We start from the raw sequence: 975,175 nt of genomic DNA, 5'->3' as shown, positions 1-975,175 counted from the left end.
ATTTCCGCACTTCACTCATCCCAGAATCATTCTCGCTTTTATGCACATTCGGCCTTATGTTTTCATGTATCATCTCTTCAATAAGTTTACATTTCCCACATATATACAAATCCTTCTTAACTTCATACCACATGTTTTTCTTAAAGTCTGAGGCATACATTAAGCAAACATACCACCTAACATTATTTTTTTGAACACTGGTAGGATGGGAAACAAGAGATGAACTGTCAGTTACTCGGTTTGTCAAATTTTGCATACGTCCGCTAAAGTCCTTTGCAATGCTCGACGTTGTCTCAGTAATCCCATGTGCATGATCAGTCTTATTGTTTCTCTTGTTTGATGTTGCTAACACATTTGAGTTTTGCATATTCAAGACAGTGCACTCTTTCTTTGATGCTACCACCATCTAAAATAGCATCCCTTGATATGGAGGTCCTCTTCTGTTTTCCATCAAAGTTTTTATTTTTTTATTACCTTCCTTCCCTTCCTGTTACAACCACACTTGTTCTCGTGCAAGTTTCCCTTGCAAGGCACCAAGGGAAGGCCCGATAGTGTTGGTCTGGCAACAGCGGATTCCCTGGGTGTAATTCCTAGCTGCAGATCTGCCAATGGAATCGATATCAGAATCCGTGGCTGAGCATGTATTGATATCTTTTCGCCTACTTCTGCATAACAAGATCCACTAGCATTATTCTTTGACAATAATGTCAATAATGTCTCCTCCACAACCTTAGCATCCAGCAAACCAGCAGACGACAACGTAGCAGAAGTTACATCACTATCATATTCTTCAGTATGTCCGATTCATTCGCGTGTGTTGATATTTGATCCCACTCCTCCATATTCCCAGCATCCAACAAGGCAGCAGGTGACAAAGTAGTATCTTCTTCAACATATGATGATTCCATTTCATCTAGTTGCGATGAAATTTGATCAACTGTTTCTCCTTACTTCCTTGGCAATTAATGCTGATGAGTTGTGCATGGCTGTTCACCTTATGTGTTTCAGCAATTTTCAAAAGTTCAGGCAAACGATCACGAGATACACCAGAAATAACCGTAAAATCCACAACCACTTTTAAATCCGTATATCATATATCTTACATCATTAAAATATTTACAATCATTACAATGCTTACATGGATTTTCCACTAACAAAGTTTGAAACAGAGGACTACATGCTGCAAGCACTATTTTATGAGCTTTTAAACTGAATCCTTTACATGTTAAAGTTACATCAATAAGCGATTCACTAGAAAGCAAGCACTTATAAATATTGGACACAGTGGCCTGATTATCATTCCACTTCAAAAGCAACTTTATTTCCATTCTCATAAAAACTAACTCATAATGTAAGTAAACTATTATGCATAACCATTAAATAATGTACAATGAGAGAGATACAATGTTAGGCCTAACAACCACTGTCCGCTATACAACCAATCCGGTTGTTAGGCCTAACAACCACTATCCGCTACAAACATATACAGCCAATAAACGATCCAAGTATGACCAACATACAATTTTTCACATGCAAATTCAAAAATATCTAGCAGAAAAATTACATCCGTAACTTTAAAGAAGCATCCAAATGGATATCTAACACATATTGATAAATCATCACTGAAGTACTTTTAATATAATCGCACAAACATATCCAATAATTATTTCCTCGGTAATTTTTGTCATGCCAATAATACAAACACTCAATGTTGATTAGTGTAACATATTACCGTAACGTTGATATTTTTAGTCTTAGAAAAGCCACTCATTCAGATTGGTGAACCCAATTAAAAATTTTCACTAAATTTATTCAAAAGTGCATCTCAGCACAATGCTTATAACATTCATATGTAACAAATTGACACTGATAAAACCATTACTATGATAACCTAAGTTATCACATGCATAAACATTCAACCACGTTTTTTGCTTTTACTGTTAAAATAGTTACGAATATTTTTTTGAATGTATTTTTCATTTTCTGTAGGCTTGTCTATTTCTTATACATAGAGAACTTGTTATTAAAAGGTATAAAAATTGAATCATTATATTACTGCGATGTGACATGAATTTTGAAACTGTGTAAGCAGGCAGACTGTTAGTATCATTCAAACCACCCGCATGCTTTCATATCCTCCGTGTAGGATTTGAGTCATTATGATTTTCTCCAATAGGTGGCGGGCTTTGTGTGTCACTATAAGAATGCTACAAAAGATAGAGGAATCGCGTGCAGATGTGGAGTTGATCTTTACTGTGTCGGAGGATTCAAGAAAGTTGTTTGAAAGTGGATGTTTTGACGTGTGTTTTGATTGACTGCCATATAAATTTGCATCGCGTTCTGTCAGAAATTTACTCCACTGATCTTTATTAAGCATGTCATGACGAAAGTGTTTTGTGATATACAGCCAAAGGTATGAAATGCCGATTCATTTTTATTTGTAAACATAGCTAAGGTGGAATGAACTATTTTTATGACTTTCCTCAGCTGGTATGACTTCTTTATGTTGCAGCTTTGTTATCAGCAGAGTTTCATCTTCGTTAAAATAAAAATATTAATATGTGGGTTTTAACCAAGCAATTTAACACTGTGCGATGAAACATGAAAGGGAAAAAACCGCGCTTCGCTCGAATGCTGTCGCTTAGTTACACAGATATTTGCGTCTGATCTCGGAAACAAAAAAAAAAAAAAAAAATATCTTATGTGTTGCCTTTTATTGGAAAGGCAGCAACAATAAGACGTGTATTGGGATATGAGAAAGTGTTTGAATATGTGTGTGTATTTTTGAGAGAAAGAAACGAAGAGTCAAATTCTACTTAAGTAATAATCGAGTCAAACTGGTTTGGGAGACTTGTTTAAATACTTGAAGGATGTTTAAGAAATCATTGCAAGACTATCTCATTTGGTGCTTTTGTGGCTACAAAACGATTGACATTTTTGCGTACAACATTCTAGCTATAATAAACATCATCCATACTGACCATCCGAGATATTTTCATATAGTTAAACTTCTTCGTAGTGTGAGGTGATGTCGCCCCCCTCTTCTTTTGGAAATTCGATGATTATTTTACAAGGTTCAGTATATACAATCTCTTAATCGGATGAAATTGCGTCTTTTTGAAATGCCTTTTCCTAGTAAATAGTTTGATTTAATGAATAAAGAGAATATTAAATAAATGTAGTCTTTCTCACTGTCGTTTTTGTCCAGTGTAATTAGTGATTTGTGGTAATAATGCATGACTTTTCACTACGAGGTTACTAAATAATTCTGGGTTATCTTAGTTTATGTTTCGAAATGAATTTATTTAGCCGTTATTTATGTTGCTTGCACATGCCGGAAGACACAGTATTATATTTAATCAATACTGTGTGTAGATAAGGGTCAAGAGAAAGTAATCTGTTGATATTATTTTTGAAGAGCTGGAATGAAAGGTGAATTGGAGTAGTAGTGAGTCAGCAATTTAACTAAAAGAATGTTGAGTAGCTATGCCAGTTTTGCTGAATAGTGCACATGAAAGTGCCCATAGAAGAGATGTAACAAAGAACAGACAGTGGTTGGAAAGTGACGAGTGATATATAATGAGGCAAAAAAAATCTTTAGCTATGGAAGGCGAAAAAGAAGAGATTTAAGCATGTTCTGGTAAGGAATATTGGAATGGAATGATTTCCTCTCCAATAAGGTAGGGGAAGCTATGCTACCATACTAGGGAAGTGACTATAAGCAAGGTGGTTTCCCATTGCCTTCCTTGCCGTGTTATGTCCTATGGCTGTATCCTGTGTGTTCATGGGTCCAGTATGCCTGTTTTGCGGGATGAAAACCCCCCGAATAAACTGGACGAAAAACTCTACCGTCCATACTCAAGACCAGCTAACTTGACTACGCTGAAGATCCTTAAGCTCCTCGCGTCTCCGATGGGAATCGAACCTAGGACACTTCTTCTCCAGGTATATGGTTGCAAAGCGCACAGCCACTAGGCTAACCGCACGTACCAAGGAATGTTAGATAATGCAAAAATACAAGTACTACCCTTGTGGCAAAAGGAGTTGCAGTTAAGATGGACTATGAGTTGTTGGGAGGAGAGTTATTTGGGATTCATCCAAAGATCAGGCTTGGATATCTGCTGGTGATGTTACACTTATAGATGTCTATGCCACAAATATTTGTGAAATGAATGTGAAAATGTTTAACTACAGTGTCATTATGGTATTTAAAAGGTGAAGAGAAAGCAGATGCACATGCAGTAGGAGGAAGTATTCTTCTACATCTCACCTATGCAGAGAAAATCCATTTTCCATTCCATAATGTGGCCTCAGCAATGCCTTTTGCATACCATTCTATGGCTTCCTTCCAAGTAGGATGTGAGAGAATAATTAGGAAGCCTCTTAACCACCTTACCGGCCATTAAAGATCAAATATGCATCCTCAAAGCTTTCTATCCATCATATATTTCAATGTAATATCAATGGTATTACAATTTTAATATGCACTTCGCATCCATGGAAATGTGGACGTATATATACGTCCTGGCTGGTAGTGTGGTTAAATCTATCTGGCACCCAGCTTGCAGAACTGCTTTACTTTCCCATCTTGGAAGGTAGTCCAAGATGTAGTCCCACTACTCATCTTTACAAAGATGGGGAAGGCTCTGGATCTCCACTGTATGATTGCAGTGTTTTGAAGGGTATCATTCACATTCATTGGATGTTAAGAGGTTGATGTGTGTGTGGGGGGGGGGGGGAAGCCAGAACCTCTTCTCTGGGATTCAACCCATAACATCAGCTGCTTCATGCCTCCTAGTAAGCAAGTGATATTTAACCAGGTGATGGTGACCTTTCACCTGGTAGATCTAGTTGGAATGTCCTCCAACTACAAAAGTATCCTTTTGTCAGTGTCACTGCTCACTGATTGGAAGTGAGCCACACCTTGAGATTGTGAGTTTTATTTAACTAGAATAGGCTATATATTGTGCATTAGCAGCCCATTAGTGGCCTCTGAAATTCTTATGAGTATACTGCATTATACTATATTATATGATTGGATGGTATACCAGCTCGTGTCGTACGAGAAGCAGCTAAAGAATTGTCAGTACCCTTGACCATTTTGTTTAATTTGAGTCTCGGGTCTGGGTTATACCGAGGGGGTGGAAAGAGGGGAAAATAGTTCCACTGCATAAAGGTGGTTCCAAGACTGCTGTTGTAAATTACTGACTGATTAGCATATCAGGAATCATTGTCAAGGTCTTAGAGAAATTAGTCAAGAAAAGAATACAGGATTGGATAGATGAAAATGGGATATTGTATGGGGGACAACATGGTTTTGTGAAGGGTAGATCATGCCTCAGTAACTTGCTCACGTTCTATAACACAGTGACGGCTGAACTGGATAGGGGTAATAGGTTTACAGTGATACTACTGGACCTTGCCAAGGCCTTTGACAGGATACCACATGGAACCCTAATCAGTCATCTGGAACAGATGGGGATAGATATAGGGTTGGTGAGATGGATAGGAGGGTGGTTGAAGGAGAGATACCAGAGAGTGGTTTATGCAGAAGTGGAGTCTAAAAGATGGCTTGTGACTAGTGGTGTGCCACAGGGCTCTGTTCTTGGACCACTGCTTTTCAATTTGTTCATCAATGATATAGGAAAGGATTTGAGAGGAAGTGTTCACTTGTTTGCTGATGATGCAAAGTTGGGTAGAGCAATTGTGAGTGCACAGGATGTCAAAATTTTACAGGATGATTTGGATAGTTTGGAGGACTGGGCTAGGAAAAATGGATGTCAATTTAATGTGGCAAAGTGTAAGGTTATGGGGTGAAAAGAATAGCAGCAGTATATCGCATTGGTGGAACCGTACTCCAGGAGATTGATGAGGCCAGGGATTTGGGAATGTTGGTGGATAGGGAATTGAAGTTTAGGGGGGGCATTGCAAAAGTGACTAAATCAGCTCATCAAATCACTTGGCTTCTGAAAAATACTTTAACATGCAGAGACAAACAAGTTGTTGTTCCTCTGTATCGAGCCTTGATAAGACCCCATCTGGACTACTGTGCCCAGTTATGGACACCAGGGTTTCTTCGTGATGAGGAGGAAGTGGAGAGGATCCAGAGACGAGTGACCAAGATGATAGAAGGTCTGTGGAATGAACCTTATGAGAATAGGTTGAAGATTTGTGTGTTGCAGAGATTGGACGATAGGCAAAGGAGGGGTGATATGATTGAGACATTCAAATTACTGAAGGGTTTCTACAAGATTGATCCAGAAGATATTTTTGAAAATATGACTGGTAGTGGGAGGACTAGGGGCCATGCATGGAATCTGGGCAAGAGCGTGGTTGACAAGGGTGTTAGAGCTAGGTTTTTTACTTGGAGAGTGGTGAATGAGTGGAATAAGCTTCCAGAGTCTGTTGTGGGTGCTACGACCATGAATGAGTTCAAGGCAAGGTATGATAGATACTGTGTCAATGTCTAATAGTTGTTCTTGACATGATGTTAGGGCCTCCCTCGATGAGTCTGTCGGCTCCTTGGAGTTGCCCGGAACAACAACAATAATAATAATAATAATATGGTCTGAAACATGTCGCATTGCTGTTTTAAATCGTTGTTCATTGAAAAATATCAGAAACTCCATTACATTGTTTTATGACTCCTTATATAATACTTGGTATATTCTTTTCTTAAAAAAGTGGTGACAGAGAGTTTGTTTTTATCAGAAGAATATTGATTACCTTGTCCTTCAACATTATGAGCAACATATGTCCAATTTACTCAGCTTTCAGTGATATGGATTGTCATATAGCAAGGTTACTTTTTTGAACTATGGACACCCCGCACCTTTCCTATGGCAGGAGTATATTGTGAATGTAATCTGTTGGAGTTCTCATTGATATAGATGTTTTTTGGTCCTCTGAACAACTTTTTCTCAAGTTACAAATGATGCTTTTGTACTGTTTCATCTAGCATAAACTGTTACTTTTTATCTCATGCTGACAAAGTAATTTTACCCTAAATACTTTATTAAATTTTCAGCTAATATTATTCAGACTCTAGCTAGTTTGCATTGTTTACATTTGCATTGCATAAAGATCATCACAAAATTGCAGATTAATCCTCGCTGATTTAGTTTATAATGAGCTCATAATCAGTTTTTTATTTATGACATTTATTTTTAAAAAGAAGTAATCTTTTTTTTAAATTTCCTTTGGATATTATTATTATTACATGACACCTCCGATGAGTCTAAAGACTCATCGAGAGAGGGCATCAATCTTAAATTCTTAGTCTCCACCACTCAATCCATGAAGTTCGGTGAACTGCAATTACCATCATCCGCACCATCTCCATCTACTGCCCACCACCGCTAGTATTTTCAGACAATCGCAACCATCCATGCCCACTGTAGGATTCGAGCCTGTAGCCTTTTTGACTGGAGAGCAGATATGCTAACCACTCGGCCAACCAAGCCGGCAAATGCGTAGATGTTGTTATTTTAGTCCTCAACCTTATGGATAGCAATATGATATTTTACCAGGGAATGATTAGGGAAAAAGGTGGTTTCCCATTGCTTTCCTTGCTCTAAGTATTTATGACTGTAGACGTGTGTTCACAGGACTGGTTTGCCTGTTTTGGGAGATTAAAAACCTGAATTTCCAGGTGAAAAACCCCCTACCTCCATAGGAGACAGACTAACTCACCTTTAGTTGCAAAAGACCAGATAAAGGTTCCTCCCATCATGGATGGGAATCGAACCAAAGGGTTTAGTCAATACCTACTGAGTTAGAGGCTCAATATAGATTCCCCGCCTCTTTTTTTTTATTTTTGATAAAAATCAGAAAACTTAGCAAGACTAATTTAAAATTAGTACTCACACATAATTCTGCCTTTTACTAATTTATTAATTTTATTTCTTTTATCATTACATAATTTTCATTATAGGAAATATTTCCACAGGTGCATTACTAATAGATAATGAACATAATGACCTGATCAAATTTAAGTTGTGGGCATTAATTTTGCTTAGTTAATTATTAGTGTGGATATTCAGTCAAGCATCACGTTCACTGCATGTCAAGTGTGGGAACAAACTTTCTCTTCTGGAGACAAAGCATGGCAGTAATCAAGGCAATAATAACCCCCCAAATAAGCAAGGCAAGTGGTGTTTTAGTCATCTACCACCAGTACTTTTTTTTCAACTAAGGAAATATCAGGTAGGATAGGAAATATGGTAGGATTTTTCTCTCTCTAAGGAATGTGACTTTTTCTCCCACAAGCAGGCAAATCAGCCCCATGAACACATAACTTATTCCTACATTTTGGAGACATAGCAGAAGAATGGCAAGTCAGTTGCATGAATAATGGCTGTAAACTGCTAACCGGGAGGTTTGAACCCCATCATTGGATAGAAAAGGTAAATAATCATTTAAACCAATAGTTGTCTAAAGGCTTATCGGATATCTCTTTACAAGATTTCCCTCTTAGAAAAAAAAAAATAATGAATAGATCATCAGACTACAGAAAATGCACTTGTTACAGGCTGCTAATACACATAGAAAATAAAACAATTACAAGTGACTTATAGAAAATAATTTGCCAAGATTATCATTTCTATAACTGTTATAACATATTAGCCACCAGTCCATTTTTGATATAGACTGTCCATATTTCAAAGTACATACTTGTCCATTTTGCAAACTATTTACCTTGGTCAATATCTTGGGCCTCACATTCTGGACATTTGTTTTACCTGGCTATCAGAGACTGATATACTAACTGGTATTGAGTGTAAATGTTACAGTACTTTAGGAAGGATAGACAGGAGAGGAGGAAGCGTGTGCTGCTAATGATATTGAATGCAGTTAGGGTAGAAAACTATGACTGCAATACTAGTAAGTTTTTCATCTGGCATTAAGTTTGAAGCCATCTGATGAGGTGGAGTGTAATAAGATCAAATACCTGGTGAGTTACTGTTACAGATCTAATGGATTGGTTGCTAGTGATGACAGAATGTATTACTAAGTAAACATCATCATGGATGACTAATTATCCAAACATTGATTGAGTAGTGCCAAAATCTTAATAGAATGAAGCTGAATTTATTCAGCAGTTGCGAGACAACTTTCCCAAGCATTATGCAGCATAAGGAACTCGTGGTCAAAGAGTTTTAGATCTGATTGTAGTGTTGGGGGGGGGGGTTCATTTAAAGTGCAACAGTTCTGTTTGTCTCTGGCTGGTGACAGTGATCATGCTGCAATGACTTGAAGTGGCTCAATTTTTGGATGTTCCATTCAGATAGTTACATGCTGAACTACAAAGCAGGTATATGACCAGCTGAAGCATATGCTGAGTTCTGTCCCATGGTATCTGTTGATAGATTAGGATACTGCATGGGAGACATTTAAAAAAAAATGCTTAAATGAGGTAAAAGTGGAATTTGTCTCTAGAGTTCAAAGAATAAATAGGGTAGGAGTGAAAACGATGTGTAACCTTAAGCAAGGAATTCTTAAGGAAAAGATGTGGAAGGATGATGTAAACTATGAAAATCATAAAAAAGCAAGCCAGAATAGTTAAATTATTGTATGGCAAGCTAAGTACGACCATGAAAAGAAACTGGCTCTGCTCTGCAAGCTAAAGACAGCCCAAAAGAATTCTATCATTGTGTTGCAAGTAAAGGAATGAATAAGTGTGAAACAATATCTACTGATTGCAGATAGTATGTGAGTGACAGATGTTGAAGAGATTGTTCAACTAATGAGTGCCCATTTTGCTAAAAATTATTAACCTGGTGTATGCAACATTGATCTCACTGCTCTTTTCATTGGATGAAGAAACTTGGGTGCATGAGGAGGTACTAAAGCTGTTGCACAAACTAAATAAGAATTTGGCAAGAGGAGATGGGATGATAGAATATCAGCACAGATGAAGAGTGTTCCTTGTGATCAGGCTATATAATTTGAGTCACTGAACAGGGAAGATTCCACAGGAGTGAAAATATATGATAATCATATTGCACAAGAGGGAGATGCATAGACTTAACTATTAGCTTGCCATATTGTTGGAGTGGTAGTGTGAGGATTTTGGAAAAGTTAGAAAGGGCTTGCATACAGAAATGGATTGATGGAAAATACATGCTTTACAATGTGTTCACATTGATAAAATGTCTTGTAAAACTTTAGGATAGCACAAATTCTGGCACTGATTCCAAGGAGACTGACTTGAAGGAAGGAGATTATGGTTCCATTGTATGAAGCCTTGGTTACACCAGTTAATGACTTCTGGTCACAGATTTAGTCACTTGGTGTTCGAAACGTTTCCAATTTCTTTTCATTTGAAAAGAAATTGGAAAGAGTCCAGAGGAAAAGTAAGGTGGTTTCTGGTCTCTAGAATGTTTAGTATGAAAACACTTTAAGAAAATGCAATTTGCAGTGTAGTCGATAGGAGGAGAGAGAATGATAGAGATATATGTTAGTAAGGGGTTTTTATTGTATTAATGTTGAAGTTTTTTCATAGAATGGCAGGAGATAGTTGAAGGGAAAAGAGGTCACTCCCAAATACTGTATAAGGAGGATGTGAGCAACGGAGAAGGAAGCAGGTTTTTTGCATGGACAGTAGTGAATGATTGGAATAATGCATGCAGTGAATGTATTTAAGGCACAGCAAATGTGAGATAGACTTCCATGAAGTCAGATTCATGGAGGTCTGAAGATAATGATATGTGAATCTGAATCATCTGGTGCAGTGGTGCCTCGCAATTCCACAGTTGAATTTCACGGGGTGCATGGATTTGTGCGATGTAATTTCTTGTTGGGCTGCGTTTGTTGTTTGTGCTAATTTTCAATTCTGCATTTTTCAGAAAGTAAAAGTTTTGTGCATCTGCAGTTATTTTTTTGAGTGAAATTTAAGAATGGGTCCAAAGAGAAGTGAACAGAGGAATAATTCAGGAAAGAAGCACACTTGGTTGAGCATAGAGAAGAAGAAAGAAATTTTAGATAAAGCAGAAAGGTAAAACAATTACAGATGTAGCTCAAGAGAATGGCATTCCTAGGTCAACTGTGGCAACATTTTTTCAAAACAGAGAGAGAAAGAGAGAGAAGATTATGGGTGCTAGGATGGATGTCTGCTGGTGCAGTGAAGATTTCTGACAAGAATAGATCTTCAATCAATGAAGGGATGGAAAAGCTGCTTATCACCTGGATTAGAGAAAGAGAGATGAACGGAGATCCAGTAACTCAGGCAATGATCTGTGAGAAGGCTAGGTTAATTTTTGAAGAATTGCAGAAGAAAACTCCAGGATGTACCTCAGATCAAACTGAGGAATTCAAAGCAAGTTGAGGCTGGTTTCACAGATTCCAAGGTAGAACAGGCATCCATAGTGTTCTCATGGGGGAAGCTGCCAATGCAGATAAAGAAGTTGCAGAAAAGTTTGTGAAAAAATTTGAAGATTTAATCAGGAAGGAAGGCTACCTGCTACAGCAAATTTTTAACAGGGATGAAACTCGGTTATTTTGGAAGCACGTGCCAAATTGAACTTACATCACGCAAGAAGTGAAGCTCCCAGAACATTAGCTTATGAAAGATAGGCTTACCTTGTTATTGGCAGCAAATGCAAGCAGAGACTTTAAACTAAAGCCACTTCTGGTCTACCATTCAGAAAATCCTTGGTACTTTGGAAAGAAAATCATTAAGTCCAAAGTGCCAGTGATGTGGAAATCCAGTGCAAAAGCCTGGGTAGACCAGCAAGTTTTCAAAGATTGGACTTTTGAGGTGTTTGCCCTGAGCGTGAAGAAGCTTTTCACTGACAACAATTTGCCTTTGATCTTTGACAATGCTAGTGCCCACCCTCAAGACTTAGAGGACATTCTTGAAATTGACTTTGACTTCATCAAAATCCAGTTCTTGCCTCCAAACATGACATCACTGATCCAACCCTGTGGAATAATAATAAACCCATGGATCAAGAAGTGATTGCATGTTTTAAAAAACTTTACACCAAGGCTTTATTCTCATGGATTTTCAACATGACTCACTCTTCTGACAAGACACTGAAGGACTTCTGGAGGACAGAGTTCAACAGTCTCCATGCCATTTCATTTATTAAAACTGCCTGGGATGGAATGACATAGAGAATCCTTCGTGCATTGTGGAAGAAACTCATTCCTAATTTTTCTCAGGTTGACAACGGTGCAAATCAGGCAGCTGGAGAATCAGCTGCAGCCATGCGAGAGATCATTTTGATGGTGGAGAATATTGACATAGAAGATGTTGATGAGGCTGATGTAGAAGAGCTTGTGGAGGATCACGATGATGAACTGACTGCGGAAGAACTCGGAGCACTCAGCGAACAGCAAACAAAGGAGAGAGAGAAAAAGAGGAATTTCACCTGAAGAAGAGGATGGCAGGGAAAAAGGGCCGATGCCAACAGCTGCCATTAAAGAAGTTTTATTCCATTGGGAGAAGGTGCAGTCTGTTTGTTTGGAATGGCACCCCCAACACTGCTGATGTGAGTAGAATGACAGACTTGTTCAACAACACCATCATGCATCACTTCAAAACCATCTTGAAAAAGAGAGAGACAGTCCACCTTTGAACAGTTCCTCATCCTTGTTCAAGCAAAGATGAGACATAGAGATGAGACATTTTTCACTTGGTTAGAGTATAATAAATTTAGTTTAATCCTTTATCCAAGTGTGATAGTTATGACAATGTGAAGATACTTTCAGGTGCAAACTTTGTTTGCCCACACTTGGATAAAGGATTAAACTAAATTTATTATACTCTAACCAAGTGAAAAATAAACTTTCAACATCTTTCTCTAAATCCAGAGTAATTTATTAAAAAAGGGTGGCACACCATTTGGCAACTCCTATAGGTAGAGATGACCTGCGAATGCTTCTGCCTAGTATCTCAGCTTGGGCCTGGCTCCCACTGAAGAGACCTCAATAAAGGTCGAAACTAGTCTGGGTAGTGGCCCTTCCCTTAATGCATAACATCAGACATATCCACAAGGAGATGTGTTTTGCATTATGGGAGATGCTGAGACGGGAGTGTTGGTAGCTTGCTCCGCCTTTGCAACGAGTTGCCCTGGTGTTGTACCACCTTACTTACAGTCCTGAAGATACTTTCAGGCACAAACTTTGTTTGCTCACACTTGGATAAAGTGTGAGCAAAATAAATTTATTATAGGATAAAGAAGACTTCCTTTCAACATCTAAGGCTAATAGATTGTATGTATTGTGTATACAATAGTGTATTTTGTAATTTAGTATATTATACAATAGTAAAATACGTAAAGTAAATAATATGGTGTATTTCTCTTCCACTCCCCCATTAGGGGGGATGGGGGTCCGACAACAAATTAATCTATTTTCCATAGACTTATATGGGGAAATATCATCCTGCAACTCGACATTAATTTGGCGTTGGATTAGTGTCGAATTGTGAGGCACCACTGTAATTATTTTAATTGCTACTTTAGTTGTGTTAGTTCTGAACTGTCATTCAAAATATTAGTAACACTAAAGATATGAAAACTTGAAGTGGATAAATAGTGGCGGGTGAAGAGGACACTATTCTATTTTAATGTGATAAACCTTCAAACTATTGACCGGGTCATATAGTAAAGAGAATTTTTCTTTTTTATGGAAGGCAGGGAGGCGTGCATCAATGGAAGTTGAATTAATGCACTCAAAAAAAGGGATGAAAGCTAGATTTTTCTGTAGTGAAGGGTGAAGAATCACTATAAAACAAATTAACAGAAGGCCCAACACTCGAAGGACCATTCCAGAGCTTCGCTCATATTGTACAATCCATCCATAAAGTAGCAGCAAAAATTTTGGTCATAAGGCTTCATCTTTTCAAAGGAAATTGGTGAACTAATAAAGAAATGCAATGCCATTAAGCAGCAATACAAGATTCAAAAATACGCACAATCTATGTGCTTATTTAAAAGAATTAAATGATCAATTATATGTAGCCTTTTGAAAACAGGAAAAATCACATTCAGGCTATCTGTCAAAAATTATAACTATATCAAAATACTCATAAAACCAGAGAAATGTACCAGGTAGCTAATTTTGTCTTCAGGTATCTTACTAAAAATAGTAATATACCTGAAGACAAAAATGAACTCTTAGTGTGGAAGAACCACTTCAAAAAATTTTTATTGTATACAGGTATTGCCATGGAGTCGGAAGACATCATGGGAGACCCAATTTATACATGCAATCCATCACACCTCTCCTTGAAACCAGGTGAATTTTAATTGAACTCCATTAACAGATAAAATGCTAACAGCAGACTCTGGAAATACATTCCATTCATTCACAACTCTCCAAGTGAAAAATCTAATCCTCATGTTCCTACTAACCACACTTTTACTTAATTTCCAATTTCCAGGGATCCTCCTCTAGCTAGGTGCTGAAACATTTCTCCTGCATCAATCCTATAACACCTTTTTTAAGTAACTTAAATGTTTCTATCATATTGCTTTTTCTTTCACCTATCAACCAACTTCTGCAGTCCACACACACCCTCAATTGTTCCTCATAGGGAATGTTCTACTTGCCATCCTGGTTGCTTCCCTCTAAATACTCTCCACCATTTTCTCATCCTCAAGAAACTCTGAAGACCAGACCTGAGCACAGTAAATCAGATGTAGATATATCAAGGTCTTATAAAGAGGAATAACAACTTCCTTGTCTCTACTTTGTTAGTGTGTTCTTCAATAGTTTAGTAATCTTATGAACTACCTTTTTGCAATATATCCTCTACACTTCAACTCTGTCTACCACCTCCACCAGTAAATTCCTAGCTTCATCTAATTCCTGGAGTACAGTTCCATCAGTGTGGTACACAGCTTGTAATCTGTTTATCCCAAAATGCATGACTTTACATTTTTCCACATTAAACTGACATCCATTATCTTTTGCCCTACTGATAACCTATTTAAATCATCCTGCAAGTTCTTCACATTGCCTATTTGCCTACTCTACCAAATTTTGCATCATCAGCAAACACTTGAATATTTCCTTTCAAGTTATTTCCTATATCATTTATTCATAAACGAAACAGTGGTGGTACTAGCATTGAACCTTGTGGCATGCCATTAGCTACCAGCTTTTGCCTGGATTCTGCTCCTCCATATACTGCTTTTTAATATCTTTCCAGCAGCCACTGTTATCTATATAACCAGTGTTATGTGCATCCCAATTTGTTCTAATTGCATAATGGAGTTCCACGTGGTAATTGGTTAGATGCCTCTCGTAAAATGCAGCAGAGTCATTGTGTAGCCATTTCCCTTATTTATCTCAGCTGTCACTTCGTTATAAAAAGTTGTAATGATTACAAGGCATGACCGACCCTATACAAAGCCATGTTGTTCCTCATAGAGTATCATATTCCTATCCACCCATTCCCAAATTCTCTTTTTGACAAATTTTTATGTACCTAGCTGTGGAGAGTATATACTTTTTTATTTTAATATATACTACCCTCCATAGCATTTTCATTTTCTGAAGCTCATTGTTTTAATGATATTACTCATCCATCTAACTCCTACCTGATTAACCCTCCTTATCTTAGGTATAGAATTTAATATAGCTTTCTCTAGATGCTCTTTAACTGTCTCCCATGCAGTACTAACATCCTTTTCTTGCAATAACTCCTCCTTCACAGAGTATTCTTCATTATTTATTCTCCCAAGGCAAGACCATGGGGTCACTTGCCCTTAATCAGAGGCAATGTGGCCACCTTAGTTATGGATAGTCCTTCTGATTCTATGACCAGGTGCAATAATCTTGTACCTTGTCCCCTCCATCACATGCTGCCTCAAGTACAGTTTCTGAACAGGTTGAAGTTATTGGGCAGGGAAACTAATATTGAAAAGGTTGAGTGTAAGAGAGAGAAACTTTAGCACTGATTGTGTATTTATTGATCCTTATAGGCAGAATAAATTGCAGAAGAGAGGGGATAAAAATCGGCATAGGACTACGGTAGTTAGTGACTTATATATCAGTTCTAAAGCCGGTACAAGATCTAGAGGGAATCTGCAATTTTTGTATACCAATGCTAGAAGCATTCGAAATAAGAGAGAAGAATTTTTGGCATTAGTCAGTGAAATCTCACCAAAAGTTGTAGGCATTAGTGAAACTTGGCTGTCAGCAGAAGATGTGGTCACTGGAATTGAATGTGATGGGTACAGTATTTTCAGGGAGGATAGAGAAGATAGAACAGGAGGAGGAGTACTGTTGATGATAGCTGATGTGTTGCAGCCAAAGAAAGTAGTATATCATGATGATAGACATGTGAATGAGAGTTCATTTGAGGCAGTCTGGTGCAAAATAGTGACCAATGCAACCAAATATACAGTTGGATGCTGCTATAGGCCAGGGAGTACGGGGGGAGATATTGAATTCATGCATCAGCAACTTAGTGCAATGAGTGAAGGCTTGGTGATTATTATGGGGGATTTTAATTATGGTGATATCAATTGGAAGGAGGAAATATCACGTAGCAAAAAGGAAATGGAGTTCATACATCTTCTACGAGATAATTACTTGAAACAGCACATAACTGAAGGGACACGTGGTGTGAGAGTGTTGGACCTGGTTATTGGTTCAGAGGTTATATGCATAAGTAAGGTGTCCTCGTTACCTCCAGTTGGTGAAAGCGATCATGTGGTATTGACTTCGGAGGTTGCAAAATCTGTGGATTTTTCTATTAAGAAGGGGTATGTACAGAACTACAGGTTAGGCAATTATAACAAGCTTCGGAGTGAGCTTGCAGCCATCCCATGGCAGAACATATTGCAAGGGAAAGATGTTAGCAGTGCTTGGGATAAAATCAGCGGGTATCTGAGGAAAGCAATATCAGATTGCGTCCCCATGGTCAGGAGGTCAAACAAGGCAGGCATTAGATGGATGAGCAGTAGTATCAAGCTTGAACTGCAAAAAAAGAAAATGTTATGGAGAATGTACAAGGAGGAATGCGATCAGTACACCCATGAGCAGTACAAGGCTCAAGCTAGGAAGGTTACCAGCATAGTAAGAAAAGCTAAATCAGATTATGAGAAGACCTTAGCCAAAGAGATCAAAGGTAATCCCAAAGAGTTCTTCCGCTATGTGGCAAGTAAGAGGAAGAATGACTTCGGAAGGATAACCTTAGTGGGTGCTGATGGTATTGAGGTGACAAAATCAGATGTAATAGTCGAGTTACTGAGTGATCACTTTTCAAAAGTCTATCACCCAAGTGAGGATATCTCTATACCTACAGCAATACCTAATGTGAGAATTGAAGCTAAAGAATCAGAGGTATTAAATATATTGCAAAACTTAAATGCAAACACTGCGGTAGGCTTAGATGGAATATCAGCTCGGGTGTTGCGTGAATGTGCAAATGAATTGTCAACCCCTCTTACTTGGATATTTAATTTAAGTTTGAACTCTGGTATGGTCCCTAGGGAGTGGAAGTTAGGCAAAGTGGTTCCTTTGCATAAGGGTGGCTCTAAAACTGCGGTATTAAATTACAGACCAATCACCATCTCAGGAGTAGTGGTAAAAGTATTGGAAAAATTGGTTAAAGACAAAATTCAAGAATGGGTGGATCAGGATATGATACTCTATAGAGGCCAACATGGTTTTGTTAAAGGTAGATCCTGCCTTAGCAATCTATTAACTATTCATAATAGAATAACATCTGAGTTGGACAAAGGAACTGGCTACACAGTGGTACTTCTGGATTTTGCTAAGGCTTTTGACAGGATACCCCATAGAACACTGTTACGCAAATTGGAGCAGATGGGAATGGATATTAAATTGGTGATGTGGATAGGAGAATGGCTCAGGGAGAGATACCATAAGGTGGTGTATGGAGGAGCAGAGTCCAGAATGAGGCAGGTGGCCAGTGGTGTGCCTCAGGGCTCTGTGCTTGGGCCAATGTTGTTTAATTTGTATATAAATGATATAGGAAACGGCTTAAAGGGAGATATTCAGTTGTTTGCTGATGATGCAAAGTTGTGTAGTGCAATAAAAAATCAAGCTGATGTTGAAAGTTTGCAGGAGGATTTAAATATGCTGGTAAAATGGGCAAAAGAAAATGGATGTCAGTTCAATGTGGAAAAGTGTAAAGTCATGCATTTTGGGATTAAAAGATTACCAGGGGTGCTTAAGGGTCAAAGCTGTATAACTGAGAGGAGACCTCCACATAGCCTTTAAAGGAATGCGGAGAACCGACCAGGGCTTCTGACCTAATGTCCAATCCTCACCTTCTCGTGGTGCATCCTGTTGGGTATCTACTTTGATACTGAACGAACGAGGATGGGCTGGCAATTTGGGATTTAGCCGACCAAATTGTATTCTTATTGGTTAAACCAAAATAAAAAATGATGGTACAACATGACAAAATTTCATGCCGGCTGGGGCGTCGCCCGGTTAAACAAGGCCCCCGTTGTTTTCGCCAGGGAACCAGGGCGAACAGCGAAAAGTCAGCTACTGGAACAAATCTGAAAACAAACCCCAACTCAACATCACCAGAGTTAAAGATCGGTACTATCAACGTAAGAAGCCTGAATGGCAAAGAAATGGAGCTAGCTGAGGAATTAGATAAGTACCAGATCGACATAATAGGGGTGACTGAAACAAAAAAGACCAAAACTGGTGAGATCTTTCTGAGCAATAAATACAAAATGTTATATTCAGGCAATGACAATCAAGGAAAAGAAGGAGTAGCCATAGTATTCAACACAAAATACGAGGCTAATCTTCTTGAATGGCAGGCAGTCTCAAGTAGAGTAATGTGGGCAAATATGAGAATGGTGAACTGGACAATGAGACTTATTTGTGCCTATGGTCCCACAGAAGGTTCTACTAAGGTAGAAGTGGAGGAATTTTTTGAGGCTTTAGAAAAAGCAACTGACACAATGAAAAAGGAAAAGTTGGTCCTTGTTGGGGATCTAAATAGTAGAGTAGGAAATGATTGTGAGACATACAAAAATATTTTGGGAAAATTTGGAGAAAAGAGCAAAGCTAATAATAATGGCAAATATCTGTTGGATTTCTGCTCAGGACATGGACTGGTTATTACTAACACCATGTTCCAACATAAAAATGTGCACAAATTCACATGGAGAGAAGAGGCTAGGAATAAGAAAAGTCTCATTGACTATGTTATTGTTGATAGTGATGTTTTCTCCCTGGTGCAGGACACCAGAGTGTACAGAGGATTTGAAATTGGAAGTGATCACTATTTAGTCTTGAGCAGGATAAAATTGAATTTCATATTGAAAAGAATAACATGTAAGAAAGTTTTAAAGCGAATAAAAGTTGAGCAGCTCTCAGATGTGAATTGTAGACTAAAATACAGAAATATTATTGAAAAGAAAATGAAAGAGTTTGAGAACAGGAATCAAACCTTGGAGATTCAGTGGCAAACTCTGAAGGAAACATTGATTGATTCTGCCAGAGAGGCATGTGGTGAGGTTGTGTGCAAGGATAAAAAAATCAGAACTCCCTGGTGGACACAGGAAGTTAAAGAGGCAGTGAAGGAAAAGAAGAAAGCATATCAAAAGTTCCTGGCAAATAAGTCAGCTTTTACTCTTACAGAATACAGAGACAAATGTACGAAAGCTAAACAGTGTGTAAAACTAGCTAAACAAAAGTCATGGGAGGACTTTGGCAAGAATATAGAAAATAAATATCAAGAAGGTGGCAAAATATTCTGGAGGTTGTTGAAGAAGCTTAGGAATGGAGGAAAGAGTGCTGTAAAAGGAATTAGAGATGATAAAGGTGACATGAAAACGGAAGAAAAAGATATCCTTGAAGTATGGAGTAATTACTTTGAAAAACTGCTAAATGAAACAAGCAGTGATGACAGCACAGTGGTAAAAAACACTGACCAGGCATGCAGTCAGGAATCAATATCCATACTTGAAGTAGAAAAAGCCATCAAAGGCTTGAAATGTGGAAAGGCAGCAGGAGTAGATGATATTCGACCAGAAATGCTGAAGTATGGTGGTATAAGAGTCTTACAGTGGCTGCACTGCATAGTTCAGAAAGCCTGGACAGAGGGACGAATTCCCGATGATTGGAGTAGAGCTCTCATAGTACCCATATATAAAAAGGGAAATAAAACTGAATGTGAGAATTACAGAGGTATTTCCCTACTGAGTGTTCCTGGCAAGATCTATGCAAGTATACTTGAGAAACGGTTGAGAGGAATTGTGGAAGAAAAGCTTGGTGAAGAACAAGCTGGATTCAGGCCAAATAGAGGCTGTCAGGATCAGATCTTCACTTTACGACAAATAGTCGAGAAAGCATGGGAATATAACAAAGATCTGTATTTAAGTTTTGTCGATTTGGAAAAGGCATATGACAAGGTGCCAAGAGAGAAGCTATTCAATACACTGCAGTTATATGGTGTCAATGGGGCATTATATCAAGCAATACTTAGTCTTTATTTGAGTTGTGAGTCAGCAGTTAGAATTGAAGGAAGTACAGGAAGATGGTTTAATGTTAAATCTGGTGTGAGACAAGGATGTACGTTATCCCCTCTGTTATTCATTATATATATGGATCACATTATGAAGGAATGTGGCATTAAACCTGATATCAAAATTGGAGATGTTAATGTCAGCTCTTTGCTTTATGCGGATGATGTTATACTTCTAAATAAATCCGCTACAAGTCTGCAAGATTCTCTGACTAAATTGAATAGCTGTTGTAATAGATATGGTATGAAGGTCAGCAATAAAAAGACAAAGACAATGAAAATAGGCAGAATCATTGAAAATGTCAACTGTGTTGTGAATGGAGAACCGGTGGAACAAGTAAAACATTTCAGCTACTTAGGCACAATTTTTACTGAAGATGGTAAACTAAATATAGAAATAGACAACAGAATCAGCAAAGCTGGTATGGTGGGAAGTCAATTGAATAAATTCATATGGAATAAGAAAGAAATTAGTCGGAACACTAAATTAGCTGTATACAAGACTGTGTTCAAACCAATTTTAACTTATGGATCTGAAAGCTGGGTCAGAAGTAAAACACTTGACCAAAGACTAGAGACCGCAGATATGAGAGTCCTGAGAAAGATTAGAGGCGTGAACAGATGGCATCAATGGCAATATCATATTAAAAATGAGGATATTAGGAAAGAACTTGACATTGTCAGCATCCAGGAATGCGTTAGCAGAGCTAATCTCAGATGGTATGGTCACTTAAATAGAATGGGAGAGGAAAGATTAGCAAAACAAGTGTTCTCTGCCAGGTTGGCAGGAAAACGACCCAGAGGAAGACCAAGATATAGGTGGATTGATACGGTACAAAGTGCCTTAGACGATAGAAATATAAGATCTGATAATGTTGGAGTCTTGACAAGTAACAGACTGATTTGGAGGAAAATTGTGGATAGGAAGTTAGTAATGATGTAATTTTTTCATGTAGTACTGTCATATCCTGTACACCCCTTGAGGGTACATGGCAGGAATTTGATGATGATGATGATGATGAAGATTACCAGCTGTGTACTACATCGATGGAAAGGTACTCCAAGAGATTGATGAGGCTAGGGACTTAAGGGTATTGGTAGATAGGGAGATGAAGTTCAGAGGACACATTGCTAAGGTGTCCAAGATTGCACATAGGATTACTTGGTTGTTAAGGAACACACTGACATCCAGAGATAAAGAGGTTATTATTCCCCTTTATAAAGCATTGATACTTCCACATTTGGATTACTGTGCTCAGGTCTGGTCACCTGGATTCCTTGGAGATGAGGAGGCTGTGGAGAGGGTTCAGAGAAGAGTGACCAAGTTGGTGAGTGATATAAAAAATGCTCCCTACGTTGATAGATTGAGAGCTTGTGGATTGCAGAGATTGGTTGATAGGCGAAGAAGAGGGGATATGATAGAAACATTCAAATTACTAAAAGGTTTTTATAGGATTGATGCAGGGGAAATGTTTCAGCTGTGTGATAGTGATGGAAGAACAAGAGGTCATCTCTGGAAATTAAAGAAGAGTGTGGTTAACAAAGGTGTCAGAACAAGGTTTTTTGCCTGAAGGGTGGTGAATGAGTGGAATTCATTGCCTGACTTAGTTGTGAGCTCTTCGTCTGTAAATGAATTCAAGAAGAGATATGACAGATTGTTTTGCTAGTTTGGGTCTCCCGCGATGAGTCTGCTGACTCCATGGAGATACCCGTAATAATAATAAAATAAAGTAATTTCTTCAAATCTATATCTCCATAATTGAAGCCTTCCCATAATAATCACTTGACCTGCACTCATCATACTAATTTGCTGATGCACATCTGCCAAATCATCCCTGGGATACTATAGCAGTAACCAACCATATATTTTGCCTTATTGGCCTTGATATTGCACCAGACTGCTTCAAATAAACATCCACCCTCCTACCTGTCTCATATTCTTTTTGGCTGCAATTTATCTGCTATTATCAGTCATATCCCACTCCCCATCCTATCTTCATCTTCTCTGAAAATACTAAATCCTTTCATATTCTATCCTTGTAACTACATAATTTGCTGCTAGCCAATTCTTGCTAATGCCTATAACTTTTAGCGAGGTTGCACTAACCAACATCAAAAAACGACTCACTCTTGTTCCTGATACTTTTGGCATTAGTATATAGAAACTGTAGCAACCCTTTAGGCCCCCAACCACCTTCACTTCCTGAATTGACCTGTACTATTCAATATTTTGGCTTGAGAGACTAGATTCTGCACTTGATTATTTTCACTCACTTGCTGACTGGTGCTTTCACACACATTTGCCTGCATTCACTCTGATTTCTTAAGTTTTCCTGAATATGCACTTCATTATGCTCTATGAACAAAGCTTTCTCTAGGCATCTAACACCAAAGCCATTTAGATGCAGTCCATCAGCTGTATACAAATCCTTTCTGTCAAACACAGGCCATAGGTCAACAAACTACATCATTCCTTATGCACAATCTGTGTATTTGCTATCAGTGCCCTCCTCCCTATTTCACCTCTATCATAGCATGTTAGGAGACTTACAATTTTTACCTTTATGCTCTTCATTTTTGCTTTGTCCAACAGCTCCTTCACATCCTCCCTTATAGAATACCTCTTGGATCATTAGTGTCAACCAAGACAATTAGTTCTTTTGGTTTGCTATTTTACATCCAGATGGCATAACTATTATCATTAATTTTTGCCCTAGGGAAACATTTTTGTTATATCTTCGTTAAGTACTTCTCTGATCATTCAGTTCCACCTACATAATGCTTTATCCTGTGAAGGATAACATTCAAGCATGTTACTTCATTATGTCAGTTTTCATTCTCTTGTCTGTTCAGTATTAATTCCAACATTATCATTTTCCATTTTACTGTGGATACTATCTGCTGTACTAACATTTGCTTCATTCTCACCACCTAACTGGCACTTTCTGTTAAAACACTTAATACAAACTTGTTCACCTGTTTCACTCTCCTTCTATAAATTTTTTAATTTTCATGCTCTCTCTCTCTCTCTCATACTAAATCATCTAAATTCAAATTGCCCAACAATGACTTCTTTGCCACAATTTGTTTTAGCACACAGGGTGCTATACCTAAAATATTGTACTTATACAAAAAAGTATGTTTATTTACAAACTAAATAATTCAATCACACACCCATATATAAAACAAAACTGCAATGAATTAATCTAATATTATTGACTAAAACATGAAAAAATGACTTATCTTTCAGCAGCAGTAATAAACAGCTATTGAATAACTCATCAGTGAACTTCACTATAGGTTCTTGGACAGAAATAATAATCCAAAAAGAACTTCCCATTATGTGTAACAATTTTATAGTGCACGAATTAAAAGAATTTGAAAGTGCACTAAAAATCCACAAGAATGAGAAAGCATCTTGATTGGACAGTATGTTATTAAACATAGAGGAAAAGAGCTTTGGAAACAATTGTTAAATATCTAATACAGCTCTAGCTATATCCAACATTCCATCAGATTGGGGAGAAGGCCTAATGATTCCCATACCCAAAAAAGTCAATCTTAAACAAACGACTGAGAAAATCAGAGGAATTGCACTACTTCCTACCACACTGAAAATCTATAACAGGATACTTCTAAAGTGAATTGAACCATATGTGACACCTCTTCTTCTCAAAAATCAAGCAGGTTTTCTTGAAAAACTGAAGCACTGTTGAACACATACACTGCTATGGATGGATCAAGTTATAAAAACTTCATACATTTCTTAAGTCTTTAATTCAATCAATAGACAAAGAATGCTCATAATTCTCAGTTATTATGGCATACCTTTTGAAAATAATCCAAACAATAGCAGAACCATATCAGAATTATCACTTGAATAATGGTTAATGGAGAGATGACTGACACTCCTATTTCCACTGGAGTTCTTCATGGAGAAAGAGACACTTTTTGGCACTATCTTTTTTTTTTATTATTACTCTTGATTATTCATTCTAATACCCAGGAAATTGGTATGGAATAACTCTTGAAGAATCAGCTGGACAAACAGACATAAGCAGTCTGCTTTGCAGATGTTACACTGATTAACATTTAGCCTGCCCATAACCACAGAGAACTTATGTAAAAATGCAACACTGATTGGGTTAAAATCTCTTCAATTCCATAAGTCAATAGCAGTAAAACTAAAGTCCTAAAGAACAGAATAAAAGGAAATAGTAGTCTAAATGACCAAATTCTTGAAGTAAATTATTTTCATTACCTTGGTTCTATGTTGATATTCTGACATAGTGAAAAGAAAGCAGAAAGCTCTTTTAATTCCATAAGTATAACTAATATCTGGAAATCCAATCTAATCACTACAAATACCAAAATTGGTTTGTACAAAATCACCATTCAAACCATATATATATGATGCTCAGACATAATGCATCACTATTCAACAAGCAGTTAATATCAATAGCTTTGGACAGCATGCCTTCAAAGAATATTAGGATATACATGGCAAGATCCCATTCTTAATACCATCATCATCATTCATGAAGAAAGTTGGCAAAGATGCTAATAAAATCAATTAAAAAAAATTGTTGGGGCACCATTTTAATCATCCACCTTCACCTTATGTTCAGTATCTTGCTCTCTTTAGGATAATGGATACAGAGCAAACAGTTTGGGCAATACATAAGCAATTTTTATATTTTATTTACTGTTATTATTTTTAAGATGACCCTAATGAATTATCTGACATTTACTATCCGGCACAAAACAGAGCAACTTGGTTTTCATCTATAGAGCATCTCCACAGGTGTTTGTTACATGAATATTTCCCTATTAATAAATGAGTGCAATGTGTGATTGGAATGGCTTGCCTCTTTGGAAGTGACGAGTGCTGGTAGTGTAAATGAATTTAGGAAAAGGTACAAAGTTGATGTGGATGATATGTAGTCTCCCTTAATGAGTCCCTGACTCCTAGGAGGTCTCTGGTAGTAATAGTAGTAATTGCTCCTGCAGTGGAGTGACTTCTTCAAAAAAAAAAAAAAAAGTCACCAGCCAACATGCAGTGGTGTTGAACTGGTAATGGTAAAACTGTATCATCCCTGCATGTAAAAGATAAAACCTATATCATCAATACCATGTACAGGTACAGTAGTTCAGAAGGAGTTTAGTGAGCATGACTGAATTTTAATTTTAGCTTGTCTTTTACTGCCATAATTATTTTACCTTTGCTTCTGTTTGAGCATTATCAGGATATTTTTGAGCAGTAGGCCAGAAATAGGAGCATGTATCCATAGACACTCCTAATCTGAATACTATTAGGACTATTGGACATTCTCTCCAGGAGTTGGATGATTTGTAAATTGTAGAATCTGGTTCATAATTATGAAATGAAAAATTTTATTATAGAATTCCAAGATAGCTTGTAGACTTATTTTTGGTTAAGTTGTATAAGAAGTGGTAGTGATTACCTGACTTAATGATAGGTTATGAAATTAAAGTACCATCATAATAGTTTGGTTAGAACCAAAAAAACAATCCGATTTTAAGATGAAGCACATTATCAGATGTAATCCTACTGAATCAAGATTTTTATCTATGGTTAGATAATGTAATCACACTTCCATGGCAACTCATTCCACTTGCTCACTCCAAAAGAAAATCTAGCTGCTGTTTGTGCATTCTTGCTATTCATACTCCTTAACTTACAGAGATAGCCATTGTTTTTCCCACTTCTTGCCACATAGAATGGCATGTATCCTACCGCATCAAATGGCATATATTGAATCAAGGTAAGAAATTAGCATATGCATCATATAATGGCTTTTATAGGATATAAAATTTTATTCTGAGCTTCTATTAGTAGGAGGGAAAAGAAATACACCCACCCACTGTATATCTCCTTGTGGAAAGTTGCTTTATTTAAAAAATGAAGCACATTATTATAATATTAGATATGTTCAGTAAGTGCCAAACGATTTCACTACTTAGCAACAGTATTTCTAGACCTCAATGAACTCTTATTGCATGAGGTCCGCCTTAATTTGTGTGCCCTGATAATTGTGCTACTTTTGACAAATTATACTCCCTTAAAAATACTCTATTTCTTCATGAAGGTATTTTCTTGATCATAAATTAGTATAATAATAATATTTGGTTTACAGATCAAGTGTTGATCAATTTTATTAAACTGAACCAACTAGTTTTGCCACACTTTGACTGTTGGCATCTTCAGGGCACTTATAAGTTTAAACAATCTCACAATTATGCAAAACTGACAAAAATAACTGTAAAAAAACTGACTAGAATAATTACAAATAGAATAGTATCGAATATGCATGAAACACGTATCGTGTGTACAAGGTTAGCTAGCTGTTGCCAAGAAACTTTCTGTAGTTTGTATTAAAGTTCATTTCTTTCGTTTTTAAAGTTCTGATTAGGATTTTCCATATCTCTGGGAGTATTAGGCCTTGATTTCTGTCAAGGTTGACAGTAGAACGGGCGACTGTGGCTGCTTCTTTGAAAATTCTTGAATGGTAATCTTCCTCTATGTAAGGAGAACAACTTTTGTCCCACTCGATGACATGGTTAGTTGTAGAGAAATGAGACGATAGGCCAGAAATATCCTGTCTGTTGTTTTTCACATAACCAATGTGTTCCTTTTGCCTGATTTCGAGGCTTCTCAAAGTCTGTCCGATGTAACTAGAGCCACAAGCACATGGAATATTATAAACTCCATCATATTTATAGAATCTATTCGTAAACTACTAAGATCTCCAAAAGACAACCATCCTTTCTAATCGCTTTGTAATTGTCCTTCAGCTCTGTTTTGGCCATCATGTGCATCACTCACCTGTATCATTACACCAATAGAATTTCAGTTGAATCCTATGCTTCCTTGGTGCGCTAATTTCTTTGTCCGTGTGTGTGTATTTCAGCAGTATCTATCTGATAAGTTACTTTTAACCACCTTAGTCTTAATTATATTACCTATTTTTCTATCTGTACATTTCCTAAAGCTGTCCTCTTATTACAGTGCAAATAGTTTGACCAACTTTTCCGTAGCACAGTTGGTAGCAATAACTTTCATATTTTAAAAAAGAACAAATCTCACCCACAAAATACTGCAAACATATAGTACATTGGTATTAGTACCATAGGTGGGCTAAAGGATAATCCAGAAACTCTACTCTAGAGACAAGACATTGAAATTATTATATATATATTTTTTTTAGACCCCTGATAAACAAGGTAGTGGATTTGCACCAATTGAGATTCATTTACTGCCTAAAAACCCCTTGCAAATATCAATACTAGTAGTTTAGAACCAGGAAGCAAACATAGGTTTTCCTCTTGTATGAGAGGAATTTTTAAGAAATTTGCATCTTTGTCAAGTTCCCTGGTTGAATAGGGAGAAGAAAAGATCATTCCTTGTTAGATCTCCCCCTCCCATTTGCATAAAACTAGCTAGAGAACATGTGCAATTTACAGAATTCTTTTCATAGTCTTTTTAGTTGCTTTCATACAGTCATCTAAACAGACTAACCACATTGAGGAATAATTTCTATTTTCATCAGCAATGCTCTTCTTTCCTGACTTACAGGAAAATGCATATTCCTCCATCTGTTTTTGTTAGTTTATTATCTTAATCAACTATGTTTCACTTATGTCAATTTATGCACAAACTAATTCAATGTATACCATAAACTTTTGCCAGTTGTTTTATGATATGCTTTTTATTCGCAAACAAAATTCCCTTTCATTGGAGGTACTGAATAATTCAATCTCTCAGTTGCATTTTTGCCCTTATATACCTTGTTTCTCAGCCATTCCACATGTATCTGCATTCATGTGGATATGGAAAGAAGTTATAAATAAAAATTATCTTTTCACTTTAATGATCTTCATTTTACTCTCTCTCTCTCTCTCTCTCTCTCTCTCAAAAGCAAACTCTTTGCTTCACATAGCTCAGCCATCTCGTCATTCTACAACTTAGGTAGTGCATTTCTTACTTTGCTATTATCCTTAAACATCTGCTTTAAATCCCTTATAACAGTTTTTTTTTTTTTTAACTCGCCATTAGTCATTTGTACTATCATTCTGCTCTACATGTACTTCCAAAGCTTTGATTTATCCTCTTTGCTATATCATTTTATACTTTTTCTTTTCATTTTCCTCTTCCTTATGATTTATGATTCCTTATGATTAAGATTTGAATTCAGGTGAGAGAGTTTGATTGACATGCATAGTTAAGCTGGATTTGTCATGAATTAGTAGGGTACTGTTTGATGTTCATTGTTTTATACTAATCTTTAAAGGTACCTGTGGCATAACTATAAACAACAAATTACACAATAACATGGTAATTTTAATAAGCCTACAGATATTCCATACTGAAAATAACAGTACATCATCGGTATGTATAAACAAGCAAATCAAAGAACAGGAAATACAAGGTATAGAGAGAGATGCAACTTTCTTTGAAAAGGTTTTCCTATTATTTAAAACTGCTTCTATTGTCTGCCCTAAGTATGTTAAATTACATTCACAAGGAATCTGGCAAACACTAGCTAATGATAGAGGTGACAGTTTGTCTTTTGTAAATGGTAACAAGATGAGAAATTTTGTTGATAGGAAAATATGTAGGAATAAAATTATACTTCTTCAAAATTCTACCAATAGGTTTAGAGATAGCAGAAATATAAGGGATTTGGAACCCTGTGGTTTGTTGAAGAATCATTAGATGTTGGAACATAGTTATCTGCTGGATTTGATGAGGGTTATAACTATCTAATTCTATTAAAGTTTTGATAGTGACAAGTTCTTGTTGTAAGCTTGAGGAAGAGGAGCATGCTCAATTAATTAAAGACTTTATCACACTTCTCAATTTTTTGGAGAAGTGTGATAAGAAGACTTTTAATGAATGTATCTGCCAGTAAAGGTAGGCTTCTGATATACACACTGATTGACAGAGTACTAGAGGCTGTGAAAAAGGATGTCCAAGAATGGTAAATTACCAGTATTTGCTTCTTCCATGGTGAATTGAATGCAGGGATGAAGGCTATTGGTCTGTTATAGGAAATTGGGAAAGTTTGTTTTTAGAATGAGGCCAAACAGAAGAAATGTCACAGATCTAACAAAACCAAAGAGGATTAGGTTGAATGGATGAAAACAAGGTATCTTCCAGATGGTTCAAGAAATAGTTTGCCAAAGGTGGAGACAGAGGGATACTCATGGCAGTACCTTCAACCTGTCTGTAGATTTTTTTCCCAGTTGAAATATCCTAATTGGATAACAAATTCAAAAATCTTCACATCAGGAGGGAAATCACACATATAGTGAACTGTGCCAGATAATGGAATGTGTGTAAAAAGAGGAGAAACATTGTCAAAGCTGATTATTTCTTCTTATCGACTATTGTTTGAATATTTTTTAAGAGAATGTGTGGAATTCTTGAATTGTCCAGTATGGGTAGTTAATAAATGTGAAAAAAAAAAAAAAACATTGTTGAACCTATTAGTAGAATTTTGAAGTATTACCTTATTCCCATATATTTTCCTATCAACAAAAATTCTCATCTATTACCGTGTACAAGGAGGTCTCTCTTAAGTATAATAATTTCTGCTCATTAATTGTGTGTTTTCTAGACTATTTACCCATTTTAAAGTGGGAAAATAGTCAAACATCCCTTGCATTTCAGATGTGATTTGAATTCTGGTCTTTTCCTTCAACATGCATTGTCACTATTGACCAGCCTGCAGAGATGAAAGCACTTAGCTATAGACATGTAGAGCAGAGAATGATATTATCCTAATAAGGTGTTGATACCTTTTAGCAACTGGTATATGGTGATATGACTTCTGCATTACTTCCACCTTAGTATCACCACCTCTGGGTCTGGCTCCCATTAATGAAACCTCAATAAAGGTGGAACCGGTCTGGGTAGTGGCCTTTCCCTTAATGCATAACATTATACATGTCTGCAAGGAGATGTGCTTTGCATTATGAGAGATACTAAGGCAAGTGATCAGAACTTATTCCACCTTTACCACATGTTGCCCACTCCTTTAAAATACTCCAGGCTCAAACTTTGTTTGCTTACACTTGGATAAAGGATTAAACCAAATATATAATAGGTATTAGCATAGTTTGACAAATTATGCAAGCCTCGCCCAAGATCCATATTTTTTTAAATTTTATTTTTATTTTATTTTATTTATTTATTTTTTTTATAATACTATATCCCGGTAAGTCAATAGGCATTTCATAAAGTGATTAAGAAAACAGTTTTTATTTTTTTATTTTATTTTATTTAGAAAACTTAGTTTAAAAAAAAAAAAAAAATCTTGTTCAGTCTGCAGCTACCTCCCAGCTGGTGAAATCTACTCATCAAGTGTGAGTGGATCAGCATATTTTTTTAAGGTGTTTGTGTCTCATTAATTTGAGCAAAATTTGTCTTATGCTGAAGCACTTTAGTAAACGAAATGAAATGAAGAGAAGGCTTCATCTTTATAACTCCTACGATGTCAAAAACATCCAATTTTGTCTTGCTTCAAAAAGCGGAAAATCTTAGAGATTTGATGGGTTTTGATTTAATAAGATTTTAGCCTGGATCATTCTTGGAGAGTATTCTTCTACCGATAATAGCATAGACATTCTAAAATGTCTGATACAGTAATTTCTTTTCCCCTAATGATTCTTAATGTTAGAAGGATACATTTTACACTTTTGTTTCCCCCAATGAGACTAGTATTTAAAGTGTCGTTAATCATGAAAAGAAAAATGGAGCCATCTATTAGTATGTACAGCTGAACAATTTTTATTTTCATATGTATGAATGATAATTAGCAAATTAACTTTTCAATTTATCACAGTAAATAAATTTAATCCGGTTAGTTTCTTATTTCATTTAAGCTAGTTGGTTGCAGCAGCAACCAGTACACTGGTTAAAGATATCAGCAAACTTCATTTATCATAAAATTTTTGACAATTCTGCCAACAAAAAGTTAAAATATTTAAACTGGCCATTCAATACCAGTGTTTCCAATCTATAGCATGTCTGTACAAAACAAGCTTTATTTGTATATTCAGATAGGTCAACAGGTATACTAATGAAAGTAACTTATGGATGTGTATATTCACCATTAGTTTTGCCCTGTTTTCATATCAAAAGCAGAAAAATTTCTTCATGGAAGAATAATTTTAGGGCAACAGAAGAAAAATAGTTTAAAACCCAAACACAGCCGTCTTAGATCACGAAATATTTTTGTTATGGGTCTTTTCTGGAAGGTTGAGTTAGCCAATTTTTGATGTAAGCTTTTGGAATGGATTTGTTTCCCCCCCCCCCCCCCCCAGTAGTGGTGCACTCAGGATTTAATCTTGGAAGGGGCCCGAGCACTCAAGATTTAATCTGGGGGGGGGGGAAGTTGAGTAGACAATTTATGAATACACATTACGCATTGCATACGATCTATGACTGAGCATCTGCAGTGATTGCCAATACATGACAAGTAGTATAGAAAGAGAAGACACAACATAAATAAAAAAAAAAAAAAAGAATTTTAATTAGGAAAAGATTTTTGGAAACTTTTCTAGTGTTTATTTCCTTTTTCTTTTCTTTTTTTTGGGGGGGGTGGGGGTGGGGGGAAGGGCCACTTATCCCCCTCCCTGGGTGTGCCACTGGTTCCCCCCCCCCTTTCAGAAATTCAAAAGTGCTTCCTTTTATCCTGCCACTTACAAACTAGCTAGTAAACCACATTTACTTCATGGCTTAGCATCTTCTGCCATGAACTCTTATTACAAAATCCTAATGATGTAACCTGGTAAAATTTAATTTCTACATTCTCCAGATTAGTTTAATAAAATGCTACACTTTTCTTAAAATTAAAAAAAAAATTCTTTACAGATTCATTTTCCAATTTTTATTTTATTTTATTTTTAGAATCCCACACTAAACTATTAATGGTCCTACATGCCCTTGTATAGCATTTAGTTTCATCTAGTGAATTAATTTCATTTTTGAAATTTAGCATATGGTAGTACCCTTAGCACACAATTCATACCAATTAGACATGCATAACATTCTGTTTTTTTATAATTCTGAATTTAATAATCATATATGTATTATGATACATACGTATGTTCTTGATGCAATCAAAATGCTTAATTTTCAAAATAATCCAGTTTCAAATATTTGTCAAACATTTTGTACAATAATTCCAAAGATTTTAATGGAATTCTTAATTGAAACAGCATGAAGACCTGGATATTCAGATTTAATCTTTTACCCAACAATTTTGAGTAACTTCAATTTAGCTGAATTTTGTTCACTCATTTTACTAGCTGACAGAGGTAGGTATTCTATATTATATCTGGAAATGTGGGCTGCAATTTTCTTAACACCAGGAGTTGAGAGAATTTGAACCAATGCTTTTTCAGTGTATGATTTGGTTCAAGGACACGCTTCTGCTACTACAGAGACCACATGGGCTGAATACTATAGATACTATGACATCCTGTTTTAAAAAACTGGAAATAGAATGCCTTTGAGATCTTGCATTATGACCATATCAAAAATAGAGAAATGCATTAATATTTATGCCAATTAGCCCTAAAAGTTGCTATTGTAGAGCATTTTTAGGGCTAATTATAACAATCTTACTCTAGAAAGCAAACAGTCTTTTTTTTTTTTAAAAATCCATTTCATGCCTTTTAATAACCTGAATAGTGGCCTTGCACACTAAGTAAATAAACTTCTACTACTTTGGTCATACACAAACATTAGCTAATAGGATGGCTAATATTAGTAAGCCTTTGTTTGATAACACTACGCACAAATTTGATTTGCATTTCTATAGTGATGTCTGAGAGCACCCAGAGAAAGTCATTGTTGGGTATCTGGAATGTTATTTATAGGTTGAAAAAAATCATGTCCATAAATCTTGGCATATGTGTAGAAGAGAACTGACGTGATAAAGATATTTAAGATGGTGGGCACATTTTCAGAGATTAATACAAAGGCAGGGGGGGATGGAAAGAGAAGGAGAAAGGTCATCCCTGGGTAATATTTAAACAGAACAGGAGCAAGCAGGGTTTTATTTATTTTTTTTTGTCTTCTCTCTTAAATAGAGGAGGGTAGTAAAATGAGTAGAATGTATTGCTAGAAGATGAATGAGTTTACAATCCTAGGATGGACATTATTCAATGAACAAACCTTCTAAATAACTTGCATGATAATTTTTATTTATCATGTAATTTTTGCTTTTGTTTCATCAATACCCTCAGTATGGATTTTTAAATTATAGGCAGATGAGATAACTAGAAGATTTCAATTGTTTCTTGTGCCTTCACTTTAAATCTGTGCTGAGGATGCTCTTGATACAAGGGGAAAAACTTTATGATAAATAAAAATCAGTTATTCTATTATTTACTCAGTTATGCTGGCTTACATTTTTTTTTATTCATCTTATTTGAGCAAGATCACTATAGGATAAGCATTTCTATGGAGGTTAATGTTTCTTTACAAGTTTCTGCTCCTGAAAACTAGCTTCTCTCACAAAAGATGTAAATTAGTAAAAATATGTGTAATTCATATGCATAACAGAATGAAGTTGGGAAAGAGTAAAAACTAGTGATCTTGCATGAATCCTGGATGTTTTCTAGATCTGAAGAATCATATCTTTACTGAACAACTTTCACTGGAGACCTTACAAGTCAAGACTGTATGATTCCTGGGAAGATGAGATGAATGTTGTCAGTTCTGTTCATTGCTTCCAATATTGTTATTACATCCAACACTAATCTCTTTTCTTGCAATCTATGCATGATAACTATTCTTGAACACATCAATATATTTTACCTAACATTCAAAATATCTTCTCAAACAGACACCTACTGCTGTAAGTTTTTTTATTATTATTATTGTTCCGGGCAACTCCAAGGAGTCGACAGACTCATCGACGGAGGCCCTAACATCATGTCAAGAACAACTATTCGCCATTCACACAGTATCTATCATACCTTGCCTTGAACTCATTCACGGTCGTAGCACCCACAGCGGACTCTGGAAGCTTATTCCACTCATTCACCACTCTCCAAGTAAAAAACCTAGCTCTAACACCCTTGTCAACCATGCTCTCGCCCAGCTTCCGTTCATGGCCCCTAGTCCTCCCACAACCAGTCATATTTTCAAAAATACCTTCTGGATCAATCTTATAGAAACCCTTCAGTAATTTGAATGTCTCAATCATATCATCCCTGCTTCACCTATCGACCAATTTCTGCAACCCACCAATCTTCAACCTATTCTCATAAGGTTCATTCCACAGACCTGCTATCATCTTGGTCACTCGTCTCTGGATCCTCTCCACTTCCTCCCCATCACAAAGAAACCCTGTTGCCCATAACTGGGCACAGTAGTCCAGATGGGGTCTTATCAAGGCTCGATACAGAGGAACAACAACTTGTTTGTCTCTGCATGTTAAAGTATTTTTCAGAAGCCAAGTGATTTGATGAGCTGATTTAGTCACTTTTGCAATGTGCCCCCCTAAACTTCAATTCCCTATCCACCAACATTCCCAAATCCCTGGCCTCATCAATCTCCTGGAATACGGTTCCACCAGTGCGATATACTGCTGCTATTCTTTTCACCCCAAAGTGCATAACCTTACACTTTGGCACATTAAATTGACATCCATTTTTCCTAGCCCAGTCCTCCAAACTATCCAAATCAACCTGTAAAATTTTGACATCCTGTGCACCCACAATTGCTCTACCCAACTTTGCATCGTCAGCAAACAAGTGAACACTTCCTCTCAAATCCTTTCCTATATCATTGATAAACAAATTGAAAAGCAGTGGTCCAAGAACAGAGCCCTGTGGCACTCCACTAGGCACAAGCTGTCTTTTAGACTCCACTCCTGAATAAACCACTCTCTGGTATCTCTCCTTCAACCACCCTCCTATCCATCTCACCTCCTATCTATCCCCATCTGCTCCAGTTTACTGATTAGGGTTCTATGTGGCATCCTATCAAAAGACTTAGCAAGGTCCAGTAGTATTACTGTAAACCCATTACCCCTATCCAGTTCAGCCGTCACTGTGCTATAAAACGTGAGCAAGTTACTGAGGCATGATCTATCCTTCACAAAACCATGTTGTCCCCCATACAATATCCCATTTTCATCTATCCAATCCTGTATTCTTTTCTTGACTAATTTCTCTAAGACCTTGACAATGATTCCTGATATGCTAATCTGTCGGTAATTTACAACAGCAGTCTTGGAACCACCTTTATGCAGTGGAACTATTTTCCCCTCTTTCCACCCCCTCGGGACTAACCCAGACCCGAGACTCAAATTAAATAAAACGGTCAAGGGTACTGACAATTCTTTAGCTGCTTCTCGTACAACACGAGCTGGTATACTGTCCAATCCCACAGATGTATTGACATTGAGGTTATGCAATAGACTACTCACCTCCACTTCATTCACCACAATTCCCGTATGATCTACTGGTACATTCGTTTCTGCAATGTCACCACCTGGATGATATATTCTTGCAAAGTGCTCATTCAGTAACTCAACTATATCAACTGATTCAGTTACCTCCCTACCATCGGCATTCTTTAAAATCATTCTGCCATATACATTTTTCCTTTTACTTGCTACATATCTAAAAAAAACTGTTTAGGATTCTCTTTAGCCTGCATGGCCAATGTTCTTTCGTAATCCTTTTTTTTGCTTTTCTTACCACACTTGTTACCCTTCTGGCCTGCGCTTTATATCGTTCGTGTGCCTGCCGGTCACCTTTCTCCTTAAATTCCCTCTATAGTTGTTTCTTTTTTTGCAGCTCAAGCTTAATGGTGTTATTCATCCATTTAACCCCTAGTTGATTTGTTATTCGGACGCTAGGTATACAGTCAGCTACTGCTTCATGCAAACACTTTTTAACTACCTCCCATGCACTATCGACTTCTAGTCCTAGTCCTTGCAGTTGTACATGCCATGGCACTGAACCAATCAAACTCCTAAGCTTGTCATACTTTCCAGCCCGATAATTCCACATGTACCCTGTCTTAATTGAAAATTCTACACCTTTAGCCACCTCCCAAGTTAAGACCCTATGATCACTCTCACCGATTGGTGGCAATGTGGTCATATTTGTTACAGCCAAATCCTCAGATGTAATTACTAGGTCAAGCACTCTCTGACCCCTAGTATTTTCCATTACATGCTGTCGCAGATAGTTATCCCTTAATAACCGCATAAAATCCAATTCCTCCCTTGTGTCCTCTCCTCACTCCAATCAATGCGACCATAGTTGAAATCTCCCATAATAATCACCCTCCTTCCACTCATTTCTTCTATTTGCTTGTGCATACTGTCACCACCATCTTTTCCATCACCTGGTCTATAGCAGCACCCAATTGTATATTTAGTTCTGCCAGCCACAATCTCACACCAAATGGCCTCAAATGTGCTCTTTTCTCTATCCTGCATTTCAACTTCTATTCTCCTTGGCTGTAGCTCATCAGCTATCATCAACAATACTCCTCCCCCCATTTTATTCTCCCTGTCATTCCTGAACACGCTACACCCATCACATTCAATCCCACTAGCTATATCATCTACAGTCAGCCACGATTCACTAATACCGATAACCTGTGGTCTGGAAGTGCCAACCATGGCCAAAAACTCTTCCTTCTTGTTCCTAATACTCCTAGCATTAGTTTACATGAATTTAAGACCCCCATTAGTCCCAACCCTACCTTGATGCCTTATTAACTGTCCCACTCTGATTTGTTGTCCTTATTCGCTCGGGCATATTATATTCATTCATACATTCAACTGCCTCCCTAAGGACTGTATATCTACCCCCCCCCTAATAAATCTAGTTTCCCTGAATTTGCACATCCACCACATTCAGCAACACTTTCTCAAGTCATCTTACACCGTAACCATTCAAATGCAAGCCATCCATCTTATATAGATCCTTTTGCCCATCGAACTCACTCCACACGTTCACAAATTCCACACCACTCGTTATACATAACCCACGCATAAAGTCATTCGCAATTATGGCCCTCCTTTTAAACATTTCACTGTCATACCGTGGCAAAAGACTAATCATTCTAACTCTCTCACTCTTTTCTTTTGCTACCTCAAACAATTCATTCAGGTCTTCTATCATTTCCATTTTGTCTCCTTTCAAATCATTCGTACCTGCCACAACAATCATTTCTTTCACCCTTTCCTTTTGCTCTCTAATAGACTCAGTTACATCCTTTATGGTCGCACCAGGTTGGTACGATTTTGTCAAATCCCTAATCTTTTTCACATCAAATATTTCACGTAAATGTTAGCTTGATTGTCAAGTGAATGGAGTTTCCACATTTCAAACTAGTCTGAGTTAATATCCCACCATAGTAAGGATATAAGTGTATCACCCAGTGCTTGAAGCAACTTGGAAAAAAGTATGCTATTATCTCCAAAGCAGAGTTTTCAGATAAAATAATTACTCATTATCTAACTTGTTGGCTTGAGTGTTTTTGAAAATCCAGATATCATGTACTCGAACCTGATAGTAGTTCTGTAATCGAATTGACTCGAAATCGGACAGCTAAGTAATACACTTAAAAACTGAATATGCCATTCTCATTGCTTCTAACAGCAGTGACTCATTGCTCTTAGAATCTCAGGGAAATTAGGAAACAATGATTGGAAAGATTTGTCATGAGTTACCAACCCGCAACAGGAAGGTATCAAATCAGATTCATTAAATATGTATAAATCGTTTCACGGTGAACATCTTTTATGCAGGGAAATGGCTTTCGCTATATTTGACCTCGATTTTAAACACTTAGAACCAAAAAAAAAAAAAAAAAAATCGGGGTGAATAAAATTGAGTGGATACCCAGAATAATATTATATTAGCAGGGCATAGTAGTTTAAAAACATAAAAACAAATCTAACAGCAGTGACTCATTGCTCTTAGAATCTCAGGGAAATTAGGAAACAATGATTGGAAAGATTTGTCATGAGTTACCAACCCGCAACAGGAAGGTATCAAATCAGATTCATTAAATATGTATAAATCGTTTCACGGTGAACATCTTTTATGCAGGGAAATGGCTTTCGCTATATTTGACCTCGATTTTAAACACTTAGAACCAAAAAAAAAAAAAAAAAAAATCGGGGTGAATAAAATTGAGTGGATACCCAGAATAATATTATATTAGCAGGGCATAGTAGTTTAAAAACATAAAAACAAATCTAACAGCAGTGACTCATTGCTCTTAGAATCTCAGGGAAATTAGGAAACAATGATTGGAAAGATTTGTCATGAGTTACCAACCCGCAACAGGAAGGTATCAAATCAGATTCATTAAATATGTATAAATCGTTTCACGGTGAACATCTTTTATGCAGGGAAATGGCTTTCGCTATATTTGACCTCGATTTTAAACACTTAGAACCAAAAAAAAAAAAAAAAAAATCGGGGTGAATAAAATTGAGTGGATACCCAGAATAATATTATATTAGCAGGGCATAGTAGTTTAAAAATATTCTTTGACTGTGCGCTTGTCAGTTTATGACACAGTAACTGAACATTTTCAACCATTCTGTATTTAAAATAGTACGCAAGAGATCAAATTCTTGGATTCTTCTCTAAGGTGGAAATTCTGGTACATTGGGTTCCACCACATTCAAAAATGTACATGGTAAATCCCGTTTTATTTTATAGCCGGGTACGAAACTCGGATCGAAATTCATCGAATCCATAGTTATAAGCCTTTTGGCTTATTATAGTAGTAATAACAATATGTATCGTTAGTTTTCACAAGTATTTCAAGCTGCTCGACCCAGCTCTTGTTTCATTCCTCAGATGAGAGCAAGAGACTTGAAGGTAGTCTTAATCGGCTCGGTTAAGATAGTTCATGTCATTAACTCATTTGTTTATTTGAATTTCAAATGCAGTGTTCATTTTTGTTAATCGTTTTACAGTAGTCTTTCAAGGAAGTCGAACTGTTTAATAAATTTTGCATAAATGTATTTTATACAACAGTAACTGGAGCCAAAAACTGTTATGGGAGAAGAAGAAGAAGAAAAAAAAAAAAAGAGAGAGAAAAAGAAAGCGCACAAGATAGGACGCTGTGACATACTGCTGCCACCAACCAATCTTCGGATTGAGGCACCCAAGAAGACTTCTTTGCGTCATCTGTTTATAGTTTGTGTCCTAAGTAATTATAAGAGCAATGAAACATGCACAATTTATTACAAAAATTTTTTATTTTCGGTTATTAATTTTTTTATTTTATTATTTATATATTTTTTGGAATGTTTTCTTAAATTTACAACGAACCTTTATAATTCAGAGTAAAATACTTTAAGCACTTCAAATTATTGGTATTCAAAAAGTACTTATATTCCTATCTCCTTTTTGTATTGGTTCATTGGTTTTGAGTTATTTAATCGATATTTCATCGAAATGTAACCGATCAAAGTTCGATTCGTAATCAAAGCAATGAAGAAATTTTGTTTTACCTTCCCTTTTAAGCTTTTCGTATTAGCAGCACAACAGTCAAATAAGCTGTCCTCTAATATCGTCTCTTATTGCCATATTAAAATTCTCCGACAGAAAAAGGAGCTGTAATTATGGCCGTAGGGAAATGGATAAATTAGACTTGATGATAGCATCCTGTTTCCCTGAAGTTTATGAAGACTTCCTCTCTCTCTCACACACACACACACCCGTGTGTGTTGTAGTAGAAGGAAAGAAAAATTTAAAAATAATCGTAGTTAGTTTACCGTTACTGCATGCATGATTAAGGTTTTGCAGCAACGGTAAACTGTCTGCGATTATTTTTATATTTTTCTTGGTTGTTGAATGATAGCTGTACAAGGAACTCTGCCTAGGACAGAATTATCTGAGTTTTTTCACCTCAAAGTAAAAACTAGTTGTCAATGAGTAGCCAGTTTTTGGACCTTGTTTGGAGGTTACAGAAGTATATAACTTTATTTGTCTTTCATCTAATTTAAGTTCATTCGGAATGGGGAAGGGATTAAATTTCACAAACTCTTTTCATGGTCACTAATGCGACATAACTGCGCTTATCCTTCGCTGACCTGAAGTATTTTTTTCCCTACTGGGTTTTGCATGTTTTAAGCCATACTGAGGGAAGTAGGTTGGCTTCCAGTTAGTTTTTCATATTTGACGTCTCTTATTGGATGCCATACGGTCATTTCCATACCTCATAAAGTTTTCTACCGGCAGAAGTGATACGTTCACAGATCCCCTTTCCACACAGAATTAATAAGACGATCATAAACATGAATGGTAGGATTCGAACCTGTTGGCTGGAGGGTGAGTACGTTATCCACTCGGCCAACCAAACCAGCTTCCAGTTAGAGGTAGCTAATTTCGTGCTGAAAGTCTTTGTAATAGTTAATGATGTTGCTGTTAAGGTGCTGCTCTGATATCAGAGGACAATTTGCATTCTCAACATTTAAAATAATGTCAGCCAAGAATTTTCTGAATTGCGGCGATCTCGTTTCCTCAGTTTTGGTTTACTTTTCAGCATGACTTTTCCTGTTTTCTTATTTAGATGAAGTAGCTGAAATATATGGTAAATAACTAGTAAAAATTGGTTGAGTAATGTTGTATGTGCTATTTTCTTTTATTTTTCCTCAGTTCGAATCTACCTTCTCTTTTGGTTCAGTTGTGGGGAAATAGTCTGACTTTTAACGTATGAAACGGCGCTATGTTTCAAATTTTGTCTAACGATTGAACAGTGTGAAGAGGAAGCAACTCCTCATCACCTCTTCACTTTAGTCCGATTGGGCTAAATTTTTCATGACTCATCTAACGCGTGATCGGTTGAACGATGTGAACTTCATTTTACTTTTTTTGCTATTTTTAAACTGTTTGCTTTTATTAATTGCATTTAAATGCTTCATATACTTCTAACCAGAAACTAACTCCACGTGTGAGAGAGATGTACATGTTTACAGAGTAACATTTTTTCCAATTATTATTTAATAACTAAAATAGAAATCCTAGTAAAAGGAAGTAAGAAAAAAAAAAGAAATAGAACAAATACAAAGTATATCTATTACAAGAAGAAAGCATTAGAATGTATCAATTACGATTAACAGATTTAAAAGAATCCTAAATCATTGAAGTTATAGAAGAAGAATGGACAACTTCAATAAAGATAATCCATAAAGCAGCCCCTGAAGCTTGGAAAGAAAGTACAGAAAGCTCACCAAGATTCTTGGGATAGATTTATTAAGAAAATATAAGACATACATGGAAGACAATACACAGCCTTCAAAATATTAAGGAAATTAAACAACGAAGAAAGATGCGGCACAAAGCAACATAATACTAGAGAAACCATGGATCAAACATAAGAATTTATGGTATAACCCAAATTTAAATAATAACAGAAAATAATAATGAAGAAATCAGTACTGACATAGAACCATAAAATTGGAAGAACTAAAAGAAGCCATAAAGGTATCAAAAAACTAAAAATCAACCGGATTTGATGACATAAATACAGAGCTTTGGAAATGTGGTAGGGAATATTTACATCGGATTCTTAAAATTAATAACTGTTAGAAGAAATGTGAGGTTAAATCAGATTGGTTAAAAGCTAAGGTTATCTATATTTAAGAAAGGAGACAGATGATTGTGGAAATTACAAAGGAATAAGTTTATTAAATACAGGATACAAAATGTACAGTTTAAATCCTGAATAAAAGACTTAGAAATACTGCAAACAATCTACTCTCAGAAGAATGAAATGGTTTTAGACGTGGTAGATCATGTATAGACAATATTTGTGTTAAAACAAATTATTGAAAAAAAAAGACGAAATTAATTTAGAGACTCATACGGTACTAACGTACTATAGATTGACCAGCCAACCTCTCGTATATGGGCCCAACATTAAAATTAAAAAAAAAAAAAAAAAAAGGCCTTTATAGATTAAGAGAACTTTTGATAAATACAGAGAGAAAAACGATGGAATATAATGAAAAAACAAGACTATCCATTACATTTGGTAAAACTATACAGAGTTACAAAAATACAATTAGGTAATAAATTATTATTATTACACCCTCCATGGAGTCGACAGACTCATCGTGGGAGGTTCATTCAACCAGGGCCGACGGAAGCGAGCATGCGGGCGCCGCTACGAAGGTGGCGCCGCCGCCGGGAAACGGTTCATAAGTTCATTTTTAAGAAACAAAATTTTTATTATAAAAACAAAAAAATTCTTAGCATGATGATAATAAAATAAATAAGGCCGGAGACACCGAATAGAAATTTAAAAAAAAAATGTATATTGCCACCTCTTTGATCAGCCGGCTGTTTACAGTTTTGCAGCGAGAGGGCTAAATGCTTGCCTGCAGAATGTTGTGTCTACTGCAGTCTATCTAAAGTGAAACGGTGAGCGGTTTTTATGCGCATAAACGAATTTTCATACAAAAACATTTGTTGCTAGTTAACCAGTGATACGGTACGCATCTCAGTAGGCTACTGACAGTGCGGACTATTATTTCGTCTGTGTCGTGTTGTGTAATAATTTCTTGTGGGTATAAAATAGAAATGAAATCAGAAATTTTAAAAAAATTATCCGGTGCACGTCATGCTGCAAAAGAAGCAGATATTAAGACAAACTGGGGCTCTTAATAAATTTGTTAAAATATTAAAATATTCTGATGCAGATTGTAACCAACTCGATATATCAGAAATCCGAGTTGAAGAACCGTGCACATCCTCCAGTTTGCATGAAAGTACTATTGCAACTATTGAACTAGATAACAAGACGCATGATTTAAGTGAAAAACAGTTAGGAGAAGATTTAGTTGTAGTTGACCACGAAACGAACACATTGTTAATCTCTGTAAATTTAGAAGATCCAGGTGAATGGGGAAATATTGATGAAAAATTACGAGTTATTTTAATTGAAATGGGACTTGTTCAAAAGAAAAATATAATATATCCCAGAGATACATATGGTCGTAAATTTGGCGACACGTATTATAATAGAAAAATGGAAAACGGTGAGTTCGTTCCAAGAACATGGCTCATTTATTCCGAAACTTTAAATTCTGTTTTTAATTTTGTTGCAAACTTTTCGCACCTACTGAATCAATGAGACTAGTTTAATTCACATGAAAAATTTCTTAAAATGGAAGGAACTTGATAAAAATTTAAAAAACAAAACTATTATTGATTGTCAGACTCAAAGCATGTATGAAATGGAAAAGAAACATTGGACGAGTGTTTTAGAATGCTTGGTTGAAATTATAAAATTCCTTGGTAGCCAAAATTTTGCTTTTCGCGGATCATCTGATAAATTATATGAAAGGAATAACGGCAATTTTTTAAAATTAGTCGAACTGTTTGCGAAGTTTGATCCCGTTATGGAAAATCATGTTGAAAGGGCCCTATAACGAAACAATAGAGTACACTATTTAATTTACTTGACAGTCAAAATGAAATATTGGGAACTTTAAGTAACGCAATCAGGGATACAATTTTATTATCAATTCGAAAATCTAAATATTATTCCATAATTTTAGACTGCACACCTGATGCATGTAAAACAGAACATTATTATTATTATTCGCTTTGTTTCCTGTGACAATGGAATTGTCAAGATCAGGGGAAATGTTTTTGGTTTTGCAGATATATCAGATTCCACAGGACGTGGTTTATGTGAAACAATAATGGAACAGCTGGAAAAATGGAACATTCTCATTGAAGACATTCGAGGTCACGGGTATGACAATGGGGCAAATATGAAAGGGAAAAAATATGGCTCCAAAATTTGCTTTTGAACAAAAATCCTCGAGCTTTTTAAGTGCGTGTGCTGCTCATACTCTAAATTTAATCATTAACGATGCAGCCAAATTGAATGCTGATACAATTCGTTTATTTGCAATTATTCAAGAAATATACTTTTTTTTTTTCATTCTCTTACAAACGTTGCGCAATCCTTTTAAAGTTCGTAAAACATTTAACATTGAAACAGCCATCAGATACGCGATGGGAAAGTAAAATTAATGCAATCCGCCCTCTAAGATATCAGTTACGAGAAATTTACGATGCACTTTTTGAAATTTTAAATAATGAAAATCTTAATAAAGAAACTCAGCATGAAGCACAAACATTATGTGCTAAAATAAAGGACTACAAATTTATTTGCTCTCTTATAACTTGGCATGATTTACTTAACAGAATAAACCCTGTAAGTAAAATGCTTCAAGACAAAAATATGAACAATATACTTGCTTTAGAATCTATCGAAAACTTAAATGTTCTTACAAGAGCATATTCACAGATACAAATCTTAAAGAAGTTCAGATACAAATATCGATCAGATACAAATCTTAAAGAAGTTCTAAAAACGGCAAGAGAACTGAGTGAAGAGGTAGATGGAGAACAAGAATTTAAAACTGGTACGAATGTTCGACGACGGAAGAAGACACGACAATTTGACTACGAGCGTCAGGACGAAACGCCACAATCGCCAGAAGATAAATTTAGAGTGAATGTGTTTTATACACTTCTAGACGTTGCAATGTGTTCGTTAATAGAACGTTTTGAACAACTAAAAACAATAGGATAATTTCAGTTTCTTGTATAGATTGCTAAAATTAATAACGAAGATTTACGAAAAAATTGTGACGATTTAGAGATTCTCTTGAAGGACGGTGACAATAAAGACGTAAATGCAATAGAACTATATGACGAGTTATGTGCTTTCCGGGATATTTTTCGGAAGGATAATTTAAATATTCAAAACCCTTTCGATATTCTCAATTTTACTGTGTCTAATAATTTATCTATCCCTAACTTTTCAATTGCTTTAAGAATACTATTAACCTTACCTGTTAGTGTAGCGAGCGGTGAACGTTCCTTTCCCAAGTTGAAATTGATTAAAGTCTACTTAAGAACAAGTATGTCAGAAAAAAGGCTTGTTAGTTTGGCGTTAATAGCTATTGAAAATGATATATGTGCGGAATTAGACGTTAAGACCATTATTTCTAATTTTGTGAATATGAAATCAAAAACCCTAAAATTTTAATTAAAAAAATTTCAAGCATATTTATGTAATTTAATTTCTTTTCTGTTATTCTGTAAAGATGTTATTTTTTGAATACGTATATTAAATGTTCTAATTATTTCTGAATTCTTTTCTTATTTTCTCATCTATCTTGAGTTTTTTATTTTCCTAAAAGATAGTTCCACTTATAAAAATTATAAAAACATTTTTACAAGTAACTTGTAAAAATTTTAGTAACTTGTAAAATGAGGAATTTTTTAAACTTTAGTTCAAATATATTTTAACTTTAATTAAAATTCATTTTAATTTTGTTAGCGATTCGGGTCGGTGAGAAGTCTGTAATCCCTGTATCATTATATTCAACAATTAAAGTGAAGTGGCTTTATCAAAATGCTTTAACTTTTGAGAATTTTTTGAATATTCGGGTTTTTAACGATTATCCTGCCTAATCAACACCCCCGGTTCGTTACATTTAGCGAACCAACGTGTGGCTGTTCTGTCAAAATTTATTTAAGAAATTTCAAATAGTTTTAATATTTTATTATCGTAAAAGAACCACACTCGCCCGGATCGTTACAGGTGCGCTTAGATAGAAATTGCATGCGGGCGGCAAAGACCCTAGCGCCGGCTCTGCATTCAACTGACAACATATTTATCATAGAATCTTAAAATCCTTAACACTCCTTGTATTAACAATGCATTCCGGTAATGCGTTCCATTACCGGAAGCAACTGACAATTCTCCATGTAAAAAAATCTACTCTTCACCACACTTTTACATAACTTCCATGGATGACTTTTGGTTCTTCCCCTCTCACCTTCTACTCTTTTATAATCCTCCCCCCTCTGGATTAATCTGATAAAATCTTCTCACTAACTTAAATGTCGCTATCATATCACCTCTTTTCCTCTTATTCACCAAACTCTGCAATCCACATTTCTTCAACATAGCCAGCATTCCAAAGTCCTGACATTGTCTTAGTCACTCGCCTCTGGACCCTCTCCGATGTCTCCACATTACATTGAAAACCAGGTGACCAGATATGAGCACAAATAGTCCAAGTGTGGTCGGATCAGTGTCTTTTTTATACAGTGGCACAATCACTTCCTTATTCCTACACGAGTACTTCTTATCATAGCAGCACTACGATGTGCAGCCTTTGCAATACGCAATATATGCCCTCTAAACTTCATTCTACTGTCAACCATCACTCCCAAATCTCTAATTTGATCTACTTCCTGCAGTACGGCACCATCGATGTAGTACACAGCCGTATATTTCTGCACTCCAAAAACAACACCTTGCAGTTATTGATACTAAAACTACAACCTCGCTCCTTTGTCCAAGTGAAGTCTGTTCAAATCTTCCTGAAGGGAATTAACATCAGCAGTGCTACTTATAATTTCCAACTTTACATCATCAGCAAACAACTGAAGATCCCTAGGCAGTCCATGATATATTGTTTACAAACAAGTTAAACAGCAGGGGTCCAAGAAAAGAAGAGATTGAAATAAATCAGGGTGTCTAGTTAACCAGAAAAACTGTTATCAATACAATAATGTATGCAGATGATCAGGATATATTACAAGACAAGGAGGATGACCTTCAGAAATCAGTTTACGAATTAAACAAAATAAGCCAACAATACAATTTAAAAATTTCACAAAAGAAAGCAAGTCATGGTATTTAAAGGTCCGATTATGTTGGATCAAAAATAGTTATAGAAAATAAAATAATAGAACAGATGACACATTTCAGTTATTTAGGCTGCATAACATATCTTAAAGATATATATATGACAAAATAAAGAAATTTCAAAAAAATTGTGGAACAATTAAAAGGACACTGAATAATAATAAGACGAGAAACTCAACTAAAATTAAGTAATGACTACTCCTACTCTATTATATGGTTCAGAAACATGGAATGCTAAAAAGAAAGGTGAAGGTAAAATACAAGCTGCAGAGATTTTTAAGATTTTTAAAGGATGCACAGAATTGGGTTATATAAGAAAGGAAAACATCAGAAAAGAACTAGATATTTACGACGTAAATGAAAAAAAATCAAGGAATATAGAGAGAAATGGAAAGAACATCTCTTTAGGATGAAAATATATCGTCTACCAAAAGAGAGAGAGAGAGAGAGGAAAACCAGTTGGAAAGATCAGTGAAGCTGGAACTGGCAAATGACTAATCCCTGAAGAAAAGAAATGCTTCATATTTGATACGTACAATATAAGGTCTTCATAGTTTTAATTATATGGTATAAACGGAACTAAAACACTACATTCGACTTTTGATAGTGGAATACATATTGCTTCTAACTCTGTTGAAAGGAAGAAATGGAAAAGACATCGCAATCTATGGGGAACTCTTCATTGGCTCGGAGAAGGTTCCTTCTCAACATCTTTGAGTACGTGAACGGACAGAGTTTTACCTAGGGCTAGGATAAATGTCCTTCCTACAAAGATTCGTCTGGTCCGAGGGTCTTCAACCTTTCAGACAGTGCGGGCCGCATTAAAAATTTTAATGAAGCCCGCGGACAACTAAGCTATAATGCGGTATTGAGAATTGTAAGATGCTTTCCACATTCACAAGGAACACTGTGCATTTGATACTTTCCATAAAATTCTATAAAAATAAACTCAACTTTAAGAGCGTAGGTAGGAGGCGGGTTCATGATATATAATCGATACTTGAGAAAAGAATTTAATGAAGAAAACATTCATTTTTTTTACAATGTCAGTGGGCAACTTAGCATTGTTTTTCCTTGACCAGCTTGTCGATGTTGGCATTAATGTTGGAAGTCGCTATGCTCAGAGTTTTCTCGAGATGTTGGTCCGTAATCTGAGTTCTTGTCTTGGACTTCACATGCTTCATTCTGGAGAAGAACTGCTGACATGAGTATGTGCTTCCTAACAAAGTGCACATCTTCAAAGCATGCCGGCGAAGATTAGGGAATGTGTCCTCAGAAATGTAGTCGTTGTAAAATGTAAGCAACGGCACATTGAATAATTTTTCTCTCAAAGAGGAGTTGTTTTGGAGTTCAAGTAGCTCCATTTGTACTGAGCCTGATATTTCGGCAGCATTGACACTGAATGGCATTGAAAATAAATCTAAAGAAGACTGTTGGTTACAAAAATCACTAAATCTCTCTTCGAACTCACCTCGCAACACGGCTAATTTTGTATCATATTCATCAAGAGACGAACAATTGGACTCAGCGAGAAGCTGAAAATGAGTTTTTTGTGAGTTGTGCCTCCCAAAGTTTGAGCTTGGCCACAAAAACTTTGATGTAATCAAACAGAGTGTGTACCAGTTGATCTTTGGATTGTAGCCGCGTATTTAGGTCATTCATATGCAACAGGATGTCAGTCACAAAGGCATAGTCTGTTATCCACTTCGGATCGTTAAATTCCGCAATCGAATTCCCCTTGGTTTGCATGAACTGCTGTATATCGCTCCTTAAGTCAAAGACTTTTAAGAACCTTCCCTCTGCTCAACGAACGCACATCGCCGTGATCCGCTTTGCACTCTTGGGTCAAAAACTCTTGGAATTGACTGATTCAATCCTCTTGCCCTAATAATGTTGACGACAGTCACAATAACTTTCATGACATTCTCAAATCCAATAGTTTTCGCGTACAAATTCTCCTGGTGGATTAAACAGTGGTAATGGACGAAATCTTTTCCTTCTGGTTACGTTTCTTTCCGTAGCAGCGCAACAAACCCTTCGTTCTTTCCCACCATAGCAGGGGCACCATCAGTTACCACACCCTCGAGGTTGGTTAAGCTGAGGTCGAAACGCTGGAGCGTTTTCTTGGCGGCTTCAAGAATATCAGTGCCTTTCGTCGTTCCCTTCATAGGTACGAGCGCTAGCAGTTCTTCTGTCACAGTGAATTATTGATCAATGCCACAGACAAAGATAGCCAGTTGTGCTGTATCCTTCACATCTGTGCTCTCATCTAAAGCTAGTGAATATGACGTAAATTCAGGTGACGGTTTCTTTAAAGTTCCTTCAATGTCATTGGCAAGTTCTTCGACACGTCGTGCTACAGTTACCCTAGACAAACTCGGTTTTTTAAACACTTCCTTATTATTTGGGCACAGAATATCCCCAGCAGCGATGAGACACTCTTTCACAAACTCGCCGTCCAAGAAGGCTTCTGATTTTTTAGCAATTTTTTCAGCTATTACGTAACTTACTTTGACGCTCTCTTCCCTCTGCCTTTTTAAACGTGCCCTGCTGACATTTTAAATCAAGTTGGAGACTGTTCATTTTGTCCACGCGAAGCCGTCCTTGAAGGTGATCGAAATTGGACGCATGCTTTGTCTCATAGTGTCGTTTTATATTGTATTCTTTTGAAACTGACTCACGACAAATTAAACACGCTGGCTTATCGTCGATCAGCACAAAAAAGTACAAATTGGTCCACTTTTCATTAAAAACCCGACAAGAATCACTTGATTTACGGTTTTTACTCGTAGACGCCATAGTGATGGAAGGTGAACCCAAAAAATAATTCAAGATGGCCATGTAACAGTTATTATCCACTGAATATGTCTCACAGTAATGAAAAAAGTCTGGCAATATAAAACCACAATCGGCTATGGCTGACATGAACATGATGAACCTGAGTGCGCTTATACACGAATATCACTCTGTTCACGACTGACTGACTGGATGAAATCCTCTTGTATTTATATGAAAATAACGAAGTATCGAGAACCTTCCAGATGTATCTGGAAGGCACTAGACAGCGCACTCGAACGAACTACTGCTTCAGCCATCTACCTGCGACGTTAGTACTAGTATACTTAAGTACCGCTTGGCGCTGGTAGATGGCTGAAGAAGCATGTCTATTTAATATTTATTTTTATAGGATTTTATGTAAAGTATCAAATGCACAGAGTCCCTTGTGAACAATTCTAAATACCACATTATAGCTTAGTGGCCCGCGGGCTTCATTGAAATTATTTTTTATTTAATCGCGTTTTAATGTTAAGTAGTTATTTTTTTTTTTCAAAATGGTCGACAGACCACGCGTTGAAGACCCCTGGTCTAGCCTGAGCGCATAATGTAGATACACTGATGTTCAAAACCTACGGACGAATACTTTCTGAATATTACAACAAATTCAGATGAATCAGCTTGTTGCAATTTGTATAACAGGATTTCGAGTAGAAAACGGGTACACATTCAAAATTTCGAATCGCGTGCAAAGTTGTCACGTAGTAGCATTTCACAGAGAAAGGCAAAATGATGTGTTAAGCGATTGAAGGAAGCTCTTTTCGTGAAGGAATAAAGTTGCAAACGTTGATTTTTTGTAATGTATCAAAGAAATTATCGAGATGATTTCACGCGGGGAAGAATTATTGGAAAGCGTGAAAGCCACAGAATTACTCATTGCCGGAGAGTTTGGAATCTCACATAGCGTTGTATCCAGGCTCTGGGCAGCAATTTGCACCAATGGAATGTGTTCCAGATCTTTGGAAAGATTTCGCCCTTACTCTACCAAGGAGCATGAAGATAGATTTTTGGTTATAACAGCAAAATGTAATCGACACACACACCACAAGTTAACTTGCAAGCCTCCTGTATTCAAGCACAGGTACGGGGATATCTCGACAAGCTGTTGCAAAACGTCTGCGACAGATAGGCCTATACGCGCGAAGGCCTGTAGTTTTGCGTCCCTTTATCCACAGTTCATTGAAGAGCACGTTTAAATTGGTGTTATATCAATAAAAATTGAACAAGACACCAGTTAGTTAATGTACTCTTTACAGATTAGTTGTTTTAATCTTTCCTCTGATTCTAGATGGTACTTGATCTGGTGTAAAAGTGGTACAGCTCACCACCGCGAGAATTTCTTGGAAGGGATTGATACCGCTGTTATGGTTTTTTTTTTGGGGGGGGGGGATTATGATTAATGGACGCACCGAGCTGCAAGTGTTGGAAAAGGGCTGACTGGTGAACGATATTGCAACGAGCTCCTCAACATTACGTTCGATTGTTCCGTAGGTGCTATAGGCGAAGAATTCATTTTTATGGCTTGACTCTGCCACACAACATCGTACAAAAGCAGTAGAGATACTTCTAGAGACCAATGATCGAATCGGGTGGCGAACACGCTCTAGATCTCATTCCCATAGAATACATTTGGGATGCAATAGGAAGACGCATTGCTGATCGGAAATCCTCTCAAGAAAACAACGCCTTATCCTTCGCTCTGAAGGAGTGGGCCAGTTTGCTTCAAGAACTCCTGAATCACTTGATGCTAAGCATCGTACGATTTGTGATAGCAGCATCGCAGTTCTGGGTGGACATATTCCATACTGAAATATTTCTTTGCATAGTTTTCCGTAAGCACTGCACATTAATTCCCTAACTATATTCGAGAATGTGCAAGACAATTAGCACCTCCTCTAACCCGGCTGTTTAATTTAAGTCTCAGTTCTGGTAAAGTTCTAATAGAGTAGAAAGAGGGGGAAATAATTCCACTGCATAAGTTGAGGTTCCAAGTCGGGTAGCAAATTATAAACCAATCAGTATATCTGGAGTAGTGGTTAAGGTTTTGGAGAAATTGATAAAAATTAAAATTCAGGACTGGGTGGACAGCAATATGATACTTTATAAGGGGCAACATGGTTTTGTGAAGGGTAGGTCTTGCCTTAGTAACTTGCTTACTTTCTATAATAAAGTAATAGTGGAGTTGGATAAATGAAATCCTTACTCGGTGATACTGCCGGACTTTGCAATGGCATTTGACAGGATTCCACACGGAACTGCATAAATTGGACCAAATGGGTATGGATCTGAAGCTTGTGATTTGGACTAGAGGGTAGCTGGTGGATAGATATCAGTGATTTATGGAGGAGATGAGTCCAGGAGAAGGCAGGTGACTAGTGGTGTACCGCAGGGCTCGGTGCTTGGTCATCTATTCTTTAATTTGTGTAGTAATGATATTGGAAATAATCTGAAAGGAAATATCCGCTTTGTTGATAATGCAAAATTAGGAAGAGCGTTAGTCAATTCAAATGATTAGTAAAAAAAAAAAAAAAAAAAAAATATATATATATATATATATATATATATATATATATATATATATAAGCAAAAGAAAAAAATCTTACTCCTTTCCCCCGCTATTCACGTATTATATATATTTCGTGGGTGGGGGTCAAAGAAATAATCATGAATTAGTATCACTGTGTGTGTTCGCGCGCGATTTTGCTTTTTATTGAACTATGATAAATACTGGGTGATTGTGGGCAAAGAATTGAAGTTTAGAAGACATATATTGCAAAGGTAGCTAAGGCGGAACATCAAATAACATGACTATTGAAGAACACCCTGACAAGCAGGGATAAGGAAGTAATTGCCCCACTTTATAAGACATTAATAAGACCGCATTTAGACTATTGCGCATAGATCTGGTCACCTGGATTTCTTGGTGAGAAGAAATGGTAGAGAGGATTGTTGCAGGTCTTTGGGATGTTTCCTACGAGGATAGATTGAAAGTCTGTGTGCTCCAAAAACTAGCTGATAGACGTAGGAGAGGAGATAGAGGCATATAAATTATTAAATGGGTTTTATAGGTTTTTGATACTGATGATGATTTTTTTTTTTTAAGACCAGTGCAGGAAGGGAGAGAACGAGAGGCCATCCTTGGAGATTGTGTAAGAGTGTGGTTAACAAGGGCGGTAGGAGTAAATTTTTTGCTTGGAGCGTTGTGAATGGATGGAATGCGTTGCCAGAGGTGGTTGTGAATGCTTCGTCTGTGAATGAATTTAAGAAGTAGTACTGTGTGAATAATGGTTAGTGTGTCAATGTACGGTCTCCCGCGATGTGTCTTTTGACTCTATGGAGACACCGTTATAATAATAATATTAGCATGCCCCCCCTTCCTCTCTGCGCGCGCGCACACACACACACAATGTATATGTACATATTATGCGTTACATAACTCCGTAACTATATGCGTATTGTAATATGGAGGAGCTGTTGCTTTTGTACTCTAATATGAAGTTCAGAATGAACAAAAAAAAATTAAGTTTTGAATCATTAAAGCTATTGTTACTTATCTCGAGTACTGTATTTTAGAGATTTTGATTCTTACGCCTTTTGCGATTGCTTTAACCGTATGTTTTTTGAATTCCAAAAATATAACACTTTGTATTTAATTTTCTAACAGGATTTGAACATGTTTTTATTCATTTTAATCAATTCTAACTTTAAATCGCCCCTTATATATACATACACACAGTCCTCGACTTAACATTCCTCAAACTGAGTCGAGTTTAATCCCTTCGTTCTTTAATCACACCTTGCTGCTTACGTGTTTGTTGTACGTATATGTGCATCAACATGCTCTAAAGGTTATTTCTTTGTAATTTCGTACTCCGAATTCACACACAAATTGGATTTCAGTATGCAATTATTAATCAAAATAATATATACAGTATAAATGTTATGAGAAAATAGAAAAAAATGAAACATTTAATTTGGCCATGTGACCTTTCTTATGAAATTACCAGGAAATGGCTTCTTCCTCTTTATAGCGCTTTTATCCTGCTTAGGTGCAGGGTCCTCTGATTATGCGATTGTGGGAAACTCTAGCCGGCTTGTCGCAGCTTCTGCCGTTGGGTGGGGAGCAATTTCTTGTGACTGTAGAAGTGTTGACAGGGCTGATTTGCCTGTTCTGGGGGATGAAAAATCAGAGTTTCCGGGTGGAAAAAGCCTCTATCTCCGTATGAGACCGGCTAACTCACCTTTAGTCGAAAGCGACGACATAAAGCTTCTCATCTTGGACGGGAATCGAATCCAGCTCTTTCCGACCAAAGTGCTTCGTCTATACTGACTGAGCTACGGAAGCTCTTTATCAGGAAATTACTGAACATGGCTTATTTCTTTGCTTCATAAATCTAAGAGGCTGTCTATTTGTCTTTGAACTTTAAGAACTGTTAGACAGTAAAATCAATATTTAAAGTCGTATATTTAGTGTTCTAAAGATTTTATATATATTCGTATTGAGAGTGAGGTTAGTGCACGTATACGCCATTTTTCTCAAGAGGATCAACATTTTCTGATATTAAATAAAAGATAATCAAATAATACAGTAACAAAATTTCTCAAAATGACATGATAAATCATGTGGGATGTTTCTTATGCCAAAAGTGACCTAAGGCCATAGTATGGTCTTAGGCCACTTTTGGTCTTTATCTTCAAATGCAGTGAACAAGCCGTGCTTAAATTGAGGACTTTCGAATGCTTAAACTTTTCCATTCATCCCTTGATGAGGTATATGATAATTGTAGAGGAAGTATGTTCTGTTGAACGATTTTTTTCTGAATTTCTATTAAGCTCGGGGGAACATATTTCGTATGTTTGATTATTTAATAAAAAAATGAATTTATTTATTATGAAGGTTCTTTAGTTCATTAGCATGGTTTGCATAATTAATAACGCCTTGGATGTTAAACAGGCTTATAATTATTAGCCAAGCTCATTTAATGAGTTTAGTTAATTAAAGAATAGAATTTTTTATTTTATTTTTTGCATTTGCTTATATACTAAAGAATTATACATCACTCTTAACCATCGTGTATTGATTTTAAGTAATGTCTTAGCGAAAAATTGGAAATTCACATTTAATCTAAATGTGATTAAGTATATTCCGAAATGGGTTTGCCTTTTGGTTTCAAAATATTCCCTATTCGCAAAAAAAAAATAAATAAATAAAATAAAATAACACTATATAAGTTAAGGGGATAAAAATCCCTTATGGTTTTTCAGCCAGTAAGCGAAACTAGTTTCGCTTACTGGCTGAAATAGATCTTTCAGCCAGTAAGATCTTTCTATCTTTCAGATAGAAAGATCTTAGTTATTTCTTAATTATTCTTAATTATTCTATATAATTAAAGATCTTAATTATTCTATCTTTCAGATAGATCTTTCAGCCAGTAAGCGAAACTAGTTTCGCTTACTGGCTGAAAAACCATAAGGGATTTTTATCCCCTTAACTTATATCAACCTCGCCAGAACAAAAAAAATAGCCGTTTGGCTTTTCATAAAATAACACTGTTGATATAATTGCAAAAGAGATACTTATATATATAATTTTTTATTAAAAAAAAATAGATCAAATTTCAGTGGGATTCACCTCTTACTAATTTTAATGATGTACACCTGAAAAATAACCTTCGCTGTTAACCTTATATGTGACACGATGCATAGTCGTGTCGTAAGCCAGCGTAATTAACTGCGCTTGTTGATGGGGGCTTGGAGAATTGTGCTACTGCTATTCATGCGCTAAACAGAAAAGAGGTCAATTAATAATGTGTCGACAACCGTTGTTCGATTGTTCATGGTGGGGTCATGTGTGGAAGGCATTTAATGAGAGTGATTTATGAAGCGGCTAGATTGGCAGAAGAGATAGCTGCTGCTTTTCTAAATCATGGGTTCGATGTACTTGTCATTATTCCTGCTGGTGACTTGCCTTTCTTTGTTTTGATGTAATTAAAAATGATCCATGTTTGAAAGATTTTATAGATTTCTGTAGTTTGGAATAATTTCTTATTTATTCAAATCGCAGATGCGATTGAATGCCAAACGTCTTGGTCCTGCTTTACTTATACAGGCCTAAACGTGGTCTACTTGAGTTGGTTAGTAATCACCTGGAGAGTTGAAATTATATTACCAATAAATCTTGACAGTTTAGTTTATTCTAGTGTTATTTGATCAACTGTATTTGAAGAGCGAAATCATTATTTCAGCATTCTGCCAGGAGACTTCAGTTCTTCTAGGTTGACAGTGGTACGAGCTCCACGAATTACTCAAATCCCAGTTGATACTCTTATACTAAGTAGTACAATTATCAAATGTGTTCGACGTTGGTTGTATGTTTTGAGGGCGGTAGAAACGAGCATTCAGAAAAAGCAACTATGATACATAGCTGAACATTCTTATATATAAATCGCACGGGGTTTGCAGATTCTGTAGCCAGTCAGTGTTGATATAGTGACACCTCATTATCATATCGATTGTGTAGAGTTTTTTTTTTGATGGCATATTTAATGTAGAAATAATTGACCAAGTTTCACATTTCCCAATGAAATAGTGGTCATAAATATTAAATTCTATGAAGCGTGTGTGTGCGTGCGCGGGGGGGGGTATTTCGAATCGTTTTTAATTAAAAAAAAAAAAAAACGCGATCTAGTCAGAGAGAGAATGTCGCTATCGTTTCCAGTATTTGACTAATACAAAATATTTCCTATCCCCTCTGATAGACTCATGCACATGTTGTTTTAGATAACAATCACAAATTTGCTCAAAAAGTTTACCTTTCGTTGTGTTACCAACCATTTCATTCTTCTATTTAATATCTATGCATGAAAACTTAGTAATATGCTTTTCCTTATCTCTAACAGTTCCATATTACTTCGTCTTCCACTGCCACCCTCAGCCGAATATTCTCCATTCTTAGCAAGCACCACGCTTTCTCGAAGTCCTCTCCCGATTAGGAATTCAGTGTGTCATCGATCTTTCTCTAAAGCTTTCCTGATAATGATACTTCCCCTACCATTTTAGATATCAAGAACATCCTGATTATACCACATTTCCCAAATCCCTGAGATGTGCGACTTTTTCCCCCCCGGTTAATAATTTAAATCAAAGGGACTTGAAATTGGTCAAGCTTCGTGCATTAGTAATAAGGACATGATACCGTTTTTTTTTTTTTTTTTTTTTTTTTTTTTTTTTTTTTTTTTTTTTTTGATAACCACAAAACCTCCTACACTTAGTTTCGTATTCCGAAAAGGACATAATTGAGTTACAGGTCTCGTTTGCTGATTTCGTAGTGTCCTTAACTCTGTTCTACCCCTTCCTCCACCTTTTTAGAGGTGCTTCCCAAAATGGTAGTTACTCCACTGTCGGCTAGTAGACAAATTTTTATAAATCAACATTTATCAACAAGGCAGGATAGTGAAGTAGTTTTCCGGTTTCAGTTTTGTAAATGTCATCGAAAATATTGTAATTAATTTCTCTTAATACTTCACATCGTCTGGAAAGAGATTGTAAATGTGCTTCCAAATGAGCCTGAAAACAGCCGTCTGTATTTCTACAGACGGCTGTTTTCAGGATCATTTGGAAGCACATTTACAATCGTTTGTATTGGTTCGTCACACAACTGCCTGCGTGCATTAGTACACTTAAGTAGTCGTGGCATGAATATGAAAACAGAAATTATTCTTAATGATCTTATTATTTATATTCTGTTCATCTCGAATGGATTCTGTAATGGATTTAAAACCTATTAAGAGGACAGTAGTAGTTTTTCCATCAGTTTTTCTTTTAATTCATAGATTCATTTGCTATATAATTCTTATATCAACAGTACAGCACAAATTTTCTCATTTTCATTCAGTTAAAAAAAAAAAAAAAAAAAAATCCGACAAATTATATTACTCAAATCAATATTCGCTACCTAACGTGTCTCAGTTCTGTTCGGATATGAAAAATTTGCACAACATATCTGCTTGAAATTATCGCAGTTTTTAATTGTTGAAGAGAATTTTAGAAGACTTCAGTTTGGCATCGTAAGCTATTTAAATTATTATTTTATTATTATTACGTGACACCTCCAAGGAGTGTAAAGACTCATCGAGGGAGGGCACCTACTCTACAACTCTTCGTCTCCACCACTCATTCCACCATCTACAGCGAACCGCGCCATCTACTGCCCACTACTAGTATTTTCAGACAATCGCAAACACCATGCCCACGGTGGGATTCGAACCCGCTGCCTTTCGGCTGGAGAGGAGAGAGGATACGTTAACCGCTCGGCGAACCAGACCGAAATATCAAAAATCCATTATTCTTTCATAGCCAAATAGTTGAAACGTCAGTTTTGAAATTGGTCAGAGAGAATTTGCGGAGACAATATTCGGCATCTGTGTTGCTTTGGTATTACACTATTTAAAAGAAGAAATCCTATCCATTAGTCTTTATGAGAACCAACAGTTCAAACCAGGCTAGCGAAACTTTAAACGCAGTATTGTAAGTGCAATACTAAGGCAATATGGATGCTGAAGGTGGTATTCTCATTAGGTCTCTGCTCAACTTCGAAACTTTTCTCAACTAATGGGATTATGAAAGAAAAATGAATTTTTAATATCTTTTTATTTCAATCGCTGGCTTGTTTTACTTTTCTCTGACATTTAAAAAAAAATATCGGCCGTTAAAAAAAAAAATTATTTACCGAATTTTAAAGTAAATACTGATACCGAAGTTATATTGCGCACCTAAATTATTTTGCCAAGCATTTAACATTAACTGGCATTTCTTTTACAGCATACCAATTCAGACGTATTTTCTGTACATAGTGAACAGTTGACTGGGATGGGAGCGGCAATTTCTGGTTATTGTATGCTTTTTACAGAATTTTTTTTAACTAGCTGTGAAAGTGCGCAGTAATGTCCCCCCTCCCCCGTCTACTCGCTGTTCCATTGCAATTGTATTTGGCGCAACACGAGAGAGAGAGAGAGGTGCGGGCTTATCATTCAGTGGCAATAAATACGAAAACCTTAACCAGTTTGCAAGGAATTTACGATTTCAGAGTTCGCAGCTGAATGCAGTATTTATATTGTAAGTTTGCATTAGTGAAAATTATGCTAGGTCAAGAGGTCTGTTTCCTTCTCGGTCCGTATCAGCAGCACAAAAAAAAAAAAAAAAACCCTCGTTGCGTGATTTAGTAGCAAAAAATGAAAGGTTCAAATTAGTCTTATTTATATTTCATCACATGTCTGTATATATGGAATATTTATTTAAATTATATTATAAATTGCAATAAAGCATTAACTTTTTTGTCCAAAATACAGTATTAGTCTTATCTGTAGCATCTTTCGAAAGCCAAGATATTTATTGGTTAACTAAGATCGAAATTTTGTTTTTAGGAATTTTGTTTTTAAATGCCGATTTGTGTTGTTATACGCAGTTAAACACAACAAACTTGCACTAAAGTAAGTCTCGCAGCCCAGCGCTTTGGCAGGAACTTCTTGATGGTTCGCCAATTCCCAAAATAAGCCAACTAAGGGCTGAAAACTTTTCAAGTAAATTGGTGCTTTGTAGCTTTCTGTTCAAAAATTCTATTTAAATAAAAAAAAAGGTAGAAAAATCAGCAATTATATTTACAGCTTTTATTTTTTTATTACAAACGTTTTTTTTTTTTCATATTATGCTATAAATCTAGTGATGTTGAGTGGCCGCTTTATTCGGGTTATGAACTTGGGTTGAGAAATAGGGCACTTATCTGATTTAATAGTTGTGTATACTTCACCGTTTCGTATTTTTTTTTTTTTTTTCTACGTTTTCGTTTCTTCAGAATATTCTGTCAAAATCTTCTTTGGATGACTCGAGCCTTCTGCCAACTCTCGAGTCTTTCGTTGTTTACATGCATATTGTAGCATTTTGATTGTTTATTTTTTGGCATCTTTAAATATATACATCCATTAGAAATGACCTTCACTTTTCTAAAAATAAGTTAAATTATAGTCAAAGAATTATTACTATTGATCTTCGCTTTTCTTTTCTTTTTTTTTTTTTTTTTGCCTCAAACGAAAACTTTGTCTTTTTTTAAATATCATTCGATTTTAATGGCTGTTCTACTTTCACTAGAATAAGTGTTACAATAAAAATTGCAAGTTGTTTTTTTTTTTTTAATTTATTTATTTTTTTAAATTATTTATTTAAAAAAATAAATAATTTTATTTATTTATTTTTTAAAATCTCAATACTTCTTTCTCAAATTATTCGTCCACTGCGCACCGTTTACTCTGTAGAGCTTAGTGAAAACTGATTTGCATATGTCAGTTTACACGGCTGTTAAGTGGTGTCCGGCAGGCCGAATCACTTTCATTAGTTGGATCTGTCATCGAAAATGAATACTACTGTATTTTGACGACTCAAAGGAATGTAACCTGTTAGTAAATAAGCAAAGTTCGTTTTTATAAGGCATTCTGAGGTTTGTATCTTCTTTTTTTTGGACGGTACTTTCCAGATGGCTTTTACTGAAGAAACCTCGATTTTTAAAACTGACATACAGTTTGTTACTTACTTGAGTCTCTGTGGTCTTCATTCGTGGCGTTATGGGCTGTTCCGGTCTCGCACCATATTTTTAGGGCTCTTACTGTCTTGTTTCCTTTTTGGTTATATACTCTATGCGAAAATATTTGATGTCATTCTTTGTTAGTCTTTTTTTTTTTGTGTGTGTGTGTCCACGTTCCACTTTTATGTAATATAACAGGCTTACCTAAAATATGCACATTCTTATTCTTGTTTCTATATTAAATTAAATTTGGTTTAAAATGTTAACATGCTAATAATTTTGTTAAGTTTTTAATTTTGTTTTGGTCTGTTTCTGCAGTATTCTTCATAGAAGAGCTAAGAGTTCAAATTATCGACCTTTTCTTTTGGTTTATAACTTTTTGTTTCTTACGGACTACCATTTTTTTTTTTTTAAAAACATTTTATTTTTAAATCAGGCGTTTTAATGGTACTATGCACTCAGGAAGCTTGACGTGTGGGTTCCTATATATGGCGTGTGGTGAGCGAATGGAATAAGCTGCCAGTAGACATTAATGAGTACGTCATTAGGGAATGGCTTTAATAACAAAAAACGGAAGACTTACATGAGATTTATTTCATATTTTTTTCCCAAGTATTAAGGGCATCATCACTTATAAAATTCAAATTAAACAAGCATAAGTAACTAAATGAAGAATCAACGAGAACGTGTTAGCTACACTTGAACTTGACAGACTTAACGACAATTTTTATAAATACACACACTTCTTTAAGGAAAGATGTATGAAGAATAGTTCCCCAAGGCGGAGGATAATTTTAGTGCGTTTCTATTCAGATTGGGAGCGATGAAGTCAAGTTTCACAGCTTTCTTTGTATTATCGTTCTAATACGGCTTTTGTGTAGGATCTTAGTCGTCTTCTTTCAAAGGATTCGATGTTTTGGAGTAGCATGTTCAACAAATTCAGATTGTTCTGGCTCATGGTATCTAATGTAGTCAAAATGTTCATCACGACGAACAACCGCGCCTCCGTTTGGCTAATGTTAAACAATTCATAAGTGCGGGGTATTCGATAAACACAGCGGTTGGCTATAGGCAGCTTATCCTCTGCAGCGCTTAGACAGGAAAAGTTTATTAACTGAAGTTGCCTGTATCATAATATTCTCATCGTAGAAAACGATCTTGTAAAGGTCGTCAAGTGCTAATTGAGTCCATCTTCTGTATTGGCAGTTAATATGTATACTGTCGGTAATTTAGTCGGTAATTTGATTCTAACTGTATTTACACTTTATAATCTTTTAAATTTTCATTATTAATAATTTAATATGCTGTATTTAATATTTAAATATATTGCAGTTGCATTATTGACCGTGAAATTAATTTAGTTTTAATATTTAAGTTTCTTTTTTTTTTCTTTTTCTTTTTTTTTTTTTGTACTAAATCAGACATTTTTATGATCAATGAAGAGAAATATGAAGACACAATGAAGAGAAATATGAAGACACAAATTGATTTTTTTTTTTTTTTTTTTAGATAACTTCTCGATCTTTGGATATCTTCAAAATCTTTCCTGCTTTTGAGAACTATGCAAAATATTACCAAAAGTGAATTCACACAATATTTTTCTTATTGCGTACCACAGAAATTCGAAATTTATATTTCTTTCAAAAAAATTGTTCATAATTTTTCAACATAACGTAGGACACAATTTAAACTAAGTGAAATAATCAAAGTTAATAAGTAACCAGTAATTCATAAATTTCGCTCTGCTGTGTGTGTGTGTGTGTGTGTGTGTGTGTGTGTGTGTGTATCCACTGCTTGAAAAGAAGTTAACGGATACCCCATGGACAAGGTGCAGTGTGCCATGTAACGAATCACCTGTTTGTAGATGGTATAAATTGGAAGAATCTGATTCTCCTAAGTCGGTGCAACTGTGTCAACGTGCAATGGCTGCGAGAAGGGAACTGAGAGTTTGAAAGACGTGTTGTGATAGGATGCCATGTTGCAGGCCTATATAATTGGGCAATCCCAAGTCAACAATTAGTGATACGATGGTGAGCGGAAGCGCAGGGAGTCGAGTGGAAGCGCTATCCGCAGTGGTCTATCTACCACGCTCATCGAATGTGATTGTAGGGTGCTACGAAGGATATGTGAAAATCGCAATTTGCCAGCCGGCACGTTGAATGTAGAAATTGGGCGTCGACTGAAACACGAATCTGCACAAAAACATTCAGAAATGAGGTTCACAACATGGGCTTCCATGGTAAGGCTGCAATATGCAAGCCCCCACATTACTTTGAACCATCATGATTGGGAGGGGGAAGCTTGGAAAGCTGTTATGGAGCGACGAATCGCGCTACACCCTTTACCAAGGAGATGAACTGGTGTGGCAGATGTCCGGTGAGCGTTTCTTACTAGAGTGCGAAATCCCAACTATGAAATTCGGAACCTGTGGTTTGATGGTATAGTCCTGGTTTGGCTTCTGACTTCTGTTTTGTGGTGCCATGAACATTGAACTCCGAGAGGTTTCTGGACAATGCAATGCTTCTTACTTTGTGGCGTTTCTACGGAACTGACCATTCTCTTTCAGCAAGACAATGCATTGTGTCATAAGGCTGCTGATGTAACTGCGTTGTTTTTTGGGCATGAACGTCAACAATACTTGACTGGCCCACACAGAGTCCTGACGTCAGCCATACTTGAACATCTGTGGGGTGAACTGGAGCGTGGGGATGAGGTCAAAGGACCTTCCCCCCCACAATAATCTAGGACAGCGCTTCCCAAACTTTGGGCCGCGGCCCCCTTGGGAGCCATAGATTTTGTTGAGGGGGGCCGTGAAATAATGAAAACAAATTTAAAATGTTTTAAGACTAAGTAGATTTTTTTTATCTTAAAAGAAACGTATTTAATTTTTATTATTTCTTTTCTGTTATTTTTTATATTTTAATGGAAAAAAAATCAGACATTGGTGCGTTTTACGTTTTATGTGCTTGTACTGCAAATGTACAATAACAATATATCTATCTATATAAAAATATGAGATGTGCCATGTCAAATGTGTATGTAATATGCTAAAAATATAATATTTGCATTTGATTTTTGCGATATTCACTGTGTATGTTTTGTATTGAATATAAATACAATAAATATTATAATAATATATGTCTATATTAAGATTTTTTTTTCGAGGTGGGGCCGTGAAATATTTTAATTTTTCCAAAGGGGGCGCTGACATCCAGAACTTTGGGAAGCACTGGTCTAGGACATCCTTACATGCCCACAGAATGAATGGTTCAAAATTCTTCCTCTAGCCCAAATTCTATCGTACGTTTGTGGAAAATGTGCCCGTAGGATTGCTGCAGTCGTTGCAGCCCAGTATGGTCCTACAACTTATTAAGGCGAGTGTCATGGCTGTTTATTCCTCTTGACTATGGTGTCAGTTGATTGCTTTCCAAGCAGTGTATATGAAATATGAATTCTATCCACAATGGTTGTAAACTTATCATGTACTTTAAATACAGTGGGTTGGCCAAAGTTAAACTCCGGAATCGTGTCCCTAGAAACTATATTTTTCAGGCCACCTTAAACCTCCAGTAAGTCGAGTAGTGAACTCGCACCGAAAGGCAGATATCGCTTAAACTTATCACAGTGATTCGAACCTATAACTTACTGGTTAGACCAGAGAAGCTACCCATCCAGTTGCATTCTGGAAACTGTTGTAATTGTGATTAATATAGTAGATAAATGACATTTGGAATGCATTTGGAAAGTTCTTTAAGATCGAATATGAAATTTTCTGCACGCATCAGATCATAAGTTTCTTAAAAAAAAAAAAAAAAAAAAAAAAAAAAAAAAAAAAATTACATGACATCCCAGCACTCAGGTCGATAGCCTATTCTGCACCACACAATCCACCGTTATCTGTTTTATATCCCACACATTGCTGTATTTTTATATGATAATTGCGTGGGTTCTCTCTGACCAGTTTGGTTGCTTTTAAGGAGGAGAACCTTGCTTCCACCTCCGGCTAACTTACCTTCACTTAAAAAGCCCATATAAAGATTCCCGAAGTCAAAGAATCGATGTAGGTCTTTTTTTGTTTGCATTATAAAGGCGCTTCACTTGTAGTTTTTTTTTTTTTTTTTTTTTTTTTTTTTTTACCGGAACTAAGTATTTTGATATTCAAAAATAATGAACTTGAATCGTTTAATGAAAACTAGCTTCTGTATAATAAACATACGGTTATAGTATTTAAGAAATGTTTAGAACGCGAACCATTCGAAGGTACAGGAAAGCAAAGCTTCCAGTAAATTGCGTCTCCCAGTTGACAAACTGTATCAAAGATCTTGGCAGAAATAGGCCATGCACAAACACGTTATTTTCTCTAACTTTGACCTACATTCCGAGTAATCCTCATATGAACTTGTGTATAGACAACGTTTTAAAATATGAAATTAAATATTTTGTAAAAGCTTCTGCGCATTAATGAGTTGTACAAAAAAAAAATAGTTACTGTAATCATTTGGTAAATGTACTGCAATTTAGTGTATAAATAATTAAAAATATGAATTTATAGAAACAGTTCCAGCATTTGGAATAATGTACTTAGCAAGATGTCTGCTTGATTAATAATAATAAAAAAAAAGCCAGGACACATAATATTCATATAATCAAGTTTAGTTCGTGAATTCTATGAAGGAAGGGAGGTATGATAAAGTGATCAATCACTAGGAACATTGCTTGCGTGACAAAAACATGACGATGTCAATTCATCTCACTGTCAATTGTTTGTCTTTACATAGGCAAGATTGTTCTTAGTCTCTGTAACAAATATTTGCCACTCAACTGGGAGACATATTAAAAGCGGTGTAATAAATCAATTTTTATAGCTCACTAATCCAAAACTTTACCGAATTATTTAGACGAATAAAAATTTTAATTCGCTGACTACCTTGCGATGGGAATGCTAGTTTGTCTATCCATACTGCAAGCTTGTGCATCTCTATAATATGTTTAAGTATATAAGATTTAATCGAATTTCTTTAGATCGAATGATGCTTTTGGCTTTTCCCCTTCTTTAACTTATCCCTTTCTCCTAGGCAATTTTCTATGAGCGTTCCTTATATCCTGTCTTCTTTTAAGGAGGTGACAGAGTTCATTGGCTTCCTTCCAGAAGCGCTGCAAACTGTGGCAGTTTGAAATTATCCTTTACATGTTTCATGAGAAATGTCCTAAAATCCGATTCAGTTCAGCAACTTCACATTCAGTTTTTTCTTATTTTTTTTGATTTTTGTCTAGACTTTGCCTCTAGTTATTGTAGCATTGCGACTTTAAAAAAAAATGCCAGTCATGAGATTGCGCTTATTGCATCCACAGTACTATGTCATTTTCGTTAGTACATATCACTAAACGAAAGTGATTGGATTAATTTGAATTAGACTATTAAATCAGCTTTTGAGACACGTTAACTGAGCCATGATTTAAGCTTGAATAAATATCTTTTTGACTTTGACAAGTTTCAAAAACTTATCCGTTACAAATAAACAGCTTAGTTCGTTCTGAGTATGTTTTAGAGGCCTCGGGCCTCTGATTTAGTTGAAAAGTTTCAGCTGAGCAGTATTGGATTAAAACTGAAATATACATAATACACTATGTATAACGCTACTGTCCATTTCATTAGTTTGCATCTTTTTTTGAATTTCTAAGTTCTAACTGCAGAAAATGTTTAGTTCGATTATTGGTAGTGACTTTGTGATCTCATAGTAAATATATATTATGTATAGAAAAAATACGTGGGGAATTCTAATTGAGAGTCAGTTTCCAGTGAATTAAGTCGCTGTATACTGCATTGAATTAAAAGTAGACCATATTACATTTAAACTTAAAAGTACTGTATTTATATGCTTTCTGAAATGAGTAAAACAACCAGTTCAGTACTAAAAGTAAAGAATTTGCTGCTTTAAAACAACAAATTCTTTAAGCAATTATTAATTGCTTTAAGAATTGCCTCCCCCCCCCAAAAAAAAAATAAAAAAAAAATAAAATGGGTTATCTGAAAAATCTTAAACGGCCGCATGGATCAGTTTACTAGCTAAAGAAACTTTCGGCCTATTGAAACTAAATACAGCAATCTTTTAGCGGCTGCTTTATGATATTCATATGATGCAAGTGATTATAATATATGTAGTATTTTGTAGCGTTTTACTTTGTGCTTGCATTTTAACTGAGTAACTGCATAATTCAGGCTTTCTGTTATGTGTGAGAAACTCATTTGCCGAATTGTATGTGCAGAGGTTTAATTATCCATTTGTTCATTATGCAAGGAATACTAAGTGGAAATGAAAATCAAATTCACCTAATTAATGGTTATACGGTAACTGCAGGAGTGAATTGGTACATGCACGGTGGCAGAACTTTGTTTTTACTGATTGCATATAATATTAGCTATCGTTCTTAATGGTAACAGTTTCGCTAAGAACTTCTCATTCTCTTCAAATCTGGTTTGGACAAGGTCATCCCAGGGCGGCGCCACCATATCCAGTATGAATTAACACTCAAGTAACCTCTCGAGCAACTGCATCCAGTAGTACTTAATATTTCGATATAATGCTAATAAGGCTCTTTGTTCAAATGAATCAGCCTAACTTTCTCGCACAGCCACAACAGTTATCAGTAGCATAAAGGAATGATAGAAGTTTTTACATTCAAAATGCCTGACAATCAACCTTCCACTTGATCCTTCTAGCCTTCAGGTTCAATCACTTTAATTATAATATAATCATTACAGCATCCAGCTGACCTCGGGGTGAACGCCCCGAGGTTTATTCATAATGACGCACAGGCAAATATCTGTTAGCACGCGTTTTTCTCCATAATGGTAAGAAGTCACGAAGATAGCTAATTTTCCCATCAACGGCAGACGTTACACCATCTCAAGACGCTTGCGCATGCCTCGAATTGTGAAGAACGCATCGTTGACTGTTCAAAGAATTGAATAAATATTGTTATTATGTCACACCTCGGAGTCTAAGGACTCATTGCTCGAGGGCACGCCACTCTACTTCGCTAATTACATCTCGCCCTCTCCACTACCACTTAATTCTCCTACTACGACACTACTACCATCAACGCCATCTACCGCCCATCATCACCACCACCAACGGTATTTTTTGTCTGTAAATTGCGTGTTCTGAAGGTCGATTTGTCTGCACGCGGGATGAATAATCCGAGTTTCCGGGAGAAAAAACCCTTCTACCCTCCGTATGGGATCGGCTAACTCACCTTCAATTGCACAAGCTCATAAGGATTCTATGAATCCTTATATGTTGACAATTCTTACATGAATTGTCAACAATGTTGTCTGTAATATCAAATTGATTATACGAGAATTATAAAGTAGTTGCAACACTGTCAGGAGACATAGTTGGTAACTCAAATGTTACTCCTGTCAGATAGAGGCGCTAGTTATATGTACTGTACTTGCGCACAAGGCGACACAGCCCATTCTAACAAGTGTCCATAATGTGGAGAAGTGGTTAGTTAGTTTCAGTGTGCAAAGCTCTAAGGTATGTTCACAAAGTTAGAACAACGATCCTGGGTCAAGGTTCAGGTAAAACTGTGAGCGACTGTTATCGTGACCTTAGGAAGGAAGCCTATGACGACAGTGCCCTACTCTACCGGACTGTCGCAAGATGGGTAAGTGCATTTCGTGCAGGTCGAGATCACCTGGATGATAATCGCCGTGCAGGACGACCCGCCATTTCGGATTGATTTGAGTTTGTTTCGAAGACTCCTCGTGGTTGATGGATTTGTACGCCAGTTTGGCCCATGAAACTGGAATAAACCATCAAAGTGTTTGGCACATTCTAAAAGAGAGGCTCGGTATGCACACAATTTCAGTTCGTTGAGTTCCAACATCACTTGACAGATGCAAAAATGGCACAGGTACGACCGATACTAAAATGAAGGGAATGCATTCCTGAATCGTCTCGTAGCCATTGCTGAAGCTTGAGCACGCGCTTATGAACCTGTACTGAAGAGACAATCCAACGATTGGCACCATTCAGGATCATTCATCCGAAAAAACTTCGCCAGGAACCCAACAAAGTTAGTTATGTTGATAGTCGTTTACGACGTTTAAGGTGTCATTCTTCATCATGCTGTGTCCTAAGAGTTAACTGTTAACGCACTGTACTATCGACAATTTATGGAGCACCATTTACCTGATATCAACAGGTAACACTCTACTGATATCCGCGCCCCCCCCCCCCCACAAATTTAGGAATAGGTGCATAACATGGCAAGAGATTACATTAAAGGGATGTATTTGTATAGACTTGATAAATAAGCTATTTCACATATTGTGCATATGCTGCCAGTGCTTTACAACCCTCATACGCAATGAATATTTATTCCGAGATTACATGGCTTTTCCCAGCCCCCCCCACGTCAGAAACATACATTAATGTTCTGTTGTAGTACTTGAAATACTGCATGTAGTCTTCAAGGTCCCATTTCAGGAAGACATTTGATTTACTGGAGGATAGTACAGAGTAGAACATGAGCAATAGTTGAAATAGAGGGTATGTTTTATAGAAAGGTTAAAGGCCCTCAGGTATAGAATCCAACTCTTCGTTAGGATGTAAGTGTTCAGTTTTATGAATAAATCAAGCGTTATTAGCGCAAGTTTTTTTAAGTAAAATGCAAACATAAAAGAGGGTGCATTTTTAAAAACAAATAGGAAAATAAGTTCAGCTTAATTTGAAACATATGGTTGTGAGCAACCAGAATGCAGCCAAGTCTAGCAATATAGTTGATAAGGTGATAGTCGTAATATATATCAATTAAAAAATAATTCCTGAATTAACAAGGAAACGATTATGTAATAAAGGAATGCCAGTGTGTCTCACATACGTATGTTGTTAACCTTAATATTGAGATAACTGATCAACGGTAATTGGTAGTTAATATACAGCATTATTAAAAAAAAAAAAAATCTTGAGCATGGAATGTAATCTCTTGTTCGAAATATTTTGTTCGTTTACAGGTACATTCAGATTTTGTTTTGTCTGCTGACGTATCTGCTTCTGCTGCTCGATCTCTAAAGGTGGACCGTTTTCCCACCTTCACTTTTTTCGTCATTTGATTTATTTATTTTATTTATTGTGTATGTCATTGGTCATACTTTTCTGTTTAATCAACTCTCATATTGTTCACTTTCTGATGTGAGCATTTGTCTTTTAGCGTGTTCCCAATAAAACCTGTTTTGCTGGCATTGTTGTGATGGGCCAAATTCCAGATAAATAAGAAAATTTACTTCCCCCCTACTTTGGAGGCGAAGGAAGCATTCGTATGCGCTTGAAAGAATTTCTTTGTGTGTGCGCGTGCGGGGGGGATAATGGAGCTTGTTTCGACTTAGTAAGAAAATGACTTCATGTCACGTAAAGCCAGCATTTATGAACTTAACAAATTGGGTTAGTTGCTATTTAGGAAAAGGAGTGAAAGAAGCAAAATTAGCTATATTGGAGGAGGAAACGTTGTCGTGATTGTAGTTGCGTCTAAGAGTTAGGGAGAGAGAAATATTTGTTTATATTCCCAGTAAACTTCGTTTATCTTGACTTACATAATAGTGATGGTTTCTTACATGAGACGCGCACATTGCTTTGTGATTTAAGCGGGAAGCTTAGATCTCTCCTTTCACGCTTCAACTGAGGAATTTCTACCGGAACCGTCTTCCTTGATCAAACTAAGAAAAGGGGTAGAACCATTAAGCTCTCTCTCGAATGCCTTTCCGGTTACGGTATTAAATACCCGGAAACTAAGAAATCTTTGCGATCTTGGGGACAATTGCTTCACCGAATTTATTGCACTATCTCACCACAGATTTTTTTAAAAAAAAGTTTGTCTATAATAATATTTACTGAGATCATCCGTTTGAGAACTGGAGAAAATAAGAAGCTAGGAGTTAGTTCTACTGCTCTCCTCATGGAAAGACTATTAGGAAGGAACTTAGAAGTGTTGGAAGCAACTTTGAACAAAAATTAGCTTTAGCAAGAGACAGAAAACATGGCTGCGTCTTTTTTTTTTTTTTTTTTTTTTTTTTTAAACTCCATCCGTGAATGGTTGTAATCCTGTACTGTGGGTGAGCTAAGAGTTAAAATAATTCAGAAACACTACTCTAGACCAACGATGAAACTTTCGAGTCATTTCATCCCCTCACAGAGGGTGGATAAATTCATTTGTTATCTAAGATATTCATAAACCATCCATGCACATGAATTTGATCTCTCGTCCTGTTCGTTGGAGAGCGGATACCTAACCATTTGGGCGCAAATTTTTGAGTTTTTGACTATCCGAAATCAACTTAGAATATGTTATTCGCTTGCAACTGTTTTGAGCTTCGGTTTAAAAAAAAAAGGGGGGGTGAGAGATTTCGATTAAAGACAGTTATGTCTGATTCTTCACTTGTACAACTATGGTATGCTTCTTTGAGAGCTAAGATTTACATAATGGTTGACACAAAAACTGTAATGAACAGTGAACGTTTCGATACCAATAAGAATTATTTAAAATGGATCAAAGATTGAATATAATCCAGCCTAGAAATCACGAAGCCCATCCACATGGCATTATGCAATTTAACTCATAAGAACAGTGTTGAATAAGTAGTGTTGTCGCATGGGAGAAATAATTCAACACTAGATTGTGAAACTAAATTTCTAGAAAACAAGTAACATCTGCAGTATGCGTAGAAGGGCTGCTATTGAGATAGATAGAGCGGTTAGATTATCTAGTAGGCATGTTAACGATTTATTTGAAGTGATTGGTGATAGCAGATGTCTCGACACCTGTACCTGCTGGATTGGTGCAGTAGAAAAGCCAGTTGGAGTTGTGAATATTAAAATCTTCAGGGAAGATGGCTTTATCATTATTATGAAACTTGGTCTAGGAACACTAGGTATTGTTTAGGATAACCCCTATAGGTGCTCCCAAACAAATTAAGCATGCTATGTTATATCGAATTGAAATTAGAGGAGCTTCATGAAAAACTTCAGTAATCATATATCATCTAACTAGACACATTTGTAGCCAATAGTTCACGTTAATCGCTTCTCAATAAAACTGACGTATTCTTTTTAACGGTTTGTTTCACTTATACTCGGTTCTGAAAATCTATCATATAGAGGGATAAAATAAAAGTATAATTATGTTGCCTTATAGTAGAGATCTTTTAATATCATAATAGAAATTTTGTTATATTCTAATTAAGGATATAAGGGAAGAAGAGAGAAATGCATTTTTTTACTGTTAATGTTGAAAATATGTAGAATGGGCTTCAATATTTAAGGTAGCCATAAGAACGTGTGAAGGATTCGTTAGTTAAAAATTGTATATAAATAGTAAAGTGAGAAGGGTGGAAAGCTTAAAAAAAAAAAAAAAAAAAAAAGATATACTATGAGTGTGCAATATATGCAAGCCGCCTTATAGGTGTGTTGAATATGTTGCGTATCGGTTTGACTACAATAGCGATACCGTTTTCAACTTTGAGTTTTTTCAGCCTGTAGGGTTGGTTTCTATACAGATGCTCTGTTTTCCTTCTCCCAGATATAAAACTGTTACTCGTAAGTTAGAAAGTAGGAATTTCAATAATTTGTGGAGCTCTTGTATTATTATTACCCGAAATGGACTTGTGGTGAATGCCCAATTATTATACAAATAAACTAAATTGTTCTTTAACATCGATTGCAATTTGCAGAAGTAAGTATAGCATCCTTTCAAATTCAATTTTAAATTTTTTCAATTTTAAAGGTTAATTTTTTGAAAATGGCATTTTTAAAACATACTTTTCCTATTACTCTTTATCAATATGCGTGTCACAAACTTTAGCGCACTTAATAGTTTTCAGTAAAATTTGTCCTTTCTTTCGAAAGGATATCGGGCACTTATAATTTGTTTTATTTCTTCTGACCTTCCCTCCACCCCCCCTTTACTATAACCCATTCCTTGATTTTTTTTTTTTTTTATACAGATCTAAAGGATGAAACATTTTTCTGCGGCTTTCTAATTGAGCACATAAAACAAAATATTGAATACTTAACGAATATCTAATCTTCGCGTCTGTAGGGAATTGGGATGTTTGATATCGATGTTACGTGAAAGCAACGTCAGCATTCAACCCGTAATGAGGATAATTGGTTCTAACATCAGGTCATTTCACTAGATTCTTTCCTATTGTCTTTCTGTATTGGCGTGAGAATACATCTGTATTATTATTTTATCACGTGTATGCGACGCTCTCCATAATGAACTTGTTTAAATTAGTTATCGAGTAACTTGTGGATGCTTGAATGATATCCGATGCCAGGTGCTATTTGTTGCACGTTCACTGATAGAAATCAACCACCTCGTTTTCTCCCTCTCTTCCTTTTGCCTATTCAGACATAAACCAGATTAGTCCCGTTTACATTCATTTGAAACCAAAGAATGAAATGCAACATCTTGCTTTGCTAGTTCCAAATGCATTAACACGTGCCTTATTTATTCAAGTGCTAAATAACCATACCTAAGGTAAATAAATTTCCAGGCTTCAGAGGATCTGATGCGTAACGAATGTTAATACCCCCTGTATGGCAACTACGCATTACATAGAATCACTTTTTTAAAGTATGCAGGTACAGATGCTTTAGCGCGAGAGAAAGTAAGATTGGAGTGACCCCCCCCCCCCAGCTTAAAAGCTTAAATACTATGCATTATAAATGAATAAAAAATAGTTTATTTGTTTACTTTACTACTGGAGAAAGTATGTGCAACTATTTTGCAGGTGAACTGTCATAATTAAGTAAATAAAGCACCACTGAGTTGTCCCATTTTTCATTGAGGAGGGCAATATGATTTGATTCCAGTGAGAAATTGATGAGCAAATAGCTTCAGTTAATTCCGTATTATTGAACCATTATACCTAACCACAATAAATGAACTGTTTTGGGGCTCTTTCGCAGAGACCATTTTTGCATGGTATGTGTCTTTCCTGATACGGTCACTCATTTCGGGATTCATGAGAAGTCCTATACTGTACTGCCATTTGTTCTCCGATCATGAACGAATTTTACTTGATGAATATCTTCGTGGCTCAGATTAGAGGAACTACTTTCTACTAAATTCTGATACTAAAAGAAACTAAAGAATTTCGCAATGAAGCATTTCAGCACCATCTCAAATCCGAAATAGTTTACAGTATATTTCCCAAAGCTGAATTGAGTTTATGTTACTTGCTGGGTAGTGTCGTTAAGAGTTATCGAGCATAAATGAAATAAGTATTTAATGAAACATTTGTCGAAAAATAGTGCGTTCATATATAAAAGGTAATTACTGTTCTGGCTGCTCCATCTTTCAATATCATTAATCCAGTGCTTCTCCTCAATCCTCGAGTAGTTGATAGTACTATGAACAGTCACGTATATAAACTTGCCAAACAGCAGAAATCAGTTTCCTACCTCAAAAGTAACTTTATCCTCTTAAAAAAAAAAAAAAAAAAAAAAAAAAAAAAACTTATCCAATTCAAGACTAGTTTCGAAAACGATATTGAATCGCGATCAGCTTTCATGTTATTTCTGTACTTTTTTTATAACTAATGTACCTTTTTAATCCACTTCTTCCTGACAGGTTTCTGAAATTGCTCTTGTTTGTTACTTTACTAATGAAAAAATAGACAACTCTGCTGGTGTAATTTGCATTTCTCCCTTTTTAAATTAAAAAGCATTTTGAAAATTAGCAAGACATAATGAATGAATTTTTAAACTGTCATGTTATGTTTCATTAAAACTGCGAAAGTAGTTCATTTTATAGCAAAAAAAAACTGCTGCAATAATTATATGGTGTACATTAATTAAATTCAACTTGGTTTTGTTATAAAAAAAGTAGATATCACTTCTTTTAAGATGTAAGAGGAAACAAAAGTGTTAGCTGAGGTAGCCTTTTCTTAAGTTCCACGATGGGCGTTGTGATGCCTTGCTTCTGTTGTCGCTATACTAGCTTTTCTTATCAGCTCCCTCCCCCCCCCTTTTTTTTTTCTCGAAAACTTTTCTTCTGCTGATCTTTCTTGGTGACCTTTTCTTGTTTTTTATCCTTTTATTTTATCTTTCGGACGATTCCTGATAGAATTCTTTCACTGTTGGCAGTTCCTGTTATGGTGATAGTAGCACTGGTCCAGCAAAGCAGTAGTTATTTTTTTCTCAGTTTCCTTCCTTTTTGGAGATTGGGTTCTCATTACAGTAGTCTTCCATTATTAGCTATCTTTGCAGTTAATATTTTTGATATTGTCTTAACTGTCCACATTTTTTGTGTTCGTGTATTTCTGTCCCTTCCACTTTTACTTCGATTTTTGGAATAGTTTATCCAGAATTTCAGTTCTGTACAGTTAATGATTGTTGGTGAAAAATTTTTCTGTGATGTTGGCATTTTGTTCTCGTGTGAAATACAAAAAATTACAGTAATGAATAGGAAGTAAACAGAATTTAAAGTATTGAATGTTCTTTTACGATTTTGCAAGTGCGTTAGCGTGTTTTTCTGCAAGGTAATTTTAGAAACTCGATTTTCCTCTTAATACAACTTCTGTTTTGTCTGTTTCTTGAAGTTTTGTTCACTTGAACGTAATTTTCTTAAAAAAGAAAACGAACTTGCAAGGTGGAAAACTCGTCTTACTTCTCGCTACACTTATGATGTCAGAAAATCCATTAGGGAAGAGAGAAAAATCTAGAATCACATTAGTTGTGATGCACATTTTCAGCATCTTCATCACGTGAGAGAATGTGATTAAGAGAGGAATGTTGCCAAATATTTATGCACGCTTAGTCGAGAAGGAGAGGAAATTTTGGCGCGTGACATTTATCATACGACTTCATTTCCGTTTTTTCGTGTTTTCTGCGTAACGGAAAGATGGAAATTAATGTTCGCCTTTTCTTGCTTGCAGTTAGGATTTTGTGTGCTTAAAATTTTTATTTACTTTACTTTTGCAGACGTAGGGTAAAAATAAAAGTGACTTCTTGACACCATAAAGCTACCTCGCAGAATATTAAATACCTCTCCCTCTTCTGTGGCTAACGATATCCGAAACGGTCATCCATGCTTGAATGTAAATCGCTACCGGTGAAGGTTCTAGACTTATATAAGGAAATAAATAAATAAATACTTTAGTATAAGCTTCCTGCATAGTACATAAAAGTTTGACCTTCTACTCCTTTTAAATAATTCAGATAGCTAATTCGGTGATATCGCACTGCTGTGTAGTATTTTTATATGTAAAATCAAGCAGGAAGTAATAATAATTCAATAATTCAAGAGTTGATCATAATTCAAGTTTTATTATTATTCGGCATGAATTTTACATATCGTCTCGAATTTAATTGCTTTGCTGCATCTTCTCGTGATGTTATAAATCATACAGAAGGATGTAGCTGGTTCGTAGACTAAATTGCTACTTGATCACCTTCGAAATAATTGGACACTCGCATTTTTTCCCCAAGGAAGTAAAGCATCTCGATACAATTTGAGACTACGTGTTGCAACCTCATTGCTGCCGTTTCAACCTTTTCGTTGAAAATTTTACCCTTAGGGTTAGACTTCAGGAAAGCGTAGAAGTCGCGTATTGCTAACGTTATCAATCCACAGCAGTTTTTCACTCATACCTTTATGTCAATACAACGAAATGATGGACAGTGACTGACAACTACTACTATATGAAACAACAGTGATTTTCACTTATGCTCTCAGTTAGCACGCACCAACTGTCATATTATTTTCAAGAAGCGGAAAGCCCAGTCTGTTGCGATATTATCTTCAAGGCTTTTTCCCACTTTCTTTGAAACGCTTAAGTAGCTGTATGGATATGACTAAACGTAGTTGCAGCGAGATTTTGGAAAAGGATGAACCCTTCTCCTAGGAATTATATAATATTCATCGAAGCTTGATTTGCTTCCACAGTCTTAAGAAATGGCTGGTTATGTTCCACTAATTCGAGCCCTACCCAAGGGCCTATGAGTTGTGGAAATACTTTCTGAAAATGAAAGCTGTGCCGAGCGGCCTTTTGCAGCTGCCCAATTTTTAATCCATCTAACTCAAGTGCTTCTAGTCGTAAATATCAAATCGTGAATATAACAAGATCATGCTCTTAAATGTTACTGTTTTTGCGTTAAAATTAGCTACGAATGACATTTCAATCCCGAAATTCGAATTATTGGATCGGCCGTCGTAGGAAAAATTTATCAAACAAAAATCCTTTCTTTACATAGCGCGTTTTAGCCTCCTTAAAAAAAAAGTTACTCCGACAAGAACGTAATAAGATTATGTAAGAATGTATTCTGTAACATGAAGAATGACTGTTAAAACACGAAGGTGGAAAGGGTTTGTTCCGGAAAGATGTTTTTTCATATCTCAAAATAGGTAAATTGGCCAGAAGAAAACGTAGTTCACATGGGCGTTAAAACCGGTACTGTCTTGTGAATTGGGAAAGGAAATTCTTAGCAGAATTCACACAACGCTTAAGATCAATTTAGTTTTACAGGTTTTATTACATTTTTTTTATTATTATTATCAAAGAAGGGCGAATTTATAAGAAGCAGGTTTACCTTGATATTGCTGTAAAACAAGTGGATTAGAATTTTTTTAATGTGGAGCAGTGCTTCGCGAAACTTTAAGCTGACTCCACCTCTAAATCACTGCATTTCACTTTGTTACTTTTATTTATATGCAGGTATTAAAATTGCGGAAGATATTAGTATATACAATTTATTTAAAAATAAGAGGAAATAATATACAACCGAGAAATTTTTATTGATGTTTATTAAATTAAGTTTGAAAAAAAAAAAAGCGCTCGTTTCAATTCATATTTGACCCGGCCATTTAATTTCACATGTATCATTGTGTTTTTAAATTCTGCAGTAACCTGACGTAAAATATTTTAATTCCCATCCTCTAGCGAACTGACAGAAATTAGACTGTTTTAAATTTTTATACAATCTTATTGTTTACTATTTTAATTAATTTTGCTGCAGCGAACTTGACGATAAAGCTTCAGAGAACTTTCTGATACACAGTCAGATATAGTCAACGCCAGAATAAACAGATTTTCCAAAACCGCATCTAATCCAAACGCTAAAAAACAGTTCGCCTAATTAGTTCTGTAATTAGTGTCATAGACATGCTAATAAAATTCTGTCTTCAAAAAAGAATATATCTTGTTCTAGGTGTGTAGCTTTTATCACCAGAACTGTTAATGAAGAGCGCCTTATAGCCACCATATTTGCCCATTTTGAGTCTCCCAGAAACTCGGGTTTTTCGTACCTCAAAACGGGAAAACCGGCTAGAAGAGCAAACGAATATATAGAAAAGACACTACGGGAATAAATATTACCCATCCTATCCCATCGGATTTGGTTTCGAACGCCAGCTTAAAATGTGGGTCTGCGCGTAAAAGCGTAAATCAAAAAGAAAGGATAAGTGTTGGGGTTCACTCAGGTTGTTTCCTTTTCAGCTTTGTTCGTTGATAATAAGCGTTCCTCACTCTGCATTCTACAAATGATTCGCTTCTTTTATTTAATATGTAACTTTTATCATTTTAATAATTTCATAGATTTGTTATAATTGTAATGACTGATATAATCAGTGGCGTTGCTTGTCCATTTCGGTTTGGTGTGCTGTCATGGCTTATGCCACCCGCGCTACAAAATTCACGTCAATTTGATTGTATGATTGCATTTTTATTTATGTATGATAGCTTTTAAGAGTGAATAGCGCATCAGCACTCATCTTAATTGGTTCGATGCAATTAATTGTAGGATAACTTTGAATACGTTAATTTATCCATTAATTGTAACCAAATCTGCGCAGAGTGTGTGTGTGGAGGGGGGGGTAATGTTTGTTTTAAGATACTGTATATTAGAAAACAGTAATGAAGGAGAATGCTATATTTGGTTCATATATTTGAATTTCTCAAAGGTGTAAAATTTGGAAGAGGAGGACAAGGCTTAACTCCTTCGACTACAGCACTGTTTCCCATTGCATTTATGGAAAAAAAAAGCCACAAATTTATCGAAAATTATATATTAAAAACTTGTCTATATTATATATAAAAACTTGCCTACCACGTCAGTTCACACTTCACGCATGCAAAACAGATGAAACTCAGAAAACAAAAACAGCAACTCATGACAATTGAATTGGGTGACACAATAACCAATCACAGCCTCCAAGTGCTGTTGTCTCGGAGTTCACCCTGCCTCGCCTTCTGAGCGGTTTAAAACTTCTAGAACGCTAAGAATTTGACCTACTGCGCCATCTGCGTCTTTTCAAAGGGCTCAAAGGTGTATGTATTTTGAACGCACACCCGGGTTATTAATGCGAATGTGATGCAGTGTTTACGCGTCGAAAAATTTCTTCTTCATGAAGTATTAGTATATTGTGTTTACTTTTAGGAATCACGCGAAATATGGAAACGATTAAGGAAGCCTTTAAGGGAATAATATAATGTAATATAATATCAATGATATTGCTATTTGGTGAATGAGCACCGCACACCCTGAACGGAAAGTATTTGAACACCTTTGTCAGCATTCCTGTGGACAAAATTGAAGCAGAATGATAATGCTGCCCATGTGATATTCTAGTTGGCACCCGTTTCTTTCTTTCTTTCTTTTTTTTTCTTTCTTTTTCATTTTATTTGTGTATAAGATTCGGAACTTGCCATTATTCAAAACAAATACGATGCTAATGACGATTGCAAGATCATTAATGAATCGGTGTGCTGTTTATTCTGTGACTGACATTAGAGAATACGTATTTTTCATTCAAGGCTCGATTAGACAACCTTGACTGTGGCCAAATTCGTTTTCGCAAACTGTTATGATTTAACAGAAGAAACCACATTGAATCTCTCTATTATGAATATAACTTAATTTTGCTTAATTCGTAACAGCAAACAGGGGATGAGGTCAAATATCACTGAATTCAAAATTTGATAGGATGCTCCTGAAAATTTTTATTTAGCATATTTACTGCAGAGGACTTTCCAATTGACAGTCTAATATAGTAGATGTCATAAACCGATCTTCCAAATCCTAAGTAAATTAAACGCGAAGAAAAAACAGCCCGCCTAATTAGTTCTAACTATAATTAGTGCCATTATTATGTAACACTTCCAAGGACTCATCGCGGGAGGGCATTCTTGTCTACTCAACTACCTACATCTCGTCGTGTCTCATACTACTTAATTCTCCAATTACAACACTACTACATCAACGCCATCTATTGCCCACAACCAGTCGTATTTTTAGTCTATAAATTGTGTGTTCTCAGCGATTTGTCTGTATGCGGATGAAAAAACCCGAGTTTCCAGAAGAGAGAACCCTGCTACCTCCGTATGAGATCAGCTAATTCACCTTTTAATTGAAAAAAAATATAATAATGAATATAATGAATCCTTTCGTCATGACGAGAATCGAACTTGGTTTTTTCCAATCGAAGGATAGAACGTACCGTCATTCTTCAATTGCGCTACTGAGGCACTTTGGTCAACTTGTGACCTCTTTCATTTGTGGCGTTTCATTTGCCATTGTGTTTTATTACGCTTTATTTTTATTGTTTTATTATTAATGCAAACGCTGTTTAAAGCAAAATTCTGTTTTACCTCAGGTGTTCCGTTTGACGTCCTTTTCCAGCTGTTTTGCAACGTCTTCCGCTGCTGATTTTCTTTCTTTTTGTCACCAACCAATCTCTTTCTTTAGCTCACAGGCAGTTCCAACCCATCACATCACATAATAGCATTGCAATGCAACCGGCAATTTTACTGGGTGGACTTGAATCACATCCAAAGCAAGAACTTTTGCGTATTTTCATATTTTGCGCATTTTCGCAATACATCGTGATCTTACGAAGATTTATAACCATACTGATGGGAGGGAATTGCTTTTGTACTATTAATCTGATCTTTACGATCAAATGGTCTGCTGTGAATGAAGGTTGTATATTTTACACACACACAGAAATAAAATAAGATGGGAAACGTGTTCCATAAATGAAATACCTAGAGCCTTCAACGGTAGTTATTATTGCTTGTTTCAGGACTTAACTGTTTTAACAGTTAAACATAGTATGGGAATTCTCAGTTGTTCCTTATGAATTAAACTTGTCGTTTGTGGATTAGTTTATCGTTGTGATAGATTTACAAAACTAGTGATTTAGCTAGTTTTGTAATTCCCTGCTTTAGGTGTGCCTAAAGCAGGGAATGCTTTAGGCGCACCTAAAGCATTCCCCTCTCACGGACCCATAATTTTGAAGTACAGTACTAAAATTCATGTAAGACTTTTCAAAATACCATTCTCATGTCATAGCTATATATTCGGAAATAAATTCATGTAAATTAATGAATAGAAAATTGCAGTTATCTTTTTAAAGCTTCTCAGTTGCAATTTTACGAATTTACAGTATTTTTTTATTCATTTTTTTCTGCTGCAAATGCACGTTAAGCGATTAAAGTCGACGTACCATGTTTATTCACCATTTTTATGGTAATATTAATGTTCATCAACTAAACCTATTAGGTTAAAATATTATTCATTATTGAATCCCAAAGCAAAAATAAATAAATCGCACTACTACAAGTTAACTCATATTGTTTTACTTTTTAAATGAATAAAAACAGTGTTGCCTTCAGAAACAGATCTTTTCTATGAAAAATGGCTTCTGCTGGTGCTTAGCTACACTTCCAATAAATCACATTGGGCATATCGACTTGTGGCAGCTCAAAAGTCTCAAGTCAAACCAGTCTGGTATTTTAGTAGTCATTTAAAATATACTAACAGAAGACATTTCGGATATCGAAGATCTTCTACCATGATATAGTAGACTTATGTATTGCTTGCATTCCTTTACTTCAAATGGCAAGGCAGGATTTTCATTCAGCCGTATGAGTTCTGTAATCACCGATTACATTAATTACAATTAATTACATTACAAGAAGCAGACTTATTAGATACTGCTGGATTGTTCATATAACGTGAATAATATGGACGCTGCCCACATTATTCACGTTATATGAACGATATTTTATTGTTTGGCAATACGGTTTGCAACAGCTGCACCACTTGAAGTTTCGTAATAGTAACCGTCACAAAATCAGGTTCACTTTAAAGAGCAGTAAACTTCTCCTTTCTAAACATAAATAACAATAAAATGTACTCTCTATTTTAAGAGATGGCTATGTGATGCCTTCGTAACTAATTAATTGTCCAGAAACAGTCTATATATTTAGAGATGGTGCATCCTGGATAACAGAACACCGTCGGATTTAAAGTACAGTGATTATTTGTCTTCTTCTTTTCTTTTAACTCTTTTTATAGCTAGTTTTGGCTATATGTGTTTTCCAATTCTCTCTATTTGTTTCTATCCTGAGCTTGTTGGTGCCAGAGAGTTCCAGTTGTTTTCCCTTATGTTATCTGACCATCTTCCCGCTGAACATTTACCTTCATATGGCCGTCATCCAGCATAACGTTTGTCCATCTATTGTTCTTCAGAAGTCTTTGTAATGTGTCCCGCCTATTTCCATTTCTTTCGAAATATGTTTTCTCCAATATCTAAAACAAAATTTTTAGCTCTTTTTCATTATTGATTTTATCTTCGAGTCTTATATTGAGCAGACATCATTTGCATTTTATCTATCATTTCCTTTTTGATTGGCCACGTTTCTACTCTGTATGTCATAACAGACAATACATATTGGTCTTGCTCTGTTCTCATGTTTTACTTAGCTGTTTTAAAAATATTTTCAATTTTCCAAAAGCTGATCACTCCATTCCTTATTTATTTTATTTTTTTTTCATGACGCCTTGTTTCTTCAGTGTTAACAAATTTCCTAAGTATACATACTCATCTACTATTTCAATTTCTTTGTTTACCTTAATAATGTTGTCTTTCATCGTATCCTTTTCGGTTTGTCATTTTGATTTTTTCAGAAGTAATGTCTAATCCAATTTCTATTTATTTAGTTATTAGATCTTCTATCATTTTAAATCTTTCATATTGTTTGCAATAATAAGAAATATCATCAGCAAATCTTAGATTGTTTAGTTTAATTTCATTAATACTGACTCCTTTATTGGACCATTTTAAATTGCTCATCATATGTTCCAGTGTTAATGTGAAGAGTTTGGAAGAAATGCTATTCTCCTTGCCTTATTCCTTGATTTATGTGAACATTTTCGCTTATTTCATTGAGAATGATATTTGCTGAAGCACTTCATGAATATATTTTCTGTCAAATTGTTTTTCAATGCCGCAAGAAGAAAGTTGTATTCATTGTATTTTTCACTAAGCAGGCTTATTGATAGAATATGATCTATTGTACTGAAGTCCTTTCTGAAACCTTGTTCAGAAGGTTGTATTGAATCAAGTGTTGTTTCTAATCTATTGGTTATATTACAGTGAAAAGCTCATAAATGTGGGATAACAAACGAATAGGTGTGTAGTTTTAATTTACTTCCTTTTTCATGCAGTAAAATAATGTCTGCATTATTCCATATTTGCGGTGTTTCTCCTTTTTTTTTTTTATGCATTCGTTGAAGAGTATTTTCAATTCTTGTTTTAGAATATCCCCCACCTTCCTCAATCATATGGCATCTTTGTTTTTCATTTGTTTTAATGGTTTTGCAATTGCGAACATTTCTAATGGAGATATATCAGAGGTATTGTCATAATCCATTTTTTCTGTTGATTCTGGAATTTTCTTTCTATATCCTCCACTTTTTATACAGGTTCATGTGGAAATTTTTACTTCTTCCCTGTCACCATTCTGTGATGAGAGGTGTTGCCAATATGGTTTCAAACAGTAACATCCTTGAAGATATGAATGCTTAAAGAAAGCATGAAATCTATTTCATTTTTTGTTGTCCCATTCAGGCTCAGCCAAGTGTATCTTCTGTTGGGTCTCTTCTTAAAGAAGGTATTCATAGCTCTGAAGTTAGTTAGTTGCAAGAAGCATGTCTCCCCTTTCATTCCGAAAGCCTAATGCATATTTTCCTATACGTTTCATTATTCTCCCAATTTAGAATTGAAATTTTCCATGACTGTTATATATTGTGACCTTCATCTATTGCTTTTTTTTTTGACATTTATAAAATATTTTTCTGCCACAGGGAAATAAACTTGGAAGGCTTAAGATCTGCGTATTAAATTTATTGTTTTTATGGCAAGTCTTATATAGACCAGAGAAGCTACGAAATCCCGAAGGAAGCGAATATCATAGCGACGTTTTCATCGTAATCGAAGTTATAAGTCCGGTCACAACGCTGTTCACGAGTTTCCACAGAAAATTGTGAAATGGATTGTTCAGCGATTTCCCATGTCTTATTTAAAAAAAAAAAAAAAATCTCAAGACCTTTTCCTTTATTCGTTACAAGAAATTTCGGGAAGTTCTCTCGCACAGCCGTCAAAATTTTCATCTTACATGATGACCCCCCCCCTTTCCTTGCATAATATGACGTGTGTGAATCGCTTGCTATGTCTCATTTGCCTTCAACTACACTCTCAATGGGTAGTTTCAAAAAACATATAGTTTCTTTTCATTTCGTCAGATACTTTTACATTTTGCGCTCTTTCTAGTTGCTATGCAAATTCATCCTAATGATACCATCCGAAACAAACAAACAAACAAAAAAAAAAAAAAGTCGGAGAAAGATATGTTTGCGTTTTAGTTTAAATAAATTTAACGGGAGTATTCTATGTGCTGTGATTGCCTTTGTACTTTAATTACTTCAGAACATATTAATAAGAGAATAGTAACTTAGCTCTTACCGTGTACCATCTACCTCAGTACGATGGGTGTACGCAAAACAGGGTACTCCCTCCCAGTGAGAGGGGGGAGAGAGAGAGAGAATAGCAATTCGTGACGAAATTGGTACCAAATTCCTTTTCTGAAGTTCAATAAATATTCATCTAAAATTGTCCTAATTTCGACTCTCCATGCTAACCACGTCATCTTGCAATTTAAGTTGCAAACTATGACAAATGAGGAGGGAGGGGAGAAATTTTCACTTATCTTAACATCGTCCAGGGCTAAAGATCAGAGAAATTGATCAACTTGATATTTTCATATGAACATAAAGATGTTTGTTTCCTTTGTACCTTCTAGCAAGTCATTCATCCTTTAAAAATTGGGACTCAATATTTGCTAGCAATATTTTCCGTAGTGCAGTGGCGAATGTATTTTGGTCAAGCTTTTAGAATATTGTTGCTTTTAGAACGCCTAAAGCAATTAAAATACAGCATTCTGCCTCGAAGAGCTAATACCGTTCCGTTTACTATCTTGTAATATGCCACATTATGCTACTGTTCCACAATTATAGTCTTCTTTAATGAAGTAATAATCCAGGCTGTTGTCATTTATCGAATGTCGCATAAGCGTGTCCTTCTCTTGTGGGCTGTTTTCTTTGCATATCAGCTTGATCGCTTCTGTTTCATAGAAGTAGCGAAATTCTTACATGCACCCATCGATTTTTGCTTGTGTCCTTTGCATCCTTAGAGGAAGTGGGTCGGTCGTATTCTGCCTGACGGCATTTGATTGTCGCTCGTCTTGCTTATTGTCACTCAGTTATTTATGCTTCATCGTTTCTGACTTCGGAGACTATATTATCATGCAGGCAGCATGTGGAGAAGTTTTCTGGTGAGTAGTAGTTAAAGTTTGGCGGTTTTAAATGCTGGACACAGCGACGCGTCTTTGTATTCTTCGTGGCTAATGTCTGGCTACTTGTTAGAGTATCTGGACTTGTTGCTTAGTTACGTTTGTGGTATAAGAAACTTTTCAAGAGATTAACCAAAAATTTCAAAATCTTTCTAAGCTTTGAAAACAGCTGGGCTGATTTTTAAACTTTCTAAATTTAAAAATCATTTTTTTTTTTTTAAAGTGCGGAAATTATTGCAGGCAGTGTCCGCGCGGTTAGCCTAGTGGCTGACTCATAAGGGACAATTATGAGTCAGCCACACAGTTGCTTCGCAACCATATGACTGGGAAAGGAGTGTCCCGGGTTCGATTCCCGTCGAAGACGTGAGGAATTTGAGGATCTTCCTCAGCCATTGCCAAGTTAGCCGGTCTTGGGCGCGGGAAGTAGGGTTTTTTCCGCCAGTTTATCTGGCGTTTTTCATCCCGCAAGCAGGCAAACCGGCCTCGTGACCCACACGGATCTACAGCCATAAATACTTAACCCCCCATGAGGGGGCTCAACTCGCCCCAATAGGGACGAGGGAGGAAACTCCATACGAATAAATAAATTGCAGGCAGTCATAAAAAAAAAAAAAAAAAAAAAAAAAAAAAAAAAGACGCGCTTCAAAACGTCATTTTTTTTCATAGTGACACCTTTCATTATCACAACAGTTGAATCTAGACCCGTTTATAGCCTATGTACTTGTAGTTTAAGTCTATTTAAAATGACATTTTTTTAAGATATCTAAATACCAAATTTCACTAAATTTCATCGTTCTGGAGGGAATTATCATTGTAGATCTTTTTGCGAATAAAAGGTGAATTACAACGAATTTCTTCCGTTATAAAATTGTTTAATATAAATAACAATAATCCGATTGAAACCAATATTGAACTACATGGCATCTCTCGCTCTCTCTCACTTTAACTTAAATTTTATTAATTTCCATTTAGCGAGATCGAAGTTACTGCGATATATAATTTTGACTCATTTTATCATTCGTTGCAGATGGTCCGATCTTTTTGACATTTTATGTAAGGGCTTCAAATCTGACTTAAACTTTATCTACAATCCTGGCTTACACCTGGATCCCAGCTTGTTATACCTTTATTGCATAGCAGTCTGTATCCAGGCCAAATATAACGTTCTTAACATCGTCAGAAATAAGAATCTTTTTAAAAAGAATACGCTAGATAGCATAAACTTACTCGGTTACATACTTCTGTAAATATGTGGTTTCCAGCTTCAGTAAATAAAGTTGCTGTCAATTTTTAATCTTCAATAAGTTATAGTTTTACTATAACTTATTCAAGTTATAGTAAAACTATAACTGGTTTTAGTTTCACTAATAGGTGTATTTCTGAGTTTAAAAATTATAAATTTTGTATATTCAGCATGTAGAGTAAGTTTATTCACATAAAAGCAATTGTCACTATTTTCAGATCTGTGTTGACCATGTTTTGCATTTCACTTGCAGAATTTTAGTGAATATCAATGCGGTGTCATCTGCACAGAACCTTGGCACACCGTATTTTAGTTAAACGAAATTGTTGTAGCTTTTTCTGCTTGCGATCTGGACGTTACTTTTAAACCAGTCATGAGCACAGCTTCTAATTCCTATAAACTTATTTTTTTAAATAAAATATCACGGGATACTCTACCAAAAAAAAAAAAAAAAGGTTTCTGGAGTCTAGAAAACTGCTAAAGTTTTTGCTGGTCTTGTGATGAATAAATGAACTTTGAAGTTCAACAGCACATATTCAATGATTAGTTTCTGTTTAAATCCATACTGGTTCTTAGAAAAGTGTTTAACTTTATTTTCAGAAAAAAATATTTTTTTACTAATTTCTCTAATATTTTGAAGAAAATTAGGAATAGGGAGATTGGCCTGTAATTTTTAAGATCATTTTTGAATTCTTTTTTTATTCAAAAAAAGGGTGGCTAATTTCAGTGACTTGGGTAACATAACTTCGATTTATGGCAATATTGCCATAAATGGAAGTTATGTCAAATATTTCTGACACTCCCGCACAATTCTGATAGTAATACCATCGTGGCCGGAGCAGAAGAGTTTTTAAATGTCATTATATTTTTGATTTCATTCTCACAAGTTGGGAAAAAAACTACTTGGAACTTTCATTTCTTTAATTTAAGAGTGCAATTTACTGATGGAGTATTAGGGCTATTTATAATTTTTTTTTTCTTTCATTGGAGGCTACGAAATAATTATTAAATTTACCTGCTGAAGTTTGTTCACTGTTTGAATGTATATGATTGCTGTTATCATTACTAAATCTTGGAAGTGTTGGTTCTCGGATATTTGTGTCGAGTATATTATTTACTAAATTGATTTCCATTTTTATTTATTTTTGGCACTACCTTCACATTTCAAAAATTCATTACTGTAATATTAGTTTTTTCATTATTACTTGGTTCCCATAATGTTTTGAAGCTGTTCTCGTAGTATTCATTATGAGAGTATTTTTTGTGCTTTTTTTTTATTCATTGTTTTAGGTTTTGTGTTATCCGTGGCTTCTTTGGTTTGTGTCTCTCTCCTTGGAGTATGACAGTTGCGTATTCTATTTTAGTGCTTACAAAAAATAGAATATTCATTCATTAACATGAATTTGCAGAAAGCATCGTCAACATTGGTTTAAAATTTTATTTGCTCCCAGGATATAGTGCTTAATTTTATGTTTTAGTATGCTGTAGTTTATTCTAAAATACTGGACCGCTGACAGCTTTAGTATCTGTATGGATTTTAAAGGCTATCGGAAATTTATCTGCAATTGACTGTTTTAACACTGCTGTCAGGATTTATTTTGTACTTTGTGTTCTTACAAGCGCATGATCCAGACATGATGCATAGCCATTGAAATTCCTCTTCCGAATATTTACGTATTGCTCAAAGCCATACATGGCTAATAAATCAATGTAATCGAGATAATGACGGCTGTCGCTTAGCATATCAATAATTATAGTATATCACAAATTATGAAAACATCATAATCGATGCAGAATGCTATCCAGTTCTTGTGTGAAGTCGTAAAGCGTGTTAAGAGTGAATCTATAAATAACCATTATGTCGTAATTGTAGTTCTCTAAGTATATGTTAATTCTCACCTGCTTCCATTGTATGGCCAATATGATTAATTGTTAAATATCTTCGAACCTGGAAAGTGGGAGTAATTCACTCCCACTTTCCAGGTCAAGGTTAATCTGTATATCAAAGCATAAAATCGGCATACTGCAGTTGGCTTGCGACAAGAATTTCAATGTCTTACTTGGCATACCCTGAAGCACGCAGCAAATGCAAAAAAACCATGAACAAATCCATATCCAACTTTGAAAGATTCAACAGCAGAAAATTGCCTGTTTTCAAATGAGTCATACCTTCTGGTCCCTTGCAAAGAAGAAAAACATTGGGCGCAATTTTTGCTTACCTATACTTCTATCTTTCTCATCCAATGTCATTGTTACTAAAGATGCACTGACATTGGCATATTTTTCTGCATAAACGATCAAAGCAAATCATAGAAACTCTACATGCCCCCTGTGCTTCTTAAGCAAAAAGACATTGGAGGTATCTTTTCATTTATCTTTTCTTTTCACGGATGCAGTACATTTAGAAATTTGTAATATTCATTTATTTTTTCAAGTTTATCTAGTATGCAAAGAAGTTTAGTTGTGATGAAAATGTAAATTTCATTATATAACTGTTGTTAAGCTATTTAAAATTTTATTAAAGCCATTACACACATTTTACTTATTTTTATATAATTATATGATACATTTATGTGTAATAAGCTGCTATGTACTTAATTTGCTGTCCATATTCCAAAAACATTATTACGCTGAAGTAAAAATCGGCGATTTTTTTTTGTCTTTTTATTTTCCATTTTTCCTTCTATCAAAGAATACGTATCAGCACCTAATTGTTTTACAAAGAAAGGAAAATAAATTCAGCCGTTCAACTACCATCGCTCTCTCCCTAGACCCTAGTCCGTTCCAGAATAGTGGAACAAATTGTTAACAAGTTAACTTTGCCACAAACTGCTAGAGATCCACCATTTAACAAATTGCCACCAGTATGGTGTTAAGGCGTGCATCACCAACCACTGATACATGATGTGCAGAGGTTTGCTCGTGTACATGGTGAAACATGTACTCGAGCATGCCAGTCATACGACATGTTAGGTTCCAACGGTGGTATGGAAAATCATTGAGTTTTTTTTTTCCTTCTCCACATGTAAATTATAGTTTAATATGCAGTCATATATACCGTATATGCATAACTGAAGTCAGAAATGCTAAATTTATTTGTCAGTTCCGCAAACTAAAATTTTAGAATATTTTTCGCAAAATTTTTTGTAGTAGTGCAAGGTAAGTTTTTAACTTGCTGCTGTTTTATACACCATCGCCACTTACGTTTTTTTACGAGACTTTCTTTTCATTGTAAGACAACAGGACTTTGATTTTTATCTGCCATTATTAACAACTCTAGAATACAATAAACAGAGCCTGTGTAGTTCAGTGGATGTGGCGTTTACACACCACGGCGCTTGGCCGCACGAAGGAAGACTTGGTTTCGAGTCTAGTCGGCGACTAGAGGAAATTTTTCTAAGCCTTTTTTCGACCGGTTCCCGAATTAGTCGATCTCTGGCACGGGCAAGCGGGTTTTTCCTCCCGGAAACTCAAGAAAATCGACCGTAGAACCCACATTATTTCAGACATTAAATATATTGTGTTAGGGTTAGGGACCACGAGATGGCGGCACATTTGAGCCGTCTCTCTTCACTGTGTACCGCTTAATTAGTGATAGCCTTGGGCCATCTATCTCTGATTGGTACCAGTGGAGATTGAACTGCCCACTCAGTCTCCAAAAAAAAAGTTAGATAGGGCTAAATGGCCTCGCCTACTCCCCGTATACGGGAATAAAAAAGGCGTTAGATGATTTTTTTAATACAATAAACAGTTCACACCGAAACGGAGATGCAACGAACAACTATGTCGAAAATAGATCGCAAATACTGCATCGGCTGATTCATGGCAGCGTCTTGTCACTAAAGTCGTCGCCTTTGACATTACAGTGTCGTATAAATGGACGTTTGTTATAATTGAAAATCGTTATAAGGTGCGGCCTTACTGTACTATTGCTATTTACATTTCTAACGCTTTCGATGTCTGATATCGAACCCTGCTTAGTGCCATGCTTTGGTTCGCCTTATGTAATTTGATAATCAACTTTCACTCTGGTCAATCACTTCGTATCATGTCGGATAGTTCTTATCTTGTAGCTTCTACTCAAATGGAGCCCTATCTCTGTTCGCCTGTTCTCATTTTCCTGTACATAAATGACCGGCTTTCACTGACCGTCTTGTTCATTTGACAAAATGAAGCACAAAAATAATCCATCCAGCCAGTCAGGTTTCATGTTATTTATTTATTTTTTTTTTTAGAACCAGTGCTTTAAACACTGATCGATATATTATCTTCCGTGAAGTGAGAAAACCTAGTCGCTTTCAGTGATACCAAAACGCCGTCATGCTTTCTTTCTCGCAAGAAGGAGCTCTGTTTTCCCTTACTGTCAATGTTACACATAACCAGACAGGATTAGATTTCTCTCCTTAGACTAACGTTTACTTTTCAATCTTTCGTAGATACACGCATTTCAACTTCTTTGGTTCAAATAAATATTAAAATAAAATCAAATAATCTTTTCCGCTTTCATCTCTCCTGCTACTTATACTGTAAATCCCTAATCCACCCATAAGTCTAGTGTTGTATACACACACACACACACACACACACACACACACACACACAAAAAAAAACGCTCCAGAGAAATTGTTAATCTCTAGAATAGAGCGATTTGGCTGATAGATGGTACACCCTACTGACCTCTTTCAACAATTATCGTAGTCTGTTTCAACTTTTTGTCTAGAGGTTTATTTATGGACATTACCGAACTGGCATTCATTCCTCCGCTTTCCGTCGGCTCTTTTAAAACAAGAGCAGCAGCTCAGCTGTCCAATTATCCAACTGCAAATACACTGAATTTGCTTCTTCCTTTTTTATTTCGTCTACATCAGCTCTTTTTCACTGGAATAGTCTTTCCCAAGCTTCGCTTATACACACACGTCACTAATGCAATACATGATATTAAAAAAAAAAAAAAAACTTCGCTTTGATAAGTCGAGCTTATTCTATCCATCAATCGCTTGCTTGCCATAATATTCGCTCGTCGTTTCACTGTTTCCTTTGTTTTTGCTTTGGGAAGGGAACTAATTTTCGGGCGGAGAAGATCTTCCTTTTGAGATTAGCTAAAGTTATAACCTTGCTCCTTGGAAATGGGATTCTGATTTGATTTTCTTTCCAAAGGACAAGTCTGCCTGTCACTGTCAATATCGCTGCGGAACGAAACGTTATTGTATTGGGCAAAGAGAGACCATCGAGTTGCCTTGTATTGTATACTGTTCAAGTATATCCATAAAAAGTAAAGATAATTAATTTTAACAAGCAAACTGCCAGCATGTAATAATAGGGAAAAACCTTAAGCATCCGAAGGTTTTTTTTTTTCTTTTCATGAATTATTATACTATGGAATATTTTTCACTAATTTATAAGTTCGTTATACAGCAGTTGACATAGATCAGTGTATTACCTTAATGTAAAGTACTGTTGATACTCTTAGTTAAAAGTTTCGCTTTTACGAGTATTATCCAGTCTTGTTAATTTACATACGTGTTAGATTAAAAAGCAAAGCTATGTTTGCTTTTTAATCTAATATTAAACAAATTTAGGAGCATCATGAATTCAGAAAAACTTTCAATATTAAATACGCGTCTTTTTGTAATAAAAACACGAATTTAAATTGATATAAAACCAGCAATCCTCATGCAGTAAATACCAGTTTCATTATGTATATAAACTGTTAGCATTGTGGGCCAGTTTGCTCTTGCCAGTTTCTTTCTTCAGTAGAATGAGATTTCGATCTCGCCTACATGCAGTACAGTATATATGCATCGGTTCTCGTTCCGGTTGCTACATGCGTGATAAACTTCCAGCCTTAAGACTTCAGATCTCATTGCGCATTGTAAACTGGGTTTCCTAATTATTATCAGACTCAACAGATGAGTGAAATTTCTTTTTACAAAGCCATCTGATATTCTGGTGACTTAGATAAATAAAAAAATGTGTCGAGACACTATTGGCTTATGATTATGCTGATCTTAAAGGAAAACAAGGATATAAGGAAGTAGAATCCTTTTTTTGAGACTATTGTTTTCTTTGAAACCACCCATCATTAATGTATCAGTTTGGAGAAAATGATTTTTTTACTTTATTTTATTACTAGGCAAACGATGCCTTGTAGGCGTCGTTTGCTTAGTGACGATAAAAATGAAGTTGTGGATTTAAATCTTCATTAGATTCTTTTCAGCAGATTTTTTTAATCGTAGTTATGAATCGAACGATGCACTCAATTGATTGCACAATTAATGTAGTCCGTTCGGTAACCACTAATACCCTGTATGGTTAAAGAACTTTGACCCAGTTTCAAAAAGCATTTGAGGGCTTTAAAAAAACTGAATAAGTTACGCAGCTAAATTTGTAACTCTGCCTGGAAACTTTGGATTTTCTTCCTAAAACATTACTCAATTAATCGATATCAATATTATGGCTCTTAGGTCCCTCATTGTAATTCCTATCAATGCGAAGATAAATGTTAAACTGCTATGTTTAAAATTTTATTTTTTGTTTGTTTATTATTTATCTTATTTTATTTTATTTTATTTTATTTTTTTTGAGCGGGCGGACTAAGCTGGATATTCAAGATTTGAGGATAGTTAACTTGATCGTCCGACGGCATTTTATTGTTTTAGTACACTTTTCCGTATTCAGTTTCATGAGTCATTGTCCAGGTGATATGTTAAATTTTTGCAAATATTTTATTCTTCATCGGTTATTCTAATCTTTCTTGGTCTCGTGTCCTCTTTTGGTTTATACAGAGTGATCCAAAAGTCACGCACATCATAAAACAAACTTGAATTTTTTAAAATTAGTTGTAAACTTTATAGAACTACATTGCTATGAACAAAACTTATAACCACATTCTTTATAAAGGCAAAAATTCATAACATTACTGACGCATCAGTTCATCAACTGTGTGAGGATTGTTTATACCCCTTACCCTTGAGGTAACCTCATAAGAAATCTAGAGGTGACAAATCTGGCTGGCGACCCTTGTGGGCACAAAGTCTTAGAAATCAGTCTATCACACACACACACACACACACACACAAAAGCAAAAATTGAATTTTTTCATTTGATGTATGGCAAGTGGCACCGTCCTGCTGAAAACAGCAATCTCGTCCTTCAAGGAGAGCCATGAACTGGATGATGGCTAGGTACGATTCGATGTCGTCTCAAAGAAAATGGGTCCGACAATACGACGGCGTGATACTGCACACAATACTGATTTTCAGAGAATGCAAGGCTGTTTCATGGAAAACATGAGGATTTTCCGATGACCAAATTCTGTTATTTGGCTATTGACGTATCCACTTAGATGGAACCGTGTGCTTCGATGCTGAAGAAAACATTTTTCAGCTCGTAAACTCCATTTTCTTCAACAAATAATCGAAACCACTTGCGGTACACAGCACGTTTTTTGCTTAACCGTGGTTTCGATTCCTGAATTGAGTGAGCTCGGTATGGACGAAACTTTGTTTCACTCTCCAAGTACTGCCATATGCTACGCCGAAAGTAAACGTTGCAATACGTCATGTACGGCAATCACTTGAGCTTTAGTCAAAGTGGAATGCCGCCGTTTGTCTGCAACTGATCCACTTTCCTGAAAGCGTTTGATTAATCTCGTAGTTGTCGAATTTTGAGGAACAAAGTAGGGGTACTTTTGACGAAACTCTTCCATAACATTTGCGCAAGAACGAAAGGCAAAACAACATTCCAAAATGACATTCCAAAATATCATTTTGCTTTTTCATAAACAAAATTATGCAATCGATGCCCATTACTAAAAACGTGGCGGATAGATTACACGATAATGGCCAATAGCCAAATATCTTAGGCTAAACGAATAATTAGAATTGAAACATTTCGATGCAGCTCAGCTTCAACTTTGCGCGCGACTTTTGGATCACCCTGTAGTTCCATATGTGTTTGGAATTAAAGTAACACTCATTTTGTGCCAAATGTAATTTCAGTATTTTTCCTTTCTTAACATTAAGTGCCTTTTGAAAAACAAGTTCCTATTAGATTAGTTTTTTCCCATCTATACGCAAGTTAGGCAAGCTCTGACTGGTGAGCGGCTTTTATTGAAATTTGGTATTTGTCCTCCTTACAGAAATTTTCCAAACTGTACCAGGTTTTATTTCAGTATGTTCTTTTTTTCACAAACAGTGGCACAAAGTGAATGCATTAGTGCCTGCCAATGGCACAGGAACAAAATATGATTACATATTGCATTTAAACTTTGGCGGAATTTGGGAAATACGATGCACACAAGATGTAGTTCAATTTTTGGTTTGAAACAGTTCATATTGTACAAAATAGCAATTCAAACTCAGTAAATTTCATCTGCTGCCTGAATGGAATTTTAATGAAATTTCGTTCGGCCATTTTAATAAAATTAAACAATGTGTGGTCTACAAGAAAACCCCAAAATTCACTAAGAGTTCTCAAAAAAAGTCGAGCCGCAATCCCGTGGAGAGGAGGAGGGGGGGGCGGTTTCGTGAGCATCTTGAGGAGGTTGCAAATCTATGAAGACACATGTAATAAAATATAACTACGCTAATGATTTAATTCTTAAAACAGCGTTAAAACTAACCGTTTTCATTTTTGACAGTCACAGGCTTGAAAGTTTTGTATTCGTGTGGTAAATTTATATAATATTAAGTGTTTCCACAAGAATTATACGATGTATTTAAATTGCAGCAAATGCATTTGTCAGAAATGATAGATTTGCAAAGGTAAATCTGATTTACTTATATTCACCTAATTCTAAAGAAATCATACTTTATTATGGGAAAGGGAATCGTAAATTTATAAGTTAGAGGGCGTCTTAGCAATAATGTGAGAACGTTTCCTACGGATTTGAATTATAGCTTATTAGCTATATGTAGGCAGGTACGCTTTTATTTTTATCGCGTTGTAGCACGGCCACATTACTTGGTATGGACTACTGTATATTTGAAAAATGAAGGTCTTTGTTGTACATGTAATTTGTACACATACTGGCAACTGAATTAGAAAATTTTATTTATTCCGTGTTGGATCTCCTTTAGTCCGAATTGCACACATACACGGTTTGGCATAGATTCCATAAGGTTTTGGATTACATCTACAATATACCAGTCATTCACCAGATAGTCCTTTGATGGAAGAGAACTTTTCTCCCGGATCTGTTTTCTAATGTCCCATACATTCTCAATGGAGTTCAGATCCGAGCTTTCTGGTGGCCAGTGAAGATAGTGGAAGGCGTCATGCTCACTGAACCACTGCTGAACAATTTTTGCGCGATAGACAGAAGCATTGTTGTCCATGAAACAACAGTCACCTGCTGGATAAAAAGTCAGCATTGCAGGATGCACTTGATAGGCAACAGTGTTCAGATATTCCTTGGAGAACGCTTGACCTTTCAGCAATATCCGTTACTTGCCAACAGAACATGACCCTCACTATGACTCTAGAACCTTGTTCTCTTTACAACGCCAGCTGGTTTCATTGCTTCATGGGGCTCCCGCAACTCTCTGCCTATCGTCGGACCACACGACTCTTTTCTTTTGTCCAGTCACGATGTCCCTGATACCACTGTAGGCGAACTTCTGGTTCTAAGCAAAAATCAATGGTTTCCGTAGGCATGCAAATGCGAGTACGTATCCTTTTGAATTCCCTGCGCATAGTTCGGTGAGATATGGGGCGGGAACAGCCTTCGTTAAATGCTTCGGTCAGTTGATACACACAGGAAATTCTGTGTGTTCGTGCAAGCCTTCTCAGACGACGGCGATCTTGTTCCTGACAAGGCTGTCTTAGGACCACAGTTACGCCTCTCAGACAAGCAATGTGGGTTATATTTTCACTGATTAAATACCTAGAATATCTCGTTTAGAAACCAATCAGCTCTGCTGTTTTCAAAATCGTGGCCCCCAGCCAGACGGGTTGGTACCCACACTAAGCTCTTTATCGAACTCCGAAGGATCCTTTGTTTTTCCCTTTGTGATAAACACTATTGACGATTACTGACCAACATCATTGTTAAATCATTGCCTAGAACACGTGACCAATTCTGCATATATACGCTGCGTGACGTTTACATACATCTTCATAAAGGTGTCAAATTCAGTGGCCGTTTGTATAGTTATTTTAACGTTAAGGTTAATTGTTATGTGTAAAATAATTTGTTGGATTCCGTTCGTGACCGGAAGAAAGAAATAGACATATTTCATTTTGATAGAAATTGACAAGCAGAGAATTCCTTTACTGTCTTCATTCATAGTAATTTTTATCGTCTTTCGTAACCATACAACTGGTAGATTACGAAACTGGCTCACACTTAAGTGGTACCGTCAGAAATTTATACTCCTAATACATTTCATGCCTCGTCCAATGTCATGGACTCTCGAAAAATGGTCTGTATAGTTTAGGAACATCTGTTGCTTGAATCACTCGGAATTAGAATGTCTTAAGACCCCCCCCCCTCTAATTTTCTATATTAACCGCTTTTCTTTTCTTGTTGAGCGGAAAATAGTTTTAGCATGAGACTGATAACACCAGAAGCACTGCAAAACTCCGAATTTCCTGGGCGAAGGAAGTGTTAAATAGAAGATAAATAAACCTATTCGTTCACTGTTTCATGTGAATTTACTTTCCGCATTTATTAAAATAACTTCATAGGTTATTTTAATAACCAATGAAGTTATTCCAAAAACTATATTCGAGGACTTCTAGATTATCTTGTTGTCGTACACAATTTGAAAGAAACGAATACTCTCAGCTAAATCCATGAGTCCCCGAATGCGTTCATATGGCCTTTTTTTCTGTCAAAATGGCTGCCTGTAATCACGCTTTACCCACCCATAACAAAACAATATTTGAGAACTTCTAGAATATCTTCTGGTGGTCGAACAGCAGTTGAAAGCAGGATCGTACTTATACAAGCGCACGAGGCTCTAGCTGGGGTCCCCAAAAATTAGGGGCCCAAAACAATGAGGAGGGGACCTGGAACATGCTAGCGCCTGAGCAAAAGTAAATACGGCCCTGGTTGAAAGATAACTTTCAGATCAATATACAAGTCTCTGAATACATTGCCATAAGTTTTAACTATGGTTTCCTCGTAACCACACGTTGCCTAGCCATGAATTTCTTTCTTTCCCTACTTTTTTTTTCTTTTTATCTGTGCTGGTGCTCCCCAGCGTCAAACCCGCTGGTATTGGCAGAAATACGGAGCTGTATTTGAACTTATATATATTTTTGAACTGTATATTTTCAACTCCACGTATTCGGTTTATGTTATAATGTAGTAATGCATCGCTAATTTTTGCAAAGTTATGTAATGGCAGCATAAACAAAGTTAACAAACATTTTAACATTTTACAAAATGAATTGCACAACATCAATTCTCTTTACTGAGAGAAAGACAAGTGAATTTGACTACAACAGTAAATTAAATTTCGCGACCAGCGTTAAAGGAACGGGGGGAAGAAATATACGTTTTATGAACTTAATTTCTTTCCAAATCATTTACTTAATACATGTCACCAAATAAAAAAAAAAAAAATATGGTATATTTGAAACTCATCAGATACTCCACACAGGAGTAGACATATCGAATGCTTTGAAGCCAAAAAAAAGTTCTCAAAGGCGTAAAAACAACAACAAAAAACTAGTTGCGTCTCTGTATAATGCTACTTTCAAAATATGCTTCACATTATTGCTAATTACTCTGTTAATTACTGAATAAAAAACTCGCTGTTATCTGTTTTCTGTTTCCTACATGAGTTATTTTAATTAACAAATGTAGACTCCCACTGGGAGAATTGACTACTTATTTAGTCATCTCTCCCAGTGGAAGTCCTAAGGAAATTGGGATAGCCCAATTTCCTTTAAAGGAAAAAAATAAATAAAGCGAACTCTTTGATTTTTTTCGCAATAACAGTATAATTTGTCGTACAAACTCACAGAAACGCAATTTGACATGCACAGGTAGTAAAAAGTGGCGATATTTTGAGACTTCAGAGAGGTATCATCTGGCTTCAGCAGGCGTATCAGTCGAGACATTGTATTTGGTATATTACGAAAAACCATCCAAGATCTTTTTTGAGTTATGGGGAGTTTAATATCTTTGCAAGTTGTCTCTGTAAAAAAAAAAAAAAAAAAAAAAAAAAAAAAAAAAGGCGAGTGACGCCTGTTCTGACGTTTCCATTTTAGAGCAGCGCTCTGAAAACTACAAAAACACGAAAAAAAAAAAGTCATAACAAAATTTCCAACCTTTCGTGACTTTTATTCAACTGTATACATTCTGAAATAGTAACACTTCCATATTTGAACAACTCACTGATAGTGACGTAGTTAAACGCTCATACGGTCTGAAGATTTGATCCGAGTAATCAAAATTTCTGTCACTATAATGATTGTACGACCAGAATTTGCGTTGCTTCTGTAGTTCAAGCTGGTGGAGGATGTTATACAACTCACACCCGTGTGGGTGTGTGCAGTCAATGAAAGCAATACTCCATCACTCACAGATGATGCTTTCACGATGACCACCCACATGCATGTTCAAGGAATATGAATGAGTTCCATCCTCTGAATCCTAACGAACAAGGGATTTTCTTGATGCCTTAAAGTAGGAGCAACTTCATTCTTTTTCATGGAGAATATGTTGTTGGAATGGTGCAAAATCCATCCGAATGAGCTGCGACTAGTTCCTGATTATTGCGCAGCATTTATTAGCTTTAATTATAATTTATGTAGGAAATCGGATAGAAAAAGAGTTGATTAGAAATGTAAACAAAGCGAATATCCATAAAATGTGTGGGAAAAAAAAAAAAAAAAAACGGTCGAATTTCAGTTGCCCGCGCAATTGTGGGCGGACAAGTTTGCAAAAATGAACACAATTTAGGCACATTAGTTGTTGTATCGATCCACCATTTGCTTTTCAGTTACTCTCGCAATCTTGGGCAGACAAGTTTTCAAAAATTTAGCACAATTAAGCACATAGCTTACTGTACGAGCCACTACTGACCAGAAGGTAGGAGGCATGTTAGAGGTTTCTGATCTCTAGTTAAACATAAATAATCATGAAGCACCAGTATCGAATTTCGATAGGAATACGACTGAAGTGATTTTTGCCTATTTGTAAGAATAAGTGATAATTTCTCAAATTGAATGAACAGCTAACTTACTAGATTAGCTGAGCATTGCTTGGTAAGTCTAAATAGTCTAGAAATATATAGTTTATCCACTCTACCTAAACGGCACGAATTTTTGTCGTTTAGGATAGTTCTTGGTCAAATATTCAAACAAGAACTAGGAAATATTAGCAGCTGTTTTCTTTTATTATATTGCGTGATTTTAAAAATATTACTTCAATGTCGAACGACGTGCTTTAATAATATTGCTGCCAGTAAACTTGAAATGTAGATCTGTGTCGGAACACGGTTTATACTTATTGCGTTTATGTAAACGTCCTTCGACTGCCATTTGAGAACACTTCTTTTCTAAAATTTGAAATTCGTTATTTGAATATTGAAATTTTCTGAACTTGAATTCAATTATATTATCAAGGAATCAACATCTAGGATTTAATTTATTTCGATTCATTTTGTCCATGGCTCGTAATAGGTTATCCCCCCCCCTTTGAACAACTGATAATGGTCACATATATTTGGTGGGATTTACACCATAGAAATTGTCATCCATTTACCAATTAGGAGGGAGGTCTTTTAGTTGTACACTTTTGTGCAGTTTTAATGCTTCTTTTTTTCTCTCGTTCCCATTTAGTTTCTGCTATTGCTGTTTGCTACTCAGAATGTAGTGGTCATAATTATTTCATTTGCTTGCATAGTTCCTCTATTCCTAGCTGCGTCTTTTATGCCGGATTATTTGAGTGTGAATTTATTTCATCCTTCCCTTCACATAATGGACCCACACTGCTTGAGATTTTCTGACATTACTGCATTTGCTTTTGAATAATACTCAGTGCTTGTAGGGTTATTGTATAACTTATTAAATGTGTAAGAGGTTATTTTAATCACCTGTATTCCCCAAGCTACCCGGGAGTGAGGAAGAGAAATAGGGTATTTAATTCTATAAAGAACTTGAATGCCTTAACGCTTCGCAAGTTTTCGATAGCTTCTTATACTCGGAGCGTCACTTTTGGTATCTGCTCGAGCAGACTTTTCCGTCAGTTTTCATTCAGTCAGATATACTCATGTGAGATGACAGGGAGATAAAGTATTGAAAACGAATTGAGGTAAACCTAAACTTCGCTTATGATGTCAGCAACTCGTGAAGCGTGACAAGATGCCATCGACTCGGTTATGTGCTATTTACCGACTCGAACGTTTTTCTTAGTTTACTCTTTCATTGTTAGCTGATTAAAAAAAAAAAAAAAGAAAAATATAAGAACCACTGCTTCTTATTATGTGAATTTTGGATCAAGTTATATATCTCTGTATACTAATTTTTCGTAGCAAGTTTTTCCTGGATGGCAGCATGAATGCCATAATATTTCGAACCATTTTGTAGGCCAATTTTTTTAATACGATTTCAGTAATGACATCTGTCTTCATGTTTTCTAGTAATGAAATTCGTTGGTCTTCAAAGCTGTACATTAGCATGGAGAATGTTATATGGTATTATCAGCTGACAACATCTATTTTATGTTTTCGTTAAAACATGGAGGAAATGAGCCATGATTAAATAATTGATTTGGAATGGATGAGAATTTGCATACGAAATATTCAATAGTAATTGATAGTTCTGTTTCATCGATTTCATTATGAATCGCATCGTAAGTTGGCTGTTTTGACAGAGGGTCGTGGAGGAGCTAGAATTTTTAATGTATGCCAAAGGATACTGGAAGCTATTTAATACTTATTACTCTCCCTCTAATGGAAGCAGAAGCTCGTACTACCGCCCACTGTCCTAGTACTTAAAACGTTAAAGTATTTTCCAGTTCGGATCCACATAAGATGTGTTCCCTAAATGAATTCCCAGATATTTTTCCTTCTGAAGACCAGTGGCCTGCCATAGGGACGCCAGTTCGTCTTTATTTTCCACACCACAGTCTTACGGTTTTATGTGTGTTCAGTTTGGCTCCTGAGGCTATTTGATATTCTTACTATGCCATTTCTATGTTAGCGAAATCCTCATCATGGTGGGTTATAACAGTAACATCATCAGCATATGGTACCAGGGGTTATAGCTTGGTCAGAAGAGAGATTGGGACAGGTTGGCCCGAGCAACCTGTTTAATTGACTCAGACAAGGTTCTTTGGCTGTTGTATAAAGAACATAAAGAGGCCAGCCTTGTTTAATTCTTATGCTCTATGGTGTAGATATGGTGAGCTTGTTTATCTTCATGCCTAAGTGAGCATTAATGCATACATACATCTTAATTGCTTGAATGATACCTGGGTCAAAACAGAAGGCAACTGAATAAGTAGGGAGGGATTTTCAATGCGGTCGAAAGCTTTTTCTTGGGAAATTCTTCAGAACCAGGAAGAAATAATTGCTGTTATTGCTGCAGTTTTGGTGCTTATTTCGTTCATAGCGGGCTTGAGTGTTGGCAATGACTTTTGATATTATCTTATAGTCGGTGTTTATAATGGAGATGGGTTGCCACTTTCCTAGTTATGTAAGGTCGCCTTTCTTGCGTATAAGCTTAATGACAGATGCTGTTATCCCGAGCACAAGCTCACTGGTAGTTGCTTCAGGACATATTCTATGCAGAATACGTCCAAGCTATTCCCAGAAGTATTGGTAAAACTCAGTAGTGTGTCCTCTATTCCAGAAAATTTATCTTTTGGAAAATTTATTTTTTGTTGCATGCTTTTGTCAATCCGTGCAGCGTGACGGAAAGTTGTTTTATGCTGCATCGAGAGTAGAGTCTATATACATTAGGATGGCATCGATGGGCGTATCGTTAGTTTTGAACATATCTTCTTCTGTAGCGAAGTGGTGGACTCTTGACTTTTTTCTAACCAAAAGAAACACTTTCTGGGTGCATGATCGAAGTTTGTGCTTGGATAGGATTTGAAGTTAGAGAAGTCATTGATACATACGAGAAAGAACGTAGGCGAGCGTAGGGTGCCTAGGGCACTCCAGCATTGATAAAGAAATCTGAGGAAGCCATCTCCATGACACAACGAACCAGAAGAGAGGACAGGAGCGAGATCATACAATGGTATTTTGGTAAGAAAACTACGGTGTTACATATGATGAAACCTGGAAATATCAGTGCGACTACATGAGTTTCTTGAAATGTGTCCTTGACCTGCAACCATATTGGCGATCACCAATTAATGCGTTTTTAGGTAAAGAAGCTGGTTATTGACGTTCGCCATCACTTTCGATAGTACTGCGGGCAGAACAATGGAACAATAATTTGGCTGACATCTTTTTTTTTTTTTTTTTTAGTGACAGATTAGATCAAGGCTTGCTTCCCTGTTGTTGGGGATATGACAGTTTATGTAGTGATAAAGATTGGTTGTTATTTCTGGAGCACAACTGGAAGGATACTATCTGAATCAGCAGACTTAGCATCAAGCTATTAAGTATTTTTCTCATGTCGTTCTGAGGAGCATGCCCAAGGTAGCTCCTGAAAGAATGGGAGATAAACTGTTGTTTAAGCAACCAGACAACAAGACAAGAGGATTGATGCCAAGAGGTTTTCGTTATCTATGAGATGTTATCATTCTAACATCGCGGGGCAAATGGTTTGTCTAACAGCTTTTGAGACTTTTGGACAAAATATGCTCGTCTACCATTTGAGTAGGAGTCAAGCTTAGTGCACTTGACCATTATAATGTTTGCTGTGGATTTATTATTTTTTAATGAGTAGTTATGGGTTGTGAACACCGTGTAAGAAGAGTGAGATGCTGTTGTTTAACACGAGCCATTGAATGTAATCTGAATTTTGGTTGGATTAATACCTTTTTTAACGTCTGTTGATGAACTAACAGGGCTTCGTTGAAGTGGGAGAGTTGAGTGGAGTTGGGAATACAGACTCATTCCAGCAAGAATAAGTTATTTATCGGGAGGCAAATGCTTGGATCAAGAGATCAACTAATGGTAAACTGGTGTATAAATTCGGAAGGTAATCCCAATTGGCATTATTTTGTAGTGCTTTTGGATCTTCAGCTGCATTCCCACTCAAGTGGGGTCGCTGCAGCTGAATAACCTCCTCCATTCAGTTCTGACTAGGGCCATGTTATCCTCAGTCCAGTCTTCAGTTACCCCCCCCCCCCCCAAGCTGTCCATCTAGCGTTATTTAGGTGTGTCCTTACTGTTTTGCCTGGTGGCTTCATCGCCAGCGCTCCCCCTTTCCACATAGTAGTGCCCTTAGATAGGATGTCGAAATTAATTCGGGGGAAATAGCGATCTGTAGGGAGAGGGAAAATGGATAAGGTTATTGTCAGCGTCGCCAAGAAGAGAACTGACACCCGTATTATATGGAGGAAGAGCTAATTAAAAAAAAAAAAAAAAAGGCGGAGGGTGTTAGGGGAATGAATTGAATTAAACTATCTAGTGTTATGGCAGGTTCTGAACGATTTGTATATAGATTACTGACAGCTATGTTGGAGAAGGAAGCCACTATGAATTATGGACTGAAATCTCCAAGGAAGATTATTTCATTGGGTAATTAAACTGTGTGATCAACATTCAGAGATTAATAACCAAAAGGTCAGCATACTCGCAATCATTAGGTTATAGCAAAGTGAGTTAAGGAAATCTTCAGCCAAAGCAGATCATATAAAGACAATTTCCGGCCTTGATAAACTTTGGTATGCGATTTCATTCTTTTATTGGATTTAATATATTTTTGTTTTGTGCAATTTTCTTTGCTTATTTTGAAATTGTTTGCGGGATGTTTTAACTTCAATTGCGCTATGATTTGTTTTGCCAACTTTTTTTGATAGTGAAATATAGAACAACGGGCATGCAGTAGGTGAAGGACTTGACCTGCTGCTTGCCATTTTCTCTCACTGTGGGGGATTCATCTGCCACAGGGTGATTTTCCAGCCTTCATGAATGCTCTCGCCATTATTCCATACGAACTGATACTCGCACTTTCCAGGTACAAACCTGGCAGAGTGAGCAGAAGGATTATTTATGGGCTCATCAGGTCTTCGAAAGAGTTACAAACAGGTACAATCCAATCTTATGGCTGGACTGCAGAAACCATTTTATCACTCTGCCCTTGGATGAAGCAGTAGGAAATTTCGGTGTCGAGAGTGCACTCAGCAAGACTAACCCACGCTGTATGTGTGGAAAAAAGTGGAAACAGAAGCGAAATCGGGCGATGAGTCATTTATGAATAAGTTTAGTTGGCATTTCCTCCAGCTAGGGAACATATGCATAACACGACAATACCTACTTCGCCTGAGCCCAGTGGTGGAAAACCCGTATGACGATAAATGTGTAGGGGAGGTGTTGACTTGCTGAGAGAAGCTGTATAATTATCGAGTAAACATTTCTAATGGATTATGATTAGATTTATCCTTTTTATCGAGGCTGTCCATGACTCTTTTACGTTATGTTTAAATTGTATACCCTCATATAACGATGCATTTTTTGAGATGTATACTATTTTAGGAGGAAATACTTTTCTTGACCTTCCAAAATCGGCTAATTTAGCCTTGCTTGAAAAATGTCACAAAGATTCCACCATCATACACAACATTAAATGCATGTTTTTCCTGACTAAAACTGCTAGGCACTAAGGAGTGTAACTTATGTTTACTGAAGGGAGTGGAAAAAAGCCTTGGACTATCGTGAGAGGCCCCAGCTAAATAAATCACAAGTTGTCTCTAGTGAATAATATTGGCCTATTTACTGCGCTACTCACGAGCTACAAACATGACCAGACTTTAGAAAGCTCGCGTTACTTGATTAAAATTCAACTCGTTCCACTTGAGCTGCTTCTGCGTATCATTACGCTCTCATGCTGATTCTTTGACATTTATCATGTCTAGTAAAGTTGTGTGCGCAAAAGTTGTTGCATGGCAACAATTAAATGTGGAATTAGGTAGTTGTTAATCTCCCGTTCCACAGTATTCATCGCTGTTAATGATGGATGTAATGGTGTCTCTAATGACGAATTCCCACGTTCAAGCTCGTTTCGTTTGCGAATCTTCTCGAAGTCCTTTTCCGAGGACTTGTTTCACTTGCGTTCGTGTTGACTTCGTTTCGCTAGCGTTCTCTTGCATCTGTTGCTGGTGCATCGATTCGACACCATTCAAAGTAAAAATCAATCACGCTTGATGTATTGTAGACTGTAATAACTTTGGAGACGTTTATTTGCTAGAATTTTGCAGTGTCTCGGAATGCAGTTTAAACTGTTTTCTGCTGTTTTAAAATAGTTTGTTTTAAATAAGGTTGTAATGAAGGTGGTCGGGGAGGTTAACTTATACCTCGAAAGGCATCCATCACGGGAATTCACTAAGGGACTACAGTGACTGGAAAGTGATACGAAAGCACGTTTAAAGGTAATTGTTTGATCTACTGGATAGAATTAAACATTACAACTAGTGCGACTTCTAATATACATTAGCAAGAGTAACTTACTGCTCTTAGACGCTGTTCATGGAAACAGAACTAATTAGTTAATTAATCCTAAGAATAAGTGCATATGATCAATTCATGTGTATTTATCTTTCTTAGGGGCACATATAAGTTGGTTTGCAGTGGGCTCGTTCAGGAGTTTTAGGTTTCTAATTCCATATGAAAAAGTTGGAACCTAGACATCTCAGTGAACAGCACAAGATAAACTTTTTTAAAGTTTTAGAAATGACTTCGAAATCAAGTGGAAATTAACCTCCAGGATTAGATGGTTAACCGCTGTTTCATCTCCTTTTATTAGCGAGATATATTTCATTCTGAATGATGGAATATATCTTTATTAGAAGGGTCAAATAGTTTCTTTTGCAGTTCCTTTACGAAGGTTTTAGAGAACATAGATGAAATGCTCCTTGGAGGTATTGATTATTAAACACAAGTTAATGTACTTGAACATATGCGAATATATATTGCTAGCCTGATTGGCCGAGTTGTTAATGTATGCTCTCTCTAACACAGACCGCCTGTTCGAGTCGAACTGTGGGCATTGGATGTATATCTTTATTAGACGATATATCTAAGAAGAAACAAATAGTTTCTTTTACAGTGCAGAGAGAATTAGAATTTCCATCCGAAGGACTAGCAAGATATATTAATTATCAGGAATATATCTTGCTATTCTTGAAAGTATTTTGATTAAAATATAGACGTTAAATGCGTGATGTTTTCATATACTCTGTTTTGAAATCATAACTTTTCTAATGGCTTTTAGCTGAACTACCAGTGTACTCACAAGATTTTTTACACCTTCGGATTATGGCTTCTGAAATTTGGTGAGGGGAAAAAAAAAGCTAACATTGGTATTGCAACCGTAATAAAGTTTTGTGCTTCGGGATAAGGATTCTGAATTACGTCTAGGACAGTAAGAATATCTTTAAGGAGTTTCAGTTGAAAGTCAAGTCTTCGAATGGACGTGGCAGACTTTTATAGCTCTTTATCATCCCGAGAATATACGCAATTGACATACATAAGACAATATATGTCTCATAGTCCTAGACGTCTTTTGTGATATTTAAACAACAGCGGCGACCGAATGAACCAAGGAATGTAGCATCATGCGCAAGAATGTGTACGTATCCGTTGGAGGAAAACACTATTACCAAACTCTTTCCATCATAACTGTGTCGCTGTTTATGAACGTGTAGTATGAAGTCCTTGGAATCTTAAGTTACGTGATCACATTAAGCACTTCTTTTATCAAGGTTAGCGATCAGCAGATATTCCTCTCTTTTTGGGACGATGTTAAACAATTCGTTGTTTTTTTCTTATCCTTTTGTATTATTTATCTACATTGCTTGGAGAGAAGTCAACTGACACTCCCATGGGCAAATTGTGTCGTGCCATGTAACGCGTCACGTGAAGTGAATTGACAGAGTTTGAGATGCATTGGGTAGGAAGCCATGTTGCAGGCCTATCTGTTCAAATTGTTGACAAATTGGACAATCCCAAGTCAACAATCAGTATACCATAGTGAGATGAAAGCTCAGGAAGTCAACTGCAAGTGCTATCCGCAGCGGACAACTCACCACACTCATCGAACGCGACCGCAGGGTGCGAAGGATAATGCGTAAAAACCGCCATTCGTCGGCCGACACGTTGAATGCGAAGTTTCGAGCATCGAATAGGACATGAATCTGCACAAAAACATTCAGAACTGAGGCTCACAACATTGGCTTCCATTGTAGGACAGCAATATTACCCGAACTAACATGCAGTGTTGTCTTCAGGGGTGAAAGGAGAGGTGCACTGGGATGCAGAAGCTTGGAAAGCTGTTATGGAGCGACGAATCACGCTACACTCTCTACGGAGGAGATGGACTCGTGTGGCGGATGTCCGGTGAGCGTTTTTCAACAGAATGCGTAATCCCAACTATGAAATTCGGAGCTGGCGGTTTGATGGTATGTGCCTGGTTTGGTCTCCGACCTCTGTGGTGCCACGAACATTGCACTCCGAGAGGTATCTGTACATTATTGACACTGCAATTCTTCCAACTTTGTTTCTAGGGAACTGACCATTTTCTCTTTCAGCAAGAAAATGTACCATATCATAAGTCTGCTGCTGTAACTGCGTTGTTTGCGACATGAACGTCACCACACTTAACTTGCCTTGCCTCCCAGAGTCCGATCTCAACGCTATTGAACATCTATGTGATGAATTGGTGCTTGGGGTGAGGTCATAGGACCTCCGCTCCACAATAGTCTAGGACATCATTACATGCCTACAGGAATAATTGTCTAAAATTCCCATTGATCGCTATCCTACGCTTGTGGAAAGTATGGCCAATAGGATTGCTACAGTCATTGCAGCGAAATAGGTCCTTCATTATTAAGGTGGGCTCCACGGCTCTTTTGTTTTTCACACTATGGTGTCCATTGATCTCTTTCCATGCGGTGTAGGTTATTTTATACTAATGGGAACCGATTCGCTAACCATTCGGTCAACCAATTTAATTCCCATCACTTATCTTTTTATGGAGGTTGCTTTGCCAGTTCCATTTCTTCTTATTCTGCTTCTAGTTTTTTGTTTTTTTCTCTATTGGTTTCGTTGTATTTTGTAGTATCATTGAATTTGTCATTTTTTTTTTTTTTTTTTTTTTTTTTTTTCCTTAGCTATAAGATATTTACTATAATTTGTGTGCGTGTGCACTCGCGTAATATATTTGTCCCTGAATATAGTTTTTCTGTTGGCGAGTTGTGTTTTTTTTAGGTGTAATGATAAATCATTTGAACGAAATTCCTTTTACATTTCCACAAATTCCTTTCCATTTACACAAATGAAATTTGCAGCTACATCGCTTGATCAATCTAGCTGTTGTGCTACACATTACAAGATTAAGTGAATACGCAACTTATCGCGTTCAGAATTGAAAACCGTGAGTCGGTATACTATTAATAATAAAAGACGGAAAACTCGCGTTGAAATGCTTGATCTTTAATTTACTTTAATTGAAACATAGGCGAAAATTTTACAATTCAAAATCAAATTTTTCCACTTGAGTTTTCGTCTTTTATTAATAACAGGCAGCTTAATGAGAACTGTAGTGTCATCTACTGGCTGACTTGAAAAATAACGCAAAAATAGAAGAATTCCAAGTTGGACTATACTTGGACACATTTCGCCGTCGATGGAATAACTTTTCCGTTCTGAAAAAGTTTTAAGTATTGAGTAGTTTGAACTGTAACTAGTGTTGCTAGATATCCTTGATTTCAAAGGACAATCCTTTATTTTAGCCTAGCTGGTTTTGTCCTTTATTGAAAGAAGAAAGGAGTAATAAATCTTTATTCAAAAATATTAAGAGATTAAATGAAGCCTAATTACAACAAACTGCCATGGTCATATTATTCATCATTTAGCTAAATATGCTTTCGGTAATGTAGATATTGATGTAGAAAATATTGTCATGAAAACATAGTCATTTTCCTTTTCAGCTAAAAGAAGGGATAACGTTAAAGAATTCCATGCGTTTGCCGAAACAGGGTTTAAGGAAATTTTAAATGTAGCAACTAGATTTTTTCTTACAACCATATATAGAACGAATTTTGCTTTCATGGGAAACTTTGAGCCTTGCTTTCATAAGCAAACCAAAATACTGTTTCATATAGCCCTTTAAAATCCTTCAAATTATTGAAACTTCAACAGAGGTCCCTATAATTACAGAATTATACTTTCTTTTCTCAATGCATGCGATCGAAATAATTTGCAAAGCAATAAAAGAGCTTCAAATTAATGAAACTTGTATACCTTTTTTATTATATAATGAATGATTTAAAAAATTCACTGAAGAATCGTCTTGATCAAGTTCATCTAAATTTTCAGAAATTAGACCCTGTAGTTAAAAGCACAGTAGTAAATGATTTCAAAGCATTTTATAATGCTGCATTTAAATATTTAGGAAAGAAATATAATTTTAATGAAAATATCTCCACTTTTTTTTTTTTTTTTTTTTTGAAACTCAGCAAATTAATGTTTAAAATGGTTAACTGACTCATTTGTTGAAGTAGTAGAATATTTTAAATTAATAAAAACAACAGGAACTAAAGTTAGATTTTTGAATGATTTATTTGATGAGGTTTCAGTATTAAAAACAAATTATGAAGCTGTCAACCTCTGAAAAATTTAAAACTAGTTCGAGTACTTCGAGTCATTTCATTTTGAGAAGTGTTGATTTGAAGCTTTCAAATATATTCAAGGTTATTTTCAATGTCGAGTATTCGTCAATTTCAGAAAGGAATTTTAGTGTAATGAACTCAGAGTGAAGTGATGAGCGAAATAGGCGTTCAGTTTCACTCCTAAAAATCGAACTATAATGCTACTTCAATTTTAAAGATTTTTGGATTTTCTGAGATAATTTAAAATGAAGTTCTTAAGGAGGCTCGAAGTAGTACAAAATATGTTCAGTGTGAATGATTTCTAGCTATTAAATCAGTAGTTTTTTTTTTTTAGTGCCTACTTGAAATTACTTCAAACTAAAGTAATCAATTAATGTACTACTAAACTTGTATTAAAATATTTGCCATGATTTTTGTATCATCCATATCGTTCATTATCTTTATATACCAATCCATATCCTTCCCCATAGAAACCATACCTTGATGGACCTGTGGTTTCAGTCAGGATTTCTCCATGACTGCCGTAAAGAGTCCAGCTATTCCTCTCTTGGGCTTTTCTTCTCCATTTTCTTCCAACTTCCTTAATCATTGGGTCTTCCCACCTTAAGGCTGGTCTTCCAGTTTTCCTTTTGGTATCTCTCGGATACCAGTTTGTAACTCTGACTGTCCATCTGTTGTCTCTCATTCTGCCGAGATGTCCTACCCATCTTCTTTTGCTGTTGTAGATTGTTTTTATTATATCTGTGAGTCCCGACTTTTTCCTGACTTCTGTGTGTCTTACGTGGTCTATTTTGCTTATATTGCATATTCTTCTTTCTATTGCATTGAGTTGTTATTAAGCTTTTGTTCTTCTTTTAAAGTTGTGTTCCATGTTTCACTGCCATAAGTTAATGCTGGTAAGATGTGACTATTGAAAAGATGGGCTGTTATGTCTATATCTATGTTTTGGTTGGTAATTGTTGATTTTATTTTGTTGAAGGTTATCCAAGCAGCTCTTTTTCTCCTTGCTATTTCATTTGATATATCATTATTCATTTTTATGGACTGGCCGAGGTAGATGTATTCTTCAACTTTTTCGATGGTGTGAGATTCTAGAGTGATTGTATGATCTTTATAGTATTCGTTTTTCATCCATCTTGTTTTGTCAGGGTGTATTTCCAATCCAATTTTTTGGCAGTTTTGGCTTATGTTATTCAGCATTGATTCTAGGAGTTTGGGTGAGTGAGATATTAATACCACATCATCGGCGAATAATAGGATATGTAATATTTCACCATCAATGTTTATTCCATCTTTCATGTCAGTTTTTCGAATGATGCTGTCCAGAGTAGATGTGATGAGATTAGGTGATAAGACATCGCCCTGACGTACTCCTCTACTTAAGTTAATTTTAATCGGGTGATTGAAAAGGGTGATATTTGTTGTGCTTTCTTTGTAGATATCTTTTATGAGTTGGATGTATGCTTTTTCTACTCCTTGTTCTATTAAAGCTTGGAATACTGCGTTATGCTCAACAGTGTCAAATGCCTTTTTAAAATCTATAAAAAGAAGACAAAGTGGGATCTGGTATTCTCTGCATCTTTCTGTTAGCTGAGTAATAGTTTGAATGTGATCTGTTGTTGAAAAACCTTTTTTGAAGCCAGCCTGTTCTTTGCAGCTATTTTCATTGATGGAAGTTTGTATTCGGTTGTGTGTGTGCTAATAGACAGTTAGGTCTGTAGTTACTGATGTCTTCTTTATTACCTTTTTTATGCAGAATTATGGAAACATAGGAAGCCATAGCTTACCATTAAATATTTTTAATTCTAAATTAAACTAAAATTTACAGATATTTATTGTCAATATGAAAACTATAATTTATAAACCAAAATAAATATAAAAAAGTAATGATTAACTAAAAAGCATTCAATTTCACTTTTTTTTTTTTTTGGAGGGGCAGGAGTGGAGTGAGAGTCGGCGAGTGGTAGCATTAATCATTTTCGAGTGTCCTTTAATCAAGTCGTAGATAGTTGGCATTCTTAACTGTAAATGTCGACGGCACTCCTCTAGCTACTGCTAGAAGAAATAATACATTGCAGAGATTCTATTCAAGTAAGCGGTTTGATCTAATAATTCTGCGCCGAAGCGAGAAACCCCTCTTGCGTTAGACCTTGGAAAACTCATTTTCGAATTTACTTTAGCTTAAATTGAAACAAAGTAAAATATAATCTTCGATAATCACTACACGTTGTCATATAGCGGAGAGATTTTTTCGCAGTAGTAATTACAATTTACAGAAATAACATTTATTCCCTTACCATGTGTCCGTTAAAGATCACTACTGTTTTAGTGCTGTCTGCATTTTCAAAATCATGAGAAGCGAAGGTATTTTTTTTTTTTTTTTTTTCAAATTATTGTAACCTGGGTTTGCACCAGCTTCATTTCATGCTACTCAGAATTTCAAATAATGGTAATTTGTCTTTTGATATGGTATACGCGACACGAAGTTATATTCTTATTTACATCCTTATTTTACTTAAGCACAAAAGCTTGTACGTGAAATGTTTTCGACTAGGCTACGTAGATTTAAAGATCAGATGACTTCAGCAAGTTACTTCCGTCCCGTCCGCGCCACAAATCCTGACATCAGGTAGTTGAATCTCTGAACCCCCGTGTCGGCTGCACTTCAAACATCTTGCTTTCTAGTATCATATCGTGTGCTTGTTTGTATATACTCATAGTCCACAGTATGATTGTACAAGTTGTTATAAACAAACTGTACGGGTATAAATAAACAGTGTAGCAATGGGATTAAACTGTGAACGCTTTTCTTCATGGAGCTTATTTGTCACCTTATATGGCATTTTCTTTTAGATTCCATCATTACATATTCATTGAGTTCAAAAAGTTAAACCGATTACTCATTCCCGCTAGTAATAGAATAATCCTAATAATTTAATGGCTCCACTGAGTAGATCCGTTAAATTATTAGGAGATTAACATTTTGTTTCATATGGTTTCAAACTGTCAGCAGTAAAGGAATGCTTGTTTCTTTGAGGTTCGCTTAAAGATAGCGTTTTCCGTTTTGTATAATTTGAATTGTCTGCTATCAGCAAAAGCCCATAAAATACTTTAGATGGGTTGCTGTGCGTCCTCATTAAAATTTGATTTTCTCTATTTTTCGCATCATTGAGCCTTATATTTTGCTGAAGGAACGTTTTGATCTAATCAACTAGTTTTCTTTACCAACTGGCGTTGCTTGAATTCTTGCCACTTCTCTCATGGCGTCATCATTGGATGACTCAGTAGTCTTTCTCAGCGTATCATAATTTCCACGAATTCCTTTCAACGGCGGGGAACACCTTCCCCTTTTTTCGCAATGCAATCACGCAGTCTTAATTGCATGACTAAACAGGTAAACGCGCAGAAAGTGATTACTAGTTTTATTCATTTTTCTTTCTGTTCATGTTTATTTCTGTGGTGCTTTTTGATGTGTGGTTTTGAACTTTCGAAAATAAAAATTATAAATTTCTGAAAGTTGACTTAAATTTCATCACAAATAAAATAACTTAAAATCAAAATACAGAGTTTCTCCAAAACGTTTAAATCTTATTACCCTAATTTTTCATGTTAATAAAATATTCGGCGAAACTAGGAAAAACGCAAAATCAAATGTTTATCGAATTCTATTTTCCTACAAAGGTTAAATGCTAGTGTTAATTTGTACGAATATAAAATTTAAAGATGTTGTTATGAAATAGGGAGTGGAGAAGAAAGCATAGTAGCCATTGAAACTACGTTTTGTTTTGAAGAGCGTTTTGTCAGCTCAATGACAGTAAATGCAAAGTTTGGTGTAATGAGATTGCAAATACAACTCGGAGGATATTTGCAATGGTGAAACGAACATTGCAGACTGCATGGTTGAATGTCCTGAGGTAGTATATGAATGTTATCATATACAACCTCAGAACTTGAGGGGTGATAACCTTAGTAGAACTTCACTGTAAGACTACTATTGAAGAAGCCTGACCTTGTAGTAAATAGATGAGCTGGTCGTTATCGACTAACTCATCTCCTATCCTCCATCGTGAGATTGCTGCCTGTTATGCTGAAAACAAAGACTTAGGGCGTCTACTTAAAGAAGAACGCTACATCGTACCAAAAAAAAAAAAAAAACCACCTCTGTAACTGTATTCTTTATAGGACACACTGGCGGCAGTGTAACTTCTCGATTGTGACAAGGTTTGGATTTGGATAACACCTGATATTGTTGGAATCAGGCCTCTGGTCCTTTGATCTGATCCTACATGCGAGATCATGGTATGGAACACTGTTTATTTGTGCGAAGATAGGAAAATAAAGGAATGATTATACAGTTGTGTAAAAAGATTGTAAATAGTTGCTTCACAGTCAACTAGTAAAATTCGCTCAGAATGCAATTTTGAAATATTTCCCCCCTCATAATGAGATCCTACCTACAGAATTTTGATTATAAACTTATTGTACATTAAAGTGCTTTGGGTGGGCTACATTCACAAACATTAACGTTACAGTGAAGTTTGAACGCAGATATTTAGGCTGTAAAGGCGCTGGCGTTATGCACTCGCCGACCATGCCTTAGCTTTTTGATGTAATTAGCTAGAATTAAATTTTTGACATCTCCCCTCATTAATATTATCAGAATTGACCTCCGTTTTTGCATATTCGTACATTTCATTTATTTCTGTAGCATAGAATTGATTTCAGATTATAGCGAAGAGCATTACCTTCAGTCCTTCGTCAATAATGGTGTCTTTCAAGGTAAACCATACAAATATAAATTTTATCTGTTTATTGGTTTCTGCTGCTTAGGGCCCAGTTGATAACGATGATGCCCTTTGGTTGGAAAGGCCAGGGTTTTGAATTACTTTATATAAATACTCAGCGATGACCTTTGCTTTTCTTGGTATGTTGAACTTCTTAAAATTTGATTAAATGTGTAAAATTGCACATTTTTGGAACATTGCTTTATTTCAGAAAGTTTAAATTGTGTACATCTAAGTAGTGTCCTGATCTCACTTTCTGCCAGTCTCGGCGAAGTCTGCCATTTGTGATATGTCTCGTATTTTGTCTTTCGGCATGAAATACCAGCCATACATCGTTTTTGCACATACTGCAATGGTCTGTATTTAACAGTAAGTTCATTCCCAAGGATTAGCATTTGGTGAATCCTTTCAGTTTTTCCACATCATGACATAGTACTTGTACTATGTCAAGTTGTAATAGATATGATTGATTGTAATGGTTGATGTTTGACTTCATGTGCAGCTACCCTTTTTTAATGTCACCGAGACTGAAATATCTGTCTATACTTCTAAGCTGAACCGATGTACACTCTGAACTCCTGGTTGTTCGTTCCCACACTGGACTTGGGAGCTTTCCTTTTAGTCTGTATCATGTTTAGTCCTCTTTTGGGACCATCGGTGCTAAGCTACGACCCTGATGATGCCACCTGCAGTTGATTTCGAGTGATAATGCTTTACGACAGGGCTGTCCAAAGTACTGCCCTGTCGTAAAGGTGCGATTTTGTGCGGCCCGCCTGTGGGTTTTGATTTTCACGAGCGAAAAAATAAAATAATTTGAATCGAATGCGTATATTAGATATTTTAATTCTATCACTAATCGATAATCTCGATGTTGATAATTTTATTTGGTGTTTTTACATTACTATATACCTACGTGTTTTTCAAATATTAGATCTGTCAAAGAAGATTTCTTACACTGTTTTTTTGTTCCCACACGCATGCTCTGGGTGCTCACGGGGAACGTGAGCGCTCGTTTAGTGCGCAATTAGTGTTGTTCGTTTGTTCAGCTTTAGAGGTTGTGTCGCTGCTGTTCATCATATTACTAGATACGCATTGTGATGCGGCGTCGGATAATTTTTTTTTCTAATGCGGCCTTCGGATTACCTAAGGTTGGATAGCCCTGCTTTACGAAAAGCCTCAATAAAAGTAATCTTTTATTGAGGCTTCTCGGAGCAGTGTTCGACTGGAGAAATGGGTCAGGCAGGAGTGAATATTGTCGTCCTATCTTTAATATACACAGTAAATGTTATGAAAACGGCTGAATTAGATAAAAATCCAGCAGGATTAAAGATTGTAGGTAAAAAAAATAATTTTGAGATATGCAGATGATATAGTCCTCATGGCGGAAACGAAATATTTGGATCGATTAATTATGTTAAGAGGGAGAGCTAAAACGCCATACTTAATTTAAATATCAATAAAACAAAATTGATGGCCTCTACCAGTTTGGATGAATTTACGAAAGAGGTAAATAGAAGTGATTGGAAGTTGATCTACTTGGATAGAGCATAAGAAATGGGTAGTGTGAAGATGAATTTAAAAGGTAGATAACTTGGAGAGAAATGCTATACTACTTGACAAAAAAAAAATTAATTAATTAAAAAAAAATAATAATAATCCAGGAATCTTATTCGCACTCCAACACAGGCTGTCTGTTCGAGTCGAACTCTGTGCATTTGATTGTCTTTAGGTACGAGATGAATTTCATTGTTCTGCTTATTTGGAAGCCTGTCTTGCAAAAGTTCCATGCTTGATCTCTAGAGCAGGAATTCGGATTATGTAAAAAAAGAAATTCCTTAATCCGCTCACGCTATTAATGTGTTACAGGTTTTACACCCTTTCGTGTGTGGGTGTCACATATATAAATGAATTCTTGTCAGGGGAAAGTTGAGGACTATCTCGTTTCCTCTTTCAGAAGTTGTAATTTCAACTAAGATCCAGTGTTTACGAAATCGCCAAAATGTCGGAAACGATGACATGGCACATTTTACTGATTTTACGAATATTATTAATCCTACGAATGAATACGACCTGCGAATCCTTCCACCGAATGGCATTCTGTGATAACACCGCTTTCGAAGTTAGTAAGTTCTCTGCGACACAAATATCCACACTGATGTTGCAGTGGATATTTCGTAATGCGCCTATTTCTTCATAGGGAAATTAGCTCGTTGAACTCTCTGCCCCCTCTCCGTTCCTTTTGACATTTATTTTAAATTTTCACGTTTCTGCGTTTCCTTCAAGGTATTTCCTTAACTACAGCAGTTCTCATTGCTAAAATTTCCTAATATTCCTTCACTAGACTATATTATAAACCGTCCTTCCTATCCTAGCCAATTCTTCGCGCGACTTTGAATCACTTTGCATTATTTATTTTCCAAGGAGAATCGAGATGGTTGACTTTTATTCCCTTGCCGATAACCATTGTGTATAGTATTACAAAAGATGGCAGTAATTTAGTGGCCGTTTTGCTCTTCGTTCCTTAACTGGAGCTCGTTTTATATTATCTCAGTAATGAAATAACAGATACTTGCGAATGTTGTATCGGATGACACGAAAACACTTCTGGAGTCACTTTTCAGTTTCTTTGCTAGTAGAGTTCCAAGACCTCTGGTACGTATTGTGAAGGGTGGGGGGGGGGAGGTATTTCTCTTCGTATCTGAATGTGTGCTTGACGCTATCTTTCATCTCAAATTCGCAGAGCCCGAATGCATTGCCGTCATTAATTTGTGCACTGTTTTTTGTCCAGCATTAATGTGTCAAGTTCGTAAGTTTTCCTCATTAGCAGTCTCCCTTCCTGCCACATGCTGGCACCCAAGCTGAAATCCGTGGTCTCATTTGACGTCTTAACCGAGGAACTTGAGACATCTCAACGCAACTTTTTATTCGAACCTGAAAGTCCCTTAAACGAATTCCCAGTCGGTTACCAAACTGCGCTTTATCGATTATGGATGAACTCTTTTTTGATGTAGCTATTGTCTTCTCGTCAGCGTGTTTGCTCCTGGGATATCACGCATTTTCTTCTTCTAGCGAGGTAATCGTTGGTTGGGGGAGGAAAGAGAAAAGACGTGCATGGCGGAAACACGTGATGTGTTCTTGCATACCCGCTTTTATGGCGCCTTTCTTCCCGTTTTGTTACCTTCTCTTTGTGTTCCGCATGCGTTATCAAGCTTATACGCTGAGCGCGCACAGAGCGGAACGTTCTCCTTTACTCATCGCTGCTTTCAAGGTATAAAGTTGGTGGTTTTCGGTGACAGCTCAACTGGAAAGTATTTTAATCGTTAAAGTGAAACCCTGTATGACAAGGTCGGGTCTATTCTTTATCGCACCTTCTGCTCGTGTTGGTTACATTAAATATAGACTTCTTTTTTATGTAAACTTGTCTCTGCGTGATTTTTAGGAACAGTTCCTTTATACCCTTTTTTTTTTTACCTAAAATTAGTAATGACAACGTCATGGCGTTGTTTGCAACAAAATTGCATGCTAATTTATGTAGCGAGTAGTAACGTTGATAATATACTCGTCAACATGTTTGATCTTTACTAGAATAACTGATTGATCATAATACGAAGTGCAGCAGACATGCCTCTTATGGTACGCGGCTTGCAGTAGTTTTTGACGTATCATTTATATTTATCTACTCTGTTTATGGCTATAGAATCTCAGTAGCCCAGTCGGTATCGACAGTGCCCTTTTAATTATAAAATCACGTTTACCATGGCAGAAAATTATTGTGCGAATATTTCATCTTGCGTATTATGCGAAGAACAACAGTAAGGAATTCGAACAAAAACTGAGCGCATGCGTTTGAATAAAATTCCTGTTTACATGCAGTCGCATGTTTAAGTTAAAAACTGTTGTGCCGAAAATGATAATTAAAATTAATTCAATACCTATTTAATACAGTTGAGAATAACAGTTTGCTAAACTTTAGGGATGAAACACGGTCATTACGATTAAGGTTGGGTCGATGAAGTAAGTCTTCAGCACTATCGTTTATTCATAAAGTGCTGAAGCCCTACTTCAGTGTCTGTTACACACAGATCAGTGTAACAATGTGTGTTTTCCCATTGGATCCCGTGACTAGCGTGTTCAATTCCATGTTATATCAGGCCATATTTCTGTGGTTTGATAATCCGGATGGTTTTGATCAGAAATATTTGACTGATCTTTCTGTTTGTCCGTAGTATGGCAACTTGCACAAATAGGGTGCTTAGTATACACGAGATAGCATCATTGGAGAAGGTAACAAATTGTGAATTTGGTTGAGTTTTGAAGATAGTAATGAGATTTTTATTTATTTTATTTTTTTCATAATCTTTGCTACACGTTCAGAGATGCCCATAATGTAAAGGACGGGAGTATTTTGAAGTTCTTCTTTTGGATGCTGTCTAGGAGGGGGTGACTATTAATATTTTTTTATTCTGTAATTGGATTGTATCAATTTAGTAAAGTTGCATATCTTGTTTGGATGATCCCTTGGAGGAACAACTTTTGAATTTTGTGAGCTCTGGCCACGACGGATTTTGACATACTTGATGGATGGTGAGCTGATGTACAAGTATTATGAATTTATCAAAAAGTCTGTTTTCAATAGACAGAAGTAGAAAGTGATCCATTTGAATTCTATTCGATATGTACGTGCAGAAAAGAATTTTCTTCTGATTCTTTCTCATTCAATGTGAATGTAATTCTGTTTTTATTTATTTATTATTTATTTATTTATTTTTGTAGAAATGGAGTTCTGGTTCTGTGTGATAGCAAATACGTCCTCTGGTTTGGGTCGTGAGCTAAGATTTTCTTGCAGATAGGTTAGCGATAAACGAAATTATTGTACAATAAATTAAATAATTTTCTATTGTGATACACGTGTGATTTTATAATTGTGGAAGATGGAAACTCTACAGATCTCGCTACACAAGAAATGCCCTTTTGTTGGAAAGAACTTTGGGTTTGAACCCCCGATGCGAAGAACCTTTATCAAGGTTTATCAACTGAGAGCCATTTCATGATATGGGATTTTCTCCTTTGAATTTCCGTTTTTTATCCTGCAAAATACAAAACAGGCAAACCTATACCTTATCCTAATTAAAATGCAGATTGAGAAAAAGCCAGTGATTCTTGGCACAATCCGAGGTCGTTAAGCAAAAATTCTTGTGTGTGTGTGTGTGTGTGTTGTGTCAGTTTGACCATATGTTTGCATTTTTACCGATGTATGAAAGTTTTAAGTGTATAGCACATTAGTGCTCATCTTAATTGGTCAAATGCAATTAATTGTAGGATAACTTTGCATAGTTTAATTTGTCAATTAATTGTACCAAATCTGCGCAGAGTGGGGGACAATGTTTTGTTTTAAGATACTGTATAAGGAGAATGCTATATTTGAATTACTCAGAGGTGTAAAATTTGGAAGAAGAGGACGAAGCTTACTTCCTTCGACTACAGTGCTGTTTCCCATTGTAGATATGGGCAAAAAAAGTTATAAATTTATCGAAAATTATATATTAAAAACTTGTCTATATTAATATAAAAAAATTGCCTACCACGTCAGTTCACACTTCACGCACGCAAAACAGATGAAACCCAGAAAACAAAAACAGCAACTCATGACAAATGACAACGTTCAATTGAATTGGTTGACACAATAACCAATCACAGCCTCTAGGTGCTATTGTCTCAGAGCTCATCCAGTTTCGCTTTCTGAGCGGTTGAAAACTACTAGAACGCCAAGAATTTGACCCGCTGCGCCATCTGTACATATTTTCGAAGGGCTCAAAGGCGTATGCATTTTGAACGCACAGGCGGGCTATTAACGCGCGTGTGATGCAATGTTTCGAAGAGTCTGGGGGGTCTTTAACGGGAATAAATGCAAAAACACAATATCGGTGATATTGCTATTTGGTGGATGAGCACAGCACACCCGGAATATTCTCCCCTGATATATATAACAGATGAAGTAACCATTTTTCATTTCATGTGACTTATTTTATATTGAAGGTATGCCTGTTTAATTACTACCTAACTACTCCTGGCGGAATGACATTCTTACTTTTGTACTAGATTAAATTCGGTTATGTTTTGTTTGTTTGATCAAAAACTCAAACAGTAAGAACTATGACACCAAATATACAGCTTCAAATCATAAAGCAGCGTATGGTTTATTTGGATCCTCCTGAGTTGTCGAGATCCATATATAATCTGTTCACCACGCGCAGACAGTAGATGTAAGCATACGCATGCGAATTAGTCACATAAGTTGACAGCTATTTTTATTCATGGTACTAGCTCAGTAACAGTCAGTGATAGAAATATTTTGTTGCTGTAATTTCTTTTGTTCCTTTCAACTGTCGTCTGTTTCGTGAATATACTGGGATACGTTTTTAGTTAGTTACTCTTTCAGAATAGCAGATATGGAGATGCGAGAGATTTTTTTGAACACGAGTAACTAGTAACGTAGACGTTGCTGTGTTGAAGGGTGAAAAGAAATCTGTTTAACAAAAGAAAGCTGCAAACATTTTAACCAACAATGAAGTTTCATTTGGCTAAGATAAATTTTCTGTTATGCTTCAATGGAAACAGTAGGGTTTGCTTCTTGAAACCATGTGACACGTGCTATAGTTATTAATAGCATGTTTCCGCTGTGAGCAGCACATGGCCGTTATCAAGAATGAAATGGTGGACCGTCCGTAACTCACTGCAAGATGCTCGCCAATACTTCTGATTTCCTCTTATGCAACGGAATATCTCAATCCCAGTTATTTCCTACAGTCATTCGTATAACACCAGACGAGTCATAAGAGTGATCGAGAAAATACAATTTTTTAGAAATATTCAGAATCCATGTAAAATATTTTGGGCGATATTTTAGTGCACGATGAATTTATACTCATCTACTCTAAGGCTTACGATACATCAAAATGTTTTTTTTACTTCCACCTACGAAAGATTATAAACCTATAATACATTAGTACCGTTGGTGGGATAAGGTGATTGTCTGGTTTGGAAACCCTGTTCGAGAGTGGAAGTATTTTTGTCAGATATGATAAGTTCAAATCAGAACACTTGATTTATATTACCGTGCATAACTGTGTGTCCAGCATGTAATTTGTCACGCTGTATTTCGAAGAGTCAAAAGTGGATTTGCGAAACTGATGGGTGATTGGAACTATTTTACAGATTTATTTTTACGTTCGTGGACTGCTCTTCCCCTGGAGCTTGTTCAGTTCAACATTTTTCAGCATAAAAGCAAACATCGTAATACTCTTACCCAGTGGCGGCTGGTGACAATAGAAACAGGTAGGGGCCAAAAACAACTTAATTTTTTTTAATATTTATATAGTGGTTCTATTATTGATTTATAGTTATTATTTCTATTGGAGTCTGACTAAACATTACAGTAATGTTTAGTCAGACTCCACTGATGCATTGGGCTATTAATTTTTTTTTTTAATTGGAAAAACGAGAGTAGAATGCCTAGAGTTTTGTGTCAGGGTAAACAGCACAAAGTCTGAACCTTTCAGTCTCTGTTGGCCTCCGCCAAGAGTATGTTCTGTCACCCCTCCTTTTCATAATATTGATGGACTGGATTGATAGGCACAGCCGAGGCAGTAAGTGTGTCAGAATTGGAAGATGTAGCATTGGACGTCTGCTTTTTGCAGATGAGCTACTTCTGCTTAGCTCTTCCACAGATGACCTCCAGCGGACCCTGGATAGGTTTGTAGCTGTTTGTGCAGACGCCGGAATGAAGATCAGTGTGGCCAAAACTGAAACATTTGTGGTCTCAAGACAACCATCCCAGTGCACTCTACATGTAAGTGGAGTCCCAATGAGGCAGGTGGAGAAGTTTAAATACCTTGGGTCCATATTGACAAATGATAGCAAATGGGACGTGGAGCTAGATACTTGAATTGGTTTAGCAAGCTCAATATTGTGGGGGCTTGGCCGTTCGGTAGTATTGAAGCGGGAGTTAAGCCAGAAGGCAAAGCTGGCTGTCTTCAATACAGTCTATGTCCCCATCCTCACCTATGGTCATGAGAGTTGGGTAATGACCAAAAGAATGCGGACACGAATCCAAGATGCTGAAATGAGGTTCCTTCGAGGGGTTGCGCGGCTGACAAGACTCGACAGAGTCAGAAGCTCTGCAATTCGGGAAACCCTCAATACTCAACCGCTGTGTTGAGAGATCAGTTACATTGGTACGGGCACCTGGTCAGAATGTCACAAGAGAGGCTCCTTCAGCAGGCCCTCTTTGCCAAGCCCGAGGGTGGGAGGCCACGTGGAAGGCCAAGGACTCGCTGGATAGATTATATCCAAAACCTTGGGTGGACACGTTTGGAAATCCCACCAGAACACCTGAGCTTGGTGGCAGAGGATCGTGACCATTGGAAGTTCCTCTTGCAGCTGTTGCCCCCACAACCCAATTAGGAAAGGTGGGCCTTGAAGATGTATGTATGGAAAACGAGAAACGTTTTTCCAATAAACTATCGATTTTGTTCATAATTAAAATATATTGTTTATGGACGTAATAAACATTTAAACTTTAAAATAAATTATAACAAAAAACGACAACAATAATTAAACACACTAAAAACAATACAACAGAACAACAACGAGAATAAATAATAAGACAATGAAAGAATCGCGAGCTATTTACGTACAAACGCAGTGATTGAGCCAGACTAAAGGGGCTCCAAGATAAGCGTTGCGCCTGGTAAACAAACATGATCGCTACTGCACGTACCTCATACATGCCCCGTGTTCTACACCTATAAAATAGGGCCAGCCACGGCTGGCCCTATTTTATACGTAGAACGGCCAGAGACCATACTAAGTCGCATTATACAATATTGCCACAAAATTCTACAGTAATTTTTTTATTAAACAATAAAACAGATCAACAACGAGAATAAATAATAAGACAATGAAAGAATTGCACGCTATTTACGTACAAACGCAGTGATTGGGTCAGACTAAACGGGTCCCAAAATAAGCGTTGTGCCTGGTAAGCAAACACGATTGCTAGTACACGTGGTTCACAATCAAAGAATCGCGCGTTATGTACGTACGTGCAACACAGTGACTGGGCCAGACTAAACTGGCCCCAAGATAAGTGTTGCGCCCGGCAAACAAATACGATCGCTAGTGTACGTGCTCATACATGCCCTGTGTTACAGTATTTTGTTTTTTATTAATCAATAAAACGTGTTGGAAATGGATCAAAAAATAATAATTACAAGAAACATATTTTTTAAAACTACAATCATTGGGCTACTTATACAAATATAGGTGGGGCTCGGCCCCTATAGACGAGTCGCCTCTGCTCTTACCGCTTCCTCCTTTGATTTTAAGCCTCGCTTGCATGAGTGAACGCGCGTCGTTCGTATCTAGTAGAATTGCCACCAGCTAAATAAAGGTTGCCAAACATCCCTTTATTGTTATTGTAAACGATCAAAAACGAGCCAGTCCTTTTCATTATCTGATGAAATTAATCATTTCCCACTTTCATTTCCGATTTCCGGACAGCAGAGTATAAAATGGTGGAGATTTCACTATTCTATGAAAGTAACTTCCGCGCGCGCGCGCGCACACACACACACACACATTATAGACTTCAACGCGATGTAAAAGTAATTAGAAAGACTTACTATATAAATACGTACATGCACGACAAAGCATACTTCACTTAAGTAACTTGAAAATGAGATTTCTTCTATATTCGATTTCTTCTTTCTTGCCCGCCTGGCTGGCCGAGTGGTTTGCGTGTCCGCTGTCCAGTCAAGAGGCTGCGGGCTCGAATCCCGCCGTGGGCAGGCATGGATGTTTGTGATTGTCTATGGAAATTCCAATGGTGGTGGTCGGCGGTAGATGGCGTTGGTATAGTTGCGGTCAGTTGGTGGATTGTGAGTGGTGGAAGCAGAGCTGAAGAGCAGGGAGTCTTTGGACACCCTGGAGGCGACAAATAATAATATATGGTGATTTTGTATGTATTGTGCCGGATGAGTTTCATTTTTCTGGATTGGGCTTTCTTATTTTCTTCTTTCCTTTCTTATTCATTCCTTTTCCAGTCTCTTTTCATATTGTTAATTCTATTATTTAACATATCCCACTGCTTTCAGATGCATTTATTTATCTAGTCTTGTTTTATTAATAAATGCTTTGTTAATATATATACACACACACACACGAATGCTTGGATGTCACTCCAGCTGATGAAGTTTGTGTAAGAATGAATTGTAAAGAACATTGAGAAATTCATGAAAATAATATCAATTCTGACTCGACATTGCATTGTCTATCACGTTTCTTCATGTGGAGTCGGACTTTTTTTGTTAAAAAAAATATTGAGTAAGTGAAGGGAGATGTTTCAAAGGCGATTATGAGATGATTTTAAAGGACTAATCTGTGTTGCCTCAAAATGTTCAGTTCTATTTAGGATGCGAGAAATCATTACAAGAATTTGTTTAATACAGAGGTGATTGTTTTTTGTTCTGCAAGCAGGACGAAAAACAATCATACAATTTTCTAGTTGACTTTGCTTGTTCAGAACCTCGCATTTAATACATATGCCAGTCCCCTTGTCATAGTTGTTTCGACCATGATTACAACCAAACCAGAGTATCAGAATCAGCTGGCATACTTTTTATTTTTTATGCCTATTAAGTTAAATAACTGATACGTTATCTTACTCGCCATCTTTGATCAAAGATGGCGGTTGATTTAGTGCTGTAAACTTGTTTGTCTTTAGCAAAATATTCTTTTTGTGGAGTCTTTTTATATTATGATGTTTATAGGTTTGTGTAAATTGCATAGGAAGCATGCCTATGTAACTGATAGATGCATGTTGAGTAAATTGTGCTGTACAGGTTCTCAGGGGACAAAGGAACTGTCATTTTTAAATGAGTGGAACGTATTTTATAATTTTGAACTGACCAATTGGTATAGCTTATCTCGCAGCATTCCAATATGTTCTGATGTTTTTTTATGGAAAAGAAAGTATGGGGACGATTGAGAATGACAGATTATTTAGTTACCGATTAAGTGAGTGTGCGTGGAATGAAAATTGCAGAAACATATCTACAGAAATTACTGAGCGATGTACAAAATAATGTGACAGAAGATCACGGACAAAAACAAGCAGCAGTGGGTGTAATGAGCTTGAAGATTAAAAGGAGGTAAAGAGATAGTGCTGTATGGGGATTCTATAATTAATGGTGTGAAAGATGGTAGTAATTGAAACATGCTAAACAGGGTCAAAGATTAGGGTCAAAGATGAGGCTGTGAAATTGCAGAGAGATATTTGAAGATTTTCTGAGACAGGATTTGAAAGACGATGATAAATGCAAAGCGCGAGAGTGCAAAGATCATGAGTGGGCTACCAAGATTTGACAAAGCTTTATTAAACAGAAGAGCGATCAAGATTGCGTAAAAACTTTTGAAAAGAAATGAAATCGAATATTCAATTTATGAATGTCTAGAATGAGTTTGATCAAAGGAAGGAATTTTTTTGAAAGTGATGGTTTGTGCTTAAACGAATTGGGCGCATGATATTACATTTATTGGTAAAGGATAGAGTAAATGGTTAAACACAGGGAAATGGGATTTACTAGGGAAGCAGGTGATAGTCAGCTGCTAATGGTACTAAAGTCGATAATCGATGTGAATGTGGGATTAAATTTTCTTAGAAAATCTAATCCTATGGCAGTGTTAGCATTAAGGTTCTGCAATATATTAAGCACCTCTGTTTCTTCTATTTCTTCAGAGCGGGCAATTCACACACACACACACACACACACACACACACACACACACACAGGAAGGTTATGTGAGGAAGAGAGTATTGCGGTTTATGTATACTAATGCCAAAGTATTCGGAAGTACGAGGAATTTTTGGCATTAATGCTACTTGGCCAAAAATTATTGGAATTAGTGAGACTTCGTTGACTAAGAACGATATAGGGATAGAATGTAAGAGATACAGTATTTTCAGGGAGGACAGAATTGGTACTTCTATACCTCAAGAGGACAGGTATGCAGAGGGCAGTTCATTTGATCTCTATTTAGTGTGAGATAGAGATCAACAGGATGACATGTAATTGGTTGCTACTATAATCCAGGGGTATAAGGGAGAATGTAAGATAGCATGCATTGACAAATTTGCATGATGAATGTCGTTCGAATAATTATTATGGGAGATTTTAACCTGTGGGGAGAAGGAATGGTCATAAGGAAGGAAGGAAATAGTTTATACAGTTAAGAGATAATTACCTGAGACAGCATGTAATTGAAGGGACAAGATGTTCAAGAGTGTTGGACTTTGTCATAGCATCGGAGAACATGACCAATTTAGTCACCCTGTCTCCATTTGGGAAAAGCGGATCATATAGTCTTGACCTGGGAGATTGTAAGAAGCGTAGAATTTTCTGCGAAGAAGGGGTATATATGGAATTATAAGGCTAGTAATTATGACAATCTGAGAAGTCAGCTTTCAGCAGTGCTATGGCATGAGAATTTGAAGGGGAGAGATGTTGATGGTACATGGGAGATTGTCAAAGAGTGTTTAAGGAAAGCAATATCAGACTGTATACCCAGAGTCAGGAGAATAAATAAAGTAGGAGTAAGATGAATGAATAGCATTATTAAGTAGGAATTGTAGATAAAGAGAGGATTGTGAAGGAAGTATGAAGGGGAAAAAAAGTGATAAGCACACCCATGAACAGTACAAGGTACAGGTAAGGAGGGTGACCTGTGTGGTAAGAAAGACCATACTAATTATGAGAGGAAGAAGCTAGCTAAAATAACTAAATTCCGTGTGATGATACAGTGTTCCCCCTTTTTACGGGAGTTCACGGTACCATCTAGTCCCCCCCCCCAAATTTTATCCGGGTTCCGGAACTGGTATAGGCTGACGAATCAGACCTATGGCTGGGTCAGTATTCCTGACTGTAATCCGTGTATGTCCTCGGACCGGTTTGTCTGCCTGCGGGATGAAAAACACCAGATAAACTGGCGGAAAAAACCCTTTCCACGTCCAAGACCAGCTAACTTGGCTATGGCTGAGGAAGATCCTTGAGCTCCTTACGTCGTTGACGGGAATCGAACCTAGGACACTCCTTCCCCAGGCATATGGTTGCGAAGCGCAAAGCCACTAGGCTAACCGCGCGGACAGAAGCTAACCGATGAGCCCGAAAAAATCCTAAGGTGCTCCGCTATGTGGCAAGTAAAAGGAGGAATAACTATGGAAGGATGACTTTAAAAAGTGTTGATGATAGGGAAGTAACAGAAGCAAATCAAATAGTTGAGTTACTAATCGTTCATTTGCAAAAGTACTATATTGGTTGTGGTATGAGACAATGACGAATGTCTCACTGACTTATGAAAGACTAGAGATAGAAGAAATACAGGTGCTTAATATATTGCAGAACTTTGATGCTAACACTGCCGTAGGATTAGATGGCATATCGGCCCGTGTGTTACGAAAATGTGCAGGAGAATTTGCACTTCCTCTCACTAAGCTGTTTAAGTCTCAGTTTTGGTAAAGCTCGATGGAGTGGAAAGATTCTTCCCTTATACAGTGAAAAATAATTTAACTGTATAAGGGAAGAAGCTTCAAGAGAGAAGTAGTAAATTATAAGCCAATCAGTATATCAGGAGTGGTGGTAAAGGTTTTGGCGAATTGATAAAAATGAGAATTCAGGACAGGGTGAACAGATATATATACTTTATAAGGGGCAACATGGTTTTGTGAAGGGTAGGCCTTGACTTTGTAACTTGCTTACTTTCTATAATAAAGTAATAGTGGAGTTGGATAAATGAAATCATAACTCGATGATACTGCTGGACTTTGTAAAGGCATGTTGCATAAATTATTTGGAGCAAATGGATCTGTAGCTGGTTATTTGGATTAGCAGGTAGCCGATGGACAGATTTCACAGAGTGGTTTATGGAGGAGTTGAGTTTAGGAGAAGGCAGGTGATTAATGGTGTACTTCATGACTCTGTACTTGGTCCTCTGTTGTTTATTGATATTGGAAATAATTTGAAAGGAAATGTCCACTTATTTGCTGATCATGCAAAATTGGGAAGAGCGATAGTCAATGAAGGCGATGTAGATATCCTGCAGGATGACTTAAATATACTAGCAATATGGGCAAAGGTAAATGGCTGCCAGTTTAATGTGGCTAAGTGTAAGGCGATGCACTTTGGGACGATGAGGTCTCTGTACTGTATTAATGGAACTGAACTGCAAGAAGTTGATGAGGCAAGGGACTTGGTGGTGATTGGACAAAGAACTGAAATTTAGAAGACATTGCAAAGGTAGCTAAAACAGCACATCAAATTACATGATTCTTGAAGAACACACACTCACAAGCAGGAATAGGGAAGTATTGTTACACTTTATAAGACATTAATAAGGCCACATCTGGACTATTGCGCACAGATGTCGCCACTTGGATTCCTTGGTGATGTAGTGTCAAGAATCCAGAGTCGAGACAAAGATTGTTGCAGGTCTGTGGGATATTTCCTTTGAGGACAGATTGAAGGTCTGTGGGCTCCCACAACAAGCTGATAGGCGTAGGAGATGAGATATAAGTATATAAGGTATTAAAGGGGTTTTTATAGGATTGATATTCGTGACCTTTTTTCTGTACAGTGTAGGAACGGAGAGAACGAGGGGTCATCCCTGAATTTTTTGCTTGACGGGTGGTGAATGTGTGGAATGCGTTGCCAGAGGTGGTTGTGAGTGCTTTGTCTGTGAATGAGTTCAAGGAAGAGTATGATAAGTATTGTGTAAATGATTAGTGTGTGAATGTAGGGTCCTCCACGATCAGCCTTCTGACCCCATAGAGACATCGTTTTAATAATAATTCCAGTTTGCAATTGAATTATCGCACAATTTTCTAGTTGAATTGCTAACTCAGTTTTCGTGCTTTCGATGCGAATTTTTGCAAATCATGGTCAAGTTCTGTTGGAAACAATAGATTATTATTTTACTTAACCAGAGTTATTAATATTGTATGTCGTGCATAATACTGTAATAATAGAGTATAGCTGAATGATAGTTGCACATTCGAAGGACCTGAGAGAAATACTCCGGAATTGGTTCAGTGTTTCACGTATTTGAAAAGCAGAAAAGTTGCGTTTACTGTCTTTCAACTTTGATCAATTAATGAGTCATTATTTTGAGAAGCTGCGTTCCCCATTATGAATAATGAATACACGATACTTGTTGTAAGCTACATGATAATTGAATTTATATTTAAATTAAGCATATAAATTTTTAATTTTCATAGTCAGCTTCTTGCAGGAACGAATGCAAAAAATATCCTGCAGTTATGATTTCCCGATTATGAATTCATATTTTGATCGTATGGTACGATTGTTGACTATATTGTTTAGGAAACTAAAGGAATGGTTTACATATTTTCTTTTACGTAATTAACCTGGCTGTGGTCCTTTCTGCAATTAAATTCGTAAGTTAAGAATTATATGAAGTCCATTCAAAAACTTCGTTAGTATATAAATTACTTAGACTCATTAATCGTCTTACGTAGTACGTGGACCATTTTCGAAATATTTAGTTTTCCACTAGAAATTTCCCCTCTTACTTCTGCAGGTAGAGGTTCTCAAAATAATCTTGGGACCACTTGCGGACGACTTGTATGGCATCCTCAGCTGCCTAGAGGTGAGACCCCAAAAATAAAGCAAAATTTGGAAGAGGGAAAATCTCAATACTAGAGCTAATATAAGCGTTTTTCTAACTAACGCAACATTATTGTTTTTCGCTGTCGATAGAAAATTGCAAGACACGACGCTTATAAAGCAGAAAAGCATTGTTTGGCGACTTCAGTCATAGTTTGTAGCTAATGCGCCATCGATTCATTAGTTTGATTTTTGTTTCAAAGTCTACGTACGTAGGCCCTATTGGTTGGCCGAAAGGTTTGCGCTTAGGTGGTAGACTTTTCATCGCACGGTGCCATGCTACTTACTGCTTTGCCTACTTTAATGCCCGAGTGGCTTAAAAAATCATGTTGGGTCTGTAGAGTAGGCCCACGGTATTAAAGTTCAGTAGATGTACAAACCTTGATGCATTTATATAAATGCTATTGACATTTTTAGAGGTTTAAATCATTTTAAAAACCTTTCCAAGATTTGGAGCAACATTCCTGTATAGCTCCCGATTTTTGTTTCCGTTCAAAAAGGCCGAATTCAGGATTGAATAGCTAAATAGATTTACATCTTTCTAGAATTCAGGAAATTCTTTCAAATATGATTTCTTGGCATAGTTATAAACGTTTTCCTAATTTCGTAATATGTTGTTACTTATTCCCAATTTTAACAACAGAAAAAACATCTACAATGCCACAAGACCAACCTCAGTAGCGGAATGGATAAAGCTCTGTTTTTACAATCGCTGCATTCAAATACCGTGTTGAATTGTATACACATAAATGTCTTGAGTGATATTCTTCACCCTGGTGTAACGTAATCCTTTGCTTACTAAACTTGAAGTGACATAAATGAAACCATAATGTCTGTGGAACAATATGTTCGACTTCCGTACCGTAAACTGTAGCAATGACTGTAAGGTTTTGTGTGGGTGTGGAATTGTCAAATAAAAAATGTAGATAGAAAGATAATAGAAATGAAACAAAGGTGTTTTTTTTTTTTCACACAGCATAAGTTTTCAGAACAGAATTGCAAACATGCTGTTCGGACGAATACATATTCCGAGGGAGAAAACATTTTTGCAAGACATGAGCACAGATTTGTGAACATTCGTGTGAGAGCCGTAAGTCAGAACTAGTCTAAAACAAGACTAGTTCTCCCAAAATAGATGTTTTGTGCACGTGTCAGAATAGAACTGCATGTTCTCTTTGTGTAGATTTCTCCTTTGTTGCGCGACATTCTTGAAACTTGCCAGCAGCTCGAGAAAACTGTTCTGTACACAAAGCCTGGCACTATTGATTGACAGTGTTCGATAACTATTTGAATTTTCCAATGATAAATTCTTTTCATTGCTTTGTGTCCATGAAGGGGAAGAAACTCGTTTAGCTAAGTTCACGTTGAAATAATAGACTGGTCGATCCATTGCTATCGATTCTCCACAATAAGAGAAATATTCCTGACTTAAACAGTGGAGAATGCTAGGATGAATATTTCATTTCGGGTTATTAATTTTTAATCGAATTTTATTCATTCATATTCAGTGTTACGTGTTGACTGTATACGTAGAATCGCTTAGAGAAATCATTTGTTTATCTTTTGTCTCTTAGAGAAATCATTGTTTATCTATATATGCAGGTTCTCTTCTGAACTGAAAAATATAAAATGTCCTTGACCTCAGATCGAAACACACTGCTGTTTCAGTATAATGTGAAAGTCCGGAAAATCTAGAAGCGCGATTGTTTTATCGTACAGTGAAAAATGGGTTACTGATTGATGTCTTTGACTAATTCTGCCCTTCCCTTCATTTATTTGCCTATACATCACTGTGTATGGCGTTTGCTTCTTAAAAGTTTACTACAGCAAACAGTTTACTTTATGAGCATCATGATAATTATTTTGACGAAATTTATAGACAAACACAGAACAGAGCGTGAGAGAGAAGAGGACAGAAAAAAAAAAAAAAACGAAACAAAAGTAACTTCCAGTCGGTTCAAAGTGAATTAAACTCGAGCATTTTTTATTTACATTGCAGGCCTTCTTAACAGTGAGATCCCTTGGCCGTGTTCTAACATGCCATTTAATGAATTCCGAAACAAATTTGTATTTAACTGTTTGTAGGATAATTTTCATCGCCTGGTATAAGGTTGTCACCCGGCATATTGGGATTTGAAAAGATTGCCCTCCCCCCCATTCTAGAGCATAGTTTTCGGATTATGTAACTCTTAGCTCACTCATTTGCAGCACTAATGCATTATATTTAATTATATTTACAACCTTTCTTGAGTAGTATAGATCATTAAAAAATGCAATACTTTTCATATGGATCATCATTTCAAGACTTTGGGATTCCCTTCTCTCCCAGGTGTCACTTCTCTCTTCTTATCGAGTGTCCCCTTTCTATTACAAGAAATTTGAATTTTAACCCTTTTTGCCCTAGTACTTCCAATTGGAATCACTAACTGTCTTGGCTTTCGTAGCCCATATTACGTGGCGAATGATTCCAATTGGCATCGTACGTCGTAGTTCCATTTCTTTAATATAATAACAGGTATGTATTTTACGTATAAATCTTACCATTATCGGTTTTTATGACTTAGTAGAATAATATGCATATATTGGATTATAGAGTATAAGCTCAGAAGTTGAATATTTGCTACCAGAATATAATGATTCCATATGGAATCAGCCGGTCAGAATTCCTATCCTGAAATGTATTTTTCATCAAAATACTTGATACTCTTGCTTTTTTAGACCTAAAGCCAAAATAAATAGAAAAAAAATTTTTTTTCACTTGAAAAAAAAAATCAGGTCAGAAAGGAATTATGTAACCATACGAAATTGTGAAGTTTTTGTTTTCAGTATTTTGATAAATTTACATTTATAATTTCAGTAATTACATAAGATAAATAACTGTGAAATATTTTTCGAAGGATTTTTAAGATTTAAAAGAAAAATGCGCTCGCTCTGATTGCTTTGCAAAGAAATTATCCCCCCACCAAAAAAAAAAAAAAAAAATCTTCCTGGCATAGTCGGGAAGAACAGACTCCAATTCATACGACCCGGGTGCGAAATTTACTACTCTTCATCTAGTGTTCATCTGGTCGGTTTGAGGTGGAGATTTCTTTCCTCGCACACACAAAACCAGACCAAGTAAATGGTAACACACACAATTAACAACTATGTCATTTTAATACACGTTAATTCCAGATAAATCCCACTCTTACCTCTCAAAATATCACTTTGACATCTTTCAAAGCGATATCATTTAAGAATGGATACCACAGAATATTGAAAATATTTTGTCAAAACACCTTCACAAGTAATAACTCGGCGAAATCTTATGGAAATTATACCTTCCAATGCAGTTGTCATCTGAGAGCTTACTTGTTGCCAGCTTTGAAAATTTACTAACGGTAATTAGGAAAGCAAATAGTAGCCCCCCCCAACAGAAACAAATTATTAACTAATCACCAGATTTTAAGGAGGCAGTTGGTATTCTCCGTATAATTGTTTCAGTTCATGCCTTACGTAGTGACGTGACGTGACGTTTTCATGGAACTATAGGTTGGCTTCCAGTACTTATAGGTAAGAAAATAACCTATTACATAGATGGCGAACCTATGGCACGCGTGCCAGAGCTGGCACGTCCGAGAATTTTGCTGGCACGTTAACGATCCTTTTATACACTTATAAATTATTCAACCATTTTGTTTTAATTGTTACAATACGTACAAGTTAAATTTTGTTTTACACCAGAGAGCAGTTATGAAGATGTGCATATGATTGGTGCGGTATTAACAAAAGATCGCGCGACCCAAAGACAAAGGCAACCGACAATTTTTGAGTTAAAATGCTAAATTCTCTTCAACCGAATTCCATAACATCTGAAATTGTCATAACAACATTCACTATATATTTCTTAGTTTTAACACATTCACGACGGGTGTCGTTTATTGTTCTGACAGAACTTGTCATTACCGGCGGGTAATGACAAGTTCTCACACATGAACTCACACAAAGTTTCAACCCTTGGTTGAAAGAATTTTATTGCTGCTTGTTTGCGTTTGAGCTGGCAGAGGAACTCACACATGCATTATATGGCATTTTTTTAATTCGCGGTAGAATTTTATTTGAAGTTAGCCTTTGTGATCTGTCAATGACATTGAGAATTTCAAATGCAATAAAACAAACACTTGTTTCATGTAATTGAAAAATTGGACAATAGTTTTTAGTTAGATACTGTGTTGCGGTGCAAATTATGGTTTTGCTTGAGTCTATACATCATGGTTTCTGTGACAGGGGACATGTGATTCATTAGTTAATGCTATTTTTATTCTGGCTGTCTGCAATTGCACTATTTGTTGAGAAATATATTACACAGACTGCAAAAGCCTCTGTACCTTATTCAGGGATACAATAAAACTACAGTACTTGTTTTTCTTGCATCTGCAGTATAATGGTAGTGAACATGTCTAAATATTTACGACGCATAAATTAAATAGTTACGACGCATAAATATTTTTCTCACTACCGTTTTTTTTTCAAACCAACATCATTAAAATCAATTTAATAATATAATAATCAATTTTACACTGAATACTATTATAAATTTATAAATAAATAAATATATACAGGGTGGCCATAAAATAACTTTCCCTCTTTGGAGGCATCTGTAGCTAAAACCAATAAATGCGACCGAATTTTATATTAAGACTTTTGAAGGCATAGGAAGATGATTTCGCTAAAAAAAAGATTTAGTACCAAAAGTCGCCGATAGGGGAAATTTTGGCACTTGCGGAGCTGAAAACAAGCGGATAATTACATTAAAGGCAGATAAAATGGAATAATAGCATTTCGACGGTGTAAGCGACAACCGCGTCACTCATTCCAGCTGGATATGTGGTGCATTACAATGATAAGAATAATAATAATTAAACTAAAACAACTTGCGAGAGAAAAAAATTAATGTAGTGATTGAACTCACAGGAAATAATGTTTTATTCATCAGAATCAGGGTTCCCCTGGACCACACACATGATTTTCAATGTGCTGAACCTTTCTTTTATACAACAAATTGCATCCGGTGTGCGACATGCTGTGTTTCTCGCAAATTGTTTTAGTTTGATTATTATTATTCTTATCATTGTAAAGTGCCACATATCCAGCTGGAATAAGTGACGTGGCTGTCGAAATGTTATTTTTCCATTTTATCTGCCTTTAATGTAATTATCCGCTTGTTTTCGGCTCTGCCAGCGCCAAAATTTCTCCTACCTGCAGCTTTTGGTACTAAATCTTTTTTTTTTTTTCGCGGAAATCATCTCCCCTATGCCTTTTAAAAGTCTCAATATAAAATTTGGTCTCATTCCGTTTATTGGTTTTAGCTACAGATGCCTCCAACGAGGGAAAGTTATTTTATGGCCTCCCTGTATATATATATATATATATATATATTATAAATTAATTAAGTTTGATTCATTTTCTATTCATTTTTCCCCTATTAAAAACTGCCCGGCACGTCAGCAACTCAATTTGTCAATTTCTGGCACGCGCACATAAAAAGGTTCGCCACCAATGACCTATTACATCCAGATCTGAATTTCAGCCTAGTTTACACCAAAATGTTTGTGCGAACTGCATGAAGAACGAAGTCGGCGATATTTAAGCGCCGCGCATTGTTTAATAAAATACAGCTGCACAACTTTGAATATCGGATACTCCATCAAGTCACAACCTCTTTCCCCCCCCCTTTTTTTTTCCCGCAAAACAACAACAACAAAAAAAAAACTGGCCATGAAGCGCCTCCGTTGCGCAGTTGGTAAAACGGCACATTCGCCCTTTGATTTGAAAATACCAAAGTTCGATTCTCGTCGTGATGAGAGGAGTCTTTATATGGTGTTTTTCAACTGAAGGTGAGTTAACCAATTTCATATGGAGGTAGCAGGTTTTTTCCCTCTCCCGGAAACTCGGGTGTTTCATCCCACATACAGACAAATCGGCCATGAGAACACTCGCAATTTACAGACAAAGACGGTAGTTATGGTGATGAGAGGTAGATGGCGTTAGTGTAGTGTCGTGTGTATTTGAAGAATTAAGTAGTATGGGAGATGATGAGATGCGTGTTGAGGAGAAGAGTAGAGTGCCCCCCCGCGATGAATCCTTGGTGTCATGAAATAATATCTACTTGGATCATGTCAGTCTGTTCATCAGATGCATTTCTACTTTTATTACCTTTCCGTATACAGCTTTTGGAGCATCATCGCAATGACCGATGCATGAATGTAAAATATCTGATTAGATCATAAACGAAATTATGAGTGTGTTTAGAGGTTTGAGTTGACCCTGGTACGCGAATAAAGGAAATCAACAGTCATTCCAAAAGTTATTTCTAGCCATTCAAACTGCTGAAACGGTTGTCCGCTTTGGTATGTGTTCGGTAGAATTTTCATTTAATGCTCAAATGAAAATCGCTTTCGGCTGATAGTCCATGTAATTCACAAATGGATACTGTTCGATGTAGAACGCTACATGAGTCAGCTAACGAAGGTACAATGTTTTAAAGTCGAGACACCGGAGATATAATAGTTGTTTACAGTTGTAATGAAAACCATCAGGTTATATTTGTGAATTATGTTTGTTCGCCGACTGAATTGTATTTCCATATGCATTTTTTCCGATTTTGGCTGAACTCCGAAAGTAGGTGATAAATATTTTTCACCGTCTGGCGTTGAGAGTTAGGGTATTTCCGGATTATCTGTCTCTTATTAGTAATATTAAATTCCAGCCCATGATGTTGAAAGTCAGATTTTCGCTCATGTTGTTGTGGTGGGGAGTATATAGTTTACGATCTCCCCTCCCCCATTCGAATTATATCATTATCTCCAGTCTGACTTTTTTTTTTTGAAAAAAAAAAAAAAAAAAGTCAAGTATTAAATCTTAAGTATAAAGGATGCGGAAGTCCGAACAAATTGTCGTGACATTTTTTGGTCAATTCCTACAGGGATGAAGCAGGAGATTATCTGCTTGAGAAACCAATATACACCGAATCGTTTTAGGCGCAACATATTCCATAAATTCCGCAGAACATCTGAATAGAAATGGTGTTTTTTTTTTGTTTCCTCCCTCCACTTGGAAACACATTCGTAATTCACTTGTTTCATTCCTAACGCAATTTGCTAATCAATTTAAACTAATAAAATATTTTGGGTCTGTCTGTCTGTTCATTGTTTTCTCTCCGAAAGAAGCAAGTTTTAATATTTTGAAAGTTTCTGTAATGATTTTTCCTCAGTTTGAAGCAGAATTATATGCACACTGCTATCTTCTGAAGTCGCCCATTTTTCATATAGCAGAAGGCATAATACACTTTATAAGGTTAGTTCTTAAATAACGCTTGCTGCGACTTAGATAACAGTAGACAACCCTGTAAATTTATTAAGAGTTGATTGTTGCGCCAGTAAGTTTGAATTCATTTTGCATTATACCATTATCATTCAGATTTCAGTAAGCACAGAGCATGATTCCAGAAGAGGGTGCGTTTTTAACTTTCGTACCATTATTTCGACCGAATATTTGGTATCTGGGATTCAGTTAGGGCTCACGTTTGGTTGTAATTCACTTGAGGTTGGGTGCAGGCTATTTGCATTTTTATTGCCTGTTTCGAACGCAATGATTCTCTTTTGATCATTATATCAACTCATGTGCAACGAGCCATAGCATTTGCTGTCATATTCCCTGCTGCGTTGCCTGCCATATTGGAGGTTTCTGTTGTGGACAGTGCAGTTTAACGTTGTATACTACTGTTCACTCGATTCCATGAACAACTTTTATGCAGTCAAAAAAAGTATACGCATCCATGTGTGGTGTTCACACTGTTTTTAAGGATATTAATTTTCAGCTCATTTTCATATGGAATTATGTTCTGGGAATGGGGAGTGAACTGTTGCTCTTCTGTTATTAGTAGTCTATTTTTTCCCTCCTATTTATATCATTCACGATGTGATAAAAACTGTGAGATTGACAAATGAGGACATTTTAGTCATCAGGATCAGTTTTGTTAATTAATATACGAATATTCGAGAAATGCAAACAGCTTTATCTCTTAAACATTTCTTATATAGTTCCCACATGCGAAAAGTTTTTCTATAAACCTAGAGTACATTCGTACCGTGAGTGGGAGTAAGGAGTTTTCTATTTTTTATTAATTATATGTATATTTGATATAATTTTATATTTATCCAGTTCGAAATCCTGTTCAAGCGATCAAACATGGAACTTTTTCAAGCCACTTCAGGCCTCCGATAAGCGAGATGGTGGTCTCACACGGGACGATGATATTCACCCCCATCTAATTGTATGCAATCCTTAAAAAAGTAATGGTTCGCAACTTTGAAAATAATTTTCTTGTTCTAATAACGCATAGTCTATTAAGTTGGTATCACTAATGCCATGTAGAAAATACAAAACTTAAAAGCGAGAGGTATGAGCTATTTAGTGTACAGTATTTATATTAACATTCTACATAAATAACATTTCTTGTTTTATTATTTGGAAGTATCATGCGGTTTTGATACCGTAACATTAAGTTAAACCGTTTTAAGATAAGTATATACTCCTTTTAAACCCTGTGTATTCCGTTCATGGAGCTTATTTTTAGGTCTTCTTACATTTATTTCGCACGTATAGCCAGTGCCGACCTTTAAAGGTTGTCGGTCGCTCCGCGGCTTCGTTTAATGCGCTACTTAGCCTTCTCCCTGGAGGGAGTTCCTCCTGCTTGATTTTAGATCGTTCGAAGTTAATTGGCATCATCGTCAAGCCACGTTGATTATATCAAGAATGACGTGTTTGGTGATGGGGAAGTTCATAATAGTGACAGATCAGACCGCTGATATCCCACTCCTGCTGTCATTTTGCATTGCGTGCGCTACTTTTCAACAGTCAAAGCGGGCTCAAAGGCTGCTTTTTATTTATTTTTCATCGTAATCGTGTGATGTGTAAATTCTAAGGATTTGGGAAGCTTTAGTTTTCTGGCAGAATTGAAGCAATAATAGTTTTATTTTCCATTCACAGAATCATTGCTGATTATTTTAAATCGATCCAAATGTTTTATTTTTGCGTTTTAGTCGAAGCCATTTTATTGTGGAATAACGTGTGCTTATCTATCTTTGAGGTACTTATATCACATTCCTTCTGCGCTATGGTAAGGTACTTTGGTGGTAAATTAGTTGCAATCTTTTCGTGCTGCATTACTTTTTGTGAAAGCATTTATGATCATTCATTCCATCTACATTATGTATTAGTAAGACGAATCGAATATGTATTAGTAGTAGCAGAACTTGCTTAGCACCCATGGTTGTGCAACACAAATAAAGCTAAACGTCAGTGTCGTTCTGGAAATGTCATCCACTTATGCCTAATTGTTAGTCTGATTTCTGTTTCCCACGTAGTTATTGACTGTATGGCATTTTTTGTGTCTTTTAACATCTCATGGATACAATTTTCACTGCTCAGCTTTTTTCTAACTTCGTTGTCACCCTGAAATGAAACCTACGGTATTAATAACAATCGAGAGAATTTCCAAATATAGAAGCAAGCATTCATTATGAAAACAGACTAAAACATACTTTAGATAAAACTTGAAAATGAGTTGTAGTAAATGGAAATGATGGTTTAAATGTGCTACTACACTTAACAGCTGTCCATCTAGAATTTCGTAATAGATGACTGGTTAAGCTTCTGTTATCTTATATTCTATTATTGGCAAAATCTGCATTGTAGATAAGGCTGCGAGGATCTCATTTGGTAGTGATCGAGAGGCGAAAGCGATCAGGGAAGCTTACGGTGGTGGCACCCTTAAATACAATGAATAAAACATCTAGAAGGTCGTGTGGTTCGAATAACAAGAAAATTTATCGGTTTACGTGATAGATTTTGCATTTTGACTTGCAGCTTTGTTTAGAACTATTCTTCAAGCGCGCGGCAGAAGCCTTTAAAAAAAGCGCACGTTTTCTATTTCGTTAAAAATAAACATGCAATATCGAGCAGACCTGCTATAAAACAGGAATGGGAAAACGAGCCTCGCTACTCTTTGATTGTGCGTACTAAATTGGTAATGTTCGATGCTTCCCTGTAGTAATTTAGAAATTGAGATCGTGTAATTGGCAATTCAGAGACCCTCTGTAACCACACCTTCTAAATGCTCCCAAATGAAGGAACTCGAACGAATTAAATTCTTTCATTGATTTTTTTTTTGTTTTTTTGTAGACGCAATCTATTCTCGGTTGTAGAATAAATCGTACATTATACATAAAAGAATAAAATGCACATGAAATAAACAAAAATCTCCGTTTCATATTCAGTAACTACTTTTCTTTGCTCTGTGTTTTAAATTTTATTTTTTAAATAGATTGCAGATTTTACTTTTATATTCATGTTTTGTTGGCTTGTGTCCAAACAATTATTGAATATGTTTTTGTTTCTTTTTGAAAGAACAAAAACGTTTTTGGATGATGTGTGGATCATTGTTCAAAGGTGAGAGTTATTTATGCTTGCTGAAACCATTTGATTCCCATCCACTAAACTCGTAAATCTAGAACACGTTTTTGTTGTGGATTGGCTGAGAGTTGGATAATCTGGCGACCAAACAGAACCTTTAAAAGTCCTACTCGAGGCCTTCAATAATAAGGATTGGTTTTACAGGAGGCGATGAAATTTATTTATCTCCTAAAGATATAAGTGTTATTAGGATATCTGCTATTTAGCGATATCAGATTATCTTACATTTTGTTTTTTTTTTAGCTGCTGATTTTGATTAAATAAATAAAAAGGAAAGTATAACTTTTGGTGTTATTATTTATCATGTATGTAAACATTTCCTTAATGTATAGCAAAAATGCATTATTTCTTCTAATAAATGCTTATATAAGAAACCTTTGTCTATTTACGGTCCTACAAGCCTTTTTTCTTCTATCTGTATTGGACCTGAAAAAATATTTCTTTCCAGACGTTTTTGACAACAATTTGACTCAGCTGATACTACTAGATACGGAAATGTTATCTTCTAAATCCCGATTGTCAATGTGCTCTCCATCACGACCACTGTATAATTGTATATCCTTCTCAAAACTCTCCTGGGCAACATCGTCAGCAGAAGGGATTTCTGTAGAAATCACCTTCTCCCAGGTGATTTCAACAGCTCTTTGCTTCTCAGCTCATCAATTATATTTTGAATCCTTTGATAAAAAAAATGTCTAAATCACAATCTTTATTGTAATCACTCTCAAAGCTTTGTAAATTGCAACTATTATTTCTTTTATCACGATGCTCATTATATTTTTGACTCCAATTAACGTTACCACTTTTTTTATATTTTTCACAGAAATAAACCTGGATCTTCTAGATTTAGGTAAAAATAACTTTTTCCTCTATAAATAACTATTTAAAAATTTTTCCAGGAATAATAGTAGTCCATTTACTAAAATATTTCTTCGGACTGAAGAAATATTATCTTAGTAAATTCAGACAATGAAGATGAATGAATCTTCACTCTGAATGAGTCTCACTATCTCACTCTCAGGGTTTAATATCCCCAACCTTATAAACAACTGGGGGAGAGCCTTTTCAGTATTTTATATAGGCCTGTTGCACCCACTCCCAACTTTCGTTTTTTTTTTTATAATAGCAATGTTATCTTGTAATAAAACAAGCTGACTATGTTCTAAGTTTCTTTCTTTTCTAGTTTTATTTATAGCTATCTAAATCCAAGACAATATTAAGGCTTCACTACTCCAATTTGTCAATCTTGTCTACATTCAGAGGAGAGCTGTACATCTTTCTCTGCCCATCAAATTCAAATAGAATTATGGGCATGAACAAAGAACTCGTTTATAATTTTTCCCAATTCTTAACATAACATAGTTCGCATAAAATAATAACACCAGTAATTTTCTTTATGCGATAACATTATAAGATAACATTATAATAGCGATGTTATCTTGAGAGACCTCAGGTAGATTACCTGAGTTCTCTCTACTGTATTCACTAACCAATTTCCACGACAGATATCCATCTATATCTTCAAATCCCGATAGTAACAGACGAATAAAAATCAGGACTTTACTATACAAACCAAACTACTTAGGCTAATGGGATTGTTTTAGTGAACGATAAAAATTTGCTGATCCTCAATGAAAGATAAAATATGGTCCCAACTAACTGATATTTGTCACAGCGCAGCTTTTCGAAAGTAAACAGTTCTTTTGTTACTAAATTCACCATCAGCAATCGTTTCGGAATTGTAAAGAAGCGTACCCAAATAGAACTATTCTGTATGCCTTATGTGCAGAGGCGCAGCTCGGGAGGGACGTTCGGAGCGGTCCACCCCGGCCGACACTTGGAACCTTTTTGAACTTTTGCAGTTAATTTTAAAATACAGTCTCGAGAACTTATTTCCAATTATTGTAATACTACTGCGAATTTTCCTCACAATTGCTGTAAGTGTTGCTAGTTGTGAGAGGAGTTTTTCTAAATAAAATAGATTAAGAATTACCTACAATATTATGAAATAGACTTCGCCAATGTCATCGATGACTTTGCTAAGAGAAAAGCAAGAAAAATAACATTTTAGAATGTTGAAATTAAAGTTTTACTTAAAAAATAAACAATGTTTTAATTTATTTCCCTATACGTGTTTTTTTTTTTGTGTGTGTGTGTGTGTGTTGAGAGGGGCGGCAAAAGCTCTAGCTACACCACTGCTTATGTGTGAATCCCGCCCAGGAAACGTTAATTTATCCTATATTAGTGCAATTGGTAGACTAAAGGGGGGGGGGGCTTCTTTCTCTAAAGCATGGAATTTTTTCAAGTCAGCTACTTTGGGCTTTAGTAAGCATGTAGACATTCGCAAACATCCATTCCCCCATTGGGATTAGAACTCACGACCAACAGGTCGTGAGTTCTAATACGCCATCTACTCCTCCAACCAGGCCCGCATAATATAGTTCGCATAAAGAAAATTACTGGTGTTATTATTTTATGCGAACTATGTTATGTTAAGAATTGGGAAAAATTATAAACCAGTTTTTTGCTCGTGCCCATAATTCTATTTGAATTTGATGGGCAGAGAAAGCTGCACAGCTCTCCGCTGAATGTAGACAAGATTAACAAATTGGAGTAGTGAAGCCTTATTGTCTATATATTGTCTTGGATTTATGTACGTCAGTTATTAAAATCGCTCAACGCATTGTGAAGCTAACCGATTTGTTAGCGGCTGGCACGACTAGCTGGTCAATCGCGGAGTCGATGCGAAGCAAGCGACCGTGGTTTATTTTAACAATATGAATTGCAGGCAGAATTAAGTGACTTGTTAAATGGAATAATTTGTCGTCATAGTACCTGTACTTAAGAAAATTGTGCAGTTGTCCACTTATTGGTGTATAATTCACAATTTCTCGTAGATATCACAACTTTCTTAATTATATCATTAGGTTACATTTTATTTCGATTGTGCATAACGATGGCTGCTATTCTTAGAGCAAGAGAAATACTGTCTTATTTCCTTTTGTTATAGGAGATCTTTATATACAATGCAAATTTTCTGGCTGTAACATCCATGGAAGATTGAGATTCATATAGCACATTAGCACCTACTGTATAAGGCAAGAGTTAAGACGGAACCCTCTATATCAGTGTTTCTCTACGTTTTTTGAGTCAGTTTCATTTTTTCAGTTTCATGCCCCACCTCAACGTCTCAAAGATTTTGATGCCCCCCCCCCAGCATAATAGTCAGCCAAGTTCTGAAAAAGTATAATATAAATATGTGCATGGCCATTTTCTAATTGCCCCCAAAAATATTCAAATTGTCCCCCTGTGGGGCGTACGCCTCACGTTGAGAAACACTGCTCTATATAAACATGTTTTCTTGTCACTTAGGTTTGCAATGATTAAAGAGGTGATAATGTCACATTACACAGTGGATCGACTTAGAAGCCATTCACAGACATCCATATTACAATGGTTTTCGAACTGATTACTTTTTTTTTTTTAACTGTGCTTCCTTAGGAATTGTACCTGCTTTATTTTTTTCTTATTGTAATAAAGAATTTGTATAAAAATCAGCATTCTTTAAGTTTGGGAAACGTGGGACTGGATGTAGTTGCACTGATGACACCAGCCCAAAGCTAGTTTTTTGAAATTATACTGTAATCACTTTCCAGTTCTAACTGGATTTCATTTTGAATATGTACAATTTCTGAATTTGGGGCTTGATTAATCAAATTCCTGGCGAATCTGGTTAAAAAATGTTAAATTAATAACTTTTTATTTTTTGTAATGTTTTTTTAACATTCAAAAAGCATTGATGTAAGGGTTAGAAAATCGGGCTGCCCATTTTTAAGCCTATCGGAAAGGGAAATCGCTGTCCACGCTACCAACTAGATTCTACTACTGTTGTAACGGCAACACGTGTTACTGTTAAAAAACGTTTAATTTTCTTGACCAAAAAGCTCTGGAATTATAGTGCCAACTATAGAACGTTCCTAAATAACAACAAGTGATATCCACGCTCTATGAATGTATTGTACGCACTCTGTTCTTTGTTTAATATAATTGGAATCGGTTGATTATAGTTTGTAACAGTTTTTTACTTTTTAGTGCCTTACATCAGTTATGTACCCTGAAGATGCCAACAGCCTTAGTTGGTGAAACTAAGTTGGTATAACTTAGTTGTTTATTATATGCACTTGATCGATATAATCCCATTAAAAGTCTTTCCGTTATTGTGTTTGCCGAAGTATTCGAGCTTCAAAAATGCCCATGCTGGCAATATGAAGGATAGGTATGAATCTTGTCTAGGACGCAAAGAACTTTATTAAGGACTTTAAAACTGAATGCTAGTTAGCTGGTCTCATACGGAGCTCGTAGTGTATATATATGTATATATTTCTACGTTTTTCATCTCGTACTCCTTTGGTGAATAACACATCAGCAGATCTGTGTTGATATATTTATATAACACTTGGAGGATGATTTCCATATATTAAATTTTCTGAAAGCAGTATTTACTTTTGTCAATCTTTGTGTTATATCCTTGTCCAACTTCAGTACAGTATTAGCTCCCAAGTATGTAACAAAAATTCTTGACGTTTGTTATATTCATATTTATTTTAATTCCGACTTTTTAAGCTGTTTTATAAATGCTTCGGATTTTGCTTATGTGTCAGCGCATTTTGATGGCATCAAAACTGTCGTCTGCATAATCTAGCTCTTTCAGCTGTGATCTAGATTTCATTTTATTCCTCTCTTTATACGTAACTTTTCTTATAATCCAAGCAGTAACTACTATGTTTTTTTTTTAGTTTTTTTTTTTTTAAAGTAGCTCAATCGTTATGCAATCCTTATCTCAAACATTTCTGATGTTTGTTACCACAACTTTTACTTCATTTATACATTTCTTTATTGTCGTATATTTGTCAGGAATTCATAGCTTATAATTGTTCATTTAGTCTCTCTGTCAAACACTGCAGCAAAATATATAATTTTTTTGGCATAACGAGGTTTGAAATATGAACACTTTATTTGATTAATAATTATTTCAAAAAATATAATAAAATCTTGCTGTTTCAGCTCGTTTTTTTTTTTCAAATCTAAAAATGTTTAATAAATGAATTATTACATTATTATTATTAGACATGATTTTTATTTGGATGGGTGTTAGCTGGACTTACCGAGAGGTAAGTGGCTATCTCATCTTCTAACCATGATACGTTAGCTTCATAGCTGTTATATGCTCTAACTGTAACTTTTGAACTAACGCAATAGCCATACCACATACAATATAAATATTGTGGGCAGGAGAGTTTGTCTTTGGAAACCCCTTCGAGGTAGGCAGTTTCAGAAAATTTACTGTTTAAATTTTATGTATTTTTATTTTTGCAATGCATTTTTATTTCTGTATTTAGCCAGTAATTTTTTCCCTCTTTTCCTTTTTATTCTATATTATAAAAACAGAGGATCGAAGGGTGACGCACAAGTGGCGCCACGAAGCACGAGCGGCAACGTAGAGCCACGGACTGAAGTGGAGCGCCAGTCCTCTACTTTCCACCCAGGTATATCTTTGTATTAGTTACTTTAAAGTGTTCCATAGAGATAAAACCTAGCTTATAAAATTGCTTGGTATCTTTTTTTTTAAAAAAAGTTTTTTTTTTGCCTTGGGTGTAATATACGTTAAAGATACCAAGAACTTTTATACTTGGTTTTAATTCTTTTCCCAAGTAAGCAAAACAAAGTTTTGCACGTGAAATATATTCACGTCTGAGCTACTTGTATATGAAGGCTGATGACTTTATATCACTGGCCTAAGTATGTATCCCATAATGCAAAGCACACCCACTTTCAGGCGTGTATAATGCAATGCATAATGGGAAGGGCCACTACCCAGACCGGTTTCGACCTTTATTTGAGCTCTTTTCAGTGGCAGACAGACCCGGGAGAGATACCAAGTCTGAAACCGGATGACACGTCTGAAAGGGGGGGGGGGGTGCTTTGCATTATGGGATGCATACTTAGGCAAGTGATATGAAGTCATTAGCATCTATATACAAGTAGCTCAGATGTGAATATATTTCACGCGCAAAACTTGTTTTGCTTACTTGGGAAAAGGATTAAAACCAAGTATAAAATTTCTTGGTATCTTTAACATATAATTTTTTTGGGGGGTAAAACTTTTAAGACAGTAAATGTTCTTAGGGACACGGGGATATGAGTTTTTAAGAATAGCAGAGGGAATACTAGGACATTTTTATATGATAAAAATATGGGATGACGCCACGGAGAACGAGCGAAGACGCAGAACACCATGAGCTGAACCATTGCGCCAGTTCCCTACGTTCCACTTAGGTGTTTTTTTCTCTCTGTTTATCTTAAAATTAATCATTGAGATAGTTTATTTTTTGGTAAAACACTTAAACTACTATTGTATAAGTTCTAGGAACAGGAGAATGAAGATTTTAGAATACCTCAATGGAAGCATGAGAAGAACCATTCGTCTAAAATACAAGATTATAACATTTGTAGTTTATTAGCTGATCACTTTAATCCCTAATCCCTGTGTAGTATTTGCAGCTATGAAATCGTACTCGTCCTTTTAATTGCATTGTCCCCCCCCCCCCAGAACTTCTTAATTAAGAGCGGAATTAAACCGAAAGTGTGCGGATGGATATTACGAACTTCATCTAATAGCTGTTTTATCCAGTTAAAATAACTGGATAAAACATTTTAATAATGGATGCTGAAATTTATGAGCTATTATGCGTTGGATTTGGCTCATGTCCAAATATATTTTTGACGTGATTCTGTAGAACCTCTGCATGACTTATTCGAAGGTCGTACCTCATGCACGTATTTCCAGTTGCGAGTCATACCTGCCAGTGGCGATGTGACTGGCAGAGTGTATCGTAGTTGCAGCTGTCGAAAGTAGGACATGCATCTCAACCTACTGATCGCCGTCAGCAGAAACTGAATAGCCTGCAGGTACTCTTTCAACAATTGTAAATGACCAAGGTTTCTTCCGGATCGTTATTTTTCCTTGCCTAACTGTTGCCAAACTTTTCTCTTAATAGTTTTCAAATGAGAGAAAACACAAAGTTTGAACTTTATCATAGCATGGTATGTATGTATGTATGTATGTATTCATACACTCTGTAGCAGCAATTAGATTCTTTTAGAATACCTACCTCAATGGTATTCTTGCAATAGCAACAATACTTTGTCTGTGTGGTGGAAACTAGATATGTTATTTCGGAATAAGCCGCTTCTTTTTTTTTTTTTTTAAATTGAATTTGACGGAATTTCATAAACAAAAAAGAAAATTGCTTCTCAAAAGCCCACAGATATCGCTAGTGTTTAGGTTAATTTGAAAGAAGAAAAAAAAAAAAAGTAAATCGCTGCCCATCACACAGTTCAGTGTCTGACGTAAATTTTACTCAGTAGGAATTGAGATCCTATTCTTCCTTATATCAGAAGCAAGTTGGTTTTTAAATTCTCAGTTACGCTTCCGTTGTTGAGTGGAAAGAATAGTTAGGTTTATTTAAAATTAATATTGAGGTAAGTATATTGCTTAAATTGCACTTTTTTCTTTGGACTATCTGTCTGTTGCGGGTAGAACAATCCTAATTTCGGGGAGGAATTCTGTTCGAAAAGAGTTGGAAAACGATCCATTGTAGATGTAAAAACCAGAGTTGGAATTTTAGTCAAGTATGTGAGGAACATTTTCTGAGTCCTCTCAGACAAAGCCGAGGTTTCCCATCCTTGACAATTGGTTTTCTTTTCCCAAAAATTGGACGAACTAGCAGATGAACATACACGGTTGATGATATCCATATTCAGATAATCCTGTAGTGCAGAACTTGGTATTCACATAAACAGTCTGATAAAATTTAAATATTCCCAAAAAAGTGATATAGATTCCTTTGTATAACATGAATCATTGAGGTGCATGTTGTTACTTGTAGAATGTTTGATTTCGTTCACCAGAGGGGTGTAATATGCTAATTGCACTACACTACAAAGTAATCGCATGTTCCGGGTTTTTGAGAAATTCCACGATGTTCGGTGCATTTTTGTAGTTTCATTTGTGATTGTATATACATAAAAATCGTATCAGTCGGTAGATGTCTTAAACAAACAAAACTACTTTAAGAACTTTACCAATATCTGCATTTGAAAGTTAGATCGATAATAGTGTTCATGTGAACCTTGAATCTAAAGAAAACTATATTAAATAGTGATTTGAATGAGACTGCTTATAAGAAGCCCACTCTGCATTTTATTCTGAGGAATTATTCATTGGAAGCAATAGGAATCCGAGAAAAGCTGAGTACCACATAACATTTCAAAATGATTTGCCGTTTGTGATGATAAGTTTTCTCATCAGTGTTTGACCACAGATAGCAGTAATGCTATCAACGAGAACTGGAGATAAGGAAATCTTGATGTCAGTATCGATGAAAACAAAGGAAAATTAATGAACGGTGATAATATTTATGCAATAAGATTGTAAGAGGCCTAGTTCAGTACTGAATTTGTGGTGATAAATGTAATGGTATATGTTTCACTTTTTCCTTTTTTATTGAGTAAGCTTTCAATATGGCTATTAATAAAACATCGGTAAATAACTACACGCGCACTTTATCTTTTATTATATATTTTTTATCATTTTTTACTCAGAATAATGTATATTCTTGTGTAACCAGCTGAGTTTCGAACACCAAGGAGTATAATCAGTGGTGAGCTATAAGGGGCTCGCCCGAGCCCTTTGTTAAATTTTTCTCAAATTTGCGAGCCCCTTGTTCTTCTTGTTTACTTTTTTGTTTTCAAAAAAAAAAAAAAAACACATATTTTGAAATATATTAAGCGACAAACTCATACGGTAACCTAACAAAGTGATTTTATTAAATAAAATATTATAGTTACTGTTACTACCATTTTACAAATAAGAATTCACTTTTGGTAATCACATATAAATAAATAGGACTATAAAATAATACCCCTTGATTGGTACCGCTGATATCACTTGAAGTATAAAAACAAAAGAGAAATATAACGTACTTCATAGATGATATTTATTTATTCTTTATAGATTGTTTGTCATACTTCTATCGCAAACAAAGAAATTTTTTTTGTTTATAAAAAATGCTGACTATTGCATATGTGCGATTATAAAAGATTTTATTTTTATTATATTTTAATAGTTAAATAATGTTTTTCTTATGTAAGATAAATTAACACAGATGATTGTGTGCAAATATTTCATGTTTAGATCATGATATATTTTGTTTAAAAATGATAGCCCTTACAGGTTGATTTTCCCCCTTATGCTTTTTGATTGGCATTTGTACACAAGCTGTATTAATAAGAGTTTTTATCTGAAATGCGGCTTTTTTTTTTTTTTTGCTCGACAATGCGAGTCCTTTGTTAAAATTTCCACAGCTCACCACTGAGTATAATCAAGTACACTAAACACAGGACAAAGCCCTTGCGATGGTTCAGTAGCCACCTGTCCATCGATTGCAAGCCTCCCGTGACCTGCCCTGCAATATCCAGACAGGTGTTCAGTAAATATGCTGCAGGAAGTGTTTTCAGTCGAAAAACTAAGGAACTCACTAAGTAGGGTTAAAGTTAATATGGATATTTATTTTTTTCCCGCAACCTGCTTTGATAAATGGATTTCTAATTACAGCAAACGCTCTGTACCATAAATATATGCCCATCTTTAACGTACTGTTAATGCATCTCAGACATAATTGCTTAATTTTCGATTTCTTAAGTCGCTGTTTTGTTTTCCAAATTAAATGCAAGTCGGCTCTCCCAAAATAATGAAGTACTGCTTTTCACCAATGTGTCAAGTAATGCATTACAATTCGGTCATAATCTGTAACGAACTATTCCGTATCATTTAATTAAAATGAACAGTTAATTTCTCAAAATATATCACTAGTATTCGAATTTATTTTATTTATTTTTTGTGTATTATTGAGATATATGTTTAGATAGCTGAATAACCAGTTTACTATGTCATTTTGTTGGCAGTGTAATATTGGACAAGATTTGTGATCTTGCTTCATTTGTTGCCTTTTTACCTGGTCCCTAGTTCTCTTGCCCATGAAATTTTGGTGGTGGTTGTTTGTAAGCCATCTGGCTCAACTGTAATTTTTGATTTCAGTTATGAAGAATTTTCTATTTAATTAGATCAATATTGTTAACTTTAATGAAAATTAGTTTCTATTGTGCCGCTTAAAAGATAGTTGCATCTTACTGGATATCTTCCATGGTAATGTGATGTAAAATAACGAGCCAAGTACTGAGAAAGGAGTGGCTGTTTGGCTTAAGTTGAAATAGCTCATTCTAATTTACAAACAACTTTCTACTCCTCGCTCATTTTCAAATGCTTTTCGCAAAATGCGCAAAGATTTGTTACAAAGCAATGACCCCCCCCTGCTCTGAATTAATAGAATTTATCGAAACCTGGAATTTAGTGTTTAGTGAGGTCAGGTTCGATTTTACTCAGGCTATTTTAAATGGCAAAATGATAGTAATTTCGCACTTGCTAGATGGAATTAGGTATTTGGCATATCGGCAAAGTATATGTCTATCTCAAGTTTGATTTCAGTTAACCATTTTCATGGCAAGATTAGTCAGAAAAAAAAAAGTTGTTGTATATCTACAATTTACAAGCCAAAAATGGGTCCATTTCATAATTAACGCTGTAATTTTTGACACTATCCAGTAACTCATCAGGCATCGCTTTTTTTTTTTTTTTTTCTCTCCTGCGAAAACGATGGAAATTTTGACAGTTGGAAATTCAAATGTGAACGTTGTTATATTATATGTAAATAGAATAATTTTCTTAATGCTTATTGTAGTACAGTAATGAATTCGAGTTTAGGTTTCAATATTAGAAAAATGATTGATTCAAAATATTCAGGCGATTTTAAATGGTTAGATTAGCCAAAACACAACTGCCTACAGTACACAATCCAAGAAAACTTTATTATTTTATGACTGTCCAGGATGCATCGTAGATAATTTCATTTTACGTCATTCTCCGATTGAAATAGCTTAAGGGAAACAAATTGAATGAACAGTTTTTAGTAGAAATTCGCTAAATAACAAATTTCATTAAAATCCAGCCACCCAGAGCGGTAATTATTGCTTTATATTATTACTCATTCTAATTTGCAACTAACCTTCTGCTCCCCCATCCTCGGAGAGGATGTGGAACTGGCTTTCAAAAATATGGAAATTGGAAAAGCAGCGGGAATGACGGAATTATATAATAGAGCCTCTGTAGCTAAGTCGGTATAGAAGAAGCCCTTTGGTTGGAAAGACCTGGGTTCGATTTCCGTCCTTGACGTGAGGAACCTTTGTCTGGTCTCTTTCGATTAAAGGTGAGTTAACCGGTCTCATACGGAGGTAGAGGGTTTTTTCCATCCGGAAACTCGGGTTTTTCGTCCCTAATACCAGGCAAACCAGTTCCGTGAATACACGCATTTACAGACATAGGACACTCCTGGAATAAGAATTGACCAACTTGTGGGATTTTCGGTTTCGAATGCCTGCATGGCCTACGGATGAGCATAAATCAGGACGGATATAAATTCTATATATTCACACATCATGTGTACAAATATGTAACATCTTATATATATATATATATATGTATATATTATACTTAATCACAATCAGTTGAATTACCTCTGGATAATTTTTATCCGGAAGTGATTTAGGAAAGAAATTAAATTCCTTTGGGCATTCCCTTGGAATGCCCATGAAAGCAATAGAAATCTTGCAGGAAGAATAAAGAAACATCAATAAAATACGAGGAGATAGTCCCATGCAGACAGTAATGAAACAAAGTTTTTCTTTTTCAAAAATCAGATGTTTTTAATAAGACAAAAAAAACTACAACATAGAATATAATAGTAGACATTTCACTAGAAAAGAGAAATTTTTAAGAGATGTAAAGAATACTTTAAGAATCTGTTCAAAAATTCAGATATATATTAGATAATAAATGTTGGCTATAAACATGGTGAAATTGAACCGCCCATCCTCAGAGAAGAGGCGGAACTGGCTATCATAAATATGAAAATTGGAAAATCAGGGGGAAATGTGGAATATATACCGAGATGATCGAACATGGGCAGAGGAGGAATTGAAGTAATGCTGAGATAATGCAATCAGATTTGGAACACTGGCGTCTAGCCAGTGGACCGAATAAAGACGATCTTTGCACTAATCCATGAAAATATAAGCACCAAGAATTGCATCAACTATCTGAGATCAATTAACATTAATCTCAGACACAAGCAAATTCATGTTCCATGTAATCCAAGAAAGAGCTGCTGATCACATGAAAGCTTATCTCTTTAGAACAGGCTGGATTCATTAATGGAAAAGGCACCAGAGACCAGATATTAAATCTTAGGCACATTATGGATAAATCAAGAGAATTCAGTAGCCCACTTATGCTTTATTGACTAGACCAAAGCCTTGGATTGCGTGGAAATTGTGCGAGAAATTGACGACCGATGTCTGACTTTCCTCAACATCATATCCAATTAATACGTCAGCTTTATAGCAATAAAACTATTGTAAGAATTGATGACATGCTATCACATTTGCCGATCTATGTGAAGCGATTGGAAAGAGGCATATCGATGGAAGACTCAAGAATCGACAGCTTAAGATATGCTGACGACATGTTACTAATAACAAAGAATGAAAAGGGCATGAATGAACTTGCAAAAATAGAATGGCATAGCTCGTTATATGGATTCGAGATTAGCATCAATAAAACAAAGCTGATGATCCTTCCGCAAAAAGTGTTTCCACTGTGATAATGGAAACACTTTGGGATTGCTTACTAAGATAGAGAAAGGTGATCAATCAATTATCAATCTGAGTTCATTGCTCTCTGCCGTTAAGTCATATGGAGAAAGTAATAAGGCGATTTATAATAGGAAGATCAACTACTCGGCTCACAAAGATAGGGAAGGACAGAAACATCTATCAAAAAAGATCAGACTGGTCAAATCCATGGTCTTCTCTGTATTTATGACTAATAATCTTGGACACTCAACATGGCAATTAAGATGAAGCATCGCTCTCCATGCTTAATCCGAGTTCCTTGGTTAGAGAATAGAACTAGCTTGAGCATCAGAGACTAGTTGAATCTTGAAATTAGCTTCTGCAAAATGTGGAGAGAAAACTCAGCAGATGTCTTGGACACATCTCAAGAAGAGAGGGAGAAAATATTAAACTCTTCATTCAGGACAAGGAGGTAGAGGCAGTCGCTATGAGAGATGGAATCTAAGTGGACTAAGGTTGGAGGCTGCACTTAATAAGCGAAGGAGACTAATGCATATGGTCACAAGGCTTCAGTCATAGGGGGATTAACTAAGATTTCCCATTTAATGTATTAGCATCGATAAGCAATTCAACATTTAGTGTCTGAAATATTCACAAAGAAAAATGATTCATTTGTTTCCTAAGTTCATGCTAATGTATCGTCATTCTGTATCCTTTTTTTTTTTTTTGTGAGCATTATCGTTATTACAACTTCATGAGAAATAGGAATATATTGCATTTTGAAGATATTGTGGAATTAATTTTCGGAAAACCCGAAAGATTCTATGACTTCTTTTATGACACGTTATTGTTCACTCTATACCTTCCAGTCAAAAAAAATTGCGACCTTTCCCACCAATTTTTCCTATTTCCTTAAGGTTTAATGTAATTTAGGAACACGCCTTAAAGGAATAATTTTCTATGACAGAATTAAAATCAGTTTGTTTTTTTTATAAGACTAAAAATTAACCACACGAACTGAACTCTCCTCAAAAATGATCAAGTTTCCCTTATTCTTGAAGGGAGTTTTTGCTTTTGTGGCATTCGTATTTGTAATTTGCATCGTGTGAAAATTTCAGTAGTAATAATGGAAATTATTAATTCAGAATGGTAAAGGCAGTCTAATTTTTAATGGTTACTGCGAACCGTACTTAGAGTAAACTTTGAAACTCGGTAATACCAGTCATTTTTTCCCCAGTATTTTATCCTCTACCGTATTCATCTCTTTTACATGTTTATATAATATTAATACGATAAAGCCTTACCGAGCAACGTGAACATTACTTTGTATTAACTCAGTATGCCCCCTTTCTATGTGACCGATTCACCGGAGGTGTTTATTACTCTATAGGGGACTAGGAAACGGCACTTGGCAACAAAGTGCAGAATGCTTTCGTATCCTCTGCTCTTGGGAGTAATGCTGAGAGGTTGACATCCGTCACGGATGCAGAACCATGCCGCTTAGTAAGCTATCGCATTTTATAGCTTGGTTTGCAGTGGTAGAACGTTAAGAAAATAAATCATGGTGACTAAACTGTATATTGCGCTTACTACTTACCTTGAAAAGAGACGGGTCTTGTTTTCCAACTTTTATTGCTTTTTTGATACAAGAGTTGAACGCTACTTGCATCTGAGGGGTCGACTATAAATAGGCACATTATATTTATTTCCGGTTCTGCTCATTATACTTGAACATTACACAAATGTTTTAGTTCTCTGATGTGAAAGGTCTGAAATTTGTCACTTGCTTAGGCTCTCCTTTTAAACTTTGGGGCGTACATCAAATTTTCCCTGACGCAGTGATTAAATCGTTCTGTAAGTGATCCTTATCAGTTTTGGTCCTTTTTCCTTTCCCATTATAAGAAATAGATTTGTTTATTATAGTGAGGTGGCCTTTTTAGTGGCAGTGTACGAGCTGCTACTATGACATCTTGTACTTCGCACAGAGGTTTTAACTTGCAACCAGTAGATGTTTCCCTACTTTTTATTGTATAATTTGAGCGACGAAAATAATCTTAAGTAGTTGATGAGTAGTTTATCAAACTCTTCGCCTGACCACTGTACTAATAACGCTTCATAAGTTTTCAACAACCTTTTTTGGTTATTATTACGTCACACCTCCAGGGAGTGCAAAGACTCATCTAGGGAGAGCACCTACTCTACAACTCTGTCCCCACCACTTATTCCCCCAGCTACAACGAACCACAACTACACCAATGCCATATATTGCCCACCACCACTAGTATTTTTCACAGACAATCGCAAACATTCTTACGGCTGGATTCGAACCCGCAGCCTTTTGGCTGGCGAGCGGATACGCTAACCACTCGGCCAGTTAGAAATACATTTTGTTGCAATTTTGTTAAGTCCCCCCCCCCCCAAGTATTAGTGATGTCGTTCAAATTTATGTGATCGTTGGAAAATATAAATAAGAATATTCTTCGATATATAAATAGATAGAAATTAATCACTGCCTACTTTTGATGTTGCAAATACTGCATTTTTGACCTTGAGCATTAATCCTTTGGGTTGTAGTAGTCGCCAGTTAAATTACCATTATTCATCTGTGAAATAAATAGCATTTTTGGTAGCCGTTAGAAATTTTAATACGCAGATCAATTATTTAATTTTAGCACATCTCAAGTAATGAAAATATTTCAAAAGCTGTCGTATTTATGGAGTAACGGCCCCGCGGGGCGGCGATAATAACTAATACGCACTGGTCTTCTTGGGGCTAGGATCAAGTGTTTTCCGAGAAAAAAAAAACTGTTTGCACATGGAATTGATACACTTCTCCCGAGGAGTGTATCAACGTACTCCTCCCGTTCTAATTTTAAAATGAACAACCCGAACCCGAGTCAGAAACTGTATCAGTCTTAGAGCATATTTGCTATGCAAGGCGTGGATTTATATTTGAGTAAATTACTGAAATTTACCAAATTGAGAATCGAGCATTTTACCGCATTTTTTCCCCTTTGATGCTGGACTATTGAAGATTGCATTGTGAAGTCCTAAATATTTGTTCACTGTGTGCTTCAACTAATGGCAGAATACCTAGTCAGTCTTTAGAATTTTTTTTGTGTGTGTATGGGGTGGGGGGGAGGGGAGTTGAAACAAAATTTTCTGGTTGACGATCCGGCTTTGATTGTGGCACATTTTCTTACATAGAACTGGTCGTAATTTTCTAAGGAAAAGTGCTATATCTTCAAAGTAGGCGGAAAACTTTTACAGTATTTATACTACAAAGTCCAAGGAGAGACCTGTCGCCAGCGGACACCGTTGATGTGCGATCGTGGTGTGTGAGCGTGTACTTCATCCCTGTTTACACCAGATCGCAATATCTGACGAGTGCCTGTTACTGAACGAGTGTCTCCTCCCCTTTTTGCCCCACAGAATCTTCTTCATGATTACTCGATGATTTGATGGCACATTGTGTTTAACAGTCTGTTCGAAATCTGATTTCTCATCTCATTCACGTTGTGCTTGTTGAACTTCGTTTTTATTTTAACATTTGAAACCACAGAATCGAACTGTTCAGCTATTCTAGGAACGTCGGTATTTGCTTATATTCGGTAATTTAGAACATTACTGGCTTGTTTACGGATGTTTAGAAAGGGTGCGTGGGAATTGCTTTACTTTGATATCATATATCACTTATTTTCATTGGATATGTCTGTCGTTATAATGTGGGAAAATAGTTTCAGTTCAAACTTCATCTAGTCGCTGGCCGTGTTCTATCGGTGGGAAATGATGATCATTGCTAGCTGACTGAATTTAATATATTGTAAATTTAATGAGCTGTTTTTGCAATTTCTTTGTTTTGTTTACGATAGGCATTAAATGCGGAGACCTTGTCGATTTTTATTTTATCGCGTTACTTTTCAGTTTTGCTTAATCCTTATTAGGATTAAGCAAAATTGAAGAAACACTGACTTTTACAAGTTGTTAATCCAGATCTGAATACAACCTGTATTCAGATCTGGATTAATAACTTGTCAGTGGTTCTTTAGGATTAACAAACACCACAATACCTAGTGGTGTTTGTTAATCCTAAAGAAAGGAGAAATGAAGCACACACATGGAATTTTACTACTTTTGTGTTCACCTGATTGTTTTCGATTTTCTGTTATATGTCGACATTATCACAGTTTTCTGTTATAAAAAAGTAAGAGAGATCATTTAATAAATTTAATGACTAAATATTTCTTGTGTTCGAACATTTGGCATTATCAAAGAAAGCTCTGATTTTTAGAGTAAAGACGCTGCGTACGCGTACAGCTGAGTCCATAGAACAGTCTTACGTATTTGGACGACCTTTGTAGATGTTAGAACTTTTTCGGCTGGTCGCTAAATCTGCTTACAAATTCTGAATGCAGTTTATCGTGTATCATATTTTGTCTGACACATTAAAAACGACAACATCCGTGATTCCCAAATGAGGTCACTTTAAATTAAGGGGATAAAAACAGCCGTTTGGCTTTTTTATCTGAGATCACTTTAGTTAACTAATCGATAACCTTATCTTGCTTATTTACTCCTCCCAGTCACATAATAAGCTTAATAACTGCGTTATGATCCTTTTGGACACTGAGATGTTGAACAGCCACCTATAACCCGCTTTACCCATACCTAATTCTCGCTCATACCCGCTTTCCCGTATGGCATGAATGCTTGTGAAAATCTATAGGCGATAAATGATTTTCTTCGCCCTTTATGGGATCACTATTTGGATATTGAAGCGGCTTATTTAATACTTAGCCAGAGTATCGTACCATCAGTATTATATTGTCAGCATTTCGTTTCGTGTGATCCACAGATTTTCTTTAGAGTATCCCTTCTTTGGTTTTCCATATAATTCTTACAATTATTCAAATCAAATATCAATAAGTTCTATCTCTCCAATTCTTGCATCCTTTCATTGTTTGCAATTACCATAGAAAAATGTGGCTATTCGTAAGCTAGCGACTGCTGTTCATAAAATTTAACTCCAGTTTGATCTTCCTGGCTAAGTTTTTTTTTTTTTTTTTTTTTTTTTTCCTCTCTATTTGTTGAGAATGGCACTGTTTTGAGATTTTTTTTTTTTTTTTCCTCCAGGAAATTTCGGGTTTTCCGTCCCACAGTGAAGCTGTCTGGGAACGCACGCATTCTATAGACTTATTGCATAACTATTCTTATCATTGACAACCACCACGACTACTAGGTGACAAAACAAATAATATCGAGATTACAGTCGACCCTACGCAGGTGTAAATCGATTTAGGAAATATGAGATGCGATTACAATACTACTGGGCATGTATTGAAACGATTGCGTTTTTTCAGAGGCACCGGTAGGTCTTCCCGTCGCTGAAGCTTGTTCTGTGGTTAATCATCCGTGACATGAAACGACGTCTCTACAGGTGTAGACACTGAATTGTTTGTGACTGCTCATTTAGTATGTTTTTAGCCGGCAACTCGTTGCGAAATATTTGCACGTTTTTGCATTTATTCGATGTCACTTCTTCAGCAGCTGTAATTTTCGTGTTTCATATCTGAATTGCAGCTTTACTTCCTTATTGAAGTGTTTACGTTTTCTGACAGCATATTTTCAGTTGCATAAAATACGAAATAATTAAGTTATTTATCGGTCGAGTGTTACTTTGAAAATATCAGATCCTCGAGCTCTTGTTACGTCGCCCTATTTTAAATCGAAATGATGACTTATCCGTGCTGAAAGTGTCGGCTATTTTTGTCATATTACCGCTGTTTTTTTCCTTTTCTTTTCCATCTGTTAATATTTTTTGGTAAGCCTCCTTAACTCTTACCCGCGTTTATTTATTTATTTATTTTATTATTATTTATTTATCTCTAGGGGAAGTTAGTTTCTATGAACGGTTTTCCTTTGAATTCTTGCATTGGTTGCAACTGGAACAGTGGTGTTTACGTCCATTTATTTGCTTAAAATTTGCTAATCAGGATGCTTGTTTCTGGAGGGGATGGGAAAACCATTAAATTTAATATCGTTTCCAAATATTTTACATGCTTAGTCTAAAATATCTTAATCGTATAATCTGTATTAATAAGAAACGAATACACTGCTTGGAAAAAAGCTAATGGACACCAAATTGTGAGGACAAAAACAGCCATGGCTCTTGCCTTACGATGTAGGACCTCCTTGCTCTGCGATGATTGCATCAATCCTACGGGGCATACCACAAGCGTGCGATAGCGATCAAAGGGAATTTTGGACCATTCTTCCTGTAGGCATCTAATGACGTCCTGGACTTGTAAGCGGACGTCCCTTGACCTTAACTGACATTCCAATTCATTCCATAGATGTTCAGTAGGGTTCAAATCAGGGCTCTGTGTGGGCCAGTGAAGTGTGTTTGACGTTCAAGTCCACAAATCACGCAGTTACATCAGCATCCTTATGACACGGTGCATTGTCTTCCTGAAAGAAACAATGGTCAGTTCTGTAGAAACACCACAAAGTAGGGAGCATTACATTGTCCAGAATGTTCAGATACCTCCCTAGTTCATTGTTCGTAGCACCACAAACAGAGGCCCGAGGGACCAAACCAGGAAAAACAGGACCATACCATCACTCTGCCACCTCCAAATTTCATACTTGGGGTAACGTACTCTGATAAGAGGCGTTCACCGGGCATCCGCCACATCTACCTGTTAGAGGGGGGTAACGTGATTCGTCGTTCCATAATACATCTTTTCCAAACTATCACATTCCGCTGTCCACGCTCTTTTCATCACTGAAGACGACGACGCATGTTGGTTCGGGTAATGAGGAGCTTGCATATTTCGGCCGGACCATGGAAACCCATGTTGTGAGCCTCGGTTTTGAATGTTTTTGTGCAGATCCGTGTTCCAGTCGATGCCCAGAAATCCCAAATCAAAGTGTCGGCTGACGAATGGCGGTTTTTACATATTATCCTTCGTAGCACCCTACGGTCACGTTTGTTGAGTGTGGTAGATCGTCCACTTCGGGCACCACGTGCAGTCGACTCCTTGCACTTCCATCTCGGTATGGTATCAGTGATTTGCTTGAGGTGGCCCAATTTTTCAACAATTTACCGATCAGATTGGATGCCATGTTGCAGTCCTATCACAACACCTCTTTTAAAGTCCGTTAGTGAAAGAGTAAACCAAATCCATTATCATTCTATTGAATTAAAATAAAAGGGAGGGATCAGAAGAAAACAAAAGAAAGGTGAAGATATGACAGTAACTTTGAGGTAAGGTGGTGGGAAAGGAATGAGATCGGAGGGAAGAAGAAGAAAATGGGCTTCAGCTTACAGTACTCATCCTACTAGCTCAGCTGATAACTCTTTTTTCCCCAGTTAAAGGTCTGTCTCATCGAATAGAAAGGACCACGGAGGTAACTTGCTCCCAGCTGATCCGCCCCTTCCGATTGGACCGCGTTGAGTTGGCCTTCCCTGACTGGATTCGTCTTCCGAGTTACCTCCTTGCGAGATGATCGTGGAATAAAGCTGACAGAAAAACACTTAGACAAGACTGTGGAAAGATCTCAGGCCAGAAATCAGGCTATGAGTGGAAATGCTTCTGCTGATGGAGATGTTAAAACAGTAGCAAACAGAATTTGATGGTGTTATGTATTTACTAATAATGTGCATCCTTAGGAGGATGCACATTATTAGTAAATTTTTTCTTGCCTTCCATATGTGGTATTTCAACTCATTAGTGAATGGCGGAGCGAACTGCAGGTGGACGACTTGTTCTCCGCATCCCTCCCCCGCAGTAGGAGGCAGCGGGGGGTGCGGAGAACGTCGCTCAACCTCCTCCATATGATGTTGAATAGTGGACATTTGTAGAAAGTGTGTGATCCACGATGTACAAGCTCCGACACTATCTATTATGAGGGGGGGGGCGGCTTGACGAGACTGAATCGAATGTTGTTTGAGTCCCAAAAGGGTTTTTTTTTGTGTTGTGGAACCTCCATATACTCAGTATACGGAGCACATAACGTGCCCCTGGAAGTCTGGTGGTAACCTCCAGAGGCCCGGACTTGTTTCAACGTTTTCTAGACAGTGAATGGTGGGCAGAACTACTTTGTAGTCCGAGATGCTTGTGTTGACAGTCTCAACTCTGGAAAGAAGGAATGGTGAAAGATAGAAGCGGTAGACCTTTGTTGAGATTCCATGGCTTGTCCACGTGTATTCCCGACAGTAGGGGTTATGAACCCTCCAGATGTCCGTAGCCAGCTGGTACTTGGATTTCCGCCTATTTTGACACCTACCTTCATGATGGACATCATGAAGGTAGGTGTCAAGTGACTGGAAGAATCTAATTTCTGATGTTGGATCTACCTGGGTGTGGATGTGATAAACTTCTTGGTGCGGCCGCAGTACTTCCAGTCAATGGTGAGAATTCTCCTTTCTGCATCCCTCTGGATGTTATGGAAGGCTTAAGGAAGGGGGGGGGGGGCTTTCATAAGTACTCAAACTCCAGCGCTGTTTCTTGTGCCGAAACTTCAGAATGATGTAACGGGGTATTTTTGGCTTAGTTCCTGCATGTCCATGTAGTGATAGAAATGTGTTTCCTGCAAGAACAAGAGCCAAATGTTAAATGCTAGTATTAGTTTCCTCATCTGCTCTTGTTTAAATGGTGAAGGAGCTCTCTGATAAAAGGGGCAACAGAATATGAGGGGGTTGGCAGCTTTAAGATGTTGTACTCGACTTAGTCTTTAATCTTGAGTTGTTTGACATATCTAATATATGATTCCATTTGTAGGGAGAGGTGGAATATTCAGCTTCCTGTTGTAGTAGTCGGTGAAGTAGTTTTCTTTATTTAGCCCAAGACCCCTGGTAACTTTTTTGGAAAGTTCTGGAAATTCCGCAGCGTGTCTCCGATAGGCTGGTTCTTCAAATGGAGCCCCTGCCAGCTCTTCGAATGTACGCAGAGGTCATTTTGTGCTAAGTATTGTCGCACTTTCGGCAGGGGTGTGGACAGTGGCTGGAAATGTGCCCGACATTCACACAATTGAAGCACTTAGCTTGGGGGCAGTCGTTTCCCAGATGTTCTGTTGAGCCGAAACGCGCATCCGTTGTGAATTTTACTTCACCGGAATATCATGCGGGTGTCTTCTTTAGAGATGCTCTTTTATATTGCTCACTTTCCCCCATTTACTAAAAGTTTGGACGCACGTAGTCTCAAGCCTCAAGATATTCCATGGAGAAGCGTTCTATTTTTAATCTTTTCACTTGAGAGCCTACCATGGGTGGTATAATGTGCTTCCCCTGGACGGAGATACCCTCAAGAAGTTTTTCTCTCGAAGCTAAGTTCTTCACTATTAGAAATTGTCCTCTCCCATAGCGGTGAAGGAATAGGTGCTGTCAGCTCCTATGGTCTCCTTTAACACTTTCGTGGGACTCTGTGCTCCTCACATCCTGGTATTTCCACTCCTGGTGTCCTGGTCCTTGGTGGGATGGGGATCATCTTATTCATGTTTGGTCTCTGCACCTAAAGAAAAAAAAAATATGAGCCTTACAGCTCTGTATAATCCTGTAGCACGCGACTCGCTACCAGCAATTAATTAATGCGTAAATAAGCAACAATATATATACATATATATAAACAAAAAACATTAGTACAGAACGGCAGACAATGTACTATTTCTGCGTTTTTCAGCAGCCGTTTCACTCTGAGACAGTTGCACTGACGTGAGAGCATCATATTCCTTCAGTTTATACCTGCTACAAACACGTGACTCGCAACATGACACGATGTGTCTTGCATATGGGGTGTCCGTTGACTTCTTTCCAAGCAGTGTATAAACTAGTATAGGAATTTGACAAGGAAGTAGTGGACTTCTATACTAAATTGATAGGGAAAAAACTGTATATATACATTTAGAAATGAATCAGTGTGTGTACATACTGGCATGTATATATTTTATCCTATGTTTGTCTCCAAGAGTGCTTTTTGTATATTTTATTTATTTATTTTTTTTAACCTTCTAGATTTCGTAACACAGAACTGTTTGTTTGGGAAACATACAATGATACATTTTTAATATAATTTTGAAATTTAAATTTTGATTATAAATCCTGAGACAAACAGATGTGACTTCTGTAGTGCCAATGATTTTTCAGAAAACCACACGCCATGTAACAAATAATTTACATTAAACATAATGTGTTTGGATTTTGTATAAAGAACATTTAATGTCGTCGTACATAGACTTGGAATCTGGTATAAGATCAGGGCCTCATTCTAAATTTAGATCTTTCAATATCTGCTCCACCAGTGCAAGATATCGTGCTATGACAAATAATAAATCTTCCGCTTCTGGTGCTAAAAGTATCAGTGAATTCTTGGACAACAGCAGTGATCGATTCACTTTCAAAATTCTCTTTCCAAGTTCTGTACTCGCCCACATTGTATTCTGTAACGTCTGCTGAACTGAACGTTTTTCTAATCTTTTGCAGACTGACAATTTGATTTCCTTAGTTCCTCGCCATAAGTAACTGATATGACTGATACTTGCGGAAATCAATAATTAAAGCTTTTCAGAATCTATTCAATAATAGTACTTCTTTTTTTATTCACTTTGAAATCTTAGTTTTTGCTTATGCAGGCTATATTTAAGACCTCGGTAATATTATTCAACTATTTCAATATCCCTTGATTTACACATGGAAGGCCTTTGAAACGTTTTGATGCAATGAGGTTTATCGGCTATGCTTGCTGATTCATTGTATCTGCTGATTAAAATACAATAACCAAATTATGTTGTTTCCATAAATTAGATTATTTTTATTTTATTCGTATGGGGTTTCTCCCTTCCTCATCCATCTGTTTAGGACTGATTGAATCCTCCTAATGAGGAATTAAGTATATATTTTATGACTGTAGATCCGCGTGTGTGTTAACGGTGCCGGTTTGTCTGTTCTGAGGGACACGAAACCCGAATTTCCGGGTGATAAACCCTCTACCTTCGTATAAGACCGGCTAACTCACCCTTTTAGCCGGAAGAGACTAGATATAGGTTCCTTGCGTCATAGACAGGAATCGACCCCAGGCTTTCCGACCAAAGGGCTTTGTCTATCTATACCGACTGAGCTGCGGAGGTTCTAATTCTATTATTAGAAATATAAACAGGTCTTGGAATGCTAAATTTATATGAACGGTGTGTGAGGGATTTCTGATGGATGAAAATATAACGAAGATAACAAGACTCAGAAATATGGACAAGAGGGCGTTTGCTTTAGATGCCAAATCAAGAGGTACCACGCCCAGTTACAAAAACCCTATTGAAGGTGCCTTTTATGATTTTGACTACAGAAAGATTAGTGCTCTCTCTGATAATAAATAATGACTTTCTTTTGTAGTTAAAAACCGACTAAGTGCAAAATTATGCCGTATATTGAGTGTAATTCCAATTGCGACATAGCATATGCGCTTTTCTTTGCTTTGTTTATGCAGTGAGAAATTGCATGAGGCAAAGTTCGCACGAACTGCTAGTAGTCGAGCACGATAGGCTAGTCGTTCGTGTGCATCGGCTAGTAGCCGCGTTTACATTTAAAAAAAATGTTTCATTCTTTTCATCAGAAATTTCGCATTATCATGATTTTCCCGAGAAATGGAAATTTCTCTCCTGAGTCTTTCATAAAAAAAGAATTTAATGGTACTAACTGTTTCACTTGTAAGCATTTCTGCAGACAATGCTTTCGATCAGCTTCGGCATCACTTTTAAATCGATAAAATTACGGAGAGCTTTTGCATAAAATTTTTGTGAGTTAAATCTGTTGATAGTATGAATGCTATTTGTGCTAAGATAAATGAATGAAACTTCAATTATACTAAGCCGTATGAAGTGAAATACTTTTCTGGATTCTGGATTGAAGAATGTTACACGTCCAAGTGAGTAGAAAATTATGTCTTTCTATAAATCTTAAGTATATAAATTCCCTGTATTTATTTTTTAATTTTTTTTAAGCAAACTTCGTGCACATTTGATTGGAAACGTATCCAGAAGAAACCTCTGAAAAACAAAATATACTCTGCTCTGTAAGGCTTCAAAGTAGCCTTCGTTTTCGTGTATGCAATTTGATTCAGTGTTTGGCCCACTGCTGGACTTGACTTTCGGATGTAGTTTTCCGTATCGATCAGTCTTCTTCGTCATATTTTGCTTGTTTATGTTAACGGATTGCCCCTGTAGTTCCCTTAAGTCAAGAATCAGTGAGAAAATAATGGTCAGTGGCTGGCCCTGTCTCTGGTAGGAAGCTGTTTAACGTAATAGCATTAATATCTCTCGGAGAACCAAACTTTTATTTACTCTTATCTGATACGTACTCCAGTTACAATTCTTCATTTCCAGCACGCGAAGACCATGGCCCTCGTCATTTTCCACAAAAATTCGTGCACAGCGCATAGCGTTATTAAATTTGGTTATAGATGACTTATTGCCTAGTGTGATACCACTACTTATTTATCATTCGTGACTCTCACCCACGAAACTAAACTTACGGTACGCCACTACTTGTGTGGGTTAAGATTTTAAAGTATTATTTTTACATAATCCGGAAACCCTGCCTCTATAGGCCAGCTTTTTATGCCTTAAGTAATGCATGAAACTTTGCGATAATATTCATCTCTCATCTAAAGACATTTACAAAACATCATGCCCACTGCTGGAACCTATTGGAGAGCGGATACGCTAGCCACTCGGCGAACCAGAAAATTAGCAGGCCAGAAGCGGTTTGAATAAATACTTTGTTTCATCTCTGGTTCAGGGCTTTCAACTTATTAAACCCTTTAGCCCACCCATGATACTAATGTGCTTTTATTTGTAACTTTTTTTTGGGGGGGGAAGGAATGTCGTCGGAAAAAAAATTCTGTTTTACTGCATTTATGTTTGAATCAGGTCTTCAGTTTTTACTCAGAGATTTACACATTTCCTTCCTGATTTTTAGACTCTGCTAGATGCTGTGTATAACAACAGACTGGCTTTCAGTGCTGATGGACGACCTGAGAGAGAGAATAACAGAAACGTGATCTTGTCTAGATAAGCAGGTACTATTGCAAACATGTCACTGTATATGTTCCTCTGCTGGGCAAAGTTCATGATCAGAGAAATAATCTCATTGCGTAAGCCTTCATGGCACAGAGGAGTTGCTGGTAATTGTCACATTTCTAAATGTTTTGAGTGTTATCTGAGTAGAACATATTTAAATTTTCTACCCAGATAACAGTGTTTCTCTATGGAACGAACGTCATGATTGCCATTGGACAGATCAGAATATTTACGATTTAGAATCACTTTGTAGCGTTTAAGGAGGTGGCTTGCAGTGAGAATCTATCACGAAAAATCGGAAAATCAAACCTCCCCCATACTCTTAACCATTTCGTTATAGTTTTTGCAAACAGTTAGTGATAGTCAGTAATTGTCATTAAATTCCCGATAAGTCAGTGGATGAGGTAAAGGAGAAAACGGCAGCGCTACTGAAGCGGATAATACCTGATGACTTGCAGCACTGCTTCCAACAATGGGAAAATTCGTATGCAACGGTGTATAGATAGAGGAGGGGAGTATGTTGAAGAGGATAACAATTGAGTTGTACAATTGTAATAATATACGACATTTTTGCAACCAGTCTCGTTATTTAATAGCCACGCCTCGTATTGCACCCTTGGACTGAAAAAGGCATAAGTTCGATTCTCGTTGTTACGAGAGGAATCTTTTTTTTTTTTTTTTTTTTTCTTCTCGTTTGAAGGTGAGTTTGCTGAACTTATACAGAGGTAGCAGGGCTTTTTCCTCTGGGAACTCGGGTTTTTCATCCCACGTACAGGTAAATCCGTCTTCAGAACATGCAGTTTACAGACAAAAAGTACTGTTGGTGATAGGCGATAGGTAGTGTTTATAGTAGTTGTGTGTAGTAGAAGAATTAAGTAGTAGGGGAGACGGTTAGATATATGTAGCGGAGTGGACTAGTGCCCTCCCGCGATGAGTCCTTGGAAGTGTCACGTGATAATAAAAAGACGCATGAGGTATTCGAGCAACAGCAGCAGGGATATATAATAATAATAATAATAATAATAATAATAATAATAATAATAAATAGTGAATATAAGACACGATATTTATTGTCTTTATTTTATTATTCGCTGAAAATTGCTGAGTTAAGTCCTTCAAAGCTTGTATGTTTACATTGCTTGTAAACTTGCGCGTTGAGTTATGGGAAACAATGAATTAAATTTAAATTGTGATAACGTCATTCTCACCGAAAATATCTGACAGGTGCTCGTTAAGTATATATGCATTTTTGGCTTCATGCTTTCTCTTACATGCCTGCGTGATGTGATAAACGAACAAAATGTTTTTCCCATATGACTGTATTGATAAGCATCTGGTTTGTGAATAGTATGAACGTTGCTGAAGCCAGGTGGATCATTTAACAGGGAGCCATTATCTGTTAAGTTTAATCTTTTGTATTTCTTTTATCACAGAAACCAATCTGACTGGTTATATATTGCTAACATTTCAACTTTATATACGCAGAAATCTTACACTCAGAAATTGTGCACATGATGTAACATTTTATTTGCAGATATCTGAATTTATTTTTAAATAGGATCTAATGACAAGTTCTTTTGCTCTCTGGACTTTGTGACTAGCAGTTTCTTTCATGGAATGTTAATATTTGCACAATATTAATATATAAACATTGCTAACATTGTGCACAGATGAAATTGCTATCCTAGAGTAATTTTTCTGATCCTTCAGGTAAAAATACATTCCTGAGCGGAACTAGTTTTTCTCTGCTTTCGTGCAGATGCTCTCTGAAGTGAATATATGTAATCACCTGGGGCGAATATTCATGGTGTGCGGCGCTCATCCATCGATATTATATATATATTTGCATTTCTTCCTGCTAAAGACTACCCTAATTGTTACCAGACTTCGCGTGATTCCTAAGAGTAAGCGCAGTATACTAATACTTCATGAAGAGGACACTTTTCGATGCGTAACACATTGCATCATATTTGCATTGATAACCCGGGTGTGCGATCAAAACACATACACCTTTGAGCCCTTTGGAAAGATGTACTGATGGCGCATCGGGTTAAATTCTTAGCGTTCTAGTAGTTTTAAACCGCTCAGGAGGCAAGGCAGGGTTAGCTCTGAGACAATGGCACATAGAGACTGTGATTTATTCTGTCAACCAATCAAATTGAACATTGTCATTTGTCATGAGTTGCTGTTTTTTATTTTCTGATTTTCATCTGTTTGCTTGCTTGAAGTGTGAACTGACGTGGTAAGCAAGTTTTTATATATAATTTTCGATAAGTTTATAACTTTTTTTTGCCCATATTCAATCATCATCAAATTCCTGCCATGTACCTTCAAGGGATGTATAGGATGTGATAGTACTATATGAAAAATTTACACCATTACTAACTTCCTATCTACAATTTTTCTGCAAATCAGCCTGTTACCTGTCAAGACTCCAACATTATCAAATCTCATGTTTCTATCTTCTAAGGCACTTTTTACCGTAACAATCCACCTATATCTTGGTCTTCCTCTGGGTCTTCTCCTGCCAACCTAGCAGAGGACACTTGTTTTGCTAATTTTCCTTGCCCATTCTGTTTAAGTGATCATATCACCTGAGATTAGCTCTGCTAACGCATTCCTGGATGTTGACAACGTCAAGTTCTTTCCTAATATCCTTGTTTTTAATGATATTGCCATTGATGCCATTTGTTCCTGCCCATAATCTTTCTCATATCTGCGGTCTCTAGACTTTGGTCAAGTGTTTTTACTTCTGACCCATCTCTCAGATCCATAAGTTAAAACTGGTTTGAACACTGTCTTGTATACAGCTAATTTAGTGTTGTGGTTAATTTTTCTCTTATTCCATATAAATTTATTCTGTTGTCTATTTCCATATTTAATTTACCATCTTCACTAAAAATCGTGCCTAAGTAGCTGAAATGTTTTACTTGTTCTATAGGTTCTCCATTCACAGTGCAGCTGATATTTTCAATGCTTCTGCCTATTTTCATTGTCTTTGTCTTGTTATTGCTGACTTTCATACCATATCTATTATGACAGTTATTTAATTTAGTAAGAGAATCTAGCAGACTGGTAGCGAATTTATTTAGAAGTATGACATCGTCCGCATAAAGCAAAGAGCTGACATTAACAACTCCAATTTTGATATCAGGGTTTAATACCACTTTCCTTCATAATGTAATCCATATAGATAATGAATAACAGAGGGGATAATGTACATCTTTGTCTGACACCAGAATTAATATTAAACCATCTTGCTGTATTTCCTTCAATTCTAACTGCTGACTTACAACTCAAATAAAGACTAAGTATTGCTTGATATAATGCCCCATTGACACCATATAACTGTACCGTTTAGAATAGCTTCTCCCTTGATACCTTGTTATATGCCTTTTCCAGATCTACAAAACTTAGAGATCTTTGCTATATTCCCATGATTTCTCAACTATTTGTTTTTAATATATAATTTTCGATAAACTTTTTTTTCCCATATTTACAATGGGGAAATAGTATTCTAGTCGAAGGAGGTAATTTTTCTAATATACAGTATCTTAAAACAAAACACACTTTGTGCAGATTTGATTACAGTTAATTGCTAAATTAAGATATTCAAAGTTATCCTAGAATTCATTGCATTGGACCCATTAAGATGAGCACTGAAGTGCTGTACACTCTTAAAATTTTCATACATCGATAAAAATGCAATCATACGGTCAAACTGACGTGACTTTTGTAGCGCGGGTCACATAAGCCACGACAGCACACCCAACCGAAATGGGCACGCGACGCCACTGGTAATCATCATATACTGTCAGCTACTGCAGCGCTTCCCAAACTGTGGGCCGTAGGTTTTGTTGAGGGGGGCCGTGAAATAATGAAAACAAATTTAAAATGTTTTAAGACTAAGTGTATTTTTTTTATTTTAAAAGAAACGTATTCAACTTCTATAATTTCTTTTTTGTTATTTTTTATATTTTAATGGAACAATTCACACATTGGTGTTGGTTCACAAACTTTGCTTCCTGCGTATTTCAGCGCTTAACGAATATTAGTAAATATTGCTTATTCATATGTTTCATTTCAAAGCAGTGGTTAATTGTATTTACTTCGAATGTTATCCAGGGAAGTTCCAAATCTTTCTGTCCCTTTCTTAACGCGTTCGTAATCAGGGACTGTTGATATTGACTTTATATACATATCAAAACTCGTTTTATATTATCACTGTCATCCGAGCTAGTTTTCTGTTACCAATAAAAGTTTCGCATATACTTCACACATGAAAAAAAAGCTTAAACAAGTTCATGTGGGGATATAGTAACTCGCTTGCAGTGGTAAACAACACGCCCTCCCTAAGAGTCACTATACTGCATAGGCAATAAAAACAAGTACTTTTATTATGTCAGTGAATAAGGTATGAAGAGTCTGTGTAATATATTTCTCAACAAATAGTGCAATTAGAGACAACTGGGATAAAAACACTAATTAATGAACCACATGTCCCCTCATACAGAAATTATGCTGTATAGACTGAAACAAAACCATATGTTGCACGGGCAAACACAGTATCTAACTAAAACTATTGTTATTAATTAGATGTATGCGAGTTCGATTTCCCAAGGCAGCAATAAAATTCAACGGAACGTGTTAAAATTCGTAAAAGTGTTGAAACTAAGTAATATATATATATAATGAATGTTATGGCAGTTTCACATATGGAATTCGGTTGAAGAGAGTTAGCATTTCAACTCGATTGTCAGCTATGCTTTTATCTTTCGGCTGCGCGATCTTTTGTTAATACCGCACCAATCATATGCACGTTTTTATAACCTGCCTTTGCTGTCTGTTTCGCGTTAAGCTTAATTACCGTAAAGGGAGAAAAGTTACAAAAGTGAAAAATGTTCCTGGTCCGGGGATTCCCTTATTCAGGTAATATTCACTAATTTCATGTTATCAGTCTGTGGTGTGCCAGTATTGGTAAGTGGTGATATTATTTGATCTATTCTACGTTAAAAACTTTAACCCTGAGATGGATAAGTGGTTGATAAAAAAATAAAAATAAAAATCCCGCGAACAATCAGAAGAAGCAGAAACAGACTAAAAAAAAAGGACAGTATTTCATATTTTACCAGAACAGCCCGCATCGTCTTCAGAACCAAACGGTAAGAGGCAAAAAATGTAATATATGCATTTGATTTTTGCAATATTCGCTGTGTATGTTTTGTATTGAATATAAATACAATAAATATTATAATAATCTATCTCTATTACGATTTTTTTTCGAGGGGGGCCGTGAAATATTTTAATTTTTGCAAAGGGGGTCCCTGACATCCAGAAGTTTGGGAAGCACTGAGCTACTGAAATAATTAAAGAGCCAACTGTTACAGAAAAGGAGAGACCAAAATGGACATTAAGCAGTAAGTGAAATAACGACCATTGGGACACAGCAATTTTTAGTGATGAATGGAAATTGTAATGGGCTGTCTTGGCAACGACAGTAATACATGTTGGGGGACATGGTGACCACATCGAAGTATAATATATAAATAAACTACTACACTTCTCCGGCTATTAAATTATAATACTGTACTGTTTACACAAGTAAAATTTTCACTTGTGTTCAACCGTATTTAGCGTTTTTAGCTTTGAAGATGGTGTCCTGATAGGATAGTTACTTTACTTCTAGTAAAACGCTCGACACACAAAACTTGGCTTCGGGCAAATGACAAATCATCCGAGACCATCATCGCTGCTAAATATCTCATCTAGAAGTTTCTAGGCTGTGCTTACGATTTAGACGAGGATTTATGTGCAAGAGTCTAATTACAAAGCACGAAACGAAATAACGCCAGTCACGGATAATTCGTACATTTCAATAGTATCTATTGCAAAAACAGATACTTTTTGTAAATAAAGTAACAAGAAAAATATTTTTAAAGGAGAATACATGGTTGAGGATTGGTAATGCTAATTTTTTTTTTTTTTTTTTTTTTTTTTTTTTTTTTTTTTTTTTTTTGCGCGGTCCACGTATCATAATAGATTTCATCATCAAATTCCTGACATGTACCCTCAAGGGTTGTACAGGATATGATAGTACTACATGAAAAATTTACATCATTACTAACTTCCCGTCTACAATTTCCTCCAAATCAGTCTGTTACCTGTCACAATTCCAACATTATCAGATCTAATATTTCTATCTTCTAAAGCACTTTTTACCGTATCAATCCACGTATATCTTGGTCTTCCTCTGAGTCTTTTTTCCTACCAACCATTCATAATAGATTTTATTTATTTAAATTGAAACTAAACTATGCACAGTTAATCGAGAGCTGATAAAAACTATTACATCAGTCAGACAGGATTTCTGCTACGTAATCAAAGCCAAGTGGCGTTGAAGAATTGTATGAAATGATGAATTATGCAGACAGCGCTGTTATAGAAGCTAAAGCACCACAGGAATTGCATTTAAATTTCAAAACCAAAACTTTGTATTGCGATCCTGTTATTTTCTCTTATCACTAGTGCTATTTTTGATGATAATTCACTGGAATAGAGTAAAGCTTTATGCATTTCTTTTAGCCTCACGTATGAAAAACTAACATCTCAGGAAATTATCTTTTGGAACGTAGATACCCATCCCGTATTTCGGCATCGTAAAAGACCATAGATTCATCATTTGAAATAGTTCAGGAAAGAACTTATTAGTAAAATCAGTTTTAAAGTATAAAAATGATTATCCGATATAAACAGGGGAACCTAGTATAAAAACTAAGATTGGAGTTGATATTGTCAAAGTTCTACTGGTTCATCGCACAGATGTTTTTTGGCTATGATGTCGAACTGTTACTTGAATCCTTCCTTTCATTCTTGAACCAAATCACATGAACACTCCTTAGCTTACCCTTTCTGCTGTACAATCTCACTTCATATAACTTGACTATTGAAAACATCGTCGAGTTACACTATTAATAGTAAGGATTGCATGTGCCTACCTCAAAATCTAGAGGTTATGCCAATCCATCTTGAACGTACCATAGCTGTATTACTGAGCTTAAATCATTTATTAATAATAAAAGTTGAGCTTAAATATTAATAGGGTGGTGATAAAACTTATGGTTTAACACACTAACTTCTACTTCAATCTATCCGTCTTTTAGGACGGATAGAGTTCCCTGATTGGGATTTACAGCGAATTAATGCAGCCGGGACGCCACTTCTCTGCTGCATTCCCTAAGTGCAAGTATTGATCTATAGATCTGTGTTCATGGGATAGGTTTGCCCCTGTTTTTGAAGTATGAAAAACCCGAATTTCGGGGTTTTTCATACTTCACGAGACCGGCTAATTCGCGATTTGATTGAAAATAACTAATAAAGGTTCCCCACGTCATAGATGGCATTCGAATCTCTGTCTTTCCAACCAAACGACTCGTCTAAACTAGATGAGCTATGGAGACTTAGTGTTACTAGAGACACACTTTTTAGGCAGGACTAAACTACTCGATCAGAAATACTATGGGATTTTCTTCTCCTGTCAATCGCCCCCCCCCCCTAAATACACAGCCTAAACCGATTAATACGCGATAACCACAATATGCTGTTAAAATCCAATTCGGTGTTAATGAACTCCTTCTGAGGGGGGGGGGGGGTATACTGTATATTACGAGGATTTAAAAATGATACTTTATTGATACTCACTTCATAATGCCGTTTTAGTTCATAACGTTGACTCCCCCCCCCTCTACGGACTTGTATGCAAATTTGCCCCCCAACAGAGACGTTAGTTCAATTTAATACCATGCATTAAATTGAACACCTGCTTTATAAATATTATTTTGTGACTGATCCTATCATTAAACGGTATAGGAATAAATAGTTTTGTTGTGGCACGATTTAACATGCTGTATATACACTGCTTGGAAAGAAGCCAACGTACACGATAGTGTGAGGAAACTGCAACGGACACCCCCATGGGCAAGGTGTATCATGCTGTGTAGCGAGTCACGTGTTTGTAGCAGATATAAATTGGAGGAATATGATACTCCCAAGTCAATGAAACTGACTTGGGAGTATCATAGTAACACACAGTAAACTGTGTCCGGCTGAAATGGCTGCGAGAAGGTAACTATCGGAGTTTGAAAGAGGGGTTGTGATAGGATGCCATGTTGCAGGCCTATCTGTTCGGCAAATTGTTGACAAACTGAGCCATTCCAGGTCAACAATCAGTGATACCATACTGAGATGGAAGCGCAATGAATGACCCACCACACTCACCGTACGTGAACATAGGGTGCTACGAAGGATAATATGTAAAAACCGTCATTTGTCGGCCAACACGTTGAATGCGGAGTTCCAGGCATCGATTGCAACATAAATTTGTACAAAAACATTCATAACGAGGCTCACAACATGGGTTTCCATGGTAGGACCGCAATATGCAAGCCCCACATTACCCGAACCAACATGCAGCGTCGTCTTCAGTGGTGCAAAGAGCATGTGCAGTGGGATGTGGAATCTTGGAAAGGTGTATTATGGAGCGACGAATCACGCTGCACCCTCTACCGAGCAGATGAACAGATGTGGCGGATGCCCGATGAACGCCTATTATCAGAGTACGTTACCTCAACTATGAAATTCTGAGGTGGTGGTGTGATTGTGTACGTCGTGGTTCGGCCTCAGGCCTCTGTTTGTGGTGCTACGAACAATGAACTCAGAGAATTATCTGAACATTCTGGATAATGCAATGCTTCCTACTTTGTGACGTTTTTACAGAACTTACCATTTTCTCTTTCAGCAACACATTGTACCGTGTCATAAGCCTCCTGATGACACTTACAGGCCTCCACAGAGACCTGATCTCAACCCTATTGAACACGTGTGGATGAACTGGAGCATTGGGTGATGTCAAGGGACGTCCTCCCCACAACAGTCCAGGACCTCATTACATGTTTACAGGAAGAATAGTCCAAAATTCCTATTGATCGCTATCATACTCTTGTGAAAAGTATGCCCTGTAAGATTGCTGTAGTCATCTCAGCAGAAGTCCTATTGAGGTGGGTGCCATAGCTGTTTGATCCTCACACTGTGGTGTCGGTTGACTTCCTTCCATGCAGTGTATTTCAACCTGAAAATTACAGGTCTTCATTAATTTATGAAAAGAGAAAGTAATAATCTTGATGATTGAAGTGCTGGACGATGTATGCTTGGTGAGGTAGAGTCCCCAACTCTTTTTTTTTTCGTCCAAATTTCTACGTGCATACTGGCGTTGTTGGGGGAATAGGTTTTTGACAACAATGCTAGATATCGCATGTGTAAAACAGTTCCGCTCTCTTTAGTTGCTGAAATATAGGTCAGTAGGCATTGCTTGCCATTCTGAATCCAGTCCATTGTGGACTACACTTCGTAATTTCATAAACGCATGGTGTTTGCCGTTGAATGACCTTTTATTTGGACTGAAAGTACTTTATATGCATTGCTCTACGATTTCGATTTAGAAATTGTAGAAGTAGATCCACCTTATAACAATTCGTTTGATTCAATGTTCATTTTCCGAAAGTATGAGAATATTTCTGCATACACACCTGTGCGCAATGCGTAGCTTGTTCGATATTAAATCGTGGAGGTTATTTCGATTTTGATCTTGCCGAGTTGATGAAGTTGACGTAGAGTATCTTGTAAATAGTCAGTTGTACTTGGTTTCTCGAATGCCGAATGAAGTTTACCGGCTGGATGAGATGTGTCGGGATCTATTGAGAGTAATGTTACTGGCACTGAACTTTTTTTTAACATCAAATGCAGTACTCCTCTTCGCAGTATTCCATTTTGTAAATGTTTCGAATTCATGCAGCTGAAGCAGTTCATGAGCTTTGAATTAACGAAATTTTTCTCGAAATAAGGCGAACTTAAATTATTTTTCATGTTAAACATAATTGGTTCATATATTATTTTGCTCATAGCATTTAGGTTGGTTGGATTTACTGCTGAAGCAATCAAGGCTCTGAGGCCAGTTATTATGCCTGTTAATTGTCTGTTTTCCCAGAGGAAAAAAGAAGCCAGCTATCACCATATGAGATCGGCTCATATGATGATAACTTGATTGAAAGTCCTTAAAAGTTCCTTTACATTCTAGATGGGATTCAGACCCACTGCAGAGCAAAATGTCGAGGCATCACCTCGCGATTGCGCTCGGAGGTAGCATAGGAACACGTTCTTTATTTTGATATGCAGAACAGAATTATTTTTAAACACACACACTCACGTATTCCAGGAATTTCAAAACCTTCGTTTAATTTTATTGTTACTAGTTGACTCCTTTGTCAAGTAAACACGGATCTGATTTTAATATTTCCGAATATAGGCAAATCCCGAGATACGTAAATCCATGTTTACGTAAGAAATTCGCTCAGGCCCACATGCTGCATTGTCTCTGTTTCGGCGTCTCTTGATGTGAACACCTATATAGTGCTGTCCTTATATTCACGTTTTCGGTGTTTTTTTTTTTTTTTTTTTTCTAAATATTATTCACAATGGTTTGTGATAAAAGTACCCTTGAAACTTGAACCATCTCTCAAACGTACTGCGATCGATCTGGAGATGAAATTACGGATAATAAAGATATATGAAGGTGGCCACATATATCTGTTTACTGATAAGCTTTTTCCTGATAAGGAAATTTTTCCTTTTTCCTTATCTTCGCGTATAAAGGAACATCTTAAAGGACCAGCTAGCATGAAAACAACCATAATAATAATAATAATAATAACGTGAAAGCACACTAACAGAGATGGAAAAATTGCTTACGATATGAATGGAAGATCAGATCCAGAAAATGTTGTTCCTTTGAGCCTTATGACAATACAGGCTGAGGCAAGAAGTTTATTTTAGGACCTTAAGGGAAAGTATCCTGAAGGAACACAGTCGTTTGCTGCAAGCAATGTGGTTTGCACGTTTTAAAAATCGTGCTGACTTTCCAAAGGTCAAATTGTAAAATATATTTGGTGTGTTCAGTGTTTTAAAATTGTCCAACTTGATGTGATGTAAAATGTATGTATCTTTTATATATTTAATACAGACATAATTATGCATTGCATTGCGTTACATGTTTATTTTTTGCATATGTGTTTGACATGACAGTCTATTATGAAAGGTCTAGGGAAGGGAAGAAAAATCCGACTTATCTAAATTTCGACTTGCGAAATGATCTACTTACATATGTCGAGGAGTGTGTGTACATCTTTTATTATTATTATTGCGTGACATTTTGAAGGAGTCCTTGGACTTATCGTGGGAGGGCGCACTATTCCACTACACAACAACCTATCGTCTTCTATACTTAATCCCTCCTCCTACTATACACTACGACGCTATACTATTAACACCATCAATAGTATTTTGTCTGTAAATTGCGCATATTCTGTTCGTCCCATATTTTAATAAGAACAAGTTGAGTTAGACTAATCGCAGACATATTTTATAAATATGGGGAAAAAGTTTCAAATTAATGCAAATTAAAGGCTTATAGGCTGTTCCCATATAATATGGAGATAAACATTTGCGACAGAAAATGCTCATGGGAAATGCTTTGTATAGTATTATAAAACTGCTCTTCCATGATTACTTACTTCCAAATGGGGTATTAAAACAAAGTGTGAACTGCAAAATGGAAGTTCGTGCTAATAATATTGCTTGCATGATATAGCAAAACTTGGTCTGATACCCGCAGAAAGAATTAAAACTATTCTAAAACATTAAAGAATATAATGATACAGTTTATTGCATTCGTGACAGCCCTTTGCTTAATACAGTGACGCTGCAGTATTAGAAGCTACTAAAATGACGCATTGAGGCCAGAACAGTTTAAGTGAAATGGCTGGTTTTATTGATGTTCAGAAATCACGAAGTAACGATTTTTTTTAAAACGTGTACAAAAGCTATTCTGCACTATAATGCGTGTGAAGGAGAAGAGAGAATCTCTCGAGATTCTTTAAAATTCTAATTTTGCTCTTTTCACACTAAACATGAACTCCGTATTCTAGAAGGAAATTCGGTTATCACATCAATATATACAAGCACAGCATTTAATCGTGTCAGAATTCATTGGTATATCTGAACCACATTTGGGAATATGGCGGTCAGAAAAGATTGATTTGCATCAAGTTTTGTTAATTGTAAACATAGGTAAACACGCTCTTTTATTGTTAAATTGGCTTTGCAATATGATTGTATTGCTTGATATAGAGCAGTGATGGCGAACCTATGACACGCGTGTCAGCACTGACATACTTGAGGGTTTCAGGTGACACAACTTGGATGTTGAAAAATATTGGTATTCTGATGAAAAAACTGCGATAAATCGTGTAAGATTGCTCTCAGTTAAGGCGAAGGTAGGTTTGTTCATTGAAAGAACTTTCTACCAGTAGTCAGCAACAGAAAAGTCATTAATTGTAATGTAAGTTTGTAATTTCAGTTTATGAAATTAATTGTATAATATGAATTCATAGATTTTATATCAAATTAAAGTGTCTAATATTATATCTATAAGTCACCATCTATGATTATGTAGTTACATTTATAATGCATGTATGCAAGTGGCACATCAATACCGTCAATATTTTTTAAAAAAAAAAAAGTTTGACACACCTGGGTAAAAAGGTTCACCATCACTGATATAGAGTAACTAAAATGATGTACATATGGTAGCAGGCAGTATGATGCTTTGGCACCAAACAGGTGAGCAATATTGTTAAGTTACACAACATAAGAAAAAAAAAAACGCGGTGAATTTAAATAAGTTTTTTGGCAAGATTTCCGAGTCCGGTTAGTTACCTAGTACGTCCCTATATAGCACTCAAGGGATTCGGGCTTCTCCGACGAGCCTGGCAATAACTTGGAAAACAATGTGTAAGCGACGGGGGACTATTGCCGAGCAAGTTTTGGCGCTTGAAGCATTCACCCCCGCCAGCTCTCCGCGTCTAATAGAAGAGGTGAATAGCCCTGTGAAGAATACAGGTTCATTTTTCTTTTTAAATATATTCAGAGTGCACCACAGTTTGACCATAGCAGAATGGTTTCTCTCTCTCTCTTTTTTTTTTTTTTTTTTGACATGGCAGGTTGAAATAATTATTTAACGTTTGTTCATTTAGCAGCATTATTGGAAAATTATTTCCGGTGTTAAAGGACATTAATTCTCTTTAGTCGAGCTGAGATGCTAAGTTTTGCAGTCGGAAGAAGAATGGGGTAGCTTTTGGGATTGTGATCGAAGTGGAGCGAATGAATTCATATGAATACATACATCATTGGCACACCCAGGGAGGGGGACAAGGATCCCCCCCCCAAAAAAAAAAGAAAAAGAAAAAAAAACACTAGAAAATTTTCCAAAAATCTTTTCCTAATTAAAATTAATTTTTTTTAAAAAAATGATGTTGTGTCGTGTCTTCTATTTCTATGCTACTTATGAATTAACGGTCACATAGGGTGGGAATACCCTGTAGCTCTCTGGAATCCTGGCCGCTGTGAACGCAAGGCGAACGAAGTAGTGCTCGGGCGCTACTTCGTTTACCTGAGCCGAGCCAGAGGAGATCACGGGTATCATGTATTGGCGATCACTGCAGATGCTCAGTCAAGTCATAGCTCGTATGCAGTGCGTAGTGTGTATTCTCAAATTGTCTACTCAACTCGCCCCCCCTCCAAGATTAAATCTTGAGTGCGCCACTGACATACATATTGATGACCTATTTCAGGATGTAAGTATAATTAAACTAAATTACTCAGCTAGCTTAATTATATTGCTGTCCACCTTTATTAAACAGCATTGAAGTAGTCTTTTAAATTGAAGGCAAGACAGAGTTATGGAGTAGACGATGTTTTCTAGCTAAAATAATTAGCTAATAAAATTATTAATAGCATTTAACTTGTAGAAGTGATGGATTTTATATAAAATCTTATCATTCTCCCCACCCTTTGTCCTGTTGAGCTTCAGATAATCTAGGCTCGCTTCCGGAAGCTTTGAATATTCAGCAGATGCCAGTTTCATCATTATCAGCCACTCCAATGGAAAGGTCAGTTCAAGCAGGTTGAAGCACTCCATTTCCTTTTTTCCTATTCTTTCTCCATCAACTTAAAAAGCTCAACCACTTCAGGTGGTTTGGACATATAAAGCTGCATATGAGAAAATGGGCAAAAATTCATTTCTCTTAATCAAAAGCTTACAATTCGTTGAGGCATTGCTTCAAAGTAGACTACTTGCACTGTTTATAAAAAAAAAAAAAAAAAAACTCTGGCCATGATCTAAATTTTTATCACTAGAAAGTACTCCTCTCAAATATTTCAAGTATTTACTACTCTTTAACTCATTAAGTCTGACACCGTTAACTTATATGTTTTCTCTAGGATCTAAAACCTCTTTTCACTATTTCTTTGAATCACACTTCCAATTTCTTCTGTAACTGTTCTTCTGAATATGCTTAAATCATCGCATCTTCAAACGCAGCCTTTTCTCCTGTCATGTGGTTTACCTTATCTAGAACAGTATTCATTCATTTAGAGAATAGCAATAGAGATAGTGAATACGTTCTGAACCACTCTTAATTAGCAAATTTGGTCTTCACACAGTTCGTAAATTTAATATGCTTTTCCAGGCGTTTTCTTATTTAAACCAATTAAAGGCTTTTTTTCTAATCCAGAAAAGCCACAAATAGGCTCTGTCCAAATTCTCAGTTAGTCGTTCCATTTCCCTTACTGCAAATATCAACTTAAGTGTTCATCTCCCCTTTTCTAAAACCAAATTTTCTATTTCTCTTTATTCCTGTTGCATTATTCTTCCGTAAATCTTTACACAATAGCACAATATTGTTATTACACTGAAGCGTAGTAACTACACTTTAACGTAGTAACTACAAGAAAGAGGTGTAGTAACTACATTTCTTTCTTGAGTCTCCTTTATGCACTAGTTTCCATGAGTTACGGAACAAAGAGAAAAATTGCAATAACTCGGAAAAGGGAAAAAAATGAACATCGGGTACATTATGTAAAAAGTGACGCTGAGTCTGGTTATTGGGTACAAATGAGTAGCGCTGTCAGCAGTATATGTAAAATTAGTCACGGCATAAAATCGGGCGTTTTGGGAGTGATTTTCTATTTTGTGATAGTAGAATTCTTCGATATGGCTGCAAGACATCATTTAACCGATGAATTCAGGTGGTGAGCCATCGTAAGGCTAAAGGCTGGCCAAAGTTATGCAGAGGTAACCAGATGGTTGCAAGCGAGTCGTTCCGTTTTTCACAGACTGTGGAACCAAGTTCAATAGTCGCAAACAGCATCCCGGAGATAAAGCTTAGCAAGGCCACGGGCTACATCTGCAGTTGGGTGACCAATATCTCCGATTATCTGTTTGCTAAAACAGGAATGCTATCCCTAATCAACTGTCATTCCACCTTGCATCGGTTACAGGAACATTAGTATCTGCTTCTGCTGTGCGCAGAAGGTTTCACGAAGGTGGTCTGGAAGCTGTGAATATGCGATATGATTATTTCAGGTTCCACGTCAACAACCCAAGACCAATGGGGGTCGGTATTGTTTAGAGACGAGTCCCGGTTTGTTCTACAAAGCTATACCACTGCGTGTTCTGATCTGGAGAGAACCAGGGACATTATATCTCTAATATTCGTGAAAGGGTCACTTATGGTAGAAGTAATGTTGATGGTTTCGGGTGGTATATCGTTGGGATGGCCGCATCGACCTGTATGTGTCCTAGCGGAATCATGCTGCATCTTACTGAGACGAGGTCCTGAACCCGTGTGTTTCGTCTGTATGTGGGTGCGATAGGGAAAACATTTATCCTACAAATGTCGATAATGCTCTTCCTCATCGAGCGAAGCTCGTGAACTCGTATCTTCAAGAAGAGACGATCGTACGTATGGACTGCCCAGCCAGGTCTCCTGACCTTAATACTAGTGAACATGTAGGTAGACGTTGCTGCTCTTAATCCTCCTTCACAAAACCTTGAGGAACTTAGAACTTTGCAGGAGCAATGGTTGTTATTACCAACTGAGCTCCCGGACACCATTATAAACAATATGAAACATCGTTGTGAGTGCTGTGAAGAGTGACCATATTTCTTATTGAGGCACTTTGACAATCCCTTTTTGACCACCGTTCATGTACCTATTTGTTACTGAATTAAACTATTTATTTAAAATTTTTGTGTATATTTCTTTCACACTCATGTCGTACTGCTTTTCACCGAATTTCATAAAATTCATACAATTGTTATGCTGAATAATTTTTGTGAGTGTAGTTATTGATCTCTGTAGAATATTTAATGATACAATGTAGACGAGACAATCGACGATTACGAATGTAATAAACAGTATTTAATTTTTTGCTCCATTGAAACATAAAGTATCTAATATCAATCAAAAGAACACTTCACTTTTTAAAATGAATGAGTAGGGAAAAAAATGAATGAAAAGCGGAGACATATATTGAAAGCTACTATGAAAATTGTATTATATTGGGCAGAAAACAAATTACTATAACCAGGAAGTATTGAAAAGTTTGGCGAAAGATGAGTCTTCCTATTGACAGTTGAACTTCTTAGCGCATATACATATTTTTGAACACTTTTTTTTAAAAAGAAACAAAAGTATTTGTTACCTTCTATCCAGAATGAAATGCTCAACTTGATGGCTAACGAAGTGCGAATAAGGAAGTAAAATGCAAAATATTTTGAACTATTGTTTAAATACTACACTGGATTGTGCACATAAAAACAAATTGCAGAATTAATACGATTTGTTAGGATTGATGAAGAAATAAATGCGTGTGCAGTGAAGAATATTTTATAAATTTCATTCATCTTTGTGGAAAAACTGGCGAAAACGTATCATTGCAGAAATTTTGAATAATTAAAAAAAAAAGAAGATAGTTTAGATATCATTATGATGTGCTCAGTCATTTGACAATATTCTTTACTTTAGTGGTACACTGCGATCAGCATTCATTTCAGATAAATTTGGAGACTACAACCATGTTAGAAATAATTTCTTTAATTTCCCGACGTTTCGACCTTCATATCTGGAGTGTGTGTATGTATATATGCACACACACACACAGAGAGAGAGAGAGAGAGAGACAAACTATATGACATTTCAGACAGTATGCTAAAGAGACAATGATTTGATCAGCCGTTATTCTACTCGCCTGACACCTCTAGTGAAAAAAACAACAACAAACAAAAAAAAACTTACATTAAACTATATTCTATTTATAACATCATCAGAGAACAAATTCACATGGTTTTATTAAAGCAAAAGTGGTTTCCTAATTTCTGTAATTTAATTTTACTGCAATAAAACTATATATGAATTTGTTCTCTGATGTTATCAATATAACATAGCTTTGATGTAAGGGTAAAAATTTTCTTTTTTCGCTAGAGGTGTCAGGCCAGTAGAATAACGGTTGATCAAATCATTGTCTCTTTGGCATGCTGTTCGAAATGTGATATAGTTTGCCTCTCTCTCTCTGCGTGTGTGTGTGTGTACTCCAGATGATCTTATATGAAGAGCGAAACGTCAGGAAACTAAAGTAATTATTTCTAACACGGTTGTAGTCTCCATAATTTGTCTGAAATGAAATTGACAATATTCAAAATATTATCAGATGCAACAAGGGAATTCAGTTAAGAATATTATCTACATACGCCTACTATATATAATGTTGTCAACACAGCTTTAATGTATCGAATGTTTTAAAAATAAAAAAAGTCTGTTCTTATAATTATTTATCAGAAGCAACATTTAGTAGAATGCAGTGACTGAAAAATTAAAATTTCAGTTAAACAACATTGCTCGACAAGATGGAGCTCTAAATCTGCACGTAATGATGCAGGAGTTAGACACCAGTTCAAAGAAATTTTAGTCTCTTGAATCAGCTCAGTAACAGTGCACACATCTGTTATTGAGTTTTAATTCATTTTTGACTCATTTCCATGGAACTGTAGTTTGCGACAAGTTGACAACAAATATTCCATAGGCTGATGATTGCAATCTTTAGAAGGGGGCTGCATTTCCATTGGATTTAGAATCTGTGATCGATAGTACTGAGAGAAATGCGGATGAACATTTTCAAATAGCCGAAAAAAAAGTTTAAATATTTCAAAAGAAGTGAATAGAAGATATTAATTATTGTAATTCAATAAAAATTACAAAATGTAAATGACCTGAAATTCGAGCTAAATGACAAAAAAAAAAAAAAAAAAAAAAATCGCAATTGTATGTAAACAATTATAAATGAATTTTCGTGATGACGAAATTATGATGCCAGCGTAATATCTTACATGAATTTCATTCTGACGATTCATGAAGTTACATTCTCAAAAATGTAACTTCATGAATTGATGAGGTAAATTCATTAAAACAACATTTTATTATTATTCGAGACAAAAAAAAAAAAAAAAAAGATGCACCAAGTCGAATTAATTACTAGAATATCTTGCTGAATGTGATCTTAGTATCCCCGTATCGACATTTTTAGAATTTTTCTATTGGAATTGATTCAGAAGAAAGAAGCTTTAATAAACTAAACATACTTAAAACTTATCAGCATCAGCATGCCAATAACAACTAAATTCCTTTGCAGTTCTTTTCATAGAGTATGAACAGGAAAATTTGTAAAGATTGTTAAATTAATTGGCACGTTTTTAGCACACAAACATCAAATTTAGCTGCTTTTATTATTTATGTAGTTTGTACTCTATAGTGTTTTGTGTTTTCTGTTTGTATTTTTAAATAAATATATAAAAATATTTAAACACGAAACTGTTGAGAATATTATCCTTTTCTTACTTTTTAATCTTTTCGTAAACGATCCCCAAATGCCTGGTGTGTCTGTATCTCCGCATTTATTGCCTACTGAATCATTAGTACTGTCTCTCTATTCTGAAAACTGAAACATGGTGTCATATTAGAGCTGACATCCTAAATGATCAGACTGGCTGATGACAATTGACTAGTACATGTTTAGTTGTGGTTGTAAGACATACGCGGGAAAGTAAATGCCTGCCGTTTACGATAATAATTTTATGAAAGCATGGTTAACCTCCGCATTGATAATTGAGTTTCCGTGGCATTTATATATTGCTTCGGTTCCTTTCCTCCTGAGTCATTTGTTATTAGTGTGACTTAACACCAACCGTCCTGTGATCGATATGCGGTGGGAATGGAGCTCAAAATTCTCCGGAACCCACAACTGCTTAATATCGAATGAAAATAATCCCGGGAGAGCTTCCCAGCAAGATTTGAAATCTCATCATCTCGCTCGCCACGTAAGCTCCATTCACCACAAAGATCGAGAACTCTATAGTGATAGTGCATGTGGTAATATATGCACGAGTGGAAAACGGGACTTACAATGAGGGCACCCTCTGGTGGAAATTTAGATGAAAATGTTGTCTTTTCTTTATGCAGCCTTCTGACTCTTGGATCTGCTGCCGTTTTAAGTACTTTCTTAGGGATTGTCACTGCAAGCTTTAATACGTCCCCAAAGTTAACGACCGCTGGGGGGGGAAAAAATCGGATTATCAGACCTTAAAAAAGCTTTTGCAGACAACATAATAGTTTGTGTATTACGATTAATTCTAAACATATATTTTGAAATTAGAAGATCGCTTCATGCGGGCAGTGCCGGATGAGAGAGAGATTGGGAAGGGGATTACATTCCATTGGCAATGACGCGTTGGAGCTCCCTTCTGTATTTTAAGGCATTACTTTCCACTAGCGTATCAGGAACAGCTTTTAATTTTAACCCTGGTGCGTCCATTAGCCATAATCCACCACTGTTCGTGAATCACAAGCTTATAGAAACTGCCTTTGCATGAAAATAACTTTTGGAACCCAGACTTTCGTTTTCCGTGAGGCTACTCCAGAATGATCTCAGTCTGGAATAGCCTCACGGAGAGCGAAAATTTCGATTCGTGGTCCATTAGGAAGTTCGTAGACAGCCTTTGTAATCTCAGTAAGTAAATATTCATTCGCATGATCTATTGAAATGAAATACCTATCAAGGTCTGTGTAGTATCTTCGGCACTAATGTCCCGCTGCTATAGTATAGTTATGAGGTATTTGTGTAGACTTAAAATAAACCTCTCGATAATATTATGGTTTTAACCAACCAAGTGTGGCCCATATTTAAGTATCTGTTTAATACGCCTGTAGCGCAATTACCTCGTGATATTTTTTATTGAGTTAATTTTTTTCTAAACTGCTTAAATGAAGCCTCATCGTACTCGACTCGATGAGAATTCGTTTAATTATGAATTTAGTTATGATCAGCATAGAAAAAAAAAAAGTTATGCGTCATTTTTGACTGGTTAAGAGCTAGTTATAATTCGCCAAATCATGCGAAGCTCTGAGTAGGTGATATAATGGATTTTCTATGAAAAAATGAAACATCGTGCTACAGTCTGTGCAATATATTTTATATATAAATAGACGATAAATAAGTTGGGGTAAATATAGTCGCTTATAATTTCTTCGGCCGTAATTCCATAACAATTAAAGAATAATTAAAGCTTATTTTCCGGTGAGGTTGGAAAGTCCGTGTTAAGTGTTATTTAACAGTCGCTGGCCGTTTAGCGTACCCAATGTCCAACCAACCGGGTTCGAATCCGGTTGTTGGCATGCATTTTTGTGAATATCTTGATTTTGGGGGATGAATTGAATTTCATTATTTTGTATTCTACTACCAACGTGCTTACTGGAACTAAGAAATGGCATTAAAGTTTTGTTTTAAATTAGAGCTCGGTTTCCGGATGATATAATATAAATAAAACTATCTTAGCTCACCCACGGTGCTAATGCATAAGTTTACAACCAAATGTTCGTGGGTGGGAATCACACACACACACACACTGTAAGAAAATAGTTTGTACTAGGTGTTAGATGGCGCCACGTTCGCAATTGGAGATATAAATAAACTAAAATAACAATTCATTCTCCAAAATTGTATATGAAATTACTGTATACTTTTTTAAATTATATATACTTGGCTCCCACACACATACAGAATTTTATATTCGATGCCATTTTCCCACATTAACAAAATTACGAGTCGCATAGCAAGTCTCCTAGAGAGATTTTTTCTTTTTTTTTAAATTATTAATAATGACCTTTATAATGTAGTTACGTCTCATTCAAAAAATATAATTATATCATTTCTTAGCAGATACGCATTCACTGGCAATCCTTGATAATTTCATTTCAGCCATAATAAGAAAGTAAAATCTAAATCGGAATGGATTTTTACCGAATGCGATTCATTCATTTCGAGCTACTTAAGTGATCCGTTGCTTGGCGCGACTATCATCTGGATGGAAACTTATTCGATCGTAATATTTTAAATTAAATTTCGAATACAGTTAAAAAAAAAAAAACAGGTTTAAGATGCAATTTGTAAGAAACGCAAGTTTTAAATCATTTTGAAGAAAGAGCTTCAGAAGGCCATATCTTAAGGTGTCATCCTAGCGTAGCCTCGTCCATAAAGCTAGATCTTCGGAGGAAAGACTTAAATTCTATTCTAAGCCTTTTTTATTTATGTGTTATTCAGTTAGTTCATCTCTTGAAAGAAACCTGTGCTTTCACTTCAAACTACGAAAATATTAACTGCAAAAATCGCTCAATTTTGCACAGCGATATACCAGATGGTATTAGGAATATGAGACGGTAACAATTGTCTGTGGTATTATTGTTCTCTTCTCCTTTACAAAACGTGAACTTTACGTTTTGCTTCTTACTAATTTCGGAGAACTAGTGCAACAAGTGTTCGACTGTCGGAGATAAAAAGGCGTTAAGAAGAATCTATCTATTAAAAGAATTATTCTCTTTGCCAAAACGTTTGTGTTAAAAAGCTGACGTTTTTGAAAGCAAACACAAAACATTTCTTCAGTTGTCAGGGACTTTATCGTTCTTACATTGCTTGAGAAATAGGATCCTGAATGATCACTCCCCCCACACACACACCGTTGAATTATAAATCAAAATCGTAGAAATGAAATTTCGGTGATATATATACATCCCCTCCCCGGACATGTGTTCTTATTTTGCCTTTTTTTTTTTTTTTTTTTTTTTTTTTAAATTAATGCGTATTTTCGATGTACTAAACTTAAGTATTGATGGATTTTAAATGTCTCCAACATGCAATCACTTCAATAAGTCAGATTATCCACTTGTGATTATGATGATACTCTGAACGCTTTCTGGAAGGATTCTCTATTTTTAGGGATTATTATTATTATTAAGAGAGACCTCCAGGAAGTCAGAGACTCATCGAGGAAGGCCACATACTACACACGCCAGCTATCATATATTCTTGAATTCATTCACACTGATTGCACTCACAACATCCAATGGCAATCCATTGAGAGAAAAATCTAACCCCCAGCCCTTACTTAGCGGCCTTCATTCTCAGCTTCCAAGGATGTCCTCTCGTCCTTTCCCCATCCTCCATAAATTGAAAGATTTCATCAATTGAAATCCTCTATGACCCTTTCAGAAGTTTGTAAGTCTCAATCATACCTCCCATTAGATAGATAATGATTAGATAGTAAAATATGCTAAATTTTAATTTTACGTTGTTTTGATATTACAAGGGATTTTTGTGAAGCTTCTTAATAATTTAAATATTAAAATATTTTAATCTAATTTAATTATAACATTTTATTTTTACAATAAATGAGTTTATTTTGAGGCCATAGCGGGTCATGGACATTGCAAGTGAACATGAAAGAAAGCCAGTCTAAATTCACGAGTTCCTCTTTCCTTGTCTGCACAATTTTGAGTTTTGTTTTATCATGGGTCAGTTGCATTTAAATCTAATAAGGAAAAGATATAATTGAAAGGGAAAAAAATAGTGAGGTTCGTTATCGTATTCTTAAATAACGACAACACTCATCACATCAAGCTAATGCTGTCTTTGTGCATATGTACTGTAAATATAATTTTCTTTCATATAATTTTTCCATTTTTAAAATGGTCCGAGCAGAACAGAAAAAACAAAAACTTCGGAAGCATTTTAAATTATTCTTTAATAAAAATGGAATTATAACAATGAAAACAATTTTATCAAGCAGTCTTAAAACTAGTTGAGCAACGAGAATTGTTAAACCGTAGAGTATCCAACTCAACCACATTGACGTTGCATGATTATATAAACAACTCATCTGTTTGTACATGCTACAGTATTATATCGATCAAAGTTCTTGATTGTTGAATTTCTATTTTGTTGATTATTTTTGTTTTCCAGAGTTATTGTATAATGTTTGTTAATACACTTAAGTTATTCAGAGAATTCTATTCAATGCACATATCCAACGAGCGTGTCAAAAGTTGTAATGTGTCTGTTTTTTTTGCTTGTGTACTTTATATATAATTTTCCTTTACCTAATTTCATCGTTACAGATAGACCAATTGAAAGCCAAATTGAAATTATTCTACAAAATTTAATAGGTCCAAAATATCAGTTTCATTAAATTCCATCCAACCAGTGTGGATTAGTAATATCAGTTCAAATAAGTTTCACTAATACTTTTTTTTTTGCTCATTGAGATCAGAATCAAATTGCATCTTGAACCTAAATTCCATCCAGCCAGAGCGAAGTGATTTGAAGTATATAATTTAAATAAATTTTTGAGTTCCTGTTAATAATCCATTGAAATAGATAATAGCTCGATAAATTTTTGTCAGGACTCGACCAAATTTCAGTAAACGAACAAAACGACGTTTATTCGTTTAGGCCCGTCAAATCTTTGTAAGGATTCCAAATACTGAATTTCAATAACATCTATTTAGTGAGTCCTGGAACAACTTTAGTATAGACAGACTATTTAAACGCCACTTATAAAGTGCCACTTAAAAAGTCAAACGGCTATTTTTCTGGCGAAGTTAATTAAATTAAGGGGATAAAAATTCCTTATTATTTTACAGCCAGTATGCGAAACTCTGAGATCGAAAACTACGATCTAAGAGTTTCATGCCGAAGAACTATCGGCGAATCCAAGCATAAGTGAACAAATTTCAGTAAACGAACAAAACGACGTTTATTCGTTTAGGCCCGTCAAATCTTTGTAAGGATTCCAAATACTGAATTTCAATAACATCTATTTAGTGAGTCCTGGAACAACTTTAGTATAGACAGACTATTTAAACGCCACTTATAAAGTGCTTGTACATTTTGCGAAACAAAATGTACAAGCTAGAACACACCCTAAATCTTCTTCCATTTCATCCCTCCCCCCTTCCATTCACCGGATTCTCCTGTTCACTCACACTTGATCTCAAATCTTCGGTAATTATATCTTCGTAGCCCAGTGAGAAGTCAGAACAGCATGTGCCGTTTGGTAAGAAAGATCTGAATTCGAATCCGTGTGTTGGACGATGGGTTTATTTATGAGATCTCCGACTGAAGATTAAATTGCCCTGTCTCGTATGGGGCACAAAAGTTTTCCCTCCCTTTCAGAAACTGGTGTTTAATCCGCAGAAAGACAACACCCATCACATCTTATAATAGTAATACTAAAACAACCTATAATTAAAATTACAGGGTGGCATGCAAAATCTGTCTTTGCATAAAATGGAAAACTGAATGTGGATACAGAAACCTATCCTAGTTCATAAAATAATATTTTAAGACCCCTACCACCCATTACAGAGCCCCGTTTGGAGCTGTGTAATAAGTGGTAGTGGTTAAATTAAGAGGATAAAAATTCCTTATTATTTTATAGCCAGTATGCGAAACTCGGAGATCGAAAACTACGATCTAAGAGTTTCATGCCGAAGAACTATCGGCGAATCCAAGGGTAAGTGAACACGTGGTAGTACAACACCAAGGCAACTCGAAGCAAAGGTGGAGCAAGCTCCCTCACTATTCTTGATATTTTCTCATAATGTAAAACACAGCTTCTAGGAGATGTAATACTGCCTTACATTAATTAAATTGTCCACATACGAGACAGGACAATTTGATCTTCAGTCGGAGATCTCATAAATAAACCCATCGTCCAACACACGGATTCGAATTCAGATCTTTCTTACCAAACGGCACATTCTGTTCTGACGTCTCACTGCGCTACGAAGATATAATTACCGAAGATTTGAGATCAAGTGTGTGTGAACAGGAGAATCCGGTGAATGGAAGGGGAGAGGGATGAAATGGGTCTGGGTAGTGACCTCTCCTCATAATGTAAGGCAGTATTACATCTCCTAGGAGCTGTGTTTTACATTATGAGAAAATATCAAGGATAGTGAGGGATCTTGCTCCACCTTTGCTTCAAGTTGCCTTGGTGTTGTACTACCAGGTGTTCACTTATGCTTGGATTCGCCGATAGTTCTTCGGCATGAAACTCTTAGATCGTAGTTTTCGATCTCAGAGTTTCGCATACTGGCTGTAAAATAATAAGGAATTTTTATCCCCTTAATTTAATTAACTTCGCCAGAAAAATAGCCGTTTGACTTTTTATCTAAGGAGTAGGGGTCTTAAAAAGAAATGTTTGACATTTAAAAAATAACTCTTTTTTTTTTACTGTATGAGATTTCATTAATACAAGATAAACATTGTTAATTCTCTTCTTTCCAAACCAGGAAATACTGCTCAAAATGGCAGAATCGTATTGTCTAAGGAGGAGAAGTGAATACACAGATTTCGCCATGATCCTTATTGTACAGTAGTAATTTATCGCGAACAGCAGTGAATCACCTGTTCGAGCTTTGTAGGATAGTGCTTAAATATTGGATTCAAAGCCGTTTGCACATTTTTCTCAACTAACATCATAAAACCGTTTACTGTCTCTAAAATTGAATACGTATACATTTTCTTGAAAGAAAAAAGCACCTAGCGAAAAAGGCTACTGAAGCGTGATTGATAGTCACTATGATGTTTAGACACGTTTACAAGTCTAGGTACTGTAAGTCAATAATATCCTGCAATGTGTAAATATTTGAAGACAAAAAGGATGGGGGAGGAAGGGTGTCTGCAGCTTTTAAGGCGTGCCAATCGGTAAATTTACGTAAGTCATTTTCCCTTTGAGAAGAGAATTGAAGGTGGATTTTATTTTTTTGAAATATAAAGTGCTGCAGCCCTCTTGGAATTGAACTTGTTGCATTAAATTAATGCATACGATTCTTGATTATGGATACCCCTACTTTCGACACTCGGAGAACAATTGATAAATGGCCATTTAGGAATTTTCAACTAGTTGTAGCAATCGGCTTCAGCAAGATATTTCGACCATAAAAGCTCATTTTATCCTAGAATTCTGATATATGTAGCACGCTTTAGGGCTAAACACTGCCCTTTCACCTGAAGCACAAGCGACGTAAAGGTGAAAGCTAGAGATTTTTCCTTCTCATTTTCTGCAAACTTGGAAAACTTCTCATCGAGTTTTCCAGATTATTATCCTGATCCATCTATGCTCCCCTGCATTTACCAGTATAAGTTCTTGTATTGAAATCCTAATTTGTATATACAACAGAATTCCTCATAACGTATTCAGACTCTTTCTTGTTATAACCGCTTCAACAACTGGAAAGTGTTTTTTTAGGAATCGTTATATGGACTTGGAGGAATCTATATGGAGGAATCTTTATATGGACTTTTTCAATATAAGGTGAGTTAGCTGATCTCATACAGAGGTAGCAAGGTTTTTTCTCCCGGAAACTCGGCTTTTTCATCCCGCATACAGACAATTCGTCCCTTCAGAACACACGCAATTTACAGACAAAAAATACTAGCTGTGGTGGTGGGCAGTAGATGGCACTGATGTAGACGATTGGTAGTAGTGGAGACGGAGAGTTGTACAATAGGTGTCCTTCCGCGATGAGTCTTCGGACTCCTTGGAGGTGTCACGAATAATAATAATAATTATTATTATTATTATTAATATTACGAATAATAATAATTATTATTATTTGTCACCTCCAGGGAGTCCAAAGACTCATCGAGGGAGGGCATCTAGTCTACAACTCTCCGTCTCCACTACTACCAATCGTCTACATCAGTGCCATCTACTGCCCACCACCACAGCTAGTATTTTTTGTCTGTAAATTGCGTGTGTTCTGAAGGGACGAATTGTCTGTATGCGGGATGAAAAAGCCGAGTTTCCGGGAGAAAAAACCTTGCTACCTCTGTATGAGATCAGCTAACTCACCTTATATTGAAAAAGTCCATATAAAGATTCCTCCCGTCATGACGAGACTCGAGCTTAGGCCTTTTCCAATTGAAGGGCGCAACGTACCGTCGTTCTTCCAATTGCGCTACGGAGATATATTCTGCAATAAATTTTAATTTAATTATTGTATTTGTTTTATTAATGAATCAATCACCAAAGAAAAGACATTTACAGTTTAATATTATTGGAATTCGTTCTTAACCTTTACCATGGTGAGTCTGTTACCGCGGTATGACAGAGAGGAGTTTAGAAGGAGGGCCATAATCGCAAATGATATTATGCGCAGGTTATGCGGACGGTGTGGTGTGGAATGAGTTTGATGGGCGAAAGGACTTATACAAGATGGATGACCTGCATTTGAATGGACTTGGTGTGCGGAGACTGGAAAACGTGTTGCTGAATGAAGTGAAAATGGATGTGCAGAACCAGGGAAACTAGAACTATCAAGGAGGGGGGGGGGAAGTGGATATCCAGACATCAGTGAGACAGTTGAGTGTAAAAATGTATATAATGTACCTGAGCCAGCACTAAGGACAAAAAATGGGAATGGGACATTTAGAATAACGCATCAAGATAGGGGTGGGACAAAGGGATCACTGCAATTCATGTATACTAATGCCAGGAGTATTAGGAACAAGAAGGAAGAATTTTTGGCCTTGATTGGCTCTTCCTGGCCACAGGTTATTGGCATCAGTGAAACATGGCTGACGGAAGATGATATAGTTAGTGGGATAGAATGTGTAGGTTATAGTATGTTTAGGAGGGACAGAGAGAATAAAATTGGGGGAGGGGTGTTATTGATGATAGCTGATGAACTGCAGCCAAGGAGAATTGAAGTATTGCAGGATAGTGAAAGGAGCTCATTTGAGGCTATTTGGTGTGAGATTGACACTGGCAGAATAAAATATACAGTTGGGTGCTGCTATAGACCAGGTGATGGAATAGATGGTGGAGATGGTATGCATAAACAAATTGATGAAATGAGTGGAAGGAGGGTAATTATTATGGGGGATTTAAACTATGGTAACATTGATTGGAAGGAGGAGAGGACACATGTGAGGAAGGAAATGGATTTTATTCAATTATTAAGGGATAACTATCTGAAACAGCATGTAATTGAAAATACTAGGGGTGTGAGAGTGCTTGACCTGGTAATTGCATCTCAAAATTTGACTGTAATGAATATGACCATGTTGCCACCTATTGGTGAGAGTGATCATAAGGTCTTGACCTGGGAGGTGGCTAAAGGTGTGCAATTTGTGATTAAGACAGGGTATATGTGGAATTACCGTGCTGGCAAGTATGACAAGCTTAGGAGATTGCTTGGATCAGTGCCATGGCATGTACAACTGCAAGGGCTGAACGTCGATAGAGCATGGGAAGAAGAGCATTTACAGGAGGTTATGGCTGATTGTATACCTAAGGTCCGAATAGTGAAACAAGTAGGGGTTAAATGGATGAATAACACCATTAAGCTTGAGCTGCAAAAAAAGAAACAACTATGGAGGGAATTTAAAGAAAGGGGTGACCTGCAGGCACAAGAACGGTATAAATTGCAGGCCAGAAGGGTAACGAGTGTGGTAAAAACAGCAAAAGCCGATTATGAAAGGAAACTAGCTATGCAAGCAAAAGAGAATCCCAAACAGTTCTTTCAATATGCTGCAAGCAAGGAAAAAACTGTACATGGCAAAATGATTTTAAGGAATGACGATGGTAAAGAGTTCACTGAACCAGTCGATATAGTGGAGTTACTGAGCGCGCACTTTGCAAAAGTATATCATCCAGGTGGTGACGTTAAAAAAATGAAGGAACCATTAGTTTATACGGGAATAGGTGGTGAACGAAGTGGAGGTGAATAGTCTATTACAGAACCTTAATGTGAATACATTTGTGGGATTGGATAGTATACCGGCACGGGTCTTGCATGAAGCTGCTAAGGAATTATCAGTGCCCTTGACCATGTTGTTTAATCTGAGTCTCGGGTTTGGCTTAATCCCGAAGGCGTGGAAAGAGGGGAAAATAGTTTCACTGCATAAAGGAGGATCCAAGAATATGGTTGCAAATTACCGACCGATCAGCATATCAGGAGTCGTTGTCAAGGTCTTGGAGAAAGTAGTCAAGGGAAAAATACAGGAATGGATTGATGAAAATGAGATACTGTACAGAGGACAGCATGGCTTTGTGAAGGGTAGATCATGCCTCAATAACTTGCTCAAGTTTTATAACAAGGTGACGGTTGAACTGGATAAGGGAAATGGGTTTACAGTGATACTGCTAGACCTGGCAAAGGCGTTTGACAGGATACCACATGGAATTCTAATCCGTAAACTACAACATATGGGAATGGATATAGGGTTGGTGAGATGGATAGCTGGGTGGCTGATGGAGAGATATCAAAGAGTAGTTTATTCAGGAGTAGAGTCCAAAAGACGGCCTGTGACTAGTGGTGTGCCACAGGGTTCTGTTCTTGGACCACTGCTGTTTAATCTGTTCATTAACGATATAGGGAAGGGGTCTAAGTGGGACAGTTCATTTGTTCGCTGATGATGCAAAGTTGGGTAGGGCGATAGTGAATGCAGAAGATGTCAAAGTCTTGCAAGATGACTTAGATCGATTGGAGTTCTGGACTAAGGAGAATGGATGTCAATTTAATGTGACAAAATGTAAGGTTATGCATTTCGGAGTGAAAAGATTAGCAGTATACCACATTGGTGGAACTGTACTCCAAGAGATTGAGGCCAGGGACTTGGGAGTGTTGGTGGATAGGGAGATGAAGTTTAGGGGACACATTGCGAAAGTAGCTAAATCAGCTCATCAACTCACTTGGTTGTTGAAAAATACCTTGACGAGCAGAGACAAGCAAGTTATTGTACCTCTGTACCGAGCCCTGATAAGACCTCATCTCGACTACTGTGCCCAGATTTGGTCACCTCGGTTCCTTCTTGATGGGGAGGAGGTGGAGAGGATCCAGAGGTGAGTGACTAAGATGATAGCAGGTCTATGGAATGAACCATATGAGAACAGGTTGAAGATTTGTGTGTTGTAGAAACTAGTTGATAGGCGGAAAAGGGGAGTATGATTGAGACATTCAAATTGCTAAAAGGATTCTATAGGATTAATTCAGAGGATATTTTTGAGATCAGGACTGGTGGTGGGAGAACTAGGGGACACCCATGGAAGCTGGGCAAGAGCGTGGTTAGCAGGGGTGTTAGAGCTGGGTTCTTTACTTTTAGAGTGGTAAATGAGTGGAATAAGCTGCCAGAGTCTGTTGTGGGTGCTATGACAGTGAGCGAGTTCAAGGCAAGGTATGATAGATACTGAGAGAATGTTGAACAGTTGTGTGAACATGATGTTTAGGGCCTCCCTCGATGAGTCTAAGGACTCCCTGGAGTAGCCCGTAGTAATAATAATAATAATAATAGGTCAGTTTTTTGGACTTCCAAACTCTCATTTCTGAGTGAACAAATGGAAAAGCAATGTATAACTATAACTCTGAATTATTGGGACTGAGCGACTTTATTTTTACTTCTGGCGTTTTTAGAATTTAAATCGTGTTTTATTATTTATATATTTAAAATTAACATGGTTCTTAACATTTGACACTTGTCATATCTTTCGTAATTTCGAACTTAGAAGCCAAGTGTAGCCATTTTTTTCGTTTCCCCCTCCTTAATGGGAGTTGAATTCATAAAGATTTGAAGCAACATGTAAGACGCCTGTGATATAATACACTGCTGAATTACAACGTATTATTATTTTTTTATGTGATTCCCATTCATGAAAGGTTTGTAAACCTATAGTAATTCATACCGCGAGTGGGCTAAGCATTTCTTTCTGTTCATTATTTTTTATGGAATCTGGAAACCCTGATTCATATGATGAAATTCATACCCCGTCTAACAATATACCACTGTACATTGCTCTAGCGAAATAGATCATGTCATATGTATACTTCAGTTGCCTGGCCTGTTGGCTGACTGGGTATCGCCTTTGCTCTCCAATCAACAAGGTTTTGGAAGCATCCTGTTTATTGGAAGCTTAAATAATTGAAAAATCATGTTTCTTCTAAAGCAGTTTCCAGATTATTTTTTATCCCTTACCCTACTGTAAGTACTACTGTACATTGCATTTAATGAGTAGGATTCGTATTAAAAGCGGTCGGTTAAAATTTCACAGTCTAGACGAATTGCAGCTTTTTACCACCTCTGTCGGTGTTGTTCATCGCCGCGCAAAACATCCTATTGCTGTTAATGCTGAAGTTTTTTTTGTTTTTTTTTTCAGAAATGGCGGACTGTATATGTTTATTTGTGGTGCGATTAAGTTTCTTTTCCACTTTATTATTTCATTGCCTTCAGTATTAATACTAATAAAAAAGTCTACAGGTATTTTAATTCTGAAAAACATCTTGCTTTCCGCGAAGCCTCGTTAGCTACGGAAGGTATAGTCCAAATCAAAGAAGTTTTGACAAGGTTTCTGCTTAAGCCAAGCCAACAGTAACAGCATTCAGATTACATTGTGAGTTGAGCTAGTGATATGAATGCAGACATCTGTTAGATATTTCCACTAGAGCTGGCAATACCCCGTACCACCTGCTCTGTGGCTGTCACTCTCCCAGTTACCATCTCAAGGCTGGAGTAGGATCAGTATATTCCTTCAAGAAAATCTTACATCTTGGGATCAGCCTCCTCTCACTCAATATAGCCACAGAATAAAAAAAATAATAAAAAATAGAATATCACTCGATATAGTATCTATTATTGCTAAGTTGAATCATTATTTCGAGACGGAATTTCTGAGGCAACATTCTCCTTCTTTAGGGTTATAGAATCATCCTGCATCATCTGTTCGATCCAAGTGAAGAGCCTCTTTATTACGGAATGCAGGCGTTATATTAAAACAGAGACATTTGTGCTAGAACGATACTGAATAGAGCATCTCTTCCAAATGAGATACACGAGGAGTTTGTCCACTTTTGGAGGATTTTTTCCACAACACCATCTTTGATTTAGTCCTTCTTCCTATCTCAAGGTCCATTTCATTACATCTTTTGATGAAATAGTCTCTACTCTCAGCTGTTTCATCAACAGCAGACCAGACGACTCAGCTGCTACAGAGGTTCGGCGGGTCCTCCTGCTTAGCTTGCAAAATCTAATTGATCTGTTTCCGTTTACCAAATGCATACCACCGTATCTTCCCCAGGCAAGAACAGGTGTTTGTGCTTTCTAAAGAATGAAGATCCGTGTGCATCCTCTGATTACTTTCCAGTTACAGTTTCTTCTCTTAAGTCTGTTCTCTTGCGTCTTTTTTTTTTTAAATATATATATAAATAAAGGGTTAGCTGAATGTCTTCAGCCCTACATCCAGCATGATTTTATGCAGAGAGCGTTCATCTCTCTGGTTGGCTGTGCTGGGAAAATCTACGTTCTTTTCTCTGAATCTCAACGCAAACTTCAGCCTCCTTCTGCATGACAACCCTAGACTTCAAAAAACGCCTTTAACAGTGTTTACCTTCAAGCTGTACTTCGAATATTGTCTATTGGGAATGTTCAGAAGCCTTTCTCGCCCATCTTTCGGGAATTTGCTGTGCAAATCTCTATAATCTGGACCAGAGCATTTAGAGCCTTAGTGCTGGGCTGGACGTCTCCTACTCAGTTGTCATCGATGAGTTTCTTCACTCTCTTTCAAGCTATGATCTTATAGTTGCTACTAAACAAGGCTTGTAGAAACTTCTCATCCAAGCAGGTCGCCTTCCAAATTTGAGGTCTTATCATCAATGTGATAGTCGAGTACGTTTTCTTTAGCCCCCCCCCCCTCCTGTAGAGAGAGACAAGAAATTGAAGGCTGAGAATTTTGAGCTTTACGAGCATTGTATATCCTTACAATCTATCTCCATTCTGGAGAAGCGAATATACTTTGGTGTTCTTATATATGATCTTCAACAGGCCGCTCCTCTTTCCAATCTCCTCTAGCATCCTTTCTCTCCGAAAAGCTCCACTTAGGTCAACAGAGGCTTTTCATTCTGAATAATTTCCTTTTTCTTACTCAATCATAGGTTAGTCCTAAGTAAATCTCTCTCTCTCAGTACTATCCCGAAGAGATGTATCTGTTCACTCAGCAGTGAGTTCTTAGTTACGTCTTCCACTTAGTGTGCTACTGTAAACGATTGCGGTCTTGGGATTCATTGCGATAGTTAATGCCTATCTAGATAAGATATTTTCTCTGTCCGAGCTTTTAATCTTACACCATTCAGTTGACGGAGCTGCACTACAAAAAATCTAAACATCTTCCCTCTTAACATCAATGGATCACGGACTCGCCTCCTACCTTGGTTGAATATATAAATTTAATCAAGACAAGAACCAATGTTGTGCCAACTCAAGCTGGAACAACTCGGGGAAGATGTGATGACAAGAAATTCCGAGAAAGTTTTCGTTTTCCAATATAGAAACGTTGGCTCATATTGCCCAACGTTGTTATCGTACACTTCAAAGGACGCGATGCAGTAGTGAGGATTATAGAGAATAGGCTAGAAAACAAAAGTTGGATAACAGCCATAGAAAGAACCCCACTATAGAACTCGCATCGGATCGAGGAACTGACATTATAGTAAAGAAAGAAGAGATGAGCGAGTCTTTATCGACGTACGAGTTGTTCTGCTGTTGGGCGATTATTCCATCCTTCCGTCGTTAGAAAGCTGCTTACTATGCTGAAAATCAAACTGGATGTGTCTTGTTTGAGAAGTTACTAGTTCTTAAACACTACTTCTTCAGCAGAGACCTCTAAGTAAGAGACGTCAAATATGAAAAACTAAGTGTGGACACCGAAGATCCAGCTCAGTTCTCCCAATTCTAACTCAGTCTGTAAAGTGATTGTTTTTTGGTTTTACATTCTTGTAGATGTGATGTATGACATTTCAAAACTCATAAATTTTCTTTCGAAGCCATTATTAGAAAGACTAAAGGGACTTTTTCTATATCATGAAAATGTAGATAAATGTTGAGGCTCATCGCAATTCATATAGCAGCAGCATTCAACCCCCCCCCCCTCACGGAGCAATATTGGCATATGGTATAAAACATAGGTTTACCTCATTAATTATTAAAAAAAGGAATAAATCTGCTGAGATGTAATGATACTTTAGATCAGTGTTTCTCAAAGTGTGGTACGCGTGCTCCTGGGGGTACGGGAAAGGTCGTTAGGGGGTACGTGGCAATTTTCGGCTGTGCATAATTAAAGGAGTCATTATATTTTTCAACAAACAGTGCAATTAGAGACAACCGGGATAAAACGGCACTAACTAATGAACCATATCCCCCTCTCCAACAGAAACTGCTGTATAGACCAAGCAAAACCATATATTGTCGGTGGAACATGTGGTTTTGCTTGACACCATCCCCGTCGTTAACGTGTTAAAACTAAGAAATATATAGTGAACGTGTTTCAGATATTATGGAATTCGGTTGAAGGGAATTAGCATTTCAACTCAACTGTTGAAATGCTAATTTGTCTTTGGTTCGCGCGATCTTTTGTTAATACCGCATCAATCATATGCAGTTCTTCGCTGCTCTACGTATATCAAGTCTTGTAAATTACTGGTAATTTTTGCTTGAAATAATGGGAAAGAAGATGACGCTATTTGGGTAGATGACTTTGACGATGCACACAAAGAAAGTGTTCTCGATGCCAAAAGTAGATAGCAAGTAGGAGCTTCTTGGTAAGTCGCACCATTTTCAGTTTTTTTCTGAAAACTTTAGTTTCCGAAAATTCCCACACGTATCTCGCAACACGATTTTTTAGCTTTAATTTTGGGAAAAAAGTTAGTTATATTCGAGTAAATACAGTATTTTTTTAGCTTTCAAATTCTTATGTATGGATCAAAGATTGGATTTATAAAAACCCCAAAAGAGAGCAATATATAGCAAATACAAGTAGCTGTAAGCAACAAGAAAACGTTGATATTGCATCTGGATCAAATGAAATTGATGAGTGTGTCGTCTGACATCTCTAGAGACCAAAATTTAAAAATAAATCATATTTTTTGTTTACATGAACATATAAATTCAAATAAAATAGATATTTAATTTTAATTAATATTTTAAATTAATTTTATTTTGAATTAATTAATTTTTCTTAATTAATTAGGGGTACTTGGTAATAATGAAAATTTAAGAAGGGGTACGCGGACATCAGAAGTTTGAGAAACACTGAAATAGAGCATATACCAGACTTTCTATCTGAGATTAAAGCAGTTATTATAACCAAAGGCGAAATTTATTAATTTCTGTGCACAATGACGTTTTGTTTTATATTTGCATATGTCTCAATTTTGTTAAGGTAGTTTAATATGACAAAGAACTATATGTATATAAGTCAGCACGTGCTGCCCATTTCTATTTGTAGGCATTATTCTCCGATAAATCCTGAAGGAATTCATTTTCAGATTAGATATATGGATTTCCCCAAGAGATAAAATCAATATCAGCAAAACGACATTTTTCTTTGAAATTGTATATATACATTATCATAGGTTAAATATGTTTCACATTCAGCAAGTATAATTTTGATCCAGGAAGAAAATCAGTGCTACCCGACGTGTTCTAAAACAGTTTTCTTAAGTTGCGTCTTTTGAATTGCTTGCATACTATTGAAAACAAAAATTATCATAAACGTTTTGTTTTAACTGTAGTTGTACTGCAGTACGTGATGACCGAAATATGCAGTGATGAATTTCTCCATCTTGTTTTTACTTTAGTCACTTTAAGATTCTAAACTGCATTGCTATTTAATATTTTTATTTTCTAAAATAATAAATGTTCAGGACAGTAGTTATATCCAAGCAAATTACTTTGAAGCAGACTCTATTAATGAGAGAACTACTATTATTCTTTGATTGGAGGAGGAAAAAAAACAACAAAAAATGCAGATAATGTGCAGACGAAATTAAAATAGCCAACCGACGCGCTAGTGCCGGAAATAAACAATTCAGTTCAATTCATCTTGTTAGAGCCTAAGTGTTCCCTGGTGGTTAATTATCTATAGAAGTTGCTGGAAGTGCTATATACGTCAGAATTTAGTAAGCTGGTTGGCATATTTTGTTCCTGGAGCGCTTAAGAAATCCGACTGGCAGATGTTATGCCATTAAATATTCAGACACAATTATAAATTTCTTTTTTTTCTTCCCATTCGTTCGGATCTTCTGCTTTCCCATAATGAATTTCATTCGTGGAACTAGAATCCGCTTTATACGCTACACTTACTGCACGCTTTCATGGTTGTTTATTAAAGAACATTAAAGTAGCCTAGCATTTCTCCCCAAATATCTTGGAGGTGGTGGAGGATTTGTTATTTTTAAAATATTTTCATTAATATAATCTATTAAATTGTACACCCCCCCCCCATGTGTACACGTCTGAAAAGAATTGGATATTTTCTTACGTTTTTTTTTACTCAAGAGCTCACTTTTATGTGTATTAATAAATGACTGACCCATTTTTTCTAACCACTATTTCAAAACATGTTTGCATATAGCAGTCGGATTCGTAGACTGGACGATTTTTCGGTGAGCCAGGGATTGGCTGTTTAATATTTTTATTTCAAAATAACATGTTATGTTTTCCCAAACTATTTATAACTAATTACTCATTTTTTAATTGAGAGAATGAGAGAATATGCAAATTCATGAATGGAATACAGTCACATAACGAAAGAGCCCCCAGCGCGTGATCTAGAGAGAGAATTTGAAGAAATGTGATAAACAGTATTAACACTCGGGAGGTCGAGGTCGCAATTTTGTAGCGTAGGACGAGATATATCTGAGGGATACATTCATTACTAGTATGTGTTAAAATACAAAAAAAAAATTAAAAAAAAAATAATAATAAAGAACAAACACTGCAAATATAATACTTGATGGTACAAATTAAGTGAATATTGAATCCAACATTATTTCATAGCCGAATATAGAAACTACAACAGTTTCGTGTCGAAAATATATATAGAAACTAAAAGTTTCAGCGGACACAAGCATAAGTAGTGCAACTTTGGGCAACTCGTTGCAAAGGTGGAACAAGCTACAGATGACTTTCCTGTATTTTCTATAAATGTAAAGCACATCTCCTAGAGCAGTGCTTCCCAAACTTCTGGATGTCAGGGCCCCCTTTGCAAAAATTAAAATATTTCACGGCCCCCCTCGAAACAAAATCATAACAGAGAGATATATTATTATAATATTTATTGTATTTATATTCAATACAAAACATACATTGCGAAAATCAAATGCATATATTACATTTTTTGCCTCTTACCGTTTGGTTCTGAAGACGATGCGGGCTGTTCTGGTAAAATATGAAATACTGTCCTTTTTTTTTAGTCTGTTTCTGCTTCTTCTGATTGTTCTTGGGAATTTTTTTTAATTTTTTTATCAGCCACTTACCCATCTCAGGGTTAAAATTTTTAACGTAGAATATATCAAATAATATCACCACTTACCGATACTGGCACACCACAGACTGATAACATGAAATTAGTGAATATTACCTGAATAAGGGAATCCCCGGACCAGGAACATTTTTCTCTTTTGTGACTTTTCTCCCTTTACGGTAATTAAGCCTAACGCGAAACAGACAGCAAAGGCAGGTTATAAAAACGTGCGCATGATTGGTGCGGTATTAACAAAAGATCGTGCAGCCGAAAGATAAAAGCATAGCTGACAATTGAGTTGAAATGCTAACTCTCTTCAACATTCCATATGTGAAACTGCCATAACATTCATTATATATATTACTTAGTTTCAACACTTTTACGAATTTTAACACGTTCCGTTGAATTTTATTGCTGCTTGCGAAATCGAACTCACATACATCTAATTAATAACAATAGTTTTTAGTTAGATACTGTGTTTGCCCATGCAACATATGGTTTTCTTTCAGTCTATACAGCATAGTTTCTGTATGAGGGGACATGTGATTCATTAATTAGTGTGTTTTTATCCCATTTGTCTCTAATGGCACTATTTGTTGAGAAATATATTACACAGGCTCCTCATAAGTTATTCACTGGCATAATAAAAGTACTTGTTTTTATTGCCTCTTCAGTATAGTGGCTCTTAGGGATGGGTGTTGTTTACCACTGCAAGGGAGTTCTATCTCCCCACATGAAATTGTTTAAGCTTTTTTTCATGTGTGAAGTATATGCGAAACTTTTATTGGTAACAGAAAACTAGCTCGGATGACGGTGATAATATAAAACGAGTTTTGATATGTATATAAAGTCAATATCAACAGTCCCTGATTACGAATGCGTGATGAAAGGGACAGGAAGATTTGGAGCTTCCCTGGAGAGCATTCGAAGTAAATACAATTAACCACTGCTTTGAAATGAAACATATGAATAAGCAATATTTACTAATATTCATTAAGCGCCGAAATACGCAGGAAGCAAAGTTTGTGAACCAACACCAATGTGTGAATTTTTCCATTAAAATATAAAAAATAACAAAAAATAATAATAAAAGTTAAATATGTTTCTTTTAAAATAAAAAAATCTACTTAGTCTTAAAACATTTTTAATTTGTTTTCATTATTTCACGTCCCCCCTCAACAAAACCTACGGCCCCCAAGGGGGCCGCGGCCCACAGTTTGGGAAGCGCTGTCCTAGAGGATATGTATGATAAATAAGCCTTTGGTATGATGATGATGGTTTATTTATTTTCAGTTACAATCTAGAAATTATTGAAACAAAGAAATATAAAGAATAAAAATTTTTGTTACAAAATAAGCAAGTGTCTGTCAGATCGGCCGCGACCTCCGCATGTCAAATATCACAAATCTTTGCATAACACGTGTTAAACCAAACTGACAGCAACAAAAGTGCGAAATAGCACTCATAATATACTCACGCGCAGCTACTCATGACCTTCAACCTATACAATAGATAAGTTAAAGAATATTCATGTTAACAATTAGCATGTATCTGTCAGATCAGATTCGACCTCCCGAGCGTTAAGCAAATGCCACTGATAATCATACACTTGTTTCCATTTGTATAATTCACATATTTGCATCCCGCGAAAGAAAATAAGTACATGGAGTGTTGGTTTCCTTTTTTGCCAATTCTACTCATTGAGGTGGGATTGACAAATGGTACTGTGGAAGGACTAAGGCTCTAGAGACCAAATGTAGTCTCTTCAATAAGCAGGGCAGTAGTCTAACACCAGGTAGTTAAATTCATTTCGCACCTTAAAAATATCTATGCGTATCGTTGTATCCATACCGACCACTGCCTGTTATAAGGCCGTTGGACAGCCAGATCACCTTAATGTACCTTGTATATTCAAGCGATGTTGTTTCTTGAAATTTCTGTTTAATTTGAAACGAACAAACCCATTTATCGAAATGAGAATGGTTGAAATGCGATTGGTTTAGGATTAAACATTTTCATTTCATACAATTCAAATATCATTATTTTTATCAGTGGCGCGTGCGGGCTTTACCTACAATCTGCCTGCTGGTATCCTTGGCTTTCGCAACCATAATTTTTGCAGGATAAGATTATTAGTGTTATGCCTATATGGATACTTTTTGGATGTAAACTGCACATCTTCCTCTGGCTGACCTGTTTGGCTGATTGTAGAATGAAAAATATGAGTTTGAGATGGAAAAACTTTCATCTTCGTACGAGACCAGCTGACTCAGTTAAAAAGCTCTAGTAAAGATCCTTCGCCAAATATTATGTAATATGATGAATTATACAACAACACTGTGTGCAACTATTTCACATCATGTAAGAATATTATTTGTAAATAATGTGGAAATTTAATTGGAGGATACTCATTCTCCGTTGTGAATTAGATAAACATTAAACAAACAATGCAGTCGTCCTTCTCAATTATGTCTGCACTGAGTGGGATTGATATTTTGCGGTGCCACTTGTATATGAATTTCTCAAATTGTCTTACTTCCAGTAGGAATACAATTGCTTTAGTTCTTTTTGAATAGTACTGTATTCTGTTAACAGCGTGTACATTAAATTTCATTTTAAGAATTATTAATTGTCCTCCCCCCACCCCCACTATAACTATTTTCAACCGGCAAATACTCGATAAGACCATTAGAGAATGTGAACGTAAGAGGAATTTTGAATATGTTTTCTTAAATGGGTTGGGAATTGCTTACTTTTATTAATTTTACAGATTATGAATTTTAAATATTTAATTTTTTTGTAAAAAAAACAGTTTATTTTTGTTTCGATTATAACTTTTATTGTTAAATAGATTAAAGTTTGAATATTTCGTTTTAATGCAGTTTAAATAAAAACCATGAATTGTTATTAAATATATTTCCTCTTAGAAAATCTGACTGTTAATAGAATGCGTTTTAATCTACTATTTCAAATAATGATGATTGGTTATAATAGCGATTTTCAACCTGTGTGCCGCAGGATTTGTGAAAACAAATTAATTGAAAGAAATAATGTCGTAATTTGCACATTTATTTATTAGTGTCTGGTCTTCCATCCGCACCTGAAGTTCCCTTATTTATAGTTTACGAAACTAATGATTGGTGAATCAGTTTAAAATTGTGTGTTAATTAGCTTTAATCTTTTGATAGGTGTGTTCACACATAACTTCATTTAATTCTCTTATTTTTAAGGTAACTGGTAAGAGTTCTTTTATTTATTTATTTTTTCATTCAGTTAATTTTATTCAATAATATTTCTTTAACATGGATAAATTTGTAATAAAAAAAAACGAAAATTTGAAGACAATGAAGAAAGTGAAGCAAGTTTTGCCCAGCACATCAGCAGCTAATACCATATCTAGTACTGGTTCTTCTAAAGCTAAATTAAAAACTAACGTTCGCGTTACGACGAAAATTATTTGTTATTTAGCTTTATTTCCAGTCAAGAAGATCCGCCACGTCCTACATGCGTAGTTTGTGGCGAAAAATTAGCAAACAACGCTATGGTTCGAAGTAAATTAAAAAGACATTCACAATCTAAACATTCTCACTTGAACGAAAAACCGGCTGAATATTTTAAGACTTGTACTGGTTAAAATTATTCAAGCAAAAAGATTGACTAAATTTGTAACGGTGTCCGAAAAAGTCCAAGAAGCTAGTTATGCAATCGCAGAAATTGTTTTGCTAAAAAAAAAAAAAAAACGAAATCTCACACAATTGCAGAATCTGTAATTCTGCCAGCATGCTGTAGAATTGTTAATATCATATTTGGCGAGGAATATGAAAAGGTGGTTTTAAAAATTCCTGTGTCAGATAACATCATTTATCGACGTATTCAGGATTTGGCCAAAGTTGTTGAGTTGCAAGTGGTATCTCACATTAAAGAAGCAGATATGTTTGCTATTCAGTTGGACGAATCAACTGATGTAACTGGTAAAGCACAAATTCTAGCCTTCAGTAGATTTATTTATAAGGAAGATATTATAGAACAGTTTTTATTTTGTTGACCACTCCCGGAAACAACGAAGGGCCAAGATATTTTTGATGTTGTTGATAATTACTTTCATTGCTATAACTTGTCTTGGGATTCTTGCATCAGTATTTGCACGGATGGTGCCCGCTCGATGCCAGGAAATGTAAAAGGATTTGCTACACTGGTTCAAAATAAGAATCCTAGAATTATTTTTACACATTGATTTTTCCACAGAGAAGTACTAGAGTCAAAATCATTGATACCTGAGCTTAAAAAAGTTCTAGACGAGAATATCAAAATTGTCAATTATATAAAAGCCAGGCCGTTACAATGGAGATTGTTTGCAGCACTGTGCTCCCCAATGGAAGCTTCTTACACGCAGTTGTTAATACATACAGAAGTGAGATGGTTATCTCGTGGACGAGTTTTATCAAGATTTTCTGAACTAAAAGAGGAAATTCTAATTTTTTTTGACAACTGAGTTATCAAATTTTCTTAGCGACGAGCTTTGCAGTAAGGTTGCATTTCTTGCTGATTTATTTCAATCTTTAAATACACTTAATAAAAGTATGCAGGGAGGGCTGTGAAAACATTCTTACTTCCACTGACAAAATTAACGCATTCAAGGAAAAACTAATGCTTTGGGAAGAAAGACTCAAAAAAGAAAATGCAGCAAATATGTTTGAACTAACGAAAAAGTGCAAACTGAATGAAAATCTAATCGATCTAATTTTACAAACCTTAAGATTACTAAATACAAATATTTAAAAATATTTTCCCTTACTTCATACATCATCCTTCGATTGGATAAGAGATCCGTTGGTCTTAAGCCCGTGTAAATTGGGAAATTTAAAGATTACAGAAGAGGACGAATTATCAGATATAAGAAATGACAGACTTTTAAAACTAAAACATTCAACAATAAATACTACTTCGTTTTGGTTATCTCTAAGAAGAGAATTCCCCAATATTACCAAAAAAAAAAGCAACAGAAATACTTCTTCCATTTTCCACGCCATATTTGTGCGATTCAAGCTTTTCCTCAATGATAAGAACAAAAATAGATCGCGGCTGGACGCCTTGGAAGATGATTAAAGAGTATGCCTATCTAAAATCGCACATGAGACATTCTGAAACAACATCAAGCTCAGATATCTCATTAAAATTAACTGCAAGTATGTCTGTTATTTAATACATTTAATATTCATTTGAAAAAATCAATGAAAATTTTTTTAAAAATAATTTTGAGGATTGTTTTTCTTATTCAAAATGTCAAAAGGATAAGTAATTACTATTATTAATATCTTGTCTGTGTAAATCAATGCCTATTTTTTTCCAGATCGTCAAAAAAATTAAAAGAATATATTTTTAGTGTGCCGCAGAATTTTCATAATTAGTCTAAGTGTGCCATAATATGAAAAAGGTTGAAAATCACTACTCTAGAACAAACACCGAACCATACGATATTTTGTTCCATCAGTCCGGCTTTTTGAAGACTCCTCTAAACACTGATTTCACTCTATCATCGATTTCTCATTTCACTGATATCTGTTTGGTATCAATAATCCATGTGAATCACATCATAACTATTACTTGGTCTATTTCTTTCTTGACTTCACATAAAGTAAGCAGTTTGTCATAACCAGTCTCTCTTTAACGAACCATCCACGTGCTCAACTGGTAACCCTGGAGAAGATTCCTAATTTTTTCCATTACTTATATAACAGAAGACAGCGAGGTATAACCATTATGAATCGGAATAACCTTTGCAAACTTCCAATCAGAAGGAACTATTCGCAATGTCCGCGATTCGTTGGAGAGATGATGAACAGTGGATTGATCAACTCTGATGCATCTTTTCACTGCCAGAGAAGAGATCATCCCTACTTACAACATAGTGGTCAAATGAGTTAATATATCAAACATTTTTTCTTCCTGTATTACGCCATCAAGCATATTTTGAATTTTTACATTTTCTGTGGACCTTTTTTACAGGACACATACCAGGCTGTGGACCACACCGGAAAGAATGATTACTCGTGATATTATCAGCTTTTTCATTCTTCTGGTCAAAATCTACCAAATTAAAATCCCCTAAATAATACTTTATTTTTCCTTGTATTTTTAATAATATTAATGGGTAGTAACATTATTACTATTCATTAATATTCTTCTTATTATAATTATCATTAATAATATTATTAGTTAAATAAAAAATAATTATTTATTAAAAATAAAGTAGGTAAAAGAACTTAGAGCACATCAGTGCTCTAAGTTCTTTTAATATATTTGGAATACTTTCACGCATACATCCAATGAATTTCCATAAATTTTCTTTGTTATCATTTCTGAATCTTTTAAGTGTTTCAAAATTTATGGCTTACTCAAAAACATACTAATGAATAAAAATTTTATTCACCAGTATTTAGATAGTTTCATCGCCATGAAACCATTTCATATTATTAACAAACTAATCCCATACATTAATAATGCTATAATCAGTGCAATATATAACCCACTTAGAATCCAGTTAGCTGCTTGCTGTCATTTTAAATTCCTTGATATAATAATGGAGCTTTATATTTATTAAATTAGTCTTTTAAATCTCGATTAGCTTTATAATGCCAAAAATTACTTTTATGAGTATTTAAATAATCAATTTCAGATAATTTCTTCCTACTATCATCTTAGATTTGCCATAGGGATTCCACCAGTTTAAATCCTCCTCCTCCCCATAGGGCTCACCTACTAAAAGCCACCTATTTCAATTCGAATTGGCTCTAGTATTATCTGTCATCGGATATTCGTTCTCAGTATCAGAATACTTGTCCTCTAATAAAGCTTTTACTGAATTTCTAAATTTTCTAGATAATAGACACCGTTTCTTGAATTCTAAAGCAGCGTTTCTCAAACTTCAGATATCCGTGTACCCCTTCTTAAATTTCGATTATTACCAAGTATTCCCTTATCAAAAGAATAATAATAAATAAATATATTTCATTGTAAATGTCTATTTTATTTGAATTTATATGTTCATGTAAATCAAAAAATACGATTTATTTTTTGTTTATTGGAACAACTTTTGGAATAGTTTCTTCATTTCCCGTCCATGAAAATCCACATTTCAAGTAATTCATATCATACTTACGAAAATTTTTCATCTTCTTCCTCGTTGGTTCTCTAGAGATGTCAGACGACACACCCTTATCAATTTCATTTGATCCGGATACAATATCAACGTTTTCTTGTTGCTTTCACCTACTTGTATTTGCTATATTGCTTTCTTTTGTGCGTTTTATAAATCTATTCTTTAGCCAATGATCCATACTTAAGAATTTGAAAGCTAAAAAAATTACCGTATTTACTCGAATATAACTCGCACCTTCACCCCCCCCCCCCAAAAAAAAAAAAAAAAAAATTAAAGCTAAAAATCGTGGTACGAGATATATGCGGGGATTTTCGGAAACTAAAGTTTTCAGAAAAAAACTGAAAATGGTGTGACTTACCAAGAAGCTCCTATTTGCTGTCACTACTTTTGGCATTGAGAACAGTTTCCTTGTGTGCATCGTTAAAGTCATCTCCCCAAATAGCGTCATCTTCTTTCCCATTATTTCAAGCAAAAATTACCAGTAATTTACAAGACTTGATATACGTCACGAACAATCCTTCACGAATGAATGACCAATGAGAAGTAAAAGCAGAACGCGAAATAGACAGCAATGGCAGGCCAGTAGAGATAAAGCAACTATGAAGAAGTGCATATGATGGTACAGTATTAACAAAAGATCACGCAAACCAAAGGCAAGCCAACAGTTGAGTTGAAATGCTAATTCTCTTCAACCGAATTCCATAATATCTGAAATTCATCATCATTATATATAAAATGTGATATATATATATATATATATATATATATATATATATATATATATATATATATATATATATATGCTTAAGGGTCAAAGCTGTATAACTGAGAGGAGACCTCCACATAGCCTTTAAAGGAATGCGGAGAACCGACCAGGGCTTCTGACCTAATGTCCAATCCTCACCTTCTCGTGGTGCACCCTGTTGGGTATCTACTTTGATACTGAACGAACGAGGATGGGCTGGCAATTTGGGATTTAGCCGACCAAATTGTATTCTTATTGGTTAAACCAAAATAAAAAATGATGGTACAACATGACAAAATTTCATGCCGGCTGGGGCGTCGCCCGGTTAAACAAGGCCCCCGTTGTTTTCGCCAGGGAACCAGGGCGAACAGCGAAAAGTCAGCTACTGGAACAAATCTGAAAACAAACCCCAACTCAACATCACCAGAGTTAAAGATCGGTACTATCAACGTAAGAAGCCTGAATGGCAAAGAAATGGAGCTAGCTGAGGAATTAGATAAGTACCAGATCGACATAATAGGGGTGACTGAAACAAAAAAGACCAAAACTGGTGAGATCTTTCTGAGCAATAAATACAAAATGTTATATTCAGGCAATAACAATCAAGGAAAAGAAGGAGTAGCCATAGTATTCAACACAAAATACGAGGCTAATCTTCTTGAATGGCAGTCAGTCTCAAGTAGAGTAATGTGGGCAAATATGAGAATGGGGAACTGGACAATGAGACTTATTTGTGCCTATGGTCCCACAGAAGGCTCTACTAAGGTAGAAGTGGAGGAATTTTTTGAGGCTTTAGAAAAAGCAACTGACACAATGAAAAAGGAAAAGTTGGTCCTTGTTGGGGATCTAAACAGCAGAGTAGGAAATGATTGTGAGACATACAAAAATATTTTGGGAAAATTTGGAGAAAAGAGCAAAGCTAATAATAATGGCAAATATCTGTTGGATTTCTGCTCAGGACATGGACTGGTTATTACTAACACCATGTTCCAACATAAAAATGTGCACAAATTCACATGGAGAGAAGAGGCTAGGAATAAGAAAAGTCTCATTGACTATGTTATTGTTGATAGTGATGTTTTCTCCCTGGTGCAGGACACCAGAGTGTACAGAGGATTTGAAATTGGAAGTGATCACTATTTAGTCTTGAGCAGGATAAAATTGAATTTCATATTGAAAAGAATAACATGTAAGAAAGTTTTAAAGCGAATAAAAGTTGAGCAGCTCTCAGATGTGAACTGTAGACTAAAATACAGAAATATTATTGAAAAGAAAATGAAAGAGTTTGAGAACAGGAATCAAACCTTGGAGATTCAGTGGCAAACTCTGAAGGAAACATTGATTGATTCTGCCAGAGAGGCATGTGGTGAGGTTGTGTGCAAGGATAAAAAAATCAGAACTCCCTGGTGGACACAGGAAGTTAAAGAGGCAGTGAAGGAAAAGAAGAAAGCATATCAAAAGTTCCTGGCAAATAAGTCAGCTTTTACTCTTACAGAATACAGAGACAAATGTAAGAAAGCTAAACAGTGTGTAAAACTAGCTAAACAAAAGTCATGGGAGGACTTTGGCAAGAATATAGAAAATAAATATCAAGAAGGTGGCAAAATATTCTGGAGGTTGTTGAAGAAGCTTAGGAATGGAGGAAAGAGTGCTGTAAAAGGAATTAGAGATGATAAAGGTGAAATGAAAACAGGAGAAAAAGATATCCTTGAAGTATGGAGTAATTACTTTGAAAAACTGCTAAATGAAACAAGCAGTGATGAAAGCACAGTGATAAAAAACACTGACCAGGCATGCAGTCAGGAATACATATCCATCCTTGAAGTAGAAAAAGCCATCAAAGGCTTGAAATGTGGAAAGGCAGCAGGAGTAGATGATATTCGACCAGAAATGCTGAAGTATGGTGGTATAAGAGTCTTACAGTGGCTGCACTGCATAGTTCAGAAAGCCTGGACAGAGGGACGAATTCCTGATGATTGGAGTAGAGCTCTCATAGTACCCATATATAAAAAGGGAAATAAAACTGAATGTGAGAATTACAGAGGTATTTCCCTACTGAGTGTTCCTGGCAAGATCTATGCAAGTATACTTGAGAAACGGTTGAGAAGAATTGTGGAAGAAAAGCTTGGTGAAGAACAAGCTGGATTCAGGCCAAATAGAGGCTGTCAGGATCAGATCTTCACTTTACGACAAATAGTCGAGAAAGCATGGGAATATAACAAAGATCTGTATTTAAGTTTTGTTGATTTGGAAAAGGCATATGACAAGGTGCCAAGAGAGAAGCTATTCAATACGCTGCAGTTATATGGTGTCAATGGGGCATTATATCAAGCAATACTTAGTCTTTATTTGAGTTGTGAGTCAGCAGTTAGAATTGAAGGAAGTACAGGAAGATGGTTTAATGTTAAATCTGGTGTGAGACAAGGATGTACATTATCCCCTCTGTTATTCATTATCTATATGGATCACATTATGAAGGAATGTGGTATTAAACCTGATATCAAAATTGGAGATGTTAATGTCAGCTCTTTGCTTTATGCGGATGATGTTATACTTCTAAATAAATCCGCTACAAGTCTGCAAGATTCTCTGACTAAATTGAATAGCTGTTGTAATAGATATGGTATGAAGGTCAGCAATAAAAAGACAAAGACAATGAAAATAGGCAGAATCATTGAAAATGTCAACTGTGTTGTCAATGGAGAACCTGTGGAACAAGTAAAACATTTTAGCTACTTAGGCACAATTTTTACTGAAGATGGTAAACTAAATATAGAAATAGACAACAGAATCAGCAAAGCTGGTATCGTGGGAAGTCAATTGAATAAATTCATATGGAATAAGAAAGAAATTAGTCGGAACACTAAATTAGCTGTATACAAAACTGTGTTCAAACCAATTTTAACTTATGGATCTGAGAGCTGGGTCAGAAGTAAAACACTTGACCAAAGACTAGAGACCGCAGATATGAGAGTCCTGAGAAAGATTAGAGGCGTGAACAGATGGCATCAATGGCAATATCATATTAAAAATGAGGATATTAGGAAAGAACTTGACATTGTCAGCATCCAGGAATGCGTTAGCAGAGCTAATCTCAGATGGTATGGTCACTTAAATAGAATGGGAGAGGAAAGATTAGCAAAACTAGTGTTCTCTGCCAGGTTGGCAGGAAAACGATCCAGAGGAATACCAAGATATAGGTGGATTGATACGGTACAAAGTGCCTTAGACGATAGAAATATAAGATCTGATAATGTTGGAGTCTTGACAAGTAACAGACTGATTTGGAGGAAAATTGTAGATAGGAAGTTAGTAATGATGTAATTTTTTCATGTAGTACTGTCATATCCTGTACACCCCTTGAGGGTACATGGCAGGAATTTGATGATGATGATGATATATATATATATAAATCATCATTCACTATATATTTCTTAGTTTTAACACGTTCACGATGGAGGTTAAGCAAAACCATATGTTGCACCGGCAATATATCGTTTTGCTTGAGTCTATACGGCAATTTCTGTTGGAGGGGAGATGCGATTCATTAGTTAGCGCCGATTTTATCCTAGTTGTCTCTAATTGCAATATTTGTTGAGAAATATATTACACAGACTGCAAATGTATCTTTACCTTATTTTGTGATACAATAAAACTATTTGTTTTTCTTGCTCTTCAGTGTAGTGATGCTGTTGGGAAGGGCGTGTTGTTTACCGCAGGGAGCGAGTTACTATCGCCAGAACGTGAACTTCGTGCCGATAGTAACTCGCAATTTGAGTAGGAGAATTCACATATAATTTATTGAGAAATATATACGTTTAAAATAATTTTTTTTTCTTCTTAATAATGATTCCATGCGTTAATGATGCGTAGCCGAAAATTGCCACGTACTCCCCCCCCCCCCCCCTGAAGACCTTTCGCGTAACCCCGGGGTACGCGTACCACACTTTGAGAAACACTTCTAAAGAAACAAATTTACACATTTAAGTAATAATCACTCAACTAATTCGATACTTAAATAACCTTCAGTGACTTCCTCACTTTAAAGATTGCACTTAGTATACTGCTCTTCCAGGCTTATTTATTACTATCTGTAATATTTTGTAAATAGCTTAATGCTGCTATACCCCGCCTCATTAAATTTTATTAGTTGACATAAATCCGCATGTGACAATTATTGCGAGTATTCAAACCTTCCGTCTAAATTCTATTAATAGTTAATTGTCTCTATTGTTTTCTCATTTTCCAATGCTATGGAAAGTGAAGAGAAAAAAAAAAAAAAAAACAGACTCCAACCCTAATTATAATACTATGCTACTTAAACTACGTTCCAGCTAAACTTACTAATCTTTCAAGTGTTTTTGATATCACAAACATTTAAAACGAATGTGAAAAGGCATACCGAGTGAAGAATCAGACCAAGTTAGCCAGAAAGTTACGAGATGTAATGTGCAAGCCAATTCAGACAAGTTTTCTAAACCTGGGGATAGTCATCAGTTAACGAATCGTACATGGAAAATAGGAAATAATTGCTTTAACTTTCTTTTTATATAACTTTATATTAAAATGTGTTATTCCTAGAAATAGTGGGTATTTTATTTATTTATATAAATTTATATAAAAGTATTTATTATTATTATTACGGGCAACTCCAGGGAGTCCTTAGACTCATCGAGGGAGGCCCAAATCATGTTCATCACAACTATTCGACATTCACACAGTATCTATCATACCTCGCCTTAAACTCATTCACTGTCACAGCACCCACCACAGACTCTGGCAGCTTATTCCACTCATTCACCACTCTAAAAGTAAAGAACCCAGCTCTAACACCCTTACTAACCACACTCTTGCCCAGCTTCCATGGATGTTCCCTAGTCCTCCCACAACCAGCCCTGTTCTCAAAAATATCTTCTGAATTAATTTTATACAAACTCTTCAGTAATTTGAATGTCTCAATCATATCTCCCCTCCTCCGCCTATCAACCAATTTCTGCAACCCACTGTGTGTATATATATATTTATATATATATTTATTTATTTATATATTTTCGTGAACACTATTCCACCCAACTGCCAGCCACCATTCCTACGTTTTCTCCTAATCCTGTAAAAACACTAGAAACTGTTGGTCATCATCTATATGCTGTTGAGCCCCGAACTTATCGAACCAACTTATCTCATTTTCCTTCATTCTGTTGGAACATCCCCCCCCCATACCTTTATTTCTTAAATTAATACAACTCTGCAAGAAACACATGAACAGATTTCCTTCTTACTTCCCCTTCTTATTCACGTACGTGTTATGTTATAGGTCTTCTCATCTCGTCTGTAATGTTGTGCATATTTAAAAAAAAAAAAAAATCACTATCACTCACTTACAAACAGCCTGAAACCAAGGTGCAATTCTTTTTAATTACAACAACAACAAAAAGACATTGCTAAATGCATCATCATTAGCTTCTGTTCATACTTGCAAACTGAACCTGCCAGTGAATATGGGATCTTACACATCAATTTCAGCATATGTAAAATGATCGTTTAAATTGTCCGGTACCAACTAAATCTGAATTGTGAATTTGTTTTCATATAAATCTTATACCACAGAATTATTAAAATCTACCGAGCTGTTTCAGAGAAAGCCGCCGCCACCTTCCTGGGGAATATAAGGCGAAAGTTCTTGGCATTACTTCTACCTAATAAAGCAGAATTCTTGTATGCATCCCAGGTAATCAGCCACCCTAGGATAAACAACCTGAATTTGCAGAAGTCCAGTTCATTGATTCGGTTTCCGTGTTTAATTTGAAAACAACAAAGACCACTAGGATTTTTTTATTCGGTAGATGGCGCGCCACGTGTGTACTAGTCGTCCTTAATTGTTACATACCAGGGAGCACACGATTGCCATCACAACAACATGGTGTAATTAACTCGATCTGTTATCGTTGAACATCCGCGTCGTTACTGATAAAGGATTTACTACAAAAACAAAAAAAAACTATCTAAATTCTTAGCTCGAGGCTAGTGTTGTTGAGTACAAAATGTTTCACGAAGCTGTACAGGAAGCGTTAACAGTGATCTACTAGATAAACATCAAACTTATCATTCCTTCGGGCATTATTTCATAACGGAGAATTATCTAACAGTTAGATTCTCCTCATGGAAGTTCACGGAGCGAGTAACGATTGTAGCGAAGATTGACGGCCACAAGCATCCAATATGTCCCGTGAATATTAAATGACTGTAGATAACAATGGGCGATACTTGAATTAATAACTTCCTTTTGTGACGATGAGAGCTGCACAATGAGCCAGTTTAATAGCTAGGTAGGATTTGCTGGAGATTATACAAGAGCTGAATAATCGATCTTTTCCAAAAGTTTTAACAAGAATTCTCTTGACATACAGTATATGTCTTATTCGTCTGGTCACTTTTTTGTTCTGTTTCATAATTTTATTTAGCAGCAAGTTGGAATGCATACCATTTCTACGGCAGCGTTAATACGCATATGTCACGGTTTTAGTACCCTTTTATTGTAGCGATAATTATTTATTATGGGAAATTCACTTGCGGAATAGAGCTTCTCATTTCAAGTACAGTATATCAGCTCATTCAGCGAATAGGTGTATGTACTTTGAAATATATAGGGTTATTATAAACTTTGAATCGAATATTATTTTTTTTCCCGTTGTAGCAAATGAAACTATTTAGATCCGAAAAACTGATGCTTTATTCAAGTAACTGACATAAACATAAAAACCAACATAAAGTAACTGACACTAAGAAATTGCAGTTCCTTATTCATAGCATTATGTTCCTGCAGTTTTCAGCACATAGTTGGTTTTGGCACACACACACTACATAACAGTCGTAATTTCGCCTTATTTTAATAACTTTTGATGTCAGCTGCTAGCAGTTTTTCTGAATTTTTATCCATTTTAGGAGCTTCCGTAGCTTAGTCGGTATCGACCATGCCCTTTGGTTGGAAAGACCTGGGTTCGAATCCTGTCTAGATTTTTCTATGGGTTTTTGAACTAAAGTGAGTTAGTTGGTCTCACACGAAGGTGGAAGAGTTTTCCTTCCTGAAACTGGATTTTCATCCATCACAACAGGCAAAACCGAACCAGAAGAACCGAACCAGAAGAACACGTGCAATTTACAGGCATAATAATCGATCTTTTCCAAAAGTTTTCATAGTCATAGTTGCTTCTTCCCCAAAAGAAACAAACAAATAAAACCTGTATTTATATGGTAAAGTATTTGTAAAAAATATGGACTGGAGTATTAAGACGTAGTTTAAGTGAAACGTGCTTGCAACATCAGATTGCCAGAGTTAGCAACATTTGACCTTGATTCTGCCAGTGCGTTTCGCAGAAGTTGATTCTCCTGTAAATTGAAGAGTGAAACAATGAAGTTGGTGTCTTCAATTTCATAGTCTTCTGAAGATAGTCTTTAGGTGGGAGACGAATTTCAGCTCCCGGTGTGAGACCACTGCTCCGCTTATTGGAGGCCTTCAGTGGCTTGAAAAAAGTTCCATGTTTTGTCTCTAGAGCAGAATTTTCGGACTATGTGATAAAATACAAACAAATATATAAAATTAATAAAAAATAGAAAAAAAAATCCTTACCCAACCCATGGTACAAAATGGATTATAGGTTTGCACCTAACCTTTCGTGGGTAGAAGCAACTTAAGATAAAATAAAACAAAGATTCTAAAGTAACTAATTTTGCTGTTGATCGTATACAGGATCGAAACAGTGAAGATGTAATTCTGGATATCCCAACACAATCTATTTTCCTTATCCTGGTTGGCTGAGCAGCAGCGTACTCATTCTTTAACCAGCGGGCTGAAGGTTAGAATTGCACTTGTCATGAGGTTTGTGAAAATCTTTAGGTAGTAGACAGTTTGTTGCGTGGTTTAAGATCACCATATTGTTCATGAGAGGCTTGAAGTGGCTTCAGAAAACATGTTTCATGCTCTAGATCGTCTCCTGTATTGTCTTATCCTAGTTCACCGTGGCGTGCTAATATGCATCACAGATGGGTGGAATTTTTGCAGCTTTTTATTGTGTGTTAGATTCACATAAATTAATTTCATTTACTGGTAAAAGTTCGAGATTGCAGAAATCCGATAATTAGTGAAAACAAGAATTTAAACTAATTAGAGTTATGTGTTCCTCAGAGCTCTGTTATTTCACCCGTCCCCTTCCTCATAGGTAAACGACCTGCTCTCACTTATCTCAAACCGTGTTCACGGTTTAGCTGATGGCATGTCCATCCATCCCTACTCGCATGAAAATTCGTAACAAACATCTCAGGCTTTGAGATCATCTACAATAAGTGCCCTAAACATCACAATGGACAATGCCAACCTAGTGCTTCCAAAGCACTAGGTTGGCATTGTCTTCTTTTTACATAAAAAAGAAGATTTTCTTTTTACATAAAAAGATTTATTTTCTTTTTACATAAAAAAGACCAAAATTCTTCTTCCCTTACCTTTTGACAAATTAACCGTCAAGATCAGATCGTGGACGGACGCTTACTTCTAGCCTTTCATGACAATAATCACATCACTTTTGTATCATCCTTAACTTAAACAAACAACAACAACAAAAAAAAAAAACAGTTACTTTTCATCCGTCTAGTTACTTTGTACAAATCCCAAATCTGCCTAACGTTGGAATGCTGTTCAACCATTTAGTGTGGTTAAACCTCTAAACATTCTCGATTTTGCTCAGAAGAGAGCAGTTTGGTTGTCTAACGATTCCTTTCTCACCGACTCTTCTGCCAGTATCTCACACTCAATTTCCACAGTCTCTTCTACAGATATTTCTATGGGTGTTGTTCAGCAGAACTAGCAACCATATAACCCCCCCCCCCACACACACACACACAATTTCTTCTAAACCTAGATAAACACGAGCAACAGTTGCCCAACATCCTTTTACAGTTGAACTGCTGACTCACCGAATCAGCTCCTCCGTCACCTTTCATTCAGTTTACCTCATTTCTGCAAACAGCCTTCCTTATGAAGCAATCTCTCAAGATTACAACCTCCAGGACTTTAAGAGGAATATCAGCCGATTACTTTGTTTGACCTCAGCCCACGCACGACATTTATTTTTTAGCTTCTCTCTCGTGTGTGGGAGTGAATATATATACAAAAGATACTCTAATATGCATTACTTATGGAAAGCAAAAACAACGGTTCATGAATTCGTTGTTTTTTAATGCTGAACGACAAGTCTGTGCCTACAACTTTTACGCTGTAGTTTTATGGAAACTACTACTTGTTGAGTATCACCGTGATGATGTATCACATCATACTGCACTGCGTCCGAATGCTGATCCTATCGTTTTTGGCGAATTTTATTTATCTATTTTTTTGTTACTAGTGCTATTTTTTTAAAGATAATTTAGAAGTTTACGAAAACTCAAAGTAAGCCATGCAAATAAATAATAAAAATAAATGAAATCATCTTACGAAGTGTGAGACAACCAAAAGAAGATATAATAGCAGCAATAATAATTAGTTGAAAATATGTGCAGTACAAATTCATTTTTTAAAGCAGTAGCTTTAAATTTATTTGCAATTGTTTGCAAATAAATTTAAGCAGTTTGCAAATTTATTTGCCAATTGCTGCCGATGATGATGACGATCTCCTCTTCCTGTTCCAACAAATGATCATGCCTACGACGATGAGGATTTATTTTAATTATTGTTGAGACTATCCAGTTTCAACTGTTATTCATGGCTGGGCTAAATGTAAACTAATTTAATGGCCCAGCAAAGCATATCTGGCTTCTCAATTGTGATTTGGTTCCAGTTATCCCGAAGCTGGTCTTGGTCCTAGCAGTTAGCGTATCCGCTCTCCAACCAACAGGCTGCAGGTTCGAATCCCGTCTTGCTAATTCTGTGTAGAGAAAGCATCCACGATCATACAGCTTCGTCAATCAGGGATTTCACTTCCTATTTTCTTATGGAAGTGACGATACGGCGTCCAGTAAACGCCAAATGTGAGGGAAACTCCCCCGCGAATAGTGTAGCTGAGATAAAATATTCTACGATTTTGTCCAATTTAGCATATATAATTATTCTGATTCTCGAGAAGATACGCCTCGATTCACTGAAAAAAAAATCTGTAAGAACGATATAGATTGTGTAAATCAGGTTTTGCCAACAGCATTTTGCTGCTTCATTTAATTTAATCTGTAACAGTGGTTCTTGACCTTTTTCTTGTTCGTACAATGGCTTTCCAGTCATGCTAGTTCACTAAAGAGTAGATAAAATACCCCTTGCTGAATGCGTACCAAATCACTTGAGAGGGAGACTGAAGTTAGAAATCCAACTGTGAAATATACAGAGCATGAACGCTTCATAATTATATAATTATGAAATTTTAGTATTCACCTTGAATACTCTGACAGTGTATAGCCATGTAGTGAATCCCTTCAAAATACGCAGGCAGTGATTGGCGAAATTTTGTGAAGGCAAGACTTCCATTTTTGGTAGGCGAGTGTCCTGTACTGTGAGCACTTCGAAGCACAAACCTTTCTTTCAGCATGTGTAAAATTCCCATATATTTTCTTAAAGTCAATTTTTGTTTATATAATCTTGCATTATGTTTTCGGAAGGAGAGGTTCACAGGAAACTTCCAGCGAGACACCATTTCCTTGGAACTTCCTGTTTTCTTTTGATAGTGTCATTGTAATTCATTTGAAATAGAATGGGATGGCAGCTCTTTCTGCAGTAAGGATGTTAATTCAGTAGATGAAAGCTCGAAGGATTTGTCGTATTAATATTACATGTGAAACGTTCATTTTTGTCAATTAAAAATATTCTATTCTATTATTAAATACTCCTTATCAGTGAATACGTAATAGTTGGATGTGTTCAGTGGTGAGCTATAAGGGGCTCGCGCGAGCCCTTTGTTAAATATTTCTCAAATTTGCGATCCCCTTGTTCTTCTTGTTTACTTTTTTATTTTTTCAAAAACAATTTTTTTAAAAACATATTAAGCGACAAACTGATACGGTAACCTAACAAATATTAGTCTATTCGGCAGTGTATAGATTATTTGGCATCAATGTTTCAACTCCTCTATAACGAATGCGGCCAAGTTTGAAAATAAAATAAGCTCATGCGCTATTTTTACCCTTCTCGTAGCCAATCGTATGGTGAAACCAGTAGCCAATCAAATGTTTTGTGAAATATAAAATATTTCATTCTTATTATATTTTGATAGTTAAAAAATGTTTTCCTTGTGTAAGATAAATTAACAAAGTTGATTGTGTGCAAATATTTCATGTGTAGATCATGAAATATTTGTTTTAAAATGATAGCCTTTAGAGGTTGATTGTCCTCTCATACTTTTTGATTGGAATTTGTACACAAGCTGTATTAATAAAAGTTTTAGTGTGAAATACGTTTTTTTTTTTATTTTATTTGCTCGACGATGGAAATTTTAACAAAGGGTTCCTTTGTTAAAATTTCCATAGCTCACCACTGAATGTGTTTATTGGTTTACATGCTTACTGTGTAAAATTTTTCTGCCTTTCATACGAGTGATGAATGCTGATGAAGTTTTGGATGATTATTTAATAAAATGTAACTCCCAATATCCTTTGAGCCTGAAGTCTGACGAGTTGATGAACACTTTACACAGAGTAAAGTTTATGTTGAATCGCGCATTTATTAAAAGGGGGGAAAAGCCTGTTTGGCTTAATTTGTACGTTTCAGTATTTTCGTATTTTTCAGTATTTCAGATAATTTCGTACTTTGATCTGGAAATGCTAACACTAGAAAAAAAAAGTCACTTTCTAGGAACTCTTCTGCTTGTAAAATGCCCATAAAATTTTTACCAACAACCATAAGCATACTGCTGACAAACATAACTTTCATATTTCAGCCAAATGTGTCTTCTGGTCCATAATATGTCATCTACCTTCTGAGCTCGAATCACGAGAAGTTATGCCTATTAAGTAATATACGATCTTTTTTTTTATTTTTTCACTCATAAAAAGCTATTAGACAGACTATTTTGATCACCTAGCTTAATAAGTATACAGAGACATAACATTATGGCTACCTGTCTAATGTCGTGTTCGCCATCCCTTCGCACTGATAGTTGGTCTGTGCCTTCCCACTTATTCCACTAATGCTTCGGTAAATCTGTCTGCAAGGCATCCCACTTAAACACTCAACGGAGGAAGGCATGGAATACGTTCTAGTAAAACTTTCCAGAGATATTTGAGATGATTTAGATCTGAGAAATTCTTTGCCATTCAAGACTGATTGTGTTCTTCGAACCCATTCCTTATAGCTTGGGCCTGATGAATGGGGCTGTGTCGTTCTGGAAGGCTTCTTCTGGGGAACAGGTTCAGCATGTTAGTTCATATGATCTTTCATGAGTTGCCGGTGGGCCACGACGGTAATATTGGTCAGTAAGAAAAGGGGATCCTAATTCTGATGATATCTCCACTGTTCTGGACCCTGAAACCACACACCACGGATCCATCTACTTGTGTTGTTCTTCACCTACTCGTAACCATCGTCTGCGTAGTGCAACAGGAAGCATAGCATTTTTCTACTCCTAACGTCCATCCGTCACCCCTGCTGACACTACAGCAGACCTTCGGTGAGCAGAGGGCGTCTTATGGGCCCTTGTCTCTAAAAGGTGATAATACATGCAAGGTTGTGATGCATTGTTACGCGGGATATTTTTCTCACACTTCCCATATCTTGCTGTTCTTACGACTCTTCGCTTCATCCATTCCCTGCTCCTCCAACGAAACACTTGGTCTCATCAGCTTCTCTTGTTTGTCGTTCTTGTATAACGTTAACCGTTAGAATTAGATCTTAAGCAACCGATAAGATGTACCTCTCAGAGATTCAGTTACCTCTTTTTTTTTTTTTCTCTCTCATGACTGCGACTTGAACATCCCTTTGCACAGTCGTACTCTTTCGACGTACGATAATACACTCATCTTTATATTATGATAGGTTTGGCATTTCTCACGCTGCGTCTCTAATGGCGATAATTCAGTATATCACGTGTATTAGTTATTTAGAGCTGTGAGAGAGAGCAAATCTAGGGCCAATACACATTCAAAACCTATGTAGTGGCATTTTAAATGATAATTCCATCTACTGAAGGTTGGAAACCTATTTCAGATATGCCTTGTAATCCTGGAATAAGAACTGTGAACAAGCTGCGGTGGTTATTTCACACCTGGCGATGAAATCATTTTTTATCTAAAGATATTTGCAAACATCCGTAACTACAGTTGCATTCGAACTTTATAGCTAGTAGATTAAAGCAGTGATGCTATCTCGGCACGCTAATTTAACTATCAGCTTTTATTAATGATACTGTATCCGAGAAATATGTTATAACATTCGTTGCTTTAGAATAAGCGATGAAAAAAAAAAAACACTTTTTGGCACTTAGATTAAATTTCAGATTTACATGAAAATTTACACATTTTCCTATGTAGTAGCAGAAAAAAAAAAACAACCACTGTATTCCAGTTATAATTACGCTTCTCCTTAATTTTCGATGTCGAAAGAATGTTTCTTTCTATTATTTGCCGCTCGTGCACGAATAGGCCTTTCAGTGTGTTTGTGAAAATTGATTTAGAATGGACACGTTGCATCAAATGATTTTAGTTCTACCTGTACTTTAACTATCTAAAGTTCTGAAACTTTTATGAAGTTTGCATTGCATTGACTGAGTGTTTTGACAGCACGACTGTTGCATGTTTTATTTGATCGTGGACTTGCTATACGGAAATGCTACTCTTCACGACGCCCACTTACAGCAACATCACACCGCGTGTTTGGAAAATCATTATCATTTGTTCTTTTCATATAGCATGCTTTGATCCTTTAGATAGTAGTTAGGTATTTGAATTTCATTAACGTATTAATCCAAAAGAACGATTACTACAATTTTTGAAGCTCTTAAAGGTCATGTATCGATATCTGCTTTGTGTTTGGGAGAAAAAAAATCAAGCTTGAATAAACTCGGAATTCTTTTTTTCGATCAATAATCTCTCGTTATTATTTGTAGCAAAAAGAGAAAATGAACAGATGTTCCCTATTAATTGGTTAGAAATAATTATAAAAATAAATGCTAATTAAATATTTAACGATCGCCTGACTTCATTAACTTTATTTTTGAAGGTGTTCATGGATTGCCTGTGCACGTCTAGCTGATGGAATGCTTAAGTCGGTACCTTAACGAGCAGTCCCCAATCAGTCACTCAACCAGATTTATTTTAAAACATGCCTGAAAGAATAATGAAGCAGTTAAGTAGAGAACCCCTAAAGAAATATTTGCAAAGAAAAAAGTATAAGCAAAGTGTTCTGCACTATCTCTGTTTCCTTTTATGTGGAGATTATTAATTCGTGTTTCCATATTCTTTGAAATATTTTCTTCGCAGTTGAACAGTACTGAAAAAGCAGCCGTTTATGGGTCGTTTTGAGGTCTTCATTACAGATGTTGGATATCTAGATTTATGAAATGTTCTCCTGCACGATCCTTATGTCTGGATTTCGAGGCAGACATGTAATGTTACATTCTTATCTACTCCTTAGTCAACCGAAGATCTTTACTAAATGAACGTGTTAAAAGACCTGCATTTTGATTTATTCTTCATGTATAGCTGTAGAATTTGTAGCATGTTCAGATACGCTTTAAAAAAAAAAAAGTCGTGATTTGTTGCAACATCCACCTGGCCTTATAATTCCATGTTAGATTCGTATTGCTTAATCTCCTCAGAACTGAATGCTTCAGCAGTGCCTATATGATCACTCTTTCTCTAATGAATGCAAACTCTGGAAATGTTTTTGTCCGTTATACGAAACAGTGCTACAAAATATATTGTTATAGGAAATGCAGTTTCGCGGAAAAGACACTCATACTGAGTGTACTAACTCTGTTATGCCATGAGTTTATATTTGATATTTGCCGCAAGTTGCGACAAATGTTGAATTCTCCTTCTCGCCTCACGACAAGAAGCTAGATAGCCGTAAAACGTGTTGTAGCTCCCCCGTGTTGCAATGCGAGGACGAATTGACGTTTGTACTTCGCCCACAGTGACAAAGGTTCGAATCCTGCTCGATCTTTGTAAGAGTTTTTCAGCTGAATATGAAATAACTGATATTTTGTGGAAGATACTAAACAGACGAACAACTAATTAACAAGCATAATTTCTCAAAGCCATTAATTAAGCTTTGAGAATAATTTCAATTAGCCATAACCATTTTGATGGAGGAAACTCCTGATAAAACGGGAGTTTTTGAGGGAAGCGAACAGCTTCTCTCAGTTGGAACCTAATGTCAGGTTCATTAACTTTCCATTCCTTTTAGTTTTTATTATTTTAAATAATTTTCAATAATTAATAATAATTATTAATTATATTCTAATAAATTAAATAATAATCATTTTACACAAAAAAATCCGACTAAAATCGAGACACCAGTGTTAAAACAGCCAATCACAGATCACTTTCCGGTAGCCGTAAGAATCCATCTACAGACACAAGCCTCAGCGTTCGGTATCCTAGAATAAACTGCAGTGTGCTAAAACATAAATTAAATACTATGTCCTCGGAACATACAGTCTGAAACCAATGTTGACAATGCTTACTGCAAATTTATTAACATATTAGATACTGAAATACTACAACACGCCACTGTCATACTCCAAGGAAACAAGTTCAGTGTACTTTTTTTGCTACTTGTGAGAATGAAATCAAAATATTATAATGAAACTTAAAAACTCTTCTGTTCCGGACCGTGATAGTATTAATATCAGCATTATGTGGGAATATCTAATAGCTCCTTTGGTGACTATCTTCAGTCTATCGCTGATGACTGGTGTATTTCCAACAGAATTTAAGAAAGCTGTTGTAATACAAATATATAAAAAAATGATGCAAAAATGATCTTAAAAACTACAGTCCAGTCTCTCGACTCCCGGTTTTCTCCAAAATACTGGAGAAATTGTAACTTTTTTTTTTTAGTAAAAAAAAATCTCTAAAAACCAGTATGGGTTTAGACAGAAACACTGAGCACGCGCTGCTTAACTTCACAAACTTGATTTATTCATCACAAGACCAACACAAACTGACTGTGGCAGTCTTCCTAGACCTCCAGAAAGCTTTTGAAACGGTTTCCCATGATATTTTATTTAAAAAAAAAAAAAACTAGAGATAACTAGGGAATTAGAGGCTGTGCACATGGGCTGGTTTTAAGAATTATTTAACATCTAGATCACAAGCAGTAAAAATCAACAAAAGTTATAGCAATTTCGTTCAGATAAAATGTGGTGTTTCCCAAGGTTCTGTGCTGGGCCAGTACTATTTATAATCTACATCAACGACTTATGTTACCTGCAGTTATCGAGTAAAGTAAACAGCTTTACAGATGATACTGCATTGATATTCACTGCAAATTCTGTAAATGAAATGCAAAATATGGTGAACACAGATTTGCAAATAGTGATTATTTTCATGTGAACAAATTCACTCTCAATGTTGGAAAAACAAAATTTATAATTATTTTTAAACTCAGAAAGACTCCTAGTAGTAAAACCAATTTCACCATCCATATATATATATATATATATATATATATTCCTACATAACTGGAATTGTAAAAGTAACCAAAATTATAACTGTATGGAGATAGAAAATGTGAATACTATAACCTACCTGGGATTGAAAATAGACATCAACTTAATCTGGAAACCACATATTACAGAAGTATGCAACAGAGTAAGATTTATGCTATCTCGAGTCTTCTTAAAGAAATTCTTAACTCTGACAATGTTAAGAACATTATATTTCGCCTGGATGCAAAATGTTATATATAACGGTATACTAAATTGAGGAGGAACACATCACGCCACACTGATACCATAATCTCTTTAGAAAATAAATTAATACGCATTTTAACCAACATTAAAAATAGGGATACTACAGTGAACGCTAAATATACCGTATTAAATATCCTTCCACTTGGACAACTATATATGTACAGGGTGCTACTTTCCCTACAGACTGATAATCAGTACGTAAGTATTAGAAAAGATACTTACTTCTGCAGAAAAGTGGTTTTAAAATATTTTATCACTAAAAAGCAAAAAGTAATACACAAACACTATCTGTTTGGCTCCAGAAGTCTTCAACGGCATACCGTCCTTAAAACAAAAGGAAAACAACATGAACACATGCATAAATCTGGTTAGACAGTACTTAATTTTTTTATAAGAATATTGAAAATTTGTTTAGAATTGTATAAAAAGGAATTAATCGATGTATACCAAGAGAAATTAACCAAGACAAAATTTTCAAGTAATTACTAACTGCATTGTTCTTATTCCACGTTTACATATGTGTAATATATGTATATATATATATATTATTCTCTGTATATATTGTCAATATGTTTGTGTACTATTACGCTCTGTAATTGTTATACTTGTAACCTGGATGAGCTCATGCTCTTGGGTTATACATAGGATGTCATTGTTTTACAATTTTATCATTTTGAAAAAAAATTAAATGAATGAGATGTAATGTAATGATATGTAAATTATAACTTAATAATAAAAGTAATAAAGTTTTTATAATAATAAAAAATAGCTCAAGTTTGGAGAGTTGAAGCTGAGAGTTCTCATAAAATAAGTCTCGGTTATTTTAGAACAATTGCTTTATTTTTAACTTAAGGTATGGAAACGTATCAAGATAGATAATGACCTATCAAATCTATTACTGTAATACATAGTGTTCTTCAGTCATCCAAAACACTTAATTTCCCGAATAATTAGTTCATATGAATGATCGTCTGTTTAATGATAGTAACGCGTCCAGTATGAAGTTTCCAGTAAGTATGATGGTTTGAGATCACCACTCTGTGCTTGCTTTGATGCTTAAAAGTGGCATATTTTGGTCTCTAGAGCCGAGATTCCCTTAACTCATCCAGTGTTCATGTGTTGCAAGCATTAATATATGTGTGTGTGTGTGTGTGCGCGCGCGCGCACACACACACACACACAAACTGATGTTAAGATTCATTTATAATTTTATTTAGTTTCTTTTTATTTAATGTTTCTAGATAAACTGGAGAAAATTTTGTTTTGCAAATAAATTAAACTAATTTAGTTTATCGTGAATACATTGTTATTAGAAGAAAAATACTGTAGAGATGCGATTAGTAATGTTTTTGTAGAGTATTAGCACATTATTATTTTTTTCCTTTTGAATGTTGGCGCAAAATCTCCAAGTTTTGGTCGTGTGTCGTATGTAAAATGTAATATCAACTACACACTACATGAGAGTTAGTAAAATATATTATAGCTTGGTGTTGTGTGTGTGTTACAAGTCTTGTCCTCCCTGACAATGTCTCACTGACTGATACAAAATATTGGAAAAATTAAGTAGCATTTTATCCTTTGTTAGTGCTGTTTCACCCCATTTAAGCTTCTAACATGAGTGTGAGTACAGAATTTACAAGAGAGAAGAAACGTATTGATTTTCATGAACAAGAGGTGCTGCTGTCCTTATGGCAACACAATGTGAGGAGTTGTTCAGAGAACAGGAAAAACAGATGTGACGAAAGATGTTGGTTCGACAGACTTGATGTTGGACATGGATCAACACTTTTTCTCGTGTCTTAATATTTAGAAGAAAGTGAAGGAGTGATGGAAGCTATTTGAGCGGAACCGTGCCCATGAAGATATCTATAGAAAACGCAGGGAGAATGTATATGAGAATGGGATTGCAGTTGATCTTATGAAATGAGTCGTCGCCTAAACGGATTATCCTCGTCCGCATGAATAATTTTCAGTTTTTTTCCGCTACTTCCACCAGGATATGTTAGTTTCTGCCCACTGAAATTGATGGCCTCATTTCCCAATGACGGTTCACATTTTGGCTAGATCACACACACTGATCTGGTTCTGGTTCTTGTCTGTGGAACGGAATTACAGAGATGATTGCATTGTCTTAGAGATATGACTTTTAAAGCCAATTGACTCTTTCGTGTGCGTGTGTGTGTGTGGGGGGGGGGAACTACAAAGAAATTTTATACAGGGTTTTTATAGAGATGTGGACAGTGTTTTCAAAGTAAGCACGATATCTATTGTTATGGTTTCCTTACGTGGTCTGAAATGGAATATCTGTTTAACATATGCAGCTTTGTTGTGGGAATGACATTAAATGACGCCCAGAATTGGAGATTTCTTACTGAATTTCAAAATGGAAACATTTATGTTAATTTGCGTAATAAACATTAAACGACAGTCTAGAGTTCTTTGTCGGGCACCTGCACTTCAGGGCTAGAACCGCTAGGACCTACTTCGTAAAACTCGGTGGCTGTCGCTTTGTCAACGGGTCCTTTCATGTCAAGAATATGAACCGCGAGACAAAATAGCATTTTGATTATATAGGTATTCTGTTATATGGTATCATAAATAAAGCTGTGGAGTAAGTTTGGGAGACATGAATAAAACTTACCATTTTCTGTCTCTCAGAAAGGGACATTGTTGGTAAAGAGATGTCTGCAAATGAGGTTGAATATTTGATGAGACAAACCTGACACTCTTGAATTTTTTGTTCTCGTTGAAGAAGTTTAGAGTAGTTTAGGAATTCCTCTGATCTAATTAATCCAGTACAAAGTGTTGTGATGGTCCGTCAATGGAAACATCAATGAATTACTGCTTCAATGTCAGGACAGTTAAGCTGAGAATGAACATATGAACTGCTAAACAATAAAATGTAAAAAAATATAAATCAGTACAATATAGCAAATTTGCCTATATTTGTAAGGGGCGCCCTTGGTATAGAAATATATAGTAAAAAAATATTTTTGCATATTCCTAGGTTTTACCCTTTACATTTATTTCCATCTCTCTCTCTCTCTGTGCGCGCGCCTGGCTATAGTATCGCAAAATATTTATTGTATGTGATAATTATGTCCAACTGCTTTTGCAGTATCCTGAAAAAAAAATTTAACAAGTTTTATAAACGCGAAGCTTAGTACAGTTGCAACGACTTCAGAGTCCACAAGTTTGCAGAGTTATAGATGGCATTTAAGATGAAATGACAGCATCCATCATCTTCCTCATTTGTCATGTCAATGTGTCGATTGAAATGACACAAGAGCAAATGAATTGATTTACATATAATCATTATTTTTATGCATTGCATTCAGAGTAGCAAGGATCCTTCAACGAAAATTATCCCACGTGCTACCGAATTTCTTTTCACACATACAGGTACTCAAGTTTCGTGATGTCATTCATTGAGTCTTTCTATTTTTGAGTTATTTAATGCAGGGGGTGATTCTTCTTTACAAAATACGTATAGGATAATAAAGAATGGCCGAATTTCAAGTTTACGGTTCATTAACTTCTCACACACTGTGTGACTTCCTCGTAAATCTTGACTAGATCTATTTTCAACCTTTATGGGAGTTTTAATTTGAAAGAGCAAGAGCCGTGTAGTTGTGTGTTCCCCTCCACCTTTTTTTTGCTCTTCTCGTGTCCCGTGTGCAGTTTACCTGGATTCTGTTTCATATGGAATCGATTTAATTAATTCTCTTCCGCCTTCGTAGCTGCAAATTACCGAACCCAATTCTGCCGTAATGACTGTGCAAATTTAAATTGGTCTCGTGTCGTGTTGCATGCCGCAAGCGATATGCGAGATTGTATCCTTCTTGCGCATGCGTAGTGGCGCTGTTATCAGCTGTGCGTTCTTGTACTGAAATTTCTAAAATTACTTCACTAGTGTAGACAGTTTCGGGCATATTGCTTCTAGGTTAGTGCCGTCTAAATATAGAAGATGACAAATATTCATTCAAGTGTTTCTGGCCAGCCTTTTAAAACGTGCGAGATCGTCTTTGCACCTGTAGATGTGCGTTAAATTTCCTGGCACCATATGAATTTGTTTTTCAGGTGCTAGTGGCGATGGCACTATTCATTTTACTCTCACTTTTTGCATAGCAGCTAAATTTTCTATCTGAATTGAAGATGTGGAGATTTACACGCACGCACGCACATTATGCCGGCGCTTAACATCTTTGACATCATTTGCTCGCTGCTGATTATAAGTCTTACGGTCTATTTTGGATATTGTTTGCAAGAGTTATCAGAAACATGTAAACGTTCATTTCCCAGCCGTATGATTCATAGAAACATAATAATATAGAAAAAAATCCTGTAAGAATTGAAAGCAAAATGACAAAATTATACAGTAATGGGGGAAGCTCTCGAGAATGCCGCCAGTAATAAAATTTAAATTGAAAAATATCAAGTCAAAATTAAAAAAGGTGATAGAGTATGTTCAGTTACTAGATGTTTCAACTCAAACATCATCCCTTTTGCTTAAAGCCTTAAGTGTGTGTGTGTGTGTGTGTGTGTGTGTGTGTGTGTGTGTGTGTGTGTGTGTGTGTGTGTGTTGGCAGGGGGGAAGCGGGGGCGAATAGTCGATAGAAGTTCTCAGCTTAACCTTTTAAATATTTTTGTTTGTGGTAAGCGACAAGCGTGCTTCTACCAGGAAGTTCACGATTAAAAATTCAGATATGATTTTGATATTCATATACTAATATGCTTTTGTAAATACAATTCACTTAATGCTATGACAATACTCTTTCACTGAAATGACTTATCTGGTTTTATAAATTTAAAAAAATATTTTTAATCGACGTAATGGATCTTCAGGTTTGAGCTAACTTTAATTGCACATACTGTAATTTCAAACATGAGACCCGCGAAAGCGATTTAAGCAAATATATTTTTAAATATTTTAGAAAAATGCAATCATCCAAAGCACAAAAGCATTTTGATTTCACGCATTTTTTTTCCTCTTTGCTTTAACGAAACTTTATCGATTAAGATATTATTATAATACTGTTTTATTAAGATATAGAAAAAATGGAGTTAAAAAACTCCATTTAATTACATTAACATAAATTTAGTTAAAAAAACTCCATTTAATTACATTAACATAAATTTAGTTAAAAAACTCCATTTAATTACATTAACATAAATTTAGTTCAGTAGTGCATATACAGTCCGCGCGGTTAGCCTAGTGGCTATGCGCTTCGCAACCATATGCCTGGGGAAGGAGTGTCCTAGGTTCGATTCCTGTAAACAACGTGAGGAGCTTAAGGATTTTCCTCAGCCATAACCAAGTTAGCCGGACGTGGACAGCAGAGTTTTTTCCTACAGTTTATCTGGGGTTTTTCATCCCGCAAGCAGGCAAACCGGCGCCTTGAAGAGGAGTGGCGAAAACTGGCTGCATTAATTCGCCAGTAACCCCCTCATTAGGAGGGGACTCAACCGGTCCTAGGACGGACGACAGGGATAGGATAATTCATATACCAATATCATCTCAAGGATTTTACGCTGGTTGCCTCATGAGATTGTATTAATTGCTTTGATTGGATATCAGAGAAACTTTTCAGCTACTATACCCTCCCCCTCAATAAAAGGGGGCAGTGCAAGGCGGAAGCAAGTTCCAGAGTGCAGGTGGATCTAGAGTGGGCTCTCACAAGAAACTAACTGGAGCAAAAAGCTCTTAAGGGATCTTTAAAAAAAAAAAAAAAAAATATATATATATGTACTGCGCAGGAGATAGCTCAAATGCTACTACATCACTGCTGTTGACTTTTAAAAAATACATTGGAATCTTACTAATGGAATGATTGTCTTAAAAGGTTCGGATTTGGGGCATAGTTTTAAGTATATAATATATGCAGCGTCGCGATAACGCTGCTATCGAGACACTCACCTGTTCAGCTGGATTGGGGATGGCTTAAATACCTCCAGTTACTGTATATAGCAACTACCGTTATAAATTTTATAAAGAAAAGCAACATTTTAATCCAGTGATGACAACCAGGACTTTTTTTGAACTTGGTTAACTGAACTAATTTGAACAAAGCGCTGTTCTTGTTTTTCTCCTTGTTATTGAATTGCCACGGGGCTTGTTTAGAATGAATGGCCGAATCTTTTGAAGCTATGAAGCAAGTATATTATCTGTTAATTGCGTTCATTCTCCTTCTGAGTTGCTGGAGAACGCACGCAAATAAACGCACCCCAAATGGGAACTTTGCTGTATTCGTATGATATTGGTTAATTCATCTACAGTGGAAAATGGCTTATGGAAGTTATTCGCGTCCTAGGCGGACTTCGAACCTAATGACCCATCTGAAGAGCAAATGTCACATTGTCCTTCCGAATGCATAAGGAGACGCTGAAATTGGAGATGGAAAGAAGCGAATAAGCGAAGTGGTTATTATAGTGCTTTCAGAAGCAGGCTATTGCTATCAAAACATGGATGACCTGAATTTTGAGAATCGTCGATGAATTTAACTAATGCAATGGTAGAGTTTTATAATACTGTTCATGATTTATTAGTTGATGTCATGGCAACGTATCAAACACGTGTTGAACAGAGTGTAATTACCGCTTGTTTATCAAAGTGCACATCGGTGTGCGTGCGCTTATCTGTAATTAAGCCGAGAAATTCTGATCCTAAGCTTTGGCATCTTTGGAAGAAAAAAAAATCAGTTTATAACTATTTTATTTCATACAAAAATTCATATCACACTGTGTATTAATTCAGGGTTTTCCAAAGCGAGCTCTGCAGAACCCCCAAGACTCCAGAACTGAAATTGTAGGGCTCCCCGAAACATCTGCAGTTTTTGATACGTTTTCCAACAACATATTTCTGTGAAAAGACGTTTTTATTATAAGTAGCTACTAGAACTAAATATAGAAACGGGCTAAATGCAGAAAATGATATGATGCTACAAGTTGGGTCTTTCATACCAGACTTTGAAAAACTCTGTAGTTCAAATCAACAACTACACTGTAGGCATTAAAATAAACTTAAAATTTTTAAATTTATGGAGGATTAAATTGTAAAATGGCGAGTGTTGCTTGATTTCTTCCTTTTTTCATGCTTATTTAAATATTGAGTTGCGAGGGCTCCGCAAAAAAAGCTTGATGTAGTGCTCCACTTTAGCAAGAAGTTTGGGAAACCCTGCATTAATTGATTCAGAATTTCATTTCTAGTTTCATTAATTCAGGAATTTCATTGTTTCAGGAATGTTTTTCCGGCTATCATGATATAAGGTTTTCAGAAACAAGATTATTTATTGCATAAAACTGCAAAAAATAAATAAATAAAATAATAATAATTCCGTGTTAATACATCTTAAGCATGGAGTTCCTTAATAGGAATCTGGGTTTACAGGTTGCGCACTTATTATTTCTCTTAATAAATTGTCGCTTCTGTTGAATGGCAGGAACAATCGCAATCTCGTAATATTATTTCTACACGCTTCCCAAAACTTCACAACCCTTTACAAGCTTGCATTAAGATGAACTTGTCTCATTCGCTCAAATTATCAAATTGAGAAAAAGTAGCTCAGATTTAATGCTTTAAAACCGGCCTTCAAAACAAGCGCAATATGAAATTACAGTGCACTATTTGCCATCGTTTCACGCAGATTGCCTGCGTCATTTATTCCGATTATGCCGTTATAGCAGTTGCCTGGAAAGTGACATCACAGCTGACCAACACTTTCCGGTACTGTTATGACGTTACCTTTCGTGAACTCCGGAAGTGGCTCCTTTCATCGATACAAGACCTGCCCGGATGGGTGTGCTTGTTAACCACGTCGTTGCCAGTTGCTATTCAGCTGAGATTTCAATGTGCGATCGTTCATCAAATGATGAACTAGTCGGTTTTGTAGTGCATTTGTTTGTTCCGTTACTGGATGTCTCTTACGGTACTATTGACCGAAAAACTGCATTGTGTTAGAGGTTTTTGACATTTAAGAATAGTAAGTGTTCTCTGTTTATTTTTTGTATTGATAGTTTGTGTCATTTTTGTTCAAAGTAAGCTCGGTGCTTGCCTCGAATATTTGCATTAAGCAGAAGGAATTCTTTTATAATTTGTTTTGATTTTGAAACTACCACGCTGTCAATCATTACAGTAATTTGAGCTTTGCTTGCAAATTACCAAACGATTAAAATGTCTGTCACATCAACTTAAGTTACCTACGACAACATCGAGAATTAAGCGAAAGTGTAATTAACCTGAAACTTCTGATACGGGATGGTATTCTGAAATTATATTAAAATTAAATCACTGAAATAGCCAGATTATTTAGTAGTCAGTTTATTCTCGGCGAATCCGCTTCATAAGTGATTGAGGAAAAAAAAAAAAAAAAACATCTGAATAATCACATTCAATTTGGTTATTACAAACAGCAGTGACAGCACATACACCCAAACATGTTCCATTCCTTTTAACTGGTTGCCGAATAATATGCACTTTATTAGCTTGTTAATGCGGTCAACTCTTATTAATTAGCGTATACTTAACTCATGTAATTGTCACTTTCCCACAGGTTATTAATTTTATTTTTCATAGTTAGGACGAGTTTAAGTAACTTAGAACAATGCCAACAGTTAAATATTTTTTACATTACATTACGTTGATAAAATATGTCAAGTAATAACATGATTATTATGAGATATGGTGTATTTAATCCAGTGCAGCCTCTGGCATCTCAGCAATGTAATTATCATGCTCTTTACTGTTATTAACCTCAATTCTTGAATGTAAATTATTTGCGATTTATACACTGTAATTTCTGTGCGCTTGTATTCGTTTTTTTCCCCCTCCTCCCTTTATCCCTTTGAACACTTCAACTGTATTTAAAAGATAAGAAATAATGAGTGAAAAAGAATGTTAACTTTGTCACGTTTCTCATTTTATTAACACTATCCGGGCGTAGTAGAAGAATGATATATGCTCTTTGGTTTGGAATGCTTGGATTTTTTTTTTTTTCTTTTTAAAGCATTTCTCAATCCGAGGCTAAATTAATTGGTCTCGGACAATGATCGCAGGCTGCTCCATAAGGAAATTGTATTTTTCCACCGACGTAATGCGTTTATTTCTTATTACTCTGTCTCCAATAACTGTACCTAATAATAAATTTATTTTTATTATTATTAGGTTTGTTTGATCAAGAATGTAAGAATTCTGTACAAGAATGGCTACCAGTCGACATTTTGTTGGTAGTTTATTTATTGTAAGCGGTTCCTCCTGCTTGTGAGGGATTAAGTATGTATTTTATGACTGTAGATCCGTATGTGTTCACGGGCCGGTTTGCCTGTTCTGAGAGACGAAAAACCCGAGTTTCCTGATGAACCCTCTACCTCAGTATAAGACCGACTAACTCACATTTAGTCAGGAGACCCAGATAAAGGTTCCTGATGTCATGGATGGGAATCGAACCCAGGTCTTTCCGACGAAAAGACTTCGTCTATACCAGTGGTCGCCAAAGTGGTCGATATAACATTGTTAGGGGTCGATTTGGGCTCAGGGGTCGATAAAAAAAATAAGACATCATTGTACGGGTAATATTTAATTCGCTTAGCTTGAAATATCTCCATCCTGAATGACAACGCAATTAAGAGTGAATCGCGGGAACGGCGACATGAATAGGACCTGTAAGATGGAGCAAGGTCATGAAAATAGTTACGCAGGCCAATCAAGTAGGCCAAAATGACGTATTTACCAACAAGCGTCTTTTTTGTTTATCCTATTATAATTACGTAATAGTAAAATAGAGGGGGTCGATAAAAATCGAGAAACTCTTGAAGGGGTCGACGGTCGAAGAAGTTTGGCGACCCCTGGTCTATACCGACTGCGTTACGGAAGCTCCTTTGTTGGTAGTGAACTATCTGACTGGATTAATAGTAATGTATGATATCATAATCACTCGGAAATTTGAACACAGTATTTTTGGAAACACTTGCAAAAAAACTAGAAAACAGAACTGCTGTTTTTTCCACAATAAACCTTTTTGAATTCAGTGTTATCTTATTAAATACGACAGTAATAAAATTGTATGTATTATTTTATTAATTGTATGCTTGTAGCTTTTATAGTTCAAAGTGTTTTTTGTTTTTATTTTGAATTAGTGACTGTGCTTTCAGGTTCTGGTATCTTTAAATTTTCATTCTTGCCATAATTTACTTGTTTTGGAACTCGAGGGATGAAATAATTAAGCGAACTAAATCTGCATTTGCACCCCCATGGAATTATTGTACAAATTGCCAGATTCAGGTGGTGGTGGGGGGTGGGCAAATATTTCACTGCTTTCTTTCCATTGTTTTATGCATAAAAGCATGATATAATCATCCAATTGTTGATGGAACATAATTTCTTCAAATTTTATTAGCAGTATTTTTTTCCCCATCGTTTATTCCGAAACACATTACACAAGTTATGTTCTCAGTAATTTTGCCAACAGAATATCGAAAATAATTATTGGAATGATATTAGTAATATTGATTATTGCTTTGGTTGCATGTTTTTGAGAAATGCTGAACAAATTATCTATCTGCTTTATTTATATATATGTGTGTGTGTGTGTGTGTGTGTGTGTGTGTGTGTGTGTGTGTGTGTGTGTGTGTGTGAACTATTTAATGAAATACTTTTATTTTGATTACTTCTCACTTTAGTTCTAAAATTGGTTTTTAGATTAATTTTTATTTTAATTGTAGGTTTTCGATGATTTTCCTTTCCATAAATTGTGTTTTTGGTGATTTACCAATTGGCAAGTTGTTTTTTTCTTCGAGGAACTTCCTTTTCATGAATTGTTTTTCTATTGATTGTTTATTGGATCCCCTCCCCCTCAGAGAAATTACCTTTCTGTGAATGGTCGTTCGGTAAATTTTCTACACACCCTGTGATCCATTAAATCGTATTTAAATTTTTATTTTATTTCTAGAACGTAGTCAATATTGTTTAAGCTATATGATTTTTTGAGTGTGCCGTACCCAGTAATTACATGATGTCAACCGTGCAAAGGTTAGAGGAGTTATCGATGGAAGATCACAAGATCACTCTTTCTCGGAACATGGGGATTATAGGTGAAGATTGTAGAGCTGAAAAAAATATTCAGTGGCTATTTACAGTACAATTTTTCGCTTCACGCATACAACGCGAGAGCAGCGCATAGCGAATTCTTTTATTTATGAAGTTGAGGTCACCAGAGAGTGAAGTGCAGTTGTCCACGCCTACGAAATAAGACTTCGTTTTACAGCATTACGCTGACATATGGTGAAGTGTTATGTTTCTGTTCGTAGTTTAGTTTTTAGTCTAGTTTATCTTCGAAAATGAAACTCCCAAATGTTAGTAAGCATTGAAATTCTGTTAAACAGCCGAACAGATTACTATAATATTTGCAGCTCCGAGTTTTCAATTGCTAGTATACAAACACCTGGAATCGCGAGAAAAAGATAATTTCGATTGTGTTGTCATATTAAATTCTCCATGAGTTTGTGGTTTTATCAGTAGTTATCAGTGGTGGCCGTGGAAGATTTTAAGTGGGGGTGCTGCATATAAAAATAAAAAAATTAAAAACAAAAACTTTTTTTTCCCTATCAGTAAGAATTTATTAATAAATAAATTTACATATTAAAAATTGTTTTATTAAAAATATTTCATCCTCACCAGGAACAAACACCAATAATAAAAGTTTCGTATCAATAGCAATGACAAGTGCGAACGAATATCGACGTTAGATCGCAGTGCATTTGTTTCGTGTAACAATAATTGAAAAAATATTCTTTTCATATTTTCAACAGTGACACTCGTCATAATTCAGCCTTGTATCTAATAAACAAATAATTATGTTATTTTAACAAAATAAAATAAGATTTACAAAAAATAGTTCACCAGGCACATGCACCAATAATAAAACGTTTCATATCTCACAGAAATAAGGCACGTAAGCTTACTTAAAAATACACTGCCGGTTGAGCAGTTACAGTTGGGAATGACGTAACGTGCAATGACAAGAGCAAACGAATATCGGCGTTAGATCGCAGTGCATTTGTTTCGTAATCTAAAGCGTTAATTGAACAATTCCAATTATTAACTATTCAATCAATGTGAACACATAAGCTTTAACATGTACTGCATTTATATAATGTTGTAAGTATTGTTATTATTTATAAACACAAACAAAATTTAATTTTTTCATTTTTTTCTTGGGGGTGCTGCAGTGTCGCAGTGCTTATGTACGAGCCACCACTGGTAGTTATGGAGGAAAAAAAAACTTTACAGTTTTTTGTTAGAGCAGCAATCTTTAGCTAATAATATTGATCATTCTTAATTCGTGTATTTTTATAATACTATTTATATGCTAAATTTTTACTCTCATAACATTTCGCATGGATATGATTAACTTCAATTTCCTGTGATTTTCTTTTATAGTTATTTTTTATTATCTTCTAATTCCTTTCGCGAGTTTTGTTTAGCTGCTTTTGTACCTTCGCTCTTCCCCCGCTATTTTTTTTTTCTCTGTAAAGAGAATCTAGAAATTTTTGTGTGGCTCACAAACTCGAGTACACATGTTGCCTTGCTTTCGAATACATTATTTTGTGACCTTCATGGACTCATCATAAGAGGGAAACGCATTGCACAACACACAATTCACCGTCTACACAACTTAATCCATCTTCACATTGCACAACTCTCCACCCATCTACCGTACACTAATAGTATTTTTGCTGTTAATTACTTACATTCTCTGGATTTGCTTATATGAGGATGAGAAACCAGAGTTTTTGTGCAAAAGAACCCAATCTACGTATGAGATCGGCTAACTCGTATTCAATTGAAAAAAATCCATATAAAGATTATTCTTATCATGACGAGAAGCGAACTTGAGTCATTTTCATTCAAAGGGCGTAATGTCTCACCATTCGTCCTACTATTGGGTACTGTGGGCAGTTCTTGTAATAAAAACGTGAAAATTTCAAAGCATTTTTATTATTTTGGTCTCCCATATTGCAAAGAAAGAGTTTTGTACATAGTATCGATGTACTGTCTAAATACATTGGACTCTCTAAAAAGACTATGTTAATATATTCTGCTATCCAAAATACAAACTGGTTCTTGTTGAAGATCTATGCTAAAGAGTAGAAAATGAATCTCGGATCATACTGTTTTCTCTTATATTCATAAATATTATTAAAGTATGAGTTACATGTGTTAGAAAGCTCTGGGTCCAGCTTGCTTTTATTTCTCCCCCACCCTCTCATTGTAACTACATACTTTAGGCGGAAATATCCTCTGAGCATGTTATAGTGTTGGACATGAAAATGAAATATCAATGTAAAACGTTTTCTTTGAAAAGCATGCTATGTACATATTGTGTGTGTGTGTGTGTGTGTGTGTATGTATGTATGTGTATGTATATATATATATATATATATATATAATATTTATTTATTTATTTATTTTGAATGCAATTAGATGCTTTGGATTAATAAAATATTAGTTCAGTCGGTATAGACGAAGCCCTTTGGTCGGGAAGACCTGGGTTCGATTCCCGTCCAAGAAGTGAGGAACTTTCATCTTGTCTCTTTCGACTAAAGGTGAGTTAGCCGGTCTCATGCAGAGGAAGAGGATTTTTTTTTACCCTGAAACTGACAAAATGTGAAAGAAAATGTCGATTGATTTAGCACTGAGTTCGGTAAATTTGCTTGCAAGGAAAAGGAAAATCCAAAACTTAATGACTCAAGAAGTTACTACAATTCCGAGAAAGAAGAAATCATACCAGTTTCCTAGCAAGTTCCTTAATTAATGAATACAGGAATACAGGAGGTGGGGAGATGCCATGAACAGCATGAAATGTGGAAAGACAACTGAGTTTATGATATTTGACTAAAAATACTCCGATATGGAGAGTTAAAAGTTTAGCAGTGGATAGACAGCATAATTCAGACGATGGTTAGAATGTCCATTTTCAGGTAATAGGAGTAGAGCTCTCTTAGTACTTTGTAAAAATTGAAATACAGCTAAATGTAAAAATTCCAGAAGAATTTCTCTACCCCACTGTTCCAGGTGAAATTTATGCAACATAACTGAGCTCTTTAGGATGCAACAATTTTTTTTTTTTGTTTGTGTTTCAAGGAGGAATAAAAACTCGTTTTTCATTCAAGGAATCACATCCTCAAAGCAGGCGAACTCTCCAAAAGAACGACCGTCGTTTTAATTTTGGTTGAAATCAGACAAAACTTTGTATCCATCCATTGCAAAATAAATGTATAATATTGTAATTCGTCTATTTTGACAAATCTCTTAGGAAATACTTGTTTACGAATTCCATCTAGGAAGCGAAGAACCTTTATCAGAACTTTTCATGCTAAAGTGAGTTAGCCGGTCTTGTATGGTGGCTGAAGATTTTTTTCATCCTTCAACCAGGCAGTCTGATCAAGCGAATACAGTTTTAGACACATAATAAAACCAGTTACTTATTATTAAGTAGGCTACAGCATCAGTACAGTCTCTCTCTCTCTCTCTCTCTCTCTCTCTCTCTCTCTAAAAGGTTCGGTTTGCATTTGTTCTGGTAGTGATTATAGTAGATCATTTTAATAACTTCAGTTAGCATCAAAATAGCATTTTTAACAATTGCAGTAAATAGTGTTCATGAATTGACTACGATCCATTTTTGTTTCCGTTCAAGACCTTAGTCCGAAATCCATTAGACCAGAAACAGGATGGGAGTTGAGCACACTTTCACTTTGATTCAGTAGAATTATTTCACTTAATGATGAACCTGCTTTCCAACATCGTCACTTCAGTTTGTGTGCGCGCTCCAAATTACTGGTTGATCAGCCAAATTTATGAACTTCGCTCAGAAAGAAATGAATCCAATTTAATCAAGGCTTTAGCAATATCTATAATATCCATAACATACCAGATAACCGTAATTTTTACAGTATATTTGATACTCATTTTAGACGGTTATAAAAACTTGACATTTTTTCGTGTCGAGAATCGCATGGATTCAGAGACCGCGAGGGAGGAAGGGCGTATTTGGATACATTGAACCGGACGTTTGTGGGTAGTTTTAAAAGGTCACAGCCCTAGACAGGAAACTGTTAGTTTTGACAAGAGAATATTCCATAATTGATCCGGTTAGAAACAGTTCTTCAGTTTCTGTAAATATCGGTTTGATTATTGGCAAATCATTCGTGTGACTTGAGTTAAGCATGTTTTCATATTTTAATCAATCAAGGAATCGCATTTGTTATTGTTATGCTTAAAATGAAAACAGATTAATTTATGCATGTTTAATATCCATCTGCTTTCTTCAAAATGTTTAGTTTTTAAATTGGATAACTGTATTGCTTATATCGATAGACAAGGCAGTTACGGTAGCTTGTTAAAAGGACCTCTTTGTCGTTTTGAACCGTCGGACAAGGTTGGTTTGGAATTATAGCCGCAGCGACAGAGGCTATTCAGGTCAGTGTATTACGTTTCAATTGCGCGTTCCTCTGGACGTAGTTCTGTTTTGCGGAATGAAAATTCAGTTTCTCGCTAATCGGGCATGTAATAATTGTCGTGATATTATTTTTTCCCAACAGGCAAATCTATTATTTTAGACTTGTACTACAGTTGCGCTGTCCCCTCTCAGACACATGCCATTTACTCATCAGTGGTCTTCTCCCCGTTTCTTCGCCACTGGAGGATGCTTAGGAAAAGTAATCATGCCGATGGTTAAATTTTTTTTAAATATTCAAAAAACACTGCTAGCGCTAAGTAAATAATTCAGAACTTATTTGAAATAAATGTGTATTAATTCACTCCTGGGGAAATGTCTCAGTTGACACTCCTAGTGTTGATCCTGTCATAATGTTCTTATAGCAGACCTAAAGAATGATAAATACTGCAAGCTAGTAAAACAGTGTGGTGTAAAATGAACTTGAAGATTGTGTTAGATATTGCATCAATCATTGCTTAAGCATTTTGCATGTGTTTGTTTTGAGAAAATAACTACCGAGAATTCGAAAATTTCTTTCCACGTTTAAATGACGTTTTTACAAACACACACACACACACACACACACACACACACACGCCTTTCGTTGAGCTCATGTTTTTAAATGACATTCACAGTATTGAAATTGATTTAATAAAAACCTTTAGTGTTACTGGTCAAGTTCAGTTTTTGATATGAAAAAGTTATTACACGGTGGGAAATCGCCAGATGTTATATACTTAAAGCGCATTCTTTCAGTTTGCGAGAACTTTTATACTATATCAAATTATCTAACCCAGCACGCATATATCCAATTATGAAAACTCCTGGAGATTAAAAGGAGCCTTTTGAGATACTTTCGTTATATTAACTTTCTTCAAACCTTTAAGCGTTAATAAATGGCGATATGAGTTGGAATTTCCGTGCAACCTTGGAAGTAAAGTGTCGTATGAATATATTTTCAAAGAAATTTCAGATCACTTCTAGCCAGTTAATACGTAATTGTCATTATGATTAAAAATGCCTTTTGACCAAAAGTTTATTTAGTTTTGTTATTACTCTAGGCTGATTACAACAATATTAAAATAGATTAAATTTTATTTATATTTCAAATTGATTGATGTTAATAAATTTATTAGCAGTTTATTATGCTATTTTATATATCTCAACCCACAAATGAGAGGTTATAACCTCTCATTCATTGCATAGTCCAGTCTTCAAACAAGACTGCACTATGCGTGGATCGTTAAAGAAAAAGAAGCCTGTTAACGTGTTTCTTGAATTGACAGAAATTGTAATCTTTGGGAGAAAACAGTGTCCAGTAATCTGTTCCGAAGAACAAAGCTAGAATGAAAGTGGAGGATGAGTAATTTAAATAAGTTTGTAACTGAACTGGGTATGAATGTTTACGATCAGCGGATCGTGTTTGTTATTATTATGCAGAGAGGATGGGGGAGGGGGTTAGAATGGTGATGGTCAGTTCAAGGAATGTCCTTGAAAATATCTGGGAAAGGCATAAGGCAAACAGAACGTCCCTGATAAAGTATGTCTGTGTGTTTAGAGAGGGTCATCTATAAGTGGACTATCTTCTAGATAGTATGAAGCATCTTTTTGTAGGTTTTGGATGTATCACCTTAAATGTGAGATCAGTATTCTAAGATTGAGGGAATTTAGGATATATTGTGTTAGGAGTTGTGCAGGCGAGAAGTAATCTTCTGAATGAAAGGATACCATATGCCCGCCTGGTTGGCCGAGTGGTTAGGGTATCCGCTCTCCAGCCAAAAGGCTGCGGATTCGCGGATGGGACAGGTGGTCCGCAGGCAGACTTAATTAAATAAATATATATTTTTTAATTATCCAAACAAAAATTAAAAATTGAATAAGTAAGTAAAAATTATTGAAATCAAATGGAGCCTTAAAAAATCCAACAAATAGCTTCAGAATGTTCAAAGGCGGAAGCAATAAAAACTATATTGTTTTTCACTTCACCCCTCTTTCATTATTCGTCATTCTGCCACTAAATTTGTAGCTGCAGAATGACAAATAATAAAATATGGGTAAAGTGAAAAACAATATAGTTTTATTGCTTCCGCCTTCCATTTCTGTTTTGTCAGATTTGAAGTGAACATGTTATCCACATTTCAACCAATTGCTTGTTGTTTATTGATTTTTATTATTGAAGGTTTCCTTCAACCAAGGCTCAGTCTTCAGAAGTGCTAAGTGATACTTGAACAAAGTGTGTTGTGAGTTAACCCCAGTATTTATAGGAAACGTTTTTTTAATAATGGAAAAGTGGCTTAGAACTAGGATTTGAAAAGAAGAGCAAATGAAACAGGTAATGCTAACCCTAATTGTAATACACGTGTTGTAACGGCCAGTAAATCTGATACTATTAAAGTAGAAGAAACAAGCAGTTCAGAGAAAAAATACAGTAGGAAATATAACAGTTAATATTTGGAATTCGGGTTTACTTGGTGTGGAGATGAAAGTGAACAGAAACTTCAATGTGTTTTGTGTTATGAAGTGTTGTCGAACGAGTGCATGAAACCTGCGAAACTCCGACGACATTTAGAAACTAAACATTGTGATGTGAAAAATAAGCCAATTGAATTTTTTCAGCGACGCTTATGGACATTAAATCATGGGAAAGATATAATTTCAGCCATGGGTTCCATTAATAGCAAGGCACTGGAAGCATCCTATCTCTTAAATTTGCGCACAGCGAAAACAGGCCTCATTCTATCGGGGAAAATTTTCTACTTCCGGCTATAAAAGATGTGGTAAAAACTATGTTTGGCAACAAGTTACTAAAAGATGTTGATTTGATTCCTCTTTCAAATGACACTGTCGGTCGCAGAATTAATGATATGGCAGGTGACATAGAATCTCAGTTAATCGAAAGAGTTAAGAAGAGCCCTTATTATGCGTTACAAATAGACGAGACTACTGATGTTACAAATGATGCGCAGTTAATATACTACGTAAGATATGCGCATGATAACATTCATGATGATATTCTGTTTGTTTTATAGAACTTTGTCATCCCGAACAACTGGAGAAGAAATATTTCACTCTCAATAATTACATAATACACAAAGGGATCCAGTGGGAAAAATGTATAGGCTTCTGTTCGGATGGTGCTCGCGCTCTTATAGGCAGGCATAGTGGGGTTGTTTCTAAGGTCAAAGAAGTAGTCCGGATATGAATTGGGTGCATTGTTTCATACATAGGGAAGCGTTAGCCACCAGAATTTAAAACTCTGCTATACAACGCTGTCAAGCTAGTTAATTTTATTAAAATTCGACCATTAAATAACAGGTTATTTTCAGTACTCTGCGATGAAATGGGCAGTGAATATACACAACTTTCGCTTCATTCTGAAATTCGCTGGCTTTCCAGGTGCGAAGCACTAACAAGGTCATTTCAATTAAGGCAAGAAGTTTTATTATTTGTAAACGAACGTAATTCTGATTTTGCATCACTCCTTGTTTACGAAGAATGGTTATCAACACTATCCTGTCTTTCAGACATTTTTTTCGAAATTAAATGAACTAAATCTCTCCTTTCAGGTAAATTTTTAACTGTTCTTGATGCCTACCGCAAAATAAAGGCATTTGAGAAAAAACTGGTTTTATGGATTAATTATGTAAAAGACAATTTGCACCTTTTCCAACATTGGAATCCTTTTTAGTGGAAAATAATATTTTTGTTCATTCTGAGTTTGTGACCATCTCAAAAATCTGAAACGGAATTTTGAAACATATTTCCCGAATTACTTTTATAAGAAATTTCTGTGGGTTCGCGATCTATTTCAGGCTTCCAGTCACGAGAACGATCTTTCGCTATCGAAAAAAAAGAACAGTTAATCGAGCTTTCAAGTGACAGTGGGCTTAAAATGCAATTCCGTGATCTTGGTTTTGCTCGATTTTGGATCTAGCCTTCAGTGAGAAGTGAATTTCCGGAATTATCTGAAGAAGCATTGAAAATCGTCCTGCAATTTTCTACAACCTATCTTTATGAGAAAGGATTTTCATCGCTCCTTCAAATAAAAACAAAATACAGAAATCGTCTTCGCATGTGTGTGTACTGATCTTCGACTGAAGTTGACCAATATTGAGCCAGATATCTAGCAACTCTGCAAGGACTGAGAAGCTCAACCATCTCATTAAAATTAAGTAGTAATATAATTATATCATCTTATTTATTTGTTTAATAAAAATTAAAACTTTGTTCAATGATGATACTTTTAATCGTTTACTTCCAATTTAATTAATTATGTTGCCATATCTTTCAAAACATGCTTTTAGATTTATTATGTTATAAATGGCACAGTTTTTCCGAAGTTTTGGTAATTTCTACACAGGTTTTTTTAAAAAAAATTACAGAAAGTCAAAACGACGTATAGGGAAATAAATTAAAAACACTATGTATATTTTTGAAGAAAACTTTAATTCCAACATTCTAAAATGTTATTTTTCTTGCTTTTCTGTTCACAAAATCGTCGATGACATTGTCGAAGTCTATTTCATCACTCAGTTGCTGTTTTATAGGCAGTAAGGCAAGATTTCATAAACACCAAAAAAGGTGCCGCCAGGTACGCATTCTCCCCCCCCCCCCCAGCTACGCCTCTGTAACTTAGTGGTCCGCAGAATTGTTTTAGGCATTTTACTGGTCCTTGGGCTTAGAAAGGTTGAGAAACGCTGCTCTAGCATTAACAGGAACATTTAAAGTGAGGAAACGTCCACCAATGAAACGTAATGAACGACCATATTTGTAAATGAGATAAGGCTGACTGTAAGATGATAACTTGAGAAGCAGGCTGTAATACCAACTCGGTCAGATGCCCTGGAAATGTCAAGAGCGATCGCATAAGTTTCCCCCAAAGCTTCCATGGCTCGTGTCCAAAGGTCTTCATGACCTGCTGTGCAGCGAGAGTAGCGTAATTCTTATTGGTCCCTAATTAACTGTTGGGCCTCCAGGTAGTGAAGTTGGTTGTTGTTGGTGACTTTTCCATTCTTTTCTAGAGGATTGAATTAAGAGTATTGTTTGATGGACACTGTTTATCTAACTTTTATCCAGACGGGTTCTAGATAAGCTTGCTTCCATACTCAATGTCTGACTAGGATGACATCTTGACCTAATGATAGATGCTACGTGTTGATTCTTCGGCACAAGTGGGGAATACCAGCTAGATAAGATGTTTCTACGCACACTATTAAAGCTGTTCTGATCTTTCGGTGGCGGGGGGGGGGGTGGGGATCGAAGGAAGCATACAATGAGCAGCTCTCTGTACGGTGGGAGAGTGATTTTCTTTAATCCTCTATGCACTACTTAGAGGAGAAGACTGATATCAGTCTGATATAGTTAAAAGTGTAGTTTGGATTTTGTTTTTAATAGATTTTTCGAGCTGCAATGTAGGACGAGCACGAAGCTGTGATATTTGATTTGAACCACTCAGTATGCTAAGTTTTTAATCTTGAATTACTTCGAAATGCCTCGGAGAACCAACGTTTAGATAGTGGTTAGGAGTTATAATTGGGGTGGTGAGGATGAAAGCCCTAAATATCGTTACTTAAAACGCTTGAACGATGAGCGACATTAGGAATCGTACAATGCTTCCAGAGTATACCTTTTGTTTTAATATAACTTTCACGGTATTGCTGTTTTTGCTTTTAAAGGATAGTTATTGCAGGTTGTATGCATATCTAGTTTTGGAGAAATCAGTGAATACCTTCGGTAACAGATCCATAAGTAAAATATTTTTGTTAAAAAAAAAAATCACCGAACGTTTATACTTTTCTTTTTTAATCTACCCTATATATATATATATATATGGGAATAAATAATGCATTGCAGTATACATCTTCTAGTGAGATGTGCTTTACATTATGGGAAAATACTAAGAATAGTGATCAAAGCTTTAACCACCTTTACAATGAGCTGCCCTGGTGTTGTACCATCTTTAGACTTGAACTTTGTTTCAGGCGCAAACTTAATTGTTTGCACACTTGGGATTAGGAGCTAAAATAACCAAGCATATAAAATTGCTTGGTTATCCTAATATATATATATATATATATATATATATATATATTAGTCCAGAACTGGGGGGGGTCGTAGACGTTAGGGGGAGGATCCCCCCTTTTTTTTTTTTTTTTTTTTTTTTTTTTTTTTTTTTTTTTTTTTTTTTTTTTTTTTTTTTTTTGAAGACTCGACACTCAGGGGCTAACCTGAGTGTCGAGCCATCAGAATTCAAGGAGAACCGGCCTACCAGTCCGGAACATGGGGGGATTGTGCACCGGGGGGGGGTTGCTCCCCCTAGTATACGTATAACTTTCGTTCTTTTATAAGGAAATATTTGTAACATTCGTTACGAATACTGAGAATTAAAGGTGATTCATTTAAATATTAAAAAAAATGATGGTTGATCAGCATAATTCAGGATTATCTGGTTCGTGATTGCAATGTTATATTGACTTAAAAAAAAAAACTTTCCAGCTTTTTGAATCCATTCTCTCCAACAGAAAGATCCGGGTCCATATTGGTGGGGAAAAAAAGCAGGCCCAGATTCCTTCACAACGATCTCCCACAGGGCTCTGCATTAGCTACTTTACTCTTTAACATCTACGTATCCGATTTACCACATACCAGCTCAAGCAAATATATGTACGCCAATTACCTAGCAATCCCTACACCAGTCTACCTCCTTTTCCAACCTGGAATCAACCTTGAACACCGACCTGAATATCCTGGAAGAGTACTTCAAGCAGTGGTACCTGAAGCCAAATCTAACAAACTGTGTCCACAGTATTCCCCCTGAGCAGAGACAAATCGACACCTCTACCTCTCTTTCTGTGGTAAAATGGTAGAACATGAACCTCACTCGAAATACCTTGGAGTGAGCCTGGGCAGAAGCCTTACCTATAAAAGGCATATCACCAACCTGTCTAACAAAATTAAAATGAGGAATAATATCATTTCAAGGCTTGGTGGAACAACCTGGGGTTGTGGTGCAGAAGTCCTAAGGTCGTCTGTACCAGTCCTCGCGTTCTCTGCAGCAGAATACTGTGCCCCCGTCTGGGAAAGAAGTTTTACTAACATTATAAATACCCAGCTAAACGCTACCATGCACCTAAATATTGGGACATTGAGAAGCACCCTTCTTCCCTGGTTGCCTATCTAACATTGCTCCACTAAATATAAGAAGAAGAAGACAAGCCTCGATTAAAGAATTTAATAAAGTAATGAGAAACCTACTCCTGTCCCTGCACGACGCTCAGAAATCCACCTAGTCTTCGCCTAAAATCAAGAAGCTCTTTCTGGTCCATGGAAGAACTCTCTTCAGCTGCCTTACCATCAACACCTGACATGAGGCGAGAACACTGGTCCAACAATCTTCAACAAATGGCTTCCTGGTTGAAGATCCCTGTACCCCGCAGCCTGGTTTTGGTCATCCATCAACAGGATCAGAACTAACCAGGGCAGATGTGGCTACCTACTACATAAATGGAGATCAGATCACCCTTATTCTGATCGTTTTCCCGTGGCCCAGATGATTACTCATATTGTGAATGACTGCCCAAGGCGCCAATTTCATGGTGACGGCCTCCAGAACACGAGGTGACAGATGAGGCCCTGGATTGGCTTTCTAGACTGGACACTGACCTGTAGCTGCTTTGTATTCCTTTTGCCATAAGAATAAATAAATTGACTCATTCATGAGCGAACACTTCATAGTTTCAGGAAGACAAGTTACTTCAGCATAATATATGCATGTATGGTTTAGATAAGTATAATTAACGTAAATATAAAATATAAATTAAGCATAAATAACGAAATACTGTTGTTGACTAGTAAATTGTATGTTTAAAATGTTCCTTCAAAGGGTGATTTTAGAGTAGATAAACAAGCAGTTGGATAAAGGCGAGGAAATAATTGCTAAAGAAAGAAAAAATAGGGACGCACTTCGTGCTTGTTTGTTTTAGTTAACGAAATCCTTCCGGTCTGTTGTTTAAATAAAAATATCTTTGAAACCGGAAAGAACTTTCAAAAACACTATTAGGTACAGGAAGATGGAAAATAAATTATATTGAAATGAAGTTAAACATACCAAATCATTAAGCTGGTATCTTTTTGTTTTATGCTATTAGCAAGTTTGTTTTTTCTCATTAATGCAAATAATAAAAATATCGCTTTTTAATTCATTTTGAAATATATCTATTTTATGTAAGTGACAATTTTGGGTACATAGGGTGTTGGTCATGCTTGATTGGCAGAAATATTTCCACGATAGCAGCGACCCCGAAGGAACAAAAATTAACGAGTTGTAAGCCTGTATGCTGTGGTCTTGTCGCCACAATTCATCTTGACAATCATGCTGTAGGATAAACGGAAAATTCTTCAGAAAAAGAAACCCGACTGACATTAGTAACGCATAACGAAAACAGGACTAAATTAACACGAGAACAAATCGTTCTAATATAAACTAGAGAACCTACAGTGTCTAAGGCAGACTATTCACTTGGTTAACCAAGCCCACAAATGACAGCTAATTACTTGACTATAAATGTGCCAGTATATTTCTAGGATATGTTCACTTGAATCTGATGGCATGAAAAAATTCCACCAGTAGGTGGAACTCCTCTAGTAGGTTAATTCTGGTATATTTTTATCCTGTCATACAATTTTTCAGTTATTTACGAATCGCAATTGGAATACCTTATACTTAACATTGCTAATTAGTCCCTTTGCACCTCGTTGCCGTCGATACATTTGTGTCGATTCTTTCATTCATCGACCGTTCTGGAGACAGAACTTGCATGGAATAATGGCATCCTGCTAGAATCAACAGTTTCTATTGATCTGTTATTCCACATATCAGTGAGAACTTCCTGGGAGTAAATGACTTCTGTGGCGAAATGTAGTTTCATGTGAGAGTTTTCCGTGTTGCTATGATATAATTCTTCGTGATGTCATACACTGGTTATTAAATATTTCAACCATCCCACCTATTTTAGAGTAAACACTATTATTAATTCTATATTAAGAGAAAGCAGTTTTCTTTAAGACATATTTTCATCTTTTTATTATTATTGATTTTGCCTTATAGGACTTGAATGGACCTGTATATATACACTAACACGATACCGACTGGCGTGCAGTGACCTCTGAACCTATCACAAACAATTCCAGTTTCAAAATAAATTTTTAAAAAAAGTTTGTTTTTTTTTAAATCTTACACTCAGACAATTAGAAATTTTATTAAAATAATCGAAAGTGGAATAATGCAGTTAATCTGTTTTTTTTTATCTTCTTTCTCCTTTAGAGAAGTTGATGATAGCTTGGAGGAAGCACGGATGTCCGTACTTCACAGGGATTGTCGGATTATCCCTTAAACTACCCGATAGATTTGAAGAATTGTTACACATAGACTTCTGTAACTTAAACTTTAATTTCTTTAAACACCATGCAATTAACAAAACCTATTTCGACAGTCATTCCGAATTTCATTTCCAGAAGAACTAGGGGCGAAAACGGTGGAAAGGGGGGAGAGAAACCTTCTCCCCCTCGAACTGATTGAACAGATCGAAGTATCAGTTGTCCAACTAGAAGCAATTTATTTCATTTATCCCTGCGTGTTTTTTGAACGGATTCAGTACCTTCAGTGGCTAAAGAAGATCTACAGTTTCGTTGTTTTCCCTTTCCTCCTGTATCACAAAAATTAGTATTGTGATATCGGTTCCACCCACGAGAGGTTGCAAACCTCTCCTGTGTGGGTGGTGTTAACGGTGTTGGTAGACAAAGAGCTAAGTAAAAATATTATATAAAATCATGTAAAGTTTACATGATTTTATATAATCTTTACATTGTAAACAGTCGCAAGTTTTACGAGATCAGAAAGCGGGTATGCCAATCTCCTTCCTCAAGCAAAACCTATAACATACAGCAAAAAAAAAAAGTTTTGCTTACTACTTTAGACTTGGCTAGAGGAAATCTAGATTAAATAATTTCATCTTGAGTAAATCAAAAAAGTTTATTTGTGAATGTTTTTAAAAAGAAATTCAGGTTCGCAGATATACCATATATATACGCCCTTGTGTGGAGATAAGTTTCAAGAAAGTGGTTTTAATAAGTTTCAATTCAACTGAAAGAAATTTCAGTTGAATTGGAGGTCGCCAGTTAAATTGTGCATTGACCTAGAATACTTGAGGGGGGGGGGGGGGAGAATAAATACCGTAGGTACTGTTGCAAGGAATTCCAGACTAGTCATTCCTACTGTTTTTAAATGGTTCTTAGACTCTGGGAACGGGAAAGGAGCATTTCGGAAGATTTTAAGTTCTTTAAATTAAACCATTTCAGTTCAGCGGATAATGAAAATTTTTATTTTGCTATGATTATATATGATAATTGTAAATGCGATTGTTATTTTTAAAATGAGAACGAAATAGTAAAAACTGCCTTTTACATGAACTCTTTGGAAATATCTTCATAACATTGGAAACATTTTGCATTGTTTTCCGACTTAAGTGAAAAAAAAAACATTAAATATTATGTTTGATATTTGCGTCTCGCCCCTACCTCGCTGCATGTACGAAAAGTTCTGCTTATCATTAACATAATTTTGAAACGCTGCACTAGACTGCTGATCGAACGTTTTTTAGTGTGTGTGTACGCGAGCTCGCCGCGCATAAGGTGTGGATTATTATCGTTTTACGCACAATTTTGTTTCCTAAATATTTCAGTCTAGCATTTTGTTCGATATCATTTGTTTGTTGTAATAAACAACTTATATCAATATGAAACTAGGTTTTTAATGTGCTGCATTACGCTTATTCTTATCATTCAGAATACGCCTGTAATCTGAAGGAAATGTTTTTTTGTTTTTTTTTGTTTTTGCCTTAAGTTACGTTGGGATTCCAGATCTCTAATTCGGGTCAACAGTGATAGATTAAGTTTTTAGAGGTTGTTTCCTGTTTACTAACAATCTTCGGCTGTATTTATGCCTATGGGGTATAGGACTCCTACCTTCAGGGAGAGATTTTAACTCTGTTTATTTTCTGTCCAAACCTGAACTCGGCTGTTTTCTCCCACTATTTTATCTTGGGAGCATTTCGACAAGCACAGTAAACGTGGAAAACTTTGCCACTCTTTTTCATAATTTCAGGGTTAATGGGGGACTTCACGGTCCTATATTTTATATCGAATTGGTTAAAATTCGACGAATGCGTTGCACTTTTTTTGTAGTTAATGATTTCTAAATTTTGAGAGAGCATACTTAAGGTTATTAACTTTATGCAGCCGTCAGTATGGCTGCATAAACATCCCAGAACTGGGATGTTTCCAGTAACATTTATTTTTCTCACTAACGAGAATGGAATTATCTATTTAATGTGCTTTCTTTTTCTGTGTGAATCTCATGCATGAAAGGCTATAAATCTATAATATTAAAACCGTGGATGGGTGGGCTAGATCATTATCTAGTAACTCTGCTATAGAGACTAAACGTAGATTTTTTTTTTTTTTTTTTAATCAAGTTTCAAGCCATTCAGGCCTTCAGTAAGTAAGGTAGCGGTTTCATACCGGGCGATGAACTTCATCTCCTACTTGGACATTCACATAACATCCATGCCCACGGTGGGATTCAAACCCTCCGCTGACCACTTGGTCAATCAAGCCTGCTTTGATCAACTCTAGTTTCCATCAGATCTCTAAAATTACGCGTAAACAAATATTTTAAATAAGTATACAATATTTATTAAAACATAATCCATTTCAAGACTACCAGAAAAAAAAAAAAATCACGATATCACTCAGTTGGAGTATATAGAAGCCAAGGATGACCAAAGAAAAGATGCCCATGGGAAAAAACGATCTTGCACCTATGTAAAGAAAGCTTAATATTGATCACTAATTTTGAAAAGCTTAGGCTATTTATCATTGAAAAAGAAAACCGTTCTTTTGCCTTGTTTAGATTAAGCCTAAACAGCTAAGGTTATGACGCCACCGTACTGGATATGTAAACTGCGTGGATTCTCTGATGTGTTTGCATGTTACTTGATATGGGAGAAACCCGAGAGGAGAAAAGCCTGCTACATCCATAGCTGTAATGAGGAAAATTGTACGTGTTTGTTGACACCGAAGAAAACGAAAAACATCCTCAGTGAGTTAAGTGACTTGGACTTATTTTCAGTCTTCGATTGTCATTCCTTATAGTTCAGTCATTATCATAATTTACAATCACACGTGTGTAACCTTATATTTTCACCTCAGAGAGGAAAATAATAGAGAGAAAAAAAAAACCCTCGTCAAGCCTGTTGTTAGTTGAAAACAACAACAGGCTCGATGAACGTTTTCGCAATGGTATTCAAAACTATAGTTTATGAACTCGCAGCACAAAAAGTCCTTCATTTTATCTTTTCAGTGAGCATATGCAGAGAAATATGTTTCTGGAATGTCCACGTCATCGAATATGAGTTTTGCTTTATTATAAACAAGTTCTTCATATAAATTGGAATGGTTTTCATGAAGAAAGACTGGAATTGTTGCGTAACTGTTACAATATGAAACCTTTCATTGCCAGAGCCCGTAGCGTATGTGGCCTATAATTGGGAGAGATTTAGCTTCACCTTATCTCAGTTTGTTGGGACGGTGAGTTTTAAACTATATCATGATATAGCATAAAAGTGGTTCACTGAAAACTCAGAAGAGGACAATTATGAGAGTGTATTGGGTGTAATCAATTTAATTTAAATATATTAGAAACCATGGTATTATGAATGTGGCAAGTAAAAGGAGGAATAACTTTGGAAGGATGACTTTAAAAAGTGTTGATGGTAAGGAAATTACAGAAGCTAATCAAATAGTTGAGTTACTTGGTGATCATTTTGCAATGTACCATCTTAGTTGTGATATTGCGGTGCTGAATGTGTCATTGACTGACGAGAGCCTAGTGATGGAAGAATTTGAGGTGCTTAGTATGTTACAGAACCTTAATGCTAACACTGCCATTGGGTTAGATGGCATATCGGCCCATGTGTTAAGGGAATGTGCAACAGAATTAGCACCTCCTCTAACTTGACTGTTTAATTTAAGCCTCAGTTCTGGTAAAGTCCCAATTGAGTGGAAAGAGGGGGAAATTATTCAACTCCATAAGAGGGGGCTTCAGGACTGACGTAGCAAATTATAGACCAATCAGTATATATCGGGAGTGGTGGAGAAATTGATGAAAATTAGAATTCAAGACTGGGTGTACAGCAGTATGATATTTTATGAGGGGCAATATGGTTGGTTTTGTGAAGGTAGATCTTGCCTTAGTAATATGCTCACTTTCTAGAATGAAGTAACAATGGAGTTGGATAAAGGAAATACTTATTCAGTTATTCTGCTGGACTTTGCAAAGGCTTTTGACAAGATTCCGCATGGGACTTTATTCCACAAATTGGAACAAAAGGGTATGAATCCGAGGCTAGTGATTTGGATTAGAGGGTAGCTAGTGGATAGATATTAAAGAGTAGTTTATGGTGGAGCAGAGTCCAGTAGAAGGCAGGTGACTAGTGGTGTTCCTCTGGGCTCAGTGCTTGGTCCTCTATAATTTAATTTATACATTAGTGATATTGGGAGTACTTTGAAAGGAAATATTCACTTGTTTTCCGATGATGCAAAACTGGGAAGAGCGATAGTCAATTCAGATGATGTGGATATCTTGCAGGATGACTTAAATGGGCTGAATGGTTTGTGCTAAACTAAAAACATCAAACTAAATGGCTGCCAGTTTAACGTGGCCAAGTATAAGGTAATGCACTTCGGAAGGATGAGATCACATGCTGTTTACTATATTAATGGAACTGAACTTCAAGAAGTTGATGAGGCTAGGGACTTGGGAGTTATTGTGGGCAGAGAACTTAAGCTTCGAGGGCATATTGCAAGGGTTGCCAAAACTTCACATCAAATTACATGGTTATTGAAGAACACACTAACAAGCAGGGATAAGGAAGTGATTGTCCCACTTTATAAGGCATTAATAAGACCTCATTTGGACTATTGTGCACAGATCTGGTCACCTGGATTTCTTGGTGATGAGAAAATGGCGGAGAGGATTCAGAGGCGGGTTATGAAAGTTGTTGCAGGCCTGTGGGATGTTTCATACGAGGATAGATTGACGGTCTGTGGGCTTCAAAAACTAGTTGATGGACATAGGAGAGGAAATATGATAGAGGCATATAAATTATTAAAAGGGTTTTATAGAATTGATACTGATAATTTTTTTAAGACCAGTGCAGTAAGTGAGAGAACGAGGGGCCATCCCTAGAGATTGTGTAAGAGTGTGGTTAACAAGGTATTAGGACTAGATTTTTCGCTTGGAAGGGTGTAAATGGATAGAATGCTTTGCCAGAGGTGGTTGTGAATGTTTCACCTTATAATAATAATAATAATAATAATAACAGCCTGACATTGTTAGCATTCGGAAATGTGTCAGCTCAGCCAATTTCAGGTAGTATGATCACTTAAGCAGAAGGGGAAAGAAAATTTTTTTTTTGTCAGAATGGCAGGAAAAAGATTCAGATAAATACCAAGGTGGAGTGATATAGTAAGATATATGTGCCTAAAGAAGAAGAGACCAGAATATACGATCATGTTGGAGTTTTGACAGAAACATTGGGGGAAGGGGAGTTTGTTTATAGGAAGTCAGTAAGTAACTATTTAACTTTTTCATCTAGTACTATCGTAATCTTCTGTAATCCTCCCCCCCCCGTCTCCGATGCTATATATCATGAATTTGATGTTAAGTAAAGTATGCTTACTGCACAGCTTTCATTTTGCAAAAAGGGGAAGAAAATCCTGTATTTTGATTTATCGGCAGCCAAATGCCTTATGGATTTTTTCATCATCATCATCTTCCTTATACCCTCTTTTACCTTGCGGTGTCGAGGGTCCATTGATCATCGGACCTCACTCCGTTTACAGGATAAGGTGGTCAGCCTTATGCCCCGGTGTATCCTATGGCCTGTAGTGTTGAGTTCTCAAGGCCAGTTTGCCTGCTTTGCGGGATGAAAAACCCCAGAATAAACTGGGGAAAAAACCCTGCTGTCCACGCCCAAGACTGGCTAACTTGGCTATGGCTGAGGAAGATCCTTCAGCTCCTCACGTCACCGACGGGAATCGAACCTAGGACACTCCTTCCCCCAGGCATATGGTTGCGAAGCGCATAACCACTAGGCTAACCGCGCGGACTTTTTATGGATTTTTTTTAGACATTAAACGAATTGCACAATACTTGCTTGATTTTAGCACCCGATTATTTGTGTATTTATTTATATTATTTTTCACTGCCATCCCTGAAAGTATCTCTTCTTCCTAACGTATTAGGCCTAATGGCCGTTACCATTCGAAACCGGAAATCACACGGAATAAGTCGGTCAATCCTTATTCCCGGTGTGTTCTATGCCTGTGTTCACGGGGCAGGTTTGCCTGTTCTGGGGAACGAAAAACCCGAGTTGGCGGATGAAAAAACCCTTGCCTCCGTATGAGACTGGCAAACTCGCCTTTCGTCGAAAGAGATCAGATAAAGGTTCCTCACGTCACGGACGGGAATCGAACCTAGGTCTTTCCGACCAAAGGGCTTCGTCTATACTGACTGAGTTACGGAGGCTCCCCGAAAGTATTTAATATCCTATTTAGTACCGAAGGGAAAGCTAATAATTTAATGATCCATGAATCCCGCTTTAGAAATCATACATGGAGCTTAAAGTCACTTTAGGCCTTCACTAAGTGAGATAGTGCTTTTATATGGCAACGAAAATAGTCTCCCACCTAAAGATTTTCACAAGCATTCATGTTACAGTGGGATTTGAACCCGCAGCCTGTTTCGGAACGAAGTATTGGGATTTTATTTACTCTACAAACCTTAACGGCAAAAATGGAATGTTGTCCTTTGCATTCTCCGTTCCAAATATTTAGAATGTATATTTAATAGTACGAGGGGTTTTCCGAAAAGTAAGGGAACACATTTTTTTCTCTCGAGGATGTTTATTATTAGTCACCTCCAGGGAGTCCAAAGGCTCATCGAAGGAGGGCATCTGCTCTACAGCTCTGCTTCCACTATTCACCAACTGACCACAACTACACCAACGCCATCTACCGCCGACCACCACCACTGGTATTTCCACAGACAATCACAAACATCCATGCCTCGGCGGGATTCGAACCCGCAGCCTCTTGACTGGAGAACAGATACGCTAACCACTCGGCCAGCCAGGCTGGCAATGTTTAATAATAAGAAGTTGAAACTATACATCAAGAAATAAGTTAACATGCACTACTTCTCCACAAAGTCTTCAAATTTATTGATACACTTGTTCGAAAACAATAGATCGGTTTATCAATACTAGCACTGAAGAAGTCCGTGCCCACACCCAGTAACTATCATCGCACCGCCTCATGAACTTCCTCATCCATAGTGAAATGCCTTCTGGAAAGGTGTTTTCCTTGAGGGGACCGAGCATATGGAGGTCTGTAGGCTCTAGGTCTGGGCTGCAGTGGTCACGTGGCAGACTTTCCCAAATTACAGCGCAACTACTCACGAGTGGTTGTGCGCAGTGTGTGAAGCAGCGGGATAGTGCACCAAAAGCTCGCCGCTTGTTAGGAGACCTCGTTGTTTGCATCGAATTTAGCGTTTAGTTTATGCAACGTTGCATTGCACACTAAACTGTGCGCAAAAAATTTAAATTTTTGCGCACAGGAGATTTGTGGATGTTTCCAGGTCATGGAGTCATGTTTGCTCTCTGGGGTAAAGTGATTAACCCACGTTTCGTCTCTTGTGACTAGGCGAGCAAGAAAATCCTTGCCTTTGTTGCTGTATCGCAACAGATTCTCCAGACACATCCCCATGAGTTTGCATTGTCTCCTCTGACAATTGTCAGGGCGCTTCGCGGAGCACACCTTTCGAACGCCGAGAACATCGTCAACAATTTCGTAAACAGTGGATTTACTTAAGTTCAGCACTTTTGCAATTTCACGCAGTTCCACTGGCCGGTCGTCCTTAATGCGCGAAATCTTGTCTTCTCTCTTGCTCGATGAAGGCCTGATTGCCCGAAGTCGATCTTCAATGTTACCAGGCCCGCTTTAAATTCATCGCACCAAAAACACACCTACTTCTTTGACATCACTTGTCGCCACACACAGCGACAATTCACGGTGAACGCCTCTTTACGAATCACTTTACGGACACGTGTTTTGGACCACGCTTGCACGGTAGCCGCCATCTTGCAACTGGAATTAGCTGTGAGGCAACAGTAGTGTCACACTGCAGTAGTGGTCATTTTGAACGTTATGATGTTGGTGATATTCAGCCGGTTTTCTACTCGCCACAGGGTGAAGGCCTCTCCCATTGCGGGAGGGTTGGGTCTACTACCCCCATGGTGACCCAGCCAGCTTGGGGGAGTGTTTATTCACATATATGAATGCATGTATGAAGGTGAAAGACAATCACAAACATCCATGCCTAGGCTGGATTCGAACCCGTAGCCTCTTGGCTGGTAAGCGGATACGCTAACCACTCAGCCGACCAGGCTTTGAACGTTATAAATGGGTTTATATATGTCCACCGTGTTTTATCTCGTCTCCTTTCACCATTATTGAGAAAAAAAAAAAAAGAAAAAAAATGCGTTACCTTACTTTTCGGAAATCCTTCGTGCCTCTGCAGACCTACTCATTATTAAGAGACTAGAACCATAATTAGAATGAATTACAGTTTTTAATGATATCACCAGCAATACCGATAATTAACGGCTAGCATGCATGAAAAAAAAAAAAGATGCCTTTATATGATGCATGCCTTTATACAGATATCATCATATCTCTTCAGTCTATGGGTATGAGCCTCGTAGTTTTCCTTGAACAATATTTTTAAACAGAACTTGAATTTGTAGAGCACTTCAGTTTTCTTTCATTTGATTCTGTGATTGGTCTGACTTATATTCTACGAAGGAACCTCTTACGTTAAAATAAAAAACAATGATTACTGCGTTTCTTTTCCCTGCATAGCTTTACGTATGAAGGTTTAAGAGCAGGGCATAAGAATTTATTTTTTAATAGAAGTTTTAAAAAAAATGATCTTTTTCGAATTGGACAGAAAGGATAGGATAGGTTGTTATTACGAAGAATTTTAATTTTTTTTTTCTTCAAGTTTCTCTGACGAAAGGAATACTAGCTCTAGTGGTGATATCTTAACGAGTTAACTTGACTACCTTTCAGTTGTTAATTTAAACAATCTCCTCTCTCTCTCTGTTTATTTTTATTTAAATCAGTGATCTTCATCCGAGTAAGTAATTGGAGAGAGAGAGAATCTAACAGCTTTCTCGAAAAGCTAGAGGTATTATCATTGGGGAAATGATATGGGGAATGTTCTTTCAAAGAACTGGGTAGATGGAATAAGAGGATAAGTCTGTTCGATATATTTGGAGTTGAACTGTATGTGATGTCGACCAGTGGCTGCTCCTGTTCTTATGTGATTAAAAAAAAAGCGGAGAAATTCAGTGGCGAGTTCGGTGGAGAGACGCATAGGTGGTGAAACATGCGTTCATTATTACGACCTTGAAACAAAAATATAGGCGATGGAATGGTATCTCACTTCACCACACAAAAAAGAAACTCAAAAGGACAGCCTTCCGTGGGCAACGTCATGGCAGTGTTTTCTGGACAAAGGTGGTGTTTTGCTTGTGGCCTTGCAGGGGGGGGGGGGAATTAAAAACGTATACTTCGGCCCACCAGACCAGATACATGAGTTGAGCTCTTTCGTTTCCAATGACAACGCCCGATCCCACACCAGTTTGCGCACACGGAATGCAATTGCAACATTTGGCTAGACGAATTTAACACACTCCCATAGCCGGATCTGGGCAACTATCATTTGTTTGGCCTAGTGAAGGATGCACTCTGAGGACGTCGTATGAAGGACGGTGAGGAGTTGAAACAAGCTATTCGAGAAATGCCCCTACGTCGGAGTAAAGACTTCTCGATCGGCATACAGCGTCTCCCTCAACAAGGATAAAGTGTATAGAGAATGTTGAAAAATGATAGATTGTTGCAAAAGATGGAGGATTGATCCATGTAAACAGCATTGTTAAATAAATTGTTGTCTGAGGAAAAATAAAACGCATTCATTTCGTACCCCACCTAACAGAACAGCGCTAGCTCTGGTAGTGAACTGGAATTAGGTTCAGCTTTAGTACTTCGACTTTTTCTCTTTCATTATCCATTTACTTTTATTCATCATTTAATAATTATCGATCGATGACAAGCTGGCTGCAGTATCTGGTCACGCTCGCTTGCAATTAAAGGCACATGAAAATATTTACGCGTTGACGAAGCAGAAATCGTGCAACAGCAGCTTTACAAAAAATAAAAAATAAAATAAAATAAATAAATAAAAATAATAAAAAAAATAAAATAAATCCTTATAGAAAAACGACAATTGCAAAATTATGTCAGAAGTTAATTAACGTAACCAGTGGCGTATAGGAGTCACGTTTAGAACACAGCATTAATATGGGGCATATATATTTTGCTCTCAAAGTATATATCTTGGATTTTTTTTAAGTTCTGATAATTACCATTGCCGATGTATTTGAATTTAGATTTAGCACCATGAAATGCAAATCACCTGAATTTGGTACAGAGAGAGAGAGAGAGTTTTGTTTGCTTGTCAAACTTGACTTATTCGTAAAATGATAAATAATAATCCGCAGTACTGTCTTATATTCAGCAGATTGCTTTCGTAACCAAAATTTAAGATAAGGTGAGTAGATATATCCTTAAATATATAGGAAAAAAAAACCTGTTACCTCCGTATGCGATTGGCTAGCTCACTTACAGTTATCCTAAAAAAAAGTAGTTCCAAAAGTCACCACTAGGGGAGGTACATTATGTACCGAATGTAGATACACACACAGAAAAATTGTTATAATGTAAGTAGAAAAGCGACATAAGCATAAATAACACATTTACTAAAGAAAGAAACAAAATTCGGGGATGCCGAGGATTGTATTCTCTTAGGCTCTCAGATCAGCTTACGAAACTTTCATAATTTCTACAAACATTCGACTTTGAAATAATGATGGATCTAGTATCTACTTTACCTATGTAATTTCGCATCGTCGAACTGAAGCTTTTTGGCTCTTTCTTTAGTAATTACTTTTACGCACCGATGAGATCACTTAAGAAAAATAAATTTCTCTGACATTTCGATTTCCTTAGTACTGAACGAGAGTTTTTGCTCTATTAAGGTTTCCGCTTTAGGAGAGCATTTAGAGTCTCCGGTGGTTGCTGTTTTCCGGCATTGCCTCTATCGGGGGCATGTCGGTGAATGCTTTTCCCTGGAATATGAGCAGTTCTGCTCAGTGGTAGGATGAGCCTGTCACTGAGCAGACCCACAGGTAAGTTAAATGATCCTTCAGGTCACTCGCTGAGTTTAGAGTGATCTGGGGAATCGCCTAGTTTTTGGAACAGATCCATTGCTTATATAGTGGTCTCTGAAGAGAACCAATTCGAAACAGCTGTCAGGCCAGTGAAACCTTTATCAAATACACTAATAAAAGGGAATATATGGACGATTGAGCAGCGCTCATGTCTTTTTAAGTAGTGCAAGCTAAGGCAACTCGGGGATGTCGAGAATTGTATTCTCGTAAGCTCTCAGGGCATCTTACGAAACCTTCATAGTTACTACAAACATTCGGCTTTGAAATAATGATGGATCTAGTATCCACTTTACCCATGTAATAAATAACACATTTTTATTCACTTCCATCACTGGCTGCACTGTTTAATGTGCTGCCCTTCCTAGTATGTTACAAATTGCATCCTTAACTGTGTGTTCAACTGGTCGAGACTGATGCTGCGTTATGCTGTGTTTCAGCGCTAGCAAATTATCAGGATGATTCCGATAAACCCTGTCTTTGAGAAATCCCCAAATCCAAAAGTCACAGGAGGTCAGATCAGGTGAACGAGGCAGCCATGCAGTGGGAAATGCACTGCTGGCCACGCTGGCTTCCGTGAAATATTCTCGAAGAACCTCTTGTGCGGATCCATCGATGTGTGGTGGGGCCCAATCCTGCATGAAAATGATTGAATCCATGTACAGGTGCTGCTGTAGCTGTGCCACAACAAAATTGCTTATCATATCGCGATGCCTGTCGGCAGTAACTAAGCAGGTTGCAGGACCAGACTGGCGAATGTTCTCAAAGACGAATGGTCAACGAAACTCTAAACCAGTACTAGACAGTAATTTTGGGTGAATGCAAAAAGATTTGTTGGATTGCATGCGGGTCTTATTGTAGCCCATAACTGCTGTTATGGGCTACAATAAAACCGCTGTTCACAGCCCCGTTCAGGTGAAAGTGAGCCTCATCTCCCCACAAAATCGTCCAAGACCACGCAATGCCCAACTCCACTCTAGCAAGGAATGTCAGTTGACTTTCAAAGTCCTGTGGGCGCAACTCCTGTGTCAAGGCCTATCTTGAATGGGTAGAAGTGCAGAACCTTCTGTAGAATTTTTCAGACAGTTGTTTAAGGCACATCCATGTGTCTTGATACAACACGTGCACTGCAGGAACCAACGCTGTTATTCATGGCCTGCTTCACAATGACAGTAGCAACTTTATTTATTTGTTAACTGATTGGTTTGCCAAGTCTAACTCCCAACGATCCCGTTTCTTCAAGATGACTAATCATTCGTCGCAGACTACATGGAGATAGTGGACCTCGTCGACATTTGTTCAGGCGACGAAATTCGTGGAGTGCAGCAACAGCATTGCAATTGTTTTAGGTAGCTTCACGAGCGAAGCACTTTGGGGAAAGGTTGGTGCCATTCATTGGGGGTGGTATTAAAAACCAGAATGAAGGGGAAAAATCCCTTCTCCACCTTTTGAAACCCTCTTGGCACCTGTCGAGTTGCATGATATGCAAATTCGATGCATTTGGTATTTACTACGGCTCCTGACGGTGAATTTTGGAACTTTTTTTTTTTCACTCCCAGATATTGCTTCCGCATGACACAATATATTTCTGCTAAAAGAAAGAATATTCCTGCTATGTTTTGCATCATTAAACAGCGAAACATGGATACATCAATTTTGATCACCCTGTATACACTTACATGGCATTTTTGAGCATGAACTGAATTTACCATTTATCTATTCGGTTCATCTTCCAGTTAATCCATTAATTTTGAAATATGTTTATTAGTTCTCATATATATGGAAATATCACGAAAGTTACAAGTGTTCAGATTCCATATTCCATTGTTTTTTGTTGCTTCCGAAACGTCTGTATAGGACATTTCAACTAAAGTCGAATTAGTCCATATTTTTTCTCCCAAAAACTCAAGCTTTTATCATCCTCAACGCAGACACACCAACCAAAGAACACATTCAGTAAACCGAGAAGATATTAGTCAGAGCCTTAGTTGGCATATTTTCAACTAGACCCAATCTACTTCCACCCATTCACAATTCTAGAAACTTTTGAATGGGAAAAACTTGTTGGTTTACCATAAGGTATAATATATATCTGCCTCTTTAGCATCCCACAAAATGGACTCAGTTACCATTACCGCTCAAGGTGTTGATATAAAATTCATTGGGAAATGGGGGTGAATTTGTCAAAATGAATGGAAATGAACTAATCTTCCATCTTTTGTAATAAACCAAGATTATTACTAGTCGATCGCTTGAAGAGGCGTAGCCCCCCCCCCCCCATAAACTCGGGCTTTTACTTTAACTCTTTCAAATGTACTATCGATTTCTACTCTCTTTTATAATATTCCCACTCAGGAAATGTAAATAGTCCATTAGTTTTGTCAGTAGGTAAGGAATTAGACTTGACATGGCTTTGCAACTTGAAAGTCTCCGAAATATGAAGATTTCAACTAATGTTTCATAAACTCTGTATGCTTTAAGGCATACATGCAATAAATTTTTGGAACCACTCCATATTTTTATTTTTTTAAAAGACTCGAACTTATGGGAATTCTCATTATTCAATTTGTCTTGATCCTCTCACTTATCTCGAGGTCTGGTTCTTTTCAGACCTCGAGATAATTGGCATACTCCAGACAAATTGAATATTGAGGATTTCTATTCATACTCACAACTGTGGAATAGCGAAGTAGATTTACTCACTTACTAACATCTATCCAGAGAATGTAGATTTGTGACATCCATCTTCAAATATCTTTTAGCGAATTTTAAGCACTTTTTACACAAATTTCACCAGTTATTACTAATTTCACTAAGCTATTGACCCAGCTCGGTATGCCCCTGTATTGCCAGTGTTCATAATATAAAAAGTTTCATAACTTTTTTTTTACTTGCTTCATAAAGTATTTTCAAGATGTTATATTTTTTGAGCAATATGCCAGTGGTGTTCAACCTTTTTTACTACGCGAGCTACTTTTCTATAAAAAGTTATTCGGCGATCCACTCTCTTATATAGATCACGTTCCCCCAATCTGATATCTGATTACGCACAAATAAACAACTAAAAAAATACACAATTAAAAACTTTATTTGTGTATTTAAAAATTTATTTATCACTTTTAATTATTTAATACAACAGATATTTTAATACAACAAAAAATATATTGGAATAAAATATTTATTTCTGTATTTTGGAAAACCAAAGTTAGAAAAAACAACAGATTGATTACAAACTCACAAGTTACAGGAAATGCTGGTTGATTTAAAAAAAAAAAAAAAAAAAAAAAAAAAAAAAAAGAATTTAATGTGAAATTTGGCAATGTTTAGAACTCGCAATATTTTCATAGTCAAGTTGATATGAAGAAGTGGCCAATCGCAGACAATCATCCAAATGATCGTCTGTAATTTGGTTTCTTAATTGATTTTTATGACGTCATATTTGAAAATGCTGATTCTGACAAGTATGTCGATCCGAAACACGACAGAATTTTTCGCGCAATATCAGTTAATATTGGGAATTTTTCATGTGCATCCTTCCAAATGACTTCATTGTTTATTGATTTTTAAATGTAAACTATTCTAAATGTTTATTATTTCAAGTTCTACTTCAGCTTGGTTTATATCAAACAGCCCATTAATTTTATTTGAAATTTCTGTGATGTTCAAGTTTTCTTGAAATGGATTATTGATAAAAGATACAATCATTTCAGTTTTATTAAAATCTTTAAATCTTGAATTTATTTCTTCTTCAACTAATTCTATTTTACGAATAAATTATTTTAAATCATAGTGAAGCATTTCTTGATTTTGTTCAAAAATTTTTAATAAATATGGGAGATGTCTAAATTCGCGGTCATTTATATTTTTCTTTAATAAAAGTAAGTATTGTTGGAAAGTTTTTATTGAACTTAACATGTCAATTAAATTTTTATCTCTACCTTGTAACTCTAAATTTAAATTGCTTAATTTCGTACAGAAATTTACTAAAAATGATAAGTGTAACAACCATCTTTTATCACTCAATTGTGGATAAATATCTCCTTTTTCGTCAAGAAAAGTTTTTATATCATTAATTAATACAAGAAATCTTTCTAAAAATTGACTTCTGCTGAGCCAGCGAACATTATTGTACAACAGAAGTTCCCTATCATGATCTGCCTGTAATTTAAATAACCGCCGTTGCAGGGCTTTTCCTCTAACAGAATTTACAATTTTAAATGTAATATCCAAAACATCTTTTGTGTTTAATCTTTTACTACAAAGTACTTGTTGGCGAATAATACAGTGGTACGTTAAAAAATCTGGATATTTGTCATCGTTTTTACATAATGAAATGAAGCCTGATTTATTACCTATCATTGCAGGAGCACCATCAGTAGTAATAGACACAAGTTTTAAAAGCGGAAGTTTGTGTTGTTTCACAAATTCATCAAATGCCGAAAAAATGTCTTCTCCCCTAGTCCTTCCCAATAATGGTATAATTTTTAAAAGTTCTTCTTTACTTGAATAATCTTGAAATACCATTAACTGAGCAATATCAGTGAAGGCGTTTGATTCATCAAATTGTAATGAAAACGCAACACACTGGTGAATGTCTGACATTAACCTGGCCTGGAAAGTTTTCTCACAATTGGAACTCCTTCCTTTCGGCAATTTGAAACCTTGTCTGTGGCCTAGAAGTAGTCTCTCTTTAGCGACGTCTCGAACCGAGAAGCTCCTTTCTGGAAGCGGGAAACTCCTCTCTCAAGCAACGTGAATCCGGGCAGTCTCTCTGACGGCGACTCTGCTTGCTTCAGTCCCTTTTTATTAGGCCTCCTCTGAGACCTCGCATGAAGTTTGGCAACCCCCAAAGAATCGGTATGAGTCTTTCATGTTAAGTTTCAAGTTCGGCACGCCTTTTGTTCTCCTCGGCTTTCTTTTGATTGTAAGTTGCCGGCCATCGGAAAGTTGTTTGAACTCTTACTGACTGACTTCGGAGATGTTTACACTTAGAGCCTGCAAGCCTTTCTCATACATACAATCTTTCTAATGCCGCCATGTACAGCTTCGGCGACAAAAACATTGTTTTTGTTTTTAACACTCTAACATATTCTTATTAAAGTAGTATATACAAATACAAAATAAGTGGAAAAAGAAGAATCGGCAGACCAAGAAAGAGATGGCATGAGACCGGAACAGGCCACTTGGCCTAAATTCCATGTTAGGAAGAAAAAGACAAAAACATCTAATACAAACTATACCGAGACAAACAAAGTTTATTTTTTTACAATATTCACATGGGACTTAACCTAAGTAAAAAATCGATGTAATGTGCTTTGGAATATTTAATATTTAAGCTACAATCGAGTTTTTACACTTTGCTTATAATCGTATTCACTCGGCTCGCTGTTTGATTTCCACTGATTAAAATTAATTCATTAACCGGACTTATAAGAAAATTACTGATTTGACATTTTTAACGAAAAATAAATAAACAATAGCAATACACATAAAGCGAATTAAAAATAATACAAAATAATGATAAATAAAATATTATATTTCCAGTTTTAATTAAATTCGTAAGTAAGGAGGAATACACAAGAGATCGACCAAAAATCGCTCCGCGATCGATGGATTGAACACCCCTGCCATATGCTAATATATGAGCCAGTTGAACTATTATATATAACGTCTTGTTTTTGTTTCACTCTAAGAGGAAAAAAATACAGCGTCAATGTATTGATCGCAAGCAAAAGACTAAATAATAACAGCAGTGGGAACATAAAATGGATTGAGTTAAGTCAGCATTTCACCACCGGACTTTTTTTTTTAAATTGTGCGTGAATAACATATTGTCGTCGTAAACCCTTGGTACATTGGCACTGTGATGTGCTTACATAATCCAGAAATGTTGCTCCAGGAAATATTGCAGAGAGGCAGTCTCACAGATGAAATGAAAATCATTTATTACCTGAAGACATTCAAAACATCTATGCCAAAGTGAGATTCTGATCCCATGGCCTGTAGGTTGGAAAGGAAGAGATGCTATTCAGTAGATGCTTGGTATGGATATTTATAAAATTCTTCAATGTCTAATTCGAATGTAGAACATCTCAAAGTAGGAAAGCATTACCACTTACCTATGAATGGTCACTCCAGTCCTTCTTTCCGGAAGACTTAAGCTACTCTGCCGCGCGTAAGTTGTAGGACACAGGAAGTGTGATGTCACTAAACTATCTTATGTAAGGGAATGTTTGAAAACTAGATAGCTTATAATTTTCATTACCTAGTGTGACACTTCCTTGCATAAGAGACCTGATTGACAAAACCACTTTATTGGCTTTTAAGTAAACTACCTACCTTATTTTAACTCTTAATTTGCCATTGCTTTTCGACAACTGTTAGTAGATGAATGCGGATTCATTTAAAAACAGCACCAATTTAGTTTTGAAATTAAAGAATAAAGTCTGCATTTCCCTCCCTCAGGTGTTTTATTTATTTTAAATCCTAGTCAGCAATACGAGATCGGCGTCCTTGAATACGAAGCTCGATTGCACATCAGCACAAAACCTCTTGATCAATTATGCCGTTGAAAGAAAAGTTGTCTTATGAAATGATTCACGACACTGTATGAAGAGGATAGATAACCTGATACCTCAGTTCTTTGAAAAAACTGTAATTTTATTTTACTGTTGGGAAAATTTTACGATGAAAAATGGGAGAGGGGAAACTGCAACCACCAAGAAAGAATAAGGAAATTATTCTAGTGCATATTTATTAACTCTGTTTTTAATATGAAAATCTCAGTGAACTCTTATTTTTATGGATACTGTTAACAGCATTTAAACATTAACTTATTGTGATAATTTATAAATTATTCATCACTTTAATCGTTCCTAGCGATATCATTAAAATAAAGTTGATTGCAAACTGACAAATACATCAGAAGAGTGAATAGTTGGATGATTTATCACATCATCCGACTATTCACCTAATAAAACTGTGGGAAATATGTTCAATATTGCCAATAGTGTTTAATAATACAATGTTTCTTTTCTTGAGGAATCACCAAGTAAGGTTATGATTGGTTTATTTTCTTGAATGGACCTATTGAACTGTTAGAACACGAGTAATGGACAGTTGAAATAAGAAACTTATTGAATGACAGTTAACAGATATGTTTCTCGTGAACAGACAATAAATAAATCATTCTGTTGTGGCAAATACTTCTGCCTTGGTAGAAAAGCTAATTTATCAATGATTAAAATTAGTTTTAAAATGAAAAACATTTTATCGCATGCATGTTATTCATTTATTCTGTGATTGCCTCGGAAAATGCCCTTCTAGATGATATTTTTTCATCTTTTAAATTTAGATTTATATTTCCATTCCTTGAGGAAATATAACGTTATATTTCCATCCTTCTGGAAAAAAATTGTCCATAGGACAATATTTTTCCAGAAGAAAAAAAAAATCCTAGTTTTTTTTTTTTTCCTATATTAAACTCCGAGGATTTGAGAAATAATTTAATACGCATAGCGATTGAAGCTCACAAGACTGAATAGGAAACTATAGCACGGCAATTTTCGAATACAGTACTGTATATATAAAATTGTTCTCATTCGCAGCATTCTTGCGATTCGTTTATATCAAAGCATAGAAAGTACTTAAAACCTTTTGTGATACAGCAACAGTGTTATGAACCCGTAGTTAAAGAGAGAACTTCGTAACGAAGTTTATTTATTGTCTGTTCACAACCCAGTGACAGGTAGATCTCTTGGCACATGACAGTTCTGATAAATTAGACTTCGGCAAAGTGCTTATCGTATCACATTTTAGTTTTCCTTTGGGAAAACTTAGGTTTAAGCTATTCTGTAAAAGGGAAAACGATTACTTGGCGTAGTGGAGACTTAGTGACGTGGAGTTCATAGATCTTGTCATTTCGTGTTTTCGTAACTTCACGCTCATCTGTATTCTTCCTTATCTTTGAAACAAGGCGAGCTAGACAATAGAAGTATGTAACTTTTATTATTCATTTTAAATTAGCTGTCTCACTATTTGCGAATTAGAACGATGATTGCAATGTAATGTCATATCAAGAATCCAGTTTCATGCTGCATTTAGCTCCAGTTGATCCAACTTCGGCCATTTAACATAGTAGAATCTATGTAGAATCAGTCTGTTGTTTTGTGTACTCTTAGGCTGGTTTGTTTTGTTTAGAATACATAATAACCCATGCCGTATATTTTTAGCCGCATTTAAACTAATATTGTCTCTTTCTATTTGTAGCAGTTTCTTACGTTTGTAAATAATATATTGTGCAACTTGCTGTTATGTTTCCTTCTATAGTAGTTTTCATGAAATACGATTAATTTTGAGCGAAAAAAAAAAAAGAAAAACCTTAAATGTTTCTTCATCCTAAAAAAAAAAAACTTTAAAAAATTACTACTGTTAGTAGTGATGGTCTTTGAATCCATGTCGACACGAACTAATTTGTTAAATCCTTCCCGCTGCACCATTTAGACTTCGTTTTCTCCATTAAAAGTATTCACGGAACTATGAAACAAAGAAGACGGTGTGTATAAGACTAAGAAAGACTATTTTATGGTACGGAGATGTTGTGATGGACAATGATGCACACTGTAATGTAATATCAAGAATTCACATCCATTGCAGCCCTAACTGAACAGACGCCCTTCATTAAGACTATTAAACCTTTCTGTTGATATTGAGGAACGAGTGACAATCAAGCTTTCCTGGTGCAAACAATCAGATATAACCGAGCAGTAGTGAGGATATAGAAGGGGCGCATGAAGCTTTTTTTAGGACAAATGAGTGAAGGATGATAAATTTATTTTGGGTGAAAGAACTCTTAAGAAGTACCGAAACATAAGAGATTAGTGGCAAGAGTGCGAGTACACTCCCATACTATGAAGAAAATTTTTGTAAATCGAGATGTTGGTTGTGTTTTGATTATAGTGTCTTAGGATATTTCAGTTAAAGACATAACTATTCTGTCTCCGATTGGTGACAGTGATCACCGGTACTCGCTTGGGAAGTGACTAAGTTTATGAATGTTCCATTTAGAAAAGATTATACGCTGAACTACAAAGCAGGAAATTACCAAGTGAGGAGTATACTGAGTTCAGAGGAATGTTATTGGGTGCTGGATGGGAAGAATAACGACAGTGCATGGGAAGCATTTTAAAAAAATATTTAAATGATGCAATAGCAGAATGTTCCGAATGTAGCAGGAGTTCCTTCAAAGTTTTGACGGAACTCCGTTTAGGAAATACCGATGCATGGATTCATGCATCCACATGCTAAGCATGTGGATGCATGAATCCATTCTTATTATTTCTCTCGATTTCCCCACCAATGCAGGAGTAACCCAGGGCCCTGTGCTTTCATCCCCTTTCTTCCTCCTATGCATAAATGACCTCTCACTTCAAATCCTTTTCACAGCTTCGCTGATGACAGTACACCGTTTTCTTCTTCGGAAAAACCTTGTGTACAGTACCCAGTTATTAAAAACCTCGATATCTACCCCAACTACTAGTGCTCTAAATTTGATCTCCTTGCTATTTTTCAGTGGGATGGGACGAGGACAACTTTGTTAATTTCAGTGACTACCGAAATCCAATCTTGGCTAATTTCTCTCAAGAAGGATCTCGCGTCACTTCCCCTAACTTTCGATAATATTCACATATTATCCAAAGTGAAGATTTCTCTTCTCGAGCTGACCTATACTTCATGGCCATTGCCTCAGCACCCGCCAAAAAATCTATAAATCTCAAATCTGTCTAACCGTGGAATACGTGTTTGCAAGCTTGAGTTGGTTCACCCAAATCCTTTAAGACTACTTGATGCTGTTTATGAAAAAAGGGCAATCCTGTTAATTGATAATTCTCTCATACAGATCTACCCCAAGTCCTTTTCTCATTTGGTTTCTGCCTTGCCTATAGGTACTTTAATGGGCAGTGTTCTGATGAAATGGCAACTATCATTCCTCCACTTTCTTCCATACCATAAGAACAAGAGCAACTGCTGGTCAGTACCCATTTGCAGTCCAGCTCCAATCTTACTGAACCGAATTTTTTCCCCTCCTCTTTTATCTCATCTGTCTTTTCTTTGGAATAGCCTTCGTCACAATGTCTTGCCTATTATACAACCCTGATCTGTTCAAAAGAAAAAGACAACAGATTCCTTCTTTCTTATCCTCTTGCGCATACAAGGTATTGATGTGCTACTGTGGATCAAGACATATACATATTTTATTTATTATAATAATGATCATTTCAAACTATAAAGTAGTGAAATTTTCTCAGCTGATTAATTTCTTGACATTCAGTTTCGCATCTTATGTAAATTTTACTTTTCATTCTCATTAAAAATATATTAAACTGATTCATTGAGCTTTCACTAATATTGGAAAGCCACACCTGCCATTTGTAATTTTTCTCTCGGGTTTCATTATATCCTCTATAAGCAATTTTTTATTTTCAGCAGTGGCACAAGATGTAGGAACTTGAGTCCTATGTGCATGGTTCATAAAGCATTTTATTGTGTAGGGTTTTCCTTTCCGGTCAGAATATATATATATATATATATATATATATATATATATATATATATATATATATATATATATATATATATATATATATTAAAAAACGCAATTAAAGTTTAGAGCTTCACAGAACAAAGTGATCCTTTGTCAAATTTTTTCATCACACACACACACGCACGCACAGATAGATAGAGAGAGAGTGTGAGAAAGCGCAGAAGAAATATGAAATGTTCACTATGTGTTCTTTAACAGATGTTTGTCATTTTCACTTCAGATCAGATTCCCAGTTTAACCTCCCCTCGAAGTCTATTAGAAATATATACATCGTTTTTGTAAGGACGTTCTACTTGCTTTGTGCCTGAGAATATTTATCCAATTGCCTTTTCCTAATATAAAATTTGGAATTTTGTTTCAATTGAAATTATAGCTAGATATTGAAGTTCGTAGTAATTGTCGAGGTCGGATTTGTCAATAGGCGAGCCCATGAGTCTCCGAAACATGATCATACATCATGAGCTACCGGCATGTTAGCTTTCTCAGGAGAGAGAGAGAGGGGGGGGAGTGTGTGTGTGTGGGGGGAGAGCTGTTTGTGATGAAATGAACCAACCTTAACATCCCAGACCGACAATTTTCCAGATGCTAATTGATGATCATATGGCGGTTCCAAGAAATGGCTTTCAGTGCAAATAAGTGTTTTTTTTAACTTTATTAATAGTTGTTTGTGAATCCTCAAGTCTTGCCGAAATAAATTAAGCGTTCATAAAAAAAAACTTTTGTGTCTCCTCAAGACAAATTATTTCTTTACTTATTTGTTATTAATGCCGTTTGATTAAACTTATTTTTGTACAGTTTATATAAAAAAACATCTTCAATTCAAATGAATTGAGGATACCCAAAGTATGACTTTAGACATATGTGCAATTCGTGTTAAGAATCTTTGAAATACAATGTATGTACTGAACGTATGTAAATTGATTGAAAAAAATCATGCATCTGTTTAAATAATCACATATGATTTATTTATTTTGTTACGTTGCGGACCAGTTGCTCCACGAGTGTAGTCGCGCAGTCTGTTCGCATACCGACCTGTTGCTGAGTCCGCTGTTTTTTGTAGCTTAACCGTGCTGCCTCAGGCCTATCGACAGACGTGTCTTTTACGGGAGCGTTGCTGCTAGTGAAATTCCACGAACCTGCTCTAGGACCAGCGAGATGAGTCAGCGACGGATGTGACCCTGGGCGGCAGTACGCTACACAAAGCGTACTGTGCGGCTGTGACGGAGGGGTGGTGTTCCTATTGACGAGACGATAGCTGTTCTGCCGGGCTGTTCAACGTGTTAATGCCAAACGAGCTGCTTGTAAGTGGGCTGACGGTCTCGTCGAGTTGTTTTTTTGAACTTTTTTTAAATATTGTACGCCCTGAAAGAAATGAAAAGTTCTTTTGTCTTGTTTCATTTATTGTGCAGTTGCAAAATGTGTAGTACTGATTTACTATCAGACATGTTGCTTTCGTGCCATTCCACTTTTTGCTTCTGAATTTTTCTGTTTTGAAATTCCAGTTAACTGATTAATACGTTCAGTGTTGGTATAATTGGCAGAATATTTCTTGTGTTGAGTTCAGCCAAGCATTTATTATTAACGATATATGTTGTTAGTTGACACTGGTAAGTTGAATCTTTAAAACAATTATAAATCATTCTGATATATTTGGTAAATGGTAAGCTTGTTGCTTATATTATAGAAAATGCCAATATCTGAAGCTGATTGCTGTTTATGCAGTAGTTGTTTTGTTTTAATTGTAGTCATTATTATTATTGCGCATACCCCCATGGAGCCCTCGGATGTTAAGTATTTGAGATGTCAAAAAAAGAAAAATTTCAAAAGAAAAACAACAAAGATTTCAAATCAAAAATCTTTATTTGAAAGACTCCATAGGATTCTTTCAAATAAAGAATCCATAGGATTTTGCTTGTCTTAATAACAACAAAAAATGTACCTATTTGAAACAACCAAATCTCCTGTTGGTCCTTTTCGTTTGAATACTTCTAGCAGGTTGAAATTACCGCTTTCCTTGTATTATATCATATATGTACATATTCTTGGCATGCCACTGGCATCAGAAATCTCTTTAGTGAATTACCAAAATTTTGATAGCACTTTGTGTATTTTCATATATATGCAAATATATGATTTGACTCCCTAAATACCAATAGTTGACTTGGAAGTCTTACTGATAACATAAACAGTCGATTAACACATATTTTGTATGGTATGTATATATTAAATACTATATTCTTACGATAAAGTAACCTGGAGAAAGGAAAATGTTATTAAAGAAAATGATAAGGAAGTGAAAATGCATTTACAGTACTGTACTGTATTATGTTTTATCGATACTGTAAGTTTGTCGTCTGTTTACAAGAAGAATCATATGTTTGTCAGTACCTACATCAATATTGTCTTATATGATACAAAACACTGTAGATGTTATACGTATTAAACACTAGACATCAAAAATGAAAAGATAATGTGGAAATGAAATTCATATTTGTTTACGGGTATAACGATTCATGCATTGATAACGAAGCAGCAGCAATATGATTGCTTTCAATACGATTGCTTCGCGGTAGCCTATACACTAATGATTGAAACGTTATAAAATTTTTATTTTATGCTAATTAATTAAACTAATTTTAGTTAAATGAATTCATTTAACTAATTTTATGCAGTTATGATTTAATACTGCATCTTTACGTTTGTTTATATTTCTCTCAACTACGAATGGTGACATGTACGGTCTGTAAGTTTTGATAAATTTTAACGTTTTACAATAGATTTGTGCATATTTTATGCATTCACAACACACCTAACTTTTTCTTAATTTTTTCAATATTTCTAGGCTAATGCAGTTCGCCTGCGATATTTTTAAATTGTGTGCAAGACTCAAAATATTTTCCAATATATTTATTTAAAAAAACTGCGTATAAGTGGATCCGCGCAGTTCAAACCCGCATTCTTGAAGGGTCAACTCTGTGTGTGTGGTGTGTACATGCGCGCGAACACCAACAAAAAAATTATCACTCACGACAACTCACTGCTTTAAGTGTTTATTAGAAATGTTGTTGCTTGTATTATTCCACATAAAAAAAAAAAAAACAGATGGAATAGAATCATTTTTATTGCACACTCTACCAATTTAATGAAAATTCTTGTTCCACATCATCAGGAGAAATACGTAAATATTATATCACAGCAAACTCCCATTCAAATCATTCATTTTTCTTCTGCTTAGTTTTCGAAATGTGGGTATTCATTCGCCTTCTCTCCTGTGAACGCATGCATCCCTCCCACCACTCTCCCTTCCTAAATAGGCAGTCTATCAGTTATATTTCTGTAACTGAAGTTTGTTCGAGTCGTTTTGGTATTATGTTAAGACATGCTGAAATTCTTTATTCTGAACTTCATATTATACTAGAAATATTTGAATAATCATGTGTAACCTAAGAACAACAGCTTTTTATTATTATTATTCGCGACACGTCCAAGGAGACCGAAGACTCATCGCAGGACACCTACAACTGTCTCAACCACTACACCGAACCTCTACTAGGAATCATCTCCATCAACGCCATCTACCACCCACCTCCACAACTAGTATTTTTTGTCTGTAAATTGCGTGTGTTCTGAAGGGCCGATTTGTCTGTATGCGGGATGAAAAACCCGAGTTTCCTGGAGAAAAAACCCTGCTACCTCTGTATGAGATCGGCTAACTCACCTTTGATTGAAATCGTCCAGATAAAGATCCCTCCCGTCGCGACGAGAATCGAACTTAGGCCTATTCCAATCGAAGGGCGCAATGTACCGTTGTTCTTCCAATTGCGCTACTTTTTTTTTTTTTTTTTTTAAAGTTGAGCAGCTCTCAGATGTGAACTGTAGACTACAATACACAAATATTATTCAAGTTGAAAACGAAACAGCTTGAGAACAGGAACCAAACCGTGGAGATTTAGTAGCAAGCCCTGAAGAAAACAGATTGATTCAGCCAGACAGGCATGTCGTGAGGTTGTCTGCAAGGATAGAAAAATCAGAACTCCGTGGTGGACACAGGAAATAAAAGAGGCAGTGAAGGAAAAAAGAAAGCATATCAAAAGTTCCTGGGAAATAAGTCATCTTGTGCTCTTAGAGAATACAGAGACAAATGTAAGAAAGCTAAACACTGTGTAAAACTAGCTAAACAAAAGTTATGGGAGGACTTTAGCCAGAACAGAAGAAGGTGGCAAGATATTCGGGAGGTTGTTGAAGACGTTCAGAAATGGAGCAAAGAGTGTTATAAAAGGAATTAGAGATGATAAAGATGACATGAAAACTGGAGAACAAGATATCCTTGAAGTATAGAGTAATTACTTCGAAAAATTGCTAAATGAAACAAGCAGCGATGACAGTACAGTGTTAAAAAAAACACTGACCAGGCATGCAGTCAGGAATACATATCCATACTTGAAGTGTGGATATGTGGAAGGCAGCAGGAGTAGGTAATATTCGACCAGAAATGCTCAAGTATGGAGGTATAGAAGTCTTACAATTGCCCTACGGAGGCGCTTTCATACATAAACGAGTAGGAAGACTTGTGTTGGCAGTTCATATTGGATTTTTTTATTTTTAAATAATGGTCTTAATTCACAACACAAAACAATCGAAATAATAAATAATACGAATAATACAATAAGAAAATAATACGCTTCTTTCCTTTCTGATATTTCGTTGAGTTTGTACCAATCTTCAGAGCACAAATAGTTTGTCTCAGTACGCAAACAGCAACAATGAGAACAGTTTAAAATTGTAACGAACAACACAAAGAAATAGTCCTGATTAGCGTCATCAATATGTTATTGGATAAAGATAGGTCAACAAGTATTAATTTGATTTTATATGACTATCTCCCAGAATTTTGATAAATGAGAATGAGGTCTGGGAAATGTTTTAAATCTGCTCTGATTCCAACAACAGTGTCTGACTTCTCTGTAGCAGGTTGGTTTTCTATCTGATTCTGTGTGAAGGACTGGCAAGACATTGTCTGCTATTCCGACTTGCCATAAAAGTAGGAAGCATTGTCGGGAATGTTCAGGCAGATACCCCCCTCGGAGTTCAATGTTCGTGGCACCATAAACAGAGGTCCGAGAACAAACCAGGATAAACAGGACCATTCCATCACACTGCCGTCTCCATTCGGAGATGGCAGTGTGATGGAATGTATGTATGGGATAGTAACGGCTTTACTTTGGATTTGTATGAGGAAAGGGAGGCATTTAGTATTTTTTTTTTTTTTTTCTGTTTTCCGGGAATTAGCTGATGCACAAGACCACAGCAAAACTATGGTCTTGTGCGTTAGCGATTATATTCTGTTAATAATAATTGGCGTAGAGAGCCATACAAGCACTTTCGTGGAATTAAATTTCCATAACAAGCTTCATTTATCGTTTTTTTTTTGGTGGGGGGGGGGGACACACAAACTTCTATGCTATATTATACATTTAGGGCAACCGGTCAGACAGATATATTATTGCAGTATATAATTTTTACTATTAACGATTATGTTAGATTATTGGTATTTTGCTATTGGGGATTCGGTTTGTGTTCTGATGTCGATGCTATGTAGCTTTACATTGGATTATATGCTACCGCTAAATGATCGCCACAAAAGCAGCCATTGTACAACTTCTAAGGAGACAATAAATTAAAGAAACGAGTGATTCAAATATATCTTAGCGCACGTGATAATTCAAATTTTTGTTACCTTAATCTTGATGTTTCAGTTTTCCTACTGCTACTTGCGTTGATATTCACAACTGCTACAAACGGCCGATTAAATAAAAATATGTTTACATTTTAGTGTTACTAATTCGCGATCAAATATTTCAAAATCTTATAAAAAAAACATTGTATAAAATTTTTCTTTTAGATTTGGCACCTCAATTAGTTAAAGTTTTAATTTATTGACCAATTTAATAATTCTACACCTGTTTAATTCAATAGTTATAAATTTTTCTCAATTTTAATTTTCTAATTTTTTTAATTCAGTACTTGAAAAAAAAAATCATATTTTTTAGCCTTGAAAGTTGCATAAAGATGTGGTAAGGGTGTGAACATGAATTTTGCCTGCTAAGTGGTAGGTGAAGGAAATGCATTACCGGATGAAGTGGCGAGTGCGCAGTAGTGAATCACTGTAAAGCAAGGCATGACAGATGACTTCCTTCTCCATTTACCACCCATGATGAGTCTTTGACTCCAGGAGACATCTTTAATATGAATATTTCGTATGAACGCCAGCTAGTAAAACATTGTTTCATTGCTTCAGATCTTTCAGTAAGTGTGGTTAGCATTGTTCCACATGAACATCAAAGCGGAAGAAGGATTGTTTGCCCACTTGTACTAGAAAATTCACAGGGGAATTTTCTAGTACAAGTTCACAAATTCACAAATTCATTTTTTAAATTTAAGATATCGTGTTCTTTGTCGAGATTTTTGATCATTTGTGAACAAACCATAATCATTTTAATAGTAAGCCTAATGTAGTCATCATGAGTTAGGGGCTTACATTACTCTGCGTAATTATTTAATGTGATCGTTTCGGGTTTGATTTGATTTCTTTTTATGAGGGGAACTGCAGAAAGTATGGCTATTATTTAACACGTTTTTATATTTCGTACACGTGTATATCAGTTTTCTCACTTAAAAAAAAAAAGTGATTTTTCCCGCGGGACCCGGTAAATCGCTTCTTTTATTGTGTAGCAGGTTTAACCCTGTCAAACAAGAATAACTGAGAGAAAACCACACCACAAACATTTCATAACCACGCAGCTAACAAACTTAATTCTGGGCTATTTCAAGCTTAGCTTATTGTTCGCCTCCAACCTTTTCCCCAGACTTGCTTTATCTCCCGACTGGCTGGACAAAATCCAGTCAACTAAATCTAAAGGACCGAATTTGGCGGTTCGAGGCTATTTGAATAATCCACATCTTTTTCTTATTTTTCAATGCACTTTCCATTGCAAACCTGCAATGGTGTAGCTAGAGCTTTTGCCGCCCCTCTCAATACTCACAAAAAATCAAAACGACGTATAGGGAAATAAATTAAAACACTGTTTATTTTTGAAGTAAAACTTTAATTTCAACATTCTAAAATGTTATTTTTCTAGCTTTTCTGTTAGCAAAATCGTTGATGACATTGGCGAAGTCTATTTCATAATAATGTAGGTAATTCTTTCTCTATTTTATTTAGAAAAACTCCTCTCACAACTAGCAACACTTACAGCAATTGTGAGGAAAATTCGCAGTAATATTACAATATTTGGAAATGAGTTCTTGAGACTGTATTTTAGAATTAACTGCGAAAGTTCAAAAAGGTTCAAAGTGCCGCGCGAGGCAGACCTCCCCCTCCGCTTTTCCCTAGCTACGCTTCTGCAAACCTGTCGTACATCAGTATTATGACTGAGTCGAAAGTTAGCAGCATTGAAACGTGCGAAAATAAAACCTGGAACAGGAAATGAGGGTAGCTGTGTCCAATTTGATTCCAAGATTTGAGATGTGCAGTGAACAACGATATATTTATTCAATGATTTGATTGTTCAAAATCTATACTTATTTAATACTTTTTACATGAATTGTAAAAATAGTTTGTGAATAAGAAATACATGTTTCATTTATTTTTTTTTAACTTAACCAACCTAACCGCATCAACTGTGCACTGCAACTGTTAGGTAGGCCTATGTTCCAACTTTGGACGTCATGGGAAAATCCTCATAAACTAAGGGTGCCATGAACTGAAAACGTTTGGGAACCACTGGGTTACTTATCAACAATTTGTGAATGAAAAAAAAAACAACAACTGTGAAACAGTAATTACAAAATTCATTAATTCTGCTGGTCATATTGCAAACACAGGCCATCAGTTAATCACCGCTCCTCCACTTTATGGTCAGTATGATTAGCTGTCGCAAGTTGTCATCAGCTCTTGGTAACAAATCCATGCCAATTTAGGATTGGCAAACTTCCTGCATGCAGTAATCGTTTTATGCATGTTGTTCTGTTTCATATAAGTACATCACTACCTTTTGGTTTGGTTGGCTAATTTTCTGATCATTTGTTGTGCAAAAATAGGTAAAATTACATATTCAACTTAAATATGTCAAGAATTGGGGTTTAATAATTAAATGCATTCATCTTTTGACACACTTGTCTGATTTTTATAGAAGTACCACCATTCGATTGAGCCCTTCGAAAACCTTTTGTCATAGGCATCTTGATAGTTTTTGTGGAAATACCAACAGTCAAAAATTCAACTTCGATCAGTTGTAAGAAGAATAATAAAGATGATATCGGGATTATGGAATGTTGATTATGAGGACAGATTGAGAGTATGTGGCTATAGACACTGTTAAACATGAGAAATTGGGTGGAGAATGATAGAGCTTCTGAAAGATTGTTATAGGTTATCAGTTTTTCATTATATAGAAGGTGGGGAAAGAGGACAAGGGCACATTCATGGAAGTTACGTTTGTGTATGTTTAAGAAGAGGGTGAGAGCTAAATTTTTCTCTCGCAGAGCAGTGAGTGAGGAAACAATTTGCCAGTTGAATTGGTGAGTGAATCCAGTGTGAATGAGTTTGACAAGGTACGACATCTGGTGTGGATGATCTGTGACCTCCCTCAGTGAGTCCTTGACTGCTGCATCTGCACATAAACAACCATAAGAAGTGTGAACTCTAAAGTTAGTGTTGTAGAACTGACATAGTACTTTTCATTTTAAACCAGTCCTTTGTTTAAGGCTACTTGACAAATGATTTTCTCCCAATTCTCTCTCTCTTTTTTTTTTTTTTTTTGATTTAATGGTGCTCCCTAGCGGGCTATATTGGGTAGTCTTGGCCTTTGGGCTGATGTTCTCATGATGTAAATCTCCCAAATTTGGGTCAGTCTCATGCACCCAAATTTGTTGAGGTTTGGAACGTTTTTTAGAGCTGAGGCTGATTCTATGAATACTCTTTCGTACTTGAACTTGCTATGGTATATTACTTTGGCTTTCTTCCAACGTATTCTGTGGCGGGTATCCAGAGCATAGTCTGCAAGCCCAGAGTGGCTGTACTGGTGAAACTGGATGTAGTCCTTATGTTCTGAAATCCTGATATTCGCTATTCTGCCTGTTTGGCCAAAGTGGGACAGTCTTCAGCTGCAAGGGACCTGATATACCCCAAGTAGGTCCAGAGGAAGTGGTTGGTCTTTGGTAGAATTGAAAAGGGATGCCAACTTTTTATATGGTTTGTAACAAGAAACAAGTGTGACGTTGCCGAAATATGGGAAATATTCATTAAAGTTTCTTTTAATTAATATTCTAGTATATGTTGCAAATTCCTTAAATAATTTAATAGTCATATGTTACCAACGTATAGGCCTTTCTACAAGAATTGCTATCTAATCCAGAGAATTTTAATTATAAGGTGTTGACACCTTTTGGCAACTGATATATGGTGATATGACTTCTGCATTACTTCCACCTTAGTATCACCACCTCTGGGTCTGGCTCCCACTGATGTGCTTTTGCATAGAAGTGGTCCATTTCCTTGAGGTATGAGAGGCTTTGTTTGGGGTAGTTTTTGCCTGTCTCTGAGTGGGACCACTGCTGAGATTATGGCTCTGTCTGGTGGTGGGATGAGCCTGTCACTGAGTTGGACAGTCACTCGTAGGGAGTGGTCTGGGGGACCACCTAATTTTTAGAGAGGTCTTTACTTAAACAGCACCTCAATAAAGGTCAAAACCGGTCTGGGTAGTGGCCCTTCCCTTAATGCATAGTATTATACATGTCTGCAAGGAGATGTTCTTTGCATTATGGGAGATATTAAGGCAAGTGATCAGAACTTACTCCACCTTTACGTGAGTTGCCCCAGTCCTGAAAATATTTCAGGCGCAAACTTGGTTTGCTTACACTTGGATAAAATATTAAACATAATATATAATTGGTAACATAGCCAAGTGAAAAAAATACTTCCATGACCCTGACAATCTATTCCACTTATTTACCACTCTCCAACCCCAAAAAATCTAGTCCTCACTTCCTTGCTAACCACATTCTTATTCAATTTACATGGATGACCTCTAGTTTTCCTCATTATTCATGTACTGAAATATTTTCACAAAATCAATCCTATAACCCACCTCCCCCAAGCAACTTATATTTGTATCATATCTCCTCTTATCCGACGATCAACCAATTTTTGTAACATACAAATCTTCAATCTCTCCTCATATGGACCATCCTAGTTATTTGCTTCTGAATCTGTTCCACATCTTCAAGAAACTCAGGCAATCAAATATGTGTGCAGTAATCCAGATGAGGCTTTATCAAAACCTTATAAAGAGCAATAATAACCTTATCTCTGAACGTCAGATGTTCCTCAATAACCAGTTAATCATGCGAGTTGTTTTTAGTCACTCTTGCAAATGCTCTCTGAAATTCAATTCCATATCCACCAACACCCCTCAAATCCCTCGCCTCATGTTCTTGGAGTATACAGTCCCATCAATGTGGTACAAAACTGGTAATCTTTTTATTCCAAAATGCATAATCTTACACTTTGCACATTAAATTGTCATCCATTTTCCTTGCCCATACTGCCAGTCTATTTAAATTATCCTGTAAAGTATCAATATAATCTTTGTTTACTATTGCTCTCCTTAATTCTGCATCATCATCTCAAACAATTCAATATTTTCCCTTAGATTATTTCCTATATCATTAATAAACAAAGTAAACAGTAGTGGTCCAAGTATAGAGTCCTGTGGCATGCCACTAATCACAGTCCTTCTATAGGACTGCAGAGCTGCATAAACTACTATCTGGTACCTCTCCATCAACCACATCATCAACTTCATGTCCACACCCATTTTATGTAATTTATATATAAAATGGGTGTGGATTGATGTTATAATTTATGTAATTTATATATCATGATTCCATGTGGTAACCTTGTGAAGTCCAACAGTATGACTTTGTAGCCATTACCTTTATCCAGCTCAGCTATCACCTTATTATATCTAGAAAATGAGTAAGTTACTGAAGCATGACCTACTCTTCACAAAGGCATGCTTCCCCCACCACCACCACCTCCAATATCGCATTCCTATCCACCCAGTGCTGAAATTTGTCTTTAACCAACTTCTTCAATACTTTGACTACCACTAATTGGTCTGAAATACTAAAATACTAATTTGTCTGTGATTGGATACTTCTGTTTTGGATCACTGCTGTCCAACCAATATTTTATACATATTGATGGTGGCAGGCACAACATCCATTGGAAATGCTGCCATTTCTCACTTCGAATCCACCTTCAGTTGGGTGATTCTGGGGTGTCATTTCTTGCAGACTACTCTCAAGCTCTGACCACAATTTGAAGTTTAACGGATACAGATCGGGACTTTCAGATGGGCAATCAGATAGCGATATGTGGTTGGGTACATTCACCTCCAACCATTGTTGTGTGATCCTCACCTTGTGTGTGTGCAGGGCTGACTCCTGTTGGAAGGCTGCTACTGTGAAACAAGGTTGTTCAGCAGCTGTATCACAGGTTCCAGCATAGTTTCTGAAAAAACACTTTGGCAGACGTTTTGACCCCTTTCTTGCAACTTGGATGCCCACAATATGTAACCCTCCCACCAAACCATCACTGACTTGGGGTGATGACCACTCAATCCTGGGTGCTATGGCATGCACTGTGGGTAGCACTGTGTGCCTATCCGTGGCATATAAAAATCTCATCTGTGAGGAAGATATCTCTGTCTGTCATTCGCTTACTGTCAGAAAAGTGCCTTTTGATTTTATCACCTTCTGCTGCATAAGTTGTGGTGTTAGGAAGTGTCCAGTATAATGATGATAGGCTTTAATCCCCAGGTCATCAGTTAGTTCACGTGACATCATTTTCTGCGAAACGTTCATCTCTTGCAACATCACGTTTTTCATCTTGCAGGATTATGGTGATGGTGTGCTTTCACAGCCCTCACAAGCGGTAGCATTCTAATGCAGCATGGTCTGCCTGTTCTATGGCGGTCAGATACGTTCTCTGTATTGTTATAATGTTTAATAGTCCGATACACAAACATCCTACTGTTCCCAAGTGTTTTTAGCGTGTTGAAAATAACAGGTGGCTGCATTCCAACCTTGTGAGGTTCTATTACAGTTACACAGTTCTGATAATCTCCCCACTGCATGTTGACTGTGCACAGTACCACTAACAGAATCCAGCTTGCGCAATTTTGTGGGTAGTGCTGGGAGTGTGTGGAATTTGTAACAGTATTTATGTTACGACTGCATATGTATATAAAGGTTTTGCAGAAGCAGTTAAAGTAATATAATCCTTTAATATATATACAGTATATATAAAATATCCCTGTTTAAGGCCATGTGGAGCACTACCCAGTGATCTGCAAAATCGTGCGGGAATATTGTTTGTCATGCAGAAGTGATATCTGAGAGAGAAAGGAGTTCAAAAATTCATCACCAGGGGAGCTATATGATGTACCAAATGAAGAAGTAATAATTTTTCTCTTTGTGTAAGAAAGAGAAAAGTGACATAAGCATAACTAACATTTTTTATTAATTTCCATTATGTATTTGCAGGCTGTACTGTTCAATGTGCTGCCCTTCTCAGTATATCACAAACTGCATCCTTTGCATATTGTGTTCATGACAGAACACAGCTGGTTGGGACTGATGTTGCATTATGCTGTCTTTTGGCACTGGCAAGTTATCAGGATGATTCCAATAAACCCTGTCTTTGAGAAAGTCATAGGGGGTTAGACCAGATGAATCAGGTGATACAGTGGGAAAATGCATGGCTGATCACTCTGGCTTCTGTGAAATGTTTTCGAAGAGCCTCCTATACAGATCGACTGATATGTGGAGAGAACCCATCCTTTATGAAAATGACTGAATCCATGCATAGGCACTGCTGTAGTTCCAAAAAATTTGCTTATCATATTGCGGTCACAGGATTTGATTTGATTTTTTTTTTATGGTGCAAAGACATCAAGGTTCATACTGCACCAGGACACAGGTCACAGCAGTACATATGGTAATTGGTTAGTAGGACAATCACCAACATCCATGCCCTTAGCAGGATTCGAACCTGCATCCTCTTGACTGGAGAGCAGATATGCTAACCACTCGGCCAGCCAGACCGGTGCATATCAAAGGGCCCAAAATGGTGAATGTCCTCAAAGAATGATCCATTGATAAGTTAAGCTGTAAATCCGTACCAGACACCAACTTTGGGTGAATGCAAAGAAATTTATTGAATTTTATGCAGGTTTTGCTTAGCCAATACCTAGCAATTGTGGATATTCACAGCTCCATAAGGTGAAAGTAAGCCCCATCTCTCCACAAAATCATCCAAAGCTACGTGTCCAACTCCACTCAATCAAGGAATGTTAGAGTTAATGTCAGTCAACTTTCAAAGTTTGGCAGGCACAACTCCTGTGTCAGAGTTATCTTGAATGGATAGAAATGCAGAATCTACATGAAATTTTCCTGATACTTGTGTAAGGCATATCCATGTCTTGATACAGCACGTGCACTACAGGAACTATTGCTGTTATTCATGGCCTGCTACACAACAGCAGTAGTAACTTCATTCACTTGTTGTGAACTGATTGGTTTTAACTACCAACGATCCTGTTTCTTCAGAATAACTAATCATTCATTGCATAGCCACGGACATAGTCAATTGTTTAGGTAGTACAGCTTCATGAGCAAAGCACATTAGAGCAAAGTTGGTGTGATCATTGTGGATGGTATTAATAACCAGAATGAAGGTAAAAAATCCCATTTAGATATTTTAAAACCCTCTTGGCACCTGCTGTGTTTTTTTTATATGCAAATTCCATGCATTTGGTGTTTACAATGCTTCTAGTGGTGAATTTTGGAACTATTTTTGTTTCCTCGGATATTGCTTCCACATGATGCACAATGTATTCCTGCAAATTTTTGCAGCATTTAGATCACTGGATGACACTTCACAAGGTGTTAAACACCTTTGGATCACTCTGTCTATATAAAGTTCATAAAAAAATAGGAAAAAAAATTTCTTTGCTTACTCATGGTACAAACTATATTATAGATTTGCATACAACCTTTCATGGGTGAGAACAAAATAATAATAAAAAAAAGACACACAATCCTTTCACAGTTAAATTTTGCATGATCTCATTTTCCAATATTCCTCCTGAGAAACATAAGAATACTTTCATCAAAAATTCTGTGGCCTTTCTACTCCAACGTAACTTGAAACCAGAATGATTCCATGTGAATGTACATTCCAGCTTCTAGTGCTGTCACCTTCACAAGAATGAAATACTGAAGGCACTGTGAACAGATAAACTGTTCATTGAATACCTCAACAGTATCTTCTGCATCAGTTATCAATCTACTATTGTTATCATCAAACATCTTTTCACAGTCATTCTTTCTTCTAATTGCTAAATGTGAATTTACTAGGATTTTTCTTAGCTAATTTCTGTTCATAATACATGCATTTTTGCTGTCTTTACTAAACAGGTCACCTTTATGGCCTGCTCTTTGTACTCCTCATGCAATCGATTATTATCAATATTCATCTTCTGTTGCCTCCACAGTGCCTTCAAGATTTCATGCTTGATCCCTTCATTCATCCATTTTACTCTTGCCTTATTTAGCCTTTCACTTTTGGAATACACTCAAACATTGCTGTTGTTAAATAGTTCTTGATCAGTGTCCAAGAAGCAGCATCTCTACTTTTCACTCAATTTTTTTTAATGTAATTCCTCTTTCCATGCTATTGCTTTCAGTTGTCTTCTAAATTTTTCATAATCACTGTCCTGGTTCCACATATGCCCTTCCTCACAAAAGTTCTTATGACTGGTTACAACTCGCTAATTGCCTTATGGTCACTCTTAGGAACAAAATTTTGTTCCTCTGAAGAATCTTTAAAACAAGAATTAGAAATTATTAAAGATACAGCCTCACGAAATGGATTTAATCCAATAACAACTCAAAAAAATTATTAGCCAACCTCCAAAACATCAACCCAGACAAGAAGCCCACAGGACTCCTATACCATATATCAAAGGCATCGCCAAACATTTGTCAAAAATTTTAAAGCAATAAATACAAACTCGTTGCTGCCTATAAACCAAATTCACAATTTGTTACCATCTCCAAAAGATAAACTATTACCACTGATGCTACCTGGCATATATATGAAGCTATGTTGTTGTAATTTGTCTTACTATGGACAAACAGGAAGAACTGTAAATAAATGCATCTCTGAACATCAAGACCACATCAGTTAAGACTGGTTTGATAAGTCAAACCTCACAAATCTGGTCTCACACAACATGGAGTTGAAAATGCCAACCACAGGATCCAATGGCAACACATACCCAGCCTACTACATTGATCCATATATAAACATGAATGTTTGTATAAAGAAAGTGCTGAAGCCTTTACAGCACAGACCCAATCTTAACCGTAACGACCCTCTCACTATCCCAAAAGTTTGGGAAAGTGTTATCCTCAACTGTATAAAATAAATTTATCAGTTTTAATTTAATTTAATTACAGCCCAATAGTATTTAGTCCTTAAACACAGTACTGTATACATAAAGGGATTCCAGTGTATGCATGCACACTGTTTTTTTTTTTTTTAATGTAATTCCTGCATCCCTGTATTGATGATGTCTTGTGATACTTAAGATGAAATATTTACATATTATTAAAATTAATTACTGTGACATACATATGAATTTATAGTAATCCAGCTGAATATCTCACCTATCAACCTCTGCCTCATAGTGTACTACTCCAAAACCACTGTAGCTATTTTTCCCTCATGTCTCAAACTTGTAAAGACATAATTTTCCTGCTACCATCAGCAGCACTCCCCTTTCATTGCTTGCTCTTCCTATTCTTCCATTTCTGTTCCTCTCAGAATATCATCCTCATCCAACCACATTTTACATCTTCCAACAGTTTTTTTTTTTTTTTTTTGAGTGAATAAACTCAGTGAAACAATTTCATTGCCTTTAGTTCTGTACTCTGGGCATTTATAAATAAGCTTAGCAATTCATTTCTTGGTCTTTGTCCAGTCCTACCAATGCTGCTCCTTGTCTGACCTCTCTGCACCTATTCCTGTCTACTTACCTTTATTTTTTTGCCCTATATCTTTCCAGACTCAACTACTCCCCGTGTCACGTCACCCTCATTCATGCACATTCATTACTGCTTCCAGAATCTACTATCATTGTACTGTCTCCCTGGTTTATCCCATTTCCTTTCCAGGTTACATTCTTGTTCTCAGGATTCTCATCTCCATTTCCAAACACTCACCTGCTCATGCTTATATGAGAACTGAAGTAAATGAAATTGGCCGTGTGGAATGAAATTGAGATGTATGGCCTATTACACCTTAATGTGAATACAGGTATTAGTGGATTTAAAATTTCATTACAAGTTTTAAATGATGGTGTCAGGGAATTGTCAGCTCCCTTAACCACTTTCTTTAATCTAAGTCTCAGCTTTGGGTTAGTCCCAAGAGGGTGGAAAGAGGGAAAATAGTTCCATTGCATAAAGGAGGCTCCAAGACTAAGGTAACAAATTATTGACCGATCAGCATATCAGGAGTTGTTGTCAAGGTACTGGAGAAGTTGGTCAAGACCAAAATACAGGAATGGATAGACAGAAATGGGATACTGTATTGGGGGGGGGGGGCATGGTTTAGTGAAGGTAGGTCATGCCTCAATAACTTGCTCACTGTTTTATAATATAGTGACAGTTTGCATTGGATAAGGGAATAGGTTTACAGTGATACTGTTGGGCTTTGCAAAAACCTTTGACAGGATACCACATGGAATTCTAATCAGTAAATTGTAGCATATGTGGATGGATATAGCGTTGGTGAGGGGTGGATAAGAGGGTAGTTGATGGAGAGATATATTAGGGAGTAGTTTATTAACGAATAGAGTCCAGAAGAAGGCCTCTCCTGTTGATTTACACCAGATCCATTTAAATGCAACACATCTTTCATACAGTTCCATTTGCCTTCTTGAATGTATTTCACACAGCAAACTGCATCTCTTTTTCCTTGCATGGCTCTGAATACAGAAAATGAGGAAATTATTTGAATTGCTTTGTGACATGATACAGAGTTCTAGTTAAATGTATTTTGTTTTTATAATGTAAAAATGAAAAGTATGTTAGAAAGAACTAAAATTAATGCACTAAAAGTAGGTTTTATACTTGACTTAAATTAATTTAGTAATTTTCTGTGAGGGAGGAAAAAAATCAGCAATTTTTATTGCACGTTATGTTCTAAAATTTGGATAGTAAATATTCATGTCATTTCAGCAGTGAACGAAATGAAAGCAAAGTGTTGACAGTCATTATAATAGAAATGTCCTTAAAAATAATGCTGTATTGTCATACAGGCATTAGGAAGTGTGAGGCAAATAAACATTGTTATGAAGAAGTACTTGGAACAATAAATGTTGATATGTGCTTAGTGCTAAATAAATTTGGGTTTCCTAATTTCACTACAAGTTTTTACATTTTATTCCATAAATTGCATATATATGCATGATGCATACAGTTCTTTTTGCAAATAAATGATTAATTCTCAGATAATTTTTTTTCTTAGGTTCTTATATGAACTCCCTTCTAGCAAGGGCTAAGTGCCTCTAAGCTGTATTATTTAAAGATGGCCAGCAGGTTATTGTTTTGTATCTGGATCATTGTAAAGATTTTATATTCTGAAGGTGCTGAAAATGATGAATTTGCTAGTCAAAATGTTAGTGTACTACATTTTAGTGATCCTATACTAATAGCAAAATATGAAGCATCTCCAACATTTGATCCTAGAGGAATGGAACATTTGTATACTGTTACAAATTTGTTTCTTGACCTCATACAAAGTGAAGGGCTTCCACCAGGTAAGCTGATATAATTTTGGAAACAGTTTGGAAGGTGTATGTTCTATATTATATCTGTTAATTTTTGTTCATGAATGATATACTTCTGTGAACCTTACTTTAAATGTTTTACCTTGCATGCATGCATACATATATCAGGGGCGAATATTCCACGTGTGCTAGGTGTGCAGTGCTCATCCACGAAATATCAGTATCACTGATATTATATTTTTGCATTTATTCCTGTTAAAGACTCCCCCAATTGTTTGCAGACTTCGTGCGATTCCTAAAATTGAACACAATATACTAATGCTTTATTGTCCTCTTAAGGGGACAATAAAGCATTAATATATTGTCCTCTTCATGAGGGTAATAAAGCATTAGTGCTTCATGAAGAGGGCACTTTTCGAACATTGCATCACATTTGTGTTAATAGCCCTGGTGTGCTTTCAAAATGCATACACTTTTGAGCCCTTCGAAAAGATGTAAAGAGAGGGCAGCGGGTCAAATTCTTAGCGTTTTATTTTTAAACCACTGAGAAGGTGAGGCTGGGTGAGCTACCATTTTGAGCCCACCCAGCGGCTGTGATTGGTTATTGTGTCAACCAATCCAATTGAATGTTGTCACTTGTTATGAGTTGAGCACTTTCTGTATCCAATGGCTGTATTACAAACAGCTGGTACACATGTTTTCTGGAACTGAAAATTTGAAAGCAGATGTTAAGAGAAAAATTCTAATTGTTTTTTTCTTTTGCTTGTGCAGTATAGCCTCTGTTGAGGTCGCAAAGTTTTTTAACGGTATAGAGACATTTTTATTCTAGTCTTTGGAAACAACAGACAGTAAAAAAAAATCTATTCCTGAATAAAAATGAATATTCTGCGTATTATAAGGCGTTGTTGATCTACAACAAAATACCATCATATGTGAGATTGATAAGACAGAAGAACCACTGATACTAAAAAATAAAAAAAACAACTAATGAATGTAGGATTCTTGAAAGTGTGGATAATTCCGATAATGACAGGATGTTATTATACTGAGTCTCAGTAAACAAAATAAAATTCTTGGAAAACGGAGTGAAATATACACAAACCAGAGAAATACACATAACATATGCAACAAATTTTACGAGATGATTTGCTGCTCCATATTTATTCCTGCAATACTCTCTCTTTATAAGTTTTCTTTTTTAATTATGCCATCATAAATTCACTTATTCATGTTTAGACTTTATAGGATCGTGCTATTCGCTCTACCCAGCAACATATAGGACACACACATATCGCAAATGACAATTATTAATAATTCGTTTACCATTAATGAAAGTGTTTCTACTCACACTTATTCTTTCCTATTCTTACATCTTATAAATGTTGGTTTACATATTTTCATCTTTGAGTATTTCAAATATACCAACCAAATATAGCATTCATCTTCATTGTTGTTTTCTAATAAATCCTAAAACAGATTGTTCCCCCACTCTATGCAGAAGTATTCAAAGTTATCCTGCAATTAATTGCATTGGACCAATTATGATGAGCGCTGATGCACTATGCACTCTCAAAACTTTCAGACATCGTTAAAAATGCAACCACCCAGTCATGGACGTCTGCAGGTGGGGGGGGGGGCACTTCCCCTGAGATCAAGTAAAAATTGCACAAATCATAATTGTAAAAGTGATTGATATCTGCAATCTTACACTCTCGACCCTGGAAAGCTTTGTCTGTCTTAAAATTTTATTATGGGTTGGCCTGTTTCAGCCCACAGCAGGGTTCATGGAACACGTGTTTTATTGCTGCAATAAAACACTTGTTCCTATTTTTGGAACCAGCATATCCAATATTACCCCAGCATATCCAATAGTTGCCAGATGGGTGACCAAGTTTAAAACTGGGCATCTTGAGACAACAAATGCCGCAAGATCAGGAAGATCTTCCACAGTGATCACGTCTGAAAACATTGATGCAGTGCATGCCGTGTTTCTTGATGATAGACGAATACTAGCCAAAATCATTGTAAAGATTTGGAGATATCTAGGGAACGAGTTGGGATCATTATCCACCAATATCTGGACATGCAGAAGCTTTCAATGAAATGGGTCCCCAAATGTTTGAATGCTGACCAAAAGAGTGAATTTGCACTGTCGTCTCAAGGGATTTTGGGTCATTTTGAGAAATCAGGTGCAAATTGTTTGGCTCATATTGTGACTGTTGATGAAATATGGTTTCATCACTGTGACGCATTGACAAAACAACAATCAGTGGAATGGAAATGCAAAAGTTCTCCCTGGCCAAAGAAGTTCTAAACCCAAAAGTCTGGTTCTTGCCATTGTCTTTTGGGATATGGATGGTGTAATCCTTACTAAGTACCTTAAAAAAGGCGAAACTGTTACAGCAGTAGCTAATTCAATAGCTCTGAAGGAATTGAAGGAGGTACTGAATGAATAATGCCATGGGGAAACTGGGCAGAGGCATATTGTTTTTGCAGGACAACTCACTTGCTCACACTGCTCATGAAACCCAACAGACAATACACAACTCGGGCTTTACCTGGGTGGTTGCCAGCAGTGCGAGGACCTCTGTGAGAAAAGAGTATATGTGGAACTACAACAGGGGTGATTATGAAGAGCTCAGGAGACAGCTTGTGGGTGTAGCGTGGAATGAGGAGTTAGCTGGAAAAGAGATCAATGCAGCTTGGGTGATTTTCAAAAACTGTTTAGTAGATGCAATGTCTAAATGTATTCCAAGGGTGAGAAGGTTAAATAAGATGGGTGTGAGATGGATGAATAAAGAGATTAAGCATGCGTACAGAGAAAGAGGGCATTGTGGAGGCAGCATAAGAGAAGTGGAAATAACCAATTTCATGAGATCTACAAAGACCAAGCAAGGAAGGTGACTTGGTTGGTGAGGGTAGCTAAAGAGAGGTATGAACAACAGTTGGCTAATGAAGCCAAAAAGAATCCTAAGGAGTTCTTTCGATATGTAGCCAGCAAAAGAAAGAATAATTATGGAAGGATGACATTGATTGGAGAAAATGGTATAAAGACAGCTGATGCAGAATGTGTGGTGGCGATACTTAATGAGCAGTTCATAAAGATCTTTCAATCTTGTGAATGTAACTTCATGGAGGGATTGAGAGCAGTTGATGATGGGGAGGAGAGACTGACTGTAGGTGAGCAAGAGGTGTATGGGGAGTTGAGTAAACTAGATGTTAATAAGGCTGTGGGACTTGATAATATATCACAATGTATTCTGAAAGAATGTGCCAGGGAGTTGACACCTGCCTTGACATATTTTTTTAATATGAGTCTTGCACTCAGTCAGGTTCCTAAGGAGGGCAAGATAGTACCACTTCATAAAGGAGGTGATCGAACTCGAGCATCAAACTATAGTCCTATTTGTGTGTCAGGTGTTGTGGTTAAGTTGTTGGAGAAGCTTGTGAGAACTAGGATCCAGAGTTGGGTTGATAACAATGGTATTATCTTTGATGAACAGCATGGATTTTGCTAAAGGGAGGTCATGTTTTAGTAATCTACTTATTTATTACAATAAAGTGACTGCTTCCTTGGACAGAGGAAAAGGATACACAGTAATATACTTGGATTTTGCAAAGGTTTTTGATAGAGTACCTCATGATAGGTTGACAGTCAAACTAGAGCAGATGGGGTTGGATATTAGATTTGTGCATTGGATTGGAGACTGGCTATCTGATTGGTATCAAGTTGTGTATGAGGGAGTGATATCCAGGAAAAGGAAAGTCACTAGTGGAGTGCCTCAGGAGTCTGTTTTTAGGTCCATTGCTGTTTAACTTTTATATTAATGATATAGGTGAAGATTTGGATGGAGATGTTCAGTTGTTTGCAGATGATGCAAAGTTGGGACGAACCATGAAGTGTAGTGAAGATGTTGTCGCCTTACAGGAAGACTTGAATAGATTGAGTGATTGGGCACGGAAATGGGGATGCGAGTTCAATGGTGCAAAATGTAAGGTTTTAAAATTTGGAAAACAAAGATGGGATGCAGAATTTATGCTTGGTGGGAATATATTTTTGGAGGTAGAGGAAATAAGAGATCTGGGGGTAAGTGGATAATAGTGGATATTGATAGTGAATATAGTGGATAAGGATCTAAAATTTAGGGGACACATCGCCAAAATTGTGAAGACAACACAAAGGCTTCTGGGGATGATGCGGAGGACACTGACATGTAGAAGTAGGGAGATTCTTGTTCCGTTGTATAAGGCTTTGATTAGGCCACACATGGACTATTGTGCCCAGATTTGGTCACTGGGTTTTTCAGAAGGATGAAGAGATGTTGGAAAGGGTCCAAGGAGACTAACTAAGGTAGTTTCTAACCTCTGGAACGTTGAGTATGAGGAAAGATTGAGAAGATGTAATTTGCAGAGTCTGGTGGAGAGAAGGAAGAGGGGAGATATGATAGATCCTATAACAACCCCTTACAAGTTGGTAAGGGGTTGTTATAGGATCAATGTTGGAGAAGTTTTACAGAGAATAGTGGGAGATCAGGGGGAGAACCAGAGGTCATCCCTGGAAACTGTATAAAGAGGGTGTGAGTAGGGGAGTGAGAGGCAGGTTTTTTTTGTGCAGAGTTGTGAATGATTGGAATGCCTTGCCTGAGAATGTGGTGTCTGCAGAGAGTTTGAATGTGTTTAAAACACAGTATGATGAGCTGTGTGTGTGTGATAAAAGGACCTCCCAGATGAGTCTTTGACTCTGAGGTCTTGGGGTGGTAATAATAATGTCTGCTTCACCCATCCTATTTGCCAGACCTGGTCCTATCTGACTATTTCCTATTCCCAGATGTAAAGAAACACTTGAAAGGAACAAAAATTATCACAGATGATGAAGTCATGGCTACAACTGAGGACTGGTTTGTGCAACAAGGGAAAAATTATTTTTTTTCAATGGATTGCAAATGATGCAGTAGCATTGTAACAAGTGTATAGCACTTTGTGAGGAATATGTAGAAATGTCTAAGTTAAATGATTCTACCTCAATTCCTTCATGGTGATTATCACAACTTTTCAGGACATCCTCGTACTCAAGTATAGTGTGAATCTATGCATAAACATACGGTTTGCAAGTATGATTAATTATGTCAGATATTCTTGTTTAAGTATAGTTACCTTCTTCTTCTGTGAATTTGTAGGGACTAAAGGAATAGTTTATTAAAGTGAATCTTGTTTAACATAGCATTGATACAATGGTGTCAGTAGGGACATCTTAGTAGTTTTAGTGGTGTTTTGCTACAGTAAGAGTTGAGCATATTGATGAAACTCACTCTGAAGTCTTCATGTGTAACACTGTCTGGAGTATATTGAGAATCTTCCATCAATCAAAAAAAAAAAAAAGATCATTCTGAGAGTGTCCTGTTGCCCAAATGTTGATGAGATAGGCCATATTCAGTCAAATTGCTGTATCATGGATGACTTTACTGATGGTCCTAATATTTCAGACAATGTTAGTGACTATTGGTAGTAGTAGCATGATTCTGCAAGAAGCGTCTTCTTGGCACATATGAAGCCTTCCAGTATTACAAGAGCATAATCTGGATGCCATAGCTTGCTTGACGAGATATATTCTTTATGCTCTTTTTATTCATCTAGTAATGGTTACTTTTAGTGCAATGTTGTGAGGCATATTGTGCCAGAATAGTTCTAGGAAAACATAATGATTTCTGCATCAATGGTATGTTTTACCTTATATTTTCATTCTCTTGCACATTATTAAAGATCACTTGTAATTTTATCAGCAGCAATTCCTTTAGTTTTCTTATGCATTTCTATCCACAATCTAAATATCTGTTGGATTGAAGTAGAATGAGCTTATTATAATAGGCTCTAGAATGCATTTTGGCATTCTTTAGACATAGAAAATATCTAAAAATGAAATAATAAAAACAATAGAGAAGATAAAAAAATGGAAAGGCATGTTGCAGTGATAATATAGCTATAGAAATGTTTAAGAAACCTAAAGAAATTGCTGTTGATAAATTGCAAGTGATCTTGAATGATGTGCTGGAGAATGAAAAGATACCCAAACAATGGAAAGAAAGAATGATGGCCATAATTCAAAAAAAAAAAAAAAAAAATTAAAAAGAAAGAAATCTCACTAAATATGAAAATAGAAATTAGTCTCTCAATACCAGCAAAAGTTTTCTGTAAAATTTTTGATCATTAGGATTAAAAGTGGAATAGAAAAAAAAAATTATTATTCTGGCCTCCATGGAGTCAAAAGACTCATTGTGGGAGGTCCTTCCTAGGAAACACAGTCTATCATATCACTTCTTGAACTCATTGACTGTTCTTGCTCTCGCCACTCTATCAGGCAATGCATTCCATGGTTCAACCACCCTTTATGCAAGGAAACTACTCCTCACCCTCTTGCTTGCAACTTCCAGGGATGGCCCCTTGTCATCGCTCCTTCCTTCTGTTTAGGAAGAAGTGGATTGGTTTTAGAATAGGTGATGGTACTATATCACATTTTTATCTTAAGGAATATCATTGAACAAAGTATAGAATTTAAAATCTCATTATACCTCACGTTTAAAGATTTTGTCAAAGCATTTGAGAGTATTGAGAGAGAGAGAGAGAGAGATTATGGATAATTATAGAAACTATGGAATTCTTGACAAATATGTGAGTATAACAAAACAATTATATAACAAAACAATTATATGATATAAATGAAATAAATGGTATTGCACAGCAAATCAGAATGGTTTGAGATAAGAACTAGTATGAGACAGAATTACTGCAAAAAAGCAATGATGTCAGACTATTTTTAGCATAGTTATTGATCAGATAATGAGAAAAGTTATAGGAATAAAACAAAAGTTCTTAAATTGAACTGGAAATGCCAAAAAAACAAGTTAAAATATAGAAGGTAAAGAGTTTTTATATATTTGGGAGCTAATGATACTGAAGGAGGAACTGACAAGGATATAACACAAATTGACAAAAAGCAGATACTGCTTTCAGAAAACCAAATAATATATGGAAAACATCCAAATATTATAATAAAACTTTAAATAAAAATCTTCAGTAGCAGGGTCAAGGCCATATTATATGGATCAGACATGAAAATTGACAAAAACAGGAAACTAAATTAAATTTAGTTTCCTGTTTTTAAATTGGGTTCAAATAAATCGTTTGTATAAAATATTGAAAATATTTTGTCCCTAACTAGTGATGAATTATTTAAATGGAATGAGCAAAAAAGTATCACCAGTGAAATAAAAAGACAGATATAATTGGAATGGACATATACAAAAAATGGATCAGGAGAGATTTCAAGGCTGGCTTTCACATGGGTCCCAGAAGGAAAAGGGAAAGGTGTCTACTAATTTGGAAGAGAATGGCAGAAAAGGAAAGAAGTATGGCTGGTTGGGAGAGTTGGAGAGCAACAGAATTAGTAACTGTGACAGAGTTAACTGGAGAAAATGGATCTTGGGTTTATGGGGCATGAAGAAAATAGTAAATTTTTATGTCTGAGGCAACTCATGGTAAAGGTGGAGTAAGCTCCAATCAAATGTTTGTTGTTCTTTTGCTGTTGTGAATTAACACTTTCGCTGCCACTCATTTATTAAAGTGTAAACCATTCAGAATGACATTGCTGCAGTGCCTACACAGCCACATGATTTGACTACCCATTCCAGATCTTTATGCAGCAATAGAAACTCGCAAATCTTACAGTGCCTTAGAAGCAGCATTAGCACATATGCAAATACTGGTTTGCATTAATGGCACTGAATCTACTAAGCTGCAAAATCATAGATGAACATCTATGATTTTGGAGGGGGGGAAGTGGATATCCAGACATCAGTGAGACAGTTGAGTGTAAAAATGTAAATAATGTACCTGAGCCAGCAATAAGGACAAAAAATGGGAATGGGATATTTAGAATAACTCATCAAGATAGGGGTGGGACAAAGGGAACACTGCAATTCATGTATACTAATGCCAGGAGTATTAGGAACAAGAAGGAAGAATTTTTGGCCTTGATTGGCTCTTCCTGGCCACAGGTTATTGGCATTAGTGAAACATGGCTGACGGAAGATGATATAGTTAGTGGGATAGAATGTGTACGTTATAGTATGTTTAGGAGGGACAGAGAGAATAAAATTGGGGGAGGGGTGTTATTGATGATAGCTGACGAACTGCAGCCAAGGAGAATTGAAGTATTGCAGGATAGTGAAAGGAGCTCATTTGAGGCTATTTGGTGTGAGATTGATACTGGCAGAATAAAATATACAGTTGGGTGCTGCTATAGACCAGGTGATGGAATAGATGGTGGAGATGGTATGCATAAACAAATTGATGAAATGAGTGGAAGGAGGGTAATTATTATGGGGGATTTCAACTATGGTAACATTGATTGGAAGGAGGAGAGGACACATGTGAGGAAGGAAATGGATTTTATTCAATTATTAAGAGATAACTATCTGAAACAGCATGTAATTGAAAATACTAGGGGTGTGAGAGTGCTTGACCTGGTAATAGTATCTGAGAATTTGACTGTAATGAATATGACCATGTTGCCACCTATTGGTGAGAGTGATCATAAGGCCTTGACCTGGGAGGTGGCTAAAGGTGTGAAATTTGTGATTAAGACAGGGCATATGTGGAATTACCGTGCTGGCAAGTATGACAAGCTTAGGAGATTGCTTGGATCAGTGCCATGGCATGTACAACTGCAAGGGCTGGACGTCGATAGAGCATGGGAAGTGATCAAAGAGCATTTACAAGAGGTTATGGCTGATTGTATACCTAAGGTCCGAATAGTGAAACAAGGAGGGGTTAAATGGATGAATAACACCATTAAGCTTGAGCTGCAAAAAAAGAAACAACTATGGAGGGAATTTAAAGAAAGGGGTGACCTGCAGGCACACGAACGGTATAAAGTACAGGCTAGAAGGGTAACGAGTGTGGTAAAAACAGCAAAAGCCGATTATGAAAGGAAACTAGCTATGCAAGCAAAAGAGAATCCCAAACAGTTCTTTCAATATGCTGCAAGCAAGAGAAAAACTGTACATGGCAAAATGATTTTAAGGAATGACGATGGTAAAGAGTTCACTGAACCAGTCGATATAGTGGAGTTACTGAGCGCGCACTTTGCAAAAGTATATCATCCAGTTGGTGACGTTGAAAAAATGAAGGAACCATTAGTTTATATGGGAATTGTGATGAATGAAGTGGAGGTGAATAGTCTATTACAGAACCTTAATGTGAATACATCTGTGGGATTGGATGGTATACCGGCACGGGTCTTGCATGAAGCAGCTAATGAATTATCAGTGCCCTTGACCATGTTGTTTAATCTGAGTCTCAGGTCTGGCTTAGTCCCGAAGGCGTGGAAAGAGGGGAAAATAGTTCCACTGCATAAAGGAGGATCCAAGACTATGGTTGCAAATTACCGACCGATCAGCATATCAGGAGTCGTTGTCAAGGTCTTGGAGAAAGTAGTCAAGGGAAAAATACAGGAATGGATTGATGAAAATGAGATACTGTACAGAGGACAGCATGGCTTTGTGAAGGGTAGATCATGCCTCAGTAACTTGCTCAAGTTTTATAACAGGGTGACGGCTGAACTGGATAAGGGAAATGGGTTTACAGTGATACTGCTGGACCTGGCAAAGGCGTTTGACAGGATACCACATGGAATTCTAATCCGTAAACTACAACATATGGGAATGGATATAGGGTTGGTGAGATGGATAGCTGGGTGGTTGATGGAGAGATATCAAAGAGTAGTTTATTCAGGAGTAGAGTCCAAAAGACGGCCTGTGACTAGTGGTGTGCCACAGGGTTCTGTTCTTGGACCACTGCTGTTTAATCTGTTCATTAACGATATAGGGAATGGTCTAAGTGGGACAGTTCATTTGTTCGCTGATGATGCAAAGTTGGGTAGGGCGATAGTGAATGCAGAAGATGTCAAAGTCTTGCAAGATGACTTAGATAGATTGGAGTTCTGGACTAAGGAGAATGGATGTCAATTTAATGTGACAAAATGTAAGGTTATGCATTTCGGAGTGAAAAGATTAGCAGCAGTATACCACATTGGTGGAACTGTACTCCAAGAGATTGATGAGGCCAGGGACTTGGGAGTGTTGGTGGATAGGGAGATGAAGTTTAGGGGGCACATTGCGAAAGTAGCTAAATCAGCTCATCAACTCACTTGGTTGTTGAAAAATACCTTGACGAGCAGAGAAAAACAAGTTATTGTACCTCTGTACCGAGCCCTGATAAGACCTGATCTCGACTACTGTGCCCAGATTTGGTCACCTCGGTTCCTTCTTGATGGGGAGGAATGTGAGAGGATCCAGAGGCGAGTGACTAAGATGATAGCAGGTCTATGGAATGCACCATATGAGAACAGGTTGAAGATTTGTGGGTTGCAGAAACTAGTTGATAGGCGAAAAAGGGGAGATATGATTGAGACATTCAAATTGCTAAAAGGATTCTATAGGATTAATTCAGATGATATTTTTGAGATCAGGACTGGTGGTGGGAGAACTAGGGGACACCCATGGAAGCTGGGCAAGAGCGTGGTTAGCAGGGGTGTTAGAGCTGGGTTCTTTACTTTTAGAGTGGTAAATGAGTGGAATAAGCTGCCAGAGTCTGTTGTGGGTGCTATGACAGTGAGCGAGTTCAAGGCAAGGTATGATAGATACTGTGAGAATGTTGAACAGCTGTGTGAACATGATGTTCAGGGCCTCCCTCGATGAGTCTAAGGACTCCTGGAGTAGCCCGTGGTAATAATAATAATAATAATAATAATAATAACACCCCAGTTGAACCATATCTAAGGATAAATCATTCTTTACTTCTAGGTCTTTGTAGAACACCATTATAGGAAATGATGTGGAATTGGTCATTGACTTTGCCTTATGATAACTTCCTATTATGGATTTTCTAAGGCGAGATTATACACTCACATAGCAGACTAAACAAAAACCAAGGCGTCATTGATTTGCAAGCCTCACCTGCTCAGGTAGTATATCAGGTCTTTTCTATGCTAGCATTCATCAAAAAGCTATGCATAAATGGACTGCAAAAAGGAAAGTATGCTAGATGTTTCATGTGCTTTGGATCATTTATTCTTTTTTGGAATCTGTTTTTATAAGCCTTCATTGCTTTTTCATTTGCCTTCTTTTAAGTTTTGTGTTCACACATGTTGGACAGTGAACCATATAGACAAAAAAACATTTAAACAAGTAGTTTAAAATGTGCATATGATAATTGTATCCCCATCATTGCAATATATTAAGATTTACTGCAACCAGCAAAACAGTGTAATTGCAGTTGTAGCAGGAAACTCCTACACAAGTTTTTACTCGTTATATTTTATATAACCATAAAGAACCTTGAAACTGCCATCCTATGTGACCTCCAGAACCATATGTTGTTTATCAAGGATATTTTTAACATCTGATTTCAATACTTTTTGTTATTTGAATCAAACTTTTGATAAATGAAACCGACTCTTCATATGTTATGACATTAATCATGCATACATGATGTGGTTTTACACTTGGCAATGAAGTTCATCTCTTGCCTGAAGACATTCTGAAATGTCCAAGTGTAGTTGAATTTAAATCTGCAGCCTGTATTGGTTTGGAGATTGGGAATGCTGTTCACTTAAAAAGTTTGATCCACCTTTGTCATGAGTTAAATCAGTATTTCACTGTTTTTACAAGAACTTATATATAATATGAAAAGCCAAATGGCTATTTTTTTTCTGGCGAGGTTGATAAGTTAAGGGGATAAAAATCCCGTATTGTGTTTCAGCCAGTAAGCGAAACTAAGATCGAAAACTACAATCTGAACGTTTCATGCCGACGAACTGTCGGTGGATCCAAGCATATGTGACCACTTGGTAGTGCCACACCAGGGCAACTCGTTGCAAAGGTGGAGCAAGATCACTCACTATTCTTGATATTTTCTCATAATGTAAAAACACACAGCTCCTAGGAGATGAAGTACTGTTTTACATTATGAGGAGAGGTCACTACCCAGACCGGTTTCAACCTTTTTTGAGGTCTCATCAGTGAGTAGCTAGACCTAGAATATCAGAGTTTAAGTGAAAATAACTTGCATACTTTCGCTATACGATTGCCAGAAAGGTGTGTCACTATAATGAATGTAATGATATGAGAAAATATCAAGAATAGTGAGGGAGCTTGCTCCACCTTTACAACGAGTTGCCCTGGTGTGGCACTACCAAGTGGTCACGTACGCTTGGATCTGCCGACAGATCCAAGCGTACGTGACCACTTGATTACGTGACTATGATCTGAATGTTTCATCGGCATGAAACGTTCAGATCGCAGTTTTCGATCTTAGTTTCGCTTACTGGCTGAAAAACAAAGGATTTTTATCCCCTTAACTTATCAACCTCGCCAGAAAAAAATAGCCATTTGGCTTTTCATCTTAGTTATAATATGTTATAATATAATATAGTGACACACCTTTCTGGCAATTGTATAGCAAAAGTATGTAAGGTCTTTTCACTTAAACTCTGATATTCTAGGTCTAGCTACTCACTGATGAGACCTCAAAAAAGGTTGAAACTGGTCTGGGTAGTGACCTCTCCTCATAATGTAAAACAGTACTTCATCTCCTAGGCGCTGTGTGTTTTTACATTATGAGAAAATATCAAGAATAGTGAGGGATCTTGCTCCACCTTTGCAACGAGTTGCCCTGGTGTGGCACTACCAAGTGGTCACGTACGCTTGGATCCACCGATAGCTCGTCGGCATGAAACGTTCAGATTGTAGTTTTCGATCTTAGTTTCGCTTACTGGCTGAAAAACAATAAGGGATTTTTATCCCCTTAACTTATATATAATATATTCAGTGTACATTGATTAATGTTATGTTGCCAACAAATTAAGTTTGAAATGATCACAAAATACTGTAATTGAAGGGTCATTACCTGAGTAGGTAAGGCATGTTGATAACATGCCTTACCTACTCAGGTTTATTGAATGCAAATTAGTGTTTTCATTTAATGTAAATGTAGCCTTATTTTGGTGTAAATTTCATGTTAGGAAAAAACAAAAAGTCAATATCTATGCTGCTGAGATAATCTGCAGCATAGATATTTACTGTTTGTTATCTTTGAATAGAAAAATAACGCAGAACCACACACACACACACACACATGGGCACACACATTCTCTTTATGAATCAGTTTTTTAAGATGACGAAAATTTCATTTGTAAATGAAATTTTATTTTATTGTTTTTGGTATATTAATCTGCAATGAGAAATACATTGGGTTTCAGTTTGCTAATATCTGACCTTCCAGTGTTTTTAATATATATATATATATATATATATATATCCGCGCAGTTAGCCGAGTGGCTATGTGTCTCGACCATATGCCTGGGAAAGAAGTGTCCTGGGTTTGATTCCTGTCGCTGACGTGAGGAGCTTGAGGATCTTTCTCAGCCATAGTCAAGTTAGCTTGTCTTGGGCATGGACAGTAGGGTTTTTCTTCCCAGTTTATTTGGGGTTTTTCATCCCGCAAAGCAGGCAAACTCAACACCACTGCAGACATAGGATACATCGGGGTATAGGGCTGACCACCTTATCCTGAGAACAGTTGAGGTCCGATGAATAATAAACCCTTGACACTGCAAGGTAAAAGAGGGAAAAAAGGAAAATGGGAATTATATATATATATACAGGGTGTTCGGGATAAATTTGACATATTTATAATTAATTATATTTTTCCGTAAGTTACATGTATTAACACACACTTCTCTTCATTTAAAAGTTTGGACCCTTCTTCATTCATATACAAGATGTCAGAAAGGATGGATAGCTGGAACCCACCTGAATCATGGAAGAGAATAACTTGTATCATGATGATTCGTGCCCGCCATCAAAATAAGGATATTACGACTGCTGCCCAATGCTCCCTGAATACAGTAAAAACAATCAGGCATGAACTAGAGACTTGCAATGGTGACTACGAGGATGTAGCAAGAAGAAAGATCCCTAGCAGACGATCTGATTGCGTTCGTACAGCAGAATTCCTCGCAAATCTGCAGGAACAGGTGTTGAAGAACCCTGGCATTGGAATTCGGGCTTTGTTCGTGGAGTTGCTAACTGTAGTCAAGCCCTGGATAACAAGGGTAGCCAATGGTAGGCCGTATGTATGGCAGCAGGATTCGGCCCCTTGCCACACCTCTGGGAAAAGTCAAAAATGGTTGTCTGAAAATTTCTACGACTTCACCAGTCCAAATGTTTGGCCTCCAAACTCCCCAGACCTTAACCCCATGGATTATTTTGTATGGGGCGCAGTTGAAAAAGACACCAATCGCACTTCCAGTAATACAAAAGCCCAGTTAATGGATAAAATTAAAACAGTTTTTGCGGCCCTTCCCAGGGAGACTGTAGCATCAGCTTGTTCGAGGTTCCGAAGCAGAATTGAAGCTGTGATCGATGCTAATGGTGGTTATTTTGAGTAAATCTTGTTGATAGTATTGTAATTAACTCTGCCTGTAATGTTTTTTTGCCAATTCATTAAATTTAATAGATACAAAGAAGATTTTCTTTTTCCTTACGAAACTGTCAAATTTATCCCGAACACCCTGTGTATATATATATATAATCAACTTGCATGTGAGAAGTTGCAACACTTGCAGCATAATCAGTACTGTGCATGGATAAGTGGTTAAAAAGAAAGATCAAACTTACTGATGTATTTTTCTGCACAACTGCAGTCCTTTTGGCAGAGGTAGATAGAATGAAAAGCCAGTTTTATAGGCCTGAAATCAGACCATATGATAATAATACCTACACTAGTGGCCAAAATTGTGGAAACCTTTTGGAAAAAGTGTATTTCTGAGGTTTGATGGCTCATAACACTACTTTTTTTTTTTTTTTTTTTGAGTAATACCATAAAATTATATATCAATGGAAAGATAATTTAGTCAAGAATGTAATGCAATAACTACGTTAAAATACTTAGTTGGGTAATCTTTAGCATTAATTACGACCTTACAACACCTTCCCATGCAGTGAACTAAGTTTTTTAGTTCTGCAGCTGTCATAATGTGAAACCAAGATTGAATTATTGCTTCTTTTAATTGGGTTTTATTGATGGTTTGCTTCTGACTAACAAGTTTCTTTAGTCGGCTCCATAGATTTTCGATTGGGTTAAGGTCTGGGCTATTCCCAGGCCATTCCAGCAGTGGAATATGATTATCTTGAAACCACTTTTTGCACACAGCAGCAACATGACATGGAGCTGAATCCTGTTGAAATATAAATGCTTCATTATCTTGGAAAAGATCACGTGCAGAAGGCTTCAGTTTGGGCTCAAGTATTTCATTTATGTATTTTTGGGCATTTATATTCCCATTAATCATGCAAATTCTGCTCACACCTTTTGATGTCATATAACCCCAGATCATAACACTAAGTGGATGTTTCATGGTAGGTGTAATGCAATCAGGATGCAAATCCTCTCCGTACGTATTTTATGCCATCACTACCAAACAGGGAGATTTTGGTCTCATCACTCCAAATAACACTGTACCATTGTCCAGTTAACATGGGTGTTAGCCCAGTTTAATCTTTTCAACCTTTGTTTGAGAGATAAAAATGGCTTTTTTCGTGCAATTCTAGCATTTAGACCAAATTCCTGCTGTCTGCGCCGAACAGTCCTTGCAGTCAACTTCACATTGTGTGCCATTTCATCTTGTATGCACCCAGATGATTTTCTTCTGTCACGTAGGCACAGTCTCTCAATTTTTCTATCATCACTTGCTGTTGTGCACCTTTACCAGTCTGGTTTTGTAGTGACTGAGTCTCCTTATACCTCTTCAAAAATTTAGAAATGTCACCTTTGGTTAAGTTTCCACCAATTTTTCTTCTAATTTCTTCATAACTGTAGCCTTTTTCACTTAATAGTACTATTTTACATTGCTTTCTGGGTGACCAGTCAACTCTTTATGCCATTTCTTTAATTTTATCATGTTTTACAAGTTCACTAAATGAAAGAACACAAAAAAACCAACTAACTTGATAGCAATCACATAACACACTGACAAATGTCCTCCTCTCAGCTCCAATACATGACATCAATGGCTGAGAGGAGGACATTTGTCAGTGTGTTATGTGATTGCTATCAAGTTAGTTGTTTTTTTTTTGTTCAATGTGACCTTATTGGCTCATTGCCAAAACAAGATGACACCTCATTGGCTCTCTAAACACTCATGCTCATTGGCTACATTCAAATGAAGGAGAGCTATTTCATATCAACCTAAGCAAGTTGTGCTTTTTTCTGGTTATTTGGCTATAACTTTTCATAGAATACAGATAATTGAACAAACTTTATTTCATTACATTTTTGATTAAATTATCTTTCCATTGATATATAATTTTATGGTATTACACCAAAAAAATTGGTGTTATGAGCCATCAAACCTCAAAAATACACTTTTTCCAAAAGATTTCCACAATTTTGGCCACTAGTGTATAGGAAATTAACAAGCAAGGCTGAAAGAGAATGCCTGTAAGAAAGTGATTGAAGTGAGTATGCAAAAGAGGGATTGTTTATCAATCAGATCATCCTTCCCTTGGACAGTTTGAATTTGGACTTGCATAAGATCAGCAGCCATACAAGTAAAATGCATGTTGAAATGGGCATAAAGTTACTAGTAAGCTGAGGAATCCACACATGTGATGCATCCATGCCATAGGTGCAAATTTTTTCAAGAAGAGAAATCTGATCTTTCTGTAGTTGCCTTTTCTAAAACCAAATCTAACATCTGAAAAGTGAAGTCTGAAATCTAACTTTTTGATATTAGTCTGAAGTAAAGGAATATGGCAAATGGAAAAGAACAATCACCCTGATTTTCTGATGACGTTATTTTTTTAGGAAACTCTGCAGAAGGGTTTCATGAAATGAATGAATTGAATGCAGAAAGTAAAAAAGGATTAAATATAAACATGGACAAAACAAAAATAATGTTTAATAAATATATCATGAAATACCAATACAAGTGGAACACCAGGAAATTGAGATGGTAACCACCTATGTTTACCTAGGACAACAGATCACATGGTGAAGTACTCACAGGAAACATCCCAATTTGCCTTAAAAAAAATATTTGACACTTGTATATTTATGGTCATGACATATGGAAGTGAAATGTGGGCTTCCGTCTTAGTATTACTATTCTAATGGAAAGTGCATTACTTGGGTCAGAGCTCAGACAAGGGTGAGAGACATTGTAACAGCCATTAAAATATCCAAATGACAATGGGCAGGTCATATTGCAAGAAGTAGCACTTAAAAATGGACAAAGTTGATATCTGAATGGTGGGGAGGATGAGATTAAAGAAAGAGGTGGAACTCAGTGGCATAGAAAAGCTGAAGATAGGACTGAATGGAGAATATTTGGGGGAGGGGGGGTGCATTCATCCAGCAGTGAACAGAAAATGGTAGAAGTCTGAAGTTTTAACTCTTATCCTAAACAGGCTTCCTCTTGCACGTGAATCTGCAACTACTGGTAGAAATTTTTGGGTTTATTATTATTATTTGTGTGGTTGGGCTGCATACTCTAAGTAATTAAATTAATAATTATATCTGTAATTACCTAGGCTCTATAAACAAATTTATTTATGTATTATCTCATTTCATAAAATAGTTGCTACAATTTTTTTTTTTTTTAAACTTTAAGGTATTGTAACTCAAGAGGTCTTTAAAACACCCTTGAAAGTAATAAATAAGAATCGTGGAGAGGTAAGGAGAATTTTATTACTTTTTTTGAAAATAGAATGAATATTTTTTTTTATATGAATCCTATTCTTGAAATATTGTAATCCTATAGTACATTAATACCATGGGAGAGGGGAACTAAAGATTAGATAATCTTTTACCCTGCTCTAGACTTGGAACTTTCTCAAGCTACTTCATCCTCCAAATTTAAATTGTTGCAAAATCTAAGTTGTTACTTCTTAGCTTTTTTGGTTAAGATTTCAATTGCTTTGGAGAAAATCACAATCTTTTATACATACACTTCACTTAATGTAGTTCTGCATTTTTTTTTTTTTTTTTTTGAAAGAAAAGGCTTCACACTCAACTGTTTAGATTTAAACATAAAATAACTAAACACATTTAATCGATCCTATATTTTGTCTCAGTAACCTGAGACATTGTAAGGGAAACAATATTAAAATTACACACACACACACACACACACACACACACACACACACACAAAAAAACAGTAGCTAGAAAAATTAGACTAAAAGCCTGAAGTCCTATGAGAGCCACCATCTATTATGGACACTGTTTGCTAGCCTTAGCTGTTGAGCAAGAGGCCTAAGAAGTAAAATTTCCCAAATCTTGCGAAGTTTAACACAACTATATTTATTAAGATTTGGTTGGCTTTAAATCTGCTTCCAATTCTAAAAAAAAAAAAAAAAGTCTTTCAAGTTTGTATTTGTTGTATTGTAGCATAGTAGTTTTTCCATTTGATTCTGTGCAATGCATCCAAGGTATAGTCAGCTAGACCTGTAAAAGTTTCACACAACTCTCCCCCTCTACGATATGGTCTTATCCAGTGGCGCACTCAGGATTTAATCTTGGAGGGGGGGGTACTCAAGATTTAATCTTGGGGAGGGCGAGTTGAGTAAACAATTTGAGAATACACACTACGCATTGCATACAAGCTATGACTGAGCATCTGCAGTGATCGCCAATACATGATACTCGTGATCTCCTCTGGCTCAGCTTGAGCAAACGAACTAGCACCTGAGCACTACTTCATTCGCTTTGCGTTCACAGTGGCCAGGATTCCCGAGTGCTATAGGGTATTCCCATCTTATGTGATCACTAATTCATAAGTAGCATAGAAATAGAAGACACAACATAAATTTTAAAAAATAATAATAATTTGAATTAGGAAAATATTTTTGGAAATTTTTCTAGTGTTTTTTCCTTTTTTTTTTGGTGGTGGGGGGGGTTAAACCAAATATATAATTGGTAGCATAGCCAAGTGAAAAACTTTCATCAACTATCTCTAATCCAGAGAATTATAATAATAAGGTATTGACACCTTTTGGCAACTGGTATATGGTGATATGACTTGTACATTTCTTCCACCTTAGTATCACCACCTCTGGGTCTGGCTCCCACTGATGAGACCTCAATAAAGGTCGAACCAGTCTGGATAGTGACCCTTTCCATAATGCATAGCATTATACATACCCATAAGGATATGTGCTTTGCATTATGGGATACTAAGGCAAGTGATCAGAACTTATACCACCTTTACCACGAGTTGCCCTAATCCTGAAAATACTTAAGGTGCAAACTTTGTTTGCTTACATTTGGATAAAGGATTAAACCGAATATATAATTGGTAGCATAGCCAAGTGAAAAAACTTCAATTTTTCCCACCCTGTGTACCTACAAAGACAAGCATACATTACATTTCAAACAGTATTCCAAAGGGACAATGATTTGATTAACCGTTATTCTACTTGCTTAGAATAACGGTTAAGTAGAACAAAAAAAAAAAAAACCTTAGATCAAAGCTGTATCCTATTTATAACATTGGTCAGAGAACAAATTCATATTATTACTTTTATACTGCAATAGTGGTGGCTTAATCAATAATTTAACATAAATGTTTGTTATATTAAGGTTAAGATCCTCGATTATTATAGTCGTAATTATAATTTATAATGAACTGCTAGAACAAAAAGTCATGTGGATAGAATATGTGCCATCCATATTCTAAGGATTTTTAGACCATCATTATTGTTAAACTTAGGGTGGTTGATCAGAATTTCACAGGTCTCTTTAAATTTTGTCTCGTACTGCATTTTAGTGTGATATATTGATGAACAGGTGCCTTTCCAGTCAATTCTGTGTAGAGTATTCAGGTCATGATTAGAAACACCAGATTTACTATAGTTATTAAATTTAATATTATTATTATTATTTAACTTCCATGGAGTCAGAAACTCATCGTTGGAGGTGCTCATCCTACCGTATCTTAAACTGATTCAATGTGGCCACATCCACAACACACTCAGGCAATGCATTCCACTCACCAACCACCCTCCATGCAAAGAACCTGCTTCTCACTCCTTTGCTCACACCCTCCTTATACAGTTTCCAGCAATGGCCTCTTGTTCTACTCCCCTCTCCCATTCTATGAAAAATCTCTTCCATGTCTACCTGATAACAACCCCTGACCAACTTATATGTCTGAATCATATCCCCCCCTTCCTCCTCTTATTCACGAGGCTCTGCAACTTACATTCTCTTAATCTTTCCTCTTACTCCACATTCCAAAGACCACTGACTACCTTTGTGAATCTTCTCTGCACCCTTTCCAACATATCCTCATCACCATGAAAAGCAGGCAACCAAATCTGTGCACAATAATCCATATGAGGCCTGATCGATGCCTTATACAATGCAATCATAACCTCTCTATTTCTGCATGTCAGGGTTCTCTGCATCATTGCCATTATTTGATGTGATGTCATCACAGCTTGTGCAATGTGGCCCCTGAATTTCAGATCCTTGATCACCATCACTCCTAGATCTCTCATCTCCTCTATTTCTGTTAAAGTTTCCCCATCCTATCGTTGCTTACCAAATCTTGAAACTTTACACTTTGCAACATTGAACTGAAGTTCCATTTACCTGCCAATTCATGAAATCTATTCAAGTCCTCGTGTAAGGCATTAACATCAGCCTGACTGTGCATTGCTCTCCCCAGTTTTGCTGGAAGTTTATTTTCCACTTGGTTAGACTATAATAAATTTAGTTTAATCTTTTATCCAAGTGTATCCAAGGCCCTTCCCTTAATACATAGCATTATAAATGTCTGCAAGGAGATGTGCTGCTTTGCATTATGGGAGATACTGAGACAAGGAGTGATGAGAGCTTGGTCCTCCTTTACTACGATTTGCCTCAGTCCTGAAGATATTTCAGGTGCAAACTTTGTTTGCTTACCTCAGTTTTGCATCATCTGCAAACAGCTAGTTAAACCCAACCCAATATCATTAACCTACAAATTGAACAACAATAGCCCAAAACTGACCACTGTGGCACACAACTGGTGACCTTTCTCTTTCGAGATACTGCACCCCCATATACAACTTTCTGATACCTATCCGACACCTAGCCAGTCACTGATCCAACACGGAAGTCTGTTATCCAATCCCATCTGTTTCAACTTATTTAAGAGCTTGTCATGTGGCAGTGTATCAGAAGCCTTTGCAAAATCCAAGTACACCACTATATATGCATCTACCTTTTTCAAGGTATTTTTCACCTTGTTATATTACATAAGTAAGTTAGTGAAACCTGATCTCCTCTTAACAAACCCATGCTGATAACTATAAAGAATACTGCTGTTGTCAACCCATTTCTGTATCCTGCTTCTCACCAATCTCTCCAGGACCTTCACCACAACTCTAACTGGCCTATAATTGAACTATAGCCTTATCACTACCTTTTAAGAAGTGGAACAATTTTACCCTCCTTCCACTCCCTTGGAACCTGTGCTATTGTAAGACTCATTAAACAGGCATGCCAATGCCGCTTCCAATTCTCTGGAACATTCCTTTAAGATGTAGGGTGATATGCCATCAAATTCTATCCTCTTACTGACATGAAGGTTATTTATTTCCTCAAATACCTCCTGCTCACTTACAATTAAGCTGTCCTCTACACTTAAGTTCCTCATGATTCCACCCTGATCATGATGAAACACCTTTATAAATTGATCACTGAATACCTCAACAATGTCTTCTGCAGCAGTTACCATTCTACCACTTTCATCCCTTAAGTTCAGCTTTCCATGATCATTCTTTCTTCTACTTGCCACATATCTAAAAAAAACTCTCTAGGGTTTTTCTTAACCTGCTTTGCCAGTTTCTGCTCATACTCTACTTTTGTTTTCCTTGCTGAGTGACTCTCCTGGCTTGTTCTTTATATTCTTCATGTGACTGATTACCATTATTCACCTTGTACTTCTAGATTTCATGCTTAAGCTCCACATTCATCCATTTTACACCTACCTTATTCAGCCTTTGGGATACATTCGTACGTTGATGCTGTTATGTATTTCTTTGTCACTTCCCTTGCAGCATTTATTTTATTACCGCTCAACTCCTCGTTCCATGTTATGGCTCGAAGTTGTCTCCTAAGCTTGTCATAATCACCAAAAGTCTGCATATGACTAACCACAACACAGGTGATTACTTCCATGATCACTTTCACCAAGTGGAGGAAAATGTGAATCATCTCTAACAATTACATCCTCTGATGAAATCCAGAACTCTTGATCCTCACTTGCCTTTCTTTACATGCTGCCCGAGATAGTTATCTCTCAAGAACTCGAAGAAATTAATTTTCCTTATTCCCAAATGCTATCTCTTCATTCCAATCTATGCTACCATAATTAAAATCAACCATAATAATTACCCTTCTTTTGTTCACTAATCCAAGTTGTTTATATATTTCTTCATCACCGCCTTCCCCAATATCATTATTATTGGGGTTACTTAAGGGTCAAAGCCAAATAACTGGGAGGAGACCTCCACATCACTTTTCAGGAATGTGGAGAACTGACTGGGGCTTCTGATCTAATGTCCAGTCCTTCACGTGGTGTGCCCTGTTAGTAGATATCAAGTGAGTACTGAATGAACGAGGATGGGCTGGCATTATGGGACTTAGTTGACTAAATTGTACTATCTATTGGCTTAAACCACAAATGCATATGATGGTACAACATGATGAGATTTCATGCTGTCTGGGGCATCACCCTGTTAAACAAGGTCCCCATTGTTTTCATCAGAGAACCACGGTGAACAGTGAAAAGTCAGCTATTGGAACAAGCTCCAACTCAACATCTAGAAGAAAAAGAATAAATCCAACATCAGAAGAACTTTAGATTGGAACTATCTAAAGTTCTTAGATATTAGAAAGGAAATCGAACTTGCAGAAGAATTGAAAAAGTACCACATGGACGTAATTGGCATTACTGAGAGGAAGAAGACAAAAACAGTGCTTACTTACTAGTTCTTACTAGTATCTTACTAGTTCAAGTTTCTCTTCCACAATTTTTGATACTTTTCCAATGTATGCTTGTATAAATGTCCTGTAGAGTAGAGGAATTTCTCTATTGCCTTTATAGCCTTTATACATACATCATGATATTTTCTGTAAATCTCTTTTATCATCTTATTCCTTTCACAGTACTATTCCACATATATCCTTTCCTGACAAAAGTCTGCATATGACTAGCCACAACACTATCAAAGCTTCTTCAGTAGCACCTCTAGAATATTTTGCTGCCTTCATGATATTTGTATAAAGGCTATGTGGAGGAAACCTCCACATAGCCTTTATGTAATATGAAGAACTGAGCGGGTCTTCTGATAAAATGTCTTTGTCAAAAGACAAAGATCCTTACCTTCACATGGCATGCCTCATTAGTAGCTACCCACCAGATATTGCACGAACAAGGATTGGCTGACAACTTGGGAGCTTAGCCAACTGTATATTCAGTATTGGCTTAAATCAGAAATAAAAATTAAGGAATAAACTTGCTTTCGATTAAATATGTTAAGATATTCACAGTTCTATACTTCATGTGGGGAAACTAGAGGTAATATATTTGTAATATATGCTGAAAGATATGCGGTTACTAATTTGTGTGTATGTGTGTAACATGAATCATTAAAATGTGCAGTGCATGATATATGCATGCATGGCCAGTGTATATGTGACTTAGCAAGCATATCTGTTTTGTATTACTGTCTTTAACACTTTTGTATAAATGTTTTCTTTCCATTTCTTTTTTTTTTTTTTTTAAAAGCTGCTTTCTCACTTCTTGGGGATGCTGTTAGTAGCTCTATCTGGCCTGATATTGGCAATATTATTGCCAATTGCTGGCATAATGTTCTGTTGTTGCCGCTGTGCTGGTCGGTGTGGAAGTAAAAGAAATATCATGGAAAAAAGAAAAGATCCATGCCGTCGCATTGTTTATGGTCTCTTCATGTTTATTTTTATTTTAATTATGATGTGAGTACTTTTGTTTGAAATACATCTTTTTTTTTTTTTTTTTTTTTTTTTTGGATGTTGCAATTTCTTTTGTTTTATTTTAAATTTTTTTAGCTTTAAGTCTATTGAGTTAAATCATGATCCAACTTCATGGCACAAATTATGAAATTTAAGCTGATATTTGTTTGATTTTTTGGGTTTTTATTTTTAAGCTTTCAGAATAGCAATTTTTGATATATTATTTCTTATTCAATTTCCATAAGTATAACCTTTATGAAAAGATCTTATAGATATTTTTTCAAAATCAAAACATTTCAAGATATGCAAACTGTTGTTACATATGCAACAGACGAAAGCCATTTAATGGCACATATTCTCTCAAATACCGTGCCAATGTCATTCTCAGCAGAATGATAGGAATATTTTCATTTTGATTATATTTGGTTATGGCATTTTACATATATGATGTAAAAAGATGCAACCAAAAAAAGAGCTTACTTGTATAAAAATCATAGTTTGATGGAAATCTAATATGCCTAACATATTAAGAGGAAGATTAGAGAAATATATTTATGAACTGTGTATACTTGCTGATAAATATTTCTAAGAGTAAATTAGTTTTCAAAACATAAAATACACTTGAACACAATGGGAAGATAGTTACTTAACTTGGTTTAAGTTTCTTAAACCATCAGTCCTAACAAAATGGATTGAAAAATTCAATAAAACATAATGTAGATGCATGGAGAATCATATCTTTGTCATGTGCAGTTGTGAGAGGTAAACTGAATATTTGCTTAATTAATTAGTTAAAGTATCTTTGCACCAGTGCTCATGTGTATTTCATGTTTCATTTTTTTTTTCATTTTTTTTTTTTTACTAACTGAACTAGTAAAGGTTAATAAAGTTGATGTAGAGATCTTGCAGGATGAATTAAACAGATGAGCAAAAAATAATAGTTACCAGTTCAATGTTGCAAAAGTGTAATGTTATGTACTTTGGGATAAAAAGCTTACAAGCTGTGCATTTGATGGAACTGGACTTCAAGAATTTCATGAGATTAAAGGAAGTGATAAAAGAGGACAGGAATCTGAACTTCAGATGTCATATTGTGAAATTGGGCAGAATAATGCAACTTTGACGTTGAATAGTGAGGATGAGAACGTTGACAAGTAGAGACAAGAACCAGTATCTTTCTTTATGAGGATTATACAACCATGTTTATCTAGACCACTATGTACAGATTTGGTCACCTCTTGGAGATGACGAAGCAGAAGAGAGGATCCATAACTGCATATCCAAGACAGTGACAAGTCTGTGGATCTGTGAGGATTGATAAGTTGACTCGCATATAGTTGACTGTAGTGAGTGCCTAGAGATGAAAGGAATAGTATGTTCTTGTGAATAGTATGCTATAGTGAATTTCATTTAGCATGGTGCTGATGTTCTAGAGCTTTGTGGGGACTTCCTGGTAATTGATTATAATGAGAGAATTCACTATAGTGGTGTTTGTTATAGTGTTACAGTCAACTGTGAAGGAGTTCTATAAGGTTAGCTTCAGAAGAAACTTTTTCATATATTATGGGGGAGGAGAATGGGCGACTTATTCTTGGAAGTATTATTATTTTATGGCATCTCCATGGAATCTGGAGACTCATCGTGGGAGACCCTAATTAACCATCATATACACAAATTCTATCATACCATTCATTGAATCCATTCACTGTCAGGGAACTCGCAATCAATTCTAGCAATCGACTCCACTCACTCACCACTCTCCACGCAAAAAATCTGGCCTGCGCACCTCTACTAACCACACTGTTACACAACTTCCACAGATGGCCCTAGTTCTCTATTTGTTATATATTGAAAAATTTCACTTGCATCTTAAAAGTTTCTATCATGTACCCTCTTTTCCGCCTATACCCACAAACCTTCAACCTATCCTTGTAGGGAGTATTCCACAGACCTGTCACCATCTTCTCACTCGTCTCTGAATCCTCCTGACCACCTCCTGGTTCCCAAGAAACCAAGGTGACCAAATCTGTGCACAGTAATCAAGATGTGGCCGATTATGGTTTACCTCTGATGCTATTATCAGAAGATGTATCCATAACCAAGGTAGACACTCTGTCTCCAATTTGCGAGACAGAGCATAAACGCTCTTCTTGACAGAATTCTCTGTCAAGAAGGGAGTTTATGCTCCCTTCTTGACAGAGATTCTTGGCTGGCGATTATGAGAGACTCAGGAGTCTTCTTAGGAATCATGCTGTTTCATGCAATTATCCCTTAGCAACTGTATAAATCCCACTTCCATCTTGCCATGCCCTTTTTCCTCCCTCCAGTTGAAGCCCTCATAATTAAAGTCTCCCATAATAATTGTTTGGCTTACACTCGTTGTGCTAATCTGCCCGATATATGGCATTTACATCTTCCTGTGGACCCCCCTGGTCTATAGCTGCACCCAGCAACATATTTGATCCTATTTGCCTCTATCTCACAACAGATATCCTCAAATGAACCATCTCCCTCAGACCTGAAATCCTCTTTAATTTCTAATTTTATTGGTTGTAAATCTTCAGCTATCATCAGCAATACCCCACCACCTGTTCTGTTCTTTCTATCCTCCTTGAAAATACAATATCCTTTACCTTCTATCCCTGTAACTATATCATTTTCAGTCAACTTGGTCTCACTGACGCCTATAAATTTTGGCCAAGTAGAGTTGACCAATGTAAAAAACTTACCCTTATTCCTGATACTTCTTGCATTTGTATACATTCATTTAAACATCCCTTTGTACCCATTATTACATTTGTGTAATGTCATTACTAACCATTCAAATTGGAAACCTGTGAAATCCCATTTGGCAATGCATAATCATTATTGTATACATGCTGATTTATCACAGGGGGGGTGGCCAGATGTGCTTGATTTCATCATCAAATTCCTGCCATGTACCCTCAAGGGGTGTACAGGATATGATAGTACTACATGAAAAATTTACATCATTACTAACTTCCTATCTACAATTTTTCTGCAAATCAGCCTGTTACCTGTCAAGACTCCAACATTATCAAATCTCATGTTTCTATCATCATAAGCACTGTACAGTATCAATCCACCTATATCTTGGTCTTCCTCTTGGTCGTTTTCCTGCCAACCTAGCAGAGAACATTGTTTTGCTAATCTTTCCTCGCCCATTCTATTTAAGTGACCACACCACCTGAGATTAGCTCTGCTAACGCATTCCTGGATGCTGACAATGTTAAGTTCTTTCCTAATATCCTCATTTTTAATATGATATTGCCATTGATGCCATCTGTTCACGCCTCTAATCTTTCTCAGGTCTCTCATATCTGCAGTCTCTAGTCTTTGGTTATTTGGAAATTTTCATATTAATACCTCTTATATTTATGCTTTATTGCATCAATCAGAAGTACACAATATGGTTATACGAAACTAGTAATTGATTTGTTAAATTATCTTTTTTTTTTTTTTTCCTTTTTGGTCAGTATTAATTTCATAATTATGAATACTACATGGCATGGGAATATAAACTCCACAATTACTTGTACTTTTCTTATCAATCTTGCTATATAATGCATTGAAACATTTAATCTTAAAATTTCCATATATCCAAAATATTTACAAAGTCATCAGCCATATATTTAAATATTCAAAATACAAAATCGTCTTCACCACCAGTATCCAACTACCGTACTTATTAAAACAAATCAACATCATGTGATATATATATATTATGACACAGCACTGTATATAAATTTAACTGCCAACCTGATAGCCTCATTTCTTACATTGGATCCACCATCTATTCTTTTAATTAATATATAATTTAACATCACCATGATTGTAATATTTCTATAACTGACTATTTACATCCCACAGCAAAGATAAACATAAAAAATGAAAACAATATAAACAAAAATCCCATAGAGAAAATAAATCGTGCTTTACAATCAAATCACATTCCTCAAACTGAGAAGATTATAAACAAAAATCCCACCAATGAAATATTTCGCACTTTACAATCAAAACATACCCCTAAGTTCAGAAGATTATTACTTATTTCCAAGATAATGAAAGCAAATTACACTGAATGCATTTATAAGAAATGATCAATATGCTAAATACACACACACACACACAAAAAAAAACAGTAGCATCTTGTCCTCGCAATCTTGCAGCAATTAAATAAATTACTTCCTGTTACTCTCAAATCAACCCGGTTCCACAACACTTTATTCCGTTAATCACATGACAAGCTCACATTTTCAATTATCTGATGTTATTTCTCCAAAATAACCAGCACATAATCATACTGCTGGCTTATCACGTATTCTTAGTTTTTTTTTATCCCTTTCTTTTTAAATCCATAATTTTGTGGCACTGTTCTTATCAATTTGTTTATTCTTGCCTTTCATCTTATTTGCTGACTCCATATTTTCATTCTCTTCAAATCTAATACTGTTTACTAGCACCATCATTAAATTCCATACTGTGTGTGACATGATCTTCAAAAAATCCAATTATGTCTAAAATTTTATACTCCTAAATATCATAAAATTCTTGATATGTAACAGGAGGGAGGGGTACCAACATATTATGATAGTATTACGTAAAAAGCACACTTCATTACATTGTATACTGCAGTTTTTTCCCAAATTAATCTGTTCTCTGTCAGGACTCCAGTACGATTTATTTTGGTCTTCTGAGATTTACAGTATCAATCTGCCTGATCCCAGCCTCTCTGAGATTTTTTTTCCTGTCATCCTGAATAAAAACACTTGTTTTACTAACTTTTCTCTTCATTCTGTTTAAGTAAAGAGATTAGCTCTGCTCGCAGATTCCCGAATGCTAACAATGTCGTGTTTCTTCCTAATATCCTTATTTTTAATATGATTCTAGGACTGATGCCATATGTTCTCACTCTTAACATTTCTCAGAACTCTCATATCTGTAGTCTCTAGTCTTGATAAGTGTTTTATTTCTAACTCACCTTGGATTTATAAATTAAAATTGGTTTGCTCATAATCCCTGCTTGTGTGTAGCTGGTTTAGCGTTTTGACTAATTGCTGCCTTATTTCACATAAATTCATTCGGTTGCCTTCCTACCATACCAGATTTGCCAACTGTCTATTTCCATATTTAATCTGCCATCTTTACAAAATATAGTGTCTAAATACTTGAAATGTTTGTACTTGTTCTATAGTTCTCGATTCAGGATACAACTGATATTTTCAATGTTCTTGCCTATTTTCACATAAGGGATCCTGCAGACTTGTAATGAATTTATTTAAGATTATACATCACTTGTCTAAATTAAAGAGCTGAATTGAATACTTCCATATGTTGATCATAATCCATACATAATTGCCACATTTGCAGAATCTGTATTCTGCAAATGTGGATTCATGTTTTCACACTGACTGTAACGAAATTGTGCATTTTCAGTTTTGCAGGGAGCTTTAGCCTACTTGTGCTTAAATGAATACTCGTTGGTTTTAAACTAAGTGCATGCATCTAGTGACAGACAAATGCCTAAAAGGGATAAGAAAGTGGTGAATTTGAACAAGAAAGTGCAAATTCTAGATTAATGTCCAGAAGGGCTCACATACATGGCTGTAGGCCACATGCTGGGTATCAACAAAAGTACAATACATAAGGAAAAAAGAAACTGAGATCTGACAGGTGATGAAAACTTGGGAATTCTTACTGTTAAATATGCAGCTTATGTATGTGATAAAGTACTGTTAAAAATGAAGAATGCACATTCATTTGCAACAAGGACAGCATACGAAAAACTTGCCTATGAACATTAGCATGATTTCCACTAAGCCCTCATTCTTTACAACAGATTCTCTTCCCTGTTATCTTTTCAGCACTGTGGAAAAAACTTTCAAATGTGGAAACCACTTACCATCAAAGGCTGCTCTCAGGAATTCAAGGGATATTATTCACTCTTTAATGTAAAGATTAAGGACGAGTCTGCTTCAGCTGATCACAAAGCTGCTAAAACCTGCCATGCACGACTCAAAAACTCATCAAGGAGAAGAGATATAAACCTGAACAAATTTTCAATGGTGATGAGATGCATTATTCTGGAAGAATATGCCTCTTCTCACCAAACTGTCTGTCACCACACTTGGCCAGCCATAGCACTCTTCACCGTGAACATTGTTATGCCCTTTGCCTAACCTTAACATCACTCATTACATTAGGTCCATAAACCTTACACAGTTGGTGAAATTCTGCAGCAGTATTGTTTTCTGCCAACAAAAATTACATCCCACTACAAACCTTGCAACTGGTTGTTTCTTTTTTTTTTTAATCAGAGCACTGATAAATTATGCATAAAAGACAACAACTTTTGCAGAATACCTTCCAATTCTGGAAGGTATTCTGCAAAAGGCATATATCACATTTCAAGTGTATCATTTCTCATTATATAACTAGGAGTTACAGCAAATGACTGAACAGATTCTTCATGATCAGCACATTGCAAAGGAATTTTGCATAAAATTTAAGTGGCAGCTACTATCTGGTCCATCCAATCGTTTTTAAGGCATAGTATTCATACAGAAATTTTGCTCAAAATAGTAAGAAACAACAAACTGTTTCTAACTATTTCCACTACTGTTAAACTCACTAAGAAGAAATACACTATTTTAAAATAACTTACATATGCCTTCTGTATCCAGTGGATCAATGTCATCAGGAACACTACTTAATTCACAAGCAATATTTTCAGAAATTTCTGTGTGATCATTAATACAGGTGTTGGCAGTACTGTCACTACTGCTGCTGCAAAATGCATCAGCATTAGGATTGAGTCCTTAACTAGCAGGCTTTATTGGATGTTTTAGCTTGATTTCATCCTTCCTAATATCTCTAGTTTCCTTGGTCTTGCACTACTAAACAACACTTTCTCCAAACATCTAACTCCCAAACCATTTAAATGTAATCCATCAGACATATGTAGTACTGTCATTCATCAAATTCACTCCATGCATCAATAAACTGTACTCCATTCTTCCTGCACAATTTTCTCATTGACTTATTTGCAATCATGGCCTTTCTTCTCAGTTCTGTCCTATCATATCAAGGTAGCAGACTCACAATCTTTACCTTCTTATTCTTCATTTTTGCTTCCACTAACAACTCTTTCATATATTCTCTTATTGCATATTTCTCACCTTTCAAATCATTTGTACCAGCCAAAACAATTAACTCGTTTGCTTTTTTCTTTTGCAAACTTACGTCACTAACATCCTTTATCTTCACACCTCGAAAATATGCATTTGTCACTTTCTCATTAATTATATCTCTTATAATTGAATCCTCATATAATATTATATTTTTCTTCCAGTTTCCACTTTTATACTTTTCCCATTCACTCTTTCTTTCATTCTCTGTCCTTCTGTACCAGTTATTTCTCCAGTAGCTTGAGCTCACTTTTAGTCCTTTAAAGGAGTCCATTTGAGCATGCAATTTCTTTCTGCACTAGCATCTCATTATCCACATTAGTATTTTCAACCACTTCCTTCAAACTCTCATTTGTATTTTGTGGACTGTCATTCACTGCTTCCACTACATTCTCCACAACACCTTGACAATCCTGCCTTATATCCCTATTATCAGCCACTTCATTCTTTCACAATTCGCATTTCTTATACTTGTTTACAAAACATTTGAGACAAATATTTTCTTCAATCTCACTGTATACCACAAACCATTTTCTCAACAATGAATGCATTAAACACATGCTACATTGCACTCAAATCTGCACGTTAATATCGTTAATATCAGACTACATCGATGTCTTGATCACCATTTTTTTCATATGCATCAATGGCATAATGAAAAATGTTTCAGAAAGTATATCACTTAATGATAGTTGACTAACACTACTTAACAACACAGTCAAAAGTTAACAAAATACCACCAAATATATATCTAATAATACCACTAATATCTACTAAAAAAAATGATGATAGCTGAGCAACATGTGTACAGCATCTGCTACTAAGGACGACACTAGTGCCCCCAATGGCAAAGTTGTGTGTTGCATGGTTTATTATTATTATTATTGCAGAATGGTAGATGAGTGAAATTTATTGTCGTAGGTGATTCCCACTATGAGTCTTTGGGATGTATCACTCAGCCATTCTCTTATCCATGTCAATATTTTATATTTCAGTCATATTCTGCAACTATGCAACAATCTTCCAATTTGTATTTTATCAAAAGCATTAGCAAAATCCAAGCCTCATGATAGATCCATTCCCATTGTCTAACTCAATGGTGACATTATAGAATGTGAGCTTAAACATGACCTTCCCTTAATAAACCCATGCTGTTTACCAAGTAGAGATTCTATGTCAACTGATTTTTGAATGTGAATAGTAACCAACTTTTCCAAAATCATCACCACTTCAGAGATACTAATAGGTCAATAGTTGGATATATTGGTTTTTGCATCACCCTTGTGAAATGGAATTATCATACATTTATTCTACTCCTGTGGGATCTTTCCTGTTCTGAGACTCAAATTATATAGCCTGGTCAAAGGACAGTTCAGCTGAACACTCTTTTAGCATGGGTTTTGATATCCCATCATTTTGTATTGCTGAATCTTATTCAGTTTGTGCAACAGCCTAATACCTCCTCCTCATATACGAGTTTCATCATTCTGTGATGTGAAGTAGCAGTGAGTGCAATATTGCATACACCAGGTTGATAACTTTTAGCAAAGTGGGCATTCATTAATTGAATAATCTCTTCTTCATCTGTCACGCTCACACCATCTACATTCAGTAGTTTTTCTTTCATATTCATTCTTTCTTGTAATTACAGCATTACGATAGGATTCTTTGGGGTTGTCTTTACCTTGCATATAACAGTTAACTCTTCTGGCCTATTCCTTATAAATTTTCATAACTGGTATTTTTATGCACAGAGTAGAGATTCTCTGTTATGATATTGCTTCCACATATTGTTTTTCTGATGAATCTGTTGCTTAATTAGATTACATATTCATTTCACTCCTATTCTACTTATTCTTTGAACTCTAGAGACTACATTCTGATATTGCATCATTTAAGTGTTTTTTAAATGCTTCCCAAGCACAATCTATATTCTTCCCATCCAACAGTTGATACCATGGTCCAGAACCCATCATACTCCTCATTTCATCATAATTTCGTGGTTTGTACTTCATCATGTAATCGTTTCTGAATCGGATATTATTCATAAACTTGCTTCCCAAGTGAGTACTATGTATTTACTATTACCAATTGGAGGCTGAATAGTTACGTTTAAATGAAATCCTCCTCTGACCCTATAATCACATCTAACATTCTTTGATTTCAAATTACTTTGGTCACATTCTACTTTAGAAAGTTGTTGTGCAACAGCTTAAATCTAGGTTCATTCTTCTCATGAGATTTTATTGCTATCCTGTCAGTAGGATAATTAGTCCTCCATTATTATTACTTGTTTCTCACCCATCATCCCTAGTATTACAGTCATAGGTCTGAACACTGGATTCAAATCATCCAGTATCATTGGCAACACACCCCCCTTCCTCCTCTCAAATCCTGTCTTTCCTTCTAAAAATAATATACCTTTTACACTTGATACCAGTTACTATGTCTGCTTTTGATAACCCAGTCTCACTAATGTGTGCTGTCTGTAGTCCCAACATATTGATCATGGCAACATACTCTACCCTTTTTGATACACCTAGCATTCATGTACAGACATAAGTTATCAACTTTTTTGTATACTCTTATCTGTGACCAGCATGGCACAGTTGGACACCTTGCAGATCTCTGTTCTAATCTAGTGCCTTACTTATGCAGACGTCTTTACATCTGTTTAAGTCCAAACTAGACAAACATAAAATCATTCTGTCCTGATTTCCATGATAATGTCCAGTCTCATCATTAGCGCAATTACATAATATATTCACTCTTACACACAGATTTTCATCATTCCTCCCATCATAATTTTGTTTCCCCAACTCTGTGTTAGGTCTGATACCAATTAATAATTTTTCAAGACTCCTGATACCAAACATTCAAATGTAGATCTTACACAAATCCATTCTTCCCTCAAACTCACTCCACACATTTTTATTCTTCAAATTCTAGAGACACATTCTGATATTATATCAGTTAAGTATTTAAAAAAAAAATTTTTTTTTAATGCTTCCCATGTGCTATTGATATCCTTCCCACCTAGCGACTGATATTTGTGGGTATCAGTTACTAGATGGGAAGGCATAGTCTCATGGGACCTCATACCAGATAGTGTTACTTACTGCTGCATGGATAGTTGTTATGAATATTATAATCATAACTTTCTACTGTCACTGGACTTAAGTCATTTAATAACATTTGCAGCATTCCCCTCCCCCCCTCTATTATCTTGTCTATCCTTTCTAAAAATACTGTTCCTTTCATTCTCAATATCAGTTGGTATATCTGCCTGCGAGAGCCAAGCAGATATACACTAATGCCTGCAATTTGAGGCAACAGCATATTCACCAAATATATATAATTTAATTTTTAAACATTGGACGGGCATTTCATTTTTAATATTTACCAAAACTATTTTGCCGTCCTGGTTGGCATATCATTTTTTTAAGTAACTTTAAAAAGTTTCACTGCAGAGTTTTCAGACTATGTAAAAAATAAATAAAAAGATGAAAAAATTATGAAATGAATAAAATATAGAAAAAATTTCTTAACCCACTTGTAATGCTAATGTACTTCAGGCATATAACATCTTTTTATTAAAAGAACAAAAAGTGATAATTGATTGAAATATTTTTGCACTTATTTTTCTGCATGATCAACTTTGTGTTGCTGTATTCATTTCAAAAGTTCATTGAAATTCCTTTACATGTTTTGAATGGAAAATGGTTTATTTCTATGACTGAAATAATCAAAAATGAATTTTTTTTAAAAATTGTGAAAATGAGTCTTTCTGACATGTACTCATATATCTCTTTGTAATGGAAAGAGTAGCTCAAGATAAAATTTTAATAAAAAATTGTATATAATAATCAAATTAAATTTTCACTTAATTTTCACCTGCTCAAATTTAACAAAAGTTGTCTTACTGAATATACTTTTGACTTTGTGAATCCCTCTACAAACTTACAATAAATCTGTCATACATTTAGTGTCATGGATTAGATAATGCAGTCCCCCTGCTTCATTATCTAACCTTTAAACTACCGAAGTACTAAACATGGTACATTCAAGCCACTTTAGATCTCCAGTTACTAGATGATGGACATAGTCTAACACCTAAACATATTGCAGCAATGACAATTTTATAGCCAAGAGTAGAGAGCTTGCTTTGAATTTTCCACTACTCATTAACGGTTTAATTGAAATAAATTTTTGCTGTCCATCTTCTTGTTCTGGCTTGCTAGATTTGAGTAAAAGGATTTTGGATTTCTAGATTTGCTGTAGGTTTGTTCTGACTTTAAGTTATCAGCTGTGTATCATATTTCTTAGTTTTATTTAATGAGAGAGATGACTTGTTTCAGTCATTGATAGTTTTATTTGTGTATGTAATTCTTTTCAAATTCTTGTTCTCAGTGATGGTGTCTTCTTGTTCTTCAATAATTTGGAGCATATATTTAATCAGTTTGCTGAACCATAATGTATATTAGAGAGAGCCTTCATAGGCTAGTTGGTGTAGACAAAATCCTTTGGTCGGAAAGACCTAGGTTCAATTCCCATTCATGACATGAGGAACCTTTATCTGGTCTAGTCTCTTTCGGCTAGAGGTGAGTTGGCCAGTCTCATATGGAGGTATAGTTTTTTTTACTTGGAAACTTGGTTTCACAAAATTCAAATATATTATTTCATACATCACAAGTGATATCTTAGCATGAAAAAAAAAGAAAGTTTTTTTTTTAACCCTGTCTTGACAGTAGCTTTAAGTAAACTCCGTATGGATCCTGATATTCTGTGCAGTGGCATTGTATAGTGTAGTGTATGTGAATTTCACCAGTATCAACAGAAGAAAAGCAGATGGCTTAATTCCACAGAAGTCTGACATAATTTGTGAAATGTGTACCACATCTTTTGCCTTAGCCTGACTCATGGATGTGTTGATGTCCATTGTTTATTCAAATCCAGTGTTAGCTTTCTGTATTCTCTTAAATGTTTTTGTGCATTCCTGTTAAGAATACCATTCTGGTTGGCTGAATGGTTAGCGTATCTACTCTCCAGAAAAAGGGCTGTGGGTTTGAATCCCGCCATGGATTCAATGTTTGTGATTATCTGTGAAAATACTGGCGGAGGAGGTGGGCAGTAGATGGTTTTGGTGTAATTGCAGTTTGTTGTAGTTGGTGGATTGAGTTATGGATGCAGAGAATTGTAGAGCAGGTGCCATCCCTTGATGAGTCTTTTGACGCCCTGAAGATGCCACATAATAATAATAATTATTATTATTTTTCTTATTATTATTATGTATTAAGTTGAATTACTTGTGTTATATTATTCAATACTAAATATGAGGCTATTCTTCTTGATTGGCAGGCAATATTAAGTAGAATGATGTGGTCAAATATCAGAATAGGGAACTCTACAATGAGACTTATTTGTGACTTTGGTCCTACAGAACTTTCTACTAAGGTAGAAGTGGAGGAATGTTTTTAGGCTTTAGAGAAAGCAACTGACACAATGAAAAAGGAAATGTTGGTCCTTGTTGGGGATCTAAATAGCAGAGTAGGAAATGATTGTCAGACATAGAAAATATTTTGGGAAAATTTGGAGAAAAGAACTAAGCTAATAATGATGGCAAGTACCTGTTGTATTTCTGCTCAGGATGTGGATTGCTTATTACTCACATAATGTTCCAACATAAAAATGTGCATAAATTCACATGGAGAGAAGAGACAAGGAATAAGAAAAGTCTCATTGACTATGTTATTGTTGATAGTGATGGTTTTTCAGTGGTGCAGAACACTAGATTGTACAGAGGACTTCAAATTGGAAGTGATCACCATTTAGTCTTGAAAATGATTTCATATTGAAAATAAGAACATGTAAGAAAGTTTTAAAGCAAATAAAAGTTAAGCAGCTCTCAGGTGTGAACTGTGCACTAAAATACGCAAACATTATTCAAGAAAAAATTAAAGAGTTTGAGAACAGGAACCAAACCTTGAGGACTGAGTGACAAATTCTGAAGAAAACATTGATTGATTCAGCCAGAGAGGCATGTGGCGAGTTTATTTGCAAGGAATGGAAAAATCAGAACTCCACAGTGGATACAAGTTAAAGAGGCAGTGAAAGAAAAGAAGAAAGCTTATTAAAAGTTCCAGGCAAGTAAGTCAGCTTGTGCTCTTAGAGAATGTAGAGGCAAATGAGCAAAAGCTAAACACTGTGTAAAACTAGCTAAACAAAAGTCATGGGAAGACTTTGATAAGTACATAAAAATAAATATCAAGAAGGTGGCAAAATATTCTGGAGGCTGTTGAAAAAGCTCAGAAATGGAGGAAAGATGCTGTAAAAGGAATTAGTGATGACAAAAGTGACTTGAAAACTGGAGAAAAGATATCCTTGATGTACGAAGTAATTACTTTGAAAAATTGCTGAATGAAAGTGACAGCATAGTGGTAAAAAACACTCGACAAGTATGCAATCAGAAATACATATCCATACTTGAAGTAGAAAAAGCCTGAAATGTGGAAAGGCAGCAGGAGTAGATGATATTTGACCAGAAATGCTTATTATGGAGGTATAAATGTCTTACATTGTCTGCACTGCATAGTTCAGAAGGCTTGGAAAGAGGGACGAATTCCAGATGATTGGAGTAGAGCTCTCATAGTACCCATATATGAAAAGGGAAATAAAACTAATATAAGGTATTTCCCTATTGAGTGTTCCTGGTAAGATTTATGCAAGAATACTCAAGAAACAGTTGAGAATGATTGTGAAAAGGAAGTTTGGTGAAGAACAAACTGGATTCATTCCAAATAGAGGCTGTCAGTTTTGTAGATCTGGAATCTGCATATGACAAGGTGCCAATAAAAAAGCTATTCAAAAACACTACAGTTATATGTTGTCAATAGGGCATTTGATCAAGCAATACTTAGTGTTTATTTCAGTTGCAAGTCATCAGTTAGAGTTGAAGGAAGTACAGTTAGACGGTTTAAAGTTAAATCTGTCAGACAAGCATGTACATCAGGGGTCTTCAACCTTTCAGACAGTGCAGGCCACGTTAAAAATTTCAATGAAGCCCGCGTGACACTAAGATATGCTGCAGTATTTAGAATTGTAAGATGCTTTCCAGATTCACAAGGAACGCTGTGCATTTGATATTTTACATAAAATCCTATAAAAATAAACAAAATCAGCTTTAAGAGCATAGGTAGGAGTCTGGTTCATTTTAAGTAAATACAATCAATACTTGAAAAATGATAATTTAATGAAGAAAACATTCATATTTTACAATGCCAGTGGGCAACTTGGGAATGTTTTTTCTTGACCAGCTTGTGTATGTTAGCATCAGTGTTGGAAATCACTATGCGCAGAGTATTCACGAGATGTTAGTCATTAATCTGAGTTCTTGTCTTGGACTTCACATGCTTCATTCTGGAGAAGAACTGCTTACATAAGTATGTGCTTCCTGACAAAGCGCACATCTTCAAAGCATGCCAGCGAAGATTAGGAAATGCATCCTCACAAATGAAGTCTTGTAAAATGTAAGCAAGGGCACAATGAATAATTTTTCTCTCAAACAAGAGTTGTTTTGGAGTTCAAGCAGCTCCATTTGTACTGAGCCTGGTATTTCGGCAGCATTGACACTGAATGGCATTGAAAATAAATCTAAAGAAGACTGTTGGTTACGAAAATCACTAAATCTCTCTTCGAACTCGCTTCGCAACACGGCTAGTTTTGTAGCATATTCATCAAGAAATGAACAGTTGGGCTCAGCGAGAAGCTGAAAAATGAGTTTTTTTGCGAGTTTTCCCTCCCAATGTTTGAGCTTGGCCACAAAAGCTTTGATGTGATCTCAAACTGAGTGTGCACCAGTTGACTTTCGGATTGAAGCCACATATTTAGTCATTCATATGCAACGAGATGTCAGTCACAAAGGCATAGTCTGTTATCCACTTCGGATCATTAAATTCCGCAATTGGATTCCCCTTGGTTTGCATGTATTTCGCTCCTTAAGTCAAAGACTATTTTAAGAACCTTCCATATGCTCAACCAGCGCACATCGCTATAATAAACCATGTCGCAGTGATTCGCTTCGCACTCTTGGGTCAAAAACTTTTCACATTGACAACGATTCAATCCTCTTGCCCTAATAATGTTGATGACAGTCACAATAATTTTCATGACATTCTCAAATTGAATAGTTTTTGTGCACAAATTCTCCTGGTGGATTAAACAGTGATAATGGATGAAATTGTTTCCTTCTAGTTCTGTTTCTTTGTGTAGCAGCACAACAAACCCTTCGTTCTTTCCTGCCATAGCAGGGGCACCATCGGTTACCACACCCTCGAGGTTGGTTAAGCTGAGGGCAAAATGCTGGAGTGCTTTCTTCGCAGCTTCAAGAATATCAGTGCCTTTCGTCATTCCCTTCATAGGTACGAGTGCTAGCAGTTCTTCTATCACATTGAATTATTGATCAGTGCCACAGACAAAGATAGCCAGTTGTGCTGTATCCTTCACATCTGTGCTGTCATCTAAAGCTAGTGAATATGACATAAATTCGGGTGACCGTTTCTTTAAAGTTCCTTCAATGTCATTGGCAAGTTCTTCGACACGTCATGCTACAGTTACCCTAGACAAACTCGGTTTTTTAAACACTTCCTTATTATTTGGGCACAGAATATCCCCAGCAGCGATGAGACACTCTTTCACAAACTCTCTGTCCAAGAAGGCTTTTGATTTTTTAGCAATTTTTTCAGCTATAACTTACTTTGATGCATGCTTCGCTCTCTTCCCTCTGCCTTTTAAATATACCCTGCTTGCATTTTAAATCAATTTGCAGACGGTTCACTTTGTCCACATGAAGCCATCCTTGAAGGTGATCGAAATTGGATGCATGCTTTGTCTCATAGTGTCGTTTTATATTGTATTCTTTTGATACTGACACTGACTCACAACAAATTAAACACAGTGGCTTATCATCGATTAGCACAAAAAAGTACAAGTTGGTCCACTTTTCTTTAAAAACCCAACAAGAATCACTTGAGTAGACACCATAGTGATGGAAGGTGAACCCAAAAAATGATCCAAAATGGGCCTGTAAAGTTTATTATCATCTACTGAATATGTCTCACACTAATAAAAAAAAAAAAAAAAAGTCTGGCAATGTAAAACCACAATAGGCTATGGCTGACACGACTGTAGATGAGATTCTCTTGTATTTATATGAAAATAACGAAATATCGAGAACCTTCAAGATGTATCTGGAAGGCTAGACAGTGTACTCAAACGAACTACTGCTTCTGCCATCTACCTGCGACGTTAGTACTAGTACTTAAATGCCTCTTGGCACTGGTAGATGGCTGAAGAAGCATGTCTATTTAATATTTATTTTTATAGGATTTTATGTAAAGTATCAAATGCACATCATTCCTTGTGAATCTGGAAAGCATCTTACAATTCTATATACTGCAGAATAGCTTAGTGGCCCACGAGCTACATTGAAATTATTTTTATTTAATTGCACTTTAATGTTAAGTAGTTATTTTTTCAGAATGGTTTGCAGGCCACGGCAAAGAGCTCCGCGGGCCATGCGTTGAAGACCCCTGATGTACATTATCTCCTCTGCTATTCATTATCTGTATGGATCACATTATGAAGGAAAGTGGCATTAAACCTGATATCAAAATTAGAGATGTTAATCTCAGTTCTGTACTTTGTGATGTTATACTTCTAAATAAATCTGCTGCAAATCTGCAAGATTCCCTGACTAAATTGAATAACTGTTGTAATAGACTTGGTATGAAGGTCAGCAATAAGAAGACAGAGACAATGGAAATAGGCAGAATCGTTGTAGATATCAACTGCACTGTGAATGGAGCACCTGTAGAAGAAGTAAAACATTTCAGCTTCTTAGACAGGATTTTTAGTGAAGATGGTAAATTAAAAATGGAAACGGCAACAGAATCAACAAAGCTGATACATGGTAGGAAGTCAATTGAATAAATTCATATGGAATAAGAGAGAAATTAGTCAAAACACTAAATTAGCTGTATACAAGAATGTTCAAACCAGTTTTAATTTATGGATCTGAGAGCTTGGTCAGAAGTAAAACACTTGACCCAAGACTAGAGACCACAGATATGAGAGTCCTGAGAAAGATTATAGGCATGAACAGATGGCATCAATGGCAATATCATATTAAAAACAAGGATATTAGGAAAGAACTTGACATTGTTAGCATCCATGATTGTGTTAGCAGAGCTAATCTCAGGTGGTATGGTAAGAATCGCAATGGGAGAGGAAAGATTAGCAAAACAAGTGTGCTCTGCCAGGTTGGCAGGAAAAATATCCAGAGGATGGCCAAGATATATAGGTGGATTGATACAGTAAAAAAGTGCCTTAGAAGATAAAATATAAGATCTGATAATGTTGCAGTCTTGACAGGCAACAGATTGATTTAGAGAAAAATTGTAGATAGGAAGTTAGTAATGATGTAAATTTTTCATGTAGTACTATCATATTTCATACACCCCTGTACATGTCAGGAAATTGATGATGAGATTATCATATAAGAAAAGAAAATTATTGTTGTGTGTCCACTTGAATTAATTTATAACTTTTCTACTAGTTTCATACTGTGGCCAACTTCTTCAGGAATAAACCTGATTATCAAGTTTCTAGAATTTTAAGTACCTTACTATCTGACTATAGCTAACAGAAACACAAAGTTTCTTTTACAATTTTCTGGTCGGTGTCAAATCAGTGCATGATTGGTTTGTTAATCTGACACATAAAATTTACCTCATGTCTTCATCCTTGAGATAGAAGGATATAATTCAGGCTGATCTCTCTCTCTCTCACACACACACATGTATAATACAAAGTGTTTCAAAAGGGGGGGGTATACAACTTTGAATGACAATAGAAGGTAAATAGTGATAGATGAACAATTTTTATTACCGTGGAAATGTAGCTTAACTCTTGAAGTTTCATCAGAAACAGTTGAAGTTCAATATGACTGCCTCCAGTAATTCTGCAATCTGTCTGCTACCAATCTGTCTGCCTGGAAAATGGGTGTTGAGGTATGACCTTATGTCTGTCAGGTAATGAGGAGGTGCTCAATCTTGCTTGAAATATAAACACCCATTGTGGTCATCGTTGTCTAATTGTGATATAAGGGACCTTGTAGAATGTCCAGATAGACAGCACCAGTCATGGTAGACTGTAAAAAAGAAGGTCCATACACTTTCTTCTTGCTTATGGTGCAAAAAAAACTTAGCCTTTGGGGTACCATGAACATGTTCTACAATGGTGTTTGGATTTTCGCTTCCCCAAATTCTGCAGTTGTGAGTGCTTACTTGCTCACTTGTGTGAAAAGTGCACTCGTCACTGAAAACGATTTTGTCCAAAAAAATCCTCATTTTGTTCTATCCTATTGATCATTTCTGTATAGAAATCTTGATGTATCTTCTTATCGTCTTTCTTAAAATGTTGTATGAGGGTAAGTTTGTAGGGCCTTAAATGTAGATGCCGTCATAATACACACCACACAGTCATGTAGAATTCCAATTTGATGAGACTCTTGTCTGAATAAATTCCAGGCTTCTCTGGAAACGTTACCAAACTTCTTCCACAACAGCATTGGCAGCACGTGACCTTCCAGTTGACCTTGGATGATGCACAGAACAGCCTGTTTCCACAAAATTCTTGTGCCACATGTATATCGTGCACCACTAGGAGGTTCTTTGCCGTACTGCATGCAGAAATTCCTCAGAACTTGTGTTGCAGACTTCGTTTTCTCAAACCATAACACACAATGTGCTCATGCTGCACCATTGAAAGTCTCCATTTTCAAATGGTGTAATGTATCATGCCATGTAGTGTTGTCATTTGGTAATAAATTTATGTGACCAAAAATTGATGTGTTTCACTACATTATGACACTCACTCAGCTTTTGTATGTCTTCTGAGTTATTCTCTGTTCTCCTGCAAATACACCCTTTTGAAACACCTGGTTATATATAAGAATCATACTTTGCTTTTATTGCATTATGTGGAAAGTACATATCTCCATAATCCCTTTAAATTTTCACATGTAAAGTTTATTTTAATAATATTGTGCATTGCTTTTATGATATGGAAAATAGCATGTTTGTCTTTATGTTGTTATTATTATTATTATTATTACTATTATTACATGTATTAAGTTCTCATTTCTCCTAACTAGCTGCCTGTCTGACCTGCATAATTAATTCTATATGCATAGTGATCTTAACATTTCAAGTTTTTTTGAGGGTGTTAGTGTGTGTTTTGCAGACAGTATTTCTGAATTGCAGAATTAAAAAGATGATCCTTTTTAAGAAAAACTTTACCTCAGAAAGAGAATGAAATGTTCCTCAGGTCTTTAACGAGAATTAAACGTGTAAGCATTACACGTACTGAGATTGTGTGCAAGTACTGAGATTGCCTTGTGGTAACTTCCACTGATCTAGCTTCGTGGAAGTTATCACAAGGCAATCTCAGTACTTGCACAAAGAATTATTTGTTTTTGGTAAAGCAGACCGATACATTATTGTTTCCAAGAGCATTTCTAATAACCTTGTATGTAGCTATTTCTAAGCTTGTAATTTTGTCACTCAAGATTAATGTTTTTATTTCTACCCTCCCCCCTCCACATATAGGTTTGGTGTTGTATGTGCCTTTGTTACCAATGAGTATGTGGAACATGGGATCCAAGCGTTACCCCAAACTTTTCAGCAAAGTATCTCAGATTTTCACTTATTTTTAAATAATACAGATTCTGTAAGTATGACAATATTATATATATAGATATGTTAAACAGAATTATAATCAAATCGTAAAAATAATTTGTCCTTATGATATTTAGTATAATAACCAGTATGTATTTATGTATTTGTTACTTAATCAAAAAACATACTTGATTAGTGTGACATCAGTGAATAAAATTTAGTCTGTTAAAAACTTGGCCAATATAGCTTTTGCAGTCTCTATTAACATTATCAGAATCAAACACATGTGCTACCTTAAGTATATACAGGAATCTCTTGCTTTACATGGTTTCTAGTAACACACGTTTTTTGAATTAACATGGTTGATACATTGATTTCACAATTTGACACTGGTTAAAAATTCACTTACCACAGTGTTTTTGCCAAGAGTTTTATAATTTCAAATGTTGCATGTGACTTTGTAAGCACCTTCAGCTATAGTTACTCCCCCACCAGTGGGGGCACATGTTCATGGTAGAGGCAGCATCTAAGTACTGGCCCTTTTCATTCATCTTTTTCTTTGCTTTTTTTTCCCCTGTATTCTTCGCTCTACTTCTCCTGAGTGTCTTTTTTTACTATCCTTTCTTCCAACCCACCATCATTGGTGGGTTGGAAGAAAGGATCACTGCCCTTCTGCTATGTTTTCAGTGCAGTGTAATCCATGGACATCCTGAAAGGGATATTCTTGTAATTGTGCACTACTTTGGCCTTTGCTTTGGGTGGTCCTAGATGGTCTTGCTGGAATTGGTCAGCTAGTGGTTTTACCTGCAAGAGCAAGTCTTTGTTGGAGCAAGCTCCTATCCCATTGTATGGGGACAGGACTCAAGACTTGCTCTGGTGCCCTTTAGGATAGCCCTGGCATTCCACTCAAGTGGAATTCCAGGGCTATCATTGCTTGCCAGTGAGTGGTTATCTACGTGTGACTCTGTGGTAGTAGGTAGCTCAGGCACTAACTAAAAATCTCTTCAGTATAAATCCTTCATCCATAAATGTTCCATGAGCCTTGACAAAGTCCCAAACAAGTATTGATAGCATAGATATATCATTTGATAAAAGAAGTAAGAAACAAAAGACATAATGCAAGTATGAATGTACCATTTTTTCCCATCATCCATGCAACAGGTGAAAAGCAATAGGGAAAATGTCTTTATTTAAAAAAAAAAAGACTGCCAGGTTCGCAAACAAAGTATGCATATGAAGTCACTTCATGACTGTACTTCTTGTATATAGAGGCTAATGACTTCGCATCAATTGCCTTAGTATCTCCTAATGCAATGCACATGCCCGTAATTATACATATTCATATTTGGGAAAGGCTACCACCCAAACCGGTTTCGACCTTTATTGAGATCTCATCACTGGGAGCCAAACCCAGAAGTGGTACCAAGGTTGAAGTCATGCAGAAGTAATGCACAAGTAGCCCAGTCATGAATTGACGTCATGTTCAAACTTTGTTTGCTTACACTTGGATAAAGGATTAAACCAAGTGAAAAAACTTTCAACATCTAGCTCTGATCTAGAGTATTTTAGTAATAAGGTGTGACACCGTTTTCCTACTTGTATATGGAAATATGACTTCTGCATTACTTCAACCACCTTGGTATCACTTTTGGGTATGGCTTCCACTGATGAGACTTCAATTAAGGTTGAAACTGGTTTAGGTAGTGGCCCCTTTCCATAATGCATAGCATTACACATGTCTGTAAGGATATGTGCATTGCATTATGGAATACTAAGCCAATCAATGTGAAGTCATTAGCCTCTATATACAAGTAGCCCAGTAATGAAGTGACTTCATGTGCATACTTTGTTTGCTTACACTTGGATAAAGGATTAAACCAAGATTATAATTTCTTGGTATCTTTAGTTTATTGTGGAAACATGTCAGCAACATTCTGAAAAGCTAATGAGAGCAATACCAGTGGGTGGAATGCCAGTCACAGTAACCACCTTGATGTTCCTGATGAGGTATGTTTAGAGCTTTAAGAGGAGTGATGGATATGAGTAACATTCTGATATGTGGATAGTCACCTGGTTCTGATGAAGATTAATATCCTTATTTTTGATAACCTGCTTTTATACATGTTGGAGGCTTAGGTGTATCTCAACTGTACATTCCTAATCCACTGAGATGTTTTAAATGTCAGAAATATGACCATGCCCAAACTTCCTGTCTTTGTGATGGCACCTGTGCTCAGTGTGTTAGTAAAGAGCATGGTTATAAATCTTGCTCTACAAAGAAAGGTAAATGTGTCACCTAGCAGGGAGGTTATCCAGCTTATTCCTATCCATGTCAGAAATGGAAAGATGAAAAAGAAATGCCAAAGATTAAAACAGAACAAAATATATCACATCAGGATACAAAAAAAAGGAAGTTAGCCACCACTACACCTGTCCTGAGATCATCTTTATGTTGAGAAGGTGGTAGTTAAGAAAATTTCAACAGCAGCTCAAATTCACATGTCTGTTCTACCATCTAATAATTTCACCATACATGAACTTTGATTATGAGTCCTTCTCTGTTGAGTGCATCAGTCACATGACGTACTGTCTCATTCCAGAAATGACTCCAAAAATGGTTCCGTTCAGTGAAAACCTACTTGTCAAAAAAATTATGGCAAGGATATCACTTACAGATAAACAACCGATCATCTCCACTTAGTATCCACTTAAAGTAAATTAAACTTACTGAATGATTCTGACACATGTATTGAATATTTTTCCAGAAGTAAAGAGGAAGAGATGGACGCTAGCCATCTATACTTCCCAAAATCAATTGATAAATATAAAACTGACAAATTTATTTGACAAATCTACGAAGCCAAAACAATAGTAAAATTTTTATAATGCAACTGTTGTGGGTTTTGCTCAACAAGATTTTGCTGCAGAAATACAAGTCTTTTTTTGTCTTTTCTGTCTGCAGGAAACATTTCAAACACATTGAGGACCCTACCTTAAGGAATTTCACTGTTTTGTACAATGACAGAACTAGAGATGGTCCTGCTCAAGGTGGAGTAGCTATCCTAGTTGGTAATCATACTCCTTTCCATCATGTCTAGCTTAATACTGATCTGGATACAGTAGTGATTTTCCCTATGTGTGGTATTTCTTATTACATTGTTATTTACCATCTGATTATGAGTTAAATGAAATGAAAATTGATAATCTTATATTGCAACTGCCTCAGCCAGTACTTCTTGTGACTGACTTTAATGGACACAGCACTCTGTGGGGTAGTGCCAACACAAATGGATGAGCTCATATCATTGAGCGAATACTCAACAATCATGATCTCTCCCTTCTTAGTGATTGGATCAATACCTTCTCCCATATCTCTACCCACGTGGATTCAAAGAGAACATATATAGAAGTGATTGTTTTCTTGTTATTTGCAAATAATATCTTCACTATGTCTTCACATGAGCCATGTTCTCCTACACAGATGCCAATGTGGAAAATGGACCATGCTGGCTGGAATAATTTTTCTCATCTTGCAAAACAATGCTGAAGCTGTAAAATATGTAACAGATTGTGTTGTCCATGTAGCAACAGTTCCAATTCCACAAACATCATCTCAGTTTCCACTCTATCCAAAGCCACCACAAAACCCATATTGCAAAGTAGCCAAAAAGCAATCAAGACAGAATGTGTAGGATTTATTTCTTAGTTACCCTACCACAACAAACTTAATATCTTTAAAATGTGCTTGTGCCAAAGCACATTATGTGAGACATCAGAGTCGAAAACAATCATGGATTAAACTAAATTTATTACAATCATGGATCTAATTTACATCATCATTTAATCAACCAACCAGTGCAGAAATTGTATGAGATAGAATCTGGAAAATGAAAGGTAGATATAGGACACATTGTTTGTCTACCTTGGAGCATAATGGATGTACTCATATTATTGCTGCTCCAAAGATATTGCAGACACTTTGGGGGAAAATTTTGCTAGCCTGGTTGGCCGAGTAGGTAGTGTATCCACTCCCCAGCCACAAGGCTGTGGATTCGAATGCTGCCATGGGCATGGATATTTGTGATTGTCTGTGAAAATACTAGTGGTGGTGGACAGTAGATGGCAGTTCATTGTAGTTGGTGGATATGGAGAATTGCCGAGTAGGTGCCCTCCCTCGATGAGTCTTTGGACTCCCTAGATGTGTCATGTAATAATAATGATAAAAAATATCTCGGCAACAGCTTCATATCATCCTAATGTTTCAATATTGAATAAGCAACAAGAGAAAAGTGACTAAACTTTTCTACCAATGGGTTTGAGCTCTACAATCAGTCATTTGTTGAAGAGGAACTAAAAAGATCTTTTTTACTCTCTCACCTCAGAGTTGTAGGTCCTGATGACATTCATTATGAGATAAAACATCTTCTGTGGATCTCCTTCTCTTGCTGTCCAACATAATACTTATGGAGGAAGAGTTTCCAAATTCTTGGCATAATTCAGTTGTCACTGCCATTCCAAAACCAGGAAAGTTACAGCACAAGCAAACAATTATCATTCTGTTACTCTGACCAGCTGTCTTTGTTAGGTTTTGGTAAAAATGATGAATGCAATGCTTCTCTGGTACTTGAAAAGCAATAAACTTCTTTCCAATAGAAGCATAGCTTTCATAGACACTGATCAACATTTGACTATTTGGTCCATTTAGAAACTTGTAAGAGATGCTTTCCTACAATTTTTTAATGCATGCAAAGTAGCCCACTCTGATTTGTTACCAATCTATACTGGTGGTTCAAGATCTGAGACTTCTGTTAGTTGTGCTGCTGTGTTTATTGACATTACTATCTTCAATAGGTGCACACCATTCATCTTGCACTTGTGCATATAAAAGAAAAATGCTACAAGAAATGTGTAATTTATACAAACTCATTGAGTTCTTTATAGGCCATCTCATCTCCTGTGTATCATCCACATCCTGTGCTTTGTGAGGTTTTAGAACTATTGTACAAAATGAAGACTCTTAATTTTGATGTTTGGATGTGCTGGATTCCCAGCTACATTGGAATTAAGGGAAATGAGATTGCAGATACTTTTTTCGTGTACTGTGTGACAGTCCCATATACAGACTTCAGATAGCTTAGATCAAAGCTAATTACCCAATGGCAGGCTTCATGGCTGGAAGCACAGGCAAACAATTGCATGAAAGTTTAATTTAAAAAAAAAAAAACTATCCTTCAACATTAACTATGGATAAAAGGAAGGGTGAAATAGTGAGTGCCAATGATAAAAAAGAAGTGAAAAGTTATCACTTTAGTGCCAAAACTTGAATTATGAGATATAAGTGTGTGTGTTGATAAGAAACCAAAAATTGTATGCGAATTTTAGACTGAATGAGGTAACAATGCAAACTGAAGTATTTGAAACAAGTTGTGATTAATATATTATTATTATTATTATTATTATTATTATTACGGGTATCTCCATGGAGTCAGTAGACTCATCGCGGGAGACCCAAGCTAGCAAAACAATATCTGTCATATCTCTTCTTGAATTCATTTACAGATGAAGATCTCACAACAAAGTCAGGCAATGAATTCCACTCATTCACCACCCTCCAGGCAAAAAACCTTGTTCTGACACCTTTGTTAACCACACTCTTCTTTAATTTCCAGAGATGACCTCTTGTTCTTCCATCACTATCACACAGCTGAAACATTTCCCCTGCATCAATCCTATAAAAACCTTTTAGTAATTTGAATGTTTCTATCATATCCCCTCTTCTTCGCCTATCAACCAATCTCTGCAATCCACAAGCTCTCAATCTATCAATGTAGGGAGCATTTTTTATATCACTCACCAACTTGGTCACTCTTCTCTGAACCCTCTCCACAGCCTCCTCATCTCCAAGGAATCCAGGTGACCAGACCTGAGCACAGTAATCCAAATGTGGAAGTATCAATGCTTTATAAAGGGGAATAATAACCTCTTTATCTCTGGATGTCAGTGTGTTCCTCAACAACCAAGTAATCCTATGTGCAATCTTGGACACCTTAGCAATGTGTCCTCTGAACTTCATCTCCTTATCTACCAATACCCCTAAGTCCCTAGCCTCATCAATCTCTTGGAGTACCTTTCCATCGATGTAGTACACAGCTGGTAATCTTTTAATCCCAAAATGCAAGACTTTACACTTTTCCACATTGAACTGACATCCATTTTCTTTTGCCCATTTTACCAGCTTATTTAAATCCTCCTGCAAACTTTCAACATCAGCTTGATTTTTTATTGCACTACACAACTTTGCATCATCAGCAAACAACTGAATATCTCCCTTTAAGCCGTTTCCTATATCATTTATATACAAATTAAACAACATTGGCCGAAGCACAGAGCCCTGAGGCACGCCACTGGTCACCTGCCTCATTCTGGACTCGGCTCCTCCATACACCACCTTATGGTATCTCTCCCTGAGCCATTCTCCTATCCATATCACCAATTTAATATCCATTCCCATCTGCTCCAATTTGCGTAACAGTGTTCTATGGGGTATCCTGTCAAAAGCCTTAGCAAAATCCAGAAGTACCACTGTGTAGCCAGTTCCTTTGTCCAACTCTGATGTTATTCTATTATGGATAGTTAATAGATTGCTAAGGCAGGATCTACCTTTAACAAAACCATGTTGGCCTCTATAGAGTATCATATCCTGATCCACCCATTCTTGAATTTTGTCTTTAACCAACTTTTCCAATACTTTTACCACTACTCCTGAGATGGTGATTGGTCTGTAATTCAATACTGCAGTTTTAGAGCCACCCTTATGCAAAGGAACCACTTTGCCTAACTTCCACTCCCTAGGGACCATACCAGAGTTCAAACTTAAATTAAATATCCAGGTAAGAGGGGTTGACAATTCATTTGCACATTCACGCAACACCCGAGCTGATATTCCATCTAAGCCTACCGCAGTGTTTGCATTTAAGTTTCGCAATATATTTAATACCTCTGATTCTTTAGCTTCAATTCTCACATTAGGTATTGCTATAGGTATAGAGATATCCTCACTTGGGTGATAGACTTTTGAGAAGTGATCACTCAGTAACTCGACTATTACATCTGATTTTGTCACCTCAATACCATCAGCACCCACTAAGGTTATCCTTCCGAAGTCATTCTTCCTCTTACTTGCCACATAGCTGAAGAACTCTTTGGGATTACCCTTGATCTCTTTGGCTAAGGTCTTCTCATAATCTGATTTAGCTTTTCTTACTATGCTGGTAACCTTCCTAGCTTGAGCCTTGTACTGCTCATGGGTGTCCTGATCGCCCTTCTCCTTGTAAATTCTCCATAACATTTTCTTTTTTTTTGTAGTTCAAGCTTGATACTACTGCTCATCCATCTAATGCCTGCCTTGTTTGACCTCCTGACCATGGGGACACAATCTGATATTGCTTTCCTCAGATACCCGCTGATTTTATCCCAAGCACTGCTAACATCTTTCCCTTGCAATATGTTCTGCCATGGGATGGCTGCAAGCTCACTCCGAAGCTTGTTATAATTGCCTAACCTGTAGTTTCGTACATACCCCTTCTTAATAGAAAAATCCACAGATTTTGCAACCTCCCAAGTCAATACCACATGATCGCTTTCACCAACTGGAGGTAACGAGGTCACCTTACTTAAGCATATAACCTCTGAACCAATAACCAGGTCCAACACTCTCACACCACGTGTCCCTTCAGTTACGTGCTGTTTCAAGTAATTATCTCGTAGCAGATGTATGAACTCCATTTCCTTTTTGCTACGTGATATTTCCTCCTTCCAATTGATATCACCATAATTAAAATCCCCCATAATAATCACTAAGCCTTCACTCATTGCACTAAGTTGCTGATGCATGAATTCAATATCTCCCCCTGTACTCCCTGGCCTATAGCAGCATCCAACTGTATATTTGGTTGCGTTGGTCACTATTTCGCACCAGACTGCCTCAAATGAACTCTCATTCACATGTCTATCATCATGATATACTACTTTCTTTGGCTGCAACACATCAGCTATCATCAACAGTACTCCTCCTCCTGTTCTATCTTCTCTATCCTCCCTGAAAATACTGTACCCATCACATTCAATTCCAGTGACCACATCTTCTGCTGACAGCCAAGTTTCACTAATGCCTACAACTTTTGGTGAGATTTCAATGACTAATGCCAAAAATTCTTCTCTCTTATTTCTAATGCTTCTAGCATTGGTATACAAAAATTACAGATTCCCTCTAGATCTTGTACCGGCTTTAGAACTGATATATAAGTCACTAACTACCGTAGTCCTATGCCGATTTTTTTCCCCTCTCTTCTGCAATTTATTCTGCCTATAAGGATCAATAAATACACAATCAGTGCTAAAGTTTCTCTCTCTTACACTCAATCTTTTCAATATTAGTTTCCCTGCCCAATAACTTCAACCTGTTCAGAAAACAATAACTTCTTCAATCTCTTATGTCCTTCCATGTTAAGATGCAGTCCATCTCTAGCATACAACTGCCTTTTTCCTTCAAACACACTCCAAACATCAACAAACTCCAGACCTCTTTTTCTGCACATTCTTGCAATCATATCATTCATTATCATTGCTCGTCTACTTAACTCGTAATTGTCAAAACGAGGCAGCACACACACTATTCTCCCATTGACACTTTTCCTCTTCACAATATCTAATAATGTTCTTAAATCTTTTCCTACCCGATTTATACTACCTCTCAGGTCATTCGTACCCACCATAACTATCATCTTGTCTGTTTCATGCCCTCTCTTTATTGCTAAAGCCACTCTTTCTATTGTACCATCAGCCAAGCACTCCTCATGCATACCACTCTCCATACCCTTAATCATAGAATCACCATATATTTTACCACTATTAACTTCATTCAAGTTCACACTCATGGACTCATTCTCTACACTATTCAGCATGACTCTCCCAGCTTCATTACTCAACTCTCTATTACTTACCCCCCCACTCTCACTACATCTCATTTCTTCTTGGCTACTTGTGGTTTTATTATGTTGACTCCCAATCACTCCCATACTATTTATTACTGAATCATTCACCAAAGACTCACCCATATGTAATCCTGTTCTAGTTACTTCAGCTAAAGTAATCTCTATAGTCCTAATTTCTCTGTTTAACACATTAAACTCAGCTTTAACTTCCAGTATCTCCTTACCGATCACTTCCACTTCCTCATGAAGAAGATGAAGGTCATTTTTCATTTTCATAAACTCCCGCCGAAGTTCTTCCGCTACGGTCCAGATGTCAGCTTCCATTCCTAAACGCTCCAGCCTATCCCGACACTTCTCACATACGTCGACATTTTCTTTCTTTTCATTTTGCCAGACCGACCACAGATCCTTCACATTTTTCGGTGCATACATGTAGCAGTTTCCGCAACGCATCCATTGCGAAAAATCTAACGCTGAGCCAGCCTTTCGTGTAGTAGTAGAAGTCCTGCGCGCCGCTGACGTACGTTTCTTGTTGGACGCCATCTTTACACGTTGATATAGTGATACAAACGGCAGTGAAAACACAATATATACACCACAGTTCTAAACAATAATACCACTGAAGGACACTTGTTTCTAACCGATGCACAATTTTAGCACAATTTGTGACAAAAAGCCACACTATATTTAACTTTAAAAACACGTTTTCTAGACTAGCTAAACTCGACCGCCACATTTACCAAGGACACTAGCGCCTCAGTTACTCTAATTTTCTTACCAAGACAATATGGATTAAATTTATCCTTTTGCTGAACTAATACACACTTTTGACCCTTAAAACTCTCTTAAATAAAATACAATGTACATGCATAAATCTCTAGGCACATGAATACTTATTAATATATAGTAACAAGCTCATTTTCATTCTAGTCTGACATGTACTAAAGTCCTAGTATAATTCTCATTAATTCCTTCAACTGTTCAGTAATTGAACAATGATTACAGTTACATATGATTTGAATTGACACGAGATTTTACAGTACCTTTTGACTTGGGTCTTCTATACTGGTCTCTACTTTTTCCGATTTTTACCTCCCTAGGACGAACTCTTCTATAACTTATCAGTCCTAAGTTCTTTTCGCACTAAGATGGGCTTTCACAATCTTTACCTTACTTTCTTCAATCAAGGACATATGTAGGATCATCTATTCTATGGCTGTGAAATTCACCACGTGGGCACCGACTTCGTTATAGAATTTTCTTTCTCTCGTTACGATCACTGGATGATGAAACACACTGATAATTATCTTCTTTCTTTTTAAGTAAACGGAATCCCTCTTTTCTTACAATAGGAACATGGAATCGAAATCCCGCACACTTCGTTTCCTTATTGTATTGGATGGAGAAAACTCCTAACCTGTCACTCAGGAAAACTGCGCGAGACCTATACGAAGACTCGTGAAGAAAACTCTGAGGGGAAAAAAGCCCCCAGGAAAAAGGATAAGTTGCTTCCACTTCAGTAGCACTGCAAGCCACCTGGAATTGTTGTGATAAAATGATTTGAACTTGTGGATACTGATCCTAATCTTCATCAAAGCATGTCAGGCCACCACAGTGTAGAAAACAAAATAATGATCTCTTACTGTGTGATGTACATACAGAAAAAAAAAGTTGATGATCCAGAGAAGATTCACAAAGGTGGTCAGTGGTCTTTGGAACGTGGAGTACAAGGATAGATTTAGAGAATATAAGTTTCAAAGCCTCATGAATAGGAGGAAGATGGTGGGGGATATGATTTGAGACATATAAGCTAGTCAGGGATTGTTATTAGGTGGCCATGGAAGAGATTTTTCATAAAATGGGAGGATTAGAACAAGAGGCCATCACTGCGAACTGTATAAAGAGGATGTGAGCAGAGGAGTGAGAGGGTTCTTTGCATGGAGAGTGGTTTGTGAGTGGAATGCATGGCTTAAGTCTGTTGTGAATGTAGACACATTGAATCATTTTATGGCATATGGAGCATGCAATAGTGTTCAGTGAGTCTCTAACTCCATGGAGGTTAGATATTAATAATAATAATAATGCTTGCTCAGATGGTGAATGAGTTTAAACAAAGGTATGATAGGTATTATGTGAGTAATGGTTGCATTGGTCTCTCACAATATTAACTCTATGGAGATATCCATATAATAATCATAATTAGAAAAAAAAATTATTAAGAGATTTTGAAGCCAATGGATGAGTTATTGCTTATTATATTATATTCACTTAATACATTTCACTTAGCAGTTGGTAAGTGTCACATGAGGAGTGAAGTTGCTATAATATTTCATTGAACTGAACATGGTAGCAGGATAGGTATCTATGTGAGTAATGGTTGCATTGGTCTCTCACAATATTAACTCTATGGAGTAATCTCTGTCTGTCTCATAATTAAAAAAAAAAAAGAAGTTATTAAATGATTTTGATTTAAGCCAATGTATGATGAGTTTTTTTAATGCTTATTTGATTTTTTCACTTAATGAATGTTATAAAAAAAACATTCATGTTATAAAAAAAGTGTTAGTCTCATGGTTTTTTATATTGTAGGAGATTAATTGTTTCAGACAATTGCACATGAGGAGTGAAGTTGCTATAATATTTCATTGAACTGAACATGGTAGCAGGATAGGTATCTACAAATTTTTCAAGATGATTATTTCATTCTTTACTGTGACTGTCTACCCAGTGTATTCATTTATTATTTAGCATGAAGTGGAGTAATCTCTGTCTGTCTCTCTCTGAAAAAGAAAAAAAGAAGTTGAATTCAAACTTGAACCTAAAATTTTGTCATTTAAAAAATGTATGAAACTTTAAGATGTTGCCTTGTATTAATGCTTAATTTGATTTTTTATATAACATGAATGTTTTTTATAAAAAAAACATTCATGTTATAAAAAAAGTGTAATAGTCTTGTGAATGTTTTTTATTTATTGTAGGAGATTGAAAATCTTTTGAAGAAGAATTTCAGACAATTGCAAGCCAAACTAGAGGAGAGTTTGGACAGTAAGTTACTATAAAGTTTAGTATTATAGTAAAATGGCAAAAGAAATTGTAACTTCATTGCTTATTTGACTAATCATTTCCAAGTTCTTAAATTGTTTTGTTCCTCAAAATAAATAAGTCAATCATTACAATATTTTCTAGTTGTTGCTCTTTCTGATCCTTTTTTTTTTAAAGTTATTCATTTGTTTTTTAATTCCTTGATTTTTACTTCTTACAAAACAGAAACTAGTCTGAGTATATATATATATTTTTACAGACATAATACATGAAAATATCACTGACATCTCAGTCAACAGCAAGTTGACTCAAAGATTATCTAGGTGCTGTTCCAACATTTGCAAATTGGAAGAGAGGGATAGATGATCAAGAATATATCTTGGATACCACTTTGTGACTCTGCAAGTTTTTTGTTTGGTTTATGTCTTAATGTATAAAGACACTGAATTCACTCTTATGTCACTAAATTACAATGTATGATAAATGACATTACTTGCATATATAATATTACATAAAAGAAATTACAATTTCAGCAAAAAGAATAAAAAATTCTGAGGGATTGTCTTAAGCAGAAGTGGATGGATTTCATTTTATGACGATCATTTTTCTGGAGACTTCTTCATTTATAAATATCATTATCACATGCACCACATTGATAATTTAGGAGCCTATACTTAATAATAATAATCAACTATCTTTAAAATAATCAAATACAAATAAGATTAAATCACGAGCTATCATATATGAGAGAGATAAACCAAGGGGTCCGACAGGGATGTCCCCTCTCAGCAACTCTTCTTAATATCTACTTAAATGAAATAATAATAAAATGGAATAAAAATTTACATCAAGGAATTAAACTTTCTCCTACTAAACACTCTCCTCTTTGCCGACAACCAAATAATAATTACAAATTCTGAAGATAAACTACAGAAAGCTATTTTAAATCTAAATGAGATATCCAAAGATTATGGTATGATAATATCAATAGAAAAATCAAAAACTATGGCCTTTAAAGGACAAGATCCAGCAAGAACTAAAATAGTAATAGATAACAAGATCTTAGAACAGGTGAATTCATTTAACTACCTAGGATGTACGATCACATATGAAAATGAAAAAGATATAAACTTAAAAATTGCAAAATATTTAAAAATAGGTGTAATTAACTCTATATTTAAACCAAACCTAGTTCAAAAAACAAACCAGACTAAAAGTATACAATACATTAGCCCTACCAGTCTTAATGTATGGAAGCGAAATCTGGACAATAAAACAAAAAGACAAACAAAGGTTAACAACAGCAGAAATGAAGTTTATGAGAAAAACTGCAAAGTATACCCTATTTGATTGCAAAAGAAATGAAGAAATTATGAAAGAATTAAACAAAGAACCAGTAATAGAAAAAATTAAAAAATATAAACATAAATGGATTGAACACGTTCAAAGAATGAAAACAGAAAGATTACCAAAACAAGCCTTCAAGTACAAGCCATCAGGAAAAAGAAAACCAGGACGTCCTCTTAAACTATTCAACGATGACTTCTAAGGCTGGAACAGGCCATGCTAGGCCTAAATTCCTTGAAATGCATGATGATGATGATGATGAACTATCTTCTGTCCACTGCTGGATGAAGGTCTCTATTCAGTGCTATTTTTTGTTTTTTTTTCCTTCCCCTGAGTTCCATTGATTTCTTTAATCGCATCCTCTCACTTCTTGGTCTTCCTTTAGCTCTTTCCATCTGTGGAACACCATTCGTATATGAATTTTGCCCATTTTTGAGTCTTCTTTTAATAATACTTCTCCATTGATATTTGGTTCTTTTTATGGCCTGTTAAGGCAGATTGGGATGTTTCCTTTGATTACTTCGTGGTATTTTCCAAAGGCTACCAAACCAAGTTGAATTCTACACAAAACTTCTTCACAGCCTTCCTCTACTGTATCTTTTGTCCTAAGTAAACACAGGAAGTTACTATATTAGTTTCCCAGTGTTCCATACGTATTTACTGACTTTTTTGTTATGTATTTATTGTGCAGTTATGCCTTCACACATCTGTAGTCCTTTATCTACTACTTCTTTTAGATATAGGTTGAATAAATATGGTGACAATGGGCAGCCTTGCATAACTCCTTTTTTAATTGCTATTTGATCTGTTTCTGTGTTTTTGTATTTCACAATTGCTTGTGTTTCTGAATAGTAATTCTTGATGCGATTTAATAGGTATTTGTGGAAGCCTCTGTTTTCTAGAATTTTAATGAGTTTGCTTCTGTTTATTGAGTCAAAATCTTGCTTGAAGTCAATAAAACAGCAGTAGTTTAATTTTGCCTCTCATAAGATCTGCTAATCTGTTTAATATGAAAATTGTATCTATTATGCTTCTCCTATTTAAAAATGTTTAACTGTGTTTTGAAGAATCCTGATGAATATTTTATAGCAGTGGCTTAGAAGGGTGATAGATCTATAGTTAGTGCAGGATCTGACATCTCCTTTTTTGTGGATGGGTATGATCTGGCCTGTTCTGCATTCTGTTGGTAAATTTCCTTTCTTTAATATTTTGTTGAACAGCTGCCTTAGGTAATTTATTATGCTTTCTCCCCATTTTTCCAGAAGTTCTTTTTAAATGTCTATGCATGGTGCTTTATCATTTTTCATTTGTTCGATTGCTCTATGTATTTCTTCATTTAGTATGTCTTTTGTGTCAGAAGTTTCTTCTTGATTAAAAGCGTCTTGATCTATGTTTTCTTCAGCTGCAAATGTTTCTTTAAAATTATTAGTCCATATTTCTTTTGTTGTTTCACTGCTACTTGTTGTGCCATCTTTTTGCAATATTGAAACTGGATTGAGTGAGAATGTTCTAGTTACCTCTTTAACTATTTCATAAATGGTCTTGGAGTCACATTTTTTTTTTGTATGCTTCTTCACACAGTCCTGCTTTTTCTTCTAAATATGTGATTTTTGCTAATCTGCATTTTTTTGTTTATTTCTTTTCACAGATGTGTGAAGGCATAACTGTAAATGGAAGAAATATAACACATTTAAAGTATGCTGACAACATAGTTATCACTGTAGACACCAAGAAAAATTAGAAAATATCCTAACCATGCTGCATCAAACAAGTAACAAATATGATATTAAAATCAATTTTAGTAAAACAAAACTAATGCTAATACGAAAAAAAGGGAAGCAATCCAAATGAAAATAGGAAACAATAATATAGAACAAGTAATGCAATTCAATTTACCTAGTGATCAATGATCACTGAAGATCTAGACTATTTCGAAACAAAATACAGAATCAATAATGGATGGATAACAATGGGCAGACTACAAAAAAATATGGAACAATAAAAGGTTAAGCAAAGAACTCAAATTAAAGATATATAAAACATCATAATTCCCCCAGTATTCTATGGCTCAGAATGCTGGATCTTAAAAAAAAAAAAGAATAAACCCAATGCTTTTGAAATGAAATGCCTAATAAAAATCAATAGAACAAACTGGACAGAAAGAAAAATCATTTGTAGTTAAATGAATAGGGGATTTTCTATTTAACTACAATTGTACATAAGGATAAGGTGGTTAGCCCTATGCCTCCCATCCCCAGAGATAAACTGGGGATGGGAGGCTTAGGGCTAACCACCCTATTTTTCATCCCCTGCAAAACCCTGCAGTTCACGTCCAAGATAGTCTAACTTGGCTATGTCTGAGAAAGATTCTAAGCTTGTCACATCAGCAACAGGAATCAAACCCAGGACACTCCTTTCCTAGGCATATGGTTGCAAAGCACATAGTGACTCGACTAACCATGTGGACTGAACTTAACTTTTAAGAAACAATAATTGCAGCACTAAAAAAGAGCCAACTACACTGGTTTGGACATGTTTCAAGAATGAACCCAGAAAGACTACTAAACATATCATTAAATGGCAGAATTGAAAGACAATCCAGCAGAGAAAGACCAAGAAAGAAATGGATTGACAACATTAAAGAAAACACCCACTTAAACTCCATAATAGAACCTCATAAAAAGACAGCAGACAGAAAGAAATGGCAAAAATTCATCTTTGAGGAACTCACCCTGCCATGAGTGGAAGAAAAGAAGTTGATTTATTGTGCGTTATTTTTATTTCTTTGTTTTATTTTATCCTTTCTTTTTTACTTTCTACATTCAATTCATTGATCATTTTGTTAAAGTTCTTTTGCAGTTTCCTAAAACAACATCATTAGCAAATTATAGGTGACTTAGTTCTTTCCCATTTATTATAATACCTGTATTTTTTCCCCATTGCAGATTTTTAAAAATTTCTTAGGCTGCTGTGAATAACTTAGTTGAAATGACATCTACTTGTCTTACTCCCTCTCCTTTTTTATAGGGAATTTCATATTTTTCTTGATTTTATAGATGCATTATATCATCTCATAAGTATATATCATGTGATGTCTTCTGTTATGTTGACTATGGATAATTGTTTTTTTATTTCTTCATTTCTTATCTTGTCTATTCTTTTATAGCCTGATCTTAGGAACTTCATTTCTGCAGCTTTCACTTGTCTTTTATCTCGTTCTCCCCAAGTCCATGTTTCACTGCCATATTTCAGAATTGGTTTGGCTATTATTTTATATAGTTTTACTTGGGTTGTTTGTTTATTGAAGTGTCTGTTCAAAGTTCCAATGACTGCTAGGAATTTTTGCTTTTTATATGCAATGTTGGTACACAACCTTGAAAGAGAAGGCTCAGAACAGAGTGGAAGGAGAGTTTCTGTTACTGAAAGAAGAACCTGCTCAATTGCAGAATATGCAAGAAGAAGAATATGCAATGTTGATTTCTCCATTGGGACTTATGTAATTTCCTAGATATTTAAATTTGTTCACTTGTTCTGTTACTCTGTTGTGGATGACTAGTTTGCATCTTTTAATTTCTTTACATTAAAATGCTATTGATTTCATTTTATTTATTGAGATTTTCATGTCATATTGTTCTACTATTTTGTTCAACATGTATAAATTTTTCTGTAATTGGTCTTCATTTTCAGCAAAAATAACTTGATTGCATACAAAAGGCTGGTTAATTCTTTATTTCCTATTTTCACTTCATTGAATGAGACCTCAGTTGGTTTTAATTTTTTTGGTTGTTTCATTATTAATTTTAATATAGCTTTCTTTCATTATATTTGTTGTTGCTTTTGTGGTTTGAGGAGTAGCTTTCAATTCATATAGTATATTGATTCATTTGTTCTGTTGATTTGATCGTATGCTTTCTCATAATCCATGAAGGCCATTTATGTCATCATCATCATCAACTTCCTGCCATGTACCCTCAAGGGGTGTACAGGATATGACAGTTCTACATGAAAAAATTACATCATTACTAACTTCCTATCTACAATTTTCCTCCAAATCAGTCTGTTACTTGTCAAGACTCCAACATTATCAGATCTTATATTTCTATCATCTAAGGCACTTTCTACCATATCAATCCACCTATATCTTGGTCTTCCTCTGGGTCGTTTTCCTGCCAACCTGGCAGAGAACACTTGTTTTGCTAATCTTTCCACTCCCATTCTATTTAAGTGACCATACCATCTGAGATTAGCTCTGCTAACGCATTCCTGGATGCTGACAATGTCAAGTTCTTTCCTAATATCCTCATTTTTAATATGATATTGCCATTGATGCCATCTGTTCACGCCTCTAATCTTTCTCAGGACTCTCATATCTGCGGTCTCTAGTCTTTGGTCAAGTGTTTTACTTCTGACCCAGCTCTCAGATCCATAAGTTAAAACTGGTTTGAACACTGTCTTGTATACAGCTAATTTAGTGTTCCGACTAATTTCTTTCTTATTCCATATGAATTTATTCAATTGACTTCCCACCATACCAGCTTTGCAGATTCTGTTGTCTATTTTTATATTTAATTTACCATCTTCACTAAAAATCGTGCCTAAGTAGCTGAAATGTTTTACTTGTTCCACAGGTTCTCCATTCACAACACAGTTGACATTTTCAATGATTCTGCCTATTTTCATTGTCTTTGTCTTTTTATTGCTGACCTTCATACCATATCTATTACAACAGCTATTCAATTTAGTCAGAGAATCTTGCAGACTTGTAGCGGATTTATTTAGAAGTATAACATCATCCACATAAAGCAAAGAGCTGACATTAACATCTCCAATTTTGATATCAGGTTTAATACCACATTCCTTCATAATGTGATCTATATAGATAATGAACAACAGAGGAGATAATGTACATCCTTGTCTCACACCAGATTTAACATTAAACCATCTTCCTGTACTTCCTTCAATTCTAACTGCTGACTCACAACTCAAATAAAGACTAAGTATTGCTTGATATAATGCCCCATTGACACCATATAACTGCAGCGTATTGAATAGCTTCTCTCTTGGCACCTTGTCATATGCCTTTTCCAAATCGACAAAACTTAAATACAGGTCTTTGTTATATTCCCATGCTTTCTCGACTATTTGTCGTAAAGTGAAGATCTGATCCTGACAGCCTCTATTTGGCCTGAATCCAGCTTGTTCTTCACCAAGCTTTTCTTCCACAATTCTTCTCAACCGTTTCTCAAGTATACTTGCATAGATCTTGCCAGGAACACTCAGTAGGGAAATACCTCTGTAATTCTCACATTCAGTTTTATTTCCCTTTTTATATATGGGTACTATGAGTGCTCTACTCCAATCATCGGGAATTCGTCCCTCTGTCCAGGCTTTCTGAACTATGCAGTGCAGCCACTGTAAGACTCTTATACCACCATACTTCAGCATTTCTGGTCGAATATCATCTACTCCTGCTGCCTTTCCACATTTCAAGCCTTTGATGGCTTTTTCTACTTCAAGTATGGATATGTATTCCTGACTGCATGCCTGGTCAGTGTTTTTTATCACTGTGCTGTCATCACTGCTTGTTTCATTTAGCAGTTTTTCAAAGTAATTACTCCATACTTCAAGGATATCTTTTTCTCCTGTTTTCATTTCACCTTTATCATCTCTAATTCCTTTTGCAGCACTCTTTCCTCCATTCCTAAGCTTCTTCAACAACCTCCAGAATATTTTGCCACCTTCTTGATATTTATTTTCTATATTCTTGCCAAAGTCCTCCCATGACTTTTGTTTAGCTAGTTTTACACACTGTTTAGCTTTCTTACATTTGTCTCTGTATTCTGTAAGAGTAAAAGCTGACTTATTTGCCAGGAACTTTTGATATGCTTTCTTCTTTTCCTTCACTGCCTCTTTAACTTCCTGTGTCCACCAGGGAGTTCTGATTTTTTTATCCTTGCACACAACCTCACCACATGCCTCTCTGGCAGAATCAATCAATGTTTCCTTCAGAGTTTGCCACTGAATCTCCAAGGTTTGATTCCTGTTCTCAAACTCTTTCATTTTATTTTCAATAATATTTCTGTATTTTAGTCTACAGTTCACATCTGAGAGCTGCTCAACTTTTATTCGCTTTAAAACTTTCTTACATGTTATTCTTTTCAATATGAAATTCAATTTTATCCTGCTCAAGACTAAATAGTGATCACTTCCAATTTCAAATCCTCTGTACACTCTGGTGTCCTGAACCAGGGAGAAAACATCACTATCAACAATAACATAATCAATGAGATTTTTCTTATTCCTAGCCTCTTCTCTCCGTGTGAATTTGTGCACATTTTTATGTTGGAACATGGTGTTAGTAATAACCAGTCCATGTCCTGAGCAGAAATCCAACAGATATTTGCCATTATTATTAGCTTTGCTCTTTTCTCCAAATTTTCCCAAAATATTTTTGTATGTCTCACAATCATTTCCTACTCTACTATTTAGATCCCCAACAAGGACCAACTTTTCCTTTTTCATTGTGTCAGTTGCTTTTTCTAAAGCTTCAAAAAATTCCTCCACTTCTACCTTAGTAGAACCTTCTGTGGGACCATAGGCACAAATAAGTCTCATTGTCCAGTTTCCCATTCTCATATTTGCCCACATTACTCTACTTGAGACTGACTGCCATTCAAGAAGATTAGCCTCGTATTTTGTGTTGAATACTATGGCTACTCCTTCTTTTCCTTGATTGTCATTGCCTGAATATAACATTTTGTATTTATTGCTCAGAAAGATCTCACCAGTTTTGGTCTTTTTTGTTTCAGTCACCCCTATTATGTCGATCTGGTACTTATCTAATTCCTCAGCTAGCTCCATTTCTTTGCCATTCAGGCTTCTTACGTTGATAGTACCGATCTTTAACTCTGGTGATGTTGAGTTGGGGTTTGTTTTCAGATTTGTTCCAGTAGCTGACTTTTCGCTGTTCGCCCTGGTTCCCTGGCGAAAACAACGGGGGCCTTGTTTAACCGGGCGACGCCCCAGCCGGCATGAAATTTTGTCATCATTTTTTATTTTGGTTTAACCAATAAGAATACAATTTGGTCGGCTAAATCCCAAATTGCCAGCCCATCCTCATTCGTTCAGTATCAAAGTAGATACCCAACAGGGTGCACCACGAGAAGGTGAGGATTGGACATTAGGTCAGAAGCCCTGGTCGGTTCTCCGCATTCCTTTAAAGGCTATGTGGAGGTCTCCTCTCAGTTATACAGCTTTGACCGTTAAGCACCCCGGCCATTTATGTTGACAGGTTAAATTCTATTCTTTTTTCTATAATTTGTTTGAGTGCAAATGTGGGATTTCTGAATGATGTTTCTTTCCTAAAGCTGCATTATTCTTCTCTAATAATTTCTTCAGCCCATGGTGTTAATTTACTTTTAATTATCTAGATACATTTCATAGCATGTATTTAATAAGGATATTCATCTGTAGTTTCCATAATTCTTTGTTTCCTTGTTTGACTACATTTTATAGCATGTATTTAATAAGGATATTCATCTGTAGTTTCCATAATTCTTTGTTTCCTTGTTTGACTATTGCTGTCTTTCATTCTTGTGGGATATTTCCTTCTTCCCATATTCTGTTTAGGAATTTAATTAATTGTAATTGAAATGGTTAAGAGCTGTAGTTGTGTAGTTCTGAATTTATTCCATCTTCTCCTGTAGCTTTTCTATTTTTTAGTTTTTCCAATATTTTCTTTAGATAATTTAACTGTATTGGTTCTTCATTTGTTTCTTGACTTATTACTTGTTTTATTTCAATTTGATTATTATTGTTTAGAAGCTGGGTATAGTGATTGATCCATTCTTTTGTGGAGGGGCCTTCTAATTGTAGATTATCCTTTGTTTCTTGAATCATTTTTTTAATGATTTTATAGCTCTTTAGGGTCCATTTATGTCATGCTCTAATCTTGATACACATTTTTTCCAGTTTTGTCTTCTGATTTTCTTGGTTTCTATTCTTGTAATTACTCTGATTCTTTTATATTCTATTTCATTTCCTATGGTTCTGTCATTTAACCATTTAAGGTACATTTCTTTTTTTTTTTTCTTATTAAAGATTCTATTTCGGGGTTTTAGGTTCTGAGTCCTTTTTCTTCCCAGGTTTGTTCCTATGGCTTCATATGCTGCTTGTTTTACTATTTGTTTAATGTTTTGCCATTATGGAAATATAAACCAAAGGGACACCGATCAAGAGGAACACCCAGGAGGAAATGGGAAGAAGATTTTTAAACTCTTGAAAATGTTACAGACTAACAATTGCCTAACATGTGAAGCCAAGAAGCATATATCACGTCATATCATAAGTACAGGGCAATTCAAAATTATGCGAGTGATTTCTGCCTATTTTTACGAAGAAACTATTCACAATAGGAAATGCAGCAGGCAGTATTTGAAAAAGAAAAAGTTTCAGATTACTCGTGTGCAGGAATGCATTTCAATAGCTACCACTGGAGCATTCAACCATTGTAGAAAAAGACAAGATGGCAAGTGCACCGATGCATGCTTTTTGCATTTTGGAAGCTTCATAGCACAAATTCTGTTATCATGCATCAAGCATTTAGTAGAAAGTATGGAAAGGAGCCACCTTTTGCAAATTTCATTTGTAAGTGGTACAACAAATTTCAAGAGACTATATCTGTGAAGGGAAGCATCCCGGCTGACTGCATGTGAATTATGAAACAGTTGATTATGTTCGACAGTTATTTCTTAGAAGTCTAATTAAGCTGACACGACAATAACACAGAAAACAGTGTCGTGAATTCTGTAGAAATGCCTCATTCTCCATCTGTATTATTTACACTTACTGCAGGCTATTATCCAAATGATAAGCTGCTCCACTTTTCTTTTTGCTCAGACATTATGGCTCACATCAAAGAGGATGAAATGTTTATTAATGTGTTTTAAATGATGAAGCCACATTTCATTTGTCAGGAAAAGTGAACTGATGCAATATCCGTATATGGGTTTCTGAAATCCCACATGCAGCTGTTGAACATTCACGGGACAGTCCACATGTAAATGTTTTGCATTCTGACACAAGATAAAGTTTATGGACCTTTCATGTTTGCTGAAAAAAAAATGTAACTGAAATTGTGTACTATGATATGGTGACGATATGTCTATTGCCACAACTACAGAATGATAGACCCAATACTGTCTTGTAGCAAGTTGGAGAATTGCTGCACATTCATCACGAAGTCATGTCCCTTTTGAACATCCAACTTCCTGGCAGATGGATAGGCTGTGATGGGTCCCATAGCCTGGCCTGCATTTTTACCGGACCTTACACACCTAGATTTTCCTCTGGGTGAAAAAATGGACATAGATGTTGGTTTCTGTATATTGTTTTGACATGTTCCTTGCAACACATACTGTGTACATTGAACTTTTATAAATCAGGTGCAAAAACCTTTTCAGTTACTATTTCAACTAATTCAAGTATTGCATTCTTCAGTTCAATCTACATGGATACTGAACGAATGAGGATAGGCTGGCAATTTGGGATTTAGCCGACCAAATTGTATTTTTTATTGGTTAAACCAAAATACAAAATGATGGTACAACATGACAAAATTTCATGCCGGCTGGGTCGTTGCCTGGTTAAACAAGGCCCCCCCCCGTTGCTTTCGCAAGGGAACTAGGGCAAACAGCGAAAAGTCAGCTACTGAAACAAATCTGAAAAAATACCCCAACTCAACATCACCAGAGTTAAAGATCAGTCTATCAACATAAGAAGCCTGAATGGCAAAGAAATGGAGCTAGCTGAGGAATTAGAAAAGTACCAGATTGACATAATAGGGGTGACTGAAACCAAAAAGATAAAAACTGGTGATCTTTCTGAGCAATAATTACAAAATGTTATATTCAGGCAATGACAATCAAGGAAAAGAAGGAGTAGCCATAGTATTCAACACAAAATATTAGGCTATCATCATCATCAAATTCCTGCCATGTACCCTCAAGGGGTGTACAGGATATGATAGTACTACATGAAAAATTTACATTGTTACTAACTTCCTATCTACAATTTTCCTCCAGATCAGTCTGTTACTTGTCAAGACTCCAATATTATCAGATCTTATATTTCTATCATATAAGGCACTTTGTACCCTATCAAACCACCTATATCTTGGTCTTCCTCTGGGTCGTTTTCCTGCCAACCTGTCAGAGAACACTTGTTTTGCCAATCTTTCTTCGCCCATTCTGTTTAAATGACCATACCACCTGAGATTAGCTCTGCTAACGCATTCCTGGATGCTGACAATGTCAAGTTCTTTCCTAATATCCTCATTTTTAATATGATATTGCCATTGACGCCATCTGTTCACACTTCTATTCTTTCTCAGGAGTCTCATATCTGCGGTCTCTAGTCTTTGGTCAAGTGTTTTACTTCTGACCCAGCTCTCAGATCCATAAGTTAAAATTGGTTTGAACACTGTGTTGTATACAGCTAATTTAGTATTTTGACTAATTTCTTTCTTATTCCATATGAATTTATTCAACTGACTTCCTACTATACCAGCTTTATTGATTCTGTTGTCTATTTCCATATTTAATTTACCATCTTCACTAAAAATCGTGCCTAAGTAGGTGAAATGTTTTACTTGTTCCACAGGTTCTCCGTTCACAATGCAGTTGACATTTTCAACAATTCTGCCTATTTTCATTGTCTTTGTCTTTTTATTGCTGACCTTCATACCATATCTATTACAACAGTTATTCAATTTAGTCAAGGAATCTTGCAGACTCGTAGTGGATTTATTGATAAGTATAACATCGTACGCATAAAGCAAAGAGCTGACATTAACATCTCCAATTTTGATATCATGTTTAATACCACTTTCCTTCATAATGTGATCCATATAGATAATGAATAAAAGAGGGGATAACGTACACCCTTGTCTCACACCAGATTTAACATTAAACCATCTTCCTGTACTTCAATTCTAACTGCTGACTTCAAACTCAAATAAAGACTAAGTATTGCTTGATATAATGCCCCATTGACACCATATAACTATAGCGTATTGCATAGCTTCTCTCTTGGCACCTTATCATATGCCTTTTCCAGATCTACAAAACTCAAATAGAGATCTTAGTTATATTCTTATGATTTCTCCATTATTTGTCATAAAGTGAAGATCTGATCCTGACAGCCTCTATTTGGCTGGAATCCAGCTTGTTTTTCATCAAGCTTTTCTTCTACAATTCTTCTCAACCGTTTCTCAAGTATACTTGCATATATCTTACCAGGAACACTCAGTAGCTGTCAGGATCAGATCTTCACTTTACTGCAAATAGTGGGGACATCATGGGAATATAACAGAGATCTGTATTTAAGTTTTGTCAATTTGGAAAAGGCATATGACAAGGTGCCAAGAGAGAAGCTATTCAATACGCTGCAGTTATATGGTGTCAATGGGGCATTATATCAAGCAATTCTTAGTCTTTATTTGAGTTGTAAGTCAGCAGTTAGAATTGAAGGAAGTACAGGAAGGTGGTTTAATGTTAAATCTGGTGTCAGACAAGAATGTACATTATTGCCTCTGTTATTCATTATCTATATGGATTACATTATGAAGGAAAGTGGTATTAAACATGATATCAAAATTGGAGATGTAAATGTCAGCTCTTTGCTTTATGTGGACGATGTTATACTTCTAAATAAATCCGCTACAAATCTGCAAGATTCTCTGACTAAATTGAATAACTGTTGTAATAGATATGGTATGAAGGTCAGCAATAAAAAGACAAAGACAATGAAAATAGGCAGAATCATTGAAAATGTCAACTGTGTTGTGATTGGAGAACCTGTGGAACAAGTAAAACATTTCAGCTACTTTGGCACGATTTTTAGTGAAGATGATAAATTAAATATAGAAATAGACAACAGAATCTGCAAAGCTGGTATGGTAGGAAGTCGATTGAATAAATTCATATGGAATAAGAGAGAAATTAGTCGGAACACTAAATTAGCTGTATACAAGACAGTGTTCAAACCAGTTTTAACTTATGGAACTGAGAGCTGGGTCAGAAGTAAAACACTTGACCAAAGACTAGAGACCGCAGATATGAGAGTCCTGAGAAAGATTAGAGTCGTGAGCAGATAGCATCAATGACAATATCATATAAAAAACAAGGATATTAGGAAAGAACTTGACATTGTCAGCATCCAAGAATGCGTTAGCAGAGCTAATCTCAGGTGGTATGGTCACTTAAACAGAATGGGCGAGGAAAGATTAGCAAAACAAGTGCTCTGCCAGGTTGGCAGGAAAACGACCCAGAGGAAGACCAAGATATAGGTGGATTGATACGGTAGAAAGTGCCTTAGACGATAGAAATATAAGATCTGATAATGTTGGAGTCTTGACAAGTAACAGACTTATTTGGACGAAAATTGTAAATAGGAATTTAGTAATGATGTAAATTTTTCATGTAGTACTCTCATATCCTGTACACCCCCTTGAGGGTACATGGCAGGAAATTGATGACGATGTGTTCAATACATTTTTCTAACTGCTCATGCCATTTTGACCACCCTGTATACCAATATAATTTTTTAGGGCTTCTAAAATAGCTAATGTTTAGATTGAATCAAATTCCTTTTAGTCGATGAAGGCCAGACCTAAGGGTTTCTGGTATTCAATTGTCTTTCCACTTACTTGACTTATTATATGTATATGAATAATAGCACTGTAGTTTTTTTGTGGATGCTACTTGTTCTGGAGTTTGAAAAAAATCTAGTTTGTTTTGTATTCTGTCATTGAAAGTGTTTCCACTTGGTTATACTATAAATTAAAGATGCTAAGAAATGATGTTCTTGACATATTAATGATACTAAGGCAATTGATGTGAAATCATCCATCTCTGCATATAAGTAGCCCAGTCTTGAAAATAGTTCGTATGCACACTATATTTTGTTTATACTTGGATAAAGGATTAAACCAAAAATAAAATTTCTTGGCAAATTTGATTTGTATTTTGCTAATGAATTTGGTAAAAAATTATATATTGTGGAAAGGAGACTGACTGGGCAATAATTTTTAATATCTTTTCTGTCACTTTATTAAAAACTATAATAAGAATAGGACTATTCCCTCTTTGGTATTCTGTCTGTCTTAGGTAGGATATATAAATGTTACTCAGTGCAGTTGTGGCTGGTTTGCCATCTGCTTAATAATGAAAAGAGCCTATATTTAATAATTGAAACCTTTCTTTTTTTTATAAACATAGATTGCTACTCTGATGTTGATTAAATTGCATTAGATTAAATACACATACTCTTAGTAAAATTTAATTTTTATTGCCCTCCTCCTTGTTTTTATCCAATTTTAAATCTTTCATCGACTTAGCATCTTATCTTGATAAAAGCTTTTGTGAACTTTGTTCATTATGAAATCTCTACTGGTAACAATTAATGATGCTGTATTACTGTGAACTTCTTTCTTCACATATTGTCTTAAAATATAAGCTTTCACAGTGCTTTTGGTTTTACTTATTAGCAAGCATATATTAAAAAAAAAGATGAAACCACTTTTTTTTTTCTTTTTTTTTTTTTTCTTTTTTGTGCTGTTATCCTTAGGAAATGCATATCAATCCTACTCAGAAGAACTTGCAAAAACTGTATACTACAAAGTGCTGTGCATATGTGTGTGTACATGGTTATTAAGAAATAAAAAGAAACCTATTAATGTATTTCTTGAATGACTCTGAAGATTGTAATCTCTGGGGAAAACAGTATGAAGAATATTGTTCAAAGAACAACTACACGAAGAGAAAGAGGAGGATGACATTTTGACTTAATATGCGAAGCGGAATTGTGTATGGATGTTGACTGGTAACTGAGTTTTTTTTTTTTTTTTTGCTGGGAATGTTTATAAATAAATAAGAATTTCTTTGGTGAAGAGGAATGTGGACAAATAATGGAGGCCAGTTGGGAACAGTACCACTGAAAATACAAATGGCTTAATGTAGAAACAGTGTCTGTGAGCAAGTCTTTGGAGTTTCTGCTGTCACTGAGTTAGAATTCTAACTCAGTTAGCAGAATTGAAGAAGGCAGCACCATCAGTGTAAGAAATGTCAATGTAAAAGAAATTGAACTGGCATAAGAACCACTGAATATAATTTGGTGTAATTTATATTATAGAGAAAAAGAAAAAAAAGAACTAGGTGAGACTATAATAAATAATATGAGATGTCATACTCTTGGAGCAGTACTGAACTAGGAAAGAAAGGACTAGCTGCAGCATTCAACACTAAACATGAAGATCTTGATTGGCATGCAGTTTCAAGCGGAGCAATATGGGCACATTTCAAAATGAGGAATTGAAGAATGAATCTTATTTGAGCCTGTGGTCCCTCAGAAGGTTCTACTAAAGAAGAAGTGAAGGAATTTTTAGTCGTTAGAGATCACAGCTGATAAAAATGAAAAGCTGGTCCTTGATGGAGATCTAAAGCACACTGAAAAATGAATGATATATATAGCAATGTTTTAGGAAATTTGGAGTAAGAGTACTGTAAAAGTCCTCTTTCTACCTTCTTTTAAGAAGGTAGACTCATTGCCGAAAGTGGATACCACAATAACTATCATACCTTATCTTGAACATATTCATTGGTGCACTTGCTACCCATCCTGGCAATGCATTCCACTCATTTACTACCTACCAAACAAAAACTCCTTTTCATCTCTTTACTCACATGATGTTTTGTACAGTTTCCAAGGTTTGCTATGCAATAATTCCCTCCTATCTATTTGATAGGCTCCTCTCACCAACTTATATGTCTGCTATATCACCTCCCCTTCTTCTCTTGTCTGCCAAGCTCTGGAGATCACATTTCCTCATCTGTCTCATACTCAATATTCCAAAGTCCAGATATAGTCATGGTTATTTGCCTTGGAACTCTCCAATGTTTTCTTATTACTAATATAGCCAGGTGATCAAATCTGCGATTGAAATCCAAATGAAGCCTAATTAGCATCTTTTTACATTGGAACTATCACCTCCTTATCTGTACATGTCAGTGTTCTTCACATTATAGCAGCAATTTTTTGGGTAAACTTACAAAATTTCACCATGTGTCCTCTGAACTTCAGTTCTTTGTCCATCAAGATCAACAAATCTCTTGCTTCCTTCATTTCCTGAAGCAAAGTTCCTCCAATATGATAAACCTAATTCCATTTCTCTGGCCAAAATGCATAACTTTACACTTAGCAACATTGAAATGACACCCCCCCATTCTTCAGTGCAGAGCATTAACCTGTTCAGATCTACTTGCAACAATGCATCAGAACTTACTAATATTGCTCTTCCTGATTTGGAATTCAGCAACTTTTTGGTTGCTGATTATGCACCTCCATACACAACTTGCTGGCTCCTATTAGTCATCTATCCCTGTAACCAATCTACCAAATGACTATTCCTCTCCATCCTGCTCAATTTCAGCAGTAGTTTATTATGCAGTACTCAATCAAATGCTATTAGCTACATCTGTCACTGTATTATAAAATGTAACTAAGTTACTAAAGCATGCCCCCTCCCCCTTTTACCTCCTTTAACAAACCCATGCTGCTCTCTCAAGAGATTTCCATTTTCATTAATCCAGGTTTGTATTCTGTCTCTAACCAGCCCTTCCAACACTTTCACCACTACACTTGATACACCTGGGCCTATAGTTTGACACTGACTTGGATTCTCCCTTATGCAGTGGCACTATTTTTCTTTCTTTCCATTCTTCTTGGACTGTTTGTTTGCTAGACTTCTGTTGAACAACCAAGTCAAGGACACTGACACTGCCAACTCTTTTGCACATTTCTATAATATATATGATGATATCCCATCCAGTCCTACAGCTTTATTAAATTGGGAGCCATTTACATTTGCCTACACTCCTAGTCTATTTAAGTCATCTTCTAGGATCTCTACGTCACATTCATTTACTATCACTCTTCCCAGTTTTGCATCATCAGCAAACAACTGAATATTTCCTCTCAAGTCATTTCCTATATCATTGATATACAAAGTAAACAAAAGATCAAATACTGAGCCCTGGGATACACCACAACCACATTTACTCGAATATAACTTGCACTTTTTTACCCAAAATTAAAGTTAAAAAATCGTGGTGCAAGATATATGTGAGAATTTTCAGAAATTAAAGTTTTTCAGAAAAAAACTAAATCAATGTTTGTAATTAAATCTTCAGTATTCATTATAATTTATAATTGCTCACATTGTTTATGAATTGAATGCATTGAAATTTTAATTATCAACATTATTTACACAATCCACTGTGATATAATTTGAATCTTTAGCGACAGTGCTTCTGTAATAAATTAAAATAAATGTTTATCAACCAAAATAGCATCATCTTCACTCGCATCCAGGACATTAGAGATGGCAGTTTTTTAAAAAAAACTCCTGGCAATTATTTCGGGTGAAATCATCCACTCCGTATAGAACCAAAACCTCAGCTCACCTCATTCACCACTCCACCCCTGCGCAATCCAAGATTAAATAGAAGTCAATGCTCTCACTCCCATATTTCCTGTACAAGCAGCTTCCATCTCCATGCATATGATTGGTGCAGTGTTAACAAAAGATCATGTGACTCAACGACAAAGGCAAGCCGACAATTCTTGAGTTGAAATGCTGATTCTCTTTAACCGAATTTCAAAATATCTGAAACTGCCATAACAACATTCATTATCTATTTCTTAAAGTTTTAAACTTTTTTCATGTGTGAGGTATATGTGAAATTTTAATTTCTTTTTCCATAAAGTAAAATCAAGTAAAGTAGAAAAAAAAGGCATCAGTGGCAATATCATATTAAAAATGAAGATATTAGGAAAGAACTTGACATTGTTAGCATCCAGGAATGTGTTAGCAGAGCTAATCTCAGGTGATATACTTAAAAAAAAATGGGAGAGGAAAGATTAGCAAAACAAGTGTTCTCTGCCAAAATGACCAAGATTAAGGTGGATTGATATGATAAAAAGTGTCTTAGAAGATAGAAATTTAAGATCTGATAATGGAGTCTTGACAGGTAGCAGATTCATTTGGAGGAAAATTGTAGATAGGAAGTTGGTAATGATGTAAATTTTTCATGTGGTACTATCATATCCTGTACACCCCTTGAGGTTACATGTCAGGAATTTGATGATGATAATGTAAAATCAGGGATGCGAGATATACACGAGGGCGACTGTGTTCGAGTAAATACAGTAGTTACCTATATTCTCCTGGACTCAACTCTTCCATAAACTTCTGTTTGACATCAATAGATAGGAAGTTGGTAATGTAGTAGTATCATATCCTGTATACACCTTGAGGGTACATGTCAGGAATTTTTATTATTATTATTATTACATGACACCTCCAGGGAGTCCAAAGACTCATTGAGGGAGGGCACACTCTACAACTCTGTCTCTACCACTTAATCTACAACGAACTGCAACTACACCAATGCCATCTACCACCAACCACCGCTAGTATTTTCACAGACAATCACAAACATCCATAACCATTGCAGGATTCGAACCCGCAGCCCTTTGGCTGAAGAGCGGTTACTCTAACCACTTGGCCAACCAGGCCATCATAATTTGATTATGATGATATAAAGTAGTATCAGTGGCTCGAGATATCGCAAGGGCGAGTTATATTTGAGTAAATATGGTAGTTACCTGTATTCTCCTGGACTCTTCCATAAACTTCTCTTTGACATCTGTCCATCAGCCACGCTATAATCCAGATCATCAGTTCATCCCCATTTACTCCAATTTATACAACAGAGTTCTATGGAGAATCCCATCAAATGCCTTTGCAAAGTCCACGGTATCACTCAGCCATTTCCCTTATCCAACTCCATCGCCACTTTATTATAAAAAAAATTAAGCATATTACTAAGGCAAGAACTACCCTTCACAAAACCATGGTACCCTTAAGAAAGTATCATGTTCATATAGACACAGTCTTGAATTCTTTTTACAATTTCTACAACACCTTAACCACCACTCTTAAGATGCTGATTGTTCTATAATTTACTATTTCTGTCTTGGAGTGGCTTTATGCAATGGGACTATTTTGTCCTCTTTTCACTCCATAGTTTGAATTACAATATTGAAGTTTCCAACATTTGACCAAAGACAAGAGACCACAGATATGAGAGTTCTGAGAAAGATTAGAGGCGTGAACAGATGGCATCAATGGCAATATATTAAAAACGAGGATATTAGGAAAGAACTTGACATTGTCAGCATCCAGGAATGCGTTAGCAGAGCTAATCTCAGGTAGTATGGTCACTTAAACAGAATAGGCGAGGAAAGATTAGCAAAACAAGTGTTCTCTGCCAGGTTGGCAGGAAAACGACCCAGATGAAGACCAAGATATAGGTGGATAGATACAGTACAAAGTGCCTTAGATGATAGAAATATAAGATCTGATAATGTTGGAGTCTTGACAAGTAACAGACTGATTTGGAAGAAAATTGTAGATAGGAAGTTAGTAACAATGTAAATTTTTCATGTAGTACTATCATATCCTGTACACCCCTTGAGGGTACATGTCAGGAATTTGATGATGATGAAGTTTCCAACAAAAACTTCTCAGTATTTAGGTGTGTCTAACTGAGAATTAACCTTGAGGGATAAATGATAACATGGCTGTGTTGTTATCAGAATTTAGAGACCAGCCGAGGCAGTAGATGAATTTATTAAAGAATGTCAAGAAAACTTTGAGTAAGAACTGATTGCTATAATTCTAGTTGCAGGAAATATTAGATATAAAGTATTTTGCTAATGTATTTGCTTTACAACACATACATGCTTATACCAATTGACATTTCCCATTTGGATGGATATTTATTGCTGTGCTGACAAATTCCTGTAGACAACAGGTACACAGAACTTGAGGTAATGTGATTCTTTTATGGAAATCAGAAATATTTTAATTGTTTAATATGATTTGATTGCATTTGTTTCCCTTCCCCTCCTCTCCTTTAGGAAGTGGTGACATTGTCAAAACAAGGCTAGGGGAAGTATCTCAAGCAGCAGCAGTTGATAATCTCACAGAAATAGTTTCAAGTAAGTAAATATGTATACCTATAAAATACTGTATTCACCTTGGATGAGATCTGTAAATTTTTTTTTTTTTTTCCTTGTATTATATCAACCCCAGAAGTTGCAGAATCTGTAGACCAGTGGTCGGCAACCTTTTTAATATGAAGGGTGCAATACTGCAGGTGCTGCATTGCCGACTCCTCCTGATTTAAATAATTAAACTTAAAATTACAATTGCATGGATGATTTTGAAATGTCTTTCTATACTATACTACGTTTTTAGAAATTGCCACACTATTATTGCATAATAAACAAATACATTTGCCATTATGATTGATAAAGCAAGGTGCTCGCATATGATCTGACAGATACATACTAATTGTTACATGAATATTCTTTTTGTATTCATTTTTTATTTTTATTTTTTATGGTATTTTATATTCATTCATATGTGACAAAAATATTTTGTAAAAGCGAAGTAAATAAAATAATGTTAAAATTTGAAATCTCATTTTTCTTAAAAACAACTAATCATAGAATTTCTAAGCCTGAAATGAGAGAAAAAATGCCTGTGTCATGAGCCCTCCATAATTTTCAGATTTTATATTGCGCTCTTCATATTAAAAAGGTTGCTGACCTCTGCAAGATGTGCTTTACATTTATGGAAAATACTATGGAAAGAGGTGTGGAGCTTGCTCCACCTTTACTATGAGTTGCCCATAAGACACTACTTATGCTTGCATCCGCCGAAACTTTTAGTTGCTATATATTCGGAACGAAACTCTTGTAGTTTCTTTATTCGGCTATGAAATAATGTTGGATTCAATATTCACTTAATTTGTTCTTTATTTTTTTTGCATTTTAGCACATACTAGTACTGAATGTATCTCTCAGATATACTGCGATCTATGCTGTGAGCTCCAAAGCAGCTTACAATAATTTCTCTGAGGGCGGACTTAAAATTCACCGCAGGCACTGCTTTGCCTACCTCTGCTATAGACTATCAGTTGTGCGTGTGTGTGTGTGGGCAGTAAGTATTTAAATCAAGCAACAAACATTTTCATACGCTGAAGTGTGTGATGGTGATGTATAACATCATACATGTCCGTTAGGAAATGTGTTTTACATTATGGGAAATACTAAGGATAGGGATTGGAGCTTGCTTCACCTTTACTACGAGTTGCCCCTGTCATGAAGGGTTTGCTTACACTTGGATCTGCCAAAACTTTTATAGTTTCTATCTATATTTGGTAAGAAACTCTTGTAATTTCTCTATTCGGCTTTGAAATAATGTTGAATTCAATATCCACTTAATTTGAATAATTGTGCATCGCCGAAGTGAAGCCTTTTGGCTCTCTTATTTCAATAATATCAACATTTAAGTTGTTGTATTCTTCTAACATTCCAATTAATTTTGGAAAAAATGAAATCTAATCCAAACATGACACTGCCTTAAGCTTGGAAAGAGTTTTCAATATTGAATTGTGTGAAAATTATTTCTCTGTCCATTATGGAATTACAACCCTCTACACTGAATGCTTGCTGGAAAAAATATGGCCTTGAAGCCATTCTGGAACAAATTTCGTATCTCCATTGGATGCCGAGCTAAGTCCATCATATAATAAATGTCACATGCATTTTTGGTGGAGAGGACTTTTACAATATGGATTGAAAATGAAATTAGTGAATTAATTGATGGGGAAACAGGTTTAAATGAGGAGGAACTGGTACAATTAATAAATAGATGACGTCGAACCAAATGTTGGGCAAAGTTCTGGAGCTTCTGATTGTAATGAATCCATTAAAGAATTCAGTTTAAAGAAATTAGCAGAAGGATTGGACTTGGCAAGAAAGTTAGGAAGTTATTTTACAGATAATGATCCCTCAATGGAGCGCTCTGGAAAATTCATGAGACAATTGGATATTTGTTTAGCTCCATATTATGAACTTAAAAAATTGCAGCATAGTGGTAAGCAAGGTCTTATCACTCACTTCTTGATAACTAAGCCAGCCAAAGTATGCAATGAGAATTATACAAAGGATGTCCAAGAGATTTCAAGTAATGACAATGTCTGGCTACTCGTGAATAAAGAACATCTATGAAAGGTTATTTTTGAAGGACAGTGATGATGATTAAAATATGCACTTTATTTTATTTTGCCTAAAACATTTATGCATTATATGCAATGAAGTTTAGGTACAATTTATAATTTTATACTATGTATTTGTTTCATAGTTTGTTTTCTTAACTTACATGAATTACTTGAATTAAATAAAAATATATTTTTGTTGGATATGTCATTGTTGTTTATATAATTTAAAAAAAAAAACGATTTTGTAACATAACCCTACTTTTTCTAGTAGGGTTATGTTACAATTGTGTTAAGCAAGACTCTTTCTGAGTCTTGCTTAACACAATTTATATAATGTGGCATTTCTATGGAACCTGACATCCACATTACATGAGGGTTATCTGTATACGTAAATGTCACTTACGTAGCGTATACGCAAAATACTCGGTCATGTGTTTTCAACTTCTTGTGTTTGAGGCAGAGTTAATATTTAAAAAAAAAAAGGATATGACATTGAGTCCTGGATTTTGCGTGCATGTGTCAGCATGTATGCACACTACATTGTATAAAAAAACTGAATGTTTGAAGTATCAAAACAGGTGGCTACATATTCTAATTTGGAAGGAATAAATGCAAAGAATTGTATGTAAAGCACACTTATGGCAATGGAAATATTATCATCATTTTGGATAAATGAAAACAAACTTCCAAACAAACAAGATCCAGCACTCTTGTACTCGGAGTCCCCTCCATCACATTCTGCTTCAGGTAATTATCTCTCATTAAGTGTATAAATTCCATTTCCTTCCTGCCATGTGATCTTTCCTCCTTCCAATCTGTCTCTGAAGTTGAAGTCTGCCATAATAATTACTCAACTTGCACTCATTGTACTAATCTGCTGATGCATATCTTCCACATCATCCCTGGCCTTATAGTCTCAACCAGTTTTATATTTTGGTCTGTTGGCCTCAATCTCACACCAGGTTGACTCAAAAGAACTTCCATCTGCACAACTGACTCCTCCTCTTGTTGGTTGGAGTTCATCTACTATCATTACCAGAAGTACCCTATGCCCTGTCTATTCTATCCTTCTTGAACTACATTCATCACATTCTATCTCCATAGCTACATCATCTGCTGTTAGCCATGTCTCCCTAATGCTTATAACATTTGAAGTTGCACTAGCCAATGCCAAAAACTTCTCCCTCTTGTTCCTGAGACTTCTGGCATTAGTATATAGAAACTGCAGCATCCCAAATCACCTTTAATTCCTGAATTGACAATCTTAGTCAATATTTTTGCTTGAGAGACTAGATACTGCACTTGTGGTCATTCTCACACTCATTTGCTTCATTTAAAATAAATTAAAGATGCCAAGAAATTATATTCTTCGTTTCGTTCTTTAAGAGACTTGGCGCATGAAATCACTTCACAACTGGGCTACTTGTATATGGAGAGTAATGACTTCACATCAGTTGACTTAGTATCCCATATTGCAATGCACATATCCTTACGGACATGTATAATCTATGCAAAATGGGCAGGGCCACTAACCAGACTAGTTTCGAAGTGAAGTCATGAAGTGACTTCACATGCAAACTTTGTTTGCTTACACTTGGATAAAAGATGAAACCAAGAATATAATTTCTTGGCATCTCTAATTTATGGTATAACCAAGTTCAACATTTGCTTCATTTGTGTGCTCATGCGCACATACACTCTTCACTTGTCGTAATTTCTTTTGTTTTCCTAACTTTTACACTCGCAGTGAACAAAGCTCTCTCTCTAAACACCTAACATCTAATCCATTTAAGTGCAATCCATCAGCATTGTACAAATCCTTACATCCATCAAACTGGTCATAGGTCTGCAAACTCTACATCATTACTGTGCAGAATCTACAGATCGATTCATTAGCTATCATCACTCTTCTTCTAAGTTCATCTCTATCATAGCATGGCAGCAGACTCATAAACTTCACCTTTTCATCTTCTGTTTTTCTTCTTCCACTAACTCTTTCACATCCTCCTTTATATAATACTTCTCAGGTCATTGGTTCCAGCCAGAACAATTCTTTCACCTTCCCATTCTGCATTCTAACAACATTACTAATATTATTAATTTTTTCACCCCGGAAAGATTTTGTAGCACTTTCTTGAAGTACTCCCCTTATCATAGAATTGCTGTACATTGCTGAGTGGATGTAGTAACTGGAATTAAGTGTAAAGGTATATAATTTTTAAGAATGACTAAAGAGCTAGGAGAGGAGAAGTACTGCTGATATCAGATGACTTGAGTCTGGTTATAATGCATACTCATGAAACAATAATGGAAATGATGCCTTATGTAGCAGTAAGTTTGAAGCTGTCTGAAGTAGAGGCTAACAGGATGAAATATAGGGCGAGGTGTTGCTATAGACCTGATGGTTTATATGCAGTGGATGTAGAAATGCATTGTGAATGAAGTCACTCAAGGAAACGATGTTATATTTGAACGTGTGGACAGACTTATGTGTTCGTCGAACATGTTGTTTATTATTTTAACGGTATAATAGAACACAGAAACTAAGTAAATAATTAATTTATTAACTTGATGCTGATATTTCGCTGGTATTATAACCAGCATCTTCAGAGCACAAAAACACTATTTGTCACAATACGCAAGACTAAAACAACATGGTGTACTTAAAATTGTAGCAGCAATACAAAGACTAAAGTCCTGATTTTGGCGCCCTCTATCTGAAAAAAAAAAAAAAAACGCTATCATATATTACTAGAGTCCTAGAAAAGTGCTAGTTTTTTCTTAATATGACTGTCTCCCAGATCTTCGGCAAGTTAATACAGCCATATTTGTTGAGATTTGGAGTATGTTTTAGGGCTTCTGTCGCCTCTAAGAACAATCTCTCTGATTTATATGGGTTTCTGTGTAGTACTTTTGTGTTTTTCCAGTTGATCCTGTGTGCAGGGGTATCCAGAGCATGGTCTGCTAGGCCCGATTTCCCATAATGATATTTCCGGACGTATCGTTTATGTTCGCTGATGCGGATATTCACAGTTCTTCCTGTTTGACCGTAGTAGGCTTGATTGCATGAGCAGGGTACTTGGTAGACTCCTGGATGTGATAAAGGAGGAATGCTGTCCTTGGGTGAGCGGATGAGGGTGGCTAATTTGCTATATGGTCTGAATGTAGTGCGTAGTTTATGTTTATTGAGAATTCTTGAGATCTTTTCGGATGTGCCTTTAATGTAGGGGATGGTGACTGTTTTGTTGTAGTTCTCTGTGGTGGATGGTGGGAGGGGTTTCTTGGGAGTGTTTAGTATTTTGTTTATTTTTTGTGGATTGTAGCCGTTGGCCAAGAAGGTGTGGCGTAAGTGAGTGAGTTCAGCAGTAAGAGCCTTGTCATTTGAACAGATTGCTCTCGCTCTATGGGTTAGCGTTTTTAATATGCCATATTGTTGAGAAGGATGATGGTGTGATTGTTTGTGTAAGTATCTGCCTGTATGTGTGGGTTTTCTGAAAACTGAAAATTCTAAGGAACCATCTGGGAGACGTGTGATGAGTGTATCCAGGAAGGGCAGACAGTTGTTGGCTTCCAGTTCCATAGTAAAGTGGATTTTTGGATGTTGGCTATTTAAATGTGCTAAGAATGTTTTCAATGTCTCAGGGCCATGTGGCCAAATAGCAAGCACATCATCAACATAGCGTAGCCAAAGTGTTGGTTTGAGAGTGGCTGTATTGATTGCTTGTTTTTCCAGGTGTTCTATGTAAAAGTTGGCTAGGGGGGGTCACCAAAAATTCACAAACCAGGCACACCCCTACGCCCAATTGTGGACAGTATAAATAGTCCCACATACAAACTGGCTAGACATTTAGCGAAGCTACTAGCCACTCTCACTAACAATTCTCCCTCCTTTATCAAAAATTCAGCACACCTAAAAAGCATCTTACAACACCTCACCCTAAAAAGCTCAGACTTAATAGTAAGCTTTGACATCACTTCACTATTCACAAATGTACCACTAATAGAAACCCTCAATCTACTGAAGTCTCACTTCCCCCCTGATATATTTGAACTATTCAAATTCACAATACATGCAGGATATTTCACATGGAAAGGGAAAATATACAAACAAATTGATGGGACAGCCATGGGCTCCCCCCTTTCTCCCCCCCCTAGCCAACTTTTACATAGAACACCTGGAAAAACAAGCAATCAATACAGCCACTCTCAAACCAACACTTTGGCTACGCTATGTTGATGATGTGCTTGCTATTTGGCCACATGGCCCTGAGACATTGAAAACATTCTTAGCACATTTAAATAGCCAACATCCAAAAATCCACTTTACTATGGAACTGGAAGCCAACAACTGTCTGCCCTTCCTGGATACACTCATCACACGTCTCCCAGATGGTTCCTTAGAATTTTCAGTTTTCAGAAAACCCACACATACAGGCAGATACTTACACAAACAATCACACCATCATCCTTCTCAACAATATGGCATATTAAAAACACTAACCCATAGAGCGAGAGCAATCTGTTCAAATGACAAGGCTCTTACTGCTGAACTCACTCACTTACGCCACACCTTCTTGGCCAACGGCTACAATCCACAAAAAATAAACAAAATACTAAACACTCCCAAGAAACCCCTCCCACCATCCACCACAGAGAACTACAACAAAACAGTCACCATCCCCTACATTAAAGGCACATCCGAAAAGATCTCAAGAATTCTCAATAAACATAAACTACGCACTACATTCAGACCATATAGCAAATTAGCCACCCTCATCCGCTCACCCAAGGACAGCATTCCTCCTTTATCACATCCAGGAGTCTACCAAGTACCCTGCTCATGCAATCAAGCCTACTACGGTCAAACAGGAAGAACTGTGAATATCCGCATCAGCGAACATAAACGATACGTCCGGAAATATCATTATGGGAAATCGGGCCTAGCAGACCATGCTCTGGATACCCCTGCACACAGGATCAACTGGAAAAACACAAAAGTACTACACAGAAACCCATATAAATCAGAGAGATTGTTCTTAGAGGCGACAGAAGCCCTAAAACATACTCCAAATCTCAACAAATATGGCTGTATTAACTTGCCGAAGATCTGGGAGACAGTCATATTAAGAAAAAACTAGCACTTTTCTAGGACTCTAGTAATATATGATAGCGTTTTTTTTTTTTTTTCAGATAGAGGGCGCCAAAATCAGGACTCTAGTCTTTGTATTGCTGCTACAATTTTAAGTACACCATGTTGTTTTAGTCTTGCGTATTGTGACAAATAGTGTTTTTGTGCTCTGAAGATGCTGGTTATAATACCAGCGAAATATCAGCATCAAGTTAATAAATTAATTATTTACTTAGTTTCTGTGTTCTATTATACCGTTAAAATAATAAACAAGATGTTATATTTGATCATAGCATCAGAAAGTGTCTCAGTTAAAGATGCAACTGTTTTGCCACCAGTTGGTGATAGTGATCATGCCCTACTAACTTCGGAAAGTAGTCAACTATATGGATGTTGCAATCAGGATTACATGCTGAACTACAAATCTGGAAATTATGAATCACTCAGAAGAATACTATCTTTGGTCCAATGATAACCATTACTGAATGAGAAAGATATCAGCAGTGCATTGGAATCTTTGAAGAAGTGCTTAAATGAAGCAGTATCTGAATGTGTATTGTGTCCCTAGATTTCAAAGAATAAATTGGGAGGTGAACTAGATATGCAATCTTATTAAGCAAGTGATCGATAAAAAGAAAATTATGTGGAAGGAATGCTACTACCACACTGAATGATGAGATAGAGGTGCATAAAAATGAGGTTCAACTGCTGTTGCATAACCTGGATAAGAATTTATCAGTATAGGGACAGATGGATTTCAGGATGTATGATAAAGGAATGTTCATCTGAACTGGCTAGGCCCTTGATGTGTTTGTATAATTTGATTCTTATACACATTATGTTGGTGTGATTGTGCTTGGAGTAACTGGCAAGGCTTGGAGATCTTGGAGTTGTAGTGGACAGGAATTTTGAAGTTCAAGGGTCACATCACAAAAATTCCAAATACGACCCAGAGGATATTTGTGATGTTGAAATGAACATTGACATCTAAAGATATAGAAGTCATTTTGCCTCTTTATAGGGCCTTGATATGACCATACCTTGACTACTGTGTGCAGATTTGGTCTCCTGGGTTCAGAGGAGATAAAGAAACTGTGGAAAGGGCAAGAAGGGTTACAAAGATGATATTGGATTATGGAATTTAGATTAAAAGGACAGGTTTCGGAGTGGGCTGTAGACACTGGCTGACATGAGAAAGAGGTGGAGATATGCTGTATGATAGAGGTCTATAAACTTTTGAGAAGGTATTGGCGGGGGGGGGGGGGACTTTTGTTGTGGAAGTTTGCAGTTAAAATAGGGGTGAGAGCTAGATTTTTTCTCTCTCACAGAACAGTTTGCCTGTTGAAGTAGTGAGTACATCAAGTATGAATGAGTTTAAGAGGAGATATGAGAGCTGGTGTGGGTGATGTGTGCTTGAGTCTTTGACTCCCTGGAAAGTCTAATAAAATTTTAATTTTTCAAACCTTGTTGTTTTGAAAAATCAGCTATTTTAAGAAATAAAAATTAGAATGATTGACTGGCATCTACATAAACAGCACGAAGCATTATTACAAATGTCTGCATAATGTAATAATGCTTTGTGCTGTTTTTTTCTAGCGTTAGTTATTTTGAATGTGGTTTGTAGTATCTAGAATTCTCATTTAGTTTCATTCCTGTCAGAATTCTTTTGCATATGTGCTAATGCATTTGTATGATCACACGAATTTAAATGATAAAGATTAGGATATCTAACTGGCCAAGTATAAGGACCACCTTGACTGATCCAGTAGTATGAAATAGGGCCCAATAAAGTAAATTATACTTGTCAAGAAATATCCTTGTTTAATCCTTTATCCAAGTGTAAGCAAAACACCTTTGTGCTTGAAGTATATTCATGACTGAGCTACTTGTGTATAAAGGCTGATGATTTCACATCAGTTGCTTTAATGATAGAAAGCACAGATAGGAATAGACAGAGATAGGGACCATTCAGATAATATAAAATCTGGAAAAATATAGTTATGCTGTTACATCTTATAAAGGAAGTATCCTGCAAAAGGCACAAAACTGTGTGTGTGTGGAGAGGGGATGTCTAGTAATATCATCTTTTAACACACAATTCATTTAATTAGCCAACATTGAATATTTACCAGAGGTCGGGATTGAAAATACATATATCACTTGATTTTTAGTATGGAGAACATCACTACATTAGTAAGTAAAGTGGACTTGGGCACATTAAGATTTGTGAAAACTCAACCTCAAAAGTTGATTATGGCTTGCAATCTGCTCTTTAAATTCCTGTACTTTTTGTCAAATGGTGAGGACATAAATCTCTTTTTTTTCAGTATGTGGATGTTTCAATTGAGTACTGCAGAACTGCATTATGCCACTCAGAGCATGTCCTTTTGAACTTGGTGTTTATCTTGTGTTCAGATACAACATTAAATGATCCATTTTCTCACAGATATCAGTGTATGTTGGATTGAGACAGTATGGTTAGAAAGTGTGTGATTTGTGTAGTTTTCATATGTTACAGAATCATTTGAAAACTGAACTAGTATCTCTTCAAAAAAAAAACAACAACAACACGCATTCATCCCAGTTGAATACCATATAAACAGGACTATAGTTACCAGCAACTGAACCCTGAAATGACCATATATGCATAGCCATGTTGATAAACATTTTGTTTAAAATCATTCAAGGATGTCAACACTGATTGCTAGATTCTTCCTGGGAACAGCTTCACTTCCTGACATGAAGATATTGTAGTCAATGTAACTTGGCTGATATAAATATTGAGATAGCACTATATTCAGGAAATCTAAATTGTTCACATACCTCAGTATTGTCTAGGCCCTCCTTTGATGCTGATCACGCTTTCCACTTAGCTGCCACCCATTGAATTGTAGAAGGTGGAAAATGTAGACGGTTGTAGGTTTGTGCTCTTTGAATGGAAGTGTTGAAAGTAGAAAATGAACACTTCCATCCTTTGGGTCAAGGGTAGAATAATACTCCACTAATCTGTGATGAGAAGTTAAGTATTTTGTAACATTTTTCTTTCATCATGATCACCAGTCTGCATACCATTGTTGAATGCATCAGATGTTTCATTTTATCCTGAAAGTATTCTTTTGAGTCAACATTGGGTCTTCTGTGCAAGCCAATAGTTTTTCCACATTATTTTTTCTCAAATTACATTACATAACAGGGCACAGTGCACTGTCTTGTGAGGCAGAGATCTTTACCATAAAACTGTAGTATTATATTATCCAAAAGGATGTTTTTAATGATCTTTTCTTTCATCCTTCCAGTCACTACGATCAATACAATTCCCATTCCTGAAGCAATAGCATATGCACACCATCCTAAGTTTATGACATTTTTGTCATAAACTTAGGATGGTGCACTTGGTTATAAGCCATTTCTCCAGTCATTGTCCACACTATCTCATCCAGTCAGAAAAGGGTTAATGTCTCTCATTACTCCATATCACAGGACTTGCACTACTCTGCAGAAGAGTGATATATTCTTTACATTAGTGTACTCTGCACTGTTGATTGCAGTGGTTGATGCTTATTTAGCTGCACATATTTGGCTTATGTGCAGCAACTCTTCTATAGAAGGGTAAATGCACATATAATGGGTTTCTCTGAAGATTTCCTTTTGATCCAAAAATAAAAAAAATGTTTTTAAAAACATTTTATTAAAATAAATCAAATATTGAATAGTATGATGTATAAACAGTTTCATAAATGTGCATAAATACTGATAGGAATCATAATGCAATTTTTCTATATTTCATAATTAAATCCCTAGCACAAATGTATTCAAAAGTAGTCAGTCTATGTGTTGTAAATTGGTTTCTAAATAGCCGTGATATTTATTATGTTTGAGCTGCTTTTGTGTGATGTATGCATTTCACATTAATTTTCCTCTCCATAGGTAAATTATATAATGTTAACCCATTCATTTGTATAATGATCATTAACTTTAATGTTCTTTGAAAGTAGAAGTAGCAATAAGGTTAATTTTAAAAATGATAGATAATCACTAATTATTGAGAGGATACTCTACACTAATGCTTTTTTCACCAAAGGAACTGATATGGGAACACATGGGTAATAGTCATACTTGCTAAGTAATGCTGTATACGCATACCTGCATTAGCAGTAATTTTTAATAACCTTGTCCATTGAGTATAAGCACAAATGCTGTATGCAAAAAAGGATACCCAGTGTAAAATATATTATAGCATTCTTTTATAGCTGTTGAGAGTCCAGACTTGAACAACAGGGGGTTGGGAAGAGTGAGCATATTCTCCATTTAATTACTAGGAAGTCAGTGATTTGAAAAAGCTAAGGTATCTTATGTAATAATATTCACAACATCCTTTGTGATATGGTTATTATGTTGGTATAAATGAATACAAAATATTTTGCATTTGTTCTTGCATTTTGTAATGATATTACATGAATGATTGTTATTTCTTCTATTTTAAAGGATTAAGCCAAATACAAAATAGGCTTTACATTGCTGTTCAGTATACAAAAGAATTGCAACAACAGTCAAGTGATCTCGAAATTAAGCTCTCAAGTGTGCGTCACAGGCTTGATGATTTAATGAGAAAATGCACAACCACAGAATGCCAATCTGCATTAAAAAATTATAACATTAGTGCACTCACTGTCGCAACAGATTTTTATAAAGTAAGTATGTATAATTTGATATTACTTAAATTATGTATTAAATGGTGCTGCATGAACTTAGTCAATGATAATAGATTAGAAGATGTTAGAAATTTATTTATTCCCTATTAAGCAGAAAAAGTCACTGGAGAGGTTTTCTTCTAATTGCTCTTGATGCATACATAACAAATAAACTAAACATTGTGTGTTTACACAACTGTAAAGGATGTTTGTGTCATGCTGTTCACTTATAGGATATGATTAATGAGAAAGTAAGAGTGTGGTGAAGAGGGATGTGAGGAGTCGATTTTTTACATGTAGGTTTGTCACTACACTCAATGCATTACTGGAATATGTTGTTAATGCAGGGAGTGTTAAGGATTTTATGATTCACTACGATAAATTTGTTGTCATTTGAAGGAACCTCCCACGATGAATCTGTCAACTCCATGATGACATAATTTTAAAATGTTTTTTTTTTATATACATATAGTTTATTAGTAAACTATATGTATATAAAAAAAAGCATGAGCAGAACTGATGCTTTTTTTTTTTTTTTTACTTCTGAAAATTATTTAAAAAAAGCAATACAAAATTGGTTAGCATGCTTAAAGCATGTACTCTGTAAGAGTATTTACAATAAATTAGCAAATCATGTCTCACACTTCTAAGCTTTGAAACCACTTTACATCTGTAGGATACCATTTTGAATTAAATAGTGGTTAACATATATAAAAAAAAAATATATATAGACTTTATTAACCGTATATATTTCATTCCTGTTATAAGGGCATCATCAGGAAAGGGGGATGAGATCAGTGGCAACATTTGAAACAGACATAAGTTCACATAGCATGTGGTCTCATTCACAGCTGAGCAAACAGGCAAACATGTTATTAGAATTCAAAGGAAATAGTGGTTAATATTTTGTAATTCAGGATTTTTAGGATTTTTGTTAATTTTTCAGATGTGACTTAGACTTGGTTTTATGGAATGGTGATAGATTTTGTGTCATCTCTGTCTGAAGGGGGGATGGGGAAATGCAATTATAGGGTTTTAATATTTTTTTAGGGTGGGGAGGATTGTAGCCATTATCTAAGAAAGTTGAGAATTGAGAATATTGTCAAGTTCAGTAGTTATGGCATTACTATCAGAACTGATAGTAATCCTGACAATATGAAATTTTCTAATTTCATATTGTTGGGAGGGGGAGGGTTGGTGTGACTGCTGGTGAACATATCCACTAGTATGTGTGGGTTTTCTGTAAACAGAGGATGCCAAGGATCCATCAGGCTGATGTGTAATCAGAGTGTCTAGGAATTGGAGACTGTTGTTTTCCTTTTCTAAGATAAACTGGATCCTAGGGTGTTAATTATTTAGATGCTTTAAGAAAATGTCAAGATACACAGAATACTCAGGTACACTCCCCCCATTATGGAATATGATAGGACAGAATAAGGATCACCCCCAAAGATTAAAGATTATGGTTAGCAATGGCATGAAAAACAGATTTTTTGTTTGGTGAGGATTGGTGAATGAATGGAATGAGTTGTTGGAGCAACTATGAATGTTTTTCCAGTGAATGAGTTTAAAAAGAGGTATAATAGGCATTATATGAATAATGTTAGTGTGGACCATTTACAATAAGCCTTTTGTCTCCTTGGAGATGTCTGTGTAATAGTAGTAATCTTCAGGAAAATTTTTCCTGAAGGGTAGATCTTTTTTTAGCAATTTACTTGCATTTCATGACAAGGTGCGAGTATGTTAGATAAGAGAGAATCATATGCAGTGATATTCTTGGACTTTGCAAAAGCGTTTGATAGCTTGCTGCATGATAAGTTGGTGTTCAAGCTACAGATGATGGGAATAGATAGTATATTGTGAGATGGATTGGAGATTGGCTTTCTGAACAATACCAGCAAGTCGTGTATGATGGGGCAGTGTCTCAGAAAAGAAGGGTAACCAGTGGCATGCCCCAGGGTTCTGTTCTTGAGTCCCTGCTGCTCAATTTGGTTGTAAATGATATATCATGTGGACTGACTGGGCACCTTCAGTTACTTGCTGATGATGCAGAGTTGGGAAGAATTATAAGTAGCACTGCTGATATCAACCCCCTTTAGGAAGATTTGAATCGACTTCACTTGCACAAAGAAGTGGGTTATAGTTTTAATATTAATAAGCGCAAGGTGTTGCATTTTGGAATGCAGAAACATAAGGCTGTGTACTGTATTGATGGTGCTGTACTGCAGGAAATGGATGAGATTTAGGAATGATGGTTGACAGCAGACTGAAGTTTAGAGGAATTTATTGGAAGTGTTGCAAAGACTGCACATTGTAGTGCTGTTGGACTATTGTGCTCAGATTTGGTAACCTGGTTTTCAATGTGATGTGGAAACATTGGAGAGGGTCCAAAGATGAGTGACTAAGACAGTATCAGAACTCTGAAATGCTGGCTATGGAGAGAGGTTGAAGAAATGTGGATTGCAATCCTTGGTGGATAGGAGGCAAAGAGGTGATATGATAGAGACATTTAAGTTAGTGAGAGGATTTTATCAGGTTAATCTGGCCTGGTTGGCCAAGTAGTTAACATATCTGCTGTCCAGCCAAAAGGCTGTGGGTTTGAATCTTGCCATGGGCATGGATGTTTGTGATTGTACGTGAAAATACTAGTGGTGGTGAGCAGTGATGATAGTTGCAGTTTGCTGTTGTTGGTGGTGGAAAGTTGTGGAGTGGGTGTCCTCCCTCGATGAGTCTTTGGACTCACTGGAGGTGTCATGTAATAATAATAATAATCTAGAAGTGATTATAAAAATAGTAGAAGGCTAGAGGGGAAGAACCAGATGCTATTCCTGGTAGTTGTGTAAGAGTGTGGTGAGGAGTAGATATTTTACATGGAGTTTTGTCACTGAACTCAATGCATTACCAGAATATGTTGTTAATGCAGGGAGTGTTAAGGATTTTATGATTCACTATGATAAATTTGTTGTCATTTGAAGGAACCTCCCATGATGAGTCTGTCAACTCCATGGAAGGTGTAATAATAATAAGAAACTCCTGGAGACTTGTAGCATTTTATAAAAAAAAAGATAAGATAACGTGTATAAAGTAAAGAATTAAGTTTATCCCAGTTTAATGTCATATCACTTAATAATGTGATTTATTCTTACTGTTATTCGTAACATATATAACGTACACTTCTGCCTTACACCTGATCTAATATCAGGCTTATCTTCTTGCATGTCGGCTCTAATTGCTGATTTGCATCTTTACAATCTTCACTATGTATATATGGTTACATTTACATTGCAAGATGTTTTGAACAGTTTCCTTCTCTGGTATCCTGTCAATAATCTACAGATAGCCTTTGTTAGGAATGATCTAGGTTTGAATGCTATCTGGAATCAATGATTTCATGATGATATTCAAAGCTGTGGTTGAGTCAACTGGTGTCATGTAAGGACAGAATTTTTCTTCTCTAGAACTTTTTTTAAAATCTGAAACACAAGCTGTCCAGAGAACATTCAAAAATGATAGTCCATACAGATAGTATTAACTGTCCTGTTATATTAGACAAATTATATTTGTTTTAATCCTATACCTAAGCATATGCTTGAAGTGCCTTCATGACTTCAACAGCCTCTATTGTATGTAGAGGTTGTTGACTTCACATCATTTGCCTTAGTATCCCATAATGTAAAAGCATTATGGGAAGGATCACTACCCAGATTAGTTTGACCTATTTATTGAGGTCTCATTAGTGGGAGCCACACATCCAAGAAGATATTAATTGTCTCATCATAGCATTAATTAGGTTTCTATGAAGCTAAATTACTTGTTTGTATTGGCCATTGAGTCTAGAATGTTTAATGGAAGATGAAAAGATCACCAAAACTTACAGAATGCTTAAACAAATATCTCTGTTTAATAAAGTATTCATTTACTGAAGTAGTGATTGCATGCACATTTTCATTCTAGTGTATTATTCTCCTGAAGATGCCAATCTAACTTTGGCAAAATATTGCAATAACATATAAATTTATTTAGCTATTATATTGTCTATGTTGTTAATCTCCTTAAACAACATTATGAGTAGTAATCAATTTATAAGGCTAAGCATCAAAAGGATCTCTGTTTGGTCCAGCTTTTTCTTAACCAGTTTTCTTTTATGCAGTATTTTAGGATATACCCATAAATCTTTCTGCTGAAGCTAAAAAGTGTTGGCACAACATGCACTGTATGCTAGTAATAATCTGGGATTTGACTTTCTGAACAGCCATTTGTTGAATTAGACGATCTTTTCAGCTGCTATTTCACATCTAAAAAATCAAAATATGGTATATTGAGTCATAAGCTGTTCATATTTTGCTTTTTTGTTGTTTATTATTATATACCCATATCACATTTTGATTTAAACTTCAATTGCATTTCAGCTTCCAAATTTAACATCAATTGTTAACAATATATCAGCCTTATTAAAACAAGACATTGAAGAAGAAATCAGAAAGGTAAGATTTCCAACCTTTCATGTTTTTTTTAAGGCATAATAATTAATCATTCAGATAGATAGATTTGATTAATAAAGTCTAGAAAGAAACTAACAGAATTATTGGGCATTATTTATCATCATCAAATTCTTGATATATACCTTCAAGGGGTGTACAGATTTTTTATTTTTACCAAAATAAAAAATGATGGTACAACATGACAAAATTTCATGCCGGCTGGGGCGTCGCCTGGTTAAACAAGGCCCCCGTTGTTTTCGGCAGGGAACCAGGGTGAACAGCAAAACGTCAGCTACTGGAACAAATCTGAAAACAAACCCCAACTCAACAATACCAGAGTTAAAGATCGATACTATCAACATAAGAAGCCTGAATGGCAAAGAAATGGAGCTAGCTGAGGAATTAGATAAGTACCAGATCGACATAATAGGGGTGACTGAAACAAAAAAGACCAAAACTGGTGAGATCTTTCTGAGCAATAAATACAAAATGTTATATTCAGGCAATGACAATCAAGGAAAAGGAGTAGCCATAGTATTCAACACAAAATACGAGGCTAATCTTCTTGAATGGCAGTCAGTCTCAAGTAGAGTAATGTGGGCAAATATGAGAATGGGAAACTGGACAATGAGACTTATTTGTGCCTATGGTCCCACAGAAGGTTCTACTAAGGTAGAAGTGGAGGAATTTTTTGAGGCTTTAGAAAATGCAACTGACACAATGAAAAAGGAAAAGTTGGTCCTTGTTGGGGATCTAAATAGTAGAGTAGGAAATGATTGTGAGACATACAAAAATATTTTGGGAAAATTTGGAGAAAAGAGCAAACCTAATAATAATGGCAAATATCTGTTGGATTTCTGCTCAGGACATGGACTGGTTATTACTAACACTATGTTCCAACATAAAAATGTGCACAAATTCACATGGAGAGAAGAGGCAAGGAATAAGAAAAATCTCATTGACTATATTATTATTTGATAGTGATGTTTTCTCCTTGGTGCAGGACACCAGAGTGTACAGAGGATTTGAAATTGGAAGTGATCACTATTTAGTCTTGAGCAGGATAAAATTGAATTTCATATTGAAAAGAATAACATGTAAGAAAGTTTTAAAGTGAATAAAAGTTGAGCAGCTCTCAGATGTGAACTGCAGACTAAAATACAAAAAGATTATTGAAGAATAAATGAAAGAGTTTGAGAACAGGAATTAAGCCTTGGAGATTCAGTGGCAAACTCTGAAGAAAAGATTGATTGATTCTGCCAGAGAGGCATGTGGTGAGGTTGTCTGCAAGGATAAAAAAAATCAGAACTCCCTGGTGGACACAGGAAGTTAAAGAGGCAGTGAAGGAAAAGAAGAAAGCATATCAAAAGTTCCTGGCAAATAAGTCAGCTTTTACTCTTACAGAATACAGAGACAAATGTAAGAAAGCTAAACAGTGTGTAAAACTAGCTAAACAAAAGTCATGGGAGGACTTTGGCAAGAATATAGAAAATAAATATCAAGAAGGTGGCAAAATATTCTGGAGGTTGTTGAAGAAGCTTTGGAATGGAGGAAAGAGTGCTGTAAAAGGAGTTTGAGATGATAAAGGTGACATGAAAATGGGAGAAAAAGATATCCTTGAAGTATGGAGTAATTACTTTGAAAAACTGCTAAATGAAACAAGCAGTGAGGACAGCACATTGGTAAAAAACACTGACCAGGAATACATATCCATGCTTGAAGTAGAAAAAGCCATCAAAGGCTTGAAATTTTGAAAGGCAGCAGGAGTAGATGATATTCGACCAGAAATGCTGAAGTATGATGGTATAAGAGTCTTACAGTGGCTGCACTGCATAGGTTCAGAAAGCTTGGGCAGAGGGACGAATTCCTGATGATTGGAGTAGAGCTCTCATAGTACCCATATATAAAAAGGGAAATAAAACTGAATGTGAGAATTACAGAGGTATTTCCCTACTGATTGTTCCTGGCAAGATCTATGCAAGCATTCTTGAGAAACGGTTGAGAAGAATTGTGGAAGAGAAGTTTGGTGAAGAACAAGCCTGATTCAGGCCAAATAGAGGCTGTCAGGATCAGATCTTCACTTTACGACAAATAGTCGAGAAAGCATGGGAATATAACAAACACCTGTATTTAAGTTTTGTCAATTTGGAAAAGGCATATGACAAGGTGCCAAGAGAGAAGCTATTCAATACGCTATAGTTATATGGTGTCAATGGGGCATTATATCAAGCAATACTTAATCTTTATTTGAGTTGCAAGTCAGCAGTTAGAATTGAAGGAAGTACAGGAAGATGGTTTAATGTTAAATCTGGTGTGAGACAAGGGTGTACGTTATCCCCCTCTTTTATTCATTATCTATATGGATCACATTATGATGGAAAGTGGTATTAAACATGATATCAAAATTGGAGATGTTAATGTCGGCTCTTTGCTTTATGCAGATGATGTTATACTTCTAAATAAATCCGCTAAACGTCTGCAAGATTCTCTGACTAAATTGAATAACTGTTGTAATAGATATGGTATGAAGGTCAGCAATAAAAAGACAAAGACAATGAAAATAGGCAGAATCATTGAAAATGTCAACTGTGTTGTGAATGGAGGCCTGTGGAACAAGTAAAACAGTTCAGCTACTTAGGCATGATTTTTTACTGAAGATGGTAAATTAAATATAGAAATAGACAACAGAATCAGCAAAGCTGGTATGGTGGGAAGTCAATTGAATAAATTCATATGGAATAAGAGAGAAATTAGTCGGAACACTAAATTAGCTGTATACAAGACAATGTTCAAACCAGTTTTAACTTATGGATCTTAGAGCTGGGTCAGAAGTAAAACATTTGACCAAAGATTAGAGACTGCAGATATGAGAGTCCTGAGAAACATTATAGGCATGAACAGATGGCATCAATGGCAATATCATATTAAAAACGAGGATATTAGGAAAGAACGTGACATTGTCAGCAGAGCTAATCTCAGGTGGTATGGTCACTTAAACCGAATGGGCGAAGACAGATTAGCAAAACAAGTGTTCTCTGCCAGAATGGCAGCAAAATGACCCAGAGGAAGACCAAGATGTAGGTGGATTGATACGGTACAAAGTGCCTTAGACGATAGAAATATAAGGCCTGATAATGGTGGAGTCTTGACAAGTAACGGACTTATTTGGAGGAAAATTGTAGATAGGAAGTTAGTAATGATGTAAATTTTTTCATGTAGTACTATCATATTATCCTGTACACCCCTTGAAGTTACATGGCAGGAATTTGATGATGAGAGGTGTACAGAATATGATAGTACTACATGAAAAATTTACATCATTACTAACAATTTTCTCCAAATCAGTCTGTTACCTGTCAAGACTCCAATATTAACAGGTCTTATATTTCTATCTTCTAAGGCACTTTTTATGCTATATCAATCCACCTATATCTTGTTCTTCCTCTGGGTCCTTTTTCTGCCAACATGGCAGAGAACACTTGTTTTGCTAATCTTTCCTCTCAATTCTGTTTAAGTGACCATACCATCTGAGATTATTTCTGCTAATGCATTCCTGGATGCTGACAATGTCAAGTTCTTTCCTAATGTCCTCATTTTTAATATGATATTGCCATTAATGCCATCTGCTCATGCTCCTAATCTTTCTTAGGATTCTCATATCTGCAGCCTCTAGGCTTTGGTGAAGTGTTTTACTTCTAAACCAGCTCTCAGATCCATAAGTTAAAACTGGTTTGAACATTCTTGTATACAGCTAATTTAGTGTTTTGACTAATTTCTCTCTTAATCCATATAAATTTATTCAGTTGACTTTCTCCCATCAGCTTTGTTGATTCTGTTGTCTATTTCCATATTTAATTTACCATCTTCACTAAAAATCGTGCCTAAGTAGCTGAAATATTTTACTTGTTCTACAGGTACTCCATTCACCATGCAGTTGATATTTTTAATGCTTCTGCCTATTTTCATTGTCTTTGTCTTTTTAATGCTGACCTTCATACCATATCTATTACAATAGTTATTCAATTTAGTCATAGAATCTTGCAAACTTGTAGTGGATTTATTTAGAAGTGTAACATCATCCGCATAAAGCAAAACGCTGACATTAACATCTCCAATTGTGATATCATGCTTAACACCACTTTCCTTCATAATGTGATTCATATAGATAATGAATAACAGAGGGGATAATGTACATTCCTGTCTGACACCATTTAACATTAAACCACCTTCCTGTACTTCAATTCTAACTGCTGACTTACAACTCAAATAAAGACTAAGTATTGCTTGATATAATGTCCCATTAACACTATACAACTGTAGCATTTTGAATAGCTTCTTTCTTGGCACCTTGTCGTATGGCTTTTCCAGATCTACAAAACTTAATTACAGATCTTTGTTATATTCCTATAATTTCTCAACTATCCGTCGTAAGGTGAAAATCTGATCTTGACACCCTCTATTTGGCCTGAATCCAGCTTTTTCTTCCACAATCCTTCTCAACCATTTCTCAAGTATACTTGCATGTATCTTACCAGGGACACTCAGTAATGAAATAGCTCTGTAATAACTCTACTACAATGATCTGGAATTCATCCCTCTGTCCAGGCCTTCTGAACTATGCAGTGCAGCCACTGAAAGACTTTTATACCTCCATACTTGAGCATTTCTGGTCAATATTATCTACTCCTGCTGCCTTTCAAAATTTCAGGCCTTTGATGGCTTTTTCTACTTCAAGTATGGATATGTATTCCTGACTGCATGCCTGGTCAGTGTTTTTTACCACTGTGCTGTCATCACTGCTTGTTTCATTTAGCAATTTTTCAAAGTAATTACTCCATACTTCAAGGATATCTTTTTCTCTTGTTTTCATGTCACCTTTATCATCTCTAATTCCTTTTGCAGCAGTCTTTCTTCCATTTCTGAGCTTCTTCAATGTCCTCCAGAATATCTTGCCACCTTCTTGATATTTATTTTCTATGTTCTTGCCAAAGTCCTCCCATGACTTTTGTTTAGCCAGTTTTACACAGTGTTTAGCTTTCTTACATTTGTCTCTGTATTCTCTAAGAGCACAAGCTGACTTATTTCCCAGGAACTTTTGATATGCTTTCTTCTTTTCCTTCACTGCCTCTTTAACTTCCTGTGTCCACCATGGAGTGTTGATTTTTCTATCTTTGCAGACAACTTCACCACTTGCCTCTCTGGCTGAATCAATCAGGGTTTTCTTCAGGGCTTGCCACTGAAAATAATATTTGTGTATTTTGTCTACAGTTCACATCTAAGAGCTGCTCAGCTTTTATTCACTTTAACACTTTCTTATGTTATTCTTTTCAATATGAAATTCAATTTTATCCTGCTCTAGAGTAAATGGTGATCACTTCCAATTTCAAATCCTCTTTGCACTCTAGTGTCCTGCACCAAGGAGAAAACATCACTATCAACAATAACATAGTCAATGAGACTTTTCTTATTCCTTGCCTCTTCTCTCCATGTGAATTTGTGCACATTTTTATGTTGGAACATTGTGTTAATAATAACCAGTTCATCTCCTGAGCAGAAATCGTATAGGTATTTGCCATTATTATTAGGTTTGCTCTTTTCTCCAAATTTTCCCAAAATATTTTTGTATGTGTCAGACAGTCATTTCCTACTATGATGTTTAGATCCCCAACAAGGACCAATTTTTCATTGTGTGAGTTGCTTTCTCCAAAGCCTCAAAAAAATTCTTTCACTTCTACTTTAGGAGAACCTTCTGTTTGACCGTAGGCACAAATACGTATCATTGTCCAATTTTCCATTCTCATATTTGTCCATTGAGCATTATTTAAGAAACTTAAATAATAACTTTTTTATTTGATTAAAGGTACATATCAGGAATTTGATAACTTATGGAAAACCTTGGATTTTCCATAAGTTATCATCAAATTCCTGATATGTACCCTTAATGGATATACATGATACTGTGACAGTACTACATGAAAAGTTTATATCATTACTAACTTCCTACCAACAGTTTTCCTCCAGATTAATCTTTTAACTAAGAGGACTCTGATATTGTGAGATCTTATATTTCAGTCTTCTACAATATTTCTATTGTAGAAGGCTGCACCTAGTTCTTAGTCTCTTGCCAGGATAGTAGGCTTGACTTATTTTGCTTTTTCTCTCCTGTTCTATTTAAGTGACCATTCTGCCTGAGATTAACTCTGCTCACACATTCCTGAATACTCAATGTCAAGTTCCATTTTAATATCTTCATTTTTAATGTGATTCTGCCACTGATGCTATCTGTTCACTTCATTAATTTTTAACTGATTCATAGTCTCCAGTCACTGATCAAATGTTTTGCTCCTTACCCAGCAGATCCATTAGTTAAAACTGGCTTGAACACTGTCTTATATATGGTAGTTTAGTGATTTGGCTAATTTCTCTCGTATTCTGTACAAATTTATTCATTTGATTTACCATCATGTCAGCTGTGCTTATCTCTTGTACATTTCTGTATTTAATTTGCTGTCCTCACTAAAATTATCTAAATAGGTAATGTTTTATTTGTTGTATAGGTTCTATATTTAGAATGCAGTTAAAGCTTTGGGTTCCCATCTATTTTCATACTTGGCTTTTTATTGATTTTCAATGCCACATTTGTAACAGCTGGTATTTAATTTACTTACTGAATCCTGCAGACATGTACAGGATTTATTTAAGAATTTAATATCTGCATAATGTAAAGAGCCGTGAGTCTGAGGGAAGAATGGACTTGTATAAGAGGAATGGCCTACATTTGAATATGTTTGGTATCACAAGCGTGGAAATATCTAACATCATTTAACATTGAGTCTGGGAAACTAAATTAGGACTGGAGGAATGGTGAGAATCTGTGCATACGAATGACCATGTTATATAACTACTAATGTTAGGAATGTATGTTATCATGAAAATGATTGTAAGGAAAGAATAATTGTTTTTGTCGAATTTGGGCTTATTAAGCATGTGCAGGAATGGCTGCATGAGTAAAAATAGACACCTGCAACTTGTCAGTTGGATTGTGCAGACTACAGAAGTGTGCATTCAAAAAATAATGCAAATAACTTATGTCTGTACAAAAATGCAAGGAGTATCAGAAACAAAGAAGTAGTTTTGTTGCTTTCGCAAATATGTTGGGACCTCAGATTGTGGGTATTATTAGTGAGACCTTGACTATCAAAGACGGATATACTAACTAGTATTAAGGATGAAGGTTACAGTATATTTAGGAAATACAGGATAGGAGCCAGTGTGTGTGTGGGGGTGGGGTGGGGGATGCTACTATGATATTGGATGATTTTATTATTATTGTATGTTCACCTCCATGGAGTCTGAATCGCAGGCAACCCAAACTATCCACACAGTCTATCATAGCTCTCCTTGATCCCATTAACAGACAAAGCACTAACAACTGACTCTAGCACCCCCATTCCATTTTGCAATTTTTCCAAGAAAAAACTCCCCTCAACCCCTACTGACTACAGTTTTACTCATCTTCCAGGGACGACCTCTTGTTTTGCCTCCCCCCCAGCCAAGTGCTGAAACATTTCCCATGCATCAGTCCTATAAAACTCTTTAACACGTTAACATCAGGGCAATTGCATCTCTCTCGCAATCACCCTCATTACTTGATGAGGGCGAGAGAAACTCCTGTGTCCCACAGAAATTTTGTGCTTTTGTTTTGGTGGGCACACTACCTATTGTAACTGTTCTTTAATTGTAATAAAATCTCCATGAAGGGGGGGGGGAATGTGTTTGTTTGGGAAATGTTAGAAAACAATAATGAAGGCGAATACTATGTTTGATTGGTATATTTGAATTACTCAAAGGTATAAATTTGTGAACCATCATTAATAAGCCATGTGAGAATGGGATCATATTATTAATAATTCACATTTATGATATGTGTGTCCTATAAGTTGCTCGGTGGAGTAAATATGGGATCTTATAAATTGTAGACATGTATAATTATAAACACTTATGAGGAGTAGGAAAGAGAGATGTTAGCAAAGTATAAGTAATTAACCAATAATAAACAGCCACTATATATATTTGGTAGTTCAGTAAATAACTATATGGAGATGCTAGGCCAATAAACTGTGGCAGAAATACATTGGGTTGATGAAGCATCAAATTATCTTGTAAAATTTGTTGTGCTTGTTATGTGTATTTATTTCTGTTTTATTTATATTTAGCTTTTTTCTTTTGTGTACTGAGGGTCAGGTATACATTTTATGTAGTAATAGGATACATAATATTCAATCATTATCAGAATTATCCACACTTTCGGGGATCCTACATTCCATTCCATTTCTTTATTTATTTTATTTAATTTAATTTTTGTGTCAGTGGCTCTTCTGTTATCATCATTAAATTCCTGCCATGTACCCTCAAGGGGTATACAGGATATGATAGTACTACATGAAAAATTTACATCATTCCCAACTTCCTTTCTACAATTATCCTCCAAATCAGTTTGTTACTTGTCAAGACTCCAACATTATCAGATATTATATTTCTATCATCTAAGGCACTTTGTACTGTATATCAATCTACTTATATCTTGGCCTTCCTCTGGGTCATTTTCTTGTTTTGCTAACAAGAACACTTGTTAGCAAAACAATTGTTCTCTGCCAACCTGGTAGAGAACACTTGTTTTGCTAATCTTTCCTCATCCATTCTGTTTGTGACCATAACATCTGAGATTAGCTTTGCTAACGCATTCCTGGATGCTAACAATGTCAAGTTCTTTCCTTCTGTCTTATCAGGCTCTTCTGTCTTATCTTAATAATAGATATCTCGCATATGCTGATATTTTGTTGTAGATCAACAAAATAAATACTTAATTAAAAAAATAAATATAAATATTTCTTATAATACATGGAAGTATTCATTTTTATTCAGGAATAGATAGTTTTACTACATCTGTTGTTTCCGCGAGAATAAAATTATTTGTATACTGTGAAAAACTTTCCCATCTCAATAGACACTATACAACAGAAGCAAAAAAAAAAAAAAAAAAAAAAAAGTAGCTTTGTTGTTTATCACTAAATATAATATACAGAGACATTTAACATTTGTGTATTATACAGGCATTCCTCGATGTTACTGCATATATCAAAATCACATTAATCAAATATAATAATCAGTGGTAAAAAGTATAATTCTTCCATGATCGATTACTGTACTAATAGTTCGTTTTATATGGTACTCTTTTAGGAAAGATAAAAAATGAATGCTAAGTAAATGTTTAACAAATACTTGTACCTACATAAGTTACTGCAATTTTTTTATCAAAAGAAGTTATCAATAATCATTTGAAGAGTTTTAGTTTTTTTCTTATCGGCATAAATTCTACGATAACAAGCAAAATGACTCTCCAGACCTTGGCAAACAAGCATTCTTCGATTAACATCTAGATCCATATCCATTACTTGCTGCTTAAGCGATTCTAAACTGCGAAATATTCCATCCAGTTCTTTGACTGTTATCTCTTTTGGAACCTCATCTTCACATTCCATTTGTTTGTTGTCTTCATATGTGTAATGTTGTTCAATTTCAACAAGTTCGTTGTCACTGAAATCTTTTGAATTTGAATCCAATAATTCTTTAACCTCTTCTGCATCAACACCATCAAAACTAAGGTCTGCACAAATTGCAATGATTTCTTCAATCACGTTGTTCACAGGATTTTGAAAACAACCTAGTCATTAGCGCATTCCAGCAAAATGCTTTGACAAACACTTTTCATACAGCTAGAAGACACTTGCTCCCACGAGTCATGAATGTTTTCAATTCTGTGTTTAATGTTAAATTTTTTCCAAAATTCTTGAAGCGTAGTCGCATTTTCTCCCGCTGTTGTTTCTACTGCCTTTGAAAATGTCTTTTTTAGAAAATAGGCTTTGAAAGTTGCAATGACGTCCATGTCCAAGCGTTGTAGCAATGATGTTGTATTTGCTGAAAAAAAATAAAACTTTCACATTCTCGCACAGATCATTAAGAGAATTTGGATGACCAGGTGCATTATCTAAAAGCAAAAGAGCTTTGAAAACTAAATTATTTCTCTTGCAATAATCTTCCACTGCCAGACAAAAATAAGAGTTAAACCAATCTTCGAATAGACTTTGGGTAACCCAAGCCTTCTGATTCACCTGCCAAATTACAGGTAAAGAGTTCTTGTTACATCCTTTTAAAGTCTTTGGGTTCTGAGTTCGATAGACAAGCAGCGACTTCAATTTAAAATCTCCATTAGCTTTCCCTCCAAGCATAACAGTTAAGCGATATTTTGATACTTTATAGCCAGGCTTGCTGCTTCTTTTTTTGATATAAAAGTTCTAGATGGCATTTTTTTCCAATAGAGGCCAGTTTCATCTGCATTGAAAATTTGGCGGTAATCGTAATCATTTTCTTCGATAATTTTCTGCAGCTCAGCAGGAAATGTGGATGCCGCATCTTCATCGGTACTTGTAGCTTCACCTGTTATTTTCAGTTTCTTTAGTCCGGCCCTAGATTTAAAATTTTCAAGCCAGCCTTTGCTAGCTGTGAATTTTGAATTGTCTTCTTTATATTTAGTCTCTTTAAGTCTTGAAAACCAGCTTAGAGCTTTGGCCATGATATTATAGGCACTAATTGGAATTCTCTTTTGATTGCAGTCTTCCAGCCAAATAATCAATCTTCCATTTCAACCATTATAGTGTTATGTCCCTATCTTACGATTTTGTTTGTCTTACAAACTGCCTTCGTCTATATTCTCCTAACTTCTACTTTCAAGGCATCACCAAAATTTCCACTAATATCTGAGTTATTGTTCCCCGTTGTATCCCTAGTATTTGTATTTTAACTGCGCCCTTTGGGATATTTAGTTTAAGATATTTTATACATAAACAGAGAAAAGGAACTCAAATATCTGAAAGTGTAACTATTGCAGTCGTGACACTATTTCTTGTTACTCAACATTAATTCCTTAAACTTCCCGTTTCTTAACGTTAATTCCCCGCGTGGTTAGGCTCGAATGTTTCTAAGCGGTGCATTGGATTAGCAATATCAGACAACTTTTTTTATCATTAAACAAAAGGTTTATTATTTCTCTAAACATGGTACATATCAAAATACTCAACTAAATTACTTACTAAAATTAGCTTAATACAAGTAGTTGGGCTATGATTCGACAAAAGTTACTACGATCATGCCGCCACAAAATTTCTTACAAAACATGAATCCACTTAACATGGAAAAATTAGATCACCACACATTATTAGATTATTCAACTTCAAGTACACTAGCAAAATCATTAAATACTCTAGCACACACTATGACAAATTCCGATTCTCTACACATCACACTAGGCATTCAAATTCCTCAGGCTACTTGATTACTCAATTCACACTAATCAAACTCAATATTAATAAAACCATTTACTTCATTAACACACAACTATGTCATTAACTTTCCTTTTACAATATAGTAGGCACTCAAGATTCTTAGGATAATTAATTATTCACAAATTATCAACACTAGCTAGCTTACTTTTAACACTCTCTATCAAATTCTAAAGTCCTGATATAATTTCTCCTTAATCACCTTAACAGTTCCGTATTATGACAATGGTACCTATCACAAACAACTTCTAGTTAATCATAAGACAAAATTCACAATACCTTTCTTCAGCTTCACTTACGGGCCTTTACCTTCTACTGAACGAACTTGCTTGCATAACTTCTTGCAATTCAGGGCTATATAAACATCTGCACTGTCGGCTGTGCTATCCGAAACGAGGACATCGATATCTTCACAGTTTCCTATGACTCTATGGTATGTTTCGCTTTCTACATAGGAATACGGGAATAGCTTTCCCGCTCACCTTCGATTCCTTGTTGTGGCATGAGGATATAAGCCATATCTCTCCACCCAGGAACACCGTGAAATCCACTAGAAAACCAAACTAAAACCACTGCGACTATCCAAACATTTCTTCTCCTCTGGCAAAAGGCAAACAGGCCTCAAGCCTCCTTGACTATCTAAACGTCTTCCCCAAAAACCACAAGAGCTTACTCTCCAAAAAAAGCCTCGAGGGGGGGTTACCAACCCTTTTATAGCTGCTCCCCTAACGGTGCCCTTTCTTACTTCTTTCTCCCGCCTCCTACTTGTTTTCAGTCTGTCTACCAATTGGGTAGCATTTTGCCGCCATACGTCATTTTGATCGGCAACTCGTAACGAAGTTTCTATCCGGGTATAGGCCCTAAGCGATATTCCGTTATTTCTCTTGTTAGCCTCTATCTTAACCCCGTTTTAAACCTTTTCTCAGAATTCTACTTAATGCTTAATCTGTAGCCTCTTACATAGCGTATTTCATGACTCATTCTTTTATACTTATGCACTTAACTCTTTCATTCTTAATCGCATTACTATATTAATTCTTAGTTAACTACTTATTTAATACAAATTCCTTGTTTAGTCATAATACATCTTAATACATTCTTTTCTTTTGTTATCTTAACTAAACAATAGACCTTTACATTTTACTCAATTTATACTGGATGCAAGAATATTTTATTAATTAAATTATCCTTTTTATGCAGGGTTTTTTATTTATGTTATTTATTTTTCATGTTACACCATGATAACTGAGAATACTATATTCTCAAGATATCAGGTGTAACAATAGCACTCCTGTTATGTGTGCATTGCATACTTGCAGATGTAGATGCAACTTTACCTTCCTCGCAATACTCATCAGCTTCGGATAAAATAGTCCATATTGTAGACTCGTTAAAACCAAATTCGCCTCCGATCTTGCTTTTACCATGTTTAAATCTTTTAATTAAATCAGTTTTGTATCTAAGGTAATTATTTTCCTCTTCTTTTTTTCACTTAATGACCCGGTTGTCAGATTGCTCTTATTCTTTGACACGATTAACGGACTGTAAAAATTACGAAGAATGTAATTTTTAAATACATACAGCAGAACAACTGGAGTTTGTAATACACCCACTCTTAATGCTAGCAGCAAAGTAACTGGCTGGCACTCAGGCTCTGGGAGCACAGCTGCGTGGGAGGAATGATGTCATCATGCTCATGCCATGAGGCCTGCATGTTTTTGCGTGGTAAATTTAAAGGTGCGTTAATCAAAACTTGCCGCAATTAATTTTGCCACATTAAGCAAGGGATACTCTTGTATTTAGCAACAATCAGTGTAATTAGAGACAACTGGAATAACACTCAATGGAAAAACACTCCCCACCCACAGACTGTGCTGCTTGCATGCAAACAAAACAGATGTATTGTGGCACTAAACATAGTTGCTAACTAGACACATTTGTCCTAATATCGTCTTTCAAATTTTTAGTTCCAGAAAATAAGTATAACAGCTATTTATAATAGTCCTTGGATACTGAAAGCGCACGATTTATGTAAACAAAAAGAATAATATATATATATATATATCAGGGACAAATATTCGTATGTAGTGCTTATCCACTGAATAGCAATATCACCGATCGTATATATTTGCATTTATTCCTGTTAAAGACTCTCCTAATGGTTTCCAGACTTCATGTGATTCCTAAAAGTAAACATAAATACTAATGCCTCGTGAAGAGGGCACTTTTCGACGTGTAAACTTTGCATCATATTTTTTTAACAGCCTGGGTGTGTATTCAAAATACATACACCTTTAAGCCCTTTGAAAAGATGTACAGATAGCACAGTGGGTCAAATTCTTAGCATTCTAGTAGTTTTCATCTGCTCGGAAGACAAGGTGGGGGGGGAGCTCTGAGACAATAGCACCTAGAGGCTGTGATTAGTGATTGTGTCAACCAGTCCAATCGAACGTTATTAAAGAACATGTAAGTCCACAGTAATAACTTTTAATTAATAAATAAGGTATAGATATAAAATATAAGACTTATTGTTAAACTGACCATAGATTTTTAATTCGTACGTATGTTTGTACAATATTGCCTACTAGTTTCGCTAGTAACCGACTAGCTTTTTCAAGGCTTGCACAGCACAAAAAAATGATAAATGCAAAAAAGTTATAAGAATACAAAAAAATGTTAGTACCTGTTAGGTAGCTAAGGTAACACATTCGCATGACATTTCTATTTAAATTAAAGGTACAGATATTTCATACTAAAACTAATAGTACATCTTCTGTGTTACAAACAGATAGGAATGGAATACAAGTAACGAACATTCAGTGGATCACCTATTAAAAGACATTGTTGTCGCGAGCTAGGAAATGAAAGAAATTAATAAATAATTAATATTTAAGATAATTGGTTTTTTTAATGATTACATAAAATAAAAGTCTCCCAGATCTTTGAGAGAGAGATTTTATGTAATCATTAAAAAAAACAATTATCTAAATATTAATTATTTATTAATTTCTTTCATTTCCTAGCTCGCGACAACAATGTATTTTAATAGGTGATCCTCCAAATATTTATTAATTAAAAGTTATTAATGTGGACTTACGTGTTCTTTAATAATTATACTATGCCACAGGTACCTCTAAAAATAACAATTGAATGTTGTCTAAAACAGAACAGTAACATTATTATTTTACCTGCGGATAAAGGCAATTCCACGGTCATCCTCAACTCTGAAGATTACCACAACAAAATGCTTCAATTACTTGAAGATAATTCGACATATTCAATTCTTCAGGAAGATCCTACAAGAGAATTACAAAACCGTACAAACAACTTGTTAAAGACTACGAGTGAACTTCCTCATAATGTTCACCTCTCTTTACGCTCCCTACATCCTCTTATCCCACGCATCTATGGAGTTCCCAAAATACATAAAGAAAACATCCCTCTTCGCCCAATTGTAGAAGGAATTGACTCATCTACGTATAAATTTTCAAAATATCTAGCAAAGTATCTCAAGTGTTTCTCCAATAAATCTTCATCTTTCATCAAAAACACCACAGATTTTGTTTCACATATAAAAGATATTCCCATCAATGAAAATGACATTCTGTCAAGTTTTGACATTATATCTTTATTTACTAACGTTCCTACGGACGAGGTACTTACATTACTAAAGGACAAATTATCCAAAAAAATGTTTACTTTATTAAAACATTGCATTCATTCTGGTTACTTCAGATATCGAAATTCCGTTTACCAACAAAAACAAGGCCTGGCAATGGGCAATCCTTTGTCCCCAGTTCTAGCTAACATCTTCTTTGAAGATTTTGAAACGGAAGCCATATCTTCTTTCTCATTTAAACCAAAAGTTAGGAAACGATATGCTGATGATATTTTTATTATTTGGAATCACGAGCACACATCTCTCATAGATTTTCTTCATCATCTAAACATCCATCATCCTAATATAAAATTTACTGCCGATATAGAAAATAATAATTCCTTACCTTTCCTGGATGTCATGCTTACACGATGCTCTGAAAGATTAAAAATCTCTATATACAGAAAACCTACTCATACCAATAGATATCTGCATAATCTTTCTCATCATTTTCCACCACAAAAACTTGGAACTATATCTACCTTAGGACGCAGAGCATGCGCTCTCTTGAATGAACCAGATGAACTACAAAAAGAAATAAATCACCTCACTCTTATCTTTAAACAAAATGAATACTCTGAAAAAACGAGCACGAAATTTCTTCTGGATCCTCCTAGGCAGTGCACAACAGAAACTATTAATTTTAAAGGTAGCATCTCCATTCCATACATTAGCACAGTCTCTAAAATAGCTAAAGTCCTTAAAAAATATAATATCAGGATGTTCTTCACCACACTTCCTAAAATCCATTCTCTAATCATCCATCCAAAGCCTACTCATCACAACCTAAAATATCCAGGTGTATATAAATTATGGTGCGATTGCACTATCCCTTATTTTGGACAAACTAACAAATCTATTGAACAACGTATAGAAGAGCATAAGAGAGACATCTCTTACAAAAGATCTCATGCAACTGCGTTATCCAGTCATGTTCTTTTTTCAAATAATCCTAATGATGATCAACAGAGCCACTCCGTTTTGCTGGGATAGATCAGAAAATATTTTTCGCTGTGATGATGAATTTGAGAGAAAAATTGTAGAATCAAGGGAAATCCTGCTGAACCCTGTCCACTTAAACAACAATTTGAGTTATAACATCCCAGATAGCCATGCTGCAGTTATTCAGTATTGGCGTTCACGTGAGCCTGCATGCACACTTGCAATAAACAATGGCACACCTGTTAGAACAACTTGAAAAAATATGTTTTTTATGCATCAATTATGTGTGGCAATTTTAACTGTAATTTCCAGTTGTTTTAGATACTTCAATGTTTATTACTATTCTTTTCCTTTATGAATACCTGAGGAAGGCTGTTATAAGCCGAAACTAGTTGTATTATTCTCATTAAAATCTTTATAAGTTATCTCGGTTTTTTAAGTCATTAAATCTATCTTTTAAAATGTATCACAACAACTGAGTAAAAGCCTATGATCACATATATAAAACTTGAAATCAGTTTGAATTACATTTGAGATATTTGAATCATCCAGATACTTCACAAATAAAATTTTACAAATAAAATTCAAACGAAAAAGTTGCAACTAACATGTTGTATAAGCTTTATGAAAATGCAACCACTCAACATGGGAACAGCATATATATGCTAAAGCTAGTTTCAACCGTGGATTTTACACAGCAGACACATGACCAGCTCAAACATGTTAAGTAACTTAAAAGTTTCTTTCATATCCCCTCTTTTTTGCAGACAATCATACCTATCAACCAACTTCTGCAGTCCACATACCCTCACAGAACATTTCAAAGATCACTCACCATCTTGGTTGCTCACCTTTGAATCCTCTCCACCATTTTCTCATCTCCATGAAACCAGTTTTTTATCTGTTTTATAAGGCTTGTATTCATTGGCTATTAAAGAGTTGCAAAGGTATCTGAGCCCAATTTTAGAGGACTATGTCATTTGAACAAATGGCCATGGCTCTGTGCATAAGTGTTTTGAGGATGCCTAGTGATGTGATTTGTTACATAAATACCTTCCCTTACATGTGGGCTTTTTTACTTTGGACAGACTGGAGAATCATTTAACATCTTCCTTGAACACAGAAATTAAATCTATGATTATCAATAATGTAAGCTGGGACTGGCACACCATGCTCTCAATATTCCTTCATACAGGATTAAATGAAAGAAAAGATCTGTGCAACATAGGAGTCGCTATAGGTCAGAGATTATATTTTTAGTATCAGCATTGGCAGTAAGTACTCCTCCAAACCTAAAGTATGGCTGCATTAATTTGAGATGGTCATTTTGAGATCAAATATAGCCTGACTTTTTCAAATTAACTTCATGTTATCCAGTCCATAAGGGTGCATTATTAGGACATTAGTTCTTTTTAAGTTACAATTGAATTGTTTCTGCAATTATCTAATTGAGTGCTGCTGCTTCTCACAGTTGTAATTCATGCTCAGAAGATTCTGGGTAGAAAATCAGCAAAATATTAGCAAGTCCAATAAATGAATTTTTTAATTTTATTTTTTATTATTATTATTTTTTATTCTTGGTGTTCCACTTCATAGTCTTAGCTATTCTATCTTTAATTTTAACCAGTAAATTTAGGATGGACAATTGTAATTGACAAACTTATAATGTGAAACAATTATAATTGAAGTAATCATGCAGAATGTGTATATATATTATTATATATTATTCAGAATTTGATTTATAATAACAATAATAATGTTGATGTTTTCTATTTATGATCTTTTAGGGTAAAGATGCATTTGACCAACTTAGTGATACAATCCAAAGTACAGTGAACAGAACAGTGCCTGGTAAGCAAGTATATGCTGATAAAATGCACATTAAAAAAAGAAATAGAATTTATGAGATACTGATAACCTTCCATAATGAAATTTGAAGGTTTACAAAACAAAATTTACATTTTGTTTTGCAGAATGGAATTTGCAATATTATACAGTCAACTCTTTATTTTGTAAAAGAAACATATATAATAGGAACCAGAGGAATAATTCATTAGATTTGAAGAGTTGCTATAGTGAGCTTCCTTTAAAATAGTATTGATACCAAGTTTGATATAATGATATTCTTTCTGGTGAGAGTTGACTGTAAAATTATGAAAATATTGAATCCTTGTGTTATTTTTACATAGTTTATAGAATGTCTGCATTTACTCTAAATTCTGAATCTTTCCATACCAGCCTGTTTAGGACAGTTTATCATACCTGTTTATATCTTGACTGGATTTTTATTTTAGTTTCTTTAAATTAATTAAGAGGATGGCTGACTGACAGATATCAAAAAGTTGTATATGGGGGATGTGGGTCTGCAAGATGTAAGGTAACTAGTGGTGAAGCACAGATATGGTCCATTGTCATTCAATCTGTACATTAATGACATTGGGAATGATTTGACATGTGACATATGTCTATTTGCTGATGATGCAAAAATAGGTAAGCTTAATCAGGAATGCAGCTGATATGTAGGATTTGCAGAATATTTTGTACAGGCTGGAATTGTGGACATGTAAGAATGGCAGTCAGTTCAATGTTAGTAAATGTAAAGTTAAGCATTTCGGTGTTATTAGATATCCAATGCCATATCATATTGGGGGAGGGGAGATTATGCCAGAAGATCAGGCTAGGTATCTTGGAGTTTTAGTAGACACAAAGTTGAAGTTCAAGAGTCATAACAGAAATTATAAATATAACTCAGAAAATAATGGCAATGTTGAAACAAACCTTGACATGTAAAGATAAGGAAGTCATTTTCCCTCTTTACAAGACATTGATAGTAACTCATTTGCATTGTGCACAGGTCCAGTTTTCTGGATGATTCTGATATAGTGGAGTGTGTGCAAAAATGATATCAGGATTGTGGAATACAGATTATGAAGACAGATTGAAAAATTGTAGGCTGCAGACACTAGCAAACAGGAGAAAGAGGGGATGATATGTTTTAGACTTACAGACTTTTGAAAGGGTTATACAGAATTTCGATAGATAGAATTTTTCATTTTATGGAGGGGTGGGGGAGGATGTGAGAGCATCCATGGAAGTTGAGAATGAATGCTGTCAAAAAGGGAGTTAGGGCTAGAAACAAATTTTAGAAACAAGCAATCAAAGGAACTTGATTACAACTGCACTCAAACTTGCTTAACTTTTTTCTGAGCCATTAGTAGCAGAGGCTCTACCAATCGACCAACCTTTGATGGTTACATAAGATAAGAATCTCCCAAACTTTTGAGCGAGAGAGAGACAATCGTTCAGATTTGGCTGATGTAAAAGGGCTTTGCAACTTTCTTTGAAAAGGCGTTCGTATTTAAACCTGTATCTATGGAGAAGATGAGCTTTATCCCACTGGATATTGTGTTTAGTGTCAGTACTATATTGTACCAGACTTTTGAGGTTTCATGTATTCGATATAATATTAATGTTCTTTAATTCTTTTTTCTACAGAACGGCCTGTTTGTCCATAGTATGTTAGATTACATGCACACATTATCTGGTAAATGCCAGCTAGTGATAGAGGTGCCAGTTTGTCTTTTGTAGATGGCAACAGATGAGAAATTTTGTTCATCAGAAAATATGTGAGAATGAGATGATACTTCTTCAAAATTCTATTTTTAATTGGTAAACCACCGACTGCTCTATGTGCTTTGTAATCCAGTTCCTTTGATTGCTTGTTTCTACACACTGACGATGTACTGTTATTTTCAGTATGAAATATCTGTACTTTCATTTCATTAAAGTTAATTACTGTGGTTATCGTGTTATTTATAATCATGCCACAGGTACCTTTAATTGATATAACTTTCATAAGATTTTGGTTGCGATGATGATTCCTTTTCCAACACAAGGTTGCACATGTTTTGGCTTGCAGAAATCACTACTAATAGTGCTGCTGGGTACTGTGAGGAGTATATATGCATCCACGCTATTGTTTTAAGGATGCATGATCATTATTTAGAATAAATAATTAACATTAATTTTTTTGAATTTGAGGATTTCTGCACTATGTTAAATGTTTTACTTTATGCTCATATAGGCTTATTCTGGTGTCTCAACAGTTTTTGAGATGTTAACTTTAAACTTCAGTTAGACTATAGGTTAAAAATTACCATTCATTTAAAAGATGTTTAAACATGCTGCTGCAATGTTGCACAGACAGTTGTGCAAAGAATTTTTGAAGTTAGAGTGGCCTACATTGATTTGAAGAAGTATTTCATTAAGTATATTAAACATTTTAATAAAATGGGCTACTGTCATTATCAGATTCTCTCAAAGAGGTGTACTGATATCATGATAGTAGTATATGAAATACATATTTCATATACTACTTGTTAATACTAATGTTTTCCCTCTTCTATTTAAGTGACCTTACTACCTGAATTTAGTTCTACTCAAACATTCCTGAATGCTTAATAATGTTTGGGTTCCTTCTTATCATCCTCACTTTTAATATAGTTCTGCCACTGATGTCATCAGTTCACTCTTCCAATTTTTCTCAGAACTCATATATGTGAGTTTCAGTCTTTGATCAACTGCTTTATTTCTATTCATAAGTTAAAATTGATTTGAACACATTGCTTGGCTGTGTGTGTTCTCTGCTCTCAATAAATTATTTCACATAATTTATTCATTTGACTCATACCCACCACCACTATACCAGCTTTGATTTTTCTGTTTATTTTCATATTTAATTTGCGATCTTCACTAAAAATTGTGCTTAAATAGTTAAAGGTGACCTATATTTTGTAAATAGTAAAACCTATGTTTTACCTTTTTTTTTTAAATTTTTGCATAAAGAGTTGAAATGGAATACTGTATTAAAATTGAATAAATGAGTGTTTAGGCTTGCTGGATTAAATTAAAAGTTAGGTTTAATGGGAATGAATACATCACAGAAAAAGAATTAAACACAAGTTTAAATGTTTCCTATATTTTGCATCTGTCAGAAATTTCAACAGTGATACAATATTAAAATTCTAATAACACACGCTCAATACAATTAGTGGAGAAGTTAGACTAGTCATATAGGAGGAGCCCTTTTTGGGTGCAATTGGGCAGGAGGCCTAAGAAATGTTTCCAAAATCTTGTGAAGTTTACCACACCTGTTTAGGCTTGCTGGATTAAATTAAAAGTTAGGTTTAATGGAATGAATACATCACAGAAAAAGAATTAAACACACAAGTTTAAATGTTTCCTATATTTTGCATCTGTCAGAAATTTCGACAGTGATACAATATTAAAATTCTAATAACACACGCTCAATACAATTAGTGGAGAAGTTAGACTAGTCATATAGGAGGAGCCCTTTTTGGGTGCAATTGGGCAGGAGGCCTAAGAAATGTTTCCAAAATCTTGTGAAGTTTACCACACCTGTTTAGGCTTGCTGGATTAAATTAAAAGTTAGGTTTAATGGAATGAATACATCACAGAAAAAGAATTAAACACACAAGTTTAAATGTTTCCTATATTTTGCATCTGTCAGAAATTTCGACAGTGATACAATATTAAAATTCTAATAACACACGCTCAATACAATTAGTGGAGAAGTTAGACTAGTCATATAGGAGGAGCCCTTTTTGGGTGCAATTGGGCAGAAGGCCTAAGAAATGTTTCCAAAATCTTGTGAAGTTTACCACACCTGTATTTATTTAGATTAGAGAACTTGTAGAGATCAAGCAAATGTTTGTTATGGTGGATAGTTAGCTTAGTGAATATTCTTCAGCATATCATTGTTACAATGGAACTTTGGTCGGGAATTTTTTGTAGTTTGTTACAGTTAAAATGAGTAAAAGCCACGCGGTTAGCCTAGTGGCTTTGCGCTTCGTAACCATATGCCTGGGGAAGGATTGTCCTTGGTTCAATTCCCGTCGACAACATGAGGAGCTTAAGGATATCTTCCTCAGTCATAGCCAAGTTAGCCAGTCTTTGGCATGGACAGAGTTTTTTCCACCAGTTTATCTGGGGTTTTTCATTCTGCAAACCGGCCCCATGAACACACAGGGTACAGTCATAGGATATAGTAGTATGGAAAGGAAGGCAATGGGAAACCACCTTGCTCATAGTCATTTCCCTAGATGGTGGTATATATTTATAGCTGCGCCCAAACAGCCGAAAGGCTATAACCACAACAACATAGTGAGTGTCAGCTGTAATGAGTGATTTTTTAACTCTAGTTCAACAAAGTACACATTTTTCATCTTTCTAAAATCATAAATTCCTGATAACAGGAACATAGCAGATCTTATTATCGTAAGAAATAATTAAGTTTGCTATTACTTCCTATCAGGAATTTATTATTATTAAGAGAGACCTCCGGGGATTCAGGAACTCAACAAGGGAGGTCATACTATTTGCACCAGCTGTCATACCGGTTCTTGAGTTCATTCACACTAACTTGCACACACAACATCCAACAGCAATCCATTCCAATCATGCACTAGTCTATTAGAGAAAAATCTAGCCCCCCCCCCCCCCACACACACACACACTACCACCTTCTTGACAGCATTCATTCTCAACTTCCATGGATGCCTTAATGTCCTTTCCCCACCTTCCATAAAATGAAAAATTCCATCTACTGAAATTCTGTATAACCTTATTTAAGTTAAGGGATATTATATCCCATATTGTTTCTTAGCTGAATAAGAAATTCAGAGTTTCATGCCGAATATAGAAACTATATAAAGTTCGGCGATTCCAAGCATAAGCAAATACCTGGATAGTGCAGCACCTGACCCTTAAAGGTAGTGCAAGCTGCGGCAACTCATATAAAAGGTGGAGCAAGCTCTGATCACTATTCTTGATATTTACCCATAATGTGAACTTAACTCCTAGGAGCTGTATTGTATAACCCCCTTCATAATTTTGTATAACCCTTTCAGAAGTCTGTAAGTCTCAAGCATATCACCCCACTTTCTCCTGTTTGCTAGTCTGCAGCTTAGAAATTCTCAATCTGTATTCTACAATCCTGATATCATTTTTAACACTTTCCTTTGCACTTTCCACTATATCAGAATCACCACAGAAACCAGGAAATGGGATTTCCATACATTCTTTCCATTCCTGTGGAATCTCCCCTGTTCTGAGACTAAAATTATATAGCCTGGTCAAGGGAATAGCCAGTTCAACTGAACAATCTTTTAGCATCCATGATGATATCTCATCTGTTCCTGTTTCAGAATTTTTATTCAGTTTGTGCAACAGTTCTAGTACTTTCTCCTTATCTATATGAGTTTCCTCATATGGTGAAGAGCTAGCAGTGAGTTTAATGTTGCATATACTATGTTGATAGCTTTTAGCAAAATGACTGCTCATTAGTTGAACAATCACTCATCAGTCACCCAAATGGCATTTGCATTCAGTAGAGTTATTCTTTCAATTTCATTATTTCTTTTACTTGCAGCATAATGATAGAATTCATTTGGGTTGTCTTTAACTTGTGGAGCCAGTTTCTTTTCATATGTTGACTTAACTTTCCATACAACACTTGTGACTCTTTTGGCCTGCTGCTTATAATTATTATAACTGACATCATCCTTATGCACATGATATTCCTTCCACATCATCTTTTTCTTATGAATCTTTTGCTTAATTAGATTATACATCCATTTCACATCTAGTCTATTTATTCTTCAAACTCTAGGGACACATTCTGATATCGCATCAGAGTTTATTTTTCACTTGGTTAGACTATAATAAATTTAGTTTAATCCTTTATCCAAGTGTGAGTAAACAAAGTTTGTGCCTGAAAGTATCTTCAGGACTGGGGTAAGGTAGTGCAGCACGAGGCAACTCGTTGCAAAGGTGGAGAAAGATCTCATCACTCCTATCTCAGTATCTCCCATAATGCAAAGCACATCTCCTTGCGGTTATGTGTAATGCTATGCATTAAGGCAAGGACCACTACCCATACCGGTTTCGACCTTTATTGAGGTCTCGTCAGTGAGAGCCAGGCCTAGTAGTGGAGATACAAAGGCAGAAGCAATGAGAGGTCATCCTAACCTATAAGAGTTGCCAAAGGGTGTGCAACCTTATTATTAAATTACTCCGGATTCAGAGAAAGATGTATGGAGATAAAGATTATGGGAGATACTGAGATAGGAGTGATGAGATCTTTCTCCACCTTTGCAATGAGTTGCCTGGTGTTGCACTACCTTACTCCAGTCCTGAAGATACTTTCAGGTGCAAACTTTGTTTGCTCACATTTGGATAAAGGATTAAACTAAACTTATTATGGTCTATATATATCATAGAGCCTGTGTAGCTCAGTGGATGTGGCGTTTGCACACCACCGCGCTAGGCCGCACGAAGGAAGTCTTGGTTTCGAGTCTAGTCGGCGACTAGAGGAAAATTTTCTAAGCCTTTTTTCGACCGGTTCCCGAGTTAGTCGATCTCTGGCACGGGCAAGCAGGTTTTTCCTCCCGGAAACTCGGATTTTTCGTCCTGTAAACTCAAGAAAATCGACCGTAGAACCCACATTATTTCAGACATTAAATATATTGTGTTAGGGTTAGAGACCATGAGATGGCGGCACATTTGAGCCATCTCTCTTCACTGCGTACCGCTTTATTAGTGATAGCCTTGGGCCATCTGTCTCTGATTGGGTACCAGTGGAGATTGAACTGCCCACTCAGTCTCCAAAAGTTAGATAGGGCTAAATGGCCTCGCCTACTCCCGTATATACGGGAATAAAAAGGCATTAGCTGATTTTTTTTTTTTTTTTTTTTTTTTTTTATTATTATGGTCTAACCAAGTGAAAAATAAACTCTCAACATATTTCTCTGAATCTGGAGTAATTTAATAATAAGGTTGCACACCTTTGGCAACTCTTATAGGTTAGGATGACCTCTCATTGCTTCTGCCTTTGTATCTCCACTACTGGGCCTGGCTCCCACTGACGAGACCTCAATAAAGGTTGAAACCGGTATGGGTAGTGGCCCTTGCCTTAATGAATAGCATTACACATATCCGCAAGGAAATGTGCTTTGCATATGGGAGATACTGAGATAGGAGTGATGAGAGCTTTCTCCACCTTTGCAACGAATTGCCTGGTGTTGCATTACCTTACCCCAGTCCTGAAGATACTTTCAGGCACAAACTTTGTTTGCTCACACTTGGATAAAGGATTAAACTAAACTTATTATGATATCGCATCATTTAAGTATTTTTTAAACACTTCCCATGCACCGTCGATATCTTTCTCATCTAACAACTGATACCATGGCACAGAACCCAAATTAATGATATTTGTCAAGGATTTAATGATTTCTTGACTGTTTGTTTTAAAGTAAAATATCTGATCCTGATAACTTGATAACTTATGTTTTTCTAAACTTTTTGCTTGTTCTTCACCTTCTCTCTTGTGCTTTTCTTAGTCCTCCATCTGAAGTATGCTTGAATAAATTTCTTACCTGAAGGGAAATTCTTCTACTGTTTTCAAATGTGGTTATTATTATGAACTGTTGAACTTTAAATTAACTGAAAATTGTATTCCTTAATAGTATTTCGGTTGTATCTGTGCTTGTCATTTGGGAGACTGGAGTTCAATCCCCACCCCTGAGTTTTTTCAAAAGTTGATGGTAGAGAGGTGACAAAGCATAGAAAATAATTGAATCACTTCATGATCACTTTGCAAGTATGATTAACCAGGTAAAAATAATGCATTAACTGATTTTAGAATATAGATAGATGAACTGGATGTGTTTAGGATGTTAAGAAATCTCAGTGTGAATACATCCATGGGATTGAATGAGATTGGTCCATGTGTGTGTTTGTATGATTGGGAAAATGCAAGTAATTGTCCTTAACTAGGCTGTTTAATTTTTATGTGGCTCTCACCAGTTTTATTTGAAAACCTATAGTGCATTTGTGTTAATGCTTAGCCTTTGGGCAGGCTAAGGATTTTTTTTTTCTATTTTATTGATTTTATTTTTATATATATAAACATGGAACTTTTTCAAGCCACTTCAGACCTTCAATAAGCAGAACATTGTCAGATACAGTGGAAAGAGGGCATGATAGTCCCATTACACAAATGAGGCTCTAAAACAACTGTTTCAAATAATAAACCAGCTTGTATCTCAGGATTGGTATTTAAGGGATTGAAAAAAGCTGATAAGGTCAGAATTCAGGAAGGATGTATAGAAATGTAATACTCTATTAAGAGAGACAGCACACTTTCTGCATGTGAGGTCTTGTCTTAGTAATTTATTTGTGCACTTTCTCCAAAAAAGTGACTGCTTTGATTAATGAATGGAATGGCTATACCATGATATTGCTGGTCTTTGTAAAGGCATTTAACAGGAATACCACATGGAGCTCTGTTGCATAAGTTGGCAGGGCCCTACTTATGCACAGGCATATGAGGCTCTAGCTGGAAGCCCCAAAAATTAGGGCTAATTTAAGGGCCCCACCTGTCTCAGGAAAAGTGTAAGTATGGCCCTGAGTTGGAGTGAATGGGGATGAACATGAAGCTGGTGATAAGGATAAGTGTGCTGAAAAACACGTCCAAGAGTAGTATATAGTAGAATTGCATTAAAGGGAAGACAGGTGACCAATAGTTGGGCCACAGAGCTTTGCACGTACACTGCTGTTTATTTGGATATTAATAATATTTGGAGTGATTTGAAGGGGAATATCCAGTTATATTTTTCAGTATAGAGATCACTCGTGAAGGTTGTGTAAGAATGTGGCTAGTGAGAGTGCAAGTTTAGAATTTGTGCACGATGAATAATTGTTGGAATTGGTTGCCAAAAGTTGAAGTTTATCTTCAATCTATCAGTGCAAACAAATTTAAAGAGTTATGAAGGGCATTATGATTAGCATGAGCTTCATACAATGAGGTTTATATATATATATCACTCCCATAAATAAGAGGCAGCAAGCTCTATACAAAAGAAATGCCATGTGTGGGCTCGGGCCAAGAGGAAAGTAATCTGTTGATATTCTTCGAGGTGGAGGTTGTAGTTAATCTTTGAGAAATACTTCATGTGGGAGACTCTTCCATAGTACCAAGGTAGACGGAATGAATGAGAGTTGCAGATTGAATGATTCAGTAGTTCAACTGTAAAGTGGAGTAGTGGTAATAAATGTATTGATCTGCTCTCTATAATATCAGATTTATTTATTCTGTTATCTGTTTAATTGGATTGATGGTACATTATGTGTATACTTTAATGTCTGCAGCTAAAATCAGTAAGTTCGTAATATTTTATTTTCATATCTTTCCTTTTCCTGAGGAGTTGAGCTCTTCCATAATGCTGTCAGTAGGTGATGATATGCTCTTGGTTGGAAAAACCTGGGCCCGTAAATGCATGCAAATATACCTCATAGCCTTTTAGCTTTACCATGAAATCTAAATAACCAGCTATTTAATGTACCCCCTTTCTTCTCCCCATAAGCATAGCAATTTCATAGAAATCATCTGTTCCTAGTTTTAGTATTTTCTGATTAGTTTATTTAGATAAACTAGGAAACTACTTCCTCTGCTTCATTCAAGCCATCATCTGCTGTTCATTATCTAACAGATATAAATAATCATAATACAAATAACTGTAAATATCTTGGATATACTTTTTTATAGCATTTACACTGCCAATCATATGAATCTTCATTATTTTTGTAGTTGGATATTGTCCTGTGCAAATATCTTATCACACACCTGATATGTAAAATGAGGCGATTTAGATGGCATTCATTAGGAATAAAAATTGAGTTCTTACTATTGGTAAGTGCAAAACAGAAAAATGGTTATTGGCAATAATGAGACCTCGTTGGCAGAAAAGGATGTCAGGAAAAGAATGTAATGGACAGAAGTATATTCACACAAAAGATAGCAAGGATAAGGAATATTGCTAATGTTTGCAGATAAATTAAATCCAATCCATAAAATATCACACCAAATAACAAATCACTGCCTATGATATTACATTTGGTGTGATATTTTAAGAGGGTAAAATATGTAGCTGGATGTTGCTACTGACTGGAATCATCTGTAGAAGATTAAATTGCATAGACAGATGCTTGGCCAGCACAAGTAAGGATATCATTATGGATAATTTTAACTTTGGGAATGTACAGATTGCAGGGAGGGTAAAGAATGCAACATGAGGAAAAGAGAATTCATAGTTACTTAGGGGTAACAGCTAGTAGCATATGTAGGAATGGACTTGAGGTGCAAGAATATTGGATCTAGTAATAGCACCTAAGAATCTGAGTACATATGAAGTAGTTGTTTAGCTTCCACTTGGAGAGAATGATCATGCAGTTTTCACTTGGGAAGTGGCAGTCATGTGAGAACATTGATTAAATAGAGGTATCGTAAATCACGTGAGATTTAAATGGATGAAGAATACTTTAAACTGAGAGCTGCATAAAAAAAAAACAAATATTGTGTATACCAAGGTAAAGATGATGACACCCCCCCCCCCTCAGGAAGAGACCAGAAAAGTAATAGCCATGGTGAGGAAGGGAAAATCAGACTATGAAAAGTAGTTAGCCAATCAGGCCAAGGAAAATCTGAGAGAATTTTTTTTGTTGTGATACATCATGATGCTTCTGCATTTTGCAAAGGCCATGGAGGTTGTTATACTAATGAAAAGGATGGCTATGCAATATAGGCCTTGTGACAGATTGGCTGACTGATTGACAGATATGAAGAAGTAATTTATGTAGGTACAGAGCCTGAGAATGAGTGTAACTCTTGGGGTACCTCAGGGTTTGCACGAGCTGTTGATCTTGTATATTAATGATACTGGAGTTGGTATAGAAGATAACATCAAGTAATTTGCAGATGATGCTGATTTAAGCAGTAAGGGATATAGCTGATACTGAATCTCTTCAGGCTGATTTGAACATACTGACTATGGACATATGATAACGAGTATTCATTCATTCAGTATTGCCAAGTATAAGATATTTCAAGAAGAGTATTAGATTACGGGGCATTTTCTGCGAGTGGTTATTGAAGGTCACATTGCTAAGGTAGTTAATAAGTCATTGCATTGGATAACTGCAATTTTGAAAAGAATACTGACTTGTAGGAATAAGGAAATTATTCTCCCATTTTGCTGAACTTTGATAAAGCTACACCTGAATAGCTGTGCTCAGATATACTCCAAAGACCATGAGTGACTATATCTCCACACTCTGAGTTCTATGGAGATGAGCAGAGCTATCCAGAAGAGGACCAAAATGATATATGTCCCATGGAATTGTACATATGAGGACAGATTGAAGAAAAGGTCTTTACTGTTTAAGAAATAAATGGATGAGGAGTTATGATAAAGACAGGTTGGGAAAGGGATCTTTCCCAACCTGTCTTTATCATAACTTTACACACACACGTGAGATTTTGCAGTTATGTGAGGTCCAGTTTGTTTTTCTTCATGGAATGTTGTGGGTGTGCGAAATAGACTACTGTTCAAAGTTGAGTGAATATTCAATAAATGTGTTAAAGAAAATATAATAGAAATTGACTTACATGTAGGCCTTTCCTTAATGAGTCATTAAACTCTCTGGATTAGTATGCATTAATCACCAGTTCACAACTGTTTGTAATTTTGCCTACTAGCCTAATAGAATTTTGGTCGGTATTTTTTTTTTTTTTTTGGGGGGGGGGGTCTCCCAAATGCAAGTTTAAGTACAAATGTACCATTTCTAGGAAATATATTTGAAGTAAATAATAGCTGTTTAAAGTGATATTACTTACTCCAACTGGCGTTTTTCTTTTTAGACATAAAGCAAAAAATTGGAAGAGTAGGAACCCAATTATCTATAGCCGCAGACAATATCAGTCAAGCACTTCATGCATCACAATTACATTGGGCACAGGTTGTTGTTGTAAAGTATGTAGAACCACATATCAGTGAATATGGAAAATACAGGTAAGGAAGCTTATCTTGTTCATTCCAGTGCTTGTGTTTTAAAATAATATTTTTACAAAAACTTAAAAATAATAGCCAGATGCTAATAAATTTGTAATCATTAGCTTGTTTTCATTACTGAAAGCATTCATTTCTGATCTGTTTTTGCTGGTTGTTAAATTTCTTCACTCGTTCCTTTATGTGACATCCTTCTTTTATCTAATTAGGGAAATGTATGAGATATAAGGGACTTGTAGAGGGCAATATTCTTATATTCATATTATTAAGATGGTTTGTGACTTGCTCAACAGGTGGTACTGCAGTTTTTTTTTTTTTTTCTCTCAGCCCATTGTCAGGTGGGGCTTTTTTTGTGGGGGGGGTTACAAAACTGCATTAGAGAGAATCATAATAGCCTTGCCTTGTAAATAGGTCTTGCACTTCGACATTCATCCTATCCATGTCCATAATGGGCTTTGAACTCATGGCCTATTGGGGAGCAGAAATGCTCCCCTATGATATTATTGACCATGCTGGTCAAACTATACAAAGTTTGACCAGCATGGTTTTACTATATGCTGTTTTGAATATCTGGGCTTATTATGAGGATTAAAAGAATTGCATGGCTCTACATGCTACTGCCAGTATTTCATGTATTGCATACTGTAAATGTACAGTTGATATTTTTTCTTGTTTTCTCATTCTATTTCTCAATATTTTCTCATGGTTTCATTAGCAAATTTTATTCTAGAAAATTTATCAGAGTTTGTTTAAGGATCAAAACAAGATAACTGGGAGGAGATTCTCCAACGGACTAGGGCTTCTGATCTAATGACCAATCCAATCCTCACCTTCATGTGATGGACTTCTTTAGTGGATAGCCACTGGATGGTGAATGGAGGAGGATGGGCTTGTTGTTTGGGACTTAGCCAACCAAATTGCATTCTGTATTGACTATAACCAGAAACAAACATGAAGAAAGAAGAATCATGAGAAAAAAAAAAAAAAGAAGAAAACATTGATGAAAATTCCTAGCAATTAAGCCAGAATTTCCCAAAGAGAATGCAGAATAAAATGAGCTAAGGTGTGTGTGTGTGTGTGTGTGTAAAAGTGCTAAACAAGTCATTGGAAAACTTAGATAAAAATATAAAGGATGAATATCATGAAGGTGGCAAAATATTCTGGAAGGTTTTTTTTTTTTTTTGCTTTGAAATGGAGGAAAGAGCACTGTAAAGGAAATCAAAGATGATACAGGTGATATAAAAACTGAAGATAATGCTTTTTTTGGGTGTATGGAATAATTTTTATTACTCTCAGAAGAGTCAGAATGGCCTATAGTAAATAAATACTGTGGACAGGGATCAGAAGCAGAGTAATCTGTTGCTATTCCTCTTAAAATGCTGCAGGTTGTAGTCCTTTGGAAGTGCTTCATGGGGAAGGCTGTTTTCCACAGAACCGAGATGAATGGAATGAAAGAGGACTGGGCATAGTAGGTTTTGGGAGTTCGTAGTTCGACTGTATAGGGATGTTGACGTGCTGCTGCTTGAGTTCCTGTAGATCAGGCAGAAATGTGAGGCATAATGGATGCTAGTTCTATTGGATATGGAAATATCTGTGGAAGAGCCATAATGCAGAAACTGATGTTATGTGAGAAAGTGACTGAAGAAAGTCTGTAAGAGATGTCATTAATCAACCAAACTGCCCTTTTCTGAAGAGCATCAAGAATTTTAGAGAGGTCTTAGATGCACCACCCAAAACATAAGAGCAGTATTCCAAAGTTGACCGGATTTGGGATTTATACAGAGTAAGTAACTGGTTGTAAGTAACAGATTGATTTGGAGGAAAATTGTAGATAAGAAGTTAGTACTGACTTAAGTTTTTCATGTAGTACTATCATATCCTGTACACCCCTAGAGGGTAAATGTCATGAATTTGATGATGAAGTAACTTGTTGGAAGAGAGGTAATGGAAAAGGATGCCAAGTTTTTTGGAAGCTGATGATGCTCTAGAAATGATATGATTATGTTGGGAAAAGTTTGGAGTAAGAGTCAGTTCAAGAAGAGAGATTTGGTCTTAACTGTTGAGCTGAACATTATCAAAAGTAAGTGGAGAAGGTATGAGATCTCTTTTACAAGAAAACAAGCAAACTGTTTTGCTAGGTTGCTTTCACCCCAATCATGGATGCTATAAAGATTAGCATTCATGGCACTTATAACAGATGATCTAAGTTTGATGTTTGAGCATTGCAAGGTTTGTCATATGAATAGGATGTGTGAATATTGCTATCATCAGCAAAACTATGAATAGGGTTTGCAGTCAATGAGAGCAAGTCATTTATATAAATGAAGATGATGATGAAGGAGAACTTGGCATCCTTTTTTATTGAAATTTTTTGGGCACGTCAACATTGAAATTGACAGCCCTGAGGAATACCAGCATTAACAGGAAAATCTGAAGAGAGAACACAATCCACTGTTATATGTATGGATCAGTCTGGGAAAAAATTGGCAATACAATTATACAAGATTGAAGTTGGCCATATTATTATTAAGAGACCTCCAGGGAGTCAGGGACTCATCGAGGGAAGTCCCATGCTACATGCACCAGCTATTATACTTATTCTTAAATTCATTCACACTGTTTGCACTCATAACATCCAATGGCAATCCATTCCAATCACTCACCACCCTATGAGAGAAAAATCTAGGCCTCTCCCTAGATTTTTCTTAGTAGCATTCATTCTCAGCTTCCAAGGATGCCCTCTTGTCCTTCCCTCACTCTCCATAAATTGGAACATTCCATCAATTGAAATCCTGTATAACACTTTCAGAAATTTGTAAGTCTCAATCATATCACTCCTCTTTCTCCTGTTTGCTAATGTCTGCGGTCTACAAAGTCTCAATCTTAGTGTCTTTTGCCTGGCTTGTTCTTTATTTATGTTATCAAACTTATTTTAATGCTGAATGGCAACGTATTGCATTCATTTAATTGACAAGTCTTTCACTACACAAATATGAACAAACCTAGAATATTTGTTGTAGAGTAAGTGAACCCTCTTCAGCATGGATATGATAACCTATTTCTTACCCCTCCCTCTTTTTCCATCTGTTGTCTTTAATAATACCAAATCCATGGCAAGTATGACTTTAAAGTCCAGATTTTTTTCCATCAAATAGCGTTTAACGTCTGGAACAAAACATTGATGGAACCATTCATTAAAAATTTCTTTTAACCCAACCTCTTTTGTTTGCCTTCCAGTGAGTGTACTGGTAACGTGTCGAAATCCACACCTTTCATTGCCCAAGGTCTTAGGGATTGATTAATGAGTAATAGTTTTAATATATGATCTCTGAAGTATTGCTACAAATTGATAGTCACATGATCCTTACTGCTTTAAAGCCCCCAACACTTTTTTGTGATTTTGCTATATAAGTTCTACTTGGCATTTTTTTTCCAAAAAAGGCCGATCTCATCTGCATTCCAAACTTGATCAATAATTTTGGACAATAATTGGACAACAACAGAAACAGTAATTTTGGATAGTTTGGACATTTCCTTCTAAAGGTATTCCTTTTTGTGAGCAATCTTCTATCCACATCACTAGGGCCTTTTCAATCTTCACTTTTATAATGTCTCTCGTTTATGATGACAACTTGGCACCTAATTTTGTTCCATAAAGAACCGATTTTCTAATGGTCTCTTCATTTTTCTTAATTGTTCTCACAGTAGCTTCATTCAATCCAAAATATTTCCCTAAGGATGTTGAATCTTCTCCAGCTGCTAAATCATCAAAATTTTGGATTTTAGTTTCAAAAGGAATAGCTTTTCTTTTCTTCTGTCTAACTGAATTATCTGACATTGTGATTAATGGGGTGATGTTATGAAAATATCTGAAAATAATCGATAATTTTACTAATTTGATATTATGCATACAAACTTCAAAATTGAATACATACCTGTATAACTCTATTGCACAAACAAAACTTTCATGAATAAAACACAAGACGTATAAACATTTTGAATTGTAAACAAGAAATGATTGCTTAGCAAATAGCTTAACACCTTCCAAGCAGCTTTATATAGGTGGGCCTCCCATAACAGACCAACTTAACTTTGAGGAATTAGCATAGCACCCTTCTAGGAACCAAAGCAAGTGAATATAATGAATCATCTCTCAGCTTAACTTCGGGGAATCGGAATTAAAAAAATTGATTTTTTTTGTTGTCTCCACAATTGTGTACGTTCTGTAGCATAGAGTAATCCCTGGTATTTAAAACATCGAAGGAGAGGGGGGGGGGGAATTCTCCAAAATTCAAGTTTAAGTACAAATGTACCATTTCTAGGAAATGATAATTATAATGGAAATACTCTTTTTTAACAGAACTAAATTGAAACAGAAATTTTAAAAATAAGCACCATTTGAACTGTGTTAAATCAAAATATATTGTGTAAAAATAGAATTGCTTTTGTTTTCTAAACTCTGTTATTTAGAAATTGCATCACATTCAATATGTAAATATTGAATGTGAGTTTTATTTTACTACTGCTGATAGACTTAATTATCAGTTTTTTGAAATTATATCCTGTTTAGGTGGTATGCCTGTATTGGATTTTGTTGTGGTGTTCTGGCCATTGTTTTATGTTTTACTTTTGGTTTGATTTGTGGATCTTGTGGACGTCGACCAGGTAACATATATGGTGATAACAGCTGCAGTAAAGGATCTGGAGCAAACTTCTTAATGTTGTAAGTTAAACTGAATCTAATGAGTTCTTATATTATTCTTATTTGATATACAAAATATATATTAAAAAGAAAGAATATTTTAAATTTTAACATATCAAGCTTTATAACAATTTTTTAACAAATAGATTTGCTTTTTTACTTATTTTCTACATACTAGAAACTGAGTGAATTTTTTTTAAAGTTCATACCAGTGACACCATGAATGAATGGTCTCTTCTTGGGAGCGTGAAATAATCTTATTTTCTTTCTATTTCACTCTTTTTCATAACTGAATTCTCTAACTTTGAAAATCATTTAATAATACTGCAATTTGGACAGCTATTCAGAATGCTTATGTGATTTAGGGGTTAATACAGTAGTCAACAAATTAATCCGAACAAACCAAATTTTTGTCAAAAGTTTGGTTTTTGTTTCATTTCTAGTTTCGGTTTTAGTTCCCTATTTTGGTTGAGTGCTATGTCTTTTAACTGTCTCTATGATGTTTATTAATAGTGTAAACAAGTTGACATTTGTAGTGTTTTATTCATTTTGTGTAGCCATAAAATGGATATCTCCAAGAATGCATTCAAAAATAAGTACTCTTTCTCAGCACACATCCATAACTCAAAGACAAATTGCCAATGAGTGTGGTGTTGGTTTGGATACTGTTAATGCAATTTGAAAGAGCTTTAAGGAAACAGGTACCTTTTCTCCTGACAGAAAAGGAAAATGTGGGCAAAAAGGGAAAACTACACTTATTAGTTAGGAAAAGCAAAATGAGTCCAAGATTGTCTGCTGTAGACTAAAATAGGCTTTGCAGCTAGCGAGAGTAATGTTTCTGACATTACGGTCCGTCGAAGATTGTTGGAAGCATGGAGGTCTGTCCACAAACCAAACAAGCAAGGCTATGAAGATAAAGAGGCTCCAGTGCATGGACTGTTGAGAAGTGGAAGATGGTCATATTCTCAGATGAGAGCCATTTTTTTGTCCAAGGAGAGCGAGTACCCTTGTGTTTGCAAATCAGTGGCTGAGAAGACTTCTCTTGCATGCCTTCAACAAGCTTCTGAACACCCAACTAAAAAAAGATGTTATAAGTTTTTTTTTATACATGACAAACCAGGATCGCATGTGCATGTTGACAATATGATGAAAAGTGACCAATACATAAAAATATTGGAGAAAAGAGTGGTCCCACAGATCCAGAAATACAAAGAACTCTTATCTTCCAACAGGATCTCGCTCCATGCCACACTTCATAAAAAAGAGTGAGAGTTCCTCAAAAATCACAACATCCAATTGCTTCTGTGTCCAGGTAACTCTCCTGACACTAACCAAAAGAAAATTTGTTGGCCATAATGAAAGAAAGACTGGGTAAATTAAATTGTGATACAAAAGATAACCTAATACAATCCAACTATAAAAGCATGATTTCAAGTATGCAGAAATAAGATAAATGTGTTCTACATCGGTAGAGTCCATGCCTAAGCGAATTAATGAACTTATTAGGAACATGGGAGCACATATAAATTATCAGGTAAAGTTAGAGTTTCATTTTTGTACTTATTTTCTTGCAAAATTAAAATTTTTCTTTAAAATGTGAGTGTTCAGATTAATTTGTTTGCTATTGTATATATATATATATTCATTTTAAAAATTTTATGGAATTTACAACCGTGTTTAAAAAAAAAAAAAAAAAAAAAAAAAACTTTTTTATTATCCCGACGTTTCGATCTTCACATCAAGATCATCATCTGGAGCGTACATAAGTATACAGAACAAGCTGAGTTACATCATTAACTGTAAGCTAGAGAAACAATGATTTGATCACATGTTATCCTACTGATGTGACCTCTGGTGAAAAAAAAAAAAAAATAATAATAATAAATAAATAAAAAATAAAATAAAATAAAAATTTTTATATCAAGCTAAATTCTGTTTTACAATGACAGGAATAAACATTCTTTTAGATGGTTTTCTTTCAGAAACAATTGGTGTCCTATTTTTAGTATTACAATTCCTATTTTTGATTTACAATACTGGATTTTCTACAGTCCTGTTTATAGTTGTTCTTGGTGAGGAAGGTTGAATATATACCTTCCATATGTTTGGGATTTTTAAACCATCATTGTTGTTCAGATTGGGGTGGTTGCTGATAATCTCGCAGGCTTCCCTGAATTTCCGTTCATACCATGTTCTAGTGTGATGTAGACAGCTGGTGGTTTTCCAGTCAATTCTGTGTAAGGTATTCAGGGCATGATCAGAAAGGCCAGCTTCACCATAATTATTATATTTAATGTGTTGTTTATGTTCTTTTTGTCTAATAGGAATAGTGCGTCCTGTTTCTCCTATATATGGTATGTTGTAAGTAATAAATCCGGTATACTTCAGGGTGAGCTAGTGGAGGGAATGGGTCTTTGGATGAGTTGAGTAAGTTTTTTAATTTTGTAGGAGGTTTAAAGGTGGCTTTGAGGTTGTACTTTTGTAGTACTCTGTTTATTTTGTCTGATATTCCTTTAATGTAGGGAATGGTTATAGTTTTACTGTAGTCTGGTTTGTCTTTGTTTTTTATTGTGGTTTTGTAGAGAATTTTGTTTATAGTATTTTGCCTGTATCCGTTTTTTTGTAGGTTATTACTGATAATTTTAAATTCGTCTTTCAGTGCCTGTTCACTGGAACAAATCGTCTGAGCTCTGTTTTTTAGCATGTTGATGACACCTAGTTTTTGTGTTGGGTGGTGGTGGTAGGAGTTTATGTGTATATATTGTCCCGTATGTGTCGGTTTTTGGTAAACAGTGAAGGAAAGATTGCCCGAGGGAAGACGTGTGACAAGTGTATCTAGAAACGGAAGTGTGTTGTGTTTTCAATTTCAATTGTGAACTGTATGCGTTTGTGTTGTTTGTTTAGGTGGCTAAGGAATGTGTCTAATGTCTGGCGGCCATGGGACCAGATCGCGAAAACATCGTCAACGTATCTAAGCCAGACTTTGGGTTTTAGAGTGGAGGAATCTAGGGCAAGTTGCTCAAAATGTTCCATGTAAAAGTTAGCAATAGAGGGGGGGGGGGGATAATGGCGAACCCATGGCTGTGCCTTCTTTTTGTAAGTAGAAGGCATTTTGCCATACAAAATAACCTGACCATAATACAGCGCCGTGATATCTGGAGGGAATTTGTTTTGTAGGAGAAGGATTGTGTCATTGATTGGGACATTTGTAAAGAGGGCAGAGACGTCAAAGCTGACTAATAATTCTTCTTTTTCTAATGTAATGTCTTTGATGATGTTTATGAAGTGTTGTGTGTTTTTGATAGAAATAGGATGCCAATTGTTTCTGAAAGAAAACCATCTAAAAGAATGTTTATTCCTGTCGTAAAAATAGAATTTAGCTTGATATAAAAATTTTTATTTTATTTTATTTTATTTTTTTTTTTTTCACCAGAGGTCACGCCAGTAGAATAACATGTGATCAAATCATTGTTTCTCTAGCTTACAGTTAATGATGTAACTCAGCTTGTTCTGTATACTTATGTACGCTCCAGATGATGATCTTGATGTGAAGATCGAAACGTCGGGATAATAAAAAAGTTTTTTTAACACGGTTGTAAATTCCATAAAATTTTTAAAATGAATGCTGATCATCGTGTAACCCTAAAAGAACGGATTGTATATATATGTTAGGAGCTAATAGGATGTCAGCATGAATGCTAAAAGAGCATTCAGCTGAACTTACTGTTCCTTTGACCAGGCTATATAATTTATTCTTATTATTAAGACCTCGCGGGAGATCTCGAACTCATCAAGGGAGGCCATACTATTCACACCAGCTGTCATATCTGCTCTTGAATTAGTTCACGCTACTTGCACACACGACATCCAATGGCAATCCATTCCAATCCTGCACCACCCTGTGAGAGAAAAACCTAGCCCTCATCCCCTTTTTAGAGGCATTCATTCTCAGCTTCTAAGGATGCCTCTTGTCCTTTTCCCACCTTCCATAAATTGAAAAATTACATCAACTGAAATCCTGTATGACCCTTTCAGAAGTTTGTAAGTCTCAATCATGTCACCCTTCTTTCTCTTGTTAGCTAGTGTCTGCAGTCTACAAATTCTGAATCTGTCTTCATAATCAGTATGCCACAGTCCTGATATCATTTTTAACACTCTCCTTTGTACTCTCTCCACTTTATCAGAATCACAATGGAAACCAGGAGACCAGACCTGTGCACAATAGTCCAAGTGAGGTCTTATCAAGGCCTTGTAAGGAGGCAAAATGACATTCTTATCTTTACATGTGAACATTCGTTTCAGCATTGCAATTATCTTTTGAGTTCTATTTGCAACCTTGCTACATGGGCCCCTGAATTTGAGCCTTAGAATAGAAGATTCCACAGGAGTGGAAAGAATATATGATATGCATTGCACAAGGGTGATACAAAGACTGATGTGTCGACCTGATAGTATCTCTGCAGTAGTGGTGAAGATTTTGGAAAAGTTGGTAACAGACTGCATACAGAAATAGGTTGACAAAGAATCTATACTTTGCAACTAACTGATGTTAGTTGCAAAGTATAGATTCTATGGGAAGATCATATTTGAATAACTTGCTCACATTCTATAATAATGTTACTGTTGAGTTAGGCAAGGAGAATGGATACACTGATACTTTTTTTGGACTTTGGACTGCTTTTGACACAATACAGCATTAAAGATTTAGCATAAACTGGAGAATATAGAACTAGATTATAAAATCTTACTTAGATAAGAGGATGGCTGATTAACAGATACCAGAAAGTGGTATATGGGGGATGTGAGTTTTATTATTATTATTATTCAGGCCTCCATGGAGTCAAAAGACTCATCGTGGGAGGTCCTTCCTAAGAACATAAAGTCTGTCAAGACTCATCGAGGGGAGGTTCCTCCTAAGAAACATAAAGTCTATCATACCACTCCTTAAACTCATTGACCGTTCTCACCCTCACCACTCTATCAGGCAATGCATTCCACGGCTCAACCACCCTCCATGCAAAGAAACCACTCCTCACCCTCTTGCTCACAGTTTCCTTTCGAACTTCCAGGGATGGCCTCTTGTCATCACTCCTTCCCGCTGTTCAACCAAGTGAAAGAACTCCCCAGTGTCAACCCTATAACCACCTCTCAACAGTTTAAAAGTCTCAATCATATCACCTCTCCTTCTTCTATCCGCCAAACTCTGCAGTCCACATTCCCTCAGCCGATTCTCATAACTATCCTTGTACAGTCCTGAGACCATCTTTGTCATCCGTCTTTGTATCTTTTCCACGGTTAATTTATCCCCTTCAAATCCTGGGGACCAAATCTGAGAACAATAATCCAAGTGTGGTCTGATCAGAGACTTATACAACGGAATGATAACACTCTTATCTCTGTAGGTCAGTGTCCTTCTCATAATTGCAGCAATCCTCTGTGTTACCTTCACCACCTTTGCAATATGCCTCCTAAACTTCAGGTTTCTATCAATCATCAACCCCAGATTTCTTGTCTCCCTAACTTCCTCCAGTATAACTCCTCCCATAGAGTATGCAGCATCCCATCGATGTTTCCCAAACCTCAAGACCTTACATTTTGCTGCATTAAACTGACACCCCATTCATTTGCCCATCTATCTAGCATATTCAAATCCTCTTGCAGGGCTACCACATCTGCACTATTATTAATAATCCTTCCCAGCTTCGCATCACCTGCAAACAATCGAATATCCCTTGCAATCTACTGGCAATGTCATTGATATAAAGGTTAAACAACATAGGTCCTAGTACTGAGCCCTGTGGGACCCCACTTGTAACCTTCTGTCTCTTTGAAACTGCTCCACCATACACAACTCTCTGATACCTATCAGACAGCCAATCCTGAATCCAGTTGACCAATCTGACATCCACACCCATGTGTTGCAACTTAAATATCAGCTTATCATGTGGCACCCTGTTAAATGCCTTTGCTAAGTCTAAGAAAATTGCAGTATATGCCTTTCCCTCATCTAATGTTCTTGTAACTTTATTATAAAAGGCTAGCATATTGCTAAAACAAGAGCGCCCTTTCACAAATCCATGTTGACTCTCACAGATAACATTACCCTCATCTGCCCAGTGCTGTATATGGTCCCTCACTACTTTCTCCAAGATCTTAACAACTACTGATGACACACAGACTGGTCTATAATTAGACACTTCCAGTCTGTTACCACCCTTATGCAATGGCACTATCTTACCTTCCTTCCATTCCCTGGGCACCTTTGCCGAAGCCAGACTTTCATTGAAAAGCTAGGTTAAAGGCACTGTCAGTTCCCTAGCACATTCTCTCAAAACTCGTGGTGAAATACCATCCAGTCCCAAAGCTTTATTGACATTCAGAGTTCTCAGTATCTGAAACACACTCTCCTCCTGTACCTCTAAATCTTGAACCTGCCCTATCCCTCTAGCATTAAAACTGATTCCTCCAGGATGAAATACTCCAATAAAGTGGTCATTGAACAATTCCACTATGTCCTCTGCATCAGTCACTCTATTCCCATTTTTATCCCACAATATCATTCTTCCACAGTCATTTCTCCTCCTACTGGCCACATAGCTAAAACATTCCCTAGGATTTTCTTTGGATCTTAGGGCCAGTCTCCTCTCATATTCCAGTTTTGCTTTCCTTACCACACTAGTCACTCTTCTGGCCTGTGTCTTATATTCTTCACGCATCCTCTCTTCACCTGTCTCCTTATATCTCTTCCACAGCCTCTTTTTCGCATGAAATTCCTGTTTAATATTGTTTGTCATCCACTTTACTCCAAATTGTGTCCTCTTTTTCACTCGTGGAATACAGCTTACCATTGCTGCTAACAAATATTCTTTCACAATTTTCCACGCACTAACGATATCCCCCGCCTTCCAATTCCTCCCTCCATGAAACTTCCCGAAGTTGACGTCTAAGACTATTATAATCACCTGCATTATAATTCCACATAAGTTCCCGTCTCTTTGATACTCCTGCATGTCTATTCATTTTCTAAGTTCAAAACCATATGGTCACTCTCTCCAACTGGTGGGAGAGATGTCATCTCAGTTATTATCAGCTCTTCTGATGCTATAACCAAATCTAAAGCTCATGAACCTCTTGTTCCCTCTGTTACATGTTGCCTAAGACATTTGTCCCTCAAGAATTCTAGAAATTCCATTCCACTATTGCTACATGCATCTTCCTCTCTCCAATTTATACTACTGTAGTTAAAATCTCCCATAACAATCATTCTTCTTGCCCTTGCCAAACTTAGCTGTCTAAACATCTCCTGGTCCCCATCCTCCGTGCTCCTGGGTCTGTAGCAACAAGACAAGACAGGATATTTAGTGCGGTGTTGCTACACCCCACTAAATATCCTGTCTTGTCTACCTCTACCTCACACCATATGCTCTCAAAATCATTTGTCTCACTTCCTTCCAAATCCTCCATTCTTAGAGGACATAGGTCATCACTTATCATAAGCAGTACCCCACCACCACGCTTTCCCCTCTTATCCTGACAAAAAAATGCTATACCCAGCGACTTCTATTTCTGTTATTATATCCCCTTCTGTCAACCACGTCTCAGTGATCCCAATAATTTTTGGCCAGGCTGATGCTATCTGCGCCACCAATTCCTCTCCCTTATTCGGGATACTCCTGGCATTAGTATAAAGCATATAAATGCCATTGCTTCTATACCCAGCATTATTCCTTCTAGACTCCACTGGGCTCAGTGTTACCTGACATTGTTTCCCTTCTCCCAAGTATCCATTCCCACAAGAGGCCACCCCTGCTATCATCCTCCCTGGGACATACTGACTCGTTCAGGACAGCAATCTCTCCAGATGCCTACATCCTTCCTCATTCAAATGTAAACGGTCTCTCGCATACAATTCCTCTCTTTCCTCAAATGCACTCCAAGCATCCACATATACCAGTCCTCTCTTGTCACACATTCTTGCTATTATGACATTCAATATCACCGCTCTTCTGCTCAGCTCATCATTATCATACCTAGGCAACACACACACACTGTTTTTCCTCTCTCTGTCTTCTTCCATACAGTCTCAAGCAAAAACCTCATATCTCTCGCTGCCCGACTTACATTACTACTCAAGTCATTCGTTCCTACCATCACAGTCATCTCATCCACCCTTTCACCTCTCTTAATTGCCATAGCCACCCTTTCTGTTGTTCCTCCTGGCAAACACTCCTCACGCAATCCTATCTTGAACACCACGGATCATTGAGTCGCCATACATTATACCTCTTACCATTCCCTCTCTCCTATTGTTTCCATTCTCTCCTCTTCTTTCATTCCCATAGGTCTCTCTCATTCCCATAGGTCTCTCTCATTCCCTCTCCTCTACTGCTATTCTCTCTTCTAGCATTCCCATACCTCTCTCTCCTACTGTTTCCATTCTCTCCTCTTCTAGCACTCCCATACAGCTCTCTCATTCCCTCTCTCCTACTGTTTCCATTTTCTCCACTTCTAGCACTTCCATATCCCTCTCTCATTCTGTCTCTCCTACTGTTTCCATCCTCTCATCTTCTAGCATTCCCATACCTCTCTCTCATTCCGTCTCTCCTACCGTTTCCATTCTCTCCTCTTCTAGCACTTCCATATTTCTCTCTCATTCCGTCTCTCCTACTGTTTCTATCCTCTCGTCTGCTAGCATTCCCATACCTCTCTCTCATTCCCTCTCTTCTACTGTTTCCATTCTCTCCTCTTCTAGGACCCCCATACCTCTCACCCATACTCCCTAAATTCTCTCTCTCTCTCCTACTCTGATTCTCCTTGCATTTATCAAGTTTGCAAGATTTAAGATGACCAGCAGTGTACCACAAGGATCAGTCCTTAGTCCATTGTTATTCAATGTATACATTGATGACACTGGGAAGTACTTGACAGGAGACATACAGCTATTTGCCGATGATGTAAAGATAAGTAGGATAATCAGGAATGCAGCTGATATGAGTAATTGCACAGTGATTTGAATAAGCTAGAAATGTTGGCATATGAAAATGGTTATCAGTCCAGTATTAATAAATGTAAAGCTTTAGTTTAATGCAATACCCATCATATTATGAATATATTGGTGAGATTATGCTAGAAGAAAGTGATCAGGTTTTGGGATCTAAGACTTTTGATAGATACAAAGTTGAAGTCAAGGGCATTGCAGAGATTGCAAATACAACTCAGAGGATCATTCCAGTGTCGAAACGAACTTTGACTTATAAGGATAAGAAAGTCATTTTGCTTCTTCAAGGCCTTGATATTATTTCACTTGAACTGTTATATGGCTTCTAGTTTTCTTAGTGATGCTGATACAGTGGCGAGAGTGCTAAAGATGATATCAGGATTTGTGGAATACATATTATGAAGACAGATTGAGAATTTTATAGGCTGCAGTCATTTGCAAACATGAGAAAGTGGGATGATATGACTGAGACGTAAACTTTTGAAAGGGTCATACAGGATATCAGTAGATCGAATTTTCCTTTTATGGAGGAAGAGAAAATATCCTTGGAAGTTGAGAATGAATGTCATCATGAGGGGGGGGGGTGGATTTAGAACTAGATTTTTTTTCTCTCATAGAGTGGTCTGTGATTGGAATGGATTGTCCATGGAGGTTGAGTGCAGGTAGTCTGAATTAATTCAAGAAACAGTATGACAGCTGGTGTGGATGGTATGTCCCTAGATTAGTCCTTGTCTCAGTCTTAATAATATTATTATATATCCCTAAATAAGATGCTGCTTGTTCTTGTAATTTTTGATTATTGTATTTTACTGAAATTGTCCAGAAATCATATACCAAGAATTGGAATGTAAAATACTGATCATTTTGACATGAACTGAAACACACACACATAGAAAAAAAGCAATAATCTAATCTTTATCATAATTGCATGTGGTTTTCTCTAAAAAAATTCTCCTTCTGTTATATTACATTTAATAATTTTATTTCTACATTTTAATTACTCTTACTCATCTAAAGAAGCCCTCTCATCATTATCATTCACTTTTTTACAAAGTAGAGAGGATCAGTTTCCATTACTGTTTTCTTCAAAGTATTGATTACAAAACAGTTAATAGCTTTTGGTGTTGTTCTGTATCTAATCTTGATATAAGAACAACATGCGCTACAAACTGGTGGATATTCTTTACTTATATTCTGAAGTCTGGTAAACTGTTGGCTAGCCCTGTAAATACTCAGTAAATTGTTGTTTGAGAATTAAATCTTGGAATGAAAGTTACACTATCAGATAAATCAGTGACTTTAAAAAAAAAAAAAAAGTTTGTAGGTTTATTTTAACATGTCAAGTCAGTATGGTCACCTGGTTGGAGAAATGGTGAAAATATCAGTAATAATCATAATTAGCAGATTATATCATGCTGCCTGAAACAGAATAATTCTTTAACATATGGACCAAAATGAAGTGTGTGCTTTTCTGAGCTATGATGTCAGAAACTTTGATAATTCTATGGATCCATGTATGAATTCCTAAAATTCAAAAGCAATAGTACATTAGCACTATGGTGAGTTGAAGGATTTAGTAATTCAAGATTAGAGAACAAAAAATGTGTATTATATAATTTTATTTCTTAGTTGCATCTCTCATTGCATGTGATGAAGCCATTCACCATATAGATGTTCAGTATAAAGTTCAAGAAGAAATCAAGTATTGATAACATTTTTTTTTTTTTTTTGCTGATATATTGACCTCCTGGTTTATATCAGCACCCACAAATGTATTTTGTCTTATTGGCCTCTGTCTCACACCAGACAGCTTCAAATGAATCATCTCCCCCACATCTAAAATCTTCATTAACTTCTAATTTTGTTGGTTGTAATTCTTCCTTCAGCTATCATCAGCAATACCTCACCTCCCTTCTGTCCTATTCCCTCTGTCCTCCCTGAAAATACCAGTACCTTTCACATTTGATTCCTTATAAAATGTGAAATCCCTGATTCCTGATGCTGCATTTGTATAAATGCATTTCAACATCCCCTTGTACCCACAATTACCCTTGTATAATGTCATTATCAACCCATTCGAATCGGAAACCTGTTAATGTGCAATGTTTAATCGCATTTAACATTGCATATTAATTTCTATACACATGCTCATTTATCACAGGGGTGGCCATCACAAGCTTGATCATGTCTTCCCCAATATCTCTAGTTTTCCTGGTTTTAAATATTTGCAAGTGCCCAGCTTGAAAAGTGGGTAGTTGTTTACTGACTCTCTCATTGCTCTAAACATCTAATTCCAAAACCATTTAAATGTAGTCCATGAGGCATATATAAGTCCTTTCATCCACCAAATTCACTCCATATGTCAGTAAACTGCACACCATTCCTCCTGCATAATCTTCTCATGGACTCATTAGCATTCATTGTTCTATCGTACCAAGGCAGCAGACTAACAATTCTTAATTTAAATTTCATTTTTGCTTCATGCAACAACTCTTTCAGATCTTCTCTCATTGCATATTTCTCCCATTTCAAATAATTTGTTCCTGCCATAACAATAATCAAATAATAAATAGTAATAATATTATTAACAACAAATAATGATAACATAGGTATTATTTCTGGGAAAATGTCCATATTACTCTAAAAATAAACTATTTTAATGGCTAACATAGCCTACTTTTATTTAGGAGTGCCCCCTTTTTTCAAAATAATTCCCCAGCATTGCTTTACCCCCACTTCTCTCCAAAAAATCTCTTCCTTTAACAGCATATGAAGGCACATCACCAGAATAAGGAGACAGAAAACAACATCCAAAAAGGTATGTCCAAAATTTCTCCTAATTTTATTCTTCATATATTAGTTTATTACACTTCAGTAATGTCCTAGAATTTGGGGTAAAAAGCCAATGACATTGTGAAAAAAGGGGTACTTCTAAATGAAAGTAGACTATATTAGCCATTAAAATAATAGAATAAATAGTGATGATAATTTTGCAACAGTTGTTTGTTTTAAGAATGTTACATGAAAATATTTCATCTTTGAAATCAGATATTGAAAAAGAGGATCTGTTGCCATCCTGAAAAATACATTTAGGGATGCTGGGACAATTTTGTGAAAAATGTATGGATGTGCACCCTAATAAAAGATACTAACAGAACATCATTTCGTCCATATGACACTAATGCCAGCTGTACTTTATTTCTTATCCAGAATGCCTTATTTTGAATATCTGTGCTGGATGGTTTCATATCTTGGTATCAAACATGACAATGTAATTGAAAAAATGCAAGTGCTTTTTTTTTCCCCTCCATAAGAGGAATCCTCAATTGTTCTTTTACTCACCCATAGTGCTAATGTACTTTAGGAAGTTTAATAATTCTGGGAACTCTTTCATGGCTTCCTAGAATTTTCAAGTTTTTGATATAATAGCTTTTCCTGTATGAAAATCAGACATTTTTCTGTTTTCCTCTATATCTAATATTAAACAATGCTTCTACTTTAAACATCATGCTGTAATCTTCTGATTTTGATTACCATTGATACTTTCACTCAATCCTCAACATAGCATAAAGATTGATTTAATATGTAATCAGCAATATTTTTCAGTATAGTGGTGAATTTACCTGATCCCCAACCATTCAGATATTAGCTATTGATCTATAATGATCTTTCAATGAAAGGCTAATCACATTTTTATTTTCATTTTTTTAATTAATAGGCAAACACCATTATAAAAAATAAAAAATGTGAATAGCTTTTCATCAGAGAAAAGTTCCACATTATAATTGTCAACCTTAATAGATGTGGTTGCTTTCATAAACATCAGAGGATATTTTTGTCTTGCTCTCCATCTTACATCTGTATGTGACAATTCTACGGCTCATGTAATCTTATAATTTGTGTTATTATGCAAACTCCTCTAAGTATTCTTGGATGCTTGGAGGTAGGACCTCTTCCCAATCAGGTACTGCCTGCCTACTTTTCATATCCTTCTTTAAAAACATTAACCAAAAATTCACCTTCACAATATCCACTGGTTTGTGCTCATTCCACACATTATGAGAAAAATCTGGACCTCGCATTCTTCCTAACTGCAAATTTGGTCAGCCCTGGAAATTCAAGGTTCTTTCCCTATCCACCACGAGCTCTAGAATCTTCTTACCAACTCATGTTTCTGTCATATCTTCTCTCTCTTCTAATTCTAACTCATACTTTGAAGATCCCAATTCTTCATTCTGTTCACATATGCACAATTCCATAGGTCTGATATTTTACTTACTCTCTGCTCTCTCTTAAATTCTCTCATCTCTTCCAAATCCAGGTGGCCATATTTGAGCATAGTAGTCAATTTGTGATCTTATCAAATCATCATACATAGGAAGAATAACTTCCTTATCCTCTATGTTAGTGTTCTCTTTAATGTTGGTTATTCAATGCTATGACTGAATCCCTTTAGCAGGTGCAGCCCTTAAATATCAATCTTCTGTCTAATATTACTCTTAGGTCAGTAGTTACACTAACCACTGCTAGCAGATTAACATTAATATAATATACTGTACTCTCTGCAGTGCCCCCAATCCAAAAGGCATAACCTTGCATTTAGCGATATCCAACTAGTTTTCTTGTCATTGCTAATATGAGCAGTTTGTTCAGATCAGCCTGCAAGGATTCTGCATTGGAATGCTCCTTATCACCCTTCCTAAATTTACATCAATAGCAAATAACTGTGTACTGCTATCCAGACCAGCCCCAGTATCATGAATATACAATTTAAGCAACAGTGGTGCAGCACAGAAGCTGCCTGCGTTATTCCATTGGTCATCGTCCTCCTCTTAGATCAAGCACCTTCATACATTATTCTGTGATACCTTTCATTCAGCCACTCTCCTGCTATTGTCACAAGCCTATATTAGTTACAATCCCTTTTGAGTTTATTATATAGCCTCTCAAATCTTGGCACAATCTAAAAAAGTAAAGTTATATACATTTCCTTTATTTACCTCTGTGAGCAAAATCACTAAAGCAAGACCTGCTCTTAACAAAGCCATGCTGGTCTCTGGAGAGAATTAACATGCTGTCTACTATTGGATATGATCCTAATTAGTCTCTCTAGGTTCTTTAATGACTTTAATGACCACTTCAGAGATACTGATTGGTCTTTATCAGTTGCTTGCTCAGTTGCTCTACCCTTTTATAATGAAATTATCTTATCTTCCTTTCACTCATTAGGAAATGTATATTTTGAGTACCCATGTTGGAAGCACTGCTAATTCTTCTGCACATTCCTCACTGATGTCCTATTTAATCCCACTACTCAGTATTTGAATCATTCTAAAGAATGATTCAAATTTAGAAATTTGATTTATAAAGAATCTCACACTTTCTTGAATATAGAAGGCAAGAAAACATCTGATTTCCTGCCTTCCATATTCATTAAAGTTATTCTTCTGTGGTCATTATTTTCATTTACTTTTCAAGTAACAAATTCTCATTAATTTCCCATTGCCTGGAAGGCTGTTTTTTATAGCCATGGTCAGCAAAGCATTATCAGAGTCTAATCTTTAAAAGTGCCTGTGGCATAACTATAAACAACAAATTACAGTTCAGATATATCGTATGAAATATCTGAACTATATTTATTTATTTATTTCTGAATTGTATTTATTTTCTAGCCTGCTTTTTATACTGTTCCTGAAGCCGGTCATTGCTTCTTTTTTTTCTTTTTTTTTTTAATATATTGGATCTACAGCATTTTCTTTTCATGCAGCTAATAGCTTCAAAGCCTTATCCATTTAACACCCATAGGATTTATTTTTCTGACTCAAGGGATGCATTAATCAGCTGTACATTCCTTCAGACAGCCCTTAACTGCTTTCCCATGCAGATTACTCTACTATGTTATTTTTTATTCTAAAACTCCAGCCACCTTGTTAGTCTATCATAATCACCTACTATATATTTCAACATATATCTTTTTTTTTTTTTATTGAAATCTCTAATATTATTTGCCACTTCCCAAATTGAAGCTTATTTTATAGTTATAGTCTCTCTCAAAAGTTAGAGGCAATACAGTTACTTATATTAATTATTTATATACAGATTCTCAGATGTTGTTACTAGATCTGATATCCTTCTCCTGCTAATGTTCTGTCTTATGTCAAAGACCAGATTCATACCTGCATTCTGAACAGTAGTTAAAAAAAATTGAAGGCAACATAATGCATTGAGAGAAATAAGATTTTAATTTATTTATTCATGTTAGCTAAACTGAAATTGTCTATATTGTAAATGAAACATCTTTGGTGTATCACATTCAGATTATATATAGTTTTAATGTATGATATATAAAATCATCAAATAAAATAATTTTGAGACATTGGCATTAAAATATAGTTATTTATAAATAAATGTAGGAAATTGGATTTTAATAATGACAGAAATTTTTAACGTATGAATATTTGGTATATAGCATATACATGAAAGTTCTTTTTATTTTAGGGGTGTCATTCTAGTATTCATTTTTTCATTTTATTTGCTCGTTGCCATGACAGCCCTTTTCTTGATTGGTGGAGTGATTGAAAGAGTTGGATGTGATATAATATCAAATAGCTCAAATTCTCAGTTTCAACAAGTAAGTAAGTGATAATTGCTTATAGGTGCTAGCATTATTTGAAATAATTAAGTAGCAGGTATGTCATATGATATCCAATTATAGACAATATAGAAAAACATTACTTATGTTCTTATATATGTGCTAAGTAGCATATTAGGAAATGGCTTCCTGTGTATCTGTAGAAAGAAGTTATGATTTGTTTTTTTTAATTAGCAATATTACATAATTTTTATTAATTTCATTTATTGTGTAGTCTTAATTTACTGAATAGTGTTTAATGGTGCCAAAATAAACTAGGACAGCGGGGGGGGGGGGGTGTAAGAGATGTCATTGTTTTAGGAATTTAATGCGAGAGATGTCATTAATGAGGTGAGTGTGTACACCATGTGTTTGCTATAAAAAAAGTGTGTGCTTTGTGGGTATTAAATTAAAATGATGAGAGGGAGAGAGTGCACTGGAAATGTTATGTGAGCATCAAAAGGAAGATAATGCTATGCTAAACAGATGTGAACAGTTGTGTGAAAATGTGAGTGGAAAGAACAGAGAGAGGAATAGAAACATAAGTGAAGCTCAATGCATTGGAAGAAAATATAACCTAAAAGAAGTAAAGAAAGATTAGAATAGTGAGATGGTTTTAATGAATGAAAAAGCATGCTTATATGGAGTGTTCCACAGGAGAGTGCATTTGGAGAAATGTCTGTAAGGAGAGTATTAATGAGCACAAAAGGCAGACTAAGGAGACAATATGTTGATTCTATGATTAGGAGTGAGTTTTGAATAAGTAACATGTAGACATAGTTGAAAATATGTAATTAAGATGAATTACAGATATTTTGATTCATGTATTGTGGATCATCGTCAGTGTAAAACAGTTAGAAATCAAAAAATTAAACAACAATGAAGGTATGTAGAGAATAAAATCTCTCCTTATATGCTGTTGGAAGATGGCCAGATAAAAAACATTACTATTAGGATAAGTTGAAGTGCACATGCCTGTGATTATTAAAAATAAAAAAAAAATTGAAGCACATATGTTACATGTAATAAAAACTTGTGTAATTAAACAGCATAGTTAATAATAATTTCCCAAATTTTTGACATAGAGAGTCCATTAAGGTTGAGATTTGGGTGATGCTGAAGTATTTCAGAACTTTCTTTAAAGAGAATACTCATATTTATGGAAACATTTATGTAGTAATTTTGCATCCTTCCAGAAGATCTTGTGACTAGTATTAATGATCCCATGTTCTGCTAGATCCACTTTGTTCCCTTATATATAATTTTTTTTCTTTATATTTTAATTTATTTTTCTCCCTTTCCTTGGCTGTCTTATGACTATAAGGAGAAATTCCATTCATCATGGTTGTGATGATTGGTTTAATTTTTTTTATTTCTAACTGTTTAACTGAAGGTGAGTTAATTGGTCTCATACAGACAGAAGTGGCAGTGTTTTCCCTTGAAACTGGTTTTTTCATCCTGCAAAGCAGGAAAACTGGCTAATTATGTGTAATTATGTCTTAATTGTGTGTTCTAATACACACACAATTAACAGATAATTACACTGGCATCATGGCCTGAGTTGCTTTGGCCTTAAAATCCAAATAAACTAAACCAAATGTAACTGTTTTACACTGATGATCCACAATATTTGAATCAAAACATCTGTAATTAATCCAGCTTTATTAAATATTTTCAACTGTGTTTACGTGCTACTTATTCAGAACGAACAACTCGCAGTTATCTCTTAATAAAGGAATAAATTTGAGTGCATGACTTAAATAGTGCTTCCTGGTGTATATTTTATTTTATTATACTTAGTACTGATAGAGCAGTACTCATCCTACATGACATCCAAAAGGACTTAAGAAGACTGAAGCCTTTACATAAAAAGCAAGATTACAAGTGTATCACCCAACGCCAGTCCTTGGTATCCTATTTGTCATATGCTGATGGTAATGCCAGACCACCAGTGTACCCTGCAGGACCCCTCAAAGAAATAACTTTAACATCACTCTTAGATAAATAAAGTAAAGGCAAGTTTCTATAGCTAGCAGCACTCCACATGCCATTCATAGAGACGTGGCACTGGTAAAATGAGGAGCTGCCCTAAATTCCTCTTCTATTTGCCTGGCAAGGTCAGCATTTCACTCATAGTACTGAACCTTGCTCTTATAGCAATAGGTAAGTGAGCGCCCAATACCTGAGCATCAATCACCTAAACACCATCTCTCCTCATTACTATATCTGGCTTTCTAACTCCAGAAGTTGTTCTATAGTGTGGTTCAACTGTGGTCTCCCAACCTTTGTTATTAAAACAGTTAGCCAATATGGAGACCACAGCATCATGTCTCTGCACATGGACACCATGTGTCCGGAAACAGCATTGGGACATACGAGACAAAGTCTCGCTGTAATGGCAGCCAGCCCTACAGATAATGTCTTCACTGTCCCATTGGGCTGTGCAGGCCCTAATGGGCAGGGCATTTATTCTAGTCCTTATTAAATAAATAAACTCAAAACCTGGAAGTAATCTAGTCCCATCATGTACCCACTGATGTTGTGGAGGTACCAAGTGTGACGCTACTAAGGAGGCACTATCTACAGAACTGTAAAGCAAAGATGCCCATCTCTTATACTCATCTCTTGCTGTCGCAGTCTGGGTTCCCTGATACTGGGTCCACCCCTTCACACATATCAAGTCCTCTTGGATTCTATGGCTATGAAAAGCCTCTCTACAGATAGGAGAGGATGATGCTGCAAATTTTCCTATTTTAGATAAGCGGAGCCTTGGAATCAACCACCTTAATGATGGGACCCCGAGCCCATCGTCCTTCACCCAAGCATCGAAATATGCTGATGGGGTGTTTGGCAGTAATCGGAGCCATGATCTAATGGTAGCGCAAACAGCTCTATCCATTTGGGACAGTACTGAGACATACGTCATACCAAGAACCAACTTGTGGTAAACTCAAGGTAGGAGATAATAGGACAGAACAAAGAGCCTTTGCTGGGGCTTAAGAGGAGCTCACCTCAAAACAGTAAGCCCAGACTCTAAGGCAGAAGGGACAGAAGACCTTCCCTTTGGAGTGAACATGTAATGTTCTCGGCACAGCCATCTGGTAGTCGTGCCGTATATATTGCTGTAGTCGTCTGACCAATATCTTATGGAAAAGTCTAAGAATCACTGGTGATATAGTAATAGGCTTATAGTCTGAAGCATGTATAAAGGTTTCCTTCTTGGGAATAAAAATAGTTCTTGAGGCATGAAGATATGGTAGAATCACTCTTGTAGAGAGAAGATCTCTTAAGTCCTGTAGGACAGGGAGAGCCACCCTATGAAGTCTTGATGCTGGGAAACTGTCTAGTCTAGGGAAAGATGAATTTGCAGGGAAACCTGATTTTATTTCTTGAATGGATACAGGATGATAAAGCTGTGATACAGGAATAGACCGCAATACCGCAGGCGATCACTCTCAGAAAAATGCGGGGATTGAGTGGAGAACATCGAACTCCAAAACTCCGTGAAGTTTTTGTGCTGTTCTTCCAGAGGTGGAAGGGAAGCACCATCTGAAATGGTTTTGGCACAAATCCCTCTGTTTTTCTTTTAAAGTGCCTGCATTACTGCATAGGTCCTCTTCCTCAGCTTTCTCCTAGACACAGCTATGAGTGGGCAGGGCTGAGTCTGATGATGACAAAGCATCTGGTGTTGAGAAAATTCCAACACCGATTCCAACAAAGATTAAAGATACTTATGGCACTGTCAGATTTTAAAAAGGGAAACAAGTCAATTTTTGGGAGGAATGAATGACTTAAAAGATAAAAGGTATGGAATGAGATTACTGGAAGAAGTGAAAGAGTAAAATTTAAGTCTCTTGCTAAAGTGTGATGGAAGTGAATATAGAAGGACCATCTCAAATGACTTAATGCATAGACTGTGTTCAAAATGGTAAGTTTTCAGATGTTTGAAGGATGAAGACTGGAGAAAGTTTTATTTGGTGTGAAAATTTCAAAATCAGAGAAACTAAACTAAAACTGTTAGGTAGGGAGGATGCAAATAAGCATTTATGCAGGCTACCTTGGTTTCTCAGATCTCAAATGTAAATGAGATGCTGATTAAATGATATAAAGGTACCTGTGGGCCTAAAGGTATATTGATGCTTGTATACCAATGCCAGAAAGTATCAGTAAGAAAGGTAATTTTCTTGGCATTGATTGATCTGAATTAGCCAAAATATAATTTCAAAATTATTTTTATTTTCAACGTGATCTCTCTTAAGACTAATTCATTTATTCCAGTGATGCTCCAGCACCATTATACCATCCCTGTAGTAGTTCTCAGTAAGATCTGCAAAATACACCTCTACAGCTGCAGTCACCTCTTGATTCGAAGGAAAACGCTGACTAGAAAGGAAGAGTTTTAGTTTTGGGAAGAGACAGAAGTCAGAGGGAGCCAAATCTGGGGAATAGGGTGGATGTTCCAACAATTCATAGTGCAGATCCCTTAATTTTCCCATTGCCAAAACACCTTGTGGGCAGGTGCATTGTCCTAATGAAAGATGATTTTTTCTTCTGCAAACCGAGTCTTTTCTCATGAATTTTTTCATCTAGTCTGGTTAATAGATCGGAATAATATTCCCCAGTTATTGTTATACCCTTTTCAAGATAATTAATAAACAAAATGCCTTTAGCATCCCAAAACACCGATGCCATGACCTTTCCTGCTGATGGAACTGACTTTGGCACTGAACAACTGGCTTCTGTCCACTGTTTTGACTGCCGTTTGGATTCTGGTGTGTAATGGTGAATCCAAGTCTCATCCATAGTAATAAATCGACACACAAAATCAGTTTTATTCTTGTTAAAACTCTCCAAGCACTGTTCAGAGATTTTCATGTGAGTGAGTTTTTGATCTGCTGTGAGCAAGCTCTGCACCCATCTTGCACAAAGTTTTTTCATATGTAATTCTTCATGCAAAATATATCCTACATGTTCTTTTGAAATGCCTATAGTCTCAGCAATTTCATGCACTTTGATTTGCCAGCCATCCAATACCATATCGTGCTCTTGATCAATGATTTCTGGTGCTGTTACACTTTTTGGACGTCCTTCACATGAATCATCTTCAAGGCTGGTATGGCCATGTTTAAACTCGTCAGCCCATTTCTTAATTGTCAGAAATGAAGGAGAAGAGTGCCTATAAACTTTAATGAACTTCAAATGAATTTCTTTTGCCGTTAAACCTTCTTTTACAAAGAATTTTATAACAGCATGATGCTCAATTTTATCCATTTCAAGGGATACAGACAACATTTTTGCTTCAGACAGCTGTATAGAACAAACAACTTGATAGAATGACTTGCAATTTCACCTGGATGCTTATGACAGATGTACCAACTTAGGAAAAAAAAAGTATTGCCATCTATGATCGAGGCCAAGAACTTTTCAGACCACTCTCATAATGCATAGTACTTACAGACCCTTAAAGCCTATGACCTACCCAGATTAGTTTTTGTAACCCTAATTTAGACATAAGACTAACCACCCTACCCTAAGTAGATAACTTTGTATGTGTCCTCTTGACCAGTTTGCAGGATGAAAGGATGAAAAACTTGAGTTTCCAAGAGGACACTGTCTGATACTATCTAAATCATCTTAGGTTGAAAGAGCCTAATAATGCTTCTTTGCATCATTATCTCAGGAAGTCCTTCAGAGATAATTACCTGAATTAGCATTTGATGGATTTCATAGAGTATTGGATCTGTTGTTAGCATCAAAGAATTACTTCCTAACCAAAATATCCCATTCATTTTGCTCAATTACAGACTGAGTCTTTAGAAGACTTGTTCTCTCCCCCCCTTTCATGTCTGATTTGATGGCCTTTCATGGTCAAGTAACTTGACTTCTCAGAAACCTGCTTAATGCTTATGGTATATGCAAAACTACAAAGTTGGCAATTGACAAACTCGGTAGAAAGCATGGAACAGTGTCATGGATTAATAACCGGAAAGGCTTAATTCTTGTGCATTTAAAGAAAAGGAATCAGGGAATCAATTTATTTATTTATTTGTATGAAGTGTCCTCCCTATTTCTCCCCCCATCCCTACTGGGGCGAGTTGAGTCCCCTCATGGGGGGGGTCAAGTATTTATGACTGTAGAACTGTGTGTGTGTGTTCACGGGGCCGGTTTGCCTGCTTGCGGGATGAAAAACCCCAGATAAACTGGTGGAAAAAACCCTGCTGTCCACGCCCAAGACTGGCTAAATTGGCTATGGCTGAGGAAGATCCTTAAGCTCCTCACATCGTCTATGGGAATCGAACCTAGGACACGCCTTCCCTAGGCATATGGTTGCGAAGCGCACAGCCACTAGTCTAACTGCGTGGACAGAGAATTAATTAATAAACTGTTAAGCATAACATAACTGATATTTGGAAAGACTTTTAATAGGATTATATTGATCAAGTGCATATAATAAACAACTATGTTATGCCAACTCGTTTCACCAACTAAGGCTGTTGGCATCTTCAGGGTACATAACTGATGTAAGGCACTAAAAAGTAAAAAACTGTTACAAACTATAATCAACTGATTCCAATTATATTAAACAAAGACCAGAGCGCATGCAATACATGCATAGAGCATGGATGATATCACTTGTTGTTATTTAGGAACGTTCTATAGTTGGCACTATAATTCAGTTCTGGCGAGTTGTAGGATCTGATAAGGGTCTTCTAGATCACGGGCAAGATTAGTCCTTGGTTCCTGTTAAGGTTTTGTATACAGCAGGCAACTGTTGTGGCCTCCTTAAAAATTCGGGAGCAGAAGTCCTCCTCCATGTAAGGAATTGTATTTCTATCCCACTCTATGGTATGGTTCGTTCTTGAGAAATGAAAAGCTAACCCCGATTTTTCTTCTCTGTTATTATTGACGTCACCTATGTGTTCTTTTTGCCTAATTTCAAGGCTCCTTGAAGTTTGGCCGATGTAATTCAAGCCGCACGAGCAGGGTATGTTATATACTCCAGCATATTTGGAGAAAGGATGGCTATCTTTTTGAGATCTTAAGAATTGTCTAATCGTTTCTGTGGGTTTAAAGGCCACTCTTATTTTATGTGGTCTAAGGAGTCTAGCAATCTTATTGGAAACTGTCCCTAAGTACTTAGTTTCTTAAGATGATGCCAACAGCCTTAGTTGGTGAAACTAGTTGGTATAACATAGTTGTTTATTATATGCACTTGATCAATATAATCCCATTAAAAGTCTTTCCAGAACTTTTTGGTCAAGAAAATTAAACTTTTTTTAACATACTGTTATTTAATATATTTTGCCAGTTATATGTGATTAGTTGAGTTAAATTTTAATTAGGCTTACTGTGTATGTTATTCCATATTGTTAGTATGTATTTAGTTAGCTTTATTTTTTAATAGTGTTGTTTTTAGCTTTGACTTTCAAAACTTGAATATTATTATTATTTGTCACCTCCAGGGAGTCCAAAGACTCATCGAGGGAGTGCACCTACTCTATATCTCCATCATCTACACCAGCGCCTTCTATTGCCTACCACCACCACCACTGGTATTTCCACAGACAATCACAAACATCCATACCCACGTAGGGATTTGAACCCACAGCCTTTTGGCTGGAGAGCGGATACGCTAACCACTCGGCCAGCCAGGTTGGCATGGTTATACTATAAATTAAAGATGCTAAGAAGTTATATTCTTGGTTTTATTCTGAATAAAGGATGAAACCAAGAATATAACTTCTTGGTATCTTTAAAACAAACTTAGCAAACAGGAGAAAGAGGGGTGATATGATTAAGACTTACAAACTGCAGAAAGAGTCGTGCAAGATTTCAGTTGATGGAATTTTTCAATTTATGGAGGGTGAGAAAAGGACAAGAGAGCATCTTGGAAGCTGAGAATGAATGCTGCTAAGAAGGGGATGAGGGCTAGATTTTTCTCTCATAGGGTGGTGTGTGATTGGAATGCCATTGGATGTTGAGTGCAAGCAGTGTGAATGAATTCAAGAATAAGTATGATAGCTAGTGCATGTAGTATGTGGTCTCCCTCGATGAGTCCCTGATTCCCTGGAGTTCTGTCTTAATAATAATAATAATTGAATTTATAGTATGACCAAGTGAAAATACTCTGCATTACTTTGACCTTGGTATCACTTCTGGGTCTGGCTCCCACTGATGAGTCCTCAATAAAATTTGAAAGTTGTCTGGGTAGTGACCCTTCCAGTAATGCATAACATTATACACATCCACAAGATATGTGCTTTGTATTATGGGATACTAAGGCAAATGATGTTAAGTCATTAGCCTCTCTTTCTCTCTCTCTCTCTCTATATATATATATGTGTTGTGTGTGTGTGTGTGTGTGTGTGTGTGTGTGTGTGTGTGTGTGTGTGTGTGTGTGTGTGTGTGTGTGTGTGTGTGTTGCCCAGTTGTGAAGTTACTTCATACACACTTTGTTTGCTTACACTTTGATAAAGGATGAAACCAAGAATATAACTTCTTGTCATCTTTAATTTATAATATCGTTATAATATTTTCTGTTGTTGGTTTCTCTTTTTTTAGTTGGTGATGCTGGCTCAAGAACAAGATGGTGAATATCCAATAAGTGGATTGTATGTTGACTTTGTTGAAGTTTTAAGGTAATTCTGTTTTAATTGCTCAAATAATGTTTCATATCTTTTTATTAATTACATCTTTGGTAAAAACTGTTTATGAGACATACTCTTCCCATGTTATCCTACCATTGGGTAAAAAAAAAAAATTAATCAATCCTACACACAAGAGATCGAAAGACCTATAGCATGACAGTAGTGTGTGTATGTGAGAGAGGGGGGGGATTAGAGAGAAGATAGGAATCTGTTAATGTGTTTCTTGAAGACCTGGAAGTTATACATGTTGGGAGAAAATGGTATGGGGGGGGGAAGGGACTGTTCCAAAGGATAGAGGGATGTTGTACAATGTAAGAGGATGAGAAGTTAGTTTAATGAATCTGCAGCTGAACAGTATATGGATATTGACTAGGACTGCACATTTTCATACATGATAAGAGGGAAGTAGATGAATAGTGGTGGCCAGTTCAGTGGAGCAGCTTCCATGGAAATACTTATAGAAATAATTTAGATAAAGCTTCCTCCAGTTAAAGTGAAACGAGGGTCATCTCTTAAGCAAATAGTTCTTTTCTGGATACAGTCTAGCATTTTGAGTAGGAGAAATAATGTATAGAATTATACAAGAATACCAAGCCTTTGGATGCTGAAATGCTATGGACATGATGTGTTTATGCTAGGATAGGCTAGATGTGAAAATCAGTCCAAGAAGAGAAAACTGATCTTGGTTGATAAGTGGAGTGTTATCAAAGGTAGAGGAGAGCGGAATAGTCTTTCTTCCAGAAAATGAGATAAGATTGTGTTTTTGGTAGCATTAGAATTTACTAAATTATCTTCACCTCACTTGAGAATGGCTAGAAGATTGGTGTTAAATTTAAGGCATTGGTCATAGAATATCTTGAACCTTGAGTCATCATCTGAGTGCTAAAAGATTTTGTAAATGAGGAATAGAATGCACTATCATCGGCACAGCCATGAATAGGGTTCATGGCTGTGCAATTATTGATGTATAGGAGAAAGAACATAGGTAAAAACTCGGTGCCTTGAGATATCCAGGTTGATGGGAAAAATCAGATTAGATGAAACTATCCACTATGACCTAAGAAGAAGAAGCGCTGACAATCCACTCACAAAGGGAAGGAAAGAGTCCATAAGGTAGTCAGCTTGAAAGGAAGGCAATGATGCTGGACCTAGTTACATTAGAAATATCAAGAAGAATCATGTGAGATTTTCCAGATCTTTCTATCATGTATCTGCACATGAGTAAGTTTATCAAAGGTGATCTGCTGTAGAATGAGAATGGTGGAATCCATACTGGTGATTCCTAATTAACTGATGTCTAGATAGCAAAGAAGCTGGTTATTGATGACCTTCTCCATCACTTTGAGAAAAACTGTTGTGAGGGCAATGAGACAGTAGTTTAATATCTTTATTTATTTTTAAGGAACAGGCTGGATAAAAGCTTGCTTCCATGCTGTTGGATAAATGATGTATAACTAAGAGAGCTTTTAAAGCTGATACAGGATAGGCATTAATTCTGGAGCATAGGCTCTTAGTACAACTTGAGGGATGCTATCTGGGCTTGAAGGATTTATTATAATCAAGCTATTCAATAATCTTCTGATTTTGTTTTGATGCAAGAATATATGGTTTGTGGGTATGGAGTGATTTGTCAGGGTAGTCTAAATATGATTTGGAGGAGAGGTCTGCCATATCCTTAGGAGATGTTGCCATTGTTCTATCAGGATGAGAGGTGGAAACATAGTAGGAGAGGGGGTTTTGCCCAATAGCCTTGACATAGGACCAGAAAGCTTGACTGTCATTCAAGCAGAAGGTAAGCTTTGCATTAACATTTTCACTGCCACTCATTTATGACAGAATGACCTTGCTGCAGTGCATTCACATCCACATGATTTGACCACCCAGGCCAGACTGAGTTATGCCACATAGAAACACGAGTCTTACAATGCTTAGAAGCAGCAGTGGCACATATGCAAATACCAATTTGATGCTTTAAAGCATTAGCAACAGTGAATGTTTTAAGTCCCCATTAAGTCTGCTTTAAATTTGCTGATGATTTTTTGGCAGTTGTTACAGGCTAGTTTGAATAGGGTGAAAGGCTGGAGTTTTTAGCTTGTGCCTTGAGTGTTGGTCATCAGGGGCGAATTCCCCATGCTTGCTATGCAAGCTCATTACTTGAGAAAGAAGTAATATTTATTTGTTAATAAATGCATGCATTTATAAGCATTCCATCTAGGCTTTTATTTTTGTAGACAGAAGAAGTCTTACGCTTGCATGGCAATAATTGAACTTTGCGTTGTGTATCGAAGGCCGATGTTTGTTCATCTAGTCAAAGCTACCTTGGCTTGCTCGGTTGTGGGAACTTCCAGGTCCTTGCTGCAGCACTGTGATTTCCACTCCCTTCACATCGTCTTAAACACAGGATATACACATCAAAATAGCTCTAGCCAGTGAGCTTCAGCCAGCCTTTACAAGTGTGCGTGTTACTTGGGAAAATTAAGTTATAACCACTTTTTATGACGATGTTATTGACCAGTTCATAAAGAAGAACCGTAGGGTAGAATTTGTATTCAAGTAGCTAAATTTAAAAAGATAGAATATCATTTGTAAAATAAATGTTGTGTTTGTATGATTAAATGTACATAAATTTCTACATATATAGTTTTAAATGGTCAGTAATTGATTGTTCCACTAATCAGACTTCAATCACACCTTTCACTCCCTGAATGATAACAAGAGCAAGCGTGAATTTCGAGACCAGCATTCGCCCCTGTTGGTCATCTCTGCATTTTTGCTTGAATTGCTGTTGTACAGTTGTTGGAACACCAAGTGCATATCCATGTCCACAAGGATATGCAGTTTGCAATATGGAATACTAAGGCAAATGATGTGAAGTCATTAGCTTCTATATATGAGTTGCCCAGTCGTGAAGTTACTTCACATGCAAACTTTGTTTGCTTACATTCGGATAAAGGATTAAATCAAGAATATAATTTCTTGGCATCTTTAATTTATAGTCTCTTGGGATCAAAGCTTCACTTTCACCCTTTGAGCTCCAGACTAGAAAAGTAGCCTAATGTAGAGGGTATATATGTGAAGTTGATCTGACCATTTACTAAGTGGCTAGTAACAGAGAATGGGGGGGGGGGGAAATGCTTGCTTGGTGCATATAAATATCTATGTAAAGTGCCAAATTATTGCTTAACTGGTTCATATCTAAATCTACTGGATTTTATTTTCTGGAAATACTTAATCCTAGCTATTGTTCTTGTGTTCAGTGTGTGAAAGTGAAAATAGTTTACTGGATAATTTAAGATATTTTTGATAATGTCAAAACATAAAATTGTAACCAAACAATAGATTAAGATGGGGGGGGGGAAGAAACCAGACAGCAATGATGCAGAATTTACAAAAAAAAAAAAAAAGAAGCAAATATATGGTCTCTAGAAGACATTCTAGACTGTGAGAGGACTTTGAAAATGAATTCCATAAGTTTTGAACTTCTGATATTGAGTTATTACCAGTTCAGCATAATTGGGATAAAAAAGTAATATTGCTGGCTTCTTTGGTCAACTCATTATACTTCATTGTTAGCTACAGGTGTCAAATTTCACCCGTCCAAAAATTGTAGTACAAAAAATATCCCGAATTCAATTTCATGAACGCACTTGAATTGAATTTGGGATTGAATTTTATTTCATAAATCTACATAGAACATTGCACAGAAATGCACCCACCTGCAAAAAATGCACTAAGCATAAAACAATCTCAAACCAATAAAGTGGGCCTAGAAATTTCTTTTATGGAAAAGGAAAAGTGGGTACATTGTGTATGCAGAGGTGGATACAGGAAAAGTTGATCTGAAGTAGTGGAGATGGACTCGAGTGTGGCAGAATGCATCATTTTTCTGTCTTTCAAAAATTTCAAGTTTACTGATAGATGTTTTTTATTTCTTTTTAATGTTGCTTCTAACCACAAAAACTTATTTCCAAACCTATAATATATTTTGTACCATGGAGGAAAGCTCATCATCAAATTCCTGCCATGTACCTTCAAGGGGTGTACAGGATATGATAGTACTACATGAAAAATTTACATCATTACTAACTTCTTATCTACAATTTTCCTCCAAATCAGTCTGTTACTTGTCAAGTCATACTTGTCACTTTAACATAATCAGATTTTATATTGCTATCTTCTAAGGCATTTTTTACCATATCAGTCCACCTATATCTTGGTCTTCCTCTGGTTCGTTTTCCTGCCATCCTGGAAGAGAACACTTGTTTTGCTAATCTTTCCTCTCCCATTCTGTTTAAGTGACCATACCACCTGAGATTAGCTCTGCTAATGCATTCCTAGATGCTGACAATGTCAAGTTCTTTCTCAATATCCTCATTTTTAATATGATATTGCCATTGATGCCATCTCTTCATACTTCTAATCTTTCTCAGGACTCTCATATCTGCAGTCTCTAGTCTTTGGTCAAGTGTTTTATTTCTGACCCAGCTCTCAAATCCATAAGTTAAAACTGGTTTGAACACTGTCTTGTATACAGCTAATTTAGTGTTCTGACTAATTTCTCTCTTATTCCATGTGAATTTATTCTGTTGACTTCCTACATACCAGCTTTGTTGATTCTGTTGTCTACTTCCATATTTAATTTACTATCTTCACTAAAAATTGTGCCTAAGTAGTTAATATTTTACTTGTTCCACAGATTCTCCGTTCACAACGCAGTTGACATTTTCAACGATTCTGCCTATTTTCATCTTTGTCTTTTTATTGCTGACCTTCATATCATATCTATTACAACAGTTATTCAATTTAGTCAGGTAATCTTGCAGACTTGTAGTGGATTTATTTAGAAGTATGACATTGTCTGCATAAAGCAAAGAGCTGACATTAACATCTCCAATTTTGATATCAGGTTTAATACCACTTTCCTGTATAATATGATCCATATAGATAATGAATAACAGAGAGGATAATGTACATCCTTGTCTCACACCAGATTTAACATTAAACCATCTTCCTGTACTTCCTTCAATTCTAACTGCTGACTTAAAACTCAAATAAAGACTAAGTATTGCTTGATATAATGCTCCATTGACATCATATAACTGTAGTGTGTTGAATAGCATCTCTCTTGGCACCTTGTCAAATGCCTTTTCCAGATCTACAAAACTTAAATACAGATCTTTGTTATACTCTCATGATTTTTCCATTATTTGTCGTAAAGTGAAGATCTGATCCTGACACTGACAGCCTCTATTTGGCCTGAATCCAGCTTGTTCTTCACCAAGCTTTACTTCCACAATTCATTATTTTTCTCAATTGAGAAAAATAATGAATAAGTAAAATTCATTGTTTCATACCAAATTTTATGTATTATGCGATGGGGATTTATCTTGTAAAATTTTGTTTTCCAGAGTGGTGAGATTGTTGGGAAGTCTGGGTTTCAAAGGTTAAGAAAAATAGTTGAGAAATCATGGGAGTATAATAAGGATGGATCTTTATTGAAGTTTTATAGATCTGGAAAAGGCACGTTTCATGGTGTCTGGAAAAAATTTGTTCAAAACACTACAATTATAGTGTAAACGGAAGATTATATCTAGCAATACATAATCGAGATATTAATTGTAATTCATCAGTTAGAATTGAAAGGGGTACAGGAAGATGGCTTGATGTAAATCAGATATCAGCCAAGGGTGCATACTTTTCTCTTGTTATTCATCGTCTATGTGGATAGCATGAAAGAAAATGGCTTGTAAGCTTGGTGTCAAAATTAGAAATGTTAATCTCAGCTCCTTACTTTTGTTGATGTCTGTAGAAGTCTGTAGGTTCTTTCTCTGAGTAATTGCTGTAACAAATTTTCAAATTAGCAATACAAAGGTGGGGGGGGCTTAAAATGGACAGAGAGATGGATAAATCAGATGTGTTCTCAAGATGGCAAATTATGGAAATAGACAACAAATTAAAATGTATAGTAGGGAACAATTAAATAATCTTATTTGGTATAAAAGAGAAATTAGACAAAATGCTAATGCTGCATGACAGTGCTCAAACCAATTTTAACTTATATTCTGAGAGTTGGGTTAGAAATAATCCAACTCTTAGAACTCTCATATCTGAAGATCACATATGTGAATTCTGGGGAAAAAAATAATAATATAAATAAATAAAAAATAGGAGATTAAACAGATACCATCACTGGCAAAATCATAAAAACTGAAGATATTAGGAAGGAAGAAACTTGGCATTGTGAGCATTCTTGTGAGTAGAGCTCTAAGGTGGTATGACTTTTAAATAGAATAGATGAGAAAATCTTAGCAAAAGAAGTATTTTATGTCAGGATACTTAGAATCATGACACAACCATTATCTAGTTGGATAAGTCATGTTTTAAGTGCTTTAGATGACAAAAATATAAGATGTGACAATATTGTAGACATAACTAATTTGGAGGAACATTGTTCATAGGAAGTTAGAAATCACTAATCACTTAAACACTGATATCCTCAAATGGGACGAAGATAACTTAGTAAATTTCAATGGGAAAAAAAAAACTGAAGCTTGTTACCTCACTCCCTCTTAGTTTTGATAATGTTCCAATTTCTTTTCAAGATTAGCTTTCTCTTCTGGGTTAACTGTCACATCTGGTTTATTCGGGCACAAACATATTACTTACATAGCCCCCCCCCCCCCCCCTCAGCCTATAAAAAGCTTGTTCTTTTCCATTCGAAACATTACTTCTCTTCCTCTCAACTCCTGTTAATCTCAGATTCAACCAATATTCTTCAATATATTCTAGGAATATTGTTCCCACATTTGGGATGGTGCACACAAGATCTCCCCCTAAGAATTCTTGATGATATTCAGAAGAGGGCAATTACTTAATAGATGACTTTTCCTTCACAGACTCTCTTCAGTCACTTCTCCATAGGCAGTCTGTTTCTGCACTGTGCCTTTTCTGTTCATACTTTCATGGACACTGCTCCTCTGAATTGACTGCTACCATTCCTCCAGTTTCCTCTAACCATGTAAGAACTAGAGCAGCCACTGTCCAACTTGAAACATACTGGACAGACTTCCTGTCTTCCTTCATTCTGTCCACCTCAGTTCTTTTGGATCAATATCTCCCATACTGTTTTTTCCCACTGAGTACAACCACCAAGTCTTTAAGAAACATATCAATAGGCTACCTTTTTCTCCTTAATCACTTACATACACATAATACTGTTCTGTTATAGGTCATGTAACCTTTCATGCGTGGACTCATCATTATAATAATAATAATATTGCCAGCATAATCATGTCTATCATTGTATCCCATTCATGATATATATCAAGAAATTTACAGTTTTCAAGCATTATAGAAATATTCTGGGTAGTTTAAATTGCGGTACCAATGCATCACATTCTGATTTGTGACTTTGATTTTTTTTGTCATTGAAAAATTTTAAAATATCAAACTTTATTCATTGATTGACTGCTTGGTAAATAACAGATTACTGGAAGATTTGTATTCTCTATTTTAATAATAAACTTTGAATTAATAGTATTAAATCCATTATATGTGAATATATTATATTAACAGAGAAAGTAGAATCATTTTAAATTATCAGCAATAAACATATCTTAATTGTTTTTATTAACTAACAAATGTTATTTGATGAATAGAAAATGTCACCACAATGAAAGTCTATACAAAGCCTTAGGATTTGATGAACATGACAGAATTCAGATTGGCCACAGAGTGTTTCAGATGTTCAATTTGTCTGATATCAAGAATTATCGGCAGGTAAGATTAAGTTATCATTAAAAATTATTTTTTAAAGAGGAATTTAATATATACGTTTGCATTCCGTTAATTTTATCTACTCAACTAGCCTTTCCATTAACAAACAAACATAACACAGTAGTTTTAAACTTGACTCATATGGGTGTTTGCAAAAGTCTTTAGGGTGATTAGTGATTTTCATTGCCTCGCACAAGACCACCACTTAAAGAGAATATATTGTGAGATTGTGATATTGTGAGAATATATTGGGGGAGAATTATAAGTAGCAGTGTTGATATTAATTCCCTTCAGGAAGATTTGGATAGACTTTTGCTTTGACAAAAGAGTGGGGGTGTAGTTTTACTATTAATAAGTGCAAGGTGTTGCATTTTGGACTGCAGAAAAGGCTGTGTACTATATTGACAGTGCTGTATTGCAGGAAGTGGATGAGATTTGAAAGTGATGATAGACAATAGACTGAAATTTAGAGCACATATTGCAAGTTTTGCAATAGCTGCACATTGTGGTTCTGCTATAATAAGAAGTACTCTAACATGTAGGCATAAGGAAGTGGTTGTGCCACTCTATAAAGCACTGGTCAGACCACATTTGGACTATTGCGCTCAAATTTGGTCATCTGGTTTTCAGTGTTATATGGAAACATTGGAGAGGATCCAGAGACAAGTGACAGACATATCAGGACTTTGGAATGCTGGCTATGGAGAGAGGTTGAAGAAATGTGGATTGCAAAGTTTGGTGGATAGGAGGAAAAGAGGTGATATGATACACATTTAACTTAGTGAGAGGATTTTATCAGATTAATCGAGATGCGATTATAAAAAGAGTAGAAGGCAAGAGAGGAAAAACCTGAGGCCATTCCTGGGAGTTATGTAAGAGTGTGGTGAAGAGGGGTGTTAGGAGTATGTTTTTTACATGAAAAATTGTCAGTGAATGGAACGCATTACCAGAATGTGTTTAATGCAAGGAGTGTTACCGATTTTAAGAATCAGTATAAATATGTTGTCAGTTGAATGAATCTCCCATGATGTGTCTGCTGACACCATGGTGGGTACAATAATAATAATAAAAGATGTTTCTCTATCACAATGTGAGCACTAATATGTTGTATTTCCAACTGCAATACATTACTATAAAGAAATATATGTGGTATTTCACACTAAAGGATTAATGAACTTTCCAAATGCCAGGTTATCAGTAATGATGGGATTGTAAGAAAATTTTCTGAAACCTCAAGTAAATTATAAAGTTTTTCCAGGCTTATCAGTGTGCTGTGTATTGCATGCCATTCCAAAGAAACAAGCTACGAGGGTGGTCTGAAAAGTTCTCGGCCTAACAATGATGAAACAAATTTATAATTTCAAAATTATTTTTTTATTTTTCAACATAATCTCCGTTAAGACTAATACATTTATTCCAATGTATTAGTCTTCCAAAATTAATTCCATGTAGTGGTTCTCAGTAAGATCTGCAATTTTAATACCCCGCTACAGCTGCAATCACTTTTTGATTCGAAGAAAAACACTGACCAGTGAGGAAAAGTTTTAGTTTTGAGAAGAGATAGAAGTCAGAGGGAGCCAAATCTGGGGAATAGAGTGGATGTTTCAACAATTCATAGTGTAGATCCCTTAATTTTCCCATTTGCCAAAACACCTTTGTGGGTAGGTGCATTGTCCTGATGAAAGATGATTTTTTTTCTTCTGCAAACCAGATCTTTTCTCACAAATTTTTTTGTCTAGTCTGGTTAAAAGATCGGAATAATATTCCCCAGTTATTGTTTTACCCTTTTCAAGATGATTAATAAACAAAATACCTTTAGCATCCCAAAACACCAATGCCATGACCTTTCCTGCTGATGGAACAGACTTTGTCTTTTTTGGCATTATGCAACTGGCTTCTGTCCACTGTTTTGATTGCTGTTTGGATTCTGGTGTGTAATGGTGAATCCAGGTCTTATCCATAGTAATAAATTGACACACAAAATCAGTTTTATTCTTGTTAAAACTCCCCAAGCACTGTTCAGAGATTTTCATGCGAGTGTGTTTTTGATCTGCTGTGAGCAAGTGTGGCACCCATCTTTCGCAAAGCTTTTTCATTTGCAATTCTTCATGCCAAACATATCCTACATGTTCTTTTGAAATGCCCTATACTCTCTCTCTCTCTCAGCAATTTCACGCACTTTGATTTGCCAGTCATCCAATACCATATCATGCAACTGATTAGTGATTTCTGGTGGTGTTACACTTTTTGGACGTCCTTCACATGGATCATCTTCACTGCTGGTATGGCTATCTTTAAACTCGGCAGCCCATTTTTTAATTGTCGAAATCGAAGGAGAAGCTTTTATGAACTTCTAATGAATTTCTTTTGCCGTTAAACCTTCTTTTACAAAGAATTTTATTACCTCACGATACTCAATTTTATCCATTTCAAGGGATACAGACAAGCCTTTTGCTTCAGACAACTGTATAAAACAATTACTTAATAGAATGACTAATCACTTAGTCATCCTATTAAGTGAATGTCTTAATAGAATGCTTTTAAAGATAGATGTACCAAATGTCACCTGGATGCTTATGACAGATATATCAACTTAGGAAAAAAAAAAAAATCTTGCCGATAGTGTTGCCATCTATGGTCGAGGCCAAAAACCTCTCAGACCACTCTCGTATTATGTTAATTTTCATAATTACCATAGTATTTAGGAAAACAAGCATAAAATTATAAATATCTAATCCTCCTTTTTAAATTTCTTTGGTCTTATATTTGGTCAAAATGGAGAAATGGACAAAACTTATTTGTGCCTATGATCCTACAGCAGTTCTTCTAAGGAAGTAGGAGTTTTTTGAATCATTAGAAGAGACAGTTGACATAAATTGAAAAGTGGTCCTTGTTGGAGACTTGAACAGCAGAGTAGGAAATGAATCTCATCAGGTATATAGGAACATTTTGGGAAAATTCAGATAAAAGGGCAAAGCTAATAATAATGTAGGTATTTGCTGAATTTCAGCTCAGCACATGGATTAGTCATTACTAACATCATGCGTCAACATAAAGATGTGTACAAGTTCACATGGAGAGAAGACACAAGAAATAAGAAAAGCCTCATTCACTACATCATCATTGATAGTGATATCATAAAGCTGGTTCAGGATACAAGAGTGTACAGAGGATTCGAAATTGGAAGTAACCATTACTTAGTACTAAGCAGGATAAAAATGGATATCAAATTTAAAAGAACAGTATGTAAGAAAGTTTTAAAAAAATTAAAGTTGATTAGCTTTTACAGGTAAATTGTAGACCCAACTATGCAAACATTATTGAAGAAAGTTTGCGGCAGTTTGAAAACAATAACCAAATCTTGGAGTCTCTGTGGCAAACTCTGAAGAAGATATTGATTTGATTCAGCTAGCGAGGTATGTGGTGAAGTTGTCTGCATGGATAGAAAAATAAGAACACCATGGTGGACAAGAAGTTAAAGAAGCAGTCCAGAAAAAGAGAAATGCATACCAAAAGTTTCTAGCAAATAAGTCAGCAGATACCCTAAAAGAATACAGATAAAAATGTAAGTGAGCTAAGCTGTGTGTAAAAGTAGCTAAACAAAAGTCACGGGAAGACTTTGGTAAGAATATAGAAAATCAATATTAGGAAGATGGCAAAATGTTCTGGAGGCCATTGAAGAAGCTTAGAAATGGAGGAAAGAGTATTGTAAAAAGAATCAAAGATGATAAAGGTGATTTGAAAACTGAAGATAAGGATATCCTAGATGTCTGGAGTAATTACCATGAAAGACTGTTAAATGAACCAAGCAGTGACAGAACTGTACTAAAAATTTTTCGAGAGGAATACAAAGAGGATTACATATCAATACTTGAGTAGAAAAAGTTATCTAAAACTTGAAATGGGGAAGAGCAGCTGGAGTAGATGATATTCAACCAGACATGCTTAAGTATGGGGGCATAAAAGTCTTGCAGTTGCTACACTGCATAATTCAGAGGGCCTGGACAGAAGGCCAAATTCCCAATGATTGGAGTAGAGCTCTCATAGTACACATGTATAAAAAAGGGAATAAAGCTGAATGTGAGAATTACAGAGGAATTTTTCTACTGAGTATTTCAGGTAAGATTTATGCAAGCATACTTGAAAAGAGATTGAGAAAAATTGTGGAAGAGAAACTTTGAAAAGACCAAGCAGGGTTCAGGCCAAATAGAGGTTGTCAAGATTAGATTTTCACTTTAAGACAAATAGTTGAGAAATTGTGGGAATATGACAAGCGTCTGTACTTAAGTTTTGTTGATCTGGAAAAGGCATACGACAAGGTGCCCAGAGAAAAGCTTTTCAAAACACTACAATTATATGGGGTCAGTGGAATATTATTACAGCAATCCATAGTCTATATTTAAGTTATCAGTCAGTAGTTAGAATTGAAGAAAATACAGAAAGATAGTTTGATGTTTATCAGGGGTAACACAAGGATGCACATTATCTGCCCTCTTATTCATCATTTATATGGATCACATTATGAAAAAAAAAGTGGCATTAGGCCTGATATTAGAATTAGAGATGTTATACTTAGCTCTTTGCTAAGTTTAATTTGATGATGCTGTATTCCTAAACACATCTAGTGCAAGTTCCCAGAATTCTTTATCAGGTCATCCCAAAAGTAATATCGTTTTTAGCATTAAGTTTTGAAAGGATATAAATGATAAATCACTTGCTAATTTAATCAAGTATATATATTCTCCATTTGAATCAATAATGCTGTTCCAGTGTTGTGAAAGCTTCATAATGCCATTTCTATAGAATTCAGGATGTTTGGAGGCAAAGAAGTCACATAGGCTCAATTTTCAGTGCCTCTAATGTATCGTATTATTTTTAATTAATGAACTGTTGCAAACTTCGAAATAAGTAGTAATTTCAAGGTGCAAGATCAGGAGGATGTGGAAGATTTTTGCAGCATGAAATACAAAGAGATTAAATCATGAACTATCATATCCGAGAGTGATAAACCAAGGAGTCTGACAGGGATGTCCCCTTTCAGCAACTCTTTTTAATATTTATCTAAATGAAATAATAATAAAATTAATTTAAAATTGCCATCAAAATATTAACCTTTCTCTTATTGTGAACTTAACACTCTCCTTTCTGCTAATGACAGAATAATAATTACAAATTCTGAAGATAACTTACAGAAAGAGATTTTAAATTTAAATGAAATAGCCAAAGATTATGGAATGATAATATCAGAAGAAAAAGCAAGAGCGATAGCCTTTAACCATTTAACTGCTGAGAACGTATTATTACGAGCTTGGAAATACATGCCTGCTTTGCTGAGCCCGTATATGTTGGTGCGCCTCCCATATTCAGACAATATTTTAGTATGGAAGGAATCGTCGTAAGATATTCAAACTTTGTGGGTAGGTTCCTCCATCTATTGCCAACCAATTGAAGTTTATTTGACTTTGATTTCTCTCCTTGTATGACATCTAAAGAGAAAAATTTTAACTGGTGCAACTAATCATATGCAGCACGATGCATAAACCACGTGACTGCGGGGATTTCAGGGATGTCACAATATGGCGTCTACCAGTAAATATCCGCATTATCTTACTGATGATCAAATTGATGAATTGTTAACAACAAATGAGTCAGGAGAAGAATTGTCCAAGTTAAGTGAATTGTGTACTTCAGATGAAGAAGATCCTGGTGATGTAAGTGTTACAAGCAAGCAAGATAGTGACAAAAGTCTCGATATGAACATGCGTAAGCGAATGCATACTGAAGATGTATTGTTTGAGTGGTGTTATGATGCATTTACTTCAAGTGTACATGAATTTGATTGCAGTAATTCAGGAATAATCACAGGTAATATCACTGATTCTTCGGCTTTAGATATTTTTGAACAATTTTTTACCATAGAACTAATGACAACAATAGCTGACGAAACAAACAAGTTTCATACCTTGACCACATAATAGACCATCTACACCATCTTCATGACTAAAGCAGTGGAAAAACACCACCCACTCAAGAACTTTACATTTTTCGAGCTATTACAAAAAACTATTTTTCCACCTTCTGGATATGACCATACTCTAAATTCCCACTGTCTCTATAATGTAAAATTTGGAAAAAACACAAACTTAGCAGACTACCAACTCATGATTATCTGGGAAATACAAAAGTACCATATCCCCAGAACAACAGAGAGGTTAAAAGGACATCCATCACCTGGAGATCAACCACTGCATCTCAAAGAAAGGTATTTCCCTTCTCTTGTATCTTCTACTGAGAAGAAGAATGCAGCTTGAGTTTGTTATGTCTGTTCCAATACCACTCTTGAGCAGAAGAAGAAGCATCGTGAGAGCCAGTATATGTGCATCAAATGTGACGTTGGACACCTGTGTACAGCCCTGTTTTGAAAAATATCATTCCATGCTAATTTTTTGGGATTTTCATACTCTGGCACATGGTAGGCTTGGTAATAACTGTGTTGTAAATAATAGTGCTCTTTATATATTTTGATTAATTTCTACATAATGTGTGTAATTTGCATAATCAAGTGGACATCCTTTGATTATGGAAATTGTATAAAACACTATTATTGCCATTTTTGTGAGTGAACAAGTGTATATCAAAAATGTATGATGCTGTCTGGACTTCTTACTTTAGTAACAATTTTAATTGATTTTATTTATAAATTTTTTGCAAAATTTATTCAGCACATGTCAGTAGAGTATAAAATCAATGTCAGTAGAATATAAAATCAGCAGTTAAAGGGTTCAAGGACAAGATCCAATGAGAACTAATATAGTAATAGATAACAAGATTTTAGAACAGGTGAATTCATTTAACTACATAGGATGCATGATTACATATGAAAAAGATATAAATCTAAAAATTGCAGAATATTTAAAAATAATGGGTGTAATTAACTCTATATCTAAACCTAACCTAGTTCAAAAAGAAACTAGACAAAAAGTATACAATAAATTAGCCCTGCCAGTCCTATTGTATGGAAGTGAAACCTGGACAATAAAATAAAAAGACAAATGAAGATTAATAACAGCTGAAATGAAGTTTATGAGAAAAACTGCAGAATATACTCTATTCAATTATGAAAGAATTAAACTAGGAATCAGTTATAGAAAAAATTAAAAAAAAATATAAACATAAATGGATGGAACACAGAGAGAGAATGAAAACAGAAAGATTACTAAAAACAAGCCTTAAATTACAACCCATTAGGAAAAAGAAAACCAGGACGTCCTCTAAAGAGATTCAACGATGACTTATAAGGCCGAAACAGACCGTTCTAGGCCTAAATCCTTGAAAAGCATGATGATGATTTGGTAATTATCCATTTGCATTTTAGATAAATGTAAATTTGAGTAAATATATAGAAATACATGATCACTTAAGGGTCAGAGCCCAATAAGTGTAAAGAGACCTTTACATTGTCTTCAAAGAAATGTGGAGAACCGACTGGAACCTCACTTTTTATGGAATATGTTCTGTTAGTAGGTATCCACTAAGTACCGAATGAATCGGGAATGTCTGCAATTTTGCGACTTAACTGACTAAATTGTATTCAGTATTGGCTTAAACCAGAAACAATCATGATGTACAACACAATGAAATTTCGACCAGCTGGGGTATTGCCCAGTTAAACAGTGGAGGGAGGGGAGAGAGAGGTTTGTTCTGGTCAGAGAACCAGGACAAACAGTGAAAAGATAGGCATCATCAACATAAGAAGTATCAGTTAAAAAGAAGTCAAACTAGGGAAGTACCATATGAGTAAAGTTGGTATTACTGAGATGAAAATAGAAATCCTGCTAAATAATAAATATAGAATGTTATATTTGGGCAGTAGTTCTCAAGAAAAGAAACAAGTAATGATAACATTTAACAGCAATTGTGAACATAAGCTTCTTGATTAAAGAATAAACAAGGATATTTTATTAGTTATTTTTGTAATTTATGACCAACTAATTTTGTTCATGATAATAATAGAAATGTATAAAGAATATAGACTCCCTATGGTATTGTTTCATAGACTACTCTAAAGCTTTTAACTGTATTCAGCATGTATAACTGTGGGAAATAACGGGTATTGTGGTATTATGTTTCATAGACTACTCTAAAGCTTTTAACTGTATTCAGCATGTATAACTGTGGGAAGTAACGGGTTTTACTCAACACATTATCAGGGTAATTAGCCAACTTGTATAGTGAGCAAGAAGCCTAGGTAAAAACAGGTGTTGAATTAATTGATTGGCTTCGGGTTGGAAAGGGAGTTAATCAAGGATGCCTACTTTCTCCTTACTTGTTTAGTGTCTATGCTGAGGACAGCATGTGTGCATTGGATGAGCTTTAGACAAGAATTGGGATAGGTGGTAAATTGATCAGTAATCTGAGGTATTCTGATTATACAGTGCTCCTTTGTAATGACAAGGAAGAACTAGGACAAAGGTAATGTGATCATAATCTCATTCATAATGATTCAAATAAAATACAGACAGTGAAGCTCCTGAGAAACAAGTGTATCTTATTGGAGAAAGAATTGAGGAAGTCAGTAAGTTTGAGTACCTGGGATTCGTTATTATTGTGAATTGGTCCCCAGGATTTGAAGGAGATAAATTAACAGTGGAAAAGGTACAGACGCGGTTAACAAAGATGGTTTCAGGACTGTACAATGTTAGTTATGAGGATCAGCTGAGGGAATGTGACTGCAGAGTTTCGTAGACAGAAGGAGAGGTGATATGATTTCGACTTTTAAACTGTTGAGAGGTAATCACAGGGTTGAGACTTAGGAGTGCTTTTGCTTGGTGGAACAGTGGGAAGAAGCGATGACAAAGGGCCATCCATGGAAGTTACAAAAGGAAACTGTGAGCAAGAGGTTGAGGAGTGGTTTCTTGCATAGAGGGTGGTTGAACCATGGAATTCATTGCCTGATAGTGATGAGAGCAAGAATGGTCAATGAGTTCAAGGAGTGGTATGATAGACTTCATGGAGGCCTTAATAATAATAATAATAATAATGTGAAGAAATGCTATTCAGAAGATGTCAGAAGAAGATTAGGAATGGCTAAACAACAGTCAGAGACTTATCTAAAATCTGGAAAAATGGATCTATCTCCACAAGAACAAAGTTGAGGAGTTTGGATGCAGCTGTTTTTCCATCAGCAACTTATGGATGTGAAACTTGGAACCTAAATAAGTCTGATAGGAAGATAAGAAAAGGTTCCCTGCTTTTGAGATGTGGTGTTACAGAAGACTGTTGAGGATTACATATACTGAAAGGCAGACAAATGGATGGGTGCTAGAAAGAATTAGTAGACTTTTCAGACTCCTTAAGATTATCAACAAAAGCAAGTTGAAATACTTTGGACATATTGAAAGGATGGAAGGAGGACTTCTCAAAAGAGTAATTGAAAGTAAAGTTCCTGGAAAAAGAGGAAGGGTAGATCGTCAATGAGATGGATGGGTGGTGTGTCTGGAGTGACTGATCTTCAGAGTCTAAGCTTCCAGAAAAGCATACAACACTTGTGTGGCACATCACTGAGCATCTGAGTGATTATATGATATTTGATGATATCCAATGAATAAATGGATGGGAACTACTGAATATAAGATCTAGAATCAGTAATATATGAAATAAATACATTAATGAAATTAGTCAGTTCTATTTATACTGTTCACCTTCTCAAAACAGCCTTGAGGCAATTTTATGTAGTACAATTTTTTTAAAATTATTGTTGCTGCAAGTTATATTGTGGTTATCCATCTGTTACAAAAATTGGGTTTGAACTTAGTATTGCTTATAAAGTAATTATTTTTAATTCCTTTATCATGACAACAAATTAACTGCGTGTTACAACATTTTTGCATATCATACTTATACATTACAGTTTACTCTCATGAAATTTTATATGGATAATCTTTTGAAAGGTGTTTGCTGATCTTTTATCTAGTTGTAAATAGCTGATTTTCATTCTTCTTCTTTGCTCTAAGAATATATTATTCCTCCTTACTTTTTTTTTTTTTTTAAGAATGAATGCTTTCTTCTGCAAGATTGATAGAAATTTATATGATGTTTTATTTCTGTATCACAGCATTATGAAGTGGATGCGAAACTGGAAGAATTTTTACATCACCTCAATATAAGTCCTAATGTTACTGTGCTCACTACACAAGGAGAAGAACTGTTAAGACGGCTGAAAGATACACCTGTTTCTGCAATAAATTTCACTGCATATTTCAGTATTGTAAGTCAAATTTGTTATACTGTATTATACTTTTGCAAGGGGAAAAAACTTCATAATTTGTACAATACATTATGTGACAAAGGCGTCTGCAGCATTAACTGCAGAAGCTGTTAGAAGAATTAACTATGTTCATTGCATATGCATAACTACAGAATAAAAATAAATCTTTGTCTTAAAGAACCACTGATAAATTCAATTAACATTGTAGAAGCACTTTCCTTGTTATATTTCAAATTTTTTGAAAAAATTTTATCTCTGTTAAAAATTGTTTAAGTGCATACTTCTGATACATTCCACTTTAATGTTGTTTTGTTTTCATTTGCTATACTTCTTCACTGTTGTTTATAAAATTTGTGGCTACAAGCACAAAACCAGTTGTTAATTACAGTTTGTAGTGTCCTGAATAATATTCATGTCATGCCATGCAGTGTTGTGAAGATATAGACAAGGATTTATGCAAGATGAACTATGTTATTGTTTAACAATTTCATTTGATGTGTTTATTCCTGAGGTTCCAGATGTCGATGGATTATTTAGGAAAGGAAAGTATATCGGAGATTAAAATTAAAGTAATCAACAATATATGATATGAAAATAAATAAAATTATGCAAAATGTATCTCTCCCATCAGGGTATGCAGAATGCTCAAATTAATAGTGTTCTCTCAATTCTAATTCTGGTTAAAATGGATTTAATAATTCATTGTTGTATGTAACTATCTGTATTGATATGCCTGATTGGCAAGTTCTGACAAAGAATAACTTATAACTTATAAATGCTTATAACTTCTATAGTCTTAATGGAAATATTTTTTATTTTTTTTCACTCAAAATTTGAAGCATGCATCTTCTCTTGTAAAGCCTGTTACTCCATTTTTGAGTTGCAGGCAATTTCAAAAGATGTAGTATCAGGCAGGTCTCTCTCTCACCTCCCTCCAGGAAACTTTCATGAAGTAGGTGGATTGACCCAAGGATACCTATGCGTCAGATATCAGTATTTGTTAGATCAAGCTTTACAAGTGTGTCTGGAAACTGGTTCTACCTGCGCATACCACCAGCTCAAGTAGCAGGGAGTGGGTAAATTTGTGTATCATAGGGTTGTAGAAGTCAAAGAAGTATATGTTGGACATGTCGTCAGTTTCCATTCTAAGTCACTATCATGTCATAAAATGAGTAAAGAAATCCTGCCAGTTATGAGATACAATCTCAGGTATATAAAAGTTTTTAATGACCAAAAAAGGCTTGAAATGTGGAAAGGCAGCAGGAGTAGATGATATTTGACCAGAAATGCTGAAGTATGGTGGTATAAGAGTCTTACAGTGGCTGCACTACATAGTTCAGAAAGCCTGGACAGAGGGACGAATTCCCGATGATTGGAGTAGAGCTCTCATAGTACCCATATATAAAAAGGGAAATAAAACTGAATGTGAGAATTACAGAGGTATTTCCCTACTGAGTGTTCCTGGCAAGATCTATGCAAGTATACTTGAGAAACGGTTGAGAAGAATTGTGGAAGAAAAGCTTGGTGAAGAACAAGCTGGATTCAGGCCAAATAGAGGCTGTCAGGATCAGATCTTCACTTTACGACAAATAATCGAGAAAGCATGGGAATATAACAAAGATCTGTATTTAAGTTTTGTCGATTTGGAAAAGGCATATGACAAGGTGCCAAGAGAGAAGCTATTCAATACGCTGCAGTTATATGGTGTCAATGGGGCATTATATCAAGCAATACTTAGTCTTTATTTGAGTTGTGAGTCAGCAGTTAGAATTGAAGGAAGTACAGGAAGATGGTTTAATGTTAAATCTGGTGTGAGACAAGGATGTACATTATCCCCTCTGTTATTCATTATCTATATGGATCACATTATGAAGGAATGTGGTATTAAACCTGATATCAAAATTGGAGATGTTAATGTCAGCTCTTTGCTTTATGTGGATGATGTTATACTTCTAAATAAATCCGCTACAAGTCTGCAAGATTCTCTGACTAAATTGAATAGCTGTTGTAATAGATATGGTATGAAGGTCAGCAATAAAAAGACAAAGACAATGAAAATAGGCAGAATCATTGAAAATGTCAACTGTGTTGTGAATGGAGAACCTGTGGAACAAGTAAAACATTTCAGCTACTTAGGCACAGTTTTTACTGAAGATGGTAAACTAAATATAGAAATAGACAACAGAATCAGCAAAGCTGGTATCGTGGGAAGTCAATTGAATAAATTCATATGGAATAAGAAAGAAATTAGTCGGAACACTAAATTAGCTGTATACAAGACTGTGTTCAAACCAATTTTAACTTATGGATCTGAGAGCTGGGTCAGAAGTAAAACACTTGACCAAAGACTAGAGACCGCAGATATGAGAGTCCTGAGAAAGATTAGAGGCGTGAATAGATGGCATCAATGGCAATATCATATTAAAAATGAGGATATTAGGAAAGAACTTGACATTGTCAGCATCCAGGAATGCGTTAGCAGAGCTAATCTCAGATGGTATGGTCACTTAAATAGAATGGGAGAGGAAAGATTAGCAAAACAAGTGTTCTCTGCCAGGTTGGCAGGAAAACGACCCAGAGGAAGACCAAGATATAGGTGGATTGATACGGTACAAAGTGCCTTAGATGATAGAAATATAAGATCTGATAATGTTGGAGTCTTGACAAGTAACAGACTGATTTGGAGTAAAATTGTAGATAGGAAGTTAGTAATGATGTAATTTTTTCATGTAGTACTGTCATATCCTGTACACCCCTTGAGGGTACATGGCAGGAATTTGATGATGATGATGATGACCAAAAATGTTTGCCCTGCTGTGAAATATATCAGCATGTTAGGGGAAGTGAATGGAGAGAATGCCATGAGTGAAGGAATGATAAGAACATGATTGTAGGATGTTCAGAGAAGGGAGGATGAATGTGTATGATGAAGACTGAACTGATTGTGTCAATAATCATGTGCAAAAATAGGTTCTCCCATATAGTTTTATGTAGCCAAATTGTTTGAGGTTAGGATAGTTCTTGAGAGCAGATTCATGAATCTTTCAAATTTAAATTTGCTTATATCAAGTAAGTTTGCCTTTGTTTTCCAAAAATCCTGTAATGAGTTTCTATGGCACGGCATGTGAAACTTCAGCACCAATGGCGGTGGGACCAAATGTCATGCTTCTGTTCTGAAATTCTGATATTAGCTGTCTAGTTTCCAAACAGCATTAATCAGCAGACTTTTGGATTAAGGAATACTAGCCCTGGCCAGGGGTTGGCCTGAGTTGAAGTTGCAACTGTATTTGACCTGGTATTTGACCCTGTGCGATAAGGTTTGGAGCTCATCCTTTGGAAAGTAGATGAGGAAAAACTCCATGTAGTCAAAAGGAGTAAAAACCTCAAGCAGGCTAGTGCTAAGTCAGAATCAAAATTTATCTACTAAACATAAAAAAACTCATCCAGTTTTTTTTATGTTTAACAGATAAATTTTTGAATATTTTGATATCTGGAAGGCAGAACAGGCAAGGAAAACATTTTATTAAGAGGCACATTCCCTTGATTTTCAGCGTACAGTGAATGCTTCCTTTTTTTCGATAAACCAATTGTTAATTTCCTGATATGTACTCTCAAGTGTACAAGATACTGTGACAGTCCTACTTGACCAGTAATAATCTAAAGTTAATCTTCTTCCAAAATAGTGTATTACTTGTCAGCACTTCAGTATTATATTTCTAATATTTCAAGAAATTGCAGGCCTTTGAGATGTGGTGCTATAGGAGAGTACTGAAGATTTCTTGGAATGAGAAAAAACTAATGAAGAGGTATTGAAGTTAATGGAAGATTATAAAGAGAAAGTTGGCAGGACACATATTGAGAGGATTCAGCAGGGAAAATGACTGTTTGGAAATACTGAAGGGAAAATTAGAGAAGAAGATCTCCTAGTAGTCCAAGAACTTCTTGGGGTTGATGATGTAAAGAAATGGATGGGTAACAAGAGCTATTACAAGATCAAAAGAATGGCAGAGGATCGGACACTCTGGCATACCATGATTGCTAACCTCCAAATTGGAGAAGCTGCTTAAGAAGAATATTTTGGTCTTCTAGGACACTTCTGACTGAATCAATCCATGTAGATCTTAGTCCTCTACTGGATCTTCTTCCTGCAATCCTGGCAAAAAACACTTGCCTTGTTAATCTTTTATCTTCCATTTTGTTTAAGTGAGACCATACCACCTTGGAATTTATTCCACATACTTCTCTCCGTACTACCTTTTGCTTATTCTTGTAATAAACATCTTGCTGTCTTCATGAAAAGTTATGCTTAAATAGCTGAAATATTTTACTACTTTTATTGCATTCTCCATTGAGAAAGCATTTGAACTTTTCCTATATTACAGCCAATTTTCATAATTTTGCTCTTTTTATTGCATATTTTTATTTTATAAATCCAAATGTCTCCAGTTAAGAGTGGAGATAGTGTGCACCCTTATACCTGATTTCACAACAAATTATTTTTTCTGTATTTCCTTCAGTTGTAACTGCTGACTTATAGCTTAAATATAGACTGTGTTACTCTGTATAATGTTCCATTTACCTTATATAACTGTAGCATTTTGAAAGACTTGTTCCTGGGCATTTTATCATATGCTTTTACTATATCTACAAAACTTAACTACAGATCCTTGATATATTTCTGTGATTTCTCCCTTATTTGTCCTAAAGTGAAAAACTGATCTTGACAACCTCTGTTTGACCAGCCAGCTTGTTCTCTAAGTCTTCTCCACAATTTTTCTTAGCCTCTTCTCAGGTATACATGCATAAATCTTATCTTGGAACACTTAGTAGGAAAATTCCTCTAATTCTATAATTTAGTTTTATTTCCCTTTTTGTCGATTGGAACTAATAAGAGAAATATACTTGAATCATGTGGAATTCAACCCTCTGCTGATTTCAGCAATGTTACATTGCCATCTTTTGGGCACATAAAACTATATGTGCACATTTATTTTTGTATGTGGCTTCCACACAAAGCCACTTCAGATATCCAGTAAGCATAGGTGCTGGTCTTATATCAGCTAATTAAATTCACCTCCCACCTAAAGGCAATCATAAACATCTATGCCCACTGCAAGTTGGTTGGAGAGTGGGTAAGCCCTACACTTGGACAGCCAGCCTAGCCACTGCAAGACTTTTATACCTCCATGCTTGAGTATTTCTAGTTGAATGTATATCATCTACTACCACCACTACCTTTCCACATTTCTGGCTTTTAACAACTTTTCCTATCTCAACTATTGATATGTACTTCTGTTTGCATTCCTCTTCAGTATTTGCTATTATGTTCTATCACTGTTTCTTTTATTTAAGTTTTTCAAAGTAATTACTCCAGATATTTAGAATATCTTTAGTTGTCATGTTACCTTTATCATCTTTAATTCCTTTTATAGTAGTACTCTTTTCTCCATTTCTGAGCTTTTTCAATAGCTTCCAGAACATTTTGCCATCTTTATGATATATATCTTCTATATGCTTACTGACCTTCTGACTACACCTTCTGAATTATGCAGTCTAAATTATAAAACTGTGGTTTATCTAATTTTACACAGCTTTGTTGTCTTATATTTTATTCCATTTTCTTTTAGAATATTGCTGACTTATTTCCTAAGAATTTTTGGACTGTTTTCTTTTCCAGGACTGCATCTTTAACTTCTTGTGTCCACCATGGTATTCTTATTTTTCTATCCTTGCAGACAACTTCACACCATACCTTCCTAGCTGAATCAGTTAATGTTAATTAATTGATTCATCTAGGGAGTTAATTGCTTAGTTTGACTTTGAGTCTCCAAGGTTTGGTTCTTGTTTGAATGGTTGAGTCTACAGTTGTTTCCTTGTAAAAGCTTCTTAATTTGAACTCTTTTTGAAAACTTTCTTACATACTATTCCTTTCAATACAGTATTCATTTTTATCCTTCTCCTTTCTCATCCACCGTCCACGCGGTTAGCCTAGTGGCTTTGCGCTTCGCAACCATATGTCTGGGGAAGGAGTGTCCTAGGTTCGATTCCCGTCGGAGACGTGAGGAGCTGAAGGATCTTCCTCAGCCATAGCCAAGTTAGCCGGTCTTGGGCGCGGACAGTAGGGTTTTTCCCGCCAGTTTATCTGGTGTTTTTCATCCCGCAAGCAGGCAAACCGGCCCCGTGAACACACACGGATACAGCCAAGAATACCTTGAGGCATAGAAGTGACCATTCTATCCTCGTATTTCGGTTACGAAATCCAAGCATGCTTGGAAGGTTGTGGGCCTTAAAGGCCTGTTAAAGCCATTGGGATAGATAGATTTCTCATCCACCAGATGATGGGTTGACTCCCCCCCCCATGAAGAAATCTTTGCCACCTGGCTCTCTCTCTCTGGTTATCATTTCACTGAGGTCAATAATTGTGACCTTTCTTTCAGAGACCATAGCCAACTTTCTTTTTTATCTACATCTTGGTTGTCTTCCTCCAATGATTCCGTTAAGGCTGTTTGGTAATCTCTGAAAGGACATTCTCTGGAGGTGTGCAAAGCATCTTAATTGTTTAAGAATTATATCTACAATATCTTCTCTATGGTCTAATTCATGCTTGACTTTGTTTTGTGTTCTCACCAATGAGTCTTGTTTATTTTTCTTAAGCATTTCGAATGCTCTGATTTTCTGTATTTCTTTCTGGTTGAGCTTCTATGTCTCAGCTCCATATGTTGCCATAGGTATAACAATGGTTTTATAAAGTTTTAGTTTCAGGCTTTTTGAAATGCTGTTATTTTTTCATATGTTGTTTAACTTACTCATATAGACCAAGCTGTTAAATCTGTATTTTGCTGTTTCTGTGTTGTTGAAGTTATGAGTGATGAAACTGCCAAGATATGTAAATTTCTTTACCTGTTTCAAATTTTATTTAAATGTTTTCCTCATCTCTTCCTGTTTTAATTTTTGTTTTGTTTTGTTTAGATTGATTTTCATTTAAAATTTTTATTACCTTTTCCAGTTGTGCTCTAGATTCTACATGAATAATATTATTTTCATTCTTGTATATAAACCTATACATTGGTTGCACATGATTTAAATTTTTCAGGAAATGACAACGTATTATTATTATTATATGATGCCTCTAGGGAGTCCAAGACTCATTGAGGGAGGGCACCTACTCTCCAACACCACCACTCAACCTCATCCACCAACTGCTTTATCTACACCAATGCCATCTACTGTCCATCACCACCATTACTATTTTCACAGACAATTACAAACATCCATGTCCATGGTGGGATTCAAACCCACGGTCTTTTGGCTGGAGAGCAGATATGCTATCCACTCGGCCAACCTGGCTGGTATACTAAAATATTAATTAAAAAAATGTAATCAGTACCTTCCTATATTTCAGCAATGAGCAAATGAGTCTAAAGAAGGCAACTGAAGTTGGTCCTAGAGTCCTAAAAGTGCCCCCTGGCGGGCTAAATTGGGTTGTCTTGGCTTTTGGGCTGATGTTCTTAGGATGCAAGCTTCCCAAATTTGGGAGGATCTCATGCCCCCAAATTTGTTGAGGTTTGGGAAGTTTTTTTAGAGCTGAGGCTGATTCCCAGAATAATCTTTCATACTTATATTTGCTGTCGTGTAGTAGCATGGCTTTCTTCCAGCATTCTGTGGTGGGTATCTAGTGCATGGTCAGCAAGTCCTGATGGCTATATTGGTGAAACTGAATGTAGTCTTTGTGTTCAGATATCCTGATATTAGCTGTCCACATATCATATCCTGATATTAGCTGCGTGCACATATCATAGTTTTATGTTCCCAGAAGATGGCAATGTAACATTGCTGAAATATAGGAAGGTACTGATTAAAGTTTTTTAATTAATATTTTAGTATATATCGTCATTTCCTGAAAAATTTTAAGTCAATATTATCTTCATATTTAATGTGGTTGATCTGGCTCTTTGGCTATAGTTTTGCATATTTCTTCAAAATAGTAAATAAATTTCGTGTGAGCTTGAAACCCTGAATGGCTTCTTTTTCTACTTTCAATTCATCTGTTTTTATTTTATCAAATTTAACAGTTGCTATGGTATCTTTATTCAAAGTACAGGTTTGTATTTTTCAATCTAATGTCATAGATTTTCAGATATTTATCATTTCTCTGCTGATGTAATTAAATGCTTATTTGAAGTCAATAAAACTGCACTATTATTATTATTACTACTACAACCTGACACCTCCAAGGAGTCCAAAGACTTATAACAGGAAAACACGCTACTCTATTTCACTACACACATCTAACCATTTCCCCTACTACTTAATTCTCCAGCTGCACACAATACTGCTACTGTCAATACTATCTTCCACCGTCAACAACATTTTTTGTCTGAAAATTGCGTGTTCTCATGGCCAATGGCCTGTATGCAGGATGAAAAACTTGATTTTCTGGGAGGGGAAAACCCTACTACTTCCATATGAGATTGGCTAACTTAACTTCAATAGAAACAGCCCATATGAATATTCCTTTTGTCATAACTAGAATCGAATGTAGGTTTTTTTCCAATCGAAGGGTACAATGCTCCATTATTCTTCCATTTGTTCTAGTAAGACACTTAATATATAGGTAAGATATATATCTAGTACTTTTCAGTGATGCTTTTAATTGTATAAAATATGTCTATGGTATTTCTCCTAGGCCTGAAGCCTTCTTGAGCTTCTTGTATTGCTTCATTCAATAAAGTCTGGATTCTGCTTTGTATAATATGTGAAGATTTTGTAGCTATGACTTAGCAATATTACAGTTCTATAATTTTCTATAATCTTCATTTATTGTCCTTTTTGAAATTTAGTATTATGATGCCTATCTTCAGTCATCTGGACTTTTATTATTATTATATGACACCTCCAGGGAGTCAAAGACTCATCGAGGGATTGCACCTACTCTACAACTCTGTCTCCACCACTCAGTTCACCCACTACACCAACGCCATCTACCGCCCACCACTACCATTAGTATTTTCACAGACAATCACAAACATCCATGCCCACGGCGAGATTTGAACCCGCAGCCTTTTGGCTGGAGAGTGGATACGCTAACCACTCGGCCAACCAGGCTGGCAAATTAATTAATGCTGAATGATGATCACTTCCAGTTTCAAATTTCTGTATACTCTTGTATCCTGAACCAACATGAAGATATCATTATCAGCAATAACATAGTAAGTGAGACTTTATTTCTTGTGTCTTCTCTCCATGTGATCTTGCACGCATTGTTATAGACTAGTCATTACTAACCATATTCATTATCCTGAACAGAAGTCCTGTGGCTATTTACCCATCCATGTGAGGCATTTGTTCATGGTAAAGGGGACCTCCCAGTGATGGCACTAGCCCTTTTCATTCTTATTCTTTTTCTTTGCTTTTCTTGTATTCTTTGTTCTGATTCTTCTGAATCTTTCTTACTATCCTATCTTCCAGGCCACCATCACTGGGATCCAATGCCTTGCTGCTGTGTTTGCCATGTAGTGACCCAAGGACATCTGAAAAGGGGGATTTTGTAGTGACCCAAGGACATCTGAAAAGGGGGATTTTGTTGGTAGTTTTGCACTACTTTGGGCCTCTACTTCAGCAAGATAGACAATCCTGTATGGTTCAGCCAGGATCATTCGGCTGTTTGGTCTGCCTGCTTGCAACAGTCAACAGTGTTGCAGTAAGTTTCCTTCTACCATGGTTTGGGAATAAGCCCAATGCTTTCTGGGATGCTGGTATGGTGTCTGGGTTAGCCCTTGCAGTGCATTCCACTCCCAAGATCATTCATTATTTGCCCAAATCGGTCATACATGTGTGGTGGGTGGGACGTGGAAACTCTGGGACTGAAACTCCCTTTGAGTATGATTTTTTTTTCTTTTCTTTCTTTAGTTTATGAAGGCCTTCAACAAGTCACAACCATGTCCAGAATGCATTGCAACATCAGCCAAAAACAAAATCAAGAAACAAAAAAACATCACAGACAGCAGTAATACTAACCTTAATACTGCACTTAACTGGCAAACTTCCACTTGGAAAACGTAACCCTTCTACATTCAGAAATGTTTGGAAGATTGGCAGGATCTCCAAAATCAATTGAGAAACTTTCTTACAGAAAGAACAATATACAGAGTGTGCACATTAAGTAATGAGATTGATTTTTTATAGGACAGCCCTTTAAATAAAAGTAACAAGCGTGTTTATTTAGCCATTCACAGGTCTTCTGCTGGTTTCAATATGTAAAGAGGTGGAGGGGGTCCCTAGAGGATGAACCACTCTGTGAATGGCTAGTTTCTGCATGGCCAAATGAAAATGTGGTAAAAGCTAGGGAAATTGTTGCCCATGACAGGCAGATAACCACTAAACTACTGCTGTACAGCTGTGTCAGTAAGGAAACGACCAGATTAATCTTAGAATGAGATTTGCACAAGAGAAAGATATATTCGAGATTTGTGCTGCACACATTGACACACGAACAGAGAGAGCACCAGGTTGCACATTGTCAAAATTTCATCCATGCAGTTGATCAAGATTTGATATGCTGCAAAGAATTATCACCGGTGATGAAAGTTAGTGTTTTCGGTTTGATCCAGGAACAAAATACCAGAACATGGAATGGCAAGGAACATCTTCTCCCTGGCAGAAGAAATTCAGGTTGCAAAAATCGTGTCAAGATAATGGTCGCTGTTTTTTTTAACACTGCTGTAATTACATACTGCTATGTCCTCCACTTTCCTTATAATTCTTCTTACTTTGCTTATATTATTTACTTTGTGTCTACATTGTTATTAATTCCTTAATTCAACACTTTCTGTTAGAACCTTAATTATACTTCATTAACTCTTTAATTTATGTAGTCTCAACATTTACTTTGGGCCATTAACAACTTTAAGGATATTGTTGTGGGCAGAAGACAAAGAGATTTCCAATGGACAATGGGAATTCCTTTGTTTCTTTGCTGGTGCTGGTTCTATCTTCGGATTCAGGGAAAATTTCTATTATACTGTGCCACCCCGAATCCTAGATTTTTGAACAAAGAAAAATCAAAGAACCAGAACTAAGCATAGCACACTATCTTTAATTTCTTGAACTATATGAAGGAGTTCAAACCTCATCTATCTCTAACTTAGTTTGCAGTCGTAGCCTCCCCTATAAATTACCTCCCGCTGTGGTTCGATTATTTGTGAGCAGTGCAATAGAAAATAAAATCAGGCAAGTCAACTATTGAATCTAGAGAAAACATTTAATTACACTCTACTTATACATGCTAAGAGAGAGTAAGAAGGATTAGATAATTATGTTTTTCATTGAGATTGAGATTGATATTGAAGCAAGCATGTGCCAAAGTTTATTACATATCATAAATAAACTTTGGCACATGCTTGCTTCACTATCAATCTCAATGAAAAACATAATTATTTAACCCTTCATACTCTCTCTTAGCATGTATAAGTATCAGTTCAGTTAAAACATTCTATCAAAGGTAAATCATGAGCTTAAACTCCACAATACTAATGGTTATTCATTCATTGACATTAAAATTAACCCTAATTTCTTCATTCATGCCTCAGAGTTACACTGCCCTCTTAAACTATATCTCTAAAGTCCTTGCATAAAATTCACAACCTTGTAAGCTTAATGTCCAACTAATAATCACAGTTTTTTTACTAAATAATTTAAGGAAATTACAACGTTAACTAGGATATACATTAAAATAAATTTTAATATACTTCAATATTTCGGCAACGTCACGTTGCTATTTTCAAGAAACTTAAGAACAAGACACGTGCATGCAGGCACAACAGACGGTAAGTGAGGAAGAAGCAGGAAGCTATTTTTTCTCCTAAAGTCCTGATGGTGTCCCCTAGTGGGCAATGTTGGTATTCTTGGGTGATTGGGCTGAAGGTCTTCTGATGTAGGTTTCCTAAATTTGAGGCAGTCTCATGCAGCCAAATTTGTTGAGGTTTGGATTGTTTCTTAGTGTTGAAGCTGATTCCACGAAAAGCCTTTCATATTTGTATTTACTACGGTGTATTATCGTTGCTTTCTTCCACTGTATTCTATGGCAAGTATCCAGCACATGGTCAGCAAGACCAGAGTGGCTGTATTAGTGAAACCGGATGTAGTCCCACATATTTATGGACTCCCAAAAATACATAATGAAAATTATGTATTTTTGGGAGTCCATAAATACGTGGGGGGGGGGGGGGTAGGAGTTAAATGGTTTTAATTTGTTAGTGATTTCCACAGGCCAAGAAGTGACCTTCTTAAGGAGCCTGTGGAGTTTTCTAATTTGTGAGTTGGTGGTATTGTACTCGATAGGGAGGTAAGTAGCCCGATCTAACAATAGAGCTTTCAACTTACCTGTGTAATCCTTTTGGTTAAGCAATACTGTGCCGTTCCCTTTATCAGTTTTGGTGATTATTATTTTCTTGTTTATCTTTAATTCTAGTAGAGATTTAAACTGGGCATGTTGGCTTTTGGTGGTTTAGCTTTGGTCAGAACAAGCCACATCCAGTCTAATATCATTGGCGATGTGGTTTGGAAGGTGTCGTTGTATCCTGCGTTCAATTCGTATCATAATATCTTCAGCAGGTACTCTTCTGGGCGCTGTTATATCGTGTTTTTCTTATATCTATATATATAAATCCTATCAACTGTGCCATTTGTTATAACTTCTTCTTATTTATTTTTATCTTTAATTCTTATTTAATTTAATCTTTTATTCTCGTATATCTTTCCTTTTAAACTTTATTCTATACTTATTTTGTTTCTTTTACTTAAATCTCTCCCATTTTTAAACAAGCAGTTCTTTGTCCTCTCTATAGTTTAACCACGTGTAGGTTACTTAATGTTTTAGGGCTTTGTCCTTGTATGGGACGAGACCATTAACACATCTTCTGAGACAGTCCACCCGATAAGCATTGACAAATTTATATTTTAACTGCGCCAGCCAATATCGAGGGTTGATGAGACTCTTATCCAGGATGGCTCTCTCAGAAGGATACACAATAATTAAACTATAATAAAATCTAATCTCCGTTCATTAAATTCTTACATGCAGTCGTGGTCCGCTTTGTTTAATCATACACGTGGGTTCTTCCCGCTAAGTTTGATAGTAATTTTATGAGTGGCTGTTTGAATTCATATACTAAATCAGATCAGGCAGGTATTAAGAAACATATTTATTAATAAAGAAAATTATACAAGTAAGCATTACTACTAAGTAATCTGAATCATTCTCAAGTAATATCTTTGGTTCAATATTACTAAACAAAATACATGAACAAACTTGCTTGGACCACCTCTATATGCAACTTAACATTATCTCATTAACACTTATCACACTTTCTACACTCACGTGGTCACTAGTTATATTATCTAATACATTGCTACTATTCATACAAAATAAACATGGCCTTTCTAGGCAGACAGTTCTCAAACAAAATGGGCCTATGCCAAGTTGTAGACAGTATCTTAAAGTTCCATGAAATAAGTCCACTACACAAAATTGTTCTCTAGAAAGCACACAATTCCTCAACTGAAAAATATATCACAAGAGTCTACGTTACCATCCCTGGAATGCCACTCGATGCTTTCTTCTGCCTTGTCTAGAACATCAAGGCTTCTTCTCAGTCTGCTATCCATCTGGTCATCTACTACAAACTGTACGGCCGGATTCTCCGAGGGAAGGACGATATGGCTCAGGAGCTTAGCCAGAATGGACGGCATCTACTTGGTTCTTCCATTGCACGACATAACACAGCTATCCTAGTCGAAGGAAATAGCTAGCCCTACTTGGTATGCTACAACAGATGCCTCATACCTCCCATGACCACCTGAAACTTCTCCGTAGGTGCAGACTGGACCAACGTCTGAGCGATCAGGAAACCGGAGCCAAAAAGCCTCGAGTGGGGGTTGCTTGACCCTTTTGTTTTCTTTCTCTTCTCGGCTATCGCGATGCCCGCCAACGCGGTCACGTGGGTTTACATCACAGTGTCCAGCTCCCTCTATTACATCGCACGTGCACTTGTTGTGTTTTTCTTGGAAAGCGCTCTGGTTTCTCCTTTTCATAACTTCTCTCCCCCCCGGTATACGTAACACTGGACAGTCAAAAGGTGACCCTTGGACTCTGGCTACCGCGTGCTCTCCTTCTACCATGCACATGTACTTGGCGTACGTTGTTTGCTCCTGGCAATCTGTACTTAATCGATTAGCCTTCTCTCAGCAATGTACAAGTATTTATACAAATTTAGCAAAGTTTAAACAATGGACTATTTATAATAAGTGCATTACAACACGATGTGTAGACAGATATATTCTTAGTTATTAATGTTTCTGGTAATCTACAAGTAACTTTATCCATCTGATATATCAGTATATGCCAAAATGTAAGATGCATGTTAAGTTCTGAAGAAAATATAAATTAATACAGTTTCATTCAGAACTTAACAACACCAGGAATTTGTTACCAGGGGGCCCCACAGTGAATGGTCAGTGTTATTTAGGAGTAATGCAACGTCTGTGTCCCACATGCAATGTGTCAGGAAAGAACTGTTCCACTACAATTGGTTTCTGTTGCCGTGTATGCTGTATGCTGCCTCTGAAGTTGCTTCTGGCTTTGAAGTCGATTTGTGTGATCGAACACCCCCCCCATTTGCCAGATTTCACTCCCACAGACTTTTTCGTCTTCCTATAGATGAAGGGTGCCTTGAAAGGGGAGTGCTTCAGTCTCACTGAGAACTTCCACTGTGCCTTTGAATACCTGTAGGACAGATGAAAACATTGTGTGGAGTTGGAGGGTGATTTATTTTAAATCTGTGTAATTGACAATTCCAGATATAGTTTTCTTTGTTTTGATATAATAATTGTTGTCTCATTACTTAACAAGCACACTGTGTTCACTCGAAGCATTTCCTTGGTATACCTTTTGGGAAAATATCAGTCACAATTACTCCTTTGCAGAGAAATACCGTGCAGAGAAATACCGACCTCCTTGATGTTCAAGACAAAGAGAACTGCTCTCATTTGAAAGTCCAATGAGGGGGTAGCCATAAGGAGAATCCTCATATTAGTATTTTTCATCTGAATCCCATGAAGAATATGATCCATACATTCAACACATCTAAACCATCACATCTTTGAAAGCATATCTCAATTGCTTGATTAGGTTCTACATCCTGAACCATTTATGCTTCTTTAGATGTCAGAAGCATGGTCATTCTCAGACAACTTGTTGTAACCCTGCAATTTTTTTTTTTTTTTTTTTTTTTTTTTTACCATATGTGGTAATAAAAATCATGAGAACAAAATTTCCAGTTCAAAATGTTCCATATATGAGGAGATCATGCAGCCCACCACTGAGCATGCCAAGCAGGGGGATGAAAAAGAGATATAAAAAATTAAGACTGAGCAGTGCTTCCTCTGTAATGAGACGAAGAGGTTGTATACCACAAAAGTAACAGCAACATCTAGTGATAAACCGTCTTACACTGAGAAGTCATTTGCTATCTGTTTAGAGTGTATAAAAAGTAAATAAATTAAGGTATCATTATATTCTCGGTGTCATCCTTTATCCAAGTGTAAGCAAACAAAGTTTATGCGTGAAGTAACTTCATGACTGGGCTACTTGTATATAGAGGCTAATGACTTCATATCAATTGCCTTAATATCCCATAATGCAAGGCACATATCCTTACAGACATGTATATTGCTATGCATTATGGGAGAGCACCTACCCAGACCAGTTTCAATCTTTATTTAGGTCTTCATCAGTGGGAGCCAGATCCACAAGAGAGATACCAAGGTTGAAGTATTGGAAGACTTCACATCAATTGCCTTAGTATCCCATAATGCAAACCACATATCCTTTCTGCATGTATATGGGAAATATATGACTTCTGCAGGGAATGGAGATATCCATTCCTCTGCAAGAAATTAAAGCAGTTAACGTATATAGTGTCTTAGTGGGAGTCTGGTTTGACATAGTCTTGGATATTTTTCATGAGAAAGAGGGAATGATGCACACTTGCCATCTGCAATTCTCCAGAAAGAAAAAAATCCAAGCCAATGAAAACATGACATCACAATTCTTTCTTTTAAGATTACACAGTGGTGAACATTCATGGTTAGGCATTTATGGAGATACACAACACACGTGTTAAAATAATTACTTTACTTAATATTAGGAAAGTAACATTCAACGTTTCAACCTCTGTATTGAGGTCATCATCATCAGGAAAATACATATGTATAAGAACCAAGCTACATGCTACTGCACTATACATAGGTAAAATGAATCTAACTGTTCATTAATCTTTTACCTGTGATTAATCTCTTAGCCTGACCTCTTGTGGAAAAACTAAATTAATAATATTAAATTTTTTTTAAAAATTATAGATTAAAAAAATTAAATTAAAAAAACATAGATAAGTGTAAAAATAAATTAAAATTGAATTAAGATAAAAAATAAACACATAAAATATATTTTAAAATAATTAAAGCCAGAACTACATTAAACATTTCTAAAGTTCTCTCATATTGAGATTTTCTTCTTTGGCTTGTTCCGGTTGCTACATGGGTTGCAGATGGGTCCTCTACATTCTTGGAATGGTTAATCCCGCATTTTTTTTCAGGTTTGGATGGTGTTTTAGCATTTTACAGGCTTTTTCAAATTTTCTTTCAAACTAGGTTTTAGTGGGATGTAGGGTCTTGGTGCCTTTCCAGTCAATTCTATGTTATGTTTGGAGTGCGTTGTCTGATAGGGCTGTTTTACTATAATGGAGGTATTTAATGTGCCGTTTGTACATTCTTGTAATTGACAAGAAACTGTTTCCTCCTTCAGATATGCCAGTTGTGAGATAAGTGCTATGGGACATTGAACATCCTCCTCACTCTTGTGGTGCTTATAGGTGTTCCCTGCTCTGAAACTTGATTATGGATTACGGTATGCTTTTGCCAGAGAGAGCACATTGCAGTGGCTGGACCTTGTCCACGAGCAAGTCAGAAGAATTGCAACTGGAGCATTTCAGACTTCACAATCCCTTGTCTCTATGCTGAAGCAAATGAACCATCTTTGTTTCTTTGACATCAACAGCTGTTTCTGTTATATGCTACCAAAATAAAAACTGTCAGACTACCTCACATTGCCAATTATTTTTGCACATGATGGGAGAATTTGTATAGTACTCATCAGGCTGCCATGAGCCTTCTTCTGAACCATTCAACTCTTTGTTTTTTTGAACAAAAGCACTTTTAGAAGCTCTAGATATTAGTGTAGAACAGTATCACAGACTCCATTGAATACACTACTGCAGTAACATTCATCTATACCACCATGCAGCTTTTCTTTCTGCAGGCTATCCAGATATTCCCTCCTTCTTGTTTACAACTAGTTCTTTCAAGCCTGCATAAAAGTATATTCTGGTTTTGAGCCTGTTTTGAGCTACACAGATAGCTCAGAATCAGAGGCTTTATTAAGATCTGCCACTGTCTTCTTAGAAGCCATTTTAAACACATTCCATTGGTTTGAAATGCTGCCAAGAGCCTGGATAGAATGCTATGTGAGATTCCAAACTCTCTGCCAATATCAGTATTCTTTCCCATGTGAAATCATCTAGTAATGTCTTTGAGAATTTACAAGACAACCAAGTTTGCAAGCTCTTTCCTTCACAAAAAGAGCTTCCTTCAAACACAATTTGCTAAGCACAGCCTTTTGCCTTTTATCCTGTTAAGTCGAGTACGTGACCTCTTTGCACACAATTCGGAAATTTGAATGTGTACTCAATTATACAAATTGCCACAAGCTGATTCGTCTGAATTTGCTGTTGTAATCTTCAGAAATAGTGTTCATTCTTAGGTTTTGAACACCTGTGTATAATCCTGATATAGGTAGGCCATCAACATCTTGGAAATTAGACAGGTCTACAAAGCCAAAATGATGTTGACTTTTTTCAAAATATTCATATCAAGATTCTACTGCAGAAGCACAAACCCCTTCTCTTTCTGTTTGCAGGAAACATTTAAAACCCAGTGAAGACCACACCTTGAGGCATATCACTGTCATATCACTCTTATTGAACAGTCATATACTTTTCATTGTGTTCAGCTTAATATTGTTCTGGAAGCAACAGCCATTAAACTATCCATAGGTTTTCTTATTACAGTATGTTCCATTTGCCCAAGCCCATATGTCTTAATGGCGACTTTAATGGATACCACACTTTGTAAAGTGATGCCAACACAAATGGATGAGGCCATATCACATGCTTGACAATAATGACCTTTTCCTCTGTCTTCTTAATAATACATTGAATACTTTCTTCCATATGCCTATATGTTCCCATTCTGCAATAGATCTTATAATCTGCTTTTGTGCCATTTTTTTCACTGCACATGTAGGATGTTAAATAGAGCACATGTGGAAGCATTCATTTTCCTGCTGTTTTTACTCTCCTCACAGGAACATTGTTCTACATGGATGCCCATGTGAAAAATTGAGCATGCTGACTAGAATACTTTTCTCATTTTGCAAAATTTAGTACTAAAGCTGTCAATCAAACACCAATCAATAAAGCAGTCATGTATGAGGTAGGTTCCAAAAGTTTCCAGCCTGACATATAAAATTCGCACCAATTTTAAAACGGCATGTGTGACAGATAGCACCATCTGTTGGGAGCTTAGTTTACCAGTTTCAACTCTTTCTGTGTCATTCGGTTGGAGGCACTCATTTGACTAACACTTGGCATACTCAGTGGCCATAATGTTAAAATTTGAGTACCATAGTGTGATAAAGTTTTTCACCAAAGAAGGGTTTCTTTGATGAAAAATATAAAACAGCAATTGGCTGGTCTTTATGGGGAAGCTTCTTCATGTTCCACCATGAAGAAATGGGCTAGACAGTTTTGCCTAGGAAGAGAGAGCATCAAAGATGATCGTCATGTTGGTCTGCTTGTGGAAGTGATGACTGAGGAAAATTTGTCTCTTGTTTAGGAGGAACTGCTCAGTGACAGACAGCTGAAGTCAAATCTCAGCAAGATTGGAACTCTCTATAACAAGTGTCTTTCGCATCATTCACGAGAAGCTTCACATGACGAAGGTCAGTATAAGGTGGGTGCCCCCAACTTCTCGCTTCAATTCAGAAGGAGCATCGTGCGACCTGTTCCTGCAAGTTTTTAGAGCTTTACCAAAGAAATCAGAGAGAAGTGCGTGAGTCCATTGTCACCTGGGATAAAACCATGGTTATAATGATACTCTTTCCAAAAGGGAATCCATGGAGTGGCACAAACCTTTAGCTTTTCTCGGCAGACCAGCACCGAGAAAAGCTAAAGTCACTCAGTCCACCAAGAAGATCATGACAACAGTCTTTTAGAATTTCCAGGGAATTCTCTTGATTGACTTCAAGAAAAAGAATACCACTGTGAATGCAGAATATTATGCTTCATTCCTGCACAAACTGCATGATTCCATAAAGGAGAAGAGACGAGGAATGCGGAGTCGTGGTGTTTGCCTGCTTCATGACAATGCTTCAGTCCATATAGCTATTGTTGCAAAGGCTGCAGTGAAGGACTGTGGCTTCCAGGGCATTAAACACCAATCCTACAGCCCAGATTTAGCACCCAGTAACTACTACTACTTCTAGAAACTGAAGAAAGACCTTCGAGGAAGAAAATTTGCAGATGACAATGAGGTGAAAGATGCAGTTATAGGCCATTTTGCAGACAGAAGTATACAGACTATTTTTTCAATGGCCTAGAAATGTTAATTCAAAGATGTGAAAAGTGTATTCAAGTAAAGGGAGATTATGTTGAAAAGTGACACAGTTGTTTTCTTTCTTTCAGGAAACTTATGGAACCACCTTCATATGTAATAGATTGTATTGTCCAGGCACCGAGAATAGATTTCCAAAAACAACATCAACTGTATACAAAACTTTGTGGAATCCTGAGTGCCAAGCAGCCAAAAATGATCAAGAAAGAGTTTGGGGGTGTATTTTGTAGATACCAAACCATATGTAATCTTTTCTTTTAAGCTTACACGGTGATCTGAATGCATTTTTGTAAATTATGGAGGCAACTACCATGTTTGAATAAAAACTTTAGTTTAATATAACTAAAATAGTAAAAAAAAAAAAAGGTAGTTGTCTCCATAATTTTCAAAAATGCATATGTAATCTCATAGCTTTCAAACGTGCTTTGGCCAAAGCACTTTACAATAGACATCTGAGTCAAAAAAAACAGCCTTGGATCCAATTGACAACAACCAGTACAAAAATTGTATGGGATAGAATCCAGAAAATGAGGTTAGACATAGAACATGCCACTTGTCTACCTTGAAACATAAAGGATGTGTTGTTGTTGATCCCAAAACTATTGCAGACTTGAGAGAAATTTTGCTATAATTTTCAGAACAACTTCATATCCTACTGAATTTTTAATATTAAAAGAGAAACAGTGGTGAGACTTTTATACTAATGGGCTAGAACCATATGATTATCTGTGTGTCAAGATGGCAAATTATTTATATTTGCATTTAATCATATACCATGAATGTGGAAGTGAATGTAGAATTTTTTTTTTTTAATTTTATGTTTAATTCAAATTTTTTGGGAGAAATTTTGAGAGGTTGGTTGTTTAATTTAACTTCATTATTACTACATCTACTTGGGTTTACCCTCATGCTAGTATTACAAAGGTGAAGAGAAAGAGAACAGGAGAACACAGAGTGAGAGGAGTTAGACTCCTAGACACGTATCCAATACAGAGAGCATCCAGTCTCCATACCAATAATATATCCTTATGGATGTGTAATGGTATGTTAGTGTCCATTACACAGCCTCCATCCATTCACGACCCTGTCACATAGATGGCAATGAGATTATGTGCCAGATAATCAGGAAGCCTCTAAAATGAATTATCTAGTTTGATTCTATATACTTTCTGGCATCAAGCTTGCAGAATTATTTTATTGTATACTTAAAGATGGGAGAGGGAGGGTAGGGAGCACTAGATTTCAACAGTATGTTTTGCAAGTTCCTGAAGGGTATATTTTTATGGTGAGCCTATGTAATAGGTTGGGAAAGGAGCAACTTGTTTGCATTTGATTTAAAAGACTGTATATTGTATTCCTTGGGAAACACATCAGGGGGAAGACTGTTCCACAATACAGCAGTAGTAGGGATGAAGGAGGAGAAAAAGAAACTTATTCTGTGTATTTCAAGGTGCACTGTGAAGGGATGTTGAGCAGCAGGGGGAATTAATGTTGGAATTATTGATGCTATTGATGAATTTCTCACATCTGTGAGAAAGTGGGAGGAGTGAGTTGGTAAGAGATGGGTTATTAAGTCTAATTGCTCTCCTCTGTATTGAGTCAAACATTTTGAGGGAGATCTCAAGAGCCCCATTCCAAATGTGAAAGCAGTATAGAGGAGAGCAATACATTAGCTGGGCAGATTTGTGATTTGTATAAGATTAACAGCTGCTCAGAGGTAAAGTAACATATTGAGCAAAAGAGAAATCCTAGCTTTTTTTGAAGATGAGAATGCAATGGTTGCGATGTGTTTATGCCAGGAGAGACTTGATGTCAGGGTAATTCCAAGAAGAAAAATCTCAAATTGTCTGGAAATTTGGGTATTGTCAAAAATAATACTGGGAGAAAATGGTTCTTTTTTGTGAGAAATAAGACAGAACTAGGTTTTTACTAGCATCAGATAACCTTGTCAATTTCAATGCTCACAAAAATCCAGTTTTTACTAGCATTGGAGGATGACTTGGTTGTCAGAATTGAGGATAGTTGTGGTTGATGTTCTGTAGGTTGAGGTGAGTTGTGTATAGCAAGGTTTATCAAATGAAAGGGAGGAGTGCAATGTCTATCATCTGCAAAACTGCATATTGGGTTTGAGGTCATCTGAAGTAGGCCATTGATATATACATATATAGCAGGAAGAGGATTTGTGAGAGAAAAGAACCTTGTGGAACCCCAGCATTAGTTGAATGGTGAGAGGACACGGATCCATCCACCGTCACACATAGTGCGCATCCAGACAGAAAGCTGGCAACCTATGGAAGTCCTGAGACAGACCAAACGATGGAAGTTTGCTTAGTAAGCCTTTGTGCCAGACCCAGTCAAAAGCTTTGGAGATATCAAGTGCAACCACTTAAATTCACCAAACTTCTTGATGGCATTTGTCCAGAGATGAGCGACATATGTGAGTAGATCTTCTGTTGATCAGCAGCAATGGAATCCATACTGGTGGTCATTTATTAGATGGTGTCTTCAAGGTAGTGTAGGAGTTAGGAATTGATGTTATTCTCTATTGCTTTAGACAGGACAGAGGTGAGTGAGATAGGGCAGTAGTTAGATGGCAGTGATTTATCCCCTCCCCCTTGGGAATGGGTTGAATATAGGCAAAATTCCAGGCTCTGGATTAGATACCAGTGTAGTAAGAGGGTCTATATACAGGCGACATAGGATAGGAGTCAGTTCTGGTGCACAAACCTTCTGAACAATTGGAGGAAACCATCAGGGCCAGGAGACTTTTTGTGTCTAATTTGGTAAGCATTTTTCTAGTCTCTTTCTGGCAAAAGGATATAGAGAGAATTGTATGTTGGACATCTGGAATGGTTGGGGGGCATTTACCATTGTCAGTTATGCATGCATTGGAAACATAATGCGAAGCCAGGAGATTGGCTTTTTCTGTGGGTGGTGATGCAATAGAGTCATCTGCATATGATAGGCGTAGGAATAGTGTTGGACATAAGTTATGACCAATTACTTTGGCGAGAGATCAAAAGGCTTGGCTGCCATTTGGGTAGGCTGCTAGTTTCCTGCTTTTTGCTCTTTTGAACTCGGTTTTGGAAGCATTGATAGTTTTCTTGCATCTCTTTCAGGCTTGAGTATAAGCACTAAAGGAGGATGGAGTTCTTGATATGAGCCAGTTAGTGTTTGTTTGATTTTTCATTTGTACAGCCTTGGCACATCTTTTGGAGAATCTGGGTTTAGTTAGGAAACAGCAGTTCAGGGTAGTGTGGGGAATGTATATTTCCATGCCATTGAGGCATGGAATAGTCCAACCATGGTAATGGGAATGAGGCATAGAAGCCGTGGAGTCTGTCCCACTTGGCACTGTTATAATGTCAGTGTACTCTTGTATGGGAGTGGCTGTGTAAGCATCATTGCATGGGAGAGGAGATGAGCACTGATTGTAGTCAGAATTATCTAGGGGGACCCACTACATTCACTTCATATTTGGAAGGATCATTAGTGAGGAAGAGATCTAGGATGTTTGGAGAGTAGTTCGGGATATCTCTTATTCTAGTTGGTATGTTAATAAGTTGTGTAAGGTGCGATGACAAATGTTTCAGCATCTATGCCTACAAGATCTGTACAACTGGAGGTGGAAGGCCAGTTGGTGTTGTAGACATTAAGATCTCCTAGGAGGATGATTTCACTGTTGGGAAAGTGCGACTGGAAAAAATCAATTTTTAAAGAGAAGAAATTAAAGAGCTCAGAGTGGTTGGTGGCATTAGAGGAGCGATAGATACAGCAAATGAATTTGACTGAGTAGTGAAGGGATATTTTCAATGAAAGAAGGTCAAAGTTGGGCGATTCTGGGTTGGATGCTCTCTGGCAAGGCATGTCTGAGCAGGTGCATGCGCAGACACTACCCTTCGATCGAAAGGAGTTAGAGTGTGCACGTTAAGATTATTAGTGCTTACAGGAGGTGAGATTTGAGTTTCTGCACTGCATTTTGAAAGATTGAGGGGAGGGAACAGAAATCAGAACCTCTGCTCTGGGAACCAAACATCGTAACAGCCTACTGCAGATCTCCCATAAGTAAGGTGGTGGTATTTTATTGGGGGATGAAGGTCACCCATTGTCTAATATGTCTAGTTGGTATTTCCTCCATCTAGGAAGATATTCTTTTACATACTTGCTGATGCTAGAACCCCTTTGGTGGAAAAATGCTACACATTAACAAGACCAGATTGACTTGGCTGGGATTGACAGTGGCCCAAATTTTGTGTTACTCTTATTAATATAATCAAATTAATAATCAGATCTCATTAACAATTTGTAATGACTTGCTTTCTTATTTACAGGCTCAGGAACATATCACAGCTATTAATTTAATAGATGTAGCAAATGATCTGAAAAATTTTGCATCACTACTGCCATCATCACAGCAAGAGGTAAGTAATGGATTATTAATTTAAAAAATTGTTAATCCATGTATAATGAGTAAATGAAACCATGCTATTACTGTGTTTGATAATTCCTTCACTATGATGATGATTAGTTTCCTTTCATCCATACGGATGGTGTAGGCAGCTATCCTACCATACTAGGGAAGTGACTATGAGCAAGGTGGTTTCCTGTTGCCTTCCTTGCCCTACTATATCCTGTGTGTTCACGGATCCAATTTGCCTGTTTTTGGGATGAAAAACCCCAGGATAAACCAGAATAAAACCCTACTGTCCACTCCCAAGACCAGCTAACTTAGCTATGGCTGAGGAAGATCCTTCAGTTCCTCATGTCTCTGACAGGAATTGAACCTAGGACACTCCTTCCCCTGGCATATGGTTGCGAAGCGCACAGACTCCTTCACTATATCAAGTAAAAAAAAAAAATGACATAATTAATGTTTGCAATTCTTGACTGTAATGAATATTTTTATATAATTTCATAAATATTCACTTAATTTGCTTTTGATGATACTCTTCTTCCTATCATGGATTTTTAAGCCAAGTGGCCTGTTCTGGTCTCATGCCATCGCTTTCTTGATTTTCCAATTCTTTGTTTGTTTGTTTTTCATATCTGTATAGTATTTTTGGCAGCCTGTTGTCCATTCATTTTAGATGCTCTAACCATTTTGTTTATATTTACTTATATAGTTGTTAACTGGTTTTATATTCAGGGATTGCAAAACTTCGATTTGTTTTATGGTCCTACTTGGTATACTCAGCTGTTTTTCCTGAGAAATTTAATTTCTGCTGTTTGAATCTGTTTTTCATTCTTCTTTTTTTATGGTTCTTGTTTCACTTCCATATAATAAAGTTGGTTTTGACAGTATGTTATATAGTCTGATTTTGGTGTGTTTTTGTACTTTGGATGGCTTAAATATATTATTTGTTATGCCATTTACTTGAACAAAATTTGATATTTTAATGTCTATATCTTTATCAATTTCATATGATTAGTCAGATCCGAGGTATTTGAAAGTATTTACTTGATTTAATATTTTATTATCTGCCACTATTTTATTTATTGGGTTTCTCTTTGAAAGCCATTATTTTTCTCTTTACTTTTGATATTCTCATAGTATATTATTCTGAAATTTATTTAATGATTTTACTGATCTCTGTAGATCATCTTCTGGTGTAGCTAATTACAATTTGATCATCTGCAGATAATAGTGTATCTATCTTTATTTGTGGATTTATTTAAATATTAAATGAGTTATGCTATTTCAAGATTGTTATAACTTTATTTATATATACACGGTCTTTCAAAAGGGTGTAATACAACTTTGCAGGAGAACAGCGAATAACTCAGAAGACATACAAAAGCTGAGTGAATGTCATAATGTAGTGAAATACATCAATTTTTGGTAATGTAACTTTATTACCAGACAATACTAGATGGCATGATATGTCACACCATTTGAAAATGGCTGCTTTCGATGGTGCAGAGCGAGCACGTTGTGTGTTTTGGTTTGAGAAAACGAAGTCTGCAACACAAGTTCAGAGGAATTTCTGTGTGCAATAGCAAAGAACCTCCTAATAGGTGCATAATCTACATGTGACACAAGAATTTCATGGAAACAGGCTGTTCTGTGCTTCATGTGCATTCTGCCGATGCTATTGATTCCAAAGAATCCCTGGAAAGTCAACCAGATCGGTGTTTCATCAAATTGGAATTCCACATGTGACTGTGTGGTGTTTTATGACAGAGTCTACATTTAAGGTCCTACAAATTTACTTTTGCACAACATTTGAAGAAAGACGATAGGAAGATATGCCAGAATTTCTGTATGAAAATGATCAGTAGGATAGAAGAAAATGAGGACACGATTGTTTTCAGTGATGAGTGCACTTTTCACATAAGTGAGCAAGTAAGCACTCACAACTGTAGAATTTGGGGAAGTGAAAATCCACACGGCATTGTAGAACATATTCGCTGCACCCCAAAGACTAAAAGTTTTTTGTCCCATAAGTAAGAAGAAAGTATGGACCTTTTTCTTTGAGTCTACTGTTAGTGGTGATTTGTATCTGGACATGCTACAAGGGTACCTAATACTACAATGGGATGACGATGACCATGATGGATGCTTACATTTCCAGCAAGATGGAGTACCTCTTCATTACTTGACAGACGTAAGGTCATACCTCAACACCTGTTTTCTAGGCAGATGGATTGGTAGAGGGGTGCCCATAGCATGGTCACTGCATTTTCCCGACCTCACACACACTGTTAGATTTTTTCTTGTGGGGCTTTGCAAAAGATTAAGTGTTAGTCTTTTAGTCTTCCCACTCTGATAATTGTTCTAATTTGACTACTAATTTATTTCCTGTGTATATTTCTTGAATAGACTGCAAGAACTGGTTTGGTATATTTAGATCAGTTAATCTTTTGAATAAATTTTATATACCACCATTGTACTAACACTACTAGCCAATTTGGATGAGCTGCGTTTGAGAATTACTGGCACCATTGCTAAAGTTACTCCAGATATGCTCTACCGCATGTGGCAGCAAATTGATTGCAGTGGGACATCTGCAGAATTACTGGAGGCAGTGATATTGAACTTTAACTGTCTGTGTTGAAACTTCAAGTGTTACGTTACATTTGCACGGTAATAAAAATTGTTCATTTATCGCTATTTACCTTCTATTGTCATTCAATGTATACTCTTTTTAAACATGTATATTAAAAAGCAGGGGTGATAGAGTATATCCTTGCCATACTTCTCTTGATATGTCTTCCCACTCTGATAATTGTTCTAATTTGACTACTAATTTATTTCCTGTGTATATTTCTTGAATAGACTGCAAGAACTGGTTTGGTATATTTAGATCAGTTAATCTTTTGAATAAATTTTATCTATTAATTTTATCAAATTAATTTTTCATAATCAATGAAGGCCAGGTGATTTTTAATTCTCTCTGCTTTTCAATTAATGTTTAGAGTGAAAATTGAGTTTATGTACAATCAACCTTTTTTCAGAATCCATTCTGTTCTTCTAATTTGTCCTTACAATACTGTTTACTTTCTCTTTTAATATTCCTGCATATATTTTGTATTCTGCATTTAGCATACTAATTCCTATATAATTATTGCAGTCATCTTTATTTCCTTTTTATAAATTGGGATAACTAGTGCTTTTTTCCAGAATTTCAGAAGTGTCATTAAAATTTTCACCTTCAGTTTTATACAATTCCATGTTTATATTGTCATCTCCTGATATTTTCCTATTTATCATCTTATTTGTTGTATTTTTTAGTTCTCTGACATCATAATATTTTCTGTTAGTTCATTTTTTTATTGTATAAAATTTTATTTCTTTATTATCATCAGTCCAGAGATTTTGAAAGTAAGTTGCCAATTTTTCTAAATCTGTTGTTTGTATTTTTACCTTTTCTTTGTTCATGTATTTTATTATTTTATAGTGTATATATATATATATATATATATATATATATATATATTTTTTTTTTTTTTATTATTTTATAGGTTTTTGGATGTGACTTAGTTATATACTTTTCTAGTTCAGTTACAAAATCCATATCTCTCTTTCTCTCTCTCTCTCTCTCTGTTTTTTCCTTTCGTTTTTCATTTGCAATATGTTTCTTTTGTACTCTATTTTTGGCTCTACTGTCTTGGAATCGAGCTATATCTGGTAACTTTTTTTGTGTGTTTCTTGTTCCAATTTCATAGTCCTCTTTTTGTATTCCATTCACTTTTTATTTCTAAGCTTTCTGTTGCTGCTTTTGTATTTTTAAGATTTTCCCATTCCTCTTCTATGTCATTTGATTCATGTATGGTTTCTCTTTACTCTTGCAATTATACTAACCCTCATAATCCAAAACATGGTCATCCCAGCCTGTTTTCAGCCAACCATACTGAACAGTTGACTAGTGATGGAAGCATCCTGTTATGGGGATTGTTTTTATGGATATCACTGGCTCCTGCCATCCTTTCTGAACACGCACCACAAATTCTTACCTGGTGATTATTGTTTTGGAATATTGCCTACACAGTGGCAGTGTGGCCAAGTGGATCTAAATTCTTCTAGCAAGACAATGAATGCTCTGTGTCACAAGGCTTGCATAGTGCAAGCATGGTTTATAGAGTATGTCCAAGCATACTATGTGCATAAAGTGAAAATTTGTGCTCAAACCAGCTTGTTATGCAAGTTTCTTTTCCACAATTTTTCTTAGATTCTTTTCAACTATGCTTGCTTAAATTTGCCAGAATTTAGTAGGGAAATTCCTCTGTAATTCTCACATTGTGTTATTTCTGTTTTTGTAGATGAATACTATGCTCCAAATCATCTGGAATTTGAACTTCTGACCAGGCCTTCTGAATTATATATTTGTAGCCACTGTGAAACTTATACTAACATATATCTTTTGAAATATCTACTCCAGCTGTACTAACAGATTTCTAGTTTTTGATGGCCTTTTCTACCTTAAATATTGACATGTACTGCTGACACTTGGACATTAATTATTCAAACATTGAGTACATTGCAGTAAAATCTCATGAGAGGAATGAAACCCAATTTAAGCTGTTGCGAGACAGCTTCCTCAAGCAGCATGTGACAGAAGTATCTTGAAGTCAAAGAGTGTTAGATTTGATTATAGTGTCAGGTGGGTTTCATTTAAGCACATAACTATTCTGCCTCCAGTTAGTGACAGTAATCTTACAGTATTCATTTGGGAAGTAGCTAAGTTTATGAATGTTCCATTCAGAAAAGGTTACATGCTGAACTACAAACTAGGATAAGGCCAACTGAGGATTATGCTGGGCTCTGCATCATGGTATCGGTTGTTGGATGGGAAGCATTTAAAAAATACTTAACGCAATCAGAGTGTGTCTCTAGAGTCTCTTGAATAAATAGGATTGGAGTGAAATGGATGTGTGATCTTATTAAGCAAGAGATTCATGAAAAAATGATGATGTGGGAAAAATACTGTGTGCATAAAGATGGTGTCAATTCTAAAAATTATAAGGAGCAGGCTAGAAGAGTCACAACTGTTGTACGGAAAGCTAAGTATGAAAGAAATTGGCTCTATAATCCAAAAGAATTCTGTCATTATGCTGTAAGTAAGTAAAGGAAAATAAATACGAAAGAATAACTATTGAATGCAGATGGTATATAGGTGACAGATACAGAAGAGATTGTTCACTAATTAGTGCCCACTTTGCTAAAAGCTATCAACGTAGTGTAAGCAACATTGCCCTAACTGCTACCTCTTCACTGGATAAAGAAACTTGTGTATGAAGAGGAGGATTAAGTACTAGAGCTGTTGCATAAATTGAATAAGAATTCAGCAATAGGAAATGGTAGGATATCAGTCAGCACAGATGCTAAAACAGTATTCAACTGAACTGGCTATTCCTTCGACCAAGTACATAATTTGAGTGTCAGAATTGGGACGATTCCATAGGAGCATAAAGAATCTATGGTAATCCCATCGCACAAGGGTGGTGCAAAGACTGATGCATCTAACTATCGATCTATCAGTATCTCTGGAGTGATGGTGAGATTTTGGCAGAGTTGATTAGGGCTTGCATTCAGAAATGGGTTGACAAAGAATTTCTACTTTGCAATGAACAGAATAGGTTTACTAAGGGAGGTCATGTTTGAGCAACTTATTCTCATTCTGTAATATTGTTACTGTAGAGGTAGACAAGGGGAATGGATACACCATAATACTTTTTGATTTTTCTAAGGCTTTTGACCAGAATGCAACATGCACGACTGTTGCATAAATTGGAGAGTCTGGAATTGTATTATAAAATATTGGCATGGATAAGAAAAAGGATGGCTAGTATATGAGGGATGGTGAGTCTGTGATATTTGAGGTAACCAGGGGATGTACCACAAGGATCAGTCATTGGTCCATTGTTATTCAATCTGTACATTAATAACATTGTGAAGGATATGGTATGATATGTGACATACAGCTATTTGCTGATGATTCAAAGACAGGTAAAGTAATCAGGAATGCAGCTGATATGTAGAATGTTTCAAACAGGCTGGAATTGTGGACATCTGAAAATAGCTTTCAGTTCAATCTTATTAAATCTAAAGTCATGCTTTTCACTGTGATTAGATATCCAGCGACATATTATATTGGGGAGTTATTACACTAGAAGAAACTGATCAAGCTAGAGATCTCAGAGTTTTAGTAGATAGGAAATTAGAGTTCAAGGGTCATATAGCAAAAATTGTAAATACAACTCAGAGAATAATTGCAGTGCTGAAACGAATCTTGACATGTAAAGATAAGGAACTAATTTTGCCTCTTTACAAGGCCTCGATAAGATATTGGACTATTGTGCCAGGTCTGGTCTCCTGATTTCTGTCATGATGTTGATGCAGTGGAGAGAGTGCAAAGGAGAGCATTAAAAATAAAATTAGGATTATGGAATACTGATTATGAAGACAAATTGAGAATTTGTTCACTATAGACACCAACAAACAGGAGAAAGAGGGATGATATGATTGAGACTGAAATTGTCATACAGGATATCAGTAGATGAAAAACGTATTAAAAACAAGGATATTAGGAAAGAACTTGACATTGTCAGCATCCAGGAATGCATTAGCAGAGCTAATCTCAGGTGGTATGGTCACTTAAACAGAATGGGAGAGGAAAGATTAACAAAAACAAGTGTTCTCTGCCCATTTGGCAGGAAAAACACCCAGAAGACCAAGATATAGGTGAATTGATACAGTAAAAAGTGTCTTTAGAAGATAGAAATAGAAGATCTGATAATATTGAAGTCTTGACAGGTAACAGACTGATTTGGAGGAAAATTGTAGATAGGAAGTTAGTAATGATGTAAATTTTTCATGTAGTACTATCATATCCTGTATACCCCTTGAGGGTATAAGTCAGGAATTTGATGATGATAAAGATGATGAATTTTTCATTTTATAGATGATGAGAAAAGAATGAGAGGGCGTGCTTGGAGGTTGAGAATGAATACTGTCAAGAAGGGTATGAAAGTTAGATTTTACTCTCATAGAGTGGTGTGTGATTGGAATGGATTGCCATTGGATGTTGTATGTGCAAGTATTGTGAATGAATTCAAGAACAAATATGACAGCTGGTGTCAGTTATATATGACTTCTCTCAGTGAGTCCCCAACTGCCTGGAGATCTCTAATAATAATAAAAAAAATGTGAATAATAATATATATTCTTGGTATATAACCAGATTAAATAGCAAATTTGAATCATTCAGTTATGGAACTAATCCTAAAACTTACCCCAACTCAACAACACAGGAGATCAAGATCGGTACTATCAACATAAGAAGCCTGAATGGCAAAGAAATGGAGCTAGCTGAGGAATTGGATAAGTACCAGATCGACATAATAGCGATGACTGAAACAAAAAAGACAAAAAACAGGTGAGATCTTTCTGAGCAATAAATACAAAATGTTATATTCAGGCAATGACAATCAAGGAAAAGAAGGAGAAGCCATAGTATTCAACACTAAATACGATGCTCTTCTTGAATGACAGGCAGTCTCAAGTAGAGTGATGTAGGCAAATATGAGAACGGGAAACTGGACAATGAGACTTATTTGTGCCTATGGTCCCACTGAAGGTTCTACTAAGGTAGAAGTTCTACCAAGAGAGAAACTATTCAATATGCTACAGTTATATGGTGTCAATGGGGCATTATATCAAGCAATACTTAGTCTGTATTTGAGTTGTAAGACAGCAGTTAGAATTGAATTAAGTACAGGAAGATGGTTTAATGTTAAATCTTGTGTGAGACAAGGATGTACATTATGCCCTCTGTTATTCATTATCTATATGGATCATATTGTGAAGAAAAGTGGTATTAAACCTGATATCAAAATTGGAGATGTTAATGTCAGCTCTTTGCTTTATGCAGACAATGTTATACTTCTAAATAAATCGGCTACAAGTCTGCAAGATTCCCTGACTAAATTATATAACTGTTGTAATAGATATGGTATGAAGGTCAGCAATAAAAAGACAAAGACAATGAAAATAGGCAGAATCGTTGAAAATGTCAACTGCGTTGTGAATGGAGAACCTGCGGAACAAATAAAACATTTCAGCTACTTAGGTACGATTTTTAGTGAAGGTGGTAAATTAAATATGGAAATAACAACAGAATCAACAAAGTTGGTATGGTAGGAAACCAATTGAATAAATTCATATGGAATAAGAGAGAAATTAGTCAGAACACTAAATTAGCTGTATACAAGACAGTGTTCAAACTAGTTTTAACTTATGAATATGAGAGCTGGGTCAGAAGTAAAAAACTTTACCAAAGACTAGAGACTGCAGATATGAGAGTCCTGAGAAGATTAGAGGTGTGAACAGATGGCATCAATCGCAATATCATATTAAAAACAAGGATATTAGGAAAGAACTTGACATTGTCAGCATCAAAGAATGTATTAGCAGAGCTAATCTCAGGTGGTATGGTCACTTAAACAGAATGGGCGAGGAAAGATTAGCAAAACACGTGTTCTCTGCCAGGTTGGCAGTAAAACAACCCAGAGGAAGACCAAGATATAGGTGGATTGATACAGTAAAAAGTGCTTTAGAAGAGAGAAATATAAGATCTGATAATGGAGTCTTGACAGGTAATAGACTGATTTGAAGGAAAATTGCAGATAGGAAGTTTTTTATTTATTTATTTATTTTTTTTTTTTTATGTTGGGCCCAAACACAGGATGTTTTTTATATTTGATCTGAATGACTGTAAGTTGTATTCCTTGGGAAACACAGAAGGTGGGAGACTGTTCCAAAGTGCAGCAGTTGCAGGGATGAAGGAAGAGAAAAAGAAACTTGTTCTGTTTGTTTCTAGGTGTACTGTTAAAGGATGTTGTGCAGCAGCTGCACGTGTTACTGAGCGAAGGAATTATTGATGTTATTTCAGATGAGCATTTCCCATGGAAGTATTTGTAGAATAAACATACTGCAGAGACCATACGTCTGTGTGAAAGTGGGGAGAGAGTTGGTAAGGGATGAATCATTGATAAGTGTAATTGCTCTCCTCTGTATTGAGTCGAGCATTTTGAGAGAGCTTTTAGAGGCCCTACCCCCATATATGGGATCAGTATTCAATAGATTTGCGGATTTGTGACTTGTCTAATGTTAATAGCTGAGGATGCAATGTTTGAGATATGTTTATGCCAGGAGAGGTTTCATGTGAGGGTGATTCCAAGGAGCGAGATCTCAAACTCTCTGGAAATTTGGATAACATTAAAAAGGATAGTGGACTATCCTTTACACCCCTTGAGGGTATATATCAGGAATTTGATGATGATGATACAATGATGATGAAACAAATGGAGAGATGGATGTGACATTGGTTACATGGATAAGAGGGTGGATGCAGGACAGATACCACTTTTTGATATGTGGAGGAGCAAAATCCAGGTGAAATAGTAGTGTGCTACAAGGTCTGCACTTGGATTACTACTGTTTAATTTGTACATACATGATATAGGAAATAACCTTTCAGGTTATTTTCAATTTTTATATTCAGTTGCTTGCTGATGATGTAAAATTAGTATGAGTAATGGTGAATCAAGGCGATGTGAAGAGCTTGCAGGATGATTTAAACAGACTGTCAGTATGGGAAAAGATAATGGATGTCATTTTAATATGGATAAATGTAAATTTATGCATTTTGGGATAAATCGATTATAAGCTATGTACCACATTGATGGAACTGTATAAGAAATTGATGAAGCCATGGATTTGGGGGTAGTAATAGACAGACAATTGAAGTTTAGAGGACATAATGCTAAAGTTGCCAAGGTAGCTCACAGGATTACTTGGTTATTGAAGAACACACTAACAAGATGAGATAGGGTAGTTATCATTCCTTTTTATAAAGTCTTGATAAGACTACACCTGGATTACTGTGCTTAGATCTGATTACCTGGGATTCTTGGAGACGAGGAAATAGTGGAGAGGATCTAGAGGCAAGTGATCAAAATGGGTTGGTGTGCCTTAGACGATAGAAATATAAGATCTGATAATGTTGGAATCCTTGTAGAACCTTCTGTGGGACCATAGGCACAAATAAATCTCATTGTCCAGTTCCCCATTCTCATGTTTGCCCACATTACTCTACTTGAGACTGCCTGCCATTCAAGAAAATTAGCCTGGTATTTTATGTTGAATACTATGGCTACTCCTTCTTTTTATTGTCATTGCCTGAATATAACATTTTGTATTTAATGCTCAGAAAGATCTCACCGGTTTTTGTCTTTTTTGTTTCAGTCACCCCTATTATGTCGATCTGGTACTTATCTAATTCCTCAGCTAGCTCCATTTCTTCGCCATTCAGGCTTCTTATATTGATAATACCAATCTTTAACTCTGGCGATGTTGAGTTGGGGTGTGTTATTAGATTTGTTCCAGTAGCTGACATTTCGCTGTTCGCTCTGGTTCCCTGACAAAAACAACGAGGGCCTTGTTTAACTGGGCGACGCCCCAGCCGGCATGAAATTTTGTCATGTTGTACCATCATTTTTTATTTTGGGTTAACCAATAAGAATACAATTTGGTCGGCTAAATCCCAAATTGCCAGCCCATCCGCGTTTGTTCACTAACCAGGTAAATTCCCAACAGGGTGCACCACGAGAAAGTGAGGATTGGACATTAGGTCAGAAGCCCTGGTCGGTTCTCTGCATTCCTCTAAAGGCTATGTGGAGGTCTCCTCTCAGTTATGCAGCTTTGACCCATTTGAGTTGTAAGTCAGCAGTTAGAATTGAAGGAAGTACAGGAAGATGGTTTAATGTTAAATCTTGTGTCAGACAAGGCATAATGTACATAAGGATGGATCACATTATGAAGGAAAGTGGTATTAAATTGGAGGTGTTAATCTCAGCTCTTTGCTTTATGTGGATGATGTTATACTTGTAAATAAATCCGATACTTCTGCAAGATTCTGTGACTAAAATGAATAACTGTTTAATAGATGTGGTATGAAGGTCAGCATTAAATAGACAAAGACAATGAAAATAGGCAGAAACATTGAATAATATCAACTACATTGTGAATGGACAACTTACAGAACATATAAAACATTTCAGCTACTTAGGCATGATTTTTAGTGAGGATGGTAAGTTAAATATTGGGTTAGAAAATGTGGAAATAGACAACAGAATCAACAAATCTGGTATGGTAGGAAGTACACTGAATAAATTTATATGAAATAAGAGAGAAATTAGCCATAACACTAAATTAGATGTATACAATACAGTGTTTAAACCAATTTAACTTATGGATCTGAGAGCTGGTTTAGAAGTAAAACACTTGACCAAAGACTAGAGACTGCAGATATGAGAGTCCTGAGAAAGATTAGGGGCATGAGCAGATGGCATCAATGGCAACATCAAATAAAAAACAAGGATATTAGGAAAGAACTTGATATTGTCAGCATCCAGGAATGCATTAGCAGAGCTAATCTCAGGTGGTATTGTCACTTAAGCAGAATGGGAGAGGGAAGATTAGCAAAACAAGTTTTCTCTGTCAGGTTGACAGGAAAAGGACCCAGAGGAAAGCAAGATATAGGTGGATTGATACAATAAAAAAAGTGCCTTAGAAGACAGAAATATAAGACCAGATAATATTGGAGTCTTGACATTTAACAGACTGATTTGGAGGAAAATTGTAGTTAGGAAGTTTGTAATGATGCAAATTTTTCATATAGTATTTATCATATCCTGTACTCTCCTTGAGGGTATATATCAGGAATTTGATGATGATGAGTTATGTTTGAGAGAAAATGTGTTTAATGAGATCAAGGGTTTTTGCCAAAGGTACATTAATGACATAATTGAATTATTCAAATTGACCATTGATACTGGGCCTTTGTTATGGAGAGGAAAAATATTCAAATTGCTGGATGGATCCCGTTTTTCTCCCCACTAACCCACACACTACCCACAATAGCTAACTTTTACATGGAACATATAGAAAATCAAACACTCAACACATCTATGATTGAACCAGTGGCTGGCTGCACTATGTTGATGAGTTTGCTTCTGCTATATGGCCTCATAGACTCCAACACATTGGATATGTTTATATCTTATCAGCCAGCATTCTAAAATAAACTTCATGGTAGAAAAATAAAGTAACAGTTGTGTACTCTTTCTAGATACACTAGTGACACAACTTCCTAATGGTCATTATCCTTTTCCATTTACAGAAAATCCACATACAGAAAGCTATTTACATAGGCTACCTATCACGACAGTGTGGCATGTTTAAATTACACATCCTTTAAACCAAGCTCAGGGGCCTGTGCAACACTTTTTATCCAGTGTCTATAAGCCATAGTAAATAGATGAAATACTGCATACACCTTTCCCCAATCCCTTCGGCAACCAACACACAGGATCATGGCAAAACAATTCCTGTTCTGTATATTAAAGGTAACATCAGTGAAGATGGTGAAAGTTCTCTGCAAATATGATCCTCATACCAGAAGGTGCAATTCTAGATGTTGCATTTATAATCCTAATGTATTGTAATTCCAAAAGGTAGTGCTGCTAGGAAAAATTTTATGGTGAAAATATTTAAAGATAACTTCTCTTACAGAAAAATTCATAAGATATTGAATTTGGAAGGGGGGTGGGTACATGAATCCCATCCATGAGATGTTGCATAAATCTCTAGTATCATGAATTACACATAATTTTGAAAACCTTACTCTAGAGACAAATCATAATTTTTTTTTCCAAACCACTTCAGACCTCCATTAAGTGAGGTAGGTGGTAATCTCACATGGTATAATGAAAATCCTGTACCATCTTCATTAACATCCATGACAACAGTGGAATTCTAATCAACAACTTGTTTGTTTGAGAGTGGAAGCACTATCCACTTAGCTAACCATTAAATTGTATACACCCTATTCCATTTGTGTTTAGGCAATTCAGAAGTAATTTATTAATAGCTTAAAAGTTTCAAATAGCCCAAATAGAATGCATTAGAATATTTTATTTTATTTTACAATATGACATTTTAATATCTTTCATTTGCTTCTTACTCAAAGAAAGTTTTATTTACAGAATATTGATCAGTTACAATATCTTGCTTCACAACTTGAAGAATATCACAGAAAACTAATTACTTCCATACTCAAAAAACTAGTAAGTAGTAGTAAACTTCTTTTATAATGAAACCTTTGATTTTCATTCCGATAATGAGAATAGCATTTAAGTATATAATATATGATAATTTATTCCCAAGATTCCACTCACACATGAAGGGGGGGGGGGGGGTAATAGGCATTATATCTTATGAAGAGAAACATCCACTTTCATTTTATGCAAACTTATATTTTTGAAAATGTTATTTTGTATTTTTATATTTTCATTTATCAAGGAAGTTGTATGTGCTATGATTAGTTGAATAATTTCAGTAGGTAATTATCAGATTTATGTGCTGTTGCATTTAAGTATTGTAAATAATGCATGATAGTTCTGGATGTTGCAAATTGTTGATAAGGAAAAAGCAGTAAATTATTATTACATCTTTATGACTTCATGGCAGTGGAGATAAAAAGATTACACGTCAAATTTTTGCTTTGTGCACAGAACAATTTCTGCAAAATTCCCTCAAGTTCAAAACTTAAATCATTTTCAGTTTGTATCTTGATTATCTTTAAGTTTTCTCTTTTTATGCTTCAAAGAAAGTCATACTCCAAAGTCTCGTATTTCAGACCAGACACTGGAGTATCTAATATAAATGAGATTGAACTCATAAATTCCATTCATCAGCACCACTAACATGTGACTTGTAATTTTGAACTCCACTTATTTTTGCAACAATTCATTTTACTTTTACATCTTGGTGTTTTCTTTTCATTGTATTTAGAAATGCACTCATTTACTTTTGTCACTAGAGTTTAATTACAATTCGTTCTGTCATACTTACTCATGAAGTTGTCTAATGGCAACTTATCAGACTCCATATAGTAAAAAAACTTATTGCAGGAGGTCCACACACACGTGGCACATAATACTGTGACTTCTCATTTACCGTCTCCACACTCACCACTTTCAGGCAATGCATGTTAACCACTCTTCATGCAAAAAATCTACTCCTTACTCCCCCCACCCTTCTCACATTCTCCTTATACAAGTTCCAGGGATAACCTCCTGTTCTTTCCCTGTTTCCACCCATTCTATGAAAAATCTCATCTATATTAATCTTGTAATAATCCCTTACCAACTTTGTCTCTATCGTGTTCTCCTCCTCCCCCATCTTGCATTCCCTCAGTCTGCCTTCATACTGAACATTTCAGAGAACAAAACCACTTTAGTCAATCATCTCCGAACCTTTGATGACATCTCTTCATCTTTTTGAAAGCCAGGTGAGCAGATTGGTGCACAGTAATCCATATGCACCCTGATCACAACCTTATACAATGGAATCACATTTTTATTTTTGCATGTCAACATCTTCTTCATTGACATAATCCACTCTGCTTCCCTCATAATTTAGTAAAATATCCCCAAAATTTCAGGTTTCTATCCACCATTACCCAGACTAATTTTACGAGGGTGATCTGAAAAGTTCTCAGCCTCAACCATAGATGCAACGCTATTGGCAAGATTTTTTTTTTTCTAAGTTGGTACATCTCTCATAAGCATCGATGTGAAATTGCAAGTCATTCTATCAAGTAGTTTGTTTTATACAGCTGTCTGGAGTGAGAGTGTTGTCTGTATCCCTTGAAATGGATAAAATTGAGTATTGAGAAGGTTTAACGCCAAAAGAAATTCATTTGAAGTTCATTAAAGTTTATGGGCACTCTTTTCCTTCATTTTCCACAATTAAGAAATGGGCTGCCGAGTTTAAACGTGGCCGTACCAGCCTTGAAGATTATCCACATGAAGGACGTCCAAAAAGCGTAACGACACCTGAAATCATTGATGAAGTGCACGATATGGTATTGGATGACCGGCGAGTCAAAGTGTGTGAAATTGCTGAGACTATAGGCATTTCAAAAGAACGTGTAGGATATATTTTGTATGAAGAATTGCAAATGAAAAAGCTTTGCGCAAGATGAGTGCTGCGCTTGCTCACCAGATCAAAAACGCACTCATACGAAAATCTCTGAACAGTTTTAACAAGAATAAAACTGATTTTGTGTGTCGATTTATGGATGCGACTTGGATTCACCATTACATACCAGAATCCAAACAGCAGTCAAAACAGTGGACAGAAGCCGGTTGTTCAGCACAAAAGAAGACAAAGTCGGTTCCATCAGCAGGAAAGGTCATGGCATCGGTGTTTTGGGATGCTAAAGGCATTTTGTTTATTAATTATCTTGAAAAGGGTATAACAATAACTGGGGAATATTATTCCAATCTATTAACCAGACTAGACGAAATAATTCATGAGAAAAGACTCTGTTTGCAGAAGAAAAAACTAATCTTTCATCAGGACAATTCACCTGCCCACAAAGGTGTTTTGGCGATGGGAAAATTAAGGGATCTGCACTACGTGTTGGAATATCCACCCTATTCCCCAGATTTGTCTCCCTCTGACTTCTATCACTTCCCAAAACTAAAACTCTTCCTCACTGGTCAGCAGTTTTCTTCGAATCAAGAAGTGATTGCAGCTGTAGAAGGGTATTTTCCAGATCTTATTGAGAACCTCTGCAGGGACAGGATAATGCTGCTGGAGCATCGCTGGAGTAAATGTATTAGTCTTAAGGGAGATTATGTTGAAAAATAATTTTGAAATTATAAATTCGTTTTTCCATTGTTAGGTGGAGAACTTTTCAGACCATCCTCGTATATTCTGCATCCACTTGTAATTCCCAAATTTTAAACCCTTACATGTTACTACATTGAACTGGTAACCCCCTCATTTACTCATTCACCCAGTCTACTCAAATTCTCTTGCAAGGCTACAACATTCATTATACTACTCCTAGTTCTTCCAACTTTACTTCATCTGCAAACAACTGTATATCATCATTCATTCTCTTCCCAATATCATTTACATACAGATCCTTGGGAAACTGACAAGTGACTTAACTCTTCTAGGATATTGCTCTCCCTTACACAACTTGCTGATACCTATCAGACAGCAATTCTCCAATCTGGTGTACTAATCTACTGTTCAGCCTGATCTGTTTCAATTTAATGTACCAGCTTTTCATATGGAAATCTATCAGAGACTTTTACAAACTCTAAATGTACCACTGTGTATGTATCCTTCTTGTCCAGTGTGTTTATCAGCTTGTTATAAGTAAGTAGATTGCTAAAACACACTCTTTCTTCAGCAAGTGCATACTGTCCATCAAACCTGTTGTGAACCCCAATTACCTTCTCTATTACTTGGCCACAACTCCAGACAAACAGATTGACATATAATTTGAAGTCTTATTCTTATGGAGCAGAACAATTTTGTCTTCTCTCCGCTCATTTTATCGTGAGCCAGTCTGAGAATAACGTTAGGTACGTTAGTGATGTTTCTCACCAGAGGTCAGATTAGTGTTAATGGTTGACCAAAAGTTAGATTTAGCTTACTTATGTGTTTTGTCATGTAGCTTATGTCTTGTTTATATATATATATGTTTTCTTGATGACACCTTAATATAGAGATCAAAATATTTAGGGTTATTTTCTTAATTGCAAGTATAATAATTGCTCCAACGTGTGTGTTTTTGTCTCCGTAAATTCTACACAGTGGATCACTTTTAACACACCCAAATCCTTGGCATCTGTAAAGCAAAATATCCTAACTATTGTGTTGGCTCTTTATCTCTAATCTGCTATGATGATACAGATATCCATGATTACTGAAACACACAGACATGAGAAATAATTTTTAAAAATGTATTAATTTGTCACGTATATGTGTTTTAGTAATCACTTCACTGTATCACAGGTGCCACTAAAGATATGCTTTAAATTAGTGTTTTTCAAATTGTAGGTCATGACTGATTAGTGATAATAGAAAATATCAGTGTATCGCAGAGATCTTTAGCTTTAACACATTCATGCTGGGCACTGTCACATCCTATGTTTCCTTTCAAAAGGAAACTAACTTGATATCCTGTTGAGTTGAGTAGGCAGATTTTTACAGTTTCAAATATATTCAACATGCTATATTAAACATTTTTGATTAAAGTTTATTTGTAAAAGTATAGTCTTGTTAGGAGAGTTGTTTTTCATTATGCAGAGTATGGTCATTTTCATTCCAAATATCTTCAGTTTATGCTAATTCTTGCTAAGCATAGTATAGACTCTGTGTCTGTACGGTACCTGGCAGTACAATACAGGTGCTTGATTTTATTGCATTTGCAGTATGGTATCCATTTTGCAAAATGCAATAAAAGGGAGGGAATATTTATCACTTTAGAGAGACATTTTCATTCATCTTCTGAAAAATTAGCCACAGTGAGGAAAACTGTTTATTCTTGTGAATAAATTTTTTTTTTATGTGAATAAAAATTTTTATTCACATGAAATGGAATGGGGGTGTCACCTGGTTAAACAAGGTCCCCCCCATTGTTTTCACCAGGAAACTAGGGCAAACAGTGAAAAGTCAGCTTCTGGCACAAATTCTGAAACACACCCCAACTCAACATTACCAGAGTTCAAGATCAGTACTCTTTCTTTGCCATTCAGGCTTCTGAATGGCAAAGAAATGGAGCTAGCTGAGGAATTGGATAAGTATACCAGATTGACGTAATAGGGATGACAAACAAAAAGACAAACTGGTGAGATCTTTCTAAGCAATAAATACAAAATGTTATATTCAGGGAATAATAATCAAGGAAAAGAAGGAGTAGCCATAGTATTCAACACTAAATACAACGCTAATCTTCTTGAATGGCATATGGTCTCAAGTAAAGTGATGTGGGCAAATATGAGAATGGGGAACTGGACAATGAGATTTATTTGTGCCTGTGGTCCCACACTAAGGTAGAAGTGGATGAATTTTTTTGAGGCTTTAGAGTAAGCAACTGGCACAATGAAAAAGGAAAAGTTGGTCCTTATTGGGGATCTAAATAGCAGAGTAGGAAATCATTGTCAGACATACAAAAATATTTCAGGAAAATTTGGAGAAAAGACAAAGCTAATAATAATGGCAAATACCTATTGGATTTCTGCTCAGGACATGGATTGGTTGTTACTAACACCATGTTCCAACATAAAAATGTGCACAAATTCACATGGAGAGAAGAGGCAAGGAATAAGAAAAGTCTCATTGACTATGTTATTGTTGGTAGTAATGTTTTAATGTTTTCTCACTGGTGTAGGACACTAGAGTGTACGGAGGATTTGAAATTGGAAGTTTTTAAAGCAGTTTTTATTGTTATGGAAACATATCTCCATTCTTCTCATTTAATTCCCATCTTAGTTTAAGTCCTGTTTCTCCAAAGATGTGTGTGTATACCTAGGCCATACAAGAAAAACTAGCATAATCCAGCTAGCTGTCATCCAAATCTATATCTTACTTTTTTACTCCTTATAAAGTCAAAAATAGCTGCAGGAATTCAAAGCTAAGTGAGTAGTCAAAACTCGACTTTTAGAAAAGCGGTGGTATTTATTATTTTAATCTTTAATATGAATACTGTAAGTGATATGTGGATGAGACTGCTAGTCTTAAACATTGTAAGGAATCAGATTATACACAAAGAGTTGGCTATTTTAATGATTATTGAACACTATCTGTTTTTAATCTTAACATTTAAATTTCAGAGAGTGCTGTGGTTCCAAGAAATTGACTAATTTGCTTTTTCTCATATCTTTTTTTTATACCTATGTAGGAACAATTACAAGAAGTTACAGAACAGCTTCAGAAAGATTCAGAGTTTGGAGGAAGAAGTCTGCAGGTAACAAATGAATTTCTGCTTTTTTAAATCATATGTTCAAAACAGTAGTGCCATCATAACATCCCATATACTCTGAGTTACATATCAATTATTTGACAGTATGTTTTGTAACAGTGAATGTTACGAAACAACATTGCATTATTTCTGTCACTGTGGCATCCCTTGCATGACTTCTACAATTTGAACCTGTAGGCAGAAATAATAATTTTTATTATTTCTTGTATTTTTTTATTTTTTTTATTTTATTATCATCATCTAGCATCCATGGAGTCAAAGGGCTCACCGTGAGAGGTCTGTACTTTCTTATGTCGATCATGCCCCGCCTTGAACCCATTCACAGCTCCCGAACTGACCACATTTTCAGGCACTGCATTCTCCATGTAGTGAACCTGCTTTCACACCCTCCTTATACAGCTTCCATGGCTGGTCTCTAATTTTATCTTTTGCCTCTCTTTACTCTATGAGATATCTTCTCCCTCATTAATCTGGTAACAACCCCTGACCAACTTATGTCTCAATCATGTCGCTTCTTCTTCTTCTTCTTCTATTCACAAGGCTCATTAAGTTGCATTCCTTCAATCTCGTCTCGTATCTGACATTCCATAGACCTGGTACTAACTGGTGAACCTTCTCCAATACATCCTCATACCCCTGAAAACCAGGCAACCAAATTTGTGTTCATTAGGTCCATGTGCAGGCTGAATCAACACCTTATTTATACAGGGGGGAACCAAAACCTCTTTGCTTCTGTGTGTCAATATTCTCCTCATTATTGCCATAATCCATTGGGATGTTCTTACAATTTTAGCAATATGACCACTGAACTTCAAGTCTCTGTCCACTCTCACTCTGAGATCTCTCATATCTTCCACCTCCTTCAGAATTTCTCCATTAATTTTATACTCTACATCCCAACCTTGCCTATACCAAATTTCAAATACCTTGAACTTTGCAACATTAAACTGATATCTCCAATCATTTGCCCACTTGCATAGTTTATTCAGATCCTCCTACAAAGACTACATCTACTCTACTTCTCAATAGTCCTTCCCAGCTTTGCATCATTAGCAAACAGCTGCACATCTCAGTTAAGCTAGTCCCAATGTTATTAACATGCAAGTTAAACAATAATGGTCTCAAAACAGATCCCTGTAGCACTCCATTAGTAACCTGCCTCTTTTTGGATACCACTCCTCCATATACAACCTACTGATATCTATCTGACAGCCAGTCTGTTATCCAACTTACTAGTCTTTTATCTAATCCCATCTGTTTCAGTTTAGCTACTATCATGTCATGTGGCAGTCTATCAAAGGCCTTTGAAAAATCCAAGTACACCACCATATATTCATCTCCTTTATCAAGTGAGTTTGTCACCTTGTTTTAATATATATACGCAGACTGCTGAAACATGACCCCCCCCCCTAACAAAACATATGTTGACCATCAAAAAATGCTGCTATTATCAACCCACTTCTGAATCTTAGCCCTCACCAACTTTTCTAATACCTTAACAACAACCCTAGACACACAGATTGGCATATACTTTGTAGCCTTAGTCTTATTCTCCTCCTCCTCCTCCCTTTGAAGTGGAATAATTTTTCTCACCTTCCATCCCTCAGGACTCGCCCTGTTGCAACACTCACTTTAAATAGTTGCCCCAAAGTTGCCATTAATTCCATATGGCATTCCCTCAAGACATGTAGCAGTATGCTGTCAAATCTTACTGCCTTATTAACATCAAGTTTGCTTAATTCCTCATGTACTTCCTGTTCAATCACCAACAGTCCTTCCTCCACCATACATTCTACACTCCTTCTGATGTTGCCTTCATGAAGATGAAATACACTGATAAACTGATATTTAATAATTCAGCTATATCCTCTGCACTAGACAGCGAAAAGTCAGCTACTGGAACAAAACCCAACTCAATATCACCAGAGTTGAAGAGACCAGTACTATCAACATAAGAAGCCTTAATGGTAAAGAAATGCAGCTAGCTGAGGAATTAGATAAATTCTAGATTGACATAATAGAGGTGACTAAAGCAAAAAAGACAAAAACTGGTGAGATCTTTCTGAGCAATAAATACAAAATGTTATATTCAGGCAATGACAATCAAGGAAAAGGAGTAACCATAGTTCAACACTAAATACGAGGCTAACCTTCTTGAATGGCAAGCAATCTCAAGTAGAGTGATGTGGGCAAATATCAGAATGGGGAACTGGACAATGAGACTTATTTGTGCCTATGGTTCCACAAAAGGCTCTACTAAGGTAGAAGTGGAGGAATTTGAATTTTTTGAGGCTCTAGAGAAAGCTACTGACACAATGAAAAAGGAAAAGTCAAAGGAAAGACAAAAACTGGTGAGATCTTTCTGAGGGGTCCTTGTTGAGGATCTAAATAGCAGAGTAGGAAGTGATTGTCAGACACAAAACTATTTTGGGAAAATTTGGAGAAAAGAGCAAAGCTAATAATCAGGGAAAATGCCTGTTGGATTTCTGCTCAGGACATGGACTGGTTATTACTAACACCATGTGCCAACATAAAAATGTGCACAAATTCACATGGAGAGAAGAGGCAAGGAATAAGAAAAGTCTTATTGACTATGTTATTGTTGATAGTGATGTTTTTTTCCTGGTGCAGGACACCAGAGTGTACAGAGGATTTGAAATGGGAAGTGATCACTATTTAGTCTTGAGCAGAATAAAATTGAATTTCATATTGAAAAGAATAGCATGTAAGAAAGTTTTAAAGCGAATAAAAGTTGAGAGGCTCTCCAATGTGAACTATAGACTAAAATTCACAAAGATTATTGAAGAAAAAATGAAAGCATTTGAGAACAGGAACCAAACCTAGTAGATTCGGTGACAAACACAGCCAGAGATGCATATGGTGAGGTTGGCAAGGATAGCAAAATCAAAACTCCATGGTGGACACAGGAAGCAAAAGAGGCCGTGAAGGAAAAGAAGAAAGCATATCAAAAGTTCCTGGCAATTAAGTCAGCTTGTGCTCTTAGAGAATACAGAGACAAATGTAAGAAAGCTAAACACTGTGTAAAACTAGCTAAACAAAAGTCATGGGAGGACTTTGGCAAGAACATAGAAAATAAATATCAAGAAGGTGGCAAAATATTCTGGAGGTTGTTGAAGAAGAAAAACAGGAGAAGAAAAAGATATCCTTGAAGGATGGAGTAATTACTTTGAAAATTTGCTAAATGAAACGAGCAGTGATAGCACAGTGGTAAGAAACAGGCATTCGGTCAGGAATACATATCCATACTTGAAGTAGAAAAAGCCATCAAAGGCTTGAAATGTGGAAAGGCAGCAGGAGTAGATGATATTCGACCAGAAATGCTGAAGTATGGTGGTATAAAAGTCTTACAGTGGCTGCACTGCATAGTTCAGAAGGCGTGGACAGAGGAACGAATTCCCGATGATTGGAGTAGAGCTCTCATGGCACCCATATATAAAAAAGGAAATAAAACTGAATGTGAGAATTACAGAGGTATTTCCCTACTAAGTGTTCCTGGTAAGATTTATGCTTGTATACTTGAGAAACGGATGAGAAGAATTGTGGAAGAAAAGCTTGGTGAAGTACAAGCTGGATTCAGGCCAAATAGAGGCTGTCAGGATCAGATCTTCACTTTATGACAAATAGTGGAGAAATCATGGGAATGTAACAAAGATCTGTATTTAAGTTTTTTCGATCTGGAAAAGGCATATGACAAGGTCCCAAAATAGAAGCCTATTCAATATGCTACAGTTATATGGTGTCAATGGAGCATTATATCAAGCAATGCTTAGTCTTTATTTGAGTTGCAAGTCAGCAGTTAGAATTGAAGGAAGTACAGGAAGATGGTTTAATGTTAAATCTGGTGTGAGACAAGGGTGTACGTTATCCCCTCTTTTATTCATTATCTATATGGATCACATTATGAAGGAAAGTAGTATTAAACATGATATCAAAATTGGAGATGTTAATGTCAGCTCTTTGCTTTATGCAGACGATGTTATGCTTCTAAATAAATCGGCTACAAGTCTGCAAGATTCCCTGACTAAATTATATAACTGTTGTAATAGATATGGTATGAAGGTCAGCAATAAAAAGACAAAGACAATGAAAATAGGCAGAATTGTTGAAAATGTCAACTGCATTGTGAACGGAGAACCTGTGGAACAAGTAAAACATTTCACCTACTTAGGCATGATTTTTAGTGAAGATGGTAAATTAAATATGGAAATAGACAACAGAATCAATAAAGCTGGTATAATAGGAAGTCAGTTGAATAAATTCATATGGAATAAGAGACATGGCAGGAATTTGATGATGACATACTCTGCCGAGAAGTCTTTGCCCTTTTATTAGTGCTTAGTTTCGTTTTCACTGGCCTAACAGCTGTTTTGAACTATCTGTGCTCATCAGAAACTAGGCAGAAACCTAAAGAGGGTAAGAACCCTCTGTTCTATACCAAGTTAAATTCTTTAAGTGAACTTTCTGTAGGTGCATAGTCAAATACTGTATAGTATAGAGCTGAAAGGCTTTAATTTGGAATGAATAAGATAATAAGATATTCATGCCAAATTGTTGTCCTCTTTAGGTTTCTAATTTGTCTCTTTTTGCATTTGCAATAATCATGATATCATCCAAACTTCTAAAGACTTGCTACATCTCTCTATATTTTTTTTTTACTCCTCATGCTTCAGCGCAGTCAGAAAAATGTTGTTCGTGTGTGTGTGTTTGTGTATCAGTAGCATCGCATACCCATTTAAGTTGGGGTGTGCTGACAGGTGACTTGTGCCAGGGTTTCTCAAACTTCTTGCTAAATTTGAGCCCTAAAGCAAACAAAATTTTTTTGTGGAGCCCTCATAATTCAATCTTAATAAACATGACAAAAGGAAAAAATCAATAAACACACCATTTTACAATTTAGTACTAAGGAAATTTTAAAAAAATTATGTTCATTTTAATGACCACAGTGCAGTTGTTGTTTTGAACTGCAAAGTTTTTCAAAGTCTGGTATGATAGATGTAACTAGTAGCACTATATCATTTCATCATATCATCTATTCATTAATTTAAAAAAATAATAAATGAATGTTTGTAAAGAAGATTTGTGGAGTCCTAAGGCTTTACAGAGCCTGCTTTAGGAAACTCTGCCTTATGCAAGCCACCCTACAAAATTCCCATCATGATTGTATAGTTATTAATGTATGAAAGTTTGAAGAATGCATAGCATCAGCGCTCATCTTAATTGGTCCAATGCAATTAATTGTAGAATAACTTTGAATACTTTAATTTATCCCATATATATATATATATATATATATATATATTATGTAAATATGGGCATAAAAGTTATAAATTATTTGTAAAAAAATTACTGGTATATATCGGTTTCCTAAACGCGACAGTTCACACTGCAAGCACATACAATGGATGAAGCTCAAAACAAAAACAGCAACTCATGACAAATGACAATGTTCAATTGGATTGGTTGACACAATAATTAATCACAGCCATTGATTTCTAGCGCACTGAGCGGTTTAAAACCACTGGAATGCTAAGAATTTGACCTGCTGCACCATCTGTACGTCTGTTCAAAAGGCTCAAAGGTGCATGTATTTCTGACAGCACATCTAGGCTATTAACACGAACAGTTAAATGCAAAAATATAATTTTGATATTGCAATTCTGTGGTGTACACCGCACACTTAGCACACCCGTAATATTCCCCCCCCCTTGATATATATATATATATATTATGATAATAATAATAATCTTTTCAATCGCAGAGAAATTAGATTTGGTAGGGAAAGAAGTGTAACATAATTAAAATATATACACGTTTGCACAAGAATAATGTTTAATTTGCCAAATATTTCAGTCTGAATATTACAGACCATCTTCAGTGGCTACATAGGAATAGTTTTAAAAAACAAAGTGGAATATGAACAATTGATCATTCACATATAGAACGATCCGCGTGCTGTCATATCACTAAGTATTAGAAGAGGAAATATTTTTAAAGTCATAATTAAAGATATTAATTCAGAAATTCATATAATAATCTTAAATAACATTAGACTAATATAAGAAATTTACAAAAAAAAAAAAAAAAAATTAATGTGTTATCCTGATTAAACTTTCCCAGATTTTTGATATAGATATACAGTCATTACTATTCAAGTTAGGACATTGAAGTAAGGCCTCCTCACTTTCTTTAAATAAACGTTCAAATTTGTAGCGACATCTGTGTAGGAGGAGAGTCTTGGAGAAAAGGATGTTGTAGCTTGTTTCTGATCCATGCTGAGCTAATCCAGATTTCTCAGGTTTGTTGTGTTGAATTGATGACTGATGCTCTTGAATTCTTTTTTCTATAGAACGTCCAGTTTGTCCAAAGTAGCAAAGATTACAATTACAAGGAACTTGATACACACACCAGGTAGAGACAAGGTTGAGCATTTATCTTTAGATGAAGCAAAATGGGTGGATAATTTGTTAATAGGTGTATAAGTGGTTCTGAAATCCCAGAAATGTAAGGAATTGGAACTCGACGTATTGAATCTTTGCTGTTTTGTGTTGGATTGTAAGAATCGAAAAGATGTTGTGTACTCTTTTCGGAGAAGCCATTTAGTTTCATGTGATGTTTGATAGTCCAAAGTTCTTTCTGTAATAAATGAGAAGTTGAACAGTTAGTTTTGGCTCGTCGGATTAAACATTTTATGATTCCTGTTTTTTGACAAGGATCATGAGCAGATTCTTTGAGAATATAATGACCTGTGAAAGTTGGTTTTCTGTAAACAGTTGTTGTAAGAATACCAGAAGGTGAATGGATGAGAAGGACATCTAAAAAAGATAACTTGTTGTCTTTTTCAATCTCCATGGTAAACTTTATACGAGGATGTAAGGAATTGATACTGCTTAAAAAGAAAGGTAAGGAGTCTCTGTTGTGAGGTGATACAGCAAAGACGTCGTCTATATATCTTATTCTTATAACATATATAAAATATATAACATTATATATATATAAACATTATTCTTCTGCAAATGTGTGTGTGTGTGTGTGTGTGTGTGTGTGTGTGTGTGTGTGTGTGTGTGTGTGTGTGTGTGTATATACATTGTCACAAGTATCGTTAAAAAATCAAGTGTTACATAAACTAGTCGCATGTTGTCATGTAATGTGAAATATTATAAATGCTCCATAGTTGCAGATTGATTATAAATATTTTTCCCATTTTATTTACTTAAGGAAGCCATTACAGAATTACTGGAAAAAGCTCAAAGTGCACAAGAATTCATCCAGACTAAAGGAAAGGATGAATTGAAGAAGGTAAATAGTTTCTTATTCACATATTAGGTAAATAAGTTTATCAACTATACATACTTTAGCAGTGAGTTGATGCAGGATTTTCAGTATGGTTGACTAATGTATTATATATAGGGCTTACATTTCTAGAAATAACCACACAAAACAAAAATTGTATCAAAGCAATATATAATGCATTATTATTAGATGAGCATATAATGAGCACTCCACCTACAGTCATCTAAACGAGAATTACTATTCCTGTCGAAAGTTTATTTTTCACTTGGTCAGAGACTATAATAAATTTAGTTTAATCCTTTACAAAGTTTGCAAACAAAGTTTGCACCTGAAAGTATCTTCAGGATAAGGTGGAGCAAGCTACCAACACTCCTATCTCAGTATCTCCCATAATGCAAGGAGTTGCCCGGTGTTGTACCACTTTACCCCAGTCCTGAAGATACTTTCAGGCGCAAACTTTGTTTGCACACACTTGGATAAAGGATTAAACTAAATTTATTATAATTACTATTCCTATCAGAATCCCACCTCAGCTACCCAAACTACACATTACACATCTCTTTCTGCCAAAAGGGCAGTATTTGTGCATTCACCAGAAACGACATACCATAACAATGCATTATTATTAGTATTGTTTAAATCGGCCTCCACCTATAGTCATTTAAACCAGAATTACTATTCCTATCAGAATCCCAACTGGCAACCTAACAGCCATTGTCCACCTCAGCTACCCAAACTACACATTACATATCTTTTTCTGCCACAAGGGCAGTATTTGTGCACTCACCAGAAATGACGTACCGTGCCAGAGACTGCAAAACTTGAATCCCCACTGTTTGATCTGCTTTGGCTCAACATTTCTCTACCATTCAACCTGCCCTTTTTATATCCTCCTATTGCTCTCCAAACTCCGTCAACCACTCTGACCTTTTCAACTACTCTCTAAAGCTCGACTTTCTGCAGTCGAAATATCCTGATAGTGAGGTCATCCTTGGGGATTTCAGTGTCCACAATTCATATTGGCTCCCCTTCTCCAGTTTTACTAAACAAGCAGGTAGGGATGCTGAGGTGTTTGCCATCAGCAGTGACCTATCTCAGATCATCAATCTTCCAACCAGAATACCTGACAAACCCCCCATCCAATTTGCCAAAATACTTGACCTCTTCCTAACAAGCTCCCATTCCAGGTACACTGTGGTTGGCAGTTCTTCCATTAGTAACTCAGATCACAAACTCATACAAGTCTCTTTTGCTTCAGGGCAACCTTCACCCACTAGTTCACAGTCAAATGTCCTTTGGCATGACAAGGATACCAACTGAAAGGACCTCTGTGATGTCTATTCCTCCTTCCCATGGTGTGACTATTGCTTCAGTTCTTCTGATCCAAACACCTGCTCAGACCAAATAACAGAAATCATCCTCATTGGATGAAGGCTTTCATCCGTTATTACACTCCAAATTCTCAGCCACCAAGTTATCTGCTTACCAAGACCAAAACTCCAGCTGTCTACACTGTCTACACTACAGCTCACAACAGTTGTAAAAGAATCGTCACCAGGTCGAAGTCAGACTTTGAAAGGGCTAAATGCTGCAAACTCACCTCCTGCCCAAATGGCAATCACTCCTTCTGCTCCCTTGTCAAGACCACTGGGTGCAACTTCTGCCACCCAGTTTCCATCACTCTCATATCCAGATGGTGCTGCTGTTACTCACCTAAAGACAAGGCCAATTTACTGGCATCACTTTTCTCTTCAGATTCCTGCATGGATGACCTGGGCAAAGTTCCCCTCCACTGAACCAGGAATGGCTGCATGTCTTCCATAGTATTCTGACAAAAAGAAATCTGAAGAATCCTTATAATAAATTTAGTTTAATCCTTTTATCCAAGTGTGAGCAAACAAAGTTTGCGCCTGAAAGTATCTTCAGGACTGGGGTAAGGTAGTGCAACACCAGGACGACTCCTTGCAAAGGTGGAGCAAGCTACTATCACTTCTATCTCAGTATCTCCCACAATGCAAAACACATCTTCTTACAGATATGTCTAATGTTATACATTAACGGAAGGGCCACTACCCAGACTAGTTTCGAACTTTATTGAGGTCTCTTCAGCGGGAGCCAGGCCCAAGTGGAGATACCAGCCAGAAGCATTAGCAAGGTCATCTCTACCTATAGGAGTTGCCAAATGGTGTGCCACCTTTTTAATAAATTACTCTGGATTTAGAGAAAGATGTTGAAAGTTTATTTTTCACTTGGTTAGAATATAATAAATTTAGTTTAATCCTTTTATCCAAGTGTGAGCAAACAAAGTTTTCACCTGAAAGTATCTTCAGGACTGGGGTAAGGTAGTGCAACACCAGGACCACTTCTTGCAAAGGTGGAGCAAGATACTATCACTTCTATCACTTCTATCTCAGTATCTCCGACAATGCAAAACACATTTGGCAACTCCTATAGGTAGAGATGACCTTGCTAATGCTTTTGGCTGGTATCTCCACTTGGGCCTGGCTCCCACTGAAGAGACCTCAATAAGGATCGAAACTAGTCTGGGTAGTGGCCCTTCCCTTAATGCATAACATTAGACATATCTGCAAGAAGATGTGTTTTGCATTGTGGGAGATACTGAGATAGAAGTGATAGTAGCTTGCTCCACCTTTGCAAGGAGTCGTCCTGGTGTTGCACTACCTTACCCCAGTCCTGAAGATACTTTCAGGCACAAACTTTGTTTGCTCACTTGGATAAAAGGATTAAACTAAATTTATTATATTCTAACCAAGTGAAAAATAAACTTTCAACATGAAGAATCCTTAATAAACTGAACAAAAACAAGGTATCTAGTCCTGATGGTATCCCACCTATTATGTTAAAAAAATTGTGCCCCAAAACTAACATTTATCCTGTATCACTCTTCAATCTATTCCCTATTCAACTGGCATCTACCTTACAACATGGAAACAGGCCCATACCTATCCCAAAGAAAAGTGATAAAAGTCAACTACCATCCAATTGCTCTCACTTCTTTTCTCTCTAAAATTATGGAGAAGGTCATTAACAACCAATTCTTGCACCACCTAGAGACATACCAACTAATCAGTAACCTGCAGTATGGATTCTGCTACTTGTGATCTACAATTAATCTTGCTTTCATCACCCATCTATGGAGAAATTTGGAGAAACTCAAGTGGTTGTCCTCAACATTTCAAAGCCATTTGATGGGGTTTGGCACAGGGACCTACTTAACAAACTGCCATCCTATGGTCTGCCTTCCTCACTGCAACTTGATCACCAACTTTCTCATTGGTTGCTCACAATGTGTCATGGTGGGCAGTTTCCTCTCCCCAGATTTCTCCACCAATGCAGGAGTACCCAAGGATTCTGTTCTTTCACCCACTCTCTTCCTCTTGTATATAAATGACCTGCTCTCACAGACTTCAAATCCTGTCCATAACTTTGCAATGACAGTACACTCCCTTTTTCATTTGACAAACCTTGTAGTACTCAAGTATTAGAATCCTCAAGATCTACCATGACCAGTGACCTGAACTCAGATTTCCTAGCTATATCCCAGTGGGGTAAAGACAACCTTGTCAACTTCAATGCCACCAAAACTCAATCCTGTCTGATCTCTTGCAAGAAAGAGCTCACATTCCTCCCTCTTACCTTCAGTAATACTGAGATATCCAAACACAATCGGATTTCTTTTCTTGGACTGACCTTCACCTTCAATCTTTCCTGACACAACCACATTTCAACCACAGCTTCCTTCTGCAGCTGCCAAAAAAAACATGAACTTTTTTCGCACAAGATACTACTTCACAGCTGCTAATCCTATACAAAACCCTGATCCACCCAAACGTGAAACATTGTGTGGATCAGGGTAGATCAGCTACCCTGATATACTGTAGATCAGGGTAGATAGTGCCCTGATCTACTGTAGATAGTGCTGTAGATCAGCATGGGGTGCTGTAGATCAGCATGCAGCACCCCAAACATGGGGTACAGCACCCCATGTTTGGGGTGCTGCACCAAAATTCTCCCTCAGATTGCTTGATTCTGTCCAGAAGAGGGCAGTTAGGCTAAATAATGATTCCTTTCTCCCCACTTCAATTCCTCTCTTCCATCCTGTCATGTATTGGAAAATTTTTATCATCTACTCTAAAACCCTTTAGTAAATTATACATGACTATCATATTCTCTTTTTTCTGTCTATTAGCTAAACTTCATAGCTTACAAAATTTCAGTACTCCATAGGAAATACTCAATAATCCTCTCTACCACTCCAGTATCCCCCCACTAAACCCAGCCAACCAAATATGTGCACAGTAATCATCCAGATGTTGTCATATCATAGTATTATAAAGCAGGACGGCTTCCTTATCCCTGCTTGTCATTGTGTTTCTTGATATCCAAGTGATCATTTATGCATTTTGTCCATTTTGCTCTATATTCTTTGAGCTTCAACTCTGTCTACAATTTTCCCTAAATCCTAACCTCATTAATTTCTTGCACTGTAGTTCTGTCTGTGTAATATGCAGCTGGCAATTTTTTCATCCCAAAGTTCATAACTTCATACTTTGATACCTTGAATGGGCAGTCATTAATCTTTTTCCTAACCTACCAGTCTATTTGAATCATCCTGTATAATCTTTATATCATCTTAATTAAGTGTGTCATTAGCAAAGAAGGTTATCTTCACTGGAAATTGTGGGAAAGTGTGGTTAGCAAAGGGTATGAGTACTAGATCTTTTGCTTGGAGGGAGGATTGTGAATAAGTGGAATTGGTTGCCGAAGTCTGTTGTGAATGCTTTGTTAGTAAGCACATTCAGTGAGTCGTATAATTGTGTTGTGTGGATAGTGTGAGTCTTCCATGATGAGTATTTGGACTCCATAGATTCTGGTGAATAATAATAATAAGGAATATTTTTATGTGAATCACACCTGTGAGAGGTTGCAAACTTATAGTACTGTGTACAAACTGGGGATTAGGTAACTTGGGAAACTATATTGATAACCCGTTATTTTGTAAGTGACACTATTAATATTCAAAAATGTGTAAGCAGAGCTAATCTGAGACTATTTGATTTCAACAGAATGAGAGATTTGACAAACAGTAGGCCAGTTTGGAAGATAGTATTGGGAATTAGTCATGAAACTATTAATAAAGATTGGTACTCTCATAATATCTGGTATATAATGACAAAAAATCATTTGCTTAAACAATGGTAGGTAGTGCATACATTGCATTATCTGGTGTTAGATTACTATCCTGCTTATTGGAGGTCTGAGTGGAATGGAAAATTTTCATGTTTCATTTCTATAGCAGGGTTTCTGGATTATCCAACTCTTATCCCACAGTACTAATGTTAGATAAATTTACAACTTTTTATGGGTGGAATTCATATTAAAAAAAAACCTCTTGCATTTCACGCAAAAAAAGTTTTTTGCTCTTGTATTCAAGAGTGAAGCTGGAAATTTTGTGTAAAACACTAACATTATACTGTTTTTGTTGTTTGGACTGCCGTAGTACACCCTAAAACCTTGTCTTGGATGATAATTACTATCTTGAATTGAATATAGAATGAAGGCATTCATTCTAGTAATAATTATTTCAGTAATTCACTCAAGATAGACACTGGATGTCTTCTCTAAGTAAAGAAGAAACAGTAGTCTGCCTGTGAAAAGAAGAGTTGAACACCTTAGATGATACCAGTGTAGTGCCAAAGAATGTGCACTCATTTGAAGTTAATGACCTCCTGTCATTAACCTCAAATCGTATTCATAGTTTTACTAAAATATTCATTAACCTAATATTTCAGACTTGAAAATCTTCCAACAGTGTCATAATCATGCTATTTTCTGTGGATGAAAGCATCCAAATGAGTTTCATTACTACTAATACATGGTCCTATCTAATTTTTTGAAAGAAAAATCTCACTTAATTTTTCCTACCTTTTTATAAATCAGATCATCAGTAAAATTGGATTTCTCTTGTCATATTAATTTACTTACATCTTTAGCTTTTCCTGGCTCCCATAACTTCCATTTAAGACTTCTCACCTATACAACTACTGCTACTATATTAATGCATATTCACCCAGCCTTGGAATATTGTTCTCATATTTGGATTGGTGCCTCAAAAGTCATCCAGAAATGTTTGAAATTATTTCAGAAGAAATAATTTTAAGCAGAATTTTAATATCAGCAGATTACTCCTCACACAAACTCACTTTAATCTATTTCTCAGATGTTTTGCTTCTGCTCTATAGTTTTTTTCCCCAGAATATTTTCATACTCACTGCTCCATTTTGAACTGGTCACCTAATATTTTTGAACAGACCATATTTTTTGAGAATGTAAAAAAAAATGCTGGCAACTGTTAGACAACATCTACAGTTTAGCTTCATACTTCAAACTTAGAACATCCTGCTTCACACCATTTTCTCCAAACATTACAACCTTCATTAGTTCAAGAAACACTTCAATGGGTTCCTTCTTAATACTTGCTTGCACATAATACTTTTGTGTAATAAATTGTGACCTGTGCGTGTGGATATAATAAATTATAGTCAGTAATTGAATCAACAGATAATCAGAAATGCAGTAAAGTACTGAATAGAGTATAATACACCATGTGCTGTTTGTGGTTATGGCCAAAGCAACTAAAGCTTTGTGGATCATGTCTTATGTCTGTAATTGTGTGTTCTTTTAACCAGTTTTTCATGTTTGTGGGATGAAAAAATAGAGTTTCTGAAGAAACAACCCTGCCACCTTCAGTTGAAAGAATCCTGTAAAGGTTTTTGCATCAAGAAAGGATTTGAACTCAGTCTTTTCCAACCAATGGGCATCATCGATACTGAGTTATTCTTGCACATTGCTTGTCTATTGTATGCTCTTATTTGTAACGTGTATAAATTCAATTCATTGAATTTATACTCTCAAGCATTTTAATAGATTTCTTCAAATATGTGTTTTGAAATGTATAGTTTTTTTTTTTTTTTTTAATAATAATTCCTTTGTTTTATGTTGATATGTGATGTTTTGTTTTCATTTTTCAGTTGGCTGAAGAATTTATTTTAGAATTTACTCAGTTAATGGATCAGTATGCTGCACATGTTGAATATCAGGTAAATTGTATCCAATGCAGAATGAAATTTTTTCACACTGTTATTAGCTCTAATCTTTGTACTCTCAATAAATGCTAAATCTATTTTTGGAAGAAGGAGGGGGGGATGTAATGTCGTGTTGTGATACCAATGATTGATCACCACTAATATTTTACTATATTTTTCACATCAGCATATTCAAATAAAAGTTCAAACACAAGGAGACAAGAGACAAAGATGGTGAAATAAGAGAGATGAGATTTTTCATCTCCTTATCTTCCCTCGGGAGATTGCTCTTCATAATTCTGAAGACAACACCATGAAGACAGCTCATACACCATAATTATGAAATATTTTATTTATCTTCTTTTTATTTTTTTTTTGTTGTTTTAAATTATTTCTACATGTATTGTCAATCTTTATATTTTAATATTATAGAGTTTATGATTTTTAATTTCTTTCTAATTTATTCTGTTATGGTTAATCAGCTCCATTAAGTCTTTAAAATAATGTATTCATATAATGACTCAATTAAATTATCAGGTTTATGAAGATAGGAGTATGAAGTACTGCAGTTCTGGCCTTAAATATAATTTCGAGATATGCTTTTCAAAATGAATTATCTGTTGATGATGTAATGTAATTTAAAGAAAATTCCAAAATAATCACTAAATCGCAGGCCTAAGCCAGCAAGTTCAAAACTAAAGGGTGCATATATACAAAATAAACATGCTATTCAAATATTGATTTGAAATTGTGGAAGAGCTTCATGAAAAACTTCACTAATAGTATATCTCTTTACTTTATGCAGATTATATTATTATTATTATTAATATAATTTGCTACAAGGCCCCAAGGAGTCAGGGACTCGTCGAAGGAGGCCTAATAATACACGTACACCACCTATCATACTTATTCTTGAATTCATTCACACTGCTTGCACACACAACATCCGGTGGCAATCCATTCCAATCATGCACCACCCTATAAGAGAAAAAATCTAGCCTTCAAGCGACATTCATTCTCATATTCAAAGGATACCCTCTTTTCCTTTCCTCCCGCCCTCCATGAAATGAAAAATTCCACCAGCTGAAATCCTGTATGACCCTGTCAGTAGTTTTTAAGTCTCAATCACATCACCCCTCTTTCTCCTGTTTGCTAGTGTCTGCAGTCTACAAATTCTTAATCTGGCTTCATAATCAGTATTCTACAATCCTGATATTTTTAACACTCTCCTTTGCACTTTCTCTCTGGTCTCCTGGTTTCTGCTGTGATGCAGAAACCAGGAGACCAGACCTATGCACAATAGTTCAAGTGAGGTCTTGTTAAGGCCTTGTAAACAGGCAAAATGGCATTCTTATCTTTACATGTGAAAGTTTGCTTCAGAATTGCAATTATCTTTTGAGTTGTATTTGCAATCTTTGCTACATGTCCCCTAGACTTTAACTTATCCTAACACTCAGCATTCCCTAGCCTGATCAGTTTCTTCTAGCATAATCCCACCAATATAATGTTATATTGGATATCTAATCATGCCAAGCACATGACTTTGCATTTACTAACATTAAACTGACATCCATTTTCTCATGCCCACAGTTTCAGCCTATTCAAATCATTCTGCAAGTACAGGTAACCTTCGTATAACGCAGATGTTAGGTTCCACAAAAATGCTGCGTTATATAAATCGCATTATGCGAGACTCAGATCGAAACCGCGTTCAACAAGCGTTACTATCATTTGTAGACCACGTTGTATAAGTACCGAGTTATACTAGGGTTACCTGTAAATCTTTTGCATCATCAGCAAATAGCTATATGTCACCTATAAAATCCTTTCCTGTATCATTAATGTACAGATTGAATAACAGTGGACCAAGGACTGATACTTGTAGTACACCACTAGTTGCTTTATGTCTTGCAGACTCTCATTCCCTATACACTTTTTGATATCTTTCAGTCTGCCATCCTCTTATCCACACTAATATTTTATAATTTAAACCCATATTCTCCAATATTGTACTCCTAAATAAATCCAGTATGAATCTGCAGGATCATTAACTAAGTTGTATAACTTATGCAATAAATTTCTTATGAAAATCTGTAATAATATGACAAAGACATAGGCAGAAATGTTAAAAACCTTAGCTGCATCCTGATGGAAAAGAATCTATAGAACAAGTAAGATATTTCAGTTATACAGGCACAATTTTTAGTGAAGATGGCAAATTAAATATGGAAATAGGCCACAGAATTAGCAAAGCCAGTATGGTAGTCAAGTGAATGAATTTGTAAGGAATAAGAGCTAAATTAGTCAGAACACTAAATTAGCTGTATACAAGATAGTGTGCATACCAATTTTAACTTATGGATCTGAAAGCTGAGTTAGAAATAAAACAATTGATCAGAAACTTTAAGATTACAGATATGGGAGTTCTAAAAAAAAAGAAAAAAATCAGAGTAGTAAGCAGTTGGCATCAACATCAGTATTTTATTAAAAACCATATTAGGAAAGAAATTGACATCATTAACATTCAAGAATCTGTTAACAGAGCTAATCTCAGGTAGTATGATCGCTTAAACAGAATAGAGAAGAATGGTTAGCAAAATAATAATAATAATAATTATTATTATTATTTATTTATTTTTTTTTTTTTTGCTAGGATGGCAGGAAAAATATCCCAGAAAAAGATTAAGATCTGGGTGGATTGATACAATAAGAAGGGCTTTAGAAGAGCAAAATATAAAATCTGATAATATTGGAATCTTGGGAGATAACAGATTAATATGGAAGAAAATTGTTAATAGGAAGTTAGTAATGATGTCATATTTTCACGTAATACTATTATATCCTGTACATCCCTTGAATGTACGTATCAAAATTTGATGAAAATTATTAGTTTTTACATATATAAATGTTTTGTGCCATTGTTTAATAAAAGTAATTACCTATCAATTACTGAATCTGAAAGCTTTGTTGTGAATTAATAATAGATCTATTATTATTATTATTATGACTTTATAACATATCTTGATTTTTAAATCTACAGTCAGTATTGTTCAAGGAACATGGCTTGAGGTTATATTATGAGTGGTCGGTATAATTTAGCACTCATGTAAAATTGGCGATTTTTATCTGTTTTATTGTGTTTTTTACTTAGAGTTATATAAATTAGAGAAGAGTTTCATGTTTTTAGGTTATTTGGTGTCTTTATAATATATTTTTATTGTAGTATTTTAATATTAAATACAGGTATACAATGGTGCCATTCTACACCTGGACAATGGCACCAAAAACTCGGAAGAAATGAAACACTAACAAGAACAGCAAAGTAGTGGACAACAAGATTTTCTCCGCTAAAGAATATTAAAGAGGATATTGAAAATAATTTAACCTCTGAGATTGCTAGGCTAAAGCCGATTATTAGACAGTGAGGGAACTACGGAAAGTTGAGTGGTGTTTAGAGGAACATAGGGAGAATAAAAAAAAGTTGAGCAGCAAAATAGCAAACAAAACATGGAATCAGGTAAGTTAGTGCATAATAACAAAAATCTGGTAAGTAAAGTTGATTATAAAAAGAAGTGTCGCCATACCAAATAACATTGTATATAAAACATGCCATTGGTGAGCAGATTATAACATCAAGTTTTCTCAGTGCAAAAATTAAAATGATGCAATCAATTCAAAAACAAAAAAGAAAAGTAAATGAGATTGTAATTGTAGTAGATACTAAGGAAGGACTTAACTAGTGATAGGTTCAGTATGAGAGAGGAGATGAAGGGTTGTTGGAAGAGGTGAAAGTGAAGAGTGAGAAAAGGAAAATAGTAAGTATATTACAGTGGAACTTTGGTTGTCGAACATAATTCGTTCCTAAAGGCTATTCGGGAACCGATTTGTTTCAAAACCGAAACCATTTTCTCATAAGAATTAATGTAGAATGAATTAATTCGTTCCCAAACCCCAGATGATTGCTTGTTTAAACCTTTATAACAGTACTTCATGCATAAAATCTTATACAAAAAGAATAAACACAAATAGATAAATAGATAAAATATAGACGAAAATTTAACTTCACTTTAACTATATGAAGGAGAGTTGCAATTTATGAAGAAACAACAAAACACAAAGAAAATCAAGAAAACGCACCGCAAATTCGAGCAGGGGTTTGCACTGAGCAGATGCTGCCGCGTAACTGACACTCTCCCACCTTACATCTCGGCACGTGGTTGCCGGTTTGTCTGTTCGGAAACCGAAATTCTGTTCAGAAACCGGTGTGTTTTTTGTTCCAAAAATATGTTCGGGAACCGATTTGTTCAAGATCAGAGTCGTTCGACAACCACGGTTCCACTGTACCTCGATATGATAAAAATGAATTAAGAAGGGCTGTGATGGCAAATGAGTAGGCTGTGTAGAAGGAATGGATGTGAATTTTTGGATATGTGGAGTGAGTTTGAGGGAAGATTGGATTTGTATAAGAGGGATGGCCTACACTTGAATGCATTTGGCATCAGGAGTCTTGAAAAATTATTAATCAATATAAAACCTAACACAGAGTCGGGGAAACTGAATTCAGATGGAGGAAATGTGAGAATCTGTATGTAAGAGGGACATTAACTGTGTTAATGATGGGAATGGTTATTATTATAATTCTGTCTCCATCTCGGACCTATCAAGGATGTGTAAGAATGTGTGCATAAGTAAGGAACTAGATGAGAACAGAGATCTGCAAGTTGTTGAACTGTGTCATGCAGACCACAGACAAGTGTATACAGAAGAGAATGCAATGAATTTATTATGTCTGCATGAATGCTAGGAGTATCAGGAAAGGAGTACAGTTTGTTGCCATGGTTAATATATTGGGACCACATGTTGTAGGCATTAATGATAGATGAAGAAATGCATCACCAAATAGAAAAGATGAGCATGATATAGATGCACAAAATCAGTTTCTTTTAAAACTCTCCAAGCATTGTTCAGAGATTTTCATGTGAGTGAGTTTTTGATCTGCTGCGAGCAAGCATGGCACTCATCATGCGCAAAACTTTTTCATATGCAATTCTTCATGCAAAATATATATCCTCACGGTCTTTTGAAATGCCTATAGTCTCGGCAATTTCACGCACTTTGACTCGCTGGTCATCCAACACCATATCATGCACTTGATCAATGATTTCTGGTGTTGTTACACTTTTTGAACATCCTTCATGTGGATCATCTTCAAGGCTGGTATGGTTTAAACTCGGCAGCTCATTTCTTAATTGTCAAAAACGAAGGAGAAGAGCGCCTATAAACTTTAATGGACTTCGAATGAATTTCTTTTGGTGTTAAACCTTCTTTTACAAAGAATTTTATAACTGCACAATACTCAATTTTATCCATTTTAAGGGATATAGACAACACTTTTGCTTCATACAGCTGTATAAAACAAACTACTTGATAGAATTGAATGACTTGCAATTTCACATGGATGCTTATGAGAGATGTACCAACTTAGAAAATAAAATCTTTTCGATATCATTGCCATCTATGGTCGAGGCTGAGAACTTTTCAGACCACCCTCATATATTGTGCAGAAGGATAATGTCAGTTATGATAATTATAAGCATCAGGCCAGAAAAGTTGCAAGTGTTGTACAGATAATTCTGAGTTAAAAGAAAAAGAGTTAAAAAAATTCTATTGTTATGCTGCAAGTAAAAGAAGGAATGAATTTGAAAGAATAACCCTACTGAATGCAGATGGTATGCAGGTGACTGATATAGAAGAGATTGCCCATTTTGCTAAAAGCGATCAACCTGGTATATGTACATTGAACTCACTGCTATCTCTTCACCTTATAAAGAAACTTGTATATGAAGAGGAATTTATGAGTACTAGAGCTGTTGTGCAAATTGAATAAGAATTCTGCAATAGGAATTGGTGGGACATCAGTACGGATGCTAAGAGTGTTCAGCTGAACTAGCTATTCCTTTGACCAGGCTATATAATTTGAGTCTCAGAACAGGGAAGATTTCACAAGGGTGAAAAGAATATATCGTAATTCCATCGCACAAGGGTGGTGCAAAGGCTGATGTGTCCAACTATTGACCAATCAGTATCTCAGGAGCAGTGATGAAGGTTTTGAAAAAGTTGGTTAGGAGTTCATTCAGAAATGGGTTGATAGAGAATCTCTACTTTGCATGAGTTCACTAAGGGAATGTCATGTTTTAGCAACTTGCTCACATTCTATAATAATGTTACCACTGAGTTAGACAAAGGGAATGTATACACCATGATACTTTTGGATTTTGCTGAGGCTTTTGACAGAATACAACATTGGATACTGTTGCATAAATTGGAGAATATGGGATTTTATTATAAACTGTTGGCATGGATCAGAAAATGGCTGACTGACAGATCAAAACATGGTATATTGTGTGGGAAGGTGAACCTGCAAAATTCAAAGTAACCCAATGGTGTCCTCAAGGATCAGTCCTTTGTCCATTGTTATTCAATTTGTACGTTGAGATTGGGAAGGATTTGACATGTGGCGTACAGCTATTTGCTGATGATGCAAAAATAGGTCAGATAATCAGGAGTGCTATTGATATGTACTACTTGATGATTTCTATAGGCTAGAATTGTGGGCATGTGAAAATGGTTATCTTGTCATTTCAGTGTCAATAAATGTAAAGTCATGCACTTTGTCGTAATTAGATATCCAATGTCATATTATATTGGTGGGATTATGCTTGAAGAAACTAATGAGGCTATGGATCTTGGAGTTTTAGTAGACATGAAGTTCAAAGGTCATATAGCCAAAATTGTAAATACAACTCAGAGAATAATGGCAATGCTGAAACGAATCTTGACATGTAAAGATAAGGAAGTCATTTTGTCTCTTTATAAGACCTTGATAAGACTTCACTTGAACTATTGCATGCAGGTCTGATCTCTGGTTTCTGTGGTTATTTTGATAGTGGGGAGAGTGCAAACTGTATTCCACAATCCTGATAATTGATATCAGGATTGTGGAAGACAGATTGAGAATTTTTAAGCTGCAGATGCTAGCAAACAGGAGAAAGAGAGGTGATATGATTGAGACTTTCAGACTTCTGAAGGGCTTATTCAGAATTTCAGTAGTTGGAATTTTTCATTTTATGGAGGGTGGGGAAAGGATGCAAAGGCATCCATGGAAGTTGAGAATGAAAGCTTTCAAAAAGAGGGTTAAGGCTAGATTTTTCTCTAGCATCATCAGCAAATAGCTGTATGTCACATATCCTTCCCAATCTCAATGTAGAGATTGAATAACAATGGACAAAGGACTGATCCTGGATGCACACCACTGGGTTATTTTGAATTTTGTAAGTTCATCCCCACATATACCACTTTTTGATATCTGTCAGTCAGCCATCTTCTAATCCATGCCAATAGTTTATAATCCAATCCCATATTCTCCAATTTATGTCAGCTGGTGTGAATAATATGGCCTCGTTGTTATTATAATAATATCATTGCAGTATATGCACTCTCTCTCCCCTGCCTTCCCCATGTACTTTGTATTGTAATTAGCTGCTTACTAACTGATTATTCTTTGATTATGATCCTCTCCATATATAATCTTAGAGATACTTGTCTTTTTATTTTATTAGCCGTTATGTTAAAACTTAATTATCAGGTTATCTAACTTGAATATCAGTTTCCCATTAAAAATGAGTTATTACATTCAAAATCTGTGGATGTGTATATTTTGCTTCAACTTAAAATTTAAACATACTTCTTATTTTTCATTTAAAATTAGTGAATTTTTTTTTTTTTAGGTTGAGAATGGAGTTGGGAGGTGTGGGCCAGTTAGCAGAGCCTTCAATTCCACAGTTATAGGAGTATGCAGTGAGATCATCCTACCATTTGTAAGCAATGCCATCATATTTATTAATCATATATCTTTTAAGGAAATTAACGTATTTGTTAATAAATAAACTTATTTACTTATTATCCTATATTTTGCCGAAATATAGGATATTATATTAGACACTTGCATGCAGGCACACTTCAGAAACAAAGATGAAGAAACCAGAGAGATACAGGAGACCTAAAGTCCTACAATTAGTTCATCTGTTGGCTTCGGTTGGGAATGCTTGATCGTTTAGCTGACTGTTTGCAGATGAGGGTTTCCCATATGAGGGGGGGAGTCTGATACAACCATATTTGTTTAAGTTGGGATAATTGGTAAGCGCTGCAGCTGATTCCAAGGAAAGCCTCTCGAACTTGACTTTACTTCTGTGGAGTAAGGTGGCTTTTTTTCCAATGGATTCTGTGCTGGATATCCAGGGCATGGTCTGCTAATCCAGGGCGGCCGTAGTGATGAAATTGGATGTAATCTTGATGTTCTGTTATACATGCTGTGTTTTTCCATAATAAGAAAGGTTGCAACTGCAGGGTATCTGATAAACTCCAGGTAAATCCAAAGGTTGTAGCTAGTCATTGGGGGGGGGGGGAGTAGATAAGGGCTGCTAGTTTTTTGTGTGGTTTATAGGTGATGACCACAAGATTGTTCTCTTTTAAAATCTTGACACCTTTTCTGAGCCACCATGGATATAGGGGATGGTGATAGATTTGCTGTAATATGTTTGGAACAGTAGGAACAGTGTGGTGTTAAAATTCTTTGTATTTGGTGGGAGGTGTAACCATTAACCAAAAAAAGTGTTTTTATGTAGGTGAGCTCTGTATTGAGTGCACTGTTATCTGAGCAAATTAATTTTGCCTGGTGGACTAAGGATTTATAGTCCCAAAATGTTGGGGGGGAGATAGGGTGATGTCAATGTTAATGGATGTATCTACCTGTGTGTAGGGGGGGGGGGGGTTCTTTAGATTGTTTGAAGGTCAGGGATCCATTTGGATGTCTTGTAACTTGCATACACATCATTCACATAGTATGCCAAATAGTGGGTTTTAAGAGCAGAGGAATTTAGGGCATTATTTTCAAATGTTTCCATGAAAAAGTTAGCTAGGTGGCGAGACGATGGCTGTACCCTCTATTTGTTTTTGTAGAATTTTCCTTGCTAAACAAAATAGCACGAGTTCATAGTGAACTGAAAAAGGGCTGAGATATCAGGAGGAAATTGCCAAAGTGTCTTTAATTGGGACATTTGTGAATAAGGTGGAGACAGCAAAATTGACCATTAAGTCAGTGGTGGAGTGCAAGGTCTTGTATACTGGATTTAAAATGGGCTGTGTTTTTTTAGATCCCCCATGTTTCTCTGGTTTCTTCATCTTTGTTACTGAAGTGTGCCTGCATGCATGTGTCTAATTCAAGTGTATTTTTCCCTGATGATGCTGATTTGACTTTGGTGAAATATAGGATAAAAAGTAAATAAGTTTATTTATTAACAAATACATTAATTTCCTTAAAAAAATATATAATGCTGGAGAATCAACTTATAAGCTTAAACACTAGGATTTATTAATGTTTAGTATTTTGCACTATAAGATTTTAAGAATTAATAAATTGTCAGCCTTGGTTGGATATATGAATGAAATTTTTGCTTTCCAACCAAGTAGCAATGGGTTTGAATCACATTCCTGGACATGGATGTTTGTGCCTTTAGATAAAGATTGATTTCACTGTCCAGTGAGAGACCACTAACCTGCTCATTAGGGGTCAAACATTCATTGTTTGTTCTCTAGCACATGGTTTCTCAATTATCTAATAGTTAGCGCACCTGCAATTACTAATAGTAGTGTGCTATAGGTTACTGTCTTTCATATTTGGATTCACCTTTTTTAAAAAAAAAAAAAGGAAAAAAAAGTAGCATCTTACTTTTTTGTTTTTTCAGTCCCATCTACAAAAGGTTAATACGTTTTAGTAGCCCATTTCAGGCCCCAATGAGGGTGTGTTTCATACTAGGTGATGATTCATGTACCAAAAGACATTCATAAACATCCATGTTCAGTGAGCTTCAAATCCCAAAACCTGTTGGAGAGTGGAGACACTCCACTTAATCAACCAGGACAGCTTTATAAAAAGTTGTGAAAAAGTATTAAAAAAAAAAAATCCAATCTAAAAGATTCAGTTCTAATGTACATGCCTAAAGGAGAATTTATCTGAGGCACTGAAAAATTAAATATCATTTTCACATTAATTTTTCTTTCATTCTTTCAGAACATGAAACAGATTCATCTTTGTTGAAGCTCTGTTTATCACTTTTTTTCTTTCTTTTTCTGTTTTATTAGATTGAGCATTTAGGTGTTCACTGGTGTATCCACATAGATGCTTGTGTGCACTGATGTGATAGTATGCCAAACTGAATGACTCAGTAGAAATGCTAGACATGCTAAAATAAAATGAATCATTGTGTTGTACTTAATCAACATCATTTAATTGCCTAGGTAAGAGGTGGGGGGGGACAGTTCAATTTGGTGGCTTCTTTTGCGCATATACACAAGTTTGAGTTTGTTACATGATCTTCAAATATACAAGTTTTATGACTTCAGAAAATTGTGCCAGTAATATGTAAGAACAACTAAAAGAACTTGTTTTGATTAATGTCTAGGATAATGGGGGATAGCTAATATCTAAATCAGAGTACTTAGCACATCAGAAAATATGCCATTCATTTTCACATTTTAGAAAGATCAGTGATTGATACTGTGCTTGAGGTGAAAGGACTGAATTGCGCACTTAAATATCTTAGTTTTTGAAGAAAAAGTAAATATTTTAAAGCAGGAATTGATGGCAGAAGCTTTGAAGGGGCGGTATATATATTAAAAGACAAAATTCTTGGCCAGGAATTTGGAAAACAAACAAAAATTTATGCATACTTAATATCTAAAAGGAAAAATATATTGATCCTTTAAAACAGTGCAGTACAAAAATACAGTACATGGAACTGTATTTAACAAATGAAATTGAGAGCTGATAGATTAATATTCTGCCTACATTTACATAAGAAAAAATATTAGTTTTAAATGAAACTAATAATCTGTTGTATATATTGTGGTGAATTAAATGATATTTTCATAACTGAGAAAGAAAATGTAGAGGAGAAAACTATGTCTGAAACTTAGTAAATTATGGGAATAAATAGGCTCCAGTCATGTTTTGATATAGAAACAAAAAATGAACAAGACATTAATTTTCATAATGAGAACCTCATTAGATTCTCTTGACATTGTATCTGATTGAAGAGCTATAAATATTACCCCACTCCATAAAGCGAATTGAAAGTTGCAGTGGAAAACTAACATATCTGTTGTTTTAACATCTTTGTTTTTAAGACAATATGGTTGTCTCTCATTATAATAAACTTACTCACTGTAACCAACTGCTGAAAATTCCCTACTGAAGTGCCATAGGTACAATGGTATGTTAAAAAAATACATTGTTCCACTTTCCACTAGAACAAATTATTCCTGGCCCCATACAAGTTTGTGGTAGTGAGATTCTGTTGTGCTATGCATGAAGATTTCAAATAATTATCAATTTAAGTAATATAGATGGATAAGCCTTGGCATTTGTCAGTCTTCATGAATTTGCTGAATTGTTTCTGTTTAAACAAGACTTTCTTCTGATTTAATCATTCAACTTTGTAATCAACACAATTTACTTCTGATGAGAAAGAGATTCTATAAACAAATAGAAGAAACAGCACTGAGTTTTCCTTTCTGGCTCTGGAGCAACTTTGGTTATCTTCACTTAATCTTTGCCCTTCAATATTGCACACCCAAATACTCACACTACTGGTGGAAAAATGAAATAGTTGGCAAACAAAACACAAATCTAAATAAGTAAATAGCAAAACCTATAGAAACTTGATAGTCAATAAAGCAGGTGTGGAGTTGGTTAGCTTTATGTAGAATTTATAGAGAAGAAGAAATTTTATAAAAAGTGCCTACCTAATAGCATTTACCCCCAGAGAATACAAAGGAGAAAAAAAATTTTTTTTTGTAAGCAACTAAATATAAATCATAGCAGGAATATAGAAGATACCATGAAGATAGCGTTTTGAAAACTACTAAATATGTGGAGGAAAGAAGAAAGAATCAGAACTTAAAATTTATATAAAGATTGAAGATAATGATATGCTTAGTATTTGGAGTAATTTTGTAAGAGAAATCATCATCAATTTCCTGATATATACCCTGGGTGTTCAAGGGGTGTTCAAGCTACATGAATAGGTTTATATTATTAATAATTTCCATTCAACAATTTTCTTCCAAATTAGTCTGTTACTTGTCAGCACTCCAATATTGTTGTATCTAACATTTTGTTCCTCTAAGGCACTTCTGACTGAATCACTCCACCTATACCTTGGTCTTCCTATGGGTCTTCTTCCTGGATTTTGGCATCAAACAATTGTTTTGCTAGCGTTTCCTGTCCCATTCTGTTTAAGTGGCCATATCACCTTAGCAGCTCCCCACATACTAGCTTTGTTTATTCTGTTGTCTATTTCCAAATTTAATTCCTCATCTTCATCAAAAACTGTGCCTAAATAGCTGAGGTTTTCTGTGTTTCTGCATATTTTCATAGTTTCGGTCTTTTTATTGCTGTTTTTTTATGTCAAATTTGTTACAACTGTTACTGAATTTAATTGGAGAATCCTGTAGATTTGCACTGGATGTATTTAGGAGTACTGTGCGACCACAGGTGCGAGACCCTTCGACACTTCTGCGCATGGCAGAAGGTGAATCCATTCCAATAATAGGGTAATCAATGCATTTCTTGGGATGAGTGTTCATTATTATACGTCGGAAAATTAGCTTTTCTTTTATGAAAATTTTAGTTTTTAAAGTGGTAACTATTTTGGTTGTACAACAGTTAGAAAATTTTATGTATAAAGCATGTGATTGCACGTGTTGGTGACGAATTAGTACATCTCCTTATTCCTTTCTCCCCTTCAACATGAATTGACTCTTCTTGGCAATCTGCCAGCCAGGGATCTGGCATCTGTGGTCACACAGTACATCATCATCTGCATAAAGCAATGAGCTAAGTTAATCTCCAATGCTAAGGTCAGGTTTAATGTCACTTCCTTTCATAATGTAATCCATATAGATGATGAATAAGAGTGGTCATAATATGCATCCTTGTCTCACACCTGATTTTACATCAAACCATCTTCCAGTATTTCCGTCAGTTCTAACAGCTTACTTATAACTCGAATATAGACTATATATTGATCTATATAGTACTCAATTTACCCATGTAAATTTATATTTGTAATGTTTTGAAAAGCTTTTCTGTGGCACCTTGTCATATGCCTTTCCAAGATCTGCAAAACTTAAGTGCAGATTCTTGTTGTATTCCTGTGATTTCTCAACTGTTTGTCATAAATTGAAAATCTGATCTTAATAACCTCTATTTGGCCTGAATCCATCTTCTTGTTCTCCCAATTTTCTCTTCCACAATTTTTCTCAACCTCTTTTCAAACATGCTTGCTTAAATCTTACCTGGAACACTTAGTAGAAAAATTCCTCTGTAATTCTTACATTCAGCTTCATCTGCTTCAGATGCTTTTCCACATTTCAATTTTTTGATGGCTTCTTTTATATCAAATATCTCTTGAAAATTTTCTTCTACGGTTCTGTCACTGCTTTAAGTCTTTCAAGGTAATTATTCCAGACATCTAGGATATCTTTGTCTTCAGTTTTTGTGTTACCTTTATCATCTTTGATTCCTTTTATAGTACTCTTTCCTCCATTTCTAAGTTTTTTCAATAGTCTCCAGAACATTTTGTCACATTTCTGATATTTACCTTCTATATTCTTACCGAATTCTTCCCATGACTTTTTTTTGTAGCTACTCTTACACATAGCTTAGCTTTCTTACATTTTTATCTGTATTCTTTTAGGGCATCTGCTAACTTATTTGCTAGAAACTTTTGGTATGCTTTCTTCTTTTGTTGGTCTACTTCTTTAACTTCTTGTGTCCACCGTGGTCCTTGCTGACAACTTTGCCACATGCATCCCTAGCTGAATTAGTCATGTTTTCTTCAGAGTTTGCAACTGAGACTCTCTTTGTTTTTTTTTTGTTTTTTTTGAACTGTTTCACTCTTTCTTCAGTAAGGTTTTACCGTTAAGTATACAGTTTACCTGTAAAAGCTGCTCGACTTTAATTTTTTAAAAACTTTTTTACATGCTATTCTTTACACTGTGATATTCGTTTTTATGCTACTTAAAACTAAGTGAGGATCACTTCCAATTTCATATCCTCTGTACACTCTTGTATCCTGAATGAGCATGAATACTATGTTATTGTTGATAGTGATATCTTTAGCAAGAGAAATGTGATAGAAAATATCCAGGATAATGCAATCTGCACAGTATTTCAGTACTGAAAGTGTGTGTGTGTGTGTGTGTGTGTGTGTGTGTGTGTGTGTGTGTGGGAGCAAATGAGGGAGGTTTAAAGAAGCCTGAAATGTCAAAAATGCAGGTAGATTAGGTGATATGAGATGCTCAGATATAAAGGTATAGGAGTTTTACATTAATCACACTGCATAAAGTAGGCATAATCATATTATTGATAATCTTGGATAATGATTTTAATAGATTCTCTGATTGTTTGATATCTTCTTTCTCTTTTATAAAGTAATGCAATCTAAGAATTATAGAAGGACTTGTTCTCCTGATGTCTATGGAAAGAATGATGCATACATAGTGAGAAAACTAATAAAATTATTGAAGACACAGTTGATGAATAAGCAGCTTATACAAAATGTGGTTCTGAAGACCATTTTTTTCTTTAACAGAAATAGTGAAGAAATCATAGGACCACAATATAACTCTACATCTGAGGATGGTTGATCCTGAAAAGGTATATGTGAAAACTTGGAAAAATTCAAAAACTATAATGGAATGTGATGCAAAGCAATATTTTGCTTGTATGTTAAAGGAAATGCATGAGAAGATGGTTTGATGTTAAAGTAGGTATAAAGATAGTCATACACTATTGCTGTTGTAAAATAAAATCTGAAGCACACTATTTAGGAAAGCATGGTCATGCAACAGAGGAACATAAAGTAGATAATTGAGATGAGATTTCCCTACAGAGCTATAAAAATACAAAAAGAATCAAATGAGGCTTGTAACTAATGCTCTATCCCCATCTACCTGGGGAAATTTGTGACTACAGAATATAAGTTGGTCAGCAAAGTTACAAATATCTAGTCCATCTTCTTTCCTTTATTATCCAATTAGATAACTAATAATAGTAATTTGATAGATATACAACATGAACAAATGTTGTGCTGGCTAGGGTGTCATGTGATTAATGAAGATCATTGGTGTTTTTATTGGGAAACCAGGATGAACAATGAAAAAGTCACGCACTTAAACAACTTTAAAATCATATTTCAAAATCAGATTTGATTACAAGCATCAATGGAAAATAGGTGAAGCCACCTGAGGAAACACAGAAATACCATGTTAGCATAATAGTTTTACCAAGATGAAGGCAAAATAGGGAGATTCTTCTAATTAATTAGCATAAAGTTATTTAGAAGTATCTCACCTCTTTTTGTCTTGTCATATGCATCATATCATGATCAGGCACTAATGAATAAGAAATGGATTTGCTTAGTTTTCAACAGAAAATACAAACTTCTTCAACATCAAGCACTTTCAAGTTATAATGTGGGTACACTTCAAAATGAAAAATTGGACAATGAAACTTGCACCTATGTGTGTCAAAGGCATTTAAGTTCTGGTAGGGAAGAAGCAGAGGAATTTTTCAGGTTATTAGAGAGGGCTAACGTGAATGGATTCAAAGTTAGAATTCAAATAAATAAATTTAAATAAGTAATAATCCATGAAATGCAGGAATGAGGAGTATGGTTTAAGATGAATTACAAAAATTGTGAATGTTTAAGACAGTCATTCCTATTGAGGTTTGGTTTGTAGATATAGGCTTCACAACTTTATTTCTATAATCTTTCAGGTAGAAAATAATTTCTACTTGAAATTATTGTGTAAGAATTTAGTTTTATTCTAGTGAATTCTATGTCTAATGAATAAGGCATGGCTGGCAAAACCAAACTACTCACTCATAAAATAGAATATAATCTTGGTGTTCTTCACAGTGAACCTGACCCAACCAGCCCTGTCTGCCCATAATAACAAGTGAAAAAATTCTCATCCTGGAGTTTACAGAATTCCTTATCCATGTGACCTTGTTATTATGGGTAGATGGATTGTTTAGTTCAGATTTGTCTTGAACCAGCCATGCCTTATTCACTAGATATAGAATTGACTTAGATGAAACCAAAGTTTTGCACAGAAGTTATATTCTACTTGAAAGATTATCATTATTATTATTAAGAGCGACCTCCGGGGAGTCAGAAACTCATAGAAGGAGGCCATACTATTTGCACCAGCTTTCATACCTGTTCTTGAGTTCATTCACGCTACTTGCGCACACAACATCCAACAGGAATCCATTCCAATCATGCACTACTCTATGAGAGAAAAATCTAAATCCTCTTCTCGACAGCATTCTTCTCAGCTTCCATGGATCCCCCTTGCGTCCTTTCCCCATCCTCCATAAAATGAAAAATTCCATCTACTGAAATTCTGTATAATCATTTCAGAAGTTTGTAAGTCTCAATCATATCACCCTTCTTTCTCCTGTTTGCTAGTGGCTGCAGCCTACATATTCTTAATATCTTCATAATCTGCATTCCACAATCCTAATATCATTTTTGACACTCTCCTTTGCACTCTCTCTCTCTCCTGTATCAGAATCATCACAGAAACCAGGAGACCAGACCTGCATGCAATACTCCAAGTGAGGTTTTATCAGGGCCTTTGTAAAGTCAAAATATCTTATTCCTAATCTTTACATGTCAAAATTCATTTCAGCATTCCATAATTCTCCAAGTTGCGTTTACAATTTTTGTTATATGATCCTTGAACTTTAACTTCGTATCTACTAAAACTCCAAGATCACTGGCATCATCAATTTCTTCATCAAATCTCATCTCACAATCATTTCTGCATCAGTCACATGCATACCATCTGCATTGAGTAGAGTTATTCTTTCTTTTACAAGCATAATCCAACTAATATAATACGACATTGGATATCCAATCACACCATGTGCATGACTTTACATTTATTAATATTGTAAAATGATAGCCATTTTCACATGCCCACAATTCCAGCCTATTCAAATAATTCTAGAAATACTGCATATCAGCATTATTATTATTATTGCTGATGATGCAAAGATATGTAGCGTGATTATGCTACATATCTTTGCATCATCAGCAAAAGCTGTTGTATCACATGTCATATCCTTCCCAATGTACAAATTGAATGACAATGGACCAAGGACTGATCCTTAATGCACACCACTCGTTACCTTGAATTTTGCAAATTCATACCACCTTATACAACTTTTTGATATCTGTCAGTTAGACATCTTTTTATCCATGCCAATAGTCATCATCATCAAATTCCTGCCATGTATCCTCAAGGGGTGTACAGGATATGATAGTACTACATGAAAAATTTACATCATTATTAACTTTCTATCTACAATTTTCTTCCGGTCAGTTTGTTACTTGTCAAGACTCCAATATTGTCAGATCTTATATTTCTGTCATCTAAGGCACTTTGTACCGTATCAATCCACCTATACCATGGTCTTCCTCTGGGTCGTTTTCCTGCCAACCTGGCAGAGAACACTTGTTTTGCCAATCTTTCCTCGCCCGTTCTGTTTAAATGACCATACCACCTGAGATTAGCTCTGCTAATGCATTCCTGGATGCTGACAATGTCAAGTTCTTTCCTAATATCCTCATTTTTAATATGATATTGCCATTGATGCCATCTGTTCACACCTCTAATCTTTCTCAGGATTATCATATCTGTGGTCTCTAGTCTTTGGTCAAGTGTTTTACTTCTGACCCAGCTCTCAGATCCATAAGTTGAAACTGGTTTGAACACAGTCTTTGATATTTATTTTCTATGTTCTTGCGAAAGTCCTCCCATGACTTTTGTTTAGCTAGTTTTACACAGTGTTTAGCTTTCTTAAATTTGTCTCTGTATTCTCTAAGAGTGCAAGCTGACTTATTTGCCAGGAACTTTTGATATGCTTTCTTCTTTTCCTTCACTGCCTCTTTAACTTCCTGTGTCCACCAGGGAGTTCTGATTTTTTTTTTATCCTTGCAGACAACCTCACCACATGCCTCTCTGGCTGAGTCAGTCAATGTTTTCTTCAAGGCTTGCCACTGAATCTCCAAGGTTTTGTTCCTGTTCTCAAACTCTTATTTTTTCTTCAATAATCTTTGTGTATTTTAGTCTACAGTTCACATCTGAGAGCTGCTCAACTTTTATTCGCTTTAAAACTTTCTTACATGTTATTCTTTTCAATATGAAATTCAATTTTATCCTGCTCAATACTAATTAGTATATCTGCTTCTGATAGCCAGGTCTCACTAATGCCTACAACATGAGGTCCCAAGTTGTGAAACTCTCATCCATAGACCAAACCTCAGCAGAAAGAGCTGTCTTAAACTTTTACAGTTTTAGGAATTCATCCTAAGCCACACTCCTCATTCCTGTGTTGCATTAATTAACTTATTTAAATGTATGTATTTATTTATGTGAATTCTGATAGTTGTAGATGGAGTTATCCTCTTGTAATGAATAGCATATATTGTTGCATGCTTGCATTTTAAGTGTTCTAATTTCTTCATCTCTTTATCTGTATGCATTGACAGTTGCTAAAAACCTAGCTGAAAATTCTGCAAGCATTAAATATTAAGTTTTCCATATGTAAATATTTTTTCTATTATTGTATTTTATCATTGTCATTCCACTTACATCTGTTTATTTTGTTTGACAAAGTGTAAGCACAAGTATATCATATATAACTTGCATTCATGTTATATATATGTGTGTTTGATTTGTTAAGTATTTCTTTGAAAATAGAAAATGCATTAAGCAGTTAAAAATTTTGTTATGAAAGGATTAATGTAATTTTCATTTCTTTTTGAAAATGTTTAGAATGGATTTTGGGCAAGCTTGGGTTGGTGTATAATGGTTTGCATTCCAGGAATAATAGTGGCTGTTGTTCTGGCTGTTTTATATAGGCGTATTGACCCATATCCTGGCCCTCTAGTGGACTCGTAAGTATAATTTTTATAACCATTTATATGCCAGAGCGCCTATTTTCAATAAATTCAAAGATTGTTGAATTTATTGAAAATTTAAATTAAAAACAGAATTATACTTAACTTATTTTAAATAATAAAAGCAGATTGTTAGTCTTCATATTGTATTTTGCAGCATGGCTGAATTATTTTTAGTATGTTGCATAACTAATTAGTAATTTGTGTATATAAGTAAAAGACATAATTATGAAGTATTTATTGCCGTTATTTATGATGTAGTTGATATCAAAATTGTTCCAACAGATTGTGTAAATTTAGAACTAAAAAAAATGCATCACTTGTAACTCATTACTTGCACATAAACCAAAATTCCTGCATAATAATAATAAACAGATAAAGAATATAAAAAAAAATGGCATAATAAACAAATTGAATAGCCACTAGTTTATTACTGGAATATAATAACTGTAATATCAAATACTGTATTTGACATTGCATACTGTAAGTATTCCTTCATTATATAATGTTTCATACTAATACTGTTCTGATTCTTTAAAGATACTTGTGACATTAGGATTATAAAATATATACATGTTTACACAAGAATATTATTTAATTTGCCAAATATTTCAGTCTGAATATTACAGACCATCTTCAGTGGCTACATAGGAATAGTTTTAAAAAAAGAACAAGGTGGAATACGAACAATTGATCATTCACAAATAGAATGAGCTGCGTGATGTCATATCGCTAAGTATTAAAAGAGTAAACATTTTTTATCAGAGTCATGATTAAATTAAAGATATTAATTCAGAATTCTGAAGAAATATGATTTAACAGCCACTTATACACCTATTAACAAATTATCCACCTATTTTCATTGTTCTAAAGATAAACACTCAACCTTGTCTCTACCTGGTGTGTATTAAGTTCCATGTAACTGTAATCTTTCCTACTTTGAATTCTTTTTTCTATAGAAAAAAGAATTCAAGAGAATCATTCATCCATTCAACACAACAAATCCGAGAAATCTGGATTAGCTCAGCACGGAATAGAAAAAAGCCACAACATCCTTTGGTCCAAGACTCGCCTCCTACACAGATGTCGCTATAAATTTGAACGTTTATTTAAAGAAAGTGTGGAGGCTTTACTTCAGCGTCCTAACTTGAATCATAATGACTGTATATCTGTATCAAACATTTGGGAAAGTTTAATCAGGATAACACATTAATTAATTTTTTTTTTAATTTCATATATTAGTCTAATGTTATTTAAGATTATTACAAGAATTTCTGAATTAATATCTTTAATCTAATCATGACTCTGATAAAAAAAAAATAAAAAAAAATAAAAAAAATGTTCATCATCAAATTCCTGCTATGTACCTTCAAGGAGTGTACAGGATAATGCAGTACTACATGAAAAAATTACATCATTACTAACTTATCTACAATTTTCCTCCAAATCAGTCTGTTACTTGTCAAGACTCCAACATTATCAGATCTTATATTTCTATCGTCTAAGGCACTTTGTACCGTATCAATGCACCTATATCTTGGTCTTCCTCTGGGTTGTTTTTCTGCCAACCTGGCAGAGAACACTTGTTTTGCTAATCTTTCCTCTCCCATTCTATTTAAGTGACCATACTACCTGAGATTAGCTCTGCTAATGCATTCCTGGATGCTGACAATGTCAAGTTCTTTCCTAATATCCTCATTTTTAATATGATATTGCCATTGATGCCATCTGTTCACGCCTCTAATCTTTCTCAGGACTCTCATATCTGCAGTCTCTAGTCTTTGGTCAAGTGTTTTACTTCTGACCCAGCTCTCAGATCCATAAGTTAAAACTGGTTTGAACACTGTCTTGTATACAGCTAATTTAGTGTTCCAACTAATTTCTCTCTTATTCCATATGAATTTATTCAATTCACTTCCCACCATACCAGCTTTGCTGATTCTGTTGTCTATTTCTATATTTAATTTACCATCTTCAGTAAAAATTGTGCCTAAGTAGCTGAAATGTTTTACTTGTTCCACAGATTCTCCATTCACAACACAGTTGACATTTTCAATGATTCTGCCTATTTTCATTGTCTTTGTCTTTTTATTGCTGACCTTCATACCATATCTATTACAACAGCTATTCAATTTAGTCAGAGAATCTTGCAGACTTGTAGCGGATTTATTTAGAAGTATAACATCATCCACATAAAGCAAAGAGCTGACATTAACATCTCCAATTTTGATATCAGGTTTAATACCACTTTCCTTCATAATGTGATCCATATAGATAATGAATAACAGAGGGGATAATGTACATCCTTGTCTCACACCAGATTTAACATTAAACCATCTTCCTGTACTTCCTTCAATTCTAACTGCTGACTTACAACTCAAATAAAGACTAAGTATTGCTTGATATAATGCCCCATTGACACCATATAACTGTAGCATTTCAAATAGCTTCTCTCTTGGCACCTTGTCATATGCCTTTTCCAAATCGACAAAACTTAAATACAGATCTTTGTTATATTCCCATGCTTTCTCGACTATTTGTCGTAAAGTGAAGATCTGATCCTTAGCCTCTATTTGGCCTGAATCCAGCCTGTTCTTCACCAAGCTTTTCTTCCACAATTCTTCTCAACCGTTTCTCAAGTATACTGGCATAGATCTTGCCAGGAACACTCAGTAGGGAAATACCTCTGAAATTCTCACATTCAGTTTTATTCCCCTTTTTATATATGGGTACTATGAGAGCTCTACTCCAATCATCGGGAATTCGTCCCTCTGTCCAGGCTTTCTGGACTATGCAGTGCAGCCACTGTAAGACTTTTATACCACCATACTTCAGCATTTCTGGTCGAATATCATCTACTCCTGCTGCCTTTCCACATTTCAAGCCTTTGATGGCTTTTTCTACTTCAAGTATGGATATGTATTCCTGACTGCATGCCTGGTCAGTGTTTTTTATCACTGTGCTGTCATCACTGCTTGTTTAATTTAGCAGTTTTTCAAAGTAATTACTCCATACTTCAAGGATATCTTTTTCTCCTGTTTTCATGTCACCTTTATCATCTCTAACTCCTTTAACAGCACTCTTTCCTCCATTCCTAAGCTTCTTCAACAACCTCCAGAATATTTTGCCACCTTCTTCATATTTATTTTCTATATTCTTGCCAAAGTCCTCCCATGACTTTTGTTTAGCTAGTTTTACACACTGTTTAGCTTTCTTACATTTGTCTCTGTATTCTGTAAGAGTAAAAGCTGACTTATTTGCCAGGAACTTTTGATATGCTTTCTTCTTTTCCTTCACTGCCTCTTTAACTTCCTGTGTCCACCAGGGAGTTCTGATTTTTTTATCCTTGCACACAACCTCACCACATGCCTCTCTGGCAGAATCAATCAATGTTTTCTTCAGAATTTGCCACTGAATCTCCAAGGTATGATTCCTGTTCTCAAACTCTTTCATTTTCTTTTCAATAATCTTTCTGTATTTTAGTCTACAATTCACATTTGAGAGCTGCTCAACTTTTATTCGCTTTAAAACTTTCTTACATGTTATTCTTTTCAATATGAAATTCAATTTTATCCTGCTCAAGACTAAATAGTGATCACTTCCAATTTCAAATCCTCTGTACACTCTGGTGTCCTGCACCAGGGAGAAGACATTACTATCAACAATAACATAGTCAATGAGACTTTTCTTATTCCTAGCCTCTTCCCTCCATGTGAATTTGTGCACATTTTTATGTTGGAACATGGTGTTAGTAATAACCAGTCCATGTCCTGAGCAGAAATCCAACAGATATTTGCCATTATTATTAGCTTTGCTCTTTTCTCCAAATTTTCTCAAAATATTTTTGTATGTCTCACAATCATTTCCTACTCTGCTGTTTAGATCCCCAACAAGGACCAACTTTTCCTTTTTCATTGTGTCAGTTGCTTTTTCTAGAGAGTCAAAAAATTCCTCCACTTCTACCTTAGTAGAACCTTCTGTGGGACCATAGGCACAAATAAGTCTCATTGTTCAATTCCCCATTCCAATATTTGCCCACATTACTCTACTTGAGACTGCCTGCCATTCAAGAAGATTAGCCTCGCATTTTGTGTTGAATACTATGGCTACTCCTTCTTTTCCTTGATTGTCATTGCCTGAATATAACATTTTGTATTTATTTGTTAGAAAGATCTCACCAGTTTTGGTCTTTTTTGTTTCAGTCACCCCTATTATGTCGATCTGGTACTTATCTAATTCCTCAGCTAGCTCCATTTCTTTGCCATTCAGGCTTCTCACATTGATAGTACCGATCTTTAACTCTGGTGATGTTGAGTTGGGGTTTGTTTTCAGATTTGTTCCAGTAGCTGACTTTTCGCTGTTCGCCCTGGTTCCCTGGCGAAAACAACAAAAAATAAAATGTTTACTCTTTTAATACTTAGCGATATGACATCACGTGGCTCGTTCTATTTGTGAATGATCAATCGTTCGTATTCCACCTTGTTTTTTTTTTTTTTTTTTTAAACTATTCCTATGTAGACACTGAAGATGGTCCGTAATATTCAGACTGAAATATTTGGCAAATTAAATAATATTCTTGTGTAAACGTGTATATATTTTATAATACTGTTCTAGATAGTCAAGAAATTCCATGGTATATTATAGCCTTCTTTTTTTTTTTATTGTTTTATAGCAATGAAAAAAAAAGGCTATCATGTTTTATGGGCCTTCTTGAGTTATGGCTAGAGAAATGCAAAAAAAAAAAAAAAAAAAAAAGTGCAACTTTACATATTGCTTTAAAAAGGCATAACTAGTTTTGTCCTACTCTCAAGGACTTCATGAAATATATAGAAAAAAGATTCAGCAAAATACAGTAACTGTAGAAGACCCCTTGCTGCAGTTTGAACATTCCCCCAAACATTCTACTTTCCCTGACTTGTACTTTCACTGAACAACACTTTCTCAAGACTTTGGACACCAAATCCATTTAGATGCAGGCCACCCACCTTATATAAATAAATCCTTCCTTCCATCAAACTCACTCCACACCATTCTTCCTGCACAATCTGTGCACTGACTCATTCGTGATCAACTCTCTCCATCTCAGTTTGCCTCTATCATACTATGGTAACAGACTCGCAACTTTTACTTTCTCGCTCGTCTTTTTTGCATGCACTAGTAACTCTTTCACATCTTCTCACTTACTGCTCACAAAAAGGAATACCTTTAAATGGAAATATTATCTATAATCAATAAAACTTTAAAGTCCAGATTCAGGAAAAGGAGCCAGCATCACAGTTGTTGTTTGAACAACAATTGTGATTTTTCTGCAAGCAAAAAGGAGAAGCTGCATCTGCAGATGAGCTGGTAGCTAAGGAATTTCTTTCAAAACTGTCCAAAATTATTGAAAATGGTGGCTACACTCCTGGTCAAGTTTGTAAGGTAGATGAGACCAGCCTTTTTCAAAAAAAAAAAAAAAAATGCCAAGGAGAACTTATATAGCGAAATCATAAAAAGTGTTGGTAGCTTTAAAGCAGCTAAGGATTGTGCGACTATTATTTTGCAGCAATGCTTCAGGAGATTATATATTAAAACCATTACTCATTAATCTATACCTAAGGCTGTGAGCATTGAAAGGTGTGGATTTTAACATGTTACCAGTGCACTAGAAGACAAATAAAAAAAGGTTGGGTTACAAAAGAAATTTTTAATGAATGGTTCCATCAATGTTTTGTTCCAGAAGTTAAACGCTACTTGATGGAAAGAAATCTGGACTTTAAAGTTTTATTGATTATAGACAATGTGCCTGTCCATCCTGTTTTAGAACACCCAAATGTGGAATTTTGTTTTCTGCCATCTAATACAACCACTAGACCAGGGTGCGATCGCTTATTTATGTTTCAAAACTTACTACATAAGAAGAACATTCCAATTCATTTTGGATTAACTAGATAAGGATAATTTATACAGTTATTGATGTGAGGAAGAAATTTTCTATTTTGGATCATCAAATTTGCTAAGTTGGAATTATCAGAATTGAAACCATCAACTTTAAATGCATGCTGGAAAGCTACTTGGCCAGAATGTGTAAAAAAGTAAAACCCTGTATCTTTGCATACAACTGAATATCCCAATATCATCAGATTAGCACATGCAGTTGGCAGAAAAGGATTTGATGATTTTTCGTCTGCAGATATTGAAGAATTGATGGTTGACAAGGCTGTTAGTAATGATGAAATAATAGAAGCTGCCCTTGAGAATCTCAATGAAAAAGCAAAAAGTGATAAGAGATTCTACTCACTGCAGGATTAATTAAAGAAGGGCTTCAAATGGCTAGTAAAATTATAGAGTCGTTTTCTTACATATAATCCAAATACTGAACGAGCTGAACAGTTTAAACATGACCTGAAGTCATGCATGGTGCGATATGAAGAATTATATAAAGATCTAGTTAAAACAGGAGATCTCAACAATAAATTACAGAGTTCATGATAAAAAAAATCAACCTTCAGAATTATTGGAAATTAGTGCTAATTTAGTTCCTTTTACTGAAGAAAACGTTTTGCCATTGCAGTATGAACAGGACAGCCAAAGTGTTTCAAGAGAGGTTGAAGTGATTTAATTCCAGGCTCACACAAAAGAATGCTGCTACTGTCAGAAAGTGACAGCGAATAAAATTTAATTAATAACCATATGCACTGGTGTATTTGGACCTTTTCGAATTTCTGTTTTATTAGTGACTAAGAGATGCATATATGTATGTATATGTATGTGTATGTATGTATGTATGTGTATGTATGTATATATATGTATGTATGTATATATGTTTGTGTGTGTTTTGTTTGAAAATAACTCATTGTTCATATCAGGTTTTCACAACTGGAACCATTCTTCTATTTTTTCATTTGCACTGTATTCTTTTTTACACGATTTTTTCTGGAACCAATTTATTTGTAAATGGAGAATTGGATGTATATTTGGTTTTGAAAAATGGTAAACTTTCTTAAGTTGACCAGAGAGCTTGCAGGAATACATTCCTCAGCATCCCTGAGTTGCCTTAGTGTGGAATGTATTCCCACAAACTCTCTGGTGAACTTACGAAACTTTCATAGTTTCTATATTCGGCTTTGAAATAATGCTGGAACTAATATCCACTTTGCTTATGTAATTTTCCATCACCGAACTGAAGCCTTTTGGCTCTTTATTTTAGTAAGCTTTCTTATACTGATATCATCTTGGGGGGGGGAGGGGGCATCATTTTCTAGCATCCTGTTTTTTTCCAAGTTTAACACATTTTATAGTTGCATTCAGTTCATCATCTGCTCTTAACACTGCATCTGAGAATTTATACACAGATAAACTCAATTTGTTGGTCCCCATATTTTTTCAGAATCCACTAAAGAAAATTTTGATGAAATGTTTTTAAAGAGTTCATCTGGAAAGCTGGACAGTCATTGATCACTGTTATTCTATTAAATATTTTTTCTCATTATAATCTAATATCATAATGCTTGGATTGATTTCAGGCTTTTAGAAAGTTTTTTTTCCCTCTTTAGTTACAAAGTAAATGAAATTTGCTAAGAATTTATATTCTTATTTAATCCTTAATCCAAGTGAAGCATATAAAGTTTGTGAGTGATCATGACTAGGCTACTTGTATATAGTCTGATCATTTCACATTGATTGCCTTTATATCCCATAATGCAAAGCACACCTTTGGATATGCATTAAAGGAAGGGTTGCTACCCAGACTGTTTTGACCTTTATTGAGAAATGTTAAAGTGCAGGGATACTCTTCAAAAACTGAGTGATCTACACGATCACTACTAAATTTATCACTCTGGGGAACTTAGTGGTGGCATTACTCCATAATAGACAAAAACACACTACCAAGCATTATGTTGGAGGTTTAATGGATTTTTTACAACACTCAAAAAGAATTAAAATAGAATTTAATACTTCCTATATTTCGTCCTAGTCACTAGGACATCTACGGGGATTACAAAGACAATTAATGTAACATGCACACAAAAACTTACAATACTAAGCCCAACCACGTGGGTCACAATAAAGTCCTATCTAGGTGGAGCACCCTCTAAGGGCAGTAGTAGGTGGCCTGGAATGTAAGGTGGGACCTCTGGTGATGACTGTTTCCCAAATCTTCAGAAGCTTAATGCAACCGTATTTGTTAAGATTTGGTTGGTTTCTGAGAGCTGCTGCTGCTTCTAAGAAAAGTCTCTCTTTCTTGAATTTGCTGTGGTGGAGCATGGTGGTTTTCTTCCATGATACTCTGTGGGTGGTGTCCAAAACATGGTCAGCCAAGCCTGAATGGCCATAGTTATGTTTAACGATGTACGACTTGTGTTCCTCCAGGCGGATGGATGCTGATCTGCCTGTCTGTCCAAAGTACGCAAGCTTACAGGAACAGGGTACTTTGTAAACTCCAGGCAGAGAGAGAGGAGGGAGCTGATCTTTCATAGAACGGATAAGGGTAGCCAGTTTGCGGTGGGGCTTATATGCCGTGTGTAGGTTATACTTTTTTAGTATCTTGGCTATTTTTTCCGAAGTGCCACGGATGTAGGGTATGGTGATGGCATTTTTAAATTCTTGTTGACGAGAGGGATGGGGAATGGGGGAGGAATTGATTATTTTTTTGATGCTGTGTTCGCTGTAGCCATTGGAGAGGAAAGTTCTGTGTATGTGGTTAAGCTCATTAGTGAGGGCAGTTCCACTGGAACAAAGATTGTGGGCTCTCTTGGTAAGGATTTTAATGATGCCATATTGTTGTGAGGGGTGGTGGTGGGAGAGTTTGTGAATGTATCTGCCTGTGTGTGTGGGTTTTCTGTATACAGTGAAGGCAAGTGTATCATTAGGCAGGCGCGTGACTAAGGTGTCTAGGAAGGGTAAACAATTGTTCTTTTCCTTTTCCATAGTAAACTGGATTCTTAGATGTAGGCTATTGAGATGACCGAGGAAGGAGTCTAACGTGTCCGAGCCATGAGGCCAAATAGAGAACATATCATCTACATATCTTAGCCAGATAGAAGGTTTGAGTGGGGCTGAGTCTATGGCTCGTTTTTCGAAATCTTCCATATAAAAATTGGCAGGGGGGTGAGAGGGGGGGGAGTCCATGGCGGTTCCCTCTATCTGCTTGTAGATTTTTTTATTCCAAGCGAAATACCCAGAGTTGATGGTGAAGGAAAAGAGATCAAAGATGTCAGAGGGAAAAACGTTTTCTAAGAGAGATAAAGTGTTAAAGAGAGATAAAGAGATAAAGATAAAGTTAGAAAACGGCTTAGTATTGTAAGTTTTTGTGTGCATGTTACATTAATTGTCTTTGTAATCCCCATAGATGTCCTAGTGACTAGGACGAAATATAAGAAGTATTAAATTCTATTTTAATTCTTTTTGAGTGTTGTAAAAAATCCATTAAACCTCCAACATAATGTCCTCACAGCACTTAAGCCTCTACACAAGAACATTACCAAGCAGAGTCTCTTTCCAGGAAGGAAGCAGGCCCAAAGGCTGTTTAAATGTTGGCCTTCTCCAAAAACTAGAGTGATCTATCAGATCATCCAACCTCAATGAACAACCCAAAGGATCATTTAATTCATTAAGTCTCAAACTCATCACTCAATTACAGGAAACTCAGTGGTGACTCCACTCAGTGAAAAGCCACTGATCAGAACCGCTCTATTCCCCTGGCAGCAAGCAAGCAAGTCCATAGGTGAACATTAGCAAATGCCATCAGTGACGCAGGAAAATATGAAAATTAATTTTAAATTCATTATGTTTCCCATATGCAAGTAGTAAAAAGGTATATCACCTTATTATTAAAATACTCTGGATCATAAATAGCTATAGAATTTTTTTTTTTTTTTTTTTTTTTTTTTTTTTTTTTTTTTAACTTGGTTACAAAGTAAATTGAATTTTACAATAAATTATGTTCTTGTTTAATTCTTCATCCAGGTGTAAGCAAACAAGGTGATACACCTTTTTATTACTTACATATAAGAAATATATGACTTCTGCATTAATTATTTAAACATATATGGCTTGGAATTAAGATGGCGGCTCGCGTGTTAGTGTTTCGTGTCGTGTATTTTTGATGGTGAATTGTGAATTTGACTGATAAGTTTTTAGAGATTTATGTTTATTCTTTAGTAATATCAATTTGCTGCTGCCATAAACAGGTATTTTATTTCCCATACTGGTTTATCCAGGTACAGGTAAGTCAACTGACTTCACAAAGACGATACGCTAGGCCTACTACCATTCGTATCGCCATTGTTGTTGTACTTTAACATCTTATTGCTGGTTGACACGCCTATGCTTGATATTGCAGGCAGTCCTTTGCGGCTGTGGGATATTTTACAAAAATTTCTGCTGGCAGGTCTTCAGACCTGCGGGATATTTTATTAACGCACATACGAAGTTAAATCGATATGAGCGTACCTGACCTAGACGTATTCACTGACTTGCTCGATAAAGAGCCAGCTCTTGAACTCACTGATAAACTCCAAAAGAAGTTCAAGCTGACATGGCCCACTAGTATGATTGACCCCGACACTATTATCGAGTCACTCGATAAATAGCTAGCACTCAGTTTTATTAAAAAGCTCCTCAAAAAGTTTGAACGGGATTGGCCCGGCTACTTAAATTTGTATTCCTCACCTGAAGTTGATGCTGAGGAAAATGAAGACTCCCCTCAAATGGAGGAAAAACTCAATCTAGTTGTCTCTACCTCTAATCCTTCTGGTCAAGAAGAAACCCACGCACGTAAGAAGAGAAAAATTCTTGCTGCTGAGTCAACAAATGTTGTTGGTATGGACGAGGATGTTCCCATTTCAGATCCCTCTGCTTCCCCCAATGAAAAGGTGCCACCGATTATCCTAAGGGAAAAGCAGAGATGGTCATTACTCAGAACCATCATGGCTAATTCACAGATTCGTTACACGTCTGCTAAAAATTCAGACGAGGGAATACGTATCCAGCCCACCACGGTGGCTGACTATAGAAATCTTACAAAGGAACTGGACACTAGAGGAACCCAATATCACACATTTTCACTTGCCTCCGAAAAAAATCTGAAAGTAGTCTTACGTGGAGTCTCCGAGGATATTGACACTGATGAAATAGTTGCTGACCTTAACCTACAGGAACTACCCCCCATAAAGGTTACTAGAATGTTTAGATCAAATAAGACACCTATGCCTTTAGTTTTAGTAGAAATTCATAACATTTACAAAGACATAATTTAAAATCAATCTGTGGACTCAAAATCACCCCAGAACCATTGAGAAAGAAATCATCTTCTGGGCAGTGCCACCGATGCCAAAAATTTGGCCATGCCCAGAAGCTATGCAAAGCTCAGTTCAAATGCCTAAAATGTGGCGAGAATCACCCCACAAACACCTGCACCAAGCCAAAATCCACCCCGGCTAAGTGCGCTAATTGTGGGGGTCCTCACCCTGCTAATTATAGAGGGTGTATACATCACCCCAAAAACAGATGGAATGATACAAGTCATCAATCTACCTCGTCATCTAGTGCGAGAGTTCCTGAAGCTCAGGCTACTCAGTTCTCCAAGAGTGAATACATGACAACAGGTGCTCGCCCATCATTAACTGAGCCCCTTAAGAAAACGAATCTTCAACATCAAGTAAGAACATATGCTGATGTGGCCCGCTCCAATCAGATAGTACAAACCCAGAACCGGAATAATCCACACTCAAATCTATCAGCTGTTATCACCTCTTCTCTTGCAAACATGCTGCAGGATTTCAGCAACTCAAATCCATCCTTAAGTGTCACAAAAAGATTCCTACAGCAAACCCAATCCATATTATCTGCACTCTCTGATGCATAGGAAAAAAATCGTCCCAAATTCTCTTAGGATTATCGGTTGGAATGCCAACGGTATAAAAAACAAACTGTTAGAAATCCAGGAATTTAATAATAGATACAATCCAGATATACTGCTAATTAATGAAACTCACCTGAGGCCTGCTGACACCCTGAAAATCAGAGGGTATCAGATTTACAGAAACGACAGGCTTGGGTATAGAGGTTGGAGGTACAGCCACCCTTATCAAAAACTATATCAATCATCACTCAATAACCAACCCTACTACCACCAACCTCGAAATCACAGGAATCAATGTTCTCACAAACTCAATTGGAAACCTCAAAATTTTTTCTGCATACAACCCTCCATTAAAGACATTATTGACCTCAGATCTGGATGCCATCCTTGGAGCAAAAGGACCGGTCATCATTGCTGGAGACCTCAATGCAAAGCATCCTGCTTGGAACAGTAAATCTACCAACAAAAATAGTCGCATCCTCTCTAGCTACACAGGATTAAACCATGCTGTTGTGGCTGGACCTACCGAACCAACTCATCTCAGTACATCTGGCACTGCTGATATCCTGGATATAGCCATCCTGCAAGACATTAAACTACAGTACAGCCTTACATCACTAAACGAGCTGTCGTCGGATCACAACCCAATTCTACTGCAATTGGGTGAGCAGGAATGCCTGCCTCCTCCTTCTCATTCAGGCATATCGTGGGAGAGATTGTCTAAAGCACTTCGGGATCAAATAGGACCCGTCCCTCCCATATGCACACCAGAAGATGTGGAATCTGCAGTGACTAGCTTCACCCAACAGATTAAGTCCACTATAATGGTTGCATCCTACCAGAAACCTGTTCCCAAGCCTGATCGTTTGCCTGAGGACATTATGGACCTGATCAGAGAGAAGAGCAGAGCTAGGAAGAGATTTCATAACACTCACGCACCTCAGGATAAGACAGTGCTTAACAGATTGAATGGAGCAGTAAGAGATGCACTTAAAACACATAGAAACGAAGTCTGGGATAAAAAGTTAGCCTCTATCTCACCTATTGATCACTCTATCTGGGGCCTTCTGAGAAATATCAAAAATAAAACCAGATCCCTCCCCCCTATAATCTCAAACCAGGGCCTAGTCCACACAGATGCAGATAAGGCAGAAGCCATACTTAAAAATCTTGAGGATCAGTGCAAACCTTCTTATAACAACATTGATTTCAATCATCTGTACAAAATCCACAGACAGGTTAGGCATGCACTAAACCTCCCGGACACCAGTGCCGATCATATTGCACCCGCATCACCTGTTGAATTATATGATATTATTAAAAAACTTAAGAACAATAAAGCTCCTGGACCAGACAGCATCTCAAACAGGGTGATCAAGCTGCTGCCTCGAAAAGCTATAGTGCATCTGACCAATATAATAAATGCAATCTTAAGACTTCACTATTTTCCTTCCACCTAGAAAATGGCTGATGTGATTCCTATACATAAGCCAGGCAAAGACCCACACTTACCGCAGAATTATCGTCCAATCAGTCTCATCTCCAATCTGGGTAAGGTCGCAGAGAAGGTCATCCTCTCACGACTCCAAACCTCAGTAAATGACCTAGACATCCTTCCTAAAGAACAGTTTGGATTTCGACAACACCATAGTACTACCCAGCAAATCCACAGAATTGTGGAATATATCACCACCAGCTGCAACTGGCGCCAGTGCACAAGTGCGGTATTCCTAGACCTATCTAAAGCATTTGACAAAATCTGGCATTTTGGACTCCTGCACAAACTTATCTCAGCCGGTATCTCACTAAAAATGGTTCATCTAATCCGTTCATATCTTCAGAATAGATCAATGCAAGTTAAAATTAACGGTTCTACATCGTCCCAGCGCCATATCTTTGCTGGAGTGCAGCAGGGATCTCTACTGGCTCCATTGCTGTTTTCTGTATACATGTCAGACATCCCACACAATCCGATGACTTCCATTTTAGCACTGTATGCGGACGATACGGCAATACTAACCAGATCTCTCAGACCCCACTTCGTTACTAGAAAGCTTCAAGAAAATCTTCTAAAGCTGGAGGGTTGGTTCTCCAAGTGGAGATTGGAAGTCAATCCCCTGAAAAGCTCAGCGGTTCTCTTCTCAAAAAGGCCAATGTCTCTTGCTGGAGATGTGTTACTATTCAATACTAAAATTCCCTGGCAGAAAGAAACAAATTACCTGGGTGTGATTCTCCACAAAAAGCTGTCTTTCAACCAACATATCAAGTCTGCATGTGCAAAAGCATCTAAAGCCATAGCTCAGATCTACCCGCTAATTAATAGAAATAGCAAACTCAGCAACAGAATCAAATTGCAGCTATACCAGATGTCGATTCGTCCTATAATCACCTATGCCTCTCCAACCTGCAGCCACACCTCTAATACTAACATTATTAAGATACAGCGAGTGCAGAACAAGTGCTTGAGAATGATTTTGAACGCCCCGTGGTATGTTAGAAACAGCCAACTCCACAGAGACACAAATATTCCCTATATTCTCTCTTATCTACAATCCTTAGCTGCCAAATTTTTTCTAAAGACGTCCACACATCCCAACGATTTGGTTCAACAAGCTGCAGCATACGAGCCAACGGACATATTTAATATAGAAGACCAAAAACTATATTAGCCTCCTATAGCGATACATAATCTCCATGCCCATTCAGGGCGAGCAAACTGCTCGTAAATTTTACCCTCACTGTAACCACGACAGATAGCGGGGAATATGAAAAGCATCTTGCTTCACCCCTAAAGACATAAATGTCAATTAAACATATATTGGCAACAGGTTAGGACTGGTCTGGGTAGTCACCCCTGCTGTGTGTGTGTGTGTGTGTGTGTGTGTGTGTGTGTGTGTGTGTGTGTTGGGGGGGTGCAAATATATACAAGTACCTAGTCATGAAGATACTTGCATCTGCAAACTTTGTTTGCTTACACTTGAGTAAAGGATTAATTTCTTGTCAAATTTAATTGACTCCAGGCTTGGTAAATATGATGGAGTATAGTTTGTTCATAATTCAAAATAAGGCATAAAGCAAGTACTAAGTATAAGGCAAGTAAAAGGTTTAGCCATTTCGAGGTGATATCAAAAGTTTAAAACTTAGACTCTATATATATAGATGCACACTTTAAAGAAGTCAAAACTTTTAATCTTCAGAAATTGGAAATCTAATTTGCAAATGATTAATTATTAAAAGAAATTTAAAGTAATTACATTTATAACAGCAACTTGTATAAGATTGAATTCAAAACTTTTAATATGTGAGGTTTCCATCAATTAATATTTCATTTAGGTGGCTATTGCCATCCCATCTAATAATGGAGAAAATCTTGAAAAATGTATTTGTAGAGAGAGAGGTTGTTATTATATGGTTCAGTGTGTAGGTATCCCACGAGGTTGGCTATACATAGGTGGAATCAGTGGATATGAAACCTCTATTTATCTTACATTGGATTAATATTAAAGGATTTTCCTCCATTTTATAATTTCACCATACTTATTAAAAATATAAATTGCAGCTTTTATCTTTTTGAATAATAGGGAAACCAAATTAGTTTTATCTGAACCCCCTCTAGTTTGCTGGAGTTCTGATTGTCTCCACTACATTATCTCTTTAAGATCTGCCAATTATAAAATTTTTTTATTTATTACTAGTTTATTCTTTAATAATTTTTTTTTATTGCTGTGTGGTAATTAGCAGTTCATTCCTTAAATTGTCTTTAAGTTCCTAAAATATAGCACATGAATACACCCAATATTTTCCCTTTTTGTTTTATTTCTTCTGAAAATTAATATGTTAAGGTTCAAGTGTAAGCCTTTCAAGTATAATATGAATTTGGTAAGTAAACAACTTAAAGTTAGGAGTGGAAGACAAGAGAACAGTACCTAGCATGGCTACTATTCTGCTGTAAATTCATTCTTAATTAATATGCATGTTTCCATATTTCATTTCAATTAACTTTTCTTATCTTGAGTATTAAGCTCCATAACTTTTCTATGCTTTACTATAATGCATTGTAATGATATTCATCACTTGTAGGTAAATGATATTTACCCATGAGTGATATTTAGCTATTATAACTTCATAATCCCTGCATGTTAATATTAAATGTAACTGATTTTTATCTCTCCATGATGGCTTGTAACATCTATTGCAGGGAATATAACTCAGATAGCTACATGGATAGAGACAATATTCCTCTTGCACAGTAAGTTTTCCTTTGCCTCTGTTTACAAATATTCTGCTTTATTCTATATTCTGTACTAACTGCTCCTAAACTACATGCATTTTTGAGCTGAATGATTATACTGGTATACACTATGTATGCTGGCTCATTAATTAATCTTTTATAACTTAGTGTTGCTTACATGATGCAAATTTCTACAGATTGTATGTAATAAAGGCATTCTAATGATTTACAAAACCTTTTAATTATTAATTTTATTTTATTGTGTTCTCACCCACAAAAGGTTGGAAACCTATAAGGCATAATACTGTGAGATAGGTTAGGTAACAGGAACACCTTGTTTCAGAGAACTCTTTGGCCCCTCCATCAAAAAAAGAGTGATTGTAGTAAACAATACATTTTTTTCTGCATAAATATGAAAACATGTAGAAAGCACAATATGGTTCTAGTGTAGAATTTTAGAAATCTAGTGTAGAAATATAAAAGTGTAGGAATTTAGAAGGCATAACATCTTTAGGACCAGAGTACATGAATGAGGAGGTGATTCGTCCATGTCATGAATTTGTGCGCCATGGGAGAAAAATGTACTAACAAAATATTTTGTAGATGTTATGCTGAAGTCGTGTGTGTGTGTGTGTGTGTGTGTGTGTGTGTGTGTGTGTGTGTGTGTGTGTGTGTGTGAGGTTACAGAAATCCTAACTAAGAATTATGCCATATCATACCAATGATTTTGAATGGCCATTTGGAAAACTGGGATTTAAATGGAATGTGAGGAATATTGGCAATCATACCAAAGAGAATTCTTTTGTCAACTTGATCTGATCAAGCACTTGGGCCAAGAATGGAAACAGTAGTCTGGTAAAAATAATGGAGATTGTTGTGATGAAAATGGCAATGGAAAGATAATTTCATGATTAAACCAACCACATGGTTTCTGTTCACTACAGAACTGGCATCTGTAGTATACTTGAAAGTGCTCTTGGTGAGGAAGAGATAAATATTATAATATTGGAATGGTAAAGATAGTCTTGTATTCTAGTTTGTATTAAGTGCTGCATTACAGTAAAATGTTTTGGGGATCACTTAAGCAAGAAAGCTAAATAACAGAGGAGAAACCTTTTAAGGAATGAATGATTGGGACTTTTGAATTACTGTCCAGTCCTCCCCTTCTCACAGGTGCACCTCATTAGTAGGTATATACTTGAATACTAAGTAAATAAGAATGGGCTGACAGTTTGAGATTTAGGTAACCAAACTCTGTTCATGTTTTTAGTAAAATACGAGATGTTAAATTCAGGTGTTAGTGAAAGAAGGAGTGGCTACAATGTTATTCAACATTAAACAAGAATTATTTTCTTGATGGCAGACTGCCATCAAAATGAGAATTGAACAGTGTTGTGCCTATGATCCCATAGAAGGCTCTAGCAAATAAGTGGAGGAATTTTATAGGTTATTAGAGAAAGCACTCTGATACAAAGAAAAGTATTCTTGACTCCTTGATGTGAAAGAAGGAGTGGCTACAATGTTATTCAACATTAAACAAGAATTATTTTCTTGATGGCAGACTGCCATCAAAATGAGAATTGAACAGTGTTGTGCCTATGATCCCATAGAAGGCTCTAGCAAATAAGTGGAGGAATTTTATAGGTTATTAGAGAAAGCACTCTGATACAAAGAAAAGTATTCTTGACTCCTTGATGGAGATCAAAAGAGCAGAGTAGGAAATGCATATCAAACATGTAGAAATGTTTTGGAAAATATAGAAAAGAGCAAAGCTAATAATAATAATAATGGTAAGTACCTGCTGCATTTATCTTTACGACATGGATTAATGACTGTTGACACCATGTTTCAGCATAAAGATGTGTACAAATGCTGACCTGGTTGGCCAAGTGGTTAGTGTATCCACTCGCCAGCCAAAAGGCTGCAGGTTCAAATCCCACCATTAGCATAGATGTTTGTGATGTTCTGTGAAAATACTAGTGGTGATGGTGGGGCAGTAGATGCTGTTGGTGTGGATGATGATTATAGTTGGAGATTGGGTGGAGATAGTTGTAGAGTAGGTGTCCTCCCTTGATGAGTCTTTGGACTCCTGGAGATGTCATGTAATAATAATAAAAAATTCATATAGATGGTGGGGGGGGGAGTCTCATTGATATTACTGATAGTGATATCTTCATATAATGGTTCAAGACAAAACAAAAGAGTATACAAGAGATTTGAAATAGAAAGTGATTACTGTTTAGTTTTGAGTGGGATAAAATTTAATTTTACATTAAAAAGAAGAATTTGTGGGAAAGAACCCTTAAATTAAACTTGTCAATAAATTATATTGTTGTTTAATTCTTTATCCAAGTGTTAGCAGTTTGTGGGAAGTATTTTCATGACTAGGTTACTTATACACAGAGGCTGATGACTTCAAAACAATTGCCTTAGTCTCCATTAATGCAAAGCACACTTTCCTTCAGAAGTGTATATTGCTATTCATTATGGTAAGGGTCATTAACAGACTGATTTTGACTTTCACTGAGGTCTCATCAGTGGGAGTTAGACCCAGGAATATACTAAGGTGTATTGCATTATTATTAAAATACTCTGGATCAAAGATAGATAAAAGTTTTTTTTGCTTGATTATAAAGTAAATTAAAAATTTGACAAGAATTTATATTCTTGTTTAATCCTTTACCAAGGTATAAGCAAACAAGGCGATACACCTTTTTACTACTTGTATATGGAAAATATGACTTCTGCATTCATTTAATCTTGGTATCTTCTTGGGTCTGGTTCCCATTAATGAAACCTCAATTATGGAAAGTTAGGAAAAAAACATGGATTTGAAAACCAGAACATGACATACAAACGCTTTACAATCTTCTGTTATGGAAATTTTATTGTTTACTCAGATCTTCTTGGGTCTGGTTCCCATTAATGAAACCTCAATTATGGAAAGTTAGGAAAAAAACATGGATTTGAAAACCAGAACATGACATACAAACAATGTTCTGTTATGGAAATTTTGTTGTTTACTCAGATGTTTTTGTATTTAGAAAGAAGCATTCTAAGATATATCAAATTTTTGGCTAGGTGGTGTAGACCACCCATATTATGCAATATTCACCAGGGAGAGATAAAATTCTATCTATTTTTACTATGAGAGTTTTTTTTTTTTTTTTTTTTTTAAATGGTTCCATCCTCTTAGTTCACTGTGATCTTATGGTCAGTTGCAAGGATGACTGGAGAGTAATCCCAAGCAGAGGCCAACTGAAGACAGTTAACATAGACAAGGCTAACTACCTATGTATCAGTCATCTTTGGACTTTAGTTTCTTTTGGTTGTTTAGCTGCATTACGAGACTGGTGAAAAAGCCTTTAGCTACATCATGATATAAAAGAGCTGAGGCCTTTTTTCTATTTCTCATACTATCCATCTGTCTTTGCTTTCTCCTAATACCATCAGGCTCTCTTGCACCCTATACTAATTCTTGGACTATTCCCTATTCTAGGACTATGATGATCTTAATGGCAGACAGCATCAAAATGAGAATTGAACAGTATTGTGCCTATGGTCTCATAGGAGGCTCTAGCAAAGAAGTGAGGAATTTTCAAGTTATTAGAGAAAACAGTCTGATACAAAGAAAAGTATTCCTTTACTTTTCCCTTTACTTTTTTTACCTCAGTTAAAGGTGAAGCCACTCTGGGTGGTGACCCTTCTTGTAATGCATAGCATTGTATTTGTTCAAAGAGAAGTATGCTATGCATTATGGGATACCAAGGCAATTGATGTAAAGCCTTCAGCCTCTATATATAAATATCCTAGTTGTGAAGATACTTCACAAGCAAGCTTTGTTTACTTTTACACATGGATATAAAATTAAACAAGAATATAATTTCTTGGCAAGTTTAATTTAAGTTTTTCTTATCCTCTTTTCTATACATGACACTTTGTGCTATAGATCTTGTGATCTTTTGTGTGGAATTCTGATATAAAAAATATCTTTACATTATTATACTTTTAATATTTATTCCTTTTAGCCAAATAATCAGTGTTTTCTTTCAAACTTGTAAAAGTTTTGAAAGTGAATGGTGAAAGAGAACAAACATATCATGCTGCTTAAGATGACGTACACTTTGCCAGTGCCCATAAATTTGCCTTTTATTGGTATTTTTGATTCTAGTTTTACTTGCTTGATAACTGTTAATCAAAGACCAGGGAAGAATTCCCCCCCCCCCCCACCGAAAAAGAAAAAGAAAAGAAAAAAAATGCTGTGGCTCATTTGACAAGTTTTCCTGAAGAGACCAACAAACCAGTCAGAAGCACTGATAAGAGGCAAATATACAAACTTCTAAACATAGTCCATTCCAATTTCAAGTAGTATGTTATCAAACCAACTCATGCTAGAGGTCATATTTCTGAAAACTCTTGATTGCTTTTGAAACTTTTAAGGTTTCAAAAGGTAGTGTGTACCTACATGGCTGTAAAATGATAATTGCTATTTATTATTCCTTTTTTTAATGATTTTAGTGCCAACTTCAAGTTTGTTTTTTTCTCAATGAAGGGCACAAAGAATAGCATATGGAAGAGAAGGCAAGTGATTGGAGGTGCACTGCAGGACTCTATGCTTGTAGTTGTTTAATTTGATATAGGCAGTGATTTGAAGGGAAATATTCAGTTGTTTGCTGATGATGCAATATTGGGTAGTACAACAAACAAGGCAATGTAGAGATTATTTCATTAGGTTTACAGTATGGATAAAAGATAATGAATGTAAGTTTAATTTGAAAAAGTATGAAGTTATGCATTTTAGGATGAAGACAGTGTATAAGCTTATATACTCTCTTCATCCCAAACTGTACTCTAGAAAGTTCATGAAGCTAGGGAGTTGAAGTTCAGAGGACATGTAAAAGTGACCAAGGTAGCTTGTAGGATTACTGGATTATTGAATAACACTAACAAGTGTTATTCAATAGTGGAAATGTGGAAGTTATCATTGTCTTCATAAAGCTTTGATGCCCGCATCTTGATAACTGTGTGCACAGATCTGATCAACTGAGTCTCTTGGGACGAGGAAGTGGAGAGGATACGGAGGTGAAATAGCCTGTGGAATGCTCCCTAAATGAGGACAGATTGAGGGTTTATGGGTTGCAGAAGTTGGTTGATAACTAGAAAAGAGAGGAATATGATATGAGCATTCTAAATACTAAAAGGTTTTTATGACAGTTACAGAAGAAATTTTTTAGCACTTGGCTAGAGGGGACAGAATAACGGGAGAGGTCATCCTTGGAAATTTAGTAAGTGGTCAGCAAAGGGATTATGAGCACCAGATTTTTTCCTTGGAAGCGATGAATGACCAGTTGCCAGAGTCTGAGTGCTTTGCCAGCAAATGCATTCAAGAAGAGGTAGAATAGGTATTATGTATATAGTTAATACAATAATAACAGTGGAAGACTTATGTGAGAGATCTTATATTTGATATAATATTTTTCCAGGTATCAAGGTCATCAGTATAAAATTTAAACTAGACAAGCATAAGCAACTTAAAAGCATGCTTGCCTGTCATTTTTTTAATGGCTTATACATTCCCTTTGTAAGGTCTTCATTTTGTTAATTATACTTTTGTAATTTAATTTGTATACTGATGATGTCCTTGGTACTTGGACGAAAATTCTATAAAATAAAACATCTGCTGCATAAGTCTCCCATTGTAATTTTTGTATTACTTTTCTACTTATGTTCCTGTTCTTCACAATATGTGTGGATAGTTTGGGTCTCCCATGATCAGTCTTCAGACTTCATTGATATTATTTCAGGTGAGGCTCATGTTCTACCATCTTGCTGCAGAAAGAGAGGTTGAGGTGTCGATTTGCCTCTGCATTGTTTAGGTGGAATGCTGTGGACACAGTTTTTGTTGGATTTGGCTTCAAGTGCTACTGCTTGAAGTACTCTTCCAGGATCTTTAGGTCTATGTTCAAGGTTGTTTCCAAGTTGTCAAAGGAGGTAGACGGATGTAGGATCACTAGGTCATCGGTGTATATGCATTTGCTTGAGCGTGTGTGTGTGTGTGGTATGTCGAATGTGTAGATATTGAAGAGCAAAGGGCCAAGATTCCTCCGCAACTCTCTCACAGAGCCCTGTGAGAGACTTGTGGAGGAATCTAGGCCTGTTCTTTTTTCCACCAATATGGACCTGGATCTTTCTGTTGGAGAGAATCGATTCAAAGAGCCGGAAAGTTTTTTTGCACTTATAATAATATTGCCTAGTTTTAGGAGTGAGCATGGGCAGAAGCCTAACCTATAAAAGGCACATCACCAACCTGTCCAACAAAATTAAAATGAGAAATAATATCATTTCAAGGCTTGCTGGAACAACCTGGGGGTTGTGGAGCACAAGTCCTAAGGTCGTCTGCACTAGCCTTCGCATTCTCTGCAGCAGAATACTGTGCTCCCATCCAAGTGTGCATACTAACATCATAGATACCCAACTAAACTCTACCATGCATACCACAATTAGTGGGACACTGAGAATTAGTCGATCTTTGTTGCACTCAAGAAGAATTTTTTTCTCTCAGCAACATAGGTTTTTAATCCAGGAAAATCAACTGTAGATTCCATAATATTTTAACCACCTTACCGGCCATTATGGATCAAATACGCATCCTCATATGCTTTGTATCCATCATATATTTCAATGTAATATCAATAGTATTACAATTTTAATATGCACTTTGCATCCATGGTAACCTGGATATATATATATATATATATATATATATACGTCTTGGTCGGTAACATGGTTAAACAGTAATGGATGGGAATTTTCTACTGCACTTACTCTTGTCACCCATATGTCTACAAATCTTATACTTAAAGGTAGAGACTTGACTTTCTGTCAATTTCGAAAAGTTGGGGAAAAGAGTTCTCCCTATTCCCTTTGAGAAATGAAAAGACAGTATAAAATTCATTTTTATTTATAGTCGTTCTCTTTATAACCTTGATTACTTTCCACTTTGACAGTGACTGATGAGACATATCAATATTAGCAAATTAAATTAACCATAAATCTGAGTTTCTTCCTGAAAGATAGATGCAAATGAATTTAATTTGGATCTGGTTAATGGGCACACAATACTCAAGATATTTATCCTTGTCCATTCTTTCATACTAATCTGATCAATCCAACTTTGTTTAATTACAGCATGCTCTCTTATTATATACAGTTTGTTCCCATATTTTTTGTATTTCAGCAGATTTGCTTACAGTAACAAAGTAGTAATTTTCTTTATAAATTAAAGATACCAAGAAATTATATACTTGGTTTAATCCATTAGCCAAGTGTAAGCAAACAAAGTTTGCACCTGAAGTATCTTTCAAGACTTGGGCAACTTGTGGCAAAGGTGGTATGACTTCACATCACTTGTCTTAGTATCCCATAATGCAAAGCACATCTTTTTGCAGACATTATATAATGCTATGCATTATGGGAAGGATCACTACCCAGTCCAGTTTCGACCTTTATTGAGGTCTCATCAGTGGGAGCCAGACCCAGAGGTGAGATGCCAAGGTTGAAGTAATGCAGAAGTCATATTATCCTATATGAGTGGCCAAAAGGCATCACACCTTATTATTAAAATACTCTGGATTAGAGATAGATAGTTGTTGAAAGTTTTTCACTTGGTTATATTATAAATTAAAACTTTATTTATACTTTATAAGCTTTGTTTGCTTACACTTGGATAATGGATTAAACCAAGTATATAATTTCTTGTTATCTTTAATTTATAATATAACCAAGTGAAAATCTTTCAACAACGGTAATTTTCCTTCTTAAGTCCAAAATTTCTATAATCAGTTAACACTTGAAAAGACTTGTTTTCTTTAGCAATCCATTAAATTTGTAATATGCAGTTATGTTATGTTCAGCATTCATTGCATCTAATGTGAAATGTAGATAGTGTTTTGTATTTGATTTGGATATTGATTAACTTATCAATTTAGAAAAATAATTCATATATTATCATTAATAATCTTTTCAGTGTCAATCGCAAGCATGGAGACCGTGAAATATATGAGAATCGTAATGGCTACATTCATGATTATAGCCCAGGTTATAGAGAACGTGTTCCTCTTGCATCTACCAGTTATCTTCCTAGCCGCCAAGTAGACTATGCACGAGGCTTGGAGCCTATAGATACACCCACATTTAATGCATACCATCCACCAGGTTCCTCATCTCATAGGAATCAGTCTACATCTTCACGTAGTGGAGACTACCATCACCCTCCTGAATATGCCAAGCCACCACCTTATTATTTTCCAGGACCATCATAAAGCTTGATTTTGGATACCAGCTTTCTTTCAACTAGAAAATGTTGATGCACTGCACTGCAATGCATTCCAGGGAAGCACCAAACGATGTATAGAATGAAAGTGGCACAAATGTTTGTTTTGCATCTTTCCTCTTCTCTGTTCTTGATGACATGGCACTCCTAGGTTATTTACCATGTCATCTTGGAAATTAAAATATTGAACTTATAACTTACACAAAATTAACTTACTCAAGCTTTTTTCTGATTCTCTTCTTTCCAGGTTAAAAGAAAAAGGAAATGAGGGGGAAATGCTGTACTATTTTGTCAGGTGGCTTTTACTAATTGACAGTTCCTCAGGTTAGAGGAATTATAATTTTAGAAACTCTAGTCGCTTGTATTTGTCTGAAAATAGAATCATTGTTGAGTTCTCTGAACTATGATGACCTTATTCTGTGCCAAATTTTAAGAATGTACAGAGGACATTGAAGATAGCATTTAGTGTGAAGAGTTAAGTGATAAAAAGAATACAATTTTATTTATTACTCTTTTTCTTTCTTACTTTTAAATTCAAGCCTGCTGTTTAGTTTGGTATCAAGAAGCCCAAATTTTGCATCGGTCAATATATTTTCTAAAATGTGTATATTTTATGATCCTTTCTGAGAATTAAAATTATGTATGTATGTAGTTTATACTTTATAGTGTAAATTGTGATTTCTAGTTAGACACCTCTGACTAAGTAGAACTGACTTTTTACAATGTTTTCTTTATATTGTATCTGTAGTTTAGGTATATTTTTTTACATATAAGATTTCTTACAGTATTGTTCTAAAGTGATTTACTTCTACTTTTTTTTTATTTCATTGATATTATTATTGTGGTTCTCTAAAATAAGTACTAAAGTACATCATTAAGTCAATTAAGTATACTGTTGCTCTTGATATCCAAGATTTAGCTGAAGGTAGCTGGTAATTTGCTATGCAGCCCTTTTATACTCATATTAATTAGTGATGCCCGTACACTTGGTTCTCTCAGATCAGTATGTATAACTAAGAACTAGATAAAAGTTTGTAGCCCAAGGCTCATGTAAACTCAAACAAGAGAACTGAAGTGTGATGGTTGAATGTAAATACAGAATCTCTCAAAATATCCTGTTGGAGAAAAATTTCTGAACTTGATTAGCAAGATGTACAGTAGAAGTCCATTATAATAAGAGTTCACAACAGTTGAAAGACATGTTATAGCAAATACTTTTATAACCAATTTTTCATTGCATAGAATGACTGTTGAATATTAATTGACTGGTGTATGGTGTAAAATGAACAAAAGAAAAGAGTAAAATTAAATGAATAGTATAAAGTAAAATGCTCTAATTTATAGAACATGATTGGTCATACATTCCACTGGTAATATTGTACTGACAGCTAATTCAGATACAAGAACCAACAAAGTCATGCTGTCAGACAGTTTTTCACTATTATGTAAAAGAAATGTGATTTTGCAAAAATGATTAAATGTTTACTAAAAGAAGAATATTAATGGTAGAAAATGACCAAAAGCACTTGTTATAATGAATAGCACACCCATTACAACCAAACATTATTCCTGTATTTAACATGATTTTAGTGATGGTGCATAGAAAAATGGCTGTAAAAATGCATCATAAAATATTATTACCTGAATCACTTACATTTAATTAAATGTAAGTGATTCCAGTAATAATATTTAATGATGAATTCTTCCTCTTACATCTTGATTTTTAGAACAATAAATAGTAAAAATGGATCTCTTGTTATAAGCTGTGCTCATTATATTGGACTTTTACTGTATTTTTCAATTATTTAACAAGCATTAAACTGATAATCAGTGTTATTTTAGTGAAAATCATTGATCTTTACATAAGGTTTACAAAGTAAACCTGCTTTTGCTTGTTTCTTCCTCCCTCTAATTCTCATTACATTTAGAATTAGATCTTACAGATTCCCTTCCCTTCTCCTCCCTTATATGGCATAATTTGTACAAAACTAACTTCACATAATGTGATATATTGTGCTAAAAAACACTGAGGAGATAAATAGTTACTTTATAGATACAGTAAACTGGTTTATAAACATATTGTTAAATTTATATGGTGTGTGTGTGGTGGGGGGGGGTATTTCTTTTTTAGTTACTTTTCATTTTCTTTAAATCTATTTTGGTAAACTAGTATTCATTTCTACTGTTGCAGTTGTGTTGTTCAGTGGGGGTTGAATAATTTTAGATTGTTAATGTACATTCACTAAAAAATGTGCCATGTACACAAGAATTGCAGAGGCTCACTTGGAACGCACAACTCTTATTGCCTGCTCAGTATTGGCCAATTTCAGGTAAGATTTAAAGTGGAATTTCAACCTGGGATGATTACTCAATGAGATGTATAAATCTGTAACATGGAGTTGCATTATTCTTTAGTACTTTTCATTATTACATATAATCCACCTCAGTATTTTTTTAACAGAAGGTGGAGGTACTACAATGTAAATATCTCAGAATGCTGTCCATACTCTTATCACCTGCCTGTTTCTATATCTGTATAGTGTACATTTCTTGATGTGAATATCTATTTTGAAACTGCTCTGTGGATGTTGTGAGTACCATTTATTTTTTCTATGATTCTTCAAGAACCATTTTTCTTGCAGAATTTTGGACAAATAAATCTCTTCCTCTCAGCTTTTAACTATTCATAGAAAGGTTATCAGTGTGTGAATTTTTTTCTCAAACTTTAAAATCATCTGGCAGCAGTTACTCAGTAAGTTGAAAAATAATTAATGTTAACTAGAATAGTTAACTTTGTTTCCACAACTGTGGTGCTTGTCATGCAAGATGTATGCAATATTGTTTCATTTTGTTTTTGAAGATTGGGCCTTCATTTCAGTGTACCTGTGCTGTTGATATAGCTCTCTGGGCTGGGATAAGTCCATTTGTGATAAACCCCGACATTACTATTTTTATGTGCTAAGCTTGTATAAGATGTACAAAAATAATAAATAAATAAGAAGAATACTCTGGTACCCAAAAGAGGGTAAAATTTTTCACTTTCTGTTAAATGTCAGCCAATTTATTATCTTGTTTGATAGAAGAATTTAGTAATAATGGCTGCCATTGTTTCAAACTCTCATGGTAGTTAAATGTGGTATTACTGTGAGCCTAAAGTATAACCTGTAAATTATTGTGTAATTGATCAAATTATTTTTAGATGGTCTAGGAACCATTGGAAAGTTATACTGTAGCGTAAAAATCTAGCCCGTCCATTAAATTGTAAAGCTGCTTGCAACCTTTACAAGCGAGTAGAATGAAAGATAAAAAGTTTGTAATAAAGGGTTTTAAAGTTGGTTGTGATTATTTTTTGTTTATTCTTATCTCCACAGGCATACTATAGTGATATAATTGTACAATATAATCTGGTTCGATGTCATGATTGGTTATTTTTCTAGACAGAATATGCTTTGAAGATAACCATTCCATCACTAAACATCATGTTGGAGGCTTAATGGATTTTTTTACAACACTCAAAAAGAATTAAAATAGAATTTAATACTTCCTATATTTCGTCCTAGTCACTAGGACATCTACGGGGATTACAAAAACAATTAATGTAACATATGCACAAATAACAAACAATACTAAGCCCAACCACGTGGGTGACACTAAAGTCCTATCTAGGTAGAGCGCCCTCTAAGGGCAGTAGTAGGTGGCCTGGAATGTAAGGTGGGAACTCTGGTGATGAGTGTTTCCCAAATCTTAGGAAGCTTAATGCAACCATATTTGTTAAGATTTGGTTGGTTTCTGAGAGCTGCTGCTGCTTCTAAGAAAAGTCTCTCTTTCTTGAATTTGCTGTGGTGGAGCATGGTGGTTTTCTTCCATGATACTCTGTGGGTGGTGTCCAAAACATGGTCAGCCAAGCCTGAATGGCCATAGTTGTGTTTGAAGATGTAAGACTTGTGTTCCTCTAGACGGATGGATGCTGATCTGCCTGTCTGTCCAAAGTACGCCAGCTTACAGGAACAGGGTACTTTGTAAACTCCAGGCAGAGAGAGAGGAGGGAGCTGATCTTTCGTAGAACGGATAAGGGTAGCCAGTTTGCGGTGGGGCTTATATGCTGTGTGTAGATTGTACTGTTTTAGTATCTTAGCTATTTTTTCAGATGTGCCACGGATGTAGGGTATGGTGATGGCATTTTTAAAATCTTGTTGATGAGAAGGAAGGGGAATGGGGGAGGAGTTGATTATTTTTTTGATACTGTGATCGCTGTAGCCATTGGAGAGGAAAGTGCTGTGTATGTGGTTAAGCTCATTAGTGAGGGCGGTTCCACTGGAACAAAGATTGTGGGCTCTCTTGGTAAGAGTTTTAATAATGCCAAATTGTTGAGAGGAGTGGTGGTGGGAGAGTTTGTGAATGTATCTGCCTGTGTGTGTGGGTTTTCTGTATACGGTGAAGGTAAGTGTATCATTAGGCAGGCGTGTGACTAAGGTGTCTAGGAAGGGTAAACAATTGTTCTTTTCCTTTTCCATAGTGAACTGGATTCTTGGATGTAGACTATTGAGATGACTGAGGAAGGAGTCTAACGTGTCTGGGCCATGAGGCCAAATAGAGAACACATCATCTACATATCTTAGCCAGATAGAAGGTTTGAGTGGGGCTGAGTCTATGGCTCGTTTTTCGAAATCTTCCATATAGAAATTGGCAAGGGTGGGTGAGAGGGAGGAACCCATGGCAGTTCCCTCTATCTGCTTGTAGATTTTGTTGTTCCAAGATAAATACCCAGAGTTAATGGCAAAGGAAAAGAGATCTAAGATGTCAGAGGGAAAAACGTTTTCTAAGAGAGATAAGGTGTCAATTAAGGGAATATTGGTAAACAAAGAGGAGATATCAAAGCTTACCAATATGTCTGTCTTCTTCAAGGTTAAATTTTCTGTGAGGGCTTTAAAGTGGGTAGAGTTTTTTATATAGGATGGTGACCTTCCGGTGAGGGGGATCAGAGAGTTGGCCAGCTGTTTAGATAGTCTATAGCAAGGTGCATTGGTAGCATCTACTATAGGCCTGAGTGGGGAATTGGGCTTGTGGATTTTTGGTAAACCGTATATTCGGGGGGGGGGGGGACGGGAGCGGAAAGGTTTAAGTTTTTTCGTGACATCAGGGGGCCAGGAAGATACTTTTTTGAGTAAAATTTTAAGTTTCTTAACTTGTGTTTTTGTGGGGTCGTGTTCTAGCGGGATGTAGGTAGCGCGATCGCGGAGGATAATGTTCATTTTACGCTTATATTCACTGGTATTAAGAACGACTGTGGCATTACCCTTATCCGCTCTGGTGATGACGATACTTTTTTCTTTACGTAGTTTCAGGAGAGAGCCGTGCGTTGGGCATATGATAAATTACTTTTTGGCGGAGAAGAATGCGCGAGGATGTTGGCTACGTCCAGTCTGATGTTGTTAGCTATCTCCGACGGTAAGCGACCGATTCCACGTTCGATGTTCACCATTACATCAAGCACCGGCACTTCCTTCGGAGCGACGGCAAAATTATGGCCGAGGCAAAGGGCGCTGATAGGACTTTAGTGTCACCCACGTGGTTGGGCTTAGTATTGTTTGTTATTTGTGCATATGTTACATTAATTGTTTTTGTAATCCCCGTAGATGTCCTAGTGACTAGGACAAAATATAGGAAGTATTAAATTCTATTTTAATTCTTTTTGAGTGTTGTAAAAAAATCCATTAAGCCTCCAACATGATGTCCTCACAGCACTTAAGCCTCTACACACGTATACCATCACTAAACAGTTAAAAACAATATATAAACTGATTTGTTCCATAAATCAGTTTATATAAGGAAGTATGATTATTGAACTGTGTTCAAAAAACAATTTATAGAACAAATTCAGCAAGCCTACAGGAAATGAGTATGCAATTTTGAGTACACCAATACATTATATTAAACAATTTATAAAACTTGATTTTGTGATCCCCCTCCTCCAAGAAAAAAGGTTATAAACCTATATAAACACATTAGTACTATGGGTGGACTAAGATATATATATATATATATATATATATATATATATATATATTTATTTATTTATTTATTTGTATACATGCAGATTGACTCAGTTTATGAACATGTTCAATCATTTTAATGATTTAAACCACCAAGATAATTAAGAATAAAAGTTTAATACAGACACAGCTGGTTTCTTTGGTAAGCCAACTTCGGCAGGTGTCAAAGTACAAAGATATACAAAAAGGACCGACAAGAACATTACACACTAACAACAACAGAGATATCAAAAAAAGCTACAGTTAAGTTCAAATTGGAGTCCGCGCTTCAGTTCCAGCTACATTTATATGTGGGCGTGTGATCTCGCGAGAACACCAGCACTGAACAGCAGAGCTATGTGAATCTGGCAAATTGTAGCTAAGGTTGTTATTCATGTGGATAGAATTGTGGGTGATATCTTTTGACTCCAGGATATGTCTTTCAAGTTAAATCGTAACATTTGTGAATATTAGAAGTTTGATTCCAAGTGTATTTGGTGTTGGATGCCTTCATCAGAGTTTACAGAGAACAAGACGTAGCTGGCGAGGGCATTGCTTGGATTCTATTATAAGAGATGTCTCTTTTGTGCTGTTCAAGACGGAGAAAGATTGATTCATCAGTTTGTCCGTAGTAAGGTTTACCACAAATACAAATAATTCTGTAGACTCCTGGGAACTGAAGATGGTGATATTTTTCTTTTGGCTGACTAAGGATAGATCAGAGTTAGGTAAAGCAGAGAAGCACGTTTTGATGTCGAACCTTTTTAAAATTCTAGCCAGTTTGGGGGAGAGAGAACTAATGTAAGGCAAGGAAATGTAAGCTCTGGGCTCTTGTTGATGATGGTGAAAAAGAAGTTTCTCAATACTTTTTGGAGCAAAACCATTATTGACAAAGGTCTTTTTGAGGAAATTAAGTTCATTTTGAAATTCTTTGTCATCTGGTAATAAGGATCTGGCCTGATGTGCAAGAGTAGATATAATGCTATATTTCTGTGGAGGGTAGTGGTGAGAGGATGCGTGATGGGATCTATCTGTATGTGTTGGTTTCCTGAAGATTGAAATTTTAATATTATCAGTACTCCTGGTTAGCTTTATGTCTAAAAAAGAAAGACAATTGTTAACTTCTAGCTCAGAGGTGAATTTGATGTTGTGATGAAAGTTATTTAGATGGTCTAAGAAAACTTTGAGGTTGTCTGGGCCGTGTTCCCAAATAAGAACAACATCATCAATATAACGGAGCCAGATTTTAGGTTTCAGTGTGGCCTAACAAATTGCTTTTTCTTCCAAGTCTTCAAGAAATATGTTTGCTAGCACCAGGGAAAATGGACTACCCATGGCTAGACCGGTGTTTTGTTTGTAGATCTTGTCTTCGAATCCCTGAGTCTACACAATGGGTAAGTAAAGCGAAGAGCTTCTTTGATAATTTCTTCTTGAGAAGAGAGAACCTCCTGAGTTGGTACATTGGTGAAAAGCGAAACTACGTCGAAACTTACCATCATGTGTGATTTGTTCAGTTTGAGGTGTTTGATCTTGGAAACAAAGTCAGCTGAATTCTTGATGCAAGAAGAGGATTCACCTGTGAGATGTTTTAAGGAAGAGGCAAGATATTTAGGTAAGTTGTATGTGGGTGAGTCAATGCCTTCAACTATGGGTCTTAAGGGAGTATTTATTTTGGGAATCTTAGGAAGGCCATACAACCGTGGGATAAGAGGATGAACGGATCTGAGCGAAAGGTGGATATTCCTTGGTAATTCCGAAGTTGATTTTAGAAGATTGTTGGTCCTATTATGCAACTCTCTTGTGGGGTCCATATTAAGTTCAGAATAAGTAGCTGCCTCTAATTTTTTTCCTACTTTTTTAAAAAAGGAGGAAATATAAGTAGAGGAGGAATGTTCCTGTGTATGTTTGAGAGAATCCAACTTTCTGATAAGTTTAAATTTGTTTATGTTTTGGGTTCTTGAAGCCAAAAGTGTGCCTGATTTCTTTCATGTTGTTCCATGACATATTGTCTAAGGAAGCCTCTAAGCAGTTTTCTAGTGAACTTTTCTTGGTGAAAAAAGAAGCTAGACTGCATTTAGTATCTACAATTCGTTCCGATAGAAGATCTAGTTTGCCTTTATATGTATACAGTAAAACTCTGTTTTTACATTACCGCAATTTACGTCATTTTCCGTTGGTCATGTCTTAAGGCCTATTCTTACGATATATTGTTTTCCCACTATTAACAACTTGATGTGGACATTATTTCCCGTTATTTGTAGTTTCTTCTTGGATGGCAACACTGATTTTCGAATTGATTTCCTTGCATTCAAATTGATTTCTGCAGAAATCTGCGCATTTCTGTTCCCAGATGGCATTGCTTTTGGCTGTAGTTTCATTTCGCCATCACAGTGACTTGCAGTAGTGATTAGCGATGCTGTGATTTTTCAATCACACTACGAATTGATACCGTGAAGTTTTCATATCAGTAATTGTAAACTGTCAGTAGCTCGTGGCACCCGTAACGTGTTGTGATGTAATTTCACATTCACAGTGCTGTATTGAAATCGTGAACAAGGATCATACACAAATTGTGAAATCACATTCACGTTTCTACCAAGTAACAGTTGTTACTCGTGAATATTAGATAACAGTGAATAAACCACAGTTGAAATATCTCTTCACTAGCTTGCAGCGCAGGCGTTCGTAGTCGTCGCAATTCAGAAGCACGTTGGATATCGCAGAATTTCTGCTAAGTAATTTAGCGTGTGATAGTTGCTTTCAAGTTGTGGTGGTGGATGATCCATGTTAGCAACATGGAGAAAAAAGACAGAAAATATATTTCAGTAGAAGAAAAGATGACAATTCTGCGACATGTAGATTGGCATGCTGAAACACGTGCAATTAGCAAAAGCTCTTGGACTCTCCATGTCCACTTTGAACATGATAGTAAAAAACAGGTCAAGCATCGAACTCAATGCAAACAATCTGGTGCTATATCAAAAATATATATATATATATATATATATATATCCGGACATCAACATACGATGACTTGAATAAACTTGTGGTGGAGTGGTTTGTTTCTACGAGAGCGTCAGGTATTTCAATCGATGGTACTATACTCCGAGCAAAAGCCCTTAAATTTGCTGCTAGGTTCGGGATTAATGGTTTTACTGTATCAAATGGATGAATTGATTGTTTCAAGACTCGTCACAATATTGTGTATAATCAAGTGTTTGGAGAAAGTAATAGTAGGGGAAACTGTAAACCAGTGGAAACATGAACTAAAGACTATTATTCAGGACTACAAACCAAAAAATATTTTCAATGTTGATGAAACTGGGCTCTTTTATAACATTCTGCCAAGTAAAACATGTTTTAAAGGAGAGAAGTGTCATGGTGGAAAACTCAGCAAACAGAGGGTAACTGTTTTGCTCATGGTCAGTGCTGATTGATCAGAAAAATTACCTCCACTGGTAATTGGTAAATTTAAAAAGCCAAGGTGTTTCAGGAACGTAAAAAATCTGTCTACTAAGTATGATGCCAATAGCACAGTATGGATGACCAGCAGCATCTTCACATCCACTATGCATGCTCTGGATGCTAAAATGGGGGCAAATCACTGAAATACTACTGCTAGACAAATGTCCTGCACACCCTGAAGATCTACAGCTCAGAAACATTAGATTAGTGTTCTTTCCCCCTAATTGTACAAGTGAGCTTCAGCCATTAGTTCTGGGTATCATCCATTCATTGAAATGAAAATATAGAAAAATGCTTGTTGAAAAAGCTGTTTATGCATGATAATAGTATGGACCCCAAACAAATGACCATATCAATCCTTGATCCCATGCATTATGTGGTCAAAACATGGTTGCATGTTACTCCTGAAACCATATCCAACAGTTTGTGGAAGAGGAGGAAAAATAAGATAAGTCAGAGCCCAACAACTGGTAGGTGATGGATGAGTCTTCCTCATTTCAAGACTATGTTTGATGCTGGTGTGATCACGTCAATGGTACCAAGTGTAGAAGACATCCCTTCAAACCACCTTGGTGAAGAAGACTGTGATTAAGAACCTACCATCCCTACTAGTAAAGAAGCAATAGAAGCTATCTCTGTTTTGAGGTGGTATATTGCAAGTGCATCAGGAGACGATGGGGCATGTAATGCCTTATATACTGCGGAGAGGCAGGTGGAACTTATAAGAGTGCAGAAAAAGTAAAAACAATCAACAATTAAAGATTTATTTAAATAGATAAATGTAAGTAACTGTAAATTCATTTATTTTCAGTTATTAAATTTTGTAATCTAATATGTAGAATCACATATTAGCAGTAGGTGAACTTTTAGCCTTTTTTTTAAATATTTTTTACATTTACTGCTATTTACACGTTTTTTTTTTTCATCAGTCCCCTGGAAAGTGTATAAAAGAGGTTTTACTGTATGTATGTATATATACACACACACGTACTAGGGGGGGGGCTACACCCCTGGCGTCTACAGCGCCCAACCCCCAGTTTTCCGGACTGGTAGGCCGGTTCTCCTTCAATTCTGATGACTTGAATTTTGAAGACTCAGGGTAGCCGCTGAGTGTAGTCTTCAAAAGGCGGGCTCCCCCTCCCCTTGCGCCTACGGCGCCTAATCCCCCGAGTTCCGGGCTGGTTCTCCTTGAATTCTGATGACTCGAATTTTGAAAACTCGAAAGGGGGTGTCCTCCCCCTGGTGCCTACGGCTCCCCCCCCCCCCAGTTCTGGACTGGTAGGCCGGTTTTCCTTGAATTCTGATGACTCAAATTTTGAAGACGCAACACTCAGGGTAGCCTCTGAGTTTCAAAACATTTCAAATAACTTAAAAACATTACCAAAAAAGATTATCATTTTATATTATAGAGTAGAGATATATATTATTATTATTCGTGACACCTCCAAGGAGTCCAAAGACTCATCGCGGGAGGACACCTACTATATAACTGTTTCCACCACCACACCGAACCTCTACCAATCATTTCCATCAACACCACAACTAGTATTTTTTTGTCTGTAAATTGCGTGTGTTCTGAAGGGCCGATTTGTCTATGTGGGATGAAAAACCCGAGTTTCCGGGAGAAAAAACCCTGCTACCTCCGTATGAGATCGGCTAACTCACCTTCAATTGAAAAAGCCCACATAAAGATTCCTCTCGTCACGACGAGAATTGAACTTAGGCTTTTTTAATACTTCAAAAATCAACTATATTGAAGTATTAATAGTAGATTTATACTCCAAGGCTTTTAGCATTATTGTGAACAAGATTTGTCAATCATATTAATAATAATTAATACTTCAAAAAGTATAATTAATACTTTTTTGAAGTATTAATTATTATTACTACTTCAAAAATCAACTATATTGAAGTATTAATATATTTATACTCCAAGGCCTTTAGCATTATTATGAACAAGATTTGTCAATCATTAATCAATGATGATATGTGACCATTCGTGAATAGATCAGTCCCGAACATAACATTTGAGTTCTGAATTGCCAGCCCTGTTGACTGAGTGAATAGCATATCTGCTCTCTGACCAACAGGTAGTTGGTCTTAATCCTGCCATGGAAATGGATGTCTATGAATATATTTAGGTGGGAAATGAATTTCACTGTCTGGTGTGAGACCACTGTCCTACTTATTGGTGGCTGAAGTGGCTTGAAAAAATTCCATGTTTGGTCTCTAGAGCAGGGTTTCATTACATTAACAAATATTAAAATAAAATAATATATATATATATATATATATATATATATATATGACAGAATATCATTAACTCGGTTAACATACATAGTTTTATGAAAAAATTGAATGACTAGAACCGAGATTTAAGTAAAAAAGTTTAATATAAAACACTACTAGTTTCGACCTGTAACAGCCTTCTTCAGGTGACATTATAAAAGAAAGAAAAAACACTAAACATTGAAGGTTAAAAGACTATGAACAACATAGACAGTCTCTATACATAATTTTGTATATTTCGTTTGTTGCATTGTTGGGAGAGCGCGTGCTTGCAGCCTCACGTGAGCACCAGTACATGATTACAGCTGAATGACTATCTGGGAGGTTGTAGCTCAAGTCGTTATTTAGATGAACAGGATTGAAGATGATTTCTCTAGATTCCACGATTTTTCTCTCTAGTTCGTCACTGCAACAGAAGATGTTAGTAGATTTTTCCCAGCAGACTTTGTGACTTTGGTTTTCATCATTAGGATTAGCCGAGAAAAGGATATGACTTGATAATGCACTCGCTCGCTGTCTCTTGTAAGTAATGTCCCTCATGTGTTCTTCCATACGTAATTCGACAGATTTGTCTGTCTGCCCAAAATAAGGAATATCACAATCACACAATATTTTATATACACCAGGGTATTTGAGTTGATGATGACAAGGTTTTGGGTGGCTAATTAAGAAACGGATCTTTGGAAGTGGAGTGAACAATGTTCTGATATTATGTTTTCTTAGAACTTTTGCTAATTTATGTGAAACAGTACTTATGTATCCGTTTATGTATATGTTAAAGATACCAAGCTATTTTAAACCTGGTTTTAAAAACGGATCTTTGCTTTAAAACCTGGTTTTAAAAACGGTTTTAGAAACGGATCTTTGGAAGTGGAGTGAACAATGTTCTGATATTATGTTTTCTTAGAACTTTTGCTAATTTATGTGAAACAGTACTTATGTAAGGATTGATATATTGCCTTTGAATCTATTTGTTTCTTCTGAGTGATGTGTAGGAAGATTAAGAAGGAATTTTTTCAATAATTTTCTTGGAATATCCATTAACTTCGAAAGAAGTTTTCAGATGGTTTATTTCTGTAAGAAGTTCATTTGGGTCATCAAGAACAGAACGGGCTCTATGTCCCAATGTGGAAATTATTTCAAGCTTATGAGGAGGGAAATGATGGGACTGACTGTGCAGATATCTGTTGGTATGTGTGGGCTTTCTATATATATATATCGATATTTTGAGTTTACCAGAAGAGCGAGTCAGTTTGACATCAAGAAAAGGCAAGGAATTATCCGTTTCAAGCTCGGCAGTAGACATACATATATATAAAGTATTATATGTTAAAGATACCAAGCTATTTTAAACCTGGTTTTACTCCATTTCCCAAGTAAGCAAACAGACAAATAAGTCAAGTTTGCTCCTGCACGTAATGCAAGTCTAGCTGACCCTGCAGGTAGTGCAAGACCAAGGTAACTCATGGTAAAAGTAGAATAAGCTCTGATCACTAATCTTAATATTTACCCATAATGCAAAGCACATCTGGAGGAGATGTATGATGCTTTGTAGTAAAGGCTACTTGGGAAATGGAGTAAAACCAGGTTTAAAATAAAATATCTTTAACATTTATTATACCCAAGGTAAAATGCTTTCTACACACACACACACACACACACACACACATACATATATATATATATATATATATATATATATATATATATATATGTGTGTGTGTGTGTATATCTGTGTGTATGTGTGTGTGTGTATATATATATACACAGTAAAACCCCTTTTTTACACTTTCCAGGGGACTGATGAAAAAAAAAGTGTAAATAGCAGGAAATGTTAAAAAAAGGCTAAAAGTTCAACTCACTGCTAATATGTGACTCTACATATTAGATTACAAAATTTAATAGCTGAAAATAAATGAATTTACAGTTACTTACATTTATCCATTTAAAAAAAATCTTTAATTGTTGATTGTTTTTACTTTTTTACCATATATTACTCACCTTTGTATTTATTTCGCTGGCAGCCAGTGAGAGAACTATTTTGCAATTCTCTTGTTTCTTCCTTGATGTTTTCTTTCAGAATAAGATGTTATCACATCTGTGCAACTTTCATGTTGAGTTCTACTGGTAAAATACCTTGAATAAAAGTTGCTCAAAACATTATCAATTAGCATGACAGTAATAGCAGATTAATGATTCATTTCAATAATATTTATTGGAGGTCATATTATTTTACATCAAGACTGAGAAAACCATGACTTGCCTGTGCATTTGTTACTGATGCAAGATCAGGCATTTAATATTTTTACCACATACTGTTTGTTGCTTCCCCCCCCCCCCCTCTACAGACAATTAGAGCAGAGTGAATTAATCAGTGTCAGTCATCTTGCTAGGAAGCACCAAGAAATAAATTTCATGAGTTTGTTTGAAATTCAATTTGGCATTGACAGTCTAGTCAATGTAGGAACAGAAGAAAGGAAGTAATTTAGATTAGGCTGTGCATAAATTAAAGATGCCAAGATATGATATTCTTGGTTTGATCCTTTATCCAAGTGTTAGCAAACAAAGTTTGCATGTGAAGTCACTTCACAACTAGGCTACTTGTATATAGAGGCTAATGACCTCACATAAATTGCCTTAGTATCCCATAATGCAATGCACATATCCTAATGGACATGTGCATAAGCCACAGTCATCATACATTTTCTTGTCTATTGAAAGCCAATGATCCACTTATGTGTGAACAGTGTAATACTCATTTTAAAGTTATGTTCTGATGGAATACCAGCATTTCACTCAAGAAAGAAATGCAAATTTTAATCTGGCTGAACCCTTGGACAGTCACAGATATTGTTAGACTCAGACAAATTGCATAATGTTTTTAACTTTTTACAAGGAATTTATACAAATACATCATTTGATCATAAATGTAACTTATAATATAGTTGCTGAATTGCTTGGTGTTTGTCTTTCTTTCTTTTACTTCTTTAGCTATTTTATTTTTTTAATACCATGTGTACTTTTCTAGCCTTTCTAATGGCACAGTGTGACTGTTCTGTCCTTATGCCAACAAAACCTGAACGAACCAATCAGTTGTGCTTCCATAATTAGTTATCCATTATCACCTGAATGACTCGCCAATCTTATCTGTTTAGTGGATGTTGCTTATTGCAACATCCACTAAATGTCTAAAATTCCATCTCAATTGAACCTCTCCAAATGTCCTCCAACCATTATCATTGCTGTTTAATTAAAATTCTACATGGAGGGAACATCCCACATCATTTCAGAGATCATCAGCAAATCTGAAATTCATTTTCTGTTCTTGTCAGTATATCATTCCTTCAACCGCTTCTTACTGACACCAATGATTTGCTAAGTGACCAGTTTTAACAAGGCCACAAACGCTTCCCCTTTTTTTCATGATATTATTTACCTACCTCTGACCTTTTTTGTATCCCATAGTACATAAGGCAACAATTCATCTTCTCCAGTTACCTGTCTTTTGCAACTAATTCTGTCTCTCTCCATTTGGCTAACTTCTTATTTTCTGTTATTCTTTTCTAAGTTAGTGTAAGCCTTCCTCTTTTTTTCCTTTCCAGAATCAAAATTACGATGCAACTTTGTTGGAAAACTAATATGGCTTCCCATTTCTTTGTCTGATTCATATAATGACAAAGCATTCAAGTTGCTGTTGAAGATCTGTATGTTTTTTTTTTTTTTTTATGATATTGGGATGACTTCCATATATTATTTGGTTATTTTAAACAGAATTCTTTTGTCAATTTTTGCATTATATCCTTGCAGTTCACCTTCAGTATCAACTTTTATCTATTACATATGTAATGTTCTTAACTTTACTGTATGTTAGTTAAATGTAATTTCTTTCTGGTGTTTCTTGTTCATTTTCAAGCTTTTGTTTTATTCATGTTTCAGTAGTACCTGGTATCAGTGGATCGAATTTTTCAGTTTACGGAAGGTGGAGAAAGGATGATAGGACATTCTAGGTGGTTGAGAATAAATGCCATTAAGAAAAAGGGGAGTGAGAGCTAGATTTTTTCTCTCTCATAGAGTGGTGTGTGTGATTAGAATGAATTACTGGAGGTGGTGAGTACAGATAGTGTGTGAACGAATTCAAGAACAGGTATGATAGCTGGTATAGGTAATGTGTGGCCTCTCTCGATTTACTCCTTGGAGGTCTCTTAATAATTTATATTTTAAATTAAATTTTCAGCTATCTTATGCTATGTTACTGATTTTAATGGTATATCGGTCTATTTTGATAATATTAGATGTATGTCATCTGCATAATTTAAATCTTCTAATCAATTAATACGTTTAAAAAAGTAATATAGACAGTGCAGAGCCTTTTCTAACACCAGTTCTTTTCACAAACCATTCTGCTTGCTATGCAGTAGCACAACTTTCTTTTATACATTTCTTTTATTATTCTCATATATTTATTCAGGAATTTGGCAAAATGTATAAAATTCATTTATGAAGAGGTTCTAAATTCTGTACCCTGCTCATTTATATTCCTTAAAGATCACTTGCAATTTATCAGCTTACATTCTATTTTCCCCTTGCATATTAAGCTGGTCTGTCACAGGCAAGTAACTTGGCTTATTTTCTAAACGTAATTAATACTCTGATAGAGCAGTTAATCCTGTCTGCATGGTGTATGATGGTAAATTTCATGAATTCTCTTGGCCAGTTTGTCTATCTTGCAGAATTAAAAAAAAATCTGACACTCCTAAGAACTGTTAAGTCACTTTCAGTTGAAAAGCCCTGATAAAGGTTCATGTCCTAGACGGAACTCGAACCTAAGTCATGTTCAAAACCAATGGAGCTATGGAGGCTCCAGTTCATCAGCTTCAATTTCTTTAGTTCTTAGTGTTTCCCAAACTTTCAGTAGTCACATATCCTTTCTCAGATAAAGGCAGCTTGGGAGAGGTTATAATATTTTTCTAACACAAATAATTATAAATCTTTTAATATAATGCAAATATTAAACAAAATTACAAACATGTAAAACAATTACTTTTTAATTATTAAAAAAATCTTTAGTTATACAAATCCAGTATACATAAAGTAAATTACAAATTATAAAATTGTTTCTGTTGGTAAACATTAGTTTGATGTAATTCTGTATTTGTTATGTTTAGTTGTACATGGAGGGGGGGGGCTCTACATCACTACTCATGACACAAACACAATTAAACATGTCATGCACACACAGATAGTGAAACAATTGATGAGAAGTGGTGGGTGTTCAATTTAAGATGCAAATGATTCTGAAATTTAGTGGAGAGTGTGTGGTTGGAACTATTTGAATTTAAAAATCCATTGCAAACAGTTTGAACTATGCAATTGGAACATGATTGTGCCAGTGGCCAGACATTGCCCTAATGGAAGTCAGTTGATGTATGCTAAGCTACACATTTTGATGAACTATTTAAATATTTTATTGAAAAATGAATTATAAAATAGACCTGCACTTATCTGCAACAATAAAGTGATAAAAATATAAAAGTAAAACAGAAGGTAATCAAAATTAAGAAAGGGAGGGGGAAAAATGTCTCATACCCCCTAAAGACCTTTCACATACCACTAGAGGTACACTTACTGCATTTTGGGTTCTAAGTATTTCTGTATTATTAATGCAATATGCCCAGGCCGGCCATCTCGGGGGGGGGGGTGCGATGGGTGCAATGCACCCGGGCCCCATGATCGAGTGGGCACAGTCGGTACACATTTGCGCGGAAACGTATTTTTTTATTTATTTTTTTCTTCTAATTTTGCTTATAACAAATGGGATTTCATCGACAGGATTTTAGGGCCCCAGGTAATAATAATATCTGTGTTTCTCTATTTATATTAGGGTTTTTGCTTAACCCTTTTGCGTTTATGCAGTGTATAAAAATTAACAAACATTATTTCGTTTTACTCTAAAATGCTAAAATGTCTGATTCATCATTAGTTTTTTCCTAATCTGTTACACATTTATATCATTTGGCTCGTTATCGAAACCGTTGAAAAAATATTTATTATATTTATTATATTCTTTATATATGGTTAGTCTAGAGCAGGGGTGGACAACCCTTAACATGCCTGCCAAACGTGGCACGCCAATGACTTTTTTCCGGCATGCAACCCAGGGCTCATCTTAAAAAATAATTAAATAAAAAAAATACATTTCAAACATCTTCGCTGACACATATTTTAATTTAATATAATACAGTTTTATTAAGTACAGCTATACCAAATAAAAATGCAATAATTAATTAAACTCTACCAACTGTTTCATAATAATAAGTAATAAGAAAATTAGAAACAAACATCCTATTTCCAAGCCATCGATATATCTCCGCGATATACTGATGTACAAGTTTTGTCCAGTTCAGTTGTTGCATTAAAATATGGATTGGAAGTATTTATTGTCAATTAATATGTTTAACTTATTAGATATAAAAGCAAATTTCCTTTACATTGATTTTCAGAAACTAAAGTTTTCAGGGGTTTTTTGTAAAAAAATCCCCGGATATATTGCAATTGCTATTTCCTGCCTAGAGAGCAGTTTCCTTGTGTGCATCCTACCCAAATAGCACCATCTGCTTTCCCATTATTTCAAGCAAAAATTAGCAATAATTTACAAGACTTGAGATACTTAATGAACAATCCACGAATGATTAATGAACAGACAGCCATGGTACTAGATCAGTAAAGATATGTGCATATGATTGCTGCGGTATTAACAAAAGATCGCGCCAGTCAAAGATAAAAGTCAGCAGACAATTTTTGAATTGAAATGCTAATTCACTTCAACCAAATTCAGTATCTGAAAGTGCCATAACAATATTCATTATATATTTCCTAACTTTAACACGTTTACGAATTTTAATACTGTGTGTTGATTTTTATTGTTGCTCTGCATTTGAGCTGGGGGGAATAGACTCCCGCACATATAGTTTTTAGTGTTTGCCAGTGCAGCATATGGTTTTGCTTGCAGCTAAATAGCATAGTTTTGGGGGGAAGGGACATGCGAATTCATTAGCTAGTGCCATTTTTATCCCAGCTGTCTGTAATTGCACTATTTGTTAAGAAATATATTACACAGACTGCAAATGTTTGTACCTTATTCAGTGATACAATAAAACGACCTGCTTTAACTTGCAGTAAAATCAGGGGTGCGAGTTATACGCGAGGACCAGTTATATTCCAGTAAATACGGTAAGTTATTTTTAAAGCCATGTGAAATGTATTATCAATATTCAAGATTATGAAGTGTTGTCTGCACGTGATTAGATCTCAACTACGTTAATTTCAACTCAGTTAATAGGGATAGATAAGGGTGAAACTGATATACTGAATTAAACAAACGAAAAAAATAAACACATTCCTTGAGTGTTTCTAAAATTTTGTAATATTGTAAAAAGCATGTACATATTTAACTTTTTGTTAATTCATGGGATAAAAATATTTAATATTATTTACTTATTCGACAGACAAAGCCTAACCCATAATGTCCATGCCAAGAAAGTATCCCTCTGGGTGTCAAAAAAGCAAATTAGTAGAAAAGAAGAAAAGCGAAATCTCAAAAAGTCACAAGTACATTTGTTTTCATGGCTGCAAAATAAATCTGACAACGAAATTGCTACGACTTCAGCAGTTGCGATTCCAACTTCTTCAACTGAAGAAGAAAACTCCAAACAAGCTACACAAGTTTTCAATGAAAATGTAGAAACTGTGGAATTCATCGAAAAAGGCGCATCTGATGATTATACAAACGTTTTGGATACAGCAAATAACGATGAAAACAATAATAACGATGGTGATCAAGTGAATATAAATGATCCAGGTTTGTGGCCAAATATTATAACTGATAAATTTAGATTATTTTCTGTTAAAACCGGACCTAAACAACATCAGCAAGACGCATTCGTTAAGAATGTTGAAGGTAGATCATTTTCTACATCGTACTATTTTAAAAAAATGCCAATTGGTGAAACTCAGATTCGCAGCTGGTTAGTTTACTCAAAAGCTCAAGACTCAGTATTTTGCTTTTGTTGTGTATTATTTTCCAAAAGAAGAGGAAAAGATCAATCTACACGATTTATATATGGTTTTAATAAATGGAGAAAACCGTCATCTGTAATTCGAGATCATGAGCTTTCTGTTGGTCACTTTAATTCTTTTATTTCTTGGCAAGAATTATTAAAAAGGTTTAATTTATGTTTGACTGTTGACAGAACAAATCAAATTAATATAATATAAATAAAGAAACGGAACGTCTAAAATTACAATTCCAAAGAATTGTAGATGTAATTCTATTTTTAGCAAGTAATTATCTGTCATTTCGAGGATCCCATGAAACAATAGGAACGCCGAATAATGGAAATTTCTCAAGTCTAATAGAATTATTATAAGTATAATTATTAGATATGTAAATTTTGTAGGCAAAAAATTAATTATAAACGAGTCATTTATAGGATTTATTGAAGTAACTGATGTGACTGGTGAAGGACTAGCAAATTCGCTTTTAAAAAGAATAGGTGAGCTTGATTTAGATATTATGAATTGTAGAGGGCAAGCATACGATAACGGTAGTAGTATGAAGGGAACATATAAAGGCGTACAATCTAGAATAATTAGTTTAAACCCTCATGCAATTTATGTACCTTGCTTATCACATTCTTTTAATTTGATAATTTGTGATGCTGCTTCCAGTAGTATATGTAAAAAAAAATTTCGGAATATTGCAACGTTTATACTGCGTATTTTAATATTTCAAAAAGGTGGGAAATTATACAAAAATATTTAAATATTACGCTTAAACCATTATGTGATACTCAATGGAAAGCCAAAATACACGCAGCCAAAGCAGTGTATACACAGTTTGAACAAACTTATAATGCGTTAGAAGAATTTATTGGTACAATTAACGATAACACAGCAGTATCGGAAGCTAAGTCTACTAAATTCATTACAAGAAATGCCATTTATTTTAAGCTTATCGGTGTGGTTTACAATATTGTCAAAAATAATAGTATCAACAAACTATTTCAAGCAAAAACAATTGTTCTTGACTCTGCTTTTAATTTAGTGAATAAAATTAAATCCAAAATTTAAGATCAAAATTTAACACATTTTTAGACGACGCAAAAATGATAGCACGAAACTTGAATATTTCCGAAGACCTGAAAAAAGAATTCGAAAAAGAAAAAGATTATTTTCTGAACTAGCAGAAGATGAAGTTTTACTAAACCCGGTAGAGGAATTTATATGTCACTTTTTCAACGTTGTGATTGATACTGTTATTGTACAAATAGATGAGAGATTTAAAAATATACCCAATGTTATTCCTTATTTTAAATTATTCACTGATATAAAAACATTAGAAAAAAATGAACTAGAAAACCGCTCAAGGGATTTTGTAAAATGTAAAATATTATAGTAAAGATGTAAATGAAGACTTAATCCAGGAAATTGCTTTGTTACGAGAATTGATCTTGGGCCAAAAAAAAAAAAAAAAATGTAAATAACGCGCAAGACATATTGCAATATATATTAAATAATAGTTATAATGAACTATTTCCAAATGTGCTAACTGTATTGAAAATTTTCTTTACGTTACCAGCTACTATAGCAAGTGCAGAGCGTTCTTTTAGCAAATTAAAATTGATAAAGAATTATCTTCGGTCAAGTATGTGCGAAGAACGCTTAAATGCACTTGCTATATTAAGTATCGAAAAGGAAATTGCCAAAAATTGTAATTTTTCGGAAATGATTAATGATATGGCAAAAAAAAAAAATCGCATATTTAAATAAATATATACCTGTTAGTAAAACTAGGCCCCTAAATAGTAAACCTATTTATTTTGTTTATGTGCATAAATTAATTTTTTTATTACTTTAAACAATAATTAATTGTAAATAGTTTTTGTGCGCTAGTTGGTGAAGATTACTTTTGTGTTAAATACTTATTTATTTTAATTATTTAATACTTTTGTTTTGCGTTCAGTAAACGTTATGCTAACCTGTTATATTTCGAATGCTTTTTTTTTTTTTTTTGTTTTCCTGTGCCAAAATCATTTGCAGGTAAGAGGTTTTACAATACGTTTATTTCGAATTCTTTAATTTTTACCTTTGAAAAATATTTTAGGGCCCCAAAAGATTTCTTGCGCCCTGGCTCCTTTATAGAGAAGGTCGGCCCTGAATGTGCCTTTCCCTTCTTCATTACATTCATAATTTAATTTTAGATATTGGTTCTGGTGTAATATTTAAATCAATATTTATTGGGATTACTCCATTACTTTACTTGTTAGTGTATCAGTAACATCGTACTCTTCATTTATCTCATCAGAGAGCTCTTTCCATCTTTCAACTGTCATGATTCCCTCTGATAGTCGAACACCATACAGTAAGGGATAAAAATCTTTTATTGCATTTTCTTGCTCCTTTCAGCGTATATTTTCTCTAAGGTTTACTGAAATAAATTTCCAGTTTAACTTAATTCTGCAGCCTTCTGAACTTTTGTATACTATCTACAAAATTTTTCATAAGAGTAATTTTATATTAATTTCAAATTTTTAAGAATAATTTGAAATGAATAAACAAATCAGCTCAGTGAGTAAATATATCACAAACTTAATTATAGGAACATTATTTGCGAGGAGAACATAATGTGAGAAGAATACTTTTGGAGTTTCTGCAGGATAAATATACTGTTGCAAGCATGTGGAACTTGATCGTTAATTTTGGTAATAGCAGAAAATATTGTAAACGAAGTGATATAATTAGAGAGAACAGCTATGCTTGAATGGCCAGAAACTAAACACTATTCAACTTGAAATGAAATTGAAATGAGCATGAATGGGTATAAACTGAGTTGCAGTGTTAATCATCAAATTTCTGATATGTATGTTCCCTCAAGAGTAAGGAGATACAGAATAGTGAATTGTACTGCATGAAAAGTATATATACATTATTACTAACTTCCTATCAACAACTTTCCTCCAAATTACTCTTACTTTCAGGACTCTGTTATTGTCAGATTTATCCTTTCCTTCATGGTTACTGTGACCATAATTATTAAAAATTATGGAAACAACCATGTTAGAGTACAATTTCAGTTTAATATAAACCAAAATAAGCACTCGATGTTTTGACCTTCGCAATAAGGTCATCATCTGGAGTATACACATATACAGTATATAAAGAAACACGCTATTACAATCTACATGGCATGCTCAAGTTACATTAACTTGGTCAACTTTTAAAACCACTGCCCTGATCTCTGGTGGGGGGGATTATTACATCAAAGCTAGAGTTATTATTATCTACTTGGTTACAAACCATTAAGAGATATATTAAGCTAAAGAGCAACATCTTTTCTGGTCGAATCTATTCCAGTTGCCTTTCCATATTTCAATGACTTTTTCTACTTCAAATATGAATATGTATTCCTGATTGCAATGTCTGTTGAGTGTTTTTTTACCATTGTACCATCATCACTGCTTGTATCATTTAGCAATTTTTTGAAGTAATTACTCCATATCTCAAGGACATCTTTTTCTCCAGTTGTCATGTCACCTTTATCATCTCTAATTCCTTTAACAGCACTCTTTCATCCATTTCTGAGTTTCTTCAACAACCTCTAGAATATCTTGCCATCTTGATATTTATATTTTATGTTCTTACCAAAGACTTCCCATGACTTTTGTTTAGCTAGTTTTACACGGTGTTTAGCTTTCTTACATTTGTCTCTGTATTTTCTAAGAGCACTAGCTGACTTATTTTCCAGGAACTTTTGATATGCTTTCTTCTTTTCCTTCACTGCCTCTTTAACTTCCTGTGTCCACCATGGAGTTCTGATTTTTCTATCCTTGCAAACAACCTCACCACATGCCTCTCTGGCTGAATCAATCAGTCTTTTCTTCAAGGCTTGCCACTGAATCTCCAAGGTTTTGTTCCTGTTCTCAAACTCTCTTTTATTTTTTATTCAATAATCTTTATGTATTTTAGTCTACAGTTCACATCTCAGAACTGCTCAACTTTTGTTCACTTTAAAACTTTCTTACATGTTCTTCTTTTTAAAATGAAATTCAATTTTATCCTGCTCAAGACTAAATAGTAATCAATTCTAATTTCAAATCCTCTGTACACTCTGGTGTCCTGCACCAGAGTGTAGTTCAGTTTAGTTTGTATTTTAATGATATTAGGATTTGTTTAACTGGTGATATATAGCTGTCTGCATATTATGCAAAATTGGGGAGAGTAATTTAGTGTCAAGCAAATGTTATGGCCTTACAGGAGACGAATAGATTGCATGAATGGGCAAGTAAGTGGAATTGTATTTTGGTAAGTAACCAATGGATGCAAAGTATACACTTGTTGGGGAAACTTTACAGGTAGAGATGTAAATCTACAAACTGTTCCAATGAATTTATTCTTTCAAATCTAAAATTATGTAACAATTTATTGGCATCAGAAAAATAATCCAGCTTAACTAAGATTTTCTAGTTATCTGTTCCCAATGATAGGATTACGTTCTCTACTATTGTGGGATTTTGGACATTTTGCACTGATTGTAAAATGGCTCATGGAAATGATACTTGTTTCCATAGTGCTTGCTACCATTCATCTCAAATTAATGTCTGTCCATGGATGATTGCAACGTAGAAGTGGGGATTTTAGGCAATTTATTAAATATGTCTTACTGTTCTGTTGCTCCATCCCTCTAAGGATAAGTATTTTATGTCTGTATATACGAGGGTGGTCTGAAAAGTTCTCGGCCTAACAATGAAAAAACAAATTTATAATTTCAAAATTATTTTTATTTTTCAACATGATCTCCTTTAAGACTAACACATTTATTCCAGCGATTCTCCAGTGCCATTATCCCGTCGCTGTAGTGGTTCTTAGTACGATATGCAAAATACCCTATATAGCTGTAATCATCTCTTGATTCGAAGAAAAATGTTGACCAGCAACGAAGAGTTTTTAGTTTTGGGAAGAAACAGAAGTCAGAGGGAGCCAAATTTGGAGAATAGGGTGGATGTTCCAACAATTCATAGTGCAGATCCTTTAATTTCCCCAATTGCAAGACACCTTTGTGGGCAGGTGCATTGTCCTGGTGAAAGACGATTTTTTCATCTGCAAACCAGGTCTTTTCTCACGAATGTTTTGTCTAGTCTGGTTAAAATATTGGAATAATATTCCCTGGTTATTGTTTTATCAAAGATAATCAATAAACAAAATGCCTTTAGCATCCCAAAACACCAATGTCATGACCTTTCCTGCTGATGGAACCAACTTTGTCTTCTTTGGCACTGAACAACCGGCCTTTGTCCACTGTTTTGACTGCTGTTTGGATTCTGGTGTGTAATGGTGAATCCAAGTCTCATCCATAGTAATAAATTGATGCACAAAATCAGTTTTATTCTTGTTAATGCTCCAAGCACTGTTCGGAGATTTTCATGCGAGTGTCTTTTTGATCTGCTGTGAGCAAGTGTGGTACTCCTCTTTCGCAAAGCTTTTTCATTTGCAATTCTTCATGCCAAATATATCCTGCATGTTCTTTTGAAATGCCTATACTCTCTCAGCAATTTCACGCACTTTGACTCACCGGTCATCCAATACTATATCATGCACTTGATCAATGATTTCTGGTGTTATTACACTTTTTGGATGTCATTCATGGATCATCTTTAAAGCTGGTATGGCCACGTTTAAACTCGGCAGCCCATTTCTTAATTGTTGAAAACGAAGGAAAAGAGTGCCCATAAACTTTTATGAACTTAGAATGAATTTCTTTTTCCGTTAAACCTTTTACAAAGAATTTTATAACCGCACAATACTCAATTTTATCCATTTCAAGGGATACAGACAACATTTCTGCTTCAGGTAGCTGTATAAAACAAACTACTTGAATAAACTAAAACAAACAAGAATGGCTTGCAATTTCACATGGATTCTTAGGACATGTACCAACCAAGAAAAAAAAATCGTTTCGATTTCGATAGTGTTGCCATCTATGGTCGAGGCCGAGAACTTTTCAGATCATCCTCGTACATACTACATCAATCCTGCACATAAGTAAACCCAGAAATCCATAATATTTAATTTTCAAAACTAATGCTTTTGCTTTATAATTTGTACTCAGGCCAGGCTCGAGGCAGGGGAGAAATGGGCGAATGCCGCAGGCGTAAAACTTACAATGAGTTTATCTTATAATTATACTGGAGGCAGAAAAAATTTTTAAAAATGATAATTAAATTGGATATACCATATATTTCAAAAATATTAAATTTATATATACATATTTATAAAGATAATTATATTTTATTCTAATTATATAAGCTCCAAATAATTATTTTTATTTTGATAATCCTCGGGACAGAAACATTTAAATCCAATTTCATTGAGAAAATTTGATTCTCTAATAAATAGAATATTTTTATTTAAGAAACAAAATTAATCGGAAATTTTTATTTAGTAATTTAATATTTTAATATAAAAATTTGATATATATTAATAAATAATATAAATATGAAACCGAAGGGCGGGAAAAAAAATCTTGCATACACTCAAAAATTTGCTCTGGCCTGCGCTGTTTGTACTATTGTTAGTTTGAATATGATCATAAATTTCCGAAAAAGAATCTAAACCTTCTCTATTATAATATTATATTTAAGCGATCGAAGAGTGTCTACGTGAATAGATATTAAAGATTTGGGGAGACAACGATAAGATAACGAGGCGAACATTCGAGGAAAACAGCGGCGTTCAGAGACACATCGAATATTAACCCTCGCGCAGCATACACATTAATTCGCAGATGCTGTACAAGTTAATACCGAAACAGTGAGTTTTTTTAGCGCTATACAAGAAAATTTATAATTGCTTTAGTGCTTTGACTAAACGATGAGATGGATGGACTGAAAAAAATTGAACTTAAAACTTTATCTGATACTAGATGGGGAAGCGTGGATCAGATAAAGTTTTAAGTTCAATTTTTTTCAGTCCATCCATCCCATCGTTTAGTCAAAGCACTAAAGCAATTATAAATTTTCTTGTATAGCGCTAAAAAAAACTCACTGTTTCGGTATTAACTTGCACAGCATCTGCGAATTAAAGTGTATGCTGCGCGAGGGTTAATATTCGATGTGTCTCTGAACGCCGCTGTATTTTCCTCGAATGTTCGCCTCGTTATCGTATCGATGTCTCCCCAAATCTTCAATATCTAAATTAAACATTTTAATTTATCTAAGAGGTACGTGGATAAACTTTCAGACTTTCTGAGAAATTTAGTTAGTTGCCCTTTCTGTTTTTCAAGTTCGTTTGCCGCTTTATTATTTTATTTATTTATTTATTTATTTTTATTTTCAGCTCCGGATAATTTTTTTTCCGTCTCAATTATGTCCAAACTTATTCTGAAGTAAAAAATCTATTGAATAAAAAATTCGGTAAGACAAAATTTATATATATATATATATATATATATATATATATATATATATATATATATATATATATATATATATATATATATATATATATATATATATAAGCTAACGCCATTTTATGCCCGTATATATAGGGAGTAGGCGAGGCCGTAATGTAAATAAATAAAAAAAAAAAAAAATTAAAATAAATACTTAAAGAAATGCATACATTTTTCGCTGATTTGTAAAGGTTTATCAATTGACAGCTCGATTTTTTTACAAATAACGCATGAGTCTTTTCCACAAAAAATGCCCAAAGGTCACTTTGTAATAGTGGTTAATCCGGATACGAATGCTGCCTCACATCCTAATTGACCAATGGGTACTGCATGACAAAAAAGAAAGTCGGTAGTGTAAGGCAACACCCTGTAACACGACGCCCGGTTCGTTAAGTACTTCCGCCAGCACTATATCACACACAGAAAAACAGTTTGCAGTTTTTGCTAAATGTTATTAAAAGGCGCAGTATTTATTACAACACATTTAGTGAATATCCACATTTAATAAACGCTAATATTAAGATGTTTATTTTATTATTTTATTTCTTCTACTCAATTCAGCGCCCCTTGAAGAAGGTGTCACGATGCAACACATCGCCTGCTTACCGTGTTAAGTAGGCCGTGGTTGTTAGAAGTAGGTTTTTTGCTTGGAGAGTAGTGAATGATGTAATATGTTGCTAGATCTGTTGCGGGTACCATGACTGTGAATGAGTTCAAAGCAAAATATGAGAGAGAGAGAGAGATACTGGGCAAATTGGATAGTTTTGAGATGAAAATTTAGGACCTCCCTCTATGAGGCTAAGGAATATTTGGAGTAACTCTTATAAGGCCTGTGTAGTTGAGTGAAAGTGGCTCTTGGTCGTAGGAAAAGACTTAGGTTCAAGTAAAGTCAGCTACTAGCCAACTGGAGTAATTTTTTCTAAGCCTATTTTCGACCGGTTCCCGAGTTAGTCGATCTCTGGCACAGGCAAGCGGATTTTTCGTCCCGTAAACTCAAGAAAATCGACCGTAACCCACATTGTTTCAGACAGTAACATATCCTGTTAAGGTTAGGTACCAAGAGATGGCAGCACTTGTTTGCCAGTCTCTTCATCGTTGGCTACCTATGCACACTTAGTCTCCAATAGGTAAAGGGAATAAAAGGCGTTAGCTGATTAATTAATTATTTTATTTATTTTTTTTTTTACTCTTAATAAACTTTTGGAGCAGAAAGGAGTCAAACTCCACTGCTAACTAACCAGAGTTAGCTGGATCAAGACTATTACTTATTTCAAATGGCACCCAATGAAGAATACTCAGTAGAAAAATTCGGAATCAAGGTATTAATGAGGAAGAGGTAATCTCTTTTTCTAGCAGAGCAAGTGTTTGAATATGGCTATTAAATTCAATAGTGAAGATTAGAAGTATAGAGTCTCAGAGACCATCCAAGTGGCACTAATGCAATTTCACTGGTTTTCCACCAGTTGTATTGAAAGCTTGGATCCAGAACTTGCACCTATAGTGTATATTCTCTTCAAGCTCCGATACTCGTCTGGCATGTATCAAAAAGTTTGAAAAGAAGCTTTTATCCAACTTGTCCTCTCCCTCAAAAAAAAAAAAAAAAAAAATTCTCTTCAAGCTCCCATACTCGTCTGGCATGTATCAAAAAGTTTGAAAAGAAGCTTTTATCCAACTTGTCCTCTCCCTCAAAAAAAAAAAAAAAAAAAAAAAAAAGGAAAAGGTCATCAATAGCGAACTGCTTCATTACTTATGATCATCAATATGAATTCACTAACTCTCGTTCCACAACAGATCTCCTTGCCAACCTCACCTTCTTTGGATGCAGGTCAGAAACATGTTTGCTCACTCTTTATGTTTTCTAGGCCTATGATTGAGTCCAGCATACTGTAGTATTCTGCATGCCTTTTGTGAATGAATTCTGGCTTCCTCTCCGTCGCTCATTTTGGGTTATGATAGATGGATTTTCTTTTATCAGATTTTTAAATCAATGCTAGTATACCTAATGATCCAGTCTTTTCACCTATACGTCAGTAACCTACTCTGTGGCATGCAATTCTATTCAGTTTTGCTGATGGCACTCCTCTCCAATCACTTTTCTTTTTCAAAACCTTGCAGTAAATTTAATTAATGCCTCAAAATTTTATATAACAAATACCACTAACACATTTTCTCACGTGTTTAAGAGAAGGCTGGTATATATTTCAGTGCCATCAAATCACAACTCTGTTTAATTACCAGAAAGAAAAATCACGCCTCATTCTTGCACTCTTTTGAGAATACTTTTGAGAATATTTTGTTTGCCAACCAGAATCATCTTTCTCTTCTTAGGTTAAATTTCGCGTCAAACTCATGCAAGCATAAGCATATCAAGTCCATAGAAGTTGGGATTCTCTTTCCTTCTACACAGTAGTTCTCTTCTGCTAAACTACTGGCACTTTATGAAGCTCAAATCTGCTTGATATTGGAATACTCTTCCCTCATTACGGCTGATGCGCCTATAACCTCACCCAGAATGCTTGCTTGTATTTAAAAGAGAGCAATTTGCTTAATGACTCCTGACTCACTGATTCCCTCCACTTGGTTTCAGATAAATGCTCTGTTGCCACACTGTCTTTTCTGTAAGTTTTCCATGAATGCTGATTCACTGAATTGCCCACTACCATCCGTTCACTTTCTTCTTATGTACGAACAGTGCAGCTGCTGGTCAACACTATTACAACACTATTATACATACAGTTCAACTCCAAACTTATAAAATCAGTTTCTTGTCTTCAATATTCATACACTTTGCTCTCTGGAACAGTCTTTTGTATGCTGTTTGACTCGATGAATAAAATCTACAGGTCTTAAGAAAAGACTTCAACAAATTATTTTCTTCATTCTAATTACTTGCCCACACGCAATTGTCTCTAGACCTCTCACATGTGAGGCAGATTCTCCTTCAGCCCATCCTCCCATTAGGACAGGTTGGGTTCCACTGATTAGGGGTTATAACGAAGTAATGCAAGCTGCATCTCACTCCCTGCTGCATTCGCAAAAGGCAAGTATTTATAGCTGTAGATCTGTGTTTGTTCACGAGGCTGATTTGCCTGTTTTGAGGGACGAAAAACCCCCTACCACATTATCATACCGGATAACTCACCTGAAAAGTAATATAGCTTCATCGCGTTATTGATGGAATTTGAACAAAATTACCTATCTACACCAAATGAACTATGTAACTGTATCCCTGGCGGATAATAAAGATGGCTTCATAAATAACGGTATGAACTCTGCAGATTACGTTATGTAACTTACTTGGAGCCTAGCAGCTTAATCAGTTTTCACTATGCCCTTTGGATGGGGAAAGTTTTTTCACTTTATTACAAAGTAAATTAGAGGAATTTCGAGCAATATATAGAATTAATTTTGTTTTTTGTTTTGTATAGAAAATGGTGTTCCATATTACCTGTAATTTCTCTCTACTTCACAGTAAATTATATTCTTTAATTCAAGTGTAAGCAAACAAAATTGGCACATGAAGTATCTTAATAACTAGACTAGTGGTATATAGAGGATGATAACTTCGCACCAGTTACGTTAAAATCAGTGGGGGCTCGTGGCTTCAATCGTGGGGGTGCTTCAATTGCGAATGAATGCCAGCTTCCTCACTGGTCGCTCATTTTGGGTCATGGTAGATGGTTTTCTTTTATCAGATTTTTAAATCAATGCTAGTATACCTAAGGATCCAGTCTTTTCTCGTATACATCGGTAACCTACTCTGTGGCATGCAATTCTATTCGTAGTTTTGATGATGCACCTATAGTGTATATAGGTGTATCCTTCGCCCTCATAAGTGCTACAAGATGGATTTTTATTTTTTTTTTACAAAATAAGAGAATTGTTGATAAAAATTAAATATTACAGGCAAATATAAATAAATAAATGTATTTATATATCGAAAAAAATGGGGAGAGCTGCAGTTTCGTAGTACCTATATACGAGCCGCTCCTGGTTAAAATCCCATAGAGTAGGAAAGTTACAGATTCGTCAAAATTGGACAGAAAATTACGACTTTGCAAGGGTGTATCATCTAGGTTGTGACTTTGTAGCTACTGCTGTAACAAAGATTGATGCGAGAATTCAGGTAGATGAACTGGATATACTCAGTAGATTGAAAAATATCAATGTGAAAACAGAAGTAGTCCTCGATGGCATATCAGGTCGAGTGCCACGAGAATGTGCAAGGGAACTGGTAGTGCCTCTGATTCAGATTAAAGAACTTGATCAGAGGCACTACCAGTTCCCTTGCACATTCTCGTGGCACTCGACCTGATATGCAATCGAGGACCACGAGGACTAATCCTCATGGTTCCAATGGAGTGGAAAGAGAGCAGGATAGTTCTGTTACATAGAGATAGTTTCAAGACAGACAGACATCAAATTACAAACAAATTATCTTTTCTAAACTATTAGATAACGAATTTGAAACGTTAATTAAAATTAAAATCAGAATTGGGTGGATAGGAATATGATATGATACTCTATAGGGTAGAAGCATGCCTCTGTAAAAAGGAGATGCTACCTCAGTAATTTATTCACATTCTACAATAAGCTGAGAGTCTGATTAGAAAAGGAAATGGCTACACCATGATATTGTAAGACTTTGCAAAGGCATTTGCAGAATACCCCAATGAAAACTATCACATAAGATGGAGCAAATGGGAACGGGTATGTGGCTAGTGGCATGGATGAGGGTAGATGATAAACAGTTAACAGATGATGGTGTATAACGGCATGTAATCAAGACAAATGAAGATTACTAGTGGAGTGCCCAGGGCTCTATACTAAGAGCACACCTTAATTTGTACATTCATGATAGATATATAACAAACTATTTTGAGGGGGGATATTCAGTTGTTTGCTAATGGTGCAAAACTAGGGAGGACAATAGTTGATAAAGGTGATGTAGATATCTTACAGGATGATTTAAATAAATTGGCTGTGTAGGCAGAGGACAATGGTTGCAAATTCAATATACAATGTAAGGTAATGTACGTGTCATATGGGAGGTACTAGTTTTCCAAGAAATTGGTGAAGCTAGGATCTGGGAGTGAAGCTGGATAGATATATGAAATTCAGATGATATATATATAGCATGAGTTTGCAAAATATCTCAGAGAATTACTTGGTTGTTGAAGAATACAGTGACAAGTAAATATTCTGAGGTTATTATACCTTTTATAACGCTATGATTCAGCAACATATTGATTACTTTGTACAGATTTTGTCATCTGCGTTTCTTGGAGGTAGGGAGGTGTGAAGAGAATTCAGAGACGAGTGACTACAGGTATGAGGCTAGAATGAAGATGTGTAACTACAGTGGCGGATCATAGCTTGAAATGGTGGGGCTGCTGCAACTTTCGAAATATAGATACACACTGTAAGTACAGTATATATATATATATATATATATATATATATATATATATACGTATTTGGATAAACACGTATACACTGTACTGAAAAATATTTTTTATTATCGATAAAATTATACAGTTTACTATAATTCAAAATTACTTTAAAATATATTCTTCTTGTTTTGTTTCATGCAAAAATATTATTATCGATTAAATTATACAGTTTAGTATAATTCAAAATTACTTAAAAATTAAATCCATTATCATAACCCCAATAATTTTCTAAAATAAAAACTATAACAAATGCTATGTCTTTAATTGTAATCTCCAAATATTTAAAGAGACGGAGTAAACACGATAAGCACTACGAACACTCTACTACTGGCACAAACTGTATATAAACGACAGTGGAACTGCGCCGCATTATTACGCTAATAGCTCGCATCTCACTATGAGGTGCATATGTGTAGCAATATGACACTGTGGTAAACACTGTGCTGCTAGCGTTCTTAGCCCTCCTAAGTGCTACAAGATGGATTTTTTATTATTTTATACAAAATAAGAGAATTGTTTAGGATTGTTGATGATAAAATTAAATATTACAAGCAAATATAAATAAAGTATATTTATATATCGAAAAAAATTGGGGGTTCTGCAGTGCCTATGCACGAGCTGGGTCTGGTAACTTGCAAAATTTAGTTAATAAGCAGAGAATAGGTGATATGTTAGAAACTGATAAGTTAAAAAGGGGTGCCTGTGTAGCTCAGAAGTAGCGTTTGCACTCCACGACACTTGACCTCACGAATGAAAACTTTGGTTCAAATCTAGTCGCCGAGTAAAGGAACATTTTCTAAGCCTTTTTTTTATTCTACCGGTTCCCTAATTAGTCGATCTCTGGTACGAGCAAGCGGGTTTTTTCTCCCGGAAACACAGGTTTTTCGTCACGTAAACTCAAGAAAATCGACCGTTGAACTAATATTATTTCCGCGATAATCCCGCGGAATAGGACGATTGCTCCTTATTTCCCAGTTTGTTCTGGGATGAAAAATCCAGATAAACTGGCATTACTGTTCACGCCCAAGACCGGCTAACTTGGCAATGGCTGAGGAAGATCCTCAAGCTCCTCACGTCGTCGACGAGAATCGAACCTAGGACACTCCTTCAACAGGCATATGGTTGTGAAGCACAAAGCCACTAGGCTAATCACGCAGACTGTCTACTCCCTATACGAGAATAAAAGGTGTTACTGTGTTTTAAAAAAAAAAAAAAACTGAAGTAACTAAAGGGACTCTGAGATTGACACAAAATAGAATTTTTAATACACGGGACGTATGCGGAAACGAAGGGTCAAACTTCGAAGTTGTCTAAGAGTACGGGTATGCGGACTAGGTTCTTTACTTAGAGGATGGTGAATGAGTGGGGTAGATTGCGAGAGGTGATTGCGAGTACCCCAACAGTAAATAAGGTTAAGATATGTACGATAGATATTGTGTTAATGGATAGCCTGGGTCTCTTATAATGAGTCTTTTGACTGCATGGAGTACCTGTATAAATAGTAATATCATTAATAATAATAATAATAATAATAATAATAATGCAAAGCACACTTCCTTTCAAACATGTATATTGTATACATTATGGGATAGTCACTACCCAGACTGGTTTAAACATTTATTGCCGTCTCTCCAGTGTAAGCTACAATAATTATTTCACTACTGTGAGTGAGAAATAAAATTATAAATAAATTGTATAATGTTTTTCATTTTTGGAAAAATAGGAAGAACTCTTTCAAACTTAATTTTGCAAATGTATTCATAAACGATTTACTAATTGTTTATGTAAAATATATTACTTTTGTATTGATTTATTATTGTTATTATTATTATACGGCCACTTCCATTGAGTCCAAAGACTCCTAGCAGGAAACCCAATCTATCCATCCACACCATCTAGCACGCCTCTCCTTATTATAACCATTAACAGACAAATCCCTCACAACTGACTCTGGCAACCATCCACTCATACACAACTCCCCAAGCCCAAAAATCTAGACCTCGCATCCCTAATAACCGCACCTTTATTCAACTTCCAAGGATGAACCCTTGTTCTCATCCCTCTAACCAAGTGTTGAAACATTTCCCCTTCATCTATCCTATAAAACCTTCCAAACAACCTAAGTGTTTCTATCATATCCCCTCTTTTTCTCATATCAACTAATTTCTATAATTCACATGCTCTCAATCTATCGTCATAGGGAACATTCCACAGGCCACTGACCATCTTAGTTACTCGCATGTGAATCCTCTCCACTGCTTCCTCATCCCCAAGCCTTGAGCACAGTTATCCAGATGTGGACTTATTAAGGCTTTATAAAGAGAAATTACGACTTCCTTACTTCTCCTTGTTCATGTGTTCTTCAATAGCCAAGTAATCTCATGAGCTACCTTAGCAATAAGTCCTCTAAACTTTAACTCTCTGTCTGCCACCATCGTTAAATATCAAGCTTCATCTATTTCCTGGAGTACAATGTCATCGATGTGATTCACGGTTTGTAATATATTTATCCCAAAATGCATAACTTTGCATCTCGACATTAAACTGATACCCATTAACTTTTGCCCATGCTGACAGCCTATTTATATCATCCTGCAAACTCTCCACATTGCCTTGATTAAATATTACTCTAGCTAATTTCGCATCATGAGCAAACTACTGAACATTTCCTTTCAGGACTATATCATTTATGTACAAATTAAACAGCAACGGTCCCAGGACTGCACCTTGGGGCACATTACTAGTCACCCTCTATATACTACTATTTGATCTCTGTCTAGCAAACCCTGTTATCCACTTAACAAATCATATCCATCACAATTTGTTCTAATTTGCATAACAGAGTTCCATGTGGTATTCTGTCAAATGCCCTTGCAGAATTGAGCAAAATCATCGTGTAGCAATTTCGGTTGTTCAAATCAGCTGTTATTATATATTAATAAATTAGTATATTACTATTACTAAGGCATGATCAATCCTTCACAAAGCCATGTTGAGCCTCATATACTATCATATTTTATCTAGCTAATCTTGAATTCTATTTTTTAGCAATTTTTCTACTACTTATGCCACTATGCCTGAGATACTGATTGGTCTATAATTTGTTACTTTAGTCTTTGGATCTCCCATATGCAAAGAAAAATTACCCTCTTTCCACTCCCTTGCAGCTCTACCAGAGCTGAGACTTAAATTAGAAAACCTAGTCAAAGGCATTGCCAATTTTCTTGCACATTCTTGCAAAACCCTAGCTGATATATTCAGTTGTAGGTGAATTAGCCGATCTCATACGGTCGTAACAAGGTATTTTCTCGTCACACGCTGGATGAAAAACTCGGGTTTTTCATCCAGCGTAAAGACAAATTCTGCTTTAAAAACACACTCAATTTACAGACAAATTAATACTGTTGTTGGTGATGATGGGCGATAGATGGTGTTGATGGTAGTAGCGTCGTAGTTGGAGAATTAATTAGTAGTTGAGAGGATGAGATGTAATAGCGAAGTAGAGTAGATTGCCCTCCCTCGATGAGTCTTTGAACTCCCTGGAAGTGCCACGTAATAATAATAATAATAATATCCCATATAATCCCGCATGAATTTAGATTGAGATTTTGCAATATCCTAAGACGTGCAGTTCATTCACATCTCTTCTCACATTAGTGTCAGTCACGTAGGTTATATCCTTGCAAAGTGGTCACTCAGTAACTCATCTAGTTTATCTGCTTCTGTCTCCTTGTGACCATCATCACTCATTAAGTTTAATCTTCCATAATCATTCTTCCTCTTACTTTCTACATAACGTAAGAACTCTTTGGGATTTCCTTTGGCCTATTTGGCTAGATTCTTCTCATAATCTGATCTTTCCTGCCATGATAGTCACCTTTCTTGCCTGAGCTTTGTATCTTCATCGGTTTGCTGGTCATCTTTTTATAAAACCTTAGATCATCCATCTAAGTTGTACCCGATTAACCCTCGTTATCCTAGGTATGGAGTTTAATACCTACAGTTTAATACCTTCCTTCAGATGACCCTAAATTATTTAATACCTACAGTTTAATACCTTCCTTCAGATGACCCTAAATTATGTTCCATGCAGTAGTAACATCCTTACCCTGCCGTGTTTTATGCCATGGTACAGATTTAATTTCTTCCTAAGGATGTCATAATCACCTGTCTTGTAGTTCCACAAATACCCCTTTTGATAGACTATTCCTCATGTTTTACGATTTACCAAGTGAAGGCTGCAAGGTCACTTTCACCGATTGGAGGCAATGTTGTCACCTTGTTTATGGATAAGTCTTCTGATCTTATGACCAGGTCCAATAGTCTTCCACCACTAATTCCTTTCTTCACATGCTGCCTTAAATAATTATCTCTCACCAGGTGTATCAATTCTATTTCCTTCCTACCACGTGATCTTTCTTCGTTTTATTCTATATGTCCATGGTTGAAGTCCCCCGTAATTATCACCGGACCTATACTCCTACAAATTTGCAATGCATGTCTTCGAGATCGTCTATGGAACTCCCTAGCCTATAGCAACAACCAACTGTATATTTTGTCTTACTTGTCTTAATCTCACACCAGACTGCTTCAGATGAACAACCACGCTCCCGCCTGTCTCCTATCTTTTTGAATTTAATCTTATTTCCTGGATGTATGTTTTCGTGTGGTCTCACTGATGCGACTTCGAACAAAGTGAAAACCGGTCTTAGCAATTCCTGTTCTCCTAATGGTTTTTCATTATGGGATAATTAGGTAACTTATCTGAAGCCAATAGCTTATATATATATTTATAAGCGTAAATGATGTCTTTTTTGTTTTAGTTGTGAAGGTTCTTCACGAGCAACTTTGCTTCTCGTGACGAACTGTATATGATGATTTATCACTACAGTAGTCAACACTGTCATTTTTTGTTCCTAACTTTAGCCAGTATTATTATTTTGCAAAATGATATCTTATAATTTCTATAGTTCAGATTTTCTGCGTTGAGGTGTTTAAATCCTGTTCCAGAGAGCAATCGCCATTTTCCTGCATTACAAAATAGTGTCAAATCAAATGGCCACTGGATGCAGTTAGAAGAGCGACATAAAATGTACTTTCAAAGGAAAAGTCCTGACTCATGTCAGGATTCTTTATATTTGTGATTTATAACTAAATGTATATTATTAGATCTCATAAGGGAGCTGCAGGGTTTTCTTCGCGGACACGGCATTTTCTTCAGCGACCTGGTCAAATCGTAGAAAATACAATTAATAGATAAATACTGTATAACAGTAGATAGTGTAATGCCAAATGTGGTCTGTGTATTGTACAGTAGACTTCTCCGATAAGTCCTAGAGCTCCACGGAGGTGCTTTACCTGTTATATTAATAACAATAATTTTTTTTAATTTATTATTTTTTTATTACATTACATGCATTTGATTACATATGATACAACATTACTTACATTTGTATACATATGATAATTACATTACATACATTTGTATAAATATGATACATACATTTGTTTACATGTGATATGTACATTACATACATTTGTTTACATGTGATATGTACATTACATGCATTATATTACATATGATATATACTTTTTTTTTAAATCTTGGATGAGATGTAATTTCTCAGCTTTCATCCTCGAAGCTTATTTTGTAAGCTTATCTGAGGATGACACTAGTTGGTTATTATTTATTGGTTTGTTTGCTGTTTTGGGAAGCTACGATATCTGTGATTGAGAAATTCACGCACGCGCGCGCGCGCGCACACACACACACACATAACTTGAAATGTATTAATGTGTCACTGAACTGGAAGCCTGAACGAATATATTGTGTTTCATTAAGTTTGTATGGTATTTTGGGTGCGTGTTTCTTGTTCATAGTATGTCCTCAGAGCTCTTTTCAGGCTATTGTAGTTTGTAAGGTTTCTGTATTCAAAAGGTAATTTGTTTATCATGTCTGGTATGTAAAAGTTTCGGGTGGACTTTCCGTAATGATTATTGTATTTATATGTGATATAATTAGCCTGTGGTCTTGTTATACAGTATGTATTTCTGACTGTCCTGTAGTTGGCATCGAAATAATGTTTTAGCAAACCTGCATAGTGACATAAATGTTTTGCTGTGTTTTTTGTGTTCTTTTGTTTTCAGTGTTTTGTGTTCTGACATTGTAGTGTATATAAACTGATTTGATCGTCGGCTTGTCGAGAGCTTCGGAAAAGATGAGTAGTATTTTGTGTTAACGTTGGCAATTTTACTAGAATTTTAAGTAGTATTGTTTGCTTTTTGTTTCTTGGTGTGCCTGTGCAATTTTTGTGTGTTTTCTTTTATTTTAAGTATTATTTTTAAGATAAGATAGCATACATATGACACCGATAAAAAAAAAAATGGCGGCCAGGACGCCATGTTTGTTTAAGAGTTTTTGACGTAAACGAATTTATGCAATGTGCTGTCTGTGAGATGTATGCTTTGCGAAGAGCGGTGGGAGTCTGGTTAGAGGGTGATAGTGGAGTTAATATGTGAAGAAAGTGTAAGGACAATGAGGATCTCAAGCGTGTTTGGGGGTGGCGAGAGGGATATCGTTAACCATAGTCAGAATGTAGAAAATGGCGGTGTGATAGAGAATTGCGTGGTAGTGCCAGATAGGTGTGAGAGCGTCGTTGAAAGTGTAAATGAAGGTAGAAACACAGAAAGAATGGATGATTTGATTGATAATGGAAATGGTGAGATAAATGCGAGTAGTGAAATTGCCCGTTCCAGCGGTACACAGAGCAAAAAGGCAACCGGAGCGTATGGAAAAATGTGTGCTGAACGTAACGACTAATAAACGGCGAAAGTCTGTTAAGAAAAATAAGAGAATGTTCGTAAATGTCAACAAAATGAAGGAGCGAGTGCTGTATGGGGATTCGCTGTTAAGAGGTGTGATAGTTGAGAGTTTGACGAAGTCGTACCAGCCGGTTGCGAACATAAAGGACATCAGCGAATCTATTCGAGTGCAAAAATAGAGGGTGAAAGATATGATAATCGTGGCAGGAACAAGTGATTTGAATGAGGACAAAATGGAAATGATAGAGGATATGAGGGAATTACTTGAGATAGCAAAAGAGAAAAGTGAGAGAGTTAGGATGGTGAGTATTTTACCGCGGTATGACAGTGAAATGTTTAGGAGGGCCATAATTGCCAAAGACTTTATGCGTGGATTATGCATGGAGAGTGGTGTGTAATTTGTGGATGTGTGGAGTGAGTTCGATGGGCGAAAGGAATTATATAAGATAGATGGGTTACATTTGAATGGAGTTGGTGTATGGAGGCTTGAAAAAGTGTTGATGAATAATGTGAAAGTGAATGTACAGACTCAGGGAAACTAGATTTATTAAGAGGGTGGGGGGAGTAGTTATGAGGACTTTAGGGAGGCAGTTGAGTGTATGAATGAGTATATTATGCCCGAGCGAGTACGAAGGACAATAAATCAGAATGGGATAGTTAGTATAAGGCATCAAAGTAGGGATGGGACAAATGGGCTTCTGCAATTCATGTACACTAATGCCAGGAGTATTAGGAACAAGAAGAAAGAGTTTTTGGCCTTGGTTGACACTTCCAGGCCACAGGTTGTTGGTATTAGTGAAACATGGCTGACAGAAGATGATAAAGCAAGTGGGACTGAATGCGACAGGTATAGCGTGTTCAGGAGTGACAGGGTGAATAAAAAGTGGGGAGGAGTGTTATTGATGATAGCTGATGAGTTGCAGCCAAGGAGTATAGAAGTTGAACTGCAGGATAGAGAAAAGAGCACATTTGAGGCCATTTGGTGTGAGATTGTGGTTAGCAGAACAAAATATACAATTGGGTGCTGCTATAGACCAGGTGATAGAATAGATATTGGAGATAGTATGCATAAGCAAATAGAAGAAATGAGTGGAAGGAGGGTAATTATTATGGGTGATTTCAATTATGGTAACATTGACAGGAAAGAGGAGAGGGCACATGGGAGGAAGGAATTGGATTTTATGCAGTTATTAAGGGACAACTATCTGCAGCAGCATGTAGTGGAAAATATCAGGGGGAAGAGAGTACTTGACCTAGTAATTGCAACTGAGAATATGGCTGTAACGAACAGGACCATGTTGCCACCAATTCGTGAGAGTGACCATAAGGTCATGACTTAGGAGGTGGCTAAAGGAGTGGAATTTACAATTAAGACAGGGTACATGTGGAATTACAAGGCTGGTAAGTATGACAAGCTTAGGTGTGTGCTTAGTTCAGTGCCATGGCATGTGTGGAATGAGTTCGATGCAAGGGCTGGATGTTGATAGTGCATGGAAGGTGGTCAAGAAGTGTTTGCAGGAGGCAATGGTTGATTGTATTGCAAGAGTCCGAATAATAAATCAAGTAGGGATTAAATGGATGAATAACACTATTAAGCTTGAGCTGCAAAAAAATTAAAAGTGTTCTAGAGGGAATTTAAGGAGAAAGGTGATCTGCAGGCGCAGGAACAGTATAAAGCTCAGGCCAGGATGGTAACAAGGGTGGTAAGAAAAGCAAAAGCGGATTACGAAAGAAAATTGGCCATGCAGGCTAAAGAGAGTCCCAAACAGTTTTTTCAATATGTTGCAAGTAAAAGGAAAAATGTTCATGGTAGAATGATCTTAAAAATGCTGAGGTTAGGGAGGTAACCGAATCAGTCGAAATAATGGAATTACTGAGCGAGCACTTTGCAAGAGTATATCATCCAAGTGGTGACATTGTGGGAATGGAAGAACCAGCAGCTTATACTGGAATTATGATGAATGAACTAGAGGTAACTAGTCTATTACAGAACCTCAATGTCAATATATCTGTGGGATTGGATGGTATACCAGCTCGTGTCGTACGTGAGGCGGCTAAAGAATTGTCAGTGCCCTTGACCATTTTGTTTAATTTGCGCCTCAGGTCGAGGTCAGTCCCAAGGGGGTGGAAAGAGGGGAAAATAGTTCTACTGCATAAAGGGGGTTCCAGGGCTGCTGTTGAAAATTAGTGGCCAATCAGCATAACAGGAATCATTATCAAGGTCTTGGAGAAAATAGTCAAGAGGAAAATACAAGATTGGATAGAAGAAAATGGGATACTGTATCGGGGACAGCATGGTTTTGTGAAGGGTAGGTCATGCCTCAGTAACTTGCTCACGTATTATAACACAGTGACGGCTGAACTGGATAAGGGTAATGGGTTTATAGTGATTCTACTGGATCTTGCTAAGGCCTTTGACAGGATACCACATGGAATTCTAATCAGTAAATTGCAGCATATGGGGATGGATATAGGGTTGGTGAGATGGATAGGAGGGTGGTTGGCAGAGAGATATCAGAGAGTGGTTTAGTCAGGAGTAGAATCCACAAGACGGCCTGTGACTAGTGGTGTGCCACAAGGATCTGTTCTTGGACCACTGCTGTTTAATTTGTTCATTAATGATATAGGAAAGGATCTGAAAGGAACAGTTAATTTGTTTGCAGATGATGCAAAGTTGGGTAGGGCAATAGTGAATGCAGATGACGTAAAAATTTTGCAAGATGATTTGGATAGATTGGAGGTCTGGGCGAAGGTGAATGGATGTCAATTTAATGTGGCAAAATGTAAGATTATACATTTTTGGGTGAAAAGATTAGCAGCAGATTACTATATTGGTGGAACTGTACTCCAGAAAATTGATGAGGCACGAGATTTAGGAGAGTTGCTGGATAAGGAGTTGAAGTTTAAGGGACACATTGCAAAAGTGGCCAAATCAGCTCATCAAATCACTTGGTTGCTGAAGAATACATTGAAAAGCAGGTTATTGTTCCTCTGTATCGAGCATTGATAAGACCCCATCTCGACTACTGTGCCCAGATTTGGTCACCTAGGTTTCTTCTTGATGGGGAGGAGGTGGAGAGGATCCAGATACAAGTGGCCAAGATGATAGCAGGTCTGTGGAATGAACCTTATGAGAACAGGTTGAGGATTTGCGGGTTGCAAAAATTGGTTGATAGGCAGAGGAGGGGAGATATGATTGAGACATTCAAATTACTGAAGGGTTTCTATAAAATTAATTCAGAAGATATTTTTGAGAACAGGGCTGGTCGTGGGAGGACTAGGGGACATCCATGGAAACTGGGCAAAAGTGTGGTTTGTAAAGTTGTTAGAGCTGGGTTCTTTACTTGTAGAGTGGTGAATGAATGGAATGCGCTCCCAGAGTCTGTGGTGAATGCTGTGACAGTGGATGAGTTTAAGGCGAGGTATGATAGATACTGTATGAATGTAGAATTGTTGTGATGAATATGATTTGGGGCCTCTCCTGATGAGTCTAATGACTCCCTGGAGTTGCCCGTAATAATAATAATAATAATAATAAAGTCGTTATTGTCTCTTTGTTCCCAAAAGATCAGTTTTATCATTGATATTATTTCTTGAAAATTCTCATGTTACTCCTCTTAGAAAAGTATTATTTTTAGGGCTATTTCTGCCTGTTTTCGTTTAGGAATGTCACTTTGGGGAACACTCCTAAAGGAAAACAGGCAGAAATAGCCGTAAAAATAATCAGTTTTATCATTTTGTACTGTAACGACATTAATCTGTTTAGTTTGTAGGGTGCACAGAAAGCATATGTTGTTATAGCGTATCTTAGTATATTTTGGCATAGTGCTTTGTATATTAGTGTTTTTTTGGCATGTGGGAACTATGTCTAATACTTTGTTGTGTAGATGGTTTATGTGGCTATTCCAGTTCATATCTGCATCAAAGTAAATTCCAAGTTATCGTATTGTTTCAATCTTAGTGATTGTGGTGGTTTTGTTGTTCTGTGTGTTTTTTATGTTGGAGAGTGGATGTTGGATGGTTATATATATATTTGTTTTCAACTGGTCGAGTCAGTAGATTTCCGAGTATCATCAATTTTGTCTTATCTGGGTTTAGGTGTATGGAGTTTTTTGTGAGCCAGTCTGTGATCAGATTTATGTCATCTTTCATATTTCTTTGGGCTATGCTTGCGTTATTATGGATCGATATTATAGCTGTATCGTCTGCGTATTGGAATATCTTACCTTTGAATAGTAGCTGATTAATATCGTGCGTGTAAATGTTGTTTAGGTTTGGGGAAAGTACAACTCCCTGTGACATTCCACAGGCTCCTGGTAGCTCTATATTTCGGTTTGACTCGATACGTGTGATATGCTTTCTATTTTGGAGGTAGTTTCTAAATCGCCTGTGCAGAGGCCCGTCTATTCCAACATGCCTCAGCTTTTCTGACAAGGTTTGATGTGTGAGTGAATCAAATGCTTTAGTTAGATCAATAAAGACTACCATGGCAATTTTGTTTTTGTCTAAGGCAGTATTAATTACGTCTGTAACGTCTTCCATGAGAGATGTTGTTCCCTTATTTTTCTGAAAAGCATATTGTGTTTTGAGGATAATATGAAAGGTCTCTGTATATGCTGTGGGTTTCTTCAATACGATCTGCTCCATAATTTCATTGATGATTGGTAATGTTGCTATGGGTCTGTAATTGCTGATTAAATTTCTTTTTCCATGTTTGTAAATGGGTGTGATTATGGCGGTATTTAGCATGCTTGGTATCGGTCCTGTTTTAAATATTTTATTTATTAATTTTACTTTCCAACATAATTCCAACATGCCTCAGCTTTTCTAACAAGGTTTGATGTGTGTGTGTGTATATCAAATGCTTTAGTTAGATCAATAAAGACTACCATGGCAATTTTTTTTTTGTCTAAGGCAGTATTAATTACGTCTGTAACGTCTTACATGAGAGATGTTGTTCCCTTATTTTTCTGAAAACCATATTATGTTTTGGGGATAATATGAAAGGTCTCTGTATATGCTGCGAGTTTCTTCAGTACGATACGCTCCATAATTTGATAATTATACTTATTGATAATTGATAATTTTGATTATTATTGATAATTATACTTATAATTATAATTGTAATTAATGATAAGTCGATTAGTAAAAATAATAAAATGGAATAAAAATTTACATGAAGGTATTAAACTTTCTCCTACAGTGAATTTAAACACTCCTTTTTGCCGACGATCAAATAATAATTAAAATTCTGAAAATAACTTACAGAAAGCTATTTTAGATCTAAATGAGATATCCAAAGATATCCAATTCTGTTGATATGATAATATCAACAGAAAAATCAAAAACTATGGCCTTTAAAGGACAAGATCCAGCAAGAACTAAAATAGTAATAGATAAGATCTTAGAACAGGTGAATTCATTTAACTACCTAGGATGTATGATCACATAAGAAAATGAAAAAGATATAAACGTAAAAATTGCGAAATATTTAAAAATAACAGGTGTAATTCACCCTATATTAAACCAAACCTAGTTCAAAAACAAACCAGACTAAAAGTATACAATGCATTAGCCCTGCCAGTCTTAATGTATGGAAACGAAATCTGGACAATAAAACAAAAAGACAAAGATTAGTAACAGCAGAAATGAAGTTTATGAGAAAAACTGCAAAGTATACCCTATTTGAATGCAAAAGAAACGAAGAAATTATGAAAGAATTAAACCAAGAATCAGTAATAGAAAAAAATTAAAAAATATAAACATAAATGGATGGAACACGTTCAAAGAATGAAGACAGAAAGATTACCAAAACAAGTCTTAAAGTACAAGCCATTAGGAAAAAGAAAACCGGGACGTCCTCTTAAATGATTCAACGATGACTTCTAAGGCCGGAACAGGCCATACAAGGCCTAATTCCTTGATACGCATGATATTGATGATGATTAATTTTAGTAGGATAGGACCTAAGCTAGTTGCATGTTACTTGATATCCTTAGGTCTGATACCATCAATTCCCGAGCCTTTGTTTAGTTTGATTTGATGTACTACAGAGAGAAGTTCTGTTTCTTTTATGGTTGGGAACCATAATGTCTGTTTTGATTGTGATCTAAGTGGAGGATCACGTTTTGTGATTAGGGGAATATTTCCGTGCAGGTCTTGGATGGAGTCTGCAAAGTATTGGTTAAAGTCATTTGCTAGTTGTTGGATAGATTTTGCGTCTTTAATGAAGCTGTGTTTTATGATTTCGGAGGTGGTGGTATTAGAAGCACAATCTAGCATATCTTTGTTCATATGCCAGGTTTGTTTCATGTTGTTTTGTGCAGAAATTAATTTGTCTCTGTAGTAGTTTCTTTTTGCATTTCTTATTTGTGTTGTAAGGCGATTCCTTGTTATCTTATATTCAGTTTTTAAAGCTAGGATATTTGGATATCACTTTAATTCTTTCCATAGAGCGTCCTTTCTGTGTATTTCTAGGATTACGTTTTGTGTTATCCAAGGATTTTGGGTTGTTTTTGAACGAATTCTGACTTTCTTTGCGAGGACTACATGGATAGCGTGCTAGATATTGTACAGTGTTGTTTTTTGTTTTGCAATATTTGTTTATGTCACCGATTATCATTAGGTATTCAGTTGAGAGCAAAAATACTACTACTACTAATAATAATAATAATGTGTAGTAGTAGGAAGAAGGTGTATTCGCCGAAGAGAGGAACATTTTCCAACCCTTTCGTCTGCCAGTTCCCGAGTTATACGATCTCGGAAAAGCTGGTGTTCTTTCGGAAAATCGATCGTAGAATCCACACTATTTCAGACAAATAGTATTCTGTGTTTGGGTTGGAGACAACGAGATGGTGGCACTTGCCCTCCTCTCTTCACCGGTGACGTGTAGAATTAGTGATAATATTGAGCTTTATCCCTGACTGGCTAGGGGCTGAGATTGAAATCCTCACCCAAGTCTTTAAAATTTAGATAAGCCTAAATTATCCTCACCTACTTCCTATATAAGGTGGCCAGATGTACCCCATTTGGGGATATAATATCCCATTTACTGAGTTATATTTATAAAATACCCCGTTTATAAAATCTTAAATGGAGTACGAAAAATATACCTTTTCGGTGTTTCGGATATAATATCCATTTTTCAGTTTTCTGTATTAAATAAATAAATATTGGCTATTGCCTTTACTGTAAATGCCACGAAGTAAGCAAAATGTAAATGCTACAAATCATATATTACCAAGTTTAGGTGATTATATAATAAAAAAATTAGCCGCAGGTAAATATTTTGTTGAAATGCATTCTCAAAGACTCGAAAAACAACTTTGTATCTTATTTATATAGATCGTTATAGGATATTTATATTATGCTTACTTTGTAATGCTCGGCACCTGTCACATGCCCGACACGAGGGGAGAGTACGGGCTCCCGCGGTCACTACTTGAGAACTTTTTTATTTCATTGTAGTAAAGTAAGGCAATAAATTCTATAAATACTACTTTAACCATTTTCACAGAATGTCCTCTTCATCGTCATCAAATACGGAAGAAGAAAAAATACAGAGCTTAAATCAAGAGGAAAAAAAGAAGATAAAACATCAGAATTATTTCAACGAGGAGTGGAGAAAACTTATGCCTGGGTGATTAAAGGAAGAACTGTTGGTAAAGCGAAATGTTTATGGTGCAATTGTGAATTTTCCATAATAAATGGAGGTGTTTATGACCTTAAAAAGCACATGCTAAGTAATAAGCATAAAAAAGGGAAAGTATTAGATAGTAATCCAACTTTAAATTCATTTTTTAGTTTCTCGACGTCATCATTAGTTTCGGCTGAAGAACAAAAGACTGTTGCCGCCGAAGCTACGTTTGCCTATCACACAGTGAAACATGCGCATAGCTATCGTCATCGGACTGCATGAGTTCATTATTCAAAACATTATTTAGTGATTCAAAAATAGCTTCTCAATAGACATGCGCACGAACAAAAATATCTAAAATAAGAAAATCAGCCATTTTCAATCGCAACAGATTCAATTGCTTCAAATAAAGGAAACATTAAAATGTTTCCTTTAATGTGTAGATATTTTTCTAAATCCAGTGGAGGAGTTGAAACAAAACTTTTGAGTTTATTTAACAGCCAGTCAGAAAGTTCAAAGGATATTTCACTTTGCTTACTTCAAAAGTCGAAGGAGGTGAATTTAAATCCTTAGAAAGGAAGTTATTTCAATTGTTAGTTTTTGCAGTGATAATGCTAATATACATTTTATTATTATTACCGACAACACCAGGGAGTCGAAAGACTCATCGAGGGAGGTCACCTACTGTACAGCTCTCTGTCTCCACCACTCAATCCACCATCTACATCCCACCACCACTACTAGTATTTTTCAAAGACAATCACAAACATTCATGCCCATGGCGGGATTCAAACCCTCAGCCTTTTGGCTGGAGAGCGGATACGCTAACCACTCGGCCAATCAGGCCAGCTTATTAAAAAAATTTAATAAGGATTATAGATATGGGGTGTCTTTGCCTGTCTTACACAATGCAACAAGAAAAGCTACAGGCTGTTTAGAAGTTGATGTAGAATGTGTAATTTTAAAAACATATAGTGAATTTAGTTCACATAGTAAAAGGTTAGAAAATTTAAAAGAAAATTATGAATTTTGCGACCTAGAATATTCAGATCTAATGCATCATGTTCCTACAAGATGGTTGTCACTCCTTCCAGCAGTAGATAGGCTAAACAAAAATTTTGAACGAGTGAAAAACTATTTTCTATCTTTGGAAAGACGTCCACCTATTTTACGAGATTTTGTTAGCTGAACGAATTAGCTGAAGTCTACCTTTCTTTCTTTTCAAATGCAGCAACCTGTGTCCAAAACGTAATTTGTAATCTAGAGCAGGATGGTCCAATTATAATAGAACTATTTAACCTAATGGCCAATCTAAGAAACTCTCTACATTCTAAATTAAATGATCATTTTTAGGGATTCGTTGCTATACAAAAATTGAAATCTTATCGCAAACCAGTAGTGATAAATGTGTTTAAGAAAAGAGCAGAATTTTCAGAAAACTTTAATTCAGTATATTGAAAAAAGATTTAGTTTTGAAAATAATAAGTATGAGTATCTTAATATATTCAAATTACATGAAGTGGCACATTTTGATCTTTTCTTAAAAGTTATAGATTTATTTAAAATTTCCAATATTAATATTGATTTGCTATATGAAGAGTACTGTTAAAATCGTTCCATAAAAATATTGACACAAAAGAACTAAAAAATATCACAGATATTTGGATAAAATTTTTAAATGCATACGATGTACCTAATATTGAAAAAAAATATTAATTTTGTGTTTGCTTTGCCTCACTCAAATGCAATGAGTGAGCGAGTATTTAGCTTAACGTTCAACTCTTGGATAAAGGATAGGAACAGATTAGGCCTAAAACCATTAACAATATGTCATGCAAAGAATTTTATGCACTTGTATTAAAAAATGAAAAATTACTAAAAGAAATCCGCTCGAATAAAAAATATTGTTAGGTAAATACTTCTCTTTTGATAAAATAAATCAGGTTTACTGAATTTATATTGTAAATGATTATGCAAAGCATATCATGAGAATATTTCTAAAAGTTTACATTAGTGTTCATAACTTCCAAAATAAAATATTTAAATTTTATTTAAAGACTTGCTATGAATTTGACTAATTGTATCAAAATTTGACCAACTCTGTGTTTCATGCATTTGTATATTGTGAAAATCTACAAATATAGAAATAAAATAATCTTATTATAATCGTTCGTTCTTTATGTTTGATAGTGCGATTATCCCCAAGGCCAACATGAATACCCCAAAACCTAATCATGAATACCCCAAATCCTTACCATGAATACCCCAAAATCTACGTATGATGCCCCAAAACCAAAATTTTAATCTGGTCACCCTATTCCTATAGGAAATAAAATTCATTAGCGGATTTTTTTTTTTTTTTAATAATAGACACTTTAGTCACTCTTAGTCATTGTTATCCCTCGGAAGTGTTTTTTCCTACACTATTATAAAAATGGTAATTAATATTTTGTCATTATGTCTAGATATCCACATGAGGATTCTAATTTTTGGGGAATTCCTAAATCTGGAAGCTTGTCTGTTGTAACCGCTCATACTCTTTCCTTCCCCCATCCTATTCTCTTATTAGTATACAGTATATGTACTTGCTCTAGTCGTTAATTCTTGTTACTTTACAATACTGAACTTGGAAAATATTTTCTATACAGATGTCGCTAGTTAGTCTGTTATGGTGACAGTCTATGTTCCGCATGTATTTGGATTTAGTCCAGGGATTTTGTTATTTTATTTATTATTATTATATTTTGTTCGTAAATGATGTTACTGGTAGTTGGAAGCTGAATTATTTATTTTTAAAATGGTATTAGTTTTTTAAATGTTCCGTAATGTCGTACGTTTATTTTACTCACGTTTTTTCGTGTCGGCACGTTCTGTAGATTTAGGAAGTAAGATGGAAACAGATGTAAACCGATGCGACAGCGACATTGTCCATAAATCTGTTGAAGAGTCCCCAATCTTAAAAGAATATTCGAATAGTTACGTTGGATTAGACAGTCAAGAAATTACAATAGATAAAACACCATATACAACTGTTGCTGAAGGACAAGCTGAAGTACTCTTTCCGAGTACTCATGATGTGTTTTATAATCCTGTTCAAGAATTTAATAGAGATGTGAGGTAAGTAAAGGACTTCAATGAACTAACTTCTCAACAGTCAAAGAAAACAAAACTTTGTTAACATTGTTACCAAAAATACTTTTGTCTACCCGAGTTGTTTTATGTTGACGTACAATTTTGGTGTTGACAGACGTCCCTGATTTAAACACTTTGCGGCTGTTTCCGAAGCAAGTATTCTAGATGTCTCCGGAGGTTTCTCTTTTTATGGAAATAAGTTTTGAATTTTAGTTTTCTCCATGAGAATACCTTTTAATAAACCACACTTTTTAATGTGTCTAACATAGTTGTTTCAAATATTTATTATATTTATATTTTAAATTTAATATATTTACTTTTTAATATAGTAGAAATTCAACCAGATAGCTAATATTGTTAATAAAACAAAATATTGTTCATTTGATTATTCATGTGCCTTTTCTCTATTTCCAAAGTAATTTGCAGAGTTTACTCCATTTCCTGCCTACCAACATCTCTTACAGTCATTCTGCAAATAGTAGAAGGTTTGGAAGATAACAGCAGTTTTAATTGCATCATGTTGCAGTTGCTGTTGTCATCAGGTCTACCTTAAAGAACTTGTGGGACATGTTTTTCCCCACCTTAATTAATTGTTCAGCCTTAATCTAAGAAGTAGCTTAAAATAACTGTCAAATTGAAAGTATATTTTAACTTGCTCTAAGTATTAGTCATATTACTTTTTTTGCATATTTTTACTTATGAAGTGATTTGATTAATACTGGAAAAAAATTCTACCATATTTTTTTAATATATTTAATATAGTTATTTTAAATATTTATTATATTTATATTTTAAATTTAATATATTTAGTTTTTAATATAGTAGAAATTCAACCAGATATCTAATATTGTTAATAAAACAAAATATTGTCTTAATTAAATTTGTAAGAGAAAGTTATATAAAACTTGTTAAAATTTGGAAGGCAGCATTAAGTATTACCCTCAGTTTATACAGTACCACATCAGCTAGTAGCATTGTGTTACTGTTTCAAGCAGTATGTGGTAAAATTATAACTACTGGTATGTAATAATAGTGACATATATGCATGCATGAGCTGAATCTAGACATGTTGATTAGTTGGTGCATAGTATAAGTAGTATCAGCATAACGTGTGTAATATGTTTTTTGGTCAATTCAGTGAACTCTAACAAATTCAAACTACATGTTCTTATGAACTGGTGTGAACCAACTCCAGCACATTCCTGTGTTCATGTGATTTTCTTGTGGTATTATTATTATTATTAAGGGCAACTATAAGGAGTTTAGAGACTCGAGGGAGGCCCTAACATCATGTCAAGACAACTATTTTACATTCACACAGTATATATCTTACCTCACCTTGAACTCATTCACAGTCATGGCTCCCACAATGGACTCTGGCAGCTTATTCCACTCATTCACCACTCTCCAAGTAAAAAACCTAGCTCTAACACCCTTGCTAACCACACTCTTGCCCAGCTTCCATGTATGGCCCCTAGTCCTCCCACCAACAGTCCTATTCTTAAAAATATCTTCTGAATTAATCTTATAGAAACCCTTCAGTAATTTGAATGTCAATCATATCACCCCTTTTTTGCCTATCCACCAATTTCTGCAACCCACAAATCTTCAACCTGTTCTCATAAGGTCCATTCCATAGACCTGCTATCATCTTGGTCACTCGTCTCTGGATCCTCTCCACCTCCTCCCCATCAAGAAGAAATTGTGGCACCTATAACTGGGCACAGTAGTCAAGATGGGGTCTTATCAAGGCTCGATACAGAGGAACAATAACCTGTTCCTCTCTGCTCATTAAAGTATTTTTCAGCAACCAAGTGATTTGATGAGCTGATTTAGCCACTTTTGCGATGTGCCCCCCTGAACTTCAACTCCCTATCAACCAATACTCCCAAATCCCTGGCCTCGTCAATCTCCTGGAGTACGGTTCCACCAATGTGATATACTGCTGCTAATCTTTTCACCCCAAAATGCATAACCTTCCACTTTGCCACATTAAATTGACATTCATTCTCCTTAGTCCAGTCCTCCAAACTATCCAAATCATCCTGCAAAATTTTGACATCCTGTGCACTCACTATTGCTCTATCTAACTTTACATCATCAGCAAACAAATGAATACTTCCTCTCAGATCCTTTCCTATATCGTTAATGAACAAATTGAACAGTAGTGGTCCAAGAACAGAACCCTGCAGCACACCACTAGTCACAGGCCGCTCCTGAATAAACCACTCTCTGATATCTCTCCATCTCACCAACCCTATATCCATCCTCATATGCTGCAGTTTACTGATTAGAATTCCATGTGGTATCCTGTCAAAGTCCTTAGCAAGGTTCAGTAGAATCACTGTAAACCCATTACCCTTATCCAGTTCAGCCGTCATTGTGTTATAAAATGTGAGCAAGTTACTGAGGCAGCATGATTTATCCTTCACAAAACCATGCTGTTCCGCATACAGTATCCCATTTTCATCTATCCAATCCTGTATTTTTCTCTTGACTATTTTCTCCAAGACTTTGACAACGATTCCTGATATGCTGATTGGTCAGTAATTTACAACAGCAGTCTTTGAACCTCCTTTATGCAGTGAACTATTTTCCCCTCTTTCCACCCCCTCAGGACAGGACTAACACAGACCCGAGACTCAAATTAAACAAAATGGTCAAGGGCACTGACAATTCTTTAGCCTCTTCATGTATGACACAAGCTGGTATACCATCCAATCCCACAGATGTATGGACATTGAGGTTTTGCAATAGACTATTCACCTCCACTTCATTCACCACAATTCCCATATAAGCTATTGGTTAATTCATTCCTGCAAGGTCACCACCTGGATGATATACTCTTGCAAAGTGCTCACTCAGTAATTCTACTATATCAACTGATTCGGTTACCTCCCTGCGATTGGCATTCTTTAAAATCATTCTGCCATATACATTTTTTCTTTTACTTGTAACATATCGATAAAACTGTTTGGGATTCTTTTTAGCCTGCATGGCTAATGTTCTTTCATAATCCGCTTTTGCTTTTCTTACCACACTCGTTACCCTTCTGACCTGTGCTTTATACCATTCATGTGCCTGCCGGTCACCTTTCTTCTTAAATTCCCTCCATAGTTGTTTCTTTTTTTGCAGCTCAAGCTTAATGGTGTTATTCATCCATTTAACCCCTACTTGATTTATTATTCGCACTCTAGGTATACAGTCAACCATTGCCTCCTGAAAACACTTCTTAACTGCCTCCCATACACTATCAACATCCACCCCTTTGCAGTTTTACATGCCATGGCACTGAACCAATCAAACTCCTAAGCTTGTCATACTTACCAGCCCGATAATTCCACATGTACCCTGTCTTAATTGTAAATTCCACACCACTAGCCACCTGCCAAGTCAAGACCCTATGATCACTTTCACCAATATGTGTGTGGCAATGTGGTCATATTCGTTACAGCCAAATTCTCAGATGCAATTACTAGGTCAAGCACTCTCTGATCCCTAGTATTTTCCATTGCATGCTGTCGCAGATAGTTATCCCTTAATAACCACATAAAATCCAATTTCTTCCTCCCATGTGTCCTCTCCTCCTTCCAATCAATGTTAACATAGTTGAAATCTTCCATAATAATTATCCTCCTTCCACTCATTTCTTCTATTTGCTTATGCATACTATCACCTGGTCTATAGCAGCACCCAACTGTATATTTTGTTCTGATAGTCTCAGTCTCACACCAAATAGCCTCAAATGTGCTCTTTTCTCTATTCTGCAGTTCCACTTCTATTCTCCTTTGCTGCAGCTCATCAGCTATCATCAATAACACTCCCCCCCCCCCATTTTATTCTCTCTGTCACTCCTGAACACACCATACCCCTCATATTCAATCCCACTAGCTATATAATCTTCTTCAGCCATGTTTCACTAATGCCAATAACCTGTGGCCTGGAAGTGCCAATCAAGGCCAAAAATTCTTCCTTCTTTTTCCTAATATTTCTGGCATTAGTATACATGAATTGCAGAAGCCCATTTGTCCCATCCCTATTTTGATGCCTTATACTAACTATCCCATTCTGATTTGTTTTTCTTCGTACTCGCTCAGGCATATTACACACCACAAATCTTATATAAAATAATAATCTTGTATGAAATAATGCTCTGCATAATTTTACTTAACCAATGTCAGTTGTTCAACTGACAGTTATTGATTTACGAAATTACTAATCCTTCATAATTTAAAAACATTTAAATCATCATTAAGGAGCCAGAGTCCTGAAAATGATGATTCCATTAATTAGTTGCGTGGTGATGTTGCTTCGCTACTATATATCCACACTTTTGGGATTCCCTCTGTGTCTGATGAACTTACTTTTTATTTTATTTTCTTTTTTTTTTTTTTTTTTTAAGTTGATACAAGTCAGACAATGTTTGAATGCACTTTTAAGTTGGTGCAAGTTGAATAACTATTATAGATAAATATGTGATATCAGCTCTCTCAACTGTACCTTTTTTCTTTTTTTTTTTTTTTTTTTTTAAGAGACTGCACCTTCTTCACTAATCTTTCTTTTTTTTTATTTCTTTCATTGAACCACCATAATATTTCCAGGTTTCAGATATAGAGTGCAGTTTTTCATGACTAGAGGCAAATCACTGGAATACTCACTATAGATATCTGACAGATTATTAATACATGGTGACTCTATGGAGTTCATAGACTCATTGAGGGAGGCCTAATCATTATGCCAAGCACCATCCCATATTTGCATAGTGTCTCTCATGCTTTGCTTTGATTTCATTCATAGTCATGGCACTCACAACAGATTCTAGCAACCTATTCCACTCATTCACCACTCTCCAAGAAAAAATCTAGTTCTCATCCTTAATAGCCACACTCTTGCTCAACTTCCAAGGATGGCTCTCAGTTCTCCCATCACCAGACCTGTTCTGACAAATTTCCTCTGTATTAACCTTGTAATAACCTTCCAGTAATTTATATGTCTGAATCATATCATCTCTTTTCAACCTCTCAACCACTTACTGTAACCCACAAATCTTTAACCTATCCTCATAAGGTGCATTTTATAGATCTTCATGACCATCTTGGTCACTCACCTCTAGATCCTATCCATCTTCTCATTCCCAAGAGTAGACAAGATAGGGTCCTACTAACCTTCTAAAGAGTTATAACTTGCCATATCTCTGCTTTTTTTGGATTCTTCAGTAATCAAGTAATTTGATGAGCTTTTTTATCCACTTTTCTAATATGACCTTTAAACTTCAACTCCCTATCTATGAACAAACCCAAATCCCTGGCTTCATAAATTTCCTGAAGTACAATTTCATCAATATGGTACACAGCTAGTAATCTTTTCATCCCAAAATGCATCCCTTACTTGTTTGTGCAGAACAGTGTGCAAGATATTTTTAACTGACTGCGAGTTCAATGATAAAAGATCTGAGTATATTAGTTGTTTAAAACTAATAACCATACAAAAAATACCAATTAGTTTAGTCACAGTTGATGAGTAGTTTCTTCAGAGCAGCAAATAAAGTAAGATTATTATTATTATTATTGCTGCACAGGCACCTCCATGGAGTCCTAAGACTCATCATAAGAGACCTAAACTGCCAACACCATATCTCTCCTTGAAACTATTAACAGACAGCTCCCACAGCTGACTTGGACAACCCATTCCATTCATTCAACACTCTCCAAGTGTAAAATCTAGTCCCTGTGGTCTTTCAAACTACACTTTTACCCAGTTTCCAGGAAGGACCTCTTGTTCTGCCCTCTTTAGCCAAATCCTGAAACATTTGTCCTACATGAGTCCTATGAAAGCCTCTAAGTCACTTAAATGTTTCTGCTATATCCTCCCTTTTTTTTTTTTTTGCCTATCAACCAACTTTTGCAATCCACAAACCCTCAATCTATCCTCATAGAGAGCATTTTAGAGACCACTCATCATCTTGGTCACTTGCCTCTGGATCCTCTCTGCCACTTCCTCATTCCCATGAAAACTAGGTGACCAGACCTGAACACAGTAGGCCAGTTGTGATCATATCAAAGACTTTTATAAAGAGAAATGATAACTCCCTTATCACTGCTTATTAGTGTGTTCTTTAATAATCATGTAATCCTGTGAGCTATCCTGACTACTTTAGCAATATATCCTCTAAACTTCAGCTCTCTATCTCCTACTACTATTAACCCCCCCAATCCCTTGCTTCATCAGTTTTCTGAAATAGAGTTCCCTCTATGTGATACACAGCTTGTAATTTTTGTATCCCAAAATGCATAACTTTACATTTTTCCATATTAAAAGTTAGAGTTAAGATTAAATACAGTTAAATACAAATTTTATGAAACTCATTTGAGTATTAACAATTGAAAAAAAATTGAAAAGTTGAATGCAGTTATATTGAGATATTTAATTGGTTAATCCCAAGCATCACTTATGATAAGACTTTCGTTGTGTTGAGAGAACCGTGTTAGTTTACAGTGATAGATTTTTTGATACAGTGTGAGAGAAAGTTTTCAGATGGTAGCTTTATCTCAATTCATGACATGATTTGTGGAGATTGAAGGAGACTATGGTTTTGAATTGCATATAGGCAACTCTGATATTGTGACATAAGTAGAGCATTAATTTTGGTATAGAGATTTCTGATGTAGAGGATGGTAATGGAGTCTATATGAAAATCAAGATTTTGCTTTTGAAGAGGATTAGAATTTAGTATTTTTGGACTGGGCCTCTTGAATATCTATTGGGGATAAACTGGCTGATTAGAAACTGGAGTTCTTTCTATCTTCATCTTTTAAAATGGGAACTGCTTGTGTGTTTTAAAGTATGAATTATGCCTAATTTTTATGATTGATGGATGAGGAAATGAGGATAAAGATAGTGTAGGCTTTCAGTAAATGTTTAGTGACATTCCATTTCTTGTGTTTCTGAGATCAGGACATTAAGGAAAGTTATTTGTTTTAATTCTCTGATTCTAATGAAAAGGAATTTTTATGAAGGGAGTTAAGAGAATTTAAAAAAGTTACTTAAATCTGAAATATCAAGTCTCCAGACATTCTTTTCTCATTTTCTTTTTTCAATTGATCTCAACAAATCCCACCAAATGGCAGGTTTAGGATTGTTTGGAAAAATCAAAGTTCTCCATAAATAGAAGGGGGGAAATAACAGGCTTCTCATGGCTAGGCCAAAAAGTTGTTTGTAAAGACAGTTGCTCCATTTAAAAAAATTGCACTGAAAACAGTGCTTGGAAAGTATTGACGTCTCTGGTGAGAAGAGGCCCTTAGTAAGGCTCAATGCTTCATCTTCAACTGCATCATCTGAAACAACAAGTAGTTTCAGATGATGAAACTACTTGTTGTTTTGTGTCTGGTTATTATAATTTCAATGGCTAATAAGCCTAGTCCTTTTATCAGTCTGCAAATAGCTTGTTTACATTTTTCTTTCCTGATGCAGTCTTGTATAATTCATCATTATCAATTTCCTGATATGGTATCCTGTACATCCCTTGAGGGATGTACAGGATACCATGACAGACTATGTGATTAAGTTTACATTACTACTATTCTCCTATGAGCAGTTTTCCTCCAAATTAGTCAATTAATTGTCAGGACTCCAGTATTTTAATTATAATTCTTGGATGCAATTTATTATTATTATTATTCAGGCCTCCATGGAGTCAAAAGAGTCATCGTGGGAGGTCTTTTCTAAGAAACACAAGTCTATTAAGACTCATCAAGGGAGGTCCCTCCTAGGAAATACAAAGTCTATCATACCACTCCTTAAATGCATTGACCGTTCTTGCTCTCACCACTCCATCAGGCAATGCATTCCATGGTTCAACCATCCTCCATGCAAAGAAACCACTCCTCACCCCTCTTTCTCACAGTTTCCTTTCGTAACTTCCAGGGATGGCCCCCTTGTCATGACTCCCTCCCGCTGTTTAACCAAGCAAAAGAACTTCCCAGTGTCAACCCTGTAACCATCTCTCAACAGTTTAAAAGTCTCAATCATATCACCTCTACTTCTTCTATCCACCAAACTCTGCAGTCCACACTCCCTCAGCCGATCCTCATAACTAATATTGTACAGTCCCGACACCATCTTTGTTATTTGCCTTTGTACCCTTTCCACAGTTAATTTATCCCCTTCAAATCCTGGGGACCAGATCCGAGAACAATAGTCTAAGTGTGGTCTGATCAGAGTCTTATACAATGGAATGATAACCATTTTATCTCTGCAGGTCAGTGTCCTTCTCATTATTGCAGCAATCCTCTGTGTTACCTTCACTACCTTTGTAACATGTCCCCTAAATTTCAGGTTTATATTACTCATCAAACCCAGATCTCTTGTCTCTCCTACCTCCTCCAGTTTAACTCCTCCCATAGAGTATGCATCGTCCCATCTATGTGTCCCAAACGTCAAGACCTTACATTTTGCTGCATCAAATCATCATCCCCATTCATTTGCCCATCTATCTAGCTTATTCAAATCCTCTTGCAGGGCTACCACATCTGCAGTATTACTAATAACCCTTCCCAGCTTTGCATTATCCGCAAACAACTGAATATCCCTTTGCAATCCACGGACAATGTCATTGATATAAAGGTTAAACAATATAGGTCCCAGTACTGAGCCCTGTGGAACCCCCACTTGTAACCTTTCTGCCTTTTTTTTGATATTGCTCCACCATATACAACTCTCTGATACCTATTATACAGCCAATCCTGAATCCAGTTGACCAATTTGACATCCAGACCCATGTGCTGCAACATGAATATCAGCTTATCATCTGGCACCCTGTCAAATGCCTTTGCTAAGTCTAGGAAAATGGCAGTATATGTCTTTTCCTCATCTAATGCTCATGTAACTTTATAATAAAAGGCTAGCATATTGCTAAATCAAGCATGCCCCTTAACAAATCCATGTTGACTCCTACTGATAACATTACCTTCATCTGCCCAATGCTGTATATGGTCCCTCACTACTTTCTCCAAGATCTAACTAACTACTGATGACACACACAAACTGGCCTATAATTAGACACTTCCAGTCCGCTACTGCCCTTATGCAATGGCACTCTCTTATTTTCCTTCCATTCCATGGGCACCTTTCCTGCAGCCAGACTTCCATTGAAAAACCAGGTCAAGGGCACTGTCAGTTCCTTAACACATTCTCTCAAAACTTGTGGTGAAATACCATCCAGTCCCACAGCATTACTAACATCCAGAGTACTCGGTATGTGGAACACACTCTCCTCCTGTACCTCTAAACCTCGAACCTGCTCTATCCCTCTAGTATTCAAATTGACTCCTCCAGGATGAAATACTCCAATAAAGTGTTCATTGAACAATTCCACTATGTCCTCTGCATCAGTCACTCTGTTCCCATTTTTATCCCACAATGTCATTCTTCCATAGTCATTTCTCCTCCTACTGTCCACATAGCTAAAAATATTCCCTAGGATTTTCCTTGGATCTAAGGGCCAATCTTTTCTCATATTCCAGTTTCACCTTCCTTACCATACTAGTCACTCTTCTGGCCTGTGTCTTATATTCTTCATGCATCTTCTCTTCACCTGTCTCCTTATATCTCTTCCATAGCCTCTTTTTTGCATGTAGCTCCTGTTTAATATTGTTTGTCATCCACTTTACTCCAAATTGTGTCCTCTTCTTCACTCGTGGAATGCAGCTTACCATTGCTGCTAACAAATATTCCTTCACAATTTCCCAAGCACTAATGATATCCTGGCCTTCCAATTCCTCCCTCCATGAAACTTCCCCAAGTTGACGTCTAAGACTAGTATAATCACCTGCCTTATAATTCCACATATGTTCCCGTCTCTTTGATACTCCTGCATGTGTATTCATTTTCCAAGTCAAAACCATATGGTCACTCACTCTCTCTCCAACTGGTGGGAGAAATGTCATCTCAGTTATTATCAGCTCTTCTGATGCTATAACCAAATCCAAAACTCTTGAACCTCTTGTTCCTTCTGTTACATGTTGCCTAAGACATTTGTCCCTCAAGAATTCTAAAAATTCCATTCTCTTATTGCTACATGCATCTTCTTTTCCCCAATCTATACTGCTGTAGTTAAAATCTCCCATTACAATCGTTCTTCTTGCACTTGTCACGCTCAACTGTCTCAACATCTCCTGGTCCCCATCCTCTGTGCTCCTTGGTCTGTAGCAACACCCCACTAAATATCCTGTCTTGCCCACCTCCATCTCACACCATATGCTCTCAAAATCATTAGTGTCACAGCCTTCCAAAGCTTCCACTCTTAGAGGACATAGGTCGTCACTCATCATAAGCAGTACTCCACCACCATGCTTTCCCTTCCTATCCTGCCGAAAAATGCTGTACCCAGCAACTTCTATTCCTGTTATTATATCCTCTTCTGTCAACTATGTCTCTGTGATCCCAATAATCTTTGGCCAGGCTGATGCTATCAGTGCCACCAATTCCTCTCCCTTATTCCAAATACTCCTGGCATTAGTATAAAGCATAAAAATGCCATTGTTTCTATACCCAGCATTATCCCTTCTAGACTTCACTAGGCTCAGCGTTACCTGATGTCATCCCCCTTCTCTCAAGTACCCATTCCCACAAGAGGCCACCCCTGCTACCATCCACACTGGGACACACTGACTCGTTCAGAACAGCAATCTCTCCAGATGCCTACATCCTTCCTCATTCAAATGCAGGCGGTTTCTCACATACAATTCCTCTCTGCTCTCAAACGCACTCCAAGCATCCACATATTCGAATCCTCTCTTCTGACACATTTTCGCCATTATGCCATTCAATATCACCGCTCTTCTCCTCAGCTCGACATTATCATACCTAGGCAACACACACACTATCTTACCTCTCTGTGTCTTCTTTCGTACAGCCTAAAGCAAGAATCTCATATCTCTCGCTGCCCTGTTTACACCATCACTCAAGTCATTTGTTCCCACCATCACAATCATCTCATCCACCCTTTCACCTCTCTTAATTGCCATAGCCACACTTTCTATCATTCCTCCTGGCAAACACTCCTCACGCATCCTATCTTGAACACCACGGATCATTGAGTCCCCATACATTAAACCTCTTACCACCATATTCCTCGATTGCTCACATGCATCCCTCACTCTCTCTCTTGTAACAGTTTCCCTCTGTGCTCCTGTACTTACCTGCCTTCCTGACATCACTCTATCTCTAGTCCCTGTGCTCTCTTGCATTCCTCTCACTCCTTCTCTCCTGCTGTTTCCATTCTTTCCTCTCCTATCATTCCTATATCTAACACTTATTCCCTCTCTTCCACTTATCCTATTCTCACCTCTTCTATCATTCATACAACTCTCTCTCTCTCATTCCCTCTCTTCTACTGTTCCCATTCTCTTCTCTTCTATCACTCCCATAACTCTCTCTCATTCCCTCTCTTATACTGTTCCTATTCTCTCTTTTTCTGCCATTTTCATAACTCTCTTTCAATCTCTCTCTCCTCTACTATTGTTCCTATTCTCTCCTTTTCTCTCATTCCCATAACTCTCTCACTCCTCCTCTGATTCGCCTTGCATTCATCTCTTCCATTCTCTTAATTTAATCTTTCACACTTCTCATCTCATTCCCCAGACATTCCACCTGCTCTTTCAGCTCATCTATCTCTCAGGCAGAAGCATTCGCAGGTCGTATAGGTAGAGATGACCTGCGAATGCTTCTGCCTGGTATCTCAGCTTGGGCCTGGCTCCCACTGAAGAGACCTCAATAAAGGTCGAAACTAGTCTGGGTAGTGGCCCTTCCCTTAATGCATAAAATTAGACATATCCGCAAGGAGATGTGTTTTGCATTATAGGAGATACTGAGACAGGAGTGTTGGTAGCTTGCTCCACCTTTGCAACGAGTTGCCCTGGTGTTGTACCACCTTACCCCAGTCCTGAAGATACTTTCAGGCGCAAACTTTGTTTGCTCACACTTGGATAAAGGATTAAACTAAATTTATTATACTCTAACCAAGTGAAAAATAAACTTTCAACAAACATTAAAGATTTTTTTGGAATCGGTAGCAGATTTAAATAGCCAACATCATCTAAATAAATATGGTTGTGTTAAAATTTTCAAGATTTGGTAACATTAATTCTTACATCTCACTGAAAGCCAAGAAATAAATGAGCCTGCATCCATAGAGGCACTCCTCTTTGGTCTTTGCGCTTTTAACTTATTAGCTTAATTAAAAGCACCAATTATTGCTAGTGTGTTTTTGTGTGTGTTATTACAATTTTTATATTGTATTCCAGAATATGTCTGTAACACATGAAATATTGAAACTATTAAAATCTTTAATTATTTCTTTCTGCTGTTTTATTATTATTATTTATACAAATATACCATGAAGTCAAGAGACTTATCACAGAAACCCACACTATCACAAACTTTCTTTTGTGTAAATTTTATAGAATCCCTTAGTAACTTATTATTTACATAGATACTCCATATAGCCATATAGAGTGGCTATCATTACAGGATAGCCACTCTATCCATTAACACAATACCTATCCTTAAACCTGTTTACTGTTGGGGTGTTTACAACCAGTTCTGGCAATCCATTCCACTCATTCACCACTCTCCAAGTAAAGAACCTAGTCCACACACCCTTACTAACCACACTCTTAGACAAATTCCAAGTGTGACCCCTTTTTTCCCCCCTTAGTCTCCATGTATTGAAAAATTTCTTTTGTGTCACTCTTTCAGAATCCCTTTAGTAACCTAGAAGTTTCTATCATATCCTCTCTCCTCTGCCTGTTAGCTAAACTCTGCAACCCACACACCTTCAATCTATTTTTATGAAGAATATTCCACAGACCTTTTACTAGTTTGAACACTCATTTCTAAATCCTTTTCACCACTCCCAATCTCCAAGAAACATAGGTGACCAAATCTCTCACAGTAGTCAACATGTGGCCAAATAATAGCCTTAAGAAGAGGGATAATGACCTCCCTATCTTTACTTGTCAATGTGTTCTTCAACATCCAAGTAATCCTCTGAGCCATTTTGCCAACTCTTACTATATGTTCTCTGAATTTCATATATCTATCGAGTATCATTTTTTTTATTTCTATTTCCATGGGAATATGGTTGAGGATTTTGGATGCAGTTGTTTTTCCAACAGCGACTTATAGATGTGAGACTTGGAACCTAAAGAAGTCAAATGAGAGATGGATAACTGCTTTTCAGATGTGGTGTTACCAAAGGCTGAGGATATCATATACTGAAAGGCATACAAATGAATCAGTGTTAGAAAAGATCAGTAGAACTTTAAGGCTTCTTAAGGATATTGACAGAAGATAGTTAAAATATTTTGGACACATTGAAAGGATGGAAGGAGGACTTCTCAGAACAGTAATAGAAAGTAAAGTTCATGGGAAAAAGAGGAAGGTATGAGATGGATAGATGAAGTGTGTGGAGTGACTGATCTTCAGAGATAAATTATATATTTAGTTTAATCCTTTATCCAAGTGTAAGCAAGCAAAGTTTGCATCTGAAGTATCTTCAGGATTGGGGCAACTCATGGTAAAGGTGGACAAAGCTTCACATCATTTGCCTTAGTATCCCATAATGCAAAGCACACTTTCCTGCAGATATGTATAATGCTATGCATTATGGGGAAGGGCCACTACCCAGACTAATTTTTTTGACCTTTATTGAGGTCTCTTCAGTGGGAGCCAGACCCAGAGGTGATACCAAGGTTGAAGCAATGTAGAAGTCATAAGGTGTGACACCTTTTGGCAACTCGTATAGGTAAATATGACTTCTACATTGCTTCAACCTTGCTATCACATCTGGGTCTGGCTCCCACTGAAGAGACCTCAACAAAGGTCGAAACCGGTTGGAAGCTTGGGTGATGACCGGTGCTGTGCTGTAGCCAATGAAGTTTTAACTGAGACTCTACAGTTGCTGTCACCCAGGTCCTGGGTGGGGGTGGAGAGTTAATGAATGGCAATGCTGTAGCCCGTGAAGTTAACTGAGGCACGGCTGTTGCTGTTACCCCTTAGATGAGATATGAGCAAATCAGCGGCTCTGCTCGGTGGTGGGGTGAGCCTGCCACAGTGTAGAGCCAACCGGTTATGAGAGTTCTTCTCAGTGGCAGGGTGAGCCTGTTACTGAGGGGAACAACGCTGAGTTTTTTGGAATTTGACCTGTACTTGAACATTCAATAAAGATCGAAACTGGTCTGGGTAGTGGCCCTTCCCTTAATACATTGCATTATATATGTCCGCAAGGAGATGTGCTTTGCATTATGGGTGATACTAAGACAAGTAGTGATGAGAGCATGGTCCACCTTTACCACTAGTTTCTTCAGTCCTGAAGATACTTCAGGTGCAAACTTTGTTTGCCTACATTTGGATAAAGGATTAAACTAAATTTATTATAGTCTAACCAAGTGGGAAAAACTTCCAACTTCTTTCATGTCAGTAACCCATTCCTAGATACACTGGTCACACATCTTCCTTCTGGCAGTCTATCCTTCACGGTCTACTGCAAACCAACACACACTGGCCAATACATGCATGCCAATTCATACCACCACCCATCATAAAAATATGGAGTCATTAAAACCCTTAAAAACAGGGCTATAACAATTTGCTCCAACCAGCAAGCTCTGAAACAGGAACTAAAAATCATCAGCGACACATTCATAAATAATGGCTATAACAAAAACACTTCATAAAACATCAACAAAAAGGAATCTAGACTACAGTAAAACCATAGCCATCCCATAGATTAAAGGGTTATTGGAAAAAAATCAACAGAATCCTACACCATTATAACCTCAATGCCACCTTTAAACCATCTACTAAACTTAGAAACATATTCAACTCCTCCAAGGATCCTCTCCTTCCATTAGCACATCCTGGAGTTTATTACATCCACTGCACCTGTAACTTACTGTACATTGGTGAAACAGGACATACAATCTTATACATAAGAAAGAACACATAAGACACATTAAATATAACATTTTGGTGAAGCAGGCCTCTCAGATCATGTTTTCAACACCTTATACCAAATAGACTGGAAAAGTACCTGCTCTTTTCACCATACTAAAACCTGGTATGAAAGAAAATTTAAGGAAGCCTGCAAAATTCTGATAAACCACCCAAATATCAACAATAAAGGCAGCATGAAACTTCCAAGAATCTGGATGGAACACATTCAACCCACCTAACACGTAGCATCCAGCATACGTCAGGACTCTAGGCAACCTTCAGCCAGTATTGGAAACCATTCCACACCAACTGGTTGGAATGTATATGTATGATCATGGTGTTAATATATATATATATACACACATATACATAGACTTGTTATTGCTCCCAATGTAATTTTACATAATATCAATAATAGGACTCTAGCATTGATGTATATTTTTATTTATTTATTTATTTTATTTTATTTTATTTTTGCCAGAGGTTAGGCCAATAATTGTTGTAATGGTTGACCAGTAACTTTAACAAACCATGTAGATTGTAATTTAGCTTGTTTTCTGTATATAGTGCACATGCTCCAGAAGATGACCTTGATATAAAGGTCGAAACGTCGAAAGTGGATCTTAGTTTATATTAAACTAAAGTTTTACTCAAACACGGTAGTTGTCTCCATAATTTTCCAAAATGTGTTCTCTTACTTGCTATGTAGCAAAAAAGAAAAAAAAAAAAACTCTTTTGAATTTACTTTGGCTTCTTAGCTAATTTTCTCTCAAAAAAATCAGATTTAGTCTTCTTTATCATACTAATTACCCTTCTTGCTTGTGCTTTATATTGCTCATAGGCATGCTGATCACCTTGTTGTTTATATTCCTTTCACAGTGCTTTTTTTTTTTTTTTTTTTTTTTTTTTTTTTTTTTTTTTTTTTTTTTGCAGTTTCTGTTTATTAATGCTAGTCATCTACTTAATCCTTACTAAGTTTATCTTCCTGACTCTAGGTATGCTCTCTGATACTGCCTCGTTCAAACAGTCCTTGGCGACTTCCCATGCACTAATGACATTCATTCCGTATAATTTTTTATGCAGTGGCACAGCTCCAAGTTGCCTTCTAACTTTTTCATAATCACCAGCTTTGTAGTTCAGCATAAACCCTTTCTTGACTGAAATTTCCTCATGTTGAGCAACCTCCCAGATAAGACTGCATGATCATTTTAATGCTATTACCAGATCCAACACTGTGTTGTTTCAGGTAAGTATCCACAGTGTTGTTTCAGGTAATTATCCCCTAGTAACTGTATATAAAAGGACACATGGAAAATTTCCATTTTTCCACGTCTTTTCCTCCTTCCATTGTATATCACCATAGTTGAAGTCTCCCGTGATAATTACTTGACCTGTGCTAATCTGCAGATGCATGTTGTCCACATCTTCCGGACCCCTCCAGGTCTATAGCAGCAACAATATATTTTGTCCTGTTGGCCTCTATCTCACACCAGTAGCCTCAAATGAACTATTTCCATTAGATCTGAAATCTTCCTTAACTTCTATTTTTGTTGGTTGAAGTTCTTCAGCTGTCATTAATAACATTCCTCCTCTTGCCTTATTTCCTCTATCTTCTCTGAATATACAATATCGATTACATTCTGTTCATGTACCTACATTATTCTCTGACAACCAGATCTTGCTGATGTTTTGGCCAAGTCGATCTGACCAATGCCAAAAATCTTCTGTCCTTTATTTTTGATGCTTCTGGCATTTGTGTACATGCATCTCAATATCTGCTTTGGCCCACAGTTATCCTTACATAATGTCATTACCTGCAAATTCAGATTCAAAATCTGGGAACCTGCTCCTAGTTCTTCACAGTCATTCCTGCACTCATATTTATCTATCCCAGGGGTGTCTATTTCCACACAGTCATTTCTGCACTCACTCATTTGTTCCTAGAGTGGCTAGACACCTGCTTCATTGCTTCTTCCCTAATATCTCTAGTTTCCATGGTTTTGCACTTCCAAATCTCACTGAACTACACTTTCTGCAAGCACCTAACTTAAAGCCATTTAAGTGCAGTCCATCAGGGATATACAGGTCCTTACATCCGTCAAATTCACTCCACATATATAAATTTCACACCATTCCTCCTGTACAATTTTCTCATTGGCAGTCATACTGAGGCAGCAGACTCACAATCTTTCCTTTCTTACTCTTCATTTTTGCTGCTTCTAACTCCTGGTTTTAAAACAATTAACTCATTCACTTCTTTCTTCTGCAAACTTACAGCTTCACTAACATCCTTTATCTTTGCACACCTGGAAAACATTTTTCGTCACTTTCTCATTAAGTATACCTCTTATCATTGAATCTCCATAAAATACCATCTCTTTTCTCCCAGTTTCTCACTCTTTTATGCTTTTCCCATTCACTCTTTCTTTCATTCTCCATCCTCCTCTACAACATGCCATTTCTCTAGTCGCCCAAGCTCACGTTTTGTCCTGTGAATTTCTTTCCTTGCTGGCATCTCATCATCCACATTATTACTGTCAACCACTTCCTTCAAGCTCTCATTCTTATTTTGTGCACTATCATTCACTACTTCTGCTATATTCTCCACAACACTTCAACAATCCTGCCTTATACCCATAATATCAATCACTTTATTCTTTCACTCCCAACACAACTCGCATTTCTTACGCTCGCTTACAAAACATTTCCGACAAATATTTTCTCCATTCTCATACCACAAACCTCTCAGCAATAAATACATAAAAAACATGCTACATCACACTAAATCTCACATGTCGATATCAGTTAACGTCAATGTCTTTGTTGCAATTTTTCTTTTATGCATTGGTTCCATAACGTAAAACATTTTTGAAAGAATATCGCATAATAATAGTCGAGACTAAACAACACAGTCAAAAATAAGCAAAATGCCACCAATTATATTTAACAATATTGCTAGTCTTCTTTTCAGCCATTTTCTGTCCACTGCTGGATGAAGGCCTCCTCCAGTTCTTTCCACCTTTCTCTGTTCTTGGCAATGGTTGACCAATTATTCCCAACAAATTTTGTCAGTTCATCACTTTACCTTCTTTTAGGACGTCCTCAGCATCGTTTCCCTTCTTTTGGATTCCAGTTCGTTAGTATAGTGGTCCATCGCTCATCTTCTCTCCTGGATAGATGTCTGGCCCATTTCCATTTTAGTCGCTTATGGTGAAGAATGATGTCAGTGATGTGAGTCTGGCGTCTTATCCAGGTGTTTTGCTTCTTATCTTTTAATGTGATGACTAGCATCACATCTCCATTTTTCTTTGAGTTGTTGTTAGTTTATTTGCCAGTGCTTTTGTTAGTGACCAAGTTTCACAACCATATGTGATGACTGGAAGTATACACTGGTTAAATGTCTTCCTTTTTAAACAGAGTGGGACATCATTGTTTTGAAAAATGCTTTTCAGTTTTCTGAATGCACCCCAGGCAAGTTGAACTCTCCTATTTATTTCCTTTTGGAGTCCACTATTTAAATCAATAAGATGACCTAAGTTTGTATATGAAGAGACTCTTTCCAAGAAATTGTTTTCTATTATTATGTTTTTTGGTCTTACAAAATGATTAAATATGATTTTAGTGTTTTCTCTGTTTATTTTTAGACTTACTTTTCTGCTTTCATGATATAGGTCTTCTATCATTATATTAAGGTCTTCTGGAGTGTTTGCAAAAATTTTGATATCATCTGCATATCTTAGGTGTGTTAAGTTTCTGTTATTAATTTTTATACCAAGGTTTGTCTGGTTTATATTATTAAATATTTCTTGAAGGACTGCTGTGAAGATTTTGGGTGATAGAGAGTCTCCTTGTCGGGAACCATTTTCAATTGATATTTTATTGCTATTTGTGTGAAGTTGGATTGTTGCTGTTGCAGTGTGGTATATTTCCTGGAGGAGGTCCATAGGGAGGAACTCCCTGATTCTGAAGTGCTTTGATTATTGCATTAGTTTTGATGGAATTAGTAGTAGATATTGCCAATATCTACTACTAATAATGACATCTGAGCAACATGCGTAAGGGCTGCCATACCCTGATGATGCCAGTGTCCTCTCCAATGAAAAAAAATCATTCGTTTCTATCATATCCCCTCTTCTCTGCCTGTTAGCTAAACTCTGCAACCCACATACCTTCAATCTCTCCTCATAGGGAACATTTTACAGACCTATCATGAGCTTGGACACTCATCTCTGAATCCTCTCCACCACCTCCTAGTCCCCTGGGAATACAGGTAACCAAATCTGTGCACAGTAGTCAACATGTGGCCAAATCATAGTTTTATAAAGAGAGATAATAACCTCACTATCTTTACTTGTCAATGTGTTCTTCAACATTTAAGTAATTCTCTGAGCTATTTTGCCAATTCTTGCAGTATCCTCTCAATTTCAAATTTCTATCCACTATTATCCCCAGATCCCTAGCCTCATCAACTTCCTGTAATCTAGTACCATCAATATGATATGAAGTATGTAACCCTTTCATCCCAAAGTGCATTACCATCATCATCATCATCATCAAATTCCTGCCATGTACCCTCAAGGGGTGTACAGGATATGACAGTACTACACGAAAAAATTACATCATTACTAACTTCCTATCTACAATTTTCCTCCAAATCAGTCTGTTACTTGTCAAGACTCCAACATTATCAGATCTTATATTTCTATCGTCTAAGGCACTTTGTACCGTATCAATCCACCTATATCTTGGTCTTCCTCTGGGTCGTTTTCCTGCCAACCTGGCAGAGAACACTTGTTTTGCTAATCTTTCCTCTCCCATTCTATTTAAGTGACCATACCATCTGAGATTAGCTCTGCTAACGCATTCCTGGATGCTGACAATGTCAAGTTCTTTCCTAATATCCTCATTTTTAATATGATATTGCCATTGATGCCATCTGTTCACGCCTCTAATCTTTCTCAGGACTCTCATATCTGCGGTCTCTAGTCTTTGGTCAAGTGTTTTACTTCTGACCCAGCTCTCAGATCCATAAGTTAAAATTGGTTTGAACACAGTCTTGTATACAGCTAATTTAGTGTTCCGACTAATTTCTTTCTTATTCCATATGAATTTATTCAATTGACTTCCCACCATACCAGCTTTGCTGATTCTGTTGTCTATTTCTATATTTAGTTTACCATCTTCAGTAAAAATTGTGCCTAAGTAGCTGAAATGTTTTACTTGTTCCACAGGTTCTCCATTCACAACACAGTTGACATTTTCAATGATTCTGCCTATTTTCATTGTCTTTGTCTTTTTATTGCTGACCTTCATACCATATCTATTACAACAGCTATTCAATTTAGTCAGAGAATCTTGCAGACTTGTAGCGGATTTATTTAGAAGTATAACATCATCCGCATAAAGCAAAGAGCTGACATTAACATCTCCAATTTCGATATCAGGTTTAATACCACATTCCTTCATAATGTGATCCATATAGATAATGAATAACAAAGGGGATAATGTACATCCTTGTCTCACACCAGATTTAACATTAAACCATCTTCCTGTATTTCCTTCAATTCTAACTGCTGACTCACAACTCAAATAAAGACTAAGTATTGCTTGATATAATGCCCCATTGACACCATATAACTGCAGCATATTGAATAGCTTCTCTCTTGGCACCTTGTCATATGCCTTTTCCAAATCGACAAAACTTAAATACAGATCTTTGTTATATTCCCATGCTTTCTCGACTATTTGTCGTAAAGTGAAGATCTGATCCTGACAGCCTCTATTTGGCCTGAATCCAGCTTGTTCTTCACCAAGCTTTTCTTCCACAATTCTTCTCAACCGTTTCTCAAGTATACTTGCATAGATCTTGCCAGGAACACTCAGTAGGGAAATACCTCTGTAATTCTCACATTCAGTTTTATTTCCCTTTTTATATATGGGTACTATGAGAGCTCTACTCCAATCATCGGGAATTCGTCCCTCTGTCCAGGCTTTCTGAACTATGCAGTGCAGCCACTGTAAGACTCTTATACCACCATACTTCAGCATTTCTGGTCGAATATCATCTACTCCTGCTGCCTTTCCACATTTCAAGCCTTTGATGGCTTTTTCTACTTCAAGTATGGATATGTATTCCTGACTGCATGCCTGGTCAGTGTTTTTTATCACTGTGCTGTCATCACTGCTTGTTTCATTTAGCAGTTTTTCAAAGTAATTACTCCATACTTCAAGGATATCTTTTTCTCCTGTTTTCATTTCACCTTTATCATCTCTAATTCCTTTTACAGCACTCTTTCCTCCATTCCTAAGCTTCTTCAACAACCTCCAGAATATTTTGCCACCTTCTTGATATTTATTTTCTATATTCTTGCCAAAGTCCTCCCATGACTTTTGTTTAGCTAGTTTTACACACTGTTTAGCTTTCTTACATTTGTCTCTGTATTCTGTAAGAGTAAAAGCTGACTTATTTGCCAGGAACTTTTGATATGCTTTCTTCTTTTCCTTCACTGCCTCTTTAACTTCCTGTGTCCACCAGGGAGTTCTGATTTTTTTATCTTTGCACACAACCTCACCACATGCCTCTCTGGAAGAATCAATCAATGTTTCCTTCAGAGTTTGCCACTGAATCTCCAAGGTTTGATTCCTGTTCTCAAACTCTTTCATTTTCTTTTCAATAATATTTCTGTATTTTAGTCTACAGTTCACATCTGAGAGCTGCTCAACTTTTATTCGCTTTAAAACTTTCTTACATGTTATTCTTTTCAATATGAAATTCAATTTTATCCTGCTCAAGACTAAATAGTGATCACTTCCAATTTCAAATCCTCTGTACACTCTGGTGTCCTGCACCAGGGAGAAAACATCACTATCAACAATAACATAGTCAATGAGACTTTTCTTATTCCTAGCCTCTTCTCTCCATGTGAATTTGTGCACATTTTTATGTTGGAACATGGTGTTAGTAATAACCAGTCCATGTCCTGAGCAGAAATCCAACAGATATTTGCCATTATTATTAGCTTTGCTCTTTTCTCCAAATTTTCCCAAAATATTTTTGTATGTCTCACAATCATTTCCTACTCTACTATTTAGATCCCCAACAAGGACCAACTTTTCATTTTTCATTGTGTCAGTTGCTTTTTCTAAAGCCTCAAAAAATTCCTCAACTTCTACCTTAGTAGAACCTTCTGTGGGACCATAGGCACAAATAAGTCTCATTGTCCAGTTCCCCATTCTCATATTTGCCCACATTACTCTACTTGAGACTGACTGCCATTCAAGAAGATTAGCCTCGTATTTTGTGTTGAATACTATGGCTACTCCTTCTTTTCCTTGATTGTTATTGCCTGAATATAACATTTTGTATTTATTGCTCAGAAAGATCTCACCAGTTTTGGTCTTTTTTGTTTCAGTCACCCCTATTATGTCGATCTGGTACTTATCTAATTCCTCAGCTAGCTCCATTTCTTTGCCATTCAGGCTTCTTACGTTGATAGTACCGATCTTTAACTCTGGTGATGTTGAGTTGGGGTTTGTTTTCAGATTTGTTCCAGTAGCTGACTTTTCGCTGTTCGCCCTGGTTCCCTGGCGAAAACAACGGGGGCCTTGTTTAACCGGGCGACGCCCCAGCCGGCATGAAATTTTGTCATGTTGTACCATCATTTTTTATTTTGGTTTAACCAATAAGAATACAATTTGGTCGGCTAAATCCCAAATTGCCAGCCCATCCTCGTTCGTTCAGTATCAAAGTAGATACCCAACAGGGTGCACCACGAGAAGGTGAGGATTGGACATTAGGTCAGAAGCCCTGGTCGGTTCTCCGCATTCCTTTAAAGGCTATGTGGAGGTCTCCTCTCAGTTATACAGCTTTGACCCTTAAGCACCCCAAGTGCATTACCTTATATTTTAAAACATTGAATTGACATCCATTGTCCTTTGCTCACACTGCCAATTTATTTAAATCATCCTGTAAGATATCTACATTAGCTTTATCAATAAATGCATTACAAATGTCGTGTGTTCTTGCCCTCCCTAGTTTGCACATCATCAGCAAACAACTTCCTGCCTTTAAATATTTTGCTATATCATTAATGTACAAATTAAAGAGTAGCATTCTTAGTATACAGCCCTGGGACACTCCACTAATCTCAGAATGTATCAGAAAGCAGAAAACTATTTCAAGTCCATAAGTGATATGTTTCATTCCAAAAGTGGAAACCAGTGAACTTACGGGAGAACACGTGTATATATATTTGCATACTCTTAAATTTTATGTTGTACATGGCTGTATAAAGCAAAATAATGCTTATTTTTATTACATTTTGACAGTGTTGCTATCATCAAGCAGTTTATACAGAGGTCTTATCAGAGTGATAAGAAAGACATCGTGGATGAAGAGACTGTATCACTTAACAACCAGAGCTGTTCACACGAAACTCTTCAGCAGGTATATATTTTATTTTATTTTATTTTTAATTGAATTGTAGACAAATGATGTTTCGTGAATGATAAATCGCAGACTTATACTAATTTAATGCATAATTTAATGTAAGTCATTTATAGCCATGGAAACAAGATTTGAGTGTTAAGGAGTGGAATGAATCATTGAAAGAGAGAGAGATCACTGATTACTCATTGCTTCACTCTGAAATAGAAAAGGTAATGATTTTTAAGGAGATTTTAAGGTACTGTTCCATTGATGAAAATGAGACAGGACTCTTCAGAGTCCTGTCTCATTTTCATCAATGGAGTTCAGGTAAGTTCTCGTTACCTGTTCGTTAGTCATGTTTTTTGATCTGCTGCCATAATTAAATAAATAACATCAAAAATCATGCGGATTTTTTAAAATTTAAAAAACATACACATAATTTTATATTTCACAAAATAAAATTTAAATAGCATTTAAAAATTACAGTAACATTAATTACAGTAAAAATTACAGTAACATGAAAGTTGTTGTGAATTTCTTAGTGTGACGACATAACATAACTTTGATTGTCTGCCTGCTTACAAGATTGTCGCTGGAGCTTTAAAAATTCACTATGTATACAATGAAGTTTCATAACATCATGTGCTGACATATTTGAACTTTTCTCGGCAAATCTTGCCAGAATGCATGCCCATTGCATATTTTTCTTATCTCATATTCTTAAATTTCGGGTTTAAATTTAGACCTTCGAGAGTGCCGTTGTTTTGGTATTGCCAGTTAATTGGATGCCAGTTTACAAGAGATTTTACTCTAATAAATGTAGAAATGAAGAGTAAGTAATAATTATTTTTTTTAGGTTATTTAGCTTTATTTTCATGTAGTTAATTCTGGAAATCCTTTTAATATGTATCAAACTGCAGAATCCTAAATGAAATAAAAATTATTTGAAGAAAGAAAACCCAATCTTGTTTAGAAATCTAAGAATTACTGAATGCAAAAAGAAGCCATAAGAATGATCATTGCATGGAAAGAGAATTATGTATTACTGGCATTAAAAGTAACTTAAAATTAACAGTTTTAGCATGGTTTGCAGTTAACATATAAGGACGTTTTGGTAGATCACCTGGTTGTTTATTCATTTGGTTAGCAGTGCAGAATTTTTCAAATGGGAAAGATGAAAGAGATGTATTATCTTCAGGAAAGTGAGAGGAGAGATTTTAGTGGTTTGTTATTTAGCCATTTAGTCAGTTATTACAAACGAGATAAGAGCTATTGAAATAACATTAATGCATTACAAATGTTGTGTGTTCTTGCTTAATTTCAGTTTCAACTGTTAATAGATTTCTTCAGTACTTTGAAAAACAGATTTAATTAAGTTCTTAAGTAGAACACTAATTTGCATGGTGAGTAGTAAGTGAGTTGAATACATTGCTGGAAAAAGTATCAGGCACACTGATATTGAAATAATATTAAAGGAAATGTAGGCATGGCAAAAGTGGAACTTCAACATTAGTGACATCATAGAGGTGTTGTGATGATTAGTAGTACTATGACTAGGATGAGGTAAACAGGGCACTTTCCTTCATGTAACAGAGCCAAAAAATGTACAACAATTTCTATAAAAATAATTTAAGAAAACGATATTTTTTTATTTTGTGCATTAATATTTGTTTCTTCAAACACAGTAGATTAATAATTTCTAATTATGTAGATTAATACTACATAATTAGAAATTATTAACAAACACAGTAGATTAATAATTCTAATTATGCACTGTCTCCAATTGAAGGCTCTCTTCAATTGAGACAGTGCATAATTAGATTTTCTCTAGATATGAATTTGAAATGGTGTATAATTAGCATTTTACTCGAGTATAAAAATACCTAGCTATGGCTTGACAATAATAGTGTTAATTGCTATCATTCCTTAATGGTGATAATAGTAAAAATGTATAGATCATGATGTATTAAGGTTATTATTATTCTTAAAATAAATAGCATTTCAGAAGTGACTTGTATTTTATTTATTTATTTTAGTTGATTATTGAATTATTATTATTTGGCACCTCCAGGGGGTCCAAAGACTCATCGAGGGAGGGCACCTATTTTACAACACTGTCTCCACCATTCCACCAACTAACTACACCAACGGCATCTACTGCCCACTATCACCACTAGTATTTTTCAGAGACAATCACAAACATCCGTGCCCAACGCAGGATTCGAACCCACAGCCTTTTGGCAGATACGCTAACCACTCGGCCAACCAGGCCGGCAGTAGACACAGAATGCAGTAGGCACAGTTGATGCTCACTGTAGCAAATCATAGAGACAACAGGAATAGTTTTCTGTATTGAACTTCTTTAGAATAGCATTTTATTTTTTAGCTGAGACATTTCATTAGCATATTATAGTAACGTGTAAGATATTAAAATGCTGTTAGGTAGCCATTTATATTAGTATTATTATTATTAGTGGTGGTGTATGGGCACTTGTAGGATATCTGTATATCCCACAAGATTAAAATATATTAAGTGAATTAAAGTTAAAAGTTAATTATAAGGTATTAATTTGTAAATTTGTTTGTTAAATGTATGTTTCTTTTTGTATGTCATGAACAAGATGATTTGAAGTGTTATTTTTCTTTTTTGTCTACTGAAGTTGTGTTAAATGTAAAATACATTTATTTAAATCTGATATTAATGGTTAATTATAACTTTCTATGAGCTGTCAAAAATTTATAATGTTGATGTTTATCAAAACAAATGTTTAATCAGCTCCCTCCTCTCTCTCTGCCTGGAGTTTACAAAGTACCCTGTTCCTGTAAGCTTGCGTACTTTGGACAGACAGGCAGATCAGCATCCATCTGCCTGGAGGAACACAAGTCGTACATCGTTAAACACAACTATGGCCATTCAGGCTTGGCTGACCATGTTTTGGACACCACCCACAGAGTATCATGGAAGAACACCATGCTCCACCACAGCAAATTCAAGAAAGAGAGACTTTTCTTAGAAGCAGCAGCAGATCTCGGAAACCAACCAAATCTTAACAAATACAGTTGCATTAAGCTTCCGAAGATTTGGGAAGCAGTCATCACCAGAGGTCCCACCTTACATTCCAGGCCACCTACTACTGCCCTTAGAGGGCGCTCCACCTAAATGGGACTTTATTGTCACCCACGTGGTTGGGCTTAGTATTGTAAGTTTTTGTGTGCATGTTACATTAATTGTCTTTGTAATCCCCGTAGATGTCCTAGTGACTAGGACGAAATATAGGAAGTATTAAATTCTATTTTAATTCTTTTTGAGTGTTGTAAAAAATCCATTAAACCTCCAACATAATGTCCTCACAGCACTTAAGCCTCTACACAAGAAATAAACAAATGTTGTTTACAAACGTTGTCATAGCGAGTAAAGCAAAATCACCATTATTATTATCAGAAGTGATTAAATGAGCTTACTCAGTTTGAGAAAATTGTGAGATGAACTGTTATAATTTCTGGCTGTTTCATTATGAAATTATAATGAAATAAACTTTTCTGTGTTGTGGAGAAAGAACTTCGTCAAATCAAGTCCAATGCTGGAAAGCAGTAATAGTGGCACATGATGGTAGACTTGACTGGAAGTTTCCCTTTTGCATTTCTGAGCATGTGTGGAAGCAAAAAGAACATTAATGAACATTGCTAGGTGTTTAGCTGTCATGGAGTAGGAAAGGTGTTCAGCAGGAGAAAGCTATGCCATTTTCTGTGTGTCTCTTGGATGAAGATGAGTTATGTTTTATTCAGCATTCTGCGATTTTAGGATGCAAGAATTTATGGCTTATGTTGCTGTCATATGGAGATCAGTTTTTGTGTTAGTCTTTCTCCTATGTGAACTCAAAAAGGAATAAAAGTTCTGTAGGAGGCAAGTGTAACTTTTCAAGAGCTTTGTCTATATAGAAGAATATCTGTTGTTTTATGTGATTGAAAAGAAGTTGTGCACATTTGCTTACATAGTAGGTAAGTAGTTGATTTGATGTATATATTTGTGCTTTTTTGTAAATTAAAGATTTTTTTTTATTTTGGTTAAAAAGTATTTGAAGACTCAATGGATTAAATGAGTTTAAAAAGGATAATTTAGAAGTTAGGTTGCATATGATATATCCTAGGATACGAACCTGTGTGCATGCTAGATATGGGGCCTAGTTTTGGTGTTTTTGTTTCATTTTAAATATGAGTTTTAAACCACTCGGAGTGTAGGTGAGTGAGGGATGCAAGTTAAAATGTACCCCTTCACACACACACACACACACACACACACACACACACACACACACACACACACACACACACACACACACACACACACACACACACACACACACACACCATGAAGTCTGAAGACTCATGGTGAGAGATCCAAACTATTGCATCTCTCCTTGAACCCATTAACTGAAAAATCATTCACATCTGACTGGCAACTCATTCTATTCATTTGCCACTCTCCAAGTGAAAAATCTTGTCCTCACACCTTTACCAACCACATTCTTACTCAATTTCCAGGGATAATCACTTTCAGTCTCCTCTGGCCAAGTGCTGAAATATTTTTCTTACATCATTCTTATAAAATCCTTTAAGTCATCATCATCATGCGTATCAAGGATTTAGGCCTAGCATGGCCTGTTCCGGCCTTAGAAGTCATCGTTTAAGAGGGCGTCCTGGTTTTCTTTTTCCTAATATCCTTTAAGTAACTTAAATATTTCTATCATATCCCCTCTTGTTCACTTATCAACCAACTTTTGCAACCCACTTACTCCTCATTCTGTCCTCATAGGGAACATTCCCCCCAAGCCACTCACCTCTGGATCCTCTCCACTACTTCTTCATTCCCAAGGAATCTAGTTGACCAGACCTAAGCATAGTAATCCAGATGTGGATGTATGAAATCCTTTTCATCAGTTTCCTGGTGTGCATTTTCATCACTGTGGTATGCAGCTTATAATCCTTTTAATCCAAAATCCAAATCTCTACACCTCTCAGCATTAATCTGAGGTTTGTTATCATTTGCCTATACTATGATAGCCTATTTAAATCACCTCACAAGCTCTCCACATTGCCTTGATTAACTACCCAGTTTGCATCAATCAGCAAACAACTGAATATCTCCCTCCCGATCATTTCCTGTATAATTTATGTACAAATTAAACAGTAGTGGTCAAAGCACAGAGCCTTGCATCACACCAACTAGTCACTTATTTTCTCCTGGATTCTACTCTTCCATATACTACTTTTTTGGTATCTGTCCATCAGCCACCCTCATAATTACCAGTTTCACGTCCTTCTCCATTTGTTCTAATTTGCATAACAAGAGTTCCATGAGGGATGTAAGTTAAAACATATTCTGTCAAGTGACTTTGTAAAATCCAGCAGTATCATTGTGTAGTGGATAATGCAGCCATTCCCTTTATCCAACTCAGCTGTCACTATTATAAAAAGTTAGTAAATTACTAAGGCATGACTGACCTTTCATAAAGTCATATTTATACTTAATGGAGCATCATATTCTTATTCACTCATTTCTGAATTCTTTCTCTTGGACCAACTTATCCAGCACTTTTATCATTACTCCTGAGATACTGACTGGTCTGTAATTTGCCACTGCAGTCTTAGAGCTCATTTATGCAAAGGAATTATTTTACCCTCTTTCCTCTCTCTTGGGACTTTGCTAGAGCTGAGACTTAGCAGCCTACTCAGAGGATGTTTAAGTCCTTGCATATTCTCATAAAACACAAGCTGATATCCCATTTAATCTCATGGTCATATTTACATTAAGATTCTGAAATATACTAAGTACTTTCATCAATCTCTGTTCTCACATCAGTCACAGCAGTAACCTCACTTGGAAGCTATATGCTTGCATAGTTACTCCATACTCATTAATGTTATCCTTCCATGTTTTTCACATAACAAAAACTCTTCGGAATTTCCTTTGGCCTACTCAGCTAATTTCTTTTTTGATAATCTGATTTTCCCTTCCTTACTATGCTGATCACTTTTCTTTCCTGACCTTTGTGTTGTTCATGAGCTTGCCTGATTTCTCCTTGTATACCCTTCACAACATTCTTTTTTATTATTATTATTTGTAGCTCCTGCTTAATAATACTACCCATCCATCTAATTCCCATCTTATTAATCCTCCTGACGTTGGGTATGTAGTTTGATATTGTTTCTTCCAGATATACCTGGATGTATAGACAAGAATATAAGAATGTTTACCTATGCAAATTTTAAATTATGCCATTTCTAAATTTCTGATGTTCTTCATGATATAAACTGCATTATCAATGAAGCAGCAGCTTTGTGACATGAATTGTAAATACCTGTAAATAAATATGAATTTCTTTTTCACATTATCTTTTCATTTTTGATGTCTAGTGTTAGCAATATATATAACATCTACAGTGTTTTCTATAATATAAAACAATATTGATAGGTACTGACAGACAGATGAGTTATCTTGTAAAAAGACGACATAAACTTATGGTATTGATAAATACAGCACAGTACTCTAAATGTATTCTTAATAACATTTTCTTTTCTCTAGCTTACTTTATTATAAGAATACAGTGTATAATATATATAACATACAAAATATATGTTAATTTACTGCTTATGTTATCGGAACTTAACTACTAATAGATAATTAGTAAAGTTTTTGGGGGAGTCAAAAGTTATATGTGGATTTTCAACTGCTTGGGGGGGTCAGCGCCTCTAATCCCTGCATTGTTCAAGGGTCAACTGTATTTGCATATTTGTCAAGTTTGTTATTTCCTAATTATGAGATTTCCAGCAGTATATTATATTAGCCGGGTTATGCTACAAGAAACTGAGGAGGCCAGGGATCTTGTCATATTGGTGGACAGGAATTTGAAGTTCAAAGGTCACATAGCAAAGGTCACAAAAGTTGCAAATACAACTTAGAGGATAATTGCAGTGTGAAACGAATCTTGACATGCAAGGATAAGGGAGTCATTTTGCTTCTTTATAAGGCTTCAATAAGACCACACTGGATTATTGTGCACAGATTTGGTCTCCTGGGTTCCAAGGGGATAAAGAAGCTGCAGAAAGGGTGCTAAGAAGAGTTTTACAAAGATTATATGTGAATTATAGGATTTAGATTATGAGGACAGATTGCTAGTATGTAGATTGCAGACTCTGGTTAACAGGAGAAAGAGGGATGATATGATAGAGGTCTATAAACCTTTGAATGGGTGTTATAGGATATGAACTGATGGAAAGTGGGGAGAGAACACCAGGGCATCCATGGAAGTTAAATTTATTTGCAGTCAAGAAAGGGGTAAGAGCTAGGTTCTCTCACAGAGCAGTGAGTGAGTGGAATAGTTTACATTTAGCTGTAGTGAGTGCATCTAGTGTGAATGAATTTAAAGGAAGGTATGACAGCCTGTTTGGGTGATTTGTGGCCTCCCTTGATGAGTCTTCGACCCCCCCCCCCCTGGAGGTCTCAGATAATAATGATTATAATATTTTAATAAATGCAGCAACAGAATACCTTGGAACAAAAAGTAAATGGAAGAGGAGAAAGGGAATAAGAAAAACTGTGATGAAAACATTAAAGCAGTAATCAAAGACAAGAAAGAAGCATGTAAACACTGATAAACATAAAATCACTAGAAGCAGAAATTATTTATAAATACGAAAGAGCAATAGAAAGAAAAGCATGCAGGAAAAGAACAGAGAAACATGGGATAACTTCATAGTAAAATTGAAAAGAGATCTTAGAGTGAAGAGGCCAAATACATACACAATTCTAAGAAATGTAAAAGAAAAAGTGAAACTTGAAATAATCAAAGAGAACGCTTGGTTGGACTTTTTCCAAAACTTATGGCAAGATAGTAATGAATCTAAAACTGATATAATGCTAACTACTAACTATACAGTGGATGAAATAACATTACAAGAAATCTAACAATCAATACAGCAAAGCAAATCAGGAAAAATTCCCTGGAGAAGATGGAATGAATACAGAAATATTCAGGCATCCGATTAATCAAACGATTTTTAAAATTATTTATTGATAACAATATCTGGCAGCAAGGAAAAATCCCAGAAAGTTGGAATAATATTTAGAAATAATATTTAGAAACCTAACCAAGTTCAAAAGCATACAAGAATAAGAGTTTTGACAAGACTTTAACTACTGTACAGAAGCAAATTATGAATAGAAATGGTAAAAAATGGTAAAAAGAATAGAAACTGGAGAAATGAAATTCCTGCAAAGGACAGCAGGCAAAAAATAAAATAAAAAGACTACGACAAAAAAAAAAAAAAGCCCAGAAATATGTAAAGAACTAAAAATATACTTAGTATCGAACAAAGTATATGAATACCGAAATAAGTGGATTGAACATATTGAAAGACTGGACATGACCACCCAAAAAATACTTTTAATACCATCCATTTGGAGGATATGGAAATCAGAAATTACCAAGAAAATATGGAAAAAGACCAGAACAGACCACTGGGGCCTAAATTCCTGAAAGGATGATGACTCCTCTGATCATAGTCTCCGTACATAATTTTCTCTTTACCTTGCTTATCTTGTATGTTCACATGTTCTCAGTTTTTCCCTCAGACCACCTGCTTCTTTCTCTTCTCAGCCCTGCTAATCTGTTGTCACTTCTGCAACTTTCCAATTTTGCACTTTGTCCTGTGAAGGGTAACATGCAAGCATGTTATTTTCTTATTAAGTCTGTTTCATTCTCCTGTATTTCCACCACTGTGCATTCAATGTTAATTCTGGCATTAACATTTTTCATTTTACCATTGACATTGTCTATTCTGCTAACATTTATTTCATTCTCGCTATCTAATTGGCACTTGCTGTCGAAACACATAATACATACTAATTCACCAGTTTGCTCTTCTTCCGTAAATCCTTTAATTTTTGCAATGAATACATCTCACACACACATTTTGTGTGTGCGAAAAATATCTGTATAAAATCATGTAAATTCAAATCACCCAACAATGACGTCTTTGCCACCGTTGCTCTACCATGTATTTGCATCATGCTATCATTATCGTATTTAAACAAAAAAAATCCATTGTTTACTCACAAAACTAAATAACTCAATCACACACCCATATAAAATAAAAATTACAATGATTTAACCAAATAAAAAAATGGCTTATCTTACAGTATTGCTAATAACAACATACGCAATGCACCCTCTTGTGGTCCCCTCTGAATGTTCCAGATAGCAATTCTGATTTTTCCATTTATCCATTTTCAGAAACCAATATCCACTCTTGGGTTCTTATCAGAAAGGGCTGTCAGATGAAATTTCTTTGAAGACTTTCAAGTAATATGAATTCCCTCAAGTTGGTTACTAGCCAAAATGAGGTAAGTCTGGTGATGGGATTGCCACAACTAGATTTACTTCATTTTGGCTGGTAACCAACACTCTCTGCTAAGTTTGTTATGTATTCCAAATATAGGTTAAAAAGCATCGGCGAAAGTATGCAGCCCTGATGCACATCTCTTTCTATTTATGGAAGCTTGCTATAATTTCCATTGATTTCTGTTAACATTTCTGAGGAATTGTGAAGAGTTTTAATTAGACATACTATTTTATTTTCTACAATTGATCCACAAATATATTAATTAGTTTACCAAATACAGTAACTATACTAACAACCACAGTCATACACTAAAATATACTAATTAATCTAAAAAGCATTCAGTGAAACAAAGAAATTACTTAACTTAAAAATTCTCCTTACTCAGTAGTCTTGAACCAATTGTCAAAATAGTAAGTTTCATCTTATTGTTTAATATGATTACTTAAACAATTCATTTTTGATTTTACAGTGTTAGTTTTCTCTTCCATTAGAAGACAGACCTTTGACAGATAATTTTGCACTTTCTAAACGTATTTTTTTTTTTTTTTTTTAGAATAAAATTACAATTCTTGAAGCACTCTCTGCATCTGGATTGCGAGCCATAAGATATGCTAAAGAAATTCCTGGAATTAAAAAAATTATAGCTAATGATGTTTCAAAAAAAGCATTTGAAAGTATTGAAAGAAATATTGCACATAATGGTGTGAAGGATATTGTTATTCCTAGTAGAGAAGAAGCTGCGTAAGTAATTATGTAAGAGATTAAATAGCTGAATATATTCTGCTCTTTATTTTTATATTTCTTAGTTTTTTTGTTTTTTTTTAAATAACATTTCAGAAGAATTTAAAGCTCATAAAGAAAAAAAAGGGAAAAAGAATTCTGAAATTTCAGAAAACAAATGAATACCTCTAGGACAGGAAAAAGGAAGAAAAAAAAATCACTTCATGTAGTTTTTAAAATCTTTGGAAGAAAAGCTTTTTAATTTTACTATTCTGCAGAACAGGCTGTTGAAAAAAATATCAGACTAAATCTCTAGGACATGAATTAACTTGCAGAATTTTGTAATTCCTGAATTTAGCTAGGCTGCATTTAGAAAATTTATGTTGTCAGTAGCCATCTAAAATGGAAACTCGATGCAGTATTAGTGAATTAATTCACCAGAATCATGGATGATATTTACATTGAATGAAAGAACATTGATTTACAAGAGGGAAAAGTAGCATGAAATCAAATAGACTCGAGCATTATAAAGTAATGTTAGAGAAATTTTGTGATATAACAAAAATTCTGATCATCACTGATGTAATCAACAAGTAAGGAAATTACAGTTATCTGCTGTGTTTATATGAGCACATCAGGATGGCTGTTTGCCATTCAGGATTATCTATCATTTCTGAGGTAGAAAAAAAGCAATTAGAAAACTTCTGAAAAGCAGTTTGAGTTGATGATATTTGCAACTTTATTTCAGGAATCTGAAATCATGAAATAAAGTATCATAGTCCTGCTGTGGCTACACTGCGTAATCCAGAAGTCCCAGTTGCAGAGTTGAATCCCAGATGGAGGAGAACTCTCCGTTCATTTGTTAAAAGGGAATTAAAACAATGTGGGAATTATAGTAGACTCACTATAGGAAAGTGAATGAAGCCTGTATGAATCACAGACATACTATAATAGATAGAAAATATCTATAGCATTCAATCTTTAAAATAGCATTGAGCCTGTGGGACTTTTTATTGCATAGGTACCTCTGTGCAACTTTTAAAAAGTCAGGACTTTGTAAAAAAAATCTATTTGTTATGTGGTGTCTGCTAGAAAGTCGAATGTATAGGGTAATTTTTTTACTAGTTTTCCAGGAAAGATTTTTACAAATACTCAAGGAAAGGTTCAGAACTTGTTAAAAGTAAAATTGATGAACAAGATGGATGTTATAAGGTAAAACTCAGTACTAGAGTTTTACCTTACAACAGATGGCAAGAAATCGGGGGCATATAATAACGGATCTCTATTTAAGCTTTGTTGTCTTAAAAAGCATATGATGAAGTACCTATATGAACAATCTGTTCCAAACATTAAATCTGTACAGTGTAAATGGAACCTTATACTATGGAATATATTGCGTATAAATTAGTTGCAGATGAAAACTTAAAATCAAAAACAGATGGAAAGAGAATTTGGAAGTTCCTCTCACCAGGAAAATTCCGATATGGAACCTCCTCCGCTTGAGATTGACACATGAGATTGAAAAAGCAGTTAAACAGCTTAACAACATTACGGCTTCAATTGCAGATGGAATCCCAGCAGATTTAATTAAGGCCACAGGGTATGGAGGTATAACACTGTTTCATAGATTGATTACAAGTATTACAATATTACAACAAGATTGATTACAATATATTACAAGTACATAAATTTTCTAAATGGGAGACAGGAAGAAATTAGAAATAACCGTTTTCATACCAGTGCATAGGAAGAGAGATACGGAGGATTGCTAGAACTATTAGTTTAATTGCTCATGCAAGCAAGATTTTATTAAAGATAATTTTAAATAGGATTGGGGCCAAATTTGATGCAGAGAAACCTGAGGAACAAGCAAGTTTCAGGAAAGTCATGGGTTCCAGAGATCAGATCCTTTATCTTAGACTGATTATTGAGAAGTATAAAGAGTTTAAGACTCCTTTGGTAATGTGTTTCATAGACTACTCCAAATCTATTGACTGTTATTCAGCATATGAAATTATGGAAGGTAATGAAAATAATGGATTTTCCTCAACATGTTATCAGGTCGATAGCTAACTTGTACATTGAACAAGAAGCCATGATAAGAACAGGTGTTAGATTAACTGATTGGCTTAGGGTAAGTGGGGAAGTTAGGCAAGGATGCCTACTTTCTCCTCACCTGTTTAGTATCAGTGCTAAGGATATTATGCACGTAGCATTAGATGAACTTAAGACAGGAATTAGGATAGGTGGTAAATCGATCAATAATCTGAGTTCCTTTGTAATGACAAGGAAGAACTAGGACAAATCCCTAACAGAGTTAATGAGATCAGTAAGAAGAGAGGACTTAAACACAACCTTAGCAAGACAAAAAAAATTATAGTTCTCAAAGGAAACAAATATAAACAGGAAAGCTTCTGAGAAACAAGTGAACCTTGGTGGGAAAATAATTGAGGAGCAAATTTGTGTACTTGGGATCAGTCTGTCATTAATATGAAGAATTGCTGTTCAGAAGACATCAGAAGAAGATTAGGAATGGCTAAAACATATTATTCCATACAACAAGCAGAGACTTGTCTAAAATCCAGAAGGCAGGACTATCTCCACAGGAACAAAGCTGAGGATTCTGGATGCAGCCAATTTTTCAGTAGCGATTTATGTGAAATGTGAAGCCTAAAGAAGTAATAGGAAAAGAATAGCTGCTTTTGAGATTTGGTGTTTCAAGAGACTGTTGAGGGTCTCAAATATTGAAAGGTGGACAAATGGCTGGGTGCTAGAAAGGATTGGTAGGCCTTTAAAATTCCTTAAGGACATTGACAGAAGAAAGCTGAAATACTTTGGACACATTGAAAAAAATGGACAGAGGACTTCTCAAAGAAGTCCTCCTTCCATTCCGAGACTACTATAAAAGGAATCAAAGATGATAAAGGTAACATTAAAACTGAAGATAAGGTTACTCTAGATAAGGATTAATTACTTTGAAAGACTTAAATGAAACAAGCAGTGAAAGAACAGCAGAAGTAGAAAATTTTTTAAGAGGAATGCAAAGAGGAGTACATAATCATCTGTGAAAAAGAGAATGAAGCTGAATGTGAGAAAGCTGAATTATAAAAAAATTTCTGTACAGGTAAGATTTGTGTAAGCATGCTTGAAAAGAGGATGAGAAAAATTTGGGGAAGAACAAGCTGGATTCAGGCTAAATAGAGACTATCAAGATCAGATTTTCACTTTACGACAACTAGTTGAGAAACCATGGGAGTATATCAAGGATCCGTCCTTAATTTTTGTGGATCTGGAAAAAAAAAGCATATGGCAAGATGCTCGGAGAAAAGCTTTTCAAAATGCTACAATTATATTTAATCTTTAAAGGTACCTGTGGTATGATTATAAATAATAAATTATGCAATAACCACAGTAATTAACTTTAATGAAATGAAAGTACAGATATTTCGTCCTGAAAATAACAGTACATCACCAGTGTGTAGAAACAAGCACTCAAAGGACCCAGATTACAAAGTACATACAGCAGTCAATTTGAATGTTTTCTTCAGAGTCTGTCATATTCTCCAAGGCATGTTTAAAGTTTCAAACTCGATTTTTTTTCTCTAATAATATATAATATATATATTTACTTGAGTCTGCAGTTTGCCTCTGAAAGCTTCTTTGGAGGCAAACTCATTTTCACCTTTCCCCAAATCATTATGCTTGATATTGTACCATTGAAGATTATTTTCATGTTTATTAATCTGGTAATGGTTATTTAGAAGAATCTCACTTGTTTTTGCCTTTGAGTAATACCAAATTATACTGACATGGTGTATTCAGATAGTTATTTACTAATAGGGTACCACAAGAAGGTGAAGATTGGTCATTAGGTCAGAAGTCAAAAAATAAATTGTTTTAATTTAACTAGTTTTGTGAAAAAACTTTATTTCACTTCATCAGGAAATAGCACAAATAAATTAAAAAAACTACAAGCAAAGTAATAATACTTAACATTTCTAGTGAAGAATATCTGAAAATGTTTAAACCAGTGGTCGGCAACCTTTTTAATATGAAGGGCACAATACTGCAGACGCCATGATGCTCGCGGGTGCTGCATTGCCAACTCCTCCTGATTTAAATAATTAAATTTAAAATTACAATTGGCATGAATGGTTTTGAAATGTCTTTCTATATTACTTTTTTTTAGAAATAGCCACACTATAATTGCATAATAAACAAATACATTTGCTTGATAAAGTAGACGCTCGCATCTGATCTGACAGATACATGCTAATTGTTAACATGAATATTCTTTTTGTATTCATTTTTTATTTTTATTGGTATTTTATATTCATTCATATGTGATAAAAATATGTCGTAAAAGCGAGGTAAATAAAATAATGTTAAAATTTGAAATCTCATTTTTCTTAAAAAACACAGCTAATCATAGAATTTCTAAGCCTGAAATGAGACAAAAAATGCCTGTGTCATGAGCCCTCCGTAATTTTCAAATTTTATATTGCACTCTTCGTATTAAAAAGGTTGCTGACCTCTGCAAGATGTGCTTTACATTTATGGAAAATAGTAAGGAAAGAGATCTGGAGCTTGCTCCACCTTTTATTTTGAGTTGCCATAAGGCATTATTTATGCTTGCATCCGCCAAAACTTTTAGTTTCTATATGTTCGGCACAAAACTCTTGTAGTTTCTATATTCGGCTATGAAATAATGTTGGATTCAATATTCACTTAATTTGTACCATCATGTATTATATTTGCAGGGTTTTTTTCTTTATGTTTTCTTGCATTTTAACACATACTAATAATGAATGTATCTCTCAGATATACTGCGATCTATGATGCAAAATTACCGCTGCGAGCTCCAAAGCAGTTTACAATAATTTCTCTGAGGGCTCACTAAAAATTCACTGCGGGCGCCATGTTGTCGACCTCTGGTTTAAACAATGGAAAGTGTGCATTCACTGTTGTGCTTGCTGCTGGTTCTTGAGTTGTTATATACTGCTGGTAGATACAAGTGTGTCATGATGGATAAAGACCAGATTTGATAAAATCATCCCTTTTTTAATTACACTATAAAGGATACTTCATCATTTCAGCTCATTATTTGAATGCTCATGAGTAAAAGCCGTAATCAATGTGGAATTACTTTGCTTGTAATTTTTTAACTTATTCATGTTATTTTCTGATGAAGTGAAACAAAGATTTTTCACAAAACTACAATGGTAGTTTTAATTCAGCTACCATTGTAGTTGAATTAAAAGTTTCTTTTGACAAATAGTGATTCTGATATGTACAGAAGACTACACAATGACATTAGGTCAGAAGCTTGAGTCATTTTTTTGCATTTCTTTAAAAGGCTATGTGGAGTTCTCCCAGTTATTTTGCATTGGTCCCAGTTATTTTTATATACAAGGTGGTATCAAAATGTTTCGATACTAGCTCTGTTTACGAGAAATTACTTTATCTACGTTTACACACTATCACCTTCAAAATAGTCCCCTTGCATATCAATACAGCGCTCTCAGCGTTCTTGCCACTTCTGGAATGTGTCCTGGAATTCCTCTTATCGAAGTATGTCAAGCATCTTCTGCGATTCGCACTGGATCTCCGCAATGGTGTTCAAAACAGTGACCTTTGAGCTGGATCTTCATCTTCAGGAAGAGGGCGAAGTCTGCAGGAGCCAAATCTGATGAGTAGGGTGGGTGTGGAAGTGAGATCATGTTGTTTCTGGTGAGAAACTCGCATGTGAGGAGAGCTCGGTGACAGGGTGCATTGTCGTTGTGGAGCATCCAATTTTTCGTGCGCCACAGATCTGGTCGCTTTCGCTGAATGTCCTCTCTCAGATGCCTTAAAACCTAGCAGTAGAACTCATTATTGATGGTCTGGCCCCTGAGGACGAATTCTTGATGCACAATGCCGCGAATGTCAAAAAAGACGAGCTTGCAATCGGTCGAGCTGTGCACCTACCTCTCCTTTTTTGGTTGTGGAGATGATGGGCTTCTCCACTGTGAAGACTGTTGCTTTGTCTCAGGGTCGTACCCGTACACCCAAGTTTCGTCACTGGTAATGATCCTCGACATGAAGGATGGGTCATCCACGGCATGCTGATGGAGTTTTTGGCAGACTTTGGCTCACGTTCCTTCTGCTCCTGGGTCAGAAGCCTGGGGACAAACTTGGCAGCAACACAGCGCATGTTCAAATCACATGTGAGGATTGCCTAGACTGTTCTGTATGACACACTGACAATAGCAGCAATGTTGTGGAGTGTTCTCCAATGATCCCCGTGCACAAGTTGCCGAATGGTTTTGACATTTTTGGGGGTTGAGCTCGTTGAAGGTCTTCCTGATCTCTCATCATCTTCCATTGATGTTCTTCTGCTCTTGAAGCACGCGTGCCACTCAAAACACCTCGAACAACTCATTGCAGCATCTCTGTAAACTTGCCGAATCATGTGAAACGTCTGTGGCAGATTTGCCCAGTTTCATGCAGAATTTCACGTTTGCTCTTTGTTCTAACTTGCTGTCCATGATGAAATTGCAGATGTGGTAATGCAGGTGGTCAGAATAGTATTAGTTGCACAGCTCCTGATGTACACAGGACGATGTCTTTTGGCCCACTGATTTATGAATATAGGTGCTCCCTGTGACTGTGCGTGTAGCCTTGTGCTGCCGTCTGTTGGCATGTTACAAACCTAGTCTCAAAACTTTTTGATACTACCTCATATTTATTTTATTTATTAATTAATTTATTTTTGATGTTTCCTGAGTATCTGAGAGTGATGCTGGTAGTTTGCTGCAAGCAATTTTGCAGTATCCTGAATTGGAAAATCACACATAGCTGTACACCTCTTGAAGGGACACATCAGAAAATGTTAATTATTTTGTGATTGTTACTGTAAGGTAGTAATTACTATAGTAAAAGTTGCATTCTTTATTCAGTGCAACTGTGTTATCTAATGAAAGCAATGTTTTTCAATGTTGTAGGACTAATTAACTTTCTCTTGCCCGTGATTGCATGCTAGCAAATGGTGCAATCTTGACTTTCTTAGTTGGATCTTCCTGGGAATTCATGTTAGACAATGATTATAGACATTGCAAGAATATATTCCATATTTGCATAGCCACATCTATTATTGATAAACTGGCAGATCATCAAAGGGGGAAAAAATAATGCAAGTCATCTCATATCTGCTATCAGACGTTGAAAGTCTGAATTAGTAGACCACTAAAGTTGGAATAGAATGATATGTCTTATGATATTTCATTGCTGTTAATCAAAATAGGAATGTCTCTTAAGAAATATGTGAAGTTCTTGGAAATCAACACAATTTAAAAATGATTTCCTGTTTCTTACTTGAGAAATCATTAGCGACAAACGTTTATAATTCTTTATTCCCTATTAGGATGTCGTTCCATTGGTTGAAACATTTCATTTTAGAAGAAACCTCTCTTTTTGCACCAAAGGTTGTTAAAAATTGATTATCTGATAGTGTAATGTTCTTTTATATGCAACCATTTTTTATTAAGTATATTCATGTTTAATTTTATATTATAAAAATATTCAAATAACATTTTTTTTTTAAATGAAGCTTTTGGTTTGTAGAGGGGTTTATGTATTATGTACCTGTCATTTTTTAATGGGACTCTGTGTTTCTGATCGTGATGGGCAAGGAAATGGAGGTCTAAAAAAAAAAAGCATTATGTAACTTATGAATGCCTTCTAAGTTATACACACATTTCAGAGCAAATATGGTTATATACAGGGTGTTCGGGATAAATTTGACAGTTTCGTAAGGAAAAAGAAAATCTTCTTTGTATCTATTAAATTTAATGAATTGACAAAAAAACATTACAGGCAGAGTTAATTACAATACTATCAACAAGATTTACTCAAAATAACCACCATTAGCATCGATCACAGCTTCAATTCTGCTTCGGAACCTCGAACAAGCTGATGCTACAGTCTCCCTGGGAAGGGCCGCAAAAACTGTTTTAATTTTATCCATTAACTGGGCTTTTGTATTACTGGAAGTGCGATTGGTGTCTTTTTCAACTGCGCCCCATACAAAATAATCCATGGGGTTAAGGTCTGGGGAGTTTGGAGGCCAAACATTTGGACTGGTGAAGTCGTAGAAATTTTCAGACAACCATTTTTGACTTTTCCCAGAGGTGTGGCAAGGGGCCGAATCCTGCTGCCATACATACGGCCTACCATTGGCTACCCTTGTTATCCAGGGCTTGACTACAGTTAGCAACTCCACGAACAAAGCCCGAATTCCAATGCCAGGGTTCTTCAACACCTGTTCCTGCAGATTTGCGAGGAATTCTGCTGTACGAATGCAATCAGATCGTCTGCTAGGGATCTTTCTTCTTGCTACATCCTCGTAGTCACCATTGCAAGTCTCTAGTTCATTCCTGATTGTTTTTACTGTATTCAGGGAGCATTGGGCAGCAGTCGTAATATCCTTATTTTGATGGCGGGCACGAATCATCATGATACAAGTTATTCTCTTCCATGATTCAGGTGGGTTCCAGCTATCCATCCTTTCTGACATCTTGTATATGAATGAAGAAGGGTCCAAACTTTTAAATGAAGAGAAGTGTGTGTTAATACATGTAACTTACGGAAAAATATAATTAATTATAAATATGTCAAATTTATCCCGAACACCCTGTAGTTTCAGTTCGTTAGTTAAATGTCATTTCTTATGTATTATTTTTAAAGTTTTCAAATTAGTTTTATCATTTAATCTGACTTTCAGAGATTATTTTGTATTTATTTGAAATTGGCTAAAATGAAGATTATAAGCTGGATGGATGTATTGATTACTTTTATTATCCCATTAATGGAAAAAAAATAAGTTTTCTTTACTTGCAAACTGATAACAGGTTCTTTTAGTTTACTGATGTATCAACATCGCCATCAAAAATCACGGTTTGATATTGTGGATCTTGATCCGTATGGAACCCCGGCACCTTTTTTAGATGCAGCAGTGCAGTGTGTGAAAGATGGAGGTTAGTGTGAATTATTGGTATTTGTATTGTTTCTGTATTATCAATATAAAATTTATTAAAGTATAATTCATAAAATAGTTTCTCCTTTTAGCATATTATAATTGCATTTTTAACCTCCTTGTATTCTGAAAGACTCTGTCCTCTGGACAGAGATAGATGGAGGCAGTTCCAGACAACAACCCTGCAACTCTAAAAATTAAAAAAAAAATGTCAAGAAACTTCTGAATCTTACCTACATCTCACACATGACGTTGATGTGTTTATAGGTCTTTTGATTCAGTTGTGTATGTGATCGTTAAAAAAAAAAAAGAATAGTTTGTGTAAACTGATGCTACATTTTATATGTAGTGCTTCTACTTTGTCATAATCAGTTGTTTTCAATAATGAAATTATTTATGTTGCTTAAAAAATAGCAATTCTTGACTGGCCAAAGTAATTGTTGACAGAGTTATATGTGTGTGTGTATACACACACACACACAGAGACAGACAGACAGTTGGGCCTCTTTTTATGCGGTAGATACGTTCCACAGAAAATTGCACAAAAAAGGCCTAACTTATGTTGAAAAATTAGGGATACGTTCCATAATTTGTTAAAACTGCATAAACTGAAGCAATGAATTAAAATAAACCTAAAATTGCATAAAAAAAGTTTATGAAAATTCAGGAAAATAAGAATGCCTAAGTTTGTTTTAAAGCTTTATTTATTTAATTTTATTGAAAAGTAACAATTTTTTTTTTACATTTTATCATCAGAATTATCATTGCTTTTAGACAATATTTGGCAATGTTTGCGAACTAGTGCAAAATCACTTTCATCACCAGAAGAGATAGTCCACACATCAGATCTGTGTGGTGAAGGCAATGGTTCTTCACAAACAGAATTAGCTTCACCCTCGTTCTGTGCTGATTTTTTTCTTCTGACAATGTAATCAGTGATTAAACTTTGCAATGATGATTTCACTAATTTTTTATACAGCTCGCGATATCAGGACATACAGTTCTTCAGCTCACGTTGGAATTTAAAGGCTCCTTCAGGATTTGTGTCGCCTGGTTAAACAAGGCCCCCGTTGTTTTCACCAGGGCAAACAGCGAAAAGTCAGCTACTGGAACAAATCTGAAAACACACAACAACACAACATCACCAGAGTTAAAGATTGGTACTATCAACATAAGAAGCCTGAATGGCAAAGAAATGGAGCTAGCGGAGGAATTAGATAAGTACCAGATCGACATAATAGGGGTGACTGAAACAAAAAAGACAAAAACTGGTGAGATCTTTCTGAGCAATAAATACAAAATGTTATATTCAGGCAATGACAATCGAGGAAAAGAAGGAGTAGCCATTGTATTCAACACAAAATACAAGGCTAATCTTGAATGGCAGGCAGTGTCAAGTAGAGCGATTTGGGCAAATATCGGAATGGGGAATTGGACAATGAGACTTATTTGTGCCTATGGTCCCACAGAAGGTTCTACTAAGGTAGAAGTGGAGGAATTTTTTGAGGCTCTAGAGAAAGCTACTGACAGAATAAAAAAGGAAAAGTTGGTCCTTGTTGGGGATCTAAATAGCAGAGTAGGAAGTGATTGTCATACATACAAAAATGTTTTGGGAAAATTTGGAGAAAACAGCAAAGCTAATAATAATGGTAAATACCTGTTGGATTTCTGCTCAGGACATGGACTGGTTATTACTAACACCATGTTCCAACATAAAAATGTGCACAAATTCACATGGAGAGAAGAGGCAAGGAATAAGAAAAGTCTCATTGACTATGTTATTGTTGATAGTGATGTTTTCTCCCTGGTGCAGGACACCAGAGTGTACAGAGGATCTGAAATTGGAAGTGATCACTATTTAGTCTTGAGCAGGATAAAATTGAATTTCATATTGAAAAGAATGACATGTAAGAAAGTTTTAAAGCAAATAAAAGTTGAGCAGCTCTCTGATGTGAACTGTAGACTAAAATACACAAAGATTATTGATGGAAAAATGAAAGAGTTTGAGAACAGGAATCAAACCTTGGAGATTCAGTGGCAAGACTTCAAGAAAACCCTGATTGATTCAGCTAGAGAGGCATGTGGTGAAGTTGTCTGCAAGGATAGAAAAATTAGAGCTCCATGGTGGACACAGGAAGTTAAAGAGACAGTGAAGGAAAAGAAGGCGGCATATCAAAAGTTCCTGGCAAATAAGTCAGCTTGTGCTCTTAGAGAATACAGAGACAAAGATAAGAAAGCTAAACAGTGTGTAAAACTAGCTAAACAAAAGTCATGGCAGTTCTTTGGTAAGGATATAGAAAATAAATATCAAGAAAGTGGCAAAATATTCTGGAGGTTGTTGAAGAAGCTTAGGAATGGAGGTGCTGTAAAAGGAGTTAGAGATGATAAAGGTGACATGAAAACGGGAGAAAAAGATATCCTTGAAGTATGGAGTAATTACTTTGAAAATTTGCAAAATGAAACAAGCAGTGATGACAGCACAGTGATAAAAAACACTGACCAGGCATGCAGTCAGGAATACATGCTTGAAGTAGAAAAAGCCATCAAAGGCTTGAAATGTGGAAAGGCAGCAGGAGTAGATGATATTCAACCAGAAATGCTGAAGTATGGTGGTATAAAAGTCTTACAGTGGCTGCACTGCGTAGTTCAGAATGCCTGGACTGAGGGATGAATTCCAGATGATTGGAGTAGAGCTCTCATAGTATCCATATATAAAAAGGGAAATAAAACTGAATGTGAGAATTACAGAGGTATATCCCTACTGAGTGTTCCTGGTAAGATATATGCAAGTATACTTGAGAAACGGTTGAGAAGAATTGTGGAAGAAAAGCTTGGTGAAGAACAAGCTGGATTCAGTCCAAATAGAGGCTGTCAGGATCAGATCTTCACTTTACGACAAATAGTGGAGAAATCATGGGAATATAACAAAGATCTGTATTTAAGTTTTGTCGATTTGGAAAAGGCATATGACAAGGAGCTAAGAAAGAAGCTCTTCAATACGCTACAGTTATATGGTGTCAATGGGGCAATATATCAAGCAATACTTAGTCTTTATTTGAGTTGTAAGTCAGCAGTTAGAATTGAAGGAAGTACAGGAAGATGTTTTAATGTTAAATCTGGTGTGAGACAAGGATGTACATTATCCCCTCTGTTATTCATTATCTATATGGATCACATTATGAAGGAAAGTGGTATTAAACATGATATCAAAATTGGAGATGTTAATGTCAGCTCTTTGCTTTATGTGGATGATTTTATACTTCTAAATAAATCTGCTACAAATTGCAAGATTCTCTGAGTAAATTGAATAACTGTTGTAATAGATAAGGTATGAAGGTCAGCAATAAAAAGACAAAGACAATGAAAATTGGCAGAATCATTGAAAATGTCAACTGTGTTGTGAATGGAAGCTTGTGGAACAAGTAAAACATTTCATCTACTTATGCACGATTTTTAGTGAAGATGGTAAATTAAATTTGGAAATAGACAACAGAATCAACAAAGCTGGTATGGTAGGAAGTCAATTGAATAAATTCATATGGAATAAGAGAGAAATTAGTCGGAACACTAAATTAGCTGTATACAAGACAGTGTTCAAACCAGTTTTAACTTATGGATCTGAGAGTTGGGTCAGAAGTAAAACACTTGACCAAAGACTAGAGACTGCAGATATGAGAGTCCTGAGAAACATTAGAGGCATGAACAGATGGCATCAATGACAATATCATATTAAAAACGAGAATATTTGGAAAGAACTTGACATTGTTGGCATCCAGGAATGCATTAGCAGAGCTAATCTCAGATGGTATGGTCACTTAAACAGAATGGGCGAGGAAAGATTAGCAAAACAAGTGTTCTCTGCCAAGTTGGCAGGAAAACTACCCAGAGGAAGACCAAGATATAGGTGGATTGATACGGTACAAAGTGCCTTAGATGATAGAAATATAAGATCTGGTAATGTTGGAGTCTTTACAAGTAAGAGACTGAATTGGAGAAAAATTGTAGATAGGAAGTTTGTAATGATGTAAATTTTTCATGTAGTACTATCATATCCTTTTTTTTTCCACTATATAATTTAAGGAAATTACAACGTACTAAGATATACATTAAAATAAATTTTAATATATTTCAATATTTTGGCAACGTCACGTTGCCATTTTCAAGAACTTAAGTACAAAACATGTGCATGCAGGCACAACAAAACAGTAAGTGAGGAAGAAGTAGGAAGCTATTATTACTATTACTATTATTACGGGCAACTCCAGGGAGTCATTAGACTCATCGAGGGAGCCCCAAATCATATTCATCACAACTATTCGACATTCATACAGTATCTATCATACCTCGCCTTAAACTCATTCACTGTCACAGCATCCACCACAGACTCAGGGAGCGCATTCCACTCATTCACTGCTCTAAAAGTAAAGAACCCACACTTTTGCCTAGTTTCCATGGATGTCCCCTAGTCCTCCCACAACCAGCCCTGTTCTCAAAAATATCATCATCATCATCATCATCATCAAATTCCTGCCATGTACCCTCAAGGGGTGTACAGGATATGACAGTACTACACGAAAAAATTACATCATTACTAACTTCCTATCTACAATTTTCCTCCAAATCAGTCTGTTACTTGTCAAGACTCCAACATTATCAGATCTTATATTTCTATCGTCTAAGGCACTTTGTACAGTATCAATCCACCTATATCTTGGTCTTCCTCTGGGTCGTTTTCCTGCCAACCTGGCAGAGAACACTTGTTTTGCTAATCTTTCCTCTCCCATTCTATTTAAGTGACCATACCATCTGAGATTAGCTCTGCTAACGCATTCCTGAATGCTGACAATGTCAAGTTCTTTCCTAATATCCTCATTTTTAATATGATATTGCCATTGATGCCATCTGTTCACGCCTCTAATCTTTCTCAGGACTCTCATATCTGCGGTCTCTAGTCTTTGGTCAAGTGTTTTACTTCTGACCCAGCTCTCAGATCCATAAGTTAAAATTGGTTTGAACACAGTCTTGTATACAGCTAATTTAGTGTTCCGACCAATTTCTCTCTTATTCCACATGAATTTATTCAATTGACTTCCCACCATACCAGCTTTGCTGATTCTGTTGTCTATTTCTATATTTAGTTTACCATCTTCAGTAAAAATTGTGCCTAAGTTGCTGAAATGTTTTACTTGTTCCACAGGTTCTCCATTCACAACACAGTTGACATTTTCAATGATTCTGCCTATTTTCATTGTCTTTGTCTTTTTATTGCTGACCTTCATACCATATCTATTACAACAGCTATTCAATTTAGTCAGAGAATCTTGCAGACTTGTAGCGGATTTATTTAGAAGTATAACATCATCTGCATAAAGCAAAGAGCTGACATTAACATCTCCAATTTTGATATCAGGTTTAATACCACATTCCTTCATAATGTGATCCATATAGATAATGAATAACAGAGGGGATAATGTACATCCTTGTCTCACACCAGATTTAACATTAAACCATCTTCCTGTACTTCCTTCAATTCTAACTGCTGACTCACAACTCAAATAAAGACTAAGTATTGCTTGATATAATGCCCCATTGACACCATATAACTGCAGCGTATTGAATAGCTTCTCTCTTGGCACCTTGTCATATGCCTTTTCCAAATCGACAAAACTTAAATACAGATCTTTGTTATATTCCCATGCTTTCTCGACTATTTGTCGTAAAGTGAAGATCTGATCCTGACAGCCTCTATTTGGCCTGAATCCAGCTTGTTCTTCACCAAGCTTTTCTTCCACAATTCTTCTCAACCGTTTCTCAAGTATACTTGCATAGATCTTGCCAGGAACACTCAGTAGGGAAATACCTCTGTAATTCTCACATTCAGTTTTATTTCCCTTTTTATATATGGGTACTATGAGAGCTCTACTCCAATCATCGGGAATTCGTCCCTCTGTCCAGGCTTTCTGAACTATGCAGTGCAGCCACTGTAAGACTCTTATACCACCATACTTCAGCATTTCTGGTCGAATATCATCTACTCCTGCTGCCTTTCCACATTTCAAGCCTTTGATGGCTTTTTCTACTTCAAGTATGGATATGTATTCCTGACTGCATGCCTGGTCAGTGTTTTTCATCACTGTGCTGTCATCACTGCTTGTTTCATTTAGCAGTTTTTCAAAGTAATTACTCCATACTTCAAGGATATCTTTTTCTCCTGTTTTCATTTCACCTTTATCATCTCTAATTCCTTTTACAGCACTCTTTCCTCCATTCCTAAGCTTCTTCAACAACCTCCAGAATATTTTGCCACCTTCTTGATATTTATTTTCTATATTCTTGCCAAAGTCCTCCCATGACTTTTGTTTAGCTAGTTTTACACACTGTTTAGCTTTCTTACATTTGTCTCTGTATTCTGTAAGAGTAAAAGCTGACTTATTTGCCAGGAACTTTTGATATGCTTTCTTCTTTTCCTTCAATGCCTCTTTAACTTCCTGTGTCCACCAGGGTGTTCTGATTTTTTTATCTTTGCACACAACCTCACCACATGCCTCTCTGGCAGAATCAATCAATGTTTCCTTCAGAGTTTGCCACTGAATCTCCAAGGTTTGATTCCTGTTCTCAAACTCTTTCATTTTCTTTTCAATAATATTTCTGTATTTTAGTCTACAGTTCACATCTGAGAGCTGCTCAACTTTTATTCGCTTTAAAACTTTCTTACATGTTATTCTTTTCAATATGAAATTCAATTTTATCCTGCTCAAGACTAAATAGTGATCACTTCCAATTTCAAATCCTCTGTACACTCTGGTGTCCTGCACCAGGGAGAAAACATCACTATCAACAATAACATAGTCAATGAGACTTTTCTTATTCCTAGCCTCTTCTCTCCATGTGAATTTGTGCACATTTTTATGTTGGAACATGGTGTTAGTAATAACCAGTCCATGTCCTGAGCAGAAATCCAACAGATATTTGCCATTATTATTAGCTTTGCTCTTTTCTCCAAATTTTCCCAAAATATTTTTGTATGTCTCACAATCATTTCCTACTCTACTATTTAGATCCCCAACAAGGACCAACTTTTCCTTTTTCATTGTGTCAGTCGCTTTTTCTAAAGCCTCAAAAAATTCCTCCACTTCTACCTTAGTAGAACCTTCTGTGGGACCATAGGCACAAATAAGTCTCATTGTCCAGTTCCCCATTCTCATATTTGCCCACATTACTCTACTTGAGACTGACTGCCATTCAAGAAGATTAGCCTCGTATTTTGTATTGAATACTATGGCTACTCCTTCTTTTCCTTGATTGTTATTGCCTGAATATAACATTTTGTATTTATTGCTCAGAAAGATCTCACCGGTTTTGGTCTTTTTTGTTTCAGTCATCCTGGTACCATCCTGGCCTGAGCTTTATACTGTTCCTGCGCCTGATGGTCACCCTTCTCCTTAAATTCCCTCCACAATTGTGTCTTTTTTTTGCAGCTCAAGCTTAATAGTGTTATTCATCCATTTAACCCCTACTTGATTTATTATTCGGACTCTTGGTATACAGTCAACCATTGCCTCCTGCAAACAGTTCTTAACCACCTCCCATGCACTATCAACATCCAGCCCTTGCAGTTTTACATGCCATGGCATTGAGCCAAGCACACGCCTAAGCTTGTCATACTTACCAGCCCGGTAATTCCACATGTACCCTGTCTTAATTGTAAATTCGACTCCTTTAGCCACCTCCCAAGTCATGACCTTATGGTCACTCTCACCAATTGGTGGCAACGTGTCATGTTCGTTACAGCCACATTCTCAGTTGCAATTACTAGGTCCAGCACTCTCTTCCCCCTGGTATTTTCCAATACATGTTGCCGTAGATAGTTGTCCCTTAATAACCGCATAAAATCCAATTCCTTCCTCCCATGTGCCCTCTCCTCTTTCCAGTCAATGTTACCATAATTGAAATCACCCATAATAATTACCCTCCTTCCACTCATTTCTTCTATTTGCTTATGCATACTATCCCCACCATCCACTCCATCACCTGGTCTATAGCAGCACCCAATTGTATATTTTGTTCTGCTAGATTCTATCTCACACCAAACAGCCTCAAATGTGCTTTTTTCCCCATCCTGCAGTTCAACTTCTATACTCCTTGGCTGAAGCTCATCAGCTATCATCAATAACACTCCTCCCCCCTTTTTATTCACCCTGTCACTCCTGAACACGCTATACCCGTCGCATTCAATCCCACTAGCTTTATCATCTTCTGTCAGCCATGTTTCACTAATACCGACAACCTGTGGCCTGGAAGCAACCATGGCCAAAAACTCTTCCTTCTTGTTCCTAATACTCCTGGCATTAGTGTACATGAATCGCAGAAGCCCATTTGTCCCATCCCTACTTTGATGGCTTATACTAACTATCCCATTCTGATTTGTTGTCTGTCGTACTCGTTCGGGCATAATATACTCATTCATACACTTAACTGCCCACCTAAAGTCTGCATATCTACTCCCTCCCCTCTTAATAAATCTAGTTTCCCGGAGTCTGTACATCCACTTCCACATCATTCATCAACACTCTTTCAAGTCTCCGTACAACAACTCCATTCAAATGTAACCCATCCATCTTATGTAAGTCCTTTCGCCCATCGAACTCATTCCACACATCCACAAATTCCACACCAGTCTCCATGCATAACTCACGCATGAAGTCATTGGCAATTATGGCCCTCCTTCTAAACACTTCGCTGTCATACTGCGGTAAGATACTCGCCATCCTAACTCTCTCACTCTTCTCTTTTGCTACCTCAAACAACTCCCTCACATCCTCTATCATTTCCATTTTGTCCTCTTTCAAATCATTCGTTCCTGCCACGATTATCATCTCTTTCACCCTCTGTTTTTGCAGTCGAATAGATTCGCTGATGTCCTTTATGTTCGCACCTGGCTGGTACGACTTCGTTAAACTCTCAATTATTACTCCTCTTAATAGCGAATCCCCATACAGCACTCGCTCCTTCATTTTATTGACGTTTACGAACATTCTATTATTTGCCGTCACAGACTTCCGCCGGTTATTTGTCGGTACGATCAACACACATTTTTCCATACGCTCCAATTGTCTTTTATCTCTGTGTATTGCACCATTCAAACGGGCAATTTAGCTACTCGCATTTATCTCACCATTTTCATTATTGATCAAATCATCCATTCTTTCTGTGTTTCTACCTTCATTTACACTTTCAGCGACGCTCTCACATCTATCTGGCACTACCACGCAATTCTCTAGCACACCACCATTTTCTACATTCTGACTATCGTTAACGATATCGCTCTCGACACACGAAACACGCTCGAAGTCCTCATTCTCTTTACACTTTCTACACATATTAACTCCACTATCATTTTCTAACCAGACTCCCACCGCTCTTCGCAAGGCATACATCTCACAGACAGCACATTGCATAAATTCGTTTACGTCAAAACTCTTAAACAAACATGCCATCCTAGCCGGCATTTTTTTTTTTTATCGGTGTCATATGTATGCTATCTTTTCTTAAAAATAATAATTAAAATAACAGAAAACATGCAAAAATTGCACAGACACACCAGGAAACAAAAAGCAAACAATACTACTTAAAATTCTAGTAAAATATCTAATGTTTACACAAAATACTACTAATCTTTTCAGGAGCTCTCGACAAGCCGACGATCTAATCAGTGCGACACCAAGCGGCTTCTATTATTTCCCCTAAAGTCCTGATTGTGCCCTCTAGTAGGCAATGTTGGTATTCTTGGGTGATTGGGCTGAAGCTCTTCTGATGTAGGTTTCCCAAATTTGAGGAAGTCTCATGCAGCCAAATTTGTTGAGGTTTGGATTGTTTCTTAGGGCTGAAGCTGATTCCATGAAAAGCCTTTCATATCTGTATTTGCTACGGTGTATTATCCTGGCTTTCTTCCACCGTATTCTATGGCAGGTATCCAGCACATGGTTAGCAAGACCAGAGTGGCTGTATTGGTGAAAGCGGATGTAGTCCTTGTGTTCTGAAATTCTGATATTTGCTGTCCTGCCTGTTTGGCCAAAGTAGGACAGCTTACAGCTGCAAGGGACCTGGTATACACCAGGTAGGTCTAGGGGGGGAGGTTGGTCTTTAGTAGAGCGGATAAGGGATGCCAATTTTTTATATGGTCTGTAACAAGAAGTTAAGTTATGTTTTTTTAAGATTTTTGTGATTTTTTCCGAGGTGCCTTGGATGTAGGGTATGGTGATGGATTTAGAGTAATCCTTGTCGTGAGGGGGGGGGTTGTGGTTTACTGGTTTCAATATTTTTTGGATTTTTTTTTTTTTTGGGGGGGGGGTAGCCATTGGCTGAGAAAGTGTTTAGAATGTGGTTAGGGCATTGTCATTTGAGTAGATAAGTTTAGCCCTGTTGTGTAGTGTCTTAATGACTCCATATTGTTGTGAGGAGGAGTGGTGGGATTGTTGGTAAATGTATCTGCCTGTATGGGTGGGTTTTCTATATACCGAGAAAACCAAGGTTCCATCAGGCTGGCGGTGACTAGTGTGTCTAAGAAAGGAATGCAGATGTTTTTTTCCTCTTTCTTTTTTTTTTCACCTTTCCACGAGTATCATTTCCTGTACACCCCTTGAGGGTACATGGTAGGAATTTGATGATGATTTTCCAATTTATTGCACAGTTCAAGACCTTCTCAAATTATATTTGCAGTGAAGGGGGACAGGTTTTTCTTCCGCTTCACTATTGTTTTCTGGATCTTCGATGATGTCTAAAGTTAATCAACATCCAATAATATCATCGTCACTTAAGACATTATCCACAAGCAATTTCTCTACATCGTTTTGGTTAAATGTATCAAAACTTTCACCAATTTCATGTGTCAAAGTAACGATTTCAGCTGATAATGTAGATGTTTGCATGGTTACACTGTTTGCAACACATCCAGGCCAAGCTGCTTTCCACAGGCATTTGAAGTATGTAGTCTTATTTCAGCAATAGCAGATGCAACATGATTCAAGCAGACCAAAATAGAAAATTTTTTCCAAACATCAGTTACTGTTAATGATTTATTTTCTAGTTTATCCAATATATATTGAAAAGTGTGCTTAATGTAATATTTTTTAAAAGTAGCAATTATGCCTTGATCTAATGTCTGAATAAGACTTGTTGTATTGGGTGGAAAAAATACTACCTGCACATTTGGATGTTCTAAGTGCGGATGACTTGGTGCATTGTCAACAATTAATAAAACTGTAAAATCGAGAGCTTTTTGCTTCATATATGTTTCCACTTCTGGTACAAAGCAGTTATTGAACCATTCAGTAAATACAGCAGTGGTTACCCAGGTCTTCGTATTAGCCATCCAATGTACTGGCAGCTGTTTTAGATCTTTGCCTTTTAGAGCACGTAGTCTTAGAAATTGATTTAATAGGAGGGGTTTCAACATTTGATCTCCTGATGCATTGCTACAAAGTAACAACGTTACTTGATCTTTGCTTGCTTTAAACCCACTTGCTTTTTTCTCAGACTTTGCGATGTAAGTTCGACTAGGCATTTTCTTCCAAAACAATCCTGTTTTGTCAGCGTAAACAATATCCACCATCTTCAATAATCCTGACTAACTTCTTGAAAATTTTTGGCTGCTGCTTCTTCTGCTGCTGCAATCTCACCTGTAATCTTCACATTATGAAGTGCATTCCTTTTTAAAGACCTGGGAAGCAGAAGTAAATGGCTCCAATTGCTTCATCTGTTGATAAAACCGTAGAGCTTTTTGTTTAATTAAATAACCACTTATAGGAATTCTTTGAGTTAATTCTTCAATCCAAATTACGAGCGCTCATTCTGTGTTTTCTAATAAAGCATCTCTTGAGTACAGTGATATTTGGCACTTAGTTTTGTGTGCCAGAAATGACAGAATTTCTTATTGCGACTTCATTCTTTTTTAATTGCTCTTATAGTAGATTCACCTAAATTAAAATGTTTACCAATTGCCGTCGATCCCTCTTCTTTTGCTAAGCGATCTAAATTGCAATTTTCATTTCCAAAGAAATTGCTTTTCTTTGGAAAAGTAATATTTTTTCTCCATTGGGCCAAATTAAATCTTTAAAATAACAATTAGCAAAATTTAGACTTTCAATAATAAAAAGACAAACACTTACTCACATGCAAAATTAAACTTCACGAATACTCACTGCTTACAAGTTACCAAGTTATGCCACAATGTGCTGCAACACGCTGTTCATTATGTACAACGGCGATGAACAAATTGGTCAACAACACGCTGTTCATTATGTACAACGGCGATGAACAAATTGGTCAACAACACACAAAATCACGTGCTTTATAGCTAAAATTTTCCAACTGTTATACAAGAAAAATAGTTTCCACTTTAAAAACTACAATGATCATAAAAGAGAAGTTAATTTTTCACCATGCAATAATAAACAACTCATCCAAACCACAATACGGATTGATTACCCCAGGGTTTCCCAAACTGTGTTCCGCAGAAGGTGAATAAGTGTTCTGCGAGAAGTTCTTCTGGAATTTGTCGTTTTAGTTTTCTAAGCATTTTTCATGAATAAATATTTTATAGTGGAAATATTCTGAGGAGAATAACATTCGTGAATATGTTGAAAAGCTCAGATCTAGAACGTCTAAATAACATCTGTGTAGCAAATGTTAGTGACCAAGCCGTGTATTTTTAAACGTTTAAGTATTCATGAATTATCATTAATTTTCACACATTGAAACCTTTTAACATTCGAGAAAGGGAATACCGCTGTTTATGACTGGTCATAAAAATTGCCTGCAAGGCAATTATAGCAATGTGTGGCGTATCCTCTGTTCTCAGAACTGAAAGAAATAACATCTGTGTTACAAATGTTAGTGACCAATCAGCAAGGAGGTATAAAGAAAATTTTTCTACTGAAATTGAAGATCAAGGTAGTCTGTATCCAGTTTTCAGATCTAGTAATATTGAATACTTTCTTCACGAGTTCGTATTGTAGGGTGAAAGTGCTTGTTTCAAAACCGTAGTGCCGTGATTTTTTAAAAGTAATAGGCCTAACTATTTAAATTTTAATATAAATAAGAGACAAGGTACTTTGTTTAATTTTGGTGTTAAGAAATCTCTAATTGAAGGTGTTTGTGATGATTCATCCACCTCCAGCCTACAAAGCAATCTCCAGGATGTACGAAAGGAGGGGGAAACTCAGCACACAGGAGAAAACATCTGCATTTACTCGTATTTATAATAATAATATAAATATTTGGTGATCAGAATGGGATATGTCAATGAAAATCAGCACAAATTAATTTAATGATGTTTAATTAATAATTAATGATTGGTTATTAATTAATAATAAAATCAGTTAAATTAACAATTAATTATTAATTAATACATTACAAAATAACCAAGGCGTTCCTTGAAAATTTCAGGATTTGTGAAATGTTCCGTCGTAGGAAAAGTGGGAAATGCTGGATTACCCTATTATCGGAACGGATTCTCCTTCCATTAACATGCACAGAAGCATCAAAAGGTCTCTTATCTGTGGGCATACTATACTGTATAACTTCAAATCCACATAAAAAGAGACCTGAGTGTATATATATATATTTTTTTTAATGAAAATTGAAGGCAATTAAACTAGAGGAAAAAAACATGAAAATAAATTTCATATTAATAATTAAAATATAAGTGGTACGGTTAATAATATCATCATCAATTTCCTGATGTTCCTTCAAGGGGTATACAAACTACTATTACAGCATTACATGATTAAGATTATATTATTATTAATTTCCTATCAATGATTTCCTCCAAATTAGTCAGCATTCCAATATTGTCGTATTTAACATTTTGATCTTTTAAAGGTATTTCTGACTGAATTAATTCGCCTATACCTTAGCCTTTCTCTGAGTCTTTTTCCTGCCTGTCTTGGCATGAAACGCTTATTTTGCTAACCCTTCATTTCACATCATCAGTCATATCAAGGATTTTGGCCTAGTGTGGCCTGTTCTGGCCTTAGAAGTCATTGTTGAATTGTTTAAGAGGACGTCCTGGTTTTCGTTTTCCTAATGGCTTGTACTTTAAGGCTTGTTTTGGTAATTTATATTTATATTTTTTAATTTTTTCTATTACTGATTCTTGGTTTAATTCTTTCATAATTTCTTCATTTCTTTTTTGATCAAATAGGGTATACTTTGCAGTTTTTCTCATAAACTTCATTTCTGCTGTTATTAATCTTTGTTTGTCTTTTTGTTTTGTCCAGATTTCACTTCCATACAATGAGTGGTAGGGCTAATGTATTGTATACTTTTAGTCTGGTTTGTTTTTGAACTAGGTTTGGTTTAAATATAGAGTTAATTACACCTGTTATTTTTAAATATTTTGCAATTTTACATTTATATCTTTTTCATTTTCATATGTGATCATGCATCCTAGGTAGTTAAATGAATTCTAAGATCTTGTTATCTATTACTATTTTAGTTCTTGCTGGATCTTGTCCTTTAAAGGCCATAGTTTTTGATTTTTCTGTTGATATTATCATACCATAATCTTTGGCTGTCTCATTTAGATCTAAAATAGCTTTCTGTAAGTTATCTTCAGAATTTGTAATTATTATTTGGTCTTCGGCAAAAAGGAGAGTGTTTAAGTTCACAGTAGGAGAAAGTTTAATACCTTGATGTAAATTTTTATTCCATTTTATTATTATTTCATTTAGGTAAATATTAAAAGGAGTTGCTGAGAGGGAACATCCCTGTCAGACCCCTTGGTTTATCTCTCTCGTATATGATAGCTCATGATTTAATCTTATTTGTATTTGATTATTTTCATATATACTTAGTATAGCTTTTAGGATATTATTTGGTATTAGTCTTTCATTTAATATGTTAAATAAAATGCTTCTTTTAACTTTGTCAAATGCTTTTTCAATGCCTTTCCTTTCACATTCTGTTTTAAGTGACCATACTACGTTGAATGCAAGCAATGTCAAGTCCCAGTGAGCAGGGGAGCTGCAGAACAGTATAACTGCTTTATATCAAGCTATGCTGTTCTGCAACTTTGAAGAAAAATTGATCCATTTAAGTTGAACCTTTTAGATTTAAAGTAGATATTATTTTACCAGAAATGTTCAAAAATGGAGATATAAAAGTTTTACAATGGCTGCACTAATGTAATTTAGGCCTAGTGAGAAGGTCAAATTCTGATTGTGACCTCAGTTTCCATCTATAAAAAAGGAAAATAAGACTGAATGTGAATTAGAGGAATTCTTCCTCATGAATATTGCAGATAAGATTTATGCAAGCATACTTGAGAGTAGGCTAAGAATAAATTGTGGAAGAGAAACTTGGCAAAGAAAAGCTGGGTTCAGTGGTTGTCAGGATCACAGTTTCATTATACTTCTATCTTGCAATTGTTAAACTGTGAATGAAATTGTTTTGTATGTTTTTATTCTTCATTCACATTTAACATAATGTACCATATACTAAGCAAGACTTGTTTAAATATTATTTGTTAGTTCCCTTGCTTAAGATTTATTATTCACGTATTATCCTTGAATTTTATCAGCTATTATTTAATTATATAATTTTAATGTATATTATACTATTGAAAGGACTCTGTAGTAAATAACATTTCTCTTATTACTTTATTCCTTCAATAATATTATGAGGAATTCTATGTATGTAACTTTTATGTGCCTTATATAAACTGTAACATATATTTTATTATTATTATTTGTGAATGAAATGAAAGAGAAATTAAGTAACTATAATATTTTTATTATTATTTTTCATTACTCAGTGTAAAGATATAACCTTATGTAATGCTAATGCTTATGTTCTGTTTTGATCGTTGCCATGGAGATAGAAATAAAATAGAATGATAATTGGGAGAAGAGAAATTAATGAGTTGGACGGAGTGAACAAGTTTTAGGTGGGAAGAAGGAAGGCATATAAGCGAGAGGTAAAAGTAAACAAGGACACTGAAGGGCAGGGAATTCAAGGGAGTAGCATTCAGAAGTGTACGGAGACGAGGAGAAAACTTATAGACAGCTGAGAGTAAAGTCAGCGGTGGCAGTAATAAAAATTTAGTGCCGTAATGAGATAATTAAAAGACCGGAAGATTAATAGAAGATACAGAATAAATCCACTAAATTTTAGAATTACTACATATTCTTATATCGCTTTAAAGAAGGATTGTACAAAGCTCAATTTGTTATACAGTAGTAAACATGGAATAATTATTCTGCCCTATAGTAAGCCCGTCAAGAATTGTGTAGCGCGATAAATAATAATTCAGTTATCTCCTTGAAGAATTCTTTTGAATAGTGTTCCATTGGAGTAATAAGTGAATATAAGTTTGAAATGTGCTCACATTGAATCTGATGTGCTAAGGATTAATCCCGGTAAGAACAGTCCTATTTTATTTTATTTCAGTGTGAAGGTTTAAGTGATAGTTCTGTCTTGAATATCCTAACATTTACTGTGGCGTTTCACTGAATTTAGCCGAAGTTAGAAGTTGAAAATAACTCCCCTTGAAGCACTAACTGCCGCGATTGATAATGTTATAAGTGCTGCTAGGTGTTAAATATGGAGTGTAACTGAGTGATACCAGCAAATTCATTTAGCAAGAAATTCTGTAGTATTGATCAGTGTGAACAATCTTTGTTATTGAGAGAACTGTGAATTTTGTTCTGAAGATTTGAAGTCTAATTTAATATGAATGTTTTGACCTGAAGAACTAAGTTAATTGTATTATCTTATTTTAGGAGTTAAATTTATGTATTTGTCATATAACCTTGTATTAAATGTTTTGTTTTGTTGATTTCAATATTGTGTGTGCCTGATTCTTTTTCATTGCACCGTTCATAAAAAGTTCGAACCTTGCAGGAGCCTTAAGTGAAAAATATTAAATTTGGCCTGTATGAATAAGAAGACTGTTAAGTTAATTGAAGATTGATTCTACTATTTTACATAGACTAATCTGAATATAGGGTGGTGCAGTATAAATATAAATTTCCCTACATTTTGATTAGTAATCAACCAGCAATTAATTGATTTTATTAAGAACAACATTACAACAAGATGGCAAACCATAGAGCCAAGAAGGATGTACCAACACAATCAAGACAGAGTAGAATGATCATGAAGATGACTTAGAAATATTGAATCGCAACTCTGAATAATCAAATTCCCAGTAGTTTTTCAGTATGTAGTCATTGATTGTGACTGATTGTGACTTCTGTTCTTTTTGCATTCAAATTTATATTATTCTTTTAAAAATATTGGAAAGTCTCTTTTATTTTATTTTAAAAATATTATTTTAAAAATACTGGAAAGTCTCTTTTGTCTCCTTGTGTGGGAAGCCACTATGAAAGAAGTGATATCCTCTTGTATAAAGACACCTGTAAGACTTCCATAATTTTAAACAAAAATGTATGTCACAATAAAAATTAATATTTATTAATCACAAACATTTTGTTTTATGTGTTATAAAACATCATTATTGTAAGCTGAAGAAAAATAATAGAAATTGAATACAAAAAAAAAAGAAAAAAAAGAAAAAATGCATGCATTGCAGTAGAAGTCTTTGTGCACCTAAACTACATAAAATAATTCTCATCTTAGACCTATTGTTGATTTCATAGGCTATAAAACTAATTCCGTTAGAATTACACATAAACACAGTTGAAAAATATTTACTTAAGATAGATTAACTACAGATATTTCAATTCACATATCGGGGATCATTGTGATTGTAATACAGTTGGAAATTAAATAAAATTAACAATAATAAAGGTATATGGAGAATGGAATCTCTCCTTATATGCAGTTGTGGACAGCAAGGTAAAAAAGCAAGACTCCATATAAGGAGAGATTCCATTCTCCATATACCTTTTTATTGTTTAATTTCCAATCGTATTACATTGACAATGATCCACAATACATGAATTGAAATATCTACAGTTAATCTTTCTTAATTAAATATTTTTCAACTATGTCTCTGTGTTTATGTGTAACTTATAAAAAATTAATAATACACAGTTATCTCTCAGTAATGTATAAAATTTCTTAATTTTTGTCTACCATTCTCAACTTGATTGTTCTGTGGGTTTGATCAAAAAAAAAAAAAAAAAACTATTGAATTTCAGAAAAATAAATATCCTTGGTATTTAGAGTGCATAGCATTTGCTTTCTGTATCCCTTCAAAAGGAATTGGAAACTATCGAGCAGAAGGTCCTGTTAAATGATTATAATCCTAGCATTATATGTAAAATCATTGCCAGATTCTTTCAACATTCAAAGAAAGAAGAAGAATTTTGCCGAACCTCCTATTCCTTATATTAAAGGCATTTCTGAATGTTTGGCAAAACTTTTGAAGATATTCCAATTCATTGGCACTTTAAAATCTTATCAATGATATCTGCTACTTCTTATATTCTCCAAATCTGGTTTGGCTCAATACTCAATTATTGACAACACTAATTACAGGAGCTATTAGCATATTACCAAACATTTGCATAACTGTACTTTTAAATTCAAATGCTTATTCAAAGAAGATGCTGAAGGATTTTCTCCATTGTCCCAAATTAAATTGTCATGACTGTCTTTCTCTTCCAGGAGTTCAGGAAATTCAGTTGTACAATTTTTTTTTTTTAAATATGATTATTTTTTAAAAAAATTTATTTTATTTATTTACTCTTTTATTTATTTCTTCTGTTCTTTTTGCATTCAAATTTATATTATACTTTTACAATACATAAAATTAAACATTTCTGATTAATATATATTCATTTTTATTATGGCACACGTGTTTTTTGTGTAAAATTAGTAAGTGGTATACTGTGTAGAATTTAAATAAAATGTTTCATTTAAAAATAATGTTTAGTAGTAGCATGCCATGCAGAGGAACTGGGAAGTTGAGTAATTTCCAGGTTCTGGCCATATGTTATTTTTTAATTGATGCTTTATAGAGCTTATTTGTGATTTTGGTAAGTATGAAGTTATTGATATTACTGTTTGTTGCATCTATCTGTTTGCATCTGAATAACAATTTATTTTACTCATTTTTTTATTTTTTGGTCAGGTTTACTACTTATAACATGTACAGACTTGGCTATTCTCTGTGGGAATAGTAGTGAAACTTGTAGGGCAAAATATGGAGCAGTCTCACTCAAGAGTAAAAGTTGTCATGAAATGGTAAAAACATTTTTCCCCCACTCTTTTAAAATAATTATTTCTGTTCCACTAATTAATTAATGAATTTCTGAAAAGTTCTGAATTCATATGATTTGTGTGTGTGTTCTATAAATTGCTGCTAATGATGCATACAATTACTTTTTATTTCTGTCGTAACATGGCCATTTCCAAAATGTGTTAGCAAGTTTTAGAAATACTGATATGTTATAAATTCTAAAACTAACATTTTTTTTTCATTATTTAAAATGAGTTGTTTATGATGCTTACACATATGTGCACATGGGAAAGATGGGATTAAAAGTAAGAAAAATGTTGATGAAAATGAGTGATAAGATGAAGGAATGCCTAAAATTGCTTTATATAATCAAATGTCAGTTTATTTGATGAGAGCATTAGATGAGGGAAAGGCTATATACTGCCATTTTCCTAGACTTAGCAAAGGCATTTGACAGGGTGCCACATGATAAGCTGATATTCAAGTTGCAGCACATGGGTCTGGATGTCAGATTGGTCAACTGGATTCAGGATTGGCTGTCCGATAGGTATCAGAGAGTTGTGTATGGTGGAGCAATATCAAAGAGGCAGAAGGTTACAAGTGGGGTTCCACAGGGCTCAGTACTGGGACATATATTGTTTAACTTTTATATCAGTGACATTGTCCGTGGATTGCAAGGGGATATTTGGTTGTTTGTGGATGATGCGAAGCTGGGAAGGGTTATTAGTAATACTGCAGATGTGGTAGCCCTGCAAGAGGATTTGAATAAGCTAGATAGATGGGCAGATGATTCGCGGTGTCAGTTTAATGCACCAAAATGTAAGGTCTTGAAGTTTGGGACACATCGATGGGATGCTGCATACTCTATGGGAGGAGTTAAGCTGGAGAAAGTAGGGGAGACAAGAGATCTAGGGTTGATGATTGATAGAAACCTGAAATTTAGAGGACATATTGCAAAGGTAGTAAAGATAACACAGAGGATTGCTGCAATAATGAGAAGGACACTGACCTGAAGAGATAAAATGGTTATCATTCCGTTGTATAAGACTCTGATCAGACCACACTTAGACTATTGTTCTCAGATCTGGTCCCCAGGATTTGAAGGGGATAAATTAACTGTGGAAAGGGTACAAAGGCAGATAACAAAGATGGTGTCGGGACTGTACAATGTTAGTTACGAGGATCGGCTGAGGGAGTGTGAACTGCAGAGTTTGGTGGATAGAAGGAGGGGTGATGTGATTGAAACTTTTTAACTGTTGAGAGGTGGTTACGGGATTGACACTGGGAAGTTCTTTTGCTTGGTTAAACAGCGGGAGGGAGTCTTGACAAGGGGCGATCCCTGGAAGTTATGAAAGGAAACTGTGAGAAAGAGGGTGAGAGTGGTTTCTTTGCATGGAGGATGGTTGAACCATGGAATGCATTGCCTGATAGATTGGTGAGAGCAAGAACAGTCAATTCGTTTAAGGAGTGGTATGATGGACCGTGTTTCCTAGGAGGGACCTCCCTCGATGAGTTTCGATAGACTTGTGTTTCTCAGAAAGGACCTCCCACGATAAGTCTTTTGACTCCATGGAGACCTGAATAATAATAATAATAATAATTATTATTATTATTTATATTGTAACATTCTTCTTCTTCTGCATCTTATCCCCCACTTAAGTAGGGTCGCTGTTTCTAATGAGTCTCCTCAACCAGCTCCTCCCCATCTCTTCTTTGGCCACCCCTACTTCCTCCTCCCCTGCACATCCCTTTGCGTGATCTTTCTTTCCACATATTCATCCTCCCTCCTTGTCACATGACCAAACCATCTCAACCTTGCCTTGTATCTTTGCTCCTAAATTTGTGACTTAGGAACGAAGTTCCCCTTACATAGTCATTTCTCAGACGATGATTTTTGATCACACCACACATCCACCTAAGCATTCTCATCTCTGCTACCTCATCCTGCTGATGTTATTTTTACTCAGGACCACAGTTTCCATAGCATACATCATAGTTGGTCTCACCACTGTCCTGTAGATTTTTTCCTTTAGATTGACCGGCATCCTCTTATCACATAGCACTCCAGCCATCTCTCTCTCTCTCCAGTTCCTCCACCCAGATTGTATCTTGCATGGCTCTTCCTTCTCAGCCTCTCCATTCTCTTTCACCATTGAACTTAAGTAACCTAAAGTCACTAACCTTCCTGATGACATTTCCTTCCACTCCAGATCTGTCTCTTGGCTGCCATCCACTTTGCAGCACATATACTCTGTCTTACTGCTCAGCCTCATACCTCTCTCTCTTCCAGTACTCTCCTCCATCTTTCCTGTTTACCTGCCACTTCTCTTGATTCTGCACACAGCACGATGTCATCCGTATACAGCATTGTCCAAGGCCCGTCTTCTCTCACCTCTTTTGTCGCTACCTCCATCACAATAATAAACAGGAACAGACTTAATGCTAACCCTTGATGCAAGGCAGATGTCACTTGAAAGCTTTCTGTCTCTCCCAAGCAGGTCCAAACTCTTGTCTTGACATTTAAGTACATCTCCTGCAGCAACCTGACATATTTCTTCAGTACCTTCTTCTTCCTTAGACACCTCCAGACTTCTTGCCTTGGCACTCAATCGTGCACTTTCTCCAAATCAATAAACACCAGATGTAGCTCCTGTTTTTTCTCTTGAAACTTTTCCATCATCTACCTTAACCCAAACTCTTGTCCCTAGGTACAAGGGTAAAGGGGAGATACAAGACTGTAAGAATTATAGAGGAATAAAGTTGATGTCCTACACAATGAAAATCCTAGAAAGAGTTCTTGATGGAAGACTGAGAGAGGAGGTGGAGATCGCAAAAGAGCAGTTTGGCTTCATGCCTGGTTGATCGACGACAGATTGTAACATAAATGATCAAAATATTTCCACTTCCTGTTTTATTTTATATTTTTATTTATTTTTTTTTTTAGAAAAAAACTTACAAGTACTATCTTTTCAAACCTTATCATTCAGATTATATTCCAAATTATTATAAAGAATATTGCAAGTTTTTTTAGTATGGGCAGCCTTGGGAATGGTGATTCTTTATGATTATGTCAAGAGTTATTTCAAGACTTGATCTTCTTTAGCTGATTGATTGACTTAATATCTACTGCTGTGACCAGTACACAGATCACAGCAGTAGATATGGTAATTGGTTAGTAGGACAATCACAAACATCCATGCCCTTGGCAGGATTGGAACTTGCAGCATCTTGGCTGGAGAGCAGATACATTAACCACTTGGCCAACCAGCTGGCTCTTTAGCTGAAATTTATCTCTAGCATTTCCTGCCACATCATTTTTAGCTTCCTTACCCTTTCCACAAATCTCTGTGTTCTTTTCTTCTCAAGACTTTACTTTCCATCCATCGCTACTAAGTTTGTACTTAATAGCTCAGAACAACAAATGGAAGAACAACAGAACATTGCACCCTTCGATTGGAAAAGACCTGAGTTTGATTCTCATTGTGGCGAGAGGAATCTTTATATGGGCTTTTTCAATTGAAGGTTAGTTAGCTGATCTTACATGGAGGTAGTGGGTTTTTCCCCTTCCTGGTAACTTCAGTTTTTCATCCTACATATAGACAAATAGTCCATGAGAATACATGCACTTTACAAACAAAAAATACTGTTGTTGTTATTGATGGTGTTGATGGTTAGTGTCATTGTGTGTAGTTAGAGAATTAAGTAGTAGGGAAGACAGTGATGTGTGTTTAGCGAGTAGAGTCGAGTGCCTTCCCATGATGAGCCCTTTGACTCATTGGAGGTGTCATGCAATAAGAATAATAATAAATCTGTCCAAATACTGTTCTCACATTTGGGGTGGCGTATGTTTTGATGACTGAAATTTTGATGCCTTCTGAATGAAGGCATTTCAGTTAATCTATTTGCTCACCTCTCACAGACTTGCTCCAGCCATTGCCTTACAAATAGCCTCATCTTTTCTTTGTTTACTTCCTTGGGTAGTCTTCCACTGAACTGGCATCCATGTTGATCATGATGATGATGCCAGTGTGCTTTGTATACTTCTATTCAGCCCTCCCCAAAGTGATTTCTAAACTGCTGTAGAATATAATCTTCAGCTGTTTAGAAATTAAGTTAGGTTGAACAACTGAGTTCTTCAACCTCTCTTGTGTAGATTGAATTATATAAGGAGGAAAAAACTTGATTAATTTGCAGCATCATCAGTCTTTGGTTTGATCATTGTGGTTTTTTTCCAACATAGCTACTCTTTGCTTTCACCTGTCATTAATAGCAAAGGGTACCTGTTTTCTGCATCTGCTATTGTGATAAACCTTTCTCTATAGAATGACTTATGCAAAGTGTACTACTACTGCTACTATCTGTTGTAAATCACTTAGATTAAGGGTTGATGGACATGATTTGCAACAGTGTTACCACAACCTTTCTTCAATCCTTGTATAAATCAGAGTTAAAAAAAAAATTGAATCGGATATTCTTTTTATCAACATATGAATTTTTATTAAATCTAAAATTTTGTATTTTCCCTGATTCTCTAAAATATATCTTTTGTAAGTTCAAAAAGAACTATCAGCAATGAAACTCGTAATCATTAGTACTAATAAAAGGAAAGTATATGGATGCTTTCGAATCAGTGCATTTTAAATATCACCAAGGCAACTCATTGAGGTTGTTTTTTTCTCATGCTTTCAGTTAGATCTTAGCTATAAAATTACTCTGAATATATTTATTATCTTTTCATTTGATATTTTCATATTGAAACATAATTGTCTTTGTGCTAAAGCATTAGATAAGACTTTCTGTTCAAACTTTTTTTTTTTTTTTTGTGAAGACTTTTTATTTTATTTTTTGCAGGCATTAAGGATAGCATTACAATGTGTGGAATCCCATGCAAATAGATATGGACGTTACATTGTTCCTCTTCTCTCGTTAAGTGCAGATTTTTATATCAGGTTGTTTTTGCAGATATTCACCAGCCCATTACTTGTTAAAAAAAGCACCAGGTGAAGCAAACAAATTTTTAATTCTTCTATAAACTTACAAAGTAAAAGAAATTATGAAATTATGAAAATTAGTAGTTTTCTTAAAGGGCAGTTCAGTATTTTAAGTTAGAGGAATATGTCTGACTTCATGTTGTTTTTTCCTTTTGATTTTGTTTCATAATTTTATGATAATGATGATTTCATTCATGAAAAGTTGAAAATTAGTGTGTTATAGTTGAGCTAAATTGTTAATAATCCAGGAAACACTTTGGGAGACCAAACCTGTTGTTCAGCTTCACCCACTTACTTTTCCATTTACTTTAAAATTGGCATTTGAATTTATTTACAAATGGTAATTTAGTGAGATCTGGCTATCAGAATCAGACATTAATTGGTACTGAGTGTAAAGGGTACAGTATTTTTAGGAAGAATAGACAGGATAGGAGAGAAGGGGCATGCTGCTAATGATATCAGTTGACTTGAATCCAGTTACTGTTGAGATCTATGATTGTGGTACTAATAACAGTATTTCATGTGGTAGTGAATTTGAAGTCATCTGGTGTGAGGTAGAATCTAACAAGATCAATTACATAGTGGGGTGTTGTTACAGACCTGGTGGATCAGTTACTAATGATAAGAAATGCATCACCAAATAGAGATAATGGGTATGAAAAGAATAATCATAACGGGGACTTTAATTATCCAAATATTGATTGGGTGGCAGTAAAATCTGCTAGCCAATCAGAAGAATGAAACTGAATTTATTGAGCTGTTGTGAGACAACTTCCTCAAGCAGCATGTGACAGAAGAATCTCAAAGTCAAAGAGTATTAGATTTGATTATAGTATCAGAGGGTATTTCAGTTAAAGACATAATTATTCTGCCTCAGGTTGGTGACGGCGATCATGTGGTAATTACTCGGGAAGTGACTAAGTTTATGAATGTTACAGTCAGAAAAGGTTACATACTGAACTACAAAGCAGAAAATTATGACCAACTGAGTTGAGTAGAATATTGACAGATCATGGGAAGTATTTAAAAAAAATGCTTAAATGATGCAGTATCAGAATGTGTCCCAAGACTTTGAAGAATAAATAGGGTAGGAGTCAAATGGCTGTGTAATCTTATTAAGCAAAAGATTCTTAAGAAATGGATGATGTGGAAGGAATATGTGTGCATAAGAATGACGTCCGTTATGAATGTAAGCAGCAGACTAGAATAATCGCACTGTTGTACGGAAAGCCAAGTCTGAGTGTAAAAAAGAAACTGGCTCTGCTTGCTAAAGACAACTCACAAGAATTCTATCAATATGCTGCAAGTAAAAGAAAGAATGAATATGAAAGAATAACTCTTCTGAATGCAGATTATGTGAAGGTGACAGATGGAGAAGAGGTTGTTCAACTAATGAGTGCCCATTTTGCTAAAAGCTACCTGGTATGTAACATTGAGCTCACTGTTGCCTCTTCACTAGATGAAGAAATGCAGGTGCTGTTCAGGGTGTGAATGTGAATGCTGTTCAGGTTTCTGAATGTGAGCCCTGACCAAAATTGGTCAGGGCTCACATTCAGAAATGGGTTTGCAATGAATCTCTACTTTGCAATGAACAGCATGGTTTTACTAAGTGAAGGTCACATTTTAGCAACTTGCTCACATTCTGTAATAATGTTATCATTGAACCAGACAAGGGGAATGGATACACCATGATACTTTTGGATTTTGCTAAGGCTTTTGACAGAATACAGCATGGAAGACTGTTGCATAAATTGGATAATATGGATTTGAATTATAAAATATTAGCGTGGATAAGAGGATGGCTGACTGACAGATATAAAAAGTGGTATATGGGTGATGTGAGTCTGAAGATTTGAGGTAACCACTGGTGTACCACAAAGGATCAGTCATTGTCACTGTTATTTAATCTGTATATCAATGATATTGGGAAGGATTTGACCAGCGACATACAGCTATTTGCTAATGATGTACAGATAGGTAGGTAATCAGGAATGCAGTACTTTCCGAATAATTTCAATAGGCTGGAATTGTGAGCATGGGAAAATGGATGTCAGTTCAATGTCAGTAAATGCAAAGTCATGCACTTTTGGATGATCAGGTATCTAATGTCATATTATATTGGTGGGATTATGATAGAAGAAACTAATCAGACTAGAGATCTTGGAGTGTTAGTAGATAGCAAGTTGAATTTCAGGACCATGTAGCAAAGATCGCAAATACAACTCAAAAGATTATTGTAATCCTGAAACCAACTTTGACAGTAAAGATAAGGCTGTCATTTTTCACCTTTACAAGGCTTAATAAGATCTCACTTGGATTATTGTGCGCAGGTCTGGTCTCTTGGTTTCTGTTGTGATTGCGATACAGTGTAGAGAGTGCAAAGGAGTATTAAAAATATCAGGATTGTGGAATACTAATTATGAAGACAGATTGAAAATTTAGAGACTGCAGATACTAGCAAACAGGAGAAAGAGGAGTGATATGATTGAGACTTACAAACTTCTGTAAGCGTCATACAGGATTTCAGTTGATGGAATTTTTTCATTTTATGAAAGGTGGGGAAAGGACAGCAGGGTATCCTGAGAATGAATGCTGCTAAGAATTGTGAGCATGGAAAACGGTGAGGGCTAGATTTTTCTCTCAGAGGGTGGCGCGTGATTGGAATGGATTACCATCGGACATTGTGTGTGTGTGCGTGTGCACGCACGCAAGCAGTGTGAATGCATTCGAGAACAAGTATGATAGCTGGTGTGTGTAGTACATGGCTTTGCTTGATGAGTCCCTGACTCCCTGAAGGTCTCTCTTAATAATTGTAATAATTTTATGCTTCTCCTACTCACGAATGGTGTGAACCTACTGTAATGCTTCACTACAAAAGGTGAGCTTAGGAAGAATTCCTTAGCTCACCTATTATATTATTATTATTTACTAAGTCCAGAAACCATGCTCAAGATCATCATCATGCGTATCAAGGATTTAGGCCTAGCACGGCCTGTTCCGGCCTTAGAAGTCATCGTTTAAGAGGACATCCTGGTTTTCTTTTTCCTAATGGCTTGTACTTTAAGGCTTGTTTTGGTAATCTTTCTGTTTTAATTCTTTGAATGTGTTCCATCCATTTATGTTATTAATTTTTAATTTTTTCTATTACTGGTTGTTGGTTTAATTCTTTCATAATTTCTTCGTTTCTTTTGTGATCAAATAGGGTATACTCTGCAGTTTTTCTCATAAACTTCATTTCTGCTGTTGTTAATCTTTGTTTGTCTTTTTGTTTTATTGTCCAGGTTTCGCTTACTTACATTAAGACTAGTAGGGCTAATGTATTGTATACTTTTAGTCTGGTTTGTTTTTGAACTAGGTTTGGTTTAAATATAGAGTTAATTACACCTGTTATTTTTAAATATTTTGCAATTTTTACGTTTATATCTTTTTCATTTTCATATGTGATCATACATCCTAGGTAGTTAAATGAATTCACCTGTTCTAAGATCTTGTTATCTATTACTATTTTAGTTCTTGCTGGATCTTGTCCTTTAAAGGCCATAGTTTTTGATTTTTCTGTTGATATTATCATACCATAATCTTTAGATAACTCATTTAGATCTAAAATATCTTTCTGTAAGTTATCTTCAGAATTTGTAATTATTATTTGGTCATCGGTAAAGAAGAGAGTGTTTAAGTTTATTGTAGGAGAAAGCTTAATTCCTTGATGTAAATTTTTATTCCATTTTATTATTATTTCATTTAAGTAGATATTAAAAAGAGTGGCTGAGAGGGGACATCCCTGTCGGACCCCTTGGTTTATCTCTCTCTCGTATATGATAGCTCGTGATTTAATCTTATTTGTATTTGATTATTATCATATATACTTGTGATAGCTTTTAGGATATTATTTGGTCTAAAGATATAATATAATATATTATATTATATCTTTCTTTTAATATGTTAAATAATATGTTCCTTTTAACTTTGTCACATGCTTTTTCAAAGTCAATAAATGCAATATGTGTTTCTAAATTATATTCTCTTCTTTTCTCTATTATTAATTTTAGGCAAAAGGCCTGGTCTATACATGATCATCATCATCATCATCATCATCAAATTCCTGGCATGTACCCTCAAGGGGTGTACAGGATATGACAGTACTACATGAAAAAATTACATCATTACTAACTTCCTATCTACAATTTTCCTCCAAATCAGTCTGTTACTTGTCAAGACTCCAACATTATCAGATCTTATATTTCTATCGCCTAAGGCACTTTGTACCGTATCAATCCACCTATATCTTGGTCTTCCTCTGGGTCGTTTTCCTGCCAACCTGGCAGAGAACACTTGTTTTGCTAATCTTTCCTCTCCCATTCTATTTAGTGACCATACCATCTGAGATTAGCTCTGCTAACGCATTCCTGGATGCTGACAAGGTCAAGTTCTTTCCTAATATCCTCATTTTTAATATGATATTGCCATTGATGCCATCTGTTCACGCCTCTAATCTTTCTCAGGACTCTCATATCTGCGGTCTCTAGTCTTTGGTCAAGTGTTTTACTTCTGACCCAGCTCTCAGATCCATAAGTTAAAACTGGTTTGAACACAGTCTTGTATACAGCTAATTTAGTGTTCCGACTAATTTCTTTCTTATTCCGTATGAATTTATTCAATTGACTTCCCACGATACCAGCTTTGCTGATTCTGTTGTCTATTTCTATATTTAGTTTACCATCTTCAGTAAAAATTGTGCCTAAGTAGCTGAAATGTTTTACTTGTTCCACAGGTTCTCCATTCACAACACAGTTGACATTTTCAATGATTCTGCCTATTTTCATTGTCTTTGTCTTTTTATTGCTGACCTTCATACCATATCTATTACAACAGCTATTCAATTTAGTAAGAGAATCTTGCAGACTTGTAGCGGATTTATTTAGAAGTATAACATCATCCGCATAAAGCAAAGAGCTGACATTAACATCTCCAATTTTGATATCAGGTTTAATATCACATTCCTTCATAATGTGATCCATATAGATAATGAATAACAGAGGGGATAATGTACATCCTTGTCTCACACCAGATTTAACATTAAACCATCTTCCTGTACTTCCTTCAATTCTAACTGCTGACTCACAACTCAAATAAAGACTAAGTATTGCTTGATATAATGCCCCATTGACACCATATAACTGCAACGTATTGAATAGCTTCTCTCTTGGCACCTTGTCATATGCCTTTTCCAAATCGACAAAACTTAAATACAGATCTTTGTTATATTCCCATGCTTTCTCGACTATTTGTCGTAAAGTGAAGATCTGATCCTGACAGCCTCTATTTGGCCTGAATCCAGCTTGTTCTTCACCAAGCTTTTCTTCCACAATTCTTCTCAACCGTTTCTCAAGTATACTTGCATAGATCTTGCCAGGAACACTCAGTAGGGAAATACCTCTGTAATTCTCACATTCAGTTTTATTTCCCTTTTTATATATGGGTACTATGAGAGCTCTACTCCAATCATCGGGAATTCGTCCCTCTGTCCAGGCTTTCTGAACTATGCAGTGCAGCCACTGTAAGACTCTTATACCACCATACTTCAGCATTTCTGGTCGAATATCATCTACTCCTGCTGCCTTTCCACATTTCAAGCCTTTGATGGCTTTTTCTACTTCAAGTATGGATATGTATTCCTGACTGCATGCCTGGTCAGTGCTTTTTGTCACTGTGCTGTCATCACTGCTTGTTTCATTTAGCAGTTTTTCAAAGTAATTACTCCATACTTCAAGGATATCTTTTTCTCCTGTTTTCATTTCACCTTTATCATCTCTAATTCCTTTTATAGCACTCTTTCCTCCATTCCTAAGCTTCTTCAACAACCTCCAGAATATTTTGCCACCTTCTTGATATTTATTTTCTATATTCTTGCCAAAGTCCTCCCATGACTTTTGTTTAGCTAGTTTTACACACTGTTTAGCTTTCTTACATTTGTCTCTGTATTCTGTAAGAGTAAAAGCTGACTTATTTGCCAGGAACTTTTGATATGCTTTCTTCTTTTCCTTCACTGCCTCTTTAACTTCCTGTGTCCACCAGGGAGTTCTGATTTTTTTATCTTTGCACACAACCTCACCACATGCCTCTCTGGCAGAATCAATCAATGTTTCCTTCAGAGTTTGCCACTGAATCTCCAAGGTTTGATTCCTGTTCTCAAACTCTTTCATTTTTTTTTCAATAATATTTCTGTATTTTAGTCTACAGTTTACATCTGAGAGCTGCTCAACTTTTATTCGCTTTAAAACTTTCTTACATGTTATTCTTTTCAATATGAAATTCAATTTTATCCTGCTCAAGACTAAATAGTGATCACTTCCAATTTCAAATCCTCTGTACACTCTGGTGTCCTGCACCAGGGAGAAAACATCACTATTAACAATAACATAGTCAATGAGACTTTTCTTATTCCTAGCCTCTTCTCTCCATGTGAATTTGTGCACATTTTTATGTTGGAACATGGTGTTAGTAATAACCAGTCCATGTCCTGAGCAGAAATCCAACAGATATTTGCCATTGTTATTAGCTTTGCTCTTTTCTCCAAATTTTCCCAAAATATTTTTGTATGTCTCACAATCATTTCCTACTCTACTATTTAGATCCCCAACAAGGACCAACTTTTCCTTTTTCATTGTGTCAGTTGCTTTTTCTAAAGCCTCAAAAAATTCCTCCACTTCTACCTTAGTAGAACCTTCTGTGGGACCATAGGCACAAATAAGTCTCATTGTCCAGTTCCCCATTCTCATATTTGCCCACATTACTCTACTTGAGACTGACTGCCATTCAAGAAGATTAGCCTCGTATTTTGTGTTGAATACTATGGCTACTCCTTCTTTTCCTTGATTGTTATTGCCTGAATATAACATTTTGTATTTATTGCTCAGAAAGATCTCACCAGTTTTGGTCTTTTTTGTTTCAGTCACCCCTATTATGTCGATCTGGTACTTATCTAATTCCTCAGCTAGCTCCATTTCTTTGCCATTCAGGCTTCTTACGTTGATAGTACCGATCTTTAACTCTGGTGATGTTGAGTTTGGGTTTGTTTTCAGATTTGTTCCAGTAGCTGACTTTTCGCTGTTCGCCCTGGTTCCCTGGCGAAAACAACGGTGGCCTTGTTTAACCGGGCGACGCCCCAGCCGGCATGAAATTTTGTCATGTTGTACCATAATTTTTTATTTTGGTTTAACCAATAAGAATACAATTTGGTCCGCTAAATCCCAAATTGCCAGCCCATCTTCGTTCGTTCAGTATCAAAGTAGATACCCAACAGGGTGCACCACGAGAAGGTGAGGATTGGACATTAGGTCAGAAGCCCTGGTCGGTTCTCCGCATTCCTTTAAAGGCTATGTGGAGGTCTCCTCTCAGTTATACAGCTTTGACCCTTAAGCACCCCTATACATGATCATCCTTTTCTAAATCCATTCTGTACTTCTAAAATAAAGTTTTCGGAATATTTCATTAGTTTGCTATTTAAGATTCTGCTATATATTTTGTAATAGGAATTTAGTATACTGATACCTCTATCGTTTATAGAGTGTTTTTACTGTTTTTAAAGATAGGAATCACAATTGCTTTTTTCCATTCTATTTTGGGGATGCCAGTTGAGTAAATTTTATTTAAAAATAATAAGTCTTTCTTTGAATCTTGTTCTTGCATATTTATATAGTTCTGAACCTAGCTTATCTTCTCCAGGCGATTTTCCGTTTCTTGTTTCTTTCAGGCTGATTTCTAATTCTTCTTTAGTTATTTCCTTTTCATTTTCGTTAATTGTTTGCCAGTTATCTTTTTTAAAATATTTGTCTGTCCACAGTTCTGTGTAGTAATTTAGAAATTCTTCTAATTTCAATTCAGTGTTTAATCTTATGTTTTCTTTGGTATCTGCATTTAAGTATTTCAAAATCTTATATACATTGGGTCTTATTTTATATAAATCATGTTCTAAATTAGAAACAAATTTGTTCCATGATTCTCTGTCTTTTTTTGACTTCTCTTTTAGCTATGGCTCTTATTCTTTTATATTCTATTGCTCAAGATACCAGATATAAAACTTATTCATACAACTTCAAAACTTCTATAAGCAGGATGAATTGCAAACATCTATGCACACACAGAGGGATTCATTCCCATAGCTTGTTGGCTAGAAAGTCGATATGTGAACTGCTTGGCAATTGGCAAACCAAATCGACAGTTGCCTTTTTTTTTTTTTTTTTTAGTTCAGTCTTATTTGATTAGATAGCATTAAAATTTACTTAATATCAGTTCTTTTAAATTATATTTTAATTCCAAGTGAATGCCATGTTTCAAATTAAACCACATATGCAAGCAGTACAGGGTGTTTCAAAAAGAATATCCCGATTTGAAAATTGTATATCTCTGCAACCACGAACCACCAATGAATGCGACTTGTACCATGTGAACGGCCTTGGCCCAAATTTTTTTTTGAACAGATTTTTGTGCTAATCTGTTAGAGTACATGGAGGAGGACGACACCTTCCTACAAAGGTTGATTTTTAGTGATGAAGCAACCTTTCATCTAAGCAGTAAAGTTTCTCACCGCAATGTTCGCATATGGGGACTTGAGAATCCATATGAAATTGTACAACATGGACGTGATTCACCAAAACTTAATGTTTTTTGCGCGGTTTATGGCCCTTTCTTTTTTGAGGAAAACACTGTTACGAGAAACTCCTATCTTGAAATACTGCAGGACTGACTACTTTCACAGCTGAATGAAGAATCTGAAGATTACATTTTTCAGCAAGACGGAGACACCGCCACATTCGAACCTCCAAGTTTGTCGGTTTCTAAATGAAACATTGCCTCAGCGTTGGATTGGTCACACGACTTGGCACTACACTCTTGGCCTCCAAGATCTCCAGACATCACACATTGTGACTTCTTTTTATGGAGATACGTAAAAGACTGTGTTTATGTTCCTCCATTACCTGCTGACTTGGATGCGCTCAGAACCAGAATCATGGCTGCAGTAAATTCTGTGACAGAAGACACTCTCAGACACGTTTGGGATGAATTCGGCTATCGGCTTGATGTTGTCTGTGCAACAGGTGGAGGGCACATTGAGCATTTATAATTGTGGTGAGTGAAACTTTAGGCCTTACTTCATACTTGGTAATTTATTTTGTAACTGTACCACATTTTCATTATTAAATATAATTATTTGAAATCGGGTCATTCTTTTTGAAACACCCTGTATTTTCTTTTTGAGCATTTGCATTATTAACTTTAAGGTGGTTTAAAATTTCTTCATCATCATCATCATCAAATTCCTGCCATGTACCCTCAAGGGGTGTACAGGATATGATAGTACTACATGAAAAAATTACATCATTATTAATTTCCTATCTACAATTTTCCTTCAAATCAGTCTGTTACTTGTCAAGACTCCAACATTATCAGATCTTATATTTCTATCGTCTAAAGCACTTTGTACAGTATCAATCCACCTATATCTTGGTCTTCCTCTGGGTCGTTTTGCTGCCAACCTGGCAGAGAACACTTGTTTTGCTAATCTTTCCTCGCCCATTCTGTTTAAGTGACCATACCACCACCTGAGATTAGCTCTGCTAACACATTCCTGGATGCTGACAATGTCAAGTTCTTTCCTAATATCCTCGTTTTTAATATGATATTGCCATTGATGCCATCTGTTCACGCCTATAATCTTTCTCAGGACTCTCGTATCTGTGGTCTCTAGTTTTTGGTCAAGTGTTTTACTTCTGACCCAGCTCTCAGATCCATAAGTTAAAACTGGTTTGAACACTGTCTTGTACACAGCTAATTTAGTATTCCGACTAATTTCTCTCTTATTCCATATGAATTTATTCAATTGACTTCCCACCATACCAGCTTTGCTTATTCTGTTGTCTATTTCTATATTTAATTTACCATCTTCAGTAAAAATCGTGCCTAAATAGCTGAACTGTTTTACTTGTTCCACAGGTTCTCCATTCACAACACAGTTGACATTTTCAATGATTCTGCCTATTTTCATTGTCTTTGTCTTTTTATTGCTGACCTTCATACCATATCTATTACAACAGCTATTCAATTTAGTCAGAGAATCTTGCAGACTTGTAGCAGATTTATTTAGAAGTATAACATCATCTGCATAAAGCAAAGAGCTGACATTAACATCTCCAATTTTCATATCATGTTTAATACCACTTTCCTTCATAATGTGATCCATATAGATAATGAATAACAGAGGGGATAATGTACATCCTTGTCTCACACCAGATTTAACATTAAACCATCTTCCTGTACTTCCTTCAATTCTAACTGCTGACTTACAACTCAAATAAAGACTGAGTATTGCTTGATATAATGCCCCATTGATACCATATAACTGCAGCGTATTGAATAGCTTCTCTCTTTGGAACCTTGTCATATGCCTTTTCCAGATCGACAAAACTTAAATACAGATCTCTGTTATATTCCCATGCTTTCTCGACTATTTGTCGTAAAGTGAAGATCTGATCCTGACAGCCTCTATTTGGGCTGAATCCAGCTTGTTCTTCACCAAGCTTTTCTTCCACAATTCTTCTCAACCGTTTCTCAAGTATACTTGCATAGATCTTGCCTGGAACACTCAGTAGGGAAATACCTCTGTAATTCTCACATTCAGTTTTATTTCCCTTTTTATATATGGATACTATGAGAGCTCTACTCCAGTCATCGGGAATTCGACCCTCTGTCCAGGCTTTCTGGACTATGCAGTGCAGCCACTGTAAGACTCTTATGCCACCATACTTCAGCATTTCTGGTCGAATATTATTATTATTATTATTATTATTACGGGCAACTCCAGGGAGTCATTAGACTCATCGAAATATCATCTACTCCTGCTGCCTTTCCACATTTCAAGCCTTTGATGGCTTGTTCTACTTCTAGTAAGGATATGTATTTCTGACTGCATGCCTGGTCAGTGTTTTTTACCACTGTGCTGTCATCAATGCTTGTTTCATTTAGCAGTTTTTCAAAGTAATTACTCCATACTTCAAGGATATCTTTTTCTCCCGTTTTCATGTCACCTTTATCATCTCTAATTCCTTTTACAGCACTCTTTCCTCCATTCTTAAGCTTCTTCAACAACCTCCAGAATATTTTGCCACCTTCTTGATATTTATTTTCTATATTCTTTCCAAAGTCCTCCCATGACTTTTGTTTAGCTAGTTTTATACACTGTTTAGCTTTCTTACATTTGTCTCTATATTCTCTAAGGGCACAAGCTGACTTATTTGACAGGAACTTTTGGTATGCTTTCTTCTTTTCCTTCACTGCCTCTTTAACTTCCTGTGTCCACCAGGGAGTTCTGATTTTTTTATCCTTACAGATAACCTCACCAGATGCCTCTCTGGCAGAATCAATCAATGTTTTCTTCAGAGTGTGCCACTGAATCTCCAAGGTTTGATTCCTGTTCTCAAACTCTTTCATTTTTTCTTCAATAATCTTTGTGTATTTTAGCCTACACTTCACATCTGAGAGCTGCTCAACTTTTATTCGCTTTAAAACTTTCTTACATGTTCTTCTTTTCAATATGAAATTCAATTTTATCCTGCTCAAGACTAAATAGTGATCACTTCCAATTTCAAATCCTCTGTACACTCTGGTGTCCTGCACCAGGGAGAAAACATCACTATTAACAATAACATAGTCAATGAGACTTTTCTTATTCCTAGCCTCTTCTCTCCATGTGAATTTGTGCACATTTTTATGTTGGAACATGGTGTTTGTAATAACCAGTCCATGTCCTGAGCAGAAATCCAACAGATATTGCCATTATTATTAGCTTTGCTCTTTTCTCCAAATTTTCCCAAAATATTTTTGTATGTCTCACAATCATTTCCTACTCTGCTATTTAGATCCCCAACAAGGACCAACTTTTCCTTTTTCATTGTGTCAGTTGCTTTTTCTAAAGCCTCAAAAAATTCCTTCACTTCTACCTTAGTAGAACCTTCTGGGGGACCATAGGCACAAATAAGTCTCATTGTCCAGTTCCCCATTCTCATATTTGCCCACATTACTCTACTCGAAACTGACTGCCATTCAAGAAGATTAGCCTCGTTTTTTGTGTTGAATACTATGGCTACTCCTTGTTTTCCTTGATTGTCATTGCCTGATTATAACATTTTGTATTTATTGCTCAGAAAGATCTCACCAGTTTTGGTCTTTTTTGTTTCAGTCACCCCTATTATGTCGATCTGGTACTTATCTAATTCCTCAGCTAGCTCCATTTCTTTGCCATTCAGGCTTCTTACGTTGATAGTACCGATCTTTAACTCTGGTGATGTTGAGTTGGGGTTTATTTTCAGATTTGTTCCAGTAGCTGACTTTTCGCTGTTCGCCCTGGTTCCCTGGCGAAAACAACGGGGGACTTGTTTAACCGGGCGACGCCCCAGCCGGCATGAAATTTTGTCATGTTGTGCCATCATTCTATATTTTGGTTTAACCAATAAGAATACAATTTGGTCCGCTAAATCCCAAATTGCCAGCCCATCCTTGTTCGTTCAGTATCCAAGTAGATACCCAACAGGGTGCACCACGAGAAGGTGAGGATTGAACATTAGGTCAGAAGCCCTGGTCGTTTCTCCGCATTCCTTTAAAGGCTATGTGGAGGTCTCCTCTCAGTTATACAGCTTTGACCCTTAAGCACCCCTTAAAATTTCTTTGAATGCCCAAATTTCTTTGAAGGCCCAAAGTGTCTTAAAAATCTAGATTTAGAAGTATGAATATGGTTCAGAGTGAAACTGATATGCAATCTTTTTAAAAAAAAAGATGATGTCTAAAGAATTATGTAAGTTATGAAAATTATGTACGAACATTAAGAAGTTTTGATTTGACACTTACCATGAAATATTAACTGCCAAAGTGAAGATAAAATTCAACAGGATAAACAATATCAGAAAAGAAGAAAGCATCAACCTATCAAAACTAAAAGATAGCTCAAGCAGAAGTCGATTTTTAGAACAGATGTGCTTGAAATTAAAACCCTCCATCTTCCAGAACAGCGGAAAATACTGCGAAGAAGGAAAAGAAACAGTGTTATCAATTGCAAAAGACACTCTTGGTTCCAAACCCAAAATAAACAAACGGTGGATAACCCAAGAAATCATAGCTACCATAGAAGAGAAAAGAGAGGCCAAGGTACTTGTAAACCAACAAAACAATGAAGAGAATAGAGAAAAATACAGAGCACTAAAAAATAAAGTCGATAACCTATGCAAAAAAGCCAAAGAAAAATGGTTAGAAGAAAAAGCTAAGAAATGCCAAGAAGCATACCAACAAAACAACCTAAAAGTCTTCCATGATACTGTAAGAGAAATTACAAAGGAATTCTCAGCAAAAGCAATAACAATGATAAACAACAAGATGACTGAAACCGGGAATGTTGAATATATAAGAAAAATCTGGTCAAACCATTTTAAGACTATCTTCCACCAAGGAAACAAAACTACAATGCCAACAATAGAAGAAAATAATGATCACCCAAAAATTTTACAAGAAGAAGTTAGATATGCAATAAAACAGATGAAAAACAATAAAGCACCAGGCATTGATACTATCTCTACTGAACTGTGGTCATATGGAGGCAGCATATCAATAGAATATTTAACAGCCCTATTCAATAAAATTCTACAAACAGGAGAGATCCCAGATGACTGGAGAACTGGAAAGATCATCCCAATATACAAGAAAGGATACAAAAGAGACTGCCGAAATTGGTATCTGGAGAGTTCATCGAAAAACAGTTTACCGAAAGACAATTCATCGAACAACAATTCATCGAAAAAGCAATTCACCGAATAAACAATCAATCGAAAATCAATTTATCGAACAACAATTAATCGAAAAGCAAATCATCGAAAGACAATTCCCCGAAAAAGCAATTCACCGATGAGTAGTTAATCGGAAAGACAATTCATCGAAATGCAATTGATCGAAAAACAACAATTCATCGAAAATACAGTTCACCGAAAAATGAATTATAAGGCGTGTGGGGGCGAAGATATGTGTGTGCAATTTTTTTTTTTTTTTTTTTGGTTTGTTTTGGATTATTTTGAGAGGTATATATCTTTTTATTATCCTACTATTTATTACTACTATTTATCCTACTTCGTTCGGAAAGCGATTTTTTGGCAGGGCATACTGGTTACAGTGAATGATATCCACTGAGGCGGGTATAGTTGAGATGGTAAAAGAACATTTCATAAAGGGATTTCATCCTCGTGAAATTTTTTAGCTCATATTCTAACCGTTGATGAAACATGGCTTCGTCACTATAACCCAGAGAACAAACAACAGTCAATGGAGTTGAGACACAAAGGTTCTCCATGGCCAAAGAAGTTTCGAACCAAACAGTCAGCAGGGAAAGTTCTTGCCATTGTCTTTTAGGATATGGATGGTGTAATCCTTACCTTACCTCAAGAAAGGTGAAACTGTTACAGCAGCTCTGAAGGAATTGAAGGAGGTACTGAAAGAAAATCGGTTCGAGAAACTAAGCAGAGGCGTGTTGCTTTTGCAAGACAATGCACCTGTTTATGAAATCCAACAGCCAATATACGACTTGGGATTTCAATATCTACCTCAAACACCATATTCAACAGGACTGGCCCCAGGGCCGACCCTAGAAATTTTGTCGCCACGTGCAGTAGCATATTTTTCTGCCCCTTCCCCTTAAAAAAAACTCTTTTACTTAATTATTTATACACAAATATAAATATACGCAAAAGAAGAAATCCATCGGAATCAAATCGGGACTGCGCGGTGGCCACAAGCAGTGGGAGATGAGCAGTCGCCATAATGTGGAGTTGCTCCATCATGTTGGAAAATGAAGCCCTACACATTCTCAGTCTGGGGAAATACAAATTTCTCTAGCATATTTAGGTATACTGCCACTCGTAATCGTCTCCTCATGGAAAAAATGGCTCAACAATGCGATCATGCATGATCACATTGTTGAGCCATATTTTCGAACCAAACTCGAAAATTCCAAAACAGAAAAATCAACTTTAAGAAACATCTCTGGAAAATGGGAGACTACAAAAAAACTTGGCGTGAATGTATAAAAAAAAGTCCTCCATCCTAAACTTATTTTCTACAAAACTGCAGAAACCGAGAAGAGAAAAATTCTTCAGCTAATTTAATGAAACTGCTGAAAAGGACTTCAGCATCCTACGTTTATCAAGGATGTCAAGCGCCTTTATCAGGGGGTTTAACCTGAAGGTGAGTTAGCCTGTCTCATACGAGGATGGAAGGTTTTTCCTCTCTGAAACTTGGTTTTTTCTTGCCGAAAAACAAACGAACCGAATTGGAAAAACACGCAGGGATTTAAGGCCAGTTGCTTCAACCCAATTCCAATTTCCTTTAGCACTGTGATCACCTCTTCAAAACCCAGAAATATACCCACACATATACTCCTCAGTATTCTTAGCCTATTCCTCCCCTTAACTGCAATTTCTTGCTTTTGAGGTTATTCGGGAGATAAGTGCATGTGGCACTCCTGTCGTTGAGGAATAACAGAAACAGGAGTAGATAAGTGAAACGTGATTGAAAAATCATCAGGAATGAATTTTTTTAAAGTTTTCCAATATTTTTACTCTGAATTCCTGTATATTTTATTATTATATTGTGAAAAATATTTACATCAAAGAATCAATTTATTATTATTATTATTAGTAGTAGTAGTTGTAATATTATGATTGTTGGTATAGCAATGCTGCTTTACTAAGGAATAAATACAGAACAATATCGATTCTTATTGTTTTTCTTGTCCGATTTGCCTATTTCCAGGAGGAAAAACCTAATCATCTCGGTATTAGGCCTACTAACTTACGTTCAGTAAATTTATTTATTTATTACATTTATTAATGAAAATATTTTATATTTGAAACTTTTACAAAAAAATGTCGAACCCTTCCAGTTTTCAGTTCAGCTATATTCGTGGCTACAAAGAATAGTGTCGAAATTATGTATACAATTACTCTCAGACTTAGCAGAATTCGCAGAAGTTTTCAGAACAAGAAGCTGAATGCACGTTTCAGTTTTAGTTCGTAATGGATCACTCGTATCATGACATTTCCGTAAAGAAGTTCCTAAATGATATTAGCAATTTCGCTCTGGCTGGATAAAATTTAATGAAATTTTTAATTTCAATCGACTAGACTTATTGTGACAAAATTTGGTAGAACGAATTTCTTAGCCTATTCCTCCCCTTATTAACTGCAATTACATGTTTTCGAGGTTATTCGGGAGATAAGTGCATTTAGTACTCCTGTCTTCTCTACAGATAAATCGCTAACTGTACAATGAAGCAGGATGTACACTTACATTAAATGCTCTAAAATGCAAGAAAATAATTATTATGTTTCAATGACCATTTAAATATGTTGTCTGTATCATGAGTAACGTTCCACATTGTTACTGAAGATTTTTAAACAATACTTTGCGAGAAAAATTACTTTTCGATGAATTATGAAAGAATTAATTTTTTTTTCGATGAATTGCATTTTTGGCGAATTGTCGTTCGATGAATTGTCATTCGAGCAGTTAGTCATTTGATGAATTGCCATTCGTTAAATTGTCATTTGGCGAATTGTTTATTTGGCGAATTGCTTTTTCGACGAATTGCATTTGATGAATTGTTTTTCGATGAATTTGCCTGTAACCGCAGAAATTATAGACCAATCAATTTACTCCCTCACACCTATAAAATATTCATAAGAATGATACAGAATAGATTAAAAAACACCTATGGAGAAATGATAGGCATAGAACAAGCTGGTTTCCGAGGAAACTATTCAACAATAGACCAAATTTTCACGTTGCACCAACTAGCAGAGCTCAGCTAGGAAGACCATAAAGAACTATATTGTTGTTTTGTGGACTTTAAACAAGCTTTTGATAACATCAACAGAGAAATCCTTCTTAAAATTCTACTAGAAAAAGCAATAGACAAATATATAATACAGTTTCTGATAAAATATTACTCTAAGACAAATGCAATAATTAAAAAGGACACACTCACAACAGAACCCATAGAGATCCAAAAAGGAGTAATACAGGGATGCCCATTATCCCCATGCCTATGCAACATATATCTAGAAGAATTTGTAAAGAAGGCAATAGACAATGAGCCTGGAATCAATGTCAATGGTATAAACATAAATAATATCAAATATGCAGATGATCTCGTCCTTCTTGCAAGAACCCAAAATGAACTACAAAAGTTGATCAACAAGCTAAACGAAACCTGTAAAATATATGACATGACAATAAATATACAAAAGACAAAAGTGATGAAAATAGGGTGGAACGGAACTACCATCTCAGCCACCCTAAACGGAGAACAAATAAAACAAGTAGACAACTTCATATACCTTGGATCAAAACTAACAAAAACAATAGATGAACTCAAAACAATCAAACACAGAATAGCGATAGGATGGGCCACCATGGGAAAATTACAGAAAATCTGGAAAACAAACAAGATATCTAAGCAAGCCAAAATCAAATTATATGAAGCAATAATTATACCAACAGTCATCTATGGAGCAGAAGCATGGATAGTTGAAAAAATAGAGGAGAAAAAACTGCTGGCATTTGAAATGAAATGCTTAAGAAAAATAAATAGAACAAGTTGGATAGAAAAGAAAACAAACATCACAGTCAGACAAGAACTATTTTATAAAAAGACAATAATAGAAAAAATTAGAAAACAACAACTGAGATGGTTTGGACACACTGTATGCATGGACGCAGCCAGACTTCCTAACGTCCTAATCAATACTTTTCCAACTGAAAAAAGAAGACCTGGAAGACCAAGAATTACCTGGCTGAAATTAATAAAGAACATCTCGGGATGCAGAACATATAAGGAACTTTTTCGAACAGCCAGGAATAGAGAAGAAGAGAAGATGAAAATTATAAGTCGAAGACAGAAGAGTTAAAGCTATTGTATGTAAAAGCTAAGTCTTAGTATGAAAAGAAACTGGCTCACCAAGCTAAAGAAAACCCAAAAGATTTCTGTCATTATGTTCCACATGAAAGATAAAAGAATGGATGGCAATGAAGGAATAACTGCTGAAGGTGTGTGTGACAGATGCAGAAGAAATTGTTCAACTAACATGTGCCGATTTTGCTAAAATATACCAACCTGGTGTGCAATATTAAGTTCACTGCTACCTCTTCAATTGATGAAGCAACTCAGGAGGAGTTACTAGAGCTGTTGCACAAACTGAATAAGAATTTGGCAGGAGTGACTGTTGCGATATCTGCGTGAATGCTAAAAGAGTGTTCAGCTGAACTGGTTGTTCTTTTAACCAGGCCATATAATTTGGGCAGAGAAGATTCCACAGGAGTGGAAAGACTGTAATTATTCCATTGCACAAAGGTGGTTTGTCTCTGGAGTGGTGGTTAAGATTTTTGAACGGTTACTAAGAACTCACTTACAGAAATCGATTGACAGAGAATATACTTTGCAGTGAACAGCATCGGTTTACTAAGGCAAGGTCACATTTTATAATAATGTTACTGTTAATTTAGATAAGGGGAATGGATACATCATATTTTTGGACTTTGCTGAGGCTTTTGACAAGATACAGCAAGTAAGACTGTTGTATACATCATGATCAAATTCCTGATATATACTCTCAAGGGGGTGTGCAGGATATGATAGTACTACATGAAAAATTTACATCATTACTAACTTCCTATCTACAATATTCTTCCAAATCAGTCTGTTACTTGTCAAGACTCCAACATTATCAGATCTTATATTTCTATCTTCTAAAGAACTTTTTACTGTATCAATCCACCTATATCTTGGTCTTCCTCTGGGTCGTTTTCCTGCCAACCTGGCAGAGAACACTTGTTTTGCCAATCTTTCCTCGCCAGTTTTGTTTAAATGACCATACCACCTCAGATTAGCCCTGCTAATGCATTCCTGGATGGTGACATTGGCAAGTTCTTTCCTAATATCCTCATTTTTAATATGATATTGCTATTGATGCTATCTGTTCATGCCCCTAATCTTTCTCAAGACTCTCATATCTGCAGTCTCTAGTCTTTGGTAAGTGTTTTACTTCTGACCCAGCTCTCAGATCCATAAGTTAAAATTGGCTTGAATACTGTCTTGTATACAGCTAATTTAGTGTTTTGACTAATTTCTCTCTTATTCCATATAAATTTATTCTGTTGACTTCCCACCATACCAGCTTTGCTGATTCTGTTGTCTATTTCTATATTTAATTTACCATCTTCACTAAAAATAATGCCTAAGTAGCTGAAATGTTTTACTTGTTCTGTAGGTTCTTCATTCCTAATGTAATTGATATTTTCCATGTTTCTGCCTATTTTCATTGTCTTGTTATTGCTGACCTTCATACCAAATCTATTATAAGAATTATTCAATTTAGTCAGAGAATCTTGCTGGCTTGTAGTGGATTTATTTAGACGTATAACATTGTCTGCATAAAGCAAAGAGCTGACATTACCATTTCCAATTTTGATATCAGGTTTAATACCACTTTCCTTCATAATATGATCCATATAGATAATGAGTAACAGAGGGGATAACGCACATCCTTGTCTGACACTAGATTTATCATTAAACCACCTTCCTGTACTTCCTTCAATTCTGACTGCTAACTTACAACTCAAATAAAGACTAAGTATTGCTTGATATAATGCCCTATTGATGACATATAACTGTAGCGTTTTGAATAGCTTCTATCTTGGCACCTTGTCATATGCCTTTTCCAGATCGACAAAACTTAAATACAGATCTTTGTTATATTCTCATGATTTCTCAGTTATCTGACATAAAGTGAAAATCTGATCCTGACACCCTCTATTTGGCCTGAATCCAGGTTGTTCTTCACCAGGCTTCTTTTCCACAATCCTTCTCAAACATTTCTCAAGTATACTTGCATATATCTTACCAGGAACACTTAGTTGAGAAATACCTCTGTAATTCTCGCAATCAGTTTTATTTCACTTTTTATATATGGGTACTATGAGAGCTCTACTCCAATCATCAGGAATTCATCCCTTTGTCCAGGCCTTCTGAACTATGCAGTGTAAGACTTTTATACCTCCATAACTTTTATACCTCCATACTTGAGCATTTTTGGTCGAATATCATCTACTCTTGCTGCCTTTCCACATTTCAGACTTTTGATGGCTTTTTCTACTTCAGCTATGGCTATGTATTCCTGACTGCATGCCTGGTAAGTGTATTTTACCACTGTGCTGTCATCACTGCTTGTTTCATTTAGCAATTTTTCGAAGTAATTACTCCATACTTCAAGGATATCTTTTTCTCCTGTTTTCATGTCACCTTTATCATCTCTAATTCCTTTTACAGCACTCTTTCCTCCATTTCTGAGCTTCTTCAACAACCTCCAGAATATCTTGCCATCTTCTTGATATTTTATTGGATTATAAAATATTAACATGGAAAATAGAATGGCTGACTGAGATACCAAAAAGATACGGGAGATGTGAGTCTGCAAGATTTAAATTGATATGGTGTGCTACAGGTGTCAGTTCTGGGTGCACTCTTATTCAAGCTTTGCATTAATGGCATTGGAAAGAATTTAACAGTAGGTATTAACTGTTTGCTGATGATGCAAAGAGAGGCAGGGTAATCAGGAATGCAACTGACATGTAGCATATGTAAAATGATTCCTGTTCTCAAACTCTTTCATTTTTTCTTGAATAATGTTTGTGTATTTTAGTCTATAGTTCACATCTAACAGCTGCTCAACTTTTATTCCCTTTAAAACTTTCTTACAATTCTTCTTTTCAATGTGAAATTTAATTTTATCATTTATTCAAGAATAAATGGTGATCACTTCCAATTTCAAATCCTCTGTACATTCTGGTGTCATGCACCAGTGGGAAAACATCACTATTAACAATAACATAGTCAATGAGACTTTTCTTATTCCTTGCCTCTTCTCTCCATGTGAATTTGTGCACATATTTATGTTGGAACATTGTATTAGTAATAACCAGTCCATGTCCTGAGCAGAAATCCATCAGGTATTTGCCATTATTATTACTTTGCTCTTTTTTCCAAATTTTCCCAAAATATTTTTGTATGTCTGACAATCATTTCGAACTCTGCTATTTAGATCCCCAACAAGGACCAACTTTTCCTTTTTCATTGTGTAAGTTGCTTTCTCTGAAGTCTCAAAAAATTCCCCCACTTCTACCTTAGTAGAACCTTCTTTGCCACAAATAAGTCTCATTGTCCAGTTCCCCATTCTCATATTTTCCCGCTTCACTCTACTTGAGACTGCATGCCATTCAAGAAGATTAGCCTTGTATTTAGTGTTGAATACTATGGCTACTCCTTCTTTTCCTTGATTGTCATTGCCTTAATATAACATTTTGTATTTATTGCTGAAAAAGATCTCACCAGTTTTTCCCTTTTTTGTTTCAGTCACCCCTATTATGTCGTTCTGGTACTTATCCAATTCCTCAGCTAGCTCCATTTCTTTGCATTCATGTTTCTTATGTTGATAGTACCGATTCTGAACTCTGGTGATATTGAGTTGGGGTGAGTTTTAGGATAGTTCCAGTAGCTGACTTTGCTGTTTGCCCTGGTTCCCTGGAAAAAAAAAAACGAGGGCCTTGTTTAACTGGGCAATACCCCAGTCAGAACGAAATTCTGTGATGTTGTACCATCATTTGATATTTTTGGTTTAAGTCAGTAAGAAAACACTTTGGTTGACTAAATCCCAAATTGCCAGTCCATCTTCGTTTGTTCAGTATCCAAGTAGATACCTAACAGGGTGTACCACGAGAAAGTGAAGATTGGACATTAAGTCAGAAGGCCTGATCAGTTCTCCTCATTCCTTTAATGGCAATGTGGAGGTCTCCTCTCAGTCATATAGCTTTGACCCTTGAGCACCCACTGTTGTATACATTGGAGAATATCAGATTGGATTATAAAATATTAACATGGAAAATAGAATGGCTGACTGACAGATACCAAAAAGTAGTATAAGGGCGATGTGTGTCTGCAAGATTTAAATTGACATAGTGTACTACAGGTGTCAGTTCTGGGTGAACTCTTATTCAAGCTTTGCATTAATGGCATTGGAAAGGATTTAACAGTAGGTGTTTAACTGTTTGCTGATGATGCAAGGAGAGGCAGGGTAATCAGGAATGCAACTGACATGCAGCATATGCAAAATGATTTGAATAAGCTGGAATTATGGACATGTGAAAATGGCTGTCAGTTCATTGTTAATAAGGACAAAGTTGTGTACTTTGGCATAATGAACAGGGATTATGGAGTTTTATTTAGGGAAAGAAGCATTTGGTCATTCATTTAGTCTCTGAAGTTTGGATCTTTCAGATGCATTCAAATTTGTTTAGATTTAGGGATTAATCCAATGACATATTATATTGGAGGAATTATGCTAGAAGAAACTGACCAGGCTAGGGATCTTGCAGTTTTAGTACCTAAGATGGTGAAGTTAATGGACTATATAACAAAGATTGTGAATACAACTCAGAGAATAATTACAATGCTGAAATGGGTATTGGCATATAAGAATAAGGAAGTTATTTTGCCTTTTTTACAAGGCTGTGATACAACTTCACTTGGACTGTTGTATGCAGGTTTGTTCTCCTAGTTTCTGTGGTGTTACCAGTATAATGGAGATAGTGCAAAGAAAAAACAGAGTGTTAAAGATTATATTAAGGATTGTGTAACAGATTATGAAGACAGATTGAGAATTTGTAGACTACAGACACTAGCATACAGGAAAAAAAAAGGGGGGGGGGAATAGAACATGAATTGATTCCTGGGGTACACTACTGGTTGCCTTAAATTGATATCTGTCAGTCATCTCTCCTCTTATCCAAACTAGTATAATTCAGTCCAGTATCCTCCAACTTATGCAACAGCCTTCATGCTGAAACTGTCAAAAGCATTAGCAAAGTCTAAAAATATCATGGTGTATTGATTCCCCTTGTTTAACTCAACTGTCACATTTTTATAAAATGTGAGCAAGTTACTCAAACATGACCTTCGATTAGTAAACCCATGCTGTTCGTTGCAGAGTATAGATTCTTTGCCAACCTATTTTTGTATCTTTTATCCACTTTTCCAAAATCTTCACCACTCCTTCAGAGATAGGTTGGTAGTTTGACAAATTCAGCTTTGCACCACGCTTGTGCAATGTAATTGTCATACATTTTTTCCACTCTTGTGGAATCTTCCTTGTTCTGAGGAATTATACAGCCAGGTCAAATGAACAGAAAGTTCTGAACATCATTTAGCTTCCTTGCTGATATCCCATCAGTCCCTATTCTGAATTCATATTCACATTCTGAGTTTCTTCTACTGTAGTAGCAGCAGCATTGAGCCTTGTGCTTCATACACTAGGTTGATGGCTTTTAGCAAAATGAACACTCAGTCAAACAATCTCTTCTGCATCCCACTCACTCACTTATCATCAGCATTGATGATAGTTATTCTTTCACATTCATTTTTTGTTTTAATTGAAACATCATGATAGCATTCTTTTGGGTTGTCTTTAGCTTGCAGAGTCAGTTTCTTTTCGTACTCTGCTTGTAATTCTTCTGGCATGCAGCTTACAGTTTCCATTAACTTAACTGACATCATCCTTGTATACATATTTTTTTTTTTAAAGACTTTCTTACTTAATAAAATTACACATCCATTTCACTCCCATCCTGTTTATTTTTCAAATTCTAGGGACATGTTCTAATATTGTCTAATTTACATATTTTTTAAATACTTCCCATCTAGCAGCCAATATTATTGGATTAAACTTAATATTCTCGTTAGTTGCATATCCTTCTTTGAAGTTCAGCATGTAACCTTTTCTAAATGGAACACTTAGCCACTTCCCAGTTCACTACAGCATGATCACTCTCTCACCAACTGGAGGCAGAACAGTCATATCCTTTTTGAAAACTAATTTGACACTATTAACAAGTTCAATGTTCTTTTACCTAGAATTCTTTTTGTCACATGCTACTTCAGTCATGTCTTACTGAAACTCACTCTGACGCTATAAACAAGTCTAATGTTCTCTGACCTAGTGTTCTGTCTTGCCATGCTACTTAGGGAAATTGTCTTGCAACAGCTCAGTAAATTTAGCTGCATTCTTTTCATCAGATTCACTGCTACCCAATCAGTGTTCAGATAATTAGTTGTCATTAATATTCATTTAGTACCCTTTAGGTTTATTTGGCAATGCATTTCATTGTCACCATCAACTAATTCCCTAGGTTTCACACTATATAGTGTCAAGCTTTGCTACATGGAATTGTTACTAACACTGCAGTCAGAACTTTTCTATCCCTAACTGGACCCGAATCATCTGATATCATTAGAATTGCATTCCTTCTTCTCCTCTCTTGTCTCTCTTTTCTGAAAAACACTGTACCCTTTATACTCATTTCCAGTTAGTACATCTGCTTTTGAGAGCCAGGCCTCACTAATGCCAATAATCTGAGGCCACAGCATATTCACTGAGAACAAACTAACTCAAATCCTTTGTCTCTTATACTCCTGACATTTTTGTATAGACCTAAGTTACTTTCATGGTTTTTTTTTTTTTTTTTTTTTTTTTTTTTTTTTTTTTTTTTAATACTCTCCTCTGTAAGTCTGCATGACTTAGTTGGACAACTTTTAGATTCTTGTTCATAATCTAACATGAATATTCATCTCAGTTGATGTATTGGCACCATTTCATACTTGAAGAATGTATTCACTTGAAGTGATTTTCACTGTTGTAATTTAAGATAATTTTCTTTCATGTTGAAGGGTCTCTGGACATCTTGAAGATATTTACTGGAGGTATACAGTGCAGGATTCTTGTCCTGCTAATAGGTTCTTATTGTTAATATAACTTTGTAGATCATTTGTGTATTTGCATGATGATAGAACTTAAACTTTTATGACATCCATTTTGTAGTAAAATTTTAGTAAAATCATAGTGAATTTTAAGTGTTTAGCATATCCACTCTCCAGCATATGGATTCAAATCCCACTATTGGCATATCTGTTTTGAGAATGTCTTTAGGCAGTTAATGAATCTCATCTCATCACCTGGTGTGAGACTGTCACTTTGCTAATTGAAAGTGTGAGGTTGTTTGACAGAAAAAAAAAATCATGTTTGGTCTCTGGAAATGGGTTTTCCTGGATTTTCTAAACCCTTGATCCATCCATGGTACTAATAGTGATACTATAGGCTAAAGGTCTTCTGTATGTGATATTCACATTAAAAAAAATTGTCAGAATATATATTTTGAGTATTCTGAAACTTATAAAATACGGTAAGCTTGCTGTAATTAATTATATATATTTTATAGATTGATCCCATACATGTGAGGTAGAAGAACCTATAAGCATGTCAGTGCTGTGTTTGGAGTGCAGGTGAGGATTGAGAAAGAAGTTTATCATTTTTTTAGCAGTTGCAGGTTGTAGTTATTTGAAAATACTTCATGAGAAATGCTGTTCTAGAGGATAGAAGCTGATGGAATAAAAGAGGAAGAAGAGAAAGAGGTTTGCGTGTTTACAGTTGCACTGAAATGGATGCTAGGCAGCTGCCTAGTAGCATCTATTTTCAGTGTTTGTGCCTGTTAAAACAAGAGCTGCTGCTCTTGTTTTAACAAGCCCTACAAAGTGGAGGAATGATAGTTGCCAATTCATTGGAGCAGTGACCATGGAAGTACTCGTAGAATACACGTTGCTGAAATTTTGTGTCTGTGGGATACATGTTGAAGTGAGTGTAAGAAAGCAGTCATCTACGAACCAAATTGCTCGCATGCTCTAGATATTATGGATCTGCGATCCATGTGTCTAGTACAAAGTTTTTAAATTATTTAATGAATATACTAATGTATAAGGGGGGAACCAGAAAGTAATCAATTATTTTTAATAGGTCATTTTTAGCTGATTGTTTTTTCTTAAATAACACATAAATTATTAAATTTGATTTTTATTTAAATATTAGCATTACTTTTCTATTTAAAAAATCTGTTTTTTTTTTAAATTTTAGATTATTTTTTTTAATATGGTGGACTTTAAAGTTGAAGAGCACCATTTACGTCATTGTATGCTGTTTTTGTTTCACCAAGGAAAGAATGCTACCAAGGCTACCAAAATCATTTGCTCAACTTATGGGGACAAATGTCTCCATAAGTTGAGCAAATATGGTTAACAAATGTCAGTGATGGTTTAGGAGATTTGCAAAAAAATATTTTGATCTCTCTGATTGTCCTCGATCTGGAAGACCTCTTACTCTAGATGACGATGCTCTTAGACTCTCGTTGAATCAGATCCAAAACAAACCATACAAGAATTAGCAGAGAAACTCAATTCATCATGGTCAACTGTCCAAGAGCACTTACATAAGAGTGGCAAGGTTCTTAAACAGGGTGTATGGGTACCACATGAACTGTCAGAAAACAATAAAGCACAGAGGCAGGCGATTTGCAATTTATTGTTGACCAGACAACAAAATGACCCCTTTTTGGAACGAGTCGTAACTGGTGACGAAAAATGGGTGCTGTATAAGAATAATAAATGCAAAAAACAGTGGCTTTCTCCAAATCAAACTCCAATTCCAACACCTAAAGATGGACTTCATCCACAAAAGGTTCTGTTGTGCGTTTGGTGAGATATTCATGGAATTATTCATTACGAACTCATGAAACAAGGTAAGACTATGGTGACGAAAAATTTATCATTCATTAAGGTAAGACCATCGCAGCAGCCATCTACTGTGAACAATTAGAGCGACTACATCAAGCATTGTTAATCAAACGTCCTGTGCTTGTCAATCGAAAAGGGATAATTTTGCAGCAAGATAATGCAAAACCACATTCTGCAAGAATGACTCAAGAAAAAATTAGGCAGTTAGGATGGGAACTTCTAACACATCCTCCATATTCGCCGGATATTGCCCTAGTGACTATCACTTATTCAGAACACAGCATAAGAAATAAAACCTTCCATTCGCAAGATGATGTACAAAAGAGTTTGATATCATTTTTGCCTCCAAAGAAAAAACGTTTTTCAAAAAAGGAATTCTAAACTTAGTAGATCATTGGAATGAGGTTATAATTAACTATGGCGATTATAGAATTGAATAATGTTATTTGTTCTTTAATAAAATTTATATTAAAAATGTAGTTCAAAAAATTGATTACTTTCCGGTCCCCCTTATATATAGATTTACAACCTTTTGTGTGTGGGATTCACATAAAAAAAATAAACAGAGACAGAAAGTAGCAATTTTGGTAATTTATAATTAAGTCTAGATGACTTAATGTTGGCCTTCTGTACTGGAAAGACAACATTAATAATATTGACATTGGTCTTCCATTTATTTAATAATTAAATCAGTTTTAATTATCATTAAGCAAAAGAATGTTTAATAATATTGTTTTAATAACTTATTTTAGAACAAGTTTTGCTGAAAATATGATAACTGAAAAATTGATACTAAATTTCCATATCCCAATTTATGTTTCAGAATTTTTTATTTTTTTTTATTACAAAAAAATATTCTGTTTGGTGTGCTCATTCATAAAATTTTGATTTATACAAACTATTGCACCTCTAGTGATTAGGATTATTTTAATACTACTTTTTTTTTTCTTGTGAAAGGGCAATTTTTTCTAATTTTTTTCTAAAATTGTTTCAGCAAACTTGCTATGGTGTATCAGTGTGTTGGTTGTGAAACTTTTAATCTTCAGCCTCTTGGCAGAGTAGATACCGGAAAACATGGGTAGGTAATTTTTTGCTTTCTGGTTTTGTAAATAATATATAATTTTTTTTAAAATAAAATACATTTTGGTGGAATGAGAGATAGTATTTATAAAAATAGTTCCCCATTTTGTCAATACAAGCAATCCCTGGCTTACATAAGAGTTGCATTCTGCATACGTTACATAACTCGAATTTTACGTAAGTTAGATTTAACCCATGTCACCCTTATTACATATGTGTTTACAGTATGTGATTGTAATGCATTAACATGTTTTAATGGTTATATCTAAGTTTCATTTGCAGGATGCACAGATACAGAAGGTTGGCAATTCAACCTTCTGTATGAAATTATCAAGAGATGATTGAATAGTGACTTCTTTCTTTTCATAAAGCCCTCGATAACAGACATTAAAGCATCATCTATTTCTCTTTGGACTTTAAGAGCAAAATAGAGAAATGGATAGATGGAAATGAGATACTATATGGGGACAAAATGGTTTTGTGAGGGGTAAGTCATGTCTCAGCAACTTGCTCGTGTTTTATAATACAGGGACTGCTCAGTTGGATAAAGGTAATGTGTTTACAGTGATACTGCTGGACTTTGCAAAACCTTTGACAGGATACTACATGGAATTCTAATCAGTAAACTGCAGCACATGGGGATGGATATAGGGTTGGTAGGGTGGTTGATGGAGAGATATCAGAGAGTAGTTTCTTCGGGTGTAGAGTCCAGAAAAAGGCCTGTGACTAATGGTATGCTGCAGGGCTCTGTTCTTGGCCTGTTACTGTTTAATTTATATACTTTAATGATATAGGAGAGATCTGAGTGGAACTGTTTAGTTGTTTGCCGATGATGCAAAGTTGGGTAGAGCAATAATTAATACAGAGATCATGTTAAAATTTTGCAGGATGATTTGAATAGACTGGTAGTTTGGGAAAAGGAGAGTGGCAAAATTTAAGGTTATGCATTTTGGGGCAAAAAGATTACCAGCTGTATATCCCATTGATGGAACTGTACTCCAGAAAATTGACACATCCAGAAATTTGGGAGTGTTAGTGAACAATACTTAGAGTTTAGAGGACACATAGCAAAAGTGGCTAAAGCACCTCCTCAGATTATTTGGTTACAGAAGAATACTTTGACAGCAGAGACACACAGATTATTATTCCTCTTTATCAAAAATTCAATTTGAATTTTCAAAAGATAAAATAAATATATTTCACTTTAGAAAATACAAACTCACAGATTTTGTTTTTACCTAAAATAACTATGTTTGGCAAAATATAATCTCAAAAAATAAGCATATATTTTCTCTATAAAATAGTTTTAAGTTAATATTGCTTTGAAATTTGTTTTATTGGTATTATTCACAGAAAGGAAAGGAAAGTTTTAATCAGAAACCTGTGATTCATGGATATCGTATTGATATATACTAATATTACATAAACATCATTTATCATTTTATTCTCAGCAGAAACAGTCATCAAGTTAGATCTGGCTTATAGGCCATAATTGAGTGCTGTTGATTTAGACCAATGTTTGTCACGTTTGTTATATCCTACAATAACAATGATTTTTGATCTTTCTATTGTGATTAAAAAAAGAAAAGTCATTGAAATATACTACTATGAGTTTAACATGATTATTCTGAATGTTAACATAACAAGGTAAAATTATCCATTAGAATTGGATAATTTTATGAATTATCATAATTACTTAATTTGTAGGAGTAAGCTTAATTTTAATTGGGATCTAGATAGATAACTTATTATAGTAAATAAGTATTGTCCACTGTCTTTTAACTTTTATGGTAGATACTTAAAGGAAATGTATTCACTTAGTTTAATTAAGAGAAAATATATTATTATTAGTTCTAATTTTGAAATGATTTATGCATATTTCCAGTTCATTAAAATATTCTCCAGGCCATGGTCCACCAGTAAATAAATTATGTTTACATTGTGGACATAGACATCAGGTAAAAGTTTGATTTCTTCAGTTTAGATTTTGCATATAGAACTGTATTGTATTTATTAATTTACATTTTGTTTGTTGTATGGTTTATGAATTAATTCTGACTTTTTATCTTTTTTTTAAATCTAAATATATCTTAAAGGATCACTTAAGGATCAAAACCAGGTAACTGTAAGGAGACATCCATATCACTTAAGGTATTCAGAGAACTAACAGGGGCTTCAGATCTAATGTCCAATCTTCACCTACATGTGGTGTACCCTGTTAGATATCCACTGGGTGCTGAACAAATAACAGTGTGCTGGTAGTTTAGGTACAGCTGACCAAGTTTTACTCTCTTTTGGCTTAAACCAGAAATAAGCATGATGGTACATGATGACATTTCATGCAGGCTAGGACATTACCCAGTTAAACTAGGTTTTCACTGTTTTCATCAGGGAGCCTGAGCAAACAGTGAAAAGCCAGCTATTTCAACTTCTAGCTAAACAGTTAGAAAGAGAAATCCATTGTCAGAAGAACTGAAGATAGGAACTATCAACATAAGGAGTATTCATTGAAAGGAAATTAAACTTGCAGATTAACTGGAAAAGTGCCACATGGGCATAATTAGCATTACTGAAACAAAGAAGACTAAGACAGGTGAAATCCTACTAAATACTTATTAATAAGTATAGGATATTATATTCAGACAATAATGATCAAGGAGAGGAAGGAGTAGCGATAGCATTCAGCACCAAACACAAAGATAAATTTCTTGATTGGAATGCAATTTAAAGTAGAATTATGTGTGGACTTCCAAATGGGGAAATGGACAAGAAGCTTATTTGTGCCTATGATCCTACAGAAGGTTCTTCTAAGGAAGAAGGAGAGGAGTTTTTTTAAGTCATTATGGGGGGGGGGGCTGAAAGGTTCTGATATATACCTAGAACAAAAATGATATTAAAGCAACTGATATAACCACAAGAAAGAACATATTGTAAAACCCTTTAAACCTTATGTTTTATCAAATTGTAATGATTTGTTCTTTTTTTTTTTAGGATATATAAGAAGACATGTCAGAGGTTTTGAAGAAATTGGAAGATAGATAGGTGCGGGCTGTCATCAAGTTTTTTGTGCTGCAAGAACAGTCCACAGCTAAGATTGACCAAACTTTATGAGACTTTAAGGAACTGTGCCCTAGGATATCAAACAGTTGCCAGATTGGTGGCCAAGTTTAAAACTGGACATCCTGAGACAACAGATGCTCCCAGGACAGGAAGACCTTCCACAGCATCACATCTGAAAATATTGATGCAGTGCATGTCATGATCCTTGATGATAGATGAATGCCAGCCAGAAACATTGCAAAGACTCTGAGGATATTCAGGGAATGAGTGCGGTCGTTATCCACCAACATGAGGACATGCAGAAACTCTCAGCGAAGTGGGTCACCAAATATCTGAATGCTGACCAAAAAAGAGAGAATGTGTGCTGTCATCTCAATGGATTTTGGGTCATTTTGAAAAATCAGGTGTAGATGTTTTGGTTCTTATTGTGACTGTTGATGAAACATGGCTTCATCACTATGACTCAGAGACCAAACAACAGTCACTGAACTGGAGACACAAAGGTTCTCCACAGCCAAAGAAGTTCCAAACCCAAATGTCAGAAGGGAAGGTTGTTGCCATTGTCTTTTGGGATAGGGATAGTGTAATCCTTACCGAGTACCTCAAAAAAAATGTGAAACTTACAGCAACAGTTTATTCAACAGCTCTGAAGGAAAAATGCTGCGAGAAATTGAGCAGAGGCACGTTGCTTTTGCAGGACAACATACCTGCTCATGAAACCCAACAGACAATACATAACTTGAGCTTGAGTGTTTGCTCCACCCACCCTATTTGCCAGATCTGGCCCTATCTGGCTATTTCCTATTCCCAGATTTAAAGAAACACTTGAAAGGAACAAAATTTAACACAGATGATGAAGTCGTATCTGCAGCTGAGGACTGCTTTCTGCATCAAGAGAAAGACTTTTCTCAGAGGATTGCAAAGATGTGGCAGCATTGTAACAAGTGTATAATATTTCATGGGGAATATGTAGAATAATGTGTAAGTTACATGGTTCTACTTCAATTCCTTCATGGTGATTATCACAACTTTTCAGCACATCCTCATATAGCAGGTAGATCTGACAAAAAAATTGGAAAAGTAGTCCTTGTAGGAGAGCTAAACTACAGAGTAGGAAATGAATCTTGCCAGGCATACAGATAATGTTTCAGGAAAATTTGGAGAAAAGAGCAAGGCCAATATTAATGGTAAGTATCTGCTTGATTTTTACTCAGGATATGGACTTGTCATTACTTGTCATGTGAACTTGTGCACATGTCTTGCCATGTGCATAAGTTCACATGGTGAGACAATGCAATAAATAAGAAAGCCTCATTGGCTGTGTTATTATTGATAGTGATGTTTTCATCCTGGTTCAGGATACAAGAGTATGCAGAGGATTTGAAACTGGAAGTGATCATCACTTAGTTTTATGTAGACTAGAAATGAATATCACATTGAAAAGAGCAATATGTAAGTTTTAAAAAGAGTTAAATTTAAGCAGCTTTCACAGGTTAACTGTAGACTCAACTATACAAACATTATTCATGAAAAAATGAAACAGTTTGAAAACAAGAATCAAATCTTGGAGCCTCAGTGGAATTTCTGAAGAAAACATTTATTGATTCACCTAGGGAGGGATATTGTGAAGTTGTCTGTAAGGATAGAGAAATAAGAACACCATGGCGGATACAAGAAGTTAAAAAGAATCAGGCTTGGAAAAGAAGAAAGCATAACAAATGTTTCTAGCAAATAAGTTGGCAGATGCCTTAAAAGAATACAGAGAAAAATGTATGATCACTTAAGTTATGTGTAAAAGTATCTAAACAAAAGTCATGGGAAGAATTCAACAATTATATAGGAGATTAATATCAGGAAAGTGGCAATATGTTCTAGAGACTATTGAAAAGCTTAGAAATATGAAAGACTACTGTAAAAGGAATCAAAGATAATAAAGGTGATGTGAAGAGAAGAATATCTTAATGTCTGTAGTAATTACTTTGAAAGATTGCTAAATGAAACTAACAATTGAAACTCTTGAAAATGAGTAATACAAACAGGAGTGCATATCCATACTTGAAGCAGAAAAAGCCATCAAAAATTTGAAATGTGAAAAGGAAGCTGGAATAGATGATATTCAACCAGAAATGCTCAAATATAGAGGTACAAAAGTTTTGCAATGGCTACGCTGCATAATTCATAAGACCCTGTCAGAATGTCAAATTCCAAGTGATTAGTGTTGAACTCTCAAAAAGAGGAATAATGCTGAATGCAAGAATTACAGAGGAATTTCTCTATAAGTATTCTGAATTATGCAAACATATTAGAGAAGAGGCTGAAAAAATTGTGGAAGGGAAACTTCCACGATTTTTAAAAAAAGATAAAAGATTTTTAAAACACTATCATTGAAAATGTCAACTGTGTTGTGAATGGAGAACCTGTGGAACAAGTGAAACATTTCAGCTACTTAGGCACGATTTTTACTGAAGATGGTAAATTAAATATCGAAATAGACAACAGAATCAGCAAAGCTGGTATGGTAGGAAGTCAATTGAATAAATTCATATGGAATAAGAGAGAAATTAGTCGGAACACTAAATTGTATACAAGTATACAAGTCTTGTATACAAAACTGTATACAAGACAGTGTTCAAACCAGTTTTAACTTATGGATCTGAGAGCTGGGTCAGAAGTAAAACACTTGACCAGAGACTAGAGACCGCAGATATGAGAGTGCTGAGAAACATTATAGGCGTGAACAGATGGCATCAATGGCAATATCATATTAAAAACGAGGATATTAGGAAAGAGCTTGACATTGTCTGCATCCAGGAATGCATTAGCAGAGCTAATCTCAGGTGGTATGGTCACTTAAACAGAATGGGCGAAGAAAGATTAGCAAAACAAGTGTTCTCTGCCAGGTTGGCAGCAAAACGACCCAGAGGAAGACCAAGATATAGGTGGATTGATACGGTACAAAGTGCCTTAGACGATAGAAATATAAGATCTGATAATGTTGGAGTCTTGACAAGTAACAGACTGATTTGGAGGAAAATTGTAGATAGGAAGTTAGTAATGATGTAATTTTTTTCATGTAGTACTATCATATCCTGTACACCCCTTAAGGGTACATGGCAGGAATTTGATGATGATGATATAATTATATGGGGTAAATGTAACTTTACTGAGCATTAAGCAGCCTATATTTAAGTTGTATGTCAGCAGTTAGAAATGAAGGAAATGCAGAAAGATGATTTGATAAAAACTCAGGTTTAAGGCAAGAGTGTACACTATCTCCACTTTTATTCCTTATCTATATGGATCATCTTATTAAAGAAAGTGCAGTTAAGCCTGATATTGGAATCAGAGATATCAAACTTAGCTCTTTGCTTCATGCAGATAATGTATCTCAGGATTCTTTAAATGAAATGAATAACATCATCATCATCTTCCTTATACCCTCTTTTACCTTGCAGTGTCGAGGGTCCATTGATCATTGGACCTCACTCCGTTTACAGGATAAGGTGGTCAGCCTTATGCCCCGGTGTATCCTATGGCCTGTAGTGTTCAGTTCTCAAGGCCAGTTTGCCTGCTTTTGCGGGATGAAAAACCCCAGAATAAACTGGGGAAAAAACTCTGCTGTCCACGCCCACGACTGGCTAACTTGGCTATGGCTGAGGAAGATCCTTCAGCTCCTCACGTCACGACGGGAATTGAACCTAGGACACTCCTTCCCCAGGCATATGGTTGCGAAGTGCATAGCCACTAGGCTAACCGTGCGGACTAGCCATTGAAACTATGAAAATTAGGCATGAACATAGAAAACTTCAGCTAACTGTATCTTCTCCATTAAGAAGATAGTTTAGTATCTTCTTAATGGAACACCTGTAGAACAAATAAAATATATCATCTGTTTAGGCACAGTTTTTAAGTGAAGAATGGAAAAATAAATATGGAAATAGACAACAGAATAAACTGAGCTGATATGGTGGGGAACCAACTAAATAAATTTACATGTAATAAGAGAAATTAGCAAAACACTAAACTAGCAGTATACAGGGTAGTGTTCAAAGCAGTGTTACCATATGGATCTGTGAGTTGGGTTAGAAATAAAGCACCTGATCAAAGATTATTGATCACTGATTGAGATAGATATATATATCTTCTTACAAAAATAGAAAAGGCAAGTTCACTCATTCCTAATCATTTGGCGAAACTTCTTCGTATTGAATCGATTTTCATTATAAATAATGCTAAACCTCCAAAAGATAATATTTCTCTGGCTGAAGGACAAGCCCTAAAAAATCTAAAACAGAACAGTAACATTATTATTTTACCTCTGGATAAAGGCAATTCCACGGTCATCCTCAACTCCGAAGATTATCACAACAAAATGCTTCAATTACTTGGAGATAGTTCGACATATTCAATTCTTCAGGAAGATCCTACAAGAGAATTACAAAACCGTACAAACAACTTGTTAAAGACTGCGAGTGAACTTCCTCATAATGTTCGCCTCTCTTTACGCTCTCTACATCCTCTTATCCCACGCATCTATGGAGTTCCCAAAATTCATAAAAAAAACCCTCTTCGCCCAATTGTGGAAGAAATTGATTCACCTACATATAAACTTTCAAAATATCTAGCAAAGTACCTCAAGTGTTTCTCCAATAAATCTTCATCTTTCATCAAAAACACCACAGATTTTTTTCTCATATTAAAGATATTCCCATCGATGAATATGACATTCTAGCAAGTTTTTACGTTATATCTTTGTTTACTAACGTTCCTACAGACGAGGTACTTACATTACTAAAGGACAAATTATCCAAAAAAATGTTTGCTTTATTAAAACATTGCATTCATTCTGGTTACTTCAAATATCAGGACTCCATTTACCAACAAAAACAAGGCCTGGCAATGGGCAATCCTTTGTCCCCAGTTCTAGCTAATATCTTCCTTGAAGATTTTGAAACGAAAGCCATATCTTTCTTCTCATTTAAACCGAAAGTTTGGAAAAGATGTGTTGATGATATTTTCATTGTTTGGAATCACAGGCACACATCTCTCATAGATTTTCTTAATCATCTTAACATCCAACATCCTAATATAAAATTTACTGCTGATCTAGAAAATAATAACTCCTTGCCTTTCCTGGATGTCATGCTTACACGTTGCTCTGAAAGATTAAAAATCTCTATATACAGAAAACCTACTCATACCAATAGATATCTGCATAATCTTTCTCATCATTTTCCACCACAAAAACTTGGAACTATATCTACCTTACAACACAGAGCATGCTCTCTCTTGAATGAACAAGATGAACTACAAAAAGAAATAAATCACCTCTCTCTTATCTTAAAACAAAATGGTTACTCTGAAAAAACGATTAAGAAATTTCTTCTGGATCCTCCTAGACAGTGCACCACAGAAACTATTAATTTTAAAGGCAGCATCTCCATCCCATGCATTAGCACAGTCTCTAACAAATTAGCAAAAGTCCTTAAAAAATATAACATCAAGACGTTCTTCACCACACTTCCCAAAATCCGTTCTCTAATCAGCCATCCAAAGCCTCCTCATCACAACCTAAAATATCCAGGTGTATATAAATTATGGTGCGATTGCAATATCCCTTATTTTGGACAAACTAACAAATCTGTTGAGCAATGTATAGAAGAGCATAAAGGAGACATCTCTTACAAAAGATCACATGCAACTGCGTTATCCAGTCATGTACTTTTTTCAAATAATCCTAATGATGAACAACAAAGCCACTCCGTTTGCTGGGATAGATCAGAAAATATTTTTCGCTGTGATGATGAGTTTGAGAGAAAAATTATAGAATCAAGGGAAATCCTTCTGAATCCTGTCCACTTAAACAACAATTTGAGTTATAACATCCCAGATAGCCATGCTGCAGTTATTCAATATTGGTTTTCACATGAGTCTGCACGCATACTTGCAATAAACAATGGCACACCTGTTAGAACAACTTGAAAAAATACGTTTTTTATGTATCAATTATGTGTGGCGATTTTTTACCTGTATTTTCCAGTTTTTAGATACTTCAATGTTTATTACTGTTCTCTTCCTTTAAGAATACCTGATGAAGGCTATTATAAGCCGAAACTAGTTGTATTATTCTTATTAAATCTTTATAAGTAATCTCGGTTTTTAAGTCATTAAATCTATTTTTAAAAAAATATATATATAAAAAACCAGAATGCTTGATTCATTCTGTTTAGGATGAAGATATTAGGAAGGAACTTGATTTTGTTTGTATTTCAAAAATAATGTGTGAATTGGGCTAATCTAATGTGGTATGGTCACTTAAAAAGAATGTGAGAGGTAAGGTTAGCAAAATAAGTGTTTGATTGCTAGGGAAAAGATTCCGAGGATGACCAAGATATATATATATGAATCGATTTAGTCAGAAGTACCTTAAGAGGCTGAAATATTAGATAATAATGTTGAAGTGTGACAAGTAATAGACTAATTTGGAGGAAAATTGTTCATAGGAGATTAGTAATAATGTGAACTTAATCATGCAGTACTGTCATAGTAGTTTGTGCACCCCTTGAGGATGCATATCAGGAAATTGATGATGTTAATATATTTTAAAATAATAATAATAAAATAAAAATAAATAAAAGAAAGAAAAAAGAAAATTGATTTGAATATCTGTCTAATACCTCTTTGGTGTCCATTTAAATTTTTCTGGTCAATTAACATAGTGGAAGTGGAGATTTTGCTTGTAGGATTGCTAAAGTAAAAGTACAGTGAGGTTCCATTTTGAAGCTGTGAAGGGTAAAGGTCTGCTAAAGTTAAGACCAGAGATTGGTAAGGAAGGTAGGCGTATGTGTATAGTGCTTGACAGGTTTAGCTCTTGTTACTTTATAAGCTCTGATAATGGCAATTTTTACTTCTGAGATGTTTCATTTTCACTTTTCATTGTATGCAATTTCTCCTTGATAGTATAATAAAATTAGTTTAATCCTTTATCCAAGTGTGAGCAAACAAAGTTTGCACCTGAAAGTATCTTCAGGACTGGGGTAAGGTGGTACAACACCAGGACAACTCGTTGTAAAGGTGGAGAAAGCTACCAACACTCCTATCTCAGTATCTCCTATAATGCAAAACACATCTCCTTGCGGATATGTCTAATGTTATGCATTAAGGGAAGGGCCACTACCCAGACCAGTTTCGACCTTTATTGAGGTCTCTTCAGTGGGAGCCAGGCCCAAGTGGAGATACCAGGCAGAAGCATTTGCAGGTCATCTCTACCTATAGGATTTGCCAAATGGTGTGCCACCCTTTTTTAATAAATTACTCTGGATTTAGAGAAAGATGTTGAAAGTTTATTTTTCACTTGGTTAGAGTATAATAAAATTAGTTTAATCCTTTATCCAAGTGTGAGCAAACAAAGTTTGCTCACATCTCCTTGATAGATTTGAATACTAGAAATTCTTACCAAAAGCAAAACAGATTTTAGAAGAGATAGTTGTAAAAATCGGTGTTGAAGATGAATGGGAGAATTTAGAAAAGTTATGAATAAAGAAGTAATGAAAAATTAGGAAAGAAAAACAAAACATGAAAAATGGATAAGAGCTGGTAGTTGAAAGTTTTTCCACTTGGTTATAAATTAAATTGAAGATACCAAGAAATTAAATTCATATTTAATCCTTTCTTCAAGAGCCAAACCTATGTGCATAATGAATCACTGAAATAATTCTTATTGGTATGGTAACATTTATTCCCCACTCAACCCTAAATTCCTTTCCCAGTATCTAAGATTCTCTCCACAGGTGCACCAGTGCTGTACAAATTCAAGAGTCAGGCATACTGCAACTAGCTTGCATACAAAACTCCACCTTCCTATATTGCTTACACCAAAGCTTGGAATAGCTGCAAGAAAACGATTACCACATCGAAAATTGACTTGGAGAGAGCTGAAAGCAGGAAACTTGCATCCTGCAAATGGCAGCCATGTTTTCTGGGCTCTTGCCAAAGCTTTTGGCTGTAACTTCTGCCCAGCACTACTCACATCACTATTACACCCAGATGGTACAACTGCATAATCACTCACAAGACTAAAACAACAAATCACTCACAAAGAAAAAAGCCATCCTCCTGGTTTTCTACTTCTCCTCCAATTATTACATAGCATGATCATGGTAAATGTCTTATAACTATTCTAAACACTCAGTGCCGCTTCTAAAAGTCTGTGCTTCAGAGTTGACTCACACTCTCTGCTGCCTATTTACACTTTCTTATTTCACTGTTATCTATCCTGCTGTCTGGAAATTAACCCACATACAACCTAAGAAGGGGTATTAAATCTTTACTTACAAACTATGGCCGGTTTCTCTCACCTGAGTCTTTCTAAAGTAATGGAAAAACCATCAATGGCCAACTTCTATGCTTCATTGAAGACTCATCTAATAAATGACAGACAGTATGGTTGCATCATTGCTGAATCACTCCAGGACAGGAAACTCAGCAGTGACTCCACTCAATGACAAGCAAAAGTCTCCATGAGTTGAGGAAGTAATACTGAAGTCATATATTTCCCATATACAAGCAGTGAAAAGATGATTAGGGATGATAAAGGTGACATGAAAACTGCAGAAAAAGCTATCCTTGAAGTATGGAGTAATTGCTTCGAAAAATTGTAAAAATTGTAAAGGCATTCAATCAGGAATACATAGCCATAATTGAAGTAGAAAAAGCCATCAAAAGTCTGAAATGTGGAAAGGCAGCAGGAGTAGATGATATTCAACCAGAAATGCTCAAGTATGGAGGTATAAAAAACTTAGTGGCTGCACTGCATAGTTCAGAAGGCCTGGACAGAGGGATGAATTCCAGATGATTGGAATAGAGCTCTCATAGTACCCATATATAAAAAAGGGAAATAAAACTGATTGTGAAAATTACAGAGGCATTTAATTACTGAGTGTTCCTGGTAAAATGTATGCAAGTATACTTGAGAAACGGTTGAGAAGGATTGTGGAAGAGAAGCTGGTGAAGAACACGCTGGATTCAGGCCAAATAGAGGCTGTCAGGATCAGATTTTCACTTTACGACAAATAGTGGAAAAATCATGGGAATATAACAAAGATCTGTATTTAAGTTTTGTCGATATTTGAAAAGGCATTCGACAAGGTGCCAAGAGAGAAGCTATTCAATACACTACAGTTATATGGTGTCAGTGGAGCATTATATCAAGCAATACTTAGTCTTTATTTGAGTTGTAAGTCAGCAGTTAGAAATGAAGTACAGGAAGGTATAATAAATCTGGTGTCAGACAATGATGTACTTTATCCCCCTCTGTTACTCATTATCTATATGGATTACGTTATGAAGGAAAGTATATTAAACATAATATCAAAATTGGAGATGTTAATCTCAGTTCTTTGCTTTATGCAGATGACATTATACTTCTAAATAAATCCGCTACAACTCTGCAAGATTCCCTGACTAAAGTGACTAACTGTTGTAATAGATATGGTATGAAGATCAGCATTAAAAAGACAATGAAAATAGGCAGAAACATTGAAAATATCAACTGCATTGTGAATGGAGAACCTATAGAACAAGTAAAAGATTTCAGCTACTTAGGCATGATTTTTTGTGAAGATAGTAAATTAAATATAGAAATAGGCAGCAGAATCAACAAAGCTGGTATGGTAGGAAGTCAACTGAATAAATTTATATGGAATAAGAAAAATTAGCCAAGACAGTATTCAAGCCAATTTTAACTTATGGATCTGAGAGCTGGGTCAGAAGTGAAACACTTGACCAAAGACTAGAGACTGCAGATATAAAATTCCTGAGAAAGATTAGGGGCATGAACAGATGGCATCAATGGCAATATCATATTAAAAATGAGGATATTAGGAAAGAACTTGACATTGTCAGCATCCATGAAAGTATTAGCGGAGCTAATCTCAGGTGGTATGGTCACTTAAACAGAATGGGCGAGGAAAGATTAGCAAAACAAGCGTTCTCTGCCAGGTTGGCAGGAAACTGACCCAGAGGAAGACCAAGATATAGTTGGATTGATACGGTAAAAATTGCCTTACACGATAGAAATATAAGATCTGATAATGTTGGAGTCTTGACAAGTAACAGACTGATTTGGAGGAAAATTGTAAATAGGAAGTTAGTAATGTTGTAAAATTTTTCATGTAGTACTATCATATCCTCTACACCACTTGAGGGTACATGGCAGGAATTTTATGATGATGATTACATTTTTATGGAGGGATCTTGTGAACTGTTTTTTTGTTGTAGCTATTTTTTCAAACATTTGGCTAATAATTTCAAATTCTTGGTTCAGAGCCTGTTCGTTGCAGCAGATTGTTAGGGCTCTGTGTTTGAGGGTGCTGTCGAACCCTAGTTTTTGTGTTGGATGGTGGTATGAATTTTTATGTATGTATTGGCCTATGTGTGTAGATTTGCAGTAGACTGTAAAAGAGAGGTAACCTGAAGGAAGACATGTGACATGTGTGTCTAGAAAAGGAAGGGAGTTGTTGTTCTAGATCTCGATGTTGAATTGGATAATACGTTTGTGTGTTTGTCAAGTGGCTTAGACTTTAGGCTGGCAGAATCTAGAGCTTGTTACTCAAAGTCTTCCATGTCAAAGTTTGCTATTGGGGGGGGGGTGATCTCATGGCCATACCTTCTTTTTATAGGTAAAAATTATTTTGCTATGCGAAATACCAGTGCAGAGTACATGGGCAAAGAGGGCCATGATATCGAGCAAAAATATGTTCTGTAAGAGAAGAATAGTATCATTGATCGGGACATTAGTGAAAAGGGCAGTTATGTCAGAGCTGACTAATAAATCTTTGTCATTGAGTGTTATGTTTCTAATTTTGTTTATAAAGTATTATGTATTTTTTATGTAGAAGTGGGGGGGGGGGATGACCTACCAACTCCTTGAATGTGGCTAGTTTCTTGGTTAAGTGATAATTAGGGCTGTCGATTCCTTCAACTATTGGTCATAGTGGTGTGTTTGTTTTGTTTATGTTTGGCAGGCCATACATTCTGGGAGCACAGGTTGTCCACACTCCTCACACTTACTAACATTAACACTTTGAGTGAGCATCAATGTAAATATACATCGATAGGACTTTAAATCCCAGTAGGTCTAGGACTCAAAGTGTTAAATTGATAGTCATTTTTGTTTGCCCAAGTGGCAAATTCAAATAATTTTGTAAGTGCTGGATATCAGTTGAATCCCTGATTGCCCTGCCTATCTTTACATCATTGGCAAACAATTGCACATCTCCTGTTAGACACTTCCTAATGTCATTAATGTACAGATTGAACAACAGTGGCCCAAGCACTGAATCCTGAGGTTACTTGTTACTTTAAATTTGGCATATTTACACCCACCATATACAACTTTTTGATACTTGTCTGACAACCATCCAATGATCCAAGCCAAAAGTTTATATTCCAATCCCATATTCTTTAGTTTATACAGTAGCCATTCGTGTGGTATCCTATCAAATGTCTTAGCAAAATCCAGTATTATCATAGTGTATCCATTCCCTTTATCCAACCTGGCCGTAACATTATTATAAAATATGAGGAAATTGCTAAAGCATGACTTTCCTTTAGTAAATCCATGCTGCTCCTTGCAGAGTTTAGCTTGTTTATCTATCCATTTCTGTATGAGAGTTTTACTAAATTCTCTAAAATCTTCACTACCACATCAGAGATACTGATAGGTCAGTAGTTAGACACATCAGCTTTTGCACCACCCTGAGCTAAGACCCAGGTTATACAAACAAGTGAAAGGCCCAGCCAGTTCAGCTGAACATTTCTTTAGTAAATGTGCTGATGTTCCATCTGTCCCTATTGACAAATTCTTATCCAGGTTATGTAACAGCTCTTCAACCTCATTTTCATGCACTTCTAACTCTTCATCCAATGTAGCAGTAGCACTGTGCACCACGTTACGTACACCTGGTTGATATATCTTAGTAAAGTGAGCAACTGAACAATCTCATTGGCTTCTGACACCAGAGCATCATCTACATTCAATAAAGTTATTCTTCCACATTCATTTTTTCTTTTGCTTGCAGCATAATGATAAAATTCTTCTTTTGGATCGCCTTTACCTTGCATAGTCAACTTCTTTTTATACTCTTATTTAGCTTTCCACACAATACTTGTTACTTTTCTGGCCTGAGCTTTATATATTTCATAACTTCTCTCACTCTTGTTCTAATGATATTCCTTCCACATCATCTTCTTCTTCTTTTGGATCTCTTGCTTAATAAGGTTTGACATCCATTTCACTCACAACCTATTTATTCTTCAAACACTAGGAATACATTCAGATACCACTTCATTTAAGCACTTTTTCAGATTCCCATGCATTGCTGAAATTTTTCCCATTCATTAAGTGATACCATGGGACCAAAGTTCTCCTACCAAAGTATTCTAAGTTGATCACTTATAGTATATTTACATTCCTTTGGTTCATATCAGGAACTGATGAAGCTGAAACAATTGGAATTCTTGGAAATATCAAACTACAATCATCCATAATCTGCTCTTCATATGTGCTATGGATTGATTTTGGCTGAAATCTATAGATATTGCATTCATTAATTTTAGCCAAAATTTGCTGCTGATTTGTGCTTTTCATCACTTCATCCCTCTTATCATCATCATCATCATGAACCATGGGCTCACTGCCTCCTTCACTATCTTCCACCTTTCTTTGTCCATTGCACAGTGTTGCAGTTTCTGTACACCCATTCCACACCAGTCCTTTATGTCGTCTAACCATTCTCTGTATGGGATACCTCTTCTGTTTACACCATCCGTAATACCAAACATTAATGTTTTTATCTTCCGGTCATCACTCATTCTACAGATGTGTCCAAATAATTGCAGCTTCCATTTTATAATCTTCTGCAGTAGATTCTTCTTTGGTTTTATCTTCCAATAGAGCTCTTCATTTGTAATTTTCTGTACCCATCCTATTCTTAAAATCTTCCTTTCAGATCCATACAGTACACCACTAAAGATGCATGTTTCCAATGCTCTTAATTTTGTTTGCAGGCTAATCGTTTTACTTTTCCAGATGTTATCCATGGCCTTCAGATTTGTTCTTCCCTTTGCAATCCTACAGTCCAAATCATATGTAATTTTACTTCCCAAATATGTGAATTGTTCGACGTTTTCTGTATCAATTCCATCCACTTGTATCTTTTGTTTCATGTTCTTCTCACCAAATACCACTGTCTTTGTTTATTCCATGTTCATAACAAGTCCAAATCTCTTTCCTTCATTTAACAGTTTCAATGTTTTTTTGTAGTTCTCTTCCATCTTCTTCAATAATAACAATGTCATCTGCAAATCTCAGATTGTTAATTCTCATCCAATGTACTGATTTTCCTTTTGCATCTTCCATCATTTTATCCATTACTCTTTCTAAATGTGCGATGAAAATGCTTGGTGTTATTGGGTTCCCCCGTCTAGTACCTCTGCTTGTTCTAAACCATTTCTCCAAATCATTACCTATTCTAACTGCTGCAACTGCACTCTTGTAAAATCTTTTAATATAGCTATTAGTTTTCTGTCAATTCCATAGGATTCTAGCACTGCTGATGTCGCTTTCTGGTTGATACTGTCAAATGCCTTCTGAAAATCAACAAAGCAAGTATATATGTTTTTGTTTTTTCTCCTAGCTTTCTCTGCTATTAACCACATTGTCAAAATCTGTTGAATTGTACTTCTGTCTTTCCTAAATCCTTCTTGCTTGTCTACAGGGTATGCTTCCAATTGTGTTCTCAATTTTTCTGTCAGTATCATCATCATCACCTTACCAAGGTGACTTGTCAAAGCAATTGTTTTATAATTTTTACATTTTAGCTTATTTCCTTTCTTGTATAATGTCACTAATATCGATTTCACCCACCTCCTCTGGCATTTTCCCTTCTTTCCATACCATATTACATAGTTGCATTTCTGAAACCATACTTTTGCCACCATATTTAATCATTTCTCCAGTGATGTTATCATTACCAGGACTCTTATTGTGTTTTAGCTGTCCTATTGCTTTTTCTACCTCTCCTCTTAAAATGTCCATATTATACTCATTACCTAGTGGTGATATCTGTTCAATCAGTTTCCCAACGCTATCGAAATCTAGTTTTTCTTCATATAACTCATACAGTATCTTGTCCACTGCTGTACAATTTTATCTTTATTCATCAATACTTTGCCTTTTTCATCTTTAATTGTGGTCTGTTTTGGTTGCCACCTTCTATTAATAATTCTAATAATTTTGTACACCTCCCTAATTTTATGCTCTCCATAGTGCTTTTCTATATTATTGCACTGGGTTTCTAACCATTTCATCTTATCCATTCTGACTGCTTTTTTCACCTCATTACACTTTCTTCTATATTACTCTTCTGTTTGTTCTGATGTATCCCTTCTTATCTTCAACATTCTCTTTTCCTGTACTAGTCCAGTGTTTTTTGTCCAATCCACTTCTTGATCTTCTGGTACTGTTTCTTCAACTGCATCATCTGTCGCCTTCATTACTCCTTTCACTCTTAGATTGAAATTTTTTTCTTTGTCCACATTTTTAAGTTTCTCTTCTAACACTGTTCTGTACCTTCTTTCTATTTCTGATTCACTTATTCTTGCCGTGTCTCTTTGTTTCTGATGATGGGGTTTATATTGTCTTTTTAGTTTCAACTTGATGTTTGCAATCACTAAACTATGATCCAAGTGTATATCCGCTCCTTGAAAAGTTCAACACTGCTGTACTGATGTTATCCATCTTCCTTTAATCGTAATCATATCGATCATATTCTTGGTTTTCCCATCATTTGAACACGACATCTATTTTTTACACTCCTTTTGCTGGAATCTTGTGTTACAGATCATCATCTTGTTGTCTACAGCAAATTCTAACATTTTTTCACCTCATTCATTCCTTTTTCCCAAACCATATTTTTCCATGATGTTTTCTCAACCATCATTATCTATTCTGGCTTTGGCAACATTCAAATCTCCTTCAATAATTAGCACATCTTGCTTTGGTATAGTTTCTTGTCTCTGTCAGATCTTTGTAAAATAAGTCAATATCTTCATATGTGGGTGCATATATCTGGACTATTGATATATTAACTAAGTCAAACAAAGTCAGACACAAAGATCTTTTTTAGGAGATCTAAATGCCATAAGCCCAACTTGGGGCTCCCCACAATCGGAAAGGAGCACGAATGGAAGACATAATTGATGATCTAAACCTTGAGATCATAAACAACAAGCAAAATACATATCTGTCAAAAACAGTAGGCACAGAATCAGCATTAGATTATGAAACTGCAAGTCTTACCCAGTGGAAAATACTAAAGAATGCCATCAGTGATCATAAACCTATTATCAACCATTAATTTGCAGCTAGACCAAAAACCACAGACAAAGCAATCTTGGAACTTCAGAAAAGCAAACTGGCCTAAATACACACAACTATTAGAAACATATTGTACTGGCATACCCACTAGTAAAGAGCTTGATCAGCATCTACTAGAACTAACTAACAACATACAGAAAGCTGCAAAAAATTCAATTCTCAGAGGACTCAGGAAAAACAATTGGGTTCCAGTTTGGAAAGATCACAATATCAATGCTATGATCACTGAAAGAGATATTATCAATGAACAGTTAAAACAAAATAATATAGAAGTTAATAGAATTAACTCAAAACATAGAAGATGAAATTCTAACTGCAAACAAAAAAAGTGGGAAGAATTCTGCAATAGACTAGATCCAAGAACACTCACAACACTGGAACATCATCAGATTAATAAACACCCAACACTTCCAGACTAGCCAAACATTACTCTAATGCAGTGCTTCCCAAACTTATGGATGTAAGGGGCCCCCTTGGAAAAATTAAAATATTTCACGGTCCCCATCGAAACAAAAATCGTAATGCAGACATATATTATTATAATATTTATTTTATTTTTATTTAATACAAAAAATACACAGCGAATATTGCATAAATCAAAGGCAAATATTACATTTTTAGCATCTTACATACAAATTTGACATGGCACACTTAGTTTTAAAACGTTTAAAATTTGTTTTCATTATTTCACAGCCCCCTCAACAAAACTAATGGCCCACAGTTTGGGAAGCACTGCTCTAATACATTGAGCAGTACACCTCCCTAATTGATCTTATCTGTGGACATATGATTAAAAACATGGGGAAAATAGCCAAAAACTGCTTTCTGAAGATATTTAACATGTCCAGAATGCAGGTAAACTACCAAAAATCTTTAAAACATCAGTCATTATACCTTATTAAAATCTAACAAAAACCCTTGTTAGATTTTAGTAAGTCTAAAATCTAGAGACCAATAGCTTTGACTAGTTCTCTCTGTAAACTAAATGAAAGATAATACATACCAGACTTATGAATTGGCTCTTAAAAAATAACAAGATCAACTTCTACCAAACTGCATATAGGTCTCAACACAGTACAGAAGATCAATTATTTTATCTTTGCCAATCAGTCATAGATGGCGTTCAAGAAAAACCATCAAAGAAGACAACAGCAATATTCTTTGATCTCACAGCTGCCTACGATCGCATCTGGAGACAAAAGTTAATAAAAATTTACATGTGATACTGGAATAAGGGGAATGCATTAATTTGGATTTCAGATTTTATGAAAGGAAGAAAAATGAAAGTAAAAGTTAATGGAATTTATTCCAACATGCATCAAACTTGGGGAGTCCCACAAGGTTCTGTTTTAAGCCCACTCCTATTTTTCATCTATATGAACAATATCCATCCTCACATAATAAATGACACAAAAATAGCATGCTATGCAGATGATATATAGCAATCTGGCACACAAGCAGTAATCCTCAACAATCTGAAGAAGTCCTAAATAATTCAATAAAAGGCTTAGAAAGATGGACAAAGGAACTTTAAACTACAGATAAACCCAGAAAAAAAAACAAAACTGAGCATCTTCTCCACTGATAGAAAAAAATAGACACAATTACAACTCTCAAATCAAAACATATAATACCAAAATAGACAAAACAGAATCTCCATAATACTTAGGCCCAATCCTAGACAGTGAACTGAGATTTACAACTCATATTATAAATCTATCTAATAAAGCTCTTAAAAAGCTTAATATCATTAAAAGGCTTCGTGGAACAAAGGGGGTACAAAACTGAAGACACACAAAACTACATATACGACACTCATATGACCCACTATGGAATATACCTCATCAATCTGGGCTCCAGCTTCTACTAGCTCAAAAGAAAAACTTTACAGAGTACAATCAAGAGCAGCAAAAATTATCATAGGTGCAGTCTCATCCACAAATAATTTAAAAGCTCAACAAGAGTGTGGGCTTCACATACTAGAAGACAGAAGAAAACTCTCCACAGTTAAATTCACTAACAGAATCAGGAACCACCAACAGGATCACATCTCACTCAGGACTTTCAATGCCTGGACAAGAAAATCTAGACTAAAGAGATCATCTACATTACAATATGATCATGAAATTAGAAAACAGATTGACTCAGAGCACCTACCTATTGAAATAAGCAAAGAGCCATTCTTTTCCACTATTCTACCAAAAAACACAATGATAAACTTAAATCTCCTTGAACCTTGTTCAAAAAAGGATTCACAGCAAGAAAATAAAATAAAAGGACTTGACACTATACATCACTTAAATAATCCTACACTGCTGGATCATCTGATGAAGCACTCAACCAAGGAGGTTCAGGGGTTTTTCTAACTCTACCTAGAGGCAAGGAAATGCAAATCAAAACCACAGCTGGCAAAATAGCTTCAAACTTCACTTGTGAATCAACAGCCATATAAACAACTCTCAAATTCTATCTCTCGAATCCAGTAATAAACATTACAGAAAGAATAATCTTCTACAGTGACTCAAAATCTGCACTTGAGGCATTAAAAAATGGATACAAAACTCACACAGGAAATTCATGAACTACTACAAACCTTAAATTTGAAAAATAAGAACTGCACACTGCAATGGATAACAGCCTATGTAAATATTGAAGGCAATGAAAGAGCAAACAGACTAGTCAAAGAAGCAAGATACTTACCTCAAAAATTACAACCACTATCACTAACTGATGCTAACTCTGTTGCCAAACAAGATTGGTAAAACAAACTATCAAGAAGAAGAATGAAATCATTGAAATTAATGACCGTAGAGAAATAATCCCAATCATCACCAGACTAAGGATGGAACATTTTAAAGGCATGAAAATTCATCCAGATGGTAGTATGAGCTATGAAACATGCAAAAACTGTGCAGGAGTTGGACTAACACCTGTCCATATTTATTCTTGTCCAGCAATTGCTGCTGCTCTACAGAAAATTGACAATAACTCTAGAGAAAAGTTCTACTCCATCAAAGTTCAACAGATTGCCAAAGCAGTTCTACAGATCCACGGTCATATCTAGAAGCTCTTCAGTGGACTCATCAACAACATTATATATTAAATGGTTTTGCTTGAAATCTTGCTACTATGGTTCATTCATTGACTGGTTTGTAACCTAACTGTGCCTTTCTATCTATTTTTGTTAAGAAGGAAACCAACTCCTACTTCTTGCTTGGTATCATGCCCTGACCATATGACTTCACATCCATTTATCTCTCCTGAGATGTCCATTGCATCTCCACCAGTCGTATCCCTCTTATTGGTCATATTTAAATTTTGCCCATCAGTATATCAAGCTTACCCAAATAAGATGAATTCATAAATTAATATTATGAATACGTGTTGTTTATACCACATAAATTATTGTGGTATACTTACAGTATTGTTTATACTACATAAATTATTGTGGGGTAAACAACACAGTGCAACGAAATAAATTATTTATTTAATTACTAACACTTTGTTGGATTTCAAACCAGCATTTTGAGAGCACATAACTGTGGCACAATACACATCATACAGTGAGGGAAGAGAAACTATTAAAAAATGTAATTGTAACTGAAAAGGAACTAAAGGAAATTGCAACTTTCAGTTTGAATACTGAGAAAATTCTGAAGTCATGATCTACAGGTATGTAAATTAACATGCTTTGATTTAAACTTCACTTGATTATAACTTTTTTTTTTTTTTTTGGCCTAGTTGTTACAAAGCAACTGCTTCATAGACAAAAATTAGCTTAGCTTTTTCTTTTCCAACTTTCAAATTGTTTCTGAACTAACTAATTGAGTGCTGTGTGTCTTATCATAAATATACTTTGTATTTTAAAGATACTGGTTTGAAATCCAGTAAAACATTAAGCTCATTAAATTATTTTTTGTTGTTCTGGTGGTGTTTATATACTATTATGAATAATCACCAATGCTTAGCCTACATTAGAAGATAAATTCTTAAATGGGCAAAATTTTTGTTGCATAATCAAAAGGTAAAAAGAAAATAAAACTACTATGACTGAATAATCTGTTTTTGCATATGATACTTATTCAATATTTATAAAATAATTTAAATATTTATTAAAAAAAAAAAAAAAAATCAGCTAACGCCTTTTTATTCCCGTATACGGGGAGTAGGCGAGGCCATTTAGCCCTATCTAACTTTTGGAGACTGAGTGGGCAGTTCAATCTCCACTGGTACCAATCAGAGATAGATGGCCCAAGGCTATCACTAATTAAGCGGTACTCAGTGAAGAGAGATGGCTCAAATGTGCCGCCATCTCGTAGTCCCTAACCCTAACACAATATATTTTTTAATGTCTGAAATAATGTGGGTTCTGCGGTCGATTTTCTTGAGTTTACAGGACGAAAAACCCCGAGTTTCCGGGAGGAAAAACCTGCTTGCCCGTGCCAGAGATCGACTAACTCGGGAACCAGTCGAAAAAAGGCTTAGAAAAATTTCCTCTAGTCACTGACTAGACTCGAAACCAAGTCTTCCTTCGTGCGGCCAAGCGCCGTGGTTGGCAAACGCCACATCCACTGAGCTACACAGGCTCAAATATTTATATATTTAAATATTTATTTAAATTTTGAATTCTAGAATACATTTATGAGAGCACTGTTTATTGTTATTTTTAAACTGGAATTATACTTTCTGAAGTATCAGTTCCCTATTTCTGATAACTAAGTATGTTTTTCATAAGAATTGACCTAAGAATTGCTTTCTGTAAAGTTTATATTATTTCTTTCAGATAGGAGGCCCAATATGGATGAATAAGCTTCATGATCAAGAATTTGTAACATCTGTAGTTGATGCAGTAGGAAAAGAAGAAAATAAATACAACACTGCAAGAAGGATGCTGGGAACACTGATCTTAATTGCTGAGGTAAAATTTTTAATTGACTGCTTATTTTATGTTTGTCATTTTTAAAATTATATATATTCCATTTTTTGCAGCTAGTTTAATTTCATGAAAGTTGAGGTTGTTTCATTATAATCGTCAGTGCTTTCTTCAGTATTGAAGTTAAATTACTCTGGGAACAATGTGGTTTTACTCACTGTGGTCTTTTTTAAGAGAGTTGCATGGAAATGCTCTTTTTTATTACACATAATACATATGTAATAAATGCATATATCATTGTTTATAGTTCTGTAGTGGTTGTTCATGGCATTGTTACATTATAAGTAGCGTTTGGTCCTGAGAAAGAGAGAGAGCTAATGGACATTGGGTAATTGAAAAAGGAAATAAAATAATACTAATTATAAACTTAGTCATATTATTAATAAAATGGTGTCTTTATAGTGCAGCCAGCAGCAGTAATCCTTTGATTTGAAACACCTAGATTTGAATCTCATCTAGGATGTGAAACATTTATATGGGCTTTTTTTATTAGAGGGAGAGCTTCCGTAGTTCACTCAATATAGACAAAGCCCTTTGGTCAGAAAGACTTAGGTTCGATTCCTATTGAATCTAGGTCTTTCTGACGAAGTTGGAGGATTTTTTCACTCGGTAACTCTGGTTTTTTGTCCCTCAGAACAGGCAAACCGGCCCCATGAACACAACATGAATTTACAGCCATGAATACTTATGACAATATGTGGAAGATATAAGGTCCTCACCACTTGTCATTATGCCTGTAGTTAACCATTAGTCACATCATGGTAATAAACCTCCTAGATTAGAGATTGCACATGAATGGGGGAGGTCTTTCTTTGTGTTCCATCCTCAGTGTACAAGTTTCTACCATTTTCTTTGTTCTGTTTCTCATGAGTTTTTTTTGTTTTATTTCCCACCATTTCCTTTATCTCATTGTTACATTTGCTGGGAAATTCAGTTTCTTATACTGAAGGTTTTCTGCTTATAGTAGCTTAAAATGACATTAATTCTATGGAGTCCTAAGTTGTGAGAGATCCTACTGTCAACACAATATATCTATCATACTACTCTTTGAAACCATTAACAGACAAAGCACTCACAACTGACTCATGCAACCCATTCCATTCATTCACCACTCTCCAAGTGAAAAATCTAGTCCTCATGCCCTTCCCAACCACACTCTTACCCAAGGGATGACCTGTTATTCTGCCCTCTCTAGCCAAGTGCTGAAACATTTCCCCTGCATCAGTCTTATAAAATCCTTTAAGTAACTTAAATGATGTTTCTATCATACCCCTCCCCCTTTTTTTCCCACCTATCCTATCAACCAACTTTTGTAATCCACAAACCCTCAATCTATCCTCATAGAGAGCATTCCACAGACCGTTCCCCATCTTGGTCACTTGCCTCTAGATCCTCTCCACTATTTCCTCATCTCCAAGAATCCCAGGTAACCAGACCTAAGCACAGTAATCCAGGTGTGGTCTTATCAAGACTTTATAAAAAGGAATGATAACTCCCCTATCTCAGCTTGTTAGTGTATTCTTCAATAACCAAGCAATCCTGTGAGCTACCTTGGCAACTTTAGCATTATGTCTTCTAAACTTCAATTCTCTGTCTATTACTACCCCCAAATCAATGGCTTCATCAATTTCTTATACAGTTCCATCAATGTGGTACATAGCTTATAATCGATTTATCCCAAAATGCATAAATTTACATTTATCCATATTAAAATGACATCCATTATCTTTTCCCATACCGACAGTCTGTTTAAATCATCCTGCAAGCTCTTCACATCACCTTGATTCACTATTACTCTTCCTAATTTTACATCATCAGCAAGCAACTGAATATTTCCTTTCAGGTTATTTCCTATATCATCTATGTACAAATTAAACAGTAGCAATCCTAGCACAGACCTTGTAGCACACTACTATTTCACCTGGATTTTGCTCTCCACATACCACTTTTTGATATCTGTCCTGCATCCACCCTCTTATCCGTGTAATCAATGTCACATCCATCTCCATTTGTTCTAATTTGTGTAACAGAGTTACATGTGGTATTCTGTCAAATGCCTTTGCAAAATCCATGAGAATCACCTTTAATCATCATCATCAAATTCCTGATATATACCCTCAAGGGGTGTACAGGATATGATAGTACTGCATGAAAAATTGCGTCATTCCTTACCCTACACAACTCACTTCAACCTACAGAACATCAACCATTACCATCCTCAACTCCAATCTCCAAGCCATCCTACAATGGGGTTCGGATAACTTCATAAATTTCAGCACCAATAAAACCCAGTTCTGTACTATTTCCCATAAAAAAGAACAATTTTTCCCCAGTACCCTTTTTGATGATATTCAAATTTCCAGAGAGTTAGAGATCTCACTCCTTGGAATCACCCTCACATCAAACCTCTCCTGGCATAAACATATCTCAAACATTGCATCCTCAGCCTCAAAAAAATTAGGATTTCTCTTTCATTCAAGATGTTACTTCACCCCTTAACAGCTATTAACATTATACACGTCACAAATCTGCCCAACTATTGAATACTGCTCCCACATATGGGGTGGGGTACCTAAAAGCTCTCTCAAAATGCTTGACTCAATTTAGAGGAGAGCACTTAGACTTATCAATGATCCATTCCTTACCAACTCTCTCCCCACTTTCACACAGTGTATGGTCTCTGCAGTATGTTTATTCTACAAATATTTCCATGGGAAATGCTCATCTGAAATAACATCAATAATTCCTTCGCTCAGTAACACGTGCAGCTGCTGCACAACATCCTTTAACAGTACACCTAGAAACAAACAGAACAAGTTTCTTTTCCTCTTCCTTCATCCCTGCAACTGCTGCACTGTGGAACAGTCTCCCACCTGCTGTGTTTCCCAAGGAATACAACTTACAGTTATTCAGATCAAATGTAAACAAATTCCTCCTTTCCCAACCCAGTACCCATACATGGTACTAATGTACTATAGGTTGACAAACCAACCTCCTGTGTATGGGCAACATATAAAAATAAAAAAAAATAAAAACTCCCTATCTACAATTTTCCTCCACATCAGTCTATTCAGTCATGACTCCATTATCAGATTTATATTTCTATCTTCTAAGAACTTTTTACTGTATCAGTCCACCTATATCTTGGTCTTCCTCTGGGTCGTTTTCCTGCCAACCTGGCAGAGAACACTTGTTTTGCCAATCTTTCCTCGCCTGTTTTGTTTAAATGACCATACCACCTCAGATTAGCTCTGCTAACGCATTCCTGGATGCTGACAATGTCAAGTTCTTTCCTAATATCCTCATTTTTAATATGATATTGCCATTGATGCTATCTGTTCATGCACCTAATCTTTCTCAAGACTCTCATATCTGCGGTCTCTAGTCTTTGGTAAGTGTTTTACTTCTGACCCAGCTCTCAAATCCATAAGTTAAAATTGGCTTGAATACTGTCTTGTATACAGCTAATTTAGAGTTTTGACTAATTTCTCTCTTATTCCATATAATAGCAAGGCTTATACATTGGTTAGACATAACTGGTAATTAGTTTACGGAATTAACAACGCAGATGAAGTATATTAATTAAAGGTAACTTTAATGAATCACTTCTATATTTCGGCAACGTCACATTGCCATCTTCAGGAACATAAAGATATGGTATGTGCACTCAGGAACTAACACAAAGCAAATGAGGAAGAAAGCAAGAAACTAATATTGTTCCTAAAGTCATAATGGTGCCCTCTTGCGGGATAATTTGGTAGTTTTGGCAGTTGGGCTGAAGTTCTCATAATGAAAGTCTCCCAAATTTGGGGCAGTTTCATGCACCCAAATTTGTTGAAGTTAGGAACGTTTTTTAGAGGTGCTGAAGATTCTTTGAATAATCTTTTGTATTTAAACTTGCTGCGATGAATTATTTTTGTTTTCTTCCAACGAATTTTATGGTGGGTATCTAAGGCATGGTCTGCCAGCCCAGAGCAGCTGTACTGGTGAAACCGGATGTAGTCTTGGTGTTCTGAAATCCTGATATTTGTTGTTCTGCCTGTTTGGCCAAAGTAGGACAATTTGCAGCTGCAAGGGACTGGTATACACCAGGTAGGTCTAGGAGAAGTGGTTGGTCTTTGGTAGAGTGGATAAGGGATGCCAACTTTTTATATGGTCTGTAACAGGAAGTAAGGTCATATTTTTTGAGGATATTGGTTATTTTCTCAGAGGTGCCCTGGATGTAGGGGATGGTGATAGACTTGGTGTAATCTTTATTGTGGAGGGGGGGAGGGGGGGGTTGTGGTTTGCAGGTTTTAGTATTTTTTGGATTTTTTGGGGGTTATAGCCATTGGCTAAGAAAGTGTTGAGGATGTGGTTTAGTTCAATAGTCAGGGCCTTGTCATCTGAGCAGAGTAATTTTGCCCTGTTATATAGTGTTTTTATCACCCCATATTGTTGTGAGGGGGGGTGTGGTGGGATTGTTGGTGAATGTATCGGCCAGTATGGGTGGGTTTTCTGTAAACAGAGACAACCAAAGATCCATTAAGCTGGCGGGTGATTAAAGTGTCTAGGAAGGTGAGGGTGTTGTTTTCCTCTTTTTCTAAGGTGAACTGGACTCTGGGGTGTTGGTTGTTTAAGTGTGTTAGGAAGGAGTGGAGTGTGTCTGAGCCATGTGGCCAAATAGCAAACACATCATCCACATAACGAAGCCAAATAGTGGGTTTTTGTGGGGTGGAGTTTAAGGCTTTCTCTTCAAACGTCTCCATAAAGAAATTGGCCAAGGGTGGGGAAAGTGGTGAACCCATGGCTGTCCCCTCTATCTGTTTGTTGAACTTTCCTTGCCAAACGAAATAGCCTGAGTTCATTGTGAACTGAAATAGGGCTGAGATATCAGGAGGAAACTTGGCTTGGATGAGCTCAAGGGTTTCTTTGAGTGGGACATTAGTGAATAGGGAGGAGACGTCAAAACTGACCATTATGTTAGTGTGTTGGAGTGTGAGATTTTCTATACTGGCTTTAAAGTGGGCTGAGTTTTTTATGTGTGATGGTGTGTTGCCAGTGTAGTGTGTGAGCGTTTTGGCTAAATGTTTGGCTAATTTATATGTGGGGGAATCAATGCCATCCACTATGGGATGCAATGGCACATTTTGTTTATGTATTTTTGGGAGTTCATATAATCGGGGGGGGGGGTCTAGAGTTATACGGTTTAAGTTTGTTGTTGACTTCCACAGGCCAAGAAGTGACTTTCTTAAGGAGTCTGTGGAGAGTTCTAATCTGAGAGCTGGTCGGATTGTATTCAATGGGGAGGTAAGTCGTACGGTCTAGTACTAAAGCATTTAGCTTACCTTTGTAGTCTTTTTGATTGAGTACCACAGTGGCGCTTCCCTTATCAGCTTTGGTGATTACTATTTTTTTGTTGTTTTTCAATTCTTGTAGGGCTGCATATTCGTTTTTGGATAAGTTGGTTTTTGGAGGTTTGGCTTTAGTCAGAACACCGACTACATCTAGTCTTACGTTGTTGGCGATATGGTTAGGCAGGTTGCGAATCCCACGCTCTATTTGGATCATGATTTCTTCAGCAGGTATCCTTTTCGGAGCTAGGGTGAAATTGTGACCACGTGAAAGTGCGGTGAGTGCTTCAGGCTTTAAAACTGCTGACGAGAGGTTGACTACAGTGTTGAGTGGTGGCTGTGGTAAGGAAGTAGAATTCTTCGTCAGGTTTTCATATTTTTTTACGTGCCGACTACGTATTTTTTCGAATTCTTTTCTTGCCGATGAGCATGAGATGTCATGAAGTATCGACCATAGATCACGGCCGAGTGTATTCGAAAGCTCTTCCTCTAGCGCCCTTAAGGTTTTGTTTTCGCCGGCAAGGAGAACGCGCGTCGCGGTAATTTGTTCTCTTAACAGGGCGAAGCTAGTGCGGTTATAAATGCGTAGAGCTTTCTCTGAAGTAAAACGGTGCTTCAATTTGACACAATTAGGGATCACTTTGTTATCCCGGCAGCGTTTTAGGAACGTCAGACGATTTATTTGCCTCGATATCTTCAACCTCAATTTGCCGTATTGATGGGCCTTTCATGCGATTGCATCTCCGTGGATGATCATGATTCTAGTAGCAAGGCTTATACGTTGGTTAGACATAACTGGTAATTAGTTTACGGAATTAACAACGCAAATGAAGTATATTAATTAAAGGTAACTTTAATGAATCACTTCTATATTTCGGCAACGTCACATTGCCATCTTCAGGAACATAAAGATATGGTATGTGCACTCAGGAACTAACACAAGTCCCCCCCCCCCTCACAACAATATGGGGTGATAAAAACACTATATAACAGGGCAAAATTAATCTGCTCAGATGACAAGGCCCTGACTATTGAACTAAACCACATCCTCAACACTTTCTTAGTCAATGGCTATAACCCCAAAAAAATCCAAAAAATACTAAAACCTGCAAACCACAACCCCCTGCACAATAAAGATTACACCAAGTCTATCACCATCCCCTACATCCAGGGCACCTCTGAGAAAATAACCAATATCCTCAAAAAATATGACCTTACTTCCTGTTACAGACCATATAAAAAGTTGGCATCCCTTATCCGCTCTACCAAAGACCAACCACTTCCCCTAGACCTACCTGGTGTATACCAGTCCCTTGCAGCTGCAAATTGTCCTACTTTGGCCAAACAGGCAGAACAACAAATATCAGGATTTCAGAACACCAAGACCAAGTACAGCCGCTCTGGGCTGGCAGACCATGCCTTAGATACCCACCATAAAATTCGTTGGAAGAAAACAAAAATAATTCATCACAGCAAGTTTAAATACAAAAGATTATTCAAAGAATCTTCAGCAGCTCTAAAAAACGTTCCTAACCTCAACAAATTTGGGTGCATGAAACTGCCCCAAATTTGGGAGACTTTCATTATGAGAACTTCAGCCCAACTGCCAAGACTACCAAATTAGCCCGCAAGAGGGCACCATTAGGACTTTAGGAACGATATTAGTTTCTTGCTTTCTTCCTCATTTGCTTTGTGTTAGTTCCTGAGTGCACATACTATGTCTTTATGTTCCTGAAGATGGCAATGTGACATTACCGAAATATAGAAGTGATTCATTGAAGTTACCTTTAATTAATATACTTCATTTGCGTTGTTAATTCCGTAAACTAATTACCAGTTATTCCATATAAATTTATTCTGTTGACTTCCCACCATACCCGCTTTGCTGATTCTGTTGTCTATTTCTATATTTAATTTACTATCTTTGCAAAATGCCTAAGTAGCTGAAATGTTTTACTTGTTCTATAGGTTCTCCATTCACATTTTCATTGTCTTTGTCTTTTTAATGCTGACCTTCATATCATATCTATTACAACAGTTATTCACTTTAGTCAGGGAATCTTGCAGACTTGTAGCAGATTTATTTAGAAATATAACATCATCTGCATAAAGCAAAGAGCTGACATTAACATCTCCAATTTTCATATCATGTTTAATACCAATTTCCTTCATAATGTGATCCATATAGATAATGAATAACAGAGGGGATCAAGTACATCCTTGTCTGACACCAGATTTAACATTAATCCACCTTCCTGTACTTCCTTCAATTCTAACTGCTGACTTACAACTCAAATAAAGACTGAGTATTGCTTGATATAATGCCCCATTGACACCATATAACTGTAGCATTTCGAATAGCTTCTCTCTTGGCACCTTGTCGTGTGCCTTTTCCAGATCTTTGTTATATTCCCATGATTTCTCAACTATCTGTTGTAAAGTGAAAATCTGATCCTGACAGCCTCTATTTGGCCTGAATCCAGCTTGTTCTTCACCAGGCTTCTCCTCCACAATCCTTCTCAACCGTTTCTCACGTATACTTGCATTTTTCTTACCAGGAACACTCAATAGAGAAATACCCCTGTAATTCTCACATTCAGTTTTATTTCACTTTTTATATATATGTACTATTTACTTTATTCAACTTAGCTCTTGCTCTATTATAAAAAGTTTGTAGATTACTAATGCATAACTGACTCTTCACAGAACCGTACTGTCTCTCATAGAGTATCGTATTCTTATCCGCCCATTCCTGAATTCTCTTTTTGACCAACTTTTCCAGTACTTTTACCACCAGCTGAGATACTAATTGATTTATAATTTGCTACCACACTCCTTTATGCAAAGGAATTATTTTGCCCTTCTTTCGCTCTCTTGGGACTTTGCTGCTGAAACTTAAATTAAACAGCCTAGTCAAAGGCATAGCCAACTTTCCTGCACCTTTTCTTAAAACCTAGCCAATATCTCATCTAATCTCACACCTGTAATTGCATTCTGTTTCTGTAATATCCTAAGATCTCCAATTCAGCAACCTTTGTTCTCACATCAGTCCCTATCACTTGAATGATATATTCTTGAACAAGGCTGAAATAAGTGATAGATACTGTTATCTAACAACTAAAAGACGTTATATTTGGACAGTTGGTAGTGGTCAGGGAAAGGGAAGAATAGGTATAGCATTTAGTACAAAAGCAGTTCTTACTTAGATAAGAGAAGCTTCTTGAATAGTGGGCAGTCTCAAGCTGGGGGATGTGGACAAATTGAAATTGGACAGTGAGAATTATTTGCCTATGGTCCCACAGAAGGTTCTACTGAGGAAGAAGTAAAGGAATTTTTGGATTCATTATCGAAGGCAATGACATAAAGAAAAAGTCATTCCTTGTTGCAGATCTTTAGTATTTCTTGTAGAAAGGCTTATACGCTGGTTAAACATGATAACTAAATACTTAAGGAATTGACAGCGTACACTAGAAATATAAATTAAATCAACTTTAATATATACTTTTCGATATTTTGGCAACGTCGTGTTACCATCTTCATGGGAACTTAAGATAAAGACACGTGCACACAAGTACTACATAACAGCAAATGAGAAAAGAAGCGAGGAAGCTACTGTTTTCCGAAAGTCCTGATGGTGCCCACAGAAGGCTATATTAGGTGTTCTTGGCCTTTGGGCTGAAGTTCTTCTGGTATATGTTTCCCAAATTTGGGGCAGTCTCATGCATCCAAATTAAGAACTTAAGATAGACACATGTACTTGCGTGCATGTGTCTATCTTAAGTTCCCATGAAGACAGCAATGTGATGTTGCCTAAATATCGGAAAGTATATATTAAAGTTGATTTAATTTATATTTCTAGTGTATGCTGTCAATTCCTTAAGTATTTAGATCTTTAATATGAAATGAATACCAGACATATAGAAATGTTTGGGGAAAATTTGGAGAAAAGAGGAAAACTAAATAAGTCCTGCAAGGCTACAACTATTCTACTCACATACTTCTTCCTAACTTTGTATCGTCTACAAACAACTGTATTTCACCATTCAATAATAGTAAAGTACCTATTGGATTTCTCTTCAGGATATTGATTAGTTGTTACTAACACCATTCTCTAATATAAAGATGTGTGCACACAAAATATAAGAAAAATCTGATTGACTATGTTATTGTTAATGACATCTTCTCATGTTCAGGACACAAGCTACAGGAATTTGAAATATGAAATGCATTTAGTTTATAGAGTATTGAGTAGGGCAAAAATGATTATGAGTATTTATCTCATATATTCAAGAGAAATGCACTCACAAGTATATCAATCTAAGTAGAAAAAGCCATAAGAAACTAGAGACATGGAAATCAATTTGAATAGATGTTGAAAGTTTTTTCCAATTGGTTATACTATAAATTAAAGATGCCAGGAAATTATATTCTTGGTTTAATCCTTTATTCAAGTGTAAGCAAACAAAGTTTGCACACAAAGTAACTTCACAACTGGGCAACTTGTATACAGAGACTAATGACTTCACATCACTTGCCTTAGTATCCCATATTGCAAAGCACATATCCTTATAGGCATGTATAATGCTATGCATTATGGGAAGGGTCACCATCCATCTTTAATTTATAGTATAACGAAGTGGGGAAACTTTCAACATCTATCTCTAATTCAGAGTATTTTAGTAATAAGGTGTGATACCTTTTGGCTACTTGTATATGGAAATATGACTGCTGCATTACTTCAACCTTGGTATCACTTCTGGGTCTGGTTCCCACCGATGAGACCTCAATAAAGGTCGAAACCTGTAGTGATCCTTCCCATAATGCATAGCATTATATGTCTGTAAGGATATATGCGATACTAAGGCAAGTGATGTATAGTAGTGATTACTTCACTACTACACAAATGAAGTTACTTCATTTGCAAACTTTGTTTGCTTGGATAAAGGATTAAACCAAAAATATAATTTTTTCATCATCATCAAATTCCTGCCATGTACCCTCAAGGGGTGTACAGGATATGACAGTACTACATGAAAAAAATTACATCATTACTAACTTCCTATCTACAATTTTCTTCCAAATCAGTCTGTTACTTGTCAAGACTCCAACATTATCAGATCTTATATTTCTATCGTCTAAGGCACTTTGTACTGTATCAATCCACCTACATCTTGGTCTTCCTCTGTGTCGTTTTACTGCCAACCTGGCAGAGAACACTTGTTTTGCTAATATTTCTTTGCCCATTTTGTTTAGGTGACCATACCACCTGAGATGCTCTGCTAATGCATTCCTGGATGCAGACAATGTCACGCTCTATCCTAATATCCTCGTTTTTAATATGATATTGCCATTGATGTCATCTGTTCATGCCTATAATCTTTCTCAGGACTCTCATATCTGTGGTCTCTAGTCTTTCGTCAGGTGTTTTACTTCTGACCCAGCTCTCAGATCCATAAGTTAAAACTGGTTTGAACACTGTCTTGTATACAGCTAATTTAGTATTCCAACTAATTTCTCTCTTATTCCATATGAATTTATTCAATTGACTTCCTACCATACCAGCTTTGCTGATTCTGTTGTCTATTTCTATATTTAATTTACCATCTTCAGTAAAAATTGTGCCTAAGTAGCTGAAATGTTTCACTTGTTCCACAGGTTCTCCATTCACAACACAGTTGACATTTTCAATGATTCTGCCTATTTTCATTGTCTTTGTCTTTTTATTGCTGACCTTCATACCATATCTATTACAACAGCTATTCAATTTAGTCAGAGAATCTTGCAGACTTGTAGCAGATTTATTTAGAAGTATAACATCATCCGCATAAAGCAAAGAGTTGACATTAACATCTCCAATTTTGATATCATGTTTAATACCATTTTCCTTCATAATGTGATCCATATAGATAATGAATAACAGAGGGGATAATGTACATCCTTGTCTCACACCAGATTTAACATTAAATCATCTTCCTGTACTTCCTTCAATTTTAACTGCTGACTTACAACTCAAATAAAGACTAAGTATTGCTTGATATAATGCCCCATTGACACCATATAACTGTAGCATATTGAATAGCTTCTTTCTTAGCTCCTTGTCATATACCTTTTCCAAATCGACAAAACTTAAATACAGATCTCTGTTATATTCCCATGCTTTCTCGACTATTTGTTGTAAAGTGAAGATCTGATCCTGACAGCCTCTATTTGGCCTGAATCCAGCTTGTTCTTCACCATGCTTTTCTTCCACAATTCTTCTCAACCGTTTATCAAGTATACTTGCATAGATCTTGCCAGGAACACTTAGTAGGGAAATACCTCTGTAATTCTCACATTCAGTTTTATTTCCCTTTTTGTATATGGGTACTATGAGAGCTCTACTCCAATCATCGGGAATTCGTCCCTCTGTCCAGGCTTTCTGAACTATGCAATGCAGCCACTGTAAGACTCTTATACCACCATACTTCAGCATTTCTGGTCGAATATCATCTACCCCCTGCTGCCTTTCCACATTTCAAGCCTTTGATGGCTTTTTCTACTTCAAGTATGGATATGTATTCCTGACTGCATGCCTGGTTAGTGTTTTTTATCGCTGTGCTGTCATCACTGCTTGTTTCATTTAGCAGTTTTTCAAAGTAATTATTCCATACTTCAAGGATATCTTTTTCTCTCGTTCTCATGTCACCTTTATCATCTCTAACTACTTTTACAGTACTCTTTCCTCCATTCCTAAGCTTCTTCAACAACCTCCAGATTATTTTGCCACCTTCTTGATATTTATTTTCTATATTCTTTCCAAAGTCCTCCCATGACTTTTGTTTAGCTAGTTTTACACAGTGTTTAGCAATCTTGCATTTGTCTCTGTATTCTCTAAGAGCACAAGCTGACTTATATGACAGGAACTTTTGATATGCTTTCTTCTTTTCCTTCACTGCCTCTTTAGCTTCCTGTGTCCACCAGGGAGTTCTGATTTTTTTATCTTTGCAGATAACCTCACCACGTGCCTCTTTGGCAGAATGAATCAATGTTTTCTTCAGAGTTTGCCACTGAATCTCCAAGGTTTGATTCCTGTTCTCAAACTCTTTCATTTTTTCTTCAATATTCTTTGTGTATTTTAGTCTAAAGTTCACATCTGAGAGCTGCTCAACTTTTATTCGCTTTAAAACTTTCTTACATGTTATTCTTTTCAATATGATATTCAAATTCTGCTCAAGACTAAATAGTGATCACTTCCAATTTCAAATCCTCTGTACACTCTGGTGTCCTGCACCAGGGAGAAAACATCACTATCAACAATAACATAGTCAATGAGACTTTTCTTATTTCTAGCCTCTTCTCTCCATGTGAATTTGTGCACATTTTTATGTTGGAACATGGTGTTAGTAATAACCAGTCCATGTCCTGAGCAGAAATCCGACAGATATTTACCATTATTATTAGCTTTGCTTTTTTCTCCAAATTTTCCCAAAATATTTTTGTATGTCTCACAATCATTTCCTACTCTGCTATTTAGGTCCCCAACAAGGAACAAATTTTCCTTTTTCATTGTGTCAGTTGCTTTTTCTAAAGCCTCAAAAAATTCCTCCACTTCTACCTTAGTAGAACCTTCTGTGGGACAATAGGCACAAATAAGTCTCATTGTCCAGTTCCCCATTCTCATATTTGCCCACATTACTCTACTTGAGACTGGCTGCAATTCAAGAAGATTAGCCTCGTATTTTGTGTTGAATACTATGGCTACTCCTTCTTTTCCTTGATTGCGCAGAAAGATCTCACCAGTTTTTGTCTTTTTTGTTTCAGTCACCCCTATTATGTCGATCTGGTACTTATCTAATTCCTCCGCTAACTCCATTTCTTTGCCATTCAGGCTTCTTATGTTGATAGTACCGATCTTTAACTCTGGTGATGTTGAGTTGAGGTTTGTTTTCAGATTTGTTCCAGTAGCTGACTTTTCACTGGTTCCCTGGCGAAAACAACGGGGGCCTTGTTTAACCGGGCGACGCCCCAGCCGATATGAAATTTTGTCATCGTGTACCATCATTTTTTATTTTGGTTTAACCAATAAGAATACAATTTGGTCAGCTAAATCCCAAATTGCCAGCCCATCCTCGTTCATTCAGTATCCAAATAGATACCCAACAGGGTGCACCATGAGAAGGTGAGGATTGGACATTAGGTCAGAAGTCCTGGTCGGTTCTCTGCATTCCTTTAAAGACTATGTGGAGGTCTCCTCTCAGTTATACAGCTTTGACCCTTAAGCACTTTTTAGCAATTTACAGTTTGAATATAGATGATATTAGATCAGAGGAATCAGATCAGAAATGAAGGTATAAAGGTTTGAGTTGTTAAACTTGAATTCAGAAGACCTGGACAGATGGTGATATTATTGTCAGAACTGCACAGAGCCAGACAACTCATCGTGAGAGGTCCTCCATCACATATGCAGTTCTTCCACCACTTTCCATGCAAAAAAAAGTACTCCTCACCCCTTTGCTAACACTCTCCTTATACAGTTTCCAGGGATGGCCTTTTGCTCTTCTCCTGTCTCCACCCATTTTATTAAAAATCTGATCCACATTAATCTGGTCATGTCCCCTTACCAATTTATATGTCTCAATAATGCCCCCTACCCTCCATCTATTCACTAGAGTGCAAGCATTGCATTCTCTCAGTCCGACTTCATACTCTACATTCCTCAGACCATTTGTCAAAAGCCACCTTTTGACAAATGACTACCTTAGTCAATTGTCTCTGAATCTTTTCAATGTTGGTGGATAGAGGACTTAAAATTTTGAGGACATTTTGCTGAAATGGTGAGGATAACACAGTACATTATGGCAATGATGCAGAAAACACCGATTTGTAGAAGTAAGGATGTTGATTCCATCGTACAAGGCTTTAATCAGAGTGCATATGGGTTACTGTGCCAGGTTCAGTTAACTACTTTTGAAAAGGATGAAGAGATGCCGAACCTGGCACAGTAATTTCTATGCACTCTGATCAAAGTCTTGTACGATGGAATCAACATCCTTACTTCTACATGTCAGTGTTTTCTGCATCATTGCCATAATGTGCTGTGTTATCCTCACAATTTTAGCAAAATGTCCTCAAAATTTCAGGTCCCTATCCACTAACATCCTCAAGATCCCTCATCTCCTACATCTCGAGTAAGATATCCCTACCAATCTTATACTCTACATCCAATCTGCCCTTCTCAAACTTTAAAATCTCACACTTGCTACATTGAAATGAATCTTCATTCATTTGCCCATTCACAAAGTCTATTCAAGTTCACTTGCACGGCTACAACTATTCTACTCCTCATACTTCTTTCCAACTTTGTGTCATCTGCAAACAACTGTATAAAACCATTCAAGCCCTTCCCAATAATATTTCACTTGCATACAAATTAAACAGCAACAGACCTAAAAAGCAGGCCCTTTGGACACACCACAGCACACCTCTTCTGGGATGTCACTTCCTCATATGCAACTTGTTGATACCTATCCGACAGCCAATCTCTTATCTAGTGCATTAATCTACTATCTAACCCCCATCTGTTTCAGTTTAATTAACAACTTTTCATGTGGCAATATACTAAAGGCTTTAGCAAAATCTAAATATACCACTGTGTATGCATCCCCCTTGTTCAGTGCACCTGTCACCTTGTTATAGTAAGTAAGTAAGTAATAATTACTTACTCAGTTCTTCATATACCTCCTACTCACCCACCATCATTAGCTCCCTCTCCACTACTTTCATGATTACGAAATATCTTTATGAATTACTCATTTCACATCTCTATTGTTATTCTTCTCCAAAGTTATCATTCTTCCATTTTCTCCAACCAGTATCATCCTCGAATAACCATTCTTTCTTTTACTGTCCATGGATTGAAAAATACTCCATAGGATTTCTTTTAACATCATCTAACTGTTGCTCATACTGCACTTTTAATCCTTACCAAGTAAGTGCCTTCTTGCTTGCTCTTTGTACACCTCATGCAACTGACTGACTATTACCTTTTATACTGCACTTTTGATCCTTACCAAGTGAGTGCCTTCTTGCTTGCTCTTTGCACACACCTCATGCAACTGACTGACTATTACTACTGATCTTGTGCTGCCGCCATAATGCTTCTTTCAAATTGCATGCTTGATCTCTTCATTCATCCATTTCACACTTACTTTATTTGATCTCCTAACCTTGGGAATGAATTCAGACATTGCAGCATTGATCTTCTTTCCTTCCAATCCTTCATTCCATTATATAGCTGCAAAATGTCTCCTCAATTTGTCATAAACCAGCCTTATAGTTCCACATATATCCCTTTCTCGCAGTATTTCTCATATGGCTGTCCACCACCCAATAATCACTTCATGGTTATGTCCATCAAGTGGATGGAGATTTAATAATATAATCTCATTTACAATAATGTCCTCTGATAAAATAATCAAATTCAAGACCCTTTTCCTGTGTACCCTTGTTATGTAGTGGCCAAGGTAGTTGTACCTCAAAAACTCAAGAAATTAATTCTCTTTGTCCTGCAGATGCTTCAGTCATTTCCCACCATAGGTGACTTTGTAGGCAATGCCTACAAAGTATTCCTGGCGAGATTTTTACAGGGTAGTTCACCATTGCTTTCCCCAACCCTCCCCAATTTTATCCAGGCTCGGGACCGGCATATGGTTGGGACGTATTCATTACTGTAATCCATGTGTGTTCATGGGGCCAGTTTGTTTGTTCTGGGGAACCAAAAACCCATGTTTCTGGATGAAATATCCCCTACCTCTATATGAGACCAGCTAACTCACCTTTAGTCGCAAGAGACCAGGTAAAGGTTCCTCACATCACTGACAGGAATCGAACCCAGGTCTTTCTGACCGAAGGGCTTCGTCTATACTGACTGAGCTTGGAGGATCACTGTCTTTTTATTCCAATATATATTACCATAATTATCACCCTTTTCTTAGTAGCCAGACCAATTTGCCTATACATTTCCTTCTCACTGTCTGCCACATTACCAGGTCTATAGCAGCACCAAATTAGATATTTCATTCTGTTCACCTTCATCTCATACTATGCTGCTTGAAAGCCAGTGTTCTCTCCTTTCATCTCCATCTTAGATGGAGATAACTCCTCTACTCCCATCAATAGCACTTTTCCTTCCTTTCAGTCCTGTCTGTCTTCATGAAAAACATCATATCAATTCATCTCATCTCTATTCCTGTCAGTATGTCATCTTTATTTAATAATGTCTTATTTATTTCAACCGTTTTTCGATGAATATACTCTGTTAATGGTACAATTTCATTTCCTTTATTTTGAATACATCTGTAATTTGTAATCATACATACTAGTGTAAAATTATGTGTTTTCTTATATATCCTTATCCTGGATTTTTATTGTGCCTTTTGTAATCAGGAGGTTTATTTTATAATATCGCCACTTAATCTTACACATTCCTCCTTTTGTACTCTAGATTCCTGCCTTCTGTATTCTATACTCCTTCTACCTGAGAGCAATGGAAAAATTTATTTAGATTTTATGACTGTGCCATCCATGCCTCAATATGTTGAAAGTTTATTTTTCACTTGGTTAGAATATAATAAATTTAGTTTAATCCTTTATCCAAGTGTGAGCAAACAAAGTTTGCGCCTGAAAGTATCTTCAGGACTGGGGTAAGGTGGTACAACACCAGGGCGTTCCTTGCAAAGGTGGAGCAAGCTACCAACACTCCTATCTCAGTATCTCCCATAATGCAAAACACATCTCCTTGCAGATATGTCTAATGTTATGCATTAAGGGAAGGGCCACTACCCAGACTAGTTTCGACCTTTATTGAAGTCTCTTCAGTGGGAGCCAGGCCCAAGTGGAGATACCAGTCAGAAGCATTAGCAAGGTCATCTCTACCTATAGGAGTTGCCATTTGGTGTGCCACCTTTTTAATAAATTACTCTGGATTTAGAGGAAGATGTTGAAAGTTTATTTTGTTTATTTGGCAACATCAGGCCTTTCTACCACATCGTCTCCTCGTGTGCTCGTTTCTTCTCTGTGCCAGAAAAAATTCCTGTGTCTCTGGACATCCCATCTTATATTTCATCAGTTTCGAGACCCTGGGTTCAGTTTTCTAAACCCCGTGCACTTAAGCGAACGCCTTACATTGTCATATGATTCCTGGTTTCTGGAACCCTTGACAAGCCCTTTCTTCTCCGTCTTCGTGTTCTAATCTCATTAAGTCAGTCAGCGGAACATCCTTTTGAATTTTGCCACCCCCTTTTTGCATTGACCTTAAGGTCACTTAGGGTTGAACTTGTAAACAAACTTTCAAACAGCATTCCGACTGTAGAGCGTTTCCCTTAGCCTTGAAAGTTTTGCATCTTTTGTTCAAAGAGATAGCTAATTCCCGTTGGGCTGTACATATGTTATACACAATACAAAATTGTTAAAAGAAAGGACTATTTACAGGTGTTCTGGGTTCTGCCTAACTGTAAAAACTCTATGCATTTGTTATACAAAAAATTATTCTTGTTGCATCGAATTTTTACACTAGCTTATATATGGTTCAATAATAATTTCTAACAATCCCACCACTTCTCAGATATGACCCCCCCCCCCCCCCCCCTCCTTGGCCACTCTTTATCATCACTGATCTTAGGCCTCTCCTCAGACCTGTATACTGTTACATCCTGAATGAAGAACTTTATAAAGAAATAATTCATTCAGGATTTAACAAGTCAGAAAAATCAGCTGAGAGAAAAAACTTGTACTGGAGCAGAAGAACTAAAGTACTAACTGTAAATGGAAATAGAATTACCTCCTTTTAGTAGAATTGTAATACCATGTAAAGAACTTCGTGTATAAATTAGTATTATATGAAATGCATCATGTATACAATGAATGGGTAAATCAAGTGTAAACAATAGTCCAAAGGTCATGGGCAGGCCTGAGGCAGGAAATCTAGGAAAGCGATGCACATTCAGTTCCCAGAAGATGCTGATATGATCTCGCGATGTGCCGAAGTTGCCGTGGTTGATGAAAATAGTGGACGGGAAAAGATTGCAGAAAAAAAAGTAAGAGGGCGCTATTGTGGTAAGAACAGGGTGCAAAAAGGGGGGGAGTGAATGGAGAATAAAAAGGTTTTGCACCCCTTTCTCACGGCTTTTTTTCGCCTGTTTTCCTGGATGATGATTTGACTTCTCTCGTGGACCAGTGGTTCCTGATGGCGTTTCGTGGCGATAGTTCGATATTGGAAGGTGCGCCTTTCCCTTCGATGTCTGAACTTCTGCTGGTACTAAAGCGCGAGATGTCGGCAGATACGGCCTTTGCTGAAAGTACTGCTGGAATACTATTGTGGATGTACGTTATAACCTGCAGCTGGAGTGGAGGAAGGCCCAAAACAGATCGAGAATAGACGAGAGAAGCAGATGACCATAGTAACCCACCACGTGGACACTGGCTTATGGAGGATTCGAAAGGTAATTCAAACAAAGAAGGACAGGTCAGACGGACCGGGAGATCCTGCCCCAAGAAATGGTAAAGTACAGATTTTGTTGTAACCCAGTTGGTAAAAGGGAAAGATGATTGTAGTGTAATAATCGAGTATAGACAGTATTTAAGAACTTTAAGTGATTATCTAGCAGCGGCTAATGTCCATAAGACAAATTGCTAGAAATGATTATAGAAGAGTGTGTCTAGTTAAAATGCAAGATTAACACAGTAAGTAGAATAATTGATTAGAGTAGTATAATGTGTATATTATGTGTGCTTGTAGTGTATTAATCGAGTATGGACAGTATTTAAGGACTTTAAGTGATTATTTAGCAGCGGCTAATGCCCATAAGACAAATTGCTAGAAATTATTATAGAAGAGTGTGCCTAGTTAAAATGCAAGATTAACACAATAAGCAGAATAATTGATTAGAGTAGTATAATGTGTATATTATGTGTGTAAAATCTCTAACTCAGGAGAAAGAATTATTGTTTGTACGTTAGAGTATTAATCAGTTTGATAAAGTTTGATTTAACATGTCATTGAACTAGTTGAAAGTATATATTATGTCTTTAGATTCCAATAAATATGTATTTTCTTTTATACCTGAGTTTTGCCTATGATAATAACCAAACCTACCACTCATTAATTCGAACCAAAGCGGGGGTGAGGAATTGAAAGAAAGGTATAACGTGTTGTTATAGAGGTTACGACTGCAAACCAGAATTTACTTAGCCATAGTAGAGCATTTGATTTATGAGTATAAGCACTAAATTTATTCTCGTATGTGCACCAAAGGTCTGGAAAAGTCTCCCTGAATAAGAGTCCCCTCTATTCTAAGATATTGGCTGGCGCAGCATTAAAAAATAAATTTGTCAATATCTGAAGAGGAGATGGCCCCAGACAGAAATTAGAGGATTCGTTTCTTATAGCAAGGAATAACCTTTAACAGTCAGGGTATGCACGTGAGTAAATTTAGGAATTGGCCAGAGATATAGAATTTGCTTTCCTTATAGAATGAACACGTAAGTAGTGATACAGATATTAGAGTCAAGAAAATTTTGTAAGTCCTGTAGTTAAAGTAGGGAGATTAAAAAAGAATAAGGGAAGTTAAAATATTTTAGGAAGAGCAACGAACGACATTAAAATGGCGCACACGAGTACAGCAAACCATATCAAAGAGGAACAAGAATATAACAATACCTCTTGTGGGAATATATCAAGAATTCGAAGGTGATTATAAACTTTAATTTCAAAAATATTCTTTATTTCAAAATGATACATTATTTTTTCTCTCTCTCTCTCTCTCTCTCTATTTTATTGTTTTTTACTTAGATATTTTTTAAAATCAAATATTTTAATCTTATATACTGATTTTCTTAAGGAACTTCCTGATTGCCCCTTGTTCTACACATCAGACAGACTAACTTCTGTAGTTCATACTACAGTTCCTAAGATTATTCAGTTCAGGTAAGCTTCATAAATTTTCAATTAATACATTTTTGGAAAATTTTTAAAACAAAATAAATGAGAAATTTCTCATTTCCAAATTATTTCAAGAAGAGCAGTCATTTCATGTAATGAAATGCTATTCATGGAAAAGTTCTTTGAAAAGGTTTTAAATTTGACTGATTATTATTTAACTGAAAGCATAGAAATGTTCTTACCCTATCATTTAGCATAATTTCCATTTATTTAGTAATTTATTCTAAATATTAGGATAAGCAAGACTGGTATACTTGAAAGCCACTTAGTAAATTTGTTTGGAATAAGAGAATAAATAGAATATTGGCCATATTTGAGCAGTGATGTGCAATATATAATCTCTCCCAGACAACTCAATCCCCATGGTATGGCATGTTTCCATAAACATGGCTCTACTGATGTGAGTGTTACTCCCTTATATGTTCCCTAGTTGGAGGAATTACCAGTTAGACCTGTGATGTTTTTCATTGTTCAGTAAAATACCATTATCCTGATCATTGGAAATCTGAAGTGGTTGCTACCATGTTTCGTATCTAGAGTAGGGGCTCCAGTTTCTGTTCTCCCCCCTTTCTCTTCACATTCAGTGTAGATGATGATGATGACCTTCCATTTGAGGATATAGCAATAAAGCATTTTCTGTGGATTGTCCACAAAGATTGAGAACCAAATCTGATGGTAACTTGTCTGCTTGGAGGCTTCTGAATCAGGTGGTGAATAATCCTGTTACTGCATACTCTGCCAGCTTGTTTCTGGAGGGAGTCATAGTATAACAGGCTATATGAGTTTGGGCACTCTGGGTGTTATGTGCACAAAGATCCTTACCTCAGTTGCATGCTCTGCTCTAAGTTTCCTTCACCATAAAAGATAAGCATACAAATGCTGTTGTATATAAAAATTTCCTGTAAACAATAAAATCACAAAAAATATGAAAAATACAACAAAAATTGTAAAAAATAAGATGTGTGTGTGTGCACGCACACCACCACCTTCAGGCATCTAAATCTCTCCTGCTTATTGCTAACTGAACTCCTACTTTACATCCTCCAGTCTAGTCCAAATCTTCTATACCAACTACATCATGCATGATTTATTCTGAAAAAAGAAGAAAAAAAAAAAAAAGAGAGACACCTGAACACCTCTTTAGGATACATATCAGGAAATGATGGTGATGAAAAAAAGAGGAATATGCACTTTTGTGAAGGCAGGCATTCTTTGCAAAACTCTATCTAACCAGAATTCCTACTTTACAGTCTTCTCTGGCTCAAGATTTTCTTACCTAAGCTTTCATTTGATGCTTTTGGCACTCTCCTCATTCAGATAGCCATGTTACTCTTTATGACTGCTTATCTCTAAAAGTTGATATTTTGATTTCATATCTTCTAATTACCCAGATTGAAGGTTATCTTCCTAGAGGACTTTTAATATTCAGAACACAAACTGACTCCTGCTTCTCTAAGTTTGTAGATTTAAGCCAGTTGAGTGAATCAGTTGCTATCAGTTAACACAAATAGTTAACCTACCAGCCAGAATACGTGACAGTCCACATCATTCTTCATAATCTTATCACCATCTCCTTTTCTACAGATTGATTCTCTTCAGCTGATATCAGCCTTGTATCCTATGGTACCAGTGTATCCTTGTATCCTATGACACTGCAGTAGTGCTTTGAACCCACTACTTTGAATTAATAACTGAAATAATCTTTACTAGAATGAGGGTCTTCATTCCCCGCTCAGCTTCAAACCTCCTTACTTTTGTCCAAGTTTTGGTTCTCTAAAAAATGTACTCCTGCAGTCCATAATAACAGCATATGTTCTGTAGCTCAGGTCAAAAACCCCCAGCTTCTCATTCATCTTATACAACCCAAAAAGAAGTGTAAAAAACATTATCAACAAATCCAAATATTTCACTCATACAGACTTTGTATGAGTGAAATGCAACAAGCTTACCTCCTCCCAAACTCACTGTTGAGCCTGCTGGTTCTTCGTTAAAGTTAGGCATAACTTATGTCCTTCCTTGTTTCCATCTCACTCACATCAATAGTGCCATCATCAGAAGATAAGTCAGACATCTTCAAATTACTCTTTCCCTTCAACTCTTGTTTTGATGACTAAAAATCATCTCTCGCAATTCCACTGACTGTTCTCTTCGTGTCTTCTCTGATCTTGTTAGAAGAACATCAGAAAACTACTTGTTGCTCGTTAGTCTTGATAATAATAAGTCTCCTGGTCTAGATGCTATCCTTTCAGTTTTATGCAAAATTTGCACTCCAGAATTAACACATTGCACATTGAAGCAAGTTTTATCCAGCCTGTCCCTACAAAAGGCCAGGTTGGATTACCTGATGTCAGAAATCAAACTATCATCCCATTGCTCTTACCTCAGTATTCTCAGAAGTGATGGAGAAGGTCATCAAGAATCAGCTTCTTCACTACCCTGAAAACTCATTAGTTTGTGTGATCACCAATATGGGAACAGACCTTCATGCTAACTTGCTCACCTTTGTCTGGAAAGATTTGTAGAAACTCATTTGTAGAAATCTATTTGTTCTAAAGCATTTAATTATGTCTGCATCAAAGTCTTCTTTACCATGCTATCATGTTATGTTCTTCATCCTGCCCATTGTGATTGGATCAACAGTTTCCTCTCTGTTAGTTCATTATTAGCAGATTCCTCTTATTACTTTCTTTATCAGTCTTGAAGTACCCATAAGGTTCTGTATTCCTGCTCACAATCTTCTCTCTATAAAAGGAGAAGATCACTCTTCATATCTCACTCTTCTCCCTATATTCAGCACTGATTTAAGACAAATTGTCCACAATTCATTCTCTTATCATCTTAGACATTTTCTTAACTAGCTCCCCTTTCAAATGCACTGTTAATAATGTTCCAGTATCCTTTCAGAATCAGTTTACCTTCTTTGTCTGGCTTTCACATCCAGATTAACTTCCACATTGATGTGTAATTCCACTTCTAGATAGACTTCACTAACATTAGGGTCTCCTCCTGATTTCCAACAGGTTGCAGGTTTGAATCCTGCTGTGGACATGGACGTTTGCGATTCTCTTACTTTCTGTACTGCTATAACCTTTGCTATGGTGCAGTGTGGCCTTTGTTGTCCTTGTGCCATTAAAAAAAAATCATAAATAATGTCTGAATTGGATGCTATCATTTCTCCACATTCCTGTACTCGTATCTGAACAAAAACAGTTGCTAGTCAATAACCAAATATAGTTCAACTCCAAACTCATTGAACTAACTTCACACCATCTGTCTTCATTTCCTACACCTCCTCTTTGGAACAGTCTCTCCCCATGCTGTCTTCCCCAGCCTTTGGGTTTTCAAAAAATTACATCAACAAATTTCTCCCTTCCATATAACTACTTACCTATGCACAGCACTGTCATGTCATAGGTCTTGGAACCTCTCTTGTAGGGCTGATATTTAAAAAAAAAAAAAAAAAAAAAAAAAGGTGGGGGGAGGCTTATCCTGGCATAAATATATTATTTATCTCGGCCTCTAGAAAACTTGATATTCTTTTTCATTTTGAAAACACTAATTCTCTCTGCTAAACTCCTAACACTTTTTAAGTCTGAAATCTGACCACCTTTAGAATATTGTTGACTGTGTTTGGATGGTGCATCCAAAAAACCTCCCTGAGAATTCTTGATTGTAAACAGAAGCAGATGCCCATGAAAGTACTAGTGTAGCACTGGTCAACTTTCTTACAGTTCATTTCAAACCTCATCATCTTCCTTCATTCTATCTACTGTTGTCCTTTGAAAAAGCCTTCCTCATAATGTTTTTTTCTCAAAAAGTACAACTCCCAGCTTTTCAAGCTCAAGAAACATGTTAGATTACTTCTTTCTCTCCTTAATCTTTAATAGTTCAGTGTTTTCATTCTTAAATTTTATGCAGAAATAGACATATAGCTAAAGGGCGATATCATTAAGTTATTAGGTGAATGCAACTTTGATCCCAGAAAAATTGTCAAGTGGCACTGTTTCAACTCACAAATAAAAGAAAGGAAGATGGAACAACTTCCTGCACTTCACATAAGCGACCTGCAGCACACTGACAAGCACATTAAATTTGATAGCAGTAAATGACATGCTCAAAGGCATTTGTCCCCAGCCACACATGCAAGCTTAGTCCAACCTAACTTTTGCTCATAGAGAACGAGAATGTCAACTATGAAAACAACTGGAGGGAAAATGCCAAAATTTTTCATTTATTACGAAAAAAAAAAAGGAAAGTTAGTGTAGGGTACTGGTAACCATCATGGGAACCAGTATACAAGCACTGCATAGGAAATTTGTAGAACACATGTAGTCAACAAGCCCCACAGAGCCTTCCAGATTCATTTCACAAACGTACGTGGTCTCAATTCCAACCTTAGTACTGTTTACTACCATCTCCAGTTTGTAAAGTCCCACTATTTTTGCCTGCAGAAACTCCCTCAAGTGTTACTCATCCCAGTTTTCAAGTTACTCTCCTTGACTCCTTTTGACCAAAATGTGGCATCTATGCATATATTCACTCTGACATACCATGCCAGAGAGCCCAACATAGAATCACCTAACTGATCTTCTTTGTCTGAAAATCTCCTTTCTCCACTCATTCAAATTCATTTGCAATCTCTATTGCTGTCCCAATGCCACTAACCACTCTGAACTCTACAACTTCCTCTCCTTCACTACCGATTTTCTTCAGTTCCACTTTCCTAGCAGTGAAATTATCTTAGGAGATTTTAACGTTCACAACACCAACTGGCTTTCCTCCAGGTGCACAGATGATGTAGGCAGAGATAGACGATTGCCATCACTAATGACCTTACACAAATTGTCCACATGCCTACCAGATAACCCTAACCACTCTCAAACACCTTAGATCTCTTCCTCACTACTCAAGCACACTCTGAATGTTGTATATCTCCTAGTAATTTAGACCACCATCTAGTGCTTATCTCTTCTTCCATGAACAGTGTTCAAATAGCTATTCGCAATCAAGAGTAGTCTTACTCCACTGGCATGACAGTGTACTGAGGCATAGAGGTCATGAAGTGACTTCTATGCCTCATTCTTGTTGTTGACCTATTGTTTTATACCTTTCAATCTAAACATATGCAGTAAACATATCACCAAAGTAATTCTTACTGGCATGGAAACATACATTCTCTATACCACTCTCAATTGCCATACCTTAGCTAAGCTTTGGTTCTCCAGAAGGTGTGCCAAGGCTATATAAGCAGAAACCTGGACATACCATAACTGGCTTTCATCAAGAACTCCTTTATTCTTCAGTGCATTATTCAATTCTGAAAGAGCTGCAAGAAAACTATCAGTGCTTCCAAAATACTTTGAGAGGCAAAAAGAACAGAAAAATTCTTTTCTTATTTTGTCCAAATTGCCGCCATGCCTTTTGTTCTCTTGCCGAAGCAATTGATCATAATTTTGCCAAAACACTTCTCCCATTTCTGTTGTACCCAAATTGCATTACCTATAGGAAAATCCAATATGCTTCATGCTTTTCCTCCAGTACATGCATAACAGATCCTGATAAATGTCTCTCAACCATTCCAAATTCCCAATACTCAGTGCCTCCTATATCCTTTCACCAGAAAGAGATCAGAAGAATATTGTACAAATTAGATACTAAAGGCTCCTGGTCCTGATTGCATTCCTCCAATTATCCTGATGTTTGTGTACCAGAACAAACTCTTGTCCTATGTCATCTGATTATTCTCTCTTACTCCACTGATATCTACCCCACAGCCTAGAAATTGACTTTTGTTCAACCCATTCCCAAGAAAGGTGACAAATCACTACCATCAAACTTTTGCCCAATCTCTTACCTCCAGAACTGACTCGTGTCCTATGTCATCTGATTATTCTCTCTTATTCCACTGATATCTACCCCACAGCCTAGAAATTGACTTTTGTTCAACCCATTCCCGAGGAAGGTGACAAATTACTACCATCAAACTTTTGCCCAATCTCTTACCTTAATCTTCTCTAAAGTAATAAAGAGAATCATCAACGCATACACTATCTTTGAAGTTACCCAACTAATAAATGCCTATCAGTATGGATTCTACTGCTGCTGATCTGCTCACATCACCCATCTGCAGACAAATACCATGGAAAAGATTGGTGAATCTTAAGTAGTTGCACTCGATATTTCTAAAGCTTTTGACCTGGTCAGAAACAAAGTCTGGTCTCTCCTAGGTTGTCAGCTCTCTAACTGGATGCATACTATGTGTTGGTGGATGGTTCGTTATTCTCTAATTCTGTTCAGCTAATGCTGGATTTCTACAAGGTTCTGTTCTCTCACCCACTCTCTCCCTTCTGTATATCAACGACCTACTGAAGGGAGAGAGTGGGTGAGAGAACAGAACCTTGTAGTTTTGATGATGACACACTTGTAGGGAATCACAAGAATAGTTTTGTTACAGTGGATGTTTTGCTATAGTGAATTTTCTTTATTATGGCATTGTACCAATATTTTTTCCTGTGGAGTTTTTGTTGTGAATTTTTGATAATTTGTTCTAGTGAGTGAATTTGTTGTAATGGTGTTTGCTGTAGTGAATATACTGTATTATAATAGTGATATACAATGAATTTTACTAGCTTACTATTAAGTTTATTTCAAATTACTGCAGATAGTAAAAAGTCTTGTCAATGCAGTGTAAATCTCACTATGGGAGGTGAGTCACCAAAAGTTATTTGGGTATAACATTTTGTAAATGGTAGATAATGTAAATGTGGGAATTATTTGACAGAAGAGAATTTCTTGTGGATAAATTCTAGAGTAACTGAATTATCTAATGAATTAATGGATTTAGTAAAGAATGAGTTTGTATTTAAAGCTACAAATCAGGTTAGTCTTCATTTTTAGAGGTAAATAAATTTAGTCACGATTTTTATAGCATTCACTTAAGGGTCAAAGCTAAATAACTGAAAAGAGCCCTTCATATAGCCTTTTAATGAATGTTGAGAACTAGTCAAGGCTTCTTTCCTAATGCCCTCACACTTCTAGTGTACCCCATTAGTTGGTATTTACCTGGATATAGAACAAACAAAGGTCGGCTGAAAATTTGGAATTTGGCAGACCAAATTGTATTCTTATTGGTTTAAACCAAAATGAAAATTATACAAGATTTACTTTCATATTAGCTGATGCGTCACCTGGTTAAACAAAGGCTCCTGCTATTTTTTGTCAAGAAATCTAGATGAACAGTGAAAAAGTTAGCTACTGGAACAAACCTCCCAAAACTCAAAATCATAATAGTATAATTCAAGATTCACACCTTCAACATAACAAGCATATTAATGGAATATTAGTGGAACTGGCAGAAGAGCTAGAGAAATACCAGGTCAATCAACATAATTGTTGTTAATGAAATGAAAAAAAGACAAAAAAAAAAAAAAAAAAGGTGAGATTCTTCTCAATAACCATTAAAAGATGTTATATTCGGGCAATAATGATTAGGGAAAAGAGAGGAATTGCTCTAATATGCAACGCTAAATACAAGTGTTGTATTTAGATAAGACTTATTTATTCTTGTGGTCCTACAAAACATTCTACCAAAGAAGAAGTAGAGAAATTTTTCCAAGTTGTTAGCAAAGGCAGCTGACATAAAAAGGAACAGTTGTTTCTTATTAGAGATCTTAAAAGCAGAGGAACACATAATACCAGATAGACAGAAATATTTAGGGAAAATTTGGAGAAGAGAGCAGCAAATCTAATAATAATGGTAAGTACCTGTTGGATTTCAAGGCATGGATTAGGCATTGCAAAAATAGTTACAAAAATGTGACCCATGAAAGTTTGAGGATGTATATTGAAAGACAGGATAATTTATTTATGTATTTATTTATTTATTTTTGTTAAATGTCTTTTTAGATTGGGATTGGTGGTAAAGATTCTGGTAGCCAATTCCATATGAGAGCAGCAGCAACATGGATCAGTGAACAGAATGAGTAATTAAGTGTGCTATGGTTTGAAGATATGCCCCATCATGTTGTACCATCATATGCATTTGAGTTTAAGTCAATAGAGAGTACAGTTTAGTCTACTAAGTCCCAAATTGTCAGCCCATTCTTGTTCGTTCAGTACTAAATAGATACCTACTAACAGAGTGCACCATGTGTAGGTGAGGATTGGACATCAGGTCAGAAGTCCCCAGTTGTACTCTGCATTTCTGAAAGCAATGTGGAGATCTCCTCCCAGTTATTTGGCTTTGACCCTTAAGCGACAGTTTGAAGATACGTCTTAGAAAGAAACTTTACATTATTAGCATTCAAGAATGTGCCAGCAGAGCTAATCTAAGGTGGTATGGTCACTTGAATAGAATGGGTGAAGAAAGTTTAGCAAAGCAGGCTTGATGCCAGGAAAGAGACAAAAAAGAAGGCCAAAGTCTAGGTGGATTGATTCGGTCAGAGGTGCCTTAGAAGCACTAAATGATAGATAATAATATCAGAGTGCTCACAAGTAATAGATTGATTTGGAGGAAAATTGTTGATAGGAGATTAATAATGTAAACAATCATGTGGTGCTGTCATTATAACCTGAACACCCCTTGAGAGGTATGTTATATCCCTTTTCTGTGCCTTTTTGTTATAACTTTTTTTTTTTTATTATCTTACTTTTAAGTGCATCTCTCATTTTCATGTTCACACAAAAGAGTAACAGACCTCAGTGGAATCCTACATTGCTATGTTCTAATGAATTCTGCATGTATGATATCTTGGATTTGTAAATACTGCTAAACATGCTTAATATTCTTCAAAGTTACTAAATTCAGAATTAAATTATGTATTTATCAGCTGTGCCATTTAGTTAATGAGTGCGAGTTCATGAGACTCTTAAACTGAAATAAAATAAATGTTATACCCCCCCCCCCCACACACACCTAACCAGTTTTCTTGTGTCAATTCGTGTCTTAAACTTATAAATTAACATAAATTTAAATCTTTACCATTTGTTGGTTAGATACTTTCAGGTTCGTATTTTTGGGGGGGGGGGGGGGGATTAGTGCATTGTTCAGCATTACTGTGTTGGTTTTACAAATTAATGAAGTGCATAAAATTTTCACAATGCTTAACTATAAACATATGTACAAGAAATGACTACTCATAGAAAATTCTGTGTGATCATTCATGAACTTAGTTTTAAGGATCCTAACAAGGCTTTCCATTAACCTATCATTGTCTAGAAAAATCAACAAATTATTTCTACCAATAACTCTGACGTAACAAATGTGAGCTCATTTAGCATTATCGTAGTTTCACTATAATATAACAATCCTTTTGACTTTGATCTCAGGCACATATCTGAAGGTGTCATAAGAAATATGAAATTAATACTACTAAATAAAGAATAAATACTTGAATTGTCCAGGTGCAACCTTACATTCTTCTAGGTATTTATGACGAACTATTGTTCACAAAATGCATTTTTGCTGCACAGTCCTTTTTCTATCTGAGCAATAATGTTCTCCACTTTCTGTGCATTTTTCTGTTTCGTCCTTCCCTGATTTCTTTCTCTTGATTGTTGATTCCCTCTATCTTTAGAATTCTCTTGTCTGGTAATGAGGACGACCTCAGCCGATGTTGAATGCCTTTTCTGCCGATGGATATCTTTCTTGCTGGCAAATACTTCTCCTAGTCGTCTCTCCTCCTTACCGTCAACCTTTATGTGATGACTTGTGTGAGATGTTCCGATGACATGTAGTAGATCCTTACATGGTGAAGATCTGAAAAAAAAAAAAAAGAGAGAGAGAGAGAGCTTCTCTCCAGAAGCAAAAGCGTTTGTACATAGTCTTGCACCTTGTGTGCATGCTCATCTACTGAGATTCATGGCATGGAGTCACTTTATACACATGATCTTCTGACATCATGACTCATGCATCACCAATTTGAACAACACATATTTTGTAATAAGCTGTATAACTGAGAGGAGACCTACACATAGCCTTTAAAGGAATGCGGAGAACCGACCAGGGCTTCTGACCTAATGTCCAATCCTCACCTTCTCGTTGTGCACCCTGTTGGGTATCTACTTGGATACTGAACGGACGAGGATGGGCTGGCAATTTGGGATTTAGCTGACCAAATTGTATTCTTATTGGTTAAACCAAAATATAGAATGATGGTACAACATGACAAAATTTCATGCCGGCTGGGGCGTCGCCCGGTTAAACAAGGCCCCCGTTGCTTTCGCCAGGGAACCAGGGCGAACAGCGAAAAGTCAGCTACTGGAACAAATCTGAAAATAAACCCCAACTCAACATCACCAGAGTTAAAGATCAGTACTATCAACGTAAGAAACCTGAATGGCAAAGAAATGGAGTTAGCGGAGGAATTAGATAAGTACCAGATCGACATAATAGGGGTGACTGAAACAAAAAAGACAAAAACTGGTGAGATCTTTCTGAGCAATAAATACAAAATGTTATATTCAGGCAATGACAATCAAGGAAAAGAAGGAGTAGTCATAGTATTCAACACAAAATACGAGGCTAATCTTCTTGAATGGCAGTCAGTCTCAAGTAGAGTAATGTGGGCAAATATGAGAATGGGGAACTGGACAATGAGACTTATTTGTGCCTATGGTCCCACAGAAGGTTCTACTAAGGTAGAAGTGGAGGAATTTTTTGAGGCTTTAGAAAAAGCAACTGACACAATGAAAAATGAAAAGTTGGTCCTTGTTGGGGATCTAAATAGCAGAGTAGGAAATGATTGTGAGACATAAAAAACTATTTTGGGGAAATTTGGAGAAAAGAGCAAAGCTAATAATAATGGCAAATATCTGTTGGATTTCTGCTCAGGACATGGACTGGTTATTACTAACACCGTGTTCCAACATAAAAATATGCACAAATTCACATGGAGAGAAGAGGCAAGGAATAAGAAAAGTCTCATTGACTATTATTGTTGATAGTGATGTTTTCTCCCTGGTGCAGGACACCAGAGTGTACAGAGGATTTGAAATTGGAAGTGATCACTATTTAGTCTTGAGCAGGATAAAATTGAATTTCATATTGAAAAGAATAACATGTAAGAAAGTTTTAAAGCGAATAAAAGTTGAGCAGCTCTCAGATGTGAGCTGTAGACTAAAATACACAAAGATTATTGAAGAAAAAATGAAAGAGTTTGAGAACAGGAATCAAACCTTGGAGATTCAGTGGCAAACTCTGAAGAAAACATTGATTCATTCTGCCAGAGAGGCATGTGGTGAGGTTATCTGTAAGGATAAAAAATTCAGAACTCCCTGGTGGACACACGAAGTTAAAGAGGCAGTGAAGGAAAAGAAGAAAGCATACCAAAAGTTCCTCTCAAATAAGTCAGTTTGTGCTCTTAGAGAATATAGAGACAAATGCAAGAATGCTAAACACTGTGTAAAACTAGCTAAACAAAAGTCATGGGAGGACTTTGGCAAGAATATAGAAAATAAATATCAAGAAGGTGGCAAAATGTTCTAGTGGTTGTTGAAGAAGCTTAAGAATGGAGGAAAGAGTGCTGTAAAAGGAATTAGAGATGATAAAGGTGACATGAAAACAGGAGAAAAAGATATCCTTGAAGTATGGAGTAATTACTTTGAAAAACTGCTAAATGAAACAAGCAGTGATGACAGCACAGCGGTAAAAAACACTGACCAGGCATGCAGTCAGGAATACATATCCATACTTGAAGTAGAAAAAGCCATCAAAGGCTTGAAATGTGGAAAGGCAGTAGGGGTAGATGATATTCGACCAGAAATGCTGAAGTATGGTGGTATAAGAGTCTTACAGTGGCTGCACTGCATAGTTCAGAAAGCCTGGACAGAGGGACGAATTCCCGATGATTGGAGTAGAGCTCTCATAGTACTCATAGTTTTAACTTATGGATCTGAGAGCTGGGTCAGAAGTAAAACACTTGACCAAAGACTAGAGACCACAGATATGAGAGTCCTGAGAAAGATTAGAGGCGTGAACAGATGGCATCAATGGCAGTATCATATTAAAAACGAGGATATTAGGAAAGAACTTGACATTGTCAGCATCCAGGAATGCGTTGGCAGAGCTAATCTCAGGTGGTATGGTCACTTAAACAGAATGGACGAGGAAAGATTAGCAAAACAAGTGTCCTCTGCCAGGTTGGCAGCAAAACGACCCAGAGGAAGACCAAGATATGGGTGGATTGATATGGTACAAAGTGCTTTAGACGATAGAAATATAAGATCTGATAATGTTGGAGTGTTGACAAATAACAGACTGATTTGGAGGAAAATTGTAGATAGGAAATTAATAATGATGTAATTTTTTTCATGTAGTACTATCATATCCTGTACACCCCTTGAGGGTACATGGCAGGAATTTGATGATGATGATGATATCAAGGAAAGATTTTTCACAAATAATGACAGTTCCTTTGTCTTTCTAAGTAAAAACTTGTAAAAATGAGTATGATACAAAAAACATTCAAGTGAGATTTTACAGGTACATATCAGGAAATTGCTGATGGTTTGAAGATGAAATATAAATTGGTGGTGACTGATGGTGACGAGCATTCACAACTTTCAGGAAGTATGGCGGAACTTATACGTTAATATAAGTTTGGATGAATAATGAATATGGAAGTATCCATAGAAAAGGTAGTAAATAAAAGTAGTTATGTGCTAGGGAGAGGGATGAATCGGTAAGAGAGGAGATAGTAGTCTGATTGCTCTCCATCAAACATATGGAATTTTTAAGGAAGTTTTTGGACACCTCTCCAAAGATGGGAGCAGTATACTCCATTGCTGGACATATCTTTGACTTGCAGAATGTAATTATGTAGAAGATAAGTACTGTATGGATCTGAAGAGGAAGTCCAGCTTTTTCCTTTGGATTCTGAGGAATCTATAGATACTCTATATGTTAGTGCCAAGAAAAATTTTCAGGTGAGTTTTTTCATGTGTGGAAAATAACACAGAATTGACTTTCAGCATGATTAAAATTGATTAATTTATCTTTTCCCCCTCAAGGATGTTATGGCATTGTTTAAAGCATTTGCCATAGATAATATTATAATTTTTATTGGTTTGTGCATCACAAGATTTCAGGAATAAGGAGGAATTCAAAGTATTGTCATCTATAAGGAACTGGGTTGGTAGTTGGCAAAAAAATCATTGAATAAAAAGGAGGAGGAGAATGGGTGGAAGGAAAGAGCACTTTAGCATTAATGGGGAAGTTGAAAGAGTAAAAGCCATTCACCACCATTATGTAGGTAGTGAACAGCAGCATGCAGCTAGAGAGGAAACCAGATATACCTATAAAATGTTGGAGTAAGCTTATAAGGAATTCACAAGATATGTAAGGTAGAGAGCAAGCACCTACTGTATTGGTGAAACTTGGTCCCACCTGCAGGTAATAAGTTAGTGAAAAAGAAGAAGAGATAGTTATAGGCTAAAAAGAAGATGGATATATGGTCAGGAATATGTGGAGTAGGCTTCAACAGTCAGTTATAGAAGCAGTTCATTTAGTTAGCTTTAAAAAATAATTGGATAATTGGCAGATTAATATTGATATAATTTGTATATAAGTAGCACTATTAAACTCATTTGCATTAATAAGTATGCATGTGTAAACTTAAGAAAAAATTTTTTTTTAAATAAGGTACATGAAAAAATTGAGTAGAAGATAGTGTTGAGAGAATGTAAAAAAACATATCAAAATTTATTTCTGTAGGTCAAATGTAATTGCTAGACAAATAATGTTTATCATAAGATAAAAAGAAGTAAATATAAAAAATATTAATAATCGGCGAATGGCTTTTATTCCCTTATAGTAAGCGAGGCCTTTTAACCCTGTCTAGCTTTTGGAGACTGAGTGGGCAGTTAAATTTCTACCAGTAGCCAATCAGAGACACCTGACCCATAACTATCACTAATTATAGGTAGCACTCGATGAAGAGACAGGCAAACAAGTGTTGCTATATCTTGGTACCTAATTCTAACATGCTGTGTTACTGTCTGAAATAATGTGGGTTCTACCATCGATTTTCTTAGCTTTCTGGGAGGAAAACCCTGCTTGCCTGTGCCAGAGATAGACTAACTTGGTAACCGGTTGAAGAAAGCTTGGAAAAAGTTCCTCTAGTCAGTGACTAGACTTGAACTTAAGTCTGTCTTCAGATGGCTTAGTGTAGAGGATGCAAGTGTCACTTCCACTGAGCTACACAAGCCTATATAAAAAGAATTGGGTTGGCAAATAAGTTCGTTTGGTTTATGCATTAGTACAAGTTTACGACACTTTGCCTGTCGCTGTTACTCAGTTGAAAGGCAACATTTCACATAACCTTTCAGTGAATTTTTGTTCGGCCTACTTCAGTTGCATGTGTGTAACATATTTTTAGAAATGGAAGGAAATAACGTACATTACCTGCATATTTTGCTTTTTTATTTCAAAAAAGGCAAACGAGCTAAGGGATGGTGCCTTAACAGAACGCATATGCCAAAAGTGGTTTGCCAAATTCCGTTCTGGAGATTTCGATGTCAGTGATGCACCTCGCGCCGGTCGCCTGACTGAGGTTGATTCAAGTGTTGTGAAGGATATCGTTGACAAAAATCCATCATAAATAGTGTGGGAGATTGCTGCAGTACTGAACATATTTGATACAAGCGTTGAAAACCATTTGCACAAGCTGGGATATGTTTCAAAACTCAATGTTTGGGTGCCGCATGAATTGACTGAGGCCAATATGACTGCTCGCATATCCATCTGTGATTCGCTGCGACGTCACCAAGAAAACAATCCATTTTTGAAGCAGATGATTACGAGAGATAAAAAATGGGTCATGTACAATAACGTGGTACGTAAAAGATCATGGGGGCACAAGAGTGAACCGCTGCAAACAACCTCGAAAGCGGGATTGCACCAAAAGAAGATCCTGCTCTCTCTGTGTGTGGTGGGATTATAAAGGTGTTGTCCACTACGAGGTGTTACCATCAGGCAGAACGATTGATTCAACTGTCTCTTGCTCACAGTGAATGCGACTGGCCCATGCAATTAGCACAAAACGTCCTGAATTGGCAAATCGGAAAGGAGTTGCCCTCACCACGACAACGCCAGATCCCACACATCGTTAACAACCCGGAATAATTGTTACATCCTGGCTGGGATGTTTTGCCGCGTCCTCCGTATTCACCGGACCTGGCACCTTCCGATTACCACTTATTCCGATTCTTGCAGAATTCTGTGATTGTCCCACTTATTTGATTGTCCTCCCCCCCCTACACACCACCACCCCTCCTTGCCTTATATATCTTTTCGGCTGAGGGTGAATTAGTCTCATTTTATTATATGACACTTCCAAGGACTAATGCAGTAGGTCACTTCACACCACATAATCCACACTTTAAACTATTTTTGCCATCTTCACATTATGTCACTATCCAATCTCTACTGCCTACTAATAGTATTTTTGTCTGTTAATTGCATTGTGTTCTCTGGCTGATTTGCCTGTATGCAGAATACAAAAACCAGAGTTTCTGGGAGGGAAAACCCCACGAATTCCATAATAGTTTCTCACCTTCAGTTGAAAAAGCCCATATAAAGATTTCTCTTGTTATGATTAGAATCAACCTCTGGTCTGATCCAGTCAAAGGGCATAATGTCCCATTGTACTTCCTCTACAGAGGTGCTAAGTATGGAGATGTGCTGTGTTTTTCATCTTGCTAAATGTACTAACTGGCCAGAAGAAGATATGCTTTCCTCATAGTTGCTTTGACCATAATTCAGAATGGCCTAATCTAGTCTAATCCCATCCCCCCCCCCCCCCCCCCCCCCCCAGCATTGAGTCATCCTCAGGTTGTGCTGAGTAGGTTTGCTTTCTGGTGTTCCATTTCCCCATCATAATCATGAAACTGACCTCATGCTCATCTTCTTTGTAGTATTACATGCAAGCTAGTATTAGGACAGATAGTAGAAATTGATTAATTCATAGAATTGCTGTTGCCACTCTAGATCTCCTGATGGAAGGCCAACAACAGTTATAGTAATAATGAGAGAACAAGGGCTTAATGACGTTTTTTTATGCTGTTATGCTACTATATTTCAATATTAATAATTGTCAAATTTCTGTGTGTTTGAGTGTCTGTTATATATACATTTTTCATAATAAGGAATAAAGAAATTATTTGAATTTTGGGATTGAAAATTAGCAAGATTAATCTCTTAATTTATATATCCTTTTAAGGCTGTAATGTTTTAATGAGTGAATTATAAAATTGGTAGCCAAGCTGTTTTTTTAAGTGGCCTGTGACGGACTGTGAATTAAGCACAAACTGGATAAAGGTTTACCTGGTTTTGTTTCTCTAGAAGATGCTGTTTCTTTTTCTGACTTTTGTTTTCTGTTTGTTAATTCATTTTGGGAACTAAAGGGGGGGGGGGAAGGAATTTTTAATACAGAAGATGAAATTTCAAGTGGAACAGTAACTGATTTGGAATGATTGGATTTTCTCTCAGATGCCCCAAATCCAGTTTGAGTAACTGCCCTTCTATCTCATATTCTCTGCTTCCCACTAACAGTTACAAAACTCACTGCAACCTTTTCTCTATTGGACATTCCTTTCTGTCCTAAAATTCCTCAGATGAACCAAACAGGAAAAAAAAAATGCCTGACTGCCAGCCATTATTTTTTGTAGACAACTGAACCAGGTATACCTTTATCTAATAAGTAAGGCCAAATAATTAAGAAAGACTGACAAAAAAAAAAAAAAAAGCTTAATTACTGTCTCTACTATCTATCTATCTATCTCTTCCGTAGTCCTAAATGGACCATTGGGTCACTCATGGCTGGTAGGTGATATTCTTTGTTAGCCTCCTCCAATCATCTCAGTCTCTTGTTCTTGATGTCAGTTGAGAAAGGGAGGAATTTGTCCATTTTTTGATGTTATGAGTCCATTTTCATCGAGGTCGGCCCTAACCCTTGATTCTGGAACGATTCCTTCTAGTGCTTGCTTTGGAATGCCATTATCCCTCTTCACTTGTCCGAACCATTTCATCTGTCTTCTTCTGATGACTGTCAGAATATTTTTCCTTTTTTTTCCTGTCTATTGAATCAATCAGTTTTCAGATATTTTCATTGGTTTCATGAACGATATAGGGAATTCTCAAAGGTCTTCTGTAAGTTTTCATTTCAAAAGACAGGAGTCTCCTCTCATCTTCCCTCAATAAAGTTCAGGCCTCACAACCATACAAGAAGATAGAATTCACCAAAGTGTCAATTAGTCTTAATCTTGTTGTGATTGCTATTCTGTTATCTCTCCACAATGGTTTTAACTTCTGTAAGGCCACGGTTGCCTTAGCAACTTGGTATTTCATGTCAGTTTTTGAGCGACCATCTTGACCCAACACGCTTCCCAGATAAGTGAACTTATCTGATTTTGAGGTTTTCATTGTTTTTTGCAGGTTTATGTATAATCCATATTTTTTTAATGTTCCGAAAACGCGGCTGGTTATCTCTTGTAATTCTTCTTCACTTTCTGCCAGAAGATCAATATTGTCTGCAAAACATAAGTTGTTTATTCTTAGTCTGCTAACTACTATTCCGTGTCATATTCATGAAGAGCTTCATCTATGACATATTCCAGAAAACAATTAAAAAGAAGAGGGGACAAGATACATCCCTGTCTTATCCCCTGTTCTGCCCAGAATGGTTCACTAATTTTTAATTTCAATTCTCATATCAGATGAAGAATAAAGAGATTGAATAATCCTAATGATTTCATTGTCTATACCATAATGTTCCAAAATTTTCCATAATGCCTTGTGCCATATTGAGTCAAAAGCTTTTTGAAGATCTAAAAATTTGTGACAGATTATTTTGTTATGTTCTATGTATTTTTCACCTAGTATGTGTATTGTAAAAATATGGTTGATTATACTTCTTGACTTCCGGAAACCTGCTTGTTCATCTGATAGCCTGCTTTCTATTTTCTTTTCAATTCTTGACAATATTTTTAACAGGATTTTGCTTGAATGGCTAATAAGGCTTATTGTTCTATAGTTGCTACATTTATTACCATTTTCCTTTTTAGGAATAGGTACAAGGACAGAACTCCACCAATCAGAAGACCAAGTCTGTGTGTTCCATACATCCTGAAATAAATTTAGCAAGGTGTCTATGATGATGTCACCTCCTTCGCATATCAGTTCCATTGTAACACCATCATTTCCTGGTGATTTTCCTATTTTTGAGGAGCTAACTGCTGCAATGACTTTTAATATCGGGTAATCTCCTTCCTCCGAACCTCCTGGCAAAATTTCATCCAAAATATCGTCAGTCAGTTGGGGGTCCTTTTGAAAAAGCTTGGTTTGTAACATTTTCATCTATCAACTATTTTCTGGTTATCCGTGATAAGAGTTCCATCTTCTATACTCCAATTAATTGCAGTGAAAGGTTAGTTAACTTATTGATAATTTGAAAAGCACTTTTAGGATTATTTTTATTTAGGTCCTCTTCTATATTTTTGCATTCATCTAGTATCCATAAGTTTTCTAGCATGTTTGATTTCTTCTTTAATAATCTTGGTAATATTTTTATACTGTTCTCTGTTGTCACCACTATTAATATTAAATTTCAAATTTCTTCTTTCGTCGCATAGTTCCAAAATATTTTTGGTTATCCATGGTTTTTGTTGACTTTCCTTTTGTATCCAAGAATTTCCTCAGCTGTTTCAGTTATCTTTTGTGAGAAGTATTTGATTTTAGATTCAATATTATTATATTTTTTGAAGCTTGTGTCAAAAATTTGTTTTAATTTGTATTTATATAATCTATTTATTTGGGGGTCTTTTAATTTTTCTATATTATATCTTTTACAAGTTGATTTTGTACGTAATATTTCTCTCATTTTCATATTCACAGTTGTGATGACCATATTGTGGTCGCTGCCAATGTCGGCTCAAGGAAATGATCTGGTTCTTGTGAGGTTGATGGAGGTTTTAAATTTTGTGCTTACAAGGATAAAGTCGATTTTGTTGTGTGTTTTACCATCAGGGGAAGTCCATGTCCATCTTCTGGGAGGTTTATGGGGAATAGAGTGTTAGTAATGGTGAGTTCATTTTGTGAGTCAAAATTGATCAATTCGAAACCTCTTTCGTTTGTCTCCCCATAGCCATATGATCTGACAAATAGATGAAAATTCTTACTGATGTCTGTTCCAATTTTGGCATTCCAATCGCCCTGTATAATCAAAAGGTCTTTGCTATTCGCTCCAGTAATTGTTGCATTAAATTGACCATAAAACTCCTCTACTTCGGAGTCCTTGTGGCCTGTGGTTGGGGCATAGACCTGTATGATGGTGATATCGAGTGGTTTTCCTCTTAGGTGGACTAAAGCAATTCTGCTGTTGATAGGATTGAATTTCGTGATGATTTGTGTATTAAAAACCTGACACCTTCTTTTCCGCTGCAATCGCATCCAGAGTAAAGAAGCAAATATCCTTCATCTGTTATTAGCTCTCCTGTTTTGGGCCATCGAATTTCACAAAGTCCCATAACACCCCATTCATATCTTTTTAGTTCGTGCTGCAGTAGTTTGAATTGACCTGATTTGTAGTAGAGTCCTAATATTCTAGGTTCCGGTCATTAAATGGTTGCAGAGTCTGAATCTGGATCCAGTTTTTTCATTATTTTTGTCAGTGATAGTGGTGGTGGTAGCGCCAGTCGCTAATTCTCATTGCCACCCCTGGAGCTACTACCAAATGGCAACACGGACCGTGTTGAACCAGGCGACATCCGAGCCGGCATGGTATGCTGTGCTAAATCCTTCACCATGAATGTCTAATGGGCAGTAAATTAAGGCAGATGGTGCCCATCTCCTCCCCTGTCTTCACACCTGCTAGCATTTAGCTGGGAATAGTGAGATGGCTTTCACGCCTCGGGAGGCCCTGCAGTAATGATACTCCCAACTTGCTCCCCCCCCCCCCCCCCCCCGCCATGTCACGGCAGCATAGCAGGACTTTGGGGGGAAGGGAATAAAGGTTTACCTGGTTTTGTTTCTCTAGAAGGTGCTGTTTCTTTTTCTGACTTTTGTTTTCTGTTTGTTAATTCATTTTGGGAACTAAAGGGGGGGAAGGAATTTTTAACACAGAAGATGAAATTTCAAGTGGAACAGTAATTTATTTGGAATGATTGGATTTTCTCTCAGATGCCCCAAATCCAGTTTGAGTAACTGCCCTTCTATCTCATATTCTCTGCTTCCCACTAACAGTTACAAAACTCACTGCATTCCTTTCTGACCTTCTAAAATTCCTCAGATGAACCAAACATGAAAAAAAAAGACTGACTGCCAGCCATTATTTTCAGACAACCAAACCAGGTATTCCTTTATCTCATAAGGAAGACAAAATAATTAAGAAAGACTGACAAAAAAAAAGCTTAATTACTAATTGTCTCTACTATCTATTTATCTCTCCTCTTAATATAAAATATTTCTATTTTATATTATTCTTAGATCAGCAATTTTGAATGCTGGGTATAAAGTTTCATTTTCACATACATCTCCACAGTCTCTGAAAACAGATGCACCACCCGAAGTGATATGGGATATAATTAGAAGTTGGGTAAGTGAAGCGTATTAATGTTCAGTAATGCTATAGTGAAATTTGATATCTTACATAGTTACTGCTTATATTCAAATGTTCATTGCAAGTTTATTTGTTTATTTGCAAAAAGGTAAATTGAAGGAAATGATTGTCTTGGTTGGTACCAATAATTTGAGAGGTGAGAAGTATTCTATGAGGATGTGAAGCAGTTGTTAGAAGAGGCAAAACTGAAGAGCAAGAAGCTGAAGGTTGTAAGTCTCCTGTCGTGCTATGATAGAGGTGAACTGAGAAGGAAGTCATTGATTGCCAATGAGTCTATATGCAAAAGAAATTATGTAGAATTTGTGGATCTGTGATCTCTGTTTGATGGAAAGAAGAATTTGTACAATGTTGATGATTTTCTGAATTTTTTTTTTTTTTGGGGGGGGGTACATCTAAATGGTTTTAGTGTTAGATGTCTGGAGAGAGCTTTGTTCACCGAGCAAATTCAGGGAAACTTAAGCAATTAGGGGAAGCAAGTTTGTGTGAGGGCACCCAAGAAGCGAGTGAGTGTGAAAATGACCAAGTGAGGAATCTAGTCTCTCAAGCCAAAATATTGAATAGGGTAGTAAATTCAGAAAGTAAAGTGTGTGTGTGTGAGGGGGGTAATTTCTGTATACTAATGCCAGAAGTATCAGGAACAAGAGGGGTGAGTTTTTGGCATTGATTAGTGCAACCTCGTCAAAAGTTACAGGCATCAGTGAGACCTGGCTAACAGCAGATGATGAAGTTACAGGGATTGAATGTGAAGGGTTTAGTTTTTTTAGGAAAGATAGAGAAGATAGGATGGGGGAGGAGTACTGTTGATGATAGCAGATGAATTGCAACTAAAAAGAATAGGAGACAGGCAGGAGGGTCAGGGCCAGATTTAGACTTGCTGAGGCCTTAAGCTATACAAAACCCAGAGGCCCCCTACTGTTTTAAATTACATCAGCTGGTCTCAGAAAAATTTTAAATATATATGCCTTTTTAATATATGAAAATATATTGTCTTTTAATTTTTATTAAAAAAATAAAGTATATGTTTACAAAATCACAGAAATAATTATATAATTAAAGGGTTTTAAAAACGACAAATAAGGCTCAAAAAAAAAAAAAAGAAGACAAAATATCTCAATCACTTTTATAATGCGCCGAAATTATCATCGTGATATTTCTGACTTCACTTGAATGATTTTTCTGTGAATATTTTTTTATCAATTTTTATATTTTTTTGTTTTTTCATTTGAGGCCCTGGCAGATTGCGAGTCCCTAAGCTGTAGCTTTTTTAGCTTATACGTAAATCCGGCACTGGGGAGGGTGGTTGTTCATTTGAAGCAATCTGATGTGAGATTAAGACCAGTGAGATAAAATATACAGTTGGTTGTTGCTATGTGCCAGGGAATTCCACAAATGATCTGGAAGACATGCATTGCCAAATTAGTACAACGAGTACAGGTCGAGTGATTATTATGGGGGACTTCAACTATGAAGGTATAGACTAGAAGGAAGAAAGATCATGTGGCAGAAAGGAAATAGAATTTATACACTTGTGAGAGATAAGTACTTCAGGCAGCATGTGATGGAAGGGACTAGGGGTGGGAGAGTATTGAACCTGGTCATAGGATCAGAAGAGCTATCCATAACCAAGTTGACAACATTGTCTTCAATTGGTGATAGTGACCATGCGGTCTTGACTTGGGAAATTGTGAAACACGAGGAATATTCTATCAAGAAGGGATATTTGTGGAACTATAAAGCAGGTAATTTTGACATGCTTAGGAAGAAGCTTAAATATGTACCATGGCATAAAACACTGCAGGGTAAGGATGTTAGTAGTGCTTGGGATATAGTTAGGGTCATCTAGAGAAAGTAGTATTAAATTGTATACCTCAGGTAAGGAGGATTAATCGGGTAGGAGTTAGATGGATGAGTAATCATTAAGCATGAGCTGCAGAAGAAGAAAATGCTGTGGAATGTGTATAAAGAAAAAGATGACCAGCATGGCTAGGAAGGCAAAATCAGATTATGAGAAGAATTGTTGAGCAAGCCAAAGGAAATCCCAAAGAGTTCTTTTGTTATGTGATGAGTAAGAGGAAGAATGACTATGGAAGATTAACCTTAATGAGTGATGATGGTCATGAGGAGATGGAAGAGGATAAAATAGTTGAGTTACTGAGTGACCACTTCGCAAGCCACTTTATCTTCCTAGTGAGGTTACTGCTTTAACCTATGTGACAGACACTAATGTGGGAACAGAGGTGGATGAATTGGAGGTCCTCATGATATTGCAGAATCTCAATGCAAATACAGCTATGGGATTAGATGAGATATCAGCTAGAGTTTTGCAAGAATGTACAAGAGAACTGGCAATGACTTTTACTAAGCTGTTTAATTTAAGTCTCAGCTATGGTAGGTTTCCAAGGGAGTGGAAAGAGTGCAAAATTATTCCTTTGCATAAGGGAGGTTCTAAGACTACAGTAGCAAATTATAGGCCAATCAGTATCTCAGGCGTGGCAGTAAAAGTATTAGAAAAATTGGTAAAAAAAGAGAATTCAAGAATGGGTAGATAAAAATATGATACTGTATAAGGATCAACATGGCTTTGTAAAGGGTCAGTTATGCCTTAGTAATTTACCAACTTTTTATAATAGAGTAACAGCTGAGTTGGATAAAGGAAATAGTACATGATGATTTTTCTGGATTTTGCAAAGGCATTTGACAGAATACCACATGAAACACTGTTATTCACATTAGAACAAATGGGATGGGATATGACACTGGTTAAGTAGATAAGAGAGTGGCTGCTGGACAGATATCAAAATGTGGTATATGGAGGGGTAGAATCAAGGTGAAAACAGGTGACTAGTGGTGTGCCACAAGGTTCAGTGCTGGGACCATTTCTGTTTAATTTATACGTAAATGATATAGCAAATAATCTGAAAATATGCAAATAAATATTCAGTTCTTTGCTGATGACAAAATTAGGTAGAGTAATTGTTAAACAAGGATTTAAATAGGCTATCAGTATGGGCAAAAGTTAATGGGTGTCAGTTTAATGTCAAGAAATGTAAAGTTATGCATTTTAGGATAAATATATTATAAGTTGTGTATCACATTGATGGTATTGTACTCCAGGAAATAGATGAAGCTAGAGAATGAAGAACACATTAACAAGTAGAGATAAGGAAGTTGTAATTCCTCTTTGTAAGGCCTTGATATGCCCACATCTGGATTACTATGCTCAAGTCTGGTCCCCTAGGTTTCTTGGGGAGGAGGAAGCAGTGGAAAGGATTCAGAGGAAAGTGACCAATGTGGTGAGTGGCCTATGGAATGTGTCCTATGAGGATAGATTGAAGGTTGTTTGATTGCAGAAGTTGTTTGATAGGAGAAAAAGAGGGGTAGGATAGAAGCATTTAAGTTGCTTAAAGAGTTTCATAGGATAGATGCAGGGGAAATGTTTCAGTATTTGGCTAGAGGGACCAGAACAACTGGTCATCCCTGGAAGTTGAATAAAGGTGTTGTCAGTAGGACTGTGAGGACTAGATTTTTTGCTTGGAGAGTGGTGAATGAGTGGAATGGGTTGCCAGAGTCAGTTGTGAGTGCTTTTTCTATTAATGGGTTCAAGGAGTTCAATCTATCCACACAATTATGATAGATTGCATGGATAGGTTAGGTTTCTCACGATGAGCCTTCAGACTCCATGGAGGTACCTGTATAATAATAATAATAATAATAATATTTATTTTCCCCTTGAAAATGCCCTTTTTGTTTTGTTTTTTAATTCTTTTCCCTCATGCTTACATTTTGCTTATATTTAATATAGGAAGAAAAAAAATAATTTATGTAATTTTTTTTAATAAAACTCTATACTTGTTTGCTTCATTCATCAGTAAAACTATAATAATAACATTGTTTAATAACAAACATTATTAAATAATGTTTTTGTTATTAATCATAAGTATTTTTATATTTAGTGATTTAGTTCAGTAATCAGGGATTAGTGATATCTACTGGTATCCTTATGTATTTCACGATAAAATCTAAAGGATTGTCCAAACTACTGTGATATCCCATTATACCCAGCCATCCACAATGTTATTGTAAATGTAACTAAATTCAAATATTTAGGTCTAATAATTGACATAGATAGAAATTGGGAACATGAAATAAAACAAAGAATAAACCGAGGATGAAGACAATTTGGAAAATACAATAAAAATTTAAAGAAAACATGCCTATCTGTCTAAAAAGAAAAGCATATGAACAGTGCTTCATGCCAGCTATGACATCTTGGAGCATGACAAGATGACTGGAAAATAAATTAGGAGCTGCACAGAGAAACATGGAAAGAATACATAAAGTAAAAAACATAGATATCAGGGAAAAAAAACAGAGTTAAAAGGCATCATTAAAGAAATTAAAAAAAAAAATGGAGATGGACAGGATACATTGCAAGCAATAGACAAAAGTTTATACAGAATTACAAGTACGAGAAGGGTTCAATAAGATCTGGCAGACCATCAACAAGGCAGAGGGATGAACTAAATCATTCGATAGGAAATATCTTTTTTTTTTTTTCAAGTAATGGTCCAGATTTTCAAATTTTTGCAAGTTGCAAAAATGAATAATACAATTATATACACTACATAAATTGCATTGTAAAAATATATATCATTCTTTCCCCTTCTTTGCAATAATTCTTTTATGGTTATAAAAATTATTACAATGAATTTTTCAAGTTATTATTCAGTGTTTGTGTTGTTAATTATTCAGTATGAATTATTACACATATTGGGTATATGTTTTTTTTTTAGGTAAAATTAAATCCATTAAAGAGGGAGTTAGAAAATGGTAGTCCAGGTCAAGTAATACTTAGTAAAGAACCAAGGTGAATATTTTTGTATTATGAATTATAATGGGCTCTTTATTTCTGATATGCACTTTTTTTATATATGTAAGGGGGTGGAAAGGGGAGAGATGATTCCTAGATAAAGATAAACATATTTACTCCTCTCTCTTTGTATTGCCATAACTTTATTATTGTTCTTCTCTAAGCTAAAATTTATTTTAGTGTCCAGGAGTCTGAAGATCTTCTGGGGGCTGGGTGGGGATCATAACATGAAAATAGGATAATGCAAGGACAACAGTTCTCTATCTATGATGTACAAAGGGATGTGATTTATATGTATACTTATATGCTAATCAGGTACACTTTTATAGTTTGACTGGTGTATATGCAGAGAGAGGACTCTTAAAGGATCCTTTAGGTCAGTGGCAAGCATTATTTCTGTGGCAGAAAAGAAAATGGTTGAGAGTCAGGTTTTATATAGTATAATCTTATACATACAGTCCTCATGATATCCTCCAACTGTTCTTCTGTCTGGCATTTTTCCTTGAATACACAGTTCTCAATAATGTTTCACATCTCATTATTGCAGCATGCACACGTGTGTGTGGAGTGGGGGGTCAGGATTTATGGTAGGTCAAATACACTTTCAGATGCACAGATTCAAAATGTGTAAGTGTTCTTTAACACTGTCTTCAGTGTTAAGGGAGGGGGAGAGGACCATCTTTATTTCTAGCAATCTCTTAGGAGATTCAATAAGCTCTGGAACAAAGCTAACTCTTCAACATGCCTAGGTTATGATTGCTGATTGACAGAGCCATCAAAGAAATAGATACTTATTAAAAGCATATTGCTATCCAGATCAAGTGTATGGTGAATTGTGCACTAACTTTGGGTTTCTTAACCTCAACTATACGGTAAGAGATCTGAGTAAAATATCTAAATCTCTACAATGGACTAGTAACATTATATATGTATGTGACATCTTAAATTATCTATTTTGTTTCATGGCTCCCACTCATGAAAGGTTGTAAACCTATTGCATGTTAGTACTTTAGGCCAGCTAAGGATATTTATTTTTATTTTTTTGTATTTTTATTTACTTGATCTAGAGACCAAATATAAAACTTTTTAGCCACCTCATGCCTCCAATAATCATGAAGGTTGTCATACTGGGCAATGAAATTGCTCCACCATGAAATTAATCACCCACCTAAAGACAGTTGCAGACATCCATGCAAATGGTTGAATTTGAAACCGTAGTCTTGTTGGTTGGAGAGTGGATACACTAGCCATTCTGCCAACCAGGCTGGCAAATATATTTATTTAATAAGTTTTTCAATAAACAAAGTAAAAAAAAAAAAAAAATTTTTTTCTTCATTTCTTTAATAACTGAAATAAAATGCAAATCCACAACACATCTGATTTCTTTACCTTTATTTTGTTCCTTCAACATAGGTTCAGTGCCCTATCACAGTCAGGTAACTTGGTTTCATCATCATCCTGGTATGTACCCACAAATTGTACAAGATACCATGATAGCACTATATGATTAATTTACATTATTACTAGCTAAATATTTCACAGTTTTCTTTCAAACCAATCTGTTTATTTATGTTAATCTTTCAGATCCCCAGCACTGTCAAATCTAACATTTTGGTTTAAGGCATTACTAGCATTATTAGTTCACCTAGATTAATGTCCTACATTATAGTTTTCATCCACATGGTGAGAACTGCCATGTAGATACTGACCTGTGTTAAACTTTTTTCTGTATACTTGAAAAGTAAGATTGCTATGATCTTCAACTGAGATGAGAACATCTAAGAAGGAAATGGATCCATCTTTTTCTTCCTCTGATATAAATTGGATTTTTTGATGAAAACATCACTACATATCTCACCCATAATCTTGGTATGGTATGGTATTTTTGAATAGCTCTTCAAAACTTTTCCATGTATAGGTTAGCTAGGTTTGGAGAAATTGCTGCACCCATGGCCAAGCCTTCAGACTGTTCAATTTAGCAGTCTTGGAATTGGAATTTGAAGAAAGTGTTCTCTAAGCAATGTTTGAAAAGTTTAAAAATACCATACTAGCTTTGAATGCTACTACTCTCTCTCTCTCTCTCTCTCTCTCTCTCTCTATATATATATATATATGCTAGTTTTAACACATAAATCTGAGAATTTGATTAGAAATATAGTTGATCAAATATTGAGAGTTCTAATTAAAATTTGGGGAGTAAACAGATTGCATCAATGGCACAACCATATTAAAAATAAAGATATCAGAAAAAAACTTGACATTGGCAATATTCAAGATTGCATAAGCAGAACTAATCTGAGATGATATGGTCATTTAAACAGAATGGAAGATGCCAGGAAACAGATACAGAATAAGATGAAGATATAGGTGAGATGATACAGTTGATTACTGTGAAGGTCAAAATGTAATAGCTGATCAAATCGGAGAACTGTCAAATAATAGCTCATAATTTTATTCGAGGTGCTGATAGGAATATCTAGTCAAGGAATATTAATTGTGTTTGATTGTTGTAATATTTGTTACATCCCATGTAGGTACACACCAGAAAAAGTTGATTTGAAAAATGGAAAAGTGTTTGAAAATGAAGGATTTGATTTTTGTTATTTTTTTTTTTTTTTCAAAGCGTTTGCAGAACACCTTTATTAGCCTTACATCACATCACTATTCTACACTGTTTCAGTTTGAAGATCGAATTAGGGCATAAATTCACCCTGTCCACCCAGAGTTAGTTTTTTAAATATATTGACATTTATTGGATCTAAGACTGAAAAAAAATTTGAAAAGTTTTGAGACTAGTAAAAATTCATGGTGGGCTACTAGTTGAAAAATACTACATAATTTTTCATCATGCTGATAATATTTACTTAAGATATCAACATTCTTATAATGGGTGCAGTGATTTTGGAAATGTCACATATATTCAAAATGAAAGCTTCATGTTTTGGGAATATTACAGAACTCATGTAACTTTGCACATACTGGGCTTGTTATTTCTATGTTTCTGACACTTGTGTTGATGAACACAGGCATGTGATTTTGGTTGTAGCATTGTGGGTTTATGGAATGTTGAATGATTGTAACTTGGAGGAGGAATCTGAGCACTAATGCTGCTACTGTTGCATATTGTACTTGCTGTATCAGCTGTTACTAGTCTTTCCTTCTTATCCAAAATTGATCTAGTCATGAATAACTTATATTCCTATCACATGTTATCATCTGAACATCAGTGAACACATACATTCATGATAAGCCGTTTTCTAGTATAGTAGTGTGTGTCAGCCATCTGAAACAAATTGGTAATGCCCACACTTCCCATTTACAACATCTGAACATACCACTTGAAAGAAAAATATGGGGACAACAAGACTTTTCAAACTTCCTTATTTTACACTTCTAAAGAGCAAGTTTTCAGCAGATGAAATTGTTTTGTATATATTCTTTATTAAAATGAAGATAAACTGATTTTGATTATCATCCTTCTCATTCCTGTCTTAGCATCGAAGTTTCATTTGATATCCATCCAGATGCTAACCCGGAATCACGGAAGCTAAGTTTACTTAGATTTCAGGTCAATCCAGAACCATACTGGGGTCCAAAAATGAGGGCTAAATCAAGGTGAGCAAGTTTTATCATTATACATATAGTTACACTGAATGATTAATAAATATTTTCATTTGATGGAGAAATATTGCAAAATTACTGCTACAAAAAAAATAGTTTCTTCTTTCAAAAGCAGTCAGGTATTTCAGGCTTTCATAACAATATTTCAATGCTATCATTTTTTGCCATTTTTCTATAGGGTGAACCCAACTTTGTCAACTTCAGTGTTAACAAAACACAGTCCTATCTTCTTTTCCACATGAAATCTTTCTCCCTTACCTCTGATGACACAGAGATTTCCAGGTAAAATCAGATTTTTTTTTTTTTTTTTTTTTTTTTTTTTTTGGGTTGACATACATTTTTAGTCTTGCCTGCAAGAAGTTATGTCTCAAAATATTTGTTCCTTACATGTACAACTGCTAATCCTATACGAATGCCAGACCTGTGCAACCCTAGAATGCATTTCTGACCAACATAGTACACCAAAAACTTTCCAAAACTTTGATGCTGTCAAGAAGAGGATTTTCTAAATAATTGACGATGCCTTTTACAAACTCTCTCCAATCACTTTTTTTTTTACAAATATTCTGTTTTTGGTTTATGTCTTCTTTGTAGGTATTTCACATACATATATATATATATATATATATATATATACACACACACTGTTCTCCTGAAATGGCTTTGTCATTCCTATACTGGAAAATACTTTCACAGCATAGTGTTCCCAGGACTAAACTATTCCAGCAATTCAAAAAATAAAATGTGTGTAGAAATGTATTTCAACAGTTTCTCATGTATGAGAATACACTTGACTCACTATAGCACACTCATAGCACCCACAGAAATAGTTTGTTATAGTTGATAGTTTGCCACAGTGAATTTGTTCTAACATGGCATTGTACCTATGAGGCTTGGATTGGGACTTTTCCATAGTTTGTTATAGTGGTATTTTCTATAGTGTGAGTCATCTGTAATATATATTTAAAAAAATTGCAGGATTTTTTTTGAGACACAGGACCAGTTTTAATTTATTTTATTAAGGTGTCATGCATCTCATTTGCAGATTCAGTTGCTGATACATGTGTTAGATGTTATATAATCAATGAAAAATATCAGTAACAGGAAAAAAAAGTATAGTTTAATTGATTTTAAAGTATACTTTAAGTGTTTCTTCTACCTATTTTTAAATTTTGATACATGCTATTCAGTTCCTAGACAACCTAACTCACAGACTGGTAAATATCTTTCATGTGTATGTAATAATATATTTAATAGTATATTATTCAACAAAATATTGATTAACAATGCAAGTTGTTTTGAAATTATTTATAGAATTGTTTATGAATTTGGATTTATAACCTCTTTTGGTTGGGGTAAAATAAGCTGGGTTCAAACTAAATAAGGTTTGCTAGGATCAGATTTTCACTTTCAGAAAAATGGATCAGAAATCATGGGGAATATAACAAGGATCTATAATTAAGTTTTATCATCATCAAATTCCTAATATGTACTTCAGAGGATCTCCGGGATATTATTTATTTATTTATTTATTTTGTATGATAATACAATGGCCGTGAGCCCCTTTTATGAGGAGGTATGGTGCATCTCTATTTCTCCCCCCCCCCATAATTTTATCCAGGCTCAGGACAAGTATTCCTGACCGTAATCCATGTGTGTTCATAGGACCAGTTTGCCTGTTTTTTAGGGATGAAAAACTCGAGTTTCTGGGTGACCCCCCCCCCCCCCCCCACCACCTCCATATGAGACTGGCTAACTCACCTTTCGTCGAAAGAGACCAGATAAAGGTTCCTCATGTCATGGACGGGAATTGAATCCTGGGAACACTATGCTGTGAAAGTATTTTCCAGTGTAGATGACAAAGCCATTTCAGGAGAACAGGTCTTTCCGACCAAAGGGGGCTTCGTCTATGCTAACTGAGCTATGGAGGCTCACAGGATATTATGATACTGCTACATGAATAAATTGCATCATTACTAACTTCTGATCAACCATTTTCCATTCAATTAATTAGTTATTTGCCGAGACTTCAACACAACATTATCACATCTTATATTTCGGTCTTCTAAGGCATTTTTTACTATATGAATACAGCTACATCTTGGTCTTTTTCCTGCTAACTTGGCAAAGAACACTTCTACTAATCTTTCCTCTCCCATTCTGCTTAAGTGGTCATACCATCTGAGATTACCTCTGCTAATACATTCCTAAGTTCTAAAAATGACAAGTTTTTTCCCCTCATATCTTCATTTTAATATGATACTGCCAAAGATGCCATCTGTTCATTTCCATAATCTTTCTCAGACCTCTCATATTTGTGGTCTCCAGTCTTTGATCAACTTTCATTCAGCTGACTTCCTACCATACCATCTTTACTAATTCTGTTTTCTATTTCCATATTTAATTTGCCATCTTCACTAAAAATTGTGCCTAAATTGCTGGCATGTTTTACTTGTTCTATAAATTCTCAATTCAGGAAGTAGTTGATATCTTCAATGTATCTAAACCACAATGTAAAATGATGATACAACATGACTGAATTGCATGCTGGCTAGGGTGTCACCCGGTTAAACAAGGGTAACACCCTAGCCCTGTTTTCATCAAGTAACCAGGGCAAATAGCACAAAATCAGCTACTGGAACACATCCCACAACATTAGCAGAGTTCAAGATTGGTACTATCAAAATAAGAAGCATCAATGGAAAAGAAAAGAGATTCATCCACCTTGACACAATGAACAAACAAAGAAGAAGCTGACATTCTACTCACAAAAGGCAGAAGGGAGACCATAAGGTGTGAACTTTAAAAAGGAAAGGCCATAATCTTTGACTCCATCAAATGCCATGGAAATATCAAGATCAATTATAAGATTCTCCAAATTTTTTCAAATGAGTCTCCGTAGCTCAGTCAGTATAGATGAAGCCCTTTGGTCAGAAAGACCTAGGTTCGATTTCCGTTGGTGATGTGAGGAACTATCTAGTTTCTTCCAACTAAAGGTGAGTTAACCGGTCTCATACAGAGGTGTAGGAATGTTTTTTCTACCGGGATGAAAAACTCGGTAACTCAGGTTTTTCATCCCTCAAAACATGCAAACTGGTCTCGTGAACACACACACACGGCTACAATCATAAAATATACTATGGCAAGAAATGCAACGGGAAGCCACTTGCTCATAATCATCTCCTTAGTATGGTAGCATATAGCTACCCTCATCAGCCGTATGGCTGAGGGAATAGGATAGGATAGGACAGTTATAATTATTAAGGCGTGGACTTAATGCCTACATCTTAAACAGCAATGCAGGAATTGGAAATAAGTTTGCAACTGATGTAAAACTGCAGATGGAGATTTTAATTTCAGGTACCTGTTTTTGTCAGCCTGGTTGGCTGAGTGGTTAGCGTATCTGCTCTCCAGCCAAAAGGCTGCAGGTTTGAATCCTGCCATGGGCATGTATGTTTATGATTGTCTGTGAAAATACTAGTAGCAGTAGATGGTGTTGGTGTAGTTGCAGTTCATTGTAGTTGGTGGATTGAGTGGTGGAGATGGATAGCTGTAAAGTAGGTGCCCTCCCTCGATGAGTCTTTGAACTCCCTGAAGGTGTCATGTAATAATAATAATATCCATAAGTAGGCAGAGTTAGCAAGGAGATCTACTGTGGAACAAAAATGGCAGAATTCTTATTGGTGATCACTAATCAACTAATGGCTCTTTTGGAGAAAAAAGATGTTGATGACCTCCATCACTTTTAAGAGTACTCAAGATGAGGACAATGGGATAATGGTTTGATAGCTGAGTTTTACCTCCTTTTTTACAAAAAAAAAAAAAAAAAAAGTGTGATAAATTTGCTTTCATGTTGTTGGATAGTTGCCATATGATAGGATGCAGGATAAATGTTAGGTTTCAACCACAAGCTCTTGGTACCATATAGATCAGAGGACTTAGTAGTATCAAGGCTATTCATTATTTTTCTGATGACCTGATAAAGATCGGGGGGGGGGGAGGCATGCTGTGGGTGTTTGTGGAATAATAGAAGAGTGAGATTTGCCTTGATCTTTTAAACAAGTTGGAGGAGAAGACTGTTCTTGAAGAGATTTTGCCATTGTTTCAAGATGATGCAATTGAGAGGTGGAAACATAGTGGGACAGAAGCTTTGCTCTGCATCTTTGGCAGGGGTCCAGAAAGCTGACTGCCATTTGAGCAGGTGGCAAGCTCAGTGCATTTGGCCCTTACAAAATCTGCTTTAGATTTATTGATGATTTTTTGCCATTGTTATGGGCTGTTGTGTTAGCTGAGTGTGAAGAGACCAGATTTTTTTAATTTGAATCATTGAGTGTATGCTGCATTTTTAGCTTCGACTGCTTTTATATGAGGAATAAAGACACTCATCCTAGCAAGAATGATTTCAACTATTAGATCAGAGCACACAATTGAACCAGAAGAGCAGAAGAAAATAGACCATGGAAAAGAGGTATGGAAATCCTATAGTTCATCATCCCAAATGGCACTTTGTAGTGCCATAGATACAAGGCTGAAATTGGTTTGGAAGAGAATGATTTGTGGAAAAATAAACAAACACAAGATTGTGGTCAGAGTTTTCCAAGTGGAAGGCTAACATCACTGGTGTATTTGAAAGAAGAGGTTTGGTGTGTTGGGAAAATTATGAGTATTATCTAGAATTCTGGTAGGTAGGCTAACAATTTGCATTAGATTATTATTGGCAGCTAACAGTTGAACTTCTTTTCCAGTGTAACATGTGAAGTTGGAGAAGGGAGGCTAGTCAGAATTGTGGATGTAGAAATCTTCAAGGAAGATTATTTCATTCATTGAATGATTAGTTGTGTATATGATCAGCTTTTAGAGATAGATAATCAAAAACTTCAGTTTAGTCATCTGAATTAGGAGAACTGTAAAAGCAGTAAATGAAGGCAACAATGGAGCAAAGAAATCTTCAACCAAAGTGTATCATACGAGGTGTGGCTATTAAATAACCAGACTGGTTGCAAAAATGTGGTTTATTATTACAATTGTACAACTTAATTGTTTATCCCCTTCAACATACTCTCCTCCTCTATCTATACACCATTGCATACAAATTTTTCATTGTTGGAAGCAGCCATCAGATGTTATCTGCTTCAGTAGCGCTGCCATTTTCTCTTTTACCTCATCCACTGCAAGTCCGGCTGACAGCAGAGCCAGACTTACAGGAGAAGATCATCACATGTGATTCGATGGAGATTTTCCAGTACAATCCAGAAACAAAGAGACAATAGATGCACTGGAAAACTCCCATGTCATCGAGAATTAAAAAAAGCAAGAATGAGCAAGTCAAAACTAAAGGCAATGCTAGTCAATTTTTTTATTTATTTATTTTCATTTTTTAATATCAATGGAGTGGTAATAGTTAAATGGGTACCAGAGGGTCAGACAGTTAACCAACATTATTACCTTGAGGTTCTAACCAAGCTGAGAGAACAAGTGAGGAAGACGAGACCCGATTTGTGGAAGAACAACACTTGGTTCTCCATCATGACAGTGCTCCAGCCCATAGTGCACTCTGTAAAGGCAGTATCTGGCTAATAAGAAGATCCCAGTGTTGGACCATCCACCTTATTTGCCAGACTTAGTTCCATGTGACTTTTACCTTTTTTCAAATCTGAAATTCGCATTGAAGGGCACCCATTTTCAGTCAGTGGATGAGGTAAAAGAGAAAACAACAGCACTACTTGAAGCAGATAACACCTGATGACTTGCAGCACTGCTTCCAACAATGGAAAATTCGTATGCAACGATGTATAGATAGAGGAGGGGAGTATGTTGAAGGGGATAACAAATAAGTTGTATAATTGTAATAATAAACCACATTTTTGCAACCAGTCTTGTTATTTAATAGCCATACCTCGTAAAAGAAAATTCCAGGTATGATAATCTTTGAGATATCAGACTGAGAAAAGTGCATGTTTCGTCGTCCTCCTCTTCCTTGCAGAAGAAATCATACCATGTATGATGTACTATGAAATGGGAGCTGTAATTGTACAGGATGACAGTGGGGGTTAAGTGGCAAATAACCAGGTTTGGATCTGTAAGCAGTCGTTTGCATCATTAATGCAAAATTTAAGCCTCTGAACATTGGTAAAGTCTACATGGAATTATTTTTTCATAGAGTTTTGTTGGATTTTTTGGAAGAGACATATTTTCATTGTTTTTTGTAATTTTTTTATTGTTAATTTTTGTGAGATATATTTTAACTCCAGTAACACTAATTTTTTATGGTGTCTCATGTTCATATGTTGGTAAAATGTATAGATACTTTCTCAGCATATAAGGTATAGGTATAAGGAGGGCCATGTAGTAAGGATGAAAGACTCAGGGAACACGACATCACCAAGAAAGTGCCCAGATCCCCAATCCAAATTGCCTTCACAGAGTCTTTGGCAATCTCATATATATTTGGACTCCCTCCAAGCACAGCCTGGCAAAGCAAGCAGCATTAGTAGAATTATTTTCCAGCTGATTGGCAAACTTGTCTTACCTGCAGGTTCAGTTCCATGTACTATCTAGTAACCAGCCTTCAAAAACTGCTTCACTGCTGTATTCTGAAATGGAGGCTGCACTGGCTCTCTAGTTGAATAATTACAGTTTTGGAGAGCATATCCCACAAGGCTACCATCCATACTGCATCTAAGAAGAAAGGAAGGAGAGAGAGAAATGAGAGATTCTACTCTAGATAAAACATAGCAATAGCCACTTCCACTTCACACCTCCAGTGAGAAGGATGGTGGTGTTTCTCCAGATGTTGAAAGGTGTATTACATAGGGGGTGTAGTTGGCATATCTTACAACTAGGAAAGGTATGCTTTTAAGGTGGCAATACTTGCCTCACCTGAGCCCTGTTTGTGGTACCAGGCCATATCATACCATAGGAAGGTATGATATATTGCACCAGCCGATTAATGGCCTTAGTGGAATCCTTTCAAGATCAAGTGGTAACAGTATATCTATTCCTCTTATCTAACTCTACTGTCACATCATATAGAATGTGAGCAGATTGCTAAACCTACTAACAAACCCATGCTGTCATCTATAGAGGATGTGGTGTTATCTCCCACCTTAGGATGTCATTTGTATCAGCTTCTCCAAAATCTCGACCATATCAGAGAACTGATTGGTTTGTAATTTGCTACATTGGTCAAGGTTCACATTCTTGTATACTGGAATTATTTTGTTGTTCTTCTGCGTGTTAATAGTCTGTCCAGAATGTATACCTTACTTAAAGTGAACATTTAATAACTCAGCAATTTCTAGTTGATTTGCCACTATTTTGCCATATATATTCACTGAGTATATATTTTTTCCATGTTCATTCTTCCTTTTATGTTGTGATAAAATTGTCCGTTTAACCTATTCAGCTAGCATTTTCATAATCTGGTTTGGCCATTCCTCACCGCAGCGATCACTCCTTGCCTGCTGTTTACACAGCTTCTGAGCCTTAGCATCAAGCTTTTTATGATATCAGACCCATAACATTTTTTTGGTGCAACTCTTGTTTTGAACTGTTCTTCACCCATTTAACTTTGTGATTTATTTTCCTAACTCTGGGGATGCAGTTAGGCACTGCTTCAAGCTGCCTTCCAAGGTTTATTATAATTATCTGCCTTATAATTCAACATATGCACTTTCTTGGAGATCTCACATGCATTATCATTACTTCCCAAGTCAAAATTATATTTTTAAAATATTGCAGTTCTTGCAGACATGTTTCTCTACTGTATTAAAAAACAGTTCATTCACTACTTGTGTTTCATGCCATGCTTGTACCATAATTATGCCATCTTGCCATGTTTGTACCACATCTTGGCTAAAGGATTCAGACACTTGAGATAGTAAACACGATTTCAGCTTTCTCCTCTTTACACGTTTCTTCATTTTGCCACAAAATGGATGTTTTATGATCATGTTAAGTGCATGTGTTTGTGTAAAATATATGTACATATGTTTTTTTTTTTTTTCCTCTTAGCCTTTTGGCCTCAAAACAGCAAGAGAAACAGCAGAAGTTTCAGGGAAAGAGGAAGAAAAATCACAGTCAAGAGCAACAAAAATTAAAGTTCTTCTTTTGCAAAAGGTTTAAAGAGGTAAATGTGTCTTCATAATTTACTATGTAATATTGAAAATATTGTAAAACATTAAATTGATTTTTGTTTTTTGGGCTTTTGATTTAAAAGATAATTACAAATACTTCATCATCATCACCATCATCATTACAAATACTTACTAACAGGAAAGTGTAAAAATGAACTTATCTTTACAAATAATTTTCTTGGTTAGTTTTGGTAATTAAATTGGAGAACAGACATTCATATTATAGCAGTTTGCTTAAGTTTTCAATTTATTTCATTCTTGCTGTGTATTTGTTCTTTTCAATATGGCCACACACTCTTATTTTTCTTTCTCTAGTTAAAAGATATATTAAAATATTTTTAAAATATTTAAAAAATGTTAATGTATATCTTAAGTTGGTCTCTAATGCAAAACATCTGAATGTTGTTCTGCAATCTTGCCATTGAGCTATTAAAGAGAAACCAGTTGTAATGGACGCCTTACATCTGCCTGGAACAAAACAAATTTTATTACACAGAGAGAAATTAATTTTCAAAATAAAGAGAAGTTCCATGACTTAAATGTACCGATTTTGCATGCTGGATAAAAAGGTCTGAACTCATTCCAGTCATCACAGCTGTTAATAATCATATGTAATTTTTCATATAATCATTAACATTTATGATGACAATTGCTGGTAGTTACTAGTAATGGATAGTCATGTTTCAGACAACAGTGACTACGTTTACTGATCCAAAAATTCATTTCTGCACTCCACACTAATGGTAAACTCATCTCTAGAAAACATATAATTTATTTACATATCGTAGAATACATAAATAAATATCCATATGATGAATATTGTAATAACAATAAATAGGAAGTTGTTTATGGGTCAATGCTAGTAATTGGAAGATCTTCATATAGCCTCTAAGGAATCCAGAGAACCAATGGGACCTCCTGACCCCATGTCCAGATCTTGTTGAATAATTTGGGACTTAGCTAGCTAGATTGCAGCTTAAACCAAATATATATATATATATATATATATATATATATATATATATTGCTGTGTCCTGAATAAGCATTAAAAAGGTTTATATTAAAATATTCAGGTCACAACATTAATTCTACTCAGGCAGAGAACATGGAACGTTGGCAATAGAAAAAATAAATTGTTTGTGAACACAAGTCAAGATAAAGTTTAAGGAATTGTATATAATTGTATAAAGTGTTTAAATATAATCTGTATTAAGTGTGGGCCTGATAATAGAAATCCATGTAAGCTGGCAAAAAATCCGTTTGGAAAACCAGCCTCTTGCACTGAGATAGTAAAGCCTGTGAGTCAGGGTTCAAAGGTCACTTTTACCATCCTGCATTATGAAAGTATTGGAAAGGGAAGCCTAAGCGTCTTCCAGGAATAGGAAGCAGACACACGTGCGAAAAATTAATAGAGGGAGCTAATGAGATTGATGTGGACACACGTGACCGAGTTGGCGTGTGTTGCAAATATCGAGATTTAACGAGAGGAGAAAACCAAACAAAAAAGGCCTTGCACGAAGATTCGAGATCTTTTTTTTCCCCTGGATTCCTGATCTCTCGGAGTGGTCCTGCTCGTCATAGGAGGGAAGTCCCTGACCAGTCGCGGAAGGCACTTAGTTAGTCCGTCATAGCGTTCGTATTGTGCCAAGCTATGTCCGTGTTCTAGGATAGCTGTGATGTTGTCGCACGACAGAGGGACTAAATTGAGCTGTCCATTCAAGGCGACGTTACCGTGCCACCTCCCATGTTTCCCTCGGAGATTCTACTCGCACAGATCTACAGAAGATATCCTCCAAAGCGATTACATTTTGAAGGCTTTGATGATTATACAAGGCGGGAACAAGTTTTAAGAGTTCAAGGACAGAAATGGTAATGTAGATTTTTGAAATACTAATTCCAGTTGTAAGAAGAGAGTGAATTTCCTGTGTGAACATTTAAATTGGACTGAACTTAAAGAACTGTAAGAGTAGCCTACAACTAGATACGTGTCCGAGACAGTGTTAAGAATTGTTTGCCCAAGAGGCCGAATAGATACAAGATCATGTTAAACTAAAAGTGTAATTGTACTGATGTGTTCACTGATAGCCACGTGTATCCGAATGGCTTAATGATAATCTACGAATTGTATTTTATGACTGTATTTAAGGTTATTAAGATTTAGTATGTGTGATAAGTACTAGTTAATTAGAACTTTTGATCTGAGCTGAGTGTAACCATATTATCCTGTTTTGAAATGTATTATAGTGTATCACCTTAAAGCTAATTAAATTGTTTCATTCATGTACTTGCCTGATCTGCCTATATTATATGAATTCAAAACTACTGCTCATAAAAATAACAATGAACCAAGCGGGATAAACCCATGAATACTAATGCAATAAGTAAGCCACGACTGTAAGAAAGAAAAGGACAAGCGAGGGGGAGATAAATTTATGCTTGATCAAATAATCATTAACTCTCTAAAGGAGTCACCCTGAACAAGAATCCTTTCTACCTAGGTATTAGCTGGCGCAGCATAAATATAAATGTGTTAATACCTATAGGGTGAACTTCTTCAGATTGTTTGTTTAGGACATAGAGAGGCCAATAGGACTGCAAAGCACTGAAGGAGAGAATATTTGATTGTAGAGTAAATTATAAGGGATAAATGTGTATAAGTAAGGTACAGTGTTAGACGAGTTTTGAATTTAAGAAAGATAGGATGTTGGATTAGTTAAGAAAGGGTAGATAAAGGGTAAATAACTAATTAAGTAAAGAAAAAGTCTCAACATAAATGGCGTAGCTGGTAGGATAAAGGAAAGATATAAAACAATAGAAGTTAATCTAAACGATTAGAGTACAAACATATTATAACAAATAAGTAGAGAGAGATAAATATTATAAGAAACGTCACAACAATATATATATATATATATATAAATAATAATACACTGTAATCAAATGTCATGTTGGCTTGGGCATCACCCAGTTAAATAAGACCTCTGCTCATTACATGAGATAAGCACCGACAGAACAGCAGTTGAAAAATATCCAGGAGGAATGGAGTCGTGGGTGCATTTTATTAGAAGCAGAAAAGTTTTAGAAAGGCAGCTGGAGCAGATGATATTCAGTTAAAATGCTCAGAGAGAGATAAAACTTTCACAGTAGCTACAGTGCCAATGCATAATTCCAAAAGTCAAATTTCAGTTGGCTGATTAGAGTTGTTATATTTACCCATCACTAAAAAGGGAAATAAAACTTAAATGTTAGAATCACAGAAGAATTTCGCTGTTGAGTTTCCAGACAAGACTAATATAAGTATACTTGAAGAGGATAAGAAAAATTTTTGAAAGACCAAGATGAGTTCAAGCTAAATAGGTGTTGTCAAACCATGTTGGGATTACAAAGAGGATCTGCATGGAAGTTTTTGTGCATCTGTAGACTGCAAATGATAAGTTGTCAAGAAAAAAAAAAAAATTGAAATGCTATAATTAATAATATAAATAAGACGTTATACAGAGCAATATAGCCTATATTTAGGTTATATGTCAGCAGTTAGAATTGCAAGATATATATAGTGGAAAATAAATAGTTTGATGCAAAATTAGGTGAAGGATCACATCATCAATGAAAGTGGCATTAAACATGATAGCAAAATCGGAAGTATTAAACAGCTCTTTTCATTATGCAGATGAAATTATAATCCTAAATAAATCTGCAGGTCTTCAGGACTCTTGAACTGTATTGAATAACTTCTACAACAGATTTGGTATAACATTATGGCATTAGTCATAATTTTAATTTTGAAGTCATGATAAACACATGTTCTGTCGCAAACTACATATATAGTGAGAAAGCAGTCAAGTTACTCCCACAGAGTAGTGTGAAGCTATCTTAAAAAACAATAAACCACCCAGTAGAGTTCTTGCAACTCAGATTATAGATATTATAATAAAAATAGCATATTCATTGCCATTGATCGTAACATCAGATCAAACAGTTATTAATGGAAACAGTAGCTACATTAAAGTCATTAGAAACTACTGGTGTGATAAGGAAGAACTGATGAAATAGACCTACTAATACTGACAACAGTCTTAGTTTTCATCCACCTGCCTTATCATTACAGATTTCTAAAAATATCTAAATTTAATATTCCTTTTCATTCATTAAATAGATGCAGTTATATTCCTGCTTACAAATTGGAATTACAAAAGCACTGCAAATCCTAATCAATGCCCAGTGAGTAGCATCACGAATGATACCAGTGATATTTCCATGCATGGGTGTTTCACTTATGCATCTTGAATACTGCTGCATTCGATTGATGAAATATTAGTAATATGTAATTAAATCTAATACTTAAAATTATTTATTTGATGCATTTGCCTTCATAAGATTTAAGCACAGAAATCATCAAAAATTTACATGATACATAAAATTTAATCCTAGTGTATTTATTGCTTAGTTATTAGTTCTTAACTATAGAACATGCATCAGATGGTATCATGTATTGAGACAAAAATTTGTGAGAGTAATAATTTCTTATTTAATTAAACCTGTTCTTGTTGCAAAGTAGCACTTTATATAGAAAACTGTATGTTTGGCAGAATGTGTGTGTGTGTGTGTGTGTATAAAGTATATTAGCATGCTCCCATAGAATTTTAGTTTCATAATGTGTAACACACAAGAAATAAACTGTTTTAGCTGTTTTCTGAGTAAAGCTGTGCTTTACATGCTGTATTAAGGTAATGAAAATGGCAGTAAAAAGTGAGTAGGTATCCTAGACTCTTTTTTAACTATATCATCACTAAATAAATAGCAAAATCGTTTTAATAGTCACATTCTTTTGTGGCTAACATATATATAGTAGTGAAACCTATATATATGTTAGCTACATTAATTTTAGATAAATATATAATACAGAAATTAGAAAAAACAATTTGTGAAAGAATAAAAATGTGTGAGAGCAATGGACAAAACACATTGCACAATTGAAAGATGTAAGAAAATTCTCCAGACATGTCTCGGCCACATTAGTAGCCTAGACACACAAGGAAAAAAAAAATTGGAAGAGCTTGAACAATATGTGATTACCCACTTTGCAAGTTAGGAGGTAAAATATAAAGAAGTCTGGCATGAAACCAAAGGGAACAAATCAAATGCCCGTAATAATAATCTTAAGCACTGTATGACCCAGTCTTAGGCTGTGTCACTGTTAGTGAATTTCTTGCAGCTCTGTGGGTGGGCAATTCGTTTGCTGATAACCAGATGGTTTGAGATGTGATAGCTCAATCAGTAATAATGCCTTTTGTTTAGAAAGACCTGGGTTCCTATCCTGTTTAGGATTTGAACAGCTTTCATAATTGACTGTCAACCTCTGTGAGGCTGGTTAGCCAGCCTCACAGAGGCAGCTGGTTACCCGCTGTCCATTTTGAAATTTGTCCATTTCATCTCTCGAAATGGACAAATTGGCAAGAGAATACGTGCAACAGACAGACAGATCCTATACAGTTGAGATTAAATGCCCTATCACAGGATTAATTAGATTTCTGCAAAGCCAAGTTACTTGGCTGCAACAGGCTGTTGGGCTCAAGAGAAATATGAAATATATTAGTGATATACATTTTACATTTTTAAATATTAAGCATTAACCTACAACTAGCCTGCTGGTTTTTGCTTTTCAAAAAGTTTAAAATGTACAGATTGGTATGCCAGATGAGGAGAGGGGTGGGGATTGCACTGTTGATATTCTATGTGGTGGCATCCTGAATTAAAAATATTAAATGTTGATATTTTATATTTTCTAAAATATTTCAAAAATAATTATGCACAAAATTATTTTAGTATTTTTAATGTGTAAAGGAATTGTTTTAAATGTGTTAAATAATAAATGTGATTTCTGTTCAATTTAGGGAAAATGTGACAAAGGAGATGAGTGCCGTTACTCTCATTCCCTTCAGAACAATAGTGAGAATTTAGCTACTGCTCTTCCAGATTGCAACAAACCTGCATAAAAATAAAATTGCCTTATGTACAGCATTAACTTATGAAATAAAGTTTTGATATAGTTTTATTATATATTGGTGTTTTTGTTGATTTTATTCATATTGTTATTTCTGAGGAATTTATTTTTTGCAATATTAGAGATATTTACTTTTAATGAAATGAAGTTGATGCAATTTTTAACATAGGATTAATTTAACTAATTTAATAAGTTAGGATCAAAAGTGACAGAAAAGTATTGTATGGATTCTGGGGAAAGCATAATTGTTACATGTTATTCTCTATGTAACTTTCTTAACATTGAAATGATATGATTGTTTTAACTGCTTTTGTAATTAGCATCAGAAAGGATTGAGATGTTTCTATTCTCTATGTAACTTAACATGAAATGATGATTTTTTTAACTGTTTTTCTAGTTAGCATCAGAAAGGATATCTGATTATGAGATGTTTCTAGTCTTTCAGCCCTCATATTCTGAACATAAAAAAGCATTGTTGTGAATTATATGCAATTTGGGAATTCTATAGTAAAGCACATTAAAGGATCCTTTTATGTATAAATTAATTTAGTACTACTAATATTTCAACAGTGTGATCATTTTCAAAGTGATGGAAATTAACAGCTGTAAGGAAGGTTAATTTTTAAAATATCTTTAAAATTATTCCACTGAATAATAAAGTATTATAGGAAAATGCATGTTACTGTGCAATATAAGACTGGGTACCACTGAGTTCATAAGACAGTAGTCCTATAATGCTGCTGCACATTAGGACAGGGGATAATAACCAGTGTAATGAACACAGTTTCTTAAAACTGTGTGAGTTTTAAACTTCATTTCTGTTTAGGTTTCATGAATGCATAAGCAGCATTTTATATGAAAGATTCTAATCTTTCAAGAAAAACTATTACATTTGTATTTATATCACCTTGCCTATTTTGTCAACAAAAATTTTTTCTTTGTTGAACGTTCCATTGAAATCATCTGAGGGTTCTACCTAGAACGTTTGCATGTTAAAGACTTTTTATATAGATCTTTCACATCCAGGGGTTTCTTTATGAAAGATTTTTTCAAGAAAATTTTTTTTTTTTTAATAATATTTTCAGGATCAAAAGAAGTAGATACCATGTAATTTACACATAGAATTTAGAAAAAAAAAAATTTAATGGTCAGTAGCCAGCTGAATACATTTATATGGAATAAGAGAGAAATTAGCCAAAACATGAAACTAGCAGTATACAAGACAGTGTTCAAACCAGTTTTAGATTATGCATCTGAGAGTTGGGTCAGAAATAAAGCACTTGATCAAAGACTAGAGACCATAGATATTAGGGTTCTGAGAAAACTTAGGAGAGAGTGAACCAATGGCATTAATGGCAGAATCATATTAGAAAGGAACTTGACACTATTAGTATTCAAGAATGTGTAAGCAGAGCTAATCTAATTTGGTATGGTCACTTAAATAGAATTGGCGAGGAAAGGTTAGCAAAACAGATGTTTGACGAAAGAGACCCAGAGGAAGACCAAGATCCAGGTGGATTGATTCATTCAGAACTGCCTTAGAAGAACAAAATGTTAGATATGAATTGGAGTGTTTACAAGTAATAGACTAATTTGGAGGAAAATTTTGGATTGGAGATTAATAATAAAGTAAATTAATCATGTAGTGCTGTCATAGTAACTTTGAACACCCCTTGGGGATACATATAAGGAAATTGATTGTGATGATGATATACAGATATATGCATATAATAGCTATTTATGAAGATAAAATATTAAAATGAACGTGAATCAAAGTGCTTTGTTATGTGTCAACTAGCAGATGTCAGATGGTTTGTGAGTCTCGTTTTCAAAAGGAATTTTATTTATGTATCGCCATAATTATTTTCTTGCCTTCCTCTGTATACGTTAATTTAGTCTGTAGAGAACAAGAGCACTGAACATAAATAAGGGTCGGTGTCTAATTTCATGTCTCAGCCACCTGAACTGTTCTGAATTGCTTCTTTTACAAGACTTTGCTGGCTTTCTTCAATAATAGCAGTATTAGGAATGAATGTGATCTTGCCATGTATATCCTAATATTGATCAAAGCATTGTCCTAAAGCTGTTAATGATATTAACTGTAGATTGAGTAGTAATTTTTCATGTCTGGGAACCATATATAAATATGGCTTGACTTGTGGTTTTGTACAAATTAGGGTTTCTGAGTCTTGGCTGTTTCTCTGTTCCTGGGACTCGAGACTTTTTCCCTCCAGTCCTAGGAATTCTCTGGCCTATGAAATTTCATTCATGAAAATTATTTAATGTATTTAAATCTTTTTTTAAATAATGCACTGCTGTCATGTTTTTATTAAATGCATCAATATTTTCATGATTAACCCAGAGTAAATTTTCAACTAAGCTTTCATGTCTAAATTTCTACATCCATCTGTCACAATATGTTTTTCAAAATTATTCCAAATGCTTGTATTCATGAGTCCAAAATATTTTGAATGACAACTGATGAACATTTTTCTGAGTATATACAAACTAATCCTAAATTAAACATTTTTGCATCATCTGAATAAACAACAATACTGAAATATATTTTATTTCCAATAATGATCTATTCATTCCAAAGTAAGACAAAACTGATCGTATTCTGCCAATTCTTTCATTTTTGTTATTTGCTCTCTCTTTTTTTTATGTTCAAAATTAAGATATCTGACTGGTTCTTTGGGATTATATAATTGTACTTGGTAATTGATTTAGGTATATAAAAATTGACCACATACATAAAAATAAATAGATTAAGTTGGGCTGGACACATTATACGCTTGGATAATAATAGAATAATTAAGATGTTTAATGCTAAGCCGGAAGAAAAATTGGAAGATCTAAATTAAGATGGGATGATGGAGTGATGCAAGATATTAAGATTTTAAGAGTCAAAAATTGGAGAAGTTTGGCATTGAGTAAGGAAGGCTGGCAGAAGTTTCTGAAGAAGGCTAGGGCCCATGTGGGGCTGTCGAGCCAATGATAAAAATTGACAATGGTTCGAACTGAGATTCCATCTTTGGCAGCCAATCTGAATTGGCTGCGAAAGATGCAATCTCACTTAATTTTCTTGTTTTACAAAAGCTAAATTGACTGATCAGCCTTAATTCTTTAGACCTACGTGAAGGTTCTTAATTTTCTTCAGCTATTGTTATGAAATGTAATTCATGCATACAAGGGTGGTCTGACATCTTGATTCGAAGAAAAACGCTGACCAGCAAGGAAGAGTTTTATTTTTGGGAAGAGATAGAAGTCAGAGGGAGCCAAATCTGGCTCCCTCTGACTTTTATCTGACTTCTGAATAGGGTGGATGTTCCAGCAATTCATAGTGCAGATCCCTTAATTTTCCCATTGCAAAAACACCATTGTAGACAGGTGCATTGTCCTGATGAAAGATGATTTTTTTCTTCTGCAAACCAGGTCTTTTCTCACGAATTTTTTGTTCTAGTCTGGTTACAAGATCGGAATAATATTCCCCAGTTATTGTTTTACCCTTTTCAAGATAATTAATAAACAAAATGCCTTTATCATCCCAAAACACCAATGCCATGACGTTACCTGCTGATGAAACTGAATTTGTCTTCTTTGACGCTGAACAACTGACTTCTGTCCACTGTTTTGACTGTTGTGTAATGGTGAATCCAAGTCTCATCCATAATAATAAATTGATGCACAAAATCAGTTTTATTCTTGTTAAAACGGTCGAAGCACTGTTCAGAGATTTTCATGCGAATGCGTTTTTGATTTGCTGTGAGCAAGTGCGGTACCCATCTTGCACAAAGCTTTTTCACATGCAATTCTTCATGCAAGATATGTCCTACATGTTCTTTTGAAATGCCTTAGTCTCAGCAATTTCACTCACTTTGACTCGCCAGTCATCCAATACCATATCGTTCACCTGATCAATGATTTCTGGTGGTGTTACACTTTTTGGACGTCCTTCACATGGATCATCTTCAAGGCCACATTTAAACTGGGTAGCCCATTTCTTAATTGTCGAAAACGAAGGAGAAGAGTGCCTAGAAACTTTTATGAATTTCTTTTGGCGTTAAACCTTCTTTTACAAAGAATTTTATAACCGCACAATACTCAATTTTATCCATTTCAAGGGCATACAGGCAACACTTTTGCTTCAGACAGCTGTGTAAAACAAACTACTTGATGGAATGACTTGCAATTTCACATGGATGCATATGACAGATCTATCAACTTAGAAAAAAAAATCTTCCTGATAGTGTTGCCATCTATGGTCGAGGCTCAGAACTTTGCAGACCACCCTCGTATGTTCTAAATGCTCATCAGTCCACTATTGTGCCATCCCTTATATGAAATCTGTTTTGTACAATAATGATGCTGAGCTGCTTCCTCATTTTTACATTTCTTAAAGTGTTTCTACACATTGAATTGATTCATTTTCATTTTAAAGCTGAAGTGAAAATATTTCACAACCTCGTATAAGGTTATTTTTGATGATGTTGCTGTCTGGTCCCACTCGGAGTCAGAATTACTTCATTTCCTAGAGAAAATAAACTCCTTGTACCCTCATATCAAGTTCACTATTGAACATGAATTTAATAACCATCTATCCATTTTGGATACCTAAATAATTAGAAATCCTACAGGTCATGTTGAATTTTCAGTTTATTGGAAACCCACTTTTATTGGTGAAATACATTCACTTGTCCTGACAGCTCATACTATCTGCTCTTTTGATTCCCTTTTGTTAGATGAACTGAATAAGATTAAAAGCAATATGATGTGTAATGGATACAGCCAAACTACCATTCAAAAAATTATTGATAATTTTCATCCTTCTACCAGATTACAATCTGATGTAAAAAGAATTCCAGTACCCTACCTTAAAGGAACCTCAGAACAAATAGCATGGATTCTTTGCATCAATTTGTACATCTTCAAACCAGGTAACTGTCTTCCTTCTACCATCTACAAATACCACCTCGGCAACATCCTTATCAGGTGTCTGTCGAGTACTTTGCACGTCATCTTTGCTATTTTGGACAGACTTGCCATTCTGCTTTGATTAGAATACAAGAACATCAAGACTAATTCATTTTTGAAATCCAATAAGTCAGACCTTGCTTCTCGTGCTATTGACACTAGGCATAGAGGTCTTTGGAACCATATGAAGATTTTTCATTCCAGCAAGTTTATTTCCTTAAAATGTGTGAAATGCTATGAAATCATCCATGGATTTGCTACACTCATCACAGTGAAAGGAGGTCCTATGTCTTATTAAGGTGGGCTCCATGACTAGGGATCCCAGTATTTTACGTCCTGTAAAATATGGGATTGTCCCGTGGTCCCGAGAAATCTCTTCGGGACAGCTTTTTGTGCTGTATTTTAGAGTTCAAGACTGAATAACAAAATCGATGAGTTACAATTTCTGTTCTATTACAAACATTGCTCTCCATCATTACAGGGAACTGTAGATGCGTTGTTATTTTCTCAAGGCGAGTGATGGCAACACTGTATTAACAATCTATTTTATATCTATAATAGTAAATAAAAAATCATTTGAAGGCATCAAATGATTTTTTACTTAAAGTGGCTTAATGAAAATAGGCAATCACTTAAAGTGGCTTAATGAAAATATGCAGCCTAACAATTTGATTTACTATTTGTTTACTTATACTTAGTAATGTGTGTGCATAGTAAACCTTACCACGCACATATTTGGAAAGTTAGAATCATTTTGTAAGACTGGCATATGTGATTGATGCACATACTAAACTTTCACCCTCAGTCATAAGTGTCCCGTATTTTTTTCCGATGTATCTGGGATCCCTATCCACGACTGTTTATTCCACTGTGGTGTCAGTTGACTTCTTTCCAAGCAGTGTATGTGGATCACATTATGAAGGAAAATGACATTAGGCTTGATATCAAATCTGGTGATATTCATCTCAGCTCTTTACTTTATGCAGATGATGTTATGCTGTTAAATAGATCCATTACAGGGCTGCAGTTTTCCAAACTAAACTAATAAATATTGCAGGAAAATCAGCAATAAAAATAATTATGCAAATAGGTAGGAACATTGAAAACACAACTACTTCCTGTATGGAAAACCTGTCAAACAATTAAAACATTTAGGCACAATTTTTAAGAAAGATGGCAATTAAATGGGAAGAGACAACAGAATTAACAAAACGCATGGTATTTAGTCAAGCGAGCATCCTGATTTATGCTCACGTGTAGACCTACACATTTTACTGTGTAGGCATTCGGAACCGAAATTCTATGGAATGGGTTGGTTACTCATTCCTGGAGGCATCCTATGTCTGTAGGAGTGTGTTCACATGACCTGTTTGCAGGAGGAAAAATCCCAGATAAACGGGAGAAAAACCTGTGGTCCACTCCCGGGACTGGCTAACTTGGTTATGTCTGAGAAAGATCCTAAGTTCCTTATGTCAGCGACGGGAATCGGACGCAGGACACTCCTTTCCCAGGTATATGTTTGCGAAGCACATAGTCACTCGGCTAACCGTGCAGACCAAGCGAATATATGAATTTAAAAAGTTATTACTCAAAACCCTAAACTAGTTGTATACAACATAATGTTTAAACTGATCTTAACTTATACATCTGAGAACTGGGTTAGAAATAAACGCAAAGACAGAACTCTTACATCTGTAGGAGACTACAGATGTGAGAGTTCTGAGGACGTTCAGGGGAGTGAATAGATGGCATCATTAGTAGAATAGTATTAAAAACGAGGATAATAGGAAGGAACTTGACATTGATAGCATTCAGAAATGTGTGAGAAGAGATAATCTCAGGTGGAATGCACTTAAACAGAATGGGAGAGGAAAGATTAGCAAAGCAGTTTTTTTTCTAACGATTGCAGAAGAAAAAATCATAGAGGAAGATCTAGATCTATATGAATTGATACTGTAAGAAGTGCCTTAGAAGACATATATAAGAACTGATAATATTGGATCTGACAGATAACAGATTAATATGGAGGAAAATTGTTTTGTTGATAGGAAGTTTGTAATGTAAACTTTTCATGTAGTATTATAATATCCTGGGTAATAGGTCACGCCTAGTGATGATGAAAAGTTTACACTTTCTTTTTCTGTCAGAGTATTAATGTGAGAACCCAGGGAAATGTTTTATTCTTCAAGTGTAGTTATTTAGCTTAATGTTTCCTTCTCTTTTTGGAACTTTAGTTTTGACGTGGTTTTGGGCATTCATTCTGGATGTCAGTTAATTAGCACATCATTTGCAAAGAAGTAGAGATTACTTATGTGTGTTTGATTTGTCGAATCTTCAAGAGTTATTCTGTACCCATTTCCTGTTAGTCTGAAAATATGGTCAAGATTAATAATAAGGATATGGAATGAGGAAACTTCTCAGTCATGTCTCCATAATCATTACTCGTGCATAGTAATTCCGGTATTGTTCTCTATTGCTTTAATTATTTTCAATGCTATACCATAATAACTGAGAATTTTGAACATCTTTTGACCAAATTATTATTATTAACCTTGAATTCGTTTGCACTGCCTACACTCACCACTTCCGTAGGCAACCCCATTCCAATCACGTACCACTCTGAGAGAAAAATCTAGCTTCACCCCTTCTTCACTTCATTCTCAACTTCCATGAATACTCCCTCTCATACTCTCCCCACCCTCCGTAAAATGAAGAATTAGACTTATTGGTATCTTGTACGACATTCATATCACCCTGTCTCTCTCTCTTTACCCCCCCCCCCTTCGTTTGTCAGTGTTTGCAGTCCACAGAATTGAAGACAGGCAATCTGTGGAGTTTAAAGGGAAGTTTTTAGATCTTGCTCCTTCTAGCAACCTTCTTAGGCAGTGGATGGCATGTTCGATAATGCTCGTTTTACGCGAAACCTGCTTGATTTTTGTGCAGAAGAGATATTAAATATGGTTCCGTTTTGTTTAAAAGCATTATGTTATATACTTTTAAGTGAGGCAGGATTTCTGTGTAATTTTCTGGGTTGTTTAGATTGTCTTTTAGGGGAGGAGTATATTTGTTTAATGGCAGTTTCTTACAACTAGAGCTATATTTGAGATATTTAATAATTGTTTCCAAAGTTTCGTTCCTCCATGTTTAATTGCCTCTGCAATTATACCATCCAATCAAAGTGTTTTCTCATTATTTTAGTTTTACAGTTTCAGATACTTGAATTGTAAAATTGTGATGCATAATGGAAAGTTCTTTTTTTTTCCTGGCAAATCACCTTCAGTGAAGTTCATTAGTGAATTATTATTCAAGGTGGTTCTTCCACAAGAGTTTATTTTTGTCTTTAAGTATCTCCAGTTTTTATCTTCGATTCTTAGTCTTTGCACACTCGATGTTAATATAATTTTTTTGTTAATCATAACAAATATTCCAATGGTAGGCCTTCATACTTTATTCTCTCCAACTTGTAAATATTTTCAAAAATCGTCTTTTTGCTGTTATTTTGAAACAGAATTACTTTTTGTTTCAAAAAATTTCACAGACAAGGATTTTTTGTGCTTATGAATTTTCAGCTATTTATTTCTTTATAATTCTGCTTATTTAGCTTATCTATATCACAGAAGTAATAAATTCTGTAATTTTCCTGAAAATATGACCCTAGGATTTTGTTTTTTTAAATCAGAAATTTTGTATTTGGAGTTAATTAGTTCCATAGTTGAAGTTATCCAAGCACATGTTAAGATTCAAATCTCACTTAGTTTTTTCTGTTTAGATTAGATTAGATTTGTTGATATAAATACTTTTATAGGACAGCATTTATGGATGCCTTCTTCATGTGATGCTCTAAAGGCCCTTCTTGTTGACTGTTATCTAACAGAATTGCTTTAAAGCTTGTTTGGAAGAGTACAAACAATCCTCAGGCTTTTATCTCACGAAATTCATTGTTTCTTATTGGGAGGTGGAATCTACTTTACAGCAGGTTTGTTCCTGGAACCATTAAAGTTCATTGCTGGCGATGAGATCCAGCAGTTTTAGATCAATTCCGATGGCTAATAAGATTTAATTTCTCCTGCTTAGATGGGGTTTGTCGACAGAGCAACAAATGATGTCTTATCCGCACAAACGGCAGAGAGTTCATCATCTGTTGGTACTAACAAAACATATACATTGCATATACTTAATTAGTCGTATATAATTCATATACTTAAATAGTCGTATATAATTCATATACTTAAATAGTCGTATATAATTATTAGAAAACGTAATCAGTTAAAAAAAAATTCTCAACTATAAAAGGAGGGATTTTTAGAACAAGTTCAGGTACATTAGTAATTCAGATGTAAAGTGCTAAAATGCATACGCATAAGCAGGGCAAAATAATGCATATTAGCATTATGGTAATCAAATAAAATTCAGTATTCAAATACTCAAAAACCAGAAATGCCACGAGATTTTTAATGAGTCTCAAATTCATAAAATCTATTCTCAATGTCCGGTTGCAGATTTTTTTTTCTTTACAAATTATTACAAATATTCACTGATATGAATGTTATTATTATTTTTATCCATGCAAATGATTTCATGCACAGACTATGTAGAAGATATGGATGTGAGTGTTTAGACGTGTGGGGGTGTGTTTGATGGCAAAAAAGTTTTGTATAAGAATGATGGCCTGCACTTGAATTCATTTAGCATCAGAAGCCTGGAGAAATTACTTCTTGGTATGAGACTTAAAGCAGAGAGTCAGGGAAAATAGATCATCAAGGGAGGAATGGGAAAAATGTGTGTGAAAGTTCAGCTATGGTATACAAACGTGATAAAGATATAAATGCCTTTGAACATGGTTATAATATGTGGCGTAGGAAGCTACATCAGTGTTGCCAGCAAAGAATTTTTTTTATTCATTTTACAATGGCTAATGAATGACATCACTTAGAGAACACTGTGCACTTCGTATGTTTTGTCAATATAGTAACAGAAATGTCGATAATAGTATAATTCCGCTACATGCTCTTCGGCTTTTCGTTTACTACCACCCAAGATAGCACTTAGTGTCTTTGCGCAAATGTTTTGACGCTTAAAACTGACATGTTACATTGAACAAATTTATTTTTATTATAACCTGGAATAAATACTTGATACTTCTTACTTGCTATGCAAATTTTGTGAACAGAACAGAAATGTAAAGGATTTTAAATATTTTCCAAATGTTCAAGCGCCCTTTAAAATCATCACGGAGTTAAATCTTAGGTTTATTTTTGTCCACTGTAAGATCGATATCGAATTCACCAGTCAACGCATTGCTGTCGGTCGAATTATTGTACAAACTTGTACCCTGGTATTAACGTCGTCATCGAAAAGAGAGATAAATACGCAAGAAAAATTACTTGTAATGTTATCGATATTTGGGTCGTGCAAGGAAAATAAAGTGTAATACATGTAAATACGGCTCTGGATAGCGCGATATTTAGATCATATAAAAGTAAATGACATTTGCTAATAATAATTCATACACAAAAATTTCAAGAAACAGTCTGTTCACAAAAGTGTAAATTAAATGTAGGAATAAAAACAACAAAACTTCATTAACAGCGTGGGGAGTAAATTTTCGCCGTTGGAACTATTTCAAATACTATTTTTTGGCGTAATTTTGTCCTTTACACATTGAAAATTGCACTAGATATCTATTAGTTGTTCACTTTCTTTAATTGAGATGTTTCTCTATTGCATCTGTTTCATTAATGCTTTTTTCAGAGATTTATGGGATTAATTTTGATTCTTGCAAGTTTCAGTATAACTTAGGACACATCACTTAAAAAAAAATATTAGTTTTAAAAATATGTATCAAAGCTAACCAGAGTCAAATCATTTTTTTTTTTTTTTTTTTTTTTTTTTTTTTTTTTTTTTTTTTTGCCAAATTACAGAATGACTTTCGTTGTATGATAGATCAGTCGCGATTTTTATATTTTCCCCTTCAAATCTTAAACATGTTCAGGAATTCTCTCCGGGTCGCCCTGTTTGTTCTACTTACCATACGCTTCATGAACAGTGAGTTTTATAAACACCTGGTTTCGTAAAGTGTGGATGAAGTGGTTTTGTAGATGTAAACATCTTGAGATCTTGCATAGTGAGAACGAAAGCTGTAAATTTCATTTTGAAATATTTCTGGTTTGCCGTTATGCTAGTAGCAAAATTTACATTTTCCATGAAATTGCACCAACATCATAGTTATTAAAGCAGACAAATGAAACATCACAGCAGTCCATAATTTAATCAAAGGCCTCATTGGCTGTCCCAAGGATATCAGAAAAACGACTCAGTTCCAAGAATTTCGAGTTCTGAAGATACATAAAGTGGAAGCCTTTGACACCTATTTTTCAGCCAATGTTCAAAACGTTATTGTAAACCTAATACAGTATATATTACATTATATAGTTAGACTCCCTGTGAAAAATTATGTCCCCTACACTTCCTTTCTTTCTCGTCTCGTCTCTCTTTCCTTAGGAAACTTATGAATATGTCGTCGTCGTTCAGTAGCATCCTCTAGCAAGAGGGTTGCAGCAGATGAGCAGCTCTTCTCCATTTCTCTCTGTCTGTCGCCTCCGTCATTCTTAAACCAGTCCATTCCACGATGTTAGAGTTGGAATAGTTAAAGCAACAGTTTGGAGTATTGCAAGTTATGGAAGTAAGTCATGGACACTCAGAGAGATATGGAAAGAATTAATGCATTGGAAATGTGGTGTTATAGAAAGATGGAAAAGATTAGTTATACAGAGAGAATATCAAATTAAGAAGTTTTAAGAGGAGTTGGAATGGAAAGAACACTGCTCAAGAATATTATGCAAAGAAAGACCAGATTTGTGGGACATCTTCTGTGAGGTTCTTCAGGACACCTGACAAGAACCATATTACAAGGGAAAGTTGAGGGGGAGAGAAGACGTGGAAGACCAACTGGTCTTCCACGTCTTCAGTGTTCTTTTCCATTCCAACTCTTCTTAAAACTTCTTGATTTGATATTCTCTCTGTATAGCTAATCTTTTCCATCTTTCTATAACCACATTTCCAATGCATTAATTCTTTCCATATCTCTCTTTCTGAGTGTCCATGACTTACTTCCATAACTTGCAATACTCCAAACTGTTGCTTTAACTATTCCAACTCTTAACACCTATTTTAATACTCTTGTTTATTAAAATTCTCTTCATTTCCATAAATGCAGATTTAGCTTTGCTTATTCTATTTCTAATGTCCATCTCTGAAGTTCCTTTCTCTCAGATCCAGCTACCTAAATATTGAAATCTATCCACGTCTTCTAAAACCTTTCCCCCATATCTTATCTTTATATTATCTCCTATTTATGAATATGTACTTACACACATAAATAAACTTTCTAACACATTTATTTTTATTTCACCAAGGTGGAGGGAGCTCTTTCTGTCTAGTAGAACTTTGCTGCTGGGAAATACATTGTAGGAACTCGATTTTTAAACCTGTAGCTTATTAAAAATCGACTATAAAGTACATAGACTGTTATACAATATTGTCAGCGAAGATTCGGAACATGAGATGGCGATAGTTCATTGTATTCTTGCTTTTCTTTCATGTATGACAGAAGGAATGTATATTACACATTACACATGACAAGAAATTACGAGTATACAGTATTCTTGTTTTAATCCTCAATTAAGCGTAAGCAAGCAAGGTTTGGGCATAAAGTTTCTTTACAATTAGGTTACTTGTATATAATAAAAAGTGTTGACTTCATATAAATTACTCTTCAGTATTCTATAATGCAGAACACACTTCCTCACCGGTGTATATCATTATTCATTATGGTAATAGTCACTACCCAGACCTGTTTCGATCTTTATTGAGATATGATCAATGGTAGCTATACCCAACAAGATGTTAGGGTTCAGTCATTGCAGAAATATTATATTTTTCATATAAACACAGTAAAATGGTGTATGGTCATATTAAAATACTGGATCCGAGATACCAGTAGAAAATTTTTCAATCGGCAAGATAGTCCTGTGTAGTGACTCTTCACACAGCGAATTGCAATATAAACGTCAAAGAGAAAATACGCTTTGAATTATGGGATGTACTCAGTCGGTTAGAATAATCTATACCTTTGTTCTGCTGATCTAGTGTCATGAAGTTATCACGAAGCTACGGTCACCCGAGACACACATTTACGTAGTAATATCTTTACTCTATTTTGTGAATATTTTATTTTCACATGAATTTATTGAATAAAATAAAAAAAAAAAAAAAAAAAAAATATATATATATATATATATATATATATATATATATATATATATATATATATATATGTATGTATGTATATATATATATATATATATATATATATATATATATATATGTATGTATGTATATAACTATCCTCACTACTTCTGCCTAATAGTCCTGGGAGAATAAGAAGAGTGTAAAGATTATTTATTATTATTTTTACTGTATTATGCTAATAAATCAGTCGATCAATTTGACAGAACCGTTTCCGGTAATCTTCGCAGCTTGTCTTGTCTGTGAGTTGCATTTCACAAACCCGAATTTAGTCGATAAGTTTAAGCCTTACATACAGTTGTTATAAGTGTTTATATATGTTGCCATGGCACCAGATGCGCACGCATGCGATTCTTTGGTGATCCCGAAGCAAGTTTATCAAAGAGAATATGTTTGGGGATTTCTCATTAATGAATTTTTTTATTTTTATTTATAACCATTGTTTGTGTGTGCAATGAGATGTGAAACGAGCGATGGATAATACTCTGAAGTTCCAATGGAATACTTTTCGTGCTGAAGCTGCAAAAGGTCGGAAGACTTAACTGACTTTCTTCTATCAACGTCTATTAACAACAGGTGAGTGTCGGTGACGTACTTTGATTGCAACTGAGAACGTGCAGACATTCTCAGACAAAGTGCAGACATGCTTGTAACATTATTGCTTCAATACAAGGTAAAAATCCCTTAGGATCACTAAATTGTATGCAGATTAGCAGAGTATTCACTGTATTCCAGTAAGGATAATTCGGATTCATTTAGCGATAATAATTCAGATTGATTTATAATTAACCATTCTGGCGGCAGTCAACGTGTGTGCATTCAAATCTTCTAAATGATCTCAAATGTCTCAATATTAGTAGAACCAAACTAAAAGTAAAATAGCACAGACAGATATTTATTTTAAAATTTAGAACTTTCAAATTTCTAACTTATTATATTATTAACAAGTTTATAATGATATTATATGGAAATAAGTGGATAGAATGTTGAGCATATATTCTTGGGGAAGCTTTCTACGGAAAGCAAAGTATATAATTACTTTGCTTCCCCTCATGCATCATTCTAAGAGAAAAGTCTAGATCTCACCCCCCCCATCCCCCCTTTTTTGGGCTCGGTTGTTAGGTTCAAGGCTACATTGGGATTGGACGATGAATTTAGCACTATTGTAAAAGTGGTAATTTTTATCTGTTTTATTGTGTTTTTCCCTTAGAAAATTAGTATTTTATAGGTATTATTTCTGGGAAAATTCCCATGCTACTCCTCTAAAACGAATCATTATTTTTATGCCTAATATAGCCTACTTTCGTTTAGAAGTGCCCTTTTTTTACATTGGCTTTTTACTCAAATCTTAGGGCATTACTGATGTGTTATAAAACTAATATTCTCGTATGAAGAATAATATAGGAGGAAAATTCGGACATACCTTTTTTGGATGTTGTTGGTTGTCTCCTTATCCCGGCGATATGCATTCATCTGCTGCTAAGCTAGGGTTTGGGAAAAGTGGGAGTAAAGCAATATGATGAAATTATTTGAAAAAAAAAAACCCGTTTTTTTTTTTTTTTTTTTTTTTTTGTAAAATATTATTATTATGGGTGGGTAGAGAGCATTTGGGAGGGGGAGTAATAGAAGGATCTGAAAATAGAAACTTTTTTGGGGGAAGAGAAAGGATTGATGGGAAAAGGTCAGACATGGGAGTAACAGGGTGTGAGCCGTTTCGACAGTGAATCGTAATCGGAACTCGTGGGGGAAGTGGAGGCTATGTCATGTCGACTTGGTGTTCCTGCCTATGGTGTGCTTGTGTTATCTATTGGTGGAGTCTTGACCTAATTTTTATGTTATGGAGCTTCCTACTCTCAGAGACTATGTAGGGTCGGTGGACATTTATTGAGTTTATATATATATATATATATATATATATATATATATATATATATATATATATATATATATATATATATATATAAACACAATTAAAAAAGTTAGGAAAGATTAGCTGATTTAAAAATTACTATCTCCCACAAAGGGGACAGACATAGATAATCGGATCTGTCTAAGCCAGGAGAGTGAAGTAAAGTTTCACATGGTTTTTTATAAAGCTATTCCATGAGGAACCGACTTTTGTGAAGGACTCTTGTCTTGTTCCAATGAACCCTATGTCTAGTGTTGAATGTATGCTCTGCAAGTCGAGACTGTTCAGGTTTAAGGTATTGAATATAAGACTTGTGTTCTTCTAGCCGAATATAGTAGATCTTCCTGTTTGTCCAAAATAAGATAACCCACAAGAGCAAGGAATCTGGTAGACACCTGGATAACTGAGATGTGGAACCTTGTCCTTTAGAGAAGTGAGAAAGGTGGAGCTACTCAAAGCTCAGTAGTATGGGGGCCACTACTTACTAGATCAAGATAAGATAAGAATCGTGACGTGATTGGTTGTTCAGATGATGATGTCATTGTGTGTGACGTCATGAGTTTGGAATGTTTGGAATTTCCCAGAGGGCAGATGTGTCAGTGACATCAGTTCTTGTGTTTTGGTTCGCATATGGAATTGTGGGTGAGATTGGTTGGAAATAAGGATTCGTGTCGTGATTGGTGGTGTGCTTTTGACCAGATGAAGATAAGATAAGGAATCGTGTCGTCGATGTGTGTTGTTATCAGATGAAGATAACTGACGTCATTTGTTAGCAGCAAATAAGTGACGTTATTGTTTTGAATGGAAAAGGAAGATATATTCGTGGATAAGGATTCGTGCTGTGATTGGAGGGACACTATGAACAAAATAGGGGTAGGGTGAATGGGGGAAGCGATGTCAGTGTCGTGGATGTGTGCTGTTATGAGATGTAGATAAGTAAATAGTTTGTGTATGGCATTGTGGGTGATGATAGTGATAAGATAGAGTTTGGAATGTTTGGAATTTTGCTGGGAGTCCCCTTCTGTCAGGGACATCACGTGGGGTATTAGGTTCGCGCATAGCATTGTGGGTGATGTTTAGAAATAAGGAATCATGACGTCATGTGTTTGGAAATTTCTGGGGACCACATGCCTCTGACCACGTGGTGTTTTGGTTTGCCTATGGAATTGTGGGTGATGTTTCGAGATAAGGATTCGTGTCGTGATAGGTGGGAGACTATGCCACAAATAGGGGCAGGGTGTATGGGGGGAGCGATGTATGTGTCCTGGATGTGTTGTTATCAGATGAAGATCAGTGACGTTATTGTTTTGAATGGAAAAGGAAGATATATTAATAGATAAGGATTCGTGTTATGACTGGTGGGACATTATAAACAAAATAAGGGTAGGGTGTATGGGGAAGTGACGTCAGTGTCCTGGTTGTGTGTTGTTATCAGATGAAGATTAGTGACGTTTTTTGTTAGTTGTAAATAAGTGATATTATTGATTTGAATGGAAAGGAAGATATATTAGTAGATATGGATTTGTGGCGTGATTGGTGAGGAACTATGAACAATATAGCGGTAGGGTGAATGGAGAAAGCAAGGTCAGGGTCATGGATGTGTGCTGTTATGAGCTGTAGATAAGTAAATGGTTTGCGTATGGCTTTATGGGTGATGGATAGTGATAAGATAGAGTTTGGAATTTTGCTGGGGCTCCCTTCTGTCAGTAACATCATGTGGTGTGTTTGGTTCGTGTTTGCACTGTGGGTGTGTTTAGAGATAAGGAATTGTGACATTATGTGTTTGGAAATTTGTGGGGACATGTCTGTGACATCACATGGTGTGATGTCATGTCACATGACATGACATGTCTGTGACATGTCATATGTGACATGTCATCATAGGTTTGCCTATGGAATTGTGGGCTATGTTTTTGAGACAGATATCTTGGAATTTTCCCAGGGTGACACACACACAAGCACACACACACATGTTTTTCTTGTCAATAGCTGAATATGGAAATATTTAGTTTAGAGTCGAGATGGCGGCAGCGTTTAGACCTTTTCTGAATAATTTAATTATATGCAGGTGTCCCCTCACACACTTTTTTTTTCTTATATAAAAAACTCATCCGAATATTTCGATTTGTCTTCATTTAAGAACTTAGACTTCATTACTTTGTCTAATTAACATTATATTTTTTCAAGATGTTTGACTATTGGCAAAAAAAATAAAATAAAATAAACGGAGACTTAAATGTATTAATAACTTTTGTATGTAGTCTGGAAATTCTAATGATAATTTAAATTACTTACAACCTTCAACCTTTCCAGAATGGCTCTTCTTAATGCGAATAGATATTCCAAAATAGTTGAATTTTATATCCACCACACACACACACACAAAACATATAGGTTGAAAGAACGAAATTTCTGCAAATAACCTGAAATCTAGATGACTATTTCTTCCTTTTGGATTTATGTCCATTTGTTACTCTGCATAAATGCCGTTTTGTTGAGGGTACATGTTACTTCCTCTTTGGAATTCAGGGTATTGTTAGAGTATGGAATTCTGAGAAGTGAAATGAGATTTTTTTTCATTTAACTTTACAGGATTCACAAACATTTACAGGATTCACAAACTACAACATACAAACATTTTTTTTAAAAACTAATACATATAATTCTAATCAATAAATAAATTGTGTGAATTCTTTTCCCCCACACTAGATTTTTTTGTGTTATCTTAAACTGTGTCATTTCCGTTCACTATTTTGTTGAGCCTACTTGTGAAGTTTTCTGACCAAGAATTTCCCATATACGTATTTCATTCCTTTTCTGACTATGAGAATTCTGAAAAATTAATTATATGCTGGTGTCCCCATCAATCACAGACACATTAGAACTCACTAATGTATCCTTTGATTATTCTTATGAAAAAAAAAACTATTCAGTATTAAAATTAGAATTACACTTATCAAAACATACAATCACTAGTCATTGAAATTACAAATATCACATGCTATGTTTAAGTTAAACAAAAAAGATTAACTTACTTTCCAGAATGCAGAATCTTGGAACTATCGAGGTTTTCTGAATATTCCAAATTGTTGATTTTTAACATATATTCACAGCACAAAACACAAGGTCTGGAATGCAGTTGACTCTTTTTCCTTATAGGTTACTATGCGCTTCGTTTATATCCTTCACTCATGGCACCACTGTGTCATTTCCGTTTGCCAATTTGTTGTGCCTACTTGTCAACTTTTCTGACTGGGGCTTGGAATTCTCCTAGTCTTACGCTGACTATTAATTTTACCTTCGCTTCCTTGTGCTCTTAACTTACTTATGTAACTGAAATTTACTTATTTTTCTTTCTTTAGCATTAGTAAGTTTAAGAAACGGAAATGAGAGAAGGTTTTTTAGTATTTCTAACTAAACAGAAATTAAGATATTAAACTTAACAAGTGTCTGTAAGTGGAGTTACCATATTTCTTGAAAACAATGTCAACCATCAAGAAAAAATAATAATAAAGAAAGAAGGAAAAATTGTAAAGAAAAATAAAATGTTTACCTTCAAATAAATATTTATGATCACAGCCAGGCAAGAAATTCATCAGCTTTTCAAAGTTTTGAAATTCGTACCCATATTGTTTTCATTATTTGGTATCATTTAAATGAAGAACAGGTCTGGCTATTAAGTTCGTTAATGGTTTTTGATTTTTCTCTTCCAATGGCGAGTATTTTTTGATATATGCATATTGATTCACTTGTTTTCTGCATGATACGATACCTTTTTATTTTCTACGGCAATCTTTTTAAGAGAAGTAGCATGGTGGGCTAAATTGTCTGCTGTGTCTCTGTAAAATAATCAAATTCTAACAGTCATATTGTTAGAATTTGGTACGACTGTTTTTTTCTAGTCTGGTGAAGGTATCGACAGATATAGTAACAAAATTGTCACTTTTCAGGTGGAAATATTCTCCACTAAAAAGTCTGGCTATTACATTAATACCCGATTCCTTTTGCTTCCAAGAGTTGACACAATTTCTTGAAATATTGAGGGCTTGCATGAACAAATAAGACTTTTAATTCACTGAGTGGATTTTTAAAAAAAAAGAGTCTCTGGTTAGTTTATGGCAAGAAATTTCACAAGAAAAAAATATTCATTTGTACTTTATTCATTTCAAAAGACACAATTACATTATTAGTTATCACATCTTTTTTTTTTTAATTCTCCTAATGGAATGTGTTGTGAAGTTTAAAAAAAAGGTTTTTGACTGCCAGTCACATATTTTTAAACTTTTATCATGTACAAATGTTTGCAAAGAAAAGAAAAATGTATCTTCTCTTTATTTTTGAAAACAGCATAAAAGTTTTCTATTTCTTCTTGTTACTTTTGTATGAACATTAATTTATCCTCTCTTCTCACTCCCCAAAATTTGTATTTGTGTTATCTGCACAGTACGATACCTTTTTATTTTCTATACCAAACTTTTTAAGAGTTTTATAATGTTCTGGGTTAAAATATCTACTGTCTCTCTGAATAATAACCAAATTCTATCAGTCGAGGTGTTAGAATTTAGTACGAGTGTTTTCTTCCATTCTAGTAAAATAAATTGTGTATGAATTCACTGTGACTTCAAACACACACACACACACATATGTATATATGGTCTTACTTAAATTTACATAACACATCAACAACACCCAGTTGTTCATTTAAGTTTACACATTATATTTGACTGAAATATTATTTATAATGTTGTTTTTTTAGAATCTATCATTCAGAAATTAAATAAAGTGAAAAGTGCATTCTGTTTTAGTTCCTTACTATTATTGTAGCATTAGTGGTCATTGGGTATGATTTCCCACTCTTGTGCGAAAGTTTTTTCATTTCTGTTCTTGGGAATTTTGTTACTGTAGTAAAATTAATGGTTACCATTTTTATTTTTAAATCAATACATATATTTTTGAGCATTATTATAAACACAGAATCGTTCATTATATTTCCAAAAGCATTTCAAAGTACACGTTATGTTTTCACGTTTTGGGCATCCAATTTCATTTAAATCAAGAACAGGTCTCCCTATTAACTCTATTAATATTTTTTATTTTTCTCATCCTTTGGCAAGCAATATTTGATATTTGCATGTTGATTCTGTAGGTCAGTATCAGTGGGAGGTGACATCACTAAAAGGTATCTGCAAATAATGAACTCACTCAGCTCCACTAGGCTAAGCAGACAGCTTCTGCAGGAGAGAGAGGGTATGGGGTGATGGAGCATTGCAGGGAAGACCACTGTCACCCTCTTGACTATCCTTTCACTTCCACCATCTAATGATTTTTTCTCCATCCCAACAATTTCTGGCATATGAGTGAGAGAACTAATCACATGCTCTAACATCAAAAATGCTGTTTGAGGATAATACTTAACATAATAAGGATAAATAATATAGAATACTTTGACCCACAGAAATAAGGTTTGCCCAATGATGTCACAAAGTAAGATAAAAACACATCAACATCATATCCAACAGCATGTAGAAACATGTCTGTGAGTCATCTGCATGAAAGTTTCATTTTGGAAGGAACAGTCAGGGTAAGGATCAGGTAAACAATACTATAAGGAGAAACAATTGAGTTGAATGCCTTTTCAGTTATGGCAATTCCTTCATCCAATGCAGCTATCGCATTGTGTTGTGATGTTTTGTGTCCAGTAAAGTAAAATAATGAGTGAACCACAAAAGTCTTTGAAATTTTCTTTCTTCAGGAAAATAGCACAAGACAAAAATCTTCAAACAGCTCTAAATGGATGGAAACTGATTATTATTTTAGAAGACACATACGTTGTGATGTACTTATCCGGGACCACTTGGGAAAAGTTATGCAGGAAGTGGCCTGATATCCTTGGCTACCTATAAAGAAGAGTTGACTATGCAATGGACCTTGGTGATTGTTATATTCTGAAATGCCAAGATGGGGAATTAATGCTCAATGATACAGGAGCTGGTGGATGTAAAGTTTTCTCTATTAGTTGTGAAGAAGCTGAGAGATTTTCACCAAAACTACAACATTGGTAGTCATTTACTATTTTTGGAAACTGAATTCCAGCAATTTGCATCATGGGGAAAATTAACTCTAATCATCTAAATTTATCAATGGTAAAATTAGATCTTCAAGATTTTATTCAATTCAATGAAGATTTTCAATTCAATAAAGTAAATATTTTGGGATATTTACGAACATTTTACAAAAACCGTTTGTGTATATTTGCTGACAAAAGAATACACAGAATGTTTAGGGAGGCATGGTGTCATTTCAAGACTGACGCAATATCAAATGTATGGAGCTGTATTTACTATGGTACTGCTCTAAAAACTCTTTTGCATGACCAACTAGTTTCATGTAATATAACCAAGAAACAGTTAGTAATGAAAATTTTCTTTATTGAACTTTTTGGAAAATGTTAAGAGTATAAACTAACTATTGTGAACTATTTTTAGGTAATTACAAGTTTCGAATTTTTTTTCTTTGTAAATAATAATATTTCAGCAAAATAAAATATGCATTTGTAAAACTTCAATGAACAAAGATGTGTGTTGTTGTTCTGTTTTCCAAAGTGAAATTTTTACTCAGTTATTCAGTTTAGAATTTGATATTTAAATCATTAACTTTATACCTTAATGCAATTGTGTTTAATTATTGTAAAAAAATCACTACTGTTATATTAATGCCAGAAATGTAGGGAAAAACAAGTGAGGAAAACTGATATCCTGTAATTAATTATTTTAGAAAATTGTCTGCTACCGATTTGACATTTCTCGAGTTATCTGTAAACATTTCGTTCACATACTTAAAAATCCGGCCTATTAGAATTTGTTGATCTTTACAGAGAGATAGAAAATAATTTAACTCAAAAATGTGACTTATTATTTTTATTTTTTATATTGTATTTTTCTTAAAAAAGTTTGATATAGAAAAAAGGTTTGTACTCTGCTGATAACACAAATACAAATTTGAATTTATTTGTATCAACAACAGCAGCTGTGTACATTTAAAAATAAATATATATACAGCTATTTACAAATTGTACATAGGCTGCTAATTCTATTAGGCATTTTCATTTACTCGTTACAATATACTTATGACACCTGTTTTACAATCACTGTTTAAATACGATACAACATGTCACATGCTCAATTTCTATTTTCCTTATTGTCCTATTGAATTGTTTGAGCTGTTATTTTTGTTGGTATATGTTACATAATGATTTCAGTCTATTTATAAGTTCCATTATCAGATCAGTCTATTCACGTTTATATATATATATATATACACATATATATATATATATATACATATATATATATATATATACATACCTACATATACATACATATATATGTTAGCATTGACATTTTCCATATGTACAATTCGTTATACATATATCTTCATTCTATATCTTTGTTCACATATTTTGGATGATTATTTTATTAACTTAATTTAAATGCACATCTTATTCTTAAAATACATACATTGCTTATGTTTTTATTTACATTTATATATGCATATATTTTGGTAATATCTCTATACCTCATGCAGATTTTTTTTTTGTAGGCACTCTTATTTTTTACAAAATGAATTCCATATTGCTTTAACATTATATTGTTTGCTTTACTTAAGAAGTAAATCTGTAATTTCTTATATATAAAAGTTTTTTGAATTGCAGAATTAATTACAGGTCTGTAAATGGATAACATATCCTATTAACATTTTGGGTTATTATCATGTTATGAACTTATGTTATCTGCATTTTCTTACAATTGACATTTCTACCGTCCTTGCGTCTGTATATACAATAACATATACATATTTCTGGTAATATATCTTAATCTACATATTTAGTACTCGAATAGTATTGACTTATCTTAAGGAGTAATTGCTATTTACATTTCCATTTTTTTTTTCTTTCTTACACAATTAGATATACATATATATAACATTCTTATCCCTTATATACAGGCGTACCTATATATTATTATTAATATTTTTATTATTTTTTAAAACTTTTATTATTTATTTATTTATTTGAATTATTATTATATATATATATATATAAGTTAGACTTGCATCAATTGCAGGTGCAAACTTGACTTTTTGTCTGTTTGCTTACGTGGGAAATGGAGTAAAACCAAGTTTAAAATTGCTTGGTATCTTTAACATAATTTTATCCAAGGTAAAAATACTTTCTACATTTATATCTCCTCCAGAGATTTTTGTTTAATAAGGTTAAAACACCTTATGGTAACTTGTTTTGGTAAAATACTTACAAGCTCTGTATTACTAAATCTTGGTATTCTAGCCTAGCTTCTGTTTTTTTTCATTTTTTGGTCTTCCAACCAAAATAATGTGTTTTCATAGAATGGTTGTGTCTTATGTAGGAATTTGTGTATGGTGTTCCATACTGTGGACGTTTTGCTACAGAACATCATAATATGATATATTGTTTCTGGGTCGGGACAGAAAGGACACTTCGCTGGGCCTTGTAATGGGATTTTTTTTGCTACACACCACATTTTTGTGGGGAGACAGGCATGATGTACTTTATAGAAGAATGTTTTGTATTTTGGTGATATTGGAAGTCGGAAAACTTTGCTAAGCACCGGACTTAGCCTAATTTCTCCTTTTCTTATTTCCCTGTGTTGGAGAGGTGGGAATGTCACTTGACTTAATGTTTTATATAGTTTTCTTGGTTTGATTGTCAGTAAGGTTTCGGTATCTGAGTGTTTCATTATATATGTGTACCCTTCGGCTATTTCTTTGAACATTCTCGGGCTTGGTTTTTTAATATCTCGAAGTGAGGTTATAAACCAATTCGGCAAACACTTTTGTAAGAATGTTGCTGCATAGGCATGATAGGTTTTTGTGTGTGCTCGGGCTGCTGTTATTGCCCTGCCGATGAGAGTTTTCAGATGGATGTTTAGCAATGCCAAACCTCCAGCTTCAACTTCATGGAAGAGTGTTGATCTGCGCATGGGTTCATACTGAAAGCCCCAGATGTATGTAGCGCAGAGCCTGTGTATTTTTCCGGCCCACCTTCCGTGATACGGGGTGTTATGTATCTTGTACTACAGGCGAGATGTTGGGTAGATATTGCAAACCCGGGCCCTTCCTCTGACGGACAGATGTCTAGGACGCATTGCATTAATTTTCTTCTTTATGCCATCATGGAGTTCTTTCCAATGTTCTTTGTGTGATTCTGAGCTTCTGATGTTGATGCCCAGAACCGGTATGTAATTATTCACATGTATTCCTGAAGGAATCCTTAGTTGGTTTTCCCACTTTCCAATTATTTTGCAGTGGGATTTTGCCAGATTCACATTCAGTGCTGAGGCTTTGCTGAAGTCTTTTATTATTTTCACTGTTGTGTCCAAGGATTTTTGTGTTCCTAGTGTTAAAGTGACGTCATCAGCATATGCCAAAATTTTGGCATATGCTGATGACGTCACTTTAACCTTTCTCCGTGTATATGTGTTCCTTTGATATTGTTGTTTATGTTAATGGCTATAATAAGTGGTTCTAGGGCTAGAACAAATAGAGCCATGGATAGTGGGTCTGCTTGCCGGATGGAACATTTTATTGGGAAAGAGGCTGAGAGATTTTTATTAATGATCAGCCTACTTTCTGCATTTCTGTACAAAAGCTTAATCGTTTCTTTCCAGTTTACTCCAACTCCTATTTGGTCTAGTATTTCAAACAGGTATTGGTGGCTAACTGTGTCAAATGCCTTTTGAATATCTAGCCCCATTACAATACATGGATTTTCTGTGAGGCTGTAATCGCAGATGCATTGGACTTCTACTGAGCTACACAGGCTCTTGTCTCATTGATGTGTTATGCAAATTTAAGTAAGACCATATATATATATATATATATATATATATATAATTTTTTTGAAGTCACAGTGAATTCATACACAATTTATTTCATCCAAATAAGTGGTTCTATATATATATATATATATATATATATATATATATATATATATATATATATATATATATATATATATATATATATATATAATTTTTTTGAAGTCACAGTGAATTCATACACAATTTATTTATTTATTTCATCAGACAAGAAGAAAACACTTGTACTAAATTCTAACACCAGGACTCATAGAGTTTGTTTATTTTACAGAGCGACAGTAGATATTTTAATCCAACATGTTACTAAAACTCTTAAAGAGTTTGGTATAGAAAATTAAAAGGTATCGTTGTGTGCAGATAACAAGTGAATCAACATGCAAATATCATATATTGCTCATCATAGGAAGAGAAAATCAAAAGCATTAATGAACTTAATAGTCAGACCTGTTCTTGGTTTAAATTTATTTATTTATTCGTATAGAGTTTCCTCTCTTTTTCTCCCCCATTCCTATTGGGGCGAGTTGATCCCCCTCATGGGGGTTAGGTATTTATGGCTGTAGATCAGTGTGTTCACGGGGCCAGTTTGCCTGCTTGCGGGATGAAAAACCCCAGATAAACTGAGGGAAAAAACCCTACTTCCCATGCCCAAGACTGGCCAACTTGGGTATGGCTGAGGAAGATCCTGAAATTCCTCACGTCTTCGATGGGAATTGAACCAGGGACACTCCTTCCCCAGTAATGTGGTTGCAAAGTGCACAGCCACTTGGCTATAGTCCTTATAAGGACTGGCTTAAAGGGGCAAAGCAAGAATGCATTTCATCTTTTACGAATTATCTGTAGAGGACAGTGTAGGGATAAGGTGTTATTGAGCTATCAAAGCTCTGATCATGGCAGGAGGGTAACAGCAATAGCCAAGCCTCAGTGAGAACTTCATTGGCTACAGCATTGCCATCCATTACCCTCCAAGGATATTGATCACTGCATCTCATGGTCGATCCTAAACTTCCCGTATCGGTTCTTCTTCAGCCACTAGGAACTATGCAGACTTGGTTTAAATGATGCCAAATGATGAAAACAATATGGGTATGAATTACAAAACTTTGAAGCTAATGAAATTCTTGCTTGCTGTGATCACAAATATTTATTTGAAGGTAAACATTTTATTTTCTTTCTTTATTTATTATTATTTTTCTTGATGGTTGACATTGTTTTCAAGAAATATGGTAACCCCACTTACAGACACTGTTAAGTTTAATGTCTTAATTTCTGTTTAGTTAGGAATACTAAAAAACCATGTCTTATTTCCGTTTCTTAAACTTCTTAATGCTAAAGCAAGAAAAAAATAAATTTCAGTTACATAAGTAAGTTAAGGGCACAAAGAGGTGAAGGTAAAATTAATAGTCAGTGTAAGACCAAGAGAATTCCAAGTCCCAGTCAGAAAAGTTGACAAGTAGGCACAACAAATTTACGAATGGAAATGACACAGTGGTACCATGAGTGAAGGATATAAACGAAGTGAATAGTAACCTATAAGGAAAAAGAGTCAACTGCATTCCAGACCTTGTGTTTTGTGCTGTGAATATATGTTAAAAATCAACAATTTGGAATATTCAGAAAGCCTCGATAGTTCCAAGATGCCGCATTCTGGAAAGTAAGTTAATCTTTTTTTGTTTAACTTAAACATAGCATGGGATATTTGCAATTTCAATGACCGTGATTGTATGGTTTGGTAAGCGCAATTCTAATTCGATTACTGAATAGTTTTTTTTCCATAAGAATACTCATAGGACACATTAGCAAGTTTTCATATCTAATGTGTCTATGTGTGTGTGTGTGTGTGTGATTGATGGGGACACCAGCATATAATTAATTTTTCAGAATTCACATAGTAAAAAAAGGAATGAAATACGTATATGGGAAATTCTTGGTCAGAAAAGTTCACAAGTAGGCTTAACAAAATAGTGAACGGAAATGACACAATTTAAGATAACACACATGAAAAATCTAGTGTGGGGGGGGAATAAATTCACACAATTTATTTATTGATTAGAATTATATGTATTGGTTTTAAAAAAATTGTGTGTTGTAGTGTTTTGTGAATACTGTAAATTAAAAAAAAACAAACTCATTTCACTTGTCAGAATTCCATACGTACCCTCAACAAAATACCCTCAACACGTACCCTGAAGAAAATGGCGTTTAGACTTCACCTCTATGATGTCATTTTGGACAAACCCCATGGGAAAACATTGTATGGGGCAACATACGAATGCAATTAATGCAGAGCAACAAATGGACATAAATCCAAAAGGAAGAAATAGTCATCTAGATTTCAGGTTATTTGCAGAAATTTCGTTCTTTCAACCTATATGTTGTGTGTGTGTGTGTGTGTGTGTGTGTGTGTGTGTGTGTGTGTGTGTGTGTGTGTGTGTGTGTGTGTGTGTGTGTGTGTGTGTGTTGTGGTGTGGTGTGGTGTGGTGTGGATGGATATAAAATTCAACTATTTTGGAATATCTATTCTCATTAAGAAGAGCCATTCTGGAAAGACTATAAGTAAATTAAATTATCATTAGAATTTCTAGATTATACACAATAGTTGTAATACATTTACGTCTCCGTTTATTTTAATTTATTTTTTTAAATGCCATTAGCCAAACATTTTGCAAAAAAGATAATGTTAGTTAGAAAAAGTAATGAAGTTTAAGATCTTAAATGTAGACAAATCGAGGATATTTGGATGAGTTTTGTATATGAGAAAAAAAGTGTGTTTTTGAGAGGACACCAGCATATAATTAGATTATTCAGAAAAGGTCTAAACGCTGTCGCCATCTCGACTCTAATCTAAAATTTCCATACTCAGCTATTGACAAGAAAAATGTGTGTGTGTGTGTGCATGTGTGTCACCCTGGGAAAATTTCAAGATATCTTATCTCAAAAAAATCGTCCACAATTCCATAGGCAAATCAAAATACCACATGATGTCACAGAGACATATGTTCCACAGAAATTTCCAAACACATAACATCATGATTCCTTATCTCTAAACACACCCACGATGTAATATGTGAACCAAAACCACCACGTGATGTCCCTGACAGAAAGGGGGGGGCCTCAGCGAAATTCCAAATATTCCAAACTCTATCTTATCACTGTCCATCACCCATAATGCCATACGCAAATCATTTACTTATCTACAGCTCATAACAGCACACGTCCGTGACTCTGACCTCACATCCCCCATTCACCTTACCTCTATTTTGCACATAGTGTCCCACCAATCATGCCACGAATCCTTATCCACTAATATATCTTCCTTTCCATTCAAATCAATGACGTCACTTATTTCAAATAACAAAAAACGTCACTAATCTTCATCTGATAACAAGTCCGCATGGTTAGCCTAGTGGCTATGCACTTTGCAACCATATGACTACGGAAAGAGCGTCTTATGTTCGATTCCCATCGACGACGTGAGGAACTTAAGGATCTTCCTCGGCCATAGCCAAGTTAGCCGGTCTTGGGCATGGACAGCAGGGTTTTTTCCACCAGTGTATCTGGGGTTTTTCATCCTGCAAGCAGGCAAACCGGCCTGCTTATGGGATCATAAATACTTAAATCCCCATGAGGGGGGCTCATCTTGCCCCAGTTGGGACAGGGGAGAAATAGGGAGGAAACTCCATACCAATACTTAAATAAATAAATCTGATAACAACACACATCCAGGACACTATCGTCGCTACCCTATATGCCATACCCCTATTTTGTTCGTAGTGTCCCACCAATCACAACACGAATCCTTATCCACTAATATATCTTCATTCAAAACAATAATGTCACTTATTTACAACTAACTAATGACATCACTTATCTTCAGCTGATAACAAACGACATGCAGGACACGGACGTCACTTCCCCCATACACCCTGCTCCTATTTGATTTATAGTGTCCCACCAATCACGACACGAATCTTTATCTCGAAACAATACCCACGATTCCATAGCAAATCAAAACACCACGTAATGTCACAGACTTTGCTCCTCAGAAATTTCCAAACATAACGTCACGATTCCTTATCTCTAAACATCACCAATAATGCAATATGCAAACCAAACACACCACGTGATGTCCCTGACAGAAGGGGCCCAAACATTCCAAACATTCCAAACTCTATCTTATCACTATCATCACCCACAATGTCATATGCAAGCCATTTAGTTATCTACATCTCATAACAACACACGTCCACGACACTGATGTCGCTTCCCCATACACCCTATCCCTATTTTGTTAATAGTGTCCCTCCAATCAAGGCACGAATCCTTTTCCATTCAAGACAATAATGTCACATATTTACAGCGCTAACAAATGACGTCACTTATCTTCATCTGATAACAACACACAATCATGACACAATTCCTTATCTTATCTTGATCTTGATCTGGTCAAAAGCACTCCGCCAATCACGACACGAATCCTTATCTCCAACCATCAATACCTACAATTTCATATGCGAACCTAAACACAAGAACTGACGTCACTGACCCATCTGACCCCCCAGGAAAATTCCAAACATTCCAAACTCATGATGTCACACACAATGACGTCATCATCTGAACAACCAATAACGTCACGATTCCTTGTGTTATCTTGAACTTGATCTGGACACTAGTGGCACCCATACTACTAAGCCCTTTGATGAAAGAATTCTTATATCCATTAGATAAAAAAGTGGAAATAATATATGGCACTTCTTTCTGTAATAGTTCCTCTGAAGAACAAAAGGAGGCGACCCGATGAACCAGTGTTTTAATAGTTCCTGCCTTTTTACTGGGGTGGTGATGAGATTCAGTATGGATATAATGGCCTGTACGAATCTTCTTCCTATAAACTGAGAAATGTAGGTTACCATCTGGTTTGCGAATTAAAAGATCTAAAAAGGTAAACTGCTTATTTACTTCTACTTCTAGGGTGAACTGGATCCTTGAATGAAGTGCATTTATTTTAGAGAGAAACTGTTGCAATTCATCAGAGGAGCCATTCCAGATAGCAATTTTTTTTAATAAGTTAGGAAATTTAATGATCTTTTCTAGTTATTTTACATTAGCTACTTAAGTGGTAATAAAACAAGCTTTAAAAATTTTAAAGCTTTAAATATTTAGGAAGCCTAACAACAGAAGATGGCAGAACAAGAGAAGACATGAGATCAAGAATAAACAACGCAATAGCTCAATTCTCTAAGATGAAAAGTATTTTAACAGAAAACCTTAACCTGCAATTGAAAAAAAAAAATAGTAAAGACATTGATATGGAGCATTGCACCTAGAATCCAGGTTTCACATATGGATGTGAAACCTGGATTCTATGCAGAGAAGATGTAAGAAGATTGGAGGCATTTTGAAATGTGGTGTTGGCGCCGCATGAACAAAATAAAATGGACAGAAAAGAAATCAAACCAACAAGTCCTGAGAAAGATAAACGAACAAGAACTCTAATTAAATCGATCAAAAGTAGAAGGGATAGGTGGTTTGGACATATACTTCGACATGATGGACTTGTGAAAAGAATAACTGAAGGCAAAATAGAGGGGGAAAGAAGATGAGGCAGACCAAGGAAAAGCTTTCTTGACCAAGTCAAAGACAGCACGGGTTTGAGGAGTTACCAGGAGGTTAAGAAGAAAGCCAATGACAGAGCGGAATGGAGGAAATTGCTGCTGAGCTACCAGTCTCCAAGACTGATGCAACTGATGATGATGATGACTTCAGTGGTGGCTTTTGGAATTGTCAGTTATTGTTTAATTAGCTTTTTTACATGTATTGAAGATGCCTGTGATACTCAGGCGAACATTCTACTAATAAATAATATTTTACATGAGTTAATTCAGTTATTATAGTTTTAATTAATATGCCTACTCATGGTATTTCCTTACTGAGACACATGTGACAAGGACTGCAGTGAGAAGAGGTAAATGAATTGGAGGTTTTTAGGATATTTCAGAATCTCAGTAAATACAGCTGTGGGATTAGATGGGATATCAGCTAGGGTTTTGTGAGAATGTGCAATGGAACTGGCAATGACTCTGACTAGGCTCTTTAATTTAAGTTTCACTCTGGTAGAGCTCCAAGGTAGTGGATAGAAGGAAAATAATTCCCTTGTATAAGGGAGGTTGTAAGATTGCAATCACAAATTATAGACCAATCAGTATTTCAAGAGTGGTGCTAAAAAGAACTGGAAAAAAATTGGTCCATAAGAGAATTCAGCAATTAGTGAATAAGAATATGATTCTCTATGAGGGGCAACATGGATGTTTGAAGGGTTGATCACGCCTTAGTAATACTAACTTTTTATAATAGAGTAACAGCTGAGTTGGATAGAGGAAATAACTTCACAATGATTATACTGTATTTTGCAAAGGCATTTGATCGAATACCACAGGGAACTCTGTTATAAATTAGAACAATTGGGGATAGATATGCCACTGGTTATGCGGATAAGAGGTGACTGCTGGACAGATATCTGAAAGTGGCATACGGCGGAGCATTCCATTGTGACTAACGGTGTGCCACAAGGTTCAGTGTTAGGACCACTACTGCTTAATTTTTACATAAATGATATAGGAAATAACGTGAAAGGGAATATTCAGTCATTTGCTGAAGATTCAAAATATGGTAGAGTAATGGTGGATCAAGATGTTGTTGAGAGTTTGCAGGATGAATTAAATGGGCTGTCAGTATGAGTGAAAGATAATGGATGTCACTTTAACTGGGAGAAATGTGAAGTTATGCGTTTTGGGATAAATAGATTAGAAGCTGTTTATCACATTGATGGATCGGTACTCCACCAAAAAGATGACGTTAGGGATTTAGGGATGGTAGCAGACAGAGTTGAAGTTTAGAGATATATTGCTAAGATAGTTCATAAGATTTCTTAGCTATTGAAGAACACTAACAAGTAGAGATATGGAAGTTGTTATTTCTTTTTATAAGGTCCTGATACGACCGCATCTGGATTACCGTGCTGAGGTCATCGGTTTTTTGGAGATGAGGAACTGGTGGAGAGGATTCAGAGGCAAGTCTGTGGAATTTAGCCCTATGAGGATAAATTCAGGTTAGCATGACTACAGAAGTTGTTTGATATGCAAAAAAGAGGGGGAAATGATGGAAACACTTAGTTGCTTAAAGAATTTTATAGGATTGACGCAGGGAAATGTTTTTAACACTTGGCTAGATGGGGGGGGGGCAGAACAAGAAGTCATTCCTGGAAGTTGGGTAAAAGTGTGGTTAGTAGTGCATGAGGAGTAGATTTTTTTTTTTGGAGGGTTGTGAATGAATTGGATGGGTTTCCAGAATCGTGAGAGCTTTGTCTGTTAATGGATTCAAGGAGAGGTATGAGAGATTGTTTGGATAGCTTGGATCTCCCTCGACGAGTCTCCGGACTCCATGGAGGTGCCCGTACAACAACAATAATACCTGCTTCAATGCTCATATTTTCGTTTTTTAGTTCGCTATTTATATAAAGAAGAAATTCTTAAAATTGATCTCTTTCTTGTGCATGTTTTCCCGGTACCTGTTTGGTATTTCAATTTAGTCTTGATTTTTTTGTTACTAGTCTTTGTTAACCGCTTTATTTCTCATGTGGCATATGCTACTGTGTTGTGGTATGAATTGCAGTCAGCACTACCATTTTGACATCTCTTTCTGATTTTCGAAACTTGTTTTTAATCATTATAAAATAGATAAGATTCATTATCTCCAGAGCTTTCCCATGCTTGTAGCTGTCATGGACGGTTCCATTCAATCCTATCTCAAATTGATAACAAGAACATCCTGAAGGATAATGAACAGTTCATTCTTTAAGGACAGAGTCTGTCTCGGCAAAACACAATGGCATACTAACAGAACAATACGGTACGATTCTGCATAAACTAAAGGTAATCAAGAAAAAATGTTACGATACTTAGGCAACTACCAGAGAACGATCTTTTTCATCAAAATAACTGCATGTATTTCTAAAAAATTATTATGATCTAATTTATTTGAAAATGAAAGAAAATTCTTATAATTAAGATTTTCATGCTCACCTACAGAATACTTCGACCACCGAAGTTTCTTATAATTAAAGAGAAAAAAAAAACATACTAAATACAATCGTAAGTTTAAAAAGAACCATACTAATGATAAGCTAATTTATTATTATAATAGGTAAGGAAACAAACTTATTTTACATCGATAATAAATTAGGATTTAGGAAAGGCTATCAAACAATAAATAAATAAAAGAAATTTCTTTTACATTGAGAAACTATGAAATAAAACGAACTAAACGAAAGTATAAAACTAGCAAATATTGGACTGGATAAATGGAAAGATAATTTTCAAAATGCATAAAAAGAACATAATATAATTAAAGATAGTGACATTTATCTTTAATCATAGATAATGAAGATAACATAACTTCTAAAATAACAATAATATATTGACAAAAACATTAAAGAAAAACAAATTGAAAATCAATTGGAATAAGATGTGCAGATTGAAGAATTTTAAATATAAAGGGAAAAAAATAAGCAGAAGAATTATGGGATATTCTAAATTAATGTTTATTTTTTAAACAAAACAAACAAAGGGAAAGAGAAAAAGAGAGGAAAGAGAGAAAGAGAAATCCAGAGAACTACAATGGAATAAATTTGCTCTGAACAACATTAACATTATGCACAAAAGTTACTGAGAGAATAAATCATTTAAATTATTTGATGGGCAGCAAGAATTTGGAAAAAAATAGATTAACAATAGATCCATTAATATTCTTTACTTGTGTTTTGAAAATGAGAAAAATACCAAAACAAATTTTTCAGGACTAATTAAGAATCAATACTCATTTAAGAATTCTGTAATGAAGACAGAAAAATGACCAACTGAAGAAATGAAAATAACGCAAAGAATTAGATAAGGTGACTCAGCAAGTCCCACTAATTTAACACAAGGATGGATGAAATAATGTAAGTAATCAAAATGAAAGAGTGTGAATATAGAATAAGGATAAGGGTAGCTCAGTAGATTGTAGGATTAATCAAAAGAAACTCACTTGGAGGAAAACTATGGTAGCGTTACAAATGAGGTATTTGGTCATGCCAGTATTAAATTGTGACCCAGCTTTATTTGCCAAGGTTTTTAATGGTTGTCAAAAAAATCGAGGGTGTTCAGAGAAGATTGACTAAATGAATAGAGGGAATCTATCATTATAGTTATGATAATCTGGATTAGTTGTAATCTGATGAGTTACTCACATAGGAGAGGATTTCGCTGAAGCTTTTAAGTTTAGTTCAATACATATTTGGTTGAACCAGATTCTAGTTCTAGTGGAGGACATAATAGGAAGACAGTGAAAAATTATCCAGAACAAATATAAGAAGCTTATTTTTTACTCCGGTAGAAAATGTGAGAAATGATCTATATCTATGATCTATAATCTGGCGTTATTGAGAATATCGGTAGGGATGGATATGTTTGTGTAAACATATATGAAGAAATAAATAAAAAACTTAAATAATAAAAAGTGAGAGAGAGAGAGAGAGAGAGAGAATGAGTGGGGAAAGATAAATGATAATGACGCACAAGCCATTCTGGAAACGTGGTCAGTTATGTGATACGTTTAGCGCTTTGGTTACAGTGGTTTTGAATAAAAGTGAAACATTATATGTTTTACTGTTTTATTTTTTCAGCGTGGAGTGAGTTGGTCCCGAGAGAGTGGTCGAGGACTGGTTTCCCACTAAATGCTCCACTTTCCCCCTCACAAACATAAAACCAACTTGGACATATTTGATAGTACAGTATTAAGTGTAAATACGGTCATCCCTCGACTTACATCATTGATCCCATAATGCCGGTCTCGGTTGACCGAGTGGTTAGCGTATCCGCTCTCCAGCCAAAAGGTTTCAGTTTCGAATCCCGTCGTAGGCATGGATGTTTATGATTGTCTGTGAAAATACTAGTGGTGGTGGTGGATGGCGTTGGTGTGGTTCTTTGTAGTTTGTGGATTGAGGGTGGAGACAGCGAATAGTAGAGTAGGTGCCTCCCTCGATGAGTCTTTGGACTCTCTGGAGATGTCGTGTAATAATAATAATAATAATAATAATAATAATAATAATGGAATAAATAACATTTTCGACTATACTTTCGAACAACACGCAAGCGAGCATAAAGTAACGCGGTTTTTATTTGGCAACAATGCAGTGGCAACAGCGTATTCAGCGGCAACCTCCCTTGGCAGTCGGCACGTGGCTTCATCAGTTCCTCTGTTGATTTTGTGTTTGAGAAATAGGCTATTTGTGTATTTATCGTTAAATATCTAGCGATATTTTGTGCAACACGGCCCTACACGCTCAATTAAAAAAACATAGTGAAGAATCACAGAAAAAGAGGCGAGCAATTGATCTTTAAACGAAGTTGCAAGTTCAACGATAGTGATGAAGCAACGACAAGGTCCTATCGTTGATTGGAAAAGCTACTTCCATCATGCGTAGAGGACCTGAACCAAAAGCGCATACCTCTTAGCATTATGACCATAACCGCTAAGGCATTAAGTTTCTTCAACATGTTGAAGGAGAAAACAAGACCTGATTACGACTACGAATTCAACGCTTCTTCCGGTTGATTCATGAGATTGAATCAGTGTTTTACACTGCATAATGTGAAAATGTATAGCGAATCTGCAAGTTCCGATAAGAAGAAGACTGCCAAGGAGTTTGTGGAGAAATTGGGTAAAATTATTATGAAGGAAAATTATTTGCTACAACAAATATTTAATATGGATGAGACCTTGTTTCGGAAAAAAATGTCCGAGCGGACAATTCATTCGCAAAAAGCTAAAATCTATACCTGGTTTCAAAGCTCTTAAAGACCGTATTACGTTCTGTTAGGGGATAATGTGGCTGGATATAAACTAAAACCATTTGGGATATGGCACAGTGAGAATCCACGAGCCTTCAAAAACATTAGGAAGCATACTCTCAGTTCATTATCTGAGCAATAAGAAGCCGTGGATCACTCAAAAATTGTTTGCGCGTGCCTTAATTAACTGTTATGCGAGTGAAATGGAAAGCTATTGTGTGAAAGAAAATGTAGAATTTAAAATTTTATTAATTCTAGATAATGCTCCAGGTCTTTCATCTTATATCAGTGATCTTCACCAAGTTCAAGGTCTTTCTCCCTCCAAACACTGCTTCATTGATCCAACCGATGGATCAGGGAGTTCTTGTAGTGTTTAAGGCTTATCTACGGAGAACTTTCTCACAAGCCATTTCTTCTACAGAAGGAAACGACCAGACTTTCATGCAGTTCTGGAAAGCATTCAATATTTATCATGCTATTAAAAATATCTGTGGCTTGACGAAGTGATCTCTCGATGTGTGAGTAGCATATGGAAAAAGACATTAAAAAAGTTTGTGCACGATTTTGGACGTTTTGAAAAAATGAAGACCTTTGTAAATTGAGTGAAAAAATAGTGGGTCTAGCAAACAATCTGAATCTTGAAGTGAATGATGACGACATTGTTCAACTCATAGAAAGTGCCCTTTAAGAGTTGACCAACGAAGAATTGGTCGAACTGGAGGAACAACTGTTGCAGAAGAGGAAAAACGAGAAAAAGAAGAGGGGGAAAAGAGAAACAATGGAGAGGTAGTTAAACAATTCACAGTGAAGGTCTTGCAGAAATGTTCTCTGCAGTTAGCGATGTTCTCAAAATGGCTGAAACATGGACTCCAATGGTGAATGCTACTTATTAGTATAAAAGAAAGTACATGATGAGTTTGCTTGCTATAAACAAATTTATGTTTATGTTAGTCCTTCCTTCACATAGGGAAGATAATGAAGATGTGATTGCGAAGGAAGATTTGGGTGATTATTCTTCTGTTTTATAGTGGCAGTAATGCACAGTAGATTTTTATAATAAGGTTTAAAAATTAAAATGACAGCATACTTATTACTGTTATGTCTCTAACCCCTATAAGTCGGTCGATTTAATGTATCGACTTACGTCCGAACTAACTTACGTCCTGCCGGAGGAATATTGACAACAATAATTCAGATATATCTCACTACAACAACATGGCGCGCGCGCACGCACGCATGCACGCACGCACGCACACACACACACACACACACACACACACACACACACACACACACACACACACACACACACACACACACACACACACACACACACACACACACACACACACACACACACACACACACACACACACACACACACACCAATAATAATAAGGAAAATTTGTTGTTTATCAGTTATATGGATACCCTGGTTGTAATTTTAACAATAGAAAGATTTTATTTAAAATGCTAGATTCTCACGAGGATTTTGACAGTTATTTCTTTTTGTTTCTACAGAAATAACGTCGTCTGCAATCTGTTTCGTATAATGGTCTTCGCTCAAGGATGTTCGGTTTCACCCTGATTGTCCTCGTCAGTCTGACGGACAGCATTCTCATGTTGAAGCAACTAGTATATGAGCCTTCAGCATTCTCCAAACAGGTAAGCTTCCGATTCATTACTAACATCCTTTCCCTGAAGTACATCCTCTTACTCAACTGTTCTCCAAGGAATTTTCTGCTTCCCGTAGTCTCCAACTCTGTAATCCCACATGCTTAGTCATCTCTCAGGTCAAAATTGAATGATCCCTCTCGCCGATTAGCGGCAATATCTTATTTATATACAAATCCCCAGATGTTTTCACAAAGTCCAGCACTCTCGATTCCCTGGTACTTTTCATGCTGCCTTAGGTAAATATTTCTAATAAGCTGCATAAATTCCATTTTCTTCCACCCATATGAATTGCTATTATTATTATTATAAAAACATTCACGGAGTCAAAGACTCAATTGCGTGAGGTTCCACTGTTACGTACACAGTTTATCATCATGCTCCTTAAATATGTTCACTGTCCCTGTGCTCACCACACTCTTGGGCAATGCATTCCAATCACTCACCACTCTTCATACAAACAACCTGCTCCTCATCCCTTCCTCACACTCTCCTTATACCGCTTCCAGGAATGACCTCTTTGTTCTCTTCCTATCTTCATCCCATTCTATTCAAAACCTCCTCCACATTAATCGGGTAATGACATTAACAGCTTATATGTCTCGATAATATCCTTTCTCTTTCTCTACACGAATTTCTTCAAATTGCATTTTCTCAATCTGTCTTCATAATCAACATTCCAAGAGAACTGAAACCACCTTAATCAATCGTCTCTGGACCTTTTCCAATACATCTTCATCTTTTTGAAAACCAGGTGACCAAATCTGTTTCAGTAATCCATATGTGGCCAGATCAAAGCCTTATGCAAGGGAACCATAACATCTTTACTTCTACAAGTGGGTGTCCTCCTCATCATGCCCAATGTCCGTTGTGGTGTTTCACAATTTTAGCAACATGTCCCCAAAATTTTAGGTCCTTGTCCCCAATCACTCCCAGATCTCTCATCTCCTCTACCCGTTCTAAGATATTTCTACCGATTGTTTACTCCACATCCCATCTCTGGCTTGCCAAATTTCAATTTTTTGTCCTGCTATCGGTTGCTAAGATAAATGATAAAGTCTAAGCTAAACGAGAATTTGATATTAATATTTTTGAATGCAGGAATAGAAATACTAATAGTATTTCAATTATATTCAGTTAGGAATAATTTTGAAGGAACCTATAGTGTCATAAAAAGCTAAGGGAACTGTTTTATGTAATATCTCTCAACTTATCTAATTCTATATAGGCAATCTGTATAATTATAGTATATAGATTATACTATAATTAATATTTTAATTTAGAAAATAAAATTATTTCACAGATATCCAACCAGGGATTACCATCCTCTGCGAACAGCACATGTCCACTTATAGATAATCTCTGCCATATTTCTGAAGAAATTGAAGTTCACCAGTTGTCCAATGACGTCATCGTAAAAAGGAATGGCATGAAAAGTAAGATGTTTTATTTTTTTTAAATGTTTAAAGATTGGAAAGAGTAATTATATTTCAGTTATATTCGATAATTAATTATAACAGAAAGAAATTTAATTGTATTGTTGTGATTCTTGTGATGGGTGTCAACTCAAACAACTTCCTTAAGCGAGTATTTATTTTTAATTTAAAAATTAAATATTTTTAATATCAAACCACCTTTGTATACCGTTATGTATTTATTTTCTCTAATAAATTCACTTTCATTCCAGCAGCGTAAACTTTTTAATATTATTTAAAAAAACAGAGAAAGAAAATTTTATTTATTTTAATTTTTTTAAAAGTAAAACTTATATTAATATATTTTTTGCAATAATTTGCAAATAAATAAGTACACCAAAATTTTTATGTGATGTATGTGGAATACGTTTATGCGAACAGAGGATTCCTCTGCTGACAACAGATCTAGACTCCGTACTTGGTCCAAATGACTCCATAATAATAGCAGAAGACTTCAACTCAAAACACACATCTTGGTACAGCTCATCTACTAACACCAAAGGCCACACACTTTTCAACTATGCAATGTTCGACTCTGTTGTAGTCGCCGGCCCTACTGAGCCCACCCATTTCAGCCCTTCGGGTGGCTGGGATGTGCTGGACATTGTCATTTTTAAAAATTTAAGATACCAATTCAAATTGGAATCAGTCAACGAATTACCTTCTAACCACAGTCCCATAGTGCTCAATCTACGTTCATCAGATCAATTCTCTCCTCTGCACACATTAATACCATGGGACAAGTTAGCCAAGGTTCTTCCCGATCATATTGGTCCGGTACCCAATATCAGTAAAAAGGAAGAGATTGACACAGCAATAAATAACTTAACCATAACAATTCAGAAAGCAATTGAATCAGTCAGACAATCAACTGTCTTCAACCCAACAAACCGTATCCCTGAAGAAATCATGGACCCAATCAGAGCAAAAAATAGAGCCAGGAAGAGATACCACAATACCAGAGCCCCACAAGATAAAAAAGTATTGAACAATCTAAACAGGCAGGTCCGAGAAGCTCTTCAAAAACACAGAAACCATCAATGGGAAACCAAATTGGATAACATCAATACTGAAGATCATTCTGTATGGATATTCTTAAGAGCAATCTGCACCAAAAAGCAACTCATACCCCCTATCCAAACAAAGAAAGGGACAGTTCACAAAGATGAAGAGAAAGCCGAAGCACTAGTAAATAACCTAGAATCTCAGTGCAACCCATCGTATACTAATTTAAATATCAACTTATGTACAAGATGCATCGTCATGTTAGGTCAACCTTAAGACAGAACATTGTCAACTCAGAACATATCACTCCTACAAATCCAACAGAAATGATAAATATCATCTCCCATCTAAACAATAGGAAAGCTCCAGGACCGGATGGCATAACTAACAGAATAGTAAAACTACTTCCAAGAAAGGCCATAGTCCATCTCGTCAACATTACAAATGCTATCTTTAGATTCCATCATTTCCCTTCTACATGGAAAACAGCCACAATCATACCACTGAAGAAGCCAGGAAAAAATGCTCACTTTCCTGAAAGCTACAGACCCATAAGCCTATTATCCAGCCTCGGAAAGGTAACAGAGAAAGTGATCCTCTCAAGATTCCAAGCAGAAACAGATAAGTTAGGAATTTTGCCTAACGAACAGTTCGGCTTCCGTAGGGCCCATAGTACAGCCCAACAAGTGCACCGGCTGGTAGATATCATTACTAAAGGTTTCAACTGGAAACTCAATACAGCTGCCATCTTCATCGACGCAGAGAAGGCGTTTGATAAAGTATGGCATCAAGGTCTTCTCTACAAACTGATAAAATTTAATTTCCCAGTCAGACTAATAAAGCTAATACATTCTTATCTAAAAGACAGATACATGCAGGTCAGGGTAGGCGAAACGGTTTCGACCAGACGCAGGATCTCGGCAGGCGTACCTCAAGGATTGCTTCTGGCACCTCTACTGTTTTCAATCTATGTAGCAGACATCCCTCTGAACCCAAGAACAACATTCACTGCATTATTTGTTGATGATACTGCACTGATGTCAAGTTCACTGAGCCCAAAACTGGCAACTAAAAGGCTACAAAATAGCATACACACTTTAGAAAATTGGATGGCAGACTGGAGGATCCAAGTTAACCCCCAGAAAAGCTCAGCCATACTGTTTTCTAGAAAGAAAATCCATACCATGGAGGATATTTATTTATTGGGAGTAAAGATTCCATGGCAGGCTGAAGTTAAATATCTTGGAGTGATTCTTGATAGTAAACTCCTATTCAGCAAATATATTAGTTACATTTCCTCAAAGACATCCAACGTCTTAGCACAGTTCTACCCTATGATCAACAGACAAAGTAAACTGGACATGCAAACAAAATTAACAATTTACAAGATGGTAATTAGACCGGTTATCACTTACGCATCCCCCGCTTGGAGCCACACCGGAAATTATAACATTCTAAAACTTCAGAGATTACAGAATAAGTGCCTGAGGATGATTCTGGATGCCCTCTGATTCATAAGAAACACCCAGATCCATAAAGAAGTTAATATCCCTTATATCTCTTCCTTTCTCATAAATCTAGCTGAGAAGTTCTTTACCAAGACAAGTAACCATCCAAACCCGTTAATCAAAGAAGCCTCGGAATATAATGAAGAAGAAATCTACAAATTTAAAAGACCAAATTCTATTTTAAGTTCAGCTGAACGCAACTAACTTCCATGCCCTCAATGGGCGAGCATATAGCTCACAAACACTCCATTCAAAGTTCTTCCATTACAAGACAAAGGGGAATATGAAAAGCAATTTTGCTTCACCCATCTGGCCAGAAATGTTAATGTTAATGTTAATTTTCGTTCAACATTCCAAGAGACCTGAAACCACCTTAGTCTCTGGACCTTTTCCAATACATCTTTATCTTTTTGAAAATCAGGTGATCAAATCTGTTTCAGTAATCCATATGTGGTCAGATCAAAGTCTTATGCAAGGGAACCATAACATTCTTACTTCTACAAATCGGTGCCCTTCTCATCATTTCCAATGTCCGCTGTGGTGTCTCACGATTTTAGTGCGTAAAATGACTCAAAATTCCTCACTCCAATCCAACAACAAATCCGTGTCACCAACAGAAATATGTGAGATTTTAAGAAAACTAAATAACAAAAAGGCTCCGGGTCTAGATGGAATAACAAACAAGGTGCTCAAGCTACTTCCCTGCAAAGGGGTTAGGTATCTAGTAGCCATCAATAATGCCATCCTTCGGCTAAATTATTTCCCAGAGCGATGGAAAATTGCCGACGTTTTCCTAATTCCCAAACCTGGAAAAAATACACAGTTTCCTGAAAATTACAGACCAATCAGCCTTCTTTCATGCTTAGGTAAGATAGCCGAACGTGCTATTCTCACACGGGTTCAAGAGGCAACAGATATCAACCATGTCATTCAAGATGAACAATTTGGCTTTAGGAAACATCACTCCACAACGCTACAAATTTACAGAGTTGTCGAATATACAATCCAAGAGTATGAATGGTACCAACACTCTGGCGCAGCTTTCCTGGACATCACTCAGGCATTTGATAGATTGTAGCATCACGGTCTAATTTTTAAACTACACGAAGTTGGTATTCCATTACCACTCGTTCTACTTATCAAATCATATCTAAATAACAGAAAAGATAAAATAAAACTCAACTGGATCAGATCCACAGAGAGGAGAATCACGACCAGAGTCTCTCAAGGTTCTCTGCTATCTCCCCTACTCTTTTCCATATACATGGCAGATTTCTCCAAACTGTCCCCATCTATCACCGTTCTATATGCCGATGACACACTCATCATAGCCAGATCACTCCGTCCACATCTGGCCACAATTAAGCTGCAGAGAGCAGTCAATGAATTGGAGGATTGGTACACCAAATGGCGTATCGCAATCAATCCAAGCAAAAGCTCTGCAGTATACTTTTCACCAGACGTAAAGTAGAACCGAACACAAGCATACAAATGTTTGGTAAAATCATCCCTCGGCACAATTCTACCAAATATCTGGGAGTTCGTCTTGATAGACGTCTAAATTTCAAGTCACATATAGATAATGTCTATATGTGACTTGAAAGCAAGTCAGACCATAGCACAGCTATATCCAGTTTTGAATAGGAACAGCTTCCTAAGCATAATAACAAAATTCATCGTTACAAATCGGTAATCAGACCGCAACTAACTTACGCCTCTCCAACCTGGGATCACACAACTAAAAGCAACATCAACGGACTTCAGATAATACAGAATAAATGCCTAAGAATAGCATTTAATGCCCCGTGGTTCATTAGAAACATCCAGTTACATCAAGAAGCCAATCTTCCAGATATCAAGACCTACATGGCAGGCATTGCAGAGAAATTCTTCGCAATCACAGATAATCACCCAAATCAGCTAATTCGACAAGCAGCTGACTACAAACCCTCAGATCGTTTCAAACATAAAAAACCGAAATCCTCCATCGCAAGAGAAAGCTAATACAGCCTCAATGCTCACAATGAGCGGGTACATTACTATAATCTCATCACCCACAAACTAAAATCCAGATGAAGGGATAAAGAGTCAAGGACTCAGTCCATCAACCAATTAAGTTCAAAGTTCAAAGACTTTCGTTCAAGGGAGTGAGCTGAATGAAACACCCAGGGTAACAGATAACAATGCTGCAGCCAAAGAAGTTGTAACTGAGGGTCGGCTGTTTCCATTACACAGCCATGACTTTAGCTCAATAATACCCCATCCACACATTTTTTTCAATCAGATGACGGGAGATAAAAAGTCAAGGACTCGGTCCATCTCCGTTCTTATTCAACAAATAGGAATAATTCAGAATTTTGGAGAGCACGCTCTCCAAAAACATTCTTGAAGTAACAAAAAAGTAACTTGCAGATCTTATTATTAAATACTATTTGCAATATGCATGGACATTTTCGGGGTCGATATTCTGTACAGCTATTCAATATCAAATTGAACCAAAAGCTGTTTTTAAAGTCATCTTCGGAATATACATAAACACTTTCATTTCTTTGTGCGTTATTATTATTATTAGCTTTGGGTGGAAGGATTTTAATGAAATTCCATATTCAAATTCATTACAAAAAACCAGACTTCTTCGAATTTAGAATTTCCATTAAAGTTTATCCAGGGATGAAATATACTGCAAAATACAATAGGTTGAATTAAAGCCGAAGCGCCCATGGTTATTGAAGCAAGTGTGTTCCATGCTTTAACCGCCTTTATTCCTTTAGTCCAGTGTTTTTCAAATTCTGATGCCGACCCACAATAAAAAATAAAATTCACACACACACACACACACACACACACACACACACACACACACACACACACACACACACACACACACACACACACACACACACACACACACACACACACACACACACACACACACACACACACACACACACACACACACAATTACACTTCGATCTTATCCAAAAGACCGAGACACATTATTATTATTATTATTATTATTATTATTATTATTATTATTATTATTATTGTTATTAACAGAGACCTCCAGGGAGTCAGAGACTCGTCGAGGGGGGCCACATACTACATACACCAACTATCATATTATTCTTGAATTCGTTCACACTGCTTGTACTCACAACATCTAATGGCAATCCATTCCAATCCCACACCACCCTCTTAGAGAAAAATCTAGTCCTCACCCCTTTCTTAGCGGCCTTCATTCTCAGCTTCCAAAGATGCCCTCTCGTCCTTTCCCCATCCTCCATAAATTGAAAAATTCCATCAGCTGAAATCATGTATGACCCTTTCAGAAGTTTGTAACTCTCAATCATATCTCTCCTCTTTCTCCTGTTTGCTAATGTGTGCAGTCTACAAATTCTCAATCTGTCTTCATAATCAGTATAATCAATATCCCAATGGGAATGGGGTAGTACAATACAGGGCAACTCACAGTAAAGGTGGAGAAAGCCCCAATTACATCGTCATCTTTCAAAAATCAGTTTAATATCTTCCGGCAGTTATCAGAACAGATACTACATTTTGATATTAGCCAAAAGGCTGGGCTGAGAAGCTAAAAAGTGTAACATCTGTTCTTATTAGTTTATTATCTGATACGGGCCCTAGCGGCCGAGTATTCGACTGATTTTTGGAAGGCGAAGAAGTCTTTCGAACTTGATCTACATTTGCACCGAGTTGCCCTATTGTTATACTACCTCTTGGGTCACTTCACTTCTTGGGGAGAAATGCTTTAATATATATCAGGAGGGCTACCCCCCCCCGGCGCCCAATCCCCCGAGTTCCGGACTGGTAGACCGGTTCTCCTTGAATTCTGATGACTCGAATTTTGAAGACTCAATACTCAGGGTTGCCCCTGAGTTTCAAAATTTCAAAAAACGTCACATAAAAAGACTTATCATTATATATATATACAGCACCATCGACAGGGTGTAGCAAAGAGGCACGGCTTAATAAGGGCGCTCATTCAGCCATATTGCGGTAGGCCTCGTCGCTACGCTAAGAATTCCTGTTAGCGTAGCAAGTGCGGAAAGAAGTTTTTCCAAGCTTAAACTGAACAAAAATTATTTGCGAACAGCAATGACCCAAGAAAGATTGGTTGGTCTAGCAACTATATCGACAGAGGTGGATAATTTAAATTTAGAAGAGCTTATAAACAGTTTTATTGTGCGATATCCCCGTAGAGCAGGGGTCTTAACCTTTCAGACAGTGCGGCAGCATTAAACATTTCAATGAAGTCCGCGGGCCACTAAGCTAAACTGCGGTATTTAGAATTGTAAGGTGCTTTCCGGATTCACAAGGAACGCTGTGCATTTGATACTTTACATAAAATCCTATAAAAATAAACAAATTCAGCTTTAAGAGCGTAGGTAGGAGTCGGGTTCATGATAAGTAAATACAATCAATACTTGAAAAAAAGATAATTTCATCATCATCATCATCATTAAGGATTTAGGCCTAGCATGGCCTGTTCCGGCCTTAGAAGTCATCGTTGAATCGTTTAAGAGGACGTCCTGGTTTTCTTTTTCCTAATGGCTTGTACTTTAAGGCTTGTTTTGGTAATCTGTTTTCATTCGTTGAACGTATTCCATCCATTTATGTTTATATTTTTAATTCTTTCTATTACTGGTTCTTGGTTTAATTCTTTCATAATATCTTCGTTTCTTTTGTGATCAAATAGGGTATACTTTGCAGTTTTTCTCATAAACTTCATTTCTGCTATTGTTAATCTTTGTTTGTCTTTTTGTTTTATTGTCCAAATTTCACTTCCATACAATAGGACTGATATGGATAATGTATCGTATACTTTTAGTCTGGTTTGTTTTTGAACTAGGTTTGGTTTAAATATAGAATTAATTACACCTGTTATTTTTAAATATTTCGCAATTTTTACGTTTATATCTTTTTCATTTTCATATGTGATCATACATCCTAGGTAGTTAAATGAATTCACCTGTTCTAAGATCTTGTTATCTATTACTATTTTAGTTCTTGTTGGATCTTGTCGTTTAAAGGCCGTAGTTTTTGATTTTTCCGTTGATATTATCATACCATAATCTTTGGATGTCTCATTTAGATTTAAAATTGCTTTCTGTAAGTTATCTTCAGAATTTGTAATTATTATTTGTTCGTCTGCAAAAAGTGGAGAGTGTTTAAGTTAACTGTAGGTGAAAGTTTAATTCCTTGATGTAAATTTTACTCCATTTTATTATTATTTCATTTAAGTAGATATTAAAAAGAGTTGCTGAGAGGGGACATTCCTGTCGGACACATTGGTTTATCTCTCTTTTATATGATAGCTCGTGATTTAATCTTATTTGTATTTGATTATTTTCATATATACTTGTGACAGCTTTTAGGATATTATTTGGTATTTGTCTTTCTTTAATATGTTAAATAATATATTTCTTTTAATCAAATGCTTTTTCAAAGTCAATAAATGCAATATGTGTTTCTAAATTATATTATCTTCTTTTCTCTATTATTAATTTTAGGCAAAAAGCTGGGTCTATACATGATCGTCCTTTTCTAAATCCATTTTGTACCTCTAGAATAAAGTTTTATCTTATTAGGGTTATCTCTGTTACCTTTTTTAAAAATATGAATCACAATTGCTTTTTACAATTCTATTGGGGGGATACCAGTTGAGTAAATTTTATTTAAAAATAATAAGAGTATTTCTTTGAACCTTACAACTGCATATTTCTATAATTCTAAATCTTACTTATCTTCTTCAGTCAGTTCTTCTTCTATCAGGTAATTTTCCGTTTCTTGTTTCTTTCACGGTGATTTCTAATTCTTCTTTAGTTATTTCATTTTCATTAAATGTTTACCAATTATCTTTTTTAAAATATTTATCTGTCCACAATTCCTATAGAAATTTAGAAATTCTTCTAATTTCAATTCTGTGTTTAGTATATGTACTTAAATGTTTCCAAATCTTATATACATTGGGTCTTATTTTATATAAATCATGTTCTAAATTAGAAACAAATTTATTCCGTGATTCTGTTTTTTTCTGACTTCTCTTTTAGCTATGGCTCTTATTCTTTTATATTCTATTTCATCTTCTAATTTTTTACTGCTTAACCATTTGTGATAGGCTTCTTTTTTCTTTTTGATTATTTCTTTGATTGTATCATCCCAGATCTTCAGTTTTTTCTTTTTATTGAATTCCTAAGCTTTCATTTGCTGCTGCATTTAGTATCGTTTTTATATTAAGCCATTCTATTTCTTCATTTCGTTTTATTTTATCTAGATACTGGTTAACTCTTTGTTCACATAGCCGTTGCATATTTGTGTCATTTAATAATCTAGTTTTATAAATAACCGATTGATTTAAAATTTCTTTCTGTTCTTGTTATTTGTAGCCAATTAGGTGGTAATCTTAATTTTATTTTAACGAGGAAGTGGTCGCTGCTTATTTCATATCCTCTGTGAACTCTAACATCTAGTGAAAATGTTGATGTCTTTTCATTTAATATAAAATGATCTAATATTGATTTCCATCCTCTTGCTGCCCAAGTATATTTATGTACGTCCTTATGTTTATAGAAGGAATTCATTATTTTAAGATTATTATAAACTACAAAGTCGATCAATTTTTTACCATTCCTGTTTAGAATATGTTCTCCATATTCCTATATTATTATTAATTTTCGAATTCTTGCATTTAAGTCTCCTGCTAAAATTCGTAATCATTTTTATTTATTTTGTTATATATATTTTCCAACTGATTATAAAAATCAATATTATCCTGTTCTCTTCCTTCTTCTGGGGCATATAAACCAATTATTGTTAATTAACCTCTATCTATTTTTATTCTAGTTTCTATTATTCGTTCATTCCATAATTTATAATATTTTGACTGTTTTGATAGGGAATTATGAATCCAAATCATAACCCCTGCTTTTACTCTTTGGTCTCTGTCAACTCCACTGTATATTACATTAAAATTTTCAGTTCTCATGGTTCCTTTTAATTTCTTTTTTGTTTCACTGATTACTGCTATTTGAAAATTTCTTTTATTTAATATTTGGTCTAATTCATTTCTTTATATGCTATTCCTCTTACGTTCCAGTTTGCTATATGTATTACTCGTATGTTTTGTCTTTTCCATTTTCGTTTTACCTTATCCAATCCAGAGTCGTTTTCCTAGCTTCATTTCGATTATCTTTCTCTGTTGGCTTAAAAGTACATTAATGTTTTCCATGTTAGGCGGCTAGCCTGGCGATGGATAGTCCAGTGGCAGGACTGCTACTTTAAGGCTTCTGAACTGGCCTTCTTCCAAATTTAAACTCATAGGAGGAATAGGGTATACTGAAGGGAGGGGGGAGAGTAGATGAGAGTAGAATTATAGTAGAGGTTTAGAGAGGAGACATAGATATAGGCCAGAAAATGGAAAGATCCCATGGCCCTCGAGTACTCTAATAGCATAAGGATCATACAATACGAAGAGTTGGCTGATAAGACCTTATAGGAAAGATTAAAGTGAATGGATCTTCCTCAAAGTAGAGGAAGAAGAAGATAGATTCTAGGGGATCATGGGAGTGTCACTTCCCTTACAATCAAGATGATTGTCCCTTATGGCCCTGTTGGTTCACGAGTCCTTATTCAGTATATTCGGACCACCCCACCATATATATATATATATATATATATATATATATATACACACACACACACACACACACACACACGGTGGGCTCCCCTATCCGCCACCCAGGGGACGCGCTCTCTACGGGTTACAGGGTCCCCTGAGAGATAATTTAATGAAAAAAACATTAATTTTTTACAATGTCAATGGGAAACTTTGCAATGGTTTTCCTTGACCAGCTTGTCGATGTTGGCATCAATGTTGGAAGTCGCTATGCGCAGAATGTACTCGAGATGTTGGTCTGTAATCTGAGTTCTTGTCTTGGACTTCACATGCTTCATTCTGGAGAAAAACTGCTCACATAAACATGTGCTTCCTAACAAAGTGCACATCTTCAAAGCATGCCGGCGAAGATTAAGGGATGCGTCCTCAGAAATGTAGTCTTTGTAAAATGTAAGCAAGGGCATATTGAATAATTTTCTTTCAAAGAAGAGTTGTTTTGGAGTTCAAGCTGCTCCATTTGTACTGAGCCTGGTATTTCGGCAGCATTGACAGGCATTGAAAATAAATCTAAAGAAGACTGTTGGTTACGAAAATCACTAAATCTGTCTTCGAACTCGCTTCGCAACACGGCTTTTGTAGCGTATTCATCAAGAGATGAACAATTGGACTCAGCGAGAAGCTGAAAATGAGTGAAGTCTTTTTTTGCAAGTTGTGCCTACCAAAGTTTGAGCTTGGCCACAAAAGCTTTTATGTGATCAAACAGAGTGCGCACCAATTGATCTTTGGATTGTAGCCGTGTATTTAGGTCATTCATAAGCAACGAGATGTCGGTCACAAAGGCAAAGGTAACATGTCAACAGAAGGAGAATCCATTCCGATTATAGGGTAATCAATCCGTATTGTGGGATGAGTTGTTTATTATTACACGTCGGTAAATTAATTTCTCTTTTATGATCGTTGTAGTTTTTAAAGTGGTAACTATTTTGCTTGTATAACAGTTGGAAAATTTCACCTATAAAGCACGTGATTTCGCGTGTTGTTGATCAATTCGTTCATCACTTTATTTCTTTTTTCCCTTCAACATGCTCTCCCTTCTGTAGTCGGACTATACCATGTTCGTTTTTAATATACTTTTTATTACGAAATTTGCTGTATAAATGTAATAATTCCCTTAATTTTGGAATTTATTTCCGTGACGTTCAAAAAAGAAAAAAAAGAATCAACGTTGTTATACTTGTTGCCGAAACTATCGATTTGTGGATATAGGGTTTGAGTACAGTTTTTTATTTTATTTTATTTTATTTTACGTTACTGTTAACGGACAGAATGAAAGTAGTCTATGATTCACGGCTGCCGTTCGAAACGTGGATCGGGTACGTCTAATAAATTAATTTCGTTTTTTTTATGGTGCGTGTGTTTGGAGGCGGGAGAAATCAGGCTCTTTCCACTAAGTGTCTGGTGATGAGAGTCTAGAAGAAAAAGACCTTGCAGGCTTGACTGATCGAGTAGTTCACGTACCCGCTCAAGACTTTGGGTCCGAATACCGTTTAATGAATGTATATTTAGCAGTAGATGAATTTCATATTCCCGTTTAGACCAGAGGCCTGAATTAGCTTGAAAAAGTCCCACGTTTAATCTCTAGGATTTCCGAATTACTAGATGTAAAAAAATGATAATAAGAGTCATTTGATCTCTTCCCCACTGTACTAATGTACTATAGGTTTGAAACATTTCGTGGGAGGATTACAAGTGAAAAAATATATGTTCAGTACAGACAGATAACGTATCAACGAAGTCATTTGCATAAACATTGTTGACAGCATACAGACTTTCTTCACTTTGCCAGAAGCAGTCTAAATATGCTACAAAAGTTACGTCAAAAAATCTGTTTTATCTGACGTCACTCAAATTTCACGCAAAAATGTTTATAATACACAGAAATATTTACTTCTAAAAATGCAAAGAATATTGAATAATTTTATTCAAAATTCTTTAATAATCTACCATTACCAATGATAAGGAGTCTCCGTTGCTCTGAAGTTTCAAAGAAGCCCTTTGGTTTGGGAAGACCTGAGTTCGAATCTCGTCTACCTCACCAGAGATTTTCATTCCAAAGTGAGGTAGGTCTTATATGGTGGTGGAGAATTTTTCGTCCTACAAAAACAGGCAAACTGACCCGATGAACACACATATCTACATAAATAGGATAATATTGGACAATGAAGGCAATAGGAAATCACCTTGGTCTATAATAATTGTCTAGTAAAGTAGCATTTTACTATAGTAAAGCAACAAGTAGTTACCCTATCAATCACTGGATTAAGGGGAAACACACACACACACACACACACACACACATGGACATCAGTGATAAATCAAATTAGTGATAGATCAGAAATCAGCATAAGAATTCACATTAATTTGTACACTTAATCTTATTATTTTTAATGTGAATCCAACCCACGAAAGGCTGTAAACTAATTGCTCCACTAGTACCTTGAGTGAGCTAAGGGCAAAATAATCAACACCCTGCTCTAAAGACTGAACATGCCATTTTTACAAGCCACTTGAGATCTTAGAGTGATGTCTGAAACGAGCGATGGAAATCGTCTACCAAGTGTGAAGTATATAGGAGTATTTTTTCAAAATTATGTAATGTACTTTTTTGTATATATTTGTTTATAATAATGCTATATGTATATATAGTTATATATCAATAAAGAAATAAATTGAAGCCGTTAGTTCTTGAAAAATTTGTTTTCGAAGGATTAGTAATTAGCTTAATCAATTTAATTCGGAATTTAGAATAAGTAAGTTGATAAAAAATCAATAAGGTGATTTGGCCTTTAAATATTATCAAAACCTCTTTTGATTGTATGGATTAGCTTAGCTATTGAGAGCAAACAAGTATATTATGTCTGTTAACTGAGCATATTCTCTAGTTAGTCTGCATATTATGGTAATAACAAACCTTGATCCTCCTCTGTATGAGAGCCTCACCACCTCCTGTTCACGTTTGGGTAAACATCCGTGTAACTCCTGCGGATTTAATGCGTATGAAAAGAAATGTATCAAGGCTGAAAGAACTTTTGACAATAGATTTCGTAAAGCTTGGAAAATAGCTAAGAATTTTCTTCCTTCTTAGCTGTTTATACTTGAACAGCACCATGAATTACTCCAATAAAGAGAACAAGATCTCCTTACTATTTACTTCGTATTAAATACGACTCTGCAGATCGTATAATTCACTGGATTATTCCCTCTTATAATTTGTGTAGCCAATTTGAGTCCGATTGCTTGAAACATCAAAATATCAGATTTTGCAGACTGCTATTGTGTGTGTGTATGAGTATGCGCGAGGGATAGTCCAAACTTGAATGTGTTCAGTTTAATTACATACATCATCTGCCTGGAGTTGAGCAATTTTAGGATGTATAATACTCTTAAGAAAAATAGTTAGGCTTAATTCAGAAATTTTGATCATAAATCAGCATTATCGTGATTTATTACCAAAAAGTGGGATTGTGATTCGTAGATTGTAATAATTATAAAAATAAATAAATGGCCCCATAAAAAAGGTGGGGGGGGGGAGCTCCTACCATGTCCTTGGAAAGCAGACACTTCTTGCACAATACACGGAAAATATGAGCTTATAATGTTTTGGAACTGCGCTATTAGATTACTGTAATTATTGAGGATACTTACTGACAGACAGTTTGATTTTCAGATATTTGATACCATTGTAATTGCAGTGCGACCATGTTTTAATTCTAATTTTCTATTTCTGTGCAGCATTTTCTGTGTACTGCCGAATCGGTTCATTTGAAGAAATGAACTGAAAACGAATTGGAAAAGCAAATGCTATTTCGGCTGATGCATGTGTCTTTAATTGATTTGGGGGTTTATAATGCAGTTGCCCAAGTGTTGCCCGTATGCATATTCGTCGTTGAAATATTGATAAACTTGGTGTTCGATATAGTATCCATGGTGAGGTCAAAATCACATATCTAATTTATACTCTAATCTATCTCTTCGTAGAAATAGAAGACACTTTCGAACCCTGTAAAACTTTGTATAATTTCGATATTACAGTGCTGATACATCAAAGCTCTTCTGTTATATCCGTTTACTTTGAGTGTATACGTTCTAAACAGATGAATAACAGAGTCCAATGAACAAAAACATATGTATTAGAGAGAGAGAGAGAGAGAGAGAGAGAGAGAGAGAGAGAGACTTAAATTACTCTTTTGCCATTATTTTGTGAGATCTGTATGAGTTTCGGAGGGTTTTTTATGTGACTCGCGCTCATGAAAGGATGTATGCCGGTAGTACATTAGTACTGTGAATGGGCTAAGACTTTTTTTTTATTATGTAAAAAAATCACGGAACGTGGTCTCGCACCGGGTTATTAAATTCATCAACCACCTAAAGACAATCTAAAACATCCATGCCTGTGGCAAGGTTCGAACCAGCAACCTGTTGGTTGGAAAGTGGATACACTAACCATTTGCTCAACGAGGCAGTTTTATTGTGAAACTGACTGTTGAGACAACCTGAAAATGAAACTGTAATGTTAGCCAAGGCGGCTCTCTGATTTTGATGGTGATCGTTTGCATTTCAGTACTTATTTAGCTCAATTTTTACATAAACCTGGCGATTTTCAGAAGACGTCATATATGCATTTTATTTATATATGTATTTTATAGCAGAGACATATAGGTTCTCTATTAAGGATGCAGTTGATACTGATATTTCCCATGTTCCTACCTATTTCTAATTTGTCTTGTATACAGCATGAAAGTATTATTATTATTATGAAACACTTAAATAGTCCTTATAAGGACTGGCTTAAAAGGGGGAAGCAAGAATGCTTTTCATCTTCCCCGTTATCTGTAGAGGACAGTGCGTCTCTACCCTTGACAACTCTTTGGACAATATCGATGTGTTTTGTATAGCACCAAGAGTAATCTCTCTCTCTCTCTTCTCTCTCTCTCTCTCTCTCTCTCTTAGGCCAATTAAATATGAATGTGCAACATTTGGATATGATGTTCTGTTTGCTTCATTACCAGTGCCTACAGGTGTTACCTTATTCTTTTTCTGAACGTCTCTCCAATAGTAATCCGATTCTAAAATTTAAAAAAAAAAAAAAAACTATGTCTATATACTGTATTAACAGCGTCGCTTTATCTTCATTGTTATTGTTGAAGACAGTGTTTAAAGTTAATTTTTCAGAAGAGACACGTGTTTATTAGGTTTCGTTTTGTTATCGAGTAAACAATATGTGCATATTTCAAGGACAAGAATGCCTTGACATTCTCGGAAGAGAATGCTTTCATCCTAATTGCAAAATAACATAGCAATAAAATCACCTTCAGACCATTTTCTAACGTGGCCGATACGAGTGATCTCTACCTAATGTATTATTTACTCAGGTAAAATTTTATTAAATACGTTACACGTGGATAATAATACTTATATTAGTAAAATTAATAATAATAATAATAAAGTATTATGACTATTATTATCATTAATCCACGTGTAACATATATTATCCACATTATTATCCACGTGTAACATATAAATACGTTACACGTGGATAATAATACTTATATTAGTAAAATTAATAATAATAATAATAATGTATTATGACTATAATTATCATTAATCTTAAATAAATCACAATTTCTCTTTAATATACTTGAAACTTGCGATGTTTTCAAACCTAATAAACATATAAATCTCTTCTGAAAAATTAACTTTAAACACTGTCTTCAACAATAACAATGAAGATAACGCGACTCTATTAATACAATAGTCTACTCTTGGTGCTATACAAAATAAAAAAAAGTGTGTTTGCCTTGCAGATCCCATTAACTGTACAAGACAAATTTATGTAAGGAACCAAAATTGACAGCATTATCAAGAAAAATAAATTATTAAATGAAGTAAAACTTTGCCACACGATCACCACTCGCTGGGCGAACGAGAATACTTCTTTAAATTAAGTGCGGGGGGACAGCATATATACGGTTTCCACATAATAAAGCAAGAATTACAAGGGAAATAAGATGGGAAGAATGAGGGTCCCCCGAAACACTTAAATTAATTACACACACATTAACATTTCTGGCTAGATGGGTGAAGCAAAATTGCTTTTCATACTCCCCTTTGTCTTGTAATGGAAGAACTTTGAATGGAGTGTTTGTGAGCTATATGCTCGCCCATTGAGGGCAGTGAAGTTAGTTGCGTTCAGCTGAACTTAAAATAGATTTTGGTCTTTTAAATTTGTAGATTTCTTCTTCATTATATTCCGAGGCTTCCTTGATTAACGGGTTTGGATGGTTACTTGTCTTGGTAAAGAACTTCTCAGCTAGATTTATGAGAAAGGAAGAGATATAAGGGATATTAACTTCTCTATGGATCTGGGTGTTTCTTATGAATCAGGGGGCATCCAGAATCATCCTCAGGCACTTATTCTGTAATCTCTGAAGTTTTAGAATGTTAGAATTTGCAGTGTGGCTCCAAGCTGGGGATGCGTAAGTGATAACCGGTCTAATTACCATCTTGTAAATTGTTAATTTTGTTTGCATGTCCAGTTTACTTTGTCTGTTGATCATAGGGTAGAGCTGTGCTAAGACGTCGGATGTCTTTGAGGAAATGTAACTAATATGTTTGCTGAATAGGAGTTTACTATCAAGAATCACTCCAAGATATTTAACTTCAGTCTGCCATGGAATCTTTACTCCCAATAAATAAATATCCTCCATGGTATGGATTTTCTTTCTAGTAAGCAGCATGGCTGAGCTTTTCTGGGGGGGTAACTTGGATCCTCCAGTCTGCCATCCATTTTTCTAAAGTGTGTATGCTATTTTGTAGTCTTTTAGTTGCCAGGTTTGGGCTCAGTGATCTTGACATCAGTGCAGTATCATCTGCATATAATGCAGTGAATGTTGTTCTTGGGTTCAGAGAGATGTCTGCTACATAGATTGAAAACAGTAGAGGTGCCAGAAGCGATCCTTGAGGTACGCCTGCCGAGATCCTGCGTCTGGTAGAAACCGTTTGGTCTACCCTGACCTGCATGTATCTGTCTTTCAGATAAGAATGTATTACCTTTATTAGTCTGACTGGGAAATTGAATTTTATCAGTTTGTAGAGAACACTTTGATGCCATACTTTATCAAACGCCTTCTCTGCGTCGATGAAGATGGTAGCTGTATTGAGTTTCCAGTTGAAACCTTTAGTAATGATATCTACCAGTCGGTGCACTTGTTGGGCTGTACTATGGGCCCTACGGAGGCCGAACTGTTCGTTAGGCAAAATTCCTAACTTATCTGTTTCTGTTTGGAATCTTGAGAGGATCACTTTCTCTGTTACCTTTCCGAGGCTGGATAATAGGCTTATGGGTCTGTAGCTTTCAGGAAAGTGAGCATTTTTCCCTGGCTTCTTCAGTGGTATGATTGTGGCTGTTTTCCATGTAGAAGGGAAATGCTGGAATCTAAAGATAGCATTTGTAATGTTGACGAGATGGACTATGGCCTTTCTTGGAAGTAGTTTTACTATTCTGTTAGTTATGCCATCCGGTCCTGGAGCTTTTCTATTGTTTAGATGGGAGATGATATTTATCATTTCTGTTGGATTTGTAGGAGTGATATGTTCTGAGTTGACAATGTTCTGTCTTAAGGTTGACCTAACATGACGATGAATCTTGTACATAAGGATGATATTTAAATTAGTATACGATGGGTTGCACTGAGATTCTAGGTTATCTACTAGTGCTTCGGCTTTCTCTTCATATTTGTGAACTGTCCTTTCTTGGTTTGGATAGGGGGTATGAGTTGCTTTTTGGTGCGGATTGCTCTTAAGAATTTCCATACAGAATGATCTTCAGTATTGATGTTAGCCAATTTGGTTTCCCATTGATGGTTTCTGTGTTTTTGAAGAGCTTCTCGGACCTGCCTGTTTAGATTGTTCAATACGTTTTTATCTTGTGGGGCTCTGGTATTGTGGTATCTCTTCCTGGCTCTATTTTTTGCTCTGATTAGGTCCATGATTTCTTCAGGGATACGGCTAGTTGGGTTGAAGACAGTTGATTGTCTGACTGATTCAATTGCTTTCTGAATTTGTATGGTTAAGTTATTTATTGCTGTGTCAATCTCTTCCTTTTTACTGATATTGGGTACCGGACCAATATGATCGGGAAGAACCTTGGATAACTTGTCCCATGGTATGAATGTGTGCAGAGGAGAGAATTGATCTGATGAACCTAGATTGAGCACTATGGGATTGTGGTCAGAAGATAATTCGTTGACTGATTCCAATTTGAATTGGTATCTTAAATTTTTAAAAATGACAATGTTCAGCACATCCGAGCCACCCGAAGGACTGAAATGGGTGGGCTCAGTAGGGCCGTCCACTACAACAGAGTTGAATATTGCATAGTTGAAAAGTGTGTGGCCTTTAGTGTTAGTAGATGAGCTCTACCAAGATGTGTGTTTTGAGTTGAATTCTCATGCTATTATTATGGAGTCATTTGGACTAAGTACGGAGTCTAGATCTGTTGTCAGCACAGTAATGCTTGGAGGGTTATATGCAGCATAGATCTTGAGACTCCCAGCATTGAAGGTATGTACCTCCACACCAACACCTCCAGGTTTTCTGTTTTGGGCTTGTCTATTGTGTTATGATTCAAATAACTCTTTATATATATGGCTGTGCCTCCACCTCTTGTGCCAATTCTGTCGTTTCTGTACATAGCGTATCCACGGATTTTTGGGTTATTAGCTGGTCTTAGGTGTGTTTCACCAATCAAGATGATATCAGCACTGAGACGAGTTGAAAGTTCTTGTAGTTCCAAAATCTTGTTCATCAATCCATTTGCATTCCATGCTATTATCTTAAGAGCTTTTGGTTTGAATTTATTATTCATGACAGATGGCTGTTATAATGTTTTGAGTGCTTTGCAGGAATCTCTTTCTGGAAGATGTTGAGGGGCATGTCTTGCTGAATTCTTGCAGCATAGTGGCAAGTGAGGCTGTTAAAACGGATGTTATGTTGGAGCTTTCTAGCTCGAGAGATGTAGGAGACTTAGTTCTTGCAGCCTCAGCATATGTTTTGGTCATGGTTGTTCCTTCTTGTGAGGAAGAAGGCAAGGTGTTTCGGACTGGAAGACGATTTGTTTGGTTGTTTAAAACGTTGTTACGTGGCGGAACAAGATTGACTTTTGTTGGTCCTCGGTTTTTTGGATTGGAAAGGCATCCCTTGTAGTTGGCGGGGTGAGGTCCTCTGCAGTTTGCACAGCATGCTGGAGTTGTGCGAGGTTTGGTGCAAGAGATGGTCTGGTGTCTCTCGCCGCCCTTCAAGCACCTGTAGGCTGCCTTACATAATTTTTGGGCATGTCCAAATCTTTGGCATCTATGACACTGACCTGCAGATGCTCTTTTCCTTAGAGGCTCAGTTGTAATTTTGAGACCGCATACTACAGTCAGTTCATAGATCTGCTTTTGTGTGTTGTTTATTTGCACCAGCACCAAAGGCATTGGCCTTTTATCTGCTCTGAGCATTCTGCCCACTTTAACTGGGGACAGGCCCTGTCTGGACAGATCAGTGGACACATCTTCAGGAATGATACCTTCAGCTATCCCACGTAGAACAATTTTCAGGTTCTTTTCACTAGGTAAAGTGAAGGTGTGGTATGGGACGCTAGCTTTGTCCATAAATCTGGTCATCTGTCTGTAATCCGAGACTGTAGAGGGTTGTATTTTAACTCCCTCATCTGTGTTTTTAGCCCATGAGAATGAGATGTTTTGTTCTCTTAGGGCTGATGAGATAGGGATCCATTTTTTTTTATCCCTTAATATGACTGGTGGTATCTTTTCTTTAGGACCATTGAGTGCTTCTATCCCTGATGTTTTGGGTTCTTCCACATTGGTGGAGATTTTCCTCTTCTTTTTCACCAATTGGAACTCTGTATCATATTCCAAGGTATGATGACTGCTGTCTTGGGATGTAGCATCTTCCATACTCGGGGAGTGTGCTAAATCTGATTGCGTCTGAGTTATGGGGCTCTTCACTCATGTCGACCATATTATCCTCTGTGACTGCTGTGTGTGTGTGTGGGAGGGGGGAATGTGTCAAAGAACTTGACTTTTCCTGGCCAATTATCACTCAGCAGCTTTCCCAGTCTGAGGAATTCAAAGTAAACTTCCTCGAATTTGGCCTCATTTAGAAGTTTTGCCATGATAATATTCGGAAATAAGTCACGGATGGAGAAAGAGTAGAGATTGCTCAAGTGTTCCGAGCAGGTAAAGATAATCCTGTGGACTTTTGAGGGTCCACTAGCAAATCCCGTAGACACACTAAGGTGTCTACCAGCAATAAGATGTGGCGATATAAAATAAAATACAACAATGGCGATACTAGCGGCAGTAGGCCTAGCGTATCGCCCTTGTAAATTCAATAGACTTATCTGGATAAACCAGTATAGAAAATAAAGTGCCTGCTTATGGCAGCAAGTAATTAACTGATATTACTAATGAATAAGCATAAATCTCTAAAAACATATCAGTCAAATTCACAATTCACCATCAAAAATACACGACACAAAACACTAACACGCGAGCCGCCATCTTACTTCCACTCTCACTACTCGTTTGTGAAGTGTCCTTATAAGGACTGGCTTAAAGGGGCGAAGCAAGAATGCTTTTCATCTTCCCCGTTATCTGTAGCGGACAGTGTATGGATAAAATGTTATTGAGCTATTAAAGCTCTGATCATGGCAGGAGGGAAACAGCAATAGCCGAGCCTCAGTTAGAACTTCATTGGCTACAGCATTGCCATCCATTACCCTCCAAGGGTATTGGATTCCGTTTGGGAAGTGTAGTTCTTATAAGAACTGGGCGATGGACTGAGTCCTTGACTCTTTATCCCGTCATCTGAATGAAGTAAATCTGTGTGGATGGAGTATTATTGAGCTAAAAAGCTCTAGTCATGGCTGGGTAACGGCAATAGCCGAGCCTCAGTTAAAACTTCATTGGCTACAGCATTGCCATTTGTTACCCTGGAAGTCCTAAAATGGACTTTTCGGAAGTGTCACTGTGAAATAATTAATTATATTTAATATGAGATTACATTTTAAAGGTGTATTAATATATTTATAATTTTATTTAACTATTATTTCAATAAAATCAAAGTTTACTTTATTTTTAAGATATATATAAGAGTTTCAATTATATTTTATAGTTATATTTAAAGAATATGCTGAAAATAGACAGGAATATAAGTCCAAATCAGTAGACAAAAGTGAAAATTTAGCCACCAGTCAAAATAGGTATAGAAAGTGATTACAAAATAGACATAATGAAAATGACAATATGGGATAAAATTAACAAGATGAATCAAGCAAAACATTTAAAGATAAATAATGATACATCAGAAGTCAATAAAAACGTATCAGGAAGAAAGTGAACAACAACAACAACAACAAAAAATATACAATCAAAAAAATACAACAACGACCATGGGTTCAACGCCCGTAAGTGTCTGATGTCATCTTTATATGATTTTATTCATTGCATTCTATTTTGTGCAAGATGACTCAGTTTGTGTACAGAGTTTCCGCAAAGAAAAACTTGAATGAAAACAGAAATCAATAAATGGATAATATAAACAGAAAAATCTGAATTTAATCATTATAAAAAGTGCATATAAGATTAAAGTTATCTGCCTTCCTTGCTTTTGTTGAAGAGACAATTTAATGATGTTCCAAGTGTAGGTTTTGTGGAATAGAAGAGCAGTTTTGTGTTATTTGGTTTTATTATTATTATTATTATTATTATTATTATTATTATTATTATTATTATTAGAACGATAGAATACCAAAGAGTCTATTATAGTTTCGATTCTGGTCACGTCACCAGCTACAGGAATTTCCCCGCAATTCTCGAATTAGCCGTCCTCTGCCTCTGTTAAGGAGAGTTTTAACCCCGATCATAAAATCGATCGTGGAATTCACACTATTTCAGACAACAATGCGACTGGTAGATTCAGTATCATAAGATGGCAGTAATTGTCTGCCGTATTCTTATCTCGACGTCTTTAAAATTATCGGTAGCCTATTGGTGACAGATGAGAGTGGAAACTGGCTAGTTATCAATATCCAGAAAGGAGCTTAACGCTAAAAGAGTCTATCTATTCCATTTGAGGAATAAAAAGGCGTCACACGATTTTTTTATTGAATTTAATATCGACTTTTAATTCGGTAGACTTTTCATTTTTGAGCAGAATTCAAAAGAAGTGATTTAATGGTAGAATCGCGAAAGGAAAGAAGGATTTAAGGAATGATGTATTTCAAATAAATTTAAAACAAATGCTAACGAGATTTTTCATTCCGATGATCTCCTCGGAATGAAAACAAAGGTTTTAGTGCTGATGCCATCAGTGTAGCTTCGCAAAAAGGGGATTCACAACTCAGTTCAATGAATTCCTCAGTTTTCAATGTTCAGCCGGGTTGCCACTTCATAAGATCAGCTTGATAGTTGACAGTATTGTAATGCTATTGCAAATTCTTTATCTCTCCCCACGTAATGTTAGTTTCCTTTATTTTTAATTATTTTCTGTGTGACTCCCACCCACAAAAGGTGGTAAATTTATTGTACATTAGTACAATATGGGCTAAGGGTTGTTTGACAGAACAAGAGTGCCGTTAGCGTATTAGCGTCAGTGATATGGCAACAAATATATAGTAAAAATTGTAACAACCATTGCAATCGATCTTCTGTTAAATTCAGGGTGTCGATGTGTTTAAAAACTAATCATATGCGCTTAGTACGCACGTTTTCATTACAATATGCTCAAAGAATACATTTCTTCCACCCTATTAAGGAGGGGAAAAATCTTATCAATTAATCTTATTATTGGTGCTACAATCCAATCTCTTTAAAACAGTGGATCAAATTATCCTACATGGATGGAAAGCAACTGTCGCGGTGACATTTTAATATACATTTTGTTATGCAGCAGTTCATTGAAGTCCATAGAAGCAGAATATTAAGCGAGTGATGCATCTAGAGCAGTGTTTCTCAGCCTGTGGTCCGCGACGATGGGACAGGTGGTCGACAGGCAGACTTAAGTTAATTAAATAAATATATATTTTTTAATTATCCAAACAAAACAAATTAAAATTGAATAAGTAAGTAAAAATTATTAAAATCAAATGGATACTTAAAAAAACCAACAAATAGCATCAGAATATTCTAAGGTGGAAGCAATAAATCTATACTGTTTTTAACTTCACCCTTCTTTCATTATTCGTCATTCTGCAGCTACAAATGTAGTGGCAGAATGACGAATAATAAAAGAGGGGTGAAGTGAACAACAGTATAGTTTTATTGCTTCCGCCTTCCCTTGCTGTTTTGTCAGATTTGAGTGATCATGTGTTATCCACATTTCAACCAATTGCTTGTTTATTGATTTTTATTATTGAAGGTTTCCCCTTCTTCAACCAAGGCTCAGTATATCTTCAGAAGTGCTAAGTGATACTTGGACAAAGTGCCGCTAGTTAACCCGAGTATTTATAATTTATATATTTTTCGGAAACGATTTTTTAATAATGGAAAAGTGGCTTAGAACTACGCCTTTGAAAAGGAGGTCAAATGCAACAGGTGATGCTAACCCTAAGCCACTTGTTTACACGTTGTGATACACGCGTTGTAACGGCGAGTAAATCTGATACTATTAAAGTAGAAGAAACAAGCAGTTCAAAGAAAAAATACAGTAGGAAACATAATAGTTCATATGTGGAATTCGAGTTTACTTGGTGCGGAGATGAACGCGAACAGAAACCTCAATGTGTTTTGTGTTATGAAGTGTTGTCGAAGGAGTGCATGAAACCTGCGAAACTCCGACGACATTTAGAAACTAAACATTTGTATTGTGAAAAATAAGCAAACTGAATTTTTTCAGCGATGCTTAAGAACATTAAATCGTGAGAAAGATATAGTTTCGGCCATGGAGTCCATTAACAGCAAGGCACTGGAAGCATCCTATCTCTTAAGTTTGCGCATAACGAAAACAGGGAAACCTCATTCTATAGGGGGAAATTTTCTACTTCCAGCTATAAAAGATGTGGTAAAAACGATGTTTGACAACAAGTTACTAAAAGATGTTGATTCGATTCCTCTTTCAAATGACACTGTCGGTCGCAGAATTAATGATATGGCAGGTGACGTAGAATCTTAGTTAATCGAAACACTTAAGAAGAGTCCTTATTATGCATTACAAATAGACGAGACTACTGATGTTACAAATGATGCGCAGTTAATATGCTACGTAAGATATGCGCATGATAACAACATTCACGACGATATCCTGTTTTGTAGAACTTTGCCATCCCGAACAACTGGAGAAGAGATGTTTCGCACTCTTAATAATTACATAATACACAAAGGGATCCAGTGGGGAAAATGTACAGGCTTCTGTTCGGATGGAGCTCGCACTCTTACAGGCAGGCATTGGGGTTGTTTCTGCGGTCAAAGAATATGAATTGGGTACATTGATTCATACATAGGGAAACTTTAGCCTCCAAAGGAATGCCACCAGAATTTAAAACTGTGCTATACAACGTTTTAAAGCTAGTTAATTTTATTAAAGCTCGACCGTTAAATAACAGGTTATTTTCAGTACTCTGCGAATGAAATGGACAAATAATATATACAATGTTTTCTTCATTCTGAAATTCGCTGGCTATCCAGGGGCAAAGCACTAACAAGGTCATTTCAATTAAGGCACGAAGTTTTATTATTGAACGTAATTCTGATTTTGCATCACTCCTTGGTGACGAAGCGTGGTTATCAACACTATCCTATCTTTCAGACATTTTTTTCAAAATTAAATGAACTAAATCTCTCCCTTCAGGGAGATTCTTTAACTGTTCTTGATGCCTACGACAAAATAAAGCCATTCGAGAAAAAAACGGATTTTATGGCTTAATTTATGTAAAAGAAATACAATTTGCACCTTTTCCAACAGTGGAATCCTTTTTAGTGGAAAATGATATTTTTGTTGATTCTGAGTTTCTGGAAAGGGTTTGTGACCATCTCAAAAATCTGAAACAGAATTTTGAAACATATTTTCCGAATAACTTTTAAGAGAAATTTCTGTGGGTTCGCGATCCATTTCAGGCTTGCAGTCACGAGAATGACCTTTCGTTATCGAAAAAGGAACAGTTAATTGAGCTTTCAAGTGACAGTGGGCTTAAAATGCAATTTGGTGATCTTGGTTTGGCTCGATTTTGGATCTTGCGTTCAGTGAGAAGTGAATTTCCTGAATTATCTGAAGAAGCATTGAAAATCGTCCTGCAATTTTCTACAACCTATCTTTGTGAGAAAGGATTTTCATCGCTCCTTCAAATAAAAACAAAATACAGAAATCGTCTTAGTGTGTGTGTGTGTGCCGATCTTCGACTGAAGTTGACCAATATTGAGCCAGATATCTAGCAACTCTGCAAGGCCCGAGAAGCTCAACCATCTCATTAAAAGTAAGTAGTAACATATTATATATCATATTGTTTATTTGTTTAATAAAAATTAAATTCGTTCAATGATGATACACTTTTAATCGTTTACTTCCAATTTAGTTAATTATGTTTCCGTATGTATTCAATCATACTTTTAGATTTATTATGTTATAAATGGCACAGTGTTTCCGAAATGTTGGCAATTCCTTCATAAGTTTTTAAATAAATTAGAAAAAGTGTAAACGACGTAGAGGGAACTAAATTAAAAATATTGTTTATTTTTGAAGTAAAACTTTAATTCCAACATTCTAAAATGGTATTTTTCTTGCTTGTCTGTTCGCAAAAATCGTCGATGACATTGTCGAAGTCTATTTCATCACTCAGTTGCTGTTTTATAGACAGTATGGCAAGATTTCTTAAACGCCAAAAAAGTGCAGCCCGGGGCGGATCTCCCCCCCCCCCCCCCAAGCTATGATTCTGTAACTTAGTGGTCCGTAGAATTGTTTTAGGCATTTTACTCGTCCTTGGGCTTAGAAAGGTTGATCTAGAGGAAATCCACTACAAAAAATATTAAAATAAAATAAGGATTTCTAAAAAGCACGGTAGAAGCCTACTTTTTCCTAGCACACTCATAAACGTTATAAACACAACGTTTTTGTTCTTAGTAAATTCTAAGAAATATGAATTTTTTTTTAGTTTTCCAAAATACAAAATCATCTTTTCCGTTAAAGATTTGATGCGATTTTTTATGTTTTCTCTTAAAACATATTTCTATTAAACTGTGTGCTGTGTACATCCTTTTCACAAGCCACGAAGCACTGGTGAAAATAAAGCAAATTTTAAAAGACACAACAAAAGATTGAATCTTAAACTTTAAACCAATGTGACTAAAGAACATCCAGTAAACAATAACTGTCCAGGTAAGTTTACTCTTTTGTACTGAATATATTTCGTGAGGGTGTAAAGCATCGACGACATGTCACAGAATTATCAAATGTCTGCAGTAATCCTCTTACTTGTTACTTCCTTTAAATTTTTCACTTTATTATCTACTTGCATAATTGTATATAATTGTGCTTTTAAATTGCATCATTGTATACCTTATAATATGTTGATTCCCCCCCCCCCATCTGGTTTTATCTTGTCGCCTTTTATTGAACTCAAAATATAAAATGTCAATTAGGAATTCGAAGATCTTGTTATAATATGAAATTACGAGATGCTGTAGCATTACCGGATAATAACGATTAATAAAATATTGTATCATATGAACTACATAATTTGAAATCATTTATTCTTCAGGTGACGTCGCATCAAACCAAGGAAAGAGATTCAAACGACATCAATTCTGCCAAAATAGCCATCATCCAACAATGAAAAACATTTCAAGTTTTTTTGGCCATCGCACACCGAAGATCTCACGGTCATCACATCGTAATATCCACGTGCATATGAAAATCGACGCCAACTACGAAGCTATTGTGGGAAATCGCGAAAAGGAATTCAAACGCCACATCACTAGTCATTTAGCACAACTACTGAACACGCCAGAGTCGGGCATTCAAAACTTATCTGTAAAGAAAGGTACGCTATCAAAAATTGTTCATTTCATTATGTGATAAAGACTTATATCTATCCTCAAACGGCCCAAAATCTATTTTACGAACAGATATAGCCAAAGTAAAGAACATAGTCAAAGTAAAGACACATCGGTTTTGCATGTATAAATATAAATAAAACCATGTATATTATTTCTGGGAAAACTCCCATGTTACTCCTCATTATAAACTATTATAATACAGCTATATTGCCTGCTTCAGTTTAGGAGTACCCCTGTTTAAATGTCATTGGCTATTTACTCATGGGTTCTTAGGGCATTATGAGTGCAGATGTACTAAAAAGTATATGTAGCTTAAGAAATAGAAATTGCACATACCTTTTTCTGGGTGTTGTGGCTTTTCCTCTGTCTGCGATGTCGAGAACTGCAGAGTGTGTGTGTGGTACCCCCCCACATCACACACACACTCTGCAGTTCTCGACATCGCAGACAGAGGAAAAGCCACAACACCCAGAAAAAGGTATGTGCAATTTCTATTTCTTAAGCTACATATACTTTTTAGTACATCTGCACTCATAATGCCCTAAGAACCCATGAGTAAATAGCCAATGACATTTAAACAGGGGTACTCCTAAACTGAAGCAGGCAATATAGCTGTATTATAATAAATAAAACCGATTTTGTATTTATATTTGTATACGACTAGTTCTTATAAGAACTGGGCGATGGACTGAGTCCTTGACTCTTTATCCCGTCATCTGAATGAAGTAAATCTGTGTGGATGGAGTGTTATTGAGCTAAAAAGCTCTAGTCATGGCTGGGTAACGGCAATAGCCGAGCCTCAGTTAAAACTTCATTGGCTACAGCATTGCCATTTGTTACCCTGATTAGTAAGTAAAGGGTAAAATCTCAAAAAATCGGACGATCTCTAGGCCACTCCATAGTGGGCGAAAGACCGTCCATGTCTCAGCGTTGGTTCCACTCATTGACGGCCGCCCCGTCCAAGCACCCCGTTTAAGCAGAACCGCTCAGCGTTGGTTCCACTCAGTGTCGGCCGCCCCGTTCAAGCACCCCAACGGGCTCCCCGACTCCTGAGCAGAACCGCTCAAATTCCGAGGAAAATAATTCACCGACAAGAACCCCTCAGCGGGCCCTGCCGGAGAACACCTTCCCCGGAGACTCAAGGTGCTCCCTTAAGGCAAAAACCCCAAGGGAGCAAACTCAAAAACTCACACCCAGGATAACAGCAACAGCCGAACCTCAGTTTACTTCCTCGGTTTAGCATTGCTAATTGTTACCCTGGAAGTCCTAAAAAGGACTTGAAAAAATCTTGTATACTAGTCTCATTAATTGTCATTATATATATTTTTAATTATAAGTTTGAAAGGTGTGGATAATTAGTTTCCAATTTTGTAAAAAGAAATTGAATAACTTTAAAACTTTTATTTAATATAATTAAAAAATAAAGGATATTTTACTTATTTAAAGGAAATATTCTCACATCTCACATACTCTGTTAAGTAAAAACCGATTATGTGAGATATATTCTCAATAACCTGTGTTTTTTCGAAACACTTTAATAAAAATTAAAATCTTAGACCAGTGCAGGACCGTATTTCTGACATCTGTGACACTGGCCCGATGAAGCTTTTTTTCCTTAAAGGTTCGGTTGAATCTCCACAAGGACAAGTGGCATCGGGCTCTTGTCAGCACGTAACATTCTGCTGACCTTCACTAGTGGTAGTCCATGGTAGCAGAGATCTGCTGCTATCTCCTCAGTATTGATATCTTCTGCCACTCCTCGGAGCACCACCTTCAAATTTCTCTCAGAGCTTAGGCAGAATTTATATTGGTTTTAGTTAGGTGACGAAAATCACCCCCTGTGGCGGGATGAATTTTAATGCTCTCATCTACATTCTTCGCCCATGAGCATGATTGTTACCAGAGTCATCCACTTGTGCTTCTCCCGTGGAACTTAAGAATTTTTATTTTTTTAAAATATCTAATTTATTAAGAGTAAGAATAAAATATATTTTACTTATTTATCAATTAAGAAAGTTTTAACTTAATTTAAGACATCTTAAGGGAAACAATGATAATTAAACAAAGAAAAAATTAATAAAGATAATTAAAAAGAATTGGATGAAGATAATCATAATAATATTTTATTTTATTTTTTTATTGCAGTAAATTTATTTATATTTTATTCTTAAATTGTAAATTATCCACAGGAACAAAATGTATGCCATAACTCATAATTATAAGCATGAAAGAAATAAAAAGGGGGAGAAAAGAAAATGAAAAAAGAGCGAAACATAGAGAAAAGAGGAGAAATGGGAGAAGTTCAAAACTATTTCCTTTTTCAGAGGTTTTGCTGCTTTTTTGTGTCTATTTCTGAACAACGGAGGACAAAGTTTCCATATAAATTTATTGGATCATCCAAACTGAATAGGACCGTTCTAATCTGTGGTTTTATGAGTTCATCTAAAATATTTTTAGTGTGATGTTTGATTTGTAAGGTTCTGTTGCTTGAGTAGTTGGCACTGGTGTTGGGGAAGGTGGTAGCTAGTGGATTGCGATCCTCGATTTTGATTATTATTACTGATGATGCGTGTAATTGTTGTTCAGAGTCCGGAAGTTTGACAACTTTCCATCCTTCCATGAAGGGCATAATGACGATTCCCTCTCTTTTGAGTTGTCTACACCAGATGTCGTCATGAAACCGATGCGCCTCTGCATCGTTTGTGCAATTTTCGTCAGTAAAAATATGTGTATTAATCAGAGTGCTATTGAGCAATGCTACGAGGGTAGCATTCCTCAATACGTATGTAAAAGTATGCAAAATAATGAGTTCAGAGATTGTGTGTACGTTGTCTTTCCAAGTGTTCAGAGTATCATTTGGTTGTTCGTATTCTGTTTTGAGATGTAACACAAACCCAATTGAAATCGTTCAGCTGGGATTATGTTAACTATGAAGTTTATTATTATTATTTTAATAATGTGGCTCCCATTTACGAAAGATTTATGTAACCTATAATGTGGGTGGATTAAGGACTTTTTTTTTTCTTTTTATAATTCTTTTTAATGCTTTTGATCCATTCTTCAACACTGGAATAAAACAAGTCAGGAAATGACTTTTATCTTGCTGATTTGCCACCTTTGGTGGATCACTTATTTCTGTACTGTTTTTGTCTGCGTTATTCCCACGTTTTCTGCAACCTTTCCCCCTATTAAACAACAGTATAATTTTAAAATGTAAGTTTTCACTACCTTTAGTCAGAACTCAGAACATTACTGGCAGGATGTGTGAAGTATAAATGCTTTTCGTATTCCCTTTTGTCTGTAGAGGGAAACACTATGGGTATTGAACATTATGCTCGCCCTGTAAAGGCAGTGAGATTAGTTGTGTTCAGAGCTAGACGTAGGATTGACTTGGGTCATTTATTTGCAGTATATTGTAGTCAGTAGCTTGTTTGATGAGCGAGTTTGGGTGATTGCTTGTTATGGGGAAGAAAGTTTCTACTAGATCATGGAGAAGGGAAGAAATACAAGGAATGTTGATTTCTCTATGGATCTGGGAATTTCTGATAAACCATGGGGGCGTCCAGAATCATCCTCAGACATTTGTTCTGGATTCTATGTAATTTTAGAGTATTTGTTTCAGAGGTATGGCTCCATGCAGGGGAAGCGTAGGTGATGACCTGGCGTATTACCGTCTTGTAGATAAATAACTTAGTTTGTATATCTAGTTTGCTTTTGAGATTGATCATGTGGTAAAGCTGAGAAATTGCTTTGGATGTCTTCAAGTGCGAGTTTGACATGTTTGCTGAATTGGAGTTTTTTTTTTATCTAGTTGCACTCCGAAATATTTGATTTCTGTCTGCCACGGAATCTTAACTCCTAAGAGATGAATATTCTCCTTGCCAAGTACCTTTTTCTGGAAAATAGTATGGCAGAACGTTTTTTTTTTGGGAGGGGGGAAGTATTTGGATCCTCCAGTCTGCCAACCACAACAACGTCTTCTGTTTGGCATTTGGAGCCTGAGAGACATTCCTAGTCTTGCAGTGTCATCTGCATATAGAGCAGTGATAGTTGTTATCGAATTTTGTGGGATATGAGCTATGTAGATTGAGAATAGAAGCGGGGCCAGAAGAGAGCCCTGAGTACAATTGCCAGGATTTTACATCTGGTTGATACTATTTCGTTGATTTTAATTTGCATATATCTATCTTTGAGTTATGCATGGATTATTTTTCTTAACTTATTGGCATGTTAAATTCTATAAGTTTATAAAGAAGACCCTCATTTCACTTATTGATGCGTTTTCTTCATATAACTGCGGTTTTCATCTATGAAAACCGCAGCTATATGAAGATTCCAGTTGAAGCCTTTCGTGATATGCTCCACCAGTCGATGTATTTGTTGGATTGTGCTATGGCCTTTACGGAATTTAATGGTATTCTACTTTGCTTATCAATAACTTTATTTATTTAATTACTTATTTATTTATTTATTTATTATTAATAAGAGAGATCTCCAGGGAGTCAGAGACTCATCAAGGAAGGGCACATACTACACACACACACACTCCACCTATCATACTTATTCTTGAATTCATTCACACTGCTTGCACACACAACATCCAATGGCAATTCATTCCAATCACGCACCACCGTATGAGTGAAAACTCCAGTCCACACCTCTTCTTAGAGGCGTTCATTCTCAGCTTCCAAGGATGCCCTCTCGTCTTTACCCCACCCTCCATAAATTGAAAAATTTCATCAATTGAAATCCTGTGTGACCCTTTCAGAAATTTGTAAGTCTCAATCATATCTCCCCTCTTTCTCCTGTCTGCTAGTGTCTGCTGTCTACAAATTCTCAATCTGTCTTCATACTCAGTATTCCACAATCCTGATATCATTTTTAACACTCTCCTTTGTACTCTCTCCAATATATCAGAATCACAACCGAAACCAGGAGACCAGACTTGCGCACAATAGTCCAAGTGAAGTCTTATCAATATCTTGCAAAGAGGCAAAATAACATCCTTATCTTTACAAGTGAACGTTCATTTTCGCACTGCAATTATCTTTTGAGTTGTATTTGCAATCTTTGCCACATGGCTCCTGAACTTAAACTTCCTATCTATTAACACCCCAAGATCCCTAGCCTCATCAGTTTCCGCTACTCTAATCGCACCAATATAATATGACATTAGATACCTATTCCTGCGAAAGTGCATGACTTTGCATTTACTGACATCCATTTTCCCATGCTCACAATTCCAGCCTATTGAAATCATTCTGAAAGTACTGCATATCAGCAGCATTCCTAATTACTCTACCTATCTTTATATCATTAGAAAACAGCTGTATGTCACCTGTCAAATCCTTCCCAATATCATTGATGTACAGACTGAATAACAGTGACCAAGGACTGATCGTGGTACACCAGTGGTTATCTCAAATCTTGCAGACTCACATCACCCACTTATACCACCTTTTGATATCTGCCAGTCAGCCATCCCCTTATCCACGCTAATATTTTATAATCCGAACCCATATTATGCAATTTATGCAACAGTTCTCCATGCTGTATTATGTCAAAAGTCTTAGCAAAATCCATAGGTGTCATGGTGTATCCATTCCCCTCGTCTAGTTCAATGATAACATTATTACAGAATGTGAGCAAGTTGCTAAAACGTAACCTTCCGTTAGTAAATCCATGTTGTTCATTGCAAAGTAGAGATTCACTGTAAACCCATTTCTGAATGTGACCCCTGACGAATTTTTACAAAATCTTCAACACCACTCCTGAGATACTGATTGGTCGATAGTTGGATACATTAGTCTTTGCACCATCCTTGTGCAATTGAATTACCATACATTCCTTCCATTCCTGTGGAATCTTCCCTGTTCTGAGACTCATGTTAAACAGCCTAGTCAAAGGAATGGCCAGTTCAGCTGAACACTCTTTTTAGCACACGTGCTGATATCCCGTCAGTCCCTATTGCTGAATTCTTATCCAATTTGTGCAACAGCACTAATACCTCGTTCTCATACACCTGCGTTTCTTCGTCTAGTGAAGAGGTAAGATTGAGCTCAATGTTGTTGAGTACACTAGGTTTTTGATAGCTTTTAACAAAATGGCACTCATTAACTGAACAACCTCTTCTGCATCTGTAACCCTCACGCCAACAGGATTTAGAAGCGTTATTCTTTCATATTTCATATTTACTTACAGCATATCGATAGAATTCTTGTGGGTTATCTTTAGCACGCAGAGCCCGTTTCTTTTCATACTCAGACTTTGCTTTTCTTACAACAGTTGTGACTAATCTAGCCTGCTGCTTATAACGTTCATATCGGACGTTATTCTTATACGCACGGTATTCCTTCCACATCGTCCCTTATCGCATCATTCAAGTGTTGTTTAAATGCTTACCATGCATTCTCGTTATTCTTTCCATCCAGCATCCGATCCCATTCCACTGAACTTAGTATACTCCTCAGTTGGTCATAATTTCCTGCTTTGTAGTTCAGCATGTAACCTTTTTTGAATGGAACATTCATAAACTTAGTTACTTCCCAAGTTAGTACCGCAAGATCACTGTCACCAACCTGTTACCGAATAGTTACGTCTTTAACTGAAACGGCCTCTGACACTATAATCATAACTAACACTCTTTGCCCTCGAATTCCTTCTGTGACATGGTGCCTTGAGTAAGTAATCCCGCGCTCAAGAACTGCATTTTCTTTCTTCTCACGAGGTTCTACTGCTACCTAATCAATACTTGGATAATTCAAGTCTCCCATTATGATTACTCCTCGCCCTCATCTTTTCTATTTGGTGATGCATTTCTTCATCACGAGCAACCGATCCATCAGGTCTGTAACAACACCCCACTATGTAATTAGTCTTGTTAGATTCCACCTAACACTAGATAGCTTTAAACTCACTGCCACATAAAATATTGTTAGTTATTGTTAATGATGCTGCTAATTATATCGGATGAATCTAGTTAGAGTTAAGACCTATGATTCAAGTCATCTAGTATCATTAGCAGCACGCCCTCCTCTCTTATCCTCTCTATCCTTCCTAAACTGTACCCTTGACACTCGATACCAGTTAGTAGGTCTGATTCTGATAGCCAGGTCTCACTAATACCTACAATCTAAGATTTTATGGTTTATCAAAAGGTGCAATTGTTTCAAAATTTTATTTTGACAATAACAAAGTTAATTATCATATAGAGTATTTATACATACACAATTAAATAATTACTATTATATTTTATAATTAAATTCTTCCATATTTATATGAATTTAATCAAGACCAGCGGAGCATAAAGGTTACTTGATTTTTTGCACAGTTTTCCATAATTTAACCCTAAGTAATAACATTCTTCATGAAATCTAACTTTTGAGCTGACTGAAGTGCTATTTGGAAGGAATCAGAAAGTACTAAATGAAATATTGCTGTCTATAAACTCATCTATTTGTATGGGAATATCAGTAAGTAAATGTTTTTGTTTGTTTATTATTTTAGGAAGCATAATCGTTGATTTTGATTTGGTCAAAGACGAAACAACACCAAGCACTGAAGATGGTCAGCAAAAAATCACCACCTTCGTAGACAACATGATCACAGAAGATTTAGAAGTGGAAGAAGAAGAAGACGACAAGGAAAAAGTACATCAGGGTGATTTCTCAACGATGCAAGTTGATGATTCACGACAGTATCAAATGTCCACACTCAATGGAAAAGAAAACGGACACTTTTCACAGTCAACTTCATCGCGTGGATCCGGTGAACATCAAATGCCTCTACTTATTGCTCATATGCTAAAAAGAATGCCCACTAATTCGGTCCCAGAAATGCATAAAATTCTGCAAAGGGTTACCAGCAACAAAAGGAAAGTGGATAGAGCTGAAATCAATTCCCCGATTAAAAAACGTCCGGTATTCAAAAGAAGTACCAGAGGAGGACCGGTGACATTGAAATTCACCATTGATGGAGATTACAAATCTTCGGTACTTAACAGGGAAAATGAGTTTCAAAATCATTTAAAGAGGCAAATTGCTAAGATTATTCGCGTTCCATTGTCCAGTTTCAGCAATTTTGACGTCGATCAAGGTAAGTGAAAATATTTTAGACTTTTTTTTAAGTTCCTTTAGTCTAAAACAAACTAAATTTATTGGGGAATTCTTAACCAATGTTAAGTTCTTTCTTGAGAGAATAACAGAAAGTTTGTTCCAATAAACATTAAAGAAATAATTCGTGATTTTCGTTAGGAAGCGGGAATGTGACACGAAAAAAAAAATTTAATTCCCTTTTATGCTTTTATTGTTTTTATTATACCTTACCACAGGCTGTTTTCTTTTCGGATATTATCTTCAATATAATATCTGAAAAATATCTGTTTTCAGATATTGTGTTGATCTTGGAAATCATGAGTACACCGAAGCTTGTGGAACTTCGTTTCAGATGATTCTTTAAAAATGCCAGGAAATCACTGGAGATGAAGTATGATACAGAAAACGATCGAAAATATCCTGACGGTTCTAGGAAAATTAAAAGCAAGCGCAAGTTGGTTGTGGTATTTCCTTTAAAGTACGATCGTCCTGGGAGCGATCCGTCTGTTATTCAATATATGCATGGTAAATCTCTTTGGAAAAGGCATCCACTAACATGTCGTATATTCAGATGCATATATATCCCAGACATCATGAAATTCTTTCCCTTTCCGGATACTTTTCAGGAAGAACTCAACATCTTCCAACTCAAAATAGTCCTAAGATGCTAGGAATTTATTAATGTTTCCGGGGTTTATTAAATAAATAAATTTAACACCAGTTTCCTTAAATAGGTATACGTCATATCACTTAACAATTTTTCAATTAACAATGGCAATTATTTTCTAATAGATAAAATTCCGAGCCTTTTGATAAAGTGACTATTTATCCTGCCCTCTTTATTTTTCAGGAAGCATCAAAGTCTATTTATCGTTGACAGCGATAAGTGATGGCAATAATATAATGGATGAGAGATCAGTTAAGGAGGCTGTTGCAGAACTTGTTGAGCGGATTGATACCGGTCGCCTTCATCTAGTGGACTTAGATGGAAAGAAACTCCAGATTGTGCCAATTCATTCTGTATCAGGTAAGTAGATTCTACTAGAATAGAATTTCAACTGCAGTCGAATTTTACAAAGCATTCTAACGTAATTAGTTAATTAGTATTATTTTTACCACATAAGAAATACAATTTTGGAGTTATTTTCACAACTCATTTACTGTTTCTGATTTTAAAGAGGGCTTTTTTTGTAAAAAATATTTGACCCTCTCTACGCTTTCCATAAAATAATATTAATCCATAGTTTTCTTAGCACGTATTTTATTCCAGTACAATTAGGATTTTTCTTAGGCTTTTGATAATTCATATTTATACATTAAAAAAAAAATAGACTAAAACAGCACACACGAAGATATTTATTTTAAAAATTGCCACTTTTTCATTTATAGCTTTGTATATCTATTACTCAACAGGGGTCTATGCACACGCACACAATGAAACTTATTGAAGCCTATAGAAACACCAGTTGCAACCACACGAGTTGCAAACAACAACAAACGATTTTGAGAAGTCAAAATCGTTTAGATGATTTTTTTTAGATTGCGTCCACTGGAAGACTTAAATCTGGGATATCGAAAGCGAGGCTGGCAAGTCTGCTTAATGTATCACAAAGTATCGTCTCGGTGCTATGGACACAGTTTCAGAAGACATGAATTATAACAAGAAGGGCTGACCAAGGTTGCTGGAGTGCTACGTCAACCAGAGAAGATCGTTATATAGTTCCAAAAGCATGGCAGGACATTGTATTGTTGTGTCTTGCTGCTAGAGGTTACTGCGACCATAGATGAAAACATTTCCAACTGAATTGTATTAAGAAGGCTCAATCTAAGTGGATTCTACGCAAGGAATCTAGAAGTATCTCTCCCACCAACCTCAAACCACAGTATAGCTCGTTGAAACTGGTAGCTTGGACATGAGACATGGAACCCTGACAAATGAGGTAAGGTCTGTTCTCTGATGAGTCCCTTTTAGCCTACAAATGGATAAAGAACGTGATTCTTGCGTAAAGGAGCAATTAAGATGAAGTAGTGTTCTAGTGTGAGGTAAAATAATGATCAACAGCCATGCTCCTTTTCTTGCTTTTGAGACCAACACCATTACTCTGTGTTGAGGTACCAAGAACAGAGCCTAGAACCTTATGTGCAACTTTATAGGGGTGCAGTTAGTCTAGATTTTTTTTTCATGCATCACACTGTCACTGCCTAGAGCTAAAGTGGTGAAGGAATATCTAATGACCATAGTGATCAGCACATCACTAGACTTAAATCTAATTGAATATGTGGGAGCCCCCCCACCCCCCTTAGGGAGTTACATTGCCCAACAGACATCGCTTCGGTCACTTGGTGAGATAAAGTCTGGTGGAAGAATGGATTTATTTCCAGAGTATCTTATAGACACCTTGTGCCGACTACTACTAATGGGTAAAAACTACTACTAAGAGCTGTTAGTAGTCTTTACCCATTAGTCAGATCATTCGTCCTACTGATGTTATGTGATCATATTTTCAAGCATATTGTGTTGACTTCTGTAATCTTTATGGTAATTCTTATACATACATTCCTATGCAATGTCTTTAATACTTTTCCGACGTTTCTCGCTGTCTTCTCATATACCACCATACCAAAGTTTTTCTTGCTTCATTGAGAACTTCACGAGTTACACCACATTTCGCAGTGTTCTGTTAATTTTTTAGAGCAGTGTATATATAAATAAGTTTAACAAAGAGTTTACCGATTATTTCCGCCACAGAGAAACTGTAACCTATGACTGTAAGGCGAAGTGCTATTAATTTGGTTGCTGCAACTTATATTATTATTATTATTATTATATTTCTAAATAGCTTTTTGGCTTTCTTGTCAATAATATGTAAATTAAGTGGTTAATTTTCACTGCAGCTCTGGCAAAATATTCTGAAGAAATCGAAATAAAAGTCCCAGACAGCAGCTGCAAATTTAGAAGGGAAAAAAAATCTAAAATTTGAAATACACATATCTAGTCGGTATTGTCTATTCCAAAATACAGTTTCCAAAATGTAGTTTAATATCCAGATAACTCGTCTTAGCAAACGTTGTGTACGTCCAGTACGGTAGTCATAACTTATTTTAATTTTATAGATATTACAACACTAAAAAAATTAAATTATAAAAGAATGTTTATTAACTGGCTTACATTTCGCTAGATTTCAAACCAGCATTTTCGGAGCCAGACGTGTTACATTTTAGTGTAATTAAAATTGTAATGGATTTATTTCCATTACAATTTTAATTGGCGCCATCTTTATTTGGCGCCCTCTGATGTTGAATAAAAGAAGTATTACAGTTGTGTAGGAACTGATCTTAAAATGACAGTCTCTCAATTTTTTTGCAGATTAATGCAACCATACTTGTTGACGCTAGGAGAATGTTTCATGCCATTGCTAAGTCTAAAAAAGAGTCGTTCTCTCTTCTAACGTCTTCTGTATAGTACACTGACTTTTCTTCCATCTAATCCTGTGTGAAGGAGTTCAAAGTATGAACTGCGAGTCCTGACTTTCCATAATAATGGTAGCAAATGCATTTCTTATTACATAGAAATAGTAGATATTAAATATCCAGCGTTATTTCAAAGCCGAGTGTTTGTAGAAACTATGAATCTTTCGCAAAGTTGACCTGAGGGCTTACGAGAATACAATCCTCGGCATCGGAGTTGCCTTAGCTTGCACTACTTAAAAGAGCACGACTGCTGCCCATGCGCCTGTATATTCACTTTTTATTAGTGAATTTGATAAAGTTTCACTGGCTGTTTCGAACTGGTTGGTTTTCTTCAGAGACCAGCCAGGAACCTTAGAAGAGCAAAACTCTCTTAAATTCAATACTAAAGCAATCCACTTATCAAAGAAATGGGTTTTACGTAAGTGAATTCTCGGTCGGTGCTTAAAAGTAATTCATGAAGTATTTCTTACCTTTTAACTGATCTTCCTGTTTGTTCAATGGCTAAGTCACAGGAAACTTCGTACACTCCAAGATGTATTCTACAGGATGGAGTTTGTATTTGGGAGAGCTGAGCAAAGTTGCTAATCTATATGGTCTGAATTTGGTGTGAAAGTTATAGTTTATTAGTATTCAGATATACAATGTATATCATTTCAGATATACCTTGGATATATGCAACAGAAATAGTGGTGTTTTATTCTTGTGTGTTTGAAGCGGGGAGAAGTAGGGTCCATGTAATATTTTGTCTATTTTGTGGGAGCTGTAACCTTTGCCAAAATTTGACGTTGGCCAAAATAGTTGGCGAATGATTACAACAAAGATAGTTGAGTTCTGTGAAGAGGACTTCATAATTACAAATAGCCCTGGCTCTGTGTGTAAAGAGTTTTAAGAATTCCGTACTGTTGGGCTGGATGATGGTGATGTGATTGTGGCTATCTTCCTGTGTGTGTGTGTTGGCTTTCTAAAATGGAAAAAGACAGTGAATCATCTGTAAGGCAAGTGACTAATGTATTAAGAAAAGGCATACAGTTATTTGATTCTTTTTTGTAATCTGAAGTGAATTTTGGGGTGTTGGCTGTTAAAATAAGTTACAGTGGAATTCCAAGTGTTTTGTCCATAGAGACAAATGGGAAATTCATCATCAACAAAGCGTAATCATACTAAGGATTTGAAAGTAGCTGTGGTGAGTATTTTGTTCTCATAGTGTTCCATGTAAAAATTAACTAAAGAGGGGGCAGAGGGGGAGACTTATTGCAGTACCATTAAACTGTTTGTTTTATCCTCGATTTCTTAATTTTCCCTGGATTCCTAGAGTTAATAAACATCCTTTCGTAATTTAATTTTTGTTTGATGCGGTAATGCCGTAAAATTAAATCAGTTACGAATAAAGTCCAATACCTAAGCTTGTCAACTAGACCAGTACGATAGTGTTTGATTTTATTAGCATTGTAATTATCACACAGTTTTCCTTTTTTTTTTATGAGCAAATTTTCTATTGTGTTCCATAAATCAAGAATGATTGGCAGAATGTTTAGTATGCGTTACGTTTATGGTGGAGATCAAAGCTGAACAGTATACGGCAGGTTTTTTTTTAATTTTAATTTCACCCACGAAAGGCTTGTTAGTAACCTATAGTATATTCGTACCGTAGGCTGACTAAGGATTTAGAAACGTTTTCAAGCCTTCAGTCCTTCAATGAGCAGGGCGGTGGTCTTACAACCTGGCGATAAAACTCATCTTCCACTTAAAGACAATCCCAAATACCTATGCCCATATCTGGATTCGAACCCGTAGCCTATTGGTTAGAAAGCGGATACGCTAGCCACTCGGCCCACCAGGCCTACAACTAGGTAAAGGTTATAACAACGTTCTTGATCTCTGGAAATATGATCTCAAGATTTTGAATAGCATCCTCTTTAGGATTACTTAAATTAAGGGGATATTAAATCCCACATAGTTTTAAAACCGAATAAGAAACTCAAAGATTGGAATCAGAGAGTTTCTTGCCGAATATAGTAAACTATAAAGTATCGGCGACACTAGCGTTAGCCAATGCAAGTGATCCTAGTACGTAGTACAATACTGGACGACTCATTGCAAAGGTGGGAGAAGTTCAGATCGCTATTCTTAGGTATTTTCCATAATGTAAAAACACATTTCCAGGGAATGTATGCTGTTATTACATTATGGAGGGAGGTCACTACCCAGACCGGTTTCAGCCTTTTTTGAGGCTTCATCAGTGAGTAGCTAGACCCAATACCAAAGTGTATAGCGAAAAGAACTTATATACTCTGCGAACGAGTTATCGAAACAGGTGCAACCATTAAGTTACTTAAATATAAAGAGCTAATAAGCTTCATTTCGGCAATGAAAACATTACTTAAATTAAGGGGATTAAAATTAAAACTATGTGGGATTTAATATCCCCTTAATTTAAGTAATGTTTTCACTGCCGAAATGAAGCTTATTAGCTCTTTATATTTAAGTATCCTCTTTAGGATTTTCCAACACATGACATCACCTGGGGCTTCCGTTTTTCCTGTAAGTTTATATCTTTTCCTCCCTTACACGCATTGCAGGCATCTCTTACTTGAAAGATGAGGAGGACAGAACAGATGAAGAGAAATAAGAATATCAACAGCTTTGTCATCTGTATCATCACTTAATATCTTAATATCCCACACTACGTTGAACAGTAGTTAGAGGTCCCACTCTATGCAACAGTGAGGAACGGAAGCTAAATTCCACTCATTGGATAATAACGCTCTCTAACCGTTCCTCAAGTGGAACTAATGATGGACAGAGTCCACGATTTGTTAATGCTAGATAAACGATCGACTACCAGCTGGTTAAGAGGGGAGCTAACCGCATGCTTTGGATAGCTCAGTAGGAATGTCCTATTTCATCATGATGGAATAGGACATTCCGTGATGGATCGAGTAACCATCCTGTTCATTCAGCCTTGCTCTGTTGGGCTATCCTCTCTTTCTGAATCCTGAGATAAAAATACGTGGCTGGTACTCATTATAATGGAGATTTGTTGTTTGCTGAGGATATGGAATTTGTAGCATTACCGTTTGGGAACAAAATAATTGTTTCTATTCCGGAGATTCTTGGAAAGAACTTTATTTTATTTATTTTATTGAGATTTTACAACGTTCTGAAATCAGCACTATCTTAAGTGCTGAATTATATTGAAACGTAAAAAAATTTTTTTACGTTCGCAAAATTCTTCATTTTGTTCATTTTCGACAATCTTTAAATGTCACGTTTGATTGCAAAGTTTGTATTGCTTTGTTGGATATAATATTTTTTAAACCACCTGTGTAGTTGGTCGAATGGATAGTATCCCTTTCCAAACAAGAGATACGAATTCCACTGTGGCATAGATATTTGTGAAAGTTTTTATGGAGGGTTGTCAATTTCGGTCGCTTTGTGTGAGCCTACCAGACTGCCCACTGGAGCCCTGAAGTGGCTTCACAATTTTCATATCTGGTTTCTAAAGTCTTCGGAGTATCTAATCCTTAGACTACCTTCCGTGGATGAGTTTATAATTTTTCGTAGTGGGATTCACATTAAAAAAATCGCATTTCTATCATATTAGCTGCAATGATGTTCACATTTTTATCAGCATTTTATCTCGTTTTAGAAATTCCCAGAACTGACTACACCCCTCTTATGTTAGCTATATTTGCTGGCGTCTTCATAATGATGTTGATTCTGGTTATCGTAGCGGTTATCCTTGCCAAGTATACCAACGTACCAAGAAATACAAATTCGCCAAAGATAACAAATCCAAAAGTATGTTCTTTCTTTGTATTCATATGCATAACAATATTCAGTTTGAATAAATCTGAAGTGAATTATTTCCTTCCTTTTTTATTATTAAAATTAATTTTTTTTAAAAAAGTAATTTACGTAATAATAACTTCTCTCCGTTTAATAAAAAGCATTTTTTTTTAAAAGCACTTTTTATTAATTTAGGAAGATGGAAAATCACTGTTTTATCATGCATTCTTGGGTTGATTTAGTATTTCTAAAAAGTAATTAAAAATAAATATATAATTTCTTGCCATCTATAATATACTATGAAATAAGGAAAAGTTTTCTAAAATTTCCTGATTTTTAAAGTTTATTTAAAATGTCTTTCTTGCAGATACTTTTATTTTGTATGGTACAAAATGATATGCGGTATCAAGTGATTGCTTATTATTAATATTAAGCTTCAATGGAAGTTTTTGTCTGTAGCATTTATTCTACAAATTATGTACTTCGTTGTAATGTAATAACTCATGTGGGAGACGTAATGCCCCCTTACTTGCTATTCTTGATAAGTGATTTTTCTAGACGTTTGACGCTTTGGTTTGTATTAATTCTCACATGTTCGCAAACATCGTTTGCGAAAATGGCTTGTCACGCAATATAGGAAATAATCACCAAAACATTAAATTCTGTTAATTCTCTTATGAAGGTCTACCAGAAAGTTCGTAGACACTTATCTTCTTCTATAACAATGTGGTCAACTTGGAAATATATTTCTTCGAGACTAAGCGCATTTTTTTTTTTTTTCATTTTAAGTAGATAACATCGAAACATATCCAGAGTATTTTAATAATGAAGTGATACATTTTTTACTATATGTATATGGAAAATATTTGACTTCCGTATTAATTCAACATTAGTATCTTCCTGAGTGAGCTCCCCACTGATAAGACCTCAATAAAGGTTTGAAACCAGTTTAGTAGTCCTTCCATTATGGTTTCGCATTATGGGATACTGTGGTAATTGATATGCAGTCAACAGCTTCTACATGGAAATTGCCTAGTCGTGGAGATACTTCCGCGCAAAGTTTGTTTGCTTACACTTGGAGAAAGGAATAAACAAGAATATTATAGCTTGTCAAACCTAATTTACTTTGTAATCAACGACTCTAAAACTGTAGGAAAAACATTTCTACAGTTTTAGAATCCATTTTCCGATGGCTCGAATTGTATCTTTATCAGGATTCATCTCTTTTATTTCTAAAACATTGAATATTGAGTGGTTATTTTTCATTTCTGAGAGGAATTTGGGAAACAGAATTAGAAAAAAAAGTCTGGTAAACAAAGGGGTCTGCAGTGGACTGTCGCAAACATCTCGATGAACTCAAAATTTTGTGCATTATGTCTGTAAATTTCGTGTATATCCTCGATTAGTCTGACTACAGGATTACCAATTCTAGTTTCTAGGAAGGAAGACCTTGCAATTTACGTATGAAGTGGGATAAATCATCTCACTAGAAGGTGTTTAGTGAAAGACATACACTTAAACCCTCATGAGTATACCCTGGTTATTACTTTGTTATGAAGTAACTATCAGCTCCCCCAGATGTGTCGCATTTGATTTTGTTTTTAGACTATGAAGGCGGTCTTGTAGTTTCTTATACTGCAGTGGTACTCCTTCGTCTTCGCTTTAAGGTGTTAGATTCAGGGGCTTATAATGGCTACAAAAACCCTCCCGGCTTCATATAAACCTTAATAATGTTATGATTGGATGATTAATCTTATACTTCTACATAAATTATACTTTTCTGGCAACTGCGTTTATTCTCTAGTGCGTTTGTCTGTTTTGCTGGATGATAAAAAACCCTTTCACATCCTTATGATACAGGTTATTTCATCTTCAGTAAAAAGCCGTTGCTCTTATAAAGGTTCTTCAAGTCCTAGACAGGATTTGAACTAGGCTTTTCTTATCAGAGGGTACTGTAGATACTTACTGAGGATTTAATTTATTTTTTGTTTTATTTTTTTAAATTTGAATTACGACCTTTAGCAACGAAGTCTGGAAGACGCTAGTATATACTATGCCTGCTAAATTGCGTGTATTCTTCTGACCGGTTTGCCTGTTTCATGGGATAGGAAACTCGAGTTTCCATATTTAAATAGAAAAAATCTTCTAATCAGTATGACCGGCTAACTCACATTCAGGTGGGCAAAAAATCATAAATCGCATGCGATACTGAGATGTCTAATAAAAGCAGAATGGTGTAATCATGGAACTTTTCCATTTAGTTTGTTCATTTTTCATATACAAGGAAACAAAAAATCAAATATTAGCCAAACCTTGCTAAAAAAGAAGAAAATGATTGGTCTACGAACTTTTTTTTTTATTTCTAAAAAAAAGGCGTTGTATCTTAGTAGGAGAATTAACAAAGGATGAATTTTTTTTTTTGTTCTAAAAACTTCGAAAAATGCCAAATAAGGGCGTCTGATTAAGAAGTTTAAAAATGTGAAATGTTTTCAAGGACGTCTTCAAAGGAAGAGCTATTTTTGTACTTCCAAGAAACGTAGATCATGATGCCTTAAATAAGAGTATTCCTATAAAGGTCCTCGCTATTAATACACAACAGTTGGACCGATACGTTATTAAATTTCTGAATGCGTATATATCTATTAAGAACTATTAGTATCTGACACTTTTCCGAATACATTGTACACATTCCCATTTCTGAGAATTATGGTCACAGAAAGCAATTTGGATTTTTTAGTTTCTACCGTACCGAAGAGCCATGGAACGTGACTTTGCTGGAAGAGAAATGACTGGGAGAGAAAGCCAGATATCAGTTGGGAAGTATTCTTATGACAGTGGATTATGGATCGGACCTGGTCCAGAGCCTTCTTTCACAACAGTTCCAGATGCCCCTCTTTACAGACCACCCACTGCAGATCAATTAGCAAGCACTCCTAGGCCTTCAACGGCGATTGTAAGTTGAAAACAATATCTTCTGTCTCTCGTCTCCTTTTTAGATGTAGGAAGTTCATTTTTATTAAGTGAATTGAGAAAACGTATGCAAATACATTTGAGTGCTAAAAGAGACTAGTATTTTTCAGAGGTTGTGTTTCCAGATAGGTAGTGCTAGTCTTAGATTTATAAGAACATTTGAATTGTCGAAAACCCTCGGATATCGACTATAAACTAGCTTACACGAATCCGATGTAACTTGTCAACTTTTCTTTGTTTCTTCCCTCATTGTAAAATGCTCTTTTTTATTTTAAGTCTTTTAAGTCTTAGACTAGTGCTACGTATCCACGAGTCTGTTAGTCCTACTTATCTACTGGCACTCATTCTCTGTTACGGATCTACTTAACGTATCTATTTTCATCATCTGTTTACCTATCTATTTCTACATACCTTATTAGTCCTACTTATCTATATTCTCGTAAATATGCGAAGTCTGACAATAAATATAACGAAGCATGCATCACTGTCTACTACGATTTCATTACTATTTAAAAATTAGCAATTTTTCTTTCAATGATGTTGATTGCAATAGTTTTAATTTATTTTCGGATCTCGCACGATGATCATCGCGAATTATGAGTTCCGTTGATTTTATCATATTTTTCCCTTGTCTGTAATAATCCCATAATAGGAAATGAATACTATCTTGTTTTTTTATGAATTCTCGAAGAATTGCCTTTAAGAAATAGCACCAAATGCAACAGTAAGATTTTTAGGGTTGTCCAACCAAATACAAATAACTGTCAAACGAATTTGACAATCAACGATCGCTTATTGATTTCTACTTGTATGCTGCCGAGTCTGTTGTAGAATAAAGTTGGAGATTAACAAAGATCCAGAAAATAATAATAATTACTGGTTTCAAAATTTGCATTTGGTTGCTTTTTATTTTATTTCAGACGTAAGGCTAATTGTCGACTCGCTCAGTCAAGATTTAGCAACTCGGATCTAAGAACATTCGGCTTATATAATTTAGAAAAAAAATCCTATTAGAATGAGCCTCTGTAGCCCAGTTAGTTTCAACGATGCCATTTGGTTGGATAAAAACCTGGGTTCGAATCCTGTCTAGGACGCTCATAATCTTTATCAGGGCTTTTCCACCAAAGGTGAGTTAGCGGGTCTTATACGGTGGTTGAGGGTTTTTTCTTCTGAAGACTTGAGTTTTTCATCCCTTAAAACAGGCATCTCCCTTGAACACACATATCTACAGACATAGAATACTACTGAACAAGGGGGGGGATAACGTGAAATTACCTTTTTCTATAATAATTCCCTAGTAAATAAAGTAGCATTGCTACCCTACTAACCGCTAGATTGAAAGAACACACACACACACACATCTAGTAGATGAAAGACAGAATCCAAAATTTTTACCAAGCAAGCAAATTCAATTTTGTGTTGCGAGACGTCAGTGGTAAATTTCGACCAGAGTTTATTCTTCATTTGTCATGATTATCTCTATTTTTCAGTTAATGCAGTTCACAGGTGTAATATTTCACTACTCTTCTCTATATGTATATATACGTCGTTTTTATAATGGTCTTTTCCTGACTTATTCCCTCATATAAATTCCTTATCCTAACTTCAATAAATTACCTTGCTCAGTGCATCAAGTTAATATACCTAAATTCTTAAGCAGTCTCAATATTCAATCTGGGCCGTTAACCATTCTTAAGAGTAGTGCATGTGGATTGAAGACAAAGGGATTGCCAATGGGCAACACCAAATCCTTTGTTTCAGTACTGGCGCTGATTCCTTTTTCGGATTCAGGGAAAATTTCTATTATACTGCGCTACCTTGAATCCTAGATTATTGAACAGTGCAAAATTAAGGAACAGAACTCAGTTTAGCACACTTTCTTAAATCTCTTAAACACTTTTGATCAATTCTAAACCTTATCAAACAACTAAAACTTAATTCACAGTCGTAGCTTCCCTTGTATTTCACCTCCCGCCATGGTTCGAACTTAATGAGCGGTGCAATAGAAAAGAAATCAGGCAAGTCATCAATTAAACTTAAAGAAAAACATTTAATCACAAATCAGGTTTACACATTACGAACAAATACTGACATATAATTGCACTAACTTTAAGGAATGAGTATAATTATCCAACTTTTCTAATTCTCCCATAACATGTAAAGACATCAATTCACGTACGAAATTCCATCACAAGGTCAATTACGCATTTTATACACTACAATGCTAAAGGTTATTCACTTATCAACAACAAAGTTAGCTCTATGTGCTTCCACACTAATTCCTTCATTCAAAACTTAAAGTTTCACTACTTTCTTAAACACAATCTCTAAAGTCCTTTCATTAATCGTAGCCTTCAAAACCTAATGTCCCTTTTACAATTACAGATTTTCTTCTTTAACACAATTACTAAACAAATCAAAGTTTCTACGTTACCAAAGGCTGGGGAACTATTTGACCTTCACATACATCACGACAGAACTTCCGATTCTTGGATCCTTCTTCAGCTGACTTTATCTGCATTATTCCACTGATAGGCCTGGACTAGAGATATCTCCGCCAAAGAAGGTAAGTGCTCGCCGCTCTCTGGTAGACCGGCTAGTCATGGCTTAGCGATCTGGAACTCCTCTCCGCTGGGCTATTCGTTGACCTGCGAACTGCCCATAGACACTTCAGCATGCTCCAACGACCTCTGAAGGATCTCTACCTCGAAGACCTCTCCAATGCAAGGGAAAGAAAAGAGGGCCCGAGCCGGCTCCGCAACGTCTTTTAAATTCCTCGCCCGATGCTTCCTTTCTACGTCATCATTCTCTCTCCGTTTGCCCACGACACCTTACTTCTCCCAGCACCTAGCGCCACACTCTCCACTAGCATGCTTTACGGGTGGGGGGGGGGGGGGAGGAGTCACTGCGATGCGCGTCCTACTTGGTGCGCGTGTTTAGCTTCTGGCCATCAGTGTCTAATCCAATTATCTTTCTCTCAGCAATACACAAGAATTTACACAAAGTTAACATCGCTTAAACATTAGAAAATTTACAATAATTATTTACAACACGATATACAGATAAGTATTTTCTCAAATTATTAGTGTTGCTGATAAATTGCAATTAGCTTTATTCATCTGATATATCAATATTGGCCCCAGAAACGTTAATGCATGTTAAGTTGAAGAAAACATGAAATGTATTAAATTTCAGTTTCATTCAGAACTTAACACAGGCAAGATATGAATAATTAGAGCAGGCTCAGCCTTATGTAATGCTATCATCTTCAGAAAATTTGTATAGCCTAGCTGTTTTTTTGCATGGAAAGAACTTGGAATTCCATCTACGATAATCAATTCAATTAACTACTTTCATTTATAGGTGGCAAGGTTTTTACTTTCTTATAAATTAGGATTATTAATTTCAAATTAATAGACCGGTTGAAGAATACGCATTTGACAAGACAACAGCTTATCCAGAGAGGATTACTTATCCAATCATAGCATTAATTAGATTTATGTGAAGTAAAGTGATGCTTAATCTCATCAAGACATTAATGATAAGACACGTTACGATATTTCTAGCACATGCATGATGCACTGCATGGGTTTGTAGAACATTTGTAGTCGCAAGAGTAAACATAATGCAAATATCTAAAGAAACTGAGAGGAAGAAATGTCTTCCTTTCTGATCTGAGAATCAAGCAGTTGAATTTTTTGGTTCATTACTAAGACTTGCATCTTTATCACTGTAAACTAATAAACTGTACTCTATTTTATTTTGTTCTTTTTTGCTAATATCGCTTATATTTTATGTATATAGTGAAATGAAACATTAGCTAACAATTGCATGTTGGATATACTTCGTAATGATCACTAAATTCTTATAATGATTTGTGAAATGCAGAATTGGCCATAATTCGTTTTGAATTATATTTTCTCTTGAAGTGAATATTAACAAGAATATTTCATGACTAAGTTAAAAAATGATGATAGGAAAATTCTTTCTACGCATATATGTTGCAGATAATTCACTAAAGATAATTTATTTTAATTTCTTTCTACAGCGATCAAGTTTGAGGAGAAATTGGAATATTGACACAGAAAGAGGTCTAACTCCTATTCCTGACGAAGATTCCCCTCACCCTGTGTCACCTATTTCACGCCAAAGTCAGAGTCAACCTTCGAGTCCTGTTGGAAAACGAAGAAAGAGGTATCCGTTGAGTCCCAGAAGACCTCCCCACAGAAATCGGAAATGATAAAATTCACTAATCTACCAACACAGTTGATGTCCACAGCCTGCGTTTAAAGCGGGAACTGAGAGATTGCTCAAATTTAGTGGGTTCACGTGAGGGGACAAACTTCGCTGAATATTTATTGCATTGCAATAGATTTAGAAATCCATTGAGACAAATTATATTTTTAAAATATTACCTTTCTGCAGATGTAATTTTGTATATGAGGAGACTGTAAATGTACGATCGCATACTTCTTTTCCTCATAATTTGACTGGGTTACAAAATCCAGAATTCCAATAGCGACTGTATAAAAACATTAATGAAAGATCTGTGATGCATACTGTTCCCACGCCCTAATACAATGTATATACTCTTTCAAAGCTGACATACCCTTCATTAAATATGCTTCTTGCATAGCAAAATCTGACATCACTTGTTTAAAGGTGGTAGCAGATTTTTGTGAATCGTTTCAGAGCCAATGATATAATAAAATATATTTCACATGATGGGCTGTTGTTCCTTTTACAAAATATTCTTTTATTTATTGTTTCAAACTTACTAGGTTAGAGAAAAATTAACTAATAAGAAAACTCGTTCCTAATCTAGAAACTTAGGATTATAACCGCGCATCTCAGAAAACGCTACTAGAACTCGCACCATTTCAGATAAAAATATAAGTGCGGAGGTTTTTCGTACTACAATTACGGGTAGCTACAGTTATCTGCAGTACTTAGTGAATACATTGTGGTTTCAGATTATTGACATTAGTGAGGCCTGTCTCTTGGTAGATCTACTAACTAGTATTGAGGGTGAAGTGTACAGGGTAATTGATGGTGATTGACCTGATTATAGTGTCACAGGAACTTTCTGTAAAAGAAGTGACTGTCCTGCCTCCTGTTGGTGACAATGATCATACTGTCTTCACCTAAAGAGTAAAAACGTGTATGGATATTCCATTTTTTTAAAAAACAAATTACATGCTGGACTTCAAAGAAGGAAGTTATGACCAATTGAGGGGTTGCTAGATGGGAAGGACATTGACAGGGCATGGTAGGTATTTAAAAATACACGAATAATACGATATATCAATGTGTGTCTAGAGTTCGAAGAATAAACATGATGTGAGTGAAATAGATGTACATAAGTATTAAACACGAGATTCGAAGACAAATATGATGTGGAAAGTATTCCGCGTGAATAAGGATAAGTAAAATATATACAATAATTTTCATAAAATTGTATATTTAAAATATTAAAAAAGTTTATACTGTAAATATCTTAACGATAAATGCAGATACCAGTAGATGGAATTTTTCATTTGATGGAGAGCGTAGAGAGAGGAGGGCATCCATGGTAATTTTTCTGGAAATTTCTGTCATAGAATGATGCGTGACTGAAATGATTTGCCTTCGGAAGATTTGAGTTCGTGCAGTGTGAATAAATTCAAGAAAAAGTATTACATGTGGTGTGAGTGATATGTGGTCTCCTTAGATAAATTCCTAACTCTCTGGAGGTCTCATGTAATCAGTGGTGAGCTGTGGAAATTTTAACAAAGGGCTCGCATCGTCGAGCATTAAAAAAAAAAAAGAAAGAAAGCCGCATTTCACACAAAAATTTTTATTAATACAGCTTGTTTACAAATTCCAATCAAAAGTATGAGAGAACAATCAACCTCTAAAGGCTATCATTTATAAACAAATATTTCATGATCGAAACATGAAATATTTGCACCCAATCAACTGTGTTAATTGCTGTGTACCTGGGTACCTTGGTTGCACCTGTTTGGAAAACTCGTTCGCAGAGTACATAAGTTCTTTTCGCTATACACTTTGGTATCTATTTGGTCTAGCTACTCACTGATGAAGCCTCAAAAAAGGCTGAAACCGGTCTGGGTAGTGACCTCCCTCCATAATGTAATAACAGCATACATTTCCTAGGAAATGTGTTTTTACATTATGGAAAATACCTAAGAATAGCGATCTGAACTTCTGCCACGAGTTGCCCGGTACTGTACTACGTACTAACGTACTAGGATCACTTGCATTGGCTAACGCTAGTGTCGCCGATACTTTATAGTTTACTATAATCGGCAAGAAACTCTCCAATTCCGATCTTTGAGTTTCTTATTCGGTTTTAAAACTATGCGGGATTTAATATCCCCTTAATTTAAGTAATGTTTTCATTGCCGAAATGAAGCATATTAGCTCTTTATACTTAAGCAACTGTGTTAATGTTAATTTATCTTACATAAGAAAAACTTTTTAACTATCAAAAATAATATAATAAAAATGAAATCTTTTATAATCTTTTATAAAACATTTGATTGGCTACTGGTTTTACCATACGATTGGCTACCAGAAAGGAGAAGGGTAAAGATAGCGCATGCGCTTATTTTATTTTCAAACTTGGGCTCATTCGTTATAGAGGAGTTGAAACAATAATTCCGTATAATCTATACACCTCCGAATAGACTAATTTTTGTTAGGTTACCGTATGAGTTTGTCGCTTAATATGTTTCAAAAAAAAAAATTCTTTTTTGAAAAAATAAAAAAGTAAACAAGAAGAACAAGCAAATTTCAGAAAAATTTAACAAAGAGCTCGCGCGAGCCCATTATAGCTCACCACTGCATGTAATACTACTACTACCAGTGGTGGCTCGTGGCTTGAAATCGTGGGGGTGCTGCAACGTTCGAAATATACATACACACTGTAAGAACAGTGTATACATGTTTGGATAAAATATCAAAATCATGGTAAAAATTAAAAAAAAAAATGAAACATGAAAAAATATTGTTTATTATCGATAATTTATACAGTTTAGTATAATTCAAAATTACTTAAAAATAAAATCCATTCCTTTAATTGTAATTAAAGCGATAGATTTACAATTTTTGGACATTACAATTAAATCCTTTAATTGCAATGTTCAAATATTTAAAGAGACGGAGTAAACACGATAAGCACTACGAACACGCTACTACTGGAGCAAACTGCATATAAACAACAGTGGAACTGCGCGACGGACAGTGCCGCATTACGCTAATAGTTCGTATCTTACTATGCTGTGCATATCCAAATTAAGTGGATATTGAATCCAACATTATTTCTTAGCCGAATAAGAAACTCATAGGTAGAAAATCTAAGAGTTTCATGCCGAATATAGAAAACTATAGAAATTTTGCGAGTCCAAGCATAAGCCAACACCTACTACATGCTGGGGCAACTCGTAGTAAAGGTGGAGTAAGATCCGATCACTGTCCTTAATATTTTCTCATAATGTAAAAGAGAACTCCTAGGAGATGTATGTTGTTATTCATTATGGGGTTAGGTCACTACCCAGACCGGTTTCGACCTTTGTTGAGGTCTCATCAGTGAGTAGGCAGACATAGATGTAAATACTGAGGTTGCAGTAGTGCAGAGCTTATTTCTTTACTGTACGAGTCGCCAAAAGTTGCACTGTTAAATTACCTAACATCATTTAATTTGAATAAATTTACCTCGCCGAAGTGAAGCCTATTGGCTCTTTATCTCAGTAATGATGTACATATGCTTGCGCACGCGTAGCAAATACTATCAATATGACACTGTGGTAAACACAGTGCTGCTAACGTCCTTCGCCCTCCTAAGTGCTACAAGATGGAATTTTATTATTTTTTATACAAAATAAGAGAATTGTATAGGATTGGTGATGATAAAATTAAATATTACAAGCAAATATAAATAAATTAATAAATATATTTATATATCGAGAAAAATTGGGGGTACTGCAGTTCTGTAGTGCCTATACACGAGCCTCCCCTGACTACTACTACTACTACTACTAATAATGATAATAATAATAATCGACATCCATAAACTCAGCTTATTTTATTTTATTGCGAAATATTGTCCTAAGTTTTTTTTTTATTAAAATTACCTAACATCATTTAATACGTAAGCAGCATGAGCAAATGGTCATCGAGACGTAATAATTAATTGGGGTCTAGTTCATAAGCACGTGTGGTGAACTGGCATATGAAAATTGAAAGCAATTTCTGTAAAATATGATGAAGATTGTAAAAATCTTCATTAGGAATGAATATGTTAGTAGAGTGCAAGCTTAAAAACAGCAACAGAACTTCGGGTAATTTATTCGAGCGATCAATGTTTAGTTAGATCTGATCCGTTCGTTGTTGGTATTATTATTATTATTATTATTATTATTATTATTATTATTATTATTCCTGATACCTCCAAGGAGTCCGAAGACTCATCGCGGGAGGACATCTTCAACTGTCTCTACACCTTACCTCTACTACGAATCAACGCCATCTACCGCCCACCTCCAACACGACCACAACTAGTAATTTTTGTCTGTAAATTGCGTGTGTTCTGAAGGGCCGATTTGTATGTATGCGGGATGAAAAACCCGAGTTTCCTTTGAGAAAAAACCCTGCTACCTCCGTATGAGATCGGCTAACTCACCTTCGATTGAAATCGACCAGATAAAGATTCTTCCCGTCGCGACGAGAATCGAACTTAGGCCTATTCCAATCGAAGGGCGCAATGGACCGTCGTTCTTTCAATTGCGCTACGGAGGCGCTAAATATGAACGATCAATGTCACGAATGCAACATCTTTATAAGTATAGAATTAAGAAGAGGATTAACATAACTCATTACTATACGAAGCACAATCCTTATAGTTAGACACCTACAAAAAGTAAAACTCTTAAATAGGGATAAGAAATGAAGTAACATATAAGCCTACTGCAGCGTAAACCACAGGAGAATGTTGCCATTCCACTAAAACGTAATGTTTTTATTGGTGCATATGACGTCATCGCTGCTGCAGTTCTCTGGTAAATATCGAAAATATTTGAATAATTTTAATACTTGATTATAAAATATGAATGGATCTATAATATAATCTATTTCAGTAACTTATATACAGCAAAATAAATTAGTTTAGCTCTATATTTTAATATTTGATTATACACCTATATTTCGAAACAGCTGTTATCCGAGAGAAACAAACTTAACACTAGAAAGTGAATATAATAGTCTGCTGGGCAGACCATGTGTCTTTTAAGTAGCACAAATCAAGAAAACTGTGATGCCGAAATTTGCATTCTTCTAAGCACAGCAAATTTCACAGCTTTTAACACGTTATCCAATAATGAGTTCATATTAATGCAGATTGAAATATAAGTACCACCGATCTTATTTAAAATAAAAATAATTATTACAATTTCTATTTATTATCGGTGAATTATGTACCAGGAAAGCAAACCAAAAGTCGTGTAACAAAACTTGGATTTCTCTAGAAAGACCAAGTAACGATTCGTCGCGTGCCCGAACAAATAATTCGTTATGTCGAGCCCATAAGCTAGTGCCGAAAGATTATAATTCATACACTGCTGTCTGATATATATATTTTTCAACATTTACTATAAAATATGGATGGATCCATAATATCATCTGTTTATTATCTTGTTTATGCTAAATTGACGCATTTTGGCTCTATTATTTCGTTCTACCATCTAAGCGCCTTCACAAACATACTTCTCGAAAATGGAATTTTATCACACAATTGGAAGGCGAAATTACTGTCATTGGAAGCGTTGAAAGTTTTTCTTTCTTTCTTTTTTTTTTTTTTTTGCTCCAACCCAAGAAATATTATTTACAAACCTTAGTATATTTTGTATCATGTGTGGGCAATGATTTTTTCCCCTATTTTTTATAATTAATTTTATATATTTTATTTGCATTTTTAAAATTTATTTTTTACAAGTCCGGAACCTGCGCTCTTCAGGCCTCGAATAAGTGGGGTGCTGGTCTCACACCGGACAATGAAATACATCTCCCATCTAATGGTGTCTTGAAAGAAAAATAAAAAAAAAACTGTATGCACAAGGGTGGTGCAAAGACCGACGTATCCAACAATTCATCAATCAGTATCTCTGAATACTGATTGGTGGACTGTTAAATTGAAAAATTGGTTAGGGCTCGCATTCAGAAATGGATTGAAAGATAATCTCTACTTTGCAACAAATAGTATGAGTTTATTAAAGGAAGGTCATGTTTTAGCAACTTGCTCACATTCTATAATAATGTTATCACCGAATTAGACAAGGGGGAATGGGTACACCATGATGCTTTTTGGATTTTGCTAAGGCTTTTGACAGAATACAGCATTGTAGACTGTTGCATAAATTGTAGAATATGGGTTTGGATTATAAAATATTCATGGTTAAGAGGATGGCTCGCTGACTGACAGACATCAAAAAGTAGTTACGGGGGGGATGTGAGTTTGCAAAATTTAAGGCAACTAGTGATGCACCACAAGGATCAGTCCTTGGTCCACTGATACAGCTATTTGATGATAATGCAAGATAGGTAAAGTAATCAGAAATGCTGCTGATATGCAGTACTTGCAGAATAATTTGAATAAGCTGGAACTGAGGCATGGGAAAATGTATGTCAGTTCAATGTCAGTAAATGTAAAGTCATGCACTTTGGCGTGATTAGATATCAAATGTATTATACTATGGGTTTATGGTAGAAGAAACTGATCAGGCTAGGATTCTTGGAGTGTTAGTAGATAGCAAGTTGAAGTTCACGGGCCATTTGGCAAAGATTGCAAATACAATTCAAAAGATAATTGCAATGATGAAACGAACATTTACATATAAAGATAAGGATGTCATTTTGCTTCTTTACAAGGCCTTGATAAGACCTCACTTGGACTATTGTGCGCAAGGTCTGGTCTCCTGGTTTCCATGGTGGTCCTGATATATTGGAGAGAGTGTTAAAAATGATATAAAGATTGTGGAATACTGGTTATGAAGACAGATTGAGAATTTGTAGACTGCACATTAGCAAACAGGAGAAAGAGGAGAGATATGATTGAGACTTACAAACTTCTGAAAGGGTCATACAGGATTTCAGTTGATGGAATTTTTCAATTTATGGAGGGTGGGGAAAGGACGAGAGGGCATCCTTGGAAGCTGAGAATGAAGGCCGCTAAGAAAGGGGTGAGGGCTAGATTTTTCTCTCATATGGTGGTGCATGATTGGAATGGATTGCCATTGGATGTTGTGTGTGCAAGTAGCGTGAATAAATTCAAGAACAGGTATGACAGCTGTCCGAATAGGATGGCCTCCCTCGATGAATTCTCGAGACCTCCTTGGAGGTCTGGAGAATTCATCGAGTGAGGCCACTCTTAATAATAATGATAGTAATATTTGGTTTCTAAAGCAGAGTATATAGTAACTCCAGTAGAAAAGTTTCTGTTATGATAAGTTTTGAAATTTTCTTGGTAGGATTTATACAAAAATAAATTAATCCCTCTCTAGTTATTTGTCCCAAATTAAGACGTGTAGAAATAAGAGCAATTCAGAAATTAAAGATGAGATGAGACATCTCCAAGTTAAAAATGAGTGAACAAAGGAATTAATGTTTTTCGATTTCAAATTTTGGAGAATAAGAAATTAGAAAGAGAGAGAGAGAGAGAATATATATATATAAAGTTTTTCTTCCTTTGTTTATTTTCACACTCTTGAAACTTTTTATTTATTTTGAAGTTAACTTGATTTTTGGGTGACAGAGATAAAGCGTATATCGTATGAAAAATTTAAGTCAATTTTATGTAAACAATTAGATTCGTATATTAAAAATACATGTATATTAAATAATAATATCTATTTTCTTTGTATTATAATTCTCTTATTTTTGGGACTGAGACAAATGAAGATAATAAATGAAATTGGGAAAACTGATATTCCTTTAAACTAAATAAATAAACAAAATCGGTGAATGTTGTCTTTTTTTAGCGCCTGATTTAAGTAATAATACAAGAAAATAAAAATGAAGTCCGAAAACATATTTTGAAATTACAGCATTATACAATTGAAATGTGGCTTGAAATGTGGAAAGGCAGCAGGAGTAGATGATATTCGACCAGAAATGCTGACGTATGGTGGTATAAAAGTCTTACAGTGGCTGCACTGCATAGTTCAGAAAGCTTGGACTGAGGGACGAATTCCCGATGCTTGGAGTAGAGTTCTCATAGTACCCATATATAAAAAGGGAAATAAAACTGAATGTGAGAATTACAGAGGTATTTCCCTAATAAGTGTTCCTGGCAAGATCTATGCAAGTATACTTGAGAAACGGTTGAGAAGAATTGTGGAAGAAAAGCTTGGTGAAGAACAAGCTGGATTCAGGCCAAATAGAGGCTGTCAGGATCAGATCTTCACTTTACGACAAATAGTCGAGAAAGCATGGGAATATAACAAAGATTTGTATTTAAGTTTTGTCGATTTGGAAAAGGCATATGACAAGGTGCCAAGAATGAAGCTATTCAATACGCTACACTTATATGGTGTCAATGGGGCATTATATCAAGCAATACTTAGTCTTTATTTGAGTTGTAAGTCAGCAGTTAGAATTGAAGGAAGTACAGGAAGATGGTTTAATGTTGAATCTGGTGTGAGACAAGGATGTACATTATCCCCTCTGTTATACAACAGAATCAGCAAAGCTGGTATAGTGGGAAGTCAATTGAATAAATTCATATGGAATAAGAGAGAAATTAGTCGGAACACTAAATTAGCTGTATACAAGACAGTGTTCAAACCAGTTTTAACTTATGGATCTGAGAGCTGGGTCAGAAGTAAAACACTTGACCAAAGACTAGAGACCGCAGATATGAAAGTCCTGAGAAAGATTAGAGGCATGAACAGATGGCATCAATGGCAATATCATATTAAAAATGAGGATATTAGGAAAGAACTTGACATTGTTAGCATCCAGGAATGCATTAGCAGAGCTAATCTCAGGTGGTATGGTCACTTAAATAGAATGGGAGAGGAAAGATTAGCAAAACAAGTATACTCTGCCAGGTTGGCCAGAAAAATACCCAGAAGAAGACCAAGATATAGGTGGATTGATAGAGTACAAAATGCCTTAAAAGATAGAAATATAAGATCTGATAATGTTGGAGTCTTGACAAGTAACAGACTGATTTGGAGGAAAATTGTAGATAGGAAGTTAGTAATGATGTAAATTTTTCATGTAGTACTGTTATATCCTGTACACCCCTTGAGGGTACATGGCAGGAATTTGATGATGATGATGATGATGATGATGATGATGAGCATTATACAAGATGTGTGATGGACAATAGCTGCATCCTATTGCACCATGCGTTTGTCCAATATCTAATATTGAAATTATAACTACTTGCGCTATTTGTATAAAGTTAGATAACTAATCTTGTTATGGATCAAGCTATCTTATTATACATTTCTCCCGTCATTCTTCAGCTACTTTTAAGGTACGGAGGATCCAAACACTCTGTGTGATCTCCAAGATCACGCTAAATCTTACTGAGTAAAGCTAGAGAATCGATGTCAACTACTGACCTGAATCACTACAGGACAGAAAACTCATTGGTGTATCTGTTCAGTTACAGGCAAAACTCTCCCTCCATCAGAAGTGTTCTACTCTCCGGGAGCAAACATGCCCAAAGACGAACACCATAAATGTCATCATTGGGAGCCAAACCCAGAAGAGATCTCCAGGCGTGTATTTGGTGTTTTACTAAGCTATATTCCTGAAAAGTAAATAAGCGTGGAGAATGCTCTTCTTCACTCAGAAAGAAAGCTTACAACAGTGAAGATACATTAACCAGAAAAATACTTTATTTAGTTTCTTTATTTCGTAAGGGAAAGAATTTATAACACTCCCTTTCCTTCACGGTGCCTACGGCGCCCAACCCCCCGAGTTCCGAACTGGTAGGCCAGTTCTCCTTGAATTCTAATGACTCGAATTTTGAAGACTCGATATTCAGGGTAGCCCCTGAGTTTCAAAACGTTTCAGAAAACGTGACATACAAACTCGACATAAAAAGGCTTGTCATTTTATATAATATAGGGTATCCCAAAATTCACGCAAGATTTATATTTAGCGCCATCTGTGCGATAAAGTGTTGCCAACGAGAAAAAAAAGACAGCATGACAGCTGAGAGTTCAGGGTTATTAAAAATGACCACACACAGCGAAGAGAGTTTGAATGGATTATGGAACAACAACAGGTGGATGCTTATTTTTCGAACAAAATCATCTTCAGCGATGAAGCTCATTTTATCTTGATGGCTTCGTTAATCGACAAAATTGTCGCATTTGGGGTTCAGAAAATCCACGAGTGATTGTTGAGAAACAAATGCATCCACAACGTGTCACTGTTTGGTGCGTATTTTTAGCTGGAGGCATCATCGGTCCATTCTTCTTCGAAAATGTGGCTGGTAAGGCAATAACAATTAATGGTGCTCGCTATCGCGACATGATAATCCAGTTTTTTGTGCCTAAATTGCAAGATATGGATGTGGACGACATGTGGTTTCAACAAGACGGTGCCACATGCCATACAGCCCGAGAAACAATTCAATTACTGCATGAGTCATTTCCTGGTCGTGTAATTTCCCGTTTTGTGATCATAATTGGCCGCCCAGATCATGTGACTTAACGCCGTTGGACTTTTTTCTTAGAAGTTTTTTTGAAGTCTAAGGTTTATGCCAACAAGCCCACGACCACCCACGCCTTGAAGGAGGAAATTGAGCGCTGTATCAACGAAATTCAGCCACGTTTATGCAAAACGGTCATGGAAAATTTCGACAAAAGAGTGCGTACGTGCCAGCAGAGCCGTGGAGGCCATTTACCCGATATGCTATTCCATGCATAACCCTATACTGTATACTTTATGAATCAATAAGAAATTACAATTTTTAATTAAAAACCTGTGTTTTCTATCAAAATTACTTCTTGCGTGAATTTTGGGACACCCTGTATATAGGGTAGATAATATATTAACAATGTAATGACCCTTCTACTCACACAAAAGCATTGAATCAAATCCATTGTGACATTATTTTACAAAATGTGTACAGAGACAAAGAGTTAGGATATTGATCAAATGAATTTAACATGCACAAATTTCTCAACACAGCAGATAGCAAAATCACCGGGTACGCGACAACTGGGCGATAGCCAAGTGGGCGACCGTCATGCGGGCGACAGAAACTTACAAATTTTGTTACGCTTAGCAGGCATACGATTTGGTGGATTTTTTTTTTTGTTGTTGCTGTAAATATGGATAAAATATATAATTTACTATATAATATATAAAAATATATATTATATAGTAAATATATATTTTTAACTTATAACTGAGTCTTAACCATAAATATGGTGAAGACTCAGTTAAAAAAGTTAAATATGTTAAATAAGTTATACTCAGTTAAATATGGTTAAGACTCAGTTATAAGTTATGAACTATGAGTTATTTCCACATAATTGAGAAAAAAAAACTACAAACAATCCAGACCTAACGACCCAATCTGCTTACCTGCGTGAATTTGCCTCCGATATTCTAATTTTTGATCATTAAAAAAAAAAAAAAATATTTTTTTTCGAAGAATTGATCATTCGAAAATCTTACTTTCAAAGAATTCGTTTTCAAAGAATTATATCATATATCAAAATTTGTAGGATCATTTAAGAAAGAGATGGTTAAAAAGAGTGGTCCGAAAATTATTTAAAAACGAATAGGTATGATTGCACAATATTAAAATAAAGAAAAAATACTGTTCTTAATTCATTTATTAATATTATTTTGTAATGAACAAGCATATTTTCACATGTTACATATATACATTTAAACAAAAAAGTGCATGAAATCAAAGCAGATTTTTTATTTTAAATGTATCAATTTATATTATAGTTAGATGCAATACCATAAATATTCTATTACATTTTCCCTATCGCAATTTATAACCTTTTTCAAAATTCTTTGGTCAGCTTCATCGTAACGTCTACGTTTGTGCTGATGTTGAAAATCTGCTACTGCTCTTCATAATCAACATCAAATGTTTTTTGAATTTTTTGTAGTCCATTTATAAAATCCATAAATTTTTGATGACTTGCGCTGCTTCCAAAGTTCAATTGCAATTTGCGATAACAGGCTTCCGCAAAATTATTTGTCCTGTCGCTTCCATTCATTGTTCTTTGGTACACAGACCATACTTTTGAGGGAAAAATTGGTGGAGTTAGTAAAAATTCTAAAATTGGTTCAAATTCATTGGATAAATGATTCTCAACTTCAGAAATAGCGCATTTATTACCGTATTTAGTTTCTTTATTTCTTAAAAGAAATAATTTATAACACTCCCTTTCCTTCACCTATATATTCATCCTTTTTTTAATTTTTTTAACAATGTCTCTCTCTTTCTCTCTATTTTTTTTGTTTCCATTAGATGTTCACTTCATACATATTTTTATTCTTTTTTGATATAATCGAATACAGAACCTGGAGTTTTTTTTTTATTATTATTGGTTATGAGTTATTCACATTTTAAATCCTTCGTGACTTACTTATAGACCATCCTGTATTATACTTGGGCAACTCGTAGCAAACGTGTAATCAAGAACCAAGCACTTTTAACTCTCCGGAGCTCGCAGCTGATCTGACAGATACATGCAAAATGTTTAATATAAACATTCTTACACAATTCGGTGTAAGAATGTTTATCAGTACAGGAAAACGTAATCGCCACACCATGGCAGGTCAGCTTGCAAGTCATTTCCAATCAAGCACAGGTACGCGGATATCTCGACAGACTGTGGGAAAAGTCTGTCGAGTAGGCCTTTACGCCAGAAGGCCTGTATTCTGCATCCCTTTATCAACAGCTCATCGTAGAGCACAATTTTAGTTGTGTTGTATTCATAAAAATTGGACTGGACACCAATGTACTAATGTATACTTTACTGATGAAAGTCGGTTTAGTGTGTCCTCCTATTCTAGACGACACTTGATCTTGTGCGGAAGTGGTACTGCTTACCATCGCGAGAATGTTCTTGAAAGGAATGGATAACGACAGTGCTGGGGTCATGGTGTGGGGAAGGCATGATGCTTAAAGGATGTACCGAGTTACAAGTGCTGCAAAAAGGGACTATGACTGGTGAACGATATTGCAATGAGTTCTTCAATGTTATGTTCGATTGTTCCGTGGTACTCTAGGTGAAGAATCCATTTTTATTGGTGACAATGCCACGAGCAGTGGAAATACTTCTGGACACCTGAATCCAGTGGCCAGCACGGACCCAAGAACAACCCCCATAGAACAAATTTGGGAAGCAATTGGAGACGCATTGCTGCTCGATAGTCCCTTCCAGAAAACAAAACAAGCCCTTATCCTTGCTCTAAAGGAGTGGGCCAATTTGACACAAGAACTGAATCATTTGGTGCAAAGAATGGTACGACGTTTAGAGAGCTGCATCGCAATTTGGGATGTACATATTCCATACTGAAATATTTCTCCGCATAGTTTTCTGTAAACATTGTACATTACTTCTTTAATTATTTTCAAAAGAAATTTGTAACTTTTGACAAAGAACGTATTACAATTTAATTTGTATGAAAGTTATAACACATTTTTGTGTAATATAATTTAATGGTATGCTGGCAATAAATTTATATATTTATGTATTCACATTTGGCTGTAGCATGAAACAGTTACAAACAGTTACTAGAAATAAAGAAAAGAAATGGTCTAACACATCACTGTAATAATATAATGAAATTGGATAATTTCAATATACGGAAAGATTAATTTCTCCAATTTTTACAAAATGATCAAAAATAGAATAATAACTTTTTAAATCACTTTAACTTTTTTCACTCTGATACGGTTTACAGAAGATTGTAACACTGAGAAATTCTTGTTAATTTGGAACAAATAAAATTTACACGGTTAAAAAAATACAAAATGGTTCATGTATTCACAGACATCCAGAAAGTATTTGACTCGGGAAATCATTCGCTTTCGTTACAGAGTCACAACCATGTGGTACAGCGAATACTTGTTATTAAGTGTTTCCATAACAATTGGCCTGCACAAAGAAGGTTTCTATGGAGAGGTTTCGGCGCTGGAACCCATCTTATATTTAGCATTATAAATGCTAAATATTATATTATAATATAAATGCAATTTATGAATTCGTATTACTCTCTGATTTGTTTCCATAATGATGAAGATCTGGTCTCATTCGACTAAAGGTTAGTTAACTGGTCTTATACGGAGGTGAAGGGTTTTCTCCCGGTAACTCGGCTTTTTTATCCCCCAAAACAGGCAAACTGGTCCTGTGAACACCCACGGGACAGTCATAAATACTTGCTGCAAGGAAGGCGATGGGAAACCATTTTGATTCGTAATTCTCTCCCTAGCATTGACGGCGTATCGCACCCCCCTCCCCCCACCACATTGAAGGGAAGTACGAAATACTACTTGATCGAACCAGGCCATCGAGCTTAACAAGCACGGGAAATTGCGTAATACCAAATGAAACGTGGGGGCATCAAGGCAGTAATATTTCAAACAGATGTACTGCATTCTAACCTTGATCACCTACCGTGTGCGTTAAAATATAAATAAAAAAAGCTTTGATGCAATGATAACCGTACGTACGCGGTTATCATTGAAACAGTGTAGTATTCGGAGTGCTATTTTCCCGTGTGAATTCTGGAATTGTGTTTTTTTTCAATTATCTACTCTATTTTAAATGTTCTAATATCATACTATACTTGAATAAATTTCGTGATTTATTTTAAATCCGCTATAATGCTTTTTTTATAGTCTTGATCTGAAAATACAGTAATCCCACGATTAATTCCCCTAATCCGTTCTTTAAAAAGGCGCATCATTAATCGAATATATATATTACATAATAACCTATGGAAAACAGTATAATGTGTTCCTGAAATTTTTTTTTTTTTTGAACCTTAATTTTTTTATAAAAGAATTAAGGTATGTCTCAGGGCCTATTTAAAGGAAAACCATGAAGCTGAAAGACAATAAAACATATTCAGAATATAAATTTTATTATTCTATTTCGTAACAAAGAAATGAACTAACTAGTTTGGCGGGCATTTTGTTTCCTTTTTCCATACAACCGACGGTATGGCCCCATTGCCTCTTCTACTCTTCTGCAAATTTTACTGCTTCTCTCTTCATCATCGAATCTTTTTCACAGATCCACTTTTTTGCTCACTAATTCTTTTACTCATGATTAAAGCTTGGGAAAATACTTTAAAATAAAAAAGTAAGGAAAACAAACTCATATAACATTGAAAAGGAGGCACGAGATACGACCATCAAAGCGCTATGTAATTGTTGTACGCCCACACTTTTGTACAGCTTCGCTTGTCTTGGTGCCAAAGAATAGTCGATTCATGCTGAAGGGGAGAAAGAAATGAAGGACGTACGAATCGGTTGCCAACATGCGAAATCACGTGCTTTATAGATAAAATTAACTAACTGTTATATAATCAAAGTAGTTACTACTTTAAAAACTACAATGATCATAAAAGAGAAGTTAATTTTCCGAAGTGTAATAATAAACAACTCATCCCAGACGACGGATTGATTACCCTATTATCGGAATATATTCTCCTTTTTGTAACATGCACAGAAGGGTCTCGAATCTGTGGGCGTACTATAGCAGACGACATAAATATTAGCAGTAAATTTTGGAACATAGTATACATAGTGTACAATGAAGTAGTGTAGTATGTTATTAAAAATAACTTTGTAAAATGTTTTAAATCGGTAACTAAATTATTTCATTCTAGTGAGTGATTTTTAAAATAGTTAGCCATAAAAATGTATAGATAGAAAATTTTTAAAATCTGTAACATTTATTTTTAAGATGGATATAGGCGCATTAATCGAATTTGGGTATCGAGAAAAAACAACGCACTAATCGAGGGATTACTGTATAACAATATGTCTATTGTCTCTTGTTCCACTCAACAATGGATCAAAAATGTCTTAGCTTTAAAAATCCATCTGAAGTGTCTTCTTATTTGTTATATTATTCTAGACTACACTTTGGCTAAGTTTCAGTATTTACTCGCCAGTCTTGTTGCTTATTGTCCCCCCCCCCAAATAAATAAAATAAAAGCATAAAAGGAGAAAGAGGGGTGATGTGATTGAGAAACTTCTGAAAGGGTCATACAAGATTTCAGTTGATGAAATGTTTCAATTTATGGAGGGTTGGGAAAGGACGATAGGGCATCTTTGGAAGCAGAGAATGAAGACCACCAAGAAGGGTGTGAGGGCTAGATTTTTCTCTCAGTGAGTGGTGCATGATTGGAATGGACTGTCATAGGATGTTGTGAGTGCAAGCAGTGTGAATGAATTCAAGAATAAGTATGATAGCTGGTGTGTGTAGTATGTGGTCTCCCACAATGAATCTCTGACTCCCTGGAGGTCTCTCTTAATAATAATAAAAATAAAAGTAATATTTTTGACATTTTCATAATCAATAGGTTTTGTGTTTTGAAAGCCTTCATAGGCTGTTTGCTGTTTGTATCTTTTACGCGTTATTAGTAAAATCATGTCGCTCCAAGTTCAGGGACACGCATCAACATTAAAAAATAAATAAAATAAATGAAGACTTTCGTCATGGCAAGGTTCGCCACGTAGAATCGGTGCTAAAATCCTTATGAGGTATCTAAAAGGTCTCCGTTTTACTTCATAACCCACATTTCAACATCTCTTCTTAAGTATTCTGCAATTGAGTAGGTTCTTCTCTTAGTAGCAAAACTTTCCTTATACTCTCTTCTGTTCCGAGCCTTCTCTTTCAAGGTTTTCGTACAAAAAAGCATCCCTTCCCACCCTTTCATAATTTTCCATTTCTTAACATTGTTTTTAAGCCAATCTTCTCTACTTCTTTCTGCTTCCTTTCTCAATTTGTTACTCGGGGTTCTATATTCTATTTTCCCTTCTGGAGTATTTATTTTTCCATTTTCTTCTTTCTTCCATTAGAGAAATCATCTCATTAGTTATCCAAGGTTTTTTTTGTATTTCTTTATCTCTTACATATCCAATTTCTTCTTCTGCAATATTATTTATTTTCTCTTTAACTTGTTCCCATTTCTTTTTCCATTTCTTATTCCCCTTACAACATACTGCTATGAAATAAAGCTTTTTTCCACTGTAAAGGGGGATTATGTCGTGGAATTGCAATATAGTTATTGCATGGAAGATTCCCAGTTCTGGAAATCCAGAACTGGAAAGAAAAACTCAAGACATGAAAGAAGTTGGAAAATGCAGTTGAGAACTTTAGAGGTTCAATCAGCTGTACAACAACAACAAGAATATTTTTAGTCAGAAAACGAAAATTCAGTTTCTTCTCCAAAGATCGGTTGCTTAGCTGGTTCTGTTTATAACAGCGCATTAACTAATGACGAAAACGTGAATAACTGAGAATAATTATCTACTTTAACCCTCGGGGAATCCCAGCTGATCTGACAGATACATGCAAAAGGTTTAATATAAATATTCTTACACAATTCAGTGTATAGCTTGGAGGTCATGAGTAGTTGTGCATTCGTATGTTACGGGTGATATTCCGCACTGTTTTTTTGCTGTCAGTTTGGTTTAGCACATGTTATGTAAAGGTTTGTGATATTTGACAGTAAATTGTATCTGAGAGATACCGCGACCTCCGATGTCAGTATAGAATAGTTTAGTTGTTTTTTTATTCTTTGTTCAATAATTTCTAGATTGTAGCTGAAGATAAATAAACCATCATGTATTACTGAAATAGAGAGCCAAAGGCTTATTTTTATCATACATGTGCTGTAGGAGATGTGCTTTAGATTTATGGAAAATACTAAGGAAAGTGATCTGGAGCTTACTCCACCTTTACGAGTTGCCATATAAGGTTGCTTATGCTTGCATCCGACGAAACGCTTAGTTTCTATATATTCGGCACGAAACTCTTGTAGTTTCTATATTCGGCTATGAAATAATGTTGGATTCAATATTTATCATACATGTCCTCTAAGAGATTCGCTTTGCATTTATGGAAAATACTAAGGAAAGTGATCTGGACTTAATCCACCTTAACTACGAGTTGCCATATACCGCGACCTTGGCTGTCAGTATAGTATTTTTTTTTATTTTTTTTATTTTTTTTTAATCTTTGTTCAATAATTTCTAGATTGTAACTGAAAATAAATAACCCATCATATATTACTGAAATAGAGAGCGAAAGGCTTATTTTTATCATACATGTCCTGTAGGGGATGTGCTTTACATTTATGGAAAATACTAAGGAAAGTGATTTGGAGCTTAACCCCCCTTTACTACGAGTTTCCCATAAGGTTGCTTATGCTGCATCCGCCGAAACATTTTAGTTTCTATATTCGGCTATGAAATAATGTTGGATTCAATATCCACTTAATTATTTCTACCAGCACGTATTATATTTGCAGTGTTTTTTCTTTATGATTTATTGCAGTTTAGCACATACTAGTAATGAATGTATCTCTCAGATATACTGCGACCTACGGTGCAAAATTACCGCTGCGAGCTCGCAAGGGTTAAAAGCGCCACAATTCAGCTGTTTAGGATGCATAATTACGTTTAATAACGAAGGCAAAATACCGCACACTGGAAATAAGGGGAACATTAGGAGGTAAAAGGAAGAAAAAGACAAATTAAAATCTATAAAATAATGGCTATATTCACATTAAGGAATGGAAGAGAAGAACGGAACTGAAAGATTATAAAGGCAACAACAAGAGTTGAATATATAAACCTCAGGTGAAGAAGCAACAGAAAGATGGAAAGAATTAAAATTACCCACGGTAAGTTCTATATTTCCATCCTAAAGGAATGCAAGCGGAGGAAAGACTGCCATGCGGTGAAATGACAAATTTTTAAGAGTAAACACGAGGCTTCATTATCAATGGAAAAAGAAAAAGAAATCACCTTCTTGAAAGAAGTTAATCTAAAAAATTTCAGAATTAATAGCAATTGCTGTCAGGCAAAAAGTAAAGCACAAAAATAATTCTAGAATTTTTCATAAGCAAATTGAAACTATTTCCAATCCATGAATTTCTACTGTTGTCCATACATTTAGTATAGAAGGTTCTTCCATTCAGGAAGAAAGTATAATTACATGAAAAATGACAAGAAATATAAAGCGATATTGTATATATTGAATTTTATGTCTCTGTACAACAGCAAGAAACTTACAAGATAAGGTAATATGAAGGTGGATGCTTTCCAGTTCGTATTATTTCAATTCCATCGGTGCATTTTACATTTTGGCTTTGGTCTACGTACATACACCCGCCATCACATAAAGATAGGATACCAAATAACATATTAAATTATTAAAATAAAGATTTTCATTCTGGAAAAGGTTTCCGCCTGGTCTCCGATAGGAACCAACAGTTCAGAAAGCTGTCTGACCAACAAGATCTAAATGCACTCAGAAAAGGCGAATATATGGAAACGTGGGCTGGGTTCATGTCTTTTAAGTAGTGCAAAACCAAAGGTAGCTTTCATGTCGAAGTTATATACTCCAAAACTCTCAAGAAAAATATAATCTGAATAAAAATAAGAATGGATGTATATTATCCTTCATAAAAATAACATAACAAAATGAAATAAAATACAATTGACAACTGCATTAAGAGCATCGCATGATATCTTATGTGACCTCATTTATGCTTAAGCATAGACACGTACTTCACCGAGCAGATGTTCGAAACCATATCTGACGAAATAGGTTGGCTAATCCTAAATTCCCGATTCTCCTATTGTTCAACTAAACTATATCGCTCAGGAGTGATGAAATACCTCTTGCGTATCATATGATTCAATCAGGCTTGCATGCATTCCGAACTTCGGCAACCTACTGCGCAAATAACTACGCACCACCACCAGGGAGTCATTGTTTTCGCTCTTTATTGTATCGGTTTGGCTGCAAGAAGTGTGCATGAGTAATGATATCACATAGATATTGCTGCTGACGACTAAAAAAAGTAACAGAGCGAACGGGCATCAGGGGTTTCACTCAACCTGATTTATCCTACTGATCTACCAGCAGATTTTGCTGATTTTAATATCATTTCTTTGTAGTTGGTACTCTTCGTAATCAAATTTAGTTTTTCTTGGTAACCATCTTATTATCCCTTCCGCTCTCTCGAATTAACGGGAAAACTGATGGCGATATTGTTATTGATATTCGTAGAATAAAGGCAACCTACTACCTAACTGAACAATTAGCAATTGTTCAGTTAGGTAGTAGGTCTAAATTCTCTAAATGCTCATGTTTTTCTGATCACTCTTTCTCATTTTTGTGCAGTGTGGTTGTTAAGAAACTAGATAAGCATATTTTATATAAAAAAATACTGTATTTTTGGGAGATGCATAAAATATGCAGCTCGCTTAAAAATCAAAAGAAGCCAACATTTGAGTAAACTTAAAAACACATGCAACAATATTTTTAAATATATCATTTAAATAAACGTTAGGAAACTTGGGACTCTAATTTGGCCAATGCCTGCATTAAGACAAAATGGTGTCAGCTCGTAAAATATTTACAAATGAGCCACAAAGTCATTCTAAATAAAATGATTAATTACTAATCAACCAAAACCTCAGTATCGCAGTCGGATTCGACAAGGCTTATGGATGGAAAAATCTGAATCTGAATCCTTCTATGAACAAGAACATCCTTTATCAGGAGTTTTCTAATGAAGGTGAGATAAGTCAGAACACGAAGGTTTTTCCCCCTTCGGGAAAAAACCATTTCATCCCGACATCCGGCCAGACCAAATTTACACACAATAATATATATATATTCTCCTCCAATGTTCAAGGTTAGGTACAATCAATCCGAGATCACTGCGTGGGTGAAAGGCGTGATTCACTGTTATTAATTTTCGTGTTTTACAATCAAGTGCATCCAAATCACCCCTCTGGATGATTTTCCGCTTAGAGTAAGGTCCTCCATGTACAACAAGTTAGATATTTTTTGTACTAATTTTGATCTTTGAGTTTATTATTATTATTATTATTATTATTATTATTATTATTACTAATCAACTTTCCTGTTGCCATCTCGAGTAAGTTTATTCATGAACTTGCTACTGATTTATTAAACATATTTTAATTGATCTTTATTAAGTATATGTCCAATACTTAATAAAGATCACGAAGAAATCTGCCACGCACCCCTGGAATGGAATCCACAAGGAAAGAGAAAGCGTGGCCGTCCTAAAAATACATGAAGACTTTAACAGAATGGGAGAAAAAGATTTTTGCTGAACTAAGACCAATCGCAAGGATAAGGGACCAACAGAAAGCATTTAGAAACTCCCGATGTTCCTCTAAATTTTCGTTTTCTGATTTCAAGGTTGACTTTTTGCTGATCTCTTCTTTTCCAGAGGTTAGAAATATTTTGTGACCACAAATTCGACGTATGCTTCGATGACATCGGCTCATTTGTACTTGGTGCCTTGTTGTTCACACTGATTCTCATTTCTTTTGTTTTGTTTGTATTTATTCAGTATGTAATTGCACTATTTTAAAATTTTCCATTTAATAATATTTGAAGTATCTGTTTTTAATAGATTTTTATAAAAATATGCTTTGGATCTGCTTTTTATTATGCTCCCTTACTATCTTTTATTGTAAAATAAATAAATAAAAACATATATTTAAAAAGCGTATAAAGGCCTGTAAAGATATGAATAAATTCCTTGGTTCAAATAATTTATTTTTGTTCAATGAAGTTTTCATAAATTATTCTTATGGTGTAATTACTATTCTCTTAGATCTAAATTCAATACGAAATATGATACCTCATTTTGCTATTTTCACAGCCGTACAAGAACTTCTACGAATGTTATCAGGACTGCAGCAACATCACCCTTCCAGAGAAATTTCCTATTAAAGATTTCTGTGGTCATTTTGTGGTAAATTTTTATCATTGCATCTATGATTGTGTATAGTCATTAGGAACTATTCATTAATTTGATCGTGGCACACATTCCCGCTAATGAGAGATAGTAGTCGTGTGCAATACTTTATTTGTCAAGTAGGTATATATCCTTAAATATTCCAAACCAAATGCAACGGCAGCTGTTCGATGTGACAGCAGATAAATGATTATTGAGATAAATGGGATGATATGATCTCATATCATATGTTACTATAAATCTAAATTATGCTTTTTTTCTTTTATACATCTTCTGTAAAAAATGTATACATGCATACAGAAAGGTATAGATTTTCTAGATTACAATTTAGGAGAACCACAATTTTCCATGTGTCGTATAGTTCAACTTTGCGTGAATTCAGATATATGAGGATATTCATGAAATATTTTTCGATGTTGAAGAGGATATAACAATTGTTTTCCATTCTTCACTAAATTGAGTTAGATTTTCGTATTCACTTTGATAGCGGTTCTCATGGAATAGTGCGCAGAATAGTTTCCCGCGTAGACCTCACACAAGGTGTTAGTTCCCAGGAGTTTTCTAGAATGTATGTATGTATGTGTGAGTGTTTGATTGCAGTAGAAGAGGCGTGGTATAGGGTATATTTGATACATTCTTTGTTTACAAGCAAATCAGATATGAGTGGCCGAGAAGTAAAGTTGGGTGCCTTGTACAGCGTGCAAATATCTGTAACAATAAGTTGAATATGTTGGCGTATTTTGATGGCGATGGCTGAATGTTGTGTCACAGTCTGCATTACATATCTGCATCTAATTTAGTGCTTTCCCTCTTCTGCAGAAAGTTGCACTGGATACTTGAAGATATACAGATATTGGATGAGTTGTTTTTTTGTGTGTGTGTTAGTAGTGTGTAGGTAGCAGATGTAGAGAGATGGACGGTAGGTGATATCAGTTGAAATATAAGTTGACGCAAATTTCTAGTGGGGATTGGGATATTCATGTGCTGTTACGAAGACATAATTGCCAAGTTTGACTATGTTTGTAATTGAATTTATTTTATTTAAACAGCAGTCAATCCTTCTGGAGTCTTGCAAAAGCCATTAATTGGAACTTTTGTCCATCCATATTTGCACTTATATAATTTCTAAATGGTACTATTATATCACCAACTAAAGACAAGGTATCATTCTTCTGGTATCATTTAGATACCAGAGAAGAATTCTTCTCCTCTAAACCCTCACTAAAAACAGGGACTAAAGACCTTTCACTTTTATAGTTGTGGAACGAGCGTGGAGAAATCCTTTACTACGCATGATGGCATCCTCTCTTCAGATTTTGCTGAGGTACCTCTGGGCTCTGTACTTTCATCCACTCTCCGTCTTGACTGATAATACTATGAGAAAACAGTGCTGGTGACAGTACATTCCGGGATCGTTCGTCCCCATGTCAAGAGGGGGGAATTAATTATACATTCATCCGAATAATTGATAGAAGTGGAATTCTCTGAACTTCAACAAGATCCTCTACATTGAATGACTTACATACTGATCTCTTTGTTGCCCTTCAGAAGGCGGTGGATAACTTAGAAAACCACTGTTCCACTCACCACTGCAGATTTGACTTCACAGCTTTCCCTTCTGTCCGACTTACTTTTGATATCACTGAAACGTCCGAACAAGATCAGAATTTTCAACTTGGAATTAACCACTTCCCTCTTCCAAACCTTCGTCGGTATTCAAAAGTCTTGGTATCATTTTCTGATCGAATCCTTTTCACCTGATCTATTGATCATACTGTAAAAATCCAAATCCGCCATTTTTGGATTACTGCATTATTTGTAGTGGCGTCCAGCTGAGCTGTCTGTAGGTGACATCTGATTACTTGAACACCACTCTCTTACGGAATATATGTTAAAGATACCAAGCTATTTTAAACCTGGTTTTTACTCCATTTCCCAAGTAAGCAAACAGACAAATAAGTAAAGTTTGCGCTGCACGTAATGCAAGTCTAAGTGACTCGTAAAGTAGTACAAGTCGAGGCAACTCTTGGTCAAGTCGGAATAAGCTCTGATCACTATTCTTAATATTTACCCTTAATGTTAAGCCCATCTCCTTGAGGAGATGTATGATGCTATGCATTAAAGGCAAGAGGCCACTACCCAGACCGGTTTGAATGGCTCCCACTGATGAGACCTCAATAAAGGTCGAAACCGGTCTGGGTAGTTCAATTTTCTGAGAAGTCACATATTGGGAATAGCATACAATTGGTCGTCGACTTACGACCAACTTCCGTTCTGGCTGACAGGTCGTAATTCGATCTGGCCGTATGTCGGCCATATATTTATTAGCAGTATTCTTTAACCTTTCTAATCGTTTTATCATCTTTATAATTTATTTTTATAATCTTTTAAATTTATAATTATGTATATTGTACATAATGTGAAAAATAATACTGTACATACTCTACTGTAAACAGAAAAATACAATCTAATATTAATGTAAAAATTAATGTAAAAATTACAAATGAAATTTAAAAAATCAAATCTTTGCTTGTGCTGGGTTGTGGATCGTGAGGATCATGTTCTTGGGTTGAGGTCCACATAAACAACAATTTCTCCATTTCATGGATGGGTTCCTGTCGTTGTTCGGTTAAAATTGTAGACTTCACAGGTGCGGAACCTTTCACAGCTTCCCGAATTCCTTCTTTGATCTTAAGTATCGTCGATACGGGGAATGTGCTAACTTCAAGTCACGTGCTATCGTATTCACTTTCTTCCGCCTTCATACTTATGGATAATTTTCATTTTACACTCGAAATCAATAGTTTTCCTTGACTTCTTAGCTGGCGTATCTGTAGATGAAGGCATTTTCCTTTTACTATACATTTTATGGGTAGTAAGATATCTGCCTGATTTGAAAGCGATAATTAATTGAAATTTATCAAACGCCTATTCTTGGTATATACTGTTTTTTATTCTTACATATGTTTGTTTTTTTTTTTACAGGAACTAGCCCAAGCTGGTCTATGTGCTAGGGAACGTTCGAATTTAAGTGTATCATACTATTTAGAGATGTTGAATAACCTAGTGAAGGTAAGACAGAAAATATATATATGTTTAATTTTCTATTTGAATTTTTTATTTCATTTAAATTCAACCGGTTGAACAAAAAACTAAATTAATCCAAAATGGCTTCATATCCGTGTGTTCGGAAATTTCGAGTAGCCTCTCAAGGCACTGTAATAGCAGAATTGGGAAGAAAATGCAATATATGAGGTCATTTAGTAAAATATAGGTTCGATTCCTGCGTGAGGAATCCTTACAAGAGCCTCCTAGGTATTTCTGATTTTCCTCATGGAGAGTTATTGTGATTTTACAATTAGTCCGAAAATACACTCGATTAAGTGATACTCTCTTTATAACCCTAATTGCGTCGGTCGTAAATACAATTACACGCAGTTTTTGCCATTGGGTAATAAATTTTACTCTGAACTTTCGAAACACAGCAAAATTGTGTTAGTTTAATAAACTGAAAGGCGCTTTACCTACAATATGTTGCTGTTTTAACAATAATGCAGTTCTAGTTTACACATTAAACGGACTAGTCAACCGGAGAATTTCCATTGTCAACGCACAAGTTTGACAATGTAAATAAGGAAATTAAACTTAATGAAACGGATCAGCCTTAGAGAAAATTGAAACTAGCTGGAGTTAACGCCGAGGTAAACGGAGCAAGGAGATCAGTATATTGTGTTTTACTGAATGGCGTGTATTTTCTAGCCTATGATCCAAAATTTTAATTGGGTCAGAATGAGTACCTACATGTAGTTGGGTGACAGAGAAGACCCGGATAAAGCTATAAAAAATTAATCCGGGAAAAGTTTGATATTAATTCTAAATTCTAAAGTTTGAGGAGGAAAACGAAGAAAACGCTGTAAACAACCAAAAACATAGCTATTTTTTATCGAAATGTTATATCATAAAACTATTCGAAGAAGAAAAAATTAGGGCTTAGTTTATAAAAAAAAATAGATATTTCTACAAATTCCCAACAAAATATAATTTCAATAATACTTCAGATTGTCTATATATATTTTAACTTTAAATGCAAAAGGAATAGTTATAGTCTTTCTTCAGAGATTTCTTTCTTTTAAAATTCCAAAAATATCAAAAACTCATTGCAATGATCACATGTTTTTCGAATCATGCAACCGAAAATAAATATTACTTGTTTCTAATTGAAATAACGTAATATATATTTTATGATATTCAGCTATAGGATAGGTGTAATGCTTATGTTGAATACAGAAAGCGTAATATTTGTTTTTTAAGCTCGAAATAAGAGCTTAAATAAGAGAAAAGCCTTGCTCGAAATAAGAGCAATGTGAATTTAATGGTTAGAAAACTCTAAATTAATATTGCGTACTTTTTATTTATTTATTCTTTTACAGGACTGTATGACACAACTGGTGTGATAATTTTCTTCTGTAAGTATAAATATATTTAATATTTGTAGCATATTTCAGACATTTTAGGCAATAGGGGATTATAATGCAAAAGGAAGTAGAATAAATATTTATATCATGATTTAAAATTGATGGCACATCACCATATCAACTTTGACTTCATTATCCAATTTCTATCGGACCCATGGAGCTTTTCAACTCTCAGAGAATATGTTATTTGCAACAGACTTATAAATGCTTAAAAGAGTTGCCCATTTTGACATTTATTTTCATTTAGCATTTATTTTCATACTTCACCTAGGAATCGATGAAAACCTTTCAATAAATTGAACTTTTTAGAATATCCAACTTTAGTTTGTAACTTTAGAATATGGAACTGTTACTCGTTCTGTGCGTCTTTGCCAATAATACAGGTCTGAGAAATCCTCGCAAAAACTGCGAATATTCCCATTCATGAAAACGTGATGAAAATCTGCAATGAGTTGTAAAGTGGTTCTAAAGGAAATGCCTCGTGGATGGTTCTATATGAATTTAACATCTTGGCGGACATCGCCAGCTTGTTTATTGGATGAATGAAAAGGCTGATGACGTTTGTTATACCAATAGAATCCTAGCATTTTATACTATGCTACATCTACTAGGTTTATATGGTTGCAAATTGTGCGCTCATTATTTGCTCGCCGGCAACTGATACAAATGGACGACTACCTTCAGTAAAGTTATTGTTGTACATTCATTCATTCATTCGTTTTCATACAGAATACGTATAAAATTAATTTGGTTGCCTTTATTCTGCATAGCCATTTCTTTTTCTACTACGAATTAGCTTTTCGTGCAATACTCATAACGTTTATGGCCTGATTTTTATAGTTCATAACTCGTTGACCCTTATTCTGATGATATTCCTTCCACCTCATCCTCTTCATATGAATCTTTTGCTTACTAAGGTTGCTTATTCATTTCACTAGCATGCTATTTGTTCTTCTAACTTCGGACATATACAAATTCCGCCACCGAACATAGTATCTGCATGAATTTTTCATAATTTACTGCTTTGTTGTATAACCTGTAATCCTCCTAATTATACAAGTTACATCCATGTATTAGCACCTTCTCCAATTTGCATGGCATGATCGCTGTCATTGTCTGGTGGCAAAAGAGTCATATTCGTTAACGAAAATCCTACTCTGATGGTAAGCTGAAATTTAACACTGTATGAGATCGAGTTACGTCTTTCAAATGCTGCTTGAGAAAGTTTTCTAGCAATAGCTGAATACTTCTCCTTCATTCTTACGAGTTTTGTCTATTATTTAACCACTGGTCGGACAATTAATTTCGCTTATAGTGATTTGTCGTTTAGTAGTATTCATCAGGGTAATTTGGCATGGATTAGTTCATCCTCCCAGACTGAACTATGTAGTTTGAAGCAACCCGAAAAAAATGTATTTCATTCTTTTAGTCTCCACTTCATTTTGGAAAGCCTCAAACTCACTGCTACAGGGGATGTTATTACTGTTATTATTTTTATAAGATTCTATCGCAAATGGTCTCAGAGCATGTGACATCATTAGTAGCAAGGGGTCTTTTTTCTCTGACTCTCTCTTCCCTGTCCTTCCTAAAAATACTATACACATCATATTGGATTCTAATGACTCAGACAGCCAGGTTACTAATGCCGACAAATTTAGGCTACAGCATCTTCACTAAAGCAAGGCAATAAACTCAAATCGTTGGATCCAAATGCTCCTGGTATTGCTGTTTAGACATAACAAGTTGCGTACAGCCATAACAAATACTACATATTAAAATTTTCATCTCGTTGTATAGAATTAAATAGAGCAACATGAATTTTATATCAAGAAAACTATAATATGATATATATATATATATATATATATATATATATATATATATATATATATATATATATATATATATATATATATATATATATATATATATATATATATATATATATATATATATATATATATATATACTATATATATATATATATATATATATATATATATATATATGGAGAGAGAGAGAGGAAATGCAAAGTTACGTTGTTACATTTATGCATGTTCTTTTGGTAGTCTCTTTGCAGGAGCTGCCTTTGTTCTTATAATAATAACTGAGTAGAAATCGTTGACGATATATTTATAATTTCGAACACATTTAGAATTACCGATTAGTGTTGTGCATTTCTGCGGGAGGATTCTAGTAAAGAAAGAGAGATTTTTCATAAAGAAAAGAAACAAACATATTCCTGCTGCGTTATGCTGTGGAACTGACACAGTAATCAATAACCAGCAGTAGATTATTATTATGTATGGGTAGGCAGCTGAGATGAAGGGAAAATTCTCCTGAGTCGTCAAGTTATTTTATTATTATAGTGTTTGACGTCTTGTGCTAACAATCCCTACCCTCTAGCAGAGTAGAACGAAACATGTTAAGTAATTTTAAAACTCATGAGTGATATTTTGTATCATTCTATGAAGAACTCTTACGTATATTAGGAAATTATTTTTACGTCCAGTTAAAAACTAAACAAAAGTCATTTGTCTTAATGCACTGACATCAATGTTCTCTTATGAATACTGGTGTTAGTTTTATATTGCACACACTTTATATTGGAAGACAAATTGTCTATAACTGCTGATGTGTAAACTTTAGTTTTCATGTGAAACTGAAGTCGAAGTAAAACAAATCAATATCCCACACAAAATTACTATGCTGATTAAACGAGATAAACGAGATGTTATCATAAGTAGAAGACTAGTGCCTTTTAGAACAAAACTAAACACTCAAATACTTCTAAAAACAAATAAAACATTAATTCAAAAATAACTAAATTCACGATATAGCAGTAATGAAAATAATTTATACTCCTACCCTATTCTGTTTAACAAATTGCAATAACAGCTCTTTTTATTTATTTCAGCTGCAACCTAATTCCAGAAGCCAAGAAGAACGAACTAACTTTCAATATTTTAAAAGAAGTTGTAATTTTTATTTCATTAAGAAATTATTATGGTATTAAAATGTAATTAATTGTAATCAATAAAACATTTTATCTTGTTTTCTCAGTTCATCGTATTACAGTGAAATTCCACGATGACCTCTCGGGCTCCAAGAGGTGTCGCCTAATAATAATGAAAACAAATTTTTCCTTTAATCCTGTGAAATTCTCCACATTATCACATGCCTAGTTTCATAGTGAAAGCGAAACTTTGATATTCAATTTTAAATAATAAAATTGTGTAACCATTATTAACCGGAAGCGAACATGGCAGTTAATGAAACTTCATATTCGACTATTTAAAATGCTTCTATAAAATTAACCTTCATAGATATTAACATTACCCCCCGCCCGCAATCTTTCACTTTCCCGCTGTTAATATTTATATATAACCGAATTTCTTATGTTTTCTTTGTACAAGATAAAATACAGCAACATCCTTAAAACCTGTTGTTTTTTTTTCGTTCTGGGTGTTTATATTTTTATCAAGAAATGGTTGCTATACATCATTGAAACTTTATAATCTTCAGCAGTTTTGCACAGGATTTCAATAAAGCATTTGACGCACTCAGATCACACTATTTTAATATGGAAATAGAAGTGAAAACAATGCGTTGCTTAAGAGTTAAATTGGAAAAAAAATTAAATATTATTCGTAGTGGTTTTCTATTACAACGTTCTTATGGTACACAAGGATTTCTCTCTCTCTCTCTCTCTCTCTCTCTCTCTCTCTCTCTCCTGGGAAAAAGTTTTGAGAGCATTAATTACAGTGCTTCCTTAATTATATTCTTCGAACACAAGAAAAATGCAAACCATGGAAATTGTAGATGTTTGAACGAAACAAATTGGCTCTGATCAAATAAAAGTGGTCTAAAATTTACAGGAGCAACATATATATGCTTTAACTTCCAAAAAGAAAAGTATTTCATTCACGTTTTTGTATTTTTTAAATTTTATTTAGTCAGAATTCTTCAATAAGCGGGCCGTGGTCACCCACCATGAGACGAAATTCATAACAGCATGAAAACAAACAAACATCCATGCCTAACACTGGATTCGAACCAGTAGCCTGTTGATTAGACATTAGATTCATTAATTACTCGATCAAGAAGATTGGCTGAACATAACTTTTCAGTTGTCTTAAGCTTTTCACGCGCCATTCAGGCTATTTAGCTGTGCACTCAGAACCGCAACCATCTCGAGGATAAGGTGGTTGGCCGTATGCCTCCCGGAGTGTCTTCTGTCTGAAGATGCATGTGTTCAGCGGGGCCAGTTTAGGTGTTCTGGGGGACGAAAAATCGCAGTTTCCGGGTGTAAAACACTACCTCTCTATGAGACCGGCTAAATCGTCTTTAGTCGAAAGTGACCAGATAAAGGTTTCTCACATTTTGGAAAGGAATCGAACCCAGGTTTTCTAACCAAAGGACTTTGTCTATACTGATTCAGCTACGGAGACTCTTAACCTTTCAGTTTGATGGTATTATAGAAATCGATTATTTGCAGAAATCTCATGCCCTCTAATTGCGATGAAATATAGCCGAGGACACCTCATTCGAGGTAACGAAGCTGTAAATTGATAAATCTCGTTACCTTGCAATACGATATATTGCAAGGTAACATGGTAACAAGATAACAGCATATTACGTACAGTGTATCGAGTCTAACTTACAGTGCCTGCATATAGGCTACTCATAGATGTTAAGAAAGATAGAAATAATTTGATGAGTGCGATGAGGCAACGTTTAGCAAGAAATAACTTCTATATTTCCTAAGCAGACTGGACTTCTGTTCTCTAATTTCAGGCTTGATTTCATCAAATGTATTTTTAGCCTCAACTTGTCCAAAAATCTCTCTTTTGTTTTCTTTCACTGCCTGACGATAGCCTGTTTAGAGAACTTTGAAGCAGTAACTAGAGAAGGCTGAGTTAACCTAAAAACTTTATCGATTGTCATATTCCTCTTTGATATTCCATTGTGGCCTGAAATTTACGACAAGTTATTGTCGCGATGAAGCCCTTTTTAAATAAAATAATTGTTGTGTCTGAAAAAGGAATAAACGTAGATTGTAAACAAGAAAGGAATTCGGGTTTGGATATAATTATGACCGAAGAAAGTAAGGGTTGCCGGCCATTTTGACCGAGTAGGTTACCATATCAGTTCTCAGGTGGAGATTCCTTGTTTTAGAAATAGCTGAGACAGTTTGAAATTTCAACATAATAAATATTTAGGGCACAAAATTTGACTTTATATCCGATTCACTTTGTAAAGTGTAGAACACCTTTATTCTTCAGCTATCCAATATTTTTCGAATTTCCTTTCTGTTTTTGTCAACGTCCTTAGTTTGTATGTTTCTTTTCTAATTCGAAAAGTACCTGATGGAAGTGTTGGCGCATGTTCTATAATGGATTTTTGCTGAGATGTAGCTGTCCAGAATCATCCCGTCTACTGGCCGCCCATCTAAGGAACTCCCCTCATGAGCCTAACCGCTGCTCGCACTGCTCTTTTGCAAAAGAGAGCTATTAATATTAATTAACTATTTTTATACATTATTATGATTAAAATTAATAAGACCAAGTTTCAGAATTTTTAATAACAAATATATAAAGACCCATATTGACTTTTCACTTACCTCTGTGATGATGCTGAGGTAGCGAAAGATCTTAATGGAGTATGAGGCACTTTTTATAAATTTTGATTGCTGTTTTCACTTTTATATTTTTGCCACAGATAAGAACAAGTCTATTCTGTAATTAACATTTATAACAATTTTCAATAACGTAAAATCTGGTTGATGGCACGATATATTAAAACCGAATGGTTTTAATTTTTAAATGAGCAGTTTAAATTCAAATAGCTGGAACTAAACGGTCGGAACTTTCTGCTAAATTTTGGAAGCATTCGTATCTTAGATTGTAATGATCCTGAGTGATTGCACTGCACGTTCCCACTTATATATCCTTCCATCTTGTGAAACTGATGAACACCCACAAACAATAATAACACTGCGACAAAAGCGAATCTCCCTCATAAACTAAATTCCATCAAAAAAACGTTACTTCGCAACAAACCACAGCAGAAAAACTAGCCAGACTCTCTTCACTAGAAACTCACTTTCACCTCCATTTTACTACCACTCGTGGAATTAACATAAACATAAATGTGTCCACCATCATTTGCAGTATTCCAGACCTGACATCATACTTCTGACAGAAACCAAGATCACATCTAGATCTTCTACTGTCCACCACTATTTCTCAAATTACACACTTCAAGTTTCTTCTCACTAAAAGGGCGGCACCTGCGCCATTGTGAAACTTGACATAGTTTACCATTAAATGGCTAATTTAGAATTCCCTGTTGTGGACATTTTCTGGCTGATGGTTTCCTTGTCACATTTAGTAACATTGATTTGTTGCATTTACCTGTCTCCAAACACAGTTTACTATTATGACCACTTAACATTCTTTTCCACGAAACTCGACCTTCTACAATACAGCTAACTAAATAACAAGGTCATCTTCCTAGGCGATCTCAACGTCCACAGTAATAACTGGCTCACATACTCAAGCAACACCGACCAGCAGGACGAGAAGTAGAAGTCTTTGCTATAAAAATGACCTAACACAAATTGAACATCTACCTACTCCAATCCAAGATAACCCTCGTAACTCTCCAATTACTCTGGTTCTCTCTTTGAGCAGTTCTCCTTCCGGATAGGCCGCACAGGTCCCTCTTCTCTCGACAGCTCATATTACAATCTCGTACGACTCCTCTCTCACAGTCCTCTTCCTGCAACCACTCTTGGCCTCGCATCATAGGGCACTACAAAGGAGCCGATTTGGATTACTCTCGGAATTTCGACTCTTTCTATCCTTGTTTTCACTATTACTCCAATCACCTGACCTAACACCTGCTGTAAACGAGTCACAGAAATTATTCTCACTGGTATGAAGACCTAGTATGATACTTTTGAATTTTGCTAAGGATTTTGACAGAATACATCATGGTAGTCTGTTGCATAAATTCGAGAATATGGGATTGGATTATAAACTTGATATAGATAAGAGGATGACTGACTGACGGAAATCAAAAAGTCGTATACCGGGGATGTGAATCTTCAAGGTTCAAGGTAACCAGTAGTGTGCCTCAAGGATCAGTTCTTGGACCATTGTTATCAATCTCTATATTAATGATATTGGGAGGGTTTTGACAGGCGGCATTCAGTTATTTGTTGATGATGAAAAGATAGGCAGGGTAATCAGGAATACTCCTAATATGCAGTATTTACAGAATGATTTGAATATCAGTAAATGCAAAGTTATGCACATTGGCGTGATTAGTAATCTAATGTCGTATAATATTTGTTAGAGTATGCAAGATAAAACTGATCAGGCTAGGAATCTTGGAGTATCAATAGACAGGAAGTTGAAGTTCAAGTGCATGCAGCAAACATTGCAAATGCGATTCAAAAGATAGTTGTAATACTGAAGGATGTCATTTTGCCTCTTCAGAACGCAAGCCTTGAAAAGACTTCACTTCAATTATTGTACGGAGCTATGGACTCCTGGTTTCCGTTGTGTTTCTGATATATTGGATAGAGTGCAAAGGAAAGTGTTTAAAAATGATATCACGATTGTGGAATAGTGATTATGAAGATAGAGAGAGAATTGGTAGACTGCACACACTAGCAAACAGGAGAAAGAGGGGCGATATGATTGAGACTTACAAACTTCTGAAAGGGTCATGCAGAATTTCAGTTGATGGAATTGTTTATTTTATGGAGGGTGGGTCAAGGACCAGAGGATATCCTTGGAAGCTGAGAATGAATGCTGTCAAGATGGGGGTGAGGGCTAGATTTTTCTCTCATAGTGTCGTGCGTGATTGGAATGGATTGTCATTGGATGTTGTGTGTGCAAGTAGCGTGAATGAATTCAAGAACATGTATGATAGCTTGTGCGAATAGTATGGCCTCCCTTGATGAGTTTCTGACTCCTTGGGGTCTCTCTTTTTTTTCTGTAATAATATTATTTTCATCATCCTACATAGATACACATATTTACATATATTACATATTACATGTATATATTTTGCAGTGAATTTCTTACAAAGTTTTCAATTTTTTGTATTCTAAAATGCTTTAATAATAGTTACTATGGATGGTGATTTATAGTTTGCAATTGGATAAGGTTACATTTTTAACAGCATTTATAGTATAACAGTAAGTTATATATATTTTACAATTTTTGCTTTTTAATGTTTTTAACCGCTGTAACTACAGCACTTCAATGTAATAAATATTATTTTTTTTGTTGATCTCGGTTGAGATGTAATGTCTCTACTTGCATCCTCGAAGCTTTTTAATGAGCTTATCCGAGGATGACACCGGTTAGATATATGTATTTATTATTATTATTTTATTATTGATTTGATTGCTGTGTTGAACGTAGGCTGATGTTTGGCAGGTCAAATGAATGATCTGAAAGGTCTGATCAAAGTGAAATTGCCAGTATGTTCTAATGTTATTGCATCTGTCTTGGTGGTTCACATTCAATTTTATTGTGGTCTTCTTTTTGAACTAATTAGGAGACTTTTTGTTTTCATTGTGGCAGCCTTTCTATGTCTTCTGAGCTTTTAATTTGTATCGGTTTTGAAGTTTACGACTTCCTCAAGAATATCTTGTCATCTCTGATCCACAATAATTGGTAATTTTGTATGTTTTTGCTTTTTTTGCTTGGTATAACAGAATCTGGTTGAATGGAGTTAAATATTCGGATAGGAAGATTGGTTATTGTCTTGCAATGCGTCCAAGTCTTTGGCAACTGGTGTTTTCTGTCTGCTGGCTTTTATGAGATTGTCTCTTGTGGACTTGCTTATAAGACGAACTATGACTGGTGCAGCTCGTGGCAAGCCTGTTTTTTGCTCTTCCTAGGAATTCGATTTACGGTCTGAATGATTTACGTTAAGCTGTAGGGAGGGCGATATCAATAACATGGACTAATTTTAAAACTACACCTCTGAGATTTTCTGTAGGTGCAGTTTCAGCAATACCGTTTATGATAAGATCTTCTTTATGTTGCTTTTGCTGATTTAAACGTTTGTATTGTTGTTTTCGAGAATTAAGTTCTTGGTGGAGTTCGGACGTTTCTTTCATCAAATAGTGTTGCCTGTCATTTAGTGCGTTAACGTTGATTTTTATGTCTTTTACCGTTTGCAACACTTCTATCACTACTAAATTATTATGTTTGACCAAGTCTTCATATTTGCTAGATTTGTTTATATTTTGTTCGTTCTTTTTGTCGAAGAGTTCTTGCACAAGATCTACTAAGCTGGCTTTTATAGTCTCTATACCTATTTCTATTAGTATATTTAAAGAGTTGAAATTATAGGACTCACCTGCATTTTTTGTCTGTTTAGTTCGTCATCTGATTTTGCCTCCGGTATAATCGGCTGCCTTAGGTGCGTTTATTTGTTCCTCCTGCCGATTACAGACTTCCATTCCTCGCGTGTTGTATTGATGTTACATTGCCAGGTTGTTTCTGAAAAGCCGGCACATTTTCAGTGTAGAATCCTACTGCATTTCGTACAGGTTATTTGATTTCCGTCGGCCGATAAATCTTCCAAGAATTTGATACAATTCATGACTCACCATTCTTCACTTGTGCAATTGTGGCGTGATTGTAAAGATGGCGATGTCCTTTGTTCTTCGCTCGCTGTTGACCGCGGTCCTCTCTATTCACTTTTCAACACTTCAAAATTTGGTTTCTTAGCAGATTTCGGTGAATTTTATATCACTGTCTTCGTCGTGACTGGTAGAGTTACTTGGGAACACTTTCAAATTAAAAACAGGAGTTGGAACCACTTTAAAACTAAGAAAACGAGGGCAGCGATATCACTATGCACCCGTTCTTATGACTACACAGAGACCTCTTAATAATAATAATAATAATAATATGCAAATCAGCCATCAGCAGATCGAAATCCGATTTCACAAAAGCCACCAGCAGAAAATTTGCTTCCTCTCCAAATGGAGCAGTTGCTAAGACAGTTAGATGTAACTTCTGTCTCATTCTAATGGCAACACTCTTACTCCACCCAGAGATAAAGCTGACCTCCTGGTGCATCCCTCTTTTCTTCAAATTCCTTCTTCTACAACTTCTATGCCCCCCTCTCTGTTTTCTCTCTGCCTTCCATATGGCAGAGAGAAAACAGCACAAGTTTCCTTACATATAATGGTGAAGTCATATCACTCCAAGTTCAGGGACACGATTTCAACATGGAAAACCTCTTTCACCATGAACAGGTGTGATGGGCGAAATAAGGGCAGACATATTTATCACGTACTTTCACACATCCATTTTCCATTTTCCTTTATGATCCATATTTCACCATAATTCTTCCACGTGGTGCCTGACTATACCGTGATATTGCAATAACCCCCTATTCCAGTAAAGCTGAGTGGGAATTAAAATATATTTTTTCTCTAAAAATGACTGTAATTCCAAGCCATGGAACTCATTTACAGATAAATATGCGACCATAAAAATGACTGCACTTCCAAGCCATTGAACTTGTTTTCAGTTAAATAGGCGAAGATCTCATGTAACTTTCTTAAATTATTAATAATTTAATATTCAGTTGCTGTTTGTTATTACCAATATGCCTATTACAGGAACGTGCAAACTATAATACATTCACAGTACGCTAACGAAAATTTGCAGAGTAATAAAAATAGTGCCTCTTTATGTATAAACAGATGCGGGATTGTGAATTGCCGTTCAAAAATCCTCCTAGTAATAGTATATTAATTTTGCTGTAATGGCGTGGAGTAAACTTATTCTTAATTTTAATAATAAGTTTACATCCATGAAGGGATGTAAACTTATAGTACGTCACGACTATAGGCATACTAACGAAATTTTCTATATGATTTTTAATTATTTTCGTCATATTTTGTATTTTTACAATTTATTTATTTTTACATATTTGGAAACATTCCTCTAGGGACCAAACATGGAACTTTTTCAAGCCATTTCAAACCGTCAGTAAGCGGTGCAGTGGCCTCACATCGGGGGAAGAAATTTATATCCCACCTTTGCAAAGAGAAGGCAGAAGAATGTTTCTATAATATTATCTGCTTCAAAGAAATAAATTTGCATAAAAATATTTTATTTTTTAGTTTGATACCAAATGAATAAATAACGGTTTCGTATGACTCATTTTGGTTCGGTTTACCTGAATAAAATTATTTTTTCGTGTGGGATAAATAGGCGAGGATTTTATTCGAAATGCAAATTTTATTGAAATTATTTATTGAAATTGAAATTATTGACGTCATTTATGAATCACACCAATCACCGTAAGATCGATTGTCATCGCTTTACGTCATTATACACGTTTTAACTGCGATTGGTCAGAAATATGTGACGTCAGATTCGTTCTCCCATCTTGTTCATGGTTACGTGTTCAGTTTTGCAGTATTAAAGTCGCCGAGAATCAACCTTCCACATCAGTCATCCTGAGGTCATCTTGAAAACAAAAATGTCATCCATCTTGATCCCAATTATATTCTGCTTATCTTGTTTCATCCCAACCTGCATTGCTGACTGCTTCAATTTTGATGAGGGACTCATCGAGAGTACATTAGAAGACGTAAACATGTTCATTGCCAATCACGCGATATCGCGTGATGCTAGTTCTCACCGGTCGGCCGGCCGCGCGTTATCGCGTGGGCGTCGATAACTAAATAAAAAAATAAAAAAAATTTGGCCACCACACCAAATTCCAATTTTCAGCTTGGCAATGAACGTGTTAAAAAAGTACTCGGTAATTTTTGCTGTGAGTATCTCAAATGATTTGTTACCATTGTAGATTGATTGAAATTTTGATTATGTTGCTCTCTTACATTTTCTGCAAAATTGTGGAAATTACTTTACGCTAGCAATTCATCTTAATATAACAAATTAACCTGAAGGATGTTGCGAATGCCGAAAAAAGTTATCTGATATGTAGAGTTTGTTCAGATAATAATTCAGTTATATCATTAATTATTATATCAGTATTCCCTTTTGAAGAAAAACGTGGAGTACAAAGAACAGTACGCTGTTCAATGGTATTACTGCAGTAATGACCAATGTTTTAATGACGCTGGATTTATGCTCTTCTCTAAAGCATCCATTCAGTAATTTCAAATATGGTGCTGGTTCAGGTGCTTCATACATTTTCATGAAATTGTGTTGTTTCATTTTTCGATGTGAAACTGCATTATATGCAATCATACCTGAGACGGCTAATACAGAAGATATCATTGGATTGTCGTGCTGAACGGTTCGATAAATGTTACAAACATTTCTCTTACGGATTTGATTCGCTTCCAATCTATGGAGATAAAAAATGTCCTTTGAAAAACTAGAATTGTTAACATATTGAGATAACAAGAAATTTTGTTAAGAACGCAGTAGCTTAACCTTCATAGAAATTCGAAACACTCGAAATATTGGCACAAAATCTTCAAGCGCATTCCTTAGCCAGTGTTTTTCACGATGAACCTAACAGTTAGCATTACATGTTTTTAAAACTAACTTTTAATCTATTTCGCGAAAAAACATTCTGCGGGCACTTTTCTTTTCTTTCTAATATGAGATTTCACTTTCTTTTCATCAGTTATAACAAAAAGATTTCGCCATGACGATAATGATGGAAATATTAATGTGTAAATACCAGATATGACTGTAATATTTATTTTTCGAAAATGTTAAATTAATTTCACATTCATATATATATTCCATTCATGCATTGTTGAAATTTAGGGATTGAGAAGAGATTCATTCTCCTCTATTAAAAGACATTTCTCAATTTATCTATCCCATTAAATATTTTCATTCTTTTTTCTGCTTCTAAATAATTCATTATTCATGAATCAGCAGTAATTCATTCTATTAATAGAACGCGCTTCTAGCTTTATACATTTGGCCATTTCAAAACCAACTGCTTACAGCTTTTCAAAGATGGCTTCGCCTTTTGAACAGGCAGAGTGCAAATCTTGAACCTATGATTTCGCTATTTGAGATTTAGCTTGGAACCTCAGTTCACCTTTCTGAGAAACAACACTACTTTAGGTTTACGGTCTCTTGGTGGACCAAGGAATAGAGGTCCTCGTTAAAGATTGAATAATTTTATTTAATAGTTCATAATGGACCTTTGCATTAGTTGATCAGACATTCACAAGAAATGATTCAATATATTAAGAACACCGTGAGCAACAGAAGGGCAAAGAACTGATATATTCTGTGGATAGAATCTCTGATAAAATAAAGACAAGGGGAAAATAACAAGATTGATAAATGGCCAAATTGTTTTAGATCATTATTAATAGGAAATTCTTTCACAGCTATTCAAGAATCAACAGATTTCGAAGGTGTTCCTGCTAATACGGTAGATAACATCGGTGATTGTATTCTTCAGTTAATAAATTAAAATTTTGAAATTATAAATTTGTTTTTTCATTGTTAGGCCAAGAAATTTTTAGACCACCAATTATATATATATATATCTACAGTATATTATTAATTTCAAAATTAATTATTAAATGGTTAGTTACTTATTTTAAATTAGTTAATATCAAAATTTTTATTCTACAATATAATCTCCCTTAAGATTAATAGATTTATTTCAGCTATGCTACAGCGTCATTATCCCGTCTCTGTATTGGTTCTCAGTAAGATCTACAAAACATCCCTCTACAGCTGCAATCACCTCTTGATTCGAAGATAAACTCTGAACACAGAGGAATATTTTTAGTTTTAGGAAGAGATAAGGTCAGAGGGTCAAATCTGGGATATAGGGTGGATGTTCCAACAAATCATACTGCAGATCCCTTAATTTTCCCACTGCCAAAACACCTTTGTGGGCAAGTGCATTGTACTGATGAAAGTTGATTTTTTTCATACAGTTTTGAAACAATGTGGGGTTTAATATCCCCTTAATTTAAAATGATGATTTTTTTCTTCTGCAAACCGGGTCTTTTTCATGACGTTTTTCGTCTAGCCTCGTTAAAAGATCGGAATAATATTCCCCTGTTATTGTTTTACCCTCTTCAAGATTACTAATAAACAAAATGCCTTTAGCATCCCAAAACACCGATGCCATGACCTTGTCTTTATTCGCGATGAACAACCGGCTTTTCTCCACTGTTTTGACTGCTGTTTGGATTCTGGTGTGTACTGGTGAACCCAAGTCTTATCCATGTAATAAATCGACGCACAAAATCAGTTTTATTCTTGTTAAAACACTTCAAGTACAGTTCAGAGATTTTCATGCGAGTGCATTTATGATCTGCGCGGCACCCATCATGCACAAAGCTTTTCCACTTGTAATTCTTCATGCAAAATATATCCAGAACGGTCGTTTGAAATGCATATAGCCTCAGCAGATTCACGCACTTTGACTCGCCGGTCATTCAATACCATATCCTGCACTGATCCATGATTTCTGGTGTTGTTACACTTTTTGGACATCATTCACATGGATCATCTTCAAGGCTGGTACACCCATTTAAACTCCGAAACCGATTTCTTAATTGTCGAAAACGAAGGAGAAGAGTATCCATAAACTTTTATGAACTTCGAATGAATTTCTTTTGGCATTAAACCTTCATTTACAAAGAATTTTATAACCGCTCGCTACTCAATTTCATCCATTTCAAGGGATACAGGCAACACGTTTTCTTTAGACAGCTGTATAAAACAAACTACTCGATAGCATGACTTACAATTTCACATGGATGCTTATGATAGATGTACTAACTTAGAGAAGAAAAAATCGTGCAGATAGTGCCGCCATCTACGGTCGAGGCCGAGAACATTTCAGACCACCAATATATCAGTGGCGATATTCCGGATGTGCTAGATGCGCTGTACACACCCACAGATTAATAATATCACTGATATTATATTTTGGCATTTATTCCTGTTAAAAGTCTCTCCAATTGTTTTCTGGTTTCGCCTGATTCTTAAAATTAAAGACAATGTACTGATGCTTCATGAAGAGGACACGAGTAGTAGGGGTGACGGTTCTGACAAGATCAAGATCAAGATAAGATAAGGAATCATGACATGATTGGTCGATGACGTCATTGTGTGCATGGCTTCATGGGTGTGGGATGTTTGGAATTTTCCTGTTGGCATATGTGTCACTGGCTTCAGTTCTTGTGTTTTGGTTCACGTATTGGATTATGGGTAATGGTAGAGATAAGGATTCGTGTTGTGATTAGTGGTGCAATTCTGACAAGATGAAGATCAAGAATTTCCAAACTTTGAAAAGCTGATGAATTTCTTGCTTGCTGTGATCATAAATAGTTATTTGAATGTAAACATTTTATTTTTCTTGTGAGTCGAAACTTATTTCAAAACTTTACCACCCATACATTCTAGTAAAGGGGGAATTAAAAACAGAGACCATATACCAAATAACGGATTTGTAGTTTTGTGAATAAAGTAAAAATGAAGTGATAAGTGACAATTTGTTACTACATCTGAAGTAGATACCTTCACCAGACTAGAAAAAACAGTCGTACCAAATTCTAACAATACGACTGTTAGAATTTGATTATTTTTACAGAGAGAGAGAGAGAGAGAGAAGCACCTAATTAAACCAACAAAACGTGACTTTAACACTTCTTTAAAGTTTGGCATAGAGAAAATGTTTGTACTCTACAGATAACACATATACAAATTTTACCTTTCCCTACACAAAGTAAGATAAAACACACCAACAGTATATCCAACAGCATGTAAAAGCATGTCGTTGAGTCATCTGCGCAAAAGGTTCATTTTTGAAGGAACGGTCAGGGTAGGGGATGGTAAGTGAAAACAGTACTATAAGAAAATACCAGAGAGTCGAGTGACTTTGGACTTAAGGTAATCTTTCATCCACTTCAGCTGCTGTTTTGTGATTTGTGTTTGGTAATGCAAAAATAATGGGTGAGCCACAAATTCTTTGAAAGTTTCTTTGTGAAAACTTCTAATTGTTTAGAATTTTGTAAACGAATGTTACCATTAAGTATAGGATCAGAGCTAATAAACAGTGAAATAACAATGAATAACTATTTATTTGTGGTGCCATATGAAGTAATCTAAGAAGAAGAAGAAGAATGAAGGAAAACGATTTAGAATATTCGACATTGGGTGAAAAATACGAACTTTCAGTTATCATTGGGATAATTGATGCACAAATTTTGTTCAATAAGAGTTCAAATTTATTTCCTAAAGAAATTTGTATTTCTGATGGAATTAGTGTAAGATATGCAGTGACAAAATCACCTTGTAGTTGGAAAGAATTACCTGAAAGCGTTAAAAACAGAATTCTTGGTTAATAAAATATAACCATCAGCTGAAGTGGGAAATTGGTTCACTAGCTTTGGACAAACTAAGAGATTGGATGATAGAATCAACATGCAAATATCATATATTACTTGCCAAAGGAAGAGAAAAATCAAAAACATTAAGGAAGTTAATAGGGAGGCCTGTTCTTGATTTAAATGAAATTGGATGCCGAAAATGTGAAAGCATAATGTGTACTTTTAAATGCTTTTGGAAACATAACTAAAGATTCTGTGCTTTAAATAATTCTCTGAAATATACGTATTGGATTCGAAAATATAAATATGCAACCCTTAATTTTACTACTACAGTAATAAATTCCCAACAAACAAACACCAAATGAAAATTAACTTTCAGATGAGAGTCACATTGTCAAAACCATACGATGGCAATTCCACAACCATGGAAGAACCTTGATTGTATTTTTCAATTTATTTATTTTCTGTATTGTTAGATTCAGTAAATACAATTTGTAAATAATATTTCGTTCAATAAAATGTGTAAATTAAATGAACAAATTGGGTGTCGTAGATGTGTTATACAAATTTAAGAAAGAAGATAACATTTTTTTTTCCTTGTGAAATTTCATGCCACAAAGTAACCAGAGAATATTTTTTTTGATTCATTGAATTAAAAGTCTTATTTGTTCGTTATCAACAAACAAGGTTAATGAATGAAAATTAACAGTATGGGAAAATAATTCACAAATAAATTCTACTTACAGAAATAGGTTAAGAGCACAAGGAATCGAAGGTAAAATTAATAGTTACATTGGTAATTTCCCAACGGAAACCAAGAGTTCGAAAAAAAACACACGATTTCTCACCTACGTACAACAAAAGGCGACCGGATAAGATAGATATCTTTAAAGATAAGTCTTACTGAGAAATATACAGTGTTGGAAAATAAATTCACATATACTTTATATATTTATTAATTCTGCTCAGTTATTCTGTTAGAATATGACCTGTAAATGTAAAATACAGAAAATAACGAATCAATTTGAAAAAAATAATAATAATTTCACTTGTCAGAATTCCATACTCTAAGAGCAATCGGAATTCGAAACCGGAAATAACACTTACCCTAAACAAAATGGCGCATAGACTTTCCCACCAAACTTGGACAACTTAAAGACAAGACGTAATGAGAAATATTCAGTGTTGGAAAATAAATTCACATATACTTTATATATTTATTAATTCTGCTCAGTTATTCTGTTAGAAAATGACCTTTAAAAGTAAAATACAGAAAATAACCATTCAATTTGAAGAAAACAAAAATATTAAATAATAATAATAATTTCACTTGTCAGAATTCCATACTCTAACAACAATCGGAATTCGAAACCGGAAAGAACACTTAACCTGAACAAAACGGCGCATAGACTTTCCCACCAAGCTTGGGCAACAGTGGGAAATAAATAATACACACAACCAATCGGATAGTACTCTAAATTAAAATTAAATGTAAGCATTAATTAACAACACCAATGAATTCCGACGGTAATGAAGAATGAATAATTTTAGGATATGTGTTATTCAAACATCTTGATACTAAGTCCTTAGTCATATGTAATTATTTGAGAAATATCCAAACTTGAGTAAATGCTACCTTTTGAACAATACCCCAATTTACGGATGTGACTCATGTCATCCCCTTTGAAGAAAACTGCTCGCTATGGGATATTGCAAATGACGAATCCACAGCCTCTACGGTCTGTAATCAAAAGGACAAAGTAACTAGTTCAGGTTACAGTATTTACAGAAATTTCATTCTTTGTGGTTTTTGTGTTTGTGTTGTGTTGTGGATATAAAATTCAACTATTTTGGAATATTCGTATTTAGAAGAGTGATCTGGAAAGCTGTAAGTACTTTTTTAACTTATACATAACAACTGCTCGTATGTTTTTTGGTAAGCGTAATTCTAATACTGAACAGTTTTTTTTCCCATAAGAATAATCATAGGATATATATTAGAGTATCAACATGAATACATTAGCGATTTTTTTATGTCTAATGTGTATGTGTTTGTGTGTGTTTAAGGACAGGTATTTTAAGTATATAATTAATTATTCAGAAAAGCTCGAAAGACTGCCGTCATCACGACTTACTCTAAGAATTCCCACCTTTTACAGGAAACAAATACCCCAAATGTATTGGAAAATTAGTACAACCATCTATATAAAAATTTAAAAAAAAAAAAAACGTATGTTTGAGTGACACCGGTATATAATTAATGATTCAGAAAAATCTAATCACAACCGCCATCACGGCATACTCTAAGAATTCCCACAGACGACAATGACGGATGTGTGTCACCCTGGGAAAATTCAAAGATATCTTATCTCAAAACATAGCCCACAATTCCATAGCCAAACCAAAATACCGCACAAAGCCATAACGTCACGATAATTATCTTATCTTGATCTTGATCTTGTCAGAAGTGCCCACCAATGAAAACACGATTACTTATACACTAATATATTTCCCTTTCCATTCAAAACAATAACGTCACTTATTTACAACTAACAATGACGTCACTTATCTACATCTCATAACAAACATTCGCGTCACGATTCCTTATCTAATCTTGATCTTGATCTTGTCAGAAGTGACCACCAATCACGACACGATTTCTTATCCACTAATATCATCCTTTCCATTCAAAACAACAACGTCACTTATTTACAAATAACAAATGACGTCATTTATTTACAAATAACAAATGACGTCATTTATTTACAAATAACAAATGACGTCACTTATCTACATCTGAAAACAACACACAACCACGTCACCATTCCTTATCTTATCTTGATCTTCATCTTGTCAGAATTGCACCACCAATCACAACACGAATCCTTATCTCTACCATCACCCATAATCCCATACGTGAACCAAAACACAAGAACTGAAGCCAGTGACACATATGCTCACAGGAAAATTCCAAACATTCCACACCCAAGAAGCCATGCACACAAAGGCGTCATCAACCAATCACGTCACGATTCGTTATCTTGTCTTGATCTTGATCTTGTCAGAACCGTCACCCCTACTACTGACACGTTTCAACTGGTAAACGTTGCATGACATTCGCATTACTCACTGTCGAAATAGGTAGATTTACATCCCGAGCTATTATTGATATTATTTTCCCGTCTTCATACATACAAATTATTTTCAACTTTTCTTCTAAAGTAATTGCAGACCTTTGTTTTTTAGATTTATTACCAGCGCATTCGGTTTTGCGTTTCGAATCCATTTTAAGGGTAAATAAACAACGAACACTAACGGTGATAAACAAGTGATCAAACTAACCGCGCGAGGCATGGACTACTGACGGATCGGGGAAAGGAGGATTTGTTTACGGAGTCCTTATTTCTAATTGGTAGGTTTCAGTTTGAATGTTACGGCTTTTGCGCACTTGCCCTCTGCTGCTCTCGGCGTTTATCGATAACCTGTCACTGCCTGTTACTGTTTGTTACATTTGCTGTGAATGCCGAGTCTAGTTAACATTATGTCGTTGCATACTGCAAATGGATGTCAAAGATGCGAAAGCAGCAAACATGTTCACACGCGTAAGTAGTTGTAATTTTCGAGATTTATTACGTAACTGCGAATTTACGTAAGTCGGGTGTTACTGTACTACAACGCAACAATAATCGCGAAGTCTCCAAAACCATATGCAGTGTAAATTAAAAATTTATACAGGATACAAAATTCGAAAGAAAAAACAAGCTACATTTAAAGCCGTTTTTATTTCTTAAGTTACTTTGGGAAGTTGGTCGGTCTCGTGTTTAACTTTCAAATCACTAAGAAATAAATTGTGCAGCTCTCAAGAAGAGTGATTTATTTATCACAACGAATTTAATTTACGGATGGTAATAATACATGCTTTTTACTCTTGTGTCAATGAGAAATTCTGCAAATGATAATGATATTACGAGTAATTATAATTTTTACTGAACTATTTTGCAAGAAAAAGTTGCATTGTTGCCTAAATTTTAGTATATTCATGTAATTATTTGAGAGATAATAAACTGTTATTATTATTATAAGAAAATATTATTATTGACACGTTCTTCGTAAACAGCTTACTGAAAATAAAATGGTTGGACTTGATCTCCCTTGGTAAAAGATCGGCTTTATACACATCAGGGTATTCGCATTATAATCAATTATTTTACACTTAATAGATAAAATAACACTAAAGGCTTTGAGGATTGAACTACTAGTGCTTTTGAATTGCATTACCTTCCGTTAAACTCATTCATTGATGTTACTGACCACTCCTTACATATTCCAAACACATTCGTCAGTAAAATTACGTTTCTTATTCCACTGCTCCCTAACCCTTCTTCAACTTCCATTGATGACCTCTGTTCTCATTCTCCTCCCAGCTAGCGCTGAAAACATCTCCTCTGAACAGTAATAAACCTGTGAATCTTTCTCCACGTTTATTCATTCTAATAAATCGCTGTTCCAATTAAAGTCAAATCAGAATGAAACATTGACGTATGATCAGTTAAAAAACTCCAATAAAGTCTCTTTCTATCCTGCACTCTTATCAAACTCAAGTCTTTTCCTACTTTAGGTTTAAATATGTTTTATGTTCGATGAAAATACGCTCATGTAACCATTTTGTGTTTTAGGTATGTAAATTCCACATTTATATTTACCTGTAACCTTTATATTAGAAACGCACTGTTAATGTAATAAATGGCGTTTTTTTCTAGTTTTGTTTCCTGGTGCAAAATTGTCAAGTTGCGTTCTTATTCCACAAGATGGGGATTATGTAAGTATTGAGATATTAAAAATAATAGAATGAATCTGTTTTCTTATTGAGTGTGAATGCATTTATTCAAGTTAATAGTTGTTATTGAATTCTTCTGCGATTGCTTCGATGAAACCTGTTCAAGTAGTTTTTGATAAATTTTTAATTTTCCAAATTAAAGTCAACTCCGTTGGTTGTATTAAAATTTCACTTCAGTTAAAAATAATTGCTTTTTCAGATGTTAGATTAATTTCTAAGTACACTGAAATATATGAAGTATATTTACTAGGCAGAATTTTCTAGGAACAAACGTTAAGTGAATAGCATTGTTTTTCTTTCTCTCTTTTGGTTTCTCTTCATAGGCAATTGACCTTTTTCCGAGAATTTAACTAAATCGCGTAATCAGCAGCTCTTTTTGTGCTTTATATTGAAGAAATATAAAGAAATTGGAATGTAAATCGAATGTCCACGCAGTTAGCCGAGTGACTATGATCTTCGCAACTATATGCCTGGGAAAAGAGTGTTCTGGGTTTGATTCCCATCACCGACTCAAGGAAGATCTTTCTCAGACATAGCCAAGTTAGCGGGTTTTGGGCGTAGACAGCAGGTTTTTTCCCCTCAGTTTATCTGTTTTTTTCCTCCCGCAGGCAAACCGGCCCCATGAACACACGGACTGCAGACATAGGACACGCCGAGTGGTATAGGGCTAGCCCAGAGCGTAGCAAGAGGTGGAGGAGGAGCCGGTCCGACCCGGGCGGTACTTTGAACCTTTCTGAAATTTCTTTTGCAGTTAATTGTAAAATAGAGTCTCGAGAACTTATTTCTAATTATTGTAATACTACTTGGAATTTTCCTCGCAATTGCTGTAACTATTGCTAGTTGTGAGAGGAGTTTTCTAAATTAAATGTGATTAAGAATTACCTATATTATTATGAAATAGACTTCACCAATTTCATCGACGATTTCGCTAACAGAAAAGCAAGAAAAATAACATTTTAGAATGTTGAAATTAAAGTTTTACTTCAAAACTAAACAAAGTGTTTTAATTTATTTCCCTATATGTCGTTTTGACTATTTGTAGTATTTTTGATGTGTATTGAGAGGGCGGCAAACTCATGGACCGTCCCGGGCGGCAAAACTCTAGCTACACCACTGGGCTAGTCACCTTATCCTCGGGACGAGTATGGCTTAGAAGGGCTAAGGATAGCTAAGTAACAGTCCAATAACCTTAATACGTGAAGGGGAGAAGTACATCCAATGGAAAATGTCATTAAGTGATGGTTGGATAAAGGGACGCTATGCGTACTGTAAATGTGTGCAACTAATTTAAGATTTGTTGATTGATTTACACCTAAACGATTATATCATGGCATGAACAGTTTCATTTCTCAAAGCGACACTCACTTGACTTGTAGTGTACTGCTGTGTCATGTATTGGTAGGGTATAATCTCAGCTCTCCTTGTGCCAATTAATCGCCTTGTTTTGTTAACTTTTTTTTCACTCATTCTATTTAAGTGACCGTACCACCTTAGATTAGCCCTGTTCACACATTGTTGAATGAATAATGTTAAATTATTTTCTAATATCCCTATTTTTTAAATGATTCAACCCTTAATCCGTTCAAGACCCTCAATTTGTCTTTGAACTCTCATATCTGTGGTCTTCAGTCTTTGATCAAGTGCTTTATATCTAATACAACTCTCAGATCTATAACTTAAAAGTGGATTATGCACTGTCTTGATTTAAATGCTGCTAGTTTGCTGTTTTGGCTAATTCCACTCTTATTCCATATACATTTATTCACCTGGCTCCTCACCACACCAGCTGTAACTTTTCTCTTGTCTGTTTCCAGATTTAAATTCCTGTCTTCACTAAAACCAGTGCGCTAAATAGCTGAAATATTTTCCATGTTATATGGTCTCTCCATTCAGAATGCAGTTTTAGGTGTCTATACTCCATTCTTTTTTGTAATTTTTTGAATTTTATTGTTCATTTCATGTCACGTTTGTTACACAGCAGAATTCCAATGTTTAAATACCCACTGCTCCTTTATATTTTAGTGATAACTGTTTCTTCTTCGGGAGGCGAAAAGTTTTCAATTCCTTGATTTATCTGGAAGGTTTCTGTCTAGTAAAATTCATGAATGCTGAAGGATAAATACATGTACCGCCATTCATAATGGAAGAGAATTAACATTCATTATGAGGTCATTATATAGGTCATTATATGTCATTATATAGGTCATTATATGTCATTATATATGACATTAACATTCAATGTCATATTATTTTAAGCTATTCGTTTTTTTATATTTTTTTACATACTTTTCTTATAATCTCCTTTATTGCATTGCATTGCTTATCAGAAACATAAAAGATTTTAAAGTTTACAAAACTTTTAATAATTTTTTTCAGGGTATTAATATGTTTTATTGAATAAAATTCACTTCGATTACGTGCGCTATTAATTTTTTTTTTAATTTCTTTCTTTGTAACTATTCAAATTCAGCATTTTTTTAAAACATTGTATGTATTACCGTTCTCTTAGATTAAAATTAAATCAGAACAACTAGGATGCATCTACTTTGTTTACTTTGACAGGCTTATAAAGACTTTTTCGCATGCTATCAAGACTGTTTTAACATGACTGTGCCAGAAGACGTACCACTACCATATCTCTGTGATCATTTATTGGTAATATGTTTGCCATTGTGTTTATGTTTGTTTATAGCTATATGAAATATTCATTAATTAGATTATGACTTGGTGTCGCACATTCAAAATACATCAGTCTTGCTGTACCAGCTGACACCACCTGCACAAATTTTGCATCCATCTAAAATTTTGAAACTTTGATAAATTTGATAGAGGGGAACATGTTTCGGAAATATATAACCGATGTCCCAACCGCAACAGTTATATGTTGAAGTTTACTATAATTCCTATGATGAATTGTCATTGCAATTTTTAGTGTACACACTGGAAAAAAACACAGTTTGTACAGTGACACTGGAGAATTTCCGTGTTATAAAGACAACCCACAAGAATTCTATCGATATGCTGCAAGTAAAGGAAAGAATGAATACGAAAGAATAACTCTTCTAATTCCATATAGCGTGAAGATTACAGATGCAGAAGTTGTTTAGTTGATAAGTGACCATTTCGTTAACAGCTTTCATCCTGGTGAATGCAACATTCAGCTAATTCTTACCTCTTCACTAGATGAAGAAACGCAGGTATGCGAGGCCGAGGAATTACAGCTGTTGCACAAATTACATACGAAATCAGCAATAGGCGCTGATGGAACATCAGCATGTGTGATAAAAACGTGTTCACCTGAACTGGCCATTCCTTTAACTAGGCTGTTTAATATGAGTCTCAGAACAGGGAATATTCCGCAGAAATAGAAGGAATTGTATGGTAATTCCATTGCACGAGGGTTGTGCAAAGACCGATGTATCCAACTATCGAAACTTAATATCTCAGGAGTGGTGGTGAAGATTTTGGAAAAATTGGTTAGAGCTAGAATTCAGAAATGGGTTGACAGTGAATCTCTACTTTGCAATGAACAACAGGGGTTTACTAACGGAAGGTCATGTTTTAGCAAACTCGCACGCATTCTATAACAATGTTACCATTGAACTAGACAAGGGGAAAGGATACGTCGTGGTACTTTTGGATTTTTGCTAAGGCTTTTGACAGAATACAGCATGGTAGATTGTTGCATAAATTTGAGAAAATGGGTTTGGGTTATAGAAGATTAGCATGTAAGAGAATGGCTGACTGATAGATATCAAAAACTGCATAAGGGGGATCTGAGTCTGCAAGGTTTAAGGTAACAAGTGGTGCACCACAAGGATCAGTGCTTGGTCCACTGTTATTCAATGTGTACATTAATATTATTTGAAAGGATTTGAAAAGCGGCATACATCCATTTTCTGATTATGCAAAGATGGATAAGGAAATTAAGGAATGCTAACTGACATGCAGTACTTGAAGAATGATTTGAATAGGCTGGAATTGTGTGCTTGGAAAATGTAAAGTGATTCACCTCGGCATGATTAGATACCCAATGCCGTATTATATTGGTGGGATTAGGGTTGAAGAAACTGATGAGGCTACGGATCTTGGAGTGATAATAGAAGTTGAAGTTCGGGGGACATGTGGAAAAGATTGCAAATACAACTGAAAATATAATTGTAATCCCGAAACGGACGCTCATGTAAAGATCAGGATGTTATTTTGCCTCTTTACAAGGCCTTGATAAGACATCACTTGAACTATTGGGAACAGGTCTGGTCTGGTCTCTGGTTTCCGTTGTGATTCTGATATATTGCAGAGAGAGAGAGAGTACAAACGAGAGTGTTAGAAATGATTTCAGGATTGAGGAATACTGATTATGAAGACAGATTGAGAATTTGTAGACTGCAGACACTAGCAAACCCGCAGAAAGAGGGGTGATATGATTGAGACTTAGTTCTGAAAGGGACATACAGGATTTCAATTAATGGAATTTTTCAATTTATGAAGGGTGGGGAAAGGACAAGGGGGCATTCTTGGAAGCTGAGAATGAAGGCCGCCAAGACGGGTGTGAGAGCTAGTGTTTTTCTCTCAGAAGGTGGTGCGTGGAATGAATTGTGTATGGATGTTGTGAGTGCAAGTAGCATGAATGATTTCAAGAATAAGTATGATAGCTGGTGTCGGATGTGGCCTCCCTCGATGAGTATCTGACTCCCTGGAGGTCTCTCATAATAATAATAATAATAATAATAATAATAATAATAATAATAATAATAATAATAAAAAGTATCACACTTATTTAAGCTGAGATTTCTTGTAGCCCTTCTTAACCTGAGCACAAATGGTTGCTTTTTAAATATTTTAAAATTTCCCGTCAAATATAGTAGTAATTCGAATATTTAAATCTTTGGTAAAGTACGTGCGCATATTCTCTTATCTATCTTTCTTGTGAACTCCACATTTTGTACAACTTAACTGCTGTAGTTTCTGATATTATTTTTTTTTATTATGTCTCAGTATAAATTACATACAATAATAATATTTACAATAAGGTTTATACAGAATTTTTGAATTTAGAATATAATGATAATAATAATAATAATAATTTTTTTTTTTATAAACGACGTATTTGTTTTTGTTTTTACAATGAAAATGATAAGGTTTACTATCACACAGAGTATCTGCAACACACACAATGAAAAACATATCTATTCTGTACAGTAAGAAAATTCGATATACAAAATGCAGAGTACATTTTATAAATATGAATATACATTTTTTTAAACTAGCTAAATATGGATTGGCTCCAATGTGCACAGAATTCACGATACAATGCAGTAATGCAACATACACACACAATTCAATAATAATAATAATAATAATAATTTTTTTTTTACATTTTATTATGTCTCAGTATAAGTTACATACAATAATAATATTTACAGTATTTACAATAAGGATTATACAGAATTTTTTTTTTTTTAAGTCTCAGATGAATTGCATAGATAGTTGCTGTAGTAATTATATGTATATAATATTTATAACGCATTACAAGTGTGTATAACAGATACTTCCAAGTTAGTAATTTTCTTCCTCGAAGCTTATCAGAGCTTATCTGAGGAAGATAACAGATGACAGAGGGTGGTGGTTTCATGGTTGTGTTCCTATAGTGGTCACAAGCAAGGTGTTGATTTTACTGTTTGTTGGTACGTGCGTGAAAGACTTCGACTGCTATTACAGTTTAACTTTTTTTGTGAAAATAGGGTTGGAATTAGACATGGTGTGTTTGTTTCTTTGTGTTTTTGTAGTGGTAGTTTTTTGAGAGGGGGGGTTGTCGTGGGTTTGTGTGTGTGTATGTGTGGTGGGGGAGAGGGAAACAGGAATTGCTCTAATTTTCATTCTCGCTATAATATTTATATAGTGCCTGTTTCAGCTCTCTGTATGTTCCTAGGTTTCTGTTGTCGAACGGCAGTTTGTTTATCATGTCAGGTACGTAGAAGTTTCGGGTGGCTTTGCCGTCGTGATTGTTGTACTTATATGTTATGTAGTTTGTTGACTGTGGTCTTGTTATTTGATATGTTGTTCTGGTTGCTCTATATGTTGGGCTGTAGTAGTGTTTTAACGACTGTGAAGTGGCGTAATTGTTTCACCTTAAATATTTTGTGTTTTGTCCATGCTTCCTGCATAAGAGTGGGTTGTTCCCAGAATATCAGTTTTATCATTTTATCTTGCAACCATTGTAGCCTGTTAAGTCTGTAGTCTGTGCAGAATGCGTATGATGCGATTGCATATCTTAAAATGTTTTCACATTATGCTTTGTAGATTAGTATTTTTATGTGGGTTGGGGAAATGTCTTTTAATCTGTATAGTTTGCTTGCTATTATCCTAAGCTTGGTATGTAGGTAGTTTGTATGGCTATTCCAACTGTGATCTGCTTCGAAGTGAAGTCCAAGGTAGCGTGTTGTTTTCAACTGTGTGATGGTTGTGATTTTAGGTTCTGCACTTTGTGTATAGGAGGATGAATGTTTGATAGTGAGATATTTAGTTTCTATGGGCAGGGTTTGGGGGTTTTTGAATATCATTAGCTTTATTTTTCCAGGGTTTATATATATGCCGTTTTCAGTTAACCAGTTAGTGATTTGATTGATGTCGTGTTGCATATTTTTGTAAGCGATTTTTGCAGTGTTGTGAATGGATACTATGGCAGTGTCGTCTGCATACTGGAAGATTTTACTTTTTAGGGGGAGTTGGCTTATGTCGTGTGTGTATATGTTAAATAGAATGGGAGATAGGACAGCTCCTTGCGGTACACCACAGGTTACATGTTCCTCTTTGCTGTGTGCTGATCCTATACGTGTGATGTGCTTTCTGTTTTTCGTGTATGCTTTAAACCACTGGAGTAGACGACCTCCAATTCCGATATGGGTAAGTTTCGTTAACAAGGTTTTATGTGTTCATGTGTCAAATGCTTTTGTTAGGTCAATGAATACCACTAATGTTATTCTGTTTTTATCCAATGCAGCGTTTATTAGATCTGTGAAATCTTCCAGGAGTGTTGCTGTTCCTTTATTTTTTTTTTGAAAGCCATATTGTGTTTTCGGTATGATTTGAAATTTTTCAACGTATGTGGAGAGTTTCTGATGTACAATGCGCTCCATGATTTCGTTGATTACAGGCAGCGTGGCGATAGGTCTGTAATTACTTATTATGTTTCTTTTTCCCTGTTTGTGTATGGGTGTGATTAGTGCAGCTTCAGTGTTTCAGGTATGTGTCCCGTTTCGAAGATTTTATTTAACAGTTTTTGTATAACTGGAAGTAGGTCGGTTGAGTGTTTCTTGATGTCTTTTGGTCTGATTCCGTCTATCCCCGGTCCTTTGTTAGGATTAATTTGTTGAATTGCCAGTGATTGTTCTTTTTTTTGTTACTGTGGGGAACCACATCGACTGGGTTGCTCGTGGACCTAGTGGAGAATGTTCTATGTGTGAGGAAAGGTTGTTTCTTGTAGCATTTGGACAGAGTTCACGAAGTGCTGATTAAAGTTGTTTGCTAACTGTTTGAGGGATTTGGGATCGCAGGCAAAGCTGTGTTTTATTGTTTCTGAGGCAGTGGTTCTGTGTATATTGTCCAGCATTTCATTAATCAGGTGCCAGATTTCCTTTATGTCGTTCTGTGCTGTTGTTAATTTGTTGCTGTAATAGTTTCTTTTTGCCGTTCGAATCTGGGTTGTTAGGAGATTCCGTTTTCTTTTGTAATCAGCTTTTAAAGTGATATTGTTCGGTGACTTCTTAAGTTGTTTCCATAGGGCATTTTTTCTTTGTATGTCTGTTAGTATGTTGTCTGTTATCCATGGATTTTGTTTCGTTTGGGGGCGTATATTTATTTTTGTTAATGCTTTGTTGTATATTTTGTTAAATGCAAGTTTAAGATTATTATATACAGCTTCAGCAGAGTCTAAAGATGTATCTGCATCCAGTCTGTTTTTCTGATTTCATCGTTCACTATTGCTTCGTTTACAATGCTATGATACTGTTTTGTAGTCTCAGTGATTTTTATGGGTTCAGTGTGTAACTGCAATGCTGTGAAATAATGATCTGCTAGTTTGCATGTTATGACGGCTGCTGTGTGGCTGTTTGGAGGGGCCCTTATATTTATATGATCAATGCAGGTTGAGGTTGTTGTGTTTCCGACTATCTCTTCTCGTGTATACGACTGTATGGATGGGGTTATGTTATATGCCGACAATAGGTCTAGGTATTGTTCTGTGTTGTTATTTATGTTCCTAATGTTTATATTAATGTCTCCTATTATTATCAAGTATTTTGTGGTGCCTACTTTCGTGGCTGAAAGCCATCTGTTTAGTTCTTCTAGGAATTTTGTGGTGCTTAAGTTGGGTAGTCTGTATATTGCATTTAATATCAGGGAGTTTTCTTGTTTGATGTTTTTAATTTCGATGCATATGTTTTCTCCGTATTCTAATGTATAGTTTATTTCTGTTACTTCTAGATTATGTTTGGTAAATATTATTATACCACCGCTTCGTTTTGTTTGTCTGCAGTGTTTGTGTTGTTGGAAGTGTGGTATTTGGTAGGAGGATGCCTCTTCGTTTGTCGTAGATACTTCAGTCAGTATTAAAATGTCTATTTCGTCTATATCTTCCTTCAGATAAGCTTGCAGGGTCAGCCAGTATTTTTGAATGCTTCTGATGTTGATGTGGAGAATAGATAGTCCTTTTTTGGGGATTGTCAGTTGTTTCCATTCTGATATTGATTTCAGAATGTGGCAATTATCATGTTCCGTGGTGATTACGTCTGCTTGATGGTGTGCATTCATGTTGGTTGGGGTGCTGGTCCTTCTTTACGAGTTGTCAATATTCCTAATGTGACAGCCTGTTGAGGTCATCTACGGATTTTATTTCGATTGGTTTTGAGTCTTGTGTCTTTCTAAGGAATATTTTGCTGTCTCTTATCCATATAAACTGGTAATTGTTTTCTGTTTTTACTTTCCTTGCTTGGTAGAATATTTTCTGATAGTGTGGAGTAAGGTATTCAGACAAGTATATCGGGGTGTTGTCGTGGTCTCCTTTCAGATCTTTTACTGCTGGATTTTTAATCTTGCTAGCTTTTATAAGTGTAGTTTTTGTTAGGCTGTTGGTGAGTCGCACTACGACGGGAGAAGGACGGGTATTATTTTCTCTTTTCCTTTTTTGTGGTAACCGATGCACTGACTGGATGTCTCTTGGTTCAATGGGGGAGCCGATTTTTTGGCTTAGTTGTATTACAGTGTCTCTTAGAGGTTCCGTAGCTATTTCTGGGAGACCATTTATGAGGAGGTCATTTTTGTGCTGCTGTTGGTTTGAGAGCTCGTACTGTTGCTTTTGAGTTTAGTTCTTGCCGTAGGTCCGTTGTCTCTTTAATTAAATTATGCTGTCTTTCAGTTAGCTCTTTGATGCAGTTTTTAATTTCTCTAACGGTCTGTAATAACATATCTTCTATCGAGTTATTATTAAATTTAATAAATGCCTCGTATTGGTTAAATTTTTCTGTAATTTGTGCGGTATGTTTTTTAAATAGTTCTCCAACAAAATCGATTAAACAGGTCTTTTAGGTTTTGTAATCTATTTTCAAGTAATGCATTTAAAGATGGCTCACCTGGGTTTTCATTGTTGTTTTCTTTGTTTTTAATTCCCTCTGTTGTTGATAGCTGTTTACTGCCTGCGGTTGTTTTCTGCCTTGGCTGTTTTCCGCCTGCGGTCGAAGGCGACATGCCTTTGTTCTCTGCAATGGAGACACTTCCACTCGTCACGATTCTTGTTTGATTTTCGCTGCCAGGTATTCTCGGACAATCCTGAACATAAAAAATGCATGTTTCTTTGGCAGTTCCAACATGTTACGTGGTTTTCTTCGCCCGTTAGATCTTCTTGGCATTTGTAGCACTTCATACTTCTTGTTTGACGATATTGCTGTATTTTCTAATATGGCGTCCTCCTTTGTTCTCTTCTCGCGTAGTTGACCAACGAATACTTCGGACTTTGAATACTTATATTTTACTTATTACTTAACAGATACTTACAGTTTTTACATCTATATGTTCGTCTTGAAGAACGGACTTCACTGATGTACTTTAAATTTGAATTCACAAGAAAAGATCTACTTTGCAACTTAAAATATGGGAGCATCGAAATAGCGTGCTTGCTACTGCTTGCTGCTAAAGCGCCCTCTATATATAATAATAATAATAATAATAATAATAATAATAATAATAATAATAATAATAATAATAATATACAATAATTATATAATAATATAATTCGTGAACTTCAAAGCAAAACCCGGGTTTTATATCTTTTCACATCTATATTTAGTGATGTGATGGTTGTCATTCTTGTAAATAGAAATCGCCCATCACTTTTCTCACGGGAGAAAGGTGATAGGCGATTTCTGGTATTGTATGGGGGTATCAGGGATACTCCAGTTAGTGTTTAATGCTGCAAAACAGAAATGGTAACCCAAGAAGATGTAGTCATCATTAAACTTTCTAATATCCACTACATAACATAAATAGTATTCCGTTAAAATAGAACCATATTTTTTCAACTGTTTGATCACGTTGAGGCAAGTGCACAGCAGAGTGTTTGTTTTAAATAGAAGAAAGATGACGACTGGGATCAAATAGGTTAAACAGCAGTGTGTGCAATTGCAGTACAGTGTTGCAAATGGAATAGTGAAGAAGAGAGAGAGAGAGAGAGAGAGAGAGAGAATGTGACAAAAAGACTACCGATATAAAAAACAAATGCATATAATTCTGAAATTAATTATATATATATAATTTAAATAAATATCGTAAAGATGAATTAAGAAAATGATTGATTTATTTGTTTTCTGAGAAAGTACATTTTTCTGGTTTGCTAAAATGATAACCATTCGGATTCCATTCTTCAATGAAATGACTTGGATTTTCCTGTCTTCTATCATAAGGATACTCTTAGACTAGCATACTGAGGCTTGAGATGAGGTATTAACTCATTATTATTTTCGGGTTATGTTTCAGGTGAGCACTGGCGATGATGGCCTTTGTAGCGATGAATTAGCTGCATGCCTTGTGTGTGTGTGTGTGTGTGTGTGCTATGTGTGTGTGTGTGTGTGTGTGTGTGTGTGTGTGTGTGTGTGTGTGTGTGTGTGTGTGTGTGTGTGTGTGTGTGTGTGTGTGTGTGTGTGTGTGTGTGTGTGTGTGTGTGTTCGTGCGTGTACGTGCGTGCGTGTTGAACTGTAGGTGGCAGAATCCGGTTTTAAGCAGTATCTAATAGTGGTTTACAATTTAAATCTGATACATGAGCCTCGAATTATGAGGATTGAAAACTAGTTATAGGGTGGTAATCATTTAATTCAATGGAATAAATATAGTACTGAGAAACAATCAAACAGCAGGTTTAATCTTTTTGATATTTAGTCCCTGTTACAGCTACGTCTTCAGAAATCATATTCAAATTGTACTAACACATATGAAAACACACACAAAAAAATAATACGTGGAAGAAAGTAGAATATTTTATAACCTAAGACCTTGGTCGTAGGAAGGACTCCCTATATGGGTGCTATTGCCTAGCCGTTCGCATTCACCAGCCGTTTGGTTGGAAACACTTGGCTTTAAATCCCATCTATGTCCTGATGATCCTCTATCAAGTGTTTTCTAAATTGTAATGCATATCCTGTTTTCAGCGACGAAAAACATGAGATTGTAGGAAAAAACCCACCTCCGTATGAAACTGGCTAATTCACTATGGTAACAGGCAATCCCGTTCAATGAATACCCCCCCCACCACCACCACCCCCCACACACACTCACACTTACACCATAAATATTTGCCGTTAGGGACGCAGAAAAGAAATGATATGCTGGCTACATCAATTGCCTAAAACCCCTAAATAGGTGATATAACCCGTCTTGGATCGATGAGAAATTTTGGAAAGTTTAACACAACCATATTTATTTAAATTAGGCAGTTTGTTTAAATGCTGGGATCGATTCCTTCAACTCTATGTTCGCTGATAATCAAGCTTAGCAGTATTTTCCGTAGGAAGGCTCTTCCTCCCCTACCAATTCCAGGTGATTACAAACTTCGTTGTTCTCTCAACTTATCATATTATGGTCAAACTGAGAGATCTGCGAACATCCTCCTAGAAGAACACAACAAATATAAACCACGCAACAACTTTGTAAATTCAACTATAGTTGATCATGCATTGGATAACTTGAACAGGATCAGGTTATCCAATGCATGATCTACTAGACTTAAATTTCCATTGTTGTTGCGGGGTTTATATTTGTTGTGTTCTTCTAGGGGGATGTACGCAGATCTCCCAGGTTTGACCATAATATGATACGTTGAGAGAACAACGAAGTTTATAATCACCTAGAATTGGTACCGGAGGAAGAAGATCTTCAGAAGAGCCGAGAAGTGAGGCCAACTTCAAATGAGGATTGATTATATTTCTGTACAGGTCTGCCTATTTTTCTGAGGTGATCCAGATATAAGGAACAGTAATAGTACGTGGAAAGATGGCAGTAACAGATATTTGTTAATTATTTAGACATTGTAACCATTGCACAGGAAATTCTGGCGAATAACGTTGTACTGAAATGTAAGGAAATCCTTTGTAAAACAGAGGACGAAGGCTCTGCTAACAAGGGGAGCTTTGGTGACAAGAGAGAGGGAGAACCATAGAAAGTTTACTTATTTAGTTATCTGTGTGGGCAAGTGTTCTGAGAAAGAAACACTACCATTGGCCAGACGTGGGATTAGACTATTATTATTTTATTTTTATATATTGAACTGTATTCTGGCGTTTTACTGTTGAGGTGAAGGACGAAAGAGTCGAATGCTTCTAAGTCTTGTGGCAAAATAGGGAACACATTTCAATATATGTCAGAGAAATAGAATAGCTGTCAACATTAAGGGGCTAGTTTTTAAAATGCTCGATATAGAAATTAGCCAGAGAGGAGGAGAAGGGAAAACCCCTAGATGTACCTTCTAATTGTTTATATAAGATGTCCTTCCAAGTGAAGTAACCAATGTGGACGGCAACATTAAAACGATCAGTAATGTCGGGAGGGAAAATAATTCTTATAAATTTAAAATTCGGAAAAAGGGACATCTGTGAATATAAGTGACATCAAAGCTGACAATGTAGTCATTATTGATTTACAACTAAATTTTCGGTTGTGGAGCAGTGCAGTTCATGCATCTTTACATGCGAAGGGCTTTCCTCTGCCAAATAAAGTGAATACATCATTTTTGAGAGAGAGAAGGAGACAGAGAGAATCATCCATTCTATAGCCGCTCACAAAAACTTGTTATTTAAATTAGTCTGCTGTATATTTACTTTCACTCAGTGGAGAGTTTTCCTTTATTATTAGTAAGATGACTGTTTGTGTGACTTAAAAGTTTGGGTGATATAACTTTGCCCAAATCTTACATTTATGTAATTTTTTCCCTAGGAATTAACCAAAGGTATTCTTTGTGCTGCGGATCGTTCGGATCTAAGCGCGAAACTGTATATAGGTATACTAGCAGACGTGGTTCAGGTAAGGTGGAGTTTTATATACATTCCTTATTGTAAACAAGGCATTTTATCTGTTATTTGCTTTAATTCCTTCGGTCTGTTTTACAACTAGGATTGTCAGGAAAGTCCTCTGTATAAATCCATTCCAGAATTATACACATCTGTTGCGCGAGTTCTTCTGTAACTTGAATAACTAAATCTTTTACTTGCAGCCAAGAGTCGTTGGAATGACTCAGATTACTTCCGCGAAGAATACGTAATCAAACTCTATCTACGGTTGAACTGGTTGATCGAAAAACTGTATCGAAAATGGCTTTATATACGTGTTGCATACGTAAAAACTGTAGTCGAAGTATATGGTATTGCAGTTTTGTGAAGAGATTGATATATATCCTTCGGTTGGTACGATGTGCTCGATTTCTATAGTGAATCATTTCTAGAGTTTTTGTAGGTATTTAGATATTTTATTTCCGGAACCTAGGTGTTTCCCCAAAGTGCTGAAAAGTATGCGAAATTAAGTGATATTCCTCTTATGACTAATTGCTTCGGTCATAGATATAACGTGACATAAATCTTTCGAAGAGAAATGTGTTCATTACGTTCTCTCGTGAATTGCATAGAAATTGAGCCCAATTGAGTTTCCTAATTACTGACCTTTTATATTATTCACCTGTAATATATTGCTATGGCGTCTGTTATTCATATTAAAAATATTAGTCAAATGTTGATTTTTACACATTCTCGACCGAATATGACATTGTAAAACTTAATGAACATCAATCCCAGTCACCAGTAAAGATAATTACAACTAGAAACAAATATGATCAAAGGAATTTAAAGTCAGGAGAACAGTATATTATATTATTTAATGGCATGCATATTTCGGGCTACTTTCCAACCTTTCACTGGGAGTAATGAGAATACATAAGTATGGTTGGCTAATGCAGAAGAGCTCAATAAATCTATAAAACAGCGATTTGCAGAAACTGCTAACATTTTATGTTTTGATGAGTAAAACCTTACAGAAATTAACATGTTTAGAAGAGTTGCTAGCTGTTTAGTATTTCATGTTTCAGGTCTGATAAATATCGAGGGAGTCGAAGTTAGGGCTTAACATATACAAGAATGATTCTTGTATAAATTATCCGTATGAAACATTATTTCAATATTACAAGCAGCTGTGTAAGGCGATTTCGACCTTATTGAGAACACTTAACTATTTATACACTTCTACCTATTAAAAATACTCTACCTATTAGAGAATGTAATTTGGCTATAGATCTGATCAAATTCCAGTTAAATTAGTTATTTCATGTGAGCTATAGAATACTTTGTGTGTGTGTGTGTGTGTGTGTGTGTGTGTGTGTGTGTGTGTGTGTGTGTGTGTGTGTGTGTGTGTGTTAAATCTTGCTAAACAAAGTACCTGCCATGCTACTTTTTGTCTTTTTCAGATATGTCTCTATCCCCTCCAAGGATGATTTATTAATTCTTGTAAGTATAAGTATACTGCATATTTTTTCTTTGCCAAATAAGCAAGCATTAGGCACTAATAGCTTCTGTAAAATACAAGAAAGTTATAAACAAAATTTACCCCTATTAAAAATTAACATCCCACATCTGCCTGTTATCTTTGCTGTTAAAATAAGAATCACTTAGAGTAATTCAACTTTTTTTTATCGTTAAGGCATATCTATTATGAAACATTCAAGCCTTACATGGGAAGTATCGAAGAGTTTCATTTATACGTTTTAAATTTGTCCATATTGGTTTCTTTGCATGGGAGCGTTTATTTCATACTTAATTATCAAAGTTAAACGGCCAATGATATTTGTTACCCGTAGCTGGTGGTCCCGGTTCGTATCTTCACCTCTTTTTATCTGCAACACAAATGACAATTTTCACATGCCAGACATAATATGAACATTCAGGATTTCTTCCATTGAAGTGTACACTAGTAAAGAGATGGCCTGCATGACCTCAGTAGTTAGAATAAACATTTCAGAACCAGTTTCAAATTTTCTGTTACAACTATAAAATCTGAAAACCTGTCGCTCATGGTGTTTTGTAAATATATCAGGGAAAGGTCTTTAAGTCAGTATAAAATGAAAGAAACAAAGAAGATGAAGAAAAAAAATGTAATGGTCATGTGGAAACGAACTGGAGAAAAAAAGAGAGAGAGACACACACACACAGAGTGAAAACGAATGCTGCTTAAACCCCCTTGTGGTGGTTTAACAAATTTAAACGAGAGCAGGAAAAATCTGGGAAATTACCAAATCTAGACAAAAATGAGCAGTGTGTGTAAAAGAGAGTGTAAAGGTATGAAGTGTAACGGGCTATCAACCAGGTGCTCTCTTCCGTACTGAGTTTAATATTTTCAAGGTGCACTTATAGCAAAATGCTAGAAATGTGATTATGTATGATTGGACGAACTGGTTGCAAAGTAAAAAGTGGTTACAACCCTCTTTGCTATGAAAATTTTTAAACACTTAAACTTCAATATGCATTACAGTAAGTGTTTATAAATTGCAATATTTAAAATAATAAAATATTGACAAAATGGTTTGAAAAAAATCAACGAGAGCTGTATAATGGGAGAGTGGTCTGATTCTATGCACGAGCCCTAAAGATTATGAAGATATCTTTGTTATATTTAATTACTTTATCCACTTGTTTTACGCAAGGCTACTTTTGGAATAAACAAAAAATTCAGAAGAATTGAAATACAATATAAAATAAAACAGTGCAACAAAATAAATAGATTGTTGAGGAATTGAGCTAAACTATATGTAGATCCAAACGAAAACTGAGTTGGATTTACACATTGAGCTCAAGTGTGTGTCTACAATGACATTTTTTTGTTATCTTCTGAAGAATTTCCTTTGTAAATTAGGCAGTTAAAAGACCCATCTGGATTTTGTCTGTTATTTGTCTTTATTTATGATGTGTATTGGTATATTGTGAGCACTGTCAGATTATCTATATAAAATAGTTGGAATTATGTATTTAGATCGCTGTGTATTAGATAATTAATTATTCATTTTTATAATTACCAATATGGAATCGATAGTTTTCATATAAAAACGAATTCCAAATTAAAAAAAAATGAAATAAAATTGCATCATGGCACACAAAACGAACTGGCTGCTGAACACCAGGTTTTAGTTAAATTTCATATCAGGAGCAACCCTGCAAAGAAATCAAATGCAAATTAACAAAAATAAAGTATTCTGAAACAACAAATAAAATATGTGATTTAAGTATAACAAAACAAAAAAATGTTCTGGATGTACCCTATTCTATTTTATTATCTGTATGAATGCTGAAATCACTCGATTTCTTATCTTTCTTGCTTTCTTTCAGCAAAGACATTATTATCTATACGACGGAAAACAAGTAAACCTTCAATATTGTAAACGAAGAAGTTATTTATACTTCTTTAATAAAATGTAACCAAACGGAACCAATAAAATAATATCTGATCTTGTTTTTCAGATCATCGTATCACGCTCAACCTTCTATTTCACCCTATGAAACCTCTGGAGTATCACATGCACTATGATTATATAACGAAAGTAAACCCTTGAGAAATAACAGAAATACAGTTAAATTTTATTCACTTGAAAATTCTGACAAGGACTGAAGCTGGAGATCCGACTATTGCTTTTTTATGCGTTTATGGATTTAACCTTTCAGGCAGAAATCTACTTTTATCGGCAATGCTTCGTGTTTTATCACATGCAGTATATGATAAAGACATCTTGTACTGCTTTAAGAAACATCACAATAGTGATGTTTGTTACAGCAATATAAGTGATAATGGAACATACAGAGTAACATGAGTACTAAAAATATGACAGAAGGGGTGTAATGTAGACTTCCTCCACGTGGTGTACCTGGATAATGCCAAATAGTCTATAGCGAAGATGGTGCCAAACTTCACCTCCAGAGCTCCAGCCAAAAAAAAGCGAGATTAGATTAACTTTATTTCAAAATATGATGTAACACTTGGAATATAATATCATTACTTGAACATTAATATAGAGACTGATATATTGAGATAAAACAAGATGATAAACATGAAGAAAAAAATATAAAGAACAGTACAACACGTGTAACCAGGGCCGTAGACATACTGGTTAGTAGAAAAATTGAATTTGTGCGATACAGTCGCTGCAAAATGGTGATTGCATCTACAAAGACTCACATAATACAGAATATACTTGTCATAATACAGGTCAAGTTTATTCAATGCCATGAGGTGGTCTCCGAATCTTTTTCTGGAAGCATATTCTGAGGTTACTGATATGATTTCATTTGGGAGTTTAGTATATCCTTTGAACACCTAGCTTCTTTTTGCTAAGTGTTCAAAGGATTTGTGTAAAATTTCTTTGTTTGCCTCGGCTACTACCAGAATCGAAAATCAGCCACTTTAAAAATAGTTTTGCTGCACTGCGACCATATGTTGGGCAGCCAATACCATCCTTGTATATCATATACCATCTATAAAATCCTTGTGAATCTCAGCTGTTTATTTTCTGTCCCAGTTCACCTCACATGTAATACAATTGTCAGCAGACAAATACAATGCATTTCTCAAACAAGGTAAATAATTTTAAAGTTTTCATAATTAATTAATTTGTATATTGTTTGGGAAGTTTTCAAATTAACCATTTTTGAGCAGATGCTTTCATTAACGGTAAAGCACTGAATGAAAACTGAAAACATTTTTTACGAACCACGGATACTTGCATCGGTAGATATGATATGAGAGGAATTTTAGATACAGATTCAGTACCATTACTCATGAAATAGGGGGCAATAAAAATTATAGCAATCAATGTTTTTTTTTTTATCTGGCAGATGACAAACGTTTTGCGGATTGAGAATATTCAAACCTATGTCAAAATACGTCTGTTGTGACATAGGTTTGAATTCGAGTTAACTCATCTAACTATGACAGTTAGATTTGTCAGCGCAGTGTGGAGAGAAATCTTTACAGACTGCTCTTCTCCTATACAAAAAGAAACGAAGATTTGGAAAGAATGGAATTTTTTAAAAATAACATTTTCTAAAACGCACCTACTGAAAAAATTTGATCAGTTATTGTTTGCAATTTTGTTCAAACATATGGACTTCTACTCAAATTAAATTTATTTTACTCTCACGGATATCAAAAAAAGCACCATACAGTCAATATGGCCTTTATGCCTGAAGCGTGCTATCTATCTGTTCCTTGAGCTGAGTTTTTGCCGTTCCCCGACGTTGCGACTGGAATTTTCGATTTTAATTGAAAAAAATCATAAAAAGGTGAACATTATAATCCATAAAATGATTAAAAATATTCTAACATAAAAAGAGAACATGTTCTCTTTAGGAGGGATGTGCTTGCAACCGTAGGCGCTGCTAGATACATCTGATTAGCTTCTGCTATCAGTCCCCGATTTTTACATTAATTTAGGCATTTTCAGGTAGCTAATTTCGAAGTTTACTTCATCATCATCAAATTCCTGCCATGTACCCTTAAGGGGTATACAGGATATGATAGTACTACATGAAAAATTCACATCATTACTAAGTTCCTCTCTACAATTTTCCTCCAAATCAGTCTGTTACTCGTCAAGACTCCAACATTATCAGATCTTCTATTCTGTCTCCTAAGGCACTTTGTACTGTATCAATCCGCCTATATCTTGGTCTTCCTCTGGGTTCTCCTGGTAGAGAACACTTGTTTTCGTTTACTTTATGATTTATAATTACTTTTTAATCGCTATGAGATCCTTATCATAGGGGGATCCTTATCATATCATAGGGTTTGTCATAGGGGACTAACGTTGTTTGCGCAACGTTACTCACCTTTTACATAGAAATGGAAATATTAGAAAAAGATAGTATGCTCCCGTTTCAAATTTCGAAGTCATTTGGTGAGAACTGCCATGGAGGCAAAAGTACCAAACATCTGTCCTGTTTTAAAGAGGTGGCAGGTTTCTTGACGGATTCCGATAGTTCATGCAATCAGCTACCGTTGGGGCTTATATTGAGCCTCAAGTTAATGATGACACCTCTACACCCTATTTTATACCACCATTACAATGAGCTGGCACATGCCATTCTATTTGCCACTGACAAGTATCTAGTGGTTGGTTTCTGTATCGAAATTCACAATGGCGCTGTACTTTCGTCAATTCCTTTGTTCCTATGCATAACGGATTTTCTGATAGACTTCGTTGCAATTTTGACAAATCTTCGAATATTCATTTATTAAACTTAAAGAATTTCTATAACCAGTGAATTAAACACTAATTTCATTTAGCTGGATGAACAGAATGTATTGAACTCTAATGCTACGAAAACGGAATCCTTTTTTGTTTCGTGTAAGAATGTTATCAATCCATTTGTCTTTGATAACGCTTAGACTTTGCAAATTAAAATTGACATTAAATGAACTTTTTATGTCTGGTAATTAGATATAGGTATATTTGTGCATGAGAGTATAGGGTGCTCATGCCTAGTCAACCACCCAAAATATTGACGTTTCTCTTCATGATACTACGTCTGACTTTAAACTAAAAATTAATAAAAAATTTGCAGTTTAAAATTAGAAAATCTTTCTTAAAACATTAGAGTACTATTGGTATATTTCTCAAATTTGAGATGGGGAAAAAAACAACGTTGCTTAAAAGTGCTGATGCATTCTCTTATTGACACATACGAACATTTTGTTACAAATTCATCAAACCCTTCATCATACATGATGAAGGGTTTGAATGATGAAACATTTCTGCACGTCCAGTAAATGTTGAATTTCCATTGGTGAATATTCGTTCATTCATTAAGTAGCTCCAGACCAGCCAAACAAAATAATCTTCCTATTCCTTCTACATTCGATATCTACGTCTTTCTTGCGTTGTATCGTGAGAAGGCTATGCAACATATGTTCATTTGTTGAAATATAATGGCTTGAAAATTGAGCCCAACACTTGGACCCTTTATTGAAACTTTCCAACAGAAGGGAAGACCCTCCACCGGTTTTAAGCAGGTAGCCAAGACTCTCCTCTCCGAAACATAATTTTATTTAATAGCTTAAATGCATTAAATAAATTTAGAATACACAATTAACTAACATTATACGTATTGGGCCATAACTGGAAACAAATTTATAAAAACAAAACATGTAAACAGCCAACTGTCTATATGCTTTTTCCAATGATTGAAGAGATTCCTCGTAATACGAGGAATCTCTTCGCAGATACGAGGAATATCGTATTTGCTTAAGTTCCGTTCATCACACTATAATGATGAGCTATATAAATTTTTAATCTCTCCTGCCGGTGTGTTGCTGTTTGTGTGTGTGTGTGTGTGTGTGTGTGTGTGTGTGTGTGTGTGTGTGTGTGTGTGTGTGTGTGTGTGTGTGTGTGTGTGTGTGTGTGTGTGTGTGTGTGTGTGTGTGTGTGTGTGTGTGTGTGTGTGTGTGTGTGTACTGGAGTTTGATATATGTATAAAATTCAATTCATACGCAGAAAATAAAAAAAAAATAATAATATCGTCTCACACACTCGGTGTTTTTTTTTTTTTTTTTTTTTTGGCTGATTGGAACCGTGGTGCATCCTGGTCCATCCGTAAAAGAAACTCAAGTAGGAGTGATGAGGTTAGTGATCCTTTAGAGTCACTGAATGAGATTTGGAGTAATCTCGCTGATCACTGAAGAGTTTCTGGAGAGGTGAGGTATCCTCAGTTTACCAGTTTTTTTCATTTATGAAAAAAAGTTCATAAATGGTCTGGGGAATCACCATCCCATAACACACAGAATTATGGTCGCTTGAGTAGAAATGTGATTTGCATTCTACATATATATATATATATATATATATATATATATATAATACTTTTTTTTCAACGACCAAACAATGGCCTGCCATTCCCTTGATATATTGATATTATTGTCAGATTATAAATACTGATGTAAGAGACTGTTTCATTTGTTGTTCTCTGTATTCTATAACAATGTGATAACTTCAGATATACAAACAATGGCGTTCACGTGAAACTAAAATCATTTAAAAAATGAGTATTACACACAGAATAACTTTGCAAAAAAAGCATTGAGTTACGATTTTTATCACATCTGGAACAATCCGGTCAAGCAAATAAAAGTAAACGAACACCTTTGAAATATAAATAATTAAATAAAATCTGCATGGCAACAACATAATTATTTTCTTTTTTATATCAGCCACTATGTCATCCCACACATCAAGTAAATGAACTTAGCCCGCAATAATTTCAAATGGTTGTCCTATTCATTTCATTAATAATCTATTGTGGTGTTTGAATGCAATCAATTTTAACCAACAATTTAATTATGCAATATTTTCAAGAGGGTTGTCCTTTATGCTTGATTAATAACTTACTGGAATGCAATAAATAGGAAGAAATAAAATATTTTATTTTTTCTTACGTTCATCGTATTATTATATAATACTATAATTCATTTTGGAAATGTTTGCACTATCATTTGCTGTATTGCTTTTATTCCACTTTTCTAAGCAAAAAAAATCTCACTTGTACAAATAACTAGATGATGGAGTAGACAAAATATTTTAATGATAATGCACGGTCCCATAATTCTTAGTGCAGTTCTGATCTTTAACTGCTTCAAACGTATAGTTGCAGAGTTGCAATAAATATCATTTGAAAGTATAACTGTTAGAATTTTTGATGCATGAATATTATTATTTCATTACATTTTTTTTCTTTTTTTTTTTGACTGGTGTAATTGAAGTTGGCAAAATGTTGAAGAAAAAGTCAGTTGCGTCCTGTGGGTTGCTGAACTCAAGTCCATAACAGCAGTAAGAAGAAAATTCTCTGCCCGTTATAACAAGGAGGTTCCTGGCAGAAATTTAATTAATAACTGGATGAAAAAATTCAAAGAAATTTGACCAATTCATGACAAACCCAGATCAGGAAGGTTTATCAAGGGACGCGAATATGGTCGAAATCGAAACGGCGCTAATAAGAGTCCTCAGTGCGACCTGCTGCTACTACTGAGTTAAATGTACCAAAACCCACAGTGCACAGAATTCTAACTAGACAATTCCATAAAGATGCTTACAAAATAAGACTATTGAAATGCTACAATAAGCGAATTACCATGCCAAGTTGGATTTATGTCAACTGATGAAGGCACAATACGAATATGATAGACGTTATTGACATGTTGATTTTTCCGATGGAGCAGATTTACACATAAGTGGAAAAGTTAACACTATCACAATTGCCGCATTTGGAGTAAAGAAAAGCCTCAGAAAATGTAGCAACACGAAAGAGACTCACCAAAAGTTAATGCGCGGTGCTCTGTTAGGAGGATTTGCATTATCGGGCCATAATTTTCCACTGTTTTTGACAAACGAATAACAGATGTTGAATCATAACAGATGGTGATTCTTATTTAGCAATCCATCAGAATTTTTTTTTATTCTGAAGGATTGTAAATGAATTTTTTATTCCGAATTAAAGAGATTAAATTTTATGAATAAAATCATTTTCTAATAGGCTGTGGCACCCTCTCATTATGAGACAGAGGTGTGAAAATTTCTAGAGGGGGGTGCTCTTGAGTGGCCACTCCTCATATGATCTGACTCCGTTAGACTTTTTGTTATGGGGTCACATCAAAACAATCGTATATGCTAAAAACCCTGCTTCTCGTGATGATCTTAAGATTAAAATTACAAACGCAGTCAATGCGGTCAATGCTCAGCAACTACTAACTGTTTTCCGGAACTTCGAAAATTGTCCAATTACATGAATCTCACAAGAAGACGCTCATGATATCAGCATATCAGCACTAATAAGAAACAAATCATTGTATATAAAATTCCATTATATACTCTTTACGCCATTATATACTATAAAGATGTAACTTTTTTAATGTTGGACCTTTTAAAGTTCAAAGGTTCACTTAGAATTATGGGATAGAATTAGAAAATTGCTATCAAAAACAAGAAAATAGAACATTTCACAGAACTACCTGACACGCTATGCCAGCATTGAAGCAGACAATGGCCCGTTGCAGATTCTTGGGGAAAACTAAACATTGTCGAACGTTTGGGCCTTCTAAGTGATTTCTTTTGCTGAGTAATGTTCTGCCAGTGTTGTTGAAGCCAAAGTTAATGCAGTGCATGATCACTATCCTTATATTTTCGTTTTCTATAACAAGAGTTGAGCTAATTGATTGGACTTCAATAACGCCGGGAGAACAAGAGACCAACACAGGAGCAAAGCATATGGTAAAGCATAAGGGAAGGGAAAAGATGGGGATAAGGAAAAGAACATAAACAAAGGAATATGGAATCACCATGCAATGTCGCAAACGTCGAATATATGGCAAAATATGTATCACGTATTCTAAAACATATACGTTTTCCTATATGACCTACATTTCAATTTATTAGTATGCAATTCTCAATCCATTCGTTAAATTTAACTTTGCTAGGATGCATTCGTCAGTAAAGTTGTACAAATATCATGCAATCGATTTGTTTATTTTGCCAATTTATGAGTGGTGTTGCCTCATGTTTATAATAAATCTGTCAAAGATCTGTCGGAAAAATCGAAATTTATTTGATTTCATATCTGATTTGCTTTGTTTATTAAAATTTCTCTGGTGCCGGAAATGCGAAATGTATGCACATAAATTCGAAACGCTCTGAGGAACACTTGTACTGTAATAAACATTGAAGTCTCTCTCTTTGAGCATGCTGGATGATGAATTTGTTTTGACATCCTTCCCTACCTCTGGCCATAGACTGAATAGTTGGTTATTTTGGGTTTCATTACTCATCAGCATATCACATGAAATGTTATAGAAAAACTGTGCTCTGTCTAAGGTTTAAGTATTGAACATTACAAATAAAAACATATATAAATAAATATATAAAACTCATGCTGTTTTAAACAATAAAGTGTAGTGCTTTCTTTATTATAAATTTCGAATGTTGTTTGCCAAAATCTCTTCACAGGAAACTAAATAAAATCAGTCATAGACTGAGATAGTCTTAGGCCATCTATCGGCAACTGGCGAAGGTTGGTGGCTGTTTCGTCTACTACATTCGAAGAATAAAGGTTGTTAGCGGATTTATTTTATAGATTATTACAGATTTATAGAATTTATAGATTTCAAATTTTACGGTAAGCAGCAAACCTAAATAAGAAATAAATAGGGAAGTGGCGTAATTCATTATATATTTTGAAATAAGTTTTAGAATAGATGGAATTATACAAATCGATCGTTTTGAAAGTTTCCATTTTTGCTTTAAACCAGTGGTTCTTAACCTTTGCTGCACGCCCAACTGAGGGCTCTATGAACGCTAAGGGGGACGGTAAGGGTTATAATACTACTAATAAAAGTATAATAATAAACTTGACATAATAAACTTAATATAAAAAAAAACTTGAGCCTTAGTTTGTCGAGCATTGAACCTGATATCGAAGAATTAGCAGGATCTCATCAGGCTCAGGGTGGGCACACTGATAAGCATAAATTAGAAAGGAATGCACTCTGAGTTAGACGAAATCTGTCAGCTTGTTTATCCGAGTCAAAGTGGAAAACTGAAACATGTTAATTCATATTCCCAAATAAGATGACCAATGGGATATAATCCAAAATGTGATATAACGTTAGGTGTTTATTAAAGGTGGATCAACAGCCTTCAGTAAGAAATTAATTACGATTAACAGAGTGTCAATCGTTAATTTCAGGCTTGATTTCATATAACTGACAGATTTAAAAGTATTCTTGTTTTATTTTAATGGATGCTAGTAGCCTAAGAAATGACATGAAAATATCCTAGAAGAGTAAGCTGACCTATATTGTTGTTGTTGTTGTTTTTGTTGTGCGGGCACCGCTAATGAGTCTGATGACTCATTGCGGGAGACCCAAAATAACGAAACAATCTATTATACCTCTTGAACCCATTAATAGACAAAGTACTCGCAAATGACTCTGAAAACCTATTTCACTCATCCACGACTCTCGAAGAAAAATATCTAGTTCTCATACTTCTACGAAGGACACCTTTATGCAACTTCTAGGGGGTGATCTCTTTTTCTAGTCCCACATTTTTTCCTTTGAATCAATCCTATAAAACCCTTTAAGTAACTTAAATGTTTCTATTATATATCCTCTTGCATATTATCTTGTATATTATCAACCAATGCAATCCCCAAGAAACCCAGGATATCAGACCTGAGCAGAGTTATCCAGATGTGGACGTATCAATGTCTTATAAAGCAAAATCACAACTTCCTTTATCTACTGTTAATGTGTTCTTCAATATCTAAGTAATCTTATGAGCTACTGTTGAGCAATATGTCCTCTGAAGTGTAACTCTCTGTCTATATTCGAAACTGTAAAATGTTACCAGAATATTTTTCTAGCAGGATAAAAAAATGATAGACAAACTTTTGCTGATTCTACTGTTTCGGAATTATATTTTTCTTTTTATATAGATTCTGTGAAAAGATCTTTTGTAAGGATTACGAATAAAGAATGAAGAGGGTTTCATTTATGGAAAGAGAAAACTATTGAAAAATTATGAATTGAAGGATTAATGTACGGAAAGCTGTCTCATGGACATGATCTCGTTCTACAACCCAATGAAGAAGGGCATTTGCAGTAACACAAGAAGAAATGGATGTGTTTCCTGATCGAGTCTTTTTACTTAAGAGAGGAAATATCCCTTTATTTAATTTTAAAGGGATATTTTTAATAAAATCATTTTAACAATAACAAAGAGAAATATATTCAATTTTTACAGTTTTTTCAGTTTTAGTTAAATAGTTTTCAATTAACAATCAAATGGAATTAGGAAAAAATGGATTACTTTATACAAACGTTTGTATAAAGTAATTTTTGGCTTGTTACGTGATTACTAAGATAGAAAATTTCAGTTACCTACGTTCGTGATGTGGGTTTCATATACGCAGAGCTCTGAACATTCCACTTTCTTTCTTTGTTCTTCTTCTTATTATTATTATTAGTAGTACCAGTATTAGCATTTTAAATAATCCCAATACAAATTCTTTACTAACAAACGATTGTTTTATTCAATTCTTACCGCAAATATCTTCATCACTGGGTTGTCCATATTTATTATTCTTATTGCAAATATACAAAATATAGACAACAGTCTAGAAACTGAAATTAGCATAAACCACATAAGACGAGAGATTTAAGTACACTGAAGACAGAAATCTTCTCAATAAGATACGAAACATCATAGAAAAGACAGAAAAATGATATGATGGTATTAAGTTATAATATTACATTATGGATAATTTTATATCGAAACATTTCCTCCAAATGTTCAGTTATCTGTTTAAACGCAAACATTGTCAAATATTTCTTTTTTCTAGGACACTTCAGAGTCCACCAGTACACGTTAATATTAATATTCTTCCTGGACTTTTTCCCTCATCAAACACTTATTTTGCTAACCTTTCTCTCCCATTCTGTTTATGTGACCATTCCACTTGTGATTAGCGCTGCTCACACATTTGTGACTGCTAACAATGTCACATCCTTTCATAATACTTTCGGTTTAATAAGACAGTTGCACTGATGCCATCTGTTTCTTCCTTTAATTTTTGGCAATCTGTTCATAGATGTTCATAGATCATAGATCAACATTCACCTGAGTTGTATAATTTGTTTCACAGACAATCAAGCTAAATTTGTTCCATTGCAACATTGATATTATATATTCTACAATATGAAAATTCATTCCTTAAATTAAGGTAACGGCTTTTAATGGAAAAATCCCTTGAGCAAGCTACACTTGAATAAGAGCTGCATGTCAACTATTTACTCTATTGTACCCTAATTGTTGTACATTATTAACGAAATATATGCTGCCAGTGACACGTGCCATCACAGATTCAGTAATTTATATTTTTGTCCGAGTGTATAGCAAAATTTATAGTAGCCAGTATAGTGACGGTCCTTGGTTATACACATTTTACAATTCTGTGTAGTCTGTTTTCATTTCCCGTCCTTTATTCACAAGTCTTTTTATTAACTATCAATCTCTATATTGCAATTCAAAAATAAAAATAAAAAATAAAAATAAAGAAAAATAAATACTATTTTAAACTATCATAATTTGCAACAAAGAATGGAACTTAAATGTAAAAGTAATTATGTAATTTCATCATTGTGTAATTATATCACGACAGGGAAATCTTAAAGAAACGAATCTTGGCCTGATAATCGTGACGGTCGAAGGTGAGAAATAAATAAGCAAAAATATATACATACATACATCTTCAAGGCCCACCTTTCCTAATTGGGTTCTGGCGGCAACAGCTGCAAGAGGAACTTCCAATGGAGGAATCTATCGCACAACGCTGAAACCTTTAGTCTAGTCTCAGAATAAAAAAATTAAAACTTAACTAGAAACAAATATAAGGATACTGCAATGTGTAATAAATACATCATACTAAACATACTATCCCTTAGATATTTATACGTCTATAGAGTACTATTATTCATTAAAAACGACAACGAATACTTATATATCAAACAAGATGCTTTCCTTAGTAAGGGCCTAAAATATATTGTTCCAAAAGCAAATAAATAAGCAATTCACAAACATTATACTTATTTAGCGCCAAAAGTATTCCACACACTACCTTTAACAATAAGAAACTAATCCAAATAAATACAAAACTCTAATCGAAGAGTATTTATTTCCCCACAGAAATGAGGAAGCTCTGTTCGAAATAATTGTATAAATTATTCGTTTTTAGCATATCTGTATTCAAAGATCCAGTTTCATGTGTAAAACGTAAATTTAAATGCTATTTAACTGCTTTGTTTTATTTTGTTCCTGATTAATTGTTATTTAACTTTCTCTGTACATATTAGCATCTTTCTGGATGCTAATATGCACCATGAATGCAATGTCTCCTGTTATTTTATTATGTAATTATATTATAATAATATATAATATGTATATTATATGAATGTACATATGTGTATATAATGAAACTTCATTAAATAAATTTTTGTAACTTTATGCATATCGTAACCTGGATGAGCTGTTGCTCTTAGGTTACACATAGGATTGTTCAACATTTTGTACTAGTATAGAAAGATTTCAAATAAATTACAAATAAATACAAAAAAAAATACGTTTGACAACTTCACTTAGATTACTGCATCTGCTGACTGATCAGACCCTATTTAGTTCGCCTATAGTTACGCTAAACTGTAGCTATTATTGATTAATCAAAGACATCCAACTTACCGTATCGCTACCTGAGGCTTCCTATCTGAGCTACAGCGAGATGCTGTTGCATAAACCACCGCGTACTGCGAGGGAGCTGGTCGTTCGGTCTTTTTGGATTGCGAAGGCTGAAGGAAGCGTAGTTATGTTTCAGATTACAACATTCGTATCGCAGGGTACAGACATGACAGATATGATTAATTTCAATAGAGACAAAACGTGACAGATATATCACGTTTTGTCTCTATTGAAATTAACACTTTTTCGTATCATTCCTTGACTTTATGTCAACCATTTTTTCTTCCCTCTCTTTGGCAGAGAGAGAGAGAGAGAGAGGATTCGGTATTGTCTATAAGATACTAGAAGAAACGTAGCACCTTGCATTACCGCACTAAATGATTAATAGGCAGAAGAATAAACTTCAGATGTTCAGGTGATTACAGTCGTTTACAGCTCTGTGTAGTCGATAAAAACCGAATAAGCCTTTTATTGACACATTTTGACGTTTTCAAAATTGTCACTTTTAAAACAGTACATGAAAGGCAACACGCCTTCACCCAGCTTTTTTAAAGCAATACAGATGTAACTGCTCCACTTTAAAAGAATATTTTTAATGTCACAAATCGTTGTCATTAAAAGGTCATTCAGTGTGTCTGACTTTTTCGGGAAAAGTCCACAAGTTCTCCAATTAAGCTGCACTCTTAAAGAACAGATGCACGTACAAGAGATTTTCCTTCCATGAAATCGATTTTGCACTCACAAATCAAACAAGTCATCCAGAACAATGAGCTCAGTCAATAACACTGACTCCATAAACTAATTATTTTTGTCTTGATTCCAAGTCAAGATGACTCGTTAGGTATTTTTATGAAACATAGCACGTCTGTAAGGGAATAGAAAAGGAATTCACTCACTTAACATAAAGCCTATCTTTCGTTATTAAAATAGATTTTAAGTTAATTCGCAATCCATTCTCTACCACTCAAACAAACACTGCTAACTAAAACTGATTGGAACAAACGATTAATTTCTTTTCTCCGTGCGAATATTACTGCAATAGAAATTATTGATATTAAATTCGTCGTGGACATGGAACTTCGGAAGAAGTCGACGTACAGTAAAAGATAAAGCAAAGACAAATAAAAATTCCATTCATTGGTAAACAAATGTCATATTCATGTGAAGAACAATCAAGATTGGTTTGATTGTTCTTCACATGAATTTCGTTCAATAAATTGTGCCTGAACAATTTATCGACCGAATATAGTTTCACGATATTCGGTCGATAAATTGTTCAGGCACGAGGAGGATGCCTTCTCCTTATTCTTTGGTTTAATATTTATACAGCAATTACTAAAAAAAAAATTCTTAGTGTCCAGATTCTAATCTATTCAAGTTATTCTCAATTCACGTTTCATCTGAATCATTTATTTTCACTCTTCTTAACGTTGCTTCGTGAATACGTAAGTGTAATTATTCTTCGGAACTGCTCACAATATCGTTAATATTCAACTTAAATAACAGTGGTTTTAGAACAGAGTACTAAGAAGGTACTAAGAACATGAGGATAAGAAGTGACACACCACTTCTTATCGTATGTTCTTTCATCTTGTTCCTTTCTAGGCATTATTCATTTACATCCACAGACAATCACCCACTTGTTGATGTCACCCAAATATTTCAGTATATAAGAGTTACTACACACACACACACACACACACACACACACACACACACACACACACACACACACACAGAAAGAGAGAGAATGAGAGCCCTAAATTTTATTATATATCTTATCATGTTATATCTCAAGAGTTGTATTGCAATATCAAGGGAAGAATTCGTCTGAGATATTTTCGTTTGAAAACTGGAATTTTTAAATTTTATTTCTGAGTGAATCATTAAGATATGCAATAAAGAATTATTTTCAGGAAAAAGAAAATGCCAGTGTTAGTTTCGGTACGGTATCTTCATGCATTAATGCATACATCGGCTTTACCAAAACTTGATCACGTGGTCTGTTCTGGAAACCAAGGTTGCCACACACGTCACAACCTTTATTTCCGAATAGCAGGTTATCAAATTGCAGCATTTTTAACAAATATAACAAATCAGGGGGAAACTTTGAATTTCATTGGTTAGGTGATAGCACTCTGTTAGAATCCAATGAAAATTCATATTGACGCCTTCCCGATCCAAATCCCACAATCATATGCACATTCATCGTCATTTGATTCGCTAATAAGACACCAACGCTTAACATGCGTTTCAACTTTACTGTTATGACATCACCTACCTAATGTGTATTTAAATGAGTATGGATCCATATTGCAACAAATTGCCTTCTCAAGATGACTTCTACATCGTATTCCCTACTAGTCTGGTTCGTTTTGCTGGGGACATCCTGCCTCCCAGGAATTTCTTCTCAGGCGCAGTGCAATTTTGATGTCGGAGGTTTTCTAAAAACAATAAATGAAATAATGAAACCAATTTGTGGTAAGTATTTCTGATAATTCGAATTTTTGATTTTTCCTTTTTGCATATATGTATGTGTGAATAACAGAATATGAAATACCATAGTTTCCCCTTTTCCGCGGGTTCGCTATTCATAAAATAATTAATAAATTAATAAAACATATGCTGAGATTGCTAGGATTCCATTCACATTCACATAACTTTTATTACAGTATATTATTATAATTGTTCTATTTTATTATTAGTTATTGTTCTAAATCTCTTATTGTGCCTAATTCATAAAATAAATTTATGATAAGTATCAATGTATAGGAAAACACATAGGAAATAAAGGGTACGGTACTGTCCTCGGTTTCCGTGATGGGTTGAAGGTATCCCCTCGCCGATAATACTTTCTACTGTAATATGTTTCTTCATGTTTTAGGAAGGGATATACTGTATTTACTTAAAAATACCTCCTGCTAATCTTCAGGGTGATCTTTGCCGTAGATGAGAAATCATCACCTGTGATCTCTTTTACACCAAAGATTCCACGAGGACACCTGATGCTAATGCGTTTATGATAATCATTATGCTAACGTAAACATCTCTGAAGGGAAATTTAATAACAATAAACAATTTGGAACACAAACAGTAAATTAATGATAATTTATAATACTTTAACATATTTTACTAAGATAGTAGGGATATTAGATCAAGAAGGAGAATTTGCGATAAGAAGATTAATACAGATCGTTTTTCATTTTGCTTGTAATTTTTTTAAATTACCTATTATTAGTATTAAGTGAAGAAAATTATTTAAATTATTTTTATTATTTCTATGTTCTCTATCAGAGAGTACTAATAATCTCAGACTCATATTAAAAGAACAAACAGTAGTTTATGCGGTCGGAAAGCATCCATATTGGCTTTTTTTTTAATTGTGGACAGAAAACAAAGGTTCGGTTCGGGTGTGGTTTCGGTTTATCCTGAACACAAAGAAAAAATCTGAGTCACAGGGCTGATCATTGCTCTGGAGATTTTACAGGCGACCACCACAAGTTTCTATGGTTTCCGTCCAAAAGTGGATGCGCTGTGCTGTGAGCGTGTTGAAAATATTTGTGATCTGTAATTAACTGGTGGATCTCAAAACGGTGAAGATGCTGCCTATTGATCATGCCCCCCCCCTCCTGCATTATCTTTCAGATTAACTGAGGTGGGCACAATGGAACGAAAGTTTGATATTAGACTTTCGCGGTTCTTTTTTAAAGAGAAAATGATACACATTGTCTTATACGACGCACAATAAATGCAAACAAGTATTAAAGATTGGCAAATTACAAATTAATAGTGTACTTTCTAGAGCACACATTTAGAGCGCAATTGGGATTACTCTTCTGCGGTTTTCAGTAATTTCCTACCAAAAAGTGACGATGAGGAGGATCATAAAGTGTTGTATTCTTGGTATAGCAATTTCTCTTAATGATCATTACAGACGTTGGCACTGAAAGATAAGTGATGTTATAAGAGTGACTGATTTTTAAGTGTTTCTATCCAGTTTGGTTGTTTTGATGGAACTGATTCCTGCCATCTCTGTATGGAACGAGCCCCACTAAATCACTTTCAACTGAGCCTTTGTAAAAGGGTTTCGAGACCTTTTGATCTGGAATAACATCTATACAGGTTCTGCTGGACTTGGAAGAGATTCGATACTACAGTGAAGATGGAAAATGCAACAAAACGCGAAAGCTTCACTGGCGTTAGAGACGGATCAAAAGACTTGACCCCCCCCCACACACACACACACGCTTATTATTGGGCACATTTTCTGCCTGTGGCTGACTAAAAGTGTGATTTGAATTTTTATTAGCAACTGCGAGCTGTAATATTGAATTTATTTATTTATTCGTATGGAGTTCCCTCTCTTTTATCCCCCGTCCCTATTGGGGAGGGGCCGGTTTGCCTGCTTGCGGGATGAAAACCCCCAGATAAACTGGGGAAAAAACTCTGCTGTCCACGCCCAAGACCGGCTAACTTGGTTATGGCTGAGGAAGATCCTTAAGCTCCTCACGTCGGCGACAGAAATCGAACCTAGGATACTCCTTCCTCAAGCATATGGTTGCTAAGCGCAAAGCCACTAGGATAACCGCGCGGACAATATTGGATACGTTTACTCGTTAAGCCACTTGTGATATTTCGATTTTTTTTCTTGCTCTACTTTGGAATTAGCTGGAAAACGAATGCTCGCTGTGAGGTGAGGGATGGGGATAAACGTCTTCATTCCAACAAGACCTAATTTCGTTATTCGCTCAAAACATTTGTTTCGATAAGGCCAATGGAAACAGCAGTCACACTATGAAATTAAAACCAGAATTCTTAGGTTTATCTCATTCTCATTTTGGTACTAAAGAAATGATAAAAACGTCTGACGACATCTTAAGGAGTTTTATAGAAACGTACACCATATAGTCTGAGAGTACATCAAATATTTGAAAGGAAATAGAGTTCGCTAAGAAAAGAGACATGGTATTAGTACCACGGCAGGAGCGCAGTTTATGTTGAAAACTCACTTCACTTGCATATTAAATACACTGCTTCGGTTGAAGCCATCGGGCACTATACTGTGAGAAACAAACAGTCATGGAGCCGATCTTAATAAGATGTACGACCGCCTTTCGCAGCGGTGACTGTAGCTATCCTAGCAGACATATTTTCCAGAAGCGTACATTAGCGATCAATGGGAATTTTGTTCTCATAAACATGTAACAACATGCTGGACTATTGTGGGGTGAGCATCCCTTGACAAACCTAACGCTCCACTTCAATCCCTAGATGTTCAAGAGTTGAGATCAGGGCACTGTGGAGGCCAGTCAATGGTTGTGACGTTGATGTTCCCAAACACGACCTTAAAACGTCCAATGTCTTTCTGAAAGAGACAATGGTCAATTCCTTAGAAACGCTACGAAGTAAGAAGCGTCGCAGAATGTACAGATACCTCTCGGGGTTCGCAGTTCGTGGTACCACAAACAGAGATCAGCAGTCAAACCAAGCTGCGGACTTCTGCACCATCAAACCTTCATCTCTTAAGTTATTAGCTGGGGTTATGCAGTCTGGTAAGAGAGGTTCACCGGGGTTATCCGATATATCCACTTCACTTCGTTTGCATGGTACAAGGTGTGGCGTGGACCATGCAGACGAAGTTTTTTTAATTTTTTTTAACATAACAGCTTTCAAATCTTCCACCTCCCTCTGTACGCTATTTTGCTCCATTTATCACGATACTGTATGTCGGTTCGGTGCATGTGTATTTGCGTATTGCAAATTAGTGTTTCAGTTGGTATGTGCGATTTCGCATTCACGTTTCAGCCAATGAATTGCGATTTTTACATATTATCCTTTGTAGCATACTACCATCATGTTTGGTGAATGTAGTGTGTCGTCCAATGCGAGTAACACTTGTAGTTGACTCTCTGCGCTTCCATCTCGGTATGATATGATTAATTGTTGACTTCTGGTAGCCCAATTTGTCAATAATTTGCCGAACGGATACTCCTGAAACAAACTCCGTTAGTACCCATCTCTACACCTGACACCAGTTCACCAGGACACAGTTGTGCTAACTTGGAAGCATCATATTCCTCCAATTATAACCGACTACAAACTACAAACACATGACTCGTTACATGGCAAGATGCTCCTTGTCTGTGGGGGTGGCTATTGATTTTCTTTCCAAGCAATTTGTGTGTGTGTGTGTGTGTGTGTGTGTGTGTGTGTGTGTGTGTGTGTGTGTGTGTGTGTGTGTGTGTGTGTGTGTGTGTGTGTGTGTGTGTGTGTGTGTGTGTGTGTGTGTGTGTGTGTGTGTGTGTGTGTGTGTGTGTGTGCGCTAGAAAAGTAGGGACGGATATCTTTGTCAAATGCTTCAAAGAACACAATAAAATTTTAGATCCCATCATACTACCAACGTACGAATCCCAAGAATGGAGGGAAAAACCGTCAATGCATTCTCTTAGCAACTTAAAATATACTCCGTATATAATTATCCATAAAACCAGTTCCTACTAAAACCACTAAATAATTAGTGGTTTTAGTAGGAGATCTGAACGCCAAAACTCAACCTAAACATCAGAACCACAAAACAAAATGCCAGAAATCAAAATCAATTCGTTGCTACCAGGAACATCATGCCTCTATAGTATCCGAAACCAAGTACTATACTGAAGCAGGACTTCTAATGTGCTTAAATTGTAATATTTCAAAACATAGCACATCAATACCAAATAAGTAGGATGGACGACCATATCTGTGACAACAACCAGTTTTGTATCAACTAGCTCTTAACGCAAAAACATCTCAGAAAGGTTTCAAAATGCCAACTGTATTAAACTGACAAATGCTCAAAACGAATCTGTTGTCCCGAATTGAATCATCAACTCGAAGAAAATGTTAACGATCAATTTTGAGTTAGCAAATAATATACCAACTACATTTAAACCTGTTACCGATAATGAATCGTTTCAAATTCGGACGATGTTTTGGACAGATTAAAAACCTTATCCGTGATAAGAGGTTTTTAACCATTACCACAGAGTCGCACTGACGAAAGCCGGTTTTGTTTGAATGCATATCTACGATATGCATTCAAAAAAAACCATCTAATTGAAAAGAGTAAGGCGAAACTGGTCCTTAAAAACAAAATACCAGATGCTCTAGAAAATAAGGTCTAACACAGACTGTAAAGTCCCCCTCTCCCCCTGCAAGTCTACCTCAACCTGGTCTGATTTACTGTGACGCATACTGGAAGCATTTGCAGTGTTGTCCAAACTACACCCACGCGGATCTAGATTTCATTACTAAAGTACATAGAAACCTGGTTACTCTAAAATGTACAAGCTGTGGAAACCCAATTTACTCAGCATTCCCCGCTTAGTTACACAAAACATCCAAATTTAAGGAGAGCAAAGCACGAGGCCACATGGGATTTCTAACAAAATCATCAAACGCCTATTACTTTTTACTATCAAGACAATATTAACATACTTCCCAGTATGAAGAAAATTAAGTGAGGTAATCTTAATCTCACAAGCATTAAATGCAGCTGAATTTCCCCCAGAATATTTTCCAATTACCCTGCTCTCCTGCTTAGCAAATTAGCTGAGAAGATTATACTAAAAAGACTGCAAAAAGTCACGAAAGTATTAAATCTCATCCCTCGAGTTTAAGGGCTCTTCCCTGAGCAAATAACACGCCGGGGAAACAACTTCACCTATCAAGAAATTAATATATTCGTAGAAAACACCAACATCCCATAGAACAGGAGGCTGTCATCTTGAATCTTGCAAAAGCATTCGACACAATATAGCAAAGTGGACTTTTTTTTCAAACTCATGGATGTCAAATTCCCAATATGACACCACCAGTTAAAACAAGTCGCCTGTTTTAATATTCATTGTGGACTGCTGTCCACGCCCAAGACCAGCAAACTTGGCTATGGCTGAGGAAGATTCTTCAGCTACTCACGTCACCGACGGGAATCTAACCTAGGACACTCCTTCCCCAGGCATATTGGTTGCGAAGCGCATACTCACTAGGCTAACCGCGGGGACATAAGATACCATGAACTAGGAATAAACTTGAATTTATTCCATCTTCATTTAATCGTTTGCTGACTTCTTAAAACATTTGTCTAGTAGACTCATTATAACGAGTAATTCGATAAATTACCACTAATTTGTAAGGACTAAATTTTGTTTACGCTCTACAATTAAATGTAAATACGTTTTAAGCTCAATAACACAAAAAAATAGAAAAGAAAAAGAAAAGCGTGAATAATCTGGTTTATAATATTTAGATTTAATGTTAATTCGATTCTGAATAGAATAATATTATCTAGAAAAAAAAAACACGAAAAATCGGAAATTCCACTGTACATAATGATAGTTTTTCTTTCTTTCTTTGTTCTTTTTTTCATCTATATTAGGGCAACTTGTTACTGGTGTAGAAATTAACTTTTGTACCGAGGATACCAAGAACAATGCATTCGTAAGTATTGAAATAATAAAATAAATCCTATTGATGTTTTTTTTTTGTTTCCTGATAGCAAATGCTCTTCATTATTATTGTTATACATTTTAACTTTTATTTTTATTTCTGTATTCTGTTATTCACGGTCAAAGAGTATCAAGAAACCTACCAAGGCATAAGCAGAACCTAACTTTCAGATTAGTCCAATTCAGGCTTCATACGTATGGTTAGGAGTCGTCTTCATATTTCTATAAAATGTAAAATATCTCCAAACATTCTGTTTTCCGGAGTTGAGACGATATTACATCTGGGAGGCTTAGCTTTTCAAGATGCCTAATAATTAATTTCGGTGTTGCTCTTAGCCTTCCTATCACAACTGGAGCTGGCGTTGTCCTATTGTTCCCAAGTCGATGAATTTCAATCGCTAAGTCTGTATATTAGTCACTTTTTCATGCATATTTCCTTCTTCACTACGATTCCCTGGTATTCCACGTCAATAAATTACGCATGTTATCGTTGATGTTGTGTTTATAGCACGTATAAGTAATCTCGCTGCAATAACTAATTATAGATGTTTGACTCACCGTTTTTATCTCTGCATAGTTTCTCATTGATCTGCATTTTTCTCATTGCGGATCTTTTCTAACTTCGCCTGGATTACATTCGTGTGCTTGTTCTTGAGTAGCAAGTATCTCATCTTCTGTCCACTGTTGCACTGCCCTGCTGAGGAATTACAAGTCCAAAAAAGCTTCTTTTTGCCTTAAATACCTGAATGACCTTACCTATCTACTTATGCCCCAAAACATTACTTGCCTTACCATTCTCTGCGAAACAGTGTGCAAAATTACTATGTGCAAAACAAAAGGAATATCGCAGGTATAGGATAAGCGCACAACACACACACACACACACACACACACACACACACACACACACACACACACACACACACACACACACACACACACACACACACACACACACACACACACACACACACACACACACACACACACACACACACACACACACACACACACACACACGACATTACCCAATTTCCCCTAAATAGTAAATATAGTAAAATTATTATTATACTTCTATTATTATTATTATTCCACTTCCCTGTGTGCTCCCTTCCATGATTGTCTTTGCTATATCGATATATGGGTTTCTGATTGTGCGATTAAGCCACTTCCGTTTTTTTTTTTTTTGTTGTTGTTGTTGTTGGATTAATGTTTGATTGATTTGTTCTGTCCCATAATATTTTGTTTGAAATACGTTTAGGACCTTATATTCCCGTTATCTTCCTTAGACATTTGTTTATGAAAGTCTGCAGTTTATCTCCATACAGTTGAATGCTCCTTGCATTTGTACTGAAGAGTCTTATTTTTCTCTTGAGATTTATTTCTTTTCTATCTATATGTTTCACATTGTGTTAATTTGGCTGAAATAGACGTTTCTTAAGATATATCATTTGCTGCTCTTTTCTTAGATTTAAATATATTTACGAGAACTAGAAAACATAATTTTGATTTCTCTGACAGGCTTTGGAGAATTTCGACAAATGTTATCAAAAATGTACCGGAAGTCCTATGATATATGTACTACCTCTTGACAGACTCTGTAACGACATGGTGGTAAAGCTTTCGTTATTGTTTTTATAATCATAATTTTAATATACTAAACTCATGAATTGGTTCATACCATAAATTGTGTACACTTGCATATCAGGGTGTGATGAACAGCCAGGTATAATACCTTTTTTGGGAATTCGAATTTAGAAAAACGTTTCTTACACTCTCTAAATTCCAATGTAAAAATACCAAAAACATGCTAGATACTATCGGCCAGAGAAACTTTGGACTGAAGCAATGTATTCCCGTATTATCTGGTGATTTATTTGGTTCGTGTTATGTGTGTAATATAGCCTCATAATATGGCTTTAGTCTCTCTGTAGATCTATACTCATAAAACGAATTATTAGATTGCACTGTGTTAAAACGTATTAGTAATGCAAAGACTAAGAGCATGTAGAAAATACCGCCTTTAAAATCATTGCCATTTCTACGATGACGCAGTTCTTTTTGGATGTAGCGAAGCTTGAGTGGTAAATATGAAACCATCATCATCAGTCATGACACTGCTGATGAGAGAAGTCGTTTAGGGGTTTGAGTATATTTTTCTGGGCGAGGCCGAAACCTGAAACCAATTATGGATGGTCACAAAAGTGCAAGATATGTACAGCGTAGAACGAAGAACACTGATCAGAATCTCAAGAACAAAAGTTATGTTTTCCCCTGCCGTTGATCGCTTAAATATATTCTTTAGTGATTATGGATTGATAGACATTACGAATATTACTTTTTCTGTATATTTCCCTCTAGTCGACTGTATTGCGCACTAGTCTGAGTTTGGTTAGCATAAAGATTACTTTTAAAAGACAACTGCACGCAGTTCAAATTTAAGTCCATTTGGAAGCTCCTGAGAGGGGTGATGATCAGTAAACATACTGCAGAATTTGATGTTAGCATGAACAAATTACTCCAAGACAGGGATAAATTTGAGGAATGGCAAAAAGGCAGTGAAATCGCCATGATACAGTGTTATTATTGGTAGAAGGACTTCTACTGTCCAGTGAATTTTGAAAGCAAATAATCAGGCTTTAAACGTAATCTGGTGGAATAAGATTATTCCATCCAGTTAGATTAAATAAAAATATAATAATAATAATAATATGGTGGTATCTTCCAAGTGCAATGTTCTGTCACTGTTGTAAATATGCAAGCTTTGTAATAGTCTTGTTCATGTTTAAATAGGGGTAATACCAAGATGTCGTTTTCAGGTAAGCATCTCTCACGAATATTTTTCCATAGGCTTAAATGAGATGATATTGATATATTCCATAACGGTTTTGGAGGAAAAGTTGTTGCTCTATAGAAATCACAAAAAAGAAGATCGTAGATCATTTTATTAGCCCAGATCTTGTTTGCATACAAAAATGGTCAGAACTATGTACAATAATCAAATTACTTTAATAATGGCATACATGGCAAAAGGCAGAGTGATTTTCCTTTGCCACGAATCTGGTATTCAGTGAAAATTCGTGAGGCGGGTGTACTATAATACATTTACTCATCATAGTGGATGTCATCTTGTCATGCAGTACTTCGTTGACATAGAACGGGAGCTATCGAAAACTCAAGCTTAGTTAGTTATAAAGAAAAATTAACTTTTGTTCATTTCCTTTCAACGTCGCGAATTTGGAAGCATAGGAAGTTGTTGCCAACACACTTGCGGAAGAACTCTTTCTAAGACAATCTACAATTGCAATCAAGTCTCTGTATCTTTTCAAACATCACTTCTTTGGCGTCTTATGAAAAATAGATCCGTAATACATTTCCCGCAGATGATTATGAATGCATGGAAGATTCACCACCAATAAATTTGTGTTTTCTTAACCGTTGTGCGTTTTCCTTTGCATTGTGGTACTTGTGGCATTCGCGTGGCAACGGAGTGGGCATTTTTGAAATTGCACCACTTCCTGCATATTCAATAAGATCATTCATCTCTTTCATTTATAGGGGAAGATCCCTCCTATAAATTTAATTTCTCTTTGCTGACACTGTTTTCTCTCTCTCTCTCTCTCTCTAATGTCGAAAGTAACACTAGAAATCCAGAAATATCCAGAAATATTCACAATCCATTAATTAGTAGGAATGTTGTCAGAAGAAATATTTTAATTTTTGGACGCCCTTTGTCTGATGCTGAAACTAATATATTCAGATAAAGCCATGATTTTTTGTGCTACCTAAATGCATCCTGTATCTTGAATATTTGCATGGCATCGAACGAAATATGTCGGGACTTTCCTGCGATGATGCTAGTAAACTACGCTTTGAAATTGCTGCTTACTTTTGAAAGCAAATTACCTCCATGTAGTTTATCTATTTCTGAAGCGTGTGCGCTGTGTTCATTAAGAGAAAAGGGCAATGTATCCATTTCGAAAGCAGATAAAGGAAGAGCTGTAGTAGTAATGGATAAGGCCGACTACGAGCCTTTTACAAGATACCCCCAACTGTCAAGAAATTAGTTATAACTCAGTAATATCTATCGTGCATTGTATTGCATTGACTCTCCCAACTATAGAATTATTAATGTCTGTCAGGTTAATTAACTGCCATACTGGACAATTCAGATCATTCATCAAGAATTCCACACATTTTTTGAGAAAATCGAGGATATTCAAATACAAGAGTTGGGTTCGTTACCTTTGAGAATATTTCCCTATTTACCAACATTTCATTATCTGACACTGCTAATTTACTACATGATGATTACACTGCTGATATTGCAAAAGATTTATTCAATTTGTTATACAATCAGGATATTTTAATGAAAAAACAAGATATCTTCCACATGGTTCAAAAAAAAAAAAAAGTTTTCGAAAGGTGAGACAGA

General features: G+C 35.7%; 2 protein-coding genes and 2 pseudogenes across 6 annotated transcripts; 3 read left to right on the top strand and 1 right to left on the bottom strand.

Moving 5' to 3' along the window:
* The first annotated feature begins 2,235 nt into the window (after positions 1–2,235).
* On the top strand, positions 2,236–568,416 carry LOC150107959 (prominin-1-A-like). 4 transcript variants are annotated; one of them, XM_090390570.1, is made up of 26 exons: positions 2,236–2,413; positions 146,831–146,928; positions 293,899–294,190; positions 311,889–311,950; positions 318,057–318,262; positions 338,133–338,253; positions 350,173–350,239; positions 370,625–370,705; positions 382,388–382,593; positions 387,003–387,077; positions 404,861–404,924; positions 416,854–417,004; positions 421,572–421,724; positions 437,200–437,332; positions 445,895–445,971; positions 453,639–453,759; positions 463,871–464,023; positions 488,140–488,229; positions 501,356–501,436; positions 507,079–507,144; positions 514,396–514,476; positions 521,523–521,591; positions 529,364–529,453; positions 540,549–540,670; positions 556,717–556,767; positions 564,776–568,416. In XM_090390570.1, the coding sequence occupies exons 3-26, from the start codon at positions 293,959–293,961 to the stop codon at positions 565,068–565,070; spliced, it is 2,847 nt and encodes a 948-aa protein (XP_090246696.1). In that variant the 5' UTR covers positions 2,236–2,413; positions 146,831–146,928; positions 293,899–293,958; the 3' UTR covers positions 565,071–568,416. The 4 variants fall into 4 exon arrangements, with proteins under 4 accessions (XP_090246696.1, XP_090246699.1, XP_090246697.1 ...); XM_090390573.1 differs by lacking the exon at positions 556,717–556,767; XM_090390571.1 differs by lacking the exons at positions 2,236–2,413; positions 146,831–146,928 and adding an exon at positions 237,467–237,656.
* Positions 568,417–614,937: 46,521 nt separating this feature from the next.
* Trm1 (tRNA methyltransferase 1) lies at positions 614,938–797,048 on the top strand. Of its 2 annotated transcripts, XM_090390568.1 has the most exons (15): positions 614,939–615,400; positions 638,738–638,855; positions 648,793–648,980; positions 657,858–657,973; positions 677,072–677,184; positions 682,031–682,179; positions 709,923–710,006; positions 711,894–711,966; positions 733,291–733,425; positions 753,650–753,735; positions 774,230–774,338; positions 779,156–779,229; positions 782,728–782,847; positions 790,867–790,981; positions 796,883–797,048. In XM_090390568.1, exons 1-15 carry the CDS (start codon positions 615,099–615,101, stop codon positions 796,982–796,984), a joined length of 1,884 nt encoding a protein of 627 aa, XP_090246694.1. In that variant the 5' UTR covers positions 614,939–615,098; the 3' UTR covers positions 796,985–797,048. The 2 variants fall into 2 exon arrangements, with proteins under 2 accessions (XP_090246695.1, XP_090246694.1); XM_090390569.1 differs by lacking the exon at positions 782,728–782,847 and having other exon boundaries at positions 614,938–615,400.
* A 45,036-nt stretch (positions 797,049–842,084) lies between these two features.
* On the bottom strand, positions 842,085–842,237 carry LOC150107957 (U2 spliceosomal RNA; annotated as a pseudogene).
* LOC150107956 (U2 spliceosomal RNA) lies at positions 842,217–842,397 on the top strand (annotated as a pseudogene).
* Positions 842,398–975,175: the final 132,778 nt, after the last annotated feature.

The sequence above is a fragment of the Typopeltis vanoorti genome, chromosome 3 (assembly GCF_054136105.1).
Source record: "Typopeltis vanoorti isolate ZY-2024b chromosome 3, IOZ_Tvanoo_1.0, whole genome shotgun sequence".
Lineage (NCBI taxonomy): Eukaryota > Metazoa > Arthropoda > Arachnida > Uropygi > Thelyphonidae > Typopeltis > Typopeltis vanoorti.
The sequence above is the reverse complement of the archived record's forward strand: the minus strand, read 5'-3'. Positions and strand labels throughout refer to the sequence as shown.

What these genes read in the sequence shown, in the direction of transcription:
- Trm1 (XM_090390568.1), top strand. Translation starts at nt 615,099, where the DNA reads ATGTTCCGTAATGTCGTACGTTTATTTTACTCACGTTTTTTCGTGTCG. An exon ending in CACTGATCTTAATTGCTGAG is followed by an intron (nt 733,426 to 753,649) that starts GTAAAATTTTTA and finishes GATTTTCTTAAG; the next exon opens with GAACTTCCTGATTGCCCCTT. An exon ending in TTTGCAAAAGGTTTAAAGAG is followed by an intron (nt 790,982 to 796,882) that starts GTAAATGTGTCT and finishes TGTTCAATTTAG; the next exon opens with GGAAAATGTGACAAAGGAGA.
- LOC150107959 (XM_090390570.1), top strand. Translation starts at nt 293,959, where the DNA reads ATGGCCAGCAGGTTATTGTTTTGTATCTGGATCATTGTAAAGATTTTA. An exon ending in GGAGCAAACTTCTTAATGTT is followed by an intron (nt 421,725 to 437,199) that starts GTAAGTTAAACT and finishes TTTTTATTTTAG; the next exon opens with GGGTGTCATTCTAGTATTCA. An exon ending in CAAATTCTCAGTTTCAACAA is followed by an intron (nt 437,333 to 445,894) that starts GTAAGTAAGTGA and finishes CTCTTTTTTTAG; the next exon opens with TTGGTGATGCTGGCTCAAGA.